Raw genomic sequence first — 1,115,014 nt, 5'->3', positions numbered from 1 at the left:
GTTTAGTGAGGTGACAGCTAGGGATTAGTCACGTGATGGCGGCGGGGGAAGGACCCACATAGAGCATTAGGGGAGCTTAGAGATAGGCACAGGCTGTGTTAGGAGGTGCTCCATCCCTCAGTCCCTACTTCCCTACTGTTAGGGCCTTCCTCTCCCTTTTTTCATCCCATTGTTGGTGCTTGTTGTGCTTTCTGCCCTTGTGTGTCGTGACATTACCAACTGTACCATTCTTCCGGTGAACCTATGGCGCAAGCTGAGATTTTTGCTCGCCTGATCCAGACCCTCATGCATGAGGTAATGAAGCTGTGGTCTCAGGTTGTGCAGCAGTTTCAGCAGATGTCTAGGTTCTTGGTCCCGGTTCAAGTCCAGGCTCAACCGGAAGCCAAAATATCTCTCCCTTACAGGTTCTCTGGAGGGAGAGATACATTTATTGTATTCAAAGAAGCCTGTAAATTATATTTCAGTCTTCGCTCTCATTTTTCAGTGAGTGAGGAACAGCGTGTGTTGAATATAGTCTCCCTTCTCAAGGGTAATCCCCAATCCTGGACATTCTCCCTGCCGACTAATTCAACATCTTTGCGGTTGGAGGACGAGTTTTCCACTGCATTGGTGCTGGTGTATTTAGACCCTGATGGAGTTTCCATGGCTGAGTGTCGACTCCGTAAGATCAAGCAGGGGGGTCGGCCGACTGAGGAGCACTGCTCAGCGTTTTGGAGATGGGCCACTGACCCTCAGTGGAATGACCCTGCTCTTAGGAGCCATTTTTGTCAGAGTCTGTCAGCTAGGCTTCAGGATACTCTGGTGCAGTATGCTACTCCTGGGTCATTGGAGGCCACCATGGCCGTTGCAATCTGAGTAAATAGATACCTCAGGGAGAGACATTCACCAAATCTAGCCCCCTGTTGTTCTTTCTAGGGAGGAGAACAGACTGGTGCAGATGGACAATTCTATGCAGGTGGGAGGAGGCTCATCTTCAACTGGTTTGCCTGAAGTTTGCCATGGGACGGGGTATGTTTCTACTTTGGTCTTATGGAACTTTCCATCAATGTCTGCCCATCTCGCGCCAAAGTTGGTACTTCATAACCAAAGCCACGTTCCCCTGGTCGCATGGAGTGAGGCGACCAGGGTGTGTACATTTGCTCTACCTTCACGTATCAGTTTTCCATTTCTGCTGAAGTGGTGGTGGGTGGGTAGACTGAGACAGTACCGGTTCTTGTGGATAGTGGAGCTGGGGTCAATCTGGTGGATTCTCGCTTTGTTCAGACTCATGGTCTGATTGGTAGGACGTTGGTGAGAACCATTTCCATTCATGCGATTGACTCTGTCCCTCACAGCCAGAGGAGTCTGACCCAAGTCGAATACAATATTAACCTACGTATAGGAACTCTTTATGAAGTGTCCCTGTCGTGCTACATCTTGGACGGTATGCTAACTCTCATACGCTTAGGTTTTCCCTGGCTGAAGAGACACAATCCGGTCATGGACTGGACCCGATAGGGAGTTAGGGGAGCTGTGTTAGGAGGTGCCCCATCCCTCGTTCCCTACTGTTAGGGCCTTACTCTCCCTTTTTCCATCCCATTGTTGGTGTTTGTTGTGCCATCCGCTGGACCGACCCTTGTGGGTTGTGATAGTAACCATGCTCTATCAATGACTGACAGTTGACTCTACAGCGCATCAGTGCTCAGACATTAGACAGTGCTGGGGCGCGGTCAGTGAGACACTGCTCACTGTGTGCTGAGCAGTGACTGAAATCCTGAGGCTACCAGGAAGAATAAATTTCCTCCTGGCAGCAGGGCTTTCAGTACAGGGCAGCTTCAAAACAGTATTATCCTGCAGAAAAAACCCATAACTGCAGGTTAATAGCATTTTTTCACATGACAGGTTCTCTTTAAGAGAATGAGAATGTACACTTACTCTAAGGCCCTCTTGACATGTCTGTGTTTCCAGTATGTGTGATGTCATTTTTTTTTTACACGTAACGGAGACATGTACACAAGCACACCGATTGTAATCTATGGGGGCTGCGCACATGTCCGTGTTTTCACACTGACCGTGTGTCTGTGTAACCCACATGTAGACATGTCTGTTTATTTACAGCAACACTGATGACAATATGTACAGCACACGTGCACAAGAATGACATACGTGTGTCATCAGTCTGCCGTCCGTGAGAAACATAATGTTTAGGCATTAAGATGTGCAAAAATATAGATAGATATGGGGTAAACAGATGACAGATAAATACCGTATATACTCGAGTATAAGCCGACCCGAGTATAAGCCGACCCCCCTAATTTTGCCACAAAAAACTGGGAAAACTTATTGACTCGAGTATAAGCCTAGGGTGGAAAATGCAGCAGCTACTGGTAAATTTCAAAAATAAAAATAGATGCTCCATACCGTTCATTATTGCCCCATAGATGCTCCATAGAAAGCTGTGCCATATATATATTGCTCTGCACCGTTGATTATGGCCCCATAGATGCTCCTTATAAAGCTGTGCCCCATATACGGTATATTGCTCTGCACCATTGATTATGGCCCCATAGATGCTCCTTATAAAGCTGTGCCATATAGAATGTTCTGCACCGTTCATTATGGCCCATAGATGCTCCACATAAAGCTGTGCCATATAGAATGTTCTGCACCGTTGATTATGGCCCCATAGGTGATCCATATATAACGCTGTGCCCCATATAGAATGCTCTGCACCGTTGATTATGGCCCCATAGGTGCTCCATATATAATGCTGTGCCCCATATAGAATGCTCTGCATCGTTGATTATGGCCCCATAGATGCTCCACATAAAGCTGTGCCATATAGAATGTTCTGCACCATTGATTATGGCCCCATAGATGCTCCATATATAATGCTGTGCCCCATATATAATGCTCTGCACCGTTGATTATTGCCCCATAGTTGCTCCATATAATGCTGTGCCATATAGAATGCTGCTGCTGGTGCTGCAATAAAAAAAAATCACATACTCACCTCTCTTGCTCAGGACGCCGGCGCTTTCAATAATTACCTGCTCCTCTGCGGCTCCGTCTCCAGCACTGACGCTCAGCAGAGGGCGCGCACTGACTACGTCACAGCGCCCTCTAACCTGAGCGTCACTGCTAGAGGACGCTGGAGATAGAGCCGCACCGGAGCGAGGAGCAGGTAAATATAGCGCAGCGCTGCGCTCCCCTTACCTGCTCCGGCGCGGTCCCTGCAGTCCCTGGCTTCCCCGACGCTGCAGCTTCTTCCTGTAATTGAGCGGTCACAGTTACCGATCATTTACAGTAATGAATATGCGACTCCTCCCCTATGGGATGTGGAGCCGCCTATTCATTTCTGTAATGAGCGGTACCACTCAGTACAGGAAGAATCTGCAGCGCCGGGGAAGCCAGGGACTGCAGGGACCGCGCCGCAGCAGGTAAGTATAACTACACAGCCCCCGCTCCCCCTCACCTGCCGACCCCCGGGTATATCACTCGAGTATAAGCCGAGAGGGGGACTTTCAGCCCAAAAATATGGGCTGAAAATCTCAGCTTATACTCGAGTATATACGGTAGATACAGTGCCTTGCGAAAGTATTCGGCCCCCTGGAACTTTTCAACCTTTTCCCACATATCATGCTTTTTCAGCACATTGCACTTTGTGATTCTGCAGCTTTGCACAGCTCTCAGGGATTTCCCTATGCACATGTGAGGATTCCTCCCTGAATCTATTTCCACACTTAAGCACTTTATTATTACTTGCTGCAATTTTGCACGGCTTTTTTGTGTGAATTCCACCCATTGCTATATACATTTTTTATATTTGTTATATATATATTTTTTTAACTTTTTTCTGGCACAATGACACAAGAATTTCAGGCAATTGCCTATGTTCCTTAAAGGGGAATCATTACCTTGCACATGCCCATTGGTGGCACTTATATGAATTGTGTTTATGGGTTTACTTTTATTATACATACTGTCCTGATTCGCAGAACAGTCTGTTTTATTTTTAAAATTATTTTTTTATGTATTGCTGCTATTAGTTAATAAAGATATTATTTTATAATCCAGTTTGGTCTCCCTGGTGCATCCATAATACTGGTGTTTGGGTTTGTTTCTGGTCATGAATGGTTTCCACTTTTCTTTCTTGTTTTAACACCTAGGGCAATCACTACTATTAATATATATTAATTTTATTTAAAAAAAAACTTTTATAGTTTTATATTGTTACTAGGTGATTCAACCGTATCTAACGTTATTAATGGGAGTGTGATAGACACCTCTCCGTTTGTAATGATAGCTGACATCAAACCCAAGGAAGAGTGAAGGCGAAGTGCCAGAATTGGCGCCTCTAATGTGATGCGCCTCTTCTGGGGTGGCTGCAAGCTGGTATTTTTAGGTTGGGAAGGGCCAATAAACATTCTATCTGCTGATTATCAAAAATGGGGGGACCCTAGGTAATTTTTTTCATTCATTTATTTATTAGGTTAATCCATGCACAGTAAGCAACTCAAACTTAAAGCACTAATTATATATCTCATGGCTATCTATCTATCTATCTATCTATCTATCTATCTATCTATCTATCTATCTATCTCTCTATCTATCTATCTATCCTATTTCTATCTATCTATCCCATATCTATCTATCCCATATCTATCTATCCCATATCTATCTCATATTATTATTTATTTATTTATATAGCACCATTAATTCCATGGTGCTGTACATGTGAAAAGGGGCTACATACAGGGTTATAGATATCGTTAACAGTAAACACATTTACAATGACAGACTGGTACAGTGGGGAGAGGACTCTGTCCTTACAGACTTATATTCTTTGGGATAATGGGGAAGAGACAGGAGGTCGGTGTGCTGCAGCACTGGTGGTTGGTGAGGCAGCAGCTTGGGTAATTGGTGAGGCGGCAGCTCTGTCAGTGGCGACTCGGCAGCTCGGGTGGTTGGTGACGTGGCAGCTTGGGTGGTTGACGACGTGTCAGCACGGGTGGTTGGTGAGGCGGCAGCTCGGGTGGTTGGTGAGGTGGCAGAATGGTTATTGCATGCTGTAGGCTTTCCTGAAGAGATGAGTTTTCAGGTTCCATCTGAAGAATCTGAGGGTGGTGGATAATCGGACGTATTGAGGCGTGGAATTCCAGAGGATGGGGGATATTCAGGAGAAATCTTGGAGGCGGATGTGTGAGGAACGAATAAGTGTGGAGGAGAGTAGGAGGTCTTGGGAGGATCGAAGATTACGTGAGGGAAGATAGTGGGAGATTAGTTCAGAGATATAGGGAGGGGACAGGTTGTGGATGGCTTTGTAGATCAGTGTTAGTAGTTTGAACTGGATTCGTTGGGGAATTGGTTGGGAGCCAGTGGAGGGATTTGCAAAGGGGTGAAGCAGGGGAGTAGCGAGGAGAGAGGTGGATAAGCCAAGCAGCAGGGTTGAGGACAGACTGGAGTGGTGCAAGGGAGTTAGCGGGGAGGCCACAGAGGAGGGTGTTGCAGTAATTGAGGCGGGAGATGATGAGGGCATACACAAGACTTTTAGTAGATTGTGGGCTGAGGAAGGGACGAATTCTGGCAATATTTTTGAGTTGGAGGTGACAGGAGGTGGCAAGAGTTTGGACGTGCGGTTTGAAGGACAGGGCAGAATCGAGAGTTACCCTGAGGCAGCGGATTTCAGGTGCGGGAGAGAGCGTGATGCCGTTTACCATAATAGATAGACCAGGTAGGGGGGATACGTGAGATGGGGGAAAGATGATGAGTTCGGTTTTGTCTACATTGAGTTTTAGGAAGTGAGAGTTGAAGAAGGAGGATATGGCTGACAGACACTCCAGGATTCTGGACAGAAGAGAGGCGAAATCAGAGCCAGAGAGGTAGATCTGAGTGTCGTCCGCATATAGGTGGTACTGGAAGCCATGGGACTTTGAGTTGTCCTAGGCCAAGGGTATAGATGGAAAAAAGTAGAGGCCTAAGTACAGAGCCTTGAGGTACTCCAACAGAGAGGGGGCGGGGTGAGGAGGTAGTGTGGGAGTGGGAAACGCTAAATGTGCTGTCGCAAAGGTATCATATCTATCTCATATCTAGCTATCATCTATATATCTCTTTGCTTTGCACATCTTTAACTCTTTAATTCTATTCCAGTACGTGTCACTTGAATGCCACACGGACGGCACCCGAATGATGCACGCAGACACAGGTATTGGCTTGGTATTGGTCAAATCTGGACGAGTGGAGGGGTCCAAATGTAGTAGTGCTCACATGAGAACCCTCAATATTTATAAGACATAAACTTACATATATTTATTTTTTAAGTATAATATTTTCATTATATACTGTATAATCAGCAAAACTTATTGAATAAGTAACTTTAAAATATTTAATTTAATTGGTAAGATATTTTTACCTCAGATTTTAGAAAGTTTTAGATTTAGAAACTTCTATCATTTTTTTGTAACCAACTATCAATTTAGGATGAATCTTAAAATGATGCTGAAACTTAATATTAAAAGTCATTCTTTTCCCAGCCCTGTCTTTTATACACTCATGTGGTTATCCTCTGTAGTGTTGGCAACAGGACATTCCTCATGTTTGATCTATAAACAATTTTACCTGTCATGAAGAGGAGCTTATTTTTCAGGCAGAACAGGGAACAAATTGACAAAAAATGTAACGAGAAAAAGCTGAATTGCAAAATCAAACTCTCTGAAGACCAAGCTCTGAACATTGAGTTAATGCTGCTGTGGTGCAGTATGTAGAATAATACCCTACATATGAGAAGATTGAGTCATCAACCCTTGTGAAAAATGGCATCAGGTCTGGTGTACAGGTGATCATTTCATTATTAGTGCTGCTGACTAGGAAGAATTTACCGGGATGTAGGACATATCATCAACAGGAAAGTCGAGGTGAAGGGTGTTGTAGATCAAACTGCAGTAGAGGTATTAATGCTTATCAGATACCCTGGTCCGACTGACAAGCGTTACAGGGAGAGGATGCTTAAGGAGATTAGTTTTCAATTATGTATCACCCATCATGTCAGCAGAAGGCTCCGGAGCCGGGAAAGTGATGGCTTTAATTTGTTTTGTGCTGTAAGTTCCCTATACAGGAACAAATGAAGCAAATTGTGTGAATGACAAGAGAAGATAAGTTGCTCTCTTTAGATGGTGAACGGAAAATAAGATCAAGGAAAGATTTCATTTACCCTGGAGGTTTGTCATCAGTGTATAATGTAAAGGATAAGAAAAAAAATCAGAAAACACATTTTTAAGGTCCTTCTTAACCCTTGTCATGACTTGAGTCAAATTCTGTGTCAAACTAAGATAAGATTCAGGGTAGGTTTTAATGTAGCATTGGATTGTTATGTATTCTGTGAGTTGTATACTGAAAGTAAATATATCTGTAACTATCGATCTATCTATCTATAGATGAGTGTATGTATGTGTGTGTGTATGCATCAAGCCATGCCCACTACACATATCCTTGCCCACTCCACATAGCCACACTCACTCCACACACAAAGCCCCGTTCTCACGGCCCACATTGTTAGCGCACACGGGCGGAGACACATTCACCTCGAAAGCCACCCTGCAAAACTCACCGGCTGTGGCGTCCCAGCCGCTGCGAGCTACAATCAGGGCCACTGCCTTCAGAGTATCAGTGCGCTGCAGGCACAGGCCACATCTAGCTCCATCATGTCTAGAATGGAGTTGCTCCTGTGAGGCATGGCGTCAAGGGAAAGGGAGGAGCCTCATGGATTACACCGCTGTGAGGGGAAGAGAAGAGTGAGGTGAAAATGAGAGGAGTGAGGGGAAAATAGTGGAGTGAGGGGAAAGTAGTGGAGTGAGGGGAAAATAGTGGAGTGAGGGTAAAATGAGAGGCATGAGGTGAAAATGAGAGGTGTGAGGTGAAAATGAAGAGGAGTGAGGGAAAAATAGTGGAGTGATTGGAAAATAACAGGTGTGAGCTCAAAATGACAGGTGTGAGGGGCAAAAATGAGAGGAGTGAGGGGGGAAATGAGAGGCGTGATGGGAAAATGAAAGTGAGGTGCTGCTGCATTATGAGGCTGTGTATAGAGAAGAGTGAGGCGCTGCAGGTGAAGGCTGTGTATAAGGCCACATTTACACATTCAGTATTTGGTCAGTATTTTACCTCAGTATTTATAAGCCAAAACCACAAGTGGGAGAAAAATACAGAAGTGGTGATGTGTTTCTAATATACTTTTCCTCTCATTGATTACTCCTAGTTTTAGCTTATAAATAATGAGGTAAAAATGCTGACCAAATAACGTGTGAATGAGATCTAAAGGAGTAAAGTGTGGTGCTGTAGACGAAGTAGGCTGTGTATACGATACGCTTTATGGCAATTAGTGCAATTTCTCTAAGGATTAAGAGTTTCCAATTGTACATGGAAGAGGAGTGTGAGGTGCTGCCGGAGGAGGGCACCATGCAACGCCGGGCTCTTCAGCTAGCGCTAAATAAAGGTGATTTTGTCTGGAGTAACAGAATAATTCTATGTTGATTTAATAATATTAATTAGTACGGTACAACCAGGGCTAGCGTTAGCGGCAGGGAGACTAAGCAACAGCCTAGGGCCCCCGCCAGTGGGGCCTGTGAGTCAGGGGGCTGCCCGGCACAAGCGCTGACCCTCCCCCTTCATGAGCCACATTCAAATGTATCAGCATCATAGGCACCAATACAGTTCAAAGCAATGATGGAGGAGAGGGCGTCAGATGATGCTCCATCCCCCATCATTCCCCTCTGACACTGCGGGTGTGTGATGACTTCACTTCATCATGCACTCGCTGTGTGCCGAGCAGTGCAGCTGTTGAGACCGGAGTAGAGGCGGGAGCACTGTGGGGAATTAGGAGGAGAGGTGAGTATTGTTTTTTTTTGTTTTAAATATATCAGTGAGTGAGTACTGGACTATAAGGCTGGATTGTATTCTATGGAGGGAGGGTGGGGGGCTACATTATATTCTATGGGGGTGGGCTGTATTATATTCTATAATGGGGCTGCATCATTCTCTGAGGGGGCTACACTATACTATATGAGGGGACTGCATTATATCCTATGGGGAGGGCTGCATTATACTACACAGAGGGCTGTATTATACTATATGAGGGGGCTGCATTATACTCTATGTGGAGCTGCATTATATTCTTTGGGGGCTGCATTAGACTATATGAGGGGGGCTGCATTATATTCTATGGGGGCTGCATTTTACTATATAAGGGGGACTGAATTATATTCTATAGGGGGCTGCATTACACTATATGAGGGGGGCTGCATTATATTCTATGGGGCTGCATTATACCCTATTAGGAGGCTACATTATACTATATGAGGGTAGCTACATTATATTCTACTAGATTGTGGCCCGATTCTAACGCATCGGGTATTCTAGAATATGCATGTCCCCATAGTATATGGACAATGATGATTCCAGAATTCGCGGCAGACTGTGCCCGTCGCTGATTGGTCGAGGCAACCTTTATGACATCTGTTGTGAATTCCGCTCTTGGGCTCCCTCTGGTGGTTGTAAGTGGCACTTTTGTGAGTTCTGCTCTTGGGCTCCCTCTTGTGGTTTCTAGTGGTGTGGCTGCTCCTTGGAGTTAGCTGTCTTCAGCTGCTTCCACTGATCATCTCTGCTCTGCTATTTATGTCTGCTCTGTCCTTCAGCTGGTGCCACTTGTAAATGGTTTCTGGTTGGATTCACATCTCTTTGGAGTTCCCTGTTATCCTGACCAGTTCAGCTAAGCTAAGTTTTTGCTTGCTCTTTTCTGTTCACAGATTGTGGACTTATCCGTTCTGTGTTTTCTATGTTTATCCAGTGTTATCAGTATGAATTAATTCTGTCTTGCTGGAAGCTCTGGGAAGCAGATTTACCCTCCACACCTTTAGTCAGGTGTGGAGATTTTTAGTAAACTCTGCGTGGATTTTTGTAGAGTTTTAATACTGACCGCACAGTATCCTTTCCTGTTCTATCTATCAAGCTAGACTGGCCTCCTATGCTAAAATCTGATTTCATTTCTGCGTATGTTATTTTCCCCTCCTCTCACCGTCAATATTTGTGGGGGGCTATCTTTCCTTTGGGGATTTTCTCTGAGGCAAGATAGGTTTCCTGTTTCCATCTTTAGGGGAAGTTAGATCTTAGGCTGTGCCGAGGGGTCTAGGGAGCGTCAGGTACCCCCCACGGCTATTTTTAGTTGCGCTGCTAGGTTCAGGGTTTGCGGTCAGTACAGATACCACCTCCTTCAGAGCTTGTCTCATGTTGTTCCTAAACCACCAGAACATAACAGACATCATTGTCGCCATGGCAACCATTATGACATCTATGTCGATACTGTGCCCGTCGCTGAATCAGAAACGTGGGATTTCTACGTCCTTTATGACATCATCGTCGCTGTGCCCGTCTCTGATTGGTCGAGGCCGCCACGTCGATACTGTGCCCGTCGCTGAGACGCGGGATTTCCAGGACAGACAGACAGACGGAAAAACCCTTAGACAATTATATATATAGATGGGGGGCTCAACCAATCAGAGACACGGGATTTCTACGTCGATACTGTGCCCGTCGCTGATTGGTCGAGGCCTGGCGGCCTCAACCAATCAGAGACGTGGGATTTCCAGGACAGACAGACAGACGGAAAAACCCTTAGACATATATATATATAGATGGGTTGGTTGCATTATATGTATGTATGGAGGACTATGGGGTGTGTATTATACAATATGGAGGACTGTGGTGCACATTATACTATATAGAGGACTGTTGGGTGCATTACACTATGTGAGGGACTATGAGGTGCATTATAGTAAACAAGCAAAATGCTGCCTAATCATTGAGTACTTGGCTTGTTTATGCTGGAACAAAAATCATTGTTCTCAGCAGCATGTCGCTCAGTGAAAACTGCAGATGTGTTGCTGATAAGATGATACTGTATGGGGACAGATTGATCTAATAGTGATTGTTCTGTCCCCATTATTCTTCCTCAACTGGTGGAAAGAGGCCAGGAAACAAGTGTCGAGTGACTTCAATAATGTCAATCACGCTTGTTTAGCGGCCTAAGCGCATGTATATGCAACCAAAATGTTTGTGCGATGGTGCAATATGTGAGCATTTGCGGCCCATTGAAAACTTTTGTCCAGGGCCCCATTTTGCCTTAAACTGGCCCTGAGTACGACTTAGTGATTCATGTCGTATTGTACATTTGCGCAAATTTACTTTAAACATAGGAAATGCACAAAATATATACACCATTACCCCTTTTCAAAATGTGGCTATTTTAAGATTTTGTGGTTTCGTTTTTTCCTTTCCATCTTCCAAGAGCCATAACTTTTTTATTTTTCCATCCATATAGCCACACGCACTTGATTTTTGCAAAATAATGCTTTTGCATCACTGTACATAGCACCAGCAATCAGATGGTCGCAGCTTGAAGTCCCCTAAGAGGACTAATATTAAGAACAGTGAAAAGTAAAAGAAAAAGGGTTTAAAAATGATAAAAATATAAAAAACCTAATAGTTTAAATCGCTCCTCTTTTCCTGCCATTAAAATAAAGATTATAAAATACATGTATGTGGTATCGCTGCGTTCAGAAAAGTCCGATCTATCAAATTATAACCCAATTGATAAATTTGGTAAATGAAAAAAATTAAAGAAAGCCAAAATTGTTTTTTTTTGTCTCTGCAATTCCACCAAAAAATAAAGTAACAGGCACATTTATCCCAAAATGTCAAAATGGTATCAATAAAAGCTTTGTCTCTCCCCACAAAAAATATGCCTTCAGACAGCTCCATTGACCAAAAAAAAGAAAACTTACGAGTCTGAGAAAGTGTCCACTCAAGCCCCAAAAATGTTTTTTGCAAACTTCTGATTTTTTTTCACCACTAAATAATTTAAAAACTGGACATATTTGATATTGTCAATAATCATATTGTGAGGTCATTTTTACCACAAAATATACATTGTAAAAACAATTTCCCAAAAAAAATCAGAACTGTGATTTTTTTTTTCCCACAATTTCTTCCCTCTTGGATTCTGTTTCTCATATTCCAGTACACTATGTGGTAAATTGAATGGGGTATTTCAAAAGAACAACTCAACCTACATAAAAACAATATGTAGACAGAAAAATTAAAGTTTTGGCTCTGGGAAGAAGGGGATGAAAAACAAAAAAGCAAAAACAGAAATTTGCCCCATAGTGAAGGGGTTAACTTATATTTAAAATATAATGTTTTTTCTGACTCAGGCAAAGAAATCCAAATTCAAGAGCAATCTACAATTAGGCACATTTTTTTATTGAGAGACTTTATCCTAATTTGGGTTCTGACCTTCTGGCTGTAGTGATTTGCTAACTCATTGTCTTATTGATCTATTGTTCTTTTTCATGTTTTTAGGATTCATTTATTCCAATGCTGCCACTACTAATTGCATTACAGTATGTCCGGTAGTGATGAGTTTCACCTGAGGATTTTGCTAAACAGAAGTAACAGTTTTTTAATCTGTTTATGTATGATGTTACCAAAAAAAGTATCGGTGGACTGCCGTTTCAAAGGACTTCAATTGGAGTTTGTTGCTGCACGTATCTTACGATCAATTGGAGTCCGATGGACCCGGTGCAAGATTTGGTCATATGGGCCCATATAGCTTTCTAAATCCTATAAAGACATGTGTGCTGCCCCTTCAGTCATTATGAAGTAGTGTCCTCTCTCCTGTACAAATGTTCCCCTTTCTGGGCACCTTCTAGATATAAATATCCCCCTAATATCCCTCCTATAAATTTTGGGTCCCTTCCTGGTATATATGTCCCTCAAACAGGTATATATGTCCCACATACTGATATATCTGTCTCTTATCCTGGGCCTGATATGTATATTCCCCATCCTGGTATATATGTATCCCCTCCTGGTATATATGTCTCCCATCCTGGGTGTTCTGCCCATCTTAATGTGCAAAGAGTTAATTATCATGTTATTCAAGTTGTGGCCACTGGAGGTCATCAGTTGCCTACTTTTCATGTTGTTTACCAACCTTTCCCTCCTAAGAGCAATGTCTTATGGGTTAGTTCCGCCCACATTCTTCTTGTGAAGACAAGCTTCAGTAGCCATTTTTCCTGAGATCTGCAGAGAGGCACACGTGCTCCTGTCTCGCTTACTTTCTTACCCCTGTCCTAACGGATCTCGGTACGTTTATAAAGGTTTAATGCATCTTATGTTTGTGTTAGTATTTAAGCCTTATGCAGCTCCTATAGTCAGATATAGTTAGGCAGATGTGCTTTGCAGCTTGCAGTTAGGTTCAGGTGTACTCTGCATGTAGATAGATGCATTCTTGTATAGAATAGGGCAGTGCTGTTAGAATTACTGTGTAATGCACTCTGTATAATTCTTGCTGTAATGTCCCAGTTATTTATGTGATTGCACCCTGTATGTGCATATACTGAAATGCTGTTATTCTTTACAGTTTTTCACCAGTCATCCACTATGATCAGTCATTCACTATGATTATTCACTGAACATCCACCTTGTACATCAACATCATTCACTATTTGATCATCTACTATGAATACTGTCCACCATTGTTGTTCAACGTTATAGTTTTGGTTGTCATCACCCTAATAAATAAGACTTAAGCATCAACACAGTCTGTTTACTGGGATGTGGATGAAGGTTTAGCCGTATGTTGGAATCCACACAGCATCCTACGTGGAGGAAGGCAGAACAGTGAAAAACGAGACCGCCAGTCGCAGGCGGTGATTGTAAAGTAAGAACAGATTAGTTGCCTTCAGCGAAACTGATAGCCGGTCGCAGGCTGTAGTTGTTCAGACTGTACCGAACCGCTAACACCCACACTGCTTCGCATTCGGGTATCACAGCAGCCGCCATACAGCCACGGGACTATACTGCAGCCCGCCAAGAGAAGCTACATCATTCCCGCCACGCGGAAGCTCACCGCACCTAGACTCAGTTTCCCGCCAAAACACTCAGCAGTACGCAGCTAAGCGCACAATGTCTCGAAACAGCACATCCTCACTCAAGACGAGGTCACGAGCAAGCTCGAGCAGGTCATCATTAGCAGAGCTGGCTGCTGTCGCTCGTGCTGAAGCTGAAGCAGCCAAAGCGAGGTCCTCCTTTGCCGAGAAAGAAATGCATCTAAAGCTGAGACAAGCAGAGCATGAGGCAGAAAAGGTGCGTTTGCAGGCAGAACAAACTGCACGCCTGCAAGCCGAAACCGCACGTTTGCGGGCAGAGCATGAAGCAGAAAATGCACGTTTGCGGGCAGAGCAAGAAGCAGAAGGTGCGCGCCTGCAAGTGTCTCTAGAAAGACTTATGGTAGACAAAGAGGCAGCAGCTGCAATAGCTAAGGCAGAGTACTTGGAAGCCATGAAGGATCCTGATTATGAGAGACGCAGCAACGTTCTTGGAACAGATCTAGAGCAGCAAGATCCAGCTCAGCGCGTCGCAGAGTACGTTCATCGACACTCCAGCATGGACAACACCCTCGACAGACTACAACGATCAGCCTACGCCGATTATCATCGATCTAACCCCGAACTTCGCTACTACAAACAAGAAGACGTCCAACACAGAGGAGTCGGCCACAGCTATCGTTCCACTGAGAAGAAGGTACAGCTCCCACCTCACCTTAAAGAGACATCTTCTTCACCAGAAAGGTACTATGCAGACTGTCCGAAGCCAAGAGCGTCTCACAGGTATGGTGATGCACCACACACTAGACATGGCTATAACATACCGGCTCGTACCAACACTGATCAAGCCACCATAGACTTGGCAAAGTTCTTTGCCCGCCGAGAACTGGTAACAAAAGGACTTGTAAAGTTCACTGACAAAGCCGAAAACTACAGGTCATGGCGAGCTTCGTTCCAGAACGCCATTCAGGGACTGGACCTTTCTAGTAGTGAGGAGTTAGATCTCCTGGTAAAGTGGCTTGGAACTGAATCGGTCGAGCATGCTAAAAGACTAAGAGACATTAACATAGAATACCCACACATAGGTTTACGTAAAGTGTGGGAAAGACTTGACGAATGCTATGGGTCCATAGAAGTAATAGAGAATGCTTTATTCAAAAGAATTGATGATTTCCCTAAGATAGGGCCCAAGGGTTATCAAAGACTTAGAGAATTGAGTGATTTATTGATAGAGTTACAGGTCGCCCAGAAGGAAGGTCACTTGGCTGGATTGGCATTCTTAGACACTGCTAGGGGTGTCAATCCAATAGTACAAAAACTTCCTTCCAATCTTCAAGAAAGGTGGATTATACATGGTTCACGGTATAAACAAATTCATAACGTACCATTCCCTCCTTTTACTGTATTTGTTGAGTTTGTCACCCAGCAAGCCAAGATCAGAAATGACCCTAGTTTTGATTTCACTCTGTCATGTTCCACTACCCCTGGTGTCAAACCCAGTAAGACACCCGTGGCAGTCCATAAAACTGATATTGATTCCACAGGTCCTCCACACAAGACAACTAAGCCCCCTACGGAAGAGAGCAAACCTCAGGATGTCAGTAAGCAGTGTCCTCTACACAGGAAACCACATCCTCTACTAAAGTGCAGAGCCTTCAGGGAGAAGACTTTAGAGGATCGCAAAGGTTTCCTCAAGGAAAACAACATCTGCTTCAAATGCTGTGCTACGACCTCTCACTTCGCCAGGAACTGTGGAGCTAGCGTGAAATGTGCAGAATGCAGCAGCACGGATCACAATACAGCCTTGCATCCTGGACCACCTCCAGGAGTGTTGTCACAAGCAGAGGAGCACGATGAGAAACAGAAGAACACCGATGAAGACACCCCTGCGGTCACCTCTCAATGTACGGAGATCTGTAAGGGACTCAAGGGAGGAAGATCCTGCTCAAAAATCTGCCTTGTCCGAGTCTATCCAACAGGCCACAGAGACAAAGCGCTCAAGATATATGCAATCCTAGATGACCAAAGTAATAGGTCTTTAGCCAGGTCCATCTTCTTTGACAACTTCAGCATTGTAGGCCCCGGTTCTCCCTACTCCCTTAGGACATGTTCAGGTACCGTCGAGACGGCGGGGAGGAAAGCAACCGGATACAAAGTGGAGTCCATGGATGGCCAGACCTGTCTGTCACTACCGACCATCCTGGAGTGCAACCAGATTCCTGACAACAGGTCTGAGATACCGTCACCAGAGGTGGCAACGTATCACCCCCACCTGAAGCGTATAGCCCACCTGATACCTAAGTTGGAACCAGAAGCGCCAATAGCTTTACTTCTGGGAAGAGATATTCTACGAGTCCACAAGACTAGAGAATATATCAACGGCTCACTGAATGCTCCATACGCGCAGAGGCAAGACCTTGGATGGGTCATTGTAGGAGATGTCTGTCTAGGAGGAGCACACAAGCCGGTCTCAGTCAACAGTATGCTTACCAGCACACTAGAAAATGGACGTCCATCTCTCTTCCAGCCGTGTCACAATAGTCTGCTGGTAAAGGAACTACCGAGCAGCACTCCCCTACATTGCCCTTTCTCAGTTCCTATCAACGAAGACCACGCCTGTGAAGTTGAACAAGACCACATAGGATGTACAGTCTTCCACAGGACGAAGGAAGACAACAAGGTAGCGATGTCTATAGAAGACAAGATATTCCTGGACATCATGGACGAACAAATAGTCAAGGATACGGCAAATAGTTGGATCGCACCTCTACCATTTCGACCTCAGAGGAGACGCCTACCCAACAACAAGGAATTGGTCTACAGCAGATTCATCTCCCTAAGACACAAGCTTCAGAAGTCACCTGAGACGAAGGAACATTTCTTCACCTTCATGGGAAAGATATTCCAGAACAACCACGCAGAGATTGCACCTGCACTTCGACACGGAGAGGAGTGTTGGTACCTGCCCATCTTCGGAGTGTACCATCCTAAGAAGCCAGGTCAAATTAGAGTGGTATTCGACCCAAGTGCCAAATGCGAAGACGTGTCATTGAATGATGTCTTACTGTCGGGCCCAGACCTCAACAACAGACTTCTGGAAGTATTACTCTGTTTCCGTAGAGATTCAGTGGAATTTATGGCCGACATACAACAGATGTTCCACTGTTTTCTCGTCAAAGAGGAACACAGAAACTACCTGTGGTTCTTCTGGTACCGTGACAACGACCCGGACGAAGACATCGCAGAGTACCGGATGCGGGTACACATCTTTGGGAACAGTCCTTCCCCAGCGGTCGCAATCTACGGCCTCCGACATTCTGCCAAAAAGGGTGAAGAAGAGTATGGCTCGGACGTCAGGTCCTTTGTGGAAAAGGATTTTTACGTGGATGACTGTTTGAAGTCCACACCGACAAGTGAGGCCGCAATCAGTCTACTAAAGAGGACTCCTGACATGCTCGCTCAGTCTAACCTAAGGTTACACAAGATTTCTTCCAACAGCCGAGAGTTGATGGAAGCCTTTCCCTCTGAAGACTATTCCAGCGATCTAAAGGATTTAGACCTCAGCATCGACCCCCTTCCTATGCAGCGGAGCCTTGGACTGCTGTGGGACCTGAAGACAGATACCTTCACCTTTCAGATCAGCAAGGATGAGAAACCCTTCACGCGCAGAGGAGTTCTTTCCTTCGTGAATAGTTTATACGACCCCTTGGGATTCGTAGCTCCAGTAACCATCCAAGGAAAGCTGATGCTCAGGGACTTCACCCAAGACACTACTGGTTGGGATGATCCACTTCCAGCGTGAAAGGCTGACCTGTGGGCAGAGTGGAGGAAGTCTCTTGAAGCCCTGACCAACCTTCGTGTGAAACGACCGTATGCTCCTGTGCCATCCACAGAGGTCAAAACGCAAACACTTTGTATTTTCTGTGATGCATCAGTCAAAGCGATTGCAGCAGTAGCGTACCTCAAATCCACAGACGTAAGCGGACAATGCCATATCGGGTTCGTTATGAGCCGGATGAAATTGGCGCCACTTCGTGAACACACGATACCCAGACTGGAACTCTGTGCTTCTGTCCTCGCAGTTGAGTTGGCCGAGCTGGTCTCGGATGCGATGGGCCTGAAGATCGGGGATGCAGAGTTCTACACAGATAGCAAGGTGGTACTGGGGTACATCTGTAACGAGACACGACGCTTCTACGTCTACGTCAGCAACCGGGTACTTCGGGTAAGAAGATCCACCGACCCTAATCAGTGGCACTACGTACCTACTCATCACAATCCTGCGGACCACGCGACTAGATCCGTTGCACCCAGTCATCTGAAGGACACTTCATGGTTCACAGGTCCTACCTCTTTGTACCGTTCGATGTCCCAGATCAACAGGCCTGAAACTTTCGAACTAGTGGGTCCAGACACAGACGAAGAGATCCGATCTCAAGTGTCTGCTCTACATACAGAGATTTCAAGCTGCCACCTCGAATCTCACCGGTTCAGCAGGTTCTCCACCTGGAAGTCACTTGTTCGAGCTATAGCTTGTCTATTTCTTGTAACCCAGTCCTACAAGACAGCACTTTCTAGTGATTCTGGAGATCCATCCATCCTTACTCCTGCAATGTTACTCACACAGAAAACCTGTGTCCCGAAAGCTCCACTCAGAGAATTCAATGACAAAGACCTCTACAGACGACAATGGAGGCAAGTACAAAGCGTGTCCAACGTCTTCTGGAATAGATGGAGGAAACAGTATCTCTCCACTCTGCAAAGCAGGACAAAGTGGCAGAAAGACCACTCAAACATTCAATCTGGCGATGTTGTACTCGTCAAAGACAGTTGGCCACTCGGCCTAGTCATTAAGACCCTGCCCAGTAAAGATGGGAAAGTGCGGAAAGTAGAGGTCAGAGTGTGCAAGCTTGGAGAAAACAAACTGTTCCTCAGACCCGTTACCGAGCTTGTATTATTATTTTCCCCAAAAGAACCTAATTGTGGCATCTGTTGACGCCAAGCGGGGAGTGTTCTGCCCATCTTAATGTGCAAAGAGTTAATTATCATGTTATTCAAGTTGTGGCCACTGGAGGTCATCAGTTGCCTACTTTTCATGTTGTTTACCAACCTTTCCCTCCTAAGAGCAATGTCTTATGGGTTAGTTCCGCCCACATTCTTCTTGTGAAGACAAGCTTCAGTAGCCATTTTTCCTGAGATCTGCAGAGAGGCACACGTGCTCCTGTCTCGCTTACTTTCTTACCCCTGTCCTAACGGATCTCGGTACGTTTATAAAGGTTTAATGCATCTTATGTTTGTGTTAGTATTTAAGCCTTATGCAGCTCCTATAGTCAGATATAGTTAGGCAGATGTGCTTTGCAGCTTGCAGTTAGGTTCAGGTGTACTCTGCATGTAGATAGATGCATTCTTGTATAGAATAGGGCAGTGCTGTTAGAATTACTGTGTAATGCACTCTGTATAATTCTTGCTGTAATGTCCCAGTTATTTATGTGATTGCACCCTGTATGTGCATATACTGAAATGCTGTTATTCTTTACAGTTTTTCACCAGTCATCCACTATGATCAGTCATTCACTATGATTATTCACTGAACATCCACCTTGTACATCAACATCATTCACTATTTGATCATCTACTATGAATACTGTCCACCATTGTTGTTCAACGTTATAGTTTTGGTTATCATCACCCTAATAAATAAGACTTAAGCATCAACACAGTCTGTTTACTGGGATGTGGATGAAGGTTTAGCCGTATGTTGGAATCCACACAGCATCCTACGTGGAGGAAGGCAGAACACTGGGCCCATCCTGGGCCCATCCTGGTATATATGTTCCTTACCCTGGGCCTTTCCTGGTATATATGTCCCCCATCCTGGTATATATGTACACCTCTGGCAAAAATTAAGAGACCACTGCAAAATGTTCATTTTGTCTGATTTTTCTCTTTATAGGTATATTTTTGAGTAAAATGTAAATTGTTCTTTTATTCTATAAGCTACTGACAACATGTCTCCGAAGTTCCAAGCAATACATTTTGTATTTATTTTCTGAAAATGAGAAATGGTCAAAATAACCAAAAAATGCATTGCTTGCATACCTCAAATAATGCCAAAAAACAAGTTCATAATCATTTAGAAACAACAATACTAATGTTTTAACTCAGGAAGAGTTCAGAAATCAATATTTTGTTGAATAACCATGATTTTTAATCACAGCTTTCATGCGTATTGGTATGCATTCTACCAGTCTTTCACACTGCTTTTGGGTAACCTTATTCCACTTCTGGTACAGACATTTAAGCAGTTCTTCTTTGTTTTGATGGCTTGTGAGTGACTATCCATCTTCCTTTTGATTACATTCCAGAGGCTTTCAATGGGGAATTTGATGTGGTGGTACTTCATCCACATCTTGATTGACCTAGCTGTGTGGCATTGTACTGCTTGAAAAAACAGTCCTCAGAGTTGGAGAACATTGCCTGAACAGGAGGAATCAACTGTTTTTCCAGGTTAACCTTGTATGCGGCTTGATTCATACGTCCTTCACAAAGATTAACTTGCCCAATTCCAGCTTCGCTGAAGCATCCCCAGATCAACACGAGGTTGTCTAATGGTTAGATGGAGACCTGGAGAGGCGTACAAGCCACGGTGTCTTGCACCCACTGTGAAATTTGGTGGAGGATCGGTGATAATCTGGGGATGCTTCAGCAAGGCTGGAATTGGGCAGGTTTTTCTTTGCAAAGGACGTATGAATCAAGCTGCATACACAGTTCTCCTGGAAAAACAGTTGATTCCTTCTGCTCAGGCAATGTTCCCCAACTCTGAGGACCGGATTTTCCAGCACGACAATGCACCATGCCACACAGATAGGTCAATCAAGGTGTGGATGAAGGACCACCAAATCAAATCATTGTCATGGCCAGCCCAATCTCCAGACCTGAACCCTACTGAGAACCTCTGGAATGTAATCAAGAGGAAGATGGATAGTCACAAGCCAACAAAGAAGAACTGCTTAAATGTTTGTACCAGGAGTGGCATAAGGTCACCCAAAAGCAATGTGAAAGAATGGTGGAAAGCATGCCAAGAGCCCAAGACGCATGAAAGCTATGAATAAAAATCATGGTTATTCCACAAAATATTGATTTCTGAACTCTTCCTGAGTTAAAACATTAGTATTGTTGTTTTTGAATGATTATGAATTTGCTTTTTTTTCCCATTATTTGAGGTTTGCAAGCAATACATTTTTTTGGTTATTTTGACAATTTTTCATTTTCAGAAAATAAATAAAAAAAGTATTGCTTGGAATGAGTCGCCCTGCCAGGGCCATGGGGTACTCGGTACCGGGTCCTGCGGTTCACAGGGGGATATCACGGTGGTGACCCAGTCCGTGGCCCTGGGCACCAATGTAAAAGGGGAAATGTCTTTAAAGGGAATAAAGTTTATGTTTGTGACGCCACCTGTGGTATTCGGTCAATAGGGACCGATTCTGCTTTAAGGGGTCCTCTGGGGTGATGTTATGGCAGCTAGATGGTATAACTTCCCAAAGGTGAAGTATATCCCCAGGGCTCCCGATGTGTAGATGGAAGATGGTGAATGGCGCAGTAAAGAACGAGGACACAGGTTTGCAGTCTCTTTACCTGATTTACTGAAGACTTCAGCAGCAACAGTCCAGAGCACCAGATCACAGGGCAGGCAGGGTCCGGCCGACTTGGAGGCAAGTTAGGTGTCCCCTTATCCAGGTGGAAATCAAAGCCTTCCTCTAGCGCCGTGGTGTTGTAGTCCCTTACTGCCTATGGTTTCAGATAAGGTCCTCAAAGATGTTCTCTCTCTGTCCCCCGTATAGGATAGGACACGACCCGTATAACTGGTGACTTGAGCCAGCTTATAGGGACTCTAGCTTGCCCCAGGCTCTAAGGGTGTCACCGTGACTCCTGGGTACTAAGGCAGACAGAACTTGGAGTTCAGCTGTCCTGCCGGTCTCTGATGTAAGTCGTGGAGGGCCTTACAACCTCGGTGTTCCGGCTACCGGTCTCTGCGCCTCAGAGGGAGGCAGCCTACTCATGGCTGGTCTCCCACTGGTGTCATCTCCTGTGCTTTGCTCTCCTGCACGTTCACTGCAATATATTCGGCTTTCTAAATGTCTCTTTCCAGGAACTGCTGCACTGCGGCTACACAGCTCCGTAAACCCTCTTCTGCCTCAGACTGCTCCAGTGTTTCCCGGCAAGAGCTGACTAACTTTCCCTACAGACTACTGTCATGATCCCAATGGCAGGGGATCACAAAAGGACAAGCACAAAAACAAAACAAGCTCTAGGGTGATGGAACCTGAGCTGACCGCGATCCTGAACCTAAACACACAACTAGCAGTAGCCGGGGAACGTGCCTACGATGATTCCTAGACGTCTCGCGCCAGCCGAAGGATTGACTTCCCCTATAAGAAGAAACACAGACCTCACTTGCCTCCAGAGAAACACCCCACAGAAATAGCAGCCCCCCACATGTAATAACGGTGAAATGAGAGGAAAGCACATACGTAGTTATGAAAATAGAATCATCAAAAATGAGGCCCGCTAAAGCTAGATAGCAGAGGATACAAAAGTGAACTGCGCGGTCAGCGAAAAACCCTTCAAAAAACCATCCTGAAATTACTTGAACTCATGTGCCAACTCATGGAACATGAGGAGTAATTTCAGCCCACTAGAGCTACCAGCAGCAAGGAATCACATATCTGCAAGCTGGACTAAGACAAAAAGTAAGCAAAACGTGGAACAGGAAAATCAAAACTTAGCTTGTCCTGAAGATAACAGACGCAGGGAGCAGAGGTAAAAAGACACGCTGATTACATTGATAGCCGGCGAGGAAATGACAAAAAAGCCAGGTTAAATAGGAAACACCCATAACCTGAAGGAACAGGTGGACACCAGAGACCGCAGAGAACACAAGTCACCCAGTACCATCAGTAACCACCAGAGGGAGCCCAAAAACAGAACTCACAACAGTACCCCCCCCTTGAGGAGGGGTCACCGAACCCTCACGAGAACCACCAGGGCGACCAGGATGAGCCCTATGAAATGCACGGACCAAATCGGCAGCATGAACATCAGAGGCAATCACCCAAGAATTATCCTCCTGACCATAACCCTTCCACTTGACCAAATACTGGAGTTTCCGTCTGGAAATACGAGAATCCAAGATCTTCTCCACAACATACTCCAATTCACCCTCCACCAGCACCGGAGCAGGAGGCTCAAGCGAAGGAACGACAGGTACCTCATACTTCCGCAACAACGACCGATGGAACACATTATGAATAGCAAACGATGCCGGGAGATCCAAACGAAACGACACAGGGTTAAGAATTTCCAAGATCCTATAGGGACCGATGAACCGAGGCTTGAACTTAGGAGAAGAGACCTTCATAGGAACAAAACGAGAAGACAACCACACCAAGTCCCCAACAAGAAGTCGAGGACCCACGCGGCGACGGCGATTAGCAAACTGCTGAGCCCTCTCCTGGGACAACTTCAAATTGTCCACCACATGACTCCAAATCCGATGCAACCTATCCACCACCATGTCCACTCCAGGACAATCAGAAGGCTCCACCTGACCAGAGGAAAAACGAGGATGAAACCCCGAATTACAAAAGAAAGGAGAAACCAAGGTAGCAGAACTAGCCCGATTATTAAGGGCAAACTCGGCAAGCGGCAAAAAGGAAACCCAGTCATCTTGATCAGCAGAAACAAAACACCTTAAATAAGTTTCTAAAGTCTGATTAGTTCGTTCCGTCTGGCCATTCGTCTGGGGATGGAATGCAGACGAAAAGGACAAATCAATGCCCATCTTAGCACAGAACGTCTGCCAAAATCTAGACACAAACTGGGATCCCCTGTCAGAAACGATGTTCTCCGGAATGCCATGCAAACGGACCACGTTTTGAAAAAACAGAGGGTCCAACTCAGAGGAGGAAGGTAACTTAGGCAAGGGTACCAGATGAACCATCTTAGAAAAGCGGTCACACACAACCCATATATGACGGACATTTTTTGAGAGACAGGGAGATCCGAAATAAAGTCCATGGAAATGTGCGTCCAAGGCCTCTTCGGGATAGGCAAAGGTAACAACAATCCACTGGCCCGAGAACAGCAAGGCTTAGCCCGAGCGCAAACTCCACAAGACTGCACGAAAGAACGCACATCCCTCGACAAGTAAGGCCACCAAAAAGACCTGGCCACCAAGTCTCTAGTACCAAATATTCCAGGATGACCTGCCAACACAGAAGAATGGACCTCGGAGATGACTCTACTGGTCCAATTATCCGGAACAAACAGTCTTTCCGGCGGACAACGATCAGGTTTATCCGCCTGAAACTCCTGCAAAGCACGTCGCAAGTCTGGGGAGACAGCCGACAAAATCACCCCATCCCTAAGGATACCAGTGGGCTCAGAATTTCCAGGGGAGTCAGGCACAAAACTCCTAGAAAGAGCATCCGCCTTCACATTCTTTGAACCTGGCAGGTATGAAACCACAAAATTGAAACGGGAGAAAAACAGTGACCAACGAGCCTGTCTAGGATTCAGATGCTTGACAGACTCAAGGTACATCAGATTTTTGTGATCAGTCAAGACCACCACACGATGTCTAGCACCCTCAAGCCAATGACGCCACTCCTCAAATGCCCACTTCATGGCCAAAAGCTCCCGATTACCAACATCATAATTCCGTTCAGCGGGCGAAAATTTTCTAGAAAAGAACGAACATGGCTTCATCACTGAGCCATCGGAGCTTCTCTGTGACAAAACCGCCCCCGCTCCGATCTCGGAAGCATCAACCTCAACCTGAAAAGGAAGCGACGTATCTGGCTGACGCAACACAGGAGCAGAAGAAAACCGGCGCTTAAGTTCCTGAAAGGCCTCCACAGCCGCAGGAGACCAATCAGTAACATCAGCACCTTTTTTAGTCAAATCCGTCAAAGGCTTAACAACACTAGAAAAATTAGTTATGAAGCGACGATAAAAATTAGCAAAGCCCAAGAACTTCTGTAGACTCTTAAGAGATGTAGGCTGCGTCCAGTCACAAATAGCCTGAACCTTGACGGGATCCATCTCAATTGTAGAAGGGGAAAAAATATACCCCAAAAAAGAAATCTTCTGGACTCCAAAGAGACATTTAGAACCCTTTACAAACAAAGAATTGGCCCGCAGGACCTGAAACACCTTCCTGACCTGCTGAACATGAGACTCCCAGTCATCAGAAAAAACCAAAACATCATCCAAATACACGATAATAAATTTATCCAGATATTCACGGAAAATATCGTGCATAAAAGACTGGAAGACAGAAGGAGCACTAGAAAGTCCAAAAGGCATCACCAAATACTCGAAATGGCCCTCAGGCGTATTAAATACGGTTTTCCACTCATCACCCTGCCTTATCCGCACAAGATTATACGCACCCCGAAGATCAATCTTAGTGAACCATTTAGCCCCCTTAATGCGAGCGAACAAATCAGTCAACAATGGCAAAGGATACTGATATTTGACTGTAATCTTATTCAAAAGACGATAATCTATGCAAGGCCTCAAGGAACCATCTTTTTTGGCCACAAAAAAAAAACCTGCTCCCAAAGGGGACAAAGATGGATGGATATGTCCCTTTTCCAAGGACTCCTTAACATAATTCCGCATAGCAGTATGCTCTGGCACTGACAGATTGAACAAACGACCTTTAGGGAATTTACTGCCAGGAATCAAATCTATAGCACAATCGCAATCCCTGTGAGGAGGAAGCGAATTGAGCTTAGGCTCCTCAAAAACCTCCCGATAATCAGACAAAAATATCGGAACCTCAGAAGGAGTAGATGAAGCGATAGAAATCGGAGATGCATCATCATGAACCCCCTGACATCCCCAGCTTAACACAGACATTGTTTTCCAGTCCAGGACTGGGTTATGAGTTTGTAACCATGGCAGACCAAGCACTAAGACATCATGTAAATTATACAGTACCAGGAAGCGAATCACCTCCTGATGAACGGGAGTCATACGCATGGTCACTTGTGTCCAGTACTGAGGTTTATTCATAGCCAAAGGTGTAGAGTCAATTCCTTTCAAAGGAATAGGAACTTCCAGAGGTTCCAGACTAAACCCACAGCGATTGGCAAATGACCAATGCATAAGACTCAGGGCAGCGCCTGAATCCACATAGGCATCGACGGAAATGGATGATAATGAACAAATCAGCGTCACAGACAGAATGAACTTAGACTGTAAAGTACCAATGGCAACAGATTTATCAACCTTTTTTGTGCGTTTAGAGCATGCTGATATAACATGAGCTGAATCACCACAATAAAAACACAATCCATTTTTCCGCCTATAATTTTGCCGTTCACTTCTGGACTGAATTCTATCACATTGCATTATCACAGGTGCCTGTTCAGAAGACACCGCCAAATGGTGCACAGGTTTGCGCTCCCGTAAACGCCGATCAATCTGAATAGCCATAGTCATGGACTCATTCAGACCTGTAGGCGCCGGGAACCCCACCATATCATCTTTAATGGCCTCAGAAAGGCCATCTCTGAATTTTGCAGCCAGAGCGCACTCATTCCACTGAGTAAGCACCGACCATTTCTGAAATTTCTGACAATATATTTCTGCTTCATCTTGCCCCTGAGAGAGAGCCAATAAAGCTTTTTCAGCCTGAATCTCTAGGTTAGGTTCCTCATAGAGCAAACCCAATGCCAGAAAAAACGCATCCACATTGAGCAACGCAGGATCCCCTGGTGCCAATGCAAATGCCCAATTCTGAGGGTCACCCCGCAGGAAAGATATAACAATCTTGACCTGCTGAGCGGGGTCTCCAGAGGAGCGAGATTTCAAGGAAAGAAACAACTTGCAATTGTTCCTAAAATTCAGAAAACTAGATCTATCTCCAGAAAAAAACTCTGGGACAGGAATTCTAGGTTCAGACATAGGCGTATGTACAACAAAATCTTGTATATTTTGAACCTTAGCAGCAAGATTATTCAGGCTGGAAGCCAAACTCTGGACGTCCATGATAAACAGCTGAGGTCAGAGCCATTCAAGGATTAAGAGGAGGAAAGAAGCAGTCAAGCTGCAATTAAGGCTAGGCAGCAAACACTGAGGAGGGAAAAAAAAAAAAAAAAAACTTCCTCAGACTACTTTTCCTCCTACTTCAGCCAAAACGATGACCAATTTTTTCGGGCCGGCTATACTGTCATGATCCCAATGGCAGGGGATCACAAAAGGACAAGCACAAAAACAAAACAAGCTCTAGGGTGATGGAACCTGAGCTGACCGCGATCCTGAACCTAAACACACAACTAGCAGTAGCCGGGGAACGTGCCTACGATGATTCCTAGATGTCTCATGCCAGCCGAAGGATTAACTTCCCCTATAAGAAGAAACACAGACCTCACTTGCCTCCAGAGAAACACCCCACAGAAATAGCAGCCCCCCACATGTAATAATGGTGAAATGAGAGGAAAGCACATACGTAGTTATGAAAATAGAATCAGCAAAAATGAGGCCCGCTAAAGCTAGATAGCAGAGGATACAAAAGTGAACTGCGCGGTCAGCGAAAAACCCTTCAAAAAACCATCCTGAAATTACTTGAACTCATGTGCCAACTCATGGAACATGAGGAGTAATTTCAGCCCACTAGAGCTACCAGCAGCAAGGAATCACATATCTGCAAGCTGGACTAAGACAAAAAGTAAGCAAAACGTGGAACAGGAAAATCAAAACTTAGCTTGTCCTGAAGATAACAGACGCAGGGAGCAGAGGTAAAAAGACACGCTGATTACATTGATAGCCGGCGAGGAAATGACAAAAAAGCCAGGTTAAATAGGAAACACCCATAACCTGAAGGAACAGGTGGACACCAGAGACCGCAGAGAACACAAGTCACCCAGTACCATCAGTAACCACCAGAGGGAGCCCAAAAACAGAACTCACAACAGACTACCATATATATGGGGAGTCACCAAGTGAATAGGATCAAAAGCTCCCTTTGGTGGCCTGGAGTGTGAATGTGTTGCATGCTTGTGTTTACCTGATTACAGTTATCCCTTCTTGCCTCCAAACATAACATCACTCTCCCCATGAGGAAAGCAATGCTACTGTGACGACCAGGACCCTGGGGCACCACAGGAACTTCGGAGACATGTTGTCAGTAGTTTATAGAATAAAAGAACAATTTACATTTTACGCAAAAATATACCTATAAAGAGAAAAATCAGACAAACTTAACATTTTGCAGTGGTCTCTTAATTTTTGCCAGAGCTGTACATCCCCCTCTGAGCTCTTCTTGGTATATAATTGTTCCACGTTCTGCTACTGTTCTTTATCGTATAAAACCCCCCAATTCTACTCACCTTCCCTGCGCTCCCCTGCCATGCAGTGTCTTTTCTGAAGCCTTCAGCTGACTTCTGTGTGCAAGCAACAGGCAGCAAAGTCACGTGCATCATATGACCTGCAAGAGTGTAGTGCAACCATAGACAAAGTCCACACCCCCATTATCATGTAGCATGCTGGGGCATGGAAGATGAGTGCCTCACCCACAGCTGCCGCCCCATGCAACTTTACATCTATATGGAATAATACAAGTTTTAAAAGTAATTACAGCAATGAAATATATACTGCTTAAATGATGTTATAGGGGCGAAGTCCCTTGTGTAACTAATTAATTTAATTTGCATTTCAGGGATGAAAGACTGGCTGTGTCTGACATCATTAGTCTGTGCAACACTATTCACTTCTCACGGCCAAGCCGTGAGTCAGAATGGTCAAGGAGTCCAAGGTCAGAAGCCAGGAGGGTATGTCATACACAGAAGGAAGAGACAAAACCGTAGTCAGCTAACGTTCCAAGGTAAGAGTACCGGGAGGATTACGGATCAGAGCTGAAAGGGTTAAACAGGTGGATGGTCAGAAAGAAGTCCAAGGTCAGGCAGCAGATCAAGTATACAGAATTTACAAGGCACAGGAAAGCACAAACCTCACAAGCTGAATGTACACCTGGCAGAGTTTTGGGATACACAGCTCAGTTAAGTAACATGGCAATTACCTGGAATAATGAACACATGGAAACAGCCAACACCTCCCAGTCTCAGGTAACTGAATCCCATAAGAAAGAGATCTTGGCATTCAACTGTGGATGATTTTTGGTTGGTTTAATGCAGTTGGAAATCAAAATAAAATGTTTAGGCCTAATTTGGCCTTCATCAGTTACAGACTGCAGTAGATATGCGTAATCTTGTCCGATAGAGAAAGTTGGATAGTATCATAAATCTCTTTAACCCTTATCCGGCTGAATAGGTACAATTGTAACTATTCCGTTTTAAAATTGCAATAACTTTTTTTTGAAAAGACGTAGAGGGCTGAAATTTCGTGACATCTCTACATTTTTGGTCCAGAATATATTGGCCAAATTTCAATAAAATATCTCCACCCGCTTCCGAGATAAGGGGTCGAGATCTTTTTGCATCCATAACAAGCTGCATAGGTACAAATGTACCTCATATATTTTGAATGAAGATAATGCAAGGGAAAAAGCATAAATTTTTTTTTAATGATAATGCTATTTAACTATTATAAACAAGTAAAAAACTGTTCATTTACATTATAAAAGAAAATGTAAGAAACTTTTTTTTATTGATTTTCTTTGCAAGTAATGCATGTTGGCTTTGCTACAGAGTGTTCATCGCAAATGGGTTTCACACAAACCACACAAGACTTTCTAGTCTTGCGTTGTTTTCGCCTCAGGTCTCTGCAGACATAGCAACTACCAACAACAGGGGAGGGTCCACGACTACCATGAGGTATTTTGGGGCCAGCTGCTGGCTGCGATGCTACCACAATGCATCGTCCAAGCACCATTTCTACTGCACCTCGAAGAAAATGGTTTCTCATTATCATTTTGTTTGTACTACGATCTTCAATTGCAATCATACACAGCTGATTTGCGAGATCTTTCAGGAACTTTCTTCGTTGATCCTTTGCCCTGAAGCTTGGATTGTGTTCTCTGTAGATGATGTAGGATGCTAACCCACTGACATCAATCATATTGTAGAAAAATGCCAAAGTCCAACGTGATGTTCGTCGTTTCACAGTGTACTCTCCCAACATTTTATCCATAACATCAACGCCACCTTTTGTTATGTTGTAGTATTTTATTATCTCTGGCTTGGCTGCTAGTGTCTCTTCAACTTCTCCCGTCATGTGCATAGATGATAGAAGCACGACTGATTTGTTCTTCTTTGGTACATATGAACAGACTGTTGCATCATGATTGTAGGCAAAATTTGTCGAGTATACAGGCCTTTCTTTGGCAGGCTGCATGTTGTTAGGTAGGAACCTTTTGTTTTTTCTCACTGTACCAACTAGTGTCATGTTCCAGGAGTTCAATACCTTAGCTAGTTCCATGGTTGTAAAGAAGTTATCGGTGGTGACATTTCTTCCAGAGCCTTTATACGAGCTCACTAGGTCCAATACTGTTCGTTCTCCAATGTTTACTTGTCGAGGACCATCAGTTGGTTTCCCAGTGTAGAGCTGACCTTGTAAAGGGTAGGCATTTGATGAGTCACAAGCCCAGAAAATCTTTATGCCATATTTAGCTGGTTTTGAAGGTATATACTGGGTAAATTTAGTATGACCTCTAAATGGAAATAATTGCTCGTCGACGGTGATACAATGATATGGCTTGTAGGCTCTCTCCAGATTACTGTTCAGCATTGTCCAGATGTCCCGTATTGGTGCAGCTTTATCTGTTTGCACACGTTCTGCACGTGTATTTTCGTTGTCAAACCTGATAAATCTGAGTATCATCTTGAAGCGGTCACGAGACATGGCTGCACGTATAAGAGGCAGAGCAGCAACATTCCACATTTCCTCCAGATTCTCTTTGTTGGCTCTGTGCACACCAGCAGCAATCAGTATGCCCAAAAATGCATGAAGTTCAGTTTCAGTAAATTGCTTGAATGTTTTTTGTGGTGGCCGTTTGGAAGAATCAGGAAAACGTTGTACCAGTTCGTTGTTGTAAGCATCACAAACTCTCTTGGCCTTTTGATTCGTTTCCCGTAATATGATGTCACACATCTCGGGAGTCATGATGGACTTGAATAGCTCTTTTGCTGTATATAGGTTGCTGATTGCTGCAGGGCCACCTCTTTGTCGTAGGACATTACGAGATTTTGTTTGTGCATTTGGCAGTGGATTACTGCACCATTGAGTTTCATCCTTAGCAGTCCAAATGTCGCCTGCACTTTGAGGCACAGAATCATCCTCAACACTTTCGTCTGATTCGTATTCATTTTCATGCTCTATGACCATTTCTTGTTCAATGTCTGAATCTTCTTCAGTAACATCCACTTGTGGTACATAGTTTTCATCATCAGATGGAACATATGGTTCATCCTCATGCTCAGAATCAGATTCTTCTAGCATTCGCATTATTTCGTCAGACGTAAATCTGTAAATATGAAAAAATGTAAAATAAATAATTTTCCGAAATACTACATTATTGGCTTTTCACAAAATTATACTAACCTGCAAACACGTTTTCTTGGATTATGGCGGAAACTAGATCCAGCATTACTATCACTCATGATGACTTGCTAGATGAATTTTGGCTTCGTATTTTGTGCTGAATATAAATAAAACATCGTAAAACAATATGTAGATACTAATTATTATCCATTTTTCGTATAAAAATTATACCTATAGTGATAAGTTTCATACAAAATATATGTAAGCCAAGTCCAGGCTGAAAGACAATTTGACTGTTCTGTCCCCACATAATGAGAATAAAGGTATAACTGGCTGTTAGATGCTGTGAGACTTTCCTACCTTCGTTTCCAAGAAATTGAAGACTTCACAAGCCTAGAAATGTGTGCTCACAGCAATGAGATGAACAGCAAAATGGCTAATGAGAGGAGGGAGGCAGGAAGACAAGTAGAAGCCACTCCCAGTTTGAATTAACTTAATTGACAGCAACATAAGTGACCAGTAACAACACTGAACAATAGATATCAGCATAACATTTGTAGCTGAATGAACTTTAGTTTCTGAAACCAAGTAAAGTCTTCCCACAGTGGAGGTATATGTGAAGGTACAATTGTACCTATGCAGCCTGTTAAGGTTGTAAAATTATGCAGCCTGACAAGGGTTAAATTAGCGTAGTTGGATGGAACAGCCAGTGTACTTATGCATATACTGCTATTCTGGCCTGAAATAGAGGCAGTGCTCGTGTGTGTCCTGCAGCGACGCAGAATCCCCCTGCTAGTCAGCTGTCTTTTCTGCAGTAACTGCATTCCAGACATACTGAGGGGTGGAACAGTGACAGTCCGCTCACTGATTCTATAGCAGTGTGTGAATTGGCACTGGGTATTTTTTTTGCAGATCCTTAATAATCTAATAGCAGATTTTTAAAATTCACAGTGTCAGTTTTAGGAAATTTGGATCAATTCACTTATCTTATATTTTGCTATTTGTGTGTTGTTTCCAATTTTAATGACTGGATTAGACAAATATGTATGTATCAATCGGATGACATTAACCTTGATGGCTTTCTAAGTGCTGCCACTTACACTGTACCTCAGAAACAAATTATTTTAGTTGTCATATTTATATTTTCCTTTAAATACATTTTGTAGTGTTAAGTTGTTAAACTGTGAACAAACAGTACGCTACAAGAAATTTATTATTACTTTTGCACCATTTTTCTGTTATGAAAATTGGCTAAATTTGACATATTTGAACAAAATGTTGTGACTTTTCCTTCCTTTTGCAATTGCTCCACCACTTTCACAGATATACAACATTTATCAAGAGGCATCTCTTAATAAATTTGCCAATGCTTACTATAACAGGTCTATGGTTCAAAACAGGTGTATTACATGCAGTCTTGATAAGTTTCCTCCATAGTCTACCCATTGTCTCATTGAAGAAACGTTGTAAACAAGTATTGTGTCACTTCACAGTCCAGTGCAAACATTGCCTAAGCTCAGACCACAGCCTATGGAAAGATGGGCTGCCGTGCATCGAACTACAAATAAGTTACACATGAATACTTCCTATAAATTCATGTTTCCTATATGGTTTCTCACATCAAAATTAAATTAACTTTCTCTCACATTATTATTATTTATTATTATAGCGCCATTTATTCCATGGCGCTTTACATGTGAGGAGGGGTATACATAGTAAAAACAAGTACAATAATCTTGAACAATACAAGTCACAGCTGGTACAGGAGGAGAGAGGACCCTGCCCGCGAGGGCTCACAATCTACAAGAGATGGGTGAGAATACAGTAGGCGAGGATAGAGCTGGTCGTGCAGTGGTTTGGTCGATCGGTAGTTACTGCAGGTTGTAGGCTTGCCGGAAAGGTAGGTCTCCAGGTTCTTTTGAAGGCTTCGATGGTAGGTGAAAGTCTGATATGTTGTGGTAGAGAGAAAAAACATTAAAAACATGTTTAATTTATGCCCCCTTAATTTCTCATTCTTTAACTAGCTACACTGAATTTTTCTTCAGATACTGCCTCTTATTCACAGTTTTCATGCGTCTTGGCATGCTTTCCCCCAGTCTTTCACGCTGCTTTTGGGTGACATTATGCCACTTCCGGTACAAAAATTTAAGCTGTTCTTCTTTGATGGCTTGTGACTGTCTATCTTCCACTTGATTACATTCTAGAGGTTCAATGGGGTTCTGGTCTGGAGATTGGGCTGGCCATGACAGAGATTTGATGTGGTGGTCCTTCATCCACACCTTGATTGACCTGTGTGGCATGGCGCATTGTCGTGCTGGAAAAACCAGTCCTCTGAGTTGGGGAACATTGCCTGAGCAGAAGGAATCAACTGTTAATCAAAAGATTAACCTGCCCAATTCCAGCATCCCCAGATCATCACTGATCCTCCACCAAATTTCACAGTGGGTGCAAGACACTGTGGCTTGTACGCCTTTCCAGGTCTCCGTCTAGCCATTAGACGACCAGGTGTTGGGCAAAGCTGAAAATTGGACTCATCAGAGAAGATTACCTTACTCCAGTCCTCTATAGTCCAATCCTTATGGTCTTTGGCAAACTTTGGCCTGGCTCTCCTTTGCTTCTCATTTATGAAAGGATTTTTTCTAGCTTTACCTGACTTGAGTCCTGCTTCTAGGAGCCTGTTACGAACTGATCTTGCCATGCACTTCACCCCAACTGCCATTTGCCATTCCTTTTGTCGGTCAATTGATGTCATCTTGTGGTTGCTGAGTGACATTCGAATAAGATAACGGTCATCCCGGTCAGTGGAGAGTCATTTTTGCCCTCTGCCAGTCTGTAGCTTTGTTGTCCTCAATGTCTGCTGCTTGACCTTGTTGTAGTGGACTGCAGTCTTAGAAATTTTAAGGATGGAGGCAACATGGTGACCAGAAAAATGCCCACAGGAAAAATGCCCACAGGAAAAATGCCCACAGAAAAAATGCCCACAGGAAAAATGCCCACACGGAAAATTCCCCACACGGAAATTGGCCCACATGGAAAATTACCCACATGGAAAATTGCCAATTGCAGCATCACAAAGTTTCAGATCTATGATATTTCAGGTGCAAGGTGTTCACATGATATGTGAAAAGTGCCCTCAGACATGAATACCCACAGGAAAACAGTAGAGAGTTATAGGTGAGATGCTCTGCAGAACAGAAAATAGCATAGAGCTATAGGCTAAATGCTCTGCAGGACAGGGGGATAGTATGCAGGTATATGTGAGATGCTCTGCAGGGCAGAAAAATAATATAGAATTATAGGTGAGATACTCTGCAGGACAGGAGAATAATATAGAATTATAGGTGTGTTAGGAGTCGAGTTTCCTCTGCTGCACAGGGGGAATCTCGATCCGTCTCCGCTGCGGTCTCCCATTCTTCTCCAGCCGCAGTGGAGTCTGCTCAGCAGGGACGTCGATCCCAGCGTCTCGCTCAGTCTGACTCTGTGCAAAGAGTTACTGCTGCTTTTCCTGCTTCTGCCATTGAAGCCAGTGCTGGGCAGCGGCGAGTGGACGTTTCTGGATCTAAGTCCTGCTTTTCTCTGTCTGAGCATGCCCAGGGCAGGATCTCCCGTTGGAGATCGAGGGTCACATGCTCAGGTACTGCAGCAGATCCCATTGGTCCTTTTGGCAGGTCCTGAAAGGGCAAAACTTCTGTAGCTGTTTCCTGTGCTGCAGCTATATAAACTGCGCATGACCGCATGGCCATGCGCTAGTATTGTCTTGTAAATATGTGTGTGTGTTGTGAGTGAAAGTCGCTCTTTAAATAACCCTCCCTATTGAATGATTTTTCGCGGAAGGTGTATGTTTGCTATCTAGCGCCCGACTTATCCAACAGCACGTAACACACATTACAGCTACCAGTTGCTGTTTCCGCCTGTACGGCGCCGTGCGCTTGCTCTGCGCTTTCCTGACCCAAGCCTGGGTGGTTAGTTGCGTCCGTCAGTGCGGCACCGCACGTACTCTTGTGCCTTTATATTATTATTTAGTTTCCTTACACACCCAGTTGCGGTGTTGTGCCAGCAAGTGTCTAATCGGACTTCAATCCTAGTTGGGGTTGAGTTCGCTGACTTCTTGCTCCCGCTCTATGTGCGGTACCGCAGTCCTGTGATGCAACAGGATCGCTTCCTTCACGCAGGGTGAAGTTAACCCGTGCGTGTATACTTATAGTACCGCCATATAGTCCGTCTTACTAGCAGCAGGGTTTTTACCTGCACGGTGGACCTCGGACTGCGAACGCACCTAGTTCCATTTCATCTTGTACTTGGTGTGTTCCGCCAGTCCTTAACAAGGTGAGATGCTCTGCAGGGCAGGAGAATAATATAGAATTATAGGTGAGATGCTCTGCAGGGCAGGAGAATAATATAGAATTATAGATGAGATGCTCTGCAGGGCAGGAGAATAATATAGAATTATAGGTGAGATGCTCTGCAGGGCAGGAGAATAATATAGAATTATAGGTGAGATGCTCTGCAGGGCAGGAGAATAATATAGAATTATAGGTGAGATGCTCTGCAGGGCAGGAGAATAATATAGAATTATAGGTGAGATGCTCTGCAGGGCAGGAGAATACTACATACTAGGATGGGGACCATATATACCAGCATTAAGACATATATACCAGGATGCAGACATATTCACCAGGATGATGGGCATATATACCAGTATGGGGGACATTACTACATAATGAAGGGGGAGGGGAGCAATTCATACATCTTTATAGAATTTAGAGCACTACAGGGGCCCATACATCTGACCAACGTGTGTTTGGGGGGAAGGTCCAAATTTCGCACTGGGGCCCATCGGACTCCACTGCAAAAGCATATCATACATTCTCAGCAAGAACACAAAGTGGTACAAGTGACAGAATCTCACCTTTCTGCTGTGCCTTCTAGGCTTCCAGGACCAACTATCTCTGCCAGTAGCAGTGATACTTTTGTGAGCACTGATAGGAGTGATGGCTCCTCTGGATCACACTGCTGCTGGGTCTGCATGTGCTGCTGTTCTGGGCTGGTGGGAGGAGTAAGGCAGAATCAGTGAGAGAGGAGAGCAGACTAGATCTATCTATTGCTGATAATGACAGACTGCGGCAAACCACAGATCATCATTTTTGCAGTTTTGCACCAGGTCAACTGTAAATCACAACTTGATTACATATTATATGAACATCCTCACCTTGCATGTGAAATATCATAATGTGGGCATTTTTCCTGGGGGCATTTTTCATGTGGGCAATTTTCCTGTGGGCAATTTTCAGGGAACCCTAGCCACAGATTTTCAGTGATGTTCGTGTCAGGGCCTTTGTAAAAGCTTCAGCTTGCATCTTTTGAGATAGTCTATTGTGGATTTTGATGTGTGTTTAGGATCCATTGCAGAAGCCTTACTCATTTGAACTGCATTTTTGTTTTTGCAGATGGTGTTATGTTTGCATCAAGAATTTGTTGAAATTTTATTGCATCCATTATTCCCTCTACCCTTAAAATGTTCCCCGTGCAATTGGCTGAAACACAACCCCAACTCGTGATTGATCCACCCCTATACTTAATGATGGTGAGATGTTTTTTTTTTCCCGAAATTCTGTGCCCTTTTCCTCCACACATACCTTTGATCACAGTAGCCAAAGAATTCTATTTTAACCCTCATCAGTCCACAGCACTTGTGGTCTATGTGAGGTCTATGTTAGGTCTATATTAGTCATATATATATATATATATATATATATATATATATATATATATATTTATATATATATATATATATATATACTGTATATACAGTACCAACCAAAAGTTTGGACACACCTTTTCATTTAAAGATTTTTCTGCATTTTCATGACTATGACCATTGTAAATTCACACTGCAGACATCAAAATTATGAATTAACACATGTGGAATTATATACTTAACAAAACAGTGTGAAGCAACTGAAAATGTGTCTTATATTCTAGGTTCTTCAAAGTAGCCACATCTTTTGCTTTGATGACTGCTTTGCACACTCTTGGCATTCTCTTGATGAGCTTCAAGAGGTAGTCACCTTAAATGGTTTTCACTTCACAGGTGTGCCCTGTCAGGTTTAAAAAGTGGGATTTCTTGCCTTATAAATGGGGTTGGGACAATCAGTTGTGTTGTGCAGAAGTCTGGTGGATACACAGCTGATAGTCCTACTGAATAGACTGTTAGAATTTGTATTATGGCAAGAAAAAAGCAGCTAAGTAAAGAAAAACGAGTGGCCATCATTACTTTAAGAAATGAAGGTCAATCAGTCCGAAAAATTGTGAAAACTTTGAAAGTGTCTCCAAGTGCAGTTGCAAAAACCATCAAGTGCTACAAAGAAACTGGCTCACATGAGGACTGCCCCAGGAAAGGAAGACCAAGAGCCACCTCTGCTTCTGAGGATAAGTATATCCGAGTCACCAGCCTCAGAAATCGCAGGTTAACAGCAGCTCAGATTAGAGACCAGGTCAATGCCACACCACAGAGTTCTAGCAGCAGACACATCTCTACAACAACTGTTAGGCCGGGGACACACACAACGTATAAAAAAACGGTCCGTTTTTGACGGACGAGAATTGCACAAATTTTTACAAAACAGTGATCCGAGTGCAGTGCGAGGATGCGATTTTCTCGCATCAAATGAGCCGTTTGACATCCGTGTGACATCCGTATGGCATCCGTATGGCGAGAATTTCTCGCAGGCTTGCAAAATGGACATATAACGGTTTTTCCACCTGAAAAAATTTAAATCATCACCAAGAACATTATTTAATGGCCCAAAACACAGGTGCCACCCACCAATCTATGCAGTAGAGTCCCTGCTTGTGTTGATGCACTTCGGATTGATGAGCAACATGTCTGATCAACTGACTTTCAACACCACAGAGCGTGTGCTTTTCAACTGGGTACTTTCCCAACGTTTTGGGCAGCCATACCCAGTTATTGTAGATCCGAGGAGGCGGAGACGGATGTGGGTACATCCACTTATCAAACAACGTATCAATAAAGGCCATTTCAGCCGTCTGTATGCTGCTCTGAGGACTAATCCGGACAAGTTCTTCAACTATTGTCGGATGAGGATTCAAACCTTTGACATTTTGTTGGAGATTTTGCGTCCAGGGATCACGAAGAAGGACACCAGGATGCGCAAATCTATTTCAGCTGAGGAGCGCTTTATCCTTACCTTGCGGTATGCCTTAATACTAATTGACCCAATATGTTACTCATTTTTTTGTCGATACCCCTTATTCAAATTATATACTTAAATGGTTAAGTAACTTCAACATAATTTGTCCTTATTTTCTTAATGTAATTTTTTTAAAAGATCAAAGCCATAGCATCTCATTTTTTTTAAAATTAAAAAAAAGTGTTTGATTGCCCCATATCACCCTGTATTGTGTTAATTTTATCTTTGATAAAAATATTATTTTGTCTTTTAGCTTCCTTGCCACTGGCCTATCATATGCGGCCCTGCATTTAGAGTTTTTATTGGGCAAATCTACAATTTCTGGGATTGTGCGGGATACATGCACGGAAATCTGGAGAAGACTCCATCAAGAGGTGATGCCTGAACCAAAAATTGCAGACTGGTTACGTATTGCTCAAGGATTTCAGGACACATGCCAGTTTCCGCACTGTATTGGGGCTCTTGACGGAAAGCACATCCGTGTGCGTAAGCCGCCAGGTTCAAGGACCCAATTCTATAATTATAAACAGTTTTTCTCTGTAGTGCTGTTGGCCCTAGTCGACAGCAACTACAGGTTTATAATTGTAGATATTGGGGCCTATGGGAGAACTGGAGACTCTAGAGTCTTCAGTTCTTCCATTATGGGTCGGCGGCTGCGCAACAATGAATTGGATCTCCCACCCCCAAGTCACATACCAGGTGCTAATTTGGATGCAGTGCCTTACATGATGGTAGCAGATGAGGCCTTTCAATTATCAAGGAACGTCATGAGACCCTATCCAAGGAGAGGCCTGGACTACCGGCGCAGAATCTTTAATTTGCGTCTTTCTCGTGCCCGCCGTCTGGTCGAGTGTTCATTCGGCATTCTCAGTGCAAAATGGCGGGTCCTTCAGTCTGCAATCCAACTGAGTGAAGGCAATGTAAATGCTGTGATTAAAGCATGTGTTGTTCTTCACAACTTTACAAGAGACCATGATTGCCCATCATCTGCTGCAGATGACATTGATTATGCAAATACTGTCTTGACAACTACACGTGTTCGTCCTTCACGTCGTCAGCCCTCTGGCCTAAAAGTTCGTGATGTTTTAACCAATTTTTTTGTGTCACCAGAGGGATCTACGGTTTGGCAAGACAATGCTGTTTTGCCTTAATATTTGTTTAGATTCTAAGTTAATAATTCACATAATTTCCTTCAGAAATTGGTGTAATATGTATCTGATGATGAAAAGATGTAAGTGTGTAAAGTTGACAAATCATGTATGTAGCTTGACCAAGACATAAGACTCTGTTTTCAGAACAAATTTTTACTGCTCTGCGCATATATATATGTATTCCCAAAACATATTTCAATTTTCATATGTAATTTAAACAAAACAAACAACACAGCTTTACATGCCATGGTCACAAAAAACTAAGGCCAACAAAAGGCCAAAATGACAGGCAAAATCTAACATCCAAAACATTACAGGTTATGGTAGGTTGGGGGTGGTGATGGTGATGGCGGGTGTCCAGCATGTGCGGAACTTGGCCTGGGTGGTTGACCAACCACTCTGTCTACCTGTGCTATTGCAGATAGAAATTGTGGGTGTTGCTGCAAGCTGCGATCATGTGTATGACCTAACACTTGATGTGGAGGGTAGAAGGGCATCAAGTCCTGGCTACTGGCTTGACCCATTTGTTCCGAACCCCCAATATGGCCATGTCGAGCAGACACATGTTGGGACCAGCCTCCAAACATGTGTCTGTTCAAGTGGTCAGATTGGGGATGTGCTGCAAAATCATAAATACCCCTGTTTTGGCCTTGTTGTGTGGTTTGTGCAGGCTGTTGTTGTGGAGCTATAGGTTGCGTGGGTGGTGCTGACACAGTTTGTGATTGGTCCTGTGGAAGGTCTTGCACCGCCAGAAGGTTGGTAGATGACATTTGCCACCGTTCAAGATAATTAAAGATATTAGTCGGGTTGTTTGGGGGTGTAGCCGCATCTAGCAAAATTTGGATGCAACCTCTGGTCCGCAGCCTGAGCGAGCGGGAAATGGGACGTAAATAGCGGGCAAGACTGCGGAAGTAAGCTTCCTCCCCATCATCATTGGCAGCTCGGGACAAATAGTCCAACACCCCGGTATCAACTTGCCTCCTGGTGCCAATGTTCAAAGCCACCCTTCTGCGACGACCACGGTTTGGTCTGGTAGTAGGCTGTGGTGATGTATCCAGAGCCAATGTTGGACTGCTGCTCTGGCCTCCTTCATCAACCTCAGGATTTGCCTCCTGTGGAGCGGTAGACGCTGCTGCTGGTTGTGGTGGTGGGGGGGGGGGTGGTTGCTGCCTGTTGCTTGCCCAGATGGTCCAGCCAATTCTGCATCTTCAGCAACAGGGTCAATCAGCAACTCAGAGTCAGATCCAGTCTCTCTTTCAGTCAGATTTGACTCTGTTCTGTATTTCACAAAACATTATTTATATTAAAAAATACATACATATTCACATCATAAAATGTGTTAAATATTTGTACACATGCATGCACTTACGGTCGTAGCTCCATCACCGGGGCAAGAAAATTTAGACGGTCATAATAAAGGTATTTCCTTTTTTTGGGGGCTGCATCACCACTCCGCCCATGAACTTGACGCTCACGCCGGTATTGGTCCCGGCAACTCCGCCAGCGTCTATTTACATCATTGACTGCAAATATACAAAACATTTGAGATAAATATCACACACAAACAGTTACAGGCTTTGCCAAAACACATGGGCCCAGGAGGCTAGGGGGACATAAAATTCCTTTGGCCCTATATTAACGGACTATAGCTAAATTAATTTAAAGCCATATTTGTGTCTCTTGGGAATGTTTTGGCATCTTCAACCAAGAGCATGGATGATTTACTAACATCATAAGCAAAACACATATGATGCTTTCAGGCTTACATGAAAAAAAATAAAAATTTTGAAGAATGGTACTTACATATTTCTTGCTGAACCTCTTGAGGTCGCTCATCAAAATCGGGGAACAAGTGGCGACATATTGCCCTCCATGCTGCGTCTTTATGTGCACGGTCTGCATAATGTGCGTCGCGTTGGTCCCATAATTCGGGCCTATCATGGACCAGAGCAATGAGCATCTCCACATTAATATGCCTGGCCATGCTGCTACTACAGAACACTCCGTGGAGGCGTGCTTCCTGGTTTGCAATCCAGCGTCGGCCAGAAATTAGCATTCCAAAGCTTCCTGATAATGGATGATTCAATTTCCTGTCACCTGGAGAAGTCTTCCGTATTTCTCGCAATGCACACGCATGGTCCGTATGTAATCCGATGTTTTCTCGCACCCATAGACTTTCATTGGCGAGTCTCGCCCGAGATACACTGACAATCGCAGCATGCTGCGATTTCAATCGGATCCTGAATACGGCCGAGAAAATATCGGATGATGGGAGCTGCCCCATAGATTAACATTGGGGCGAGTGCTATGCGATTTTTTTATCGCATTGCACTCGTCCGTATTACGGTCTAGTGTGACCCCGGCCTTAAGAGGAGACTTTGTGCAGCAGGCCTTCATGGTAAAATAGCTGCTAGGAAACCCCTGCTAAGGACAGGCAATAAGCAGAAGAGACTTGTTTGGGCTAAAGAACACAAGGAATGGACATTAGACTAGTGGAGATCTGTGCTTTGGTCTGATGAGTCCAAATTTGAGGTCTTTGGTTCCAACCACCGTGCCTTTGTGCGATGCAGTATAGGTGAACGGATGGACTCTACATGCCTGGTTCCCTCCGTGAAGCACGGAGGAGGAGGTGTGATGGTTTGGGGGTGCTTTGCTGGTGACACTGTTGGGGATTTATTCAAAATTGAAGGCATACTAAACCAGCATGGCTACCACAGCATCTTGCAGCGGCATGTTATTCCATCCGGTTTGCGTTTAGTTGGACCATCATTTATTTTTCAACAGGACATTGACCCCAAACACACCTCCAGGCTGTGTAAGGGCTATTTGACCAAGAAGGAGAGTGATGGGGAGCTACGCCAGATGACCTGGCCTCCACAGTCACCAGACCTGAACCCAATCGAGATGGTTTTGTGTGAGCTGGACCACAGAGTGAATGCAAAAGGGCAAACAAGTGCTAAGCAACTCTGGGAACTCCTTCAAGATTGTTGGTAGACCATTTCCGGTGACTACCTCTTGAAGCTCATCAAGAGAATGCCAAGAGTGTGCAAAGCAGTAATCAAAGCAAAAGGTGGCTACCTTGAAGAATAGAATATAGAAGAATATGAAAGAATTAGAATATAAGCCATATTTTCAGATGTTTCAAACTTTTTCTCAGATGGTAAAGCTGCCCACTCTTCTTGGTAAAAAGCCTCCAGTTCCTGTAAAATTCCTGGGCTGTCTAGCATGAACTGTGCGCTTGAGATCTCTCCAGAGTGGCTCAATGATATTGAGGACAGGAGACTAACATGGCCACTCCAGAACCTTAACTTTGTTCTGGTGTAGCCGAGGACAGGTTGACTTGGCCTTGTGTCCCATGCGCAGTTTCCGGGCTGATGAGTGCAAATTTGCCTCCAGTATTTGCTGATAACATGCTGCATTCATCTTTCCTTTGACCAAGTTTCCTGTGTTTTATAGCTCACACATCCACAAAACATCAGCAATCCACTTCCGTGCTTTACAGTAGGAATGGTGTTCCTGTCATCATAGGCCTTGTTGACCTCTCTCCAAATGAAACGTTTATGGTTGTGGCCAGAAAGTTCAATTTTGGTGTCATCATTCCAAATTACCTTGTTCCAGAAGTTTTGAGGCTTGTCTCTGTGCTGTTTTGTAGGAAAATAAGAAAAAATAGGAGCGCACTTACCCTGGTGTGGTATGCATCGCTTTATTGAAACATAGAAAGTGGACAGCAGGGAGGGGCAGGATTGGCCATGGACAACGGCCGTTTCGTGCTTACTGGCACTTCAACGGGTCCTAATGGTGAGTGAGCTGGAGGAGTATTATATGGACCGGATCTAGTCTCAAACTCCTCCCCTCCAATGCTCAAACAAATATAATGTGAAAATTAAAAACAACATATAATTAAAAACAGTAGACGTAGAACACAATCTAGAAAACTGAATACACAATTGGAAACAGACAGACTAATATTTACAAAAATACAGACATGTCGACCTTTTCATTAAAACCAGATGGTCCTGCCGCGTTAGCGCGCAGAATCCACCTGGCTTCTCTACGCAACAACAGACGACACAGATCTCCTCCTCCCTCTGGCAGCGAGACACGCTCTAAACCTGCAAACCTCAAAGATTGAACATCTCCCGCATGGTGAGTCCGAACATGATCTATCAACCTCGGGGCACCCTTCCCTGTTTTTATAGAATATATACGACATGAGAGGTTTTACAAGATATAAAGTCTCGTACCGTATGTTGTATATGGCCCACCCTCACTTGATCTCCTGTATGGTGATATTTGCAAAAGTTGCAACTCCCGCATTTGTAATTACCTGTGGGTGCGCTATCAGTAAGCCAATTATTTCTATCGGTCCTGAAAAGGTTCCGGACTATAATATCTCTGATGTTTTTACTCCGACGACTAGCAAAAAGGGGGCCTCTTTCTACCACTTCTTTAAGATCGCTGTCCTGACTCAGGATCTGCCAATTTTTACGTATGACTGATCTAATGTGATTGTCAAGCGGTCCGAATTTGAAACTAAAGACAAACATTTATTCCTCAAGTATCCCTTTTCTTCGGCATATCAAGCTTTATGCTAGATATGTCGATGACATATTCATGGTGTGGGATGGACCCCAGGATGTTTTCAACGATTTTGTTGAGCACCTGGGGACATCCAACACCATGAATATGCGGTTCACCTTGCAATTCGGAGGCACCAATTTGGTGTTTTTAGATGTCAAATTGTACACTAGCGAAAGAGGTCTGTCCACAGAGGTATATCGTAAACCATCTGCGTCTAATTCACTATTACACTTTAATAGTGCCCATCCCTCCTATGTGAAACGGTCCCTTCCTTTTAGTCAAATTCTTAGGGTTAAAAGAATCAATAATGAGTCTGAAGGATTTGAGTGGCAGTCAGTGGAATTAATTAATCGTTTTAAGAAACGAGGATATCCCCCTTCAGTGTTGGATGCCGCTTATGAAAAAGCAAAGGCTACCAATGTTTCTATGTCCTTGGGGAAAAAACCCGAAAAAAAGTTTGTCTTTAGTTTCAAATTCGGACCGCTTGACAATCACATTAGATCAGTCATACGTAAAAATTGGCAGATCCTGAGTCAGGACAGCGATCTTAAAGAAGTGGTAGAAAGAGGCCCCCTTTTTGCTAGTCGTCGGAGTAAAAACATCAGAGATATTATAGTCCGGAACCGTTTCAGGACCGATAGAAATAATTGGCTTACTGATAGCGCACCCACAGGTAATTACAAATGCGGGAGTTGCAACTTTTGCAAATATCACCATACAGGAGATCAAGTGAGGGTGGGCCATATACAACATACGGTACGAGACTTTATATCTTGTAAAACCTCTCATGTCGTATATATTCTTTTTTGCCCCTGCCGAGGTTTCTACATCGGCAAAACCATCCGCCCCTTGTTTATTCGCATTAGAGAGCATTTTAATTCTATAAAAACAGGGAAGGGTGCCCCGAGGTTGATAGATCATGTTCGGACTCACCATGCGGGAGATGTTCAATCTTTGAGGATTGCAGGTTTAGAGCGTGTCTCGCTGCCAGAGGGAGGAGGAGATCTGTGTCGTCTGTTGTTGCGTAGAGAAGCCAGGTGGATTCTGCGTGCTAACGCGGCAGGACCATCTGGTTTTAATGAAAAGGTCGACATGTCTGTATTTTTGTAAATATTAGTCTGTCTGTTTCCAATTGTGTATTCAGTTTTCTAGATTGTGTTCTACGTCTACTGTTTTTAATTATATGTTGTTTTTAATTTTCACATTATATTTGTTTGAGCATTGGAGGGGAGGAGTTTGAGACTAGATCCGGTCCATATAATACTCCTCCAGCTCACTCACCATTAGGACCCGTTGAAGTGCCAGTAAGCACGAAACGGCCGTTGTCCATGGCCGATCCTGCCCCTCCCTGCTGTCCACTTTCTATGTTTCAATAAAGTGATGCATACCACACCAGGGTAAGTGCGCTCCTATTTTTTCTTATTTTCCTACTTTTGGACTCTGCATATGGTTCTGGAAGCGGCACCCCTGATCCTTTTGGTGTGGAGGATACGTTCAGCCCATTTTTTCCTGCTTGGTGTTGCACTGTTTGGTCGGTGATTTGGATTTATCAGCTGTGCAGTGATATATGTGCGTTCTTTGTTTTTGGATTGTATATTTGGACTTTGCTATTTGCACATTGCTAGCACGCTGAGCCACCCACACCTTTTAGCACACCAGTCGTTGATTAGCAGCATAGTGGTTTTCCACTATATCAAGTCTCTGCTTCATGGAATCTGAGGCTGTATCCTTATCGCATGGACTATTAGCAGGGAGGGAGAATGTGGATTCTTATTTTTCCGAATGTGAACTACATGACAACGTTTTTTCTTTTAGCACTAAGACGCTTGAACACAAATTATTTATGGCCGCAGAAAGAGAAGTTAATTTGTTTTGGACAAACAACTCTTTAAAATCCTATATGGAGTGCGGTCGGGTACCGCGAGGATTGCGAGTCACTAAAGAAATGGCTCAATATAAGGACAATGAATCCTTCATTAAGGAGTGGGAGAAAATATTACTACAGTGCTACCAAGATTTATTACGTCTTGTTCTGAAACAAAATATTATTAACTACGAGGCCACAAAAGCTGAATTTGTGAAAACTAAAGAGGAACTAAAGACTAGATTGTCTGATACCCAATGGACAGTTATAGACAAAAAATTGGACACAAAACTTATAACCCTGCAAAATGAGATCAAACAAAGGAAAAGGGATAAGTTTATTAGAGACAAGATTGACTTTGAATCCGGAAAAATCTTCTCTTGGAACAAAGGTGTCCCAGCTGAGAGTAATCGGAAATTCTGCAGTAAGTGGAATCAGAATAAGGGACAAGGATGGAATAAGTCCCAGTTTAAAAGGAATAAAAATAAAAGGGATTACCTCACTACAGATTCAGATTCGAGTGCAGCTGAAGATTCTGCTGCATCCACAAGTATAACGCCCCTACAACAAGCAACTACCTCAGGTGTATCCCCTTTAGACGCAGGACGCGTCGAGGGAGTAGGGGAAATGGCAGAAGGCAACGCGAAAAAAAGACGACAAGTCTCCTGGAAACCGATGAAATAACAGTGGTCAACCTCACTCCGCGGATATTGAACGATACACATATATCGGTCCTGACCAAGGGACTCAATTTTTGTCTTCCAGAACGGTTTGATATAGTAGACTTTAAGATCGATTTATTTAAGGCGATACGCAAAATCCATCTACATAAATCTTTTTCCACAGCCAAAAGTAATCCAGTCCCTCGGGAAATTTTTCCAGGAGAGTTACCCTGTCGGGTGGGTCCCCCTGGCTTTTTTGTCACTGAGGACCCATTTGACAAGGTACGGGAAGAGACACGGGATCTTATTGATTCTTTGTATACTGTTCCACGGTCAATAATAGAGGAAGATACGGTTGTTCAACCTTTTACTGGGGGGAATAAGTCTACCTATATGCCCCCTATATCCCCAGGGAACACTGTTGATATTTTTCAGATGCAGGTGTTGAGAGATGTAGAAGCCTTAATATACAAACAACCTTTAGATAATCTTTTGACAAAAGAAAAACAAGCTTTAATTGAAATACGAAACTGGTCTGATGTGATTGTCCGTAATGCGGATAAGGGAGGTAACGTTGTGTTGCTGTCGAGAGATTACTATAAAACAGAAGCTTTAAGACAATTGTCTGATGAAGAAACGTATGTAAAACTTAAAGGGGACCCCACTATAAAATTTAAAAATCTATTACATTCTTTTTTAAGACATTTCGTGGAAAGAAGGGTCTTTTCATCTAAACAAGCTGAGAAGCTTTTTCCTAAATTCCCAAAGCGTCCCCATTGGTATCATATACCTAAATTACATAAGTCGGTTGTAGCCCCCCCAGGCCGTCCTATTGTGTCAGGGGTGGGCTCCCTGACTGAGCCGCTTTCTTCATACATTGACTGGCTATTACGCCCCCTTTTGTCGGATGTTCCCTCCTACATAAAAGACACGAGAGCTTTTTTACAAATTCTGAAGGATTTTGAATGGCATGATTCTTATTCTTTAACATCGATAGATATCGAAAGCCTGTACACCCGCATACCACAAACATTGGGAGTGGAGACAATCAGACGTATTTTACAAAATACGCCTACTGGACAGGACACGGTTGATTTTATTTGTGAGGGACTTTCATTCATTCTTGAGCATAATGCTTTTCAGTTCGATGGCCAGTGGTACTTGCAGGCGGTGGGTACCGCGATGGGTACCCCCGTCGCATGTACCCTGGCCAACCTCTTTCTTGCCAGGTTTGAAGAGGATTACATTTATTCCTCAAGTAACCCTTTTCTTCGGCATATCAAGCTTTATGCTAGATATGTCGATGACATATTCATGGTGTGGGATGGACCCCAGGATGTTTTCAACGATTTTGTTGAGCACCTGGGGACATCCAACACCATGAATATGCGGTTCACCTCGCAATTCGGAGGCACCAATTTGGTGTTTTTAGATGTCAAATTGTACACTAGCGAAAGAGGTCTGTCCACAGAGGTATATCGTAAACCATCTGCGTCTAATTCACTATTACACTTTAATAGTGCCCATCCCTCCTATGTGAAACGGTCCCTTCCTTTTAGTCAAATTCTTAGGGTTAAAAGAATCAATAATGAGTCTGAAGGATTTGAGTGGCAGTCAGTGGAATTAATTAATCGTTTTAAAAAACGAGGATATCCCCCTTCAGTGTTGGATGCCGCTTATGAAAAAGCAAAGGCTACCAATGTTTCTATGTCCTTGGGGAAAAAACCCGAAAAAAAGTTTGTCTTTAGTTTCAAATTCGGACCGCTTGACAATCACATTAGATCAGTCATACGTAAAAATTGGCAGATCCTGAGTCAGGACAGCGATCTTAAAGAAGTGGTAGAAAGAGGCCCCCTTTTTGCTAGTCGTCGGAGTAAAAACATCAGAGATATTATAGTCCGGAACCTTTTCAGGACCGATAGAAATAATTGGCTTACTGATAGCGCACCCACAGGTAATTACAAATGCGGGAGTTGCAACTTTTGCAAATATCACCATACAGGAGATCAAGTGAGGGTGGGCCATATACAACATACGGTACGAGACTTTATATCTTGTAAAACCTCTCATGTCGTATATATTCTTTTTTGCCCCTGCCGAGGTTTCTACATCGGCAAAACCATCCGCCCCTTGTTTATTCGCATTAGAGAGCATTTTAATTCTATAAAAACAGGGAAGGGTGCCCCGAGGTTGATAGATCATGTTCGGACTCACCATGCGGGAGATGTTCAATCTTTGAGGTTTGCAGGTTTAGAGCGTGTCTCGCTGCCAGAGGGAGGAGGAGATCTGTGTCGTCTGTTGTTGCGTAGAGAAGCCAGGTGGATTCTGCGCGCTAACGCGGCAGGACCATCTGGTTTTAATGAAAAGGTCGACATGTCTGTATTTTTGTAAATATTAGTCTGTCTGTTTCCAATTGTGTATTCAGTTTTCTAGATTGTGTTCTACGTCTACTGTTTTTAATTATATGTTGTTTTTAATTTTCACATTATATTTGTTTGAGCATTGGAGGGGAGGAGTTTGAGACTAGATCCGGTCCATATAATACTCCTCCAGCTCACTCACCATTAGGACCCGTTGAAGTGCCAGTAAGCACGAAACGGCCATTGTCCATGGCCGATCCTGCCCCTCCCTGCTGTCCACTTTCTATGTTTCAATAAAGTGATGCGTACCACACCAGGGTAAGCGCGCTCCTATTTTTTCTTATTTTCCTACTTTTGGACTCTGCATATGTTTCTGGAAGCGGCACCCCTGATCCTTTTGGTGTGGAGGATACGTTCAGCCCATTTTTTCCTGCTTGGTGATGCACTGTTTGGTCGGTGATTTGGATTTATCAGCTGTGCAGTGATATATGTGCGTTCTTTGTTTTTGGTCTGTGCTGTTTTGTGTATTGTAGGTGAGATTCTTTGTGGCATTTGCGCAGTAATGGCTTTCTTCTGATGACTCAACCATATAGCCCATTTTTCTTCAAGTGCCTCCTTATTGTGCATTTTGAAACAGCCATGCTGCTAGTTTTCAGAGAGTCCTGTATTTCAGCTGATGTTATTTGTGGGTTTTTCTTTGCATCCCAAACAATTTTCCTGGCAGTTGTAGATGACATTTTTGTTAGTCTTCCTGAACGTGGTTTTGTTTTTACAGAGCCCCTGATTTTCCATTTGTTAATCACAGCTTGAACGTTGCTGACTGGCATTATCAATTCCTTGGCTATCTTTTTGTATCCCTTCCTGTTTTATACAGTACGACTACCTCTTCCCATAAATCCTTTGACAATTATTTTGCTTTCCCTATGACTCACAATCCAGAAACGTCAGTGTTAGTTGTCAAGTTCCCGCCGCTGCACAGGGGGAATCTCTAACCCCCTCCGCTGCAGTCTCCCATTCTATATTCAGCCGCAGTGGTGCCTGCTCAGCGGAGACATCGTTCCCAGCATCTGGCTCAGACAGATACTGTACGCTTGGTTACTGCTGATCTTCCAGGCTCAGCCATTGTAACCAGCACTGTTCTGCGGCGAGCAGATGCTCCTGGGACTAAGGCCTGCTTTTCCGCTACTGAGCATGCCCAAGGGACGACCTCTCATTGGAGGTCGGGGGTCACATGCTCAGGTCCTGAAGCAGTTCCTATTGGACCACAAGGAAGGTCCTGGAGAGCTTTCTCTATAAAAGGTTTGCATGGCTGCACGGCCATGCGCTAGTATCAACCTATATTTGTGAGCTTAGCTACCTAGTGGCCTGTGTCTGCATGTGCTCAGGGTCGGCTGCATAGCCACTAGAATTCCGGCACCTCCAGAGAGGAGTTCGTGTGTGTGAATTTAGGGCTGGCGTATAGCCACTAGAATTTCGGCACCTCTGGAGAGGAGTTGTTTGTGTGCTGATGCTGACTGTAAGACCACTGTATGCTATCTGCTCTGTTAGTGAGCTGTGATCCTCTGTGAAGTTAACAAGGCAATTGAGGGAGAAGAGCCTTGCTGAGAAAGGTAAAGGAGAACCCCAAGATCACTGTGGCTGAGCACCAGAGATGCACCCCCACACCATCACACCTCCTCCTCCTCCATGCTTCACGGTGGGAACCAGGCATGTAGAGTCCATCCGTTCACCTTTTCTGCGTTGCACAAAGTCACGGTGGTTGGAACCAAAGATCTCAAATTTGGACTCATCAGACCAAAGCACAGATTTCCACTGGTCTAATGTCCATTCCTTCTGTTCTTAAGCCCAAACAAGTCTCTTCTGCTTTTTGCCTGTCCTTAGCAGTGGTTTCCTAGCAGCTATTTTACCATGAAGGCCTGCTGCACAAAGTCTCCTCTTAACAGTTGTTGTAGAGATGTGTCTGCTGCTAGAACTCTGTGGTGTGGCATTGACCTGGTCTCTAATCTGAGCTGCTGTTAACCTGCGATTTCTGAGGCTGGTGACTCGGAAGCAGAGGTGACTCTTGGTCTTCCTTTCCTGGGGCAGTCCTCATGTGAGTCAGTTTCTTTGTAGCGCTTGATGGTTTTTGCAACTGCACTTGGGGACACTTTCAAAGTTTTCACAATTTTTCTGCCTGACTGACCTACATTTCTTAAAGTGATGATGGCCACTCGTTTTTCTTTACTTTGCTGCTTTTTTCTTGCCATAATACAAATTGTAACAGTCTATTCAGTAGGACTATCAGCTGTGTATCCACGAGACTTCTGCCCAACACAACTGATGGTCCCAACACCATTTATAAGGCAAGAAATCCCACTTAATAAACCTGACGGGGCACACCTGTAAAGCTCATCAAGAGAATGCCAAGAGTGTGCAAAGCAGTCATCAAAGCAAAAGGTGGCTACTTTGAAGAACCTAGAATATGAGACATAATTTCAGTTGTTTCACACTTTTTTGTTAAGTATATAATTCCACATGTGTTCATTGATTCATTAGTTTTGATGCCTTCAGTGTGAATGTACAATTTTCAGTCATGAAAATACAGAAAAATCTTTAACCCCCTTAATGACAGCCAATGCGTCTTTTAACTGACCTGAGATATAACAGAATAGCATCCCCATACAGTTGACAATCCAGCAGCTGTCGGCTGTACACTATAGCTGACAACTTGCTGCATAAGCCACGATCAGTGTTTGCACAGTCCACATCTGTTTAAAGGGAACCTGTCACCCCGATTTTTCAGTACGAGATAAAAATACTGTTAAATAGGGCCTGAGCTGTGCGTTACTATAGTGTACTTTGTGTACCCTGATTCCACCCCTAAGCTGCCGAAATAACTTACCAAAGTCTCCGTTTTCGCCTGTCAATCAGGCTGGTCAGGTCAGATGGGTGTGGCGACAATGCTGTATCTTCCCCCAGATCTTGCATATATTTCCATTGGTGGCGTAGTGGTTTGCGCGTGCCCATCTTCTGAATCCACTGGGCAGGAGAAGAAAAAAACGCGCGATCGGCGCTATTTGCCTGGTGATCTATGGGAGCGGCCATCTTCCTGAGGCCGCGCGTGCGCATATGGAGTCCTCTGCTGCCCGGGGCTTCAGGAAAATGGCCGCGGGATGCCGCGCGTGCGCAGATGGAGATCGCGGCGGCCATTTTCCTGAAGTTGAGATGCGAACCCGGCTTCAGGAAAATGGCCGCCGCGATCTCCATCTTGACAGGCGAAAACGGCGACTTTGGTAAGTTATTTCGCAGCTTAGGGGTGGAATCAGGGTACACAAAATACACTATAGTAACGCACAGCTCAGGCCCTATTTAACAGTATTTTTATCTCGTACTGAAAAACCGGGGTGACAGGTTCCCTTTAACCCCTTAGATGCTGCAGTCAATAGTGACTACATCATATAAATGGTTAACAGAGTGTGAGGGCTTCCTCTTTATCCCAATTAGTGCCCTCAGATCATGATTTTGTGGTCCTGGTGTTTGCTATGGCAATTCATGACCAAATAGTGGCCTTAGAGTCTGACGGCTGTTGTAACCTGTTCAGAAGTTAGAGGCACTTAGGTGGTAAAATACACATTTTCATTTCTGTCATGCCACTTTGCATTAATTCCTGAAAATCACTTGAAGGGTTAATAAACTACCTGACAGCAGTTTTTAATATGTCATGGGTTGCTGTTTTTAAAATGGTATAACTTTTGGAGGTTTCCCAATTTATGGGACCCCTAAAGGCACATCAAACATGGGTAGGTCCCTAAAAAAATACATGTTGTACATTTCCTTGAAAAAATGAAAAATTACTGTTACAATTTTAAACCTCATAAAATACAAACAAAATAAAAGAACATTTTATAAATGGTGCTGATTAGTGTTGAGCGATACCTTCCGATATCGGAAAGTATCGGTATCGGTTGGGATCGGCCGATATTCAAAAAATATCGGATATCGCCGATACCGATACCCGATCCCAATGCAAGTCAATGGGACCAAAATATTGGAATTAAAATAAACCCTTTCTTTCCTTGTAGGTTCATTCTACATCAAGGAAAACAACTAAGAATAATGTAGGATGTATTGTGGGAGGCGGCGGAGACATTAAAGGCAATGAGGTTTAGCCCAATCAAATAGAATAGCATGTTTTGTTTTTTTTTAAAGACGTTCGGAGTGAAAAAGATATTGAGTATGTAAATTTTTTTTTATTTTGTCAGATATTGATGTTTCACTATTCCACGCCCTTCCCCTTCTTTTTTTTCTTTTTTTTTTTTACTTTTCCCACACTTTCATCTTCATCATCATCAGCATCTTTGACATCAACTTCTTCTTCACCTTATTCATCTTCTTCTTCATCTTCTACCTATTTTTTTTTTTATTACATTCTTCATATTCATTTTATTCAACTATTATTATTCTTCCTATTCTACATATTCTTTTTATTCCACTGTTATTATTCTTCCTATTCTACTTCTTCATCATATTCTCATTTGTGACAGGCATTCCCGTAGTTGTTATCTATAAAAGTTGGAAGATTACACCTTCCGTTCTGCCAGTCACAAAAGTTACATTTGTCCGCGTTCAGTTTGGCCTGCAGCATCAGGCTTTATCCAGGGGCACCACGAGGAGGAACGGACTCACCCCCATACACTGCTTAGTCTTCTTCTGCATATAATTTAGATAATATCTTTTGCTCTGATATTAAGTCTTATGCTTAATGTTCTTCTGCTCTTTGTTCTGCAGCCTCTTGTTCTTCTGCTTCTCGGTCTTCCATGTCGTCGTCTCCAGGGTCGTCGTCTCCAGTGTCGTCATCTCCGCCGTCGTCGTCTCAGCCGTCGTCGTCTCCGCCGTCGTCATCGGGGTGGTCTTCCGGGTCGTCGTCGTCGTCATCGGGGTGGTCTTCCGGGTCGTCGTCATCGGGGTGGTCTTCCGGGTCGTCGACTTTAGGGTCTTAAACTTGGAAATGTAGCAGAAGGTACAAGAAGGCTGAGAAAATGCCAAGAACCAGCTGATGGAACTGGAACTCGGATGGCTACCCGAAGGTTCAAGAGCCTATGGAACTACCGAGGACCAGCTGACGTTACTGGAACCCGGTTACTAAGCAGGAGGTACCCGTGCTAAAAAGCACTACCAAGGACCGCCTGGCATTGGCGGAACTCGGATACCCAGAAGGAGGCACCTAAGCCAAAGGCTCTGCCCGGAACCAGCTGACGTTACTGGAACCAGGATGGGGAGCAGAAGGTACAAGAGCAAAAGACACTGCCGAGAACCAGCTGACGGTACTGGAACCCGGATGGGTAGCCGAAGGTCCAAGAGCCAATGGAACTACCGAGGACCAGCTGACGTTACTGGAACCCGGTTACTAAGCAGGAGGTACCCGTGCCTGAAAGCACGACCAAGGACCACCTGACGTTGGTGGAACTTGGATACCCAGAAGGAGGCACCTAAGCCAAAGGCTCTGCCCGGAACCAGCTGACGGTACTGGAACCAAGATGGGGAGCAGAAGGTACAAGAGCAAAAGACACTGCCGAGAACCAGCTGACGGTGCTGGAACCAGGTGGTGGACCCGAAGGCCCACAGGAGAGGAGAGAACAGCTAGGCCGCGAGGCAGCTGCAGTTACCAAACCCCAACAGTCCTACAGGGGGAGCTGGGCCTACTGGCACTACAGAACCAGCCTTGACTACCAGTTCACGCAGCCCACATAGGAAGCTCCTAAACTGGAGGCACCCTGGAGTTGGCTAACCCGACCGCACCACGACAGGGCAAGCATAGGCGTCTCAGTGAGCTTGACACAACCCGGAAACAGCTGACGGTGCTGAAACCAGGCTTGGCACGAGGGAGTACCTGTGACAAGAACACTGCCGAGAACCAGCTGGCGGTGCTGGAACCCAGATGCGTTGCCCCAGTGTGCAAGAGCCAATGGCACGACCGAGGACCAGCTGGCGGTGCTGGAACCCGGTTACTAAGCTGTAGGTGCCCACGCTTAAAAGCACTACCAAGGACCGCCTGACGTTGGCGGAACTCGGATACCCAGGAGGAGGCACCTAAGCCAAAGGCTCGGCCCGGAACCAGCTGACGGTGCTGGAACCAGGTGGTGGACCCCAAGGCCCACAGGAGAGGAGAGAACAGCTAGGCCGCGAGGCAGCCGCAGTTACCGAACCCCAACAGTCCTACAGGGGGAGCTGGGCCTACTGGCACTACAGAAAAAGCCTTGACTACCAGTTCACGCAGCCCACATAGGAAGCTCCTAAACTGGAGGCACCCTGGAGTTGGCTAACCCGACCGCACCACGACGGGGCAAGCATAGGCGTCTCAGCGAGCTTGACACAACCCGGAAACAGCTGACGGTGCTGAAACCAGGCTTGGCACGAGGGAGTACCTGTGACAAGAACACTGCCGAGAACCAGCTGGCGGTGCTGGAACCCAGATGCGTTGCCCCAGTGTGCAAGAGCCAATGGCACGACCGAGGACCAGCTGGCGGTGCTGGAACCCGGTTACTAAGCTGTAGGTGCCCGCGCTTAAAAGCACTACCAAGGACCGCCTGACGTTGGCGGAACTCGGATACCCAGGAGGAGGCACCTAAGCCAAAGGCTCGGCCTGGAACCAGCTGACGGTGCTGGAACCAGGTGGTGGACCCCAAGGCCCACAGGAGAGGAGAGAACAGCTAGGCCGCGAGGCAGCCGCAGTTACCGAACCCCAACAGTCCTACAGGGGGAGCTGGGCCTACTGGCATTACAGAACCAGCCTTGACTACCAGTTCACGCAGCCCACATAGGAAGCTCCTAAACTGGAGGCACCCTGGAGTTGGCTAACCCGACCGCACCACGACGGGGCAAGCATAGGCGTCTCAGTGAGCTTGACACAACCCGGAAACAGCTGACGGTGCTGAAACCAGGCTTGGCACGAGGGAGTACCTGTGACAAGAACACTGCCGAGAACCAGCTGGCGGTGCTGGAACCCAGATGCGTTGCCCCAGTGTGCAAGAGCCAATGGCACGACCGAGGACCAGCTGGCGGTGCTGGAACCCGGTTACTAAGCTGTAGGTGCCCGCGCTTAAAAGCACTACCAAGGACCGCCTGACGTTGGCGGAACTCGGATACCCAGGAGGAGGCACCTAAGCCAAAGGCTCGGCCTGGAACAGCTGACGGTGCTGGAACCAGGTGGTGGACCCCAAGGCCCACAGGAGAGGAGAGAACAGCTAGGCCGCGAGGCAGCCGCAGTTACCGAACCCCAACAGTCCTACAGGGGGAGCTGGGCCTACTGGCACTACAGAACCAGCCTTGACTACCAGTTCACGCAGCCCACATAGGAAGCTCCTAAACTGGAGGCACCCTGGAGTTGGCTAACCCGACCGCACCACGACGGGGCAAGCATAGGCGTCTCAGCGAGCTTGACACAACCCGGAAACAGCTGACGGTGCTGAAACCAGGCTTGGCACGAGGGAGTACCTGTGACAAGAACACTGCCGAGAACCAGCTGGCGGTGCTGGAACCCAGATGCGTTGCCCCAGTGTGCAAGAGTCAATGGCACGACCGAGGACCAGCTGGCGGTGCTGGAACCCGGTTACTAAGCTGTAGGTGCCCGCGCTTAAAAGCACTACCAAGGACCGCCTGACGTTGGCGGAACTCGGATACCCAGGAGGAGGCACCTAAGCCAAAGGCTCGGCCCGGAACCAGCTGACGGTGCTGGAACCAGGTGGTGGACCCCAAGGCCCACAGGAGAGGAGAGAACAGCTAGGCCGCGAGGCAGCCGCAGTTACCGAACCCCAACAGTCCTACAGGGGGAGCTGGGCCTACTGGCACTACAGAACCAGCCTTGACTACCAGTTCACGCAGCCCACATAGGAAGCTCCTAAACTGGAGGCACCCTGGAGTTGGCTAACCCGACCGCACCACGACGGGGCAAGCATAGGCGTCTCAGCGAGCTTGACACAACCCGGAAACAGCTGACGGTGCTGAAACCAGGCTTGGCACGAGGGAGTACCTGTGACAAGAACACTGCTGAGAACCAGCTGGCGGTGCTGGAACCCAGATGCGTTGCCCCAGTGTGCAAGAGCCAATGGCACGACCGAGGACCAGCTGGCGGTGCTGGAACCCGGTTACTAAGCTGTAGGTGCCCGCGCTTAAAAGCACTACCAAGGACCGCCTGACGTTGGCGGAACTCGGATACCCAGGAGGAGGCACCTAAGCCAAAGGCTCGGCCTGGAACCAGCTGACGGTGCTGGAACCAGGTGGTGGACCCCAAGGCCCACAGGAGAGGAGAGAACAGCTAGGCCGCGAGGCAGCCGCAGTTACCGAACCCCAACAGTCCTACAGGGGGAGCTGGGCCTACTGGCACTACAGAACCAGCCTTGACTACCAGTTCACGCAGCCCACATAGGAAGCTCCTAAACTGGAGGCACCCTGGAGTTGGCTAACCCGACCGCACCACGACGGGGCAAGCATAGGCGTCTCAGCGAGCTTGACACAACCCGGAAACAGCTGACGGTGCTGAAACCAGGCTTGGCACGAGGGAGTACCTGTGACAAGAACACTGCCGAGAACCAGCTGGTGGTGCTGGAACCCAGATGCGTTGCCCCAGTGTGCAAGAGCCAATGGCACGACCGAGGACCAGCTGGCGGTGCTGGAACCCGGTTACTAAGCTGTAGGTGCCCGCGCTTAAAAGCACTACCAAGGACCGCCTGACGTTGGCGGAACTCGGATACCCAGGAGGAGGCACCTAAGCCAAAGGCTCGGCCTGGAACCAGCTGACGGTGCTGGAACCAGGTGGTGGACCCCAAGGCCCACAGGAGAGGAGAGAACAGCTAGGCCGCGAGGCAGCCGCAGTTACTGAACCCCAACAGTCCTACAGGGGGAGCTGGGCCTACTGGCACTACAGAACCAGCCTTGACTACCAGTTCACGCAGCCCACATAGGAAGCTCCTAAACTGGAGGCACCCTGGAGTTGGCTAACCCGACCGCACCACGACGGGGCAAGCATAGGCGTCTCAGTGAGCTTGACACAACCCGGAAACAGCTGACGGTGCTGAAACCAGGCTTGGCACGAGGGAGTACCTGTGACAAGAACACTGCCGAGAACCAGCTGGCGGTGCTGGAACCCAGATGCGTTGCCTATTAAAGATTGTCTTCCTAGAGCCCCAACTAGCGGTGTTGGAGCTAAGGGTAAGCAGGGGGAGCAGAGTGTAGGCCGAAGCCTGCACTGGAGGCAGCTTTGTGTCTGCGTTGCGTTTGAAGGACACTTTGCCGGCTACACACTGGGGGAACAGCTGGCGTTGCTGAACCCCACTAACACAATGGCGTGTGTTTTTCTCTGTGCAGCTAGCACTTGCGGTCAAAAACTAGCGATGTTAGAGCCCGTGTTGAAGCAGGAGGAGGAGGAGAGGAGCAGAGTGTAGGCCGAAGCCTATTTGAACCAATTTCAAAGGAAACCTTTAACCCCCCCTCAGGTGTTACAAAGTACAAGAGACACACCTTGTGCAGTATTAATGCTGCACAAGTGAAAGGTTGCTCTATTAATTTGTCTACTTGCACACGCTGAATGAAAGACGTACACAATTTAGCCCATTCTACAGTCAAACTGTAGTGGATGCGTGACTTGGCTTTTTAAGGAGACGCAGCACAGGTGTCCCAAATAACGCCTTGGTGCTTGGCGCAGCTTCCTGAGCGTTGTTATTTGCTGTACAGGAGTCTGCGCTCTTGTGTTATCCCTTGGCAATGCCCTGTTAGAGCTGCCCGTCTTATGACCTCATTTCATGTTGGCCGGTGCGGTTAACGATGGCCATAAATCCCAGACCCACAGTGCCTTTTCATAAAGTCACACTGCGGTGCTGTGATTCGTGGCCTTGAGCAGTAAATATTTTGGCCGCTCACACACGTCCTTACACCTGCTTCAGACTGGGCGGCCTCTGCTGATCCCTTCTCGCATGCCGCGGCCATGAGGCTGCACAGTCTGAAGAAGGCAGAAGGAGATGAGTTAAGACAGGTGAAGATATGCACTGCTCGTGCCCATCAATCACACCCTCGCAGTCAAAATAAGACAACGAGGAGCATTGTTTCAGGTAGGGCGGACGCACAGGCGCAACAAGCCAACCAATGATGTCAGAAGACGGGAAGCGCTACCAAGGGGGGTGCTGCGTATCATTAGAAAGGAAAGTCACACCTCAGGGACAGTGGAATGGTCTCAATGAGACACATTTTGTACGTTTTGAGTTCCACGTGGGCAAGGACAAAAAGTCAGCCACCCTGTACAAATGCAGCAGTACTGCTGTACAAGGTGGCTGTTATACATAGAAACACCTGGGGGTGGGGGGCAGGCTCCCTTCAATTTCAGTTCATGTGCCTGCGTGGCGTTTGCAGGACACGTTGCCAGCTACACAGCAGGGGAACAGCTGGCGGTGCTGAACCCCACTAACACATTGGCTGGTGTTTTTCTCTGTGCAGCTAGCATGTCCGGGCAGAAACTGGCGTTGTTTGAGCCCAGGGTCAGCAGGAGGAGGAGAGGAGCAAAGTGTAGGCCGAAGCCTGCACTGGTGGCAGCTTTTGGTCAGTTGTGCCAGCGTGGCTTGTGCTGGACACGATGCCGACTACACAGCAGGGGAACAGCTGGCGGTGCTGAACCCCACTAACACATTGGCTGGTGTTTTTCTCTGTGCAGCTAGCATGTCCGGGCAGAAACTGGCGTTGTTTGAGCCCAGGGTCAGCAGGAGGAGGAGAGGAGCAAAGTGTAGGCCGAAGCCTGCACTGGTGGCAGCTTTTGTTCTGTTGTGCCAGCGTGGCTTGTGCTGGACACGTTGCCGACTACACAGCAGGGGAACAGTGGCGTTGCTGAACCCCACTAACACATTGACTGGTGTTTTTCTCTGTGCAGCTAGCATTTCCGGGCAAAAACTAGCGGTGTTTGAGCCCAGGGTCAGCAGGAGGAGTAGAGGAGCAGAGTGTAGGCCGAAGCCTAGTTGAACCAATTTCAAAGGTTACCTTTAACCCCCCCCTCAGGTGTTGCAAGGTACAAGAGCCACACCTTGAACAGCATTAATGATGCACAAGTCAAAGGTTGCTCTATTTAATTTTGCTCCTTGCACACGCTGAATAAAACACGTACACTATTTAGCCCATTATACTGTCAAACAGTAGTGGAGGCGTGACTACTAGTCTTTTTAAGGAGACGCAGCACAGGTGTACAAATTTACACCTAGGTGCTGTGCGCAGATTCCTTACCGTTGTTATTTGCAGTACAGGAAACTGCGTTCTTGTGTTATCCCTTGGCAATACCCTGTTAGTGCAGGCCGTCTCATGACCTCATTTCATGTTGGCCGGTGCGGTTAACGATGGCCATAAATCCCAGACCCACAGTGGCTTTTCCTAAAGTCACACTGCGGTGCTGGGATTCGTGGCCTTGTGCAGTAAATATGTTCGCCGCTCACACATGTCCTTACACCTGCTTCAGACTGGGCGGCCTCAGCTGATCCCTTATCGCATGCCGAGGCCATGAGGCCGCACAGTCAGAAGAAGGCGGAAGGAGGGGAGTGAAGACAGGGGAACATATGCACTGCTCGTGCCCATCAATCACACCCTCGCAGTCAAAATATATGAGACAACGGGGGGCGTTGTGTCGGGCAGGGGGGACACACAGGCACAGCCAGCCAACCAATGATGTCAGGAGACGGGCAGCGCTAACAATGGGGGTGCTGCATGTCATTAAAAAGTAAAGTCACACCTCAGGGACATTGTAATGGTCTGTAATGAGACACATTTTGTACTTGTTGAGTTCCACGTGTGCAAGGAGAAAAAGTCAGCCACCTTGTACAAATGCAGCAGTACTGCTGTACAAGGTGGCTGTTATACATAGAAACACCTGGGGGGGTGGGGGGGCAGGCTCCCTTCAATTTCAGTTCATGTGCCTGCGTGGCGTTTGCAGGACACGTTGCCAGCTACACAGCAGGGGAACAGCTGGCGGTGCTGAACCCCACTAACACATTGGCTGGTGTTTTTCTCTGTGCAGCTAGCATGTCCGGGCAGAAACTGGCGTTGTTTGAGCCCAGGGTCAGCAGGAGGAGGAGAGGAGCAAAGTGTAGGCCGAAGCCTGCACTGGTGGCAGCTTTTGGTCAGTTGTGCCAGCGTGGCTTGTGCTGGACACGATGCCGACTACACAGCAGGGGAACAGCTGGCGGTGCTGAACCCCACTAACACATTGGCTGGTGTTTCTCTCTGTGCAGCTAGCATGTCCGGGCAGAAACTGGCGGTGTTTGAGCCCGGGGTCAGCAGGAGGAGGAGAGGAGCAGAGTGTAGGCCGAAGCCTGCACTGGTGGCAGCTTTTGGTCGGTTGTGCCAGCGTGGCTTGTGCTGGACACGATGCCAACTACACAGCAGGGGAACAGCTGGCGGTGCTGAACCCCACGAACACATTGACTGGTGTTTTTCTCTGTGCAGCTAGCAGTTCCGGGCAGAAACTAGCGGTGTTTGAGCCCAGGGTCAGCAGGAGGAGTAGAGGAGCAGAGTGTAGGCCGAAGCCTAGTTTAACCAATTTCAAAGGTTACCTTTAACCCCCCCTCAGGTGTTGCAAGGTACAAGAGCCACACCTTGAACAGCATTAATGATGCACAAGTCAAAGGTTGCTCTATTTAATTTTGCTCCTTGCACACGCTGAATAAAACACGTACACTATTTAGCCCATTATACTGTCAAACAGTAGTGGAGGCGTGACTACTAGTCTTTTTAAGGAGATGCAGCACAGGTGTCAAAATTTACACCTAGCTGCTGTGCGCAGATTCCTGAGCGTTGTTATTTGCTGTACAGGAGTCTGCGCTATTGGGATCCCTTGGCCATGCGCTGTGAGCGCTTCCTGTCTTCTGACCTCATTTAATGTCGGCCGTTACGGTTAGCGATGGACATGAATCCCAGACCCACAGTGTGTTTTCAAAAAATCACACTGCGTGGCTGGGATTCGTGGCCTTGTTCAGTAAATATGTTTGACGCTCACAAATGTCCTTACACCTGCTTCAGACTGGGCGGCCTCATCTGATCCCTTATCGCCTGCCGCGGCCATGAGGACACCCAGTCTGAAGAAGGCGGAAGGAGATGAGTGAACACAGGCAAACATATGCACTGCACATGCCCATCAATCACACCCTCGCTGTTCAAAAAAATAAGACACCGAGGGGCGTTGTTTCGAGCAGGGCAGACGCACAGGCGCAGCCAGCTAACCAATGATGTCAAAAGACGGGCAGCGCTAACAAGGGTGGTGCTGCGTATCATTAGAAAGGAAAGTCACACCTCAGGGACAGTGGAATGGTCTCAATGAGACACATTTTGTACGTGTTGAGTTCCACGTGGGCAAGGAGAAAAAGTCAGCCACCTTGTACAAATGCAGCAGTACTGCTGTACAAGGTGGCTGTTTTACATAGAAACACCTGGGGGTGGGGGGCAGGCTCCCTTCAATTTCAGTTCATGTGCCTGCGTGGCGTTTGCAGGTCACGTTGCCAGCTACACAGCAGGGGAACAGCTGGCGGTGCTGAACCCCACTGACACATTGACTGGTGTTTTTCTCTGTGCAGCTCGCATGTCCGGGCAAAAACTGGCGGTGTTAGAGCCCAGGGTCAGCAGGAGGAGGAGAGGAGCAATGTGTAGGCCGAAGCCTGCACTGGTGGCAGCTTTTGGTCAGTTGTGCCAGCGTGGCTTGTGCTGGACATGATGCCGGCTACACAGCGGGGGAACAGCTGGCGGTGCTGAACCCCACTAACACATTGGCTGGTGTTTTTCTCTGTGCAGCTAGCACTTCCGGGCAGAAACTGGCGGTGTTTGAGCCCAGGGTCAGCAGGAGGAGGAGAGGAGCAGAGTGTAGGCCGAAGCCTGCACTGGTGGCAGCTTTTGGTCAGTTGTGCCAGCGTGGCTTGTGCTGGACACGATGCCGACTACACAGCAGGGGAACAGCTGGCGGTGCTGAACCTCACTAACACATTGACTGGTGTTTTTCTCTGTGCAGCTAGCAGTTCCGGGCAAAAACTAGCGGTGTTTGAGCCTAGGGTCAGCAGGAGAGGAGCAGAGTGTAGGCCGAAGCCTAGTTGAACCAATTTCAAAGGTTACCTTTAACCCCCCTCAGGTGTTGCAAGGTACAAGAGCCACACCTTGTGCAGCATTAATGCTGCACAAGTAAAAGGTTGCTCTATTTGTTTTGCTCCTTGCACACGCTGACTAAAACACGTACACTATTTAGCCCATTATACTGTCAAACAGTTGTGGAGGCGTGACTTGTCTTTTTAAGGAGACGCAGCACAGGTGTCAAAATTTGCACCTAGGTACTGGGCGCAGATTCCTGAGCGTTGTTATTTGCTGTACAGGAGTCTGCACTATTGTGATCCCTTGGCCATGCGCTGTGAGCGCTTCCTGTCTTCTGACCTCATTTCATTTCGGCCGTTGCGGTTAGCGATGGACATGAATCCCAGACCCACAGTGTGTTTTCAAAAAATCACACTGCGTGGCTGGGATTCGTGGCCTTGTGCAGTAAATAGGTTTGCCGCTTACACATGTCCTTACACCTGCTCCAGACTGGGCGGCCTCAGCTGATCCCTTATCGCCTACCACGGCCAGGAGGCCGCACAGTCTGAAGAAGGCGGAAGGAGATGAGTTAAGACAGGCGAACATATGCACTGCTCGTGCCCATAAACCACACCCTCGCTGACAAAATAAATATGACAACGAGGGGCGTTGTTTCTAGCAGGGCGGATGCACAGGCGCAGCCAGCTAACCATGATGACAAAAGACGGGAAACGCTACCAAGGGGGGTGCTGCGTATCATTAGAAAGGAAAGTCACACCTCAGGGACAGTGGAATGGTCTCAATGAGACACATTTTGTACGTGTTGAGTTCCACGTGGGCAAGGAGAAAAAGTCAGCCACCTTGTACAAATGCAGCAGTACTGCTGTACTAGGTGGCTGTTATACATAGAAACACCTGGGGGGGTGGGGCCAGGTTCCCTTTAATTTCAGTTCATGTGCCTGCGTGGCGTTTGCAGGTCACGTTGCCGGCTACACAGCAGGGGAACAGCTGGCGTTGCTGAACCCCACTAACACATTGGCTGGTGTTTTTCTCTGTGCAGCTAGCACTTCCGGGCAAAAACTAGCGGTGTTTGAGCCCAGGGTCAGCAGGAGGAGGAGAGGAGCAGAGTGTAGGCCGAAGCCTGCACTGGTGGCAGCTTTTGTTCTGTTGTGGCAGCGTGGCTTGTGCTGGACACGTTGCCGACTACACAGCAGGGGAACAGCTGGCGGTGCTGAACCCCACTGACACATCACCTAGTGTTTTTTCTGTGTAGACAACACTTCCAGGTGGCAACTGACAGTGTTGAAACCCAGGGAATCAAAGAGGAGCAGAGTGTAGGCCGAAGCCTGCAGTGGAGCAAGTTGAAAGGGAACCTTTAACCCCCCCCCCAGGCATTTGTTGCTGAAAGAGCCATCTTGTACAGCAGTAATACTGCACATGGAAAATGGTGGCTCCGAAAATTATGCTCCTTGCAAACGCTGAAGTACACACTCATATAATGTGTCCCCTCACACCGTCAAACCATCCCGGAAGTGGGACTTTCCTTTGTAATGTGACACAGCACAGCCGTCATTCCAACCCCCTTGGTGCCGGGCGCCACCTCCTCAACGTTGTTTGGTTCTGTCACGGAGCCCGCGCTGTAATGTTATCCCTTGGCCATGCACAGTTAGCGGTGCCCGTCTTCTGACATCATGTAGGTGTCAGGCTGGCAGTGCCTGTGCGTCCAAGCTGCCCGAGATCCAACCTTGCAGTGTCATCTAATGTAGTCCCACTGCGGGCCAGGGATCCATGGGCATGCGCAGTGCATATCATCGCCTCTCACTCACCTCCTTCCTGCTTCTTCAGACTGTGCGGCGTCACGGCCGTGGCATGCTATTAGGGATCAGCTGACGCCGCCTAGTCTGAAGAAGCATGAAGAAGGGGAGTGAGAGGCTAGTATATGCACTGCGCATGGCCATGGATACCAGGCCCACTGTGGGATCACATTAGACGACACTGCGAGGTGTGATTTCGGGCAGCGTGGACGCACAGGCGCAGCCAGGACGACAACAAATGATGTCAGAGGACGGGCAGCGCAAACTGTGCATGGCCAAGGGATAACATAACAGCGCAGGGTCCATGACGGAATCAAACAACGCTAAAGAGGCAGCGCACGGTGCCAAGGGGGTAGCAATGACGGCTGTGCTGCGTCACATTACAAAGGAAAGTCCCACCTCCGGGACGGTTGGATGGTGTGAGGGGACACATTACATGAGTGTGTAGTTCAGCGTTTGCAAGGAGCATAATTTCAAGAGCGACCTTTCCCTTGTGCAGTATTAGTGCTGCACATGGTGGCTCTTTCAGTAACAAACGCCTAGGGGGGGGGGGGACAGGTCCCCTTACATTTTAGTTGTGCCAGCGTGGCGGTCGCATGACACGTTGCCGGATACACAGCTGGGGATCAGCTGACGTTACTGAACCCCAATAACAGAGGAGCGACTGTTGACTGTGCACACAGCACTTCCAGGCACCAACTGGCGGTGTTAGAGCCCAGGGACAGCAGGAGGAGCAGATTGGAGGTATTGCCGCACACACAGCTGGGGATCAGCTGACGTTACTGAACCCCAATAACAGAGGAGCGACTGTTGACTGTGCACACAGCACTTCCAGGCACCAACTGGCGGTGTTAGAGCCCAGGGACAGCAGGAGGAGCAGATTGGAGGTATTGCCGCACACACAGCTGGGGATCAGCTGACGTTACTGAACCCCAATAACAGAGGAGCGACTGTTGACTGTGCACACAGCACTTCCAGGCACCAACTGGCGGTGTTAGAGCCCAGGGACAGCAGGAGGAGCAGAGGAACAGAGTGTAGGCCGAAGCCTGATTGGAGCAAGTTGAAAGGAAACCTTTAACTCCCCCCCCCAAGACGTTTGTAGCTGAAAGAGCCATCTTGTGCAGCACTAAGGATGCAAAAGGAAAAGGTTGCTCTTTTAATTATGCTCCTTGCAAACACCGAAGTAAACACTAAAAATGTGTCCCTTTATACCGTTAAACCGTTCCGGAGGTGCGAATTTCCTTCGTAATGGGACACAGCACAGCTGTCATTCCTATCCCCTTGATGCCGTGCGCTGCCTCCTCAGCGTTGTTTTAAGCTGTCATGGAGCCTGCGCTGTTCTGTTAGCCCTTGGCCATGCCCAATTAGCGCTGCCTGTCTTCTGACATAATTTGGTGTCAGGCTGTCAGTGCCTGTGCGTCCACGCTGCTCCAGATCCCACCTCGCAGTCTCGTCTAACGTAATCCCACTGCGGGCCTTGGAACCATGGGCATGCACAGTGCATAACCTCGACTCTCACTCCCCTCCTTCCCTCTTCTTCAGACTGTGCGGTGTCACGGCCGTGGCATGCTAGGGATCAGCTGACGGCGCACAGTCTAAAGAAGGCGGAGGGAAATGAGCGAGAGCCCGAGGGGAAGATATGCACTGCGCATGCCCATGGATCCCAGGCCCGCAGTATGACTCAATCAGAAGACACTGCGAGGCGGGATCTCGGGCAGCGCGGCCGCACAGGCGCAGCCAGCCTGACACCAAATTATGTCAGAAGACAGGCAGCGCAAATAGGGCATGCCCAAGGGATAACAGAACAGCGCAGGCTCCGTGACAGCTTAAAACAACGCTGAGGAGGCAGCGCATGGCACCAAGGGGGTAAGAATGACGGCTGTGCTGCGTCACATTACGAAGGAAAGTCCCAGCTCCGGGACGGTATAACGGTATCAGTGAACACATTTTATAAGTGTTAAGTTCTGCGTGTGCAAAGAGCTAAAAAAAAAGAGCTACCTTTTCCTTGTGCAGCATTACTGCTGCACAAGATGGCTCTTTCAGTAACAAACGACGGGGGGGGTGGGGGGGACAGGTTCCCTTACATTTAGGTTGTTGTGCCTGCGTGGCGGTCGCAGGACCCATTGCCGGCTACACAGCTGGGGATCAGCTGACGTTACTGAAACCCAATAACACTGGGTCGTATGTTTTTACTGTGCAGCCTGCACTTCTGAGCCGCAACTGGCGGTGTTGGAGCCCAGGAATAGCAGTTCAGGTGGTAGAAAGATGAACACAGCAGGAGACCTGGATGACACCCAATTACTTAATCAGGCAGAGGAGTGGCAAATTCCTGCGAGATCCAGGCCTGGTTCATTTTCAGGAAAGTAAGCCGGTCAACATTATCGGAGGATAGTCGCATGCGACGGTCTGTTAGTACACCACCTGCGGCACTAAAGACACGTTCCGATAAGACACTAGCCGCAGGGCAAGCCAGCACCTCCAATGCATACTGGCTTAGCTCTGGCCATGTATCCAGCTTAGAGACCCAAAACTTGAATGGGGAAGAGCCGTCTGGGAGTACAGTAAGAGGGCAAGCCATGTAGTCTGTCACCATCTGACGGAACCGTTGCCTCCTGCTGACTGGAGCCGCCGGTGATGGTGTAGACATTTGGGGCGGGCACACAAAAGTGTGCCAGAGTTGTGCCATACTGGGCTTGCCTTGGGCAGAGGCACTGCTTCTGCTCCCTCTTTGGGCAGAGCCTCCCCCACTGCCTCGACGCACTGAGCTGCTTTGTAAAGCACTAGCAGCACTCCTCTCAGTTGGACAGGAGAAGATGATGGAATTCACCAGTGTGTCGTGGTACTCCCGCAATTTACGCTCCCGGGTCAACGCAGGGATGAGGTTTTGGACGTTGTCCCGGTAGCGAGGATCGAGGAGGGTGAACACCCAATAATCAGGCATGTTGAGAATGTGGTCGATGCGGCGGTCGTTTTTCAGGCACTGCAGCATGAAATCCACCATGTGCTGCAGAGTGCCAACTGGCCCAGAAACGCTGTCCCCTGCTTGAGACATGATCTCTGCCCGCTCGTCATCACCCCACCCTCGCTGTACACACTGACCACTGGACAATTGTGTCGCTCCCTCCTCTGGACGGAGCTCTTCCTCCTCCATTGACTCCTCCTCATCCTCCTCACAAATTGGCCCCTGCGTACCCCTTTGTGAGGAACCACGTGGCGCTGACTCTCCAGAAGCTGATGGAAAAGGTGACTCCTCATCCTCCACCTCTTCCACCACATCATCCCTTAACCCTTGCAAAGTTTGCTGAAGCAGGCAGATAAGGGGGATAGTCATGCTGACTAGTGCATCATCTGCACTTGCCATCCGCGTGGAATAATCAAAAGGACGCAAAACCTGGCAGACGTCCTTCATAGTGGCCCACTCTGTGGTTGTGAAGTCTGATCGGCGCTGACTGCGACTTCTTTGCGCCTGATGCAGCTGGTACTCCATAACTGCTTGCTGCTGCTCACACAACCGCTCCAACATATGTAACGTGGAATTCCACCGGGTAGGTAGGTCACATATGATGCGGTGTTCCGGAAGGCGGAATCGGCTCTGCAGAGCAGCAATGCGGGATATGGCCAAGCTGGAACGCCGCAAGTGAGCACACTCTAGGCGGACCTTGTGCAGCAGGGCATCAAGATCCGGATAGTCCCTCAGAAAACTCTGCACAACCAAATTGAGCACATGTGCCAGACATGGGATGTGAGTGAGGTTGCCAAGGGCCAAAGCTGCCACCAGATTTCGGCCATTGTCACACACTACCATGCCTGGCTGGAGATTCGCTGGCAGTAACCACACATCGCTCTCCTGCTTGATGGCATTCCAGAGCTCCTGCGCTGTGTGGCTTCGATGCCCCAATGAAACTAGTTTCAAGACGGCCTGCTGACGTTTGGCCACGGCTGTGCTCATGTCGGTCATAGGTAAACGTTCACGGGTCCATGTGGAGGTGGACTGTGACGGATCCTGCAGAGAGGAATCAGAGGAACTGGTGTAAGAGGAGGAGTCGATGCGCACAGACTGGATTCCTGCAATCCTTGGAGTGGGCAGGACACGCATCGGTGGTGAGGTGGACCTTGCTACTGACGGCGTTCAGTAGCGCATGTTTTATGTTTGCCTCAACATGCCTGTGCAGGGCAGGGACAGCCTGCCTGCTGAAGTAAAAGCGGCTGGGCACCTTGTACTGTGGGACTGCCAATGCCATCAAGTCACGGAAGCTGTCAGTCTCCACCAGCCTGAACGAGAGCATTTCCAGGGACAACAGTTTGGCAATGCCTGCATTCAGAGCCTGTGCTTGGGGGTGGTTGGCCGAGAATGCCCGCCTTTTCTCCCATGCCTGGACTACCGATGGCTGTAGAGTAGACTGGGAGTGTGAGGATGACTGGGAAGGTGGTGCTGTGGGTGGAATTACACTAGGTCTCTGGACAACAGTGGAGGAAGAGGCAACACGAGATGAAGAGGTGGTAGCTGCCGCTGTTGGTTGGCCTACGTCTTCACTGTGTTTCTGTAACTCCACCGCGTGCCTGTTCCGCACATGTTTCCACATATTTGTGGTATTGAGGTTGCTGACACTTTTACCTCTTTTTACTTTCTGATGACACAGCTTGCATTTGACAAAACAAATGTCATCTGCAACTGTGTCAAAAAAGGACCAGGCACTGCAAGTCTTGGGAGCGCCCTTTTTGGCTTTGGAAAGAGACAGGCTCCTAACGGGTGCCAAAGTGGAGGCTACAGGCTCCGCAGTCTTCCCCCTCCCTCTCCCTCTTTGGCCCGTAAGGGGAAGCTCTTCCTCAGAGCTGCTCCCACCACCTTCCTGTTCCTCACGCCACGATGGGTCAAGGACCTCATCATCTCCACTACCCTCTGCCACCAACTGCTCCTCCTGGGTAGTCTCGGCAGCACAGTACGCATCAGAAAGCGGCACCTGAGTTTCATCATCAGATGCGTACTGCGCTGTGGTCACCGGAGGCACTGGCCCACCTGCCTCTTCAGAGTCAGAGAGATAAAGCTTTTGGGCATCACTGCACACTGCCTCTTCTTCCATTTCTCCAATGCTGCTTGGCTGGCCCCCTGTTTCCAAGCCAAGAGATTCAGAGAACAGAAGTAGAGACGGCTCCTGTCCTGGGCTCTCTGACTGCCTGGCCAATTTGGCAGGTGGTGAAGAGACAGATGGCTGCTCTCCAGTGCTCTGTGCCTGAGAGGATGTGGCACTAACTGAAGTCGATGCCGAGGCGTTAGCTGCCATCCACCCGACAACGGCTTCAATTTGGTCTTCACGTAGCAGCGGTGCACGGCGCTCTCCGACAAAGCTGCGCATGAAGGACTGTTCCCTGCTGAAACTGAGTGACGACGAGTCACCGGCGCCCGCAGCAGGCACAGAATCACCACGTCCTCTCCCTGCTCCTCTCCCTGCTCCGCGCCCACGCCCACGTGCCTTACTCCCTGCCCTCTTCATCTTGGTTGACAGATAAAGATAAGCAGAAAAGTACTAAGGCCTTAGTGTGCTTATTCCTGAAATGCTCCTCCTAACAGGTGTAAGAAACACTAATGTTGTAAATTGTGGACTAAACTTTATTATTTTTCAAATGTGGCCTACACAAGTGTTAAGTTGTGTTTGGTGAACTTAACTTTTTTTTTGGTGCAGATCGGGCTACAGAGCTAGTTTAAATCACACGGAGACCGTGCAGACAGCCGTAAACGGCGCTGCAAGGCCAAAAAACCCTCCTCTCGGTTATCCTATATAGTGTTTTTCCACTATTTAGCTGGATACGAGTGGAAAGACACTAATAGGAATTTTTTTTTTCAAATTTTAAACAGGCTGCACTATTTGAAAAAAAGTAAAATTTTTCTCAAGGTATGAGGCAGTAACGAACCCTGAGCTGAATCCAACCGGCTATGGCTGCACACAGACTACAGGGCGAGCTGGGCTCACACGGAGACCGTGCAGACAGCCGTAAACGGCGCTGCAAGGCCAAAAAAACCTCCTCTAGGTTATCCTATATAGTGTTTTTCCACTATTTAGCTGGATACGAGTGGAAAGACACTAATAGGAATTTTTGTTTTTCAAATTTTAAACAGGCTGCACTATTTGAAAAAAAGTAAAATTTTTCTCTAGGTATGAGCCAGTAACGAACCCTGAGCTGAATCCAACCGGCTATGGCTGCACACAGACTACAGGGCGAGCTGGGCTCACACGGAGACCGTCCAGACAGCCGTAAACGGCGCTGCAAGGCCAAAAAACCCTCCTCTAGGTTATCCTATATAGTGTTTTTCCACTATTTAGCTGGATACGAGTGGAAAGACACTAATAGGAATTTTTTTTTTTCAAATTTTAAACAGGCTGCACTATTTGAAAAAAAGTAAAATTTTTCTCAAGGTATGAGCCAGTAACGAACCCTGAGCTGAATCCAACTGGCTATGGCTGCACACAGACTACAGGGCGAGCTGGGCTCACACGGAGACCGTGCAGACAGCCGTAAACGGCGCTGCAAGGCCCAAAAACCCCCCTCTAGGTTATCCTATGTAGTGTTTTTCCACAATAGAGCTGGAGACTGGTGGAAAAACACTAATAGGAAATTTGAGAAAAAATGTGCAGCAGGCTGCACTAAGAGCAAAAAAGGACAACTGTGTGAGGCAGTGTGAACCCCCCCTGAGCTGAATACAACCGGGTGTATGGCTGCACACAGACTACAGAGTGAGCTGCACACACACACACACACACAGAGACCTTGCAGAATGCTGTTAAAACAGCGCTGCAAGGCAAGAGCAAGGTGAACAGTGAAGAACACACAGCGTTTTGCTAAATTAGCCTTTGGAAAGGAAAATAAAGCAATTAGCTAGCTCGACTGGCCCTCAGTTAGAAAACATAGCGTCCTGTCCCTAACTGAAATCACAGCAGAGTGAGCGCAAAATGGCGGCAGCGTTTTTTATAGTGCAGAGTGACATCATTTCAGCAGCCAATCCAAGCCTTGCCAGTACTTACATGCCCACCATGCTAAACAGGATGTGCCCACACTTCCAATCATTCCTCATTGGCTGCTGCGTTCAGTTTGAATTCTGGGAACTTTCGATTCCGGTATCCGATACGCGGGAAGTATCGGAATTCGGTATCGGAATTCCGATACCGCAAATATCGGCCGATACCCGATCCTTGCGGTATCGGAATGCTCAACACTAGTGCTGATGCAAAGCAGACATTTGGTAAATGTTATTCATTAATGTTTTGTTGCGGTATGACTATCTGGATTAAAGGGATAATCATTCAAAGTTTGAAAATTGCTAATTTTTTAAAATTTTTCTAAAATTTCTGATATTTTTTTATAAATAAACACAAAACATATCGACCTAAATAAACCATTATCATAAAGCATAATGTGTCACAAAAAACATCTCAAAATCACTGTGATTTGTTAAAGCATTCAAGAGTTATTAACACATAAGGTGACACTGGTCAGATTTAAAAAATTTGGCTCCGTCACTAAGTTAAATGAGAAGGTGTGTCCAAACTTTTGGTCTGTACTATATATATATATATATATATATATATATATATATATACATGCACACGGAGCATCAATTTCCGGAGATGAATGAAAGCAGCATCAGCTCTATACACAGCAATCTGGAGGTAGTAAGGGGATGCACTTTACATTTCTCCTTCAGTCCCCTGCTGGTAAGTAATTGCTCCCAGCATGCTTGCTTTAAGGATTTTGCAAGGATAAAAATTTTAGGATTGTATTTATAAGGGGATTATAAGATTATTACGAAGATTATTTTGCTTCAATAGCCACATTGTGTTCTTATATTCATTAATAGCAGCATTACTTGTCATTCCTTACCGTAATTGCCAATGACACAAGATGCTGTTTTATCCATATTACCGTATATACTCGAGTATAAGCTGAGATTTTCAGCCCATTTTTTTGGGCTGAAAGTCCCCCTCTCGGCTTATACTCGAGTCATACCCGGGGGTCAGCAGGTGAGGGGGGCTGGGGCTGTCTAGTTATACTTACCTGCTGCTGGCACGGTCCTTTCACGTCCCTGCTTCTTCCAGCGCTGCAGATTCTTCCTGTATTGAGCGGTCACATGGTACCGCTCATTACAGTCATGAATATGCGGCTCCACCTCCCATAGAGGTGGAACCGCATATTCATGACTGTAATGATCAGTAACTGTGATCGCTCAGTACAGGTAGAAGATGCAGCGGTGGAAGAAGCAGGGACCGCACCGGGAGCAGGTAAGTATACGGGGAGGGGAGCGCTGCGCGATATTTACCTGATCCTCGTTCTGGTGCGGCTCCATCTCCAGCGTCCTCTAACTGTGACACTCAGGTTAGAGGGCGCGGTGATGTAGTCAGTGCTCGCCCTCTGCTGAGCGTCAGTGCTGGAGACAGAGCCGCACAAGGAGCAGGTAAATATTGAAAGCGCCGGCGTCCTGAGCGAAGAGAGGTGAGTATGTGATTTTTTTTTTATTGCAGCAGCAGCATTATATATGGCACAGCTTTCTATGGAGCATCTATGGGGCAATAATGAACGGTGCAGAGTATTATATATGGGGCACAGCTTTATAAGGAGCATCTATGGGGCAATAATGAACAGTGCAGAGCATTATATGTGGCACAGCTTTATATGGAGCATCTATGGGGCAATAATGAACGGTGCAGAGCATTATATGTGGTACAGCTTTATATGGAGCATCTATGGGGCCATAATGAACGGTGCAGAGCATTATATGTGGCACAGCTTTATATGGAGCATCTATGGGGCAATAATGAACGATATAGAGCATTATATGTGGCACAGCTTTATATGGAGCATCTTATGGGGCAATAATGAACGGTATGGAGCATCTGTTTTTATTTTTGAAATTCACCGGTATGTTGTGAATTCTGTTGTTAAGCTCCCTCCTGTGGTCATGAATGGTACTTCGGCTGGTTCTGTCCATGGGCTTCCTCTGGTGGTTGTGAGTGGGGCTGCGGCCTCTGAGGTTCCTTCCACAGGTGACGAGGTTAATTTGTTAGCTGGCTGCTCTATTTAACTCCACCTAGATCATTGCTCCATGCCACCTGTCAATGTTCCAGTATTGGTCTAGTTCGCTCCTGGATCGTTCTTGTGACCTGTCTTCCCAGCAGAAGCTAAGTTCCTGCTTGTTTTTCTCTGTTTGCTATTTTTTCTGTCTAGCTTGCTATTTTGATTTTTGTCTTGCTTGCTGGAAGCTCTGGGACGCAGAGGGAGCGCCTCCGCACCGTGAGTCGGTGCGGAGGGTCTTTTTGCGCCCTCTGCGTGGTCTTTTTGTAGTTTTCCTCTGTCTGTTCAGTAAGTCGGGCCTCACTTTGCTAAATCTATTTCATCTCTGTGTTTGTAATTTTCATCTTAACTCACAGTCATTATATGTGGGGGGCTGTCTGTTCCTTTGGGGAATTTCTCTGAGGCAAGGTAGGCTTTATTTTTCTATCTTTAGGGCTAGCAAGTTCCTTAGGCTGTGTCGAGTTGCATAGGGAGCGTTAGGAGCAATCCACGGCTATTTCTAGTGTGTGTGATAGGATTAGGGATTGCGGTCAGCAGAGTTCCCACGTCTCAGAGCTTGTCCTGTATTATTAGTAACTATCAGGTCATTCCGTCTGCTCTTAACCACCAGGTCCATTATTGTCCTCACCACCAGGTCATAACAGTACAGGTGGCCCAAAGTACTAATGCATCTCAATAGAGGGATAAGAGAAGTTCTGAGACCATTTTTTTTTCTTTGCAGTGTGTTTTGTCTCTCTTTTCCCCTTTACCTCTGGGTGGTTCAGGATACAGGTGTAGATATGGACATTCAAGGTCTGTTCTCTTGTATGGATAATCTCACTGCAAGGGTACAAAACATTCTAGATTTTGTGGTTCAGAATCCGATGTTAGAGCCTAGGATTCCAATTCCTGATTTGTTTTTTGGGAATAGATCTAAGTTTCTGAATTTCAAAAATAATTGTAAATTGTTTCTTGCTTTGAAACCTCGCTCCTCAGGTGACCCTGTTCAACAAGTGAAAATCATTATTTCTTTGTTACGTGGCGACCCTCAAGACTGGGCATTTTCCCTTGCGCCAGGAGATTGCGTGATGTTGATGCGTTTTTTCTGGCGCTTGGATTGCTTTATGATGAACCAAATTCAGTGGATCAGAAAATCTTGCTGGCTCTGTGTCAGGGTCAGGATGAGGTAGAGATATATTGTCAGAAGTTTAGGAAGTGGTCTGTACTCACTCAGTGGAATGAATGTGCGCTGGCAGCAATTTTCAGAAAGGGCCTCTCTGAAGCCCTTAAGGATGTCATGGTGGGATTTCCCATGCCTGCTGGTCTGAATGAGTCTATGTCTTTGGCCATTCAGATCGATCGACGCTTACGTGAGCGCAAAGCTGTGCACCATTTGGCGGTATTCTCTGAGCATAGGCCTGAGCCTATGCAATGTGATAGGACTTTGACCAGAGCTGAACGGCAAGAACACAGACGTCAGAATGGGCTGCGTTTTTACTGTGGGGATTCCACTCATGCTATCTCCGATTGTCCTAAGCGCACTAAGCGTTTCGCTAGGTCTGCCACCATTGGTACGGTACAGTCGAAATTTCTTTTGTCCGTTACTCTGATTTGCTCTTTGTCATCCTATTCTGTTATGGCATTTGTGGATTCAGGCGCTGCCCTGAATTTTATGGACTTGGAGTTTGCTAGGCGCTGTGGTTTTTTCTTGGAGCCCTTGCAGTGTCCTATTCCATTGAGAGGAATTGATGCTACGCCTTTGGCCAAGAATAAGCCTCAGTACTGGACCCAATTGACCATGTGCATGGCTCCTGCACACCAGGAGGATATTCGCTTTTTGGTGTTGCATAATCTGCATGATGTGGTCGTTTTGGGGTTGCCACGGCTACAGGTCCATAATCCAGTATTGGATTGGAAATCTATGTCTGTGTCCAGTTGGGGTTGTCAGGGGGTACATGGTGATGTTCCATTTTTGTCTATTTCGTCATCCACCCCTTCTGAAGTCTCGGAGTTTTTGTCGGATTACCGGGATGTATTTGATGAGCCCAAAGCCAGTGCTCTACCTCCTCATAGGGATTGCGATTGTGCTATCAATTTGATTCCTGGTAGTAAGTTTCCTAAGGGCCGACTGTTCAATTTATCTGTGCCAGAACACGCCGCTATGCGGAGTTATATAAAGGAATTCTTGGAGAAGGGTCATATTCGCCCATCGTCATCACCATTGGGAGCAGGGTTCTTTTTTGTGGCCAAGAAGGATGGTTCTTTGAGACCTTGTATTGATTACCGCCTTCTTAATAAGATCACAGTCAAATTTCAGTACCCTTTGCCGCTGCTGTCTGATTTATTTGCTCGGATTAAGGGGGCTAGTTGGTTCACCAAGATAGATCTTCGTGGTGCGTATAATGTTGTGCGTATTAAACAGGGCGATGAATGGAAAACAGCATTTAATACGCCCGAGGGCCATTTTGAGTACCTGGTTATGCCATTCGGGCTTTCCAATGCTCCATCTGTGTTTCAGTCCTTTATGCATGACATCTTCCGAGAGTACCTGGATAAATTCCTGATTGTATATTTGGATGATATTTGGTCTTCTCGGATGATTGGGAGTCTCACGTGAAGCAGGTCAGAATGGTGTTCCAGGTCCTTCGTGCTAATTCTTTGTTTGTGAAGGGGTCTAAGTGTCTCTTTGGAGTTCAGAAAGTTTCATTTTTGGGTTTCATTTTTTCCCCTTCTACTATCGAGATGGACCCTGTTAAAGTCCAGGCCATTTATGATTGGACTCAGCCGACATCTGTGAAGAGTCTGCAAAAGTTCCTGGGCTTTGCTAATTTTTATCGTCGCTTCATCAGTAATTTTTCTAGTGTTGCTAAACCGTTGACTGATTTGACCAAGAAGGGTGCTGATGTGGTCAATTGGTCTTCTGCGGCTGTGGAAGCTTTTCAGGAGTTGAAGCGTCGTTTTTCTTCTGCCCCTGTGTTGTGCCAGCCAGATGTTTTGCTCCCGTTTCAGGTCGAGGTTGATGCTTCTGAGATTGGAGCAGGAGCTGTTTTGTCGCAAAGAAGTTCTGATGGCTCAGTGATAAAACCATGTGCCTTCTTTTCTAGAAAGTTTTCGCCTGCTGAGCACAATTATGATGTTGGCAATCGAGAGTTGTTGGCCATGAAGTGGGCATTCGAGGAGTGGCGTCATTGGCTTGAAGGAGCCAAGCATCGTGTGGTGGTCTTGACGGATCACAAGAATTTGACTTATCTCGAGTCTGCCAAACGGTTGAATCCTAGACAGGCTCGTTGGCCGCTGTTTTTCTCCCGTTTTGATTTTGTGGTTTCGTACCTTCCGGGCTCTAAGAATGTGAAGGCTGATGCCCTGTCAAGGAGTTTTGTGCCCGACTCTCCGGGTGTTCCTGAGCCGGCGGGTATTCTCAAAGAGGGGGTAAATTTGTCTGCCATCTCCCCTGATTTGCGGCGGGTGCTGCAAAAATTTCAGGCTGACAGACCTGACCGTTGCCCAGCGGAGAAACTGTTTGTCCCTGATAAATGGACTAGTAGAGTTATCTCTGAGGTTCATTGTTCGGTGTTGGCTGGTCATCCTGGAATCTTTGGTACCAGAGATTTGGTGGCTAGATCCTTTTGGTGGCCGTCTTTGTCGCGGGATGTGCGTTCTTTTGTGCAGTCATGTGGGACTTGTGCTCAGGCTAAGCCCTGCTGTTCTTGTGCCAGTGGGTTGCTTTTGCCCTTGCCGGTCCCGAAGAGGCCCTGGACGCATATTTCTATGGATTTTATTTCGGATCTCCCTGTCTCTCAAAAGATGTCGGTCATTTGGGTGGTTTGTGATCGCTTCTCTAAGATGGTCCATTTGGTACCCTTGTCTAAATTGCCTTCCTCCTCTGATTTGGTGCCGTTGTTTTTCCAGCATGTGGTTCGTTTACATGGCATTCCAGAGAACATCGTTTCGGACAGAGGTTCCCAGTTTGTTTCGAGGTTTTGGCGATCCTTTTGTGCTAGGATGGGCTTGATTTGTCTTTTTCCTCAGCTTTCCATCCTCAGACAAATGGCCAAACCGAACGTACTAATCAGACTTTGGAAACATATCTGAGATGCTTTGTTTCTGCTGATCAGGATGATTGGGTGTCCTTTTTGCCTTTGGCTGAGTTCGCCCTTAATAATCGGACCGGCTCGCCTACTTTGGGTTCGCCGTTTTTCTGCAATTCTGGTTTCCATCCTCGTTTCTCTTCAGGGCAGGTTGAGCCTTCGGACGGTCCTGGTGTGGATACTGTGGTGGACAGGTTGCAGCAGATTTGGACTCATGTGGTGGACAATTTGACATTGTCCCAGGAGAAGGCTCAACGTTTCGCTAATCGCCGGCGCTGTGTGGGTCCCCGACTTCGTGTTGGGGATTTGGTTTGGTTGTCGTCTTGTTATGTTCCTATGAAGGTTTCCTCTCCTAAGTTTAAGCCTCGTTTCATTGGTCCGTATAAGATTTCTGAGGTTCTCAATCCTGTGTCATTTCGTTTGACCCTTCCAGCTTCTTTTGCCATCCATAATGTATTCCATAGGTCGTTGTTGCGGAGATACGTGGCGCCTGTGGTTCCATCCGTTGATCCTCCTGCCCCGGTGTTGGTTGAGGGGGAGTTGGAGTATGTGGTGGAGAAGATTTTGGATTCTCGTATTTCGAGATGGAAACTCCAGTACCTGGTCAAGTGGAAGGGTTATGGTCAGGAAGATAATTCCTGGGTCTTTGCCTCTGATGTTCATGCTGCTGATCTGGTTCGTGCCTTTCATTTGGCTCGTCCTGGTCGGCCTGGGGGCTCTGGTGAGGGTTCGGTGACCCCTCCTCAAGGGGGGGTACTGTTGTGAATTCTGTTGTTAAGCTCCCTCCTGTGGTCATGAATGGTACTTCGGCTGGTTCTGTCCATGGGCTTTCTCTGGTGGTTGTGAGTGGGGCTGCGGCCTCTGAGGTTCCTTCCACAGGTGACGAGGTTAATTCGTTAGCTGGCTGCTCTATTTAACTCCACTTAGATCATTGCTCCATGCCACCTGTCAATGTTCCAGTATTGGTCTAGTTCGCTCCTGGATCGTTCTCGTGACCTGTCTTCCCAGCAGAAGCTAAGTTCCTGCTTGTTTTTCTCTGTTTGCTATTTTTTCTGTCCAGCTTGCTATTTTGATTTTTGTCTTGCTTGCTGGAAGCTCTGGGACGCAGAGGGAGCGCCTCCGCACCGTGAGTCGGTGCGGAGGGTCTTTTTGCGCCCTCTGCGTGGTCTTTTTGTAGTTTTTTGTGCTGACCGCAAAGTTACCTTTCCTATCCTCTGTCTGTTCAGTAAGTCGGGCCTCACTTTGCTAAATCTATTTCATCTCTGTGTTTGTAATTTTCATCTTAACTCACAGTCATTATATGTGGGGGGCTGCCTGTTCCTTTGGGGAATTTCTCTGAGGCAAGGTAGGCTTTATTTTTCTATCTTTAGGGCTAGCTAGTTCCTTAGGCTGTGTCGAGTTGCATTGGGAGCAATCCACGGCTATTTCTAGTGTGTGTGATAGGATTAGGGATTGCGGTCAGCAGAGTTCCCACGTCTCAGAGCTTGTCCTGTATTATTAGTAACTATCAGGTCATTCCGTGTGCTCTTAAACACCAGGTCCATTATTGTCCTCACCACCAGGTCATAACACCGGTAGCTGCTGCATTTCCCGCCCTAGGCTTATACTCGAGTCAATAAGTTTTCCCAGTTTTTGTGGCAAATAAAAGGGGGGTCGGCATATACTCGGGTCGGCTTATACTCGAGTATATACGGTAATCATTATTAAGGGGAATTAATGGAAGTAACAGAGAATAAAATACAAAATCAAACAATTATCATGACATACAAGACGATGATGAGGTATATGTTGTGATTTAGGTATATGAGTCCAAGTAAGTCCAAGCACAAAAAAGAAAAAGAATCACTCCAAAACACTGCACACCACAATATATGATCAAAAAATATCAAAAGGCAAACTTTATTGATGCATAGATAAAAACATTTAAAACCAATGATGAAAACACCAAAAAATCCCCACAATGATCCATCAAAATATTAATAGCCAGGCAGAGGCATGTATCCTGTGAAAAATGCATATAATGGTAAGACAATATGGTAACCATACATAGAATACAGCAAATAAAGGTAGCCCCGTATGGCAATGCCTCCTATATATGCACAGACTGCCGCAAAATAACTAATATATGTGAAGGAACAGACCTAATACCAAGGTGTAAGCACGGCGACTGAAACTGATCAGTACCCGAAGAAATATAGCCACCTATCTGGAACAGCGCCAGGTGAAGGTGAGAACACAAATGCGGATGTACCCAGCGCTCTAACACATGGAGCTGCAATGCTATGAACCCAAGGCATATAGAGAGGTACCAGGACCAGCCGTATGGAGCGACAAAAGCCGAGCCGTAAGAAAGGCAGAAAGCGGGGAGGCTAGGATCAGAGTGGGGACAGACCCCACGCGTATCGCCGTTACAAGGACGGCTTCGTCAGGGGAAGGGTGATGTGCAAGCCATCAAAGCAAGTTTAAATACCTTAATGTTAGGTCAGGACATGAGCGTCGAACGCCGAGGACCGGAACCGGAAGTGACGCATGTAAGAGCGGAAAGGAATGTGCGGCAGACGTCTCTGCCAGAACTCCACAATGCGCATGCGCCCGAGTGTTTCAGCGCAGCGCATTGTGTGTGATATACCATGGATATGCAAGAAGGGGACAGGTATCTGATAGCAATAGGAAAGAGACCCCTTATAATAAAGATATTATATACACGCCTGTGTAAGGCAATCTTGCTTTGCGCAGGCGTGTACTACGGTGGACAGAGAATGAACTTCAATCCAATATTGCAGCCGGCATGCAGCCAGCGGGTAAGGAAAGGGTGAATCAAACACCCGAAAACTCCGCCCATATGACCCAAAACCAGTCCCGCCAAATTCAGGTGACAGAGTCCCTTTAAATCATCCTCCTTTCGCCCCATTCAAAATAAAACAATAAAAAAATACACAAATTTGGTATCGTCGCTTTCAGAATCGCCCAATCTATAAAAAAAAGGATTAACCTGATCGCTAAACGGCATAGCAAGAAAAAAATTAGAAACGCCCGAATTACTTTTTTTTGGTTGCCGCGACATTGCATTAAAATGCAATAACAGGAAATCAAAAGAACATATCTGCACCAAAATGGTATCATTAAAAACGACAGCTCAGCATGCAAAAAATAAGCCCTCACCAGACCCCAGATCATGAAAAGTGGAGACGCTATGGGTACCGGAAAATGGTGCAATTTTTTTTTTAGCAATGTTTGGAATTTTTTTTTTCCACTTAGATAAAGAAGAACCTAGACATGTTTAGTGTCTATGAACTCGAAATGACCTGGAGAATTAAAATGGCAGGTCAGTTGCAGCATTTAGTGAACCTAGCTAAATAGCCAAACAAAAAACAAGAGTGGGATTGCACTTTTTTTGCAATTTCACCATACTTGGAATTTTTTCCCCGTTTTCTAATACATGACATGGTAAAACCAATGATGTAATTCAAAAGTAAAACTCATCCCACAAAAAATAAGCCCTCACATGACCATATTGATGGAAAAATAAAAAAGCTATGGCTCTGGGAAGGAGGGGAGCGAAAAACGAACATGGAAAACCGAGAAATCCCAAGGTCATGAAGAGGTTAAACACAAATAACTACCTAGGTGTCTCGTCCTAACAATGAAAATCCATGTTAACCACTTTCTGATATTAGACGTCTAGGTGGTCTGGGCCCCTATGACCACCGATGGGATAGTATGTCATCACTGATCAGCCACGCTCACGAGGGGAGAGCGGCCGATCGTGATAGGGTGTCAGCTGATTATCACAGCTGACATCTGGCACTATGTGCCAGGAGCGGTCACAGACCACTCCCGGCACATTAACCCCCGGAGCACTGCGATCAAACATGATTGCAGTGTTCAGGCGGCATAGGGCAGCATCGCACAGGGAGGGGGCTCTCTACGTGCTTCCCTGAGACCCTCGGAACAACGCGATGTGATCGCGTTGTTCCGAGCGTCTCCTCCATCCTCCTACCTGCATGCCCTGGATCCAAGATGGCCACGTGGGGCCTTCCGGGTCCTGCAGGGAGGTGGCTTGCCAGTGCCTGCTGAGAGAAGGCATCGGTAAGCCTTCAGCACTGCCTGTCAGATCGCTGATCTGACACAGTGCTGTGCAAAGTGTCAGATCAGCGATCTGACACTATACCATGATGTTCCACCCTGCGACAAAGTAAAAAAGTTTAAAAAAAATATTTACATGTGTAAAAAAAAAAATCCTAAATAAAAAAAAAAATATATATTGTTCCAATAAATAAATTTCTTTCTATAAATAAAAAAACAATAAAAGTACACATATTTAGTATTGCCGCGTCCGTAGCGACCAGACCTATAAAACTCTCCGACTAGTTAACCCCTTCAGTGAACACCGTAAAAAAAAACAGGGCAAAAACAATGCTTTATCTTCATACCGCCGAACAAAAAGTGGAATAACATGCGCTCAAAAAGACAGATACAAATAAACATGGAACCTCTGAAAACATCATCTTGTCCCGACAAAAAACAAGCTGCCATGCAGCATCATCAGCATAAATATAAATAAGTTATAGCCCTCAGAATAAAGCGATGCAAAAATAATTATTTTTTCTATAAAATAGTTTTTATTGTATAAAAGCGCCAAAACATAAAAAATAGCATAAATAAGGTATCGCTGTAATCATACTGACCCGAAGAACACAACTGCTTTATCAATTTTATCAAACGCGGAACGGTATAAACGCCCCCCAGAAAGAAATTCACGAATTGCTGTTTTTTGTTCATTCTGCCTAACAAAAACCTCAATAAAAAGCAATAAAAAAATGTCATGTGCCTGAAAATGGTACCAATAAAAACGACGACTCGTACCACAAAAAACAAGACCTTACATGACTCTGGACCAAAATATGGAAAAATTTTAGCTCTCAGAATGTGGTAACGCATAAAATATTTTTGGAAATACAAAGCGTCTTTTAGTTTGTGACAGCTGCCGAACATAAAAACCACTATAAGAACCCGCTATAAATAGTAAATCAAATACCCTTTATCACCATCTTAGGGAAAAATAATAAAATAAAAAAATGTATTTATTTCCATTTTCCCATTAGGGTTAGGTTTGGGGCTAAAGTTAGGGTTGGGGCAAAAGTTAGGGTTGGGGCTAGAGTTGGAGTTAGGGTTTGGATAATGTTTACGGTTGGGTTAGGGGTGTGTCAGGGTTAGGTGTATGGTTAGGGGTGTGTTGGAGTTAGGGGTGTGTTGGGGTTGGGATTGTGGTTAGGGGTGTTTTCGGGTTAGGGGTGTGGTTAGGGTTAAGATTTGGGTTAGGGGTGTGTTGGGGTTAGGGGTGTGTTGGGGTTAAGGATGTGGTTAGGGTTGGGATTAAGGCTAGGGGTGTGTTGGAGTTAGGGTTGGAGTTAGAATTGGGTGGTTTCCACTGTTTAGGCACACCAGGGCTCTGCAAACGCAACATGACATCCAATCTCAATTCCATCAAATTCTGAGTTGAAAAAGTAAAACGGTGCTCCTTCCCTTCCGAGCTCTGCCGTGCACCCAAACAGTGGTTTACCCCCACATATGGGGTATCAGCGTACTCAGGACAAATAGCACAACAACTTTGGGGGTCCAATTTCTCCAGATACCCTTGGGAAAATACAAAATTGGGGGCTAAAACTCTTTTTTTGGGAAAAAAATTATTTTTTTAATTTTTACGACTCTATATTGTAAACAACCTCTGGCACTCAAAAAATCACAATTTTCTTTGCTTTTAAATAATGGATTTATTCACTACCGGTCATATTATAACAGACAATCTCCAACGTTTCGGAATTTCCTGCTTTTTTCAAGGAAGTCTATGATAAACAATAAATAATCATATGCCATTAATGTACAACATAACATACAATATGATGTATCCAATTTGTGTTCATCATATCTTGTGAAGTACCACATGATAGTGTAAACCCCTGAAATAAAATGTCACCAAAGAGAGTGAAAAAGAACATTAACAAAAGTAAAAATACGGGTTTTACAGATCCGAGTGTTATGAATCACACCATATAGATCAAGCAGAGGCCCCAAAGACCAAAGAAAAGAAACTAGATTAGATATAGCCCATAAGGACTAATACTGAGTATACTATATGTTTAAAAAATGGAAAAACTGATCCTGTCAAGTAATATGAAGATAGTAAAATACCTGGATCCTGACAATGTCATTTAATGCATTAATGGTATCTACCAAATTGATGCTAAAATGAAAGAAATAGCCTAAGTCAGTAATCCAGTAATACACACTAGCGATAGCAAGTCTGTTCCCGAAAAAATATACCTTAGTCTGTCGTGGTTATCCATCTACAGTTCTCGATAGAGCCACCGAACAATCAAAAAATCGTCCTCAGAGGGCAAAGAGAGTAGCTTTTGTAACCACTTATCATCCTTACACTAATTATTTTAAGGGTTGTATTTTAGAACACTGGTCATTATTAGGCAAAGCCTATCCAACCATTCAAGAATTCTCGATACCTCCCTTATTATGTTATAAGAGACCACAAAACATTAAAAATATTTTAGTGAAAGCTGATATTGGCACAATTAGAAGGGAATTAAGACAGGCTACATTGACTACACAAAGAAGGGGCACGTTCCCTTGCTTACATTGCTCGCAGTGCTCCAATGTTACCAAGGGAGAGACTTTTTCACATCCACGGTCTGGTAAATTGTTTCAAATTAAAGGTTTCTTCACATGCGATTCTACCTATGTCGTCTATTTAGTTAAATGTCCCTGCAGTCTCGGATATGTTGGGGAAACTATCCAGCATGTCCGAGACCGCATATCTCAGCATAAGTCCATGATTCGCTGTGGACGCACTCTGTTACCGATCCCCGCACATTTTATATCAGCGGGACATTCAATATCTCAATTGAGATTTCAGGTTTTGGAGAGTATTCCTCCACCAAGACGGGGTGGGAATAGAGTCATGAAGTTAAAAGAAAGGGAAGCCTTTTGGATTTTCACACTTCAAACGCTTCACCCCCATAGTATGAATAGGGAGTATGAGGCGCTCCCTTATTAATGTGAATTTGATGTAATTGATGCATCATTATATAATGAATATTATTATGATATAGAAGGGTTAATAGTTTGCCTTTAACTACCTTGCCTTTAAGTGCCTTTTGCCTTTAAGTGTTAGAATTACTAGAATCTGTTGACTCAGTAGTCTGACGGTCTCCTCTTCAAGGAGACTGTACTTCTTATCATGTATGTTCTCAAGAGTCAGTACAACCTATTCTGGGTTATGGTAATTAATACAGCTGAAATGGGCAGACATGGGGTACAGTCCAGTAAACCCACTTGATCTTAAAATATTGGTAAATACATTCATTTACGGTATGACAAAAGGCTTACGAGACGCAGTACAGACAGCCGGACCTAAATGGAGAAATGTAGATCCAAAGACCTCCTGAAGATTGCTCAGGAGTTGAAGAAACTAGGACAATAAGACGACGTGTCATGTATGCTGGAGCACAAGGAAAACAGTAGAGACGTAGTAAGGGACCTAAGGACTTAGAAACAGTGAAGTGCTGGAATTGTGGAGAAAATGGACACTCAGACCAATTCAGACTAGGAAACTGACAACCCAGTGACAAATTTGTGCCCTGTTATTGTCCCCTCCGGACCTGGTCCTGCCTTGAGGACCACCATACCAATGCTGGGAGGGAAATAGACAGAATTCTTGACAGACACTGGGGCAGCTGGGACTAGTACACAAAGACTTGATACTGCCAGACATGATTACTGACGAGACTGTGGAATACGTGAGGGTAGGGGGACAAGCGACTGAAGCCCCTATGACTAAACAAGAAAAGACTAGAGTCACGAGACAGCCAAAAGGTGCTTACAAACTTATTGTTAGTAACAATACCCCTATGAATTTGCTCGGAGCAGAGTTGAGTGCTGTCTAGGCACTATACAGTACTCTCCTGAGGGTATTACAGTCACAAGTCCCCTTTTCATATAAACACTTGTGGCAGAGGGACGCCAGGGTCTTCCACGTGCACATTATACCACAGGTAAATCATGCCCTATTATAGTTACACTTAATTCCATTAATTTACCAGTTTAGTCGTTTCCTTACACAAGATGGTATAGTTACTGTGTATTTCTAGGTTGTCTTCATATGATATATAGTTTTTTTAGCCATTCATTATATTGGCTCAAACTATAGTCACTGTTTATTTGTCTTTTCCAGTTCTTATACCTTATCGCAAGCAACTGGCATTGATATTTGGCATTTTTCAAATCCCTTCTTTTTGTATTTGGAACTGTTAGTTATGGATTTATATAGGGCTGCTACTTTCTTAGAATAAGCTTATGCTTTGCTGTGGCCTATGGCATTGTGCTCCCCCGTTTTATGACTCAGTATCTTTCGTAATTATATATATATAATTTTCTTTTGGTAACATTTTGTGAATCAAAATTAGTTTTTTTTTTAAGGGGTACTCTACCCAATCAAATACGGGTATAAATATTTGGACATTAATGTGTGACTTATATAAACACTTGTGTAATATTGCAGAAATGGTGTATATGGCAAGAGTAGAGAAAGTAACACCTGACACCAGAATGTCTGAGGACAGGGAAAAGAGTCAGGTACCAGACACCATTTGGGCAAGGGGAAAATCTGATATGGGTCGGCTGCCCATTCCCCCTATCATGATAAATCAAGAGAAGTAATCACTCCTCTTTGGTTAAGGCAATACCCCTTAAGTCTAGTCAAATCAATGGCCCTGAGCAGGGATATTAAAGAGTATGTTAAGGCAGGGGTTCTAGTGCAGAGATATTCCACCTGCAACACCCCTTTGTATCCCATTAAGAAAAAAAAGGACCCAAGGGTTCCCCTGACACTTACAGAATGGTTCATGACTAACGAGCTATTAATGATGTTACAGTGAGTGTGACCTCAACTGTCCCTAATACACACACCGTACGGTCACAGATCACCAGTGAGGGCCAAATGTTTCACAGTTATTGATTTGGCAAATGCATTCTTCTCTGAACCACTGCACTCTGACTGTCAGTATCTTTTGTCTTTCACTCACGAAGGTAAACAATACTGTTGGACGGTCCTCCCACAAAGGGGAAAAGAACTCCACAACCATCTATTCAACAGCGATGGTAGGGATTCTTGAGCAGTGGCAACCACCTCATCCACAGATTGTACTATTACAGCACGTGGATGACCTCTTGCTCTGCTGCCCGGACCAGATGTCCGGAAGCTACAGTTTCCTTGCTGTGTTTTTTTTGGCAGAAAAGGGTTGCAGAGTCTCACGTGACAAATTACAGTATTGCAAACAAAAGGTGACATTTTTAGGACATTGTATTGCTGAAGGTACAAGACACCTGACTGAAGACAGAAAACAGGCAATACAAATCTCCCTTTACCCAGGTCACACCAGCATCTACGCACTTTTCTAGGTTTGGTGACCTACTGTAGGCCTTGGATAAGGTCTGCTTCACAAATGATGCACCCACTCTATGACTGTTTGCCATCAGAACCCTACAATCTCACTCAAGAAGCAATTGACTCCTTCCACTCTCTCAAGCTGCTCATTGTGTCAGACATTCCAAACTATGATCAGCCATTTTTCTTATTTTTCACAGAGCAGGGTGGACATGCTAACGCAGTACTGAAACAGCAACATGGAAAGAAACAGAGACCGATAGCTTACTACTTAGCACAATTAGACCCCGTGATTAGAGGGTCTTCTACATGTGTCTGTAAGAGCTGCTGTATTACTGAAAGGCATGTGAGATCACACTGACTTTTTCTTTTTGACAATTTGTTCCCCACGTGACATTAATGCCATACTCGTACAAGTTCAACCAAAATACCTGTACCCGGGCCTCCCATGGATAGACAGATCAGACAGATCAGACTTGAATGTGCTCTAATACTAATTCCTGAATATGTCACCCTCAAAAGACGTAATGTTCTGAATCCAGCCACTCATCTGCCTGTGGATTCAGAAAAGGGGGAATTGGTGACAGCATTGGCAGGTGGGAAAGAGAACATGACATGACGTTGACATGACGCACGAACATGACTGCATAGGAACTGATGAGTCAGGAGACAGTGGGTTTTACATATGTTCGTGGGAAGAAAAAAAACCTGTTCCTAATGCATATTTTGAGGTGTTTTTATTTTTGTAGATGGCTTCAGATACCACCAGAAAGGGCGACTCTACATTGGATATGCAGTAGTATCCTCACATGAGGTAATCCGAGCTGAACCACTCGCTCCTCACATGTCGGTGCAGGAGGCAGAGTTGAAGGCACTCACTGAGGTGTGTAGAGTTGCTGCAGGTAAAGTCGCTAACAGTTACACAGATTCAAATTGTGCATGGGGAATATCCCATGATTATTGCCCTATCTGAAGAAGCAGAACGTTTCTTACATCAGCCGGTAAGCCCATTAAAAATGCAGAGCTGGTGAAACAATTAGTGGAGGCATTGACGTTATCAGTCCAGGTTGGCATCGTCAAGGTAAAAAGCACACACGGACGGTGACTCTGTGGAGGAAAAGGGCAACAAAAGGAAGGACGAGGCTGCTAAAGTAGCAGCAAGGCAGCCTAGGGAGCAGTGGATGGTGGCGGGGAGTCAGCGTATTCCAGCCACACTGAGCCTAGATGTCCTGAAATCCCTCCAGCTGCCCAAACAGAGAAGGAACACTGGGAGAATGGGAGCTGAGCTGAACTCAGAAAGAGTATGGGAGAATCAGGATAAATCGTATATACCAAGATCCCTGCTCTCAATCATGGTGCAAGCAACACAAGATGCCTTCTGGATCGCTCCTGGTTTCAGTTACGCAGCCGCAAAGCTCGTACGGTCATGCCTCATTTGTGCACAGCACAACCCAGGTAAAACAGTAAAAATCCCTAAGAAAGCGACACCCAGGCCTCTCTACCCGTTTCAGAGACTGCAGACTGGCTACATACAGCTACCCAAGGTAGGCGTGTGTGAAAAATGTCCTAGTATGTGTAGATCTCTTCTCTGGTTGGCTGGAAGCCTATCTGGAAAAATGTGCAAATACTAAAGCGACTGCAGACAAACTCATGAAAAAAACTGATCTGCAGGTATGGTGTCCTAGAAACCATAGACAGCGATAGGGACACACACTTCACGGGAGAAATAATGAGGGAAGTCATGCAGGTCCTGGGAGTACAGCAAGCATATCATGCACCATACAGACCACAAAGTAGTGGGAAAGTGATGAGACTAAATGGGACACTTAAACTGGAAAATCAAAGGCCATGGCAGACAAAGGAAAGAGCGGGGTAGAGTGTTTGTCTCTTGCACTCTTTTCAGTCACACACACTCCAAATAGAAAGACAGGCTTGTGTCCTTTTGAAGTCCTGTTTAGTAGTTTGCCAGAGGCTGGTCTGTACTTCCCACAGGTGCTACAAAAGCAACACGGTGCTATGACAGCCCATGTCCAGGCCTTACAGAAAAGACTTAATGTGGTGCATAAACATGTGTTTTCATCCATTCCAGATCCTAATGCCAGTGCAGACGTATATCAGCTGAATCCAGGTGATTGGTGGTCATACACAGACACGTGAGAAGGAGACTAGATCCACGGTTTGACGGCCCGTTTTAAAGTCCAGCTGACCACATTCACCTCAGGGAAACTTGAGGGAAAGCCCACCTGGATCCTTGCCAGTCACTGCAAAAAGATCTTTTCATCAGCAGAATGACTGTTGTCCTAATCACCTTGCTGGCTGTGGTAGGATGTTTGCATCTTACAGAGACACTGGATAAACAAACTTATTCAACATCTTGCTTTTCTTATAAAAGACGCGGAAGGACAAAAACTGCTGGACTGTTGGATCTGTGCACACAGCCCAGTATCTGCAAGGACTATGCTGTACTTAGCCTTACCCCAGGACCCAAGGAAGGTATTAACACCACACTGCATGCACAAGTGAGACTTGGACTCAGATTTTCGTGGTTTCTTAAGGCTCTTAATGAGACTAATGCAATATAGAGACTCCTTTTTTTTCCAGCCAATTGGCTTAGCGGCCTAGCGGGATGGATTATTTTCGGTGTTTTACAGACTTGTATGCAAATTTTGTTGCTTTACTTATTCTTTTATGTAGCCGTAAAAGCGCTAATATATACAGTGGGGCAAAAAAGTATTTAGTCAGTCAGCAATAGTGCAAGTTCCACCACTTAAAAAGATGAGAGGCGTCTGTAATTTACATCATAGGTAGACCTCAACTATGGGAGACAAACTGAGAAATAAAAATCCAGAAAATCACATTGTCTGTTTTTTTAACAATTTATTTGCATATTATGGTGGAAAATAAGTATTTGGTCAGAAACAAACAATCAAGATTTCTGGCTCTCACAGACCTGTAATTTCTTCTTTAAGAGTCTCCTCTTTCCTCCACTCATTACCTGTAGTAATGGCACCTGTTTAAACTTGTTATCAGTATAAAAAGACACCTGTGCACACCCTCAAACAGTCTGACTCCAAACTCCACTATGGTGAAGACCAAAGAGCTGTCAAAGGACACCAGAAACAAAATTGTAGCCCTGCACCAGGCTGGGAAGACTGAATCTGCAATAGCCAACCAGCTTGGAGTGAAGAAATCAACAGTGGGAGCAATAATTAGAAAATGGAAGACATACAAGACCACTGATAATCTCCCTCGATCTGGGGCTCCACGCAAAATCCCACCCCGTGGGGTCAGAATGATCACAAGAACGGTGAGCAAAAATCCCAGAACCACGCGGGGGGACCTATTGAATGAACTGCAGAGAGCTGGGACCAATGTAACAAGGCCTACCATAAGTAACACACTACGCCACCATGGACTCAGATCCTGCAGTGCCAGACGTGTCCCAATGCTTAAGCCAGTACATGTCCGGGCCCGTCTGAAGTTTGCTAGAGAGCATTTGGATGATCCAGAGGAGTTTTGGGAGAATGTCCTATGGTCTGATGAAACCAAACTGGAACTGTTTGGTAGAAACACAACTTGTCGTGTTTGGAGGAAAAAGAATACTGAGTTGCATCCATCAAACACCATACCTACTGTAAAGCAAGGTGGTGGAAACATCATGCTTTGGGGCTGTTTCTCTGCAAAGGGGCCAGGACGACTGATCCGGGTACATGAAAGAATGAATGGGGCCATGTATCGTGAGATTTTGAGTGCAAACCTCCTTCCATCAGCAAGGGCATTGAAGATGAAACGTGGCTGGGTCTTTCAACATGACAATGATCCAAAGCACACCGCCAGGGCAACGAAGGAGTGGCTTCGTAAGAAGCATTTCAAGGTCCTGGAGTGGCCTAGCCAGTCTCCAGATCTCAACCCTATAGAAAACCTTTGGAGGGAGTTGAAAGTCCGTGTTGCCAAGCGAAAAGCCAAAAACATCACTGCTCTAGAGGAGATCTGCATGGAGGAATGGGCCAACATACCAACAACAGTGTGTGGCAATCTTGTGAAGACTTACAGAAAACGTTTGACCTCTGTCATTGCCAACAAAGGATATATTACAAAGTATTGAGATGAAATTTTGTTTCTGACCAAATACTTATTTTCCACCATAATATGCAAATAAAATGTTAAAAAAACAGACAATGTGATTTTCTGGATTTTTTTTTCTCAGTTTGTCTCCCATAGTTGAGGTCTACCTATGATGTAAATTACAGACGCCTCTCATCTTTTTAAGTGGTGGAACTTGCACTATTGCTAACTGACTAAATACTTTTTTGCCCCACTGTATATTACCTAAACTATGGAATAATGTAGGTGTAGAAAAAAAATCTAAGGCTGAACCTTCTGTAGTGTATCATAGGCCCCGTATGGCCACTGCTGATGGGGAAGTTGAGTGTCCACACTGAGGGTGGATGGGCGAAGCAGGTAGGAAGTCCCCTTGTGGGTACTAGACCCATGAGACAGTAGCTCCTTTGTGGACATCAGCTGACACCGTAGCAGAGGTTATACCATTTACAAAAGGGGGAAATTGATATAGAAGGGTTAATAGTTTGCCTTTAACTACCTTCAATATCTCAATTGAGATTTCAGGTTTTGGAGAGTATTCCTCCACCAAGACGGGGTGGGAATAGAGTCATGAAGTTAAAAGAAAGGGAAGCCTTTTGGATTTTCACACTTCAAACGCTTCACCCCCATAGTATGAATAGGGAGTATGAGGCGCTCCCTTATTAATGTGAATTTGATGTAATTGATGCATCATTATATAATGAATATTATTATGATATAGAAGGGTTAATAGTTTGCCTTTAACTACCTTGCCTTTAAGTGCCTTTTGCCTTTAAGTGTTAGAATTACTAGAATCTGTTGACTCAGTAGTCTGACGGTCTCCTCTTCAAGGAGACTGTACTTCTTATCATGTATGTTCTCAAGAGTCAGTACAACCTATTCTGGGTTATGGTAAATAAAGTATGACCCTGGGTGATGGTGGGGGCTACATGAGTTACATTGAAATGCATTATGTGTAAATGGTATAAAATATTGCTTCTTGCTCTATTACTGCAGATAAAAGTGACTTGCTCACAGGATATGTGTGATGTGTCTTTTTGTCTCCAAGCGCGCTTGTAAAATGACGGGCTTAACTCCACAATTTGGCCCTCACTGGTGATCTGTCAGCTGACATTTGGGTCAGAATGAAAAACAGCTATAATAATTATAATTATATTTTTTGGTTCTTTTTTGATGCCAACTTGATTAGAATATTCTTCTACAAGGCCTTTTTCCTACTAGGGGACACTTCCTCTTACTCTGTTCACTGGTGTAATGTATGAGGTCTTATTGTGACATATTTGTGATATATAGATTACCCATATGGACCATATTGTTCTAGTGATATTTTTCTCCCTTTTTTCTTTTTCTTTCTTCCCTTTTTCTTTCCTTCTATACAGAGGCGTAGCTAGAGCTTTTGCCGCCCGGGGCTGTTCCCGAGTTTGGCGCCTCCCCCACTCAATACACACAAAGGTTACCAAAAATAGTCAGGACAACACACACAGAAACAAAACTCTTTATTGTTTAACTGGCGACATGCATGCTGTTTAACTGGCGACGCCGGCGACATGCACGCTGGGACTGACGTCAGCTGCCAGCCTCAGATTGGCTGGCGGCTGTTAACTATTGACGTGCGGGCGCGGGCCCGCATGTCAATAGCGTTAAAGTGAACCTGTCACCCCATTTTTTCAAGATGAGATAAAAATAGCGTTAAATAGGGGCAGAGCTGTGCTTTACATTAGTGTATTTTTTGTGCCTTTATTCCCCACCTATGCTGCCGAAATACCTTTGTAAAGTCGCCGTTTTGGGCTGTCACTCACGCTGGTCTGGTCATATGGGCGTGCTGACATCGCTGTTTCTCCTCCAGATCTTGCTCATCTTTCCGTTGGTGGCGTAGTGGTTTGCGCATGCCCAACAGCTGAATCCACTGCGCAGCTGAAGAAAAAGAGCGCGATCTGCGCTATACAACGGATTATCGCTGGCGGCGGCCATCTTCCAGAGGCCGCGCGTGCGTAGATGGTAGTGCTCGGCTTCCCGGGGCTTCAGGAAAATGGCCGCGGGATGCCGCGCATGCGCAGATGGAGATCGCGGCGGCCGTTTTCCTGAAGCCGAGATGCTAACTCGGCTTCAGGAAAATGGCCGCTGCGATCTCCATCTGCGCACGCGCGGCATCCCTCGGCCATTTTTCTGAAGCCCCGGGAAGCCGAGCACTACCATCTGCGCACGCGCGGCCTCCAGAAGATGGCCGCCGCCAGCGATAATCGGTTGTACAGCGCAGATCGTGCTAGTTTTCTTCAGCCAGCGCCAGCCGCGGCCCGGTGACCCACCCCCCGCATTGTGCCGCCCGGGGCGGCCCACCCCCCACCACCACCCTTCCTACGCCACTGCTTCTATATAGTACTGCTCCTTTTCTACATTCGTACGGCATAGGTGACCTCCCTTCCCTCTTTATTTATCAACTGCTGAGGTGGGTATTGGAAAGCGCATGCACTTGCTTTCACTGGGCACATATCAGTTTCAGAGTGGTTAGGACGCAAGCGCTGTGATGCCCGGCTATTTCCTTTCTCCCATTGTATTGTACTGCGCAAGCGCGAGTTTGCATCAGCTGGTTTTTCAGCTGATGCGATGCAGACGCGGTGGCGTCCTCTTTAGCAAGTACTGCACATGCGCATAGTTTCATTATCGGTCCTCTCCACACACAGCGTACAGCTTGGAGCGGAAATGACGTGGTGGATTTTTCAGCACTTATACCCGCTTTTCGGCACTGTCTCTCACATCACCACTGCAGGTCATCATATGCACATCGATTCCACGCGGTTCCACACGGATTAAGGTATATTTATTTGGGAGCAGACTTACTATCGTTAGTGTGTATCACTGGATTACTGACTTAGGCTATTTCTTTCATTTTAGCATCAATTTGGTAGATACCATTAATGCATTAAATGACATTGTCAGGATCCAGGTATTTTACTATCTTCATATTACTTGACAGGATCAGTTTTTCCGTTTTTTAAACATATAGTATACTCAGTATTAGTCCTTATGGGCTATATCTAATCTAGTTTCTTTTCTTTGGTCTTTGGGGCCTCTGCTTGATCTATATGGTGTGATTCATAACACTGGGATCTGTAAAACCCGTATTTTTACTTTTGTTAATGTTCTTTTTCACTCTCTTTGGTGACATTTTATTTCAGGGGTTTACACTATCATGTGGTACTTCACAAGATATGATGAACACAAATTGGATACATCATATTGTATGTTATGTTGTACATTAATGGCATATGATTATTTATTGTTTATCATAGACTTCCTTGAAAAAGGCAGGAAATGCCGAAACGTTGGAGATTGTCTGTTATAATATGACCGGTAGTGAATAAATCCAATATTTAAAAGCAAAGAAAATTGTGATTTTTTTGAGTGCCAGAGGTTGTATATATATTTTTGTGCTGAATATTTTTTCCTCTGAGCACCACTCGATTATTGATAAGAGTGCGCCCTTTTTGTTCTTTTTCATTCTATATTATAAACTTCTGTGAAGCACTTGGGGGTTCAAAGTGCTCACCATACATCTAGATAAGTTTCTTAGGGGGTCTACTTTACAAAATGGGGTCAATTGTGGGGGGTTTCCACTGTTCAGGCACATCAGGGGCTCTCCAAATGAGGCATGGCGTCCTATCTCAATTCCAGCCAATTTTGCATTGAAAAGTCAAATGGCGCTCCTTCCCTTCTGAACTTTGCCATGCTCCCAAACAGTGGTTTACCCTCACATATGGTGTATCAGCGTACTCAGGACAAATTGCACAACAATGTTTGGGGTCCAATTTCTCCTGTTACCCATGGAAAAATAAGAAATTAGGGGCGAAAAATCATTTTTGTGAAAAAAATAAGCTTTTTTATTTTTACGGCTCTACATTATAAACTTCTGTGAAGCACTTGGGGGTTCAAAGTGCTCACCGCATATCTAGATAAGTTCCTTAGGGGGTCTACTTTCCAAAATGATGTCACTTTTAGGGTATTTCCACTGTTTAGGAACATCAGGGGCTCTCCAAACAAGACATGGCGTCCTATCTCAATTCCAGACAATTTTGCATTGAAAAGTCAAATGGCACTCCTTCCCTTCCGAGCTCTGCCATGCACCCGAACAGTGGCTTACTCCCACATATGGTGTATCAGCATACTCAGGACAAATTGGACAACAACTTTTGAGGTCCAATTTCTCCTGTTACCCTTGGTAAGATAAAACAAATTGGATCTGAATAAAAAAATTTGTGAAAAAAGTTAAATGTTAATTTTTTTTAAACATTCCAAAAATTGCTGTGAAACACCTGAAGGGTTAATAAACTTCTTGAATGTGGTTTTGAGCACCTTGAGGGGTGCAGTTTTTAGAATGGTGTCATTCTTGGGTATTTTTTATCATATAGACCCCTCAAAGTGACTTCAAATGTGATGTGGTCCCTAAAAAAAAAGGTGTTGTAAAAATGAGAAATTGCTGGTCAAATTTTAACCCTTATAACTCCCTAACTTAAAAAAAATGTTGGTTCCAAAATTGTGCTGATGTAAAGTAGACATGTGGGAAATGTTACTTATTAAGTATTTTGTGTGACATATCTCTGTGATTTAAGGGCATGAAAATTCAAAGTTGGAAAATTGCAAAATTTTCAAAATTTTTGCCAAATTTCCATTTATTCACAAATAAACTCAAGTAATGTCAAGGAAATTTTACCACTAACATGAAGTACAATATATCACGAGAAAATCACCGGAATCCACGCAAGCGTTCCAGAGTTAGAACCTCATAAAGGGACAGTAGTCAGAATCGTAAAAATTGCCCCGGTCATTAACGTGCAAACCACCCTTGGAGGTAAAGGGGTTAAGGGCCACTGTCACCCCCCTCCAGCCGTTATAAACTAAAAGAGCCACCTTGTGCAGCAGTAATGCTGCATTCTAACAAGGTGGCTCTTTTAGTTTTTTGTTCATGTATTCCCAAAATAAAGCGCTTTGAAATTTATCCAAAATACCTCTCTTTGTCCATGGAGGCGGGTCCTCACTCCCCAGCTTGAACCGGTACTCTGCCATCACTCCAATCTTCAGGGGCTTTCGTCGCCGCCCCCTCCGCGCTGTTTTCGCTTCAAAACCTGCTCCTGCGCTGTGTACAACTGTGTGGGGCAGTGCGGCCACCCACCTTGGGAGTCCCAGCCCCACAGTGTGTTACGCATTATGCACAGTGCGGGGCTAGGATTCCTGGGCATGTGCACTGCGTGTGTCAGCCTGTCACCCAGGTCCCCCCCTTACAGCATCTGTATATTCCGCTGATCGTGCCTCCTCCTAGCAATTCTTTCCCGGCGATTGCTAGGAGGAGGCACGATCAGCTGAATGTACAGACGCTGTAAGGCGGGGGACCTGGGTGACAGGCTGACACACGCAGTGCGCATGCCCAGGAATCCTAGCCGCGCACTGTGCATAATGCATAACACACTGCGGGGCTGGGATTCTCAAGGTGGGTGGCCGCACTGCCCGCACAGGCGCAGTCTGCAAGCCTGGCTGGGACGTCAGACGGCCAGAGCTTACTGTGCCTGCCCCACACAGTTGTACACAGCGCAGGTTTTGAGGCGAAAACAGCGCAGAAGGGGCGCCGCCGAAAGCCCCTGAAGATTGGAGTGACGGCAGAGTACCGGTTCAAGCTGGGGAGTGAGGACCAGCCTCCATGGACAAAGAGAGGTATTTTGGATAAATATCAAAGCGCTTTATTTTGGGAATACATGAACAAAAAACTAAAAGAGCCACCTTGTTAGAATGCAGCATTACTGCTGCACAAGGTGACTCTTTTAGTTTATAACAGCTGGAGGGGGGTGACAGTGGCCCTTTAAGGAAATTATGCAATTTAGCTAACACCTCACAATTCTAATTTCACCTGTTGTCTATCTCCTAGCTAACACAGTACAGATAAATACTATTCAGAAACTATATACAGAATGTATATTTTAAACCAGATGTATTGATTTACAATACAAAAGACACCATTGTCTTTTTATTTCTGTCTTATAAAAGACAAGCTGAAGAGTCCGGCGTTGTCCCGCCATAGTAACTAGCTGTGGTTAGTTATAACAAATTATAATGATTATATTGCACATAAAAGCATTTCACATCATATATTCAACACTACAGATTTGCAACACAAATTAACTAAATGATTACCCAAGTACTGATAGCATTTTATTTTCAAGTCTTTCAAGAGCCTTTTGATAAACAATATTTTTGGTTTTTCCTTCTGGTGCAAAGATGAACAGATTTTTGGCAGTTACAACACTTGAACAGGCCACATAAAGTTGACCATGAGAAAAGCATGGAGATTGCAAATCGATCCCAACTACTTTCGATGACTGTCCCTGAGCATTGTTAATGGACATTGCAACTGCCAGTTGAATTGGAAACTGGAGGCGTTTAAAATAAAAAAAAGGCAAATCAGATGGAATGAGTGGAATTCTTGGAATGAAAATGTCCTCTCCTTTGGCACATCTTGTCAAAATGGTTGCTTCAATTGCATGTGTAAACACGTTCTTAATCAAGAGTCTTTTTCCATTACACAGCTTTGATGGATCTAAATTTCTCAACAGCAGAATAGGTGCTCCAAGTTTTAGGAAGAGTTTATGCAGAGGAAGTCCTTGTGGTTCCAAGGAGTTGAGGAACTCTATTGGATAGAATAATGCTTGACCAGGGTCTGTTACTGTATCCACTGACTTGTAGGTTATGCACATACCTTAACTAGAAGGAGACTTAACATTTGAAGATTGATCTTGTTGACACTATCATTTTTCAGAGCTAGAATAACCCTTTCACACAACCAGCCAGACTATCTGAAGTTGAATTGAATGTTTGGAAAAACCTTTTCTTTTAGCTCCTCAATTGATGTACCGATATAGCAAAAGTTGCTTAGAAACATGATCTGTCCAGTGGTTGAGTTTACTGGTGCCTTGTCATCTCCAATAGTCAACAGCTGGCTTGAGAAGAGTTTAGCAAAATCATCGGCTGTCATGTGGACCCTCATGTTTGTGTTCAGCAACATTTTCTTCACTTGTCTCCAAAGGTATGATGTTTCTAGGCAGGCATTGAGTTCATCTGCAGTGGTTGATCTTGGTATAACGGGTAGTGTTAGTTGAAAGTCACCTGCCAAAACAACTACACCTCCTATGATAGAATTGTTCCCACGCAAGTCTTGCAGCAGTCTGCTTCCAGAGCCCTCTTGTGTGACATTGTGCATGCATCCCAAATGATGGCACTGCACTTTTGAAGCAGTTTTGCCTGTCCTGATCCTTTGGCAATGTTGCAAACTGGGCTGTCACTGTGAGACAGATTAAGTGGTCGCTTGAATGTCGAATGTGCCATCCTACCACCAGTTAAAAGTGTAGCTGCAATTCCAGAAGATGCCACTGTAAGTGCTATCTTTTGTTGTTTGCCGAAATTTTGCTAGGAGCAAGGTGATTAAAAATGTATTTCCTGTTCCACCTGGAGCATCTATGAAGACAATCACACTTTTGTTGGTTGCAGTGAAACATAAAATTTGGTTGTAGGTGTTTCTTTGGTCTGGTACCAACAGTGGCTCATCATGAGGGACAAATGCCGTGAGTTCATCAATGTTGTAGTTTGTTTCTCTGAAAATCTCCCTGCACATTTGGTTAGCTTCCTGATTTCTTGTTGGAGCAGGCAAGCCAAGTAGGTGTAATGCTTTTCCAGACATTTCTCCTCAACGAAAATTAAGGTTTTATTGAAAATGTATTCTGTGAAGTTGATAATTGCTGAGGATTTTCCTTTTTAATCTGCATGAGGATGTCCTCACTAAGATCAGTTTTGAACTTTGTCCAAATGTGAAAGGGATTTGAAATGCTACAGGTTGTTAGAAGAATAGCAAAGAGGTGTCTTAGTCGCCTTAGGGTTTGTGTGGCTGCTGTTTCATTGAGAGCCATGTCCTAGCTATGCAGAGTGGGCGAGGCTATGTGAAGTGGGCGTGGCTTGATACACACATATATATACACTGAGCTATATATATATATATATATATATATACATATATATATATATAGCTGATTTGCACCATGTGCTATAAAAACAGTGGAATTTATAGGCTCCTTAAAGTGAACAGTGTCAAACTACCACCATTAAGTTTCTCATTATATAAATGCACCTATTTGTGCAAAATCATCTTTTATACCGCCGTAAACAATATACCAATTTATGCAGATAAACCTGGTGGGGAATTTACTAACCCAGACTAATCCTCCCTCAGTAGCTGCAATCACACCCTTGAGTGAGTGAGTAATTAAAGTTGGCTACACTGCCCACACCTCTCATCAACCCCTGAACTGTTATGCATGCACAAAACATCTTAGATGCCTGGGCTTGTGCAGTGAAGCCCCGAACAGGAGCAGAGGAATTGCAATTAGCAGGGGATATACTAAGATATGGCAACGATGAGGGAATTAAACCAAGATGGGGATATGCATACAAGGATGGGGCCCAGGATAAGGGACACACTTGACATACTATATATATCAGGATGGAGGGCACATGTATATAACACACAGTACAGACCAAAAGTTTGGACACACCTTCTCATGTAAAGATTTTTCTGTATTTTTATGACTATGAAAATTGTACATTCACACTGAAGGCATCAAAACTATGAATTAACACATGTGGAATTATATACTTAACAAAAGTGTGAAACAACTGAAATTATGTCTTACATTCTAGGTTCTTCAAAGTAGTCACCTTTTGATTTGATGACTGCTTTGCACACTCTTGGCATTCTCTTGATGAGCTTCAAGAGGTTGTCACAGGGAATGGTATCCCAACAATCTTGAAGGAGTTCCCAGAGATGCTTAGCACTTGTTGGCCCTTTTGCCTTCACTCTGCTGTCCAGCTCACCCCAAACCATCTCGATTGGGTTCAGGTCTGGTGACTGTGTAGGCCAGGTCATCAGGCGTAGCACCCCATCACTCTCCTTCTTGTTCAAATAGCCCTTATACAGCCTGGAGGTTTGGGGTCATTGTCCTGTTGAAAAATAATTGATGGTCCAACTAAACGCTAACTGGATGGAATAGCATGCTGCTGCAAGATGTTCTGGAAGCCATGCTGGTTTAGTATGCCTTCAATTTTGAGTAAATCCCCAACAATGTCACCAGCAAAGCACCCCCACACCATCACACCTACTCCTCCATGCTTCACGGTGGGAACCAGGCATGTAGAATCCATCCGTTCACCTTTTCTGCATCACACAAAGACACGGTGGTTGGAAGAAAAGATCTCAAATTTGGACTCATCAGACCAAAGCACAGATTTCAACTGGTCTAATGTCCATTCCTTGTGTTCTTTAGCCCAAACAAGTCTCTTCTGCTTGTTGCCTGTCCTTGGCAGTGGTTTCCTAGAAGCTATTTTTAGAGGGGCATCAGGCGGCATTAATATTCTTAAAGGGCTATTATTAAACAGTTGGTCTCCTATGCTGTTATGGCCTATGCAGTGAGTGTCTGGGCTGCCAACAATTACAATACACCCCAATGCCCCTTTCACGAGAGTTACAGGAGGGCTTCCTGAAAAAATGTTGCATTGAATGCAAGGCCTGCCCTGCTATCAAGTCATATGCACCCCAATAAGCCTTTGAACCCAGGTACTGGATGGCCACAGGAAAACCCACTTCACATTCCTCAGTTGGTCCTTCTATACTGTTTTATTTTATGTATTAATTGCAAGTCCTGCCCTGCTATCAAGTCATATGCACCCCAATAAGCCTTTGAACCCAGGTAATGGATGGCCACAGGAAAACCCACTTCACATTTTTCAGTTGGTCCTGCCATACTGTTTTCTTATGTATTACCTGCAAGGCCTGCCCTGCTACCAAGTCATATGCACCCCAATAAGCCTTTGAACCCAGGTAATGGATGGCCACAGGAAAACCCACTTCACATTCTTCAGTTGGTCCTGCCATACTGTTTCCTTATGCATTGAATGCAACGGCCACCTTGACCCAAATTTGCACGCACCCCAATCCCCCTTGGAAGAAACATGAAGGAGGGCCTCATAAAAAAAACTGTCTCATTACAAAGGAGCGGGTCTCCTAGACTCGTAATGCCCATACATTAAGTGTTTGGGCTGACAAACATTTCCCCATTGGGATACATTTTTTAAAAATATTTAATTGGGATACCAGACACCCTTGCCAAAAAATTGACAGTCTCTAACAGCACGGAACACATGAACCCTGGTAATCTAGTGGTGGAAAATGGTGAGAGGTGGAGGTAGGCCTCATTAAAAACTAGACCCAATTTAAAGGAGTGGGTCTCCTAGACTTGTAATGCCCATACACTAAGTGCATGGACTCACAAACTTTTCTCTATGGGGGATACATTTTTTAAAAATATTTAATTGGGATCACAGACTCCCTTGCCAAAAAATTCACTGTCTCTAGCAGCACGGAACACGTGAACCCTGGTGATCTAGTGGTGGAAAATGATGAGAGGTGGAGGAAGGCCTCATTAAAAACTAGGCCCAATTTAAAGGAGCGGGTCTCCTAGACTTGTAATGTCCACACACTAAGTGCATGGGCTGACAAACATTTCCCCATGGGGGATACATTTTTAAAAAATATTTAATTGGGATCATAGACACCCTTGCCAAAAAATTGACTTCACATCATAATACTATGGTGCCGACTTCCGCGGCAAAGTAGCGAAAGTGGGTGGGTTAGTTTATATCTAACAAGAGAGGATGATATGAAAGAAACGGTGGGGACATAACAAGAGAGGGAACTTTCTAATTATTGGTGGCAATATACACACCAAGAGGAGACTGTATATATATATATATATATATATATCTATTATATAATTGTCTAAGGGTCACTTCCGTCTGTCTGTCTGTCACAGATATTCATTGGTCGCGGCCTCTGTTGTGAATTCTGCTTTTGGGCTCCCTCCGGTGGTTGTAGGTGGTAATGCAGTTGTCTCTGGGCTGCAGTCCTGGACAGGTGTATCTACTGATTGCAGTTCTGACTGGAGTATTTAGGTTTGCAGGACTCATTAGTCCTTGCCAGTTGTCAATGTTTCTTGGGAAGTATTTGATCTCTATCTGGCTTCTCCTGCTTAGCTGCCAATTCAGCAAAGATAAGTGTCTGTTTCTTTTTCTATGGCACACAAGCTGCGTGCTTGTTTTTGATTGTATTCCTGCTCTGAGTTTAGTAGTCTCTGGAGTTGCAGATATACGTTCCACGTCTTTAGTTAGATGGAGGAATTTTTGTATTATCTGCTGTGGATATTTTTGGAAGGGTTTTAATACTGACCGCACAGAACTCTGTCCTATCCTTTCCTATTTTAGCTAGAGCGGCCTCTTGTGCTAAATCCTATTTTCTGACTGTGTGTGTCTTTCCTCTCCTACTCACAGCCAATATTTGTGGGGGGCTGCCTATCCTTTGGGGTTCTACTCTGAGGCAAGATAGTATCCCTATTTCCATCTTTAGGGGTATTTAGTCCTCCGGCTGTGACGAGGTGTCTAGGGCTTGTTAGGTACACCCCACGGCTACTTCTAGTTGCGGTGTTAAGATCAGGATTTGCGGTCAGTATAGTTACCACCTACTCCAGTGAAAGTTTTCATGCTGCTCCAAGGTCACCGGATCATAACAGGCCTCTGTCTGTCATGGAAATCCAAGTCGCTGATTGGTCGCGGCAAAACAGCCACGACCAAACAGCGACGGGCACAGTCCGGAAGAAAATGGCCGCTCCTTCCTCCCCGCAGTCATTGCCCGGCGTCCGCATACTCCCCTCCGGTCACCGCTCACACAGGGTTAATGCCGGCGGTAACAGACCGCGTTATGCCGCGGGTAACGCACTGCATTACCGCCGCTATTAACTCTGTGTGTCCCCAACTTTTTACTATTGATGCTGCCTATGCGGCATCAATAGTAAAAAAATGTAACGTTAAAAATAATAAAAAAACAAAAAACCTGCTATACTCACCCTCCGTAGTCCTCCGAGCCGCTCGCGCCTGCCGCCATCTTCCGTTCCCAGCGATGCATTGCGAAATTACCCAGAAGACTTAGCGGTCTCTCGAGACTGCTAAGTCATCTGGGTAATTTCGCAATGCATCCTGGGTACGGAAGATGGCGGCAGCCGCGCGCCTATCGCCGGAGCTTTGGTGGATCCTAGGGGGTGAGTATATAACTATTTTTTATTTTAATTATTTTTTTTACAGGGATATGGTGCCCACACTGCCGTATACTACGTGGGCTGTGTTAGATACCGTGTGGCTCTGTGCTGTATTCTACATAGGCAGTGTTATATACTATGTGGGCTGTGTGATATACTCTGTGGGCTGTGCTAGATATTACGTGGCCACTGTTATATACTGTGTGGGCAGTGTTATATACTACCTGACTGGACAATATACTATGTGACTGGGCAATATACTACGTGGCTCTGTGATGTATACTACGTGGCTCTGTGCTGTATACTACGTGGCTCTGTGCTGTATACTACGTCACTGGGCAATATACTATGTGACTGGGCAATATACTACGTGACTGGGCAATATACTATAGCTGGGCAATATACTACGTGGCTGGGCAATATACTGCATGTCTGTGCTGTATACTATGTGGCTCAGTGCTGTATACTACGTCGCTGTGCAATATACTACATAGCTGGGCAATATACTACGTGACTGGGCAATATACTACGTGGCTGGGCAATATACTATGTGACTGGGCAATATACTATGTGGCTGAGCAATATACTAAGTGGCTGGGCAATATACTACGTGGCTGGGAAATATACCACATGGCTGGGCAATATACTACGTGGTTAGGCAATATACTACGTGGACATGCATATTCTAGAATACCCGATGCGTTAGAGTCGGGCCACCATCTAGTATATTTATATATATATATATATATATATATATATATATATATACAGTGGGGCAAAAAAGTATTTAGTCAGTCAGCAATAATGCAAGTTCCACCACTTAAAAAGATGAGAGGCGTCTGTAATTTACATCATAGGTAGACCTCAACTATGGGAGACAAACTGAGAAAAAAAAAATCCAGAAAATCACATTGTCTGTTTTTTTAACATTTTATTTGCATATTATGGTGGAAAATAAGTATTTGGTCAGAAACAAAATTTCATCTCAATACTTTGTAATATATCCTTTGTTGGCAATGACAGAGGTCAAACGTTTTCTGTAAGTCTTCACAAGGTTGCCACACACTGTTGTTGGTATGTTGGCCCATTCCTCCATGCAGATCTCCTCTAGAGCAGTGATGTTTTTGGCTTTTCGCTCGGCAACACGGACTTTCAACTCCCTCCAAAGGTTTTCTATAGGGTTGAGATCTGGAGACTGGCTAGGCCATTCCAGGACCTTGAAATGCTTCTTATGAAGCCACTCCTTCGTTGCCCTGGCGGTGTGCTTTGGATCATTGTCATGTTGAAAGACCCAGCCACGTTTCATCTTCAATGCCCTTGCTGATGGAAGGAGGTTTGCACTCAAAACTCACGATACATGGCCCCATTCATTCTTTCATGTACCCGGATCAGTCATCCTGGCCCCTTTGCAGAGAAACAGCCCCAAAGCATGATGTTTCCACCACCATGCTTTACAGTAGGTATGGTGTTTGATGGATGCAACTCAGTATTCTTTTTCCTCCAAACACGACAAGTTGTGTTTCTACCAAACAGTTCCAGTTTGGTTTCATCAGACCATAGGACATTCTCCCAAAACTCCTCTGGATCATCCAAATGCTCTCTAGCAAACTTCAGATGGGCCCGGACATGTACTGGCTTAAGCAGTGGGACACGTCTGGCACTGCAGGATCTGAGTCCATGGTGGCGTAGTGTGTTACTTATGGTAGGCCTTGTTACATTGGTCCCAGCTCTCTGCAGTTCATTCAATAGGTCCCCCCGCGTGGTTCTGGGATTTTTGCTCACCGTTCTTATGATCATTCTGACCCCACGGGGTGGGATTTTGCGTGGAGCCCCAGATCGAGGGAGATTATCAGTGGTCTTGTATGTCTTCCATTTTCTAATTATTGCTCCCACTGTTGATTTCTTCACTGCAAGCTGGTTGGCTATTGCAGATTCAGTCTTCCCAGCCTGGTGCAGGGCTACAATTTTGTTTCTGGTGTCCTTTGACAGCTCTTTGGTCTTCACCATAGTGGAGTTTGGAGTCAGACTGTTTGAGGGTGTGCACAGGTGTCTTTTTATACTGATAACAAGTTTAAACAGGTGCCATTACTACAGGTAATGAGTGGAGGAAAGAGGAGACTCTCAAAGAAGAAGTTACAGGTCTGTGAGAGCCAGAAATCTTGATTGTTTGTTTCTGACCAAATACTTATTTTTCACCATAATATGCAAAAAAAATGATAAAAAAACAGACAATGTGATTTTCTGGATTTTTTTTTCTCAGTTTGTCTCCCATAGTTGAGGTCTACCTATGATGTAAATTACAGACGCCTCTCATCTTTTTAAGTGGTGGAACTTGCACTATTGCTGACTGACTAAATACTTTTTTGCCCCACTGTATATATATATAAATATATACAGTGGCATGGAAAAGTTTTGGCACCATTGGTCAAAATTACTGTTATTTTGAAAACTTAAGCAAGTTGAAGATGAAATGATCTGTAAAAGGGCTAAAGTTAAAGATGACAGATTTCCTTTCTTTTTTTTTTCCAAGGGTGCCCAATCTATCTATCTATCTATCTATCTATCTATCTATCTATCTATCTATCTATCTATCTATCTATCTATCTATCTATCTATCTATCTATTTTTTTGCCTAAAATACAAAGGAATTATGTAATCTTTAATGTTAATCCTTTTAGATCTACCATATTTTTCTGACTATAAGACACATTGGATAATAAGATGCACCGGACAATAAGATGCACCTAGGTTTTAGAGGAGGAAAATCGAAAAAAACGTAATCAATTATTCTGTACTAATATCTCCCATCCTGAAATATATATGTCCCCAATCCAGGTATATAAGGTTCCCTCATCCCTATCCTAGTATGCTTGGCCCCTCATCCCTCTCCTGGTATACATGGCCCCCTCATCCCTATTCTGGTATGCATGGCCCCCTCATCCCTATCCACAAATGCATGGCCCCCTCATTCCTATCCTGGTATTCATGGCCCCCTCATCCCTATCCTGGTATGCGTGGCCCCTTATCCATATCCTGTATACATGGCCTCCTCATCCCTATCCTGGCATGCATAGCCCCCTCATTCCAATCCTGGTATGCATGGGCCCTCTCGTCTCTTTTCTGGTATTCATGACCCCATCACCCCTATCCAGGTTTGCATGGCCTCATCATCCCTATTCTGGTATGCATAGCACCATCATCACAATCCTGGTATGCATGGCCTCCTCATCGTTATCCAGGTATGCATGGCCTCCTCATCCCTATCCTGGTATGCATAGCTCCCTCATCCCTATCCTGGTATACATGCCCTCATCATCCCTTTCCCGGTATGCATGACCTTCTCATCCCTATCCTGGTAGGCGTGGCCCCCTCATCCCTATCCTGGTATGTGTGGCCTCCTCATCCCTATCATGGTATCATGGTATACATGATCCCATCATCCCTATCCCAGTATACATGGTCCCTTCAACCCTATCCTAATATGCATGGCCTCCTCCTGCCTATCTTGGTATACAGGTTCCTTCATCCCTATCCTGGTATGCATGGCCTCCTCATTCCTATCCTGGTATGCATGGCCCCCTCATCCCTATCCTGGTATACATGGGTCTTCATCCCTATCCTGATATTCATGGCCCCTCACCCTATCCTGGTATGCATTGCCTCCTCATTCCTATCTGGTATGCATGGCCTCCTCATCCCTATCCTGGTATGCATGGCCTCCTCATCAAACATAAACCATTCTGCTTACTTACAGTTTGGTGTCATCAGCAAAGACTGACACTTTACTCTCAATCACATTCACTATGTAATTAATAAAGATGTAAAATCGAATTGGTCCTAGCACATAATTCCTAACTGAGACAAAGCTGTCACCTATCCTGGTATCTCCTACAATCTCTTCCCTTAGGGATCTTCACTCTTTAATTTCTGCTAATGCAAGATGCAACTAGAAGATGGTGGTGTTTGCTTACAGACACACTGTAAGGCATTTACTGTGTGAGTCTTTGTACTTTTCCATCTCCTTACATTCTTCCTCTCTTTAATCTCACCAGACCTCAGGTGGGAAAGATCTCTTTGTCTCTAGATGCTCCATGTGGGCAGTCAAGAATTGCAAGCATTTGAGCACAGTCTTGTGCCTGCCTACTGCATTATTACTGCCAAATGAAGTAATCCTCTGCGTACCTCATGGGTGGGGCACCAGCGTTGGCATGCTCAGTTCTGCAAGACTCTTCTTGACTTGTTTATCCCAGAGCATTCGGGCCTTCTGATACTCCTCCTGTGATTTCTGTCACCGTATCCTTTGAGGTGGTAGAGTTACTTCTCTTGGCACGGCAAATACTATCCACTTTTCATCTTCATCATCTGCAAATCTCCTTGATGCAGAATTCCTCTGCTCTTTCGGGGGTTCAGTCACTTTTTCACCTTCACACACACAGAGACAGAGCATGTTGCAGTGTAACACTCTTCCTGGTGCCCCATCTTCTCCCTTGGATCGGACCTCATACACTGGATTCGCAGGGTGTATTCTCCTCACTCATTGAGGAGTCGCCTCTCATCTTTAACCCCTTCATGACCTTGGGATTTTTCGTTTTTCCGTGTTCGTTTTTCACTCCCCTCCTTCCCAGAGCCATAACTTTTTTATTTTTCCATCAATTTGGCCATGTGAGGGCTTATTTTTTGCAGGACGAGTTGTAATTTTGAAAGACATCATTGGTTTTAGCATGTCGTGTACTAGAAAATGGGAAAAAAATTCCAAGTGCGTTGAAATTGCAAAAAAAGTGCAATCCCACACTTGTTTTTTGTTTGGCTTTTTTGCTAGGTTCACTAAATGCTAAAACTGACCTGCCATTATGATTCTCCAGGTCAGTACGAGTTCATAGACACCTAACATTACTCAGTTATTTTTTATCTAAGTGGTGAAAAAAAATTCCAAACTTTGCTAAAAAAGAAAAAAAAAATTGTGCCATTTTCTGATACTCGTAGCGTCTCCATTTTTCGTGATCTGGGGTCGGTTGAGGGCTTATTTTTTGCGTGCCGAGATGATGTTTTTAATGATAGCATTTTGGTGCAGATACGTTCTTTTGATCGCCCGTTATTGCATTTTAATGCAATGTCGCGGCGACCTAAAAAACATAATTCTGGCGTTTCGAATTTTTTTCTCGCTATGCCGTTTAGCAATCAGGTTAATGCTTTTTTTTAGTTGATAGATCGGGCGATTCTGAGCGCGGCGATACCAAATATGTGTAGATTTGATTTTTTTTTTTTTTGATTTATTTTGATTAGGACGAAAGGGGGGTGATTTAAACTTTTATATTTTTTTTATTTTTTTCACATTTTTTTTTAACATTTTTTTTTTACTTTTGCCATGCTTCAATAGCCTCCATGGGAGGCTAGAAGCAGGCACAACGCGATCGGCTCTGCTACATAGCAGCGATCTGCTGATCGCTGCTATGTAGCAGAAATGGAGGTGTGCTGTGAGCGCCGACCACAAGGACCTCTATGGTTACCATCCAGACGCATCGCCGACCCCCGATCATGTGACGGGGGTCGGCGATTACGTCATTTCCGGCCGCCCGGCCGGAAGCGGTAGTTAAATGCCGCTGTCTGCGTTTGACAGCGGCATTTAACTAGTTAATAGGTGCGGGCAGATCGCGATTTTGCCCGCGCCTATTACGGGCACATGTCAGCTGTTCAAAACAGCTGACATGTCCCGGCTTTGATGCGGGCTCACCGCGGAGCCCTGCATCAAAGCAGGGGATCTGACCTCGGACGTACTATCGCGTTCGAGGTCAGATAGGGGTTAATTCAACTTGCCCCTAGGGTGCTTTGCTCATATCAGGTCTCTAACTCTGGGTTGTAGTGATGCTTCCTGCACTAGGGTCGTATCAGGATGGCTCATCTCCTAGAATATTTATCCAACTCGCTGCCTCAGCATCTGCAACTGATGCCAGTGTTCCCACACCCAGGTCGACGTACTCATTCTGGGACAATGCTCTTCTGGGTCAAGTTCCAGCTCAGTTATTTCTCAGCCTTATGGCTAAACAGCAACATGTAAGGCATTTACCCAGTTATGGTGCATAGCAACACTAACTCCGGAACAAATTCAGGCCACTTCATCTTTTGATCGTCTTTCAATGTCCTTAGCATCTGGAACAACAGTCTGTTGAATCGTTCGCAAGCCTCATTTTCCTGATGGTGATATGGCTTTGCACTGGATTTCTCAATGCCACATAGTCGTTGCAGTTTATCCATGACTCTCCCTTGGAAATTCACTCCTCGGTCAGAGCGAATCCTCTTCAAGTGTCTTCATAGACCCAGATAAAGTTGTAAAAAAATAGGTTGGGTTGTTGATTCTGCTTTCTGATCCCTGGCAGGAGTCACAACTGCCCATCCACGTGGGTCAAGTTTACAGCATACAGTCTGCATCACATATATTCATGCCACTTCCTTCTTGGGAGTCAGATGTAGGCTTGTTCTGCTAAAGTTAAGACATCTCACCAGCATATGTCCCTGGCACACTATCTACTAGCCACTCCGGCTTCAACAATCCTGTCCCCCGGGGTTCAACTGGCACTTCCACTCCTTCCAAAGATGTCTGGGCCCAGAAATGTATAGTGAGCACTATCTGACCATGTGGCAAAGTCAGGGTGGTAGCCGTGGGTACCAACACTTTTCCTAGGTTCTGGGAAGCAACTGGTGATCTCTGGATTTGACTGACTTCGGATTAGCTGTTGTAATATTCTTCTACTAGAAAAATACCATGTTGCGCGCCTCCAGTCACTTCCTTCAGGACATTCATCCTCAATGTCACGATGGTTCCATTCCTGATGGAGCCCTTCACCACCATGATCCCTTTCTTCCTATATTCTGTCTGCAGACACATATTTCCATCCATACTACCCTGTAGAGACAGGGAGCGTCAGTGGGTGCTCTAGTCTGCTAGCCTGAATTCGCATGGACCAGGGCTCATCCCACCAAACGGCCGCTCTCCTTTTACCGTGGGCATAATACTACTCAGACATCAAAGGGTGAGGGTAAAACAGTGTGGCAATCCTTTATTGAATCACAAAACAGGTAAATAACAAATAGAATATTCCCATAAAAATACCCAAGATGGTGCACAATTACAGAGTCTCACCCTTTTGCTAACCCGCCTGGATAAGAGCAGCTGTGACTTCAGAGCTTCCAGGGCTGACTACCACCACCTGTTACACCCACAGGGAGGAAGTAATGACAGGCTTATAGGAGGCTGACAGTCCATTGAAGTTCAAGGACAAGTGACCAGAGGGTCACAACCTGGCTACTCTGAACATCTCCATGGAGCCAGATGACCAGTGGGTCCCAATCCTAGCTTTCCCAAACATATCTATAGGGTTCAGGTGACCAGTGGGTCCAAATCCTGGGTTCCCAAAACATATCCATGGGTTCAATGATGGTCAATGGAGCAGATCTGTATTCTGTTAGCCGGAGCCGTGGTCCTCTAAGCTTGTATCCTCTATAATGTCAAATCTGTGTCCCTTGTGATGGAGCCATGATCTAGCAGCTATCCTGTAGAATGTTCCTGGCTGTGGTTTTGTAAAGAGTCTCTGGTTCTCTGGATCTTTGAATGTCTTGGATTTCTTGTTCCAGAGGCATATCCCCTTTTTATAGTTTACAACTGTTCCTCAAGCCATGATTCACAGGTCAAGGGGAAGAAGTGATGAGATTAACTTGCATTGTTTGATTGTTTATAGTTTATCCTTCAATATTTGCAAGTCAACAAACTTCATGGCCTGGTAAAATATGTAATCAACATATCAGCAAACATCAATGTTCAGTGAGCCTGCATTCCTGTTTTGCAAAGATAACAGTACAATAAATTGTAGGAGCTGATATAAGAGGTAAATAACAACCATTCATCATGTATATGAGAAGTAAAAATATTGCCACTCACAGGTCCTGTAAAATTCAACGTCTTTAATCAGAAAAACAAATTTATAACTGACTGCAGAGAAGGAGGGAGCACATGTGGGGGGCCCTCACATGTTCTCCTTCCCTTTCTGCAGCCAAGTTTAAATATGTTTTTCTAAATAAAGGCATTGGATTTTACAGGACTGGGGAATGCCACTATTTTTTTCCTCTTATATACATGTTTGCACCTTATTATGTGAGCACACAGGACCTGCAGGCTTTACTAATCAGTGAAAAGTTTGGTGTAAGGACAAGTTAAAACACACGGGTTGAATGGTGCTGGCTTTTCTTTTTGTCTCCACAACCATTCGTCAATTTACGAATATCAATTCAACCTAGAAGAGTCAACATAAAGATAACAGTCTGTGCCTCCTAGCTTACTGAAAACAGACTTCTGTATAATTAAGATTAAATGTGTCGTCACACACCCACACTACTAGGATAAGGCAACCATCAGTCAAATGGTTCGACCCCCTCTTGATGTGGTGACGTTTGGGAAGCGTTGATGAAAATTTACTTCCGACATTATAGTCACCTTGTAGTCACCTGACAACCTGTATCCTTTAGACCAGGGGTCCCCAACTCCAGTCCTCAAGGCCCACCAACATGTCATGTTTTCAGGATTTCCTTAGTCTTGCCCAGGTAATAATTGCATCACCTGTGCAATGCAAAGGAAATCCTGAAAACATGACCTGTTGGTGGGTCTTGAGGACTGGAGTTGGGGACCCCTGCTTTAGACAATGTCCATTCAGCTGAGCCCACGGGGCCCTGTCCCCTATACTCACCTTCTGTTTTCTTAGTGATGTGAGCTATTACTTCATACAGAGCATTGATGAATTGGTCCACTGTCTCTCCCTCTCTCTGGACCAGACAGAAGAGGAAATGTGCAGATTACCTAAATCTGTCATATCGCCCTGCACGTTCTCTAAGGCTATGTGCACACGTTCAGGATTTCTCGCAGAAAATTCCTGAGAATTCCGGACATTTTCTGCAAGAAATCCGCAAGAAAACCGCATGCGTTTTTGCCGCGATTTTGCTGCGGTTTTGACGCGTTTTTGCCGCGGTTTTGACACGTTTTTGCCGCGTTTTTTTCCGGACACTTCCCAATGCATTTTGGAGTGGGAAATCCGCAAGAAAAACGGAAAATTAATGAACATGCTGCGGTTTTTACCGTGATGCGTTTTTTTCGCGGAAAAAAACGCATCATGTGCACAAAACATGCAGAATTCATTCTAAATGATGGGATGCTTATTGTATGCATTTTTTTTGCGGTTTTATAGCGTTTTTATCGGGAAAAACCGCGAAAAAACGCAATGTGTGCACACAGCCTAAAGCCTTGATTACCTTATCTACAGTATCACGCTCTCTCAGCTGTCTAACAATGACCATCTATCAGGCCTCTCTGTCCAATGTCAGCATGGCTATCTTTGCTTGTAAGGCAGGTGTTATAGGGTGCATTCATAACCTACTCTTCAGACCTTCAATCCAATCCCAAATCAGTAAATTGTCATCAGTAAACTTTGGCATATCACCAAGCATAGCTCCAAGGTGGAGGCTGCCCACCGTGGCCTCGATTCCTGACTGATCCACCATTTCACCTATCGAGTGTTGCATCCTGCTGACTACACCAAGTGTAAACAACGGCTTGGGATGCAACAGCGCAGAAGATTAGGACACAGTGGTAACTTAACCAAAGATTATTTATTACTCTAACCCAGTCTATCTACAGATAGGCGCAGAGCATTTTATGCACACAGACACACTATATCCACCACACTTTTATAGATGATACCTGTTATATTTACTTAATAATAACACAATAATAATAATAATACATTTTTATCTATATCGCGCCAACATATTCCGCAGCACTTTACATTATAGAGGGGACTTGTACAGACAATAGACATTATAGTATAACAATAAAACAGATCAAAACAGATACCAAGAGGAATGAGGGCCCTGCTCGCAAGCTTACAATCTATGAGGAAAAGGGGAGACATGAGAGGTGGATGGTAACAATTGCTTTCGTTGCTCGGACCGGCCATAGTGTAAGAATCGGGTGTTCATGTAAAGCTGCATGAACCAGTTAACTGCCTAAATATGTAACAGTACAGACACAGAGGGCTAATAACTGCATAAAGTGTATGAGAACATGATGCGAGGAACCTGATTATGGTTTAAGTTTTTTGAATGGGCCACACAGGGATCGTTAGGTTAATGCGTTGAGGCGGTAGGTCAGTCTGAACAAGTGCGTTTTTAGGGCATGCTTAAAACTGTGGGGATTGGGGATTAATCATATTAACCTGGGTAGTGCATTCCAACTTACATAGCTTTTGGCATATGGAGATTAATTATTGCATTTAACTTGTATTTTATTATTTGTATGGCATTTTGTACACACATAGGCAGTTAGTGCGACATTTATGCAGCTTACCACTCTCCAATTTAGAAAGGGATAGCACTATTGCAATATTCCAATTAATTTCTCTGACTGACTAAAGTAGTTGTCTTGAAACCGTATTATCTGGAATGTAGCTTCACATTTCTTTGCAGCCAAATAGAACATTGTTGGTATTAGCAATAAAGACACTTTTATCTGTGCATTAAAGCAAAATATATACACATTAATCCAGATGCATTGAAAATATGAACCTATGTTGGAAAATGAATTCACTTTTTTCGTTATATTTTCCCGTTGCTCAGTGTATTTAGACTATAATCAGTAAAGAAATCCTACATCACATTTGTTGTTCAGTAAACATGTTGCTATAAAGTAAGTTATTCTACACAAAGCGCCTTGTTTCTTGCTGTAAGTAATTTTGCAGCATAAAGTCAGTGGTAGCCATATGGCAGGAAACTATAATAACTGTACTTTATTGTCTGACTTTATTTTTTCAGAAACTTAAATTCATAAACTTTTTTTTTATTTTTTTTTTTATAGATAGCTGAAAGTTAACACAATGTATCTGTGGACCAAGGGCTCACATGCAACATTAAGTGGCATAAACCTCATTTTGGACTAATCATTTTGAATTAATAATGTATTGTAATTATGGGGAATTGGCATAGGCGTGCATTAGGATGGATTTTCATTGTTAGAACGAGACGCCTAGGTAGTTATTTGTGTTTTAATATTTTATGAAAGTGATACACTATTTCTTTATAATGACAAAATTGCTTGTTCCTGTGTGCCATAGCAGCGTAGTGTAGATTGCCCTAAAAGCCTGTTCCTGTGTGCCATGTCAGCGTTGGTTAGACTGCTCTAACAGCCTGTTGCTTTGCGCCATAAAAGCTTTGCGTTCTTAGACTTACCTGGACTGATATACCTACATCAGAACATATACCTCATCCTCGACTTGTACGTCAGGATAATTGTTTGATTTTATATTTTATTCTATGTTATTTCCATTATTTCCTGTTAACCCCTTAACCTCCAAGGGTGTTTTGCATGTTAATGACCGGTCTAATTTTTTCAATTCTGACCACTGTCACTTAATGAGGTTATAACTCTGGTACGCTTGCATGGATCCTTGCGATTCTGACACTGTTTTCTCGTGACATATTGTACTTCAAGTTAGTAGTAAAATTTCCTCGATATTACTTGTGTTTATTTGTGAAAAAAATGGGGATTTGGCGAAAATTTAGAAAATTTCACAATTTTCCAACTTTGAATTTTCATGCCCTTAAATCACAGAGATATGTTACACAAAATACTTTATAAGTAACATTTCCCACATGTCTACTTTACATCAGCACAATTTTGGAACCAACATTTTTTTTGTTAGGAAGTTATAAGGGTTAAAATTGACCAGCGATTTCTCATTTTTCCAACACCTTATTTTTTTCGGGACCACATCACATTTGAAGTCACTTTGAGGGGTCTATATGATAGAAAATACTCAAAAGTGACATCATTCTAAAAACTGCACCCCTCAGGGTGCTCAAAACCACATTCAAGAAGTTTATTAACCTTTCAGGTGCTTTGCAGGAAGTTTTGGAATGTTTAAAAAAATGAACATTTAACTTTTTTTCACAAAAAATTAAATTCAGATCCAATTAGTTTTATTTTACCAAGGGTAACAGGAGAAATTGGACCATAGAAGATGTTGTATAATTTGTCCTGAGTACGCAGATACCCCACATGTGGGGGGGAACCACTGTTTGGGCACATTGCAGAGCTCGGAAGGGAAGTAGCGCCGTTTGACTTTTCAATGCAAAATTGGCTGGAAATGAGATAGGACGCCGTGTCGCATTAGGAGAGCCCCGAATGTGCTTAAACAGTGGAAACCCCCCCAAGTGACACCATTTTGGAAAGTAGACCTTCTAAGGAACTTTTCTAGATGTGTGGTGAGCACTTTGAACCCCCAAGTACTTCACAGAAGTTTATAATGTAGAGCCGTAAAAATAAAATCATATTTATTCACAAAAATTATTTTTTTGCTCCCAATTTTTTATTTTCCCAAGGGTAACAAGTGAAATTGGACAACAAAAGTTGTTGTCCAATTTGTCCTGAGTACGCTGATACCCCCCATATGTGGGCAGGAACCACCGTTGGTCACAACCAGAGGAGCAGCACTTTTAGACCTAATACTATCTAATAGACCTGACAGAATAACAAATCTGCAGGTGGTCGGGCATCTAGGAAATAGCGACCACAATATTGTACAGTTTCACCTGTCTTTCACTAGGGGGACTTGTCAGGGAGTCACAAAAACACTGAACTTTAGGAAGGCAAAGTTTGACCATCTTAGAAATGTCCTTAATCTGGTAGACTGGGACAATATCCTCAGAAATAAGAATACAGATAATAAATGGAAAATGTTTAAGAACATCCTAAATAGGCACTGTAAGCGGTTTATACCTTGTGGGAATAAAAGGACTAGAAATAGGAAAAACCCAATGTGGCTAAACAAAGAAGTAAGACAGGCAATTAACAGTAAAAAGAAAGCATTTGCACTACTAAAGCAGGATGGCACCATTGAAGCTCTAAAAAACTATAGGGAGAAAAATACTTTATCTAAAAAACTAATTAAAGCTGCCAAAAAGGAAACAGAGAAGCACATTGCTAAGGAGAGTAAAACTAATCCCAAACTGTTCTTCAACTACCGTATATCAATAGTAAAAGAATAAAAACTGAAAATGTAAGCCCCTTAAAAAATAGTGAGGAAAGAATGGTTGTAGATGACGAGGAAAAAGCTAACATATTAAACACCTTCTTCTCCACGGTATTCACGGTGGAAAATGAAATGCTAGGTGAAATCCCAAGAAACAATGAAAACCCTATATTAAGGGTCACCAATCTAACACAAGAAGAGGTGCGAAACTGGCTAAATAAGATTAAAATAGATAAATCTCCGGGTCCGGATGGCATACACCCACGAGTACTAAGAGAACTAAGTAATGTAATAGATAAACCATTATTTCTTATTTTTAGGGACTCTATAGCGACGGGGTCTGTTCCGCAGGACTAGCGCATAGCAAATGTGGTGCCAATATTCAAAAAGGGCTCTAAAAGTGAACCTGGAAATTATAGGCCAGTAAGTCTAACCTCTATTGTTGGTAAAATATTTGAAGGGTTTCTGAGGGATGTTATTCTGGATTATCTCAATGAGAATAACTGTTTAACTCCATATCAGCATGGGTTTAAGAGAAATCGCTCCTGTCAAACCAATCTAATCAGTTTTTATGAAGAGGTAAGCTATAGGCTGGACCACAGTGAGTCATTGGACGTGGTATATCTCGATTTTTCCAAAGCGTTTGATACTGTGCCGCACAAGAGGTTGGTACACAAAATGAGAATGCTTGGTTTGGGGGAAAATGTGTGTAAATGGGTTAGTAACTGGCTTAGTGATAGAAAGCAGAGGGTGGTTATAAATGGTATAGTCTCTAACTGGGTCGCTGTGACCAGTGGGGTACCGCAGGGGTCGGTATTGGGACCTGTTCTCTTCAACATATTCATTAATGATCTGGTAGAAGGTTTACACAGTAAAATATCGATATTTGCAGATGATACAAAACTATGTAAAGCAGTTAATACAAGAGAAGATAGTATTCTGCTACAGATGGATCTGGATAAGTTGGAAACTTGGGCTGAAAGGTGGCAGATGAGGTTTAACAATGATAAATGTAAGGTTATACACATGGGAAGAAGGAATCAATATCACCATTACACACTGAACGGGAAACCACTGGGTAAATCTGACAGGGAGAAGGACTTGGGGATCCTAGTTAATGATAAACTTACCTGGAGCAGCCAGTGCCAGGCAGCAGCTGCCAAGGCAAACAGGATCATGGGGTGCATTAGAAGAGGTCTGGATACACATGATGAGAGCATTATACTGCCTCTGTACAAATCCCTAGTTAGACCGCACATGGAGTACTGTGTCCAGTTTTGGGCACCGGTGCTCAGGAAGGATATAATGGAACTAGAGAGAGTACAAAGGAGGGCAACAAAATTAATAAAGGGGATGGGAGAACTACAATACCCAGATAGATTAGCGAAATTAGGATTATTTAGTCTAGAAAAAAGACGACTGAGGGGCGATCTAATAACCATGTATAAGTATATAAGGGGACAATACAAATATCTCGCTGAGGATTTGTTTATACCAAGGAAGGTGATGGGCACAAGGGGGCATTCTTTGCGTCTGGAGGAGAGAAGGTTTTTCCACCAACATAGAAGAGGATTCTTTACTGTTAGGGCAGTGAGAATCTGGAATTGCTTGCCTGAGAAGGTGGTGATGGCGAACTCAGTCGAGGGGTTTAAGAGAGGCCTGGATGTCTTCCTGGAGCAGAACAATATTGTATCATACAATTATTAGGTTCTGTAGAAGGACGTAGATCTGGGGATTTATTATGATGGAATATAGGCTGAACTGGATGGACAAATGTCTTTTTTCGGCCTTACTAACTATGTTACTTATGTTACTATGTTACATGGCAGAACTCGGAAGGGAAGGAGCGCCGTTTTGGTATGCAGACTTAGATGGAATGGTCTGTGGGCGTCACGTTGCATTTGCAGAGCCTCTGATGTACCTAAACATAGAAACCCCCCATAAGTGACTCCATTTTGGCATATTGGAAATTAGGCTCCCCAAGGAACTTATCTAGATGTGTTGAACGAACTTTAAACCCCAATGTGTTTCACTACAGTTTATAATGCAGAGCCGTGAAAATAAAAAATCTTTTTTTTCTCACTATAATGATTTTTTTAGCCCCTAGTTTTGTATTTTTCCAAGGGTAACAGGAGAAATTGGACCCTAAAAGTTGTTGTCCAATTTGTCCTGAGTACGCTGATACCCCATATGTGTGGGGGAACCACCGTTTAGGTGCAAGGCAGAGCTCGAAAGGGAAGGAGCGCTGTTTGGAAAGCAGACTTAGATGGAATGGTTTGCGGGCGTCACATTGCGTTTGCAGAGCCCTGATGCACCTAAACAGTAGAAACCCCCCACAAGTGACCCATATTGGAAACTAGACCCTCCATAGAACTTATCTAAATGTGTTGTGAAAACTTTGAACCGCCAAGTGTTTCACAGAAGTTTATAACGCAGAGCCGTGAAAATAAAAAAATCATTTTTTTCCACAAAAATTATTTTTTAACCCCCAAATTTGTATTTTCCCAGGGGTAACAGGAAAAATTGGACCCAAAAAGTTGTTGTCCAATTTGTCCTGAGTATGCTGATACCCCATATGTGGGGGTAAACCACTGTTTGGGTGCAAAACAGAGCACTTTTTTACTTTTTAACGCAGAATTGGCTGGAATTGAGATCGGACGCCATGTCGCGTTTGGAGAGCCCCTGATGTGCCTAAACAGTGGAAACCCCCCAATTCTAACTCCAACCCTAACCCGAACATGCCCCTAACCCTAATCCCAACCATAACCACACCCCTAGCCCCATCACACCCCTAACCTAATCCCAACCCTAACCATAACCCTGACACACCCCTAACCCTAATCCTAACCCTAATCCCAACCATAAGCATAATCCAAACCCTAACCCCATCTCTAGCCCCAACCCTAACCCCAACTATAGCTCCAAACCCTAACACTAACTTTAGCACCAACTGTAACCCTAACTTTAGCCCTACCCCTAACCCTAATGGGAAAATAGAAATAAATACATTTTTTTATTTTACACTAACTAAGGGGGTGATGAAGGGGGATTGAGTTACTATTTATAGCTAGTTTTTATAACGGGTTTTTGTTTGGCAGCTGTCACACACTAAAAGACGCTTTTTATTGCAAAAAATAGTTTTGGCATCACCAAATTTTGAGAGCTATAATTTTTCTATATTTTGGCCCACAGAGTCATGTGAGGTCTTGTTTTTAGCAGGACAAGTTGACGTTTTTATTCGTACTATGTTCGGGCACATGACATTTTTTGATCATTTGATTGCTTTTTATTACGATTTTTGGGAGGCAGAATGAACAAAAACCAACAAAACATAAATTTCCTTTGTGTGAGGCGTTTATACCGTTCCGCGTGTGGTAACATTGATAAAGCAGTTTTATTCTTCGGGCTAGTACGATTACAGTGATACCTCATTTGTATTTTTATATTTTGGCGCTTTCATACAATAAAAAATATTTTATATAAAAAATAATTATTTTTTAATCACTTTATTCTGAGGGCTATAACTTTTTTATTTTTTGCTGATGACACTGTATGGCAGCTAATTTTTTGCAAGACAAGATGACATTTTCATTGGAACTATGTTTATTTATATCCATATTTTTGATCGCGTGTTATTCCACTTTTTGTTTTGCGGTATGATAATAAAGCATTGTTTTCTGTCTTTTTTTTTTTCAGTGTTCACTGAATGGTTTAACTAGTGGGACAGTTTTATAGGTCGGGTCGTTACGGACACGGCGAAACTAAATATGTGTACTTTTATTGTTTTTTATTTACATAAAAAAATGTCTTTTTGGAGAAAAATATTTATTCATTTTTCTTTATTTCAGATTTAAAAATATATATTTTTACACGTTATTTATCTATTTTTTTTAACTTTTTTACATTGTCCCAGGGTGGAACATCACTGTATAAATTCAGATCGCTGATCTGACGCTTTGCAGAGCACTGTGTCAGATCAGCGATCTGACAGGCAGTGAAGGAAGCTTGCCGGTGCCTGCTCTCAACAGGCACTTACAAGCCACCTCCCTGCAGGACCCGGAAGGACGCCGTGGCCATCTTGGACCTGGGGGCCTGCAGGGAGGAGACCCTCAGAACAACGTGATCACATCGCATTGTTCTGAGGGTCTCAGGGAAGCACGCAGGGAGCCCCCTCCCTGCGCAATGCTTCCCTATGCCACCGAAACATTGCAATCTTGTTTGATCGCCTTGTGTCAGGGGTTAAAGTGCTGGGAGCGGTCCGTGACCACTCCTGGCACATAGTGCCAAGTGTTAGCTGTGATAATCAGCTGATACCTGTCCGCGATCGGTCATGCTCCCCCCGTGAGCGCAGCTGATCGCATATGATGTACTACTGATGGCAGAAATGGGTTAAAAATTTTAACCCCTTTACCCCCAAGGGTGGTTTGCACGTTAATGACTGGGCCAATTTTTACATTTCTGACCACTGTCTCTTTATGAAGTTATAACTCCGAAACGCTTCAACGGATCTTAGCGATTCTGAGATTGTTTTCTTGTAACATATTGTACGTCATGATAGTGGTAAAATTTATTTGATAAAACTTGCATTTATTTGTGAAAAAAACAGAAATTTGGCGAAAATTTTGAACATTTCGCAATTTTCCAACTTTTAATTTTTATTCTGTTAAACCAGAGAGTTATGTGATACACTATAGTTAATAAATAACATTTCCCACATGTCTACTTTACATCAGCACAATTTTGGAAACAACATTTTTTTTTTCTAGGAAGTTATAAGGGTTAAAATTTGACCAGCAATTTCTCATTTTTACAACCAAATTTACAAAACCATTTTTTGGGGACCACCTCACATTTGAAGTCATTTTGAGGGGTCTATATGGCAGAAAATACCCAAAAGTGACACCATTCAAAAAACTGCACCCCTCAAGGTGCTCAAAACCACATACAAGAAGTTTATTAACCCTTCAGGTGTTTCACAGCAGCAGAAGCAACATGGAAGGAAAAAATTAACATTTTACTTTTTAGTCACAAAAATGTTCTTTCAGCAATAATTTTTTTAATTTCCCAAGGGTAAAAAGAGAAAATGGACCTCAAAAGTTGTTGTCCAATTTGTCCTGAGTACGCTGATACCCCACATGTGAGGGGGAACCACTTTTTGGCAGGGCTCAGAATGAAAGGAGCGCCGTTTGACATTTTCAAGCTAAAATTGGCTGGAATTGAGATCGGACGCCATGTCGCGTTTGGAGAGCCCGTGATGTGCCTAAACAGTGGAAACCCCCCCAGAGTGACCTTATTTTGGAAACTAGACTCCCTAAGGAACTGATCTAGGTGTGTGGTGAGCACTTTTATCCCCAAAGTGCTTCACTAAAGTCTATGATGCCCAGTTTGAAAATAAAAAATTCTATTTTTTTCCCCACAAAAATGATCTTTCAGCCCCCATTTTTTTATTTTCCCAAGGGTAACAGGAGAAATTGGACCCCAAAAGTTGCTGTCCAATTTGTTCTGAGTATGCTGGCACCCCATATGTGGGGGGAACCACTGTTTATGGTTTAGTCCCCAATTTATTATTTTCTCAAAGATAAAAGGAAAAATTGGACCCCAAAAGTTGTTGCCCAATTTGTCCTGAGTACGCTGATACCCCATATGTGGGGGGAACCACTGTTTGGGCGCATAGAAGGGTTCAGAAGGAAAGGAGCGCCGTTTGACATTTTCAAGCTAAAATTGGCTGGAATTGAGATCGGATGCCATGTCACGTTTGGAGAGCCCCTGATGTGCCTAAACAGTGGAAACCCCCCACAAGTGACCCCATTTTGGAAACTAGACCCCCTAAGGAATTATCTAGGTGTGTGGTGAGCACTTTTATCCCCCAAGTGCTTCACGAAAGTTTATAACGCCCGGGCGTGTAAATAAAAAATCCTATTTTTTCCACAAACATGATGGTTTAGTCCCCAATTTTTTATTTTCTCAAAGGTAAAAGGAGAAATTGGACCCCAAAAGTTGTTGCCCAATTTGTCCTGAGTACGCTGATACCCCATATGTGAGGGGGAACCACTGTTTGGGCGCATGGCAGGGCTCAGAATGAAAGGAGCGCCGTTTTACATTTTTAAGCTAAAACTGGCTGGAATTGAGATCGGACGCCATGTCGCGTTTGGAGAGCCCGTCATGTGCCTAAACAGTGGAAACCCCCCCAGAGTGACCCCATTTTGGAAACTAGACCCCCTAAGGAACTGATCTAGGTGTGTGGTGAGCACTTTTATCCCCCAAGTGCTTCACAAAAGTTTATAACGCCCGGGCGTGAAGATAAAAAATCCTATTTTTTCCACAAACATGATGGTTTAGTCCCCAATTTTTTATTTTCTCAAAGATAAAAGGAGAAATTGGACCCCAAAAGTTGTTGCCCAATTTGTCCTGAGTATGCTGATACCCCATATGTGGGGGGGAACCACTGTTTGGGCGCATGGCAGGGCTCAGAAGGAAAGGAGTGCCGTTTGACATTTTCAAGCTAAAATTGGCTGGAATTGAGATCGGACGCCATGTCTCGTTTGGAGAGCCCCTGATGTGCCTAAACAGTGGAAACCCCCCACAAGTGACCCCATTTTGGAAACTAGACCCCCTAAGGAATTATCTAGGTGTGTGGTGAGCACTTTTATCCCCCAAGTGCTTCACGAAAGTTTATAACGCCCGGGCGTGTAAATAAAAAATCCTATTTTTTCCACAAACATGATCATTTAGTCCCCAATTTTTTATTTTCTCAAAGGTAAAAGGAGAAATTGGACCCCAAAAGTTGTTGCCCAATTTGTCCTGAGTACGCTGATACCCCATATGTGGGGGGGAACCACTGTTTGGGCGCATAGCAGGGCTCAGAAGGAAAGGAGCGCCGTTTGACATTTTTAAGCTAAAATTGGCTGGAATTGAGATCGGACGCCATGTCGCGTTTGGAGAGCCCCTGATGTGCCTAAACAGTGGAAACCCCCACAAGTGACCCCATTTTGGAAACTAGACCCCCTAAGGAACTTATCTAGGTGTGTGGTGAGCACTTTTATCCCCCAAGTGCTTCGCGAAAGTTTATAATGCCCGGGCGTGAAAATAAAAAATCCTATTTTTTTCCACAAACATGATGGTTTAGTCCCCAATTTTTTATTTTCTCAAAGGTAAAAGGAGAAATTGGACCCCAATAGTTGTTGTCCAATTTGTCCTGAGTACGCTGATACCCCATATTTGGGGGGAACCACTGTTTGGGCGCATGGCAGGGCTCAGAAGGAAAGGAGCGCCGTTTGACATTTTCAAGCTAAAATTGGCTGGAATTGAGATCGGACACCATGTCGCGTTTGGAGAGCCCCTGATGTGCCTAAACAGTGGAAACCCCCCAAAAGTGACCCAATTTTGGAAACTAGACCCCCTATGGAACTTATCTAGATGTGTCGTGAGCACTTTTATCCCCAAAGTGCTTCACTAAAGTCTATGATGCCCAGCGTGAAAATAAAAAATTCTATTTTTTTCCCCACAAAAATGATCTTTCAGCCCCCATTTTTTTATTTTCCCAAGGGTAACAGGAGAAATTGGACCCCAAAAGTTGTTGTCAAATTTGTCCTGAGTATGCTGGCACCCCATATGTGGGAGAAAACTACTGTTTGGGCACACTTCGGGGCTCGGAAGTGAAGTAGTGACGTTTTGGAATGCAGACTTTGATGGAATTGTCTGCGGGCATCATGTGCCATTTGGTGAGCCCCTGATGTGCCTAAACAGTAGAAACTCCCCACAAGTGACCCCATTTTGGAAACTTGACCCCCTAAGGAACTTATCTAGGTGTGTCGTGAGAATTTTGAACCTCCAAGTGCTTCATTAAAGTCTATGATGCCCGGCGTGAAAATAAAAAATTCTATTTTTTTCCCCACAAAAATGATCTTTCAGCTCCCAATTTTTTATTTTCCCAAGGGTAACAGGAGAAATTGGACCCCAAAAGTTGCTGTCCAATTTGTTCTGAGTACGCTGGTACCCCATATGTGGGAAAAAACTGTTTGGGCACTTTGGGACTCAGAAGGGAAGCAGTGACGATTTGGAATGCAGACTTTGATGGACTAGTTCTGAGGGCGTCATGTTCCGTTTGCAGAGCCCCTGATGTGCCTAAACAGTAAAAACAAACCACAAGTGACATCATTTTGGAACCTAGACCCCCAAGGAACTTACTTAGATGTGCCCCCTCTTTGGAACTAATCTACTGGTTCCTGTTAAGTAAATTAGTAGTGCATGGAGGTGTGGTACAATTTGAAGCAGTCCTTCATACACAGGCCAGGTTTGTCGGGGCAGGTGTCGCATTGATAGATGGTGTCCTTGCGTACTCCTCTTTTGTAGCACACTCAGCACCTTTTTTGCGGCTTACCTTTTCTATCAGTTGGCGGGACCACCCCCGGAAAATGCTGACCTGGTACGATACGAGCACCCTCAGTTCCGGAAGTACTGGGGTCCGCTCCTTCCCTCGTGCCAAATATCAGGGCCTTAACCACTACTTCCTGGTACTGAAGGTACAACGTATCAGTGTGTCATGCACATCGTGACAGCAGGAAAGCGTTGAGCATTGCCATTTGTACGATGTACACGGACAGCTTTTTGTACCACACCTTGGCCTTCCTCAAAGCACTGTACGGTTGGAGGAGTTGATCGGAGAAATCAACGCCCCCCATGTTTTTGTTGTACCCCAGTACACAGTCCGGTTTAAAGACCTGTGTTGAGGTACACCGTACACTGCCGAGGGCACTGCCATCACCGTGTATGGTGGTCAAGAGAAGGACATCCCTCTTGTCCTTGTACTTGACCACCAGCAGGTGGTCGCTACATTGGGCTTTGCTCTCACCTTTCCTGAGCATCTGACCAAGTAGCGTCTTCGGGAGGCCTCTCTGATTTTTGCAGACAGTACCGCAGGCTGCTGTACCTCGCGCAGAGAGGGATTTGTAGAGTGGGATGCTGGAATAAAAGTTATCGGTGTAGAGGTGATAACCTTTATCCAGCAGTGGGTGCACCAAATCCCACACAATTTTCCCACTCGCTCCCAGGATGGAAGGACACTCAGGTGGTTCAATCCTGCTGTCCTTCCCTTCGTACACTCTAAAGCTGTAGGTGTACCCTGAGGTACTCTCACACAGCTTGTAGAGTTTGATTCCGTACCTGGCCCTTTTGCTGGGCAGGTATTGACGGAATCTGAGCCGCCCCTTAAAATGAACCAAGGACTCATCCACGCAGCTGTCCCTTTTGGGCATGTACACTTCAGCAAACTTTTTGCCGAAGTGTTCGATGACCGGCCAAACTTTGAACAGACGGTCAAAATTGGGGTCATCTCGTGCGAGACACATTATCGTTGTAATGCAGGAACTTATGGATGGCCTCAAAATGCGTCCGAACCATGACCATTCGGAACACTGGAGTGTTATATAAAATATCTACACTCCAATACTGCCGAATTTCTGGCTTCTTCACAATCCCCATATGGAGGACCAGGCCCCCAAACTGCATCATTTCAACTGCGTCTACAGGAGACCAGTTAGAAAATGATGAACGGGGGTTTTGCTCCAAAAATTGCCGAGCATACAAATTAGTTTGCTCCACCATGAGGTTAACAAAATCCTCAGAGAAAAAGAGTTTGAAAAAGTCTATTTCTGTGAGGCCGGTGGTGTCAAACTTGATTCCTGATTCTGCCACAAAATCAGGAATCAGTGGCTCGTAATTTTCGGGGGGCGAGGGCCATATGGGGTCCGAAGAGGGTCGCGCTGGTTCATCTTCAGGAGTGGGCGCTGCCTGATCTTCTCTCCTGGGGCGTCTGCGTAGCGGTTCCGCAGGACCCGAGGAGGAAGATGAGGAGGATGAAGAGGATGAAGAATCTGGAGAGTAAAGGAATGTGGGATCCTCTCCCTCGCTATCAGTTTCGGAGGCAAGGAAAGCATATGCCTCCTCCAATGAATAGCACTGCTGGGACGAATGGGATGAACGGGACATTTTTTTTGTGAGTATGGTGCTTGGGTGTAATATTTATTGGTAACTATGTGTACGTATGGTAGGGGATAGTGTTTGGTGCAAACTATTCTGAAAGGAAAAAGCTAAAGGAAAAAAAAATACCTGTGAAAGGAAAAGTCTAAAACAGCAGGCCCTAGCTTTGATAAGTGAACTGCGTCACTTACCAAAGTTCGGCGGCTGCTGGGTGTGTGAACGGGGATGTGGAAAAAAAACGGCAGGCACGAGAGCTCTGATAAGTGAACCGCGTCACTTATCAAAGTTCGGCGGCGGCTGGGTGCGTGGACGGGGATGTGAAAATAAAAAAAAAAGAAACGAAAGGCACGGGTTTAGACGCAGCGGTTGGGTGTGTGGACGGGGATGTGTAAAAAAAAAAAAAGAAACGAAAGGCACGGGTTTAGACGCAGCGGCTGGGTGCGTGGACGGAGATGTGTAAAAAAAAAAAGAAACGAAAGGCACGGGTTTAGACGCAGCGGTTGGGTGCGCGGACGGGGATGTGTAAAAAAAAAAAAGAAACGAAAGGCACGGGTTTAGAAGCAGTGGCTGGGTGCGTGGACGGGGATGTGTAAAAAAAAAAAAAAGAAACGAAAGGCACGAGTTTAGACGCAGCGGCTGGGTGCGCGGACGGGATGTGTGAAAAAAAAAAAAGAAATGAAAGGCACGGGTTTAGACGCAGCGGTTGGGTGCGCGGATGGGGATGTGTAAAAAAAAATTGGGCACGGACGGACGCGGCGCAAAGTGGGGGTGGAGGGGGAAGGGGAAGGGAGGGTAAGGGGGGTGAAGTAAGATCGGGCCGGGATCGGGGATGAACACTTACGTTTGTAGTCTCTCTTCTTTCTTCTGTCTTCTTTCTTTTTTCTTTAGCAAGAATTGTGGTGTCACAGGCTACTGTGGCACCACAAGTCTCAGCACAGGAGGGAATCTGTCAGCGTGACCGCTCTGCAGGAATCCTCACCAAGTGTGAGGATTCCTGAAGACCGGTCAGACAGGTCAGGGACAGGTGAGACAGGTCACAGAGCGGTCACACCGCTGCTGTGACCTGTCATTGGTGGGATCGAATGATCACATCGATCCCACCAATCAGAGGAGGCCCTGGTGACGCCGGTGTTGCTAGGCACCAGCCTATGATCGGAGCTCACAGCTCCGATCATAGGCAGGTCACCGGCAGATCACCAGCAGGTGACCAGCATGTGACCAGCAGGTCACCGGCAGGTCACCATCACCACCGCTGCTGTGCCCCGATTGGCAGAGCTGCAGGAGGTGGCAGGGGAACAGCCAATCACAGAGGTGAACAGCCAATCACAGCGATTGGGAGGTGGGGGGTGGACGCCATACCCCAGGATGCCGAGGCCATCTTCCCCAAGGTAAGATGGCGTCGGAATTTTAATGCGATCACCGCGACTTAAGTCACAGTGTTGCATTAAAGGGCATGACGTACTATCCCGTCGCTGGTCATAGGGGCCCACCCCACCTCGATGGGATAGTACGTCTAATGTCAGAAAGGGGTTAAAAATAAAAATCGCAAAAAAAAAATCAAAAACAAAAATAACAAAAAATATTCAAAAAAACTGTGTTGGCTACCTCCTACTTCACTTCTTACACGTACATCAGCACTTCCACCTCCACCTCCACTTGGACCTCGACCTCCTGGTACAAGATTTTTTTATTTTATTTTAAGTTAGTGCCTATCCCCATTTTTAAGGGGTGCAATATTCTTCGTCCACACCCTCACAGCAGAACTCCTTTAAGTAATTTCCCTATCAATATTTGTTTTCAGGGCAATTATTCTGCTCTTACCCCCATTTTGCAGCACCCTACCCCTTACTGCTACCATTTTACAGTACAACATTTCAGGCACCCATTGCCTATTGGGGTGAAATTTGAATCAGCGTCTGTGGAGGTATTGTTCCTGAATGAATGAACTGAGACTGAAATTTGTTAAAATCTTCTGAAATTTTTAAACTTCTTCTCTGGGGGTATTGTGCACCATGCTCTGTGGGTTAAATTTTAAGGGGCCAAAACAAAAAGTTTGCAAAAGTTTCTAATCCAGACTGATGCTAAAGGCCCTAATTCAGGCATGGCTTTGAACATTAATTTTTTTCAAGGTAATTCAGGACCTACTATATTTTCCTTAGATGCATTTGCAGTACACAGTACTGGAGCATAAATTTTATAAATATTTGGGATATTATGCCCCAAGCTTTTTGGCTGAAATTTAGTGTAATCTTTTGTCTCTATATTGTTAGCCATGCTTTGAGGCTGAAACTTGTTAAAATCTTCTGTGGGGATATTGTTCCCCATGTTCTGTAGGTGAAATTTGAATCAGCTTCTGTGGGGGTACTGTGCCCCTTTGTCTGGCGGTGAAGTTTATAAGCTTCTTCTGTGGGCATACTCTCCCCCATACTCTGTGGGTGAAATTTTTAACAGGACTGGTGGTAGAAAACTTCCGTCTCTAGGAAGTCACTGTTAAAATTTTTATTTTATTGATTTACTACTCATTTTACCATGATTGCTATTGTGAAATACTCCCTTTAAACAATTTTCCTATCTACATTTGTTTGCAAGGCAATTGTCCTGCTCTTTTCCCCATTTTGCTTCCTTTTGTAGCCGTAGGATGGCTTCTTTTTTTGTAGGACGAGTTGGAGATGGAACATATCTATTCAATTTGCTATAAAATTTACTGAAAAACAGAAAAAAAAATTAAAATGTGAAAAAACAGGTGAAAAATGCAGTTTTTGTTTTGTGTGAAATTATTTCCAATTTGCTTTTTTTCATCTCTTTTTTTGTGTTGTTCCAAAACACACAAAGGAAATAAACATGTGTATAACAAAACGCGTAATTGATATAATTTTCTGGTAGAAATTCTTCATTTTCTGGAACAATTTCAAGGGCGCTAACACTTTCGGCCATGACTGTATATAACTTTAGTGGTATAATTCTTGGATGACTTCTCAACTTAATCTTCTAAAATCATGATGGCAGCAATGTCTGTTATTGGATAATGTGAGTGATTTTCAGACAAGTAAATCATGCTTGATGGAAAGATTTTCAGTCTTTCATTCCATGTATATCACCTACTTGAGCCTTTCTTATCGAAATAATTTGGAAAGCACCTATGTGAAAATGACTTACGGTGATGAAATCCTCTTAGTACATAGCTGTATGGCTTTTCGTACGCAGAAATATAGTAGTAATATAAATGCCAATGTGCATTTTTGACATTTAGGTTTTGTACCTAGTGTATTAAGGTGGATTGTTGATCTATTTATTCTACATTGGATATGTTTTTACAGTTTTTTTGACAGATATTCCATTTTTGATTTGGAAGACTATTCAGTTTCCAATCAATGTTTTTGATTCCTAGTAGTTTTCAGAAATGCTAAGTTATTATGTCACATTTTCATTGAGATTCTCTCTGGCTTTTTATTATTTTAGTTTGTTTTCATATATTCATTATGCTTTTATTTACTATTCAAGGCCAATGGGACCTTTAGCAAAAAAGTTTTAACAAAAGAAGTCCATGCACTTCAGCTGTTGTAAGCTGCAAATGGAGCGTTTTACTTCCTGGCAGCTTTTATTTTGATAGAAATTAGAATTTACATTTTAGCTGGAGATTTCTAATTTCTCAGTAAGCGTTACAGTACTAATTAGCTCCCAAGAGGTGTGGGATTTTGAGCCAGCATTAGTTTTGAAAAGAGATAGCCTTGTTCTGCCATTTAGCATTCAAAAAGAGTATTGTGTAAAGTAAAAAGCACATAGCTTTGAAATATTGATCTTATGATTTAGGTTGGAAGACATTTTACCTTAGGCCACAAAGACCTCCAGCTTTATTTATGGAAATAGTTTGCCTTTCATTCTTTTTTTTTTAATTTTTTTTTACCAGCTGCGCCTTCTGTTCAGGAGTTTTCCTGTGATATGTATTTGTTTTAAACAAGACATAATTGTAAGATTCATTCTACATTTTTGGGGGCTGAAATACATGTATGATTGATGAACCCAAGATCATTCATGGCCAATTTAAAGGACTCATACACAGTAGATTTCAAGATTTAGAACTTTAGACAATAAAATGCAGCTGAACTAAGATATGATTACCCGAAGTATATAGCTTCAAACTCCTGAGCTCTAATGCAAAATGTTTAACAGGGTCTTTCATTTAATCCGTGAGGGAAGCTAGTGCCTAAATTAAAAATTCAAAAAGCTTTTCTGGTTAATAGGTGTCTCCTCATATCTCCAATAGAGATGAGCGGTGTTCGAGTCGAACTGTTCGCCAATCTCAAATTCGAGCTGTATTGGGTGGTGTTCGAGTCGTTCGACGAACCCGAACAATTTGCTTAAAATTCGCCTGTTCGAGTTTCTGTTCGATAACTGTTCGTTCAGCAAAAGCCTCGTTTGATTTGCATATTAAAACTGTTTATCATTGTTAACAGACTGTTTCAGTGTATAGTGGGCGGGGGGGGAGCGGGGCGGGTGATAGATCTGTGCTGAAATCATGCCGATCTCCATATTTTTTTCTTTCCCGCATTTACAGTGGGGCGGTGCAGTCTCTCAGCCTATCAGCAGTGCGCACACACACACAGCAATGTACATGTGATGCACACAAGCAAGGGCATGTGTCATTGGCTGTGTATGTCACATGTCCTTGCCCTATAAGAACCAGCCATTTGCCCCACAGCCACCATTTCCTCACTGCTGCAGCTTAGTGTTAGATGGCACCGCTGCTGCTGTGGCCGCTATACAGACAAAGAGTGTTTTTTTTGGAGCGAATTGTCAGAGAGATAGGTTTAGGGAGTCGGGACTAGCTGTAATATCAGCCCTTTTCAGGGTAGGTTACAGCAGTTCATAGCACTGTTTGCCAGGCAGGTCTGTGCCAGTACTGTGCAAGTGTTTGTCACAGCATTTGGTGTAATCTAGCTCAGCCAATCCTTTTGGGCTAGTAGCATTGTCTGATAGTCATCTGAGCAGCCCGCCTGTGAAACTAACTACACCGCCTGGGCATCTCTATTTTCACTGCATCTAATCCAGGTAATAGTTTGGGGCCTAGGAGCAGTGTCTGCACATCAGCAGAGTAGCCCGCCTGTGAAACAAACTATACCGCCTGTGTATCTCTACTTTCACTGCATCTTATCCAGTTATTAGTTTAGGGCCTAGGAGCACTGTCTGCACGTCAGCAGAGTAGCCTGCCTGTGAAACAAACTATACCGCCTGTGTATCTCTATTTTCACTGCATCTAATCCAGACATTAGTTTAAGGCCTAGGAGGAGTGTCTGCACGTCAGCAGAGTAGCCCGCCTGTGAAACAAACTATACCGCCTGTGTATCTCTATTTTCACTGCATCTAATCCAGTTATTAGATTAGGGCCTAGGAGCAGTGTCTGCACGTCAGCAGAGTAGCCCGCCTGTGAAACAAACTATACCGCCTGTGTATGTCTATTTTCACTGCATCTAATCCAGTTAATAGTTTAGGGCCTAGGAGCAGTGTCTGCACGTCAGCAGAGTAGCCCGCCTGTGAAACAAACTATACCACCTGTGTATCTCTATTTTCACCGCATCTATTCTAGTTATTAGTTTTGGGCCTGGTACCACAGTTTGGCCACTCAGTTCTGCTCGGTTTTCATCCATCGGTTGTTGTGCCAACAACTACAGATACAGAGTTGCCAATTAGTTAAGCACTAAAATGAGTGGCAAAAGGCCTGCTGCTGCTGGTGGAAAGGGGAATAGGCGTGTTGGAAAGGCAAAAAAAGGTTGTGTCCGTGGGGTAGGTGGTAAAGCAACAGTAACATCTGCAGAAGAAAGACCATCTTCCAGCCAAAGTAAGATGTATACTTCTTTTCGTGGACAATCTGATATTATCCCATTCTTACGACCATCGCTACAAGCATCGCCAAAATTCCCAATGAGGCACAAAAACAGCAGGTGCTTGAACGGATATCAAGTGATCGTTCAAGTGGGCTCTCCTTCATGTCAACTTCAACATCACAACTACTCCAGTCCTCAGAGTTGTCACCCCAATCGCAATTGCTTCCTCACAGCTCCCAAATCTCCAGCTGCCCATCTGAGCATGGGGTAACACACATGGTTGAGTCTGTAGAGCTGTTTATGCATACTATAGCCTGGGAATCAGAGGTCTGCTCCAGAGCTTCTGTGAATCCAGACAAGGAAATGATCTGCACTGATGCCCAGAATCTTTGTGAGTCGGATCCAGGCCCAGATGAAGAAGGTTCTGAGCATAATGTAGACCCTTGTTCCCAAACTGTAACTCCTGTTGGAGACAATGAGGAAGATGATGATGAGACTGAGATACCTGATTGGAATGAAAACTTGACTTTTCGGTCGGGGCAGGAAAAGGTTGGCTCTGAGGACAACGGGTGTGAGAACACACAGGATGATGATGACGAGGTTGTAGACCCCACTTACTGTCAACCCCCAGTCCGCCAGTCCATGAGGTCAGCAGAGGAGGTGGAGGGGGATGCTAGTGACGAGTCTGACGACGCGGTAACGGTGCACCTTCCTGGACAGAGACGGAGTACTGGAAGCATTTCAACAACTGCATCCTCAACCCCATCTGTGCCTCAGACCAGAAGTCGTGATGGCTCTTCAGGTCGCATGGGCTCTAAGCCTTGTATAGCCTGGGCATTTTTTGACATCGCAAAGGATGACCCAACTCATGTTGTCTGTAAGATTTGTCAACAAAATCTCAGTAGAGGCCAAAAAAATCACTAGCTTGAGTACTTCATGCATGAACCGTCACATGGATATGAGGTGTTAAGGACTGGCGGAACGCACCAAGTATAGATGATATGAAACTAGGTGCGTTCGCAGTCCGAGGTCCACCATGCAGGTAAAAACCCTGCTGCTAGTAAGACGGACTATATGGCGGTACTGAAAGTATACACGCACGGGTTAACTTCACCCTGCTTGAAGGAAGCGATCCTGTTGAGTCACAGGACCGCGGTACCGCACATAGAGCGCGAACAAGAAGTCAGCGAACACAACCCCAACACAGGATTGAAGTCCGATTAGACCACTTGCTGGCACAACACCGCAACTGGGTGTGTAAGGAAACTATTAAAATAGTATATAAAGGCACGAAAGTGCATGCAGTGCCGCACTGACGAACGCCACTAACCACCTAGGCTTGGGTAAGGAAAGCGCAGAGGAAGCGCACGGCGCTGTACAGGCGGTCACAGCAACTAGACGCTGTTATGTGTGTAACGTGCTGTTGGATAAGTCGGGCGCTAGATAGCAAACATACACCTTCCGCGAACAGTCATCCAATAGGGAGGGTATTTTAAAGAGCGACTTTCACACACAACACACACACATATTATCAAGACAATACTAGCGCTTGGCCATGCGCAGTTTATATAGTTGCAGCACAGGAAGCTGCTACTGAAGTTTTGCCCTTTCAGGACCTTCCTGGAGGACCAATGGAATTTGCTGCAGTACCTGAGCATGATACCCTCGATCTCTAACGGGAGATCTTGCCCTGGGCATGCTAAGTGTGTGCAAATAAGGACTTAGTCCCAGAGAAGCCCGCTCGCCTCAGATCAGTGCAGGGTACAACAGGAGAGCCAGAAAAGGCAACAGTAACCCTTTGCACAGAATCAGTCCCAGCAAGACGCTGGGAGCGACGCCTCCGCTGAGCAGGCCCCACTGCGGCCGGTACAGAATGGGAGACCGCAGCAGACAGGGATCGAGATTCCCCTGTGCAGCAGAAGAAACTCGACTCCTAACATGAGGCATAAGTTGCAGTGGGAAGCTCACTGTGCTACAATGTGGCCTAGTGGGCCGGGTCAACCACCGTCTGCCCCATCAAGTGCATCCGTGTCCTCTTCATCCTCTGTGACTGTGGGGACAGCAGTCGCACATGGTTTTGGATGCAGACCTTCCAGCTCTTTACCCGCAACAGCCAGTGTGATTGGCAGGTCGTCAGGACATTTGCTAGTGGAAACACCTGCTGGTGTTGAGCGCTCTCCGACATCGACACCACATTTTGATCAAGGCAACATAACATCTCCGCCTGCACCTTCCTCACAGACCAGCAGTTTGCCAGGGACACCCTACTCAACTCTGTCTAAGCACGGCAGCCAGCCCTCAGACCCTCAGATGTGGACAAGTAAAAGACCATTTCCTCCTAGCCATGACAAAGCTAAGAGGTTGAATTTCTCCATCAGCAAGCTGTTGGCTAGAGAAATGCTGCCTTTCCACCTGGTGGACACAGATGATATTCGAGACCTTATGTCCGTCGCAGTGCCCCAGTACCAGATGCCCAGTCGCCACTACTTCTCAAAGAAAGCTGTGCCTGCGCTACACCAGCATGTCGCACACAACATCACCGCTTCCTTGAGAAACTCTGTATGTGTGACAGGGTACATTTCACCACAGACACTTGGACGAGTAGACATGGACAGGGGCGTTACATGTCGGTGACTGGGCACTGGGTAACTACGGTGACATCAGGAGAAGGGGCTGCTGTTCAAGTCTTGCTGTCGCCACGAGTTGCTCGTTGATCCTCTGTATCTAGAAGTTCCTCCACTGCTTCTTCCTCCTCAACCTCCTCTCGGTCCTCCACCTGCACCCAAAGCCTGTCTGGTAATGCCACCCGCGTTGTAACTATGCAGAAGGAATTCTGCACACCTCCTCACTATGCTGTCACCTCACCAGGGCTCAATGGCATCAGGCAGTGTTTACATTGAAATGTCTGGGAAATGTGAGTCACACAGCAGAGGAGTTGTGGTCAGCTCTGGAGACCGAGTTCCATCAATGGTTGTCTCCACTCAACCTGAAGCCAGGGAAGGCTGTGTGCGACAATGCTGCAAACCTGGGTGCGGCCCTTCGCCGGGGCAATGTCACGCACGTGCCTTGTTTGGCTCACGTTTTGAACCTGGTTGTCCAGCAATTTTTATCCCACTATCCCGGACTAGATGGGCTTCTGCAGAGGGCACGGTCGCTGTGTGCTCACTTCCGCCGTTCGCATCCCGCAGCTCAACGACTTGCATCTCTACAGAAGTCATTGGGCCTGCCAGTTCACCGGCTGAAATGCGATGTGCCCACACGGTGGAATTCAACTCTGCACATGTTGCAGTGACTGTGGCAGCACTGACGAGCCCTGGTGCAATACGTTATGACATATAGCCTGGGCCAAAGAGATCAAGAGGTGGGGCAAATCACGCTGCAGGAGTGGTCTCAGATCAGGGACCTATGCACCCTTCTGCACAGTTTTAAAATAGCAACGAAGATATTTAGTGCTGATGATGCCATTATCAGCATGACCATTCTGGTGATTTACATACTGGAGCACACCTTACACAGTGAATGGAGTCAGGTGGTGGAACAAGAGGAGGAGGAGGAACAGGAGTCGTCGTATGCAGAAGGGATCATATCTCCAAGGTCAAGAAGGTTGGCAGCACCAAGGTGGCTGGCATTGGAGGCTGGTGGAGAGGGATTACCGAGGGCACATGGTAGCAGCCAAACTGTTGAGGAAGGTGCAGGAGGCGAGGAAGAAGTGGAGGACGAACTGGCACTGGGCATGGAAGACTCATCAGATGAGGGAGACCTTGATCAAATTTCTGCTGTGCGAGGTTTGGGGGAGAGGGCAGACGAAGGAAGCATGATTCTCACCTCACCACCACCAAGACAACAAGGACTTGGTCCTCCTGGATGCGCAAGACACATGAGTGCCTTCTTGCTGCACTACCTGCAACATGACCCTCGGATTGTCAGAATCCGAAGTAATGCCGACTACTGGGTTGCCACACTCTTAGATCCCTGGTACAAAAGCAAATTTGGCGAAATAATTCCTGCTATTTTGTGGAAAAGCAGATGTTAGATTCTGTAACAGTCTCTGCTGATACTCCTGCATGCGTGAATCCCTGCTATTTGCTCATTATATGGGGCTCACAATCTAGAATCCCTATCAGTATGTCTTTGGGATGTGGGAGGAAACCGGAGTGCCCGGAGGAAACCCATGCAAACACGGAGAGAACATACAAACTCTTTGCAGATGTTGTCCTGGGTGGGATTAGAACCCAGGACCCCAGCGCTGCAAGGCTGCTGTGCTAACCACTGCGCCACCGTGCTGCTCATTTTGGGCTTCCAATCTTGAAAAATGGCCTGAGCTCGCCTCTCATGCCTTGGAGATCTTGTCGTGCCCCGCAGCCAGCGTTGTCTCTGAACGTGTGTTCAGCGCTGCTGGTGGTGTGCTGACAGATAAGCGCACACGGCTGTCCAGTGACAATGTAGACAGACTAACGTTCATCAAGATGAACAAATCCTGGATCCGCAAGGACTTTTCTACCCCTGTGTCATCTTGGGGAGACTAAAAGCTTGATGATTTTTGAAAATCAACTCACCAACCATTTTAAAAAACTCTGGCGAAATTGATGCCACTTAAATGGTGTCTGCGGCTGAATTTTTGGAAAAAATGGAGACTCTTTTATTTGGTCCTCTTGCTGAGTTTTACATGACGTTGCCATTGTCAATTCCAGGTGGGTGGGGTCGTCTGCAGAGTTGTTTCCTCATACTATGGCCTGGGATTCAGAGGTCTGCTTCAAAGCTTCAGTGTCTGCTAGTCAGGAGAGTAGCCCAGCCAGCCACCGCCTGTTTACCTAAGTACTATTTTTAGCGGCATGTAGCCCAGGAAATCCTTTTGGGCCTAATAAAATTTGGTGCTACTCAGCAGCGTACTTCACCCATGAAGCAAGCTACACCGCCTGTTTACCTAAGTACTATTTTTTAACGCCATCTATCCCAGGAAATCCGTTTGGACCTAGTAGAATTTAGTGATACTCAGCAGAGTACCCCACCCATGAAGCAAGCTACACCGCCTGTTGATCTAATTACTAATTTTTAACTGCATCTAGCCCAGGAAATCGTTTTGTACCTAATAGCATTTTGTGTTACTCAGCAGAATACCCCACCCATGAAGCAAGCTACACCGCCTGTTTACCTAACTACTATTTTGTAATGGCATCTAGCCCAGGAAATCCTTTTGGGCCTAGTAGAATTTAGTGATACTCAGCCGAGTACACCACCCATGAAGCAAGCTACACCACCTGTTTACCTAACTACTATTTTGTAATGGCATCTATCCCATGAAATCCGTTTGGACCTAGTAGAATTTAGTGATACTCAGCAGCGTACCCCACCCATGAAGCAAGCTACACCGCCTGTTGATCTAATTACTAATTTTTAACTGCATCTAGCCCAGGAAATCGTTTTGTACCTAATAGCATTTTGTGCTACTCAGCAGAGTACCCCACCCATGAAGCAAGCTACACCGAATGTTTACCTAACTACTATTTTGTAACGGCATCTATCTCAGGAAATCCGTTTGGACCTAGTAGAATTTAGTGATACTCAGCAGCGTACCCCACCCATGAAGCAAGCTACACCGCCTGTTGATCTAATTACTAATTTTTAACTGCATCTAGCCCAGGAAATCGTTTTGTACCTAATAGCATTTTGTGCTACTCAGCAGAATACCCCACCCATGAAGCAAGCTACACCGCCTGTTTACCTAACTACTATTTTGTAATGGCATCTAGCCCAGGAAATCCTTTTGGGCCTAGTAGAATTTAGTGATACTCAGCCGAGTACACCACCCATGAAGCAAGCTACACCACCTGTTTACCTAACTACTATTTTGTAATGGCATCTAGCCCAGGAAATCCGTTTGGGCCTAATAGAATTTAGTGATACTCAGCAGCGTACCCCACCCATGAAGCAAGCTACACCGTCTGTTTACCTAACTACTATTTTGTAACGGCATCTAGCCCAGGAAATCTGTTTGGGCCTAGTAGAATTTAGTGATACTCAGCAGCGTACCCCACCTATTAAGCAAGCTACACCACCTGTTGATCTAATTACTAATTTTTAACTGCATCTGGCCCAGGAAATCCTTTTGGGCCTAGTAGCAATTTCTGCTACTCAGCAGAGGCAAGTTACACCGCCTTCTTTCTTTCTCAATCTAACCCCTCGGCTCTGGGGTGTCCACTCTCCCTCCAGCTCTCTCCTTCTCACAGGTGGACTACCGCGTGTTTTCACACTGTGGTGAATCTTTTGGGCCCAGGCATAAGAAGTCGTCGAGGTAATGGATAATATGTGCCGCCTTACAAACGTCCATGATGACACATTCGAGGAAGCAACTAAACGCCTCAAATAGTGAGCAGGAAATTGAGCACCTCATGAGCAAACAGCGATCTATGTAGTATGCTCCTTCACAGAAGCAGCCCAATGGGAGGACACTATTCAGAGGCACAGGTCCCCTCAATGTCTGTTTTGGCCATTAGGGTGCCCCTTACCAACTCCTTGACCCACCTGTTTGCCTCGTCAAAGGAGGTACAGTACATAGTACTGTACTTGGTTCCGCGTCTATGTTGTCGTTTACTGACCTGCCCCTTGGATATGACAAATGGTGGATTAGTCTGAATGTATTGGGTTCATTTTTGGCACAACTCCCAACGGGGGTACCACTACGTCTTCTAAGGAAAGTGTTCTGAATAGACCCGCCGCCATTCTACCTAAAGATATTTATTTTTTTATTTTTTTTGTCAAGACGTCTGGGTGTTGGTAGAGTGAGTTTAGATTTTTACTCCAGCCTTTCTTGATTTTAGAAGGGCATAACATGCCTATATCTGTGTCTCCTCCTCCTTTTACTCCTCCACCTCTTTTCTTTTCGCATGACTATATGTAGTTGTGACTTTTCCATGTTTGTTGTGTCTTCTGAGCAGTTTGTCAGCTTTTGGACACCTTTTAAGGTGTTTTCTATGTGTTTTCCATGTGTTTGTATGTGTTTGTGTTTGCCTGCCATTGGTTTCAATGGGGTTCGACAAGCAGTTTGGCGAACACCTCCCTGTTCGACGAACTGAACCGAACCCGAACACCAGGGAATTGGCTCAACACTAGTCAAGACGTCTGGGTGTTGGTAGAGTCAATTTAGATTTTTACTCCAGCCTTTCTTGATTTTAGAAGGGCATGACATGCCTACATCTGTGTCTCCTCCTCCTTTTACTCCTCCACCTCTTTTATTTTCACATGACTATATGTAGTTGTGACTTTTCCATATTTGTTGTGTCTTCTGAGCAGTTTGTCAGCTTTTGGACACCTTTTAAGGTGTTTTCTATGTGTTTTCCATGTGTTTGTATGTGTTTGTGTTTGCCTGCCATTGGTTTCAATGGGGTTCGACGGTGTTCGTCGAATGTTCGACGAACATTTCAGCGAACACCTCCCTGTTCGACGAACTGAACCGGACCCGAACACTAGGGAGGTGGATCAACACTAATCTCCACCACGGACAGGTTTATTAACCTTTTCAAGACCAAAAATTTGTAATGATGAAATTTATCCTTGGTGCATAAAAATAAAATATTTAGCTGTGGAGGAGAAATGACGACCCCCAGCACCAACATTGATAATATTAAGATGTTCTGCGATACAAATTTTCAGTTTATGAGAAGTACAACCAATATAACATTTTTCACAAATAGCACATTTTATAGCATAGATTACATTTTCACTATTACAGTTGATGAACTGTTTGATATTATATTTTTGGTTATCATTATGGTTGGAAAAAGTTGTGCATTGAAGTACATGTTTGCATGTCTTACATCATTGCGCACCACACTGAAAAAAGCCTTTGCAAGTAAGCCATGTTAAAAATGAGGAGCAACAGCTGAAATCTTGGGGAAAGAATGTTGCCTATTTATGGTGCGTATTTTGTTATCACTCAACAGCCTGGCTGCAAGATCGAGGCAAGAACATCATCTTCCAACAGCAAAGGTAAGTATTTCTGTATGATCTGTTCAATGCTAGAAAATTGCGGCCTATACTGAATGGAAAGTATAAGTTTGTTGATTGTTTTTTTGTGTGAGTTTTATGCAAATTGTCTCTTCAGACAGGAAGAGAATTAGAACTCTGGTGCCACCTATTGGAAGGTAGCAATCCTACAAGTCAATGTCGACCCTTTATCAAGCCTTGTCACATGACTTAGGATAATAGCCAAAGCAGAATCTCAATTTGCAGACACTGTGCTTCGGAGTACTGCCCCTCGTCAGTGCAAAGTGGAAATCTGGCTTGGCTGTGTGAGAGGCGTCTGACCGATATCCAAGAAGTATAATTTCTCCTTGCGGAGATTGACATGCTAATCATGCCAAGATGAGGAGACTTAAAGCCGCAATGCTCCTCTGGGAAATATGCTAATTATGCATATTGTCTCTTTAGAGAGGAAGATAATTGGAACTCTAGCGCCAAATATTGGAAGGTAGCAGTCCTACAAGTCAATGTCGACCCTTTAACAAGCCTTGCCACATGACTTAGGATAATAGCCAAACCAGAATCTCAGTTTGCAGACACTGTGTTTTGGGGTACTGCCCCTCATCAGTGCAAAGTGGAGATCTGGCTTCGCTGTGTGAGAGGCGCCCGACCAATATCCTAGAAGTGTGTGAGTTTGTAATCTATTGTAGTCAGAGTTCAAGTCACTCTTTTTTAACTATATTTTGTGCTGTTTTACATTCTTATTGGATATCCATGATTTTTAAGTTTATCTTTAAGTCTATCATTTAATTGATTTTTTTTAAAATATAATCAAAAGGGTCACTGCAATTCATTTTTGTGCAAATGTTTTCACCAATGGGAACTGCTTTAGATACGTGTTTGGGAAGACTATTTTTAACATGCATGGTGGTGTTACCAGCCAATGGTTTATTACATATTATTAAACATAGATTTTGAGATAAAATTACAGTAGGAACCTGTCAACCTCAAATCCAGTAAGGAAATGTCTGAAGAATGACTGCTAACAGTAAAACGCAAATTAAATTAATTAGAATTAATATAATTACCAAAAAGTGGTATGACAGATACATCATCACACCAGATGAGGAGTGTATCGTCGATGTATCTGCACTATCACATGATGCAAGTGAGAAAAGGATTGTGTCGAAAATAATGAATAATTCTTTGGGAAGGTAAAAACTTAACTCCCATGGAAACTCATCTATGCTGTATATAAAAAGAACCATGAAATAAAAAAAATGTGCATCATGAGAAAAATTGCAACTTGTACAATACTGTAAAGTCTGAGTATAATTAAGTTCAGATGAAAGATCAAAGCTTCTATTCCCACGTGTTGTGGAATTGAAGTATATAAAGAAATCACATCGCAACTTATCCACGTATATTTCTCAGACCATTTTGTTTTCGAAAGTTGATTGAGAATGTCTCCGGAATCTCTAATATATCCATGGAATCTTTGGGCCAAAGGCTGGAGCAGAGTGTTAAGCCACTCACTTAAATGTTAATTTGCAGAGCCTATCCCAGTAATAAATGGTCTCATAGGAGGGATTGATCCCCTTATGAACTTTTCTGAAAGCATGCAATGTTGGAATAACATTGGTGCAATGTTGGAATAATATTGGTTTTAACAAATAGATACTATATTTGGCTTTTAGTTAGTACTTCCAGTGAAAAACCCTCAATAATTAACTTGAATAAAATTTCAGAAAAATCATGAGAGGGGTTGGAGGGTAATTTGATATAACTTGTTGAATCACTGAGCATGTTATTAATTTGAGATAATTATGTTTCAATATCCATTACTACAACTACACCCCCTTTGTCTGATATTTTCGCAATGATATTCTTCATATACTGTAGCTCAATCAATGCATTTTTAAAGAGTGTGACATATTAGTTTTGGAAGATTTGCAAGTGTCGTCATGTAAAATCTTTAGTTTCTTTTCCACTGCATCTTGAAATTTATTCATACAATCTGCACGAGACTGAATTGGATGTTTTTTTGTGTTGAAGGTTAGGGGTTAGTTAACATCGTGTAGTTTGTAATTCATTGTTCAAGCCTTCCAGACATAAAACAAGACATTTGTTCTTGGAAATTGAATGTTTGGCGTGTGTTGGAAAAACCGCATTGCTTGAAAGATTTTGATCAGTAGCTTGATTCCAAAAATGTCTATTGATTGTTAAATTACATATGAAAAAATATTAACATCCAAGATTGTAGAAAATAAATCAAACTTTTGATATGAGATAAAATTGAGACCCTAACACAAAAATTTGATCTGATCCGGTGTGAAAATCTGCGATGACAAGTTCAGGACATTAGATTCCGTGTTCAAAATTGAAGATTCCTCCTGTATCGCGTGACCATTCCCTGCGTTTATCTTATGCTTCTTTACTCCACATCACCTGCATTTTTTTAAAAAACATTTCTGTCCTTGGAAAATGTTGATTATTTATACTGGGGTGTGCCATTATTGTAATCATCAGAATCAGAAGAATAGGAAATGTAATCAGACATGTCAGGGTAGGAAGGGCTGAAACTAAAGGGGTTAGTTTGTGGTGTTTGGTGACTCCTTTTCTTTAGAATAGATTTAGGAGTACAGAAAATAGTTATCTCTACTCCAATCATATACATGTTGAGTATAATAATCAGTAAAATCACTATGGAATTTGAGCCTTTTAATGTCGAAGATACTATCTTCAAATTTAGAGATTAATTTTTGTATATTATTATTCATATCTTCAAAATAAGAAGCAGATGCGGTTTCTATGATTTTTTAGTAGATTCAATTAGGGTTGAGCGACTTTTCTTTTTATAGGATCGGGTCGGGTTTCACGAAACCCGACTTTTTCAAAAGTCGGGTCGAGTGAAATCGACCGATCCTATAGAAAAGTCGGGGTCGGGGTCGGCCGAAACACGAAACCCAATGCAGCGCATTGGGTTTCTAATGGTTCCCAGGGTCTGAAGGAGAGGAAACTCTCCTTCAGGCCCTGGGATCCATATTTAACCCCTTAGCGACCGCCGATACGCCTTTTAACGGCGGCCGCTAAGGGTACTTAAATCACAGCGCCGTTAATTAACGGCGCTGTGGAAAAAGTCCATAGCGCCCCCCAGAGGCCGATTTTCTCCGGGGTCTCGGCTGCCGAGGGTAGCCGAGACCCCAGAGAACATGATTCGGGGGGTTTTTAACCCACCCCGCATTTGCGATCGCCGGTAATTAACCGTTTACCGGCGATCGCAAAAAAAAAAAAAAGCGATCTCTTTTTAATTTCTCTGTCCTCCGATGTGATCGCACATCGGAGGACAGAGAAAAGGGGTCCCAGGTGGCCCCCCAATACTCACCTAGCTCCCCCGATGCTCCTCGTGTCTCCCGGTGGGCGCCGCCATCTTCAAAATGGCGGGCGCATGCGCAGTGCGCCCGCCGGCTGGCACCGGGAGAATCTTTGGGGTCTCGGCTGCCGGGGGTAGCCGAGACCCCAAAGAGCACGATCGGGGTCGGTATTACCGACCCCTGTTTTGCGATCGCCGGTAATTAACTGTTTACCGGCGACCGCAAAAAAAAAAAAAAAAAGTAAAGTGTAATTCTCTGTCCTCTGATGTGATCGCACATCAGAGGACAGAGAAATAGGGGGATTCGGGGACCCTAGCATACTCACCTAGGTCCCTGGATCCTCTTGCTGCTCCTCCTGGCCGCCGGCAGCAGAACAGCAGTTGGGGCTAAAATTAGGGTTAGGGTTAGGGTTAGGGGTAGGGTTAGGGGTAGGGTTAGGGGTAGGGGTAGGGTTAGGGTTAGGGGTAGGGTTAGGTTAGGGGTAGGGTTAGGGGTAGGGTTAGGTTAGGGTTAGGGATAGGGTTAGGGTTAGGTTAGGGTTAGGGGTAGGGTTAGGGTTAGGGTTAGGGGTAGGGTTAGGGTTAGGGGTAGGGTTAGGGGTAGGGTTAGGGGTAGGGTTAGGGGTAGGGTTAGGTTAGGGGTAGGGTTAGGGGTAGGGTTAGGTTAGGGTTAGGGGTAGGGTTAGGGTTAGGTTAGGGTTAGGTTAGGGGTAGGGTTAGGGGTAGGGGTAGGGTTAGGTTAGGGGTAGGGTTAGGGGTAGGGTTAGGTTAGGGGTAGGGCTAGGGTTAGGGCTAGGGCTAAATTTAGGGTTAGGGCTGGGGCTAAATTTAGGGTTAGGGTTGGGGCTAAATTTAGGGTTAGGGTTGGGGCTAAACTTAGGGTTAGGCTTCTTTCACACTTACGTCGGTACGGGGCCGTCGCAATGCGTCGGCCCGTCATACCGACGCACGTTGTGAAAATTGTGCACAACATGGGCAGCAGCTGTAGTTTTTCAACACATCCGCTGCCCAATCTATGTCCTGGGGAGGAGGGGGCGGAGTTACGGCCATGCATGCGCGGTCAGAAATGGCGGATGCGACGTACAAAAAAACGTTTCATTGAACTTTTTTGTGCCGACGCTCCGCCAAAACACAACTGATCCAGTGCACGACGGACGCGACGTGTGGCCATCCGTCACGATCCGTCGGCAATACAAGTCTATGGGCAAAAAACGCATCCTGCGGGCACATTTGCAGGATCCGTTTCTTGTCCAAAACGACGGATTGCGACGGAATGCCAAACGACGCAAGTGTGAAAGTAGCCCTAGGGCTAGGGTTAGGGTTGGGGCTAAAGTTAGGGCTAGGGTTGGGGCTAAAGTTAGGGTTAGAGCTGGGATTAGGGTTAGGGTTTGGATTAGGGTTCGTATTAGGGTTAGGGTTGGCATTAGGGTTACGCTTGGGATTAGGGTTAGGTTTGGGATTAGGGTTAAGGTTAGGGTTGTGATTAGGGGTGTATTGGGATTAGGGTTAGGTTTGAGGTTAGGGTTGAGATTAGGATTAGGGGTGTGTCAGATTTAGGGTTTTGATTAGGGTTATGGTTAGGGTTGACATTAGGGTTGACCAGGGATTCAAGCTTCAGGAGGCTAATTTGCATATTCCAGGTGCCTTCTGGGAGAAGCGAAGTCTCCCTAAGCTAGAAGATCGTTGGGTACAGCCGGGACCAGCTGCTTCGAAAGCATCACCAAACCAGGGATTCAAGCTTCAGGAGGCTAATTTGCATATTCCAGGTGCCTTCTGGGAGAAGCGAAGTCTCCCTAAACTAGAAGATCGTTGGGTACAGCCGGGACCAGCTGCTTCGAAAGCATCACCAAACCAGGGATTCAAGCTTCAGGAGGCTAATTTGCATATTCCAGGTGCCTTCTGGGAGAAGCGAAGTCTCCCTAAGCTAGAAGATCGTTGGGTACAGCCGGGACCAGCTGCTTCGAAAGCATCACCAAACCAGGGATTCAAGCTTCAGGAGGCTAATTTGCATATTCCAGGTGCCTTCTGGGAGAAGCGAAGTCTCCCTAAGCTAGAAGATCGTTGGGTACAGCCGGGACCAGCTGCTTCGAAAGCATCACCAAACCAGGGATTCAAGCTTCAGGAGGCTAATTTGCATATTCCAGGTGCCTTCTGGGAGAAGCGAAGTCTCCCTAAGCTAGAAGATCGTTGGGTACAGCCGGGACCAGCTGCTTCGAAAGCATCACCAAACCAGGGATTCAAGCTTCAGGAGGCTAATTTGCATATTCCAGGTGCCTTCTGGGAGAAGCGAAGTCTCCCTAAGCTAGAAGATCGTTGGGTACAGCCGGGACCAGCTGCTTCGAAAGCATCACCAAACCAGGGATTCAAGCTTCAGGAGGCTAATTTGCATATTCCAGGTGCCTTCTGGGAGAAGCGAAGTCTCCCTAAACTAGAAGATCGTTGGGTACAGCCGGGACCAGCTGCTTCGAAAGCATCACCAAACCAGGGATTCAAGCTTCAGGAGGCTAATTTGCATATTCCAGGTGCCTTCTGGGAGAAGCGAAGTCTCCCTAAGCTAGAAGATCGTTGGGTACAGCCGGGACCAGCTGCTTCGAAAGCATCACCAAACCAGGGATTCAAGCTTCAGGAGGCTAATTTGCATATTCCAGGTGCCTTCTGGGAGAAGCGAAGTCTCCCTAAGCTAGAAGATCGTTGGGTACAGCCGGGACCAGCTGCTTCGAAAGCATCACCAAACCAGGGATTCAAGCTTCAGGAGGCTAATTTGCATATTCCAGGTGCCTTCTGGGAGAAGCGAAGTCTCCCTAAGCTAGAAGATCGTTGGGTACAGCCGGGACCAGCTGCTTCGAAAGCATCACCAAACCAGGGATTCAAGCTTCAGGAGGCTAATTTGCATATTCCAGGTGCCTTCTGGGAGAAGCGAAGTCTCCCTAAGCTAGAAGATCGTTGGGTACAGCCGGGACCAGCTGCTTCGAAAGCATCACCAAACCAGGGATTCAAGCTTCAGGAGGCTAATTTGCATATTCCAGGTGCCTTCTGGGAGAAGCGAAGTCTCCCTAAGCTAGAAGATCGTTGGGTACAGCCGGGACCAGCTGCTTCGAAAGCATCACCAAACCAGGGATTCAAGCTTCAGGAGGCTAATTTGCATATTCCAGGTGCCTTCTGGGAGAAGCGAAGTCTCCCTAAGCTAGAAGATCGTTGGGTACAGCCGGGACCAGCTGCTTCGAAAGCATCACCAAACCAGGGATTCAAGCTTCAGGAGGCTAATTTGCATATTCCAGGTGCCTTCTGGGAGAAGCGAAGTCTCCCTAAGCTAGAAGATCGTTGGGTACAGCCGGGACCAGCTGCTTCGAAAGCATCACCAAACCAGGGATTCAAGCTTCAGGAGGCTAATTTGCATATTCCAGGTGCCTTCTGGGAGAAGCGAAGTCTCCCTAAGCTAGAAGATCGTTGGGTACAGCCGGGATCAGCTGCTTCGAAAGCATCACCAAACCAGGGATTCAAGCTTCAGGAGGCTAATTTGCATATTCCAGGTGCCTTCTGGGAGAAGCGAAGTCTCCCTAAGCTAGAAGATCGTTGGGTACAGCCGGGACCAGCTGCTTCGAAAGCATCACCAAACCAGGGATTCAAGCTTCAGGAGGCTAATTTGCATATTCCAGGTGCCTTCTGGGAGAAGCGAAGTCTCCCTAAGCTAGAAGATCGTTGGGTACAGCCGGGACCAGCTGCTTCGAAAGCATCACCAAACCAGGGATTCAAGCTTCAGGAGGCTAATTTGCATATTCCAGGTGCCTTCTGGGAGAAGCGAAGTCTCCCTAAGCTAGAAGATCGTTGGGTACAGCCGGGACCAGCTGCTTCGAAAGCATCACCAAACCAGGGATTCAAGCTTCAGGAGGCTAATTTGCATATTCCAGGTGCCTTCTGGGAGAAGCGAAGTCTCCCTAAGCTAGAAGATCGTTGGGTACAGCCGGGACCAGCTGCTTCGAAAACATCACCAAACCAGGGATTCAAGCTTCAGGAGGCTAATTTGCATATTCCAGGTGCCTTCTGGGAGAAGCGAAGTCTCCCTAAGCTAGAAGATCGTTGGGTACAGCCTGTAGGACATTATTGCAAGAGAGCTTGGCTGAGTAGATTACACAAGAAGGAAAACACACAGCAAGTCAGCAGGATCTAGGAGCAACATGGCAGATGTGACAACCTACATGGTGAGCTGCAGCATGTGCTACATGTTCACAGATCGACCAGAAGAAGAATCCAATTTCACCTGTCAGAAGTGTAGACTAGTGGCCCTTTTAGAAGAAAAGGTGCGGGGTCTGGAAGAAAGAATAGCAACTTTGAAACTCATCAAAGAGAATGAAGACTTTCTAGACAGAACAGAAGCATCTCTACTGGTCACAGAAGGTGCAAAAAGTGTCAGAGAACCTTCAAAAGCAGATGAGTGGAAGCATGTGACCAAAAGAAGCAAGAAGACCATGGAGAAATCACCAACCACACAACTGAAGAACCGATATCAAATCTTTGTAGAGGATGAAGATGGCACACCTAAGAATGAAGCAATACCAGCAAGCAAAAAAGAAAAGGGCACACAGCAACAAGTGACAGCAAAAAGTACAGCCAAGAAGCAACGAAGAGTGGTGGTGGTGGGAGACTCACTACTGAGAGGCACCGAAGCAGCCATCTGCAGACCGGACATAACTGCAAGAGAAGTATGCTGCCTTCCAGGTGCGATGATCAAGGATGTGACCGATAGGATACCAAAGCTCTTCAGCTCCAAGGACGTCCACCCATTTCTTCTGATACATGTTGGCACCAATGACACGGCAAGGAAGGACCTACCGACAATCTGCAAGGACTTTGAAGAGTTGGGGAAGAAAGTAAAGGAACTGGATGCACAGGTAGTTTTTTCTTCTATCCTTCCAGTAGACGGGCATGGCACCAGGAGATGGAACAGGATCCTTGATGCAAACAACTGGCTAAGACGATGGTGCAGACAACAAGGATTTGGATTCCTGGACCACGGTGTGAATTACTGGTATGATGGACTCCTCGCCAGAGACGGACTACACCTCAACAAACCTGGGAAACACACATTCGCCAGAAGACTCGCTACACTCATCAGGAGGGCGTTAAACTAGAAGAAGAGGGGACGGGAAGAAAAACATTAGACTCGAACAAAGACGACCCAGGAAAACATACTCAGAAGGGAGGTAAGAACATTTCTAAAACAATTCACAGTGAGGAGATTGGAACAAAACAAAATCCTCTAAACTGCATGCTCGCAAACGCCAGAAGCCTGACAAACAAGATGGAAGAACTAGAAGCAGAAATATCTACAGGTAACTTTGACATAGTGGGAATAACCGAGACATAGTTAGATGAAAGCTATGACTGGGCAGTTAACTTACAGGGTTACAGTCTGTTTAGAAAGGATCGTAAAAATCGGAGAGGAGGAGGGGTTTGTCTCTATGTAAAGTCTTGTCTAAAGTCCACTTTAAGGGAGGATATTAGCGAAGGGAATGAGGATGTCGAGTCCATATGGGTTGAAATTCATGGAGGGAAAAATGGTAACAAAATTCTCATTGGGGTCTGTTACAAACCCCCAAATATAACAGAAAGCATGGAAAGTCTACTTCTAAAGCAGATAGATGAAGCTGCAACCCATAATGAGGTCCTGGTTATGGGGGACTTTAACTACCCGGATATTAACTGGGAAACAGAAACCTGTGAAACCCATAAAGGCAACAGGTTTCTGCTAATAACCAAGAAAAATTATCTTTCACAATTGGTGCAGAATCCAACCAGAGGAGCAGCACTTTTAGACCTAATACTATCTAATAGACCTGACAGAATAACAAATCTGCAGGTGGTTGGGCATTTAGGAAATAGCGACCACAATATTGTGCAGTTTCACCTGTCTTTCACTAGGGGGACTTGTCAGGGAGTCACAAAAACATTGAACTTTAGGAAGGCAAAGTTTGAACAGCTTAGAGATGCCCTTAATCTGGTAGACTGGGACAATATCCTCAGAAATGAGAATACAGATAATAAATGGGAAATGTTTAAGAACATCCTAAATAGGCAGTGTAAGCGGTTTATACCTTGTGGGAATAAAAGGACTAGAAATAGGAAAAACCCAATGTGGCTAAACAAAGAAGTAAGACAGGCAATTAACAGTAAAAAGAAAGCATTTGCACTACTAAAGCAGGATGGCACCATTGAAGCTCTAAAAAACTATAGGGAGAAAAATACTTTATCTAAAAAACTAATTAAAGCTGCCAAAAAGGAAACAGAGAAGCACATTGCTAAGGAGAGTAAAACTAATCCCAAACTGTTCTTCAACTATATCAATAGTAAAAGAATAAAAACTGAAAATGTAGGCCCCTTAAAAAATAGTGAGGAAAGAATGGTTGTAGATGACGAGGAAAAAGCTAACATATTAAACACCTTCTTCTTCACGGTATTCACGGTGGAAAATGAAATGCTAGGTGAAATCCCAAGAAACAATGAAAACCCTATATTAAGGGTCACCAATCTAACCCAAGAAGAGGTGCGAAACCGGCTAAATAAGATTAAAATAGATAAATCTCCGGGTCCGGATGGCATACACCCACGAGTACTAAGAGAACTAAGTAATGTAATAGATAAACCATTATTTCTTATTTTTAGTGACTCTATAGCGACAGGGTCTGTTCCGCAGGACTGGCGCATAGCAAATGTGGTGCCAATATTCAAAAAGGGCTCTAAAAGTGAACCTGGAAATTATAGGCCAGTAAGTCTAACCTCTATTGTTGGTAAAATATTTGAAGGGTTTCTGAGGGATGTTATTCTGGATTATCTCAATGAGAATAACTGTTTAACTCCATATCAGCATGGGTTTATGAGAAATCGCTCCTGTCAAACCAATCTAATCAGTTTTTATGAAGAGGTAAGCTATAGACTGGACCACGGTGAGTCATTGGACGTGGTATATCTCGATTTTTCCAAAGCGTTTGATACCGTGCCGCACAAGAGGTTGGTACACAAAATGAGAATGCTTGGTCTGGGGGAAAATGTGTGTAAATGGGTTAGTAACTGGCTTAGTGATAGAAAGCAGAGGGTGGTTATAAATGGTATAGTCTCTAACTGGGTCGCTGTGACCAGTGGGGTACCGCAGGGGTCAGTATTGGGACCTGTTCTCTTCAACATATTCATTAATGATCTGGTAGAAGGTTTACACAGTAAAATATCGATATTTGCAGATGATACAAAACTATGTAAAGCAGTTAATACAAGAGAAGATAGTATTCTGCTACAGATGGATCTGGATAAGTTGGAAACTTGGGCTGAAAGGTGGCAGATGAGGTTTAACAATGATAAATGTAAGGTTATACACATGGGAAGAGGGAATCAATATCACCATTACACACTGAACGGGAAACCACTGGGTAAATCTGACAGGGAGAAGGACTTGGGGATCCTAGTTAATGATAAACTTACCTGGAGCAGCCAGTGCCAGGCAGCAGCTGCCAAGGCAAACAGGATCATGGGGTGCATTAAAAGAGGTCTGGATACACATGATGAGAGCATTATACTGCCTCTGTACAAATCCCTAGTTAGACCGCACATGGAGTACTGTGTCCAGTTTTGGGCACCGGTGCTCAGGAAGGATATAATGGAACTAGAGAGAGTACAAAGGAGGGCAACAAAATTAATAAAGGCGATGGGAGAACTACAATACCCAGATAGATTAGCGAAATTAGGATTATTTAGTCTAGAAAAAAGACGACTGAGGGGCGATCTAATAACCATGTATAAGTATATAAGGGGACAATACAAATATCTCGCTGAGGATCTGTTTATACCAAGGAAGGTGACGGGCACAAGGGGGCATTCTTTGCGTCTGGAGGAGAGAAGGTTTTTCCACCAATATAGAAGAGGATTCTTTACTGTTAGGGCAGTGAGAATCTGGAATTGCTTGCCTGAGGAGGTGGTGATGGCGAACTCAGTCGAGGGGTTCAAGAGAGGCCTGGATGTCTTCCTGGAGCAGAACAATATTGTATCATACAATTATTAGGTTCTGTAGAAGGACGTAGATCTGGGTATTTATTATGATGGAATATAGGCTGAACTGGATGGACAAATGTCTTTTTTCGGCCTTACTAACTATGTTACTATGTTACTATGTTAGGGTTGTTTTGGGGTAAGGGTTGTGATTATGGTTAGGGTTAGTGATTAGGATTATGGATGAGGTTGGGATTAGGGTTAGGGGTGTGTTGGGGTTAGGGTTGGAGGTAGAATTGGGGGGTTTCCACTGTTTAGGTACATCAGGGGGTCTCCAAATACGACAGCCAATTTTGCGCTCAAAAAGTCAAATGGTGCTCCCTCCCTTCTGAGCTCTGCCGTGCGCCCAAACAGTGGGTTACCCCCACATATGGCGCATCAGCGTACTCGGGATAAATTGGACAACAACGATTGCAGTCCAATTTCTCTTGTTACCCTTGTGAAAATAAAAACTTGGGGGTGAGTATATCAATATTTTTTTTATTTTTCTTCTTTATTTTACACTTAAATATGAATTCCGATACCGATTCCCGATATCTTAAACATATCGGAACTCGGTATCGGAATTCCGATTCCAGATCAGAAGATCGCCGACCTCATGGCCGACCCCACACAGGGGTCGGGTCAGGTTTCATGAAACCCGACTTTGCCAAAAGTCAGCGACTTCTGAATCTGGCCGACCCGTTTCGCTCAACCCTAGATTCAATTTCTTTTTGTAATTCAGATAGTTTAGATTCCTCATATTTGGTAATGAGACAGATGAGGTTTAATGAGCAATTGGATTATATCTGATTCCATTGATACATAAATTTATCATTGTAAATGGTGGTGGGTACTTTTTATATTCTTAGACCCCGTGGGATCATTTCTTTAGAAATGTATTTCTGTAAAGCTGGAAGATCCCATCTCTCTCATATTTTTCCCTGCTTTTAATGTTTATATACATATGCTATTTTTCACCATGTGTTTTGTTCTTAACCCCTTAAAAACAGAGCCAATTTGATACATAATGACCAAGCCAATTTTTTACAATTCCGACCACTGTCACTTTATGAAGTTATAGCTCTGGACTCTTCAACGTATCCCACTGATTCGGAGACTGTTTTTTTGTGACATATTATAATTCATGTTAGTGGCAAAATTTCTTCAATATAGCTTATGTTTATTTATGAAAAAATGGAAATTTTGCAAAAATTTAGCAATTTTCAAAATTTCAATTTTTGTACCCTTAATTTAGAGAGTGGTGTCACACAAAATAGTTAATAAATAACATTTCCCACATGTCTACTTGCTGTACATCAGCACAATTTTCGAAACATATTTTTTTTGTTAGGGCTTTATAAGGCTTAAAATTTGACCAGCGATTTCTCATTTTTACAACAAAATTTACAAAACCATTTTTTTAGGGACCACCTCATGTTTGAAGTAAGTTTGGAGGGTCAATATAACAGAAAATGCCCAAAAGTGACACCATTCTAAAAACTGAACCCCTCAAGGTGTGCAAAACCACATTCAAGAAGTTTATTAACCCTTCAGGTGCTTTACGAGAACTAAAGCAATGTAGAAGAAAAAAATGAACATTTTACTTTTTTAACAAAAAAATTACTTTGGAACCAAATTTCACAAGGGAATCAGGAGAAAATGGACCACAAAATATGTTGTGAAATTTCTCCTGAGTACGCCAATACCCCATATATGGGGGAAAGCCACTGTTTGGTCACGTGGCAGGGCTCAGAAGGGAGGAAGCACCGTTTGACTCTTTGAACGCAAAATTGGCTGGAATCAATGGTGGTGCCATGTCGTGTTTGGAGACCCCCTGATATACCTAAACAGCCGAACCCCCAATTCTAACTCCAAACGTAACCCCAACACACCCCTAACCCTAAACCTAACCCTAAACATAACTGTAACCACAACCCTAATATACTCCTAACCCTAACCCCAACCCTAACCTTAATCCTAACCATAGCAACAATCCTAACCCTAGCACAACCCTAACTTTAGTCCAACCCTAACTGTAGCCCAATCCTAACTTTAGCCCAACCCTAACTTTAGCCCAACCTTAGCCCAACCCTAACCCTAGCCCCAACCCTAACCTAGCCAAACCCTAAACTAGCCAAACCCTAAATTTAGCCCAAACGTAACCCTAACCATAGCCCTAGCCCAACCCTAACCCTAATGGAGAATGTAAATAAATACATTTTTTTTGTTTTATTATTTTTACCAAAGGGGGTGATAAAGGGGGGTTTTATTTACAATTTTTTTTATTTGGACCACTGTGATAGGAAAAATGTCCTATTGTTGCTGGGTGACGGCAGGCAGATCTCAGCGGGCGCACTGCTCATGGGCCTGCCATTTTCTTTCTGGAAGCTGTGGAATAAGTTCCCTTAAGTGCCACCGGTTAGAGGCGGAACGGCGGTCTTTAAGTGGTTTATTTGCCCTGCTGTGTATTGTGGGCTTGTGCTCACTTTGAACAATCTTTGACTGAGAACATTTGCATACATTTGAAATGCGTTGATTTGCACATATCTTCCTTGAACCTAGGTTTTAAATGTTTTTATGGAATAAAGTTGCAAGAAATTTTACCAGGAGCTGGAAAGATATATACAGTGGGGCAAAAAAGTATTTAGTCAGTCAGCAATAGTGCAAGTTCCACCACTTAAAAAGATGAGAGGCGTCTGTAATTTACATCATAGGTAGACCTCAACTATGGGAGACAAACTGAGAAAAAAAAATCCAGAAAATCACATTGTCTGTTTTTTTATCATTTTATTTGCATATTATGGTGGAAAATAAGTATTTGGTCAGAAACAAACAATCAAGATTTCTGGCTCTCACAGACCTGTAACTTCTTCTTTAAGATTCCCCTCTTTCCTCCACTCATTACCTGTAAGTAATGGCACCTGTTTAAACTTGTTATCAGTATAAAAAGACACCTGTGCACACCCTCAAACAGTCTGACTCCAAACTCCACTATGGTGAAGACCAAAGAGCTGTCAAAGGACACCAGAAACCAAATTGTAGCCCTGCACCAGGCTGGGAAGACTGAATCTGCAATAGCCAACCAGCTTGGAGTGAACAAATCAACAGTGGGAGCAATAATTAGAAAATGGAAGACATACAAGACCACTGATAATCTCCCTCGATCTGGGGCTCCACGCAAAATCCCACCCCGTGGGGTCAGAATGATCACAAGAACAGTGAGCAAAAATCCCAGAACCACGCGGGGGGACCTAGTGAATGAACTGTAGAGAGCTGGGACCAATGTAACAAGGCCTACCATAAGTAACACACTACGCCACCATGGACTCAGATCCTGCAGTGCCAGACGTGTCCCACTGCTTAAGCCAGTACATGTCCGGGCCCGTCTGAAGTTTGCTAGAGAGCATTTGGATGATCCAGAGGAGTTTTGGGAGAATGTCCTATGGTCTGATGAAACCAAACTGGAACTGTTTGGTAGAAACACAACTTGTTGTGTTTGGAGGAAAAAGAATACTGAGTTGCATCCATCAAACACCATACCTACTGTAAAGCATGGTGGTGGAAACATCATGCTTTGGGGCTGTTTCTCTGCAAAGGGGCCAGGACGACTGATCCGGGTACATGAAAGAATGAATGGGGCCATGTATCGTGAGATTTTGAGTGCAAACCTCCTTCCATCAGCAAGGGCATTGAAGATGAAACGTGGCTGGGTCTTTCAACATGACAATGATCCAAAGCAAACCGCCAGGGCAACGAAGGAGTGGCTTCGTAAGAAGCATTTCAAGGTCCTGGAGTGGCCTAGCCAGTCTCCAGATCTCAACCCTATAGAAAACCTTTGGAGGGAGTTGAAAGTCCGTGTTGCCAAGCGAATAGCCAAAAACATCACTGCTCTAGAGGAGATCTGCATGGAGGAATGGGCCAACATACCAACAACAGTGTGTGGCAACCTTGTGAAGACTTACAGAAAACGTTTGACCTCTGTCATTGCCAACAAAGGATGTATTACAAAGTATTGAGATGAAATTTTGTTTCTGACCAAATACTTATTTTCCACCATAATATGCAAATAAAATGATAAAAAAACAGACAATGTGATTTTCTGGATTTTTTTTTCTCAGTTTGTCTCCCATAGTTGAGGTCTACCTATGATGTAAATTACAGACGCCTCTCATCTTTTTAAGTGGTGGAACTTGCACTATTGCTGACTGACTAAATACTTTTTTGCCCCACTGTATGTATATTTTTGTTTTCGTATATTTTCTATTTACAGATCGTGATTTCCATGCAGAATGGATCAATTCAATTGATGAGCTGGCAACCTTTTCGCTGTTTGCTATTGTTTTCTGTAGGCTTTAGTTTTCTCAACGAATTTCATATAAACATAACCTGAAAATCTTAGTATTTTTGTAATCACATGCGATACCACAAGGCAGTTTTCCATATATCTAGTTCAAAGAAAACTTAGAACTGTGTGTTTCAGATAACCACAACCATAGCAAGCACTGCAGGTTCATTGTGAAAATGATTCACTTCTTCGTTATCAGCAGTCTTGTATACACAGATTACCACAAAACCTGCTGAATATGCTAAGTACTAAGTATGCACCAAATAGCAATAAATTTGTGAGAGTGAGGAATTAGGACATACTTTCTGGAACTGTATAATAAATGCATTAAAGTAGCAGAGAAGAACAGAGAAATTTGATTCAAAAGTAGAGACTGTCCAGTAAATATGGGCAGAAAATTAGAAGAATTTCCACTGTCAACATTTGTCATGCACATCATCAACCAATATGATGTCTTTTCATTCCATTACATTAATAGGTCATATTTTTTCATGTAACACTCATAGATAATAATTTCTTGACCAGTTACCCTATGAGTAGTGTCAACTCTTAGTAGCTACTCGAAAATAGCCTAGACAGAATACTTTTGAGCTACGTCCTGTGTGGGTGACAACTTGTGATTACATATCGTAATCAAGGCTGCCATCAGGGCATTACTACCCTGACTGGTATATAGAGCCCAGTGAGCAGAAGCAAAGAGGGAAGCCCATACCAGGTCTGGTGTTATGAAAGGCAATTCAGTAACACAATGTACATAGCGATCAGAGCACATACAGTGATCTGACAATAACCCAAAATAATAGAACGAGCTCTGAGACGTGGAAACTCTGCAGACCGCAATTCCTGATCCTCTCCAAACACAACTAGAGGCAGCTGTGGATTGCGCCTAACGCTCCCTATGCAACTCGGCACAGCCTGAGAAACTAACTAGCCTGAAGATAGAAAAATAAGCCTACCTTGCCTCAGAGAAATACCCCAAAGGAAAAGGCAGCCCCCCACATATAATGACTGTGAGTAAGATGAAAAGACAAACGTAGGGATGAAATAGATTCAGCAAAGTGAGGCCCGATATTCTAGACAGAACGAGGATAGGAAAGATAACTTTGCGGTCTACACAAAACCCTAAAGAAAACCACGCAAAGGGGGCAAAAAGACCCTCCGTACCGAACTAACGGCACGGAGGTACACCCTTTGCGTCCCAGAGCTTCCAGCAAAACAAATAGACAAGCTGGACAGAAAAAATAGCAACAAATAGCAAAGAAGCACTTAGCTATGCAGAGCAGCAGGCCACAGGAATGATCCAGAGAAACACAAGTCCAACACTGGAACATTGACAGGAAGCATGGATCAAAGCATCAGGTGGAGTTAAGTAGAGAAGCAGCCAACGACCTCACCAGATCACCTGAGGGAGGAAACTCAGAAGCTGCAGTACCACTTTCCTCCACAAACAAAAGCTCCCAGAGAGAATCAGCCGAAGTACCACTTGTGACCACAGGAGTGAACTCTGCCACAGAATTCACAACAGTACCCCCCCCTTGAGGAGGGGTCACCGAACCCTCACCAGAGCCCCCAGGCCAACCAGGATGAGCCACATGAAAGGCACGAACAAGATCGGGAGCATGGACATCAGAGGCAAAAACCCAGGAATTATCTTCCTGAGCATAACCCTTCCATTTAACCAGATACTGGAGTTTCCGTCTTGAAACACGAGAATCCAAAATCTTCTCCACAATATACTCCAATTCCCCCTCCACCAAAACCGGGGCAGGAGGCTCAACAGATGGGACCATAGGTGCCACGTATCTCCGCAACAATGACCTATGGAATATGTTATGTATGGAAAAAGAATCTGGAAGGGTCAGACGAAAAGACACAGGATTAAGAACCTCAGAAATCCTATACGGACCAATAAAACGAGGTTTAAACTTAGGAGAGGAAACCTTCATAGGAATATGACGAGAAGATAACCAAACCAGATCCCCAACACGAAGTCGGGGACCCACACGGCGTCTGCGATTAGCGAAAAGTTGAGCCTTCTCCTGGGACAAGGTCAAATTGTCCACTACCTGAGTCCAAATCTGCTGCAACCTGTCCACCACAGTATCCACACCAGGACAGTACGAAGACTCAACCTGTCCTGAAGAGAAACGAGGATGGAACCCAGAATTGCAGAAAAACGGCGAAACCAAGGTAGCCGAGCTGGCCCGATTATTAAGGGCGAACTCAGCCAAAGGCAAAAAGGACACCCAGTCATCCTGATCAGCAGAAACAAAGCATCTCAGATATTTTTCCAAGGTCTGATTGGTTCGTTCGGTCTGGCCATTAGTCTGAGGATGGAAAGCCGAGGAAAAAGACAAGTCAATGCCCATCCTACCACAAAAGGCACGCCAAAACCTCGAAACAAACTGGGAACCTCTGTCAGAAACAATATTCTCTGGAATGCCATGCAAACGAACCACATGCTGGAAGAACAAAGGCACCAAATCAGAAGAGGAAGGCAATTTAGACAAGGGTACCAGATGGACCATCTTAGAAAAGCGATCACAGACCACCCAAATGACTGACATCTTTTGAGAAACGGGAAGGTCAGAAATAAAATCCATAGAGATATGTGTCCAAGGCCTCTTCGGGACCGGCAAGGGCAAAAGCAACCCACTGGCACGAGAACAGCAGGGCTTAGCCCGAGCACAAATCCCACAGGACTGCACAAAAGTACGCACATCCCGCGACAGAGAGGGCCACCAAAAGGATCTAGCCACTAACTCTCTGGTACCAAAGATTCCAGGATGACCAGCCAACACCGAACAATGAAGTTCAGAGATAACTCTATTCATCCACCTATCAGGGACAAACAGTTTCTCCGCTGGGCAAAGATCAGGTTTATTAGCCTGAAATTTTTGCAGCACCCGCCGCAAATCAGGGGAGATGGCAGACACAACCACTCCTTCCTTGAGGATACCCGCCGGCTCAGATAAACCCGGAGAGTCGGGCACAAAACTCCTAGACAGAGCATCCGCCTTCACATTTTTAGAGCCCGGAAGGTACGAAATCACAAAGTCAAAACGGGCAAAAAACAACGACCAACGAGCTTGTCTAGGATTCAAGCGCTTGGCAGACTCGAGATAAGTCAAGTTCTTATGATCAGTCAATACCACCACGCGATGCTTAGCTCCTTCAAGCCAATGACGCCACTCCTCGAATGCCCACTTCATGGCCAGCAACTCTCGGTTGCCCACATCATAATTTCGCTCAGCAGGCGAAAACTTCCTGGAAAAGAAAGCGCATGGTTTCATCACTGAGCAACCAGAACCTCTCTGTGACAAAACAGCCCCTGCTCCAATCTCAGAAGCATCAACCTCGACCTGGAACGGAAGAGAAACATCAGGTTGACACAACACAGGGGCAGAAGAAAAACGACGCTTCAACTCTTGAAAAGCTTCCACAGCAGCAGAAGACCAATTGACCAAATCAGCACCCTTCTTGGTCAAATCGGTCAATGGTTTGGCAACACTAGAAAAATTGCAGATGAAGCGACGATAAAAATTAGCAAAGCCCAGGAACTTTTGCAGACTTTTCAGAGATGTCGGCTGAGTCCAATCATGGATGGCTTGGACCTTAACCGGATCCATCTCGATAGTAGAAGGGGAAAAGATGAACCCCAAAAATGAAACCTTCTGCACACCAAAGAGACACTTTGATCCCTTCACAAACAAAGAATTAGCACGCAGGACCTGAAAAACCGTTCTGACCTGCTTCACATGAGACTCCCAATCATCCGAGAAGATCAAAATGTCATCCAAGTGCACAATCAGGAATTTATCCAGGTACTCACGGAAGATGTCATGCATAAAGGATTGAAACACTGATGGAGCATTGGCAAGTCCGAACGGCATCACTAGATACTCAAAATGACCCTCGGGCGTATTAAATGCAGTTTTCCATTCATCGCCTTGCCTGATTCTCACCAGATTATATGCACCACGAAGATCTATCTTAGTGAACCAACTAGCCCCCTTAATCCGAGCAAACAAATCAGATAACAATGGCAAGGGGTACTGAAATTTAACAGTGATCTTATTAAGAAGGCGGTAATCTATACACGGTCTCAGCGAACCATCCTTCTTGGCCACAAAAAAGAACCCTGCTCCCAATGGTGACGACGACGGGCGAATATGCCCCTTCTCCAGGGATTCCTTCACATAACTGCGCATAGCGGTGTGCTCAGGCACGGATAAATTAAACAGTCGACTTTTTGGGAATTTACTACCAGGAATCAAATTGATAGCACAATCACAATCCCTATGCGGAGGCAGGGCATCGGACTTGGGCTCATCAAATACATCCCGGTAATCAGACAAGAACTCTGGAACCTCAGAAGGGGTGGATGACGAAATTGACAGAAATGGAACATCACCATGTACCCCCTGACAACCCCAGCTGGACACCAACATGGAATTCCAATCCAATACTGGATTATGGGCTTGTAGCCATGGCAACCCCAACACGACCACATCATGCAGATTATGCAACACCAGAAAGCGAATAACCTCCTGATGTGCAGGAGCCATGCACATGGTCAGCTGGGTCCAGTATTGAGGCTTATTCTTGGCCAAAGGTGTAGCATCAATTCCTCTCAATGGAATAGGACACTGCAAGGGCTCCAATAAAAACCCACAACGTTTAGCATAATCCAAGTCCATCAAATTCAGGGCAGCACCTGAATCCACAAACGCCATGACAGAATACGACGACAAGGAGCATATCAAGGTAATGGACAGAAGAAATTTTGACTGTACAGTACCAATGGCGGCAGACCTAGCGAACCGCTTAGTGCGCTTAGGACAATCAGAGATAGCATGAGTGGAATCACCACAGTAGAAACACAGCCCATTCAGACGTCTGTGTTCTTGCCGTTTAACTCTGGTCATAGTCCTATCGCACTGCATAGGCTCAGGTTTAATCTCAGGTAATACCGCCAAATGGTACACAGATTTACGCTCACGCAAGCGTCGACCGATCTGAATGGCCAAAGACATAGACTCATTCAAACCAGCGGGCATAGGAAATCCCACCATGACATCCTTAATGGCTTCAGAGATACCCTTTCTGAAAATGGCTGCAAGCGCAGATTCATTCCATTGAGTGAGCACGGACCATTTTCTAAATTTCTGGCAATATAGCTCTATCTCATCCTGAGCCTGACAAAGAGCCAGCAAATTTTTTTCAGCCTGATCTACTGAATTAGGCTCATCGTACAGTAATCCAAGCGCCAGGAAAAACGCATCGATATCACTCAATGCAGGATCTCCTGACGCAAGAGAAAATGCCCAGTCCTGAGGATCGCCACGCAAAAAAGAAATGACGATCCTAACCTGTTGCACTGGGTCACCAGAGGAACGAGGTTTCAAAGCCAGAAACATTTTACAATTATTCTTGAAACTCAGAAATTTAGTTCTATCTCCAAAAAACAAATCTGGAATAGGAATTCTCCGTTCTAACAAAGAATTCTGAACCACAAAATTTTGTATATCTTGAACTCTTGCCGTGAGCTGATCCACACATGAAGACAGACCTTTAATGTCCATTGTAACACCTGTGTCCTGAACCACCCAAATGTCTAGGGGAAAAAAAGACAAATCACAGTGCAAAGGAAAAAAAATGGTCTCAGAACTTCTTTTTTCCCTCTATTGAGAATCATTAGTACTTTTTGGCTTCCTGTACTGTTATGAAAGGCAATTCAGTAACACAATGTACATAGCGATCAGAGCACATACAGTGATCTGACAATAACCCAAAATAATAGAACGAGCTCTGAGAAGTGGAAACTCTGCAGACCGCAATTCCTGATCCTCTCCAAACACAACTAAAGGCAGCTGTGGATTGCGCCTAACGCTCCCTATGCAACTCGGCACAGCCTGAGAAACTAACTAGCCTAAAGATAGAAAAAAAAAGCCTACCTTGCCTCAGAGAAATACCCCAAAGGAAAAGGCAGCCCCCCACATATAATGACTGTGAGTAAGATGAAAAGACAAACGTAGGGATGAAATAGATTAAGCAAAGTGAGGCCCGATATTCTAGACAGAACGAGGATAGGAAAGATAACTTTGCAGTCTACACAAAACCCTAAAGAAAACCACGCAAAGGGGGCAAAAAGATCCTCCGTACCGAACTAACGGCACGGAGGTACACCCTTTGCGTCCCAGAGCTTCCAGCAAAACAAATAGACAAGCTGGACAGAAAAAATAGCAACAAATAGCAAAGAAGCACTTAGCTATGCAGAGTAGCAGGCCACAGCAATGATCCAGAGAAACACAAGTCCAACACTGGAACATTGACAGGAAGCATGGATCAAAACATCAGGTGGAGTTAAGTAGAGAAGCAGCCAACGACCTCACCAGATCACCTGAGGGAGGAAACTCAGAAGCTGCAGTACCACTTTCCTCCACAAACGGAAGCTCCCAGAGAGAATCAGCCGAAGTACCACTTGTGACCACAGGAGTGAACTCTGCCACAGAATTCACAACAGTCTGGGTCCCCTCTTTTGCAATATTCGCTGATTTGTTTGTCGAATATTCGCCGAACACCATTCAAGTCAGTGGGAGGCAAAACAAACGCATACACAACACCTTAAAACTGGTCAAAAGCTCCCAAAACACATCAAATGAGGGGCAGAGAATTCACCCACAGTACAAAATTTAGCATGGCACGGCAGCAATAAGCTATGCTTGAGGTATCGGGGTCTGGGCCTGCATTTACAGCTTTTTATTGAACGTCAAATTAAGATGAGGTGGGTGAGAGATCAGTGTAGGCCTGCTATGTTGGGAGCCATGATACCACATGCAGCAGCTCAACCTGCTTTCATGCTCAGCCACACTCAGGTCACACAAATATCAGTTTCGTAGATTACTATTGTCAGAAAAATCTAAGGATAGTAACACGGGTAGTTGACTTAAAAGGAGTGGAGGCCTGTTGGTCTTGGAGACCTATTGCTACAGGCCAAATGCATGAAGGGAACCCAACCAGGAGACTACACATTTACAAAATTTAATGGCAGACACAACAAAGTGGCATCAATTGCATCAGAGTAGAAATAGTACAATGGGACCGACACTTCTTCCACTACAGCCAACCCAGCAGATGTAGACTGTAACAGGCAAGGTGGTGGAACCACTGTGCGGTATCTCTCGGAAAGCCTGTAGAGGCGTAACTAGGTGGCCTACCAAATTCCAACTCAGACAAGTGGCAGCAGGTGAAAACTTTGACCCAAGGAGGGACAAAGAAGTGGCACCAGGTGATACTTCATGGCTGACCTACAGAAGGGTAAGCTGCTACGGCCTGAAGGAGGGATGAAGAATGCAGGCAGGCACTGTAGGGACTCTGGAACCACGGGTGTAGATGGGACCGGCTGAGGAACAGAAAAGAACATGTCAGGTGTGGGCTGGACCAGGTGTAAGACACATGGGAACTGGCAGGTGTGATCTGGCTAGGCTGATGGACAGAAGAGCACAGACAGGTATGAGCACATGGGTACAGGAAAGACAAGCAGATGGGTAGACCTGTGGAACCTGACAACTAGCAAGCATGCAAGGCAAACTAACAACATATCGCAGACACCTCCATATTGGAGGAGGAGCCTTAAATAGTAGGTGTCGCCCAGCTATTGGCTGGGAACACCTTAGGTTGGTGCGGGTGGTCCCTTTAAGAGAAAAGGAGTGCTTGCCCTAAACAGTGCCCGGACCTACAACTTAACCTTGGGGGACACTGACACATAGGTGACAAGATGAGGAGGTGGTGTGTGAGTTGGAGAAGCCTTAAATAGGTGTCGCACACCTATAGGTTGGGAATAGTTTAGGTTTATGCGGGCGGTCCCTTTAAGAGGAAAGGAGCATGTGGGTGCACCCTCTAAGCATACTTCCCGGTCCTACAACTGAACCTTGGTTGACACTGACACATATGGGGCGAGATGAGGAGGTGGTGTGTGAGTGGGAGACACTGAATGTTCTGTCTGTTAGGTACAAGGAGATCCAACAAAGGGCCAAGTCTGTAATACCAAGAGATCAGAAAGTCTGTAGTAAGAGGGAATGGTCCACTGGACAAAGGCAGATGCCAAGTCCAGGAGGAGGAGGACAAACTAGCGTTGCTTTCATTTGGCAGTTTATAGGTTGTTGATGACTTTAGTCAGGGCAGTTTCCGTGGAATGGTGCACTCAGAAACCAATTTGTAAGATGTCAAAGAGGGAGAATGAGGAAAAGTGGGAGGACAGTTCAAAATGCATGTGTTGTTCTAGTAGTTTGGAGGCATGGGGAGAATGAGGTGAGGGCGATACCTAAACACAGAGGATGTCAAGGGAGGGCTTTTTAAGGATGGGTGTGATTGAGGTATGTTTCAATCAGCAGGGGAAGACACCAGTTGTTAGAGACAGGTTGAAGAGGTGGGTTAGGCTTGGGATGAAGACTGTGGTAAGATTTGGAATAAGGTGGGACATTATTGGGTCAATTGCACAGGTGGTGAGGCAAAGTCTTCAGCTGGATGAAAGGAGAGGAAGGGGGATGCTGGTGGACGTAGGAGAGAATTTAAAGCATTGAATAGCTGTTTAGGGTTGTGAGACAGGTATGATAGGAGAGATGAGAAGTTGGTTTGTTTTGCTGCAGTGAGCAATTGCACAGCATCTTTACAATTTCTGTTACTGGACGGGCTACTACACTACCTTTCTTTGGCAGCCGTACAGCGGTACTCTTTGTTGATGAGGGCAAGAAAGAACATGTGCTCCAGTAGATGGTAAGCGCTGCATCAAATGGCCTCTGCTCCTCTTCCTCCACCTTAACATCACACACAATACAGTCCTCAGAGGTGGCATCCCAATTACCCTTGCTTTCCTGTATGTCACAACTCTCCAACTGCCCTACTTACTATAGGGAACCACAGATGGCTGAGTCTGCAGATCTGTTCACACATTCTATGCCATGGGCATCGGAAGTGTACTCTAAAGAGTCAAGAGGAGGAAATCATCTGCAATGATGCCCACATTATTTTTCAGTTTGATCCTGGGCTGGACGAAGTAGGGTCTGAGCAGAATCCAAACCCTGATCAACAGAGGTTTACCCTGGGGAGTGGAGGATGTCCATTCCTGATGAGACTCAAATACTTGAGGTGCCCGGGGACTGTACTGTGCTGTCAGGGCACGAAGAGGAGAAGAGTTACTCTCAGGACAAGGAGTGGGAGAGCAGAGAGGATGACAATGAGGTAGTAGGTAACATTTAGTATAAACCCAGAGGCATTCAGCTGAGTAGCTCAACAGAGGAGGAGGAGGAATACAAAAAGGTTTTGTTGCAGCTTCCCGCAGACAAAGAGTTATGCAACCACGACAAGAAATGCATCCTCAGCCCCAACTCTGTCAGTGGACAGCAGCGTTCGTGGGTCTGCAGTTGTCTAGATTGGGTCTTTTTTCAGACAGACAAAAACATTATTAGCCAACTTTGTTAAAAATGACAGAGCAGAGTTAAAAAAAATTCAATAATATGATTACTACATGCATAAACTGGCACATGAGCGATCAACGTGTGTTAATCTAGAAATCACACCATGCCAAAATGCAGACTAGCGTGCCTCGCCAAACACCGTCCACCCCATCAACTGCATCCAGTTCTTCCACCTCTCAGAGCATGGCAAGTGTTGTCATGCAAGTCTCCGGCCGCAGAACCTCCACTTGTTTACCTGCAACAGTCCGGGTGAGTGAGAGCCTGTCAGCTGATACGGAAGTGGACATTCCTGATGTTTTTGACTGATCTTAGATACCAAGCACACCCCATTTTTTTGAATCCACCATAACATCTCCACCTGCACTTTGCTCACAGTCCAGCAACTTGCCTTGTTCACCCTTCTCCACCCTGTGTCAGCACAGCAGCCAGCCCTTGTTTGTGCCCTTGTTTGTGCAGTTGTGCTCACATAGAAGATTGTTTCCTCCTACACAAGGCAAATCTAAGAGCTTGAACTTCACCATCTTCAATCTACTGATAATAACTTTATTTATATAGCTCTAACATATTCCGTAAAGCTTTACAAGTCAGCAGATCATATAAAACAGTCAAAAGTTACAAAGTTTATGATAATCAAACAAATAAAGCTAAAATAATGATGACCCTGCTCTTCAGAGCTTACAATCAACAATGAGGTAGGTGTGACACAAAGTGCAGGTGCTTATTTACAAGGATGGTCCAACCATCTTGAGGAAATGGTGTGTAGATAAAGGCTGCATGAAGCTTTTGGGTACAGTTCAGTTTGATGGTGAATTATGTTCAGAGAAGAAGAGAAAAGGCCATATAAAAAAAGACCTTGATTATGGAACGTGATAGGCCAATTTAAACAGATGTGTTTTGAGGGAGCGCCTAAAAATGTGTAAGTTGTAGTTATACTCCTAATTTCATAGGGGAAAAATGGTAAGAGGCGAGATATTAAGGTAAGAGATTGGACTGAGCTGGACAAAGACCAGATCAGGGGTGTTACCGTCTTTGTGTGTCTCAGAGGTTGAAAGTTGTGACAGGCCACGAGAAGTGGCTAGAGAAAGAAGCTGGGATGCAGTTGTGGAGGTGGGGCTGTTGAAGTCTCCCAGGATAAGGGTTGGCAATTCTGAGGACATGAAGTAGGCAGCAAGGCATGGAGTGCTCAAAGAAGTGAGTGGGTGAGCCTGGGGGACGGTATATGACTGATACTCGGAGGGAGAAGGGAAGGAAGACCCTAATGATGTGAAGCTCCAAAGAAGAATGGCATCCAATGGGCATATATTTATAACTTTTTTTAAAAATAAAAACAGGATTGTTGGTGGCAGCAAGGAGTGTGGGGTTATCATGGAGTTAGCAATGATCGTACGACGGGATATACACATTCCATGCATTCTAATACAGATGTGGATATGCTGTATGCTCACTATTAGTTTTCTGAGACCTAATTATTGTGAATGACCTTCGGCCTCCTCGTATGATTGTCGCCCTATCATGTAATTGTCTGGACGATAGGGCCCAGCTGAGAGCTATTCGCTACAAAGTTCACAGCGGGTGGTACTGCGTGACTCACGGCCTGTGATCTCTGTGATTATTGCATGGCCAATCCAATCTATTGGCCATGGAAATGCAGCCTTTCTGCCTTGTGGATACAGACAGTTTCTGAAAACTGATGGCCTCAGTCAAAATTACTTCTCTAAGAAAGATGTGCCTGTGCTACATCAGCATGTCACAGACATCATCACTCGTTCTCTGAAAAATTCTATGTCTGCCAGGGTGGATTTCAACACTGACACTTGGACAAGCAAGCATGGACTGGGGCGTTACATCTCGCTGACTGGGAACTGGGTGACTCTGGTGGCTGTGGGGGCAGTCGGAAATGGGGCTACTCCACAAGTCTTGTAACACCCAAAGCTTGCAGGGCGCTTGGGGATGGAGAATTAAACCACTACACACCATAAGACGGAGAACTAAACTGCTAGACAACAGAGGTGGATAAGTAAACTACTAAACAGCTACAACTGCAGAACGAAACAAATATACACCAGAACATGGAGAATTAAACTAATAGACAAGAGGGGTTGGAAAACTAAATTACTAAACAGCTATGATTGGAGAACGAAACAAATACACATGAGAATATGTAGAACTAAATTAATAGATAACAGTGGTTGGAGAACTAAACTCCTAAACACCAGGGGATAGAGAACTAAAGCACTAGACACCAAGGTGTCACTAGACACCAACTGTTGGAATCCCCAGAGCTTGCTGAATAAACCTCTGTGTCTAACACTTCCTCCAGTGCTTCTGCCTCCTCCAACTCCTAGGGCTTCCACATGCGCCCTCAACCTCTGCCTTAAGGAAACACATGTTCCAACTCTGCACAGAGAATCCCCCCATCTCTGTACTGCACATCCAGGGCTCACCGCAATCAGGCAGTGATTAAATTAATATGCCTTGGAGATCGCAGTCATACAGATCAAGAGTTCTGGACAGCTATCCATGCCGAGATTAAGCAATGGCTGTCTCCACTCAACCTGGAAACAGGGAATACCTTGTGCAAAAACGGTGAAAACCTGGTATACTGGCTTTTTCATTTCTTGTTTCCTTAGAAAAAGCTGGTATACCAGCAAAATGTGCGTCCTGTAATTAGAAACAATGTGAGGTAGTCAGGATCACCAGTATTAATTAATGAGGCATATCACAGCATTTGAGCGATAATACAGCTTGCACTGAATTGAACCGTGCCTGGCTGTAACGGAGAATTTACACAATACATAGCATGTGTCCATTCCTGCTGCCAGAACTCCCCGTGTTACGGCATGATTGGGGAGAGATCACCTGAAACTTTGAGTAGTACATAGACGTTACCGCTGCCGCTGTCAGTATTATCGGTAGCAGCTTTCAGGCAGCAGTCACCCCCTTTGGATGTGAGTCATATAACTTATACAAGTCTGGGTATAATCATATAACGGGGTGTAACTGGCCTTTATTATCTTACTAGATGGAGGCCCAATGCTATCTCATCAGGAGGGCAGTAATGTCACTATAGGGGCAGGCTTTGCAACATTGAGAATCTCTCCTCCCATGTGCTCACCCACCTATCCACTGTTTCTTTCCGCATGTGCTCTCTTCTTTGACCTGTCTACTCCATGTGTTATCCCCCTTGTCTGCTGTCTCACATTTTGGGAGGTAAAATATTGTTTAAAAACAGTCAGTGAAATATTTTACCTGACAAATGAAATCCTTTGTGATCCCCTGCTGTAATGTCAGTATTGTCTTTTGCTTCCTCCCCTGCCCAGGAGATGTGGTATGCTCCGTACATGGTCAGACACAGACACTTTTTAAAATTAACTTTCATTCTTGGGAAAACCCCTTTAATGTGACCGGCTTCCTCTGTCTGTAGACACGTCACGCATCTGCCACTGGGATCAGCCAGATGATTCACTCTGCCTGTGTGGAATTCACGCAGGCACAGTAAATCAGACTGCCGCCATCTTTGTGCAGACATATAGTGGCGGTCACATTAAAACTGCACATGTGCTCCTCCTGTGCAAAGATGGCGGCGGTCAGAGAATCATTCGGCTGATCCCGGTGGCAGCATGCTCGTGGCGGTGTCCTGCTGGTGGTACCGGGCAAGAGGCTGCGTACAGCGTATACAGTGTGTGTGTGTGTGTGTGTGTGGTGTCCCAATATGGAGGTAATAATTCTGGGATCCGGACACATCTGGACGGAACAGGATGTGAAGACATTGCAAGGTAAGTATATATTAAGATAACATACTAACCCAGGGTGGTTCTCAATTGTTAGCTGCCTCATTGCAGGCTCAAATTGATGAGCGCTGCAACACTGTAAATGTGGTTACATCTTTTATCATTTATATGTTAAAGATCCTTTAGTGCATGTACAGTACAAATTATTAACTGGCACCTAAAATTATACCCTTACCTGTCTCATGTAATCCTGACATATTTGCCAGTGGATTAGTTTGACTGTTAGTTTATGGGGACAACAGTTAAAATACTTTTTGATTGTGGGAGATGTATGCATAAACATTCTTTCACCTATAGGAATCAGTGGGTCACCAAAATAAATTGTGACCCAATATACATCCCCATTGGATGTATGTATAGTTATTTTACATACTGTACATTATTTTAACATATATTGAATAAAAGTTAAATTTTAATTACACATTATCTTTTCTTTCTGTTTCTATATTGTATTCAACCCAGCACAGGCTCGGACTTGCCCACCGGGAAACCGGAGGATCCTCTGGTGGGCCCTGGCACTGACACCTGCTGACAGGGCCTCCCCCCCCCGCTCCAGGACCACCACCGCCGCCCGCCGCCCGCCGCCCGCCTTGAATACTCACCCTGCTCCAGCGATGGTCTCGCCTTCTGCACTGCAGCTCGTCCTGAACGAGCGGTCACGTGACACCGCTCATTAAGATCATGAATATGCGCATATTCATGATCTTAATGAACGGTGTCACATGACCGCTCAAGCAGGAAGAAGGTGCTGCGCCGGCGCCGCCGCCTGGAGTTGGGACAGAGCACGAGGGATGTCGGCACAGCCGTGCAGTGGGACAGGTGAGTATGAGGGACGGGGGGATGAAGGAGGACATAAGCCAGCACGCCGAGCAGGAGCAGGAGCGGGTGCTGATGCAGAGAGATAAACCGCCATGCAGGGGGGAATCTAAGCCATACAGGGGAGAATCTAAGCCATACAGGGGAGAATCTAAGCCATGCAGGGGGGAATCTAAGCCATGCAGGGGGGAATCTAAGCCATGCAGGGGGGAATCTAAGCCATGCAGGGGGGAATCTAAGCCATACAGGGGGGAATCTAAGCCATGCAGGGGGGAATCTAAGCCATGCAGGGGGGAATCTAAGCCATACAGGGGGGAATCTAAGCCATACAGGGGGGAATCTAAGCCATACAGGGGGGAATCTAAGCCATACAGGGGGAATCTAAGCCATACAGGGGGGAATCTAAGCCATGCAGGGGGGAATCTAAGCCATGCAGGGGGGAATCTAAGCCATGCAGGGGGGAATCTAAGCCATGCAGGGGGAATCTAAGCCATGCAGGGGGGAATCTAAGCCATGCAGGGGGGAATCTAAGCCATGCAGGGGGGAATCTAAGCCATACAGGGGGGAATCTAAGCCATACAGGGGGAATCTACGCCATACAGGGGGGAATCTAAGCCATGCAGGGGGGAATCTAAGCCATGCAGGGGGGAATCTAAGCCATGCAGGGGGGAATCTAAGCCATACAGGGGGGAATATACAGTATGGAGCATCATGTGTGGCCGTTATACAGTATGGAGCATCATGTGTGGCCATTATACAGTATGGAGCATCATTTGTCGCCATTATACAGTATTGAGCATTATGTGGGATCATTATACAGTATGGAGCACTGTCTGGCCATTATACAGTATGGAGCAATGTGTGGCCATTATACACTATGGAGCATCATGTGTGGCCATTATACAGTATGAAGAACTGTGTGTGGCCATTATACAGTATGCAGCATCATGTGTGGCCATTATACATTATGGAGCATCATGTGTGGTGGCCGTTATACAGTATTGAGCATCATGTGTGGCCATTATACAGTATGGAGCACTGCGTGGCCATATTTTTGTTTGCTTATAATTATTGTATATTAAACAGTGTGATCAGCAGTGCTAAATGGCTGCAGTTGTGACGTGGATATGGGTGTGACTAGTTGTGAAATGGGTCTGGTCAGAGGCGTGGCCTAAAATTTGCCGCGGCGCACTACACGCGCCGCAAACTTTATGCCTCCTTCCCTTCTTCAAAAGTTGGGAGGTATGGTACCGCATTTGCCAGATCACGGCAAGTGCCGCAAATCCCATAGGGAATGAATGAGGCCGAACGCGGTGTTGCCGTAAGTGATCCGTTACGCGGCAGATGCAGAAAAACTGCCCGATCTGCTGCAAAAGGCGACTTTCACATCAGCGATTCTTGCCAATGTCACTGCTGATAGTGTCATACTCACCAAAAGGGGAGGCAGCACTAAAAGTGCCTAGGGCAGCAGAAACTCTAAATACGGCCCTGGGGGGCTACATTATATTCTGTGGGGGGACTGCATTATACTTAAGGTACTACATTATATTATGGGGGGCTACATCATACTATATGAGGGGTTACAGTATACTCTATGGGGGGCTGCATTATATTCTGTGGTGGGGCTGCATTATTCTCTCAGGGGACTACATAATATTATGGGGGCTACATCATACTATATGAGGGGGCTACAGTATACTCTATGGGGGGGCTGCATTATATTCTGTGGTGGAACTGCATTCTCTCGGGACTACATTATATTCTGTGGTGCGTGGCATTATACTGTACTATATGGGGGAGGGCTGCATTATACCCTATGGGGTGCTGCATTATATTCTATGGTGGGGACTGCGTCATACCTGAGAGGGTTGCATTATATTTTGTGGGGTGCTGCATTATATTCTATGAGAGGGGACTGCATTATATTTTATGAGGGGGCTACATTATATTCTGTGAGGGGGCTACCCCAACCCTTGCTACATTATTAAGACGTGAACTACTTTATATTATACCCTGATATTAGCGCTTTTTACCGCACAATTGGTGGTCTTGTATCTATTTCCATGTAGCTACATAGTGGGCCCCAAGAATGATTTTCTCTGGTGGGCCCAAGGTGCTCCAGTCCAACGCTGACCCAGCAGATAGACACCAAAGCAGGACTGTTCACATTTCCACAAATTTGTGTTAACATCTGTAGCAGCAGCAACAGCAGGCACAGAAGCACAAACTACAATTGCACGAGAACAATGCAGTACACTAAAAACTCCAACAACCAGTAAGAGAAGTTGTCAGTTGTCTTTGGATAGGACATGACGTTGTTGATTCACTAGTGCTTTCACAATCATTACCACCTACCCCACATACACGTTGAACATCAAGCCTAATCCCCCTTCCACCATGACCTCGCTATTTCCCAATTACGTTGCTCAGATAGTGTGATAGAAGCACAGTATTAGCAACTAGAAATTAGATTTTTTTACTCTGTACCAACTCTGCACACAGCTGAATTTCAGCGGCACTAAATGAGGCCTGTATAACATAGACTAGATGCTCCAAACAATTTCTAACTGAGATTTCCCTTACTCTAGAACGTTAGTAGCAGAATAATTGTTTTTGGTGTGTATGAGGCCTGTATATCATAGACTCGATGTTCTAAACAATTTCAAAGTGAGATCTACCCTACTGTATGATGTTAGTAACAGAAGAATTTTTTTTTTCGGTGGATGAGGCCTATATGACAAAAAAGATATGCTCCAAACAATTTCAAAATGTGATCTCCCCTACTATGTGAAGTTAGTAACAGAAGAAATTTTTTTTTCTGTGGATAAGGCCTGTATGACAAAAAATATATGGTCCAAACAATTTCAAAATTAGATCTCCCCTACTGTATGTCATTAGTAAAAGAACAAAATTTATTTTTAGAGTGTGTTAGGTGTCGAGTTCCCGCCACTGCACAGGGGGAATCTCGAACCATGTCTGCTGCTGTCTCCCATTCTCCTCCAGCCGCAGTGGAACCTGTTCAGCAGAGACGTCGGTCCCAGCGTCTGGCTCAGCCTGATACTGTGCAAATGGTTACTGTTGCTTTTCCAGGCTCTGCCCTTGTAGCCAGCACTGGTCAGTGGTGAGCAGGCTTTCTGGGCCAAGTCCTGCTTTTAACGCACTGAGCATGCCCACGGAAGGTCCTCTCATTGGAGGTCGGGGGTCACACGCTCAGGCCCTGTTGCAGCTCCTATTGGTCCACCAGGAAGGTCCTGTAGAGCTGCAACTATAAAAGGTTTGCATGGTTGCACGGCCATGCACTAGTATCAAATGTGTTTGGCTTATGCCAGTGGATACTATACCACTCTATACAAATGTGGTTTGAGGCTGTAGCTTTGGGACTGTACACTCAGGCAGGCAGCTAGCATCAGTGGGGGCAATTAGCCTTGGCTTAGCATCTGGTTCCTTCATGTGTGCGGTTAGCACAGAAGAGTTCCAGAGCAAGCACAACCCGTAGTTAGGCTAATAGTTTTGTGTACAGCACAACTCTGTGAATCAATAGAGATCGCTTCCAGTTCACACGGGTGAAGCTTAACCCACGTGTGAGCTCAGAGGTTATCGACAGTTAGTTTGCATCAGATATCTCTGCACGGTGGACCCCGGGCTGCACCTTGTAGTTACCTATCTAAACTCAGTGCGATCCGCTTGCCCTAACAGTGTGGATGAGACCTGTATAATTTAGAAGACATGCTCAAAAAAATTTCATACTTGGATCTAGGCTGCTGTATCATGTTAGTAAATTAAAAAAAATGATTTAATGTGAAACAGCTCTGCACACAGAACAATTTCACCAACACTAAATGACAAGGTGGGATATGGCGGGCTGTATCTCGTTTAGCAACAGAAAAACATTTCTTTTTCATCTGCATGAGCTCTGCAGACAGGTTTATTTCACCACCACAAATATGCAAAGTGGGATATAGCGGGCTGTATCATTTTTTTTAGCAACAGATTTATTTTTTTAAATTTTCTGCATGAGCTATGCAAATGGTGAAGTTTCGCTGCCACTAAATAACAAGGTGAGGTATGGCATGATGAATCACGTTAGCAACTGCTTGAAAAAATATTTTGTCATGCCCAAGAGCTCAAATCACAGAACAATGTGTGAGGACTGGCAGAACCCACCAAGTTAATATGGATGTTATAATTGGTGCGTTCGCAGCCTTGGGTCCACTGTGCAGGAGACAACCTGCTGCTAGAAAATGACGGCACTATATGGCGGTATAAGTGAACTCAGTTACTTCACTGAGTCACACAAAAAAGAACATGCTGTCCCCTGTTAGCATTACAGGGGGACCACAGCAAACTGCTGGGCTGATGGCAGTCAGTGGTCATGCACACAGAGAAGCACACAAAAACTCCTCACCGGAGGTGCCGGTATTCTAGGGGCTTATTTCAGCCGGGTCCCTGAATGCAATCATACAGGCGCGACCACAATTAGCAAGCTCATAACATGAAGTGATACTAGTGCATGGCCATGCGGCCATGCAAACCTTTTATAGCTGCAGCAGCTTCAGGACCTTCTTAGAGGACCAATGGAAGCTGCTACAATACCAGAGCAACTTCAGGACCTTCCTAGAGGACGAATGGGAGCTGCAGCAGTACCTAAGCATGTGACCCCTGACCTCCAATGAGAGGTCTTACCCTGGGCATGCTCAGAAGGGAAAAATCAGGACTTAGTCCCAGAGACGTCTGCTCGCCGCTGACCAGTACTGGCTACAATGGCTGAGCCTGGGAAAGCAGCAGAAGCCATCCGCACAGTATCAGGCTGAGCCAGACCCTGTGACCGATGTCTCCGCTAAACAGTCTCCACTGTGGCTGGAGAGGAATGGAAGACCACAGAGGAGATGACTCGAGATTCCCCCTATGCAGAGGAGGTAACTTGACCCCTAACACAATGTCACCACACCACTAAATTACAAGGTGGGATATGGTTTGCTGATTTACATTTAGCAAGTGAAACAATAAGATTTAGAATGGCCTACTCGTGCATGGAGCACAATAGAAGCAGTGCACAACACACTTGTATGAAATGTGCAGTGCTGTCTTTGGACCAAAAAAAATGCTGGAAGGTCGATTTCACAGCCACACAGTACACTAACTAGCTAAACTATCTGACTAAGAAACAACCACATAGCTGAAAAAAAGCAACAAAGAGTCCCAGCAAAAAAAAAAGTTAGAAGAAAAAATTTTTACAAACACGCTTCTCCTCTGAGCTCTGCCAACCCTCTACCCTCATCAAACAGCTACCCCACGCTCATCATACACTACCATTATCATAGCCAAAGTGCTCAAAATCATTTAGTGGCAACGCAAATATTTTCCTGCACTTTTTACCAAATGTTTCAGATTTTTCACGATTTTAAAAAAATTTGCTTGTGTTTCCGATCACGAATCCGAATGTGCCATATTCGTGCCAATTTTATGTTTGGCGATCGTTTTTCAAACAATTTCGCTCATCACTACTCACAGGTCCCAGGGTTAGGGGTGAGTTTCTGCCCACATCTCGGCAAAGAGAGCTTTCCCGTGTCGGGTATAGAGGTAAGTATAAAAAACTATTTTTTTCTTTCTAATAAAATGAATTACATGGGTGTGGGAGGGAGCAAATGATGATGAATTGAGTGTGGGGGATAACAAATTATGATGTATTGAGGGTAGGGGAGTGCAAATAATGAAGATTTGGGGTGGGGGAGAGCAAATGATACTATATTGAAGGTGGGGGAGAGCAAATTATGAGGGTGGTGGATAGGGATAGGAAATGATGAACTGAGGGTGGGGGAGAGTAAATGATTATGTATTGAGGGTGCAGGAGGGAAAATGATGCTGTATTTAGGGTGGGGGTGAGCAAATGATTATGAATTGAGACTGGGTGATGATGACTTGAGGACGGGGGATGGGGAACAACAAATGATGATGTCTTGAGGGTGAGGGAGATCAAATTATGCTGTACTGGGGTGGGAAACCGCAAATGATTATGAATTGAGACTGGAGAGTGGGGGACAGCAAATGAAAATGAATAGAGGGTTGGAGAGTGCAAATAGTGATCAATTGGAGTGGGGAAGAGCAAGTGATCCTGTATTGAAAGTGGGGAGAAAAAATGATCAATTGAGGGGGGCGTCCTTTTACTGTGCAGGGCAGCAGTTTGTCACATTTTTATTTATTTTACATAGTCTAGAAGTTGAGGAAAAAATGGGGAATGTGCTCTGGAAGCAGTGCTCTAGATGACTATGTTATTTTCAATAGAGACGAGTCCTGGCTGGAAGAAGTGATGTTGGTCACCGCTGGATGAAGAAGAAAAGCTAAGATGAAGGACTTCAACTTGAGACATCACTGGTTGAGTCAGTGGGTCACCTCTACACTGACACTAAACACTGTATACAATGCACAGAGCTGGTGTGTATAATGTCCTTTAAGGTAATATTAGTATTGTATCTTTTTATTAATGATCAGTATTGTACAGTAGTATAAAAATAAATAAAAGCTGATGGCTAGTTATATGATATGGTGTTCGATGGGAACTCTTAATGTGTGAATTGTAAGGATGTGATGCAGAAGTGGAGTTTTTCCAAGAGTGGGGGGTAGGACTGTGAAAGGTTTGAGTGGTGGAGGCAGAGCACGGTAGAGCATGGGCAAAGTCTCAAGGGGGCCCAAATACATTGGCAGTATTGGGCCCTGAAATTCCTAGAGGCAGCCCTGGTCGTAATATTTATTGAAATTTGTATTCCAAGCTTTTAGTGATTGACTATTGAAGCTGAGATCCCTTGTCCATTTTGTAACCCGATGGTCTATGCTCCATTTCTGATGATCGCTTGTTCTGAGGTTCAGTGGGTTACATTTTCCTACTATGCTTACTTACCATTCCTTAGTAGTGCTGCTGAAAAAAGCCATCATTGGAAAAGACATGAATTAAACATTTCAATCAGTAAACACACGTTTACATATTGCAGAAATAGACAACATTCTGTAAATCTTTGCTTATGTGAGGAACAAATTATGTTATGCAAATAGGTAAAGGAAATCTACTAACATAAAATTCAATATTCAATAAACATATATGCACAGATGTAAGCTCCCTTCCACATTTTCTTGGATCCATATCATTGGTGACTTAGAGTATACGACAGCTGAATGAATATGCTGCAATGTATAAGAGTAACATACTACAGGCAGGGATCCATTCTATTAGCCAAAGTGGCACAAAATAATATATTAGAGCATGGGTTTCCACAGTAAAGAAACTTTGATCTGGTGTCATCTGTGACTAGTATTAACTTCATTTTCCAGGGATGGGATGGGCATTGGGGGGAAGCTGCGTGACCTTTACCCTTTGTCAGTGGTTTGATTCTATGATAATGGTATTTAGATGTCCATTGTAATTCTACCTTACAGATGATAACTTGTCATTATGGAACAACTCCTTAAACGTGTATTCAATATTGTAAGTATTGCAGTGTAATGTAGATGCGATCAAACAATTGCAGATTTAACCCCTTAGTGACCGAGACAAATTTTTGAAATCTGACCAGTGTCCCTTTATGCAGTATTAACTCTGGAACACTTCAACGGATCCCTTTTATCTTTAGATTTTTTTCATGACACATTGTACATTATGATAATGGTTCCCTCATGACTGCTTTACATCAGCACCACTTGCAAAATGTTATTTTATTATGTTATTTTAGAAGGTTTAACAATGCAGCAGTAATTTTCATTTTTTTCAAGGAAATTTACAAAACAATTTTTTTTATTGACCTGTTCACTTTTGAAGTGACTTTGTAAGTCCTATATATTGGAAACTCCCAGAAATTATACCATTTTAAAAGCAGCACTCCTCAACATATTCAAAATTGCATCCAGGTAGTTTATTAAACGTTCAGGTGCTATTCAGGAATTAATGCAATGTGGCATAACAGGAATGAAGAAATATAATTTTACCATCTAAGGCCGGTTTCACACCTCCAGATAATTCCGGTACCGGAGAAATCGGTACCGGAGTTATCCGTGTCCGTGTGCTCACGTAGCACATCAGTGTGGCACACGTGCGGCAGCCGTGTGCCGACTGAGGACCACACGGACCGTGCAGGAGACAGCGCTACAGTTAAGCACTGTCCCCTGCTTTTGGTGCTGAAGCTGGCATTCATTCCTTCTCCCCAGCAGCGTTCGCTGGAGAGAAGGAATGAAAAATCAAGGTTTTTTTTTTGTTTGTGTTAAAAATAAAGTTTGGGGTCACCTCCCGCCTCCCATCCCCTGTGCGCCTGCCCGATTGCCGAGAAATACTCACCCAGCTCCTGCGATGTATGCTCTCAGCGCCGGCAGCCTGTCCTGTGTGAGTGGTCACGTGGTACCGCTCATTACAGTGATGAATATGCACATATTCCACCCAATGGATTCCACCCAACGATTACCCCCATCTTTCCTCAGATCTGATGTGCAGAGTCATTATGTAGATGCTATGTTTTCTGAGAAATAGATTTTGAATTGGTGGCCAATGCTATCCTTCTGCGATCTGTCTCCTGCGATCCTGTGCTGCCTGTTATGTGCTGTCTTTGTGATCAATCTGTTATCGCAGCAGAAGTTCAAAAATCCTTATTCCACCTTCCCCTAATATACCCCACCCAAATTTCCCACTCCCCAATTATAATTTTGGTAATTTTTTTGGTACTTTTACAGGTGCACGACATCCTGCACTGAGCATTCATACTCAATTTTTGTGTGCTACCCGTCGCCGCAGCGCTCTGATCTGTATCGCTGCTGATCAGACTCTGCTCCAAAGGACTTTTTCTTTTTTTTGCCATAGGTAGAGTAGCAGACATCGCAGTGTAAGAGACTTGTAGAAAAAAAATAATAGTAGTAAGTACAGAGTAGTTTTGTAGGTAGGAAGTCAGCGCATTAGGGGAAGGGACGTGGCAGTGTTAGTGACGTTCACTTTTCTCTTGCAGAAAAAAAAAGATTTAGCACCGAGTAGCTTTATAGGTAGGGTATTAGTGTAGTGATCGTCACTGTAATTTTTTTATACAAACTTTTCTTTACTTCTACTGATTTTTCTTTTCATTATTTTCTTATGTGTTTTTTTTCCAAATTTTTCCTCTTTATTTATTTTTCTCTACTTATTTATTTTTCCTGTACTTTTACCTCTACTTTTTTCTCTCTTCTTCTAAAATGAAAATGACCCAATCATCAAGAAGACACAATTCAGCAGAGGAGGAATACGCTTTACCTGCCTCTGACACAGATTCAGGCATTGAAGAAAATCCCCTAGCAAAGTGTCCTAGGACTAATGTAACTCCTCAGCAATCGATCTCATATGGACTTTACCCCCCGAAAATTATCAGCCTGCTATTGTTATTCCAGATTGCATGGGCAGCTCAGGAATCCACTTTAACCTCACTGAAATGGACTTTTTCAAATTCTTTTTCTGTGAGGATATAATAAATCTTATGGTGGCCCAGACAAATTTGAATGCCCATCAATTTTTCACCCAAAATAGCACGTCATCATACGCCAGATGGGCCTCTGTAAATGCAGCAGAAATTATGACATTTTGGGGCATTGTGCTGGATATGGGCATAATGAAGAAAAGAGAGCTTCATCAATACTAAATTACTGATATAATCTACAGCACACCAGTATTCCGTATGGTCACGACAAGGACACAATTTGAATAAATCCAAAAATGTTTGCAATATAGTGATAATGCGCTGTGTCTGTCCTCCCCGAGACCATCCCAACTTTGATCATCTATATAAAATTCATTAGGTAATTTAACACTGAAGCAGAAAATTTGCTGAGGCGTACAACACCCAAAGGGACATCTGTATAGATGAAAGTCTGGTTCACTTCAAAGGGAGGCTTAAATTCTGACAATACTTGCCCAGTAGTAGGGCAAGGTACCGTATTAAACTGAACAAGCTGTGCGAAAGCACCTCAGGGCACACCCATAGATTAAGGGTCTACAAAGGGAGGGACACCCAGATTGACCCCCTTAAATACCACCCTGTCCTGGGTATCAGTGGGAAAATTATGTTGGCACTGCTGAACCCACTGCTGCATACAGGTAATCACCTTTACATAGATAACTTTTACACCAGTATCACTCTCTTGAAAAATCTCTCTGCCAGAGGTACAGTTGTATGTGGCACAGTGTTAAAAAATCAGAGAGGCATCCCCAAGCCACTAATTGTGCAACTGCTCAGAAATGGTGACAGCAGAGCCCAATGCAGTGACAAGATGCTGATGGTCAAGTATAAAGACAAGAGGGATGTCCTAATCTTGACCACCATACACCGTGACAACAGCTCTCTTGTCACTGTCCCAGTGAGCACAACACAAGTCACTGAGCCAGACTTGGGCACTGCGAAGAAGGGAAGAACACAAAAATGGAGCAGAGTATGCTCCAAGACAGAAATACGAAAGGACACAAATTACCATAATGAAACTTGGCCTTTGCATTAAGGATTGCTTCAAAGCATACCACATAAATTAATACAATTTGGTTTACATATATGCTAGCCACCTTAGGGAGAGACCCAAGTTGGGCTAAATGTAGCGGGACGAAAGAGACCAAAAAGCCCTCTACTTAAAGGAAATACATAGTGGATGCTTTCCTGAAACGGAAAGTGCTTGCAAGCAGCATAATACAAAGAATAGCAGGTTTACCCAGAATCCTTTGCAGTAGGCGGAGCTATGCAAATCATCTCTTTCCACCCCTGTCTAATCCACAGCGCTTGGAACCGCCAAGCGTGCAATGCTGCGGATTAGTTTCTAAATTTACACAGCTAACCAATTCCTACCTGTGGACACGTGTTTCGGGCTTTAGGCCCTCATCAGCACAGGGCTGGAATTGGTTGGCTGTATGGAGTGGGGCTAGGTGAGCAAGCGATACATATATGCTAGCCACCTTAGGGAGAGACCCAAGTTGGGCTAAATGTAGCGGGACGAAAGAGACCGAAAAGCCCTCTACTTAAAGGAAATGCATAGTGGATGCTTTCCTGAAACGGAAAGTACTTGCAAGCAGCATAATACAAAGAATAGCAGGTTTACCCAGAATCCTTTGCAGTAGGCGGAGCTATGCAAATCATCTCTTTCCACCCCTGTCTAATCCACAGTGCTTGGAACCGCCAAGCGTGCAATGCTGCGGATTAGTTTCTAAATTTACACAGCCAACCAATTCCTACCTGTGGACACGTGTTTCGGGCTTTAGGCCCTCATCAGCACAGTTTTGGTTTTACACTGTTGACACAACACACTGTTTATATTCTAATGTACTGCACACAACTTACACATACACAGCTTATACATATGACCATATTATAAATTATACACCAGTAAAACCAAATGCATTACTATAACTATGCCTCTAGCTAATTCCTTTAGGCGTGCAGCTTCCAAAAATGGAGTTACATGTGGGGGATTTCCACTGTTTTGGCACATCAGGGGCTCTCCAAATGCAACATAGCACACTCAGACCATTCCATCAAAGTCTGCTCTCCAAAGCGTCATTACTTTCTGTTGGAGTTCGGCAGTGTGTCAAAACAGTAGTTACCCACCACGTATTGGGTATCCACATACTCAGGAAAAATTGGACAACAATTTCTGTGGTTCATCTTCTCTTGCTAACCTTGTGTAAATGAAAAATATTTGAGGCTAAAGCAATATTTTTATGGGAAAAAATCTAAATTTTTCTTTTTCACGGTTCAGTGTTGTAAAATTCTGTGAGGCACCTGTGGATTGAAACTGCTCACCATATGTCTAGATAAATTCAGTGAAGTGTTTGGTTTCCAAAATGGGGTCACCTATAGGGGGTTTCCAATGTTTATGCATCCGGGGCTCTCTAAATGCGACATGTCACCTGCAGACCATTCCACAAAAGTCTGTGCTCCAAAATGTCACTCCTTCCTTTCCGAGCCCTGCCATGCACACAAACAGTAGTTTCCTCCCACATATGGGGTATCAGGGAACACAAGAGAAATTGCTCAACAGAATGTATAGACCATTTTATCCTGTTACCCTTGTGAAAATAAAAAAATTGGGGCTAAAACAACATTTTTGTGGGAAAAATTTGATTTTTTATATTCATGGCTCAACGTTATAAAATTCTGTAAATCAACTGTGAGTTCAAGGTGCTCATCACATATCTAGATAAATTCCTGCAGTTAAATCCCATTTATGCAGTTTAATAGTGTTTGAGGACATGACAGACTGAATTTAATCCATCATGACATATGATGTGCATTTACATCATATGTTTGTGTCACTGCCTTTGATGTGGACTCCCAGATGATGGATAACTTAAACACCCATCATGTGCCTTTAACAGCCGCTGCTAGAGCTAAGCTGTGCCTGCGGCTGTTCACCGGTTAATTGCTACTGTCAATCTCTGACAGTGGCATTTAACACATGTTGGTAGGGACACATCATTCCACATGCCCATCGTTTGCCCCCATGATGTAATCATGGCGTTATGATGGGTTGTTTTGAGAGCCATGGGTGTGCTGAAGACCGCTGTGCCTGTCATGCCAATTCTCCTGTGAAAACCAGGCGTTCATAAAAGATCCTCATTTTCACTATACATAGCAGTGCTGGTGTTTTTAAAAATATGAAAAAAGTAAAAAAAATACAAAAGTTCAAATCACCCCTATTTTGCCCTTTAGAAATAAAACAATAGAAAAGAAAGTACTCATATTTGGTATTGCTGCATTCATAAAACTCTGATACATCAACACATAAAATAAAATAATCTGTTCAGTAGCCGGCATTATGAGAAAAAAAATTAAAATGCCAGAAATAATTTTTTTTAGCCTCCTTCCCCCGACTCCTCAGTGTGCTGGTGTCCATGACGACGAGAGGGCCTCCCTGTTTGTCCAGGGCTCCGGAAAGGCAGGCAGGTAGAGTAAAATATGAACAAGGCTTTTACTACTATTTAAATTTTCTTCCCTTCTAAATAGTATATAGACACAATACATAAGCTCTGGCAAAAATTAAGAGACCACTGCAAAATGTTCAGTTTGTCAGATTTTTCTCTTTATAGGTATATTTTTGAGTAAAATGTAAATTGTTCAATTATTCTATAAACTTCTGACAACATGTATCTGACTTTCCAAGCAATAAATTTAAACAGTGCTTTCAAACCTCAAATAATGCAAAGAAAACAAGTTCATAATCATTTAGAAACAACAATACTAAAGTTTTAACTCAGGAACAGTTAGGCTGGACCACAGTGAGTCATTGGACGTGGTATATCTCGATTTTTCCAAAGCGTTTGATACCGTGCTGCACAGGATGTTGGTACACAAAATGAGAATGCTTGGTCTGGGGGAAAATGTGTGTAAATGGGTTAGTAACTGGCTTAGTGATAGAAAGCAGAGGGTGGTTATAAATGATATAGTCTCTAACTGGGTCGCTGTGACCAGTGGGGTACCGCAGGGGTCGGTATTGGGACCTGTTCTCTTCAACATATTCATTAATGATCTGGTAGAAGGTTTACACAGTAAAATATCGATATTTGCAGATGATACAAAACTATGTAAAGCAGTTAATACAAGAGAAGATAGTATTCTGCTACAGATGGATCTGGATAAGTTGGAAACTTGGGCTGAAAGGTGGCAGATGAGGTTTAACAATGATAAATGTAAGGTTATACACATGGGAAGAAGGAATCAATATCACCATTACACACTGAACGGGAAACCACTGGGTAAATCTGACAGGGAGAAGGACTTGGGGATCCTAGTTAATGATAAACTTACCTGGAGCAGCCAGTGCCAGGCAGCAGCTGCCAAGGCAAACAGGATCATGGGTGCATTAAGAGAGGTCTGGATACACATGATGAGAGCATTATACTGCCTCTGTACAAATCCCTAGTTAGACCGCACATGGAGTACTGTGTCCAGTTTTGGGCACTGGTGCTCAGGAAGGATATAATGGAACTAGAGAGAGTACAAAGGAGGGCAACAAAATTAATAAAGGGGATGGGAGAACTGCAATACCCAGATAGATTAGCGAAATTAGGATTATTTAGTCTAGAAAAAAGATGACTGAGGGGCGATCTAATAACCATGTATAAGTATATAAGGGGACAATACAAATATCTCGCTGAGGATCTGTTTATACCAAGGAAGGTGACGGGCACAAGGGGGCATTCTTTGCGTCTGGAGGATAGAAGGTGTTTCCACCAACATAGAAGAGGATTCTTTACTGTTAGGGCGGTGAGAATCTGGAATTGCTTCGAGGGGTTCAAGAGAGGCCTGAATGTCTTCCTGGAGCAGAACAATATTGTATCATACAATTATTAGGTTCTGTAGAAGGACGTAGCTCTGGGGATTTATTATGATTGAATATAGGCTGAACTGGATGGACAAATGTCTTTTTTCGGCCTTTCTAACTATGTTACTATGTTACTATGTTACTAGAAATCAATATTTTATGGAATAACCATGATTTTTAATCACAGCTTTCATGAGCCTTTCACACTGCTTCTGGCACAAAAATTTAAGCAGTTCTTCTTCGTTTGATGGCTTGTAACTATCCATCATCCTCTTGATTACATTCCAGAGATTTTCAATAGGGTTCTGGTCTGGAGAATGGGCTGCCCATGACACGGTTTTGATATGGTGGTCTCTTAATTTTTGCCAGTTCTGTACATGCATGCACACATACAACTGTAATGTCCCAAAGTTGTAGTGTATGGGCCTTTGAGATGTTTTGGAGCTAGCAGCTACCTCATTATATTTGCACAATGTTCACATCTCCCTTTGAAGATAATGTACATGAGAATTTTGCACATATAAGTGTACCCCTCCCTGATCTATCTACTATGGTAAACAGCATCACTCGCTCTCCCGCACCTGAAATGCACTGCCTCGGGGTAACTCTTGTCTCTGCCTTGTCCGTCAAACCGAACGTCTAAACTCTTGCCAACTCCTGTTGCCTCCAACTCAAAAATATTGCCAGAATCCGTCCCTTCGTCAGCCCACAATCTTGTGCATGCCCTCATAATCTCCCGCCTCAACTACTGCAACACACTCCTCTGTGGCCTTCCCGCTAACTCTCTTGCACCACTCCAGTCTGTCCTCAACTCTGCTGCTCGGCTAATCCACCTCTCTCCTCGCTACTCCCCTGTTTCTCCCTTCTGCAAATCCCTCCACTGGCTCCCAATTCCCCAACGAATCCAGTTCAAACTACTAACACTGATCTACAAAGCCATCCACAACCTGTCCCCTCCCTATATCTCTGAACTAATCTCCCAATATCTTCCCTAACATAATCTTCGATCCTCCCAAGACCTCCCACTCTCCTCCACACTTATTTGTTCCTCACACAACCGCCTCCAATATTTCTCCCGAATATCCCCCATCCTCTGAATTACACGCCTCAACACGTCGGATTATCCACCACCCTCGGATTGTTCAGACAGAACCTGAAAACCTATCTCTTCAAGAAAGCCTGCAATAACCATTCTGCCGCCTCATCACCACCCGAGCTGCTGCCTCACCACCACCAGAGCTGCCGCCTCACCACCACCCGAGCTGCCGCCTCACCACCACCAGAGCTGCCGCACCACCGACCTTCTGTCTCTTCCCCATCATCCCGTAGAATGTAAGTCCACAAGGACAGGGTCCTCTCCCCTCTGTACCAGTCTGTCATTGTAAATTTGTTTACTGTAAACGATATCTATAACTCTGTATGCAACCCCTTTCTCATGTACAGCATCATGGAATTAATGGTGCTATATAAATAAATAATAATAATATAAAAGTGCTTTATATATGCATAGAGTGATGCACTTATTATGTTCTGCTATCAGGAGGCGGTGAAGAGTTAACAAAACATCCCAGCTTTACATATATGTCCATAAGGTCACATGGTTAGGCCACATGACCGGGTCCTAGTCTTGGTAGAGAAGGAGAAATGCACAAGTGTAGTTGCCTAGGAAAGCTGAAGTATCTGAGAACCCACAGCCACAGATAACTGTGTGATAAGGACTGTGCATTTAAGTGAAAGTTTCAGTTCAGGAGTCACTGCACCATTTATATATTTGACTTACTATACTGGGAAGTAACTGTGATTGCTGCATTAGAATGGAATCTCTGTTAAATTATCATTTATATACAGGTCCTTCTCAAAAAATTAGCATATAGTGTTAAATTTCATTATTTACCATAATGTAATGATTACAATTAAACTTTCATATATTATAGATTCATTATCCACCAACTGAAGTTTGTCAGGTCTTTTATTGTTTTAATACTGATGATTTTGGCATACAACTCCTGATAACCCAAAAAACCTGTCTCAATAAATTAGCATATTTCACCCATCCAATCAAATAAAAGTGTTTTTTAATAACAAACAAAAAAAAAACAACAAATAATAATGTTCAGTTATGCACTCAATACTTGGTCGGGAATCCTTTGGCAGAAATGACTGCTTCAATGCGGCGTGGCATGGAGGCAATCAGCCTGTGACACTGCTGAGATGTTATGGAGGCCCAGGATGCTTCAATAGCGGCCTTAAGCTCATCCAGAGTGTTGGGTCTTGCGTCTCTCAACTTTCTCTTCACAATATCCCACAGATTCTCTATGGGGTTCAGGTCAGGAGAGTTGGCAGGCCAATTGAGCACAGTAATACCATGGTCAGTAAACCATTTACCAGTGGTTTTGGCACTGTGAGCAGGTGCCAGGTCGTGCTGAAAAATGAAATCTTCATCTCCATAAAGCATTTCAGCCGATGGAAGCATGAAGTGCTCCAAAATCTCCTGATAGCTAGCTGCATTGACCCTGCCCTTGATGAAACACAGTGGACCAACACCAGCAGCTGACATGGCACCCCACACCATGAATGACTGTGGGTACTTGACACTGGACTTCAGGCATTTTGGCATTTCCTTCTCCCCAGTCTTCCTCCAGACTCTGGCACCTTGATTTCCGAATGACATGCAAAATTTACTTTCATCAGAAAAAAGTACTTGGGACCACTTAGCAACAGTCCAGTGCTGCTTCTCTGTAGCCCAGGTCAGGCGCCTCTGCCGCTGTTTATAGTTCAAAAGTGGCTTTACCTGGGGAATGCGGCACCTGTAGCCCATTTCCTGCACATGCCTGTGCACGGTGGCTCTGGATGTTTCCACACCAGACTCAGTCCACTGCTTCCTCAGGTTCCCCAAGGTCTGGAATCGGTCCTTCTCCACAATCTTCCTCAGGGTCCGGTCTCCTCTTCTCGTTGTACAGCGTTTTCTGCCACATTGTTTCCTTCCAACAGACTTACCATTGAGGTGCCTTGATACAGCACTCTGGGAACAGCCTATTTGTTGAGAAATTTCTTTCTGGGTCTTACCCTCTTGCTTGAGGGTGTCAATGATGGCCTTCTTGACATCTGTCAGGTCGCTAGTCTTAAGGTACTGTCACACTAGACGATATCGCTAGCGATCCGTGACGTTGCAGCGTCCTCGCTAGCGATATCGTCCAGTGTGACAGGCAGCAGCGATCAGGCCCCTGCTGGGAGATCGCTGGTCGGGGAAGAAAGTCCAGAACTTTATTTCGTCGCTGGACTCCCCGCAGACATCGCTGAATCAGCGTGTGGGACACCGATTCAGCGATGTCTTCGCTGGTAACCAGGGTAAACATCGGGTAACTAAGCGCAGGGCCGTGCTTAGTAACCCGATGTTTACCCTGGTTACCATCCTAAAAGTAAAAAAACAAACACTACATACTTACCTACCGCTGTCTGTCCTCCAGCGCTGTGCTCTGCTCTCCTCCTGCTCTGGCTGTGAGCGTCGGTCAGCCGGAAAGCAGAGCGGTGACGTCACCGCTCTGCTTTCTGGCTGCCTGGCGCTCACAGCCAGACCAGAGAAGCAGAGCGCCGAGGACAGACAGCGGAAGGTAAGTATGTAGCGTTTGTTTTTTTACTTTTTAGGATGGTAACCAGGGTAAACATCGGGTTACTAAGCGCGGCCCTGCGCTTAGTTACCCGATGTTTACCCTGGCTACAGGGGACCTCGGGATCGTTGGTCGCTGGAGAGCTGTCTGAGTGACAGCTCTCCAGCGACCAAACAGCGACGCTGCAGCGATCCGGATCGTTGTCGGTATCGCTGCAGCGTCGCTATGTGTGACGGTACCTTTACCCATGATGGGGGTTTTGAGTAATGAACCAGGCAGGGAGTTTATAAAAGCCTCAGGTATCTTTTGCATGTGTTTAGAGTTAATTAGTTGATTCAGAAGATTAGGGTAATAGGTCGTTTAGAGAACCTTTTCTTGATATGCTAATTTATTGAGACAGGTTTTTTGGGTTATCAGGAGTTGTATGCCAAAATCATCAGTATTAAAACAATAAAAGACCTGACAAATTTCAGTTGGTGGATAATGAATCTATAATATATGAAAGTTTGATTGTAATCATTACATTATGGTAAATAATGAAATTTAACACTATATGCTAATTTTTTGAGAAGGACCTGTAGATGTACCTGTGTAGTCATTCAGCAAGTAAAAGTTATCAACAGCTGTGCTGGCCTCCCTGATTTCTGTACTATTTGGAGTGCACCACATTACATCACACTATCAGTAGGCAGAGGTTAATTAAGTGGTGTCACAAACTTTATTTTATTTTATTTTTTTGTCCCATAGTGAAGTGGTAATATCCGCACACCACATGGTGCATGACCTATGGCATAGTAGTAAGTGCATTACAATTTCTGGTGGCACGATCCTACTAAATTAAACGTGCGCAAGAAACCCCAGACTGCGGAGCTTGATTATTGAATTGTTAATATATTTATGACTGCAGTGAGAACAAGCACAGCACCAGAAGCAAGCCACACATTCTTCATCATGCCTCAACCAATTGCAGGGCAGCGCGCCAAAGAAGAAGACGTCCTGCCTCCTATACAGCCCCTCACAAAACAGAACTGCGCAAAGCAAGTACCATTATTATCCACAGCTATGAGATTGCAGTGCAGCATCAGTGATTCCTGCAGCAGAACAGAACTGGATCATAGCTGCAATTAAAAGGACAACACCCCTTGAAGAGGGAAAGCAAACTTTATCAGCACCTGATTATAATAGACTGAACAACATGTCTGAGGATAAAGAGTGTGATGTAGCATTAGTGGAACTTTCGAATGACCCACACAATACCTCTAACTATGCCGTATTAGTTTGAAGCACCATGGCTCTCAAGCTACAAAGGGAATGACCATGAGCTAAGAGACTTCAGAGAAAATATGCAGGCAATGTTTAGACTTTATCCATTGTCCACAGAGCAGAAGGTGGAAATATGAAGAGACAATTGAGTGGAGCAGCTCTAAAGGTACCTTCACACATAACGATATCGTTAACGATATCGTTGCTTTTTGTGACGTAGCAACAATATCGTTAAGGAAATCGTTCTGTGTGACAACGACCAACGATCAGGCCCCTGCTGGGAGATCGTTGGTCGCTGAACAAAGTCCAGAACTTTATTTGGTCGCTGGACCTCCCGCTGACATCGCTGGATCGGCGTGTGTGACACCGATCCAGCGATGTCTTCACTGGTAACCAGGGTAAACATCGGGTTACTAAGCGCAGGGCCGCTCTGCTTTTCGGCCGCTGTGCTCACAGCCAGTACAGGAGGAGTGCAGAGAAGCAGAGCGCCGGGGACAGACAGCGGTAGGTAAGTATGTAGTGTTTGGTTTTTTTTACTTTTACGCTGGTGACCAGGGTAAACATCGGGTTACTAAGCGCGGCCCTGCGCTTAGTAACCCGATGTTTACCCTGGTTACCGGCATCGTTGGTCGCTGGAGAGCTGTCTGTGTGACAGCTCTCCAGCGACCAAACAGCGACGCTGCAGCGTTCCGGATCGTTGTCGGTATCGCTGCAGCGTCACTTAATGTGAAGGGGCCTTTAGGGAGGTGAAGTAATGGCCCCATACTGAGAAAAGAACTGCTGAACAAATGCTTGAGAAACCGAGTGCCACCTTTGATACCAGAACAGTCCCAGAATTAAAAATGTGGTTCTTTTGCAGAAAACAGCAACTTGATGAGTCACTCAGAGATTTTGCCTTTAGCTTGCAAGAATCACTGCATGCTATACATCAACTGGCTCTTATGAAGTAATGAATGCAGATACCACTGTAAGGAACAAGTTTGTAGAGTGGGCAAGGACAGAGTCTATCAAGACTCAATGGAAAATACTGTCATTACCCAGACAGCTCATTCCTGGACTTCAAGGAGAGGACCATTAGAGTCCAGGGAGTAGAAGCAGGTTCCAGCCAAGTTCCCACTTACAGTAGCCCATGTAGCCTGTCTAAGAACCAAATAGGTGCTTTCAGTGAGTTGAAATGACTCTTGAGACTGTGGAAATGGCAATTCTCTGAAAGAGGACTGCTGGTTTGAAGAACCATTGACCCAACTACCAATGAGCGAGTAATCCAGATTCCTGTACCAAGGCAAGATGCGAACATTGCCTTGGAAGCCTATCTTAACCAATCCGGATATTTTGGCTGCCACAAAACTAAAGCCAATATCTGAAAGAGATACTGCTTGTACCTTGAGACATGGAGAAAGCTCTGACCAGAAAGCACAGCTGCACCCAATAGTCCAATAGTCACTTACAAACTATAGGTGTTGGTTGCAATCGATCATCTGAAACTATAGTCTAGTGCAACTGGAGCCTCCTACGCCCCGACTATCATCGATCACTATACAAAATTTGCTGTGGCAGTGCAAGTGAAAGACCTTACAATGAAAACAACATCCACAAATTTCTGAAGACCTTTCGTACAACCTTATAGATATCCAGAAAAGACCCTAACTGATAGAGGTGTTGCATTTGAATCTGAAATGTTCCAATAACCGTGTAACCTCTAAGAAAGTGAGAAGAACCGCATATCATCCACAGTGTAGCAGTCTGTGTGAGCGGATGAACCAGACTCTAATTGACATTCTATGTGCAATACCTGCACAGCAGAGAACTGATTGGCCAAATCTCCTGCTAGAATTGGCCTATCCCTACGATAACAATGCCCATTTTGCCACTGGATATATGCCTTATTACCTGATGTTTGTTAGACAAGGACGACCTACAAGTAGATGTTGTTTAGAAAGTGTGAGTTGCAGAGACAGTCAACCCTCTACCACGTACTGATTGGGTCACAGAGCATCAGCGATGACTAGAAGATAATGTCATTGTGGAAGAGAGAATGAAAGTCATGCATCAGAGACAAAAATCACAACTTGAAAACCAAAGCAAAACCCCTGATGGTTGGAGATCAAGTTTGGCTTAAGAAGAATCATCGCACTAGCAAACTAGGTGAGAAATGGTAGACTTGCCCATACATTGTTCGAGCTATCCCTCTGCCTTTAGCAGAAATCTGCAATATCCCTAAAAAGAATGAAGAGACAACCAAGTTGGTACACCGTAGCTACATATACAGTAGGTTTGCCTGACAAATGACGTCCAAGATCCCTATAGAGATGACAGCGGAGATGACATCGCCAACCATCCACCAAATAACTTCAGAGCTGATTCCAGGAAGAATCCTGCAGAGAGTGCCATTCCAGATCAGGTGCCCCCTGACAAAAGATCAGAGGCACCTGCAGAATACCAAGGTATTATGCTTGATGTTGGATAGCCATTTGTTCCTTGTTTGCGGTGGTCCATCCCACAACCTGATTGCCCACAGTACGGACTTGTTGACTCTCAGTCACCATCTACTGAATGTATTTACTCTGAATCCCTTGAGAATGAGCCCCCATCAGATATCACAAATGACCCATTGAGAAGGTCAGAGAGAGTGGCCAAAGGCTGTCAGCCAGCAAGATACCTTGAATAACTGGGTAAATCCATTACTCTATGTACTTTAAATGGGACTATTAAGGCTAAGGTCACACTAGGTATTTTTGCAGAGTTTTTTGTAATGCTTTTAAATCCTTATTTATAGCTGTGTTTTACAGTACCAGCAAATTCTATGAGATTTCAGAAATCTCATGCACACAACTTGCTTTTTTTTGTCATCAGAATTTTGTGCTTTGCATGCTTTTTTGCACAATGGAGCATCTTCTGTTAGCAATTTTTCAGCATTTTTCACCCATTAAAATGAATGTATGGTGAAAAAATGGACCAAAAATACAGGTATCAGGTTTTTCTACGTTTTTTGTGCCAAAACCTGATTCTATCTGTTTAGACTTATTTTTCAACACTAAACTGTATGCACAAGGGACAAATCTAGCATTCCAAAACTGCAGCAAACATGCACAAAAAAAATCAGCAAAAAACACAAGAAAAAATAAGGAAAACATGCTTTTTTTTTCCTGCAGCTGCTTTCATGCCCAGAGATCAGGTTTTGCTGCAGAAAAGAAACACTGAATAAAACAGCTAGTGTGAGCTTACTCTAAAAGAGAAAATATCCTGCTACAAGAGTCTGTGATACAAAAGCCCCCATATTCTTAAATTTTATCATTTTATGCAACGTTCAAGTGATGTGCCTTCCCAGACTTTTAAATGATGCATATTTGTTCTAGGTTACAGCATTTGTATAGAGACTCGTGGACTACTGATATTTTACTGTTTGCCTTTTATGTGTGTTTCTCTTATAGGTTGTCCTAGAACACAGTAAAAAGTTCCAGATGCATAGGGACATGCATATTTTTACAGTGGGTGAATAAGTAATGCCCCAAAGTTGTAGTGTAAGTGCCTTTAAGATGTACCAGTGCTTCTCACTAAATTAGAATATCATCAAAAAGTTAATTCAATGCAAAAAGTGAATCTCATATATTATATAGAGTCATTGCAAACAGAGCAATTTATTTCAATTGTTTATTTCTGTTAATGTTGATGATTATGGTTTAATGTCAATGAAAACCCAAAAGTCATTATCTCAGTAAATTAGAGTAATTAAAAAAACACCTGCAAAGGCTTCCTAAGCATTTAGGTCCCTTAGTTTGTTTCAGTAGGCTCCACAATCATGGGGAAGACTGCTGACTTGACAGATGTCCAGAAGGCAGTCATTGACACGCTCCACAAGGAGGATAAGCCACGAAACGTCATTGACAAAGAAGCTGGCTGTTCACATAGTGCTGTAAGCAAGCATATTCATGGAAAGTTCAATAGAAGGAAAAAGTGTGGTAGAATAAGGTGCATTAAGCAACCTGGATAACTGCAGCTTTGAAAGGATTGTTAAGAAAAGGTCATTCAACAATTTGGGGGAGATTCACAAGGAGTGAACTGCTGCTGGAGTCATTGGTTCAAGAGCCACCACACACAGACCTATCCAGGACAAGAGCTGCAAGTGACGCATTCCTTGTTTCAAGCCACTCATCACCAATAGACAGTGCCAGAAGCGTCTTACCTGGGCAAAGGAGAAAAATAACTGAATTGTTGCTCAGTGAACCAAGGTGTTGTTTCAGATTTAAGTAAATTTTGCATTTAATTTTGAAATCAAGGTTACTGAGTCCGGAGGAAGAGTGGAGAGGCCACAATCCAAGCTGCTTGTGGTCTAGTGTGAAATTTCCACAATCGGTGATGGTTTGGGGAACCATGTCATATCCTGGTGTAGGTCCTCTGTGTTTTATCAAGACCAAGGTCAGCACAGCTGTCTACCAAGAAATCTTATAGCACTTCATGCTTCCCTCTGCCGACAAGCTTTTTGGAGATGGAAATGTCATTCTCCAGCAGGACTTGGCACCTGTCCACACTGCCAAAAACCAACAACAAAACCTGGTTTAAAAACAACAGTATCACTGTGCTTGATTGGCCAGCACACTCGCCTGACCTTAAACCTATGGAGAATCTATGGGGTATTGTTAAGTGGAAGATGAGAGACACCAGACCCAACAATGCAGACAAGCTGAAGGCTGCTATCAAAGCAACCTGAGCTTCCATAAAGGTACCGTCACACTAGACGATATCGCTAGCGATCCGTGACGTTGCAGCGTCCTCGCTAGCAATATCGTCCAGTGTGACAGGCAGCAGCGATCAGGCCCCTGCTGTGCTGTCGCTGGTCGGGGAAGAAAGTCCAGAACTTTATTTGGTCGCTGGACTCCCCGTAGACATCGCTGAATCGGCGTGTGTGACACCGATTCAGCGATGTCTTCGCTGGTAACCAGGGTAAACATCGGGTAACTAAGCGCAGGGCCGCGCTTAGTAACCCGATGTTTACCCTGGTTACCATCGTTAAAGTAAAAAAACAAACGCTACATACTTACCTACCGCTGTCTGTCCCCGGCGCTCTGCTTCTCTGGTCTGGCTGTGAGCACAGCGGCCGGAAAGCAGAGCGGTGACGTCACCGCTCTGCTTTCCGGCTGCCCGGCGCTCACAGCCAGACCAGAGAAGCAGAGCGCCGAGGACAGACAGCGGTAGGTAAGTATGTAGCGTTTGTTTTTTTACTTTTTAGGATGGTAACCAGGGTAAACATCGGGTTACTAAGCGCGGCCCTGCGCTTAGTAACCCGATGTTTACCCTGGTTACCGGGGACCTCGGGATCGTTGGTCGCTGGAGAGCTGTCTGTGTGACAGCTCTCCAGCGACCAAACAGCGACGCTGCAGCGATCCGGATCGTTGTCGGTATCACTGCAGCGTCGCTTAGTGTGACGGTACCTTAACACCTCAGCAGTGCCACAGGATGATCGCCCCCATGCTATGTCACATTGATACAATATTTGATGCAAAAGGAGCCCAGACCAAGTATTGAGTGCATTTACTGAACATACACTCCAGTAGGCCAACATTTCAGATTTTATAATCATTTTTCAAGCTGGTGTTATAAAGTATTCTAATTTACTGAGATACTGACTTTGGGTTTTCATTGGCTGTAAGCCATAATCATCAATATTAACATAAATAAACATTTGAAATAGATCACTGTTTGTAATGATTCTATATAATATACAGGAAAGATATATATCTTGGTACCGTGTTAGCCAGTAGATAGAAAAATATTGTTTGCCTGATGAAGAGACCTGTGTAGTCTCGAAAGCATGCAATTTGTTACCATCTTTTCAGGTAGCCATTAAAAGGTATCAACCACTGAGGACTCTCAATTCTAAATATTTTTCTATACAATATATGAGTTTCACTTTTCATATTGAAGAACTGAAATAAATTAACTTTTTGATGATATTGTAATTTAGTGGGAAGCACTTGTAGTATGTTCAATTTCAGACTGATGATTTTTTTTGTTTTTGCTGAGATAAGCCGCTGTCAGACATTTTTGGCAACAGCTCTCTTATAGAAAAGACAGGAACGCTACCTGTATATGGGAGAACCGGCAAAATGATCGGTCGAACCATCAGCCTATAGCCATTTAATATTCATGGAGTAGCTTTACCACAAAAAAGTCCTAAAATGTCCATAAAATTGATCATCATCTTGATGTTTCCGACCATGGTTATGTACTCTTCTGAAAAGGGGACAGGATAATTTGGAGGACAAGGACATTGCCAGGTCATCTACAGTGAGGACTAAATAGGTTTCAGTGAGGATCAAGCCTTCACACAAATTGTTGCAATATTTATTTCTGTTAAAGGGAACCTGTCACCTGAATTTGGCGGGACTGGTTTTTGATCATATGGGCGGGGTTTTGGGGTTTTTGATTCACCCTTTCCTTACCCGCTGGCTGCATGCTGGCCGCAATATTGGATTGAAGTTCATTCTATGTCCTCTGTAGCACACGCCTGCCCAAATGCCTTGGGCAGGCGTGTACTACGGAGGACATAGAATGAACTTCAATCCAATATTGCGGCCAGCATGCAGCCAGCGCGTAAGGAAAGGGTGAATCAAACACCCGAACCCCCCCCCCCTATGGCTGAAGATTGTTCCCTACAAATTCAGGTGACAGGTTCCCTTTAAAAACGGAACCTAATGGTTGATTATTCATCACTAAATCCAACATCACTTTAATTGCTGTGTTAATAGAATGATGTCAGTGTGAACAGAGTCTAAATCTGCATTTACATTACTATTTTGTTCATGTTTAATTTAGATTTTTTCTAAAGAAAAGAATAACAACGGTTCCAATCAACCATAATTTTATGCACCAGTTGTCCAATCCCATTTAAATCACTGTAAAAAAAAAAGCAAAAAAAAAGCGTGTCCAAAATATTTATTTTCCCCATTAACACCATCATGCAGAAATGTGATATCATCTCAATCAGAATTCAGGAGAGCAATCAGCTGAAAGGAATTATATCTGTGGCTTTGAAAATTACATTGCAACATGAATCACTAACCATTGTGCTGATGATTTCCAGTTGTTTAATCTAGATTTCATGATTCGTGTTGTGTTGCTGGTTGCATTATGTGTACTTCAATAATAGGTTACATGTCCTTTCTTCACTTTTATAAGGCATCTTAACACCAAACTCTCAGCAGCTTGGAGCAGCACTTTTAAATGTATTTGATTAACCTGCCTTCTATAGGAAGTTCAGCATTACATGATAAAATACAGAAGTTAATCAGCAAATGCCAAGTGAATCAGAAGTTCTGCTTACTGGAGCGTTGTGTGATAGAATGGCAGAAACAAAACAGTATTGCTGTTATGCACGGTTGACAGGTCAGTGGTGAAAAGACCATATTGCACACTTGTTGGCTTAGAATAAATATAAATTAATTGGACCTTGAAATAGTTCATTCTCCTTTTTTACATTTTTAACTTTGTAAAAGAAAAAGAAGATTGGAAGTTTTGATTAAATGCCTAGGGTGCAGATATACTGAAGACCCTAGGCCCACCAGTCCTGTGAAAGAATGGCATGCTGATAGGAGAATAGGGGAAGTGCAGACACATGTCCTGTATCATACTAATTGATGAGATACCATTAGGTAGATATAGCTTACTATGTAAATAAATACTTAAAGGGGTTGACTGCAGACTTATGAATCCCCTCAGTGCACGCACTGTGCGCTGCGAAGATTCTCCAGTTTCTGAACCCTGACTGACAGGTATGTATGCGTTATACATACTCCCAGCCAGAACCCGTCTATTGGTCGTGGCCTCGGTCCATACAGTTGTATTGAGTGAGGTCATGCTCATTGCACAGCTACATCATTAGATGGGGCGTGGCTTGGCTCTATACTAGTGTATGGAGCGAGGCTGCCCCCACTAAATAGGCCCTGCCCTGGAGTATGCATAACGCATATGTACCCGCAGGTCCCAGCATTGAAACAGGTGAATACTTGCAGCGCACAGAGCATGTGCTGGGGAGATTTATAAGTCTGCAGTCACACAGAGTGACTGCACACATCAATTTAGAAGGGACAACCCCTTTAAAGAGGAAGCCCATGTAGGATCTCTTAAAGAAATTTTCAAGAGAAATGTGCATGCGCAATCATATCTCCATTGTAGTAAAGTACTTTTTAAAACTCCATTTTTTAGATAAATGCATGCATCCCACATTTACTGAACATTTAAGTCACAAATGTCCTTCATGAGGTAATCTCTTTTCTCTAATTTGTATAGCATGGAGTTTGATTTTATTGTATTTTGGCATTAAGGTATTGGAATGGCATAGGGGCAGACATTCACTGCTTGGATCGCTATGCAAGAAGTGTGTGTGACTGCCTCTCCTTTTATGGCAACAAAGTTACAAATTATATATACTGTAAGTGTAATAATATACTGTATATGTATATATATATACTGCTCAAAAAAATAAAAGGAACACTTAAACAACAGCTTATAACTCCAAGTAAATCAAACTTCTGTGAAACCAAACTGTCCACTTAGGAAGCAACACTGTTTGACAATCAATTTCACATGCTGTTGTGCAAATGGAATAGACAACAGATGGAAATTATTGGCAATTATCAAGAGACACTCAATAAAGGAGTGGTTCTGCAGGTGGGAACCACAGACCAAATCTCAGTACCCATGCTTTCTGGCTGATGTTTTGGTCACTTTTGAATATTGGTTGTGCTTTCATACTCGTGGTAGCATGAGACGGACTCTACAACTCACACAAGTGGCTCAGGTAGGGCAGCTCATCAAGGATGGCACATCAATGTGAACTGTGGCAAGAAGGTTTGCTGTGTCTGTCAGCGTAGTGTTCAGAGGCTGGAGGCGCTAACAGGAGACAGGCCAGTACACCAGGAGATGTGGAGGGGGCCGTAGGAGGGCAACAACCCATCACCAGGACCGCTACCTCAGCCTTTATGCAAGGAGGAACAAGAGGAGCACTGCCAGAGCCCTGCAAAATGACCTCCAGCAGGCCACGAATGTGCATGTGTCTGCACAAACGGTTAGAAACCGACTCCATGAGGATGGTCTGAGTGCCCGATGTCCACAGATGGGGGTGGTGCTCACAGCCCAACACCATGTAGGATGCTTGGCATTTGCCACAGAACACCAGGATTGGCAAATTAGCCACTGGCGCCCTGTGCTCTTCACAGATGAAAGCAGGTTCACACTGCGCACATGTGACAAACGTAACAGAGTCTGGAGACGACGTGGGGAGCGATCTGCTGCTTGCCACATTCTTCAGCATGACTGGTTTGGCAGTGGGTCAGTAATGGTGTGGGGTGGCATGTCTTTGGTGGGCCGCACAGCCCTCCATGTGCTCACCAGAGGTAGCCTGACTGCCATTAGGTACCGAGATGAGATCCTCAGACCCTTTGTGAGACCATATGCTGGTGCGGTTGGCCCTGGGTTCCTCCTAATGCAGGGCAATGCCTGACCTCATGTGGCTGGAGTGTATCAGCAGTTCCTGCAACATGAAGGCATTGAAGCTATGGACTGGCCTTCTCGCACCATCCACCAATGTCACGTTGCACCATAGAATGTCCAGGAGTTGGCGGATGCTTTAGTCCAGGTCTGGAAGGAGGTCCCACAGGAGACCATCCACCGCCTCATCAGGAGTATGCCCAGGTGTTGTAGGGAGATCATATAGGCATGTGGAGGCCACACACACTACTGAGCATAATTTCCTTGTCTTGAGGCATTTTCACTGAAGTTGGATCAGCCTGTAACTTCATTTTCCACTTGATTTTGAGCATCATTTCAACTCCAGACCTCCGTGGGATATTATTTGTGATTTACGTTGCTCATTTTTAGGTTTTATTGTTCTCAACACATTCCACTATGTAATGAATAAAGATTTACAACTGGAATATTTCCTTCAGTCAGTGATATGTAGGATGTAAGATTTCAGTGTTCACTTTATTTTTTTATTTTTTTGAGCAGTATATATATATATATATACAGTGGGGCAAAAAAGTATTTAGTCAGTCAGCAATAGTGCAAGTTCCACCACTTAAAAAGATGAGAGGCGTCTGTAATTTACATCATAGGTAGACCTCAACTATGGGAGACAAACTGAGAAAAAAAAATCCAGAAAATCACATTGTCTGTTTTTTTATCATTTTATTTGCATATTATGGTGAAAAATAAGTATTTGGTCAGAAACAAACAATCAAGATTTCTGGCTCTCACAGACCTGTAACTTCTTCTTTAAGAGTCTCCTCTTTCCTCCACTCATTACCTGTAGTAATGGCACCTGTTTAAACTTGTTATCAGTATAAAAAGACACCTGTGCACACCCTCAAACAGTCTGACTCCAAACTCCACTATGGTGAAGACCAAAGAGCTGTCAAAGGACACCAGAAACAAAATTGTAGCCCTGCACCAGGCTGGGAAGACTGAATCTGCAATAGCCAACCAGCTTGGAGTGAAGAAATCAACAGTGGGAGCAATAATTAGAAAATGGAAGACATACAAGACCACTGATAATCTCCCTCGATCTGGGGCTCCACGCAAAATCCCACCCCGTGGGGTCAGAATGATCACAAGAACAGTGAGCAAAAATCCCAGAACCACACGGGGGGACCTAGTGAATGAACTGCAGAGAGCTGGGACCAATGTAACAAGGCCTACCATAAGTAACACACTACGCCACCATGGACTCAGATCCTGCAGTGCCAGACGTGTCCCACTGCTTAAGCCAGTACATGTCCGGGCCCGTCTGAAGTTTGCTAGAGAGCATTTGGATGATCCAGAGGAGTTTTGGGAGAATGTCCTATGGTCTGATGAAACCAAACTGGAACTGTTTGGTAGAAACACAACTTGTCGTGTTTGGAGGAAAAAGAATACTGAGTTGCATCCATCAAACACCATACCTACTGTAAAGCATGGTGGTGGAAACATCATGCTTTGGGGCTGTTTCTCTGCAAAGGGGCCAGGACGACTGATCCGGGTACATGAAAGAATGAATGGGGCCATGTATCGTGAGATTTTGAGTGCAAACCTCCTTCCATCAGCAAGGGCATTGAAGATGAAACGTGGCTGGGTCTTTCAACATGACAATGATCCAAAGCACACCGCCAGGGCAACGAAGGAGTGGCTTCGTAAGAAGCATTTCAAGGTCCTGGAGTGGCCTAGCCAGTCTCCAGATCTCAACCCTATAGAAAACCTTTGGAGGGAGTTGAAAGTCTGTGTTGCCAAGCGAAAAGCCAAAAACATCACTGCTCTAGAGGAGATTTGCATGGAGGAATGGGCCAACATACCAACAACAGTGTGTGGCAACCTTGTGAAGACTTACAGAAAACGTTTGACCTCTGTCATTGCCAACAAAGGATATATTACAAAGTATTGAGATGAAATTTTGTTTCTGACCAAATACTTATTTTCCACCATAATATGCAAATAAAATGATTAAAAAAAAGACAATGTGATTTTCTGGATTTTTTTTTCTCAGTTTGTCTCCCATAGTTGAGGTCTACCTATGATGTAAATTACAGACGCCTCTCATCTTTTTAAGTGGTGGAACTTGCACTATTGCTGACTGACTAAATACTTTTTTGCCCCACTGTATATATATATATATATACATATATATATATATACTGTATATATACACATATATACAGTTATATGAAAAAGTTTGGGCACCCCTATTAATCTTAAGCTTAACCCCTTTACCCCCAAGGGTGGTTTGCACGTTAATGACCGGGCCAATTTTTACAATTCTGACCACTGTCCCTTTATGAGGTTATAACTCTGGAACGCTTCAATGGATTCCAGTGATTCTGACATTGTTTTCTCGTGACATATTGTACTTCATGACAATGGTAAAAATTCTTTGATAGTACTTGCGTTTATTTGTGATAAAAACGGAAATTTGGCGAAAATTATGAAAATTTCGCAATTTTCCAACTTTGAATTTTTATGCAATTAAATCACAGATATATGTCCCACAAAATACTTAATAAGTAACATTTCCCACATGTTTACTTTACATCAGCACAATTTTGGAACCAAAATTTTTTTTTGTTAGGGAGTTATAAGGGTTAAAAGTTGACCAGCAATTTCTCATTTTTACAACACCATTTTTTTTTAGGGACCACATCTCATTTGAAGTCATTTTGAGGGGTCTATATGATAGAAAATACCCAAGTGTGACACCATTCTAAAAACTGCACCCCTCATGGTGCTCAAAACCATATTCAAGAAGTTTATTAACCCTTCTGGTGCTTCACAGGAATTTTTGGAATGTTTAAATAAAAATGAACATTTAACTTTTTTTCACAAAAAATTTAATTCAGCTCCAATTTGTTTTATTTTACCAAGGGTAACAGGAGAAAATGGACCGCAAAAGTTGTTGTACAATTTGTCCTGAGTACACCGATACCCCATATGTTGGGGTAAACCACTGTTTGGGCGCATGACAGAGCTCGGAAGCGAAGGAGCGCCATTTGACTTTTCAATGCAAAATTGACTGGAATCGAGATGGGACACCATGTTGCGTTTGGAGAGCCCCTGATGTGCCTAAACATTGAAACTCCCCACAAGTGACAACATTTTGGAAAGTAGACCCTCTAAGGAACTTATCTAGAGGTGTGGTGAGCACTTTGACCCACCAAGTGCTTCACAGAACTTTATAATGCAGAACCGTAAAAATAAAAAATCATATTTTTTCACAAAAATTATCTTTTCGCCCCCAATTTTTTATTTTCCCAAGGGTAAGAGAAGAAATTGGACCCCAAAAGTTGTTGTACAATTTGTCCTGAGTACGCTGATACCCCATATGTGGGGGTAAACCACTGTTTGGGCGCATGGGAGAGCTCGGAAGGGAAGGAGCGCCGTTTGACTTTTCAATGCAAAATTGACAGGAATTGAGATGGGATGCCATGTTGCGTTTGGAGAGCCACTGATGTGCCTAAACATTGAAACCCCCCACAAGTGACACCATTTTGGAAAGTAGACCCCCTAAGGAACTTATCTAGAGGTGTGGTGAGCACTTTGACCCACCAAGTGCTTCACAGAAGTTTATAATGGAGAACCGTAAAAATAAAAAATAATATTTTTTCACAAAAATTATCTTTTCGCCCCCAATTTTTTATTTTCCCAAGGGTAAGAGAAGAAATTGGACCCCAAAAGTTGTTGTACAATTTGTCCTGAGTACGCTGATACCCCATATGTGGGCGTAAACCACTGTTTGGGCGCATGGGAGAGCTCGGAAGGGAAGGAGCGCCGTTTGACTTTTCAATGCAAAATTGACAGGAATTGAGATGGGACGCCATGTTGCGTTTGGAGAGCCACTGATGTGCCTAAACATTGAAACCACCCACAAGTGACACCATTTTGGAAAGTAGACCCCCTAAGGAACTTATCTAGATGTGTGGTGAGCGCTTTGACCCACCAAGGGCTTCACAGAAGTTTATAATGCAGAGCCGTAAAAATAAAACAAAAATTTTTTCCCACAAAAATTATTTTTTAGCCCCCAGTTTTGTATTTTCCCGAGGGTAAGAGGAGAAATTCGACCCCAAAAGTTGTTGTCCAATTTGTCCTGAGAACGCTGATACCCCATATGTGGAGGGAACCACCGTTTGGGCGCATGGGAGGGCTCGGAAGGGAAGGAGTGCCATTTGGAATGCAGACTTAGATGGAATAGTCTGCAGGCGTCACATTGCGTTTGCAGAGCCCCTAATGTACCTAAACAGTAGAAACCCCCCACAAGTGACCCCATATTGGAAACTAGACCCCCCAGGGAACTCATCTAGATGTGTTGGGAGAACTTTGAACCCCCAAGTGTTTCACTACAGTTTATAACGCATAGCCGTGAAAATAAAAAAATCTTTTTTTTTTTCCCACAAAAATTATTTTTTAGCCCCTAGTTTGTTTTTTCCCAAGGGTAACAGGAGAAATTGGACCCCAAAAGTTGTTGTCCTATTTGTCCTGAGTACGCTGATACCCCATATGTTGGGGCAAACCCCTGTTTGGGCACACGGGAGAGCTCGGAAGGGAAGGAGCACTGTTTTACTTTTTCAATGCAGAATTGGCTGGAATTGAGATCGGAAGCCATGTCGTGTTTGGAGAGCCCCTGATGTGCCTAAACAGTGGAAACCCTCCAATTATAACTGAAGCCCTAATCCAAACACACCCCTAACCCTAATTCCAACGGTAACCCTAACCACACCCCTAACCCTGACACACCCCTAATCCCAACCCTATTCCCAACTGTAAATGTAATCTAAACCCTAACCCTAACTTTAGCCCCAACCCTAACTGTAGCCCCAACCCTAACTGTAGCCCCAACCCTAACCCTAACCCTAGCCCTAACCCTAACCCTAACCCTAGCCCTAACCCTAGCCCTAGCCCCAACCCTAACCCTAGCCCTAACCCAGCCCTAACCCTAGCCCTAACCCTAGCCCTAACGGGAAAATGGATATAAATACATTTTTTTAATTTTTCCCTAACTAAGGGGGTGATGAAGGGAGGTTTGATTTACTTTTATAGCGGGTTTTTTAGCGGATTTTTATGATTGGTAGCCGTCACACACTGAAAGACGCTTTTTATTGCAAAAAATATTTTTTGCGTTATCACATTTTGAGAGCTATAATTTTTCCATATTTTGGTCCACAGAGTCATGTGAGGTCTTGTTTTTTGCGGGACGAGTTGACGATTTTATTGGTAACATTTTCAGGCACGTGACATTTTTTGATCGCTTTTTATTCCGATTTTTGTGAGGAAGAATGACCAAAAAACAGCTATTCATGAATTTCTTTTGGGGGAGGCGTTTATACCGTTCCGCGTTTGGTAAAATTGATAAAGCAGTTTTATTCTTCGGGTCAGTACGATTACAGCGACACCTCATTTATATCATTTTTTTATGTTTTGGTGCTTTTATACGATAAAAACTATTTTACGGAAAAAATAATTATTTTTGCATCGCTTTATTCTCAGGACTATAACTTTTTTATGTTTTTGCTGATGATGCTGTATGGCGGCTCGTTTTTTGCGGGACAAGATGACGCTTTCAGCGGTACCATGGTTATTTATATCCATCTTTTTGATCGCGTGTTATTCCACTTTTTGTTCGGCGGTATGATAATAAAGCGTTGTTTTTTGCCTCGTTTTTTTTTTTTTTTTTCTTACGGTGTTTACTGAAGGGGTTAACTAGTGGGCCAGTTTTATAGGTCGGGCCGTTACGGACGCGGCGATACTAAATATGTGTACTTTTATTGTTTTGTTTTTTTTATTTAGATAAAGAAATGTATTTATGGGAATAATATTATTTTTTTTTTCATTATTTTGGAATATTTTTTAATTTTTTTTTTACACATTTGAAAAATTTTTTTTTTACTTTTTTACTTTGTCCCAGGGGGGGACATCACAGATCGGTGATCTGACAGTTTGCACAGCACTCTGTCAGATCACCGATCTGATAGGAGTGCAGGCTGCTTCACAGTGCCTGCTCTGAGCAGGCTCTGTGAAGCCACCTCCCTCCCTGCAGGACCCGGATCCGCGGCCATCTTGGATCCGGGCCTGGAGCAGGGGGGAGGGAGGTAAGACTCTCGCAGCAACGCGATCACATCGCGTTGCTGCGGGGGGCTCAGGGAAGCCCGCAGGGAGCCCCCTCCCTGCGCGGTGCTTCCCTGCACCGCCGGCACATAGCGATCATCTTTGATCGTGGTGTGCCGGGGGTTAATGTGCCGGGGGCGGTCTTTGACCGCTCCTGGCACATAGTGCCGGATGTCAGCTGCGATAGGCAGCTGACACCCGGCCGCGATCGGCGGCGCCCCCCCCCGTGAGCGCTGCCGATCGCATATGACGTACTATTGCATCCTTGGGAAGTAAAGCCCACCCCACATGGACGCAATAGTACATCTAATGGCAGAAAGGGGTTAATGTTTTATAAAAATAGTTTTTTGTGCAACAGCTATTTCAGTTTCATATATCTAATAACTGTTGGACACAGTAATGTTTCTGCCTTGAAATGAGGTTTATTGTACTAACAGAAAATGTGCATTCTGCATTCAAACAAAATTTGACAGGTGCATAAGTATGGGCACCCTTATCATTTTCTTGTTTTAAATACTCCTACCTACTTTTTACTGACTTACTAAAGCACTTTTTTTGGTTTTTTAACCTCATTGAGCTTTGCACTTCATAGCCAGGTGTATGCAATCATGAGAAAAGCTACTTAAAGTGGCCACTTGCAAGTTGTTCTCCTGTTTGAATCTCCTCTGAAGAGTGGCATAATGGGCTCCTCAAAATAACTGTCTAATGATCTGAAAACAGAGATTATTCAACATAGTTGTTCAGGGGAAGGATACAAAAAGCTGTCTAAGAGATTTAACCTGTCAATTTCCACTGTGAGGAACATAGTAAGGAAATGGAAAAACACAGGTACAGTTCTTGTTAAGGCCAGAAGTGGCAGGCCAAGAAAAACATCAGAACGGCAGAGAAGAAGAATGGTGAGATCAGTCAAGGACAATCCTCAGACCACCTCCAGAGAGCTGCAGCATCAACTTGCTGCAGATGGTGTCACTGTGCATCGGTCAACTATACAACGCACTTTGCACAAGGAGAAGCTGTATGGGAGAGTGATGCGAAAGAAGCCGTTTCTGCAAGCACGCCACAAACAGAGTCGGCTGAGGTATGCAAAAGCACATTTGGAGAAGCCAATTTCTTTTTGGAAGAAGGTCCTGTGGACTGATGAAACCAAGATTGAGTTGTTTGGTCATACAAAAAAGCGTTATGCATGGTGGCCAAAAAACACAGCATTCCAAGAAAACACTTGCTACCCACAGTAAAATTTGGTGGAGGTTCTATCATGCTTTGGGGCTGTGTGGCCAATGCTGGCACCGGGAATCTTGTTAAAGTTGAGGTACGCATGGATTCCTCTCAGTATCAGCAGATTCTTGACAATAATGTTCATGAATCAGTGACAAAGTTGAAGTTACGCAGGGGATGGATCTTTCAGCAAGACAATGACCCAAAACACCGCTCCAAATCTACTCAGGCATTCATGCAGAGGAACAATTACACTGTTCTGGAATGGCCATCCCAGTCCCCAGACCTGAATATCATTGAACATCTGTGGGATCATTTGAAGAGGGCTGTCCATGCTTGGCGACCATCAAACTTAACTGAACTGGAATTGTTTTGTAAAGAGGAATGGTCAAAAATACCTTCATCCAGGATCCAGGAACTCATTAAACGCTACAGGAAGCGACTCGAGGCTGTTATTTTTGCAAAAGGAGGATCTACTAAATATTAATGTCACTTTTCTGGTGGGGTGCCCATACTTATGCACCTGTCAAATTTTGTTTGAATGCAGATTGCACATTTTCTGTTAGTACAATAAACCTCATTTCAAGGCAGAAACATTACTTGTCCAACAGTTATTAAATACTAGATTGTGGCCCGATTCTAACGCATCGGGTATTCTAGAATATGCATGTCCCCGTAGTATATGGACAATGATGATTCCAGAATTTGCGGCAGATTGTGCCCGCCGCTGATTGCTCGAGGCAACCTTTATGATATCATCGTCGCCATGGCAACCATTATGACATCTACGTCGATACTGTGCCCGTCGCTGAATCAGAAACGTGGGATTTCTACGTCCTTTATGACATCATCGTCGCTGTGCCCGTTGCTGATTGGTCGAGGCCTGGTGGCCTCGACCAATCAGAGACGCGGGATGTCTACGTCCTTTATGACATCATCGTCGCTGTGCCCGTCGCTGATTGGTCAAGGCCTTGGCGGCCTCGACCAATCAGAGACGCGGGATTTCCAGGACAGACAGACAGACAGACAGACAGACGGAAAAACCCTTAGGCAAAAATATATATAGATATGAAACTGAAATAACTATTGCAAAAAAAACAATTTTATAAAACATTAAGCTTAAGATTAATAGGGGTGCCCAAACTTTTTCATATAACTGTATATATAAGGGGCATCATATAGTGAGTGTCACATAGTGTCAAGGGACTGTGGGCACCTACCTGATCCCTTGAACTAGGGGCGCCCTAGTTTATCCCAGGCCCCAAGATTATCCTGGATTGTACAGAGGTCCGGGTCTCATACCTAGCTATGCTCCTAAGGGTACCGTCACACAGTGGCATTTTGATTGCTATGACGGCACGATTCGTGATGTTCCAGCGATATATCCGTGACGTTCCAGCGATCTCGCTGTGTCTGACACGCTCCTGCGATCAAGGACCCCGCTGAGAATCGTAAGTCGAAGCAGATCGTTTGAAACTTTCTTTCGTCTTCTAGTGTCCCGCTGTGGCGGCATGATCGCATGGTGTAACAAAGGTGTGCACGATATTGTATACGATGTGCGCATAGTAACCAACGGCTTCTACATCGCACATACATCATGAAATTATCGCTCCAGCGTCGTACATTGCAAAGTGTGACAGCAGTCTACGACGCTGGAGCGATATTGTTACGATGCTGGAGTGTCACGGATCGTGCCGTCGTAGCGATCAAAATGCCACTGTGTGACGGTACCCTAACTTAACCCTTATCTGATCCCCACCCAGGGCTGAAGCATTTAGGTGAACATTTACCAGGAGATGATACTGTAGTTCCCGCAAGTGCCTTTCACACTGGCAAACACCACGGTAGGAGGTCAAGACCTGGCTTGGACCTTCTCTGCTATTCCGGGTGTTTGGGGCAAAGCCTGTATTGCACAGCTGCACATTTTATGACAGCACAAATAGACAGCCAGAGCTCCTCAGTGTGTGTTGGTGGGTGGGAACGAGCTGAGGGAGGTTTTGTGGCAATATCAGACCTGAACAAGCTGACACATCTGGCCCTTCAAGTTTGTTGTGGAAGCAAGCTGGAATTTTCCTTTTTTTAAAGTAAGACTGTGTGTTTTTTCTGCTTCTGGTGTGAATAAACACTGAGCTGGGACTGAAAACCTACTTGTGCCTCTTTGCTGGGCCCCTACCATTACATGCCACAGCGAATCTCAATATATATTACATAGTTTCCTCTCTTATGTATAGCACTATCCCATATTACACAGCATTCTGACTTGCTTTGCACAGTGTCATCCCTTCCTATTATCCTAAGTCATGTGACAAGGCTCGTTAAAGGGTTGATATTGACTTGTAGGATTGGTACCTTCCAATAGGTGGCACTAGAGTTCTAGTTCTCTTCCTCTCTGAAGAGACAATTTGCATAATTAGCATATTTCCCAGAGGAGCATTGCGGCTTCAAGTCTCCTCATCTTGGCATGCTTAGCATGTCAATCTCCTCAAGGAGAAACGATACTTCTTGGATATTGGTCAGACGCCTCTCACACAGCCAAGCCAGATCTCCACTTTGCACTGATGAGGGGCAGTACCCGAAACACAGTGTCTGCAAACTGAGATTCTGGTTTGGCCATTATCCTAAGTCATGTGACAAGGCTTGTAAAAGGGTTGACATTGACTTGTAGGATTGCTACCTTCCAATAGGTGGCACTAGAGTTCTAGTTCTCTTCCTCTCTGAAGAGACAATTTGCATAATTAGCTTGTTTCCAAGAGGAGCATTGCAGCTTTAAGTCTCCTCATCTCAGCATGCTTAGCATGTCAATCTGTGCAAGGAGAAACAATACATCTTGGATATCCCTTACTAAGTAGCATCCTCTCTTTTTATCTATGGTGATATCGCTTATTACAAAGCATCCTCTTTTGTTATGTACAGCGCCATCATTTATTACGTAACATCCTCTCATGTTATATATGGTGCTGTCATTTATTACATAGCATGCTCTCTGGATACAGTTATATGAAAAAGTTTGGGCACCCCTATTAATCTTTAGCTTAATGTTTTATAAAAATAGTTTTTTTTGCAACAGCTATTTCAGTTTCATATATCTAATAACTGTTGGACACAGTAATGTTTCTGCCTTGAAATGAGGTTTATTGTACTAACAGAAAATGTGCAATCTGCATTCAAACAAAATTTGACAGGTGCATAAGTATGGGCACCCTTATCATTTTCTTGTTTTAAATACTCCTGCCTACTTTTTACTGACTTACTAAAGCACTTTTTTTGGTTTTCTAACCTCATTGAGCTTTGCACTTCATAGCCAGGTGTATGCAATCATGAGAAAAGCTACTTAAAGTGGCCACTTGCAAGTTGTTCTCCTGTTTGAATCTCCTCTGAAGAGTGGCATCATGGGCTCCTCAAAATAACTGTCTAATGATCTGAAAACAAAGATTATTCAACATAATTGTTCAGGGGAAGGATATAAAAAGCTGTCTCAGAGATTTAACCTGTCAATTTCCACTGTGAGGAACATAGTAAGGAAATGGAAGAACACAGGTACAGTTCTTGTTAAGGCCAGAAGTGGCAGGCCAAGAAAAACATCAGAAAGGCAGAGAAGAAGAATGGTGAGGTCAGTCAAGGACAATCCTCAGACCACCTCCAGAGATGATCCAAAACACCGCTCCAAATCTACTCAGGCATTCATGCAGAGGAACAATTACACTGTTCTGGAATGGCCATCACAGTCCCCAGAGCTGAATATCATTGAACATCTGTGAGATCATTTGAAGAGGGCTGTCCATGCTCGGCGACCATCAAACTTAACTGAACTGGAATTGTTTTGTAAAGAGGAATGGTCAAAAATACCTTCATCCAGGATCCAGGAACTCATTAAAAGCTACAGGAAGCGACTAGAGGCTGTTATTTTTGCAAAAGGAGGATCTACTAAATATTAATGTCACTTTTCTGGTGGGATGCCCAAACTTATGCACTTGTCATTTTTTGTTTGAATGCCGATTGCACATTTTCTGTTAAACCTCATTTCAATAAACCTCATTTCAAGGCAGAAACATTACTGTGTCCAACAGTTATTAGATATATGAAACTGAAATAGCTGTTGCAAAAAAACAATTTTTATAAAACATTAAGCTTAAGATTAATAGGGGTGCCCAAACTTTTTCATATAACTGTATGTACAGCAACATCCATAGTTATGTAGGATCCTCTCTTGTTATGTTTGATGCTGTCTCTTATTAAAGTGTCCTGTCTTGTTATGCACAGTACCATCCCTTATTACGTAACATCCTCTCTTGTTATGTATGGTGCTATCCCTTATTATAAAGCATGCTCTCTTTTTATGTACAGCAATTCCCTTATTACGTACCATTGTCTTTTATGTATGGTACTGTCCCTTATTATAAAGCATACTCTTTTTTTATGTACAGCAACATCCCATAATATGTAGTATTCTCTCTTATGTATGGTGCTGTCACTTATTATAAAGCATGCTCTCTTTTTTATGTACAGCAACATCCCTTAATATGTAGTATTCTCTCTAGTTATGGATGCTGCTGTCCCTTATTACATAGCATCCTCTCTTGTCATGTACAAAGCCATCTCTTATTGCTTAGCATCCTCTCTTATGTATAGGGCCATTTCTTACTTTATAGCATATTCTTGAGTTACAGTGGGAAAAAAAGTCAGCCACCAATTGTGCAAGTTCTCCCACTTAAAAAAATGAGAGAGGGCTGTAATTGATATTATAGGTATACCACAACTATGAGAGTCAAAATGAGAAAACAAATTCAAAAAATCAACTTGTCTGATTTGGCAAGATTTATTTTGCAAAATATGGTGGAAAATAAGTATTTGGTCACCTAAAGGCATGCAAGATTTCTGGCTCTCACAGACCTGTAACTTCTCCTTTAAGAGCCTCCTCTGTCCTCCACTCATTACCTGTAGTAATGGCACCTGTTTGAACTTGTTATCAGTATAAAAGACACCTGTCCACAACCTCAGTCACACTCCAAACCCCACCATGGTGAAGACGAAAGAGCTGTCGAAGGACACCAGAAACAAAATTGTAGCCCTGCACCAGGCTGGGAAGACTGAATCTGCAATAAGCAAGCAGCTTGGTGTGATGAAATCAACTGTGGGAGCAATAGTAAGAAAATGGAAAACATACAAGACCACTGATAATCTCTCTCAGTCTGGGGCTCTACGCATGATCTCACCCCATGGGGTCAAAATGATCACAAGAATGGTGAGCAAAAATCCCAGAACCACAAGGGGGTCCTAGTGAATGACCTGCATAGAACTGGAACTACCGTAACAAAGGCTACTATCAGTAATACACTACCAAGGACTCAGATCCTACAGTGTCAGACGTGTCCCCCTGCTTAAGCCAGTGCATGTCTGGGCCTGTTTGAAGTTTGCTAGAGAGCATTTGGATTATCCAGAAGAGTATTGGGAGAATGTCATATGGTCTGATGAAACCAAAGTAGAACTGTTTGGTAGAAACAAAACTTGTCATGTTGGGAGGAGACAATGCTGAGTTGCATCCAAAGAACACCATACCTACTGTGAAGCATGCGAAGTGACCAGGACGACTGATCTGTGTACATAAAAGAATGAAAGGGCCATGTATCGTGAGAGTTTGAGTGCAAACCTCCCTCCATCAGCAAGGGCATTGAAGGTGAAACATGGATGGGACTTTCAGCATGATAATGATCCCAAGCACACCGCCAGAGCAACAAAGGAGTAGCTTCGTAAGAAGCATATGAAGGTCCTGGAGTGGCCTAGCCAGTCTCCAGATCTCAACCCCATAGAAAACCTTTGGAGGCAGTTGAAAGTCCGTGTTGCCCAGCGGCAGGCCCAAAACATCACTGCTCTAGAGGAATTCTGCATGGAGGAATGGGCCAACATACCACCATTAGAATGAAAACTGGAAGAAAAACAAGCACTCACCATCCATACAAAATTTCCTTTCTTTATTGAGGCTTCATAATAAAATAGTAGAGCATAGCAGGGAGAACCTGTGGTTCCAAGTGACTTACGGATGGCGAGTGCTCGTTTTTTTTCTTCCAGTTTTCATTGTTGCTAGCACTTTCTTTTTTCAATGAGCACCCGTATTCCGATGTGGCTTTAATAACGCTAACTAGTCCGAAGGAGGTGAAATAGGTGTTCAGGAGCTGATTGTGCATTATACTTTTTTTCTTTTGGTTTTCTTGTGATACCACCATTAGTGTGTGCCAACCCTGTGAAGAAGACTAAGGCTATGTGCCCACGTTCAGGAAAGTGTGTAGAATTTTCCTGAGAAAATCCGGACTACTTTCGCAGGAAATCCGCACCCATATTTTTCACGTTTTTCTTGCATTTTTCGCTTGTTTTTTTGTGGATTTTTCATGTTTTTTTCCCGAAGCTTCCCAATGCAATAATATGGCAGAAAATCCACGAGAAATCTGCAAAATTAATGAACATGCTGTGTTTTTTCCGCGATGTGTCTTTATCGTGAAAAAAATGCAACATGTGCACAAAAATTGCGAAATGCATTAAAACCGCTGAAAAAATGCGAAAAAAACACGAAAAATCCAGAACGTGTGCTCATAGCCTTACAGAAAACGTTTAACCACTGTCATTGCCAACAAAGGATGTATAACAAAATATTGAGATTAACTTTTGTTAATTACCAAATACTTAATTTCCACCATAATTTGCAAAATAAATCTTGCCAAATCAGACAATGTGATTTTCTGGATTTGTTTTCTCATTTTGACTCTCATAGTTGTGGTCTATCCATGATGTCAATTACAGGCCTCTCTCATCTTTTTAAGTGGGAGAACTTGCACAATTGGTCGCTGACTAAATACGTTTTTCCCCACTGTTTAGCACTTTTCCATTACATAGTATCATGTCTTGTTATGCATAGCACCATCTCTTAGCATATTGTCGTTATTTTTGTAATTCATAGTGCTCTTATTAATAAATAGATTGCTCTCTTGCTATTTGACACACTTCTATTATAATGCAGCCAATATAGCTAAGTACGTTCATTCCAGAAAATGCAAAATGCATTAATTTGGTGATTTCATTCTTGCAGAGGATTTGCTTATCCATGACTATTAACTCTGCATCTAGTTAGTGAGTTGACCTTCACTGACACTCTCAAGCAGCATGTGGTCATAAAATGAGAGAACTCTGCAATAAATATGGGCTCATCACTACTAAGTAGCCCTTGAGTAGCACTTTAGATATTGAAAGAGATTGACGCAAGAAACATGTTATTTGCCATTCCTTTTACCTTTCATTTGCAAACTAAATTTTTGTCTGTTGTCCACATCACTATTATGATGCTAAAATTAATGGTGATCTTACGGATAATCTACTATATCTGGACAAAACAAAGGTTAAAAAAACATTATTCTCAAGATCATTGAGTTCCTTCCTTAGATCAAAAGGTCTACTATATGCAAAAATGTAGAAGACTTGAAAAGATCTAATAGACATAATGGAAATGCTGGAGATCTTTACTAGTATTTAAAAAAATAATTTTGAAGAAGATGCTGACAGCTGATACATGTTGGATCGGGTAGTATGTATCAGGCACTGGCTATATGATTTTAGCCATGTTTAACGCTGTGGCATTACAGAGAAAAATAGTTATAGCTGTTATATAGTTACTAGACGGACAGGTGGGTCCCCGTGGCTTCTCCCCGTGCGCTGCCCTTGAATGACAGATCTTTTCGTGTGCTTGTATAGGGAGTGAACTGTCACTCCAGGGCAGCGGACAGGTTGAAGTCACTTGGGACCCTCCTGTCTGATTAGTCTTGAAAGCAGCTTGGTCCCTGTCGGCTATTAATGTTTTTCTCTGAAATGACGCAATGTTTCAGAGCTAAACATGTATATCTGAAATCATGCATCTGTGTCTGATACACGCTGTCCATGGATCAGCCAGCATGTTAGGCTAGGTTCACATTGCGTTAAGTGCAGTCTGTTCAGCGCATACGCTAACGGACTGCATTAATGCAAGTGCCGAAAAAGATCGCATTTATGCGATCGCGCTAGCGCAGATGCTCTATCTGTGCTAGAGGTGACGGACCCAAAAACGCTGCAGACTGCGTCCGAGGGTCCGTCACAGAATGACGGCACATCACTAACGCATGCCGATTATGACATGCGTTAGCGATGCGCTACATAATGGCAGTCAATGGGTGCGCTAACGCATCCGTTGCATAGCGTTAGTGCCACTATGTAACGGATGCCATCAGCGGACTGCACTTGACGCAATGTGAACCCAGCCAAAGAGGTCAGATTCCCTTTAATTGTGAGATATTATCTTTTTAGACACATTCATCAAATAGATACATTTCTATGTAACATAGTAACATAGTTATTAAGGTTGAAGGAAGACTTTAAGTCCATGTAGTTCAACCCATAGCCTAAGGCTTCTTTCACACTTCAGTTGTTTGGCGTCAGTCACTTCCGACAGAGTGACGGATCGACGGATCCGTCACAATTGTTGAGAAAACGGTTCTAACGGATCCGTTTTTTTGACGGATCCGTTACTTTGGGGTTGTCTGGGAAAAGTATCTACTTTTTGAGCATGCGCAATTGAAAAAGCGTATTGGGGCGACGGATCCGCCGAAATGACGGTCGCAACGGATCCGTCGCCCATAGGCGGCCATTCTATGGAATGGCGGACGCGACGGATCCGTCATTTCGGCGTTGACAAAAAACGTTATAATGTCCGTCTATGTCTAGATGACGTCCGCCAAATTTCGATGGATCCGTCGCATGGCGGATGGAACGGATGACCATCCGTCACAATCCGTCGCTAATGCAAGTCTATGGGAAAATAACGGATCCGTCAAAAAAAAAGACTGATCCGTTATTTGAGGAAAATGGCAGTTTTAGACTGACGCCAAACAACTCAAGTGTGAAAGAGGCCACCTGTAACATTATACTTTTCAAGAAAGGCATCCAGTCCCCTCTTAAATGTAAGTAATGAATCACTCATTACAACATCATACGTCAGAGAATTCCATAGTCTCACTGCGCTTACAGTAAAGGTACCTTCACACTGAGCAACTTTACAACGAGAACGACAACGATCCGTGATGTTGCAGCGTCCTGGATAGCGATCTCATTGTGTTTGACACGCAGCAGCGATCAGGATCCTGCTGTGACATCGCTGGTCGTAGCTAGAAGTCCAGAACTTTATTTGGTCGTCAGGTCGGCTTGATTCATCATGTTTGACAGCAAAAGCAACGATGCCTGCAATGTTTTTTCACGGAGCGAACAACCAGCGAGAACGATAAGTACGTCACTGGATCGCTGTGTTTGACATCTCTACAGCGACCTAAACAGCGACGCTCCAGCGATCTGGTTTAGGTCAGATCGTTGTCTATATCGCTGGAGTGTCGCTAAATGTGACGGTACCTTAAAGAATCCGCGTCTGTTATTATGCTTAACCCCTTAGTGACAGAGCCAATCTGGTACTTAATGACCGAGCCAATTTTTGCAATTCTGACCACTGTCACTTTATGAGGTTATAACTCTGGAATGCTTCAACGGATCCCACTGATTCTGAGATGGTTTTTTCGTGACATATTGTACTTCATGATAGTGGTAACATTTCTTCGATATTACTTGCGATTATTTATGAAAAAAATGGAAATATGGCTAAAATTTTTAAAATTTTGCAATTTTCAAACTTTGTATTTTTATGCCCTTAAATGAGAGAGATATGTCACAAAAATAGTTAATAAATAACATTTCACACATGTATACTTTACATCAGCACAATTTTGGAACCAAAATTTTTTTTTGTTAGGGAGTTATAAGGGTTAAAGGTTGATCAGCAATTTCTCATTTTTCCAACACCTTTTTTTTTTAGGGACCACATCACATTTGAAGTCATTTTGAGGAGTCTATATGATAGAAAATAACGAAGTGTAACACCATTCTAAAAACCACACCCCTCAAGGTTCTCAAAACCACATTCAAGAAGTTTATTAACCCTTTATGTGCTTCACAGGAACTGAAACAATGTGGAAGGAAAAAATGAACATTTAACTTTTTTTTGCAAACATTTTAATTCAGAACCATTTTTTTTATTTTCACAAGTGTAAAAACAGAAATGTAACCATAAATTTTGTTATGCAATTTCTCCTGAATACGCCAATACCCCATGTGTGGGGGTAAACCACTGTTTGAGCACTTTGAACCCCCAAGAGCTTCACAGAAGTTTATAACGTAGAGCCGTGAAAATAAAAAATCGCATTTGTTTACACAAAAATGATCTTTTCGCCCACAAATTCTTATTTTCACAAGAGTAACAGGAGAAATTAGACCACAAAAGTTGTTGTGCGATTTCTCCTGAATACGTCGATACCCCATATGTGAGGGTAAACCACTGTTTGGGCGCACCGCAGAGCTTGGAAGTGAAGGAGCGCCGTTTTACTTTTTCAATGTAGAATTGGCAGGAATTGAGATTGGACGCCATGTCGCGTTTGGAGAGCCCCTGATGTGCCTAAACAGTGGAAACCCCCCACAAGTGACACCATTTTGGAAACTAGACCCCTTAAAGAACTTATCTAGATGTGTGGTGAGCACGTTGAACCCCCATGTGCTTCACAGAAGTTTATAACGTTGAGCCGTGAAAATAAAAAATCGCATTTTTTCTACAAAAATGATCGTTTTGCCCCCAAATTTTTATTTTCACAAGGGTAACAGGAGAAATTAGACCACAAAAGTTGTAGTGCAATTTCTCCTGAGTACGTCGATACCCAATATGTGGGGGTAAACCACTGTTTGGGAGCACCGCAGAGCTTGGAAGAGAAGGAGTGCCATTTTACTTTTTCAATGTAGAATTGTCTGGAATTGAGATCGGATGCCATGTCGCGTTTGGACAGCCCCTGATGTGCCTAAACAGTGGAAACCCCCCACAAGTGACCCCATTTTGGAAACTAGACCCCCCATGGAACTTATCTAGATGTGTGGTGAGAACTTTGAATGCCCAATTGCTTCACAGAAGTTTAGAATGCTGAGTCGTGAAAATAAAAAAAAAATTTTTTCCACAAAAAAGATATTGTAGCCCCCAAGTTTTTATTTTCACAAGGGTAACAGGAGAAATTGGACTGCAATAGTTGTTGTCCAATTTATCCCGAGTACACTGATGTGCCATATGTGGGGGTAAACCACTGTTTGGGCGCACGGCAGAGCTCGGAAGGGAAGGAGCACTGTTTTGGAATGCAGACTTTGATAGAATGGTCTGTGGGCGTTATGTTGCGATTGCAGAGCCCCTGATGTACCTAAACAGTAGTAACCCCCCACAAGTGACCCCATTTTGGGAACTAGACCCCCCAAGGAACTTATCTAGATGTGTGGTGAGAAGTTTGAATGCCCAAGTGCTTCACAGAAGTTTAGAATGCAGAGTCGTGAAAATAAAAAAATATTTTTTTTCCACAAAAAAGATTTTGTAGCCCCCAAGTTTTTATTTTCACAAGGGTAACAGGAGAAATTGGACCCCAAAATGTGTTGTCCAATTTATCCCGAGTATGCTGATGCCCCATATGTGGGGGTAAACCACTGTTTGGGCGCACGGCAGAGCTCGGAAGGGAAGGAGCGCTGTTTTGGAATGCAGACTTAGATAGAATGGTCTGTGGGCGTTATGTTGCTTTTGCAGAGCTCCTGATGTACCTAAACAGTAGTAACCCCCCACAAGTGACCCCATTTTGGAAACTAGACCCCCCAAGGAACTCATCTAGATGTGTGGTGAGAAATTTGAATGCTCAAGTGCTTCACAGAAGTTTAGAATGCAGAGTCGTGAAAATAAAAAAATATTTTTTTCCCACAAAAAAGATTTTGTAGCCCCCAAGTTTTTATTTTCACAAGGGTAACAGGAGAAATTGGACCCCAAAAGTTGTTGTCCAATTTATCCCGAGTACGCTGATGCCCCATATGTGGGGGTAACCCACTGTTTGGGCGCACGGCAGAGCTCAGAAGGGAGGGAGCACCATTTGACTTTTTGAGCGCAAAATTGGCTGTCGTGTTTGGAGACCCCCTGATGTAACTAAACAGTGGAAACCCCCCAATTCTAGCTCCAACCCTAACCACAACACACCCTTAACCCTAATCCCAACCCGATCCATAATCCTAATCACTAACCCTAACGATAATCACAACCCTTACCCCAAAACAACCCTAATGTCAACCCTAACCATAACCCTAATCAAAACCCTAAATCCAACACACCCCTAATCCTAATCTCAACCCTAACCTCAAACCTAACCCTAATCCCAATACACCCCTAATCACAACCCTAACCTTAACCCTAATCCCAAACCTAACCCTAATCCCAAGCGTAACCCTAATGCCAACCCTAACCCTAATACCAACCCTAATCAAAACCCTAATACCAACTCTAACCCTAACTTTAGCCCCAACCCTAGCCCTAACTTTAGCCCCAACCCTAACCCTAGCCCTAAGGCTACTTTCACACTTGCGTCGTTTGGCATCCGTCGCAATCCGTCGTTTTGGACAAAAAATGGATCCTCCAAATGTGCCCGCAGGATTCGTTTTTTTGCCCATAGACTTGTATTGCTGACGGATCATGACGGATGGCCACACGTCGCGTCCGTCGTGCACTGGATCAGTTGTGGTTTGGCGGACCGTCGGCACAAAAAAAGTTCAATGTAACTTTTTTTGTACGTCGTGTCCGCCATTTCTGACCGCGCATGCGTGGCCGTAACTCCGCCCCTTCCTCCCCAGGACATAGATTGGGCAGTGGATGCATTGAAAAACTACATCCGCTGCCCACGTTGTGCACAATTTTCGCAACGTGCGTCGGTATGTCGGGCCGACGCATTGCGATGGCCCCGTACCGACGTAAGTGTGAAAGAACCCTAACCCTGAATTTAGCCCCAACCCTAACCCTAAATTTAGCCCCAACCCTAACCCTAGCCCTAACCCTAGCCCTAACCCTAGCACTAACCCTAGCCCTAACCCTAACCCTAGCCCTAACCCTAGCCCTAACCCTAACCCTAACCCTAGCCCTAACCCTAGCCCTAACCCTAGCCCTAACCCTAGCCCTAACCCTAGCCCCAACCCTAACCCTAGCCCTAACCCTAGCCCTAGCCGTAACCCTAACCCTAGCCCTAACCCTAGCCCTAACCCTAACCCTAGCCCTAACCCTAATTTTAGCCCCAACTGCTCTTCTCCTGCCGGCCGGCAGATGGCGACAGATGGCGGGCGCACTGCGCATGCGCCCGCCATTTTCTTTTGCCAAGAAGACCAGGAGGAGCAGCAGGAGGATCCAGGGACACCGGTAAGTATAATAGGGTCCCCGAATCCCCCTATTTCTCTGTCCTCTGATGTGCGATCACATCAGAGGACAGAGAATTACACTTTGATTTTTTTTTTTTTTTTTTGCGGTCGCCGGTAAACAGTTAATTACCGGCGATTGCAAAACAGGGGTCATGTTCTTTGGGGTCTCGGCTACCCCTGGCAGCCCCGGTTCTCCCGGTGCCGGCCGGTGGGCGCACTGCGCATGCGCCCGCCATTTTGAAGATGGCGGCGCCCACCGGGAGCCACGAGGAGCACCGGGGGAGATAGGTGAGTATCGGGGGGCTATCTGGGATCCCTCTTCTCTGTCCTCTGATGTGCGATCACATCGGAGGACAGAGAAATTAAAAAGAAATCGCGGGTTTTTTTTGCGATCGCCGGTAAACGGTTAATTACCGGCGATCGCAAATGCGGGGTCGGTAAAAAAAAACCCAAATCATGTTCTCTGGGGTCTCGGCTACCCCCGGCAGCCGAGACCCCGGAGAAAATCCGACTCTGGGGGGCGCTATTTACTTTTTCCACAGTGCCGTTAATTAATGGCGCTGTGGTTTAAGTACCCTTAGCGGCCGCCGTTAAAAGGCGTATCTGCGGTCGCTAAGGGGTTAAACCTTCTTTCCTCCAGACATAGAGGATGCCCCCTTGTCCCTGTCTCAGGTCTATGATTAAAAAGATCATCAGAAAGGTCTTTGTACTGTCCCCTCATATATTTATACATTAAAATAAGATCACCCCTTAGCCTTCGTTTTTCCAAACTAAATAACCCCAAGTGTAATAACCTATCTTGGTATTGCAGACCCCCCAGTCCTCTAATAACCTTGGTCGCTCTTCACTGCAACCGCTCTATTTCAGCTATGTCTTTCTTATCCACCAGAGACCAGAACTGTGCACAGTATTCTAAGTGTGGCTGAACTTATTTTAATGTATAAATATATAAGGGGACAGTACAAAGACCTTTCTGATGATCTTTTTTTCTCGCATAGCACTCGTCCCTGTTCCTCGCTAGTGTGACTCCGGCCTAAAGAAAGTGCTGCTTCTTTCTAGTAAGAGTTTTATTTCAACTCAGTGCTGCATTCACAGGAGCAGTGCTCAGTATTGATATAGAGTGTTCTGATGCTTCTGAAGACGTTCTCCAAACAGATAGGGGTGAAGGAATCTCTCATGTCATGTCTGCTGTGTATGGGAGAAATCATAACAGCTAGGCTACACCCACTTGTTCCTAGAAAACATAAAATTAGAAGTGGGGACAGTACAAACAATACAATGACAAAATAGTCTCATTCCTCTTGTGCACACGCAGGCCAGCTTACATATGACAGCTTATTGTAAGCATTTTGAGCATGCCAACACAATTTATATAAAAGTTATTTTCCCCTCTGGATCCTGAGTTTCAGTTGACTGGATCAACATTCAGAACAAACATTTTAAACCAATATTTTTCATAAGCATTTATCTCATTTTACTGGAAAAAAGGATTTAAGACTATTTTTTTAAACAACAACACTTCTCGCTGTGACCATTAACTAAATTACAATATTCCACAAGTTCAACTTCTCATGGTAAAGAAGGCTTATCTCCCATGGAGGTTGGACCATCTTTTTTCATACTGAGAGAACATGTTCTTGTCTTTTGTGGAGGTATTACATGAAAGAGCTTTAGACCATATACTTTGTATGAGTCACTTATGTGCTTGTATGAGTTTGTCATGTCTCCTGTTAGATATCTCTCCACAAGACAAAATAAATTTAATTCTTTTAATTTTTCCTCATAACTAAGATTCTGCATTCCCCTTATCAGTTTGTGACTGTACTTTGTGCTTTTCTAGCTTCAGGCCATCATTTCTATGAACTGCTACCTAGTACTGAAATGCATATTGCAGATAAAGTCACGCTAATGCCTTGTAAAGTGGCTATATTACATCCCTGCCCTGTGAGTTCATACCTATTTTATTGCATGATAGTATCCAACTGGCTTTGAAAGCCGCAGCTTGGCATTGCATGCTGTTATTTAGTCTGTGATCTCCAAGTCCATCAAAATCCTTCTCTACAAGTAACTCTGCTTGTTTTACTCCCCATAGAACATATGATGCCTGCATATTATTAGTACCCAGGTGCCTAACTTTACATTTATCCACATTGAACCTCATTTGTCAAGTGGATGCCCAAACAATGTGTCAGCTTTTAACAGATTAAGGAGCACTGACATTGCTTCCTCTTCTGGACTCTGTGATCATGTGATCAAGAGTGTAGGGAGGAGGCTGGAGCTGCTGTCTTTAGAGACCCAGTCAGCTTTTCTAATCAGACAGGAGGATGAATTTCTCCTGTAACTGAGGTTAATATACCAGCTCCAGTTACAGGATATATCTACAATAAAAAGCATGTAATATTATCTTTACCTCTTGGCAACCACCCACTGTAGATAAAGGCTCATGCTTGCTGGTCTTTGTGCAGCGCCAACATTTATCTATTGCAGCACTCAGAACCCCCAGGGTCCTGCAAGCACTGCCATGACAGTTTGAGAGCAATAGCTCTGACAGGTGACATAATCCGGACCTGATACAATCAGGTCCCAGTGATGTTAACCCTTTGCTATCTTCTAGATGCTGCAATCAATAGTGATTTTTAAAAAAAATTATTTTTCTTATGCAAAAGTGCCAAAATATAAAAAAATGATATAAATTTAGTATCAATGTAATCATACAGACCCAAAGAATACATCTGACTTATCAAAGTCCAATAGTAGAGAAAACACACATCCGCACTGCTCAAAGGTCAACCTCAATGACCGTATTATATTATCGGTCTAGCACCACAGAAAGTGATACTGGCTGTAAGAATCCTTTACACCTAAATCAACGGGGTGCTGCTGCCAGAAAAAATGTATACAGAATCCAATGGCAAAATAGAAAAAGTAGGCGCGCCCTTACCCTGTTGCGGTGAATATCACTTTATTAGGACATATAAACAAACGGATAGCAGGGAGGGATAGAGTCAGCCACGGACAACGATCGTTTCGTGCTCTACGGCACTTCAACGGGTCCTCGGGACCCGTTGAAGTGCCGTAGAGCACGAAACGATCGTTGTCCGTGGCTGACTCTATCCCTCCCTGCTATCCGTTTGTTTATATGTCCAAATAAAGTGGTATTCACCGCAACAGGGTGAGTGCGCGCCTACTTTTTCTATTTTGACATCTGACTTATCAATTTACCCCTTAGTAAATGGCATTAAAAAAACTCAAAAAACAAATACTGAATTGCTGTACTGAGGAGCTTCTTTGACTGAGAAGAGCAGAAACGGAAGCAGATAGTCCCAGTTTTGACCGTCCTTCTCAATGACCTTATTAAGCATCGCCTTACTGAAGACCACCTGCCTGACCATCTGGGCTGGAGGGGAGGATTCTGGCTGCAACCACTTCTGCACCAGATGCAGTAGGTCAAACATCTGAGAGCGAGGGGGTTTGTCATCATAATATGCACATATATGTACCCTTTTGGCTCTGACAGACATAGTGACCCGGAGCGTGCCAATATCTCGGTTTTATTTTGTCATATTCCAAGGTATCCAGGTGTTAGAATGGCCAAGTCAAAGTCCAGACCTCAATTCAATCGAGAATCTGTGGAAAGAGCTGAAAACTGCTGTTCACAAACGATCTCCATCAAACCTCACTGAGCTCGAGCCGTTTGCCAAGGAAGAATGGGCAAGAATTTCAGTCTCTCAATGAACAAAACTGATAGAGACATACTACAAGTGACTTGCAGCTGTAATCGCAGCAAAAGGTGGCGCAACAAAGTATTAAGTTAAAGGGGCCGAATAATATTGCACGCCCCACTTTTCAGTTTTTGAATTTTCACAAAAATTTAAAATAAACAATAAATTTCGTTCAACTTCACAATTGTGTTCCACTTGTTGTTGATTGATTCTTCACCAAAAATTTACATTTGGTATCTTTATGTTTGAAGCATGATATGTTGGAAAAGGTTGAAAAGTTCCAGGGGGCTGAATATTTTCACAAGGCACTGTATATGCAGTGCGTTTTGAACAGCTGACATGTGCCCGTAATAGGCGCAGGCAGAATCGCGATCTGCCCGCGCCTATTAACTAGTTAAATGCCGCTGTCAAATGCAGACAGCGGCATTTAACTACCGCTTCCAGCCGGGTGGCCGGAAATGATCGCATCGCCACCCCTGTCACATGATCGGAGGTCGGCGATGCTTCTGAATAGTAACCATAGAGGTCCTTGAGACCTCTATGGTTACTGATCGCCGCTATCTGTGAGCACCACCCTGTGGTTGGCGCTCACAGCACACCTGCATTTCTGATACATAGCAGCGAACATCAGATCGCTGCTATGTAGCAGAGCCGATCGCGTTGTGCCTGCTTCTAGCCACCCATGGAGGCTCTTGAAGCATGGCAAAAGTAAAAAAAAAAAAAAAAAATGTGAAAAAATATAAAAAATATAAAAGTTTAAATCACCCCCCTTTCGCCCCATTGAAAATAAATCAATAAAAAAAATCGAACCTACACATATTTGGTATCGCTGCGTTCAGAATCGCCCGATCTATCAATAAAAAAAAGCATTAACCTGATCGCTAAACGGCGTAGCGAGAAAAAAATTTGAAACGCCTAGAATTACGTTTTTTTGGTCGCCGTAACATTGAATTAAAATGCAATAACGGGCGATCAAAAGAACGTATCTGCACCAAAATGCTATCATTAAAAACGCCAGCTCGGCATGCAAAAAATAAGCCCTCACCCGACCCCAGATCATGAAAAATGGAAACGCTACGCGTATCGGAAAATGGCGCAAATTTTTTTTTCTTTTTTTAGCAAAGTTTGGAATTTTTTTTCACTACTTAGATAAAAAATAACCTAGTCATGTGAGGTGTCTATGAACTCGTAATGACCTGGAGAATCAAAATGGCAGGTCAGTTTTAGCATATTTAGTGAACCTAGCAAAAAAGCCAAGCAAAAAACAAGTGTGGGATTGCACTTTTTTGGCAATTTCACTGCACTTGGAATCTTTTTCCCGTTTTCTAGTACACGACATGGTAAAACCAATGATGTCGTTCAAAAGTACAACTCGTCCCGCAAAAAATAAGCCCTCAAATGGCCAAATTGATGGAAAAATAAAAAAGTTATGCTCTGGGAAGGAGGGGAGCGAAAAACGAACACGGAAAAACGGAAAATCCCAAGGTCATGAAGGGGTTAATGCGTGCACATACCCTAAGGATTATGATCATCTCCTAAGGATTGGGGATGATCACAGCAGTCAAGCCAACACTGTTCAGTACATGTGGCTATATGTTGGCCATATTGTTATGTGCCATAACTTAGGAATCATACAGTATGGTATTGTCAGTGTATTGTTGCTGTTACACTGCTATGGAATCAGTTTTGTTTTTAGAATTTGTCCCATCTCTCTCCCTGTAGCCCAGCTCTGCTGTAACCCCTCCCTTCTTCTCCAGTCAGTGTTTGTCAGCCATCTTCATCTGACTTTCATCCGTGTATATCTCAGGTTCAGTATTGTCTTATCATCACCCGCTGGAGCTGCTGCAGCTACTACTATTGTGCATAACACAAGAATTCAGCCTGAGAATAAACCTCTCCTGGAATCCTCACATGTGCCGCTGCAGTCGAGTTGACACTAGCTGACAAAGTTCTGCCATAACAAGCAGTCAGGAAAAAGTGACAGCATTGTATTAAACGCAATGACTACCCTGTACAAGCAGCTTTCACACTTTTGGGTCTGGTACACACAACCGTATTATCTGTCCGAGTTCTCTCTGTGGGAAAAATGGATTACGCTTGTCCAAATGTTATTCAATGGGGAAGTGCAGAAGACCAATATTTTTCGCTTACCAAATTTGTGTGAAAAAAAAAATTCAGCATGCACTAATTTCTTCGGTAAATCGGATCAAACTCACCCATTCCATTCTGTGAGTGTGTGAAAAAAAAATCGGATGCCATTATAGCATTTCATTGTTACGGAGACATTGCGATTCTGTAACATAAGAAACTGTAAATAGTCTGTAAATGATTAATAGCTGCTGCAAAAAAACAAACAAAAAAAAAACGGATTGGATACGGATGACAAGTGAGAAAAAAAAATCGTCTGATTTTTTTATGGACGAAGCTCTGAACTATTTGTTATACTCTCGTGTGAACCCAGCATCTGATTACAGATATACCAGTAAAATACCAAGATTTTGGCAATCCACAAGTATTTCTCGGAGCCTCGTTAGTGGAGAACATCTGCATGATATATCCAATGGCATATAAAGACCAATTATTTTTCTAGTTTGTAAGAAAAAAATATCAATCGTTAAAGGGCGAATTTCATGTCTGCAGTGTATTAATATGTAAATTTAGGTGGAAATGCATACAACCTGAGAAAAGGTAACATAATACCAGTGACTTAATATACATGCAGTAACGATATTTGTTTATCTGTACAGTATGCGGTTAATGGAAGCTAGGGTTTCACGTAAATGATGAAATAAAGGCACTGCGATAGTTTTGACTTAAGTCTGCATCCATGGTGATGCACGGCATTGTAGGTCCAGCAGTGATGGAGTTAACATGCGCTCAGAGCTGCAGAGCCAGTGGCAGGAGCAGTGATATCCAGGTTCCCTCTCTCCTCAGCACCACAGCACTCAGTGCTGAGTGAGCCAAGAGTCAGGAGTGTCTTGTCTGTCTATGGGATCTTGGAAGCGTTGACTGTGCTGGCAGAGCCATCAGGTACCAAGCAGCAGCAGTCACATCAAGCCCAGAGATCGAGCAGAATAGCAACCACATCAGCAACAGCAGCCAGTGCTTGTGCCCCTGAGGATTCTCCAGGAATTTCACCATGCGCCTGGTAATAGATCTTATTTCCTAAACCGAACATTTCGCTGTGTCTTCTTCTGCTCTGTATGTTTTATGTCGCCTTGTGTTTTTTAACTAATTAAATGAAGAATGTCATGGTACCTCCTGGGACAAGAAAGACAATTATTCTGCACAAGATACACAGGCAGATGTCTTACAGGGAACTCCTGGTGCAAGAATTACTTTACATGTGATATGAGGGCATTGAGCAAGGGGTAAAACTAGCCAGAGAAATAAGAAGAAGCTTTCTTAGAAAACATAACATTAGGTAATTTTTCATCAGCGTATCATTTTTTCACAATAACTAAATGTTGTTCCCCCAATATACCGATTAATTGAGATCTTGGAAACATTTTTGAAGGTTCTTGCAATCTTTAGAAGAAATCTATAACTAAGTTGCTCTTTATACTTAATGGTAAATGAACATGAAGTGTAACAGCAACAATACACTGACAATGCAAAAAATACAAAAATAGATGATGATGAATTTTATGAATGATTCAAAGGATTTCATTTTGGTTGGATCCGATCATTTCGGTGCAGTAGAGGCGGTAAGGGTGCTCCTTCTTGGACGTATTATGGCTAGAGTTATTATTGTCAAATTATAGATATAATCGATAGCCAATGTAGTATAAGGTCCACCCCTCATTTTTCATTAGCAGATCAATACTGATCCTTTTGGAGCACTTTAACATGACCTCCAGGCGATCAGTACTGTAATACACATTGAAAGTCAATTCTATGGTCAATTTTGAGTGGTATATCCACAATTATAAAAACATGGCTGCTTTCATCCAGAAAGAGTGCCACACCAGCTCTCAGGTTGTGCCTGGTATTACAGCTCAGCTTCATTGAATTGAATGTCCCTGAATTACAATAACACACATGACCTGTATATTGGTGTGGATCTTTTTTGGATGAAAGATGCATCTTTTTCTAATTGTGCACAACCCTTTTAAGTTCAACACCAATGTTCATTTTTGGAAAGCAGTTTAGAAATCTAGTGCCCACCTTAACATTGGGTAGAGCTTGGTACGACAGGAATTGTCTTTCAAATGTCCAACCTTTGGACCATGCAGACCTCAGATCCATCCTAATCAGACATCCAGTACTGTAGGATTTGTGCACGTGCCGATTATAGCTGTGAGAGTAAATATTAAATTAATTTATAAATTAATTTTCAGTGTTACAACCTTGCATATATTAGTTAATTTGTGTGCAAGCATTGTGTAGCTTGTTGAGTTTAGCATCCAGGACATCTTGGGTAGATCATGAATCATTGTGGAAGCAGAGCACTTTGTCTTATGCCGCTTCGCTTTCAGTTGCAAGTGTGAAAATATATTAAATATGTATGGGAGCTGAAAACTGTGTTGTATTTCTAAAAACTGTTAAAAGGTTCCGGAAAGAAGCATTACTGTTCTGTCATTACCAGCTACGTGTCTTGTAAAAAACAGTTCCTTAAATTTGCATTGCAGTAAAAAAGCACATATTGTACAAATCACCAACATATTGTACAACTAATCACCATCAATATGATGAATTGTCCTCATCTGACAGTGTGTTACCAACTTCTAATTAGCCATTTTTATTTATATCTGCTCTTAAGAAAGTTGGGTGATGACCAAATTGGCCGTCATTACATGTTTATATTGGGTTGTCATGTTGTTACACAGACTTTACTCTTTTACTTCTTTAAAGACAGGCACATTATTCACTTAGGACTCCAGGCTAGCTGAATGACAATCCCTGTAGTTAATGTAATAATAGTATTTTCAGAAACACATAGGGCCCAATTCTTTATCGCATTTGCATCTGTTTTTAGTGTTTGGTGCCTTCTTAGTTTGTTTGTGATGTATTCTTCCAATTTGTGCCTTTTTTACGTCTATTTTATGTGTTCATATGTATTTTTATGTAGGCATGGTTTGGGCTTTCCAGATGTTTTCATCTGACTTGTCATTTGTGATATTTCGAAAAATCACAAAATTTAAAATAATTGTAGTCCAGTACCTACCTGAGGGATAGTATGTATGTCAATTATTTTAACTACTTTTTGTGCTAAAAAGTCACAAAATCATTGAAAAAAACAAACAAAAATAGACTATTTTTTACTTTGCACAAAATAAAGGAAATGTGTATGTCATTTTGAAGAATTTGGCACAAAAAAACATCAACGAATACCAAAGGACAAAAAAAAGCAACTTAAAAAAAGCCCTGCAAATGATGAATCGGGGTCACATTACTTAAAAATTACAGCATTTTAAACTACATGGAATATTTAGACAACTTCAGGTTTAGGGGAAGATATTCTTTTAAAAAAGTAATTCAATAATGTATCAAAAGAACCGCCGGATTCTGCAGAAGGTTTATCACTTTAAATTCACCTTAAACCAGCATAGTGTACCAACCTTGTAGATCGTACACATAAGGAACAGGTCTACACTACATTTGATCGTATAAATTGGAAAATACCCCCAATGTATCTTTCTAATACATTTTTGTTGCAGTTCTATTGACCAGTAATTAGTGAGAAAAAGGGTTTTTTTAGTGCAAGCATGGCCAGTGTACATTAGTTAACCTCTGCTTAAACTGTATTCGTAATAAACCCCGATTATCATTACAAGAATGTACAAACAAAATGTACATCATGGCACACAATTATTTACAATTATATGCAAAGTGCACATCTTTATAGGGACATGCTTCAAACTTGTGCAATTCTTCAGTGCCATTCTTAAAACTTATCCATTAAATTCATAATTGCCAACAGTCTGAATTTTGTCAGGATATTTCCATAAAGTAAGCAACAAAAGTGATGTTTTTTGCAAAAAAAATAAAGAAAAGAGTAGTTTGGGGCATTGTCATGCAAGATTAGGATGGGGATAAAATGTCCTGAGGTTTGGCATTCAAATGTTGACTAATAAGCAATTGTAAAGCCTGAATTTGGAATGAGCCAAACCTAGAGGACTAAGTGGCTGATTCATTAAGGTATTTAAGCCACACCAGTGTAGGCCAGTAAGTGAATATGGGTGTTGCATGGCCAATAAATGGGCAGGACAGGATGTAACAATGCCCACCCATCAAATTAATGAAAAGTTACGACACTCCAGTCATGTACTCCATTCTCTTTACTCCAGTCCACCAGATAAAGAATCTGCCTAATTCACGAAGGAGCATGCACCATTTAATGAATTAGGCCACAATCACATGTTTTGTATTTGGTCAATATTTTAACTCAGCATTTGTAAGCCAAAACCAGGAGTGGAACAATCAGAGGAAAAGTATAATAGAAACACATCACCACTTCTGTATGTTTCACCCACTCCTAGTTTTGGCTTACAAATGCTGAGGTAAAATGCTGACAAAATACTGAACATGTGAACGCGGCCTTGGGCACATCATTCATTGAGACTAGCATGCGCAATGCCAGTCTTAATGAAGCAGCCCCCAAGTATTAGGGTGGAGGGCAATGTGCCACATGGCCCTCGTAGTATGCCACAGTGTGTGTTTTGCTGTTATTTAAAACTTTTTTCTCATATGTTTGGCATAGATTCGTAAGTGAAATGCTATAAAATTACTTGTATTCACCTGAAAGATAGCAGTAAGTTGTGGAAAACTGCTACCATTCAGCACATGAGAATACATTCTGTTCACTTCAGTTCTGCCTTGGAAGCAAATTCAACTGCTGTGCATAATAAATAAATCAATTAGTTTACTTGTGTCATGCAGGAAGCAGCACACATCAGTATGAATTCATGTTCTGCTCATTAGGGTTGTGCGATAGATGCATACAGATGCGTTCTTCCATGCGTGTTCTTCCCATCCTGTTACTGTCCTACTCTGTATGTAAATAATTCTAGACATCCTAGAATTTGGACTATGAGTATGAGTAATAATAACCCAAAGGTTATACCATGTGGTCAGTCTAAAAGCAAGAGATGCTGGGAGAATTCAGCCCTGAGGTCTACAGACTAGAATAAAATCTGTAACTCAGGTTCAGTTGAAGCTAAGTCATGTAATTTACTTACAAGATTACCCAACTTTTAAGTATGTAGACATAATCTATACATTAATTGTGAAAGTGTGAATAAATGTGACAAATGGATAATGACTGGCATTGCCTTATCCCAAATGTTATTCTTAAGTCACACAAAAGTAAAGTCAAATGTTCCCCAAGATATGGCAGCATGGAGGAGAAAGCTCTGGTACTCACCAAAGACATACCTTGACCTTGTTTTCAATAAAGAAGGTTTTGAAAGAGTAGGTGCCATAACTTTTTCTTTTTATTTGGACAGGTAGTCGTAACGATTTTTTTTGAAACACGGATCATTGACTTGAGGTCCTGAGCTGAGGACCTTTAAAGACAATATTAGATTACATTCCCTTCACATAAAATGTATCACTTTTTAGGTCTAGAGTCCCTTTAAAAGGACTGTCACATGTCATAAATATGTAATTTTTTACTTGGTATAAATGCTGCTTTACTCTTGAAATTGGCTTTAATTTTCTTTTGATCCTGTGCCTCGCCTTTCATCTCATCCACATGTAAATCTTGTCTTTTTAGCCAAGTGGGCATAGTAAGACTACGTTCCCATGATGAGCTTTTAGTGAGTATTTGATGTTGTAAATTTTCTGCAGCATTTCGGCACCAATTAAGTAAAGTACGTTAGTTGCATTTTTTAGAAAATACGGAGTGTGAAAAACTCATTGTGGGAATGTAGCCTAACTCTTCACTATGAGAATCTTCTTGAAGCAAAAACGCCCAGGTGGTAAAAAAAAACCCTAGACTTATAAACAGTGAAGGAAGTATTTATTTGATCCCTTGCTGATTTTGTAAGTTTGACCACTGACAAAGACATGAACGGTCTATAATTTTAAAGGTAGGTTAATTTTAACATTGAGAGAAAGAATATCAAAAATAAAACCCAGAAAATCACATTGTATAAATTACATAAATTAATTTGCATTTTGCAGTGAGAAATAAGTATTTTATCCCCTACCAACCATTAAGAGTTCTGGCTCCTACAGTCCAGTGAGACGCTTCTAATCAACTTGCTACCTGCATTAAAGACAGCTGTCTTACATAGTCACCTTTATAAAAGAATTCTGTCCACAGACTCAATCAATCAGTCAAACTCTAACCTCTACAACATGGGCAAGACTAAAGAGCTTTCTAAGGATGTCAGGGACAAGATCATAGACCAGCACAAAGCTGGAATGGACTACAAAACGATAAGTAAGATGTTGGGTGAGAAAGAGATATCTGTTGGTGCAATAGTAAGAAAATGACTGTCAATCGACATTGATCTGGGGCACCATGCAAAATCTCACCTCGTGAGGTATTCTTGATCATGAGGAAGGTGAAAGATCAGCCTATAACTATACAGGGGGAACTTGATAATAATCTCAAGGCAGCTGGGACCATAGTCAACAAGAAAACCATTGTTAACACATTATGCTGTAAAGGTTTGAAATCCTGCAGTGCTCGCAAGGTCCCCCTGCTCAACAAGGAACATGTGCAGGCCCGTCTGAAGTTTGCCAACGAACACCTGGATGATTCTGTGAGTGTTTGGGAGAAGGTGCCTATGATGACCCAAAAAACACTATCCCCACTGTCAAGCATGGAGGAGGAAACATGTTTTTGGGGTGTTTCTCTGCTAAGCACACAGGACTATTTCACCACATTAATGGGAGAATGGATGGAGCCATGTACCGTAAAATCCTGAGTGACAACCTCCTTCCCTCCACCAGAATATTAAAAATAGGTCATGGCTGGGTCATCCAACAAGATGACAACATACAGCCAAAAGCAACAAAGGAGTGGCTTAAAAAGAGGCACATTAAGGTCATGGAGTGAGCTAGCCAGTCTTCAGGCCTTAATCCCATAGAAAACCTATGGAGGGAGTTGAAGCTCTAAGTTGCCAGGCAACAGCCTCAAAATCTTAATGATGGAACAATCAGAAGAAAAGTATAATAGAAACATGTCACCACTTATGTATTTATCACCCACTCCTGGCTTTGGCTTGCAAACAGTGAGGAAAAAACTCACCAAATACTCAGCATGTACAAGTGGCCTCAAGAAGCAAACACATCAGAGATTTGTTTTTGCAGGAAACACAATCTCCACAGTTGAAGATGAGTCTGGAAATATAAGATGACTCCATCCAAGATAAGACAACTATATGCAAGATAATATTTGCAAAAGATCATAGAAAAATATAAAAGTAACAACTGTATTAAGACAAAAGGAACCAAAAATATATGAATAATATTAAAAATTATAAATTGTGGCCTTTTGATATTACCCAGGTTAGGGGGAGGGTGAAGCTACAGACCCCAAGCCACATGCCAACAACATGTAACTTCATTAGGGTCTTTAATAACCTACTATGTAAATTTCTTTTAACATTTTCTTTTCATTTGTCAGCAATCCTTAATTTGTCATGGCTATTATTTGTCATTTTTTGACTACAGTGTTGACATTGAATCATCTTTGTAGGTGAATCGTAAGTGACGTGAAATGTGCACAGGATGTGACCTGTAAAAGATTTATCTGCTACTAAATTATGCAGGATGGGGATTATGTAGACTGTTTGTATGAATGACTGATAGCCTGGTCACTAGGGTTGAGCGAAACGGGTCGAACATTTTCAAAAGTCGCCGACTTTTGGCTAAGTCGGGGTTTCATGAAACCCGATCCGACCCCTGTGCGGGGTCGGCCATGCGGTACGCGACTTTCGCGCCAAAGTCGCGTTTCAATGACGCGAAAAGCGCCATTTCTCAGCCAATGAAGGTAAACGCAGAGTGTGGGCAGCGTGATGACATAGGTCCTGGTCCCCACCATCTTAGAGAAGGGCATTGCAGTGATTGGCTTGCTGTCTGCGACGTCACAGGGGCTATAAAGAGGCGTTCCCGCCGACCGCCATCTTACTGCTGCTGATCTGAGCTTAGGGAGAGGTTGCTGCCGCTTTGTCAGAAGCAGGGATAGCGTTAGGCAGGGTCCATTAACCACAAAACCGCTTGTGCTGCAGCGATTTGCACTGTCCAACACCACCCTCGGTGTGCAGGGACAGTGGAAGTTTTTTTTTTTTTTTTTTTCCCCTCAGCGCTGTAGCTCATTGGGCTGCCCTAGAAGGCTCCCTGATAGCTGCATTGCTGTGTGTACGCCGCTGTGCAAACCAACTGCTTTTTTCAAAGCACAAATCCTCTTGTTCCTTCCTTTCTGCACAGCTATCTTTTTTGTTTGTCCACACTTTTTATTTCATTTGTGCATCAGTCCACTCCTTATTGCTGCCTGCCATACCTGGCTGAGATTACTGCAGGCAGGGAGATAGTAGCTGCCTGCCATACCTGGCTGAGATTACTGCAGGCAGGGAGATAGTAATTGTAGGACATTCCCTGTTTTTTTTTTTTTTTTTTTTTTGGTGGGAGATTAAGATTGGCAATTTGGCATTTCTGCTAGAGTGCCATCCCTGTGTGTGCCATCTCTCTCACATAGTGGGCCATAGAAAGCCTTTTCATTTTTCTGTATTTTTTTTTGTGGGGTGTATAAATTCTCCCTGATAAAAATACAGTGGGAGATTAATATTGGCCTTTGGGCTTGTGTGCCAGTCCTGAGTGTGCCATCTCTCTCACAAATAGTGGGCCATAGAAAGCCTATTTATTTTTTTTTTTGGTTTTATAAATTCTCCCTGAAAAAAAGGGAGATTAATATTGGCCTCTGGGCTTGTGTGCCAGTCCTGAGCGTGCCATCTGTGCCAGCCCTGAGCGTGCCATCTCTCTCACAAATAGTGGGCCATAGAAAGCCTATTTAATTTTTTTTTTTGTTTTATAAATTTTCCCTGAAAAAAGGGAGATTAATATTGGCCTCTGGGCTTGTGTGCCAGTTGTGAGCGTGCCATCTGTGCCAGTCCTGAGCGTGCCATCTCTCTCACAAATAGTGGGCCATAGAAAGCCTATTTAAATATTTTTTTGGTTTTATAAATTCTCCCAGAAAAAAAGGGAGATTAATATTGGCCTCTGGGCTTGTGTGCCAGTCCTGAGCGTGCCATCTGTGCCAGCCAGCCCTGAGCGTGCCATCTCTCTCACAAATAGTGGGCCATAGAAAGCCTATTTAATTTTTTTTTTTGTTTTATCAATTTTCCCTGAAAAAAGGGAGATTAATATTGGCCTCTGGGCTTGTGTGCCAGTTGTGAGCGTGCCATCTGTGCCAGTCCTGAGCGTGCCATCTCTCTCACAAATAGTGGGCCATAGAAAGCCTATTTAAATATTTTTTTGGTTTTATAAATTCTCCCAGAAAAAAAGGGAGATTAATATTGGCCTCTGGGCTTGTGTGCCAGTCCTGAGCGTGCCATCTGTGCCAGCCAGCCCTGAGCGTGCCATCTCTCTCACAAATAGTGGGCCATAGAAAGCCTATTTAATTTTTTTTTTTGTTTTATCAATTTTCCCTGAAAAAAGGGAGATTAATATTGGCCTCTGGGCTTGTGTGCCAGTTGTGAGCGTGCCATCTGTGCCAGTCCTGAGCGTGCCATCTCTCTCACAAATAGTGGGCCATAGAAAGCCTATTTAAATATTTTTTTGGTTTTATAAATTCTCCCAGAAAAAAAGGGAGATTAATATTGGCCTCTGGGCTTGTGTGCCAGTCCTGAGCGTGCCATCTGTGCCAGCCAGCCCTGAGCGTGCCATCTCTCTCACAAATAGTGGGCCATAGAAAGCCTATTTAATTTTTTTTTTTGTTTTATCAATTTTCCCTGAAAAAAGGGAGATTAATATTGGCCTCTGGGCTTGTGTGCCAGTTGTGAGCGTGCCATCTGTGCCAGTCCTGAGCGTGCCATCTCTCTCACAAATAGTGGGCCATAGAAAGCCTATTTAAATATTTTTTTGGTTTTATAAATTCTCCCAGAAAAAAAGGGAGATTAATATTGGCCTCTGGGCTTCTGTGCCAGTCCTGAGCGTGCCATCTGTGCCAGTCCTGAGCGTCCCATCTCTCTCACAAATAGTGGGCCATAGAAAGCCTATTTTATTTTTTTTTTGGGTTTCAGAAATTCTCCCTGGAAAAAAAAAGGGAGATTAATATTGCCCTTTGGGCTTGTGTGCCAGTACTAAGCGTTCCATCTCTCTCTCTCTCTCAGTCAGTGGGCCATAGAACGCATATTTTTGGTTTTATTTGTTTTCTAAATTCTCCCTGAAAAAATCATTTTATTTTATTTGGTTTCTAAATTCTTCCTGATAAAATCATATTTTTTTTATTATTTTTATTTCTAAAGTCTCCCTGAAAAAAAAAAAAAAAAAACAACCAAAAAAACAGTGGGAGATTAATATTGGCCTTTCTGCTTGTGTGCCAGTCTTGACTCCTGGGTGTGCCATCTCTCTCTCTCTCTCTCTCTCTCTCTCTCTCTCTCTCTCCAATTGTGGTCCATAGAAAGCCTATATTTTTTTTCCTTGATTTGGGTTCTAAAATCTACCAGAGAAAATAACTACATCAATCATTGGTAGAAAAATATTGGCCTCTGGGTTTGTGTGCCACTCCTGACTCCTGTGTGCGTCATCTCTCAGTCAGTGGGCCATAGAACGCCTATTTTTGGTTTTATTTGTTTTCTAAATTCTCCCTGAAAAAATCATTTTATTTTATTTGGTTTCTAAATTCTTCCTGATAAAATCATATTTTTTTTATTATTTTTTTTTCTAAAGTCTCCCTGAAAAAAAAAAAAAAAAACAGTGGGAGATTAATATTGGCCTTTCTGCTTGTGTGCCAGTCTTGACTCCTGGGTGCGTCATCTCTCAGTCAGTGGGCCATAGAACGCCTATTTTTGGTTTTATTTGTTTTATAAATTCTCCCTGAAAAAATCATTTTATTTTATTTGGTTTCTAAATTCTTCCTGATAAAATCATATTTTTTTTATTATTTTTTTTTCTAAAGTCTCCCTGAAAAAAAAAAAAAAAAAACAACCAAAAAAAACAGTGGGAGATTAATATTGGCCTTTCTGCTTGTGTGCCAGTCTTGACTCCTGGGTGCGTCATCTCTCAGTCAGTGGGCCATAGAACGCCTATTTTTGGTTTTATTTGTTTTATAAATTCTCCCTGAAAAAATCATTTTATTTTATTTGGTTTCTAAATTCTTCCTGATAAAATCATATTTTTTTTATTATTTTTTTTTCTAAAGTCTCCCTGAAAAAAAAAAAAAAAAAAACAACCAAAAAAAACAGTGGGAGATTAATATTGGCCTTTCTGCTTGTGTGCCAGTCTTGACTCCTGGGTGTGCCATCTCTCTCTCTCTCTCTCTCCAATTGTGGTCCATAGAAAGCCTACATTTTTTTTCCTTGATTTGGGTTCCAAAATCTACCAGAGAAAATAACTCCATCAATCATTGGTAGAAAAATATTGGCCTCTGGGCTTGTGTGCCACTCCTGATTCCTGTGTGCGTCATCTCTCACTCAGTGGCCCATAGAAAGCATATAGTTTGTTACATTTGTTTTCTAAATTCTCCCTGCAAAAATCTATTTTTTTTTTTTTGGGGGGTTTCTAAAGTGTTCCTGAAAAAAATAAAAATAAAAAAAAAATAATAGTGTGACATTAATATTAACATTTGTGCTTCAGTGACAGTCCTGCGTGTGGGGCATCTCTCTAATTTGCAGCCACCAAAAAAAGAGTGTGTAACATTGGGCCTGATTTTCGCTGTGGTCTCACCAACCTGTAAAGGGGTAGCTAAATCATACTGAAGTTATAGCTCACCGTGTAAGTTGTGTGACTGCAACAAATAACGTTAGTTTGGTTACGTTTTTAAAACAATGAGGAAGTCTAGTGGAAGAGGTCGTGGCCGGGGGCGTTCATTGTCAGCTGGTAATGAGGGTAGTGGTAGTGGTGGAGCATCAGGTGGTCGTGGGGGAAAAAATATTGCACCTAAGTCTGGAGCTGTGGAGCCAGGTTCGTCGTCCGGCTACACAAGGCCTCGAACGCTCCCTTTTCTGGGATTAGGAAAACCGCTTTTAAAGCCGGAGCAGCAAGAGCAAGTTTTGGCTTATCTTGCTGACTCAGCCTCTAGCTCTTTTGCCTCATCTCGTGAAACTGGTAAAAGTAAAAGCAGCGCGTCGTTAGTGGATGTTCACGGTCAGGGACAAGTCACTTCCTTGTCCTCTTCAGCAAAAACAACAACAGAGAAGAATGCAGCAGGCGACACAACGGGTTACTCCATGGAGCTCTTTACACATACCGTCCCTGGCTTAGAAAGTGAAGCAGTTAACAGTCCATGCCCATTACAAATTGAATCTGACATGGAGTGCACTGACGCACAGCCACAGCCAGACTACTATGCTGGTCCTTTGACTCAGACCACAACATTGCCCTCGCAGGGTGCTGATCAAGAATCAGACCCTGATGAGACTATGTTGCCCCATCACGAACGCTATACCACCGAACGACACGGTGACACAGACGAAGTTGCGCAGGAGGTACAAGAAGAGTTATTAGATGACCCAGTTCTTGACCCCGATTGGCAGCCATTGGGGGAACAGGGTGCAGGCGGCAGCAGTTCTGAAGCAGAGGAGGAGGAGGGGCCGCAGCAGGCATCAACATCGCCACAGGTTCCATCTGCCGGGCCCGTATCTTGCCCAAAACGCGTGGCAAAGCCAAAACCTGGTGGAGGACAGCGTGGCCATCCGGTTAAAGCTCAGTCTGCAATGCCTGAAAAGGTATCCGATGCTAGAAAGAGTGCAGTCTGGCATTTTTTTAAACAACATCCAATTGATCAGCGCAAAGTCATCTGTCAAAAATGTTCTACTTCCTTAAGCAGAGGTCAGAATCTGAAAAGTCTCAATACTAGTTGCATGCATAGACATTTAACCACCATGCATTTGAAAGCTTGGACTAACTACCAAACGTCCCTTAAGGTTGTTGCACCCTCGGCCAATGAAGCTAGTCATCAACGCAACATCCCTTCCGGCAGTGTAGGACCACCATTTAGCGCACCACCTGCTGTATCTGTGCAGGTATCTTTGCCAGGCCAAAGCAGTCAGGGTCAGGGAATCACCAGTTTCGTAGTAGGAAACACTGCATCTAGGGCACCGGCGGCAACAATACCATCTCCCACCGTCTCTCAGTCTGCCATGTCCACCGGCACCCCCGCTAGTTCCACGATCTCCAGCTCTCCAGTCCAGCTCACCCTACATGAGACTATGGTTAGAAAAAGGAAATACTTAGCCTCGCTTAGCTACCCAGTCGACACTTTTTTTCCAGAAAAGCCATCCCAGCCCTCCACCAGCATGTTAAAGAGCGCATCGTCCATGCACTCAGGCAATCTGTGAGCACAAAGGTGCACCTGACAACAGATGCATGGACCAGTAGGCATGGCCAGGGACGTTACGTGTCCATCACGGCACACTGGGTAAATGTGGTGGATTCAGGGTCCACAGGGGACAGCAAGTTTGGGACAGTTCTGCCTAGCCCACGGTCTAGTAAACAGTTGTCTGTAGCCGTTCGCACCCCCTCCTCCTCCTCCTCCTCGTCCTCCTGCAGAAGCAAGAGCTCGTCCACAGACCGCAGTCGCACAAACACTCCATCCGCACCTGCCACTGTTGCACACCAGGTCTCCCATTATGGGGCAGCTACTGGCATACGTCAGCAGGCTGTATTGGCTATGAAGTGTTTGGGCGACAATAGACACACCGCGGAAGTTCTGTCCGAGTTCTTGCAGCAAGAAACGCAGTCGTGGCTGGGCACTGTAGATCTTGAGGCAGGCAAGGTAGTGAGTGATAACGGAAGGAATTTCATGGCTGCCATCTCCCTTTCCCAACTGAAACACATTCCTTGCCTGGCTCACACCTTAAACCTGGTGGTGCAGTGCTTCCTGAAAAGTTATCCGGGGTTATCCGACCTGCTCCTCAAAGTGCGTGGACTTTGCGCACATATCCGCCGTTCGCCTGTACACTCCAGCCGTATGCAGACCTATCAGCGTTCTTTGAACCTTCCCCAGCATCGCCTAATCATAGACGTTGCAACAAGGTGGAACTCAACACTGCACATGCTTCAGAGACTGTGCGAACAGAGGCGGGCTGTTATGTTTTTGTGGGAGGATACACATACACGGGCAGGCAGTAGGATGGCAGACATGGAGTTGTCAGGTGTGCAGTGGTCGAAGATTCAAGACATGTGTCAAGTCCTTCAGTGTTTTGAGGAATGCACACGGCTGGTTAGTGCAGACAACGCCATAATAAGCATGAGCATCCCCCTAATGCGTCTGCTGATGCAAAGTTTGACGCACATAAAGGATCAGGCGTCTGCACCAGAGGAAGAGGAAAGCCTTGATGACAGTCAGCGATTGTCTGGTCAGGGCAGTGTACATGACGAGGTACCGGGCGAAGAGGAGGTGGAGGATGAGGAGGATGATGGGGATGAGTATATTTTTAATGAGGAAGCTTTCCCGGGGGCACGGGAAATTGGTGGCGTGGCAAGGCCGGGTTCTGGTTTTTTGAGGGACACAAGTGACGTAGATTTGCCTGCAACTGCCCCTCAACCAAGCACAACCGCAGATTTGACAACGGGAACTTTGGCCCACATGGCGGATTATGCCTTGCGTATCCTCAAAAGGGACACACGCATTACAAAAATGATGAACGATGACGATTACTGGTTGGCCTGCCTCCTTGATCCTCGCTATAAAGGCAAATTGCAAAATATTATGCCACATGAGAACTTGGAACTAATATTAGCAACAAAACAATCAACTCTTGTTGACCGTTTGCTTCTGGCATTCCCTGCACACAGCGCCCGTGATCGTTCTCACACGAGCTCCAGGGGCCAGCAGACCAGAGGTGTTAGAGGGGCAGAAATCAGAAGTGGCGTTGGACAGAGGGGTTTTCTGACCAGGTTGTGGAGTGATTTTTCTATGACCGCAGACAGGACAGGTACTGCAGCATCAATTCAAAGTGACAGGAGACAACATTTGTCCAGTATGGTTACAAACTATTTTTCATCCCTTATCGACGTTCTCCCTCAACCGTCATTCCCATTTGATTACTGGGCATCCAAATTAGACACCTGGCCAGAATTGGCAGAATATGCATTGCAGGAGCTTGCTTGCCCGGCAGCTAGTGTCCTATCAGAAAGAGTATTCAGTGCTGCAGGTTCAATACTAACAGAAAAAAGGACTCGTCTGGCTACCCAAAATGTAGATGATCTAACCTTCATTAAAATGAACCACAACTGGATTTCAAAATCTTTTGCCCCACCCTGCCCGGCTGACACCTAGCTTTCCTATGAAAAGGTCTTGCCTGTGGACTATTCTGAATGACTTTTCCAATCTCGTAATTTTCTTCACCTGATTGTCCAGCATACGACATGTTTCCACCTCACGAAATGGCCAAACTCCCCACACGGGGCCGTGCTATCGCCACTTTGCGCTTGGACCCTTGAGAGTGCTGTTTGTCTGAAGAGGTGGGTGTGGCCGCTTTTGGTCGACGGCACTGCCACTGGGTCCCTCATAGTACAATAAAGTGTCTCTGGCGGTGGTGGTGCGCACCCAACGTCAGACACACCGTTGTAATATGAGGGGCCCTGTGCCTGTACCGCCGGCCACAAGACAGTTCCCCCCCCCAGCTCAAACAGTGCTCTACCACTAGCAAAATTATCTCTCACAGCTTCACCAATGTGTAGTCTAGCCGCTGACATCCTTCAATGCCTGGCACTGACAATACCATTGTTTTGACATTTTTGTTATGTTAGGCCTTCGAAGCCTGTCTGCGGTCCCTTCTTTCTACAACTACTACACTGACCAGGCCACTGCTGGCCGTGTTACCCTGGAACCAATTTAAAAGTGCCTACAGTCAGCCCAATTTTGTTATGTTAGGCCTTCGAAGACTGTCTGCCGTCACTCCTTCCACTAGACTTCCACTGACCATACACTGCTGCCCATGTACCCCTGGAACCAATTTAAAGTGCCTACAGCCAGCCCAATTTTGTTATGTTAGGCCTTCGAAGCCTGTCTGCGGTCACTCCTTCCACTAGACTTCCACTGACCAGACCACTGCTGCCCGTGTACCCCTGGAACCAATTTAAAAGTGCCTACAGCCAGCCCAAGTTTGTTATGTTAGGCCTTGGAAGCCTGTCTGCGGTCACTCCTTCCACTAGACTTCCACTGACCAGACCACTGCTGCCCGTGTACCCCTGGAACCAATTTAAAAGTGCCTACAGCCAGCCCAAGTTTGTTATGTTAGGCCTTGGAAGCCTGTCTGCGGTCACTCCTTCCACTAGACTTCCACTGACCAGACCACTGCTGCCCGTGTACCCCTGGAACCAATTTAAAAGTGCCTACAGCCAGCCCAAGTTTGTTATGTTAGGCCTTGGAAGCCTGTCTGCGGTCACTCCTTCCACTAGACTTCCACTGACCAGACCACTGCTGCCCGTGTACCCCTGGAACCAATTTAAAAGTGCCTACAGCCAGCCCAAGTTTGTTATGTTAGGCCTTGGAAGCCTGTCTGCGGTCACTCCTTCCACTAGACTTCCACTGACCAGACCACTGCTGCCCGTGTACCCCTGGAACCAATTTAAAAGTGCCTACAGCCAGCCCAAGTTTGTTATGTTAGGCCTTCTAAGCCTGTCTGCGGTCCATTCTTTCAACTACTACTACACTGACCAGGTCACTGCTGCCCGTGTACCCCTGGAACCAATTTAAAATTGCCTACAGCCAGCCCAATTTTTTTATTTTAGGCCTTCGATGCCTGTCTGCGGTCCATTCTTTCAACTACTACTACACTGACCAGGTCACTGCTGTCCGTGTACCCCTGGAACCAATTTAAAATTGCCTACAGCCATGTGTTATTATTTTAGGCCTTCGATGCCTGTCTGCGGTCACTCCTTCCACTAGGCCTCCACTGACCACACCACTGCTGTCCGTGTACCCCTGGAACCAATTTAAAATTGCCTACAGCCAGCCCAATTTTTTTATTTTAGGCCTTCGATGCCTGTCTGCGGTCCATTCTTTCAACTACTACTACACTGACCAGGTCACTGCTGCCCGTGTACCCCTGGAACCAATTTAAAATTGCCTACAGCCATGTGTTATTATTTTAGGCCTTCGATGCCTGTCTGCGGTCACTCCTTCCACTAGGCCTCCACTGACCACACCACTGCTGTCCGTGTACCCCTGGAACCAATTTAAAATTGCCTACAGCCATGTGTTATTATTTTAGGCCTTCGATGCCTGTCTGCGGTCACTCCTTCCACTAGGCCTCCACTGACCACACCACTGCTGTCCGTGTACCCCTGGAACCAATTTAAAATTGCCTACAGCCATGTGTTATTATTTTAGGCCTTCGATGCCTGTCTGCGGTCCATTCTTTCAACTACTACTACACTGACCAGGGCACTGCTGGCCGTGTACCCCTGGAACCAACATCAGAAAATATAAAAATAAGTATTTTGCTTATAAAAAAGAAAATACTGGTGAGATATCAAATGCAGACATTTTAACATTAAAAACAAACACACAACTCTAATCTGGTACAGTACTAAAAATGGCCACCAGCTACAATTACTTTCTCCTGCAAGTAGTTAACTGAAAGTTTTTTTAAATTGAAAACACACATATGGCATCCACCGAGTGTTGTCCTGTCGCGTCTTCTTTATATTATTGCCGAGAAGATGCAAAATAATGAAAATAATAAAATCATTAATTACCAAAATAATAGAGAAAGTCAACACCACATTGCAAATAAACATTCATTCCAAATAAAGAAGCAGGGCGCGTCCGAGGGTGAGTATATACCTAATAAGAATATAATCACCCTCGGACGCGCAATGCTTATTTCCAACAGCCTTCCTTCCTAAGAATCAGCCCTTCCGTCGTGTAGAGAGACGTTGTGTTACACTCCAAGGTGTTCCCCAGGTTGCCTTTCCTGAGCTTCGATCTTCCGGCTCTCGTTTAGTAGTTCTTGGAAACTACTCTGCATTAGGCCTTCAAATTGGGTATGGGGTGTAGAGAGATGGTGTGTTCCACTCCAAGGTGTTCCCCAGGTTGCCTTTCCTGAGCTTCGATCTTCCGGCTCTCGTTTAGTAGTTGTTGGAAACTACGCTGCATTAGGCCTTCAAATTGGGTATGGGGTGTAGCGAGAGGGTGTGTTACACTCCAAGGTGTTCCCCAGGTTGCCTTTCCTGAGCTTCGATCTTCCGGCTCTCGTTTAGTAGTTCTTGGAAACTACACTGCATTAGGCCTTCAAATTGGGTATGGGGTGTAGAGAGAGGGTGTGTTACACTCTAAGGTGTTCCCCAGGTTTCCTTGCCATTGCTTCGGTCTTCCGACTCTCGTTTAGTAGTTGTAGAAAAGTACACTGCATTAGGCCATACAAAATGGGTATGGGGTGGAGAGAGATGGTGTGTTACACTCCAAGGTGTTCCCCAGGTTGCCTTTCCTGAGCTTCTATCTTCAGGCTCTCATTAAATTGTGGTTAAATGGAACAACTGCATTTGGCGTACTAGTTGGTTTGGGGCCTACTATCGGTGTCTGCCACTCCTTGCTGTTCTCCTCCACTGAACAAAGCTGTGCCGCCTGTTTACTACGGTTGCCAATTTTGAACTGCATTTCGACTACTTACTGATTTGGCCCTACTCTCTGTGTCAGCCTCTCATTCCAGTTGTCCTCCACTGCAATGCCCCCTGGTTATTCCTGTGTTACCAATTTTGAACTGCATTTAGCCCACTTTCTTCTTTGGGCCTATATCTGTGTTTCCACTTCATCGTGCCCATTGCCCAGCCAGTGATAGATGAGTCTGCTGGTACATTGACCCATAACGCAACATTCCCCGTGCACGCTACACAACAACATTGTGACCCTGCTGAAAGTCAGGTTGCTCTTCCCGCATACCATACCACCTTACACGGGGACAAAGAGGAAGGTGCAGATGAAAGTGCAGGTTCCTTCATCAGGTGGGGGGAGGAATACTAGTTGGCGACGTCACTGGCACAGGGCCTCTCATAGTACGCAAAAGTGTTGCTGCCGGTGGGAGGCGCCCCCGCCGTGCAAACACACCGCTGTACTTTGAGGGGCCCTGTGCCAGTGCCAATGCCAACGAGTGGGCCCCCCCTGCTTGCTCAGGTTCACAGCACTTGCAAAGTTGAAATACTTACCTCTCCCTGCTCCACTGCCGTGACGTGGTCCAGATTTCCTGGGCCCACTAATTACTTGAACCAGCCCTACCCCCCACAACTTTAGCCAAATGACCCCCAATTTCAAATGCCTTCCAATTATTATAAGGTAAATTACTCTTGACAAGCTTCATTAAGAAGAATGGATGGTTTTGACATTAAAATGGCCACTCTAGGTGTTTTCCTGGCCCCCACTCACTGCCGACTATGCTGCCCCATTGACTTGCATTGGGTTTCGTGTTTCGGTCGATCCCGACTTTACGTCATAATCGGCCGATTTCACTCGACCCGACTTTGGACATAGTCGGGTTTCGCAAAACCCGGCTCGACTCTAAAAAGGTCAAGGTCGCTCAACTCTACTGGTCACATTTATTCTCTATGTTGAATAAAAATTACCATGTCGTAAAAATAATCATACCTGCTTTAACAAAGGCTTTAATAATATCTACAGACTGTGATTAAAGGTCAATCAAATATAACTCTATTATGAACATATGGAAATGGTACTTTGTGGGTTCACAAAGAAATGCTGTGATGCCATAGCAACTGTTATGATGCGGTGGTTTAGGAGCAACATGGATCGAGCTCTGAAGGAAGTGGTAACTGTACTGACCGCAGTCCCTAAGCTCAACACAACACTAGGAGTAGCCGTGGGATGCTCCTAACTCTCCCTAGGCACCTCGTCACCGCCTAAGAGCTAACTACCCCTAAAGATAGAAGCAGGAAAACTATCTTGCCTCAGAGAAAATCCCCAAAGGATAGATAAGCCCCCCACAAATAATGACTGTGAGTGGAGAGGGAAAAGACATACACAGAATGAAACCAGGATGAGCACAGGAGGCCTGTCTAACTTGATAGAAAGGACAGGATGGAATACTGTGCGGTCAGTATAAAACACTACAAAAATCCACGCAGAGTTTACTAAAAATCTCCACACCTGACTAAAGGTGTGGAGGGTAAATCTGCTTCCCAGAGCTTCCAGCAAGACAGAATTAATTCATACTGATAAGCTGGACAAACATAGAAAGCACAGAACGGATAAGTCCACAATCTGTGAACAGAAAAGAGCAAGCAAAAACTTAGCTTTGCTGAACTGGTCAGGATAACAGGGAAATCCAAACCAGGAACCATTTACAAGTGGCACAGGCTGAAGGACAGAGCAGGCATAAATAGCTGAGCAGAAAAGACGATCAGTGGAAGCAGCTGAAGACAGCTAACTCCAAGGAGCAGCCATACCACTTGAAACCACAAGAGGGAGCCCAAGAGCAGAACTCACAAAAGTGCCACTTACAACCACCGGAGGGAGCCCAAGAGCGGAATTCACAACAAGCAACTAATTGCAGCTTAGAGAATTTCAGAAATTGGCGACATTACAGCGAGAAGTGTACAGCATTGTGCAATATGGTGTGTATTTAAGGTTTACATATTTATGACCTCTGAATCATCTACTTTTACTCAACTAAAGTATAAATGAGTATCAAGCTGGGAATACTGGGCTTTTAGCTTGCTAGTTGCGTACGGCATGGCAGGCACGGTACCGCATAGGGAATGTGCCTCAGACTGCGGAGCCCCTTATGGAAAAAGCTAATAGGAAACACCGTGCAGTGCCTATTCCCCCCTCATGCTACTCCCCCAGGTGATGCACTAATTGGGATGCCCAGCTGACCAACGGGAAGAGAGAGGAAGGGGCGTCAGGCCACACCCACAAGGGTTAAATCCAGGTGTCGGGGTCAGTTTGTTGCTCTTTCTCCCTGGCTGACCCTCTGGAAGCAATTGTCCCACCCTCTCTCCCCTACATATTTACTAATGTTTTTGTGACATTTAAAAAATGTTTTTAATACTTGAACCTTAAAGCTGATGATAATATTACTGTTATTTTTAAGTCACAGCGGAAGTGGAGGGAGGGGCGAAACTTCGTAGCCGCTCATTGGCTGGCCGCCTGTCAGTCGCAGACTGGGCCACAGTTGTGAGCCCATTGCGAAATGTAATTTGCCCCTCCCTGCTTATCAAATTAATAAACTTTGACTGACATGTTCAACCCATCTGAGCCTGTTCGTGTTGTCTTTTCGGGATTGGTGGTAGGGGGGAAGGCACTATTTACGACACATGGGTCTTCGCAGTCTTCCCTCTTTCAATGAGAAACAGATTTACAAATATTTCAATTCTAATGTACAGGTTAATACATTTCAATAAATCATCATTATAAACTTTACATATAATAAGTGTATCTGTATCATAATTACCAGCTTAGAAGGATGTGGATATCTTGCTAAATGTGCAGTAATAAAGGAATTTTACATTTTCAGTGCTGTAGCTTTGTATACACAACACACCTTCAGCCCTGTGTAAATGATAGAAAGATGAACAGATGGTCATTTATTTGTGATTTCCCATCTGACTCTGGAGAAGATCCACACAGAAAATTGACTACCTGACCAGGTACAGGTCTCTACCGCATGTCGGGATGTGGATGATTGTTCCACGAAAGAGATTTGGCAGAACATTTATAACGATGGTAATTGACTGTTCGGTGGAGCTTAACTAGGATTCAACCAAAGAAAAACACTCTAATTCCTGTCCACACCAGATACCAGCTCAGTCATATACATGTCTTGTAACATGCCTAAATCACGTCAGAATATATATTTTTTACCCTTTTAACACATTGGCTCAGTGGTTAGTAAGCACTGTTGCCTTCATGTGCTGGTGTCCTGAGTGAGTTAATATCTGACCAACAATACACCTACATGGTATTTGTATATTTTTCCTGTGTTTACATGGGTTTCCTTCAACACAGCAGTTTTTTTTAGGAGTTTATGAATACCATAAAAAAGAATAATTAACTGCAAATTATGGATGCGATCATGGTGCAGCGCAGGTGTCGCTACCACCGCCTGCAGAAGGGAATTTTTTTTAACATATATATAACATATATACAGGGTGGGCCATTTATATGAATACACTTGGGTGGGCCATTTATAAAGTTGCATCCAAAATGGCAGACTTCAAAATGGCCGCCATGAACTTGAAAAGTTTTCCCCCTTCCATATACTAATGTGCCACAAGCAGGAAGTTGATATCACCAACCATTCCCAATTTATTTAGGTGTATCCATATACATGGCCCACCCAGGTGTATCCATATAAATGGCCCACCCTGTATAATATTCATTATGTAAAATAGGGGGCAGGTAAGTGAGAAATCAGACACCTGTCAGAACCCATACTGATGAATACCTAATCAGAGCCCCACATGAAGACCCCCACAGGCCGCCCCAGAGCACGAGCATATCATTAACTCAAAACTGAAAATAAAGATTAAACAATAACCACAAGACGGATTTTAATCAGTATAATGGCCCTGACCAGGCGGTGTCTGTAGGTTACTGTGCACAATCCTGCTAAGAGGTTCCCTTTAAAGCCCTACTAAAACTTTTTATTGTGAGCTCCACTGGCAAGAGAAAGTGATGACAATGTCTGTAAAGCACTGCAAAAGATGTTGAGAATATAGGAACAATACAATTAAACAAATTAATGTAAAATGAATATTGTTGACCACAGATTTACTTACATTTGCATTGCCTTGTCTGTCTTGGTCCCTACAAATCATGTATCTCTACCTCCTATTTTGACCTGTGATAAGCTTGGTGTACTAAATAAACCTATGTAATGTAGAATGGTTTAAGCACAGAAAGATATAGCTGATGTATAAAGTCAGATATATAGTATGCATGTGGGAATACATGCATACTTTATATGTATGTGGGAATTGATATAGAGCAGAGTAGGAACATTTACATCAACTAAGAAGCAACAGTCTGAATGGAACACTGCGACACGGTATGGTTCAAAGTAGAGTGAGGTTTCAGACAAGGCTGAATCTTGTCACCATTTTTCTTCAATTCATATGCAATTTAATGAAGACTGAACTTGCTGAAAAAGATGAAGGAATTAAAATTGCTGGATGAATCATCAACAATCTTAAATACACAGACAATTCAACAGTGATAGTAACAAGCATAGATAGAATTACAGAGTGTCAAATTGGAAACCTGGAACATAAGATTGCTAGTCAACACAAAGTAGACAAACATTGACTACTGCCAAGCATGACCGGGACTCATTTCAGATGGACGGCGACTAACTGGAAGTTGTAAAGGACTTTACATACTTGGATAGATGGCCACAACAGGAAAATAGCTATGGGTAAATCAACAATGAAGTCACTGGACAAGGTCTTCAAATTGAGGAACAGTTCAGCGGTGAAGAAGACACAAATTATACATAGTTTGATTGTCTCTGTGGTAACATTCAAATGGAAAACCTGGAAGAAAAAGTAACAAGATAGATGAAGAATCAACACCTTTGAAATGTGGTGCTGGATGCGGGAGAAGGATGTTATCAATACCATGGATGGCAAGATAAACAAACAAATTAATTTTGGAACAAATCAAGCCAGACATGTCATTTGTAGCAAGGATCACTAAGTTACAACTAGCCTTCTTTTTGCTTCTTGCCTTCTTCTTACATCATATGAGTAGAGCAGTCACTGGAGAAGGACATTATAGTCAGAAACATAGAATCAACAAGATGAAGACAAGCAACCCGATGGCTTGATACTGTCAAAATAATGGCTGAGAAGACCATGGTGTAGCTATGTAGGCTGGCACAAGATGGATCTTCCTACAGAGTGTTCATCCATCAAATTGCCATGGCTCGAGATCGAGCCGAAGGTCGTTAAAATAACATATAGTATGTACACATTAGTAGTACATTACACAGTGCTGTGCTTGGTTATAAATATTGTAGGGAAATCTTATATTTCCTTATGGAATAATGATTTTTGGCTAACTTTATTTTGTAAATGCAAAACAAATTGCATAGTGTGTTTGTCCATAATTTTTTTTTTAAATATCAGGAACCACTTAGGGACAAATATGCTGTAACAGGATATAAGCAAATACTTTTCCACACAGTTTTATGCAAAAAATACACAGATTCCAGACTGATATATGCTGAAATAAATAATGACTACAAATATATGTCTTAAGTATAGACAAAGACCACCCTGGTGCACACATGAATAATGTACTATAATATTAAAACATCAGATTACACTGGAATGATAAAAATTAGCAAACAGCTCAACATTATTGTCTTCTTGCTATAAATCTTAATACATACAGATGAATATGGTGATCTTGCTATTTGCAGAAGCATGAATTTTGAGAGGGAAGTATAAGCGTGTCTAGCATGGTGAATAATTGAGCCGAGCGCCAGACATGCCATAGGTCGTGACATATTTCAAATGACACTTCATAGAACTAATCAACTATATAGCGCTTGATGACTGGAACAAATTTCTTCTTTTAGGATAATCCTTCTGTCTATTAGAGTTTCATACATTGTATAAAAGGGACATTTATACACTACATTTTTATGTATAATTTGACATAATCACAATTTTCTCTGAGATTAGCAATTTGGAAATACACATTTTCATTATGGTCACAATTAAAAAAAGATGTAACCTTTGTTCTTGTAGATGAATGTTGTATATTTATGTGGCTTTGACTGACTTTACTGATTATACAGTTAAGTATACTAACACAATCCTTATTTACTTTTGATTTATGAATGCAATACACATTACATAAATGTTAAAATCTAAACTATTAAGTGATATGTTGTGGCACAGTGCAATGGTTGCAATAGCAGCAGTTCATACATAGTATGATGTTGTGGGTCAAACAGGGCTGCTTCTGCTATGAAGCAACATGAGCATCTTGCCTCAGGAGGTGGCCTGATGTGTTTCCCAAGGGGTGGTGTGGAGACCTTGGGGGTCGGTAGGAGCTCCAGTCAACTTGCCAAAATCGCGTGGACCATGGTCGTCCCGCAGAACGCCCACTCTCCCTTTAACGTGGGCATAACACTACTCAGACAACACAGGGTGAGGGTAAAACAGCGTGGCAATGCTTTATTGAACCAAAAACAGGCAGTTAACATGTAGATCAGTCCCAGCAAAATACCCCAAGATGGTGCACATTACAGAGTCTCACCCTTCCACTGACTGGCCGGGATAATGGCAGCTGTTTTTTCAGAGCTTCCAGGGTCGACTACCCCACCTGTGGCATGCCCACAGAGAGGAGGTAACGACAAGTGTAGGAAGAGGACAATCCATTTAGTTACGAGGCCAGTTGACTGGAGGGTCACACCCTGACTTCTCCAAACATATCCATGGTTCAGAATCTCTAGCTGTCTCTGTCTCTCTGTACAGAGGCATGTAACCTATTTTTATGCTTAACAAGTGTCCTTCATTCAGTATTTACATAACCTGTAAGAATGGAGATGAGATCAAGTAGCATAGTTCTATTTGCACAGTTTTTCCTCCTCTGTTTTCAAAGTCAGCAAACTATGTGGCCTACATAATGCATAATTAGCATATCAGTAAACATCACTAGTCATCAAGGATAAGAGCACAATATGTTACATCAGATGCCAACATACAAGTCAACATTACAGGCTTACATGAGCAACAGTCTGTTTTCTTCACCAACAAGAAAGAAATGCTTAAATTCAAAAGCCAACATATACAGTAGATAACAGTATATTCTTTCTGGCTTGCTAAAATTGTTGTCTAGTTAATTAAGATACAGTGCTTTGTCCCCACAGGTGGCAAATAGCCACCCCAAGAGTGGGATTCAGTTGGTTGTCATAACCAGCTGTTACAGTGACAGCTGGTTTTGATTACTCTTAGGAGGCCAGTCTCCTGCTGTCTGCATTCAATTGTATTTGCATACTTCAGAAACAAATACATTTGAAGACATGAGCAATGGGACAGGGGCAGTGGAGCTCACAGCATCCCACCCTGATGTACACTGGTGCAGTGGTATGATAAGGGCATCAACCTGTTGACCTCATCTCTCTACTGCCGTCACTGCAGAGACAACAAAGACGGTGTGCAGATAATCTTTTTATGGAGCCAAACATTAAAGTACTTGTGCTTATTGTAGGCTGGTGGTGAGGGGTCATAATTTGAGGGCATAGTATGGGAGTACAGTGTACAAATTGAAAAGTGTGGATGGGGATAAAGAGGGAGAATCATATAGGGGACAGTATGGATATGTCGGATTGTGGAGGACAGTATGGCAGCATGGGGAGACATTGTGGAGAGGTGGCAGAAAGGAGAGGACTCTATTGAGGGCAGAGCAAAGTACTGGAGTGCGCAGGCACCAGGAAAGGTCAGAGAGGCCCGGCGCCTGCACACTGCAGTACTTTGCTCTGTCCTCAACAGGGCAGACAAAGTATGCCTGCGCCGGAGCCGTGGCAGGAAGACAAGAAGAGGATGTCATCGTATGAAGATAGGAGGCGCCGGACCCGGACCGCGACGCCCATCGGACCCGACCTGCAGGGGGACCGCACCTGGATAAGTATAATCTAACCTGTTTTTCTTACCTTTCAGGTTACATCGGGGGCTATCTACAGCATTACAGAATGCTGTAGATAAGCCCCTGATGCCGGTGGCCTTAGCTTATATACAGCCTTAGCTTATTGTGACAAAACACTCCGGGATCGCCTTTGCTGGGGTCAAAGGTCACGTGGTTTGTGCATTGAATTTCTGAGGCGTACAGCAGGTTTCCAAGTAGGCTGACCTCAGGTCAGATTTATTAAAGTGAAAGCAACACAGAAAAACAAAACATAAAAATAAATCCTAGCCTGTCCGGCACTAACTAAACAAACACGTTGCTAACTTAACAACTGGGGGGTGTGACGCTGTAAGAATCTGGCTGCACTCGGATGTCACCCGAGTGCAGTCCTATAGAGCATGTAGATTCAAACAGTGAAAAACGGAGAGTGGACCCACTGGACCGTGATGACAAACCCCTCTCGGACGAGCTGACCAGGTGGACCGCCCCCTATACAGGGAGAGTTAGGGGCAGGCCCGTGAGGGACTATCGCCATGGAAGCTGGAGGGTCGACTGAGATCAGATGGTTACACAGCAGGCACAAAGGGAAAGATGGAACAGAAAGGAACTACTGAGACAAGGGAGAAGATGGGAACGCTACGGAGGCACGGAGGCTGGCAGGACAATATGGAGACACTGAGGCTGACGGGAGCAAGGAAAAGATATAGGAGCAGGGCAGGCACCGCAGAGGAACAGGAACTGAAGGAACAAGGCAGGAACACAGGAAACAGGCAGGCACTGCAGAGGGCGGGGGAGACCCAAGGTCAGAGAGCTAGGAACGCACAGAGACCACAGGTGACCAGAAGCACTTGTAAACACAAATGAACATCAGGCACAGAGAAGCAGCAGGAAGCAGTTTACATAGCAGCATGGGAGCTACTTCCGGGTTACAGTCCTCCAGGATGACGGAGAGGACAGGAAAGAGCGCCAACAGAGGAATCAGATGTGCGCATGCGCAGAGCTGAATGCGACGGGCGCGCGCACCCGGCGAGCTGCAGTGGGGAGTGGCGGCGGCAGCAACGGCATGACAGGGGGCTTCTCCCACCCAGCTAACATCACACAATTCTTGAGCAGAGCTCTCACTCACGTTTGTCTCACACAGACAGGCAATCTGTGTGCCCCAAGCTGACGCTGGAAACCCCCAGCTGGTCATCTTTTATTCCTGCACTTATTAACCCATTAGCACCCTGAAGATACTGAGTGGCCTAATTCACATAGGACAAACACCTGGGCGAGATATACCTGCCTCCAACTACCACACCAGCATGAGTCTTACATTATATATATATGATATATTTGGAGTTGAAGGTTCATGTTATACAAGTGTATATGGTGGGGGCTGACCTGACATTCCAGTTGATTGCCGCACTAATCTAAGATTAGTGAATCAATTTCATGCAAATTGATTTCAAAATTCACAGGTTCGGCAAATTAGAATAATGTGTTATTTGAATGATGTGAGTCGCCAAAAAATGCCCGTTAACTTTTTACACTTTGCAGAAGACTGATCAAGTAATAGAATGCTGTCATGACCTCAGGCAAGACTGAGTGAGCTTCAACATAATACTTTGCAGCTGTCACATTACATGGAATAGCACAGCCAATTGAGAGGCACCAACATTGTGTTTATAATAACCTAGGCACTGAACGCAGAAGACATAATATATATATATATATATATATATATATATATATATATATATATAGCTCAAAAAAGAAAGGGAACATTTAAACAACAGAATATATCTCCAAGTAAATCGAACTGTCCACTTAGGAAGCAACACTGTTTGACAATCAATTTCACATGCTGTTGTGCAAATGGAATAGACAACAGATGGAGATTATGGGCAATTATCAAGACACACTCAATAAAGGAGTGGTTCTGCAGGTGGGGACCACAGACCACATCTCAGTACCAATGCTCTCTGGCTGATGTTATGGTCACTTTTGAATGATGGCTGTGCTTTCACACTCGTGGTAGCATGAGATGGACTCTACAACCCACACAAGTGGCTCAGGTAGTGCAGTTCGTCCAGGATGGCACATCAATGTGAGCTGTGGCAAGAAGGTTTGATGTGTCTGTCAGCGTAGTGTCCAGAGGCTGGAGGCGCTACGAGTAGACAGGCCAGTACACCAGGAAACATGGAAGGGGCCATAGGAGGGCAACAACCCAGCAGCAGGACCGCTGCCTCAGCCTTTGTGCAAGAAGGAACAGGAGGAGCACTGCCAGAGCAGGCCACAAATGTGAATGTGTCTGCACAAACGGTTAGAAACCGACTCCACGAGGATAGTCTAAGCGCCCGACATCCACATATGGGGGTTGTGCTCACAGCCCAACACCAAGCAGGACACTTGGCATTTGCCACAGAACACCAGGATTGGCAAATTCGCCAATGGTGCCCTGTACTCTTCACAGATGAAAGCAGCTTCACACTGAGCACATGTGACAGACGTGACAGAGTCTGGAGACACCGTGGAGAGCAATCTGCTGCCTGCAACATCCTTCAGCATGATTGCTTTGGCAGTGGGCCAGTATTGGTGTGGGGTGGCATTTATTTGGAGAGCTGCACAGCCTTCCATGTGATTGCTAAAGGTAGCCTGACTGCCATTAGGTACCAAGATGAGATCCTCAGACCCCTTGTGAGACCATATGCTGGTGTGGTTGGTCCTGCGTTCCTCCTATTGCAGGACAATGCCAGACCTCATGTGGCTGGAGTGTGTCAATAGTTCCTGAAAGAGAAGGAGATGCAGCTCAACGAAATAGTGAAAAATCCATAATTTATTTCACTTAAAATATAGTGAAAGGACAAAACATCAGCAACGCGTTTCCGGTGACTAAGCACCCTTAATCATGATTAAGGGTGCTTAGTCACCGGAAACGCGTTGACCTTGGTTTTAATTTTTTTGTATGCTGGTGTTTTGTCCTTTCACTATATTTTAAGTGAAATAAATTATGGATTTTTCACTATTTTGTTGAGCTGGATCTCCTTCTCTTTCCTGTTCGTCCACGCCCTGACACAGCGGTTCCGTGCTCCGAGCTCTTGGGAATGTCGGTATGGTGAGCTGGATTTTGTTTTTTCCTGTTAATAGTTCCTGCAACATGAAGGCATTGAAGCTATGGACTAGCCCGTCCATTCCCCAGACCTGAAGCTGATTGAACACATCTGGGACATCATGTCTCGCACCATCCACCGTCACGTTGCACCACAGACTGTCCATGAGTTGGCGGATGCTTTAGTCCTGGTCTGAGTGGAGATCCCTCAGGAGACCATCCGCCGACTCATCAGGAGCATTCACATGCGTTGTAAGGAGGTCATACAGGCACGTGGAGGCCACACACACTACTAAGTATCATTTCCTTGTCTTGAGGCATTTCCGCTGAAGTTGGATCAGCCTGTAACTTCATTTTCCACTTTGATTTTGAGCATCATTCCAACTCCAGACATCCGTGGGATATTAGTTGTGATTTACATTGATAATTTTTAGGTTTTATTGTTCTCAACATATTCCACTATGTAATGAATAAAGATTTACAACTGGAATATTTTGTTCGGTGATATCTAGGATGTGGGATTTTAGTGTTCTCTTTATATATATATATATATATATATATATTGAGTATAAAAATCCCACAAAACATAATTACAGTTAGAAAAAACTTCATTTAAACAAATACAAGTCACTGTATAAAAAAACAATGCAACCCATACAGCGAGGAGATATGGAGGAGACATGAAGGTAGGCTGGTTTAAGCTGGAAAAGCTAAATGCATCCTGAGCAAGCTATCCATGAGTGACAATGGTTGCACAATACCACCCTCATGGCAGAGGATTTTAACAAAATAATGGGTGCAGAAAGCAGTACCCCGCAAAATCACTCCCAACTTACTAGTTACTCATACATACTTACCTATAAATACACGGATGGCTTATGCCACTTAGCCAAGCAGCCCCTTGACACGCGTTTCGCGGTCCAGCTCTTCTTTTGTTATTTCTTAACATTTTTTTTCCTGTTAACTCCACTTTCTCATCAATTTTCAATGTTTTATTGTCAGTCCTTAAAGTGGAGCAAAAGTTTGACTCTATTGTTCTCAGCAGAAATCTGTGAGTTACAGATGCTTCCAGGGGTATTGCCTATGCTGTTCTCTTTCCATTCAGAACTTTTTCCATCTTTTTCAACATTTTCACTGACCCAGGACCTCCTTGTAGAAGAGCTTGAGTTTCCCATTGACTCCTATTATATGAAATACTCGAAACAAGCATCCCTTCATTAGGAATTGATTGGTTTGAGTAACGAGCATCCAAGCATTTTAGTGCTTGGTCATCCCTCCTCTGCGCCCCCACCTGTTTGAGTACAGAGCCAAATAGCCGCTGTGTGTACTGTGCATCACCACCTGTGGGAGTACTGTTCTAAAAAGCCTCATTGTACTTTGCAACCGTGTCTGTACTCGTAGTGTCCCGAAAAAAGTAAATCTACTCTGCAGCCATCTCTTTGCCAAAAAAATTATTTTAATGTACCACTATGTATATAAGAGTAATGTGGCAAAAAATAATAATTCTACTCTGCAGTCATGTCTTTGCCTTTTTGGTACAAAAAAGTTTTTGTACTCTGCAGCCATGTCTTTGCCATTTATAGGCCAAACAAATAATTTTACTGTACCACTGTGTCTACACGAGTAGAGTGGCAAAGCAATAAAATTACTAGCCAGCCATTAATTTGCCATTTGTTGGCCAAAGAAATATTTTTACTGTACCCGCATCTACACAAGTAGTGTGGCAAAAAATAAATCTACTCTGCAGTTGTGTCTCTGCTCCAAAAGTGGAAGAAACTGAGTGTATTGATGCCCAACCACTTGTTAGGTAGGAAGATGAGATATATCCTCAGTACTTGAGTACCTACTGAATGCCAAGGCAGCAGAATTCCAAGCATAAGGTACACTGCTGTACACACTTTAAAAGGCATGACAGATCTGTGAACCTCTTCCTGCTCTATCTTTTGCTGCAGTCTCGGCATCTTCCTCCCGCTCACGATTAATATGGCCACCTGCCTCCCCACTAAGAGAGGATATGACAGCACCAGCAGTGTCAACGAGCATTTCCACACTGTCCCACGGAAGTGTTCAGCTTTCCAAACCCCTGAGAGAAAGAGAAGATATCCCTTAGAGATGGATGGTTTAAAAAAAAAATGATGGCGGTGGCTGTCCCGCAGTATGTTCTTCCCAGCCACTACTTCTTTTTCAGGTGTGCCATGCCTGCCCTGCACGCACATGTTGCGGACAAAGTAAGGTGTGCACTGCACAACACCATCAGTGGCAAGGTTCACATAATCACCAATATGTGGACCAGTAAGCACGGCCAAGGACTTCACATCTCTTTAATTACCCACTGGATAAATGTGGCAGCTGGGAAAGGTGAAAGGTGTTCTAGTCCATGTCCTACCACCACTGAGGATTGCTGGATATTTTTCTATCCTGGTTGTCTCCTCCTCCTAATTCACTTCTTCCACCGCCATCCAGTTACAGTTAGTGATAAGCGAACACATGCATGTTCGGGTACGGCAGGTTCGACAATAAACAGTTAAAATTTTGGTTTCAGTCAGAACTTGATCCTGAACTTGACCTCAAACCCAAACCCAATACAAGTCAATGAGGAGCCAAACTTTGGTGCTGTAAAATGGATGTAAACTGGTTGTAGTAAGAAATAGTGGGCTGCAAAAGGAAGTTAAATGGGGGTAAGAGCAGGTCAATTGCACTGCAAACAAATGAGAATAGAAAAATGACTTAAATCCCATAAATTAGTCAGCAAACATTGAGTTACCGTATATACTTAAGTATAAGCCGACTCGAGTATAAGCCGAGACCCCTAATTTTGCCACAAAAAACTGGGAAAACTTAATGACTCGAGTATAAGCCTAGGGTGGAAAATGCAGCAGCTACTGGTAAATTTCAAAAATAAAAATAGATACCAATAAAAGCAAAATGAATTGAGACCAGTAGTTTAAGTGTTTTTGAATATCGATATTGAATCAGGAGCCCCATATAATGCTCCATACAGTTCATGATGGGCCTCATATTATTATTATTATTTATTTATATAGCACCATTAATTCCATGGTGCTGTACATGAGAAGGCGTTACATCAAAATACAAATATCACTTACAGTAACAAAACTAACAATGACAGACTGGTACAGAGGGAAGAGGACCCTGCCCTTGCGGGCTTACATTCTACAGGATTATGGGGAAGGAGACAGTAGGTCGAGGGTTGCAGTAGCTCCAATGGTATTGAGGTGGCCGTGTGGTCTTTACAGGCTGTAAGCTTCATTGAAGAGGTGGGTTTCAGGTTTCTTTTGAAGGATCCAAAAGTAGTGGATAACCGGATGTGTTGGGGCACTGAATTCCAGAGGATGGGTGATATTCGGGAGAAGTCTTGGAGGCGATTGAGTGAGGAGCGAATAAGAAAGGAGGAGGTCTTGGGAGGACCGGAGATTACGTGAGGGAATATATTGAGAGATTAGTGTGGAAATATAAGGAGGAGAAAGGTTATGGATGGCTTTGTAGGTTAGTGTTAGTAATTTAAACTGGATACGCTTGGAAATTGGGAGCCAGTGAAGGGATTTGCAAAGAGGTGAAGCAGGAGTGTAGCAAGGAGAGAGATTAATTAGTAGGGCAGCAGAGTTAAGGATGGACTGGAGGGGTGCGAGAGTGTTAGAAGGTAGGCAACAGAGGAGTATGTTGCAGTAGTCGAGGCGGGAGATAATTAGGGCATGCACGAGCATTTTGGTAGACCATAAGATGCTCCATACAAAATACGCCCCATATAATTCTCCATACAGTTTATGATGGACCCTATAAGATGCTCCATATTAAAATATGCCCCATACAATACTACACAAATGTTGATTATGGCCCCATAAGATGCTCCATACAGACATTTGCCCCATATAATGCTCCACAAATGTTGATTATGGCCCCATAAGATGCTCCATACAGACATTTGCCCCATATAATGCTCCACAAATGCTGATTATTGCCCCATAAGATGCTCCATAGAGATATTTGCCCCATATAATGCTGCACATGGCCCCATAAGATGCTCCATAGAGATATTTGCCCCATATAATGCTGCACATGGCCCCATATAATGCTGCACATGGCCCCATAAGATGCTCCATAGAGATATTTGCCCCATATAATGCGGCACATGGCCCCATACAGATATTTGCCCCATATAATGCTGCACATGCCCCCATACAGATATTTGCCCTATATAATGCTGCACATGGCCCCATAAGATGCTCCATACATACATTTGCCCCATATGCTGTTGCTGCGACTGAAAAAAAAATGACCTACTCACCTCTCAGGCCCCCAGCACTTACTATGTTCACCTGTTCCCCATTCCACCGTCGGCGCCGCTGTGTCTTCCCCATCCTCTGCACTGACTGTCCAGGCAGAGGGTGGCGTGCACTAATCTGACTCTGAGTATAACGGCACTGCGTTATACTCACCTGCTCCTGGTGCCGTCCCTGCACGTCTGTTCCCCGGCGCCGGCAGCTTCTTCCTGTAGTGAGCGGTCACCGTTACCGCTCATTACAGTAATGAATATGCGGCTCCACCCCTATGGGAGTGGAGTCGGGTCCATATTCATTACTGTAATGAGTGGTACCATGTGACCGCTCACTACAGGAAAAAAGCTGCCAGCACCCAGGAAACAGGGACGTGCAGGGACCGTGCCAGGAGCAGGTGAGTAGTATTAGACAGCTGCCGCTCCCCCTACCCTGCCGAACCCTGGGAATGACTCAACTATAAGCCGAGAGGGGCAATTTCAGCCTAAAAAAATGGGCTGAAATTCTTGGCTTATACTCGAGTATATGCGTTAATTAGTTTACTGGACAGGCTGGATAGAATCAATAAAATGGTGTGAGGCTAGATACACAGTCCAAAAACAATGTAAGTCAATGTAGATTATTTTTATTAATGTCATGTCTAAATATCCATCCATTCATTGAAACTCTCCCTGAATGAAATCATATTAGTAAGAAGAGCAGACAGCTGTGAGCTGGCATTATTCTGCGAAGGGGCCAATATCCATAAAGGTTCCCAACCTTTAACAACTCACAGCTGTCTGCATAGCCTTTACTGGTTATTATAAAGGGGGTCCCAAAAAATGACTTATGGTCCGCATTATTTTTAATAGCCAGCTGAGGAAAAGCAGACAGCTGGGGGCTGATATTAATAGGCTGGGAAGGGGCCATGGATATTGTCCACCTCCCACACTAATAACACCAGGTCACAGCTGCCCAAGAAATGACGCATCCATTAGATGCGCCTTTTCAGGTGCTTAGCCTTGGCTCTTCCCACTTGCCCTGGTGCATTGGCAAGTGGGGTAATGGTTTTGTTGTTCATAAAAGCTGTTCTATGTTAGCTGATATCAAGCCCAGGGGCTAATAATGTAGTCAAAGGTAAGAAATAAGTAATTGAACAAAACACTCCCTGACAAATGCCCTCTTTTACCCTACCCATTTATTAACATAAAATTAAAAATTAAAAATCAAAGTAATCCTCATCTGTCCGCCTTAACTCTATAATGATGAGGTCCAACGGTGATCCCTGACTCTGCTACATCCAGAGGCAATGCTGATTGCTGAGCGCTGAGCGGTGACATCAGTAACGCGATCGCTCGGTGTCTGGCACACACAGTAGCATATGAATCCGGCTGCTGCAAAGAGCGCTGACGTCAGTAAGGTTATCGCAGTACCGATACACTTTCCATCAAGGATAGCTTGTAGTTGCCTCTAGCTAGCCTGGCATACAGACAAGGTCAAAATTGTTGGTACTCCTCGTTTAATGACAGAAAAACCCACAATGGTCACAGAATGACAGCTCGCACGCTGTCACAATACCTTAGTATTGCCGATTTGAGCAGGTGGTCACGTGACTGCATGTATGTGATTTGCATACTAGAGTTCATGCTTCGACTACACTCACACAGCTTTTTTCACTTCACTTCTATGGACAGAAGCCAAATGCATCTAGTCGCATACATTTGGTCACGTTACTAGTGTGGCGGCATCATTCCGAGTTTGGCTCTGAGGGCATGTGTGAAGAAGTTGATTGGGGCATCATATTGTGGGGGTGATCATACTGTATGAGGGGATCATACAGTGTGGTTGGCTGTGGGGGCATCATACCGTGGGGGTCACAGTGGTGGCATGATACTATTAATGAGAACTGTGGGAAATCATTCTGTTTTGGTGGCACTTTACCACTATCGTACTGTGTGACTGGGTGGGTGGCATTTTAGTGCTGAAATACATATCTCTCTCTTTGTCTTTAAAAGTTTATACCAGAGAGAGAATGGAAAGCAGAAGACAGTATTCCTCAGCCGGCTCCTGTGCAATAAATAATAATAAAAAATGGTGTGGGTTATCCTATTTTTAATAACCAGCATAGGTAAAGCTGACAGCTGCGGGCTGCAACCCCCTGTATATTCACTGGTTACTAAAAAGAGAGGAGTCCCCGTATTTTTGAACAATTTAAATAAATTAAAAAAGGGTTTGGGGTCTCCATCATTTTTGACAACCAGCCAAGCTAAAGCAGACAGCTGGGGGCTGGTATCCTCAGACTGGGAAGGGACCATGGATATTGGCCCTCACAGCCTAAAAATAGCAGCCCATATCCACCCCAGAAAAGGCGCATCTATTAGATGTGAGAATTCTGGCGCTTTGACCGGCTCTTCCTACTTGCACTGGTGTGATGCCAAGTGGGGTAACACAAGTTAGTCATAGTCATATTTTAAAAAATGCCCAGCAAGAATAAACTCCTTTAATTGAAAGAATGACACAGACTCCTTTATTTTAAATAAACACTCCTCACCCTCTTTAGCCCATTTATTCACAAAAATAAAAATAAAACATAGTTATACTTGCCTTTCCGTGTTATGTTTGCTAATGACAGGTGTTATGAAGGCAATCCAGAAACACAGTGTGCTTAGCGATCAGAGCGCACACAGTGATCTGACAAATACCCAAAAATACAAGAACGAGCTCTGAGACGTGGAAACTCTGTAGACTGCACACCTGATCCTATCCTAAACACAACTAAAAGCGGCTGTGGATTGCGCCTAACAACTACCTAGGCAACTCGGCACAGCCTAAGAAACTAGCTAGCCTGAAGATAGAAACATAGGCCTGACTTGCCCCAGAGAAATTCCCCAAAGGAAAAGGCAGCCCCCCACATATAATGACTGTGAGTAAGATGAAAAGACAAAACGTAGGGATGAAATAGATTCAGCAAAGTGGGGCCCGATATTCTAGGACAGAGCGAGGACAGTAAAGCGAACTTTGCAGTCTACAAAAAACCCTAAATCAAAACCACGCAAAGGGGGCAAAAAAAACCCACCGTGCCGAACTAACGGCACGGCGGTACACCCTTTGCGTCTCAGAGCTTCCAGCAAAACAAAAGACAAGCTGGACAGAAAAACAGCAACAAAAAAGCAAAAAGCACTTAGCTATACAGAGCAGCAGGTCACAGGAACAATCAGGAGAAGCTCAGATCCAACACTGAAACATTGACAAGGAGCAAGGATAGCAGCATCAGGCGGAGTTAAGTAATGAAGCAGTTAACGAGCTCACCAGAACACCTGAGGGAGGAAGCTCAGAAGCTGCAGTACCACTTGTGACCACAGGAGTGAATTCAGCCACAGAATTCACAACATTTCCGTCAATAATCCATTGATGCCCATGTCCCACTGCAAAAGACAAAAATAATTAAACACCATATTCCTCATCAGCATTTAGTGGGTTAAACTGATGGGAGCTGTGCGGGCGCCACTCCTGGCAGTGAGGGCTTGGTGTCACCTGTGATATGAGCTGATCAACCTGTGTGCCAAAATTGCCTACACATGTCCAGTATGTCCAAGGTCAGGAAGCACTTCCTAACCATGATGTACTGGGTACGTCCAAGGTCGGGAAGCGATTCAAGTACAAATCTGAAAGTTCTCATGGCTTAACAACAATCTTCTGTGATCCCCTCCTTAAAAGTTAAAACATGGAAACAAATCTCTGATAGTAGTTAAAATGAACACAAAAACATTTCTGCAGTATCTACAGGGTAGGCTATTTATATGGATACACATGGGTGAGCCATGTATATGGATACACCTAAATAAAATGGGAATGGTTGGTGATATCAACTTCCTGTTTGTGGCATATTAGTATATGGGAGGGGAAAATATTTCAAGATGGGTGGTGACTAGGGTTGAGCGACTTTTCTTTTTATAGGATCGGGTCGGGTTTCACGAAACCCAACATTTTCAAAAGTCGGGTCGAGTGAAATCGGCCGATCCTATAGAAAAGTCGGGATCGGCCGAAACACGAAACCCAATGCAGTGCATTGGGTTTCTAATGGTTCCCAGGGTCCGAAGGAGAGGAAACTCTCCTTCAGGCCCTGGGATCCATATTTAAGTGTAAAATAAAGAATCAAAATAAAAAATATTGATATACTTACCCTCGGACGCGCCCTGGTTCTCACCGGCAGCCTTCCTAAGAATGAGCGCCTGAAGGACCTTTGATGACGTCGCGGCTTGTGATTGGTCGCGTGAGCGGTCACATGGGCATCACGCGACCAATCACAAGCCGCGACGTCATCTAAGGTCCTTCAGGAGCTGATTCTTAGGAAGGACGGCTGCGGGTTAGAACCAGGGCGCGTCTGAGGGTGAGTATATACCTATTAGGAATATACTCACCCTCGGACGCGCCCTCGGACGCTTCCTTCCTAAGAATTAGCGCCTGAAGGACCTTAGATGACGTCGCGGCTTGTGATTGGTCACGTGACCGCCCATGTGACCGCTCACACGACCAATCACAAGCCGCGACGTCATCGAAGGCCCTTCAGGCGCTCATTCTTAGGAAGGAAGGCTGCCGGTGAGAACCAGGGCGTGTCCGAGGGTGAGTATATCAATATTTTTTTATTTTTATTCTTTATTTTACACTTAATTATGAATTCCGATACCGATTCCCGATATATTAAACATATTGGAACTCGGTATCGGAATTCCGATTCCAGATCAGAAGATCGCCGACCTCATGGCCGACCCCACACAGGGGTCGGGTCGGGTTTTATGAAACCCGACTTTGCCAAAAGTCGGCGACTTCTGAATCTGGCCGACCCGTTTCGGTCAACCCTAGTGGTGACCATGGCGGCCATTTTGAAGTCAGCCATTTTTTAATGCAACTTTATAAATGGCCACCAAGGTGTATCTATATAAATACCCCACCCTGTAGACACTTTTCCCAATGTGGTAGATAAAAGCAGTCATAGAGCGTTTTAAACCTAACAGAGTATTGGATCACAGACTTTTATAAATCCTTTTGGATTTTTACTTTAAAGACTAGATATCCACAAGTTTTGAATTTAAGGCATGATTTAATCATTAAATTTTAATGTATCATTTATAAGGATGTTTAATGCTTTATTTAATGTAGTAATGGAGATGATTTCTCCCTATGTAATATACAGGGCTGTAATTGTATTACCGTAAGTGGTCACGCTGCCAACTAATAAGTCAGATTAAAGGTTATGTGACACATGACCTTTAATGACCTGCTTTTAAACACACTAAATAAAAAGCAAAAAAGAATGAAAATATACACAGCAATGTAAAAATTACTTGCTGTTCATATGTACAGTCTTTTGAGCTTCTTTTAACTGCTTCAGGTTTCCAAAGACTCAACGTGGTCAAAATTAGTGACCTGTCCATTTTTCAGTTCATTGAACAAACTTTAAAGGGACTCTGTCACCTGAATTTGGCGGGACTGGTTTTGGGTCATATGGGCAGAGTTTTCGGGTGTTTGATTCACCCTTTCCTTACCCACTGGCTGCATGCTGGCTGCAATATTGGATTGAAGTTCATTCTCTGTCCTCCATAGTACACGCCTGTGCAAAGCAATCTTGCCTTGCGCAGGCATGTACTACGGAGGACAGAGAATGAACTTCAATCCAATATTGCAGCCAGCATGCAGCCAGTGGGTAAGGAAAGGGTGAATCAAACACCCGAAAACTCCGCCCATATGACCCAAAACCAGTCCCGCCAAATTCAGGTGACAGGTTCCCTTTAAATAAAAAACTGGTGGCCAAAAAATGTGTTAACAAACAACTGAAAATAAACAGAAAAAGTTGCTTCGGGACAAGACGTCAGCGTGTCCTAATGTGCCTACTGCCTGAGGACATCGCTGGGTTTGGAAATGTCTAAGAGACATCATGTGCACATTTCCTAAAAGTGTCCATACCCTTTAGATAGTACTTAAGTCACACATACACTTTAGACTAAAATTGCTGAACCAGTTAATATTGACAAGGTTCAGCTTCCAGTGTAATGTTTATTGGTGACTCTGGGTTATGATTGGGAAATTAGGATCCAGAATGTACAATTTCAGACTGCAGATCCTTTTGTTGTCCAACAGATACTTGGCCACCAAAGATATCTAGCAGTGGATCTCTCATAGAGAATACAGGCGTGAGCGCTCATACATAAGGTAACATCAAGCGAAATAGCTGTCACGCCAACAATCGGACAGCTGACTAAAGAGTATTGGGACTTTGGTCAAATACTTATTCGGCTGATACACAGGTGCTTCTCAAAAAATTAGAATATCATCAAAAAGTTAATTTATTTCAGTTCTTCAATACAAAAAAGTCATTACAAACAGAGTGATCTATTCCAAGTGTTTATTTCTGGTTATGTTGATGACTATGACTTACAGCCAATGAAAACCAAAAAGTCATTGTCTCAGTAAATTAGAATAATTAACAAAAACACATGCAAAGGCTTCCTAAGCATTTAAAAAGTCCCTTAGTCTGCTTCAGTAAGCTCCACAATCATGGGGAAGACTGCTGACTTGACAGATGTCCAGAAGGCAGTCATTGACACACTCCACAAGGAGGGTAAGCCACAAAAGGTCGTTGCTAAAGAAGCTGGCTTTTCACAGAGTGCTATATCCGAGCATATTAATGGAAAGTTGAGTGGAAGGAAAAAGTGTGGTAGAAAAAGGTGCACAAGAAACCGGTATAACTGCAGCCTTGAAAGGATTGTTAAGAAAAGGCCTTTGAAAAATTTAGGGGAAATTTACAAGGAGTGGACTGCTGCTGGAGTCATTGCTTCAAGAGCCACCACACGCAAACATATCAAGGCTATAAGTGTCGCATTCCTTGTGTCAAGCCACTCATAACCAATAGACAATGCCAGAAGCGTCTTACATGAGCCAAGGAGAAAAAGAACTGGACTGTTGCTCAGTTGTCCAAGTTGTTGTTTTCAGATGAAAGTAAATTTCCATTTCGTTTGGAAATCAAGGTCCCAGAGTCTGGAGGAAGAGCAGAGGCCGCAATCCAAGCTGCTTGAGGTCTAGTGTGAAGTTTCCACAATCAGTGATGGTTTGGGGAGCCATGTCATCTGCTGGTGTAGGTCCACTGTGTTTTATCAAAACCAAAGTCAGCGCAGCCTTCTACCAGGAAATTGTAGAGCACTTCATGCTTCCCTCGGCCGACAAGCTTTTTGGAGATGGAAATTTCATTCTCCAACAGGACTTGGCAGCTGTTCACACTACCAAAAGTACCAATACCTGGTTTAAAAATAACAGTATCATTGTGCTTGACTGGCCAGCAAACTCGACTGACCTTAACCCCATAAAGAATCTATGGGGTATTGTCAAGAGGAAGATGAGAGACACCAGACCCAACAATGCAGATGAACTGAAGGCTGCTATCAAAGCAACTTGGGCTACCAAAACACTTCAGCAGTGCCACATGCTGCTCACCTCCATGCCACGCCGCATTGATGCAGCAATTGATGCAAAAGGAGCCCCGACCAAGTATTGAGTGCATTTACTGAACATACATTTCAGTAGGAAAAGATTCCAAATTTTCAAATCATTTTTCAAGCTGTTGTTATAAATTATTCTAATTTACTGAGATAATGACTTTTGGGTTTTCATTGGCTGTAAGCCATAGTCATCAACATTAGTAGAAATAAACACTTGAAATAGATCACTCTGTTTGTAATGACTCTATATAATATATGTGTTTCACTGAAATAAATTAACCTTTCGATGATATTTTAATTTTGTGAGAAGCACCTGTATATGACCTCATTAAAAAAATGTATATATAATGGAATATTATGGTAATGTCTGCTAAAGACAAAATTTCCATATCAATACAACCTAATCTATGGGCAGAATTGAAAATTTATAAAGAATAGCATGCCACACAGCAGGTAGACCGAGTCTATAAGTTGATAACAATAAAGCTTTGCAGGTACATAACATGAACATTAGATTTATTTCTGCAACTTTTAATTTTTGCTGGATTATAAAATTTACTTGAACAAATAATGCAAAACGAGAAAAAAAATAGATGCGTCCAAAGTTGAAGTGGTTGTCCAGACATCTCTCCTGCCCGATCTAATATTGAGTGCTACTGTATGACAGATGAAGCAGTGACAAGATGCTGTTAGGCAACGATCAAATATAGTGCACATGTCCTATTAATTATAATAGGACATATTAATAATACTCATTGGGTATTGAATGGTTGCTTCATCAACTTCCTTCTCCTGCATGCAGAAGTATCTCACCACACCCAATGTTAGAGTAAGTGCGCTATGCTCTTTAAGAGGGCAAGCCTGAAAACCATGACAGAAAATGTTAAATGTTTATGCTCTAATGAAAAGGATCGCCATCACCAAGTGTAGCATGAAACAGGCAAATCTAGGTTTTCCTGCACCCTGGGCATTGCAGAGTACAGTATTTGATCAGCGATCAATCCAGGGAAAGTTCACTAAGTGAAAAAAAGTAAAATAAATTTTGTAAAAATGTGTAAAAATAAAGATGGAGTCACACTACGTACAACACAGCCGAGTGCTATGCGATAAAACATTGGATATCCTCGGAGGAATGTTATTCAATGAGGCAATCCAGATCAGTTTTTTTTCTCAGGCGTATAAAGAGTGCATGCAAAATCACAGCAGGCTGCAATTGTACTCATATTTCGTCCGAGGCTCACCAACATAAGCCTATGGGTGCGATAAAAACATGGACGCAGCACGGACCATCCATATAGCGCACGACAAATATGCACACATTTTCCTGAAGCCAGGAAATTGCATCAGCCAAGAACAGGAAGCTTGGCATGCAGATTGTCCTGGCAACCTAAAAAAAAAGCCATGAACATGCCTCCATGGATACCGGCAACGTGGCTAGACAAAACAATGTGATAATGCTGATTGTTCTAGTGCAGGAGAGACCTGAATTCCAGCATATATGATTTTTAATTTTTACTCTCCAATGTTTTAAAATTCCATGAATTTTATGATTGCCACACCCCTAGATGAATTACTTGAAGGATGTAGTTTCCAAAATGGAGTCATTTGTGGGCGTTACCTCTCTTCTGGCAGTACAAGGGCTCTACAAATGTGACATGGTGGCTGCAAACCATATGAGTAAAGTCTGCCTCACAAAATGACTCTTCTTTCTTTTGGAGCTCTCCCTTGTGCCCGAACAGTTTTGTTCCCCAATATATGGGGCATCGGTGTAGTCAGGAGAAAATGCACAACAAATTGCGTGGTTCATGTTCTTTTGCTACTCTTATGAAATGAAAAATGTGGGGCTAAAGCAACATATAGTTATATGTAAATAAAGACACAGCCAGAATAAAGTCCTTTAATTGAAAAAATGACACAGACTCCTTTATTAATCTCACTTAAACCATACTTATTGCCTCGCCTAATTCCACCAAAGCCCGCGATCTCCTGTAATAAAAGTAAAATAAAAAAACAACAATATGCCTTACCTGTCCGTCATTCTGCCCCACTCTGTAAGCCATGACTGGGGCTAAATAGTTTTCAACCTGGACGGTGCCAAGATGCGACCGTCCTGTCTGAGAAACACCGGTGAATGAGTTGCTGCGAGCACAGCATCATTGACCAGTGGTGACATCATCACTGGCATTTTTCCATGATCCTGAGGTCACCGCAGTTCAGTCCAGCCTCAATGTCCGCTGGTCAATGATCTTGGCACCGTCCAGGTTGAAAACTATTTAGCCCCCAGACATGGATTACAGCATGGGAAAGAACAATGGACAGGTATGGTATATGGTTTTTTTTATTTTACTTTTATTACAGAAGATCGAAGGCTTTGGTGAAATTAGGTGAGGTCGTAGGTATGGACTAATAGAGATAAATAAAGAAGTCTGTGTCATTTTTTCAATTAAAGAACTTTATTCTGGCTGTGTCTTTATTTACATTTAACTATAGGATTAGTAATGGATAGGTGTCTTATAGACGCCTCCATTACTAAGCCGTGGGCTTGATGTCCCCTGACAACACAAAGGTGACATCAACCCCACAAATATGAACCCCACTTGCCACAGCTACAGGGCAAGTGGGAAGGCAGCTTTGGGCTTTGGGGGGCCTATATCAATGGCCCCTTGCCAGCCTGAGAATACCAGCCCCCATTTGAATGGGTCTGCGTGTGTCAGTGACTCCGTTACATGTGAAAACTGCCACCACACGTACTGGAGACACGAATGTGTGAAAGGGGCCTAACATGAAGTACAATGTGTCCCAAAAACAATTCTCAGATTCACTGGGATATGTTAAAGTGTTCTAGAGTTATTACCACATAAAGCAACACTGGTTGCAAAATTTGTCCTAGTCATGAAAGTGAAAACAAGGTTTCGGAGTGAAGGAGTTATTTGCTAGGATGCATTTGTAACTAGTTGCCAGACTATTCTACTTGAGATATTCTTCTTGCGCTTTGCTCTGTATTTCAGTATTCCAGAAACGTACATGCTACCACTTATAGCTTTGCCAGTAAGAGAAAACTAGAGAAAGTTTGTACGACATCTTGTGTGCGCAAAATACTAATGCTCAGAAAAGACTGTGCGCTTAATATTTTATGGTATGCTTTTTCATGTTATCATTACTGCTTATTCATACAACATTGATATATTTTGTGCAGCCGTAGTCCAGGGATGTGAGACGGAGATGCATATCAGCTGCAGACTGCAAGAGAAACTGATAATTAAACTTTGATGCATCTGAACCTCATAGCAGTCATGCCATCATAGAAAGCAATGCATTTCAGGGCCCAGCAGCAGGAATGATTTGCTCTTGCTCACAATGTGAGATTCATCAAACTTTCATTACATCTTTATACTATCTCAAATACTTTGTTGCCACAAAAAGCAAAATGTACACTGGCAGCAAAGAACACAATCAGAAACATTCTCATTTCACTAATTTGCAAACAGAATTTTCAAGTGCAATATGAATGCCTACACCTCAAGGTTTTAGCTTAAAGGGAATTTGTCAGTAGGTTTAACCCTCCTAAGCCTAAAATTTTAAAATGCCGCTGTATACATCGGCCTCAACATATCCTGTGTAATTTACAGAGGTATGTCAAAGTTTGGGCACTCCTGGTCAAAATAACTGTTATTGTGAACACTTAAGCAAGTTGAAGATTAAATGATCTCTAAAAGGGTTAAAGTTAAAGATGACACATTTCCTTTGTATTTTATTAATTTTATTAATTTTTTATATATATTTTCATATCTTACATTTAAAAAATTACAAAAATGAAAATAGGTAAATGCAAAACTTTTGCCACCCTGCATGGTTAGTACCTAGTAGCTCCCCCTTTTTCAAGTACCACAGCTTGTATCGCTTTTTGTAGCCAGCGAAGAGTCTTCTAATTTTTGTTTGAGAGATTTTCATTCATTCATTCTTCTTTCGAAAATTCTTCCAGTTCCTTGAGATTCCTGGGTCGTCTTGCATGCACTGCTATTTTGAGGTCTAGCTACAGATTTTCAATGACGTTCAGATCAGGGGAGTGTGAGGACTATTGTAAAACCTTCAGCTTGTGCTTTTTGAGGCAGTCTATTGTGGATTTTGATGTGTGTTTTGGATCATTATCCATTTGTAGAAGCGAACCTCTTTTCAACATCAGCTTTTTTTTTACCGACGGTGTTATGTTTACATCAAGAATTTCTTCAAATTTAATTGAATCCATTCTTCCCTCTACCCATGAAATGTTCCATGTGCCATTGGCTGCAACACATCCCCAAAGCATAATTGAGCCTCCCCCAGGCTTAAAAGGGTTTTCCCATCTCCAATATCCTATCCCAATATGTAGTAGGTGTAATAATAATAATATTAGCAAATACCTGCAATTAGAAATGTAGTTTAGTTTTTTTTTATTCACAGGTGGTGACTGCAAGCATGCGAGATTATATATATATATATATATATATATATATATATATTTTATGACACGCACAGGCACAGTCCCACTGTATAATCACTCACACACACACGGCTGGAAAGGGACAAAAAAGCACCCCTGCCACAAAAAAACCCACCAGTCCACATACTCAAACACTCCCCACCCCCAATCAGTGAATTTTGTTATACTTTGTCCTGCCCATCAACACTCCTCTTAAAGGCGTTATTTGAAGAGCTACATGTGAATGGCGACGAAGTGCGCATGATCGAGCACAGGTCCATTTACATGGTGCTCTTTAGAGCTCCAGCTCTCGGGATCATGGGGGTCTTAGCAGTTGGACCCCGGCGATTCTATGTTCTCGGCATAAGAGATTACTTGGGATAATCCATTTAAATGGATTTTCCAATAATTTTTTTTATTTTCCCATAAAAAAACTGAAAATAATAAACCAGTATTGACCTTCCCAAAGACCAATGTCACCTCTCTGACAACAGAAAAGGAGAAATGGTACCATGCAGTGTATATATACAGGACAGGAGGAGTGGTACTGTGCAGTGTATATACACAGGACAGGAGGAGTGGTACTGTGCAGTGTATATATATACAGGACAGGAGGAGTGGTACCGTGCAGTGTATATAAACAGGACAGGAGGAGTGGTACTGTGCAGTATATATATACAGGACAGGAGGAGTGGTACTGTGCAGTGTATATATACAGGACAGGAGGAGTGGTACTGTGCAGTGTATATATACAGGACAGGAGGAGTGGTACTGTGACGTGTATATATACAGGACAGGAGGAGTGGTACTGTGCAGTGTATATATACAGAAGGAGTGGTACTGTTCAGTGTATATATACAGGACAGGAGGAGCGGTACTGTGCAGTGTATATATACAGGAGAGGAGGAGCGGTACTCTGCAGTGTATATATACAGGACAGGAGGAGCGGTGCTGTGCAGTGTATATATACAGGAGGAGTGGTGCCGTGCAGTGTATATATACAGGACAGGAGAAGTGGTACTGTGCAGTGTATATATACAGGACTGAAGAGGTACTGTGCAGTGTATATATACAGGACAGGAGGAGTGGTACTGTGCAGTGTATACATACAGGACAGGAGGAGTGGTACTGTGCAGTGTATATATACAGGACAGGAGAGGTGGTACTATGCAGTGTATATATACAGGACAGGAGGAGTGGTACTGTGCAGTGTATACATACAGGACAGGAGGAGTGGTACTGTGCAGTGTATATATACAGGACAGGAGGAGTGGTACTGTGCAGTGTATATATACAGGACAGGAGAGGTGGTACTATGCAGTGTATATATACAGGACAGGAGGAGTGGTACTGTGCAGTGTATACATACAAGACAGGAGGAGTGGTACTGTGCAGTGTATATATACAGGACAGGAGGAGTGGTACTGTGCAGTGTATACATACAGGACAGGAGGAGTGGTACTGTGCAGTGTATATATACAGGATATGAGGAGCGGTACTATGCACTGTATATATACAGGACAGGAGGAGTGGTACTGTGCAGTGTATACATACAGGACAGGAGGAGTGGTACTGTGCAGTGTATATATACAGGACAGGAGGAGTGGTACTGTGCAGTGTATATATACAGGACAGGAGAGGTGGTACTATGCAGTGTATATATACAGGACAGGAGGAGTGGTACTGTGCAGTGTATACATACAGGACAGGAGGAGTGGTACTGTGCAGTGTATATATACAGGATATGAGGAGTGGTACTGTGCAGTGTATACATACAGGACAGGAGGAGTGGTACTGTGCAGTGTATATATACAGGACAGGAGGAGTAGTACTGTGCAGTGTATACCGTATATACAGTACAGGAGGAGTAGTACTGTGCAGTGTATATATACAGGACAGGAGGAGTGGTACTGTGCAGTGTATATATACAGGATATGAGGAGCGGTACTGTGCAGTGTATATATACAGGACAGGAGGAGTGGTACTGTGCAGTGTATATATACAGGACAGGAGGAGTAGTACTGTGCAGTGTATACCGTATATACAGTACAGGAGGAGTAGTACTGTGCAGTGTATATATACAGGACAGGAGGAGTGGTACTGTGCAGTGTATACATACAGGACAGGAGGAGTGGTACTGTGCAGTGTATATATACAGGATATGAGGAGCGGTACTGTGCAGTGTATATATACAGGACAGGAGGAGTGGTACTGTGCAGTGTATATATACAGGACAGGAGGAGTAGTACTGTGCAGTGTATACCGTATATACAGTACAGGAGGAGTAGTACTGTGCAGTGTATATATACAGGACAGGAGGAGTGGTACTGTGCAGTGTATATATACAGGATATGAGGAGTGGTACTGTGCAGTGTATATATACAGGACAGGAGTAGTAGTACTGTGCAGTGTATATATACAGGACAGGAGGAGTGGTACTGTGCAGTGTATACATACAGGACAGGAGGAGTGGTACTGTGCAGTGTATATATACAGGATATGAGGAGCGGTACTGTGCAGTGTATATATACAGGACAGGAGGAGTGGTACTGTGCAGTGTATATATACAGGACAGGAGGAGTAGTACTGTGCAGTGTATATATACAGTACAGGAGGAGTGGTACTGTGCAGTGTATATATACAGGACAGGAGGAGTGGTACTGTGCAGTGTATATGTACAGGACAGGAGTGGTGGTACTATGCAGTGTATACATACAGGACAGGAGGAGTGGTACTGTGCAGTGTATATATACAGGATATGAGGAGTGGTACTGTGCAGTGTATATATACAGGACAGGAGAGGTGGTACTATGCAGTGTATATATACAGGACAGGAGGAGTGGTACTGTGCAGTGTATACATGCAGGACAGGAGGAGTGGTACTGTGCAGTGTATATATACAGGACAGGAGGAGTGGTACTGTGCAGTGTATATATACAGGACAGGAGAGGTGGTACTATGCAGTGTATATATGCAGGACAGGAGGAGTGGTACTGTGCAGTGTATACATACAGGACAGGAGGAGTGGTACTGTGCAGTGTATATATACAGGACAGGAGGAGTGGTACTGTGCAGTGTATATATACAGGACAGGAGAGGTGGTACTATGCAGTGTATTGTGACAAAACACTCTGGGCCCGCTTTTGCTGGGGTCAAAGGACACGTGGTTTGTGCATTGAATCTGAGGCGTACAGCAGGTTTCTGAGCAGGCTGACCTCAGGTCAGATTTATTAACGTGAAAGCAACACAAAAAACAAAACATAAAAATAAACCCTAGCCTGTCCGGCACTAACTAAACAAATACGTTGCTATCTCAACAACTGGGGGGGCTTCTCCCACTTCTCCCACCCAGCTAACATCATACAGATCTTGAGCAGAGCTCTTCACTCACGTTTGTCTCACACAGGCAGGCAATCTGTGTGCCCCAGGCAGACACTGGAAACACCCAGCTGGTCATCTTTTATTCCTGCAATCATTAACCCATTAGCACCCTGAAGATACTGAGTGGCCTAATTCTCATAGGACAAACACCTGGGCGAGATATACCTGCCTCCATCTACCACACCAGCATGAGTCTTACATATCCCCCCCCCCCTTGCTCAGACCACTCCGGTCGAGCAAGAACACTTTTGAAACAGTGCACTCGGGATAGGGCATTGGCGTTCCCCATCTGCACCCCAGGTCGGTGCTCCACCGTAAAAGAGTAAGCCTGCAGGGCAAGGAACCACCTGGTTACCCGACTATTACGGTCCTTGTGGAGGTGCATCCACTTGAGAGGGGCATGGTCTGTGACCAGCCTAAACTTCCTACCAGCCAGGTAATACTTGAGGGAGTCGAGAGCCCATTTAATGGCTAGGCACTCTTTTTCAACCACGGCATACCTCTGCTCATGTACATTCAGTTTCCGACTGATATAGAGGACCGGGTGTTCGACTCCGTCCCTCACCTGGGAAAGTACAGCTCCGACACCAGTATCAGAGGCATCAGTTTGTACCACAAACTCGCTGCTGAAATCAGGAGTCACTAGTACGGGCTGAGAGCACAAAGCCCGTTTCAGGCTGTGGAAGGCCTCTTCAGCAGCTGAGGTCCATTTTACCATGACGGAACCCTTCCCCTTGGTAAGATCCGTCAAGGGAGTAGCCATGGCTGCAAAATTGGGTATGAACCGGCGATAATAGCCGGCAATCCCCAGGAAAGCCTGCACTTGTTTCTTGTTCACTGGTTGTGGCCAGCCCTGAATTGCCTGTATTTTGTCGATCTGGGGTTTAACCACTCCTCGGCCAATCACGTAGCCCAAGTATCGGGCTTCTTCAAGCCCGATGTGGCATTTCTTGGGGTTTGCCGTTAAACCTGCATCTCGCAGGTCATCAATCACGGCTTGTACCTTCTGGAGATGAGTTTCCCAGTCCATGCTGTAAATTACGATGTCATCCAGGTAGGCAGAAGCGTACTGTCTGTGAGGCCTCAAGACTCGATCCATCAATCTCTGGAACGTTGCGGGAACTCCGTGAAGTCCAAACGGCATATAGACATACTGGAACAGACCTTACGGTGTAGCAAATGCCGTCTTCTCTCTGGCCGCCTCGGCCAGAGGGATCTGCCAGTACCCCTTTGTTAAATCCAGGGTCGTAATGTATCGGGCTTTACCAAGCCGGTCGATCAACTCATCGACCCGGGGCATAGGGTACGCATCAAATTTAGAAACTGCATTCAGTTTCCTAAAGTCATTACAAAACCGGATGGAGCCATCCGGTTTAGGTATCAACACAATTGGACTGGACCAGGCGCTGTGTGACTCCTCAATGACTCCTAAGTCCAACATTGCCATCACTTCCCGGGAGACGGCTTCACGGCGGGCTTCCGGAATCCAGTAGGGCTTCACATGAACAGTGACGCCAGGCTCTGTGACAATCTCATGTTTCACCAACTTCGTCCGGCCAGGTTTTTCGGAGAAAAACTGTCGGTTCTGTAACAAAAATTGCTTAACCTCAGATTTTTGTCGTTCTGAGAGAGTCTCAGCAACCTGCACCTCTGGTACAGTAGGTGAACAAACCGGACGGGGCAGATCCGCCGTTAGGGCAGAGCGGTCTTTCCAGGATTTTATCAGATTCACATGATAAATCTGTTCCGGTTTTCTCTTACCCGGCTGGTACACTTTATAGTTCACTTCACCAACTCTTTCTCGGACCTCAAATGGGCCCTGCCATTTCGCCAGGAATTTACTATCCACCGTAGGGATTAGGACCAACACCCTATCGCCGGGTGCAAATGTACGGACCTTAGCGCCTCTATCATAACTTTGCCTCTGGGCTCCCTGGGCCTGTAACATATGGTCCCTAACAATGGGCATGACAGCGGCAATACGATCCTGCATTTGTGTTACATGGTCGATCACCGTTTTAAAGGGAGTGACTTGACCTTCCCAGGTTTCTTTTGCGACGTCCAGCAGTCCCCGGGGACGACGGGCGTACAACAGTTCGAAAGGCGAAAATCCTGTGGAAGACTGGGGAACTTCCCTAATGGCAAACAGCAAATAGGGTAACAAGTAATCCCAGTTCTTCCCATCTTTGTCTATCGCCTTCCGGAGCATCTGTTTTAAGGTTTTGTTGAAGCGCTCAACCAGGCCATCTGTTTGAGGGTGATAGACAGACGTACGCAGCGGGTCTATTTGTAAGAGCCTGCAGAGCTCCTTCATTACCCTCGACATAAAGGGAGTCCCCTGGTCGGTGAGTATCTGTTTTGGAATTCCCACCCGACTAAACACTTGTACCAATTCCTTGGCGATCGTCTTGGTAGCTGTGTTACGCAAAGGGACGGCTTCCGGGTAACGAGTGGCATAGTCCACGATGACGAGGATATGTTGGTGCCCACGTGCGGATCGGGGAAGGGGCCCAACCAAATCCATCCCAATTCTCTCAAAAGGGACCCCGATGATAGGAAGGGGTACCAAAGGGCTACGGAACTGAGATTTTGGGGCCGCGATTTGGCACTCTGGACAGGACTCACAATAGTTACGCACATCACAATGTATTCCAGGCCACACAAAACAATGCAATATCCTTTCTGTGGTTTTCTGTACCCCCAGATGTCCCCCCATTATATGTCCGTGGGCCAAATCCAGTACCTTCCGCCGCTAAGGTTTGGGTACCACTAACCGTTGCACTGTGTCTTCCCCTTTTTTTTCTACCTGGTAGAGCAAATCATTTTCAAGAACCATATACGGGTACGCTAGCCTAGTGTCAGGTTCTACGGGTACCCCATCTATCATTTTTACATTTTTCCTAGCCGGAGTCAGGGTAGGATCTTTCATTTGCTCGCTGTGGAAGTCATCCACCTGGACTCCCAAATCTGGCAGGCAGGGTGCCGGATGGCTGTCTGCCTCCGCCTCTCGCTGAGGTTCCTCAGTTTCCTCTGTTTCCCCCGCCATGACGGAGAAGGGGTACTGAAGGTTAGATTCACTAACCTCCCCAGCAACATCTTCCTGTGGGGTCTCCTCTAGGGACTCGGGACCTCCAGATGGCATGGGAGAAGATTCACGGGTACAGCTACCGTGAAGGAGTAACTGATTCTCCCACAACTGCCAGAAATAGGGAAAATCCCTGCCCAGGATTACATCATGTAACAATGCGGGAACGAGTCCCACTTTGTGCTGCACTGACCCATAGGGAGTAGAAATCCATATGACCACTGTTAAGTACGAGCGGGTGTCACCATGCACACACGTCACAGAAAACTTGTCAGACAGACCAGACGGAAGTGCCACCAGACTAGCTTTCACCAGAGTCACCACACTTCCAGAGTCTAGTAATGCCACAACATTTTTCCCATCAACAGATAATTCACACAGGTGTTTCACTGTATCATTTTGACCCGCATTCACACTCACTAGCTGTGTAACCAAAGACATGCGTTTTCTAGAGTCTATAACGTCGCACTGCATGGGTTCAGCGGTAACAGGACAGTTCGCAGAAACATGACCCTTCTCATGGCAGCGGAAACACCTAACAGGTCCCCTACTGAGACCACCGTCCAATACTCTTGGTCTCGGAGTGCGAGCAGTCCCGGACTCCTCCCCCACAGTTTTAAGCGATTTTCCTTCACCCGTGGTCCCTGGAACAGTCTTACCGGTTCCACGAGGAGGAGGCACAGTCCGGGGTTTGGCGGTGTCGTCGGGAAGTCCTTCTGCCACGGAATAACGCTCGACCAACTCCACAAGTTGATCCGCTGTCGTGGGATTTCCTTGGCTTACCCACCTTTTCAGCGCTGGGGGTAGTACTCTCAGGTACTTGTCCAGGACAACCCGCTGGATTATTTCGGGTATTGTCAGTACCTCGGGTTGCAGCCATTTCTTTGTCAAGTAGATCAGGTCGAACATCTGAGACCGCGCTGGTTTATCTTGCTGGTATGTCCACTGATGTACCCTCTGTGCATGGACAGCCGTCGTCACACCCAGCCGGGCCAGGATCTCAGCTTTCAGCTTCTCAAAGTCCTGAGCGACCTCCGGGTCCAAATCATGGTAAGCTTTTTGGGCCTCGCCGGAGAGAAACGGGGCAATCAAATCGGCCCATCGTGCCTTCGGCCACTTCTCTCTCAATGCCGTCCGCTCAAAAGTTGTCAGATATGCCTCGACGTCATCTTCTGCAGTCAGCTTTTGCCAGTATCGACTCACATGGATCCTTCTGGACTCTGCTTCCGGGTCAGCGTCAGGCATGCTCACCAGGCGCTGCGCCACCTGTTGGAGAAGTTGGCGGTCTGCAACCGTCATGTCCAGTAACTCCTTCAGCTGTGCGGCCATCAAGCGATTAGCTTCGTGCTGTGCGGCAGTGGCCTGCTGCTGTACGGCAGTGGACTGTACTAAGGCTTTCACCACGTCTTCCATGCTGTCGCCTGTGCCACGGTATGCCCGCGTTCTCCACCACAATGTGACAAAACACTCTGGGATCGCCTTTGCTGGGGTCAAAGGACACGTGGTTTGTGCATTGAATCTGAGGCGTACAGCAGGTTTCTGAGCAGGCTGACCTCAGGTCAGATTTATTAACGTGAAAGCAACACAAAAAACAAAACATAAAAATAAACCCTAGCCTGTCCGGCACTAACTAAACAAATACGTTGCTATCTCAACAACTGGGGGGGCTTCTCCCACCCAGCTAACATCATACAGATCTTGAGCAGAGCTCTTCACTCACGTTTGTCTCACACAGGCAGGCAATCTGTGTGCCCCAGGCAGACACTGGAAACACCCAGCTGGTCATCTTTTATTCCTGCAATCATTAACCCATTAGCACCCTGAAGATACTGAGTGGCCTAATTCACATAGGACAAACACCTGGGCGAGATATACCTGCCTCCATCTACCACACCAGCATGAGTCTTACAGTATATATACAGGACAGGAGGAGTGGTACTGTGCAGTGTATACATACAGGAAAGGAGGAGTGGTACTGTGCAGTGTATATATACAGGATATGAGGAGTGGTACTGTGCAGTGTATATATACAGGACAGGAGGAGTAGTACTGTGCAGTGTATATATACAGGACAGGAGGAGTGGTACTGTGCAATGTATACATACAGGACAGGAGGAGTGGTACTGTGCAGTGTATACATACAGGACAGGAGGAGTGGTACTGTGCAGTGTATATGTACAGGACAAGAGAGGTGGTACTATGCAGTGTATATATACAGGACAGGAGGAGTGGTACTGTGCAGTGTATATATGCAGAATAAGGCCACGGTCACATGTTCAGTATTTGGTCAGTATTTTACATCAGTATTTGTAGCCAAAACTAGGAGTGGGTGATAAATGCAGAAGTGGTGCAAATGCTTCTATTATACTTTTCCTCTAATTGTTCCAATCCTGGTTTTGGCTACAAATACTGATGTAAAATACTGACCAAATACTGATCATGTAAACGTGGGCTTAATACAGGTACTCATTAGGGTGGAATCACAGTAGAATATGGCATCAGATGTGAGAAGAAAATCATACCACTTTTGTGGAAGAAAATGGAACAGATTTTTTTTTTATACTCTTTATTAGCCCATGTGGCAACATTTCACTTCCATATCAGAGAAATGTTCAGTTATGGATCCGAAATGTTGACACATGGACTAATAAAGAGTCCGCTAGTTTTCTCACAATTAATCGGAATGATAGCTAGATATATAGATACACACATACATAATAAGAATAGATACTGAGAATTACACCATTTATGCAGGACAGTAGAAGTATACACAGCTCCACAATATACCGTATATACTTGAGTGTAAGCCGACCCGAGTATAAGCAGAGGCACCTAATTTGGCCACAAAAAACTGGGAAAACTTATTGACTCGAGTATAAGCCGGGTATACATTGTCCCCACATCCCCATGGCTCCCCTGTCCCTGTATCCATGGCTCCTTATCCCCGTCCTTGAAGGCATGGATCCTTATCCCCGTCTTTGTATGCATGGCTTCTTATCCCCGTCCTTGTATGCATGGCTCCTTATCCCTGTTCTTGTATGCATGGTTCCTATTAAAAAAAAACACATCCTACTTACCTTCCCTGCATGCCCTCGCAGCATCTCGTTCTGGTGCCAGCAGCTCCTATGGCTTGGCGATCACATGTCACCCGCTCATTAAGGTAATGAATATTTACCCACACCTATGGGAGTGAAGTGGGGTGAATACTCATTACCTTAATGAGTGGAGGACACGTGATCGCTCGGCCTGAAGAGCTGCTGGCCCCGGAACGAGATTCAGCGAGGGCACGCAGGGAAGGTAAGTAGGATGTGTGCTGGAAGCCGGCGGCTGTGGCTGTGTACACTGTAAGAGAAGTGAATAAGAAAAAAAAAAAAAAAAGTGAATAAAATAGCAGTGAATATTCATTTCTCTTTAGCAGCGGCACAGGCTTTAGCCTCAGCCACCGGCTCCTGCCTCTGTGACCCGCTGCTCCCTCTCCGTCTTTCTGTGACAATGACTCGTGTATAAGCCGAGGGGGGCGTTTTCAGCACAAAAAAAATATGCTGAAAGTCTCGGCTTTATACACTAGTATATACAGCATACTACCATCTATTATATACACAGCTGCATATTATATACCGTGTTAAGGAATATAGAGCGGTGTATATATTATATAGTGTAGAGATGTGGCAGCAGTGTATATATAGTGTGAATTCCACAATACATACATAGCGCCACATTATATAAACTTCTCTACACCATATAAACATATATATATATATATAACTAGATGGTGGCCCGATTCTAACGCATCGGGTATTCTAGAATACGCATGTCCACATAGTATATTGCCCAACCACGTAGTATATTGCCCAGCTACGTAGTATATTGTCCAGCTACGTAGTATATTGCCCAGCTACGTAGTATATTGCCCAGCTACGTAGTATATTGCCCAGCTACGTAGTATATTGCCCAGCTACGTAGTATATTGCCCAACCACGTAGTATATTGCCCAGCTACGTAGTATATTGCCCAGCTACGTATTATATTGCCCAGCAACATAGTATATTGCCCAGCCACATAGTATATTGCCCAGCCACATAGTATATTGCCCAGCGACGTAGCATATTGCCCAGTCACATAGTATATTGCCCAGCCACATAGTATATTGCCCAGTCACGTAGTATATTGCCCAGTCACGTAGTATATTGTCCAGCCACGTAGTATATTGCCCAGTCACGTAGTATATTGCCCAGCCACGTAGTATATTGCCCAGCGACGTAGCATATTGCCCAACCACGTAGTATATTGCCCAGCTACGTAGTATATTGCCCAGCTACGTAGTATATTGCCCAACCACGTAGTATATTGCCCAGCTACGTAGTATATTGCCCAGCTACGTATTATATTGCCCAGTAACATAGTATATTGCCCAGCCACATAGTATATTGCCCAGCCACGTAGTATATTGCCCAGTCACGTAGTATATTGTCCAGCCACATAGTATATTGTCCAGCCACATAGTATATTGCCCAGCCACATAGTATATTGCCCAGCCACATAGTATATTGCCCAGCCACATAGTATATTGGCAAGTCACGTAGTATATTGCCCAGCCACGTAGTATATTGCCCAGCCACGTAGTATATAGCAGAGCCACGTAGTATATTGCCCAGTCACGTAGTATATTGCCCAGCACAGAGCCACGTAGTATAGAGACTTAAAAAAAATAAATAAACATATACAGTACTCACCTTCCGAAGGCCCGTTGGAAGTCCTGCTATACTTACCATCCGCCGCCTTTCTCGCTTCTCTCCACGCTCCCGGGACCGCTCAGCTTCCGCTCCCAGGGCTGGTGCGAGCAGGACCTATGATGACGTCGCGGCAGGTCCTTGTAGCACACAAGTGCTGGGACGGGAGCGGAAGCTGCCACTTGCAATGGAGCGATCCCGGGAGCGTGGCGAGGAGCGAGAAAGGCGGCGGAGGGTGAGTATAGCAGGTTTTTTTATTATTATTATTTTTAACATTATCTATTTTTACTATTGATGCTGCATAGGCAGCATCAATAGCAAATAGTTGGGGACACACAGGGTTAATAGCAGCGGTAACGGAGTGCGTTACACTGCGGGCCGTTACTGCCGCCATTAACCCTGTGTGAGCGGTGAGTAGAGGGGATTATGGAGCGGGAGCCGGGCAGTGAGTGCAGGGGAGCAGGGGAGGGACTAATCCGACTGTGCCCGTCGCTAATTGGTCGCGGCAGCCATGACAGGCAGCTGCCGAGACCAATCAGCGAATGAATAACCGTGACAGAAGGACAGACAGACGGAAGTGACCCTTAGACAATTATGTATATAGATATATTATATATCTAAGTGTGCGCAGCGTCCAATCTGCAGCAAATACGCCACGTGTGCACACAGCCTAATAGACTACAGCGGCGCTCAGGTATTTAATTACACTCCATGCGGACATCACATATTGGATCTTTCTTTGGATGAGAGACAATGATGAATTCATTGTCCCAGGAGCATTGCACTGCTGCTGAGTCAGATGGCCACTAACAGCACTCTACAGCAGTCTGTGCAGCCAGGATAGGAGATGTATGGACGTGGTGATGGGCAGTCCGGCTCTTTTTGGTGATCCGGCTCACTCGGCTCTGCTCACCAAAAAGGCTTCATCACTGATTCACTCTCCCTGTACTGAGTGACCCAGCACCAGCTAATATCTGCGGTCCCTTTAAGAAAGGATGTATAGCAAGTCAAGCATTGTAAACACTGCTCTTAGTTTCCTCTTCAACTTCTCCCAGCCCCCAGTCAGGTGGGAAGAGAAATCTAAGCAAACACCAGGAGAAAAAAAACAAAACAGCTCAGCTCCCAGTGGTGAGCCAGCTGCCGTCCTTCATATCAAAGAGCCGACATTTCATCTGGATCCTTCACAAAGGACACATCACTACTTCATTTACCTGCAGGGTGCAGGCACTGGGCAGCAGCCTGGGAGTGTGGTAGACACTGGAGTGGACTGTGGGACGGGACCACTATATAGACTAGATCATCATTCAGCCTGCCTGTGTAAAAATGGCTGTGGCCTGTGGCTGCATGTCTTCCTGCTCAGCCTCAGGGGTCAGACAGGGTTCAGAGGCGTGCTTACGTAGCACGCTGTACACAACACGTCTCTCTGAACCCTGCGTGAACCCAGGCCTGCTCGCACATCCAATCCCAGCAGTGTGCCGCGTGCCACAGCAACGGGGTCTCAGCTTGCTCACTGTGTGATGTGTCCAGACACAGCTGTGTGTGGCTGCAAGCAGATAGTCTTGAATAAACAGTTAACAATACATGCTGCACGGAGGAAGAGCGGCCCTGTCTGTTGATAATTAACAGCCCGGGGGGCAAATGCCTCTTTGCCACCTGGCCCAGTCCGTGCCTGGTCCTGATATGTATCTCTAGCAATCCTAAGAGCAGCTCTCAGCTCTCTTCCAGACCTGATGTTGACCTCTTTTGGTTTTCCCAAGTAATCCCATATAGTCCGGATATGGGATAACTTTCTAATCACTGGGGATTTGTCTGCTGGGACCCCAAAGACCTGAGAAAGGAGCTCTGAAGAGCACCATTGAAATGGAGCTAAATACTGGAGCCATCTGGCAGGTCACAAACTGCTGGAGACCGACCAGACAGGTGCATATAAAAGATGAAGATGATAAGTATAATACTGCCATCGGACATACTATCCCATCCATGTGACCTGGGACTTAACTCCCATGGACGGGATTGTATGTCATACACGATCAGCCACGCTCACGGAGAGAGCATGGCCGATCATGGTTGTGTGTCAGCTGATTATCATAGCTGACACCCGGGACTAAGTGCCAGGAGTGGTCATGGACCCCTCCCGTCACTTTAACCTGGAACACTGCGATCAAACAAGATTGCAGCGTTCCGGTGGCATAGAGAAGCATCGCGCAGGGAGGGGGCTCCCTGCATGCTTCCCTGAGACCCTCAGAACAACGCGATGTGATCGCGTTGTACTGAGTTTCTCCCTGCCTGCAGACCCCCGGATCCAAGATGGCCACGGGGTCCTTCTGGGTTCTGCAGGGAGGTGGCTTGTCAGTGCCTGCTGAGAGCAGGACCTGAGAAGCCTCCTTCACTGCCTGTGAGATCGCTGATGTAACACAGTGCTGTGCAAAGTGTCAGATCAGCGATCTGACTTTATACAGTCGCTCCCTGAAGAAGGTGTACCCACACCGAAACATGCATTGGGGAGTTAGGTCCGGTCACGCCAGTCTGTCACAATATGGGTAACTACCGTTTGTAATCTTCCTGCTACTGTGGTTTACATTGTGGATGTTAGTAGTTCTTATCAGAATGGCTATTACTGTCCTTAATATGCTTTGGGCTGTTTGGAGAGGGTAAGATTAGGAGCGACAGAGGTCACTGAGACCTGTTTTGCTCTCAAACCCCTCCCTTCCCTCTATGCAGTATACGACTCAGCCTCTTTCACTAATCTAACTGCATACACCTATGCTGTACATATTGTACCACAGTTACTGAGGATACCTTGTTCAGTATATTATACTATGAGAACCCATCTGTGCAGGCATGCTGTACCGGTACCTATTTAATTGGAGTTCTGTCCTACACCTCTTATTGTCATGCTGTTACATTATACATTGATTGCTCTATGAACTGTATGTATGTACATTAACAGTTCTGTTTTTATCTATTTTGATATTTAATAAAGTTTGTTCACATTTGTAAAATACTGGCAGTTTTGACTCACTTTCCTCCTTTATTATTAGACATGTCTTGAGTCGTTTTTTGCTTTTCGTCAATATGCTATTCAGCATATACATGTTACTATATGCATGGTAACATTACAGAAGTAATATGTCTTCGGGACTATTTTTCATATTGACTTTATACAGTGATGTCCCACCCTGGGACAATGTAAAAATGTAGAAAAAATATATTATTCTGTGTAAAAATATATTTTTTTAAATTCCTAAATAAAGAAAAAAATAAATAAATATTGTTCCAGTAAACACATTTCTTTATGTAAATAAAAAACAACAAAAATAAAAGTAAACATGTCCGTAATGACCCGACCTATAAAACTGTCCCACTAGTTAACCCTTTCAGTGAACACTGTAAAACAAAAAAAAACAAACAAGGCAAAAAACAATGCTTTATCATCACACCGCCGAACAGAAAGTGGAATAACACGCAATCAAAAATACGGATATAAATAACCATGGTACCACTGAAAACGTCATCTTGTCTTCCATGCTAAAGCATTATCAGTGAAAAAATAAAAAAGTTATAGACCTCAGAATAAAGTGATGCAAAAATAATAACTTTTGATATAAAATAGTTTTTATTGTATAAAAGCGCCAAAACATAAAAAAATGATGTAAATGAGGCATCGCTGTAATTGTACTAATCTGAAGAATAAAACTGCTTTATCAGTTTTACCACACGCGGAACGGTATAAATGCCCCACCCATAAGAAATTCATGAATTGCTGTTTTTTGTTCATTCTGCCTCCCCAAAAAAAAGCGATCACAAAATTGCATGTGCCCGAAAATTGTACCAATAAAAATGTCAACTCGTCCCACCAACAACAAAGACCTTACATGACTCTGTGGGCCAAAATATGAAAAAATTATAGCTCTCAAAATGTGGGAATGAAAAAACTATCTTTTGCAATAAAAAGCGTCTTTTAGTGTGTGACAGCTGCCAAACATAAAAACCACTATAAAAACCCGCTATAAATAGTAAGTCAAACCCCCTTTATCACCCCTTAGTTAGGGAAAAATAATAAAATAGAATAAATTTACTTATTTCCATTTTCCCATTAGGGTTAGGGTTATGATTAGGGCTAAAGGTAGGGTTAGGGTTGGGGATAAATTTAGAGTTAGTGTTGGGGCTAAAGTTAGAGTTGGGGCTAAAGGTAGGGTTAGGGTTGGGGCAAACGTTGGAGTTAGGGTTTGGATTACGTTTATGGTTGGGGCTATTGTTGGGATTAGGGATAGGAGCGTGTCAGGGTAAGGGGTTTGGTTAGGGTTATGGTTAGGGTTGGGATTAGGGTCAGGGGGATTTTCTGGTTAGGGGTGTGGTTAGGGTTATGGTTAGGTTTGAAATTAGGGTTAGGGGTGTGTTCGGGTTAAGGTTGGAGTAAGAATTGGGTTTCCACTGTTTAGGCACATTGGGAGCTCTCCAAACTCAACATCGTGTCTGATCTCAATTCCAGCCAATTCTGCGTTGAAAACGTAAAATGGTTGTCCTTCCCTTCTGAGCTCTGCTGTGCGCCCAAACAGTGGTTTACCCCCACATATGGGGAATCAGTGTACTCAGGACAAATTGGACAACAACTTTTGCAGTCCAATTTCTCCTGTTACCCTTGGGAAAATAAAAATTTGATGGCTAAAAAATCATTTTTGTGGGAAATTTTTTTTTTATTTTCACGACTATGCATTATACCTTTTAGGGAAACACTTGGGGGTTCAAAGTTCTCACAAGACATGCATGTAGATAAGTTCCTTGGAGGGTCTTGTTTCCAAAATAAGGTCACTTGCGAGGGGTTCTACTGTTTAGGCACATTAGTGGCTCTGCAAAAGCAACATGACGCCCTCAGACCATTCCATCAAAGTCTGCATTCCAAAATGCCATTACTTACCTTCGGAGCCCCGATATGTGCCCAAACAGTAGTTTTCTCCCACATATGAGGTATCAGCGTACTCAGGATAAATTGCACAACAACTTTTGGCATCCAATTTCTCCTGTTACCCTTGGGAAAATAAACCATTGGGGGCAAAAAGATCATTTTTGTGGAAAAAATATGATTTTTTATTTATACGGCTCTAAATTATAAAATTCTGTGAAGCACTTGGGGGTTCAAAGTGCTCACCACACATCTAGATAAGTTCCTTAGGGGTCTATTTTCCAAAATGGTGTCATCCAAACGCGACATAGTGTCCAATCTCAATTCCAGCCAATTTTGCATTGAAAAGTAAAACGGAGCTCCTTCCCTTCCGAACTTTGCCATGTGCCCAAACATTGTTTTTCCCCACATATGGAGTATCAGCGTGCTCGGGACAAATTGTACAACAACTTTGGGGGTCCAATTTCTCCTGTTACCCTTGGTAAAATAGAAAATTGGGGGCAAAAAATAATTTTTGTGAAAAAAATATGATTTTTTATTTTTATGGCATTACATTATAAACTTTTGTGAAGCACTTGGGGGTTCAAAGTGCTCACCGGCACACATCTAGATAAGTTCCGTAGGGGGTCTACTTTCCAAAATGGTGTCACTTATGGGGGTTTCCACTGTTTAGGCACATCAGGGGCTCTGATCTCAATTCCAGCTAATTTTGCATTGAAATGTCAAACAGCGCTCCTTCCCTTCCGAGCTCTGCCATGCGCCCAGTGGTTTACCCCCACATATGGGATATCGGCGTACTCAGTACAAATTGTACAACAACTTTTGTTGTCCAATTTCTCCTGTTACCTTTGATAAAATAAATCAAATTTGGATCTGAAATAAATTTATTCATTTTTTTAAACATTCAAAAAATTCCTGTGAAGCACCTGAAGGGTTAATAAACTTCTTGAATGTGGTTTTGAGCACTTTGAGGGGTGCAACTTTTAGAATGGTGTCACTTTGGGGAATTTTCTATCATATAGACCCATCAAAGTGACTTCAAATATGGTCCCTAAAAATAAATGGTGTTGAAAAAATGAGAAATCACTGGTCAACTTTTAACCCTTATAACTTCCTAACAAAAAAAATGTTGGTTCCAAAATTGTGCTGATGTAAAGTAGACATGTATGAAGTGTTACTTATTAGTTATTTTGTGTGACATATCTCTGTGATTTAAGGGCATGAAAATTGAAAGTTGAAAAATTGCTAAATTTTCAAAACGTTTGCCAAATTTCCATTTTTTTTAAATAAGCGCAAGTCATATCAAAGAAATTTTACCACTAATGTGAAGTAAAATATGTAACAAGAAAATAATAACAGAATCACTGAGATCCATCCAAGTGTTCCAGAGTTATTAGCTCATAAAAGGACAGTGGTCAGAATTGTAAATATTGGCCCGGTCATTAACATGCAAACCACCCTTGTGGGTTAAGGGGTTAAATGAAAGGAGCAACTACCAGAGTAAGACATGTGATGACTGACAGTCTCCAGATCTCACTGCAAAACTGAGTGGGATGACAACTAAAGCTTTAGCAGAGCTGAGCTTTGTATCATTACAAATACATCTGCTGCTGTAGCTCTACTCTCATAGTGTTATCAACTTAGCTATATCGCCTTTACCACGCACTAGCTACCTGTGAGATGGAAGGTGGAGAAGAATTATTGCTGACAGACTGTTTGTTCTTTGGGGCGGGCCTGTGATAAGAACCACAAGATGGAATTCTATATACCACGTATTATTTTGATCAGTTTAACACTGCCAACCTGACAGTGTCTGTAGTTTCCTTAGCAAAATCCTGCTGACAGGTGCGCTTTAAGGATTTTACAATTATTTCTATGACCGTTATAATATTCTTTAATATGTTATAATAATAGGGAATGCTGAGAAGGACAGGGCAGTAAAGTACATGAATTTTCCATCTTTTAATTTCTTCTTGATCTTCTAAGCTATGCAACATTTTTAAATACACTATTATAACTAAATGTTATGCTAAGATGCTGGACCACCTGGATTTTGGTACTAGGAACTGTAAACTCCTAAGTATAGAAATAGGTGTGCCACAATTCAGTGAGCTGACTTTTCCTTCCCCATCTTCATTACTGCTTAAAGTGGATATCCGGGACTTTGTTTAAAAAAAATGTACCAAAGCACTAAAAGGCAGATAGTTGCTACCTATCTACCTGTTGTGCCCAGCGCCAAAGTCATTCTGATTGACAGCCGACTCTACGCTGCAAAACTGGAGGAGTAGGCTGTCAATCAGCATGATGTCGGCAATCAAAAAACATCGACAAAGCAGACGAAAAAAGAAGCCACTGCTCTATTAACTTGATGTCAGCAGAGGCAGCTGAATCATCGGCAGGAGTGGTCTGGCGGCTCTGTGCCAGCAAAGAACGGCGTCGGTCACCACAGGCAGTTAGGCAATAACATCCTGCCTGTTAATGCTTAGGGATATTGTGAAAAAAAGTCCTGGATATTTCCTTTATAGGGTCTATCTGTCTAAGGCCGGGTTCACATTAGCGTTCGGCTGAGCTGCGGAGGGCTGCATACTTTCTCTTTTAAACTTCACCTACTTCCGCTTAGCTCCACCTACTTCTGCATGCATCCTGCATACCTATCTTTAACATTGGGTACGCAGGACATGCGGATGCTGCAGAAGTAGGCAGAGCTAAGCGGAAGCAGTGCAGAAGTGGGCGGAGCTTAACAGAGGAAGTACGCAGCCCTCTGCAGCTCAGCCGAACGCTAATGTGAACCTAGCCTAAAACTAGAAGTCTGCAGTCACTCTATGTGGCTGCAGACTTGTGAGTCCTGCACTGCGCGCTGGGAGGGTTCTACGGTACCAGCATCAAAAGCAGCTGTCAAGTGACCGCAAGAATGCGATATGCAAACTCCAAGCCACATTTCAACAAGCTGGGTGCAGCCTCGTTCCATGCAAGTGTATTGAGTGAGGCCGGAAACAGTCTAGTCGGAATGTGGCCAAGAGTATGCATATCACCTACTTGTGGTCACATGACTGCCGCTCCCAAGAGAATCTTCTCCGCATGCATTGTGCTCTGAGGATTCACAAGTCCGCAATCCCATAAAGTGACTGAAGACTTTTAGTTTTAGACTGGACAATCCCTTTAAAGAATGCAAAGTTATGAGTAATTCATCTTGCTGATTTACCAACAATTGGCCAATTTTATATTTCAGATAATGAAGCCCTAAATGATACCAACAGCTTCTTAACTTGACTAGTCTGAATGTGTTCTGTGAACACGGTCACTATTCTGGCAACAGACAAGGTGAACATCAGGTTGCAAAACTAAAGGAAATTACATGTAACACAGTTTTTTTTTAACCAGGGAATGTGATCTCTGTAGGGCAACCCACCAACGTAGACACAAAGATCTCAGATGAGTGTGTTGTCAAAGGCTTTGCAACAAATTCAATCTGAAATTCTCCATTGAGATGAAAGGCGCTGCATGACAGGAGGAAGGGTGCGGGAAGCTGGGATGGAACATCGCATTTCATGTAAGAGAAAAAAGGGCAACTTATGTACCATTTTATATGATTGGGCTTGATAGATTTTAGAATAACCAGTATGTTTTTATTTTATTACATTACTTATGCTCGACCTACCATACTGCACCTTATCATTCATTCTCAAGTTTGTACATGCAGGAGCAGTATACAGCGAGGAGGCTATACAATTCATAGTTTTTTTTAGAGTGATGAAATTTTAAAGTAAGTGAATTGATGGAATTATATTAAATATGTTGTGACTGCAAAGACAGATGTAAAGTGATATGCGGGTAGAGGAGAACAGCGTAATATAAAAATGAAGACGTGCCCTGCATCATTTTTTGCAGGTTTGTGTCACATAAGAACTTTTATACAGCCTCTTTTGTGCTGTCATTCAGTTGCGGGGCAGTGTAAAACGTATGCTGTAGTCATTATTTTTTTCTCAAATTGGGACTAGCTCCAAATTAGAGAAAAAGGAAAATAAACTATGGTATGTGAGCCCAGCCTCTACCTGTATTTATCCTTCAGTGCTGAAATACCTGTATAACTATGAACCTGTAAAGTCTGGTAGAGATGCATCAGACATGGCACAAAGAAAGTCATTTCCCATGGCTTTCAATCAGATTTCAATTCTGATTCCCCACAAGGCCCATTCTTGCCCTGATTGGTTGTTGTGGGCAACTAGTTTACTAAGTATTAATATAACAGCGGGCGGCAGCATAGTGGCTCAGTGGTTAGCACTGTAACATTACAGCGATGGGGTCCTGGGTTCAAATTCCACCAAGGACAATATCGGCAAGGAGTTTATGTATTCTTCCTATGTTTGCATGGGTTTTCTCACACGCTCCAATTACAACCTAATAGGGAATTTAGATTATGAGCCCCAATAGGGACAGTGATAGTAAATTATGCAAAGTGTCATGGAACATGATGGAACAATATAGGCAAAAATAATGAAAAAAATGAATATATTGTTTTCGTTGTCCCTAAAAATATCAAATTTTTTTTTTACAAAAGTGAATACTAACAGACTGAATATAAAACTCACTAAAGACCAGCCGGTGTATTCCTGGCATGTCTGGCGTCATGATGGGTGGTGCCAAGATCATTTTCGGCATACTGCCAACATTTGAATGCTAGTAAATGTGGACCCTGTCCCTGATCCACCAAAGAGTGCCCATGAAACATCCCATAAATACCCATTTTTGAGCACAGTAAAAAAGACTCCACAACATTGAGGTCAGTTTTCCAGGACTACCCTGCACAATGCTATTGTTTGGAGGATGATTAAATGTTTCTATGCAGCCTATATCATATCACCTTCCACTGAAGGATGACGCACTTTGAAATGATCACTGATGACAGCAGTATGGCTTTGTATGACCTGCACAGTGCCAGGTCCTTTCAGCCGACAGACTTCTAGTTAGTCAGAATACATTGTGTTTGCAATATTGTTCATTATTTATGATATTAAAATATGCTATCTTTACTGCAAATCAACTGCATTGAAGCCAAGCATTTAACTGCTGTTCTGCAAATTAAAACCTACTTTCTTGCAAGGTTTATTACTCGAATTCCCATTCCTGAGTGAAGTGGTGTAATTAAAACCAAAGCAGAGGCAAGCGAATGATAGATGCTCTTCGTTCTTCCAGCATAATGAAAAGTCACTGTCATTTTTCTTGTGCATCGGATAGAGTGCAATAGAGTGTAGATTTATCATCACGTCGCACAGCATATTTAAGAAAAAAGCAATTACACCAGAGACCTTTGTGGTGGCTTCTGTCACGTGAAACCTTATGAATATTCCTCTGTTGATTTTTAATTACAAATATTGGTTTTCTCAAGCAGTTTGTGACTTCACATTATTTTTCAAGACAGAGTTCACAAATGACAAAAAGAGCTTTCTGCCATTAGCAGGTTGTACTATTAATGCTCTAACCAGAAGAAAAATGATTTTCTGATTATCCTGCTAGATCTTTCAGTACCTTCTGTTCTGCCAAAATAAATGTGTGCACTCTGCTGTATGGGAGCATCTCATATAACATTTCCAGCATTGGAGAAGTCAATATAGATGAGGAGTGAGTGTTCTGAACAATTGTCATAGAAGCTGCACAAGTTCTAAAAATAATCTTTCTGAAGACATTGTGGCTAAACTTCTACTTTTCATTATTATATACCACTAGATGGTGGCCCGATTCTAACGCATCGGGTATTCTAGAATATGCATGTCCACGTGGTATATTGCCCAGTCACGTAGTATATTGCCCAGCGACGTAGTATATTGCCCAGCGATGTAGTATATTGCCCAGCCACGTAGTATATTGCCCAGTCACGTAGTATATTGCCCAGTGACGTAGTATATTGCCCAGCGACGTAGTATATTGCCCAGTGACATAGTATATTGCCCAGCCACGTAGTATATTGCCCAGCCATGTAGTATATTGCCCAGCCACGTAGTATTTTGCCCAGCCATGTAGTATATTGCCCAGCCACGTAGTATATTGCCCAGCCATGTAGTATATTGCCCAGCCACGTAGTATTTTGCCCAGTCACGTAGTATATTGCCCAGCCACGTAGTATATTGCCCAGTGACATAGTATATTGCCCAGCCACGTAGTATTTTGCCCAGTCACGTAGTATATTGCCCAGCCACGTAGTATATTGCCCAGCGATGTAGTATATTGCCCAGCGACGTAGTATATTGCCCAGCCACGTAGTATATTGCCCAGCCACGTAGTATATTGCCCAGCCACGTAGTATATTGCCCAGACACGTATTGCCCAGCCACATAGTATATAGCACAGCCCACGTAGTACAGTATATTGCCCAGTCACGTAGTATATTGCCCAGCCACATAGTATATAGCAGAGCCACGTAGTATATTGCCCAGCCACGTAGTATATTGCCCAGCACAGAGCCACGTAGTATAGAGACTTAAAAAAAATAAACATATACTCACCTATAGCCCGTTGAAGTCCTGCTATACTTACCATCCGCCGCCTTTCCCGCTCCTCACCACCTGGGATCGCTCCATTGCAAGCGGCAGCTTGCGGTCCCAGGGCTGGTGTGAGCAGGACCTATGATGACGTCGAGGTCATATGACCGTGACGTCACGGCAGGTCCTTGTCGCACACCAATAATAAGTTCCCTGGGACGGGACTGGAAGCTGCCGCTTGCAATGGAGCGGTCCCGGGAGCGTGGCGAGGAGCGAGAAAGGCGGCGGAGGGTGAGTATAGCAGGTTTTTGTTTTTTTTTAATTATTTTTAACATGACATATTTTTACTATTGATGCTGCACAGGCAGCATCAATAGTAAATAGTTGGGGACACACAGGGTTAATAGCAGCTGTAACGGAGTGCGTTACACCGTGGGCCGTTACCGCTGCCATTAACCCTGTGTGAGCGGTGAGTGGAAGGGATTACGGAGCGGGCGCCGGGCAGTGAGTGCAGGGGAGTAGGGGAGGGACTAATCGTACTGTGGCCGTCGCTGATTGGTCGCGGCAGCCATGACAGGCAGCTGCCGAGACCAATCAGCGAATGAATAACCGTGACAGAAGGACAGACAGACAGACAGAAGTACCCCTTAGACAATTATGTATATAGATACACTACCCTTCCCATTACCACAATTTTAAAAATATATTCATAATAAGACCTTCTAACGAGAAATATACTGAGCTGTTCACTATAATTCACAGTAAAGTAATGATTTCTTTTCCTTATGTCTAAAATTCTTTACTACACCCAGTGCCCAGAAAACTAAACATAATGACATTTACAGTATATAAAGAGTAGGGATGAGCAAGCACTAAAATGCTCGTAACTTGAACAGAGCAATTCCTAATGCTTGGATGCTCGTTTTAACGAGTATAATAGGAGTCAATGGGAAATCTGAACATTTTGCCATCAGACCCTACAAAGAGGTCTGGGGTGCAGATGAAAAAACTGCTGAATGGAAGGTGAACAGCATGGGGAAGACCACTGGAAGCAGCTCTGAAACACAGATCGGTGCTGAAAATGGTGTCACACGTTTACTAACTTTAAGGACTGACATTAAAATATTCAAAATTGACGACAAATTGGAGTTTACAGGGAAAATAATCTTGAGAAACATAATTTATGTAACTTATGTATATAAGGAAAAACTTACAAAGGATAAAAAAAAATAATAGTGTAAGTTAACCAAAATTTAATTTTTTATTAATTTTATATTACAAAATTGGGAATTTCAGTGAAATTCATGAAGGAAGCAAGAACTGCCAAAAATTAGATGGAAGAGAGACTCAGATGCACCCTGTATTACACAAAAAGAAGGGCCTCATATACATTAAGTTCAAATTGGCATGCAGTGGTACTCCTACTCTCAAAAAGGCTATACACTATTTGCAAAGCCCGGCAAAAATTAAAAGCAGGGTCATCCATACACCCTTGAAGGAACCCACTGTAATGCCTAATACAAATATTGTGAGCAAAGTATAGTTGTGGTAATCCTATACTTAAAAAGAGCTGCACACAATGCTAAGCCTGCCAAAAATTACAAGCAAGGTCAATCATACACCCTTGAAGGCACCAACTCTAGTGCCTCATTCAAATATTGTGAACAAAGAGTAGTACCAAAGCAGTGTGGTACTCCTACATACATAACTGCTTTGTACACAGTGCAACGGCAGAAAAAAAATTATAAGGAGGGTCATACATACACCTTTGAAGGTACCAAATGGAGTGCCTCATAAAAAATTAAGAAACTGTAATTGTGGCACTTCTACACTCATAAAAGCTTTGCACACAGTGCAAAGCCAGATAAAAATATTATAAGGAGGGTCATTCAGTCAAACATAGATCCTTGAAGGCAACAACTGTCGGGCCTCATTCAAATATTTTGAAAGTGCAGCTGAAGTGCTCCTACACTCAAAAAGGTTTGAATAAAGTGGAAAGCCAGGAAAAAATGATAAGAAGGGTAATATAGTAATCTATAGACCCTTGATTGTAAAAACTTGCAGACCTCATTCAAATCTTTTGAAAGTATAGTTGAAGTACTCCTACACTCATAAAGACTTGGCAAAAAGTGCAAAGCAAGGAAAACATCATAAAGAGGGTAATGTACTCCTACACTCATAAAGACCTTGCACAAAGGACAAAGCCAAGAAAAAATCCAGTCATCCATAGACTCTCGAAGGCAAAAACTGGCAGGCCTCATTCAAACATTTTGAAAGTATGATTGATGTACTCTTACTCTCATAAAGGTTTTTCAAAATGTGCTAAGCCAGGAGATAATGATGTGGAGGGTATATATAGTAATAATCCACTGTAGTGTCCACTGCTTCTTCTCCTTTCCTGGGAGGCTGAGGTAACTGCCTCCACCTCCTTCCTGAAACTCGAGTCTCATGACCCAATATCAACATGGGTTTACTAGGGACCGTTCCTGTCAGACTAATCTGATCAATTTCTATGAAGAGGTAAGTTCCGGACTGGACCAAGGGAACCCAGTGGACGTAGTGTATATGGACTTTTCAAAAGCTTTTGATACGGTGCCACGCAAAAGGTTGATACATAAAATGAGAATAATGGGGATAGAGGAAAATATGTGTAAGTGGGTTAAGAGCTGGCTCAGGGATAGGAAACAAAGGGTGGTTATTAAAGGAGCACACTCGGACTGGGTCGCGGTTAGCAGTGGGAAACCACAGGGGTCAGTATTGGGCCCTTTGCTTTTTGACATATTTATTAATGACCTTGTAGGGGGCATACAGAGCAGAATTTCAATATTTGCAGATGACACTAAACTCTGCAGGGTAATCAATACAGAGGAGGACAATTTTATATTACAGGATGATTTATGTAAAGTAGAAGTTTGGGCTGATAAATGGCAAATGAGCTTTAATGGGGATAAATGTAAGGTCATGCACTTGGGTAGAAGTAATAAGATGTATGACTATGTGCCTAATTCTAAAACTCTGGGCAAAACCGTCAATGAAAAGGACCTGGGAGTATGGGTGGATGACAAACTCACATTTAGTGGCCAGTGTGAGGCAGCTGCTACAAAGGCAAATAAAATAATGGGATGCATTAAAAGAGGCATAGATTCTCATGAGGAGAACATCATTTTACCTCTATACAAGTCACTAGTTCGACCACACTTAGAATACCGTGTACAGTTCTGGAATCCAGTGTATAAGAAAGACATAGCTGAACTAGAGAGGATGCAGAGAAGAGCGACCAAGGTTATTAGAGGACTGGGGGGTCTGCAATACCAAAATAGATTATTACACTTGGGGTTATTTAGTTTGGAAAAACGAAGGCTAAGGGGTGATCTTATTTTAATGTATATAATATATGAGGGGACAGTACAAAGACCTTTCTGATGATCTTTTTAATCACAGAACTGAGACAGGGACAAGAGGGCATACTCTACGTCTGGAGGAAAGAAGGTTTAAGCATAATAACAGATGCGGATTCTTTACTGTAAGAGCAGTGAGACTATGGAACTCTCTGCCATATGATGTTGTAATGAGTGATTCATTACTTAAATTTAAGAGGGGACTGGATGCCTTTCTTGAAAAGTATAATGTTACAGGTTATATATACTAGATTCCTTGATAGGGCATTGATCCAGGGAACTAGTCTGATTGCCGTATGTGGAGTCAGGAAGGAATTTTTTCCCCAATGTGGAGCTTACTCTTGCCACATGGTTTTTTTTTTGCCATCCTCTGGATCAACATGTTAGGGCATGTGAGGATAGGCTATTGATTGAACTAGATGGACTTAAAGTCTTCCTTCAACCTTAATAACTACACCATGTTCTAAATTATTACGCAAATTATATTTTTCTCGGATTTTCCTAAATGGTCAGTGCAAATGACAGTCAGTCTAATAAAAGTCATCACCCGTTAGAGTATACATCTAATTTTATTGAAGAAACCTCCCAGTGATAACAGTATAATCTCCAAAATGAATAAAAACTCAAAATGCACTGTTCCAAATTATTAGGCACAGTAGAATTTCTAAATATTTGATATGTTTTAAAGAACTGAAAATGCTCATTTGTTGAATTTGCAGCATTAGGAGGTCACATTCACTGAACAAAAAAAAGCTATTTAACTCCAAAATATCCTAACAGGCCAAGTTACATGTTAACATAGGAACCCTTTTTTTTCACCTTCACAATTCTTGCATCCATTAAACTTGTGAGTTTTTGGAGAGTTTCTGCTTGTATTTCTTTGCATGAAGTCAGAATAGCTTCCAAGAGCTGTCTCCCATCCTCATGGATGTTTTTCTTGATGATACTCCAAAGGTTCTCTATGGGATTGAGGTCAGAAAAAGATAGTGGCCACACCATGAGTTTATCTCGTTTATGCCCATAGCAGCCAATGACTCAGAGGTATTCTTTGCAGCATGAGATCGTGATTTGTCATGCATGAAGATGATTTTGCTCCTGAAGACACGTTTCTGCTTTTTATACCATGGAAGAAAGTTGTCAGTCAGAAACTCTACATACTTTGCAGAGGTCATTTTCACAACTTCAGGAACCTTAACGGGCCCTACAAGCTGTTTCCCCATGATTCCGGCCCAAAACATGACTCCACCTCCTTGCTGACGTCGCAGCCTTGTTGGGACATGGTGGCTATCCACCAACCATCCACTACTCCATCCATCTGGACCATCCATGGTTGCTCGACACTCATCAGTAAACAAGACTGTTTGAAAATTAGTCTTCATGTACTGTATGTCTGGGCCCACTGCAACTGTTTCTGCTTGTGAACACTATTTAGGGGTGGCCGAATAGTAGGTTTATGAACCAAAGCAAGCCTTTGAAGGATCCTACACCTTGAGGTTCGAGGGACTCCAGAGGCACCAGCAGCTTCAAATATCTGTTTGCTGGTTTGTAATGGCTTTTTAGCAGCTGCTCTCTTAATCCAATGAATTTGCCTGCCAGAAACCTTCCCCATTATGCCCTTATCAGCATGAACACGTCTGTGCTCATATTCAGCCACAAATCTTTTAACAGTACGATGATCACGCTTACGTTTTCGGGAAAAATCTATTGTTTTCATTCCTTGACAAAGGCATTGCACTTTTTGATGCTTTTCGGCAGCAGAGAGATCCTTTTTCTTTCCCATGTTACTTGAAAACTGTGGCCTGCTTAATAATGTGGAACATCATTTTTAAGTAGTTTTCCTTTAATTAGAATCACCTGGAAAACTAATCATCACATGTGTTTAAGATTGATTTAAGTTATCTATTGAGCCCTGAGACACAATACCATCCATGAGTTTATTTGAAAAACAAAACAATTAAATCTTTATGACATTTAAATCCAATTTAAATAATAATTTGGAACATGGTGTATGTTACTATGTTACTACGTAAGTGGCCCAGCTTACGGTAGTGCTGGAATCCCCAACATCACTTGCTTTCATATAGGAGGTGGGGAACCCAAAGGACAGTATGTTCTCTTGGGGTTGGTAGCCCCATCTCGAGCTGCATCGAGGAGCCTTTCTCAGGCCCGTTCATTTAGCAAGAAAGGTTCATCCTGCTCCCTTCCGTCTTAGATCACACCCCCTGAAAACCAGCGATGTTGCCCCTCCACTTTCCGGTTATCAGATCTTGCAGCCTTTGGCTGGAGTCACACTCAGCGTAAGACAATACGGTCCGTATATTACGGCCGTAATACGCTGAAAAGTCCCCAAAATAGTGGTCCGTAGCTCCTCCGTAGGCAGGGTGTTTCAGCGTTTTTTGCGCATGGCATCCTCCGTATTTAATCCGTATGGCATCCGTACTGCGTGTTTTTCTCGCAGGCTTGCAAAACCGACATACGGCTATACAAGGGATCCATGTGTCAAAAAAAACAAACATATATACTGTCTATATATATATATATATATATATATATATATGTCAGTGAGACACATATATGTATATATATTATTACTTCATGCAGCGCTAGATAGCTTTAAAGCCGGTAATTCAATTACCGGCTTTTGCTATCTCCTTCCTAAACCCGACATGATTTGAGACATGGTTTACATACAGTAAACCATCTCATATCCCCATTTTTTTGCATATTCGACACTACTAATGTTAGTAGTGTGTATATGCAAAATGTGGCCGTTCTAGCTATTAAATTAATTAATAATGGATAGGTGTCATAATTGACGCCTCTCCCTTATTAATTTGGCTTAATGTCACCTTACAATAGCAAGGTGACATTACCCCTTCATTACCCCATATCCCACCGCTACACGGGAATGGGAAGAGAGTGGACAAGTGCCAGAATAGGCGCATCTTCCAGATGTACCTTTTCTGGGGTGGCTGGGGGCAGATGTTTTTAGCCAGGGAGGGGCCAATAACCATGGACCCTCTCCAGGCTATTATGTCTATCATGTCCTCTTCTGGTATTCACACTGCGGCTCTGGTGCAGGCATACTTTGTCTGCCCTGTTGAGGGCAGAGCAAAGTACTGCAGTGCGCAGGCACCGGGCCTCTCTGACCTTTCCTGGTGCCTGCGCACTGCAGTACTTTGTTCTGCCCTCAACAGGGCAGACAAAGTACGCCTGTGCCGGAGCCACAGCTTGAAGACAAGAAGAGGACGTCATCGTAAGAAGATGGGAGGCCCCTGACCGGACCATGACGCCCATCGGACCGGACCGCAGCGGGACCGCCCCTGGGTGAGTACATTCTAACCTCTTTTTCTCATCTTTCAGGATACATCTGGGGCTTATCTACAGCATTCCAGAATGCTGTAGATAAGCCCCTGATGCCGGTGGGCTTAGTTCACCTTCGATTTTGGGGGTGACAGGTTCCCTTTAAGCTTTGCAAGTTATGAATATTGAGTTTTTTTTTGGACATCATAGACATGACAGATATGAGAGTTATGATAAAGTGGCGAATGTAACGCACTCTCAATTTAATATTTGGTTCCACACCCTTTGGATTAAATAACTGCAATCAATCACTTCCTATAACCATAAATAAGCTTCTTACATCGCTCAACTGGAATTTTGGACAGCTATTCAAACTGCTTCAGGTCTCTCACATTTGAAAGGTGCCTTCTCCCAACAGCATTTTTAAGATCTCTCCACAGGTATCCAATGGGATTTAGATTCAGACTCATTGCTGGCCACTCCAGAAATCTCCAGCATTTTGTTTCTTTCTTTCAATGTTCTTTTTATTGAAAAGTTTATGTTTATACAATCAACTTCAATGAAGTAACAATAACATAGTTCAATTTTAGAAAACAGCGACTAATACAAGAGTACCGTTTGTTTCCATTTACTTGAGCGCTATTTATCAGACTTATATCGCCATTCATTGTCAAATAAAGTAACCTCTACTCTTGATATAAATTTAGGAAGATAAGCCTAGAAAAGAGATAGAACAACACGTATGTTGGGGGGAAAAGGGGGTGAGTTGGAGAATGATAGGAAGGGGTAGAAGAGTTGGGAAGTCCGGGGGGGGGGGGGAAGGGTGTAGTGGCACCTTGGGATGATAGGATATCAGGTTAAGGTGTTATTTCTGAAAGAAATGTTTGTTGTGTTCTGTAGAGGGTCCAAGGTTTCCAGATGCGGTTAAAGTTGTCCAAATTGTGATTGACTCTTGCAGCTAATTCTTCAATGTGATATAATTGTTTGATTTTAACATGTAGCTGGCTGGTTGTGGGTATTGTCTTGGAGTTCCAGTGTAACGGGATCAAGGATTTCCCTGCTGCTATAATAAATTGTGCTAATTTGTCGGCTACTCTGTGATTTGTCCAGATTGGAATGTGTAGAAATACATTTTCGGGTTTAAATGTAATGCGTTTATTTAATAACTTATATATCACTGAATTAACCTCTTTCCAGAGGGGGGCGAGTGCCTGGCAGGACCACCATATGTGCATGTAGCTACCTTCTTCGATGCCGCATCTCCAACAGTCTGTAGACGTAGCATGATGCCACCTTTGGATCTGTTTGGGCGTAATATACCATCCAGTAACTATTTCAAAAAAATTTTCTTGGATTCTCACACATTTTGAGCGACCGTGCGAGTTCCTATAGATATGTTTGATTTCTGAGTCAGTAAAGGAACAACCCAAGTCCTTTTCCCATCTGGCCAATTAATGATTGAAATATAGTTGACAGAATTTTGGTAGGAGGTCTCAATCCGGCACATAGTCTTTCATAAGCGGTTAATGATCTATTAAAGTCGACCTGGCGGCTACATTGACTTGTTAGGCTACGTTCACATTTGCGTTGTGCGGTGCTGCAACTTGCTGCATCCTCTGTGCTCTGACGCGTGCGCCAAAAAAGACGCATGCATCACAAAACGCAATGCAACGCATGTCCATGCGCCCCCATGTTAAATATAGGGGCGCATGATGCATGCGTCGCCGCGGCTGCGCCCGATGCAGCCCGGCAGAACGCAAATGTGAACGTAGCCTTATATGAGAGAGTTTTCTGTGCTGTAAAAATGTTAGGCCCGAGAGGCCTGGGATTTTGTGTAGTTCCTTCAGTGGTATAAGGGCACCGTCTTCCAGTATGTGTTCTAACGCAATTTGTGTAGCTTGTTTAGGAAGGGAATCTAACAAGTTTGCAATTTTTGTTAAGGGGGATATAGGTGGAGCCAAACTATGGCGATATTTTTTCCATACTTTAATTGTGGCTAGAGTGTGAATGTTTTTTATTTTTGTTCGGGTTGAGCCATCGTTTTGTCCGAGTAGAATGTTGCGCAAGGGGAGAGGTGACATTCCTTCTTCTATATTTAGCCATTGTTTGTTTTCAGTGTTTCTGATCCAGTTGATTGTTCTTGAAATGTGTGCTGCTTGGTAATATTTTACTATGTCTGGAGCGCTCATCCCTCCCATTTCTTTTGGTAAAGTTAGGGTTTTTGAGTTGATCCACGGTTTGCTCTTTTGCCAAATGTAACTGAAAAATAGAGAATGCACCTTAGAGAGGAAGGAGGAAGGGATTTTAATTGGGAGCATGTTAAATATGTAAAGAAATTTTGGCAGGATTAGGCTTTTTAGTATATTTTTTCTACCCATCCACGACAGATATGTGTCCTTCCAGGAGCGGAGGGATCCTGCCGTGCTTCTCAGTAGTTGATTGAAATTTCGTTCAAATAAGTCCTTGCCAGACGCGCACAACTGTATGCCCAAGTATTTAAGGCTCTTCGGTTGCCAGGGGAATGAGTATGCTAATTTAAGCTTATTTTCTACATGTGTTGTAGGCCTAAATTTAAGAATTCCGATTTTGTTTCGTTTATCTTAAAGTTTGAAAGTTTGCTAAATTTTTCCAGGATAGCTAGTATGACTGGGATGCTCCTCAGTGGCTTAGAGATTACCAACATAAGGTCATCTGCAAATGCTGCGGTTTTGTAGTGGGCCCCCTGGATCTGTAGGCTTGTTATTTCAGTGCATTGTCGGATGGCTTGCAAGAGTGGTTCGAGTGACAATACAAATAATAACGGGGACAGCCCTGCCTTGTACCGCTATAAATCTGAAATTAGTCTGTCAATGATCCATTTAGTCTGATTCTAGCTGAGGGGCATGAGTACATTCCCATGATAGCAGATATTGCTGATGGGGGGAAGCCATATTGTGATAATGTTTGTTGTAGGAAAATCCAGTCGACCCTATCAAACGCCTTCTCAGCATCAACACTCATTAGTGCAATTGGCAGTTTTCTTAGTTTAGCATATTTCATTAAATGTAAGATTTCGTATGTATTGTCTTTCCCCTCTCTTCCTTTCACGAATCCAGATTGGTTCAAGGAGATTAATTGAGGGAGCACAACCGCAACCCTGCCTGCCATCATTCTCGCATATATCTTTAGGTCACATTGTTCTGGATCTTTCCCTTCTTTATAGATCAGTGAGATTCTGGCTTCAAGTAATTGCCGCGGGGCCACCTCCCACCAAAGAAGACCATTACACATGTTGAGCAAGTGGGGGAGCAAGATCTCAGAATTGGTGCTATAGTAATGAGCCGAGAAACCATCCGGGCCTGGTGCTTTCCCTTTAGGGCACTTTAACAGGGCCGACCGGAGTTCCACAAGAGTAAATGGCTTAATTAATTGCATTTGTTGGGAATTAGATAGGGCTGGAAGCATTAAATGTTTTAAAAAGGATTGGATACCTTGTCTCCTTTGGTTTTTTTCTTTTTCTCCTTTCGGGCGTAATTGATATAAAGACTTATAGTAGGAGAAGAATTCTTTCTCTATCTCAGAGTAATTCTGGGTCTTTAAACCCGCTTTTATTTTAATAAGATGAATGAATGTGCGGGCCTGTCTTTTTTTTATTTGAGACATGGTTAGTTTTGAGGCCTTATCTCCATGTACAAATATGCGGTTTTTCCAAGAAGCAAAGAACTTAGCTGATTGCTCTCTCAGAATATCTTTTAATCTTTTCCTCTTGGTTGTGAGTTCTATCAGGGTTTGTGGAAGTAAGGTTTTCTTATGTTGGGATTCTAAGCGTATTATCTCTTCATGAAGAGAGTCTATCTCCCTGCCCTTCATTTTATTCAAATAAGATGCTATTGATATAAATTCTCCTCTTATCACAGATTTATGTGCTTCCCAGATTATTAGCGGTGATGTTATTATTTAATTCAAAATATGTTGCTATGGCTTTTTGGATACGTAGTTTATTTTCGGTGTTATCAAGTAGGGAATCATTTAGTTGCCAGGTTCTGCTCGGGGAAAATTGCTTGGACAGTATTAGTTCAGTCATAACATAAGAATGGTCAGAAAATAGGGAGGGAACTATCTCCACGTGCTTAATTTTGGGTAATAAGGATCTAGGTGCGAATAGGTAGTCAATACGGTGGTATGAACTGTGCAGGTGAGAGTAAAAGGTGTAATCTCGTGTTGATGGGTGCATGTAACGCCAAACATCTATCAGATTTAAAGAGTGTAGTGACTGTTTTAATCTAGCTAGGTCTCTTAAGGAGATCACACTTTTTTTTGTAGTATCTATACTTGGTTCAAGGGCTAGATTGAAGTCACCTCCCAATATGAGGATGCCTTCCCTAAAGTCTCTTATTTTCTTGAATCAGCATTTCATTTCTATTCATTTTTAGGTGCTGGACGCCCATTACAGATGGCTATAAAGATAACCTATAAAAATCTTATACAGTCAAGGATAAAAGTGAGTGCACCGTTAAAATTGTTCTAGAAAACTAAGCATTTCTTCAAAAAAGTACTGCAATTACGTGTTTTGTTATACACATGCTTAAATTTCTTTCCAAGTGCAATCAAACTCAATGGCTTAGGCTCGCCATATACACTAGATAAGAATCGGTGACTCTATGCTTCGGTTGATCAATTGACCAACAGCCATCTTAGTTCTCTATGAAATAGCCACTGATTAGGGCCACAGTCACTGTTCAGTATTTGATCGGTATTTTACATCAGCATTTGTAAGTAGTGTTGAGCGATACCGTCCGATATTTGAAAGTATCGGTATCGGATGGTATCGGCCGATATCCGAAAAATATCGGATATCGCCGATACCGATATCCGATACCAATACAAGTCAATGGGACACAAATATCGGAAGGTATCCTCTATGGTTCCCAGGGTCTAAAGGAGAGGAAACTCTCCTTCAGGCCCTGGGATCCATATTCATGTGTAAAATAAAGAATAAAAATAAAAAAATATAGATATAATTACCCTCGGACGCGCCCTGGTAGTCACCGCTGCAACCGCCATGCTTCCCTTTCTAAGAATGAGCGCGTTAAGGACCTTCGATGACGTCGCGGCTTGTGATTGGTCGCTGAGCGGTCACACGACCAATCACAAGCCGCGACGTCATCGAAAGTCCTTAACGCGCTCATTCTTAGGAACGCAAGCATGGCGGTTGCAGCGGTGACAACCAGGGCGCGTCCGAGGGTAAGTATATCAATATTTTTTATTTTTATTCTTTATTTTACACATGAATCTTAATCCCGATACCGATTCCCGATATCACAAAAATATCGGAACTCGGTATCGGAATTCCGATACAGCAAATATCGGCCGATACCCGATACTTGCGGTATCGGAATGCTCAACACTATTTGTAAGCCAAAACCAAGAGTGGGTGAAAAATTGTGCATGTGTTTCTATCATACTTTTCCTCTGATTGTTCCACTTCAGATTTCCTGATTTTTGCTTACAAATACTGATGGAAAATACTGACCAAATATCAAAATCCTTCAGGGCTAGAAACCACTGGGTGACCCTAGCATTTTTCCCATTTTTCTACCTCATTCATCTGAGCGGGGCATGGTCTGATACTAATTAGAATTTTTAATTTTTGCTCTAACAGATAGTACCATAATGTGTCCACCGCCCACTTTATGGACTAGCATTCCTTTTCTACTATGAAATATTTATTTTCACATGCGAATAGCTTCCTACTCAGGTAGAGCAGGGGTGCTCTTCCCTGTGTAGATCCTGAGAAAGGATTGCTCCTAAGCAAACATCTGAGGTGTCTGTCTGGAGTACAAATTCCCTCTTGTAGTCCAGAGTAACCAGGACCGGTTGCTTACACAGAGCCACTTTCAGTTCTTGTAAGGCTGCCACCACCGCAGTCCATTTGGCCATAGCTGATTTTGTCCCCCAAAGAGGTCAGTCAGGGGTACTGCCATTATGGCAAAGTTTGGGATGAATCTCATGTAGTATCCCACGATTCCTAGAAAGGCTCTAACTTGCTTCTTTGAGAGCGGTCTTAGACAGTTTTGAATTGCATCCACTTTACTGATTTGGGGTCTGATCTTGCCTTTACATGCTACATATCCTAGGAATTTGGACTAAGAGACTTTGTCAATAATTGCTTACTTTGTTTTGCCTGCACTCAAAGGCTGATTATTTTGTCTTTGCTTTTGGATGGTTTATGAAGCACCAGCATGGACACTTAAACAAAAACACTTCCTGTGTTGCCTCACTATGCACCCAAGTGAGTAGCAATTCCACAGTATATGCACAACAGTAATAACCTAGAAAATGTATTGAACAAATATCAAGTGAAACATGAATAAAAACATGTAAACAAAAAAGTAAACTAAAAATAGCAAAAATGTACATACAGTGGGGCAAAAAAGTATTTAGTCAGTCAGCAATAGTGCAAGTTCCACCACTTTTAAAAGATGAGAGGCATCTGTAATTTACATCATAGGTAGACCTCAACTATGGGAGACAAACTGAGAAAAAAAATTCCAGAAAATCACATTGTCTGTTTTTTTAACATTTTATTTGCATATTATGGTGGAAAATAAGTATTTGGTCAGAAACAAAATTTCATCTCAATACTTTGTAATATATCCTTTGTTGGCAATGACAGAGGTCAAATGTTTTCTGTAAGTCTTCACAAGGTTGCCACACACTGTTGTTGGTATGTTGGCCCATTCCTCCATGCAGATCTCCTCTAGAGCAGTGATATTTTTGGCTTTTCGCTTGGCAACACGGACTTTCAACTCCCTCCAAAGGTTTTCTATAGGGTTGAGATCTGGAGACTGGCTAGGCCACTCCAGGACCTTGAAATGCTTCTTACGAAGCCACTCCTTCGTTGCCCTGGCGGTGTGCTTTGGATCATTGTCATGTTGAAAGACCCAGCCACGTTTCATCTTCAATGCCCTTGCTGATGGAAGGAGGTTTGCACTCAAAATCTCACGATACATGGCCCCATTGATTCTTTCATGTACCCGGATCAGTCGTCCTGGCCCCTTTGCAGAGAAACAGCCCCAAAACATGATGTTTCCACCACCATGCTTTACAGTAGGTATGGTGTTTGATGGATGCAACTCAGTATTCTTTTTCCTCCAAACACGACAAGTTGTGTTTCTACCAAACAGTTCCAGTTTGGTTTCATCAGACCATAGGACATTCTCCCAAAACTCCTCTGGATCATCCAAATGCTCTCTAGCAAACTTCAGACGGGCCCGGACATGTACTGGCTTAAGCAGTGAGACACGTCTGGCACTGCAGGATCTGAGTCCATGGTGGCGTAGTGTGTTACTTATGGTAGGCCTTGTTACATTGGTCCCAGCTCTCTGCAGTTCATTCACTAGGTCCCCTCGCGTGGTTCTGGGATTTTTGCTCACCGTTCTTGTGATCATTCTGACCCCACGGGGTGGGATTTTGCGTGGAGCCCCAGATCAAGGGAGATTATCAGTGGTCTTGTATGTCTTCCATTTTCTAATTATTGCTCCCACTGTTGATTTCTTCACTCCAAGCTGGTTGGCTATTGCAGATTCAGTCTTCCCAGCCTGGTGCAGGGCTACAATTTTGTTTCTGGTGTCCTTTGACAGCTCTTTGGTCTTCACCATAGTGGAGTTTGGAGTCAGACTGTTTGAGGGTGTGCACAGGTGTCTTTTTATACTGATAACAAGTTTAAACAGGTGCCATTACTACAGGTAATGAGTGGAGGAAAGAGGAGACTCTTAAAGAAGAAGTTACAGGTCTGTGAGAGCCAGAAATCTTGATTGTTTGTTTCTGACCAAATACTTATTTTCCACCATAATATGCAAAAAAAAAATGATAAAAAAACAGACAATGTGATTTTCTGGATTTTTTTTTCTCAGTTTGTCTCCCATAGTTGAGGTCTACCTATGATGTAAATTACAGACGCCTCTCATCTTTTTAAGTGGTGGAACTTGCACTATTGCTGACTGACTATATACTTTTTTGCCCCACTGTAAATTACACAGTAATTTATATACTCCCCAAAATAATGCAAATCAATAATACAATGTATCCCATATGAAACAAAACCTCACATAGCCACATCAGTTGAAAAATATAAAAAAAAAATAAGGCTGATAAAAGAGGAGAAAATGAAACAAAAATCAGCTGTCATTAAAGGGATCATGTCATCTGATTCATGATACCTGATCCATGAGCAACATTCATTAGACACTGGCTGCCTTAGTTGTTTACTCTAAACCAATATATGGTTTCAGAGAAGACATTGAAAAGCCAGCTGGTGACTGAATATACATTTCAGTTGACTAGAACATGGGAGGTCCTTCAGCTTCTCCATACCCCAAACCCTTCGGTGACAGGTAGCTCTCTATCTACACACAAATGGAGAGACCTTTCAGTCAAAGGGTTCATAAGGAGCAGGGAACACCAGGGAACTGTCTTGGACTTGTAACCAATATGCATAGTCCCATCACCATTTCAAAATATGTTCTCTCTAAAATAAAAAACAGTATCAGAGTAAAACACAGATGGCTATAATAACAAGTGGATGACAAAAGTGATCATTTTATGCCTGGCTGCTGACTATTTAGAAGAGGTAATTATAGGTACTCTGTACAACTTTCCACTGTCTTAAATTTGGGCATGTTTTAGTAGACTTGACCTCGTATCCGCATAGCTCATAATAGTTCTGATACCAGGTTACCAGGAATTCCTGGATAAACAAATGATCTCATTATAATGGTGTCATGTATTGTTCACAAGCAGATGATAGTGTCACTATACTTTATCCTCGGCAGGGTTGCCAACCTGACTTCTTATTTTATAGGGACAGCAAAATTCAAAAATCATGGACAGATAACATTTTATATGGGCACATTGGAAAACCATAATAAATCATTATGATTATAAGTGTTAAATGTCTGCAGGCTATAATTGTAATATGAAGACATCAGTTGCATTCATTGAGCTCTGTAAAATAATGATAATTACAAGCAAAAAATCTGTATAAGTTTCTTCAGTCTAAAAAAAATCACAGCTGCCTTAACATTTTTTCACGGACAGGGAAAAAAGTGTCCTATTTTTACGGACTGTATATGAATTTCTGGTTGGTTGGCAACCCTGATCTGCAGGTAATGCATCTTTTTCCATATGGGTCTAAGAAAACGAGGGCATGAGTCTCTCTTGACAGAAGTACAGAAATAGACATTTTCCTTTGTAAACTTACTTTGGCATTTTACTACCGGGATCTACATACATCATCCACAAACAACAAAGAATGTGTTATAGTAAATTCACAATACAATTATTATTAATTATTGTTATAGCGCCAATTATTCCATGGCGAATACAATACTGACTTCTAAAGAGGATAAAATAACTAAAGCTTCTCCAAAACAACACTGGAAAATCACTATACTTGTACGATGTGGGGCAAATGTAGGCAATTTATCAGCAGCTAATACCTCTGGGATTGATCCCCCAAGATGATTTTAGAAAAATGTTTATGTCTGTTGGTTCAGTCTATGAACTTATCTTCCAGACACATTATTCTGTATAAAGAATGACAGAGACAGTCTCAAGTGTATTCACAGGAGTCAGGATACAATACTCCATGTGATCTCTGGAAAGGGCTGCAGGACTGTGAAATGAATGATTAATGCTAATCATTTTGACTTTTCCTTCATCCTGAGCAGCATGAGCCTGTCCTCTTCAACAGTTGGGCTGCCTTGCAGAACACTTGCTGATGTAGATATAGGATGAATATTGGTATGCCTATCATGTAGTTACAAATTATAGGAAAGGTAACTATATGAGTCTATGGCTCAGTTGTTTCTATATTCATATGTACAGTTTAATATACAGTATGTTTAAGCAGTAATGTACATTTATAATTTATGTCCATTTAAAAGGCGTTAAATTTGCTTCTCCGAATCTTTTATCCCCCTCTTTATATAATATGCACCGTGAGATGATGTATCTCATATTTACTGAAAGGTTGTTGAGCTTCTTAAAGAAGCACTCCCATCAACATTTTTATTCTCTTAATTAGAGTTGGGTGGACACCTGGATGTTCGGGTCTGGCATGTTTGGCCAAATAGTTACAAAAAGTTTGGGTACCAGAACAGTACCCGGACCCGAACCAGAACCTGTGCTACATTCACTTCAATGGGGGCCCGAACATTCAATGTTTGCCATGCTGTCATGTGCATGACAGCCCGGCAAAGACTGCTTCTAATCGGCTGTAAAATCACTACTACCGGTCAGAGAGCCGCGGTTTCCACGCTGTCAAATGACAGCATGAGCCCGAAGCTGTGATCGGAGGTATAAAGTTTAACTCCGGTCACTGGCGTGGGCTGATGGGACTACTGCTCCCATCAGCCTACACCTGTTGCCGTTAATAACTGCAAGAGTCAGGAGCGGCTGATGGGAGTAGTCATTAGCCGGCTCCTGAGCTCTAAATAAATAATTAAAAAAAAAAACAGCATGGTTCCCCTGTATTTTTGATAACCAGCCAGGCAAAACTCACAGATGTGCCTTTTCTTGATGGCTGCGGGCTTCTATTTTTAGGCAGGGTGGGGCAATATCAATGGCCCCTTACCAGCTAGAGAAAAACAGCGTGATGACCCCTCTATTCTTGATAACCAGTCTTACTACTAAGGCTGATAGCTGAGGGTTGCAGACACAAGATGTCAGTTTTGCCTGGCTGGTTATCAAAAATACAGGAGAACACAAGCCTATTGTTTCTAAATTTTTTATTTAGAGTGCAGGAATCGGTTGATGAATACTCCCATCAGTCACTCCAGCTCTTGTTGTTATTAGCGGCAGCAGGCATAGGCTGATGGGAGCAGTAGTCCCATAAGCCGACGCCAGTGACATGAAGTAAACTTTTTATCTCCAATCACAGCTGCAGACTTACTCTGTAATTTAACAGTGGCTGTCTAACCGGCGGTAATGATTTTACCGCCGATCATAAGCAGTGTTTGCCATGCTGTCATGCACATGACAGCATGACAAACACCCGGTGTTCATGGGGAAGAACCCGAACAGCACCACGGACTTCCTGGTGAAGTGCGTGTTCTGTGTCCGTGCCTGAACAGTAGGTATTCATTACGGACGTTGAACTTTACTGTTCGGTTTCTCCTAACTCTACTCTTAATTAGAGTTGAGTTAATTTGCTCCGTTCCTTGCTTATTTGGCAAGCTAAAGCACTTACCAAATAAGTTGCAAAGGGAACCCGGATATCTGGAGTGCTCCCGATGATCAACTGTTTGGCTCCGCAGCTGCATGAGTCATGACTATTTATTGGGCTCTCCATGCATGTGTTGTTACTGTCACACAGCCGTTGCGGCGTCAAACAGCTGATCAGTAAGCGTGATCCAGGTATCCGGGTTCCCTCTGCAGCTTATTCGGTAAGCGCTATAGCTTGCTGAATAAGCAGGGACCCAAGCAAATTCACTCAGCTCTACTCTTAATATATTGCAGTCATCATATTATATGGCACTGTGTACTTAAAACTGTTACAATTGCTCGTTTTGCCTTTCTATCCAGTTAATTTGTATTTTATTCATTAGGCCTCAGACATTACGTGATTAAAAACTAACTAGCTGAATCCTTCTAAGCTCTACATAGAAACAGGAGGTCAATTTTCCCTTTATGACTCATCAGTCACTGCAAAAGTCCCTGGCAGGGGGAGGAGGGAGTAGCTGGATCAGGAGTTAAAGAGGTGAATGGTTTTTGCAAGGACTAAACACTCCTGTTTCTACACAGAGCAGAGAAAAGAGAAGAATTAGCTGGTAATAAAGGCAAAATGAGCAATTGTAAGTACACAGTGTCATATAATATGATTTTAATACATTTTAATATTATTATAATATTATAATATATTTAATATATTAAGAGGATGAAAACTTTGATGGGAGTGCTTCTTTAACAGTCACCTTAGTTTCTTCTAGCTAATGATCAAGATATTAAAATAACTCACATCTCTAAGTACTCTGAACGTTGCAATTTCTGAAGAGACTGGCCAATTTTCTGCGACTTATTGTGCAAAGTCCCCCTCACTGTAAAATTCTACCTACAACTCCACATTAGTAGCGACGCTTACATGGTATATCAGTTTAATCAGTTTAATGGAAGCTGTATAAATCAATGAACTATGAGCTCTGAGTGCTAATGTATTCATCTTTTTGTGGCTTGGGCCCTTTCTTACTTTAACCCCTTAAGGACAAGGGGTATTTCCGTTTTTGCGTTTCCATTTTTTGCTCCCCTTTTTCCTCAGCCATAACTTTTCTATTTTTCCGTCAAAATGGCTATGTGAGGGCTTGTTTTTTGCGGGACGAGCTGTACTTTTGAATGACTCCATTGATTTTACCTTATTATGTACTAGAAAATGGGGGAAAAAATTCCAAATGCGGTGAAAGTGCAAAAAAGTGCAATTCCACAATAGGTTTTTTAGATTTTTTTTTACCATGTTCACTAAATGCTAAAACTGACCTGCTCTTATGATTCTCCAGGTCATTACACAGACACCAAACATGTATAGGTTGTTTTTTATTTAAGTGGTGAAAAAAAATTCCATAGTTTGTTAAAAAAAGCAAAAAAAAAGTTACAATTTTCCAATACGTGTAGCGTCTACATTTTTGGGGGTCTGGGACCAGGTGAGGGATTTTATTTTGCATGCTGAGCTGATGTTTTTACTGATACCATTTTGGTGCAGATACAATGTTTTGATCGCCCATTATTGCATTTTATTGCAATGTTGCAGTGACCAAAAAAATGTAGTTCTGGCATTTCAATGTTTTTCTCGCTATGCCCATTTACCAATTGCAGTAATTATTTTTATAACTTAATATATACTTACCTTATAATGTCCTCACATCCTGTTCTGTCCAGATGTGTCCCGATCCCAGAATTCCAAGCAGTGGAAGTTCACCAACCTCCATATTGGGACACCCAAGTGATGGATGTCTCAATATGGAGACTGCCTCTTGCGCGGTACCACCAGCCGAAAACCATCGCACCACACACACACACACACTGCATACCCAATACGCACCACACATACACACACTGTATACGCCATAAGCAACACACACACACTGTATATGCTGTACGCAGCCTATTGCACGATACCACCAGCGGAACACCATCGCAAACACGTTGCTGCCGGGATCAGCCAAATGTTTCACTGACCACCACCATCTTTGTACAGGAGGAGCACATGCGCAGTTTTAATATGACCGCCGCTATCTGCACAAAGATGGTGGCGGTCTGATTTACTGCACCTGCATGAATTCCGCGCAGTGAATTATTTGGCTGATCCCGGCGGCAGATGCGTGACGTGTCTACAGGCAGAGGAAGCCGGTAACATTAAAGGGGTTTTCCAACGAATGAAAGTTCGTTTTAAAAATTGCCTGTGTTTGACCGTGTATGGAGCATACCACATCTCCTGGGCAAGGGGAGAAAGCATAAGACAATACTGACATTACAGCAGGGGATCACAGAGGATTTCTTTTGTCAGGTAAAATATTTCACTGACTGTTTTTAAACAATATTTAACCTCACAAAATGTATCCTCTGCGATCTCCTGCTGTAATGTCAGTATTGTCTTTTGCTTCCTCCCCTGCCCAGGAGCTGTGGTATGTTTTGTACACGGTCAGACACAATTTTTAAAATGAACTTTCGTTCATGGGAAACCCCCCCTATCAATGCCAACGTGGCTCCTCTTAAAAAGTACACCAATGACAATGAAAGGAAAGCAGCAAAGGCACAACGTTGAAGACAACAATGGGCCAGCACAGTGGTGGAGAGCGAGAGAGCAGACAAGGGGGAGAGCGCATGGGGTACACAGGTCAAAGAAGAGATGACATGAGAGAAGACAGCAGATGGGGGAGAGAGAAAGCGCACAGGGGTGAGAGAGACAGAGCACAGGGGGGAGACAGCTCAAACGGGATAGCACATGAGGGGAGAACACAGCACAAGAAGGACAGACAGCAGACAAGGGGGATAGCACATGGGGTAGACAGGTCAAAGAAGAGAGCATAGATGGGAGAAGTCAGCACATGGGGAAAGAGAGAGTGGATAGTTGGGTGAGCACATGGGGAGAGAGATTCTCAATGCTGCAAACCCTGCCCCCATCGTGGCATTACCGCCCTCGCATCGGGCCTCCATCGAAAATATAGATATATTGGGTGATTCTGAATGCGGCGGTAACAAATATCTGTATATTTGTTTTTTTATTGTTTTATTTTGAATGAGGCAAAAGGGACATGATTTGAACTTTCATTTTTTTATTTTTTACCATTTCTAAAAATATATTTTTTACTTTTTATAGGAGACTAGAAGCTGCGATCATCCGATCGCTTGTGCTACATAGAGCAGGGCTGCAGCCCTGTTCTATGTAACAGATATGCTTACTTGCTATGAGCGCCGCTGGGTGACACTCATAGCTATCCAGCTATGACAACCACCGGGGTCTCCTGCTGACCCCGGGTTGTCATGCCAACCCATCGGCAGCCTGCAGTCATGAGACACGGGCACCGATGGATGAGGTAATAACACGCTTCCTGCGCATGCAAGTTAAATGCTGCTGTCAGAGTTTGACAGCGACATTTAACATGTTAACAGTCGTGGTTAGATCGCGATTCCACCCGTAGCTGTTCCAGACACATGTCAACTGATCAGATCAACTGTCATGTGCCAGAAAGGGTGCGGGCTCATTGCCGGAGCCCGGCACCAAACAGGGGGAGGAGTTTAATGACGGACTCTGCCTTTCATTGGACGTTAAGGCCACATTCAGACATCTGTTTTCCTAATGTACAAGAAAAGCAGACAGATTATTTTTATCAGACTTTGATCAAATTGTGGTCCAAGTGTCATCAATTTTTCTTGCATATGGAGAAAAAAAAGTTTGTCCACTTTCCCCTATGTGACTGTGTGTGAAAATCAGGCTGTACATGTCAACCATGTGCCGTCCAATATACAGACACATTCTTGTATTACCAATTTTTATCCAATCCCTGGATCAAAATCATATCTCTTCAATTTTCCACTGAAACACGTATGAAAACCACGGATACCACTCGTACGAGAAAATCAGACATCTGAATGAGACCTTAATGTGAAGCCCTATGATTAGAATCAGCAATTAGGTAATGTATGTCTTTAAGGATATTCATGCTGCAGAAAGAAAAAAAAAATATTTGAGCAAGCAATGCCTGGCTATTTCCATAACTTTCATAGAAATGTATGGTGAGAGCCACACATATGCATGGCCACCACTTCATTCAATCTATGCCTGCCAGCCATTTCAATAGGTGTGTTAGGAAATCCCATTATTCAGGGTTGTAGAAGTGGATACATTTCTAAAAGACCCCATACAAATAAGATAACTGTTGGCTGAACACTACCCAATACACATTATTTATTTTTTGCAAAAACCATTGTCAGTCTCATCAGGTATCAGCTTATCTACCAGGAGAACAAAAGGACCAGGCAAAGTGAATCCAAATGCCATGTCCATCTCTCCATCCACATTGCATATTGTGGGGGAGAGTGGAGAAATCCTCAGTACATATTAGATTGTCGGCTGATTCCACCGAACTCAGTAGGTTTGTCTAACTTGTGTGCGGGGGGGGGCTGGGGTTAGGAATAACCATACAGTGGAACCTCAGTTTATCCTCTAAAATTGCTAAGCTGAATTTCTGCATTGCACTTCTGAAATATAATTTCTCAGCAGCTTCATTTTTCTGTACAGTTTGCTTACTGGTAAGTGAAGAATAACATTATATTTTGTATGTAATAGTTTGTCTTATTGTTTATTTAATTTTGACTTAATGATGTGACACATGCAAATAAATAATGTAAATTTTAAATGGATACATAATAAAAATCATTTCTTCATTTAGCTTTTATTTAACTGACATCATTTACATATGCTCGTAGTGATTGCTCATTTCTAAAAGAAATAACCCCAGAGGAAATGTTCAATGTGAAACAGACTATTAAAAAAGGGCTGAAGACTCTAGGGTGCCTTTTTTCATTTACATGTGGAAGTTGAAACATTTATCTTTGGCTGTTTGTGAATTATTCATAAAATGCATAGTTTTGCTTTCAAATAATAAATGTAAAGGGCTGTGAGGAGATATTTCCATATTATTTGTATGTCCCTACAAGCAAAAGAATACTCTGTCTGTTTTTTTAAAGAACAGGAACCAGTTTGGCTGTAATTAGAATACATAAAAAGCAGTCTTGTGATAATTGAGTTACTACTAAGGAAGTTCTTCAGAAACATTAAAGTGTCACACAAGTGGAAAAGCTTCTACATGGCAGGCTGTGATATGTATGATATTACTATACATAACAAAGGAACTTCGTATTTCAATGCTGTATGTATTTCTTTTACAGCCGATCTGTATAAATTATTAAATAAATGTCTTCAGCCTAATGTGGCCAAAGCTCTTCTATGAAAATCCTACTCAGCATATATGTATAATTTTTTTTGAAAGGTTGAACTTATTCACTGCACACCCAATCTGATTGGCAGCTTCTCAGTGTATCTGCTGCTGAGATCTCACAATGCTCAGTACAAGCTGCAGCTGTCAGTCAGGCTGGATGGGTGGGTGCAAACTGAATGCACTTGTGCTCAAAGGCTCTCTCACTTTTTAGTATGATTCATAAAGTGGACATCTTAATAAAAGAAATGTTCAGCAATTCTGAAATGGATTTTCAAAGTAAGAATACCAGCTTCATCAGGTCTAAGATACCTAATTAATATCACATGCAGTTTGTATTTTGAAATTTCACACCATCACCTTAACCTAAGACTGCAACAATTACTGCTGGAATTACCGTATATACTCGAGTATAAGTCTACCCGAGTATAAGCCGAGACCCCAAATTTTGCCACAAAAATCTGGGAAAACTTATAAGCCTAGGGTGGGAAATGCGGTAGCTAATAGTAAATTTCAAAAATAAAAATAGATACCAATAAAAGTAAAATTAATTGAGACATCAATGTTTTTGAATATCCATATTGAATCAGGAGCCCCATATAATGCTCCATACAGTTCATGATGGGCGCCATAAGATGCTCCATACAAAATACACCCCATATAATGCTCCATAAAGTTCACTATGGGCCCCATACGATGCTCCATACAAAAAATATGCCCCATATAATGCTGCAGAAAGGTTAATAATGGCCCCATAAGATGTTCCATATTAAAATATGCCCCATATAATGCTGCATAAAAGGTTAATGATGGCCCCATAAGTGCTCCATAGAATATTATGCCCCATACGCTGCTCCATAAAGGTTGATAGCCCCATAAGACGCTCCATAGAATAATATGCCCTATATGCTGCTCCATAAAGGTTGATGGCCCCATAAGATGCTCCATAGACATAGGGGCAGCACGGTGGCTCAGTGGTTAACATTGCAGCCTTGCAGCGCTGGAGTCCTGGGTTCATGTCCCACCAAGGAAAACATCTGCAAGGAGTTTGTATGTTCTCCCCGTGTCTCCAAAGACTTACTGATAGGGAATTTAGATTGTGAGCCCCATTGGGGACAGCGATGATAATGTGTGCAAACAGTAAAGCGCTGCGGAATATGTTAGCGCTATATAAAAATAAAGATTATTATTATTAATAAGCCCCATATGCTGCTCCATAAAGGTTGATGGCCTCATAAGATGCTCCATAGAATAATATGCCCCATAAGCTGCTCCATAAAGCTTGATGGCCCCATAAGATGCTCCATAGAATAATATGCCCCATAAAACGCTGCTGCTGTGATTTAAAAAAAAAATGACATACTCACCTCTCATTGATAGGGGCCAGATGCCGGTGTCACTGCTGGCTCAGACCCCTGGCACTTGCGATATTCTCCTGTCCCCATTCCACAACCACGCACCGCTGTGTCTTCCGGGTCCTCTGGCTGTGACTGTTCAGGCAGAGGGCGCACACTAAACACGTCATCGCGCCCTCTGACCTGAATGTCACAGCCAGAGGATGCGGAAGACACAGCTAGGCGGTGGAACGGGGACAGGTGAATATCGCATGGCTCGCCCTCCCCCATCATACTCATCCCCTCCTGCCACAGTCTCTGCATGTCTCTGCTTCTCCGATGGTCTCTGGTGCCGGCAGCTTGTTTCTGTGTTCAGCGGTCACATGGTACCGCTCATTAAAGTAATGAATATGTACTCCACGCCTATGGGAGTGGAGGCGTGTCCATATTCATGAGTGAGTATGATGTGACCGCCGCCGACTCCTGCTGCTCCCCCTCCCCCACCACCCCCCTGGGACAATGACTCGAGTATAAGCTGAGAGGGGCAGTTTCAGCCTAAAAAAAATGGGCTGAAAATCTCGGCTTATACTCAAGGATATACGGTACCTATATTTTTCTCTTAAAACAGAATGTTGGCGTTTACATAGAATTCTACATGCCCATACAATGAAGCATGATCATATATGTTTATCAATCTATTTATCTGTCTAGAAGTAAATGTGAGAATACATTCTTGCAGATGACTTACGAAATACATGTGTAGTCTGTAATCTATTTCAGCCGAGAATGATACGAGGTAATTACACAGGTATGCAAAATTTGGGTTTATGAAAATTGTTTACAGGAAAGAAATATATCTTGGTACCGTGTTAGCCAGTAGATAGAAAAATATTTAGAATTGAGAGTCCTCAGTGGTTGATACCTTTTAATGGCCAACTGAAAAGATGGTAACAAATTGCAAGCTTTCGAGACTACACACATCTCTTCATCAGGCAAAGACTAAAACAAATTCTGAAGAATCACATAATTTCTTCAGAATTTGTTTTAGTCTTTGCCTGATGAAGAGACCTGTGTAGTCTCGAAAGCTTGCAATTTGTAACCATCTTTTCAGTTGGCCATTAAAAGGTATCAACCACTGAGGACTCTCAATTCTAAATATTTTTCTGAAAATTGTTTCAAATTCAATGACTGACTCTTATGTTTTCTTATGCCCTGATTTAAAAAAAATCACTTCTATTTTTAACCATCATGTATGGATTTTGCACAAAACGAGAGTGAAATTATGCACAAGCGAGATGAATGGGAAAAATCTTTATTGTAGCCAAGAATATACGCAATATTATATATAAAAATGTATTAAAAATTCATTCTGCAAGTTTATTGGAAATTCTATTTCTCTTGATAACTTTTCTCTTATTGAAGGCCTGCGGATCTTCTCTGTGAAGCATCCAGCAGTAATCCCCCATAATGTTCACATTCAATCTACCTTGATCGTAGTTACAGCTCCTTGCTATCCTGATGAATTTTTCCTTGCTCTTCACTAACAGCACCAAGGTTTTCAGGAAAGTATTCCAAATAGGAATGTAAAAAATGTAACTTCAAATTCATCAGGCAACCTAAGGCTTTGAAATGTTTCAGTATGCTCTCCACGATGGACTTACCGTATTTTTCGTGCCCAAAATTTTGGGGAAAAATGGGGGTGTGTCTTATGGTCGCAATATACTTACAAATGCTGCGGCTGTGGCAATGCGGCGGAGCTCTGTGGTGTGATGGTGGTGGTGGGCTGTGCTCCAGGTCAGTGGCAGCGGCTCTCTGTGCTCTGTGGGGGGCTCTGCTGGCATTTTGTCAAAGCCCGGAGGCCCCCGCACATCTGTTACTGCCATGTTCCGGTGGCCTCTGGGAAGATGGCCGCTGGGAAGATGGCCACCAGGCCGGGGGCGGCGCATGCTCAGATTCAGATCTCGTCCCGAGATCTCAGGAGATGAGATCTCGGGATGAGATCTTGTTGCTGAGATTTGAATCTGAGCATGCACCGCCCCCAGCCCGGTGGCCATGTTCCCGGAGGCCACCGCAATATGGCAGTAACGGATATGCGGGGGGCCTCTGGGCTTTGACGAAATGCCAGTGGAGCCCCCAATGGAGCACAGAGAGCTGCTGCCACTGCACCAGAGCACAGCTCCTGCCCCGGAACACAGCCCCCCTGCCCCAGCACAGAACCTCTGCCCCAGCACAGAGCCCCAGCACAGTTCCCCTGCCCCAGCACAGATCCCCTGCCCCAGCACAGAGCATGAGCACAGAGCCCCTGCCCAAGCACAGAGCCCCTGCCCCAGCACAGAGCCCCTGCCCCAGCACAGAGCCCCAGCACAGGGCCTCTGCCCCAGCACAGAGTCCCTGCCCCAGCATAGAGCCCCTACCCCAGCACAGAGCTGCTACCACTGCACCAGCTTGGGATGGGATTTCCCAGAGGCCACAGCGGCAGCCTGAACCACCGAACGACCCCTGTGACCACTCCTCCACCTGTGCCGATCCCTTCCCTGGCAAGCTGAATTCGGACAGTAAGACGGACCCCCATTTGACACATTATTTTCTTCCCTATTTTCCTTCTGAAAATTTGGGGTGCATCTTATGGTCCAGTGCGTCTTCTAGTCCGAAAAATACGGTAAATTTTGGATCTTTGTTGTTACCTAGAAATTTCTTCACAAGTTCTATAAAAGAATCCCAAGCCTTTTTCTCAATAGCTTTCATTTTTGTTTCAAATACCTTGTCTTTCATCTGTTTCCTAACATGCGGGCCCACAAAAATGCCTTCCTTCAGTTACTTAAAAGTATCACCTTTCAGTAGAGCTTTCACAAACTGCTTCATCAGTCCAAGATTAATATTGAATGATGGCAGAAGAACTTTAGTGGGATCAAGTAAATTTTCTGCCACGATGTTCTTGAGTCCAGGTTGCAAAGATGTTCTCATTGGCCAACTTTTATGGCTTTCCACGCTTTCCTATACACACAAAAAGCATGGTTACTTCCTGTATCCTCCTGGCTGCCCAAGGTGCAGAGAGAAAACTTTGAGATCATCCTTGAGCCTCATAGTTAAGTTTCTTGAGAATAAAGTCTAAATTCTCATAGCTTTCCTTCAAGTGCATAGAATGCCCTATGGGCACTGAAGAATACTTTCTGCCATTGTGCACTAGCACAGCTTTAGACTTTTTTGGATAAATCAATAGGAAGTCTCCACTCGCTCACATTGCACTCAATGTTACAATTTTCTATCAGCCCAGGAACATCATTGCAATACACTAGAGCGCCATCTTGAGAAAAGTATGGAAGGCATTACTTATCTCTGCTTCTGTACCATGAAAACCAGGTTCCTTTTGTTTAGTCTAGAGCCTAACAGCTCTGCGGAATCTTTTGGAAGGTCCAAGTCCCTGACTAAATCAGTTCATTCGAGGTGGTCTTATGCTCCACTACACTACCCCTTAAGCCCCTTGAGAATGGACTAATCTAGGAGATGATGGTTGAATTCCATGTCCTGATGGGCCTTATTTAGGGTTTTTACAGGAGTTGAAAATGTCATTATTGGGTGAGATTGTTCTAATTTTTTATAATGGTCTCACCATGCTTTTTACTATAGCCATATGCCACAATTTCTACATATAGTTACACAGAATTTTTTGCATTGCAACTTATTTTCTGTGTGGTTTTGCGATCTTTGTGGTGATTGAGAGCTAATGTTTGTTGGTGTAATCTGTTCACCTTTTGTATTTTGTGCCTATGATAGCTGTAGGTGAGCAATCGCTCTCTCCCTTCAGCCTTGAAGTTTTAACTACATAGTCCTATTGGTTGGATCATCTGTATGTTGTGTGTCTGTTTTAACTTATAAAATTAAAAGTTAAATGTTATAAGTTTTTTCTTCATAAGAACCCCTTTTTTCTTTGCTATAGCTTTTGTTGTCTATCTGGGGTACCGGCTTGCTGAGGACTTTGTCTCTGATCAAAAAGTGACGATTTGCTATATTTCTATCCCCGCTTTCTTATACACACAAAAAGCATGGTTACTTTGTGTATCCTCCTGGCTGCCCAAGGAGTAGAGAGAGAACTTTGAGATCACCACATACTAACCTTCCTTGAGTCTCATAGTTGTTTCTTTAGAATAAAGTCTAAATTCTCATAGCTTTCCTTCAAGAGCACAAAATGCCCTATGGGCACTGAAGCATACTTTCTGCCATTGTGCACTAGCACAGCTTTAGACTTTTTTGGATGAATCAATAGGGAGTCTCCACATGCTCACAATGCACTCAATGTTACATTTTTCCATCAGCCCAGGAACATCACTGCAATACACTAGAGCGCCATCTTGAGAAAAGTATGGGAGGAATTACTTATCTCTTCCCTCTTCCCACTTCCCTCTCAGCTGCCACTAAACTTCTATCTCTCACTTCCTCCTTTGGCCTCACTCAATGGTCTTCTACAGCCACCCACAAAGATGGTCACACACTGGACCTCATTTTCACCCGCCTCTGCTCCCTATCTAACCTCTCTAACTCACCTCTTCCTCTCTCTGACCACAACCTTCTCACATTCTCTTCCCTCTCCACTCCATGTCTACAATCCCCACCCCACAAACTTTCACACCCTCGCAGAAATCTTAAACATCTTGACCTACATTCATTCTCTGAATCCCTCCTCCCTCTCACAGATATAAGTTCCTTACACAATGCGGATGACACTGCCGCTCTATATAACACCACAATAGCTGTAGCTTTGAAATCTGCTGCCCCACTTACACATACCAAAGCTCGCAAAATCAATAGACAGCCCTGGCACACCAGCCTGACCAAAGAAATGAGGCGAGCTTCCAGGGCTGCTGAGCGCAGATGGAAAAGATCCCACTCCAACGAGCACTTCATCGCATTCAAACAGCCCCTCAGTACTTTCAATACCACACTCACCACAGCTAAACAAACCTTTTTCTCATCTCTCATATCTTCCCTGTCTCACAACCCTAAACAGTTATTCAACACCTTCAATTCTCTCCTCTGTCCCCCAGCACCTCCTCCCTCCCCACTTATCTCAGCTGAAGACTTTGCCTCATTTTTCAAGCAGAAGATTGATAACATCAGAGACAGTTTTGGTAAACAATACCCACAGCCCTTCCTCCCGACTTCCCAGCCCTATGCCTCCAAAACCAACTTCTCCACCATTACAGAAGATCAACTCTCCACTCTACTCTCAAGATCGCATCTCACCACCTGTGCACTTGACCCGCTCCCATCCCACTTCATCCCAAACCTCACCACAGTCTTCATCCCAACCCTAACCCATCTCTTCAACCTATCACTAACAACTGGTGTTTTCCCCTCAAGCTTTAAACATGCCTCCATCACACCTATCCTCAAAAAGCCTTCTCTTGACCCATCCTCTGTATCTAGCTATCGCCCTATATCACTTCTCCCCTATGCCTCCAAACTACTGGAACAACACGTCTACCTTGAACTGTCCTCCAATCTCTCTTCACGCTCCCTCTTTGACCGCTTACAATCTGGTTTCCGGTCACACCATTCCACTGAAACTGCCCTAACTAAGGTCACCAATGACCTCTTAATTGCCAAGAGCAAGCAACACTACTCTATCCTCCTCCTCCTCGACCTGTCGGCTGCCTTTGACATAGTGGACCATTCCCTATTATTACAGACCCTCTCATCCCTTGGCATCACAGACTTGGCCCTATCCTGGATCTCATCATACCTAACAGACCGGACATTCAGCATCTCCCACTCAAACACCACCTCCTCACCTCGCCCACTATCTGTCGGAGTCCCACAAGGTTCAGTCCTAGGGCCCCTGCTCTTCTCCATTTACACCTTTGGCCTGGGACATCTCATAGAATCTCAATGCTTTCAGTATCACCTCTATGCTGATGACACACAGATCTACATCTCTGTTCCAGATATCACCTCCCTACTAACCAGAATCCCTCAATGTCTGTCCACTATTTCATCTTTCTTCTCCGCTAGATTTCTGAAACTTATCATGGACAAAACAGAATTCATCATCTTTCCCCCATCTCACGCGACCCCCCCCAATGAACCTATCCATTACAGTAAATGGCTGCCCACTCTCCCTAGTCCCACAAGCTCGCTGCCTCGGGGTAATCCTTGACGCTGATCTCTCCTTCAAACCACATAGCCAAGCCCTTTCCACTTCCTGCCAACTTCAACTCAAAAATATTTCATGAATCTGTACATTCCTCAACCAAGAATCTGCAAAAACCCTAGTGCATGCCCTCATCATCTCTTGCCTTGACTACTGCAACCTCCTGCTCTGTGGCCTCCCCTCTAACACTCTCACACCCCTCCAATCTATTCTAAACTCTGCTGCCTGACTAATCCACCTGTCCCCCCACTATTCCCTGGCCTCTTCCCTCTGTCAATCCTTTCACAGGCTCCCCATTGCCCAGAGACTCCAGTACAAAACCCTAACCATGACGTACAAAGCCATCCACAACCTGTCTCCTCCATACATCTGTGACCTCGTCTACCGGAACTTACCTACACGCAACCTCCGATCCTCACAAGATCTCCTTCTCTACTCCCCTCTTATCTCCTCTTCCCACAATCGTATACAAGATTTCTCTCGCGTATCACCCCTACTCTGGAACCCTGTACCACAACACATCAGACTCTCGCCTACCATCGAAACCTTCAAAAAGAGCCTGAAGACCCACCTCTTCCGACAAGCCTACAATCTGCAGTAACCACCGATCAACCAAACCGCTGCATGACCAGCTCTATTCTTGCCTACTGTATTCTCACCCATCCTTTGTAGATTGTGAGCCTTCGCGAGCAGGGTCCTCTCTCCTCCTATAACAGTTATGACTTGTATTGTTTAAGATTATTGTACTTGTTTTTATTATGTATACCCCTCCTCACATGTAAAGCACCACGGAATAAATGGCGCTATAACAAATAATAATAATAATAATCTCTGCTTCTATGAAAACCTCTGTTTTCCATGAAAACCAGGTACCAGGAGCTAGAAAGTTCCTTTGTTTAGTCTAGAGCCTAACAGCTCTGCAGAATCATTGGGAAGGTCCAAGACTAAATCAGTTCATTCGAGGTGTGAAAAAAATCTGTGGCTCCTTAGGACTAGCATGAAAATCTTCTTCAGAATCCTGATCTTCATGTTCTGAATCTTATGAATCAGGTGTATCTTCAAGTTTCCCTGGAGGTGAAGGGATAGATATTCCTGGAGGCACAAGGTGAATCACTGATGATGGGTCTGGGTATATCATTTCCATCTTATTTTTAATGTTAAATCCCTCCACTTTGCAATTACAAAAGTACAGTCACCACTATGATTTTGTAGTTCCCTCCAGATCATAGGCACACCAAAAATAAAGCTCTCCTTCTTCCCTTTAGACCACTGTCATAGTTTTTCTACACAAACAGAACACACTACATGTGGAGTCCACGACTTGTCTTGATCACCGTTTTACACCAAAGTACACATAATATACTTTTTCTAACGAAGACCTTAATGATTCTTCTTTGTTTATTCACTACAAAACAACAGCAAATGTAGCAAAAGTTGTCAGGTGAATTACAACACCCCCTTGCAGCCATTTCGATCACATTGTTAGAAACAGAAGCTTAATCCACCAAAACCACTAAATGCTGAAAGAAATCATGGCATGCACACCACCACTCTCTTATGAACTCTGTCTAAAAGAAAATCTGTCTTTGCTCCCCATAGCACATAGAAACCAATCGCAGTGCAGCTTTCAGTTCTTATACTGTTTAGGTCAAATTAAAGATATTGTCAGGTAGTGCCTAGGGACTGTGGGTGCCTACCCAATTCTTCGAATTAGCGGTGCCCCAGTCTATCTCTGTCCCTCGGATTACTCCTGAAGGTGTAGAAGCCATGGTCATGTGGCTTGCTATGCTCCTATATTAACCCTTATCTGTTCCCTCCCCCAGTGGGGTGTGAGACAGAAGTATATGGGATAACAATATACAAACAAACAAGGGAAGATGCACAGGGGTAAATTAAAAAAACAATCATTAAAAATACACTCATCGAACAGAGTGGAACACATGGGAGGTATAGGAAGGTGAAACCAAATAGGAGAGGATGAACACATAAACAAACTCCAAGCAACTATCTCCTGAACATCTCTCCATACGCCAACTCCAAACTCAACTTCATCTGCAAATCATAACAAGGCCGTAAGAACTATCACTGGCAATTCCCAAGTGTCAGCAGTGAGCATATATAGCAGAGGAGTGTGGCCAATACTGAACAGCTCAGACAATCCAGGTTGGAGAGCTCCAGGAGATTAACTGAACTGATTAACTAAAACTCAGTAGATGGTATGTTGCTCACCAGAAAATTCTTTGACCTGACTGATCCATGTAGATGAGGAACACAGCCACCCGTTGGCTGGGCGCATAAATGTATCCAAAGAGAAAAAAAAGTAATGCTGGATTCTTCAATTAAAATATCCTTGTTATTATTTATCCAAGAAGTGTCGTTTCTCCTTGCAGAGATCAACATGTTAAGAATGCCAAGATGAGGAGACTTAAAGCTGCAATGCTCGTCTGGGAAATATGCTAATTATGCAAATTGTCTCTTCAGAGAGGAAGAGAGCTAGAACTCTAGTGCCACCTATTGGAAAGTAGCAATCTTACAGGTCACTGTTGACCCTTTAACGAGCCTTGTCACATGACTTAGGATAATAGCCAAGCCAGAATCTCAATTTGCAGACACTGTTTCGGTGTACTATTATCCTAAGTCATGTGACAAGGCTCGTTAAAGGGTCAACATTGACTTGTAGGATTGCTACCTTCCAATAGGTGGCACTAGAGTTCTAGCTCTCTTCCTCTCTGAAGAGACAATTTGCATAATTAGCATATTACCCAGAGAAGCATTGCAGCTTTAAGTCTCCTCATCTCAGCATGCTTAGCATGTCGATCTCCTCAAGATCTCTACTCTATTTGCCAACAATCTGTTCACATAAATTCTAATCTGAGTAGAATATTGGGGAGCAGATATGCTGAGACAGATCATTTGAATATAGAGATCAATCTTTGCTGAGCAGCAGTTGAAAGGAGTTTTAAAGGAGTATCAATTGGGCATGAGAAAAGGGCTGCAGCATCGTGTTTGGGAGAGAAAGAAGCAAAGTAGGGTAATGAAGGATGTTAGAAAAATTCTGAACTTTGCAATGCCCAGAGCACAATTAAATAAAAAATGATGTAGTTACTTTTTAATGGATACGCCATAAGGCTAAAGGTACCGTCACACTCAGCAACTTTGCAAAGAGAACGACAACAATCAGTGACGTTGCAGCGTCCTGGATAGCGATCTCATTGTGTTTGACACGCAGCAGCGATCTGAATCCCGCTGTGCCATCGCTGGTCGGAGCTAGAAGTCCAGAACTTTATTTTGTCACCAGGTCAGCGTGTATCGTCATGTTTGACATCAAAAGCAACGACGCCAGCAACGAGCATAGGGCCCCTAGATGTGTGTCGGATCGGTACACTCCGGCTGTTTGACATGGAGCTAACAACCAGCTAGAACGAGAAGTGAGTCGCCGTTACATCACTGGATCGCTCCTGCATCGTTCTGGAGTTGCTGTGTTTGACGTCTCTACAGCGACCTAAACAGCGACGCTCCAGCGATCTAGTTTAGGTCAGCTTGTTGTGTATATCGCTGCAGCGTCGCTGAGTGTGACGGTACCTTTAGTGCCTAGGACAATGTAAGCAGTAAATGTAGCCCTCGATTTATTATTATGTCTGATACTGTACAGTATCTTTATGTGTAGAAAAATGGACTTGTCTGTCAAAACGACAGATTCCAATGATGTCACAGTTGTCTGGTTTCATTACAATTATAAATGCAGATCTGAGCTATAAAACAAATGGAGACCAAATATTTCAGGGAAATTAAGTAATACAAAAAAATGTACTACGTTCCTAAAATGGTTATATATCATAGTTTACATAAACAAGAACTATAAAGATTGGTGATGGAAAAGGAGGGAATTGTAAGTACATAAATAAATTATGTTTAGTCAACAGTTAATAATAATAATAATCTTTATTTTTATATAGCGCTAACATATTCCACAGCGCTTTACAGTTTGCACACATTATCATCACTGTCCCCGATGGGGCTCACAATCTAAATTCCCTATCAGTATGTCTTTGGCATGTGGGAGGAAACCGGAGTGCCCGGAGGAAACCCACGCAAACACGGAGAGAACATACAAACTCTTTGCAGATGTTGTCCAAGGTGGGATTGGAATCCAGGACCCCAGCGCTGCAAGGCTGCAATGCTAACCACTGAGCCACCGTGCTGCCCGGTTACGAAGCTGAACATAAAGAGGTATTGGGATTAGCAAAAATTGGGTTAAAGGGAGTAATTAACATAAGAACCATTCTTACCTGATAAATCCCTCCCAGTCAAGCACTGCTACCCTGCTCCCCATTAGGCCGGCGTCACACTAGTGAGTATTACGGACGTAAGAGCGCATAAAATAAGTCCGTAAAACACGCCTAACAAACGTCCCAATTATTCTCTATGCCCCTGCTCCTATCTGCCGTATTTTACTGATCAGTATTATACGGCTTTCTACGGCCGTAGAAAATCGCAGCATGCTGCGTTTGTCACCGTATTGCGCAAAAAAAACGCCAATCAAAGTCTATGGAAGCCAGAAAAATACAGATTACACACGGACCAGCAGTGTGACTTGCGAGAAATACGCAGCGGTGTTAGAGAGAAAAGCCGGCAATTCAGTGCGGTGTACAGTAAAATCACACTGACAGCTTACAATAGAATAGGTAGAATAAATGTGTACACATAGAATAGGTATATATATATATATATATATATATATATATGTCAGTGAGACACATATATGTATATATATTATTATTTCATACAGCGCTAGATAGCTTTAATGCCGGTAATTCAATTACCGGCTTTTGCTTTCTTCTTCCTAAACCCGACATGATTTGAGACATGCTTTACATACAGTAAAACATAGTAACATAGTAACATAGTTAGTAAGGCCGAAAAAAGACATTTGTCCATCCAGTTCAGCCTATATTCCATCATAATAAATCCCCAGATCTACGTCCTTCTACAGAACCTAATTGTATGATACAATATTGTTCTGCTCCAGGAAGACATCCAGGCCTCTCTTGAACCCCTCGACTGAGTTCGCCATCACCACCTCCTCAGGCAAGCAATTCCAGATTCTCACTGCCCTAACAGTAAAGAATCCTCTTCTATGTTGGTGGAAAAACCTTCTCTCCTCCAGACGCAAAGAATGCCCCCTTGTGCCCGTCATCTTCCTTGGTATAAACAGATCCTCAGCGAGATATTTGTATTGTCCCCTTATATACTTATACATGGTTATTAGATCGCCCCTCAGTCATCTTTTTTCTAGACTAAATAATCCTAATTTCGCTAATCTATCTGGGTATTGTAGTTCTCCCATCCCCTTTATTAATTTTGTTGCCCTCCTTTGTACTCTCTCTAGTTCCATTATATCCTTCCTGAGCACCGGTGCCCAAAACTGGACACAGTACTCCATGTGCGGTCTAACTAGGGATTTGTACAGAGGCAGTATAATGCTCTCATCATGTGTATCCAAACCTCTTTTAATGCACCCCATGATCCTGTTTGCCTTGGCAGCTACTGCCTGGCACTGGCTGCTCCAGGTAAGTTTATCATTAACTAGGATCCCCAAGTCCTTCTCCCTGTCAGATTTACCCAGTGGTTTCCCATTCAGTGTGTAATGGTGATATTGATTCCTTCTTCCCATGTGTATAACCTTACATTTATCATTGTTAAACCTCATCTGCCACCTTTCAGCCCAAGTTTCCAACTTATCCAGATCCATCTGTAGCAGAATACTATCTTCTCTTGTATTAACTGCTTTACATAGTTTTGTATCATCTGCAAATATCGATATTTTACTGTGTAAACCTTCTACTAGATCATTAATGAATATGTTGAAGAGAACAGGTCCCAATACTGACCCCTGCGGTACCCCACTGGTCACAGCGACCCAGTTAGAGACTATACCATTTATAACCACCCTCTGCTTTCTATCACTAAGCCAGTTACTAACCCATTTACACACATTTTCCCCCAGACCAAGCATTCTCATTTTGTGTACCAACCTCTTGTGCGGCACGGTATCAAACGCTTTGGAAAAATCGAGATATACCACGTCCAATGTGGTAAACCATCTCATATCACCTTTTTTTTGCATATTCCACACTACTAATGTTAGTAGTGTGTATATGCAAAATTTGGCCGTTCTAGCTATTAAATTAAAGGGTTAAATGGCGGAAAAAATTGGCGTGGGCTCCCGCGCAATTTTCTCCACCAGAGTAGTAAAGCCAGTGACTGAGGGCAGATATTAATAGCCTGGAGAGGGTCCACGGTTATTGGCCCCCCCCCTGGCTAAAAACATCTGCCCCCAGCCACCCCAGAAAAGGCACATCTGGAAGATGCGCCTATTCTGGCACTTGACCACTCTCTTCCCATTCCCGTGTAGCGGTGGGATATGGGGTAATGAAGGGTTAATGCCACTTTGCTATTGTAAGGTGACATTAATCCAAATTAATAATGGAGAGGCGTCAATTATGACACCTATCCATTATTAATCCAATAGTAGTAAAGGGTTAAAAAAACACAAACACATTATTTAAAAGTATTTTAATGAAATAAAAACAAAGGTGGTTGTAATATTTTATTCTACACTCAATCCATCTGAAGACCCTCGCTCTGTAACAAAGAAAAAATAATAAACCAACAATATACATACCTTCCGAAGATCTGTAACGTCCCACAATGTAAATCCATCTGAAGGGGTTAAAATATTTTACAGAAAGGAGCTCTGCTAATGCAGCGGTGCTCGTGGCTGCAAAACCCCAGAGAATGAAGGTAAAGTAGGTCAATGACCTATATTTACCTTCATTCGCGGTGATGCGCCCTCTGCTGGTTGTCCCTCGAGCGTGGGAACTTTCCTAGAATGCTCCCAGGCTCGAGCTCATATGAGGACAACCAGCAGAGGGCGCCTCACCGCAAATGAAGGTAAATATAGGTCATTGACCTACTTTACCTTCATTCCCCGGGGTTTTGCAGCCACGAGCACCGCTGCATTAGCAGAGCTCCTGGCTGTAAAATATTTTAACCCCTTCAGATGGATTTACATCGTGGGACGTTACAGATCTTCGGAAGGTATGTATATTGTTGGTTTATTATTTTTTCTTTGTTACAGAGCGAGGGTCTTCAGATGGATTGAGCGTAGAATAAAATATTACAACAACCTTTGTTTTTATTTAATTAAAATACTTTTAAATAATTTGTTTGTGTTTTTTAACCCTTTACTACTATTGGATTAATAATGGATAGGTGTCATAAGTGACGCCTCTCCATTATTAATTTGGCTTAATGTCACCTTACAATAGCAAGGTGGCATTAACCCTTCATTACCCCATATCCTACTGCTACACGGGAATGGGAAGAGAGTGGCCAAGTGCCAGAATAGGCGCATCTTCCAGATGTGCCTTTTCTGGGGTGGCTGGGGGCAGATGTTTTTAGCCGGGGGGGGGGCAATAACCATGGACCCTCTCCAGGCTATTAATATCTGCCCTCAGTCACTGGCTTTACTACTCTGGCGGAGAAAATTGCGCGGGAGCCCACGCCAATTTTTTCCGCCATTTAACCCTTTAATTTAATAGCTAGAACGGCCAAATTTTGCATATACACACTACTAACATTAGTAGTGTGGAATATGCAAAAAAAAGGTGATATGAGATGGTTTACTGTATGTAAACCATGTCTCATATCATGTCGGGTTTAGGAAGGAGATAGCAAAAGCCGGCAATTGAATTACCGGCTTTAAAGCTATCTCGCGCTGTATGAAATAATAATATATATACATATATGTGTCTACTGACATATATACAGTAAATATATATATATATGTATATATAGACAGTATATATGTTTTTATGTTTTTTTTACATATGGATCCCTTGTATAGCCGTATGTCGGTTTTGCAAGCCTGCGAGAAAAACACGCAGTACGGATGCCATATGGATTACATACGGAGGATGCCATGCACAAAATACGCTGACACACCCTGCCTACGGAGGAGCTACGGACCACTATTTTGGGGACTTTTCAGCGTATTACGGCCGTAATATACGGACCGTATTGTCTTACGCCGAGTGTGACGCCGGCCTTAGTCTTTGTTTATTTCCATGCAGTGATCATGTGCCTTCTACCTGTATGAATTCTGCAGCCAATCACGCTTGGTCTATTGGCCACTCTGGTGACTGTCAAGAGCAGCAATTGGCTGCTGCATCCATGTGGGTAGATGTCATGTGACCACTGCAAGGAAGTTAACAAAAAGCGGAAGAGAGTACCGGACACAGTCGCTGGAGCATCATTGGATTTATGCAGTTGTAAGGGGTATACTGGGATCATGTAATACTCCATTCCCTTTAATGTTAAATATTCCCCTTTGCCTATATTGGTCTAAATGTATACACTTGTCTTGCTATGTATGATAGTTCTTACATAGGGAAAGTGCAGTACCCATGTAGTCCTCAAGATGGAGTGCTGACAGACTGTAGTTAATTCATACACTGTACATAGTTTACCATAGGAGGGGTCAGCTGCAGTTAAGGGAGGCAGGACTTCCTCTAAGAGTCAGTCGAGCCAGGCTGCCCAAACCGTCTGGACGGGCTATAGAGCCCGGGATAGAAGCAGTGACCACATAATGTTCTAAGTTGGAGCCCAGCCATCCAGTATCGCTTGAACAGAACAGCAGCAGTACAGCAGTAGTGAGAACTGGAGCTGATAGGAACATCATGGCAGTAGAGAATGGCAGGTCGCTCACCATGTGGCAACTTATAGCATGGTCTGATGCCCTTATATCTGGGTGAATTGGCTGAGGGAACTCCCGAGCAAAGTAATTCTGGGCAGGGAGGACTCTGAGGAACCATATGCTACGGTCCGTCCCATGCACGTGCTGTATGACCGAGGAAGGAGTACAGAGAAAGAGGAGAAAGCATGTATAATTGGAGCTGTTGATGATGCTGTAATGAATATGGATGTGCTGTGTAAGGAAACCAGTAAAGTTGTTCATTTGAAAGTTGAAATGGACTGTATCTCGATTTCTGCAAAGCCGCCTAGAGGGAACCCAGAGAAACCCAGAGGTGACCCTGTGGGTGCCGAAAGTGAAGCCACAGGTATGCAGAGCAATGAAAATAGAAAAAATTGGAGTTCGGCTCAACAGGACTGGATTTTCCTTTTCTTTTTCTTTTTCAAAAGAAAATATAGTGCATACAAAAGAGAAATTTACATGGTCGACATGACCCAGTCGACGCGTTTCAACTGCACTAGGCAGTCTTACTCCTGACTCATGCAGAGCAATGACTACTGTTTTCATGTGATGGGAGACCAGGGCACAGCTACACAGCTGACCTCGGCCATGAATATGACCTTGTCTCCGCCCCTCACACAGTCAGGGCCAGTTTTAGGCAAAGTGGGGCCCTAGGCAAAAGTTTAAAATGGGGCCTCAAATGCTAACATATTGCACATCGCACAGAAGCATTTCTGAGTATTTACATGTGCTGAGTTCAGTCCACTAAACGAGTGTGATGGACAATATTGAAGTCATTCACTTGTTTCAGGCCTCTTTACACGAACTGAGAAAGAATGAAGGGAACAGAACAATCACAATTAGATCAATCTGTCCCCATACCGTATCATGTTATCAGCAGCACATCTACAGTTTACACCGGCGATGTGCTGCTGAGAACAATAATTTTTGTTCCCGCATAAACAATTACTCGATGAATATGCAGCATTTTGCTTGCGTAGTATAATACACCCCATAGTCCTCCACATAGTATAACGTGCACCACAGTCCTCCATATTGGAAAATGCAAACCCCATAGTCCTCCATATAATATAATGTGCCCCATAGTCCTCCATATAGTATAATACACTCCCTATAGTTCTCCATATATTAAAATACACTCCATAGTCCTCCATATAGTATTATACACTACCCATAGTCCTCCATATAGTATAATACACTCCTCTTAGTCCTCCATATATTAAAATACACTTCTCAGTCCTCCATATAGTATAATAAACTCCTCATAGTCCTCTATATAGTATTATTATTATTATTAATAATTATTATAGTGCCATTTATTCCATGGCGCTTTACATGTGAGGAGGGGTATACAAAATAAAAACAAGTACAATAATCTCAAACAATACAAGTCACGACTGATACAGTAGGAGAGAGGAGTATAATACACTCCTCATAGTTCTCCATATATTAAAATACACTCAGTCCTCCATATAGTATAATACACTACTCAGCCCTCTATATAAGGACACAGTGCCACACTAAGCACAAAACACCGCACAATTGCATGACTGCACCAGGGGCGCACAGCTCCAGGGGACCATAGCTGCTTATACTTCAGTCAAGTTATCAGAACTATTCCCTCCCCAACAAGGGGGTGTGGTAAAAATAGATAACATATTGTAGTAAGAAGTTATATCTATTATATCTGTTATATCTGAAGAAGGAGTGCTTCCGAAACGTGTGTCGGGGTGGGCACACAGACCCTGGAAACCTGGACGTCTGCATTTGATTAGAGGTAATAACTTTCACTCCCCTGTGGCAAAAATGTCTTCCTTTGGTGGCATTAGGTTTCTTATACTATAAGTAATACATATTTTTGCTCAATTTGGCATTTTCTTTAGACTTTATACACTACATATATGTAGATATAACTTCTTACTTCAATATGTTATCTATTATTACCACATGTTATCTATCTATTATTACCACATCCCCTTGTTGGGGAGGGAATGGTTCTGATAACTTGATTGAAGTATAAGCAACTATGGTCCCCTGGCTCTGTGCGCCCCTGGTGCAGTCATGCAATTGTGCGGTGTTTTGTGCTTAGTGTGGCACTGTGTCCTCACTAGTGTTGAGCGATACCGTCCGATATTTGAAAGTATCGGTATCGGATGGTATCGGCCGATATCCGAAAAATATCGGATATCGCCGATACCGATATCCGATACCAATACAAGTCAATGGGACACAAATATCGGAAGGTATCCTGTATGGTTCCCAGGGTCTGAAGGAGAGGAAACTCTCCTTCAGGCCCTGGGATCCATATTCATGTGTAAAATAAAGAATAAAAATAAAAAATATTGATATACTTACCCTCGGACGCGCCCTGGTTGTCACCGCTGCAACCGCCGCATGGTTAGGAATTCTTAGGAATGAGCGCGTTAATGACCTTCTATGACGTCGCGGCTTGTGATTGGTCGTGTGAGCGGTCACAAGTCCTTAACGCGCTCATTCTTAGGAACGGAAGCATGGCGGTTGCAGCGGTGACAACCAGGGCGCGTCCGAGGGTAAGTATATCAATATTTTTTATTTTTATTCTTTATTTTACACATGAATCTTAATCCCGATACCGATTCCCGATATCACAAAAATATCGGAACTCGGTATCGGAATTCCGATACCGCAAATATCGGCCGATACCCAATACTTGCGGTATCGGAATGCTCAACACTAGTCCTCACCTGTTTACTATACTATATATAATAAAGATGGATTATATTTTACTATTATCTGTGGACTTCATGGTCGTTCTTTTGACGCATTCTCTTTTTGCTCCTTGTTTATTAGCGACCGGTCTGTACGTTTTATCCAGTATTGTTTTCAGCGGATATTTATCCTCATCTCTACCTTAGAAATAATCTTATAGTTAGTAGTTATGCTGATTGAAGTTGTGACTTTGTTTATTCAGTCCTCTATATAGTATAATACACTACTCATAGTCCTCCATATATTAGAATACATTGCTCAATCCTCCCTATAGTATAATATACTCCTCATAGTCCTCCATATATTAACATACACTTAAGTCCTCCATATATTATAATACACTACTCAGTTCTCCATGTAGTATAATACATTCCTCATAGTCCTCCATATATTAAAATACACTACTCAGTCCTCCATGTAGTATAATACACTCCTCAGTCCTCCATATGGTATAATACACTACTCAGTCCTCCATATAGTATAATACACTCCTCATAGTCCTCCATATATTAAAATAAACTGATCAGTCTTCCATATAGTATAATACACTCCTCATAGTGCTCCATATAGTCTAATGCACTCCATAGTTCTTCATATAGGTTAATGTATTCCCCATATTCCTCGATACAGTATAATGCAGCCCACATATAGTGTAATGCTGCCACCCCACAGAGTATAATGCAGCCACCCCAAATAATATAATGTAGCCCCCTGAGTATAATGCAGCCCCGCCATGCAATATAATGTAACCCCCCATAGAATATAATGCAGCCCACTCATATAGCATAATGCATCCTCTCCATAGAATATATGGCAGCCCCTTCATAGAGTATAATGCAGCCCTCATAGGATAATATTCAGCCCACCATAGAATATTATGTAGCCCCTCCATAGAAAAACAATTTAGCCCTCCTCATATAGTATAATGCAGCCCCCATAGAATTTAATGTAGCCCCTCATAGAGTATAATAAAGCCCCCATAGAATATAATCTAGCCCCCCATAGAATATAATGTAGCCCCCAGAGAATATAATACAGCCCACCTCCCCTTAGAATATAATACAGCCCTCCCCCATAGAATATAATACAGCCCCCCATAGAATACACCCCCATAAAATATAATACAGCCATCAACTATAGAGTATAATACAGCCCCCCTAAGAATATAATACAGCCCCACCATAGAATATAATGTAGGCCCCCATAGAATATAATACAGCCCCCCATAGAATATAATACAGCCCCCATAGAAAATAACACATCCCCCCATAGAATGTTATATAGCCTCCCATACAATCTAATACAGCTCCCCATAGAATATAATGTAGCCCCCCATAGAATCTAATACACCCCCATAGAATATAATGTAGGCCCCAATATAATCTAATACAGCCCCCCATAGAATATAATACAGCCCCCATAGAATATAACACATCCCCCCATAGAATGTTATATAGCCTCCCATACAATCTAATACAGCTCCCCATAGAATATAATGTAGCCCCCCATAGAATCTAATACACCCCCATAGAATACAATGTAGGCCCTCATTGAATATAATACAGCCCTCCCACACAGAATATAATATAGCCCCGCCCCCCCCCCGAGAATGGCCCCACAGTCCAGTACTCACAAATTCATATATTAAAAAAACACAATTCTCACCTCTCGTCGTGCCCTGCGCTGCTCCCGGCTCTGCTCCTGTCTCAGCAGCTGCATTCTGCCTGGCACACAGCAGGTATGCAATTATGTGACATCATCGCGCACCTGCAGTGTCAGAGGCAGAGGGGAATGATGGGAGAGGGAGAGTCAGCTGACACTCCTCCATCATTGTATTAAACTGTACCGGTGTCTTAGACACTGGTATAGTTGAATGAGTCGGCCCTGGCAGGGGGAGTCGGCGCTGGCGGCAGGCGACTGGCTGGGGGCCCCTGGGGGAATGAGGGCCCTAGGCAGCTGCCTGGTATGCCTGCCGCTAACGCCAGCCCTGCACACAGTAATAGTTATTTTGTTATTGTACAGCATATACTTTACTTCAGTGGTCCCCAACTCCAGGCCTCAAGGGCCACCAACAGTGCAGGTTTTCAGGATTTCCTTAGTATTGCACAGGGGTTGGAATCATCACCTGTGCAGATGATCACATTACCACCGATGCAATACTAAAGAAATCCTGAAAACCTGCACTGTTGGCGGGCCTCGAGGCTTGGAGTTGGGGACCCCTGCTTTACTTCCTTTAGCCTATGTTGCTGATCCTGAAAAAACCTTAAGGGCCAAGGGGAAGCATGGACCATTATGATACTCGTTCCTTAGGCAACAAACTAGCTTTTCTTCTTTCTGCTGAAGGGCAACTTATTCCTTCACTGAATACAGAACAATATGAGCCTAAATCTGAAGCATTATGCAAAACAATGTCATTTAGGTAAAGCAATGTCATATCTATTGCATAGGTCACTCATGTGCACAGAAAATGTTATTACATTAGGCATGTGCACTTACAATTATGGTTCATACTGTAGCTAAAGTAGTTCTCAGGGGGCATATTGATTTCAAATCCAATTACATGCCAAGTCCAAAATACTGTAAGGGCTGAGCGGCTTACATTTTATGTGTCCTTGTATATTCTTTTGATAAAGAAAATTTTAGAACATTTCAACCTAAAATCTGAAAATTGCCTGGAAATGGGAATACCATATTTTTTGGACTATAAGATGCACCGGACTATAAGATGCACCCAGGTTTTAGAGGTGAAAGTAGGAAAAAAAATATTTGAAGCAAAAAATGTGGTAAAATATTTAATAACATAAATAACATACTATCATATGTGGTGTTATTCTATATAATAGTATGTTATTATGTTGGAAGCTACGGGTAGAAGATGGTGCTGCGGACCAGTGTGGTGTCTGTAAAGTACTATAAGAAGATGCTGGAGGGTGAGTATAAGAATGGGGGCACAGGGCTTATATTTAAAGCACCACTCCAACAGTGAAAAATAACACTGGAGTGCTGCTTTAAGATCCCATGGGAGAGCTATAACTCCCAGCTTGTTCTGCAGATCCTATGACATGCTGGGAGTTATAGTTCACCACAGGAGTGGCAGAGGGCACTTTTATGTGTTGTAATATTAATTAATTTTTACTTGTGCAGGTCCCACAGCCAGCCTCGTTGTGATGAAGTAATGAAGAGCTGCAGCATCCCATTACAACACAGAGCCCTCCCTCTTATTGACTCTCCACAGCTCATGTATTAAGAAGCTTGCAGATTCTAGTACATGTCTTCAGGACCTGATGACATAGTGAAGAAGGAGGGCTTTGTGCTGTCATGTGATGCTCCAGACAGCCCTCTTCATGACCTCACACAGGTCCTATGCCTGAGCAGGGATCACTCAGCATCCAGCACAGCCCGGCCAGGGATCTGCTGTCAGGTAGGCGATCTCTCCTGTGGCAACCTTCTCCTGCCCCCTCCTCCACCGGAAACACAATCTTCCCAGCCGCTGCTGGAAGCCGGCTCTGGGGAAACTGTTATGACCTGGTGGTTAGGGCAATTATGGACCTGTTGGTTAAGAGCACACGGAAAGACCTGATAGTTACAATAATATAGGACGAGCTCTGAGACGTGGGAACTCTGCTGACCGCAATCCCTAATCCTATCACACACACTAGAAATAGCCGTGGATTGCTCCTAACGCTCCCTATGCAACTCGACACAGCCTAAGAAACTAGCTAGCCCTAGAGATAGAAAAATAAAGCCTACCTTGCCTCAGAGAAATTCCCCAAAGGAAAAGGCAGCCCCCCACATATAATGACTGTGAGTAAAGATGAAAATTACAAACACAGAGATGAAATAGATTTAGCAAAGTGAGGCCCGACTTACTGAACAGACAGAGGATAGGAAAGGTAACTTTGCGGTCAGCACAAAAAACTACAAAAAGACCACGCAGAGGGCGCAAAAAGACCCTCCGCACCGACTCACGGTGCGGAGGCGCTCCCTCTGCGTCCCAGAGCTTCCAGCAAGCAAGACAAAATCAAAATAGCAAGCTGGACAGAAAAATAGCAAACCAGAGAAAAGCAAGCAGGAACTTAGCTTCTGCTGGGAAGACAGGTCACAAGAACGATCCAGGAGAGAACAAGACCAATACTGGAACATTGACAGGTGGCATGGAGCAATGATCTAAGTGGAGCTAAATAGAGCAGCCAGCTAACGAATTAACCTCGTCACCTGTGGAAGGAAACTCAGAAGCAGCAGCTCCACTCACAACCACCAGAGGAAGCCCATGGAAAGAACCAGCCGAAGTACCATTCATGACCACAGGAGGGAGCTTGACAACAGAATTCACAACAGGAAACCATCTGGGCCTGCTCACTGCTCAGCGCTGACAGGTGGGCGGGATGCAGCTAATGAATATTCACTTCAATTTAATCAACGGGACCACATGGTTTCCCCAGAGCTGCGTTCCTGCAGTGGGGACATTTTCCTGCCCCCTGAGAGTGCGATCCAAGTGCAATCCCACTCCACCACTGCCCCCCACTTTCCTCTCAAATTTGGAGGGAAAAAAGTGCGTCTTATGGTCCGAAAAATACAGTACCTAAGATGCCTCTTTGTGTTAGCATTTGTTTTATAGTAGCCTATTTAGTTATATCTATTTCAGTGTTGACCAAATTGACCATGGTGCTAGTCATGTCATCTAAAGAAAATCTGTCTAAATGAAATAAAAACAAAATACTGCTTTAACACCATCACTCCAAAGCCTATTTTCACCTTCCGGACCAGGCTAAATTTTATGATTCTGACCAGTGTCACTTTATGTGGTAATAACTCTGGAACACTTCAATGGATCCCACTGATTCTGAGACTGTTTTCTCTAGATATATTGTGCTTCATGATAGTGGCAAAATTTGTTCCACATGACTTGCAATTACAGTTGCTTCTCACAGAATTAGAATATCACCAAAAAGTTAATTTATTTCAGTTCTTCAATACAAAAAGTGAAACTCATATTTTATAGAGTCATTACAAACAGAGTGATCTATTTAAAGTGTTTATTTCTGTTAATGTTCATGATATATGGCTTACAGCCAATGAAAACACAAAAGTCATTATCTCAGTAAATTAGAATACTTTATAACACCAGCTTGAAAAATGAGTTTAAAATCCGAAATGTTGTCCTACTGAAATGTATGTTCAGTAAATGCAAATTGCCTCTTCAGAGAAAAAGAGGACTTAAACTCTATAGCACCACCTGTTGGAAGTAGCGATCCTACAAGTCACAATCAACCCTTTAACGAGTCGTGCAATATGTTCAGCAAATGCGTCCTCAATCCTTGGTCAGGGCTCTTTTTGCATCAATTACTGCATCAATGCGATGTGGCATGGAGGCAATCAGCTTGTGGCACTGCTGAGATCTTATGGAAGCCAAGGTTGCTATCAACCTTCAGCTTTTCTGCATTGTTGGGTCTGGTGTCTCTCATCTTCCTCTTGACAATAGTACCAATTGCCAAAAGTATCAATATTTGGTTTAAAAACAACAGTATCAGTAGATTTTCTATGGGGTTAAGGTCAGGCGAGTTTGTTGGCCAATCATGTACAGTGATACTGTTGTTTTTAAACCTAATATTGCTACTTTTGACAATGGTGACAGGTGCCAAGTGCTGCTGGAAAATAAAAGTTCCATATCCAAAATGCTTGTCGGCAGAGGGAAGCATGAAGTGCTCTTAAATTTTCTGGTAGATGACTGCGCTGACTTTGGTCTTGATAACAGATGAAATGGCTCCCCAAACCATCACTGATTGTGGAAACTTCACACTAGACATCAAGTAGCTTGAATTGTTTGCCTGTCCACTCTTCCTCCTGACTCTGGGACCTTGATTTCCAAATGAAATGCCAAATTTACTTTTGTCTGAAAACAACACCTTGTACCACTGAGCAACAGTTCAGTTCTTTTTCTACTTGGTCCAGGTAAGACGCTTCTGGCGTTGTCTATAGTTCATAAGTGGCTTGACACAAGGAATGTGACACTTGTTGTCCATGTCCTGGGTACCTCTGTATGTAGTTGATTTTGAAGCAATGACTCCAGCAACAGTCAACTCCTGTGAATCTCCCACAATTTATTTAACTGCCTTTTCTTAACAAGCCTTTCAAGGCTGTGGTTATCCCGGTTGCTTGTGCACCTTTTTCTACCACACTTTCTCTTTTTCTACCACACTTTCTCCTTCCACTCAACTTTCCATTTTTATGCTTGGATACAGAACTCTGTGAACAGCCAGCTTCTTTAGCAATGACCTTTTGTGGCTTACCCTCCTTGTGGAGTGTGTCATTGAGTGCCTTCTGGACATCTATCAAGTCAGCAGTCTTCCCCATGATTGTGCAGCCTACTGAAACAGACTAAGGGACCTTTTTAATTCTTAGGAAGCCTTTGCAGGTGTTTTTTGTTAATTATTCTAATTTACTGAGATAATGATTTTGGGTTTTTATTGGCTGTAAGCCATAATCATCAACATTAACAGAAATAAACACTGAAAATAGAGCGCTCTGTTTGTAATGACTTTATATAATATATGAGTTTCACTTTTTGTATTGAAGAACTGAAAAAATTAACTTTTTGATGATGTACTAATTTTGTGAGAAGCACCTGTATGTGTGAAAATATTGGAAATTTGGCAAAAAAATTTTAAAATTTAGCAATTTTCAAATCTATAATTTTTATACCCTTAAATCAGAGAGTTATGTCACATAGAATAGTTAATAAATAACATTTACTGCTTTACATCAGCGCAACTTTTGAAACATAATTATTTTTTGGAAGTTATAAGGGTTAAAAGTTGACCAGCAATTTCTAACTTTTCCAACAAAATTTACAAAACCATTTTTTTAAGGACCGCATCACATTTGAAGTGACTTTGACAGAAGTATATGACAGAAAACACTCAAAATTGACACCATTCTAATAACAGCACCCCTCAAGGAGCTCAAAACCATATTCAAGAAGTTTATTAACTCTTCCGGTGCTTCACAGGAATTAATGGAATGTTGAAGAAAAAATAAACATTTAACTTTTTTTCACAAAAATTTACGTTAGATTTTTTTTATTTTCACAAGGGTAACAGAAAAAAATGGACCCCAAAATTTGTGCAATTTCTCCTGAGTATGCCGATACTTCATATATTGGGTAAAACTACTATTTTGGAGCACAACAAAGCTTGAAAGGGAAGGAGCGACATTTGATTTTTTTAATGTAAAATTTGCTGGAATAATTAGCGGATGCAATGTCACATTTGGAAAGCCCCTGATGTGCCTAAACAGTGAAAACCACTCACAAGTGATACCATTTTGGAAACCCCTCAGAGAACTTATCTAGATGTGTGGTGAGCACCATGAGCCCCTAAGTGCTTCACAAAAGTTTATAACATTGAGCCATGTAAATAAAAAAAATCACATTCTTCACATACAAATGTTTTTTAGTCCCAAATTTTTATTTTTTTACAAGAGTAACAGGAGAAATTGCACCACAAAATGTGGTGTTCAATTTCTCCTGAGTTCGCCGATACCCCATTTGCTGGAATCATTAGCAAACACCGTGTCCATATGCAGATACTCAATATGCGGAGGAAAACTACTGTTTGGGTACACGGCAGGGCTCAGGAGGGAAGGACCACCTTTTGACTTTTTAAATGCAAAATTTGCTGGAATCATTAGCGAACATCATGTCACTTTTGGAGAGCCCCAGATGTGGCTAAAGAAAGGAAACCCCCCACAAGTGACACCATTTTGGAAACTAGACCCCTCAAGGAATGTGTCTAGATGTGTGGTGAGCACCATCAACTCCCAGGTGCTATACAAAAGTTTATAACATTGAGCTGTGAAAATAAAAAACAATCACATTTTTCCCACAAAATTTCTTTTAGCCCCAGTTTTTATTTTCACAAGGGTAACACGAAAAAATGCACTATACAATTTGTTGTGCAATTTCTCCTGAGTATGTCAATATACAATATGTGGAGGAAAACTACTGTTTGAGCGCATGGCAGGACTTGGAATGGAAAATTTGCTATAATCCTTAGCAGACATCATGTCACAAGAACCCCTGATGTGTTTAAAGAGTAGAAAACTGTTTTTAAGCCTATTTTCACAAGGGTAACAGGAGAAAATGGACCCCAAAGACTGTTGTGCTAATTCACCTGAATACACAGATACCTCATATGTGGGGGGAAACTACTGTTTGGGCACGCATTAGGGCTCAGAAAGGATGGAGTGACGTTTTGGAACACAGAATTTGATTAAATGTTCTGCGGGTGTCATGTCACAATTGGAGAGTCCCTGATGTGCTTAAACAGAGGAAACCCCTTACAAGTGACCCCATTTTGGAACCTAGACCCATCAAGGAATATATCTAGATGTGTGGTGAGCACCTTTAACGCACATGTGGTTCAAAGAGGTTTATAACTTTGAGCCATGAAAATAAAAATCACATTTTTTCCCACAAAAATGTTCATTTAGCCCTAAATTTGTTATTTTCACAAGGTTAATATGAAAAATGGACACCAAATTTATTGTGCAATTTCTCCTGAATACACTGATACCCCATATGTGGTCGAAAACTACTTTTGAGGCACACTGCAATGCTCAGAAGGGAAGAAGCGCTATATTGGAGTTCACATTTTGCTGGACTGATTTGTGGGTGCCATGTCACATTGGTTGAGCTCCTCAGGTGCCACAACCTCCAAAAAGTGACCCCATTTTACAAACTACACCTATCAATGATTTCATCTACGGATGTAGTGATCATATTGACACCACATAATTTTATACCATTTAACCAACAAAATTTTGTTTTATTCTAAGATTTTATATTTTCACTCTGGGAAATTGGTGAAAATGGCACCAAAATTTGGCCCACAACTGACACTGATTGTTGGTGTTGCTGCAGGGTATCAGCTCTCATATAGAGCTGACACCCGCATTTGATCATGGCGGCGCTCAGCCCACGTGATCATGTTGCCATGTATATATGGCGATTTGCAGGAACGCAGTTCTCGTGGCGCCATATATATACCACACATGTCGACAATGTTAAAGAGAACTTTTCCTGTTGAAAATGGTATCTGATGTGCAGGCAGTGTGATAAGATTGATATGCACATTTTTAGTAAAAGTTTTACTAAAACTAGATTTTATTCATTGAAATACATATGAGTCCACTGGTCAGTCCTACTCAATAATTGTCAGTCTTCCCTGTATGACTACACATGCAGACATTGCTGTAAATCATTAGTAGACTTCCCATTGTCTTATACACATACAAACCTGGGATTTCAATGAATAACATAAAAGTTATACTGAATCTCTTTCAACACACCTATACAGTTAGGGCCAGAAATATTTGGACAGTGACACAAGTTTTGTTATTTTAGCTGTTTACAAAAACATGTTCAGAAATACAATTATATATATAATATGGGCTGAAAGTGCACACTCCCAGCTGCAATATGATAGTTTCCACATCCATCGGAGAAAGGGTTTAGGAATCATAGCTCTGTAATGCATAGCGTCCTCTTTTTCAAGGGACCAAAAGTAATTGGACAATGGACTCTAAGGGCTGCAATTAACTCTGAAGGCGTCTCCCTCGTTAACCTGTAATCAATGAAGTAGTTAAAAGGTCAGGGGTGGATTCCAGGTGTGTGGTTTTGTATTTGGAAGCTGTTGCTGTGAGCAGACAACATGCGGTCAAAGGAACTCTCAATTGAGGTGAAGCAGAACATCCTGAGGCTGAAAAAAAAGAAAAAATCCATCAGAGAGATAGCAGACATGCTTGGAGTAGCAAAATCAACAGTTGGGTACATTCTGAGAAAAAAGGAATTGACTGGTGAGCTTGGGAACTCAAAAAGGCCTGGGCGTCCACGGATGACAACAGTGGTGGATGATCGCCGCATACTTAATTTGGTGAAGAAGAACCCGTTCACAACATCAACTGAAGTCCAGAACACTCTCAGTGAAGTAGGTGTATCTGTCTCTAAGTCAACAGTAAAGAGAAGACTCCATGACAGTAAATACAAAGGGTTCACATCTAGATGCAAACCATTCATCAATACCAAAAATAGACAGGCCAGAGTTACATTTGCAGAAAAACACCTCAAGAAGCCAGCTCAGTTCTGGAAAAGTATTCTATGGACAGATGAGACAAAGATCAACCTGTACCAGAATGATGGGAAGAAAAAAGTTTGGAGAAGAAAGGGAACGGCACATGATCCAAGGCACACCACATCCTCTGTAAAACATGGTGGAGGCAACGTGATGGCATGGGCATGCATGGCTTTCAATGGCACTGGGTCACTTGTGTTTATTGATGACATAAGAGCAGACAAGAGTAGCCGGATGAATTCTGAAGTGTACGGGATATATTTTCAGCCCAGATTCAGCCAAATGCTGCAAAGTTGATTGGACGGCGCTTCATAGTACAGATGGACAATGACCCCAAGCATACAGCCAAAGCTACCCAGGAGTTCATGAGTGCCAAAAAGTGGAACATTCTGCAATGGCCAAGTCAATCTCCAGATCTAAACCCAATTGAGCATGCATTTCACTTGCTGAAATCCAGACTTAAGACGGAAAGACCCACAAACAAGCAAGACCTGAAGGCTGCGGCTGTAAAGGCCTGGCAAAGCATTAAGAAGGAGGAAACCCAGCGTTTGGTGATGTCCATGGGTTCCAGACTTAAGGCAGTGATTGCCTCCAAAGGATTTGCAACAAAATATTGAAAATAAAAATATTTTGTTTGGGTTATGTTTATTTGTCCAATTACTTTTGACCTCCTAAAATGTGGAGTGTTTGTAAAGAAATGTGTACAATTCCTACATTTTCTATCAGATATTTTTGTTCAACCCTTCAAATTAAACGTTACAATCTGCACTTGAATTCTGTTGTAGAGGTTTCATTTCAAATCCAATGTGGTGGCATGCAGAGCCCAACTCGCGAAAATTGTGTCACTGTCCAAATATTTCTGGCCCTAACTGTATGTAATTCTGCTCAGTTTATCCATTTCTGTACCATGATAGCCACAGATGAGATTGCATGTACAATGTGACAGGTTCCTTTTTAGCAAAGTGATCATAGTTCTAAAATATATTGTATTTCTATATTCTTTCATTGCAGTTAATGAATTATGAAGATATTGTGGGGAAAAAAAATTGTACTTATCCATTAGGGTGCACTACTAGACGCTGAAGCATCTTTTTGACCATTTTTCTGGTGTCTTTTTTATTTTATTTCATATATCATTTACTGGCTCCTGAAGAATGGTCAGATTACTTCTTTTTGCCATTGCATAGCTTTTGAAGCCTGAAATGGTTAAAAAAATGTAAACAAAGATGGAACGTATGCACTGCAAGTTGATTTGACATTACTGGGCATATATTCATTATTTCAATGCTTACTGAATGCTTTTCTGGACTGGTTCCAGACAAAGTCCCCCTGAAAAAGATGTTGTGTGCACATACCCTAATACAGATACCACTATCATAAGTATAACATTGGGATTGCCTAAGAAAAGCAAAATTACTTAAGAATATACAAACTGCATATAATGAATCGGATCAGTCTGGACAATTATAACAGGTTACATGATCAAAATCACTTATTTCAGCAGGTAACAGTAGGGACTTGCCGCATCCCCATAGAATATGAATAACTTTAAAGTGAACATACACTCCCTGACAGAAGTTATGTCGCTTATCCATGTTATGTAAAGAAAAGCTTATAACCGGACGTTAAATTCATCCATTGGTTGTATAAATTATTCTTTTGAAAGCTGAAACCCTCCAAAATGTGGTTTAGGTTAAGAAAATAAATTGGCATCAATGCAGAAATATTGATCGGTTAATGGACACAGAATGGTCAGATTTTGGCAAGACAAAAGTTTTGTCTCCTGGTCATATACTGCACCTAATCCTAGTTTACATCCTCACCTGTGCTCAGTAAATGATCGGTTAATTAGTGTGTGTGTATAAAATATATAATTGCATTACATTGGTGAATGATGTTGTGGTGCTATTAGAGTCATATCTGACCATTCTGTGTCCATTATATGATCAATATTTCTGTATTGATGGCAATTTATTTTATTAACCTAAACCACATTTCGGAGGGTTTCAGCTTTCAAAAGAATAATTTATACAACCAATGGATGAATTTAACATCAGGTAATAAGCTTTTATTTTCATAACATGGATAAGCGACATGACTTCTGTCATGGAGTGTATTAGGGTAAATATTTATTTTCCTTAGGACTACATGCATACATCTGTGTGAAGTGTTGGTCGTGCTATCATATTTTTTTCTTGAAGAACACATAGACCTATTAAGTATGCCCTATTCTGATCCTCAAAGTTGGAAAATCAGATCTGAATATGACATGCTCTGATCTGATATTTGGATCTGTGATTTTCATGGATGTGTGAGTAAATCCATACAGATCTATGAAACTCCATGGGTCTGTGTGCTGTCCAATAAAAAAAAATCGGGCAGCACACGGATATTTCACACATATGTGTGAATGTAGCCTTAAACTTGAAGATTGCCCATAGTGCTTTTTCAAAGCCCCGTCACTTGCACAGCGACCACTGTCATCTGCTGGCATTTGTAGCTTTGTCACATACACACCTTTGTACATCTAAAGGGTTTCTATCATTTTTGTAATTCTCTTATTCTTTTTTGCTTGCTGTGACTGCATCAATGTTGACATCAAACACTTTTCATTTACAGTACAGTCATTTAACATCTGGCATGGGAAGGAGAAGTGAACAGCAGAGCATAGTGGAACTGTTGCCTAGCAACTCTCTGCAGCACCTTGGTAGTCTTACCTGCGGGTGATAAATATCGATAAACCTCTAACTTTACAAATGACATGCTTTACAGTATATTTCATGTTCGCGTTTTATACACCATAAGGCCACTAATTAGAATAGCCACCTGGCTAGTGTATCGCTTGTCTGGGTAGCTAAATGTGCCAATATCGTTAAGATAGCGCCGGTGTTACACAGACAGAAATGTCAGTGATTCTAGGAGATAAAATGGCAACCTCCAGGGCACGAATCCCAAGGCATAAAATACATATTAAAAAGGTGGTACGAAACTAACATTTATTGTAATCCTAATTGCCTGTCTATTTAATGTAATAATTAGGGATGAGCGAAACCGTGGAAGTTCTGGTTCTGGTACTCTACCAAACTGCAGCCCAAAGTTCGGGAGCTGGAATCTCTCTCTCCCTCTCTCTCCCCTCACTCTTCCCTCCTCTCTCCTCCCTCCTCTATCTCTTCCCTCTCTCCTCTCACTTTCCTATCCCTCTCTGTCTCTCCCAATCTCCTGAACTATGAAACAGACTTCCAGGAGAAGTCCTTGTTCAGAGTTCAGCACCGGAACTTCACGGTTCGGGTTTGCTCATCTCTAGTAAAAATGTAATTTCTTTTCTAATATACGGTACTTTAATTAAAAATTCCCTACCCTTTCCTCAGTATGCTGTATAACTGCTGTATTTTTTTTACCTACTTCCTATTAGGGACTTTTAATTAACCCCTTAATCCCATATGACGTACTATCCCGTCAAGGTGACCTGGGACTTAACTCCCAGTGACGGGATAGTACGTCATATGCGATCGGCCGTTCTCATGGGGGGAGCGCGGCCGATCGCGGCCGGGTGTCAGCTGACTATCGCAGCTGACATCCGGCACTATGTGCCAGGAGCAGTCACGGACCGCCCCCGGCACATTAACCCCCGGCACACTGCGATCAAACATGATCGCAATGTTCTGGCGGTACAGGGAAGCATCGCGCAAGGAGGGGGCTCCCTGCGGGCTTCCTTGAGACGATTGGTACAAGGCGATGTGCTCACATTGTACCGAGCATCTCCTCCCTGCAGGCCCCGGATTCAAAATGGCCGCGGGGCTACTTCCGGGTCCTGCAGGGAGGTGGCTTACCAAGTGCCTGCTCAGAGCAGGTGCTGGCAAGCCAGGAGCAGTGCACGTCAGATTGCTGATCTGACACAGTGCTCTGCAAAGTGTCAGATCAGCGATCTGTCACTATACAGTGATGTCCCCCCTAGGACAAAGTAAAAAAAAATGTTTAAATGTGTAAAAAAAAAATATCCTAAATAAACAGAAAACAAAATGTTCCCATAAATATATTTCTTTATCTAAATAAAAAAAACAATAAAAGTACACATATTTAGTATCGACATGTCCGTAACGACCCGACCTATAAAACTGGCCTACTAGTTAACCCCTTCAGTGAACACCATAAAAAAAAACCGAAGCAAAAAACAACGCTTATTATCATACCGCCAAACAAAAAGTGGAATAACATGCAATCAAAAAGACGGATATAAATAACCATGGTACTGCTGAACACGTCATCTTGTCCTGCTAAAAATGAGCCACCAAACAGCACCATTAGCAACAAAATGAAAACGTTATACTCCTCAGAATAAAGCGATGCAAAAGTAATTATTTTTTCTATAAAATAGTTTTTATTGTATGAAAGCACCAAAACATAAAAAAATAAACTAATTGAGGTATCGCTGTAATCGTACTGACCCGAAGAATAAAACTGCTTTATCCATTTTACCAAACGTGGAACGGTATAAACGCCCCCCGAAAAGAAATTCATGAATAGCTGGTTTTTGGTCATTCTGCCTCACAAAAATCGGAATAAAAAGCAATCAAAAAATGTCACATGCCCGAAAATGTTACCAATAAAAATGTCAACTCGTCCCGCAAAGAACAAGACCTCACATGACTCTGTGGACCAAAATATGGAAAAATTATAGGTCTCAAAATATCGAGACGCAAAAAATATTGTTTGCAATAAAAAGCGTCTTTTAGTGTGTGGCAGCTGCCAATCATAAAAATCCGCTAAAAAACACGCTATAAAAGTAAATAAAACCCCCCTTCATCACTCCCTTAGTCAGGTAAAAAAAATTATTTATTTCCATTTTCCCATTACGGCTAGGGTTAGGGTTGGGGCTAGGGCTAGGGCTAGGGTTAGGGTTGGGGCTAGGGTTAGGGTTGGGGCTAGGGTTAGGGTTGGGGCTAGGGTTAGGGCTAGGGTTAGGGTTAGGGCTAGGGTTAGGGTTGAGGCTAGAGTTAGGGCTAGAGCTAGGGTTAGGGGTGGGGCTAGAGTTAGGGTTGGGGCTAGGGTTGGGGCTAGTGTTAGGTCTACAGTTAGGGTTAGGGCTACAGTTAGGGTTGGGGCTACAGTTAGGGCTGGGGCTACAGTTAGGGCTGGGGCTACAGTTAGGGTTAAGGTTGGGGCTAAAGTTAAGGTTAGGGCTACAGTTAGGGTTGGGGCTAAAGTTAGGGTTAGTGTTGGGGCTAAAGTTAGGGTTGTGGCTAAAGTTAGGGTTGGGGCTAAAGTTAGGGTTAGGGTTTGGATTACATTTACGGTTGGGATTAGGGTTAGGGGTGTGTCAGGGTTTGGTTTGTGGTTGGGGTTATGGTTGGGACTAGGGTTAGGGGTGTGTTTGGGATAGGGTTTCAGTTAGAATTGGGGGTTTCCACTGTTTAGGCACATCAGGGCTCTCCAAACGCGACATGGTGTCCGATCTCAATTCCAGCCAATTTTGCGTTGAAAAAGTAAAACAGTGCTCCTTCCCTTCCGAGCTCTCCCATGCGCCAAAACAGGGGTTTACCCCAACATGCGGGGTATCAGCACACTCAGGACAAATTGGACAACAACTATCGGGGTCCAATTTCTCTTATTACCCTTGGGAAAATAAAAATTTGTGGGGCTAAAAAAACATTTTTGTGGGAAAAAAATTAATTTTTATTTTCACGACTCTGCGTTATAAACTGTAGTGAAACACTTGGGAGTTCAAAGTTCTCACAACACATCTAGATAAGTTTCCAATATGGGGTCACTTGTGGGGGATTTCTACTGTTTAGGTGCATCAGGGGCTCTGTAAATGCAATGTGACGCCTGCAGACCAATCCATCTAAGTCTGCATTCCAAATGGCGCTCCTTCCATTCCAAGCTCTGCCATGCACCCAAAAGGTACTTCTCCCTCACATATGGGGTATCAGCGTACTCAGGACAAATTGGACAACAACGTTTGCGGTCCAATTTCTCCTGTTACCCTTGGAAAAATACAAAACAGGGGGCTAAAAAATAATTGTGGTAAAAAAAAATAATTTTTATTTTCACGGCTCTGCGTTATAAACTGTAGTGAAACACTTGGGGGTTCAAAGCTGTCAAAACACATCTAGATAAGTTCCTTAGGGTGTCTATTTTCCAAAATGGTGTCACTTGTGGGGGTTTTCAATGTTTAGGCTCATCAGGGGCTCTCCAAACGTGACATGGTGTCCCATCTCAATTCCAGTCAATTTTGCATTGAAAAATCAAATGGCGCTCCTTCCTTTCCGAGCTCTGCCATGCGCCGTAACAGTGGTTTACCCCCACATATGAGGTATCGGCGTACTCAGGACAAATGGCAGAACAACTTTTGGGGTCCAATTTCTTCTCTTACCCTTGGGAAAATAAAAAATTGGGGGCGAAAAGATCATATTTGTGAAAAAATATGATTTTTTATTTTGACGGCTCTGCATTATAAACTTCTGTGAAGAACTTAAGGGGTTTACTTTCCAAATGGGGGGTTTCAATGTTTAGGCACATTAGGGGCTCTCCAAACGCAACATGGCGTCCCATCTCAATTCCAGTCAATTTTGCATTGAAAAGTCAAACGGCGCTCCTTCCCGTCCGAGCTTTGCCATGCACCCAAACAGTAGTTTACCCCCACATATGGGGTATCAGCATACTTAGAACAAATTGTACAATGACTTTTGGGGTCCATTTTCTCCTGTTACCCTTGGTAAAATAAAACAAATTGGAGCTGAAGTAAATTTTTTGTGAAAAAAAAGTTAAATGTTCATTTTTTTAAACATTCCAAAAATTCCTGTAAAACACCTGAAGGGTTAATAAACTTCTTGAATGTGGTTTTGATCACCTTGAGGGGTGCAGTTTTTATAATGGTGTCACACTTGGTTATTTTCTATAATATAGATCCCTCAAAATTACTTCAAATGTGATGTGGTCCCTAAAAAATATTGGTGTTGTAAAAATGAGAAATTGCTGGTCAACTTTTAACCCTTATAACTCCCTAACAAAAAAAAATTTTGGTTCCAAAATTGTGCTGATGTAAAGCAGACATGTGGGAAATGTTACTTATTAATTATTTTGTGTGACATATCTCTGTGATTTAAGGGCATAAAAATTCAAAGTTGGAAAATTGCAAAATTTACAAAATTTTCACCAAATTTCCATTTTTTTCACAAATAAACGCACGTTATATCTAAGAAATGTTACCACTATCATGAAGTACAATATGTCACGAGAAAACATTCCAAGATCCGTTGAAGCGTTCCAGAGTTATAACCTCATAAAGGGACAATGGTCAGAATTGTAAAAATTGGCCCGGTCATTAATGTGCAAACCACACTTGGGGCTTAAGGGGTTAAAGTATATTGAAAAATAGGTTATGTTATTACATTAAATAGACTGACATTTGGGATTAAAGTAAATGTTAGTTTTGAACCACCCCTTTATGGATAGGTTTACGATAAATCAACTTTTATAACAAAATAACCATAAATATATCCTCAATGAAAATCAGCCATATGGGTCTGGAACCTGCACCAATAAATAGGTCATTCAGGTCCCAAATAATTTTTCAAGTCATAATCCCTGATGTCTGTATAATGGTATATCTCTGAATAATATGTTAATATACTGGAATTAAATAATGACTCAGAGATACATACTAAAAATGATAATACATCCTATAGTATCACTATACATACCATACAAGCTTTGCACTGTAGAACTTATGTATGTGAATGCTGTATTGCAAAACCACATGCAACGTTTCATGGATGAAGAATTACATTTTCTATTCTCTATCTACTCAGAGCACTTTGATTTCTTACAAAAGAATTCAGGAGCGATGCAACACTTCCACTTCTTACTAAAAACACGCCGACTCTCATAGAGTTCTCATGGCCACCACTTTCTTTTCCGCTTATCTCAATTGAGGTCAAAAGCGATCGGCACTTGTTGTCAAGTATGCATATTGTATGGGCGGTCACGTGGGGAGCGCCGAGAGTAGAGAAGCAGCTGAATCATAACAGTGAGTGCCAGTAGCATAGCTACTGGGGGGGGGGGGCAGAGGGGCGGTCGCCCAGGGCCCTGCGCTCTAAGGGGGCCCACCCAGAGCTACACTACTGTAACTGTATTGGCACGCAGCATTGTTGGGAGAAGAAGCACTACGCTCTTTCTCCCATCATCCCCCTGTCAATATCTGACGTCACCGACGCTGACACTGACAGCGGGCACGATGAGGTCACTAACCGGCGCCCGCTGTCAAGAGATGAGTGGTCGCTCAGAGCTGTGGAGGAACCAGGAAGAAGAGAGGTGAGCATTTATTTTTTATGTGGGCTGCCTTATACTACATTGTCTGCCTATAGGGGTGCTGCCTTATACTACAGGGTCTGCCTGTGGGTTGCTGCCTTATACTACAGGGTCTGCCTATGGGCGTGCTGTCTTATACTACAGGGTCTGCCTGTGAGGTGCTGCCTTATACTACAGGGTCTGCCTATGGGGGTACTGCCTTATACTACAGGGTCTGCCTATGGGGGTGCTGTCTTATACTACATGGTCAGCTTGTGGGGTGCTGCCTTATACTACGGGTCTGCCTATAGGGGTGCTGCCTTATACTACAGGGTCTGCCTATGGGGTGCTGCCTTATACTACAGGGTCTGCCTATGGGGGTGCTGCCTTACACTACAGGGTCTGCCTATGGGGGTGCTGCTTTACACTGCTGCCTTGTGCTACAGAGTCTGCCTATGAAGGGTGCATTATACAATATAGAGTGTTATTATTACAATTATTTATTCATATAGCGCCATTGATTCCATGGTGCTCTATATGAGAAAAGGGGTTACGTACAGGTATAGAGTAGGCCTATGGGGAGTGCATTATTCTATATGGAGGCTTATGGGGAGTGCATTATACTATATGGAGGCTTATAGGGAGTGCATTATAATACTGTACATTTAGGGCTAAAACCGAAAAGGAAAAAGCACCAAAAGAACCAATATCTGAAACATGTAATAAATTTTATTGAGACAAAAATTAAAACGTAACACAACAGGAGCACAAGAAAGATGTCAGGGATCACACCATAAAGAGTGGCAACGTGGTGTCCACCAGGCAAACCATAGTACATACAATAGGCAATAATCATAAGATACCTTGTTAATCTGTACCCAAATAAAGCAACCGTGCAAAAGTATATGGTAGTGCTTGAATAAATACTAAGTGTATAAAGCACCAACAAGGAGTAACTCTGTCCATAAAGGACGTGCACAAATGAACTTTAATTAAAGCAAGAGAAGGTTTACCTGCGGAGACCACGATGCCACCCACCCCAACGCGCCTTTCGGCTACGTGCCTTCTTCCGGGGGTTTAGGACTATATAGTTCATTATACTATTTGGACGTGGAGCGCCCCCATGGGGCCGTGGGGTACTGGGTCCTTCGGTTCACAGGGGAATGTTACGGTGGCTGACCCGGTCTGTGGCCCCGGGGATGTCCGTTTAAAAGGGAAAGGTCTTTAAAGGGGTCAAATGTTCATGACGCCACCTGTGGTACTCGGTCAGGGTGACCGACGCTGCTTTAAGGGGACCGCTGGGGTGATGTTATGGCAGCTAGACGGTATACCTTCCCACCGGTGAAGTATATCCCCAGGGCTTCCCAGTGTGTAGATGGTGGATGGTGAGAGGTGCAGTGAAGAACGAGGACACAAGGTTGCAGTCTCTTTACCTTTACTGAAGACTTCAGCATCCACAGTCAAGGGCACCAGATCACAGGGCAGGCAGAGTCCGGCCGGTTTGGAGACAAGTCCAGAGTCCCCTTGTCCAGGTGGAAATCAGTAGCCTTCCCTTGTGCTGCAGTGTTGTAGTTCCTTACTGCTAAGCTTCTCATAAGGTCCTCACATCTGTTGTAGATGTTATGTCTCTCTCTGTCCCCCAGATAGGATAGGACAAACCCGTATGACTGGTGGCTTGAGGCGGTTTATAGGGACTCTATCATGCCCCAGCCTCTAAGGGGTGCCACTGTGCCTCCTGGGTGTAGGGCGAACAGGTAACGTGAAATTAGCTGTCCTGCCGGTCTATGGAGCAAGGCATAAAGGTCGTTACTCCCTTGGTGTTCTGGCTACCAGGATTCTGCACCCCAGAAGGAGGCAGCCTGTGTAGGGCTGGTCCCCTTCTTATATCCACTCTTTGCTATGACTTCTTTGCACGCTCGCTGCAATACAGTTCTGCCTTCAATATCTCTTTCTAGGAGCTGCAGCTCTGAGGGCATGCACAGCTCCGTGTCCTTCTCCTTTGCTCTCTGACAGGATCCCACCCCTTCCAGGAACCAATTAACTGAGCGAGGTTCAGCCAGCAACTCACTGACGTTCCCTACAGGTCACCAGTTTTACCTAAGTGTGGGGAGTGACCTAATAAATAGGAGTAGGGCTCCACCTGGTGGCCTGGAGTGTGAAATGTGTTGCATGTTTGTGATACCTGGATGCCGTTGTCCTTCTTTGCCTCCAAACGTAACATCACCCTCTCCTAGAGGTGAATGATATTACTGCAACGACCAGGACCTGGGGTGCTGCAGACACTATTTAGGGGGCCATCATACAGTATGGAGATTACAGTGAAGGAGCCATCATACAGTGTTGGAGCCATCAAACAGTTTGGAGGCTACTAAGGGGTCAGTATACTGTTTGGGTGGTACTATACAGTGAGGGGGCATTATATTCTGTATAAGAGAGCATCATACTGTGTATAGGGGGGCTGTACAGGGGGGAAACTCAGGATATTATTAAATGTAAAGTGGGCACTTATTGTTATAGGGGAACTCAGGTTGCTGTGACTATCAAAGGGGCACACACAGGGTATTATTAGTTTCTAGGGGGCAAAATATGGGCCCTTTTTTCTACGGCACTTGCACCGGGCATTACTGTATTATAAAGGGTTGCTTTAGAATTTAGAAGGCACATAATACCACACAGCAGGTGCAGTAATAGGGACACATACGTCAGCAGCGGCTCAGTATTGGGATATCAGCAGGATGAGGTGTTTGTTCAGGTTGGGAATAGATGGCGATGGCTGAAAATATGAGGCGTGAAACGTGTCTTTGTTGTATTCTCTGCAGACGAGTCCTGGGTGGAAGAAGTTGTCGTGTCGGTCTGGGCCAGATGGGAAAGACAGGAAACGTGAACGATTTCATCAGAAAGAATGTCAGCGGTAAGTCATTATCTGTAACTGTGCTGTGATCTCTTACATGTTCTGTAGGGCTGGTATCTACCACTGACCATATGGCGGTAATATCTATGTTGGTCTTTATATAGTGATTATATAGAAAATGTTCAGCACAGCCAAAAGGAGGAGGTGCACGGTCATAGGTTCCCAAGCCTTTATATAAAATGCAAGTGACTAGCACACTCCAAAAGTGTTGTGATGCAAAGTGGGGGTTTTATTTACATACAGTATTCACAAATGTTTCGGTCGTTACTGGACCTTCATCAGTGTGCAGTAAAAAGCCTGAAGACATATAGGTCGCAGGGGTAGGCACAAGCCGCAGAGATACAATGGTGTGTCACAAGTGACACTAACTGCTGGATGGAGCAGGAACCACGCGGAATGTACTGCCAGTATGGGCTGCAAAATAGTGCGGATGAGGTAGAAACAAGCTACTGAGATAGGGTAATGTGTCATGGACTGACACTATCTGCTGAATGAAGCAGGAGGCACGCGGTATGTACCGCCAGTGTGGGCTGCAAAATAGTGCTCAAGGGGTGGCACAAACTGCTGAATGAAGCAGGGGCCACATGGTATACACCGCCAGTCTGGGCTGCAAGAATAGTGCGCACTATCCGCCTCATCAGCAACAGGAAGCACGCGGTGTCCACCGCAAGTGCAGGCTCCGCGTGCTTCCTGTTGCTGATGAGGCGGATAGTGCGCACTATTCTTGCAGCCCAGACTGGCGGTGTATACCGTGTGGCCCTTGATTCATTCAGCAGTTTGTGCCTACCCCTTGAGCACTATTTTGCAGCCCATACTGGCGGTACATACCGCGTGCCTCCTGCTTCATTCAGCAGATAGTGTCAGTCCATGACACATTACCCTATCTCAGTAGTTGTTTCTACCTCATGCGCACTATTTTGCAGCCCATACTGGCAGTACATTCCGCGTGGCTCCTGCTCCGTCCAGCAGTTAGTGTCACTTGTGACACACCATTGTATCTCTGCAGCTTGTGCCTACCCCTGCGACCTATATGTCTTCAGGCTTTTTATTGCACACTGCTGAAGGGCCAGTAACGACTGAAACGTTTGTGAATACTGTATGTAAATAAAACCCCCACTTTGCATCACAACACTTTTGGAGTGTGCTAGTCACTTGCATTTTATATAGTGATTATCTTCAGTAACAGCGCAGTCATCTGCTGAGGTTCTCCTCCAGTATTGGGGTGCGTCACCCAGTTGTAATCAAGGTTACCTGGTTAGGGGCCCACTCAGAAGTTTCACCCCTCCTCCCTCCCCCCGAACCAAAACCCTAGCTACGCCTCTGGTGAGTGCATTATACACTGATAGGATTCAGATAATTAGGCTCCTTGCTAAAGTCCCAAAATGTCTGACTGCTTAATAAAAGAAACAAATAATTAGAAAATGATCCATTTGAAAAAAAAACCATGCCAAAAATGTTTAAAAAATGTGACGCAAAAACCTGATTTCAACATAAGATCATTTTCTGATTACAGCTTCCATTTAACCAACGGCCAGTTTCCATTTTAGCTGGCAATATAGTTTTAGTTCTATTAATCATTAATCTTTTAAGAAAAAAAGATGACCCACACACAATGTTGGGTAAAATTTCAGTAATATAACATATGTAAATATGACCAATGGATTTCTTGTGAACCCATTAGAGGGGTTCTTTTTCACCAGCTTGTTCTATCAATGAACTAAATACACAAACTACCGAAAAACAGACATTATGTTCTACTGTATTTTATGGGAATTTGTCACCTGGTTTATTTTTCCCTGTGGGGGAACATACAATGAAGACAGTGACCCTAATTCCAAAATTATCATTTTGATAAAATCACTATTTTATCTACCACAACTCTGTTAAACCTGTCAATAATAATAAGTTATTTTGAACCCCACCCACACCAAGAAAACACATTTTTTGTCTACACTGTGCATAGACAAAAAGTTGCCAGTCAGTGGTGTGGACAGAGACATACAAAACTCATAAATATCATGGACTGCATAGCAGGAGCTCATCGCTGAGAAATCTAGCAGGGCTGCAGCAATTTTCTATCATGATTAAAGCAAGAAGCCCCATAGGTAACCCAGGATTAGCATCAGGATCTTTGCCTCTGGTTTATTTTGTTCTCAGATAAGGCAAAATAAACTTGACAGATCCTCTTTAAGAACTACCTGTAATATAGTGTCAAAATACAGATTGTCATAAAGAGCTGATAGGTCAATAAAAAATACATCAAAACCCTGATATTCCTTACTATGCGAGCACAGAGATTTAAAAAGGACCTGTCACTATGTCAAATGTGGTCATTTTTGCTATTAATTAATACCTGATGCTATTCTGAATATTATGCTTTTTTTTAAATCTACAATACAGTTCCCGAGATATCGGCCTTTTTATTAGACCTAATTTTTGTATTCTTTACTAATGGGCACAGATCATAGGAATCTATGGGGGCTTGTGTTTACCCTACTTATCGAAATTACCATGTACCTTGATAAAAAAAAATCTAGCAATTAGTAGTGGATATAAAAAACAGGATTATAAAAAATGTAAACAAAGTGGAATACTTGGGAACACTGGGAATAAAATAAGCAAAAACTGGGCACTTTTGACCCAGTGACAGGTCTTCTATAAATATATATAGCAAAGACACCTCTTTTCTCCTGGAAAATAAAGTAAGTTAACGTGACCATGAATCATTGGTCATGATGGCATTTTCAGAATAATCTAAGTACAGATGGCATGTTGAGCATCAACGCAGATGAGAGGTGAGAAGATGATAAGGTTCTATGCTTTGTGGCCTAGAAAGCTTTTTGCTTCCATAATTGTGAGAAATAGGTCAAGGTCACCGTTTACCATGATACATAATTCATCAATGTAATCACATTGTCTTTCTCTATCAGAATCATTAGTACATTTGAAACATTACTATTAGAGATAAAATTCTACTTAAAATAAGCAAGTTAAAAATATAATGCATTACCCACATGGTGGGGTTGAATTTAATGGACCCACTACAATGACAAACCTATTTTAATCTGCCTTGAATCGAGAAATCCAATTATATTTATTATTCCTTGTTATAATTTGATTATTTTGGACCTGATTAAAAAATCTACAGAGTGATAAGGAGCTGGGAAATTTGATTATGTCTTGGGATGTTGTTTCGCTCTTCATAGGAATAAATTAAATGACCTTGTGAGTGTTATCGATTAGGAAGGAATTAAATGATTTTGCTGGCTGATATTTGGAAAGATAGACAAGATGGATTGGCACCTCTATATTATTAACACAATAGGTAGAAAAGTAAATCTGCTATTATCTTCCATGAACATCTCAATCCCTCTGGCTGGGATGTAGCTGAAATGTTCTTGCAGTAATGCTGACTGAAGTGCATCTTCCATTGGGGTTTTCTTCCATTAGGGTATTATACAAATGTAAGAGAGTGGTAGCGATGACTAGAGTTGAGCGACCTTGACCTTTTTAGAGTCGAGCCGGGTTTCGCGAAACCCGACTATCTCAAAAGTTGGGTCGAGTGAAATCGGCCGATTATGACGTAAAGTCGGGATCGACCGAAACACGAAACCCAATGCAAGTCAATGGGGCAGCATAGTCGGCAGTGAGTGGGGGCCAGGAAAACACCTAGAGTGCCCATTTTAATGTCAAAACCATCCATTCTTCTTAATGAAGCTTGTCAAGCGTAATTTACCTTATAATAATTGGAAGGCATTTGAAATTGGGGTTCATTTGGCTAAAGTTGTGGTGGGTAGGGCTGGTTCAAGTAATTAGTGGGCCCAGGAAATCTGGACCACGTCACGGCAGTGGAGCAGGGAGAGGTAAGTATTTCAACTTTGCAAGTGCTGTGAACCTGAGCAAGCAGGGGGGGCCCGCTCGTTGGCATTGGCACTGGCACAGGGCCCCTCAAAGTACAGCGGTGTGTTTGCACGGCGGGGGCGCCTCCCACCGGCAGCAACACTTTTGCGTACTATGAGAGGCCCTGTGCCAGTGACGTCGCCAACTAGTATTCCTCCCCCCACCTGATGAAGGAACCTGCACTTTCATCTGCACCTTCCTGTTTGTCCCCGTGTAAGGTGGTATGGTATGCGGGAAGGGGGACCTGACTTTCAGCAGGGTCACAATCTTGCAGTGTAGCGTGCACGGGAAATGTTGCGTTATGGGTCAATGTACCAGCAGACTCATCTATCACTGGCTGGGCAATGGGCAGGATGAGAAGGAAACACAGATATAGGCCCAAAGAATAAAGTGGGCTAAATGCAGTTCAAAATTGGTAACGCAGGACTAATCAGGGGGCATTGCAGTGGAGGACAACTGGAATGAGAGGCTGACACAGAGAGTAGGCCTAAATCAGTAAGTAGTCGAAATGCAGTTCAAAATTGGCAACAGTAGTAAACAGGCGGCACAGCTTTGTTCAGTGGAGGAGAACAGCAAGGAGTGGCAGACACCGATAGTAGGCCCCAACCCAACTAGTAGGCCAAATGCAGTCTAACATTAACAACTACTTAACGAGCGCCTGAAAACGGAATTTCAGGACAGGAAACCAGGAGAACAGCAAGGAGCGGCAGACACCGATAGTAGGCCCCAAACCAACTAGTACGCCAAATGCAGTTGTTCCGTTTAACCACAATTTAATGAGAGCCTGAAGATAGAAGTTCAGGAAAGGCAACCTGGAGAACACCTTGGAGTGGAACACACCATCTCTCTACACCCCATACCCAATTTGTAGGTCTAATGCAGCGTAGTTTCCAACAACTACTAAACGAGAGCATGATGATCGAAGCATTGGCGAGGAAACCTGGGGAACACCTTGGAGTGGAACACACCATCTCTCTACACCCCATACCCAATTTGTAGGCCTAATGCAGCGTAGTTTCCAACAACTACTAAACGAGAGCCGGAAGATCGAAGCTCAGGAAAGGCAACCTGGAGAACACCTTGGAGTGGAACACACCATCTCTCTACACCCCATACCCAATTTGTAGGCCCAATGCAGCGTACTTTCCAACAACTACTAAACGAGAGCATGATGATCGAAGCATTGGCGAGGAAACCTGTGGAACACCTTGGAGTGGAACACACCATCTCTCTACACCCCATACCCAATTTGTAGGCCTAATGCAGCGTAGTTTCCAACATCTACTAAACGAGAGCATGATGATCGAAGCATTGGCGAGGAAACCTGGGGAACACCTTGGAGTGGAACACACCATCTCTCTACACCCCATACCCAATTTGTAGGTCTAATGCAGCGTAGTTTCCAACAACTACTAAACGAGAGCATGATGATCGAAGCATTGGCGAGGAAACCTGGGGAACACCTTGGAGTGGAACACACCATCTCTCTACACCGCATACCCAATTTGTAGGTCTAATGCAGCGTAGTTTCCAACAACTACTAAATGAGAGCATGATGATCGAAGCATTGGCGAGGAAACCTGGGGAACACCTTGGAGTGGAACACACCATCTCTCTACACCCCATACCCAATTTGTAGGCCTAATGCAGCGTAGTTTCCAACAACTACTAAACGAGAGCATGATGATCGAAGCATTGGCGAGGAAACCTGGGGAACACCTTGGAGTGGAACACACCATCTCTCTACACCCCATACCCAATTTGTAGGCCTAATGCAGCGTAGTTTCCAACAACTACTAAACGAGAGCATGATGATCGAAGCATTGGCGAGGAAACCTGGGGAACACCTTGGAGTGGAACACACCATCTCTCTACAGTGGAACACACCATCTCTCTACACCCCATACCCAATTTGTAGGCCTAATGCAGCGTAGTTTCCAACAACTACTAAACGAGAGCCGGAAGATCGAAGCTCAGGAAAGGCAACCTGGAGAACACCTTGGAGTGGAACACACCATCTCTCTACACCCCATACCCAATTTGTAGGCCCAATGCAGCGTAGTTTCCAACAACTACTAAACGAGAGCATGATGATCGAAGCATTGGCGAGGAAACCTGGGGAACACCTTGGAGTGGAACACACCATCTCTCTACACCCCATACCCAATTTGTAGGCCTAATGCAGCGTAGTTTCCAACAACTACTAAACGAGAGCCGGAAGATCGAAGCTCAGGAAAGGCAACCTGGAGAACACCTTGGAGTGGATCACACCATCTCTCTACACCCCATACCCAATTTGTAGGCCTAATGCAGCGTAGTTTCCAACAACTACTAAACGAGAGCCGGAAGATCGAAGCTCAGGAAAGGCAACCTGGGGAACACCTTGGAGTGGAACACACCATCTCTCTACACCCCATACCCAATTTGTAGGTCTAATGCAGCGTAGTTTCCAACAACTACTAAACGAGAGCATGATGATCGAAGCATTGGCGAGGAAACCTGGGGAACACCTTGGAGTGGAACACACCATCTCTCTACACCCCATACCCAATTTGTAGGCCTAATGCAGCATAGTTTCCAACAACTACTAAACGAGAGCATGATGATCGAAGCATTGGCGAGGAAACCTGGGGAACACCTTGGAGTGGAACACACCATCTCTCTACAGTGGAACACACCATCTCTCTACACCCCATACCCAATTTGTAGGCCTAATGCAGCGTAGTTTCCAACAACTACTAAACGAGAGCCGGAAGATCGAAGCTCAGGAAAGGCAACCTGGAGAACACCTTGGAGTGGAACACACCATCTCTCTACACCCCATACCCAATTTGTAGGCCTAATGCAGCGTAGTTTCCAACAACTACTAAACGAGAGCCGGAAGATCGAAGCTCAGGAAAGGCAACCTGGAGAACACCTTGGAGTGTAACAAACCCTCTCTCTACACCACGGAAGGGCTGATTCTTAGGAAGGAAGGCTGTCGGAAAGAAGCAGGGCGCGTCCGAGGGTGATTATATTCTTATTAGGTATATACTCACCCTCGGACGCGCCCTGCTTCTTTATTTGTAATGAATGTTTATTTGCAATGTGGTTTTGACTTACTCTATTTTTTTGGTAAATAATGATTTTATTATTTTCATTGTTTTGCATCTTCTTGGCAATAATATAAAGAAGACGCGACAGGACAAAACTCGGTGGATGCCATATCTGTGTTTAAAATTGAAAAAACCTTTCAGTTAACTACTTGCAGGAGAAAGTTATTGTAGCTGGTGGCCATTTTTAGTACTGTACCAGATTTTTGTTGTATGTGTTTGTTTTTAATGTTAAAATGTCTGCATTTGATATCTCTCCAGTATTTTCTTTTTTATAAGCAAAATACTTATTTTTATATTTTCTGATGTTGGTTCCAGGGGTACACGGGCAGCAGTGGTGTGGTCAGTGGAGGACTAGTGGAAGGATTGACCGCAGACAGGCATCGAAGGCCTAAAATAATAACACATGGCTGTAGGCAATTTTAAATTGGTTCCAGGGGTACACGGGCAGCAGTGGTGTGGTCAGTGGAGGCCTAGTGGAAGGAGTGACCACAGACAGGCATCGAAGGCCTAAAATAATAACACATGGCTGTAGGCAATTTTAAATTGGTTCCAGGGGTACACGGGCAGCAGTGGTGTGGTCAGTGGAGGCCTAGTGGAAGGAGTGACCGCAGACAGGCATCGAAGGCCTAAAATAATAACACATGGCTGTAGGCAATTTTAAATTGGTTCCAGGGGTACACGGGCAGCAGTGGTGTGGTCAGTGGAGGCCTAGTGGAAGGAGTGACCGCAGACAGGCATCGAAGGCCTAAAATAATAACACATGGCTGTAGGCAATTTTAAATTGGTTCCAGGGGTACACGGGCAGCAGTGGTGTGGTCAGTGGAGGCCTAGTGGAAGGAGTGACCGCAGACAGGCATCGAAGGCCTAAAATAATAACACATGGCTGTAGGCAATTTTAAATTGGTTCCAGGGGTACACGGGCAGCAGTGGTGTGGTCAGTGGAGGCCTAGTGGAAGGAGTGACCGCAGACAGGCATCGAAGGCCTAAAATAATAACACATGGCTGTAGGCAATTTTAAATTGGTTCCAGGGGTACACGGGCAGCAGTGGTGTGGTCAGTGGAGGCCTAGTGGAAGGAGTGACCACAGACAGGCATCGAAGGCCTAACATAACAAAAATGTCAATACAATGGTATTGTCAGTGGCAGGCATTGAAGGATGTCAGCGCATAGACTAAACATTGGTGGAGCTGTGAGATAATTTTGCAAGTGGTAGAGCACTGTTTGAGCTGGGGGGGGAACTGTCTTGTGGCCGGCGGTACAGGCCCAGGGCCCCTCATATTACAATGGTGTGTCTGACGTTGGGTGCGCACCACCACCGCCAGAGACACTTTATTGTACTAGGAGGGACCCAGTGGCAGTGCCGTCGACCAAAAGCGGGCTCACCCACCTCTTCAGACAAACTGCACTCTCACGGGTGCTGTCGCCAAGTGTCGATACCACGGCCCCGTGTGGGGAGTTTGGCCATTTAGTGAGGTGTAAACATGTCGTATGCTGGACAATCAGGTGCAGAAAATTACGAGATTGGAAAAGGCATTCAGAATAGTCCACAGGCAAGACCTTTTCATATGAAAGCTAGGTGTCAGCCGGGCAAGGTGGGGCAAAAGATTTCGAAATCCAGTTGTGGTTCATTTTAATGAAGGTTAGATCATCTACATTTTGGGTAGCCAGACGAGTCCTTTTTTCTGTTAGTATTGAACCTGCAGCACTGAATACTCTTTCTGATAGGACACTAGCTGCCGGGCAAGCAAGCTCCTGCAATGCATATTCTGCCAATTCTGGCCAGGTGTCTAATTTGGATGCCCAGTAATCAAATGGGAATGACGGTTGAGGGAGAACATCGATAAGGGATGAAAAATAGTTTGTAACCATACTGGACAAATGTTGTCTCCTGTCACTTTGAATTGATGCTGCAGTACCTGTCCTGTCTGCGGTCATAGCAAAATCACTCCACAACCTGGTCAGAAATCCCCTCTGGCCAATGCCACTTCTGATTTCTGCCCCTCTAACTCCTCTGGTCTGCTGGCCCCTGCAGCTCGTGTGAGAACGATCACGGGCGCTGTGTGCAGGGAATGCCAGAAGCAAACGGTCAACAAGAGTTGATTGTTTGGTTGCTAATATTAGTTCCAAGTTCTCATGTGGCATTATATTTTGCAATTTGCCTTTATAGCGAGGATCAAGGAGGCAGGCCAACCAGTAATCGTCATCATTCATCATTTTAGTTATGCGTGTGTCCCTTTTGAGGATACGTAAGGCATAATCCGCCATGTGGGCCAAAGTTCCAGTTCTCAAATCTGCGGTTGTGCTTGGTTGAGGGGCAGTTTCAGGCAAATCCACGTCACTTGTGTCCCTCAAAAAACCAGAACCCGGCCTTGCCGCGCCACCAATTTCCAGTGGCCCCGGAAAAGCTTCCTCATTAAAAATATAATCATCCCCATCATCCTCCTCGTCCTCCTCCTCCTCTTCGCCCGCTACCTCGTCCTGTACACTTCCCTGGCCAGACAATGGCTGACTGTCATCAAGGCTTTCCTCTTCCTCAGCTGCAGACGCCTGATCCTTTATGTGCGTCAAACTTTGCATCAGCAGACGCATTAGGGGGATGCTCATGCTTATTATGGCGTTGTCTGCACTAACCAGCCGTGTGCATTCCTCAAAACACTGAAGGACTTGACACATGTCTTGAATCTTCGACCACTGCACACCTGACAACTCCATGTCTGCCATCCTACTGCCTGCCCGTGTATGTGTATCCTCCCACAAAAACATAACAGCCCGCCTCTGTTCACACAGTCTCTGAAGCATGTGCAGTGTTGAGTTCCACCTTGTTGCAACGTCTATGATTAGGCGATGCTGGGGAAGGTTCAAAGAACGCTGATAGGTCTGCATACGGCTGGAGTGTACGGGCGAACGGCGGATATGTGAGCAAAGTCCACGCACTTTGAGGAGCAGGTCGGATAACCCCGGATAACTTTTCAGGAAGCACTGCACCACCAGGTTTAAGGTGTGAGCCAGGCAAGGAATGTGTTTCAGTTGGGAAAGGGAGATGGCAGCCATGAAATTCCTTCCGTTATCAATCACTACCTTGCCTGCCTCAAGATCTACAGTGCCCAGCCACGACTGCGTTTCTTTCTGCAAGAACTCGGACAGAACTTCCGCGGTGTGTCTGTTGTCGCCCAAACACTTCATAGCCAATACAGCCTGCTGACGTTTGCCAGTAGCTGCCCCATAATGGGAGACCTGGTGTGCAACAGTGGCAGCTGCGGATGGAGTGGTTGTGCGACTGCGGTCTGTGGACGAGCTCTCGCTTCTGCAGGAGGACGAAGAGGAGGAGGAGGGGGTGCGAACGGCTACAGCCAATTGTTTCCTAGACCGTGGGCTAGGCAGAACTGTCCCAAACTTGCTGTCCCCTGTGGACCCTGCATCCACCACATTTACCCAGTGTGCCGTGATGGACACGTAACGTCCCTGGCCATGCCTACTGGTCCATGCATCTGTTGTCAGGTGCACCTTTGTGCTCACAGATTGCCTGAGTGCATGGACGATGCGCTCTTTAACATGCTGGTGGAGGGCTGGGATGGCTTTTCTGGAAAAAAAGTGTCGACTGGGTAGCTCGTAGCGTGGTACAGCGTAGTCCATCAGGGCTTTGAAAGCTTCGCTTTCAACTAACCGGTAGGGCATCATCTCTAAAGAGATTAGTCTAGCTATGTGTGCGTTCAAACCCTGTGTACGCGGATGCGAGGCTAAGTACTTCCTTTTTCTAACCATAGTCTCATGTAGGGTGAGCTGGACTGGAGAGCTGGAGATCGTGGAACTAGCGGGGGTGCCGGTGGACATGGCAGACTGAGAGACGGTGGGAGATGGTATTGTTGCCGCCGGTGCCCTAGATGCAGTGTTTCCTACTACGAAACTGGTGATTCCCTGACCCTGACTGCTTTGGCCTGGCAAAGAAACCTGCACAGATACTGCAGGTGGTGCGGAAAATGGTGGCCCTACACTGCCGGAAGGGATGTTGCGTTGCTGACTAGCTTCATTGGCCGAGGGTGCTACAACCTTAAGGGACGTTTGGTAGTTAGTCCAGGCTTGCAAATGCATGGTGGTTAAATGTCTATGCATGCAACGTGTATTGAGACTTTTCAGATTCTGTCCTCTGCTTAAGGTAGTTGAACATTTTTGACAGATGACTTTGCGCTGATCAATTGGATGTTGTTTAAAAAAATGCCAGACTGCACTCTTTCTAGCATCGGATACCTTTTCAGGCATTGCAGACTGAGCTTTAACCGGATGGCCACGCTGTCCTCCAACAGGTTTTGGCTTTGCCACGCGTTTTGGGCAAGATACGGGCCCGGCAGATGGAACCTGTTGCGATGTTGATGCCTGCTGCGGCCCCTCCTCCTCCGCTTCAGAACTGCTGCCGCCTGCACCCTGTTCCCCCAATGGCTGCCAATCGGGGTCAAGAACTGGGTCATCTATTACCTCTTCTTGTAGCTCGTGTGCAACTTCGTCTGTGTCACCGTGTCGGTCGGTGGTATAGCGTTCGTGATGGGGCAACATAGTCTCATCAGGGTCTGATTCTTGATCAGCACCCTGCGAGGGCAATGTTGTGGTCTGAGTCAAAGGACCAGCATAGTAGTCTGGCTGTGGCTGTGCATCAGTGCACTCCATGTCAGATTCAACTTGTAATGGGCATGGACTGTTAACTGCTTCACTTTCTAAGCCAGGGACGGTATGTGTAAAGAGCTCCATGGAGTAACCCGTTGTGTCACCTGCTGCATTCTTCTCTGTTGTTGTTTTTGCTGAAGAGGACAAGGAAGCGACTTGTCCCTGACCGTGAACATCCACTAACGACGCGCTGCTTTGACATTTACCAGTTTCACGAGAGGAGGCAAAAGAGCTAGAGGCTGAGTCAGCAAGATAAGCCAAAACTTGCTCTTGCTGCTCCGGCTTTAAAAGCGGTTTTCCTACTCCCAGAAAAGGGAGCGTTCGAGGCCTTGTGTAGCCTGACGACGAACCTGGCTCCACAGCTCCAGACTTAGGTGCAATATTTTTTTTCCCACGACCAGCTGATGCTCCACCACTACCACTACCCTCATTACCAGCTGACAATGAACGCCCCCGGCCACGACCTCTTCCACCATACTTCCTCATTGCTTTAAAAACGTAAACAAACTAACGGTATTTGTTGCTGTCACACAAATTACACGGTGAGCTATAACTTCAGTATGATTTAGCTACCCCTTTACAGGTGAGTGAGACCACAACGAAAATCAGGCACAATGTTACACACTCTGTTGTTGGTGGCAACAAATGAGAGAGATGCCACACACGCAGGACTGTCACTGAAGCACAAATGTAAATATTAATCTCCCACTGATTTGATTTTTTTTTTTTTTTAAGGGAGACTTTAGGAAAAAAAAAAAATAGAATAAAATGATTTTTTCAGGAAGAATTTAGAAACCAAATAAAATAAAATGATTTTTTCAGGGAGAATTTAGAAAACAAATAAAACAAAAAAAGGCTTTCTATGACCCACTGAGTGAGAGATGACGCACACAGGAGTCAGGAGTGGCACACAAGCCCAGAGGCCAATATTTATCTCCCACTGATTGATGTAGTGATTTTTTCAGGTAGATTTTGGAACCCAAATCAAGCTAAAAAAATAATAGGCTTTCTATGGCCCACAATTGGAGAGAGAGAGAGAGATGGCACACCCAGGAGTCAAGACTGGCACACAAGCAGAAAGGGCAATATTAATCTCCCACTGATTTGTTTTTTTTTGTTGTTTTTTCAAGGAGACTTTAGGAAAAAAAATTAATAGAATAACATGATTTTTTCAGGAAGAATTTAGAAACCAAATAAAATAAAATGATTTTTTCAGGGAGAATTTAGAAAATAAATAAAACAAAAAAAGGCTTTCTATGGCCCACTGAGTGAGAGATGACGCACACAGGAGTCAGGAGTGGAACACAAGCCCAGAGGCCAATATTTATCTCCCACTTTTTTTTTTTTGTTCCAGGGAAAATTTATAAACCCAATAAAAAAAATAATAAATAGGCTTTCTATGACCCACTATCTGAGAGACAGAGAGAGATGGCACGCTTAGGACTGGCACACAAGCCCAAAGGCCAATATTAATCTCCTTTTTTTTTTAAGGGAGAATTTATAAAACCAAAAATAAATAAATAAATAGGCTTTCTATGGCCCACTATTTGTGAGAGAGATGGCACGCTCAGGACTGGCACACAAGCCCAGAGGCCAATATTAATCTCCCACTTTTTTTTTTTTCTTCCAGGGAAAATTTATAAACCCAATAAAAAAAATAATAAATAGGCTTTCTATGGCCCACTATCTGAGAGAGAGAGATGGCACGCTTAGGACTGGCACACAAGCCCAAAGGCCAATATTAATCTCCCACTGATTGATTTATTGATTTTTTCAGGTAGATTTTGGAACCCAAATCAAGCAAAAAAATAAATAGGCTTTCTATGGCCCACAATTGGAGAGAGAGAGAGATGGCACACCCAGGAGTCAAGACTGGCACACAAGCAGAAAGGGCAATATTAATCTCCCACTGATTTGATTTTTTTTTTTTTTTTCAGGGAGACTTTAGAAAAAAAGAAAAAAAAATGAATTTTTCAGGAAGAATTTAGAAACAAAATAAAATAAAATGATTGTTTCAGGGAGAATTAAGAAAACAAATGAAAAAAAAATAGGCTTTGTAGGGCCCACTGAGTGAGAGAGGACGCACACAGGAGTCAGGAGTGGCACACAAGCCCAGAGGCCAATATTTATCTCCCACTGATTGATTTAGTGATTTTTTCAGGTAGATTTTGGAACCCAAATCAAGCAAAAAAATTAATAGGCTTTCTATGGCCCACAATTGGAGAGAGAGAGATGGCACACCCAGGAGTCAAGACTGGCACACAAGCAGAAAGGGCAATATTATTCTCCCACTGATTTGTTTTGTTTTGTTTTTTTCAGGGAGACTTTAGAAAAAAAAAATACAAAAAAAATGATTTTTTTCAGGAATAATTTAGAAACCAAATAAAATAAAATGATTTTTTCAGGGAGAATTTAGAAAACAAATAAAACAAAAAATAGGCTTTGTAGGGCCCACTGAGTGAGAGAGGATGCACACAGGAGTCAGGAGTGGCACACAAGCCCAGAGGCCAATATTTATCTCCCACTGATTGATTTAGTGATTTTTTCAGGTAGATTTTGGAACCCAAATCAAGCAAAAAAATTAATAGGCTTTCTATGGCCCACAATTGGAGAGAGAGAGATGGCACACCCAGGAGTCAAGACTGGCACACAAGCAGAAAGGGCAATATTAATCTCCCACTGTTTTTTTTTTTTTTTTTTTTTTTTCAGGGAGACTTTAGAAAAAAAAAATGATTTTTTCAGGAATAATTTAGAAACCAAATAAAATAAAATGATTTTTTCAGGGAGAATTTAGAAAACAAATAAAACAAAAAATAGGCTTTCTAGGGCCCACTGAGTGAGAGAGGACGCACACAGGAGTCAGGAGTGGCACACAAGCCCAGAGGCCAATATTTATCTCCCACTGATTGATTTATTGATTTTTTCAGGTAGAATTTAGAACCCAAATCAACCAAAAAAATAAATAGGCTTTCTATGGCCCACTATCTGAGAGAGAGAGATGGCACGCTTAGGACTGGCACACAAGCCCAAAAGCCAATATTAATCTCCCACTGATTGATTTATTGATTTTTTCAGGTAGATTTTGGAACCCAAATCAAGCAAAAAAATAAATAGGCTTTCTATGGCCCACTGAGAGATGGCACACACAGGAGTAAGGAGTGGCACACAAGCCCTGAGGCCAATATTTTTCTCCCACTGATTGATGTAGTGATTTTTTCAGGTAGATTTTAGAACCCAAATCAAGCAAAAAAATAAATAGGCTTTCTATGGCCCACTGAGTGAGAGATGACACGGACAGGGATGGCACTCTAGCAGAAATGCCAATCTTAATCTCCCACAAAAAAAAAAAAAAAAAAAGGAACTGTCCTTCAATTACTATCTCCCTGCAGTAATCTCAGCCAGGTATGGCAGGCAGCAATAAGGAGTGGACTGATGCACAAATTAAATAAAAAGTGTGGACAAACAAACAAGATAGCTGTGCAGAAAGGAAGGAACAAGAGGATTTGTGCTTTGAAAAAAGCAGTTGGTTTGCACAGCGGTGTACACACAGCAATGCAGCTATCAGGGAGCCTTCTAGGGCAGCCCAATGAGCTACAGCGCTGAGGGAAAAAAAAAAATGTAGCTTCCACTGTCCCTGCACACCGAAGGTGGTGTTGGGCAGTGGAAATCGCTACAGCACAAGCGGTTTGGTGGTTAATGGACCCTGCCTAACGCTATCCCTGCTTCTGACGAAGCGGCAGCAACCTCTCCCTAGGCTCAGATCAGCAGCAGTAACATGGCGGTCGGCGGGAACGCCCCTTTATAGCCCCTGTGACGCCGCGGACAGCAAGCCAATCACTGCAATGCCCTTCTCTAAGATGGTGGGGACCAGGACCTATGTCATCACGCTGCCCACACTCTGCGTTTACCTTCATTGGCTGAGAAATGGCGCTTTTCGCGTCATTGAAACACGACTTTGGCGCGAAAGTCGCGTACCGCATGGCCGACCCCGTACAGGGGTCGGATCGGGTTTCATGAAACCCGACTTTGTCAAAAGTCGGCGACTTTTGAAAATGTTCGACCCGTTTCGCTCAACCCTAGCGATGACAACATACTTTGCCGATTTTGCAAGTTTTCCTGCCTACAAAGAATGGACAGGTCTGTAATGGCAAACAAAGGTTTCTGTACCAAATATTAAGTTCTGTTTTCCTATTGTATCAAATACTTTTCTTCATGCAATAAAAATGCAAATTTATCGTAGGTACACTTCAACTGTGAGAGACAGAATCTTAAAAAAAATCCAGAAAATCACATTGTATGAATTTTATATAATTAATTAGCATTTTTATTGTCTGAAATAAGTATTTGATACAATAGAAAAGCAGAACTTAGTACTTGGTACAAAAATAACATGCAACAGAGGGGGTGGTAAGCTGGAAGTAGAGAGTTTTGGGGTAGGTGAACTTATAAGTAGTGTTGAGCATTCCGATACCGCAAGTATCGGGTATCGGCCGATACTTGCGGTATCGGAATTCCGATACCGAGATCCGATACTTTTGTGGTATCGGGTATCGGTATCGGATACATAGAGATGTGTAAAATAAAGAATTAAAATAAAAAATATTGATATATTTACCTCTCCGGCGGCCCCTGGACTCAGCGCGAGTAACCGGCAGGCTTCTTTGTTCAAAATCAGCGCTTTTAGGACCTGAGAATCACGTCCCGGCTTCTGATTGGTGGCGGGCCGCCCATGTGACCGCCACGCGACCAATCACAAGCCGCGACGTCACCGCAAGCTATTAACGCGCTCATTTTTAAAAATGAGCGCGTTAATGGCTTTCAAAGACGTAGCGGCTTGTGATTGGTCGCGGCCACGCGACCAATCACAAGCCGCTACGTCTTTGAAAGTCATTAACGCGCTCATTTTTAAAAATGAGCGCGTTAATAGCTTGCGGTGACGTCGCGGCTTGTGATTGGTCGCGTGGCCGCGACCAATCACAAGCCGCTACGTCTTTGAAAGTCATTACCGCGCTCATTTTCAAAAATGAGCGCGTTAATAGCTTGCGGTGACGTCGCGGCTTGTGATTGGTCGCGTGGCCGCGACCAATCACAAGCCGCTACGTCTTTGAAAGTCATTAACGCGCTCATTTTTAAAAATGAGCGCGTTAATAGCTTGCGGTGACGTCGCGGCTTGTGATTGGTCGCGTGGCGGTCACATGGGCGGCCCGCGACCAATCAGAAGCCGGGACGTGATTCTCAGGTCCTAAAAGCGCTGATTTTGAACAACGAAGCCTGCCGGTTACCCGCGCTGAGTTCAGGGGCCGCCGGAGAGGTAAATATATCAATATTTTTTATTTTAATTCTTTATTTTACACATCCCTATGGATCCCAGGGCCTGAAGGAGAGTTTCCTCTCCTTCAGACCCTGGGAACCATGAGAATACCTTCCGATACTTGATGTCCCATTGACTTGTATTGGTATCGGATATCGGTATCGGCGATATCCGATATTTTTCGGGTATCGGCCGATACTATCCGATACCGATACTTTCAAGTATCGGACGGTATCGCTCAACACTACTTATAAGGAATTTGGAAGATTTAAGGAGAAGACACAACACAGAGAAAAGAAGATCAAAACCCCTGATATCTCCTTTTAGATTTGTTACAGAGAGAAGGTGATGAATAGTTCAGATGAGTGAAGTGCCTAATAGTCCAAGAGTCATTGTGGGTAGGAAAGAGCCACAATGAGGTGGGACTGAGAACCACTAGCTTTGTCTGGTTCTACATTGGACATTGTGCTAAAGCAATACAGTAGAGAAAAACTTAGAAAGAGGAAGAATGTGCAGACCAGATATGTTGTATAGACGAATTGTTAATCTCAAGTAGCAAACCACAACTTGTAACTGCTACAGTATTATCTGTATACACTGCAGTCATGGGCAAAAGTGTTGAAGTTGTTCCAGAAAATGAAGTATTTGACCAAGAAAATTATTGTAATTGCATATATTTTGTTATGCACATGTTTATATCTATTGTGTGAATTGGAACAAAAAAAAACTGAGAAAAAAAGGCAAATTGGACATAATTTCACACAAAACCCCAATTTTTGTTTAGAAGAGACTTTCCCTGTAATGGTTCTTGTAGTCTTTTAACTTAACAGTGCATAGTTTAGGGGTCGTTTCAAAGAAGTGACATACATTTATTTTTCCTCCTTGTGTTTTTCAAAACCCGAAGCTGAAAAAAAATCATCCAAACACAGAACATATGAACAGCAAAGTGGTTTTACAAATACTAATTAACAGGAAATGTTTTAGCAATTTGTCAGGTGTTTGTTGAAGCAGACCTGCTCTAAAAAAAATCACCTTGTCAGAATGCTTCATTTCAGGTAACATACACAACATCAGACCGAGGGCAGATAGAAATGGTCATGGTCATCTGAGTTAGTCCACGTTCACATGATGATCAGTATTGATCAGTATTACACATCAGTATTTGTAAGACAAAATCAGAAGTGGAAAAATTAGCTGAAAAGTATAATATAATCATGTGAACCACTTCTTCATTTTTCACCCACTCACTTACCCCTGGTTTCAGCTTACAAATACTGATATAAAATATTAATCAAACACTGAACTTGTGAACGTGGCATAAGAGTGAGAATGTGCATGGACAATGGTAGCAAAGTATTCCAAAAATAATTCTTGTTGTGCATATATTGTAAAAATGTAATATTTTTTTCTTTTAACTAACCATGCCCCTGAAATCTACAATGACTGTAAGGCTATGTGCACACGTTGCGGATTTGCCTGTGGACTTTTAAGCACAGAATCTGCATCTCCTGCCAGAAAACGCAGCTAAAAATCTGCATGTTTTTGGTGCGTTTTTGATGCATTTTTTGTGTGGATTTGATGCGTTTTTGATGCTTTTTTTATGCATTTTTTCATCCGGTTTTGTATGCATTTTTGAAAGCTAAATAAAGATCTATTATTGAACACAAAAAAAAAGAATTGTGATGTAATTTCTTGTCCAACCTCTTCATTTACATACTTCAGAGGCGTAGCTAGGGTTTTGGTACAGGGAGGGCGAAGCTTCTGAGTGGGCCCCTAACCAGGTAACCGTGATTACAACTCGATGATACCCCCTAATAGTGGAGGAGAACCTCAGCAGATGATAGCACTGTTACTGAAGATAATCTCTATATAACGACCAACATGGATATTACCGCGATATAGTCAGTGGTAGATACCAGCCCTACAGAACATATAAAAGATCACAGCACAGTTATGATAATGACTTACTGCTGACGTTCTTTATGATGAAATCATCACTTTTCCATTCTTTTCCATCTTGCCAAGACCGACATGAACTTCTTCCAGCTACAACTCATCTGCAGAGAAAACAACAAAGACACGTTTCACTTCTCACATTCCAGCCATCACCATCTATTCCCAACCTGCACAAACCCCTCATTCTGCTCATACCCCAATACTGAGCCGCTGCTGTCGTATGTGTCCCTATTACTACACCCGATAGCCCAATACTGAGCCGCTGCTGGCGTATGTTTCCCTATTACTGCACCTGATACCCCGACAATGAGCCACTGCTGCCATATGTGTCCCTATTACTGCACCAGATATCCCAATACTGAGCCACTGCTGCCGTATGTGTCCCTATTACTACACCTGATACCCCAGTACTGAGCCGCTGCTGCCATATGTGTCCCTATTACTGCACCTGATACCCCAATACTGAGCCGCTGCTGCCGTATGGGTCCCTATTACTGCACCTGATATTCTAATACTGAGCCGCTGCTGCCGTATGTGTCCCTATTACGCCACCTGATATCCAGATACTGAGCCTCCGCTGCCGTATGTGTCCCTATTACTGCACCTGATACCCCAATATTGAGCCGCTGCTGCCGTATGTGACCCCATTACTGCACCTGATACCCCGATACTGAGCCGCTGCTGCCGTATGTGTCCCTACTAGGGTTGAGCGAAACGGGTCGTTCATTTTCAAAAGTCGCCGACTTTTGGCAAAGTCGGGTTTCATGAAACCCGATCCGACCCCTGTGCGGGGTCGGCCATGCGGTACGCGACTTTCGCGCCAAAGTCGTGTTTCAATGACGCGAAAAGCGGCATTTCTCAGCCAATGAAGGTAAACGCAGAGTGTGGGCAGCGTGATGACATAGGTCCTGGTCCCCACCATCTTAGAGAAGGGCATTGCAGTGATTGGCTTGCTGTCTGCGGCGTCACAGGGGCTATAAAGGGGCGTTCCCGCTGACCGCCATGTTACTGCTGCTGATCTGAGCTTAGGGAGAGGTTGCTGCCGCTTCGTCAGAAGCAGGGATAGCGTTAGGCAGGGTCCATTAACCACCAAACCGCTTGTGCTGTAGCGATTTCCACTGCCCAACACCACCTTCGGTGTGCAGGGACAGTGGAAGCTACATTTTTTTTTTTTCCCCTCAGCGCTGTAGCTCATTGGGCTGCCCTAGAAGGCTCCCTGATAGCTGCATTGCTGTGTGTACGCCGCTGTGCAAACCAACTGCTTTTTTCAAAGCACAAATCCTCTTGTTCCTTCCTTTCTGCACAGCTATCTTTTTTGTTTGTCCACACTTTTTATTTAATTTGTGCATCAGTCCACTCCTTATTGCTGCCTGCCATACCTGGCTGAGATTACTGCAGGGAGATAGTAATTGTTGGACACTCCCTGTTTTTTTTTTTTTTGTGGGAGATTAAGATTGACATTTCTGCTAGAGTGCCATCCCTGTGTGTGCCATCTCTCACTCAGTGGGCCATAGAAAGCCTATTTATTTTTTTGCTTGATTTGGGTTATAAAATCTACCTGAAAAAATCACTACATCAATCAGTGGGAGAAAAATATTGGCCTCAGGGCTTGTGTGCCACTCCTGACTCCTGTGTGTATCATCACTCACTCAGTGGGCCATAGAAAGCCTATTTTTTTTTTTTTGCTTTATTTGGGTTCTAAATTCTACCTGAAAAAATCAATAAATCAATCAGTGGGAGATTAATATTGGCCTTTAGGCTTGTGTGCCAGTCCTAAGCGTGCCATCTCTCTCTCTCAGATAGTGGGCCATAGAAAGCCTATTTATTATTTTTTTTATTGGGTTTATAAATTTTCCCTGGAACAAAAAAAAAAAGTGGGAGATTAATATTGGCCTCTGGGCTTGTGTGCCAGTCCTGAGCGTGCCATCTCTCTCACAAATAGTGGGCCATAGAAAGCCTATTTATTTTTTTTTTTTTGGTTTTATAAATTCTCCCTGAAAAAAAAAGGGAGATTAATATTGGCCTTTGGGCTTGTGTGCCAGTCCTAAGCGTGCCATCTCTCTCTCTCAGATAGTGGGCCATAGAAAGCCTATTTATTATTTTTTTTATTGGGTTTATAAATTTTCCCTGGAACAAAAAAAAAAAAGTGGGAGATTAATATTGGCCTCTGGGCTTGTGTGCCAGTCCTGAGCGTGCCATCTCTCTCACAAATAGTGGGCCATAGAAAGCCTATTTATTTTTATTTTTTTGGTTTTATAAATTCTCCCTGAAAAAAAAAAGGGAGATTAATATTGGCCTTTGGGCTTGTGTGCCAGTCCTAAGCGTGCCATCTCTCTCTCTCAGATAGTGGGCCATAGAAAGCCTATTTATTATTTTTTTTATTGGGTTTATAAATTTTCCCTGAAAAAAAATAAAAAGTGGGAGATTAATATTGGCCTCTGGGCTTGTGTGCCAGTCCTGAGCGTGCCATCTCTCTCACAAATAGTGGGCCATAGAAAGCCTATTTATTTTTTTGGTTGATTTGGGTTCTAAATTCTACCTGAAAAAATCAATAAATCAATCAGTGGGAGATAAATATTGGCCTCTGGGCTTGTGTGCCACTCCTGACTCCTGTGTGCGTCATCTCTCACTCAGTGGGCCATAGAAAGCCTATTTTTTGTTTTATTTGTTTTATAAATTCTCCCTGAAAAAATCATTTTTATTTTATTTGGTTTCTAAATTCTTCCTGAAAAAAATCATTTTTTTTTTAATTATTTTTTTTTTCTAAAGTCTCCCTGGAAAAAAAAAAAATAATCAAATCAGTGGGAGATTAATATTGCCCTTTCTGCTTGTGTGCCAGTCTTGACTCCTGGGTGTGCCATCTCTCTCTCTCTCTCCAATTGTGGGCCATAGAAAGCCTATTATTTTTTTAGCTTGATTTGGGTTCCAAAATCTACCTGAAAAAATCACTACATCAATCATTGGGAGAACAATATTGGCCTCTGGGCTTGTGTGCCACTCCTGACTCCTGTGTGCGTCATCTCTCACTCCGTGGGCCATAGAAAGCCTATTTTTTCTTTTATTTGTTTTCTAAATTCTCCCTGAAAAAATCATTTTATTTTATTTGGTTTCTAAATTCTTCCTAAAAAAATCATTTTATTCTATTATTTTTTTTTCCTAAAGTCTCCCTGAAAAAAAAAAAAAATCAAATCAGTGGGAGATTAATATTGCCCTTTCTGCTTGTGTGCCAGTCTTGACTCCTGGGTGTGCCATCTCTCTCTCTCTCTCTCCAATTGTGGGCCATAGAAAGCCTATTATTTTTTTAGCTTGATTTGGGTTCCAAAATCTACCTGAAAAAATCACTACATCAATCAGTGGGAGATAAATATTGGCCTCTGGGCTTGTGTGCCACTCCTGACTCCTGTGTGCGTCATCTCTCACTCAGTGGGCCATAGAAAGCCTTTTTTTGTTTTATTTGTTTTCTAAATTCTCCCAGAAAAAATCATTTTATTTTATTTGGTTTCTAAATTCTTCCTGAAAAAATCATGTTATTCTATTATTTTTTTTTCCTAAAGTCTCCCTGAAAAAAAAAAAAAAAATCAAATCAGTGGGAGATTAATATTGCCCTTTCTGCTTGTGTGCCAGTCTTGACTCCTGGGTGTGCCATCTCTCTCTCTCTCTCCAATTGTGGGCCATAGAAAGCCTATTATTTTTTTAGCTTGATTTGGGTTCCAAAATCTACCTGAAAAAATCACTACATCAATCAGTGGGAGATAAATATTGGCCTCTGGGCTTGTGTGCTACTCCTGACTCCTGTGTGCGTCATCTCTCACTCAGTGGGCCATAGAAAGCCTTTTTTTATTTTATTTGTTTTCTAAATTCTCCCAGAAAAAATCATTTTATTTTATTTGGTTTCTAAATTCTTCCTGAAAAAAATCATTTTATTCTATTATTTTTTTTCCTAACGTCTCCCTGAAAAAAAAAAAAAATCAAATCAGTGGGAGATTAATATTGCCCTTTCTGCTTGTGTGCCAGTCTTGACTCCTGGGTGTGCCATCTCTCTCTCTCTCTCCAATTGTGGGCCATAGAAAGCCTATTATTTTTTTAGCTTGATTTGGGTTCCAAAATCTACCTGAAAAAATCACTACATCAATCAGTGGGAGATAAATATTGGCCTCTGGGCTTGTGTGCCACTCCTGACTCCTGTGTGCGTCATCTCTCACTCAGTGGGCCATAGAAAGCCTTTTTTTGTTTTATTTGTTTTCTAAATTCTCCCAGAAAAAATCATTTTATTTTATTTGGTTTCTAAATTCTTCCTGAAAAAATCATTTTATTCTATTATTTTTTTTTTCCTAAAGTCTCCCTGAAAAAAAAAATCAAATCAGTGGGAGATTAATATTGCCCTTTCTGCTTGTGTGCCAGTCTTGACTCCTGGGTGTGCCATCTCTCTCTCTCTCTCCAATTGTGGGCCATAGAAAGCCTATTATTTTTTTAGCTTGATTTGGGTTCCAAAATCTACCTGAAAAAATCACTACATCAATCAGTGGGAGATTAATATTGGCCTCTGCGCTTGTGTGCCACTCCTGACTCCTGTGTGCGTCATCTCTCACTCAGTGGGCCATAGAAAGCCTTTTTTTGTTTCATTTGTTTTCTAAATTCTCCCAGAAAAAAATCATTTTATTTTATTTGGTTTCTAAATTCTTCCTGAAAAAAATCATTTTATTCTATTATTTTTTTTTCCTAAAGTCTCCCTGAAAAAAAAAAAAAATCAAATCAGTGGGAGATTAATATTGCCCTTTCTGCTTGTGTGCCAGTCTTGACTCCTGGGTGTGCCATCTCTCTCTCTCTCTCCAATTATGGGCCATAGAAAGCCTATTATTTTTTTAGCTTGATTTGGGTTCCAAAATCTACCTGAAAAAATCACTACATCAATCAGTGGGAGATAAATATTGGCCTCTGGGCTTGTGTGCCACTCCTGACTCCTGTGTGCGTCATCTCTCACTCAGTGGGCCATAGAAAGCCTTTTTTTGTTTTATTTGTTTTCTAAATTCTCCCAGAAAAAATCATTTTATTTTATTTGGTTTCTAAATTCTTCCTGAAAAAATCATTTTATTCTATTATTTTTTTTTTCCTAAAGTCTCCCTGAAAAAAAAAAAAAATCAAATCAGTGGGAGATTAATATTGCCCTTTCTGCTTGTGTGCCAGTCTTGACTCCTGGGTATGCCATCTCTCTCTCTCTCTCCAATTGTGGGCCATAGAAAACCTATTATTTTTTTAGCTTGATTTGGGTTCCAAAATCTACCTGAAAAAATTACTACATCAATCAGTGGGAGATAAATATTGGCCTCTGGGCTTGTGTGCCACTCCTGACTCCTGTGTGCGTCATCTCTCACTCAGTGGGCCATAGAAAGCCTTTTTTTGTTTTATTTGTTTTCTAAATTCTCCCAGAAAAAAATCATTTTATTTTATTTGGTTTCTAAATTCTTCCTGAAAAAAATCATTTTATTCTATTATTTTTTTTTCCTAAAGTCTCCCTGAAAAAAAAAAAAAATCAAATCAGTGGGAGATTAATATTGCCCTTTCTGCTTGTGTGCCAGTCTTGACTCCTGGGTGTGCCATCTCTCTCTCTCTCTCCAATTATGGGCCATAGAAAGCCTATTATTTTTTTAGCTTGATTTGGGTTCCAAAATCTACCTGAAAAAATCACTACATCAATCAGTGGGAGATAAATATTGGCCTCTGGGCTTGTGTGCCACTCCTGACTCCTGTGTGCGTCATCTCTCACTCAGTGGGCCATAGAAAGCCTTTTTTTGTTTTATTTGTTTTCTAAATTCTCCCAGAAAAAAATCATTTTATTTTATTTGGTTTCTAAATTCTTCCTGAAAAAATCATGTTATTCTATTTTTTTTTTCCTAAAGTCTCCCTGAAAAAAAAAAAAAAATCAAATCAGTGGGAGATTAATATTGCCCTTTCTGCTTGTGTGCCAGTCTTGACTCCTGGGTGTGCCATCTCTCTCTCTCTCTCTCTCTCTCTCCAATTGTGGGCCATAGAGAGCCTATTATTTTTTTAGCTTGATTTGGGTTCCAAAATCTACCTGAAAAAATTACTACATCAATCAGTGGGAGATAAATATTGGCCTCTGGGCTTGTGTGCCACTCCTGACTCCTGTGTGCGTCATCTCTCACTCAGTGGGCCATAGAAAGCCTTTTTTTGTTTTATTTGTTTTCTAAATTCTCCCGGAAAAAATCATTTTATTTTATTTGGTTTCTAAATTCTTCCTGAAAAAATCATTTTATTCTATTTTTTTTTTTCCTAAAGTCTCCCTGAAAAAAAAAAAAAATCAAATCAGTGGGAGATTAATATTTACATTTGTGCTTCAGTGACAGTCCTGCGTGTGTGGCATCTCTCTCATTTGTTGCCACCAACAACAGAGTGTGTAACATTGTGCCTGATTTTCGTTGTGGTCTCACTCACCTGTAAAGGGGTAGCTAAATCATACTGAAGTTATAGCTCACCGTGTAAGTTGTGTGACAGCAACAAATACCGTTAGTTTGGTTACGTTTTTAAAACAATGAGGAAGTCTGGTGGAAGAGGTCGTGGCCGGGGGCGTTCATTGTCAGCTGGTAATGAGGGTAGTGGTAGTGGTGGAGCATCAGCTGGTCGTGGGAAAAAAAATATTGCACCTAAGTCTGGAGCTGTGGAGCCAGGTTTGTCGTCTGGCTACACAAGGCCTCGAACGCTCCCTTTTCTGGGAGTAGGAAAACCGCTTTTAAAGCCGGAGCAGCAAGAGCAAGTTTTGGCTTATCTTGCTGACTCAGCCTCTAGCTCTTTTGCCTCCTCTCGTGAAACTGGTAAATGTCAAAGCAGCGCGTCGTTAGTGGATGTTCACGGTCAGGGACAAGTCGCTTCCTTGTCCTCTTCAGCAAAAACAACAACAGAGAAGAATGCAGCAGGCGACACAACGGGTTACTCCATGGAGCTCTTTACACATACCGTCCCTGGCTTAGAAAGTGAAGCAGTTAACAGTCCATGCCCATTACAAGTTGAATCTGACATGGAGTGCACTGATGCACAGCCACAGCCAGACTACTATGCTGGTCCTTTGACTCAGACCACAACATTGCCCTCGCAGGGTAATGATCAAGAATCAGACCCTGATGAGACTATGTTGCCCCATCACGAACGCTATACCACCGACCGACACGGTGACACAGACGAAGTTGCACACGAGCTACAAGAAGAGGTAATAGATGACCCAGTTCTTGACCCCGATTGGCAGCCATTGGGGGAACAGGGTGCAGGCGGCAGCAGTTCTGAAGCGGAGGAGGAGGGGCCACAGCAGGCATCAACATCGCAACAGGTTCCATCTGCCGGGCCCGTATCTTGCCCAAAACGCGTGGCAAAGCCAAAACCTGTTGGAGGACAGCGTGGCCATCCGGTTAAAGCTCAGTCTGCAATGCCTGAAAAGGTATCCGATGCTAGAAAGAGTGCAGTCTGGCATTTTTTTTAAACAACATCCAATTGATCAGCGCAAAGTCATCTGTCAAAAATGTTCAACTACCTTAAGCAGAGGACAGAATCTGAAAAGTCTCAATACAAGTTGCATGCATAGACATTTAACCACCATGCATTTGCAAGCCTGGACTAACTACCAAACGTCCCTTAAGGTTGTAGCACCCTCGGCCAATGAAGCTAGTCAGCAACGCAACATCCCTTCCGGCAGTGTAGGGCCACCATTTTCCGCACCACCTGCAGTATCTGTGCAGGTTTCTTTGCCAGGCCAAAGCAGTCAGGGAATCACCAGTTTCGTAGTAGGAAACACTGCATCTAGGGCACCGGCGGCAACAATACCATCTCCCACCGTCTCTCAGTCTGCCATGTCCACCGGCACCCCCGCTAGTTCCACGATCTCCAGCTCTCCAGTCCAGCTCACCCTACATGAGACTATGGTTAGAAAAAGGAAGTATTTAGCCTCGCATCCGCGTACACAGGGTTTGAACGCCCACATAGCTAGACTAATCTCGTTAGAGATGATGCCCTACCGGTTAGTTGAAAGCGAAGCTTTCAAAGCCCTGATGGACTACGCTGTACCACGCTACGAGCTACCCAGTCGACACTTTTTTCCAGAAAAGCCATCCCAGCCCTCCACCAGCATGTTAAAGAGCGCATCGTCCATGCACTCAGGCAATCTGTGAGCACACAGATGCATGGACCAGTAGGCATGGCCAGGGACGTTACGTGTCCATCACGGCACACTGGGTGAATGTTGTGGATGCAGGGTCCACAGGGGACAGCAAGTTTGGGACAGTTCTGCCTAGCCCACGGTCTAGGAAACAGTTGGCTGTCTTGCTCTTCGTCCTCCTGCAGACGCGAGAGCTCGTCCACAGACCGCAGTCGCACAACCACTCCATCCGCAGCTGCCACTGTTGCACACCAGGTCTCCCATTATGGGGCAGCTACTGGCAAACGTCAGCAGGCTGTATTGGCTATGAAGTGTTTGGGCGACAACAGACACACCGCGGAAGTTCTGTCCGAGTTCTTGCAGAAAGAAACGCAGTCGTGGCTGGGCACTGTAGATCTTGAGGCAGGCAAGGTAGTGAGTGATAACGGAAGGAATTTCATGGCTGCCATCTCCCTTTCCCAACTGAAAGACATTCCTTGCCTGGCTCACACCTTAAACCTGGTGGTGCAGTGCTTCCTGAAAAGTTATCCGGGGTTATCCGACCTGCTCCTCAAAGTGCGTGGACTTTGCTCACATATCCGCCGTTCGCCCGTACACTCCAGCCGTATGCAGACCTATCAGCGTTCTTTGAACCTTCCCCAGCATCGCCTAATCATAGACGTTGCAACAAGGTGGAACTCAACACTGCACATGCTTCAGAGACTGTGCGAACAGAGGCGGGCTGTTATGTTTTTGTGGGAGGATACACATACACGGGCAGGCAGTAGGATGGCAGACATGGAGTTGTCAGGTGTGCAGTGGTCGAAGATTCAAGACATGTGTCAAGTCCTTCAGTGTTTTGAGGAATGCACACGGCTGGTTAGTGCAGACAATGCCATAATAAGCATGAGCATCCCCCTAATGCGTCTGCTGATGCAAAGTTTGACGCACATAAAGGATCAGGCGTCTGCAGCTGAGGAAGAGGAAAGCCTTGATGACAGTCAGCCATTGTCTGGCCAGGGCAGTGTACAGGACGAGTTAGCGGGCGAAGAGGAGGAGGAGGACGAGGAGGATGATGGGGATGATTATATTTTTAATGAGGAAGCTTTTCCGGGGCCACTGGAAATTGGTGGCGCGGCAAGGCCGGGTTCTGGTTTTTGGAGGGACACAAGTGAAGTGGATTTGCCTGAAACTGCCCCTCAACCAAGCACAACCGCAGATTTGAGAACTGGAACTTTGGCCCACATGGCGGATTATGCCTTACGTATCCTCAAAAGGGACACACGCATAACTAAAATGATGAACGATGACGATTACTGGTTGGCCTGCCTCCTTGATCCTCGCTATAAAGGCAAATTGCAAAATATAATGCCACATGAGAACTTGGAACTAATATTAGCAACAAAACAATCAACTCTTGTTGACCTTGAACGTTTGCTTCTGGCATTCCCTGCACACAGCGCCCGTGATCGTTCTCACACGAGCTGCAGGGGCCAGCAGACCAGAGGAGTTAGAGGGGCAGAAATCAGAAGTGGCGTTGGCCAGAGGGGTTTTCTGACCAGGTTGTGGAGTGATTTTGCTATGACCGCAGACAGGACAGGTACTGCAGCATCAATTCAAAGTGACAGGAGACAACATTTGTCCAGTATGGTTACAAACTAATTTTCATTCCTTATCGATGTTCTCCCTCAACCGTCATTCCCATTTGATTACTGGGCATCCAAATTAGACACCTGGCCAGAATTGGCAGAATATGCATTGCAGGAGCTTGCTTGCCCGGCAGCTAGTGTCCTATCAGAAAGAGTATTCAGTGCTGCAGGTTCAATACTAACAGAAAAAAGGACTCGTCTGGCTACCCAAAATGTAGATGATCTAACCTTCATTAAAATGAACCACAACTGGATTTCGAAATCTTTTGCCCCACCTTGCCCGGCTGACACCTAGCTTTCCTATGAAAAGGTCTTGCCTGTGGACTATTCTGAATGCCTTTTCCAATCTCGTATTTTTCTGCACCTGATTGTCCAGCATACGACATGTTTACACCTCACTAAATGGCCAAACTCTCCACACGGGGCCGTGGTATCGACACTTGGCTACAGCACCGTGAGAGTGCTGTTTGTCTGAAGAGGTGGGTGTGCCCGCTTTTGGTCGACGGCACTGCCACTGGGTCCCTCCTAGTACAATAAAGTGTCTCTGGCGGTGGTGGTGCGCACCCAACGTCAGACACACCGTTGTAATATGAGGGGCCCTGGGCCTGTACCGCCGGCCACAAGACAGTTCCCCCCCCCAGCTCAAACAGTGCTCTACCACTTGCAAAATTATCTCACAGCTCCACCAATGTTTAGTCTATGCGCTGACATCCTTCAATGCCTGCCACTGACAATACCATTGTATTGACATTTTTGTTATGTTAGGCCTTCGAAGCCTGTCTGCGGTCACTCCTTCCACTATGCCTCCACTGACCACACCACTGCTGCCCGTGTACCCCTGGAACCAATTTAAAATTGCCTACAGCCATGTGTTATTATTTTAGGCCTTCGATGCCTGTCTGCGGTCACTCCTTACAATATGCCTCCACTGACCACACCACTGCTGCCCGTGTACCCCTGGAACCAATTTAAAATTGCCTACAGCCAGCCCAATTTTTTTATTTTAGGCCTTCGATGCCTGTCTGCGGTCCATTCTTTCTACTACTACTACACTGACCAGGCCACTGCTGCCCGTGTACCCCTGGAACCAATTTAAAATTGCCTACAGCCATGTGTTATTATTTTAGGCCTTCGATGCCTGTCTGCGGTCACTCCTTCCACTAGGCCTCCACTGACCACACCACTGCTGCCCGTGTACCCCTGGAACCAATTTAAAATTGCCTACAGCCAGCCCAATTTTTTTATTTTGAGGCCTTCGATGCCTGTCTGCGGTCCGTTCTTTCTACTACTACTACACTGACCAGGCCACTGCTGCCCGTGTACCCCTGGAACCAATTTAAAATTGCCTACAGCCATGTGTTATTATTTTAGGCCTTCGATGCCTGTCTGCGGTCACTCCTTCCAATAGGCCTCCACTGACCACACCACTGCTGCCCGTGTACCCCTGGAACCAATTTAAAATTGCCTGCAGCCAGCCCAATTTTTTTATTTTAGGCCTTCGATGCCTGTCTGCGGTCACTCCTTCCACTAGGCCTCCACTGACCATACCACTGCTGCCCGTGTACCCCTGGAACCAATTTAAAATTGCCTACAGCCATGTGTTATTATTTTAGGCCTTCGATGCCTGTCTGCGGTCACTCCTTACAATATGCCTCCAATGACCACACCACTGCTGCCCGTGTACCCCTGGAACCAATTTAAAATTGCCTACAGCCAGCCCAATTTTTTTATTTTAGGCCTTCGATGCCTGTCTGCGGTCACTCCTTCCACTAGGCCTCCACTGACCACACCACTGCTGCCCGTGTACCCCTGGAACCAATTTAAAATTGCCTACAGCCATGTGTTATTATTTTAGGCCTTCGATGCCTGTCTGCGGTCACTCCTTCCACTAGGCCTCCACTGACCACACCACTGCTGCCCGTGTACCCCTGGAACCAATTTAAAATTGCCTACAGCCAGCCCAATTTTTTTATTTTAGGCCTTCGATGCCTGTCTGCGGTCCGTTCTTTCTACTACTACTACACTGACCAGGCCACTGCTGCCCGTGTACCCCTGGAACCAATTTAAAATTGCCTACAGCCATGTGTTATTATTTTAGGCCTTCGATGCCTGTCTGCGGTCACTCCTTCCAATAGGCCTCCACTGACCACACCACTGCTGCCCGTGTACCCCTGGAACCAATTTAAAATTGCCTACAGCCAGCCCAATTTTTTTATTTTAGGCCTTCGATGCCTGTCTGCGGTCACTCCTTCCACTAGGCCTCCACTGACCACACCACTGCTGCCCGTGTACCCCTGGAACCAATTTAAAATTGCCTACAGCCATGTGTTATTATTTTAGGCCTTCGATGCCTGTCTGCGGTCACTCCTTACAATATGCCTCCACTGACCACACCACTGCTGCCCGTGTACCCCTGGAACCAATTTAAAATTGCCTACAGCCAGCCCAATTTTTTTATTTTAGGCCTTCGATGCCTGTCTGCGGTCCGTTCTTTCTACTACTACTACACTGACCAGGCCACTGCTGCCCGTGTACCCCTGGAACCAATTTAAAATTGCCTACAGCCATGTGTTATTATTTTAGGCCTTCGATGCCTGTCTGCGGTCACTCCTTCCAATAGGCCTCCACTGACCACACCACTGCTGCCCGTGTACCCCTGGAACCAATTTAAAATTGCCTGCAGCCAGCCCAATTTTTTTATTTTAGGCCTTCGATGCCTGTCTGCGGTCCGTTCTTTCTACTACTACTACACTGACCAGGCCACTGCTGCCCGTGTACCCCTGGAACCAATTTAAAATTGCCTACAGCCATGTGTTATTATTTTAGGCCTTCGATGCCTGTCTGCGGTCACTCCTTCCAATAGGCCTCCACTGACCACACCACTGCTGCCCGTGTACCCCTGGAACCAATTTAAAATTGCCTGCAGCCAGCCCAATTTTTTTATTTTAGGCCTTCGATGCCTGTCTGCGGTCACTCCTTCCACTAGGCCTCCACTGACCATACCACTGCTGCCCGTGTACCCCTGGAACCAATTTAAAATTGCCTACAGCCATGTGTTATTATTTTAGGCCTTCGATGCCTGTCTGCGGTCACTCCTTACAATATGCCTCCAATGACCACACCACTGCTGCCCGTGTACCCCTGGAACCAATTTAAAATTGCCTACAGCCAGCCCAATTTTTTTATTTTAGGCCTTCGATGCCTGTCTGCGGTCACTCCTTCCACTAGGCCTCCACTGACCACACTACTGCTGCCCGTGTACCCCTGGAACCAATTTAAAATTGCCTACAGCCATGTGTTATTATTTTAGGCCTTCGATGCCTGTCTGCGGTCACTCCTTACAATATGCCTCCACTGACCACACCACTGCTGCCCGTGTACCCCTGGAACCAATTTAAAATTGCCTACAGCCAGCCCAATTTTTTTATTTTAGGCCTTCGATGCCTGTCTGCGGTCCGTTCTTTCTACTACTACTACACTGACCAGGCCACTGCTGCCCGTGTACCCCTGGAACCAATTTAAAATTGCCTACAGCCATGTGTTATTATTTTAGGCCTTCGATGCCTGTCTGCGGTCACTCCTTCCAATAGGCCTCCACTGACCACACCACTGCTGCCCGTGTACCCCTGGAACCAATTTAAAATTGCCTACAGCCAGCCCAATTTTTTTATTTTAGGCCTTCGATGCCTGTCTGCGGTCACTCCTTCCACTAGGCCTCCACTGACCACACCACTGCTGCCCGTGTACCCCTGGAACCAATTTAAAATTGCCTACAGCCATGTGTTATTATTTTAGGCCTTCGATGCCTGTCTGCGGTCACTCCTTACAATATGCCTCCACTGACCACACCACTGCTGCCCGTGTACCCCTGGAACCAATTTAAAATTGCCTACAGCCAGCCCAATTTTTTTATTTTAGGCCTTCGATGCCTGTCTGCGGTCCGTTCTTTCTACTACTACTACACTGACCAGGCCACTGCTGCCCGTGTACCCCTGGAACCAATTTAAAATTGCCTACAGCCATGTGTTATTATTTTAGGCCTTCGATGCCTGTCTGCGGTCACTCCTTCCAATAGGCCTCCACTGACCACACCACTGCTGCCCGTGTACCCCTGGAACCAATTTTAAATTGCCTACAGCCAGCCCAATTTTTTTTATTTTAGGCCTTCGATGCCTGTCTGCGGTCAATCCTTCCACTAGGCCTCCACTGACCACACCACTGCTGCCCGTGTACCCCTGGAACCAATTTAAAATTGCCTACAGCCAGCCCAATTTTTTTATTTTAGGCCTTCGATGCCTGTCTGTGGTCACTCCTTCCACTAGGCCTCCACTGACCACACCACTGCTGCCCGTGTACCCCTGGAACCAATTTAAAATTGCCTACAGCCATGTGTTATTATTTTAGGCCTTCGATGCCTGTCTGCGGTCACTCCTTACAATAGGCCTCCACTGACCACACCACTGCTGCCCGTGTACCCCTGGAACCAATTTAAAATTGCCTACAGCAATGTGTTATTATTTTAGGCCTTCGATGCCTGTCTGCGTTCACTCCTTACAATATGCCTCCACTGACCACACCACTGCTGCCCGTGTACCCCTGGAACCAATTTAAAATTGCCTACAGCCAGCCCAATTTTTTTATTTTAGGCCTTCGATGCCTGTCTGCGGTCACTCCTTCCACTAGGCCTCCACTGACCACACCACTGCTGCCCGTGTACCCCTGGAACCAATTTAAAATTGCCTACAGCCAGCCCAATTTTTTTATTTTAGGCCTTCGATGCCTGTCTGCGGTCCGTTCTTTCTACTACTACTACACTGACCAGGCCACTGCTGCCCGTGTACCCCTGGAACCAATTTAAAATTCCCTACAGCCATGTGTTATTATTTTAGGCCTTCGATGCCTGTCTGCGGTCACTCCTTCCAATAGGCCTCCACTGACCACACCACTGCTGCCCGTGTACCCCTGGAACCAATTTAAAATTGCCTACAGCCAGCCCAATTTTTTTATTTTAGGCCTTCCATGCCTGTCTGCGGTCACTCCTTCCACTAGGCCTCCACTGACCACACCACTGCTGCCCGTGTACCCCTGGAACCAATTTAAAATTGCCTACAGCCATGTGTTATTATTTTAGGCCTTCGATGCCTGTCTGCGGTCACTCCTTACAATATGCCTCCACTGACCACACCACTGCTGCCTGTGTACCCCTGGAACCAAGTTAAAATTGCCTACAGCCAGCCCAATTTTTTTATTTTAGGCCTTCGATGCCTGTCTGCGGTCACTCCTTCCACTAGGCCTCCACTGACCACACCACTGCTGCCCGTGTACCCCTGGAACCAATTTAAAATTGCCTACAGCCATGTGTTATTATTTTAGGCCTTCGATGCCTGTCTGCGGTCACTCCTTACAATATGCCTCCACTGACCACACCACTGCTGCCCGTGTACCCCTGGAACCAATTTAAAATTGTCTACAGCCAGCCCAATTTTTTTATTTTAGGCCTTCGATGCCTGTCTGCGGTCCGTTCTTTCTACTACTACTACACTGACCAGGCCACTGCTGCCCGTGTACCCCTGGAACCAATTTAAAATTGCCTACAGCCATGTGTTATTATTTTAGGCCTTCGATGCCTGTCTGCGGTCACTCCTTCCACTAGGCCTCCACTGACCACACCACTGCTGCCCGTGTACCCCTGGAACCAATTTAAAATTGCCTACAGCCATGTGTTATTATTTTAGGCCTTCGATGCCTGTCTGCGGTCACTCCTTACAATATGCCTCCACTGACCACACCACTGCTGCCCGTGTACCCCTGGAACCAATTTAAAATTGCCTACAGTCATGTGTTATTATTTTAGGCCTTCGATGCCTGTCTGCGGTCACTCCTTACAATATGCCTCCACTGACCACACCACTGCTGCCCGTGTACCCCTGAAACCAACTTAAAATTGCCTACAGCCATGTGTTATTATTTTAGGCCTTCGATGCCTGTCTGCGGTCACTCCTTCCACTAGGCCTCCACTGACCACACCACTGCTGCCCGTGTACCCCTGGAACCAATTTAAAATTGCCTACAGCCATGTGTTATTATTTTAGGCCTTCGATGCCTGTCTGCGGTCACTCCTTACAATATGCCTCCACTGACCACACCACTGCTGCCCGTGTACCCCTGAAACCAATTTAAAATTGCCTACAGCCAGCCCAATTTTTTTATTTTAGGCCTTCGATGCCTGTCTGCGGTCCGTTCTTTCTACTACTACTACACTGACCAGGCCACTGCTGCCCGTGTACCCCTGGAACCAATTTAAAATTGCCTACAGCCATGTGTTATTATTTTAGGCCTTCGATGCCTGTCTGCGGTCACTCCTTCCAATAGGCCTCCACTGACCACACCACTGCTGCCCGTGTACCCCTGGAACCAATTTAAAATTGCCTACAGCCAGCCCAATTTTTTTATTTTAGGCCTTCCATGCCTGTCTGCGGTCACTCCTTCCACTAGGCCTCCACTGACCACACCACTGCTGCCCGTGTACCCCTGGAACCAATTTAAAATTGCCTACAGCCATGTGTTATTATTTTAGGCCTTCGATGCCTGTCTGCGGTCACTCCTTACAATATGCCTCCACTGACCACACCACTGCTGCCCGTGTACCCCTGGAACCAAGTTAAAATTGCCTACAGCCAGCCCAATTTTTTTATTTTAGGCCTTCGATGCCTGTCTGCGGTCACTCCTTCCACTAGGCCTCCACTGACCACACCACTGCTGCCCGTGTACCCCTGGAACCAATTTAAAATTGCCTACAGCCATGTGTTATTATTTTAGGCCTTCGATGCCTGTCTGCGGTCACTCCTTACAATATGCCTCCACTGACCACACCACTGCTGCCCGTGTACCCCTGGAACCAATTTAAAATTGTCTACAGCCAGCCCAATTTTTTTATTTTAGGCCTTCGATGCCTGTCTGCGGTCCGTTCTTTCTACTACTACTACACTGACCAGGCCACTGCTGCCCGTGTACCCCTGGAACCAATTTAAAATTGCCTACAGCCATGTGTTATTATTTTAGGCCTTCGATGCCTGTCTGCGGTCACTCCTTCCACTAGGCCTCCACTGACCACACCACTGCTGCCCGTGTACCCCTGGAACCAATTTAAAATTGCCTACAGCCATGTGTTATTATTTTAGGCCTTCGATGCCTGTCTGCGGTCACTCCTTACAATATGCCTCCACTGACCACACCACTGCTGCCCGTGTACCCCTGGAACCAATTTAAAATTGCCTACAGTCATGTGTTATTATTTTAGGCCTTCGATGCCTGTCTGCGGTCACTCCTTACAATATGCCTCCACTGACCACACCACTGCTGCCCGTGTACCCCTGAAACCAACTTAAAATTGCCTACAGCCATGTGTTATTATTTTAGGCCTTCGATGCCTGTCTGCGGTCACTCCTTCCACTAGGCCTCCACTGACCACACCACTGCTGCCCGTGTACCCCTGGAACCAATTTAAAATTGCCTACAGCCATGTGTTATTATTTTAGGCCTTCGATGCCTGTCTGCGGTCACTCCTTACAATATGCCTCCACTGACCACACCACTGCTGCCCGTGTACCCCTGAAACCAATTTAAAATTGCCTACAGCCAGCCCAATTTTTTTATTTTAGGCCTTCGATGCCTGTCTGCGGTCCGTTCTTTCTACTACTACTACACTGACCAGGCCACTGCTGCCCGTGTACCCCTGGAACCAATTTAAAATTGCCTACAGCCATGTGTTATTATTTTAGGCCTTCGATGCCTGTCTGCGGTCACTCCTTCCACTAGGCCTCCACTGACCACACCACTGCTGCCCGTGTACCCCTGGAACCAATTTAAAATTGCCTACAGCCAGCCCAATTTTTTTATTTTAGGCCTTCGATGCCTGTCTGCGGTCACTCCTTCCACTAGGCCTCCACTGACCACACCACTGCTGCCCGTGTACCCCTGGAACCAATTTAAAATTGCCTACAGCCATGTGTTATTATTTTAGGCCTTCGATGCCTGTCTGCGGTCACTCCTTACAATATGCCTCCACTGACCACACCACTGCTGCCCGTGTACCCCTGGAACCAATTTAAAATTGCCTACAGCCAGCCCAATTTTTTTATTTTAGGCCTTCGATGCCTGTCTGCGGTCCGTTCTTTCTACTACTACTACACTGACCAGGCCACTGCTGCCCGTGTACCCCTGGAACCAATTTAAAATTGCCTACAGCCATGTGTTATTATTTTAGGCCTTCGATGCCTGTCTGCGGTCACTCTTCCACTAGGCCTCCACTGACCACACCACTGCTGCCCGTGTACCCCTAGAACCTATTTATAATTGCATCCTTTTTTTAATAGTAGGCGTACAAAGTCTGTCTGCGGTTCACTATTGAAATTGTCCTCCACTGCCCAGAGCACTCCAGCTTGTGTACCCCTGTAACTTTTTTCTGCTGCAGTGAGCCACATTTTTGGTTTGAGTCCTACTACCTGTGTCTGTCTGCGCCACTCAATTCAGCTGTGTTCCTTTGAAAAAAGCTGAGCGTCAATAGTCTTGTTTTCAGCCTCTAGGAATTTTAAAACTGCATTGGGTGTACAACTTTGGTAGGGCCTACTAAAGGTGTCTGCCTCCCCAAGGTGTTCCCCAGGTTTCCTCTCCATTGCTTCAATCTTCATGCTCTCGTTTAGTAGTTGTTGGAAACTACGCTGCATTAGGCCTACAAATTGGGTATGGGGTGTAGAGAGATGGTGTGTTCCACTCCAAGGTGTTCTCCAGGTTGCCTTTCCTGAGCTTCAATCTTCATGCTCTCGTTTAGTAGTTGTTGGAAACTACGCTGCATTAGGCCTACAAATTGGGTATGGGGTGTAGAGAGATGGTGTGTTCCACTCCAAGGTGTTCTCCAGGTTGCCTTTCTTGAGCTTCAATCTTCATGCTCTCGTTTAGTAGTTGTTGGAAACTACGCTGCATTAGGCCTACAAATTGGGTATGGGGTGTAGAGAGATGGTGTGTTCCACTCCAAGGTGTTCTCCAGGTTGCCTTTCCTGAGCTTCAATCTTCATACTCTCGTTTAGTAGTTGTTGGAAACTACGCTGCATTAGGCCTACAAATTGGGTATGGGGTGTAGAGAGATGGTGTGTTCCACTCCAAGGTGTTCTCCAGGTTGCCTTTCCTGAGCTTCAATCTTCATGCTCTCGTTTAGTAGTTGTTGGAAACTACGCTGCATTAGGCCTACAAATTGGGTATGGGGTGTAGAGAGATGGTGTGTTCCACTCCAAGGTGTTCTCCAGGTTGCCTTTCCTGAGCTTCAATCTTCATGCTCTCGTTTAGTAGTTGTTGGAAACTACGCTGCATTAGGCCTACAAATTGGGTATGGGGTGTAGAGAGATGGTGTGCTCCACTCCAAGGTGTTCTCCAGGTTGCCTTTCCTGAGCTTCAATCTTCATGCTCTCGTTTAGTAGTTGTTGGAAACTACGCTGCATTAGGCCTACAAATTGGGTATGGGGTGTAGAGAGATGGTGTGTTCCACTCCAAGGTGTTCTCCAGGTTGCCTTTCCTGAGCTTCAATCTTCATGCTCTCGTTTAGTAGTTGTTGGAAACTACGCTGCATTAGGCCTACAAATTGGGTATGGGGTGTAGAGAGATGGTGTGTTCCACTCCAAGGTGTTCCCAAGGTTTCCTCTCCATTGCTTCGATCTTCATGCTCTCGTTTAGTAGTTGTTGGAAACTACGCTGCATTAGGCCTACAAATTGGGTATGGGGTGTAGAGAGATGGTGTGTTCCACTCCAAGGTGTTCCCCAGGTTTCATCACCATTGGTTCGATCTTCATGCTCTCGTTTAGTAGTTGTTGGAAACTACGCTGCATTAGGCCTACAAATTGGGTATGGGGTGTAGAGAGATGGTGTGTTCCACTCCAAGGTGTTCCCCAGGTTTCCTCTTCATTGCTTCGATCTTCATGCTCTCGTTTAGTAGTTGTTGGAAACTATGCTGCATTAGGCCTACAAATTGGGTATGGGGTGTAGAGAGATGGTGTGTTCCACTCCAAGGTGTTCCCCAGGTTTCCTCTCCATTGCTTCGATCTTCATGCTCTCGTTTAGTAGTTGTAGAAAACTACACTGCATTAGGCCTACAAATTGGGTATGGGGTGTAGAGAGACGGTGTGTTACACTCCAAGGTGTTCCCCAGGTTTCGTCCACATTGCTTCGATCTTCCGACTCTCGTTTAGTAGTTGTTGAAAACTACACTGCATTAGGCCTACAAATTGGGTATGGGGTGTAGAGAGATGGTGTGTTCCACTCCAAGGTGTTCTCCAGGTTGCCTTTCCTGAACTTCTATCTTCAGGCTCTCATTAAATTGTAGTTAAATGGAACAACTGCATTTGGCATACTAGTTGGTTTGGGGCCTACTATCGGTGTCTGCCACTCCTTGCTGTTCTCCTGGTTTCCTGTCCTGAAATTCCATTTTCAGGCTCTTGTTAAGTAGTTGTTAATGTTAGACTGCATTTGGCCTACTAGTTGGGTTGGGGCCTACTATCGGTGTCTGCCACTCCTTGCTGTTCTCCTCAACTGAACAAAGCTGGGCCGCCTGTTTACTACGGTTGCCAATTTTGAACTGCATGTCGACTACTTACTGATTTGGGCCTACTCTGTGTCAGCCTCTCATTCCAGTTGTCCTCCACTGCAATGCCCCCTGGTTAGTCCTGTGTTACCAATTTTGAACTGCATTTAGCCCACTTTATTCTTTGGGCCTATATCTGTGTTTCCTCCTCATCCTGCCCATTGCCCAGCCAGTGATAGATGAGTCTGCTGGTACATTGACCCATAACGCAAAATTCCCCGTGCACGCTACACAGCAAGATTGTGACCCTGCTGAAAGTCAGGTTCCTCTTCCCGCATACCATACCACCTTACACGGAGACAAAGAGGAAGGTGCAGATGAAAGTGCAGGTTCCTTCATCAGGTGGGGGGAGGAATACTAGTTGGCGACGTCACTGGCACAGGGCCTCTCATAGTACGCAAAAGTGTTGCTGCCGGTGGGAGGCGCCCCCGCCGTGCAAACACACCGCTGTACTTTGAGGGGCCCTGTGCTAGTGCCAATGCCAACAAGTGGGCCCTCCCTGCTTGCTCAGGATCACAGCACTTGCAAAGTTTAAATACTTACCTCTCCCTGCTCCACTGCCGTGACGTGGTCCAGATTTACTGGGCCCACTAATTACTTGAACCAGCCCTACCCCCCACAACTTTAGCCAAATGACCCCCAATTTCAAATGCCTTCCAATTATTATAAGGTAAATTACGATTGACAAGTTTCTTTAACAAGAATGGATGTTTTTGCCATTAAAATGGGCAGTGTAGGTGTTTTCCTGGCCTCCACTCACTGCCGACTATGCTCCCCCATTGACTTGCATTGGGTTTCGTGTTTCGGGCGATACCCGACTTTTCGCGATAATCGGCCGATTCCACTCGACTCGACTTCTAAGATAGTCGGGTTTCCCGAAACACGGCTCGACTCTAAAAAGGTCAAGGTCGCTTAACCCTAGTCCCTACTACTTCACCTGATACCCCGATACTGAGCCTCTGCTGCCGTATGCGACCCTATTACTGCACCTACTCTATGGTTCTCTGTACCCTCTAAATTCTAAAGCACCCCTCTATAATATAGTAATGCTGGGTGCAAGTGCCCTAGAAAACAGAGCCCACATTTTGCCCCCTAGAAAGTAATAATGCCCTCTGGGTGCCCCCTTGATAGTCACAGTAATCTGAGTTCACCTATTACAATAAGTGCTCACTTTACATTTAATAATGTCCTGCGTCTCACCCCCTAGACAGCTCCCCTATACACAGTATAATGCCCCCCTAACTGTATAGTACCACCCACACAGAATACTGACCCCTTAGTAGCCTTCAAACTGTTTGATGGCTCCAACACTGTAATCACAATGCTGTATGATGGCCCCATAGATAACCTCCATATAGTATAATGTGCCAGATAGTCCTCAATATAGCACAAGGCGCACAAGGCAGCACCCCTATTGGCAGACCCTGTAGTTTAAAGCAGCACCCCCGATAGGCAGGCCCTGTAGTATAAGGCAGCACCCCCCCCCAATAGGCAGATCCTGTAGAATAAGGCAGCACCCCCCATAGGCAGATCCTGTAGAATAAGGCAGAACCCCCCATAGGCAGATCCTGTAGAATAAGGCAGCACTCCCCCTATACGCAGATCCTGTAGAATAAGGCAGCACTCCCCCCCTATAGGCAGATCCTCTATATAAGGCAGCATTCCCCCCATAGGCAGATCCTGTAGAATAAGGCACCACCCCCCATAGGCAGATCCTTTAGAATAAGGCAGCACTCCCCCCCTATAGGCAGATCCTGTATATAAGGCAGCACTCCCCCTATAGGCAGATACTGTAGAATAAGGCAGCACTCCCCCCTATAGGCAGATCCTGTATATATGGCAGCACTCCCCCTATAGGCAGATACTGTAGAATAAGGCAGCACTGCCCCCATAGGCAGATCCTGTATCTAAGGCAGCACTCCCTCCACTATAGGCAGATCCTGTATATAAGGCAGCCCCCCCCCCCCCTATAGGCAGATACTGTAGAATAAGGCAGCACTCCCCCCTATAGGCAGATACTGTAGAATAAGGCAGCACTCCCCCCATAGGCAGATCCTGTAGAATAAGGCTGCACTCCCCCCTTTAGGCAGATCCCGTATATAAGGCAACACTTCCCCCTATAGGCAGATCCTGTAGAATAAGGCAGCACTCCCCCCTATAGGCAGATCCTGTAGAATAAGGCAGCACTCCCCCCATAGGCAGATCCTGTAGAATAAGGCTGCAATCCCCCCTTTAGGCAGATCCCGTATATAAGGCAGCACTTCCCCCTATAGGCAGATTCTGTAGAATAAGGCAGCACTCCCCCCTATAGGCAGATCCTGTATATAAGGCAGCACTCCCCCCTATAGGCAGATCCTGAATATAAGGCAGCAGTAGCTCTGAGCAAGGGGCCCGGGGCGATGGCCCCTCTGCCCACCTTCCCCCCCCCCGGTAGCTACGCTACTGACATATTCCATTGAAGACTAATGTTTACACACACAGCTAGATAGATAGATAGATAGATAGATAGATAGATAGATAGAAGTCCAAAAATCAGAGACAGCAGACCATTCTGGATAAGGTTATGAAGGTATTCAAAACCTTATCCAGAATGGTGTGCTGCCTCTGATTTTTGGACTTCTATGACAAGGTTTGGTACATGCCTGAGGGGCCCTGCACCCTGATTTTTGTTTTTCTTTTCTGTGCTGCTCTCACTTTTTTTGCAATAGATAGATAGATAGATAGATCTATAGATAGATAGATCTATAGAAAGATAGATAGATCTATAGATAGATAGATAGATAATAGATAGATAAATAGATAATACCAAGCGCGATGTTTAGTAATAAACATAATAAAATGGTACATAAAGAGTTAAATAAAGACACACACAAAAAATCTGCGTTGGCCGGGTCACACTTGCGAGAAACTCGCACGAGTCTCGCACCTCAGTACCTGGCACTGCAGCCGGCACTCGGAACCGGAGCATTCACCTACATAAAAATACATGCAGCCGCCCACTCCGGTCCCAAGTGTCGGTGGCAGTGCCGGGTATTGAAGTGCATGACTCGTGCGAGTTTCTCGCAAGCGTGACCTCGGCCTAAAATGCAATATCTGCTTAATTTACAAAAAATGGGGAAAAAATTGCTTGGGCTCCTGCTCAATTTTCAAGTCCAGAGAGGGAAAGCCAGTGACTGGGGGCCGATGTTTGTACCTGGAAAGGGGTTAATACCCATGAATCTTCCCAGGCTATGAATATCAGCCCGCAGCTGTATATTTAGCCTTTACTGGCTATTTATATAGGGGACCCCCCAAAAATGACATGGGGTCCCCCTATAATTAATAGCCAGAAAAGCTACGCAGACAGCTGCAGGCTGATATTCATAGCCTAGGAAGGGGCCAAGGATATTGGCTCACCGGCTACAAATACCAGCTCCCAGCCGCCCCAGAAATGGTGCATCTTTCTTCCCACTGACCTGTAGCGGTGGCATATGGAGTAATAAGGGGTTAATGTCACCTTTGTATTCCAAGGTGACATCAAGCCCGGTTAGTAATGGAGAGGTGTCAATAAGACACCTATCCATTACTAATCCTATAGTAGCGAAAGAGTTAAAAAAAGCCACAGCCAGAAAAAAGTATCTTAATAGTCTTAATTTCACCATACTTACAACCACGCCTAATTCCCCAAAGCCATCGATCACCTGCAAAAAATAAAAAATAATAAACCAACAGTATACTCCCTGTCCAACGCAGTCCATATAATAACGAGTGTCTCATGACGATCTCATCTATAAAGCTGTCACATCAGGAGAGCTCTATAGGTCTCCAGTGACACACTGACAGGAGACAATGGCTCCTGCAGTGTTATCACTTAGGGTTCAATGAGTTAATTGCTCTCACTTTACGGCACTGCTGCGTGAGAATTTTCCCACGCAGCTAGGCCACAAGTGACAGTTTGAACTGTACTGCACTCACGGCGGAGGGATACAGTGCGGAAGGATACCTTCCATCATTGTATCATTGGATCCTCTGGAGAGCGGTCGCATCTGCTGATGTGACAGCTCTCCACTGGAGATCATCATGGGACACTTGTTATTACATGGATTACTGCGGATCAGGGAGTATATTGTTGGATTATTATTTTTATATTTCTTACAGATGATCGATGGATTTGGGGACTAGGTGATTGGTGAGTATGTACTGTATGTTGTATGTACTGTCTGTACTGTATACAGTATGTGGGTATGTGTTGGTTTTTTTTTTACACTTGAACACATGGGATGATGGGATTACTGCTGTCCCATCATCTGGCTACCTCTCACTGTAGCAGGCATAGCCGAATGGGACTAGTAGTCCCATCGGACGATGCCTGCCTACATACAGCCCCACACACACACACAGCCCCACACACACACAGCCCCACACACACACAGCCCCACACACACCCACGCTCACCTGTGATGCCCCAGGGTCCTGGTTGTCACAGTGGCATTGCTTTCCTCACAGGGAGAGTGATGTCACGCTTGGAAGCAATGGAGGATTCCTTTTGACAGGTAATTAGCACATACAACACCTTTCTGACTCCAGGCCAGAAGGGGGAGCTCTGCATCCGACTTCAGCAGAGCTGCTCTTTCTGGTTGGGAGGAGGAGTTAGTTGCTAGGCAGTTAGGAAGATTTAGACAGTTTGTGCCCGACAGCAGACTGCACCAGTCTGAGGCAGAAGGACAGGTGAGGGGCCGTACAGCCTGAGGTGCTGTAGCTCCTAGATAGCGAGATACAGAAGGAAGAACAGACTTTAATGTGCCAGAGAGCGAAGCAAAGGAGTGCGTGTAAACCTACCAAAGGAAACCTCACTTGTCTCCAGACATAGCACTATCCTCCCCGTGAGGAAGACAGCACTACTGTGGTACCCGAACTCCTGGGGTGCCACATTCCCCCTCCGTTAAATCTAGTACTCCTGGACTGGGAAAAGAGAATAACAAAAATACAAGTTAAACAATGCAAACAATTTTGACAAACATTTGAACAATAATAAACTTTGGCTTCCCTTTATGGGAGGTGATGACACTTGAACGTTGCAAAAACAAGTCTATAAAAGTTCATTCGGTATTCTCTTTGGTCAGATGAAACAAACGAAGGCTCTACCCATGCCGCAAATGGGCAGAACCAGTGTGCACCATGAGGGTGCCAAACTATTTACAATGAAAGTTTTTGGGTAAGCATTGTCCATTACCTCAATGTCCATTTTAAACCTGTAACAAAGATAAGCAAGAAATTCAAACAAATAACAGCAATTATTGGCCTTTTTATTCCCTGTAACGAGCTGGGGTTTGACCTTTGGTACTACGAGTAGACCTGCGTAGTCCATGATCTAACATGTCTGCTGTTACTGTAGTGTGTCTACTATCTGTATATCTGTAGGCCAGCATTGTGTAGGTAAATTGGGCAAGAGTCTGCATCTTCTTAGATTCACCATAGGTCTAACAGATTCACCAATAGCAGAGGGTGGATTTTCTGGTTCCACTGCTGGGGTGACATTTGCTGCTTGAACCTGTTGGTGCAGAGTCTCTTCTGGTTCAGGATGGTCTGGAATCACATTTTGTTCTGGTATTTCCAGCTGGGGAAAAGTCAGACTCAAGACAGGTATCACGATGGCCTGATGTACTTGAGTCCAAGATTGGGGAAAATCTCCAAGAACAATGTGAATCTTCTTTTCCTCTGTTTCCATAGGTGGAGATGTTCCTGGGTCTGTTTCTCTGTTTCTCAATTTATCAGGGCATATTTTGAGATGGTCTCTGGATACTGCCGTCAATGTTTCTCTTCCATCTTTGCTGATAAGGCAGACTTTCGTGTTGTCAAAGTTGGAAGGTAGAATAGTGTAAGGTTCTGCTTCCCACTGGTCATTAAGTTTGTGTAATCTCCTTTTACGCTTGAGCACTTGTTCACCTGGTGAAAAGGGAATTGCAGGAGCATGTTGGTTAAAGTCTCTTTCTTGCTTTTGTCTGGCTTGTGCTAAACTTCTCTCTACGCATTCTTGCACTTGGCAGGATTTTTCTTTTCTCTCAGTTTCCCAATCTGTATCCAGTGAGATATCTTCTGGGGCTAAGACTCCCATGTCTAGATCGACAGGTAGTTGACTGAACCTTCCCCTCATTAAGTATGCTGCCGTATAGTTGGTGGAATTTACTGGGACATTGTTGTATAAGTCTACCCAGTCTGGTAACTTTTCTGGCCATAAGTTCCTTTCATGTGAAGGCAATGTCTTCAGGAGATCAATCACTATCTGATTCATATGCTCACACATTCCATTTGTTTGTGGGTGATCCGGAGTTGTTCTGATCTTTTTACATCCCTACAGGTGTCAGAATTCCTGGAATACCTCTGCTTCAAAGGCTGGACCTTGGTTAGTGAGCACCTTCTCAGGGTATCCATGGGGTCTACAGAAGTATTGGTGGAAGGCTTGGGCTGCTGTCTTGGCTGTCTGATCCTTGACAGGTACAAGCACCACGAATCTGGAGTAGTGATCCACAATAGTCAAAGCGTAGACATAGCCTGACCGGCTTAGGGTTAGCTTCTCATGGTCTATGGCAACCAATTCAAGTGGCTTTTTGGTGACTATGGGCTGTAGGGGAGCTCTTTGGCTGTCACGGTCCTTTCTGCGCAAACTACATAGGCCACACTCATGGCACCACTTTTCGATGGTTTTCCTCATGCAGGCCAGTAGAATCTTCCACATAACAGGATCTCCAACTTCTTCCATCCAAAGTGTCCTGCTCCGTCATGGTACGCTTCTAAAACCATGGGCGCATCTCGTCTTGGGACCACTATCTGCCAGACTAGCTCATGTGTGCGTGGATCAATGTTTCTTCTTCACAGTTTACCATCGTAGATTAATAGTTTGCGTTTTTCCTTCCAGAGTCGCTGTGTCTCTTGTGGATCATCTGGACCAGGGTGCGAGTCTGCCTGTGTCAGCAGTTCTTTCACCAGACGGATTGTGGGATCGCTATCCTGCGTTTCTGCCCATCCATGGTGGGGCAACGAATTCAGCGTGGCTTTGCGCTTGTTTTTCCCCGTTTCTCACGTAATGAGAGTACTGAGTTGCTCCAGGGCGATGGAACGCTGGCAGCTCTATTTCTTCAAGTTCTTCCGGATCCTCTCCCATGTCTGGTAGGTTGGGCATTCTGGACAACGCATCCGCGTTGGCATTCTTGTGCCCTGCACGGTATTTGATGGTGAACTCGTAATTGGACAACCGAGCCATCCATCGCTGCTCCAGAGCACCGAGTTTTGCAGTCTCTAAGTGGGTCAGCGGGTTGTTATCAGTGTAGACTGTAAATTTTGCAGAGGCTAGATAATGTTTGAATCTCTCTGTCACTGCCCAGACGATGGCGAGAAATTCCAGCTTAAAGGAGCTGTAATTTTCCTGCTGGCGATTACTCTCTCTTTGCCTTTTTGTACTTGGGACAGTACTGCTCCCAATCCCACGTTGCTGGCATCCGTGTACAGCACAAACGGTTGGTCGTATTCTGGGTAGGCCAGTACTTCTTCTCCCGTGAGAGCCAACTTCAATCGAGTGAATGATCTCTCCAGCCCGTCGTCCCAGTCAAATGGGGTATTCTTACACTTGGTTTTCTTGGATGGGCCCACTAACAGGTCTTGCAGTGGTGCGGCTATCTTAGTGAAGTCTTTCATAAATCTTCAGTAATAGCCTACCAACCTGGGGAACTGTCAGAGTTCATGGAGGTTACTGGGTTTTGTCCAGTTCTTGATGACGGTGACCTTGTCTGGATCTGGGGCCACTCCTTCGGAGCTCACTATATGGCCCAGGTATTGTACTTTGGATTTCACACGATGACGTTTTGAGGGTTTTACCTTCAAGCCAAAGCTGGACAGGGCTTCAAACACCTCGGCCAGGTGCTTCAGATGATCCTCATACGTCTTGGAGAAGACAATGACATCGTCCAGGTACAACAAGACAGTTTTGAAGTTCTTGTGTCCAAGACAGCATTCCATCATCCTCTGAAACGTTCCTGGGGCGTTGCATAGTCCAAAAGGCATATAATTGAACTTGGAGAGACCCATCGGTGTTGTGAAGGCTGTCGTCTCCTTGTCCGCCTATGCTACGGGAACCTGCCAGTACCCACTGGTGAGATCCAAGGTAGAGATGTAGTTAGCAGGTTTTAAAGCAGCTAAGGACTCTTCTATTCTGGGGAATTGGTATGCATCCTTGTGTGTAATGTGGTTTATCTGCCTACAATCTACACACATCCTCATGTTGCCGTCTTTCTTTCTGACGAGGACTAATGGAGCCGCCCAGGGGCTACAACTATCTCTGATTACCCCAGCCTCATTCATCTCTCGCAACATACTTTTGGCACACTGGTAATGAGCTGGAGGTACTGGCTGGTACCTCTCCTTGATGGGTGGATGACTATCCGTGGGGAAGTGATGTTGTACCCCTTTTACCTGCCCGAAGTCTAGTGGGTGTTTACTGAAGACTTATTCATACTCTTGAACCACCCTGTAAGCCCATTGTTACTGCTGTGCAGGTGTAGAGTCAGTGCCCACATGCAATTTTTGACACCAGTCTTCCATTCGACCTGCAGAGCCATTGTCCTCTGCCTGGGTGGATGGGACCAAGGGTTCTGCTGCTTGTATTACATTGTTGTTGACAGTAAACAGTTTGGCAATTGTGGCATATCTGGTTAAGTGAACTTCTTTCTCTCCACAGTTGAGAACACTTACTGGTACCCTGCTTTTGCAGACTTCAACTACCCCTCTGGCTGTCAGGATCGTAGACCTACTATCAGAATACACAGGTTCTACTAGCGCCTGGTAGTCTTTACCTCTGATACCTATTGATGCCCGACACCATATCATTTCACTTCTGGGGGGTATTGCAATGGGGATTGGATCACTCACTGTGACTCTGCCAATTTCTCCACCAGACAGTTCTACCTGTTGTCTTTGTACCAGAGCCCTGATTTCTTTCTGCAGGACTCTCTGTTCACTGGAACCAGCTGTTTCGGCCACCTGCTGTAACAATACAATAACCTCAGACAGACAATTTTCAATAACATTAGTGCCAATGGTCATCATGGGGTTACATTCACGTCGATCAATATCAACAATCACAATCCCTTGGGACTTTAACTCTACCCGTCCCACTTTAATGGTGACCTCTTTGTATCCCACTTGTGGTAATGGCTGACCGTTACTGTCTACTATGGTGAAATCATCATCGGGGCCACGGGTAATGTCTGTGTCAGCCCAATAATGTTTATATAGAATGTAAGGCATAGTTATCACCTGAGAATCAGTGTCCAACAAAGTGTTCATGAGGATGCCGTCAATCACAATGGGGAGAACAGGTCGTCCTGCAACGTATTTGGCTCGACAATTGTTTGGGCCTGGTCGTCCTACTCCTGGGGATCTGCCCTCTGCCCCAGAGGTTGCTCGTTTAAATGACAGTACCTTGCAATGTGGCCTGCCTGGTTGCAGTGGCGGCAGATGGGTCGTCCATCCTGATGATAGCGATCGTCGTCTCTTCCTCAGGTTGGTGGGATCCTCTTCTGTCATCGCCAGTGAACATCCTTCGGTCTGGAAGCCAGCTTGATCTTCTCCTTGGGGGCCTCATGTAGGGACTGCATGGTCCAGGCTAATGCAGCAAAGTTCTTGGTCAGCTCCTGCATCTGGAGACGTAGTCCTGCGGGAGAATCATCATCGAGGACCTGGGCATCAGCCTCAGCAGGGACTTGAGGATATGACGCCACCTCCTGCTGGTCTGTGAGGGCTGGTCGCTTAGGAGGTACTGCACGGCTGGGTGGAGGTTTGTGCAACACCCGGATGGCATTGTCCTTAAATTGCACAAAGTCTAGGTCAGCTTTTTGCAAAGTCAGAATACGTAATTGAGCCTTGTGGGTATGAGATAGAAGCCCCTCAATGAACTGCTCTTTCAAAAGTTTATCTGCGTCCTGTATGCTGTTAGGATATACTTGTTCAACAGCCCGGAGCGCCTCCTGCAAATTAAGTGCAAAGTCCCATATACTGTCTTGGGCTTTTTGCTTACACCCGAAGAACTTCATTTTCATCTATGCAGCGGTCCGGGTGTCAAAGGTAGCTTTGCCCCCTAGAAAGTAATAATGCCCTCTGGGTGCCCCTTTGATAGTCACAGTAACCTGAGTTCACCTATTACAATAAGTGCCCACTTTACATTTAATAATGTCCCGCGTCTCACCCACTAGACAGCTCCCCTATACACAGTATAATGCCCCCTAACTGCATAGTACCACCCACACAGAATACTGACCCCTTAGTAGCCTTCAAACTGTTTGATGGCTCCAACACTCTAATCACCACACTGTATGATGGCCCCATAGATAACCTCCATATATTATAATGTGCCAGATAGTCCTCAATATAGCACAAGGCAGCACCCCTATTGGCAGACCCTGTAGTTTAAAGCAGCACCCCCCATAGGTAGACCCTGTAGTATAAGGCAGCACCCCCCATAGGCAGATCCTGTAGAATAAGGCAGCACCCCCCATAGGCAGATCCTGTAGAATAAGGCAGCACCCCCCATAGGCAGATCCTGTAGAATAAGGCAGCACCCCCCCCCCCCATAGGCAGATCCTGTAGAATAAGGCAGCAGTCCCCCCATGGGCAGATCCTGTGGAATAAGGCAGCACTCCCCCTATAGGCAGATCCTGTAGAATAAGGCAGCACTACCCCCCTATAGGCAGATCCTGTAGAATAAGGCAGCACCCCTCCCCTATAGGCAGATCCTGTATATAAGGCAGCACTCCCCCCTATAGGCAGATACTGTAGAATAAGGCAGCACTCCCCCCTATAGGCAGATACTGTAGAATAAGGCAGCACTCCCCCCCATAGGCAGATCCTGTAGAATAAGGCAGCACTCCCCCCTATAGGCAGATCCCGTATATAAGGCAGCACTTCCCCCTATAGGCAGATCCTGAATATAAGGCAGCAGTAGCTCTGAGTGGGCCCCCCTCAGAGCAAGGGGCCCAGGGCGATGGCCCCTCTGCCCCCCCCCCCCCCCCGGTAGCTACGCTACTGACATACTCCATTGAAGACTAATGATTACACACACAGATAGATAGATAGATAGATAGATAGATAGAAGTCCAAAAATCAGAGACAGCACACCATTCTGGATAAGGTTATGAAGGTATTGAAAACCTTATCCAGAATGGTGCGCTGCCTCTGATTTTTGGACTTCTATGACAAGGTTTGGTACATGCCTGAAGGGGCCGTGCACCCTGATTTTTGTTTTTCTTTTCTGTGCTGCTCTCACTTTTTTGCTATATATAGATCTATAGAAAGATAGATGAATCTATAGATAGATAGATAATAGATAGATAAATAGATAATACCAAGCCCGATGTTTAGTAATAAACATAATAAAATGGTACATAAAGAGTTAAATAAAGACACACACACAAAATCTGCGTTGGCCGGGTCACACTTGCGAGTAACTCGCACGAGTCTCGCACCTCAGTACCCGGCACTGCCCCCGGCACTCGGAACCGGAACATTCACCTACATAAAAATACATGCAGCTGCCCACTCCGGTCCCGAGTGTCGGTGGCAGTGCCGGGTATTGAGGTGCGTGACTCGTGCGAGTTTCTCGCAAGCGTGACCTCGGCCTAAAATGCAATATCTGCTTAATTTACAAAAAATGGGGAAAAAAATTGCGTGTGCTCCCGCTCAATTTTCAAGTCCAGAGAGGGAAAGCCAGTGACTGAGGGCCGATGTTTGTACCTGGAAAGGGGTTAATACCCATGGATCTTCCCAGGCTATGAATATCAGCCCGCAGCTGTATATTTAGCCTTTACTGGCCATTTATATAGGGGGACCCCCCAAAAATGACGAGGGGTCCCCCTATAATTAATAGCCAGAAAAGCTACGCAGACAGCTGCAGGCTGATATTCATAGCCTAGGAAGGGGCCAAGGATATTGGCTCACCGGCTACAAATACCAGCTCCCAGCTGCCCCAGTAATGGCGCATCTTTCTTCTCACTGCCCTGTAGTGGTGGCATATACAGTAATAAGGGGTTAATGTCACCTTTGTATTGCAAGGTGACATCAAGCCCGGTTAGTAATGGAGAGACATTGTCCTTAAATTGCGCAAAGTCTAGGTCAGCTTTTTGCAAAGCCAGAATACGTAATTGAGCCTTGTGGGTATGAGATAGAAGCCCCTCAATGAACTGCTCTTTCAAAAGTTTATCTGCGTCCTGTATGCAGTTAGGATCTACTTGTTCAACAACCAGGAGCACCTCCTGCAAATTAAGTGCATAGTCCCGTATCCTGTCTTGGGCTTTTTGCTTACACCTGAAGAACTTCATTTTCATCTATGCAGTGGTCCGGGTGTCAAAGGTAGCTTTGAGATTAGCAAAGATCTGCTGCACAGTCCTTTTATCCACATCCGGCCAGGATTTTACCTCCCTCAGGGCCGCTCCAGAAAGTTGGCCAGTTAGAATATGAATCTTCTGATGCTCTGTCAGGAGATACACTTCCAACAGGCTACAGAGTCTTTCTTTAAAATCGGTGAACATATGTGGTTCGCCAGAATATTGTGGGAGCCAGGCTGCTCTTGATATGTACGGCATGGAGAGGGGCATGATGGCCGCTGTAGCTGTGGTGGTGTCTGGCTGCCTTATGGGAGCTGCGGCCTTGACTAGAAGTACGGGGACTGCGGCTGCATTCTTCGCGGGGCCCGGGGGCATCGCTGGGCCTGCAGGTGCGTCCGCTGCTAGGCCTGGGGGTGCTATGAGGTCTGCGGCTGCGACCGCCACCAACTCCCCTCCTGGATTAGACATGGCTCTTCCCCTTGCTCACCTGGTAGAAGTGGGATCTCCTCCCCGGAATCTGCGGTGGTACCTCTGGTGCTCCGCTCAGCACTTTGCAGCGTCTTTTCTTCCGACTTTGCTGTACGACGTCTTCACTTCCAGCGCTCCAGGCTGCAGCGCGGCACCCGTTTGCCTGCTTCGCGCTCTTATTGGCTGGCCCCGCCCACGAAGGTATGACTCTTCCTCCTCGCGCTCCACACGGTGCGGCAATGGCGGATTTTGGTGGCAATTCACAATACACAGTCTCTGGCACAAAACAGTTAGGCACAGTCCTTTAGGCGCACATGACCCAATTTTCAGGGTCTGTAGATCCTGTTCGTGATGCCAAGATGAGTCGCCCTATGGGCTAGGGGTTACTCGGTACTGCGTCCGGTACTTCACAGGGGGATGTCACGGTGGCTGCAACCCGGTCCATGGCCCAGGGCTCCCATGTAAAAGGGGAAAGGTCTTTAAAAGGAATAAAGTTTATGTTTGTGATGCCACATGTGGTATTCGCTCAGTGGGCTCGACGCTGCTTTAAGGGGTCCTCTGGGGTGATGTTATGGCAGCTAGATGGTATATCTTCCCACAAGTGAAGTATATCCCCAGGGTTCCTGATGTGTAGATGGTGGTATAGTGAGAGGTGCAGAGAAGAACGAGGACACAAGGTTGCAGTCTCTTTACCTTTACTGAAGACCTCTGCTTCCACAGTCCAGGGCACCAGACCACAGGGCAGGCAGAGAAGTCCGGGCAGTCCAGAGACAAGCAAGTTCCCCTGGGTGTCAGGTGGGAGCCTACCACTCTGCGCTTTCTGTCTCTAAATCCCTGCTGCCACTAAGTGTATCAACAAGGTCTTTAAGCATTCTGCTGTCCTAGGACAGGTACCTGTATAGCAGGCAGCTCGGGCTGTCTGAACTGGGGTCTGTTCTCAGTGACTCCAGGCTCCTAGGTGCTGCTGTGCCACAGGTAATTATGGGCAAAGTCCTTGTAGAACAATACCCTCTGGTTCTGCTCTGTGTTTTATAATCCACAAAAGCCTCGGGCTCCCGGTACCCGGATTCTTGCGCTGATACTCTTCAGAGACCTGCTTGTGGCCTCTTGGAGCTTTCACTTTCCTCTGTGCTCCACTCCTGTCTGTCCTCGCACACAGACTTCTGCTACCAACTGAGCTGTCTCCACCTCCAAACCAAGATCTTTATTGAGGGAAGCTGCCCTAAAACAGGGCTTGGAGCTCCCCCTCCTGGCCTGGAAGTGGAAGGTGTTGTGTGTGTGTAAACCTACTAAAGGAAACCTCACTTGTCTCCAGACATAGCACTATCCTCCCCGTGAGGAAGACAACACTACTGTGGTACCCGAACTCCTGGGGTGAAACATATGTGCACAGGTTGCGGATTTTGCTGCGGATCCGCAGCGGTTTTGACGCTGCGGATTCGCAGCAGTTTTCCATGAGTTTACAGTACCATGTAAACCTATGGAAAACAAAATCCGCAGTGCACATGCTGCGGAAAAAGCACGCAGAAACGCTGTGTTGTTTGTTCCGCAGCATGTTCATTCTTTGTGCGGATTCCGCAGCGGTTTACACCTGCTCCAAATTGGAATCCGCAGGTGCAAAACCGCAGGTGAAATCCGCACAAAAACCGCATAAAATCCGCAGTAAATCTGCAGGTAAAATGCAGTGCTTTTTACCTGCAGATTTCTCAAAACAGGTACGGAAAAATCCACAGAGGTTCCATCTACGTGTGCACATACCCAGACAGTCTGGGGAAGAAATTGCAGTGGATATTTGGATTGCACTTGGCAATACAAGTCTATGAGTCCGTGGAAACCATTGGCCTGCACTTGGATGACATCTGAATGCGGTCCGATTTTCACGGACTGACAGAATGGAGAAGGTGGAGACATTTTTTTACTTCATCTTCTCATCTGAAAGAATCGGCTAACACTATGATCACACCCTATTCAAACTGTGACCACATGAGAGAATATATAAACTTGTCCAAAGCCCTATGTAGATCACTCATGACACTTTGAACGCCACTTCCATTGAATTATTGTATAAATAAATGCATTTTTAAATTCAGCAATATAGTAATTGTACCATGGCTACGATAATAATCTTGTGCAAACAGGCCTTTTAATCAGTTACATTAATTAATTCATTACAGGTAACTACAAGGGGAAATTAGTTTTTCAGTGGGCTGGTGTCCTAAAACATATTTTGAGTCACATCCAACAAAAAAGTAAGCAAATGCCTAAATTATTTTATAATGCGGCCATCAGCAATTTGAGAGGTTAGTGATTATGCCTTAGTAAATTATATTTAGATTAGAAGAGTTAGTGTACTTTCTCCAAACATTCTGCTGCCTATTAATTATTGTGAGTAACTGTGCTGGGAGTAATAAATTATTCATTGTGAAAACCTGCAGAGCGGCCTCTGTTTGATTTTTATTGCACCTGCTTGCAAAGACCACATGCTGCAAGGAATTGATTACAGGCCCTGTTGGGAAAATGATGCAATATATTTTGGGTATATATACACACATCTACCATAATGTTTTATTTAAATATTCTACAGCTTTTTTACTCACAGCCAAAATATCTTTTCAAAACTGTTTTTTTACATTGCCTGCATAATCCTCAGGGCGGTGTCAGGGATCAATGAAGGTTTTTGAATAATGGAATAGAGCAGATGTTGTACAGTCATGATAGCCTTGACTTCTTCCTGTGCTGCGTGAATGGAGGAGCAAAGGTTTAGTCTCCAGCTGTGACATTTCTTATGAGGTAGTCTTCCACAGGAACTGGTTTTTTATAGTAAAAACAATGGTTTTTAAGAAATAGCTTTAACGGGGTTTTCTCACAAACAAAACTTAATTTTATTCAATAGATCTTGGAATAATAAGGCTATGTTCACACGTTCCTGATTTCCCTCCTTTTTTTTCAGGACGAAAAACCGCAGCTCTTGGCAGAAAACGCAGGTCCTTTTTTTGGTGCTTTTTTGGTGCTTTTTTGGTGCGTTTTTTGATGCGTTTTTTGATGCTTTTTTATGCAGTTTTCTATGCAGAGTCTGTGTGTTTTCTAGGAAGTTTTTTAGGGTTAAAATGGCTGAAAATACCCTAACCTACCCCTAACCCTACACCTAACGCTAACCCTAACCCTAACCCTACCCCTAACCCTACCCCTAACCCTACCCCTAACCCTAACCCTACCCCTAACCCTACCCCTAACCCTACCCCTAACCCTATTCTAACCTTAGTGGAAAAAAAAAAATTCTTAATTTTTTTATTGTCCCTACCTATGGGGGTGACAAAGGGGGGGGGGGGGTCATTCACTATTTTTTTTATTTTGATCACTGAGATAGGTTATATCTCAGTGATCAAAATGCACTTTGGAACGAATCTGCCGGCCGGCAGATTCGGCGGGCGCACTGCGCATGCGCCCGCCATTTTGCAAGATGGCGGCGCCCAGTTAGAAGACGGACGGACGGACACCGGGAGGCCGGGTAAGTATAAGGGGGGAGATGAGGGCACGGGGGGGGCGTCGGAGCAGGGGGGAGTGGCATCGGAGCATGGGGGGTGGGATTGGAGCACGGGGGGGCAGCCACACTGCAGCGGTTCTGCACCACAAACCGCAGAAAACCCGCAGATATTTTTTTCATCTGCGGGTTTTACTGCGGGTTTGACCTCACGATGGAGGTCAATGGGTGCAGAACCGCTGCAGTTCCGCAAAAAGAAGTGACATGGTACTTCTTTTTACCGCGGCTATTCAGCGCGGCTTTTTTCGCGATTTTCCGCAATGTGGGCACAGCAGTTCCTGTTTTCCATAGGGTACATTGTAATGTACCCTGCATGGAAAACAGCTGCGGACCCGCAGCGGGAAAATCGCGGCGATTCCGCATGAAAAAAAGGATGGTGTGAACATGGCCTAATAAGTTCCATATTTGGATAGGTTTAAAGGGACACTGTCACCTGAATTTGGAGGGAACAATCTTCAGCCATGGAGGCGGGGTTTTGGGGTTTTTGATTCACCCTTTCCTTACCCGCTGGCTGCATGCTGGCTGCAATATTGGATTGAAGTTCATTCTCTGTCCTCCATAGTACACGCCTGCGCAAGGCAAGATTGCCTTGTGCAGGCATGTACGACGGAGGAAAGGAAAGGGTGAATCAAAAACCCCAAAACCCCGCCTCCATGGCTGAAGATTGTTCCCTCCAAATTCAGGTGACAGTGTCCCTTTAAATAAAATGTTCCTGTGCTGAGATAATCTTATAAACGTGCCCCTGATGTGTACTGTGTAATGCAGTGTTTCCCAAACTCCAGTCCTCACGGACCCCACTGGTCATGTTTTCAGGATTTCCTTAGTATTGCTCAAGTAGTAGAATTATCATCAAGGCATCAGGAATTGTCTCACCTGTGCAACACTATGGAAATTCTGAAAACTTGACATGACTGGAGTTTGGGAAACACTGGACTGTAATGGCTGTGCCTGACCATACAGGAACATGGTCTGACCATATCACAGCTACTGGGCAGGGTGGGAAGCAAAAAAGTATACAGACATTACAGAGAATCAGCTGTGATCACGTGCTGTCCTGTCTGTATACTCTTCTGCTTCCTTTCCTGCCCACGAGCTGTGGTATGATCAGACCATGTCCCTGTGTAAGCAGGTTGTGGAATGCAGTGACAAACAGGAGGCAGAGCTAGGGTTAACAAGATGTAACAATTTAATAAAACAAAGTATTCACTCCTCACAGAGAGGTTAATGGTTAAAGGAAGGATAATAGGGGTAGCAACTGTAAAATAATAGCAGTCCAATGAAGGAACTTATTGTGTCCTGTATGGTCCTCTGCAGCAGATGATCCTGCAGGGGGGGTTGTAGAACCGGCAGCAGCCAAGCGATGTCATTAGATGGGATCCTTTAAGTGATGGTCTGTATTTTGGCGGCAATGGACGGTCTCCAGTACATTCCGCTGAGCCCCTAGTCCATAAGCACGTGCAGCCGAAACAATCAAGTCCGCGGCACTCTCAGAGTCAAACGTAAATGGGTGGGAAGCAAGTGGCAGGTTAGGCTGCAAAAGTCTATCCAGTACTCGGCCTTCTCTCCACATGTGCGGTACTCACAGTCACTGAGCGCACAGCACTTCTGTCTCTGGTAGCTACTGAGCGCACGGCACTTCTATCTCTGGCAGCTACTGAGCGCGCGGCACTTCTGTCTCTGGCAGCTACTGAGTGCCCAACACTTCTGTCTCTGGCAGCTACTGAGCGCATGGCACTTCTCTCGGCAGCGGTCCCTCTGGAGGCAGCAGGGACCAAACAACGCAGGCCGTTGAGGCGCTTGTGCTCAGAGTACGGAGCGCGCTGGTCACCTGGCTGCGCGCTTCTGCTGGTTCGCGCCAAGCTGCCCATGGCTGCTCGCGCTTTTAAGCTGCCCCTCCTACCCGGGTCATGAGGTCGGTTCGGCTCCTCATTTCTTCCCCCGGGCAACAAGGGAGGCAGCCTCAACAATTCCAGACGAGGCTCGATACAGGTACCTGCAGCCCGAACTTCCTCCTTAAACCTGCATGGTCAGAAACATCAGGGGCACATTTATAAGATTATCTCGGCACAGGAACTTTTAATTTAAACACATCCATTTGCCTTGCGCAGGCATGTACTACGGAGGACAGAGAATGAACTTCAATTCAATATTGCAGCCAGCATGCAGCAGGCGGGTAAGGAAAGGGTGAATCAAACACCCGAAAACTCCGCCCATATGACCGAAAATCGGTCCCGCCAAATTCAGGTGACAGGTTCCCTTTAAGGCCTCATTCATACATTTTTCATATACATGTTCTATCCATAGGTTTCACTGATTAGAACATGTACCCATTATAGTTTATGGGGCTGTTCACATGTCTGTGTTTTTTTTCTATACTGCGTGTCTGAAAAAAAAATCACAAAGACATGTCCTTTTTTATTGGGGTCTCGGATGAAAACCATCCATACAAATGTTTTGGTCTATGATAATCATGGAAGGCACATGAAGGGTATGTGCACTTATATAATGGTCCTCTGCGGATTTTTCGGCAGCGGATTTGATAAATCTGCAGGGCAAAAACACCGCGTTTTTCCTGCGGATTTATAGCGGATTTACTGCGGATTTACCGTGGTTTTTGTGCGGATTCCACTGCAGTTTTACACCTGCGGTTTTCTATTATGGAGTAGGTGTAAAACTGCTGCGGATTCCGCACAAAGAATTGACATGCTGCGGAATGTAAACCACTGCGTTTCCACGTGTTTTTTTCCGCAGCATGTGCACAGATTTTTTGGTTTCCCATAGGTTTAAATTGTACTGTAAACTCATGGGAAACTGCTGCGGTCCCGCAGCTGCGGATCTGCTGCAGATCCGCAGCAAAATCTGCATTGTGTGCACATACCCGAACAGTATTAGTGTATGTATGGCCTGTGTGCTGTCCGTGATTGACAATCCAATGAATAAGATATTCAATTTTTTTTTTTCAATGTGAAAATTTCTGATGAAACGCTGATGGTAAATGTTGACGCAGTGACAAAACACATATGGAACCTATATCCAAAACACTGATGACTCCCGTACCATTTTTTTGTGTACGTGAAAAATCACTGACGTCTGAATAAGGGCTAAAATGATCTGTACTTTCACAAACAAAAACTAAAACAGCTTGATCTTGCTGTTCTTATGACCCATGAAAAGTTAAAACGGCATCAAGCTCATATGCTAACCTAATAATCATATGCTCTGTAACTTTTCAGTCGTTCTTGTTGAATGGGTGATCATCAGTATTCTGCCAGTGCTGTAGATGCTGGCCCATCATTTCCCTCTTGTCCCAGCATGCATTGCTGCTGTCAATGTCAAATAGCTTGTCTGCACTAACCAGAAAGCCCACCTCTCTTATGCTGTTTGACAGACAGGAGTGCAGAAATACAAAGACCGGTCCTCACTGCAATCTGGATTGTATGTATTTGACTTCAGTAAGTGTACAGAAATATAGCCAAAAGACACCTATTGGCTGAAACATTGGAATATACATTTTTAAATATGTGGGATTTGCAGATTGCCAATGAGATCAGGTTATCTGTCATTTAGTTTTTCAATTGTCTTGCAGACCTATGAATTACAGCTCAATTCAATCATTTTGCCATTTTCCTCAGTTAAAAAATGTTGGTGATAATTAGGATCCCCTGTCGTGGGCTACTTGGGAGCTAGCAATGGAAAAGCTACAAGTGTTCCCTGCATTACACAGTGACAATATATTAACTGCCCAATATTACTATGAGCCATCCAGGAGGTTTTACATGAAAGATTGTACTCTGTCATAAGTGTGGTCACCGATATAGAAAATCATTAACGGCTATAGAGAAGGCGAATCTCCAGTTCTAATGTACAACAGCAGGTGGTGCAGCCGATCTTTTAATAGTATTGTAGAAGAAAATAAATTGCGGCACTCATCCGTGCATAAAATTCTCAGAATCTGTTTCCAAATAGATAAAAGTAACAGTGTGACAGTGAATGGCATACTCCTATGTACGAAGAACAGCCGTTTCACGCCGAGCAGGTGCCTAATCCTGGTCGTTATAAAAGTAACAGCGTGGTAGTAAATGGCATACTCCTATGTACGAAGAACAGCCGTTTCACGCCGAGCAGGCGCTTCATCCTGGTCTTATAAAAGTAACAGTGTGGTAGTAAATGCCATACTCCTATGTACGAAGAACAGCCATTTCACGCCGAGCAGGCGCTTCATCCTGGTCGCTATAAAAGTAACAGTATGGTAGTAAATGGCATACTCCTATGTACGAAGAACAGCCGTTTCACGCCGAGCAGGCACTTCATCCTGGTCTTATAAAAGTAACAGTGTGGTAGTAAATGCCATACTCCTATGTACAAAGAACAGCCATTTTACTCCGAGCAGGCGCTTCATCCTGGTCTTATAAAAGTAACAGTGTGGTAGTAAATGCCATACTCCTATGTACGAAGAACAGCCATTTCACGCCGAGCAGGCGCTTCATCCTGGTCGCTATAAAAGTAACAGCATGGTAGTGAATGGCATACTCCTATGTACAAAGAACAGCCATTTTACTCCGAGCAGGCGCTTCATCCTGGTCTTATAAAAGTAACAGCGTGGTAGTGAATGCCATACTCCTATGTACGAAGGACAGCCGTTTCACTCCGAACAGGTGCTTCATCCTGGTCGCTATAAAAGTAACAGCATGGTAGTGAATGGCATACTCCTATGTAAGGAAAACAACTGTTTCATGACAAACAGGCTCTTCTTCCTGGTCACCATGAAAGTAACAGTTTGGTAGTGAATAGTGTACTCCTATGTACAGACAACAGCCGTTTCACGCCGAGCAGGCGCTTTATCCTGGTTGCCATAAAAGTAACAGCATGATAGTTAATGGCACACTCCAATGTATGAAGAATAGCCATTTCACGCCAAGCAGGCGCTTCTTCCTGATTCCCATAAAAGTAACAGCATGGTAGTGAATGGCATACTCCTACACATGTGGTCAAAATTGTTGGTACTGTTGTTTGACTTTCATTTGTTCATTTTCATAGTTTTTTTATTTATTATTACTTTTGTCAGATTCAAGTTATTTCTGCGACCATTGTGTGTTTTTCTGTCATTAAATGAGGGGTACAAACAATTTTGCCCACGTGTGTATGTACTAAGAACAGCCGTTTCACACCAAACAGGCTCTTCTTCCTAGTCGCCATAAAAGTAACAACGTAGTAGTGAATGGCACACTCCAATGTATGAAGAACAGCCGTTTCATGCCAAACAGGCTCTTCTTCCTGGTCGCCATAAAAGTAAGAGCCTGGTAGTGAATGGCGTACTCCTATGTTCGGACAACAGCCATTTCACACCAAGCAGGTGCTTCTTCCTGGTCGCCATAAAAGTTACAGTGTGGTAGTGAATAGTGTTCTCCTATGTACAGACAACAGCCGTTTCATGCCGAGCAGGCGCTTTATCCTGGTTGCCATAAAAGTAACAGCATGATAGTTAATGGCACACTCCAATGTATGAAGAATAGCCATTTCACGCCAAGCAGGCGCTTCTTCCTGATTCCCATAAAAGTAACAGCATGGTAGTGAATGGCATACTCCTACACACGTGGTCAAAATTGTTGGTACTGTTGTTTGACTTTCATTTGTTCATTTTCATAGTTTTTTTATTTATTATTACTTTTGTCAGATTCAAGTTATTTCTGCGACCATTGTGGGTTTTTCTGTCATTTAATGAGGGGTACAAACAATTTTGCCCACGTGTGTATGTACGAAGAACAGCCGTTTCACACCAAACAGGCTCTTCTTCCTGGTCGCCATAAAAGTAAGAGCCTGGTAGTGAATGGCGTACTCCTATGTTCGGACAACAGCCGTTTCACACAAAGCAGGTGCTTCTTCCTGGTCACCATAAAAGTTACAGTGTGCTAGTGAGTGGCATACTCCTATGTATGAAGAACCACCATTTCATGCCAAACAGGCGCTTTTTGCTGGTCCCCATAAACGTAACAGAGTGGTAGTGATTGGTATACTCCTATGTTGGGACATCAGCTGCTTCACACCGATCATGCACTTCTTCCTGGTCCCCATAAAAGTAACAGTGTGGAAGTTAATGGCATACTCCTATATTCAAAGAACAGCCATTTCAAACTGAGCAGGCACTTCTTCCTGGTCCTCTCATGGGTTCATGGGAACCAAGAAGAAGCACTTGACTGACGTGAAAAGGCTGTTGTCCGTACATAGGCGTATGCCATTCACTACCCTACTGTTACTTTTATGTATCCAAAAATAAGTTCTCTGAATTTTATGCACGGATGAGTGCCACAATTTCTTTCCTTCTGTAATGCTATTGGACTTTCTATATATTAATTGCTGAGCACCATCAAAAGTGAATCGGATAGGATAACATGTTTTTGTGGAGTGCTGACATTTTTTCTTCCTATTGTATCTTTTATTAGATTACAAGCAGGATTATGTTTTTATAAGGTCAACTTATTACTAGATATAGCAAAAACCTTTTACTATTTAGCCATATTCACAAAGGGTCAGTTTGGTGAAGTTTTCTGCACATTTTCTGGTCTAAGGGCCACATTCGGATTTAAGCAATCAAATGATGCAATAAAACTTGAAGAGGTATCATCACCTATAACATTTCTGGCATATCAAAACCATAATTAAAAATGTATGATAGGTGCCATCAGGGCCGGACTGGGATAAAATTCAGCCCTGGCATTTGAAGGTACACAGGCCCACTTGTCGCATGGTGAATATGTAATATCTATGTGTATCTATAGGTCACAAGAAGTGAGGTGTGTGTAACACGACTATATAACATAGAGCTGTGCCCAGTATTGCAGCTCAGTCCTTTTTATTGCTCTTAGGTGCAGGATTGGGCAAAGCTGCTATTTTACACACAGAGCTGGGTCTCATAGATAACGAAGATGATGCTACGGCATCTTCATATAGCTGATGGACAATGCTGCAAAGAGTCATATAGCCACTGAGCTAATATTTATCTATTTATTTTATTCACTGATATAGAGCCATTAATTCCACAGCACTTTACAGATGTTATCTTTACTTTCCCCATTGGGGCTCACAATCTACATTCCCTATGAATCATTGGAGTGTGGGAGAAAACCAGAGTACCAGGAAGAAATCCACGCAAACACGAGGGAGAACATACAAACTCCTTGCAGATGTTGTCCTTAGTAGGATTTGAACTCAGGACCCTAGTGCTGCAAAGCAACAACAGTGCCAACCACTAAGCCACCAAAAATCTCTACAGAGGCCAAGATCTGTGTTACCGCCATATCGTGACCATATACTGGTAGATTCAGCTCTGCAGAACATATAAGAGATGACAGCACAGTTATATACACTGCTCAAAACAATATAGGGAACACTTAAACAACAGAATATAACTCCAAGTAAATCAAACTTCTGTGAAATCAAAATGTCCACTTAGGAAGCAACACTGATTGACAATCAGTTTCACATGCTGTTGTGCAAATGGAATAGACAACAGATGAAATTATTGGCAATTATCAAGACACACTCAATAAAGGAGTGATTCTGCAGGTGGGGACCACAGACGACATCTCAGTACCAATGCTTTCTGGCTGATGTTTTGGTCACTTTTGAATGTTGGTTGTGCTTTCACACTCGTGGTAGCATGAGACGGACTCTACAACCCACACAAGTGGCTCCGGTAGTGCAGCTCATCCAGGATGGCACATCAATGCAAGCTGTGGCAAGAAGGTTTGCTGTGTCTGTCAGCGTAGCGTCCAGAGGCTTGAGGCGCTACCAGGAGACAGGCCAGGACACCAGGAGACATTGAGGGGGCCATAGGAGGGCAACAACCCAGCAGCAGGACCGCTACCTCAGCCTTTGTGCAAGGAGGAACAGGAGGAGCACTGCCAGAGCCCTGCAAAATGACCTCCAGCAGGCCACAAATGTGCATGTATCTGCACAAATGGTTAGAAACCGACTCCATGAGGATGGTCTGAGTGCCCGATGTCCACAGATGGGAGTTGTGCTCACAGTCCAACACCATGCAGGTCACTCGGCATTTGCCACAGAGCACCAGGATTGGCAAAATCGCCACTGGCGCCCTGTGCTCTTCACAGATGAAAAGCAGGTTCACACTGAGCACATGTGACAGACGTGAAAGAGTCTGGAGATGTCGTGGAGAGCATTCTGCTGTCTGCAACATCCTTCAGCATGACTAGTTTGGCAGTGGGTCAGTAATGGTGTGGGGCTGCATTTCTTTGGAGGGCCACACAGCCCTCCATGTGCTCGCCAGAGGTAACCTGACTGCCATTAGGTACCAAGATGAGATCCTCAGACCCCTTGTGAGACCATATGCTGGTGCGGTTGGCTCTGGGTTCCTCCTAATGCAGGACAATGCCAGACCTCATGTGGATGGATGAATGGAGAGCGGGACGGTGGGTGGGGAGCGGGACGGTGAGTGCAGAGAGGGATGGAGATTAGAGTGGGGCTGTGGATGGAGAGCACCTGACGGCCATTGGAGAGCGGGGCTGCGGAGGGAGACAGCGGGATGGCCAGTGGAGAGCGGGGCTGCTGAGGGGAGAGCGGGGCTGTAGAGGGAGAATGCGGGACGGTGATTGTAGTGTGGAGCTGCAGAAGGAGAGAGCATGACGGTGGAAAGACAGCTGAGCTACGGAGGGAGACAGCGGGACTGCGGAGCTGCTGAGGGACAAAATGGGACGGTGAGTGGACAGCGGGGCTGCAGGGGGAGAGAGCAGGATGGCAGTTACTTACTATGCCCGGGCAACGCCGGGCTCTTCAGCTAGTGTTATATATTAAACTATGTATATAGACATCAGGTCTTATATCATCACAGATTATCCTCTATATAAGATTAGATGTCTGTGCACACGGTATAGGATATGTCAGTGACATATTCTCCTATACACTGTGTATACTAAGATGTATGAACTGACAGATCGCTCCTGGAGCTGGCTACAGGAAATACTGTACATGATATAATATATGATGGCTCTATATGTATATGCAGTGTATGATGTCCTGCAGCCAGGCTCAGGAGTGATCAGCCTATGATCCTGTATACAGCTGTCTGCTGTGAGTTATTGCTGCAGCTTGTTCTTACACACAGATCAGGCCACACTGGAGCTGATGACCCCACTGACAGTGCGACCAGATCTGTGTCAAGCTTCAAGCTGCGCAATAAATCTCACCTGCCTCAGCTCGACTGCAGATACCACAAGGCAAGTTCCCTGCCAGTGGCCTCCAGCCCCGGCCCCCTGTTCTGCTGGCTGACCTCATTACAGAAGCTCTTCTGATCCCGGTGGCTCGCAGGTGACATCCACCCTCCCATCATGTGTGTCTGCAATCCTGGGACGACTGGCCTGCACTTGTACAACTCTGTGGTACAGTACAGTGCCGGGAGGCCTACAACTTCTGCACAGGGACCTGCACAGCACCCCCTGCTTGTGTACATGATAACGCAGCAGAAATGAAATCAGCAGGGCCAAGTCAGGGGGTGGCACAGAACAGCACAGAGCCGCCCCCTTGGTCCTGCTGGTTTCATCAGTGCACTGCAGCGTGATTCTGTGGGCATGGCAAGCTAATGCTGCCTGACGTGCACGCTGAAGAGGGAGGTGACTGAGTGGCCCATTAGAGGGACCGGCCCTTCTGGCATTTGCCAGAAGTGCCCGATGGCCAGTCCGGCCCTGGGTGCCATTCAATTTCCATCCTAAATCACACACAAAAACACACTTAAGATACCTATCAGCTGAATGATGGTTCAGCCAATAGTTTGTCTGGCAGATATCTCACCTGGTTCCCCCACACAAACACACACTTTGACCGGCGCTCCCACGCCACTGCCATGTGTGGAGGTATGGCTTATGTCTTAGAGATCAAAATGATCAAAAGTCCAAAATTGCATATGCTGGATCGTTATCTCTCCAGACATGTGAGTAGCCACCAGACACCAACCAGCATGTCTGTGTCACACCAATATAGTGATTATATTATTATTTTATTAGCTGGTTGATGTATTTGTCTATGATGATGGATCCATAATATTGCATTCAATTGTCATGCTACAGCTATGCAGGATGATGCAAGCGCCAGTAGATGGCAATAGAGTGGAGGGAGGACAGCAAGTCTGCCAAAGCAGACCTGCAGCACTGCAGCGAGGCTACCACCAGGTGGCAGCAGACTAGTCAAAGAAACATGGTCAAAGCCTAGAGAGTAGCGCAGTACAAAGGGAAAACACCAATTACAGAGTCAGCAGGGCGCCATCGGGCCAGTACCAGTCTAAAGCCGCAGTAGCAGAAGCAAGAGATGAAATCAGGTCAGAACCAAAGCCGAGTCAAGCACCGGGAAATTGAAATACAAAAGGAAACACTAAGTCAGGATGGGGTGAGAGGAAGGAACAGACATGAGCAAAGTCAGCTAAGGCACCAGGACAAATCAGGGTAACACCAGAGTCAGATACTCACGCCGTAGGCAGAAAATATAACTGACACCGCCTGCAGGATGCAGTGGAGCTAAATAGCAAACCTCAACCCAGAATGAGGCAGAGCAAAGTTAACCCCTGACATGACGAGACCGGGAAAGGGGTAGACAGGACTCAAAACCCGGTCTGGATCATGACAGTACCCTCCTCTCAAGAGGGGCCACTGGACCCCCAGGTTTCCCAGGGTAACGTGCATGAAACGTGCATATAACCATGTATAAGTATATAAGGGGACAATACAAATATCTCGCTGAGGATCTGTTTATACCAAGGAAGGTGACGGGCACAAGGGGGCATTCTTTGCGTCTGGAGGAGAGAAGGTTTTTCCACCAACATAGAAGAGGATTCTTTACTGTTAGGGCAGTGAGAATCTGGAATTGCTTGCCTGAGGAGGTGGTGATGGCGAACTCAGTCGAGGGGTTCAAGAGAGGCCTGGATGTCTTCCTGGAGCAGAACAATATTGTATCATACAATTATTAGGTTCTGTAGAAGGACGTAGATCTGGGTATTTATTATGATGGAATATAGGCTGAACTGGATGGACAAATGTCTTTTTTCGGCCTTACTAACTATGTTACTATGTTACTATGAAACGCCTGAACCAATAGATCAGCATGGACAGATTTAATAAATTTACGATAGTAATTCGCAAACCCAAAAAAACACTAAAGACCTTTAGGGTCTCTGGGTTGCACCCAATCAACAATGGCCTGCACCTTTTCAGGGTCCATACAAAAACCCCTTGACAGACAGAATGACCCCCAGAAAGGACAGTTCTTGGACAAAAAATAAAACTTCTCTGGTTTAGCGAACAAAGAGTCCTCCATTACCTTTGAAGAACTACATGTAGATGACCCATGTGAAATTCTTTGTCAGATGAAAATACCAAGATATCATCTAAATATATCACCATAAAGTGCCCAATGAAGTCAGAAAAAACATTATTAATGAAATTCTGAAACACCGCTGGCGCATTAGTGAGACTGTAGGGCATGACCAAGTTTTCAAACAAACCCTCAGAGGTGAGAAATGCTGTTTTCCACTCATCCCCCTCCTGAATACGGATAAGATTATACCCTCCCCTGAGGTCCAACTTGGAAAACCACTTAACCCCAGACAATTGGTTGAAAAGATCAGGGATAAGCGGGAGAGGGCAGGTATTTCTCACCGTAATCTTATTTAGTTCCCGAAAATCGAGGCAAGGGCGTAAACCACCATCTTTTTTCTTAACAAAAAAGAATCCAGCAGCCACAGGAGAGACAGAGTGATGGATGTGATCTTTACGTAAACTTTCATAGACATACTCTTTCATAGCAGAACGTTCCGGGCCGGAAAGATTGTTCAGACGGGCCTTGGGCAATTTAGCACCCGGAATAAGATTGATAGCACAATCATGGGAGCGATGTGGCAAAACCTCAGCCTCTTTTTTTCAGAAAACACGTCCTTAAAATCCTTCAGGTACTTCGGAATACCCTCCAGATTAACGGACGACACCAGCACAGCAGAAAGACAACCTTTAGAACAGTTAGGACCCCATTTCACAATATCCCGATATTCCGAATCAATAACAGGATTGTGCAGCTGTAACCAGGGGAATCCCAACACCAGTCCCACTGGAAGATTATCCAGAACATAATATGAAATGCATTCCTCATGCAAGGAACCTACCTTGAGGAGAAATTCCTTAGAGACAAAATTAACAATATTCTTAACCAGCGGTGTCTTATCAATAGCAATGATGTGAATTGGTGTTTCAAGCCTAACTGGCCCTATCTTACTCTTGGACACCAAGCGTGAGTCAATAAAGTTCATGGACGACCCACAGTCTACAAAAGCTGAAGTGGGTGTGTAACAGTCCCCACAACAAAGTTCCACCTCCAACAACATTTTTTAACATGAGGGAAAAGGTACCAGAAAGTCTGGGTGACCTCCTCGACAATCTCCCAGACTTGGCAGCTTGTTAGTCGGTAGGAAAGAGGGGCAGTCCTTCTTCCAATGTCCCGGATTTCCACAATAGAAACATAGTCTCTAGGGTTGAGCGAAACGGGTCGTTCATTTTCAAAAGTCGCCGACTTTTGGCAAAGTCGGGTTTCATGAAACCCGATCCGACCCCTGTGCGGGGTCGGCCATGCGGTACGCGACTTTCGCGCCAAAGTCGCGTTTCAATGACGCGAAAAGCGCCATTTCTCAGCCAATGACCGACCGCCATGTTACTGCTGCTGATCTGAGCTTAGGGAGAGGTTGCTGCCGCTTCGTCAGAAGCAGGGATAGCGTTAGGCAGGGTCCATTAACCACCAAACCGCTTGTGCTGTAGCGATTTGCACTGTCCAACACCACCTTCGGTGTGCAGGGACAGTGGAAGCTACATTTTTTTTTTTTTCCTCAGCGCTGTAGCTCATTGGGCTGCCCTAGAAGGCTCCCTGACAGCTGCATTGCTGTGTGTACGCCGCTGTGCAAACCAACTGCTTTTTTCAAAGCACAAATCCTCTTGTTCCTTCCTTTCTGCACAGCTATCTTGTTTGTTTGTCCACACTTTTTATTTAATTTGTGCATCAGTCCACTCCTTATTGCTGCCTGCCATACCTGGCTGAGATTACTGCAGGGAGATAGTAATTGAAGGACAGTTCCTTTTTTTTTTTTTTTTTTTTTTGTGGGAGATTAAGATTGACATTTCTGCTAGAGTGCCATCCCTGTCTGTGCCATCTCTCACTCAGTGGGCCATAGAAAGCCTATTTATTTTTTTGTTTGATTTGGGTTCTAAAATCTACCTGAAAAAATCACTACATCAATCAGTGGGAGAAAAATATTGGCCTCAGGGCTTGTGTGCCACTCCTGACTCCTGTGTGTGCCATCTCTCAGTCAGTGGGCCATAGAAAGCCTATTTATTTTTTTGCTTGATTTGGGTTCCAAAATCTACCTGAAAAAATCACTACATCAATCAGTGGGAGAAAAATATTGGCCTCAGGGCTTGTGTGCCACTCCTGACTCCTGTGTGCATCATCACTCACTCAGTGGGCCATAGAAAGCCTATTTTTTTTTTTTGCTTTATTTGGGTTCTAAATTCTACCTGAAAAAATCAATAAATCAATCAGTGGGAGATTAATATTGGCCTTTGGGCTTGTGTGCCAGTCCTAAGCGTGCCATCTCTCTCACAAATAGTGGGCCATAGAAAGCCTATTTATTTATTTCTTTTTGGTTTTATAAATTCTCCCTGAAAAAAAAAAGGGAGATTAATATTGGCCTTTGGGCTTGTGTGCCAGTCCTAAGCGTGCCATCTCTCTCTCTCTCAGATAGTGGGCCATAGAAAGCCTATTTGTTATTTTTTTTATTGGGTTTATAAATTTTCTCTGAAAAAAAAAAAAAAAAGTGGGAGATTAATATTGGCCTCTGGGCTTGTGTGCCAGTCCTGAGCGTGCCATCTCTCTCACAAATAGTGGGCCATAGAAAGCCTATTTATTTTATTTTTTTTGGTTTTATAAATTCTCCCTGAAAAAAAAGGGAGATTACTATTGGCCTTTGGGCCTGTGTGCCAGTCCTAAGCGTGCCATCTCTCTCTCTCAGATAGTGGGCCATAGAAAGACTATTTATAATTTTTTTTATTGGGTTTATAAATTTTCCCTGAAAAAAAAAAAAAGTGGGAGATTAATATTGGCCTCTGGGCTTGTGTGCCACTCCTGACTCCTGTGTGTGCCATCTCTCAGTCAGTGGGCCATAGAAAGCCTATTTTTTGTTTTATTTGTTTTCTAAATTCTCCCAGAAAAAATCATTTTATTTTATTTGGTTTCTAAATTCTTCCTGAAAAAATCATTTTTTTAAATTATTTATTTTTTCTAAAGTCTCCCTGAAAAAAAAAAAAAAATCAAATCAGTGGGAGATTAATATTGCCCTTTCTGCTTGTGTGCCAGTCTTGACTCCTGGGTGTGCCATCTCTCTCTCTCTCTCCAATTGTGGGCCATAGAAAGGCTATTATTTTTTTAGCTTGATTTGGGTTCCAAAATCTACCTGAAAAAATCACTACATCAATCATTGGGAGAACAATATTGGCCTCTGGGCTTGTGTGCCACTCCTGACTCCTGTGTGCGTCATCTCTCACTCAGTGGGCCATAGAAAGCCTATTTTTTGTTTTATTTGTTTTCTAAATTCTCCCTGAAAAAATCATTTTATTTTATTTGGTTTCTAAATTCTTCCTGAAAAAATCATTTTTTTTTATTATTTTTTTTTCTAAAGTCTCCCTGAAAAAAAAACAAAAAACAAATCAGTGGGAGATTAATATTGCCCTTTCTGCTTGTGTGCCAGTCTTGACTCCTGGGTGTGCCATCTCTCTCTCTCTCTCTCTCCAATTGTGGGCCATAGAAAGCCTATTATTTTTTTTGCTTGATTTGGGTTCCAAAATCTACCTGAAAAAATCACTAAATCAATCAGTGGGAGATAAATATTGGCCTCTGAGCTTGTGTGCCACTCCTGACTCCTGTGTGCGTCATCTCTCACTCAGTGGGCCATAGAAAGCCTATTTTTTGTTTTATTTGTTTTCTAAATTCGCCCTGAAGAAATCATTTTATTTTATTTGGTTTCTAAATTCTTCCTGAAAAAATCATTTTATTCTATTATTTTTTTTTCTAAAGTCTCCCTGAAAAAAAAAATAAAAATCAGTGGGAGATTAATATTGCCCTTTCTGCTTGTGTGCCAGTCTTGACTCCTGGGTGTGCCATCTCTCTCTCTCTCTCCAATTGTGGGCCATAGAAAGCCTATTATTTTTTTTGCTTGATTTGGGTTCCAAAATCTACCTGAAAAAATCACTACATCAATCATTGGGAGAAAAATATTGGCCTCTGGGCTTGTGTGCCACTCCTGACTCCTGTGTGTGGCATCTCTCACTCAGTGGGGCATAGAAAGCCTTTTTTTTTTTTTTATTTGGTTTCTAAATTGTCATTGGAAAAATCATTTTATGTTATTTGGTTTCTAAATTCTTCCTGAAAAAATCATTTTACTTTATTTTGTTTCTAAAGTCTCCCTGAAAAAAAAAAAAAAAAAAAACAGTGGGAGATTAATATTAACATTTGTGCTTCAGTGACAGTCCTGCGTGTGTGGCATCTCTCTCATTTGGTGCCACCAAAAACAGAGTGTGTAACATTGTGCCTGATTTTCGTTGTGGTCTCACCCACCTGTAAAGGGGTAGCTAAATCATACTGAAGTTATAGCTCACCGTGTAAGTTGTGTGACAGCAACAAATACCGTTAGTTTGGTTACGTTTTTAAAACAATGAGGAAGTCTGGTGGAAGAGGTCGTGGCCGGGGGCGTTCATTGTCAGCTGGTAATGAGGGTAGTGGTAGTGGTGGAGCATCAGGTGGTCGAGGGAAAAAAATATTGCACCTAAGTCGGGAGCTGTGGAGCCAGGTTCGTCGTCTGGCTACACAAGGCCTCGAACGCTCCCTTTTCTGGGAGTAGGAAAACCGCTTTTAAAGCCGGAGCAGCAAGAGCAAGTTTTGGCTTATCTTGCTGACTCAGCCTCTAGCTCTTTTGCCTCATCTCGTGAAACTGGTAAATGTAAAAGCAGCGCGTCGTTAGTGGATGTTCACGGTCAGGGACAAGTCGCTTCCTTGTCCTCTTCAGCAAAAACAACAACAGAGAAGAATGCAGCAGGCGACACAACGGGTTACTCCATGGAGCTCTTTACACATACCGTCCCTGGCTTAGAAAGTGAAGCAGTTAACAGTCCATGCCCATTACAAGTTGAATCTGACATGGAGTGCACTGATGCACAGCCACAGCCAGACTACTATGCTGGTCCTTTGACTCAGACCACAACATTGCCCTCGCAGGGTAATGATCAAGAATCAGACCCTGATGAGACTATGTTGCCCTATCACGAACACTATACCACCGACCGACACGGTGACACAGACGAAGTTGCACACGAGCTACAAGAAGAGGTAATAGATGACCCAGTTCTTGACCCCGATTGGCAGCCATTGGGGGAACAGGGTGCAGGCGGCAGCAGTTCTGAAGCGGAGGAGGAGGGGCCGCAGCAGGCATCAACATCGCAACAGGTTCCATCTGCCGGGCCCGTATCTTGCCCAAAACGCGTGGAAAGCCAAAACCTGTTGGAGGACAGCGTGGCCATCCGGTTAAAGCTCAGTCTGCAATGCCTGAAAAGGTATCCGATGCTAGAAAGAGTGCAGTCTGGCATTTTTTTAAACAACATCCAATTGATCAGCGCAAAGTCATCTGTCAAAAATGTTCAACTACCTTAAGCAGAGGGCAGAATCTGAAAAGTCTCAATACAAGTTGCATGCATAGACATTTAACCACCATGCATTTGCAAGCTTGGACTAACTACCAAACGTCCCTTAAGGTTGTAGCACCCTCGGCCAATGAAGCTAGTCATCAACGCAACATCCCTTCCGGCAGTGTAGGGCCACCATTTTCCGTACCACCTGCAGTATCTGTGCAGGTTTCTTTGCCAGGCCAAAGCAGTCAGGGTCAGGGAATCACCAGTTTCGTAGTAGGAAACACTGCATCTAGGGCACCGGCGGCAACAATACCATCTCCCACCGTCTCTCAGTCTGCCATGTCCACCGGCACCCCTGCTTGTTCCACGATCTCCAGCTCTCCAGTCCAGCTCACCCTACATGAGACTATGGTTAGAAAAAGGAAGTACTTAGCCTCGCATCCGCGTACACAGTGTTTGAACGCCCACATAGCTAGAATAATCTCGTTAGAGATGATGCCCTACCGGTTAGTTGAAAGCAAAGCTTTCAAAGCCCTGATGGACTACGCTGTACCACGCTACGAGCTACCCAGTCGACACTTTTTTTCCAGAAAAGCCATCCCAGCCCTCCACCAGCATGTTAACGAGCACATCGTCCATGCACTCAGGCAATCTGTGAGCACAAAGGTGCACCTGACAACAGATGCATGGACCAGTAGGCATGGCCAGGGACGTTACGTGTCCATCACGGCACACTGGGTGAATGTTGTGGATGCAGGATCCACAGGGGACAGCAAGTTTGGGACAGTTCTGCCTAGCCCACGGTCTAGGAAACAGTTGGCTGTAGCCGTTCGCACCCCCTCCTCCTCCTCCTCGTCCTCCTGCAGAAGCGAGAGCTCGTCCACAGACCGCAGTCGCACAACCACTCCATCCGCAGCTGCCACTGATGCACACCAGGTCTCTCATTATGGGGCAGCTACTGGCAAACGTCAGCAGGCTGTATTGGCTATGAAGTGTTTGGGCGACAACAGACACACCGCGGAAGTTCTGTCCGAGTTCTTGCAGAAAGAAACGCAGTCGTGGCTGGGCACTGTAGATCTTGAGGCAGGCAAGGTAGTGAGTGATAACGGAAGGAATTTCATGGCTGCCATCTCCCTTTCCCAACTGAAACACATTCCTTGCCTGGCTCACACCTTAAACCTGGTGGTGCAGTGCTTCCTGAAAAGTTATCCGGGGTTATCCGACCTGCTCCTCAAAGTGCGTGGACTTTGCTCACATATCCGCCGTTCGCCCGTACACTCCAGCTGTATGCAGACCTATCAGCGTTCTTTGAACCTTCCCCAGCATCGCCTAATCATAGACGTTGCAACAAGGTGGAACTCAACACTGCACATGCTTCAGAGACTGTGCGAACAGAGGCGGGCTGTTATGTTTTTGTGGGAGGATACACATACACGGGCAGGCAGTAGGATGGCAGACATGGAGTTGTCAGGTGTGCAGTGGTCGAAGATTCAAGACATGTGTCAAGTCCTTCAGTGTTTTGAGGAATTCACACGGCTGGTTAGTGCAGACAATGCCATAATAAGCATGAGCATCCCCCTAATGCGTCTGCTGATGCAAAGTTTGACGCACATAAAGGATCAGGCGTCTGCAGCTGAGGAAGAGGAAAGCCTTGATGACAGTCAGCCATTGTCTGGCCAGGGCAGTGTAAAGGACGAGGTAGCGGGCGAAGAGGAGGAGGAGGACGAGGAGGATGATGGGGATGATTATATTTTTAATGAGGAAGCTTTTTCGGGGCCACTGGAAATTGTTGGTGCGGCAAGGCCGGGTTCTGGTTTTTGGAGGGACACAAGTGACGTGGATTTGCCTGAAACTGCCCCTCAACCAAGCACAACCGCAGATTTGAGAACTGGAACTTTGGCCCACATGGCGGATTATGCCTTACGTATCCTCAAAAGGGACACACGCATTACTAAAATGATGAACGATGACGATTACTGGTTGGCCTGCCTCCTTGATCCTCGCTATAAAGGCAAATTGCAAAATATAATGCCACATGACAACTTGGAAATAATATTAGCAACCAAACAATCAACTCTTGTTGACCGTTTGCTTCTGGCATTCCCTGCACACAGCGCCCGTGATCGTTCTCACACGAGCTGCAGGGGCCAGCAGACCAGAGGTGTTAGAGGGGCAGAAATCAGAAGTGGCGTTGGCCAGAGGGGTTTTCTGACCAGGTTGTGGAGTGATTTTGCTATGACCGCAGACAGGACAGGTACTGCAGCATCAATTCAAAGTGACAGGAGACAACATTTGTCCAGTATGGCTACAAACTATTTTTCATCCCTTATCGACGTTCTCCCTCAACCGTCATTCCCATTTGATTACTGGGCATCCAAATTAGACACCTGGCCAGAATTGGCAGAATATGCATTGCAGGAGCTTGCTTGCCCGGCAGCTAGTGTCCTATCAGAAAGAGTATTCAGTGCTGCAGGTTCAATACTAACAGAAAAAAGGACTCGTCTGGCTACCCAAAATGTAGATGATCTAACCTTCATTAAAATGAACCACAACTGGATTTCGAAATCTTTTGCCCCACCTTGCCCGGCTGACACCTAGCTTTCCTATGAAAAGGTCTTGCCTGTGGACTATTCTGAATGACTTTTCCAATCTCGTAATTTTCTGCACCTGATTGTCCAGCATACGACATGTTTACACCTCACTAAATGGCCAAACTCCCCACACGGGGCCGTGGTATCGCCACTTGGCGCCAGCACCCGTGAGAGTGCTGTTTGTCTGAAGAGGTGGGTGTGCCCGCTTTTGGTCGACGGCACTGCCACTGGGTCCCTCATAGTACAATAAAGTGTCTCTGGCGGTGGTGGTGCGCACCCAACGTCAGACACACCGTTGTAATATGAGGGGCCCTGGGCCTGTACCGCTGGCCACAAGACAGTTCCCCCCCCCCAGCTCAAACAGTGCTCTACCACTTGCAAAATTATCTCTCACAGCTCCACCAATGTTTAGTCTATGCGCTGATATCCTTCAATGCCTGGCACTGACAATACCATTGTATTGACATTTTTGTTATGTTAGGCCTTCGAAGCCTGTCTGCGGTCCCTCCTTCCACTAGGCCTCCACTGATCATTGTACTGCTGCCCGTGTACCCCTGGAACCAATTTTAAATTGCCAACAGCCCTATTTTTTTATGTTAGGCCTTCGAAGCCTGTCTGCGGTCCCTCCTTCCACTAGGCCTCCACTGACCATTGTACTGCTGCCCTTGTACCACTGGAACCAATTTTAAATTGCCAACAGCCCTATTTTTTTATGTTAGGCCTTCGAAGCCTGTCTGCGGTCCTTCCTTCCACTAGGCCTCCACTGACCATTGTACTGCTGCCCTTGTACCACTGGAACCAATTTTAAATTGCCAACAGCCCTATTTTTTTATGTTAGGCCTTTGAAGCCTGTCTGCGGTCCCTCCTTCCACTAGGCCTCCACTGACCATTGTACTGCTGCCCGTTTACCCCTGGAACCAATTTTAAATTGCCAACAGCCCTATTTTTTTATGTTAGGCCTTCGAAGCCTGTCTGCAGTCCCTCCTTCCACTAGGCCTCCACTGACCATTGTACTGCTGCCCTTGTACCACTGGAACCAATTTTAAATTGCCAACAGCCCTATTTTTTTATGTTAGGCCTTCGAAGCCTGTCTGCGGTCCCTCCTTCCACTAGGCCTCCACTGACCACACCACTGCTGCCCGTGTACCCCTGGAACCAATTTAAAATTGCCGACAGCCAGCCCAATTTTATTATGTTAGGCCTTCGAAGCCTGTCTGCGGTCCGTTCTTTCTACTACTACTACACTGACCAGGCCACTGCTGCCCGTGTTCCCCTGGAACCAATTTAAAATTGCCTACAGCCATCTGTTATTATGTTAGGCCTTCGATGCCTGTTTGCGGTCACTCCTTCCACTAGGCCTCCACTGACCACACCACTGCTGCCCGTGTACCCCTGGAACCAATTTAAAATTGCCTACAGCCAGCCCAATTTTTTTTATTTTAGGCCTTCGATGCCTGTCTGTGGTCCGTTCTTTCTACTACTACTACACTGACCAGGCCACTGCTGCCAGTGTTCCCCTGGAACCAATTTAAAATTGCCTACAGCCATGTGTTATTATGTTAGGCCTTCGATGCCTGTCTGCGGTCACTCCTTCCACTAGGCCTCCACTGACCACACCACTGCTGCCCGTGTACCCCTGGAACCAATTTAAAATTGCCTACAGCCAGCCCAATTTTTTTATGTTAGGCCTTCGAAGCCTGTCTGCGGTCCGTTCTTTCTACTACTACTACACTGACCAGGCCACTGCTGCCCGTGTTCCCCTGGAACCAATTTAAAATTGCCTACATCCATCTGTTATTATGTTAGGCCTTCGATGCCTGTTTGCGGTCACTCCTTCCACTAGGCCTCCACTGACCACACCACTGCTGCCCGTGTACCCATGGAACCAATTTAAAATTGCCTACAGCCATCTGGTATTATGTTAGGCCTTCGATGCCTGTCTGCGGTCACTCCTTCCACTAGGCCTCCACTGACCACACCACTGCTGCCCGTGTACCCCTGGAACCAATTTAAAATTGCCTACAGCCATCTGTTATTATGTTAGGCCTTCGATGCCTGTCTGCGGTCACTCCTTCCACTAGGCCTCCACTGACCACACCACTGCTGCCCGTGTACCCCTGGAACCAATTTAAAATTGCCTACAGCCATCTGTTATTATGTTAGGCCTTCGAAGCCTGTCTGCGGTCCTTCCTTCCAATAGTTCTCCACTGACCAGACCAATGCTGGCCGTGTACCCCTGGAACCCAGCTGAAAGTGCATGTAGCCTCCTTTTTTTCTTTGTTTTATATTTAGAAAGCCCAGATGAACTACGCTGTGCAACGGTTCAAGCTACCCAGTCGACATTTCTTTTGCGAGAAAAGCCATCCCAGCCCTCCAGCGGCATGAAAAAGTCTGCATTGTCATAGCACTCAGGCAATCAAACAGTAGAAAGGTGCACCTGACAAGAGACGCATAGACCAGTAGGCATGTCCACAAAAAGTTACGTGTCCATTACGGCGCACTGGGTTAATGTGTTGGATGCATGGTCCACAGGGGACAGCCTACAAAGTCTGTCTGCAGTCCCTAATTCCAATTTTCCTCCGCTGACCACACCACTGCTGCCCGTGTACCCCTGGAACCAATTTTACAGTGTCTACAGCCTAATTTTGTTATGTTAGGCCTACTACGCCTGTCTGCGGTCCCTCCTTCCAATACTCGTCCACTGACCACACCACTGCTGCCCGTGGACCCCTGCAACCTATTTTTAATTGCATAGAGCATCCTTTTTTTAATAGTAGGCGTACAAAGTCTGTCTGCGGTCCACTATTGAAATTGTCCTCCACTGCCCAGAGCACTGCTGCTTGTGTACCCCTGTAACTTTTTTAAGCTGCAGTGAGCCACATTTTTGGTTTAAGTCCTACTACCTTTGTCTGTCTGCGCCACTCAATTCAGCTGTGTTCCTTTGAAAAAAGCTGAGCGTCAATAGTCTTGTTTTCAGCCTCTAGGAATTTTAAAACTGCATTGGGGGTACAACTTTGGTAGGGCCTACTAACGGTGTCTGCCTCCCCAAGGTGTGCCCCAGGTTTCCTCGCCATTGCTTCGATCTTAATGCTCTCGTTTAGTAGTTATTGGAAACTACACTGCATTAGGCCTACAAATTGGGTATGGGGTGTAGAGAGATGGTGTGTTACACTCCAAGGTGTTCCCCAGGTTTCCACTCCATTGCTTCGATCTTCATGCTCTCGTTTAGTAGTTGTTGGAAACTACACTGCATTAGGCCTACAAATTGGGTATGGGGTGTAGAGAGATGGTGTGTTCCACTCCAAGGTGTTCCCCAGGTTTCCTCTCCATTGCTTCGATCTTCATGCTCTCGTTTAGTAGTTGTTGGAAACTACACTGCATTAGGCCTACAAATTGGGTATGGGGTGTAGAGAGATGGTGTGTTCCACTCCAAGGTGTTCCCCAGGTTTCCTCGCCAATGCTTCGATCTTCATGCTCTCGTTTAGTAGTTGTTGGAAACTACACTGCATTAGGCCTACAAATTGGGTATGGGGTGTAGAGAGATGGTGTGTTCCACTCCAAGGTGTTCCCCAGGTTTCCTCTCCATTGCTTCGATCTTCATGCTCTCGTTTAGTAGTTGTTGGAAACTACACTGCATTAGGCCTACAAATTGGGTATGGGGTGTAGAGAGATGGTGTGTTACACTCCAAGGTGTTCCCCATGTTTCCTCTCCATTGCTTCGATCTTCATGCTCTCGTTTACTAGTTGTTGGAAACTACACTGCATTAGGCCTACAAATTGGGTATGGGGTGTAGAGAGATGGTGTGTTCCACTCCAAGGTGTTCCCCAGGTTTCCTCGCCAATGCTTCGATCTTCATGCTCTCGTTTAGTAGTTGTTGGAAACTACACTGCATTAGGCCTACAAATTGGGTATGGGGTGTAGAGAGATGGTGTGTTCCACTCCAAGGTGTTCCCCAGGTTTCCTCGCCAATGCTTCGATCTTCATGCTCTCGTTTAGTAGTTGTTGGAAACTACACTGCATTAGGCCTACAAATTGGGTATGGGGTGCAGAGAGATGGTGTGTTCCACTCCAAGGTGTTCTCCAGGTTGCCTTTCCTGAGCTTCGATCTTCCGGCTCTCGTTTAGTAGTTGTTGGAAACTACACGGCATTAGGCCTACAAATTGGGTATGGGGTGTAGAGAGATGGTGTGTTACACTCCAAGGTGTTCCCCAGGTTTCCTCTCCATTGCTTCGATCTTCATGCTCTCGTTTAGTAGTTGTTGGAAACTACGCTGCATTAGGCCTACAAATTGGGTATGGGGTGTAGAGAGATGGTGTGTTCCACTCCAAGGTGTTCTCCAGGTTGCCTTTCCTGAGCTTCGATCTTCTGGCTCTCGTTTAGTAGTTGTTGGAAACTACGCTGCATTAGGCCTACAAATTGGGTATGGGGTGTAGAGAGATGGTGTGTTCCACTCCAAGGTGTTCCCCAGGTTTCCTCTCCATTGCTTCGATCTTCATGCTCTCGTTTAGTAGTTGTTGGAAACTACACTGCATTAGGCCTACAAATTGGGTATGGGGTGTAGAGAGATGGTGTGTTCCACTCCAAGGTGTTCCCCAGGTTTCGTCCACATTGCTTCGGTCTTCCGACTCTCGTTTAGTAGTTGTAGAAAACTACACTGCATTAGGCCTACAAATTGGGTATGGGGTGTAGAGAGACGGTGTGTTACACTCCAAGGTGTTCCCCAGGTTTCGTCCACATTGCTTCGATCTTCCGACTCTCGTTTAGTAGTTGTTGAAAACTACACTGCATTAGGCCTACAAATTGGGTATGGGGTGTAGAGAGATGGTGTGTTACACTCCAAGGTGTTCTCCAGGTTGCCTTTCCTGAACTTCTATCTTCAGGCTCTCATTAAATTGTGGTTAAATGGAACAACTGCATTTGGCGTACTAGTTGGTTTGGGGCCTACTATCGGTGTCTGCCACTCCTTGCTGTTCTCCTGGTTTCCTGTCCTGAAATTCCATTTTCAGGCTCTCGTTAAGTAGTTGTTAATGTTAGACTGCATTTGGCCTACTAGTTGGGTTGGGGCCTACTATCGGTGTCTGCCACTCCTTGCTGTTCTCCTCCACTGAACAAAGCTGTGCCGCCTGTTTACTACGGTTGCCAATTTTGAACTGCATTTCGGCTACTTACTGATTTGGGCCTACTCTCTGTGTCAGCCTCTCATTCCAGTTGTCCTCCACTGCAATGCCCCCTGGTTAGTCCTGTGTTACCAATTTTGAACTGCATTTAGCCAACTTTATTCTTTGGGCCTATATCTGTGTTTCCTCCTCATCCTGCCCATTGCCCAGCCAGTGATAGATGAGTCTGCTGGTACATTGACCCATAACGCAAAATTCCCCGTGCACGCTACATAGCAAGATTGTGACCCTGCTGAAAGTCAGGTTCCTCTTCCCGCATACCATACCACCTTGCACGGGGACAAAGAGGAAGGTGCAGATGAAAGTGCAGGTTCCTTCATCAGGTGAGGGGAGGAATACTAGTTGGCGACGTCACTGGCACAGGGCCTCTCATAGTACGCAAAAGTGTTGCTGCCGGTGGGAGGCGCCCCCGCCGTGCAAACACACCGCTGTACTTTGAGGGGCCCTGTGCCAGTGCCAATGCCAACGAGTGGGCCCCCCCTGCTTGCTCAGGATCACAGCACTTGCAAAGTTGAAATACTTACCTCTCCCTGCTCCACTGCCGTGACGTGGTCCAGATTTACTGGGCCCACTAATTACTTGAACCAGCCCTACCCCCCACAACTTTAGCCAAATGACCCCCAATTTCAAATGCCTTCCAATTATTATAAGCTAAATTACGATTGACAAGCTTCTGTAACAAGAATGGATGTTTTTGCCATTAAAATGGGCAGTATAGGTGTTTTCCTGGCCTCCACTCACTGCCGACTATGCTCCCCCATTGACTTGCATTGGGTTTCGTGTTTCGGGCGATACCCGACTTTTCGCCATAATCGGCCGATTCCACTCGACTCGACTTCTAAGATAGTCGGGTTTCGCGAAACACGACTCGACTCTAAAAAGGTCAAGGTCGCTCAACCCTAATAGTCTCCCCTCGCATCTCCTCTTCCTCTCATTCTCCTTGAGATTAATGGCTCCAACTTCCATAGGTTCCATATATGGCATCACCTCGGACTTAGCAGGGTATACTGGAAACTCTCGCTGGATTATACCTCTCTTCTGCAATCTCCGATCCATACGAATAACCTGAGTCATGGCCTCCTCCAAAGAACTGGGTGGCAGATGGAGAGACAGAGGGTCCTTAAGATGATCCAACAGTCCTTTCCTGAGCTGGCATCTTAAAGCAGAGTCGTTGTAGGACACTTCGGTAGACCACCATCTAAACTCTGAGCAATACCATTCGCAATGAGTTTACCCTTGGAGAGACCTATGATCGCGTCCTCTGCCACCCTGACCGGGTCTGGTTCATCAAAAAATCAGTCCTTAAGCCTCAAAGAACCTATCCACAGACACATATTAAGGGGCAGTAACAGGTAGAGAAAAAGCTCAAGATTGAGGACCCTCCCAGACTAACAAAATAATTATCCCTACCCATTGACTCTCATCCCCAGAGGAACGGGGTCTAAGGGAAAAAAGCAGTTTACAACTTTCCCTGAATATATGGAACTTCTTCTTCTCCCCAGAAAAAGTATCTGGGATCCTGACCGTAGGTTCAGGAGAGTGGAGCAAGACATCTATGGGGTACGAGTGCTTATAGACAGAATGGGTGATAGAACTCTGAAAAGACTTAACCGTCTCAGAAAGCTCTCTCTGAAGTTAATTATGGGAAGTGGCCAGGGCTCTATGTTCCACAGACAAATCCTGCATCATCTGAGTCAGGTTAGATATCTGATCCGCCAGTGTGCAAAGTTGATCCATGAAGAGAGGAGCAAAGAAAAAAGTACTGTCAAGAGACGAAATCAGGTCAAAACCAAAGCAGAGTCAAACACCGGGAAATACAAATACAAAAGGAAACACTAAGTCGGGACAGGATGAGAGGAAGGAACAGACACAAGCAAAGTCAGTAAGGCAGCAGGACAAATCAGGGTAATACCAGAGTCAGATACTCACGCAATAGGCAGAAAATATAACTGACACCGCCTGCAGGATGCAACGGAGCTAAATAGCAAACCTGAACCCAGAGTACCTGAGGCAGAGCAAAGTTAACCCCTGGCATGATCAGACCTGGAAAGGGGTGGACAGGACTCAAAACCTGGTCTTGATCATGACAACAATATTTTTTCATTTCTAGATTATTGGTATGACTGGTCACACAAGGAGCTGAGCTTTGAAAATGAAAAGGGAAAATTATTTGTCAGATCACACACTGTTCCCACAACAGAAATCAGAATCAGCACTGAGTTTATATAATAAAAAATAAAATAAAGTACTATGGCCATTATTGTTGCGGTAAGATTAGTCCTAATATGATATCCTAATAGCTACAAGATTTCCCTTATGAACTGTTAACCGGGCATTACGGTTTCAGGTTTATGGATCACATTCATATTCTTAATTAATTCTTGACAGGTTACGGTAATTATTTTCTGCACCTATTGTGCTGTATTTTCTTTTGCTTGTGTTCAACATAATACTTTTAATAAGCTGTCACTTACTATCTGAAAATCTTTCTGAAATATTCTTTGTAGGATGTAATAATGAGCAAAATTAATATCGTTTTGTGCAGGAATATAATACTACGTTGGTCATCACCCAGATTTTGCCACTCTGTGATGACATAAGGATGAATGCATTCTAGTCTCCTGGATAACTTTTTTTTAATTCAATTTGACAAATAAATACATATTATTATAAGAATCATTTCCATAAAATAATCCAAGTGACTTCAAATTGGATATTACATATTACATATCCATTATAATATCCATTTTATATTTCTTATATATTTTAGTAAGTCCTGTAGTCCAACAAATGATTTTTGATGGCTCATTTGGGATAGGACAAATCATACCATTCTAGAAAAAAAATTTTTTTCAGAATTTCATTTTAATAATTAATTTCAAGGATGGCATGTCCATGCTAGGAAAACTTAAAATTGTGATTGACCTTTTGGAAAATCTGCTTGGAAACTGCTTTCAGCAAGTAAACCATATAGAACATAAACACATTTCTGAAAATCCATAATCCAGCACCAGCCAATCTCAAGGTTGCTTGCTGCTTGAACATTGATACTAAATCAACTTCTATAGTTTATCTCCCAAAGATCAAAAGAATCGATCATTGGAAATCCAGTTAGCTGAATATTTCTCTTCCCCATCATCATCTGCTGACAATTGAGAGGTTTTCTTAAAGGGGTTGTCCCCTTCTTGATCTGAATGTTTGGCGCTGATTGAAATGAAAACACCTATACTCACCTACTGTGCTGGCGACATTCCAGAAGTGTCCGCACTTGCATACCATGGGCTCAAGTGTGGCTATTACAATGACCTGAAAAAATATTCACCCCCCTTGGCTGTTTGCCTATTTTGTTACATTACAACCTGTGTTTAAATATTTTTGTAATCCAATTTGTGTGCGATGCATCAGTACTAAATAATCTAAGTTGTTGAAGTTAAGAGAGAAAAATATAGACAAAAATTAAATGTATGGAATCAAAGAACTTTTTTGCAATGAAGCCCCTAAAAATTTTTGGTGCAAGCAATAACCTTCAAATGTCACATGCTTAGTGAAAGGAAGTACACCTGTGTGCAATCTAAGTGTCACATGGTCTGTCAGTATATACACACACATTTTCTGAAAGGCCACAGAGGTTTCAACACCATTAAGCAAGAAGCTCCACCAGGTACAGACTGGGGATGAAATTCAGCCCTGGCATTTGAAATCACACAGGTCCATGTTGTCCCGTCCCAAAGAACCAGATGGGATATATTACTAATATTACCCTGGATGGAGGAAAGCAAGATTTACTACAAGACCAATATTTCTAATGATACCCATGGCATGCTGGGGTAAGTGACAGAGTCAGAGACTTTGTGCTTCGTCACAACTCTTAACAGTGTGGGAGTCTTGCGAACACTGATTCTGTTAACAACATAGCAAACAAGGCAGCCCATGACCAGACAGGCCCTTCTGGCATTTTCCAGAATTGCCTGAGGGCCAGTCCGGCCCTGAGCTCCACTAACCAATAGTGTTGAGCATTCCGATACCGCGAGTTCCGATACTTTTGTGGTATCGGGAATCGGTATCGGATCCATAGTGATGTGTAAAATAAAGAATTAAAATAAAAAATATTGATATATTCACCTCTCTGGCGGCCCTTGTACATCACTGCTGGTAACCGGCAGGCTTCTTTGTTTAAAATGAGCGCGTTTAGGACCTGAGAATGACGTCGCGGCTTCTGATTGGTCGCGTGCTGCTCATGTGACCGCCACGCGACCAATAACAAGCCGCGACGTCATTCTCAGGCACTAAACCCCTCATTCTAGGAATTTAGGACCTGCGAATGACGTTGCGGCTTCTGATTGGTCGCGTGGCGGTCACATGAGCGGCACGCGACCAATCAGAAGCCGCGACGTCATTCTCAGGTCCTAAACGCGCTCATTTTAAACAAAGAAGCCTGCCGGTTATCCGCGGTGATGTCCAGGGGCCGCCGGAGAGGTGAATATATCAATATTTTTTATTTTAATTCTTTATTTTACACATTAATATGGATCCCAGGGCCTGAAGGAGAGTTTCCTCTCCTTCAGACCCTGGGAACCATCAGGATACCTTCCGATACTTGGTGTCCCATTGACTTCTATTGGTATCGGATATCGGTATCGGCGATATCCGATACTTTTCGGGTATCGGCCGATACTATCCGATACCGATACTTTCAAGTATCGGACGGTATTGCTCAACACTACTAACCAAACAACACCATGAAGTCCAAGGAGATCTCCAAACAACTCAGGGAAAAAGTTGTTGAGAAGTACAATTCAGAGTTCCTCCTGAGCACCATCAAATCCATTATCATCAAATGGAAAGAGCATGTGTGACGCTAGTCACTATTCACGGCCAAGCCATGAGTCAGAATGGTAAAGGAGTCCAAGGTCAGAAACCAGGAGGGTACATCATAAACAGAAGGAAGAGACAAAAGCATAGTCAGGTAACGTTTTGAGGTCAGAGTACCAGGAAGATAATGGATCAGAGCTGAAGGGGTTAAATAGGCGGATGGTCAGAACGAAGTCCAAGGTCAGGCAACAGATCAAGCATACAGAACTCAAGGCACAGGAAAATACAAACCTCACAGGCTGAATGTACGCCTGGCAGAGTTCTTGGATACACAGCTCAGTTGAGAAGCATGGCAATTAACTGGAATAATGAACACATGGAGACAGCCGATGCCTCACAATCTCAGATTGGATAGCTGAGCTGTCAATCAACACATTGACAGCTCAGCACACCCCTGTGCCAGATCGGATTGCCAAGCTGTCAAAGTTCTGACAGCTTCAGTATGCCCCTATACCAGATTGGATGGCTGAGCTGTCAGGTACTGCATCCCAGGCATATTGAGGGGTGGAACCATGACAACATGGTACCACAACAAACCTGCCAAGAGAGGACTTCCCACCAAAACTCTCAGCACAGGCAAGGAGTGCATTAGTTAGAGAGGCAGCATAGAGACTGAAGGTAACCCTGAAGAAGCTGCAGAGTTCCCAAGCAGAAACTTGAGTATCTGTCCAAACGACCACAATAAGTTGTACAGTCCATCATAGAGGTGACCTTTATGGAAGAGTGGTCAGAAAAAAGCCTTTACTTATACGCAAAAATTGTAAGGCTCCTTTTGCATTTGCCAAAAGACATGTGAGAAACTCCTCAAATGTATGAAGGAAGTGGTCAGATGACACCAAAATTGAACTTTTTGGCCACCGAGGTAAAAGCTATGTCTGGTGCCAAACCAACAACTCATCACTCCAATAACAGTATCCAGAAAGTGAAACATGGTGATGGTAGCATCACTATGGGGATGTTTTTCAGCAGCCATTACAGGGAAAATATCGAGTTGTGGGGAAGGTGAATGATGCAAACTACCGGGATATTCTTGAGCAAAATCTGTTTCAGCCTGTCAGTGATTTGAGAGTGGAACAGAGAATCACTTTCCAACAAAACAATGACACAAAGCAAGACACTAAAGCAACATTTGATTGTTTTGGAGTGGCCAAGACAAAGCCTAGGCTGAATGTACATCTGGCAGAGTTCTTGGCTATACATCTCAGGTAAGAAGCATGGCAATTAACTGGAATAATGAACACATGGAGACAGCTGATGCCTCACAGTCTCAGATTGGATAGTTGAGCTGTCAATCAATACATTGACAGCTCAGCAGGCCCCTGCACCAGATCAATAGCCAAGCTGTCAATCAAAGTTCCGACAGCTTCAGTACACCCGTATACAGATTGGATGGCCAAGCTGTCAGTAACTGCATCCCAGACACACTAAGGAGTGGAACCATGACAGCATGGTACCACAACAAACCTGCCAAGAGAGGACTGTCCACCAAAACTCTCAGCCCAGGCAAGGAGGGCATTAATTAGAGAGGCAACAGAGAGACCAAAGGTAACCCTGAAGAAGCTGAAGAGTTCCCAATTAGAAACTGGAAAATCTGTACAAACGACCACAATAAGCTGTACAGTCGATCATAGAGGTGACCTTTATGGAAGAGTGGGCAGAAAAAGCCTTTACTTATATACAAAAATTGTAAGGCTTATTTTGCATTTGTCAAAAGACATGTGAGAAACTCCCCAAATGTATGAAGGAAGGTGCTGTGGTCAGATGACACCAAAATTGCACTCTTTGGCCACCGAGGTAAAAGCTATGTCTGGTGCCAAACCAACGCAACTCATCACCCCAATAACAGTATCCCCAGAGTGAAACATGGTGGTGGCAGCATCATGCTATGGGGATGTTTTTCAGCAGCCATTACAGGGAAAATACCGAGTTGTGGGGAAGTTGAATGGTGCGAAATACAGGGATATTCTTGAGCAAAACCTGTTTCAGTCTGTCAGTGATCTGAGAGTGGAACAGAGAATCACTTTCCAACAAAACAATGACACAAAGCAAGACACTAAAGCAACACTTGATTGTTTTGGAGTGGCCTAGAAAAAAGCCTAGACCTTAATCAAATTGAGACTCTGTGGTCAGACTTGAAGATTGCTGTTCGCCAGAGGAAACCATCTAGCTTGAAGGAACTAGAACAGTTTTGCCTTGAGGAATGGGCAAGCATCCCAGTGGCATGATGTGGAATGCTCAAAGAGACTTATCCACAGTGACGTGCAGCTGTAATTGCCTCATAAGGAGGCTCTATAAAGTACTGACTTTTACAGGGGTGAATAGTTATGCACACTGAAGTTTTCAGTTATTTTATCCTATTTGTTGTTTGCTTCACAATAAAAAGACAATATGTACTGATGCAAACCCTAAAAAAACCTGTGAAATTCCAGTTTGTAAGGAAGCAAAATACAGAAAATTTCAAGGGAGTAAATACTTTCACAAGCCACTGTATGTCACGTGAGTCCTGCGCCCAGTGGCGTAACTTGATGCTCATGGACCCCAATTCAAAACCTCCAGTGGGGCCCCTAATTATTGCATGTGTTTAATAGCATTGGTCTTTTAAGGTAAGGTTAAAAGATCTTTCATGCTCCCCAGACTCCAGGGCCTGGGAGCAATTGTGACCTCCGCACCTATTGTAGTTATGACTCTGCCTTCACCTAATCAGCACTGGCATCACTGTCCCCTATTTTGTACGTATAAGTAATCAACAAGAGATGAGCACTGTGGCTAACTTCCTCTTGATTACTTACATGTCCAAAGGCAGGGACAGTGACACCAGCGCTGATTGAGCACAGGACTCATGTGACATAACAACCACATGTGAGCCCTGGAAATGTGAGTGTCAACACCATGTTTGGGGTTGTCCATTACTATGACTTTTGACCTGGTGATAGATTTTCTTTAAGGTTACGTTCACATTAGCATTGTGCGGCGCAGCGTCGGGTGCAGCCGCGGCGACGCATGCGTCATGCGCCCCTATATTTAACATGGGGGGCGCATGGACATGCGTTGTCTTGCGTTTTGTGACGCACGCGTCATTTTGGCGCAACTGTCAGGGTGCAGAGGACGCTGCATGATGCAGTTTTTTCTGCGCCAAAAATCATGCAAAAAATGAACGCATGCGTCACAAAACGCTGCGTTGAGCATGCGTTTTGCATGTGTTGTGCGTTGCGTCGCCGACGCTGTGCCGCACAACGCAAATGTGAACGTAGCCTAAGGATTTATATAGAAAAAAATATGACTGTATCATTGCAGCATGGCCTCAGCCATCTTGTGTAAATGTTTAGAAAAAGATTTTTATTGGACCATTCACGTAAATGCTGCCATAAAGTAAAATATAAATATATATAAATTAAACAAACAAACAAACCCATGAAAAGTCAATAGAATTGGTTATGATTTATTAGGATCTATTTTAAAACCGATCCATCAAAACTGGCACAGTGCCTTAAAGCTAAATAAGGATAATAAAACAGTGGATTGTTAGGTGTCCTCCTGAGTCTCCTTCTGCATAAAACAATGTAATAATAGAAAGCACATTACCCTTTATTAAACATGTTTGATTATGTCCTGTGATCATGGAAGGTGAGGTGTAATGAGTTCAATAAATTGCATCAATACACTCCATTAGTATTTTTAATAGCAATTTCAAGTCTTAATGATCGGTATTCTTGCAGCAGTTATTAAATATTTAACAGTTGTTCTCATTAGATGATGACATAACAGACCTTTAGAGACCAGGCTGAAGAAAGCTCTGCCTCTCCTCTAATGAGAATATATGGTAATAGTGTCTAAGGTTACATTGCGGCCTCGTCTGGAACACTATCCTATTACCCCTCTTCTATGTCTTTGCCAATGTTATGTTCACGTCTCCTTTTTATATGTGGTTAATTGTGACACGGCTTGTATTTACCGTCCTTGAATATTACAAGTGTTGGGATTTGCTTCTAATCAGTCTTATGAGAGCAGTATGATAAATCCTTATAAAACTGCTGCTGAGACCGGAAATCTGCTAATAAGTATTTTGGGATTGATCGTATTTCACTGCTCATGTAGGAAATATAGAAAACATGGCTTTTTAGTCTAAGTGGATGATTTACAGCTTGGATGCTGAATCATATAGACTTATTAGTGAGTCTCAAGTAATTATGTTTTCCTAGTGGTTTTCCATATTTAGCATTTGTGTGCAATTTTTTAAGAGATACTGTAGATGGCAAATACCTGATTGCCTTGTACTGTTTCAGTTTTACCTATTAAAATCACAACACATATGTCTTGATGAGCATGCATTTTTTATAGCACTAGATAACCCCGTTAACCCCTTCATAAATGGGCTATTTTCCGTTTTTGTTTTTCCTACCCTTCTTCCAAGAGCCATAACTTTTAATTTTTCTGATCACGTAGCCATATGTTGGCTTGGTAAGGGCTACACCAGTTCATCTGAGTGGCACTAATATGGGTAAGACTATGCAATGAGAGATGGCATTTATTTTCTGGCAGCATACATGTGTGAACAGGCAGTGTGTTATTTGAGTGACATGATGTGGATTTCTTTGTCTTCACGTGACGTTGATTATATTATGTGAGACACTCTTTACTAAATGGCTACCTGTGCTGACTGCCAGACATCTGCATTTTCTAGATAATCCACTGGGTACTAGATAAATATCTTCTCGGTCTATGCTTCCCATATCCACTTTAATATAATTTTGCTCTGGTGTTTTTTTGCTCTCTCTTTTGCCCTCTCATGTCATCTAGTTTTTACATATGTAGTAGATTACTTAATCACTTTTGACTTATGTATATTTTTGTGTATTAATAAAGTATATTCATTTGGACTTTTACTCCAGTTTTCTTGGTTTCTTGTCAGAGATTGACAGCAGCATTTCATATCTTAACAGCTGCATTCAGAGCTCTGCTCTAGGTTTGGGTGTTACAGGCAGATGATGGCTGAATGAAACAGCCATCATATGCCGGGAAAGATGGAGGCTTGGCTTGCAAGTCTGCATTAAAGGCAGTGACATGACATATGATGTAACTGTACGTCATATATTTTGAAGAGTTTAAATGTACAATTTCTGTATTATTACAACTGTCATCAGGATGGACTAGGAACTGACTCCTGACTGTTACCAGTTCAGTATATAAATTGTAAAGCATACAGCTCCAAATCTCCTCCTTGTCTCCTTGTAGTGTGTGGAGGGCGTCAGCCTTTTAATTTTTGAAGGTGCCAATGACAATAACACTTTGTGTCTAGGCACCTATAGGGTAAATACAGGTGCTTCTCACAAAATTAGAATATCATCAAAAAGTTAATTTACTGCAGTTCTTCAATACAAAAAGTAAAACTCATATATTATATTATTATTATTTATTATTATAGCGCCATTTATTCCATGGCACTTTACATGTAAGAAGGGGTATACATAATAAAAACAAGTACAATAATCTTAAACAATTCAAGTCATGACTGGTACAGGAGGAGAGAGGACTCTGCCTGCGAGGGATCACAATCTACAAGAGATGGGTGAGGATACATTAGGTGAGGGTAGAGCTGGTCGTGCAGCAGTTTGGTGGATCGGAGGCTACTGCAGGTTGTATGCTTGTCGGAAGAGGTAGGTCTTCAGGTTCTTTTTGAAGGTTTCGATGGTAGGCGAGCGTCTGATATGTTGTGGTAGAGAGTTCCAGAGTAGGGATGATGCGCGTGAGAAATCTTGTATGCGATTGTGGGAAGAGGAGATAAGAAGGGAGTGGAGAAGGAGATCTTGTGATGATCGGAGGTAAGTACCCGGAGACGAGGTCACAGATATACGGAGGACACAGGTTGTGGATGGCCTTGTATGTCATGGTTACAATTTTGAACTGGAGTCTTTGGGTAATGGGGAGCCAGTGCAGGGATTGACACAGGGGAGAGTCAAGGGGAATAGCAGGGGGACAGGTGGATAAGCAGAGTTTAGAATAGATTGGAGGGGTGCAAGAGTGTTCGAGGGGAGGCCACAGAACAGGAGGTTGCATTAGTCAAGGTGGGAGATGATGAGGGCATGGACTAGGGTTTTTTGCACGTTCTTGGTTGCGGAATGTACGGATCCATGAAATATTTTTGAGTTGAAATCGGCAGGAAGTGGAAAGGGCTTGGATATGGGGTTTGAAAAAGAGATCAGCGTCAAGGATTACCCAAAAGCAGCAAGCTTGTGGGACTGGGGAGAGTGGGCAGCCGTTTACTTTAATGGATAGGTCCGTTGCGGGGTCGCATAAGATTGGGGAAAGATGATGAATTCTGTTTTTTCCATGTTACATTTTAGAAATCTAGCGGAGAAGGATGAAACAGCGGGCAGACATTGAGGGATTCTGGTTAGTAGGGTGGTGATATCTGGTCCAGAGATGTAGATCTGTGTGTCATCAGCATAGAGGTGACACTGAAAGCCGTGAATTGTCCCAGGCCGAAGGTGTAAATGGAGAAGAGCAGGGGCCCTAGGACTGAACCTTGCGGGACTCCGACAGATAGGGGGCGAGGTGAGGAGGTGATGTGCGAATGGGAGACGCTGAATGTCCGGTCTGTTAGGTATGACGAGATCCAGGATAGGGCCAAGTCTGTGATTCCAAGGCATGAGAGGATCTGTAATAATAGGGAATGGTCCACTGTGTCAAAGGCAGAGGACAGGTCCAGGAGGAGAAGGACAGAGGACAGAGGAGAAGGACAGAGTAGTGTCACTTGGACTTGGCACTTAATAGGTCATTGGTGACCTTAGTTAGGGCAGTTTCAGTGGAGTGGTGTGACTGGAAGCCAGATTTTAAGTTGTCGAAGAGGGAGCATGAAGAGAGATGGGAGGACATTTCAAGATGGACGTGTTGTTCCAGTAATTTTGAGGCATAGGGGAGAAGTGATATAGTGCAATCGCTAGATACAGAGGATGAATCAAGAGAGGGCTTTTCGAGGATAGGTGTGACTATAGCTTGAGGGGAAAACACCAGTTGTTAGTGATAGGTTGAAGAGATGGGTTAGGGTTGGGATGAAGACTGTGGTGAAGTTTGGGATGAAGTGGGATGGGATCAGGTCAAGTGCATAGGTGGTGAGATGCAATCTTGAGATTAGAGTGGAGAGTTGATCTTCTGTAATGGTGGAGAAGTTGGTTTTGGAGAAGGAGGGATGGGCAGTTAGGAGGAAGGGCTCTGAGGGTTGTTGACCAAAACTGTCTCTGATGTTATCAATCTTCTACTTGAAAAATGAGGCAAAGTCTTCAGCTGAGATGAGTGGGGATGGAGGAGTTGCAGAGGATGGAGGAGAGAATTGAAGGTGTTGAATAACTGTTTAGGGTTGTGAGACAGGGAGGATACTAGAGATGAGAAGTAGGTTTGTTTAGCTGGGGCGAGTGTGGCCTCGAAAGTAGTGAGGCACTGTTTGAATGCGATGAAGTGCTCGTTGGAGTGGGATCTTTTCCATCTCTGCTCAGCAGCCCTGAAAGCTCCCCTCAGTTCTTTGGTCAGGCTGGTGTGCCAGAGCTGTCTGTTGATTTTGAAAGCTTTGGCATGTGTGAAAGGGGCAACTAATTCCAAAGCTACAGATATTGTGGTGTTATACAGAGCGGCAGGGGCATCCGCATTGTGTAGGGAACTTATGTCTGTAAGAGGGAGGAGGGATTCAGAGAGTGTGTAGATCGAGGTGTTTAAGAGGGTGTAAAAGTTTGTGGGGTGGGGATTGTAGACAAGGAGTGGAGAGGGAAGAGAATGTGAGTAGGTTGTGGTCAGAAAGAGGAAGAGGTAAGTTAGAGAGGTTAGATAGGGAGCAGAGGCGAGTGAAGATGAGGTCCAGTGTGTGGCAATCTTTGTAAGTGGCTGCAGAAGACCATTGAGTGAGGCCGAAGGAGGAAGTGAGAGATAGAATCTTAGTGGCAGCTGAGAGGGAAGTGTCAATGGGGATGTTGAAGTCGCCCAAGATGATAGTGGGGATGTCATATAGAGTCATCACAAACAAAGTAATCTATTTCAAGTGTTTATTTCTGTTAATGTTGATGATTATGGCTTACAGACAATGAAAACCCAAAAGTAATTGTCTCAGTAAATTAGAATAATTTATAACACCAGCTTGAACAATGATTTTAAAATCCGAAATGTTGGCCTACTAACTGAAATGTATGTTCAATAAATGCACTCAATACTTGGTCTGGACTCCTTTTACATCAATTACTGCATCAATGCGATGTGGCATGGAGGCGATCATCCTGTGACACTGCTGAGTTGCTATGGAAGCCCAGGTTGCTTTGATAGCAGCCCTCAGCTCATCTGCATTGTCGGGTCGGGTGGCTCTCATCTTCCTCTTGACAATACCCCATAGATTCTCTATGGGGTTAAGGTAAGGTTAGTTTGCTGGCCAATCAAGCACAGTGATACTGTTGTTTTTAAACCATGTATTGGTACTTTTGGCAGTGTGGACAGGTGCCAATCCTGCTGATGAATGAAATTTCCATCTCCAAAATGCTTGTCGGCAGAGGGAAGCATTAAGTGCTCTAAAATTTCCTGGTTGATGGCTGCGCTGACTTTGGTCTTGATAAAACACAGTGGACCTACACCAGCAGATGACATGGCTCCCCAAACCATCACTGATTGTGGAAACTTCACACTAGACCTCAATCAAGCAGCTTGAACTGTGTGCCTCTTCCACTCTTCCTCTAGACTCTGGGACCTTGATTTTCAAATGATATACAAAATTTATTTTAATCTGAAAACAACACCTTGGACCAGTGAGCAACAGTCCAGTTCTTTTTCTCCTTTGCTCAGGTAAGATGCTTCTGGCATTGTCTATTGGTCATGAGTGGCTTGACACAAGGAATGCAACACTTGTAGCCTAGGTCCTGGATACATCTATGTGTGGTGCTCTTGAAGCAATGACACCAGCAGCAGTCCACTCCTTGTGAATCTACCACAAATTTTTGAAAGGCCTTTTCTCAACAATCGTTTCAAAACTACGCTTATCCCGGTTGCTTGTGCACCTTTTTCTACCCCACTTTTTCCTTCCACTTAACTTTCCATTAATATGCTTGGATACAGCACTCTGTGAACAGCCAGCTTCTGGAAAGTTAAGTGGAAGGAAAAAGTGTGGTAGAAAAAGGTGCACAAGCAACTGGGATAGCTGCAGCCTTGAAAGGATTGTTAAGAAAATGCCATTCAAAATTTGGGGGAGATTCACAAGAAGTGGACTGCTGCTGGACTATTGCTCAGTGGTCCAAGGTGTTCTTTACAGATGAAAGTAAATTTTGCAGAGTCTGGAGGAAGAGTCGAGATGCGCACAATCCAAGCTGCTTGAGGTCTAGTGTGAAGTTTCTACATTTTTCAAGCTGGTGTTATAAAGTATTCTAATTTACTGATATAATGAATTTTGGGTTTTCATTGACTGTAAGCCATAATCATCAACATTAGCAGAAATAAACACTTGAAATAGATCACTCTGTTTGTAATGAATCTATATAATATAGGAGTTTCACTTTTGTATTGAAAAGCTGAAATAAATTAACTTTTTGATGATATTCTAAGTTAGTGAGAAGCACTTGTATCTTGTGAGTGCACTGAGGTTTCTGTGTGGGGTTTCCCTACAGAATTGCATTAGATATGGAAAATCCACAGATTAAAAGCGTATGTTCAGAAATGCACTACAAACACATGTAATTCACTCTTGACTGTATCAATTACGTTTTGTCACAGTCAAATACCAGGAAATATCTAAAACAAGGCAGCTTTATTTAAACGATGACTAGAGTTGAGCGACCTTGACCTTTTTAGAGTCGAGCCGGGTTTTGCGAAACCCGACTATGTCCAAAGTCGGGTCGAGTGAAATCGGCCGATTATGACGTAAAGTCGGGATCGACCGAAACACGAAACCCAATGCAAGTCAATGGGGCAGCATAGTCGGCAGTGAGTGGGGGCCAGGAAAACACCTAGAGTGGCCATTTTAATGTCAAAACCATCCATTCTTCTTAATGAAGCTTGTCAAGCGTAATTTACCTTATAATAATTGGAAGGCATTTGAAATTGGGGGTCATTTGGCTAAAGTTGTGGGGGGTAGGGCTGGTTCAAGTAATTAGTGGGCCCAGGAAATCTGGACCACGTCACGGCAGTGGAGCAGGGAGAGGTAAGTATTTCAACTTTGCAAGTGCTGTGAACCTGAGCAAGCAGGGGGGGCCCACTCGTTGGCATTGGCACTGGCACAGGGCCCCTCAAAGTACAGCGGTGTGTTTGCACGGCGGGGGCGCCTCCCACCGGCAGCAACACTTTTGCGTACTATGAGAGGCCCTGTGCCAGTGACGTCGCCAACTAGTATTCCTCCCCCCACCTGATGAAGGAACCTGCACTTTCATCTGCACCTTCCTCTTTGTCCCCGTGTAAGGTGGTATGGTATGCGGGAAGAGCAACCTGACTTTCAGCAGGGTCACAATGTTGTTGTGTAGCGTGCACGGGGAATGTTGCGTTATGGGTCAATGTACCAGCAGACTCATCTATCACTGGCTGGGCAATGGGCACGATGAAGTGGAAACACAGATATAGGCCCAAAGAAGAAAGTGGGCTAAATGCAGTTCAAAATTGGTAACACAGGAATAACCAGGGGGCATTGCAGTGGAGGACAACTGGAATGAGAGGCTGACACAGAGAGTAGGGCCAAATCAGTAAGTAGTCGAAATGCAGTTCAAAATTGGCAACCGTAGTAAACAGGCGGCACAGCTTTGTTCAGTGGAGGAGAACAGCAAGGAGTGGCAGACACCGATAGTAGGCCCCAAACCAACTAGTACGCCAAATGCAGTTGTTCCATTTAACCACAATTTAATGAGAGCCTGAAGATAGAAGCTCAGGAAAGGCAACCTGGGGAACACCTTGGAGTGTAACACACCATCTCTCTCCACCCCATACCCATTTTGTATGGCCTAATGCAGTGTACTTTTCTACAACTACTAAACGAGAGTCGGAAGACCGAAGCAATGGCAAGGAAACCTGGGGAACACCTTAGAGTGTAACACACCCTCTCTCTACACCCCATACCCAATTTGAAGGCCTAATGCAGTGTAGTTTCCAAGAACTACTAAACGAGAGCCGGAAGATCGAAGCTCAGGAAAGGCAACCTGGGGAACACCTTGGAGTGTAACACACCCTCTCGCTACACCCCATACCCAATTTGAAGGCCTAATGCAGCGTAGTTTCCAACAACTACTAAACGAGAGCCGGAAGATCGAAGCTCAGGAAAGGCAACCTGGGGAACACCTTGGAGTGTAACAAACCCTCTCTCTACACCCCATACCCAATTTGTAGGCCTAATGCAGCGTAGTTTCCGACAACTACTAAACGAGAGCATGAAGATCGAAGCTCAGGAAAGGCAACCTGGGGAACACCTTGGAGTGTAACACACCCTCTCTCTACACCCCATACCCAATTTGTAGGCCTAATGCAGCGTAGTTTCCGACAACTACTAAACGAGAGCCGGAATATCGAAGCTCAGGAAAGGCAACCTGGGGAACACCTTGGAGTGTAACACACCCTCTCTCTACGCCCCATACCCAATTTGTAGGCCTAATGCAGCGTAGTTTCCGACAACTACTAAACGAGAGCCGGAATATCGAAGCTCAGGAAAGGCAACCTGGGGAACACCTTGGAGTGTAACACACCCTCTCTCTACACCCCATACCCAATTTGAAGGCCTAATGCAGTGTAGTTTCCAAGAACTACTAAACGAGAGCCGGAAGATCGAAGCTCAGGAAAGGCAACCTGGGGAACACCTTGGAGTGTAACACACCCTCTCGCTACACCCCATACCCAATTTGAAGGCCTAATGCAGCGTAGTTTCCAACAACTACTAAACGAGAGCCGGAAGATCGAAGCTCAGGAAAGGCAACCTGGGGAACACCTTGGAGTGGAACACACCATCTCTCTACACCCCATACCCAATTTGAAGGCCTAATGCAGAGTAGTTTCCAAGAACTACTAAACGAGAGCCGGAAGATCGAAGCTCAGGAAAGGCAACCTGGGGAACACCTTGGAGTGTAACACAACGTCTCTCTACACGACGGAAGGGCTGATTCTTAGGAAGGAAGGCTGTTGGAAATAAGCATTGCGCGTCCGAGGGTGATTATATTCTTATTAGGTATATACTCACCCTCGGACGCGCCCTGCTTCTTTATTTGGAATGAATGTTTATTTGCAATGTGGTGTTGACTTTCTCTATTATTTTGGTAATTAATGATTTTATTATTTTCATTATTTTGCATCTTCTCGGCAATAATATAAAGAAGACGCGACAGGACAACACTCGGTGGATGCCATATGTGTGTTTTCAATTTAAAAAAACTTTCAGTTAACTACTTGCAGGAGAAAGTAATTGTAGCTGGTGGCCATTTTTAGTACTGTACCAGATTAGAGTTGTGTGTTTGTTTTTAATGTTAAAATGTCTGCATTTGATATCTCACCAGTATTTTCTTTTTTATAAGCAAAATACTTATTTTTATATTTTCTGATGTTGGTTCCAGGGGTACACGGCCAGCAGTGCCCTGGTCAGTGTAGTAGTAGTTGAAAGAATGGACCGCAGACAGGCATCGAAGGCCTAAAATAATAACACATGGCTGTAGGCAATTTTAAATTGGTTCCAGGGGTACACGGACAGCAGTGGTGTGGTCAGTGGAGGCCTAGTGGAAGGAGTGACCGCAGACAGGCATCGAAGGCCTAAAATAATAACACATGGCTGTAGGCAATTTTAAATTGGTTCCAGGGGTACACGGACAGCAGTGGTGTGGTCAGTGGAGGCCTAGTGGAAGGAGTGACCGCAGACAGGCATCGAAGGCCTAAAATAATAACACATGGCTGTAGGCAATTTTAAATTGGTTCCAGGGGTACACGGACAGCAGTGACCTGGTCAGTGTAGTAGTAGTTGAAAGAATGGACCGCAGACAGGCATCGAAGGCCTAAAATAAAAAAATTGGGCTGGCTGTAGGCAATTTTAAATTGGTTCCAGGGGTACACGGACAGCAGTGGTGTGGTCAGTGGAGGCCTAGTGGAAGGAGTGACCGCAGACAGGCATCGAAGGCCTAAAATAATAACACATGGCTGTAGGCAATTTTAAATTGGTTCCAGGGGTACACGGACAGCAGTGGTGTGGTCAGTGGAGGCCTAGTGGAAGGAGTGACCGCAGACAGGCATCGAAGGCCTAAAATAATAACACATGGCTGTAGGCAATTTTAAATTGGTTCCAGGGGTACACGGACAGCAGTGACCTGGTCAGTGTAGTAGTAGTTGAAAGAATGGACCGCAGACAGGCATCGAAGGCCTAAAATAAAAAAATTGGGCTGGCTGTAGGCAATTTTAAATTGGTTCCAGGGGTACACGGGCAGCAGTGACCTGGTCAGTGTAGTAGTAGTTGAAAGAATGGACCGCAGACAGGCTTAGAAGGCCTAACATAACAAACTTGGGCTGGCTGTAGGCACTTTTAAATTGGTTCCAGGGGTACACGGGCAGCAGTGGTCTGGTCAGTGGAAGTCTAGTGGAAGGAGTGACCGCAGACAGGCTTCCAAGGCCTAACATAACAAACTTGGGCTGGCTGTAGGCACTTTTAAATTGGTTCCAGGGGTACACGGGCAGCAGTGGTCTGGTCAGTGGAAGTCTAGTGGAAGGAGTGACCGCAGACAGGCTTCCAAGGCCTAACATAACAAACTTGGGCTGGCTGTAGGCACTTTTAAATTGGTTCCAGGGGTACACGGGCAGCAGTGGTCTGGTCAGTGGAAGTCTAGTGGAAGGAGTGACCGCAGACAGGCTTCCAAGGCCTAACATAACAAACTTGGGCTGGCTGTAGGCACTTTTAAATTGGTTCCAGGGGTACACGGGCAGCAGTGGTCTGGTCAGTGGAAGTCTAGTGGAAGGAGTGACCGCAGACAGGCTTCCAAGGCCTAACATAACAAACTTGGGCTGGCTGTAGGCACTTTTAAATTGGTTCCAGGGGTACACGGGCAGCAGTGGTCTGGTCAGTGGAAGTCTAGTGGAAGGAGTGACCGCAGACAGGCTTCCAAGGCCTAACATAACAAACTTGGGCTGGCTGTAGGCACTTTTAAATTGGTTCCAGGGGTACACGGGCAGCAGTGGTCTGGTCAGTGGAAGTCTAGTGGAAGGAGTGACCGCAGACAGGCTTCGAAGGCCTAACATAACAAAATTGGGCTGGCTGTAGGCACTTTAAATTGGTTCCAGGGGTACATGGGCAGCAGTGTATGGTCAGTGGAAGTCTAGTGGAAGGAGTGACGGCAGACAGTCTTCGAAGGCCTAACATAACAAAATTGGGCTGACTGTAGGCACTTTTAAATTGGTTCCAGGGTAACACGGCCAGCAGTGGCCTGGTCAGTGTAGTAGTTGTAGAAAGAAGGGACCGCAGACAGGCTTCGAAGGCCTAACATAACAAAAATGTCAAAACAATGGTATTGTCAGTGCCAGGCATTGAAGGATGTCAGCGGCTAGACTACACATTGGTGAAGCTGTGAGAGATAATTTTGCTAGTGGTAGAGCACTGTTTGAGCTGGGGGGGGGAACTGTCTTGTGGCCGGCGGTACAGGCACAGGGCCCCTCATATTACAACGGTGTGTCTGACGTTGGGTGCGCACCACCACCGCCAGAGACACTTTATTGTACTATGAGGGACCCAGTGGCAGTGCCGTCGACCAAAAGCGGCCACACCCACCTCTTCAGACAAACAGCACTCTCAAGGGTCCAAGCGCAAAGTGGCGATAGCACGGCCCCGTGTGGGGAGTTTGGCCATTTCGTGAGGTGGAAACATGTCGTATGCTGGACAATCAGGTGAAGAAAATTACGAGATTGGAAAAGTCATTCAGAATAGTCCACAGGCAAGACCTTTTCATAGGAAAGCTAGGTGTCAGCCGGGCAGGGTGGGGCAAAAGATTTTGAAATCCAGTTGTGGTTCATTTTAATGAAGGTTAGATCATCTACATTTTGGGTAGCCAGACGAGTCCTTTTTTCTGTTAGTATTGAACCTGCAGCACTGAATACTCTTTCTGATAGGACACTAGCTGCCGGGCAAGCAAGCTCCTGCAATGCATATTCTGCCAATTCTGGCCAGGTGTCTAATTTGGATGCCCAGTAATCAAATGGGAATGACGGTTGAGGGAGAACGTCGATAAGGGATGAAAAATAGTTTGTAACCATACTGGACAAATGTTGTCTCCTGTCACTTTGAATTGATGCTGCAGTACCTGTCCTGTCTGCGGTCATAGAAAAATCACTCCACAACCTGGTCAGAAAACCCCTCTGTCCAACGCCACTTCTGATTTCTGCCCCTCTAACACCTCTGGTCTGCTGGCCCCTGGAGCTCGTGTGAGAACGATCACGGGCGCTGTGTGCAGGGAATGCCAGAAGCAAACGGTCAACAAGAGTTGATTGTTTTGTTGCTAATATTAGTTCCAAGTTCTCATGTGGCATAATATTTTGCAATTTGCCTTTATAGCGAGGATCAAGGAGGCAGGCCAACCAGTAATCGTCATCGTTCATCATTTTTGTAATGCGTGTGTCCCTTTTGAGGATACGCAAGGCATAATCCGCCATGTGGGCCAAAGTTCCCGTTGTCAAATCTGCGGTTGTGCTTGGTTGAGGGGCAGTTGCAGGCAAATCTACGTCACTTGTGTCCCTCAAAAAACCAGAACCCGGCCTTGCCACGCCACCAATTTCCCGTGCCCCCGGGAAAGCTTCCTCATTAAAAATATACTCATCCCCATCATCCTCCTCATCCTCCACCTCCTCTTCGCCCGGTACCTCGTCATGTACACTGCCCTGACCAGACAATCGCTGACTGTCATCAAGGCTTTCCTCTTCCTCTGGTGCAGACGCCTGATCCTTTATGTGCGTCAAACTTTGCATCAGCAGACGCATTAGGGGGATGCTCATGCTTATTATGGCGTTGTCTGCACTAACCAGCCGTGTGCATTCCTCAAAACACTGAAGGACTTGACACATGTCTTGAATCTTCGACCACTGCACACCTGACAACTCCATGTCTGCCATCCTACTGCCTGCCCGTGTATGTGTATCCTCCCACAAAAACATAACAGCCCGCCTCTGTTCGCACAGTCTCTGAAGCATGTGCAGTGTTGAGTTCCACCTTGTTGCAACGTCTATGATTAGGCGATGCTGGGGAAGGTTCAAAGAACGCTGATAGGTCTGCATACGGCTGGAGTGTACAGGCGAACGGCGGATATGTGCGCAAAGTCCACGCACTTTGAGGAGCAGGTCGGATAACCCCGGATAACTTTTCAGGAAGCACTGCACCACCAGGTTTAAGGTGTGAGCCAGGCAAGGAATGTGTTTCAGTTGGGAAAGGGAGATGGCAGCCATGAAATTCCTTCCGTTATCACTCACTACCTTGCCTGCCTCAAGATCTACAGTGCCCAGCCACGACTGCGTTTCTTGCTGCAAGAACTCGGACAGAACTTCCGCGGTGTGTCTATTGTCGCCCAAACACTTCATAGCCAATACAGCCTGCTGACGTATGCCAGTAGCTGCCCCATAATGGGAGACCTGGTGTGCAACAGTGGCAGGTGCGGATGGAGTGTTTGTGCGACTGCGGTCTGTGGACGAGCTCTTGCTTCTGCAGGAGGACGAGGAGGAGGAGGAGGAGGGGGTGCGAACGGCTACAGACAACTGTTTACTAGACCGTGGGCTAGGCAGAACTGTCCCAAACTTGCTGTCCCCTGTGGACCCTGAATCCACCACATTTACCCAGTGTGCCGTGATGGACACGTAACGTCCCTGGCCATGCCTACTGGTCCATGCATCTGTTGTCAGGTGCACCTTTGTGCTCACAGATTGCCTGAGTGCATGGACGATGCGCTCTTTAACATGCTGGTGGAGGGCTGGGATGGCTTTTCTGGAAAAAAAGTGTCGACTGGGTAGCTCGTAGCGTGGTACAGCGTAGTCCATCAGGTCTTTGAAAGCTTCGCTTTCAACTAACCGGTAGGGCATCATCTCTAACGAGATTAGTCTAGCTATGTGGGCGTTCAAACCCTGTGTACGCGGATGCGAGGCTAAGTATTTCCTTTTTCTAACCATAGTCTCATGTAGGGTGAGCTGGACTGGAGAGCTGGAGATCGTGGAACTAGCGGGGGTGCCGGTGGACATGGCAGACTGAGAGACGGTGGGAGATGGTATTGTTGCCGCCGGTGCCCTAGATGCAGTGTTTCCTACTACGAAACTGGTGATTCCCTGACCCTGACTGCTTTGGCCTGGCAAAGATACCTGCACAGATACAGCAGGTGGTGCGCTAAATGGTGGTCCTACACTGCCGGAAGGGATGTTGCGTTGATGACTAGCTTCATTGGCCGAGGGTGCAACAACCTTAAGGGACGTTTGGTAGTTAGTCCAAGCTTTCAAATGCATGGTGGTTAAATGTCTATGCATGCAACTAGTATTGAGACTTTTCAGATTCTGACCTCTGCTTAAGGAAGTAGAACATTTTTGACAGATGACTTTGCGCTGATCAATTGGATGTTGTTTAAAAAAATGCCAGACTGCACTCTTTCTAGCATCGGATACCTTTTCAGGCATTGCAGACTGAGCTTTAACCGGATGGCCACGCTGTCCTCCACCAGGTTTTGGCTTTGCCACGCGTTTTGGGCAAGATACGGGCCCGGCAGATGGAACCTGTGGCGATGTTGATGCCTGCTGCGGCCCCTCCTCCTCCTCTGCTTCAGAACTGCTGCCGCCTGCACCCTGTTCCCCCAATGGCTGCCAATCGGGGTCAAGAACTGGGTCATCTAATAACTCTTCTTGTACCTCCTGCGCAACTTCGTCTGTGTCACCGTGTCGTTCGGTGGTATAGCGTTCGTGATGGGGCAACATAGTCTCATCAGGGTCTGATTCTTGATCAGCACCCTGCGAGGGCAATGTTGTGGTCTGAGTCAAAGGACCAGCATAGTAGTCTGGCTGTGGCTGTGCGTCAGTGCACTCCATGTCAGATTCAATTTGTAATGGGCATGGACTGTTAACTGCTTCACTTTCTAAGCCAGGGACGGTATGTGTAAAGAGCTCCATGGAGTAACCCGTTGTGTCGCCTGCTGCATTCTTCTCTGTTGTTGTTTTTGCTGAAGAGGACAAGGAAGTGACTTGTCCCTGACCGTGAACATCCACTAACGACGCGCTGCTTTTACTTTTACCAGTTTCACGAGATGAGGCAAAAGAGCTAGAGGCTGAGTCAGCAAGATAAGCCAAAACTTGCTCTTGCTGCTCCGGCTTTAAAAGCGGTTTTCCTAATCCCAGAAAAGGGAGCGTTCGAGGCCTTGTGTAGCCGGACGACGAACCTGGCTCCACAGCTCCAGACTTAGGTGCAATATTTTTTCCCCCACGACCACCTGATGCTCCACCACTACCACTACCCTCATTACCAGCTGACAATGAACGCCCCCGGCCACGACCTCTTCCACTAGACTTCCTCATTGTTTTAAAAACGTAACCAAACTAACGTTATTTGTTGCAGTCACACAACTTACACGGTGAGCTATAACTTCAGTATGATTTAGCTACCCCTTTACAGGTTGGTGAGACCACAGCGAAAATCAGGCCCAATGTTACACACTCTTTTTTTGGTGGCTGCAAATTAGAGAGATGCCCCACACGCAGGACTGTCACTGAAGCACAAATGTTAATATTAATGTCACACTATTATTTTTTTTTTATTTTTATTTTTTTCAGGAACACTTTAGAAACCCCCCAAAAAAAAAAAAATAGATTTTTGCAGGGAGAATTTAGAAAACAAATGTAACAAACTATATGCTTTCTATGGGCCACTGAGTGAGAGATGACGCACACAGGAATCAGGAGTGGCACACAAGCCCAGAGGCCAATATTTTTCTACCAATGATTGATGGAGTTATTTTCTCTGGTAGATTTTGGAACCCAAATCAAGGAAAAAAAATGTAGGCTTTCTATGGACCACAATTGGAGAGAGAGAGAGAGAGAGATGGCACACCCAGGAGTCAAGACTGGCACACAAGCAGAAAGGCCAATATTAATCTCCCACTGTTTTTTTTTTGTTTTTTTTTTTTTTTTTTTTTTTCAGGGAGACTTTAGAAAAAAAATAATAAAAAAAATATGATTTTATCAGGAAGAATTTAGAAACCAAATAAAATAAAATGATTTTTTCAGGGAGAATTTATAAAACAAATAAAAACAAAAATAGGCGTTCTATGGCCCACTGACTGAGAGATGACGCACACAGGAGTCAGGAGTGGCACACAAACCCAGAGGCCAATATTTTTCTACCAATGATTGATGTAGTTATTTTCTCTGGTAGATTTTAGAACCCAAATCAAGGAAAAAAAATATAGGCTTTCTATGGACCACAATTGGAGAGAGAGAGAGAGAGAGAGAGAGAGAGAGAGAGAGAGAGATGGCACACCCAGGAGTCAAGACTGGCACACAAGCAGAAAGGCCAATATTAATCTCCCACTGTTTTTTTTGGTTGTTTTTTTTTTTTTTTTTTCAGGGAGACTTTAGAAAAAAAAATAATAAAAAAAATATGATTTTATCAGGAAGAATTTAGAAACCAAATAAAATAAAATGATTTTTTCAGGGAGAATTTATAAAACAAATAAAACCAAAAATAGGCGTTCTATGGCCCACTGACTGAGAGATGACGCACCCAGGAGTCAAGACTGGCACACAAGCAGAAAGGCCAATATTAATCTCCCACTGTTTTTTTTGGTTGTTTTTTTTTTTTTTTTTTCAGGGAGACTTTAGAAAAAAAAATAATAAAAAAAATATGATTTTATCAGGAAGAATTTAGAAACCAAATAAAATAAAATGATTTTTTCAGGGAGAATTTATAAAACAAATAAAACCAAAAATAGGCGTTCTATGGCCCACTGACTGAGAGATGACGCACCCAGGAGTCAAGACTGGCACACAAGCAGAAAGGCCAATATTAATCTCCCACTGTTTTTTTTTTTTTTTTTCAGGGAGACTTTAGAAAAAAAAATAATAAAAAAAATATGATTTTATCAGGAAGAATTTAGAAACCAAATAAAATAAAATGATTTTTTCAGGGAGAATTTAGAAAACAAATAAAACCAAAAATAGGCGTTCTATGGCCCACTGACTGAGAGATGACGCACACAGGAGTCAGGAGTGGCACACAAACCCAGAGGCCAATATTTTTCTACCAATGATTGATGTAGTTATTTTCTCTGGTAGATTTTAGAACCCAAATCAAGGAAAAAAAATATAGGCTTTCTATGGACCACAATTGGAGAGAGAGAGAGAGAGAGAGAGAGAGAGAGAGATGGCACACCCAGGAGTCAAGACTGGCACACAAGCAGAAAGGCCAATATTAATCTCCCACTGTTTTTTTGGTTGTTTTTTTTTTTTTTTTTTCAGGGAGACTTTAGAAATAAAAATAATAAAAAAAATATGATTTTATCAGGAAGAATTTAGAAACCAAATAAAATAAAATGATTTTTTCAGGGAGAATTTAGAAAACAAATAAAACCAAAAATATGCGTTCTATGGCCCACTGACTGAGAGAGAGAGAGAGAGATGGAACGCTTAGTACTGGCACACAAGCCCAAAGGGCAATATTAATCTCCCTTTTTTTTTCCAGGGAGAATTTCTGAAACCCAAAAAAAAAATAAAATAGGCTTTCTATGGCCCACTATTTGTGAGAGAGATGGGACGCTCAGGACTGGCACAGATGGCACGCTCAGGACTGGCACAGAAGCCCAGAGGCCAATATTAATCTCCCTTTTTTTCTGGGAGAATTTATAAAACCAAAAAAATATTTAAATAGGCTTTCTATGGCCCACTATTTGTGAGAGAGATGGCACGCTCAGGACTGGCACAGATGGCACGCTCACAACTGGCACACAAGCCCAGAGGCCAATATTAATCTCCCTTTTTTCAGGGAAAATTGATAAAACAAAAAAAAAAATTAAATAGGCTTTCTATGGCCCACTATTTGTGAGAGAGATGGCACGCTCAGGGCTGGCTGGCACAGATGGCACGCTCAGGACTGGCACACAAGCCCAGAGGCCAATATTAATCTCCCTTTTTTTCTGGGAGAATTTATAAAACCAAAAAAATATTTAAATAGGCTTTCTATGGCCCACTATTTGTGAGAGAGATGGCACGCTCAGGACTGGCACAGATGGCACGCTCACAACTGGCACACAAGCCCAGAGGCCAATATTAATCTCCCTTTTTTCAGGGAAAATTTATAAAACAAAAAAAAAAATTAAATAGGCTTTCTATGGCCCACTATTTGTGAGAGAGATGGCACGCTCAGGGCTGGCACAGATGGCACGCTCAGGACTGGCACACAAGCCCAGAGGCCAATATTAATCTCCCTTTTTTTCAGGGAGAATTTATAAAACCAAAAAAAAAAATAAATAGGCTTTCTATGGCCCACTATTTGTGAGAGAGATGGCACACTCAGGACTGGCACACAAGCCCAAAGGCCAATATTAATCTCCCACTGTATTTTTATCAGGGAGAATTTATACACCCCACAAAAAAAAATACAGAAAAATGAAAAGGCTTTCTATGGCCCACTATGTGAGAGAGATGGCACACACAGGGATGGCACTCTAGCAGAAATGCCAAATTGCCAATCTTAATCTCCCACCAAAAAAAAAAAAAAAAAAAAAACAGGGAATGTCCTACAATTACTATCTCCCTGCCTGCAGTAATCTCAGCCAGGTATGGCAGGCAGCTACTATCTCCCTGCCTGCAGTAATCTCAGCCAGGTATGGCAGGCAGCAATAAGGAGTGGACTGATGCACAAATGAAATAAAAAGTGTGGACAAACAAAAAAGATAGCTGTGCAGAAAGGAAGGAACAAGAGGATTTGTGCTTTGAAAAAAGCAGTTGGTTTGCACAGCGGCGTACACACAGCAATGCAGCTATCAGGGAGCCTTCTAGGGCAGCCCAATGAGCTACAGCGCTGAGGGGAAAAAAAAAAAAAAAAAAACTTCCACTGTCCCTGCACACCGAGGGTGGTGTTGGACAGTGCAAATCGCTGCAGCACAAGCGGTTTTGTGGTTAATGGACCCTGCCTAACGCTATCCCTGCTTCTGACAAAGCGGCAGCAACCTCTCCCTAAGCTCAGATCAGCAGCAGTAAGATGGCGGTCGGCGGGAACGCCTCTTTATAGCCCCTGTGACGTCGCAGACAGCAAGCCAATCACTGCAATGCCCTTCTCTAAGATGGTGGGGACCAGGACCTATGTCATCACGCTGCCCACACTCTGCGTTTACCTTCATTGGCTGAGAAATGGCGCTTTTCGCGTCATTGAAACGCGACTTTGGCGCGAAAGTCGCGTACCGCATGGCCGACCCCGCACAGGGGTCGGATCGGGTTTCATGAAACCCCGACTTAGCCAAAAGTCGGCGACTTTTGAAAATGTTCGACCCGTTTCGCTCAACCCTAACGATGACATAACAGAGATAAAAACCACAACGTCAAAAATGCAGAAATGCAACAGAAAATCTGCAACTTCAAAAAAAATCACCAAATACTCATTGTGGCAACGTAGACTAAGACCACATGCACTTGCTGAGCATTTGGTGAGTTTTTACCTCAGTATTTTCAAGCCCAAACTAGGAGTGTGTAAAAAAATTCAGAAGTGGTGACATGTTTGTTGTATTAGGGTATGTTTGACTACGTTCAGACTAGCGTTGTGCGCCGCTGCATCGGCGACGCGACGCACAACGCACCGAAAAGCGCGGCAAAACGCACGCAAAAACGCTGCGTTTTGCGACGCGTGCGTCGTTTTTTGCCGAAAATCGGACGCAAGAAAAATGCAACTTGTTGCGTTTTCTTGGTCCGACGCTTGCGGCAAAAAAGACGCATTTGTCGCAAAACGCAACAAGCAAAAACGCATGCATCCCCCATGTTAAACATAGGGGCGCATGACACGTGCGTCGCCGCTGCGTCGCCCGACGCGGCGCCGACGCACACTAGCACAACGCTAGTCTGAACGTACCCTTTCCTAGTTCTGTATATGCAGCGCTTTGGACACAGCTCTGCTTAAAACGCTGCCGGCTTTTGTATGCATGGTGATTCCGCATGTGTTCATTGAACACATGCAGAATCACCGCATCCTATATATAGACTGTGTAATTTATCTTGCGGAGACTGAGTCTCTCCGCAAGATCAATAGACATGCTGCGATCTATAAAGATGTGCAGCATGTGCGTATAGGTAGGTCTGCCACCTGCGTCTTTGAACACATAGTGGAGATGGGATTTCATAAAATCCCCTCCACTATGCTGTAACATCTGGCCACGGCAGATTGGATGCTGCGGCTGTACGCAGCGTCCAATCAGCAGCGTTTCCTGACTGTGGAAACATACCCATATACTTTTCCTCTGATTATCCCACTCCTGGTTTTGGCTTACAAATACTGAGGTAAAATACTGACCAAATACTGCTAGTGTGACGGCAGCCTTACAAATTACCTGAGACTATGGCCTAGGTGTGAATCTAGTCTTAAGGTACCTTCACACATAACGATTTCGTTAAGGATATCGTTGCAACGTCACGCTTTTTTTGACGTAGCAATGATCCTGCTAACGATCTCGTTATGTGTGACAGCGACCAACGATCAGGCCCCTGCTGGGGGATCGTTGGTCGCTGGGGAATGATCAGGACCTTTTTTTGGTCGCTGATCACCCGCTGTCATCGCTGGATCGGCGTGTGTGATGCCGATCCAGCGATGTGTTCACTTGTGACCAGGGTTACTAAGCGCAGGGCCGCTGTGCTCTGCTTTACGGCCGGCGCTGACACAGTCAGAGCGGGAAGCTGACGGCAGGGGACATGACAGACATCGGAATGTGAGTATGTACTGGTTTTTTTTTACTTTTACAATGGTAACCAGGGTAAATATCGGGTTACTAAGCGCGGCCCTGCACTTAGTAACCCGATATTTACCCTGCTTACCCGGGGACTTCGGCAACGTTGAAGACAGTTTCAACGATGCCGAAGTCTTTCCCCTGATCGTTGGTCGCTGGAGAGAGCTGTCTGTGTGACAGCTCCCCAGCGACCACACAACGACTTACCAACGATCACAGCCAGGTCTTATCGCTGGTCGTGATCGTTGGTAAGTCGTTTAGTGTAACGGTACCTTTAGAGCACAAAAGAATCTGATTTCCTTTTTCACTATTTAGAAAAATAGATACCAATAGATAACAACCCAAAGAGATTGGTAACTTTGATAAATGTTTATGCTTACTATTTACCATGCTCATAGGATTTCTCCAGCCTCAAGAACTTGGTAGAATATAATACTGGCACTGGAATACAAATAAATTATGTCTGTGCAAAGTCGACCTAAGAATCGGCTGCATTTATAAAAATTATTCTTTTTTTTATAACTAGATGTTTTCGGTGCATGTGGCCTAATGCTGTTTGCCCATAATGAGATTTTGATGCTGCATATTTTCGCTGCGTTAAAAAATGTAGCATATTACAGGTCCAGCAAAGTGGATGGAATTTATAAAAATCTCCTGCTCACTGCTTTCCCCATAGACTTACATAAGATGAAGAAAATCCGCCGGTAGAAAAAAAAAACACACGTAATCCACACCTAGCTATATCAATAAAGTTTTGTCAAAGCCAAATACTAGTAAGTATCCAAAATAAATCAGCTTTATTTAAAACATCAAAATAAATATAGAATCACTGCACTCGATGAGAAAATATGCTTTCAAGTGAATAAATTTTATTAACGGTGGTGGGTGAAGCGGCAGTTTTTTTTTTGTTTTTTTTTTGACGTTTCGGCCGGACTCCGGCCTTTATCACATAGTCGCCTTTAAGGTCACCGAAAGATTATTGGCACCGTATTTGGAATTTCTCAAATTGATGATATACATCAAGGATTGGTGGTGTAGTAGTCCTGCAGGAGCAACGGCGTGCTAGTGCAGTATATGTGTACTGCACGGGAGCGGCGAGCCAGGGGAGCGCTGTCCTGCCCGTGATACCTGAGTAGGATTGGTGGCGCACCAGCACGCCGTTGCTCCCGCAGGACCACTGCGCCACCAATCCTACTCAGGTATCACGGGCAGGACAGCGCTCCCCTGGCTCGCCGCTCCCGTGCAGTACACATATACTGCACTAGCATGCCGTTGCTCCTGCAGGACTACTACACCACCAATCCTTGATGTATATCATCAATTTCAGAAATTCCAAATACGGTGCCAATAATCTTTCGGTGACCTTAAAGGCGACTATGTGATAAAGGCCGGAGTCCGGCCGAAACGTCAAAAAAAAAACAAACAAAAAAAAAAAACTGTCGCTTCACCCACCACCGTTAATAAAATTTATTCACTTGAAAGCATATTTTCTCATCGAGTGCAGTGATTCTATATTTATTTTGGACTTTACGGAACTTTTGGTTCCTTTTCACTGGCACCGTTTCTCTACGTGGTCGAGTGCTAACCATCTATACTAGAATTTTATTTAAAACATGACATACAAACAAGAGACAAAAACGCAGCGTCAAAAATGCAATAAAAATGCATGTAAAAAAATGCAAATGACCTATGGTAATTTAAATGATATGTGCAGAAAATCTGCAACATCAAAAACTCAACATTCACGAGGTGTTGAGATTTTCTATGCGGAAATTAATCTGTGTGAATTTTCTTTTATTTCACAACTTGTCATTATTTCTTTAGATTTTTACCACAGATTTCACCCTTTTGTAATGCACCGGATAAAATCTGTGACAAATCTATGAGCTCGAGGCATTGCAACAATAATATCCAATGCAGATGTATACAGGTATGTTAGGCCGGTTTCTCACTTGCGTTCCCCTGATGTGCGGCGGGCTGCAGACTTCCTCCGTGAAGCCCCGCCCTCGGCTGCACCTCCGCTGTTATCTTCGCCTACATCTGTATGCGGCCCGCATGCAGCCTGCATACCTATATTTAACATTAGGTACGCAGGTCGTGCGGCTGTATGCGGATGGTGCCGCAAGCGTCGTTTTGACGATGCGGCAAAAAAAAAAATGCTACATGGCTGCGTCTCCGCTGGTCGCCGCAATCATCAAAACGACGCATGCGGCACCATCCACATACAGCTGCACAACCTGCGTACCTAATGTTAAATATAGGTACACAGGTTGCATGCGGGGAGGTGCGGCCGAGGGCGGTGCTTCACAGAGGAAGTCCGCAGCCCGCCGCACATCAGGGGGACGCAAGTGAGAAACCAGCCTAAGCTGTTTAAGGCCCCATTCACACGTCAATGTTTTTCAAGTATGCAAACACCGGTGTCGGTACCAGTGTCATCAGTGTCATTTATTTATTTATCCATCTATGACAAAGCTTTTTGTATCCTTGGCAGTATTGAACACGGACAGCACACAGATGCACATGGATGGTGCGAGTTCTTCACGGACCCATAGACTGACTAGCAGCATAGATTATAATGGATACGTGAGGTATCAGTGAAAAACAAGAACAGAACACGCACATCTGAATGAGACCTAAGGCTGAAACACAAACCATGCTCTGATGGCAATACCCGGCCCAACCGACAAGTCTCATACCCCAAGTTATCTGCTTCAGAGGCACTACACATTGGCAATAATAACAATGTTAGCAATAATAATCTTAAGACGTAAGAAATGTGAAGATTGTTCCAGTTCCTTTCCGATTAAAAGTCCTTTATTGATCCATATCCTTAAAAAGCCATGATGAAGATCTTTTAGACCGAAACGCGTTGCTATTAGCCGCTTCACATTCCCTTTTGTGCAGGGATGATTTTTAAGGATATGGATCAATAAAGGACAATCGGAAAGGAGCTGGGACAATCTTCACATTTCTTACGTCTTCAGCTGGTGCTACGTCTGGGTCAGGACGGGTTCACGTGCTCCTGTGGTCTGTTGGTCAGCTGACTGGGCCTTTGGCCCCTGTATTTTTCTATTGATATATTAATAATAATCTTAGCTAGTGGCGAAATATTACGCAGCAACTGATGTATTCTGGAAATGTACTTCATGTCATTTTGTTGGCAGATGTGAACATTTTGACATTATCCAGCATCACTACATCTTTTTTACCACATGAACCCTCTCATAACAGAAGCACAACTAATCAGCTTATGTGTGCACTCCAACATAGCTAGCTTCATAAATTTAGCTGCAATTGAGCTCTAATCAATACTTCATGCTCAATGGTGCAAAACTGAAATTAGTATAGATTTTCTGACTGCTGCACATTTAAATTATTCAAACATTTACTGCCCGTTGTTGTAGTTTTCTTATTACAGTCTCAATAAATAATGTCACTTCATGTATAAATGAATGATGTCATCTCAAGGAATGTCAGAAGTTATTTGCTGATCAGATGCTCTCTGTCTTGAGGTTACTGAGCTTTCATGAAGTGCAAGACATGAGCAACGTGCCATAAATAGTCAAAATCAGCAATAAACTGGATAACTCTATGTATAATATCAAACTAAAAGTACCAACAACTGATTTTATTGCTAACATTTTGTCATATTTACATAATTGCGACTTATTGTGTAATAATGATGGACTTTTTTTTTTGTTGCTGGTGTCCTTAGATAGCTCTTTGGTCTTGGCCATGGTAGAGAGGTTGAAGTGTGATTCAGTGTGCGAACAGATGTCTTTTATACAGGTAACGAGTTCAAACAAGTGCAATTAATCCAGGTAATGAGTGCAGAGTAGGAGGGCTGCTCCCTTCTCCTTCCTTGTCAGCTGCTGCCTGGGGTACAATCACACAAGTGCATTCATGGGCTCTGTGCTTAGGGGGCGCGCGTGCTCCCCCTTCTCCCTTCTTAATGCACGCTGTCCTAAAGTGTCCTCAGTCAATAGCTGGGAGACACTTATTATTTAAGGCAAGTCCACCTGCATGGATGTGCCTGTGCAACGTTGTTAGTCTGTTCCCAAACACGCGTGCTAGTTCTCAGGTCCCAGTCTGCTAGTTCCCGCTAGTGTCTGTCCATTCCTAAACTCCTTGCCAGTACTTGCCTTGTGAATCTGTATGATAGCCAGACCCACCTGCACCTGCCCCGTCAGCACTTGCCGTGCCAGTCTGTACATCATCTGGATCCGCTTGCGCCTGTTGTGCCACTCTGTACATCAGCCAGATCTGCCAAAACTTGCTGTGCCAATCTGTATATCAGCCGCACCCGCTGGCATTTGCCGTGCCAATCTGTATATCAGCTGGACCCACCTGCACATGCCGTGCCAGTCTGTATATCTGCCAGACATGCCTGTGGCATGCCCCACGGGCTGGGATACTCGGTTCCGGGTCCGGTACTTAAAGGGGATGTCACGGTGGTGACCCGGCCGTTGCCCTGGGCACCAACGTTAGAAGGAAAGGTCTTTAAAGGAATAAAGTTTATGTTTGTGACGCCACCTGTGGTATTCGGTCAGTGGGGACCGACACTGCTTTTAGGGGTCTGCTGGGGTGATGTTATGGCAGCTAGATAGCATATCTTCCCACAGGTGAAGTATATCCCCAGGGCTCCTGGTGTGTAGATGTTGGTATGGTGAGAGGCGCAGAGAAGAACGAGGAAACAGGATTGCAGTCTCTTTACCTTGTTTACTGCTGGTTTCAGCAGCCACAGTCCAGGGCACCAGATCACAGGGCAGGCAGAGACGTCTGGGCAGTCCAGAGACAAGCAAGTTCCCCTGGGTAAGTCAGGTGGGAGCCTACCACTCTGCGCTTTCTGTCTCTAAATCCCTGCTGCCACTAAGTGTCTCAACAAGGTCTTTAATCGTTCTGCTGTCCCAGGGCAGGTACCTGTATGGCAGGTAGCTCGAACCATAGGTTCTGGGGTCCGTTCTTGGTGACTCCGGGCTCCTAAGTGTTGCTGTGCCACAGGTAATTGTGGGCAAAGTTTTGGTAATACAATGCCCTCTGGTTCTGCTCTGTGTCGTAGAGTCCACGTGAGCCTCGGGCTCCCGGTTCCCGGCTCCTTGCGCTTAAGCCCTTCAGAGGCCTGCTCGTGACCTCTTGGGTCTCTCACTTTTCTCTGTGCTCCACTCCTGTCTGTACTTGCACACAGACTCCTACTCCAAACTGAGCTCGCTCCACCTCCAAACCCGGATCTTTATTGAGGGAAGCTGCCCTAAAACAGGGTTTTGAGCTCCCCCTCCTGCCATGGAATTGGAAGGTGTTGTGTATGTATAAACCTACCAAAGGAAATCCCACTTGTCTCTGGACATAGCACTACCCCCCGCGAGAGGAAGGCAGCACTACTGTGGTACCCGAACTCCTGGGGTGCCACACCTGCACCTGCTGTGCCAGTCTATTTATCTGCCGGACCCGCCTGTACCTGCTGTGCCAGTCTGTATATCAGTTGAACCGGCCTGCACCTGCTGTGCAAGTCTTTATATCAGCCAGACCTGCCTGCACCAGCCATGCCAGTCTGTTTATCAACCGAATCCACCAGCACTTGCCGTGACAACCTGTGTTTCAGCCGTAGCAGTCCGTTCCTGTGTGTGCCTGCCTGCAATAGCTGTCTTCTCCTCCCGGACCGTTCCATGTACTTTTCCCTTGGGGGCCAGCTGCCATACGTCCATGGTCTGTCCTGAAATTGCCCCTGGTGCACAGGTTTGGCACATAGATCTTTATTTTAAGCACACTTATTAATATCTTCTCTGCAGCAAACGCTGCTGCAGGGAAGATATGAATCACGGCTTCAGCACCAGTGAGGGGGACAGCGCTTAATGTAGCGCTGTCTCCTGCACGGCACACGGACTGCACACGGACAACGTCCGTGTGCGGTACGTGTTTTACACGGACCCATTGACTTTAATGGGTCCGTGTAATACGTGCGCTCCCACGAACACTGACATGTCTCCGTGTTTGGCACACGGAGACACGGTCCGCAAAAAATCAGTGACATCTGAACAGATGCATTGATTTTTATGTGTCTACGTGTGTCAGTGGCTCCGGTACGTGAGGAAACTGTCACCTCACGTACCGGAGCCACTGGCGTGTGAAACCGGCCTTAGAGGCGAGTTTTTAGGCGAGTAGGTAAGAGATGGGCGGGACACCAACTCACCATATCGCCACCTCAAGAGTGTGGATGGGGAAATAAATGTCCAGACTATTTTTTTTTCTTTGGTCTGTGTTGTGTAGAGGAAAGCAAGCCCTTGGCTAATACTCCTGTGGGAGCTGCCATATGTGTTGGCCCAGAAGTGTTGGGCAGGACTGCTTATGAACTCTTTATTTCCTTTTGAGCCAGAAAGACTGTTTTTCTGTAACCATTTTGGGGTTTATGATACAGTAAACCACCCAGAGATGGTAACCCACATGTACCTGTGTCTACCTCGAGGAGCAACTAAGTGAGACGACCTGCCACAATGGGAAAACTTGCAAAACTGGCAGTGCATCAAATACTTATATTCCCCACTGTATATACCAGGAAGGGGCCAAGGATGGGGGACAAATATAAAAAGAATGAACCTAGGATGGGGGCATATATGCCAGTGTGAGGGACCTATATAAAAGGAAGGAACTCAGAATGGGGGCATATATGCCCGGATTTGGACATATTTAAAAGGAAGGAAATTAGGACGTGAGGCATATAAAGTAAGCCAGGATGGGGGACATATATGAAAGAAAGGAACCCAGGATGGTGAGATAAATTCCAGGAAGGGGCACAGATTGGTGGACATATATATTTGAAAAGGGCTCAGGATAGGGGACATATATACCAGGAAGGGAACCAGGATGGGGGACATACATAAAGGGAAGGAAGCCTGTGCATTTTTTTTTTGCATGCATTTTTATGTTTTTTTGATGCTGTGGTTTTTGTCTCTGTTTGGTGTTCCATACTTTAAATAAAGCTGTCTTATGTTTCATACTTCCTGGTATTTGGCTTTCAGAAAACTTTATTGATATACCAGTGTGCAGATTACCTGTGTTTTTTACATGTTTCCATTGTGGAAACGCACTAAAAAAGTATGTGCATTTTTTACCCACTGATCTAATGCAAGCCTATGGGCAAAATCTGCACATAAATCGCAGCATACCCGCAAGAGAAATTGACATTTTGTGGATTTAAAACACGCACCCTTTTTTTTCTCTATCAAGACGATTGCTGCCGGATTGATGCCGGATTGCTATGCCAGCTTCAAGCCTCCCATGGAGGCTATTGAAGCATGGCAAAAGTAAAAAAAAGCTTTAAAAAATATGAAAAAAAATAAAAAAATATAAAAGTTTAAATCACCACCCTTACGCCCCATTCAAAATATAACAATTTAACAAAAAAATCAAACCTACACATATTTGGTATCGCCGCATTCAGAATCGCTCGATCCATCAATAAAAAAATGATGAATCTTATCGCTGAACGGCGTAGGGAGAAAAAAATTTGAAGCTCCAGAATTACGTTTTTTTGGTCGCGGCAACATTGCATTAAAATGCAATACCGAGCGATCAAAAGATCGTATCTGCACAAAAATGGTATTAATATAAATGTCAGCTCTCACCCAACCCCAGATCACAAAAATGGTGACGCTGCGGGTATCGGAAAATTGCGCAATTTTTTTTTTTTAGTAAAGTTTGGAATTTTTTTTTAGCATTAAGTGAACCTAGCAAAAAAGCCAAACAAAAAACAAGTGTGAATTGCAGTTTTTTTGCAATTTCACCGCACTTGGAATTTTTTTCCCATTTTCTAGTACATGACATGCTAAAACCAATGACACTGTTCAAAAGTACAACTAATCCCACAAAAAATAAGCCCTCACATGGCCATATTGATGGAAAAATAAAAAAGTTATGGCTCTGGGAAGGAGGGGAGCAAAAAACAAAAACGTAAAACCGAAAAAGCTGGGGTCATGAAGGGGTTAACGGTACTTATTTACTTATTCCTAATCGCCGCTTTTTAATGGTGCTGAAAAATATAGTTTATAGTATAGTGCCCCCCAGCGTCAGAAAATCTTCAGGGTGTCAGCTACCCTGGACAACATGATCAGGGACGGTTTTTACAGTCCCCTGTAACAGCAACCACAAAAAAATAGTCAAGTTTAAAATTATGTTCTCTCTCCTCTGATATGATCTAAAATATCAGAAAAGAGGGAAATGGTGTTAGGGTTGCAGTTAGAATTGGGGGTTTTCAAAAGTAAAAAAAAAAATGACAATATTAAAAAATGATGACAATAGTGTTGAGTGCAAGTGGTCTCTACTCAAGTTTGCATCGAGTGTTCTGGTATTCATGGAATATTGCAGATCCCCGCATGATTTTTGGGGTGTCTAACAGCTGTGAAACATGTGGGCTGGACAGGAGCATGTCACTCGAGCACCCGTGTTATTCGGCGTATACCCGAGCACCCGATGCAAATTGGAGTAGTGAGCACTTGCGCTGAACACTAATGATGACATTTTCAATATGACAATCTAATGTTATCAAATTCTGTGTCGTACCGGTGGGTTCAAAATGCTCACTATACCCCTGGATAAATTCTTTGAGGGGTCTAGTTTCCAAAATGGGATCAAAAAGTGCTCCTTCCCTTTCTGAGTCCTGCCATGAGCCCAAACAGTAGGTTTCCCCCACAAATGGGGTACCAGGAGAAATTGCACAACGCATTTTGTGGTCCATTTTCTCTTGTTACCCTTGTGAAAATAAAAAAGTTAGGGTCTAAAATAATTTTTTTGCGAAAAAAGTTACATTTATTCCTTCCACATTGCTTCAGTTCTCGGGAAGCAACTGAAGGGTTAATAAACTTCTTGAATGTTGTTTTGAACACCTTGCAAGGTATAGTTTTCAGAATGGTGTCACTTTTCAGTATTCTTTGTTATATAGACCTCGAAAAGCCACTTCCTATGTAATGTGTGTGCCTGAAAAATGGTTTTGTAAATTCTGTTGGAAAAAGTAGAAATCACTGGTCAACTTTTAACCCGTATAACTGCCTAACAAACCCAAAAAAAAAGTTTCCAAATTTGTGCTGATGTAATGTAAACATGTGGTAAATGTTATTTTTTACAATATTTTGTGTGACATAACCCTCTGATTTAAAGGGAACCTGTCACCTGAATTTGGCGGGACTGGTTTTGGGTCATATGGGCGGAGTTTTCGGGTGTTTGATTCACCCTTTCCTTACCCGCTGGCTGCATGCTGGCCGAAATATTGGATTGAAGTTCATTCTCTGTCCTCCATAGTACATGCCTGCACAAGGCAAGATTGCTTTGCGCAGGCGTGTACTATGGAGGACAGAGAATGAACTTCAATCCAATATTGCAGCCAGCATGCAGCCAGCGGGTAAGGAAAGGGTGAATCAAACACCCGAAAACTCCGCCCATATGACCCAAAACCAGTCCCGCCAAATTCAGGTGACAGAGTCCCTTTAAGGGCACAAAAATTAATATTTTAAAAAGTTGCTAATTTTTTAACATTTTTGCCAAATTTTAATTTCTTTCAGAATTGTAAAATTTGACTATGTCATTAAGGTCAAAATTGGCTCGTTCAGCAAAGATTAAAATGAACATAATGCACATCAATGTCAAAGCGGCATTACTATGTACATGTTTTGTCTTGTGTTACTTTAAATGGCTTCAGGATTCAGAAACCCTGAAGCAATTATAAGCCGTGACATACTCATTCTTCAGGCGGCTTTTACTCAGAAGGCACCTGCTCTCTGTATTCTGTATTCTAGAGTAAAAAATATCAGAAGCCGAGCAGCTGCACGAGCGGCAGCAAAGTCACCGACAAAACTGCTGAAGGAAAAATTCCACTGTTTTCCTGAAGAGACTTTGCCTTGGAAAACTTAGCGGTTGCACTGTCATGTAGGAGATGCCTTGTGCACATACATAACCTTACTTAAATGCAGAATACTCTCCTAGGAGACAGTTCAATATGAAAACTTTGATTATTTTTTAATGTGCAAAGAGACTAAGGCTATGTCTTCACATTCAGAATTCCCTGCGGTTTGGATGCAGCGGATACCCTGCTCCGCCCAAAGTGCCGCCCCCTGTTGTACACGCGGTGATTCCACATGTGTTCATTGAACACATGTGGAATCACCGCATCGTATTCATAAACTGGGTTATTTATCTTGCAGAGATGGAGATGGACATGGAGATGGACATGCTGCGGTCAGTAAAGACACGCCGCATGTCCGGTTACGCAGGGCCGCCGGATGCGGCCCTGCATGCACAGTGGAGATGGGTTTTCATAAAATCTTCTCCACTATGCTGTAACATCTGGACGCTGCAGATTGGATGCTGCGGCTGTACACAGTGTCCAATCCGCAGCAAATCTTGAAGGTTTCCTGACCGTGGAAACATAGCCTAATAGCATAATCTTCAAAATCAAACCAGAAAGAACATAAAAAAACCTTATTATTAAAACATAATTCTACATTTCTGTAATTCATGTGTTTGGATTTGCCACGGTGATACATAAAACAGCAAGCATATCACATACAAACGTTCTTGATCAACGGTGCTGTTTATACTAACTTGCATGCAGCTGTTTACATATCTTAACCAATGTCTTCTGTGATTATTAGGCTTCTTGGTTCATCTAAGCCCTGATGGCCTTATAGATTAATACACTAGGAAACAGGACAAGGCTACTGCAAGGGATTATTTCTGCAATGGCATTAGTCAGGCTTGTTCCAATATTGACATGACCAACGTTCTTCTTAATGAGAAGTATTGCCTTACCTTCGATAACTAAATTGTGGCACAATTTTTTGAGGCCACAAAAAGTGAGCGTTCCGCAGACAATTCTGAAAATGTGGAAGTAAACAATCATACTGGCGATCATTCATCCCTGTATATTTTGAAAACACATGGTTGCAAGTATAACAGGTGCTAGTCGACCGGCTGTTTGGTTGATCAGCACTTAATGCTGAATATTCCTTTAAACAATATTGAAAAATGTGAGCTGCTAATATATTCAGGTGCATTTTACAGCTTTTCAATAGAAGTGAGTGGCAAATGTATTCATATCTAATGGTAAACTTTTGTAAATAGTTACGTAGTACACATTTGGCTCTGTCTGAATACAAAAAAACTATTGCCGAGAGTCAAAGTGTTTTGCCAAGTTTTCTAGAATAAAAAACTTAAAATACTGGTATATAATTGTACAACTGGAATGCGAATTTTGGTGTTTTTACACTAGTTCCACCAACTTCACCTGAAATTGATTAAAATTTATGCCACTTTAGTGGCACATCCTATGCCAGAAATGTACTCCACTCCCTGGCTGGAGTAGCATTTCTGGCAGAGGTGTACAGCTGTTGCAAGATGCAAGAGGCCGCCACCTCTTAATGAATATGGCTCATCTTACTCCACGGGTGGTGTCATTATGACTGCGTGCAAAATGCCAGATTTAATGAATTGGGACCATTATGTCACATGGATGTTTTTGGAGAAGCCTGTTATGCTATGCATGCATTCATTTATTTAAGTGTAGGTGTCAAGCTTTAAAAAAAATTAACTGGTTATCCTAGAAATGTCTAATATGGGACTCACGGTTAGTTTCTCATTTGCGGTTTATTCAGTGGATACAGCATAATAAATGTCTGTGATGAGGGTTGCTCCATTAATATAAATTTAAATAATGCATTACAGGTTAGTTAATCAGCACAAAATAACTGTTCAAACCAAGCTCAGGCTCTTAAAACCGCCTTCTAGCAGCCAAACAGTTCAATGCATTCCATTTACCTCTGCCCTGTCTTCTTTGATAGACAGCTCTGGATTTACAGATAGATGGAAAAAAAATAGGGGCTGTTGAGGTAGCCCCTTCCAAGGAGAGCTAATTTGGGTGGAGATACAAACGATCTCCTATCTGCCATTATTGGTTCAAATTAAAATGAAATAAAATAAACACAATGCATCGGAGGCAAGAAATTACACACAGCCAGTGTCTGTCAGTGTACAGTTATTGTCTGATTCTCAGATTCCCAGTCACAAGTCTTTATCACAACCACAGAGATAAGGAAAGTGAGAATGGCTTCTTACATTACATAAAGGTACCGTCACACTAAGCGACGCTGCAGCGATACCGACAACGATGTCGATCGCTGCAGCATCGCTGTTTGGTTGCTGGAGAGCTGTCACACAGACAACTCTCCAGCGACCAACGATCCCGAAGTCCCCGGGTAACCAGGGTAAACATTGGGTTACTAAACGCAGGGCCGCGCTTAGTAACCCGATGTTTACCCTGGTTACCGTTGTAAATGTAAAAAAACAAACACTACATACTTACATTCCCGGTGTCTGGTCATGTCCCTCGCCTTCAGCTTCCCACACTGACTGAGCGCCGGCCATAAAGTACAGCGGTGACGTCACCGCTGTGCCGTGCTTTACGGCTGGCCGGTGCTCACCAGTCAGTGCGGGTAGCTGACAGCGGGGGACATGACCAGACACCGGAATGTAAGTATGTAGTGTTTGTTTTTTTACATTTACAATGGTAACCAGGGTAAACATCGGGTTACTAAGCGCGGCCCTGCGCTTAGTAACCCGATGTTTACCCTGGTTACCAGTGAAGACATCGCTGAGTCGGCGTCACACACGCCGATTCAGCGATGTCAGCGGGAAGTCCAGCGACAAAATAAAGTGCTGGACTTTCCCCAGCGACCAACGATCTCCCAGCAGGGGCCTGATCGTTGGTCGCTGTCACACATAACGATTTCATTAACGATATCGTTGCTACGTCACAAAAAGCAACGATATCGTTAACGATATCGTTATGTGTGACGGTACATTTAGGTAAGAGAGTAGATATTTAAGTTGGGAAAAACAAAATCGTATATTACGGATTCTGTCAAAATTCCTTTCTCACTGGTTCTACCCAGTGTACTATACTTTCAGAAACAAAAAGGAATGTTTAACGCACAGACATCTCTATATCAGAGACAACACCCTGTGTTATTGCTTTTAAAAATAACACTGATAAAGCCAATACTAAAATTCTAAATTATCAAAGTGTTCAAATAATAAAGCAAAGTATAAATATTTACCATAACAGGAAAGGTGCCCTTATCTACTCACACACACTGATGGTGCCCTAGAGTGTCTGTGTTGGTTTAAACAGTCATTTTTTGCTGGCGTATTGCCTTTAAGTAGAAATATAGAAATGGCAAAAGGTTGGACAGCACTCCCAGTATTAAATGGCTAATGTGTACATGGTCCCTGGTGGACTTAGACCCATGTATCAACCTAAATATGGATTCAAACAGAACATTGGAAGCAGCACTCCAAAAGAAAATTTCATAAACTATATTTCAAATCCAACATGCAATGTTTCACCTATATGTTGGCCTTCGTCAAGCATAATATTACATAGTAACATAGTTAGCAAGGACGAAAAAAGACTTTTTTCCATCCAGTTCAGTCTATATTCCATCAGAATTAATCCCCAGATCTACGTCCTTCTAAATAACCTAATAACTGTATGATACAATATTGTTATGCTCCAGGGAGACATCCAGGCCTCTCTTGAACCCCTCGACTGAGTTCGCCATCACCACCTCCTCAGGCAAGGAATTCCAAATTTTCAGTGCTGCCCGTGGTTTAGCCAGCATCATCCTCTGTCATTTTTCCTTTAAGGCCTCTCCTCAAAAGTAAATCAGGATTATGCTGCCGTCACACGTTCAGTATTTGGTCAGTATTTTACATCAGTATCTGTAAGCAAAAACCAGGAGTGGAGCAATTAGAGGAAAAGTATAATAGAAACATATGCACCACTTCTGGATTTATCACCCACTCCTGGTTTTGGCTTACAGATACTGATGTAAAATACTGACCAAATACTGCTAGTGTGACGGCAGCCTTACAAATTACCTGAGACTATAGCCTGGGTGTGTGTTAGGAGTCGAGTTTCCTCTGCTGCACAGGGGGAATCTCGATCCGTGTCTGCTGCGGTCTCCCATTCTGCATTGGCCGCAGTGGAGCCTGCTCAGCGAAGACGTTGCTCCCAGCGTCTCACTGAGACTGGTACGGTGCAAAGGGTTACTACTGCCTCTCTAGGCTCAGCTATTGTACCCTGCACTGATCTGCAGCGAGCAGGCTTTTCTGAGTCTAAGTCCTGCTTTGCACACACTGAGCATGCCCATGGCAAGATCTCTCAGAGTCAGTGGAGATCTAGGGTCACATGCTCAGGAAGGTCCTGAAGGTGCTAGGACTAAATCCTGCTTTGCTCACACTGAGCATGCCCAGGGCAAGATCTCTCAATGGAGATCCAGGGTCACATGCTCAGGTACTGCTGCAAATCCATTGGTCCTTCTTTGAAGGGTCCTGAACGTGCTGCAGCTATATAAGCTTCGCATGACCGCACGGCCATGCGCTAGTATTCAATTGTTATCATGTGTGTTGATGAGTGCAAGTCGTTCCTTAAAAAACCCATCCCTTGTGTATGACTGTTCGCGTAAGGTGTATGGCTGCAATCTAGCGCCCGGCTGAACTCACAGCTTTAACACACGAAGCAGCGTCTACTGCTGTGACCGCCAGTGCAGCGCCGTGCGCTATTAGAGCGCTTACCTTTCCCAAGTCTGGGTGGTTAGTGGCGTCCGCTAGTGTGGCACAGCATGCACTTCTGTGCATAATAGTTACGCTGATACCCCAATTGTGGTGTCGATCGCAAGAGTTCTACACTAACTCTAATCCTGTCTCCTGGGATAGAGTTCTGTGGTTCCTTGCTTGCGCCCTCTGTGCGGTACCGCGACCCTGTGACTTAACAGGGATCGCTTCCTTCACACAGGGTGAAGTTAACCCGTGTGTGTAATCACATTGTACCGCCATATAGTGCCGCCATTCACTTAGCAGCAGGTTCTTTCCTGGCGAACGCAACAATCTTACCTAATAAATATATTCGGTGCGTTCCGCCAACCCTAACAGTGTGAATCTAGTCTTAGACCAAAAAAGAATCTAATTTCCTTTTTCTCTATTTAGAAAAATAGATACCAATAGATAACAACCCAAAGAGATTGGTAACTTTGATAAATGCTTATGCTTACTATTTACCATGCTCCTAGGATTTGTCCAGCCTCAAGAACTTGGTACAATATAATACTGGCTCTGGAGTGCAAATAAATTATGTCTGTGCAAAGTCGACCTAAGAATCGGCTGCATTTATAAAAATTATTCTTTTTTTTATAACTAGATGTTTTCTGAGTGGCTTTTGCCTGAGGTTGTTAGAACACAATGCAAAAAAAAAAACTCCCCTGAATTGTTTTATAAACTCTGGAGTTCATTGATGGATGGTTACTATGAAAATTCAAAGGCAAGAAGGGATTGCATATAATAATGAAAATAATTGGAGACCATATCCTTCCCCTTTAAGCAAAAATTGCACAGAATAAAGCAAAAGCAATATTTTTTCTGATTCTGCTTCATTAAAATCTACAAAATATTCATGCCTCAAGCACTCCCGAGTTCAAAAAGGCACCATTTATCTTTCTATGGCTGCCAGTCATATCCCATTGTCACTCAGATGTTCTGAAAGGACTCAGAATATCTTGATGTACTCAGGCATTTTAATATGAAAAGAATAATTTGAATGGTGCAAGGAAAAATCCACTTGTCAGACGTCGCTGTGTCTGAATCCTGCTCCAGCTCTTTATTGAATCGCAAATGGATTAGCCACAAAGACAAATGTAAGGAGAATGGGGTTAAGGAGCAATTAAAGGAAAGCCGATCTAGATGAGTTTATCTGTCATAATTCCACAGATAACAGTCAAAGGATAGATATGATAAAGTCATTAATTCTGTGGTGGCACTGAATGGGTTATTGAGAGAAGGCAAAGCTACAAATTAGCTATTGACAAGGTCAGTCCTAGGAAATAATCAACATTGATATGTATCTCCGCTTGTCTGTCAAGCTTATTGGCAGGCAGATCCAGTTTCCATATATTTCTCAGTATGCTTTCTCTTCTGCAAGCTTAAAATGTATACATTATTTTTCAGATCTAAAATAAAGGTCAATTCCTAGGCTGAGATTTGCATAAAATGCTAATGAGCATACCCTAGACATCCATTGTTTTCTTTTCTTCCAGGAAGAAGTCGGAAGGCTTCAGCACTCCTTTGAGAAAATTCATGACGGAGCCTGTTTTGTAGAAAGGTGAATTTATTCTCTATTTATCAACAATAAAGACTGGTTCAGAGATGTTAACGTCATTAAAGCTATTAAAGCTTTGATCAGATACCCAGGGCCGGTTTTAGGCAAAGTGGGGCCCTAGGCAAAGTTTAAAATGGGGCCCCAAATGCTAACATAGTGCACATCATGCAGAAGCATTTCGGTTGTACTTAAATGCACTGATCTCAGGCCGCTAATCGAGTGTGATCGACAATACTGAAGTCGTTGGACGCTTGTTTCCCGGCCTCTTTCCACCATCTGAGAAAGAATGAAGGGGACAGAACCATCACTAATAGATCACTAACAGATCACCATACAGTATCATGTTATCAGCAGCACATCTACAGTTTACACCGGCGATGTGCTGCTGAGAACAAGGATTTTTATTCCAGCATAAACAATCCAATCACCCAATGAATATGCTGCATTTTGCTTGTTTAGTATAATACACCCCCATAGTCCTCCATATAATATAATGTGCCCCATAGTCCTCCATATAGTATTATACACTTCCCGTAGTCCTCCATATAGTATACAGCACAGCCAACAGTGGTATACAGCAGAGCCCCCAGTAGTATACAGCAGAGCCCACAGCAGTATACAGCACTGCCCACAGTGGTATACAGCAGAGCCCACAGTAGTATACAGCAGAGCCCACAGTAGTATACAGCAGAGCCCACAGTGGTATACAGCAGAGCCCACAGTGGTATACAGCAGAGCCCACAGTAGTATACAGCAGAGCCCACAGCGGTATACAGCAGAGCCCACAGTGGTATACAGCAGAGCCCACAGTGGTATACAGCAGAGCTCCCAGTAGTATAGAGCAGAGCCCACAGTAGTATACAGCAGAGCCCACAGTAGCATACAGCAGAGCCCACAGTGGTATACAGCAGAGCCCACAGTGGTATACAGCAGAGCCCACAGTAGTATACAGCAGAGCCCCCAGTAGTATACAGCAGAGCCCACAGTAGTATACAGCAGAGCCCCCAGTAGTATACAGCACTGCCCACAGTAGTATATAACACAGCCCACAGTAGTATACAGCAGAGCCCCCAGTAGTATACAGCAGAGCCCCCAGTAGTATACAGCAGAGCCCCCAGTACTAGTATACAGCAGAGCCCCCAGTAGTATACAGCAGAGCCCCCAGTAGTATACAGCACTGCCCACAGTAGTATATAACACAGCCCACAGTAGTATACCGCAGAGCCCACAGTAGTATACAGCAGAGCCCACAGTAGTATACAGCAGAGCCCCCAGTAGTATACAGCAGAGCCCCCAGTAGTATACAGCACTGCCCACAGTAGTATACAGCAGAGCCCCCAGTAGTATACAGCAGAGCCCCCAGTAGTATACAGCAGAGCCCCCAGTAGTATACACAGGGCCGGCGTTAGGGGCAGGCAGACCAGGCAGCTGCCTGGGGCCCCCACTCCCCCAGGGGCCCCCAGCTAGCGGCAAGTCACGCAGCCGCTATGGGGCCCCTGTGAGGCAGGGGGGCCCGCCTGCCGCCAGCGCCGACTCCCCCGCCGCATTGAACTATACCGGCGTCTGCCGGTACAGTTCAAAGCAATGATGGAGGAGAGAGTGTCACCTGACGCTCCCTCTCCCATCATTCCCCGCTCTGCCTCTGACACAGCGCGCCGAGTCATCGCGTACTCACTGTGTCCCAGGCAGTGCCGCCGACACAGGAGCAGGAAGCAGCGCGGGCTCGGGGAGAGGTGAGGAGCTTGTGTTTTTTTTGTTGTTTTTTTCTGGTCTGTGCGGCCATTCTCGGGAGGAGAGAGGCGGGGAAGGAAAGGGGATATGTGAGCTGTGCTGTATACTCAGGGCCGGTTTTAGGCAAAGTGGGGCCCTAGGCAAAGTTTAAAATGGGGCCCCAAATGCTAACATATTGCACATTACACAAAAGCATTTCGGTTGTATTTACATGCGCTGAGTTTAGGCCGCTAAATGAGTTTGATCGACAATACTGAAGTTGTTCAACGCTTGTTTCCCGGCCTCTTTCCGCCGTCTGAGAAAGAATGATGGGACAGAACGATCACTAATCGATCACTAGCAGATCACCATACAGTATCATGTTATCAGCAGCACATCTACAGTTTACACCAGCGATGTGCTGCTGAGAACAAGGATTTTTGTTCTGGCAAAAACAATCTGAATATGCAACATTTTACTTGTTTAGTAAAACACACCCCATAGTCCTCCATATATTATAATGTGCACCACAGTCATCCATATAGTATAATACACTCTCTATAGTCCTCCATATATTAAAATACACTGCTCAGTCCTCCACATAGTATAATACACTCCTCATAGTCCTCCATATAGCATAATACACTCCTCATAGTGCTCCATATAGTATAATGCACCGCCATAGTCATCCATGTAGTACAATTCACTTCCTATAGTATAATGCACCCCATAGTTCTTCATATAGTATAACGTATTCCCGATAGTCCTCGATATAGTATAATGCAGCCCACATACAGTATAATGCAGCCACCACCCCACAGAGTATAATGCAGCCACCCCAGAGTATAATGCAGCCACCTCAGAGTATAATGCAGCCACCCCAGAGTATAATGTAACCCCCCATAGAATATAATGCAGCCCCCTCATAGTTTAATGCAGCCCCTCATAGAGTATGATGCAATCACCCCTCATAGAATATAAATATAATACAGCCCCCCATAGAATATAATGTAGCCCCGAATAGAATAGAATATAGCCCACCTCCCCATAGATTATAATGCAGCCCCATCAAAGAGTATGATGCAATCATCCCTCATAAAATCTAACACAGCCCCCCACAGAATATAATACAGTCCACCTCCCCACAATATATAATGTAGCCCCCATAGAATATAATGCAGCCCCCCATAGTATATAAGACAGCCTCCCCCATAGAATATAATATACCCCCCATAGTATATAACACAGCCACATAGTATATAACATGGCCTCCCCCATAGAATATAATATGCCCCCCATAGTATATATCAAAGCCCGCATAGTATAAAGCACAAGCCGCATAGTATATAGCACAGCCTGCATAATATAGCACAGCCTGCATAATATAGCACAGCCCGCGTAGTAGTATACAGCACAGCCTGCGTAGTAACATAGTAACATAGTTATTAAGGTTGAAGGAAGACTTTAAGTCCATCTAGTTCAACCCATAGCCTAACCTAACATGCCCCAACATGTTGATCCAGAGGAAGGCAAAAAAAAACCATGTGGCAAATAGTAAGCTCCACTTTGGGGAAAAAAATTCCTTCCCGACTCCACATACGGCAATCAGACTAGTTCTCTGGATCAACGCCCTATCAAGGAATCTAGTATATATACCCTGCAACATTATACTTTTCAAGAAAGGTATCCAATCCCCTCTTAAATTTAAGTAATGAATCACTCATTACAACATCATACGGCAGAGAGTTCCATAGTCTCACTGCTCTTACAGTAAAGAACCCGCGTCTGTTATTATGCCTAAACCTTCTTTCCTCCAGACGTAGAGGATGCCCCCTTGTCTCTGTCTCAGGCCTATGATTAAAAAGATCATCAGAAAGGTCTTTGTACTGTCCCCTCATATATTTAGTAGTATACAGCACAGCCCGCGTAGTAGTATACAGCACAGCCCGCGTAGTAGTAGTATGCAGCACAGCCCGCATAGTAGTATACAGCACAGCCTGCATAGTAGTATACAGCATAGCCCACATAGTAGTATACAGCACAGCTCGCGTAGTAATATACAGCACAGCCTGCGTAGTAGTATACAGCACAGCCTGCGTAGTAGTATACAGCACAGCCCGCGTAGTAGTATACAGCACAGTCCACACAGTAGTATATAAAGCACAGCCAACACAGTAGTATATACAGCACAGCCAACACAGTAGTATATACAGCACAGCCAACACAGTAGTATTTACAGCACAGCCCACATAGTAGTATATACAGCACAGCCCACACAGTAGTATATATAGCATAGCCGACACAACTGTAACTGAGGCAATGACAGACTAGCACAGCCCACATCTCATCTCTCTTCCCCCCCCCCCGAGAATTGCCCCACAGTCCAGTAAAAAAAAAAATACTCTCCTCACCTCTCCTCTTGCCCACGCTGCTCCCTGCACCTGTCTCGGCGGCTGCAGTCTGCCCGGGACACAGCAGATGCGCGATGATATGACATCATCACGCACCCGCAGTGTCAGAGGCAGAGCGGGGAATGATGAGAGAGGGATCGTCAGCAGACGCTCTCTCCTCCATCATTGCATTGAACTGTATCGGCGTCATAGACGCCGGTATAGTTGAATGCGGCAGTGGCGGCACTGGCGGGGGGGGGGAAGAGTGCAGCGGCCCACTACTAGCACTGGCCCTTCTGGCATTTGCCAGAAGTGCCCGATGGCCAGTCCGGCCCTGGGCAAGATTGATGTACAGTCGGTTCAGGAAACGGTTCACCGTCCGCAGCTAAAAATCACAAGGTGCTAATATTGAATTATTTATTTTTTCCAAGTTGTCTGCAGTAAATAGTATGTTTGTTATTTTGGATTATTTTGCATTGTGACTATAAGAGTTTAATTATAACTATACAATATGTCTTTATAGTCATCAGGAGGACATGGATGTGGATAATAATACTGAAAAATACCGTAGCTGTCAGCAGCCTCTGGAAACCAAAGTGAAAATGTAAGTAAAATCTGTTGTTTCTGAACTACTTCCAGATGGTACTAATGCCAGTTGGCACCATGGCATGCAATGACCTGAAAGCTTCTCTTTAATAAGCTACTGATCCTTAGAAAAAGAGTGTTGCAAAAAAAGAACACTGGGATTCGTACAACTTGAAAGTTACTTTATTCTCTATATATAATATGGAAAATAGAGCACAATATGAAGATACTAAGAAAAAAATGTCACTCTTCATCCTGTCACTCCTTTTCCTTAGATTGTAGACTGCAATGGACATCCAGTCTTGCATTAATTAGGTCATTTTTTTTTCATCTGCTTCAAATGTACTAGATTGTGTTAATAGAAATATAAGGCATCGACAGAGTCAATGGAGTCAGTATAGAACACAGTTTCTCCCTATGTTCCATGTGACTAAATATACAAGATAGGCTCAGACTGGCCCAAGGGGTAACAGATGAATTCTCCGGTGGGCCACCCACATGAGAATTGTTTGGCACAACACACTGGATACACTGTACACAGACATCAACAGCATACAGCTTCTCATTTATTTAACAAATTAACCATTTTATTATTTTATGGAAACATAATTCCAAAATTACATAACAAGAAACCACATAGTATCCTCTATCCCTGGCCAATAATATTTGCATCTAGCTGAAAAGTAGGCCCCCAGAATAAATGTTGCTAAACGGCCTTTGGTATCCTAGTCCGACACTGATAAAAGATACAATATGTGATATCCATGATATATCACAGACCTTTTTACTCTATTTGTGAAAGTGGGAATTAGTTAACTATATAATTGGAAACAGAGCTAAATGATATTATTCTAGACCCAGTGTTCCCCAACTCTAGTCCAAAAGAGCCATCAACAGGTCATGTTTTCAAGATTTCCTTAGTATTGCCCAGGTGATGGAATTATGGCTTGTGCAGATGATGCAGTTATCTCCTGGGCAATACCAAGGAAATCCCGATAACATGATCTGCTCTTGGCTCTTGAGGACTGGAGTTGGGAACACTGCTCTAGACTGTCACTTTATCTTTGTCTGTTTTGTAAATTCCTCTGCTAGATTGTTCAAAAAAATTGTTAATCACATGTTCTTCTACAGATATGTCTATCAACTTCAGAAATATATCTAGTAATCTAGGTAATGAGTGTCAATGAAGGTGTTTTATTAGCTTCAGAAATATGGAAAAAATGCCCTTCTTCAGATACCCATTACATTTCTTGTTTAGTCTTTGAAATGCTGCTAGGACTGTCCATTGGAAGCAAGGCAGAAAGATCTACTTCATTCACATTCTTGTCATGTATTTGTTCACATGATTGCTTCCAGATCCACAGACCTAACTTTTTCTGAAAAATAAAATCAAGTAGAGTAGTTCTTATGCACATAAATGTGTATTTATTTTTTATCAAGGAGGACGATATTTACCGCAAGAGAAATTGACATGTTTTCAATTTAAAAAAAAAATGCCTCAGGTCAGTTTACACAGCATAAAGAAAAACTCAGTGGATTTCCTGATGCCAGCAAAGTGAATGAGAATCATGAAGTCTCATGTACTCTCATGTCTTTCAGTGTTTTTTCTTCACATTTCACCCATACTATGGAGTGAGTAAAAATCTGCAACAAAGTTGCATGTAAAAAAATCGGCATAAATGTGCGTATTTTACGCTGCATTTTTCCTGCTGAGAGATACACAAATTGTGCAGAAATTTCTGCAATAAGTACTTAAAGGGAATCTGTCAGCAGGCTCTTGCTATGTAATCTGAAGACAGCATGAGGTAGGGGTTAAAGTGTAGAGTTCAGCTATGCCTCTTTTATCAAGCTCCAAGGTTGTATTTGCTTACAATGATTGTTTTAGCACCAGTAGCTTATCATTGCTGTGACTATCTGGTCTTATAAGCCCTGGTCCGACACCCCCTCCTGTGATAGACAGCTCACTGTCTATGGACATTGTATATACAGTATTTACAGAGCCTGGTGTGGGCGGGGTTAGCTTTCTCAGCTCTCCTCCATTGCCTAATCTAAAAGCTCTGATTGTGTCAGAACAGGTAAAGTCAGTAAGCAAAGTGATACATCATTGGATTCAGCTTCCCTTTGCCTACATTAGGCTTCACTCAGATAAGGTAGCAAAAACCTGATGACAGATTTCCTTTAATGTGTTCATAAACCCTTAATGGGGAGCTTTCACTTGAAAAAAAACGCTATTAACCTGCAGATATGGGCTTAATCTGCATGTTAATAGCGTTTTGAACCTGCCCGGCGCCGATGTTTAGACCCCGCTGCTCGAAAGAAATTACTTTTTTTTTTCTGTAGTTTCTGTAGCATTTTGTGTATTAGTCACAGTGGTGGCGCCCGTGCGTGTTTAGTCACTGCTCTGTGCAAAGAGAGCGGTGGCTGTAACCACGCCCTCAACACTGTGTTGGCACTGGTCAGGTTAACCTACAAATTAACATCATATCTGCAGGTTAATAGCATTTTTTCACCTGACTGGTTCCCTTTAAAAAGTGACTAAACTTTAGTTTTGATTTTTTCATAATTATCAGGCACTTAATTTGCCTGCAGATCGGTGGTGGTCGAGGTCTTGACAACCCCACTGATGGCAAAAAAGACCCCTAGCAAATGCATAGCTTAGCGGACATGAGTGCATAGCTTCTGTTTCAGAAGGCATACAGTCTGGAGTATGGAATCAGGAAAACGCATAGGATTCATAGCAGAGGTAAAGTGCCTGCTAAATAGTAAAAATCAAGAAGAAAGTTTTGCTATTCTTTAACCCCTTCACTCCAAAGCATGTTTTCATCTTCCCGACCAGGCCAATTTTTTTCAATTCTGACCACTGTCATTTTATAAGGTCATAACCCTGGAATTCTTCAATGGATCCTACTGATTCTGAGATAGTTTTTTGTGACATATTGTACTTTATGATAGTGGTAAAATGTATTTGATATACCTTATTTATTTGTGAAAAAAAATTGAAATTTGGTGAACATTTTGAAATTTTCAAAATTTTAATTTTTATGCCCTTAAATCAGACAGTTACTTCACATAAAACAGTTAATAAATAACATTTCCACATGTATACTTTACACCAACACAATTTTTTAAACATAATTTTTTTTGTTAGGAAATTATAAGGGTTAAAAGTTGACCAGCGATTTCTCAGTTTTACATTTACAAAACCATTTTTAGGGACCACATCACATTTGAAGTTACTTTGAGGGACCCACATAACAGAAAATACTCAAAAGTGACACCATTCTAAAAACTGCACCCTTGAGAAATTTATTAACCCTTAGGTGCTTCACAGAAATTAATGGAATGTAGAAGGGAAAAATAAACATTTACATTTGTTTCACAAAAATTTTCCTTGAGACCCTTTTTTTTTTTAACTTTCACAAGGGTAACAGGAGAAAATGGACAATACAAATTATTGTGCAATTTCTCTTGAGCATGCCGATATCACATATGTGAGGGAAAACCCCTGTTTGGGCACACGGCTGGACTTGGAATGGAAGGAGCGCCATTTGACTTTTTGAATGTAAAAATTGCTGACATAATTATCAGACGCTATGACGTGTTTGGAGAGCCCCTAATGTGCCTTAACAGCGGAAACCTACCACAAGTGACACCATTTTGGAAACTAGACCCCTCAGGGATCTTATCTAGATGTGTATTGAGCATCTTGAATCCCCACGTGCTTCACAGACGTTTATAACGTTAAGCTGTGAAAATAAAAAAAATCATATTTTTCCCACAAAAATGTTTTTAGCTCTAAACTTTGCATTTTCATAAAGGTAACAGGAGAAAGTGGACCCCAAAATATGTTGTGCAATTTTTCTTGAGTTCAACAATACTCCATATGTGGTCAAAAACTACTTTTGAGGCACAGTGCAAAGCTCAGAAGGGAAAGAGTGCCATACTGAGGTGCAGATTGCGCTGCACTGGTTTGAGGGTGCCATGTCAAATTGGCAGAGCCCCTGAGGTGCCAGAACAGCAGAACCCTTCATAAGTGACTCCATTTTACAAACTACACCTCTCAATGAATTCCATCTAGGGGTGCAGTGATCATATTGACAACAGAGATGTGTCACAGAATTTTACACCATTGGGCAGTGAAGAAAAAATAAATTACATTTTTACCACCAAGATTGTGTATTAGTCCCAAATTTTACATTTTCATACTGTGTAATGGGTAAAAATGGGACAAAAATTTGTCTCACAATTTCTGCTGAATGTAGAAATACCCTATGTATGGTTATACAGTATTGCTTAGCCACACGGCGAGATTTGTGAGGATCATAACGCCTCCTGGAGCACAGATTTTCATAGAATAGTTTGCAGACGCTGTATACAGAGCCCCTAAGTGCCAGAAAAGCAGAATCCCCCCTCAAGTGACCACATTTTTGGAAATTACATGTCTGTGGGAATTTATCTACAGGTGTATTGACAATTTTGACTCCATGGGTGTTTTCCAGAAACAAGCAATAGTGGATGTTGTTGAGTGACAATTGCAAACTGCCATTGTAGTGAACAATGTGTTGAAATGACCAGTACGTTGTAGTGACCAGTACATTATGCCCAGCTCATTTTTTCTGGAAACACGCACCCATAGATTAGGTGGGCTCTAATCACTACAAAAATGCCAATCATGTGGGCACTCAATGTGGTTAAGACACACTAGGGGCTCAGAAGGGAGGGGGGCATTTGGATTTGTGAGCGCAGAATTTGCTGAAGCGAGGAGCCATTTAGCTTTTCCAGAGCCTTTGTGCTACCAATAACGTGGAAGCCCCCTGTTGTGAATTCTGTGGCTCAATTCACTCCTGTGGTCACAAGTGGTACTGCAGCCTCTGAGCTTCCTCCCTCAGGTGTTCTGGTGAGCTTGTTAACTGCTTCATTACTTAACTCCGCCTGATGCTGCTATCCTTGCTCCTTGTCAATGTTTCAGTGTTGGATCTGAGCTTCTCCTGATTGTTCCTGTGACCTGCTGCTCTGTATAGCTAAGTGCTTTTGCTTTTTTGTTGCTTTTTTTCTGTCCAGCTTGTCTTTTGTTTTGCTGGAAGCTCTGAGACGCAGAGGGTGTACCGCCGTGCCGTTAGTTCGGCACGGTGGGTTTTTTTTTGCCCCCTTTGCGTGGTTTTGCTTTAGGGTTTTTTGTAGACTGCAAAGTTCGCTTTGCTGTCCTCGCTCTGTCCTGGAATATCGGGCCCCACTTTGCTGAGTCTATTTCATCCCTGCGTTTTGTCTTTTCATCTTGCTCGCGGTCGTTATGTGTGGGGGGCTGCCTTTTCCTTTGGGGAATTTCTCTGGGGCAGGTCAGGCCTATTTTTCTATCTTCGGGCTGGCTAGTTTCTTGGGCTGTGCCGAGTTGCCTAGGTAGTTGTTAGGCGCAATCCACAGCCGCTTTTAGTTGTGTTTAGGATAGGATCAGGTGTGCAGTCTACAGAGTTTCCACGTCTCAGAGCTCGTTCTTGTATTTTTGGGTATTTGTCAGATCACTGTGTGCGCTCTGATCGCTAAGCACACTGTGTTTCTGGATTGCCTTCATTACACCTGTCTTTAGCAAACATAACAGTACAAGGAGCCAAAACTAATGATTCTCAATAGAGGGAAAGAAAAAGTTCTGACATCATTTTTTTTTTTTTTTTTCTGCTCTGTGTTCATTTTTTTTTTTTTCCCCTAGACATTTGGGTGATTCTGGACACAGGTGTGGACATGGATATTCAGGGTCTGTGCTCTTCAATGGATAATCTCGTTATAAATGTACAAAAAATTCAAGATACTATTGATCAGAAATCTATGTTAGAACCAAGAATTCCTATTCCTGATTTGTTTTTTGGAGATAGAACTAAGTTTCTAAGTTTCAAAAATAATTGTAAGCTATTTCTGGCCTTGAAACCTCATTCTTCTGGTAATCCTATTCAACAGGTTTTGATTATTATTTCTTTTTTGCGCGGCGACCCTCAAGACTGGGCATTTTCTCTTGCGCCAGGAGACCCTGCATTGAGTAGTGTCGATGCGTTTTTCCTGGCGCTCGGATTGCTGTACGATGAGCCTAATTCAGTGGATCAGGCTGAGAAAAATTTGCTGGCTTTGTGCCAGGGTCAGGATGATATAGAAGTATATTGTCAGAAATTTAGGAAATGGTCAGTACTCACTCAGTGGAATGAATCTGCGCTGGCAGCTTTGTTCAGAAAGGGTCTCTCTGAGGCTCTTAAGGATGTCATGGTGGGATTTCCTATGCCTGCTGGTTTGAATGAGTCTTTGTCTTTGGCCATTCAGATCGGTCGACGCTTGCGCGAGCGTAAATCTGTGCACCATTTGGCGGTACTGCCTGAGGTTAAACCTGAGCCTATGCAGTGCGATAGGACTATGACTAGAGTTGAACGGCAGGAATACAGACGTCTGAATGGTCTGTGTTTCTACTGTGGTGATTCCACTCATGCTATTTCTGATTGTCCTAAGCGCACTAAGCGGTCCGCTAGGTCTGCCGTCATTGGTACTGTACAGTCCAAATTCCTTCTGTCCATTACCTTGATATGCTCTTTGTCGTCGTTTTCTGTCATGGCGTTTGTGGATTCAGGCGCTGCCCTGAATCTGATGGATTTGGATTATGCTAAACGTTGTGGGTTTTTCTTGGAGCCTTTGCGGTGTCCTATTCCATTGAGAGGAATTGATGCTACACCTTTGGCCAAGAATAAACCTCAATACTGGGCCCAGCTGACCATGTGCATGGCTCCTGCACATCAGGAAGTTATTCGCTTTCTGGTGTTGCATAATCTGCATGATGTGGTCGTGTTGGGGTTGCCATGGCTACAAACCCATAATCCAGTATTGGATTGGAATTCCATGTCGGTATCCAGCTGGGGTTGTCAGGGGGTACATGGTGATGTTCCATTTTTGTCGATTTCGTCATCCACCCCTTCTGAGGTCCCAGAGTTCTTGTCTGATTATCAGGATGTATTTGAAGAGCCCAAGTCCGATGCTCTACCTCCGCATAGGGATTGTGATTGTGCTATCAATTTGATTCCTGGTAGTAAATTCCCTAAAGGTCGATTATTTAATTTATCCGTGCCCGAACACGCCGCTATGCGCAGTTATGTGAAGGAATCCCTGGAGAAGGGACATATTCGCCCATCGTCATCACCACTGGGAGCAGGGTTCTTCTTTGTAGCCAAGAAGGATGGTTCGCTGAGACCGTGTATTGATTACCGCCTTCTTAATAAGATCACTGTTAAATTTCAGTATCCCTTGCCATTGTTATCTGACTTGTTTGCTCGGATTAAGGGGGCTAGTTGGTTCACTAAGATAGATCTTCGTGGTGCGTATAATCTGGTGAGAATCAGGCAAGGAGATGAATGGAAAACTGCATTCAATACGCCCGAGGGTCATTTTGAGTATCTAGTGATGCCGTTCGGACTTGCCAATGCTCCATCTGTGTTTCAGTCTTTTATGCATGACATCTTCCGTGAGTATCTGGATAAATTCCTGATTGTTTACTTGGATGACATTTTGATCTTCTCAGATGATTGGGAGTCTCATGTGAAGCAGGTCAGAATGGTTTTTCAGGTCCTGCGTGCTAACTCTTTGTTTGTGAAGGGATCAAAGTGTCTCTTCGGTGTGCAGAAAGTTTCATTTTTGGGGTTCATCTTTACCCCTTCTACTATCGAGATGGATACAGTTAAGGTCCAAGCCATCCAGGATTGGATTCAGCCGACATCTCTGAAAAGTCTGCAAAAGTTCCTGGGCTTTGCTAATTTTTATCGTCGCTTCATCTGTAATTTTTCTAGCATTGCCAAACCATTGACCGATTTGACCAAGAAGGGTGCTGATTTGGTTAATTGGTCTTCTGCTGCTGTGGAAGCTTTTCAGGAGTTGAAGCGTCGTTTTTGTTCTGCCCCTGTGTTGTGTCAGCCAGATGTTTCTCTTCCGTTCCAGGTCGAGGTTGATGCTTCTGAGATTGGAGCAGGGGCGGTTTTGTCACAGAGAGGTTCTGATTGCTCAGTGATGAAACCATGTGCTTTCTTTTCCAGGAAGTTTTCGCCCGCTGAGCGTAATTATGATGTGGGCAATCGAGAGTTGCTGGCCATGAAGTGGGCATTCGAGGAGTGGCGTCATTGGCTTGAAGGAGCTAAGCATCGCGTGGTGGTATTGACTGATCATAAGAACTTGACTTATCTCGAGTCTGCCAAGCGCTTGAATCCTAGACAGGCCCGTTGGTCGTTATTTTTTGCCCGCTTCGACTTTGTGATTTCGTACCTTCCGGGCTCTAAAAATGTGAAGGCGGATGCTCTGTCTAGGAGTTTTGTGCCCGACTCTCCGGGTTTATCTGAGCCAGCGGGTATCCTCAAGGAAGGAGTCATTGTGTCTGCCATCTCCCCTGATTTGCGGCGGGTGCTGCAAAAATTTCAGGCGAATAAACCTGATCGTTGTCCAGCAGAGAAACTGTTCGTCCCTGATAGGTGGACTAATAAACTTATCTCTGAACTTCATTGTTCGGTGTTGGCTGGTCATCCTGGAATCTTTGGTACCAGAGAGTTAGTGGCTAGATCCTTCTGGTGGCCATCTCTGTCACGGGATGTACGTACTTTTGTGCAGTCCTGTGGGATTTGTGCTAGGGCTAAGCCCTGCTGTTCTCGTGCCAGTGGGTTGCTTTTGCCCTTGCCTGTACCAAAGAGGCCTTGGACACATATTTCGATGGATTTCATTTCTGACCTTCCCGTTTCTCAAAAGATGTCAGTCATTTGGGTGGTCTGTGATCGCTTTTCTAAAATGGTCCATCTGGTGCCCTTGGCTAAATTGCCTTCCTCCTCTGATTTGGTACCTTTGTTCTTTCAGCATGTGGTTCGGTTGCATGGCATTCCTGAGAATATTGTTTCTGACAGAGGTTCCCAGTTTGTTTCAAGGTTTTGGCGAGCCTTTTGTGGTAGGATGGGCATTGACCTATCCTTTTCCTCGGCTTTCCATCCTCAGACTAATGGCCAGACTGAACGAACCAATCAGACCTTGGAAACATATCTGAGATGTTTTGTTTCTGCAGACCAGGATGATTGGGTGTCCTTTTTGCCGTTGGCTGAGTTCGCCCTTAATAATCGGGCCAGCTCGACTACCTTGGTTTCTCCATTTTTTTGCAATTCTGGGTTCCATCCTCGTTTCTCTTCAGGACAGGTTGAGTCTTCGGACTGTCCTGGTGTGGATTCTGTGGTGGATAGGTTGCAGCAGATCTGGACTCAGGTAGTGGACAATTTGATCTTGTCCCAGGAGAAAGCTCAACTTTTCGCTAATCGCAGACGCCGTGTGGGTCCCCGACTTCGTGTTGGGGATCTGGTTTGGTTATCTTCTCGTCATATTCCTATGAAGGTTTCCTCTCCTAAATTTAAACCTCGTTTTATTGGTCCGTATAGGATTTCTGAGGTTCTCAATCCTGTGTCTTTTCGTTTGACCCTCCCAGACTCCTTTTCCATACATAATGTATTCCATAGGTCGTTGTTGCGGAGATACGTGGCACCTATGGTTCCTTCTGTTGAGCCTCCTGCCCCGGTTTTGGTGGAGGGGGAATTGGAGTATATTGTGGAGAAGATTTTGGATTCTCGTGTTTCTAGACGGAAACTCCAGTATCTGGTTAAATGGAAGGGTTATGCTCAGGAAGATAATTCCTGGGTTTTTGCCTCTGATTTTCATGCTTCCGATCTTGTTCGTGCCTTTCATGCGGCTCATCCTGGTCGGCCTGGGGGCTCTGGTGAGGGTTCGGTGACCCCTCCTCAAGGGGGGGGTACTGTTGTGAATTCTGTGGCTCAATTCACTCCTGTGGTCACAAGTGGTACTGCAGCCTCTGAGCTTCCTCCCTCAGGTGTTCTGGTGAGCTTGTTAACTGCTTCATTACTTAACTCCGCCTGATGCTGCTATCCTTGCTCCTTGTCAATGTTTCAGTGTTGGATCTGAGCTTCTCCTGATTGTTCCTGTGACCTGCTGCTCTGTATAGCTAAGTGCTTTTGCTTTTTTGTTGCTTTTTTTCTGTCCAGCTTGTCTTTTGTTTTGCTGGAAGCTCTGAGACGCAGAGGGTGTACCGCCGTGCCGTTAGTTCGGCACGGTGGGTTTTTTTTTGCCCCCTTTGCGTGGTTTTGCTTTAGGGTTTTTTGTAGACTGCAAAGTTCGCTTTGCTGTCCTCGCTCTGTCCTGGAATATCGGGCCCCACTTTGCTAAGTCTATTTCATCCCTGCGTTTTGTCTTTTCATCTTGCTCGCGGTCGTTATGTGTGGGGGGCTGCCTTTTCCTTTGGGGAATTTCTCTGGGGCAGGTCAGGCCTATTTTTCTATCTTCGGGCTGGCTAGTTTCTTGGGCTGTGCCGAGTTGCCTAGGTAGTTGTTAGGCGCAATCCACAGCCGCTTTTAGTTGTGTTTAGGATAGGATCAGGTGTGCAGTCTACAGAGTTTCCACGTCTCAGAGCTCGTTCTTGTATTTTTGGGTATTTGTCAGATCACTGTGTGCGCTCTGATCGCTAAGCACACTGTGTTTCTGGATTGCCTTCATTACACCTGTCTTTAGCAAACATAAAAGCCCCCTATATTTCCATTGACAGATGATGGAAAATAGTGGGGACTTGCTTTTTTTGTGGATTGAGTTAAAACTTTTATTGGGAACATTTTTCACAAAATTTAGGATCCGGCAATCCATCTAATTCTCTGAGTGAGGTGGCAGTAGAGTTACTCTGGACTCCATCTGGCCTCTGTTCAGCGTTGTCCTTCTTTTCAGAAGTGCAAAAAACGGTGGTTGAATGTGCTTTTATGTATGTCTAAAAAGACGGACACCGCCAGATCACATGTCCTTTGGCATCCACCGTGCCTCCATCTGCCTCATTACAGAGAATCTTCTGCTGTTCCATCTGAATCACGTATTTCAGACATTTGCATGGAAACCCCGGTGTAAGCGCTCAATGCAGAGCGCAAAATAAATGTGAGCTGAGCCTTACTGCGCTCTTTGGAAGGCAGAATGATCAAATAGACAGTAGGTGAAGAATTGGTTTTATTTATTTTTCAGGCAGTTCCTCGCACAGTATAAGTGATTAGACAACCTTATTCTTGGGTTGGTGCGATAACAGCAATACCAAATTTATATTGGGTTTTTATGTTTGGCAGCTGTCACACACTACAAGAAGCTCGTTATTGCAAAAATGCATCACCATATTTAGACAGCTATAATTTTTTCATATTTCTGCAAACAGTCATGCAACAGCTTCGTTTCTGCAGGACGAGTTGATGATTTTATTTGTACCATTTTTGTGCATGTGAGATTTTTTTATCTCTTTCTGTTCTGATTTTTGGGAGGTAGAATGAACAAAAACCAGCAATTGTGGAATTGTTTTTTTATTTTATTTTTTTAAAATACTGTTCCATGTGGGGTAATATTGGATCTTTACTTTGGGTCAGTCTGATAAGAGTGATGATGACCCATTTATATAATTTTTTATGTTTTGGTGCTTTTACACAATAAAAACTATTATTTATTATTATTCTGAAAGCTATAACTTTTTTATGTTTCCGCTGACGGAAAATGGATTATTTTTTACCAGACAAGGTGGCGTTTTCAGTGTTACCATTTTTATTTACATTCTTTTTTTATCACGTTTTATTGCACTTTTTGTTCGTTAATATGATGATAAAGCAATTTTTTTTACCCCTTTTTTATTTTTTATTTTTTTGAAGTGCTCACTAAAGGGGTTATCTAGCGGGACAGTTTTATAAGTCAGGTCATTCCAGATGTGGCGATATCAGATTTGTGCACTTTTTTTACATAAATAAATGTATTTATTGGAACAATATATATTTTTTTCTTTTTTTTTTGTTCTTTTTTTAGGGATTTATTTTTTTTATTTTTACACTTTGTAATAACTTTTTTTTTACTTTTTTACATTGTCCCTGGATGGGACATCACTGTATACTGACAGATTGCTGATCTGATACTTTGCAATGCTTCAGCACTGCAAGGCTTCTGAGCAGTGCCTGACAGGCAGGGGAAGAATAGTGTCAGCTCCTGCTCTTCACAGGTGCTCACTGGCCTCCTTCCCTGCAGGACCCTGAAGGACACTGCGGCCATCTTTCAGCCGGGGGTCACCCTGGTGTCTATCGACACAATGCAATTGCATCGCGTTGTGCCAATGGAAGCAGACAAGGGGCTCACTCCCTCTGTGATGCTCTTCAATGTCGCTGTCACTATTGACAGTGGCATCAGAAGGGTTAAACGTCTGCGATTGGTTGCTGCAGAGTGTCAGCTCTCATACAGAGCTGACTCCCACACCCAATTGCCGCAGCACTTAGCGTGAGCCCGCGCAATCGCCGCACCATACATATACTTCTCTTTGTGGAAACTCAGCTCCTGCAGAGAAGTATATATACGGCGTATGTTGGTTAGAGGTTAACAAAAAGCAGAATCTGTAATAACAAAGTTTCCCATGAGGCGTTTTTTAACATGACAACACCAGGCTGCATGTTGTTCATGCTACTGTGAGCAGCCTGTGTGACTTAAAGGGGTTATCCAGTCTAAAGTGATAAGTCTCCAGTCATTGTGTGTAGCTGCAGACTTATGAATCTCCTAGAGCAGCGTGCTCTGTAAGGGCTTGTTGGTTTCTGAGCCGTGAATGTGTGCGATGTGATGTATGCGCTATGCATACTCCTAGCTACAGCCTGTTTAGTGGGCAAAGCCTCACTCCATACAATAGATGTAGCCCGGCCTTCCAGTGGACATGGCCTTCCAGTGGGAGTGGCCTTCCAGTAGTGTGGCCGTACTAAATATAAGTGAATGGAGCGAGGCCACGCCCACTAGACAGGCTCTGGACAGGAGTATACATATTGCATACATCATTGTCGTTCCGGGTTTAGAAACCGGCGAAACCTCACCGTGCACAGTGCATGTGCTGGGAGGATTCATAAATCTGCAGTAACGCAGAGTGACTGCAGACTTTTCATTTTAGGCCAGACAACCCCTTTAAACCTGCAATCATAGTCTGCAGAGCCTCTGGACTTGTCTCCTACTGAGCTCATTTGAGACAATTGCAAAGGCAGCTGCCAGCAGTAGATGTTGATGATTTGCATGCCCAACTGCATTCAGCATGGCAGAACAATCCTTAGACTACCATTGATGACATTCCAAGGAGTGTAAGTGCCTGTATTTCTGCATGTTGCGCTCAAACTTGATACAGAAGGGAGATATTTTATTTTTTTGCCATTTTGTTTTCATAATTGGCATATTATTAACATGTCTATCCATCCTGTGATCTCCATAATTCCACAACTTTTCTTTCTTGGCGTTACAATTTCAACGTTAAGGAGTGTATTATTTAGTTAGGAGCATTGAACAGTGAACATGTGGGATTATTTCTCCTGTTTGTAGATTGCCTGTTTATATTGCTTTATGTGTGTAACGTTTGTTAAATTGACATTATAATTGTTAATAAACTAGAGGTGTAAATAATAAGATTAACTGCTATTATAATGTCAACCTTGAAATTGCACATTTCCCACTTCTCTTCCATAAAAATCACCTTTAGAGATTTATGGTAATAACAAGGTGCATTTGTATCACAGTAGCTGACAGGCAACATGAAAAAATAGCACAACAATCGTCACTTTACTGTAAATGACATGTTTACACCCTGATAAACCACTTCCACAACCCCTTTCCATCATCATTATCCATTAGCAGTAATCCATCAGAGAGCAAATCAATAAAATGGCCTCTCCCTCCCAATGAGCGGAATCTGTGGGATAAAATGTTCCTTCTTCAAGGCTCATTACATGGGCACATATTTCAAGTACCAATATATAATAACACCGCCCGTCCTACTTCACATAACTCCACAAAATGATTGCACTGCAGACCAGCACGAAGGTTGTGCATGTGGATGGATTAGTCCGAGATTTACTGTACAATAATAAAATATAGATAAAGGCATGTCAGGTGCTACCAGCTTTATTATTTCTTAATAATGTCGGTACATGGAGCATTAATATAGCTTCTCCGTGTTTCTAACCTGCCAGCAAAAGACAAGGCTAACTGTAGTCCGCTCCCTATGGGCGCAGTGTGGATGCAGGAAAATTTACTTCCTTTTGATGAAAATGAAATCATCAAGTGCGACAGCTCCAGTATAAGACAAGCCATTCTGGCTGCAGTTCAGACTCCATTCTCTGAAGGAATTACCAGCTAGTGTCGTTATAGCTTTATTGATCTTGGAAAAAAATCGAGATCTTACCCTGAGCCCGACTGATATATCTTTTTGGTTTTTTTTAGACCAAAAAAGAATAGGTGTACAGTGATTGTACTGAAGACGCAGAAAGTTATGTGATCCACTGATCTGTTTTTACTTTACTTTGACGTAATTGATGATGACAACTATTATTATTATTAGTTTTATTCACGTTATGGATTTTATGTGCAGTACAGACCAAAAGTTTGGACACATCTTCTCATTTAAAGATTTTTCTGTATTTTCATGACTATGAAAATTGTACATTCACACTGAAGGCATCAAAATAATATTTTTTTTATGTGCCATGTTTGTGGTTTTTGTGGATGGTGTGACCACAGAAATTCATGGAGAAATTAATTTTTTTCTAACTCACAGGCAATACACAGATGGCAACAATGTGCAGTCCATGATTAACATTGCAATCAATAGGAGAAACTTTTTTGCGTTTTGTTTTGCGTACTTGAAAAATAACAAATGGCCTTAGAATGCAATAAAAATTATTTTATTTTTTTTCATTAAACATTTTTATTATGAGGAACTAATAAAATCAGGAATAAATGTATTTTGAAAGTCAATTTTACTGGTAAGTTGTGAACACCCTAGTCCGATATTGATGGTGTGTGATAGTAAGGGTGCCTGCTGCTTATGACAGTACTTCTCCGGAAGGCCCCTTGCTGCCCGTGGATATGACATATAAATAATGGACAACCCTTTCAAGTGACAAGCAGGGATATACACAAAATTAATGAGTGCCCAGGATGTCAACCAACAATAGGTGGATTATTATGATTTCATTAGGCCCACAGGGCGTGGGGAAGTATAGTGGACTCACTAGACCACTGATGGAGCAGTGGTAGCTGTATACCCGGTACACAACAAACAGGAGAATGAGCTTCCAAAAACCAAAGGTGTTTATTTAAAGGAAGCTTAACAAAAAGGGAGAGGTGCCTGAGGGAAGAGCCCTCTGGACCACGACACTGAACCACGTAGTGTAGCACGGGGCAAGGTGTACCCCTACACAGGGATTCCCCCGTCACAACATCATGTGGCTTAAATGCCGTGGTACCTGGACCAGAGGGATGACCTGTACAGACCATATAAACAAAATGGTGGAATACTGGCTCTATCGATGGAGAGAATCCTGGAAATTCTGTGTAATCCCGGAAAAACTGATCCAGCCAGCAGCGATATCTGGATAGTTCCGTGAGGAGGAGCTTGGTCATCCTAGAGTGGAAACCGGAGAGTCCAGAAGGATCCAGAATAGAGAACTGCCAGGGAGAGTTCTGAGGAGACAGAGGTATTAGTATAAGGAAACTTCAGTTTGCAGAGCACAACAGAGTGTGACCTGAGCAGGAGGCCATGATCAGCAGAATGAACATGTTGCCCAGGAACCGCCCTTAAGGGGAGGATGCCTTTTATGCACAGAATATCACAGCACAGACAGCCCTAGTAGAGAACAGGTGCCCTGCTGCTTTAAGTATGTGCAGGAAGCGGGTGCGCCTCCTAAGAGTATTTCCAGGAGACCTGCCAAGGGATGCTAGCAGAGAAGGGAGCAGCCGATTGTTTGGACAGGGTGAGCAGTACCAGTGGAGCTATGTTATAGTCTCCCTGCACAGCGGAGACCGGACCTGCGGCTGAGGGCATGACAGATTTATTATTGGTTTCAATACAGGTAGAATTGCAAGCTACTATATGTAACCTACATATAACCTTTGACCCCTTCGACCCAACCCCACTGAAATGTGTTAGTCAAATTTCGGTGCTGCTAACATCTTGGCATATTTTCTTCTTTGTAGTACTTTGTGAATGTTTACTTTTAAAGTGGAGAAACACTTTGCATTATTTACTTGTATTTACCAGAAAGTCAAAAAAAAATCATTGTTAATTATTAGTTACGAAAATTCCCTTAAGGGTTCCCTAACATAATGAACCTTTCTTTTTAACAACTTTCTATTGGTACAATGACATTTCAAAACCTAGAATCATTGTGGGTATATAAAGGTTTCCTACTTGTTTAGCTCTTCTAAAAACATATCGATATTCTGTGTTTCCAGTAATGAATCATGTTCTGAAATCAATTTCTGGAGAAAATTCTGTTCTAAAGTGAAGATGGCTATAAATGACTTGGTCGTGTTGTTTATTCCAGCTTTTATCTATTTTAGTGTTAAACCAGACCAATAACGAGAAATTATCCTCCTTTACATAATTGTGTTTCTCGTTTATTGTACTGTGCTGAAATTAAATTACCGTAAATATGTACATGCAGTCAAATAAATAAGACCGTAGCGGTGTCTGAAGATATGTTGGCTCTTATTTAGATTTCCCCTAGTATTATTATCCAGGAAGACATGGCACAAGGCATTTGGGTGCTCTAGCACAATAAGGAAATTGTGCCCCTCCCAACCCTTAAACTGTAAAACGTTATTGGGTCATTGGAAGAGAAGACATTAAGGGAAACATAAGTGGTGGTCTATGTAAGTGAATTTGCTAATGGTCACATTTCTAAGTTGAGTACCCCAATTACTAGTCTATCACTACTGTAGTCTTAAAAGCGGGATTCAGGAGTGCAGGGAACCGGCTATAAGGCAGTCAGTTTTGTGTGCTGACTTTAGAAGAGTGGTTATATGCAGTAAAGACGTGTGCTGGCACCATCCACAGACACTCTCTTTAATGCATGGGATAAGCAGGGAACCGGAACTTGCAAGAACATGGGTGCCTATAAAATAGCATGAACAGCATAGCATGAAAAAGTAGGGGAAAAAAAAAAACGCACTCACCGTCCATTAAAATGTTTTTTCTTTATTGGAAAATTAAAACAAAAAGGCCTGTTGAGTATCGAGCAGTGGCGAGCACGCTCACCCATCACTAATGTGCACTGCTTCGACATTTTTTTACCCCATCCTGTTTTTGGCATACAAACACGTAGGTAAAAAACTCACCAAATACTCAAAGTGTGCAAGTGACAAGGAACATAGAAAGCACCAAACATACAAACCCTGAAATAAATGCTTTACAATAGATCACATAATACAGACCCCTGAATAAATATGTAATCCCCCAAAACAGAGATATGACTTAAACCCAAAAGAAATGCAGTCTGTTAAAATTCAGATGCCAGAACCATAAAGTAAAGTAAATGGGTTTTCCGGGACTTTTATACTGATGGCCTATCCTTAGGGGATCATCAATATCTGATCGGTGGGAGTGCGACACTTAGCACCCCAATTGATCAACTGTTCCAGGATCCGAATCAGCTCAGTTGTGGAGCGGAACTGCACAGCTTTGTCAACTATATAGTGGCTGCACCCACGTCCTGTGCATCCTCCCATAATTCCAATGCAAAAAGCTGATCATTGAGGGTGTCACGTGTCACATCTCCCTATCAAATATTGATGACTTATCCTGAGGATAGGCTATCAATCTCAAAGTCCCAACATTAAATTTAGACCATCTAAATACAAATCCTCTAAATAAATATTGACTCCTAACCTTTTAGCCCCTTAATGACCGCCCACAATGCCTTTTAAAGGTAGTAGTTAAGGATACTTAAACCACAGCGCTGTTAATTAATGGCACTGTGGAAAAAGTGTATAGCGCCCCCCAGAGTCGAATTTTCTCTGCCAGCCAAGGCCCCAGAGAACATGATTAGGGTCGCTTTTTACCAACCCCCGGGTTGCAATTAGCGGTAATTAACCGTATACCAGCGACCGCAAAAAAAAGCGCGATTTGCCATTTAATTTCTTTGTCCTCCAATGTGATCGCACATGAGAGAAATAGGGTCCCCAATCCCTCCCTGGTACCTCCCGGTGAACCTCGGCCTTCGTGCTTCCCCATGGGCGCCACCATCTTCTCCCGAGAAGAAGATGGCGGGCGCATGCGCAGTGCGCCCGCCGGATCTGCCGGCCAGCACCCGGTAGATTTCGGAGTCTCAGCTGCCGGGGGTACCTGAGACCCCAAAGAACGTGATTAGGGTCGGTTTTTACAGACCCCTGTTTTACGATCGCCATTACTAACCGTGTAACGGCGGCCGCATTACAAAGAAAAAAAAGTCTGATGTGCCATTTAATTTTTCTCTCCTCTGATGTGATCGCACATCAGAGGAGAGAGAAATAGAGTCACCGATCCCCCCCGATACCTCCGTTGTCCTTCCATGGCCCTCTGAAGTCCCCCGTGCCTCCGGCTTCTTCTTCAAGGCGAAAATGGTGGGCACATGCACAGTGCGCCCGCCTAGATCTGCCAGCAGGCACCCGGCAACAGTAGGAACATTTTTCCTATTAGTTCATTTTGGTCACCCTATCACAGTGATCAGAATAAAAAGAAATAGTAAATAACCCTCCCCCCCTTTATCACCCCCTTAGTTAGGAAAAAATAATAGAATAAAGAAAATGTATTTTTTCCATTTTCCAACTAGGGTTACAGTTGGGCTAAAGAGAGTTGGGCTAAAGTTAGGGTTAGGATTAGGGTTGAGGCTAAAGTTAGGGTTAGGGTTAGAGTTGGGATTAGGGTTAGGGTTGGGATTAGGGTTTGGATTAGGGTTAGGGTTGAGATTAGGGTTAGCGTTGGGGTTAGGTTTGGGATTAGGGTTGGGATTAGGGTTAGCTTTGTGCTTAGGGTTGGGATTATGTTTAGGGGTGTGTTTGGGCTTTGATTAGGGTTATGGTTAGGGTTGGGATTAGGGTTAGGGTTGTGTTGGGGTTAGGGATATGATTAGGGTTATGGTTAGGGTTGGGATTAGGGTTAGGGGTGTGTTGGGGTTAGTGTTGTCATTAGGATTATGGATAGGGTTGGGATTAGGGTTAGGGGTGTGTTGGGGTTAGGGTTGGAGTTAGAATTGGGGGGTTTCCACTGTTTAGGTACATCAGGGGTCTCCAAACGTGACATGGCTCCACCATTGATTCCAGCCAACATTTGCGTTCAAAAAGTCAAATGGTGCTCCATCCCTTCTGAGCTCTGCTGTGCGCCCAAACAGTGGTTTACCTCCACATATGGGGCATCAGCGTACCATTCCATCAAAGTCTCCAAAACATCACTACTTCCCTTCCGAGCCCCAACGTGTGCCCAAACAGTAGTTTTGTCTCACATATTGGGCATCAGCGTACTCAGGACAAATTGGACAACAACTTTTGGTGTCTAGTTTCTCATGTTACCCTTGGGAAAATAAAAAAAATTTGGGGCTAAGAAATCATTTTTGTGGGAAAAAAATGTTTATTTTCATGGCTCTGCGTCATAAACCTCTGTGCAGCACCTGGACGTTCAAAGTGCTCAACACACCTCTAGTTAAGCTCCTTAGGGGGATCTAGTTTCCAAAATGGGGTCACTTGTGGGGTGTTTCTACTGTTTAGGCACATCTGGGGCTCTGCAAACGCAACATGACGCCCGCAGACCATTCTAACAAAGTCTGCATTCCAAAACAGCACTCCCCTTCCGAGCTCTGCCATGCACCAAAATAGTAATTCCCTCCCACATATGGGGTATCAGTGTACTCAGGACAAATTGGACAACTTTTGGGGTCCAGTTTCTCATATTACCCTTGGGAAAATAAAAAAATTCTGTGAAGAACTTGGGGGTTCATAATGCTCACCACACATCTTGAAAAGCTCCTTGGGGGGTCTAGTTTCCAAAATGGGGTCACTTGTGGGCGGTTTCTACTGTTTAGGTACATAAGGGGCCAGGCTCTGACTGGCCCACCGGAGAACTGGAGCATTCTCTGGTGGGCCCAGGCACTGACAACTGCTGGCATATCTGCCAGCAGCTGCTAAGGGCCCCCACTGCTCCAGGGTCCCCAGCCAGTGGCTATGGGGCCCCTAAATCAAGGGGGACCACCCTGTGCCAGCGTAGCAGCAGCTGGAGACAGGATCCTCACTGCTAAAGCAAAATGAATATTCACACTTCCCCACGCCCTATGGGCGTGGAGAGGTGTGAATACCATTTCTCTTTAATAGCGGGCAGCATTAGCCACAGGCTGCAGCTAACACTGCCCACATATAAAGCCCCACCCAAGCACCACACACACACACACATACACATGCACGCACGCACACACAGCACCGCACACATACACACACACGCAGGCACACAGAGTCACAGAGCAGCTCACCTCCCGGCATCCTGCTTCCTGTCTGAGACAGCCCAGCTGGATGACTTCATCATCCAGCGTGCTGTCTCAGTCAGAAAGCTTCCAGCGAAGGAAAAGGCTGCTGGGATGAGCTGCTGCTGCGCGTGTGTGTGCCTGTGTGTGTGCCTGCGTGTGTGTGTTAGAGAGTGTGTGTGCCTGCGTGTATGTGAGAGAGTGTGTGTGTGCCTGCATATGTGCGTGTCTGCGTGTGTGTGTGTGTGTGTGTGTGGTGATGGGCAATGATGGTGGTGGGGGGTAGACAATGATGAAGGTGATGGGCAATGATGGTGGGGGAAGACAATGATGGTGGTGGTGGGGAGGCAATGATGGAGGTGAGGGGCAATGATGGTGGTGGGGGGAGACAATGATGGTGGTGATGTGCAATGATGGTGGGGGAAGACAATGATAGAGGTGATGGGCAATGGTGGTGGTGGGGAGGCAATGATGGAGGTGAGGGGAGGCAATGATGGAAGTGATGGGCAATGATGGTGGGGATGCAATGATGGAGGTGATGGGCAATGATGGTGGTGGGGAGGCAATTATGGAGGTGATGGGCAATAGTGGTGGCGGGAGGCAATGATGGAGGTGATGAAATTGGCAATGATGGTGGGGGAGGCAATGATGGAGGTGATGTTGGAGGTGATAAAATGTACAATGATCGTGGGGGAGGAGGCAATGATGCAGGTGGTGGAATGGGCAGTGATGGAGGTGGTGGGGGAGAATGATAGGAGACGTGGGGAAGAAGGCAATGATGGAGGTGGTGATGAGGGCAATGATGGGGGTGGAGAGGGGCTGCATTATACTTTATGAGGGTGCTACATTATATTCTGTGGAGGGACTGCATTATTCTCAGGGGACTACAATTGTTGTGAATTCTGTGGCTGAATTCACTCCTGTGGTCACAAGTGGTACTGCAGCTTCTGAGCTTCCTCCCTCAGGTGTTCTGGTGAGCTCGTTAACTGCTTCATTACTTAACTCCGCCTGATGCTGCTATCCTTGCTCCTTGTCAATGTTTCAGTGTTGGATCTGAGCTTCTCCTGATTGTTCCTGTGACCTGCTGCTCTGTATAGCTAAGTGCTTTTTGCTTTTTTGTTGCTTTTTTTCTGTCCAGCTTGTCTTTTGTTTTGCTGGAAGCTCTGAGACGCAAAGGGTGTACCGCCGTGCCGTTAGTTCGGCACGGTGGGTTTTTTTTGCCCCCTTTGCGTGGTTTTGCTTTAGGGTTTTTTGTAGACTGCAAAGTTCGCTTTATATCCTCGCTCTGTCCTAGAATATCGGGCCCCACTTTGCTGAATCTATTTCATCCCTACGTTTTGTCTTTTCATCTTACTCACAGTCATTATATGTGGGGGGCTGCCTTTTCCTTTGGGGAATTTCTCTGGGGCAAGTCAGGCCTATTTTTCTATCTTCAGGCTAGCTAGTTTCTTAGGCTGTGCCGAGTTGCCTAGGTAGTTGTTAGGCGCAATCCACAGCCGCTTTTAGTTGTGTTTAGGATAGGATCAGGTGTGCAGTCTACAGAGTTTCCACGTCTCAGAGCTCGTTCTTGTATTTTTGGGTATTTGTCAGATCACTGTGTGCGCTCTGATCGCTAAGCACACTGTGTTTCTGGATTGCCTTCATAACACTTGTCATTAGCAAACATAACAGTACAAGGAGCCCAAACTAATGATTCTCAATAGAGGGAAAGAAAAAGTTCTGACATCATTTTTTTTTTTTTCTGCTCTGTGTTCACTTTTTTTTTTTCCCCCTAGACATTTGGGTGATTCTGGACACAGGTGTGGACATGGATATTCAGGGTCTGTGCTCTTCAATGGATAATCTCGTTATAAATGTACAAAAAATTCAAGATACTATTGATCAGAAATCTATGTTAGAACCAAGAATTCCTATTCCTGATTTGTTTTTTGGAGATAGAACTAAGTTTCTAAGTTTCAAAAATAATTGTAAGCTATTTCTGGCCTTGAAACCTCATTCTTCTGGTAATCCTATTCAACAGGTTTTGATTATTATTTCTTTTTTGCGCGGCGACCCTCAAGACTGGGCATTTTCTCTTGCGCCAGGAGACCCTGCATTGAGTAGTGTCGATGCGTTTTTCCTGGCGCTCGGATTGCTGTACGATGAGCCTAATTCAGTGGATCAGGCTGAGAAAAATTTGCTGGCTTTGTGCCAGGGTCAGGATGATATAGAAGTATATTGTCAGAAATTTAGGAAATGGTCAGTACTCACTCAGTGGAATGAATCTGCGCTGGCAGCTTTGTTCAGAAAGGGTCTCTCTGAGGCTCTTAAGGATGTCATGGTGGGATTTCCTATGCCTGCTGGTTTGAATGAGTCTTTGTCTTTGGCCATTCAGATCGGTCGACGCTTGCGCGAGCGTAAATCTGTGCACGATTTGGCGGTACTGCCTGAGGTTAAACCTGAGCCTATGCAGTGCGATAGGACTATGACTAGAGTTGAACGGCAGGAATACAGACGTCTGAATGGTCTGTGTTTCTACTGTGGTGATTCCACTCATGCTATTTCTGATTGTCCTAAGCGCACTAAGCGGTCCGCTAGGTCTGCCGTCATTGGTACTGTACAGTCCAAATTCCTTCTGTCCATTACCTTGATATGCTCTTTGTCGTCGTTTTCTGTCATGGCGTTTGTGGATTCGGGCGCTGCCCTGAATCTGATGGATTTGGATTATGCTAAACGTTGTGGGTTTTTCTTGGAGCCTTTGCGGTGTCCTATTCCATTGAGAGGAATTGATGCTACACCTTTGGCCAAGAATAAACCTCAATACTGGGCCCAGCTGACCATGTGCATGGCTCCTGCACATCAGGAAGTTATTCGCTTTCTGGTGTTGCATAATCTGCATGATGTGGTCGTGTTGGGGTTGCCATGGCTACAAACCCATAATCCAGTATTGGATTGGAATTCCATGTCGGTATCCAGCTGGGGTTGTCAGGGGGTACATGGTGATGTTCCATTTTTGTCGATTTCGTCATCCACCCCTTCTGAGGTCCCAGAGTTCTTGTCTGATTATCAGGATGTATTTGAAGAGCCCAAGTCCGATGCTCTACCTCCGCATAGGGATTGTGATTGTGCTATCAATTTGATTCCTGGTAGTAAATTCCCTAAAGGTCGATTATTTAATTTATCCGTGCCCGAACACGCCGCTATGCGCAGTTATGTGAAGGAATCCCTGGAGAAGGGACATATTCGCCCATCGTCATCACCACTGGGAGCAGGGTTCTTCTTTGTAGCCAAGAAGGATGGTTCGCTGAGACCGTGTATTGATTACCGCCTTCTTAATAAGATCACTGTTAAATTTCAGTATCCCTTGCCATTGTTATCTGACTTGTTTGCTCGGATTAAGGGGGCTAGTTGGTTCACTAAGATAGATCTTCGTGGTGCGTATAATCTGGTGAGAATCAGGCAAGGAGATGAATGGAAAACTGCATTCAATACGCCCAAGGGTCATTTTGAGTATCTAGTGATGCCGTTCGGACTTGCCAATGCTCCATCTGTGTTTCAGTCTTTTATGCATGACATCTTCCGTGAGTATCTGGATAAATTCCTGATTGTTTACTTGGATGATATTTTGATCTTCTCAGATGATTGGGAGTCTCATGTGAAGCAGGTCAGAATGGTTTTTCAGGTCCTGCGTGCTAACTCTTTGTTTGTGAAGGGATCAAAGTGTCTCTTCGGTGTGCAGAAAGTTTCATTTTTGGGGTTCATCTTTACCCCTTCTACTATCGAGATGGATCCAGTTAAGGTCCAAGCCATCCAGGATTGGATTCAGCCGACATCTCTGAAAAGTCTGCAAAAGTTCCTGGGCTTTGCTAATTTTTATCGTCGCTTCATCTGTAATTTTTCTAGCATTGCCAAACCATTGACCGATTTGACCAAGAAGGGTGCTGATTTGGTTAATTGGTCTTCTGCTGCTGTGGAAGCTTTTCAGGAGTTGAAGCGTCGTTTTTGTTCTGCCCCTGTGTTGTGTCAGCCAGATGTTTCTCTTCCGTTCCAGGTCGAGGTTGATGCTTCTGAGATTGGAGCAGGGGCGGTTTTGTCACAGAGAGGTTCTGATTGCTCAGTGATGAAACCATGTGCTTTCTTTTCCAGGAAGTTTTCGCCCGCTGAGCGTAATTATGATGTGGGCAATCGAGAGTTGCTGGCCATGAAGTGGGCATTCGAGGAGTGGCGTCATTGGCTTGAAGGAGCTAAGCATCGCGTGGTGGTATTGACTGATCATAAGAACTTGACTTATCTCGAGTCTGCCAAGCGCTTGAATCCTAGACAGGCCCGTTGGTCGTTATTTTTTGCCCGCTTCGACTTTGTGATTTCGTACCTTCCGGGCTCTAAAAATGTGAAGGCGGATGCTCTGTCTAGGAGTTTTGTGCCCGACTCTCCGGGTTTATCTGAGCCAGCGGGTATCCTCAAGGAAGGAGTCATTGTGTCTGCCATCTCCCCTGATTTGCGGCGGGTGCTGCAAAAATTTCAGGCGAATAAACCTGATCGTTGTCCAGCAGAGAAACTGTTCGTCCCTGATAGGTGGACTAATAAACTTATCTCTGAACTTCATTGTTCGGTGTTGGCTGGTCATCCTGGAATCTTTGGTACCAGAGAGTTAGTGGCTAGATCCTTCTGGTGGCCATCTCTGTCACGGGATGTGCGTACTTTTGTGCAGTCCTGTGGGATTTGTGCTAGGGCTAAGCCCTGCTGTTCTCGTGCCAGTGGGTTGCTTTTGCCCTTGCCGGTCCCAAAGAGGCCTTGGACACATATTTCGATGGATTTCATTTCTGACCTTCCCGTTTCTCAAAAGATGTCAGTCATTTGGGTGGTCTGTGATCGCTTTTCTAAAATGGTCCATCTGGTGCCCTTGGCTAAATTGCCTTCCTCCTCTGATTTGGTACCTTTGTTCTTTCAGCATGTGGTTCGGTTGCATGGCATTCCTGAGAATATTGTTTCTGACAGAGGTTCCCAGTTTGTTTCAAGGTTCTGGCGAGCCTTTTGTGGTAGGATGGGCATTGACCTATCCTTTTCCTCGGCTTTCCATCCTCAGACTAATGGCCAGACTGAACGAACCAATCAGACCTTGGAAACATATCTGAGATGTTTTGTTTCTGCAGACCAGGATGATTGGGTGTCCTTTTTGCCGTTGGCTGAGTTCGCCCTTAATAATCGGGCCAGCTCGGCTACCTTGGTTTCTCCATTTTTTTGCAATTCTGGGTTCCATCCTCGTTTCTCTTCAGGACAGGTTGAGTCTTCGGACTGTCCTGGTGTGGATTCTGTGGTGGATAGGTTGCAGCAGATCTGGACTCAGGTAGTGGACAATTTGATCTTGTCCCAGGAGAAAGCTCAACTTTTCGCTAATCGCAGACGCCGTGTGGGTCCCCGACTTCGTGTTGGGGATCTGGTTTGGTTATCTTCTCGTCATATTCCTATGAAGGTTTCCTCTCCTAAATTTAAACCTCGTTTTATTGGTCCGTATAGGATTTCTGAGGTTCTCAATCCTGTGTCTTTTCGTTTGACCCTCCCAGACTCCTTTTCCATACATAATGTATTCCATAGGTCGTTGTTGCGGAGATACGTGGCACCTATGGTTCCATCTGTTGAGCCTCCTGCCCCGGTTTTGGTGGAGGGGGAATTGGAGTATATTGTGGAGAAGATTTTGGATTCTCGTGTTTCTAGACGGAAACTCCAGTATCTGGTTAAATGGAAGGGTTATGTTCAGGAAGATAATTCCTGGGTTTTTGCCTCTGATGTTCATGCTTCCGATCTTGTTCGTGCCTTTCATGCGGCTCATCCTGGTCGGCCTGGGGGCTCTGGTGAGGGTTCGGTGACCCCTCCTCAAGGGGGGGGTACTGTTGTGAATTCTGTGGCTGAATTCACTCCTGTGGTCACAAGTGGTACTGCAGCTTCTGAGCTTCCTCCCTCAGGTGTTCTGGTGAGCTCGTTAACTGCTTCATTACTTAACTCCGCCTGATGCTGCTATCCTTGCTCCTTCTCAATGTTTCAGTGTTGGATCTGAGCTTCTCCTGATTGTTCCTGTGACCTGCTGCTCTGTATAGCTAAGTGCTTTTTGCTTTTTTGTTGCTTTTTTTCTGTCCAGCTTGTCTTTTGTTTTGCTGGAAGCTCTGAGACGCAAAGGGTGTACCGCCGTACCGTTAATTCGGCACGGTGGTTTTTTTTTGCCCCCTTTGCGTGGTTTTGCTTTAGGGTTTTTTGTAGACTGCAAAGTTCGCTTTACTATCCTCGCTCTGTCCTAGAATATCGGGCCCCACTTTGCTGAATCTATTTCATCCCTACGTTTTGTCTTTTCATCTTACTCACAGTCATTATATGTGGGGGGCTGCCTTTTCCTTTGGGGAATTTCTCTGGGGCAAGTCAGGCCTATTTTTCTATCTTCAGGCTAGCTAGTTTCTTAGGCTGTGCCGAGTTGCCTAGGTAGTTGTTAGGCGCAATCCACAGCCGCTTTTAGTTGTGTTTAGGATAGGATCAGGTGTGCAGTCTACAGAGTTTCGACGTCTCAGAGCTCGTTCTTGTATTTTTGGGTATTTGTCAGATCACTGTGTGCGCTCTGATCGCTAAGCACACTGTGTTTCTGGATTGCCTTCATAACACCTGTCATTAGCAAACATAACATACAATATACTCTGTGGTGGGCTGCATTATACTATATGAGGGGGGCTGCATTATACCCTATGAGGGTGCTACATTATATTCTATGGTGGGGACTGCGTTATACCTGAGGGGGTTGCATTATATTTTGTGGGATGCTGCATTATATTCTGCATTATATTCTATGAGAGGGGACTGCTTTATATGTTATGAAGGGGCTACATTATATTTTATGAGGGGGCTACCCCAACCCTTGCTACATAATTAAGACGTGATCTACCTTATATAATACCCTGATATTAGCGCTTTTTACCTCAAAATTGGTGGTCTTGTATCTATTTCTATGTAGCTACATAGTGGGCCCCAAGAATGATTTTCTCTGGTCGGCTCAAGGTGCTCCAGTCGGACGCTGTCAGGGGCTTTGCAAATGCAACATGACGCCACGTTGACCATTCCATCAAAATCTTCATTTTAAAACGTCACTACTTCCCTTCCGAACCCCAATGTGTGCCCAAACAGTGGTCCCCACCCACATATAGGGTATCAGCGTAATCAGGACAAACTGGAAAACAACTTTTGCCATCCAATGTCTCCTGTTACCCTTGTGAAAATTAAAAATTGTGGGCTAAAAAATCATTTTTGAGGAAAAAAAAGATTTTCTATTTTCACGGCTCTGTGTTATAAACTTCTGTGTAGCACTTGGGGCTTTAAAGTGTTCACCACACATCTAGAAAAGTTCCATAAGGGGTCTAGTTTTCCACTGTTTAGGCACATCAGAGGCTCTCCAAACACTACACGGCGTCCGATCTCAATTCCAGCCAATTCTGCATTGAAAAAGTCAAATGTCGCTCCTTCTCTTCCAAGCTCTGCCGTACGCCCAAACAGTGGTTTACCCCAACATACGGGTTATCGGCGTACTCAGGACAAATTGCACAACAACTGTTGTGGTCTAACTTCTCCTGTTACCCTTGTAAAAATAAGAATTTTGGGGGGAATAGATCATTTTTGTGGAAAAAATAAGATTTTTTATTTTCACGACTCTACCTTATAAACTTTTGTGAAGCATTTAGGTGCTCAAAGTGCTCCCCACACATCTAGATAAGTTCCTTAAGGAGTCTAGTTTCCAAAATGGGGTCACTTGTTGGGGGTTTCCACTGTTTAGGCACATTAGGGGCTCTCCAAACGCGACATGGCGTCCGATTTCAATTCCAGCCAATTCTGCATTGAAAAAGTCAAACGGCGCTCCTTCTATTCCAAACAGTGGTTTACACCCACATATAGGGTATCGGTGTATTCAGGAGAAATTGCACAACAAATTTTGTGGTTCACTTTCTCTTTTTACACTTGTGAAAATAAAAAAAAATTGGTTCTGATGTAATATGTTTGTAAAAAAAAAGTTAAATGTTAATTTTTTCCTTCCACATTGCTTCAGTTCCTGTGAAGCACGTAAAGGGTTAATAAACTTCTTGAATGTGGTTTTGAGCACCTTGAGGGATGTAGTTTTTAGAATGGTGTCACTTTTGAGTATTTTCTGTCATGTACACCCCTCAAAGCGACTTTAAATGTGAGGTGGTCCCTAAAAAAATGGATTTGTAAATATAATATATAAAGCTGGATGTGTGTGTGTGTGTTTGTGTGTATGTGTGTATGTCCGGGATTGGCATCTGCACCGTCGCAGCTACAGCCACAAAATTTTGCACAGTCACACGTCTGGACCCCGAGAGCGTCATAGGCTATGTTGTGAGGCGAAATTTTAACCCCGCGCGTTCCAATTCACCAAACAATTTTGCCCCTATCTACATAATGGGGAAAAAAGTGAAAGGAAAAGTGTTGGCGGCGTCGCAGCTACAGCCACAAAATTTTGCACAGTCACACGTCTGGACCCTGAGAGCGTCATAGGCTATGTTGTGAGGTGAAATTTTAACCCCGTGCTTTCCAATTCACCAAACAATTTTGCCCCTATCTACATAATGGGGAAAAAGTGAAAGGAAAAGTGTTGGCGGCGTCACAGCTACAGCCACAAAATTTTGCACAGTCACACGTCTGGACCTCGAGAGTGTCATAGGCTACGTTGTGAGGTGAAATTTTAACCCTGCGCTTTCCAATTCACCAAACAATTTTGTCCCTATCTACATAATGGGGAAAAAGTGAAAGGAAAAGTGTTGGAGGCGTCGCAGCTACAGCCACAAAATTTTGCACAGTCACACGTCTGGACCCCGAGAGCATCATAGGCTATGTTGTGAGGTGAAATTTTAACCCCGCGCTTTCCAATTCACCAAACAATTTTTCCCCTATCTACATAATGGGGAAAAGTGAAAGGAAAAGTGTTGGAGGCGAATTGACAGCTGTCAGATGTGAACAAGGGGGACTTAAAGAATGAGAGCGATGGCGCCAAAGAGTATTTACCGATCAGTTGCTAAGGTGGGGCCCCGACATGGGATACTCACCACACACGGGGATATGAACACACACACAAAATTCACCACACACTACCACATGCTTGAACACATATTACCCCCAGCACACATTTCACCACACATACACCAACCTCGCCACATAAAAGTCGAAACACAAAAGTCGCCGCTCAAAACTCGCCACATGCAAAAACTAGGCTCACTCAAAACTCGCCACAAGTGCAAAACTCACCTCATGGAAAACTCGCCACATGCAAAACTTGCACACGCGGACAAATTGCCACATGCACAAAAGTTGCCTCACACAAATCTTGCACATACTCAAAAGGCACCACACATAAAACTCGCCACACGCAAAACTTGGCATGCGCAAAACTTGCTGCACACAACTTGCTACACTAACCTGTCACATGCAACTCGACACATAAAAAGTTGCTACACGCATGTCCCCACACAAAACTCATCTCACAAAAGTCGCTACATGCATGTCGCCACACACAACTCAACACACACAACTTGACACATGAAACTCGCCCTAAAACACACACAAGTCTGGTATTATCCTTCAAAAATAAAAATCTGATTAATAAGCAGACAAACTACAAGAGCAACAAATGTACCATATAGGAAATACGGCAGCTGTCAGTCACATGACCTGTCTATTATGTGTATGTGTGAGCTAATATATACTGCCAGAGGGAGGGCTTCCTGTTGGCTGGGGATTTATCAGGCTGCCAATTTAGCTTACAAATACTGAGGTAAAAATACTGAGCAAATAACGTGTTAACGAGGTCTAATACAGGAGATCACACAGGTATATACTATATACAGGGGAGATGACACACAGATATATACTATATACAGGAGAGATGACACACAGGTATATACTATATAAAGGAGGAGATGACATACAGGTACATACTATATACAGGAGGAGATGACATACAGGTATATACTATATACAGGAGGAGATGACACACAGGTATATACTATATACAGGAGGAGATGACATACAGGTATATGTTATATATAAAAGATGACATACAGGTATATACTATATACAGGAGGAGATTACACACAGATATATACTATATACAGGGGAGATGACACACAGGTATATACTATATACAGGAGGAGATGACATACAGGTATATACTATATATAGACGGAGATGACATACAGGTATATACTATATATAGGAGATGATGACCTACAGGTATATACTATATACAGGGGAGATGACACACAGCAGGTATATACTATATACAGGTGAGATGACATACAGGTATATACTATATACTGGAGATGACATACAGGTGTATACTATATATAAGGGACATGACAAACATGTATATACTGAGGTGAAAATGAGAGGTGTGAGGTGAAAATGAAAAGGTGTGAGTGCAAAATGAGAGGAGTGAGGGAAAATAGTGGAGTGATCGGAAAATGACAGATGTGAGGTCGAAATGAGAAGTGTTAGGGGGGAATGAGAGGGGTGAGGGAGAAAATGAGAGGTGTGAGGGAGAAAACGAGAGATGTGATTGGGAAAATGAGAGGCGTGATGGGAAAATAAGAGAAGTGACGTGCTATAACTACCCACAGATATTTACTATGCCCAGGCAACGCCGGGCTCTTCAGCTAGTTTTGTTATAAAAATGAGAAATCACTGGTCAACTTTTAACCGTTATAACTTCCTAACAAAAAAAAATGTTGTTTCCAAAACTGTGCTGATGTAAAGTAGACATGTGGAAAATGTTATTTATTAACTATTTTGAGTGACATATCGCTCTGATTTAAGGGCATAAAAATTCAAAGTTTGAAAAATTCAAAATTTAAAGAATTTTCGCCATATTTCCGTTTTTTTCATAAATAAATGCAAGTAATATCGAATAATTGTTACCACTAGCATGAAGTACAATATGTCACGAAAAAACATTCTCAGAATCAGTGGGATCCGTTAAAGTGTTCCATAGTTATAACCTCATAAAATAACAGTGGTCAGAAATGTACAAATTGGCATGCTCTGTCACTAAGGGGTTAAAATCCAGACTGGATATATAAATAAATACAAACTGCAAATATTTGCATAGTGTGTGTTTAGTACTCCATTCACCAGCAGACACTTCTGTGATGATCTCACAGCAGATCCATCTACAGTGAATTGTCCAGCATACTTTCGGAAACATTGCATCATAGACTCATGGCGTCAACTTCTTAGGAAATACTGATCAAAATTTCATGTGTATGTGGCCTACATGAGATAATCCTTCTGAAAACTGATCTGCATTTGACAACACTGCTTATATACAGTAGTTTAATGGGGCATTATAGTTATTAGTGGCATACCGCCAATGGCAGCAGATCACGCGCCTACTAGAGTGGCCAATGTCAGTGCGGCGCCCCAGGGTCCTGGTCGTCACAGTGGTATTGCTTTCCTATCGAGGAGAGTGATATTACGTTTGGAGGCAAAGAAGGATAACTGCATCCAGGTATCACAAACAGCTTTTACTCCTATTTATTAGGTCACTCCCCATATATATAACTGGTACTCTGTAGGGAGAGTGAGAACGTTCCAGACCAGAGTCTGATGGAAGGTTAAAGGAGCTGTGCATGCCCTGAGAGCTGCAGCTTCCAGAAAGAGACATTGAAAGGCAGAACTGTATTGCAACGAGCGTCAAGGAAGTCGAAGCAAAGGAGAGGATACCAGAAGGGGACCAGCCTCGCTCAAGCTGTCTCCTTCTGAGGCGCAACATCTCAGTAGCCGGAACACTGAGGGAGTAAGGACCTCTATGCCTAATTCCAGAGACCGGCAGGACAGCTAATTGCAGGTTACCTGTCCACACCTACACCCAGGAGGCACGGTGACACCCACAGAGCCGGGTTATCTAAGAGAACAGGGAAAACCAAAGACATAAATAGATCGGGACCCTAGAACAATAGAAAAGCAAACAAAAAAAAACAAGGATCCCTAAAATATAACTTTTAATCAAATAGGTTAAAAAGACTCTATTTTTTAATACAGTAAAAAAGTACGTAATGTACCTAAAGAACCCTATATCGGACTACCATGAATCCTGCCTGTCAGTGGAGGTTGGCACCCTAATTTACCGCGGTAGGCGCCCCCACTCCTCGACGGCTCACCCTTTAAATCCCTAACTGAGCCTGCAATACAGGAAAACTAGTGAGCCCTAAAGTACAATCCCATACTGTTAACTGCCTGACAGTGGAGGTAGACACCCTAATTTACTGCGGTAGGCGCCCCCACTCCTCGGCGGCTGACCCTAGGGTCCCTTACAATCCCTACAGTAAGGATAGACAAAAGATAATGTCCCAAATACACCTCCGATACCCGTGAAAAAAACAGAAAAATATGAAAAAATAAATATAAAAAATCAATAGAAAGAAAAAAAAATTATTCTGAATGCAACGCTATATAGCGATACAGAGTGCAATGTAGTGATGCACAATAGTATGAATAAACCCTCAAAAATAACGGGGTAAACAGAGTGCAAAGATATGCTTTGTCCAAATTAGATTATCTTGAACAGCACAGGAGTGCACTAATATATAAATATTGTGTGATGACAGATATATTTTAAACACACTCCTACTTCTGCCAAAAAGACGCCCCGTCTTGTTTTATAGCAGAATATCTGGTAGCATACGAGAGCTCTATGTCAACAGATAGCCATTCAAGTGTCACTGGAAAAACAAACACTTCTGTGCATTAATTATACTCCAGCGTGGTGCACACGTTGCGGATTAGGCTTAGGAATTTCTGGTACGGATTCTGCCTCTCCTGGCAGAAAATGCACCTGCGGATTTGTCGCGTTTTCTATGCGGTTCTGCAGCGTTTTTTGTACGTTTTTGCTGCGGTTTTCTTGCGGATTTGCAGCGTTTATTACCCCTGCGGTTTTCTATAATGGAATGGGTACAAAAACGCTGCAGATTCACAAAAAAGAAGTGACATGCTACTTCTTTTAAACTGCAGCGTTTTCGCAGCGGATTTTCCGCAAATTGTGTGTTTTTTCTCATTGATTTACATTGTACTGTAAATCAATTGCGGATCTGCAGCGTTTCTGCACTGCAAAAAATGCTGCGGATCCGCAGAGAATCTGCAACGTGTGCACATACCCTCAAGCAGCCAGACACACAGGTGAACTTGTAAACATAACAATTTTACTGAAAGAGGTACAGTCTCTCTTTTAAAGGCAAAGTTCACAGTATATTGTGCATATGAAAGTAATGGTTCACTCCTCATGAGACAAGCGAGGATATGGCCTCTCAGGGCGGAGGGAGCAGAGTTCTCTTCACTTGCTATTAGAGGACGTGCTATGCGCAGTCCAAGAAACATTAAACTGATGGAGGGAACTTCACAGACTGGCTCTCCGTGGAAACACACTAAAGAGTGGAAGTACTCAGTTTTGAGCCTACCATTCCCTTTTGCAGGGGGTAGGTTAAAGAAAGTCGGTGGCGTGGCAGCCACGTGTATCTGATCCTGGCTAAAAGCAAACAGGATAACCAGCATGCAGGAGAGCACATGTGCAGCTTATCTCTCCTGACAGGATGACTTCACTCCTTTGTGGAGGAGATTATGTGGAGAAAGATGTCCCCCCAGCATGGATTGGCATGAAGACTATGCTGGGAGCAGTAGTGTTCCCCTGCCTTCCTAGGCAGACTGAACCAAACTCAACTGGTTTGCACCAGTGCTCAGGAAGTGTGAGCCCTGAGGTGGGAGGCTCCTCCCAGCCGTTTCTATATCAGTTTGTTGTGAGGAGAATAAGGCTGCTTTCACACATCAGGTTTTTTGTTTCAGGCACAATCCGGCAGTTTTTGAAAAAAACAGATCCGTTTTTTTCTTACGCCGGATCCGTTTTTTCCCCATAGAGTTGTATTAGCGCCGGATTGTGTCTGAAGGACATGCGTTTCATCCGTCCCTTCAGGCTTTTTTGCCGGACACAATTTACGCAGGATCCGTTTTTTTTTGCAAATTTGCCGGATTTAGCCTGAAATCAAAAACCTGATGTGTGAAAGCAGCCTAATCACTTAACATTCATATACACATTGGCCAGTAGATGGCAGCAAAGCACATTTATGAATCCTCTGTATACAATGCAATGTATTACATCTCCTAACCCACAGTGCCCAAATTAATTCTGACACACTGGAACAAATCTGCTGCTACACGACAATTGTCTCACTCAGCAGCAGTAGAATGGGTTCCGGGATACCACAAACTCCCTCTTTTAAGAAAAGCCGTCCTCAGTGTACAGTTGGAGGGAGAAGCCTTGTACAAATGACAAAGTAAAGGTACCGTCACACGTCGATCGCTGCAGCGTCGCTGTTTGGTCGCTGGAGAGCTGTCACACAGACCGCTCTCCAGCGACCAAAGATCCTGAAGGCCCCGGGTAACCAGGGTAAACATCGGGTTACTAAGCGCAGGGCCGCGCTTAGTAACCCGATGTTTACCCTGGTTACCGTTGTAAATGTAAAAAAACAAACACTACATACTTACATTCCCGGTGTCTGGTCATGTCCCCCGCCGTCAGCTTCCAGCACTGACTGAGCGCCGGCCATAAAGTACAGCGGTGACGTCACCGCTGTGCTTTGCTTTACGGCCGGCGCTCACCAGTCAGTGTGGGAAGCTGACGGCGGGGGACATGACCAGACACCGGGAATGTAAGTATGTAGTGTTTGTTTTTTTACATTTACAACGGTAACCAGGGTAAACATCGGGTTACTAAGCGCGGCCCTGCGCTTAGTAACCCGATGTTTACCCTGGTTACCAGTGACAACATCGCTGAATCGGCGTCACACACGCCGATTCAGCGATGACAGCGGGTGATCCAGCCACAAAATAAAGTGCTGGACTTTCCCCAGCGACCAACGATCTCCCAGCAGGGGCCTGATCGTTGGTCGCTGTCACACAGAACGATATCATTACTACGTCACAAAAAGCAACGATATCGTTAATGATATCGTTCAGTGTGACGGTACCTTTAGGGATACAGGAAAAAGTGGTATACACAAGTGCATGGCCAAATGGAATTATTACTACTAAAACCAACGTAGGTTGTGAACATGAGAAATATTCAGAATATTGTTGGGATAGAGTCTCTGGGCATTTGATTTAAATGTCCATACCTAAAAAAATGCAATAGTAGATAAACATGAGAATAAACAACATTCTTAGTAATAACTATAATACTGTTACAGGTAAATGGGGTAAATAAAGTTTAAGATTTCTTGGCTTTGTGAGCCAGGTACAGTCCTTGACCTGTTATATTAACTAGAAAAGAACACATATTAATCTGGTAAATCTGAGTATCTAAATGCCAAGAGGGCATGTCATTCAAGAAGGATATATGCTGAGGTACCTGGTCCCTGTACCGAGCAGGTAGGATACCTTTTGTACTTCGCTGAGATTGTCTTGTCCATTGACTGGAGACTAGTGATGAGCGAGTATACTCGTTGTTCGGGTTTTCCTGAGCACGCTCGGGTGGTCTCCGAGTATTTGTAAGTGCTCGGAGATTTAGTTTTCGTTGCCTAAGCTGCATGATTTACAGCTGATAGACAGCTTGAATACATGTGGGGATTCCCTAGCAACCAGGCAACCCCCACATGTACTCAGGCTGGCTAGCAGCCGTAAATCATGAAGCTGAGGCAACGAAAACGAAATCTTTGAGCAGTTAGAAATACTCAGCGACCACCCAAGCGTGCTCAGGAAAACCAGAGCAACGGTGGTCTCTTAAGGTGGAAGAAAAGTACAGTATTTTCTGTTGAGGTAGGAATGAGCTGATGATAGCCAGGAAACACAAATTATGGAGCAAAGATACAGTGGGGAAGAAAGTATTTAGTCAGCCACCAATTGTGCAAGTTCTCCCACTTAAAAAGATGAGAGAGGCCTGTAATTGACATCATAGGAGACCACAACTATGAGAGTCAGAATGAGAAAACAAATCCAGAAAATCACCTTCACAGATTTGGCAAGATTTAATGGCTGGAACAGAGTTCTCTTCGCTTTCTATTAGAAGAAGTGCTATGCGCAGTCCAAGAAACACTACACTGAAGGAGGGACCGTCACAGACTGGCTCTCCATGGAAACACACTAAAGAGTGGAAGTACTCAAAGTTTTCAGCCTACCGTTCCCTTTCGTAGGGGGTAGGTTAAACAAAGTCAGTGGCGTGGCAGTCACGTCACGTGGATCTGGTCCTGGATAGAAGCAAACAGATAACCAGCATGCAGGAGAGCACATGTGCAGCTTTATCTCTCCTGACAGGATGACTTCACTCCTTTGTGGAGCAAATTATGTGGAGAAAGATGGTCCCCCAGAGTGGACTGGCATGGAAACTATGCTGGGAGCAGTAGTGTCTGCTTCCCCTGCCTTCTTAGGCAGCTTGAACTCACCAGTGTTCAGGAAGTGTCTGAGACCTGAGCTGGGAGGCTTTTCCCATGGCAGCTTGTTGTGAGAATAATCACTTAACTTTCATATACACATTGGCCAGTAGATGGCAGCAAAGCACATTTGAGTCGTCGTTGGTATACAATGCAATGAATCTCCTAACCCACAGTGCCCAAACTAATTCTGACACACTGGAACGAATCTATTGCAACACGACAACTGTCTCATTGAACAGCAGTAGGATAGGTACCAGGATACCACACCGGCAGTGGCCCCCTCCGCCCAGAATCGCAAACTCAACTGTATCAGCATATAGGATACTGATGCAGATCAAAGCAGTGATGGAAGAGGGGCCTCCCACTCCCTCCTCCATCTTTGTCCCTCTGCATCTGAGCTCTGACGTCATTACTTCAAGCCCACTATGCCAAGCAGGGAAGGGCTTCAGAACACACTCTACAGAGACTCGATGAACCGATAGAATTTTTTTTTAATCAATTAGAACATTGTGGTGGTCATTATACTATTTGAAGTGCTATGCGGGTGCATTATACTATATTGAAGGCAATGAAGAACCCATTATACTGTAAGGAGGACTGTGTGGAGCACATTATACTGTATGGAGGATTATGTAGGGCTTATTATATATCATACTATATCAAAGGCTATGTGGGTGCCATCATGCTATTTGGAGGACTATATGGGTGCCATTATACTATTTGGATGGCTATATGGGGTCCATTATACTATTTGGAGGGCTATGTGGGAACCATTATAATTTTTGTAGGACTATGTGTGGGCCATTATAATATTTGGAGGGCTATGTGGGAACCATTATAATATTTGGAGGCCTATGTGGGGGCTAATACTTTTTTGGAGGGCTATTGTAGTATTTGGAGGGCTCTGTTGGGCCATCATACTATTTGGGCTATGTGGGAGTCACTAAACTGTTTGCAGGATTATGTGGGGCCATTATACTGTTTGCAGTCCTATTTAATGGGCTATTACACTGTTTGAGGTGCTATTTGGGGCCATTATACTGTTTACAAGGCTATAGTTGGGCCATTATACTATACTGAGGGCTATGTGGCTGTCTTTATACTTTATAGAGGGCTATGTGGGGCTATGATACAGTTTGAAGGACTATTGAGGGGCACTATACTGTTTGCATGACTTCATATGGGCCATTATACTGTTTGCAGAGCTATATGGGGTGCATTATACTGTTTGGAGGCCTATGCGTGGAGCTATTATGCTGTTTGTAGTGCTATGTGATGGGCTATTATACTGTTTGCAATGCTATTTGGAGGGCCATTATACTGTTTACAAGGCTATATCGGGGGCATTATTGTCATGATTCCAATGGCAGGGAATCACAAAAGAACAAGCACCAACGAGCTCTAGGGTGATGGAACCTGAGCTGACCGCGACCGTAAACCTGAACACACAAATAACAATAGCCAGGGAACGTGCCTACGTTGATCCTAGACGTCTCGCACCAGCCGAAGATCTAACTTCCCCTATTAGAAGAAACACAGACCTCTCTTGCCTCCAGAGAAATACCCCATAGAAATAGCAGCCCCCCACATATAATGACGGTGAAATGAGAGGAAGGCACATACACAGTATGAAAACAGATTCAGCAAAATGAGGCCCGCTAAAACTAGATAGCAGAGGATACAAAGGTAAACTGCGCGGTCAGCAAAAAACCCTTCAAAAAACCATCCTGTAATTACTTGAACTCATGTTCCAACTCATGGAACATGAGGAGCAATTACAGCCCACTAAAGCAACCAGCAGCAAAGAGACAATTATATGCAAGCTGGACAAGACAAAAATAAAGCAAAATGTGGAACAAGAAAATCAAAACTTAGCTTGTCCTGAAGATTACTGAAGCCAGAAGCTGAGGTAACAAAACACTCTGATAACCTTGATAGCCGGCGGGGAAATGACAAGAAAGCCCGGTTAAATTGGAAACTCCCAAATCCTAATAGAACAGGTGGACACCAGAGAAAGCAGAACACAAATCACCCAGTACCATCAGTAACCACCAGAGGGAGCCCAAAAACAGAACTCACAACACATTATACTGTTTTGAGGACTATGTGCGGGCTATTATACTGTACTAGATTGTGGCCCGATTCTAACGCATCGGGTATTCTAGAATATGCATGTCCCCGTAGTATATGGACAATGATGATTCCAGAATTCGCGGCAGACTGTGCCCGTCGCTGATTGGTCGAGGCAACCTTTATGACATCATCGTCGCCATGGCAACCATTATGACATCTACGTCGATACTGTGCACGTCGCTGATTGGTCGAGGCCTGGCGGCCTCGACCAATCAGAGACGCGGGATTTCCAGGACAGACAGACAGACAGAAAGACAGACAGAAAGACAGACAGACAGACAGACGGAAAAACCCTTAGACAATTATATATATAGATGCAAGCAATTACCATATATAACATGAAGGTTTGTGTGTTGTCCATCATACTGTGTGGAGAGCTGTGTGGGGCCATTATTCTGTTTGAAGAGCTATGCGGAGCCATTACACTGTCTGCAGAGCTATATGGGGACATTATACTGTTTGGAGGGCTATGTGAGGAGCTATTATGTTGTTTGCAGTGCTATGCGGTAGGTAATTATGCTGTTTGCAGCGCTATTTGGGGGCCATTATGCTGTTTGTATTATATTGTGGAGGGGCATTATACTTTTTGGAGGGCTATGAGGGTGCAATTATACTGTATTCAAGCAATTATACAGTGTGAATATTTGTTTGGGGTCCATCATACTGTGTGGAGGGCTGTGTTGGGGCCGAGATGCCGTTTGGAGGGCTGTGTTGGTGTTATTATACTATTTGAAGACTAGTTGGGGCCATTATACAGTGTAGAGGGTTGTGTTGGGGCCATCATACTGTGCGTGCAGAATGGTGTTGGGTCAATTATACTCTATGGGGGCTCATTATACTGTATGGAGGGCTGTGTGGGGGGTCACAGTTAGGACATCATCAGCTTACTTTGGTAGAGCGGCGCGAGGGTATAATAGAGTCATCATACTGTGTGTGTGGAGGAATTCACTGTGGAGTATCATATTGTGTTTGGGGGAGGCACTTTTGTTGGCATCATACTTTACGGCAGCAGCGGAAGGGGAATCTAGTGGCTTCCATAGGAGGAAAATTACTTTGTATGGGCTGCAAAATTGTGAGATATGGTCTTCTGTGACGCCGCCGAATATTATTTTTTGTTTTTTTTTGGGCGAGGGGGGATCGGGGATGCATTATTAGAACGTCTACTACTGGGCCCCATGATTTTGGTGTAGTTACAATAAAAATACCTTGTTATTAGTCCTAGAGTGACAGTGCTTACCCAGTGCATCCTGTTGTGGGCACCAACTTAGCATTGCAACTGCTGTAATAAGCAAATGAGGAGGAGAGCTGCATGAAAAGGACTGTTAGATTATGGAAAACATCTGGAAATGGGAGGGTAGTCTGGAACTGCAACAAAAAGAGAGATGGAGAGGAAAAGCATTAGAGTACTATGAAATTATGGTGAAATTATAAAAAAGATATCCACCAATCCTGAGAATCCACCAATCCTTGAAATCCACCAATACTGAGAATATATTATTTGCAGGTCATATTTAAAAGGATTGTCCGCTACTGGATAACACCTACTGTCCTCCCAGACCAGCGCCACTCCTTTGTACTCAGGGCTGCATCCCCCACTGGAGTGCTATGATCAACATGGTGGGGAATAAGACCCTGGTCCGGAAGGTAAGTATCAATTTTCCATGTGCACATTAAGGCCATGTTCACACAGTGCGTTTTTTACTGCGGAACCGCAGCGTTTTTGCCGCTGCGGTTCCGCAGCTGTTTTCCATGCAGGGTACAGTACAATGTACCCCATGGAAAACAGGAACCGCTGTGCACATGATCCTGAATTTAAAAAAAAAAGCCGCGCTGAATAGCTGCGGGAAAAAAGAAGGAGCATGTCACTTCTTTTTTCGGAGCCGCAGCGGTTCTGCACCCATAGACCTCCATTGTGAGCTCAAACCCGCAGTAAAACCCGCAGATCAAAAATATATCTGCGGGTTTTATTGCGGTTTGTGGTGCCGAACCGCTGCAGCAGGAAGTGCGGGGAAGCGGGCAGAAGTGCGTGGGCGGAGTGTGGCTGCCCCGATCCCACCCCCCCATGCTCCGATGCCCCACCCCCGTGCTCCGATGCCCCCTCCCCGTGCTCCGATGCCCCCCCCCGTGCTCCGATGCCCCCCGTGCCCTAATCTCCCCCCCTTATACTTACCCGGCCTCCCGGTGTCCGTCCGGCCGTCTTCTCCCTGGGCGCCACCATCTTGCAAAATGGCGGGCGCATGCGCAGTGCGCCCGCCGAATCTGCCGGCCGGCAGATTCGTTCCAAAGTGCATTTTGATCACTGAGATATAACCTATCTCAGTGATCAAAATAAAAAAATAGTAAATGACACCCCCCCCCCCTTTGTCACCCCCATAGGTAGGGACAATAAAAAAATTAAGAATTTTTTTTTTTCCACTAAGGTTAGAATAGGGTTAGGGTTAGGGGTAGGGTTAGGGGTAGGGGTAGGGTTAGGGGTAGGGTTAGGGGTAGGGGTAGGGTTAGGGTTAGGGTTAGGGTTAGGGTTAGGGGTAGGGATAGGGTTAGGGGTAGGGTTAGGGGTAGGGTTAGGGGTAGGGTTAGGGTTAGGGGTAGGGGTAGGGATAGGGTTAGGGTTAGGGTATTTTCAGCCATTTTAACCCTAAAAAACTTCCTAGAAAACACACAGACTCTGCATAGAAAACTGCATAAAAAAAAGGATCAAAAAATGCATCAAAAAACGCACCAAAAAAGCACAAAAAAAGGACCAAAAAAAGGACCTGCGTTTTCTGCCAAGAGCTGCGGTTTCAGTCCTGAAAAAAAAAGGATGGAAATCAGGAACGTGTGAACATACCTTAAGAAAGAGTTGTCCTGAAGTGGACAACCCCTTTAATGTTGAATACCCCTTACTGTTTTAATTGGACAGCTGCTCTCCTGGTCATTCAGTATTCAAGGTACTGCTGCACAGCGCCTTCCACATGAATGGTTCAGTGCTGCAGATTCCTGCACAGCTGGCTGTTGATAGCTGCTGTATATGGAAAATTCTGTGATCCCTTTATTCTCAGGATTGTCGCGGTCCTACTCAGACAGAATAACATTTTAGCATATACTCCAAATATGTAATCACTTATTTAGATGGGAGTAAGCCTTATATAATAATTCTGAGCCATGAAAATTCTGAGGTTGAGAATAATTAGGTACGGTTCCAATCCACTTTTTACTTAGGGGGCCCCTTGACGTTTTGTCCGATGTAAATACTCAATTATTCTATCAACCCACATTTGTAGACAGTCTAGCCTAATTTTGTGAATTGTAGGAAATACTACATCTACATAGGAGCAGCACCTTCTTTATAGGGCATTTATTCTTTTACTGTAGATCATTTTCCTAGCTCGTTACACTTGTAAAGACTGCCCTCTGCTGAACACAGCATAGATTTACTGCATTCTGCTTACAGCACTCTGTATTGTAGTGTCATATTAAACACTAATATACAGCAAACTGGTACAAAATGAAACACATAACTGTAATCTATAACTTCACATAAATGCAAAACAGAATCAATGAATGAACTTATGTATTTACAGTAAGCAGTCGACACAATGATGCAGACGAATAGTATTCCCATTATATACTTCTACAAAGCACAAATTCTGAAGCCAGTGGATCTCTTTGTCCGTATAGACTAAATTCACATATAAACACTAGGTGTTTTATCTGCTTTACATGTCTACCGCTCATAGACAGAAAAACACTCCATGGGTCTGGCTCAGAGATATGTCTGGTGTTGCCATTAATGCCACTATACACATCAATTTCTTTCCATTGTTTTATACTACATCTAATGAGATAATTAGTATTATTACTTATTATTATAGCGCCATTTATTCCATGGCGCTTTACAGGTGGGGAGGGGTATCTTAATATATACTTACCCTGTAATGTCCTCTCCTCCTGTTCCGTCCAGATGTGTCCGGATCCCATAAGGCTAGGTTCACATTGCGTTAGTGGGCATCCGCTAACGGAATCCGTTACATAGCACCACTAACGCAATGTAACGGATCCGTTAGCGCACCCATTAACCGCAATGTATGTAACGCATCCTAACCCATGCCATTTTTGGCATGCGTTAGCGATGCTCCGTTATTTTGTGACGGACCTCGAACGCTGTCTGCAGCATTTTTGGATCCGTTCTCGCTAGCGCAGATTGGGCATCTGCCCTAGTGCGATCGCTAAACGCGATCCCTTTTTGGACATTGCGTTAACGCCGTCCATTAGCGAATGCGCTAAACGGACTGCACTAACGCAATGTGAACCTAGCCTAATTCCAAGCTGTGGAAATTCACCGACCGCCATATTGGGACACCCAAGTGATGAGTGTCTCAATATGGAAACTGCTGGTACCAGCTTCTTGCGCGGTACCACCAGCGGAACACCGTTGCACCACACACACACACACTGTATACGCCATATGCACCACACACACACACTGTATATGCCATACTAACCACACACACACACACACACACACCATATACGCTGTACGCAGCATCTTTTGCGGTACCTCCAGCTGAACACTGTTGCAAACACGCCGCCACCGGGATCAGCTGAGTAATTCACTGACCGCCGCCATCTTTATACAGTAGGAGTGCATGCGCACAAGTCAGCACATGGGGAAAGAGAGAGTGGATAGGTGGGTAAGCACATGGGGGAAAGATTGTCAACACTGTAAAGACTGCCCCCATCATGACATTACTGCCCTCCCGATGCGATAGCATTGGGCCTCCATCCAGTAAATAATAAAAAGCAAGTACAGTAATCTTAATACAAGCCACAACTGGTACAGGAGGAGAGAGGACCCTGCTCGCGAGAGCTCACAATCTACAATGGGTGAGGATACAGTATGCGAGGGTAGAGCTGGTCATGCAGTGGTTTGATGGATCAGTGGTTACTGCAGGTTGTAGGCTTGTCAGAAGAGGTAGGTCTTCAGGTTCCTTTTGAAAGTTTCCACGGTAGGTAAGAGTCTGTTATGTTGTGGTAGAGAGTTCCAGTGTAGGGGGCATGTGCGGGAGAAATCTTGTATGCGATTGTGGGAAGAGGAGATAAGAGGGGAGTAGAGAAGTAGATCTTGTGAGGATTGGAGGTTGTGTGCAGGTACGTACCGGGAGATGAGATCACAGATGTATGGAGGACACAGGTTGTGTTTGGCCTTGTATGCCATGGTTCGGGTTTTGAACTGGAGTCTTTGGGCAATGGGGAGCCAGTGCAGGGATTGACAGAGGGGAGAGGCCGGGGAATAACAGGGGGACAAGTGGATTAGCTGGGCAGCAGAGTTTAGAATGGACTGGAGGGGTGTGAGAGTGTTAGAGGGGAGGCCACAGAGCAGGAGGTTGCAGTAGTCAAGGCGGGAGATGATGAGGGCACGGACTAGGGTTTTTGCAGATTCTTGGTTCAGGAATGTAAGCATTTGGGAAATATTTTTGAGTTGAAGTCGGCAGGAATTAAAAAGGGCTTAAATATGTTATTTGAAGGAGATATCAGTGCCAAGGATTACCCCGAGGCAGCGAGCTTGTGGGACTGGGGAGAGTGAGCAGCCATTTACTTTAATGGATAGGTCCACGGGGGGGATCAAGTAAGATGGGGGAAAGATGATGAATTCTGTTTTGTCGAGATTAAATTTTAGAAATCTAGCGGAGAAGAAGGATGAAATAGCAGACAGACATTGTGGGATTCTGGTTAGTAGGGAGGTGATATCTGGTCCAGAGATGTAGATCTGTGTGTCATTAGCATAGAGATGATACTGAAAGCCATGTGATTCTATGAGCTGTCACAGTCCAAAGGTGTAAATGGAGAAGAGCAGGAGCCCTAGGACTGAACCTTGCGGGACTCCGACAGATAGGAGGCGAGGTTAGGAGGTGGTGTGTGAGTGGGAGACACTGAATTTCCGGTCTGTTGGGTATGACAAGATCCAAGATAGGGCCCAGTCAGTGATGCCAAGAGATGAGAGGGTCTGTAGTAATAGGGAATGGTCCACTCTGTCAAAGGCAGAGGATAGGTCCAGGAGGAGGAGGACAGAGTAGTGTCGCTTGGCTTTGGCGGTTAATAGGTCATTGGTGACGGTGACTATAGTTAGGGCAGTTTCAGTGGAGTGATGGGGCCAGAAACCAAATTGTAAGCGGTTGAAGAGGGAGCAAGAAGAGAGGTGAGAGGACAATTCAAGATAGATGTGTTGTTCCAGTAGTTTTGAGGCATAGGGGAGAAGCAATATAAGGCGATAGCTAGATACAGAGGATGGGTTAAGAGAGGGCTTTTTGAGGATAGATGTGGTTGAGGCATGTTTAAAGCTTGAGGAGAAAACAAAAGTTGTTAAGTGGGAAGGGATTGGGTCAAGTGCACAGGTGGTGAGATGTGATCTTGAGAGTAAAGAGGAGAGTCAATCTTCTTTAACAGTGGAAAAGTTGGTTTTGGAGGAGGGCTGAGCAGTCAGGAGGAATGGCTCTGGGGGTTGTCGACCAAAACTGCCTCTGATGTTATCAATCTTCTGCTTGAAAAATGAGGCAAAGTCTTCGGCCGAGATGATTGGAGACGGAAGGGGTGCTGGGGGACGGAGGAGAGAATTGAAAGTCTTGAATAACCGTTTAGGGTTGTGAGACAGGGAGGATATGAGAGATGAGAAGTAGGTTTGTTTTGCTGCAGCAAGTGTGGCCTTGAAAGTAGTAAGGGACTGTTTAAATGCGATAAAGTCCTTGTTGGAGTGGGATCTTTTCCTTCTCCGCTCAGCAATCCTGGTAGCCTGTCTCAGTTCTTTGGTCAGGCTAGTGTGCCAGGGCTGTCTGTTGATTTTGCGAGCCTTGGTATGTGTGAGAGGGGCAACCGATTCCAGAGCTACAGCTATTGTGGTGTTATACAGAGCGGCACTGGTATTCGCATTGTGTAGGGAGCTTATGTCTGTAAGTGGAAAAAGAGATTCAGAGAGTGAGTGTAGATCGAAGTGTTTGAAATTCCTGCCAGGGTATGCAAGCTTGTGGGATAGGGATTGTGGACCTGGAGAGGAGAGGGAAGAGAACGTAAGTAGGTTGTAGTCAGAAAGAGGGAGCCGTGAGTTAGAGAGGTTAGATAGGGAACAAAGGTGTGTGAAGATGAGGTCCAGTGTGTGGCCATCTTTGTGAGTGGCTGCAGAAGACTATTAAGCAAGGCCGAAGGAGGAAGTGAGAGATAGATGCAGCGCCCCAGAGTCCTGGTCGTTGCAGTAATGTCGCTCTGCCGCTAAGGGGAGTGATGTTATGTCTGATTGCACTAAAGGATTTCACCTGACCAGGTATCACAGCACACATTACACTTCACACTCCGACCACTAGGGAGAGCAAAAAGCACTATGTATTAGTGGAATCCACCATGCGAAAGTGCAGCAGGAGAGGCTGTGTCAGAGGGGGTGGTCCAGGTTTCGGTGATAGCGAGGACGGAAAGTTTGTTAGTAATGAAAAGATTATGGATGTAGGAAAGTTTGTTGCAGACAGAGCGAGTCTTCTACAGAGCCCCTGTTAGTAGGACTGGGGAAGCAGGGTTAGGCGAATGGGTATAAGGTTAGAAAGGTTCCGGAAAGTTGTGATAGAGTGTGGATGGGAGGTAGAAATGAATGTGGTGAGGAGGACCAAGATTTGGAGCAATATCACAGGCAGTGAGGAGGAGCAGAGAAAGTGTTAGCAGGTGGGAACAGGAGAGGGCATGATGGGGCTGTCTGTGTTTGGAGACAGAGGATTGTATGTTGAGGAACAGATCTGAAGAGATGAGATGGATGGGGAGGATTGAATAGAAATAATGATGGATAATATATGAAGGAAGGTGTTAGCACTGAAGCTTTTCAGCAATGCTGGATTTCAATTCAACCAAGGGGAGCTATGGGGCCGATTAATTAACCCCTTCACGCCACAGCCCTTTTTCGTTCTTGCATTTCTGTTTTTTGCTTCCCTTCTTCCCAGGGCCATAACTTTTTTATTTTTCCATCAATATGGCCATGTGAGGGCTTGTTTTTTTGCAAGACGAGTTGTACTTTTGAATAACACCATTGGTTTTATCGTATTGTGTACACAAAAACGGGAAAAAACTCCAAGTGCGGTGAAATTGCAAAAAAAGTGCAATTCCACAACTGTTTTTTGGATCACCAAATGCTAAAACTGACATGCCATTATGATTCTCTAGGTCATTACGAGTTCCTAAATACTAAACCTGTCTAGGTTGTTTTTTATTTAAGTGGTGCAAAAAAAATCTAAAGTTTGTTAAAAATAAATAAATAAATAAATAAGCAAAATTGTGTCATTTTCCGAGACCTGTAATGTCTCCATTTTTCTTGATCTGGGGCCTGGTGTGTGGATATGATCTTTTGCTTGCCCATTATTGCATTTTAATGCAATGTTGCGGCGACCAAAAAAACTTAATTCTGGAGTTTTTACTTTTTTACCGATCGGATTAATTCTTTTTATAACTTGATTGACGATTCTGAATGCGGCGATACCAAATATGTGTATTTTTTTATGTTTTATTTTGAATGGGGCAAATGGATGTTGATTTGAACTTTAATATTTTTAAAACCATTTTTTTTTTTACTTTTCACTTGCTTCATTAGTGTACATGGGAGACTAGAAGCTGCGATAATCAGATCGCCTCTGCTACACACAGGCGATGATGTGGCTGACGTGCCGGGAAAGATGTGGGCTCCGCGCCGGAGCCCACTTCAAAGGGAGAGACACGACATGCGCAGTACATGTACGGCACATGCCGTGAAGCAGTTAAAGGGAACTGGAAAGCAGATACAAGCTGCCCAATCCACGGGCAGCATGTATCAAGCGCTGTCTGTATAATTTCAGAGAGAAATATACTTAGAAAGTCACTCCTGCCTGCTGCCTTGAATTGACAGATGTCTCCCAATGCATTCACGCAGGACGAGACCTGTCACTCAATGTGAGCTGGTGGGGAGAAGCCACCTGCAGCACACCTTTCCAATTAGTCTTCCATGCAGCTTGATCCCTGATGGTTTGTATTTCAGAGTCAAACATATATGGCTGAAATTATACAGACCGTGTCTGATACATGCTGCCTGTGGATTGGGCAGTGTATATTCACTGTCAGGGTCCCTTTAAGTCTGTGTCTCTTGTCCACTCACAAAGGTACATCCCCTCAATCCCCAATGAAACCTGGAGGAGGGGGCTTCATGTAGGACACATGGTAGAAATTCAACAACTGGGGAATGGGCCCCTGAACACATGTGAGGGAATTATATATATCTGATTGAAACCATATCAATAGCTCTATAATTCGTATTAATTAATTGGAGTGTTGAAATCATTTAATATATATAACATACTACACAGTCTGGCATTGCATACACCAATGTTAATGAAGGTCGTACTGGAGTAAATGTGCCAAATTCATTAAGAGGCACACACCTCGCCAGAAAGGCTACTCCAGTCACAGACACAGACAGGAGTAGAATTTCTGGCATAACAGACGACTTCAGTTTTAGTGAATTTGACATGTGGGCGCAGCCATGGCCCATTCTACCCCACTTCCTCTCCAGCTCCAAAGATTTTAATGGAGCTGGCTGAATCTGGTGTGAAAACACCAAAAGTCACAAGTCACACAAAGTTGCCCAAACATTTTGAGACTTTTGAAAGTGTTTTATACCACAGTTAATGCAAGTTACCACTCTAAAAACTTAGAGTCTCTATCACCAGCTCAAAAGTGACCAGTTTTTCTCTTATTTTATTCCCACTTCTCCTTTGATCATTCAAAATGTTTTGTTTGCTGTCTTTTCAAGTCCTTGATATTGTCCCAAAGACATGGAACTTTTTAATTAGAGCTAATTTTTCAGGTCTTTGCCAAGAAGGCATGGTGGCTCACAGGTTAATAATACTAGACCCTAGAGAATAGTGCCTGTCACACGCCCTTGGTAAAGACTAGAAAAATTATGGCAAAATATAGAGGTCAATATCTCTGTATCCCTATGATTTTTTTAAAAAACAATGGAATACTGAGGGGAGCAGTGGGAATAAAATAGGAGGAAAAACTGTAAACGTATGATCTGGTCAACCAGTCTTCTTTAAAGGGGTTTTCCCACAAGCAAATCTGGGCTTTCAAAAAAGTTTACTGCATAAATGGGTTGTCCCATGAACAATGTACATTTTTTATTATTCTTGTAATAAAAAGAAATTTCTTGGGATCGCAGCTGATTCTTTCTGTGAGGTAAAACATTGTTTTTTTTTAACAGGCAGGGCAATTATTTACCTCACAAAATGCTTCCTCCCCTTCCCAGGAGCTGTGGTATGATCAGACCATGCCCCTGCACGGTCAGACACAGCCATTACACAGCACACAGCAGGGGCACATTTATAAGATTATCTCAGCACAGGATCATTTTATTTCACACAGCCAATTGTGGAAAATCTCTTTAAGCAGTAAATGTTTTGAAAAGAAATGTTTGTGTCAGTCTCAAATCTTTTGGCCACCACTGTAGTTTTACATTAAACTACAGATATAATGCACAAACAACCCCATAGACTTGAATGACAAATCTGGGTTCAATTCCCATTGGAGTTCCATCTGCAATTTCCATAAAATGACCAGAATTAATCAGCTGCATATAAAATTTGACCTGGTAATAACAGCCTTCCTTTATTTATTTTTTTAAATGTATCCCAATGCATCTGAGAAATTTTGAAAAGGATGTGATCATACTGAAACACTAGTCTACGGTAATCATGTTTTGAAAGTAATTAGGAAAACCTAGTCTAACCCGAAAACTGGGTTTCCTAAGATTAGGTATAGACAATGTCCTCGCGTATCTTGGGATATTTGCTGCTGTCTTATTTTCTCTATAAAAGTTTAAATGTTTTAAAAGTGACATAGTAAACTCTACTTTTCAATTCATAGTGCACACGCAAAATATTCTCAGATTAGATATTAGAAAAAACTTTTTGACAGTGAGGGTGATCAATGAGTGGAACAGGCTGCCACGAGAGCTGGTGAGTTCTCATTCAATGGAAGTCTTCAAGCAGAGGCTGGACAGACACCTGTCTGAGATGGTTTAATGAGCAGAGGGTTGGATCAGATGACACAGGAGGTCCCTTCCAATCTAACATTCTACATTTGCACTGCCTAAGATTTACACAGTATAGATAAGTTTTCATTTCGCATTCATGTCTGATGAAACCCCATTGCCGTTGATGGCAACCAATTAGATAAACTGCCCTGAAAAGTTGTGGCCTGCGATGTAATATGGTTGCTATGGAACATGGCTAACTTTTCTGTTAGACAATTTTGATGCATCAAGTTCACTTTTTTCTTCCTATTTAATTACTGTTCATAAAGTCATGGATGATTGGTTTTCCATAAAATCATTTATACTACCCATAGGAATTTAGCGCATCATTCCCCTCTAGTTTGGCAGCAGGTCATCTGGCCGTTATATGGTCCGCCATCAAATCAGAGGGAAGTTTATCCACTTTGATTTACTGTCAGGCTGGCAGTGTGTCATTGAGAATGATTTCTTATCAATTGGCCTCCAGAAGGCATTACAATATCACTGACTTCCTTTGCAATATTTTCAGAGGGCCCAGTGTCACAACAACTTACAAATGAGGACATGGAGCAATGGTTGACTTAGCACCCTTATCCTACACTACCAGCAGTATTCATACCTTAGTAATGCACAGATCTAGAATATGTATATCTACTAATTTCTAGTTCCCATATAGTTGAGATTGTTAGGTCACCAGAACAGGCATTTTTTCTTCTGATCACTTTTAGGAAAATGCCTGTACATAGGTGATGATCCTCATTCAGTGGCTTAACTAGAGTCCGATGGTCCCTGGTGCAAAATTTGGACTTGGCCCTCCCATCATTATTTCCTCCTTCCTCCATTATGTAGTAATGCCCCCCTTTCTGTATGATGTCCCCCATCCTATATAATGTTCCCAATCTTGGGTCCCTTCCTGGTATATATATATATATCCCCCTTTCTGGTATATACTTTCCCCATCCTGATATATATGTCTCTTGTCCTGAGCCCATCCTGGTATATATGTCTCCCATCCTGGGCTAATACTTGTATATATGTGTCCCCCATCCTGATATATGTTTCCCATCCTGTATAATGTCTCCCATCATGGATCCCTTCCAGGTGTATATGTCACCCATCCTGGTATATGTGTCCCTTATACTGAGCTCATCCTGGTATATACAGTTGTGCTCAAAAACTTGCGTATCCAGCAGAATTTTTGCTTTCTTGGCCTTTTTTCAAAGAATATGAATGATAATACCAAAACCTTTTCTCCATTCATGGTTAGTGGTTGGGTGAAGCCATTTATTGTCAAACTACTGTGTTTTCTCTTTTGAAATGGTGACATAACGAGGTGCAGGGAGAGAGGGAGACCACACCCCGGCTTGCACAGAATGCAAAAATACAAAAAAAAAACACAAAAATTGAGCTTGATTTAAGTTGGTATACATGCAGCACATAAACGCATGTTCACTTTGGCCATAAAACATACAAAACCTATAAGAAGCAACATAAACATAAACCTTATATATAGCTTTTATGCTATTTTTGATCCAAAATAGTATTATTAAGAACCCTGTGTTATTTAAATGCAGTTTTGCTTTTTACTTCTTTAGTCACAGTAAGGTTTATGTTTATTTTGCTTCTTGTAGGTTTTGTATGCTTTATGGCCAAAGTGACCATGCACATGCGTTTATGTGTTTCATGTATACCAACTTAAATCAAGCTCGATTTTTGTGTTTTTTTCTTTGTATATTTGCATTCTGTGCAAGCCGGGGTGCGGCCTCCCTCTCCTGAGCTGGAAATAACATTTAAAGGGACACTGTCACCTGAATTTAGAGGGAACAATCTTCAGCCATGGAGGCAGGGTTTTGGGGTGTTTGATACACCCTTTCCTTACCTGCTGGCTGCATGCTGGCTGCAATATTGGATTGAAGTTCATTCTCTGTCCTCCATAGTACACGCCTGCGCAAGGCAAGATTGCACCTTGTGCAGGCATGTACTACGGAGGACAGAGAATGAACTTCAATCCAATATTGCAGCCAGCATGCAGCCAACGGGTAAGGAAAGGGTGTATCAAACACCCAAAAACTCCGGCTCCATGGCTGAAGATTGTTCCCTCCAAATTCAGGTGACAGTGTCCCTTTAAAGGCTTCCCTAGACTGGTGTCCACAGGTCGGGACCTGGTCCTTTTGTCTGCCCTAATTCACACACTGAGGTCAACTCTGACACATGGTAAGGTTTTTAATATTAGACAGCGTAGGACGGTCTCGATCAGTGTCACCTTGTCGATGGTGGGATGGCTTTTATGTTATTTTTGATCAATAACAGTGTTACTAAGAACCCTGTGTTATTTAAAAACATTTTTCTTTTTACTTATTTAGTTACAGTAGGGTTTATGTTTATTTTGCTTCCTGTCAGGACTACCTATGGACAGCTTGAGTCAGACTAATTTGAGCGGGGGCACTATAACTTGCAAGCTTTATGTAGGGTGCCAATCTCTGCAGTCCTGCAGGGTTTATAATTAGGGTGCATCATTGACAGAAAATGTTAGGACACCCCCCAACCTGGTCTTATTTTCAGTCCTGTTTTCTACATGACATATTAGTTCGATATTATTTTGGTCATCATGAAGATACTGTATAAGTATTGGTTGGATAGGAATTACCAAATTTATTTCCTTTTTCTTTTAATAGTATTACCGTAATAAAGGTATACTTTTTAATAGTTCACAGCTATTCACCTCATTAGAAATACACTGTATCCCTTAAATGATTGAGATACTGTAAGTCTAGTTAATGGGGTTGTCTCAATATCCTAAATGCGTAAAATTGCAAATGTTTCTGAAAACAAGTAACTTTGTAATTACCTCTTATTAAACATTCTTTCAGTTCTCAAGAATTGAGGAAGTTTTAATTTTATAGTTTCCTGCTAATTGCTAAGTGTATCACCCACATAGTCTATGGGTGTTTTCACATTGCATTTTGTCCCACAAAACGGGATTTGGGCGTATGCATCAATAGGACCATAGATTGTAATGTTGCCAACATAGTGAACATGTGCTCTGTTATGCATATTTTTCAGATGTGTATCTCTACTGGAGGCGGACACCCAGATGAAGACTACTGCGTCTGAGTGTCCCTCTCAAGTAGGTGTATATGCCTGAAAATCATGTACGACAGAGAACACGCTCGTTCTATCTGCACCATTATAGTCTATGGCCCTGTTAGCACATACTGGAATTCAGGAAATAAGCCCTGACGAAACCAATGAATGGGTGACAAAGCGCAAAGTGAAAGCACCCTATCAAAGTTGGCCGGTTTTCTAGGTAAAGAGCATGATTGCAAGCTGCTTACAATATAGATTTCAAGGGCTATTCTGGAGTCAGCTGAATCAGTTGTGCCCTTCTGATGATGCAGCTGTAAAGCTGTCTCTGCAATCATGTACCATGAGTATGTCAGAAGCTGCAGACAGTCGCACTGCATCTAGCTGCAGAAGGTCTCTGTGTCTGGCTTTGCAGTCACCTTCTTAACCCTTCTGACTCTTTGACCCAGTGTTTATAAACTCCCAGCCTCCTGCTTGGAATTGCTGGTGATATTTCCATTTCCCCCTGTGGAGACTTGGAGCTATAGTAGTCGACTCTCTTCCTCCTTGGTGTTGCAGGAGGATGTCTGTGTTACATCTATGAGTCTACTCAAGATAAGTGTTCCTCTTGTTCGCCTATCCCAGCTGTCTTTAGTGGTAGTGAAGATTGACAAGTGCACACCCCATCATTCTCTAGGATTGCCTGGGTCAGGCAGAGATTATTTTCCTGCTCAGCGATAGGTGCAGAACATATTTAGGGACGTTTAGGGCAGACAAGGTGATGTTAGATCTGCCTAGGGGGTTTCCCTTCCCTAGTGTTTCTACACTGTGCGTAACACCATGTTGCTAGTCTGAAGTGTCAATCTTCAGGAGTGCACCACCTCTTCAAGCAGGAAGTGATGCAGTCCTGATGATGATGATTGCTGATGGTTTAGAAAACCCCTTTAAGCAGCTATTATCTGGCATTTAACTTTACCGGTACATTTCCAAAACAGGGAATTGGAAGCTGGATGCTTGTCGAGGGAACTTGCTAACAAACACCTGTTATTATTGCAGTATCAACACCGATTCAAGCAGGCTGTCTCTCTTTGTGTCAAATTTTTGGAACTGGTGAATTCAAATAATTTTTGATTTGCGCAAATTGCAAAAAAAGTCATCCGTTGTTTTACAAAATGCAGAATTTTGCAGAAGTTAGAGAAGGTGTTCAGAGTGTTGCACATGTATCTTCAGGGCAATTAAATTACTTGTGATTATCCACAAATCAACTTTTGTGAACATTTTTTTACAAGCTAGCAAATTTAAATTTAAAATATTCGCTCATCTCTAATAGTGACTATAACTGGACTGCACCTCCACTGTTCCTGTGACATGGCAGATAATGATAACTCAGACAAAAACCAGGAGAGGGCTTCAACTGAAAGGCTTTACAGGTTCTAGACATGAGGCCCTAAGAGCCTCATGAATTTTTCATTTTTACTGAAGGTGCTGTATGCTTTATAGGGTGTTCTTCAACATTGGTTAGTCAAGTCAGTGCTCTACTGAAAATATAAACCCTTGCTCATACATTTGCTTATAAATATACAGTTATTTGTGTTTGGCATCTGGAGGGGAGGAGTAATATTTAAGCATATGATTGTATAATAATATTTTATTATTAACTCCTGTACTACTCATGTACATTCTATTTAGCATACAGCGAGCATGGAGAGATTACCTTCAGCGTCAGGATTCCATGAATACAAACTGTATGGAGAAACGAAGTCCATCCCCATCTTCTATGTCTTCAGACAAGATGAGCAGCTCTATCAGCATGAATACATTTTCAAATGGCAGCACTCCTGTAAGTACAGATGATCCTCGTAATGATGGTTATTGCTGAAATTATGGTTTTTCCTGTATGTGTAATTTTACTATTCTTAATGTTGCTATGTTATACTATAGAGTCACCACCAGAGGGCCTCAAATCATAAGTATCAATCAGTCTGACTATTTTCTGAAATTCAGGCAAGACCTTTAATAGAAGCCTGGAACAATCATAAAGTTTTATAGACAGTTGTCATAAAAATATTAATGTTCAGTGAAAAATATATGTTTGAAATAGTGATATAGTGTAAATTATATTCTCCAACCTGATGCACGCTGAATAACAGCAGTGGTACTTGGTTGCTACATATAATGAATTCCTCTTTACCTATGCAGGATTCTGCCTTTTTTTTTCAAATTCTTTGCATGGTGTTTGCAGGTATTTATGTATGATTTTAGTTGGCTGCGTAGTTCCCACTTGTGTTGCCCTTATCCTTGTGGAGTCTTCTGGTTAAACTGCAAGCCGGGGCCATATCTGTGCACTAAAAATGTACATTTTAGGTGTTTTCATCATAACGTGCCTGTTGATTTGTGTAAATATGATCATATATCTACCATTATATAGGGAGTGTATTCCTGAATATATGCAGCCATTTACACGCTTGGTGTTTTGAGGTGTAAGGCAGGCAGCATATTAACATTGGACCATAGGGATGGCTTGTTTGAAAAAGGCTTGCCTAATTGGTTTGGAAACAAAAGTATATTCTTATTTGTGTGCAGTGATCTAACACAGCTATGGCATAAATGTGAGCGCTATGCAGTCCGTCCCACATGGACAACTGCTTTGTTTGTGGTCTCTTCCTAGAGAACTGTGCAAACTGTGCAGTGTATTCACTCCTCGGCCTTCTAACCAGCAACCTGCAGCTGCATCCCCCTCCTCTACCTTCCATTTTTACTTTAGATTTTCTTTTGGTGATAAATGAGCACATGTAGATACAAGTGCTTCTCACTAAATTAGAATATCATCAAAAAGTTAATTTATTTCAGTTCTTCAATACAAAAAGTGAAACTCATATATTATATAGAGTCATTACAAACAGTGATCTATTTCAAGTGTTTATTTCTGATAATGTTGATGATTATGGCTTACAGCCAATGAAAAACCAAAAGTCATTATCTCAGTAAATTATAATAGTTTATAACACCAGCTAAAATCTGAAATGTTGGCCTACTGAAATGTATGTTCAGTAAATGCACTCAATACTTGGTCGGGCTCCTTTTGCATTAATTTCTGCATCAGTGCGGCGTTGCATGGAGGCGATTACCCTGTGGCACTGCTGAGGTGTTATGGAAGCCCAGGTTGCTTTGATAGCAGCCTTCAGCTCGTCTGCATTGTTGGGTCTGGTGTCTCTCATCTTCCTCTTGACAAGGTCAGGCGAGTTTGCTGGCTAATCAAGCACAGTGATACTGTTGTTTTTAAACCAGGTATTGGTACTTTTGGCAGTGTGGACAGATGCCAAGTCCTGCTGGAGAAGGAAATTTCCATCTCTAAAAAACTTGTAGCAGAGGGAAGCATGAAGTGCTCTAAAATTTGCTGGTAGAAGGCTGCGCTGACTTCGGTCTTGATAAAACACAGTGGAACTACACCAGCAGATGACATGGCTCCCAAACCATCACTGATTGTGGAATCTTCACACTAGACCTCCTGCAGCTTGGATTGTGGCCTCTCCACTCTTCCTCCAGACTCTGGGACCTGGATTTCCAAATGAAATGCAAAATTTACTTTAATCTGAAAACAACACCTTGGACCACTGAGCAACAGTCCAGTTCTTTTTCTCTTTGGCCCAGGTAAGACGCTTCAGGTGTTGTCTATTGGTCATGAGTGACTTGACACAACGAATGCGACACTTGTAGCCCATGTCCTGGATATATCTGAATTACAGTTATAAGAATTACAGTTTGTTTTGTCTTATCATTAAAGGAGTTGTCCACTACTTGGACAACCCCTTTTTGATCTGAATGTTTGCTCCTATGAAAATCAAAAAACTTATACTCAACTCCAGTTTCGGTGTCATTCCAGCAGTATTAGCACTCACGTTCCCGGGGTTCACGTGAGGTTGTTAGGTCATGTGAGCCCTACATCACTGTCCCCACCTTCGGACGTATTAATAATCAAGAGGAAGGGAGTGGCCATCCGCATCTCTCACTTCTTCTTGATTACTCATGCATCCAAACTGGAAGACAGTGACGTCAGCACTGACTGGGTGCATGGCTCCCGTGAAATAACATGGGGGTGATGCCAGGTTTTGACAAAAAAAGCGCCACTTTTGGTGTGTTCACACCATTTTCATCCCAGCTCCGACAAAGTGGGTGTGTCAAATTCATGAAGAGCGGCGGTGTTTGTTATACTACAAATTTTACTCCAGCACACGCCAGGACGAACCTATCCTGATTCATTAAGAAGCAAGAGTTTTTTATTGTATCAGGAGCCTCCACTAAAAAACGCTCCCTCAACATGACCAGTGAGAGAATCTCTGGTCGTGATTAGGGTTGAGAGAAACGGGTCGAAAATATTCAAAAGTTGCCGACTTTTGGCAAGGTCGGGTTTCATGAAACCCGACCCGACCCCTGTGTGGGGTCGGCCATGAAGTCGGCGATCTTTTGAATCTAAAATCGGAATTCCGATACCGATTCCCGATATGTTTAAGATATCGGGAATTGGTATCGGAATTCAGATTTAAGTGTAAAATAAAGAATTAAAATAAAAAATATCGCAATACTTACCCTCTGACGCGCCCTGGTACTAACCGGGAACCTTCCTTCCTTAGAATCAGCCTTCCAGGACCTTGCGGTGACGTCGCGGTGACGTCGCGGCTTGTGATTGGCCGCGCGGTCGCCCATGTGACCGCTCGCGCGACCAATCACAAGCCGCGACATCACCGCGACGTCACCAAAGGTCCTGGAAGGGCTGATTCTTAGGAAGGAAGGCTGCCGGAAAGAAGCAGGGTGCGTCCGAGGGTGAGTATATTCCTATTAGGTAATCCTTTCCGGCAGCCTTCCTTCCTAAGAATCAGCCCTTCCAGGACCTTCGGTGACATCGCGGTGATGTCGCGGCTTGTGATTGGTCGCGCGAGCGGTCACATGGGCAACCGCGCGGCCAATCACAAGCCGCGACGTCACCGCGACGTCACCGCAAGGTCCTGGAAGGCTGATTCTAAGGAAGGAAGGTTCCCGGTTAGTACCAGGGCGCGTCAGAGGGTAAGTATTGCGATATTTTTTATTTTAATTCTTTATTTTACACTAAAATATGGATCGCAGGGCCTGAAGGAGAGTTTCCGCTCCTTCAGACCCTGGGAACCATGGAAACCCAATGCACTGCATTGGGTTTCGGGTTTCGGCCGACCCCGACTTTTTTATAGGATCGGCCGATTTCACTCGACCCGACTTTTGAAAAAGTCGGGTTTCGTGAAACCCGACCCGATCCTATAAAAGTAAAGGTCGCTCAACCCTAGTCGTGATGAATGGCCTCCTAAATTTCTGTTGCAAATAAATGCTACTTCTGGAAAAGCTTGCCACAAGATTTTAGACTTTGTTTGTGCCCATCATCCAAAAAATAATTTTTAGGCTTGAACAATGGTGTTGGATTGTAAAGTTTGATTTGCAGACACATTGGTATTTTATCCCCAAAAAGGTTGGATGACGTTGGTATTATGGCTTTATTCATAATCCTGCTAAGACTCGAAAGGTCCTTGCTCATTGCAATATGTGGAGCCTACAATTGGATGACATGTCTTTATATGCTTAATATCTTATACTACCCTTCACCTTCATTTAGAAACCTAGTCCAAACCCTTAAAAGAGCCCAATACCATTATCTCTCCTTCACTAAATTGCACAGTAGGCACTATGCATCCCAAAAGATATTATTCTTGATATCCATCAAAAGCAGATTTGTCCATCAAAATGCCAAATAGTGAAATGTTATTAATTCTGTAGAACACATTTCCACCGCTCCAAAGTTTATTGTCAGAGTGCTTTTCACATTTCTGCTTGACACTTGTCCCCTCCACATGGCGATATTAAGGTTGTGCGACTGCTCAACCATGAAAATCTGTTTCTAGAAGCTCCAAACACATAGTTCTTGCACTGATGTCACTTGTAGAGACATTTGGACCTCGATATTGAGTGATGCAGCAGACGGTAGGTTTCCAACATGCTCCAAGCTACGTGCTTTCAGCACTCGACAAGGTCCCGCTCTGTGAGTTTGCATGGTCTACTGCTTCGTAGCTGAGCTGTTGTTACTTCTATGCGCTTCCATTTCACAATAATGACACTTACTGCTGAACGTAGCACATCTAGCAGATCAAAAATTTCATGAACTGGCGTACATGACAGGTTCATATGTAAAGGTCATCGAGCTGTTCCATATGACCCATAATACTACTCTATCGAGATTGCGTGGCTGTATGTTTAATCTTCTGGAACTGTTTGCAATAGGCATGACTTAAATACTTGAATTTAATAATTAGTTAATAGATGTGCTAACAAACTTTGGTCCAAATACTGAGGGAATGTGCATATTAATGTAATTGCTGGATTGTGAGAGAAAAAATGTCGTCCAGCCATTGACCACACTGTGTTGATGTGTTAAGTCCTTTGACTTCAGTAAGGTGATGTCTGATTTAAGTGTCAGTGTTTGACCATACTTTATAAGGAAATCTTTTTCTAAACACAATATTGCAATGTAAGCTACTTTGTTGTCATTGATAAATTATGTGCAGGATTTTTAGCCCTAGATGTTCAATAACCAGACCGATAAACTCTCATGCCAATATAAAAACAAATATAAAATTAAATAAAAAATGAAAGATTTTTTTTTAATTCATATATGTAATATAAGTATCATGAAAAAGGCTCAGATGGAGCTGAAACGTCGCCCGGCTATGTGGGTTGATTAAAACCTTCCACTTTTTTTCACTTTATGATGGAGTGCTGCCTCTTTTTTTCTATGTGAATTTGGTGCAATCGTTGGACTGGTTGCCTGGGGCCTTGCACCCGAAGTTAACTACAAGTGTTGTGCTGTTCCTTTTTTCCTATTATGTAATATAAGTAAGAGATACATTATGTCACGCACAGTGCAACAAGTACATGTGCAACACAAAGGCATGAGGGGAAGGATTCGCAGACACTAGGGAAAGGTTGAGTGGAGACCCCGAGGCAGATCTGATAACACCCTACCTGCCCTAACGTCCCTAAGTCCCTGAATTGGTTCCTCACCAATCACCAAGCAGGAACCTAATGGTACCTTCATCATAACGATTTCGTTAACGATATCATTGCAACGTCACGCTTTTTGTGACGTAGCAACGATCCCGCTAACGATCTCGTTATGTGTGACAGCGACCAACGATCAGGCCCCAGCTGGGAGATCGTTGGTCGTTGGGGAATGATCAGGACCTTTTTTTTGGTCACTGATCACCCGCTGTCATCGCTGGATCGGCGTTTGTGATGCCGATCCAGCGATGTGTTCACTGGTAACCAGGGTAAATATCGGGTTACTAAGCGCAGGGCCGCGCTTAGTAACCCGATGTTTACCCTGGTTACCATTGTAAAAGTTAAAAAAAAAACACTACATACTTACATTCTGATGTCTGTCACGTCCCCCGCCGTCAGCTTCCCGCACTGACTGTCAGCGCCGGCCGTAAAGCAGAGCACAGCGGTGACGTCACCGCTGTGCTCTGCTTTACGGCCGGCGCTGACACAGTCAGTGCAGGAAGCTGACGGCAGGGGACGTGACAGACATCGGAATGTAAGTATGTAGTGTTTTTTTTTTAACTTTTACAATGTAATCAGGGTAAATATCGGGTTACTAAGCGCGGCCCTGCGCTTAGTAACCCGATGTTTACCCTGGTTACCCGGGGACTTCAGCATCGTTGAAGACAGTTTCAACGATGCCAAAGTCTTTCCCCGGATCGTTGGTCGCTGGAGAGAGCTGTCTGTGTGACAGCTCCCCAGCGACCACACAACGGCTTACCAACGATCACGGCCAGGTTGTATCGCTGGTCGTGATCGTTGGTAAGTCATTTAGTGTAACGGTACCTTTAGCCACATATATCACTTGACCCTGGATAGGGAGGGGATAGGCACTGGTCAATTCCCACTGTAAACTAAAGACAGAAAGGTAGACAGACAAGAGGCATGAACTTAGCTTGAGCAGACTCAGAGAGGTAACACCAAACATCCTCAAACAGCTCCAGAGAGGAAGTTAGCCAACTGCTGTAGCTCCAAGCCTTCACAAGGGAAGACGTGAATATCATCGGCGACTCTCTGCGGCAGACTGGGGATTTACAAACCCCCAGGTCCAGGTGTGTCACCTAGAGTCGGTGGGAGGTTGTCACTGGGTCCAAGAGTCCGAAGGATTAAGGAGGCATCTGTAATGCCAAATGCAGAGACCTTCTGCAGCCAGATGTAGAGCGACAGTCTGTTGCATCTGACACACCCGTGACACATTAGTAGAAACTGTATATTAGATGAAAAGCATGTTCCATGGAATGTGAATGCAATACTATAGCACAATTATGAATGACAGCAAAAAATCTCATACACATGCTGCAGAAAAAAATCTGCAGTGTAAATTTCCAAGTGCTGTAGATTTCAAATGCAGAGGATGAAATGTGCAGTAAATCCACTTTAGGCTACAGTGAGACGGCCGTAGATTCTCTCATCCAAGAATATTGGGCCAATTATGCTAAAGACACTCTGATCAATCTATGATGAGTGTCAGCTTAGTGTGATTGATTCTCTCACATGCCGAAAACTGGAGCATACTGTGAAAAAATATACAACAAAATGTCTCCATCTTTTCCATTCTGTGAGTCCACGGAAGTCGGACTGCACTCAGATGTCATCCAAGTGAAGTTTGATGATTTCCACGTGCCCATACACTTTAATGGGTGAGTGGTATATCAAAGTGAAAACACAGCATGGTGCGATCTTTTTTCCACTGACAGATTCTATCAGTAAAAAAGAAATCATGCATCAGCCCTGCCCTATTGAATAACATTGGTCCGAGAGCTATCCCATAAAACATTGGAAATCCGTTATATATGCTGGTATGAGTGAGCCCTATTTCACAATATCCACATTCTTTACCAGTATGGATTTTGCTGCAGATTGTTTTTTTTATACAACCTTTGGTCACGTAACCTTCGGGTTAGCAACTACCACAAATGGAACTTATTTTTTACAGTACACGTTGTCACTCTTCATCCTGCAAATGTAGATGCTTTAATCACATTCATCTATATGAAAACTTAAGGGGTATTTCCATCTTGGACACTTATGACATATCCATAGGGTATGGCATAAATGTCTGATAGAAGCTAGTCCCACCAATGAGATCCGCATTTATTTCCAGATTAGGGACATGTTTTTCTCAATTGAGAGAGATTGACTTGATGAGAATTCCAAAAAATCGTCGAGCACGCCACATGTGCGGCCACCTCTTCCCTGCGGGTCCCGGCAGTGGGAACTGTTTTCATCACACATTTATGGCATATTCTGTGATAGATCTTTGACCACATGACAGAAAAATAAAAAAAAAGTTAGCTGATAATGGCTATCAATAATTAATTGTGTTCTAGAAATTGATGGTAGAAGAAGCTCAGAGCAGAAATAGCTGTTCGGAAGACTTCGGCTGGTCACGATACAAGATTTAGCAGCAGAGTCAAATTTTACTTTTTCGACTTTAACGCCATCTGAGGCAGAATCGCTTTACTTAGTGCAACCTTTGCTGTAATGGCAGCAACACACTGACTGAATTGTACCGCCATACATTCATATCTGCACTAATAGGCTGCTACAAGATGCTTTAATGAGTGAACCGGAGACCTTGGCTGACACTTTCCTTCATCTTTGATTGGTTGTACTCAAAAAACTTCAAGTCAAAATTATTGTTAGTCCTCTCTGTTGCTAAATTTCATGCTAGGTCATGCCCTCTGCTTTACAAACCACTAGAGTGAAAATCAGTTGAAGATTACTTGAGAACCTTTGAGAACCCTTTATGCTCAATCAGTCAGTCTCTATGGCATAACATTCAGTATGAATGGAATTACAGGAGAAGTCTTTAGTAAAAGTCCAATAACAGCAACCTAAGGAAATGGAATGGTTACCAGCAATGCCGACCACTGCGCAATGATCGATTATACAAGGGTAATCAAAAAGGATTATTAATTCATATTAGTTCTTTATCTATTCAGGATTTAATTAAAAAAAACATCAAACATTAAAGTGTATTGTTCTCTTCATTTTTCCTTAAAGCTCCTAATCATGTCCCCTAGGCTACATTAGTAATAAACACTATTAAAAAAAAAAGTATCTTTAATTCCTTAAGCACCCGTGTCTGCACCTTCAGGACCAGAGTTGTATTTTTTAGTGGTGATATTTTTAGGTACATATAATTGATTGATTATCTAAAAAAAATGTTTTTTGAGGGGGATACAGAAAAGAACAGCAATTCTGCAATGTCTAGAAGTTGTTTTTAGATTTTAGTTTTCTGGTGTTTATCGCGCTGTATAAATGACATTTTAGCAAAATTAAGGTACGACAAAATTTATACCAGTTTATATATTTAATTACTTTTACCTAATAAAACTTCAAAAAATAGTTTGTGCAGCACTATATGGGGCAAGTGTCTGTATAGGGCCATAACATTTGTGCAGCACTATATGGGGCAAATATCTTTATGGAGCATCTTATGGGGCCATAGTCAACGTTTGTGCAGCATTATATGGGCAAATGTCTGTATGGAGTATCTTATGGGGCCATAACGTTTGTGCAGCACTATAAGGGGCAAATGTCTCTATGGAGCATCTTATGGGGCCATTATTAACCTTTATGCAGGATTATATGGAGCATATTTTAATATGGAGCATCTTATGGGGCCATCATAAACTGTATGGCGCATTATATGAGGCTCCTGATTCAATATGGATATTCAAAAACACTTAACCTACTGATGTCTCAATTAATTTTACTTTTATTGGTATCTATTTTTACTTTTGACATTTACCGGTTGCTGCTGCATTTCCCACCCTAGGCTTATACTCGAGTCATTAAGTTTTACCAGTTTTTTTGTGGCAAAATTAGGGGGGTCGGCTTATACTCGTGTTGGCTTATACTCGAGTATATATGGTAAGTGTAAATAGTTTATTTTTGTCAATTAACAAAATGCAAAGTGAGTGAACAAAAGTAAAATCTAAATCAAATCAATATTTGATTGATATGCCATTTCCTTTCAGAACAGCATCAGAGCACAATTATTCTATGGTACACTTGCATACAGATTTTGAAGGAACTCGGCAGTGAGGTTGTTCCAAACATCTTGTAGAACTAACCACAGATCTTCTGTGGACGTAGGCTAATGCAACTCTTTTTTTTACATTTTATTGCATGAAAATAAGTATTTGATCCAATTTAAAAAACAGAACTTAATATTGGGTACAGAAACCTTTGTTTGCAATTGCAGAGGTCAGATGTTTCGGTAAGTAGTTCTTGACCAAGTTTGCACATGCTGCAGCAGGAATTTTGGCACACACCTCCATTGCTACAGTTTACAAGACAGAATGGGCACCTGTGTTGCCGCCATCTTAAACAAATGGGTCCACTGCATCCTGATAGTGAATTTGTTTGGAGGCCTAAGCAGGTAAGCATCTCTGCCTTTTTTTGCTATTTTTCTGAATTTTTGGAGGATCTCTGAATCCTCTTTTTGTGCTAGCATTGGTTAGAGTAGGACTCGTAAGCGTGGGGACCTGTGACGTGGGTTACGAGCTTGCTTATTTTGGCCAAAATATAAACTATTACCTCACATATTTTTATATGTGTTTTTTGCATTTTTTCAGGGGGCATTTGGGCCCATTCTGTCTTGTAAACTGTGGTGTCTGTTCACATGGGATGCATCTTAATAGCGCTGGGCAGCCCGCCTGAGCTAATAGAAGGGCGTCACTAATAGGCTGTTATCCTTGATGCTGTGCATTCCCATTGTGTGAACAACGCCACATACATGTCTCTTATGTGCAGTCATTTTCCAAGCAGTCCCCCCCCCCATTAATTTGGTAGGTTGTGAGTGGCTGCCTCATTGGTATTTCTGCACCTGTGTTGCCGCCATCTTAACCAAATGGGTCCACTGCATCCTGATAGTGCATTTGTTTGGAGGCCTAGGCAGGTAAGCATCTCTGCCTTTTTTGCTGTTTTTCCCACACCTTCATGCAGATTTTGTCCAGATCTTTCAGGTTTAGAGGCTGTCACTGGGCAACATTGAGTTTCAGCTCCCTCCAAAGAATTTTTATTGGGTTCAGGTCTAGAGACTGGCTAGGCCACTCCAGGAACTTGAAATGCTTCTTATGGAGCCACTCCTTAGTTGCCATGTTTTTCTGTTTTAGGTCCCTGTTATGCTGAAAATCCCAGCCACAACCAGTCTTCAACGCTCTTACTGAAGTAAGGAGGTTGTTGGCACCAAAATCTTGCGATACATGACCCCATTAATCCTCCCTTCAATATGGTGCATTTGTCCTGTCCCCTTTGCAGAAAAGCACCCCCAAAGTCTGATGCTTCCCCCACCATGCTTCACGGTTGGGACAATGTTCTTGGGGTTGTACTCATCCTTCTTCTTCTTCCGACTGGAGTTGATACCAAAAAGTTCTATTTTGGTCTCATCTGACCTCATAATCTTCTCCAATGCTTACTTTAGATCATCCAGAGTGTCACTGGTGATCTTTAAACGGGTCTGGACATGTACTGGTGTAAGGGTCAGCCAGGACGGTAGTCATGGCTGAGTGTAGTCTCTGTATCACGACCTGGCCTCTCCCCACAGTACAATAGTGCCTTTCCTTCGGCATACCTGCGTTCTGGGTCTCCATGCCATCAGGGTCCACCCTGGACCACCAGTGATGCTTTGTAGACGGCACCGCACAAAGGGAGACACAGTCCAGCTCAACTTTTTAACAACAACTTTACTGGGTTCTGTATGCAGCATATTCACATTCTTTCCAGCATCAACATCAGGTTTCACAACATGCAACTCCTCTTCTGTCCCTGTCCTTCTCTCCATCGCTGAGCTCACTTCCTGGACGGACCGTACCTTTTGATCCCTCAGCATCCTCTCTGCTCAGCCTTACTCCGTTTGGTGACTCCCTCAGCCAACGGTTCTGAGGGCATTGACCCACGCAATAAGCTGCCACATGATGAACTACCTGCCCATACTGCTTAGCCTTTTCTAGCAACTGCAGTCCCACTAAGGGTACGTTCACATTTGCGTTGTGCGCCGCTGCGTCGGTGACGCAACGCACAACACAAATAATAACGCACCAAAACGCACGCTAAAACGCTGTGTTTTGCGACGCATGCGTCCTTTTTTTGCCGAAATTTGGACGCAAAAAAAATGCAACTTGTCGCGTTTTCTGCGCCCAACGCTTGCGGCAAAAAAAACGCATGCGTCGCACAACGCAGCACAACGCATGTCCATGCGCCCCCATGTTAAATATAGGGGCACATAACGCATGCGTCGCCGCTGCGGCGCCCGACGGAAACACGCAAAACGCTAATGTGAACGTAGCCTAATACTGCACCGCAAGCACTGTTGCTGTTGCTCCTTCTGATGAGGTCCTGGCCAAGGATGCTATATGGCTGGGCCTTACACTTCTTCTGTAACATTGCATGGTATGATGTAGCTCGGGGCTGGCTAGCCCAAGTGAGCTGCAGGGGCGCCCAGGCCCCAACTGAGATCTAGCAGGAAGTCCTTCCTGTCTCATCCACCGTGCCCATCCTATGTTTAACTATTCACTATCTGAAACGTCCATGTGGTTTTTCTATTATACTATATACAGTATCTCTGTGCCCCATCTTGTGGCTGAACTAAGCACTGCAGTTTCCCTATAATAAAACAATATTTATCGATCAAATTATTTTATACTTTAATAGATCTGACATTTCTGAGCACAGAGATATCAAATGTGTGCTTTATATATTTTTCATTTGCTTGACTTTTAATGAGGCAAAAAGAGGGGTGGTTTTAACTTTTGTGCTTTTTACATTTTTTAAAGATTTTTTTAAAGCTTTATTTTTGCTTTTTTACTCTATTTAATAGTTTCCTTGGGACACTTGAAACTGTGATCTTCCGATTGCCTGTGCTATATATAGCAGTGTTTCAATACTGCGTAGGCCAGTGTTCGCAGGACTATTGTGATGACAGGCACGGAGGCCTTCTGTAGACCCCTGGCTGTCATGACACCCAATACGCAGCTGTTACAATCACTTAATAGCTGACTAAATCAAGGCAGGGACATGGCCGAAGACATAAATATATGTCATAGGTGGTGAAAGGGTTAAATGGCTTGTTCACTTCATTAAAGTGGGCACGGAACTGTGTCACATATGTAAAATAACAAGCTGGCTACCTGCCGCTGCTCTGATTACAGTGGGTTTTTTGCAGAAGGGATGTCGCATAAACAGTAAACCTCTCCGCTCTAGCCAGTCGCTGAGTACAGTGGCTGTGTTGAGGTTAACGGCATATAATGCTGATCTCAGTGCCAGGACCAGAGCAGCAGCGAGCTGCCGATGCTGGATTGAGGGACAGTGAGAACCTGCTGAGTATGTTATTTTAGGTATGTTACACCATTTGAGGCCTACCTTTCTGAAAGTAGACAAACCCTTTCAAGAGGACCTGTCAACACGAATTTACAATAAAAAGTAAAAACATGTCTCTAATGGCGCTGTAATGCTGCTTATATTGTTACCTTTGGTGAAGAAATCGGCTTTGTGGTTCTTCCTTAATCACCATTTGAAGTTTTCTGCTAATTAGATTTCAGTGCTCGAAGGCGGGACCGTGCACTGGATCTTCTCCTACCCGTCTGTGATCCCCGGCTCCTCCGATGCCTCCAGGCACTGCTGAGATTTCAAACAGAGGAGGCCGGTCATTCACAGACTGGAGACAGGTGGAGGGGCCGGAGAATCACAGACGGGGAGGACAAGACCCAGTGCACGGTCCGGCCCCTGAGCACCGAAATTTAATTAGCAGAAAACTTCAAATTGTGATTAAAGAAGGACTACAAAGCTGATTTCTTCCAAAAGTATCAATATAAGCTGTAATACAGTTCCATTGCTGCCATTACTTTACATTACAAGCAGGTCCTCTGACAGGTTCCTGACTGTATACTTACAAAGGCGCTGGATATTGGGAGAACATGGCGATAGGTCTATATTAACAACAGTACATACATATATACCTAGGTTTAGAGGAAAAAAAAGTTCATATGAGGGCTTCTTTATAGAGCCCAAAACACTTCAAATGATGGGGCCGTCTATAGATCGCCTGCAATGGCTGCAAAAGATGGACTTAAACTTGTTTTACTTAATCAGTGATGTAGCATGATAATGAGCCTAGGTAGCTTTATATTGCTTCACCTCACATCTTTCTAGTGCTCAGGGGCAGACTGGGCTGGGTGGCAGGAATGCATATGCCCCCCGGGCCGGTGCCTGAGCATCTGCACAGGGCCGCTGAAGGACCGGCAGCGATTTTAATACATAGCGCATCCCGCCAGCCGGCCCTTTAAATCTTGCAGTCACTAGTCAGGTCCTGTGTGCGCGCATTGCCCGCGCTGAGAAGTGCCGAGGTGGCCCGTGCTAGTGCACGAGCACGGCCGCGTTCCTAGGTCCTGTGCGTGCTCGTCTGCTGCCTGTGCTAGTGCTGTCAGCAGTTTTCAGAGGCTGAAACTGCTGACAGATTCCGTTTAAACATACTTTTTGATAGCAAAGCCTGATGCCTCTGACTTATTTTTGGAGAGCAGTGAAACTGCAGACACTGTTGACTTGGTTATTGCTACGCTGCTGCCACAAAGATCCATGAGCTATATGAATCTTCAGATACATTTCCTTCCTCTGCTATTCTATGTCACCCATGGGATTTCCTCTCAGTACTCTTCATATGCTTGTACACACAGCAGTAACAGATAAATCTGGCGCTCTGACTATTATTGTGTAAAGCATCACTAAATCTAAAGCTATAAAACATTCTGGGCAAAAATAACATTACCATGTAACATAAACTGCTAAAGAATGAGGATTCTGTAGACAAATGCTTTCAAAATGTAGTTACTTAAAGGGTTAAACAGTATAGAGGGCATTCTACCAAAAAAAGCGCTATTGAAAAGTATTGTATCTCATTGACTATGACAAAGCAAAGCCAGGTAGGTCCATTCAGTGTAATAGAAATAAGCACAAAACCCCGCAGAACAAACACAACTGAATAGCCATATAAGTATTATTATTGTATGCGGGTTTTGTTTTGGCCTCCACAGTCACTTTTAGTTGGTAAAGTTATGGATTTAGGCCGGGGTGAGAAACTTGTGCATCAATACCCGGCACCGCCACCGACACTCGGGACAGGAATGTGCGGCTCCATGTATTTCTATGCAGCTGAACGCTCCGCTCCTGAGTGTCGGGTATTGATGCGAGACTCGTGCGGGTTTCTCGCATCACACTTCCAAGCGTGACCCAGGGCCTTAAGAAAATTTAAGGCTTGTTTTTCCTTATAAGACCTTATTCAGAAGTCAGTTTTTTTGCGTACGAAAAAATCTGATCGATTATTCTGATCAGACTCTGATCACAGTGTGATCAGTGTGTGGTGCAAGTGTCATTTTCTCTGGGTATTATGGTTTCCTCCCACTCTCCAAAGGCATACTGGTAGGGAATTTAGATTGTGAGTCCCAATCGGGACAGTGATGATGATGTCTGTAAATCGCTGAGGAATTAATGGTGCTGTGTAAGCGAGTAAAATAATATTGCTGTTTTGTCACTTGTGAAGGTTCTCGGGGCTCGCTCACACCACTGTATAAATCGGACCAATGTTATTCAATGGGTCAGTGCCCATGATTCACTTCAAAATGGGACGGGTGAGAAAAAGAAATTGTAAGCCATACGAAGCCACAGTATAGCATCTGAAATTTACTGATACATTACAATTCTGTAACTCTGGAAACTGTAAATGGTCCTATAAAAGATTAATAGCTGCTGTAAAAAAAAAAAAACAGATTGTATATGGACAGCACAAGGACAAGTGAGGAAAAAATCATCCTACACTCCTGGATGAAAATAGACCGATTTTCAATACGCTGGTGTGACCCTTGCCTAAAAATGAGCTTGCAACAGTGATTTGGAGGTTTTGATTTTTTAAGTAGACCCACAGCATTGAGGATATTCTTGGAATCCATGCTCGTCTTCTGTGGCTTCTCCGGAGGAGCGCCTTCTATTCCTCCTATATAGCTAAACCTCTTTATTTGTAATACAGTTGTGTGTAACTAGTTATGGCTTATATTGTTACAAACACCATTTTGCTTTTTGATAATATTTTCAGTTTTATAAATCACTCCATACATAAATTGAGAGGATTAGATAGCTTTTGATAGAAGCAGCATTCTCAGGATTGCTTGGAGGCCCATTTATCTCCTCCTACAGCCTTTTAGCTGTCTTATTCTCAGCTGCTTCCTCGCCTCCTGTTAGGAAACAGATATAGGAAGGAAAAGCAAGCAGAATTGGAACACAGCATGCTCAACTGGGAGCCAAGCAAGGAATCCTAGCAGTGCATTGGACTGAGTCCTGCCTGCTGCTTCCCTGGCAAATGAAAAATGCCATGGGCCAGCTAGAGTGAAAACAAATTGGCAGATAATTCCTGGTCCATGGTCAGCCAAGTGAGCAACATGCTTCTGAAGATTTTCTTTGAGTGAAATGATGGAGCCTGCCGTGCTATTAACATTTCCTTTGTCATAACTTTACAGGATAATAGCACAGCTAAATTGCTGCAAGACTGAAAGAAAATTGGTTATAAATTGCATTCATAGTTCAAGGTATTTCTAGGCAAATCACGCCAATGGGGATCACGGGACTGTAAACAGCCGGTGGGCCATGTACAATTGTTTTACTTGACAGAACAGTTTCATTAAAATAAAGCTCACGTCACAACTGATAATAACCTCAGTGATGCAAGGAAACAGACTTCTCCTTGCGATAAAGGTTTGAAAAATATATTTTACGAAATGACACATTTAAAAACTACCTAGCACCAATCTGGGGCAGCCATTTTTATTTGATAAAAGAGTGAGGACTCCAAAGTAGCCAAACTTGTGATTTTTCTAAACATAAGTTACTGACAAGTGTACAGAGCACTCACTTATGTCCCCTAAAATGGCCAATGTTTCCCACAGCCAAAGTCAGACCCAAACTTTCAGGTGGTTGGACCCTGGCATATGAGCAGGATTCCCCAATCCTCCACGCCACCTCTCAAAGGGAAAGTGCAAAAGTTATCCTAAGATCTCACTCTTTGCGCTGCCGCCATATTTACTAAGCTTTGACTGGGTGGTGGCATCCTTAAAGCAAAAAACATTCTGACATAGAGTAGTAGATAATCCATCAGCGCTGGACTAGTGCAAAAAAATTAGATCTTGTGCTTTCACTGCAAGAGACGTGGTGGAGGTTTGTACATACATCCATAACCCAGGAGCTTTCTAGCAAAAATTGGGCCCTTTTGGAGGACATTAGGGAGTGTCCTGTGCACTTATTGGCAATATTGTATTTAATAAATGCACCAGACTTGGGCTGCACACTCTTGGGCTGCACACACTGCAAACTAACAGGCAGGTAGTTGGTAATTACCTGTCTACTGTGCTCAGCGCTGATCTTTGCATACACTGAACAGTCAAACACCACTCCTGCAGGCGATTCAGCAGCTTCTGGTGACTTAATGTCAACACAAGCCTCCGAGTCTGAGTAGAGACTGCCAATGTTATGCTGACTCCCTGCTGCCTAACTGCGGGGAATCAGCTGTCAATGAACATGACATCTGCAGTCACGCCCCATCGACAGAGTAGCCCAAAAGAAGAGCTGCTCTGTTGAGGTGGAGCAGCTGAATCGCCGGCGCAAGGTATAACAGGCAGGTAGTTGTTTCTATTGTACAACCCTGGTGACTACATAATTGTGTCCTACAAGTAAAAATCTAGAGGCCACATCTGCCAATCACACTAGCAGGATTTTTTGGCATGTTGGCCATTACATGGTTATTCCCAGAGTCAAAACCTATCCCGCAGGAAGGAGATTCTTTACTGATCGCTGGAGATCCAACTACTGGGTCCCCTGGATATCCCAAGAACTGGGTTTTGGATTAACATCTTGAATGGATTAATTGCCTGAGACTGCTGGGGAAAGCCAAGTACTGAACCTGTTAATACTGTACAGATATTGAATTTTTAGCTCCAATTTATCAAATTGATCATGCCAGAATTCTGGCGCAAATTTCCTTCAACAGTTGAAAACTGCTCACAGCAGAGTTCCACAAAAATCTTGCGACTTTTGGCGTTTTCACGCCACTGTCATCCAGCTCTGCCAAAATGGATGGAAGTGGGGCAGGACGGGGGTGTGACATCACAGATCATCTAATTCATGATACATTTTCCTTACCATAGAGCAGCCTGTATTTTTCACGTTCCTGCTTGGTATCTCACTTTCAACGTTCCGTCATCAAAAAGATATTTTGATTTGGGAGTGAGGAGGAGGGGGAAGCAGCTGCAAGTTTTCACTTTTTATTTCATCAGCAAGCTGGTAAGAGGGAGAAACAGGGAAACAGATTACTAACTAGTAGACTCCAAAAATTCATCTGAGATCTTGCATCACACCAGGAAAGAGCACATCCTGTCAGCGCTCATGGAAAGAATCTTCAGCTGCCAAAGGCCGGTTTCACACGTCAGTGGCTCCGGTACGTGAGGTGACAGTTTCCTCACGTACCGGAGACACTGACTCATGTAGACACATTAAAATCAATGTGTCTCTGCACATGTCAGCATGTTTTCACGGACCGTGTGTCCATTTGGAAAACACGGAGACATGTCAGTGTCCGTGGGAGCGCACGGATCACATGGACCCATTAAAGTCAATGGGTCCGTGTAAAACATGTACCGCACACGGATGTTGTCCGTGTGCAGTCCGTGTGCCGTGCAGGAGACAGCGCTACTGTAAGCGCTGTCCCCCCCGCGTGTGGTGCTGAAGTCCCATTAATTTCTTCTCTCCAGCAGCATTCGCTGGAAAGAAGGAATGAATAATCTTTTTTTTAAATTTATTTTTGTTTTTAAAATAAAGTTGCCGGTAATCTGCCCCCTCCCACCCCCTGTGCGCCCCCCGCACCCCCATAGGGGTGGAGCCGCATATTCATTACTGTAATAAGCGGCACCACGTGACTGCTCATACAGGACAAGCAGCGATGCTGAGAGGATGTAAGCGCCGAGGGAGCTGGGTAAGTATTTTAATGCCAGTGGGGGGTGCACAGGGGGTGGGAGGGGGCAGATTACCGGCAACTTTATTTTAAAAACAAAAATAAATTAAAAAAAAAAAGATTATTCATTCCTCCTTTCCAGCGAACGCTGCTGGGAAGAAGGGATGAATACCGGCTTCAGCACCGCACGCAGGGGGACAGCGCTTAACTCTAGCGCTGTCTCCTGCACGGTCCGTGTGGTCCTCAGTCGGCACACAAGCGGCACATGGCTGCCGCACGTGTACCACACTGATGTTCAACATAAGCACACGGACACACGGACACGGATAATTCCGTAGTATCCAATTAATTAGCAGCCAAGCAACCTGGAAAACCAGCAGTTGTATAGCTATGAGGCGTGGACAAGTTGCAATTACATGTGGGCCCATGCTGTATGAAGGCCCAAAGGTACCCTTGCCACATAAACGAACAGCTGTGGTGCAATATATCATATTAATAATGAATGATAATTGATGCCAAATATATAACATGAATTACAATCATTTCAAATTCAGATAAATTTGAATCAGAAAACTAATTTTGTTATTTCTTCAGAAACCTTGTCCTATGGTGTCCCATAAAAGGGGTGAATGGTGCTCTAATGAATGTACTTGTCCCCCTCCAGTGCCAGTCTTTCCCTTGTTAGACTTGACAATGGAGGGGCGGTGATTGTCCTCATGCTGGGCAGTGCACTTGCCATCCAGCCAACACTAGTAAGCATTCTTCTGAAGCAGGAGCACTCTGATCTCCAGTAGGTACAGCTGTCAGTCATAGATCATCTGCTGGTATGTCACAGTCGCCAGGCAGTGTTTGGTGGCCAATGGGGGTGCACTGCGCCCTCAATTTAAATCCTCATATTAACTCCATTTCATTTTCTAGGTGGTGTATTTGCTTACCTACCCTGGAGCGCTTTGTATTATATTGACCTCTGCTTCTGGCCCTGCTTTGTTAGTTCTGGTATAGCTCACTACTCCTCTGTGTGATGCTTCTGCCCCATGTGGACTTGAACCCGCCTATACCGAGAGTCCGAGACTATGCACTTGACCCTGATTTAGTCATTGTCCCCTTTTCTTTGGTTCTGAGCCAGATTACTGATGTCTATTTCATAAACTCGTGGCTGGCCATGTGATTCCCCTGCAGTGAAGGCCAGGTCCCTATATAGGGGCGAAAGGGTGTATTCCACGGATCCTTGGGGATTGCTAAGCAGAGTCTGTCCATAGATGCCCATTTGAGTTTCAGTTTCTTAATGGATTTTGTTTACAATATCTGCCTTAAAATAAGATTTTTCAAACTTTGTAAATTGTAGACATCTTAAAAAAAACTATATCAGAAAGGCAGAAGATGCAATAAATTTACAGTAGCTGTGCATCTTGCAAAATATGACCTATTGATTAATTATTATATAACCTATATGATTACAGACTAAACATTTTTCCATATTGATGTTTGCCTAATTATACTAGACCACACTCTTTAGGAGTTGCCTCTATCATTTCTCGTCTGGCAAAGAGCAGTAACCCCTGTTAATACAAATATACAATCTCATTCCTGTTACGTTTTACTTCTATTACTTTGGCATCACCTCTCCTTTTTTTACTGTACATTAGAGGTGACAGAGTGGCGCTTTATAGTAGGAATATCTGTATGATGTGCACCATTATTTTTACACCAAATATAGTACAGTTTAATAGGATTATAATAGCTATTCCTATTAAAAGTCTGCTATTCATTCACAAGTCATGCAAAAGTCAACAGTAAATGTAGGTTCTTGATCATTGAAGAAGATATCCTGAAACGCCTGATTCCATCCTGTCCTTTGAGAAATCTGTTATAAAATGTGTCTATTATGCCAACACATAAAGGTCAAAACTACTTTATGGGGCAGTATAATCACAATGGCAATTGACAGCTTGCTAACCTCTGTTTAAAATACAGTAAGGCAGGTTTGTACATGGCGAGTTCTGGCAATTATTTCATTGTATGTAATTATGATTGCGTTCAGCTCACCAACTAGATTGTCATTCATTGACACAAGCATTGCGTCAGTCGGCAATTTCGAGGCAGTTGCTTATTTCACTGAGCATTATTCTCTTGGGGGGTCTATCGGCAGAAACAATAAGTTATATAAATAAATACAACACTTTGAGATCTCCTATCATTCACATTAGACATGAGAATAGTATACTTGTCTTTATAGTAGGTCCTATGTGAAACAATTTCCAGATTAAAAAAATGCTGTTTACAGGTGTATACAATATGAAGATATCCTTACTTGGATACTCGGAATAAGGAAGCAATAGAAGAAATACTTTCCAGCAGCATGTACCCAAAAGGAAAACATATTTCAAAGCAACTGTTTATTAGATCATGTTAAAATAAAAGGAAATTTCTCCTAGAAAATAACCTACATGTTTTAAACCTAAAATATGTTCTTACTCATACAATTGTTCTGTTATTCTGACTCCATTTTATAGTGAAGAAAAAGAAAGTGACATCAAAGTAATGATCTCCATCCTTGTTAAATATAATTAGACAAAAACAATAGAAATAATCTTATAAATAGAAAATATAATCTAATATATAAACATCAGAACAGTTTTGATGTCATACAAGTTGGAATTCTAGTGTTCAATTTAAATATTCAAAATGCTTCTCGATTATGGAGGGTTCACAATCAATCTCCTCCCCTTACTGTCACTCTTAACGAAAAAGCAAAGCCAAAAAAATGAGCTAAGACTTACTGTAAATTGGTATTCATGCAGTGCCTAAGAACACATTCATCCTTTCACAGACAAAACCCAAGAAAAAAAATAAAATGAACATATACCCTGCAGCAAGTAAAAAAAGTAAATAGCAAATGTAAATAACATACGATACATAGTTAACACCATTTTGATCACTAAAGCATAAAAGCCATCTCACCGCAACAAGATGTAGCCAATCGGAATGGTCCTATACTGTGTCTATTATCATTATTATTATTATTTACTTACAGTATATAGCACCATTGATTCCATGGTGCTGTACATGAGAAGGGGTTACAAAGTACAGATATCACTTACAGTAAACAAACTAACAATGATAGACTGGTACAGAGAGAAGAGGACCCTGCCCTTGCCAGCTTACATTCTACAGGATGATGGGGAAGGAGACAGTAGGTTGGGGGTTGCAGCAGTAGTAGTGTTGCGGTAGCGGCATGGTCATTGCAGGCTTGAAGAGATGGGCTTTCATGTTCCTTCAGAAGGATCCCAATGTGGTGAATAATCGAAAGTGTTGGGGCACAGAATTCCTGTGGATGGGGGATATTCAGGAATAGTCTTGGAGGCGATTGGTTGAGGAAGGAATAAGTGTGAAGGAGAGAAGGTGGTCTTGGGAGGACCGGAGATCATGTGAGGGAAAATATTGGGAGATTACTTCGAAGATGTACAGAGGAGACAGGTTATGGATGGCTTTGTAGGTCAGTGTTAGTAGTTTGAACTGGATGCGCAGGGGAATTGGGAGCCAATGAAGGGATTTGCAAAGGGGAGAAGTGGAGGAGTAGAGAGGAGAGAGATGGATTAGTCGGGCAGCAGAGTTAAGGAAAGATTGGAGAGGTGCGAGAGTGTTAGCAAGTAGGCCACAGAGGATGTTGCAGTAGTCGAGGCGGGAGATGAGAGCATGCACAAGCATTTTAGTAAATTGAGGGTTGAGAGAAAGGACTGATTCGACTGATTCTGTAAATAGTTTTGAGCTGGAGGTGATAAGAGGTGGTGAGAGCTTGGATGAACGGTTTGAAGGATAGGTCTAAGGTTACCACGAGGCAGCTGAATTCTGGTACAGGGGAAAGTGTGATGTCATTTATAGTGATAGATCAGGTAGGGAAGATACTTGAGATGAAGTAAAAATAATGAGTTCAGATTTGTCCACAGAGGTGAAGTCTGGGCCAGAGAAGTAGATCTGAGTGTTATTAGTGTATGGGTGGTGCTGGAAACCTTGGGACTTTATGAGTTGTCCCAGCCCAAAGGTATAGCAGGAGAAGAGAAAGGGTCCCAGAACAGATCCTTAACTGACATCAACAGAGAAAGAGCGTGATGAGGAGGTAGTGTGGGAGATGTGAAATGTGCGGTTGGAAAGGTATGAGAAGATCAAGGATAGGGTAAAGTCTTTGATGTCAAAGGAAGTGAGGATCTGTAGTAGGAGAAAGTGGTCAACTGTGTCAAAGGTAGACAAAAGGTCTAGAAGGAGGAGTAAAGAGAATTGTCTGTTAGTTTTGGCTGTAAGTCATTAGTAATTTTGGTCAGGGCAGTTTCAGAGGAATAGTAAGAGCGGAAGCCAGATTGCAGGTTGTCAAAGAGTGAGTTAGATGACAGATGGGAGGAAAGTTCAACATGAACATGCTGTTCAAGGAGATTGGAAGTGAATGGGAGCAGCAATATGGAGCAATAGCAGTCAGATCACGGATAGCTTTTTGAGGATAGGCATAATTGTAGCATATTTGAAAGCAGAAGGGAAAGTACCAGAAGTTAGTGAGAAGTTAGTGATAGGTTGAAGAGATGGGTTTGGGGATGGGAAACGTGGTTGTGAGGTTGGGGAGGAAGATGTGTGGCATGGGGTCAAGTTCATAAGTGGTTAGATGTGATTTGGCGAGATGAGTGAGCTTTCCTCCCATGATGTTAGAGAGGGAGGTTATGGGGGAAGGGCATTGGTCTGGCTTAAAAAGGGGTAGTGGTGGGCAAACAATAAAGACTTGCCTTGTTTGGTCAATTGTATTTCTGAACTGAATGACAAAGTCCTCAGCAAAGAAGAGGGAGGTCAGAGAGGGCAGCAGAGGAGGGAGTTAAAAGTATTGAATAACTGTTTAAGGTTGTAGGATAAGGAAGATACAAAGGTTGTGAAGGAGTCCTGTTTAGCAGAGGTAAGGGCTAATTTGAATGCAATTGTTGCTTGTTTAAATGCGGTGACATTGTCTTGCAAATGTGTTTTCTTCCAAAGCCACTCTGCAACCCTGGACACTTGCTGAACCTTTTAAGTGAGGTTATTGTGTTGTCTCTTGATTTATCACACTCTGCCTTGCATGCCAGGGGTAACAGCGTCCATAGTTGATGCAAAGGTGGAATTGTAGAAAGCAGTGGCACTATCTGTGTTGTGGAGTGAAGATATGGATGCCAGCGGTGGTCAGAGAGTGTGTGAGTGTCTAGATATGTGAGGTTTCTGCGGGGGTGAGCTAGTTGTTAGAGATGTGTGACAGGTGAGGAGGACAGGGATGAGAAAGTCAGTAGATGGTGGTCAGATATTGAGAGAGGGGACATTGTGAGGTTAGATAGGGAGCTGAGATGGGTGAAGATAAGGTCTAGTGTATGTCCATGTGTGTGGGGGACTGAGGAGAATCACTGAGTAAGTCCAAAAGATGAAGTAAGAGACAGGAGTTTGGAGGCTGCTGACTGGCGGGTGTCAGTGATGAAGTTGAAGTCACCCATGAAGATGGTGGGAATGTCAGCAGAGAGAAATTTGAAAAAACCAGGTTGAGAATTGTTCAATAAAGGAAGTGGCCGGGCCTGGAAGTATATGATGGCCACTTCGCGGTTGGACGGAGAGTAGATACGGACAGAGTGAACTAGTATATAAATAAGGGCAGAGCAGGACACGGGTCCTACTGTTCAGACACCTGCCCATGGGAAGCTAAATAAATGAAATACCTAGCTCAAAAAGGGGGAGCTACTTTCCTGTTTGTAAAAAGTAAAAAAAACTACAGCAAAACCAAAGAAATGAGCTGAAGCATAAGTTGGTATACGTGCAATGTGTAGGTGCACATTCACACTTTGGCCATTTCACAAACAAAACCCAAGAAAAAAATTAAATTACCATACACCCTATAGTAAGTAAATAATAAGAAAGGTATCATCGCCGATGCCAGGGCCCGGCAGCTTTACTTCTGGCTTCTGTTCAACACAGGAAAAAGTCAGCATGTCATTAGTGAATGAGCCAGCTTTATGCTCATTTCATTAACCAAGCCAGCCCCCTTCTTTTTCACAACCAAAACATAAACATCAAAGTGATTGAGATTGTATAGATTGTGGTTGGGAGTCGCATTCAAATTCTAGTGCTGAGGGTGTAAGTAGGAAATGTAAGTATACATGCTGGTTAACAGTGAAAAAAATAAAATGTAGTGTTTCATAAATTCATAAATGTAACCCACCTTGACTATTACTATCGTTACCCAAGAACTCCTACGATGATCTTAACTTACAAATGCCTGTTGGCCATTTTTATTTTTTAATCGTTGCTCTATTGTGGAGTCTTTTGACAAATTCACTGTTGTAAATTTGCATTTCATAAAAGCTTTAAACTATGTATCTTATTGAAGGGATTAGCATAAAGTCATTCAGCATTATATGTTCTGCCGAATATGCCAGTGAGGAAGCCAGCGTTGCTGCATTTTCCATCTGGCAGCATTTTCTACTCTCCAAATTTACATAAATGTTTCAGCAATAAAGTAAAATTATGAAGCATAAGCCCTTTAGAATATGTCCCAAATTGATAACTCTCAAAATGTAATAAGGATGGGAAGCATGAGCTGCTGCTTGTTAACCACAAAACGCTCTCTGTTACTTACATTTTGTGTTTTTAAATTGGTGAAATATAAATTGCTTATCATTTTGGAACGTGATTTTAGGTTGGTCTCCCTTAAGCGCAAAGTTTGTAGAGTAATCAGCTTTTCTGAGTGCATTTAATTATTGTTTTATGGGGAGGAAGAATTGCATTTTATGGCAGAGAACTAGAAAACGGATATTGGATGCGTATAAAGGATGTCCTTGTGTACTGTGTATTACTGCCGTGCAATTGCTGTGGGATTTGGCATGCTCTCGTTCAGGGAGATGGTTACTAAACATCTACCAACAGATTTTAAACTTTAATAGGTATTGGTGATGTGCAACTTGGGAAACATTTTTTTCTAAAAAGGAGTCCAGAGGACAGCTTTTATTACTATATGTGACCAATTTCACATTACTCACCAGGCTGGGGCGATTCTGATCATAGCAGATAGGCTTGTAATGGCAGGTATAACAATTTTCTACTAGCTAGATTATTGCAATAGGCTTTTTAGTGCTTTTCTGAAAATTAGGTCTCCGATTGCCCCAGCTGGAAAATTGTGCTGCCTTTACTTTTAATCAAAAAGTGCCCGCAGAACAGAATTCACAGATTCCTCATAATCCAGTGTGTTGGTTCTCTTGTTGTCTATTGTGAGAATACAATTTTTTTTTATGCGTTCCACAAACATATTATTCATACTGCCAAAAACAGAGTATTTTTTCCCCTGTCTGAAATAGTAATCTGAATGACACAAACCAAAAGGACAAACACATTAGCAGGAATACATTATTATGTTTCGTTTCTCATGATCTGTTGGCTTTTTAAAGTCATTGTAACCTGACATTGTTCGTGTAGCTTGGGGGAAATCGAATAAGAGGATAATGTTTGATATTGTGTAAAGATGAAGCATATTCCTAAAGAAATGAAACATGCTGAAATTCTGATTCTACATATAAGGCTGCCGTCACACTAGCAGTATTTGGTCAGTATTTTACATCAGTATTTGTAAGCCAAAACCAGGAGAGGAACAAATAGAGGAAAAGTATAATAGAAACATATGCACCACTTCTGCAAATATCACCCTCTCCTGGTTTTGGCTTACAAATACTGATGTAAAATACTGACCAAATACTGCTAGTGTGATGGCAGCCTAAGGTTAAATTCACGAAAATGCAGCGTCCTACAGTTTCAGCAAAGTGGATGGGATTTATAGAAATCTTATGTTCAATGTGGGTTTTCTCCGCAATGTAAACCTTACCTGCAGTGCATGTTTGAAATCCGCAATATGTCAATTTCTCTTACAGTTAAGGTTCATGCAGATATCTGTGCAAATTGGTCTGATCTCGGACCACAATGCATTGACTGGCCATGGCTCTCTCCATCTGAGCATGGTCCTGTCAGACCAATTTGCACAGAAGGTTACATGAGCCCTTAGGGCTCATACTCACTTGTGAGAAACTCGAATGAGTCTCACACGGCAATACCTGACACTGCACCCGGCACTCAGGAGTGGAGTGTGCGGCTGCCTGTATTGCTATACGAGTTTCTCGCAAGTGAGTATGAGCCCTTACGCTGAGTTTTATATGCTGATTTGCCCCATAAAATCACGCTATATAAAAAACCATGCATATGTGTTTTTAGTGCTTTTCCACTTAGAAAAAACACTAAAAATGCATATAAACTACACAAAGCTGTATCAGTAAGGTTTTGTCAAAGCCAAATACCAGGATGCATCAAAAACAAATCAGCTTTATTTAAAACATAACATATGATAAAAAGACAAAAACCGCAGCATCCAAAACACGATTAAAACACATGTAAAAATAACCAACTCAAAAACGCAATAAAAAAAAGCCAGCAACCTAATTTAACTAATAGGTGTAGAAAAGTTGTAGGAAACATTGAAAACACACCAAACACTCATTGTGGAAATGTAGACTTAGTTTCTCGACAACTAGACAAGTTACTTTGTGGCCAAAAAATGAAAAAGTTAAAAGTTTTTCCCGCTTTCCTTAGCGGCTGTACAAAGCTTGTGTCTGTGAAGGAATGAGAACATGTCTTACTTTCCTGGGTCATCTTGCATGCACTGCTATTTTGAGGTCTAGCCATAGATTTTCAATGATCTTCAGATCAGGGGACTGTGACGGCCATTGTAAAACATTCAGCTTGCACCTTTTGAGGTATTCTATTGTGGCTTTTGACGTGTGTTTATGTTCATTTTCCATCTGTAGAAGCCATCCTCTTTTCAACTTCAGCTTTTATACAGATTGTGTTACGTTTTTATCAACAATTTATTGAAATTTCATTGAATCCATTCTTCCCTCTTCCAGCATGACTGATCCATCCCCACGCTTAATGGTTGGTGAGATGTTCTTTTCTGAAATTTTGTGCCGCTTCTTCTCCACACATACCTTTGATCATTGTGGCCAAAAAGTTCTATTTTAACCTCATTGATCCAGAGGACTTGTTTCCAAAATGCGTAAGACTTGTTTAGATGTTCTCTTGTATACTTCTGATGCTGAATTTTATGGTAAGGATACAGGAGAGGTTTTCTTCTGATGACTCTTCCATGACGGTCATATTTGTTCAAGTGTCTCTGAATAGTAGAACAATCTACCACAACTCCAGAGTGTGCTAAATATTTCTGAAGGTCTTTTGCAGTCAAGCGGGGGTTTGGATTTGCCTCTCTAGCAATTCTACGACCAGCTCTCACTGAAAATTTGCTTGGTTTTCAACACCTTATCTTGACTTCCACTGTTTCTCTTAACTGCCATTTCTTAATTACATACAATGGGTACAATTGGTATATTCAAAATGGTTCATTTTTTCTCATTAATGTACACTCTGCATCCCATCTTAACTGAAAAAAAACAGAAATGTAGAAATTTTTGCAAATTTATTAAAAAAGAAAAACTGAAATATCACATGGTCATAAGTATTCAGACCCTTTGCTCAGTATTAAGTAGAAGTACCCTTTGGGGCTACTACAACCATGAGTCTTCTTGGGAATGATACAACAAGTTTTCACACCTGGATTTGGGGATCCTCTGCCATTCTTCCTTGCAGATCCTCTCCAGTTTGGTCAGGTTGGATGGTGAACGTTGGTGGACAGTCATTTTCAGGTCTCTCCAGAGATGCTCAATTGGATTTATGTCAGGGCTCTGGCTGGGCCAGTCAAGAATGGTCACAGAGTTGTTCTGAAGCCACTCCTTTGTTATTTTAGCTGTGTGCTTAAGGTCATTGTCTTGATGGAAGGTGAACCTTCGGCCAAGTCTGAGGTCCAGAGCACTCTGGAAGCGGTTTTCATCCAGGATATCTCTGTACTTGGCCGCATTCATGTTTCCTTCAATGACAACCAGTCGTCCTGTCCCTGCAGCAGAAAAACATCCCCATAGCATGATGCTGCCACTACTATGTTTCACTGTTGGAATTGTATTGGGCAGGTGATGAGCAGTGCCTAGTTTTCTCCACACATACCACTTAGAATTATCACCAAAAAGGTCTATCTTCATGTTATAGGACCAGAGAATCTTATTTCTCATAGTCTGGGAGTCTTTCATGTCCTTTTTAGCAAATTCTATGCGGGCTTTCATGTCTTGCACTGAGGAGAGGCTTCTGTTGGGCTACTCTGCCATAAAGGCCCAACTGGTGGAGGGCTGCAGTGATTTTTGACTTTGTGGAACATTCTCCCATCTTCCTACTGCATCTCTGGAGCTCAGCCACAGTGATCTTGTGGTTCTTCTTTACCGCTCTAACTAAGGCTCTTCTCCCACGATTGCTCAGTTTGGCTGGACGGCCAGGTCTAGTAAGACTTCTGGTGGTCCCAAACTTCTTCCATTTAAGGATTATGGAGGCCACTGTGGAACCTTGAGTACTGCAGAAATGCTGTTGTAATCTTGCCTTGCCACAATTCTGTCTCTGAGCTCCGTGGCCAGTTCCTTTGACCTCATGATTCTCATTTGGTCTGACATACACTGTGAGCTGTGAGGTCTTACATAGACAGGTGTGTGCCTTTCCAAATCGAGTCCTATCAGTTTAATTAAACACAGTTGGACTCCAATGAAGGAGTAGAACCATCTCAAGGAGGATCACAAGGAAATGGACAGCATGTGACTTAAATATCAGTGTCTGATCAAAGGGTCTGAATACTTATGACCATGTGACATTTCAGTTTTTCTTTTTTATTAAACTTTAAAAAAATTTCTACATTTCTGTTTTTTTTTCAGTCAAGATGGGGTGCAGAGTGTTCATTGATGAGAATAAAATGAACTTTTTTTAATTTACCAAATGGCTGCAATGAAACAAATAGTGAAAAATGTAAAGGGGTATGAATACTTTCCGTACCCCCTGAGGAAAAGGCAACTTGAATTTGCTTTGTTAACTTCTTATAGCCGTCTCCTGCTTTATGGGTCTTCAACATTTTAATTTTCAGAGTGCTAGATAGCTGCTTTGAAACATACATGGCTGCTTTTTTTGGCCCAATTTAGAGGAGGCTGGGTTTTTATAAAGCTGGGAAATTTGCATCATGTGGCCTTTCCGAACGATGATAGTGAACAAACCTTAACCCTTACAGGCTAATTAAGGTCTGAAACCTTGGTCATCTGAGCACACAAATCTGAGCACACAATCTCTGAGCACACAAATCTCCAAGGATGCCTAAAATTTGGAACATAGGCCCATTTTCAGTTTTGTAATTTTTAATATATAGAAAAGACTATAATCATGTGTGTAAGACTATGTCAGCACATGGGGAAAGAGAGAGTGGATAGGTGGGTGAGCACATTGGGGGGGGAGATTCTCAACTCTGCAATGCCTGCCCCCATGGTGATATTACCACCCTCCCGATGCAATAGCATCGGACCTGCATCTAGTATATATATGTGTGTGTGTATATATATATATATATATATATATATATATATATATATATACTGCTCAAAAAAATAAAGGGAACACTTATATCTTACATTCTAGATATCACTGAATGAAATATTCCAGTTTTAAATTTTTATTCATTACATAGTGGAAGAGCACAGGGAGCCAGTGGTGAATTTGCCAATCCTGGTGTTTTGTGGCAAATGCCAATCGTCCAACACGGTATTGGGCTGTAAGCACAACCCCATCTGTGAATGTCGGGCACTCAGACCATCCTCATGGAGTCGGTTCCTAACTGTTTGTGCAGACACATGCACATTTTTGGCCTACTGGAGGTCATTTTGCAGGGCTCAGGCAGTGCTCTCCCTGTTCCTCCTTGTACAAAGACTGAGGTAGCGGTTCTTCTGCTGGGTTGTTGCCCTCCTTCGGCTCCCTCCACATCTCCTGGTGTACTGGCCTGTCTCCTGGTAGTGCCTCCAGCCTCTGGACACTATGCTGACAGACACAGCAAACCTTCTTGCCACAGCTCTCATTGATGTGCCATCCTGGATGAGCTGAACCACCTGAGCCACTTGTGTGGGTTGTAGAGTCCGTCTCATGCTACCACGAGTGAGAAAGAACAACCAACATTCAAAGTGACTAAAGCATCAGCCAGAAAGCATTGGTACTGAGATGTGGTCTGTGGTCCCCACCTGCAGAACCACTCCTTTATTGAGTGTGTCTTGATAATTGCCAATAATTTCCATCTGTTGTCTATTCCATTTGCACAACAGCATGTGATATTGATTGTCAAACAGTGTTGCTTCCTAAGTGGACAGTTTGGTTTCACAGAAGTTTGATTTACTTGGAGTTATATTCTGTTGTTTGTGTTCCATTTATTTTTTGAGCAGTGTATACATACATATATGCTGTGTGTTCGTAACGTCAGTGTGCACTTTTGACCAGTCAGTGGAAAGCAACAAAAAACTATAGAAATGTGAAATCTGCTCCAAATAAAATAAAAACTCTCCCAGTTTAATACATATTCAGTGTAGTTCAATGTGGGCTCCTTTTGTTGCCCTACATACTTCCAGACGATAGTGATAGTGATACACATGGGTGTTCAGAGTAAATAATGTCTGTGAATCTCTGTTTTAAGTGATTAATGTCGTTGATACGTTCAATGTACACATATTGCTTCACCTAACTCCAAAAGTAGCAGTCTAAGGGCATCAAATCCGAGGATTGTGGTGGCCATGGCTTGACAGAACCCCTGCCTAACCACCACTGGGGGAATGTTCTATCCAGAAATTCACGAACAATGGTGGAGGAGCACCGACCTGTTGAAAGATGGCACCTTCTGGAAACTGTGGCACTGTATACAATTCCAACATGTCAAGATACGTGTTTGCCGTCACAAAGTGAAAAAAAATGGGCCTATCGCAGGGTTTGTCCTCCAAACTGCCGGTTTCCTTCAACTGCTTATCCCTATTCGCCGATATTCACGTAGCATTTTGGTCACTGATTTGAATTTAGCGAGCCAGAGAACACACTGAACTTTCCTTTGTACCGTCCACATCTCAACTGGCATGGAAAACCACACAGCTGGCATAAGCTTGTTGTTGCATGATGTCACAGACCTGGCAGTGTATTAATCAGAGTTCAGTTTATCAGGGGTTAATCTGAATGGGGGCTCAGCAACAGCTTAAATGAGTTTGTGGTGTTTGATTGGTTCTTGTTATCTCTCCTCATGAACAGGTCTGATATGATTGGGCCATTGAAAGGGCGCCAAAAATGTAAACTATAAATAGATACTGTGACTGGTCAAAAGTGCACCATGACTTTACAGACACACTGTATATATATAATTTATTTTTATTTATTTGTTTCCCTTAAAATACATAGGAAACATGTTATCTTTAACGTTAGGCCTTTTATTGAGATTATTTAATCTTGAACTTACTTAACTGTTCACAATAGATTTTACATGCCACTGCATTAGATATGGTATGGTTCCCCTTTACTGGACTGTAAAGATTAGGTCACTGGGAAAGACTATGGGTTTGCAGCTGGCCAGCCCAGATGATGGGAGGAGTTACAAGGGAAATAGGGGAGACTTAGTTGCTAGATTTTAGTCAGTTGTGGTTAGTAAGTAGTGAAGGAAGAGGGTAGGGTTGCCAACTTGACTTTTTATTTTTTTCTGGACAGTTTATCAAAAAATCACAGACAGGCAATATTTTTTATGGACACAATGGAAAACCATAATAATAAACCATTATTATTATAAGTCATTCATGTCTTCAGCCCATAATTCTGATATGGAGACATCAGCTGAATTTACTGTAAACTGTAAAATTATGACAATTGCAGTCAAAATAATCTTTATAAGTTTCTTCGGCTTCAAATAAATCACAGAAAGAGAGATGGGGAAAAAAGTGCCCTATTCCTGTCCTGGAATTTCCGTACAGTTGACAACCCTGTAAGAGGGTAACATTGCCAGACCACCATACAGGTGTGAGATCTGGAAACACACATAGCAAGTTCTGACAGTAACTGGAGAAAGAAGTGGTAGCGAGACCAGAAAATATCAGGCAAACCAGGGTAACTTATGTGTGTGTGAGGTAGAGAAATAGTGGACTGGAGAGTTCAGCTTTGAAAGTACATAGACAGAAGTCTTAAAGAGGTGCCCATGGGTTAATGGGAACCCTGAGATGGCACGGTAACATAGAGGGACTGAGGTTGATGTGTAGACCAGACCTGGGAGCATTGGTGAATGAATACTAGGTTTGCCAGACTGGGACAAATGTACTGCAAGAGGCTATGCTGTGGAAGAAGCAAGCTGAAGATGGAAGGCCTCGTTGATGTCTATTGTATTACTGGAATTTTGTGTAGAATATATGTGCTGTATGAACATCGGTATTGTACAGAAGATGTAAACATCAAGTTTGTTACCTGCTACTTACTGTACATATGTATACCCATTCATTCAGTAAGCAACGGTTTATTTTGTATCCCTGAGTGAAACCTTCCTTATGAGTTACTAGGTCCTGGTTCTCTATGGAATCCAGCAAATATGGTCTGGAAGTAGAATCAAGAAAAGAGAGAACACACACCCAGGGACCCGTTTCCCTGGTTTTTAGGGTTGCAGTGCTACATCTTGATTTGTGTGACCTCTATATGTCTTCTACACTACAATTCCCTTCTTTCTAAGTATAAATCTTTGCAGGAACCATTCTTCTATTCACTCTCGGTGTGAAAAAACCCTTCACCCCTAACACACACTTTGGTGTTATTGCTGGGCAATTAGGTTTAATACCCATAATGCCAGAATGCCTCTAATAATGACCTAATTTTCTTTGTGATTTCAGATAGCAAAAAATAGCAAAAGCAGTCAGCAGGGTAAAGCATATCCCTATTATCTGTAACTTCCAATCTGGAGCATGTACAGTGCTCAGCATAAATTAGTACACCCCCTTTGAAAAGTGAGATTTTAATCATTATTACACTGAAAACAAGAACAATTTCCCAAATTTTGACCAGATTGACTTTCATAAAACACAAATAATATGACAGTAAGGTTAATAATGTAACTTTTGTTACAAAATCTTCAGTTTTACTCGCATTAGCTAGCTTTCACATACATGAATGCACCCCACATAAAAAAAAAACTACTACATCTAGTATTTTGTATGACCTCTATGATTATAAACGACAGTATCAACTCTCCTGGGCATGAAAAGAACAAGTTGGCAACATATTTCAACATCTATCTTTTTCTATTCTTCAAGAACGACCTTTTTTAGAGCCTGGATGCTGGAAGGAGAGTGATGCTCAACCTTTTCCATAGGTGTTTGATTGGGTTCAGTTCAGGAGACATATATGGCCACTGAATCACTTTCACATGTTCTTAAGAAATGCAACAGTGGCCTTTTGATATGTAACCAAAGAAAAGCAAAAAAGATCCGCTCACCCATTTTAGGAATCCAGCACTCACACACCGGCAGTGCTACAGGAGTCAACCAGGGAGATAGAGGAAATCCAGAGTCCAGAACGTCATTAAAATAGTAGTTTCTTAGAAAAATGAACAAAAATTCACACATGTGAATTAACACAAATTCGGGAAAAATGTCCACCACTATGGTTAACTACAGGCAGATGTGTTTCAGAAATTATTCCTTAATAATTTCCCGAATTTGTCTTAATTCACATATATGAATTCTTATTCATTGTGCTAATAAGCAACTTCTTATGAAGTTCTGGATGCTGGATTTCCTCTATCACCTTAGATATGTTTCGGATCATTGTCATGTTGGAAAAGTGCATATCTACAAAGGGCTCGGAGTGATGATAGTATCCTCTGTTTCAATATAGGGCAGTACATCTGCGAATTCATGATACAATCAATGAAATGTAGCTCCCGACACCAGCAGTACTCGCAGTCTTGTATAAGTGCACTGCCATCGCCATATTTCACTGTAGGCATCATGTATTTTCTTTGTACTCCTTACATTTGTGATGCCATGCAGATTTGAAGCTATCAATTCCAGAAACATTTAGCTTGGTCTCATTACTCAGGGAAGATTCCCAGTAGTCTTTTTTGTGCATGGGCTCTAAAAGAGGCTTCTTTCATGGATGACACCCATCCATGCTATTCCTCTGCATTGCACACCTATGGGCATTTTTGGTTTCGTGCTCAGATTTAAATTGTCACATTATTTAAAACTGCTTTCTGATAATGTACAGAATCTTTGTAGTTCTCCTAAGGAATAGGTAAAGATACTTTAAAATGTTTAGAGAATAAACAGCACTGTTATCTTGTCTCCATTGGACTCCTTTTTTGGATACAAGACCAGCAGCATAAATTACCCACAACATCTGAATACTCTAATACTGCATTGGTTTGCCAACTTGTGGAGCTGCAGCAGCTGGGATATTTGTTTGATAACTTTTACAGTGTTATGTTTCACCTTTTGCCTAAATGCTGTAATATAGATTATGAAGCCATGGCCGGGGGACCACCACAGTGCAGGAAGACTACTGTACACAAGATGAGGTGCAAACAACAAAGTGTAGATTTATTGGGAGGCAAGGAATGAAGGGAATGAGGAAGATGCAAACAGGGGTTTACAATGGCAAAAGACGATTTACAAGAGTAATAAACTTTATCTTTTCCATAAAAAAGCACGGTGCTCCAGCTATAACAGACTCAAAATATGTCTAACAAGCAAATGTAAACAATAAACGAGTGATGATGCTACTCTACATACACCCTCCCTGGCCTTTACTAAGCAGGCCACACGGCTCCCGTGTACTGACTATTGAAGCCTACACTAGGCCCTAACAGGTGCACCAAACAGGAATAGACTCACGGTGATGTTGGAGAATCAGGTCCAGTCCCAGGGGTGCCCCCAGCAGTCTAATACGGTGGTGCGCACGGATTTCTGTCAGCTCTGTGAAAGGTGGTCTTCTCCTTGCTTCTGGATCCTAGGGATGCTCCTGGAAACTGTAAATCCCTTTCTCTGTATCTTCGTGGCTCTCTTGCAGCTATATCAGGACACAGTCCTTCTCTCTTTCAGCTATCAGCACAACAAGTCCTCTCTCCAGCAGCCTCAGCTCACACACGCTGCTCCAGCTCCACACCTGCACTCTGCAGAGAAGTTCATTACAACGATTATTGCAGGGGAGAAGCAGAACTTTCCATCATGCCAGACAAGGGGGTGCAGCCTCCTAAAGTGACAGCGTGTTCCTTACTGTCCATAACAGCACCACCCTCTTACAATTACACACTATAATGCTTTTATTGTTCCTCCAGCCAGTATTTGGGTCAATTGTAGTATTTAGATTTACCTATTATCCTGAGTGAATAAAAGTAAATAGTAATAATAATGCATATAAATAACATAGGGTACTTACTAAACACATGATAAGCTTTTAATATTAGTGGTTAGGACCGTCCTGACTGGGTACACTTTTGCACTGCTGGGATGGTTTTTATATATATTTTTTTTAAATCAAAAACAGTGTTTAGAAAGTACCCTATGTTGTTTTATATGCACTACTGCTTTTTACTTATAGTAGGATATACTCATTTTATTTTTATCATACGTTTTGTCTGGTTAATGGCCAGTGTGAGCATGCTCTTACACGTTGCATGTCTACCATCTTACATTCTGGTTAATTTCTTTTGGTTTTTCTACTTCTTTAACTAACTGCAGTAAACTTGCATATCGGTTTTCTTCAACCCTTCTAATCAGTAGACTCTTCTATTTAGGTGTTAACATCAGTGGTCGACCTGGATGCCTCTGTGAGATAGTTACAGTTCCTTCATTATAACATTTTTGTATCACTTTTGCTACAGTATTTTGACTGATAAGTAAAGCTTTGCTGATTTTCTTGTAGCCTTCACCTTTTGTAGCCTATATTTTGTGATATTTTTCTTCTATTTGGTGCCATTGATGACAGCATGGAATGGGAAGGGTTTTCCTTGTTAAGTAATGCCCTTTTACAGTAAATTGTCTGCTGGACGGAATTTTTGGTAATTAGAATTTTGTAGTTTAAACTTTAGTCTTGCTTACTTTTTAGAGTCTACAGAATTACAAATCTTGCTTGCAATCAATGACCCACAATTGTGGGAGTATTTTGCAGTGTGGTATTCCAAAGAAAAGTTGATTCTCGCATATACATGGGGTGTACTAACGTATTCGGAGCATTGTATATGTATGACAGACAATAGGTGAGAAGTTGGCTGCTAGATGTCATAAAAGATTATTCTCAACTAGGCAAGTTATCACAGAATAGGTGACAACATGCTGACTGCTGAGGTCCCAACTACAGCCACCACATACACCGTTCAATAATTTCCATCAATCTCATAGACAATGAATGGAGTTGTGCCATGCAAAACTCTATTTTCATAGTATTTCAAAGACCTTGTTTTCTGGATCAGTGAGGGCCACAGTGGCTGGATCCCAAGTGATCAGCCAAGTGGATTAACGCTTTAACACTAGGACTACTGGACTCGTGAACCCTGACTAGAACTACTGCAAGTAAGTAGTCAAAATGACTATACCAGTAGTCCTAAGATTAAAGGGCTTTTTCTCCCACAAAGACCTGTGTTGTTTTCTCAATTAGTGTGTGACAATTTTTTTCACAAGACTTCCATTTTTTTACTCTATTAAAAAAAATCCATGTAACCTCTTTAAGTGGGTTGCTACTCTGCCACTGCCATCGCAACGCAGCATCCACTAGGAGAAATACCTGGGTGCCCGACAGCAGCACCAGTGCCAGGTAAAGACCCCTTGGCCTCCATGACATGCCAGTGGTTTCATACATTTTAATCAGAATGTTTACTAAGATGCTCATACTGCTTTTCGTAAATGACCATAACATGTTAATGCGCGGCCAAAATCTTTTCCTACAGTTGTGTTACTGATGTGTTTAATGTATAAAGCATGGGTGGGGAATCTTTTTTCTGCCAAGGGCCATTTAGATATTAATACCATCCTTCGGGTCCGAACAAATTGTATATTAACATTGCCCACAAAGTACGTCCTGACTCTGGCACTAGGGCCAGGACATAATCTTTTATTGCACACGTCTCAGCATTTAGCAGTGAACACTGCGTACGTGCACTCGCAGAGCAAGAAGTTGGCCAGAAGTTGTCGATGGTAGAAAACATTTTGTTTCTGTGCAAGGACAGAGAATCCCCAGAGGCCATCAAAAAGCAGCACAACTACTGCGGTCCCCAGGAATCTCCCTGGAGGCCGGATAAAAGGTCATCAAGGGATGTAGACGGCCCATGGGCCTGAGGTTCCCTACCCATGGTATAAAGAATTGCATAGAGTGGATACTGTAGCCATCATATATGATAATACTCACCTCACTTGTCCTGTCGTACCAGCAGCTCGATGGCTGGTCCTCTGCTACACTTTTCCTCGTCTTCCCAGTCACACATATTCTCTTTGGCTTCTTCAATACAGTCCACTAGTGGCTTTAAGAGGTGGTCCAAAGGCAAAGTAAATTTCTTCCTAAATTCCTAATTAATGTCATAATCTAAACTATTTTCTAATAAACTTGCATTGAAAGTTCCCCATGCTTCTCTAACTACACTAACTGCTATTCTATTTTTTCCCTACTTCCTTTTTTATGACGCTTCTTTTGAAAATCACAGTGTATGCTGGGATACTCAAACAAAGCTACATCAGGGGGCAGAGGCTGCGGCCTCTGCCACAGATTCTGCCCCATCCCTTAAACAAAGCTTCATTAGTGGTGTTTGTTTCAGGAGCTGTGCTCATCCCTGCACCCTGAGCACTGTGTAATCTGCACAGTGACAGTGCGCTCTATCTTGATGGCCCAGATCTGCAGTAAGAAGCCGGCAACAGAGTGGTGTCAGAATAACCAGCATGCAGAATCCAGTGACCTCACTTGCGGGATATCGCATTGTTGCAATCTCATTACCACTGATCTGAGCGACCACAGAGCGCCATGTGATTGTGCAGATCACAGAGCGCAGGGACACAGCAGGGACAAGCTTAGCCCCTGAAACAAGAGTCACTTTGTTTGAAGGAGGAGGCAAAGGCTCTTACAGTGATCGCAGCATGTACTGGGAGTCTCAAACGAAGCTTCATCAAAAGGGAAGTAGTGAAAAAATAGAAAAGTAATAAGTTAGTATAGTAATGGAAGGATAGGGATTTTTTTTAATGCAGTTATATTAGAGATTAGTTTAGGTTATGGCACTAAATAGATAGGGATTTAGGATGAAAATGACTGTACCTTTGGACTACCCCTTTAACTAAGCCTTGGACATCGCTGTGCATGCCTGCTGTGTCATCACTAGGGCGACGCGCATCGAAATGTTGTGACATCATGATGTTCGATGGCATGGCATGCTGGGGTGTCTATGGCTTAATCGAGCTGCAGGATGGATGGAAGATGGCAAAGAGAACATGAGCAATGGGGGAAATTGGAAAGGAAGAGGCACCAAGGACCAGACAGTGAATGGTGGGGATGGTGGGACAGACGAGTAGAGAATTAATTTTTTACTTTATTACCATTTGTCTGGTCCTCTACATTCAGCAAAATGACAGCCACAAATGTCTGCCATTTTGTTGAAATTGCACAAAACGAAATGCTAAAAATATGTATTGTGGAGAACATTTATTTTTGGAAAATTCAAAGAGAATTCAATTCCACTCCAATAAATTCACTCATTTTTTAGTATCCATCTCTCAGGTATAGAGTTTTCCATACAGAGGCTGAAAAGGAGACAGCTCCTATTCACTGACAGCTAACAGAGGTGAGGACATAGTGAAGGTCTGAAACACAGAGCCAAGTCAAATCTTATCAAAACACATTTTTTTTTAGACCACCCTCTTAGAGCAAATATCTGTGACATATCATCAGTTCCACCATATTTTATACATATTGGTCATTTTCTTTGAACAGACCACACCATGGAAGATGACTTTCCTGATGCAATGGCCGGTTGCCTTAAAGGGACTCTGTCACCTGAATTTGGAGGGAACAATCTTCAGCCATAGGGACGGGGTTTTCGGGTGTTTGATTCACCCTTTCCTTACCCACTGGCTGCATGCTGGCTGCAATATTGGATTGATGTTCATTCTCTGTCCTCCGTAGTACATGCCTGCACAAGGTGCAATCTTGCCTTGCGCAGGCGTGTACAATGGAGGACAGAGAATGAACTTCAATCCAATATTGCAGCCAGCGGGTAAGTAAAGGGTGAATCAAACACCCGAAAACCCCGCCTCCATGGCTGAAGATTGTTCCCTCCAAATTCAGGTGACAGAGTCCCTTTAGGGAGGTTTTACTGTCAATTAGAAAGTTTTTTGTTACAACCTTTACACTTCTTTTACGTAAAACCATTATTGCGTGCATATTATATTGGATATTTGTTTCATTTTCAATCTTCTTGAGAAAATACCATGTACAGCGCAAGTGACTACATTCGCCAGACACAAACCTCAGAGCTCAGTTCCTCATATGCAAGGGTTTTACGTATTCCCTGAGAAAAAACAGAAAGCTCAGCAACATAGCTTCACTGATAATTCACTTACCTCAGGCGTGGACCATTTTCTCCAATCTGAAAGTCTATTACCATTTGCCTAAGGACAGTCTTTATTTTTCTACAAAAATGAGAATGATTCTGCAGTTCCACATCACTGCTGTGTCTATAGGCACAAATATAAAAGACAATGCTGGGCTATTGGTGTGATTTATTGACTCAAAGTGAGCTCAGCAGTACTTCCCATAAAGTACCTATATATTATTTCATCAGAAATTTCTCCTAAAATGACAATTTTATTTTTTCTTATTTATATACATTGGAGTGAAGAAGTACTTGTCCCCTTCCAGAAGTCTTCACATTGTGCTCTTATTACACTGAATGGTTTCTTATGGCTTAACAAAATGTAATGATTATTCACATAGCTCAGTTATTACATTATTACTACATTCATTTCAAGGGAATCTGTCAGCAGGTTTTGTACCATAATCTGAGAGCACAATAATGTAGGGAGCCTAATTACAGTGATGTGTTACCTATTAGGCTGTGGTTGGTTGTTTCAATACAATCAGTGTGTTATCAGAAGAAGAAGATTATCAGTAAAGGAAAAGATGCACTGTACCTCCTAGTCCAACCAGAAGCCAAGCACTGATTAGCAGCTTTCTGTCAGTTTACATCATCCACAGAAAGCTGCCAATCAGTGGTGTGGGCGGAGTTACACAGGGCTCAACATTCTGAGCTCTGCTAAACCTGCAACCGAGAAAACTGATTGCATCAAAACAGCAGCACTCGGTGACCTACGAGATACATTGCTGGGATCAGGGTCTCTGTCCCTACCTCATGCTACTGTCAGATTACATAGCAAAAACATGGTGACAGATTTCCTTTAAAGGTCTTGTCTCATATCGCATTTAGCCTGCTTACTTCTATTAGCCACTAAAAACAGTGCCTCCTGTTCTGGGGGATATGGCTGACTTGGGCTAACTGAACCACTCATGATCAACACAGTAAATTTCTAAAGTCAGACTTGATGGGATCATGTGATTCCCAGACAAATTTTAGTTTAAACCTTGTAATATTTTATTTTTTGCAAAAAAAAAAAAAAAAAAGCGGATGCTTTCTGGAAATAAACAGGAAATTATTAAATAGAATCCACTGTGATATGTGGGAAAATTGTTGTTTTTGTGTTTTATTTTTTGTGTTTTTTTAGAAAAGGACAAAGTTATCTAAAACCCATGATATAAAATCCTCTGTGAGATAGTAGGTAAAACTAACAACCGGTAGCACTTAGATTGAAAACATTCAGAATTTTTTTCCCCCAATATCACTTGCACAAATATGATGGATTGGTCTTTATACAGTAAAATCTTTCGGTGTTGTATTATACACACCCTGAACTGTAATGGTTTCAAGTCCCGATTCACGCAGTTGCTGTTTCATGAATGTGGAGTCTTTTGGAGCTCCCCCTAATAATTACAGAAGTGCAATGAAAACGGAAATTTGGGACTTTAATACGTGTATTTTGCATTGATTCATAAACCAACTTGGGTGCTTTTAAAATGCCAAAAAGTGCCATTTAGTAGAATTGCTATTTGAAACACATTATCCTCTGCGGATAATTATCAATTTACTTTTGAAAAAGCACCTTGGGGAAAGATAAGAGAATCTGAAATGATGTTCCTTATTCTATGATATGGTAGTTTCATAACCTTGGGGACCCTTAATCTTGTTCACAATAATTGAAATGAGTCTGTGTGAAGCTTTGTATAAAAGGCTTTTCATATTACAATCTGATAAACCTGGCTGTTTGGGAAAAAAATGGAAAAATATTTTCCTCTAAAGAACAACACAACAGATATTTACAGGACAAACAGTTCCACTTACTGTACATAGCTTTATAGGTTTCATGTATCATAGAAATGTTATTAAAGGTGTTGTCCACTACTGATTTCCATCGATGTTCTAGTATTTATAATGGCAAGAATAGTAGTGCTGTTAGGGCACAACGGTAGAGGAGCAGAAAGATCTGAGAAGATTGATAAACGGTTGGAAAAACAATTTAGTGCAAATTGTGTTTTAATCATTTTGGACCATGCTTTTTCTATCCTTATGACTCTAGAAGACGGTTCTAATCAGTCATTGACAATCTTTCTGGGCATTACAGTCAAACACATAACTAGACAGCTCATTGGTCTCCTATGGCTGGAAAGACCAGAGATTTAAATTAATAAAATGCTGTTATACACTTTTTCCATACACAACTAAAAATCAATATGCTTAGCTCCTTCTGCCTAAGTTTTCACTGTGGCAGCTGAATGATTTACAGCTATTAGCCAGCATAAGTACATGTGGGGGTTGCCTGGTTGCTAGGGAATCCCCACATGTACTCAGCCTGGCTAGTAGCTGTAAATCATTCAGCTGCCGCAATGAAAACTAAATTTCCGAACACTAACAAATACTCGGAGGACACCCGAGCAACGAGTATATTCGCTCATCACTACTCTTAAGGAGATGGTCCAGGCTGGACTCTCTGTATCATCACACTTTTTTTTAAGGCTGTGGTCACAATATATGTTCTTGATATTTTTTCACGATTTCCTGAAAAAAATTAATTTGACACATTTTCACCACGTTTTTGGACCATGGTGTCAAAAAATGCATTTCGAATGAATCGTGTGCACATGGTTGCTCACATTGAAAAACAGTCTAAAAAAACATGATACATAACATGATAGGTTATTTCAAATAAATGAGAAGTTTGTTGCAAGAATTCAAGTGTCTTCGACAGGGATTTAGGTGCAAAATCAAAGCCAAAAAATATGTGTGAACACGCCCTGTGGCTTCCCAAAGAAACAATTTTATGTTCAAACTCTAGTGTGACTTACAAATGTAACACTATCTGTTAATTATTTGATTAAAAATACTATTACAATCTGCCAGAATTCTCCGTCATCTTCATCATGATGTGACTATGTCATTGTCCTAATGGTGCATAATATCTTGCGGATCCATTGTTGAGGTATGAAGCAGCAGAACACCAAGAGACCCTATTATCTTTTCAGCCTCGCCAGCAGAAACAATGAATGTTTTATCTATTTTTAACAACACTATTTGTAATTACAGTTTAATTGTTTTTATGTATTATGAGATCTGCTATATTCCTGCTGTTCATTGTGTAATGGTAATTAGTTCTTTCAGCAGAAAGGGTTCTTTCATCATTATTAAAAAAATAATTGTTCGGATAATGTTACAGCTAAACTGCATTATAATGAAACAAAGCAATGATGGGACATTAACCATCCTTAGCCAAGCTACGTAGAATTGCTTCATTATCTGCGGTAGGGCTTTATATAACAGAAAGTTGGGAACACAGCAAAATTTGGGACTAATTCTTCTGAATGTTTCTTAAAGTGGATCCCAAACAATTCCTGTAACATAAAATAACAAAGACAGATGGTTGTCACTTACCCCGCTCCATCAACGACTTCCCATTGCCTCTCCGGTGCCTGTGTCTTGGCTGTAGAGGTCACATCACATCCATTGCACACATCACTGTGCCATATAAATCTGCATTAACTCAGTGATTGGCTGCAGTGGTGATTTCAGCTGTTGCAGCCAAAATTCAGAGATAGTAGCTGCGGTGGAGTGCTGGCACTGGAGCAGGCGAGGATGAGTACTTACTGATTTTTATTTTATATTCCAGGAATCATTTGGGGTTTACTTAACTAAAAGTTGAAAATCCATTTAAGGCATGTTTCCAGTTTTGAGATGTTTACTATGAATCCACAAATATTTCTATATTAAAAGTGTTTGTAGAAACAATAGAAAACTATAGAAATATATGTATATATTTGTAGATATATTTATGTTTGTAGAAACAATCGAAAACTATATAAAGAAGCCATGGATCAAACTTCCAAAGCTCATACATTAATCTACTGTGGCCGAGCAAAAATTTTCAAAACTGAATACAAGGTTCTTACCTAACATTCTGATTAAACTATATGAAGCCTACTGCCACGTCACAGGAAATCTCCTAGTGGGTTCCTAAAAGGCGTGACGACCAGCACCGAAGTGATACTGCATTAGCAATAAAAGTGACCCAGATGTTCCAATTCATCCATGTAAGTCAAACCCCCCATGGATCCAGATCCCACCACCCCACAGGCACAGCACAACAGCAACAATGGCCACCACACAGCATCAAGACCAAGTGAAGGGAACTACTAATCTCACCTTCCACATGGTCTCCTGGGTCTCCTGCAAAAAGCTTTGTGCAAAATAGGTGATAACCCTCTTGCTGTCTCCTGCAAATTTAAAACCAATTGGGCCAAATAGGAAGAGTGCTGGTACCAAGGAAAACAAAAAAGAAAGGAGTCAAGTTGAAACTTGGTTCTCTAGGATAGTACATTTATGGCAATGCCAAACTTGCATACATTGTTAATTTAAATGTGGAAAAAGAATTCTGATGTTTTTTTTTAAAAAAAATAAGGGGTTTCTGTTTTTATTTGTTTGCTGGAGTTGAGTCAGCATTTGCGTTTATTTTTTTTCTGGTGAGCTGTTTGTTTTATTGGAACCAATAGCCACCAGTATCCACACTGCGAAGATAGAAAATGCTGCCAGAATTGTGAGATTTTGTCATCACATCTTCCTACAAAAATGCAATATAAGGCCGATTTCACACGTCAGTGGCTCCGGTACATGAGGTGACAGTTTCCTCACGTACCGGAGACACTGACTCACGTAGACACATTAAAATCAATGTGTCTCTGCATATGTCAGCGTGTTTTCACGGGCCGTGTGTCCGTTTGAAAAACACGGAGATATGTCAGTGTTTGTGGGAGCGCACGTATCACATGGACCCATTAAAGTCAATGGGTCCGTGTAAACACGTATCGCACACGGATGCTGTCCGTGTGCCATGCGTTTGCCGACTGGGTACCACACGCACCATGTAGGAGACAGCGTTAAAGTTAAGCGCTGTCCCCTGCTTTGTGTGCTGGAGCGTTCGCTGGAGAGAAGGAATGAAAAATCAGGGTTTTTTTTTGTGTGTGTGTTTAAAATAAAGTTCCCGGTCAGCTCCCGCCTCCCTCCCCCTGTGCGCCTGCCCGCTGGCATTAAAATACTTACCCAGCTCCCTCGATGCTTCCTCTCAGCGTTGCAGCTTGTCCTGTATGAGCGGTCACGTGGTGCCGCACATTACAGTGATGAATATGCGGCTCCACCTCCCATAGGTTTCCGTTTTAGAATTACCTGCTTGGTTTTTTTTGGAACATAAGAAACAACAGTTGTATTTCCAGAAAAAAAGAGAACTATACACCTCTCTCTTGCTAAGGATACCTTGTGGTAGTTCAGGTTTGTTTTTTCTTATAGTACCCATCATGGTAAGTTGTTTTTTCTTCAACATCTGGCCTAGTTGATAGGATGTAAAAAAGTTGTCACATGTGGCATTTTGTCCTTTTAGTCCATGAGTCAAATCGAGAACAAGAAGCATACCCTGATTTTTTTCAGGTCTTTCACCAAACCCCCAGCTTTCGAATGATAGACCACCAGTCTCCTCTCTCACAAGCAGCAAATGGATAATACTAGATAATTACTTGTTTACTGATAAGAACAGTGAAACCACCACCATTTTGAGATGAAGTACACAGAAAAAAACATAACTTTTGCAGTCAGAAATAATCAGAGACCTGTAGAAAAGTATAAAATGCTATTGGGTCATATTGACCCGAACAGTACAAGTGTAACAATCAGCGTGTAGCAAAAAGTAAACAAAAAAACTAAAAAAAATATATAGAGCTCCACAAATGAGAAGTCAAGATACCACTAGTTTCAAATCCTCATATAAAAAAATCTACAGGGTCTCAAAAATCATTTCGGGTCATATTGACCCGAACAGTACAGCAGGGTTAACCCCTTCATGACCTTGGGATTTTCCATTTTTCCGTGTTCATTTTTCACTCCCCTCCTTCCCAGAGCCATAACTTTTTTATTTTTCTGTCAATATGGCCATGTGAGGGCTTAATTTTTGTGGAACAAGTTGTGCTTTTGAACAACATCATTGGTTTTACCATGACATGTACTAGAAAATGGGAAAAAAATTCCAAGTGCGGTGAAATTGCAAACAAAAGTGCAATCCCATGCGTGTTTTTTGTTTGGCTTTTTTGCTAGGTTTACTAAATGCTAAAACTGACCTGCTATCATGATTCTCCAGGTAAGTACAAGTTCAAAGACACCAAACATGTCTAGGTTATTTTTTATTTAAGTGGTGAAAAAAAATTCCAAACTTTGCTAAAAAAAACTAAACAAATTGCGCCATTTTCCGATACTCGTAGCATCTCCATTTTTTCGTGATCTGGGGTCGAGTGAGGGCTTATTTTTGCGTGCCAAGCTGACATTTTATTGATACCATTTTGGTGCAGATACGTTCTTTTAATCGCCCGTTATTGCATTTTAATGCAATGTCCCAGCGACCAAAAAAAGTAATTTTGGGGTTTCTAATTTTTTTCTCACTACACCGTTTAGCGATCAGGTTAATCCTTTTTTTTATTGATAGATCGGGCGATTCTGAACTCGGCGATACCAAATATGTGTATATTTAATTTTATTTTTATTGTTTTATTTTGAATGGGGCGAAAGGGGGGTGATTTAAACTTTTATTTTTTTTTATTTATTTCATATTTTTTGAAACATTTTTTTTTACTTTTGCCATGCTTCAATAGCCTCCATGGGAGGTTAGAAGCTGACATAGCCTGATCGGCTCTGCTACATAGCAGCGATCATCAGATCGCTCCTATGTAGGTTAATTACAGGCTTGCTATGAGCGCCGACCACAGGATCTATGGCTACTATCCTGACGCATCGCTGACCCCCAATCATGTGACGGGGTCGGCGATGCACGCATTTGCGGCGGCGTGCCTGGAAGCAGTAGTTGAATGCCGCTGTCAGCGTTTGACAGCGGCATTTAACTAGTTAACAGCGGAGGGTGGATTGCGATTCCACTCGCCGCTATTGCACGCACATGTCAGCTGTTCAAAACAGCTGACATGTCGCGGCTTTGATGTGGGCTCACCGCCGGAGCCCACATCAAAACAGGGGATCTGACCTCGGACGGGATAGTACGGGGTTAATGTTTTGCTGGGGTATGACTATTCTGGATTAAAGGGATAATCATTCAAAGTTTGAAAATTGCTAATTGTTTAAAATTTTTCTCAAATTTAAGATATTTTTTTATAAATAAACAGATAAACATATTGATCTAAATTTACCATTATCATAACGTATAATGTGTCACGAAAAAACAGTCTCATAATTACTGGGATTTGTTGAAGCGTTCCAGAGTTATTACCATATAAAGTGACACAGGTCAGATTTCAAAAATTTGTCTCTGTCACTAAGGGGTTAAGGCCTTTAGTTTCTAAGAGGTTACCTTGGGTTCCTTTGTGGCTTTGCATTTTATTATATGCCTAAAGGCCCCTTCACATTAAGCGACGCTGCAGCGATACCGACAAAGATCCGGATCGCTGCAGCGTCGCTGTTTGGTCGCTGGAGAGCTGTCACACAGACAGCTCTCCAGCGACCAACGATCCCGAAATCCCCGGGTAACCAGGGTAAACATCGGGTTACTAAGCGCAGGGCCGCGCTTAGTAACCCGATGTTTACCCTGGTTACCAGCGTAAAAGTAAAAAAAACCAAACACTACATACTTACCTACCGCTGTCTGTCCCCGGCGCTGTGCTCTGCACTCCTCCTGTACTGGCTGTGAGCACAGCGGCCGGAAAGCAGAGCGGTGACGTCACCGCTCTGCTTTCCGGCTGACCGACGCTCACAGCCAGTACAGGAGGAGTGCAGAGCACAGCGCCGGGGACAGACAGCGGTAGGTAAGTATGTAGTGTTTTTTTTTTTTTACTTTTACGCTGGTAACCAGGGTAAACATCGGGTTACTAAGCGCGGCCCTGCGCTTAGTTACCCGATGTTTACCCTGGTTACCAGTGAAGACATCGCTGGATCGGTGTCACACACGCCGATCCAGCGATGTCCACGGGAGATTCAGCGACAAAATAAAGTTCTGGACTTTGTTCAGCAACCAACGATCTCCCAGCAGGGGCCTGATCGTTGGTCGCTGTCACACATAACGATTACATTAACGATATCGTTGCTACGTCACAAAAAGCAACGATATCGTTAACGATATCGTTATGTGTGAAGGTACCTTTACTCTTGGAGAGATCATTGTTGGCCCACTCCTGGTGAGAGTAATAATGGTTTTGAAACTCATTAGAAATTGTTTTGCAACCTTATAAAGACTAATGAGAATCAACAATTCTTCTTCTGAAGTTCTCCATCTTTGTTTATGGCACGATACACTTTTACAAACATATGTAGTGAAGAACTGTTTTCTTTAAATAAAACTGGTCACCAATCACACCTGATTGGCATCCTATTGTTCAAAAACAGCAGACTCTAATTAGATCATCTGCTAATTCTAAAGGTACTTTCACACTGAGCGACTTTAGAATGATAACGATAGCGATCCGTGACGTTGCAGCGTCCTGGCTAGCGATATCGTTGTGTTTGACACGCAGCAGCGATCAGGATCCTGCTGTGAGATCGCTGGTCGGAGCTAGAAGGCCAGAACTTTATTTCGTCGCTGGATCACCCGCTGACATCACTGAATCGGCGTGTGTGACGCCGATTTAGCGATGTCTTCACTTGTAACCAGGGTAAACATCGGGTTACTAAGCGCATGGCCGCGCTTAGTAACCCGATATTTACCCTGGTTACCTAAAAAAAAAGAAACACTACATACTGACATTCCGGTGTCTGTCGCGTCCCTCGCAGTCAGCTTCCCGCACTGACTGCGAGCGCTGGCCGTAAAGCACAGCGGTGACGTCACCGCTGTGCTCTGCTTAACGGCCGGCCGGCGCTCACAGTCAGTGCGGGAAGCTGACTGCAAGGGACGCGACAGACACCGGAATGTAAGTATGTAGTGTTTGTTTTTTTTAGGTAACCAGGGTAAATATCGGGTTACTAAGCGCTGCCCTGCGCTTAGTAACCCTATGTTTACCCTGGTTACCCGGGAACCTCGGCATCGTTGGTCACTGGAGAGCTGTCTGTGTGACAGCTCTCCAGCGACAACACAGCGACGCTACAGCGATCGGCATCGTTGTCTATATCGCTGCAGCGTTGCTTAATGTGACGGTACCCTTAAAGTTTGAATACTTTTGACACTTAAATGTGATATAGGATCATTTTCCTCATTTAAAAAATCCTGTCTAATATTTTTGACTCATTTCTTTTACTTGGTTTAATTTATCTACTTTTAAAATTTGGAAAAAAAATCTGATGTAGTTTTAGGTCAAATTCCTGCAGTAATATGGAAAATTATGAAAGGTTCACAAACTTTTAAGTACCACTGCATTTCTCTGATTTATTTGCAAGTTGATAGATAAAAGGATCAAAGGAAAGGAGGCAATTAATAATGAATAATGATATGACATATTCTGCAACTTCATGACTTGTATGTGCCAGATTATTTACTAGTAATTAAACTAATGGGTGGAAACTATCTATAATATAACGCTGGGAGTGTCACTCTGTCCGAAGCCTTTATAGACTGCGCAAGCGCCGGCGCAGTCTGGGCCTCACAGAGTGACGCTCCCAGGAGATCGCGGTATGTGTAAACACTGAACGCACACTGCGATCTCCAACAGAGAAGCAGAGACCGCCAGGAGGGTAAGCATGAGCTATATTCACCTGGCCCCGTTCCACCGCTGCGCGCCGCCATCTTCCCGGTCCTCAGCCTGTGACCTTCAGTTCAGAGGGCGCGATGACGCACTTAATGCGCGCCGGCGCCGCCCTCTGACTGACCAGTCACAGCCAGAGGACCGGGAAGATGGCGGCGCGCAGTGGTGGAACGGGGCTAGGTGAATTTAGTAAGTGCTAGGGGGCCTGAGCTGGCAGCGATAGCGGCACCTGACCCCCACAGCGCGCCGGTGTCCCCGCCTGCTCAGGCCCCCCAGCACTCGGCGCCCAGCGACCATAGGTGAGTATGGTATTTTTTTTTTTATATATTGCAGCAGCATACGGGGCATATACAATGGAGCATATTATGGGGCCATAAACCATAATGGAGCATCTTATGGGGCCATAAACCATAATGGAGCATCTTATGGGGCCATAAACCATAATGGAGCAGTGTACGGGGGCATATACAATGGAGCATCTTATGGGGCCATAAACCATAATGGAGCAGTGTATGGGGGCATATACCATGGAGCATCTTATGGGGGCCATAAACCATAATGGAGCAGTGTACGGGGCATATACCATGGAGAATCTTATGGGGGCCATAAACCTTTATGGAACAGCATATGGGGCATACACTATGGAGCATCTTATGGGGGCCATAAACCTTTATGGAGCAGTGTACGGGGGCATATACTATGGAGCATCTTATGGGGGCCATAAATCTTTATGGAGCAGTGTACGGGGGCATATACTATGGAGCATCTTATGGGGGCCATCAACCTTTATGGAGCAGTGTATGGGGCATATACTATGGAGCATTTTATGGGGGCCATATGAATGGGAGCAGCAAATTAAAGAACGGTGGCGCAGGATGGGAGCAGCACATGACAGAACAGGGGCGCAGGATGGGAGCAGCACATGACAGAATAGGGCAGCACATGACAGGATGGGGACACAGGATGGGAGCAGCACATGACAGGATGGGGGCGCAGGATGGAGCAGCACATACCAGGATGGAGACCATATACCAATATAAATGCTCGCCACCCGGGCGTAGAACGGGTTCAATAGCTAGTTTTATATATCGCCCATAGACAAGATACACAGAGGAGAGGAGATCCTGTTTTCTACTCTCTACTAGCACATCCTTGCATGCAGCAATGGTATGAAGGACATTGTACAGCAGTATTAAGTAGTCTGGTTATGAAATTGGCATAGGGATGACATAAAAAAGTTACACATATTTATAATATGAAATAGAATAGTAAAATGTATAACTGTGATGTGAGCACAGCCAACCTGATACCTTAGAAACTAAAAAACAGACGAGCACTTCTTAACAGAATGAATGAAGTTTGAACAGGTGCAAGCTGCTGTGACTGTATTATATACACTCCAAAGAATACCGCAGCACTCTGAATTTGCTAAGATGCATGCAAACATTGAATATATGATATTTAGACTGCATTACTGCTATATAGAATATACTTATAACATGAAAGTACTTAGTACACAAATTAGCCAATTTGTATGTGCCCATCAGTGACTGCCACCACCTGATGAAGGTGGCATTCAGCCGCCGAAACGCGTTGTGTGTTCAGCATTTTAATTAAAGGTCTGTACATTTTTATGAATCTTTTCACCCTCCTCTGAATGCCCAGCGCTCCGCTTGACTGCACACTTTTTTCTTCATTATCTACACTCCCCTTGAGGCTTGCGGATGGAGCAGCACAGGTATCACTACTAGGAGATCTGCAGGACCTGTGGTGTTGTGTTTCAGTCACATGTCAGCTTGGACTCCACGCCTAAGGCTGGCCTTCCACTAACCGCAGGCTTCTTCCGATGTTGTGCAAGGGTGCACAACCCGGATAGGTGAGTGGATCTCCATTTCATTAGATACTTAATCTGACCACCAGGTCTAATACTATGAGCGCCCCCCTGCTCTGTCATTTCTGTGTTACATCAGTCATGACAAGACTTGGAAGCCTCCACTATGTTATTTGTGTAATTAAAAAAAAAACTCCAGCAGCAAAACCATAGTAAAAGTTGTCCAAAGAGACACAAATCACCTACTGCTTCAAAAGTGATGAAAGAACATTCTGCACATACTAGTGATGAGCGAGTGTGCTCGTTACTCGAGATTTCCGAGCATGATCAGGTGTTCTCCGAGTATCTTGGGTGTCCTCGTAGATTATGTTTGTGTCCCCGCAGCTGCATGATTTGTGGCTGCTAGACAGCCTGAATACATGTGGGGATTCCCCAACAAACAGGCAACCCCTGCATGTATTCAGGTTGTCTAACAGCCACAAATCATGCAGCTGCGGAGACAAAAACATAATCTACGAGCACGCCCAAGATACTCGGAGAACACTCGAGCATGCTCGGAAATCTCGAGTAACGAGCACACTCGCTCATCACTAGCACATACCTTTAAAGGGAACCTGTCACCCCTAAAATCGAAGATGAGCTAAGCCCACCAACATCAGGGGCTTATCTACAGCATTCTGTAATGCTGTAGATAAGCCCCCAATGTATCCTGAAAGATGAGAAAAAGAGGTTAGATTATACTCACCTGGGGGGCGGTCCAGTCCGGGGCCTCCCATCTTCTTACGATGACGTCCTCTTCTTGTCTTCACACTGTGGCTCCGGCACAGGCGTACTTTATGTGCCATGTTGAGGGCAGAGCAAAGTAGTGCAGTGCGCAGGTGCCGGGAAAGGTCAGAGAGGCCCAGCGCCTGCGGTACTTTGCTCTGACCTCAACAGGGCAGACAAAGTACGCCTGCGCCAGAGCCTCAGCGTGAAGACTAGAAGAGGACGTCATCCTATGAAGATGGGAGGCCCCAGACCGCGACGCCCATCGGACCGGACCGCAGCGGGACCGCGCCTGGGTGAGTATAATCTAACCTCTTTTTCTCATCTTTCAGGATACATCGGGGGCTTATCTACAGCATTACAGAATACAGTGGTCTTAGGTCATGTTCGATTTTGGGGGTGAAAGGTTCCATTTAAGATTTCGACGATGAATACATGTAGTAACAAAGAGAGACAGGTTTTGCCAGTTCAACTCTCTGATATAGGGAAGCTTCTTGGCCTTTTTAGTCTTAGTATAATGGTCTGCTAAAATCATGGTAACAAGGATGTGTGACAATAATTTATATAATATTAGCCGCTCTGGTAAAATTGTAAAACAACTGCTGATACTATGGCAATCCTATTAAGGACTGAGCTTTGGATCCCTTATTCTATACTAGCAAGGAAGGTATATTCTGCATATGAATTTATTATATTGTGGAAGGTGCTTGTATACTGAGGCATCCATAGCACACACAGAGCATTGTTACACAGCTGGGCACAGTGACAGTGATATAATAGGTGTCATGGCGGCTGGCACAATAAACATGATTGAAGCTCTTACTTTTTCCTGCACCACAATATGAATGCGACTCTCAGTAGGAGAAAAGTGTGTCACGTTTGGATTGTTGCATGGTATAAAGTGATATAAGATGCTTCATGGGTTACACAGTCATATGGAAATGATTCATTACATATGAAAACTGAAATTAGCCTCTATTGAAATGGAATATTGTTATCATACAATTCTTTTTATGTAAAATAATGGTTGGAAAAAGATAAATATACATGCATACTTGTTTCCACCATAACATTAAGGTTTTAATTATGAATATTATAAAAAAAAATGTAAATAAAATTATGTTGGGGGCATTTTGTTCAAAATATTTAGTCTGATAATCTAAATGATGGACTAACACGTGTAACCCGCAAGTTGTTCTAAGAGAATAAAAATCCTCATACAAACATTTCTTCATTGAATTATAAAAAAGTTATGATGCTGTGTAAAAAAATGGGAAGAATTTATAAACCGTATTGGATATTAAAGAAGAATTCCCAAATTGTGGGAATGCAGTATCAAAAATTGTGTTTTAAATCTGCACATTTTATGGCAAATTGTTTATGATAGATTTCTGGTGTAAAACGCTTTAATAATTTGCAATATTTGCACAAAAATATAGCAAATTTTGGTGTTCTCACTCCTGTTTTGACTAGGTACTCTAATATGGGTGAAGCATGGACACGACTGGTCGTGGTTCGATTGTAAAATTCATAGAAAGTTATGGCACTTTAGCTCCTGTAAAGAGGCAGCTGGACAAGTCCTGGATTGAGTGTATGTGTCACTGAGGTGCCGAGCCTCAGTGATGTGAAACCTGGAGAGCAAGCTCTAGCACAGATAGTGCTGAGAGATGTTTTTTAATGGGCCTGGATTTTGAGTCCAGGTATTAGGGATGGCCACTAGAGCTGGAAGGGGTTGGTCATTTCCATACCTCCTGTTTCAGGCCTTAGATTGACCTATATATGGCACTTCAGATGGCTAAGTATTATCTGTGAGTATGAAGAGAAAAGACCTGTCTAACCAGAAAGTGTGAACATGCATCTGAACAGGTGAGCCCATTCAGGCTTATGAACGGTTATGTTTCTTTTTGCTTTTTTGCCAAAGAAGGCTATTCTTTTTTTTGGTAGCTATGACTGTTTACTGGGGGATTGCATGTAGTTTTGTTGTGCAAGGGCAACATGTGCACCCAGCCTAAAAGGTTATTTTTCATTGTTGAGTAGGCATTTCATGCATGTGACCTCATACTAAACGCTGATTGGATGCACTTTCATTCCTTAGTGTTTCTTTCTAAACATCCTAGGATACAGAAGAAAAAGGAAATGACTGATTGACGTTATTGCCGCGTGTAGCAATGTATAGACATATTTCTACTGGCTGTTGTAACCGTTACAAGAGCAGTGCTACCTACCAGCACAGATTTAATCATTCCTAAGCTGAATATCACAATTTTCTGATTTCTCATAATCATTAGAAGAGTTACTTTATTAATGGGCCATGTAAAAGCTTTAATGAGATCAGGAGGCAAATCGCACTAGTCAGATAAAATGTGAGTGACTCTTCCAGTCTCCCTTTCTAGCTGTAGGTGTATGTACAAGATATTAGGATAATGACATACGTCAGCCATTAACTAAAAGCATTTACAGTGCAGTATATGCTTTTTATTTTGTCAGCCTGCATAGGAAAGCATAGAAGACTTTACTTTCTTATAAATGGATAAAACGGTATGTATATTCCTGCTAGTTTATGCCAAAATTACACCCATTCAGATGCAGATATTTTGGGGAATGCCTAGATATTTTGGCATGTTGATTACTGCCAGTTAAAGGTCAGGAAAGGTTTAACAGGGCAGAAATGGGAAAAAATAAGATATTTGGCCTGATTCAGCAAGGTGTTTATCAGACATGGCAAAGGTGGTGTAAATTATGCAGAGATGAACTGTACATAAACTCCTGCCTATTTCCAGTACAAGCAAATGATACTTAAAAGGAGTTACCAAATACTGGACAACGCCAGTTTAATCAATTCAGGACCCCATATTGAATAAGAACAGTGTACATTCAGCTCTCACAGTGGCTCCATTCTACGGATGTCAGCTCCACTGTTTTCAAAGAGCGACGTGACATTGTGTCACATACCGGCTGCAGCGAATGAGTAAATCAGCTGCAGCATGTCTCCAACATTGATTGAACAGTGCAGCTCCAGGAGACGGGTGTGTATTCATGGTTTTAATTTATATGGAGTTCTGTATTAATAAAACTAGGGTGGTCCGGTGGTGGACAACCCCTTTATGTGGTGTGCGCCTTTTAACTAATTTAGTGCATTTTACTACAACAGTGCTTCTTTCATTAAGACTGGGACTAAAGTTCACAACTCAAGCCTTAAAGCGGTATTGTCAAGTTATTAAATTTGTTTTATTCGATAAGACAGCATGAAAATAAGCAGACTTGCAATTGATTTGCCATTTTTATCTGTTGTCATTCTCCTACAATGAGATCTTTCATCTTTCATAGTATACAGCTGGTTTCCATGGAGTTCAGCCACTAATTCTGGGCCAAGAGTGCACAATAGCTACATTCCAGGAGAGAGGTTAACATCCCAATCATTTCTCGCCCATTGATTTCTGTACAGCAGTTTTCTGCTCACCCCTATCCTTCTCTCTCACAGCTCCTGACAAAATGCTGGTATAACTCTTGCAAAATCACTAGCTCCCATAGCAATTCTCCTAATCATGTCTCTTGGCTCTCTGTTGACAAGCTGTGTGCTTGTTCAGATGCCTTGTTATCTTTATGTGTAAATACAGTGATAACAGTGTACATTCCAGAACAAGCTACTGATAGCTGACTGTGTTAGGGTACCGTCACACAGTGGCATTTTGATCGCTACGACGGCACGATCCGTGACGCTCCAGCATCGTAACAATATCGCTCCAGCGTCGTAGACTGCTGTCACACTTTGCAATGTACGACGCTGGAGCGATAATTTCATGACGTATGTGCGATGTAGAAGCCGTTGGTTACTATGCGCACATCGTATACAATATCGTGCACACCTTTGTTACACCATGAGATCATGCCGCCACAGCGGGACACTAGACGACGAAAGAAAGTTTCAAACGATCTGCTACGACGTACGATTCTCAGTGGGGTCCCTGATCGCAGGAGCGTGTCAGACACTGCGAGATCGCTGGAACGTCACAGATATATCGCTGGAACGTCACAAATCGTGCCGTCGTAGCGATCAAAATGCCACTGTGTGACGGTACCCTTACAGCAGCACTTATCCTCAGCTTTATTGTTCTGCTAATTCTACAATTCAGCTACATACAAGAACTATCACTCAAGAATGAGAGTTTGCCCTGCCAGAAACCAGGAAGTAAGGGGACTGTGTAGCTCTGAGCTGCTCAAGAGACAACTTGAAAATATCCCTTTAATGAATTAAATGTTCATAATTATGGATTGCCCTCTATGAGGCTCTTTAGAAGTGATACTTTTAGGGAAAAATTGCTCATTAGTACTATATGGCGTGCTATATATTATGTACAACTTGTTAGTAAGATCAGGATTCAGGTGTTGGGGCTCCTCTGGGGAAAGCAATTCGCAGCAGAATACAATATGTAAATGTATGCAAGTTATGTAAAATGGAATAGAAACATTGTATGAATTCAGTGGGTGGTTGTGAAGTTGTTAAAGACAAGCCTTTTTATTTCAGATATCGGTGTATAGCCAAAAAAAGTGATCATTTTGCTAAATATAACTTTTTAAGAAAAATGTCAAAAACTGTTCCTGATAAAAGGCCAAATTCACAACTTTCTAGCAAAACTGATATCCAAACTTCCAAGTTGTAGGATAGCAACGCTCGTATTTACAGGATAGATGTCACGATTCCCTTGATGATTCTAATCATGATGAAACGCGTTGGGAGACACTATTCATAACAAGGACCACACGACAAGGAGATGTGTTCTGTCTACCGCCATGGACGGGACTCTGTGAACTCAGCTGCAAGAACCGGGGGACATGTCCACTCCTTTAGAGGATTATAAATTTAAAAATGATGCATAAAACTGAATATGAAGATAAATAGAACGTTTGCCTATAAGTGAATTTCCTAGAGAGGAGAGGTATAGATGTATTCAGGTAATCATTTGAGTTACCTGACATGCTCCAGGAATTGGACCTATGATTTCCTTTCCTTAATTAATTTGAACTTTATGCTGTTTATTGTATTGCCATATGTTTTATGAAACAACAGTATATATGATGGCTACATGACCACTGGGGATGAATGGTAATAAGTGCCCCCCTAGGATAAGATACATCAGTGTAGTAACTACAATCATCACGACTGTACAAAAAGGACATTACATAATTGTTATGAGTCCAACGGATAAAATATACGGGCGACCCTGTTGTGAGTTCTGTTTTTGGGCTCCCTCTGGTGGTTACTGATGGTACTGGGTGACTTGTCTTTCCTGGGTTTCTGGGTTCCACCTGATCCATCAGCATATGGGAGTTTCCTATTTGACCTGGCTTTGCTGGCATTTCCTCGCCGGTTATCAATGTATCCAGTGTGTCTTGTTACCTCTGCTCCCTGCTCCTAGAACCTTCTGGTCAAGCTAAGTTTGGATTTTCCTGTTTTGGTGTTTTGCTTTATTTGGTTTTTAGTCCAGCCTGCAGATATGTGGTTCTTGCTGCTGGTTGCTCTAGTGGGCTGAAATTGCTCCTCATGTACCATGAGTTGGCACATGAGTTCAAGTAATTTCAGGATGGTTTTTTGAAGGGTTTTTCGCTGACCGCGCAGTTCACTTTTGTATCCTCTGCTATCTAGCTTTAGCGGGCCTCATTTTGCTGAAACTGTTTTCATACTGCGTATGTGCTTTCCTCTCATTTCACCGTCATTATATGTGGGGGGCTGCTATTTCTGTGGGGGATTTCTCTGGAGGCAAGAGAGGTCTGTGTTTCTACTAATAGGGGAAGTTGGATCTTCGGCTGGAGCGAGACGTCTAGGATCATCGTAGGCACGTTCCCCGGCTACTTTTATTTGTGTGTTAGGTTCAGGGTCGCGGTCAGCTCAGGTTCCATCGCCCTAGAGCTTGTTTGTATCTGTGCTTGTCCTTTGGTGATCCCCTGCCATTGGGATCATGACAGTATAACCGGCCCACAAAGTGTTAATTGTATTGGCTGAAGTAGGAGGATAAGTAGTCTGAGGAAGTTTTTTTTTTTTTTTTTTCTTTTTTCCTTCTCTTTCCCTCAGAGTTTGCTGCCTAGCCTTATTGCAGCCTGGCTACTTCCTCCTCCTCTTAATCTTTGAATGGCTCTGATCCCAGCTGTTTATCATGGACGTCCAGAGTTTGGCTTCCAGCCTGAATAATCTTGCCACTAAGGTTCAAAATATACAGGATTTTGTTGTACATGCTCCTATGTCTGAACCTAGAATTCCTGTCCCAGAGTTTTTTTCTGGAGATAGATCTCGTTTTCTGAATTTTAGGAACAATTGCAAGTTGTTTCTTTCTCTGAAATCTCGCTCCTCTGGAGACCCTGCTCAGCAAGTCAAGATAATTATATCTTTCCTGCGGGGTGACCCTCAGGATTGGGCATTTGCATTGGCACCAGGGGACCCTGCGTTGCTTAATGCGGATGCGTTTTTTCTGGCATTGGGTTTGCTCTATGAGGAACCTAACCAAGAGATTCAGGCTGAAAAAGCTTTGTTGGCCCTCTCTCAGGGGCAAGATGAAGCAGAAATTTATTGTCAGAAATTTCGGAAGTGGTCGGTGCTTACTCAGTGGAATGAGTGCGCTCTGGCTGCAAAGTTCAGAGATGGCCTTTCTGAGGCCATTAAAGATGTTATGGTGGGGTTCCCTGCGCCTGCTGGTCTGAATGAGTCTATGACTATGGCTGTTCAGATTGATCGGCGTTTACGGGAGCGCAAACCTGTGCATCATTTGGCGGTGTCGTCTGAACCGTCACCTGAGATAATGCAATGTGATAGAATTCAGTCCAGAAGTGAACGGCAAAAGTATAGGCGGAAAAAAGGGTTGTGCTTTTATTGTGGTGATTCAGCTCATGTTATATCAGCATGCTCTAAACGCACAAAAAAGGTTGATAAGTCTGTTGCCATTAGTACTTTACAGTCTAAGTTCATTCTGTCTGTGACTCTGATTTGTTCATTATCATCCATTTCCGTCGATGCCTATGTGGATTCAGGCGCTGCCCTGAGTCTTATGGATTGGTCATTTGCCAATCGCTGTGGGTTTAGTCTGGAGCCTCTGGAAGTCCCTATTCCTTTGAAGGGAATTGACTCTACACCTTTGGCTATGAATAAACCTCAGTACTGGACACAAGTGACCATGCGTATGACTCCCGTTCATCAGGAGGTGATTCGCTTCCTGGTACTGTATAATTTGCATGATGTTCTAGTACTTGGTCTGCCATGGTTACAAACTCATAATCCAGTCCTTGACTGGAAAAAAATGTCTGTGTTAAGCTGGGGTTGTCAGGGGGTTCATGATGATGCACCTCCGATTTCTATCGCTTCATCTACTCCTTCTGAGATTCCTGTGTTTTTGTCTGACTATCGGGATGTTTTTGAGGAGCCTAAGCTCAGTTCGCTTCCTCCTCACAGGGATTGCGATTGTGCTATAAATTTAATTCCAGGCAGTAAATTTCCTAAAGGTCGTTTGTTCAATCTGTCAGTGCCACAGCATACTGCTATGCGGGATTATGTTAAGGAGTCCTTGGAAAAGGGACATATTCGTCCATCTTTGTCCCCTTTGGGAGCAGGTTTTTTTTTCGTGGCCAAAAAAGATGGTTCCCTGAGGCCTTGTATAGATTATCGTCTTTTGAATAAGATTACCGTAAAATATCAGTATCCTTTGCCATTGTTGACTGATTTGTTTGCTCGCATTAAGGGGGCTAAATGGTTCACTAAGATTGATCTTCGGGGTGCGTATAATCTTATACGAATAAAGCAAGGTGATGAGTGGAAAACCGCATTTAATACGCCTGAGGGCCATTTTGAGTATTTGGTAATGCCTTTTGGACTTTCTAATGCTCCTTCAGTCTTCCAGTCCTTTATGCACGATATTTTCCGTGAATATCTGGATAAATTTATGATTGTGTATTTGGATGATATTTTGGTTTTTTCTGATGACTGGGAGTCTCATGTTCAGCAGGTCAGGAAGGTGTTTCAGGTCCTGCGGGCCAATTCCTTGTTTGTAAAAGGCTCAAAGTGTCTCTTTGGAGTCCAGAAGATTTCTTTCTTGGGGTATATTTTTTCCCCTTCTACTATTGAGATGGATCCCGTCAAGGTTCAGGCTATTTGTGACTGGACGCAGCCTACATCTCTTAAGAGTCTACAGAAGTTCTTGGGCTTTGCTAATTTCTATCGTCGTTTTATAACTAATTTTTCTAGTGTTGTTAAGCCTTTGACGGATTTGACTAAGAAGGGTGCTGATGTTGCTAATTGGTCTCCTGCGGCTGTGGAGGCCTTTCAGGAACTTAAGCGCCGGTTTTCTTCTGCTCCTGTGTTGCGTCAGCCAGATGTTTCACTCCCTTTTCAGGTTGAGGTTGATGCTTCCGAGATTGGAGCGGGGGCGGTTTTGTCACAGAGAAGCTCCGATGGCTCAGTGATGAAGCCATGCGCGTTTTTTTCTAGAAAGTTTTCGCCGGCTGAGCGGAATTATGATGTTGGTAATCGGGAACTTTTGGCCATGAAGTGGGCATTTGAGGAGTGGCGTCATTGGCTAGAGGGTGCTAGACATCGTGTGGTGGTCTTGACTGATCACAAAAATTTGATTTACCTTGAGTCTGCCAGGCGTCTGAATCCTAGACAGGCTCGTTGGTCACTGTTTTTCTCTCGTTTCAATTTTGTGGTTTCATACCTGCCAGGTTCAAAGAATGTGAAGGCGGATGCTCTTTCTAGGAGTTTTGTGCCTGACTCCCTTGGAAATTCTGAGCCCTCTGGTATCCTTAGGGATGGGGTGATTGTGTCTGCTGTCTCCCCAGACTTGCGACGTGCTTTGCAGGAGTTTCAGGCGGGTAAACCTGATCGTTGTCCGCCTGAGAGACTGTTCCGGATAATTGGACCAGTAGAGTCATCTCCGAGGTCCATTCTTCTGCGTTGGCAGGTCATCCTGGAATATTTGGTACTAGAGACTTGGTGGCCAGGTCTTTTTGGTGGCCTTCCTTGTCGAGGGATGTGCGTTCTTTTGTGCAGTCTTGTGAGGTTTGTGCTCGGGCTAAGCCTTGCTGTTCTCGGGCCAGTGGATTGTTGTCACCTTTGCCTATCCCGAAGAGGCCTTGGACGCACATTTCCATGGACTTTATTTCGGATCTCCCTGTCTCTCAAAAAATGTCCGTCATCTGGGTTGTGTGTGATCGCTTTTCTAAAATGGTTCATCTGGTACCCTTGCCTAAGTTGCCTTCCTCCTCTGAGTTGGTCCCTCTGTTTTTTCAGAATGTGGTTCGTTTGCATGGGATTCCTGAGAACATCGTTTCTGACAGGGGATCCCAGTTTGTGTCTAGATTTTGGCGGACGTTCTGTGCTAAGATGGGCATTGATTTGTCCTTTTCGTCTGCATTCCATCCTCAGACGAATGGCCAGACTGAACGAACTAATCAGACCTTGGAAACTTATTTAAGGTGTTTTGTTTCTGCTGATCAGGATGACTGGGTTACCTTTTTGCCGCTGGCCGAGTTTGCCCTTAATAATCGGGCTAGTTCTGCTACCTTGGTTTCTCCTTTCTTTTGTAATTCGGGGTTTCATCCTCGTTTTTCCTCTGGTCAGGTGGAACCTTCTGATTGTCCTGGAGTGGACATGGTGGTGGATAGGTTGCACCGGATTTGGAGTCATGTGGTGGACAATTTGAAGTTGTCCCAGGAGAAGGCTCAGCAGTTTGCTAATCGCCGTCGCCGCGTGGGTCCTCGACTTCTTGTTGGTGACTTGGTGTGGTTGTCTTCTCGTTTTGTTCCTATGAAGGTCTCTTCTCCTAAGTTCAAGCCTCGGTTCATCGGTCCCTATAGGATCTTGGAAATTCTTAACCCTGTGTCGTTTCGTTTGGATCTCCCGGCATCGTTTGCTATTCATAATGTGTTCCATCGGTCGTTGTTGTGGAAGTATGAGGTACCTGTTGTTCCTTCGCTTGAGCCTCCTGCTCCAGTGCTGGTGGAGGGAGAATTGGAGTATGTTGTGGAGAAGATCTTGGATTCTCGTGTTTCCAGACGGAAACTCCAGTATTTGGTCAAGTGGAAGGGTTATGGTCAGGAGGATAATTCTTGGGTGGTTGCCTCGGATGTTCATGCTGATGATTTGGTTCGCGCTTTTCATAGGGCTCATCCTGGTCGCCCTGGTGGTTCTCGTGAGGGTTCGGTGACCCCTCCTCAAGGGGGGGGTACTCTTGTGAGTTCTGTTTTTGGGCTCCCTCTGGTGGTTACTGATGGTACTGGGTGACTTGTCTTTCCTGGGTTTCTGGGTTCCACCTGATCCATCAGCATATGGGAGTTTCCTATTTGACCTGGCTTTGCTGGCATTTCCTCGCCGGTTATCAATGTATCCAGTGTGTCTTGTTACCTCTGCTCCCTGCTCCTAGAACTTTCTGGTCAAGCTAAGTTTGGATTTTCCTGTTTTGGTGTTTTGCTTTATTTGGTTTTTAGTCCAGCCTGCAGATATGTGGTTCTTGCTGCTGGTTGCTCTATTGGGCTGAAATTGCTCCTCATGTACCATGAGTTGGCACATGAGTTCAAGTAATTTCAGGATGGTTTTTTGAAGGGTTTTTCGCTGACCGCGCAGTTCACTTTTGTATCCTCTGCTATCTAGCTTTAGCGGGCCTCATTTTGCTGAAACTGTTTTCATACTGCGTATGTGCTTTCCTCTCATTTCACCGTCATTATATGTGGGGGGCTGCTATTTCTGTGGGGGATTTCTCTGGAGGCAAGAGAGGTCTGTGTTTCTACTAATAGGGGAAGTTGGATCTTCGGCTGGAGCGAGACGTCTAGGATCATCGTAGGCACGTTCCCCGGCTACTTTTATTTGTGTGTTAGGTTCAGGGTCGTGGTCAGCTCAGGTTCCATCGCCCTAGAGCTTGTTTGTATCTGTGCTTGTCCTTTGGTGATCCCCTGCCATTGGGATCATGACACGACCCACCATATCGATGGGGACTGCTTATCACGTTTGAAGGTCTCTGAATATATTTAAACAAGGGCAGAAAAAGACCACAGACAAGAATTTATAGTGTGGTAATGCCCTGGCATTTTGGTACATTTGGCTGTCAAAAAAAAATTTTGGCACTTTATTTTGCACTAGCACTTTTTCCTGCACTTTTTTGCACTCTGAAATGAAGTTTTAAGAGCTTAATAAAGGCTAAGTTTTATATATCCTAACCTGCTGATACCCTGGAAATTTGGTTTGGTTAACATAGAGCCCCTGCTGATATACAAGTTGTAGGATTTCAGCATTCAGAGCGGGGGTCCATCCCACAAACTTCCACAGCACTCCTCATTGTGAAAGTGTGAGAATTCAATTCACGTGTAATTGTGAGATCTTGAGCTTTGATCTAAACCGGCGCTGCCACATCATGCACCACAAACGTATTGATCAATAACTATTAGGCAAATTCAAAGCATGAGATCCTGTGCATTCAGAGTGGAAGTCTGGAACAAACATTTGTTAGAAAGTCTGGACTTTTAGCCTGGAATTAGTGACAGTTAGGGACATTTTAGTCAATATGTTATAGTTAGTAAAATCCCCTGTTTTGTTAAGTAAAAAGAACCACCACTGACAGGTGATGGGCTCCTATTTGAGTTTCAAAACCTTACAGGTTTCTAAACATGCTTCCTAAAGTGAAAATCAGAATCAAACATAGTCAGTAGACATAGCGGGACATCTACATAAGACAGGTATTTTCTTAGTAAAAAGAGCTCTGGCGTAAAATGCAACAAATGTATTAATAGGCATAGATCTCTTTGTTACATTGTCGAGTCCTTGCAGTGGAAAAGTCAATCTGCACCAGCTATATGCTGATGTAAATGTGTGCTATAGTTTATTATTTATTATGTATGTGAGACGCCCACCAGGGCCGTGGGGTACTCGGTACCTGGGTGCCCAAGTAAAAGGGAATGTCCTTAAAGGGGTTTTGAATAAAGTTTGTGTTCGTGACGCCACCTGTGGTTCTCGGGCAGAGGTGACTGACGCTGCACAAAGGGGTCCACTGGGGTGATCTTATGGCAGCTAAGATGGTATAACTTCCCACAGGTGAAGCTGGGTCCCCAGAGTTCCCGATGTGTAGATGGAGATGGTGGGTAGTGTAGGAAGAACCAGAGGACACAGGTTTGCAGTCTCTTTACCTGGTTTACTGAAGACTTCAGGCAGTCACAGTCCAGGGTCCCGGATTACAGGTACAGGCAGGGTCTGGCCAGTTTAGAAGCGAGTTCAGAGTCCCTTTTAGCAGGTGGAGTAAGAAGCCTTCCTACTAGCACTGTGGTGTAGTCCCTTGCTGCCTGTGGCTTCTGTCTAGGTCCTCACAGTTCTCTCTGTCCTCCTTAAAGGTGGGACACAAACCTGTATGACAGGTGGCTTGAGCCTTTTTACAGGGTCTCTATCACAACCTGGGCTCTATGTGCTACTGTGTCACCAGGTGTGAGGGCGGACAGGTGATGTGTAGTCCAGCTGTCCTGCCGGTTTCTGCTGTGAGTCTTGGGGTCCCTCACAACCTCGGTCTCCCGGCTACCGGTGTCTGCGCTCTGTAGGGAGGTAGCCCAGTCACAGCTGTCCTCCCCAGGTCTCACTCTCCTGCGCTTCACTTCTCCAACACGCTCTCTACAATCCGTTTGTCTTTCTCTTTTTCTTTCCCTAGGAGCTGCAGCACTTCTTGTGGCTGCACGGCCCCTCAACTTCCTTCTCCTCTGTCACTCTGACAGGAACTCTCTCTCAGACTGGTTGACTTTCCCTCCAGACCAGAATATATATAGGGGAGCCACCCACAAGCTGGAACAGAGCTCCCCCTTCTGGCCTGGAGTGTGAACATGTTGTATGCTTGTGTGTACCTAATAGAGAAAATCCTCCCTCACTTCCAAGCCTGACATCACTCTCTCCATGAGGAAAGCAGTGCCACTGTGACAACCAGGAACCTGGGGTGTCACATAAGCCAATTCCTAAAAAAATATAGTAAACTTGTTGGGCTACATGAGGCCATTCACCTAGTATTATTAAATGTCAAGAGTGCCAAGTTTTGCGCAAAACAGGCATACATAAACCTTTTTTTTCTTGCTACAAAACTACTCCAAGTTGCTTAATAAATCCTATCTTACGTTACAAGCTCGTGTTTTACTTAGTCAAAACCTTCTGATAATGGCTGCTCAGGTACCTTTTTTCTCAAAGAGAAATGCTTTATCAAGCCCTGATCACAGCCTTATTACGAAAAGTAGATTTACACTTAAAGGGTTTATCCCGAACAATTTTTTTTTTTTTTTACTATGGGCATAAAAACTGTTGTTGTGCCCAGCAGTTATCTCTGCTGGTACTGGGTGCTTACAGACCGCTAATGCTGACAATTCAGTAGCTTCCATTAACTTTCAGATCGACAGAGCAACAGCTTCTCTTCTGCTCTGCTGACAAGGTGTGACTGCCGATGTCTTGCTGATTGAAACCCAGCTCCCTGACGCCTAACTGCGGGAGGCGGCTGTAAATCAACATGTCGTTGGCAGTCCCATCCCGTCAACAGAGCAGCCCAGTGATCGCTCTGTGCCGCCGCCAGGTAAAACAGGCAGGTAGTTAGCAATTATCTGCCTGTTAGTTTTAAGGCCCATGGTAAAAAAAATAAAACAGTCCTGGATAAACCTCTTTAAATTTAAATTGAAGACTAAACCACCTACTATATACTTTATTAGTTAACACATGCGTTATAAAAGATTTCACATTTTCCTTATGTAATATTGTAATAAATTATTCAGCTAGACAGTAAAAGAGGAAATTATCTCATTCATTTAATAGTAAACATTTGGACTAAATGCAAAACTTTAAAAACTAATACGTGGAATGTCTTGGCTGATGTATAACAAGAATTAACACAAAAATATATACATACTGTAAATATTATATGGTCATGTATCAAATTCAAATATAACAGCTTACAAAAAGATACATCACCAAAGCTAATTAGAATACAAATGATAATCTTTATTAAATAGATGTAAAAACATGATAAGGGGGAAGAGGTAAATTTATCTACATGTAAATTAAAGCAGTAAATACATCAATAGTGAGGGGTATGATGTTTAACAATAAGTACAGTGGGTACAAAATTATTCAGACCCCTTTAAATTGTCTCTTTCTTACTTTTTACTGTATTTAATAATCCCCTTAGGGGAGTTGAAGATGCAATCTCTTGTGCTATATATAGCAGTCTATCAGCACCGCTATGTATAGAGAAAATCACGACCTCCTATGATGGCCGGCGTTCACAGGAGAATCATAATGATAGGCACGGGTCTCTTTAGCAAACCCATCGCTGTTATGGCAACCCATCCGCGCCCCACGATCATGTCACGGGTGTGCTGATGGGAGGGTGGAATGATGTACACCCACTGCTGGCGTGTATTAAATATTGCTATCAGAGATTGACAGCGGCATTTAACAGGTTAACAAGACGCGGGTGGAGGCACATGATGGCTGTTTAAATCTGCCATCATGTGCGGGGAAAGATGTGGACTCCTCATGCGAGCTGCATCAAAGGCAGGGAGCGGCATATGACATAAATGTACATCAAAGGTCATGAGGGGGTTAAGTTTAGTAACTGAAGAATGTCCATCCACAGCTATCTATCTGCAGGGGCTACAGAGAGGATCTACTAGGAGCCCATACATTCTAGGCTCAACCACACACAGAGCGACACACACGCACATATATATTTATATAGAACGAGAGAGAGACATACCGCACACTTAGCACCAAGCTATCGTCTCTTCAGTTCTTCTGACTTCCACAGAGTACAGTGCGTGTGGTAACATCACAGTCACATGACTGGTCACGTGATCGTGATGTGACCAGAGGTCCTGAAGTCCCTCAGAATACAAGACATGTGGTGACATTACCGGTCACATGACCGTGATGTCACCAAAAACCCTGAAACACTCTCCGCATTGTAAGCCTCACTGATAATTCTATTATAAGAGAAGCTCCTGCGGTGGACGCTGGGAAGTCCCTAAGGGAATGGGGGCCATGGGCAACTGCCCAGGCCAGGCTTTACCCCGTAACACCAACACTGGCTGTCTGCACACATTCCAGCACAGTTTTCAAGTTAGCTAAGAATTTTAAAAAGTCTAAAGGTAACATGCTTTACTTTTTATCAAGTACAAGAATCAGTTCATTTACAGGTTTTGCATTTCCACCTTGTAATACACCAGTGTATATGTCTGTGCTATGGCTCGAAAAGACAACAGTCTTTGATTTTATGCAGAACTGCAGGTAAACCTTCTGCAATGATGTTACTCCAAAACTTAATAGAATGCAGTTGACATAAAAATATTCCCATTGGAGTTTCATTCTCACCTTTCACTCTGGCAAGTTTTCCACTACAAATGCATATATTCCTTTTGAGAATATTTCAATTAAAATACTGCATATATAAGGGAACTGCATAACCTGCGCATTTTTAATGTATTCTTACTCTTAAATATGGTGAGTATGAAGCTAAGAGCTAAGAACCTATGAGCAAATAAAATTTTGTCTGAGACACAATGTATTAAGCTTTTGAATGGTTGTAGAATATTCAAGGAGCATTTTAATTTTCCCTTCCCCTTTTCTAGATAACTAGCTTTCTTCAACTAGTAAGGGTATTGCTGATGCTCCAGTCCCCAATATATTAGCTGTTGTAACTGTTTTTGGTGATTCACTTTTATTTTTAATATAATTCTCATAGCTACAATTCAAAAAATGATTGGAAATTATATAAAATGTAACTAAAACAAAAATGCAATAATTTGGATATCTCTTATAGCCAGATTTTATTCACAACAGAACATAGAACACAGATCAGAAGGTGATAATTAAAGGGAACCTGTCACCCCCAAAATCGATGGTGAGGTAAGCTCACCGTCATCAGGGGCTTATATACAGCATTCTGTAATGCTGTAGATAAGCCTCCGATGTTACCTGAAAGATGAGAAAAAGAGGTTAGATTATACTCACCCAGGGGTGGTCCTGCTCCGATGGGTGTCTCAGGTCCAGAACAGCGCCTCCCATCTTCATTCCATGACGTCCTCTTCTGGTCCTCACGTTGCGGCTCCAGCGCAGGTGTACTTTGCCTGCCCTGTTGAGGGCATCGCAAAGTACTGCAGTGCGCAGACGCCGGAAAGGTCAGAGAGGCCCGGCGCCTGCGCACTGCAGTTCTTTGCTCTGCCCTCAACAGGGCAGACAAAGTACGCCTGCGCCAGAGCCGCGGCGTGAAGACCAGAAGAGGGCGTCATGGAATGAAGATGGGAGGTGCCAGAGCGGACCTGAGACACCCATTTGACTGGACCGCAGCGGGGACCGCCCCTGGGTGAGTATAATCTAACCTCTTTTTCTCCTCTTTCAGGTTACATTGGGGGCTTATCGACAGCATTGCAGAATGCTGTCGATAAGCCCCTGATGATGTTGAGCTTACCCCACCATCGATTTTGGGGGTGAAAGGTTCCCTTTATACATTTTCCCATTTTATTTGACAAACTTAATTAATTTAGAAATTGATGGCAGCAACACAACTTAAAAAAGTTAGGACACGTCTGCCATTGTGTAGAAGCTCTTTTTCTTTTTATTACAGTAAAAGTGCTGGCATTTTTGGAGAAGAATCCTATCCCATTCTTGTCTGATGTGAGATTTTAGCAGCTCCACAGTCTTGAGTTTAATTGCCAGATTTTCCATTTCATAATGCACCAAATATTTTCTATTGGTGAAAGGTTGGAATGCAGGCAGTCGGTTCATCACTCAAACTCTTCTCCTTCAAAGTCATGCTGTTGTGATGGATGCAATATGTGGATTAGCATTGTCTTGCTGAAATATGCTTCCCTTAAAAAGATGCTGTCTCGATGGCGAATATGTTGTTCTTAACGTATATATAATGATCAGCATTGATAGTTACTTTCAAGATGTTTAACCTGCCCACGCTATAAATAATGCAACCCCATACCAATAGAGACTTTGAACTGTGTGGTGATAATAAGCTAGATGGTTCCTCTCTTCTTGAGTCTTCAAGACACGCTCTTTGTGGTTTCCACAATGAATTTTGCCACTCAAGAGCACATAGATCACAAGCATCCAATATTGACCACCGGCCTTGTCTCTGGAAATTGATTTCTTTGGATTCTTTGAATCTTTTAATGATATTATGTACAGTGGATTGTGGGATATTCAGAATCTTTGCAATTTTATACTGAGAACATTTTTGGGGAAACTGTTAAATCATTTTTAGACACGGTTGTTCACAGATTGGTGAACCTCTGACTATCTTTGCTTCTGAAAGACTCTCTAATATAGAATCATAGAATGTTAAAGTTGGAAGAAATCTTCAGGGTCATCATGTCCAACTTCCTGTTCAGAGCAAAGTACTGCAGTGCGCAGGCGCCAGGAAAGGTCAGAGAGGCTTGGCGCCTGCGCACTGCAGTACTTTGCTCTGCCCTCAACAGGGCAGACAAAGTACACCTGCGCAGGAGCCGCGGCGTGAATGCAAGAAGAGGACGTCATCGTAAGAAGATGGGAGGCCCCAAACCGGACCACGACACCCATCGGACCCGGACCGCAGCGGGATCACCCCTGGGTGAGTATAATCTAACCTCTTTTTCTCATCTTTCAGGATACATCAGGGGCTTATCTACAGCATTCCAGAATGCTGTAGATAAGCCCCTGATGCCGGTGGGCTTAGCTCACCATCAATTTTGGGGGTGACAGGTTACCTTTAACTGTTCCTCATAGGACATACTTTGTAGTCCACGTTCCATTCTGGTAGCTCTTCTCTAAACTTGCTCCAGTTTTTCAATGTCTTATTTAAAATGTGGTGCCCAGAACTGGACATAGTATTCCTGATGAGGACTGACCAATGAGGATTAGAGGGGGATAATTATTTCACGTGATCTAGACTCTAATGCTTCTCTTAATACATCTTAGAATTGTGTTTGCCTTTTTGCTGCTGCATCACACTGTTGACTCATGTGTAGTCTATGATCTATTAGTATACCGAAGTCTTTTTCACACGTGCAGTTCCTTAGTTCTATCCCTCATATTCTGCAGATGTAATTTTTGTTTTTCTTGCCCAGTTGTACAGTCTTGCATTTCTCACTGTTAAATACCATTCTATTAGTTGCTGCCCATTGTTCAAGCTTATCTAGATCCTTCAGAATCCTTTCTCTGTCTTCTCTAGTGTTAAGGCCCCTTCACATTAAGCGACGCTGCAGCGATACCGACAACGATCCGAATCGCTGCAGCGTCGCTGTTTGGTCGCTGGAGAGCTGTCACACAGACCACTCTCCAGCGACCAACGATGCCGGTAACCAGGGTAAACATCGGGTAACTAAGCGCAGGGCCGCGCTTAGTAACCCGATGTTTACCCTGGTTACCATGCTAAAAGTAAAAAAAAACAAACACTAGATACTTACCTACCGCCGTCTGTCCTCCAGCGCTGCGCTCTGCTTCTCTGCTCTCCTCCTGTACTGGCTGTGAGCCGGAAAGCAGAGCGGTGACGTCACCGCTCTGCTTTCCGGCTGACCGACGCTCACAGCCAGTACAGGAGGAGAGCAGAGCACAGCGCTGGAGGACAGACGGCTGTAGGTAAGTATGTAGTGTTTGTTTTTTTTTACTTTTAGCATGGTAACCAGGGTAAACATCGGGTTACTAAGCGCGGCCCTGCGCTTAGTTACCCGATGTTTACCCTGGTTACCAGTGAAGACATCGCTGGATCGGTGTCACACACGCCGATCCAGCGATGTCAGCAGGAGTCCAGCGACGAAATAAAGTTCTGGACTTTATTCAGCGACCAACGATCTCCCAGCAGGGGCCTGATCGTTGGTCGCTGTCACACATAACGATTTCATTAACGATATCGTTGCTACGTCACAAATAGCAACGATATCGTTAACAATATCGTTATGTGTGAAGGTACCTTTAGTGATCCCTCCTAGCTTTGCATCGTCTGCAAATTTGGTTAGTTTATCTTCAGTTCCCTTACCTAGATCTTTTATAAAAATGTTGAACAACACTGGAGCCAGGATGGAACCTTGTGGTACCCCATTTGAAACACTTCCAATTGGATGTGCAACCATTTATCACCAGTCTTTGATTACAATCACTGAGCCAATTATGAATTCACCTAACCATAGCCTTGTCAATCCCGTCATTTTTTCAATAAGGATAGTATGAGATACTTTATCAAATGCTTTGCTGAAGTTGAGATATACTATATCTACCACATTTCCTTGATCCACCTTGTCAATGATTCCATCATAGAATGAAATTAGATTAGTCTGGCATGACTTGTTTGCTACAAACCCATGCTGGCTCTGGTTAATTTCTATATTCTTATCCAAGTACTTACATACATGCTGTTTCATAATTTGTTCAAATATCTTTCCTGGTAAAGAAGTAAGGCTTACTGGACAGTAATTTCCTGGATTAATCTTCTTTCCAAGATAGGGACAACATTTGGCCCATCTCCAATTTTCTCGGACTTCTCCAGTTCTCCAAGATTTTTCAAAGATTCTGGCTTGTAGTTCTGCAATTTCCTCTTCTAAGGGTACCGTCACACTCAGCAGCTTTCCAACGATCACGACCAGCGATACGACCTGGCCGTGATCGTTGGAAAGTCCTTGTGTGGTCGCTGGAGAGCTGTCACACAGACAGCTCTCCAGCGACCAACGATGCCGAAGTCCCCGGGTAACCAGGGTAAACATCGGGTTACTAAGCACAGGGCCGCGCTTAGTAACCCGATGTTTACCCTGGTTACCATTGTAAATGTAAAAAAAAAACCACATATTCACATTCCGGTGCCTGTCACGTCCCCGGCGTCCGCTTCCCTGCATTCCTCCTGCATCCTGTGTAAGCGCCGGCCGTAAAGCAGAGCGGTGACATCACCGCTGTGCTCTGCTTTACGGCCGGCCGGCGCTGACACAGGATGCAGGAGGAGTTCAGGGAAGCACATTGATCTTTGGGCTCTGATGTGACTGTATATATAAATATATAGAAAATGAGGTGCTCACTACTTTTAGTTTGGTGCTCAGGAGAATAGAAACATCCAGAAAAATAACTCCGGCACACAATAGAAGTCAATGTGATTCACATATGAGTTTATTAGAAATTTCCAAACTTTGTCAATGACGTTTATCCGTTCAGAGAAGAAATATTTAACACCGCATACGTATTAGAAAAAATGAGACAAAAATATTCATCACTCCACAGGTAATTATTTCGACGTTTCGGCTTATGAGCCTTTTTCAAGTAAACCTGTATATGTATCTAGGTGCTGTTCACAGCCTGTGCTGAGCCCTGGCGAGTATTGGCAGGAGGAGCAGAGACCCAATGCGTGTCGCCACAGCAGTAGATACATATACAGGTTTATCTCTGAACGGATAAACGTCATTGACAAAGTTTGGAAATTTCTAATAAACTCATATGTGAATCACATTGACTTCTATTGTGTGCCGGAGTTATTTTTCTGGATGTGACTGTATATATAGTCATATTTTCACTTGCATTTAATTCTCACAATGTATTTATGTTTAACATTTTTTAACTATGTAAATACATATTACCTTTCACCTGGTGCTTCAGTACCAGTTCCCACCATTGCTATGAAGGGTTGTCATAGCTCTGTATTGCTACTTAATTAGAAAGTATTCTGCTCATTAGTAACTAACTTTATGACTTACAACTATATCGGAATTATTGATGTATTTCAGTATCTGTAATTTCATTAAACCAATACGTTATATTCGTTTCCTATAGTCTGACAATAAGTGCAGTATACAGTTTTCAATTAAAATGAGTGATATAGTATATGGTCAAGATTCATTATATGCTATGGGAAGCAAATTGAATAAAGCTGTCAGATTTAAAGTTACATTATTCTTGTCAGGATATTCAGTTTCAGCATTATTATTACTACTACTCATATGCAGAAGATATACCAATAATAATAAGCTCCAGTGCATTGATGCTGATTAAAATATTACTACTAGATTAATAAAGAACTGAGCGCTGCAGCATGGCCTCAATGTCCTTGTGTCTGGCAGACGTCCGACTGCTTCATCTAAGTCATCTCGGAATGCAGTTTATAGAAAGTTGAATAATATGATAGCTTGATATTTGCGATCCGATGTATTATTCCAGAGAAATGAGCTGTTAAGATCTATGGGCCAGACATAGATTTCCCTGAGGATGTGCCTCCAGAACTTATTATAAAAAAGAGTGTTGCCAGTGTGGATAAAGGGGTGCCCAGCGAAACCTGTAATTAAACAGATAGTAATCGAAAGGAGATTAATAGATAAAATTACCCCAGAAAAACAGTAAATATCATGTATTTCTTGCTTTTGAATGAGCTGACCTACACACATTTATGTGGAGTCTACTGCAATATGACATTTTTGCAATTTGTATGCCAGATCCATGTTTACAAGGCATTCCTGCGATGAAGATACTTGCAGATATGGATGTACAGTAACTAATATAACATTTGTCTAAATGAGATATGATACTAGTTTTGGTATAATCCCTGTATTTAATAACGTGTCACCAGTCTTTGGGAAAATCTTCATTTGGACAAAATTGATAACTTTGTTTGGCATGGAATAACTTGGTAGGTATAGGACATAGTAACATAGTAACATAGTTAGTAAGGCCGAAAAAAGACATTTGTCCATCCAGTTCAGCCTATATTCCATCATAATAAATCCCCAGATCTACGTCCTTCTACAGAACCTAATAATTGTATGATACAATATTGTTCTGCTCCAGGAAGACATCCAGGCCTCTCTTGAACCCCTCGACTGAGTTCGCCATCACCACCTCCTCAGGCAAGCAATTCCAGATTCTCACTGCCCTAACAGTAAAGAATCCTCTTCTATGTTGGTGGAAAAACCTTCTCTCCTCCAGACGCAAAGAATGCCCCCTTGTGCCCGTCACCTTCCTTGGTATAAACAGATCCTCAGCGAGATATTTGTATTGTCCCCTTATATACTTATACATGGTTATTAGATCGCCCCTCAGTTGTCTTTTTTCTAGACTAAATAATCCTAATTTCGCTAATCTATCTGGGTATTGTAGTTCTCCCATCCCCTTTATTAATTTTGTTGCCCTCCTTTGTACTCTCTCTAGTTCCATTATATCCTTCCTGAGCACCGGTGCCCAAAACTGGACACAGTACTCCATGTGCGGTCTAACTAGGGATTTGTACAGAGGCAGTATAATGCTCTCATCATGTGTATCCAGACCTCTTTTAATGCACCCCATGATCCTGTTTGCCTTGGCAGCTGCTGCCTGGCACTGGCTGCTCCAGGTAAGTTTATCATTAACTAGGATCCCCAAGTCCTTCTCCCTGTCAGATTTACCCAGTGGTTTCCCATTCAGTGTGTAATGGTGACACTGATTCCTTCTTCCCATGTGTATAACCTTACATTTATCATTGTTAAACCTCATCTGCCACCTTTCAGCCCAAGTTTCCAACTTATCCAGATCCATCTGTAGCAGAATACTATCTTCTCTTGTATTAACTGCTTTACATAGTTTTGTATCATCTGCAAATATCGATATTTTACTGTGTAAACCTTCTACCAGATCATTAATGAATATGTTGAAGAGAACAGGTCCCAATACTGACCCCTGCGGTACCCCACTGGTCACAGCGACCCAGTTAGAGACTATACCATTTATAACCACCCTCTGCTTTCTATCACTAAGCCAGTTACTAACCCATTTACACACATTTTCCCCCAGACCAAGCATTCTCATTTTGTGTACCAACCTCTTGTGTGGCACGGTATCAAACGCTTTGGAAAAATCGAGATATACCATGTCCAATGACTCACCGTGGTCCAGCCTATAGCTTACCTCTTCATAAAAACTGATTAGATTGGTTTGACAGGAGCGATTTCTCATAAACCCATGCTGATATGGAGTTAAACAGTTATTCTCATTGAGATAATCCAGAATAACATCCCTCAGAAACCCTTCAAATATATTACCAACAATAGAGGTTAGACTTACTGGCCTATAATTTCCAGGTTCACTTTTAGAGCCCTTTTTGAATATTGGCACCACATTTGCTATGCGCCAATCCTGCGGAACAGACCCTGTCGCTATAGAGTCCCTAAAAATAAGAAATAATGGTTTATCTATTACATTACTTAGTTCTCTTAGTACTCGTGGGTGTATGCCATCCGGACCCGGAGATTTATCTACCGTATATACTCGAGTATAAGCCGACCCGAGTATAAGCCGACCCCCCTAATTTTGCCACAAAAAACTGGGAAAACTTATTGACTCGAGTATAAGCCTAGGGTGGAAATGCAGCATTTACCGGTGAATTTCAAAAATAAAAATAGATCATTATTTCCCCATAGCTGTGCCATATAGTGCTCTGCACCGTTCATATTTCCCCATAGCTGTGCCATATACAGTGCTCTGCACCGTTCACTGTGCCCCAAAGATGTGCCATATACGGTGCCCTGCACCGTTCACTGTGCCCCATAGATGTGCCATGTACGGTGCCCTGCACCGTTCACTGTGCCCCATAGATGTGCCATATACGGTGCTCTGCACCGTTCACTGTGCCCCATAGATGTGCCATATACGGTGCTCTGCACCGTTCACTGTGCCCCATAGATGTGCCATATACGGTGCTCTGCACCGTTCACTGTGCCCCATAGATGTGCCATATACGGTGCCCTGCACCGTTCACTGTGCCCCATTGATGTGCCATATACGGTGCTCCGCACCGTTCACTGTGCCCCATAGATGCTGCACATAAATCTCTGCCGCTGCCGCTGCTGCTGCTGCAATAAAAAAAAAAAACACATACCTCCCTTGATTGCAGCTCCCGGCGTCTCGTTCCGGCGGCGCCTCCATCTTCCCGGTGTCTCTGCTCTGACTGATCAGGCAGAGGGCGCCGCGCACACTATATGCGTCATCGCGCCCTCTGCCTGAACAGTCAGAGCGCAGACGCCGGGAAGATGGAGGCGCCGGCCGGGAAGATGGAGCGACGCTCGGCGGCTGGAACGAGGACAGGTGAATATGCTATACTTACCTAGTCTTGGCGATCCTCGCGCTGTCCCTCTGCCTGGTCTTCGGTGCCGCAGCTTCTTTCTCTATCAGCGGTCACCGGCACCGCTGATTAGAAGAATGAATAGGCGGCTCCACCCCTATGGGAGGTGGAGCCGCTTATTCATTTCTGTAATGAGCGGTCCCACGTGACTGCTGAAGAGGGGAAGAAGCTGCAGCACAGAAGACCGTGGGACGGCAGGGACAGCGCGAGGATCGCTGGGACTAGGTAAGTATGCCTCAGCGCCCTCACCCCCTCACCCGCCGACCCTGCCACCCACCTTGACTCGAGTATAAGCCGAGAGGGGCACTTTCAGCCCAAAATTTTGGGCTGAAAATCTCGGCTTATACTCGAGTATATACGGTATTTTAATCTTATTTAGCCGGTTTCGCACCTCTTCTTGGGTTAGATTGGTGACCCTTAATATAGGGTTTTCATTGTTTCTTGGGATTTCACCTAGCATTTCATTTTCCACCGTGAATACCGTGGAGAAGAAGGTGTTTAATATGATAGCTTTTTCCTCGTCATCTACAACCATTCTTTCCTCACTATTTTTTAAGGGGCCTACATTTTCAGTTTTTATTCTTTTACTATTGATATAGTTGAAGAACAGTTTGGGATTAGTTTTACTCTCCTTAGCAATGTGCTTCTCTGGACAATATAAACTTTAAGGGTTAAACTTGTTTATTAAGTTTACCGGGTTTGTACTATATTGTATAATATATGTAATTGTTTATCAAATCAAATAATCACTAAAAAATTATCTGATTTAAAAAAAAAATTAGACATGATAGTGATATTAATAATGTCCTATTAGCATTCTAATAGTAAATCATAATATATTACTTATCCGAATTCTCTGTACTGGAATTGAATTCAATGTAATGGGTATGTGACACCTATTTTTTCTAGCAGACATGTACCTTTGGTAAAAACATTCATTTAATTACATTTGCATCATTTAATATAAGTAAATGCTGTGGAGAAACATGGATGACCTTTTCAGATCTAAATGATAGTTTGCTTGACATTATTACTGGCCGTTATGTCTGATCCCCAGTATTGAACTTTCCCGAGCTATTAAATAAATAATTTTAAAAAACCACAATTATGTGTAAGATATAATATCTGTTCCATTGAGCTGTGGGCATCTATAGGGCATCTCTGCATACATTATCAGGAGTATTACTTCATAGAAATGCAAAGTGTGATACAAGTATCAGAAGGCAGGAATATCTGCCAAGCTGCAGGAGGAAATTATGTTTGGATAAATTGAGAAAAAGATCCGCCAACGCACTGATCTCTGGATTCAAAGTAACTTCAAAGGCCATTTTCTAACGGATCACATAAAAAAGTAAAAAAATAAAAAATATAAGATATATTTGTAAATGTTTATTTGTGGCATCAGGAGAAATATAGATGTATTGTTGATTTTGCTGCTTATTAGAATATTTTCACATTCACAAATAGAATTTTATGCATTTTGGGGCATTTTGTTGCATTTTTTGGATGCATGGAATCAGTTTTTGGTACAAGTTTTTTTTAAAGACAACATTAGAAATGGATCTGAATGGAAAGAAAATTATATTTATATTTTTATTTCCCTTTAAAATCACGTTCCCAGCCTGATAGCATATCCACACTGGATGGAATTATTGTGTAACATGTCATTAAAAAATACTGACATCTGCAGATTTTGTTGCAGATTGGTTTAGTGATTTACCAGTGTAGATAAATTATGAAAAAGAAACTAAACTCACCACCCTTGGTAACGCTAGCCTCAGGGGTGTGTGGGTATGAGGTTACAAGTTGTTCATTTTGCTGCATATCTATAGGTAATTTCATATTTTGACTTTCCCTTTGAACTCAACAAATATACAAACAAATCCATGAACTGATAAAATTAGCCATCAAGAAAATCTCCAGACCTGTGCAAATATAATCTCTTAAGTTCTACAATTTGCCATATTGTAGCATACGTTCTTAGGCTACAATCAGAGCCGTACTTGACTTTCATGCTGCCCTAGGCCCTTTAAGTGGTCACACGCCCTTGTGATAAGTCAGAGTAAGGGCGTAGTCAGATGCCTATATAAATTAGACCAAGATCAAATCGCAATGCATGGACTCGCCAGCGGCTCTCGCGATCTGAGCGTTACAGCTTCAAATATTAACGCTCAGGTTGAAGGTGCCCCAGGCCAATCTGTGCACTGCAGTCCGATTTATAAGACTATCTGACTGCACCCCTAATGTATATGTGCACACGTCATCTTCTTCAGGCGGACCCACTCCATAACCCACAAGAAAAGGTGTTAAACAAATGCTAAAAAGAATGAACATATGCACTACAATGTAAAAACAACCTGCTGTTCATATTTTCAGTCTTTTGAGCTTCTTTTAACCACTTCAAGACACAAAGTGGTTAAAAGATTTAACGTGACCATTCTTGACCATACAATTTTAATTAAAAAATGATTGTTGGGGAAAATAAGGATCTGCCATATCCGATTTCAGGCTGAAGATTCTTTCGCTCTCAAAGTGATAAGCTGCCTCCAGAGATGTTTAGTTTGAGCTTTATGTAGGAACACTAACAAGAGCCGCTGCAAGTGTATCCCAATAATGAAACCCCCCATGAAGAACCCCCTGAACAGAGGGGGAAATGCGTTGAGAGATCACACAAATTTTGTGAGGTCTTACAATTCCACCCTTTTTGGGTGGTTAATTTGAACAGGTCATACTTGGGTACTGTCCTTGTCAGGGTGGGAGCACTGCAGAGGCACGACATGGCGCTATGAATAAAAGTTATATTTTATTTAATTCCCGTTTTGCTGGAAAATAATCTAACACTTGCAAGGAATAGAGGCCAGTGTCAATTCATTGTACTCTTGCTGGGATTCTTTTCCCATTGCAAATAAAGATATTATTTTTTTTTTTTTTAAATGCACATGTGATATTGTCCTGATCAGAAAACTCCAATCTATCAAAATATAAAACAATTAACGATAAACTGCGTAAGCGGAAAAAATTCAAGAATGTCAAAATAAGGTTTTTTTGGTCTCTGCAATTCTACAAAAAAGGTTGTAACAAGAAACAAAAAAGTCACAACTTTCCCAAAATAGTACTACTAAAAACATCATCTCACCCTGCAAAAAATAAGCCATCACACAACTACATCGGCTGGAAAAAAATGTTATGGATCTTGGAAAATGCCAACACAACTGCAAAAAAAAAAAAATTTTGCAAACCAGATTTTCTTTCACCACTGAAATAATAAAAAATTAGACATGTTTGGTACCACCATAATCATACTGATGAGGAGAATCATATTGCATGGTCATTTTTACCACAAAATGCACACCATAAAATCAATTCTCAAAAATCAATGTTAGGATTATATTTTTCACAATTTCACCGCACTTGGATTTTTTTCCCCCATTTTCCAGTATACTATGTAGCTAGTGACTTTCAAAACTTCAACACATCCCACAAAAAACACGTCCTCACATGTCAATGTGGACAGAAAAATAAAAGAGTTATGACTCTGAAAACAAGGGGAGGAAAAAAGAAACACAAAAGCGTAAACTGGTTGCAGCGTGAAGAGGTTAAAGGCTGCGATTGGCCAAAGTAAACACCCCCTTACATTTAGGTACCTTATTGGCCCAGGTCCTGACACCTTGATATCCTTTCACCGCCATGGCTCATGACTACAGACCTCGCTTTTTTTTGGTCTTCTGCAGCATATCCCGACACAGTGCCCTTAAAATTAACAATGTTTTTATAATGCTGAGTTAATAACTATGCTGTGCCCTAAAGAAGTACTACACTGTGCTCATGAGCAAATTATTATACCTCACTGTAATTACACAAACAATTGCCCCCCACATTGTCTCTCTTAAAGTAGATGTTCTTCACACTTTCTTCTTCTATTTAATATTCCCACCATACATCCCCTTTATAAACTATTGCTGCCATAACAACTCCCTAGTATACACCCCAATGCTCCCTTACACACTAAAACCGTCACACTGTCCTCCTTTATGAATTACTTATTGGGCTGCTACAGTGTAAATCCCACCAAGATGTTTGTAATAGATTTCCAAACTCAGCTATTGCAATATGAATTTAATCTAGAAGTGTACATGTAGGGAACATACTGTGCTAATTATTAACCCCCCATACTGTCTAAAGCTGTCTATACTTTTATGTATAATTCATGCATTACTTTTACTGTTAGGGTAGATTCACACGAGTGTATAAAAAATCTTTCAGAGTTTCATCCAGAAAACTTGGATAATATTTTCACTTTTGTAATCCATTTGCTTTCCTTATACAATCCGTTTTTTAACAGCAGCTATTAATCATTAATTACAGTTTCCTATGTTACAGATCCTACGCCGTTGCTCCTTATGACATCTGATTTTTTTCATAGATTTGAATAGGTGAGCGTCATCTGATTTACGGAAGAAACTAGTGCATGTTGCGATTTTCGCACGCAGATTTGGTCACTGAAAAAAATCGCTCATCTGCACTGCTGCATTGAATAACATTAGTCCGAATTCTGTCCGATTTTTTCACAAATAACGCTCGGACTAAAAATACTGTTGTGTGAATGAATCCTCAAAATGATGTAAAACTACTCCTCTATCGATGTCCTGACCATCAGAGTGTAATGTAATAAGTACTATGCAATGTAGCTACAAAATGAGAGACTTTTCCTGCTACGTTGCCTCATGGTGTCCTCCTAGATGAATGTCACATATAGCCTTCACATAAATGCTTCCGTTATTACTTATCATTAGGAGGCAGAATGGAATAGATAAATTGTCTCTTGCATGGAGACAAGTCTACAAGGCACAAACAGACTTCATGGGTTGATGTGTGACATGGCTGCTCTTGTGCTCTGTTATTCTGCGCTCTGTTCTAGGATCTGTTTTTCCGTACACTGAGACTCGTTGACTCTTCTGACTCTTCTATTTCGCTCCCTCTAGTCTTGCTTATCTTAGGCTTCCATGCTACTCTGTTATTACCGTCTCTAATCAATACTTCATCTGAGGTTTGTTGCTTGATTTGAAGATTTAGAGAGTTTTTTCCCCCTAAAAAATGCCAGATATAATAAGTCTCTGAGCTATACTCTTGAGTAAAGTCCTTTAACATTCTGTGCAGCTGTCGGTAGCAGATGCTGGGTGACAATTACTATCACTAATGGCACAGATTCTGACAGATTTCTCAGTAGTTATTGTGTATTATATTCACGCACCAGAAAGATGAACACCGCTATAGGTTCTGCTTAAGTATCACTGTGCTGAAGAACATTTAGGAAAATTGATAAAAAAATAACATTTAAAGGCAACCTGTCAAAAACTTTAACCCCTCCAAATCATCTATATACCTGTGTAGCCCTTTAATAGATAAGCTAGTTTATCCTTTTATTACACCAAAGAAGCGAGAAATTGCATTTTTGAAGTTGTGTCTGGAAGTGCATTGGGGCATGATGATGCACTTCTAGAGGTTCTTCCTCATGTTCTATTCCCTATCTATCAGCGCCTTCCCCAGGGTGATAAACAGGTCACTGTACCAGAGAAAACGGACCTGTCAATCAGCCAGAGGAAGGTACTGCTAGTTAGGAAATACAGTGTAAGGCTACGGCCACACGACAATGTAAAAAAAAAAAACAATCCGATTTTCATCCAGAAAGGTCTTACTATTTCCCACTTCTCATGTGTATATTCCATTTTTTTACAGTAGCAGCTACTATTCATTTACAAGACCTAAATTACAGAGATTCAATGTATCTGTATTAGGCCGGCCTCACACTCAGCATTGAAAAATACGGTCCGTATATTACGGCCGTAATACGCTGAAAAGTCCCCAAAATAGTGGTCCGTAGCTCCTCCGTAGGCAGGGTGTTTCAGCGTTTTTTGCGCATGGCATCCTCCGTATGTAATCCGTATGGCATCCGTACTGCGTGTTTTTCTCGCAGGCTTGCAAAACCAACATATGGCTATACAAGGGATCCATGTGTAAAAAAAAAAAAACCGTATATATATATATATATATATATATATATGTCAGTAGACGCATATATGTATATATATTATTACTTCATACAGCGCTAGATAGCTTTAAAGCCGGTAATTCAATTACCGGCTTTTGCTATCTCCTTCCTAAACCCGACATGATATATGAGACATGGTTTACATACAGTAAACCATGTCATATCCCCCTTTTTTTTGCATATTCCACACTACTAATGTTAGTAGTATGTATATGCAAAATTTGGCCGTTCTAGCTATTAAATTAAAGGGTTAAATGGCGGAAAAATTGGCGTGGGCTCCCGCACAATTTTCTCCGCCAGAGTAGTAAAGCCAGTGACTGAGGGCAGATATTAATAGCCTGGAGAGGGTCCACGGTTATTGCCCCCCCCCCCCCGGCTAAAAACACCTGCCCCCAGCCACCCCAGAAAAGGCACATCTGGAAGGTGCGCCTATTCTGGCACTTGGCCACTCTCTTCCCATTCCCGTGTAGCGGTGGGATATGGGGTAATGAAGGGTTAATGCCACCTTGCTATTGTAAGGTGACATTAAGCCAAATTAATAATGGAGAGGCGTCAATTATGACACCTATCCATTATTAATCCAATACTTGTAAAGGGTTAAAAAAATACACAAACACATTATTAAAAATTATTTTAATGAAATAAAAACAAAGGGTGTTGTAATATTTTATTCAACGCCCAATCCAATCACTGAAGACCCTCGTTCTGTAACAAAAATAACATAATAAACAAACAATATCCTTACCTTCCGCAGATCTGTAAAGTCTAACGATGTAAATCCATCTGAAGGGGTTAAAATATTTTGCAGCCACAAGCTTTGCTAATGCAACGTTGTTCGTGGCTGCAAAACCCCGGGGAATGAAGGTAAAGTAGGTCAATGACCTATATTTACCTTCATTTGCGGTGAGGCGCCCTCTGCTGGTTGTTCCTAGATCGTGGGAACTTTCCTAGAAAGCTCCCAGGCTCGAGTTCATATGAGGACAACCAGCAGAGGGCGCCTCTTATGAACTCGAGCCTGGGAGCTTTCTAGGAAAGTTCCCACGATCTAGGAACAACCAGCAGAGGGCGCCTCACCGCAAATGAAGGTAAATATAGGTCATTGACCTACTTTACCTTCATTCCCCGGGGTTTTGCAGCCACGAACAACGTTGCATTAGCAAAGCTCGTGGCTGCAAAATATTTTAACCCCTTCAGATGGATTTACATCGTTGGACTTTACAGATCTGCGGAAGGTAAGGATATTGTTGGTTTATTATGTTATTTTTGTTACAGAACGAGGGTCTTCAGTGATTGGATTGGGTGTTGAATAAAATATTACAACACCCTTTATTAAATTTTTTTTTAATGAAATAAAAACAATGTGTTTGTGTATTTTTTTAACCCTTTACTAGTATTGGATTAATAATGGATAGGTGTCATAATTGACGCCTCTCCATTATTAATTTGGCTTAATGTCACCTTACAATAGCAAGGTGGCATTAACCCTTCATTACCCCATATCCCACTGCTACACGGGAATGGGAAGAGAGTGGCCAAGTGCCAGAATAGGCGCATCTTCCAGATGTGCCTTTTCTGGGGTGGCTGGGGGCTGGTGTTTTTAGCCAGGGGGGGCCAATAACAGTGGACCCTCTCCAGGCTATTAATATCTGCCCTCAGTCACTGGCTTTACTACTCTGGTGGAGAAAATTGTGCGGGAGCCCACGCCAATTTTTTCTGCCATTTAACCCTTTAATTTAATAGCTAGAATGGCCAAATTTTGCATATACACACTAATAACATTAGTAGTGTGGAATATGCAAAAAAAGGGGGATATGACATGGTTTACTGTATGTAAACCATGTCACAAATCATGTCGGGTTTAGGAAGGAGAGAGCAAAAGCCGGTAATTGAATTACCGGCTTTAAAGCTATCTCGCGCTGGAATAAATATTAATATATATACATATATTTGTCTCACTGACATATATATATATATATATATATATATATATATATATATATATATATACCTATTCTATGTGTACACATTTATTTTACCTATTCTTCTGTAAGCTGTCAGTGTGATTTTACTGTACACCGCAATTAATTACCGGCTTTTCTCTCTAACACCGCTGCGTATTTCTCGCAAGTCACACTGCTGGTCCGTGTGTGATCCGTATTTTTCAGGCTTCCATAGACTTTCATTGGCGTATTTCTTGCGCAGTACGGTGACAAACGCAGCATGCTGCGATTTTCTACGGCCGTAGAAAGCCGTATAATACGGATCAGTAAAATACGGCAGATAGGAGCAGGGGCATAGAGAATAATTGTGCCATTTGTTTTGCGAGTTTTACGGACGTATTTTCTGCGCTCTTACGTCCGTAAAACTCGCTAGTATGAGGCCGGCCTCATAGTATAGACTAAGAGTCTAGAACTACATCTACAATACTGAAGGCTCCCGAGCTGAAATCTCCCAATGTTACTAGCTGGCTCTCTTTTTTCCACAGAGCTTGCTTTTAGTGATTTTCATTATGGAAAATATCTGCTGACACTGAATTTATAGTCATCTGATACAGAAAAAAAAATAACTGTGAAACTGCATTATAGAAACTCAACTAAAGGACGAAATTATTTATAAATCATCTCATTTTTAATCCATTTTTGGCTTTGGGTAAAAAAATAAGACTTGTAAATGCTACACAAGTGCTGCACAGCCTTAGGGTCTGTCTACAGCTTGTGTCTGTCAATAAACTGTTTCCAATGTCAACTAGCCGAACTGGGAACCCAACTCTGACTATAACAGAAACAAAAACTCTAATCTAAAGCATTTACAAAGTTACTAATTTTATATATATAGCCTACAGAGAACCGGAGTATAACGCCCCCAAATAACTAATCAAATACAAAAAACTAGCAAAACAGTAATAAACTTTATTAACCAATATAAAAAAGGCAGTACACAAAAAAATATATATATCCAATGAAAATAGCAGGCAATGGTGATGACACAAAAAAGACGGAAGCAACAGTAATCTGAAGATATAGTATCGGCACCATGGAGCATAAAAGGTGCTAATTTTGTAAGTGCACCTTTAAAAATCCAAAAGCCTGTATGGCACGTGTGTATTAATAGACTATTAAACTGCTATAGGATGCGACACTTAGCCAGTATAGGTATAGTTCCCATAATAAAGTGCAAACAGTGCATAACTAAGCACACTTAGCTATCGCAAAGTGCATGGTGCTTACCCATATGGGTCTGGTTACCGCTGGGTCCGTTAGCCCCGACGTACGTTTCGCTTTCTTTTAGCTTCCTCGGGAGGCTTGTATCCCAAGGAAGCTAAAAGAAAGCGGAACGTACGTCGGGGCTAACGGACCCAGCGGTAACCAGACCCATATGGGTAAGCACCATGCACTTTGCGATAGCAAAGTGTGCTTAGTTATGCACTGTTTGCACTTTATTATAGGAACTATCCCTATTCTGGCTAAGTGTCGCATCCTATAGCAGTTTAATAGTCTATTAATACACACGTGCCATACAGGCTTTTGGATTTTTAAAGGTGCACTTACAAAATTAGCACCTTTTATGCTCCATGGTGCCAATACTATATCTTCAGGTTACTGTTGCTTCCGTCTTTTTTGTGTCATCACCATTGCCTGTTATTTTCATTGGATATATATATTTTTTTGTGTACTGTCTTTTTTTTATTGGTTAATAAAGTTTATTACTGTTTTGCTAGTTTTTTGTATTTGATTAGTTATTTGGGGGCGTTATACTCCGGTTCTCTGTAGGCTATACATTATTATGGGAGTTGTCCTGTCGGTCAGTTTTGAAATTGGCATCTGCACCCTTGATAGGTGTTAGTGGATGTTACAGACAATGTCGGTTTTTGTTCAATTAATTTTATATATAAACTGCAAATGGTGTTAAGGTTTTCTTATGCTTGGCTTTCTTCTGCAGTCCCATAGACAATGAGCAGACAAAAAGGAAAAGATGATAGACTGGTACAAATTAGTTAAGCAAAGTACACTTTATTATTAAAAGGATAACTAGTGTGGGGAAAGAGTATATATGTATGTATGTATGTATATATATATATATATATATATTATACTGTATGTCACAAAAATACATGTGCTGTAAAAACCTGGAGCACACACATCATGGGCACAGCATCATATAACAAGAAATCACACATAAAAATTACCTATGGAAGGTACAGCTAGAATTCCTGAGGGGTGCGCATCCACCCCGACACACATTTAGGTCCTGCCTTCATCAGGAAGCCCACAGGGGTGAGCATGCGCACCCCTCAGGGATTCCGACTGTAACTTGCATAGGTAATGTTTTTCATCAATGTTGCCTTCATTGGTTAAGCACATGGCTATTAGGAGTTGATGGATATACTTCTACAGTTATGATATTCAGCTACTTTCCAATGCATGGACTGTACCCCCTAGTTACTTACTGCTGTGACATTATGGTTGGTGATTTAAGGATTTAATTGAATAACTATCAGCATCATTATGTGTGATTACTTGTTATATGCAGCCGTGCCCATGATGTGGGCACTCCAGGTCTTTACAGCATACAGTTGTGCTAAAAAATGTACATATCCCAGCAGAATTTTTGCTTTCTTGGACTTTTTTCAGAGAATATCATCTTTCATCATCTTTATTTTTATATAGCGCTAACACATTCCGCAGCGCCTTACATTATCATCGCTGTCCCCAATGGGGCTCACAATCTAAATTCCCTATCAGTATGTCTTTGGAATGTGGGAGGAAACCGGAGTGCCCGGAGGAAACCCACGCAAACACGGAGAGAACATACAAACTCTTTGCAGATGTTGTCCTGGGTGGGATTAGAACCCAGGACTCCAGCGCTGCAAGGCTGCAGTGCTAACCACCATGCCACCGTGCTGATGATAACCCCAAAACTATTTCCCCACTCATGGTTAGTGGGTTGGTGAAGACATTTATTGTCAAACTACTGTGTTTTCTCCTTTTAAATCATAATGGCAACCCAAAACATCCAAATGACCCTGATCTAAAGTTTACATATCCCATTTTTTATACTGTGTATTGCCCCCTCTAACATCAATGACAGCTTGAAGTCTTTTGTGATAGTTGTGGATGGGGTTCTTTATTTTCTCAGATTGTAAATCTGCCCACTCTTCGTATCAAAAAGCCTCCAGTTCCTGTAAATTCCTGGGCTGTCTAGCATGAACTGCCTGCTTGAGATCTTCCCAGAGTGGCTCAATGATATTGAGGTCAGGAGACTGAGATGGCCACTCCAGAACCTTCACTTTGTTCTGCTTTAGCCAATGACAGGTCGACTTGGCCTTGTGTTTTGGATCGTTGTCATGTTGGAACGTCCAAGTAAGTCACATGAGCAGCTTCTGGGCTGATGATTGCAAATTTGCCTCCAATATTTGCTGAAAATTTGCTGCGTCTTTCCTTCAACTTTGACCAAGATTCCTGTGCCTTTGTAGCTCACACATCCCCAAAACATCAGCGATCCACCTCCGTGCTTTACAGTAGGAATGGTGTTCTGTTCATCATAGGCCTTGTTGACTTCTCTCCAAATGTAACGTTTATGGTTGTGGCCAAAAAGTTAAATTTTGGTCTTATCACTCCAAATTACCTTGTTCCAGAAGTTTTGAGGCTTGTCTCTGTGCTCTTTTGCGTATTGAAGGCAAGATACTTTGTGGCTTTTGAGCAATAATGGCTTTCTTCTGGCAACTCAACCATTCAGCCCATTTTTCTTCAAGTACCTCCTTATTATGCATCTTGAAACAGCCACACCGCTAGTTTTCAGAGTGTCCAGTATTTCAGCTGATGTTATTTGTGGGTTTTTCTTTACATCCCAAACAATTTTCCTGGCAGTTGTGGACAACATTTTTGTTGGTCTACCTGACCGTATTTTTGTTTTTACAAAGCCCTTGATTTTCCATTTGTTAATCACAGTTCCAATACTGCTGACTGGCATTATCAATTCCTTGGATATCTTTTCGTATCCCTTTCCTGTTTTATACAGCTTAACTACCTTTTCCCATATATCCGTTGACAATTCTTTTGCTTTCCCCATGCCTCACAATCCAGAAAAGTCAGTGGCTGGATGAAAGATGCAAGAGTCTGTCTGAATCCCAGAAACTCACTCAGCTTTTTGCACACACTGATTACATGCAAACAGGTCACAGGTGAAGATGTTACCTTTAGTAGCCATTGAAACCCATTTGTGTCAACTTCTGTGCATATTATCAGGCCAAAATCACCAGGGTATGTAAACTTTTGATCAGGGTCATTTAGATGTTTTGGGTTGTCATTATGATTTAAATAGAGAAAACACAGTAGTTTGACAATAAATGGCTTCACCCAATCACTAACCATGAGTGGTGAAAATGTTTTGGTGTTATCAATGCATTCATATTCTCTGAAAAAAGGCCAAGAAAGCAAAAATTCTGCTGGGGTATGTAAACTTTTGAGCACTACTGTATATATTTTTGTGACATATCATGTTTATCCTCTTTCCCTACACTAGTTGTTATCCTTTTAATAATATAGTGTAATTTGTTTAGCTATTTTGGACCAGTCTATCGTCTTTTCCTTTTTGTCTGCTCATGTTCCATGATGATAGGTCCATGTTAGTCGATTACATACACATATGGCTCACATTTTTTTGACATGTCTCTGTGTACATAACTATCATTACCATGTGTTTTTGTTGTTTGAGTGTTTCATAGTCCCATAGACAATGTATGGAGCATAGATTGAGCATGTGCACCTCAGCTCCATTCAAGATGTTGCTCTGCAAAACCCATTCTTGGGATGGCTGGTGTTCCAGGGGTCGGGCCTCCAGCGATAAGTAAGTAATAATTTACTATTTGGGGAATAATCCAGTAACTGTGCAACATACTTTGAGCAGTGGCCATAGTTGTTAACCAACAATGACTACTTTTAACTATGATGGTCATTTGTGGAAAAAAACTCGATGAAACAGCAACTCAAGGCTTATACAGTATGTGCTACATCCTCCCATTTCTAAATGAACATATCAATAAATGACTTTCTTGTTTCAGGATAAAGTTTTCAACAGAATAACATTTCCTTATTCTGTCTGGTAGATTCAAAGAGATCTTGTTTCATCTCTTTAAAGAAGAATATGATTGTTTCTTTTTTGTCAGTTTTGGGGGTTTATGTTCTCACCATCCCCATAACAAGCCATCATCATATTTAGTATCATTAATGTATTGGCAGTAAGACAGAACATGAATCCCTCATGACCATCCTTAAGATATAAAATGTAATGGTGCTAGCATGAGTGAGAAAAGTCTAGACACATTTTTAGCCTGCTCGCTTTGACCTTGAAGAAACAACTTTGTTCTGAAGCCCTCAAGTCCTGTAAATTGTAAATATTACATGGGTCACTAAGGTTCACCTCAAAACCCATTATCGGGAACATCAGCGAAAAAACAATAGAATTAATTAATTTTCACTGTTCTTTATGTGGTAAAAGTATCTTTTTAGATCATATATAATAAAATATAAATGTTACACATTTTATATATACAGTGAAGGAAATAATTATTTGATCCCTTGATGATTTTGTAAATTTGCCCACTGACAAAGACATGAACAGTCTATAATTTTAAGGGTAGATTAATTGTAACATTGAGAGATAGAATATCAAAAGAAAATCCAGAAAATCACATTGTAGAAATTATAGAAATGTATTTGCATTTTGAAGTGAGCAATACGTATTTGATCCCCTACCAGCCATTAAAAGTTCTAGCTCCTACAGACTAGTTAGATGCTCCTAATCAAGTAGTTACCTGCATTAAACATCCCCAGCCCCAGATGGAGAGAGTCCCAGATCGAAGGAGACTATTAGTGGACTTGTATGTCTTCCATGTTCTTATTATTGCTCCCACAGTTGATTTCATCACACCAAGCTACCGTATATACTCGAGTATAAGCCGAGATTTTCAGCCCAAATTTTTGGGCTCAAAGTGCCCCTCTCGGCTTATACTTGAGTCAAGGTGGGTGGCAGGGTCGGCGGGTGAGGGCGCTGAGGCATACTTACCTGCTTCCAGCGATCCTGGCGCTCCCCGCCTGTCACATGGTCTTCGGTGCTGCAGTTCTTCCACTGTTCAGCGGTCACGTGGGACCGCTCATTAGAGAAATGAATAGGCGGCTCCACCTCCCATAGGGGTGGAGCCGCCTATTCATTTCTCTAATCAGCGGTGCCGGTGACCGCTGATAGAGGAAGAAGCTGCGGCACCGAAGACAGCTGTCCGGGAGAAGGAGCCGGACGCCGGGACCAGGTAAGTATGTCATAGTCACCTGTCCCCGTTCCAGCCGCCGGGCGCCGCTCCATCTTCCCGGCGTCTCTCCGCTCTGACTGTGCAGGTCAGAGGGCGCGATGATGCATATAGTGTGCGTGGCGCCCTCTGCCTGATCAGTCAGTGCGGAGAGACGCCGGGACCGGATGCTAGGAGCTGCAAGCAAGAGAGGTGAGTATGGCATTTTTTTTTTTTTTTTACTGCAGCAGTGGCACAGATTTATGTGGAGCATCTATGGGGAAATATGAACGGTGCAGAGCACTATATGGGGCACAGCTATGGGGAAATATGAACGGTGCAGAGCACTATATGGGGCACAGCTATGGGGAAATATGAACGGTGCAGAGCACTATATGGCACAGCTATGGGGAAATATGAACGGTGCAGAGCACTATATGGCACAGCTATGGGGCAATAATGAACGGTGCAGAGCACTATATGGCACAGCTATGGGGAAATATGAACGGTGCAGAGCACTATATGGCACATCTATGGGGCAATAATGAATGGTGCAGAGCACTATATGGCACAGCTATGGGGAAATATGAACGGCGCAGAGCACTATATGGCACAGCTTTGGGGCAATAATGAACGGTGCAGAGCACTATATGGCACAGCTATGGGGAAATATGAACGGTGCAGAGCACTATATGGCACATCTATGGGGCAATAATGAATGGTGCAGAGCACTATATGGCACAGCTATGGGGAAATATGAACGGCGCAGAGCACTATATGGCACAGCTATGGGGCAATAATGAACGGTGCAGAGCGCTATATGGAACAGCTATGGGGAAATATGAACGGTGCAGAGCACTATATGGCACATCTATGGGGCAATAATAAACGGTGCAGAGCACTGTATGGCAGAGCTATGGGACAATAATGAACGGTGCAGAGCACTATATGGCACAGCTATGAGGCAATAATGAACAGTGCAGAGCACTATATGGGGCACAGCTATGGGGAAATAATGAACATGCAGAGCACTATATGGCACAGCTATGGGGCAATAATGAACAGTGCAGAGCACTATATGGGGCACAGCTATGGGGAAATAATGAACATGCAGAGCACTATATGGCACAGCTATGGGGAAATAATGAACGGTGCAGAGCACTATATGGCAGAGCTATGGGGAAATAATGAACGGTGCAGAGCACTATATGGCACAGCTATGGGGAAATAATGATCTATTTTTATTTTTGAAATTCACCGGTAAATGCTGCATTTCCACCCTAGGCTTATACTCGAGTCAATAAGTTTTCCCAGTTTTTTGTGGCAAAATTAGGGGGGTCGGCTTATACTCGGGTTGGCTTATACTCGACTATATATGGTACTTGCCTATTGCAGATTCAGTCTTCCCATCCTGGTGCAGGGCTACAATTTTGTTTCTGGTGTGCTTCAATAGCTCTTTGGTCTTCACTATAGTGGAGTTTGTGACTGTTTGTGGTTGTGGACAGGTGTCTTTTATACTGATAACAAGTTCAGGTGCCATTACTACAGGTAATGAGTGGAAGACAGAGGAGCCTCTTAAAGAAGTTACAGGTCTGAAATCTTGCATGTTTTTAGGTAACTAAATACTTATTTTCCACCATAATTTGCAAAATAAATCTTGCCAAATCAGACAAGGTGATTTTCTGGATTTGTTTTCTCATTTTGACTCTCATAGTTGTGGTCCCCCTATGATGTCAATTGCAGGCCTGTCTCATCTTTTTAAGTGGGAGAACTTGCACAATTGGTGGCTGACTAAATACTTTTTTCCCCACTGTAAAGTTGCACCCAAAAGGTGATAGGGTTAGAAATGAAACACCTATATCAAACTAAGCAGACTGCAGCCAGAAAAGCAGAACCCAATCACCCAAAGAAAAGGTGTGGCTCCTGTGGCTCAGCAGAAAGAGAAGCCAACCACAGAACATAAACTCAAAGGTTAAAATTCAGGGGCATGACACATACGTGTTTTGCAGTCTGAAGGTGCACTGTCGATAACTTTACCCAAATTTGACTGCATCATATATGCCTGTGTGGCTGTTAAGTTTGGGTCAGGAGACCTCAATCCAGTCTGTGCATATGGACCATGAAGCAGAAATGTGTGAATCTGACCTAAGTGTGTGGATTTTAGTTAATCCACATTGCCCTACCACCCGAGATGGGTCTACTAGTTGCATATAGCACATCTTATTTGTAATATTTATGTATTCTCTACTAGCACAGAAATTTAAAAGGATCTGTTTTAGAGACTGTATCCTTCAAGTTTGCCGGTCTTGATAAGAAGGCATAGTGGATTTAGACACTCATGATTCATAAAAAAGTGCACACCTTTTCATGAATTTGGATGATTTGAAGAGTGGCATGCGCCTTTGGGGGCTGCACCACAAATCTTACTCAAGTTCCAAGCATACCGAACCCCACAGCTCAACATGAATTATTATTATTTATTGTTATAGCGCCATTTATTCCATGGCGCTTTACATGTAAGGAGGGGTATACATAATAAAAACAAGTATAATAATCTTAAACAATACAAGTCATAACTTGTACAGGAGGAGAGAGGACCCTGCCCGCGAAGGCTCACAATCTACAAGTGATGGGTGAAAATACAGTAGGCGAGGGTAGAGCTGGTCATGCAGCGGTTTAGGACGGATTAGGATAGCCATGAAGTTAGGCCCCTGCCACGCCCCATCTCTCCTGACTTCACACATTCTGATGGAACCTAAAGTTGCAGAATTTTTGTGCAACTCCGATTTGCACCAAAATGTTCTAACTTTTCAAAGAAGTTTACGTAAGAATGCCGGCAAGTTTGCTTTGATGAATCGGGGCCTGTTTCTCTTAAAACTGTCGGACCCATTACTGTTAGTTTATTGGTGAAGGTCTGACTATGCTACAGGTGAGGTTTATTGAGGAAGGAGGTAATAAACTGCTATGTGGCTAGAAATTGGGCAGAATCAGGGACACAAAAAAGTAAATCTGACCCTTGTGTTTATGTGAGATTTCAATGCATTTTTCATGCATTCTCAGGCACTTAACGGCAAAGCATTTACATGTAGACACAAAAGCTGGAAATGTGCTGCATTATTCATGAGTTTTCATGCACCGAAAACCAAAATGAAGCGAATTATAATGCTTAGCAGAGTACAGAACAACTGAATTGACTGGAGAATTTGAGTTCCACTGAAAAAAAAATTGTAAACTGCCAATGTCTCAGCAGATATATCATTAAATAAGCCCCGTACTCTGTGCTGTGAATATGATGTGCATTACATTATGGACCAGGCTTTTTCCAATGTCAGAATACAAACCCATAGAGATAAAAGGCTGCTTCATTAGCACAAAATAATCACTGCAGTCTTAGCAAAGCAAAGTTGCTAAACTTTTGCCTAGATGCCATAAAGCGCTAGCGTTAATCATGTTTGTGCCTTGTTTGATCTTTCTGCCTAATTATTCTGTTGGCAAAATAAACACAGCTATTGTCTCTGGGCGGACGGGCGCTTCCTGCACATTTCAATAAAATCATCAAATTTATTTTCACATTCATTTGAGATCATTTCATTTCCCAAAAGAACAAAGATATTAAATTACTTATTGTGCAGGAAGCCTAACATCGAGGCGGGGGATGGGAACGCAATACATAAAGCTGTTATTATTAATAAATATATGTATATTAGATTCTTTGTCTATGTGGCAGATTATTATTATCCTCTCACTGTAGCTCTCGGCTTTGGCTGTCAGATCACATCATGGAAAACACACGCTTATAACACTCTTATCATGCAAATAGGAATTATCCCGCTCTCTGCTGCCTGCTCCCTCTCCACAGGAAAAGGATGCTTGAATAAACTTGATTTAGATCAAAAGTGAGTTGCTTGATAGACAATGATAAGTTATTAGACGCGCGCAGTCCCTTATACATTGGCAACATGTAAAGTCAATTAGGAGATTTTGGAAAGGGGACACACGGCTAATTAGGAGTCCTTCAACCTTGAAAATGTGTAGGAGGACGCAATATGCAGAATATATGTGGTTAGCATAAGTACGTAGTATGTAGATTGGATGTCAGTTGTTTGCCAAGACATTGCACACATGGGAAAAGGATGAGAATCTCTCGACGTACAACGTATTTAGACTAAATTGGCACTTACAGGTCAAGACAATGAGCTTGCATCAGCAGCGATGTCTAGGGAAGACGGAGCTCTTAATGGCTGTCTCTAGATTGTAGATCTATCACCTGTTTGGGTGCTAGAACAAGCCTCAATGATCTAAATGCTTTACTAACAAATTAACACCAAAGATCGTCTAATGAAAAAAAAACCTTCAAAGCAATCAATGGGATGGATAATTAAATAAAAGGCACGGTATCCAAAGAAAAGTTATAGTGTCTTACATTACAAGTTAGTGCTCTGGCCTATTTAGCTAATGTCTTGCTATTAAATTATGCAACAGCAAGCTATAAAAACAAGGTAGCGGGCTTACTGCTTCTTAATAATTTCTGTTTGCCTTCTTAATGCATTTTTAAAACGATGGAAAAGTGGAGGAAAGATTTAACCTTCTGCCTCCGAATGGGCACATAAAGACTGGAACATGGTAGCTGGAGTCACATAGACCACAGTTAAAAGTATTATTTAAAATGCCTTCAATGGGCATTTAAAGTTTCTGGATTCCATCGCAAAATACGTGCGTTGCCCCCAACAGCTACTAAGTGCCATTTATAATTATTATAATTATTCTTATTATATAATTAAATTATTATTACTATAATTCTTGAGTTTCATTATGAGACATAAGGACCTCACACCCCACTCCTGGAGCTCCTTGAGTTACACCTCTAAGCAAAGCATCACCCCTCTATGTACCATTCTCAGATTAGACATTCAGTGCTCACTGTATATTCCCCAATTCCACCTTCCATATACTATACTGCCTATACTGCCTTAAAAACTGATGCTGGTATCATTCATAGGTGATACATTCGTAGAAACAGAGTATTTTCAATATCTCTATATTATAACAATCTGGAATATACTATATATAAAGCAATGTGGCTCAATAGGGTAAATCTAACATGAGTGTATAAGAGAGCTACTATACTCCGATGAAAGAATAATGTTATCTAGGTCTGATGCCGGCTTATCACAGCTCTTTAAATCACAATGTGACAGCCATATTGAACCAGCTTATCTCAGTTCTCTCTATTGCTCTGACAGTAACATTGAAATGTCAGCATAGGATTGTGGCTTTTAGGTAGGGATAAATGTAAGATCTAATAGTGAAATATAATCTCCTATGTTCCTAGGGATGGTGCATCATTTTAATACTTTATCATGGATATATGTGAATTTGTATTGGACTCTATGAAAAAGGATAAATCTTATGTCTTATTTATGGCATGAAAAATTGCTTAAAAAACAAATTACCCAATTAACCTTCCAGAATATATTACTTGAACCCACTGTCACTACTAGGGATCCGATCATTAAATGGCTCGATGTAACTCTTATGGACTTCTAAACATTGTAGAGTCGGAGTCATCTTTAAGCCTTGTATGGATATAGTTCAAAGTTTTGGTTTTCATGTACTAAACCACTTCTCACAAATTGATGTAGCTGAACATTACTTACATTTCTAAGCTCCTATTGCTGCGTGTGCTGGGGCCAGACCTAGCTTCAATCCCAGCCCTTTAGTCCCTCAGATACCACTGTTGTACCGAAAAACAGATAAAGTGCACTATATCCTATTATAATGGTAATTTCTTCAAAAGTGGCTTTATAAAAAGTTGTAAAACACAAGAATATATAAAAAGTGGGAAAAGTCAGAGACGAAAAATAGAGAGTCTGGCATCAGATTGTATAGAACAGAAGAGTTGAGCGACTTTTACTTCTTTAGGATCGAGTCGGGTTTCGCAAAACCCTACTTTGTCAAAAGTCGGGTCGGGTGAAATCGGCCGATTATTTCGAAAAGTCGGGGGCCGACCGAAACACGAAATCCAATGCAAGTCAATGGGGAATCAAACTCGGCAGTGAGTGGAGGACAGGAAAACACCTACAGTGCCCATTTTAATGCCAAAAACATCAATTCTTATTTCTTAAGCTTGTCAATCTTAATTTACTTCATAATAATAGTTAGGCATTGAAAACAGGGGGTCATTTGGCTAAAGTTGTGGGGGGTAGGGCTGGCTCAAGATTTTCGTGGGCCCAGGAAATGCGGAATACGTCACGGCAGTGGAGCAGGGAGAGGTAAGTATTTCAACTTTGCAAGTGCTGTGACCCTGAGCAAGCAGGGGGGGCCCACTTGTTGGCACTTGGCACTGACACAGGGCCCCTCATATTACGGCGGTGTGTTTCACGGCGGGTGGCGCCTCCCACTGCCAGAGACACTTTTGCATACTATGAGGGGCCCTGTGCCAGTGACGTCGCCAACGAGTATGCCCCCCCCCACCTGATGGAGGAACCTGCACTTTCATCTGCACCTTCCTCTTTGTCCCCATGTAAGGTGGTATAGTATGCGGGAAGGGGAACCTGACTTTCAGCAGGGTCAGATTCAGGCTGTGTAGAGTGCAAGGGGAATGTAGTGGTCTGGGTCAATGTACCAGCAGACTCATCTAGCAGTGGCTGGGCAATGGGCAGGATGGAGAGGAAACATAGCTATAGGCCCAAATAATAAAGTAGGCTAAATGCAGTTCAAAATTGGTAACAGGACTAAACAGGCGGCCTAGCTTTGTTCAGTGGAGGACAACTGTAATGAGTGGCGCTGACACGGTTAGTAGGCCCAAATACAAAAGTAGGCTGGCTAAAAGCAGTTCAAAATTGGTAACAGGACTAAACAGGCGGCATAGCTAGGTACTGGGGTGGGCTCCTCTGCTGAGTAGCAGACAGTGGTAGTAGGCGCAAATTATTAACTGGTCTAAATGGAGGCCAGGGCCCCTGTATATTTTAACTATCATCTATCATTTCAACAAATTCGTATTGGCAGTGCCATTGAAGGATTTGACAGCACAGACTACACAGTGGTGGAGCAGGGAGAGGTAAGTATTGCAAGTGGTAGAGCACTGTTCGAGCTGCGGGAGAACACCCTCTCGTGGGCGGCGGTACTGGCACAGGGCCCCTCATATTACGACAGTGTGTCTGATGTTGGTTGTGCACCACCACTGTCAGAGACACTTCATTGTACTATGAGGGACCCTGTGCCAGTGCCGTCACCCAAGAGTGGGCGCACCCACCTGTCCAGGCAAACGGCTCTCGTACGGGTGCTTGCGCCAGGTGGTGACCACGGCCCTGTGGGGGGAGTCAGCCCATTTAGGGAGGTATAAAAAAGGCCTATTGTGGACATTCAGCAGCTGCAAATGGCGGAATTGGAGAAGTCAGTAAGAGGAGGCCAAAAGCAAGATATTTTTCAGGCAAGCTACGTGTCAGCAGGAGAAGGTGGGGCAAAATAATTTGAAATCCATGATTGGTTCATTTTAATGAAGATTAGATCATCAACATTCTGGGTAGCCAGACGTGTCCTTTTTTCGGTCAGTATTGAACCAGCAGCACTGAAGACTCTTTCTGATAGGACACTAGCAGCAGGGCAAGCGAGCTCCTGTAATGCATATTCTGCTAATTCAGGCCAGGTGTCTATTTTAGATGCCCAGTAATCAAAGGGGAATGACCTGTGAGGGAGAACATCGATAAGGGAGGAAAAGTAGTTCGTAACCATACTGGACAAATGCTGTCTCCTGTCACTTTGAATCGATGCAGTGGCAGAAAGTGGCTGGAAGATATATGAAAAAATACAAGGACTGTAGTACAATTTCAATCTCCCTACAATGATCTCAGGAAAAGTATGGCAGCAATAAAAAGGACTGCTGCACACAAAAGTGTGGACAAATAAACAAGATTACTGTGCAGAAAGGAGCAACAGGATTTTTGCTTATAAAGAAGCAGTTGGTTTGCACAGTGGCGTGGAAACAGCAATGCAGCTATCAGGGAGCCTTATAAGGCAGCCTAATAAGCTACAGAGCTGATGCACAAAAATCTAGCCTCCACTGTCCCTGCAAACAAATGATGGTGTTGGACAGTGTAAATCGCTACAGCACAAGCAGTTTGGGGGTTAATCTTCCCTCCCTAACCATATCCCTTCTTCTGATGAAGCTGCAGCAACCTCTCCCTATGCTAAGATCGGCAGAAGTAAGATGGCGGTCGGCGTGCACGCCCCTTTATAGCCCCTGTGACGCTGCAGAAAGCAAGCCAATCACTGTCATGCCCTTCTCTAAGATGGTGGGGACCGAGACCTATGTCATCACGCTGCCCACATTCTGCGTCCTCCTTCATTGGCTGAAAAATGGCGCTGAAAGCGTCATACGAAACGCGACTTTGGCGCGAAGATCGCTGACCTCATGGCTGATCCCACACTAGGATCGGGTCGGGTTTCATGAAACCCGACTTTGCGGAAAGTCGGCGATTTTTTTAATTTGTCCGATCCGTTTCGCTCAACCCTATAGAACACCATAAATATCATACAGTAATGTTAACAAACGTTTTGCTAGAGCTTCTTCCAAGGAGAAGATAAAATAGAAGATCCTCCTGGTAGGAGTGCAGGCTAAATGTATGTCAGGATGCAGAGAGCATGTTTAGTTAGTACTTATATTTACTAATGTATGCACTTGCCACTTTGTTTTTTAGCATTTTTTTGTTGTATGTATATTCTATGCTTTTTGTATTTGGTCAATATTTGGGCCATATATGTGACCAATGTACAACTTAAACATTTCTGTATCATATACAGCGGGTGAAATAAGTATTGGACACGTCAACAATTGTATAAGTAAATATATTTCTAAAGGTGCTATTGACATGAAATTCTCACCAGATGTCGGTAACAATCCATCCAGTACACACAGGCAAAGAAATCGAACCATAGATGTCCATAAATTAAGTTATGCGTAATAATGAGAAATGACACAGGGAAAAGTATTAACCCCTTCAGCACCTTTGGATTTTCTGTTTTTGAGTTTTCCCCTTTTCCCAGAGCTATAACTTTTTTATTTTTCTGTCAATATGGCTGTGTGACAGCTTCTTGCTTGCAGGATGAGTTGTACTTTTGAACGACACCATTGATTGTACGTTATAATGTTCTGCAAAATTGAAAAAATTCCAGGTGCTGTGAAATTGAAAAAAAAAATAGTACTTCCACAATCTTTTTTTTTTTTTTTTTTTTTTTTTTAAATCATGTTCACTAATTACTAAAGCTTACAAGTTCGTAGACATCACCATGTACAGGTTATTTTTCATTTCAGTGGTGAAAAAAAATGAAAAGTTTGTAAAAAAAAAATAGGTGCCATTTTCCAAGATCTGTGGCGTCTACAGTTTTGGGAACTTGGGCTTGGTGAGGACTTATTTTTTGTGCGCTGAGCATATGTTTTTATTGACACTATATTAGAGTAGATATGATGTATTGATCACCATTATTGCATTTTATTGTAATGTTGCAGCGACCAAAAAAACTTAATTCTGGCATTTTGATTTTTTTCTCATTATGCCGTTTACCAAACGGATTAATTATTTTTATATTTTCATAGATCGGGCATTTCTGAACATGGTAATACCAAATATGTGTATTTCTTTTTTTACTTTTTTATTTTGAATGCGGCAAAAGGGAGGATGATTTAAACTTGTTTTATAATTTTTTTAGGATTTTTAAAAACTTTTTTAATACTTTTACTTGTTTCAATAGTGTCCTTAGGAGACTTGAAACTGTGATCTTCTGATCGTTTGTGCTACACATAGAAGGGCTTCAGCCCTGTTATGTGTAGCAGAAATGCTCATCTGCTATGAATGCCGGCCACTGGGCGGTGTTCCTAGCTTATTGGCAATGACAACCACAGCGGTCTCTTGCAGACCCCGGGTTGTCATTTCAACCCATCGGCGCCCCGCATTCATGTGATGGGTGTCGATGGACGTTAGTGACGCACTTCTGGCGTGAGCATATAAAATGCTGCTATCAGAGCATTTAACAGGTTAACAGCCGCATGTGGATTGCCATTACATTGAGGCTGATAGGGGCACATATCAGCTGCTGAAATCAGCCGTGTTGTGCTGGTAAACATGTATGTTCAGCGCTGGAGCCCGCATCAAAGAGGAAGAAGCGATCTATGACGTACCTATACGTCATATGTCGTGAAGGGTTTGAACACACGAAAGAGGTGCAAAAAGTTATGGAACACCAGCTGACATCTATCAGTGTTTAGAAAACAATCTTGACACTTAGTTAAAAATTTATATAAGCTGATTTAACTAATGGCCTATGAAAAGGTGTCTCGTTACCAAGGTGCGACACAAGACACATCTCTTGATGGTATAACCAGTGAGCTGTCTCTAGACCTTCGCAACTTAATGTTACAAAACATACTATGGCATTGGTTACAGAAGAATTTCTAAACTACTGGAACTTCCAGTGAACAGTGTTGGGGCCATAATCTGGAAGTGGCAAAAACATAATTTTGCAATAAACCAGTCAGGTGCTCCCGGCAAGGTTTCAAACAGAGAAGTGAAATGAATAATCAGAAGAGTTGTCAAAGAGCTGAGGACCACCATTGAAGAGCTACAGAAAGACCTGGAATCAGCAGGTACAATTGTTTCAAAGAAAGCTAAAGTAATGCACTCAAGCTCCATGGTTTGTATGTATGCTTGCCACGCAAGACTTCATAGCTGAGCAAAAAGCATGTTCAATTGAATTTACAGTTTGCTGAACAACATTTAGACAAGCCTGTGAAATACTGGGAGAATATACTATAGTCTGGTCAGATGAGACCAAAACTGAACTCTTTGGATGCCATAATAGACACCATATTTGGAGGTCAAAAGACACTACATATCACCCCATAAATACCATACCAACAGTGAAGTTTAGAGATGGACACATCATGGTGTGTGGCCTTTTTTTCAGCATACAGCACTGGCAAATGGCAATAAAATTGAAGGAATGAAGACTGGACAAATGTATTGAGATATTCTTGATGCAAATCTGCTTCCTTCTACAAAGATGATGAAGATGAAACTAGGGTGTACATTTCAGTAAGTAAATGATCTCAAATACACAGCCAAGAAAACTCAATTGGTTTCAGAGAAATAAAATAAAGCTGCTAGAATGGTCCAGCCAATCACCTGATCTAAATCCAGTAGAAAATTTATGGTAGGAATTAAAGCTCAGAGTTCATAGGAGAAGCCCATGGAACTTTCAGGAGTTGAAGAGTGCTTGTGTGGAAGAATGAGCCAAAATTACACCTGAGAAATGCATGCGACTAGTTTCTCCATACAAGAGACGTCTTAAAGCTGTCATCACCAACAAAGGCTTTTGTATCAAGTGTTAATTAATTTTCAGTAAGCGTGTTCAATACTTTTTCCCTGTGTCATTATTCATTATTACACATAACTCAATTTATGAACCTGTATGGTTTGATTTCTTTGTGTGTAATGGATGGGTTGTTACTGATATCTGGTAAGAATTCCATGTCAATAGCACCTTTAGAAGTATATTTACTTAGAAATTAGTGACATGTTCAACACTTGTTTCACCTGCTGTTTGCTGTGTCCAATATACAATTATGTCCTATTCCAGCCATTTTTCTGTTTTTGTCTGAGTTGTTTTAAAGAACTTTTTATGAAGCTGTATTTAAAAAAATATTGCATTTTTATCATCATATAGTATATGGTAACAATTGTTTCTATGTAACAATTTGAGATAGGTTGGGTCCTCTACCATTTTCTACCATTTTTTTTAGCAGGTTTTCTCTGTCACTCTCTCCCTCAGATGCCACTGTCAAAAAAGACAGCAGCATATGGGGAGTTAAACAGAGGAAATATTGAGCCCCTTTCAACCCTTCAACTCCCCTGCAGCGCTATCTTGGGATACCAATGGTTGTATTGGCTACAAGGAGGCCTAATAACTGTCTCAGTGTCTACTATAAAGCTTAGCGTATCAAATCGCTCAGGAGACAGGGTCTAATAGGCAGATCGCCAGCAAAACAATTACAGATTTGTTAATGAACTGTAATACATACAAAAAAAATACATTTTTACTGCTGGGCTTTGTTTTCTGTGTGTTTGGCTTTTTAAACTGACCTTCTTTATGCAAAAGTAGTAAAACAAGAAAAAAAAACAATATACATTGGGTATCACCATAGTTGTGCCAACCCCCTGAATAAAATTAATTTGTAAATTATAATGCATAGTGACCTCCATAAAAGATAAAAGTAAAAACCTATTTGTAGAAGGACAGGATAACCTCCACAAAATATATTGTAAAGGGATCTGCTTTTCTCCACAATAATTATTAACCTTATGGTTACCGAAGAGGAACTCTCCTTGCACCTCTAAGGAGGTCCGATATCAACTATTAACGCCAACCTCAACATTACCTATTCCTTACACTATATACTAACTGAGACAAAACAGTGTAACAATAAAGGATATTTATTACACATACACAAGTCTGCAGTCTATAACATACATATATGTTTATACCCAAGCTGGCGACTATAAGTATATATATATATATATATATATATATATATATATATATATATATATAATATAACGCTGGGAGCGTCACTCTGTCCGAAGCCTTTATAGACTGCGCAAGCGCAAGCGGCGGCGCCGCCTGGCCCCCACAGAGTGACGCTCCCAGGAGATCGCGGTATGCGTAAACACTGAACGCACACCGCGATCTCCACCGGAGAGGCAGGGACCGTGGACGCGCCAGGAGGGTGAGTATATTCACCTGTCCCCCGTTCCAGCGCTGCGTGCGGCTCCGTCTCCCGGTCCTCTGCTGTGACGTTCACAGTTCAGAGGGCGCGATGACGCGCTTAATACGCCCTCTGACTGACCAGTCACAGCCAGAGGAGCCGGAAGATGTCGGCGCGCAGCGGTGGAACGGGGGACAGGTGAATATAGCAAGTGCTGGGGGGCCTGGGCTAGCGGCAATACCGGCACCTGACCCCCACAGCGCGCCGGTGTCCCCGCCTGCTCAGGCCCCCCAGCACTCGGCGCCCAGTGATGATAGGTGAGTATGGTATTTTTTTTTATATATATCGCTGCAGCATACGGGGGCATACACACTGGAGCGTCTTATGGGGCCATAAACCATAATGGAGCAGTGTACGGGGGCATATAATATGGAGCATCTTATGGGGGCCATAAACCATAATGGAGCAGTGTACGGGGGCATACACACTGGAGCTTCTTATGGGGGCCATAAACCTTTATGGAGCAGTGTACGGGGGCATACACACTGGAGCGCCTTATGGGGGCCATAAACCTTTATGGAGCAGTGTATGGGGGCATACACACTGGAGCGTCTTATGGGGGCCATAAACATTTATGGAGCAGTGTACAGGGGGCATACACTATGGAGCATCTTATGGGGGCCATAAACCATAATGGAGCAGTGTACGGGGGCATATACTATGGAGCATCTTATGGGGGCCATCAACCATAATTGAGCAGCGTATGGGGCATATGGATGGGAGAAGCAAATTAAAGAATGGTGGCGCAGGATGGGAGCAGCACATGACAGAACGGGGGCGCAGGATGGGAGCAGCACATGACAGAATAGGGCAGCACATGACAGAACGGGGGCGCAGGATGGAAGCAGCACATGACAGAACGGGCGCATGATGGGAGCAGCACATGACAGAACAGGGGCACAGAATGGGAGCAGCACATGACAGAACAGGGGCGCAGGATGGGAGCAGCACATGACAGAACGGGGGCACAGGATGGGAGCAGCACATGACAGGATGGGGCGCAGGATGGGAGCAGCAAATGACAGAATGGAGGCGCAAGATGGGTGCAGAACATGTCAGAATGGAGGCACAGGATGGGTGCAGCACATGTCAGAATGGGGGCGCAGGATGGAGCAGCTCATGACAGGATGGGGACGCAGGATGGAGCAGCACATGACAGGATGGAGACCATATACCAATATAAATGCTCGCCACCCGGGCGAGCGGGTTCAATAGCTAGTATATATATATATATACTGTATATATATATATATATATATATATATATACACGGATAATAAAACTCTAATACAGTAATCTCACTACAGTATACAATATAACAATATCACACAGTAAAAACCCACCCTGAATTACCTGTCTAGATTACCCAAATCACACTTACCCTCCCACCTATGTTTCAGCTATCCCTGAGGCCTAGTATACTCAGCCATGCGTGTAAGTCCATCCTTGTCCCAGGAATCCAGCAAGGCAAGAGAGAGAGAACCACCTGGTCTTGTCCCTTATATGTGACCAACTAAAAGAGGTGCGTCCAGCCCCACGTGTGGGGGATGAGGTCACGGTCTCTGGTCCACTAAGATACATCCCCTCAGTCCTAAATGAAACTTGTTTTTTCAGGTCATGGCAGCTTTGTTTTACAGCAGGTTGGAAGGGGGGGTTAGCTCCATGTGGCATACATTTATATATAAATGTGTATATACAGTGGGGCAAAAAAGTATTTAGTCAGTCAGCAATAGTGCAAGTTCCACCACTTAAAAAGATAAGAGGCGTCTGTAATTTACATCATAGGTAGACCTCAACTATGGGAGACAAACTGAGAAAAAAAAATCCAGAAAATCACATTGTCTGTTTTTTTAACATTTTATTTGCATATTATGGTGGAAAATAAGTATTTGGTCAGAAACAAAATTTCATCTCAATACTTTGTAATATATCCTTTGTTGGCAATGACAGAGGTCAAACGTTTTCTGTAAGTCTTCACAATGTTGCCACACACTGTTGTTGGTATGTTGGCCCATTCCTCCATGCAGATCTCCTCTAGAGCAGTGATGTTTTTGGCTTTTCGCTTGGCAACACGGACTTTCAACTCCCTCCAAAGGTTTTCTATAGGGTTGAGATCTGGAGACTGGCTAGGCCACTCCAGGACCTTGAAATGCTTCTTACGAAGCCACTCCTTCGTTGCCCTGGCGGTGTGCTTTGGATCATTGTCATGTTGAAAGACCCAGCCACGTTTCATCTTCAATGCCCTTGCTGATGGAAGGAGGTTTGCACTCAAAATCTCACGATACATGGCCCCATTCATTCTTTCATGTACCCGGATCAGTCGTCCTGGCCCCTTTGCAGAGAAACAGCCCCAAAGCATGATGTTTCCACCACCATGCTTTACAGTAGGTATGGTGTTTGATGGATGCAACTCAGTATTCTTTTTCCTCCAAACACGACAAGTTTTGTTTCTACCAAACAGTTCCAGTTTGGTTTCATCAGACCATAGGACATTCTCCCAAAACTCCTCTGGATCATCCAAATGCTCTCTAGCAAACTTCAGACGGGCACGGACATGTACTGGCTTAAGCAGTGGGACACGTCTGGCACTGCAGGATCTGAGTCCATGGTGGCGTAGTGTGTTACTTATGGTAGGCCTTGTTACATTGGTCCCAGCTCTCTGCAGTTCATTCACTAGGTCCCCCCGCGTGGTTCTGGGATTTTTGCTCACCGTTCTTGTGATCATTCTGACCCCACGGGGTGGGATTTTGCATGGAGCCCCAGATCGAGGGAGATTATCAGTGGTCTTGTATGTCTTCCATTTTCTAATTATTGCTCCCACTGTTGATTTCTTCACTCCAAGCTGGTTGGCTATTGCAGATTCAGTCTTCCCAGCCTGGTGCAGGGCTACAATTTTGTTTCTGGTGTCCTTTGACAGCTCTTTGGTCTTCACCATAGTGGAGTTTGGAGTCAGACTGTTTGAGGGTGTGCACAGGTGTCTTTTTATACTGATAACAAGTTTAAACAGGTGCCATTACTACAGGTAATGAGTGGAGGAAAGAGGAGACTCTTAAAGAAGAAGTTACAGGTCTGTGAGAGCCAGAAATCTTGATTGTTTGTTTCTGACCAAATACTTATTTTCCACCATAATATGCAAATAAATTGTTAAAAAAACAGACAATGTGATTTTCTGGATTTTGTTTTCTCAGTTTGTCTCCCATAGTTGAGGTCTACCTATGATGTAAATTACAGACGCCTCTCATCTTTTTAAGTGGTGGAACTTGCACTATTGCTGATTGACTAAATACTTTTTTGCCCCACTGTACATAAAACAAGCACTAAACACATCTCTATATAGAGATATACATTTTGGGGCATCTCCCTTCTTCTACACTATTTCAAAATGTATTGTATTTTTGCTCCTGCCTGTATGCACCCAAAAATAGTACTAGTAAAAACTACACCTTATATTGCAAAAAAAAAACAAAAACAAAGAGAACTCCTTCTACACAAAAATAAGGAAGTTATGGCTACCAGAATTTGTTGGCAAAAAAAAATAAAAAATATATATTTTATTTTTTTGCACAAAAGTAGCAAAACATACAGAAAACGATACAAGTTTGGGAGCGTCACAATTGACTTGCACAATAAAGATAACATTTATCTTGTACTTGACTGGTGTTTAAAAATAAATAAAGTGTAATAAAAAGTGATCAAAAAGTTGCATGTGCCACAAAATGGCACCAATGAAACTTAGATTCTCATACAAAAAATAAGCCCTCAAATAGCACCATTGATGAAAGATTGTAAAGCAATGGCCCTTACAATACAGTGACTCAAAACAAATGATTTGTTGTAAGTGTGCATTTACTGTACATAATGATAAAATATAAATTAAACTATATAAAGTTGTATCATTATATTGGTACTGACCTACAGAATATATAATCTTATAATAATATAATTTAATCTTTATTTTTATATAGCGCTAACATATTCCGCAGCGCTTTACAGGTTGCACACATTACCATCGCTGTCCCCATTGGGGCTCACAATCTAAATTCCCTATCAGTATGTCTTTGAAATGTGGGAGGAAACCGGAGAACCCGGAGGAAACCCACGCAAACACGGAGAGAACATACAAACAATGCGGTTAACACTTCATTTGTGCACCATGGTAAATAGCATAAAATGTAAAAAGTGAAAAAGACCAGTGGAAAAGTTGATTTAGAATCATGGAATCATAGAATGCAGTTTTGTTTATATTCTTCCCAATAAACAGTTAATAAAAGTTTGTTCATAGTTAATATGTGCAGCAAAATTATTTCACTGACAAATACAACTCATTTAGAAAAAAAAGCCTTTGTACCATCATATTCCAAAAAATAAAAATGTTATGGCTCTAGGAAAGTGAGAATAAAAAGTTGAAAAAAATGGTTTGTCATAAAGGCCAAAACTGTGGCTATGAGACTTAGGGATTCCTTTGCACTAAGTCTACTTACAATAGGAAACAAAGTTAAAGGGAATCTGTCAGCAAGTTTTGATATGTAACCTGACAGCAGCAATAGGTAGGGCAGATACCCTGATTCCAGTAATGTATTACCTAGTATACTGGGTGCAGCAGTTATGATAAGCGTCACAGTTTTCTGTGCTGCAGATCTTGCAGAGCTCAGTTGTTGAGCTGTATTACCCGCACACACCACAGCTTTCTGTGTACATTGAACAGTGACAGAGGCTGCTAATCAGTGCTGGAAGCGGGGGTTGATTACCCTGCACATGCCAAGTTGTCCTGTGATGATGATCTCCTGATGATAAAACACTAATTGTATTGAAACAGTAAAACGCAGCCCAATAAGTGGCACATTGCTGTAATCAGGAACTCTGCTTTTACCTCATACTGCTCTCAGATGACATAGCAAACATCTGCTGACAGATTCACTTTAAAGGGTTCATTCAGTCTTATAATAATGATAACCTATACTTTGAATGGTGATGGTCAGACACCTAACACCATAACTGATCATCTGTCTCTGTTCCAGAGCTTGAAACAGCTGATCAGTGGAACTAGCAGGTTACGGACCCCCACCAATCTTATATCTACTATATAATTGTCTAAGGGTCACTTCCGTCTGTCTGTCTGTCTGTCTGTCTTTCTGTCATGGATATTCATTGGTCGTGGCCTCTGTCTGTCATGGAAATCCAAGTCGCTGATTGGTCGCGGCAAAACAGCCACGACCAATCAGCGACGGGCACAGTCCGGAAGAAAATGGCTGCTCCTTACTCCCCGCAGTCAGTGCCCGGCGCCCGCATACTCCCTTCCAGTCACCGCTCACACAGGGTTAATGCCGGCGGTAACGGACCACGTTATGCTGCGGGTAACGCACTCCGTAACCGCTGCTATTAACCCTGTGTGTCATCAACTTTTTATTATTGATGCTGCCTATGCGGCATCAATAGTAAAAAAATGTAATGTTAAAAATAATAAAAAAAGAAAAAACCTGCTATTCTCACCCTCCGTAGACCACCGAGCTGCACGCGCCTGCCGCCATCTTCCTTTCCCGGCGATGCATTGCGAAATTACCCAGAAATTACCCAGTCATCTGGCAGCTGTGCGCGTATCGCCGGAGCTTCGCTGGATCCCACAGGTGAGTATATAACTTTTTTATTTTAAATATTTTTTTAACAGGGATATGTGCCCACACTGCTGTATACTACGTGGGCTGTGTTAGATACTGTGTGGCTGCTATATACTACGTGGGCAGTGTTATATACAATGTGGGCAGTGTTATATACTACGTGGGCAGTGTTATATACTACGTGGCTGTGCTATATACTACATGGGCTATGTTCTATACTGCGTGCTATATATTACGTGGCCACTGTTATATACTGCGTGGGCAGTGTTATATACTACGTGGCTGCTATATACTGCATGGACAGTGTTATATATTACGTGGCTGCTATATACTGCATGGGCTGTGCTATATATTACGTGGCCAGTGTTATATACTGCGTGGCCTGTGTTATATACTACGTCGCCTGTGTTATATACTGCGTGGCTGCTATATACTGCGTGGGCTGTGTTATATACTACGTGGCTGTGTTATATACTGCGTGGCCACTGTTATATATTGTGTGGCCTATATTAACTCATTGGGTATTCTACAATATGTATGTATATAGCAGCCACATAGTATATAGCACAGGCCACGTAGTATTTGTCTGCTATATACTACATGGCTCATATATACTACGTGGCCTGTGCTATATACTATGTGGCTGCTATATACATGCATAAATACATATTCTAGAATACCCGATGCATTAGAATCGGGCCACCATATAGTTGTATCATAAGTCTGGTGGAGGAGTTGACTTGCTCCTGTCCGATACCTGCTCCTTTACCCCAATTCCACTACCACCCTCCGCTACCCTTCTCTCGTTCGAGGTGCACTCCGTCGGCATCTACTCCCCCTCCAACCTCCAGCTGGCTGTCATCTACCGCCCCCAGAACTAGCCATCTCCACCTTTCTTGACCACTTCACCACCTGGCTACTTCATTACCTCTCAGCCGACATCCCCAGTATCAACATGGGTGACTTCAATATACCCATTGACACTTCCACCTCAGCTGCCTCTAAACTTTTATTGCTCACTGCCTCCTTTGGTCTCACACAATGGTCATCCGCAGCCACCCATAAAGATGGCCACACATTGGACCTCATCTTCACCTGCCTCTGCTCCCTTACTAATCTCACTAACTCACCCCTCCCCCTGTCTGACCACAACCTACTGACATTTTCTTCCCTCTCCCCTCCTAGTGTGCCACCTCCACTCCACAAACTCACTCACCCTTGCAGAAATCTCAAGCAACTAAATTTACACTTACTCTCTATGTCCCTTCTCCCTCTTACAGACATAGTTTCCTTCCTTGACACAGATGCTGCTGCCACTTTTTATAACACCACAATAACAGCAACACATAATTCGGCCAACCCGCTCATGCATAGCAAAACTTGTGGAATCAACAGGCAGCTCTGGCTAACCAGCCTGACCAAAGAGCTGAGACAGACTTCCAGGGTCACTGAACGGAGATGGAAGAGATGTCGTTCTGCTAAGCAGTTCACTGCATACAAGCAGTCCCTCGCCAGCTTCAAGTCCATGCTCACTGCCGCAAAACAAACTTACTTCTCATCTCTCATATCCTCCCTGACTCACAACTCTAAACAGCTCTTCAACACTTTTAATTCTTTACTCCGTCCCCCAGCATCTCCTCCCTCCCCTCTCATTTCTGCTGAAGAATTTACCTCTTTCTTTAAGCAGAAGATCGATAACATCACACAAAGCTTTGGCCCGCAGCCCCCAATGCCCCTCCTCTTGACTTCACAGCCCTTTTCCAAAGCCAGCTTCTCCACCATGACAGACGATCAGCTCTCCATCCTTCTGTCAAGATCACATCTCACCACTTGCACGCTCGACCCGCTCCCGTCCCACCTCATCCCTAACCTCGCAAAAGTCTTCATCCTAACACAACTGTACAACCTCCTCACTTACAAACGGTGTCTTCCCCTCATCCTCCAAACACGCTTCAATCACACCTATCCTCAAAAAACCCTCCCTCGACCCATCCTCTGTGTCTAGCTATCGCCCGATATCCCTGCTCCCTTATGCCTCAAACTACTGGAACAGCATGTCCATCTTGAACTGTCCTCCCACCTCTCCTCCTGCTGCCTCTTTGACCGGTTACAATCTGGCTTCCGATCACATCACTCAACTGAAACTGCCCTAACTAAAGTGACCAATGACCTACTAACCGCCAAGAGCAAGCAACACTACTCTGTCCTCCTCCTCCTGGTCCTGTCTTCTGCCTTCAACACTGTGAACCACTCCCTCCTGTTACAGATTCTTTCATCTCTTGGCATCACAGACTTGGCCATATCCTGGATCTCATCATATCTAACAGACCGGATATTCAGTGTCTCCCTCTCCCACACCACCTCCTCATCTTGCCCCCTGACTGTCGGTGTTCCCCAAGGCTCAGTTCTATGACCCCTACTCTTCTCCATCTCCACCTTCGGCCTGGGACAGCTCAAAGAATCCCATGGTTTACAATATCATCTCTATGCTGATGACACGCAGATCTATCTATCAGGACCCGACCTCACTTCCTTACTGACAAAAATCCCACAATGTCTGTCTGCTATTTCATCCTTCTTTTCTGCTCGTTTCCTAAAACTGAACATGGACAAAACAGAATTCATCATCTTTCCCCCACCTCACTCTACCCCTCCACCCAACCTATCCATCAATGTCAATGGCTTCTCACTTTCACTGGTCCCACACGCTCGGTGCCTCAGGGTGATCCTTTACGCTACCCTCTCTTTCAAGCCACATATTCAAGCCCTTGCCTCCTCTTGCCGCTTCCAACTCAAAAACATTTCCCGGATCCGTGCATTCCTTGACCATGAAACCACAAAAACACTAGTACATGCCCTTATCATCTCCCGCCTCGACTACTGCAACCTCCTACTCTCTGGCCTCCCCTCTAGCACTCTGGCACCACTCCAATCCATCTTAAACTCTGCTGGCTGACTAATCCACCTGTCTTCCCATTACTTCCCAGCCTCTCCTCTCTGCCAGGCTCTTCACTGGCTTCCTATTGCCCAGAGGCTACAATTCAAAACACTAACAATGACATACAAAGCCATTCAAAACCTGACTCCTCCATACATGTGACATGGTCTCCCGGTACCTACCTACACGCAACCTTCGATCGTCTCATGATCTCCTTCTCTACTCCTGTCTCCTCTCTTCCTCCCACAACCGCCTCCAAGACTTCTCCCGTGCTTCCCCTATACTCTGGAACTCTCTACCCCAACACATCAGGCTCTCGCCTACCACGGAAACCTTCAAAAAGAACCTGAAGACCCACCTCTTCCGACAAGCCTACAACCTGCAGTGATCCCCAGTCCACTGAACCGCCGCATGACCAGCTCTACCCTCTCCTAGTGTATCCTCACTCATCCCCTCAGCGCTCGTGGGCAGGGTCCTCTCTCCTCCTGTACTTGTGTGTGCCTTGTTTTACTCATGTTTATTGTACTTGTCTATATTTGCCCTGTTCACATGTAAAGCGCCATGGAATAAATGGTGCTATAAAAATGTATAATAATGATAATAAAGTCTAAGTAACCCGTTTAAGTGACTTGTAAAGTCTGCTAATTTTATACTTCCTTCAAAATGCTTCCTTTAACACTGCTGGTTGGTCATATTCTTGCTTCTTTTGGTAAAATTCTGATTGGTGTCCCAAAGAAATATGTAATATATTCAATGGAATAATAATCACAATTTTAGAACTAATATTACTGAATAGTGTGATGTTTTTATGTTGCGTAGATGATTTCATTGTTTCAAGAAATGTAATGTATTTGTATAAACAAAGAAAATTAAATATAGATTTTTCCCTTAGCTTTTTATTCTCTTAGAAGTTGAGGGAATAGATGAAGTAAAGGATCTGTTTGAGTTCAGAAAGAACATATTGTTACTTTCTAAACCTGGATGACCATATCTCCTTCTATACGTCCTTTCCGTGGTGGGCTGCACATTTTCCTTCCCATGGTGGGCTGCACACATGTATTTCTTATGACAGACTCATATCTACTTCAAAAGTAGACAAGGCCTTTTTTGTAATAATTTCTGGGAGTCTGTTAGATTAGAGCAGTCTTGCATATTTTTGGTCTTTTTCTTCTCTGCAATGCCTAGTCATTAAAGGAAGTCTGTCAGCAGAAAATAACAGATTTTCTGTTATTAATAATAGTCTGTCAGCAGAAAATTAGGGGTCCACTGGGGTGATGTTATGGCAGCTAGATGGTATACCTTCCCACAGGTGAAGTACAGTGGGGCAAAAAAGTATTTAGTCAGTCAGCAATAGTGCAAGTTCCACCACTTAAAAAGATGAGAGGCGTCTGTAATTTACATCATAGGTAGACCTCAACTATGGGAGACAAACTGAGAAAAAAAAATCCAGAAAATCACATTGTCTTTTTTTTAATCATTTTATTTGCATATTATGGTGGAAAATAAGTATTTGGTCAGAAACAAAATTTCATCTCAATACTTTGTAATATATCCTTTGTTGGCAATGACAGAGGTCAAACGTTTTCTGTAAGTCTTCACAAGGTTGCCACACACTGTTGTTGGTATGTTGGCCCATTCCTCCATGCAGATCTCCTCTAGAGCAGTGATGTTTTTGGCTTTTCGCTTGGCAACACGGACTTTCAACTCCCTCCAAAGGTTTTCTATAGGGTTGAGATTTGGAGACTGGCTAGGCCACTCCAGGACCTTGAAATGCTTCTTACGAAGCCACTCCTTCGTTGCCCTGGCGGTGTGCTTTGGATCATTGTCATGTTGAAAGACCCAGCCACGTTTCATCTTCAATGTCCTTGCTGATGGAAGGAGGTTTGCACTCAAAATCTCACGATACATGGCCCCATTCATTCTGTCATGTACCCGGATCAGTCGTCCTGGCCCCTTTGCAGAGAAACAGCCCCAAAGCATGATGTTTCCACCACCATGCTTTACAGTAGGTATGGCGTTTGATGGATGCAACTCAGTATTCTTTTTCCTCCAAACACGACAAGTTGTGTTTCTACCAAACAGTTCCAGTTTGGTTTCATCAGACCATAGGACATTCTCCCAAAACTCCTCTGGATCATCCAAATGCTCTCTAGCAAACTTCAGACGGGCCCGGACATGTACTGGCTTAAGCAGTGGGACACGTCTGGCACTGCCGGATCTGAGTCCATGGTGGCGTAGTGTGTTACTTATGGTAGGCCTTGTTACATTGGTCCCAGCTCTCTGCAGTTCATTCACTAGGTCCCCCCGCGTGGTTCTGGGATTTTTGCTCACCGTTCTTGTGATCATTCTGACCCCACGGGGTGGGATTTTGCGTGGAGCCCCAGATCGAGGGAGATTATCAGTGGTCTTGTATGTCTTCCATTTTCTAATTATTGCTCCCACTGTTGATTTCTTCACTCCAAGCTGGTTGGCTATTGCAGATTCAGTCTTCCCAGCCTGGTGCAGGGCTACAATTTTGTTTCTGGTGTCCTTTGACAGCTCTTTGGTCTTCGCCATAGTGGAGTTTGGAGTCAGACTGTTTGAGGGTGTGCACAGGTGTCTTTTTATACTGATAACAAGTTTAAACAGGTGCCATTACTACAGGTAATGAGTGGAGGAAAGAGGAGACTCTTAAAGAAGAAGTTACAGGTCTGTGAGAGCCAGAAATCTTGATTGTTTGTTTCTGACCAAATACTTATTTTCCACCATAATATGCAAATAAAATGATAAAAAAAACAGACAATGTGATTTTCTGGATTTTTTTTTCTCAGTTTGTCTCCCATAGTTGAGGTCTACCTATGATGTAAATTACAGACGCCTCTCATCTTTTTAAGTGGTGGAACTTGCACTATTGCTGACTGACTAAATACTTTTTTGCCCCACTGTATGTCCCCAGGGCTTCCCGGTGTGTAGATGGTGGTATAGTGAGAGGCGCAGAGAAGAACGAGGACACAAGGTTGCAGTCTCTTTACCTTTACTGAAGACTTCAGCATCCACAGTCCAGAACACCAGATCACAGGGCAGGCAGAGTCCGGCCGGTTTGGAGGCAAGTCCAGAGTTCCCAGGTCCAGGTGGGAATCAGTAGCCTTCCTCTAGCGCTGCAGTGTTGTAGTCCCTTACCGCTAAGCTTCTCATAAGGTCCTCACAATTGTTGTAGATGTCATCAATGTTGTTTCTCTCTCTGTGTCCCCCGGATAAGATAAGACAAGCCCGTATGACCGGTGGCTTGAGGCGGTTTATAGGGACTCTATCATGCCCCAGCCTCTAAGGGGTGCCACCTTGCCTCCTGGGTATAGGGTGGGCAAGTAACATGAAATTAGCTGTCCTGCCGGTCTCTGGAGCCAGGCATAAAGGATCATTGCTCCCTCGGTGTTCCGGCTACCGGGATCCTGCGCCTCAGAAGGACAGAAGGAGGCAGCCTGTGTAGGGCTGGTCCCCTTCCGGTATCCACTCCTTTGCTACGACTTCTTTCACCTTCTCTGCAATACAGTTCTCCTTCAATGTCTCTTTCTAAGAGCTGCAGCTCTCAGGGCATGCACAGCTCCGTGTCCTTCTCCCTCAGTCTCTGACAGGATCCCACCCCTGCCAGGGACCAACTACCTGAGCGAAGCTCAGCAAGCAACTCACTAAGTTTCCCTACAGGCAACCAGTTTTACCTAAGTTTAGGGAGTGCCCTAATAAATAGGAGCGGAGCTCCCCCTGGTGGCCTGGAGTGTGAAATGTGTTGCATGTTTGTGATACCTGGATGCAGTTGTCCTTCTTTGCCTCCAAACGTAACATGACTCTCCCCTAGAGGAAAATGACATTACTGCAACGACCAGGACCCCAGGGTGCTGCATATACAGTATGAGTTAATGCCAGGAGACCCACTGATTGTCTGTGCAGTGCGGTCCGTGCTTAGACTGATACCTGCACAGATAACAGGAGAATTCACTGCACACTCAAATTCAGTCAGAATTATAAAGTTTATTCACACAATGTAGTGGCAAATGAAAAATTCAATGAGGTGCTCCGTGGTTGCGACTCTTGTGATGTTTTGATCTGAATAACTCTTTCTCAAACTGTCGCTCAATGCAAGATACAGAGGTCATGGCACAGTCTCAAATAGCACTATACAGTGACATACACAGCAGATTAAGACTCTGCCATGACCCCTGTGTCCTGCATTGAGAGACAGATTTATTCAGATTGAAACATCACAAGAGTCGCAACTACGGACCACCTCTTCGAATTTTTTATTTGTCGCTACATTGTAAGAATAAACTTTATAATTCTGCATGAATTTGGGTGTGCAGTGAATTCTCTCTGCTATACACTGGGACTCCATTCTCATTCCACTTGCACCTCAACAAGACTGGCTGTGAACACTCCGAATTTCACTACATTCAACTGAGTTTTACAGATGTCTGCAGTCAAAAATAAATGGAAAACATATACAGTGGGGAAAAAAAGTATTTAGTCAGCCACCACTTGTGCAAGTTCTCCCACTTAAAAAGATGAGAGAGGCCTGTAATTGACATCATAGGTAGACCACAACTATGAGAGTCAAAATTCAGAATACAAATCCAGAAAATAACCTTGTCTGATTTGGCAAGATTTATTTAGCAAAATATGGTGGAAAATAAGTATTTGGTCATTAACAAGTTCATCTTAATATTTTGTTATATATCCTTTGTTGGCAACGACAGAGTTCAAACGTTTTCTGTAAGACTTCACAAGGTTGTCACACTCTGTTGGTGGTATGTTGGCCCATTCCTCTATGCAGATCTCCTCTAGAGCAGTGATGTTTTGCGCCTGTCGCTGGGCAGCACGGACTTTCAACTCCCTCCAAAGGTTTTCAATGGGGTTGAGATCTGGAGACTGGCTAGGCCACTCCAGAACCTTCATATGCGTCTTACAAAGCCACTCTTTTGTTGCCCTAATGGTGTGCTTTGGATTAATATCATGTTCAACGACCCATCCACGTTTCATCTTCAATGCCTTTGCTGATGGAAGGAGGTTTGCACTCAAATCTCACGATACATGGCCCCATTAATTCTTTTATGTACACGGATCACTTGTCCTGGTCCCTTTGCAGAGAAACAGCCACAAAGCATGATGTTGCCACCCCATGCTTCACAATAGGTATGGTGCTCTTTGGATGCAACTCAGCATTCTGTCTTCACCAAACACAACAAGTTTTGTTTCTATGAAACAGTTCTACTTTGGTTTCATCAGACTATATGACATGCTGCCAAAACTCTTCTGGATAATCCAAATGCTCTCTAGCAAACGTCAGATGGGCCCAGACATGTACTGGCTTAAGCAGGGGGCAACGTCCGGCACTGCAGGATCTGAGTCCCTGGTGGCATAGTGTGTTACTTATGGTTGCCTTTGTTACAGTGGTCCCAGCTCTGTGCAGGTCATTCACTAGGTCCCCCCGTGTGGTTCTGGGATTTTTTCTCACCGTTCTTGTGATCATTTTGACCTCATGGGTGAGATCTTGCATGGAGCCTCAGATCGAGGGAGATTATCAGTGGTCTTGTATGTCTTCCATTTTCTTATTATTGCTCCCACAGTTGATTTCGTCACACCAAGCTGCTTGCTTATTGGAGATTCCGTCTTCCCTGCCTGGTGCAGTGCTAAAATTTTGTTTCTGGTGTCCTTTGACAGCTCTTTGGTCTTCACCATATTGGAGTTTGAAGTGTGACTATTTCAGGTTGTGAACAGGTGTCTTTCATACTGATAACAAGTTCAAACAGGTGCCATTACTACAGGTAATGAGGAGGACAGAGGAGCCTCTTAAAGAGCAAGTTACAGGTCTGTGAGAGCCTGAAATCTTGCATGCTTTTAGGTGACCAAATACTTATTTTCCACCATAATTTGCAAAATAGTTCTTGCTAAATCAGACAAGGTGATTTTTTTAATTTGTTTTCTCATTTTGACTCTTATTGTTGTGGTCTACCTATGATGTAAATTACAGGCCTCTCTCATCTTTTTAAGTGGGAGAACTTGCACAATTGGTGGCTGATTAAATACTTTATTTCCCCACTGTAGGTGGGACAGTGCTCTAAACTTTCCAGCCATGCCAAAGATGGGCTCAATGCCTGTGCTTGGTTTGAACAGTCATTTTGTGCTGACAGATTGCAGGAAGAAAAATGGAAATACAGACGGCTATAAGAAAAAATCAGATTCAGCTGATGAGAAGTATTACAAAGCATTATGCATATACATACTGATGATTTCATACAAATTTGCATCGACAGGTATTATTTAATTTTGACCGTGTTATTATTATTGAGTTATATGGACAATGATAAATTAATAAAAGTTTATATGAGCCAATTATTGACATTATGGGATCATTCTGTATATTTGATATAATGTGTAGTGGAATGTTATATAAAATCATGGGAAAAACCTGAGATCAATTCCAGACATGACAAAGCCTCAGCCATAAAGTCATTGTACAGACGAGGTTAGATAACTGTGTACTTCAGGATCCGTAATTACGCCATTAGCACATAGACTTCTGCAGCGGAGTTAAGGGTTCTGCTCATCTCAAGACACAGAAATGTAATTAGAAATCAGTACTGTGGTTGGCAATCATCTCTGAGATGTACTCTGAATTCCAGTTTCATCAAACTTTTCTTTTAGAGACCATTGCCCGTGTCATACCATAAAGAGGAATTTATTATTAACTCACTCAGTGCTGTAAAAAGCTGCAACCGTTCATTTACACAGTGACATTCATAAAGTTCAAGACTACACAATGACATCCCATTTTCAGTAATTGACAAGCTTCATAGGATTCATTCAGTTCCCTTGCCGCCACGCACCGCTCATAACCTAAATCTTTTATCATGTGCTTCTGACGCTGAACAGATCGGAGGGAATATTGCAAAATGGATTTCTTCATTATATAATCGTTTCAATTTTTTATGTAATTACGTCTAACTTGCTCGAAAAAAATGGTTTTAGTTACTTTTATTCATTCCTTTACAGTAGGAAAGATGAAATGAGATGGTTTTAATGCAACCAAACTATTAAATATGTAAAAACCTCTACAACCTATTCCCAGCATGTCCAAACATTTATTGCAATGACTATTGGGACATCCATATTTTATAAAGGGCTGCGCAGCGCAGCAGAAGGCTTCTTAGGCAAGCTGGGAATGCATTTGGTAAATGACCTGACCTACATAACTTTCTACAGTTACTTAAACATTAAAATGTCAGAGTAAGCAGTGCCGCTCCGTACCTGGATTCTCGGTAGTTGCATGGTAAGAACACTGTGCAACGCATGGAGGATTTCCCAAAGTGTGCGGTTTAGATTGAAAACATATACATAGCCTTATGCCCACGGCTGCATTATGGATCCATGTTGGCAACAGAAGTAATTTTTTCACGTTACACCCACAACCTCACTGAGCAAAATCTAGTTTGTAAAAAAGAATGAGCAAAAATTTCAGCCTCTAGATGTGAAAAGTTGGTAGAGACAAACACCGAAAAACTTGCGGCAGTAATTGAACAAGAAAAAAGTGAGCCGGAGCATATATTGGTATAAGTGCAATGCATAGGTGTCCATTCACACTGTGGCCATTTAACAGACAGAACCTAATACCCAAATACCCTGTAGCAAGTAAATTAAAAAGTAATAGTACATTTTGATAAAAAAAAGTGTAAAAGCCATCCGACCATGACAAGGTGTTGCCAATCGGGAAAGGTCCCTAACACTTGTAGTTCACCTCTCTATGTGTCAGGAGTAATTGCAGCGAAAGGTGGTCCCACAAAGTATCGACCCAGGGGGAATGAATATAAACACACATCATAATTTTCAGATTTATATTTTTAAAATATTTAGAAAACCTTGTATCTTTCCTTTACACTTCACAAACACTTGATACTTTGTCTTGAAATGTCACATAAAATTACAATAAAATACATTTACTGCATATACGCGAGTATAAGCTGAGTTTTTCAGCATATTTTTTTGTGCTGAAAACGCCCTCCTCGGCTTATACATGAGTCAATGGTCCCAGAAAGCCGGCGGGGGAGGGGGAATGGTGGAGCAGAGGGTTACAGAGGCAGGAGCCAGTGGCTGTGGGTAAAGCCGGTGCCAGCTGCTAAAGAGAAATTAATATTCATTTCTCTGTAATAGCGCACAGTGACAGCTGCAGCTGCCGGCTTCCAGCACACATATTACTTACCTTCATGCACACCCTCCCTGCATCTCGTTCCTCCCGGTGACAGCAGCATTTCCAGCAGAGCGATCACATGGAGGTAATGAAGGTAATGAATATTCACACCTCTCCACTCTCCTAGGCGTGGAGTGAATATTCTTTACCTTAATGAGCAGGGCCAAGTGATCGCTCAGCAGGTAGAGCTGCCTTTGCAGGAACGAGATGCAGCGAGGGCGTGCAGGTAAGGTACAGTAAGTGGGATGTTTGTTTTTTATTAATGGCAACCATGCATACAAAAATAGGGGATAAGGAGCCATGCAAACAAGGATGGGACCCCCTCCCCCCGAGCCATGCATACAGGGACAGCTATGGGGGAGCCATGCATACAAGGACAGGGACGGGGGAGCCATGCATACCAGGATAGGGATAAGGGGATAATGCGTATCTGGCTTATACTCGAGTCAATAAGTTTCCCCAGTTTTTTGTGGCAAAATTACATGCCTCGGCTTATACTCGGGTTGACTTATACTCATGTATATATGGTAAGTTTGTGGGTGTAACGTGAAAAAATGTGGAAAAGTTCACGGTATGAATACTTTTTCAACCACTGTATGTAAACTGTAAGTATTGCATCACGTTCTTGACAACCAGACTGAAAACTTCCATGTGCATTGTTGACTGCATTCAAAGAACAGACAAACTGAGCACAAGAAATAAAGATTATATTACAAAGTGACTTTATTATCAATGCAAGTAATTTGCTGTATTAACCAATTAATGACTTTCATATTAGTACAGCTCCGGCAAGAGTGCTCAGAGAGCTTGTGTCATACAATTCCATCACTAGGATCCCATGAGCGCTATCACGTTGGTGGCATGATCAGCAGCAATTCAAAGGCTATGACACATAGCTAGGGTCTCGCTACAGCAGCTGGGATGTCCCATTCAAAGGCTAGGGTCACACCTCATCCGAGAGAATTGGGTCAATCATGCTAATAACACTCTGATCAGAGTTTGATCAGACTGTACGAGGATAGAGATGTTATTGCTATCACTGCCAGTAAGAAAGCCACTATTTCCAAGTTTGAGCCTGCTTCAGAAGTAAAACAATGAAGAAGGTCAGTGTTTGCAGGAGTGATGTGACGCCTTCACACAGCTCATCCGCAAAGGTTCTGAAATTGGTGCCCGTTGATTTAACATTGATGGCAAGGTTGGAAACCGCTTTAAGAACTGTGTTATTTGTCTTCATCAATCCAGGTGGGAACAATCATAAATGTAACATTTTCGCAATACATTTACTCTGGATAACTAGCATCATTGCATTGATACACGTCCCCATAGACTCTTTATGGCAATCTAACACTTGTATCTTTTTACTACTCTTCAATTACTAATTATTTTGCTTCAAATTAATTGCTGATTTTCATTACCCTTTGTACTGTAATTCTATAATTGGTCAACAATCAATAAATGATATGACAGATGCCTACGATTTACATATATGATATGTATAATACTTCTATTTTCCCTTATTTGTCCCATTGTACTGTGTAATGGTTGCTGCTGCTTCTAGCAGGATTGGTAGACCATCCGTCTATCCCTAAGTGTCATCTCGGTGAAAGTCTTGACATTGCTTTTACTTAGAATGAAGCAATTAACAGTTTATTCTTGCAGAGAGATATAAGTAAACCAAGATGAAAATATTCTTTACATAGAGTAAGCCCGCTAGCTATTGTGGGCCTAGAAATCATAGATACATTTAACGACTTTATAACAATGGCCAGAAACTGGAATAGGCTTGCTGGCGGGAAATTATACCCTACAGAGCCATAGAAAATGTTGGTAGGGTGGGGGGAGTAATGTCTATGCTATAGTCTGTTGTGTTCCTGGCAACTACTTATTAAGATAAGACCTGCAAGCAGAGAGGAACATTATGTGTCTGCTGAACCAAAGCAGAGGAATGGGAATGGAATTCTTATTTTTGGCAGGAACACATACCAGCTTCTGTGTAATTAATAACCTAGGCTTGCAATGTCAGAAACATGGACTTTTTAGGTTGTAACATTTTGTAACTTGTGTAATAATGTGATGATAAAATTATTGCAACATATTTAATGTACAGTTTGTCATTTACACGGATTATAGCTTACAAAAATGACTCTATTATCATTATATGGTAATATATATGCCAAAATGGTAATAAAAAACTATAACTTGACAGGTGATGATCACAAAAAAAACACCATAAGAGGAAAGACCTCCACTATTCTAAACAAAAAAACACCAGTATACAGGCAAAGATGCTTACCTGTTCAAGGCCTCCAACAATTGCACTAAGGTGATGATCACCTCTAGACCAGTGCCGTCTGACTCCTGACATCCCTACTAATCACCAGAAGGGGCAACTTTGTTAAAATGATAACTTAATGAACATGTGGGGTAACCACTGGTGCTCTCGATTTTGAGAACAAGGCAGCCCTATTTGAATGGTTGAAATTGCTTGATCGACCACCACGCCATTCATTCTCTACGGGACTGCGGGATATAGTCAAATACAACTGTCTCTCACTTAAAGAAAACATGGCCCACAGTATTTTTAAATTTTCTCTTGCTGCAGTGCAGTTTTAGAAGCTTTTAGCCCTGACTGGACATATACCATGGGATATTACAACACAACCTGAGACAAAAATAAATCCCAGGACAAAGGCAGTGAACACTAGAAAATCAGAATTGATAACAGTGCTGCATCCCTCCACCCCGACGCGCATTTTGCCTTGCTTCTTCAGAGGGTGTGTCCAGCTTAGGCTTGTATTGTCAGAAATATGGACTTTCTAGGTTGTATCATTTTGTAACTTGTGTAATAGCATGATCGGAAAATTATTGCAACATATTTAATGTACAGTTATTCAACGTGATATTCTGTCATTTACAGACATTATAGCTTACAAAAGTGAAGCTATCATCATTATATGGTAATTTACTGTATATGGAAAAATGATAATAAGTTATCATTGGACAGGTAATCACCTCTAGACCATTGTGCTCCGACTCCTGAGATCTCTACTAATCACCAGAAGGGCCAATTTTGGATGAAAACTTGCTAATCATGCAGAGAAAGCACTGGCGTTCTGGATCTTGACAACAGTACTCTGTAGTCCTGTTGGAATAGGGCGGCAGCGTGGAAGCATGCTTGGTTGACCACCACTCCATTAACTCTCTGTGGAATTGCGGGGTATAGTCAAGTACAACTATCTATCACTTTCCAGAAAACATGTCTCACAGTAATTTTGCATTTTCTCTTGTGGCAGTGCAGTTTAAGAGCTTTTAGCCTCAATTTGACCTATACCATGGGATAGGCTGCATAATATACCATATACTTATACAGCTGGATATGTCGGCCATAGTGTAAAAACATGCAGCACATTCTGAATTTTTTATCATATACGCTACGTTTTATGGACTATCGTCATCCATTACTCTATCCCATATCACAAAACATTGGATACAATTATCATATACATCACAATAATTTCCGAGAGTACAAACTAATCATAGACCTATATATAATGTGGTATGATCACATTTAGTAAATTGATAAAACAAAATCCAGCAACTTTTTAAGCAAAAAAATATTAATAGACTGTAGGTTTGCTGTAATTTAAAGAAAATATATCACAAGACCATTCAAATATATAGAAAATGAAATGTCAAAGGACAGCACTAGCTATTGCTGGAAATAGCTCTGACATTAGAACAAATCCTGCATTCTGTCCCAGGAAGATATTCCATGAATTTTGTGTCTATTCGCTTTTAAATCTCCCATTTAGATTTAGAAAGCAAGCTGTTTCAAAGAGAATATATTACCCTTCCAATGCACCCATAACTCTTATCATGCAGTACAGGAGAACAGTTATGACAAAGCCTTTAAAGTGCGGCGTTCAGGGAGTCAAGATGCATCCAAAAGCTGAGATGAAAAGGAATGACAGAAATTGGAATTATGTCAGACTAAGACTATATCAAAGTCAGCCAGACAAATAATATTGAATTGTTCTCCACATGATTTAAGAATACATTATTTGGATTCACTCTAATCTTCCTTTGGAGTCAACAAGTAACAAATGTGGTTGTTTTATGCGGCACAGAGAAGACATTGTATAGCAATATGCCTCTGTTACATGGCTGACAGTAGTAGAACGTGTATGTAGTTACTATACAGTGAGGCTCATTTATTGATTTTGTTACAAGAATTGGGGTTAATATAACAATTAATACAGCTTCGGCAAAAATTAAGAGACCACCACATCAAAACCCTGTCATGGGCAACCCAATCTCCAGACCCAGGGCCGGCGTTAGGTTCAGGCAGACCAGGCAGCTGCCTTGGGCCCCCACTCCCCCAGGGGACCCCCAGCTAGTGGCAAGTCATGCAGCCACTATGGGGCCCCATGAGGCAGGGGGGCCCTCCTGCCGCCAGCACTGACTCCCCCGCCGCATTGAACTATACAGGCGTCTGCTGGTACAGTTCAAAGCAATGATGGAGGAGAGAGCGTCACCTGATGCTCCCTCTCCCATCATTCCCCGCTCTGCCTCTGACACAGCGGGTGCACGTCACCGCTGACTCACTGTGTGCCAGACAGTGCGGCGGCAGCCGCTGACACAGGAGCAGGGAGCAGCGCGGGCTCGAAAGGTAAGGAGCTTGTGTTTTTTTGTTTTTTTTACTGGACTGTGCGGCCATTCTCAGTATACTACTGTGTGGGCAGTGCTGTATACTACTGTGTGGGCTCTGCTGTATACTACTGTGTGGGCAGTGCTGTATACTACTGTGTGGGCAGTGCTGTATACTACTGTGTGGGCAGTATTGTATACTACTGTGTGGGCTGTGCTGTATACTACTGTGTGGGCAGTGCTGTATACTACTGTGTTGGCTGTGCTGTATACTACTGTGTGGGCTGTGCTGTATACTACTGTGTGGGCTGTGCTGTATACTGTGTGGGCAGTGCTGTATACTACTGTGTGAGCAGTGCTCTATACTACTGTGTGGGCAGTGCTGTATACTACTGTGTGGGCTGTGCTGTAAACTACTGTGTCGGCTGTGCTGTATACTACTGTGTGGGCTGTGTTTTATACTACTGTGTGGGCAGTGCTGTATACTACTGTGTGGGCTGTGCTGTATACTACTGAGTGGGCAGTGCTGTATACTACTGTGTGGGCTGTGCTGTATACTACTGTGTGGGCAGTGGTTTATACTGCTGTGTGGGCTGTTCTATATACTACTGTGTGGGCTGTGCTATATACTTCGTGGCTGTGCTATATACTACTATGTGTGCTGTGCTATATTCTACTATGTGGGCTGTGCTATATACTATGCGGTACATTATATTCTATGGAGAGGCTGTGCTATATACTATGTGGCTGTGTTATATATTGGGGGGGTACAGTTGTTGTAGAGATGTGTCTGCTGCTAGAACTCTGTGTGGCATTGACCTGGTCTCTAATCTGAGCTGCTGTTAGCCTGCAATTTCTGAGGCTGGTGACTCGGATAAACTTATCCTCAGAAGCAGAGGTGACTCTTGGTCTTCCTTTCCTGGGGTGGTCCTCATGTGAGCCAGTTTCTTTGTAGCGCTTGATGGTTTTTGCCACTACACTTGGGGACACTTTCAAAGTTTTCCCAATTTTTCAGACTGACTGACCTTCATTTCTTAAAGTAATGATGGCCACTCTTTTTTTTACTTAGCTGCTTTTTTCTTGCCATAATACAAATTTTAACAGTCTATTCAGTAGGACTATCAGCTGTGTATCCACCTGACTTCTGCTCAACACAACTGATGGTCCTAATCCCATTTATAAGGCAAGAAATCCCACTTATTAAACCTGACAGGGCACACCTGTGAAGTGAAAACCATTTCCGGTAACTACTTCTTGAAGCTCATCAAGAGAATGCCAAGATTGTGCAAAGCAGTCATCAAAGCAAAAGGTGGCTAGTTTGAAGAACCTAGAATTTAAGACATATTTTCAGTTGTTTCACACTTTTTTGTTAAGTATTGTGACAAAACACTCTGGGACCGCCTTTGCTGGGGTCAAAGGTCACGTGGTTTGTGCATTGAATCTGAGGCGTACAGCAGGTTTCTGAGCAGGCTGACCTCAGGTCAGATTTATTAACGTGAAAGCAACACAAAAAACAACACCCAGCTAACATCACACAATTCTTAAGCAGAGCTCTTCACTCACGTTTGTCCCACACAGGCAGGCAATCTGTGTGCCCCAGGCAGACACTGGAAACACCCAGCTGGTCATCTTTTATTCCTGCAATCATTAACCCATTAGCACCCTGAAGATACTGAGTGGCCTAATTCACATAGGACCAACACCTGGGCGAGATATACCTGCCTCCAACTACCACACCAGCATGAGTCTTACATATCCCCCCCCCTTGCTCAGACCACTCCAGTCGAGCAAGAACACTTTTGAAACAGTGCACTCGGGATAGGGCATCGGCGTTCCCCATCTGCACCCCAGGTCGGTGCTCCACCGTAAAAGAGTAAGCCTGCAGGGCAAGGAACCACCGGGTTACCCGTCTATTACGGTCCTTGTGGAGGTGCATCCACTTGAGAGGGGCATGGTCTGTGACCAGCCTAAACTTCCTACCAGCCAGGTAATACTTGAGGGAGTCGAGAGCCCATTTAATGGCTAGGCACTCTTTTTCAACCACCGCATACCTCTGCTCATGTACATTCAGTTTCCGACTGAGATAGAGGACCGGGTGTTCGACTCCGTCCCTCACCTGGGAAAGTACAGCTCCGACACCAGTATCAGAGGCATCAGTTTGTACCACAAACTCGCTGCTGAAATCAGGAGTCACTAGTACGGGCTGAGAGCACAAAGCCCATTTCAGGCTGTGGAAGGCCTCTTCAGCAGCTGAGGTCCATTTTACCATGACGGAACCCTTCCCCTTGGTAAGATCCGTCAAGGGAGTAGCCATGGCTGCAAAATTGGGTATGAACCGGCGATAATAGCCGGCAATCCCCAGGAAAGCCTGCACTTGTTTCTTGTTCACTGGTTGTGGCCAGCCCTGAATTGCCTGTATTTTGTCGATCTGGGGTTTAACCACTCCTCGGCCAATCACGTAGCCCAAGTATCGGGCTTCTTCAAGCCCGATGTGGCATTTCTTGGGGTTTGCCGTTAAACCTGCATCTCGCAGGTCATCAATCACCGCTTGTACCTTCTGGAGATGAGTTTCCCAGTCCATGCTGTAAATTACGATGTCATCCAGGTAGGCAGAGGCGTACTGTCTGTGAGGCCTCAAGACTCGATCCATCAATCTCTGGAACGTTGCGGGAGCTCCGTGAAGTCCAAACGGCATATAGACATACTGGAACAGACCTTCCGGTGTAGCAAATGCCGTCTTCTCTCTGGCCGCCTCGGCCAGAGAAATCTGCCAGTACCCCTTTGTTAAATCCAGGGTCGTAATGTATCGGGCTTTACCAAGCCGGTCGATCAACTCATCGACCCGGGGCATAGGGTACGCATCAAATTTAGAAACTGCATTCAGTTTCCTAAAGTCATTACAAAACCGGATGGAGCCATCCGGTTTAGGTATCAACACAATTGGACTGGACCAGGCGCTGTGTGACTCCTCAATGACTCCTAAGTCCAACATTGCCATCACTTCCCGGGAGACGGCTTCACGGCGGGCTTCCGGAATCCGGTAGGGCTTCACATGAACAGTGACGCCAGGCTCTGTGACAATCTCATGTTTCACCAACTTAGTCCGGCCAGGTTTTTCGGAGAAAAACTGTCGGTTCTGTAACAAAAATTGCTTAACCTCAGATTTTTGTCATTCTGAGAGAGTCTCAGCAACCTGCACCTCTGGTACAGTAGGTGAACAAACCGGACGGGGCAGATCCGCCGTTAGGGCAGAGCGGTCTTTCCAGGATTTTATCAGATTCACATGATAAATCTGTTCCGGTTTTCTCTTACCCGGCTGGTACACTTTATAGTTCACTTCACCAACTCTTTCTCGGACCTCAAATGGGCCCTGCCATTTCGCCAGGAATTTACTATCCACCGTAGGGATTAGGACCAACACCCTATCGCCGGGTGCCTCTATCATAACTTTGCCTCTGGGCTCCCTGGGCCTGTAACATATGGTCCCTAACAATGGGCATGACAGCTGCAATCCGATCCTGCATTTGTGTTACATGGTCGATCACCGTTTTAAAGGGAGTGACTTGACCTTCCCAGGTTTCTTTTGCGACGTCCAGCAGTCCCCGGGGACGACGGGCATACAACAGTTCGAAAGGCGAAAACCCTGTGGAAGACTGGGGAACTTCCCTAATGGCAAACAGCAAATAGGGTAACAAGTAATCCCAGTTCTTCCCATCTTTGTCTATCGCCTTCCGGAGCATCTGTTTTAAGGTTTTGTTGAAGCGCTCAACCAGGCCATCTGTTTGAGGGTGATAGACAGACGTACGCAACGGGTCTATTTGTAAGAGCCTGCAGAGCTCCTTCATTACCCTCGACATAAAGGGAGTCCCCTAGTCGGTGAGTATCTGTTTTGGAATTCCCACCCGACTAAACACTTGTACCAATTCCTTGGCGATCGTCTTGGTAGCTGTGTTACGCAAAGGGACGGCTTCCGGGTAACGAGTGGCATAGTCCACGATGACGAGGATATGTTGGTGCCCACGTGCGGATCGTGGAAGGGGCCCAACCAAATCCATCCCAATTCTCTCAAAAGGGACCCCGATGATAGGAAGGGGTACCAAAGGGCTACGGAATTGAGATTTAGGGGCCGCAATTTGGCACTCTGGACAGGACTCACAATAGTTACGCACATCACAATGTATTCCAGGCCACACAAAACAATGCAATATCCTTTCTGTGGTTTTCTGTACCCCCAGATGTCCCCCCATTATATGTCCGTGGGCCAAATCCAGTACCTTCCGCCGATAAGGTTTGGGTACCACTAACCATTGCACTGTGTCTTCCCCTTTTTTTTCTACCTGGTAGAGCAAATCATTTTCAAGAACCATATACGGGTACGCTAGCCTAGTGTCAGGTTCTACGGGTACCCCATCTATCATTTTTACATTTTTCCTAGCCGGAGTCAGGGTAGGATCTTTCATTTGCTCGCTGTGGAAGTCATCCACCTGAACTCCCAAATCTGGCAGGCAGGGTGCCGGATGGCTGTCTGCCTCCGCCTCTCGCTGAGGTTCCTCAGTTTCCTCTGTTTCCCCCGCCATGACGGAGAAGGGGTACTGAAGGTTAGATTCACTAACCTCCCCAGCCACATCTTCCTGTGGGGCCTCCTCTAGGGACTCGGGACCTCCAGATGGCATGGGAGTAGATTCACGGGTACAGCTACCGTGAAGGAGCAACTGATTCTCCCACAACTGCCAGAAATAGGGAAAATCCCTGCCCAGGATTACATCCTGTAACAATGCGGGAACGAGTCCCACTTTGTGCTGCACTGACCCATAGGGAGTAGAAATCCATATGACCGCTGTTAAGTACGAGCGGGTGTCACCATGCACACACGTCACAGAAAACTTGTCAGACGGACCAGACGGAAGTGCCACCAGACTAGCTTTCACCAGAGTCACCACACTTCCAGAGTCTAGTAATGCCACAACATTTTTCCCATCAACAGATAATTCACACAGGTGTTTCACTGTATAATTTTGACCCGCATTCACACTCACTAGCTGTGTAACCAAAGACATGCGTTTTCTAGAGTCTATAACGTCGCACTGCATGGGTTCAGCGGTAACAGGACAGTTCGCAGAAACATGACCCTTCTCATGGCAGCGGAAACACCTAACAGGTCCCCTACTGAGACCACCGTCCAATACTCTTGGTCTCGGAGTGCGAGCAGTCCCGGACTCCTCCCCCACAGTTTTAAGCGATTTTCCTTCACCCGTGGTCCCTGGAACAGTCTTACCGGTTCCACGAGGAGGAGGCACAGACCGGGGGTTGGCGGTGTCGTCGGGAAGTCCTTCTGCCACGGAATAACGCTCGACCAACTCCACAAGTTGATCCGCTGTCGTGGGATTTCCTTGGCTTACCCACCTTTTCAGCGCTGGGGGTAGTACTCTCAGGTACTTGTCCAGGACAACCCGCTGGATTATTTCGGGTATTGTCAGTACCTCGGGTTGCAGCCATTTCTTTGTCAAGTAGATCAGGTCGAACATCTGAGACCGCGCCGGTTTATCTTGCTGGTATGTCCACTGATGTACCCTCTGTGCACGGACAGCCGTCGTCACACCCAGCCGGGCCAGGATCTCAGCTTTCAGCTTCTCAAAGTCCTGAGCGACCTCCGGGTCCAAATCATGGTAAGCTTTTTGGGCCTCGCCGGAGAGAAACGGGGCAATCAAATCGGCCCATCGTGCCTTCGGCCACTTCTCTCTCAATGCCGTCCGCTCAAACGTTGTCAGGTATGCCTCGACGTCATCTTCTGCAGTCAGCTTTTGCCAGTATCGACTCACATGGATCCTTCTGGACTCTGCTTCCGGGTCAGCGTCAGGCATGCTCACCAGGCGCTGCGCCACCTGTTGGAGAAGTTGGCGGTCTGCAACCGTCATGTCCAGTAACTCCTTCAGCTGTGCGGCCATCAAGCGATTAGCTTCGTGCTGTGCGGCAGTGGCCTGCTGCTGTACGGCAGTGGATTGTACTAAGGCTTTCACCACGTCTTCCATGCTGTCGCCTGTGCCACGGTATGCCCGCGTTCTCCACCACAATGTGACAAAACACTCTGGGATCGCCTTTGCTGGGGTCAAAGGTCACGTGGTTTGTGCATTGAATCTGAGGCGTACAGCAGGTTTCTGAGCAGGCTGACCTCAGGTCAGATTTATTAACGTGAAAGCAACACAAAAAACAAAACATAAAAATAAATCCTAGCCTGTCCGGCACTAACTAAACAAATATGTTGCTATCTCAACAACTGGGGGGGCTTCTCCCACCCAGCTAACATCACACAATTCTTAAGCAGAGCTCTTCACTCACGTTTGTCCCACACAGGCAGGCAATCTGTGTGCCCCAGGCAGACACTGGAAACACCCAGCTGGTCATCTTTTATTCCTGCAATCATTAACCCATTAGCACCCTGAAGATACTGAGTGGCCTAATTCACATAGGACAAACACCTGGGCGAGATATACCTGCCTCCAACTACCACACCAGCATGAGTCTTACAGTATATAATTCCACATGTGTTAATTCATAGTTTTGATGCCTTCAGTGTGAATTTACAATTTTCATAGTCATGAAAATGCAGAAAAATCTTTAAATGAGATGGTGTTTCCAAACTTTTGGTCTGTACTGTACATACATATGCACACAGTGACGAGCAACAAAAGGGTAACAATGTTTTGAACTTTTGACTTTCAGGCACCATATATCACCATCTTCTACTGCTTTGATCGTGTGACTACCATCATTTTATAGACAATCAACTAGGCTATCTCATACATAATTGAGGCTTGCAACTATTTAGCATACGATTAGTTATGCAGATAATTGTCATGTCACTGCATTGTTATTGTTTTGTTGCTGATGGTGGAACAATCTTTTTCTTCCTGTGTACTACAAAATACAACCCGTTCTCACATTCCTTAATAGCTCAATGTGTTATTAAGATGATTCCCAAGTGAAAGGTCATTGGTTCGAATAAAGGCGCAGCCGTGAACAAGTTTCCCCAAGAAAAGAGAAACGGCATCATCCAGCTCATCAATAGCGGTCTCTTGGCCAAGAAAATTGCCAAACTGCATCATGTGAGTGCCATTACAGTTGGAAAAATACAAAATGAAGTCCGTCCATCCATTAAAAAGCCAAGAGGTGGACATCCAGGCAAAATATCAGAGTCCACAAGTCAACTCTTCACAAGATCTATCTGTTCTGGCAGGACAAACCAGGCAGAGGAGGTGGCTCATAGGCTTCACAATAGTAAGATCACAGGCATCGATGCAACCACAGTGTGTTACACGTTACACATGTCTGGAATTGGTGGCTCGAAAAAAAAAGGTAAAAAAGCCTTGATTTCAATATTGTCATAAGAAGCGTAAGTTCGACTTTGCAAAAACTATGAGAAGCGGACAGTAGCGGATTGAAAACACGTGATTTGGTGCGATGAGATGAAAGTCAATAGACTAGGGTCTGATATGTGCAAATGGGTCTGGAAGAAAAAAGGGAAAAATAGGCTAAAGTAACTGTTAAGTTCAGTAGAGGAAACCTGATGATATGGGGTTGTTTCACAGCCAATGGCATTGGATACTTGACCAGGATCGATGGTAGTCTCAATACTGAGCAATATGTGAGTATCCTACAAGACGAGTTACTTCATACACTTGAGCATGATGGGTATTTAAAGGATGATATAATGTTTCAGCAGGACAACAACCTAAAGCATATGTTGAGATTAGTAAAGAAATGGCTGTGGGATTGGCACCTACAGTCCTCAGACCTCAACCCAATCGAACAATTGTGGGTAGAGTTGAAGAAAAAGCTGTATACATACCCAAGTGAGTCGATCAGTATGCACCAACTTTGGGAAAGTGTAGAGAAAACCTGTGGTCAGATTTGGGTGAAGACATGCTTGAATCTGATCCAGAGCTGCCAGAAGGATTCAGGCAGTGTTGAAAACCAAAGGAGGATTTACAAAATAATAAAATTAAAATTTAGATTTTTAGGAGCAAAACAGGAACAATGCCCTGACAAGACAAGAATCTGCATAAGTAATCATATGCTGAATAGCTAAAAGTCAAATTTTTGTATGAGATATCCAAGATGATTGTCTTTGAAATGATTGTAGTCTCATGTTCGAAGCAGTAGTGGATGGTAAGATATGGAGCCTGAAAGTAAAAAGTTCAAAACGCTGTTACCCTTATGCTTGTCATTGTTTATGTATATATGAATTCCTAAGTAAGTTAATTTTAATTTCCACTTTATACTTGCCTCATTTTCTATTTATCAGTCACTTAGCCTTTTATCTCCTTCCTCTTCAACTTATCATTCATGCTAGAATACTACTAAAATCCATCATGAAAGATGAAAGGTACTCTTACTGAGGGTTCATGTTACATGCCGAAAATAGAAGAATTAAATAGAGAGGGGAGGGTGAGGGAGCTAGATGTGAGGCACCCGAGCTAGATGTAAGGCACCCATAGGCTACTGCTGAAGACTCTAGAAAGTTTTTTTTTTTTCATATACAATGCTGGATTCACAGTTACACTGCTCAGTAATGCTGTATAATATCCTACATGCTGCTGCTGTTCTTCTACTAAACATGTCCTTCAAAGAGATAGGAGAGCAGGACCTCCACTTCTGAGTGATTGCATTGAATGCGGCATGACATATTAACTGAGTTCTGTAACTTGAAGCTCGTGGGCTCCAATGTTAAATCCCCAACATGCTCCCCCACTATCACAAGTCTTTAAAGAGAACCTATAAGGAAGACCGTAGGCACTACTATATTTGTGGTGCTCAAGTAGGTGCCCAAGCCGTACAATATTAGGGATAAACTTGGCACACACGTCGTGAGATGCAGTAAAAATTTAATAAAGTAGAGTACATACAGTAGACGTTTCGATTAAATTAGACCTTCATCAATGTACCTCACTTAAGAGCTTATAGGTTTTGTGGGTCACATAGGGTTAACAACCCCACTTGTGGTAAGAAGTCAGTCTCTGATAAAGCCATGTCCGGTACTCTACTTTATTAAATTTTAACTGCATCTTACGACGTGTGTGCCAAGTTTATCCTTATTATTTAAAGAGAACCTGTCAGCATGATTTTTTAATGTAAAAACATGGCTGTAATGGTGCTGTACTACAAATTCAATTGATTTGTTTGGTGAAGGAATCAGATTTGTTGTTCTTCGTTAATCACCATTAGACCTTTTCTGCTTAATGCATTTTGGTGCTCAGGGGCCGGACTGTGCGCTAAGTCTTCTCCTCCGTGTCTATGATTCCCCAGTTCCTCCACCTGCTCCCAGTCTGTGATTCCCCAGCCCCTCCGTCTGCCCCAGTCTGTGATTCCCCAGCCCCTCTGTCTGCCCCAGTCTGTGATTCCCCAGCCCCTCCGCCTGCCCAAGTCTGTGATTCCCCGGCCCCTCTTCCTGCCACCAGTCTGTGATTCCCCGGCCCCTCTTCCTGCCACCAGTCTGTGATTCCCCAGCCCCTCCGCCTGCCCCCAGTCTGTGATTCCCCAGCCCCTCCGCCTGCCCCCAGTCTGTGATTCCCCAGCCCCTCCGCCTGCCCCCAGTCTGTGATTCCCCAGCCCCTCCGTCTGCCCCAGCTTGTGATTTCCCAGCCCCCCCGCCTGCCCCAGTCTGTGATTCCCCGGCCGCTCCGCCTGCCTCCAGTCTGTGATTCCCTGGCCCCTCTGCCTGCCCCAGTCTGTGATTCCCGGCCCCTCCGCCTGCCCCCAGCCTGTGATTTCCCAGCCCCCCCCGCCTGCCCCAGTCTGTGATTCCCCGACCCCTCTGCCTGCCCCCAGCTTGTGATTTCCCAGCCCCCCCCGCCTGCCCCAGTCTGTGATTCCCCGGCCCCTCCGCCTGCCCCCAGTCTGTGATTCCCTGGCCCCTCTGCCTGCCCCAGTCTGTGATTTCCCAGCCCCTCCGCCTGCCCCAGTCTGTGATTCCCGGCCCCTCCACCTGCCCCGGTCTGTGACTCCCGACCCCTCCACCTGCCCCGGTCTGTGACTCCCGGCCCCTCCACCTGCCCCGGTCTGTGACTCCCCGGCCCCTCTGCTGCCTCCGGTCTGTGAATGACAGGTCACTGCTAAAATTTCAGTCAGTCACTGACTGGATGCAGGCGGACGGGCTGGAGAAGCCGAGAAATGGAATTGAAGACCCAGTGCACAGTCCAGCACCTGGAAACCAAAATTTAATTAGCAAAAAATCTTCAAATGGTGATAAAAGATTAACAACATAGCAAATTTCTTTACCAAAATAATTTTTAATCTGTATTACAGCACCATTACATCCATTGCATTAAAAGATATTGCTGACAGATTCTCTTTAATTAAATAAGTCTTCTTAGATCATGAGCTAAAGAAACCTTTTGGGCTTTCCTAAGGTCTTGGTCTTGAACGCAGCTGCAATACCTGCATACACTATACTGTAGTTACCACGCTATATCATCCACCCTGGAACAGAGACAACTAAAGAACTGAGATAGATACCGCAGAAAGGGAACTGGTAAAAAAATGCGTGAATTGGGACAGATCTATGGACAGTCAGTTCGATGCTATGCTACCTAGATTTTTTTCATATCTGTTCCTGTCTGCGTCCATGATTTGATGTTTTCTAATATCTGAAAACCATATGTCAGTGTCAGACACAGAGCCTGTACGGACTCTGCATTTTCTGTCTTTACAAGCTACTGCACAGCTGCTCTGCCAGTTCAATCCGCGCAATGTCAGCCAAGGTAGGAAAGGTGTTTTGGTCCATTTCTCTTCTGTCATTTACTAGCAGAATAGCGTGGGAGTGGTGTAATGTTCTCTATTACATGCATATTATGGCTTTTTGCAATATATTAGGACTCAGAAAGCAAACAAAGTGCCATCTCCAAAATGTACAAGTGCAGTTTGGATGCTTCTATGCACCAGAAGCTTTATGAGTACATGAAGCTATAAATGATAGCAATATCCAACCTTTGTCATCCAGATAGGCACTTTACAAGAGAGCCAACTCGCTCTCCAATTTTCACACTTCAGTCTGTGCCACTCAGGCCAGCAATACATTTGCAGTACAATATGTTCTGAGATGAGCCAACTTGTTTTATTTTATGCTTATTTTTGCTGCAGAGCTTTTTTCTAAAGTTGAACACATTTGCAAGGCGTCATCCAGCTAATAACATACACAACTTAATTATACAACTTAGTAATATCTTTTATTTCTTAAGGCCATGTTCACACCATCCTTTTTTTAATGCGGAATCGCCGCGATTTTCCCGCTGCGGGTCCACAGCTGTTTTCCATGCAGGGTACATTACAATGTACCCTATGGAAAACAGGAACTGCTGTGCCCACATTGCAGAAAATCGCGAAAAAAGCCGCGCTGAATAGCCGCGGTAAAAAAGAAGTACCATGTCACTTCTTTTTGCGGAACTGCAGCGGTTCTGCACCCATAGACCTCCATTGTGAGGTCAAACCCGCAGTAAAACCCGCAGATGAAAAAAATATCTGCGAGTTTTCTGCGGTTTGTGGTGCAGAACCGCTGCAGTGTGGCTGCTGTTGTGAGTTCTGTTTTTGGGCTCCCTCTGGTGGTTACTGATGGTACTGGGTGATTTGTGTTCTGCTGTCTCTGGTGTCCACCTGTTCTATTAGGATTTGGGAGTTTCCTATTTAACCGGGCTTTCTTGTCATTTCCCCGCCGGCTATCAAGGTTATCAGAGTGTTTTGTTACCTCAGCTTCTGGCTTCAGTTATCTTCAGGACAAGCTAAGTTTTTGATTTTCTTGTTCCACGTTTTGCTTTATTTTTGTCTAGTCCAGCTTGCATATAATTGTTTCTTTGCTGCTGGTTGCTCTAGTGGGCTCTAATTGCTCCTCATGTTCCATGAGTTGGAACATGAGTTCAAGTAATTACAGGATGGTTTTTTGAAGGGTTTTTTGCTGACCGCGCAGTTTACTTTTGTATCCTCTGCTATCTAGTTTTAGCGGGCCTCATTTTGCTGAATCTGTTTTCATACTGTGTATGTGCCTTCCTCTCATTTCACCGTCATTATATGTGGGGGGCTGCTATTTCTGTGGGGTATTTCTCTGGAGGCAAGAGAGGTCTGTGTTTCTTCTAATAGGGGAAGTTAGATCTTCGGCTGGTGCGAGACGTCTAGGATCAACGTAGGCACGTTCCCCGGCTATTGTTATGTGTGTGTTCAGGTTTAGGGTCGCGGTCAGCTCAGGTTCCATCACCCTAGAGCTCGTTGGTGCTTGTCCTTTTGTGATTCCCTGCCATTGGAATCATGACAGGCTGCCCCCCCCGTGCCCCAATCCCACCCCCCCATGCTCCGATGCCACCCCCCGTGCTCCGACGCCCCCCCCGTGCCCTCATCTCCCCCCTTATACTTACCCGGCCTCCCGGTGTCCGTCCGGCCGTATTCTCCTTGGGCGCCGCCATCTTGCAAAATGGCAGGCGCATGCGCAGTGCGCCCGCCGAATCTGCCGGCTGGCAGATTCGTTCCAAAGTGCATTTTGATCACTGAGATATAACCTATCTCAGTGATCAAAATAAAAAAAAATAGTAAATGACCCCCCCCTCCTTTGTCACCCCCATAGGTAGGGACAATAGAAAAATTAAGAATTTTTTTTTTCCACTAAGGTTAGAATAGGGTTAGGGTTAGGGGTAGGGGTAGGGTTAGGGGTAGGGTTAGGGTATTTTCAGCCATTTTAACCCTAAAAAACTTCCTAGAAAACACACAGACTCTGCATAGAAAACTGCATCAAAAAACGCATCAAAAAAAGCATCAAAAAACGCACCAAAAAAGCACCAAAAAAAGGACCTGCATTTTCTGCCAAGAGCTGCGGTTTTTAGTCCTGAAAAAAAAGGAGGGAAATCAGGAACGTGTGAACATAGCCTTATGGTGCCCCAAAAAGTGGGTCCTTTTTCACCCTCTGATATCGGACGTAATTAGAACAGCGGGTTGACTGTTCATTTCATAAGTTAAGTCAGCATTCTGCTCTGTTGATACATAGGCTGAGGGTACTTGCCTCTCTGTTATATGTACCTTCCGGAACCCTTCCCAGCTGTTGCAGGCTCTGTTTACATGAATTCTCACAAATCGAGACACAGTCCAGCTTTAACTTCAAACATAAAACTTTACTTGTTACTGTTTGCAGCACATCCTTCTCAGTTACAGTCATAGCAGCGGGTTTCAAACGTTCCACATTTCTCACTTTCCCCGTTTCTTCTCTTTTGGCCTCAAGTATGTGCCCGGGTCATACGCAGCATTCTCCCTGTCCAAACTCACTGTGCCTTGGGGTTCCCTCAGCCGTTTCAAATCGGATCTGAAGGTACCAGCCCATGCAACGAGCTGCCACATTATTGAGCCACCTGCGTCCCTGTACTGACCTGACCCTGCTTTCATCTTCCATTTCTTCACTGAAAGTCCGCTGCACTGCTATATTTCTAGCCGGTGTTCCCTGGATGGCTGGGCACTGCACTTCAACATTGCGCAGCTGCTGGGTAAACTGGGCTCTGGCGCCCGACCAAGCTGCCTGTGCACCCTGGCCCTACTGACTCTCACTAGGAAGCCCTTCCTATTTTACCCCAGCTAGCTCCTCCTAACATTAACTATTTACACCACTACTTATGAAACGGTGTCATGGGCCCCATCTAGTGGGCCGAAAAGAGTACTACGCTTTCCCTATTTAACAATATGAAAATACATACATTATCAGCAGTGGATAACTAATACTCTCCTTTAAGGGGGGAAAGTGGTAGAGTGTGGAACCATTTCGGTACCCCCTTACAGCTGTCTCCAATAAAAAGGCACTAATTATTTATTTTCTTCTTTATCTGGCGCAGACCGATATCACTTCACAGCCACGACTCATCTATGCAGCATGCTGAAGATATATATGGCAGTCCATTAAAAAGATTGTGGTGCTTGAGAAGGGGTCTGTCCAGTCTATATATACAGAGAGACTCAATATTGCAGTGAGTGTTTAATGGCAAAGCCAAGACAATAAAGGTTTATTGGCAAGCCAAGACAATATTTAATAGCGATTTATCTTGTACAGTCTGGATAAATATGGTTTTGGGGTGCCATTCAAATTATTTTGTTCATCTCTGTAGCATGTGTCACAGAGTCATCTATGGCTGACCACTTCTAGAACACCCTCCCCACTTTTCTCCCACTTTTCTATACAAAGACCTTCATTCACAGTAACCAACGGTGCTTGTCCTTTTGTGATTCCCTGCCATTGGAATCATGACAGAATCATGACAGTATAGCCGGCCAAAATGTTTGGGCTGAAGTAGGAGGAAAAGTAGTCTGAGGAAGTTTTTTTTTTTTCTCTCCTCTGAGGTTGCTGCCTAGCCTTAATTGCAGCCTGGCTGATTTTTTTTTTTTTCCTCCTCTTAATCCTTGAATGGCTCTGACCTTAGCTGTTTATCATGGACATCCAGAGTTTAGCTTCCAGCTTGAATAATCTTGCTGCTAAGGTTCAAAATATACAAGATTTTGTTGTACATGCTCCTATGTCTGAACCTAGAATTCCTATTCCAGAGTTCTTTGCTGGAGATAGATCTAGTTTTCTGAATTTTAGGAACAATTGCAAGCTGTTCCTTTCTTTGAAATCTCGCTCTTCTGGAGACCCTGCTCAGCAGGTTAAGATTATTATATCTTTCCTGCGGGGTGACCCTCAAAATTGGGCATTTGCATTGGCACCAGGGGATCCTGCGTTGCTTAATGTGGATGCGTTTTTTCTGGCATTGGGTTTGCTCTATGAGGAACCTAACCAGGAGATTCAGGCTGAAAAAGCTTTATTAGCTCTCTCTCAGGGGCAAGATGAAGCAGAAATATATTGTCAAAAATTTCGGAAATGGTCAGTGCTTACTCAGTGGAATGAGTGCGCCCTGGCTGCAAAGTTCAGAGATGGCCTTTCTGAGGCCATTAAAGATGTTATGGTGGGGTTCCCTGCGCCTACAGGTCTGAATGAGTCTATGACTATGGCTATTCAGATTGATCGGCGTTTACGGGAGTGCAAACCTGTGCACCATTTGGCGGTGTCTTCTGAACAGACACTTGAGACAATGCAATGTGATAGAGTTCAGTCTAGAAGTGAACGGCAAAACTATAGGCGGAAAAATGGGTTGTGCTTTTATTGTGGTGATTCAGCTCATGTTATATCAGCATGCTCTAAACGCACAAAAAAGGTTGATAAGTCTGTTGCCATTAGTACGTTACAGTCTAAGTTCATTCTGTCTGTGACTCTGATTTGCTCATTATCATCCATTTCCGTCGATGCTTATGTAGATTCAGGCGCTGCCCTGAGTCTTATGGATTGGTCATTTGCCAAGCGATGTGGGTTTAGTCTTGAGCCTCTGGAAGTCCCTATTCCTTTGAAGGGAAATGACTCTACACCTTTAGCTATGAATAAACCTCAGTACTGGACACAAGTGACCATGCGTATGACTCCCGTTCATCAGGAGGTGATTCGCTTCCTGGTATTGTATAATTTACATGATGTTCTAGTACTTGGTCTGCCATGGTTACAAACTCATAATCCAGTCCTTGACTGGAAAACAATGTCTGTGTTAAGCTGGGGATGTCAGGGGGTTCATGATGATGCACCTCCGATTTCTATCGCTTCATCTACTCCTTCTGAGGTTCCTGTATTTTTGTCTGATTATCGGGATGTTTTTGAGGAGCCTAAGCTCAGTTCGCTTCCTCCTCACAGGGATTGCGATTGTGCTATAGATTTAATTCCTGGTAGTAAATTTCCTAAAGGTTGTTTGTTCAATCTGTCAGTGCCAGAGCATACTGCTATGCGGGATTATGTTAAGGAGTCCTTGGAAAAGGGACATATCCGTCCATCTTCGTCCCCTTTGGGAGCAGGTTTTTTTTTCGTGGCCAAAAAAGATGGGTCCTTGAGGCCTTGTATAGATTATCGTCTTTTGAATAAGATTACCGTAAAATATCAGTATCCTTTGCCTTTGTTGACTGATTTGTTTGCTCGCATTAAGGGGGCTAAATGGTTCACTAAGATTGATCTTCGGGGTGCGTATAATCTTATACGAATAAAGCAAGGTGATGAGTGGAAAACCGCATTTAATACGCCTGAGGGCCATTTTGAGTATTTGGTAATGCCTTTCGGACTTTCTAATGCTCCTTCAGTCTTCCAGTCCTTTATGCACGATATTTTCCGTGAATATCTGGATAAATTTATGATTGTGTATTTGGATGATATTTTGGTTTTTTCTGATGATTGGGAGTCTCATGTTCAGCAGGTCAGGAAGGTGTTTCAGGTCCTGCGGGCTAATTCCTTGTTTGTAAAGGGCTCAAAGTGTCTCTTTGGAGTCCAGAAGATTTCTTTCTTGGGGTATATTTTTTCCCCTTCTACTATTGAGATGGATCCCGTCAAGGTTCGGGCTATTTGTGACTGGACGCAGCCTGCATCTCTTAAGAGTCTGCAGAAGTTCTTGGGCTTTGCTAATTTCTATCGTCGTTTTATAACTAATTTTTCTAGTGTTGTTAAGCCTTTGACGGATTTGACTAAGAAGGGTGCTGATGTTGCTGATTGGTCTCCTGCGGCTGTGGAGGCCTTTCAGGAACTTAAACGCCGGTTTTCTTCTGCTCCTGTGTTGCGTCAGCCTGATGTTTCGCTTCCTTTCCAAGTTGAGGTTGATGCTTCCGAGATTGGAGCGGGGGCGGTTTTGTCACAGAGAAGCTCCGATTGCTCGGTGATGAAGCCATGTGCGTTCTTTTCTAGAAAATTTTCGCCCGCTGAGCGGAATTATGATGTGGGTAATCGGGAACTTTTGGCCATGAAGTGGGCATTTGAGGAGTGGCGTCATTGGCTGGAGGGTGCTAGACATCGTGTGGTGGTCTTGACTGATCACAAAAATCTGATTTACCTTGAGTCTGCCAGGCGTCTGAATCCTAGACAGGCTCGTTGGTCACTGTTTTTCTCTCGTTTCAATTTTGTGGTTTCATACCTGCCAGGTTCAAAGAATGTGAAGGCGGATGCTCTTTCTAGGAGTTTTGTGCCTGACTCCCCTGGAAATTCTGAGCCCACTGGTATCCTTAGGGATGGGGTGATTTTGTCGGCCGTCTTCCCAGACTTGCGACGTGCTTTGCAGGAGTTTCAGGCGGGTAAACCTGTTTGTTCCGGATGGTTGGACCAGTAGAGTCATCTCCGAGGTCCATTCTTCTGCGTTGGCAGGTCATCCTGGAATATTTGGTACTAGAGACTTGGTGGCCAGGTCTTTTTGGTGGCCTTCCTTGTCGAGGGATGTTCGTTCTTTTGTGCAGTCTTGTGAGGTTTGTGCTCGGGCTAAGCCTTGCTGTTCACGAGCCAGTGGATTGTTGTCACCTTTGCCTATCCCGAAGAGGCCTTGGACGCACATTTCCATGGACTTTATTTCGGATCTCCCTGTCTCTCAAAAAATGTCCGTCATCTGGGTTGTGTGTGACCGCTTTTCTAAAATGGTTCATCTTGTTCCCTTGCCTAAGTTGCCTTCCTCCTCTGAGTTGGTCCCTCTGTTTTTCCAGAACGTGGTTCGTTTGCATGGGATTCCGGAGAACATCGTTTCTGACAGAGGATCCCAGTTTGTGTCTAGATTTTGGCGGACGTTCTGTGCTAAGATGGGCATTGATTTGTCCTTTTCGTCTGCATTCCACCCTCAGACGAATGGCCAGACGGAGCGAACTAATCAGACCTTGGAAACTTATTTGAGGTGTTTTGTTTCTGCTGATCAGGATGACTGGGTTACCTTTTTGCCGCTGGCCGAGTTTGCCCTTAATAATCGGGCTAGTTCTGCTACCTTGGTTTCTCCTTTCTTTTGTAATTCGGGGTTTCATCCTCGTTTTTCCTCTGGTCAGGTGGAGCCTTCTGATTGTCCTGGAGTGGACATGGTGGTGGATGGGTTGCATCGGATTTGGAGTCATGTGGTGGACAATTTGAAGTTGTCCCAGGAGAAGGCTCAGCAGTTTGCTAATCGCCGTCGCTTCGTGGGTCCTCGACTTCGTGTTGGGGACTTGGTGTGGTTGTCTTCTCGTTTTGTTCCTATGAAGGTCTCTTCTCCTAAGTTCAAGCCTCGGTTCATTGGTCCTTATAGGATCTTGGAAATTCTTAACCCTGTGTCGTTTCGTTTGCATCTCCCGGCATCGTTTGCTATTCATAATGTGTTCCATCGGTCGTTGTTGCGGAGGTATGAGGTACCTGTTGTTCCTTCGCTTGAGCCTCCTGCTCCGGTGCTGGTGGAGGGAGAATTGGAGTATGTTGTGGAGAAGATCTTGGATTCTCGTGTTTCCAGACGGAAACTCCAATATTTGGTCAAGTGGAAGGGTTATGGTCAGGAGGATAATTCTTGGGTGGTTGCCTCTGATGTTCATGCTGATGATTTGGTCCGCGCTTTTCATAGGGCTCATCCTGGTCGCCCTGGTGGTTCTCGTGAGGGTTCGGTGACCCCTCCTCAAGGGGGGGGTACTGTTGTGAGTTCTGTTTTTGGGCTCCCTCTGGTGGTTACTGATGGTACTGGGTGATTTGTGTTCTGCTGTCTCTGGTGTCCACCTGTTCTATTAGGATTTGGGAGTTTCCTATTTAACCGGGCTTTCTTGTCATTTCCCCGCCGGCTATCAAGGTTATCAGAGTGTTTTGTTACCTCAGCTTCTGGCTTCAGTTATCTTCAGGACAAGCTAAGTTTTTGATTTTCTTGTTCCACGTTTTGCTTTATTTTTGTCTAGTCCAGCTTGCATATAATTGTTTCTTTGCTGCTGGTTGCTCTAGTGGGCTGTAATTGCTCCTCATGTTCCATGAGTTGGAACATGAGTTCAAGTAATTACAGGATGGTTTTTTGAAGGGTTTTTTGCTGACCGCGCAGTTTACTTTTGTATCCTCTGCTATCTAGTTTTAGCGGGCCTCATTTTGCTGAATCTGTTTTCATACTGTGTATGTGCCTTCCTCTCATTTCACCGTCATTATATGTGGGGGGCTGCTATTTCTGTGGGGTATTTCTCTGGAGGCAAGAGAGGTCTGTGTTTCTTCTAATAGGGGAAGTTAGATCTTCGGCTGGTGCGAGACGTCTAGGATCAACGTAGGCACGTTCCCCGGCTATTGTTATTTGTGTGTTCAGGTTTAGGGTCGCGGTCAGCTCAGGTTCCATCACCCTAGAGCTCGTTGGTGCTTGTCCTTTTGTGATTCCCTGCCATTGGAATCATGACAGGCTGCCCCCCCGTGCCCCAATCCCACCCCCCCATGCTCCGATGCCACCCCCCCATGCTCCGACGCCCCCCCCGTGCCCTCATCTCCCCCCCTTATACTTACCCGGCCTCCCGGTGTCCGTCCGGCAGTCTTCTCCCTGGGCGCCGCCATCTTGCAAAATGGCAGGCGCATGCGCAGTGCGTCCGCCGAATCTGCCGGCTGGCAGATTCGTTCCAAAGTGCATTTTGATCACTGAGATATAACCTATCTCAGTGATCAAAATAAAAAAAATAGTAAATGACCCCCCCCCCCTTTGTCACCCCCATAGGTAGGGACAATAGAAAAATTAAGAATTTTTTTTTTCCACTAAGGTTAGAATAGGGTTAGGGGTAGGGTTAGGGGTAGGGTTAGGGGTAGGGTTAGGGTATTTTCAGCCATTTTAACCCTAAAAAACTTCCTAGAAAACACACAGACTCTGCATAGAAAACTGCATCAAAAAACGCATCAAAAAAAGCATCAAAAAACGCACCAAAAAAGCACCAAAAAAAGGACCTGCATTTTCTGCCAAGAGCTGCGGTTTTTAGTCCTGAAAAAAAAGGAGTCCAGCTTTAACTTCAAACATAAAACTTTACTTGTTACTGTTTGCAGCACATCCTTCTCAGTTACAGTCATAGCAGTGGGTTTCAAACGTTCCACATTTCTCACTTTCCCCATTTCTTCTCTTTTGGCCTCAAGTATGTGCCCGGGTCATACGCAGCATTCTCCCTGTCCAAACTCACTGTGTCTTGGGGTTCCCTCAGCCGTTTCAAATCGGATCTGAAGGTACCAGCCCATGCAGCGAGCTGCCACATTATTGAGCCACCTGCGTCCCCGTACTGACCTGACCCTGCTTTCATCTTCCATTTCTTCACTGAAAGTCCGCTGCACTGCTATATTTCTAGCCGGTGTTCCCTGGATGGCTGGGCACTGCACTTCAACATTGCGCAGCTGCTGGGTAAACTGGGCTCTGGCGCCCGACCAAGCTGCCTGTGCACCCTGGCCCTACTGACTCTCACTAGGAAGCCCTTCCTATTTTACCCCAGCTAGCTCCTCCTAACATTAACTATTTACACCACTACTTATGAAACGGTGTCATGGGCCCCATCTAGTGGGCCGAAAAGAGTACTACGCTTTCCCTATTTAACAATATGAAAATACATACATTATCAGCAGTGGATAACTAATACTCTCCTTTAAGGGGGGAAAGTGGTAGAGTGTGGAACCATTTCGGTACCCCCTTACAGCTGTCTCCAATAAAAAGGCACTAATTATTTATTTTCTTCTTTATCTGGCGCAGACCGATATCACTTCACAGCCACGACTCATCTATGCAGCATGCTGAAGATATATATGGCAGTCCATTAAAAAGATTGTGGTGCTTGAGAAGGGGTCTGTCCAGTCTATATATACAGAGAGACTCAATATTGCAGTGAGTGTTTAATGGCAAAGCCAAGACAATAAAGGTTTAATGGCAAGCCAAGACAATATTTAATAGCGATTTATCTTGTACAGTCTGGATAAATATGGTTTTGGGGTGCCATTCAAATTATTTTGTTCATCTCTGTAGCATGTGTCACAGAGTCATCTATGGCTGACCACTTCTAGAACACCCTCCCCACTTTTCTCCCACTTTTCTATACAAAGACCTTTATTCACAGTATCGGTATTTTGCTTTTGCTCTCCTCACATGAACAGTATCCCCAAAAATAATATACATTACAGTAGTAATATGCCATTCTGTACCCCACTACATATAATATAAATGTCCCCATCCATCTGCATTATGCTGTGGCTGTGAGAGCATTATACTATGTGAGGGAGTCTGGGTCTGTGGGGACATCATATTCTTTGTGCGGGGGCTGTGAGAGTCATCAAAGTACGGTATATGGGGGCAACAGGTGCCATCAAATCACATGGGGGCTGTTTTATCCCCTCATATGGTTTGGGGGAGTCTGTGGGAACTCTATACTGTGTGGAAGGGCTGTGACGACATCATTTTGCATGGGGATGTGGGAACCTCACCTTGTATGGAGGGACTGTGGGGGCATCATACTCTGTGGAGGACACTGTGGGAGTCGACAGACCAAAAATTATTAAGAGGGGTGCACCTCATAGTACATTTGATGAATTTGACTACAGCAGGCTTTTTTGTAAAAAAAAAATGTTATTAACAGATTTTAACTATTTACGAAAAGGAGACATTAGGGTAAGGCAGGGATTAGTATTAATGTACAGATCTTGATACCCTTAACGATAGTGGGGAGGGAAAAGTAAAGAAAGGAGAGGGGAAGGGAGAAAAGGAGGGACAAAGGAAAAAGGTAAACAAAAGAAAAATAAAAAAAAAAGAAGATACAGTTTTTATGAAATAACAATACAGCAGGCATTTTGATCAAGACTAGATCTCATCCAACACATATTAGCAAAGTTATATTATTTTGCTAGAACATTTTTACTATACTTATTATTAATGTATAGTCTTGCATGTAGTGACAAAATGCACTGCTCCACTATAATCGAACTACAGGCCACAAGCTCTGTACTTTAAAGTAAAGAGGGAGGACACATATGTACATTTTTATATTGTAGATAGTGAAAATCTGAATATTGAAACATTTGTTGACTATCTAAATTAACTATACCCCTAGTGTTTATTAGGCTGGTTTCACATTTGCGCTTTTTTTTTGCGTTTTTGCGCAAAAAAAAACGTAAAAAAGCATGCGTTTTTTCCCCTATACTTAACATTAAAAACGCATGCGTTTTTTTGCATGCGTTTTGACGCGTTTTGACAACACATGCGTTTTTTCTCTGCATGCGTTGTGTTGCAGAAATGCAACATGTAGTAATTTTAGCGGCTTTTTTGCCGCAAAAAAAAGTATTGATGTCTATGTAAACACATGCGTTTTTAAGCACATGCGTTTGCATGCGTTTTTATAGAAAAACACAAGAATACACACTGAAAAGCCACCCCCCAACCCTAACCCTAAGGGATCCTAATCATAAACCCTAAGGGTTAGGATCCCTAGGGTTAGGGTTAGGGTTAGGATCCCTAGGGTTAGGGTTAGAGTTTGTGTTTTAGGGTTAGGGTTAGAGTTTGTGTTAGGGTTAGGGTTAGAGTTTGTGTATTAGGGTTAGGGTTAGCGTTTGTGTTAGGGTTAGAGTTTGTGAGTTTGTGTTAGAGTTTGTGTTAGGGTTAGAGTTTGGGTTAGGGTTAGAGTTTGTGTTTTAGGGTTAGAGTTTGTGTTTGTGTTTGTGTTAGAGTTTGTGTTAGAGTTTGTGTTAGAGTTTGTGTTAGGGTTAGGGTTAGAGTTTGTGTTAGAGTTTGTGTTAGGGTTAGGGTTAGAGTTTGGGTTAGGGTTAGAGTTTGTGTTAGGGTTAGAGTTTGTGTTAGGGTAAGGGTTAGAGTTTGTGTTAGAGTTTGTGTTAGAGTTTGTGTTAGAGTTTGTGTTAGAGTTTGTGTTAGGGTTAGAGTTTGGGTTAGGGTTAGGGTTAGAGTTTGTGTTTTAGGGTTAGAGTTTGGGTTAGAGTTTGTGTTAGAGTTTGTGTTAAGATTAGGGTTAGAGTTTGGGTTAGGGTTAGGGTTAGAGTTTGTGTTTTAGGGTTAGGGTTAGAGTTTGTGTTTTAGGGTTAGGGTTAGGGTTAGGATCCCTAGAGTTGCTAGGGATCCTAGCCCTAACCCTAACCCTAGGTATTTCTGATTATAGTGGGTTTTCTAGTTGATTTTGATGATTGGCAGCTGTCACACACTTCTCATCATGCGTTTCAAAAACGCAAACGCAGGAAAAAACGCATGTAAATGCGTCAAAAAAGGGTTAGGGTTAGGGTTAGGATCCCTAGGGTTAGGGTTAGGGTTAGAGTTTGTGTTTTAGGGTTAGGGTTAGAGTTTGTGTTAGGGTTAGCGTTAGAGTTTGTGTTTTAGGGTTAGGGTTAGAGTTTGTGTTAGGGTTAGGGTTAGAGTTTGTGTTAGAGTTTGTGTTAGGGTTAGAGTTTGTGTTAGGGTTAGAGTTTGTGTTTTAGGGTTAGGGTTAGAGTTTGTGTTAGAGTTTGTGTTAGAGTTTGTGTTAGGGTTAGGGTTAGAGTTTGGGTTAGGGTTAGAGTTTGTGTTAGGGTTAGAGTTTGTGTTAGGGTTAGAGTTTGTGCTAGGGTTAGGGTTAGAGTTTGTGTTAGAGTTTGTGTTAGAGTTTGTGTAAGAGTTTGTGTTAGGGTTAGGGTTAGAGTTTGGGTTAGGGTTAGAGTTTGTGTTTTTGGGTTAGGGTTAGAGTTTGTGTTTTAGGGTTAGGGTTAGAGTTTGTGTTTTAGGGTTAGGGTTAGTGTTTGTGTTAGGGTTAGAGTTTGTGAGTTTGTGTTAGAGTTTGTGTTAGGGTTAGAGTTTGGGTTAGGGTTAGAGTTTGTGTTTTAGGGTTAGGGTTAGGGTTAGAGTATGTGTTAGAGTTTGTGTTAGAGTTTGTGTTAGAGTTTGTGTTAGAGTTTGTGTTAGAGTTTGTGTTAGGGTTAGGGTTAGAGTTTGTGTTAGAGTTTGTGTTAGAGTTTGTGTTAGGGTTAGAGTTTGGGTTAGGGTTAGAGTTTGTGTTAGGGTTAGAGTTTGGGTTAGGGTTAGAGTTTGTGTTTTAGGGTTAGAGTTTGTGTTAGAGTTTGTGTTAGAGTTTGTGTTAGGGTTAGGGTTAGAGTTTGGGTTAGGGTTAGGGTTAGAGTTTGTGTTTTAGGGTTAGGGTTAGAGTTTGTGTTTTAGGGTTAGGGTTAGCGTTAGAGTTTGTGTTTTAGGGTTAGGGTTAGAGTTTGTGTTAGGGTTAGGGTTAAAGTTTGTGAGTTTGTGTTAGAGTTTGTGTTAGAGTTTGTGTTAGGGTTAGAGTTTGTGTTACAGTTTGTGTTAGAGTTTGTGTTAGAGTTTGTGTTAGGGTTAGAGTTTGGGTTAGGGTTAGAGTTTGTGTTAGGGTTAGAGTTTGTGTTAGGGTTAGAGTTTGGGTTAGGGTTAGAGTTTGTGTTTTAGGGTTAGAGTTTGGGTTAGAGTTTGTGTTAGAGTTTGTGTTAGGGTTAGGGTTAGAGTTTGGGTTAGGGTTAGAGTTTGTGTTTTAGGGTTAGGGTTAGAGTTTGTGTTTTAGGGTTAGGGTTAGGGTTAGGATCCCTAGAGTTACTAGGGATCCTAACCCTAACCCTAACCCTAGGTATTTCTGATTATAGTGGGTTTTCTAGTTGATTTTGATGATTGGCAGCTGTCACGCACTTCTCATCATGCGTTTCAAAAACGCAAACGCAGGAAAAAACGCATGTAAATGCGTCAAAACGCCGCGTTTGTGTTAAAACATGCAAAAACGCATGCGCCTAAAAAAATGCAGCGTTTAAACGCGTTTAAACGCGTTTTTCACCAAATGCGTTTGCGTTTAAAACACTGCGTTTTTAAATGCAAATGTGAAACCAGCCTTACCTATTTGGGACTTCAAAATTAAAGCTAATAATACACGAATCACTCAAAATCTTAACGTCATGGAAAAGTAAGTAACACACTGAGGGCACATTATGATTATATACAATTCAGTTTTTCCTAGGAAAAGTGAGTGCTGGGTGTAATCTGTACTTTCCTGCAGTTCTCACGGTAACTGACGTGGTGTGAATAATGGCCTATGTGTAATTTCTCAGTTTGTCAGAGTTGATGCTGCATTAATTTAATCTTACCATATGCATCAAAGCCTTCTCGGCACATTCATCTGACTTCATTACTAGAATCTTTGAATTCTTAATTGAGGCTCACCTCTAATTAATTTAGACAACACCAACATAGCGCTAACATATCATATGACACACTGCTAATAAGAAAACACTTTTGGAAACTTTTGCTTAGGCTTTTGTTAATATGATATTATTATTATTATTATTATTATTAGATCTATGAACCACATCTGTAACACCGACATGCTTTGCAATTTTGCAAAAATAGTTCTGTGGCTACTTCATTAATAATGGTGCTCCCAATAAATCTTTATTGAATTATTTGATTTAAAAAAATATTGAAATACTAAGACATTAACTCCTTAACTCCCAAGGGTGGTTTGCACGTTTGCAGAATTTTTATAATTCTGACCACTGTCCCAATTTTCCAACTTTGAATTTTTATGCCCTTAAATCACAGAGATATGTCACACAAAATACTTAATAAGTAAGAATTCCCACATGTCTACTTTACATCAGCACAATTTTGGAACCAAAATTTTTTTTTGTTAGGGAGTTATAAGGGTTAAAAGTTGACCAGCAATTTCTCATTTTTACAACACCATTTTTTTTAAGGGACCACATCACATTTGAAGTTATTTTGAGGGGTCTATATGATAGAAAATATCCAAGTGTGACACCATTCTAAAAACTGCACCCCTCAAGCTGCTCAAAACCAAATTCAAGAAGTTTATTAACCCTTCAGGTGTTTTGCAGGAATTTTAGATTGTTTAAAAAAAAACGAACATTTAACTTTTTTTCACAAAAAATTTACTTCAGCTCCAATTTGATTTATTTTACCAAGGGTAACAGGAGAAAATGGACCCCAAAACTTGTTGTACAATTTGTCCTGAGTACGCCGATGCCCCATATATGAGGGTGAACCAGTGTTTGGGCGCATGGCAGACAGGGGTGAACCTAGCCTCTCTGCTGCCTGAGGCGAACGGAAAAATGGTGCCCCCCCCACACACACACACAGTCCCTGCTGGAGGGGGGGCGGGAAGGAGGGAGGGAGGAGGGGGGGCGGGCACTTGACCCCGGAGTTTTCCAAAAAAAAAAAAAAAACCTAGCAGCGCAAATCCAGTTACCGTATATACTCGAGTATAAGCCGACCCGAGTATAAGCCGACCCCCCTAATTTTGCCACAAAAAACTGGGAAAACCTAGTGACTCGAGTATAAGCCTAGGGTAGAAAATGCAGCAGCTACCGGTAAATGTCAAAAATAAAAATAGATACCAATAAAAGTAAAATTAATTGAGACATCAGTATGTTAAGTGTTTTTGAATATCCATATTGAATCAGGAGCCTCATATAATGCTCCATAAAGTTTGATGGGCCCCATTAGATGCTCCATATTAAAATATGCCCCATATAATCCTGCATAAAGGGTAATAAGGGCCCCATAAGATGCTCCATAGAGATATTTGCCCTATATAGTGCTGTGCAAGCGTTATGGCCCCATAAGATGCTCCGCACAGTCACTTGCCCCTTATAGTGCTGCACAAGTGTTATGGCCCCCTAAGATGCTCCGTACAGCCACTTGCCCCTTATAGTGCTGCAAAAATGTTATGGCCCCATAAGATGCTCCATACAGTCACTTGCCCCTTATAGTGCTGCACAATCGTTATGGCCCCATAAGATGATCCATACAGTCACTGCCCCATATAGTGCTGCACAAACGTTATGGCCCCATAAGATGCTCCGTACAGCAACTTGCCCCTTATAGTGCTGCACAAGTGTTATGGCCCCATAAGATGCTCCGCACAGCCACTTGCCCCTTATAGTGCTGCAAAAATGTTATGGCCCCATAAGATGCTCCATACAGTCACTTGCCCCTTATAGTGCTGCACAATCGTTATGGCCCCATAAGATGATCCATACAGTCACTGCCCCATATAGTGCTGCACAAACGTTATGGCCCCATAAGATGCTCCGTACAGCCACTTGCCCCTTATAGTGCTGCACAAGTGTTATGGCCTCATAAGATGCTCCGCACAGCCACTTGCCCCTTATAGTGCTGCACAAGTGTTATGGCCCCATAAGATGCTCCGCACAGCCACTTGCTACATATAATGCTGCACAAGTGTTATGGCCCCATAAGATGCTCCGTACAGCCACTTGCCCCATATGCTTTTGCTGCTATAAAAAAAAAAATCACATACTCCCCTCTCTTCACTCAGGACCCCGGCACTGGCAATATTTACCTGCTCCTCGTGCAGCTCCGTCTTTGGCACTGACGTTCAGCAGAGGGCGCGCACTGACTACATCACCGCGCCCTCTGACCTGACCTGTCACTGTCAGAGGACGCTGAAGACGGAGCCGCACTGGAACGAGGAGAGGTAAATATCGTGCAGCACTGCGCTCCCCCTCCCCGTATACTCACCTGCTCCTGGCGCTGCGTCCCTGCTTCTTCCACCGCTGCATCTTCTTCCTGTATTGAGCAGTCACAGTTACCGCTCTTTACAGAAATGAATATGCGGCTCCACCTCTATGGGAGGTGGAGCCGCATATTCATTTATGTAATGAGCAGCACCATGTGACCGCTCAGTGCAGGAAGAATCTGCAGCGCTGGAAGAAGCAGGGACTGCAGTGACCGCACCGGGAGTAGGTAAGTATAATTACACCCCCCCCCCGCCCCCCTCTCCCCTGCCGAGCCCCGGGTATGACTCGAGTATAAGGCGTCACATTGCATTGTTATCCAATTTGTCCTGAGTACGCTGATACCCCATATGTGGGGGAGAACCACTGATTGGGCACATGGCAGAGCTCAGAAGGGAAGGAGCACCTTTTGGAATGCAGACTTAGATGGATTGGTCGGCAGGCGTCAGGTTGCATTTGCAGAGCCCCTGATGTACCCAAATAATACAAACCCCCCACAAGTGACCCCATATTGGAATCTAGACCCCCCAAGGAACTTATCTAGATGTTTTGTGAGAACTTTGAACCCTCAAGTGTTTCACTACAGTTTATAATGCAGAGCCGTAAAAATAAAAAATCATTTTTTTTCCACAAAAATTATTTTCTAGCCCTCAGTTTTGTATTTTCCCAAGGGTAACAGGAGAAATTGGACGCCAAAAGTTGTTGTCCAATTTGTCCTGAGTACGCTGATACCCCATATGTGGGGGGAACCACCGTTTGGGCGCATGGCAGAGCTCGGAAAGGAAGGAGCACCGTTTGGAATGCAGACTTAGATGGATTGGTCTGCAGGTGTCACATTGCATTTGCAGAGCCCCTGATGTACCTAAACAGTAGAAACCCCCCACAAGTGACCCCATATTGGAAACTAGACCCCCCAAGGAACTTATCTAGATGTGTTGTAAGAACTTTGAACCCCCAAGTGTTTCACTACAGTTTTTTTCCCACAAAAATGTTTTTTTAGCCCCCCAAATTTTATTTTACCAAGGGTAACAAGAGAAATTGGACCCCAAAAGCTGTTGTCCAATTTGTCCTTAGTACGCTGATACCCCATATGTTAGGGTAAACCCCTGGTTGGGCACAGGGAAGGAGCACCATTTTACTTTTTCAATGCAGAATTGGCTGAAATTGAGATCGGATGCCATGTTGTGTTTGGAGAGCCCTTGATGTGCCTAAACAGTGGAAGCCCCCAATTCTAACTGAAACCCTAACCCAAACACACTCCTAACCCTAATTCCAACTCTACCCATAACCCTAACCACACCCCTAACCCAAACATGCCCCTAACCTTAACCCCAACCACACCCCTAACCTCAACACACCCCTAACCCCAACAGACCCCTAACCCTAATCCCAACCCTAACCACACCCCTAACTCCAACACACCCCTAACCCTAATCCCAACCATAACCCTGAACACACCCCTAACCCTGACACACTCCTAACCCTAATCCCAACCGTGAATGTAATCCAAACCCTGACCCTAACTTTAGCCCCAACCCTAACCCTAGCCCCAACCCTAGCCCTAACCCTAGCCCCAACCCTAACCCCAACACTAACCCTAGCCCCAACCCTAGCCCCAACCCTAGCCCTAACCCTAGCCCTATCCCTAACCCTAGCCCCAACCCTATCTCCAACCCTAACCCTAGCCCCAACCCTAACCCTAATGGAAAAATGGAAATAATACATTTTTTTTATGTTATTATTTTTCCCTAACTAAGGGGGGTTTGATTTACTTTTATAGCAGGTTTTTTAGCGGACTTTTGTGATTGGCAGCTGTCACACACTAAAAGACACTTTTTATTGCAAAAAAATAGTTTTTGCTTCTCCACATTTTGAGAGCTATAAATTTTCAATGTTTTGGTCCACAGAGTCATGTGAGGTCTTCTTTTTTGCGGGACGAGTTGAAGTTTTTATTGGTAACATTTTCGGGCATGTGACATTTTTTGATCGCTTTTCATTCCGATTTTTGTGAGGCAGAATAACCAAAAACCAGCTATTCATGAATTTCTTTTTGGGGTGTGCGCTTATACCGTTCCACGTTTGGTAAAATTGATAAAGCAGTTTTATTCTTTGGGTCAGTATGATTACAGCGATACCTCATTTATATCATTTTTTTGGCTCTTTTATACGATAAAAACTATTTTATAGAAAAAATAATTATTTTTGCATCGCTTTATTCTGAGGACTATAACTTTTTTATTTTTTCCTGATGATGCTGTATAGCGGGTCGTTTTTTGTGGGACAAGATGACGTTCTCAGCGGTACCATGGTTATTTATATCCGTCTTTTTGATCGAGTGTTATTCCACTTTTTGTTCGGCGGTATGATAATAAAGTGTTCTTTTTGTCTCGTTTTTTTTTTTACGGTGATCACTGAAGGGGTTAACTAGTGGGACTGTTTTATAGGTCGGGTCGTTACGGACGCGGCAATACTAAATATGTGTACTTTATTGGTTTTTATGTTTTTTTTAGATAAAGAAATGTATTTATGGGAACAATATATATTTTTTTCTTTATTTAGGAATTTTTTGTTTTACATGTGTGAATATTTTTTTACTTTATAACACTGCCCCAGGGGGGCATCATGTTATAATGTCAGATCACTGATCTGACACTTTGCAGAGCACTGTGTCAGATGAGCTATCTGACAGGCACTGCACGGATGCTTGCAAGCGCTTGCTCTGAGCAGGCGCTTGCAAGCCTCTTCCCTGCAGGACCCGGAAGCAGCCCCGCGGCCATATTGGATCCGGGGCCTGCAGGGAGGAGGAGGTAAGAGACCCTCAGAGCAACGCGATCACATCGCGTTGCTCCGAGGGTTTCAGGGAAGCACGCAGGGAGCCCCCTCCCTGCGCGATGCTTCCCTATACTGCCGGAGCACAGCGATCATCTTTGATCGCAGTGTGCCGGGGGTTAATGTGCCAGGAGTGGTCTGTGACCGATCCTGGCACATAGTGCTGGATGTCAGCTGCGATAGTCAGCGTACACCAGGCGGCGATTGGCCGCGCTCCCCCCGTGAGTGCGGCTGATCGCATATGATGTACTATTCCGTCACTGGGAATTAAGTCCCAGGTCAACTCGACGGGATAGTACTTGATATGGGATTAAGGGGCTAAGAATATTTACTAGAAATATATTTAAAATGTTACTTTTCTTTAGTTGTATCCTTCACAGTGGACACTGCCTGATGGCATCATCAGTTGGCTCATCACTCAATTTCAGCATCTTCTCTGTTGGTCTCTGCCTTATTTTTATCCAACTTCTGTAAAGTCTGATATGATTCTTTGATTAATTGTTGCTGTCTTCACACTACAAGAGCAGTTGCTGCATTTTTACTCCACCCTTGTGCAAAACAAAAGATCATCATTACCGGCAGCAGACACTTCTGTGAGTCATCCTGTGTAAACAGTGGCAGCCTACCTGCCCTGAATGATCTGGTATGCATGCAACGTATAGAAGCATGTTCACACTGGCCACTAAGCAAACAAAACTTAAGATAGAAACAAAATGAGCAGATACCTTGCTGTAAGAAAGTAAAACGTAATTAGATATGGGCGAACACCTGGATGTTCTTTTTGGCCGAACAGTTACAAAAAGTTTGGGTTCAGGTACCAGAGCAGTACCTGGATCCGAACCCGATCCTTGACTCCATTCACTTGAAAGGGGGGCCAGAACATCCAGTGTTTTCTATGCTGTAATGTGCATGACAATGCAGCAAACAGTGATTCTGATTGGCTGTGAAACTATCTCCGCCGGTTAGAGAGATGCGGTTCCCACGCTGTCAAAAGACAGCGGGAACGCTCAGCTGTGATTGGAGGTATAAAGTTTACCTCCGGTCACTTGTGTCAGTTGAAGGGACTGCTGATAACCTCATCCAACACCTGCTGCCGCTAATAACAACAAGAGCAGGAGCGGCGGATGGGAGTATTCATCCGCCGCTCCTGAGCTGTAAATAAATAATTTAAAAAAAACGGCATGGGATCCCCTGTATTTTTGTTAACCAGCCAACAAAATTCACAGCTGGGGGCTGCAACCCTCAGCTGTCAGCTTCAGCAAGGCTAGTTATCAAGTTATCACGCCGTATTTTTTAATTATTTAAACAAATAATTTAAAAAACAGTGTGGGGTCCACCCCATTTCTGAGAACCAGTCTTGCTAAAGCAGACAGCTGGGGGCTGGTATTCTTAGGCTGGTAAGGGGCCATCAATATTGACCCCCGCCTAAAAATAACAGCCTGCAGCAGCCCAGAAAAGGCACATCTATTAGATGTCCAATTCTTGCGCTTTGCCCAGCTCTTCCCACTTGCCCTGTAGCGATGGCAAGTGGGGTGATAGTTGGGGGGTGGATGTCACCTTTGTATTTGTCCGGGTACATCAAGCTCCAAGGTTAATAATGGAGAGACATCAATAACACGCCCCATTACTAACCCCATAGTCACACTGTATGAAAACACAGACACCAAGAATAAAGTCCTTTAATTGAAAAATAACAGACTCCTTTAATAATCTCAATTAAACCATACTAACAACTTCGCCTAATTCCACTGAAGCCCTCGTTCTCCTGTAATAAACCTAAAATAATAAAACAACAATATACCATACCTGTTTGTCGTTCTGTCCCACGCAGTAATCCATGTCTGGGGAAAAAACAGTTTTCAAGATGGACGGTGCCAACATGCGACCATCCAGGCTGAAAACCGCTGGTGACTAAAATGCTGTGAGTGCAGTGTCAGTGACTAGTGGTGACATCACTGAGATTACGTTCCCAGCCATGCTGAACAACGGTGACCTCTGTGACATCCCCGCTAGCACTGTGATATCTCGCAGTGGTAGCGGGGAGTTCACCGCTGATCAGAAGTGGTGTTTGCCATGCTGTCATGCACATGACAGCGCGACAAACACCTGGTGTTTGGGCAGCCCGAACAGTAACACAGATTTCCTGGTTAAGTCTGTGGTCAGTGTCTGTGCTTGAACAGTAGGTGTTCGGTACAGACGCCAAACTTTACTGTTTGAGTTCGCCCATCTCTAAAGTAATAACACATATAAATAATATAGGCTACTTAGGAAACAGTGTTTTTGATCAAAGAAAGCGTAAAAACCATCCCATCACATCAAGGTGTACCCAAAACGGAACATCCCTGCTAAAGCTGGATTTACCGTGAATAAGCGTTCATAGAAATGCATGTTATCTACTATATAATTGTCTAAGAGTCACTTCCGTCTCTCTGTCTGTCTTTCTGTCTGTCTGTCTGTCATGGATATTCATTGGTCGCGGCCTCTGTCTGTCATGGAAATCCAAGTCGCTGATTGGTCGCGGCAAAACAGCCATGACCAATCAGCGACAGGCACAGTCCGGAAGAAAATGACTGCTCCTTCCTCCCCACAGTCAGTGCCCGGCGCCCGCATACTCCCCTCTGGTCAGCGCTCACCCAGGGTTAATGGCAGCTTTGACCGCGGTGTAACGCACTCGGTTAATGCTGCTATTAACCCTGTGTGACCAACTTTTTACTATTCATGCTGCCTATGCAGCATGAATAGTAAAAAGATCTAATATTAAAAATAATAAAAAAATATTATATACTCACCCTCCGGTGGCCCCCCGGATCAGGAATTCCCTGAATTTCCCGCTCCTCGCGATGCGCCGGTGACCGCTCCATGCATTGCGGTCTCGCGAGATGATGACGTGCGGTCTCGTGAGACCGCTACTTCATCATCTCGCAAGGCCGCAATACACTCTTCAGACCGGAGCGCGCGAGAAGCGTCGGTAACCGCTTCGATCCGGGGGCCAACGGAGGGTGAGTATATAACTATTTTTTATTTTAATTCTTTTTTTAACAGGGATATGGTGCCCAGATTGCTATAGACTGCGTGGGCTGTGCAATATATTACGTGGGCTGGGCAATACACTTCGTGGGCTGTGCAATATACAACGTGGGCTGTGCAATATACAACAAGGGCTGCGCAATATACTACGTGGGCTGGGCAATATACTACATGGGCTGGGCAATATTCAACATGGGCTGGGCAATATACAATGTGGGCTGCGCAATATGCAATGTGGGCTGCGCAATATACTACATGGGCTGCACAATACACAACGTGGGCTGCGCAATATACTACGTGGTTGGACAATATACAACGTGGGCTGCGCAATATACTACGTGGGCTGCACAATATACAACGTGGGCTGTGCAATATACAACGTGGGCTGTGCAATATACAACGTGGGCTGCGCAATATACACTGTGGGCTGCGCAATATACACTGTGGGCTGCGCAATATACTACGTGGGCTGCGCAATATACTACGTGGGCTGCGCAATATACAACGTGGGCTGCAAAATATACAAAGTGGGCTGCGCAATATACTACATGGGCTGCGCAATATACTACGTGGGCTGCGCAATATACTACGTGGGCTGGGCAATGTACTATGTGGGCTGGGCAATGTACTATGTGGGCTGCGCAATGTACTATGTGGGCTGCGCAATGTACTATGTGGGCTGCGCAATGTACTGCGTGGGCTGTGCAATGTACTACGTGGGCTGGGCAATATACTACATGGGCTGTGCAATATACAAAGTGGGCTGCGCAATATACAACGTGGGCTGCGCAATATATTATGTGGGCTGGGCAATATACTACGTTGGCTTTGCAATATACAACGTGGGCTCGGCAATATACAATGTGGGCTGCGCAATATACAACGTGGGCCGTGCAATATACAATGTGGGCTGCGCAATATACAAAATGGGCTGCGCAATATACTATGTGGTTGGGCAATATACTGCGTGGGCTGCACAATATACAATGTGGGCTGCGCAATATACTTTGTGGTCTGCGCAATATACTTTGTGGGCTGCGCAATATACTTTGTGGGCTGCGCAATATACAACGTGGGCTGCCCAATGTACTACGTGGGCTGGGCAATATACTACGTGGGCTGCGCAATATACAATATGGGCTGCACAATATACAACATGGGCTGCGCAATATACAACGTGGGCTGCACAATATACAACGTGGGCTGCGCAATATACTACGTGGGTTGCGCAATATACTACGTGGGCTGGGAAATGTACTACGTGGGCTGCGCAATGTACTACGTGGGCTGCGCAATGTACTAAGTGGGCTGCGCAATGTACTATGTGGGCTGCACAATGTACTATGTGGGCTGCGCAATGTACTGCGTGGGCTGCGCAATGTCCTAAGTGGGCTGCGCAACGTACTAAGTGGGCTCCGTAATGTACTAAGTGGGCTGCGCAATGTACTGCGTGGGCTGTGCAATATGCTACGTGGGCTGTGCTATACACTACGCATACATATGCTAGAATACCCGATGCGTCAAAATCAGGCTATCATCTAGTGTTTCTCAATAATTGGTAGTGTGAACAGGCTGTCAATCACCAACAGAGACTATTCTTAGGACCACGAATTGGGAAATTCCCATGCACAAAGAATACATCTTGGGAGACCTCAAGGCAAGTGTTTTCTTTGACTTCAGAGAGGGAGAGGGTGCTCATTTTTACAGTGATATGTCTTCTAAAACCTAAAAGTGCACTTTACTAGACAACTAGTCAAGGGATCTGCAATTGGTGCAGTAAATGGATTACTTGTGGTTACCAAAAGAAATTGGTTAAAGCGCTAACTTACATAATATTTAGCACTCAACTGCCAAAGCACAAAAACTTTGATCTCAATATATCTGGTGACATCAACTTACATAAAAATGTATAATGTGCCCAGTCTCATGCCAGTTTTTTACACTCTGGCAATGCAAACACAGAACTCCTGCATTTTACTACTGCATCTTATTATAGAACATATTTACTGACATATTTTTTTGAGCATTGAACTCTGATTTGTTTAATGAGGATTTCAAATAAGTACTTGCCATATAAAGTTGTTATGGCCACAGTGGAAATGACCATTTTAACCCAATGAAAACAGATAGCTTAAAAGGGTTATTCAGGACTATTTAAAGGGAAGCTATCACCAGAAAAAATGCTATTAACCTGCAGAAATGGGGTTAATCTGCAGGTTAATAGCATTATTATGCTTAGGATAGGTCATCAATGTTTGATCGGTTGGGGTCCAACACCAAGCAACCCCGCCAATCAAAATTAATAGAAGGCAGATGTGCTGTACCCTGCCGCGACCACTATCAGAAGATGGAGCTGCTCCGGCTGGCGGCCGGTGCCACAGACACCAAGAACAGCCGATTGGCGGAGGATGTCAGACACTGATAACCTATCCTATGGATAGGTCATCAATGAAAAAGTAGTGGACAAGGGACAAGTAAAAAATAAATTGTCACTGAATGTGTCCTTATTCATATACTTTAAGGTGATTACAGCAGCTAAATAGGAGAGGATTCTTTACAGTTAGAGCAGTCAGACTGTGTAATGCCCTACAGCAAAAAATAGTAATGGCAGATGCTATAACAACAATGAAATAAGCGCCAGATGCTTTTCTCACAAAAAATGGTATTGTGGCTAATAAATAATCTAGTAATAGAGAATGTATAACTGATGGAGAAAGGATGAATTTGATGGACCTGTGTCTTTTTTCAAACTATATAACTATATTCAACTATGTATGGTAAACTCTGCTACTTCTATATATTATTTATACTTCCACCATAGCAGCAATGGATATTCAGATTGTATAGATTAACCTATATAACATATTACATGATTTGTGCATAAATATAGCTTTTTCACGATAGGCATTAAATCATTCTGACACATTCCACATATTCACATTTACATTTTAATTTCCCTTTAATTTCCGTAGGTTTATTATGGGTTTATCAAGACATACAGAAGGTTTAAGTTAACAACGCAACTGACTTTGCATAATTAAACTCGCTCCAGCTGTTTCTGTTCTGTCTTTTATTACTGATATTCTTCACTTTACCTGTCAAGAGAAAAATATAGTTTTATTTTATAACTAAAACTAATGTGTCAACTGAAGAGCAATAGCAAAATGGAACTGACATTTGCTTTGATAAAATACTGTGTAGAATCCTCTGATGGTACATCAGCCAAAACACAGATACACTTTCCGCCCTCATCCTGCCATATAGAAGAGCAAATTATTCTTACAGTTTCATTAAACATGCCTAAATCCAGATTTCACACACTAAAAAATGTTGCATCGATATTTTTCATTCTATTGTCTACCGTACCCCTCCCACTAAAATCTGCCTACTTTTCGAAAGTGGCAAGAGGAGTGAAAAGTCAGAAACTGTAGCACAAATATGTCATATTCCATCATTTGAGTCCTTTTAACACCACAAACATGGCACAAATTGGCTATTTTCCCTGTTGTTTTCACTCTAAGAAAGCCACATTTCAGGTTTTGATTGTGAGCAGATTAAGGGTTTAGGCAACCAGACCATACCAAAAAAGCCAATGACTCCATCAATACTGGATTTATATATGAGAATTTTATACAAAAACCATACATCTTATTCAAAAAAATCTATTGAAAAAAAATTGAATAATACGATGCAAGATGTTATGAACTTGTTCAGACTCACACTGCGGAAGCGCCGCACCTACTCCCAACTGGTCCCTGAACAGACTATAAAGGCCCAAGCCACATAACTAAAAAACACCATCTTGGACCTAGCTCCCTAAAAGGCCAAAGATGGGTTTTCATACCCCATGAGGTACCACAGTGGAGGCCGCAACACACTACCGACAAGGGGAGAGGAAAGTGTGAGGAGAAATACAAGAACCCAAGGTGAGAATCTATGACACATTCAAATAAGTTGGAGGGGAGAAGGATAAGGATTACTAAAAATAATAGGATCAAGAAAGACTTCTCAAGAACCTAACAGTCGGAAAAGGTGGTGGGAGGGAAAGCAAATCAACTTGCAGCAAGAATAGAACTGGAGTTTACCAGCAAGTTAAACCCATAAGATAAAGAGCTGTAACACCTAAGTATACATCCACCAGGAAATATAGCCAGCAAGGAAGTGCAGAGAAGGGATACTATATAAAGCACCACCCAGAACATGATAGGTCAAACCAAAATAAGAAAATGGAAAATTCATGGAGAGGAGCAAACCAAGAAGGGAGAATAAGAACAAGGGAAGAATCAGCATTTGGACAGGGAAGAAAAAGAGCTGTAGCTCAACAGGCAGAAAAAACGACAACTCTAGTTATGCACCACTTGTACCTAGGGAAAAACCTGGCCCTAGGTTCTGAGCATAAGGCATCTAACAGTGGCACAGTTCTTCTGTTGGACAGACATCCCACAGAAGGTGTTGTGCTAGTCAAGAGAAAGAGGTTTTGTCATTAGAAACTATGGTCCGATAACCCTTGGCACGGTTTGAGGTAATTAGAATAGAGATGGGATCTGTCCAGGTTTTACCGTCTGGTGTTCCACCCAAAAATATTGATTTCATAATTTTTCCTTCTTTCATTCCATTCGTTCTAGTCAGTATTTCAGGCAGCGCCAGTCTACTTGATGATAAAGGGTCTTTGTTGTAAGGATACATTTTTATTGAGTTTAGAAATTTAACCCAGACATAGATAAAGTAAAAACTATTAAAAAGTAGTGAAATAAGCTGAAAATATGTGGATGCACACTGTAGCATTGGCACTGGCATTCACACTCTTGCTGTGTATATATGTGCCGTGTGCCATCTGCCCTGTGTATTTTCTCAATTCTCCTTTCAACTATATAGCAGACGGAAATATACACAATGCTGCCCTTGCAATCTGCCGGTGTGTGAGCATGGCATGTTAATTTGTTCTCATCCTATCCTTAACAGAGACAGTTTTTTCTTAATAGTATTACATTGTTACATTTTGAAGCCTTTTTGCGCTTGAAATGTTAATCATTAAAGAAATATTCCAACAGGGAAATTACAAGGTGCCATATCTTAAATCTACTTTTCCATCAGAATGGTAAAAAAAAATTCTAGAAAGTGCATGATCATATTTCTAAAATTAGTGCAGGAGTGCTGGAGTGTAACTGGAGCACTGTTTGTGCTCACTTTGCAGCCCTAAATAGGGCGACCATGAACAAACTTGGCGCTAGCTACTCTGTTTTCAGATCTTAAGGGTTGCCCTGGCCTTTCTTCCTTTAATTCTTTAACCTCCATACATGGATCTGGGCTTTACAGGGACCCCTAGGTTGGTGCATGGAGTTAGCTGCCATTCAATGGTTCAAATTGGCAGGTAGAATAGTCCAGTAGCTGGGTAAGATGAATGAGTTCAGTACAAGAGATAAAACTACAAGGCAGGAGAGTAGTAAAAAAACAAGCTCTGTTCAAAATCAGAAAGGTCTACAAGAAGTCAAAGCAGGACACTGAGAAGTTATCTTGGAGCAAGTCATGTCATATAATATCTGGAAATGGACAGCAGGCTTTCAGGAGCTTAAAGGGAATCTGTCACCACATTTGACTTATCTAAACCATTAATATGGACATAGAGGTTATAGAATACTGAAAAAAGTTCTACCTATATGCCTCATATCAGATGTCTGGTTGTTGAGAAATCATCTTTTATCACTTCATATAAATGAGCTCTTCTAGGCTATGGGGAGGATGCTACCTGGAAGATAACTTTGCCTCCAGAGCTTATTTTCCATAAAGGGAGAGTGATGTGCAATGGCTACTCTCTGCTCTCCTGATCTCACTGCAGAGCTGTGTGTGATTAGACCTGACACATCTGCAGGTTTCTGTCAGCTTCAGCTTCCAGCTCACAGGCAGACAGGGTTGCAATGTTGTTACATTACAGCAAAGCTCAGAGACCTGCAAAAAATGTGTTTGCAAGAAGACAAAGTTAAGTTCTCCTGTTCTGTGTTAGTGACTTATCTCACACTGGTAACTCTCCCTTCATGTAAAGTAAGATCTGGAGGCAAAGTTATTTTCCAGGCAAAATAGCCTGGAAGAGGTCATTTACATAAAGCGATAAAAGATGATTTACCCACAAGACATCTGATATGAGGCACACAGAGAGGACTTTTTCAGCAGTCTATAGCCTGTAACCTGGCACTGAACCCCCTGCCCATCATAGTACTTTCAACTGTATCGACATCCTGATCCTGGATACCGATAGTTGAATACACTCTCCCATCATTCCCCCTCTGCGTCTGACTCCTGTGATGTCTCAGTGCAGAGGGTGTGATGAAGTCACTAGAGTGAGCCCTCTGTGCTGAGCATTGAAGACGGTCAGAAAACTGGAGACTGCAGAGACCGGAGGAGCAAGGATTGGGGAGAGGTGTGTATTTGTTTATTTATTTTTTTATGTATGGAGCACTATATAGGGTCCATTATACTGTATGGAGCACTATGTGGGGCTCATTATATTGAATGGAGCAGTATATGGGGTCATTATACTGTATGGAGCAAAATATGGTGCCGACTATACTGTATGGATCCCTATGTGGGGCCCATTATACTGTATAGAGTACTATACGGTATGTTGTCCATTATAATGTATGAAGTACAATATGGGGCCATTATACTGTATGAAGCACTATATGGAGTCCATTATACTGTTTGGAGCACTATATGGGGCTCATTATACTGTGTGGAGTCTACAGACCGACAGAGAGCTGCGCAAAGCGTTGTCCTCCCCTGAAGCTCCCAAACAAATCCGCCTTAAGATGAAATAATTAATGTTAACACCCTCTTCGCTCCTCTCAGCTTCTGTCATCTATCTCACCTTTACCCTTCTTTGTCCTTTACTTACTCCTCTTTTTCTTTCCCATAGCTAGACTGTGACCTGTGTTAAAAAAGTGCAGGGAATTGTTATGCAGCAAATATATAGAGTTGGCATATACAGTTGAAAAAAAAGTATTCATACCCCTTTAAATTTTTCACTCTTTGATTCATTGCAGCCATTTGGTAAATTCAAAAAAGTTCATTTTTTCCCATTATTGTAAACTCTGCACCACATCTTGACTGAAAAAAAAACAGAAATGTAGAAATGTTTGCAAATTTATTAAAAAAGAAAAACTGAAATATCACATGGTCATAAGTAGGGTTGAGCGAAACGGGTCGGCCATTTTCAGAAGTCGCTGACTTTTGGCAAGGTCGGGTTTCATGAAACCCGACCCGACCCCTGAGTGGGGTCGGCCATGAGGTCGGCGATCTTCTGAATCTGGTATCGGAATTCCGATACCGAGTTCCGATATGTTTGCAATATCGGAAATCGGTATCGGAATCCATATTTAAGTGTAAAAGAAAGAATTAAAATAAAAAATATTGCTATACTCACCCTCTGACGCGCCCTGGTACTAACCGTCAGTCTTCCTTCCTTAGAATCAGCGCTTGAAAGACCTTCGGTGACGTCGCGGCTTGTGATTGGTCGCGCGATGGCCCATGTGACCGCTCACGCGACCAATCACAAGCCACGACGTCACCGAAGGTCCTTCAAGCGCTGATTCTTAGGAAGGAAGGCTGCCGGAAAGAAGCAGGGCGCGACCGAGGGTGAGTATATTCTTATTAGGTATATACTCACCCTCGGACACGCCCTGCTTCTTTCCGGCAGCCTTCCTTCCTAAGAATCAGCGCTTGAAGGACCTTCGGTGACGTCGCGGCTTGTGATTGGTCGCGTGAGCGGTCACATGGGCCGTTGCGCGACCAATCACAAGCCGCGACGTCACCGAAGGTCTTTCAAGCGCTGATTCTAAGGAAGGAAGACTGCCGGTTAGTACCAGGGCGCGTCAGAGGGTGAGTATAGCAATATTTTTTATTTTAATTCTTTCTTTTACACTTAAATATGGATCCCAGGGCCTGAAGGAGAGTTTCCTCTCCTTCAGACCCTGGGAACCATAGTAACCCATTGCAATGCATTGGGTTTCGGGTTTCAGCCGACCCCGATCCCGACTTTTTTATAGGATCGGCCGATTTCACTCGACCCGACTTTTGAGAAAGTCGGGTTTCGTGAAACCCGACCCGATCCTATAAAAGTAAAGGTCGCTCAACCCTAGTCATAAGTATTCAGACCCTTTGCTCAGTATTGAGTAAAAGCCCCTTTTGAGCTAGTACAGCCATGAGTCTTCTTGGGAATGATGCAACAAGTTTTTCACACCTGGATTTGGGGATCCTCTGCCATTCTTCCTTGCAGATCCTCTCCAGTTCCGTCAGGTTGGATGGTGAATGTTAGTGGACAGCCATTTTCAGGTCCCTCCAGAGTCAATTGAGTTTAAGTCTTGGCTCTGGCTGGGCCAGTCAATAATGGTAACGCACATGAATGCGGGTAAGATAAACGATGTATCCTCCACTTTCGCCATGATTTAACTCTAGATGTGACAGGCAATATGTGTATTTTGGTAGTCAGATATGGTTCAGGATATATATAATATCATATTATATGAGATTTGTAGTACCGTATTGAGATACGTTTGATTACCTTCCATCTGAGGTCATTAGTTTATTTTGCCCCATGTGTTACCACAGTGCTTGTGTCTTCTGTATTTGCACTAGTTTCTGGACCTTGTTTAATCAGTCTGTATGTTACATATTTGTCTAATAAAGATTGTTATATGTTTTTCTTATACCTGTGTATGGGATTTTTACTCCTTGTCTCTTGTAGGATTAATATGTTTGGAGTGTCCTGGTGACTTGTATATTGTCCAACTTATATGGGATGATTCCTCGTTACTTTTCTAAGTTATGTATCAGTGGTACCTGTTCTTAGAAGTTTTCTGTGTGTTCACAGCATTTTCCATTGATCAAATGGACTTCAAAGCACGCGAAAAGACGTGGCTTTTACAGCTGGACAAGGTTTTCAGTGGTGGTGCTTGTACAGTTTTAGATTCCAGATCCAGAGACTTGTTTGACCTGACTTTTAAATATAAAGATCTCCTACAGAAAAGGACCCGCCTCTGGTGGAATAAGTCCTTTTTAGAAAGATATATCTCATGTGGGCTAATTCCCCGAGGACTTCGTATACAAGTTTTTCCCTCCTTCCTTATAGAGGATGATACATTTAAGAGTCAATGGGAAGAATTGGCAGCTACATGCTCCAAAGGGTTCATGACCCTTCTGATCAAAAATAATGAAACATCAATGTGTGGGATTGATAAAGAGCTATGTGAAATTCAGGAGGAGATCAATAATCTGTTGACCCCTGAGAATGGCACAACGTTTAAAAACGAGCTAGACGCTGATATTCAAAAATGGGAGAAGGATATCGTGGCCACCAAAACAAAAAAATATCAGAGGGATCTACTAGATGCTCAGAATAATAGGATGTATAGATGGAGGAACAACTATACTAATAAGAGATCAACATCAAGGGCAAGATCAGTCTCCTTCTCATCCATGTCATCCGCTGATGAGAGGACAAATGTAAATGACAAGGGAAGAAATGGACCTGATAAAGATGATACACAGAGAGATCGCTGGCACAAAGTAACGAGATTTGGTAACAAGAGGAAAACACCAACATCTCCACAAAAAGAGAAGAGACCCAAAAATACTAGTCTTGAGGTAATTAACCTTTCACAAACCCCTCTTACGGAGGCACAGGTTGAGGTATTAAGTCTTGGTCTATCATTCTCTCCCTGTAATAACTATGATTACTTCACAGCACTGAAAGACCTGCATCTTTTCTCAAGGAAGCTAGTTTTGAAAAAGCTTCATTCCCGCTCCACAACGGAGGGCCCTCATATTACCGAACAGGAAGTCATTTCTATCTTGGAGGAATTGGAGAATGAGTCCACTGGTTCCTCCTCAGGTATTCCCCCTCCATCAATTTCAGCGAAGTCCACCACGTTTCCACCCTTGTCACTTTGTCCACAGGTGGAAATTTTTACAAATCTAGTTGCCGCAGATTTAAGAACTATTAGTAATAAACATAAGAATGATAACTTGACATCACGTCAGAGATAGGCTCTCCGTGAGATAAAGGCACTTGAGGGTGTAGTTATTAAGCCCTCTGACAAGGGTGGAAACGTGGTGATATGGCCTACGGACAAATATGAGAGGGAAGCTTTCAAACAGCTCCGTAATAGGGAGACATATACTCTGCTTACCCAGAATCCATTATCTAGCTTTATGTCTGAGCTGGTTGAGATGCTCGAGGAAGCTTTATATAAAGGTACCATTACCAAAAAGACATTTGATGGATTGGTCGTTAAACATCCGGTTATACCCACCTTTTATCTTCTCCCCAAGGTCCACAAGGACTCTGTCAACCCTCCGGGGCGTCCGATTGTCTCTGGCATAGGAGGGATGTGTGACCCTATATGTAAATTTGTTGATCATTATCTTAGGTCACAAGTTGAGACTCTTCCCTCCTATGTCAGGGACACTACGGACGTCCTGAGGAGGCTGGATGGGAAGACGCTTGAATCTGATATGCTGTTAGTAACGGCGGATGTAGAGACACTTTACACCTCCATCCGCCATGACGATGGCTTAGAGGCAGCCAATTTTTTCCTCGGAGCCAGCAGCATTGATACGGAAGTTGGTGGCCTGGTGTTGAGGCTCTTGCGATTTATCCTGACTCACAATTTTTTTACTTTTAAAGACCGATACTACCTCCAGAGCCGTGGTACGGCTATGGGGGCGGCGTGCGCGCCCTCCTATGCTAACCTCTTCCTGGGTTACTGGGAGAGGAGCATATTTCAGGGGGGTGCGTGCGCCTCCTCGCGGATTCTGGGGTGGTATCGGTATATAGACGATATTTTGTTTATTTGGCACGGTTCGGTGGAACAACTTAAATCGTTTATGCAGGATTTGAATCGCAACAGCCTCAACATCAGGCTCACATACAACTTCAGTTGTAAAGAAATTTCTTTCCTAGATATACAGCTGCTGGTCCGAGAGGATGGCGATATACATACAGATGTCTTTAGAAAAGAAACCTCGGTCAATGCGCTCCTCCACGCCTCCTCATCCCATCTGAACTCCACGATTGGAGCTATACCAATAGGACAGTTTCTTAGGATGAAGAGAATCTGCTCTACTGAGGAGGCGTTTGACAGACAAGCTGTGGACCTTGGGGAGAGATTCCGCGCGCGCGGTTACAGTAATAGGAGCATTAAACGTGGCTTCAACCGTGCTAAAAATCAGAGGAGATGTGAACTTTTGTCCCAATCACATAAAAAAGAGAGAGAAGAGGGGAAAATCCGCTATATCTCTACCTATAACCACCAGTGGGGTCTGATGAGAAAAATTCTGAGCAGACATTGGCCTATTTTAAGAACTGAACCCACACTCACGAAACATCTTTCAGAAGAACCATTGATGACAGCGAGAAGGGGTAAGAACTTAAGAGATATGCTGGTTAGAAGCCACTATACAACTAAAGTTCCGGCTATTTTTGGGGCCGGTAAACAAAGATGGGGTTTTTTTCCTTGTGGCGACTGTCTGGCATGTCGCAATCACATTAGGGCAACATCGTTCACCTCGGCCGATGGCCGGAGAGAGTTTAAAATCACAGACTATATTAGCTGTAGTACCACATTTGTTGTGTATCTGGCCAAATGCTCATGTGACCTGTCCTATGTGGGGCTTACCTCACGTGAACTTAGGGTCAGGACACGTGAGCATATAAGAGACATTATAGGGGCAGGAAAGGTGGATGATGTTGCCACATTAAAGACTATACCCCGTCATTTTCGACTCCATCATGGATGTAATCCAAAAGAACTTAAAATTTTCGGCATCGATCATGTGAGAAGTGGGATCAGAGGGGGAGACCTTAAGCGGACATTAGCACAATTGGAATGCCGCTGGATAACAACATTGGGCACCATGTCCCCATTGGGCCTCAATGAACAACTAAGTTTTGCTCCATTTCTGTAGAAGTATCTGGGTCAGACTGGAGTTTCTCTGAATTTTCTGGATTTTAATTGTGTGTGTTTCTTATTTTTATTTTTTTATTTATTTTTCTTAGTGGTGTTATTGTGTCGTTATATCTCGTCGTCTACATAATTCTGGAGTGGTCATGGATTTCAGGAAGTCATACGGGATCCCCCTGTCTTCATGCAAGATTTGAAGATATCCAGGCTTTCGTGGCTTTGCTCACATGTTTATTATTTTTCACATCATGTGTATTTATGGCATGTTTTTGATGCCTCAATATTTATATGTTTTCTTTGTGATGTATTTTGGTCACTTTGTATTTGTAGGTATTTTCCTGTTCCATCTCTTACGGGACAGTTGTTTATGTCACTATTGTATATATTTTTAAATATATGTAACATAATGTTTATGTACCCAAATTATATAGCCCTTTTAGGCAGAATCACTAATATATATTTGCCCCTTATAGTGGACAGTATTAGCTTTGCACATAATCACTTTAATTGTAATTTGTTACATAAAGGGCCGATGTGTCCGTAAACTTATCGTTAGATAAATATTAGCACAAATTGTATTTTTATTTCTCTCGTATTATGTCAGCTTTGGATTACTACTTACCTTCTTCAATGTGGCGATGGTGACGCGTGTGCATAGGCGGTATGACAGGACGTAGCTTGTATCTCACTTATAATAACTCCTCCCCTCCCATGTTGGCCTTGCCCCTTTCCCCCTTATCCCTTCCCTCCCCCTGTTTTCGAGATATGACAGGGTGAGCTAATTTAATACACTAGTATGTTTATTATGGGTATAGACCCCTAGGCGCTATGATAGTAATTCAGCTATATGCAATTTAGACCTTTATATGCTAATATTATAGCGCCTTATCTGAGGGCGTTTTTGCCCTTCTCCAAAATGGTGGTCGCGGTGAGAGCGCATGCGTGGTATGGCAGGGATCGTGAGTCATCCTCTCCTGCCCTCAGGATGTGACGCGGCGGGCTAGAGACGTCATGAGGGATTTCCCTCTGCCCGTCGCGCCACAGGAAGAGCAGGGGATGATGTGTTACAGCCGGAACTGTGTATTGCCGCGCATGCGCCGCCAATTACGCCGATCATTGCTGACAGGTGCTCCCTGCATTTAAATGACCGCTCCAAACACACATACTCTCACAGCCCCCCGAGGAAGCCCAACGCGAAACGCGCGTCGGGGCTGCTGGCGACACGCACTGGCACATGAATGCGGGTAAGATAAACGATGTATCCTCCACTTTCGCCATGATTTAACTCTAGATGTGACAGGCAATATGTGTATTTTGGTAGTCAGATACGGTTCAGGATATATATAATATCATATTATATGAGATTTGTAGTACCGTATTGAGATACGTTTGATTACCTTCCATCTGAGGTCATTAGTTTATTTTGCCCCATGTGTTACCACAGTGCATGTGTCTTCTGTATTTGCACTAGTTTCTGGACCTTGTTTAATCAGTCTGTATGTTACATATTTGTCTAATAAAGATTGTTATATGTTTTTCTTATACCTGTGTATGGGATTTTTACTCCTTGTCTCTTGTAGGATTAATAATGGTAACAGAGTTGTTCTGAAGCCACTCCTTTGTTATTTTAGCTGTGTGCTTAGGGTCATTGTCTTGTTGGAAGGTGAAGCTTCGGCCAAGTCTGAGGTCTAGAGCACTCTGGAAGAGGTTTTCATCCAGGATATCTCTGTACTTGGCCACATTCATGTATCCTTCAATGACAACCAGTTGCCCTGTCCCTGCAGCTGAAAAACACCACATAGCATGATGCTGCCACCACCATGTTTCACTGTTGGGATTGTATTGGGCAGGTGATGAGCAGTGCCTGGTTTTCTCCACACATACCACTTAGAATTATCACCAAAAAGGTCTATCTTTGTCTAATTGGACCAGGGAATCTTATTTCTCATAGTCTTGGAGGCCTTCATGTGTTTTTTAGCACTCTGCCATAAAAGCCCGACTGGGGAGGGCTGCAGTGATAGTTAACTTTATGGAACTTTCTTCCATCTCTCTACTGCATCTCTGGAGCTCAGCCACAGTGATCTTGCGGTTCTCCTTTACCTCTCTCACCAAGACTCTTCTCCCACGATTGCTCAGTTTGGTTGGACAGCCAGGTCTAGGAAGACTTCTGGTGGTCCCAAACTTCTTCCATTTAAGGATTATGGAGGCCACTGTGCTCTTAGGAACCTTGAGTAGTGCAGAAATTATTTTGTAACCCTGGCCAGATCTTCAGCCAAGATGGGGCGCACAGTGTACTTTAATGTGAAAAAACAAAGAGTGACAAATTTAAAGGGGTTTAAATACTCTCCCCCCTCTCTCTCTTCTTCCTTTCTCCTCTCTCTTCTACTCTCTCTCCCTCCCTCCCTCCATCTAGTATTAGTGTAAGCTCTTATGGTCAGTAGTAGTCTCTCTCTCCCTCTCTCTTCTTCCTCTCTCCTCTCTTTTCTACTCTTTCTCCCCCTCCCTCCTCCCTCCCTCTATCCTCTATTAGTGTAATCTCTTATGGTCAGTAGTAGTCTCTCCCTCCCTCTCTCTCTTCTTCCTCTCTCTTCTACTCTTTCTCCCCCTCTCCCTCCCTCTATCCTCTATTAGTGTAAGCTCTTATGGTTAGTAGTAGTCTCTCTCTCCCCCTCTCCCTCCCTCCCTCCTTCTATCCTCTATCTGTGTAAGGTCTTATGGAAAGTAGTAGTCTCTCCCCCTCTCTTCTTCCTTTCTCATCTCTCTTCTACTCTCTCACCCCTGTCCCTCCCTCCCTTTATCTGGTATTAGTGTAAGCTCTTATGGTCAGTAGTATTCTCTCTCCCTCTCTCTTATTCCTCTCTCCTCTACCGTCTATTCAAGTTCAAATTCAAATGAGCTTTATTGGCAGGACTATATACATGTTAGCATTGCCAAAGCATATGGTAAAAATTTGGGGATAGGGGGGTGGGGCAGGGAGGCATATAGAGGTCCAGGATATATCAGGCTCCTTTTAGAGGATAGGGAACATGTCTAGGGTGGGGTATAGGAGTCCATGGCATATCAAGCTCCTTAGTTATGAGATAGGGACGTTTCCAGGGTGGGGTATAGGAGTCCATGACACATCAGGCTCCTTAGTCGGGGGATAGGGACACGTCTAGGGTGGGGTACAGGAGTCCATGACATATCAAGTTCCTCTTAGTTTGTGGCAGGCACTGACATATTCCGCTGTTATGGCCGCTGCACTTTCTTCTTCCCCCAGTATTATTGGTAGGTTCTCGTACTCCTCCATGGAGGTGAAGTCTGGAAGGAGATCAAACAGTCTCTTGAGGTGAGTGTATCTTACTGCGGAGTATTTGGAGCACCTCAGCAGGAAGTGGGCCTCATCCTCCACGGCCTCCTGTTGGCACTGCTGGAAGAGTCTGCTCTCTCTCGGCTTGTAGTTCTGTCAGTGCCGCCCGGATCCGATATGTAGGCTGTGGGCACTCAGGATGTGTCACTCTTTGGGGTTTTCTAGTTTCTCTATATGGGGCCAGTTTGTACTCCCTCTGTAGGTTCTGGTATATCGTCAGTTTCTAGGATTTGTTTATGTTGTTCCTCCAGATGCTGAGATCCCATAGAATGTAAGTCCGCAAGGACAGGGTCCTCTCCCCTCTGTACCAGTCTGTCACTGTAAACTTGTTTACTGTAAACTATATCTATAACTCTGTATATAAGCCCTTTCCCATGTACAGCACCATGGAATTAATGGTGCTATATAAATAGATAATAATAATATTCCTCTTTGATTTTGTGTACCATCTTCTGGATTTCACCTTTAGTCGGGCCATGTAGGTCGATGGCTTGGTCAGACTGGCTTTGGGTACTTTTTGTTGGGAGGCTTCTTGGGCCTTCCTGGTGTAGGAAGGCTTTGTGATGGTAGGAGCTGGGACTGCTACTTTGTAGATGAGCCTTGAATGACAGCGACTTTATTGCAATGTGTAGTGGGAATCTGCCCAGCTCTGCTCGGCAGGTGCTGTTTGATGTGCTCCGATGGACTTGGAGAAGATGCCTGCAGAACTCTTGGTGGAATATTTCAGTCGGCCAAGCATCCCACTTTGGCCAGTTTGGGTATGAGACTGGGCCCCAGACCTCACTGCCGTACAGAAGGATTGGGGCAATGATGGAGTCAAAGATTTTTAGCCAGACGGTTACTGGTGCCTTGAGATGGTACAGACGTCTTCTGATGGCATAGAAGGCTTTGGATGCCTTGTCTTTTAGTAACTCTATGGTTTGCTTGAAGTTCCCTGACTGGGTGAGTTTTAGGCCCAGGTAGGTGTACCTGTTGTTGGTTTCTGTAAGTGGACGGTTGTCTATCATAAAGGTAGGATGGCCAATAGGTTTCTGCTTTCTTTCTGGAACACCCTCCCTCCCTCTATCCTCTATTAGTGTAAGCTCTTATGGTCAGTGGTAGTCTCTCTCTACCCCTTTCCCTCCTTCCTTCTATCCTCTATCAGTGTAAAGTCTTAGGGACAGTAGTAGTCTCTCCCTCTCTCTCTCTTCTTCCTTTCTTCCTTTCCCTCCTTCCTTCTATCCTCTATCAGTGTAAGGTCTTATGGACAGTAGTATTCTCTCCCTCTCTCTGTCTCTTCTTCCTTTTTCCTATCTCTTCATCTTCCACTCTCTCGCCCCCTCTCCCTCCCTCCCTCTATCTGGTATTAGTGTAAGCTCTTATGGTCAGTAGTGTTCTCCCTCTCTCTCTCCCTCTCCCTCTCTTCTTCCTCTCTCCTCTCTCTTCTATTCTCTCTCCCTCCCTCCCTCTATCCTCTATTAATGTAAGCTCTTATGGACAGTAGTAGTCTCTCTCTCCCCCTCTCCCTCCTCCTTCTATCCTCTATCAGTGTTAGGTCTTATGGACAGTAGTAGTCTCTCCCTCTCTCTCTCTCTTCTTCCTTTCTCCTCTCTTCTACTCTCTCGCCTCCTCTCCCTCCCTCCATCCATCTGGTATTAGTGTAAGCTCTTATGGTCAGTAGTAGTCTCTCTCTCCCCCTCTCCCTCCCTCCCGCCTTCTATCCTCCATCAGTGTGAGGTCTTATGGACAGTAGTAGTCTCTCCTTCTCTCTCTTCTTCCTTTCTTTCTCTCTCTTCGTTCTTTCTCCTCTCTCTTCTACTCTCTCTCCGCTCCCTCCCTCTATCTGGTATTAGTGTAAGCTCTTATGGTTAGTAGTAGTCTCTCCCTCTCTCTCTTCTTCTACTCTCCTCTCTCTTCTACTCCTTCCCCCTCTCCCTCTATCTGGTATTAGTGTAAGCTCTTATGGTCAGTAGTAGTCTCTCCCTCTCTCTCTTCTTCCTTTCTTTCTCTCTCTTCGTTCTTTCTCCTCTCTCTTCTACTCTCTCTCCGCTCCCTCCCTCTATCTGGTATTAGTGTAAGCTCTTATGGTTAGTAGTAGTCTCTCCCTCTCTCTCTTCTTCTACTCTCCTCTCTCTTCTACTCCTTCCCCCTCTCCCTCTATCTGGTATTAGTGTAAGCTCTTATGGTCAGTAGTAGTCTCTCCCTCTCTCTTCTTCCTTTCTCCCCTCTCTCTCTTCTACTGTCTCTCCCCCTCTCCCTCCCTCTATCTGGTATTAGTGTAAGCTCTTATGGTCAGTGGTATTCTTTATCTGTCCTCTCCCCACATGTATTTTCTGGACAATTATCAACTCTTCAGTATTGAGATTTGTGCAGATTTATTCGCTGAGAATCAAATTTTTGGGGAAAGTCGTCGAATTCAAATTTCAAAAGATTCACTGATGTCTATTCATTTGCACTCCATTTATCCCAGCCTCCTTATATGCCTCTTACTTTGCAAAAATGGGACATTTGTGACATTTTGAAACAAAGTTATTTGGAGAGCGGACCTAGCTGTGAAATCCCATTATTTCAGCTTCTAATACAGTGCATAAAGATGTCTCTAGACAACCTTTTATAGGATACAAGTAGAATATTTATACGGCTTATATGGGGTTAAATAAAACTTTCTGAATAGTGATAGCATCAAATATGAATAATATTTAAAGATGTAAGCATTCAGCATATTGAATTCCCCTGATCAGTAACAGGCCAGATGCCGTTCTTGGACCAAATGCCATCTGTATCTGTCCTGAGCATCTATTGGGTACCAAGCCAGCAACAGTGTGATCGCTGCCCATGTCATATTGCTTGGCAAGTTGTGCTGGGACAACATGCACATCGCAATGTACAGAATGAAATGAAGCTTTGGTTCAGAAGACATAATGTGAAAATCCAGATGCACATTTATGCTCTGAATATAAAGAATCAGCAATAACCAACAATACAATGGTTACTAGACTAGTAATAAATTTTTGGCACGGATACTCTGATAAAGCTATAAGACTCTGGACTTTCTAGCCTTAGTTTTGTATCTTTCAAAGAAATGCACATCCATACCACCATGTATCATAAAGTTAATCAAAATGTAATATCACTTTTTGTCTACGACTCTTTTGTGGATGTATTTGTAGAATAATGAAATGGTAACAGTTAGTACACTTCTAATTTTACATAATACTGTTTTAATTTAATCTCACAAATCAATATAATACAAGCAAAGTAAAGTACCTTACTAATGTATCTTATTAGAGGAAAATACTACTTTTTCTTTCCACTTATCAGTCACTACTTATCTTCTGCACTCATCACTATGAAAAACTGCTGTCTGTCTACAGATCTGTCTTCAATAAAAGATCAAGGGACACCTGCTGTCTAAAAAAAAGTCTATGGAAAGGGAAGAAGCTGGAGGGAGACAGTGGCAAAGAGACACAAAGGCTAGGTGCAGACTGCATTTGTATCCACTATCGGGCACATACACGAATCCTGTCATTGGCCACAGTCTGGAGGTATGCCTTGACACCTATTGTCATGCCGTAAGTGGCGTTAAAGGGGCAGGATGGCGTACTGGGACCCGCACCTGTCCCTACCACTTTAATGGGGTCCTGGCTCTCCCTTATCTCGGGGGTAACTATGATGGTTAGGAGGCCCGAGCCTCCAGCGTATCCCTGTCTCCTGTGCAGGCCCTTTAAATGGCCCCCTCTCCCCCCCCAGGGAGAAGGACTGCACCAGTGTATAAACACAACAATAAACAGGGTATACAGACAAGGTAACTAAAAGTCACAAACTCACCAAATGCTCACACAACCACAGAGGGTTCACATAGAAGGGAAGAGAAGGAGAAAACTAGGAAGGAAAACAGGTTTAACATGCAACCAAAACCGCAGACACCAATCTCTGTAATAAACCTCCAAGCTCCAAATATCAACCTCCAAGCCAGGCAGCAGAATTGATCACTGACACTAGCTGTAGTCAAGGCTGGGTCTATATAGAGGAGGAGATTACAAAAATCCACCTCAGCTGAGAGATCCAGCTCACAGCAACTTAGCAAATAAGGTTAACTCCTGCACTGCTGGCACAAAGCAGCCAGGTCAAAATACAGGAGAAGAGCTTCTGTTCACTGTGTGTGAATGAGGCCCAGAGCGCTGCGGTTCTCTGGAAACTCTATGTCGCGGTAGCCCCGTGACACCTATCCTATACAAGAGTGATTGCAAAAAAACATACCACACCTTATAATTATATGTGCTAAAGCATATGTCAGGAAAACCTACCTATGTATGTTTTTCGCTAAGTGCATCAGTGCACTTAGCTCAGGCAATTTTGACTGCATTGGACTAATAGAAATTGAATGCAAAACTGTACATACCCTTCAAAGTCAGATATACACATATACCTATACCCATAGGTTACATAAATACCTGTCACAGGGATACCATGACAGAGACTAGTCTCCTCCATTTTAGGGGTCAGAAGATCACAGCGTTTGGCTACACGCACGCCTGCACTGGTTGCATCTGCTTTGCTTTCCAATTAGCTGTGCAGATTTACATTGTTCGTTTGTTGCAAAGGTTAAAGAATCCTGCTTGTCTATTAAAGCTTTCCGTCCTGAGATATCTCAGCTGTTCTTATTTTTACACTCCCCTCTGGTATAAGTGCTCACCTCTTAGTCTGAGTAGTTGCCAGTGATAGCTTGCTATATCTTGAAACTGGTTTGGAGCTGTGAGCCCTGGAAAGAGAAGTCGTTTACGAGTTGTCTCCTGAGGTTGCTGTTTGGAAGTTTGTCTGGTTTCTTCCTTTTGATTATCTCCCTTTTTTATTTACCTTTCCCTTCTTTTCCTCTTTTATACCATTCCATATTTTGGGTGCACGTTGAGGGATTGCTGCTTTTTGTTACCTTTGTCTGTTTTCCATTGTGTCTTTATTATAGAGCAGACCTAGCATTCCTGCCTCCCTTTCCACTAGCCAGAATCGTGCTAAGGGCAAGACAGGGATAGGAATGCGATCTCAGCACGGAGTGAAAGAACCCGTTTAGTGATGTCAGGGAGCTCAGGGTTGCGCAGGCAAATTTCAGGTGTTGTCCCTCTAATCTTTCCCTAGTGACAGTGCTTCCCATTGCATCCATCTCACCATGCGCTGTCTGGCTCTTTGGTGGAGCGTGACGATACCTATACCCATAGGTATATAATTAAAAGTTTATATTTAAAGATCTGTTCATTATAAGGCAAAAGTATCTGACTTTTTTTAATACAAGAAACAACGCCACTCTTGCCCATGGTCTAGGTCTTGTATTTCAGTTTAGTCCCATCCAAGTAAATGGAAAAGAGCTGCAATGTTACATACAGCCCTGGAGACAATATTTTATCTCATTATTTGTAAGCCAAAATCAGGAGTGGAATAATCAGCAGAAAATAGAAACACGTCACCACTTCTGTATTTATCACCCACTCCTGGTTTTGGCTTACAAACACTGATGAAAATACTGACCAAATACTGAAAGTGTAAACGTGGCCTTATTGTTGTACATCAAATCGCAAATTGGGCAATAACAACTAATAAAAACGGCTGACCATTGCCAAGATCTTTGGCTACTCATTCTCAATGTAATCCATTTTTTCTTATTACAAAGGATCTCTTTTTGAATCTTTGACAATAACATTATTTTCTTCCCAGCAGAAACCATTAAAATCTACAGTCCAAAAACTCCAGAAACAATAGACTGTAAATCCAGTCAGTCAATAAATATCCATTCTGCTGAAGGCATATTTTCTACCTAAAATCACAGCTCACAGTTTAGTGAAATATAAAAATGCAGTAGGGAATTCATGGAGGTCAGAAATAAATCTGTTATTAACCCTCGCTCTTCTTCTGCAATTATCCAGCTGACACTTTTGAATGTGTCGGTAAATTAATTTTCCACAATCCGAGAGGATAATTCTACTTTAATATGTCTACATATTGCTTTGCGCGGATTGTACACTAAGTAGCTCTTACATTTCATGGGGATAATGTGCTTCTTTGACTTTCACAATGTTAGCCCATGCAGGAATTAGGAGAGCTACAACTGTTCACCTTCAATAACAATACACACACACGGTGCGGATGAAAATTGTCTTTATAGAAATTTCCGGTTTGAAGAGAATCTTCTCCCTATATATTTTGGAAGCGTTGATAAAATGTTAAGGTTACAATTTTGCTCAGTATGCCGTCAGAGTAAAATAGATAGAACCACACTACTGAAATTGCTAGATAGCAGACAGACATAAAATTCATTTACGAAAAGAACATATATTGATCAGACTGGTGAAATGATAGTAATAAAAGGCATTTTCACATTAGGAAAAATTCCACCCAACACTGAAAATTTACTTTTGGGTTGAGATGTGTAAAAGAAACCATTTACATTATCAAAACATGAGTTGAGATGTCAGCAGGATCCTAATCCGCTCCTGCTTCAGCATGGGCACTTTTAATTTAGATCCTTCTCTGAAAGAGCAGCCAGTGCCTTCAGTGCTCCCTCTGCCAGAGTTTTGGTGATGGCCCGTAGGACGGAAAGGGGAGTGATCATTGCTTCATCGTTCTTATTTTGTGCCCTCTGAATAATGAATTAGCCTGGCAGTTCTGGGCTTGATGGTGTAGGCCAGGGGTGTCAAACTGCATTCCTCGAGGGCCTCAAACCATGTGTGTTTTCAAGATTTCCTTAGCATTGCACAAGGTGCTGGAATCATTCTCTGCAGGTGATTAAATTATCACCTGTGCAATGCAAGGAAATCCTGAAAACATGACCTGTTTGCAGCCCTTGAGGAATGCAGCTTGACACCCCTGGTGTAGGCAGTCACTCAGTTCTTATTAGTCTCATTTTTTCCGATCTTCCTACAAGAAAATTGCCCTCTCCCTGTAATGTCACACTACAATTGTGATGATAGAAAGATTTTTAGGCAATTCAGGTCAGTTTTCTTGCAGAAGATACATTCTATAAGCATAAATATTGGGACACCTACTGTGTGATGTTCGTCCTTCGTAGTCGAAGAGGACCATGACTTCAGGGTTAGAAGAGAATTAGTAGTTATGGGTCCGGAGGTGGTTGATGAGTCCAATCCGGGCCCTGAAGGTTTGCCCACATACTGTACTTGACATAAGGAAGCAGATGTGGTCAGTACACCAGATTCTACTTGTGCCTTGCGGACAGCGAGCTTTCTTTTTGAGTCAAAGATTTTCCTGTCTTCAGCTGCATGTGCTCCTGAGGTGATCCTGCCCCGCCAACCTGGACGATCCAGGGCAAGCTCTTCCCATTCATTGGTGTTGACTTCCAGGTTTTTGAGAGACACCTTAAGGCAGTCTTTATAGCACTTTTTCTGCCCCCCAAACTGCTCGCTTTCCTTGGCACAGTTCTCTGTACAGCAGTTGTTTCGGTAGTCAGCTGTCAGACATTCTAACCACGTGTCCAGCCCACCTAGCTTAGACTTTCAGCAGGAGAGTGTAAACGCTGCAGAGCCCAGTTTGTTACAAAATTGCCGTGTCCGGGACATTGTCTTGCCACCTGATGTGGAGGAGTCTGCGGAGGCAACTCATGTGGAAATGATTAAGCTGCTTAGCATGCTGGCTGTAGACTGTCCAAGTCTCGCTAACATAGAGAAGTGTGGTGAGGACTATCGCGCAATAGACCTTCAGCTTGGTGGTAAGGCTGAGTCCCCTTCATTCCCAGACGTTCTTACGCAGTCTCCTGAAGGTGGCACTGGCTTTGGCAATTCTGTTATTAACCTCAGCGTCTATGGTTATTTCACGGGAAAGTGTGCTGCCCAAGTAGGTGAAGTTATCGACTGCTTTGCTCTTTCACCGTGATACGTGGCTCCTTGTATAGTTTTCCTGGAACAGGTTGATACATGACTTCGGTTTTTCTAATGTTGATCTTGAGACCAAGACTGTTGCAAGCTTGTGAAAAACATTCCATTTCATGCTGCATCTGCTGTTCCATGCTAGCATTAAGTGCACAGTCATCAGCAAATAATAATTCACGGATAACAGTCTCATGCACTTTCGTAACCGCCTTCAGGCGTTTTGGGTTGAATAGCTTGCCATCAGTCCAGTACCTAATCTGGATTCCATCTTCACAGTTGTTAAAGGCATCACTTAACATTGCAGAGAATAGCATACTGAACAGGGTTGGAGCAAGCACACAGCCTTGTTTTACGCTTTTTGTTACTGGGAAAGCCTCAGATTCGTCTCCATCGTTCAGAACTTTCACCATCATGCCATCATGGAACTGCCGGACGATTGAGATGAACTTGCTCGGGCAGCCAAATTTTGCCATGATCTTCCACAGGCCGTCTCTACTGACTGTGTTGAAAGCCTTGGTCAAATCAACAAAAGTTACATAGAGGTCACGGTGTTGCTCCTGGCACTTTTCCTGAAGTTCATGTGCTGAAAAGACCATATCTACTGTTCCATGTTTAGCACGGAAACCACACTGGCTTTCGGATAATAGGCCTTGCTCAAGGTGATGTAAAAGGCGGTTGAGCAAGAGACAAATATCTTGCCTACAGTGGACAGAAGGGAGATGCCTCGATGGTTGTCACAAGATTGGCGATTACCTTTCCTCTTGTATATGTGAATTATGCTGGCATCTTTCATCTGTTGCAGAACCTGTTCCTTTTTTCACATATACTGGAATAGTTTGGTCACCATTTGCATCAAAGCAGGGCCGCTCAGCAGGTATAGCATCATTTCCAGAAAGTTGTTTTACTACTTTCCTGACTTCATCTCCACTTGGAAGAGCATCAAGGTCCTTGTTGATTTCTACCTGGGGCAGGCGAGCAATAGCCTCATCATTGATATTGGCAGGGCGATTAAGAATATTATTAAAGTGCTCAGCCCACCGTTCCAGAATTCTTTTCTGTCAGCACCTACTGTGTAGGGTACTCATGACATCTACAAGAGATATATGATATTCAATTCTTAATATTAATATGAAGGCTGTCCAACCTTTGCAGCAATAACAGCTTCCAATCTTCTGGGCAGGTTTTCTACAAGATTTCGGAGGTGTCTGAGGGAATTTTTTCCCATTCATCCAAAAGAGCATTTGTGAGGTCAGACAATGATGTAGAACATCTTAGTTCACCCCAGAGATGTTGGATGGGGCTGAGGTCAACAGTCTGCGCAGGCCATTCAAGTTCTCAAGCTCAAACATTTTGCCTTTATGGACATTACTTTGTATGTAACAAGGTGGCACGGGGTGGTAGTCATGGGCGACTCCACTAGGTCACAGTCAGTGAGCACCCCGGCCCCTTGCACATGAAAAGACAGTTCTAGACTAGTCCTAGCTCTAGCTCACAGTTGGTTTCCTCTGTCACACGGCTGCTCTCCATGCTGGAACGGCATCCTCTGGATGCACCACGCGTCACACTTTTTAGAGCCCACAAGTGGCAACTTGTTTAATGCAGATGAAGTGGAGAAGACAGTAACAATTCCTGAGCTGTCCCTATTCAAAAATGCTGTTCCATCAGCTACAGCAGCAGCAGAAGTATCAGCTCCCAATCAGCTCCTGGGAGCTAACAGTCTCTGGGAGAGCGTCTCCTTAGTCCTAGTGCCCGTTCTTATTGCCTGACAGTCCTGTGGCAATCCTTTCCCCAGCCGGGGGGTCATTTCTGTCCCAGACAGGATCACACGTCCTGCCACGGGAAAACTTGCCGGGCTATGCACAGAAGTAGGAACTTCCTGCTCCTTACACACTGGCTAGACTGGCCCCTTTTATTAGCTCTTTCTATCCCTACCCTAACAATACAACAGAGGGAATATACAATACAGGGTTTACATTAAGAGAACATGTTATAACAACACAAACACAGCACATGAATTCAATACAGACAGATGACATAAAACATTACAGGCAAACTATCCGGGTACCACACAAGTTAAAGGAGAGAGGGGAGGCAAATGTCGGTCCCTGCCACCTCCTTACGCCCCTCCCTCCTACACATGATCGTCCCCGACCATGACGGCACCTGGAGAGGTAATACAACAGGCATAAAACAATAATAACAGTATGGCAGTCTCTAGTTAATATTGCCGACAAATCAGGCATGACTTCGGCTAAGTTTAAACCTTAATGCAACAGAGTCTCAGTCTCTCTTAACACGAGTCCATTTGGCCCTGGTCCCCTTGCTCCTGTAACTTGTAAAACAAATTCCCTGGCCTGATGGCCAACTCATCATCCATCCGCACAGTCTTGAACCGGCTCGCTCCTCGGATCCTCCTAATCAACTTCCCCCCTCCTTCCTTTGACTAGATCACCAGCTTACTAACAAATTTTATGTGCTGTGCTTAACAGGAGGCTAGTCCAAGGTGAAAATGGGGAAAGTTCCAGGCTAAAGATGTCAGTCCTTGTAACAGCTACACGCACAGTTCCTGGTAACCAACCCTCGCAGGGTTTTCAGGCCCGTGATCCAGCAGGGGGTGCGCAAATATGCGCAACCAAACTGGGAGGAGGGGAAAACAAATGTAGTCCTTTATCTGTGACCGTGATGACCACTCCTGACACCTCGGTCCTGATGCCATACTTGTCTCCTTGCTCCTTGACCATTTGTATGGCCACCGCATATGGCCCCTAGTATCCCAACTCCTTTATAAATGCTACTGCTCCCTTTCCTGTATGGGGCCTTTGCAACATACCGATCCGGCATTAACATACACTCTCTCATGCCGTTCTCCAAAATAAAGCCGTAACCCTTTGAGGGGTCAAAGTACCGGATCACTCCGCTGGTCATCCGGCCAGACACATATGCTCCGCAGGGGCACTGCAGCTCTTGCACAATGCAACGTTTCTGACGCTTTTTCTCCCGGATGACTTCCTGGATCCACTGAGCCTCTGCAGCAGTGGGCACCCGGGGCTCTTCCACATAAGTGCCACTGGTGTCAGCTGGAAAAGGCATGGGCAGGGAGAATGCAGGGGCCATCGCTACTAGAGATGGCAGAGTTGGGAGACGAGAGGCCTCCGGCGATGACAGCGGGGCCACAGGAAGTAAAGGGGCTGAGGTGATGGGTCGGCCAGGCAAGAACTCCCTACTCACCGCTGCTGTGTCTGGTGACAGTCCTCTGGCATGGCCGCTGGTGATCGCAGCTGCCACAATTTCCTGCAGGGCATCCTTCAGAGTCTTCCACACTCCTTCTGGTTCCTGGCACTGCAAATCCCTCAAACTCCTCAGTCTCCAATGGCTGCTTGTCCGGCTTCCAGAATGGATGCCATTCTTCCAGCTCCACTGACCACAGGCCACGAAATGCAGGCCCATCTCCGCCCGGGCCCTAGATCACTGCCAGTCCTGGCGGCCGATGCCGCAGCTGTAAGATGTGCTGCGCCTTTCCATCGTGTCCAGCAATGACGTCTCATCCATCAACAGGTAGTCTACCTTTGTCAGGCTTCTACGATCCCTGTCGCTTCACCAATTTTTCCAAGTTCTGCTGTAGGGGCGGAAGTTCTCTCTTCGCCCTCACCCATTTCGTGCGGGCACCGATCACAATGGGGTGCGGCCTTCTTTCTTTCGGTGCCAAATCTCTCACATGATGCCCACGAAAGGTGGCACGCTCCTTTATTTTCATGCCACTGACCTCTGTTTCCCAATCAGTGTTCGGTGCCATCTTTAAGTCACTGTCAACTGCCATCTTTAATTCCTTCATGGCGGTCAATAATTCACAGCGACTGTCAGCCGCTATCTTCAATTCCTTCACGGCAGTCAACACTTCCCAAAGCTCAGGAGTCTTTTCAAAGTCACTGTCAGCCTCTCGTCCAGTTCCAATGGGGAAAGGTGCTGGGAACGCCATCTCAGCTGCTCCCATCCTGGTTGTAGACCCCGGATCCTTCTCTGGCAGTCTTGGGGTTTCAGGGCTGCTGAGTTCGATCCTGCAGACTTTGCCAAATGTAACAAGGTGGCACAGGGTGGTAGTCATGGGCAAGTCCATTAGGTCACAGTCAGTGAGCACCCTGGCCCATTGCACATGAAAAGACAGTTCTAGTCCCAGCCCTAGGTCACAATTGGTTACCTTTGTCACACGGCTGCTCTCCATGCTGGAACGGCAAACTCTGGATGCACCACGCATCACACTTTTTAGAGCCCAACAGTGGCAAGAAAATCTTTTGATAGAAAATGTCAAGGTGAAGTACTTACCTTTTAGTATTCAAATATCCTGGCATACAGTAAGATATATTTTGGTTCTCTGAACCTAGCCACAACATCAAGTGTCTCTCTGTACCTAGTATATTGCATAAATCACAAATTTCCTAACATACTGTCAGCAGAGAACCTGAGGAAGGGGCGAGACAAGCAGAGAACCTGAGGAAGAGCAGGATAAGCGGAGAACCCAAGGACAAGACAAATTCCAACTGCCAGACAGATCGCTAGAAAGTAGTATGTTTGCCACTGAAATATTATTGCTTGGCAATATTCAGAACTCCCATACAAGTGACTGGAGAGAGCTGTATATGCACATCCACCTGTACATTCTAAATTGCACCATTCTGGATATAGATGTGAGTCTCAGTGATGGTACTTGCATCTATCAAACCTTTATGGAATATCCTGTGGAGATACCATAAATGTTCCAGATAGGAATAACCTTGGAAACTATGGCTGCAATTGATCAAAGCATTTAAGCCAGAAACCTGTGTTAAAACAGTTTGAAAAGTCACAAGTTGTTGCACAACGTGAACTTTCTCAACCATCATGGATGGAACTGAGCATTGCATGGCCCACTTGTCTAATTCATGAGGAGCTGTGGCATGCCTTAAGCCCCCGTCACACATAGCGAGATCGCTAGCGAGATCGCTGCTGAGTCACAAGTTTTGTGACGTAACAGCGACCTCAGTAGCGATCTCGCTATGTGTGACACGTAGCAGCGACCAGGCCCCTGCTGTGAGATCTCTGGTCGTGTCGGAATGGCCTGGACCATTTTTTGATCGTTGAGGTCCCGCTGGGTAGCACACATCGCTGTGTTTGACACCTTACCAACGACCTCGTTGACAGGACGTCCCATTGAATCGTCATGAAATAGCATCGTTGTACAGGTCGCTACAGGTCGCCGCATCGCTGCTGCGTCGTTGGGGAGATCTCACTGTTTGACATCTCACCAGCGACCACATAGCGACGCAGCAACGATCCCTGACAGGTCGTATCGTTGTCGGGATCGCTTAAGCGTCGCTATGTGTGACGGGGCCTTTACTCTACAAATCTTACCCCAGTCTCAAACTGGAGTAAGAACTGTTGTGAAATTCACGCAGGCGCATGCTTCTTTTACGAGGCGCCTTATTCATTAAGAGGCATGTGCTTGTTTATGAATCAGGCGTCTCTGACTCCAACATGCCCCCTCAACAATGCTGGACTTGATGAATCGGGGCCCATGTTTTTTTGTTTCATGACTTCTTATTCTCATATCAAGTTAACATTGTCCATTTAAACTCCATTCTTCCCGTATCCTTCATTAGCATATCAAATGTTTTCTCTTTTCAACTCCATTTATAATAATAATAATAGGTATGCTACAAAAACATCTTGATTAGGCTGCAATTACTTTGACCATTACAATTGGGCAATTTGTGTATTCCTTTCATTTGCAGCTGTGTGTGTTAGATTGAAAGATATGTCTATAATAATTTTACTACCACTCCAGAAAATTTGATTTGTTCCTCTTGTCACTGTAATAATTAGCTTATGTTTGTAATAATTAAATGGGAGGCCCAGTAACAAAAGTTTAGAGGCGTTCTGTGTCTATTAAGCAAAAGCCATATGGCAAATCTCTCCAATATGAACATATTGTTATTTTTGTCTTTTTCGTCTTTTTATGTATTAATTTATTTGATTTCTTTTAAACATGGAAAAAAATCTATTTGATCAAATAAAGTTAATATCTTTGTAAGGAAAAATACTTGATTAAAATGTTAATCAGCATTGTAGGGAGAAAGAGTGGCTAAAAGAAAGGTTTACAAGCCGTATGTACTTATAGTGTGCACCGGGGAGAACCATAGCTTACAGGATTCTGGTTTGGATACCCCTGCATATACCCGGCCCTTCAAGGACTGTGCTGCAGTTAGGCCATTTTAATTCATTTTTTGTTGATATTCTCCTCGCAGTTTAAAGTCTCCATCACAATGTAGTCATAACCTTAACACCAAAAAGGGTTTAAATAGCTGATGCACACACATTTTTGCACCTGTGTTGACCTAAAATAGTCCCATTGTGGCTGAAATGTCACCATGCTAAATTTTATTGAAATCTGTGACTTGCATCTTTTCAATTTGAAGGACATTTGAGATAGAGAGGAGGTCTCACCAAGTGTAGCACAGAGGGTGAGAAGCCATCCATGAACTCACATTGCCTATTTGTCAAACACACCTCTTAAGAGTTTAACGTTGTTGGGTTTGCTCTCGTGGTGCGGATATGCTGGGTAAATAGATTAGATTTTCATGTGTCTGAAGTTTTATATCTTGCATAACATGACATGTCTTGATATTGAAAATCACATAAAAAATATCTGCTACCTGAAATGGTCTTGGGTGAACTACAGTCAATGTATGAAGATTGAGGAAACAACTCCTTACACAATGTTTCTTGATTGGAAAGACATTTTTTTATGCTCGGAATGATCCACAAGCTTACTATGGAAGTGTATCTCAATGTTAGGGATGTTTTAGCTTGTATTTCTATGTTATCTAGCTATAAACATTGATGCAAATTGCTTACACTGTCATATTTCGGTTTACAAACTTAACGGCAGGTTTGATCTGTTCATACAGTTTGCATATGGTTGGCAGTATATCCCTTCTTACATGAGGAGATGTGCTCCCTACAATGTTTTTTTCAATTACTGTTTAAAGAGTACTGGTCACTTCTTTTGTTTCTGCATCTTTCTGGTCCTCAAATGTGGCCTCCTCTTCTTCTGTAAATCTAGTCTTGTTGGCCAAAGAGTGTGGCCATAAGCTTTTCTGGAGGACTATGCCCAGTTTGCTAAAACACTACATTTATATACAGGGAAGAGGAGGCCATATCTAAGGAACTGAAAGGCACAGGAACAAAAGAAAAGCAACCACAAGTTTAGGAGGATAGCGGCATTTACACAGACTAAACAATATTACATATTGGCTCAGTGGTCGGCACTACTGCTTGGCAGAACTGGGGGACTGAGTGCAAATCTCACCATGAACAACATCTGCAAGGAGTTTGTATGTTCTCCCTGTGTTTGCGTGGGTTTCCTCTGGGTTCTGCTGTTTCTTTCCACTCTCTAAAGACATCCTGATAGGGAATCTAGATTGAGCCCCAATGGGACAGTGATAATGTCTGTAAAGCACTGAGCAATTAATGGCACTATATGTGAGTGAGATTAAAAAAAAGACTGACTAAGGCTAGTTTCACATTAGCGTTTGCATGAGCTGCGGAGGGCTGCGGACTTCCTCCGTGAAGCCCCGCCCTCAGCCGCACCTCCACCGCTAGCTCTGCCTACTTCTGCATGCAGCCGGCATGCGGCCTGCGTACCTATCTTTAACATTAGGTACGCAGGTTGTGCGGCTGTATGCGGATACTTCCTCATGCATCGTTTTGACGATGCGGAGAAAAATAAAATTGCTACAAGCTGCGTTCTACGCTGGTCGCCGCATCATCAAAACGACGCATGCGGAAGCATCCGCATACAGCCACACAACCTGCGTACCTAATGTTAAAGATAGGTACGCAGGCCGCATGCTGGCTGCATGCAGAAGTAGGCGGAGCTAGCGGTGAAGGTGCGGCTGAGGGTGGGACTTCACGGAGGAAGTCCGCAGCCCTCCGTAGCTCATGCAAACGCTAATGTAAAACTGGCCTAAACAAGTGTCTGGTTGTGTGTAACAAAGGAGAGATTAAAAGAAACCTTGTTAGACAATGAACATTTCCTATGTAATGGAAGAATTGCTTACATCAATAGAATTTTCCTAAATGTTATATTAAGGAACGAAACAATTTGTGCTAAACATATGTTAAGCTTTAATTAGCAGTGACAATGACGTATCTGTACCAGCACGGTTGCATCTGAGTCCCTGATACATGTGATTATGGTAATTATTTCTTGCGTCAGTAATGAAATGACACATTTGTAATGAATGGCATAAGACTCTTCATTTCATTCTAATAACAATATAGCATGGTTGTTTATCTTTCACTAATTAAAAGTGCAGTAATGAACAGCATCATACAGGGACATAACTACCAGACATCATTTCTCAATAAGCCCTGGTTCAGTTCTGTCAGCAGGATTCTCTGAGGTATAGTCAACACCGTCATCCAAAATCATCAGGTAGATGCCAAGAAAAAGGGAATGTTATTTTTTTAGCTCAGCTCCCCGATGAGTTACAGTGTAAACAAAGCCGATTCAGCATCTTTCAAAGGTGACTTGATGAGATAGACTGACAAATAGACAAAATCATACCTGTCTAGGTCAGCACTCACACAATCTGCTCCTCGCACTCTTGGGTTTTGTGGCTTGAGTCACTGGAGATGTCCTACCCCAGATTGCTTTGATAAGTAATCCATACCTTTCTGGAATAAAAAGAGACTTTACAGAATTCTCCTGTTTTCTCAAACCCAGAAAATTTTCATTCCGTTCCTGGGCTTCTTCACTTCACCACAATGTGCCAGTTTATCATTCTGAAGGTTGTTTTTGTTCAGTATTCAATTTTTTTCTTCAAAAACATAAGAAAAGGGAATTTAGTTTGCATTTGAATCACTAAATGAGAATTTACAGAAAATTAAAAGGGCTTCTCCAACCTCAAGAAATGTCTTTGCAATCAGCTTACATTGGTGAAAAATAAGAAAAAGAGTAATAATCTGTTAATCCTCTGCCTCTCCTGTGCCATGCTTTCCTGGCCTATATTCCCCATGCTCTAGAGATCATGCGTTGACATGACAGTGGGGACCACAGGGGTGTCTATCATCATTCTTAGAGCCTATCATTGGCACTCTAATGACCACATGTTGACACACTGTTATTGCTGCAGCCAATCAACAATGTCTTCCTTCTCCCATTTATTGTTTTATATCTGGGGGGAAGGTGAGGTTATACAGGTAGCATTTGACCTTGAATACCATGTCCTGTCACTTAAGGCCTCTTTCACACTTTCGTCGCTGCAGGTGCGTCGCAATGCAGTGAAGCGACGTATCGACGAAAGCTTTGCATTGTCTGCAAATTTGATTAGTTTACCTTCAGTTTCCTTATCTAGATCTTTTATAAAAATGTTGAACAACAGTGGGGTCAGGACAGAGCCATGTGGTACTCTTCTTGAAACATTATTCCAATTGGATGTGCAACCATTTATCACCACACTTTGAGTACAATCACTGAGCCAGTTATGAATGCACCTAATTGTAGCCTTGTCAATCTCATACTTGGTCATTTTTTTAATAAGTATAGTATGAGATACTTTATCAAATGCTTTGCTGAAGTCAAGATATATTATATCTACCACATTTCTTTTATCCACCCAGTCAGTGATTCCATCATAAAAGGAAATTAAATTAGTCTGACATGACTTGTTTGTTATAAACCCATGCTGGCTCCTGTTAATTACTGTATTCTTATCCAAGTACTAACATACATGCTGTTTAATAATTTATTCAAAAATCTTTACTGGTTTAGGATGTCTCTCATGAGGAAGCCTCATCACCAAAAGGTCAGGAGAAGCATGCATCGCATAAAAATTGCACAAGCAGAATATGCAGGAGCTCTTGAAGCATGAAAAGCTAATAATTAATTGGTTTTGAATGTGTACAAATGCTTTCTAACTTGCTCTTTAAATGAAATGTTTAGTTGACATATAGGGTTTGCAAACACCTGCATTTAATAACAGATAACAAATCAGGCTTTTAAGTCACAATGATTTAATAGGTGAGCTTTAAAGGAAACCACTCAAATCACTTTGTCAATCAAGGTTTAGAGTGCTTTTATGTTCTCAAGGTGTTCCGGAAAAGCAGTTTAGACTTTAGATTTCAAGCGGGAATAAAAGCAGTAGAATATTAATAGATATAAGTGGCAAGTCCAGCCTGTCAATACTATTTTGTTACTGAACAGATAATTCATAAAAGTTCAAGCAAACTTTTTAGTGCACATAGCACTCGGGTAAGGCCTAGCTCACTGCTCATACAGTCCACCGTTCTAATTCATGGGTAAATGTCAACACCCAGTAAGTCCCCCATACACACCAGATGAAAGACGACTTAACCTCTAAATTAGTACCTGTGTGGGTCTCCCAACCCTTCCCCACAAGTTAGTATCAGAGGAGAGAAGGATTGAGCATCTGGAATTTAAATGTCCATTCTTTTAGTTCTTCCTGGAGATAAGCTACCTGCAGAGCTGTCCGGCAGCAGAATACTCTCCTCACCCTATACTGAATGCATTTATGCTGAGCTGAGCCCAATGTGTGTAAGGTCGGGTCAAATCCACAGAGCAAGCTTTTTGCTGATATCTAACTGGGGTGGATCTGCACATCTTAACCAATATACATGTAATTGTCATCAGTTAAAGAAACCATAGACTGCATGAGCAGGACGGAACCAATGTCATAGTGACCGAGTATTGTACAGAACGTTTATCATACAAAAAAGTATAACTGTGTCAGTCCTACTTATCTGAAAGGATCAAAAGGTGTCTTTTATCAGTGTAAAATAACTTAAAGGGGGATTCCCATTTCCAAGATCCTATCTCAATATGTAGTAGGTGTAATAATAATATGAACAAATACCTCCAATTAGAAATGTAGTATAGCTTTTTTGATTCGCTATGTCTCTTTCCTCATGTACAGGCATTGCAGGAACTTATGTATCTATGGTTACAAGTTACAACCACTGATATAGCCACAGTTAGTTACCTAATTGCTGGTGGTCGTAAGTTAACCACAGATACAGTACATAAGGTCCTGCAATAAGGAAAGAGACATAGAGAATCAGAAAAGCTATATTACATTTCTAATTGGAGGTATTTGCTAATATTATTATAATTACACTTAATACATATTGGAATAGGATCTTGGAGATGGGAATACCCCTTTAACCTGTTTTCCCAAAGGTTCTAAAGTTGGACAAACACATTTGATAACTGACAAACGTTCGACTAATAACTACCTCTACTGATTACGACCTCTCCTGGAAAGGGCTTTTCCGGTGAAGGTAAGTTATCACCTATCTATTCATAGAATAGATTATAATTTGTTAACCAGTTGGGATCAGATCCTTCAAGCCCGCACCAATAGGCAGAACATGTAACTTTTACCCCAGTTAGAATGGAGTGGCAGTGTCCATGTGCGATCTACGCTCCATTCATTCCATATGGGGCTGCCAAGCACTACAGCTTCTACAGCAACCCAATAGAGAATATGAATGGAACTGTGGTCAGACTTCTGACCTGCAGCGCTATTTTGTAATAGGAATAAAAGTTATCCATTGGGAATAAAAGTTCTCCAATCTGCTGATCGAAGAGGGTCCCAGAGGTAGGATGCCCACCAACCAGTAAGTCATCATTGAACAACCCTGTTAACTATCTCTGTTTCATTTGTTTACAACTATTTCTATTTTATCTGTACTATCATGTGCCATTGTGTGCCAAACAGCGTTCTTGTTTCTTAGGAGACAATTGGGCAAATATCAGTAGACGGAGAAGCTCCGTAACTGAACACTTCCGGCCACCGCCGACACCGGGAACAGCTTTCTCTTCTTTTGTTTTGATAGGACAGTACTAATCTACAACTGGGACACATTGTCACAAAGCAGATAGTAAGATAACTCCTTATGAAGAAAATTAGCTCTCTATACTTTAGGTCAAGTTAAAGAGCCAGTGTCAACATTATAATAGGATGACATGCGTAATGAGGTGCTGCATATTCATATTATCCATTAGATTGAGGGAGCAGTCAGTCGTACTTATAAATTGGACCAATATCAGAATGCTGGGCACGGATTGTCTGGCTACTCTCCTGACCTGAATGTGGCATCTTCATGTCTCCCTCAGGATGGGAGAGACATCAGCCTGTCCTTGCACTGTGTTCCGATATCGGTTAGATTTATACCATATGTCCGTCTAGCTGCACCCTAAGGACCAAAATATTTCTCAAATATAGCTTAAAAAGTGACTACAGCCAGGGCCGGCTCCAGGTTTTTGAGGGCCCCGGGCGAAAGAGTCTCAGTGGGCCCCCTTTTAACACATACCACGATTCATGATCGCATATAAACACAGCCATGTAGTATATAGCACAGCCCACGTAGTATATAGCACAGCCCAGCCACGTAGCATACAACACAGCCATGTAGTATATAACAGCCCACGTAGCATATAACACAGCCACGTAGTATATAGCACAGCCCACGTAGCATATAACAGCCCATATAGTATATAGCACAGCCACATAGTATATAACACGGCCCACGCAGTTTATAGAACAGCCATGTAGTATATAGCACAGCCCACAGAGCATACAACTGCCCATATAGTATATAGCACAGCCACATATTATATAACACAGCCCACGTAGAATATAGAACAGCCATGTAGTATATAGCACAGCCCACGTAGCATATAATAGCCTATATAGATAATAGCACAGCCACATATTATATAACACAGCCCACATAGTATATAGAACAGCCATGTAGTATATAGCACAGCCCACGTAGCATATAACAGCCCACGTAGTATATAACATGGCTCACGTAATATAGAACAGCCATGTAGTATATAGCACAGCCCACGTAACATATAACAGCCCATATAGTATATAGCATAGCCACATATTATATAACACAGCCCACGTAGTATATAGAACAGCCATGTAGTATATAGCACAGCCCACGTAGCATATAACAGCCCACGTAGTATATAACATGGCCCACGTAATATAGAACAGCCATGTAGTATATAGCACAGCCCACGTAGCATATAACAGCCCACGTAGTATATAACATGGCCCACGTAATATAGAACAGCCATGTAGTATATTTAGCACAGCCCACGTAGCATATAACAGCCCATATAGTATATAGCATAGCCACATACATAACACAGCCCATGTAGTACATAGAACAGCCATGTAGTATAAAGCACAGCCCACGTAGCATATAACAGCCCCCGTAGTATATAGAACAGCCATGTAGTATATAGAACAGACATGTAGTATATAGCACAGACATGTAGTATACAGCACAGCCCCCCTCCCCCCAAGAATGGCCCCATAGTCCAGTACTCACTGTTAGTTACAGAAAAAAAACACTCCTCACCTCTCAACGTTCCGGCACCGCGCTGCTCCCTCCCTGCTCTGGTCTCGGCGGCTGCCGCTCCACTGCCTGACACACAGCGAGTGCGCGATGACGTCATCGCGCACCCGCAGTGTCAGAGGCAGAGTGGTGAATGATGGGAGAGGGAGCTTCAGGTGACGCTCTCTCCTCCATCATTTGCTTTGAACTTTACCGGCAGACAGCGGTAAAGTTCAAAGTGGCGGTGGAGGAGTTGGCACTTGCGACAGGCGGCCCCCCTGCCTCACAGGGGTCCCATAGCAGCTGCGTGATGTGCCACTAGCTGAGGGCCCCTGGGGGAGCGGGGGCCCTAGGCACTGGCAGCTGCCTGCCCCTAACACCGGCCCTGAATGGGCCCCCCTGTCTCGCCAGGGCCCCGGCATTTGCCCGGGTACGCCGGGTCCTGATTCCCGGCCCTGACTACAGCAAAGTGAAGTGAGGCATCTTATCAATATACCTCAACTTAGGGACCAAAATATTGTTCTATCTGACACAGAGGGTAAGTTGTAAATCGGGTTTAAATAGTTAGTGCGAGAACTATTGTTTCCTATCAGCCACGCAGAAGGAAATATAAAAAAAATAAATAAATTTAGTTAAATGATGAATTTTATTGTTCTATTAATAATGAAACCATATTTGTTATGGATGTCTCTGCTTTTGTTTACATGGCCTTGAAAAAATAATGATTGGAAAGAGAGTTTCTTAGCTTTCCATATATTTATATACAGCCATTCAAAAGAAAATCCCCTAGGAAGAGATGCTGTTATAATTTCCTTAGAGTCAAATCTCTGGATTCTTAGCAGCTTTCTTGAAGTAGTCTACTGTGAAAAGAGTAACCCCTTCATCCCGAAGCCTGTTTTCACCTTCCTGACCAGGCCAATTTTTACAATTCTAACCACTGTCACTGTATAAGGTCATAACTCTGGAACACTTCAACCGATCCTGGTGATTTTGAGACAGTTTTCTCGTTACCTGATGTACTTTATGATAGTGATAAAATTTATTCGATATGACTTGTATTTACTTGTTAAAAAAAATGGAAATTTGGTAAAAAAATTTGAAAAGTTTGCAATTTTCAAACTTTAAATTTTTATGCCCTTAAATCAGAGTTATATCGCAAAAATAACATTCACCACATGTCTACTTTACATCAGCACAATTTTGGAAACATAATTTTTTTGGTTAGGAAGTTATAAAGGTTAAAATTTGACCAGTGATTTCTAATTTTTACAACAAAATTTGCAAAACCATTTATTTTAGGGACCACCTCAAATTTGAAGTGACTTTGAGGGGCCTATATGACAGAAAATACCCAAAAGTGACACCATTTTAAAAATTGCACCCCTCAAGGTGCTCAAAACCACATTCAAGAAGTTTATTAACCCTTCAGGTGCTTCACAGGAATTTTTGGAATATGGAAGGAAAAAATAAACATTTACTTTTCTTTCACAAAAATGTTCCTTTAGACCTAATTTTTTTTTACTTTTGCAAGGGTAACAGAAGAAAATAGACAATACATAATTCTCCTGAGCATGCTGATACCCCATATGTGGGTGAAATCTACTGTTTGGGCACACGTCAGAGCTCGGAAGGGAAGGAGCACTATTTCACTTTTTGAATATAAAATATGCTGGCATAATTAGCCACTTTGTCATGTTTGGAGTGCCCCTGATGTGCCTAAATAGTAGAAACCACAAACAATTGTCCCTATGTGTATTGAGCACCTTGAACCCACAGGTGCATCACAGAAGTTTATAACGTAGAATCATGGTAATAAAAAAATCACATTTTTCTCAAATAAATCTTTTTTAGCTCCATATTTTGTATTTTTTTGAAAAGGTAACAGGATAAACTGCTCCATACAATATGTTGTGCAATTTCTCCTGAATACGCCGATACCCCATATGTGGAGGAATTCTACTGTTTATTTTTGCATCGCTTTATTCTGAGAGCTATAACTTTTTTATTTTTCTTCTGATGGAGCTGTATGGTGGCTTGTTTTTTGTGGGACAAGATGACGTTTTCAGCTGTACCATTTTTGTTTACATCCGTCTTTTTATCGCATTTGATTGCAATTTTTGTTCGGCACTAAGATGATAAAGCATTGTTTTTTGTCTCGTTTTTTATTTATTTTTTTACAGTGTTCACTGAATTGGTTAACTAGTGGGACAGTTTTATAGAGCGGGTTGTTACGGATGCGGTGATACCAAATATATCTGCTGTTATTTTTTTTTTTCATTTACATAAATAAATGTATTTATTGGAAAAATATTTTTTTTCTTTATTTAGGGATATTAAAAAAAATATTTTTACACATTCTAATATTTTTTTTTGTGTACAGTCCCATACTGTGTACACTATATAATGTCAAATCACTGCAGAGTTTCAGATCAGGATCTGACAGGGAGGGAAGGAGGCATGCTGGGGCCTACTCAGGAGCAGGCGCTCGCAAGCCACCTTCCCTGCAGGACGCGAAAGGACCCCGTGGCCATCTTGGTGCTGGGGGGTCTGCATGGAGACCATCAGGACCTCGTGATGTCCCGATGGAAATGCGCAGGGAGCCCCCTCCCTGTGTGATGCTTCTCTATGCCACTGTCACTACTGAGAGCAACATCAGAGGGGTTAAATGCCCATGATCAGTGCTAACACTGATCATAGGCATTGCTGCGGTGTGTCAGCTGTCATATACAGCTGACACCCGCACCTGATCGCCGCGACGCTTAGTGTGAGGCTGCGCGATCGTGCCACCGTACATATACTGCTCTTTGCTGGAACACACCTTCTGCAGAGCAGTATATGTACGGCGCATGTCAGGAAAGGGTTAAACATAACTATAATAAAAATTGTATTATAATCAAACACCACTATGAAGTATTAAGCAGTGTTACACTATGAAGTAGAACTCAGTATTACACTATGAAGTATAATGTGGTGTTACACTATGAAGTATAATGTAGTATTAGGCTATGAAGTATAATGTAGCATTACACTATGTACTATATAATTGTCTAAGGGTCACTTCCGTCTTTCTATCTGTCTGTCTGTCTTTCTGTTACGGAAATCCCAAGTCGCCGATTGGTCGCGGCAAAACAGCCACGACCAATCAGCGATGGGCACAGTCCGGTGGCAAAATGGCCACTCCTTACTCCCCGCAGTCAGTGCCCGCTCCATACTCCCCGCTCACACAGGATTAATGGCAGCGTTAGGGGACCGCGTTATGCCGCGGTGTAACGCACTCCATTAACGCTGCTATTAACGCTGTCTGACCAACTTTTTACTATTGATGCTGCCTATGCTTTCCCGCTCCTCGCGACAATCCGGTGAACGCTCCATGCATTGCGATCTCGCGAGATGATGATGTAACGGTCTGCGAGACCGCTACGTTATCATCTCGCGAGACCGCAATGCACTTTTGGGACCAGAGCGCGCGAGGAGCATTGGTAAACGCTTCGCCTGGATACGGGGGCCAACGGAAGGCGAGAATATAACTATTTTTCATTTTAATTCTTTTTTTTTATCAGGGATATGATGCCCACATTGCTATATATTACGTGGGCTGTGCAATATACTACATGGGCTGTGCAATATACTACGTGGGCTGTGCAATATACTACGTGGGCTGTGCAATATACTACATGGACTGTGCAATATACTACGTGGCTGTGCAATATCCTACGTGGCTGTGCAATATCCTACGTGGCTGTGCTATATACTACGTGCACTGTGCTATATACTACGTGGCTGTGTTATACACTACATGGGCTGTTATATACTACATGGGCTGTGCTGTATACTACGTGGGCTGTGCTTTATACTACATGGGCTGTGCTTTATACTACATGGGCTGTGTTATACACTTCGTGGGCTGTTATATACTACGTGGGCTGTGTTATACACTACGTGGGCTGTGTTATACACTACGTGGGCTGTGTTATATACTGTGTTCGTGGGCTGTTATATACTACGTGAGCTGTGTTATGTGCTACGTGGGCTGTTATAAACTACTTGGCTGTGTTATATGCTATGTGGGCTGTTATACACACTGTGGGCTGTGCTATATACTCAATGGGCTGTGTTATATACTACATGGATGTGCTATATACTCCATGGGCTGTGCTATATACTACGTGGGCTGTGCAATATACTACGTGGGCTGTGCAATATACTACGTGGGGTATGCAATATACTACATGGCTGTGCAATATCATACGTGGCTGTGCTATATACTATGTGGCTGTGCTATGTACTATGTGGCTGTGCTATTTACTATGTGGGCTGTTATATACTACATGGCTGTGCTATATACTACATGGCCGGCCGCGAACAATCAGCGACAGGCGCAGTCTGGCCGCGAATTGGTGCGGGATTTGAACCACGCTTTGCTAATTGGTCACGGTTGGCCGAATCCTGTGTATTCAATGTATTATTCTAAAATCTTCATAAATAAACTACATACATATTCTAGAATACCCGATGCGTTAGAATCGGGCTACCTACTATCTAGTGAAGTATAATGTAGTATTACACTATGAAGTATAACATAGTATTACACTATGAAGTATAATGTAATATTAGGCTATGAAGTATAACGCAGTATTACACTATGAAGTATAACGTAGTATTACACTATGAAGTATAACGCAGTATTACACTATGAAGTATAACGCAGTATTACACTATGAAGTATAACGTAGTATTACACTATGAAGTAAAATGTAGTATTACACTATGAAGTATAATGTAGTATTACACTATGAAGTAAAACGTAGTATTACACTATGAAGTATAATGTACTATTACACTATAAAGTATAACGCAGTATTACACTATGAAGTATAATGCAGTATTACACTATGAAGTATAATGTAGTATTGCACTACGAAGAATAATGTAGTATTACACTATGAAGTATAACGTAGTATTACACTATGAAGTATAACACAGTATTACACTATGAAGTATAACGCAGTATTACACTATGAAGTATAATGTAATATTACACTATGAAGTAAAACGTAGTATTACACTATGAAGTATAATGTAGTATTACACTATGAAGTATAACGTAGTATTAGGCTATGAAGTATAACTCAGTATTACACTATGAAGTATAACGCAGTATTACACTATGAAGTATAATGTAGTACTAGGCTATGAAGTATAATGTAGTATAGCACTATGAAGTATAATGTAGTATTACACTATGAAGTGTAACGCAGTATTACACTATGAAGTATAAAACAGTATTACACTATGAAGTATAACGCAGTATTACACTATGAAGTGTAATGTAGTATTAGGCTATAAAGTATGATGCAGTATTACACTATGAAGTATAACGCAGTATTACACTATGAAGTATAAAGTAGTATTACATTATGAAGTAAAACGTAGTATTACACTATGAAGTATAACATAGTATTACACTATGAAGTATAACATAGTATTACACTATGAAGTATAATGTAGTATTACACTATGAAGTTTAATGTAATATTACACTATCAAGTATAACGTAGTATTACACTATGAAGTATAACGTAGTATTACACTATGAAGTATAACGTAGTATTACACTATGAAGTATAACATAGTATTACACTATGAAGTATAACGTAGTATTACACTATGAAGTATAACGTAGTATTACACTATGAAGTAAAACGTAGTATTACACTATGAAGTATAACATAGTATTACACTATGAAGTATAACATAGTATTACACTATGAAGTATAACATAGTATTACACTATGAAGTATAATGTAGTATTACACTATGAAGTTTAATGTAGTATTACACTATCAAGTATAACGCAGTATTACACTATGAAGTATATTCTAGTATTACACTATGAAGTATAACGCAGTATTACACTATGAAGTATAATCTAGTATTACACTATGAAGTATAACGCAGTATTACACTGTGAAGTATAATCTAGTATTACACTATGAAGTAAAATGTAGTATTACACTATGAAGTATAATGTAGTATTAGGCTATGAAGTATAATGTAATATTACACTATGAAGTATAATGTAGTATTAGGCTATGAAGTATAACGCAATATTAAATCCCAACGTTCCTCTGAAGTTACATGCTAACAATGGGCTTGTTAAGTTCCCACTAAATGTCCTAGCCTTTAATTCTATTGGATGGTGTTTTGAGGCTGATTTAGCCAAGTATAGGAAAAGTCAAGCTTGTATTAAATGAAGCAGCAGGGAACAAAACAGCCTTATCCCTGCATTCACTACCCATCCAGTAAAATGATTGGCTTCATTGTATTTTATTTTGAGAGACAGAAAAAAGTATAGTATGGGGTTACTAGAATTTCATTATGTTGCCATGGCAATGGCTCAATTCTATTTCAATTATAGACCGGACATTAAAAATCTTTGTCCATAATGTTATCAATCAAAATTTCTGACATTAGGTAAGAAAAGCTGAACCATTAACGTTATAGAAAAGAGCCAGCTCATGGTACAAGAATAATATTAGTTTTCATATAGGGTTTTCAGTTCAGTTCTATAAGATAGATAGATAGATAGATAGATAGATAGATAGATAGATAGATAGATACAGAGATATATATGGGATAGATAGATAGATAGATAGATTTAAAAAAATAAAGAACAAAATTAGTGGTATATTTAATGGCTTGTACCTGAGCGATATTTCAGCGTAAATTTTCAGCTACGGTTTATTATACCAGAAATGTCTATGAGATTTCAGAAATCTCATGCACACCCAGGGGTGTTTCTACCACGGTCACAGCAGTCGCCACTGCCACTGGGCCCGGGGGTCAGGGGCCCGGCGGGTCAGATGCACGCCAACACCAGAAAAAGTAAAAATCTGCTGCCATGCAGGAGATTCCTCCTACACGGCAACATACAGACCTGCCCTCGAGCACATGAAGAGTCCAGGCTTACAGTGACTTTCTTATAAGCATACCTGCTAACTTTTGAAGAAGGCAGAGGGACGAAGGTAGCGGCCCTCGCAGTGCGCCGTGGTAAATTTTAGACCACACCCATTTGACAACTAGTCACACCCATATCTACGCCCCGACCACAGCCATTTAGCACAGCTGATCACTCTGTTTCATAAACAATAATTATAATAAACAGAAAAAAATATGGCCACTCGGTGCTCCATACTGTATAATGGCAACACATGATGCTCAATACTGTATAATGGCCACACAGTGCTCCCTACTGTATAATGGTCACGCATGATGCTCAATACTGTATAATAGCCACACAGTGCTCCATACCGTATAATGGCCATACATGATGCTCCATACTGTATAATGGCCCCACATCATGCTCAATAATGTATAATGACCCCACATGATGCTCAATACTGTATAATGGCACCACATGATGCTTAATACTGTATAATGGCCATACAGTGCTCTATACTGTATAATGGCCCCACATGATGCTCCATACTGTATAATGGCCGCAAAGTCCTCCATACTGCATAATGGCCACACATGACGATCCCAGTGTATAGTCAGGGCTGTAAATGTGTCCCAGCAGCTCTGCTTACAATGCAGGCAAAGATTTCACCACCTGTCGCTGTCCACACTGCTGCCTAACAGATCCTGCAATGTAGCCCAGCTCTGGGAACTCTGCATGCAATCAGACAACACCACTATCTACTGGCTCCACTCCATAACTGCTGTAGTGTATAAAGTATATATATATATATATATATATATATATATATATATACTATGACTAACAGGCTGCACTGGATTTCTCTAACTGCTGCCACTACTCCTGGTTATAATGTCTTGTACTGTAAGCACAGCAGCGCAGGGCCAGCTGCATGTATGTGTGCAGCACACACAGGCAGACACGTACCTCAGAATGTCCTCTCTCCCTCTCTGAACCACCGCACTGGAAGAAGAAGATACGGAAGGGGCATGGCCTAATGCAAGGGGGCATGTCGGCTGCTTCTCCTGCTGGCTGTGTGGGAGAAGTAGAGTCACGTGTGGGACTGCGGGGCACAGCCTCAAAATCAGGACGTTTGAGAGCTATATTGCTATGGACCTGGTGGTTAGGAGCACCCGGCACGACCTGATAGTTAAACTCACACAGGAAAAGCTCTGGGATGTGGGAGCTTTGCTGACCGCAGGCCCTAATCCTATCACAACAACTAGAAATAGCCGTGGAGCGTTCCTGACACTCCCTAGACGCCTCTTCACAGCCTAAGAGCTAGCTAGCCCTAGAGATAGAAAATAAAGCCTACCTTGCCTCAGAGAAATTCCCCAAAGGAAAAGGCAGCCCCCCACATATATTGACAGTGAGTAAAGATGAAAGTCACAAACGCAGAAATGAAACAGGTTTCAGCAAAGGGAGGCCAGACTTACTAAACAGACAGAGGATAGGAAAGGTATCTTTGCGGTCAGCACAAAAAACTACAAAAGACCACGCAGAGTGTGCAAAAAGACCTCCGCACCGACTAACGGTGCGGAGATGCCACTCTGCATCCCAGAGCTTCTAGCTAGCAAGACAAAATCATGATAACCAACTGGACAAGGAAACAATGAACAAATAATAACTATCAGGAACTTAGCTTCTGCTGGAGAAGACAGGTCACCAGAAAGATCCAAGAGCGAACTGAACCAATGCAGGAACATTGACAGCTGGCATGGAGTAACGATCTGAGTGGAGTTAAATAGAGCAGCCAACCAAAGGATAAACCACGTCACCTGTGTAAGGAACCTCAGAAGCAGCAGCTTCACTCACAGCCACCAGAGGGAGTCCATGGACAGAACCCGCCGAAGTACCATTCACGACCACAGGAGGGAGTTCGACAACAGAATTCACAACAGTACCCCCCCTTTGAGGAGGGGTCACCGAACCCTCACCAGAGCCCCCAGGCCGATCAGGATGAGCCAAATGAAAGGCACGAACTAGATTGGCAGCATGAACATCAGAGGCAAAAACCCAGGAATTATCTTCCTGACCATAACCCTTCCACTTGACCAGGTACTGGAGTTTCCGTCTCGAAACACGAGAATCCAAAATCTTCTCCACCACATACTCCAACTCCCCCTCGACCAACACCGGGGCAGGAGGATCAACGAAGGGAACCATAGGCGCCACGTATCTCCGCAACAACGACGTATGCAACACATTATGGATGGCAAAAGAAGCTGGAAGGTCCAAACGAAATGACACAGGACTAAGAACTTCAGAAATCTTATATGGCCCAATGAAACGAGGCTTAAACTTAGGAGAGGAAACCTTCATAGGAACATGACGAGATGACAACCAAACCAAATCCCCAACACGAAGTCGGGGACCAACACAGCACCGGCGGTTAGCGAAACGTTGAGCCTTCTCCTGGGACACTGTCAAATTGTCCACCACATGAGTCCAAATCTGCTGCAACCTGTCCACCACCGTATCCACACCAGGACAGTCCGAAGGCTCAACCTGCCCTGAAGAGAAACGAGGATGGAACCCAGAATTACAGAAGAAAGGAGAAACTAAAGTAGCCGAGCTGGCCCGATTATTAAGGGTGAACTCAGCCAAAGGCAAGAAGGACACCCAATCATCCTGATCAGCAGAAACAAAGCATCTCAGATATGTTTCCAAAGTCTGATTAGTTCGTTCGGTTTGGCCATTAGTCTGAGGATGGAAAGCCAAAGAAAAAGACAAATCAATGCCCATCTTAGCACAAAAGGACCGCCAAAACCTCGAAACAAACTGGGAACCTCTGTCCGAGACGATGTTCTCTGGAATGCCATGCAAACGAACCACATGCTGGAAAAACAATGGCACCAAATCAGAGGAGGAAGGCAATTTAGACAAGGGTACCAAATGGACCATCTTAGAGAAGCGATCACAAACCACCCAAATGACCGACATCCTTTGAGAAACAGGGAGATCAGAAATAAAATCCATGGAAATATGCGTCCAGGGCCTCTTCGGGACCGGCAAGGGCAAAAGCAACCCACTGGCACGAGAACAGCAGGGCTTAGCCCGAGCACAAGTCCCACAGGACTGCACAAAAGAACGCACATCCCGTGACAAAGAAGGCCACCAAAAGGATCTAGCCACCAAATCTCTGGTACCAAAGATTCCAGGATGACCAGCCAACACCGAACAATGAACCTCAGAGATAACTCTACTAGTCCATCTATCAGGGACAAACAGTTTCTCCGTAGGACAACGGTCTGGTCTATCAGCCTGAAACTTCTGCAGCACACGCCGCAAATCAGGGGAGATGGCAGACAAAATTAACCCCTCCTTAAGAATACCTGCCGGCTCCGGAACACCCGGAGAGTCAGGCACAAAACTCCTTGACAGGGCATCAGCCTTCACATTCTTAGATCCCGGAAGGTATGAAACCATAAAATCAAAACGGGAGAAAAAGAGCGACCATCAAGCCTGTTTAGGATTCAACCATTTGGCATACTCGAGATAAGTCAAATTCTTGTGATCCGTCAAGACCACCACGCGATGTTTAGCTCCTTCAAGCCAATGTCGCCACTCCTCGAATGCCCACTTCATGGCCAACAACTCTCGATTGCCAACATCATAATTGCGCTCAGCAGGCGAGAATTTTCTAGAAAATAAGGCACATGGTTTCATCACCGAGCCATCAGAACTTCTTTGCGACAAAACAGCCCCTGCTCCAATCTCAGAAGCATCAACCTTGACCTGGAACGGGAGCGAAACATCTGGCTGGCACAACACAGGGGCAGAAGAAAAACGACGCTTCAACTCCTGAAAAGATTCCACAGCAGCAGAAGACCAATTGACCACATCAGCACCCTTCTTGGTTAAATCAGTCAACGGTTTAGCAATACTAGAAAAATTATTGATGAAGCGACGATAAAAATTAGCAAAGCCCAGGAACTTTTGCAGACTCTTCAGAGATGTCGGCTGAGTCCAATCATAAATGGCCTGAACTTTAACAGGGTCCATCTTGATAGTAGAAGGGGAAAAAATGAAACCCAAAAATGAAACCTTCTGAACACCAAAGAGACACTTTGACCCCTTCACAAACAAAGAATTTGCACACAGGACCTGGAACACCATTCTAACCTGCTTCACGTGAGATTCCCAATCATCTGAGAAGACCAAAATATCATCCAAGTATACAATCAGGAATTTATCCAGGTACTCTCGGAAGATGTCATGCATAAAGGACTGAAATACTGATGGAACATTGGAAAGCCCGAATGGCATATCCAGGTACTCAAAATGGCCCTCGGGCGTATTAAATGCTGTTTTCCATTCATCGCCCTGTTTAATACGCACAAGATTATACGCACCACGAAGATCTATCTTGGTGAACCAACTAGCCCCCTTAATCCGAGCAAACAAATCAGACAGCAGCGGCAAGGGGTACTGAAATTTGACTGTGATTTTATTTAGAAGGCGGTAATCAATACAAGGTCTCAACGAACCATCCTTCTTGGCCACAAAAAAGAACCCTGCTCCCAATGGCGACGACGACGGGCGAATATGACCCTTCTCGAAGGATTCCTTTACGTAACTCCGCATAGACAAATTAAAGAGTCGACCTTTAGGAAATTTACTACCAGGAATCAAATCGATAGCACAATCGCAATCCCTATGCGGAGGTAGGGCATTGGACTTGGGCTCATCAAATACATCCAGGTAATCTGACAAGAACTCTGGGACCTCAGAAGGGGTGGATGATGAAATAGACAGAAATGGAACATCACCATGTACCCCCTGACAACTCCAGCTGGACACAGACATAGATTTCCAATCCAATACTGGGTTATGGACTTGTAGCCATGGCAACCCCAACACGACCACATCATGCAGATTATGCAACACCAAAAAGCGAATATCCTCCTGATGCGCAGGAGCCATGCACATGGTCAGTTGGGTCCAGTACTGAGGCTTATTCTTGGCCAAAGGCGTAGCATCAATTCCTCTCAATGGAATAGGATACTGCAAGGGCTCCAAGAAAAACCCACAGAGCCTAGCATACTCCAAGTCCATCAAATTCAGGGCAGCGCCTGAATCCACAAATGCCATGATAGAATAGGATGACAAAGAGCAGATCAAAGTAACGGACAAAAGAAATTTCGACTGTACCGTACCAATGGTGGCAGACCTAGCGAACCGCTTAGTGCACTTAGGACAATTGGAGATAGCATGAGTGGAATCACCACAGTAAAAACACAGCCCATTCCGACGTCTGTGTTCTTGCCGTTCAGCTCTGGTCAAAGTCCTATCACATTGCATAGGCTCAGGTTTATGCTCAGATAATACAGCCAAATGGTGCACAGTTTTACGCTCACGTAAGCGTCGATCGATCTGAATGGCCAAAGACATAGACTCATTCAGACCAGCAGGCATAGGAAATCCCACCATGACATCCTTAAGGGTTTCAGAGAGACCCTTTCTGAAAATTGCTGCCAGCGCACATTCATTCCATTGAGTGAGCACAGACCACTTCCTAAACTTCTGACAATATATCTCTACCTCATCCTGACCCTGACACAGAGCCAGTAAATTTTTCTCTGCCTGATCCACTGAATTAGGTTCATCATACAGCAATCCGAGCGCCAGAAAAAACGCATCAATATCACATAATGCAGGATCTCCTGGCGCAAGGGAAAATGCCCAGTCTTGAGGGTCGCCACGTAATAAAGAAATAATGATCTTAACTTGATGAACTGGGTCACCAGAGGAGCGGGGTTTCAAAGCCAGAAATAGTTTACAATTATTTTTAAAATTCAGAAACTTAGCTCTATCTCCAGAAAACAAATCAGGAATAGGAATTCTAGGTTCTAACATAGAATTCTGAACCACAAAGTCTTGAATATTTTGTACTCTTGCAGTGAGATGATCCACACAAGAAGATAGGCCTTTAATGTCCATTACTACACCTGTGTCCTGAACCACCCAAATGTCTAGGGGAAAAGAAAGACAAAACACAGTGCAAAGAAAAAAAAATGGTCTCAGAACTTCTCTTTTTCCTCTATTGAGAAGCATTAGTACTTTGGTCCTCCAGTACTGTTATGAACTGGTGATTTAGAACCACAATGGACCTGGTGGTTAAGAGCACTGAAAATGACCTGATAGTTACTAATAACATAGGACGAGCTCTGTGACGTGGGAACTCTGCTGACCGCAATCCCTAATCCTATCACACCACACTAGAGGTAGCCGTGGAGCGCTCCTGACCAGACATAGGCACCTCGGGCACAGCCTGAGAAACTAGCTAGCCTGAAGATAGAAAAATAAGCCTACCTTGCCTCAGAGAAATTCCCCAAAGGAAAAGGCAGCCCCCCACATATAATGACTGTGAGTAAAGATGAAAATACAAACACAGAGATGAAATAGATTTTAGCAAAGTGAGGCCCGACTTTCTGAATAGACCGAGGATAGGAAAGATAGCTTTGCGGTCAGCACAAAAACCTACAAACAACCACGCAGAGGGCGCAAAAAGACCCTCCGCACCGACTAACGGAACGGAGGTGCTCCCTCTACGTCCCAGAGCTTCCAGCAAGCAAAACAAACCAATATAGCAAGCTGGACAGAAAAAATAGCAAACAAAAGTAACACAAGCAGAACTTAGTTTATGCAGGGCAGACAGGCCACAAGAACGATCCAGGAGAGAGCTAGACCAATACTGGAACATTGACTGGAGGCCAGGAACAAAGAACTAGGTGGAGTTAAATAGAACAGCACCTAACGACTTAACCTCGTCACCTGAGGAAGGAAACTCAGAAGCCGCAGCCCCACTCACATCCACCAAAGGAAGCTCATGGACAGAACCAGCCGAAGTACAACTCATGACCACAGGAGGGAGCCTGACCACAGAATTCACAACACTGAACCACCCAAAGGTTTAGGGGAAAAGAAAGACAAAACACAGTGCAAAGAAAAAAAAATGGTCTCAGAACTTCTCTTATCCCTCTATTGAGATGCATTAATACTTTGGGCCAGCTGTACTGTTATGGACCTGGTGGTTAGGAGCACCCGGCACGACCTGATAGTTAAACTCACACAGGACAAGCTCTGGGATTTGGGAGCTCTGCTGACCGCAGGCCCTAATCCTATTACAACAACTAGAAATAGCCATGGAGCGTTCCTGACACTCCCTAGACGCCTCTTCACAGCCTAAGAGCTAGCTAGCCCTAGAGATAGAAAATAAAGCCTACCTTGCCTCAGAGAAATTCCCCAAAGGAAAAGGCAGCCCCCCACATATATTGACAGTGAGTAAAGATGAAAGTCACAAACGCAGAAATGAAACAGGTTTCAGCAAAGGGAGGCCAGACTTACTAAACAGACAGAGGATAGGAAAGGTATCTTTGCGGTCAGCACAAAAAACTACAAAAGACCACGCAGAGTGTACAAAAAGACCTCTGCACCAACTAACGGTGCGGAGATGCCACTCTGCATCCCAGAGCTTCCAGCTAGCAAGACAAAATCATGATAACCAGCTGGACAAGGAAACAATGAACAAATAATGACTATCAGGAACTTAGCTTCTGCTGGAGAAGACAGGTCTGTTGTGAATTCTGTGGTCGAGCTCCCTCCTGTGGTCACAAGTGGTACTTCGGCTTATTCTGTCTATGGGCTTCCGTTGGTGGATGTGAGTGGTACTGCGGGTTCTGAGTTTCCTTCCTCAGGTGATGAGGTTAAGTCGTTAGGTGCTGCTCTATTTAACTCCACCTAGTGCTTTGATCCTGGCCTCCAGTCAATGTTCTAGTATTGGTCTTGCTTCCTCCTGGATCGTTCCTGTGGCCTGTCTGCTCAGCATAAGCTAAGTTCTGCTTGTGTTACTTTTGTTTGCTATATTTTCTGTCCAGCTTGCTATATTGGTTTTTCTTGCTTGCTGGAAGCTCTGAGACGCAGAGGGAGCACCTCCGTACCGTTAGTCGGTGCGGAGGGTCTTTTTGCCCCTCTGCGTGGTTGTTTGTAGGTTATTGTGTTGACCGCAAAGCTATCTTTCCTATCCTCGGTCTATTCAGTAAGTCGGGCCTCACTTTGCTAAATCTATTTCATCTCTGTGTTTGTATTTTCATCTTAACTCACAGTCATTATATGTGGGGGGCTGCCTTTTCCTTTGGGGAATTTCTCTGAGGCAAGGTAGGCTTATTTTTCTATCTTCAGGGCTAGCTAGTTTCTCAGGCTGTGCCGAGTTGCATAGGGAGCGTTAGGCGCAATCCACGGCTACCTCTAGTGTGGTGTGATAGGATTAGGGATTGCGGTCAGCAGAGTTCCCACGTCTCAGAGCTCGTCCTATGTTTTTTGGTTATTGTCAGGTCACTTTGTGTGCTCTGAACTTCAAGTTCCATTGTGGTTCTGAATTACCTATTCATAACAGTACTGGAGGCCCAAAGTACTATGCTTCTCAATAGAGGGAAAAAAGAAGTTCTGAGACCATTTTTTTTTCTTTGCACTGTGTTTTGCCTTTTTTTTCCCCTAGACATTTGGGTGGTTCAGGACACAGGTGTAGTGATGGACATTAAAGGTCTGTCTTCATGTGTGGATCATCTCACTGCAAGAGTACAAAATATTCAAGACTTTGTGGCTCAGAATTCTATGTTAGAACCAAGAATTCCTATTCCTGATTTGTTTTCTGGAGATAGAGCTAAATTTCTGAGTTTCAAAAATAATTGCAAACTGTTTCTGGCATTGAAACCTCGCTCCTCTGGTGACCCAGTTCATCAAGTTAAGATCATTATTTATTTATTACGTGGCGACCCTCAAGACTGGGCATTTTCCCTTGCGCCAGGAGATCCTGCATTATGTAATATTGATGCGTTTTTTCTGGCGCTCGGATTACTGTACGATGAACCTAATTCAGTGGATCAGGCAGAGAAAAATTTGCTGGCTCTGTGTCAGGGTCAGGATGAGATAGAGATTTATTGTCAGAAGTTTAGAAAGTGGTCCGTGCTCACTCAATGGAATGAATGTGCGCTGGAAGCTATTTTCAGAAAGGGTCTCTCTGAAGCCCTTAAGGATGTCATGGTGGGATTTCCTATGCCTGCTGGTCTGAATGAGTCTATGTCTTTGGCCATTCAGATCGGTCGACGCTTGCATGAGCGTAAATCTGTGCACCATTTGGCGGTATTATCTGAGCATAAACCTGAGCCTATGCAGTGCGATAGGACTTTGACCAGAGCTGAAAGGCAAGAACACAGACGTCAGAATGGGCTGTGTTTCTACTGTGGTGACTCCACTCATGCTATCTCCGATTGTCTTAAGCGCACTAAGCGGTTCGCTAAGTCTGCCACCATTGGTACGGTACAGTCGAAATGTCTTTTGTCCGTTACTTTGATCTGCTCTTTGTCTTCCTATTCTATCATGGCATTTGTGGATTCAGACGCTGCCCTGAATTTGATGGACTTGGAGTTTGCTAGGCGCTGTGGATTTGTCTTGGAGCCCTTGCAGTGTCTTATTCCATTGAGAGGAATTGATGCTACGCCATTGGCCAAGAATAAGCCTCAGTATTGGACCCAGCTGACCATGTGCATGGCTCCTGCGCACCAGGAGGATATTCGCTTTCTGGTGTTGCATAATCTGCATGATGTGGTCGTGTTGGGGTTGCCATGGCTACAAGTACATAACCCAGTATTAGATTGGAAATCAATGTCTGTGTCCAGCTGGGGTTGTCAGGGGGTACATGGTGATGTTCCATTTCTATCTATCTCATCATCCACCCCTTCTGAGGTCCCAGAGTTCTTGTCTGATTACCGGGATGTATTCGATGAGCCCAAGTCCAATGCCCTACCTCCGCATAGGGATTGTGATTGTGCTATCGAGTTGATTCCTGGTAGTAAGTTTCCTAAGGGTCGACTGTTTAATTTATCTGTACCTGAGCACGCCGCTATGCGGAGTTACGTAAAAGAATCCTTGGAGAAGGGTCATATTCGCCCGTCGTCATCGCCATTGGGAGCAGGGTTCTTTTTTGTGGCCAAGAAGGATGGTTCGCTGAGACCTTGTATTGATTACCGCCTTCTAAATAAAATCACGGTCAAATTTCAGTACCCCTTGCCGCTGCTATCTGATTTGTTTGCTCGGACTAAGGGGGCTAGTTGGTTCACCAAGATAGATCTTCGTGGTGCATATAATCTTGTGCGTATTAAACGGGGCGATGAATGGAAAACTGCATTTAATACGCCCGAGGGCCATTTTGAGTACCTAGTTATGCCATTTGGACTTGCCAATGCTCCATCAGTATTTCAGTCCTTAATGCATGACATCTTCCGAGAGTACCTGGATAAATTCCTGATTGTATACTTGGATGATATTTTGGTCTTCTCGGATGATTGGGAGTCTCATGTGAAGCAGGTCAGAATGGTGTTCCAGGTCCTGCGTGCTAATTCTTTGTTTGTGAAGGGATCAAAGTGTCTCTTTGGTGTTCAGAAGGTTTCATTTTTGGGGTTCATTTTTTCCCCTTCTACTATCGAGATGGACCCTGTTAAGGTCCAGGCCATTTATGATTGGATTCAGCAGACATCTCTGAAGAGTCTGCAAAAGTTCCTTGGCTTTGCTAATTTTTATCGTCGCATCATCTGTAATTTTTCTAGTATTGCTAAACCATTGACCGATTTGACCAAGAAGGGTGCTGATGTGGTCAATTGGTCTTCTGCTGCTGTGGAAGCTTTTCAAAGAGTTAAAGCGTCGTTTTTCTTCTGCCCCTGTTTTGTGTCAACCGGATGTTTCGCTTCCGTTCCAGGTCGAGGTTGATGCTTCTGAAATTGGAGCGGGGGCTGTTTTGTCGCAAAGAGGTTCTGATTGCTCGGTGATGAAGCCATGCGCCTTCTTTTCCAGGAAGTTTTCGCCTGCTGAGCGAAATTATGATGTTGGCAATCGAGAGTTGCTGGCCATGAAGTGGGCATTCGAGGAGTGGCGTCATTGGCTTGAAGGAGCTAAGCATCGCGTGGTGGTCTTGACTGATCACAAGAACTTGACTTATCTCGAGTCTGCCAAACGGTTGAATCCTAGACAGGCTCGTTGGTCGCTGTTTTTCTCCCGTTTTGACTTTGTGGTTTCGTACCTTCCGGGCTATAAAAATGTGAAGGCGGATGCCCTGTCTAGGAGTTTTGTGCCCGACTCTCCGGGTTTGCCTGAGCCGGCGGGTATTCTCAAAGAGGGAGTAATTGTGTCTGCCATCTCCCCTGATTTGCGGCGGGTGCTGCAAAAATTTCAGGCTAATAAACCTGATCGTTGCCCAGCGGAGAAACTGTTTGTCCCTGATAGGTGGACGAATAAAGTTATCTCTGAGGTTCATTGTTCGGTGTTGGCTGGTCATCCTGGAATCTTTGGTACCAGAGATTTAGTGGCTAGATCCTTTTGGTGGCCGTCTCTGTCGCGGGATGTGCGTTCTTTTGTGCAGTCCTGTGGGATTTGTGCTCGGGCTAAGCCCTGCTGTTCTCGTGCCAGTGGGTTGCTTTTGCCCTTGCTGGTCCCGAAGAGGCCTTGGACACATATCTTTATGGATTTTATTTCGGATCTCCCCGTCTCTCAAAAAATGTCGGTCATTTGGATAGTTTGTGATCGCTTCTCTAAGATGATCCATTTGGTACCCTTGTCTAAATTACCTTCCTCCTCTGATTTGGTGCCATTGTTCTTCCAGCATGTGGTTCGTTTACATGGCATTCCAGAGAACATCGTTTCTGACAGAGGTTCCCAGTTTGTTTCGAGGTTTTGGCGAGCCTTTTGTGCTAGGATGGGCATTGATTTGTCTTTTTCCTCGGCTTTCCATCCTCAGACAAATGGCCAGACTGAACGAACCAATCAGACCTTGGAAACATATCTGAGATGTTTTGTTTCTGCTGATCAGGATGATTGGGTGTCCTTTTTGCCGTTGGCTGAGTTCGTCCTTAATAATCGGGCCAGCTCGGCTACCTTGGTTTCGCCGTTTTTCTGCAATTCTGGGTTCCATCCTCGTTTCTCTTCAGGGCAGGTTGAGTCTTCGGACTGTCCTGGTGTGGATACTGTGGTGGACAGGTTGCAGCGGATTTGGACTCATGTAGTGGACAATTTGACCTTGTCCCAGGAGAAGGCTCAACGTTTCGCTAATCGCAGATGCTGTGTGGGTCCCCGACTTCGTGTTGGGGGTTTGGTTTGGTTGTCATCTCGTTATATTCCTATGAAGGTTTCCTCTCCTAAGTTTAAGCCTCGTTTCATTGGTCCGTATAGGATTTCTGAGGTTCTTAATCCTGTGTCTTTTCGTTTGACCCTTCCAGATTCTTTTTCCATCCATAACGTATTCCATAGGTCATTGTTGCGGAGATACGTGGCACCTATGGTTCCATCTGTTGATCTTCCTGCCCCGGTTTTGGTGGAGGGGGAGTTGGAGTATATAGTGGAGAAGATTTTGGATTCTCATGTTTCGAGACGGAAACTCCAGTATCTGGTTAAGTGGAAGGGTTATGGTCAGGAAGATAATTCCTGGGTCTTTGCCTCTGATGTCCATGCTGCCGATCTTGTTCGTGTCTTTCATATGGCTCATCCTGGTCGGCCTGGGGGCTCTGGTGAGGGTTCGGTGACCCCTCCTCAAGGGGGGGTACTGTTGTGAATTCTGTGGTCGAGCTCCCTCCTGTGGTCACAAGTGGTACTTCGGCTTATTCTGTCTATGGGCTTCCGTTGGTGGATGTGAGTGGTACTGCGGCTTCTGAGTTTCCTTCCTCAGGTGATGAGGTTGAGTCGTTAGGTGCTGCTCTATTTAACTCCACCTAGTGCTTTGATCCTGGCCTCCAGTCAATGTTCTAGTATTGGTCTTGCTTCCTCCTGGATCGTTCCTGTGGCCTGTCTGCTCAGCATAAGCTAAGTTCTGCTTGTGTTACTTTTGTTTGCTATATTTTCTGTCCAGCTTGCTATATTGGTTTTTCTTGCTTGCTGGAAGCTCTGAGACGCAGAGGGAGCACCTCCGTACCGTTAGTCGGTGCGGAGGGTCTTTTTGCCCCTCTGCGTGGTTGTTTGTAGGTTTTTGTGTTGACCGCAAAGCTATCTTTCCTATCCTCGGTCTATTCAGTAAGTCGGGCCTCACTTTGCTAAATCTATTTCATCTCTGTGTTTGTATTTTCATCTTAACTCACAGTCATTATATGTGGGGGGCTGCTTTTTCCTTTGGGGAATTTCTCTGAGGCAAGGTAGGCTTATTTTTCTATCTTCAGGGCTAGCTAGTTTCTCAGGCTGTGCCGAGTTGCATAGGGAGCGTTAGGCGCAATCCACGGCTACCTCTAGTGTGGTGTGATAGGATTAGGGATTGCGGTCAGCAGAGTTCCCACGTCTCAGAGCTCGTCCTATGTTTTTTGGTTATTGTCAGGTCACTTTGTGTGCTCTGAACTTCAAGGTCCATTGTGGTTCTGAATTACCTATTCATAACACAGGTCACCAGAAAGATCCAAGAGCGAACTGAACCAATGCAGGAACATTGACAGCTGGCATGGAGTAACGATCTGAGTGGAGTTAAATAGAGCAGCCAACCAAAGGATAAACCACGTCATCTGTGTAAGGAACCTCAGAAGCAGCAGCTTCACTCACAGCCACCATAGGGAGTCCATGGACAGAACCCGCCGAAGTACCATTCACGACCACAGGAGGGAGTTCGACAACAGAATTCACAACACTATATCTTATAAGGTTTCTGTTCCTGTCTAGTGGACATAACAAACACATGGAGCCGGAAGAGCGGGCACCTGGCCGGGAGTGAATGATGGCCTTTCCTCCCCCTGCACCTGACACTTTGAGGAAAGTTTCCCAAGTTACCCCGCAGCTGTCGTTACAGCAGAGCAAGGGGGGACAGGGCTGAGCTGATGATAAAGCTGCGCAACTGGGAAGTAAAGTGAGCGGTGGATCGGTAATGAGTGCACAAGCTGTGTAACACTTACACACTCGGCAGGTGAGAAAAGAGCGGAGAGGGCGCAATCTGCTGTTCACACAGTGCAGTGCAGCCCCTGGCTCCAGTGCCTGGTGCCCCCATGCCATGTTTTTGAAGCCCCTGTGTGCCACACTCTAGTGTTCCTGGCACATGCTGACCTTATTGCCCTATGTCTTGTGGTAGGTGATAAGTTCTAGGTTCCTTTTTCCACCATCACCACCTTTCTCACTTGGGCTGGGGATGATTTATTATAACTCATTCTCTTTTGGATGTTTCAATAAGGTTGGCCCATGGTAACCTGTATCTCCCCTCCACACAGTGACATACAGTATGTGGGATTGCAAGGTTCCTACTGATCTCTAGACTAGGGGTCCTCATACACAGGGCAGCCCATGGAGAAGAGTGATTGGTTACCTCCTTCAGTCCAATAGACATTGGTATAGCAGTAGAGCTCGAGAGACCACCGCACCATTCTATGACCGCCGTTCCATTCAATAACCACTGCTTCATTCCCATCAACATTGGACTGGTCATCCGGAAATACTGGCAAATGCCAGATAGGTGGTCTGGTGGTGGGCCGCATTGGCTCACAACACTCATAATATTATATGGCGGACCAAGCATTATACTTCTTATATGGATCCCCATAACTTCTATGTAAGCCCCTGATGACTATAAGGGTTTATTTTCTTTTATACATTACACAGCAATGGCAGTACAGGAGACAAATATATACCAGGATGGGGCACGGGATAGTTATGCCACTGAAGTCAGACTATACAACATTGCAACAAAGCTATAGTGTGCAAAATGAATAGGGAAATGTAACACCCCAGGAAGCCGGTTGTTACAGTGGTATTGCCTTCCTCACGGGGAGGGTGATGCCACGCCTGGAAGTGAGGAAGGATCCCTTTAACAGGTAACATATACACACAACACTGTTCTGAATCCAGGCCAGAAGGGAGGGCTGTAGACCCGATTTCAGGGGAGCTTCCCTATATACTTCCCTATATATATTCTAGTTGGGGAGGAGTTAGTCAGTCTGTCAGAGGGAGTCTGTCAGGGAGGAGTGAGGAGTGGAAAGCTGAGGCCGTGCAGACACAAGATTCTGCAGCTCCTGGAAAGAGAAGAGAGAGGCAGAGCAGATTGTAAGAGACTGTGAGGGGTTAAGGAGCACAGGAGAAGTGAGGAGCTGGAGGGGAGCTGTGACTGAGCTCCCTCCACTCTGAAGCGCAGAGGCCGGAATTTCGAGGTTGTGGGGGTAACTGTTTGCCCCACAGCAAAAACTGGCGGGCAGGAGGTTTCAAGTCACCTGTCCACCATTACATCCGAAGGCACAGCAACATACAGAGCCCGGAGTCGCCGCAAGTAGGGACACCTGTAAAAAGGCCTGCGTTGCCTGCCATACGGATATTGTCCTATCAATAGAACAGAGAGAAAGTGAGGACTTTGTGTGAAGCCTTAGGCAGCAAGGGACTACAACACAGCGCAGTAAGGAAGGCTTCCAACCCCACCTGGCTAGAGGGATTCCAAATCGCTTCCAGGCTGGCTGGACCTCACCATCACCTGTGATCCGTACCCTGGACTGTGGCTGCATACTACCAGTAAAAGGTAAAGAGATTGCAATCTTGTGTCCTCTAATTCTTTCTGGTATTACACCATCTACCATCTTTGCCTACTACATTGGGAGCCCTGGGACTAAGCTTCACCTGTGGGAAGCCATGCATCCCTGCTGCAATAACATCATCCACAGTGGACCCCATTAAGCAGCGTCGGTCATCCCTGACTGAATACCACAGGTGGTGTCACGAACACTATTCTTTAGACTTTATTCCCATTTTCATTAACCCTTTTACTGGATGCCCAGGGCCACGGACTGGGTCACTGCCACTGTTATCACCCCTTTAAGAATAGAACCGGCCCGGTACCGAGTACCCCACGGTCCTAGCAGGCGCTCCAGAAAATGTGAACTTAGGTGGAAAATATTTTGGCATGGAGGGGCCTCATTTGAAAGTCGCACCGTTGCATGTAACTTTGTGGTTACGCCACTGTGCACACTCCTTGGTTTTTCGTCATCAGGATTTTGTGCTTTGCATGGTTTTTTGCACACTGGAGCATGTCTCTTCTTTCAGCATTTTTTCAACATTTTTTAACCATTGAAATTAATGGGTGGTGAAAAACGCTGAAAACACACCAGAAATGCAGGTATCAGGTTTTGCTGCATTTTTTGTGCCAAAACCTGATTCTATAGAATAGAACTTTTTTTCCCAGCACTAAACTTTATCAGCATGCATAATAGAAAAATTTAGCATGGCAAAACTGTATAAAAACCAATAACACAGCAAGAAAAAACGCTGAAAAAAACACCTAGTGTAAACTTACACTTTAAGGTGCCCCATACAAGGTATACGTGCAATTAACATGATTAAGTGACAATAAAGAGATATTAATTTCATGCAAGATTATAATGCAAAAGCATGTGGAGTACATATATACAGCAAAGTGTGTGAGCCCGCATCAAAGCCGGGACATGTCAGCTGTTTTGAACAGCTGACATGTGCCCGTAATAGGCGCGGGCAGAATCGCGATCTGCCCGCACCTATTAACTAGTTAAATGCCGCTGTCAAACGCAGACAGCGGCATTTAACTACCGCATCCGGCCGGGCGGCCGGAAATGACGGCATCGCCGACCCCCGTCACCTGATCGGAGGTCGGCGATACTTCTCCATTGTAACCATAGAGGTCCTTGAGACCTCTATGGTTACTGATCGCCGGTAGCTGTGAGCGCCACCCTGTGGTCGGCGCTCACAGCACACCTGATTTTCTGTTACATAGCAGCGAACAGCAGATCGCTGCTATGTAGCAGAGCCGATCGTGCTGTGCCTGCTTCTAGCCTCCCATGGAGGCTATTGAAGCATGGCAAAAGTAAAAAAAAAAAGTAAAAAAAAAATGTGAAAAAAATAAAAGAAATATAAAAGTTTAAATCACCCCCCTTTCACCCCAATCAAAATAAATCAATAAAAAAAATCAAATCTACACATATTTGGTATCACCGCGTTCAGAATCGCCCAATCTATCAATTAAAGAAAAGCATTAACCTGATCGCTAAACGGCGTAGCGAGAAAAAAATTCGAAACGCCAGAATTACGTTTTTTTGGTCGCCGCGACATTGCATTAAAATGCAATAACGGGCGATCAAAAGAACTTATCTGCACCTAAATGCTATCATTAAAAACATAATCTTGGCATGCAAAAAATAAGCCCTCAACCGAATCCAGATCATGAAAAATGGAGACGCTACGAGTATCGGAAAATGGCGCAATTTTTTTTTTTTTTTTAGCAAAGTTTGGAATTTTTTTCCACCACTTAGGTAAAAAATAACCTAGTCATGTTAGGTGTCTATGGACTCGTACTGACCTGGAGAATCATAATGTCAGGTCAGTTTTAGCATTTAGTGAACCTAACAAAAATGCCAAACAAAAAACAAGTGTGGGACTGCACTTTTTTTGCAATTTCACCGCACTTGGAATTTTTTTCCCGTTTTCTAGTACATGACATGCTAAAACCAATGATGTCGTTCAAAAGTACAATTCGTCCAGCAAAAAATAAGCCCTCACATGGCCAAATTGACGGAAAAATAAAAAAGTTATGGCTCTGGGAAGGAGGGGAGTGAAAAACGAACACGGAAAAACGAAAATCCCAAGGTCATGAAGGGGTTAAGGGATTGTGATTTAAGACTTGCCTCTTATTAGGTTTGATTAATGTACATGGCCTAAAATTATTTAAAGACACCAACGTGGTATTGCATTGATGCTATGTTTTATGGGACCCCTATGTTATAGGTATCACTACCCTACAGGCTTAGACTGTCCTACCTAAAGAAATGGCTGCAGTCCATTAGCTAGTATAGCACTCTGAGGGTATATATGATCAATTGTATAACTTCTATGGCTTTATAGCCTCAGTCCCCTGATGAAGCCTGGTTATGTGATACGTGTCGGGGAGGTTATGAGTTATTCTTAATCAGCTTTAGTGGTCTTGTATATACTACTTATCATACTTACCCCCACTGTGCTATACAGTGTTCACAGTACTATACTAGCTAATGGACTGCAGCCATTTCTTTAGGTAGGAGAGTATTAGCCTCTAGGGTAGTGACACTCATAACATACAAATCCAATACGTCATAACATTAATGCAATACACTTTAATGTCTTTAAATAATAGTTTAGACCATGTATATTAATCAAACCTAATAAAAGTCAAGTTTTAAATCAAAATCCCTTAAATTGGGTTTATTTACCCTCTGGGTAATTTGTTAATCTTATTGTTCTCATTGCACATGTCTTTAAAAATTGAGCCCACTGCACAAGTACATGCTGTGACGGTCATCAACAAGAGTCAAAGTCATCCATCCATCTATCCATCACCTCCTGCTCTGTGGCCTCCCCTCTAACACTCTCGCACCCCTCCAATCTATTCTAAACTCTGCTGCCCGACTAATCCACCTGTCCCCCCGCTATTCCCTGGCCTCTCCCCTCTGTCAATCCCTTCACTGGCTCCCCATTACCCAGAGACTCCAGTACAAAAGCCTAACCATGACATACAAAGCCATCCACAACCTGTCTCCTCCATACATCTGTGACCTCGTCTCCCGGTACTTTCCTGCACGCAACCTCCGATCCTCACAAGATCTCCTTCTCTACTCCCCTCTTATCTCCTCTTCCCACAATCGCATACAAGATTTCTCGCGCGCATCACCCCTACTCTGGAACTTTCTACCACAACATATCAGACTCTCGCCTACCATCGAAACCTTCAAAAAGAGCCTGAAGACCCACCTCTTCAGACAAGCCTACAACCTGCAGTAACCACCGATCGACCAAACCACTGCACGGCCAGCTCTACCCTCACCTACTGTATCCTCACCCATCCCTTGTAGATTGTGAGCCCTCGCGGGCAGGGTCCTCTCTCCTCCTGTACCAGTTATGACTTGTATTGTTTAAGATTATTGTACTTGTTTTTATTATTTATACCCCTCCTCACATGTAAAGGGCTATGGAATAAATGGCGCTATAACAATAAATAATAATAATAATAATAATCTAAAGAGCATGTGCTAATTATCGGCTCCCATCTCCACACTATATTAGAAGAGGGCAAGAGAAGGAAAGATGGGTAGATAGATAGATAGATAGATAAATAGACAGACAGAAAGATAGATAGATAGATAGATAGATAGATAGATAGATAGATAGATAGATAGATAGATAGATAGATAGATAGCTATTGTACATAGGTGCAAACATACAAAATGATTTAAAAAATATGCAACTAGATAAAGATTTATTTCTCCATGTACACAGCAAACTTGGAAAATCTTTTCATCTTAACAAAGAAAGAAGATTAAATAAAATAGCAAGTCACAACCTATTAATGATTAACACCATGTCCTGGGTCTAGCAGAACTGAACTCATGAATAATTCATATCAGAAACACATTTCCCCCTGCAAGGTTGATGAATGAAATAGGGAAGGCTCTTGGAACGATCAGCCCTCGCTCTTCCAGCCTTGCTCAGAAATCGTCACGAAATTGGAGGGTTAAGACAAGTTCAGGAGACCCCGGGCACAGTCTAGTCATTTAACGAGAAGGAGGAATTATATTGTAATTGGTCGCAGCTACGTTTTGCTGGTTTAGACGCAGGCAGCTGCTGTAAAGAGTTAAGGCGTGAATGTTTGAAGAGAATTAAAGTCTATTTTTGCACTGAGCATTCAAGTCCAGGAGGAATGGTCTCTGAAGGGAAAGGAAAGCGATGAACAATATGACAGACAGTTGGTGCAGAACGTGCCTCTCACACACTGCTATCTGCCAATGATTGGAATTTTTCTGTAAAATGACTTGAAAAAGAGACACATAGAAGATGAATGTAAGTACAAATGGATTCCTTTATTATTTCTCTTTCCATTGCTGTCGTCCCCTCCTTATATACCTTCCTGATGAATCTCCCGTGTTCTGATTAGGCTCCTCTATCGGAAATGTACTTTGCATCCTACTGCCTGGGTGTACTTACATTATGGGGAGTTACAATATTTAACCTTTAATTGCACTTGCACATTGAAGGTTGAAAAGCAACGATAAATGTCCTTTCGAGATCCTTCAAATGTCATCTGTTTTCTGCTTTTCACAAATTCACCATTCCAAGATAAAATGTCGTATATAGGTGTGATCTCTTGGAGACATATCATATTCATTCCTTGTAACGCAGGAGACAAGTCATAACTCAGTAAAGGTCACCATGATCTCCAGTGTTTCCATTCCTGCACTAGTACCTCTTCTGACTACATAAATCACATAGTCATAGAGACATGCGGAATGTGTACATCAATGTACTGTATGTCTGAGTGCACTGATGTTCACCTACGCCTTGGAAATGTAGGCTATATTCTCTATTTATCTGCTTTATTCTTAGTTCATGTGCCTTTACTGTAAATACCTATTTTCTGTAATGATATTACCAAATCTTACATTAGGTTTAAAAACTTACATTGCGCATAAACCTGAATATTATCACCCCGCACCCATAAAGGTATGGTGGGATACAGCATTAATTTGTTTGCAAGGCACAGTCTGACGGTGGGGTGAGATGGAAAGATGCTAAATATAACCCAGGATTCCTCAATAGACGTGCACACCTCAAAGGTCAGAACATGTGCAAGTGAAAAACAACTCGGAATCAGCGCAGAAACAGCAGATAATAGGACAGAGCAAATCTCTTCTCCGCTGCTGTTTTAGGAGAATGTTTCCTCTGTATTGTCCAAGATCATACTTACAATGATACACCTGCATCTGGAAGAAGAAACAGCTGATTATAAAATCTATCCAGTATTTTGTCCATGTTTTTAGGATATCTTGGTTTATGAATTGATGAGTCTTTATGTCATAGTGTTAGTAGTCCATCAATGAAAAATGACTCAATGTTCGAGGAAGTGTTGGACATAGTGGCATTTTACTGTTATCCAAATTGTTAATGAAAAAAAATATTAGCGCAGTGAGCTAATGAATGAGCTGGTAATTACAATGCTGATGGTTGGTTGGATTAGAAGTCATAGAAAGTATTTGCTGCTTGCAATCTTTTCATCTCTATCCAGTTTCTAATACATTATGAACTACCAGTAATGTTTCATTAAATGTTTCTCCAGTTGTTCCATTTCTTTAATGGCGGCCACAATGGTACAGATCATGGATGCAGATAGTCATGGAGGGCAAAACACGACCAGGATCTAAGCGCGTGATAAATATTTATTTTACTGACATATATAGTGCCATTAATTCCACAGTGCTTTACATATATTATCATCACTGTCCTTGATGAGGTTGACAATCTAGATTCCCTATCAGTATATCTTTGGAGTGTGGGAGTAAACTGGTAAACCCACGCAAATACGGGGAGAACATACAAACTCTTTACTGATATTGTCTTTGAAAAATGGCAAAATCAAAGAAACAAGCCGGAGCACAAGTTGGTATACGTGCAGTGAGTAAGAGCACGTTCACACTGTGGCCATTGCATAGATAAAACCCAAGAAAAAAACAAAATGCGCATTTATACCCTGTAGTAAGTGAATAAGTAAATAGTAATAGTACATGTTAATAGCATAGGGTACAAAGTTAACTTTATTTTGATTAAAAAAAATTGTAAAAGCCACCGCTACAAGGTGTATCCAAGTGGAACGGTCCTACCTCATCTCTATTAAAACCTTACCTTGTGTCAGCCAACCTCAATGTAGATAAGGGAAGAGCTGGATAGTGGCCATGAGATATTGTCTTTGGGGAAGAACAGGACAGTGGCTATGAGCATGGGCGGACATACTGCCGGTTCAACCACCGCAACTGCAATGGGACACGGAGGCTCCGGGGGGCCCCTGCAGGCAGGGCCGGTGTTAAGGGCAGGCAGCTGCCTAGGGCCCCTGCTCCCCCAATGGCCCCAGCTAGCGGCAAATCACGCAGCCACTATGGGGCCCCTGTGAGGCAGGGGGGGGGCCCGCCTGCAGCAAGCTCTGACTCCCTCGTCGCATTGAACTATACCGGCTTCTGCCGGTACAGTTCAAAGCAATGATGGAGGAGAGAGCGTCACCTGATGCTATGTGGCTGTGTTATATACTACGTGGGCTGTGTTATATACTACGTGGGCTGTGTAATATACTATGCGGGCTGTGTTATATACTATGTGGCTGTGTTATATACTACGTGGGCTGTGTTATATACTACGCAGGCTCTGCTATATACTATGTGGGCTGTGTAATATACTATGGGGGCTGTGTTATATACTATGTGGGCTGTGTTATATACTATGTGGGCTGTGTTATATACTATGTGGGCTGTGTTATACACTACGTGGGCTGTTATATACTACGTGGCTGTCGTAAGTTCTACGTGGCTGTGTTATGGCTACAAGTGCTGTGTTATATCCTACATGGACTGTGTTATATACTATGTGGGCTGTGTTATATACTATGTGGCTGTGCTATACAAAATGTGGGCTGTGTTATATACTACGTGGCAGTGTTAAATACTACGTGGCTGTGTTATATACTATGTGGGCTGTGTTATATACTTCGTGGCTGTGCTATATATTACGTGGGCTGTGTTATATACTATGTGGGCTGTATTATATACTAAGTGGGCTGTGTTATATACTACGTGGCTGTGTTATATACTACGTGGGCTGTGTTATATACTACATGGGCTGTGTTATATACTGTGTTATATACTACGTGGCTGTGTTATACACTATGTGGGCTCTGTTATATACTACGTGGTCTGTGTTATATACTACGCAGGCTGTGCTTTATACTATGCGGGCTGTGTTATATACTATACGGGCTGTTCTATATACTATGTGGGCTGTGTTATAGACTATGTGAAAGTGGTAAATACTACGTGGCTGTGTTATAACTACAAGGGCTCTGTTATATACTACGTGACTGTGTTATATACTATGTGGGCTGTGTTATATACACGTGGGCTGTGTTATATACTATGTGGCTGTGTTATATACTAGGTGTCTGTGTTATACACTACATGGGCTGTGCTATATACTACATGGCTGTGCTCTATACTACGTGGCTGTGCTATATACTACGCGGGCTGTGTTATATACTATGTGCGCTGTGTTATATAGTATGCGGGCTGTGCTATATACTATGCGGGCTATGTCATATACTATGCGGGCTGTGTTATATATTATTGGGGGTGTATTATATTCTATGGGGGAGGCTGTGTTATATACTATGTGGCTATGTTATATACTATGGGGGTACATTATATTCTATGGGGAGGCTGTGTTATATACTATGGGGGGCTGTGTTATATTCTATTGGGGGGCTACATTATATACTATGGGGAGGTGGGCTGTATTATATTCTATGGCGGGCTACATTATATTCTATGGGGGGCTGTATTAGATTTTATGAGGGAGGATTGCATCATACTCTTTGATGGGGCTACATGATATTCTATGGGGAGGTGGGCTGTATTATATTCTATTCGGGGCTACATTATATTCTATGGGGGGCTGTATTATATTTATATTCTATGAGGGGGGCTGCATTATATTTTATGAGGGTTACATTATACTCTGTGGGGTGGTTGCATTATGCTCTATGGGGTGGCTGCATTATACTATATGTGGGCTGCATTATACTGTATCAAGGACTATGGGAATACATTATACTATATGAAGAACTATGTGGTGCATTATACTATGGGAACTGAATTGTACTACATTGATGACTATAGCGGCTCATTATACTATATGGAGCACTATGAGAAGTGCATTATACTTTGTGGAGGGCTGAGCAGTGTATTTTAATATATGGAGGACTATGAGGAGTGTATTATACTATACGGAGGACTATGGGAAGTGTATAACACTTTATGGAGGACTGAGGAGTGTATTATACTACATGGAGGACTATGGGGAGTGTATTATACTATATGGAGGACTGTGGTGCACATTATAATATGTGGAGGACTAAGGGGTGTATTATACTAAACAAGCAAAATGCTGCATATTCCTCCAGTGATTGGATTGTTTATGCCGATACTAAAATCATTGTTCACAGCAGCACATCACCAGTGTAAACTGTAGATATGCTGCCAATAACATGATATTGTATAGTGATCTGTTAGTGATCTATTAGTGATCATTCTGTCCCCATCATTCTTTTTCAGTTGGTGTAAAGAGGCCGGGGAAAAAGCGTTGAACGACTTCAGTATTGTCGATCACACTCATTTAGCGGTCTGAACTCAGCATATGTAAATACAAACAAATGCTTCTGTGTGATGTGCAATATGTTAGCATTTGAGGTTCCATTTTAAACTTTGCCTAGGGCCCCACTTTGCCTAAAACCGGTCCTGCCGACAGGTCTACTATTATTAACGGCAATCTGGCCAGTTTATCCGGCCCCGAGGCTTCTGGGGGCCCCTGGCCAGATTGCCCTCATGTGCGGCGGGCAGGGAGCAATCCCTGCAGCTCCGCTGTCTGCAGGAGAAAATGGCAGTGGAGCGGAGCTGCAGGGAATGAATCCTTCCTGCTTCCTGCTTGTGTTTCCTGTCTCACACAGCAGCGGCTGAATTACATCATTCAGCACCGCGGCTGTGCGAGACAGGAAGCTGCCGGCGATGGTGGGGCTTCAGGATACCGTGCACAGAGGTAATGTGAGTGTGTGTGTGTGTGTGTGTGTGTGTGTGTATGCGGAGAGGTGAATGGTGCTGTGTGTGTCTATGTGTGTGTAGGTGGAGGACAGGGCAATGATAGGGGTGATGGGGCAGAATGTCATGATTGGGTTGACGGAGAGGGCAATGATAGGGGTGATGGGGAAGAGGAAATGATGGAGTTGGTGAATGGGCAATAATGGGGTGGTGGGGAGAAAGCAATAATGGAGGTGGTGAAGAGGGCAATCATGGGGGTGGGGAGAGGGCAATAATGGGATGCGGTGTGGGGGATTGGGATGAGAGGAAAGGGGATTTATAATGGATTTAGGAACAGGGAGGTGGAGGAAGACGTTATTATCGATTCTTTTGTCGAACACAGTCCCTTAGTATATAGTGTACTCACTTATGTATAGCACAGTCCCTTAGTATATATATATATACATATATATATATATATACATATATATATATATATATATATATATATATATATATTGAACCATAAAAAATAAATGGAAAAGGACGGCACTAGAGCGATACAATGTCCAATAATCAGGACTGAAAACGGAATCCCAAGTTGTCAGGTGTCACGAATGCTGGGGGTAGCGGTGCTCTGCATACAAAATGTGAGCAAAGAGTTCATATGAACGATAAAAAGAAAATATGCGGCACTCACCCCAATATAGCAGTGAAGATGTGAACTTTAATGGAGAAAATGAGTTAATACATACATCCGTCAGGACATAAGGTAAGCAGGAGGGTGCGGTAATGGAGCTTGGAAGACGGCAGTTTCGCACGTAGTGTGCTTCGACGGGTCCAGATGCTTCTTTTTATCGTATATATATATATATATATATATATATATATATAGCTTTATCACCTTAAAAAGGGGGGGTCCCAGACACATTTCCTGCACAGGGGCCCCAAGCTGTCTGTGACCGCCCCTGGCCATGAGATATTGTCTTTGATTAGATTTGCACCCAGGACCCCAGTGCGGCAAGGCAACAGTGCTACCCACTGAGCCACCTTGCTGCCCTGCTTAATTAAGTGCATCCATATACTATACATAGATCTTCCTTCTTCTCATGGGATAGGCAGGTTTTTGCATGCTTTGATTATAATATCCTCTAGCAGTCCAGTTTATTATAAATGTAGCCAATTTTCACATTTACTAAAGTAATTAATCTCTTTTCATTGCATTCACTTCAGTCATGATACAAGAACAGGAATAATGTATAGCTTATATAAAGTCTATAGTTTATCAAACACCAATTATAATATCATATTGTGTATATCCTTCATGGTAAATTGTGAAAGATAAGCATTAGCCGGGCACATAAAGGTGATAGTTTGGTTAATATGCTCTAATGCCTGCCATATATTGTAATACAATGTATTATGTGATTACAATGATGGGAATGAGGCTTTGACTCTTCTTCTCATCTGTTTTTGTCATCTCATTATGTAAGTGCTCCAGATGATAAAGCATAAAACAGCTAAGTATCCATGTACAGTATCAGCAGAAGTTTTGGGGTAGATTTAGTGAACCATCAAAATATACAAATCGCTATTAAGTGCTTGCTGTAAGCTTGTGTCCTTCTAATATTTCCCTTTGACTCTACATAAAAACCCTTTAAATGATATGAAAATATACAACTAGGTAAGTAATAAAACTAAATATATTTTCTAGCACATAGTACAGTAGATATGGGGATCCTAAATCCTACACCTTCATACCTGCATAAACACTGCTCAGTATGGGGACATTTATCAGTAGTGTCATAGGATTCATTGATAAATTATGTCAAAAAAGTTTGAAAAATGTCATCTACTTTCTGACTTCTCTAAGCCACCTTCTTAAAACGTTTTAGGTAGATATGAAAAGTATGTGAACCTATAACCTTTAAAAAAATATGTTTATTAGTCAGATATAAAAATAAAACCCAGGTGCACAATAATTGTGATGGACTAACTATATGAAAACAAAATATCTTAATTTCATGTATGCTCAGATGCGTCATATAATTGATGCAGTCAAACATATGTTCCAATAGATATCCACTGTGTTGCCTCCTCCTCCTCACCACAGGTCGGGGATGCAAGGCCCGTGGAAAGGGAGTGGGACAAAACCGGCTAGATAGTCTCAATAGGAAAAAATCACCAACATGTGGCCTAGAAAACCCTTCGTGTCCACTATTATCTTTACCTGTCAGATGAGGTTGACACTCTAAAAAGCGATATTTGGCGCCCCCGTTCAGCGATGGCTGTCCCTCATTTACCGCTGACAGGTAGGGATCACAGTGGACATGTAACGTTTCCTAGGCGTGTTTCCACGAGCCTTGCTTCCCCGACCATCACAATTTTTGTGCAATTGGGTTTTCTTTTGGTGTTAGTTTTATATTTGATTAATAAACATTTTTTTTTAGGGGTTATAGTTTCACACTCTTAATCCCTTAATATTATTTATACATTCTAGAGTGATGTGAAAAGTACCAAAACTCCCCAAAACACTTTTTTTTACATGATTAGATATACACTTTCGTGTGCATTTTTCTCAGTAAATCTTCCAAATAGCATAGAATCCATTTATTAAAAAAAGCTTATTATAGCAAGAATGTAAATTAGATTGTGTGTTGAACACATACACGATAACCCAATAAAATAGCACAATTAACACAGTCAGAAACTGAAGATTTCACCTACAGGTAATTAACCAGATTTATGTCCCATAAAAGAGTAACTTGCCCATCTAATCAATACTTTGATAAACTGATGCCTCCACAATTTAGCACACTTCCAAAAGGTTTAGTGTAAATACTAATTCAATTAGCGATTGATTAGGTCTTTGCAATGTAGAAATCCTAATGAAGCACTATTTTGGATTTCTAATTTAGTTATTTTAGCTATCAGTGCATCTATCCAATTAGACATACTGTAGAGAATCAATTGATACAGCAAACCTAATGGTTTTATGTGTATTGATTGTAGCTACAGAACCTGAAAAGATATACCCAGAAGAGTATGGAGATAAAAGCTGCTCAGATATATTATTTACTGGGAGAGCTCATCTGTTTGTCTGCATATAGCACCTTTATCAACTCTTGTTGATGTTTGAGGAAAATTACTTATCTGTGTAAGTACAATTCCTTCCAAGTAGTTGGAATTAGATTATTATCTGGGTAGCAATCCGATGATGGCCTATTCTCGTTACCTGACCGCTGCCTGCCAGTCACAAGGCAGCAATGAACTGGGCAGATTGTTAAATGAATAAGATGCTGTTTCAAGTACTTCCCATATAAGAGGGTGGCGGCCCACTCTTGCACAGTGGCAAGGATTCTCCTGTTCTCCTGTGGGCCAGTGCAAGCCTGGGTGCATAATATATATATATATATATATATATACACACACACACACACAGTTGAAACCGGAAGTTTACATACACTATATAAAAAAACACATATGCATGTTTTTTTTTATATCTCACATGAAATCAGAATACACCTTTCCCGTTTTAGGTCAATTAGGATTACCATAATTGCGATATTAATATTTGACATATTTAGCAATTTTCAAACTGTTAATCTTTGTACCCTTAAATCAGAGAGTCATATCGCACAAAATAGTTAATAAATAACATTTCACACAAGTCTGCTTTACATCAGCACAATTTTGGAAACATAATTTTTTTGTTAGAAAGTTATAAGGGTTAAAAGTTGACCTGTGATTTCTCATTTTTCCAACAAAATTTACAAAACCATTTTTTTCAAGGACCACCTCACATTTGAAGTGAATTTGAGGTATTTTCTGTCATATTGACCCCCCAAAGTGACACCATTCTAAAACCTGCACCCCTCAAGGTGCTCAAAAACATATTCAAGAAGTTTATTAACTAGTGATGAAGTGTTCTCGATGCTCAGGTTTTCCTGAGCACACACGGGTGATCTCTGAGTATTTGTTAGAGTTCGGAGATTAAATTTCATCGCCTCAGCTGAAGGGGATGCTGGAGGTACCAGGGGGACCCCATTTCTCTCTCCTCTGGTATGCTAGATCATATCAGAGGAGAGAGAAATAAATGGAAAATGTAACCTTTTTTTGTGGTTTAACGGCGATCTCAACACTGGGATGGTAAAAACCAACCCAAATCAGGTTCTACAGGGTTTCAGCTACCCCCGGTAGCCAAAATCCCAGAGATATTCTGACGCTGGGGGCGGCGCTATACCCTCATTTCTCAGCGCCGTTAAAAAGTGGCATTGAGGAATAAGTACCCTTAACATATCGGCAGTCGTTAATGGGTTAAGCCACTTTGTTACCATTTTGTCAGTATGCTCTTCGGGTCATTGTCCATTTGGAAGACCCATTTCTGCTCAAGCTTTAACTTCCTGGCTGATGTCTTGAGACTTAAAAAAAGAAAATGAACCAGCCCACCCACAGCAGTATATGGCTTGCTGAAGCGTGGAACTTGTGTGATCACACGTGCAATACTGATAAGGAAAAGGAAGGTTTGCTCCAGCTTCCTGGAATCCAAAAATTTATTAGAAAATGTTTCTTAAAAACTATGGCAATGAACAGGTTCAAATGGTAGGATATAGTATACTTTATCTTACCATATGAACCTGTTCATTGCCATGGTTTTTTAACCCCTTAGTGACAGAGCCAAATTGGTACTTAATGATCAAGCCAATTTTTACAATTCCGACCACTGTCACTTTATGAAGTTATAGCTCTGGAACGCTTCAATGTATTCTACTAATTCTGAGAATCTTTTTTCGTGACATATTGTACTTCATGATAGTGGTAAAATTTATTCAATATAACTTGTGTTTATTAATGAAAAAAAATGGAAATTTGGCAAAAATTAAAAAACTTTTAACTTTTGTACCCTTAAATCGGTGAGTGGTGTCACACAAAATAGTTAATAAATAATATTTCCCACATGTCAACTTTACATCAGCAGAATTTTGGAAAAACTTTTTTCATTAGGACGTTATAAGGGTTAAAAGTTGACCAGTGATTTCTAATTTTTCCAACAAAATTGGCAAAACCATTTTTTTTAGGGACCACCTCACATTTGAAGTGAGTTTGGGGGTCAATATAACAGAAAATGCCCAAAAGTGACATTATTCTAAAAACTGCACCCCTCAAGGTGCGCAAAACCATATTCAAGATGTTTATTAACCCTTCAGCTGCTTCACGAGAACTAAAGCAATGTGGAATTAAAAAATGCTCATTTTTCTTTTTTAACAAAAAAATGTACTTTGGAATCAATTTTGTTTTTATTTTCACAAGGGTATCAGGAGAAAATGGACCTCAAAATTTGTTGTGCAATTTCTTTTGAGTACGCTGATACCGCGAATGTGGGGAAAAGTCACTGTTTGGGTACATGGCAGGGCTCAGAAGGGAGGGAGCACCGTTTGACTTTTTGAACGCAAAATTGGCTGGAATCAATAGTGTCGCATTTACAGACCCCCTGATGTACCTAAACAGTGGAACTCCCTGAATTCTAACTCCATCCCTAACCCCAACACACCACTAACCATAATCCCAACTCTTACCATAACCTTAACCACAATCCTAACCCTAGCACACTCCTAATCCTAATCCCAAACCTAACCACAACCATAACCCAAACCACAACCCTAACCTCAACTCAAACCTAACCCCAACCCTAACCCTAGCCCCATCCTAATTCTAGCCCAACCCTAACCCTAGCCCCAACCCTAACCAAACCCTAGCCCAAAACTAACCCTGGCTCTAACCCAAACCCTAGCAATAGCCCCAACTCTAATGAAAAAATGGAAATAAATACATTTCTTTTATTTTATTATTTTTACCTAGCTAAGGGGTGATTAAAGGGGGGGTTTTGATGTTAGGTGTCGAGTTCCCGCCACTGCACAGGGGGAATCTCGAACCATGTCTGCTGCAGTCTTCCATTCTCCTCCAGCTGTAGTGGAACCTGCTCAGCGGAGATGTCGGTCCCAGCATCTGGCTCAGCCTGATACTGTGCAAATGGTTACTGTTGCCTTTCCAGGCTCTGCCCTTGTAGCCAGCACTGTTCAGTGGCGAGCAGGCTTTTCTGGGACTAAGTCCTGCTTTTCACGCACTGAGCATGTCCACGGGAGGATCTCTCATTGGTGGTCGGGGGTCACACACTCAGGCCCTGTTGCAGCTCCTATTGGTCCACCAGAAAGGTCCTGTAGAGTTGCAACTATAAAAGGTTGGCCGTGCGGCCATGCGCTAGTATCAAATGTGTTTGGCTTATGCTAGTGGATACTATACCACTCTATACATACGTGGTGTGAGGCTGTAGCTTTGGGACTGTACACTCAGGCAGGCAGCTAGCGTCAGTGGGGGCAATTAGCCTTGGCTTAGCATCTGGTACCTTCATGTGTGCGGTTAGCACAGAAGAGTTCCAGAGCAAGCACAACCCTTAGGGTAATAGTTTAGTGTACAGCACGACTCTGTGAGTCAACAGAGATCGCTTCCAGTTCACATGGGGTGAAGCTTAACCCACGTGTGAGCTTAGAGGTTATCCGCCGTTACTTTGCACCAGATGTCTCTGCACGGTGGACTCCAGGCTGCGAACGCACCTTGTAGCTACCTATCTATACTCAGTGCGTTCCGCTAGCCCTAACATTTGGTTTACTATTTTGTTATTTTGATCACTGTGATAGGGTCTATCACAGTGATCAAAATGAACCAATAGGAAAAATTTCCTAGTATTGTTAAGTGCTGGCCGGCAGATCTCGGTGGGCGCATTGCGTATGCTCCCACCATTTTCTTCCCGGAAGAAGGCACCGCCAGCTGGGGGAAATCATGTAGTTTTGCAGGAGGGTCTAGGGATACTGGAGGTACCGGAGGTGGATCGGGAGACCCCATTTCTCTCTCCTCTGATGTGCAATCACATCAGAGGAAAGAGAAACTGAATGGGAAATCTGCCTTTTTTTTTTGCTGTTGCCGTCATTCCATGAATAATGGTGATCGCAACACTGGGGTCGGTAAAAACCAACCCAAATCATGTTCTCCGAGACCCCGGAGAATTTCTGATGCTGGGGGGTGCTATACACTTATTTCTCAGCACCGTTACAAAGCGGCGCTGTGGAATAATTACCCTTAACTGGCGCCGTTAAAAAGTGTATCGGCGGTCATTAAGGAGTTAAGAAACTGGAATCCAAAAATTTATTAGAAAATGTTTCTTAAAAACTATGGCAATGAACAGGTTCAAATGGTAGGATATAGTATACTTTATCTTACCATATGAACCTGTTCATTGCCATGGTTTTTTAACCCCTTAGTGACAGAGCCAAATTGGTACTTAATGATCAAGCCAATTTTTACAATTCCGACCACTGTCACTTTATGAAGTTATAGCTCTGGAACGCTTCAATGTATTCTACTAATTCTGAGAATCTTTTTTCGTGACATATTGTACTTCATGATAGTGGTAAAATTTATTCAATATAACTTGTGTTTATTAATGAAAAAAAATGGAAATTTGGCAAAAATTAAAAAACTTTTAACTTTTGTACCCTTAAATCGGTGAGTGGTGTCACACAAAATAGTTAATAAATAATATTTCCCACATGTCAACTTTACATCAGCAGAATTTTGGAAAAACTTTTTTCATTAGGACGTTATAAGGGTTAAAAGTTGACCAGTGATTTCTAATTTTTCCAACAAAATTGGCAAAACCATTTTTTTTAGGGACCACCTCACATTTGAAGTGAGTTTGGGGGTCAATATAACAGAAAATGCCGAAAAGTGACATTATTCTAAAAACTGCACCCCTCAAGGTGCGCAAAACCATATTCAAGACGTTTATTAACCCTTCAGCTGCTTCACGAGAACTAAAGCAATGTGGAATTAAAAAATGCTCATTTTACTTTTTTAACAAAAAAATGTACTTTGGAATCAATTTTGTTTTTATTTTCACAAGGGTATCAGGAGAAAATGGACCTCAAAATTTGTTGTGCAATTTCTTTTGAGTACGCTGATACCGCGAATGTGGGGAAAAGTCACTGTTTGGGTACATGGCAGGGCTTAGAAGGGAGGGAGCACCGTTTGACTTTTTGAACGCAAAATTGGCTGGAATCAATAGTGTCGCATTTACAGACCCCCTGATGTACCTAAACAGTGGAACTCCCTGAATTCTAACTCCATCCCTAACCCCAACACACCACTAACCATAATCCCAACTCTTACCATAACCTTAACCACAATCCTAACCCTAGCACACTCCTAATCCTAATCCCAAACCTAACCACAACCATAACCCTAACCACAACCCTAACCTCAACTCAAACCTAACCCCAACCCTAACCCTAGCCCCATCCTAACTCTAGCCCAACCCTAACCCTAGCCCCAACCCTAACCAAACCCTAGCCCAAAACTAACCCTGGCTCTAACCCAAACCCTAGCAATAGCCCCAACTCTAATGAAAAAATGGAAATAAATACATTTCTTTTATTTTATTATTTTTACCTAGCTAAGGGGTGATTAAAGGGGGGGTTTTGATGTTAGGTGTCGAGTTCCCGCCACTGCACAGGGGGAATCTCGAACCATGTCTGCTGCAGTCTTCCATTCTCCTCCAGCTGTAGTGGAACCTGCTCAGCGGAGATGTCGGTCCCAGCATCTGGCTCAGCCTGATACTGTGCAAATGGTTACTGTTGCCTTTCCAGGCTCTGCCCTTGTAGCCAGCACTGTTCAGTGGCGAGCAGGCTTTTCTGGGACTAAGTCCTGCTTTTCACGCACTGAGCATGTCCACGGGAGGATCTCTCATTGGTGGTCGGGGGTCACACACTCAGGCCCTGTTGCAGCTCCTATTGGTCCACCAGAAAGGTCCTGTAGAGTTGCAACTATAAAAGGTTGGCCGTGCGGCCATGCGCTAGTATCAAATGTGTTTGGCTTATGCTAGTGGATACTATACCACTCTATACATACGTGGTGTGAGGCTGTAGCTTTGGGACTGTACACTCAGGCAGGCAGCTAGCGTCAGTGGGGGCAATTAGCCTTGGCTTAGCATCTGGTACCTTCATGTGTGCGGTTAGCACAGAAGAGTTCCAGAGCAAGCACAACCCTTAGGGTAATAGTTTAGTGTACAGCACGACTCTGTGAGTCAACAGAGATCGCTTCCAGTTCACATGGGGTGAAGCTTAACCCACGTGTGAGCTTAGAGGTTATCCGCCGTTACTTTGCACCAGATGTCTCTGCACGGTGGACTCCAGGCTGCGAACGCACCTTGTAGCTACCTATCTATACTCAGTGCGTTCCGCTAGCCCTAACATTTGGTTTACTATTTTGTTATTTTGATCACTGTGATAGGGTCTATCACAGTGATCAAAATGAACCAATAGGAAAAATTTCCTAGTATTGTTAAGTGCTGGCCGGCAGATCTCGGTGGGCGCATTGCGTATGCTCCCACCATTTTCTTCCCGGAAGAAGGCACCGCCAGCTGGGGGAAATCATGTAGTTTTGCAGGAGGGTCTAGGGATACTGGAGGTACCGGAGGTGGATCGGGAGACCCCATTTCTCTCTCCTCTGATGTGCAATCACATCAGAGGAAAGAGAAACTGAATGGGAAATCTGCCTTTTTTTTTTGCTGTCGCCGTCATTCCATGAATAATGGTGATCGCAACACTGGGGTCGGTAAAAACCAACCCAAATCATGTTCTCCGAGACCCCGGAGAATTTCTGATGCTGGGGGGCGCTATACACTTATTTCTCAGCACCGTTACAAAGCGGCGCTGTGGAATAATTACCCTTAACTGGCGCCGTTAAAAAGTGTATCGGCGGTCATTAAGGAGTTAAGAAACATTTTCTACTAAATTTTGGGATTCAAAGAGGCTGGAGCATACTTTCTTTTTCTTCATCATGATGTCTTGAGATGTTGCTTCAGTATGGCCACATAATATTCTTTTCTCATGATGCCATCTATTTTGTGAAGTCCACCAGTCCTTCTTGCAGCAAACAACCCCACAACATATTGCTGCCACCCCTGTGTTTCACAGTTTTGATGGTGTTCTTAGGCTTCCAAGCTTCTTCCTTTTTCCTCCAAACGTAACGATGGTCATTATGCCCAAAAATTTCAATTTTAGTTCCATCAGAACACAGGACGTGTCTCCAAAAATTAAGGTCTTTGTTCCCGTGTGCCTTTGCAACATCTGGCCTTTTTATATTTCTTTTAGAGTATTGGCTTCTTCCAGGTAGAGTGGCCTTTCCACCCATGTTGATACAGTACTAGTTTAGTGTGGATATTGGCACAATCTTACCAGCTTCCGCCATCATCTTCACAAGGTCTTTTGGTTTTGGTCCTTTGGTTAATATGCACATGTCGGACCAAAGCACGTTCATCTCTGGGACACAGAACCCATCTCCTTCCTGAGGAGTAAGATAGCTGGAGATTCCCATCTTGTTTGCACTCGCGTATAATTGTTTGTACAGATGAACGAGACACCTTCAGGTATCTTGAAAATGTACCCAAGGATGAGCCAGACTTGTGCAAGTGCACAATTCTCTTCCTAATATCTTGGCTAATTTCTTGAGACTTTCCCATGATGCTACACAAAGAATCAGTGTGTTTCAGGTGTGCATTAAAGTACATTCACAGGTGTGTCTCTAATTAACTCAGATGTTGCCAAAAAAACAAAAAAAACAAATCAGAGGCTTCCAAACACATGACATCATCATATGGACAGTCTAGATTTGTTTAAAGGCATAGTAGTCTAAAGTGTATGTAAACTTTTGAATTTGCAATAAGTAATAAAAATGCCTTAAAACATTCTCCCTCTCATTATTCTGGCATTTGGCAAATAATAATAACTAGATGGTGGCCTGATTCTAACGCATCGGGTATTCTAGAATATGTATGTATGTATGTACGTCGCGCTGATAGTGGTGGTTAAATTCCACGCCAATATCGCTGATTGGTCGTGGCCGGCCATGCGCAACCAATCACTGAAGCGGTGTTTAAATCCCATGCCAATATCGCTGATTGGTGGTTTAAATCCCGCGTCAATTCGTGGCTGGTCTGTCACTGATTGGTCGCAGGATGTCGGGGGTTCGGGTGCTGGATGTCGGGGGTTCAGGGTGCAGGATATAACACAGCCACGTAGTATATAACACAGCCACGTAGTATATAACACAGCCACGTAGTATATAGCACAGCCACGTGGTATGTAGTATATAGTGCAGCCATGTAGTATATAGCACAGCCACGTAGTATATAGCACAGCTACGTAATATATAGCAGCCACATAGTATATAGCACAGCCACGTAGTATATAGCAGCCTTGTAGTATATAGCACAGCCACATAGTATATAGCAGTCACGTAATATATAGCACATCCACGTAAGATATAGCAAAGCTATGTAGTATATATCACTGCCACATAGTATATAGCACAGCCATGTACTATGTAGCACAGCCACATAGTATATAATACAGTTCACGTACTATATAACACAGACAGCCACGTAGTATATACAAGCCACATAGTATATAGCACAGCCACGTACTATATAGCACAGTCATGTTGTATACAGCAGCCACATAGTAGCAGCATCAATAGTAAAAAGTTTGTCACACAGTGTTAATAGCAGCGTTAACAGACTGCGTTATACCGTGTTATGCCGTGGTGTAAAGCAGTCGGTTTAACGGACTGCTAAAACACTATGTGGGCAGCAGGCGCTGACTGGCGGGCAGTATAGAGGGGGCACTGACTGCAGGGGAGTAGGGAGCGGCCATTTCGTGGCCAGACTGTGCCCGTCGCTGATTGGTCACAGGCGGCTGGCTGCGACCAATCAGCGACTTTGGATTTCCGTGACAGACAGACAAACAGACAGACAAACAGACGGAAGTGCCCCTTAGACGATTATATATATAGACTAGATGGTAGCCCGATTCTAACGCATCGGGTATTATAGAATATGTATGTAGTTTATTTATGAAGATTTTAGAATAATACATTGAATACACAGGATTCGGCCAACCGCGACCAATTAGCGAAGCGCGGTTCAAATCCCGCTCCAATTCGCGGCCGGACTGCGCCTGTCGCTGATTGTTCATGGCCAGCCACGTAGTATATAGCACAGCCATGTAGTATATAACAGCCCACATAGTAAATAGCACAGCCATGTAGTACATAGCACAACCACATAGTATATTGCACAGCCACATAGCGGAGTATATAGCACAGCCACATAGTATATAACACAGCCCACAGAGTATATAGCACAGCCCACTGAGTGTATAGCAGCCCACATAGCATATAACACAGCCATGTAGTTTATAACAGCCCATGTAGCATATAACACAGTTCACATAGTATATAACAGCCCACGCACGCAGTATATAACACAGCCCATGTAGTGTATAACACAGCCCATGTAGTGTATAACACAGTCCACATAGTATATAACAGCCCACGTAGTGTATAACACAGCCCACGTAGTATATAGCACAGCCCACGTAGTATATAGCACAGCCCACGTAGTATATAACAGCCCACATAGTGTATAACACAGCCCACATAGTGTATAACACAGCCGACGTAGTATATAACAGCCCACGTAGTATATAACAGCCCACGTAGTGTATTACACAGCCCACGTGCTATAAAGCACAGCCTACGTAGGATATTGCACAGCCACATAGTATATTGAACAGCCACATAGTATATTGCACAGCCCACGTAGTATATTGCACAGCCCACGTAGTATATTGCACAGCCCACGTAGTATATAGCAATGTGGGCATCATATCCCTGTTAAAAAAAAGAATTTAACTAAAAAATAGTTATATACTCACCTTCCGTTGGCTCCCGAATCCAGGCGAAGCGTTTACCGATGCTCCTCGCGCGCTCCGGTCCCAAGAGTGCATTGCGGTCTCGCGAGATGACGACGTAGCGGTCTCGCGAGACCGCTACGTCATCATCTCGCGAGGTCGCAATGCATGGAGCGGTCACCGGAGCGTCGCGAGGAGCGGGAAAGGCCTGTTCTGGATCCGAGGGGCCGACGGATGGTGAGTATATAACTATTTTTAATTTTTTTTTATTATTTTTAACATAAGATCTTTTTACAGTAAAAAGTTAGTCACACAGGGTTAATAGCAGCGTTAACGGAGTACGTAACACCGCAGCATAACGCGGTCTGCTAACGTTGCCATTAACCCTGTGTGAGCGCTGACTGCGGGGAGTATGGAGGGGGTGCTGACTGCGGGGAGTAAGGAGTGGCCATTTTACCGCCGGACTGTGCCCGTCGCTGATTGGTCGTGGCTGTTTTGCCGCGACCAATTAGCGACTTGGGATTTCCGTTACAGACAGACAGACAGAAAGATGGAAGTGGACCTTAGACAATTATATAGTAAATTTTGGTAAATCTAATTGACCTAAATGGGAAAGGTTTATTCTGATTTCATGTCAGATACAGTAAGAAGAAAAACATGTATATGTGTCTTTTTATATAGTGTATGTAAACTTCTGGTTTCAACTATATACATACAACATGCCCCATAAACCTGTGGGGTCTTTTAGAAGGAGAGGTACAGAGGATGTTTGTTCTTTTTTCAAGTCATAGTCTAGCAATAGCATTTACAAAAAGGAGTATTACAACATGTACTTGCTAATATCTATAATATAACGCTGGGAGCGTCACTCTGTCCGAAGCCTCTATAGACTGCGCAAGCGCAAGCGCCGGCGCAGTCTGGGCCTCACAGAGCGACGCTCCCGGGAGATTGCGGTATGCGTAAGCACTGAACGCATACCGCGATCTCCACCGGAGAGTCAGGGACCGCCAGGAGGGAGGGTAAGTATACTCACCTTTCCCGGTTCCAGCGCTGCTTGCGGCTCCGTCTCCCGGCTCCTCTGCTCCCGGCTCCGGAGGGCGCGGACTGCGCAGGCGCCGATTCCTGCTGCCGGAATCGGCGCCTGCGCAGTCCGCGCTTTCCGGCGCCATTTTCTTGAAGACACACTCCGGCTCCACTGCAGGTGTGTCTTCAAGAAAATGGCGCCGGAAAGCGCGGACTGCGCAGGCGCCGATTCCTGCTGCCGGAATCGGCGCCTGCGCAGTCCCCGCTTTCCGGCGCCATTTTCTTGAAGACATACCTGCAGTGGAGCCGGACGATAGGTGAGTATGGTATTTTTTTTTTTTTTATATGGCAGCAGCATTCGGGGGCATACACACTGGAGCGGGGGGCATATAATACAATGGTGGCGCAGGATGGGAGCAGCACATGACAGAACGGGCGCAGGATGGCAGCAGCACATGACAGAACGGGCGCAGGATGGCCGCAGCACATGACAGAACGGGCGCAGGATGGCCGCAGCACATGACAGAACGGGCGCAGGATGGCAGCAGCACATGACAGAACGGGCGCAGGATGGCCGCAGCACATGACAGAACGGGCGCAGGATGGCAGCAGCACATGACAGAACGGGCGCAGGATGGCAGCAGCACATGACAGAATGGGCTCAGGATGGCCGCAGCACATGACAGAACGGCCGCAGGATGGCCGCAGCACATGACAGAACGGGCGCAGGATGGCCGCAGCACATGACAGAACGGGCGCAGGATGGCCGCAGCACAAGACAGAACGGGCGCAGGATGGCCACAGCACATGACAGAACGGGCGCAGGATGGCAGCAGCACATGTCAGAACGGGCGCAGGATGGCCGCAGCACATGACAGAACGGGCGCAGGATGGCAGCAGCACATGACAGAACGGGCGCAGGAAGGCCGCAGCACATGACAGAACGGGCGCAGGATGGCAGCAGCACATGACAGAACGGGCGCAGGATGGCAGCAGCACATGACAGAACGGGCGCAGGAAGGCCGCAGCACATGACAGAACGGGCGCAGGATGGCAGCAGCACATGACAGAACGGGCGCAGGATGGCAGCAGCACATGACAGAACGGGCGAAGGATGGCAGCAGCACATGACAGAACGGGCGAAGGATGGCAGCAGCACATGACAGAACGGGCGCAGGATGGCAGCAGCACATGACAGAACGGGCGCAGGATGGCAGCAGCACATGACAGAACGGGCGCAGGATGGCCGCAGCACATGACAGAACGGGCGCAGGATGGCCGCAGCACATGACAGAACGGGCGCAGGATGGCAGCAGCACATGACAGAACGGGCGCAGGATGGCCGCAGCACATGACAGAACGGGCGCAGGATGGCAGCAGCACATGACAGAACGGGCGCAGGATGGCAGCAGCACATGACAGAATGGGCTCAGGATGGCCGCAGCACATGACAGAACGGCCGCAGGATGGCCGCAGCACATGACAGAACGGGCGCAGGATGGCCGCAGCACATGACAGAACGGGCGCAGGATGGCCGCAGCACAAGACAGAACGGGCGCAGGATGGCCACAGCACATGACAGAACGGGCGCAGGATGGCAGCAGCACATGTCAGAACGGGCGCAGGATGGCCGCAGCACATGACAGAACGGGCGCAGGATGGCAGCAGCACATGACAGAACGGGCGCAGGAAGGCCGCAGCACATGACAGAACGGGCGCAGGATGGCAGCAGCACATGACAGAACGGGCGCAGGATGGCAGCAGCACATGACAGAACGGGCGAAGGATGGCAGCAGCACATGACAGAACGGGCGAAGGATGGCAGCAGCACATGACAGAACGGGCGCAGGATGGCAGCAGCACATGACAGAACGGGCGCAGGATGGCAGCAGCACATGACAGAACGGGCGCAGGATGGGAGCAGCACATGACAGAACGGGCGCAGGATGGCAGCAGCACATGACAGAACGGGCGCAGGATGGCAGCAGCACATGACAGAACGGGCGCAGGATGGCAGCAGCACATGACAGAACGGGCGCAGGATGGCAGCAGCACATGACAGAACGGGCGCAGGATGGCAGCAGCACATGACAGAACGGGCGCAGGATGGCAGCAGCACATGACAGAACGGGCGCAGGATGGCAGCAGCACATGACAGAACGGGCGCAGGATGGCAGCAGCACATGACAGAACGGGCGCAGGATGGCAGCAGCAAATGACAGAACGGGGACGCAGGATGGGAGCAGCAAATGACAGAACGGGCGCAGGATGGGAGCAGCAAATGACAGGATGGGAGCAGCAAATGACAGAATGGAGGCGCAGGATGGGAGCAGCACATGACAGAATGGGGGCGCAGGATGGGAGCAGCACATGACAGAACGGGGGCGCAGGATGGGAGCAGCACATGACAGGATGGGGGCGCAGGATGGAGCAGCACATACCAGGATGGAGACCATATACCAATATAAATGCTCGCCACCCAGGCGTAGAACGGGTTCAATAGCTAGTGTTAATATAACTGTGCCTGGTACTGCCATCCAGCCCCATTCAGTGCTCAGCTAGCACATATCCAGATTACTGTCCCATAGAGGCTCCATGGGCTTGGACTCCCACCAAACTTGCCTTGATGGCCTATGAGAGGAAGGAATCAGCTTCTGTCCTATACATGACAGAAGGTTTGTAAATAACGCATCCCCCTATATCATTTCAGGGGTTGTTCCACCCTACACAAATTAAGGTGTGTGGCTTCAAATATCTAAACATAAACTTTGTATTTTTCCATTACAGCAAGATGGCTAACTATTTAACAAGCTAAAGCATACACCAATATTGGTTCCCCGTTAATACTGGTTCCCAGAAAACCATTTTAACACCTTTCATATAGAAATTGAGGCTTTCCATTTGCACGATTTTGCTAACATTATCCAGCTTGTATATATAGATACTGTATTCCTGCAATGCTTTACCTTTTGATGATATATACTAATGTAATATTCATGAGTCATAATAAAAGCAGCAAAACAGTAGGTCATCTGAGAAATGCCCATACATCATTTCATATGTGGGAGTAATCCAGCACAACGTGCAGTATAAAGATTTCTCCTATATTTTATCTCCGACATGGAGAAGAATTTAAAGGGAATCAACTATTCAAAATAGTAGGGACATGGTAACATCCTGATAAAAGGTAGTATCTGGGCTTTTAAAATTGGTTATTCCTATAGTAGACATATTTCCCATATTTAGCAATCGCACTAGGTGATAATTATTTTCTAATAATAATTATATTTAGATAGCACCAACATATTCTGCAGCACTTTACAATTCCAATGATACATGCACAAATATCATCAACATCGACAAAAGGAGTGTGGGCTCTGCTTTTAGATGATGCAAAAGGTCAAAAGGGCTTATACTGTATGGTCCATCCATCTAAATAATAAATAATGGTATTCATGCAAAGTAGCATGGACAGTCACCATTCAGTATCTGTCAATGGACAGATTCATTAAAACTAGAGTTGGGTGTGACAGTATAAGGGCCTACTCTGTGTTTTGGAAACAATCCTGGTTTTTTAATAAAAACACTAATGAAAAATCAGTGATGTCTGAATGAGCCCTAAATGAACGGTCTTGCTGGAGTAATATGCACCTGGTTCTTTAGGCGGTTCATGGAACGCCCCATCAGGGCTGCGGAGCACTCAGTACCGAGTTCGGTCTTAAAGGGGAAGTCACGGTGGCTGCGACCGGGTCCGTGGCCCTGGGCGTCCAATTAAAGGGAAAGGTCTGTAAGGGGATTTGAAATGTCTATGTTCGTGACACCACCTGTGGTGTTCGGTCAGTAGGGACCGATGCTGCTTAAAGGGGTCCTCTGAGGTGATGTTGTTGCAGCAAGATGGTAACGCTTTCCACAGGTGAAGCGGGGTCCCCAGGGCTTCCCAGATGTATGGCAAGATGGTGTAAGCCGATAAATGCACAAAGAACGAGGACACAGGTTTGCAAGTCTTTACCTGGTTTACTGATGGTAGTAGTAGTTTTCAGTCCATGGTACCAAGTACAGGGTAGCTGTGGTCTGGCCGGCTTGGAGGCAATAACCAGGTGAGGTCAGTAAGCCTTTCCTGCTAGCGCCGTTTAGTGAATTAGGTCCCTGCTTCTTGAAGCTCAGTGCAAGTCCCCTCTCTCCTGTCCTAAGACAGATGTCTATACAATAGGCAGTTTGAGCCTGTTTATAGGATCTCTTAGATGACCCGACTCTCACGGTCACTGCTTCACCTCAGACTTGTTACGGGCAATTGACATATAGTGCTTTGCAGTCCGGTTCTGTCGCGCGTCCTGGAGAACAACACAACCTCAGGCTCCCGGTACCCGGTTTCTGCGCTCTGACTCTGACGGTGTCCTTCAGATGTTCCCCTCCTGAGCCCTTTCCTCCTCTATGCTTCTTTCCTCTAAGCTCCTCCACAATTCAACTCTCCTTCTGCTTCTCTTTCCAGGGGTAGCAGCTCCCTCATGGCTGCTCTGCCCCCACGTCTGCTCCAGACGTCCTTCAGCTACTGGAGACCAACAGTCTCCCTCCACTGTCTCTCTCAGACTCCCTGAGACTGACTGGCTCCTCCTCCAGACCAGGATACTTAAAGTGTAAGGGAGCGCCCCTGAATCCGGGTCCTGAGCCCCCCCTCCTGGCCTAGATTCAGATTGTGTTGAATGCGAGTGCCTTACCTGATAGATAGGATCCCCTTTGCCTCCAAGCGTGACATCACCCTCCCCGAAGGGAAGGCAACATCACTGCAGCAACCGTTTACCTGGGCTTGCTGCATTCACATCACTTAATTAATTTGGTGCATCTCTTGCCTAGTGAAATGAAATACAGGGACTGGAGTACATTTCTGGAGTATGCCATATTGGCATAGCTGGCAGGGACTGGCATGAAAACACTAAAGATCGCAATATTTTTGCCCAAATTCTGAGTTGTGCAAAATGATTGTAACTTATTAAGGTGTTTTACACAAGAATTGTGGTGTGAACACCTTAATGAATTGGCCCCAAAGTGGTACTGAATGTGTGGAGGGTGTGGGAGTAGATGATAGAATGGACTGCAGGAAATATAGGAAGGCAGAGAGGAGAAGTTGGATTAATGAGGCTAAAGATTATGTGTTTTTAGGGCATACTGCTTAAAATTCTGGACAGTGGGAATTGCTAGATGGCCTGGGGTGGTGCATTCCAAAGGACTAGGGCAACAAGAGAAACATATTGAAGTTGGAAGTGGTAGATTCAGATTATAGATAATGTTAATTAAAATAAATTGTGTTGTTTAAACACATGTATAAGGGAATGCGCATAGATCCTGGTCTGGCTGTATATAGAAATTGAGGCTGTGTAAGGAAAGTGTGTTTTTTAATATAAAGTAATTTTCCTAACTGCTTCCTGTAACTATTTCAATTATTTTTATATTTATACTTAAAGTCATTGATTGGAAACCTTATTCCAAGGGAACAAAAACCTGTCCTTGTCATGTGTCATCACATTCAGTAGGTGTATGATTCATCATAATACACAATGTGATAGCTGCACTGTCATAGTGATCATAATAAGCCCTGAATGCATTTTTACCCTGAAAGGAAAAGATTAAGGTTTGATAGGGCCAGTCTAATAAGAGATCAAAATCATATCTGGAATCTGGAGAAGATCTGCAATGTAATTTACGCCACATCCTGAAATAAATTATAGTAAAGTTGTCAGGCTGACCATGGCCTAACCTCTTTCCATTAAGCTCCACTCACTTTTTAAAAATAAATGCCATGAGCAACAGAAATAAAAAAGTAAATAATGTCTCCGAATCATCCAGACCAGCATTGCACATGCACCTTAATTAATCAGAACCATTGTGTGTGCCTCACCACAAATCCTCCTCCAGTTAAGGACTGGAGTAAAATTTGCTGCTTAAGGATTGCCGCTGCTCGTAATGAATTTGACAATTGAAGGTTGCCACGCCCCAGTTCTGCCACAACGCCACCCATTGGGTCAGAGCTGGCCAAAAATTACATGAGAACACTAAAGTTGCAACATTTTAACACAGCCTAAAGTTGCACCAATATTTTGTGAATTTTCAAAGTTTTCTACGCCATTATTCTGGTATAAATTTTAAAAAAATTGAGACCATTAGTGTGCACCATAATTTTCAACTTTTTGAAGTCAGAAAACTAGCTTATGGGGTAATGATAATTCCTTTCAATTACTACAAACTAAGATCCTAAAAAAATCATGAATCATAGATTCTCTCCAGGGGTTCTCTCATCTGTAAGGGTATGTGCACACGTTGCAGATTTGCCTGCAGAATTTTCTGCACCGAATCTGCACCTCTTGGCAGAAAACGCAGGTAAAAATATGGACATTTTTTATGTGTTTTTGATGCATTTTTTATGCGGATTTGATGCATTTTTTTCATGCAGATTTGTATGCATTTTTGTAACCTAAATAAAGATCTATTATTTAAAAAAAAAAAAGAATTATGATGTAATTTCTTTATCCAACCTCTTATTTTACATACTCCATGGAAGAATAGTATTGACAGATAGATAGACAGATAGACAGACAGACAGATAGATAGAAGCCAGAAAGGCAACGCAGACAGCTGCGGGCTGATATTCATAGCCTAGAAAGGGGCCATGGTTATTGGCCCTCCGGCTACAAATACCAGCCCCCAGCCGCCCCAGAATTGGCGCATCTGTACGAAGCGCCAATTCTGGCACTTGGCCTCTCTCTTCCCACTGCTGAGTAGCTGTGGCATATGGGGTAATAAGGGGTTAATGTCACCGTTGATTGTAAGGTGACATTAAGCCTGCTTAATAATGGAGAGGTGTCAATAAGACGCCTATCCATTATTAATCCTATAGTTATTAATGGGTTAAAAAAAAGACACAGGCAGAAAAAAAGTATTTTAATGAAATAAAACAAAAACCTTTTTTTATCATTTTTATTCCATGCCTATTCCAATTCAAGCCATCGATCACCTGCAAAAAATGAAAAAACAGACACAAATACTCCCTGTTTCAATGTAGTCCCTCTTTAATAATGAGTGTCCCACGACGATCTCCCCTATAGAGTGGTCACATCAGCTGATGTCACCACTCTATATGGCCTCTGATGACACACTGACCGGAGATAACCCTCCCGCAGTGCTGCATCAGAGTTCACTTTAGGCACTACAGCCGTGAGAAAATTCTCATGCTGTAGTGCCGCAAGTGACAGGTGAACTCAGTTGACCTGTCGGCGGCAGAGTGATACAGTGCAGAGGATTATCTCTGTCATTGTATTACCCCAGCGGACCCCCAAGCAGCGTCGGTCACCCTGACCGAATACCACAGGAGGTGTCATGATGAACACTACCGTTATCTACAAACTCTGCCTTTTATTGGGTGCCCCTCATAGGGCCACGGTCCGGGTCGGGCCACCGTGACATCCTTGCTGAGGGAATTGAAGGACCCGGTACCAAGTACCCCATTGCCCTTATGTGGGGGCGATCCACAATCACTGAGTTTAGTGGCTTGTTGAATCTATGTTGGTAGAACTGCTGAGCTCAATGTTCGGCTGCAGCGGTAATGTGCACTGTAGTCATTATGTCAGCACTCTAATCTATAAACAAAGACCAGAGCAGTAGTAGTTACTGTAAGAGGCAGCGCTGGACAAGTGGAGGATGTGTGAAAGAGGGGAGGTGCTCTTTAATATTTTATCCTACCGCAGGCTGACAGGCTGAAGAAAGGAAACCCCTTTAATGTAGACATCACTTCCTCATTACATGGCCGATAATCATACAATATGTGATTACCTGACACATAAGAATTTGCTCATTAGTTGGCTGATTGCTGGGCTTGTTCACACTGGTGCTTCCAATGAATGTTCGCTCTGCTGATTGACGGAGCCCGTAATGGGGCTATAGGTACAGAATGTGACTCTACACTTGGTACCTGCACCATACAGCTCTCAGTCATTGCTAACATGTGGATTGCTCTGCTTACTTTATGGTTAGCTGATAAAGTTATATAAAGCAAAATTATAACTTTATGTTAAAGTCATCAAGATTCTTAGTTTTACTTTTCTCAGGGCATTACTCATAATGTTTGCAACCTGTTTCTGTTGACTCAGCAGTTGAACTCATGTTCAGCAGCGCAGAGTATTTACAGTCCAGCTGTCCATGTTATTTTAGGAGCAGCAGATTGTATAGCGGAAGCCTCATACTGCCTCCAGAAATGTCTAAGCATAAGCAACAAAACCAGCTAAAGCTGCTCTGCAGAGCGCACATTTCACTTCTAACAGGCCGGCACTGAGACAAAAACATCCTTTGGAGATACATTTTACTAACCTTGATGTTGTTTATTTATAAGTCACTGTGTATACACTTCACAGGATCTCAACCTGAAGAGCATGAATGGGACCGGCTAAATAAAAGCAATCAAATATAAATATAGTAAAACAATATAACTTATATTACACAGTTACCTAGAATAGTAAATACATATATCAATCATGACTGCAGCGATGGTAGCAAATTCTGACTTATGGAGGATGAAGAATGTGTTCTAGTCAAGCAACCTGAATCAATTAAAAGGAACATTCCAGCTTAAGCAAATGACTGCTGTTTTTTGCATGAAATAAAGTTATACTTTTTCACAATACATTTTCTGCACCATTTTCTGCACCAATTTCTTATGGTTGTGATTGCAGTCCAGTCATTTAATCTGAATTTCTAGTCTTCTGGTTTTATATCGGAACTGTGAATTGCAAGAAGCTTTTTAAATATGTCCATCACATGACCAAGACAGATTTTATAAAGAGTTAAGACACTTTAAAAAATAAAAGTCCAAATACATGCAAATATACAATATGTGTTTATATACTATATATATAGTATATATTATGCATATAATATATTGGTATATATTATGCTGAGCACTATATATACATAGTAACATAGTAACATAGTTAGTAAGGCCGAAAAAAGACATTTGTCCATCCAGTTCAGCCTATATTCCATCATAATAAATACCCAGATCTACGTCCTTCTACAGAACCTAATAATTGTATGATACAATATTGTTCTGCTCCAGGAAGACATCCAGGCCTCTCTTGAACCCCTCGACTGAGTTCGCCATCACCACCTCCTCAGGCAAGCAATTCCAGATTCTCACTGCCCTAACAGTAAAGAATCCTCTTCTATGTTGGTGGAAAAACCTTCTCTCCTCCACACGCAAAGAATGCCCCCTTGTGCCCGTCACCTTCCTTGGTATAAACAGATCTTCAGCGAGATATTTGTATTGTCCCCTTATATACTTATACATGGTTATTAGATCGCCCCTCAGTCGTCTTTTTTCTAGACTAAATAATCCTAATTTCGCTAATCTATCTGGGTATTGTAGTTCTCCCATCCCCTTTATTAATTTTGTTGCCCTCCTTTGTACTCTCTCTAGTTCCATTATATCCTTCCTGAGCACCGGTGCCCAAAACTGGACACAGTACTCCATGTGCGGTCTAAGTAGGGATTTGTACAGAGGCAGTATAATGCTCTCATCATGTGTATCCAGACCTCTTTTAATGCACCCCATGATCCTGTTTGCCTTGGCAGCTGCTGCCTGGCACTGGCTGCTCCAGGTAAGTTTATCATTAACTAGGATCCCCAAGTCCTTCTCCCTGACTATATATACATATATATAGTGTGTAGCATAAATAATTGCTCCCCTTTGAAAACCAAGATGTAATCAATTTCTCACTGAACACAAAAATAACTTCCAGAAGTTTCATAGAACATGTTCTTAACCCATAGCATAAAAGTAGGTTAATAATATAACTTTCATTACACAATCTTCAGTTTCACTCAAATTACTTATTGAAAATGAATACACTCCAAATCAAAAACTACTTTTAGTATTTGACATGACCTCCATTATTTTTAAGGACAGCAATACGTCTTCTAGATATCAAAAGAACAAGTTGGTGACAATGCAGCATCTATCCTTTCTATTCTTCAACAATAACTTCTTTTAGAGAGGTGTACTGCTCTAATGATTCCAAACACTCACCTTTTTCATTCCTGAAGAAGAACAGGGTGAAAGTGATTCAGTGACCAACTCTGTCTCCTAATCTGACCCCAACCAGACACCTATGGGGAATTCTGAAGAGACAAGTTGAGCATCACTCTCCATCCAGCATCCAGGCTCTAAAAGAGGTCATTTTTTAAAAGAAAGGAATAAGATAGATGTTGCCTTATGTCGCCAACTTGTTCACTCCATGCGTAGAAGACTTGGTGCTGTTCTTAAAAATCATGAAGGTCATACAAAATGTTAGATGTAGTAGTTTTTATGTGGGCTGTACTCATTTTTGTATCAACTAATTTGAGTAAAACTGAAGATTTTGTAATGAAAGTTATATCATTAACCTTACTTTTGTGAGATGGGTTACAAAATGTTCTATGAAAGTGTTCTTGTATTCAGTGAGATATACAAAACAATTAAAATGTTACTTTTCATGGGGATTTCATTTATGCTGAGCATGGTATACATGTACTTTATATATATACTAGCTATTGAACCCATTCTATGCCCGGGTGGCGAGCATTTATATTAGTATATGGTCTCCATCCTGTCATGTGCTGCACCATCCTGCGTCCCCATCCTGACATGTGCTGCTCCCATCCTGCGTCCCCATCCTGTCATGTGCTGCTCCCATCCTGCGTCTCCATCCTGTCATGTGCTGCTCCATCCTGCGTCCCCATCCTGTCATGTGCTGCACCCATCCTGCGTCCCCATCCTGACATGTGCTGCTCCCATCCTGCGTCCCCATCCTGTCATGTGCTGCTCCATCCTGCGCTCCCGTCCTGTCATGTGCTGTTCCCATCCTGCACCCCCATTCTGTCATGGGCTGTTCCCATCCTGCACCCCCATCCTGTCATGTGCTGCTCCCATCCTGCGCCCCCATTCTGTCATGGGCTGCTCCCATTCTGCACCCCCATCCTGTCATGTGCTGCTCCATCCTGCGTCCCCATCCTGTCATATGCTCCCATCCTGCGTCCCCATCCTGTCATGTGCTCCAATCCTGTGTCCCCATCCTGTCATGTGCTCCCATCCTGCTCCCCCATCCTGTCATGTGCTCCCATCCTGCACCCTCATCCTGTCATGTGCTCCCATCCTGCACCCCCATCCTGTCATGTGCTCCCATCCTGCACCCCCATCCTGTCATGTGTGCGCCCCCATTCTGTCATATGCTGCTCCCATCGTGCACCCCCATTCTGTCATGTGCTGCTCCCATGGTGCGCAACCATTCTGTCATGTGCTGTTGCCATCCTGTGCCCCCATTCTGTTGTAATGTGCTGCACCCATTCTGCCTGTTCCTGTTTCCATTCTGCCATATATTGCTCCCATCTTTCTCTCTCTGGCTCTACTGCCCGAGTGCGGGTGGCTGTGCTGGGGGCGGCTGTGCGTGGCTGTGCTTGGGGCGGCTGTGCGTGGCTGTGCTGGGGGCAGCTGTGCTGGGGGCACTGTGTGTGGCTGTGCTGGGGGCGGCTGTGCGTGGCTGTGTTGGGGCGCTGTGTGTGGCTGTGCTGGGGGAGGCTGTGCGTGGCTGTGCATGGGGCGGCTGTGCGTGGCTGTGCTGGGGGCTGCTGTGCGTGGCTGTGCTGGGGGCGGCTGTGCGTGGCTGTGCTGGGGGCGGCTGTGCGTGGCTGTGCTGGGGGCAGCTGTGCGTGGCTGTGCTGGGGCGGCTGTGCGTGGCTGTGCTGGGGGCGGCTGTGCGTGGCTCTGGCTGTGCTGGGGGCGGCTGTGTGTGGCTGTGCTGGGGGCGGCTGTGGCTGTGCTGGGGGCGGCTGTGCGTGGCTGTGGCTGTGCTGGGGGCGGCTGTGCGTGGCTGTGCTGGGGGCGGCTGTGCGTGGCTGTGCTGGGGGCGGCTGTGCGTGGCTGTGGCTGTGCTGGGGGCCTGTGCGTGGCTGTGGCTGTGCGTGGCTGTGCGTGGCTGTGCTGGGGGCGGCTGTGCATGGCTGTGGCTGTGCTGGGGGCGGCTGTGCGTGGCTGTGGCTGTGCTGGGGGCGGCTGTGCGTGGCTGTGGCTGTGCTGGAGACGGCTGTGCTGGGGGCGGCTGTGCGTGGCTGTGCTGGGGGCGGCTGTGCTGGGGACGGCTGTGCGTGGCTGTGGCTGTGCTGGGGGCGGCTGTGCGTGGCTGTGGCTGTGCTGGGGCAGCTGTGCGTGGCTGTTGCTGTGCTGGAGGCGGCTGTGCTGGGGGCGGCTGTGCGTGGCTGTGGCTGTGCTGGGGGCGGCTGTGCTGGGGGCGGCTGTGCGTGGCTGTGGCTGTGCTGGGGGCGGCTGTGCGTGGCTGTGCTGGGGTGGCTGTGCTTGGTTGTGCTGGGGCGGCTGTGCGTGGCTGTGGCTGTGCTGGAGGCGGCTGTGCTGGGGGCGGCTGTGCTGGGGGCGGCTGTGCGTGGCTGTGGCTGTGCTGGGGGCGGCTGTGCGTGGCTGTGCTGGGGTGGCTGTGCGTGGCTGTGCTGGGGCGGCTGTGCGTGGCTGTGCTGGGGCGGCTGTGCGTGGCTGTAGCTGTGGCTGTGCTGGGGCGGCTGTGCTGGGGGCGGCTGTGCGTGGCTGTGGCTGTGCTGGGGCGGCTGTGCTGGGGGCGGCTGTGCGTGGCTGTGGCTGTGCTGGGGGCGGCTGTGCGTGGATGTGCTGGGGCGGCTGTGCGTGTGCGTGGCTGTGCTGGGGCGGCTGTGCTGGGGGCGGCTGTGCTGGGGCGGCTGTGCGTGGCTGTGGCTGTGCGTGGCTGTGCTGGGGCGGCTGTGGCTGTGCTGGGGGCGGCTGTGCGTGGCTGTGCTGGGGCGGCTGTGCGTGGCTGTGGCTGTGCTGGGGGCGGCTGTGCGTGGCTGTGGCTGTGCTGGGGGCGGCTGTGCTGGACGTGTAAAACACTTATCGCACATGGACATTGTCCGTGTGCAGTCCGTGTGCCATGCAGGAGACAGCGCTACATTAAGCGCTGTCCCCCCCACTGGTGCTGAAGTCGCGATTCATATGTTCCCGGCAGCAGCGTTTGCTGCCGGGAACATATGAATATTAGTGTTTAAAATGCAGATCCAGCCTCTCCTGTATGCGGTCACGTGGGGCCACCGATTAAAATCATGAATATGCGGCTCCGCCTCCCAAAGGGGCGGAGCCGCATATTCAGTACTGTAATCGGCGGCCCCACGTGACCGCATACAGGAGAGGCTGCGGCCAGAAGAGGACGCTGCGGCGAGGGATCCGGAAGCTAGGTGAGTATTTTAATCACGGGGGGGGGGGGCACACGGGGGGGGGGGCGCACAGGGGGTGGTGGTGGGAGGGGGGTGGAGCCCCCACGGCCGGTATATTGGGGGGGATAATTAAGTTCGGCTGCGTCACTCTGGTCCAGACTGCGCAGGTGCGGTGCGTCGCGCTTGCGCAGTCTATAAAGGCTTCGGACAGAGTGACGCTCCCACCGTTATATTATAGATTGCTCATGTGATAGCATAGATAATATTACGTGGTAGTATTACACAGTGGTGTAATATATATACATATACCCATGCTGATGATGCAGACATGTTATACCACAATGTAACTATAGTGTCTATGTAATCACTTCAGCTGACACTACAATACGTAATAGCATATATAATAATATTGTGTTATAGCATGTCTGCATCATCTATGATGATAAATGTCATTTATTATATTATAAAAAGCTGCTGAGCCCCCCAACAATCACAGACACAAGTGACCTGAAAGGCACGTGTGTGAACCGAGCAGTAGTAGGCATGTGCGACCACCACTCCTACACAGGAAGCAGTGGTTGCACATGTTCACTCCATTTTTAAAGGGCAGTTTGTTCTTGCGATGGATGGGAGTCCCCGCAGATCGGTGAGTTTTGCAGTTTGTGGGACAACCCTTTTAAAAGGAATGTGTCATTGGAAAATGAACAATTGTTTAAATCAGATTTTTGTGTTACATGTTTTAAAACAGTTCAACAAGTTTTTTTTTCCGTAACACCATCATTATTAAAAACAAAATTGGTAATCTTGCAATTTTTTACACTAACCACTGGGTCTATTTTACACCTATACTTGATGCACTTTGAAGAATAGTTTTCAGCCGGTTCATTATCATTAGAGGCAGGATTACAATGATAGATGACATCTCTATTCACAGTAGATAGCACAAGATGCACCAATCACAATAGTTGATGTCATATTTGACCCTGCTCGCCCTCCCTTCTCATTGACCTTTGCATGCTCTCAAAATATGCTCCAATACCAAAGATAGGGTCAGGGTCTGTTCATTGTGGCTAATGCACATGTAAATTTCCTCAAACAACAGGAAGTAAGAGTGTAAAAAAAGCCTCAGTGGCCACTGTAAAAATTGTGATACTTCTCATTTTTATTTTTAATACAGATCAATATATGAAAAAAATAAACAAAACAATTGTAAAAAAAAAAAAATATATATATATATTGTAACACAAAAACCCATTTAAACAATAGGTAATTTTCTGATGACACATTCCCTTTAAAAATGTCCTAATTTATAGGAGTCAGTCTGGTGAAGTGTTCTTTTTAGAACTGATGAATATCCATACATGTAAGGTCTGTAGCGCACCACAGGACAGTACAAAGCCCTTTTGGTTAGACGTGATCGTTCGCTCCTCGATGTGACAGTGATGGATAGGACTGTTAGTGTAATATATTGTACAATGACTAAAAATAAAAACCTGTTTATTTTCACATGCTAAACCTGTTATTTCTCACCCTGAAAGTCTGAATGTGATATTCGTTGCTATGAAAAAATATTTTCATTTACAGATCCCTGACACTGCTATTAAAAGGAACTTGTAAAACTGGTAGAAATCTCTAAGACATGAATTGGTTTGGGGAAAACGGCAGAAAATCTTAAGAACAATTTTGTGTCTCAAGATAAATAGCAAACACGTACACACAAACCCCCGGATGTAAGGATGTCATGACCTTATAAGAAATGAGAATGGCGTAAAGTGACATGTTCTGTTGTTAGTCATTTGTACAGATTGAATTTTAAAACGCCTAAAAAGATATAGAAGACTCCGTAGAGATCATGTCCTGCGTTCCATTATTAGATTTGTGTGCAGCTTCTTGCTAGTGCCGGGTACAAAGTATGAGTGTTATGCCATGTTTACTTCCATCTGTTTAGGCATTGCAATAAATACTTCATACTCATCGTCCAGGCCAAAGGAATATGGGCCACAGGGGTTATCTCTCCTTCTATTTCATGGCTGCCTTCATGATGAGTATTGCTGCTTCTTATAAAGTGTTATGCAGGGGTATTGGTAGACTCCTAAAAAATGCCCTTTGCACCAGGGGCAACTGGTAGAGGATAAGAGTGTATACTATTGTGGCAATTACTGGTGCTCAGAACCAGAACTGTGGCCCTGGTGCTATATCACTCCTGCCATATCGGTCTACAGCAAATTTTCATCCTCTGTGCCAAATAAGGACACAAACAAAATAGTGATTTTATTAAAACTACACTAAGCGCCCATCATTGGCATCATGGCCTCTGTCTCTATATTATGCTGCTCTCAGATTAGGGGCCCAAAACCTGGTGACAGACTCACTTTAACCCCTTTACCACCTTGGGTTTTTCCGATTTCCAATTTCCATTTTTTTCTGCCTTTCTTCCCAGAGCCATAACTTTTTTATTTTTCCGTCAGTATGACCATGTAACATAGTAACATAGTTAGCAAGGCCGAAAAAGACATTTGTCCATCCAGTTCAGCCTATATTCCATCAGAATAAATCCCCAGATCTATGTCCTTCTAAAGAACCTAATAACTGTAAGATACAATATTGTTCTGCTCCAGGGAGACATCCAGGCCTCTCTTGAACCCCTCGACTGAGTTCGCCATCACCACCTCCTCAAGCAAGCAATTCCAGATTCTCACTGCCCTAACAGTAAAGAATCCTCTTCTATGTTGGTGGAAAAACCTTCTCCTCCAGATGTAGAGAATTCCCCCTTGTGACTATCGCCTTCCTTGGTATAAACAAATCCTCGGAGAGATATTTATATTGTCCCCTTATATACTTATACATGGTTATTAGATCGCCCCTCAGTAGTCTTTCTAGACTAAATAATCCTAATTTTGCTAATCTCTATGGATATTGTAGTTCCCCCATCCCCTTTATTAATTTCGTTGCCCTCCTTTGTACTCACTCTAGTTCCATCATATCCTTCCTGAGCATCGGTACCCAAAACTGTACACAGTGCTCCAACCAGGGATTTGTACATGCTCTCATCATGTGTATCCAGACCTCTTTTAATGCACCCCATGATCCTGTTTGCCTTGGCAGCTGCTGCCTGGCACTGGCTGCTCCAGGTAAGTTTATCATTAATTAGTATCCCCAAGTCCTTCTCCCTGTCAGATTTACCCAGTGGTTTCCCGTTCAGTGTGTAATGGTGATATTGATTCCTTCTTCCCATGTGTATAACCTTACATTTATCATTATTAAACCTCATCTGCCACCTCTCGGCCCAAGTTTCTAACTTATCCAGATCCATCTGTAGCAGAATACGATCTTCTCTCGTATTGACTGCTTTACATAGTTTTGTATCATTTGCAAATATCGATATTTTACAGTGTAAACCTTCTACCAGATCGTTAATAAATATATTGAAGGGAATAGGTCCCAACACCGACCCCTGCGGTACCCCACTGGCCACAGCGACCCGGTTAGAGAATATACCATTTATAACCACCCTCTGCTTTCTATCACACACATTTCCCTCAGCCCCAGCATTGTCATTTTGTGTACCAACCTCTTGTGTGGCACGGTATCAAACGCTTTGGAAAAATCAAGATATACCACATCCAATGACTCACCTTGGTCCAGCCTATAGCTTACCTCTTCATAAAAACGGATTAGATTGGTTTGACAGGAGCGATTCCTCATAAACCCATGCTGATATGGAGTTAAACAGTTATTCTCATTGAGATGATCCAGAATAACATCCCTCAGAAACCCTTCAAATATTTTACCAGCAATAGAGGTTAGACTTACTGGCCTATAATTTCCAGGTTCACTTTTAGAGCCCTTTTTGAATATTCATTGGTACCACAATTGCTATGTGCCCGTCCTGTGGAACAGACCCCGTCCCTATAGAGTCCCTAAATATTAGAAATAATGGTTTGTCCATTACATTACTTAGTTCTCTTTATTTTCTGCCGTGAATACCGTGGAGAAGGTGTTTAATATGTTAGCTTTTTCCTCGACATCTACAACCATACTTTCCTCACAATTTTTTAAGGGGCTTACACTTTCACTTTTCATTCTTTTAATATTGATATAGTTGAAGAACAGTTTGGGATTAGTTTTACTCTCCTTAGCAATGTGCTTCTCTGTTTCCTTTTTGGCAGCTTTAATTAGTTTTTTCGATAAAGTATTTTTCTCCCTATAGTTTTTTAGAGCTTCAATGATGCCATCCTGCTTTAGTATTTTAAATTCTTTCTTTTTACTGTTAATTGCACCTCTTACTTCTTTGTTTAGCCACATTGTTTTTTTTCTATTTCTTGTCCTTTTATTCACACAAGGTATAAACCGCTTACATCGCCTATTAGGATGTTCTTAAACATTTCCCATTTATTATCTGTATTTTTATTTCTGAGGACATTGTCCCAGTCAACCAGATTAAGGGCATCTCTAATCTGGTCAAACTTTGCCTTCCTAAAATTCAGTGTTTTTGTGACTTGTGAGGGCTTGTTTTTTGCAGAATGAGCTGTACTTTTGAACAACACCATTGGTTTTGCCATATATTTTACTGGAATACAGGAAACAAATTCAAAGTGCGATGAAATTGCAAAAAAAAAGTACAATTCCACAGTTGTGTTTTGTTTTGCTGTTTTACCATGGTTACTACCGTATATACTCGAGTATATGCCGAGATTTTCAGCCCAAAATTTTGGGCTGAAAGTGCCCCTCTCGGCTTATACTCGAGTCACGGTGGGCGGCAGGGTTGGTGGGTGAGGGGGAGAGGGCGCTGAGGCATACTCACCTAGTCCTGGCGATCCTGGCGCTCCCCCTGCCATCACACGGTCTTCGGTGCTGCAGTTCTTCTCCTCTTCAGCGGTCACGTGGGACCGCTCATTAGAGAAATAAATACGCGGCTCCACCTCCCATAGGGGTGGAGCCGCATATTCATTTCTCTAATCAGCGGTGCCGGTGACCACTGATAGAGGAAGAGGCTGCGGCACCGAAGACCGTGTGACAGGCAGAGGGAGCGGGACGCCGGGAGCAGGTAAGTATGTCATATTCACCTGTCCCCGTTCCACACGGTGGGCGTCGCTCCATCTTCCCGGCGCCGCTCCATCTTCCTGGCGTCTCTCCGCTCTGACTGTGCAGGTCAGAGGGCGCAATGACGCATATAGTCAGTCAGTGCAGAGAGACGCCGGGACCGGACGCTGGGAGCTGCAAGCAAGAGAGGTGAGTATGGCGTTTTTTTTTTTTGGCACAGCTATGGGGCAATACTGAACGGCGCAGAGCACTATATGGCAGCTATGGGGCAATAATGAACGGTGCAGAGCACTATATGGCAGCTATTGGGCAATACTGAACGGCGCAGAGCACTATATGGCAGCTATGGGGCAATACTGAATGGCGCAGAGCACTATATGGCAGCTATGGGGCAATAATGAATGGTGCAGAGCACTATATGGCAGATATGGGGCAATACTGAACGACGCAGAGCACTATATGGCAGCTATGGGGCAATACTGAACGGCGCAGAGCACTATATGGCAGCTATGGGGCAATAATGAACGGCGCAGAGCACTATATGGCACAGCTATGGGGCAATACTGAACGGTGCAGAGCACTATATGGCACAGCTATGGGGCAATAATGAACGGCGCAGAGCACTATATGGCAGCTATGGGGCAATACTGAACGGTGCAGAGCACTATATGGCACAGCTATGGGGCAAAAATGAACGGTGCAGAGCACTATATGGCAGATATGGGGCAATAATGAACGGTGCAGAGCACTATATGGCACAGCTTTATATGGCACATCTATGGGGCAATAATGAACGGTGCAGAGCACTATATGGCACAGCTTTATATGGCACATCTATGGGGCAATAATGAACGGTGCAGAGCACTATATGGCACAGCTTTATATGGCACATCTATGGGGCAATAATGAACGGTGCAGAGCACTATATGGCACAGCTTTATATGGCACATCTATGGGGCAATAATGAACAGTATGGAGCATTATATGTGGCACAGCTTTATATGGAGCATCTTATGGGGCAATAATGAACGGTATGGAGCATCTATTTTTATTTTTGAAATTCACCGGTAGCTGCTGCATTTCCTACCCTAGGCTTATACTCGAGTCAATAAGTTTTCCCAGTTTTTTGTGGCAAAATTAGGGGGGTCGGCTTATACTCGGATCGGCTTATACTCGAATATATACGGTAAATAATAAAGCTGACCTGTCATTATGATTCTCCAGGTCATTACACGTTTGTATATATCAAACATGTATAGGTTCTTTTTTATTTAAGTGTTGAAAAAAGAATCCAAAGTCTCTTAAAAAAAAAAAAAGTTGCCATTTTCCGAGACCCGTAGTGTTTCCATTTTTCGTGATCTGTGGCTGAGTGACGGCTTATTTTTTGCGTGTCGAGCTGACGTTTTTATTAATACCATTTTTGTGTAGATACGATCTTTTGATCGCCCGCTATTGCATTTTATTGCAATGTTTCGGCCACCAAAACAACGTAATTCTGCAGTTTTTACTTTTTTTCTCGTTACGCCAGCGATTCTGAATGCAGTGATACCGAATATGTTTGTTTTTTTTCTTTATTGTTTTATTATGAATTGAGCGACTGGGGGTGATTTGAACTTTTATAATTTTTTTATTATTTTTAAAAACTTTGTTTACTTCTTACTTGCTTCAGTAGTCTTCATGGGAGACTAGTAGCTGTGATCTTAAGATCACTTGTGCAACACAGAGCAGGAAACCCGCCTTAGGCGTAATTATTCACCTAAGGTGAGAAAGGCGTTATAAAGGGTTTGCCCCATAGACAACCTTTCTTACCTATCCGCAGGATTCATGGCTGCTCACATCTCAACTTTAGCAGAAAGTCTTTTGTTGTAGGGAGCATACAGTATGCAACCACCTCTGCTGTAAACATGCTCACTGATACTTCATTTACACAGGGGACCCTGGGCCCTGTTCTCCTGATTGGTAGGGATCCTAGCAGTCAGGCTCTCAGAGATCATACATTTATCACTTAAATTATTCACAGGACCCCCATACACATTATACTAATGTTGGCCAATCCTTCCAATATTGTCGAGATCGTCTGACAGTCTAATGTGTAAGGGGCCTCCCGGCTCTAGCGGACAGATGATGTCAGGAGATAGAAGGATCCAGCATGTTCAATTTTTGTACTGGCAATACTTTTGTTCCTCCTAAGATAAGCCACCACCAGAGAAATCTGGCAGCGTCTCATTCATAAAGAACACAGGAGCGCTCAGCCGAGTCAGGAGAGTTAGCTGTTGGATGGAATGATCGTCTGAGCGATCGATCGACCAACAACTATTGTGAATGTGGTCTCTAGATGTCTTGTTTATAGGACAAACCCTGTGTATCTACACATACAACCTGAACACTACACTGTGTATCGACTTGTAACTTTCTATATTTACACATATTAGTTACTAATCAGCAATTATCAATGAGAAAAGCTATGGAAGGCCGCGAGTTTCTGCTGAAGAGTAAAGGCCCCTTCACATTAAGCGACGCTGCAGCGATACCGACAACGATCCGGATCGCTGCAGCGTCGCTGTTTGGTCGCTGGAGAGCTGTCACACAGACAGCTCTCCAGCGACCAACGATGCCGGTAACCAGGGTAAACATCGGGTTACTAAGCGCAGGGCCGCGCTTAGTAACCCGATGTTTACCCTGGTTACCAGCGTAAAAGTAAAAAAAAAAAAACAGTACATACTTACCTACCGCTGTCTGTCCCCGGCGCTCTGCTTCTCTGCACTCCTCCTGTACTGGCTGTGAGCACAGCGGCCGGAAAGCAGAGCGGTGACGTCACCGCTCTGCTTTCCAGCTGACCGACGCTCACAGCCAGTACAGGAGGAGTGCAGAGCACAGCGCCGGGGACAGACAGCGGTAGGTAAGTATGTACTGTTTGTTTTTTTTTTACTTTTACGCTGGTAACCAGGGTAAACATCGGGTTACTAAGTGCGGCCCTGCGATAAGGAGGATTTGTGGATAATCTACCCTGCTGGTATACCAATATTAAAGATCCAAGTCCAGACAGGATGTATTAGCAGTTTTTCTTTATACAGTCGACGCGTTTCAAAGCACTACAGAGTTTTTCATCGGGATAAAAAACAATAACAACACAGTGCACATACATTTATAGTGGTAGAAGTTCAAATGTTGGTGCCAAATAGACACATGATGTGTCAAAGTTCATCACAGTTCATCAGAAAGAAAAACGGATAAAATGGTTTACAAACTTGAATGTTGAAATTATAATAAATTGAAATATAAAATATTACTGGTTTTTATATGTATTCTGTTATATTTGTCTTTGAATTCTTAGGTGAAAAAAGACTGGTGCCATTTTCCAAAATTATAGCGAAAACTATACAGTTTTACCACTATTGGGGCAATGTGAGAATGCAGCAAATACAATGACTTGAATTTTTTGTGTTTTGCTACCTCACAACCTGGAATTTCACGTTTTTTTTATGGTTAGCATCAGTTCATGTAAAGAACATGCCTACAACTGTGAACATTTGTTTTGCTTTTCATTGTGAAGCAAACAACAAATAAAAGAAAATAACTGAAAACTTCAGTGTGAACATCTATTCTGCCCCCCTTAAAAGCAGTACTTTTTAGAGCCCCTTTAGCAGCAATTACAGCTGAAAGTCACTTTGGACAAGTCACTATGAGCTTTCCACATCTTGCCACTGGAATTTTTGCCCATTCCTCTAGGCAAAAATGCTCCGGCTCCTTCAAGTTATTATTATTATTTATTTATATAGCACCATTGATTTCATTGTGTTGTACATGAGAATGGGTTACAGTAAGCAAACTAACAATTACAGACTGATACAGAGGGGCGAGGACCCTGCCTTTGCGGGTTTACATTCTACAGTTAATTGGTTTCCTCTGGTGAACAGCAATCTTCAAGTCTGACCACAGATTCTCAATTGGATTAAGGTCTGGGCTCTGACTAGGCTCCTCCAAAACATTTACACATTTCCTCTTAACCCGCTCGAATGTTGCTTTAACAGTATGCTTTGGGTCATTGTCTTATTGGAATATGAACCTCCGTCCCAGTCCAAATCACAGACAAACTGAAACAAGTTTTGCTCAAGAATATCTCTATATATTGCACCATTCATCTTCCCCTCGACTCGGACCATTTTCCTTGTTCCTGCTGCCAAAAACCATCCCCACAGCATGATGCTGCCACCGCCAGTTTTCACAGTGGGTTTGGTGTTTTTGGGATGATGAGCTGTGTTGGTTTGGCTCCAGACATAGCGTTTACTTTAGTGGCCAAAAAGTTCAATTTTGGTCTCATTAGACCACAGCATCTTCCTCCATGTATTTGGGCAGTTTCCCACATGTCTTTTGACAAACTCAAAATGAGCCTTACAATTTTTGTTTGTAAGTAAAGGCTTTTTTCTGTCCACTTTTTCATAAAGGCCACCTCTTGGGAATGTAAGGCTTGTTGTGATTGTATGGAGAGATACTCCAGTCTCTGCTTGGGAACTCTGCAGCTCCTTCAGGGTTACCTTTGGTCTCTGTGCTGCCTCTCTAATGCCCTCCTTACCCAGGCTGAGAGTTTTGGTGGGCAACCCTCGCTTGGCAGTTTTGTTGTGGTACTATGTTATTTCCATTTGATGAAATTGATAATGGATTTGATGGTGCTCCTGGGGATCATCAGAGATTGGAATATATTTTTATAACCCAACCCTGATTTGTACATCTCAATAACTTTGTCCCTGACTTGTTTGGAGATCTCCTTGGTCTTCATGGTGTTATTTGGTTAGTGGTGTGTATATACTGACAAGCCATGTGACTCTTAGATTGCACACAGGTGGATTTACTTTCGCTAAGCATGTGATTTATGAAGGTAGTTGCTTGCAACAGAAATTTTTAGGGGCTTCATAGCAAAAGGGTTGAATACATACGCACATGCCAATCTTTAGTTTTTTGATCCCATAAATTTAATTGATGCCTCCCGTATTTTCTGGTGTATAAGATGACTGAGCATATAAGACGACCCCAAACTTTTCCATATAAAATATGCAGTTTGGGATATACTCGCCATATAAGACGGGGGTCATCTTATACACCAGCCATCTTATACTGCGTGTGCGGTGCGGATGGTTCCCAGGGTCTGGAGGAGAGGAGACTCAAGATGCAAGCGGCAGCCTCCGTTCCTAAGGATGCATTGAGCGAAGGACCTTCGATGATGTCGCGGTCACGTGACCGGTCGGGTGACCGTGACATCATCGAAGATCCTTCGCTCAATGCATCCTTAGGAACGGAGGCCGCCGCTTGCATCGCTGAGAGCCGCGGGCCGTCGGAGGGTAAGTATATCCCATATTTTTTTTTTTAATTCTTTTTTTCTACATGAATATGGATCCCAGGGCCTGAAGGAGAGTCTCCTCTCCTCCGGATCCTGGGAACCATACAGGACTGCTCCCTGCACATGCCGTACCCGGCGTATAAGACGACCCCCGACTTTTGAGATGATTTTCAGGGGTTAAAAAGTCGTCTTATACGACGGAAAATACGGTATATTTTTCTGACTTCACTTCACCAACTTAGACTATTTAGTGCTGATGCATCACACACAAATCGGATTACAGACATGTTTAACTACAGGTTGTTGACATGTTTAACTACAGGTTGTATGTAACAAAATAGGCAAAATAAAATGGGGTGAATACTTTTGCAAGCCACTGTATTGTTGCGCTAAGTCAACCAAACCAGGATCTGTGGTAGTGCAGAACTTTGGATAATAGAAGAATGTCTAAAATTTTATTAGCTCAGCAGTGTATGGGAGGCTACACAAGGCTTGTCAGCTGCCAGCATGTACTGGAAGCTGCTAAATGATGTATTACAAGTATCGGAAAAGGTTATGCCCTTAGTATTATTATCAAGTTTTCATGAGTAACTACAGCTCTAGCAAAAATTAAGAGACCACCGCAAAATTTTCAGTTTGTCTGATTTTTCTCTTTATAGGTATATTTTGGAGTAAAATGTAAATTGTTCTTTTATTCTATAAACTACTGACAACATGTCTCCGAAGTTCCAAGCAATAAATTTTATATTTATTTTCTGAAAATGATGGTCAAAATAACAAAAAAATGCATTGCTTGCAGACCACAAATAATGCAAAAAAAGTTCATAATCATTTAGAAGCAACAATACTAATGTTTTAACTCAGGAAGAGTTCAGAAATCAATATTTTGTGGAATAACCATGATTTTTAATCACAGCTTTCATGCGTCTTGGCATGCTTTCCCCCAGTCTTTCACACTGCTTTTGGGTGACCTTATGCCACTCCTGGTACAAAAATTTAAACAGTTCTTCTTTGTTTGATGGCTTGTGACTATACATCTTCCCCTTGATTACATTCCAGAGGTTTTCAATGGGGTTCAGGTGTGGAGATTGGGCTGGCCATGACAGGAATTTGATGTGGTGGTCATTCATCCACACCTTAATTCACCTAGCTGTGTGGCATGGCGCATTGTCCTGCTGGAAAAAAACAGTCCACAGAGTTAGGGAACATTGCCTGAGCAGAAGGAATCAACTGATCAACACCTGGTCGTCTAATGGTTAGACGGAGACCTGGAGAGGCGTACAAGCCACAGTGTCTTGCACCCACTGTGAAGTTTGGTGGAGGATCGGTGATGATCTGGGGATGCTTCAAGCAAGGCTGGAATTGGGCAGATTGTTCTTTGCGAAGGACGTATGAATCAAGCCGCATACAAGGTTGTCCTGGAAAAACTGTTGATTCCTTCTGCTTAGGCAATGTTCCCCAACTCTGAGGACTGGTTTTTCCAGCAGGGCAATGCACCATGCCACACAGCTAGGTGAATCAATGTGTGGATGAAGGACCATCACATCAAATTCCTGACTTAAAAGATTAGTACCTAACGTATCAGCTGCATATACCATAAAACCCGTTCAGAGGTGTTGTTAAGTTTTAGCATTGATTAAGTCCGAGTCACATGAACACTGCAACCAAGCATCTAATGTGCTGCAGTTCTCATACTTCTTTTATATGTCAGAGGGTCATTCAGAGGAAGTGTGCATAAAGCAATCAATTAGCAACCTGTAATTGGCTCATGTAGCATAACAATGTCACACAAACCCATGGAGACGCATTGCCAACATTGCTGCAACAGTGCTGATGAACGACGTGAGTGTCTGTTATTTAATATTAAAGAAAGGGAAAATTAGTATTTCAGAAGGCGTTGTCCATTAATCGGGCAACCCCTTCTGTAAAGCCGGCTTCACCTGTCTTTAAAACACAGAGTGCTTTTGGATCATAATACCCGGCCAAACAGTCAAGTCCCTTGACCTGAGCGAAGTGCCTCATTGAAGCCTAGGAGACCATTAGCTCAGCTCAGAAGGCCAGGTGGTCAAGTCCACTATTGCGAAACGAGCCCTGTCCATGTTTCACAGAATGTCTTTAAAGGGAGATTTGTAGTTAAAATTCTGCGCTGCCGCTAAGATGAGGTTCAGGAGAGTATAGTTGATTCACAGTGGTTTTATTCAACGCGTTTCAGGGGTCTCATGCCTCCTTCATCAGGAAATGGTCGGTGAAGACCTGTGGATCTGCAGCAGCCGCTATCTGTATGCTCTAATCTCATCCTAACCAGATGAGCAAATTTGGTGTATATTCTCCTCTGTGTAACGTGGATAAGACCCTATTGCGCTCTTTGTCTCCCCATTGTTTTGCATGTTTCACAGAAGTGAGAAACGTTATGGATGAAAAAATAGTTAAAAAACACAAGCCCATTAATATACAGGAAGACGGAGTATATTTCAATTCTAATAGAAACTGAAGACACAAACCGGTTCAGATAAAGAGAGAGGATAAAATGAAAACATGTCTATGTGAAGGGAGGCCTCAGGAACTTACTGGATCAAAACAAACACATTATCCTTTGCCAGCTTCCCTTGGTTCTCAGTGTAATTCCTCTGGAATAAATCACAGAGGATTAGCCAGCTGCTCTGTAGGAGAAAAAGGAAAAAAATCACCTTGTAGCTGGAAATGATATAGTCAGGTCAGTGAAGACAGACTTACAAGATATGTATAGTCAGCTACCATTTCATTCCACTTGCTGAACATAATCGGCCGCATTCTGATAACCTGTGGATTGGGTATCATGTCTACATTATGGACACTCTGTTGGCTAATCTTGGCTACGCTTCAACCTGGAATGTATGAAAGTTTGTGAGATAAACATGTAATTGCTTTAATCAGCACTATGCCCATGTCCAACCTGACCTCATGTAAAAGGCATTACTCCCTAGCATACAGTATATACAGAATTCAATCAAAAGATTCAGTTTTGGAATTTCAGAGGCTGCAGCTGCACAGTATTGAGACTTTCCAGAATTTTTATGTGCAGCAACTATATCGGAGCCCTTCGGGTGAGGCTAGCAGCACAGTAAGTGGAAAGTTCAACTATGCAAATATCATGTTAATTATTAGGGCTTGGTATTACCCAGCATATCTAGATCTTGCCAAGTGTGATGTCACCCAGCGTCTCAGCGGAGCACCTTGTGCCCTCCAGTGAAAATCGTTCTTGGGCCAACTATGTACTGTAGCTACATAGAAATAAATACAAGACCACCAATTGTGCAGTAAAACACGCCAATATCAGGGTATAATATAAAGTAGTACACGTCTTAATTATGTAGCAGGGGTTGGGGTAGCCCCTCTCATAGAATATAAAGTAGCCCCCTCATATAGTATAATGTAGCCCCCTCACAGAATATAATGCAGCCGTCATATAGTATAATGCAGCCTCTTCAAAGAATATAATGTAGCCCCCTCATAGAATATATTGCAGCTCCCCATAGAATATAAAGTAGCCCCTCATAGTATATAAAGTAGCCCCCTCATGTAGTATAATGTAGCCCCCTCACAGAATATAATGCAGCCGTCATATAGTATAATGCAGCCTCCTCAAAGAAAATAATGTAGCCCCCTCATAGAATATATTGCAGCTCCCCATAGAATATAAAGTAGCCCCCTCATAGTATATAAAGTAGCCCCCTCATGTAGTATAATGTAGCCCCCTCACAAAATATAATGCAGCCGTCATATAGTATAATGCAGCCTCCTCATAGAATATAATGTAGCCCCCTCATAGAATATATTGCAGCTCCACATAGAATATAAAGCAGCCTCCTCATAGTATATAAAGTAGCCCCCTCATATAGTATAATGTAGCCCCCTCACAGAATATAATGCAACCCTCATATAGCATAATGCAGCCCCCTCATAGAATATAATGTAGCCCCCTCATAGAATATAATGCAACCAGCCGCATAGAGTATAATGCAACCCCCTCATAAGGTATAATGCAGCCCCTCATAAGGTATAATGCAGCCCTTCCATAGAATATAATGCAGCTCCCTTCATATAGTATAATACGGCCCCCCATAGAATATAATTTATCCCCCTCAGAGTATAATGCAGCCCCCTCATAGGGTATAATGTAGCTCCCCCATTGGGACATAATGCTGCCCCCCTCATAAGGTATCATGCTGCCCCACCTCATAGGGTATAAAGTTGCCCCCCTCATGGGGGATAATGCAGCTCCCCCATAGGGTATAATGCAGCTCCCCATAGGGAATAATGCTGCCCCCTCTCATAGGGTATAATGCAGCTCCCTAATAGGGAATAATGCTGCCCCCCTCATAGGGTATAATGTAGCTCCCAGCATAGGTAATAATGCTGCCCCCGTAATAGGATATACTGTAGTTCCCCCATAGGGAACAATGTAGCTCCCCACATAGGGAATAATGCTGCCCCCCTGATAGGGTATAATGCAGCTCCCCCATAGGGTATAATGAGGCCCCCTATAGGGTATAATGTAGCTCCCCATAGGGAATAATTATGCCCCCCTCATAGGGTATAATGTAACTCCCCCATAATGAATAATGCTGCCCCCTCAGAGGGTATAATGCAGCTCCCCCATGGGGAATAATGTAGCTCACCCCATAGGGAATAATGCTGCCCCCATCATAGGGTATAATGCAGCGCCCCCATAGGGAATAATGCTGTCCCAGGACTCACTGATATGTATAAAAAAAAACACAATACTCACCTCTCCTCTTCGCTCCCACCCTAATTCTGGCGGCTCTGCACTGATGTCAAGAGCTATATTGCAGTCGGCCTGGCACACAGCAAGTACATGAGCGTCGGGACCCCCTGGCTTACAGCCCCATAGCAGCCGTGTGGGCTGAGGGCCCCTGAGGGAGCGGGGGCGCTGGTCTGCGGGCCGTGATAACAGGCAGTGTTAGCTGCAGCCTGCGTCAAACACTGCCCGCTATTAAAGTGAAATAAAGTCACTCCTCTCCATGCCCATGGGGGCATGGGGAAGCGTGAATATTCATTTCACTTTAGCAGCGGGAACAGGTTTAGGCTTCCTGTCACCCGCTGCTGCTCTGCTGGCACCGGGGGCCCCCATAGTAGCTGCGTGGTGTGCTGCTATTAGCGACATGCCACTGGCTGTGGGCCACTGACTAGAGCAGCGGGGGCTCTAGGCAGCTGCGGGCCCTGTATGCCAGCAGGTGTCAGTCCCTGGACCCACCCAGTCCAACTCTGATGTCACCATATACCAGAGAGCATAAAACCATTGGCATAGGGCTCTAGTGTAGCTTTCACAATGACTTCCAAGAGGGTTGTGCTTCATATACGGGGAAGCGCGGTGGCTCTAATGTTAGAACTGATGCCTTTTGGCATATATATATATATAGATTATATATATATATATATATATACTGTATATATATATATATATATATATATATATGTCACCCAATGTGAATGGTCAACTGTAGTACGAACTTCCACTAATAAATAATTTCATAAGATAGGGGAGCAACATGTGCGTAAAAGTGTAAGTAAAAAAATTGTACTTTATTAGAAAAACAGTATACACAATAAAAAACACACTGATAAAACTGGGAGGAGTATCAAGACAGAGTATGTACACACAGCACCAAGGTAAGCGTTATAGCCACTTAACTAAAAGTATGTAGTGGCAGATAAATTATACAACCAATATAAAGTAAAAGGCATTAATAAAGTGCGAAGGATCGTGCGTCCGAAACACGCGTCGGGGTGCCCTGGACAGTTACTGGTGGTCCCTGGAACCGGAGTTACATATTACTAGTAAGTGTCCCCTTATACTGCCCATCGGCTCATTCACTGTTTAGTTAGTTGCCGTTAATGCGGTGTACTGTTGCCTCACATGCACGCACTGTTTGCACATCTAGATTGAGTAACTCTTACACCCCCATTTTTGCAGTTTCCTGCTTTTACTTGACACATTTTATAATTATTTATTTGTGATTTGCATTCCCTTTTTTTGTTCTTATGGGCCATGTGGTATGACATGATGGACACAGGGTTTATATAAATGGGACACCAGCTAACTACAGGCACTTATATATATATTTATATACATTTTTATATACATTTTTTTATATATATGCAGTTTTTGCTCTGTTGTATGGTATAGTCTATTTGTTATATAATTAATAAAGCAATTTTTTATGTATTTGGTATGGGGCTTGCTGTACAAACTGAAATTAAGCGCCTACACCCACCAAATCTTCCTGCAGGTCACTTGCAGTTTCTCACAGGTCACTTGGCCACCTGACTCCTCAGGAACCTGGTGGCATTCCTCTTCCTGCCAGTCCAAGTAGTGTAACCACTGTTTGAACTATCCTTTCAACTGTATCTCTAGCAATATTCAGTGGCTGCTATCTTTTTGTATTCTGTTCCATATTTGTGCAAGGAAATTCTCTTCTCTTAATTTTCTGGACCTCTCTACTGACTTAGGGCTCATACTAACTTGCGTGAAATACGGCCGAGTCTCGCATGGTAACACTCGGCTCAGTCACCGGCACTTGGGAGCGGAGCGTGCAGTACATGTATTGCTATCGGCCGCACGCCCCGCTCTGGAGTGCCGGCGGCAGAGCCGGGTTTTAACATGCGAGTCTCGGCCGTATTTCACGCAAGTGAGTATGAGCCCTTAACCATATTTGTAACATGCAAACAAAGTCATGATCAAAAACTCCTATCCAGTCTATGTATGTTAAGTGTTGTATCTGAAGCACACCTGATACAACAATTTCAGCCCCATCAGGCGTGCTTCAGAAAACACTTTAATTGCTAATGTGTGCTATTATCAGGGATTCTACTAATCTGCAATATGACGTACTGTTATGTCATATAGTCATTTATTGGCTCTCTGACTTTGATGCAGGCTCAGAAACTGACTGCTTTGTCAGCAGGCAGGGGTAGACATATCAATGGTGCAACATGTACAGCCGTATTCATCTGTGCAGATGTATTCTCTCCTGTCGGCTATATATATATATATATATATATATATATATATACACATACATACATATATACTGTACAGTATGTGTGTGTTTTGACAAATATTTCCTTTGAAAATGATGTGTAAATGACAGAGAATTGCTGTATGTAAAGCTCATGTTAAAATCGCATTGGAATCAGATAGCAATCGCACTGCATTTGAATGCAAATCGGATGCTAGGTGTAAAAAAATCGGATTATACTCCCATGAAAATTGTATGACACTCATCCAACTTTGCAGGAACAAAATCGGACCAATTTTAAATCACTTGTGTCTCGGGCCTATGGCTGTGTTTCAACATGATTTTTGCTATATAGAGCAATACTGTTGTATTTTGTATATAGCACATGTCATCAGATGATCACAGGTTCAAATCCCCAAAACGGACTAACAAACATAGTAAAAATAAATAAAAAGGTCTTAAAAAAATAAATAAATACCGTATATATATATATATATAAATCACCCTTTTTCTCCCATTAACAATCAAGAAATATAAAAAAAAAAATACACATATTTTGTATTCCTAAATTTCTAAAAGTCTGAGCTATCAAAATATAAAATTAATTAACCCAATCGGTAAACAGTGGAACAACAAAATAAATTAATATGTCAGAATTGCGTTTTTTTTTTTCAGCTGCTGCAGCAGCACAAAGAAAAATGCAAGAAGAGGTGATCAAAAAATGGTATCTATACCAACATGGTATCAATAAAAAAGTCAGCTCGGGGTGCAAACACCAAGTCCTCACTCAGCTCCATTACCAGAAAATGAAAAATGTTATGTTTCTTAGAAAATAGCAACACGAGCAGAAAAATAATTATTTGTTACAAATTTCCTAATATTTTTTCACCATTTAAATTTAAAAAAAACTGTGAATGTTTGGTATCACTGTAATTATACTAACCCGGAAAATCATGTTGTCAGGTCATTTTTACTGTATAATGAATGTTGTAAATAAAATAAAGATAAAAAGAATTGAATCTTGCGCTTTTCTTTTTCTCACAATTTTGACGCACGTGGAATTTTTTCCAGCTTGACGTACATTAAATGATGAAATAGATGGTATCATTCAAAAGTGCAAATCGTTCCACAAAAATCAGTCCCTCATACGGCAATGTTGATGGAAAAACTAAAAAGTTATAGCTGTGGAAAGAAGGGGAGGAAATTATAGAAGCTCAAAAATGGATAATCGCCTGGTATTCAAAGGGGTTAAGAGTACTCTCTCTCTCTCTTTCTTTCTCTCTCTCTCTCTCCCTCTCTCTCTCTCTCTCTATATATATGTCTTTCGCATATCGCTTTTCTTTTGTATTTGTTCTATCTGATTTTTTTGCAGATAGATCATGAACCAATTACGGTACAATGAATATGCATTTCATTTTTGTCTTTTTGTTGGACCGATTGTCCCCCTCCAATAAAAAGAAAATGAAGACTTGTCCCAGAAGTCAGTGGCCCCATGAAATGAAATACACTGGGTTCATGCTAAAGAAAAATAGGGACAGTTTTTCCAATATGAAAAAAAAGAAACTGATGTGTGAAACTGGCCTAATTCTGTTGCAATGTTGTAGTCATTAAAATCGACATTTTGAGTTGAATTTGGAGAAATCACTTGTGTTGAGCTACTGAATTTATTTTTTGGGGGGTTATGCAAACAGCAGAAAGTTTGTAAGTTTTGATAAGAAACCTAATTTATAATGGAAGTGTCATGATCTGTTCCAGGGTTTAGTCCTGTCTTCTCTTTTTCCGGGCGGATCATGTCAAGGGTTAACTTTGCTCTGTCTCACTCTGGGTTCAGGTTTGCTATTTAGCTCCCAGGCATCCTGCTGGTGGTGTCAGCTATAGTTCTGCCTTTCGCGTGTGGACCTGACTCTGGTTACCCTTGATTTGTCCTGCTGTGATCCTTGACTTGCCCTGTGTCTGTTGTCTTCCTCTGCCCTTTTCCCAGCGTTTTCTCTGTTTCTCTGTTTGATTATCTGGTTTCTGACTCGGCCTGATTTCGGACTCGCTTCTGCTTTCTGTCTTTGTCTTATCCGCTTCTGACCGTTGCTGACCCGCCTGGCTTGCTCCTGATCACGTATATTGCTTACTCCTTTTTTGTACTTTGCCTCTGAACGTTTATTGACTCGGCTTGTCTGACCACTCTCTCGCCACTTGGTGGCGCCTGTGCTGCTTCTCTGTGGAGTTACTCTGAGTACGCAGTCTCACTTCCCTCTCAAGCTCCCTCTGGTGGAGGATGCGCTACACTACACTGCAGCATGACAGGAAGTTGAGTCATTTTAATTGCAACTCTGAGGCAGTGTGCACATCATGAGTTTTTGGTGAGTTTTTGACGTTTTGCATTTTTACTTGTTCAAGAATGCAGCGTCTTACTGTTGATGGGATTTATAGAAATCTCCTGCCCACTGTGCCTTTTTTTTCACTCTGCATAAACTGTTCATGTTTGAAATCCGGAACATGTCAATTTCTCTGGCGAGCACACTGAGTCTGAGTTTTACGAGCAGATTGTCCCTGTAGACTTGCATTATTAATAATAATAATAATAATAATAATAATAATTTTTATTTATATAGCGCCAACATATTCCGCAGCACTTTACAATTAAGCGGGGACATGTACTGACAATAAATTTAGTATAAGTTAAGACAATTTAAACAGTGACATTAGGTGTGAGGTCCCTGCTCGCAAGCTTACAATCTACAAGGAAATGGGGGGACACAATAGGTGAAAAGTGCTTGTTATTTCAGGTCTGGCAATTAAAGTAAATAGGGATTTTCATATAAAGCTGCATGATCTGGTCATCAGCCCCTGTGTTTAAGTGCAATAGTCAAGTATCAAGTGCAGTTATCAGTTGCATGGAGGGTGTGGAGACAGATGAATAGTAGGGTGCAGATTCAGAATAATATTTGGAAGGAGGGAACAGGGCAAAGTTAGTTTACTGAGTAGTTGATGTGGTAGGCTTGTTTGAAGAGATTGGTTTTCAAAGCGCACTTGAATAGGTCGGGGCTCGGTATCAGTCTGATCGTCTGGGGAAGTGCATTCCAGAGAGCTGGCGCAGCACGAGAGCAGTCTTGGAGACGGAGGTGTGAGGTTCGGATTATGGGGGATGTTAGTCTTAGGTCATTTGTAGAATGGAGGGCACGTGTAGGGCGATGGACAGAGATGAGAGATGAGTTTATACTGGACCCTGTAGCGAATGGATAGCCAGTTGTTGTGAATTCTGTGGCTGAATTCACTCCTGTGGTCACAAGTGGTACTGCAGCTTCTGAGCTTCCTCCCTCAGGTGTTCTGGTGAGCTCGTTAACTGCTTCATTACTTAACTGCGCCTGATGCTGCTATCCTTGCTCCTTGTCAATGTTTCAGTGTTGGATCTGAGCTTCTCCTGATTGTTCCTGTGACCTGCTGCTCTGTATAGCTAAGTGCTTTTTGCTTTTTTGTTGCTTTTTTTCTGTCCAGCTTGTCTTTTGTTTTGCTGGAAGCTCTGAGACGCAAAGGGTGTACCGCCGTGCCGTTAGTTCGGCACGGTGGGTTTTTTTTGCCCCCTTTGCGTGGTTTTGCTTTAGGGTTTTTTGTAGACTGCAAAGTTCGCTTTACTGTCCTCGCTCTGTCCTAGAATATCGGGCCCCACTTTGCTGAATCTATTTCATCCCTACGTTTTGTCTTTTCATCTTACTCACAGTCATTATATGTGGGGGGCTGCCTTTTCCTTTGGGGAATTTCTCTGGGGCAAGTCAGGCCTATTTTTCTATCTTCAGGCTAGCTAGTTTCTTAGGCTGTGCCGAGTTGCCTAGGTAGTTGTTAGGCGCAATCCACAGCCGCTTTTAGTTGTGTTTAGGATAGGATCAGGTGTGCAGTCTACAGAGTTTCCACGTCTCAGAGCTCGTTCTTGTATTTTTGGGTATTTGTCAGATCACTGTGTGCGCTCTGATCGCTAAGCACACTGTGTTTCTGGATTGCCTTCATAACACCTGTCATTAGCAAACATAACAGTACAAGGAGCCAAACTAATGATTCTCAATAGAGGGAAAGAAAAAGTTCTGACATCATTTTTTTTTTTTTTCTGCTCTGTGTTCACTTTTTTTTTTTCCCCTAGACATTTGGGTGATTCTGGACACAGGTGTGGACATGGATATTCAGGGTCTGTGCTCTTCAATGGATAATCTCGTTATAAATGTACAAAAAATTCAAGATACTATTGATCAGAAATCTATGTTAGAACCAAGAATTCCTATTCCTGATTTGTTTTTTGGAGATAGAACTAAGTTTCTAAGTTTCAAAAATAATTGTAAGCTATTTCTGGCCTTGAAACCTCATTCTTCTGGTAATCCTATTCAACAGGTTTTGATTATTATTTCTTTTTTGCGCGGCGACCCTCAAGACTGGGCATTTTCTCTTGCGCCAGGAGACCCTGCATTGAGTAGTGTCGATGCGTTTTTCCTGGCGCTCGGATTGCTGTACGATGAGCCTAATTCAGTGGATCAGGCTGAGAAAAATTTGCTGGCTTTGTGCCAGGGTCAGGATGATATAGAAGTATATTGTCAGAAATTTAGGAAATGGTCAGTACTCACTCAGTGGAATGAATCTGCGCTGGCAGCTTTGTTCAGAAAGGGTCTCTCTGAGGCTCTTAAGGATGTCATGGTGGGATTTCCTATGCCTGCTGGTTTGAATGAGTCTTTGTCTTTGGCCATTCAGATCGGTCGACGCTTGCGCGAGCGTAAATCTGTGCACCATTTGGCGGTACTGCCTGAGGTTAAACCTGAGCCTATGCAGTGCGATAGGACTATGACTAGAGTTGAACGGCAGGAATACAGACGTCTGAATGGTCTGTGTTTCTACTGTGGTGATTCCACTCATGCTATTTCTGATTGTCCTAAGCGCACTAAGCGGTCCGCTAGGTCTGCCGTCATTGGTACTGTACAGTCCAAATTCCTTCTGTCCATTACCTTTATATGCTCTTTGTCGTCGTTTTCTGTCATGGCGTTTGTGGATTCGGGCGCTGCCCTGAATCTGATGGATTTGGATTATGCTAAACGTTGTGGGTTTTTCTTGGAGCCTTTGCGGTGTCCTATTCCATTGAGAGGAATTGATGCTACACCTTTGGCCAAGAATAAACCTCAATACTGGGCCCAGCTGACCATGTGCATGGCTCCTGCACATCAGGAAGTTATTCGCTTTCTGGTGTTGCATAATCTGCATGATGTGGTCGTGTTGGGGTTGCCATGGCTACAAACCCATAATCCAGTATTGGATTGGAATTCCATGTCGGTATCCAGCTGGGGTTGTCAGGGGGTACATGGTGATGTTCCATTTTTGTCGATTTCGTCATCCACCCCTTCTGAGGTCCCAGAGTTCTTGTCTGATTATCAGGATGTATTTGAAGAGCCCAAATCCGATGCTCTACCTCCGCATAGGGATTGTGATTGTGCTATCAATTTGATTCCTGGTAGTAAATTCCCTAAAGGTCGATTATTTAATTTATCCGTGCCCGAACACGCCGCTATGCGCAGTTATGTGAAGGAATCCCTGGAGAAGGGACATATTCGCCCATCGTCATCACCACTGGGAGCAGGGTTCTTCTTTGTAGCCAAGAAGGATGGTTCGCTGAGACCGTGTATTGATTACCGCCTTCTTAATAAGATCACTGTTAAATTTCAGTATCCCTTGCCATTGTTATCTGACTTGTTTGCTCGGATTAAGGGGGCTAGTTGGTTCACTAAGATAGATCTTCGTGGTGCGTATAATCTGGTGAGAATCAGGCAAGGAGATGAATGGAAAACTGCATTCAATACGCCCGAGGGTCATTTTGAGTATCTAGTGATGCCGTTCGGACTTGCCAATGCTCCATCTGTGTTTCAGTCTTTTATGCATGACATCTTCCGTGAGTATCTGGATAAATTCCTGATTGTTTACTTGGATGACATTTTGATCTTCTCAGATGATTGGGAGTCTCATGTGAAGCAGGTCAGAATGGTTTTTCAGGTCCTGCGTGCTAACTCTTTGTTTGTGAAGGGATCAAAGTGTCTCTTCGGTGTGCAGAAAGTTTCATTTTTGGGGTTCATCTTTACCCCTTCTACTATCGAGATGGATCCAGTTAAGGTCCAAGCCATCCAGGATTGGATTCAGCCGACATCTCTGAAAAGTCTGCAAAAGTTCCTGGGCTTTGCTAATTTTTATCGTCGCTTCATCTGTAATTTTTCTAGCATTGCCAAACCATTGACCGATTTGACCAAGAAGGGTGCTGATTTGGTTAATTGGTCTTCTGCTGCTGTGGAAGCTTTTCAGGAGTTGAAGCGTCGTTTTTGTTCTGCCCCTGTGTTGTGTCAGCCAGATGTTTCTCTTCCGTTCCAGGTCGAGGTTGATGCTTCTGAGATTGGAGCAGGGGCGGTTTTGTCACAGAGAGGTTCTGATTGCTCAGTGATGAAACCATGTGCTTTCTTTTCCAGGAAGTTTTCGCCCGCTGAGCGTAATTATGATGTGGGCAATCGAGAGTTGCTGGCCATGAAGTGGGCATTCGAGGAGTGGCGTCATTGGCTTGAAGGAGCTAAGCATCGCGTGGTGGTATTGACTGATCATAAGAACTTGACTTATCTCGAGTCTGCCAAGCGCTTGAATCCTAGACAGGCCCGTTGGTCGTTATTTTTTGCCCGCTTCGACTTTGTGATTTCGTACCTTCCGGGCTCTAAAAATGTGAAGGCGGATGCTCTGTCTAGGAGTTTTGTGCCCGACTCTCCGGGTTTATCTGAGCCAGCGGGTATCCTCAAGGAAGGAGTCATTGTGTCTGCCATCTCCCCTGATTTGCGGCGGGTGCTGCAAAAATTTCAGGCGAATAAACCTGATCGTTGTCCAGCAGAGAAACTGTTCGTCCCTGATAGGTGGACTAATAAACTTATCTCTGAACTTCATTGTTCGGTGTTGGCTGGTCATCCTGGAATCTTTGGTACCAGAGAGTTAGTGGCTAGATCCTTCTGGTGGCCATCTCTGTCACGGGATGTACGTACTTTTGTGCAGTCCTGTGGGATTTGTGCTAGGGCTAAGCCCTGCTGTTCTCGTGCCAGTGGGTTGCTTTTGCCCTTGCCGGTCCCAAAGAGGCCTTGGACACATATTTCGATGGATTTCATTTCTGACCATCCCGTTTCTCAAAAGATGTCAGTCATTTGGGTGGTCTGTGATCGCTTTTCTAAAATGGTCCATCTGGTGCCCTTGGCTAAATTGCCTTCCTCCTCTGATTTGGTACCTTTGTTCTTTCAGCATGTGGTTCGGTTGCATGGCATTCCTGAGAATATTGTTTCTGACAGAGGTTCCCAGTTTGTTTCAAGGTTTTGGCGAGCCTTTTGTGGTAGGATGGGCATTGACCTATCCTTTTCCTCGGCTTTCCATCCTCAGACTAATGGCCAGACCGAACGAACCAATCAGACCTTGGAAACATATCTGAGATGTTTTGTTTCTGCAGACCAGGATGATTGGGTGTCCTTTTTGCCATTGGCTGAGTTCGCCCTTAATAATCGGGCCAGCTCGGCTACCTTGGTTTCTCCATTTTTTTGCAATTCTGGGTTCCATCCTCGTTTCTCTTCAGGACAGGTTGAGTCTTCGGACTGTCCTGGTGTGGATTCTGTGGTGGATAGGTTGCAGCAGATCTGGACTCAGGTAGTGGATAATTTGATCTTGTCCCAGGAGAAAGCTCAACTTTTCGCTAATCGCAGACGCCGTGTGGGTCCCCGACTTCGTGTTGGGGATCTGGTTTGGTTATCTTCTCGTCATATTCCTATGAAGGTTTCCTCTCCTAAATTTAAACCTCGTTTTATTGGTCCGTATAGGATTTCTGAGGTTCTCAATCCTGTGTCTTTTCGTTTGACCCTCCCAGACTCCTTTTCCATACATAATGTATTCCATAGGTCGTTGTTGCGGAGATACGTGGCACCTATGGTTCCATCTGTTGAGCCTCCTGCCCCGGTTTTGGTGGAGGGGGAATTGGAGTATATTGTGGAGAAGATTTTGGATTCTCGTGTTTCTAGACGGAAACTCCAGTATCTGGTTAAATGGAAGGGTTATGCTCAGGAAGATAATTCCTGGGTTTTTGCCTCTGATGTTCATGCTTCATGCTTCCTCAAGGGGGGGGTACTGTTGTGAATTCTGTGGCTGAATTCACTCCTGTGGTCACAAGTGGTACTGCAGCTTCTGAGCTTCCTCCCTCAGGTGTTCTGGTGAGCTCGTTAACTGCTTCATTACTTAACTCCGCCTGATGCTGCTATCCTTGCTCCTTGTCAATATTTCAGTGTTGGATCTGAGCTTCTCCTGATTGTTCCTGTGACCTGCTGCTCTGTATAGCTAAGTGCTTTTTGCTTTTTTGTTGCTTTTTTTCTGTCCAGCTTGTCTTTTGTTTTGCTGGAAGCTCTGAGACGCAAAGGGTGTACCGCCGTGCCGTTAGTTCGGCACGGTGGGTTTTTTTTGCCCCCTTTGCGTGGTTTTGCTTTAGGGTTTTTTGTAGACTGCAAAGTTCGCTTTACTGTCCTCGCTCTGTCCTAGAATATCGGGCCCCACTTTGCTGAATCTATTTCATCCCTACGTTTTGTCTTTTCATCTTACTCACAGTCATTATATGTGGGGGGCTGCCTTTTCCTTTGGGGAATTTCTCTGGGGCAAGTCAGGCCTATTTTTCTATCTTCAGGCTAGCTAGTTTCTTAGGCTGTGCCGAGTTGCCTAGGTAGTTGTTAGGCGCAATCCACAGCCGCTTTTAGTTGTGTTTAGGATAGGATCAGGTGTGCAGTCTACAGAGTTTCCACGTCTCAGAGCTCGTTCTTGTATTTTTGGGTATTTGTCAGATCACTGTGTGCGCTCTGATCGCTAAGCACACTGTGTTTCTGGATTGCCTTCATAACACCTGTCATTAGCAAACATAACAGCCAGTGTAATGACTGGCACAAGATGGAGGCATCGGTGAAGCGGCTGGACAGAAATATGACTTTGGCTGCCGCATTCAAGATGGATTTGGAGAGGAGAAAGTTTGGTAAGAGGGAGACCGATCAGAAGAGAGTTGCAGTAGTCCAGACGAGAATGAATAAGAGCGACTGTAAGGCCGGGATCACACATACGCGAAATACGGCCGAGTCTCGCAGGTGAAAACCCAGCTCTGGCGCCGGCACTCCAGAGCGGAGCGTGCAGCCGCACAGCAATACATGGAGCTGCACGCTCCGCTTCGGAGTGCCGGCACCAGACCTGGGTTTTCACCTGCGAGACTCGGCCGTATCTCGCATATGTGTGATCCCGGCCTAAAAGTCTTAGCAGTTTCAAAGGTGAGAAAAGGTCGGATTCTGGAGATGTTTTTAAGATACAGGTGACAAGAGCAAGTGAGCATTATATGCAGAAAATCCGCAGGTAAAAAATGTACATGCATTTTTAGTGCATTTCCGCTGCAGAAAAGCATAAACAATAATTTTTATCAAAGCCAAATACCAGGAAGTATCAAAAACAAAGCATCTTTATTTATACCATGCCATACTAAGAGAAAAAAAAAATGAATGTCAAAAACGCAATAAAAACACATGTAGAAAACCACACTAAAAATGCAATGAAAAAATACAAGAAGCACAAAACGCTCAGTGTACCCCGAAGAGAAATTGTCATATTGCAGATCTGAAACGTCAGTTTACGCTGAGTAAGAATAAAGCACAGTGGGCAGGAGATTTCTATAAATCCACTTTGCAGGGAGTGTAAGACGCCGCATTATCGACATTATGTAAATACGCAGCATCAAAAACTCAGCAAAAAATCATCATGGGCACACAGCCTTAATGTGTTCAGACGCCATGTCCAGAATATGGCTAGCTTAAAATGATGGCAGTGCTGAGATTTTCCCTTTTCATAGCTCCATTGTTACATACTGTAGGGGCATTGATATAAGTTGTATTTCAAGAATATTGTTAAATAAATGCTCGCAGAATTATTGCAGATTTGGTTTTATACATAGGTTTTCCGCTTGAGGAATCCTCTCTGTATTCTGTTAAACAGGCACCTTCACAGGGAAATATTCTAGAGCCAAGTCAATCCTGGATAAACAAGTTAACGCTTCATTAGGTGTAATTTTGACTTCACAGAATGGGCTTTATTAAAGGGGAAGGGCAGGACTGAAATGTCACCAATGATTAATAGAACAGTCGGCACATTGACTTGGTCAACAAGAGACACAATCGAGTTTCATTATGAACACAAGATGTTCTCAGATACTTAGTGCCCGATCCATTATTGAATTTTATTTGTCTAATTTTTGGTGTTTTTCATCTGCACCTTATTCTTCTTTTAATTTGTGGCTTTTTTAAACTCTATTTTATAAGTGTCTCTTTTTATGAATGGCATTGTTGGTATTTGGGTGTCTAGATGATTTCAGCCGATTATCAATTATGCTTTTTTTTAAAAAAAAAAAGTTGCTAAATTTTTGTGAAATTTGCTGCAGTCCCCTTCCCCAGAGTGATTTTCTGTACGTCTGAAATCTTTGTTCAAATTTTACATTTTAGCAGAACATGGAATTTATACACTAAAAAGTTACAAAAATGGTTAAAGATAGAAATAAAGAACATTTTTGATACATGTGATGTAAAATTCATGAAGCATGTGCGCTATTTTGAAGAATTTGACTCAAAAACATCAACAAACATCACAAGACAAAAAAGAAAAGTAACTTAAAAATACAGAAGTGATAAATCGTGCCTAGAGTACTTTTTGATTTTTAGCTTTCATCAGTTCTTTTGCTGTATCAATGAACCTTCTCCAGCTACCAGCTCATAGCCTGGGATTTCGTATGTCACATTACATATGAACAGCAGTCTTACAGCTCTGGGATACCGGCTTTCATTTTGACCATGGGGCCATCTGCATGGAATTTGTTCTGCCAGGCACTTTAGCTTTCTCCCAAAACACATTGTTACTTTAATTGGATTCCGACAAAACTGGTCCTGGAGCACCAGCTTGTGAGCCTGACATAGAGAAATAATATGGTAATAATACAACGGAGACTCGCCTGGTCCCTGCCAGATGCAAATTGCACTATATATCTAAAATGCCATAAGCCACCAAATTAATAAACTATATGTATATACAGCACTGGGGCACTTACACTTTCCCAGATGTCCTGTTTTAATATATTATTGCCATATAAATAGTTTCTGATGGTTAAATAAAACTACATATTGGCCAAATGGAGACTGAAACAGATCCAAGTAGTATCTGGAAACTTAATTTATTTTAAGTACCACTCCATTATTTTTAATCCATTCTGTAACTACTCGCCCAATATATATAATTTGCAAAATATTGCCTCATTTAGTTTTTTCATTCTAAAAATTGGATTCCTCTTTTGAGTTTAGGTATGTGATCTCATGGTGACCTCCTGGTAGTAACATTCATTAAGTTTTCTTAAGGGGGTCATTATCTTAGATGATGAAACTTCCCCACTACAGCCTACCTATGTTAGTTTACATCATCCCATAAGTCCCTTTACAGAGAGAATCAGCAATGGCCACTAGACAGTGTGCGGAGCTGTGATGTTCCAGCTCAGTTTAAGGTTAGGTTCCTCCATCCGCCAACTGGTGGAGGTGTCAGGGATCCATTCAAAGAATACTAGAATACCATAGACCTGCACAGTTTAAGGAGGCCATGAACATTAGATAAATGTTGCCCAAATGCTCATTTGATCAAAACTATCTCTCCCTACCCCCTCTCAAACACATGACTTCTCATTTGGCAGAGAGCTATCTTTCCGACCTCTCCCTTCTACATACATGGTTGAGCATTCATGTATTCTGTATGGAGAACGATGAATGAGCTGCTGCCAGACATTCCAGGCTCTTCCTACCATCAAAAAGTGTCCAGTTTGTCCTCTTTAGGGCTTGCTCACACAAGCGTATAACACGGCTGAATGGTATTCAATATTTTTGTCCGATAGCCCTTGGTCCAATGTTATACTATTGGGCAGTGCCGATTCAGCATGAGTAAACAATCGCAGCATGCTGTGAGGGCATCCGAATATCGGATCATGTGCACCCATACAAGTCTACGGGTGCGTGTCAAACATCGGACTGCACTTGGATGTAATCCGTGTGCAGCCCGACATCCACGGACTCAGACAATGGAGAAATTAAGTTCTCAGTCTTCTCCGCTCCTGGAATAGGATTCTCTCATGTGACAGAATTGAATTGAGGTGACAATCGGATCAAACTCTGATAAAGTTTGCTCCAAGTGACTTTAATATTTGTTCCTATTTTCTCGCATGAGAGAATGGACGGCCATGTGACCCCCATCCTGGTTCTGCTGCTTCCCTGAGTATTCCACTTTTTTAAAAATCGCTTCCAGAGATATGGGATTTTTTATCTAATGCTCATTTTCATGGTCTTTGCCAAGGTGACATTACTAACAGAATTTTCTGGGGTAGGGGGGTGTATTATATTTATCCTATAAGCAACCAACACCCCTTAGTAATATCCATAAAAATACAAAAAAAATAAAAGAATCTCTAGATTCGTATGGCAGATTTAAAGAAAAAAGAAAAAAAAAGAAACCAAATACTCAGGGGAGCAGCGGGAATAAAAGTAGAACAAAAACTGGATACTTTGACCTTATCATAGGTCCTCCTTAAATACAAACCTCCACATTTTTATCTCTCTCCCAACATCACCTGTTAAGGGAGAATTGGGCAGCCCACATACACGTTAGATGGTTTCATGATATCAGTAGGATTTGCTGATTTTAATCTGGGGGCTTTTCATGTATTTATCATTATCACATGGTAATATGGCATATATTTTTTATGCTTTCAATATTAATGAAGCTTAACGGGGTTTCTTATCGTCAGGCATAGTTAAAATTGCAAAGTGATAATAGAAACAAGCCACCTATTAAAAATCCTACGTCTTCCCAAGAATAGAGGGTTTTTTAATTTTATTATACACTGCTTAGTGCCTAAGCTACCGGCCACATCTACAGTCTATCAGAGGGGACTTGTTTCCTGTGCAACGTCTACTCTTGCAACGTTTGCTCTGTAATGTTCCTGCGTTCCTCTGATGCTGCAGAAGCAAAGCTGTCTCTCCTTCAAAGAGCACACAGTGGGGTCCAGTGGCGTGGCAATGCCACTGGTATGAACCGTGAATTATTCAGGCGTGCCCCACCCACTGGCAAGCAGGAAGCCGGGAAGCAGGGAGGAGGTGTGCTCCTGAAGATTGAACAAGAGGGAACCCCTTTATTGGTAATCAGACATTAACAAAATAGTGATATAGTTATAAGAGGTGCAAACATGGCAGTCACACCTCCATCCTGCTGTGGGGCCACATAAGAAAAGAGCAGTAGTTTTATATCAAGGTAGCAAATAGGAGTAAGAAGACCTCATGAGACGACAAGTCATGTTTAGTCTTTTTAATTAATTAGCATTCTCGGATAATCTCACGTAATCTGATTATCAGGCAGAAGTGGAAAAAAAGGAAATCAGGGCCGGAATAATTAAAGCAGATCAATAATGTAGCCGGTCTTATCTGTGATAATAATCAGCTAATTTGACCTCTTCTCTGGTAAACATGGTTAAGCTTAAGGAAAGCTGTTTTAATAAAGGAATAGTGGATGCAACCACAGAAGGAAGGAAGATCGGCCATTACTTTGAGTTTGTGATGCAGTTTGGCATAGAGAAAATCTATCCATGCTAACTAGTGATGAGCAAATATACTCGTTACTCAAGATTTCTCGAGCACGCTCAGGTGTCCTCCGAGTATTTTTTAGTGCTCGGAGATTTAGTTTTCATCGCCTCAGCTGAATGATTTACAGCCCTTAGCCAATCTAAGTACATGTGGGGGTTGCCTGGTTGCTAGGGAACCCCCACATGTACTTATGTTGGCTAACAGATGTAAATCATTCAGCTGCGGCAAGAAAAACTAAATTTCCGAGCACTAAAAAATACTCGGAGGACACCCGAGCGTGCTCAGGAAATCTCGAGTAACGAGTATATTCGCTCATCACTAACGCTAACCCAAGATGTATGCAAAAATAAAATGTGAGAAAAACTATCCAGATTACCATTGGGTGAGAACCGGTATTGGGACCTGTTCTCTTCAACATATTCATTAATGATCTGGTAGAAGGTTTACACAGTAAAATATCGATATTTGCAGATGATACAAAACTATGTAAAGCAGTTAATACAAGAGAAGATAGTATTCTGCTACAGATGGATCTGGATAAGTTGGAAACTTGGGCTGAAAGGTGGCAGATGAGGTTTAACAATGATAAATGTAAGGTTATACACATGGGAAGAAGGAATCAATATCACCATTACACACTGAACGGGAAACCACTGGGTAAATCTGACAGGGAGAAGGACTTGGGGATCCTAGTTAATGATAAACTTAGCTGGAGCAGCCAGTGCCAGGCAGCAGCTGCCAAGGCAAACAGGATCATGGGGTGCATTAAAAGAGGTCTGGATACACATGATGAGAGCATTATACTGCCTCTGTACAAATCCCTAGTTAGACCGCACATGGAGTACTGTGTCCAGTTTTGGGCACCGGTGCTCAGGAAGGATATAATGGAACTAGAGAGAGTACAAAGGAGGGCAACAAAATTAATAAAGGGGATGGGAGAACTACAATACCTAGATAGATTAGCGAAATTAGGATTATTTAGTCTAGAAAAAAGACGACTGAGGGGCAATCTAATAACCATGTATAAGTATATAAGGGGACAATACAAATATCTTGGATTTGTTTATACCAAGGAGGGGGCGGGCACAAGGGGGCATTCTTTGCGTCTGGAGGAGAGAAGGTTTTTCCACCAACATAGAAGAGGATTCTTTACTGTTAGGGCAGTGAGAATCTGGAATTGCTTGCCTGAGGAGGTGGTGATGGCGAACTCAGTCGAGGGGTTCAAGAGAGGCCTGGATGTCTTCCTGGAGCAGAACAATATTGTATCATACAATTAGGTTCTGTAGAAGGACGTAAATCTGAGGATTTATTATGATGGAATATAGGTTGAACTGGATGGACAAATGTCTTTTTTCGGCCTTATTAACTATGTTACTATGTTAGGCTACGTTCACATTTGCGTTGTGCGGGACTGCGTCGGCGACGCACCGCACAACGCAAACAAAAATGCAACAAAACGCACGCTAAAACGCTGCGTTTTGCGACGCATGCGTCCTTTTTGGCCGAAAAATGGGCGCAAAAAAAATGCAACTTGCTGCGTCCTCTGCGCCCTACGCTTGCGGCAAAAAAAACGCATGCGTCGCAAAACGCAGCACAACGCATGTCCATGCGCCCCCCATGTTAAATATAGGGGCGCATGACGCATGCGTCGCCGCAGCGTTGCCCGATGCTGCATCGTGAAATGCTAATGTGAACGTAGCCTTACTATGTTACCACGCACTAATTCTTACCATATCTAAAGTAAACATAAAGGGTTGATTTTAGAGCAATGGACTGTATTCTTAGACTGAAAAGAGTTTACCTATGGCTGATAATGATTAGCTTGTAATTAAATGCACTTTATAGCTTCTGGTCTTTTTTTGTTTTACATCAGAAAATTTACAATTTTGGGCCAAGTTTAATATCAGCTGTGATTAAAAATTTTTAGGCATCATATACCTGCAAGGTACTGACAAATTTTATGACTTTATTCCCTGTCTAATATTCTGTGCACTGTATTTAATGAGATCTCACTATGGCTATATAAGTATTATTGTATATTGTAATAATTAAGGGACTATGTTGATGTAATTATTGGGCAGAAGTTCTGTCGTATAATGTCCCAGTTCAATCAAGGAGCTTCAAGTTTTACCTTTTTCTCTTACCATTAAAGAATATGCCATATTTCAACAATATGTAAGTCTATGTAGGTCTATGACAGCCTAGACTGCATATAGTAGAAAAACCCTTGGACAATTACATTTTATTTGTCCCTGTATATTTTGATAGTCACAACTTTTCTATGATTATGCTGCTATAGGCATGTAATACCTTTTTGCACAATAAGTTATGGTTTAGGGTACTATATATAAGCTAATGGTAAGTTTATATACATTTTTATTTTAATAGTAATGCAATTATAAGTTCTTCTGTCTTTAATACCAAGAAATATTTATTTTTCTGGTTGTTGATGTTACACTCATGGCCAAAAGTGTTGGCACCCCTGAAATTGTGACAGAAAATGAAGAATTTCTCCCATAAAATTATTGGTTATACCCATGCTTATTTACTTTGTGTCTATTGAGCAACACAAAAAAACCCAGAAAAAAATGCAAATTGTACATAATTTCACAAAAAAAGGCCAGACAAAATTGTTGGCACCTTTACAATTTGTGAATTTGTGGGTAAACAACTTTGCTAAAGCATGTGATGCTTGTTCAAGCTCACCTGTGGCAAGTAGCAGGTGTGGGCAAAATGAAAATCACCACTGAAACCAGATAAAAAGGGCAGAAGTTAACTCATTCTTTGTATTGTGTCTATGTGAGCCACACTGAGCATGGAAAAAAAGAGAAGAGAACTGTTTGAGGACTTGTAACCTTGAAATTGTTGATATTTTCCAACAATTTTGGTTTTCAAGTCCATCTTCAGAGACACTCATGTTCCTTTGTGCACAACAGAATCCAAAGATTACAACCCATGACACTGTAGCTAATCTCCCTGGATTTGAACGTCAGAGAAAAATTTATGAATGGTTGCAACCCTGGTGTCACGGATGTGTCAGAGGCTGCAGACCATTGCACTGTATCTGTCTCCATAAGGTCTCAGTAGTTTGCTTTGCAGACGAGTGGCCACACCTGGACCTGATTGTTAATATACTTCCTGCTTGCTGCTGGCAAGCGCGAGTGATTTTCCTTTCGCTTTTACCTGTTGAGGCTTCGAGCTGTAGCAGTCAGCTATCATCCTTTTTGGATTTTGGAGGACGTTGATGTTTCTCTGAGTCTTCTCAAGTTAAGTGTTCATTTGTTTTGTTTGTCTATCCCAGTTGTCTTTAGCAGTAGTCCTTCCCAGTGCAGGGCCTATTGCCAAGGTCAGGTAGGGATTAGGTATCCTGCTCGGTGATAGGTACGGATCCTATATAGGGATGATAGGACAGACAGGGTGATGTTATATCTGTCTAGGGGTCTCCACTCCCCCCTTCCCTAGTGCTTGGTTCCCTTTTCCCTCATCCCTTTGTGTTGCACTTAGTCTGTCCTACACTGTACGTGATACCTGGATAGTCCAGATGGTGGATAAGCAGCCCCAATCAAGTTCTAAAGAAATAAAGCTGTCCTGCAGGATCAGTGTCTTGTGGACAGATGAGACCAAGATAGAGCTCTTTGGTAAAGCACTTCATTCTACTGTTTGCCGAAAACAGAATAAGGCCTACAAAGAAAAGAACACACTATCTACAGTCAAATATAATGGAGATTCAAAGATGTTTTGAGGTTGTTTTGCTGCCTCTCGCACTGGGTGGCTTGACTGTGCAATGAAGTGCCCAGTGTCAGGAATCTGGCTTTGCATCCTAGGTCATAGGTCTTCCAGCAGGACAATAACTCCATAAATACTTTAAGAAAAACCCAGAAATGTATGGAAACAAAGAGCTAGAGAATTCCAGTTGAGAGGTGTAAGAAGATTGTTGATGGTTATAGGAAGCAATTGATTGCAGTTATTTACTCTAATGGGTGTGAGACCAAATATTAAGTTGAGTGTGCCAACAATTTTGTACTGCCCATTTTTGAGTTTTGTGTGAAATTATGTCCAATTTGCATTTTTTCTATTTTTTCTGTAGTTCCAATACACACTAATGAGATAAACAAGTGTGAGACAGTGACCGGCATTGTTGTAAATGGCCAGTATGTGTTGCAGAGGAGGAGATCCTCTGCACTATAAGCCTGAAATGTTGCTCTGGGACCTGTAGTTCCACGAGCCTTGTTTTGTTTATTGTTATGTTTAGGGGGCTTATAGGGTTAGTCAGAGAGCTGGGCGGGACTGGCTAACCACACACACCTCCCACCTATGGGGTGGCTTCAGCTACATAATGTGACCTTGGTTTGGGTCACATGGTCTAGGTTGTAAGGTCCTGGATGAGGTCAGGCCTGTATGTTGGAAGGTCCTATGAGTGGACGGACTTCCTGAAGAGCACATGGTGAGGCCATGTACCTGGAAGGTCTCTATGTTGGAAGGTCCTGTGAGTGGACCAGATTCCTGAATAGCACATGGAGAGACCCTGGACCTGAATGGTTCCTGTGTTGGAAGGTCCTGTGGGTGGACTGGATTCATGAAAAGCACAGGGTGAGACCATGCACTTGCAGAGTCTGCGATGGCACTGCGTTGGGGAAGCTACGGACCTTCTGAGGGTCTGAACTGTCAGGAGTGCCCTTGTCCCAAGGCATCGGATGAGATGGTGATCCCAGTCAGCTTCCCTAGAAGCACAGGACTGACGAGGAGTCAGCGTGTGGAGCAGGAGCTCCTGTAAGGTAACTCCAGACAAGGGGGTTATAATAAGGGCAGACAAGTATCTGCCATTGGAACAGACTACGAAGTGCTATGGACTATGTGAGTTCTGTGATATGTAACATGGCCTATAGAGGTTTATGAGTTGCATAATGCACCGCATAGACTGTTTTGTGAGAAAAACGTGCCTGTGTGTCTTCATCCTGTTGCCAAGCGAGTGTCCCCCAACACATGCAGTAAGCGCTGCACTACACAAGTGTATAACAAAACATGCGTAACTGTAATAATTTTCTGGGAAAAATACTTCATTTTCTGGAACAAATTTAAGGGTGCCGAGACTTTCAGTCACGACTATATAGAAACACTTGGATTCATTCTGTCAGGATCAAAAGAGCTTGTGCTCACTAGAATAAAACACTTAGCAAGTACTAAGAACTCTCCTGATCCTTATATTCTCTACTGCAGTAGAAATACATCAAATGGATGTGCAGGAATTTTGTGCTGTCTCTGAACCAGTATATTCAATCTCTTGGTTTGAAAATCTGTGAATCTTAAATGTCTTTCCTCATAAAGACAACCCTATGTCTACACATCATATTAGAGCAAATGGACATCATAGAAGGGAGACCCCCCAAATGGGTCCCTTATGCTTTCCACAGCAGGGAGCTGATCAGCAAGAGCCTCTTCATGTGCCACCTGTTTTTCCATTTTAATGGTCAGCATATAATGCTTCATTTTCCCTGCAGTATTTCAGCTTCCCACTTAAATAACATTTGACAGCAGGACTAGCTTTAGTTTGAAAGCTTTCTTTATGAGACGATTTTGGATTCTTGGCCATTAGTTTGTTAGTTCAGGAAATTTGGTAACTATCACACTGCTTCTTTTTTGTCAGTACTGCAAATGCAGCAATAACTAAATCCAGGGGCACTGGTATAGGGACACGTAAGTGGCATGTATTAAGAAAGAGCCCTGTTACTGATCTTGTATTGGTGCTGAGGATTTCATAGCTATGTATTTGGATAAATCAATCTTTCTGTGTGAGGAGGACCCTATAAACACATCCCAAGATCTCAGCATCCAAGAATTTTGGGGGCAAATATAGCAGCTTCTGCTTTATTTCCCCAGTTCTAAATAATTTAGTATTTTACTGGAGTAAGCAAAAGTTTTCTAGGACTATTTCATAACCAGGTTTCCTTCCATTGGATTGAGTCATTTTCCCACACATATTGGACTTGATGCTCGCTTACTTTCACTGCAATCTATGTCAGGTACAGTCAGGCTTGGACTGGTCCACGGGGAAACAGTTGAATTCCCCAGTAGGCCTCCCCTTACCCACAGTGCCTTGAACTTTTCGACATTTTTTCATGTTACATAAGAGGTAAATTTGTAACTGAGGGTAATGTAATACTTGCATGTAACTGAACAGTGGGTTCCCAGAGTCAATGTTACTGGGGGGCCTTTGGCACCTCAGACCAACGCTGGGTACAGAATGTGCATAAGGTGATAAAAAGTTTGTAAAAAGTTCATCTCTGTATGTTTTGGATGCTCACTGTTACTTATGGTAAAACAATAATTATGTGTGAAAGATACCGATGCTGATTCATAAGAATTTTATTGCGAACACCTTCAGAAACAATTCTACTAATGTGCATCTAGGATCGTGCTGACATGGTGGATAGCGTTACATACTGTCAGCCCATATTAAAAGGGCAGAGAAGGAAGTGACACTTATCCTCTATGGGATATGAGCTGAAAAAAGACACCTCTGGCAACTGAGTAATTTAACAAATAATATTATTCGGCAGTGCAAGCGTCCATCTTTCCCAATATAGCCGCATCATGTTATTGTGTATCGCAGTAATCTCCCTTACATTATGTAGACCTGATAACCTCTTTCCTTCTTCATCTGTTTAATGTTCCCATTGCTGTCCTCCTCTCCCTTTTGTGTGCCTCCTTGATAACTCTTTGGATAACTCTATTGTCTGCATTTTTACACCCTATTTACTAGTCGCATATTTCAGTTCAGTGGATTAATCTTGTACAACTACAATCTTGTAGTATTTTGTGATGGTCGTATAACTGAATGACCACAGTGATTAGTAAGAAGCCACGATGGAGAGACAGTATCACCCGGATAAGTGAGCCAATAAACTGTATAATTATATATTATGTTGCTCTAAATGTTTGTATCTTAAACATTAATGGGGCTCGGTAAAGTAAGTGAAGTGCTTGGAATATAAAACTGAAAGATTAAATGGAAAGCTACACAGGATTCATAAATTACTTCCTTAATATGTAATGAAAATATCCAGCTGAGGAAAGTGATCACTCATTAATAATGCAGTTAAAAAAGTAATATTCATAAAAGTTTAGATCAAAATGAGCCCCCCATAAAGGTGCAGTTTTTTTCAACCAAATCAAAACAGGAAGGGAGCTTACTTCCCCTTCACAACTCACCTGAACCTGTCCCCAACTTCATAATAAACACTTTTCTCTGGAAAAGGATTTAAAGATTTGCAGGTCCTAATACTGAAATGTCATTTTTAGAATGAGAGAGAAAAATCTGGGAATTCAAGCTCAATCGAACCTTCAAGCTTTAACACAAGGACTCTATCTAACAACTGGATTGTGACCCATCACATGGACACAAATTGCACCCCTAAAAGACTGACTCCAACTCCAAGGGGCCCATTTCGATAAACTAACCACAGCAATTAAGCGACCAGCACCTCTTAATGGGCGTTTTTGACTGACTGATCAGAATGCTAAGCATACAGCACTACCGTCATTACCGTTGCCCTTACCAGAGATTGCCATGTTGCCAAGTGATGTTGTCAGCATTACCTTTATAAGTAATGGGTCTAGAATTGGTGTGAATTGATTTACATGATCCAGTCTATCAGCCATCCCAGTAATTTATGGCTGCTGGACAGGAGTCATCAGAACCACGTCTCACCTCATGGCATCTGTGGCTCTTCTCTTGATTGCTAGCCTGAGGTGACATCCTTAGTGACGATATGATGCACGTGTGACATCGTGCCAAACTGGCTAATCAAAATAAGACCTGTGAATGTTGCTGAGTATGAAGTTCTCAGGGCTACTGTCCAATGATCACAGATTATTGACCAGGCCAATGGACTGCTTCCTGGAAAGTGATAAAGTAGTTGTCCGAAGAGTGACTGCAAACATGCACTGCGGGCTGTAAGGATTCTCCAGTGCTGCAGGTGACTGTTTGTGATTTGTATACATGCGGTCAAGTGCCAACTAAATGGACGCGGCCTGACTCAATGACAGTGCATTGAGCGAGGCCAGAAACATCTAGTCGAAATGTGAGAGTGGGAGTATGTACATCACATACTTGTGGTCACATGACAGCCCACTCCCAGCACCACCACCGGAGAGTCCTCACAGCCCCCAGGGCACACGATGTGAGGGTTCACAGGTCTGCACTCACATAGAGTAACTGCAGACTTGTAGGTTCAGGCCGGACAACCCCTTTAAATGTGACTGTAAGGGTCCACATGGGATTAATCCGCTGAGAAGGAAATTTTGAAGCAAAACCTGCACTAAATTATGTCATTTATTTTCTCTGCAGCATAAACTGACAGGTAGTGGATATGAAATCTGCAGCGCCAATCAATTTCATGCCATAGATTTACCGAGCAGCGTGAAGATGATATTCCAGAACATCTCCTCACATTGCTAGTTTATTAACCTGCTGCGGAGTTCATGGCTACTGCAGTGTGTACAGTGTAGACACAAAAGAGCACAGTGATGTCAAAAATACTCTGTTGTAAAAAAAATCACAGTAATAAGCAAGTGCTAGTCAAAAGATGGAAAAAACAGGGTATTTAGTTGATACTTTTTTTGCAAAAAAATGTATACTAAGCTGCTCCACCAATCGTCAAGGTATACCCATATTAGAGCAGTCCTACCTAATGTATATAATCCCTATCTGATGTATTTAAAAACCTGATCATCTGTATAGTACCGGTATAAGCAGGGTTCAGAGAGAGAATATCCATGTGGACATGCTGGATGGAACAGCTGTGATGCAAATGACCCATAAGGAGTAGTGGACTCCCTAGTCTTGTAGAAACAACAGAACAATTACAGAACCAGAAACACATGGGCTACTTGCACAATGAACAAGTCTGTAGGAACATGTTCACACACCACCAAGAAACTTGAAGACTTTCACGTTTCTACACAGTATGTAACACTACACAGTGTATGACATTACACAGTGTATGACATTGCACAGTATGTGACATTACACAGTGTGTGACATTGCACAGTGTGTGACACTGCAGTGTGACACTGCACAGTATGACATTGCACAGTGTGTGACACTGCAGTGTGACATTGCACAGTGTGTGATATTACACAGTGTGTGACATTGCACTGTGTGACACTGCAGTGTGACACTGCACAGTATGTGACATTGCACAGTGTGTGATATTACACAGTGTGTGACACTGCACAGTATGTGACATTACACAGTGTGTGACATTGCACAGTGTGTGACACTGCAGTGTGACACTGCACAGTATGACATTGCACAGTGTGTGACACTGCAGTGTGACATTGCACAGTGTGTGATATTACACAGTGTGTGACATTGCACAGTGTGTGACACTGCAGTGTGACACTGCACAGTATGTGACATTGCACAGTATGTGATATTACACAGTATGTGACATTACACAGTGTGTGACATTGCACAGTGTGTGACACTGCAGTGTGACACTGCACAGTATGACATTGCACAGTGTGTGATATTACACAGTATGTGACATTGAACAGTGTGTGATATTACACAGTGTGTGACACTGCACAGTATGTGACATTACACAGTGTGTGACATAGCACAGTGTGTGACACTGCACAGTATGTGATATTACACAGTGTGAAATTGCACAGTGTGTGACTGCACAGTGTGTGACATTGCACAGTCAGTGTGTGACATTGCACAGTGTGTGACATGATTGCACAGTGTGTGACCGCAAGGCCGCTTCTCCCCTCACTACCGCCATCATTTCTAGATGAATACAGCTTTGTACCATAAGGGCGCGCCCTGAGTGCGCTAATCCCTTTCTCCACTAGGTGGCAGTGTCCGCCCATACAGCTACGCCACTAGCGCAGTTCGGCAGCACTTGGCATCCCGATTACAGCGAGCACTTACGTAGACTCCGGAATTCCTATTCCCAGCACTTTACGCAGTGACGTGAACGGAGTGAGGAGTTTCCGGAGCTGTGGATGTTGGTGCCGGGCGGCGCCGGTACAGAGAGCGGAGGATCCTGTGCAGTCCTGCGGGTGCGGAGGAGGGGACACGGCTGCGTCACACAGGGATGAGGGGCTACAAGGTACAGAGCCCGGGCATCAGGTATGGGGGTGATACTGGGGGCTAAAGGGCAGAAAATAGCTCTTTAGGTTTACCCCTACTTTTTACATCTACACTGTCCACCTGTAGAAATGGTGTGTGACTGTGTATGTGCATGAGAGTATAGTATGTGTATCTATGCATGTACGATACAGTGTATATATATATATGATATAGTATGTGTGTGTGTATATATTACATGTATATACTATATTATATATAATACAGTGCACGTGTAAATCTATACAGAACATACGCACTGTGTCATATATATGTATACACACGCACACATACATACCGCATCATACATTTATACACACACGCTCAGCTCTGCAGTATGAGGACACATTTTACATGGACGCTCCTCAGGTACCAGATCTTTGGGTTTCTTCCTATTCTTCAGGCTTGTCTTCTCCGTGGACCGTATGATGGGCTCCATGTCCTACAAGTATACACTGTGCAGAGTATATACCATCTACATCAGCCGTCCTGTAATAACTCTGCACATCTGGTTGATATGTGTATGTCATGTCTATGACTGGTGGCTGAATGACCGCTGTCTGCACCCATATGAAATATACGGCGTATACATTATCACTGAAGATGTGCTCTAAATAATCTACTATATAATTGTCTAAGGGTCACTTCCGTCTGTCTGTCCTTCTGTCACGGAAATTCATTGGTCGCGGGCTCTGTCTGTCATGGAAATCCAAGTCGCTGATTGGTCGCGGCAAAACAGCCACGACCAATCAGCGATGAACACAGCGACGGCGGCGGCAACATGGCCGCTCCTTCCTCCCCGCAGTCAGTGCCCCCTCCATACTCCCCTCCAGTTAGCGCTCGCACAGGGTTAATGGCAGCGTTAACCGACCGCGCTATGCCGTGGTGCAACGCACTCGGTTAACGCTGCTATTAACCCTGTGTGACCAACGTTTTACTATTGATGCTGCCTATGCGGCATCAATAGTAAAAAGATCTAATGTTAAAACAAAATAAAAAAAAATTTAAATCATTATTCTACGTGGCTGGGCAATATACTACATGGCTGGGCAATATACTACGTGGCTGGGCAATATACTACGTGGCTTGGCAATATACTACGTCACTGGGCAATATACTACGTGGCTGGGCAATATACTACGTCACTGGGCAATATACTACGTGGCTGGGCAATATACTATGTGACTGGGCAATATACTACGTGGCTGGGCAATATACTATGTGGCTGGGCAATATACTACGTCACTGGGCAATATACTACGTGGCTGGGCAATATGCTACGTGGCTGGGCAATATACTACGTGACTGGGCAATATACTACGTGACTGGGCAATATACTACGTGGCTGGGCAATATGCTACGTGGCTGGGCAATATGCTACATGGCTGGGCAATATACTACGTGACTGGGCAATATACTATGTGGCTGGGCAATATACTACGTCACTGGGCAATATACTATGTGACTTGGCAATATACTACGTGACTGGGCAATATACTACGTGACTTGGCAATATACTACGTGAATGGGCAATATACTACGTGGCTGGGCAATATACTACGTGCAATATACAGTTGTGGCCAAAAGTATTGACACCCCTGCAATTCTGTCAGATAATACTCAGTTTCTTCCTGAAAATGATTGCAATCACAAATTCTTTGGTATTATTATCTTCATTTAATTTGTCTTAAATGAAAAAACACAAAAGCGAATGAAGCAAAAAGCAAAACATTGATCATTTCACACAAAACTCCAAAAATGGACCAGACAAAAGTATTGGCACCCTCAGCCTAATACTTGGTTGCACAACCTTTAGCCAAAATAACTGCGACCAACCGCTTCCGGTAACCATCAATGAGTTTCTTACAATGCTGTGCTGGAATTTTAGACCATTCTTCTTTGGCAAACTGCTCCAGGTCCCTGATATTTGAAGGGTGCCTTCTCCAAACTGCCATTTTTAGATCTCTCCACAGGTGTTCTATGGGACTCAGGTCTGGACTCATTGCTGGCCACCTTAGAAGTCTCCAGTGCTTTCTCTCAAACCATTTTCTAGTGCTTTTTGGGTCATTGTCCTGCTGGAAGACCCATGACCTCTGAGGGAGACCCAGCTTTCTCACACTGGGCCCTACATTATGCTGCAAAATTTGTTGGTAGTCTTCAGACTTCATAATGGCAAGCACACGGTCAAGCAGTCCAGTGCCAGAGGCAGCAAAGCAATCCCAAAGCATCAGGGAACCTCTGCCATGTTTGACTGTAGGGACCGTGTTCTTTTCTTTGAATGCCTCTTTTTTTCTCCTGTAAACTCTATGTTGATGCCTTTGCCCAAAAAAGCTCTACTTTTGTCTTATCTGACCAGAGAACATTCTTCCAAAACGTTTTAGGCTTTTTCAGGTAAGTGTTGGCAAACTCCAGCCTGGCTTTTTTATGTCTCGGGGTAAGAAGTGGGGTCTTCCTGGGTCTCCTACCATACAGTCCCTTTTCATTCAGACGCCGACAGATAGTACGGGTTGACACTGTTGTACCCTCGGACTGCAGGGCAGCTTGAACTTGTTTGGATGTTAGTCGAGGTTCTTTATCCAACATCCGCACAATCTTGCGGTGAAATCTCTTGTCAATTTTTCTTTTCCGTCCACATCTAGGGAGGTTAGCCACAGTGCCATGGGCTTTAAACTTCTTGATGACACTGCGCACGGTAGACACAGGAACATTCAGGTCTTTGGAGATGGACTTGTAGCCTTGAGATTGCTCATGCTTCCTCACAATTTGGTTTCTCAAGTCCTCAGACAGTTTTGTGGTCTTCTTTCTTTTCTCCATGCTCAATGTGGTCCACACAAGGACACAGGACAGAGGTTGAGTCAACTTTAATCCATGTCAACAGGCTGCAAGTGTGATTTAGTTATTGCCAACACCTGTTAGCTGCCACATGTAAGTTACAGGTGCTGTTAATTACACAAATTAGAGAAGCATCACATGATTTTTCGAACAGTGCCAATACTTTTGTCCACACCCTTTTTATGTTTGGTGTGGAATTATATCCAATTTAGCTTTAGGACAATTCTTTTTGTGTTTTTTCATGTAAGACAAATTAAATGAAGATAATAATAACAAAGAATTTGTGTTTGCAATCATTTTCAGGAAGAAAATGAGTATTATCTGACAGAATTGTGGGGGTGTCAATACTTTTGGCCACAACTGTACTACGTGGCTGGGCAATATACTACGTGGCTGGGCAATATACTATGTGACTGGGCAATATTCTACGTGGCTGGGCAATATACTACGTGGCTGGGCAATATACTACGTTACTGGGCAATATACTACGTGGCTGGGAAATATACTATGTAACTGGGCAATATACTATGTGGCTGGGCAATATACCACGTGGCTGTGCAATATACTACGTGGCTGGGCAATATACTACATAACTGGGCAATATACTACGTGGCTGGGCAATATACTATGTCACTGGGCAATATACTACGTTACTGGGCAATATTCTACGTGGCTGGGCAATATACTACGTGGCTGGGCAATATACTACGTGGCTGGGCAATATACTACGTAACTGGGCAATATACTACGTGGCTGGGCAATATACCACGTGGCTGTGCAATATACTACTTGGCTGGGCAATATACTACGTGGCTGGGCAATATACTACGTGGTTGGGCAATATACTACGTGGCTGGGCAATATACTACGTGGCTGGGCAATATACTATGTGGCTGGGCAATATACTACGTCACTGGGCAATATACTACGTGACTTGGCAATATACTACGTGACTGGGCAATATACTACGTGACTGGGCAATATACTACATGGCTGGGCAATATACTACGTGACTGGGCAATATACTACGTGACTGGGCAATATACTACGTGACTGGGCAATATACTACGTGGCTGGGCAATATACTACGTGACTGGGCAATATACTACGTGGCTGGGCAATATACTACGTGGCTGGGCAATATACTACGTGGCTGGGCAATATACTACGTGGCTGGGCAATATACTACGTGGCTGGGCAATATACTACGTGGCTGGGCAATATACTACATGGCTGGGCAATATACTACGTGACTGGGTAATATACTACGTGACTGGGCAATATACTACGTGACTGGGCAATATACTACGTGGCTGGGCAATATGCTACATGGCTGGGCAATATACTATGTGACTGGGCAATATACTACGTGGCTGGGCAATATACTATGTGGCTGGGCAATATACTACGTCACTGGGCAATATACTATGTGACTTGGCAATATACTACGTGACTGGGCAATATACTACGTGACTTGGCAATATACTACGTGAATGGGCAATATACTACGTGGCTGGGCAATATACTACGTGCAATATACAGTTGTGGCCAAAAGTATTGACACCCCTGCAATTCTGTCAGATAATACTCAGTTTCTTCCTGAAAATGATTGCAATCACAAATTCTTTGGTATTATTATCTTCATTTAATTTGTCTTAAATGAAAAAACACAAAAGCGAATGAAGCAAAAAGCAAAACATTGATCATTTCACACAAAACTCCAAAAATGGACCAGACAAAAGTATTGGCACCCTCAGCCTAATACTTGGTTGCACAACCTTTAGCCAAAATAACTGCGACCAACCGCTTCCGGTAACCATCAATGAGTTTCTTACAATGCTGTGCTGGAATTTTAGACCATTCTTCTTTGGCAAACTGCTCCAGGTCCCTGATATTTGAAGGGTGCCTTCTCCAAACTGCCATTTTTAGATCTCTCCACAGGTGTTCTATGGGACTCAGGTCTGGACTCATTGCTGGCCACCTTAGAAGTCTCCAGTGCTTTCTCTCAAACCATTTTCTAGTGCTTTTTGGGTCATTGTCCTGCTGGAAGACCCATGACCTCTGAGGGAGACCCAACTTTCTCACACTGGGCCCTACATTATGCTGCAAAATTTGTTGGTAGTCTTCAGACTTCATAATGGCAAGCACACGGTCAAGCAGTCCAGTGCCAGAGGCAGCAAAGCAATCCCAAAGCATCAGGGAACCTCTGCCATGTTTGACTGTAGGGACCGTGTTCTTTTCTTTGAATGCCTCTTTTTTTCTCCTGTAAACTCTATGTTGATGCCTTTGCCCAAAAAAGCTCTACTTTTGTCTTATCTGACCAGAGAACATTCTTCCAAAACGTTTTAGGCTTTTTCAGGTAAGTGTTGGCAAACTCCAGCCTGGCTTTTTTATGTCTCGGGGTAAGAAGTGGGGTCTTCCTGGGTCTCCTACCATACAGTCCCTTTTCATTCAGACGCCGACAGATAGTACGGGTTGACACTGTTGTACCCTCGGACTGCAGGGCAGCTTGAACTTGTTTGGATGTTAGTCGAGGTTCTTTATCCAACATCCGCACAATCTTGCGGTGAAATCTCTTGTCAATTTTTCTTTTCCGTCCACATCTAGGGAGGTTAGCCACAGTGCCATGGGCTTTAAACTTCTTGATGACACTGCGCACGGTAGACACAGGAACATTCAGGTCTTTGGAGATGGACTTGTAGCCTTGAGATTGCTCATGCTTCCTCACAATTTGGTTTCTCAAGTCCTCAGACAGTTTTGTGGTCTTCTTTCTTTTCTCCATGCTCAATGTGGTCCACACAAGGACACAGGACAGAGGTTGAGTCAACTTTAATCCATGTCAACAGGCTGCAAGTGTGATTTAGTTATTGCCAACACCTGTTAGGTGCCACATGTAAGTTACAGGTGCTGTTAATTACACAAATTAGAGAAGCATCACATGATTTTTCGAACAGTGCCAATACTTTTGTCCACACCCTTTTTATGTTTGGTGTGGAATTATATCCAATTTAGCTTTAAGACAATTCTTTTTGTGTTTTTTCATGTAAGACAAATTAAATGAAGATAATAATAACAAAGAATTTGTGTTTGCAATCATTTTCAGGAAGAAAATGAGTATTATCTGACAGAATTGTGGGGGTGTCAATACTTTTGGCCACAACTGTACTACGTGGCTGGGCAATATACTACGTGGCTGGGCAATATACTATGTGACTGGGCAATATTCTACGTGGCTGGGCAATATACTACGTGGCTGGGCAATATACTACGTTACTGGGCAATATACTACGTGGCTGGGAAATATACTATGTAACTGGGCAATATACTATGTGGCTGGGCAATATACCACGTGGCTGTGCAATATACTACGTGGCTGGGCAATATACTACATAACTGGGCAATATACTACGTGGCTGGGCAATATACTACGTCACTGGGCAATATACTACGTTACTGGGCAATATTCTACGTGGCTGGGCAATATACTACGTGGCTGGGCAATATACTACGTGGCTGGGCAATATACTACGTGGCTGGGCAATATACTACGTAACTGGGCAATATACTATGTGGCTGGGCAATATACCACGTGGCTGTGCAATATACTACTTGGCTGGGCAATATACTACGTGGCTGGGCAATATACTACGTGGTTGGGCAATATACTACGTGGCTGGGCAATATACTACGTGGCTGGGCAATATACTACATAACTGGGCAATATACTACGTGACTGGGCAATGTACTACGTGACTGGGCAATATACTACATGGCTGGGCAATATACTACATGGCTGGGCAATATACTACGTGGCTGAGCAATATACTACGTGGCTGGGCAATATACTACGTGACTGGGCAATATACTACGTGGCTGGGCAATGTACTACGTGACTGGGCAATATACTACGTAGCTGGGCAATATACTACGTGGCTGGGCAATATACTACGTGGTTAGGCAATATACTACGTGGTTGGGCAATATGCTACGTGGCTGGGCAATATGCTACGTGGCTGGGCAATATACTACGTGGCTGGGCAATATACTACGTGGCTGGGCAATATGCTACGTGGCTGGGCAATATGCTACGTGACTGGGCAATATGCTACGTGGCTGGGCAATATACTACGTGGCTGGGCAATATACTACGTGACTGTGCTATATACTACGTGGACATGCATATTCTAGAATACCCGATGCGTTAGAATCGGGCCACCATCTAGTTACTAATAAATATTTCCAGAAATTATTTTGGGAATTTTGTATCTGTAGATCATTCTGCTTATTTTGTCCGTTCAGCATTTTTGCTATATTTTCTATACATTTATTATGAGTCGGCCCGATTATATATCCCATTATAAGTAATGGAGCGGTAAGGGTACGTTCTCATGAGCCCCTTTTACTGCAGGATGAGAGGACACTATTACTCTCTTGATGTAGACTTTTTGCTGTATATTTCCATACCTTTTGAGCTATGCAGTAGAGCATAGTATACAGTATATATCAGGTTGGCTGCCTGCCGGTCTCATTACAAAGACTGTGGAGTAATCAGCACAGAGAAAAGACAAAAATGCAGGAGGTTTCTTTGGGCTCTGCCAGCTGGTTAAGAGACAATCCTGTAATACTCAGATCGGGGACAAGTATTTGTTCATATATTGTCTTAATAAAACGTTCATATAAACACAATGAACTTTTTATACTGTTTCATGGGTTATCTCTGAACAGATGGGTGGTGCCAAAAGAAACCTCGGCATTTTCTTTTTTTTCTGTACCTAATATCGGTACCACTACCTTGCCAGTCCTTGTGCAGACAGTATGCTGCTGTTTATGGAGGCCTGTACTCTGCCGCTAGAGCCGCAGACGCAGGCTCTTGTGTAATCAGCCAGTGGATGCCACAACAGCAGCCATGGGCTAAAAATGACCTCCTGTAGGCCCGATCTGTCAGAGGATTGCTAGCTCTGTAGGTCGTCAGAAGGAAAATTCTGTTTTTGCAGTTGACCTTAGGCTACGTTTCCAAGATGAGTTTTCTTTAAAAAAAAGTGTGTATTTTCAAAAAGATGCAAGTATACTATTTTACTTAATGGGTGTAGAAATGCTGCAGAAAATCAGCATCAAAAACTCACCAAATACTCATCTTGGGAACATAGCCTGATAATACCAAGCAATTTACTGCCTTATATATCTGTAGATACCAGATTCACATTTAGCTCTGTGTGGTAAGGTCTGGATGGAAGGAGCCGTCTCGTTATGCCCACACAAGCGTTTATAGCTGATATTTGCAACAGCAATTGAGTGTGGTGGTAATGATTATGAGGAATATTAATGTTGGGCACACTGCTTATTATCACGCTGTCGGAGGTGTCTATGATGATGCATGTGTCATTGTGGCTCAGACAGCGGAGGAGTGGAAGGATAGGAATCTGTGCAGCCTCAGGGAATGGATATTCTTGCTGGCAGTTTCCTGTTGCTTCATGTTTTTGTTTCTCCGTAGAGCAAGTATAGACAGGCTGCTTGACTTTGATGAATAAGAAACAAAAACTTATCTGTCTTCCTTCTTTCCTTTTCTTTCTCCTTGGCATGCTGGCTATGTCTACCTGCAGGACTACAGAGAGGATGGCATGGATTTAGGAAGTGATGCTTGTAGCCGCTCAAGTTCTGAATCTAGCTCCAACAAAGTGACTCCTTGCTCGGACTGTAAGTCTTCCCCCAGCCTGGATCTGGCTGCCCTGGAGGATTATGAGGAGGAGGACTTTATGGTGGACAAGGTGAGTGATGAGTGGGAAGATGAAGATGAGGAAGAAGAAGTTGGAGGTGATGATGACTTTCCTAAGGACAATTGTTTTTCAAGGACTGTCACAGCCAGGAGTTTAGCAGAAGAGTTTGAGGACATTAAAGGTGGTCATCTATCTGCAACCAATGGAAACCCATCTCATCGGCATAAATTAAATGGAAACTTAGTAACTGCGAAACCCCCAAGTAGAAGCAAGCACAGCCCTCCCAAACCTCAGAATAACTCTGTCAGAGGGCCTCCACTGAACTCATTTGTTGGCTCTGGTGGCCTCATGAGGGAGGAACCTCAGCTTCCCACAATGGATTGGGAAGCCCTAGAGAAGCACCTTGCAGGGCTACAGTTCCAGGAGCAAGAGTCCAGGAACCAGAAACAAGCAAGATCAAATTACACTTCAGTAAGTTTTTATCCTTTACAGTAATTGTTTGAAAGAGGGAAACTCTTTACTGCATTTCCATCAGTAGGCCCTGAAGCAGATATTGTGCATGATGTTAATTTTATGGAGCATTTTCTCAGGCCGATTATGGGCAGAATCCACCTGAAAAAGGTGCCATGCACACTGTAATGTGGCTAGGTATTGTTGATGGTAACTTACCACTGTGTTTTAAATGATATACCGTATTTTTTGGACTATAAGATGCATCGGACCATAAGACGCACCTAGATTTTCGAGTAGGAAATTATGGAAAAAAAAACTGAAGCAAAAAATGTGGTCAATTCTGTACTTAAGATCACCTATACTGGTAAATATGGTCCCCTCATCCCTATCCTGGTATGCATGGACCTCATCCCCATCCTGGTATGCATGGTCCTATCCTTATTCTGGTATGCATCGTCCCATTCTTATTCTGATAAGATTGATTGGCCCCATCCCGTTCCTGGTATGATTGATTGGCCCCATCCAGTTCCTGGTATGATTGATTGGCTCCATCCAGTTCCTGGTATACATGGCCCCACCCAGTTCCTGGTATGATTGATTGGCCCCATCCAGTTCCTGGTATAATTGATTGGCCCCATCCCCTTGCTGATATAAGTGGCCCCATCCCAGTCCTAGTATCCATGGTCCCATCAGAAAAGATTTAAAAAAACAAACCTCTACTCTTTCCTTCCTCCACTCCCTTGCAGTCTCAGCGTCCTTCTCCGGTGCCAGCAGCTGCTTAATGCTTGTAAGCAGTGTATGGCAGGGACATCATGCGCTGCTCCCTGCCAGAATACTCACAGGGTGTTCATCAGAGATCTCGGTGAGTATCCGTTCCTCTTCAGTAGCGTGCACTGTCAGCCTCCTACTTCCTGCTGGCACCAGCGGTCACGTGTGCCGATACTTAAGAAAAATGAATATTCTGATTATTTTTATTTATGTTTTTTTAAATCTTTTCAGATAGGGCCATGGATACCAGGACTGGGATGGAGCCAATCATACCAGCAAGGGGATGGGGCCAATCCATCATTCCAGGATGCCAGGAAGAAATGAATATTCATTGCTCTCCACGCCGATGGGCGTGGAATGCAGTGCATATTCATCTCTTTAGGAGCGGGCACAGGAGTTAGCCGGAGCTGCCGGCTCCTGCCTCTGTGACCCGCTGCTCCTCCGATACAGCTCCCCACCTCCCCACCACAGCCAGAGCCAATATATCCAGACTATAAGACGCACCCCCCATTTTCCTCCACATTTTGGGAGGAAAAAAGTGTGTCTTATAGACCCCAAAAAAAAACCGGCACGTACAGATTTTCCTCCAGGCATCCCCCTTCAATAATTATCTATGTGCACAGATGCTATATGGCTGTACATCGCATTCTTGCAGCTCCATAATGCAGCTATGGACGCTGTATGGTTATGTATTACAGAGATATTCTCCCTATAGAAGCTGTGCTGTGTTTTCTGGTTCATTGGTGGTGTGGTTTCCCATAGTTTTAATGAACCGACTAATAAATGGAAACGCCAGATCATTTGCTGTTATTTAAAGAACATACCAGGTGCAATTCCTTTTCATTTGCCTTTTGAATGGCCTTTAGACCCACAAGCCAAATACCGATCACCTTGTAGGTCTGTTGTAAACATATGCAGTTATTTTACAATCATGAAGAATTCACTGTCTGGTCAATGATCGAATCATTTATGATGTCCTGAAAATGATGAGTTGGTGATGCGATATTTCCCATATGAACAGGAATCTGCTTGTCATTAGCAGACGAGATATGAGTAAAGGGAGCCATGTCATCTAACTTCGGGAAAACGTGATTATAGTACATATAAATGTGTGGTTTTTGAAGATTGATGCTATATTGTTGATCACCACAATTTTGTCCCAATTTATAATGTAATATTACACTTATGGGCCTGGCTAGACTATATACTGTACACAAAGCCTGTATCTAGCACGGGGCTAGCCATTGTTGGCTGCCATGTTTACTGAGATATGTTCTCCTATAAGAAATTCTTTCAGAAACAGTGACTTCCTACATATGACTTCCAGGGACATTTTGAATTTGGGGGCAAATACTTGAAGTAACAGAGGACAACTCAATAACTGGTGATTTTCTGAATGTTAGGGAAGTGTTCTTTCACATGTCACATGGTGTCTTGAGCTAATAATGAGGATAAATGTGTTAGTAGTTATTTATAAAGATTCTTGCATCCTACACTATTCTGTTATGTTTCACACATCTGCTATTTTTACTTGCCATATGGCAATGAGCTCCAGACAGCACGTGATAGCCACAGTGAATTCTGGTGTGCTACACAACAAGGAAGAACAAATATTCATTTACAAAGCGTTTGGTTCATTGCAAGAGCCACACAGACTTTCCGCATCGGGCGGTCTGTAATCACTTTATAGCTATCGGTAGAAAACAACTGTTACAGGTGATCTCACACTTCATCCATTTATGTGCAGGTAGCTGCTTACACATCGCAAAATGAACAACTATAACATACTGTGGCAGCGCATCAAATATACGGCAATGTCATCATACAAATAGCAAGAGAAAGTCCAAATGATTCCTCACCAGATGCCATAGTACAGTGCTGCACCTCACTGCCCACCATCACAATGCATGTTTTGCACAGGCTTTTTCAGGGTCTTCTGTAGGTCTAGACATGTGTGCGACAGACCCCTAGAAGACACACTTGTTTAGAACTACAGAAAGCAGACAGGTGTAGAACCTCCTTAAAGGGAACCTGTCACCCTCAAAATCAAGGGTGAGGTAAGCCCACCAACATAAGGGGCTTATCTACAGCATTCTGTAATGCTGTAGATAAGCCCCCGATGTATCCGAAAAGATGAGAAAAAGAGGTTAGATTATACTCACCCAGGGGCGGTCCCGCTGCTGGTCCGGTCCAATGGGTGTCGCGGTCCGGTCCGGCGTCTCCCATCTTCATAGGATGACGTCCTCTCCTGGTCTTCACGCTCCGGCGCAGGCGTTCTTTGTCTGCCCTGTTGAGGGCAGAGCAAAGTACCGCAGTGTGCAGGCGCCGGGCCGCTCTGACCTTTCCCGGTACCTGCGCACTGCAGTACTTCACTCTGCCCTCAACAGGGCAGACAAAGTACGCCTGTGCCGGAGCCGCAGCGTGACGACCAGAAGAGGACGTCATTGTAAGAAGATGGGAGGCCCCGGACCGGACCGCGACACCCATCGGATCGGACCGCCCCCCGAGGTGAGTATAATCTAACCTCTTTTTCTCATCTTTCAGGATACATCGGGGGCTTATCTACAGCATTTCAGAATGCTGTAGATAAGCTCCTGATGCCGGTGGGCTTAGCTTACCGTTGATTTTGGAGGTGACATATTCCCTTTTAAAAATGCTTTGATCTGACTGAGCCACTTTTACATTTATGTCGGATGACTTTATATGATGATTATAGTTATTTGCCATCTGTGTTTATTGTGATTCCAAATGTTTGTGTGTTTTAAGATTGTTTTACATTGTAAGTTTCTATAACCATGACAATATTTTGTGTATGTTGTCAGAATATCAAATACAATGAAAAATGTGATTTTTTAATAAATGGAGTCTACCTGACAAACATCGATGTGCTGTATTCTTACTTATGTGAATAGACATTGCTGTCCAAATAAAAGATCCCAATATGTTCTAGGTTTCCCAAACAAAGTACTGATCAATATTAGATGGAAGTATGGCAGTCAGCATCCTTACCAATCAGCTGTTTGAGGTGGCCTCAGTGTTGTGACAACCACAATGTCCTCGCCATTGTTTACGAGGCACAGTTCTGTATTTCAGACTGAAGTTTTATACCAAGCAAAGCAACTACTAAAAGTACTGAGCTGTGCCTGGTAATCAGTGAAGAGGTTCTTAATGAAGACCCCTTTAAATAGCTGATCATCATGGTGCCAAGAGCTGGACCTCCACCCATGTAATATTGATGGTCTATCCTAAAGATATCTTAATATAGCCTAAAACAGGTCATACGCTAGTTCTTTTTAGCTGTTTTCTGAATTACCTTCAATGGCTTTTTCAGTAGGTCTGTGAAGGTTGCTGTTCCTGGGCAACAGTGCCATAGGTTAAAAGGTAATAATAATAATAATAATAATAATTTTATTTATATAGCGCCAACATATTCCGCAGCGCTTTACAAATTATAGAGGGGACTTGTACAGACAATAGACATTACAGCATAGCAGAAATCACAGTTCAAAACAGATACCAGTAGGAATGATGGCCCTGCTCGCAAGCTTACAAACTATGAGGAAAAAGGGAGACACGAGAGGTGGATGGTAACAAATGCTTTAGTTATTCGGACCGGCCATAGTGTAAGGATCGGGTGTTCATGTAAAACTGCATGAACCGGATCACTGCCTTAGTGTGTAGCAGTACAGACACAGAGGACTATTAACTGCATAAAGTGTATGAGAACATGATGCGAGGAACCTGATTATGGTTTAAGTTTTTTTTTTTGAATGGGCCACACAGGGATAGTTAGGTTAATGCGTTGAGGCAGTAGGCCAATCTGAACAAATGAGTTTTTAGGGCACGCTTAAAACTGTGGGGATTGGGGATTAATCGTATTAACCTGGGTAGTGAATTCCAAAGAATCGGCGCAGCACGTGAAAAGTCTTGGAGACGGGAATGGGAGGTTCTGATTATTGAGGATGCTAACCTGAGGTCATTAGCGGAGCGGAGGGCATGGGTAGGGTGGTAGACTGAGACCAGGGAGGAGATGTAGGGTGGTGCTGAGCCATGGAGTGCTTTGAGGGTAGCAGCTTTGTACTGGATTCTGGAGTGGATGGGTAGCCAGTGTAATGACTGGCACAAGGTAGAGTCATCGGTGTAACGGTTGGTATAATAGGTATTGATGACCTATTAATTCATAGAGTAGTAGGCAATAGGGTAGGTCTTCAGTATGAGATCAGATCAGAGGATATTGCCTCCGGATGCAACCAGTTGGTAGCAATGTATAGAGCAGAACACCACCGCTTTTTAGTGGCGGCTGACAAGTTCTGCAGTTTATTTCTCATTCTGCGCTATACATTACGTACATCCAGCAACTACCTACCAGATATCAGCCCATAGTTGGGGTTGCCGGGTTGTGGACTTCCACCAGTCTCAGGTTATTAGCATGTAAGTCCAGGACCGTCCCAGCTAGATTGGCGATTGATGTTTAATTCAAGGGGTTGCCTTGGCCTATGTTAATAGGGTGAATATGCCCAATATTTCTAACAACTACAACCAATAACAAGTGAAAAAGTCCAACATCTCAGATCAGCCTTATTTGCTTTTTAGTACCTAGCAATATCCAACAAATGATAATTATTTATTTGTCATATGAATGCTTTTGGCAGGTAGATGCCATATAGTAAAAAAAAAATCACATTTTTTATTGTATTTGATCAACCTTTCGTCTGATATTTGCTTTTTAGTAAGCATCTGTCACATACAGCTGTTGTCATGACAAGGTGTTGACAATTTAAAAAAAATTGCTCAGACTCTGTCTTTTTGGCCTTTTGAATTCTCTATTGTATGATCAGCTCAAGTATATTTCCTACCAATGCTATACAAATATTGAATTTATTAGCAAGATAGTGCGTTAAGGTTTGCCGACATTTACAGCAGAAAGGAAATTCATGTCTTAAGAAGGAAGCAAGCACATTTCCCTGCAAAACATACAACGTGAACTTAATGATTTATTTCAGTATGGCATCTGATGTTAGAAAAATAATAAAATCCCAGCAGTACTGGCCCAAAAAGAGCAATGCTATTGATTAGAGTTCATGCGAGTCGATTTGCAAGACTCTGTCCATTGGCTACATCATTAATTTCTGGCGCCTAAAAGGGAGAACAGCCCCTCTTACCTGATGGCATCCTTGGCTCTTTTGATTAGTTGGCCTGTTGTGATGTCACATGTATGTCACGCCATAACGATGACATTGCTGTAGGCTGGGTGATCAAAAATGGAGCTGCGAATGCCTCCAGGTAAGAGGCGGATATTAGGGCTCCCACGCTACGGCCACTGGTTACTGACATGGCTGATGGACCAGGTCTTGCGAATCGATTTGCACCGACGCGAATACTAACTAATAAATTCTGATAAACTCCTTACACAAGACTGGGTTGCTATCAGTCACGATTTGCCCCTGATATCCTGCATTCGAGGACAAATTGCAGAAAACGTGAAGTTTCATAAACTTGATATATTTGTCAACAATAGTTTAAAAACTTATAAAATGCCTATTTATGTACTTCAGTAACCAAAGAAACATCTGATAAAAAATCTAAAAACACTAAAACTGCAAACTTTGTTAAAGCCTAAAATTGTGTCCATCACTGAAACCTAGCAGATTATGTTTTTGTCCATGTCTAAAAAAGACAAAAACTGCAGGACAGAGCGTGTCCAAAGTGACTCCGAGAGCTTGATTGAAATATCGAAATCCTGTTTTTCGGGGATTCTTATAAAGAATCCAACATAGTGCAAAAAGAAAGAACGGTTTGGGCTCGTTCACATGGCGGTATTTTCAGTCCGACTGCTCTCTATGGGAAAAAGCAAAAAAACAGACATTACTCGGACAAATGTTATTCAAGGGGACAGTACAGATGAGCGATTTTTTTTTTTTTTTTTCAGTGACCGAATTTGTGCATGAAAAATATAGTTTCTATTATAAATGGGATGAAACTTGCATCATTTTCATGCAAACGTCTGAGTCCTGTTTTCCAGGGGATTTGGATGCCCCAACGGGGCGACCAAACATAGAAGAAGTTGCAGTTAGAAAGCCCCGTAAGGCATTACTATACTATATTCATGGCTTTGATTGCAGAGTCCACCTTGGAAAATCTAGAGAATAATCAATTGACTTTCTGCAGTGTTCCCCAACTCCGAGCCACCAACAGGTCATGTTTTCAGGATTTCCTTAGTACGGTATTTCACAGGTGATTGAATGCTTGCCTGTCCAGGTGATGCAATTATCACCTTTGCAATACTAAAGAAATCCTGAAAACATGACCTGCTGGTGGCTCTTGAGGACCGGAGTTGGGGAACACTGTATCTAGTGGATATCACTTATGCTACATTCACTTATCCGTCTGACGCTTAGAGTTTTATAGAGCCACTCTCACATCAGTTTTAAAATTGGGTCCATGTCTCCGGTCTACGAGACTCAGATCATATCATGTTCCCATCTGTTTTGCACATCAGACTCAGCCATTAAAGTCTACGAAAATCTCTGACACACGGGTGAAACTAGGAATACAGACTTAGCACTTAGATTCAGTGTTCTATCCGAGTTTCACCTGTTTTTTAACTGATACATTGTGAAGAGTCAATGTATAAAAACGTTCACTTACACGGATGTGTGGCTGTAGCCTAAGAGATCTCAATAATCCTGCATAGTTGACTTTCCATTTAGCAAGGGCTTACATTATGTTTGTGGTTCTGCTTTATATACAGTGTTGTCGTGTTATAAAAGCTGATATCAGAGTCAGATCTTCAGGAAATGATTGCTTATGTGTAGAAATAAACCAGTGATCAGGGAAAATGGGAAGTAATTGCCCTTTTTAAACTGAAGAAATATCAAGTTTCCACTGAATAATATTTTCCTTTTAGTATAAGTGCCTGATTCATAATAGCAGCCCATTTGAGGAGCTCCGCTGCACACTAAGGTGCAGACAGCCCATTTAGGACTCCCCCTCAGTATTACTGCTGGTGTTTATGACTTGCTTGCGTAATAGAGAGCTTGGGAGTGATTCTAGATACCACAATGTGCAACGGCTTTTCTGTGTGTTGTATCAATGGCTCGTGTAGGCAAGATGGGCTCATCTGGGACGACGTGAATACAGGTGTTGATTAGAATTGCAGTAAGATTGATGGCAGGTGCGGCATTCACAGCTTGGATATGATGATCTATTGAGTCAGACGTGGTGGGAGGTCTGTGATAGAACCTAAAACAATCAGCATGTCCATCTGACTGCAGAATACGTGATGATAAACCTTTTTTCCTATAGAAATGGCATGGTTGCTTTGTGTGCTGTACAGAGTCTTCCTAGAACATGTGTATTCCTATGCATGTATTTAAGGGTTTATTCAGACACACTCACTTTTGTGGCTTATTGCCCCGATTTTCCAGGGTCTTTAACTGTTCTTGTGCCGGAACTGACACTTTTCGATGTGGAACCACAGCAGATCTGCTTCGACTGGATATAATTTACTACTTACGTTGCAAAATAGTATTAAGTATTGCATATGTTCAAACTTCTGACATTGAGAATCTATGTAACCCTCTTTAAAGGCTTATTCCCATCTTAGACATTCATGGCATATCCTTTTGCATGTTCCATAAATTGCCTGATAAGTTTTGTTGTAATAAAGTAAAAATCCAACCTGTGCAGCCTTAGGGGCCCCATACTCAATAAATATCGGTTGGATCAACCATCATTCTGCTGACAGCTATCTATCCAACTCTGAGGTGTATCTAGGTTTTCTGGAACCCAGGGCAAGAATTCAGTTTGTCCCCCTCTCCCCCCCAAGCACATATTTGATTTTTCACACTTATTCTTTCAATGTTCAGTGAAAAACTCAGAGAAGCAGGAAGAAAAGTGAGTTGTCATGTGACCATCTGTATGAAAATCGCATATGAGTGAAGCGGCAATGTAATGACTGCTGGAACCTGCAAGCAGATCTGAGTCCTGACCGTGAGTGTATTACACGCTGTTAGGATTGCCATGCTACAGGGCTTAAAGGGAACCTGTCACCCCCAAAATGGAAGTTGAGCAAAGCCCTCCAGCATCAGGGGCTTATCTACAGCATTCTGTAATGCTGTAGATAAGCCCCCGATGTATCCTGAAAGATGAGAAAAAGAGGTTAGATTATACTCACCCAGGTGCGGCTGATCCGATGGGCGTCGCGGTCCGGTCTGGGGCCTCCCATCTTCTTACGATCACGTCCTCTTCTTGTCTTCATGCCGCAGCTCCGGTGCAGGCATACTTTGTCTGCCCTGTTGAGGGCAGAGCAAAGTACTGCAGTGCGCAGGCGTCGGGAAAGGTCAGAGAGGCCCGACACCTGCGCAATACAGTACTTTGCTCTGCCCTCATCAGGGCAGACAAAGTACGCCTGCGCCGGAGCCGCAGCGTGAAGACAAGAAGAGGACGTCATTGTAAGAAGATGGGAGGCCCTGGACCGGGCCGCGACACCCATCGGACCGGACCGCAGCGGGAACGCCCCTGGGTGAGTATAATCTAACCTCTTTTTCTCATCTTTCAGGATACATTGGAGGCTTATCTACAGCATTACACAATGCTGTAGATAAGCCCCTGATGCCGGTGGGCTTAGCTCAACTTCCATTTTGGGGGTGACAGGTTCCCTTTAATTTTATAATAAAAGGGCTTGTCCGGGTTTGAAATCAAAGTCTGCAGTCACTCTATGTGACTGCAAGCCTCTGAATTCTCACAGCGCATGCACTGCACACTATCTGCCCTATGCTGAACCCCTGAATAAGTTATTGTCCCACACTATATTCTCCACACAAAATATGACCACCACACTGTCCCTCTTATGGTACATGCTCTAAACACTGCCCTCTCGTTTCCTTGCTGGGCCGCCTCTTCACATTGTCCTCTCACGCTGTGTCCCCCTATAAGGCCCAGTCTCTATATGGTTCCATCTCATCACACTCCTCCTCCTTGGCATGCTGTCCCCTTCTAGCTGTGCCCTTACACGTTTCCTAACACTACTGTCTCTATTCTGTAGGACAAAGGTAGCGGTCAAAAAATGATATTATTAAAACCAAAAAAATGGGCTAAAGAAATTAATAATAATAATAATAATAGGGCTGTGCAGGTGCGCAAGTGCCAAATATAACAAAAGAAAAGAAGGAGAGACCACTACTTAGTATATGAATGGCAGACCATTCGGTATTGTAATAAAACAAAGAACCCCAAGTATGGAAATCAATGTCCTTATTTTATTCGCAATTTGGTTATTGGATGTATACCAATATACTCTTTTCAATATATAGACATTGATTTCCATACTTTGGGTTCTTTGTTTTATTGTCTCTATTCTGTGCCCACTCACACTTTTCTTGTTATGATGCGGTGGTTTAGGAGCAACATGGAACGAGCTCTGAAGGAAAGTGGTAACTGTACTGACCGTAGTCCCTAAGCTCAACACCAAACTAGAAGTAGCCGTGGGATGCTCCTAACTCTCCCTAGGCACCTTGTCACCGCCTAAGAGCTAACTACCCCTAAAGATAGAAGCAGAAAAACAATCTTGCCTCAGAGAAAATCCCCAAAGGATAGATTAGCCCCCCACAAATAATGACTGTGAGTGGAGAGGGAAAAGACATACACAGAATGAAACCAGGATGAGCACAGGAGGCCAGTCTATCTTGATAGATAGGACAGGATGGAATACTGTGCGGTCAGTATAAAACACTACAAAAATCCACGCAGAGTTTACTAAAAATCTCCACACCTGACTAAAGGTGTGGAGGGTAAATCTGCTTCCCAGAGCCTCCAGCAAGACAGAATCAATTCATACTGATAACGCTGGACAAACATAGAAGCACAGAACGGATAAGTCCACAATCTGTGAACAGAAAAGAGCAAGCAAAAACTTAGCTTTGCTGAACTGGTCAGGATAACAGGGAACTCCAAAGAGATGTGAATCCAACCAGGAACCATTTACAAGTGGCACTGGCTGAAGGACAGAGCAGGCATAAATAGCCGAGCAGAAAAGACGATCAGTGGAAGCAGCTGAAGACAGCTAACTCCAAGGAGCAGCCATACCACTTGAAACCACAAGAGGGAGCCCAAGAGCAGAACTCACAAAAGTGCTACTTACAACCACCGGAGGGAGCCCAAGAGCGGAATTCACAACATTTCTCCCCCATACTGTTTCCTCACAAGTTTCCCCCTCCCTCCTCATGTACGTCCCTCCTGCTAACCATACTGTCTCCTCACATATTTACCCCCCCGCACTCCATACTTACCCTCAGACATCCCCCAAATTTCCATTTTGTGTCCGCATGCATCACCCTTGCTCCCTCATACTATGTCCACACACATTTTACTCCTCGCTACTCATGCTGTCCGCACCCATCTCCAACTCACCCCCCACAGACTAAATCCCCCTCCACACAGACTAAATCCCCCCTCCACACAGAATAAATCCCCCTCCACACAGAATAAATGACCTCCTCCATACTGATTGACTACCCCCTCCACACTGAATAAATAACTCCCCTTCACACTGCATAAATCCCCCTTTCCACACTGAATAAATCCCACCTTCCACACTGAATAAATCCCACCTTCCATACTGAATAAATCCCCCCTTCCACACTGAATAAATCCCCCCTTCCACACTGAATAAATCCTCCCTCCACACAGAATAAATTCCCCCCACTCACAAAAAGAATTCCCTTCTCCACACATAACTATTCCCGCCCACACAGAAGTAACACCCAACCATCCCCCCCCTCCCCACACAGAACACTCCCTTCCACCCCTACACTGAATCTTTTGGTGTCTTCAGCTCCACAGTCACAGGAGCATTTACCACCGATGCTCTTCTCTCTTCTGTGCATCAACGAGTGACGTCAGCAGCGTGATCAAATGACATGATTACATTGCTGAGCTCCAAGTGTACTCGCGCCTGAAAGACAATTGTTCACTGGACTTTGGGAGCAGGCGCGCGACAGCTTCTCTGAGCCGACTGTCAGATAACAGCCGAATCCCAGTCTGGGGGATGGCAAATTGAAGCTTTAAGGGGAGACACTTCAGAGCCGCATTAGGTGGCCCGACGGCACTCCTCTGCCAGCTGCCACCCCTAGGTATTGTTCTACTCCTACTCTTTAATACACAGCTCTTTTGTCCTCTAAAAGAGAGGGGCTTCCAGACTCCTCTGGTGGCTTCTAATCTTGCGAATAACAAAAGTATTATCAGTCGGAAATCAGACATGCCCGATTCTTACCTCTACCAACATCATCTGTTGGGGCAGAGTCTGGAGGCCCTGATAAACATCCTGGCACCTACAGCTATGTGGGTCCCCTCACATGCCTGATGGGTAGTTAGGCATAAAATAAATGGGTGCACTCAAACATCTCTATTCACAGTTGGTGTTATGGAAACCGCCGAGCGCTGCCATTCTCCATAGTTTCCTGTCCTGCATGTATCATGGAGGAAACCACATCTATCAGAGGTTACTTGGCAAATTCTGTGAATACAGTATAAATGCCCAAGGTGGGAATCTCTAGGGTTTGCCCACACTGAGATATTTTTATTTGTATTTTTAAGATGATCCTGCTCAAAATGCAGATCAAAGAATAAAAAGTGTTTGAGGCAGGTTTTGATGTGGAATTTGAAGTATATCCATGTCAGTAACTCAGTATGAATATACAGTAATTTATAAAAAGTACCAGATTATCGTGTTTAAAGAATGAATATACCCTAAAGAAAGAAGCCTATTCTGTTCCAAATGCAGTAGTTTGTCAAAATATATCTAGACTCCTGCCACCTAAATTGCTTCTCTTAGGAGTTTAGTGTTTTTTGCAAATGCGGTTTGTAAAAATTAGGCAATTATTTAAAGGGAACCTGTCACCCCCGTTTTTTGAGATTGAGCTATAAATACTGTTAAATAGGGCCTGCGCTGTGTGTTCCTATAGTGTATGTAGTGTACCCCGATTCCCCACCTATGCTGAGAAATAACTTACCAAAGTCGCCGTTTTTGCCTGTCAATCAGGCTGGTCAGGTCGGGAGGGCGTGGTGACATCGCTGGTTCTTCCTCAGCTTTACGTTGGTAGCGTAGTGGTGAACAAGCAGCGCGCGATCTGCGCTGTCATCCCTTTCGTCGGTGGGGGCGGCCATCTTCCTGGGGCCGCGCGTGCGCAGATCGAGTGCTCTGCTGCACGGGGCTTCAGGAAAATGGCCGCGGGATGCCGCGCGTGCGCATTAGAGATCGCGGCGGCCATTTTCCCAAAGCCGAGTTTCGGCCGCCGCGATCTCTAATGCGCACGCGCGGCATCCCGCGGCCATTTTCCTGAAGCCCCGTGCAGCAGAGCACTCGATCTGCGCACGCGCGGCCCCAGGAAGATGGCCGCCCCCACCGACGAAAGGGATGACAGCGCAGATCGCGCGCTGCTTGTTCACCACTACGCCACTACGCCACCAACGTAAAGCTGAGGAAGAACCAGCGATGTCACCACGCCCTCCCGACCTGACCAGCCTGATTGACAGGCGAAAACGGCGACTTTGGTAAGTTATTTCTCAGCATAGGTGGGGAATCGGGGTACACTACATACACTATAGGAACACACAGCGCAGGCCCTATTTAACAGTATTTATAGCTCAATCTCAAAAAACGGGGTGACAGGTTCCCTTTAAGAAAGCGACATTACTGGAAACTCTGAAACCCTGAATGTTTCAGGACAAAGGAAGGTCATTAGTCTTGGGATCAGATTATTTTCTGTCTTCTAAAGAGTAAGCAGTGAAAGATGGAATGTGGACAGGGGGATAACATCAAAGACTCCATTAACCTGGGTCACATCAGTAGGAAACCACCTGGAATTCCAGATTGTAGACATCATAATTGCCCCCATGGCACCTGCTCAAAAACACAGGGGACTGTGGAAAGTGCAGGTTGTTATCCTATGGAAACACATGGTAACTTTGTGCAATGATCACTGCCCCTATTCGTCGTAAAATGTAGGCTACTTGTATATGTTCAAGTAGTTTTTAAGTAAAAATTCAATATGTGCCTCATTAGCGGCCCCATACTCAATAAATAGCTGCCAGACAAACCAACATTCAGCTGGCAGCTTTTCCTCTGGACCCCTCTATACACATGAGCTCCTGTGGTCTGTAAAGAGAGGTGCTTCCAAACTCTTCTGCCAACATCTTATCTTAAGCACAAAAGGATTGTCAGTCGGAAATCGGACATGCCGGGTTCTTATCATTCCAGACATCATCTGTTGGGGCAGAGTTTGGAGACCCCATAAATATTAGAGTATTGGTTGAGCCTGCCAATACTGGCGGGTTTGACCAACAGTAGACTAATTTTGTATGGGAGTCTTAAGTATGGTCATTGGCAGACCCTCTGCTGACTGTAAGTTTTTTAAAATCTGGTGTGGACTGATTGCTTGAACCCTCATGTAAAGGAATAGTTCCTTACATCCCATTATTTCCCAATTTTTAGATGGCAGAAAACCCTCTAAGGATGCATTCCATCGTAGCTTCTACACGCTGCAAACACATTGACTGGCTGTCCCGCACAGTGTGGGAAGACTAAGTGCAACACGAGGGGATGAGGAGAAGAAAGCCCAAACACTAGGGAAAGGGGGAGTGGAGACCCCTAGGCAGATCTAATAGCACCTTGCCTTCCCTACCGTACTTATATTGGTTCCACACCAATCGCCGAGCAGGAAATCTAAGCCCTGTATATTCCTAGACTAGGCCCTGAATAGGGAAAGGGGATAAGCACTGGTCAGCCCCCACTGTACACTAAAGACAAGAAGGGAGACAAACAAGAGGGAAGAAACTTAGCTTGAGGTGACTCCAGAGAAGTAACACCAAACATCCTTCAAGAACACCAGAGAGGAAGTAAGCCGACTGCTATAGCTCCAAGTCATCACAAGGAAAAACGTGAATATCACCTGCGGCTATCTGAGGCAGACTGAGAGTCTATAAACACCGAGGTCCCGGTGTGTCATTTAGAGCCGGAGGGAGGTTGCCACTGGGTCCAAAAGTCAGAAGGATTAAGAAGGAATCTGCAATGCCAACCAGTTGCAGATCGACGGTCTGTTGCCTCTGACACACCTGTGACACTGGCACTGTAGATTTGACATCTGCATAGTGATGAGCGAATATACTCGTTACTCGAGATTTCCCAAGCACGCTCGGGGGTCCTCCGAGTATTTTTAGTGCTCAGAGATTTAGTTTTTTTCGCCGCAGCCGAATGATTTATAGCTACAGTACTAGCCAGCTTGATTACATATGGGGATTCCCTAGCAACCAGGCAACCCCCACATGTACTTATGCTGGCTAACAGATGTAAATCATTCAGCTGAGGCAATAAAAAATAAATCTCCGAGCACTAAAAAATACTCGGAGGACACCCGAGCATGCTCGGAAATCTCGAGTAACGAGTATATTCGCTCATCACTACATCTGCAGCCTTCCAACTTATGCTGCAGGTTACTTTGTATATGTGCATAGCATTTGTGTAGCGGAGACACAGTTTAATGTGAATATTTCCACACATTTGCATTGTTTTTTTCTCTTATTGAAATTTCACAGCAAATACATTTCGCCTGAATATATAACAACAATTTTTTACCTTTATTGGGTAACACACAGAAGAAGTTCAAGAAATCCACCCATAACAAAACTACGGAGCTGCATATTTCCGTACATCAGAAGTCAGGGACGTCTAGTAGGTTACTGAGCGTTTTGATCCATCGCTTGAATATGCCGCACAAGAAAGGATCAGACGTATGTGGCAGTTTTTCTTTATTTCACTGTTTAGCGAGATCAGAGGTTCTCTAATTGAGAATTCCAGACTTTTATTAGGAAGTCCTGGGTGGATACACGTTCCCTGTAATCAACATAGCAGCTTACCCTATGCAAATCCATCCAGTAATCCTGTGGTAAGGAGATTGCAGCTTGTCATAACGTGGCTGTAGGTTTGGAGACTGTTTGCGTGGCTTCTTTATGCTATTTCCTTCTATTTCAAGCAAAAATAAAGTATAAACTTAGATCTTCAAGGATGAAGCTACTCTGTAATTTGCTTTCAGCAGCTGAGAAAGCATCTCTCACTTGTCATGTTGGAGTAGATGCTGTGGGTACTGACACAGCCATTGGAAATATCGAAATACAAATTATTCATCCATGATACAGTCATTGGGAGAATCTGCAGCGAGCTAGGGCTGCTGTAAACTTACTGATAATAATAATGGACAGTTCCCATGGTTGTTCTGTAATTACGTAGTTTGGAATTAATGCCATGCTTCTTGCTGTGTGCTAATAGATTAGTGCAAGTAATTCTTTGTCTATTCAGGCGTTTTCTGTCTTGCCTGGAGTCCATGTTTTTGGGGGGGGTGGTATGTTATATATACCCTGGGGATACAGTTCTGTAATGATAAAATGAATGGTGTTCCCTGCACTCGTAATGAGAAAAGCTCTTCTGGTGCCTATGACACTGGCTGCAATGAGTGCCCCACCACCCAGGTCCCTGAAATTTCACTCTTACCCACTGATCCCAACCATTTTTCTTCTTTATAACAAATACTAGAATTGTACAGAAAGATTTGCAGGACTCTGGTCCAGCGTCCATGTCGGTGGTCTGTGGCTGCCAGGCTAGAACTTTGAGAACCGCCTCCTATATGCGGGCATCCTCAGCTCCTCTTTCACATGAATTCCTGCTGGGCTCACTAATAGGAAAAGGCACCAGGGGTGGCGGCAGGTAGGAGGAGGCTTGCAGGGCTCTGTTCCAGAAGCCATGTACTACAAGTGGAGCGCCCACTAGGGCCTAGGGGTACTCTGTACCGTGTCCGGTGGTCATTAAAGGGGAGGTCACGGTGGCAGGGACCCTGTCCGTGGCCCTCGGTGTCCAAATAAAAGGGACAGTCTTTAAAGGGGTTTTTAGAATAAAAAATGTTTGTGATGCCACCTGTGGTATTCGGTCAGGGATGACCGACACTGCTTAAAGGGGTCCTCTGGGGGTGATGGCACTGCAGCAAAGTTTGTATGGCTTCCCACAGGTGAAGCTGGGGTCCCCATGTCTCCTGGTGTAGTAGGGACAGGTGGTAGGTGGTGGAGAAAGAAACAGAGGACACAAGTTTCAGTCTCCTTACCTCTTTACTGTTGCAAGGCAGCCACAGTCCAGGGTCCAGATCACGGGTGCCGGTGTGGTCCGGCCAGCCTGGAAGCAGCTCGGGAATCCCCCTAAGCAGGTGGGGTTGGAAGCCTTCCACTATGTGCTATGTAGTAGTCCCTTGCTGCCTTAGGCCTCACACAAGGTCCTCACGTTCTTTCTGTCCCCCTGGTGCCTTGGACACTACCCGCATGACAGGTAACTCAAGCCTTTTTACAGGGTCTGTCAGATGACTCAGATGACTCCGGGCTCTATCTGTTGCTGTGTCTTTGGGTTTTAATGGTGGACAGGTGACTTGAAATCCAGCTGTCTGCTGGTTTCTGCCGTGGGGCATGAAGTTTCCCCCTACAACCTCGGCTGCACTTCAGCTTAGAAAGGAGCCCAATCACAGCTCCCTTCTAGCTCCTCAATTCTCTCTTCTCTTCCCCTTCCAGTCTCTACAGACTGTTCGGCTGCTCTTTCCTTCCAGGAGCTGCAGCATCACATGTGGCTGCACGGCCCCAGCTTTCCTTTCTCTCCTCTATCCTTTCTCTCCTCTCTCCTTCACCATCTGCTACCGACTCTTCTCATCTGGTCTCCCTGGACGAACTCCCTAACTCCTCCCTCAGTCCAGAATATATATTATATCAAGGGAAGCTCGCCTGAAACTGGGTTCAGAGCTCCCCTTCTGGCCTGGAGTCAGAACAGTGTTGTATGTGCTGATTACCTGATAAAGGAATCATTCCTCGCTTCCAAGCATTACATTACTCTTCCCATGAGGAAAGCAATGCCACTGTAACAACTGGTTACCTGGGGTGTTACACAAGCAAGGACACTGGAGCCAGGCTTCTGCCCATCATTTTGTTCAACTTGAATAAATTCACCAAGTTTCCCTCCACCCCTTTATATTTTTAGTTGGATTTGCCAGCTGCTATTATCAGTCAATATTCTTTGTCTTCCCTATATATAATGTGTATGCGGCACTCATGACCCTCTGCACTCATGACCCTCTTCATAATAGGAAAGACTATCACACTGTCAGGTGTGTCTGCCACATCCTTACTTCCCTCTTCCCATACAGATCACATGTACGTTCAGTTGAGATGAGCATGCATGTTTATGGGATCCTCCATCTACATTTTTCTAAAGTGTACGGCTAGTCCAATTCTCTTCACTTACGGTAGCTTCTTTACTATATAAGATTAAGTTCCCACATTCAGTTTTTGGTGATATTTTGACGCTGTGACAGATGTGTTGTCTTAAGGTACCATTACACTTAACGATTTACCAACGATCACGACCAGCGATACGACCTGGCCGTGATCGTTGGTAAGTTGTTGTGTGGTCGCAGGACCGCGCTTAGTAACCCGATGTTTACCCTGGTTACTATTGTAAAAGTAAAAAAAAAAACACTACATACTTACATTCCTGTTGCATCCCCCAGCGTCAGCTTCCCTGCACTGTGTAAGCGCTGGCCGGAAAGCAGAGCGGTGACGTCATTGCTGTGCTGTGCTTTACGGCCGGCCGGCGCTGACACTGGGGGACGCAGGGAAGCTGACGCTGAAGGACGTGACAGAAATGTAAGTATGTACTGTTTTTCTTTTTACTTTTACAATGGTAACCAGGGTAAACATCGGGTTACTAAGCGCGGCCCTGCGCTTAGTAACCCGATGTTTACCCTGGTTACCAGTGAGGACATCGCTGGATCGGTGTCACACACGCCGATTCAGCGATGTCAGCGGGTGATCCAGCGACGAAATAAAGTCCTGATCATTCCCCAGCAACCAACGATCTCCCAGCAGGGGCCTCATCGTTGGTCCTTGTCACGCATAATGATTTCGTTAACGATATCGTTGCTACATCACAAAGAGCAACGATATTGTTAACAATATCGTTATGTGTGACGGTACCTTTAGGCCACATGCACTTGTTGAGTATTTGGTGAGGTTTTTTTTTTTTTTTCCCCCAAAAGTTTTATTAGAATTTTAACTTTTAACCGGGAAGGGTAGTTTAGGGAGGGACGAGAGGGAGAGGATGGGATATGGAGGTGGGGAAAATAAACCCCTATAGCAATAGGGGAAAACAGGTATCGTACAGTAGATTAGTATAAACATATTAGATAATCAGTAGATGATAGAATAGAAAGACCTGTTATGAACTGTAAACTTACTTTAAGCATAATGTGTTGAATAATGTAGCTTTCATGTCCGGGAGCACCCTTGGGTGAGCCTGCGACTCTGTGGGTAGCAAGAATATCTGGCTCATTATCAAAGCTAATTGTTAGGAAGAAATGCGTTTATAGCTTGTGAGAGACGTAATGAAGACAAATGTTAATATGTGAAGAACAGGACTACAGATCAGGTAGGGCTGTTGGAGGTTCTGGAAGGTTTCAGACCCTGCTGTTTCAGGAAGGATATACCCTCTGCAGGAGATGGAATATGTACAATTCCGGACAATAGCTTTACCAAAAGAGTAGAGGGAGCAGACCATGAGTATGCAAAGTGGGATCTCCGGAGCTCCCGTGTGACTGGTGAAAAGTCTCGTCGCTTTTTCAAAGTGTCTTTAGATAAGTCTCTGAAGAATGTTAGGTGGCCATATGAGGAGAGCAAGAAGCTTTTATCGGAGGAGAGGTCAAATAGTTTACCTCTAACCCAGGCTGGGAAAAAGGAGACAATAATGTCTCTTGGCACATCTGGTGGGAGGGACACAGGTCTTTTACTTCGGTAAACTCTTTCTATGATATTGGGTTCGTTGAAGTCAGGAATGAATTTAGAAATGATTTTGTGAATATAGTTTTTCAAGTGGGGGGGTTTGACAGACTCAGAGACTCCCCTGATTTTTACGTTGCTTCTTCGTCTATGGTCTTCAAGAGTTGCTAAGTTACATTTGAGTGAGTCTATGTCTCTTTGCAGACTTTCTAGCAAATCTGAGGATATAGGGGGGGTTGGTGAAGGATCCGAATGAGGAAGATCATAGTTCCCAGGGGAAAAGTCCTCCATACTGCTGTCTGAAGAGTTTGCAGAAGATGCGTATGAATCTTGTGTTGGTGGAGAATAATTGCAGAGGGAAGACCTTGAGGAAGATACGGACGAGGAGGAGTCTAGGCTTTCCGCTATGGATGTCAACGCGTCCTTTATGTATGACCCAGATGCTGTAACCGTACTAGATGATTCAGTGCTTGTCGGATTGAAAGAAAGCAAGAATTTATCTAGTATTAGGGATTGTTTGTCCATTTTTTTGTTGAAATAGTCGCAGAAATTTTTCATCAAATTGTCTATATCTGATTCCGTAGGTGGGTTTTCCATAACTTTCACCCCCTCTGTGCTGGGGAAGGGACATAATACCTCTGTGGTGGGGTTCTCCCCCCCCCCTTATTGGTAGAGCTATTAGATCTCTGTAACAGTGCTGCTTGTGGGTGACGATTTAATTGTGATGTATCATCTGATCTAATCAGCGCTGCGCCAAAGCTTTTGATTCTATGCCCCTCCGTCACCTGGGTTCTAAGCTGGGGTGTGAACACAGGGGCATCGTAATTCAGGGTACGGCTGGCTTTCTGCCTCTTTATTTCTCTAGCTGTGGTGTCACTACGAGTTATGGGCGGAGTTGTGGGCGGAGTTTCATCTCGTCTCCTGCTCCCCATCTCCACTGGCATATGCAGGGCCGTGATTTTGTTTTTAATCCCAAGGGTCGTGCCGCATCATGGGTATAAAGCAGGGGCCGCTTGCGGTAAGAGGAGTCCGCCCGGGATCCCTCTTGCAACGGGGTCTGGGCTCATTCTTATATGAGCAGGGCCGCTGTGTGCCGTGGGCGGAGTTGTGGGCGAGGTCTCGTCCCCTCTCTCACTCCCCGTCCCCGCTGTTGCATGCAGAGCCGCAGCTTTGATTCCTCTGCCGGAGGTCGCGCCGGCTTGAATAGGGGATTTTGGGAACCTCAGAGCTGGAGCCGCTTGTGGAGGGAGCTTACCTAGCTTCTCCCTTGTAGCCGGGTCCGGGCTCCTCTCCTTAACAGTGCGGCCGTCGCTAGCTGTGGGCGGAGACGTGGGCAGGGCCTCGATCCCTCTCCCTCTCTTCTGTCCCGCCTGCGTATTGATGGCCGCGGCTCCTATTCCCTTCCCGGAGACCGCGCCGGCCCGGTAAGAGACAACAAGGGGCCCGGGGACTTCGGAGTGAGAGCTGCCTGCAGTGGAAGCTTACCCGGGGTTTTCTCGGCAGCCAGGTCGGGGCTCTTCTCGCTGGGAGCTGTGTCGCCGCGCCATGGGCGGAGCTGTGGGTGGGGTTTCAGCCTCCCTCATTCCTCCCGGTCTCGCTGGCTTAGGCGAGGCCGCGGCTTTGGGCCTAGTCACGGAGGAAGCTCCGGTCCATGCAAGGAGGCTGGATGGTCTCAGTTTTCTGTGCGGGAGCCGCTGTGGACGGTTGCTTGTACAGTGGTCCTCCTGTAGCCGGATCTGGGCTGAGGCCTGACAGTATTGTAGGGCGTAGTCCTTTGTTCTTTTGTGTATGCAGGCCTGTGGTAAGGCCGTAGCTGAAGCTTCTTTGTCTTGGTGTTATTGTTGTCGCAATAAAAGCTGGTTTTTCCATTTTGTGCCTTAATCCTAGTCGCTTTGGATAAGATCTGGGGTAATTTCTTCCCAAAAAGCATGTAATAAGTCGCTTATAATGAGGGATTTTTCAGGAGCTCCTGTAACACAGGTCTACTCCTGATCCCCAGCAAGCCACGCCCCTCGAGTATTTGGTGAGCTTTTTACCTTTGGTATTTGTAAGCCAAAACTGCTTCAAAAACTGCTTCAAATCCTCAGCATATCAATGTCTCTTGCGGAGTTTAATGTCTTGATTTTTCCAATAGAATTGTATTAAATGAGGAGAATCCGCACATAAAAAAACCTCAAGCATTTATATTGAGTTTCCGTTGGGGAAACGCACTAAAATCGCATGTGAATCCGCATATGGCTGCATCAAGAGTTAAATACCAGTAAGTAGCAAAGACCTCAGTGTCAAAACTATAAAACCGCATGTAAAAAATGCAATGAAACACACAAGTTACCTAATTTGGTTAATGTGTGCAGAAATGCTGCAGAAAAGCTACTGTACATCACAAACTAATATTCATGGTGAGAACGGAATCTTAAGGAAAATATACAATAAAATGCTACCAACAATTTTTCTAAGTGGGTTAGCTGAGAAAATACTGGAATTTATTTATGACATTTTATAGTAAAGCAGGGTATAGCGGCCCCTTTGCAGCAGCAGTTGCCAGCCTCAGTCTTCCAAGTATTTGTTATTAATCTAATCATTTTGCAGAAGAACAATATAAGGGTTTGTTCATGCAAATATATTTTCGGTCCGAGTGCTGGCCGTGAAAAAACGGATCGCACTCAGACCAATGTTATTACCCCATCCATCGTCCCCACAGTCCCCACCCATTATCCCCACAGTCCCTTCTCCCTATTCCCTACAGTACACGTCCTTTGGCAAAACTGTTTATTTGGTGCTGCCAATAAAGCTTCATTGAATTGAATTGAATATGCCATACATAAAGGATATGCCATAGATAAAGGATATGCCATATATAGGTAATATGCCATACATAAAAGATATGCCATAAATAAGGGATATGCCAAACATAGGTGATATGCCATATATAGTTGATATGCCATACATAGGTGATATGCCATACATACGTGATATGCCATACATACGTGATATGCCATACATAGGTGATATGCCATACATGAGGGATATGCCATACATGAGGGATATGCCATACATAGGTGATATGCCATACATAGGTGATATGCCATACATGAGGGATATACCATACATAGGTGATATGCCATATATAGGTGATATGCCATACATTAGTGATATGCCATACATAAGTGATATGCCATACACAAGCGTTATACCATACATAGGTGATATGCATACATAGGTGATATGCCATACATAAGTGATATGCATACATAGGTGATATGCCATACATAAGGGATATGCCATATAGGTGATATGCCATACATAAGAGTTGTGCCATACATAGGTGATATGCCATACATAAAGGATATGCCACACATAGGTGATATGCCATACATAAGGGTTGTGCCATATATAGGTGATATGCCATACATAGGTGATATCCCATACATAGGTGATATGCCATACATAAAGGATACGCCATACATAAAGGATATGCCATACATAGGTGATATGCCATACATAAGTGATATGTATACATAGGTGATATACCATACATAAGGGTTGTGCCATACATAGGTGATATGCCATACATAGGTGATATGCCATACATAGGTGATATGCCATACATAGGTGATATGCCATACATAGGTGATATGCCATACATAAGGGTTGTGCCATACATAGGTGATATGCCATACATAGGTGATATGCCATACATAGGTGATATGCCATACATAAGTGATATGTATACATAGGTGATATACCATACATAAGGGTTGTGCCATACATAGGTGATATGCCATACATAGGTGATATGCCATACATAGGTGATATGCCATACATAGGTGATATGCCATACATAAAGGATGCACCAAACCTGCCCCGCACTGTGTTATGCATTATGCACAGTGCGGGGTGGGGATTCCAAAGGTGGCTGGCCGCAATGCCAGCGCAGGCGCAGTCTGCAAGCCTGGCTGGGACGTCAGATGGCCAGAGCTTACTGCGTCTGCGCAGCACAGCAGTACACTGCACAGGCGCCGGTTTTGAAACGTACACAGCGCTGAGGGGGCGGCGCCGAAAGCGCAGGAAGATTGAGTGACGGCAGAGGAGCGGTTAGAGCTGGGGAGTGAGGACCCGCCTCCCTGGCTAGAGACAGGAATTGTGGCTAAGTATAAAAACGCTTTATTTGGGGTATACTTGAACCTAAAACTAAAAGAGCCACCTTGTTAGAATGCAGCATTACTGCTGCACAAGGTGGCTCTTTTAGTTTATAACGGCTGGAGGGGGGTGACAGTGGCCATTTAAAGGCAACCTTCCAGCACATTTTTCCCTATGGAAGTAGTGGTATAGCTGTATAGACGCTTGTCCCTGAATAAAACTGGACCTTTCATTGTAGAGATTGGATTTTCCAGTCATGAGAAATCTAGAGGAAAAGCAATATGCGAATCTAGCTGGAATTACATTGTTGGCAGGTCGAAGTCAGTGTACTTAGGCTGCTTCACTCTCAGGTGTATTAATCCGCCCTGAATGCACTTCCAGCCAGGGCTGTGGAGTAGGTAAGCCAAACCACGGATTCTGACTCCACAATTTCCCTGACTTCGACTCCCCAGCACTGGTCACTACTGAGCATGTGCATAAAGTGCAGCACAGATTCAGCTCAGCTAAAAGCCGAGATCCTTTGGAATGCACTACCTAGGTTAATACGATTAATCCCCAATCCCCACAGTTTTAAGCGTGCCCTAAAAACTCATTTGTTCAGACTGGCCTACTGCCTCAATGCATTAACCTAACGATCCCTGTGTGGCCTATTTATAATAAAAAAAAAAAAAAAAAAAAAAAGGTTCCTCGCATCATGTTCTCATACACTTTATGCAGTTAATAGCCCTCTGTGTCTGTACTGCTACATACTTAGGCAGGTAACTGGTTCATGCAGCTTTACATGAACACCTGAGCCTTACACTATAGCTGGTCCGAATAACTAAAGCAATTGTTACCATCCACCTCTCGTGTCTCCCCTTTTCCCCATAGTTTGTAAGCTTGCGAGCAGGGCCCTCACTCCTCCTGGTATCTGTTTTGAACTGTATTTCTGTTATGCTGTAATGTCTATTGTCTGTACAAGTCCCCTCTATAATTTGTAAAGCGCTGCGGAATATGTTGGCGCTATATAAATAAAATTATTATTATTATTATTATCCTGAGATCAGGAACACAACAGACATTTATAGGACACTAGATGGTGGCCCGATTCTAACGCATCGGTTATTCTAGAATATGCATGTCCACGTAGTATATTGCCCTGCCATGTAGTATATTGCCCAGCCACGTAGTATATTGCCCAGCCACGTAGTATATTGCCCAGCCACGTAGTATATTGCCCAGTGATGTAGTATATTGCCCAGTCACGTAGTTTATTGCCCAGTGATGTACTATATTGCCCAGCTACGTAGTATATTGCGCAGCCACGTAGTATGTTGCCCAGTGGCGTAGTATATTGGCCAGCCACGTAGTATATTGCCCATCTACATAGTATATTGCCCAGCGACGTAGTATATTGCACAGCGACGTAGTATACAGCACAGAGCCACATAGTATATTGGCCAGCCACGTACTATATTGCCCAGTGACGTAGTATATTGCACATTGACGTAGTATACATCACAGAGCCACGTAGTATATTGCCCAGCCACGTAGTATATTGCCCAGTCACCCAGTATATTTCCCAGTGATGTAGTATATTGCCCAGTGACGTAGTATATTGCCCAGCCACGTAGTATATTGCAGAGCGACGTAGTATATTGCCCAGTGACGTAGAATACAGCACAGAGCCACGTAGTATATTGCCCAGTCACGTAGTATATTGCCCAGCCACGTAGTATATTGCCCAGTCACGTAGTATATTGCCCAGTGACGTAGTATATTGCCCAGCCACGTAGTATATTGCCCAGCTACGTAGTATACAGCATAGAGCCACGTAGTATATTGCCCAGTGACGTAGTATACAGCACAGAGCCACGTAGTATATTGCCCAGCCACGTAGTATATTGCCCAGCCACGTAGTATATTGCCCAGCCACGTAGTATATTGCCCAGCCACGTAGTATATTGCCCAGCCACGTAGTATATTGCCCAGTCACGTAGTATATTGCCCAGTGATGTAGTATATTGCCCAGCCACGTAGTATATTGCCCAGCTACGTAGTATACAGCACAGAGCCATGTAGTATATTGCCCAGTGACGTAGTATACAGCACAGAGCCACGTAGTATATTGCCCAGTGACGTAGTATACAGCACATAGCCACGTAGTATATTGCCCAGCCACGTAGTATACAGCACAGAGCCACGTAGTATATTGCCCAGCCACGTAGTATATTGCCCAGCCACGTAGTATATTGCCCAGCCACGTAGTATATTGCCCAGTCACGTAGTATATTGCCCAGTGATGTAGTATATTGCCCAGCCACGTAGTATATTGCCCAGCTACGTAGTATACAGCACAGAGCCATGTAGTATATTGCCCAGCTACGTAGTATACAGCACAGAGGCATGTAGTATATTGCCCAGTGACGTAGTATACAGCACAGAGCCACGTAGTATATTGCCCAGCTACGTAGTATACAGCACAGAGCCATGTAGTATGTTGCCCAGCTACGTAGTATACAGCACAGAGCCATGTAGTATATTGCCCAGCTACGTAGTATACAGCACAGAGCCATGTAGTATATTGCCCAGCTACGTAGTATACAGCACAGAGCCATGTAGTATATTGCCCAGTCACGTAGTATATTGCCCAGCCATGTAGTATATTGCCCAGCTACGTAGTATACAGCACAGAGCCACGTAGTATATTGCCCAGTCACGTAGTATATTGCCCAGCCACGTAGTATATTGCCCAGCCACGTAGTATATTGCCCAGTCACGTAGTATATTGCCCAGCCACGTATGTCACAGGTTAAAAAATAAAAAATAAACATACTTACCTTCAGATCCGAGGGCCCATTGGAGTTGTAACATACTCACCTTCGGATCTGGCGCAGGCGATGAGCGCGCGGCTGCCGCTATCTTCCGTTCCCAGGATGCATTGCGAAATTACCCAGATGACTTAGCGGTCTCGCGAGGCCGCTAAGTCTTCTGGGTAATTTCGCAATGCATCGCCGGGAACGGCAGATGGCGGCAGCCGCCAGCGGCTTGGCGGACAACAGAGGGTGAGTATAGCAGGTTTTTTCTTTTTTAATTATTTTTAACATTAGATTTTTTACTATTGATGCCACATAGGCACCATTAATAGTAAAAAGTTGAGGACAGACAGGGTTAATAGCTGCGGTAACGGAGTGCGTTACCCACGGCATAACGCGGTCCGTTACCTCCGGCATTAACCCTGTGTTAGCGGTGGCTGGAGGGGAGTATGCGGGCGCCGGGCAGTGACTGCTGGGAGTACGGAGCGGCCATTTTCTTCCGGACTGTGCCCGTCGCTGATTGGTGTGGCTTTTTTTTCGCGACTAATCAGCGACTTGGATTTCCTTGACAGACAGAGGCCGCGACCAATGAATATCCGTGACAGACAGACAGACAGAAGGACAGAAAGACGGAAGTGACCCTTAGACAATTATATAGTAGATTTCATAACTTTCCCAAATTCTTTGGTGTAAACACTTTTATGCCCAACGGTGACAAAAGTATTCTCGGAGCGATAGCTTTATTGACTAACCCCCAAAAATATATGTTTGAAAACTTTCAGAGCACAGAGGCTCCTTCAAGCAGGATTACAAATGAATTAAGGATTTCACTTTAGGATTACAATATAATTTGTTATTGTACATCATGATAATGGAAGGTGCCCTAATGTAACAATCACAGATGGATTTGAAAAACCTCAGTATTTCATGTCTAATAAGCCTGAAGAAGGAGCCTCTGTGTTCTGAAAGCTTGCAAACATATATATTTTTTTGGTTAGTCAATAAAGGTATCATTCTGAGAATACTTTTATCATCGTTGGGCATAGAAGTATTTACATCGATTTTTCTGGCTAAGGCCGGTTTCACATTTGCGGTTGTGTCCGCAGCGCTTCTGATGCATACATCCGCATGCGTATTCATTTCCTATCTTTAACATTGTAGACGCAGGTGCATCCGTTTGCATGCGTTCGCCCACTTTTGCTTATGCATGTGTTTTTCGCGGGGCGTATGCGCTTGCATACTTCGGACTGCACATGTCCAGAAACTGATTTAGACACACCCATTGAGACACGCCCTCCTGGAAATATCAGACGCATGCGCATAAAAAGCACAAACGCATGTACAAACGCTGCATTTTTTTTTTGCCGTCATGCATAAGCTGATGCGGATAAAAAACGCTGCGTTATCATGCATTTTTGCATGCGTTTGCGGACGATACGCTGCTGACTCAACCGCAAATGTGAACCTGGCCTAACACAGTACCATAATATAATTTGTTATTGTACACCAAGTTCTCATGAAAACATTTACAGCACATCCTGCATTGTACTACTGTACCCAATTTATTATGTATTTTATATTGACTGACTCCACCAATAATGGACACAGACTCCGACTCCATAACTCTGAATGTGAATGACTTGAACCTTGTAAATTGACCAATGTTGTTTCAAGTACTAAAGCGTTTAGATCACCTGGCCATGTGGCTAATTGTACCGCACTTTGTTCAGGGTGTAGAAAGAGCAAAGGTTGTCCGGAAAGTGAAGATACATGTAAATGACTACACTTGCATGTTGGATTTATTGGGAGTTACAGATTTAGCATTTTTACAGCAACTTATTGTAGCAAAATAATCTGTTTTTACAACATGAATGCTGCTGGAAAGCATCGGTGGGTAAGTCCCAATTGTTGGATTATAGAGTGTATAAATATATGTATAAATTATGGCAGTTATTGGGTATAATTTCCCTTTGCAAATGTAGAACCAACATATTCTGCTGCGACGTGTAGAGATTGTCATCATGCATCATAATTAAGGAATTCTGAAATAGTTACAAAAAGAGAAAATAAGGGTTATATTCCTATATACCCATAAGACCTAACTGCAGTAACTGCATTTTATAGCCTGGTTATAATGAGTAATGAATAATGGTTATTACTAAAGGGTGCAACCTGTGTAAGCCGAACGGGGGTGCAAGAGGTATGAGCTATAACTGCAAAGGCCCCAAATATTTTTCTTGCACAAGGGCCCTCTTCTTAAGCCAGAAACGGCTTTTCCATCTATGTAACTTCATGTCTGCTCATAGACGGGTGACTATAGATGCACTTTTTTCACTAGAGATCTATATCTATATCTATCTATCTATCTATCTATCTATCTATCTATCTATCTATCTCTATCTATCTATCTATCTATCTATATACGGTATTTACACATTTATCTGTATACATGTATTTATGTATATACAGACAAAAGAAAGAAAAGAAATGAGGCTATGGCTCAAACTAATGCTTCTTGGTGGCTTCTGCACTAATAGCTCATTTGATATTGTTATAACCATTCTCAGTGACCCTTTTCACTATTGGGCGTCATTCAGACGTCAGTAGTTTTTCTTATACGTACAAAAACTCCCTAAAATAAACGAGTTTGGTCAGTATGTCAGTTTTCACCAAAAGTTTTTCAGTAGTGATTTTGTCATTGCAGTTTCTGTATTTTTCCCTTACATGAGTGTCTCCTATCCACCCCAATGTTCATCACAAACAGCACAGGGATGCCAATGTGTGCTGCCATGACCTCTAGACATGTTTGGGTATTGTTGATCCATCACTCGGCTCAAAAACGGCCATTTCTTAATGATTCTTTTGCAAGCAGAATTTCCGCAAAGAAGCTTAAATAGCTTTATAGATTCTAACAGGTTCTGATAGCTCACAGAGGGGATGCACCGACATCTGAATGAGGCGTTGGAACGTGAGTAGTCGTTTACTTCTCATACCTTGTGTTTGCTCTTGATTCACATAGAGAAAATAGCACTCATCCTGGGATAATAAAGCCAAACACTTTACAAGAACCAAAGCTGACAATTTCCGTACCGTTCTGAAGTCTAGCTATTATGTGACCCTGATGCATCTCCTCCGATTCTAGTTTCTTAACCCCTTAGTGACAGAGCCAATTTGGTACTTAATGACCAAGCCAATTTTTACAATTCTGACCACTGTCACTTTATGAGGTTATAACTCTGGAACGCTTAAACAGATCCCGCTAATTCAGAGTTTGTTTTTTTGTGACATATTGTACTTCATGTTAGTGGTAACATTTCTTTGATATTACTTGCGATTATTTATGAAAAAAACAGAAATATGGTGAAAATTTTTAAAATTTTGCAATTTTCAAACTTTGTATTTGTATGCCCTTAAATCAGAGAGATGTGTCACAAAAAATAGTTAATAAATAACATTTCCCACATGTCTACTTTACATCAGCACAATTTTAGAATCCAGCAATTTCTCATTTTTACAACACCATTTTTTTTAGGGACCACATCACATTTGAAGTCATTTTCTATATGATAGAAAATAACCAAGTGTGACACCATTGTAAAATGCACCCCTCAAGGTGCTAAAAACTACATTCAAGAAGTTTATTAACCCTTTACGTGCTTCACAGGAACTGAAACAATGTGGAAGGAAAAAATGAACATTTAACTTTTTTTTTGCAAACATTTTACTTCAGAACCATTTTTTTTTATTTTCACAAGTGTAAAAACAAATTTAACCATAAATTTTGTTATGCAATTTCTCCTGAATACGCCGATACCACATATGTGGGGGAAAACCACTGTTTCGGCGCATCGCAGAGCTTGGAAGAGAAGGAGCGCCGTTTGACTTTTTCAATGCAGAATTGGCTGGAATTAAGATTGGATGCCGTGTAACGTTTAGAGAGCCCCTGATGTGCCTAAACAGTGGAAACGCTCCACAAGTGACACCATTTTGGAAAGTAGACCCCTTAAGGAACTTATCTAGATGTGTGGTGAGCACTTTGAACCCCAAGTGCTTCACAGAAGTTTATACCGTAGAGCCGTGAAAATAAAAAATCGCTTTTGTTTACACAAAAATGATCTTTTCGCCCACAAATTCTTATTTTCACAAGGGTAACAGGAGAAATTAGACCACAAAAGTTGTTGTGCAATTTCTCCTGAGTACATCGATACCCCATATGTGGGGGTAAACCAGTGTTTGGGCGCACCGCAGAGCTTGGAAGAGAAGGAGTGCCGTTTTACTTTTTCAATGTAGAATTTGCTGGAATTGAGATCGGACGCCATGTCACGTTTGGAGAGCCCCTGATGTGCCTAAACAGTGGAAACCCCCCACAAGTGACACCATTTTGGAAACTAGACCCCTTAAGGAACTTATCTAGATGTGTGGTGAGCACTTTAAACCCCCAGGTGCTTCACGGAAGTTTATTACGTAGAGCCGTGAAAATAAAAAATCGCATTTTTTCTACAAAAATTATCTTTTTGCCCCCAAATTTTTATTTTCACAAGGGTAACAGGAGAAATTAGACCACAAAAGTTGTTGTGCAACTTCTCCTGAGTATGTCAATACCCCATATGTGGGGGTAAACCACTGTTTGGGCGCACCGCAGAGCTTGGAAGAGAAGGAGTGCCATTTTACTTTTTCAATGTAGAATTTGCTGGAATTGAGATCAGACGCCATGTCGCGTTTGGAGAGCCCCTGAAGTGCCTAAACAGTAGAAACCCCCCACAAGTGACCCCATTTTGGAAACTAGACCCCTTAAGGAACTTATCTAGATGTGTGGTGAGCACTTTAAACCCCCAAGTGCTTCACAGAAATTTATAAAGTAGAGCCGTGAAAATAAAAAAAATCCTTTTTTTTTTCTGAAAAATTATTTTTTAGCCTGCAATTTTTTATTTTCTCAAGGGTAACAGGAGACATTGGACACCAAAATCTGTTGACAAGTTTGTCCTAAGTATGCTGATACCCCATATTTGGGGGGGGGGGGGGGCACTGTTTGGGCACCCATCGGGGCTCGCAAGGGAAGGAGCGCCGCTTGGAATGCAGACTTTGATGGGATGGTCTGCGGGTGTCATGTTGCATTTGCAGAGCTCCTGATGTACCTAAACAGTGGAAACCCCCCACAAGTGACCCCATTTTGGAAACTAGACCCTCCCAAAGAGCTTATCTAGATGTGTGGTGAGTACTATGAACCCCCAACTGCTTCACAGAAGTTTATAATGTAGAGCCATGAAAATAAAAAAATCATATTTTTTCCACAAAAATGATCTTTTCACCCCCAAATTTTTACTTTCACAAGGGTAACAGGAGAAATTGGACCCCAAAATTTATTGTGCAATTTATGCTGAGTAGGCTGATACCCCATATGTGGGGGGGACCACTGTTTGGGTGCATGGCAGAGCTCGCAAGGGAAGGAGCGCCGTTTTGGAATGCAGACTTTGATAGAATGGTCTGCGGGCGTTATGTTGCGTTTGCAGAGTCCCTGATGTACCTAAACAGTAAAAAAAAAACCACAAGTGACCCTATTTTGGAAACTAGACCCCCCATGGTACTTATCTAGATGTGTGGTGAGAACTTTGAATGCCCAAGTGCTTCACAGAAGTTTATAATGCAGAGTCGTGAAAATAAAAAATATTTTTTTTTTCCACAAAAGATTTTTTAGCCCCCAAGTTTTTATTTTCACAAGGGTAACAAGAGAAATTGGACCCCAAAAGTTTTTGTCCAATTTGTCTTGAGCATGCTGGTACCCCGTGTGTGGGGGGGACCACTGTTTGGGCATGGCAGAGCTCAGAAGGGAGGGAGCACCATTTGACTTTTTGAACGCAAAATTGGCTGTCGCTTTTGGAGACCCCCTGATGTACCTAAACAGTGGAACCCCCCCAATTCTAACTCCAACCCTAACCCCAACACACCCCTAATCCCAACTCGATCCATAATCCTAATCACAGCCCTAATGATAATCACAACCCTAACCCCAAAACAACCCTAATCTCAACCCTAACCATAACCCTAATCAAAACCCTAAATCCAACACAACCCTAATCCAAATCTCAACCCTAACCTCAAACCTAACCCTAATCCCAATACACCCCTAACCCTAATCCCAACCCTAACCTTAACCCTAATCCCAAACCTAACCCTAATCCAAAACGTAACCCTAATGCCAACCCTAACCCTAATCCTAACCCTAATCCCAACTCTAACCCTAACTTTAGCCGCAACCCTAACCCTAAATTTAGCCCCAACCCTAACCTTAGCCCCAACCCTAGCCCTAACCCTAGCCCAACCCTAATCCTAGCCCTAACTTTAGCCCCACCCCAACCCTAACCCTAGCCCTAAGGCTGCTTTCACACTTGCGTCATGTGGCATCTGTCGCAATCCGTCATTTTGGACAAAAAACGGATCCTGCAAATGTGCCCGCAGGATGCATTTTTTGCCCATAGACTTGTATTGCCAACGGATCGCGACAGATGGCCACACGTCGCGTCCGTCGTGCACTGGAACCATTGTGTTTTGGCGGATCGTCGTCACAAAAAAAGTTCAATGTAACGTTTTTTTGTACGTCGCGTCCGCCATTTCCGACCGCGCATGCGTGCCCGTAACTCCGCCCCTTCCTCCCCAGGACATAGACTGGGCAGCGGATGCATTGAAAAACTGCATCCGCTGCCTACGTTGTGCACAATTTTCACAACGTGCGTCGGTACCTTGGGCTGACGCATTGCGATGGCCCCGTACCGACGCAAGTGTGAAAGAAGCCTAACCCTAGCCCTAACCCTAATCCTAAATTTAACCCCAACCCTAACCCTAAATGTAGCCCCAACTCTGGCAGATCATGGCGGGCGCACTGCGCGCCATTTTGTTACCGGATGAAGAAGCCGGCGTGCAGGAGGGGACGCAGGAGGACCCAGGGACACCCGTAAGTATAACAGGGTCCCCAAATCCCCCTATTTTTCTGTCCTCTGATGTGCGATCACATCGGAGGACAGAGAATGACACATCGCTTTTTTTTTTTTTTTTGCGGCCACTGGTAAACAGTTAATTACCGGCGATCGCAAAACAGGGGTCGGTAAAAACCGACCCCGATCATGTTCTTTGGGGTCTCGGCTACCCCTGGCAGCCGAGACCCCAAAGATCTTCCGGGTGCGCTATTCACTTTTTCCACAGCGCCGTTAATTAACGGCGCTGTGGTTTAAGTACCCTTAACTGCCACCGTTAAAAGGCATATCGGCGGTCGTTAAGGGGTTAAAGATATTTTTTCATTTGCGTTTTCATCCTGGTGAACATGCTACTATACATTTAAGGGTAGGTTATTCGGCTGATGTTTTTTTAGTATATTCACACAATATATTTTTTAAATCTATAGACTATAATTGGTTGTAAAGATTTGTTTTTAGGCATGGATTGATTAAAAATAATAAACGAAGGCGTACTCCATTTCCAGCGACCCCACAGATCCAGCAGAGACTGCTCAAGTCTACGGCAGCTCTGAAGCACAGGTGTGTGTCAGCTGATGTTTGTCTGATGATGCACTCCTCTAGGTACCTGACTGCTGCAGCCAATTACGGACTGCAGCAATACTGTGCGAACAGGGTGGAAACCACAAGAGCCACTGCAGACACCTGGAGCCTCCTATGCTGGATCTGTGAGGGTGCTGGAAGTAGAGTATGCATCAGTCCATGTCTAAAGAAAAATATTTTTTTACTGTCAGGCAACTAATTTATACTCCGCTAAGCATCTTCCACTTTGTCATGCAGAGTTATGCATCATGTGATTAGAAATATACATGGGCACATCCATTAAGGAGATGTTCATGTACATGTGATGCCATTGTGTGAGTTATATTAGTGATATCACCAGCATAGATGTCTGACCACTGTGTGTTTGTTGTGCACTGTGATCCTGGTTTCTGTAAGTGATCTGGATTGGTTTTGTGTATGTCTAATCTTTCCTAGCTAACATGGAAAACTGATTCATTTATATTTTTAGCTCCTAGAAATGTTTCCTCTTCATGCCACTCGCTGCAGATCATTTCCGCTGCACGAGATGACTTGTTGGCCAGCAGATGGTACTGCTGCAGCATCTCTTCAATTTTCTTTTTCTCTCAACACACTTGAAGTGAAGCTCCTCTTTTCGCAATTATTGCTATGACTAGATGAGGCCCGATGCTGTCGCATCGGGAGGGTGGTGATGTCCCGATGGGGGCAGGCTTTGCAGCACTGAGAATCTTTCGTCCCCAAGCGATGCCCCATACAAAATATGCCCCGTATAATGCTCCATAAAGTCTATGATGCGCCCCATTAGATGCTTCATGCAAAAATATGCCCTATATAATGCTGGACAAAGCTTAATTATTGCCCCATAAGATGCTCCATAGAAACATTTGCCCCATACAATCCTGCATAAAGGTTGATTATGGCCCCATAAGATGCTCCATAGAAACATTTGCCCCACATAATGCTGCATAAAGGTTGATTATGGCCCCATAAGATGCTCCATAGAAAATGTGCCCATATAATGCTGCACAAAGGTTTATTATGGCCCCATAAGATGCTCTATAGAAAATGTGCCCATATAATGCTGCACAAAGGTTGATTATGGCCTCCTAAGATGCTCCATAGAAAATGTGCCCCTTATAATGCTACACAAAGGTTGATTATGGCCTCATAAGATGCTCCATAGAAAATGTGCCCCTTATAATGCTACACAAAGGTTGATTATGGCCTCATAAGATGCTCCATAGAAAATGTGTCCCATATAATGCTACACAAAGGTTGATTACGGCCTCATAAGATGCTCCATAGAAAATGTGCCCCATATAATGCTGCACAAAGGTTGATTATGGCCCCATAAGATGCTCCATAGAAAATGTCCCACATATAATGCTGCACAAAGGTTGATTGTGGCCCCATAAGATGCTCCATAGAAAACGTGTCCCATATAATGCTGCACAAAGGTTGATTATGGCCCCATAAGATGCTCCATAGAAACATTTGCCCCATATAATGCTGCATAAAGGTTGATTATGGCCCCATAAGATGCTCCATAGAAAATGTGCCTCGTATAATGCTGCACAAAGGTTGATTATGGCCCCATAAGATGCTCCATAGAACCATTTGCACCATATAATGCTGCATAATGGTTGATTATGGCCCCTTAACATTTGCCCCATATAATGCTGCATAATGGTTGATTATGGCCCCATAAGATGCTCCATAGAAACATGTGCCCCATATGCTGCTGCTGCGATAAAAAAAATGACATACTCACCTCTTGTCCTGAGCAGGCCCCCGACACTTGCGATATTCACCTTTTCCTATTCCACTGCCGGTCGCCGCTCCGTTCTCCGGGTCCTCTGCGGTAACTGTTTGTTCAGGCAGAGGGCGGCACGCACACTAAACACGTCATCGCACCCTCTGACCTGAACGTCACAGGTAGAGGATGTGGAAGACGGAGCGGCTCACTGCGGTGGAACGGGACAGGTGAATATCGGAATGCTCACCCTCCTCCGTTCTACTCACCTGCTCCCGGCGCGGTCCCTGATTCTCACTGATTGATGGTTTCCGGGCGCCAGCAGCTTCTTCCTATGTTCAACGGTCACATCGTACCGCTGAACACAGGAAGAAGCAGCCAGCGCCAGAGAAGCGGGGACATGCAGAGACACACCAGGAGCAAGTGAGTATGATATGACCCTGTTAGGGCTAGCGGATCGCACCAAATAATTAGATAGATAGAATAAGGTGCGTTCGCAGCCCAGGGTCCAACGTGCACAGATGGAACCTGCTGCTGAATAATGACGGACTATATGGCGGTGCAAAATGGATTCACACACGGGTTAACTTCACCCTATAATGAAGAAAGTGAACCCTGCTGCGTCACAGGGCCATGGTACCGCACAAAAGAGCGCAAGCAAGGAGTCACAGAACTCAATCCCAAGACTCTGGATTAGAGTTCATCTAGACCTCTTGCGCTCGACACCGCAACTGGGGTGTCAGAGTGAATGAAATAATAATAATTATTTAGATGCACGAGAGTGCGTGCGGTGCCGCTCTGGTGGATGCCACTAACCACCCAGGCTTGAGTAAGGAAAGCGCTGTGAAAACGCACGATGCCGCACTGGCGGTCACAGCAATTTGACGCTGTTTTGTGTGTCACGTGCTGATAGCTAAGTCGGGCGCTAGATAGCAATCATCCACCTTACGCGATCAGTCATACACAAGAGAGGGGATAATTAATGAACGACTTTCACACGTCAACACACACACACGTTTACAAGTGTACACTAGCGCATGGCTGAGCGGCCATGCGAACCTTTTATAGCGGCAGTGCTACAAGACCTTCCGGATGGTCTAATAGGAGACGCAACAGGACCTGAGTGTTGTGAATTCAGCTTTTGGGCTCCCTCCGGTGGTTGTGCCTGGACTGCAGGATTTGTGCGCGGGCTAAGCCTTGCTGTTCCCGCGCTAGCGGGTTGCTTTTGCCATTACCGGTTCCCAAGAGGCTCTGGACACATATTTCTATGGATTTTATTTCCGATCTTCCTGTTTCCCAAAGGATGTCGGTTATCTGGGTTGTCTGTGACCGATTTTCTAAGATGGTTCATTTGGTGACTTTGCCTAAATTGCCTTCTTCTTCTGATTTGGTTCCGTTGTTTTTTCAGCATGTGGTACGTTTGCATGGTATTCCGGAGAATATTGTGTCCGACAGAGGTTCCCAGTTTGTTTCTAGGTTTTGGCGGGCCTTTTGTGCCAAGCTGGGCATTGATTTGTCTTATTCTTCTGCATTTCATCCTCAGACAAATGGCCAGACTGAGCGAACTAATCAGACCTTGGAAACCTATTTGAGATGCTTTGTGTCTTCTGATCAGGTTGATTGGGTGGCTTTTTTGCCATTGGCCGAGTTTGCCCTTAATAATCGGGCTAGTTCGGCAACTTCGGCTACTTTGGTTTTGCCTTTTTTTTTGTAATTTTGGTTTTCATCCTCGTTTTTCTTCTGGGCAGGTTGAGCCTTCTGACCTTCCTGGTGTGGATTCTGTGGTCGACAGGTTGCAGCAGATTTGGGCTCATGTGGTGCACAATTTGGTGCTGTCTCAGGAGGAGGCTCAACGTTTTGCTAACCGTCGTCGGTGTGTTGGTTCCCGGCTTCGGGTTGGGGATCTGCTTTGGTTATCTTCCCGTCATGTTCCTATGAAGGTTTCTTCCCCTAAGTTTAAGCCTCGATTTATTGGTCCTTATAAGGATTTCTGAGATTATTAATCCGGTGTCCTTTCGCCTGGCGCTTCCGGCCTCTTTTGCTATTCATAATGTCTTCCATAGATCTTTGTTGTGGAAATATGTGGAGCCCGTTGTTCCCTCTGTTGATCCTCCGGCCCCTGTGTTGGTCGATGGGGAGTTGAAATATGTTGTTGAGAAGATTTTGGATTCTCCTTTTTCGAGGCGGAAGCTTCAGTACCTTGTCAAATGGAAGGGTTATGGCCAGGAGGATAATTCTTGGGTTTCTGCCTCTGATGTCCATGCCCGCTGATTTGGTTCGTACCTTTCATCGGGCTCATCCTGATCGGCCTGGGGGCTCTGGTGAGGGTTCGGTGACCCCTCCTCAAGGGGGGGTACTGTTGTGAATTCAGCTTTTGGGCTCCCTCCGGTGGTTGTAGAGGGTAATGCAGTTGTGCCTGGACTGCAGGACTAGCTGGTTTACCAAGATAGATCTTCGAGGGGCATATAATCTTATTCGTATTAAGCAGGGTGACGAATGGAAAACTGCATTTAATACGCCCGAAGGCCATTTTGAATACCTTGTGATGCCATTCGGACTCTCTAATGCCCCATCTGTGTTCAAATCCTGCAGTCCAGGCTCAACTGCATTACCCTCTACAACCACCGGAAGGAGCCCAAAAGCTGAATCACAACACCCTCGAATTGGAGGTCGTCCCATGGGCATGCTCAGTATGGGAAAAGCAGGACTTAGTCCCAGAAAGACCTGCTCACTGCTGATCAGTGCTGGCTACAAAGGCAGAGCCTGGAAGGACAGTAGTAACCAGTCGCCCTGTATCAGCCTTAGCTAGATGCTGGGACCGACGTCTCTGCTGAGCAGCCTCCACTGTGGCTGGAGAAGAATGGGAGACCGCAGCGGAGATGGTTCGAGATTCCCCCTGTGCAGAGGCGGGAACTCGACACCTAACAGACCCGCTGGTGGCACTGCGCAAAGGTCCGGTACCACGAGCGCGTGCCATTGGAATACCCATCATTTGGATATTCCAATATGGCGGTCGGCTACTTCCAGCGTGGTGGATTGTGGTAGCGACACAATCGCCAGAAGCTGTGACAGAGCCAATTGACAATTATATATTTAGATAAGTACAGGTTAAATATTTCAAGTGAGACTGTTAAGCCTGATATCCCATTCTTTCCAAAGATTTGCAGAACCCTGTTTCAGCAGCCCTGTCTGATGTCCATGGCTGCAGGACCAGAGCTATGTGGACTTCCTCCTGCCTGCCAGTATTCATGGTCCCTCTTCTGATTAGTAGACCTTGCTCAACTTCATGCATATGTTTGCTTTTATATGTCACATTATAAGGTTACAGGAAGCTGAGACATAAGATGGTGTTCTCACCACTGGAGGAGAGCTGTAGATGTTCACGGCTGGTTTGCATATGCTTTTAGTGCATTTTCCCAGCGGAAGCACACTAAGGGTACGTGTCCACGTTCAGGATGGCCGGCGGTTTGGACGGAGCGGCAAAATGGCTCCGCCCCCTTCTGGGGACGCGATGATGCCGGATGTGTTCATTGCACACATCCGGAATCATCGCACCCCACACATAGGGCCCTGTGTTACATCTTTCGGCGTCGCAGCGTCGCCGCAAGGTTAACGGACATGCTGCGAGCTGAAAAGACGCCTCCAAAAAATCAGCTTAAGGCCTCTTTCAGACGTCCAGATAATTCCGGTACCGGAGAAATCGGTACCGGAATTATCTGTGTCCGTGTGTCCGCGTGCTCACGTAGCACATCAGTGTGGCACACGTGCGGCATCCGTGTGCCGCCCGTGTGCCGCCTGAGGACCACACGGACCGTGCAGGGGAGACAGCGCTACACTAAGCGCTGTCCCCCCTGTGCGGTGCTGAAGCTGCATTCATCTCTTCTCCCCCGCCGGAGAGAAGAGATGAAAGATCATTTTTTCTTTTTTTATTGTTAAAAATAAAGTTTGCGTGTGACTCCCCCCTCCCATCCCCCGTGTGCCGCCCGGCCCCTTGCATAGAAATACTCACCTAGCTCCCACGATGTCTCCTCTCTCCGCTGGCAGCTTCTCCTGTGTGAGCGGTCACGTGGGACCGCTAATTACAGTGAGGAATATGTGCATATTCCCCCACTGTAATGAGCGGGACCACGTGACCGCTCACACAGCACAGGCTGCAGCCGCTGAGAGGAGACATCGCTGGAGCTTGGAGCTGGGTGAGTATTTCCTGGCCAGCCAGGGGGGGCGCACAGGGGATGGGAGGCGGAAGGGAATTTTGAAGGGGAAAGAAAAAAAAAGATGATTCATCCCTTCTTTCCAGCAAATGCTGCTGGGAAGAAGGGATGAATTCTGGATTCAGCACCGCACGCAGGGGGGACAGCGCTTAACTGTAGCGCTGTCTCTCCTGCGGGCGGTACCTGCACACGAAGGAGAGTGCACACTGTTCTTCGTGTGCACGTGTGCGGCACGTATTGCGGTACGGACATGTCTCCGTGTTTTCAACAGGGACACACGGTCCGTGAAAACGGAGACATGTGCATAGACCCATTCTTTTGAATGGGTCTACGTGTGTCAGTGTCTCCGGTACGTGAGAAAACTGTCACTACACGTACCGGAGACACTGACGTCTGAAAGAGGCCTAAAGATAGGTTTATATTTATTCTGTGCTTTTCAGGAAATGTGATTCAGACAAAACCTTCAATGGAACCATTCACATTGGACCACATCAGTACATCTGGCCTTTGTTCCTTTTGGTCTCCATCATATCAGCGTGCAAAAGTGTAGATGACCACACTTATGTACATGCCTAAAATGACAAGACCCTACCGAAACGGAAGACAGATTGAGCCCTAAGTGTTTCATAATGCCTTATTATAGTGAATGGTTTCGCTAGGGATAGAGGCATAGCTAGGGTTTTGATTCTGGGGGTGAAATTTCTGAGTGGGCCCCTAACCAAGTAACCCTGATTACAACTGTGGTGGCGCACGCTAATTGTAGTTTGGGGAACCTCAGCATTTGGCTGACCTGTTACAAAAAAAATCTCTGTACAAAGACCAACACTGATTTTACCGCCTTAGGTACCGTCACACTTAGCGACGCTGCAGCGATACCGACAACGATCCGGATCGCTGCAGCGTCGCTGTTTGGTCGCTGGAGAGCTGTCACACAGACCGCTCTCCAGCGACCAACGATGCTGGTAACCAGGGTAAACATCGGGTAACTAAGCGCAGGGCCGCACTTAGTAACCCGATGTTTACCCTGGTTACCATCCTAAAAGTAAAAAAAAACAAACAGTACATACTTACCTACAGCCGTCTGTCCTCCAGCGCTGTGCTCTGCACTCCTCCTGTACTGGCTGTGAGCATAGCGGCCGGAAAGCAGAGCGGTGACGTCACCGCTCTGCTTTCCGGCTGACCGACGCTCACAGCCAGTAAGTATGTACTGTTTGTTTTTTTTTACTTTTAGGATGGTAACCAGGGTAAACATCGGGTTACTAAGCGCGGCCCTGTGCTTAGTTACCCGATGTTTACCCTGGTTACCAGTGAAGACATCGCTGAATCGGTGTCACACACGCCGATTCAGCGATGTCTGCGGGGAGTCCAGCGACGAAATAAAGTTCTGGACTTTCTTCCCCGACCAGCGACAGCACAGCAGGGGCCTGATCGCTGCTGCCTGTCACACTGGACGATATCGCTAGCGAGGACGCTGCAACGTCACGGATCGCTAGCGATATCGTCTAGTGTGACGGTACCTTAACAGTGACCATATAGTGGTAGATATCAGTCCTGCAGAACATGTAAGAGATTACAGTACAGATGGTGACTTACCGCTGACGTTCTTTCTGGTGGAGTCAATCTCTTTTCTTGTCTTTTGCCTCTGGCAAACACCAGCACAACAGCTCCTCCAGACTGAACTCGACGGCAGACATTACAACAAAGACTCATTTGTTCACATTTCCTGCACCATCCCCTTCTATCCCAGCCTGCAAAAACTCCTCATCCTGTTTGTACCCCAATGCTGAGCTTCTGCCGTATGTGTCCCTATTACTGCACCTACTGTGTGGTAATTTGTGCCCTTAAAATGGTAAAACAACCCACTAGAATATAGTAATGCTATGTGCAAGTTTCCTAGAAAACAGTGCCCATATTTTGCTCCCTAGAAAGTAACGCCCTCTGTTTGCCCCTTTGACAGTCACAATAACCTGAGTGCTCCTATAAAAATAAGTTGCCAGTTAACATTTAATAATGTCCCAATTCTATCTGCTGAACAGCTCACCTCTACACAGTATGATGCTCTCCTAGACGTAATATAATGCCCCCTCACTATACAGTACCCCACCACACAGTATACTGACCCATTAGTAGCCCCCAAACTGTTTCATGGCTCCAACAATCTATGATGGCCACCACACTGTAAAAAGACCCCACGTTATCTCCCACACTGTATGATGGCCCCCTCACTGTAATCCCCACATTATATGATGCACCCTAAATTATTATTATTATTATTATTATTTATTTCTATAGCACCATTGATTCTATGGTGCTGTACATGAGAAGGGGTTACATACAAATTACAGATATCACTTACAGTAAACAAACTAACAATTACAGACTGATACAGAGGGGAAAGGACCCTGCCCTTGCGGGCTTACATTCTACAGTATTTATAATTCTATAAATAGCCTCCATATAGTATTATGCACAAGATAGTCCTCAATATAGTATAATGCACTCCCCATAGGACTCCAAATAGTATAATGTACTTCTAATAGGCCTCCATATAGTATAATGTACTCCCCATAGGCCCAAATTCTATAGTATAATGCACTCCCAATAGGCCTCCATATAGTATAATGCACTCCTGATAGACCCACATTCTATAGTATAGTGCACTCCCCATCTATATATATAATTGTCTAAGGGTTTTTCCGTCTGTCTGTCTTTCTGTCTGTCTGTCTGTCCTGGAAATCCCACGTCTCTGATTGGTCGAGGCCGCCAGGCCTCAACCAATCAGCGACGGGCACAGCATCGACGTAGAAATCCCGCGTCTCTGATTGGTCTCTGACCAATCAGCGACAAGCACAGCAATGATGATGTCATAAAGGACGTAGACATCCCGCGTCTCTGATTGGTCGAGCAATCAGCGACGAGCACAGTATCGACGTAGATGTCATAATGGTTGCCATGGCGACGATGATGTCATAAAGGTTGCCTCGACCAATCAGCAACGGGCACAGTATCGACGTAGAAATCCCGCGTCTCTGATTGGTCGAGGCCGCCGGGCACAGCGACAATGTCATAAAAGACGTAGACATCCCGCGTCTCTGATTGGTCGAGGCCGCCAGGCCTCGACCAATCAGCAACGGGCACAGTATCGACGTAGATGTCATAGTGGTTGCCATGGTGACGATGATGTCATAAAGGTTGCCTCGACCAATCAGCGACGGGCACAGCATGGCGACGATGATGTCATAAAGGTTGCCTCGTCCAATCAGCGACGGGCACAGTCTGCCGCGAATTCTGGAATCATCATTGTCCATATACTACGGGGACATGCATATTCTAGAATACCCGATGCGTTAGAATCGGGCCACAATCTAGTATAGTATAATTCACTCCCTTTAGGTAGACTCTATATAGTATAATGCGCTCCTCATAGGCCTCTATACAATATGATGCACTCCCTATAGGCAGACTCTATATAGTATAATGCACTCCCCATAGGCCTCCATGTAGTATAATACACTCTCTATAGGCAGACTGTATAGTATAGTTCACTCCCCATATGCAAACTCTGTACAATATAATACACCCCCCATAGGCCTCTATATAGTATATTGCACTTCCCATAGGCAGACTGTGTATACTAAAATGCACTCCCCATAGCCCTATATATAGTGTAATGCACCCACATAGGCCTCCATATAGTATAATGCACTCCCTATAGGAAGACTCTACAGTATAATGCACCCCAATTGGCAGACTGTATGGTATAATGCACTGTCCATAGGCAGATTCTATATAGTATAATGCACCCCCATAGGCAGACTCTATACAGTATATTGCACTCCCCATAGGCTGACTGTATACAGTATAATACACTCCCCATAGGCAGACTCTATATACTATAATGCACCCCCATAGGCAGCCCCATAGGAAGCCTCTATATAATATAATGCACCCCCTATACACAGACTCTATATAGTATAATGCACTCCTCATAGGCAGACTCTATAGTATAAAGCACCCCCATAAGCAGATTCTATATAGTATTAAGCACCCCCATAGGCCTGTATAGTATAATGCACTCCCCATAGGCAGGTGCAAGATTTCACACAACAATGTAGATGATGCAGGAGGCATCATCCACATTGATCAAGGGAAGAGGACAGCGAGCAGCTGTCAGGAGAAGGGATGGAGAGCACAGAATGGACTCCCATTGGACCGGACCGACGAGATTAATATACAGCATGTGAGAACTTCAAAAGGTTTTTTGGGGGTATACAAGGTGAATAAGACTGGTTATATAATCATTTATGGAATGCAGCACAGGCACTAATTAAGATAATAGTTTTATTTGATATATGGCAAAACTGGTGACAGGTTCCCTTTAAGCCTTGCTGTGTAACCAAACTGTAGTTTCTGACCTCATATGGGGTAATGATGGGTTCAGGACAAATTATGTAATGAGCTATGGGATCCAATTTCACCTATTACCATTTGTGAAAATAAAAAATTTGCCGCTAACATATTTCATTAAACAAAACTTTTATTCAATTACAAAAAGGACATAAAAAACAAATAAAGTAGTGACAAGCATTTGCTGTGATTAATGCAGCTTGCTAAAGTACAAAAGAAGCGTTTAAACAGCCAGATTAAATTCAGACAGCGCATAGGACACACAAAGCGCTGATAGAATAAGGCAGGGCTGGGTAAATAACCAGAGTGGCAATTGAAAGACCTCGAAGCGCTTTTCGCGTATAGCTTCTTCCAGGGGAGGGACTAGTACTATATGGCATATTTAATAATATATTTTAGTGGTAAAAATGTCATTTTTTATTTCCACGGCAAATGTTAAGTTGATCAGCAATTTCTCATTTTTCCAAGAAAATGTACAAAACCAATTTTTCTGAAGTGGCTTTGAGAAACGTGTGAGCCCGAAGCTGTGATTGGAGGTAAAAAGTTTACCATCCATGCAATACTGACAGCTGCGGGCTGCCGCTCTCAGCTGTCAGCTGAAGGCTGGGTTCACATTGCGTTAATAGCAGCCCGTTAAACACATACGTTAACGGGCTGCTGTTAACGCAAGTGCCGTTATGGCAGCACGCTAGCGCAGATAGAGCATCTGCTAGCTCTATCTGCGCTAGCGGTGATGGACCCAGAAACGCTGCAGCCCGCGTCTCGGGGTCCGTCACTCAATGACGGCACATGGCTAGTGCACGCCCATTGTGGGCGTACACTAGCAAAGCGTCCGACATTGCATTCAATGGCGGCGCTAGCGGACTACGTTACACCGCGTTATGCCGCGGTGTAATGTAGTCCGTCTAACGGACGCCAGAAACGCAATGTGAACCCAGCTTTATCAAGGTTGGTTTTCAAAAAATGGGTACCCCACGCTGCGTTTTTAATTATTTATTTCAATAATTAATAAAGGCATCTGACCCCTCTATTCTTGATAACTAACCATGCTAAAGCTGACAGCTGAGGGTTGCAAATCCCACACAATTTTCCCTCTCACTCCCCGGACAGGGGGGCATTCAGGGAGTTGAATCTGGGTGTACCTTGAGGTACTCTTGCATAGCTTGTATTTGTTGCGGAAGCAATCAATGACCAGCAAAATTTTAAAAAGTCTGTCAAAGTTGGGATCATCTCGGGGTGGACATGTGCTTTATCGTTAAAATGCAAACCTTTGTGAATGGCCTCAAAGCGTTTCATTTCTATGGCATCTATGGGGATCCAGTTAGCAAATGATGAAGTAGGGGTTCTGGCTAAAAATTGTTGGGCATACAAATTTGTCTTAGCCACCATGAGATTTACACATTTTTCAGAGATTTTGAAACAGTTGACTTCTGTGAGACTGACAGTGTCAAATTGTATTTCTGATTGGATCACAAAATCAGGAATCGGAGGCTCATAATCTTTGGGGGGTGAGGTCCATAGGGAGTCACTAATGGTGGGCACTGGATCATTTGCTACTTTGGGGTGTCTGCATGAGGGTTCCTTATCACTAAAGTAAAAAGGGGAGGAAAAATAGAGGAAGGTGGCAACCTCTCCCTCACTATCAGTGCCGGAGGCTCGTCTGCTGCTCTGGGGTATCTTCGTGGGGTATCATTATCGCTAGAGTAAGATGAGGAGGAGGAGGAAGATTAGAGGAAGGTGGCAACCTCTCCCTCACTATCAGTGCCGGAGACTCGTCTGCTGCTCTGGGGAATCTTCGTGGGGTATCATTATCGCTAGAGTAAGATGAGGAGGAGGAACAATAGAGGAAGGTGCTCTGTCCCTCACTATCAGTGTCAGAGGCAAGGAAGGCGTATGCATCCTCTGCTGTATATCGACTTTGGTAAGAGTGGGACATTTTGTTTGTTTTGGTGTGTGTCTGTTGTCTATTCCACGTGTGTGTATGTGTTGGATAACCAAATTTTATTTATTTGTGTGTTTGATGTGAACTTTCTTTTATTAATTACATTTAGAAAGAAAATAAAAGAATAGAAGAAAAGAATCATTTAGAAATAAAAAGATAAAAACAAAATGGAGAATATAACAATTTTGTAAAACATACTAAACAGGCAAGAGTAAAAACAATTACTGAACGCCCACCACTAAATTACGCTAACTGTAATTCTGTGCAGAAGAAAAAAAACCTGTAATATTAGTGCCATAAGAATTTTCCATTAAAATTACTAAACGGATATCAGTAAAAACAATTACGAGTGTAAACGATTACCGTATTTTTCGCTTTATAAGATGCACCAGATTATAAGACGCACCTAGATTTTAGAACGGAAAATAAGAAAAAAAAATTTTGAAGCCAAATAGTGTACAAAAACCTTTAATAAAATATAAAAAATATCTGTGGATGATGCGCTGTTATTGGGGATCTGTGAATTACAGTACAGTTTCTGCAGTACCGTATATTGTGACTACCACCTCCCTCATCCTCAGAAATACATCCACTTACTGTATACATGTGTGTATTCTGAAAGATGAGGGAGGTAGTTGTCACAATTGCAATAAACACTTTGGCCACTACATTACAGTGTGTATTTACTATAAATATGGCTAGAACCCCCATCATCCTTCTGAATATACAAATTGATACAGTATATTCTGAAGGATGATGGGGGTTCTTTGCTCACCTTTCCTAAAATGATCTCGGACTTGTGAGTACCTTATATGCAACATTAAATAGTGTGCAAGGACAGATATGTGATTGGTGGAGGCAGCTGAGCAACAGTTCCCTCCACTAATCCCTATCCATCCCTGCAGAGGAGGAGGAAAATCGCTCTTCTCTTCCTCCTCAGCTTTAGGACTCCATCTGCAGCGGAGCATTGCCTGGACCCTGCCGCCGGATGCAGCACATGTGCAGATTGAGAGCTCAGTAAGCCGAGAGCACCACATCCGCGACCATTTTCCTACAGACATCGCGTAGAGGCGGGCGTGGATGGAGATCTTGGCTTTCCTGAATCTGCACCTGCGCCAAGTGAGAAGCCAGACCCAGAAAGAAGAATAGCGGTCGCCATATGCGGCCGCCGCAGGGCCACCGTACCACCACCGCAGGACCACCACACACCGCAGGACCACCACAGCACACCGCAGGACTGCCGCACCACCACCGCAATACCCCCATCTCCGGGCCCACAGAATTGACCCCTCGGTAGGAACAGTGTTCAGGTTATAAGACGCACCACCATTTTCCCTCTGATCAGCAGCAGCTCAGTGGCTGCTGTATGCACGCATGGAGGTGGGGCAAAGGGGGGGAATGGACAGGGGAAAAAATCCTGAGTCAAAAGCGAGCACAGATACTGATCAGTGATGATCAGTACTGATCAGTTTATACCAAGGAAGGTGACGGTCACAGGGGGGCATTCTCTACGTCTGAAGGAGAGAAGGTTTTTCCACCAACATAGAAGAGGATTCTTTACTGTTAAGGCAGTGAGAATCTGGAATTCTTTGCCTGAGGAGGTGGGAACTCAGTCGAGGGGTTCAAGAGAGGCCTGGATGTTTCCTGGAGCGTAACAATATTGTATCTTATTCTGACTGAATATAGGCTGAACTGGATGGGCAAATGTCTTTTTCCGGCCTTGCTATGTTACTATGATGTGCATCACTAATCAATGCCCAGTGGCTGCAGAACTCACACACATACGTAGTTGGTGGAAAAGAAAAAACTGCCAAAATCGAACGATGAAGTACTGGTCAGTACTTGGTGGCAGAAGGGGGTGGGAAAAGGGTCAGGGAGAGAGGAAAAGGGGAGAGAGGGATTGGGGTGGCTATCAAAAAAGCATTGGACAAGAACAGGTCAGGAAGGTCTTCTGATCTTGTGTTCCTTAGCTCTTCAGTCAGCAGCAGAAGTGGTAGCACAGGCTAAAATCGTTTGTGGCACCAAAGGACCAGCAGATATGCAGCAGAACAACACAGTGACCGCTTTGCGCAAGCTGGAATGAAGCGGTACAGAGCACTCACTGAGAGGTCAGACTGCACTTCTTCTCAATGATTGGTGCGATCAGACGTCATCGTCCGATCGCCCCAATTAGCACTGGTGCTGTTGATTTTGCGGTCTCCTGGCACCACAGCGTCATGTTATAGCATCGATCACAGCTAAACATCCATGTTCCTGATAATTTCATTTTCCGAAACTTTGAAATCGTTGTGATTGGCTGTTCAAATTTGAACCGCCAATCACAGTGATTGTGGTTGTGGGGGGCTCAGAAATCGTCTGTGACAACAAGTTGCGGTGCCCTGCTGTCAGAAGCGGGAGGCACCTTCCTCCAATCACAGTGTCTGAAGAAACGGTTCACAGAGGTTCACATAACGTAAGTGTACGTCATAGGTCATGAACCACTTCATGACCATGACGTAAACTTATGTCAAAGAATGTGAAGAGGTTAAGGATAAAATGAACTTTATTCCTCCCTGGAGCTGCTTTCATAGTTGTGTGAACAGAGTGGCTTCAGTCACCGCACACCCCAACACTTTGACGGCTTTTTCTGTTCAGTTGCGCAGCAGAGCGAGTTGTCAAAGTTCCGCGGCGTGGTTGAGTGGTTACTGTGCACTGAATCGTTACTGAAAGCGCTCCTGCACGCCTATATGACTGAAAGCCTGTGTCTTCCGGGAGGAATACAATTTTCTCCGGCTGGGCAGCATTGTAACACTCTGCAGATTAACTCTATATCTACAGGTTAATAGCATTTTGGAGACAACAGGTTCCCTTTAAATATGAACACAAAATGTAACAAGATGGTTATTCTTATATACAGTAATTGTTATTTGTTCTTAAATAATGACTCCATTAAAAACTAGCATAATTTCATATGATAAAGGCAATTTGCTAAGGATCGCTAGAGTTTATAACTTCATCGTTTTCTTTATTGAGAAGTAGTAAAAACCAGGAGTGGGATTTATCGTTCCGACCTAAGCTGTGTGATCTGGATAGTTCTCTTGATTGCATCGTTTAATGTCTTAATTAAACACCGCAACATATTAGAGCAAGCATTTATGGTTGAGTGGCCTCACCCGCCAACAAGTGCAGTAGTCGTAAATAATTCCGGTCTAACTACCACCCTTAACCCATCCCTAAAATGACAAAGCAATGAAAACAAATTTCATTGCTGCAATTAGCTTAATTACATGTGTTTGTTATTATAATTTTCCCCCAAAAATAGACAAACAAAGGATTAGGACAAACAAACAATCAGTCTATAAAGTGTCTACTGTAGACCTGAAACTATGGTATATCGAGTCGCCAGAAATAACGGTTTCCTGTATCCTTCCAGATTTATTGTGCTCTTTCTTATAATATAATGTCCCTTATTCTTGTAGAATGTCTTTTATAGGTAGAATGTGCCTCCATAAAACGGCGAGATGGGAAATGTCTACATCTGTCCTCTCCCATTGTAATTTTGCCAGTTAAACCCCGCACAATAGATTTTCGTTATGTCTGCATCACTCACCAGTGCAGCCCAGTATAAAGACATTTCCTGTGGTTCTATGGGTACATTCAGTGCACATTTGTTCTGTTTTATGGAAGGCTTTCTCCACCCATTTTTTTAAACTATTATTTGACTTTGAAATGCAGTATGTCTGTACATGAGTGTATCATTCTGTTTTGTGTTACCTATTTGTGGTATAGCTAGAAATTGTTTCTAATTATCCAGACAATGGTGGGTTTTAACTGTACGCCTCTAAAACCTGGAACTGATACCTTTCTTTAAAAGTAAATTCCAAAGGGCTATATGCACAGTGTATTTTTAAAGAGTTATTTCCTTCTTTATAGATGGGTGCTGTCAGTTAGTGGCTGTAAAAACAACCAATTTTGCACTGTACTGCTTATTACAATTTTCAGCTGTCCTTGAGATATTGACTTTTATTTTGTTCACAGCTCGCTTACTAAGAGAAAGTCCCCCGCTGTTGTCTAAGTCATACAGTGGCTTGCAAAAGTATTCACCCTCTTCATTTTTTGTGTTTTGCTTCCTCATGTTCTCGTTCTGGAGTTTTTTCTTTAGGTTCGTGTACATCAGGTCATGTAAAGAACATGTCTACAACTGTGAACATTTGGTTTTCTTTTTATTGTGAAGCAAATAACCAATAGGATAAAATAACTGAAAACTTCAGTGTGTATTAGGCTTGGGTCACATTGCGTTAGTGCAATCCGTTTAGCGCTAGCGGATTGCGCTAATGCAATGTTTTCCATGGGGCTGCGGTCGTGGTCGCGGTAACGTCCCCGCTCTCGCAGATCCCCGATCTGCGAGAGCGGGGAACAGACCGCGGGCGCGCCTCGGACGCTGCAAGCAGCGTCCGCGGCGCGCCAGGAATCACCGGCGCGTCGCTAGCGCGTGCCGAATATGGCACGCGCTAGTGAAGCGCGTTCCCATTAGCGTGAATGGGCGCGTTAACGGCCGCGTTGCACGGCGTTAATTTCGCCGTGCAACGCTGTCCGTTTAACGCGGTCCCATAACGCAATGGGAACCCAGCCTAACTGTTCACCCCCATAAAGTCAGTACATTTTAGTGCTTCCTTTTGCCGCAATAACTGCTGCAAGTCACTTTGGATAAGTCACTATGAGCTTTCCACATCTTGCTAATGGGATTTTTGCCCATTCCTCAAGGCAAAACTGCTCCAGCTCCTTCAAATTAGATGGTTTCTTCTGGTGAACAGCAATCTTCAAGTCTGACCACAAATTGGCAATTGGACTAAGGTTTGGCCTTTGACTAAGCCACTCCAAACCATTTACACGTTTCCCCTTAAACCACTTGAGTGTTGCCTTAGCAGTATGCTTTCTGTCACTGTCTTGTTGGAAGGTTAACCTCTGTCCCAGTCTCCAATCACTGACAGACTGAAACAGGTTTTGCTCAAGAATATATATCTCTGTATTTCACACCATCCATCTCCCCGTCAACTTGGACCATTTTCTGTGTCCCTTCATCCAAAAAACATCCCCACATCCATGATGCTGCCTCCACCATGTTTCACTGTGGAGATGGTGTTCTTAGAATGATGAGCTGTGTTGGTTTGGTGCCAGACATAGAGTTTACCTTGGTTGCCAAGAAGTTAAATTTTGACCTCATCTGACCACAGCACCTTACTCCATACATTTTGGGAGTCTCCCACATGTCTTTTACATAGTAACATAGTTTTTAAGGTTGAATGAAGACTTTAAGTCCATCTAGTTCAACCCATATCCTAACCTAACATGCCCCAACATGTTGATCCAGAGGAAGGCAAAAAAAGCATGTCGCAAACAGTAAGCTCCACATTAGGGAAAAAATTCCGTCCCGACTCCACATATGACAATCAGATTACTTCCCTGGATCAACGCCCTATCAAGTAATCTAGTGTATATACCCTGTAACATTATACTTTTCAAGAAAGGCATCCAGTCCCTTCTTCAATTTTAGTAATGAATCACTCATTGCAGCATCATATGGCAGAGAGTTCCATAGTCTCACTGCTCTTACAGTAAAGAATCCACTTCTGTGATTATGCTTAAAGGCAACCTGTCACCCCCAAAATCGAAGGTGAACTAAGCCCACCGGCATCAGTGGCTTATCTACAGCATTCTGGAATGCTGTAAATAAGCCCCAGATGTATCCTGAAAGATGAGAAAAAGAGGTTATATTACATAGTAACATAGTAACATAGTTAGTAAGGCCGAAAAAAGACATTTGTCCATCCAGTTCAGCCTATATTCCATCATAATAAGTACCCAGATCTACGTCCTTCTACAGAACCTAATAATTGTATGATACAGTATTGTTCTGCTCCAGGAAGACATCCAGGCCTCTCTTGAACCCATCGACTGAGTTCGCCATCACCACCTCCTCAGGCAAGCAATTCCAGATTCTCACTGCCCTAACAGTAAAGAATCCTCTTCTATGTTGGTGGAAAAACCTTCTCTCCTCCAGACGCAAAGAATGCCCCCTTGTGCCCGTCACCTTCCTTGGTATAAACAGATCCTCAGCGAGATATTTGTATTGTCCCCTTATATACTTATACATGGTTATTAGATCGCCCCTCAGTCGTCTTTTTTCTAGACTAAATAATCCTAATTTCGCTAATCTATCTGGGTATTGTAGTTCTCCCATCCCCTTTATTAATTTTGTTGCCCTCCTTTGTACTCTCTCTAGTTCCATTATATCCTTCCTGAGCACCGGTGCCCAAAACTGGACACAGTACTCCATGTGCGGTCTAACTAGGGATTTGTACAGAGGCAGTATAATGCTCTCATCATGTGTATCCAGACCTCTTTTAATGCACCCCATGATCCTGTTTGCCTTGGCAGCTGCTGCCTGGCACTGGCTGCTCCAGGTAAGTTTATCATTAACTAGGATCCCCAAGTCCTTCTCCCTGTCAGATTTACCCAGTGGTTTCCCGTTCAGTGTGTAATGGTGATATTGATTCCCTCTTCCCATGTGTATAACCTTACATTTATCATTGTTAAACCTCATCTGCCACCTTTCAGCCCAAGTTTCCAACTTATCCAGATCCATCTGTAGCAGAATACTATCTTCTCTTGTATTAACTGCTTTACATAGTTTTGTATCATCTGCAAATATCGATATTTTACTGTGTAAACCTTCTACCAGATCATTAATGAATATGTTGAAGAGAACAGGTCCCAATACTGACCCCTGCGGTACCCCACTGGTCACAGCGACCCAGTTAGAGACTATACCATTTATAACCACCCTCTGCTTTCTATCACTAAGCCAGTTACTAACCCATTTACACACATTTTCCCCCAGACCAAGCATTCTCATTTTGTGTACCAACCTCTTGTGCGGCACGGTATCAAACGCTTTGGAAAAATCGAGATATACCACGTCCAATGACTCACCGTGGTCCAGTCTATAGCTTACCTCTTCATAAAAACTGATTAGATTGGTTTGACAGGAGCGATTTCTCATAAACCCATGCTGATATGGAGTTAAACAGTTATTCTCATTGAGATAATCCAGAATAACATCCCTCAGAAACCCTTCAAATATTTTACCAACAATAGAGGTTAGACTTACTGGCCTATAATTTCCAGGTTCACTTTTAGAGCCCTTTTTGAATATTGGCACCACATTTGCTATGCGCCAGTCCTGCGCATATTATATATTATACTCACCCAGGGGCGTTCCCACTGTGGTCCGGTCCGATGGGTGTCGTGGTCCAGTCCAGCACCTCCCATCTTCTTCCGATGACGTCCTCTTCTTGTCTTCACGCTGCGGCTTCGGCGCAGGCGTACTTTGTCTGCCTTGTGGAGGGCAGAGCAAAGTACTGCAGTGCGCAGGCGCCGGGAAAGGTCCGGGAGGCCCCGGATCGCAATGCCCATCGGACCGCCCGCCCAGGTGAGTATAATCTAACCTCTTTTTCTCATCTTTCAGCTAACATCGGGGGCTTATCTACAGCATTCCAGAATGCTGTAGATAAGCCCCTGATTCCGGTGGGCTTAGCTCACCTTCGATTTTGGGGGTGACAGGTTCCCTTTAAACCTTCTTTCCTCCTGTCTCAAGTCTAAGAGTAAAAAGATCATTAGAAAGGTCTTTGTACTGTCTGTCCCCTCATCATGTATTTATACATTGTAATAAGATCACCCCTTAGCCTTCGTTTTTCCAAACTTAATAGCCCCAAGCTTAATAACCTGTCTTGGTATTGCAGACCCCCCAGTACACTAATAACCTTGGTCGCTCTTCACTGCACCCTCTCTACGGCACTAGTTCAGCTATGTCTCTTATACACCGGAGACCAGAACTGTGCACAGTATTCTAAGTGTGATCGCACTATGTGACTTGTATAGAGATAAAATTATGTCCTCCTCATGAGCATCTATGCCTCTTTTAATGCATCCCATTATTTTATTTTCCTTTGCAGCAGCTGCCTGACACTAGCCACTAAATGTGAGTTTGTCATCCACCCCCAGATCTTTTTCAGTGACAGTTTTGCCCAGTGTATTACAATTAAGCACAGAATTATACATCTTATATATATATACATTATATATTACACGATATATCTTCTTCTGCATGACCTTACATTTATCCCCATTAAAGCTCATTTGCCATTTATCAGCCCAAGCTTCTAGTTTACATAAATCCTCCTGTAATATAAAATTGTCCTCCCCTGTATTGATTACCATGCAGAGTTTAGTGTCATCTGCAAAAAATGAAATTCTACTCTGTATGCCACCTACAAGGTCATTAATAAATATGTTAATGACCAAACTCAAAATGAACCTTTCAAGTTTTGTGTGTAAGTAAAGGCTTTTATTCTGTCCACTATTCCATAAAGGCCGCCTCTATGGAGTGTACAGCTTATTGTGGGCGTATGGACAGATATTGCAGTCTTTGCTTGGGAGTCTGCAGCTTCTTCAGGGTTACTTTTGCTTTCCATACTGCCTCTCGGATTAATGCCGTCCTTGCCCGGGCTGAGAGTTTTGGTGGGCAGCCTTATTTTGGCAAGTTTGTTGCGTTACTATGTTTTTCCACTTGATGATAATGGATTTGATGGTGCTCCAGAGGATCATCAGATTGGGATTTTTTTTTCTTTTATAACCCAACCCTGACTTGTAATTCTCAACAACTGTGTCCCTGACTTGTTTGAAGATCTCCTTGGTCTTCATGATGTTGTCTGGTTAGTGGAGCCTCTTGCTTAATGGTGCTGTAGCTTCTATGGTCTTTCAGAAAAGGTGTGTGTACATACTGACAGGCCATGTGACACTTAGATGGCACACAGGGGGACGTCCTGTCACTAAGCATGTGACGTATGAAGGTAGTTACTTGCACCAGAAATCTTGTAGGCCTTCATAGCAAAAGGGGTGAATACATATGCACATGCCAGTTGTTAGTTATTTGATGCCATAAATTTAATTTATGCCTATATCATTCTCACATCATAAACGTAGACTAGCCCCTTAGCGACCGCCGATACGCCTTTTAACGGCGGCCGCTAAGGGTACTTAAACCACAGCGCCGTTAATTAACGGCGCTGTGGAAAAAGTAAATAGCGCCCCCCAGAGTCGGATTTTCTCCGGGGTCTCGGCTGCCGGGGGTAGCCGAGACCCCAGAGAACATGGTTCTCGGGGTTTTTTTTACCGATCCCGCATTTGCGATCGCCGGTAATTAACAGTTTACCGGCGATCGCAAAAAACCCCAAAAAAACGCGATTTCTTTTTAATTTCTCTGTCCTCCGATGTGATCGCACATCAGAGGACAGAGAAAAGGGGTCCCAGATAGCCCCCAATACTCACCTATCTCCCCCGATGCTCCTCGTGGCTCCCGGTGGGCGCCACCATCTTCAAAATGGCGGGCGCATGCGCAGTGCGCCCGCCGGCCGGCAGTGGGAGACCCCAAAGAACATGATCGGGGTTGGTTTTACCGATCCCTGTTTTGCGATCGCCGGTAATTAACTGTTTACCGGCGACCGCAAAAAAAACTAAAAAAATCAAAGTGTAATTCTCTGTCCTCTGATGTGATCGCACATCAGAGGACAGAGAAATAGGGGGATTCGGGGACCCTATCATACTCACCTGTGTCCATGGGTCCTCCTGCTGCTCCTCCTGGCCGCCGGCAAGAGAAAATGGCGGGCGCATGCGCAGTGCGCCTGCCATCTGTCGCCATCTGCCGGCCGGCAGGAGGAGAGCAGTTGGGGCTAAAATTAGGGTTAGGGCTAGGGTTAGAGCTAGGGTTAGGGCTAGGGTTAGGGCTAGGGCTAGGGTTAGGGTTGGGGCTAAATTTAGGGTTAGGGTTGGGGCTAAATTCAGGGTTAGGGTTCTTTCACACTTACGTCGGTACGGGGCCGTCGCAATGCGTCGGCCCGACATACCGACGCACGTTGTGAAAATTGTGCACAACGTGGGCAGCGGATGTAGTTTTTCAACGCATTCGCTGCCCAATCTATGTCCTGGGAAGGAGGGGGCGGAGTCACGGCCACGCATGTGCGGTCAGAAATGGCGGACGCGATGTACAAAAAAACGTTACATTGAACGTTTTTTGTGCCGACGGTCCGCCAAAACACAACTGATCCAGTGCACGATGGACGCGACGTGTGGCCATCCGTCACGATCCGTCAGCAATACAAGTCTATGGGCAAAAAAACGCATCCTGCGGGCACATTTGGAGGATCCGTTTTTTGTCCAAAACGACGGATTGCGACGGATGCCAAACAACGCAAGTGTGAAAGTAGCCTTAGGGCTAGGGTTAGGGTTGGGGCTAAAGATAGGGTTAGATTTGGGATTAGGGTTAGGGTTTGGATTAGAGTTGGTATTAGGGTTAGGGTTGGCATTAGGGTTACGCTTGGGATTAGGGTTAGGTTTGGGATTAGGGTTAAGGTTAGGGTTGTGATTAGGGTTGTATTGGGATTAGGGTTAGGTTTGAGGTTAGGGTTGAGATTAGGATTAGGGGTGTGTTGGATTTAGGGTTTTGATTAGGGTTATGGTTAGGGTTGACATTAGGGTTGTTTTGGGGTAAGGGTTGTAATTATCGTTAGGGTTAGTGATTAGGATTATGGATCGGGTTGGGATTAGAGTTAGGGGTGTGTTGGGGTTAGGGTTGAAGCTAGAATTGGGGGGTTTCCACTGTTTAGTTACATCAGGGGGTCTCCAAACACAACAGCCAATTTTGCGCTCAAAAAGTCAAATAGTGCTCCCTCCCTTCTGAGCTCTGCCGTGCGCCCAAACAGTGGGTTACCCCCACATATGGGGCATCAGCGTACTCGGGATAAATTGGACAACAACTTTTGGGGTCCAATTTCTCCTGTTACCCTTGTGAAAATAAAAACTTGGGGGCTAAAAAATCTTTTTTGTGGAAAAAAAAATATTTTTTTATTTTCACGACTCTGCATTCTAAACTTCTGTGAAGCACTTGGGCATTCAAAGTTCTCACTACACTTCTAGATAAGTTCCTTGGGGGGTCTAGTTTCCAAAATGGGGTCACTTGTGGGGGGTTACTACTGTTTAGGTACATCAGGGGCTCTGCAAACGCAACATAACGCCCACAGACCATTCTATCTAAGTCTGCATTCCAAAACGGCGCTCCTTCCCTTCTGAGCTCTGCCGTGCGCCCAAACAGTGGTTTTCTCCCACATATGGGGCATCAGCATACTCGGGATAAATTGGACAACAACTTTTGGGGTCCAATTTCTCCTGTTACCCTTGTGAAAATAAAAACTTGGGGGCTACAAAATCTTTTTTGTGGAAAAAAAAATATTTTTTATTTTCACGACTCTGCATTCTAAACTTCTGTGAAGCACTTGGGCATTCAAAGTGCTCACCACACATCTAGATAAGTTCCATGGGGGGTCTAGTTTCCAAAATGGGGTCACTTGTGGGGGTTTACACTGTTTAGGCACATCAGGGGCTCTCCAAACGCGACATGGCGTCCAATCTCAATTCCAGACAATTCTACATTGAAAAAGTAAAACGGCACTCCTTCTCTTCCAAGCTCTGCGGTGCGCCCAAACAGTGGTTCACCCCCACATATTGGGTATCAACATACTCAGGAGAAATAGCACAACAACTTTTGTGGTCTAATTTCTCCTGTTACCCTTGTGAAAATAAATATTTGGGGGCAAAAAGATCATTTTTGTAGAAAAAATGCGATTTGTTTATTTTCACGGCTCAACGTTATAAACTTCTGTGAAGCACATGGGGGTTCAAAGTGCTCACCACTAATCTACATAAGTTCCTTTAGGGGTCTAGTTTCCAAAATGGTGTCACTTGTGGGGGGTTTCCACTGTTTAGGCACATCAGGGGCTCTCCAAACGCGACATGGTGTCCGATCTCAATTCCAGACAATTCTACATTGAAAAAGTAAAACGGCACTCCTTCTCTTCCAAGCTCTGCGGTGCGCCCAAACAGTGGTTTACCCCCACATATTGGGTATCGACGTACTCAGGAGAAATAGCACAACAACTTTTGTGGTCTAATTTCTCCTGTTACCCTTGTGAAAATAAAAATTTGGGGGCAAAAAGATAATTTTTGTAGAAAAAATGTGATTTTTTATTTTCACGGCTCAACGTTATAAACTTCTGTGAAGCACATGGGGGTTCAAAGTGCTCACCACACATCTAGATACGTTCCTTAAGGGGTCTAGTTTCCAAAATGGTGTCACTTGTGGGGGGTTTCCACTGTTTAGGCACATCAGGGGCTCTCTAAACGTGACATGGCGTCCGATCTCAATTCCAGCCAATTCTGCATTGAAAAAGTCAAACGGCGCTCCTTCACTTCCAAGTTCTGTGGTGCGCCCAAACAGTGGTTTACCCCCACATATGGGGTATTGGAGTATTCAGGAGAAATTGCATAACAAAATTTATGGTTACATTTATGTTTTTACACTTGTGGAAATAAAAAAAATGGTTCTGAATTAAAATGTTTGCAAAAAAAAGTTAAATGTTCATTTTTTCCTTCCACATTGTTTCAGTTCCTGTGAAGCACGTAAAGGATTAATAAACTTCTTGAATGTGGTTTTGAGAACCTTGAGGGGTGTAGTTTTTAGAATGGTGTCACACTTCGTTATTTTCTATCATATAGACCCCTCAACATGACTTCAAATGTGATGTGGTCCCTAAAAAAATAAAGGTGTTGTAAAAATGAGAAATTGCTGGTCAACTTTTAACCCTTATAACTCCCTAACAAAAAAAAATGTTGTTTCCAAAATTGTGCTGATGTAAAGTAGACATGTGGGAAATGTTATTTATTAACTTTTTTTTTTGTGACATATCTCTCTGATTTAAGGGCATACAAATACAAAGTTAGAAAATTGCAAAATTTTAAAAATTTTCGCCGTATTTCCGTTTTTTTCATAAATAATCGCAAGTAATATCGAAGAAATGTTACCACTAACATGAAGTACAATATGTGACGAAAAAACAGTCTCAGAATCAGCGGGATCCGTTGAAGCGTTCCAGAGTTATAACCTCATAAAGTGACAGTGGTCAGAATTGCAAAAATTGGCTCGGTCATTAAGTACCAAATTGGCTCTGTCACTAAGGGGCTAGTTAGTGCTGATACATCACACACAAATCGGATTAAAAAAATATTTAAGCACAGGTTGTAATGTAAGAAAATAGGTAAAAAGCCAAGAGTGTGAACACTCTTCGATTAATGGTCGGTGCAAGTGACAGTCAGTCTAATAAAAGTCATCACTAGATGATTAGATTATACATCGAATTTTATTGAAGAAACCTACCAATGATAACAGTATAATCTCCAAAATGAATAAAAAATCAAAATGCACTGTTCCAAATTATTAGGCACAGTAGAATTTTTAAACATTTGATATGTTTTAAAGAACTGAAAATGCTCATTTGTGGAATTTGTAGCATTAGGAGGTCACATTCACTGAACAAATAAGCTATTTAACTCCAAAACATCCTAACAGGCCAAGTTACATGTTAACATAGGACCCCTTCTTTGATATCACCTTTACAATTCTTGCATCCATTGAACTTGTGAGTTTTTGGAGAGTTTCTGCTTATATTTCTTTGCATGAAGTCAGAATAGCCTCCCAGAGCCGCTGTTTTGATGTGAACTGCCTCCCACCCTCATAGATCTTGTGCTGGATGATACTTCTACACTACACCTCATGAAGAAAAAAAGGCGACATAGTGTCGCTCTGCACAGTAACAGGCCAACCCCCCTTTTAAAAGAGTATCCTCAAAAAATAAAATAAATTCATTACTACAGTAATAATATCCTTTAATTAGCCCCTATGGTAATATCCCCCATCCTGGCCCCCGTGTGTCTCATTCCTGGCCCCAGCCATATGTTCTCCCATCCTGCCCTCATGAGTATCCATTCCACCTCCATTTGTTGTCTTATCCTGCCCCATCTTTCTCCATCCTACCCCATCTGTCCCTTGATCATGCCTAATCTGCCCCATGATCCTGCCCCATCTGTCCCATGATTCTGCCCCATCTGTCCTATGATCCTACCCCATCTGTCCCATGATCCTGACTCATCTGTCCCGTGTTACTGCCCCATGATCATGCTCCATCTGACCCATGATCCTGCTCCATCTGTCTCCATCATATCTATCCTGCCCCATGATCCTGCACCATGTGTCTCTATCCTACCCCATAATCCTGCCCTACCTGTCTCCATCCTGCCCCATCTGTCTCCATCCTGCCCCATCTGTTTCATGATCCTTCTCCATCTGTCCCATGATTCTGCCCCATCTGTCCCATTATTTTGCCCCATTTGTCCCATGATCCTGACCCATATGTCGACTGATCCTGCCTCATCTGCCCATGATCCTGCACCATCTAACCCAGTGTTCCCCAACTCCAGTCCTCAAGAGCCACCAACAGGGCATGTTTCCAGGATTTCCTTAGTATTGCCCAGGTGATGAAATTGTTGCCTGTCTAGATGATGGAATTCTCACCTGGGCAATGCTATGGAAATCCTGAAAACATGACCTGTTGGTTGCTCTTGAGGACCGAACTTGGGGAACACTGGTCTAACCCATAATCCTTTCCCATCTATCTCCTTCATATCCATCCTTCCTCATGATTCTGTACCATGAGTCTCCATCCTGCCCCACCTGTCACCATCCTGCCCCATCTGTCTCCATCCTGCCCCATGATCCTGCCGCATCTATCTTCATTCTGCCCGATGTTCTGCCCCATGTTTCCATCCTGTTCCATGTCCCCATCCTGCTCCATATGTTTCTATCCTGCCCCATGTCTCCATCCTGCCCCATGTCTCCATCCTGCCCCATATGTCTCGGACGCAGGTGCACCGGCAGAATCCTGCCACTGGGGCCTGGTGAGCAGAAGAGAGGGGGCCCGATGTGGCCCCCTCTGCTTATCAGACCCCATACACCAGTCAGGGCATTATGGCGGCCCTATCTACTATATAATTGTATAAGGGTCACTTCCGTCTGTCTGTCTGTCTTTCTGTCACAGATATTCATTGGTCGCGGCCTCTGTCTGTCATGGTCGCCGATTGGTCATGACAAAACGCCCATGACCATTGCCACGACCAATCAGCAACGGGCGCAGTCCGGCGGCAACATGGCCGCTCCTTCCTCCCCGCAGTCAGTGCCCGCTCCATACTACCCTCCAGTCAGCGCTCACACAGGGTTAATGGCAGCGCTAATGGACCGCGTTATGCCGCGGTGTAAGGCACTCCATTAACGCTGCTATTAACCATGTGTGACCAACGTTTTTACTATTGACTCTGCCTATGCAGCATCAATAGTAAAAAAGATCTAATGTTAAAAAAATAAAGAATCATCATATACTCTCCTTCCGGTGCCTTTCCCGCTCCTTGTGGCACTCCGGTGACCGGTCCATGCATTGTGAGCTCGCGAGATGATGACGTAGCCATCTCGCGAGACCGCTACGTCATCATCTCGCGAGACCGCAATGCACTCTTGAGACCGGAGGGCGAGAGGAGCGTAGATAAACGTTTCCTGGATCCAGGGGCCAACGGAAGGTGAGTATATAACTATTTTTTATTTTAATTCTTTTTTTGAACAGGGATATGATGCCCACATTGCTATATACTACGTGGGCTGTGCAATATACTATGCGGGCTGGACAGTATACTACGCGGGCTGTGCAATGTACTACGCGGGCTGTGCAATGTACTACGCGGGCTGTGCAATATACTACGTAGGCTGTGCAATATACTACGCGGGCTAGGCAGTATACTACGCGGGCTGGGCAATGTACTACGCGTGTTGGGCAATATACTACGCGGTCTGGGCAATATACTACGTGGGCTGTGCAAAATACTACGCGGGCTGTGCAAAATACTACGCGGGCTGTGCAAAATACTATGCGGGCTGTGCAAAATACTACGCGGGCTGTGCAAAATACTACGCGGGCTGGGCAATATACTACGCGAGCTGGGCAATATACTACGCGGGCTGGGCAATATACTATGTGGGCTGTGCAAAATACTACGCGGGCTGGGCAATATACTACGCGGGCTGGGCAATATACTACGCGGGCTGGGCAATATACTACGTGGGCTGTGCAAAATACTACACGGGCTGTGCAATATACTACGCACGCTGGGCAATATACTACGGACTGTGCAATATACTACGCCGGCTGTGCAATATACTACGCGGGCTGTGCAATATACTATGCGGGCTGTGCAATATACTACGTGACTGGGCAATATACTACGTGACTGGGCAATATACTACGTGGCTGGGCAATATACTATGTGGCTGCGCAATATACTACGTGACTGGGCAATATACTACGTGGCTGGGCAATATACTACGTGGCTGGGCAATATACTACGTGGGCTGTGTTATATACTACGTGGACATGCATATTCTAGAATACCCGATGCGTTAGAATCGGGCCACCATCTAGTTACCACATAATAGGGAAGGGGGGGCCTCCCCTATTATATGTCAGTATATTATTTCCTGCGTTTTTTTGTGCGGATTTCACCTGTGGTTTTACACCTGCGGATTTCTATTGAGGAGCAGGTGTAAAATGTTGTGGAATCCACACAAAGAATTGACATGCTGCGGAAAATACAACGCAGCGTTTCTACGCTGTATTTTCAGCACCATGGGCACTGCGAATTTGGTTTTCCATAGGTTTACGTGGTACTGTAAACCTGATGGAAAACTGCTGCGAATGCGGTGGTGAAATGAAAAAAAAAACATACTGACATATAGTCGCCTAACACACTGTTGATGCATTTGGCTTATACGGCAGTAGCTTTTTCCAGCATGTACATAGGACTAAATATGATGTGAACATAGCCTTAAAAGTCTGTGTACATGTAGCAATAGTCTCTGCTGAAAGCCAGTTACGGTAAGTTTTTTGGCAATATTCTGCTTTAATGCACAATTTATGATCAGTAATTGAACACTTTTTTAATAACACAACCTTAGAATAGATATGGAATAGGTATGGAAGGACTTGATCTGTAATAGTTGTCTGAATTTAGCTGAGGTCGTCAGTGTCATCAGAAATTAAGACGTCTAATGTGAATTGGGGCCTCCTAACTCATGTACACTGAGTGCAGAATTATTAAGCAAGAGGGTATTTTGACCATATCATCGTTATTTATGTAGATTTTCCAATTCCAAGCTATGTAAACGTGAATGCTTATTGGATGAAGCAGATCAGGTGATGTGTATTTGGGCAGTGTGGTCCAGGGATATCAACACCCTTTATCAAGGTGTGCAGAATTATTAGGCAGTTTTTTTTCTCAAGCAAAATGGGCCCAAAAAATATTTAAATCACTCTGAAAAGTCAAAAATTGGTCAATGGCTTACAGATGGATGCAGCACTTTTGAAATTGTGAAGATATTATTATTATTAATAATATTAACCCCTTCACCCCCGGAGCTTTTTCCGCTTTTTCATTTTCGTTTTTTGCTCCCCTCCTTCCCAGAGCCATAACTTTTTTATTTTTCCGTCAATATGGCCATGTGAGGGCTTATTTTTTGCGGGACGAGATGTACTTTTGAACTATACCATTGATTTTACCATGCCATGTAACAGAAAACGGGAAAAAATTTCCAAGTGTGATGAAATTGCAAAAAAAGTGCAATCTCACACTTGTTTTTTGTTTGGCTTTTTTGCTAGGTTCACTAAATGCTAAAACTAACCTGCTATTATGATTCTCCAGGTCATTACGAGTTCATAGACACCAAACATGTCTAGGTTATTTTTTATCTAAGTGGTGAAAAAAATTTCCAAATTTTGCTAAAAAAAAAAATATTGCGCGATTTTCCGATACCCGTAGCGTCTCCAATTTTCGTGATCTGGGGTCAGGTGAGGGCTTATTTTTTGTGTGCCGAGCTGGCGTTTTTAATGATACCATTTTGGTGTAGATACGTTCTTTTGATCGCCCGTTATTGCATTTTAATGCAATGTTGCGGCGACCAAAAAAACGTAATTTTGGCGTTTTGATTTTTTTTCTCGCTACGTCATTTAGCGGTCAGGTTAATCCTTTGTTTTTATTGATAGATCGGGCGATTCTGAACGCGGCGATACCAAATATGTGTATGTTTGATTTTTTTTTAATTGTTTTATTTTGATTGGGGCGAAAGGGGGGTGATTTGAACTTTTATATATTTTTAATTTTTTTTATATTTTTAATCACTTTTTTTTTTTAATTTTAGCATGCTTCAATAGCCTCCATGGGAGGCTAGAAGCATGCAAAACTCGATCGGCTCTGCTACATAGAGGTGAAGTACAGATCACCTCTATGTAGCAGAAATGCAGGGTTGCTTTGAACGCCGACCACAGGGTGGCGCTCAAAGCAATCGGCCATCAACAACCATAGAGGTCTCAAGGAGACCTCTGGTTGTTATGGCGATGCACTGCTGACCCCCGATCATGTGACGGGGGTCAGCAGTGCGAGCAGTTCCGGCCGCGCGGCCGGGAGCGCTAGTTAAATGCCGCTGTCAGCGCTTGACGGCGGCATTTAACTAGTTAATGAGCGCGGGCGGATCGCGATTCCGCTCGCGCTCATTGCGCGCACATGTCAGCTGTACAAAACAGCTGACATGTCGCGGCTTTGAGGTGGGCTCACCGCCGGAGCCCACCTCAAAGCAGGGGATCTGCCAGCTGACGTACTATTCCGTCAGCTGGCAGAAAGGGGTTAATACTTTTTATTTCATAGCGCCAACATTCCACAGCACTTTAAAATTGAGGGGATACTTGTACAGACAATAAATACATAAAGGAGTAAACACATAATTCAACAGATACCAAGAGGCGTGAAAACCCTGCTCACAAGTTTTCAATCTATTGGGGTATGATCACCGAGCCATCAAAAGTTTTATTCCAAAAAGTCATCAGGGTCAGAAAAAACGTGATGGAAATAAAATAAAATGCACATTAACTACCAAAGATGAGACAATACTCAAATGTGAAGTGACCGGGAAGCAATTATTCTCCAGTGCTGTGATACTCCAGCCTCCAGCCTGCTACGAGGTGTTCAATGCACATGGCCAAGGTAAGTTGGGTTGAAACCAACCACCACTGAACAAAATACAGAAGGTGAAACTGTGCCCAGAAATATCTGAAAACAGATTTTTCAAAGATTAAATGGACTGATGAGTGACTTGACAGACAAGATGGATGGACCCGTGGCTGGATCAGTAATGGTCACAGACCTCTACTTCGACTCAGACCCCAGCAAGATGAGGGTGGGTTATTTCTGTGGGCTGGTATTATTAAAGATGTACTAGTTGGACTTTCTTGTCACTGTCCCATCCTTCCTATGAATTGAACGTGAACATGACCCCAGGTTTGCAGCTGATCTTTCACTTCTTCTTCATGTTCTATTCGTATGAAGGTGGAGACAGTGACGCCAGTGCTGATTGGCACCATGGTCACATGTCACAGCAACAGCACTTTAGACCAGGGGAAGAGCGAGTGCTAACACAGCGGGAATGGCATGGGAGGTGAATAAAAGCTTTTTTATTTAATTGGGGCCCATCATGGGGTAGGAAAAGGAGTTGTCCAAGTAGTGGACAACTTCTTTAATATCAACCCCCAAAGCTACTGCTATCTTTTTAGAAAACACTTTCTTCCAGAAGATACAGGAAAAAATCTGCATTTTTTAAGAAAACCACAATTTTTATGCAGTATAATGTTCCATCACACCATCGAAGTCTCCACTGCCTGGCTGCCCGTGAAGGCCTTGAAGATGAAAGAGTAATGGGATGGCCCCTTCCTCACACGACATAAACCCTAGTCTTGTAGGCCCTACTTATACAGGAGATTTATGGTGAAAGACCAGTGTCTGCGAGGCTGTGGTTAGTGCTGTCCAAAAAGCTGATCATTAAGACTCCATGGATGGACGGCTTAAGCCTTACTGAAAAAGAAGCTGAGCTATATTGGTCATTGATTTTTTTTTTTTTTTGTGAAATGTCAGAAATGTATTTTATACATTGAGTTATTTGGTTATTATTATCACTGTAACAGATGAAAATAAACAATTGAGATGGGAAAATTTGAGTGTTTCATTAATTCTGCCCACATAGATATTCTCTAAGGCTACTTTCACACTAGCGTTTTTTTAAAATCCATCACAATGCGTCGTTTTGCAGAAAAAACGCATCCTGCAAAAGTGCTTGCAGGATGCGTTTTTTACCTATACACTTCTATTGACGACGCATTTGCGACGGATTTGCACACTTCGCATCCGTCTTGCGACGAATGCGTCGTGCTTTGGCGGACCGTCGGGAGAAAAAAACCCTACATGTAACGTTTTTTTCTCCCGATGGACCGCTTTTTCCGACCGCGCATGCGCGGCCGGAACTCCGCCCCCACCTCCCCGCACCTTACAATGGGGCAGCGGATGCGCCGGAAAAATGCATCCGCTGCCTCCATTGTGCAATGCAGCAAACGCTAGCGTCGGAATCTCTCCCCGACGCATTGCGACGGGGAGATTCCGACGCTAGTGTGATAGAAGCCTAAGAAAGACAAAACCTCACTTTTACTTTCTTAAGTATCCAGGTTTCAGATTTATGAACCTTTTAGATTGACCGACAGCAGTATTGTTTTTCCATATTAACCCCTTTCTGACATCGGACGTACTATCCCGTCCATGTGGGGTGGGCCCCTATGACCATGGACGGGATAGTACGTCCAGCGCGATCGGCGGCGCTCACGGGGGGAGCGCCGCCGATCGCGGCCGGGTGTCAGCTGCCTATCGCAGCTGACATCCGGCACTATGTGCCAGGAGCGGTCACAGACCGCCCCCGGCACATTAACCCCTGGCACACCGCGATCAAAGATGATCGCGATGTGCCGGCGGTGCAGGGAAGCACCGCGCAGGGAGGGGGCTCCCTGCGGGCTTCCCTGAGCCCCCCGCAGCAACGCGATGTGATCGCGTTGCTGCGAGGGTCTCACCTCCCTCCCTGCTCCCTCCAGCCCCGGATCCAAGATGGCCGCGGATCCGGGTCCTGCAGGGAGGGAGGTGGCTTCACAGAGCCTGCTCAGAGCAGGCACTGTGAAGCAGCCTGCACTGCTCTCAGATCGGTGATCTGACAGAGTGCTGTGCAAACTGTCAGATCACCGATCTGTGATGTCCCCCCCTGGGACAAAGTAAAAAAGTAAAAAAAAAAATTTTCAAATGTGTAAAAAAAATAAAAAAAAATATTCCAAAATAATGAAAAAAAAAAATATTATTCCCATAAATACATTTCTTTATCTAAATAAAAAAAAAAAAACAATAAAAGTACACATATTTAGTATCGCCGCATCCATAACGGCCCGACCTATAAAACTGGCCCACTAGTTAACCCCTTCAGTAAACACCGTAAGAAAAAAAAAAAAAAGCGAGGCAAAAAACAACGCTTTATTATCATACCGCCGAACAAAAAGTGGAATAACACGCGATCAAAAAGACAGATATAAATAACCATGGTACCGCTGAAAACGTCATCTTGTCCCGCAAAAAACGAGCCGCCATACAGCATCATCAGCAAAAAAATAAAAAAGTTATAGTCCTGAGAATAAAGCGATGCCAAAATAATTATTTTTTCTATAAAATAGTTTTTATCGTATAAAAGCGCCAAAACATAAAAAAATGATATAAATGAGGTGTCGCTGTAATCGTACTGACCCGAAGAATAAAACTGCTTTATCAATTTTACCAAACGCGGAACGGTATAAACGCCTCCCCCAAAAGAAATTCATGAATAGCTGGTTTTTGGTCATTCTGCCTCACAAAAATCGGAATAAAAAGCGATCAAAAAATGTCACGTGCCCGATAATGTTACCAATAAAAACGTCAACTCGTCCCGCAAAAAACAAGACCTCACATGACTCTGTGGACCAAAATATAGAAAAATTATAGCTCTCAAAATGTGGTAACGCAAAAAATATTTTTTGCAATAAAAAGTGTCTTTCAGTGTGTGACGGCTGCCAATCATAAAAATCCGCTAAAAAACCCGCTATAAAAGTAAATCAAACCCCCCTTCATCACCCCCTTAGTTAGGGAAAAATTAAAAAAATGTATTTATTTCCATTTTCCCATTAGGGCTAGGGTTAGAGTTAGGGCTAGGGTTAGTGCTAGGGTTAGGGCTAGGGTTAGGGCTAGGGTTAGGGTTAGGGCTAGGGTTAGAGCTAGGGTTAGGGTTAGGGCTAGGGTTAGGGCTAGGGTTAGGGCTAGGGATAGGGCTAGGGTTAGGGCTAGGGCTACAGTTTGGGTTGGGGCTAAAGTTACAGTTAGGGTTTAGATTACATTTACGGTTGGGAATAGGGTTGGGATTAGGGTTAGGGGTGTGTCTGGGTTAGAGGTGTGGTTAGGGTTACTGTTGGGATTAGGGTTAGGGATGTGTTTGGATTAGGGTTTCAGTTATAATTGTGGGGTTTCCACTGTTTAGGCACATCAGGGGCTCTCCAAACGCGACATGGCGTCCGATCTCAATTCCAGCCAATTCTGCGTTGAAAAAGTAAAACAGTGCTTCTTCCCTTCCGAGCTCTCCCGTGTGCCCAAACAGGGGTTTACCCCAACATATGGGGTATCAGCGTACTCAGGACAAATAGGACAACAACTTTTGGGGTCCAATTTCTCCTGTTACCCTTGGGAAAATACAAAACTCGGGGCTAAAACATATTTTTTGTGGGGAAAAAAAAAGATTTTTTATTTTCACGGCTCTGCGTTATAAACTGTAGTGAAACACTTGGGGGTTCAAAGTTCTCACAACACATCTAGATTAGTTCCCAGGGGGGTCTAGTTTACAATATGGGGTCACTTGTGGGGGGTTTCTACTGTTTAGGTACATTAGGGGTTCTGCAAACGCAATGTGACGTCTGCAGATCATTCCATCTAAGTCTGCATTCCAAATGGCGCTCCTTCCCTTCCGAGCTCTGCCATGCGCTCAAACGGTGGTTTCCCCCAACATACGGGGTATCAGCGTACTCAGGAAAAATTGGACAACAACTTTTGGGGTCGAATTTCTCCTCTTACCCTCGGGAAAATACAAAACTGGGGGCTAAAAAATAATTTTGGGGGGAAAGATTTTTTTTTTTAATTTTCACAGCTCTGCGTTACAAACTGTAGTGAAACACTTGGGGGTTCAAAGCTATCACAACACATCTAGATGAGTTCCTTAGGGGGTCTAGTTTCCAAAATGGTGTCACTTGTGGGAGGTTTCTACTGTTTAGGTACATTAGGGGCTCTGCAAATGCAATGTGACACCTGCAGACCATTCCATCTAAGTCCTCATTCCAAATGGAGCTCCTTCCCTTCCGAGCCCTCCCATACGCCCAAACAGTGGTTCCCCCCCACATATGGGGTATCAGCGCACTCAGGACAAATTGGACAACAAATTGTGGGGTCGAATTTCTCCTGTTACCCTCGGGAAAATACAAAACTGGGGGCTAAAAAATAATTTTTGTGGGAAAAAATTTTTGTTTTATTTTTACGGCTCTCCATTATAAACTTCTGTGAAGCCCTTGGTGGGTCAAAGCGCTCAGCACACATCTAGATAAGTTCCTAAGGGGGTCTACTTTCCAAAATGGTGTCACTTGTGGGGGGTTTCTACTGTTTAGGTACATTAGGGGCTCTGCAAACGCAATGTGACACCTGCAGACCATTCCATCTAAGTCTGCATTCATATGGCACTCCTTCCCTTCTGAGCCCTCCCATGTGCCCAAACAGTGGTTCCCCCCACATATGGTGTATCATCGCACTCAGGACAAATTGGGCAACAAATTTTGGGGTCCAATTTCTCCTTTTACCCTCAGGAAAATACAAAACTGGGGGCTAAAAAAATAATTTTTGTGGGAAAAAAATTTTGTTTTATTTTTACGGCTCTGCATTATAAACTTCTGTGAAGCACTTGGTGGGTCAAAGTGCTCACCACACCTCTAGATAAGTTCCTTAGGGGGTCTACTTTCCAAAATGGTGTCATTTGTGGGGGGTTTCAATGTTTAGGCACATCAGTGGCTCTTCAAACGCAACATGGCGTTCTATCTCAATTCCTGTCAATTTTGCTTTGAAAAGTCAAACGGCGCTCCTTCCCTTCCGAGCTCTCCCATCCGCCCAAACAGTGGTTTACCCCCACATATGGGGTATCAGCGTACTCAGGACAAATTGTACAACAACTTTTGGGGTCCAATTTCTTCTCTTACCCTTGGGAAAATAAAAAATTGGGGGCGAAAAGATAATTTTTGTGAAAAAATATGATTTTTTATTTTTACGGTTCTACATTATAAACTTCTGTGAAGCACTTGGTGGGTCAAAGTGCTCACCACACCTCTAGATAAGTTCCTTAGGGGGTCTACCTTCCAAAATGGTGTCACTTGTGGGGGGTTTCAATGTTTAGGCACATCAGTGGCTCTTCAAACGCAACATGGCGTCCCATCTCAATTTCTGTCAATTTTGCATTGAAAAGTCAAACGGCGCTCCTTCCCTTCCGAGCTCTCCCATCCGCCCAAACAGTGGTTTACCCCCACATATGGGCTATCAGCGTACTCAGGACAAATTGTACAACAACTTTTGGGGTCCAATTTCTTCTCTTACCCTTGGGAAAATAAAAAATTAGGGGCGAAAAGATAATTTTTGTGAAAAAATATGATTTTTTATTTTTACGGTTCTACATTATAAACTTCCGTGAAGCACTTGGTGGGTCAAAGTGCTCACCACACCTCTAGATAAGTTCCTTAGGGGGTCTACTTTCCAAAATGGTGTCACTTGTGGGGGGTTTCAATGTTTAGCCACATCAGGGGCTCTCCAAACGAAACATGGCATCCCATCTCAATTCCAGTCAATTTTGCATTGAAAAGTCAAATGGCACTCCTTCGCTTCCGAGCTCTGCCATGCGCCCAAACAGTGGTTTACCCCCACATGTGGGGTATTGGCATACTCAGGACAAATTGTACAACAATGTTTGGGGTCCATTTTCTCCTGTTACCCTTGGTAAAATAAAACAAATTGGAGCTGAATTAAATTTTTTGTGAAAAAAAGTTAAATGTTCATTTTTATTTAAACATTCAAAAAATTCCTGTGAAGCACCAGAAGGGTTAATAAACTTCTTGAATATGGTTTTGAGCACCTTGAGGGGTGTAGTTTTTAGAATGGTGTCACACTTGGGTATTTTCTATCATATAGACCCCTCAAAATGACTTCAAATGAGATGTGGTCCCTAAAATAAAATGGTGTTGTAGAAATGAGAAATTGCTGGTGAACTTTTAACCCTTATAACTCCCTAACCAAAAAAAATTTTGGTTCCAAAATTGTGCTGATGTAAAGTAGACATGTGGGAAATGTTACTTATTAAGTATTTTGTGTGACATATCTCTGTGATTTAATTGCATAAAAATTCAAAGTTGGAAAATTGCGAAATTTTCATAATTTTCGCCAAATTTCCGTTTTTTTCACAAATAAACGCAGGTACTATCAAAGAATTTTTACCATTGTCATGAAGTACAATATGTCACGAGAAAACAATGTCAGAATCACCATGATCCATTGAAGCGTTCCAGAGTTATAACCTCATAAAGGGACAGTGGTCAGAATTGTAAAAATTGGCCCGGTCATTAACGTGCAAACCACCCTTGGGGGTAAAGGGGTTAAAATTAATCATCAAAAATACAAATTGCCTAATAATTGTGCACACGGTGTATGATGGATGACATTGGGGAGATGTATCGGGTAGTTTGAATTTAAACACCTGATCCTTTTGTTCTCCAGGGAGATGAGTGGCGGAGATGTCTCTGGCAGAGACTTACTCCCGTCCTCCTCACAGAAAACACTTGAATTCTTGGCTGAGCCGAATGTTCATGTGTATTGAGGAGTCAGGCGAGATGGCTTGTTCAGCTTTATAAGGCATATGGGCAGTACTATTGCCTGTGGGCAAAGAAGGGTTGAGGAGGCTTCCTGAAATCAGATTTTTAGATAAAAAGGGTGTGGCACATCTGCAGTAATTCCTATCAGGTGAGCATTGCTGTATGGTAGTTGACAGGTAAATGCTGATTATGTCACTAGGCCAGGAGGAAATCATGACTCATTGTCTCTTCCAGAACCTGATCTCAAGCTGAGTAATTCTGTTTTTTCCAAATAATTTCCTGTACATTGTCATAACTTTATAGTATACTTGATTACAGTTAGTGTGTATGTGGCTGATACTGTACATGAGTAGCACAGACGTATCCTCAGTGTTATGATTGATGTCTGTATTTGAAATCTTGGAAAACTGTACTGTCGTGTAGCTTATCACTGTGTTTTAGAAATATATGCCAGAATTAGCTATTGAATGTTGCATTTCGTATGGGCTTCCTTTGAGCATCTTGAAGGGAATCTGTCACCCCAATTTTCGCCTATAAGCTAAGGCCACCGCCATCAGGGGATTATCTACAACATTCTGTAATGCTGTAGATAAGCCCCCGATGTAACCTGAAAGATAAGAAAAACAGGTTATATTATACTCACCCAGGGGCGGTCCTGGTGTGGTCCGGTCCGATGGGCGTCGCGATCCGGGTCCGGCGCCTCCCATCTTCATACGATGACGTCCTCTTCTTTGCTTGCTGCCATGGCTCCGGCGCAGGCGTACTTTGTCTGCCCTGCTGAGGCAGAGCAAAGTACTGCAGTGCGCAGGCTCCGAGAAAGGTCAGAGAGGCCCAGCGCCTGCGCACTGCAGTACTTTGCTCTGCCCTCAACAAGGCAGACAAAATACGCCTGCGCCGGAGCCATGGCAGCAAACAAAGAAGAGAACATCATTATATGAAGATGGGAGGCGCCGGACCCGGATCGCGATTCCCATTGGACCGGACCGAACCAGGACCGCCCCTGGGTGAGTATAATATAACCTGTTTTTCTTATCTCGCAAGTTACATCGGGGGCTTATCTACAGCTTTACAGAATGCTGTAGATAAGCCCCTGATGGCGGTGGCTGCATCTTATAGGCGAAAATTGGAGTGACAGATTCCCTTTAATTGCGAGGATATTGTAAATTAATGAATAACTAGCTACTGGCAGGAAAGCAACTTTGAGGCCTCATCCTTTTTTGCCTATATACATTCAACCCTGTGCACTTTTTAATTTTTTTTCCCTTTACATCCATAAACTTAAATGTATTTTATCAGGATTGTATGTCATATACCAACACATAGTAGCAATAATTAGTGAAGTGTAAAGGAAATGTTACATGGTTTTATAATTATTTTAAAATATAAATATGAAAATTGTGTGTGCATTTGTGTTACTTCCTCCAGAAGTCACATAATTAGTCAATTGAGTCCACTCGTGTGTAATTTATTTTCAGTATAACTAAAACTGCTCTGCGAAGGCCTCAGAGGTTTGAGAACATTAGGGAGCAAACAACATCATTGAATGAATACACCAGACAGGTCAGGGTAAAGTTGTGGAAAATATCCCGAAAGACTTGCAATAGTAATTGCAGCGGAAGTTAGTCCTACAAAATATTGTGTAACATATAATCCCTTAAAACATCAATTTATTTATATATATATTAAAAAAAAAAAACAATTCCCAGTGGAGAACAATAATAAATAAACAACAGGATCCAGATGTGCACCTAACCTGTCAAATAGCCCTGCACTTAGCTACTATCCCTACCTACCAGTGGAGGTTGGCACCCTAATAGATCGATTTGGCGCCCCCACTCAACGCCGGCTGACCCAGACTCACCCTGATAAATATCTAGCGAGCTACAGGTGGGAAAACAATAAGCTATTGAAAGAAATGAAGGAAGGGCTGGAGAGATAAACTAAGGTGCACAAAAAAATAAACAAATAATAAATAACCCCAGTATTGGTATAGCATACAGTAACAAAGCTACTTATGTGTGCTGCATACAAGCCATGGTACCATCACATAACAGCTATACTCATAGTGTGCCGGCTAAGAAAAAAGTCCCGAAAGACTTGCAATAGTAATTGCAGCGGAAGTTAGTCCTTTGGCCTTGATTATTTTTCCCTAGGTTGCTTATATTCTTTCTTCCTACAAAATATTGACTAGGGGGTGTGCTGAATACAAATGCACCTCACTATTTTCAGATTTATATTTTTAAAACTTTAACATATTTAGAAAACCATGTATCACTTCATTTTCACAAATAATTGCTACTTTGTGTTAGTATATCACATAAAAAACTTGTAGTCAAAAATAGCCTGAATGTTTTACTGTATTGTTCAATGTACATACAATCTAGCAATGTTTGATTTACAACTTTTGAGTATTTGAAACAGCATGTGCAAATGCAATTTCATATTCCCCTGTGATAACATTAGCAGGAACAGAGCCCAATATTGCACAATTTTGCACTGCAGTCAGTACCGCAAACCCTTGATCCTAATTGGCATTTCCGGAGTGTATGCTCTATTAGTGTGGACAATCAAAATGCAGCATACACAGATTGTGAACAGTGAATGAGATCACTTTCCTCCCAACCACATCCTCACCAGCCCCTTACAGCATGTTTTTATCACCAAGCCTTGTATAGCAAGCAGAATACAAAACACAAGGTATAAAATATGTGTTTGGGTATTTAATGTGTAACATGAAGAATGAGTATATTTCTTCTGGGAATACCAAACTATGAAAATGACTGTTGAAAGAATGAATATTAAAAATTAGAAAGGAACAGATCTCTACAGTACAGACATTTTATCCCAAAGCATTTGTAATTTATTTGCATTTCACATCAAATCTGCTGATGCCCCACCGCACACAATGCTGATGTAAGCCATCAGCTAAGTACCATAGATACTCGAGTATAAGCCGACCCGAGTATAAGCCGACCCCCCCTAATTTTGCCACAATAAACTGGGAAAACTGTCTCAAGTATAAGCCTAGGGTGGGAAATGCAGCAGCTACTGGTAAATTTTAAAAATAGGTACCAATAAAAGTAAAATTAATTGCCGCGCGTGCGCAGAAGAGATCGCGGCGGCCATTTTCCCAAAGCCGAGTTTGCATCTCGGCTTTGGGAAAATGGCCGCCGCGATCTCTTCTGCGCACGCGCGGCATCCCGCGGCCATTTTCCTGAAGCCCCGTGCAGCAGAGCACTCCATCTGCGCACGCGCGGCCCCAGGAAGATGGCCGCCCCCACCGATGACAGGGGGTAATAGCGCAGATCGAGCACTGCTTCTTCACGTGCGCGCAGTGGAATCGTCACTGCGACATGCGCACACCACTACGCCACCAACGGAAAGCTGGGGAAGAAAAGAGCGATGTCACCACGCCCACCTGACCAGACCAGCCTGATTGACATGCGAAAACGGCGACTTTGGTAATGTATTGCGCAGCATAGGTGGGGAATCAGGGTACACTACATACACTATAGTAACGCACAGCGCAGGCCCTATTTAACAGTATTTATATCTCAATCTGAAAAAACGGGGTGACAGGTTCCCTTTAAGTGTTTTTGAATATCCATATTGAATCAGGAGCCCCATATAATGCCCCATACAGTTCATGATGGGCCCCATAAGATGCTCCATACAAAATACGCCCCATATAATGCTCCATACAGTTCATGATGGCCCCATAAGATGCTCCATACAGTTCATGATGGCCCTATAAGATGCTCCATATACAAATGTGCCACATGTAATGCTCCATGCAGTTCATTATGGCCCCTTAGATGCTCCATATAACAATGTGCCCCATATAATGCTCCATGCAGTTCATTTTGGCCCCATAAGATGCTCCATATACAAATATGCCCCATATTATGCTCCATACAGTTCATTATGGCCCCATAGACGCTCCATATAACAATGTGCCACATATAATGCTTCATACAGTTCATTATGGTCCCATAGATGCTCCATATAACAATGTGCCACATGTAATGCCCCATGCAGTTCATTATGGCCCCATAGATGCTCCATATAACAATGTGCCACATATAATGCTCCATGCAGTTCATTATGGCCCCATAAGATGCTCCATATACAAATATGCCCCATATAATGCTCCATGCAGTTCATTATGGCCCCATAGATGCTCCATATAACAATGTGCCACATATAATGCCCCATGCAGTTCTTTATGGCTCCATAGATGCTCCATATACAAATATGCCCCATATAATGCTCCATGCAGTTCATTATGGCCCCATAGATGCTCCATTTAACAATGTGCCACATATAATGCCCCATGCAGTTCATTATGGCCCCATAGATGCTCCATATAACAATGTGCCACATGTAATGCCCCATGCAGTTCATTATGGCCCCATAGACGCTCCATATAACAATGTGCCACATATAATGCTTCATACAGTTCATTATGGTCCCATAGATGCTCCATATAACAATGTGCCACATGTAATGCCCCATGCAGTTCATTATGGCCCCATAGATGCTCCATATAACAATGTGCCACATATAATGCTCCATGCAGTTCATTATGGCCCCATAAGATGCTCCATATACAAATATGCCCCATATAATGCTCCATGCAGTTCATTATGGCCCCATAGATGCTCCATATAACAATGTGCCACATATAATGCCCCATGCAGTTCTTTATGGCTCCATAGATGCTCCATATACAAATATACCCCATATAATGCTCCATGCAGTTCATTATGGCCCCATAGATGCTCCATTTAACAATGTGCCACATATAATGCCCCATGCAGTTCATTATGGCCCCATAGATGCTCCATATAACAATGTGCCACATGTAATGCCCCATGCAGTTCTTTATGGCCCCATAGATGCTCCATATAACAATGTGCCACATATAATGCCCCATGCAGTTCTTTATGGCCCCATAGATGCACCATATAACAATGTGCCACATATAATGCTTCTGCAATTAAAAAAAAATGACATACTCACCTCTCGTCGCTGCTCCTCAGCGTCGTGTCTCTCTGCACTGACTGTTCAGCCAGAGGGCGACGCGCACACTAATACGTCATCGCGCCCTCTGACCTGAACAGTCACTGCAGAGGACACACGGACGACTGAGCGGCGCTGACGCTGGAACGAGGGACAGGTGAAAATAAAATACCTGCTCCCGACGTGGTCCCTGCTTCTCCCGGACAGATGGTCTCTGGGGGCAGCAGCTTCTTCCTCTGTCAGCTGTCACTGGTACCGGAATGAAGATGCGGCTCCACCCCTATGGGAGTGGAGTCTATATTCATTACTTTTATGAGCGGTACCACGTGATCGCTGAACAGAGGAAGAAGGCGCTAAAGACCATGGGAAATGCAAGGACCGCATCAGGAGCGCCAGAAGCAGGTGAGTATGTGACTGTCGTCGCTCCCCCTCACCCGCTGACCCCCTTCCCCGCCCCCCCCCCCGCCGACCATGACTCAAATATAAGCCAAGAGCCCCATTTTTGGGGGCTGAAAATCTCGGCTTATACTCGAGTATATATGGTATTTAGTGTAGACATACTTGGATTTGGTTTACATGAAGAGGAGTGGAGTTGGTAAAGTCTTTATACATACACAGCACATCCGTATGTTAGCTTCATACATACAGTTGTGCTCAAAAGTTTTCATACCCCGGCAGAATTTTTGCTTTCTTGGCCTTTTTTCACAGAATGTGAATAATAACACCAAAACTTTTTCTACACTCATGGTTAGTGGTTGGGTGAAGCCATTTATTGTCAAAATACTGTTTTTTCTCTTTTTAAATTATGACAACCCAAAACATCCAAATGACCCTGATCAAAAGTTCACATACCCCATATATTAATACCGTGTATTGGCCCCTCTAACATCAATGACAGCTTGAAGTCTTTTGTGGTAGTTGTGGATGAGGTTCTTTAATTTCTTAGAATGTAAAGCTGCCCACTCTTCTTGGCAAAAAGCCTCCAGTTCCTGTAAATTCCTAGGCTGTCTAGCATGAACTGCGCGCTTGACATCTCTCCAGAGTGGCTCAATGATATTGAGGACAGGAGACTGAAATGGCCACTCCCGAACTTTCACTTTGTTCTGCTGTAGTCAATGACAGGTCAACTTGGCCTTGTGTTTTGGATCCTTGTCATGTTGGAATGTCCAAATACATACCATGCGCAGCTTCCGGGCTGATGAGTGCAAATTTGCCTCCAGTATTTGCTGATAACTTGCTGCATTCATCTTTCCTTCAACTTTGACCAATTTTCCTGTGCCTTTGTAGCTCACACATCCCCAAAACATCAGCGATCCACCGCCCTGCTTTACAGTAGGAATGGTGTTCCTTTCATCATAGGCCTTGTTGACCTCTCTCCAAATGTAACATGGTTGAGGCCAAAAAGTTCCATTTTGGTCTCATCACTCCAACTTACCTTATTCCAGAAGATTTGAGGCTTGTCTCTGTGCTGTTTTGTGTATTGTAGGAGAGATAGTTTGTGGCATTTGCACAGTAATGGCTTTCTTCTGGCGACTCGACCATGCAGCCCATTTTTCTTCACATGCCTCCTTATTGTCCATCTTGAAACAGCCACACCGCTAGTTTTCAGAGAGTCCTGTATTTCAGTTGTATTTCTGTGCTGACTGGATCCCTTTAACATTGTTTTGTAAACACACTTGACGAAGCCTTTAACCCCTTAGCGACCGCCGATACGCCTTTTAACGGCGGACGCTAAGGGTACTTAAACCACAGCGCCGTTAATTAACGGCGCTGTGGAAAAAGTAAATAGCGCCCCCCAGAGTCGGATTTTCTCCGGGGTCTCGGCTGCCGGGGGTAGCCGAGACCCCAGAGAACATGATTCGGGGAGTTTTTTACCGACCCCGCTTTTGCGATCGCCGGTAATTAACCGTTTACTGGCGATCGCAAAAAAAAAAACGCGATTTATTTTTAATTTCTCTGTCCTCCGATGTGATCGCACATCAGAGGACAGAGAAAAGGGGTCCCCGGTCGTTCCCCGATACTCACCTGTCTCCCCTGGTGCTCCTCGTGGCTCCCGATGGGCTCCGCCATCTTCAAAATGGCGGGCGCATGCGCAGTGCGCCCGCCGGCCGGCCCTGGGAGAATCTTTGGGGTCTCAGCTACCGGGGGTAGCCGAGACCCCAAAGAGCATGATCGGGGTCGGTTTTACCGACCCAGTTTTGCGATCGCCGGTAATAGTTTACCGGCGACCGCAAAAAAAAAAAAAGCAAAGTGTAATTCTCTGTCCTCTGATGTGATCGCACATCAGAGGACAGAGAAATAGGGGGATTCGGGGACCCTATTATACTTACCGGTGTCCCTGCGTCCTCCTGCTGCTCCTCCTGGCCGCCGGCGTCTTCTGGGGAAAAGAAAATGGCGGGCGCATGCGCAGTGCACCCGCCATCTGTCTCCATCTGCCGGCCGGCAGGAGAAGAGCATTTGGGGCTAAAATTTAGGGTTAGGGTTTGGGCTAGGGTTAGGGTTATGGCTAGGGTTAGGGCTAGGATTAGGGTTAGGGTTAGGGCTAAATTTAGGGTTAGGGTTGGGGCTAAATTTAGGGTTAGGGTTGGCGCTAAATTTAGGGTTAGGCTTCTTTCACACTTACGTCGGTACGGGGCCGTCGCAATGCATCGGCCCGACATACCGACGCACGTTGTGAAAATTGTGCACAACGTGGGCAGCGGATGTAGTTTTTCAACGCATCCGCTGCCCAATCTATGTCCTGGGGAGGAGGGGGCGGAGTTACGGCCACGCATGCGCGGTCAGAAATGGCGGATGCGACGTACAAAAAAAGTTACCCTTGTGAAAATAAAAACTTGGGGGCTACAAAATCTTTTTTGTGGAAAAAAAAATATTTTTTATTTTCACGACTCTGCATTCTAAACTTCTGTGAAGCACTTGGGCATTCAAAGTTCTCACCACACATCTAGATATGTTCCTTGGGGGGTCTAGTTTCCAAAATGGGGTCACTTGTGGTGGGTTACTACTGTTTAGGTACATCAGGGGCTCTGCAATCGCAACATAACGCCCCCACAGACCATTCTATCAAAGTCTGCATTCCAAAACGGCGCTCCTTCCCTTCCGAGCTCTGCCGTGCGCCCAAACAGTGGTTTACCCCCACATATGGCGCATCAGCGTACTCGGGATAAATTGGACAACAACTATTGCAGTCCAATTTCTCCTGTTACCCTTGTGAAAATAAAAACTTGGGGGCTACTGTTGTGAATTCTGTTGTTGGGCTCCCTCCTGTGGTCATGAATGGTACTTCGGCTGGTTCTGTCCATGGACTTCCTCGGGTGGCTGTGGGTGTTTCTGAGTTTCCTTCCACAGGTGACGAGGTTAATTCGTTAGCTGGCTGCTCTATTTAACTCCACTTAGATCTTTGCTCCATGCCACCTGTCAATGTTCCAGTATTGATCTAGTTCACTCCTGGATCGTTCTTGTGACCTGTCTTCCCAGCAGAAGCTAAGTGCCTGCTTGTATTTCTCTGGTTTGCTATTTTTCTGTCCAGCTTGCTATTTTGATTGTTGTCTTGCTTGCTGGAAGGTCTGGGACGCAGAGGGAGCGCCTCCGCACCGTGAGTCGTTGCGGAGGGTCTTTTTGCGCCCTCTGCGTGGTCTTTTTGTAGGTTTTTGTGCTGACCGCAAAGCTACCTTTCCTATCCTCAGTCTGTTCAGTAAGTCGGGCCTCACTTTGCTAAATCTATTTCATCTCTGTGTTTGTATTTTCATCTTTACTCACAGTCATTATATGTGGGGGGCTGCCTTTTCCTTTGGGGAATTTCTCTGAGGCAAGGTAGGCTTTATTTTTCTATCTTCAGGGCTAGCTAGTTCCTTAGGCTGTGCCGAGTTGCATAGGGAGCGTTAGGAGCAATCCACGGCTATTTCTAGTGTGTTTGATAGGATTAGGGATTGCGGTCAGCAGAGTTCCCACGTCCCAGAGCTCGTCCTATATTATCAGTAACTATCAGGTCATTCCGTGTGCTCTTAACCACCAGGTCCATTATTGTCCTGACCACCAGGTCATAACAGGCTACAATATCTTTTTTGTGGAAAAAAAAAATATTTTTTATTTTCACGACTGCATTCTAAACTTCTGTGAAGCACTTGGGCATTCAAAGTTCTCACCACACCTAGATAAGTTCCTTGGGGGGTCTAGTTTCCAAAATGGGGTCACTTGTGGAGGGTTTCTACTAGTTAGGTACATCAGGGGCTCTGCAAACGCAACATAACACCCGCAGACCATTCTATCAAAGTCTGCATTCCAAAATGGCGCTCCTTCCTTCCGAGCTCTGCCGTGCGCCCAAACAGTGGTTTACCCCCACATATGGGGTACCAGCATACTCAGGACAAATTGGACAACAACGTTTGGGGTCCAATTTCTCTTGTTACCCTTGTGAAAATAAAAACTTGGGGGCTAAAAAATATTTTTTGTGGAAAAAAAAATATTTTTTATTTTCACGACTCTGCATTCTAAACTTCTGTGAAGCACTTGGGCATTCAAAGTGCTCACCACACATCTAGATAAGTTCCATGGGGGGTCTAGTTTCCAAAATGGGGTCACTTGTGGGGATTTTCTACTGTTTAGGCACATCAGGGGCTCTCCAAACGCGACATGACGTCCAATCTCAATTCCAGCCAATTTTACATTGAAAAAGTAAAACGGCACTCCTTCTCTTCCAAGCTCTGCGGTGCGCCCAAACAGTGGTTTACCCTCACATATGGGGTATCGACGTATTCAGGAGAAATCGCACAACAACTTTTGTGGTCTAATTTCTCCTGTTACCCTTGTGAAAATAAGAATTTGTGGGCGAAAAGATCATTTTTGTGTAAACAAAAGCGATTTTTTATTTTCACGGCTCTACGTTATAAACTTCCGTGAAGCACTTGGGGGTTCAAAGTGCTCACCACACATCTAGATAAGTTCCTTAAGGGGTCTAGTTTCCAAAATGGTGTCACTTGTGGGGAGTTTCCACTGTTTAGGTACATCAGGGACTCTCTGTCACACTTCGTTATTTTCTATCATATAGACCCCTCAAAATGACTTCAAATGTGATGTGGTCCCTAAAAAAAAATGGTGTTGTAAAAATGAGAAATTGCTGGTCAACTTTTAACCCTTATAACTCCCTAACAAAAAAAAAATTTGTTTCCAAAATTGTGCTGATGTAAAGTAGACATGTGTGAAATGTTATTTATTAACTATTTTTCGTGACATATCTCTCTGATTTAAGGGCATAAAAATACAAAGTTTGAAAATTGCAAAATTTTGAAAATTTTCGCCATATTTCCGTTTTTTTCATAAATAATCGCAAGTAATATCGAAGAAATGTTACCACTAACATGAAGTACAATATGTGACGAAAAAACAGTCTCAGAATCAGCGGGATCCGTTGAAGCGTTCCAGAGTTATAACCTCATAAAGTGACAGTGGTCAGAATTGTAAAAATTGGCTTGATCATTAAGTACCAAATTGGCTCTGTCACTAAGGGGTTAAGACTACTGATCACCTTTTAATTTAGACGCAGCAGAGGTGGCTTACAGAATGTGATCAGGGCCATTGTGCCACATTTTACCCGTAATATTTTCTTTCCTTGTTAGGCTACATTCACACTAGCGTCGGAATCTCCCCGTCGCAATGCGTCGGGGGAGATTCCGACGCTAGCGTTTGCTGCACTGCACAACGGAGGCAGCAGATGCATTTCTCCGGCGCATCCGCTGCCCCATTGTAAGGTGCGGGGAGGTGGGGGCGGAGTTCATGTAGCGTTTTTTGCTCCCGACGGTCCGCCAAAGCACGACGCATCCGTCGCACGACGGATGTGACGTGTGGCAATCCGTCCCAAATGCGTTGTCAATACAAGTCTATGGGGAAAAAACGCATCCTGCAAGCACTTTGCAGGATGCGTTTTTTCTGCAAAACGACACATTGTGACGGATTGCAGTTAACGCTAGTGTGAAAGTAGCCTTATAGGAACTGTCTTCTGCTGGTGTTTGGGTGGCTGCAGCCTTTCCTGGCCAGTCCTAGCCCTGCGATTCGATGCACCATGTTGTACACATTCCATCACTTTGCTCCATTCTGTTCTGTGTGTTCAGCTTTGCTGACAATAGCCCTGTGGGAGCCAATGGGAGACGGGTGGTTTGTAAAGGGCACAATCCCAGGGCATGGCTATTGAATGGATTGTTTAGTCAGTGCAGATCAGCCTGTATGGGAATGTGTGCTGTTCCCGGCCGAAGTGAATTTCTAATTAATTCTTTCTGTATCTGTTGTGGAGAGCGACAGCTGACTGTAATTGGCATCTCATAACGCCTTGGCAAAGCTCGAGCATTACAGCCCAATCTCAATGACACTTTTTTAAAGGTACAAATTCTAAATGAACTTTCTTTTTTTTACTTTTCTTACGTTTTATGGGGGATGAAGCGAATAGCGACTTTCACTAATAATTAGAACAAGGACATATAAGCTGTGGCACAGTGAAGTGGAAACGACAGCGGCCTCCCGGCTGGTTACATAACGTCGCTCACATGGACTCTGCGCTACATGCTCATTTTCCATCAGAAATCCTAATGTCACTAAATCACTTGTCAATACAATCTCAGCGAGAGCGGCACATGATACCTAACCGATACACCCGAATTGCCATAGACGGGAGGTGTGCGCCTTCTAAAAGATAGGGTGCTGTAGGGCTATCCCTAAGAGATCGCCGCAGGAGTACCCCTTGTCTGCTTGTTATATCATACGTAGGATATGGACAATGTCATCATTTAAACAGTTTCCTTTTGTTATTTGTAACATTTTTTTATTTAATTAGATTTTTCAAACAAATCCATGTTAAATGACCATATAATCAGTGTGGTATGTAATGTTTTAACCCCTAAGCTTCCACGATGCGCCCATTTTACACTATGCCATTCATTGCTGGTATAATTGACGTCTCTATAAACAGTTTGCTGGCAGCGTTTCTCGTGATTGATGGCAGGGTTATATATATGTTTACTTTCACCTCCCTAATATTTTATTTTTTCTCTTTCCCCCCTCCTTTTTAATGAGCAAAAATTTTCCACACCAGTTAGCTGCCTTCATGAGTCCCAGAAGGTCACACCAGCCTCAGCCTTTCCTTTGTGTCCACGGAATAATTGGCCAATTGTGTAAGTGATGAGCTAGCCCTCCCTCCCCCCATCGCTGTCCCAACTACATGGTGTATGAAGCCTCATCGCTCCCCGAGGAGACCAGGCTCTGCTTGCTTCTGTGGAGAGAGCAGTGCTATTGCGCAGGTTGAAACAGCAGAGGCAGCATCCATTTTCATCCGCAGACAGCCTCTCGCCCTGTAGGGCGTTCTTTCGGTCCCGTCTTCGGATGCAGTAATCCCTGTCTGGTATTTGCATCATCTGTGCGCTCCTCTTGCTGTATGATGCTCTGAGATGGTACACCAGGAAAATTGTGCATATCAGGTAAGAACCCAGCATGTCCGCTCTGCTGTGTCTCCATCCGTAAGGCAAGGCCTGTGCACGGAGACTGCTGCGTGTGCTGACATAACATCATTGCTATTGCATTACTGCCATTGCTACCTGCTATATACACCTCACAGCTTTCCGAAAAATGTTACTAGCCACTATGGCATTGATGCGAGTCCGTCATGTGCACGGTCAGTAGAACCGTGTGCTTGTAGGACTGTACGAGTCCGATGCATGTCGTCCGCTTTCTGTTGCAATGCTTAGGAGGGTGTCCGCTTTATAATTACATATTTAAGCATCGGAGACATAAGTGAGGTTTTGCTTTGCTATTTTATCGTGTACTATAATTTTAATATTTTTGACTGCAATAATAAAATGATTAGAATTGATAAGGAACAACATGTCGGAGTTAAATAATAATTTTATTGATATAGCGCCAGCATATTCCGCAGCATGTCACCATTATATATACATGTTCTGTTATTTGCATTTTGTGCTTTTATTCTAAATTATTCTTTACATTGTTTAAAACTTTTTCGATTCTCTTTATCTTTTTTCCCCCATTAATTTGATATATAGATGGGAGTCACTCATTGACATTCAGATATTATATCGTTTTAGAATGGTTGATTAAAAATATTAGAGGAAATTAGGCAGACAAAAGGCAGGACACCATAATAATAGTGGGGCTATAAACCAAATATCACAGTGTTTAGGGTGCATTCGCTGTTGTAATTGTTCCTAGTCCTATAATGGTGGCTACCAAGCATCGGACAAGTATAAAGTGATTCTCCTGGCAAAAACTAACAATTCAGTTTATGTCCAAATATTATTTACTTGGGGTCTTCCGATGTTTGGTCATCAAAAAATGACTCCCCTGCTTATAATATGTGGCCGCGGGAGTCTTCCTCCTACAGATGGATGGAGGCTTCTTGGCTCTGCTTGTGTGAACAGATTGGCAGGGCGGCGAGATTCCTGGAGATTTTCACATTGCCAGACTATCAGTAATTTAAGGTGTAATGATGCCCTCCCCACTAGTTATTACCCATAGAACCACTATGGGATGTTAACACCCGTCTGCTGTAAGTTTAATATTCTTGTTACAGACAGCAAGAATGAAATTATTAGAAATTATAAAGGATTATAATATAATACTCAAAGTTGTTATATGTATGTTCTGGTGCTATTACAGTACTTGCATTTTTATATATTTTACACTATTCCAGACTGTATTTGAAATTTTTTCAGCCTTACTATTTTCTATAGCCATTCAATATCACATATACACTTATTGTTTTATACAAAATGACTACATGATGTAAGCATTTATTTTTAACAGGCTTTTCTTAAATGAATAGTACATGACATTTTAAGAAATGTCCATTCTAAGGGCTGGGGAAGATGCAGAGCAATAACACACAACACTCCCCTACTACACAGTAATCCCTGGCAGTTGGATCTGTGTGACCCGGTTAGACACAAGTCTTACCATATCATACAGGGACAGCAGATTCTGACATCCTCAGGGGGCGTTTCCTTTTTTCTCCTGTATGGCACCTCCTGCTTATTATTGGATAAGATCATACAGGGGGAAAGGTAAAACCCCTCACTGAGAATATCTGCTAACACCCGCTTGGTTACACTAGAAATTAGCATTTAAAGTTTGCAAGATAATGATGCTGCAATGTAGATAGATGTGAGCAGAAAAAGCAACTGTAATTTTAGTCAGATCTTCACCATGTTGTGGTTAGTGTGCAAAATGTGGTAAAAGGGCCTATTAAGGAACGAGTACGTGGCAGAATTGTTCGAGAAATTCAATCATCGGTTACAACATGCACATTGAGTTGTGCAAACCCCATTTGAATAAGACAGTTGCAAAAAATTCTGCAACAAATCTGCTGTGTGAACTTACCTTTTAAATACTAAAATGTAGCCTTTTTCTGATGAAGGGCAACTCCCACTAGGGGTTATAGACAGTCACAGCAGATGTAAATCTCAATTTGACACAAATACACCGTAAATAGAGTGCGTAGTATATAATCAAGTCGTGATTATGCAAGAAAAACACCGTTTTTTTACTTGGAGAATGAATGGCATTTTTGTAAAATCCCACATTCACTGGTACAGAATTCAGCACCAAAAATCTGAAAAATTATGCTATGTGCGAACCAAACATGACAGTGGGAGATGCAGACAGATCGCTAGGCAACCATACAACACCGGAAGCCTTTTCAGGGAAATTCTTTGTATTGTACTGTTGCCAAGGCAACCAGAGTACCTGCATTTCTGGTGGCGATTTTGCTTTTTTCCTTATATACCACTGTGACAAGGTACTGCTGACATGAAATATGTTCTAATCTCTTTCACAGACTGAATTGATATATTGGGGCCTGAATGTTGGTCCTTCATATGTGCATTCTCTCTTTGGTGTTCTTTGAATTGCTGTGTCATGCTCGACCCCCTCACAAACCTGGACTATGTACATGGTGTTTTTTTTCCCATTTCTGGTTAGTGTGCATCACGTTAGGACTGTTAGATTCTGGAGATGGGACACTAAGAAAGTTAGTATTTCAGCTCAACCCTTGTAGATCTGATCCAATGTGGTCAAAGGTAAGTCCGAGCATGGAAATAGCGTCACTGCCAGAACGCTGAAAACTTGATTGAGAAACAAAGAAATCCAGCTCCGGAATTAAAATGGAAAAAATGTATTCTGACATTTTAACCCCTTCATGACCCAGCCTATTTTGACCTTAAAGACCTTGCCGTTTTTTGCAATTCTGACCAGTGTCCCTTTATGAGGTAATAACTCAGGAACGCTTCAACGGATCCTAGCGGTTCTGAGATTGTTTTTTCGTGACATATTGGGCTTCATGTTAGTGGTAAATTTAGGTCAATAAATTCTGCGTTTATTTGTGATAAAAACGGAAATTTGGCGAAAATTTTGAAAATTTCGCAATTTTCACATTTTGAATTTTTATTCTGTTAAACCAGAGAGATATGTGACACAAAATAGTTAATAAATAACATTTCCCACATGTTTACTTTACATCAGCACAATTTTGGAAACAAAATTTTTTTTTGTTAGGAAGTTATAAGGGTTAAAATTTGACCAGCGATTTGTCATTTTTACAACGAAATTTACAAAACCATTTTTTTTAGGGACCACCTCACATTTGAAGTCAGTTTGAGGGGTCTATATGGCTGAAAATACCCAAAATTGACACCATTCTAAAAACTGCACCCCTCAAGGTACTCAAAACCACATTCAAGAAGTTTATTAACCCTTCAGGTGCTTCACAGCAGCAGAAGCAACGTGGAAGGAAAAAATGAACATTTAACTTTTTAGTCACAAAAATTATCTTTTAGCAACAATTTTTTTATTTTCCCAATGGTAAAAGGAGAAACTGAACCACGAAAGTTGTTGTCCAATTTGTCCTGAGTACGCTGATACCTCATATGTGGGGGTAAACCACTGTTTGGGCGCACGGCAGGGCTTGGAAGGAAAGGAGCGCCATTTGACTTTTTGAATCAAAAATTGGCTCCACTCTTTAGCGGACACCATGTCACATTTGGAGAGCCCCCGTGTGCCTAAAAATTGGAGCTCCCCCACAAGTGACCCCATTTTGGAAACAAGACGCCCCAAGGAACTTATCTAAATGCATAGTGAGCACTTTGAACCCCCAGGTGCTTCACAAATTGATCCGTAAAAATGAAAAAGTACTTTTTTTTCACAAAAAAATTCTTTTAGCCTCAATTTTTTCATTTTCACATGGGCAACAGGATAAAATGGATCCTAAAATGTGTTGGGCAATTTCTCCTGAGTACACCAATACCTCACATGTGGGGGTAAACCACTGTTTGGGCACATGGTAAGGCTCGGAAGGGAAGGAGCGCCATTTGACTTTTTGAATGAAAAATTATTTCCATCGTTAGCGGACACCATGTCGCGTTTGGATAGCTCCTGTGTGCCTAAACATTGGCGCTCCCCCACAAGTGACCCCATTTTGGAAACTAGACCCCCCAAGGAACTTATTTAGATGCCTAGTGAGCACTTTAAACCCTCAGGTGCTTCACAAATTGATCTGTAAAAATGAAAAAGTACTTTTTTTTCACAAAAAAATTCTTTTCGCCTCAATTTTTTCATTTTCACATGGGCAGTAGGATAAAATGGATCATAAAATTTGTTGGGCAATTTCTCCCGAGTACGCCGATACCTCATATGTGGGGGTAAACCACTGTTTGGGCACACGGCAGGGCTCGGAAGGGAAGGCGCGCCATTTGACTTTTTGAATGGAAAATTAGCTCCAATTGTTAGCGGACACCATGTCGCGTTTGGAGAGCCCCTGTGTGCCTAAACATTGGAGCTCCCCCACAAGTGACCCCATTTTGGAAACTAGACCCCCCAAGGAACTTATCTAGATGCATATTGAGCACTTTAAACCCCCAGGTGCTTCACAGAAGTTTATAACGCAGAGCCATGAAAATAAAAAAAAAAATTTTCTTTCCTCAAAAATGATTTTTTTAGCCTGGAATTTCCTATTTTGCCAAGGATAATAGGAGAAATTGGACCCCAAATATTGTTGTCCAGTTTGTCCTGAGTACGCTGATACCCCATATGTGGGGGTAAACCACTGTTTGGGCGCACGGCAGGGCTCGGAAGGGATGGCACGCCATTTGGCTTTTTAAATGGAAAATTAGCTCCAATCATTAGCGGACACCATGTCACGTTTGGAGAGCCCCTGTGTGCCTAAACATTGGAGATCCCCCAGAAATGACCCCATTTTGGAAACTAGACCCCCAAAGGAACTAATTTAGATGTGTGGTGAGGACTTTGAACCCCCAAGTGCTTCACAGAAGTTTATAACGCAGAGCCATGAAAAAAAAAAGAAAAAAAATTATTTTCTCAAAAATGATCTTTTAGCCTGCAATTTTTTATTTTCCCAAGGGTAACAGGAGAAATTTGACCCCAAAAATTGTTGTCCAGTTTCTCCTGAGTACGCTGATACCCCATATGTGGGGGTAAATCACTGTTTGGGCACATGCCGGGGCTCGGAAGTGAAGTAGTGACGTTTTGAAATGCAGACTTTGATGGAATGCTCTGTGGGCGTCACGTTGCGTTTGCAGAGCCCCTGATGTGGCTTAACAGTAGAAACCCCCCACAAGTGACCCCATTTTGGAAACTAGACCCCCAAAGGAACTAATCTAGATGTGTGGTGAGGACTTTGAACCCCCAAGTGCTTCACAGAAGTTTATAACGCAGAGCCGTGAAAATAATAAATACATTTTCTTTCCTCAAAAATAATTATTTAGCCCAGAAATTTTTATTTTCCCAAGGGTTACAGGAGAAATTGGACCCCAAAAGTTGTTGTCCAGTTTCTCCTGAGTACGCTGATACCCCATGTGTGGGGGTAAACCACTGTTTGGGCACACGTCGGGGCTCAGAAGGGAAGTAGTGACTTTTGAAATGCAGACTTTGATGGAATGGTCTGCGGGCGTCACATTGCGTTTGCAGAGCCCCTGGTGTGCCTAAACAGTAGAAACCCCCCACAAGTGACCCCATTTTAGAAACTAGACCCCCCAAGGAACTTATCTAGATATGTGGTGAGCACTTTGAACCCCCAAGTGCTTCACAGACGTTTACAACGCAGAGCCGTGAAAATAAAAAATCATTTTTCTTTCCTCAAAAATTATGTTTTAGCAAGCATTTTTTTAGATTCACAAGGGTAACAGGAGAAATTGGACCCCAGTAATTGTTGCGCAGTTTATCCTGAGTATGCTGGTACCCCATATGTGGGGGTAAACCACTGTTTGGGCACACGTCAGGGCTCGGAAGTGAGGGAGCACCATTTGACTTTTTGAATACGAGATTGGCTGGAATCAATGGTGGTGCCATGTTGCGTTTGGAGACCCCTGATGTGCCTAAAAAGTGGTAACCCCTCAATTCTACCTCCAACACTAACCCCCCCACACCCCTAACCCTAATCCCAACTGTAGCCATAACCCTAATCACAACCCTAACCACAACCCTAATTCCAACCCTAACCCTAAGGCTATGTGCCCACGTTGCGGATTCGTGTGAGATATTTCCGCACTATTTTTGAAAAATCCGCGGGTAAAAGGCACTGCGTTTTACCTGCGGATTTTCCGCGGATTTCCAGTGTTTTTTGTGCGGATTTCACCTGCGGATTCCTATTGAGGAACAGGTGTAAAACGCTGCGGAATCCGCACAAAGAATTGACATGCTGCGGAAAATACAACGCAGCGTTTCCGCGCGGTATTTTCCGCACCATGGGCACAGCGGATTTGGTTTTTCATATGTTTACATGGTACTGTAAACCTGATGGAACACTGCTGCGAATCCGCAGCGGCCAATCCGCAGCCAAATCCGCACCGTGTGCACATAGCCTAATTCTAAAGGTATGTGCACATGCTGCAGAAAACGCTGCGGATCCGCAGCAGTTTCCCATGAGTTTACAGTTCAATGTAAACCTACGGGAAACAAAAATCGCTGCACACATGCTGCGGAAAAACTGCACGGAAACGCAGCGGTTTACATTCCGCAGCATGTCACTTCTTTGTGCGGATTCCGCAGCGGTTTTACAACTGCTCCAATAGAAAATCGCAGTTGTAAAACCGCAGTGAAATGCGCAGAAAAAAACGCGGTAAATCCGCCATAAATCCGCAGCGGTTTAGCACTGCGGATTTATCAAATCCGCAGCGGAAAAATCCGCAGAGGACCAGAATACGTGTGCACATACCGAAACCCTAACCCTACCCCTACCCCTAGCCAATCAGAGCGATCGTAGCCACGAGGGGGTGAAGCCACCCCCCCTGGGCTAAACTACCACTCCCCCTGTCCCTGCAGATCGGGTGAAATGGGAGTTAACCCTTTCACCGGATCTGCAGGGACGCGATCATTCTGTGACACAGCTTATGTGTCACAGGTCGGATTGGCACCGACTTTCATGACGCATACGCTGTGTCACAGGTCGGGAAGGGGTTAAAATTGGAAAGCTGCTTACAGATGACCATCAGATTATTGGAAAAGAACAGCCATGACCCACTGAACCCGTTTCGAACACCCTCTGTGTTTTTAGTCCTCCATACTGGGGGCAGTTGCTGAAACCCAAGCAAGCGGGAAGTTATCCTTTATACCATGGGTTAGGGGCTAACTTTCAAATTTGAGAATAGCACTTTTACACTAGAAAACTATGGATAACATTACGGCTAATGCACACCAGCAATCATCCACACTGACCAACGGTCCTGAAAAAACGACAGCCTGCTGTCTAAAGCACTCCGCTCCTGTACCCATTCACTATGCAGATGAGCACATGGAGCTGGATAATTTTTGCTATGGTCCAGGCTTAACACGTTCTGACGTTTTGCCTAGGATGTCCCATAGTATGGCCTACTTTTGCATGTGAGCCGAATCCTTTTTGAGGTTGTTTACCAAATAATATTTTCCTGTTGTCTGAACAAGTGTGTATATATAGTAGGGTATCATTGTCCACTCCTGGTTTTAAAAATAATGAAATGCTTAAAAAAATGCACATTTCTCTATGTGAACGAGGGCTTGACGGGTTTCCATTTTGTTAGAATTATATAGTGAAAGTTCAGTTGGTTTGTTATGGTTCTTTAATTTCATCTGTAGCCTCGTTTACTTTTTGTGCTCATTGTTTTGTGAGTGATTTGCAGTTACATAACCGTTTTAATGAAGATCGCTACCTCCCATCTATTTTAGAGCAGTTGCAGATGTATTCCTATCACGCATATTTCCCATAATAGCAGAGCTCGGGTGTCAGATGGGACCGAGAAGCTTTTGGTGTAAGTGCCAGTCATCACGTCTTTCTTCTGTAATTTGTTCCCTTACTGTGCTAGTCGCGTACCTTTTATATGTTGCGGTGCAATAATTAAGTGCACGTTGTAGTCAGATGCATCTGCCAGCAGAAAGAATCAACACTTCTAATCACAGGTAAATTATCGTTTCTTGGCAGGCTGGCACAATTGCCTATTACACGCAATCACTGGTAGTGGCTAAATATTTAATTGCCTTCTTAACAAACAAATACACTTAATTTCAGGGTTTCTATTTTTCGACCATCTCCCGCTGTTGAGAACAAATGGTTTTAATATTGTAGCCTTTTGTCTGTTGTTTCAAGCACAAAAAATGGAAGCGAAGTCAATGAATTGATTTTTAGCAAAACGTGTTCATTGTCTGGAACTAAACCATCAAGCTTTGTGTGTAGGTAAATGGCTAGCTTCGCTCCTGGTCAATAAGTAGTAGTTCACCGGTGTGTGTTGTCAGTGTGAAGAGCGATGTATAGTGGCCAGAAGCAGGCGGCTGAACACTGCACTTGTGTTGGTGCTGGATACTTTCGATTGGTTGATCTTCATTATTGTCATGAACTTTTTGTCATGGGCAAGGCTTCATAGTCACTCGAACCAGGGTTGCTTAGGCTGTTATGGGAGACCACCTTTGGGGTATGTGCACACATCGTTTTTTTCAGGCTTTATGGCTTGAAAAGGTTTTCAAGAAGAGTGAACACGTACTCAAATGTGAACATACACAGCTCTGGCAAATATTGAGATCACTGCAAAATGTTCAGTTTGTCAAATTTTTCTCTTTATAGGTATATTTTTTGAGTAAAATGTAAAGTGTTCATTTATTCTAGAAACTTCTGACAACATGTCTCCGAATTTCCAAGCAATACATTTTGTATTTTTTTTCTGAAAAGGAGAAATGGTCAAAATTACAATAAAAAACCCAGTGCTTTCAGACCTCAAATAATGCAAAGAAAACAAGTTCATAATCATTTAGAAACAACAATACTAATGTTTTATCTCAGGAAGAGTTCATAAATCAATATTTTGTGGAATAACCATGATTTTTAATCACAGCTTTCATGGGTCTTGGCATGCTTTCCACCAGTCTTTCACACTGCTTCTGGCGCAAAAATTTAAGCAGTTCGATGGCTTGTGACTATCCATCATCCTCTTAATTACATTCCAGAGGTTTTCATTGGGGTTCAGGTCTGGAGATTGGGCTGCCCATGACAGGGTTTTGATGTGGTGGTCTCTTAATTTTTGCCAGAGCTGTCTTTTTGAACTTCTTTAAAGGGAATCTGTCACCCCTAAAATCGTATATGAGCTGCGGCCACCGGCATCAGGGGCTTATCTACAGCATTCTGTAATGCTGTAGATAAGCCCCCGATGTAACCTGAAGGATGAGAAATAAAGGTTATGTTATACTCACCCAGGGGCGGTCCCACTGCAGTCCGGGTCCAATAGACGTCCGGGGCCTCCCATCTTCACATGATGACGTCCTCTTCTTGTCTTCTTGCCGGTGCTCCGGCTTAGTCATACTTTGTCTGCCCTGTTGAGGGCAGAGCAAAGTACTGCAGTGCGCAGGCGCTGGGCCTCTCTGACCTTTCCCGGCGCCTGCGCACTGCAGTACTTTGCTCTGCCCTAAACAGGGCAGACAAAGGCCCATCGGACCGGACCGCAGCGGAACCGCCACTGGATGAGTATAATATAACCTTTATTTCTCATCTTTCAGGTTACATTGGGGGCTTATCTACAGCATTACAGAATGCTGTAGATAAGCCCCTGATGCCGGTGGCCACAGCTCATATACAATTTTTGGGGTGACAGACTCCCTTTAACCATTTTAGGCTTTGAAAGCCGTGAAGCTACTAAACGAAATGAGATGTCCATTCTTCAGGTAGATTTCTCAGTATATATACAGTTATAAAGCAAAAAGACGTCAGCAGCCAAGCCAATGCAAAAACGTCCAGAAAGACGATAAAGACACAGCAATGGCGTTTTCCTTCAGGGTCTTCTGCTTCAAAAGCTCAGCGGGTATGCCGACGTCTAAAAGACATCGTGTGCACAGACATTTATACATCCTAAGCACAAGGCATTAAAGGGAACACATCTGCAAGACTTTATATATAGGAATACTGATGTGACCGTGTAGTGGCTTCTCTGCAAATAAAAATATCTTTTTGCAGAGATCTGATATTCCAGTCTGAGGAATGTAGCATAGAACCCATATGCAAATGAGGCTGGAAGTGCTTTGGGGGCGGATTAATACATGAGAGAAAAGCAGCCTGAGTGCACTGACCTGCAACAATGTCCTTCTAGCCCAATTTGCATATTGCTTCTCCTCTAGACTTCTCACGACAGACAAATCCAATCTCTACAATGAAAGGTCCAGTTTTATTAAGGGACAAGCGTCTATACAGCCATACCACTACTTCCATATGGAAAATTGTGCTGGAAAGTTGCCCTTAACTGTTGGTAGGTTTTATTCCAAATAATTTGCTTCAATAATGTTTATGGCCAAACTACAGACTGGATATTTTTTCTCAAACTTCACATGTGGTGTCTGTTGTGCTGCTGATTTATACATCTATCATAAGAAGATGCTACTACTGTCGGCCTTGCTCATTTACATGGGTCTGGTATCCAGTAGGGTAACTTGAAGCTTGTGGGCCTCAATGCAAAATCTCCAACAGTGTCCACAACTATAACTGGTCTTCAGTAGTATTGCTCTTCTCATATAGGCCAAAATTACCTTTTGGGACCTCTAGACTCCAGGGCCCAAGTGTGGCCTCAACCATGCATGTATGTGTGTGGCAAGATTGGTAGAAATTGCTTCCAGCTGAATGTGTATTGGGCGAACACTATGTGTGGCCATCTATACGGTCCAGGAACGTACTCTATCTAACTGAATCTGTGCTCGGAGCTCTGAGCATGGATATATTTCAACAGGTCCTGATGACATAACTTGTTTCATGGAAAGTGACTGTATGTGTTGTTACTTACCTGTTAAAAATGGGTTTGGCCTTCCTAATTTCTTAGGAACCAGAATAGTCACAGTAGTTGGATGCTCACCGGTCACCTATGGCATATCCCTTATGTATGGCATATCAGCTATATATGGCATATCCCTTATGTATGGCATATCCCTTATGTATGGCATATCACCTATATATGGCATATCCCTTATGTATAGCATATCACCTATGTATGGCATATCCCTTATGTATGGCATATCACCTATATACGGCATATCACCTATATATGGCATATCACCTATGCATGACATATCACCTATGTATATTGCCTATATATGGCATATCCCTTATGTATAGCATATCACATATGTATGGCATATCCGTTATGTATGGCATATCACCTATGTATGGCATATCACCTATGTATGGCATATCCCTTATGTATGGCATATCGCCTATGTATGGCATATCCCTTATGTATGGCATATCCCTTATGTATGGCATATCCCTTATGTATGGCATATCCCTTATGTATGGCATATCACCTATATATGGCATATCACCTATGTATGGCATATCGTGTTTATATGAGCTAAAATCCAATGGGAAAACACCTTTAAAACATGTTAGAAATATCATAATGGTGCCAATACACTGGTTGAAAATGTTTCTAGATCATCTACAGAAAATAGCCTCTTAAATTGTCATCAAGGAAGCCTGCTAAATATCTTTTTATACGCATCTGTCCCTTTTAGGCTAAGTTCACACGTTGCGTTTTTGCACCGTTTTTCTTTTCAGCAAGCAAAACCTGCTTTCTTGGCAGTAAAAAGAAGCTGCTTACAAAAAAGCAGGTTTTGCTGCGTTTTTATTGTCTCTTGATAAAATTTAGTGCCCCCCCAAAAATTATGATGCAACTACCTTAAGGTTTTTGTACCAAAAACGCAGTAGATATGCTCCTGTTTGCAAAAATGCAGCATTTCAGGAAAATTAAAACAATGTGCATGAGATTTCTGAAATCTCATAGGTTTTGCTGGTACTATAATCGTAGCTTAAAATTTGCTTAAAAAACGCAGCAAAAATGCCAAGTGTGAACATAGCCTTATGAGTCAGAAAGGCCAGTCAGCAGAGTCATAGGGACAAAATTACACATTTCCTTCAGTCCAAGTCCATCCTCTAATGATCGAAGGCCGTTCCTCCTTTCCTGGCCGTAAACTGCATTTCCAGGGAATACAATTGGACCTATTGGTTTATCTTTAGTAGAATATCATGTGGATGCCCCGATCTGAATGCGACCTGTCCTGTCTATTTTCATTGAAGGTACATCTGGCGAGCATAGATATATTTGCCCTTCTGGCAGTGGCTATAAAGGAGCTATGTTCAGGAACCATTATAAGATGGGCATGGTAGTCACAGTAGCTGTCCCAGTTATTAGCACAGTGTTTGTGAAGGTTTTATGTAATCGCTGAAGGGCTGCTGAAGTGTTAACAAAAATTCCTGACTTGAAGTGGGAAATTTTGCGCTGAGTTTAGAAGTAGGCCAGACTGACCTGAGGAAATGTGACTGGTTTCTCGGGGTGTCAGACTTCATCTCCGTACATTTAAGATCTGCAGTCCCGTCAGCGTTCCTTAGTGTTATTTAATAAGGATGCTGGATTTGAGACAGTGGTGCGCGGAGATTCGTGTGTGTCCGTATTTAGGAAACTCATGGATGTCATCAATGTACAATCCGTGTACTGTCCGTGATTGTCATTGTAATGTATACAGAGGTTATTTTATTCTTCTGTGGAAGTCACTGATGGTAAAAACTGAAACACTGGCCAAACTGTGATGAAACTCGGATCCAAATCACTGATGAACGTCGGACTAATTTTTTGGGTACCAGAAAAATCATTGACATCTCCATGGGGTCTTAGTGAACTTTTAATCCATTTCTTGAGCCTGGGGGTGGATATACCGGTATATGGTTCTTTTATGTTTTCTCATCTTGACCTCCGGATACTTTTCCTGTTCTGCAGAGTGCACAGAGGTGATTACTTGTGTAAATATTTAGTGCTTGGTGTAAGATAACAAGTAGGTGAGGTTTATGGGTGTATACAGCTGCCAAGTGCTAGCAGTTGTTTTATGGAGGTCTTCTAACCTTTCACCTAGGATTGGCCTTGGATCTTATCTCACAGTGAAACCTATTATTATCCCATAGCAGGTGCAGGTTGTTCTGTGATGTTTCAGCATCTGGTTCTGCCCATCTCTCTCATTATTGTGACTGTTTCCATATAATCTGATAATGGAGATTGAATTCAGCTTTGCCTTTCATGCCAGTTTTATACATGATTTCAGTGGCACGCTATCCCGTTCCGCCTGATCCATGTGTAATCGGATGACTATTGTTGGGCTGGCAGGAAGCTGGACTGTCCTGTGTGCATAGATACAGCACAAATAGAACAGCTGAACAAGCTTGATATCTGCGACCTCCTAACACCGCCCAGCTTAAAAACAGACATCCACTATCCTGAGATCTTCACCACTAGTCAGGATCTTTACAGCCGCAGCACTTTGAATGCAAATAGTCTGCTTGCTTTATCAGGGTGGTACAGGGAAGAAATATAGGTATATCAAATGAAAAGAGCATAGTGCTACAACAAAACTGCAAAGAAAGGGCCATCCACCAAAACTCTCAGCCCGAGCAAGGAGGGCAATAATCAAAGAGGCAGTAAAGAGACCTAAGGTAATCCTGAAGGAGCTTCAGAGTTCCCAAGCAGAGACTGTATTATCTGTCTATACAAAGAAAACAAGCCGTACACTCCATAGAGGTGGCCTTTGTGGAAGAGTGAGCAAAAATAAACTTTTACTTACACACAAAAATTGTAAATCTCGTTTTGAGTTTGCCAAAAGACATGTGGGAGACTCTCCAAATGTATGGAGGAAGGTGCTGTGGTCAGATGAGACCAAAATTTAACTTTTTGGCCAACAAAGTAAATGCTATGTCTGGCGCCAAACCAACACAGCTCATCACCCCAAGAACACCATTCCCACAGTGAAACATGGTGGTGGCAGCAGGGATGTTTTTCGTCATCAGGGACAGATGGTCCGAGTTGAGTGGAAGATGAATGGTGTGGCATACAGGGATATTCTTGAGTAAAACCTGTTTCAGTCTGTCAGTGATTTGAGACTGGGACGGAGGTTCACCTTCCAACAAGACAATAACCCAAATCATACTGCTAAAGCAACACTCGAATGGTTTAAGGGGAAATGCATAAATGTTTTGGAGTGGCCTAGTCAAAGCTCAGACCTTAATCCAACTGAGAACCTGTGGTCAGACTTGAAGATTGCTGTTCACCAGAGGAAACCATCAAACTTGAAGGAGCTGAAGCAGTTTTGCATTGAGGAATGGGAAAAAATTCCAGTGGAAGATGTGGACAGCTCATAAAGACTTATCCATAACGACTTTCAGCTGTAATTGCAGCAAAAGGAAACTCTACATAGCACTGACTTTAGGGGAAGGGGGATGAATACTCATGCACACTGCAGTTTACAGTTATTTTGTTCTATTTATTGTTTGTGTCACAATTAAAAGAATAGCAAATGTTCACAGTTGTAGGCATATTGTTTACATGAACTGATGCAAACCCTCAAAAGAAAAAAAACAAAAAACAGCGAATCCAGGTTGTGAGGTAGCAAAACACAAAAAATGCCAAAAGTGTGAATACTTTTGCAAGCCACTGTATCTTCTATTGGCTGTTTTATCTATAGCAAGATCAAAGCTCTTAGTAGTTGTGTGATAGGGAGTCACAGACAAAGCACACAGATGCTTTTGTTGTGCCTCTTTTCTGAGAATTGTTGACCCGCAGCACATGTTGCCCTGTAGCTTCAGAAAGGGATAACTTGCTGATTGGCGTAGGTGATACCAGCAATTCCAAGGTTGAGGCTCTGGAACCCCCAAGAATGGTGCTCTGCAGCCCGTTCCTGAACAGAGCAGACCTTCACTACATTCACTGCCAATGAGCCTGCCACAGAAAGCTGAGAATGCTATGCAGCTTCGGCTTCTCTGGCAGTTCCAAAGACAATGCATAGAGCAGAGGTTGAACATGCGCCCCTTCACTTTATTCAGAACAGGGATGGCTGGGGTACCAACCTTCAGAACATTAACCCCTATCCAATGTATAAAGGATTTTTTTTTTAATTTTTTAACCCATTATCTGTAGATTGTAAGCTTGCGAGCAGGGACCTCACTCCTAATGTCACTGTTTAAATTGTCTTAACTTCTACTGAATTTGTCTGTACATGTCCCCGCTTAATTGTAAAGTGCTGCGGAATTTGTTGGCTCTATATAAATAAAAATTATTATTATTATTATTATTATTATTATTATCTACCAATGTCCTTTTTTTGGGATGCCTAATCTTTTGCTTCTAGCAACTAAGATTTTATAATTTTTACAATTAGGTCCAATTTTCTGTGTTGTGTTTGTAAAAGTAATGTTTTCAAAATAGGAAATCATGTCATTGTCATTTTTAATTGAATATTGGGACGCCCTTTTCTGAAAAATCCGTAAAATGAAAATTTCGAATTTGGCAAGTAATGGGTTTTAAGAATAACCCTTTAACCCTTTTGGTTGTCTTCAGCTTGCTTGACACATATGGAGAGTGAGAAATCTCACTATACTAGTTAACCCTCCGTCACATACAACTGATCTGACAGGCGCTTCTCTTTTACTTTCATTTCTCCTTCCTCACCAGATTGTGAGGAAACCCCCTCCCTCCAGGTAGTCTCCTGTCTCTTGAAGGTCTGTGAAACCTGATATCACAGTTGGATTTCAGAGCTTCAGGGGAGAGGATATAGCTGCACAGATCTCTCAGGCTCATTGTATGTGAATACGTCACATTCAGTAAGGTTGGTATTTTATGTTTTTATTCATCACAATAGTTTATTTAGCTTGTTTTATGAATGTATAGCACAAAATGTGAGGATATTTCATAGAAATAAGGGAGATTTTATAAAAGAAAGTGTGCTGCTCAGGCATATATTGTAGTTCCCTAACATATTCCTTCTCTTGCTTCAGATTATCTGCTGAAATGGAGAGGAAAATGTACAATTTATCCAAACAACTTGATGTTGAGGAAGTAACAAACATGCTGTTAGATGATAGAGACCTCACACTGAATGAGGATTTAGGAGAGGAAAGTGAGATTGATTCTCATGATGAGGTGGAAGAATGTGTCCTGGATTCTGAAACAGAGCAAGATGGTGACAGTGGTGAGGATGAAGAAGTTGGATCATATTATATTGGAAAAGATAAAAATACTAAATGGAACAAGAAGCCATTCCAGAAAAAATGTAGGGAACCTTTAAACATTATTACTCACCTTCCTGCAGTAATAGGAACTGCACGTAATGCAAAAACTGCAGTTGAATGCTGGAACAGTATATTTACAGATGACATTCTGGACTCTATTGTCACATATACCAACCAATATATAGACATTATAAAGGACAAGTACATCTGCAACAGAACCATCAAGCCCACAGATGAAATAGAACTGCGTGCTTTTTTTGGATTACTGTACCTTGCAGGAGCTTATAGGGCAAATAGACAAAGTTTGGAGGAACTTTGGGGTAAAGATGGGGATGGAGTTGAAAAATTTAGCCTTGTTATGTCCATAAACAGATTCAAGATTCTAATTCGTTGCCTTCGGTTTGACGACATAACTACCCGAACCGAACGCAAAACACATGACCGACTTGCTCCAATTCGTGATATATTTCAAAGATTTGTTGTAAACTGTAAACAAAGTTATTACCCTGGAGAGAATCTCACTATTGACGAAATGCTCCCTGGTTTTCGTGGTAGATGTGCCTTTCGTCAATATATTCCATCAAAGCCAAACAAATATGGAATAAAAATTTATGCCCTTGTTGATGCCAGTAAGACCTACACTTACAACCTGGAAGTTTATGCAGGAAAACAACCAGAAGGTCCTTACTGTGTGAGCAACAAACCCATTGATGTTGTAAAAAGACTGGCTGAACCCTTATTTGGATCGGGTCGCAATATTACAGCTGACAATTGGTTTACAAGTTGTGATCTGATTGATTATCTGAAAATTCAGAAGCTGTCATATGTGGGAACTGTAAGAAAAAACAAAAGGGAATTGCCGCCACAGTTTGTAAGTGTGAAAGAGAGACAACAGTACAGCAGTATGTTTGCATTCCATAATGGAAAGGCTTTAGTTTCCTATGTACCACATGCCAAAAAAATCGTACTTCTTCTATCAACACTTCATGATGATGCTGCCATCGATCCTGTGACTGGGGCAGAAAAAAAACCGGAGATAATTACATTTTACAATGCCACCAAAGGGGGTGTGGATACAGCAGATCAGATGTGCTCCACTTTCAACGTCAGCAGAAACATCAAACGCTGGCCAATGGTCATATTTTTTGCTATGATGAATTTGGGTGGTATAAATTCACAAGTAATTTATCTTGAAAACAAGCTTGAACCACTCCGTAGACGATTGTATCTGAAAAAATTGGCCCATGAACTAGTACTTGGAGAGCTACGCAGGAGAAGCGTGAAAACAATCGGTATCCCCTCTCGCCTTCAAGTTCAGCTCAAAAGGTTCCGCCCAGAAGATGATGGTGAAAAGTCACCATCTGCACCACCTCACAAAAGAAGGAGATGCACCACCTGCCAAACGGAAAGTGGAACCAGAAGGCTTTCAAATTATGAATGTCTCAAATGTCATAAAGCAATTTGCCTGACACATGCAAAAATGGTGTGTAATTCTTGCTATTTGCTCTGCAAGTGTGACTTTTCTGGGGAAACCTCAGCATCTACTTCTGATTGAATATGTTTTTAATAGTACTTAAGGTACCTTAAAATTAAGTTTGTGTTCAAAAATTTTCTTTGTACATTTTTTTGAGAGAGTCGAACTGGGGACTATTTGGCGGGAGTTTTGAAAAGTTTGTATTTCATAGTTATTAGTTTTATGTTAAGTAAATGTTTTTTTTTTGCAACTGATTATGTGTAGTCTCTTTTATTACATCCCTATGAAGGTCACTGATCACTTTTAGAGCACTGAAATTGCAAACATTAGATATTATAGGTATTTTTCCAGCAGGCGCCTGACAGGCACATTGTATGTGAACTCGTTAGTCCGAATATTGTATGTGACGGAGGGTTAAAGGGAATCTGCCAACAGGATTTCAACCCCCAAACCATTTATATATGTATGTAGAAATACTATTACATTGTTAGTCCTTTCCTTTGTTACTGAGAAATCAGTGTTTGAATTAATATGCAAAGGAGGCTGAAAGACTATGGTAGATCTGAAGCCCCTGTCACTCCAGCTCTATTCCTCGCCCAGCGCTGCCTCCTCCTGCTCCACTGCTAGATCCTTTACCTCCTCCTGCTTGACTGTCAACTACTTTGCTTGAAGTCAGCCATCCCAGAGCTTGTCAGTCAAGCATCAGGCGATTAGCTGGACTTGTCTTTGAAAGAGCTACATGTGCATATAAATAGTTTGGGGGGTGAAATCTTGCTGACACATTCCCCTTCTAGGGTTATGTCAAAGACTAATGTAAATACAGCAATATACCAGGCTTGATTTTTTCATGATTGTCTTCTATGGTGTTTATGATGACCTATCTGAAATGTACTGTATATGTAGCAGAACACTGTTCCTAGATCATACAGAGGAGACCAAATGGAATGATCAATCATGAGCATCATATTTCTGTAGGTACAGTAACACTGCTTGGCTATGTCTTGCCTGAAGAGATGAGGCTGAAGCTACAGTCCATTATCACTGTACAATCCCCTATGGCTCCCACATGTGCACACTGCCAACTACGTAACCATAGACCCAAATTTACTCATTTTTATAGCCTTTAATAGGATCCTGAAAATGATCACATTTCACATGTTTTTCATATGTATTGAAAAGTCTGCGTATCCCGTCCTAGTAGAGGTAATATGAAATATTGCACAGTAACAACCTAGATAGTCACAGCGCCACCGATGCATTACGGCCTTTCTCAGTATTTGTGTTTCAGGAGATTACATCATTTATGATATTACTCATGTAATGGGTCGTGCTAGTAGATCATTTCAATGGCTGGCATACAGTCTTACATCATCCTAAATGTTTTTCCAATAAAAAAAAGTCATAATAGCAATTTATAATAAAATAGATCACTAACTATGTCATCAACAACCAAACAACCAATAGACTGACTGTAACTGTACGGCCATGTTCCCATCTGCTCTGTGGTTTCTCCATCAGTAACCACAATGTAGGGCAGGATCCCTCGCACAACACACACTGGCAGAGAATGACTCAACCTAGAATCTCAGGCTCTTTTTAAACCTGACTCTTTGACTCCCGTTTCTCTGTACTGTTCTAGCAACAGAGAAACAGAATTTACGCAGAGGACAGAACGGTTACATGATAGTTACAAACATAGTTACATAGTTACATAGTAATTAAGGTTGAAGGAAGACTTTAAGTCCATCTAGTTCAACCCGTAGCCTAACCTAACATGCCCTAACATGTTGATCCAGAGGAAGGCAAAAAAAACCATGTGGCAAAGAGTAAGTTCCACATTGGGGAAAAAAATTCCTTCCCAACTCCACTTACGGCAATCAGACTAGTTCCCTGGATCAACACCCTAACAAGGAATCTAGTGTATATACCGTGTAACATTATACTTTTCAAGAAAGGCATCCAATCCCCTCTTAAATTTAAGTAACGAATCACTCATTACAACATCATACTGCAGAGAGTTCCATAGTCTCACTGCTCTTACAGTAAAGAACCCACGTCTGTGATTATGCCTAAACCTTCTTTCCTCCAGACGTAGAGGATGCCCCCTTGTCCCTGTCTCAGGTCTATGATTAAAAAGATTATTAGAAAGGTCTTTGTACTGTCCCCTCATATATTTATACATTAAAATAAGATCACCCCTTAGTCTTCGTTTTTCCAAACTAAATAGCCCCAACTGTAATAACCTATCCTTGTATTGCAGACCCCCCAGTCCTCTAATCACCTTGGTCGCTCTTCTCTGCACCCGCTCCAGTTCAGCTATGTCTTTCTTATACACCGGAGACCAGAACTGTGCACAGTATTCTAAGTGTGGTCGAACAAGTGACTTGTATAGAGGTAAAATTATGTTCTCCTCATGAGCTTCTATGCCTCTTTTAATGCATCCCATTATTTTATTTGCCTTAGTAGCAGCTGCCTGACACTGGCCACTGAATATGAGTTTGTCATCCACCCATACTCCCAGGTCTTTTTCATTGACGGTTTTGCCCAGAGTTTTAGAATTAAGCACATAGTTATACATCTTATTACTTCTACCCAAGTGCATGACCTTACATTTATTCCCATTAAAGCTCATTTGCCATTTATCAGCCCAAGCTTCTAGTTTACATAAATCATCCTGTAATATAAACTTGTCCTCCCCTGTATTGATTACCCTGCAGAGTTTAGTGTCATCTGCAAATATTGAAATTCTACTCTGAATGCCCCCTACAAGGTCATTAATAAATATGTTAAAAAGAAGAGGGCCCAATACTGACCCCTGTGGTACCCCACTGCTAACCGCGACCCAGTCCGAGTGTGTTCCATTAATAACCACCCTTTGTTTCCTATCCCTGAGCCAGTTCTCAACCCACTTACACATATTTTCCCCTATCCCCATTATTCTCATTTTATGTATCAACCTTTTGTGTGGCACCGTATCAAAAGCTTTTGAAAAGTCCATACACACTACGTCCACTGGGTTCCCTTCCCATATTTATTCCCATACGGTATATACTGTGCACAGGTCCTATCCAGGATGCTAATAAACGTCTCCCATTTTCTTTGTGTATTTTTATGTCTCAGGATATCGTCCCAGTTAATTGCACCAAGATCATCTCTCATCCGTTGGAAATTTGCCCTCCTGAAGTTTAGTGTCCGTATAACCCCTCTACTACACATCTTATTAAAGGATACATGAAAACTTATTATTTTGTGATCACTATTCCCCAAGTGACCCCCAACCCTTATATTTGATATGCGGTCTGGCCTGTTGAAGCAGTGCCCCCCTTCTTGTTGGGTCCTGAACCAGTTGTGAAAGGTAATTGTCTCTCATAGTTGTCAAAAACCGATTACCTTTGCTGGAACTGCAGGTTTCTGTTCCCCAATCTATTTCAGGGTAGTTGAAGTCCCCCATAATAATGACTTCTCCTTGAGTCGCAGCTTCATCTATTTGCTTTACGAGGATATTCTCCATTGCTTCCATTATTTTTGGAGATTTATAACAAACCCCTATCAGTAATTTATTATTTTTCCCCCTCCCCTTATCTCCACCCACAGGGACTCTATATTTTCATTAGATTCACCTATATTATCCTGCCGGATGGGTTTTAAGGACGATTTTACATACAGACACACCCCACCCCCTCGCTTATCCATTCGGTCATTTCTGAACATAACCCATAACATTCTGACTATAACCCTGTAAGTTAACAGCCCAGTCATGGCTCTCATCCAGCCACGTTTCAGATATCCCCACCATGTCATAATTATGTTCCAACAACACTAATTCTAATTTGTCCATTTTGTTGGCGAGGCTTCTGGCATTAGTATACATACATTTTATGTATCTCTCTGCACCTCTACTCTTTCTTAAATTATTAACTGTTCTAACCCTACCCCCCATGCCACCGCCACCCACATCTTCCTTATTTGTGCCCAGGTCTCTATCTGCACTATATTCCCCTCCTTTAAAATGAATACCCTCCCCCAATTCCTAGTTTAAACACTCCTCCAACCTTCTAGCCATTTTCTCTCCCAGCACAGCTGCACCCTCCCCATTGAGTGTCAGCCCGTCCCTAGCGTAGAGCCTGTAGCCCACTGAGAAGTCGGCCCAGTTCTGCAGGAACCCAAACCCCTCCTTCCTACACCAATTCTTGAGCCACTTATTTACCTCCCTAATCTCCCGTTGCCTCTCTGGAGTGGCACGTGGTACAGGCAGTATTTCGGAAAATACCACGTTGGAGGTCCTTGCTTTCAGCTTGCAGCCTAATTCCCTGAAATCATCTTTAAGGACCTTCCACCTACCTCTAACTTTGTCATTTATGCCAATGTGCACCATGACCGCTAGGTCCTCACCAGCCCCTCCCAGTAATCTGTCCACCCGATCAGCGATGTGTCGGACTCGAGCGCCAGGTAGGCAGCACACCGTTCGACGATCCCTGTCTTTGTGACAGATTGCCCTATCTCTTCCCCTAATAATTGAGTCCCCCACTACCAGCACCTGTCTGGCCTGCCCTGCTCTCCTATTTCCCTCCTTACTGGAGCAGTCACTCCTCCGGCTTTCAGAGGACATGCCTGGCTGCAGCAGTGCTACCCCTGTACTGGCACCCCCCTCATCTGCCAACTTAGCAAACTTATTGGGGTGTTCCAGATCAGGACTAGCCTCCCTGGCACTCTTCCCTCTACCCCGCTTCCTATCTGTCACCCAGCTTGCTGCTTCACCATCCTGCAGCTCCATCCTACCATCCCCCCCCCTCATCTATCCCATTGAGCGTCTGCTCAGTGAGCAGAAGACTCCTCTCCATATTGTCTATGGATCTCAGTGTTGCCAGCTGCACATTTAGATCCAAAATCTGGGCTTCCAAATGCACAATGTGCTCACATCTCGCACAGCAGTATGCACCCTCGACCGGCTGATCAAGGACTGCATACATGTGGCAAGATGTGCACTGGATTGCATTAACAATAGTGGAGCACATTTCCTAAAGGGGATTGCATCAGAAAAAAGCTTTAAATAAAAATAAATACAAAGTATTAATAAAATACAGATAGCAATTCCTCCCTTGGAAACTCCCTGAATCCAAAGTCACTGAATCACAAGTCACACTTACCGCCGTTCACACTTACGCTCAGCTCACACTCAGCTCGCTCACACTCGCTAAGCTGGAGATTTAAAGATTTTTTTCTTTTTCCCCTCTGCAGCAATCTGCCTTGCTGTTCAAATGCACTTCCAAAAAGAACTTGAGCCCCAAACAGCTGCCCCTTATAAACCGTTAATTATAAGCCCCCACCCTAAGTTAACCCCTTGTGAATATAGCTACTCCCAATTCAGCAACTCACACAGGTATCTGTTAAAGGCTTTCCAAATACCTCTTCACTGAATCACAAGTCACACTTTCCGCCGTTCACACTTACGCTCAGATCACACTCAGCTCGCTCACACTCGCTAAGCTGGAGATTTAAAGATTTTTTTTTTCTTTTTCCCCTCAGCTGCAATCCACCTTGCTGCTCAAAGCACTTCCAAACAGAAGACATATCTTATTCATTGCCTTTAATGTAAAAAAAAAAAAATCACATAGCTCTTTTCCTTTTTAAATATTTGAATCATTGAAATCAATTGGTACTTTAAAGAGGATATCCGGGACTTTAGAAAAAAAGGCATGTGGTTATTAACAGAGGTAACTACCTGCCTGTTGTACCTGGCGCCGGTTTTTGCCTGCTCCTTCCACATATTCAGCTTCTCCCTGTCAACAGAGCAGCAGTTTCTCTTCCTATTGACAGGAGGAGACTACTGGTGTCATGCTGATTGACAGCCGGCTTCCACTGCCTAATTGGGGGAATCCGGCTGTCAATCAGCATAACACCAGAAGTCCCGTCCTGTCAACAGGAAGAGACACTGCTGCTCTGTTGACAGGGAGAAGCTGAATCTCTGGCAGGAGCGGTCAATGACTGGCCCCAGGTACAACAGACAGATTGTTGCCTCTGTTTGCAACTACATGCCTTTTTTTTAAAGTCCCGGATATCCCCTTTAAAGAGGATGAGTGACCATGTCAGACATGGCCAGTTTTTGCTATTCTTTTCTTTCTGCTGCTTTCCTGAGCATTCTGCTTTTCTCGGTTGTAAATTATGCCATATAGATCCAGATATATGAGGCTTTTTAATTTAGTGCAAGTTTTTATGGTCTTTACAAAGGGGCATGGCTGACATTTGTTTTGAGTGTGTCTTTAGGCTGCTTTGCATCATTACCCTGTGAGCCACACCCCATTGTTAAAGACAATAAAAATTGCACTAAATAAAAAGATTTGAATCTCTGGAACCATATTATGGATTTAAAAAAGAAAAAAAGTAGAATATTCAGGGAAGTCGTGGAAATTGACCTGACAGCAGGTCTTCTTTACAGGGGTTGTCTGGCATTAGGCTACAAGTCTGCACTCACTATGTGACTAAGGGAGCAGTCAGACAGCATGCACGTCTATGCAGCTGTCACACTCGGGTCACGAGAGCCTGTCCGAGCATTGCAATGTGATCGTCGTCCATGTTCTACGGCGGTCTGACTGCACCCTAAGTCATGTGAATCCTCACAGCATGCAGTGTGCACACTGTGAGGATTCTCCGGTGCCAGAAGCAGCGGGTACATTCCGACTAGATGTGCGAGGCCTCGCTCAATGGAAGTGTATTGAGAGAGGCCGGACACATCTTGTCGGAATGTGGCCGGAAGTATACAAATTGCGTACTTGCAGTCACATGTCTGCCCGCTATATAAACCGAGAAAGCAAGGTAATGGATCAATACAATGGTATAATCACAAATACCAGTTTGTTCACAATGTGGTTGTGCACAAAATCCATACCAAGGTAGGGGTAAATATTCAATACAAAGTTTATTAGAAAAAAAATATATGTATAAATTACACAGAGAAAAATAGAGGGGTAGGTGAGCAATCACAGCTAAAATAATCAGTATATCAGGTGGTATAAAATACACTGATAAACAGCACAAATATCACTGCTGCAGTGTCTGCAATACATAATGCTATGGAATCATAAATATAAATATAGCAGACCTTAAGACATCGCAGCAGGAAAGTGCAGGCACGCCTCCTGACGACGCCAAAGCGGTGAAACGCGCGTCGAGGCTCCCCTGTATCCTGCTAGCACGCCTGCACTTTCCTGCTGCGATGTCTCAAGGTATTAGTATTTAGCCAAGCTTGGCAGCAATTGATTCTTAAATACCTTGTATTATATCAATGCTTCAGTAATCCACTATTTCGGGTGTCCAATAGGATCATTGTTAGCTTATTTAAGCTTTTGCATTTACGGTACTTTCTTTCAGTATGGTCTTACTGGCACCTTGTCTGCTATATTTAGATTTATGATTCCATAGCATTATGTATTGCAGGCATTGCAGCAGTGATATTTGTGTTATCAGTGTATTTTATACCACCTGATATACTGATTATTTTAGCTGTGATTGCTCACCTACCCCTCTATTTTTGTCGGTGTGATTTATACATATATATTTTTTCTAAGAAACTTTGTATTGAATATTTACCCATATCTTGGTATGGATTTTGTGCACAACCACATTGTGAACAAACTGGTATTTGTGATTACCATTGTATTGATCCATTACCTTGCTTTTTCGGTTTAGATGTGTTGGCTTGGGGGGGTGTCCTCTGTTTGCCTTGAGGACTTTATTTTGTAGGTTTTACATGACTGCCCACTCTCTGCACAGGAGAATCCTAATTACAGCAAGCGCAATTTGAGGATTCACAAGTGCAAACTTGTAGCAGTAGTCTAAGGCTGGAAAACCCGTTTAAGGCTATGTTCACACCTTTATTTTGAAATCCTGCAGGTCTGTTCATCATTTAGGAAAAGACAAACAGAGTAAATGTCAAAAATGAGTTATTTGCATAACTTACGTAAATGTCAGCAGACAGAATATTATGGAGTCCATCTTGTTTCTGCTATATATCAATTTTTAGAACGAAAGAGAAAGGTTCTGCATGATGCACTTTTGCTTTATTCCTATAAACGGACACAAAGTGTATGGATGGCCCCGTAATAATCAATGAGGGCCCTTGGCATCATTCAGGTAACAAATCCATGATTGAGAGTAATTCCTTCTGTCAGCTCCTAAAACATAACAAACGGAACGTCCACAAGTACGAACGGAGACTTACGCAAACATTTTCTGTTTCCAAATAGAAACAGATACCGGTAAATGGAAAACAAAAATAGAGATGTGAATTGAGACATATAACAGTTCTGTAGACAGAATCCGAGTGGAGCCTCCAATGTAGCTGTGAGCTTACTGTGCTGAACACTAATCATTGCCTTATGTGTCAGTCTTCACTGTGGTCCTGGTAATCCACGCAAACTAAAAAGACCAGTACAAGTAGTAACCAGCTAAGAAACGTGAGAATTATGGGTACCCTACGAACCTGTATGTGTCATCAATAACTGCACCAATAAAAGAAATGTAAGAAATATCCTGCATAAAATGACCCATCTGACCCAGCATGTTCCTTCCTGATAAAACACTTGTGCGGATAAAACCTGGAATGACAATGAACGCAGTAGGGTCTTATCTAGATTACAAAAGATCATAGTGGTTTGTCCTGATGAAGTGCATGATTATCTCGAAATGCGTTGATAAAACCGCATCCATAATACATCTGGTCTCCTATTCTATATTGGATTCTCGGCAGCGCAGTTTTACATCCACTTTCATCTCAAACTTTGCTTAGGCTACTCCCATACATCAGGTTATTGCCGTCAAGCAGGATCCGAAACATTTTTTTAAAAAACGGAACTGTTGCAAATTGTGAAAAACTGATACAACGGATCCGTTTTTGTGCTGGATCCGTTTTTTTGTTTTTTTTATGTACCCGGGGACAGAGTTTGGACTTCCTGTTCCGGGGGGAGAGAGAGAGAGACCCCAGAATGGAAATTTTGCATGACTGTATGGAGAATGCATGGAAAATCAGATTCGGAGGCTGGATTCATCATTTCACATGTCAGTTTCATCCATTTAATCGCTGGAACCGTTGCTTGGCGTTTTTTCGCCGGACAGAAAAAAACATTCCTATGAACGTTTTCTCCGGCCACCGGAAAACTAATTTTAGATGGATCCGGCAAAAAACGGATGAAACGTGTGGCCATCAGGCACAATCCGGCACTAATACAACTTTATGAGAAAAAAAGAGATCTGGCGGAAAAAAAACAGATCCGTTTTTTCCAAAACTCGCTGGATTGTGCCTGAGCGCAAAAACCTGATGTATGAAAGTAGCCTTACCACCCTGATAAAAAAATATTTAGAATTGAGAGTCCTCAGTGGTTGATACCTTTTAGTGGCCAATTCTAAATATTTTTCTATCTACTGGCTAACACGGTACAAAGATACCTTATATACTCGAGTATAAGCCAACCCAAGTATAAGCCGACCCCCCAATTTTGCCACAAAAAACTGGGAAAACTTAATGACTCGAGTATAAGCCTAGGGTGGGAAATGCAGCAGCTACCCGTAAATGTCAAAAGTAAAAATAGATACCAATAAAAGTAAAATTAATTGAGACATCAGTAGGTTAAGTGTTTTTGAATATCCATATTGAATCAGGAGCCCCATATAATGCTCCATAAAGTTTATGATGGGCCCCATAAGATGCTCCATATTAAAATATGCCCCATATAATCCTGCATAAAGGTTAATAATGGCCCCATAAGATGCTCCATAGACATATCTGCCCAATATAATGCTGCACAAATGCTGATTATGGCCCCATAAGATGCTCCATTAAGATATTTGCCCCATATAGTGCTGCACAAACCTTGATTATGGCCCCATACAGACACTTGCCCCATATAGTGCTGCACAAATGTCATGGCCCCTTATAGTAGTGCTGCACAAACGTTATGGCCCCATATAGTGCTGCACAAACATTATGGCCCCATATAGTGCTGCACAAACATTATGGCCCCATACAGTGCTGCACAAACATTATGGCCCCATATAGTGCTGCACAAACATTATGGCCCCATATAGTGCTGCATAAACGTTATGACCCCATATAGTGCTGCACAAACGTTATGGCCCCATATAGTGCTGCACAAACACTATGGCCCTATATAGTGCTGCACAAACATTATGGCCCCTTATAGTGCTGTACAAACGTTATGGTCCCATAGATGCTCCATACAGACACTTGCCCCATTTGTTGTGATAAAAAAAAAATCACATACTCACCTCTCCGTCGCTCAGGCCCCGGCGCTTTCAATATTCACATGCTGATCGTTCCGGTTCCGCTCCATCTTCAGCACTGACGTTCAGGCTGAGGGTGCGCACTAACCACGTCACCACGCCCTCTGACCTGAGCGCCACTGCTGAAGATGGAGCTGCGCCGAAATGAGGAGCAGGTGAGTATCGTGCAGCACAGCGCTCCCCCTCCCCGTTACACTTACCTGCTCCTGGCACTGTGCAGTCCCTGCTTCCCCGACGCTGCAGCTTCTTCCTGTAGTGAGCGGTCACCGTTACCGCTCATTACAGTAATGAATATGCGGCTTCACCTCTATGTGAGGTGGAGCCGCATATTCATTACTGTAATGAGCGGTAACGGTGACCGCTCACTACAGGAAGCTGCCGGCGTCGGGAAGCCAGGGACCTGCAGGGACCGTGCCAGGAGTAGGTGAGCATAATTAGACAGCCCCCGCTCCCCCTCACCTGCCGACCCCTGGGTATGACTCGAGTACAAGCCAAGAGGGGGACTTTCAGCCCAAAAAAGTGGGTTGAAAATCTTGGCTTATACTCGAGTATATACGGTAACTAAAAATTGGCATATGCATATGTATTCACCCCCTTGCTATGAAGCAAGAGGCATCACTAACCAAACAACCACATGAAGACCAAGGAGATCTCCAAACAATTCAGAAACAAAAGTTGTTGAAAAGTACAAGTTAGGGTTTGTTTATAAAAAAAAATATCCCAATCTCTGATGATCCCCTACAGCACCATAAAATCTATTACGGTATTTCATCCCATAAATGTAATTTATGCCTATATATTTCTCACTTCACCAAGACTATAGAGTGCTGATACATCACACACAAATAGGATTACACAAATATTTAAACACAGGTTGTAATTAGTGTTGAGCATTCCGATACTGCAAGTATCGGGTATCGGGCGATACTTGCGGTATCGGAATTCCGATACCGAGATCCGATACTTTTGTGGTATCAGGTATCGGTATCGGATCCATAGGAATGTGTAAAATAAAGAATTAAAATAAAAAATATTGATATATTCACCTTTCCGGCGGCCCCTGGACATCACGCTGGTAACCGGCAGGCTTCTTTGTTTAAAATGAGCGCGTTTAGGGCCTACGAATGACGTCGCGGCCACGCGACCAATCAGATGCCGCGACGTCATTCGCAGGTCCTAAATTCCTAGAATTAGGAGTTTAGTGAATGAGAATGATGTCGCGGCTTCCGCTCATGTGACCGCCACGCGACCAATCAGAAGCCACGACGTCATTCTCATTCACTAAACTCCTAATTCTAGGAATTTAGGACCTGCGAATGACGTCACGGCTTCTGATTGGTCGCGTGGCGGTCACATGGGCGGCACGCGACCAATCAGAAGCCGCAACGTCATTCCTCAGGTCCTAAACGCGCGCATTTTAAACAAAGAAGCCTGCCGGTTACCAGCGTGATGTCCAGGGGCCGCCGGAGAGGTGAATATATCAATATTTTTTATTTTAATTCTTTATTTTACACATTAATATGGATCCCAGGGCCTGAAGGAGAGTTTCCTCTCCTTCAGACCCTGGGAACCATCAGGATACCTTCCGATACTTGGTGTCCCATTGACTTGTATTGGTATCGGATATCGGTATCGGCGATATCCGATATTTTTCGGGTATCGGCCGATACTATCCGATACCGATACTTTCAAGTATCGGACGGTATCGCTCAACACTAGTTGTAATGTAACAAAGGTAAAAAGCTAAGGGTGAATACTTTCCTAAACCACTGTAAGTTGCTTGTCGCATTGGAGTCCACAGCAAGTATGTCACTTGCGACTTGTGAGATTTGTGTCTTCTGTGTCGTGGTCGTAGGTCACAAGGCAAAACCATCAGAAATTTACCTCTTACCACTTTGGGATTTTCTGTTTTTGTGTTTTCGTTTCTTGCTCCCCTTCTTCCCAGAGCCATAACTTTTTATTTTTCTGTCAATATGGCCATGTGAGAGTTTGTTTTTTTTGCGGGACGAGTTGTACTTTTGAACTACACCATTGAGTTTACTATATCGTGTACTGGAAAATGGGAAAAATATTCCAAGTGTGATGAAATTGCAAAAAAAAAGTGCAATTCCAATTTTTTTTTTTTTTAACCATGTTCACTAAATGCTAAAATTGACCTGTGAGTTAGGCTACGTTCATTAGCGTTTCCCGACGCAGCGTCGGGAAACGCTGCGGCGACACATGCGTCATGCGCCCCTATATTTAACATGGGGGACGCATGGACATGCGTTGTGCTGTGTTTTTTGCCGCAAGCGTCGGGCGCAGAAAACGCAACAAGTTGCATTTTTCTTGCGTCCAAATTTCGGCAAAAAACGACGCATGCGTCGCAAAACGCAGCGTTTTTGCGTGCGTTTTGGTGCGTTTTTATTTGCGTTGTGCGTTGCATCGCCGACGCAGCGGCGCACAACGCAAATGTGAACGTAGCCTTAGCAGACACCAAACATCATGCATAGGTTCTTTTTTATTTAAGTGGTGAACAAAAAAATCTAAAGTTTGTAAAAAAAACAAAAAAACAAAACAATTTCTGAGTCTTGTAGCGTCTCCATTTTTTGTTATCTGGATCTGGGTGAGGGCTTATTTTTTGCATGTTGAGCTTACATTTTTATCGATATCATTTTGGGGTTGAGGCAATCTTTTGATCGCCCGTTATTGCATTTCATTGCAATGTTGCGGCGACCAGAAAAAAAAATAATTCTAATGTTTTGATTTTTTTCTCGTTATGCCATTTATCGATTGGATTAATTCTTTTTATATTTTGGTAGATCGGGGGGTTTCTGAACGCAGCGATACTAAATATGTGTATTTTTTTATTTCTTTTCCTAAAAGCTGCACTCTTCTGATTGCTTGTGCTGCACATAGCAGGGCTTCAGCAGAAATGCTCATCTGCCATGAACAAAGGCCATGGGGTGGTGCACATAGCAGATCGGCAACGACAACCACGAGGGTCTCCTGCCAACCCATCAGCACTTAGCCATCAAATCAGCAGTCATGTGCCTGAAAAGATGCGGGCTCAGCGCCGGAGCCCTCATCAAAGGGGGCAAGGCTACCTATGATGTATAGGTACGCAATAGGTCGCAAAGGGGTTACGGCGTAAATGTCATTTTAATTTATATTTCATAAATCAATAGTGCATGCGAAAATAAGTAATCCTGTAATGTCTTATCAGAGGAATCGGCTTCTTTCTGTCAGAATTGACCTGTCATTATCAAAATTCTCACTTGTGAGGTAAAATCTGTATTCATTTCGGACAGACTCCATTACTGAGATGGCGGCTGCTACTGGTGAGAGTCTATGTAGATGAGGAGGGAGGAGCTCTGTTTGGCTCCTCCCATCTACATAGAATCTCACTAGTAGCAGCCGCCATCTCCTCTCAGTAATGGAGTCTGTCCTCACCGAATACAGATTTTACCTCAAAAGTGAGAATGTTGATAATCACTGATCAATTTTGGCTGAAAAAGAAACAACTTTTTGTGATAATATATATTACAAAGTAGCTTAGTTTCATGTGTACTGTTGATGTATGAAATAATAATGAAAACGGCGGTTTTGCTTTAAGTGTGACAGATGGCGCCATGTCACCTTAGCCCATGCATGAAGCCAACCTTATTTTTGCCCATAGATATAGATTGCATCTGTATGTTCAGCTTGGCCACCATCTAGAGGTGATGCTGAACCCATTGGATCCTTGTTCCCCTGTCTGTCCGGCAGCCATTAAACATTATTTATGGGCCCTCGCTGACAGAAATCTACTCCTCTGCAGGCTTTAGCCTCAGATGTGATCCTGCCACCCCAAGCATTCTCTACATACCAATCCATGGAAGTGTGAACACAGCCCTCCAGACGGCCATGCTGGCAAACAGTGTGTTGTGCTTGTCATCAGGCAATGACAGTGCTCCCAGGGGAGGAATCCACAACAATCTGTGATCCCAGGGTTACACTGTGTAAGAACACATTTGACTCCATCTTTCCTGGCCCACCTGTGGGTTTAGTGACCTGTTTGCTTTTCCTCTGACAGGGGTTCTCAGTATTGAGGTGTGACTTCACCCGTGACTGATGGGCCGGGCCCTGACGTCCGTGGGACCCCAAATTATAGGGATAATTTGGCATAAAAACAGTAAAATACTTACTACAGAGTGAAGCCATGTAGCATATTAATTTCCCCGCTTCTGTCGTATTTTATAATAATAATAATAATAATTTTATTTATATAGCGCCAACATATTCCGCAGCGCTTTACAAATTATAGAGGGGACTTGTACAGACAATAAACATTACATCATAACAGAAATACAGTTCAAAACAGATACCAGGAGGAGTGAGGGCCCTGCTCGCAAGCTTACAAACTATGGGGAAAAGGGGAGACACGAGAGGTGGATGGTAATGTTTTCTCCATCTTAGATTTCTATAATGCCCTGCTACAAGTGGGAGATGTAATGTTGGTTTTCAGAGGCATTAAGTGCTGGTCCCTGGAATATATGACCGCCCCGCTCGCCTTTGTCATGTAAATATAATGGTGTCGGATCTCCTGAAGATGCATTTTGCCTTTATTAGGAAAAGCCGGGGAGCGTATCAGTACATTGTAGCCACATTCCCTGCTCAAGTGTGGAGGTGATAGTGGGAGTATGACAGGCCCTGGTGCTGAGATCTTACAGGCAGAAAGTACCAGATGTCTTCACTTCAATGTGAGAAGAACAAACAGAGGCGAGGAAGGAGATTCTACCAGTCTGTCAGAGTTTGAGCTTTTCCAGAGCTTATGTGGGAAATCTGATCAAAAGTCTTCAGAAGCAAGGTAAATGGAAGAGAAAGTGGAGTATGGACGAGCGCTAATATTCCAGGAGGTCCTCTGCTGCTAGAAATGAACACAAAGAAGGATGCAATCTTGCAAAAAATCTCTTGTCTTAACCTGGAAAGTGCTACTAAGGTAACCCATATTTATCAGAAGTATGTATGATGTCAAGCAAGCTCTTATAAGGAGGTATGTTTTAATTCCACTTTTAGTAAAGAAAACAAACAAAAAACAAACTTACACCGAGATGTGGGTCACTGATCCACTTTAGGGAAGAGAGGGCTGCGTACATAGATGTGGGTGACTGATATACTTTAGGGAAGAGAGGGCTGTGCATGACTTCCAGCTAAACCTAAAAAGTGAGGATACTAACTGATAGACCAATGACATCCTGGGAGACATGGATATAATCATTTTATGGCTTCTTTGTTACCTCTGCGATTCAATGTACAAGTAAGCTGCTGAATGCATGCAACAGATTTCTACAAGTGTGTCCCTATACTGTTGTGTTCAGCTGCCATTGCAGGATCCAGTTGCAGATTTCGCCATTGGAAACATAAAATATGCCTTATAGTTAAGTTATACAACATATACTGATCAAGCCTAAGCCAAGAGTTTTTTTCCATATCTTTTAGCTAGCCATAGTTTGGGGGCATGTCAAAGTAAATATCAGGAGCACTTTACAGTACAAATTCTGAATGTAGAGACCATGCGACGTGTTACCAGAACCTGAATATCATTTTTTTCAACACTTTTTGGGAGGTTTGATATAAATATCTGCCAAGATTGCATATATTTCATTTGTGCCGTGGGATGAGTAATAATAATCTGCATAATTGTTGTTAAACAGGTATTTCCTATACTCCAAAACCATGCTTATAGGTAATCTAGATTGTGAGCCCCAATGGCGACAGAACTGATGATGTCTGTAAAGCGCTGTGGAATTAATGATGCTATATGTGTGAATAAAATAATAGTAAAATAGTATAGTCATCGTATGCCATTACGTTATGGCCGGTGGGGGTAAGACCTCTTAGATGGCACTGATGTTGGCTGTTTGGGAACTCCAGCTAACCCCATATTTTGTGAATGGGAACCTCTTCCAGTTCTTTGTACAATGAGTGGCCAGGTGTCCGCTATCGGGGAATTTATGTGAAGTGGATGCAGGTCTTCACCAACGTGGCTACACCTCTCAGCGTCTTAGAGGTCAGACTCCCATATTATAAAGTGATTATATTAATTAGTGATAAGTAATTAGTGATAAGGAGTTATCGGAGCATGGTTGGGTGTTATCCGAGTATCTTGGGCGTGCTCGAATAATGTGTTGAAGTTCCCACGGCTGTTAGACAACCACAACGCATGCGGGAATTGCCTAACGTAATCACAGATGTGTTGCGGCTGTCTAACAGCTACGAATCGTACAGCCGCGGGGACTTGAACATATTATTCGAGCACGCCCAAGATAGTCGGATAACAACCGAGGACGTTCGCTCATCGCTAATAGTAATGTATCAGTAACATGAATGTATTATGGTTAAAGAAAGAGGCCGGATGAAAGATCAACCATTCATATGGTTCATTACTATGATGTAACTGATACACTATAATACTTTAATTTAACAAGATTTTGTATGTTGTAAGTCTGTGGATGTTCAGAGCGGAGATTTCTGCTACCGAAATCGTGTTTGACTAGGTAATGTTCAGATCTGCAGAGTCTTTCTAATGTGGCTTTGGGAAAATGGCTGATCTAGTAAAGTGGATTGCAGTGCTTTTTTATAGGAAGTGCAAGCAGTTGTAAAGCCTCGGCACAGGAGCTTTCACTGCAGAAAGGATTACATTATTGCTGGAAAATAGAGGACATGTCGTCAGTAGAAAATGGCTAAGAAGCTTATTTCTGCCGCATGTCTGTGCGTTCAGCGATACACATGGATGTTTTTATTTAATCAGGGCTTAATTTCTTTTATTAAAACCGTTTCACATTATGACTTCATTCAAGGTGTTTTATTCTGGAGCTTTGTTCATCTCATGAAACAGGGGAGAGGAGTCTTCGGAGATATGGTCCGCCACTGTCGTTAATCTTCTTACACCAGATTACCATCCACATCCCTTTAATTGCATAGAGTGATTTATCTCATGTACTTATGTTTGTCAAGAAATAAAAACAAAATAGGCTGTAGTAGGAACACAATAGGCCCTTCATTACGGTTATTACATGACCACTCATCTTTCTGTAGTAGCATTGTGGTGTTAGCGACCATCAGTCGTGTAGATCCTTGCAGTGCTGCCCAGAAGATTATGGATCACCGCTTTCTATTCTTTCCTCTGTTTCAGGGTAATTGGGACCGTTCAGTTGAGTGTTGCTGACAAATCTCAAATAATGAGTTTATATACGAATAATGATTTTTATTGTGCATTTGTGTGATCTGCTATGCCATTTTAATGAAACGTTCTATTCAAAAAACATTATTCATGGAGACACCAGTATTGTTCAATGGAAGCAAGCTATCTATCAACAGGATAACTTGCTGTTTGGTAGTCGTCCCATTGCTGGACATGCATCGATTGGTAAATTGAGGACCTTTTATTTCCATTTCAAAATGGTATGGCAGGTTGGACGGCCGATCACCGCTACATTCATATGGCAGGTTGGACGGCTGATCACCGCTACATTCATATGGCAGGTTGGATGGCCGATCACCGCTACATTCATATGGCAGGTTGGACGGCCAATCACCGCTACATTCATATGGCAGGTTGGATGGCCGATCACCGCTACATTCATATGGCAGGTTGGATGGCCGATCACCGCTACATTCATATGGCAGGTTGGACGGCCGATCACCGCTACATTCATATGGCAGGTTGGACGGCCGATCACCGCTACATTCATATGGCAGGTTGGACGGCCGATCACCGCTACATTCATATGGCAGGTTGGATGGCCGATCACTGCTACATTCATATGGCAGGTTGGACGGCCGATCACCGCTACATTCATATGGCAGGTTGGACGGCCGATCACTGCTACATTCATATGGCAGGTTGGATGGCCGATCACTGCTACATTCATATGGCAGGTTGGATGGCCGATCACTGCTACATTCATATGGCAGGTTGGACGGCCGATCACCGCTACATTCATATGGCAGGTTGGACGGCCGATCACCGCTACATTCATATGGCAGGTTGGACGGCTGATCACCGCTACATTCATATGGCAGGTTGGACGGCCGATCACTGCTACATTCACATGGCAGGTTGGACGGCCGATCACCGCTACATTTATATGGCAGGTTGGACGGCCGATCACCGCTACATTCATATGGCAGGTTGGACGGCCGATCACCACTACATTCATATGGCAGGTTGGATGGCCGATCACCGCTACATTCATATGGCAGGTTGGACAGCTGATCACTGCTACATTTATATGGCAGGTTGGACAGCCGATCACCGCTACATTCATATGGCAGGTTGGACAGCTGATCACTGCTACATTTATATGGCAGGTTGGACGGCCAACCACCGCTCCATTCATACTCTATAAGGCTACCGGACAAAGCAGAGTGCAGCGCTCAGCAGGCCCATAAGGAATGAATGAGGCAACAGTTGAGTATGCACACTGCCACCTCATAGTTTTGGGGATAACAGTTCCCTTTTCTGCCAAATAGATGGTAGTCCCAACAGGTGAATCCCCTACCGATCAACAAGTTATCACACCTTTCTTGGATAGGTGTTGATTTGTTCTCACTAGATAACCACTTTAATATAGATCCTTAGGGACTCTGCTTCCCTAAAGGGTCTGTGTATGAAGCAGTACTCTGTATATGGACCTAATGTAGCTGAAGAAACATATACAATGTCCATTTTCCCATTTAAAATCTCACTAGGTACTAAATGTAGTGTAGTGTATGTAGTTCAATTGATGTCTTTGTGAGACCTTAGGCTGGAGCTACAAGGTAAGGGGCGCACGATGATAGATTGCTCTGACGCTGCTGCACCTCCAGCATAGAGCAGGTGAATGGGAACACAATGTCACACCGCAAACCATTGGAATCAGATGGACATTTGGTGATGTGCTCGTCATTGGCTCAGTACGCCATGTGACTTCCTTCACCTGTATCACTCTGTGATGTAGCAGTGGCATAGAGCCATCTGTGACTGCACCACCTGTGTCGCCCCGGCCTAAGTGTGTATGCTAAATGTTATCATTTTATGAGTGTTGTCTAAACATTTAATTTATATACACAGGAGTGAATATTTTTTTGCTATTTAACCTTTCTGGTAGAAGAGAAGAGCAGTAAAAGGCGGTAGACTTCCATCCATCAAGGACTGGCAGTATGTGACTGGTAGAGCTACTTGGGCATGTTCCTGTTTCAGGTTCATTCTCAATTGTGGCCAACTGCTTTCCTGTATTTTGTGTTACAAGCATAGTGCCCTGTATGCAGAAGAGAGAAGTTCTTTTGCTGCTTTTTTATGCTAATTTTAAGCTGCTTTTTACAGTACCAGCAATACCTATGAGATTTCAGAAATCTCATGCACACAGGTTGGGTTTTTGTTTGATCAGTATTTTGTGCTTTGCTGTGTTTTTTGGACATAGAGCATGTCACTTCTTTCAGCGTTTTTCACTCATTGACTTGAATGGAATGTGAAAAAATGCTGCAAATACGCAGATTGACTTTTCTTGCAGCGTATTTGTGACGTCACACTCGGCTCTGCTACATCTCGATGGCAGGCTGCATGATGCGTCCATGCAGCCTGTCATCCAGCAGAGCGGACCCGAACCCCATACACTTGAATGGACGGTCCGACAATGCAGTGTTTGGCACGCTGTCATATGCATGACAGTGCGGCAAACCCCGCTTCTGATCGGCGGGGAAATCATCCCCGCCGGTCAGAGAGCCGCGCTTCCTACGCTGTCAGAAGACATCGGGAGCGCTCAGCTGTGAAATTTACCTCCGATCACTGATGTCAGCTGATGGAACTACTGCTCCCATCATCTGACACCTACAGCCGCTAATTACAGTGACAGCAGGAGTGGCGGATGGGAGTTTAAAAAAAAAAACGGCGTGGGTTCCCCCCTTTTTTTGATAACCAGCTAGACAAAACCCACAGCTGTCAGCTTCAGCAAGGCTAGTTATCAAGAATAGAGGGATCCTCACGCTTTTTTTTTTAATTGTTTAAATAAATAATTTTAAAAAGTGGGGTCCCCCCCATTTTTGACAACCAGCCTTGCTAAAGCTCACAGCTGGGAGCTGGTATTCTCAGGCTGGTAATGGGCCATTGATATAGGCCCCCAGCCTAAAAATAGCAGCCCACAACTGCCCAGAAAAGGCACATCTATTAGATGCACCAATTCTGGTGCTTTGCCCAGCTCTTCCCAATTGCCCTGTAGCGGTGGCAAGCTGGGTAATGAGGGGTTAATGTCACCTTTCTATTGTAAGGTGACATGAAGCCAGGTTAGCAATTGAGAGACATCAATAATATACCTATCCATTACTACTCCTATAGTAATTAAAGGGTTAAATAAACACACACATGCAGAAAAAATCTTTTAATGAAATAAAACCACACAGTTTTACCATTTTATTATTCTGCCATTCCAAAGCGATGCCATCAATCTTCTGAAAAAAAAATATAAAATAATAAACCAACAGTATACTCCCTGATCTGTCGCAGTCTTGTATAACGAGTGTCCGACGCAGTATCTGAGGGAGATAAAGCTTCCAACTGGGAGCGCTGCAAACGTGGCCGCTCCTGGCTGTAAGCGACTGGGGAATTAAACTAGCGGTGATGGCACCGAGCCTGCGCTGCCTCACAGCCTGACCTGAGGTAACCTACACCGTGGGAAATTGCCAGGGAAGAGGATACTGCAGGTAATGTATAATCTATTCTATCCTATCAATCTATTCTATCAATCCATTTTATCAATCTATTCATTCTATCAATCTATCTATTCTATCAATCTATCTATCTATTCATTCTATCTATTCATTCTACCTGTTTATTCTATCTATCTATTCATTCTATCTATGTACAGGAAGTTGGTTTTTTTCTCTGTGTGCACTCAACTTTTTTGGCATTCACAAAGAGAGAAAAAAGCGTCAAAAACACACCTAAACCTGCGTTTTGGCACAGCTTCTTTCCTGCCAAGATGATCAGGTTTTGCTGCAGAAAAAAAACACAGCAAAAACGCCCTGTGTGAACTTACCCTAATGCTTTAATGAATCCTTCTCTACTTTGCAACATAGTTGTATTTTCCCTCATAAGTGTTTTGTATTTATTTAATAATAATAATAATAATAATAATAATAACAATAATAATCTTTGTTTATATAGCGCCAACATATTCTGCAGCGCTTTACAGTTTGTTTAGTATTATGTAATTGTATTTTTCTTTGTTTTTAAACATTGCAAAAACAATGTTAGGCTACGTTCACATTAGCGTTGCGCCGCCCTGCGTCGGCGACGCAACGCGCGACGCATGTTAAAACGCGCGCAAACGCGCGCAAAAACGCGCGCGTTTTGCGACGCGTGCGTCGTTTTTGACGAAAATCGGACGCACAGAAAATGCAACTTGTTGCATTTTCTTGCGTCCGACGCTAGCGTCGGAAACGACGCACGTGGCGAAAAACGCCACCCAAAAAACGCACGCGTCCCCTATGTTAAACATAGGGGCGCGTCGCCGCTGCGTCGCCGCTGCGTCGCCGACGCAACAGCGGCGCAACGCTAATGTGAACGTAGCCTTACTTATCTGTTTAGAGGGTCTTTATAAACTTTCTCTGGCTATCAACTATTTGTATTTCTTTCTATTTTTCTATTAATGACTTATGTACAGGATTCGTAATGAATAAAATATCATTGTGGATGCTGCCATGAGCCAGATGTAAGCAGTGCACGGCGGTGAGCAGCACAGCTCCATTACAGTTCAGTGGCCACTGCTGGGTACTGCAGATCAGCTCCTAATATAGCTGCGGGTGCTGCCATCAGCCAGATGTAAGCAGTGCACGGTGGTGAGCAGTACAGCTCCATTATAGTTCAGTGGCCACTGCTGGGTACTGCAGATCAGCTCCTAATATAGCTGCGGGTGCTGCCATCAGCCAGATGTAAGCAGTGCACGGTGGTGAGCAGTACAGCTCCATTATAGTTCAGTGGCCACTGCTGGGTACTGCAGATCAGCTCCTAATATAGCTGCGGGTGCTGCCATCAGCCAGATGTAAGCAGTGCACGGCGGTGAGCAGCACAGCTCCATTATAGTTCAGTGGCCACTGCTGGGTACTGCAGATCAGCTCCTAATATAGCTGCGGGTGCTGCCATCAGCCAGATGTAAGCAGTGCACGGTGGTGAGCAGTACAGCTCCATTATAGTTCAGTGGCCACTGCCGGGTACTGCAGATCAGCTCCTATTCTCCTCGATCCAGTGCTCAGGCACTGCAAACATTTGTTGTATACAATCATTTTCCAATTAAATGTAATTTTACTGCACATTACTTTTCTGGGCTTCGTACATTTTTTCTTACCTGTCTTTCTTGTGACTTTTGTTAGGCTCAGAAGAATGAAAGAGAATCCATCAGGCAAAAGTTGGCACTGGGAAGTTTTTTCGATGACGGCCCTGGTCTCTACACCAGCTGCAGCAAAAGTGGGAAGCCAAGTCTGTCTTCCAGGTATAATATTATTTTTGTGTACATATCTGTATATTATTTATATAGTGCAATAAAAGTAGAAGTACTGTAAACTTATACAAAGAAGTCGTTGCTACACAATAAGCTATGTGAAGAAGCCAGCCTCTTCACTTCTGTCCACATGTTAACACTCTGCTTCTGCTGTTCAGTCTTCGCCAGTAGTGATGGTGTGGTGAATATCCATGTAATTATCGTAATCGTCCACAGACTAGTTATGGTCAATGATTCTAGTTAAAGGGAACCTGTCACCCCCAAAATCGATGGTGAGGTAAGCCCACCGTCATCAGGGGCTTATCTACAGCATTCTGTAATGCTGTAGATAAGCCGCCGATGTTATCTGAAAGAGGAGAAAAAGAGGTTAGATTATACTCACCCAGGGGCGGTCCTGCTCCGATGGGCGTCGCGGTCCAGTCCAGTGCCTCCCATCTTCATTCCATGACGTCCTCTTCTGGTCTTCACGCAGCGGCTGCGGCGCAGGCGTACTTTGTCTGCCCTGTTGAGGGCAGAGCAAAGTACTGCAGTGCGCAGGCGCAGGAAAGGTCAGAGAGGCCCGGCGCTTGCGCACTGCAGTACTTTGCTCTGCCCTCAACAGGGCAGACAAAGTACGCCTGCGCCGGAGCCGCGGCGTGAAGACCAGAAGAGTACATCATGGAATGAAGATAGGAGGCGCCGGAGCGGACCTGAGACACCCATTTGACCGGACCGCAGCGGGACCGCCCCTGGGTGAGTATAATCTAACCTTTTTTTCCCCTCTTTCAGGATACATCGGGGGCTTATCTACAGCATTGTAGAATGTTGTAGATAAGCCCCTGATGACGGTGAGCTTACCTCACCATCGATTTTGTGGGTGACAGGTTCCCTTTAAGATGTGGATATTAAAGTGTAATTCCCCAGATAACAAGTTATGCCCCATCTATAAAATGGGGGATCATTTGCTGAGCAGAGATGGACATGCTCAACAATGGAAAGACAGAGCGTAGGTCCATCATGCGCTCCATTCAAGATGGGACTATAGAGCCCGGTTATCGGGACCTCTGATGGTCCCACACACAGCAATCATAATATTATCACCTATTTTATGAGTACAGCATAACTTTGTATTTTGGGATTAATCTTTTTAATATGGAAGGTGATTGACATATGTTTGTCTAAGGTTATGGGGCCAGAACACGTGGCAGAATGTGTATAGAAGACGGACGGCTAGCATCAGGCCATTCATTTCAGCAATTCATTTATAACACTGGAAAAAAATATACAATGTAAAGATTGATTTATCACAAACATGATGTGTAAGGGGGCAGATTTTTCTTTGTGAAGAGCATTGAGTTGGTGAAGGGCGACTTCTAGGTCAGTAATGCTTCCTTGGGAAATGAAATATGTGCAAGGATTCTACACAGAAGAAGAGAACTGGAGCTCTAGTGCCAGCTACTGGAGGAAACCATTCTAAAAGGTAATATTATTATTATTATACATTTTTATAGCGCCATTTATTCCATGGCGCTTTACATGTGAATACGGGGCAAATATAGACAAATACATTAAACATGAGCAGATAACAAGGCACACGAGTACATAAGGAGGGAGGACCCTGCCCGCGAGGGCTCACAGTCTGCAGGGGGTGGGTGAGGATACACTAGGAGAGGGAAGAGCTGGCTGTACGGCTGTTCAGTAGGTTGAGGATCACTGCAGGCTGTAGGCTTGTCGGAAGAGATGAGTCTTCAGGTTCTTTTTGAAGGTTTCTATGGTAGGCGCAAGTCTGATGTGTTGGGGTAGAGAGTTCCAGAGTATGGGGGAAGCACGGGAGAAGTCTTGGATGCAGTTATGGGAAGAAGAGATGAGAGGGGAGTAGAGAAGGAGGTCTTGGGAGGATCGGAGGTCGCGTGTAGGTAGGTACCGGGAGACCATGTCACAGATGTATGGAGGAGACAGGTTGTGGATGGCTTTGTATGTCAGTGTGAGGGTTTTGAACTGGAGTCTCTGGGCGATAGGAAGCCAGTGAAGGGCTTGACACAGGGGAGAGGCTGGGGAATAGCGGGGGGACAGGTGGATTAGTCGGGCAGCAGAGTGTAGGATGGATTGGAGTGGTGCCAGAGTGCTAGAGGGGAGTCCAGAGAGTAGGAGGTTGCAGTAGTCGAGGCGGGAGATGATAAGGGCATGCACTAGCGTTTTTGCAGTGTTGCGGTCAAGGAAAGCACGGATCCGGGAAATATTTTTGAGTTTGAGACGACAGGAGGAGGCAAGGGCTTGGATATGTGGCTTGAAAGAGAGGGCAGAGTCGAGGATCACCCCGAGGCACCGGGCGTGTCTGGGACTGGGGATAGTGAGCAGCCATTGACATTGATGGATAGGTCTGGTGGAGGGGTAGAGTGAGATGGGGGAAAGATGATGAATTCTGTTTTGTCCATGTTCAGTTGTAGAAAGCGAGCAGAAAAGAAGGCTGAAATGACAGACAGACAGTGCGGGATTTTGGTAAGCAAGGAGGAGAGGTCAGGTCCGGAGAGGTAGATCTGCGTGTCGTCAGCGTAGAGATGGTACTGCATACCGTGGGATTCTATGAGCTGTCCCAGGCCGAAAGTGTAGATGGAGAAGAGTAGGGGTCCTAGAACAGAGCCTTGAGGAACACCGACTGACAAGGGGCGAAGTGAGGAGGTGGTGTGGGGGAGGGAGACACTGAATGTTCGGTCTGTCAGATATGACGAGATCCAGGAAAGGGCCAAGTCTGTGATGCCAAGGGATGAGAGGATTTGTAGCAAAAGGGAGTGGTCTACAGTGTCAAAGGCAGAAGACAAGTCCAGGAGAAGGAGGACAGAGTAGTGTCGCTTGCTCCTGGCAGTTAGTAGGTCATTGGTGACTTTAGTTAGGGCAGTTTCAGTTGAGTGATGGGAACGGAAGCCTGATTGTAACCGATCAAAGAGGGAGCAGGAGGAGAAGTGGGAGGACAGTTCAAGATGGACGTGTTGCTCCAGCAATTTGGAGGCATAAGGGAGAAGAGATATCGGGCGATAGCTAGACACAGAGGATGGGTCGAGGGAGGGCTTTTTGAGGATGGGTGTGATCTTGGCATGCTTGAAGGATGAGGGAAAGACACCTGTTGTGAGTGAGAGGTTGAAGAGGTGAGTTAGGGTTGGGATGAAGACCGTGGAAAGGTTAGGGATGAGGTGGGATGGGAGCGGGTCAAGCGTGCAGGTGGTGAGGTGTGATCTTGACAGGAGGGTGGAGAGCTGATCTTCTGTCATGGTGGAGAAGCTGGTTTTGGAGGAGCAGGGTTGAGCAGCTAAGAGGGGCAGTGGGCGCTGTGGGCCAAAGCTTTCTCTGATCGTATCGATCTTCTGTTTAAAGAAAGAGGCGAAGTCATCAGCAGAAATGAGGGGGGAGGGAGGAGGTGCGGGGGGACGGAGTAGAGAATTGAAAGTGTTGAAAAGCTGTTTAGGGTTGTGGGACAGGGAGGATATGAGGGATGAGAAGTAAGTTTGTTTTGCGGCAGTGAGCGCAGACTTGAAGCTGGCGAGGGACTGCTTGTATGCAGTGAAGTGGTCGGCAGAGTGGGATCGCTTCCATCTCCGCTCAGCAATCCTGGAAGCCCGTCTCAATTCTTTGGTCAGCCAGGGCTGCCTGTTAATTGTACGAGTTTTACTATGCATGAGTGGGGTGGCCGAATCGAGTGTTGTTGTTATTGTGGTGTTATAAAAAGTGGCAGCAGCATCTGTGTCATGAAGGGAGGCTATGTCTGTGAGAGGGAGAAGGGACTCAGAGAGTGATTGTAAGTTGAGATGTTTGAGATTTCTGCGAGGGTGAGTGAGTTTGTGGAGTGGGGGTTGCACACTAGGAGAGGAGAGGGACGAGAATGTCAGTAGGTTGTGGTCAGACAGGGGGAGGGGTGTGTTAGTGAGGTTAGTAAGGGAGCAGAGGCGGGTGAAGATGAGGTCCAGCGTGTGGCCATCTTTGTGAGTGGCCTCAGAGGACCATTGAGCGAGGCCAAAGGAGGCAGTCAGTGATAAAAGTTTAGAGGTAGCTGAGGTGAAAGTGTCAATGGTGACATTGAAATCACCCATGATGATAGTGGGGATGTCAACAGAGAGGAAATGAAGTAGCCAGGTGGTGAAGTGGTCGAGAAAGGTGGAGATGGCTAGTTCTGGGGGGCGGTAGATGACAGCCAGCTGGAGGTTGGAGGGGGAATAGATGCGGACAGAGTGCACCTCAAACGAGGGAAGAGTAGCGGAGGGTGGTAGCGGGATTGGAGTAAAGGAGCAGGTGTCGGACAGGAGCAAGCCAACTCCTCCACCGCGTTTGTTGCTGGGGCGAGGGGTGTGAGAGAGGTGGAATCCGCCATAGGAGAGCGCAGCTGGAGAGGCCGAGTCAGAGGGGGTGAGCCAGGTTTCAGTGAGGCCGAGGAAGGAGAGTTTGTTGGTGATGAAGAGGTCATGGATAAATGGCAGTTTGTTGCAGATGGAGCGTGCGTTCCATAGTGCTCCAAGTAGGGGGAGCGGGGGAGTGGGGGCTGGATGAATGGGTATGAGGTTGTCGTGGTTGGGAAAACGTGCGGAGGATCGTGGCAGGGGGTTAGAAACGAGTGTGGGGATGAATTGGGGAGGGCCGGGATTTGGGGATATGTCACCAGCAATGAGGAGTAACAGACAGATCATTAGAAGGTGGGAGCAGGATAGGACATGATGCGGCCGTGTGTGTCTGGATAAAAAGGATTGTATGTGGAGGAACAGTTCTGAGGAGAAGGTGAGATGGCTGGGGAGTATGGAGGAAGAAATGACTAGTTCCTTACTAGCAGGAGGGATTGCAGGAGATTGTAAGAAGGAAAGTAGTATGGGGGTGAAAGAGAAAAGAAACCGAAACATTGTAGTGGTCGGTGTTCTGTTACCCTCCAGTCAATTCCAGTCCAATTCAGTCTAATTCAGAATCATAATTAAAAAGATGTAATTCAGTCTAATTCAGAATCATAATTAAAAAGATGTAATTCAGTCTAATTCAGAATCATAATTAAAAAGATGTAATTTAAAAGATGGAAGTTAAAAGATGATTTGCAGCAGACTGAGTCTATAGCAGACTCCTGCATGTGAATATATCCCCAGTTAAGGGCAATCAGGTGTGAATGAGGGGGTGGCTGGGTATGGGAGGCCAGATGTAGAGAGTTAAGCAAAGGTCATAAAGTGAGGGAGGGGTAAGACTGACCACTCAAAGAGATGCCAGGATCACACAATGAGAGACATGAAAACAGGTCGTGGAAACAAGCTCATAGGTGAGAAAGCATACTAAAAGGATTATATGTGCTGCACCAAGACACTCAGATCCAGGGGAAGCATAGAAAAGCCAGTGCAATATACAGAGACATTCAGAAGCCAGGGAGAGCTGGGTAAAGTCAGTGCATACCATGGAAAATCAATGCAGTATACAGAGATATTCTGGAGCCAGGGAGAGCTGGGTAAAGTCAGTGCATACCATGGAAAATCAATGCAGTATACAGAGATATTCTGGAGCCAGGGAGAGCTGGGTAAAGTCAGTGCATACCATGGAAAATCAATGCAGTATACAGAGATATTCTGGAGCCAGGGAGAGCTGGGTAAAGTCAGTGCATACCATGGAAAATCAATGCAGTATACAGAGATATTCTGGAGCCAGGGAGAGCTGGGTAAAGTCAGTGCATACCATGGAAAATCAATGCAGTATACAGAGATATTCTGGAGCCAGGGAGAGCTGGGTAAAGTCAGTGCATACCATGGAAAATCAATGCAGTACACAGAGATATTCTGGAGCCAGGGAGAGCTGGGTAAAGTCAGTGCATACCATGGAAAATCAATGCAGTACACAGAGATATTCTGGAGCCAGGGAGAGCTGGGTAAAGTCAGTGCATACCATGGAAAATCAATGCAGTACACAGAGATATTCTGGAGCCAGGGAGAGCTGGGTAAAGTCAGTGCATACCATGGAAAATCAATGCAGTATACAGAGATATTCTGGAGCCAGGGAGAGCTGGGTAAAGTCAGTGCATACCATGGAAAATCAATGCAGTATACAGAGATATTCTGGAGCCAGGGAGAGCTGGGTAAAGTCAGTGCATACCATGGAAAATCAATGCAGTACACAGAGATATTCTGGAGCCAGGGAGAGCTGGGTAAAGTCAGTGCATACCATGGAAAATCAATGCAGTACACAGAGATATTCTGGAGCCAGGGAGAGCTGGGTAAAGTCAGTGCATACCATGGAAAATCAATGCAGTACACAGAGATATTCTGGAGCCAGGGAGAGCTGGGTAAAGTCAGTGCATACCATGGAAAATCAATGCAGTATACAGAGATATTCTGGAGCCAGGGAGAGCTGGGTAAAGTCAGTGCATACCATGGAAAATCAAAGCAGTATACAGAGATATTCTGGAGCCAGGGAGAGCTGGGTAAAGTCAGTGCATACCATGGAAAATCAATGCAGTATACAGAGATATTCTGGAGCCAGGGAGAGCTGGGTAAAGTCAGTGCATACCATGGAAAATCAATGCAGTATACAGAGATATTCTGGAGCCAGGGAGAGCTGGGTAAAGTCAGTGCATACCATGGAAAATCAATGCAGTATACAGAGATATTCTGGAGCCAGGGAGAGCTGGGTAAAGTCAGTGCATACCATGGAAAATCAATGCAGTATACAGAGATATTCTGGAGCCAGGGAGAGCTGGGTAAAGTCAGTGCATACCATGGAAAATCAATGCAGTATACAGAGATATTCTGGAGCCAGGGAGAGCTGGGTAAAGTCAGTGCATACCATGGAAAATCAATGCAGTATACAGAGATATTCTGGAGCCAGGGAGAGCTGGGTAAAGTCAGTGCATACCATGGAAAATCAATGCAGTATACAGAGATATTCTGGAGCCAGGGAGAGCTGGGTAAAGTCAGTGCATACCATGGAAAATCAATGCAGTATACAGAGATATTCTGGAGCCAGGGAGAGCTGGGTAAAGTCAGTGCATACCATGGAAAATCAATGCAGTATACAGAGATATTCTGGAGCCAGGGAGAGCTGGGTAAAGTCAGTGCATACCATGGAAAATCAATGCAGTATACAGAGATATTCTGCAGCCAGGGAGAGCTGGGTAAAGTCAGTGCATACCATGGAAAATCAATGCAGTATACAGAGATATTCTGGAGCCAGGGAGAGCTGGGTAAAGTCAGTGCATACCATGGAAAATCAATGCAGTATACAGAGATATTCTGGAGCCAGGGAGAGCTGGGTAAAGTCAGTGCATACCATGGAAAATCAATGCAGTATACAGAGATATTCTGGAGCCAGGGAGAGCTGGGTAAAGTCAGTGCATACCATGGAAAATCAATGCAGTACACAGAGATATTCTGGAGCCAGGGAGAGCTGGGTAAAGTCAGTGCATACCATGGAAAATCAATGCAGTACACAGAGATATTCTGGAGCCAGGGAGAGCTGGGTAAAGTCAGTGCATACCATGGAAAATCAATGCAGTACACAGAGATATTCTGGAGCCAGGGAGAGCTGGGTAAAGTCAGTGCATACCATGGAAAATCAATGCAGTACACAGAGATATTCTGGAGCCAGGGAGAGCTGGGTAAAGTCAGTGCATACCATGGAAAATCAATGCAGTACACAGAGATATTCTGGAGCCAGGGAGAGCTGGGTAAAGTCAGTGCATACCATGGAAAATCAATGCAGTACACAGAGATATTCTGGAGCCAGGGAGAGCTGGGTAAAGTCAGTGCATACCATGGAAAATCAATGCAGTACACAGAGATATTCTGGAGCCAGGGAGAGCTGGGTAAAGTCAGTGCATACCATGGAAAATCAATGCAGTACACAGAGATATTCTGGAGCCAGGGAGAGCTGGGTAAAGTCAGTGCATACCATGGAAAATCAATGCAGTACACAGAGATATTCTGGAGCCAGGGAGAGCTGGGTAAAGTCAGTGCATACCATGGAAAATCAAAGCAGTATACAGAGATATTCTGGAGCCAGGGAGAGCTGGGTAAAGTCAGTGCATACCATGGAAAATCAAAGCAGTATACAGAGATATTCTGGAGCCAGGGAGAGCTGGGTAAAGTCAGTGCATACCATGGAAAATCAATGCAGTATACAGAGATATTCTGGAGCCAGGGAGAGCTGGGTAAAGTCAGTGCATACCATGGAAAATCAATGCAGTATACAGAGATATTCTGGAGCCAGGGAGAGCTGGGTAAAGTCAGTGCATACCATGGAAAATCAATGCAGTACACAGAGATATTCTGGAGCCAGGGAGAGCTGGGTAAAGTCAGTGCATACCATGGAAAATCAATGCAGTACACAGAGATATTCTGGAGCCAGGGAGAGCTGGGTAAAGTCAGTGCATACCATGGAAAATCAATGCAGTATACAGAGATATTCTGGAGCCAGGGAGAGCTGGGTAAAGTCAGTGCATACCATGGAAAATCAATGCAGTATACAGAGATATTCTGGAGCCAGGGAGAGCTGGGTAAAGTCAGTGCATACCATGGAAAATCAATGCAGTATACAGAGATATTCTGGAGCCAGGGAGAGCTGGGTAAAGTCAGTGCATACCATGGAAAATCAATGCAGTATACAGAGATATTCTGGAGCCAGGGAGAGCTGGGTAAAGTCAGTGCATACCATGGAAAATCAATGCAGTATACAGAGATATTCTGGAGCCAGGGAGAGCTGGGTAAAGTCAGTGCATACCATGGAAAATCAATGCAGTATACAGAGATATTCTGGAGCCAGGGAGAGCTGGGTAAAGTCAGTGCATACCATGGAAAATCAATGCAGTATACAGAGATATTCTGGAGCCAGGGAGAGCTGGGTAAAGTCAGTGCATACCATGGAAAATCAATGCAGTATACAGAGATATTCTGGAGCCAGGGAGAGCTGGGTAAAGTCAGTGCATACAGCAGACTGAGTCTATAGCAGACTCCTGCATGTGAATATATCCCCAGTTAAGGGCAATCAGGTGTGAATGAGGGGGTGGCTGGGTATATCCACTCTTTAAAGGGTCTTGCCCCACATCACTTAAGATAAGAAGCCAATGCAAAACCTTCATTTACAGACATGTGTCATGGCTGCTTGCCCCTCATCAGTGCAAAGCAGGAGAACTTATTGGACTTATTGGCTGGGTGAGAGACCTCTGACAGGAGATCTAAGGAGTAAAGAAAAGAGTTGGTATTGACTTTTCAGATTACTACTGCAGGTGGTACTGGAGTCTTTGTTCTCTTTCTCTGTTAAGAGGCTATTTTCATGAACAAGGATGATCTATTATATAGTAAAACTCATAGTGGGCAAAATGAAAACATGTAGTCATAGGACACCAGTACTTACAAGTAGTCCCTACATTGCTATATAACTTGGCAGTATTCACTTTATTCTTGTTATTTGGGGATCAATCGCTCAGTGTAATAATAAAGTTATACGTGTATGTTTTCTTAAATAAGCACACCCATCAAAGTTTTTATCCTCTTAATATATTGCAGTCATCATATTATATAGCACTGTGTACTTCCAATTGCTCATTTTGCCCTGTTACCAAGTTAATTCTTCTCTTTCCTCTGCTCCATGTACAAACAGGAAGTCTCTTTTCTTTGCGTTTCTCATTCCCCTCTCCACCTCCTGACCCAGCTGCTCCCTCCTACCCCCTGCCAGGGACTTTTGCAGTGACTAATGACTCATACATGGAAAATTGACCTCATGTTTCTACATAGAGCTAAGAAGGATTCAGCTATTCAGTTTCTAATCACATGATGCCATAGATCTAATGGAGAAGAGAAGAATTAGCTGGGAAAAGGGGCAAATAAGCAATTCTAAGTACACAATGCCAGAAAAATGTTGATGGGAGTGCTTATTTAGAAAGCGCCACCACACCTGATGAAACCATGCTAGAAACCAAAATGTGTAACATTGGTCCAGTGGGGCTTCATAAAAAAAAAAGTCTGCAGTCTCTCTATGTGTCTGCAAACTGCAAAATCAAGACCGTGTGACACCATCATAGCTCCCCTGCTTAGCCATGCAGGTGGACAGTCACGTGACCGCATGTGAATAGTTTGCAATCACGTGCCGACTAGACTTTCCTCCACTTATAAAAGTTCACCTGACGAGAGTCTAGTCTGCACAAGACCACAAGTATGCAAATCGTATGCATATTGTTATGTGACTGCCCATCTGCATGAGGAGCACTGGAATTGAGGCAGCCTGCTTATTGCACGCAGTCAAAATTCAGCAGTGTGCAGTCACATAGTCAGCACATTATGCAGGCGGTGAATCTGGCCAGCGCACATACACAATATACGCATATACATTGTATCAATGCAGTAACACTCTTCCACCAAACGCACAGCCATATTGGAGAGGCTGCCCCTATGAGGGGTGCCAGCCCCACACGCCTTTCAGTGATGCCTTTGTCAGGAGATGGCGTCGTCTCAGGTCGGGCCTCCTTTCAGGTCCCCCATATGGAATAAGCAGCCGCCTTCTAGCACATTATAAAATGACACAATGCCATATTAGAATCTAGGTTAACCCTAAAGATGACATTTAGGTATTTTCCGACATTTCAGTGTAGAGTGCTAATAATATGGGGAAGACCCAGCTCATTACCTTCCATGTGTTTATAGTCAGTCTTCTACCTTCCCAGAAAATGTTAATATCCTGCTTGCTAATTGGATTAAAATGAAACCCTGCGATTACATGCGTGCTCTGATATAACGTGCAATTTACTCCAAAGGGTCTTTTGTTATATAAAATGAGAGGGATGTAAGAATGGGATACACAATGGTACTTGCATCTAATTCCTTCTATGCACCTGTATGTCTGTGTGCCCTCACATTTTGCAAGATCCACACAATAAAATGTTCATGATTTTCTGTTGATTCCACAGCGCTATTCAGACATTGTCATTACATCATTTTCTTTTCAGAATGAGACCTACAATCTCAGTTCCCCTTTTCAGACACATACACACTACAACTAATATCTCAGGAAGGAACTTGACCTATCCGTGTATACTGAAATGTAAAGCGGATATTAAAATAATCTTTTTGTGAGTGTTTTTATGAATTGGCCATTCTTAGATTGAGCAATGAGTGTGACTGTATCTTCTGTTCAGGATGCGCCATCCTGCATGACTGGTAGACAGCGCCACCTAGTGCTTAGTTACTTTGGTCCACATTTACTGCAAGCAAGTCTAGTGAGCCCCTGCTATCCCTGCTTCAGAATGCACAGGCCTTCACTGGAAATTCTATAATGTATCATTGTGATATTTAAAAGATTTCAGACTGACACAAATTTAGTTTTTTTGACAAATTTGCTGATTTAGTATTTGATTTTTTAGTCATTTGTTTCTATGGTTACTGGGGCACAAATTTAAGCTTTTCATATGTTTTTTACATTTTTTTATTGACAACTGCAGGTGTTTCTCACAAAATCAGAATATCATCAAAAAGTTTTATTTTAGTTCTTCAATACAAAAAATGAAACTCATATTATATAGAACCATTACAAACAGTGATCTATTTCAAGTGTTTATTTCTGTTAATGTTGATGATTATGGCTTACAACCAATGAAAATCCAAAAGTCATTATCTCAGTAAATTTGAATACTTCATAACAGCAGCTTGAAAAATGATTGAAAAATCCAAAACGTTAGCCTACTGAAGTGTATTTTCAGTAAATGTACTCAATACTTGGTCGGTGCTCCTTTTGCATCAATTACTGTATCAGTGCGGAATGGCATGGAGGCGATCAGCCTGTGGCACTGCTGAGGTGTTATGGAAGCCCAGGTTGCTTTGATAGCAGCCTTCAGCTCGTCTGCATCGTTGGATCTGGTATCTTTCATCTTCGTCTTGACAATACTCCATAGATTCTCTGTGGGGTCAAGGTCAGGCGAGTTTGCTGGCCAATCAAGCACAGTGATACTGTTGTTTTTAAACCAGGTATTTGTACTTTTGGCAATGTGGACAGGTGTCATGTCCTGCTGGAGAAAGAAATTTCCATCTCCAAAAAGCTTGTCGGCAGAGGGAAGCATGAAGTGATCTAAAATTTCCTGGTAGACGGCTGCTCTGAGTTTAGTCTGGATAAAACACAGTGGACCCACACCAGCAGATGACATGGTTCCCCAAACCTTCACTGATTGTGGAAGCTTCACACTGCAGCTTGGATTTTGGCCTCTCCACTCGTCCTCCAGACTCTGGGACCTTGATTTCTAAATGAAATACAAAATTTACTTTCATCTGAAAACAACACCTTGGACCACTGAGCAACAATCCAGTTCTTTTTCTCCTTGGCCCAGATAAGACGCCTCTGGTGTTGTTTATTAGTCATGAGTGGCTTGACACAAGGAATGCGACACTTGTAGCCCATGTCCTGGATACGTCTGTGTGTGGTGGCTCTTGAAACAATGACTCCAGCAGCAGTCCACTCTTTGTGAATCCTCCCAAATTTTTGAATGGCCTTTTCTTAACAATCCTTTCAAGGCTGTGGTTATCTCGGTTGCTTGTGCACCTTTTTCTACTACACTTTTTCCTTCCACTCAATTTTCCATTAATATGCTTGGATACAGCACTCTGTGAACAGCCAGCTTCTGTAGCAATGACCTTTTGTAGCTTGCCCTCCTTGTGGAGTATGTCAGTGACTGCCTTATGGACATCTGTCAAGTTAGCAGTCTTCCCCATGATTGTGGAGCCTTCTGAAACAGACTAAGGGACCTTTTTAACTGCTTCTGAAGTGTTTTTTGTTAATATAATTTACTGAGATAATGACCTTTGGGTTTTCATTGGCTGTAAGCCATAATCATCAACATTAACAGAAATAAACACTTGAAATAGATCACTCTGTTTGTAATGACTATATATATTATATGAGATTTACTTTTTGCGTTGAACTGAAATAAAATAACTTTTTGATAATATTCTAATTTGTGAGATGCACTTGTATATCAAGTTTATGCAAAAACCCAATATTTTCAGTGTTGACCCTTTTTTCAAGACTTCTGCAATTTCCTCTGAATTGCTAGATATTTGTTTCTGGGCCAGATCCTGACTGATTACAGTCCATTCTTGTGTAATCGATGCTTGGAGTTTATTACAATTTCTGTGTTTTGTTTTTTGTCCTCCCACTTTTCGAGACATGTTCTCAATGTGATTGAAATTTTGGCTCCCTGGCTAGGAAACTCCTCTGATCTCAATGTTTGTTCACTGAGCCACTTAATTATCACTTCAACTTTGTGACATAGTCTCCATCATGCTGGAAAAGACATTGATCATCACCAAATTGCTCCTGGATCGTTGGGGGAAGTTGCTCTTCGAAGATATTTAGGGACTGTTCTTTATTCAGGGAAATTTTCTAGGGCGACATTATGAGTGAGCCCCCTCTCTTGGATGAAAAGCAACCCCTACACTACACATGAATGATGTCAGGATGCTTTACTGCTGCCATGACAGGACTCATGGTAGCACTCAATTCCTGCTGAATTTCAGTCTGTCCTTGATGTTTTTCTTGGAAGTGCCTTCTTTGCTGATCTTCTTGACACCAGTTCAGCCTCCAAAAACCTTCACCTCACTGTGTGTACATGAGCCGACCCCTGCCCGCTGCCATTCCAGAGCAAGCTATGTGATGGTGTGGAGCTGATCTCGTGGCTGAAGCTTCCTTAGGAAATGGTGCCAGCACTTGCTGAACTTTCTTTTGTATCCTAAAGCAATCTTCATATTTATTGAACTTCTCTCTTTGAATTTACTAATGAGCTGATGGCTAATAGCTGATTTAGGGGCAATTTTACAATCAGCAATGACCTTGCCTGTAAAGCCCTTTGTGATGCAAAGTAGTAATGGATACAAGTGGCGGTAACCATGGTTAACAGAAGACAAAGATTTCCAGTACCAGACAACTTTTAATTCAATCAACATGACAGAGTGATGTCAGCTGCCTTGTCCTAGTTAATATTCCAAGAAAAGAATGGCTTAGAAATTATTTGCAATCCATCTGCTCTTTCTTCATAACAATCTAGAATTAATTGCCACTATAAAAACTAAAATTGGGAACTTTGTGGGAACCAAAATTTGTGTTAGTCTCAAAACTTTTCGTTCCAAGTCTATATTATGGTCGTGTACTGTATATGACATGGTAGCAGTACTGACTGATGATGAATATATTGTGTCTATGTTGGTGCTATAAAAATAACTGAATGTTACCAAGTTATATTATTTTCTTGCCATTCAGCTGATGAGAGGTGTCATTGATGCTAATAAGATATAAATGTCTCCTATCTTCATTCTTCAGGCTCCAAAGTGGGATGAATTTGCAAATCTGTTTTGTAAATGACAGCGGAAGTGACAAGGACAGCGATGCTGATGACAGCAAAACTGAAACAAGCCTGGATACCCCGTTGTCCCCAATGGTACGTTTAATTACTGAGAGCATCATACTGCACATGGCTTTACACCCAGTCATTTTACTAGAACTGTAGTTTCATGCTCCCTCTTGTGATTGCTACTGGTATTACTATACTTCTGTTCTCTATCCAGTAGAAAATGTAGCCAAATGTAGTAAACCAGCAGAATAATACCTATGTTTTGTAGCAGAAACCACTTTGTACAGCAAAAAGAACATTTCTCCAGAAACTTGGGAGTAAGAGATTCTTATCAGTGCTCACGTGGATTCGGTGCAGGCCATTTTTTGGTCTCTACTAAGAAGAGGAGACATCACAATTCCATCAGCAGCTGGACCTCCATGGCCCTGCCACTGGCATTAGCTGTGCAAGTAATCTGCCCGCTGCAGACAATCACAGGCCACAGGGGTCCACCTACTGGTGGAACAGTTAGGTCTCCTCTTTCTCCTTCAGTGTAGACCATGGGACTAACTGTGCTGGATCCAGGTGGATGCTGTGGGTATCGCGTAGTTTGCTGTTTTACAGCACCATGCCTCTGGGAAACTTCTTATTTTACACAGACAACCCATTTAAGTACCCAGAGACGTGCCACTGCTGTCCTCTCTATCTTCCCTTAAGTGGGTCATCATACTAATACAGGCACCACTGAGACCTATGAACTTTTTAGGTAATAACCAATTACCATAAGGACCACACTGAACTTACTTATGCTGACCTATTACTCAGAAAAGGCATCAATTCATCATTAATGTTTTATTTGTGAACTGTCTTTGTAACTTTGTTATGTAGAGCAAGCAGAGTTCTTCATACTCAGACAGAGACACTACTGAGGAGGAGTCCGAATCCTTTGAAGACATGGATTTTATCTCCCGACAGAAAAAGCTGCAGGCTGAAGCCAAGATGGCATTGGCTATGGTGAAACCCATGGCCAAGATGCAGGTGGAGGTGGAGAAACAGAATCGGAAAAAATCTCCTGTTGCAGATCTTGTAAGTGAGAGAGTCCGTACAGTGACATAAGACGTTACATACCTTTCTTGTGCTGTCTGCACTAAGGTGTACAAGTGCATTAGACAGCATTTATCGACCACTGTCCTGATGTAACGGCCAAGCAATCTTCATAAAATACTAAATTTATAGGAGATCCATTATGTGACGCCATATTAAGGTTTTTTTTTGATGGACCTCCAATACATTTTGCATTTTCGAAGATGATGGCTAAGGTAACTTCTTTTTAGTTAAAGGGATTTTCCCACAAACATGGTACATTTAAATTAGCACATCTTGGAGTAATAATAGGTTCCACAATTGGATGTGGTAAAAATGTTCCTGTGCTGAGATAATCTTATAAGTGTTCCCCTGCTGTGTACTGTGTAATGGCCGTGTCTGACTGTACAGGAACATGGTCTGATCATACCACAGCTCCCACACAGGGGAAGAGAAAAATAGAGTATACAGACATTACAGCACTGGATCACAGCTGATTTTTGAAGAAGAGTTAAAATATGTTTTTAAACGGGCAGGGAAATGTTTTACCCCACAGAATCAGCTGTGATCCTGAGCTGTAATATCTGTATACTCTCTTTTGCTTTCAATGATAGTAAAAATGATTATTCACATGTACAACATCATGGAATCAGTGATGCTTTAAAAATAAATAATAATAATATTCTACCCCTATACCGGTCATATCAGATTATGTTCAAGGGTTAAAGAAGTGCTGGTAATAGAAATATTCCCATGTAAATGTAGCGTAAGAATTTGACAGTATTTAAGGGTATATCTGAGAATCTGTAAAAATATAATGTGCCTAAGCAATAACAGGCAGGTAGTTGCTACCTGCTTGCCTGTTGTGCCTGACACTGTTCTTCGCTGGCACAGAGCTGTCACAGACCGCTCCTGCAGGCGATTCAGCTGCTTCTGCTGACGTCACATCCAGAGAGAGGTGGCTTCTTTTTCTACTCTGTTGACAGGGCAGGCCTGCCAACGTCATGCTGATTGACAGTCAGCACCCTGCAGTATAACATTGGAAGTCACGCCCTGATGATATAGTAGCTGGGAAAAGAAAACGCCGCTCCATCGACGTAATGTCAGGAAAAGCAGCAGAATCACCACCCGGAGCGGTCTGCGACCGCTCAGTGTCTGCAAAGACTGTTGCCAGGCATAACAGGCAGGCACATTTTTTTCAGATATTCCATTTAAAGAACTGGATAACCCGCTTTTACATAGTTCCCATCACTGCACTGCCTTTTCACATACTAATAGAATATATTTTCACTACAGAATCATAATCTCAGGACTCTCTCTGTCTAACAGTGCTAATTCCCTGCTGCTACCACAGGTGGGAATGAGATCTGTCAACACCTATGGCTGTGTGCACACGTTGCGGATTTTTCGCGTTTTTGGCGTTTTTTCGCTATAAAAACGCATACATTATGCATCCTATCATTTAGAATGCATTCTGCAATTTTTGAACATATGATGCGTTTTTTCCGTGAAAAAAAATGCTTTGTCGTAAAAAAACGCAGCATGTTCATCAATTTTGCGGATTTTTTGCGTTTTTCCCGCTATTTAATGCATTGGGAAGCTCCGGAAAAAAATGCGCGAAAATACATATACGGATTTCTTGCAGAAAATGTCCGGTTTTGCTCAGGAAATTTGTGCAAGAAATCCTGAACGTGTGCACATACCCTTACAGTGGCTTCATTAACCCCTTACATGCCACGGTCAATAATGACAATAATGGCATGTAAGTAGTTTGATATAGGGAGATCGCTCCCTCTGTCACTCTGTCAGCTTCACGCGACGTGACCCCGGGAGCCAATGAATGCCATGACAACCGGAGACCTAACACTGGCCTCTGAGTCTGTCGTAGTTGAAAGCCAGAAGCATGATCTATTAGGCTTCCTTTCAGGATAACACTAATTGCAATGCATTATATAGGTAGCCAGGCTAAGTATTACATGCTGACGTATCTTTATAGGACTAATAAATATTGTGGAAAAAAATGTTGTGTTTAATAAAATGTAAAAAAAATCCAATTTTTACAATTAAAAAATAGTTTAATCTAAAAGAAATGTCCAAAAACAAGAAACATATCTGGTTTCACCAAACCCATACTTACCAGTACACTAAAACTATAAAATTATATTTTCCCACATTGGGGACACCACAAAATAGAAAAAAAAACGACTCCAGAATTGCCTTTTGTTAATCACATCTGGCATAAAATGAAAAAAAAAATGATAAAAAAATCATATGGATTCCAATGATACCAATTACAACTACAGATTGTTACACAAAATAAAAAGCCTTCATACGACTCTGTGTTAGGAAATAAAACAATTAGGACTTTCAGAAAGATTTTCTTTTTAAGATATTTTGGATATCATTGTAATCATATTGACTCATACTATACAACTGAATGCGTCTTTATCTTGCACAATGAATGCAAACAGACATTGCCAGACTGCACTGAGCATCACTACCAAATAAATGGAAAAAAGTGATCTAAAAGTCAAATCTATGCAAATATGGGGAAACTTACTGCTTAGTCCTACAATAAGTTCCCCCAGAACTTAGTCAAAAGTAGGAAAAATAAAATAATAAATTAAATACATTTGATATTGTCAAAATCAAATCAACCTGCAGAAAGAAATAGCATGTCAATTACACTGGATGGTAAACGCTGTTGAAAAAAAAGTTAATAATCCAGACTTAGTTTTTTATTCATTCCACCTCCTAGAATGCAATGGTGAAAAAATGTCAAATGGTGTGTGGACATTACGGCCAGATTAGGCCTGGTCCTGAAAGGGTTAAGCATGATATTGTCATTGTAGCCATGTAAGAATAAATGTGTCTGTTCTGTGGTCCTGGCTCAGTACATTAGTGGCACCTTGCTACTACACAGTGTGCATGTGCTGCCACCTGCTGGATGAATGTTGTGCTACTCTCACTGACCATTTGTCCCCTGTAGTTGCCACACATGCCGCACATTAGTGAATGCCTGATGAAGAGAAGCTTGAAGCCCACTGACCTGAGGGATATGACGATTGGCCAGTTACAGGTCATTGTGAATGATCTTCACTCTCAGATTGAAAGTAAGTATTTGGGGTCATATCTAAGCTGAAACTGTGAGGTGTCCCCTGTCCCCGGCTAGTTGTGAAGTGCAGCTGTGGAGACCTTTATGTGGCTGTATCAATCTCGGATTTATCTCCTTTTGTGCTGATGTTATGTTATGCCTAGGAGAAAAATATCAAATCATCAACATATTTCTTATTTTGTTGTGGAACACTGGTGAGGCCCTGCTAGATATTGTCAGTGTGGAGACAGACCAGATTAGGGTTCCCAATGGTGCCTTTTTTTAAAGTGTTATTTCAGTAATACCAGTTTTATGACATATGGGGGTTGCCCACTACGTTGGATATCCTTTTTTTAAAATGAAGACCTTCCCCTTGTAAGATAATATACAGTATACATATAATCATGTCCCCCACAAGTGTCCATTCCAGTTATGTCCACACCGGGTCTGACAGGACTCATGTGGCGTTGTTTTGTCACGTGAGCACTGCAGCCAATCAGCGGCCGCTATTGAGCTGCAGCACTACTACGTCCCTCAGACAAGCGGAAGAAGGGAGAGCACTGCAGTCCAAGAGCAGCCGGTTATTAGCATAGTTTTGCTCTTATTTTATGTCACCTGGTCATTTTGTAACTCACATAAGGTAGCCACTGCCGACTAGTGAATCCTTGCATTGAACGCACCCACTCTGAAAAGATTCTCCAGTGCTGGCACGTGACTGCAAGTATGCAATTTGCATACATGCGGTTACATGCCGACTAGACGTGTGAGAACTCACTCAGTGCAAGTGTATTGAATGAGGCCGGACACGACTAGTCAGAATGTGGCTGAAAGTGTGCAAATCGCATACTTACAATTACATGACTGCCCGCTCCTGGCGCCAGAGAATTCTCACAGCGCGTAGAATTCATTAACTCTGCAGTCACCTACAATGGCTGCAGACTTATACCCGAAGGCCAGGCAACCCCTTTAAGCCATTTGTAATATGTCTTAATAATTGTGCATTGATCAATCTGTGTACAACATATAAAATATGAGCGCTATTCTTTCAGGCTTGAATGAAGAATTAGTCCAGCTTCTCCTTATCCGTGATGAATTGCACATGGAACAAGATGCAATGCTTGTAGATATTGAAGACTTGACAAGGTACGAGGAATATTTCATACATGGTCTCATACTAAGAAATGTATGAAAGGCGTAGGGCTTCACTTTCTCTGGTAGGCATTAGGCCTTAGGTAGTGTTCACACAGGCAATGCAGTTTTGGTCCAAACACATGCAGTTTTTATTGCCTTCCATAGGTTGCACAGCACCAACACAACAAAATCATAAACATAAGTGCCTAGCTTTGTCAGGCACTAACTAAAGCGTATATGCCCTGGCTACTCATGCATGGCTGAGCTAGCCCCAAACTGGTCAAACAAAACTGCTGTCATCCATGGCAACCACTGATACTTGCAGTGTGGTGCCCATGGCCTGTGCCAATTTTTCTCAAAGAAATTCTTGCTTGTTCTCTCTTCAACTTCAAAACACATCCAGTCTGCTCTGCCTCCCCAGCAGACTGAATCTGATGAACTTGAAGACACAAAAACGCACAGAGAGGTCAAAAATTCTCTGTTGTAAAAAGTGCTAGTCAAAAAATGAAAAAAATACAGGGTATTTAGTTAATTCGTTTTTTTGCAAAAAATGTATGTTAAGCTGCTCCACCAATCACCAAGGTATACCCATAATAGAGCAGTCCTATCTAATGTATATAATCCCTATCTGATGTATTTAAAAACCTGATCATCTGTATAGTACCTGTATAAGCAGGGTTCAGAGAGAAAAAATATACATGTGGACATGCAGGATGGAACAGCAGTTTTTGGTTCTGAATTAGATGAACACCTAGCCTGTTTATATGGAGAGCTAGCCAGGTATACTAATCTAAGCCTGCAGAGCTAACATTTAACCTTAGCATACCTGGCACTTCTACAAAGGGCTGCGCCGTCAGTAAATTGTGACGGTTGGTTACTTTGGGTCATATGTGGGGCATTTGGATAGGAAACAGGACCACACATGGTGAAAACGGGATTCATCTAGGCTTATTTCTCAGTGCAATGTGAATATTTGTGAATAGACTGTGAATTTGTGGTCATAAATTCATTTTTTGTTCTTTTTTTATTTTAACTCAAGGCAAAATAGATCATGTGATTGAATGTAAAACTTAACCTTACCCTAGAGAGCAGAGAAGAGTAGGGACTATGCAATTCTCTAAATGCTGACCAACTCAATGACAAAATGATGTTCTAGCTGGTAAAAGTACTGTAACTTTAGTTCTGGATCCCAGGGTGAAAGCAGGTCAGGGACACATCGAAGACACATGATAAAAACGCAGAGGTCAGGGACACATCGAAGACACATGATAAAAACGCAGAGGTCAGGGACACAACGAAGACACATAAAAACGCTGAGGTTAGGGACACAACGAAGACACATAATAAAAACGCAGAGGTCAGGGACACAACGAAGACACATAATAAAAACGCAGAGGTCAGGGACACAACGAAGACACATAATAAAAACGCAGAGGTCAGGGACACAACGAAGACACATAATAAAAACGCAGAGGTCAGGGACACAACGAAGACACATAATAAAAACGCAGAGGTCAGGGACACAACGAAGACACATAATAAAAACGCAGAGGTCAGGGACACAACAAAGACACATAATAAAAACGCAGAGGTCAGGGACACATCGAAGACACATGATAAAAACGCAGAGGTCAGGGACACAACGAAGACACATAATAAAAACGCAGAGGTCAGGGACACAACAAAGACACATAATAAAAACGCAGAGGTCAGGGACACATCGAAGACACATAATAAAAATGCAGAGGTTAGGGACACAGTAAAGACACTTAATAAAAACGCAGAGGTTAGGGACACAACGAAGACACATAATAAAAACGCAGAGGTCAGGGACACAACAAAGACACATAATAAAAACGCAGAGGTCAGGGACACAACGACGACGACACCTAAAGAACAGGATGCAGTTGTAGAACAAGGAGAGATTCCTGACGCAGCTAAGTTTTCCTTTTTAAAGGGAGACTTTATAGAGAAGGAAACAAAACCTGTAAGATGCTGACATCTACTGGCTTTATTTATGTACTACCTTTTACGATACGATAGAATACACTTTAGTGATCCCAAGGGAAATTGTACCATCGCTTGTATTTACAATACAGTTTCTCGGGATAAAATGATGTACCGTATATACTCGAGTATAAGCCGAGATTTTCAGCCCAAATTTTTGGGCTGAAAGTGCCACTCTCGGCTTATACTCGAGTCAAGGTGGGTGGCAGGGTCGGCGGGTGAGGGGGTGAGGGCGCTGAGGTATACTTACCTAGTCCCAGCGATCCTCGCGCTGTCCCTGCCGTCCCACGGTCTTCTGTGCTGCAGCTTCTTCCCCTCTTCAGCAGTCACGTGGGACCGCTCATTAAAAAAATGAATAGGCGGCTCCACCTCCCATAGGGGCGGAGCCGCCTATTCATTCCTCTAATCAGCGGTGCCGGTGACCGCTGATAGAGAAAGAAGCTGCGGCACCGAAGACCAGGCAGAGGGACAGCGCGAGGATCGCCAGGACTAGGTAAGTGTAGCATATTCACCTGTCCGCGTTCCAGCCGCCGGGCGTCGCTCCATCTTCCCGGCCGGCGCCTCCATCTTCCCGGCGTCTGCGCTCTGACTGTTCAGGTCAGAGGGCGCGATGACGCATATAGTGTGCGCGGCGCCCTCTGCCTGATCAGTCAGAGCAGAGACGCCGGGAAGATGGAGGCGCCGGAACGAGACGCTGGGAGCTGCAATCAAGGGAGGTGAGTATGTGTTTTTTTTTTTTTATTGCAGCAGCAGCAGCGGCGGCAGAGATTTATGTGGAGCATCTATGGGGCACAATGAACGGTGCAGAGCACCGTATATGGGCACAGCTATGGGGCACAATAAACGGTGCAGAGCACCGTATATGGGCACAGCTCTGGGGCACAATGAACGGTGCAGAGCACCGTATATGGGCACAGCTATGGGGCACAATGAACGGTGCAGAGCACCGTATATGGGCACAGCTATGGGGCACAATGAACGGTGCAGAGCACCGTATATGGGCACAGCTCTGGGGCACAATGAACGGTGCAGAGCACCGTATATGGGCACAGCTATGGGGCAGAGCACCGTATATGGGCACAGCTCTGGGGCACAATGAACGGTGCACAGCACCGTATATGGGCACAGCTATGGGGCACAATGAACGGTGCAGAGCACCGTATATGGGCACAGCTCTGGGGCACAATGAACGGTGCAGAGCACCGTATATGGGCACAGCTATGGGGCACAATGAACGGTGCAGAGCACCGTATATGGGCACAGCTATGGGGCACAATGAACGGTGCAGAGCACCGTATATGGGCACAGCTATGGGGCACAATGAACGGTGCAGAGCACCGTATATGGGCACAGCTATGGGGCACAATGAACGGTGCAGAGCACCGTATATGGGCACAGCTATGGGGCACAATGAACGGTGCAGAGCACCGTATATAGGCACAGCTATGGGGCACAATGAACGGTGCAGAGCACCGTATATGGGCACAGCTCTGGGGCACAATGAACGGTGCAGAGCACCGTATATGGGCACAGCTCTGGGGCACAATGAACGGTGCAGAGCACCGTATATGGGCACAGCTATGGGGCACAATGAACGGTGCAGAGCACTGTATATGGGGCACAATGAACGGTGCAGAGCACTATATGGCACAGCTATGGGACAAAATGAACGGTGCAGAGCACAGTATGGGGCACAGATATGGGGCAAAATGAACGGTGCAGAGCACTATATGGGGCACAGCTATGGGGAAATAATGATCTATTTTTATTTTTGAAATTCACCGGTAAATGCTGCATTTCCACCCTAGGCTTATACTCGAGTCAATAAGTTTTCCCAGTTTTTTGTGGCAAAATTAGGGGGGTCGGCTTATACTCGGGTCGGCTTATACTCGAGTATATACGGTATATTGTCATTCGTTTTATATATTTTGTAGGTGAATTGTGCTATTTGCTTGTTTAGGCAGAAAGTAACATCAATATTTCACACCACATGATTATGATGATACATACGGTACATGTTTTTTCTGACTCACTGCTTGTTTTTCTTGTGATTTACGTCAAAGTATTTTCAGAGGAAACGCCAAAGAACATCATGCTGTAAATCAATCAGACTTCCATATAACACAGACGACCATCACATCGCAGTGCACGGACTGGTCAGCGGCTCAGCTCACCCGAGCGTGACCACACGTATTTCTATGCCGCTGTCACGGTCAGGTCAAGAGAGCCGCCGGCAAGTCTGAGCAATGCCATGTGATCGTTGTCAGTGTTATGCAGCCGTCTGACTGTGCCCAAAATGTAATTGTGTTGTAAAGTCTGTAACTGTTTTTTTTATTCTTGCTTAAAGGCCATGTGTCATTTGAAAACAACCTGTGGGTTTTTTGTTAAATGTGTTTTTAAAAAAATCAGTTTTTCCTTTCCATATCTCTATCTATATTTTTTTTAATAACTAATTTTTATTAAATTATTATTTTTTTTTTTTTATTTTATTATTTTTCCTCTGATTGTTCCGCTCCTGGTTTTGGCTTATAAATACTGATGTAAAATACTGACCAAATACTGAATGTGTTCACGTGGTCTTAGGGTTGGAGAGGACTAGGGAAAATATTAGGGCTGCAGCTACCAGTGCCCCATTTAGCCCAAGTAAAACATGTCGGTGGGTGGGTGGGGGACTTTTTTTCATAAATCCATTTAAAAGGAACATTCTAAATTTGTGAGGCCTATGTACAGCTAATTTACATGCATTGTTGAATATCTTTGCCAATACTCCGCTTTATTTGTTAGATACTGTTTGGGTTTAGTTCTCCACTCAGAGAAATTATTATTATTATTATTATTTATTATTATAGCGCCATTTATTCCATGGCGCTTTACATGTGAGGAGGGGTATACATAATAAAAACAAGTACAATAATCTTGAACAATACAAGTGACAACTGGTACAGGAGGAGAGAGGACCCTGCCCGCGAGGGCTCACAATCTACAAGGGATGGGTGAGGATACAGTAGGTGAGGGTAGAGCTGGCCGTGCAGCGGTTTGGTCAATCGGTGGTTACTGCAGGTTGTAGGCTTGTCGGAAGAGGTGGGTCTTCAGGTTCTTTTTGAAGGTTTCGATGGTAGACGAGAGTCTGATATGTTGTGGTAGAGAATTCCAGAGTAGGGGGGATGCACGAGAGAAATCTTGTATGCGATTGTGGGAAGAGGAGATAATAGGGGAGTAGAGAAGGAGATCTTGTGAGGATCGGAGGTTGCGTGCAGGAAAGTACCGGGAGACGAGGTCACAGATGTATGGAGGAGACAGGTTGTGGATGGCTTTGTATGTCATGGTTAGGCTTTTGTACTGGAGTCTCTGGGTGATGGGGAGCCAGTGCAGGGATTGACAGAGGGGAGAGGCCGGGGAATAGCGGGGGGACAGGTGGATTAGTCGGGCAGCAGAGTTTAGAATAGATTGGAGGGGTGCAAGAGTGTTAGAGGGGAGGCCACAGAGCAGGAGGTTACAGTAGTCAAGGCGGGAGATGATGAGGGCATGGACTAGGGTCTTTGCAGATTCTTGGTTTAGGAATGTGCGGATCCGTGAAATATTTTTGAGTTGGAGGCGGCAGGAAGTGGAAAGGGCTTGGATATGTGGTTTAAAGGAGAGATCAGTGTCAAGGATTACCCCAAGACAGCGGGCTTGTGGGACTGGGGAGATCGGGCAGCCGTTTACTGTAATGGATAGGTTCATTGGGGAGGTCGTGTGAGATGGGGGAAAGATGATGAATTCTGTTTTGTCCATGTTAAGTTTTAGAAATCTAGTGGAGAAGAAGGATGAAATAGCAGACAGACATTGAGGGATTCTGGTTAGTAGGGATTCTGGTTAGAAATGCTAAATTCACAGTTCTGCTCAATTCCTGAGCGGCATAGAACAGCAGCGCTAAATAACGCTGCAAATATCATTGCGAAGCAGGTGCTGGGAGCCGAATATTTCACCCTTGGCACTGATTTGCATTGCACAGATTGACAGCCAGCTACCCACGGCCTCACTGCAGGGAGCCTGCTGTCGATCAGCAGGACTTCAGTAGTGACGCCTTATTATCAGAGCAGAACAGAAGAGAAGGTGCTGCTTTGGTGACGTGGGGTCACTGGAAGCATGAGAATCACCGTCTGAGCTGGCAGAGATCATTGCCAGGCAGAATCGGCAGGTAGCTAGCAACTACCTGCCGATAAGTTGATAGCCAATAAGAAAAAAAATCCCCGGTATCCCCCTTTAAGTGTGAATTAACAGATCTTGTTCGTGAAATTAACACTTTTCTCTTTTTTTTCCTCCTTTTCCACAGACATGCTGAAAGTCAGCAGAAGCACATGGCAGAGAAAATGCCAACAAAATAAAGCAAAAAGCCATTGAACCTTAGGAACAAGCTAAACTTTTATTTTGCTTTTGTGGTTGTCAAAATGCTGATGCTCAAGATGATACACAAGAAAAATCAGTGTTAGTCTTTGATGTCCGAAGCTTTATGTCCAGTGATTTGGCCTCTGCTTCCTAATTTATTTTAACTTTTTACTCGTGCCACTTAATACCCGGCATTTTATTAAGAATCTATATATGTACAGTACTTATGCCATTACAGACTGTGGATAAAGAGACAGAGAATAGTTACAAATTGTATTTATTTTTTTCATTTGCAAATCGTTTAATTTGATCAGTATTTTACCTATAACTACCTTTTCTTCACTGTAGTTCTCAGACACAAATGTTATTGACGGTGCTAAACAAGTCAACAACTACACGCCTGCCTCATCGTAAAATTGTAGCTTTCTGTATCTTGTATAATTCAGTCACTTGTCAACATTTTGTGAATGTTGATTATCTGACTTCCATTTTTAGATGTGCGTATTATTCAACTGGATTAAAAGGAAAGGTCACATTCAAAGGTTTTATGTATAAATATGTAAAATAAACTTTAAACATTTGTTTTGTATGTTACTGTCTTTTGTCTGGCATGACCTGTGGGTGTCTGAGCTGCCCTCCGATATCAGACAGCGATGGGCTTGTATTTATAAAGTTGAACCGAAGAATCTAATTCTCCATGTTAACTCCAACCTGACAATAGAATTTTGGGAAGAGCTCCCACCTATGAAAACACAAGAAAATGACACTGTAGGGAATGTGAAACATAGGTTCTTCCCTCTCAGCCTAAAGGCCCCAATGCAAATGATAGTCCAACGACCTTCTAATGTGCAGTGCATGGGGCCTCCCAGCTATAATGCAACAGACAATGTCACGGGTAAATAAGCCGCTGCCAGAGAAATCTGGCAGGGGCTTACTTTTTTTCCCAATAAAGAACACTGTAAGAGCATTCATGTGAAAGTAGGAAGGAGCATACTGCCCAAAGTGGCAGATCACATGGCCACTATGGGGCCCGTGAGTTAGGGGTCCTGGTGCCTTTCAGCCTTGGGTCACTCCCCCTGCCAGTCATCACAATTTCAGCAGTATCCACATCCTTAAGATGCGAATGCCATTGAAAAGAATGTGGATTAGGAATCCAAGGGTTCCCTGATCCACAACTCAACCTGTGCCATTGGGCGCAATGTCATCAGTAATTATGGGGACCGTCATATTGAGTTTAGCGGTGTGGGGACCCTCACACTGAGTAGAGGATTGTGGTGTCATCATTCTGAGTGAGGGGTCATCATACTAGATAGGAGACCACATACTGAACAAGGTATCATTTTGAGTGGGAGGTTATGGGTGAACATGCATCATGCTGAGTGGGGGGCTGTGGGTAAACCCCCATGCTGAGTGGTGGGTGTGGACTGTGCTGACATCATACTTTACTAGAGGCACTGTTGAATCATAATATATATGTGGGTTGAAATAGTAGGGAGGTGGGATTTACCGTGGAAATACCATACTGAGTGTGTGTGAATGGGGTCATTTTTAGGCATATCATACACTATAAAGCCATGATGGGATATTGTGGGAGAGAAGAGTAGGGGTATTCTATAGGAACATAATCACTGTGTATGTGCCACAATACATGTCCTTATTCCGGGGAAATATGACTCCTGACGAATATAGAGACTCAGTTGAGGTACTTTCCCCACAGCATGATCAGTAGTTGGCCCAGTACATTTGATACACTATGTACAGACAAAAGTAGCATCTGATCATTCTTCCAACGAACTACTACAGTTAAGTCCATATATATTTGGACAGAGACAACATTTTTCTAATTTTGGTTATAGACATTACCACAATGAATGTTAAAGGGACACTGTCACCTGAATTTGGAGGGAACAATCTTTAGCCATCGAGGCGGTGTTTTTGGGTGTTTGATTCACCCTTTCCTTACCCGCTGGCTGCAATAATGGATTGAAGTTCATTCTCTGTCCTCCATAGTACACGCCTGCGCAAGGCAATCTTGCCTTGTGCAGGCATGTACTACGGAGGACAGAGAATGTACAAAATACAAAATATAAGCCCTCACATGACCATATTGACGGAAAAATAAAAAAGTTATGCTCTGGGAAGGAGGGGAGCAAAAAACGCAAAAACGAAAAAGGGCCATGGCGGGAAGGGGTTAAAGGGACCAAAGTAATTGGACAATTGACTCCAAGGCTATTTCATGGACAGGTGTGGGCAATCCCTTCGTTATTCTCAATTAAGCAGATAAAAGGCCTGGAGTTGATTTGAGGTGTGGTGCTTGCATTTGGAAGGTTTTGCTGTGAAGTAAACATGCGGTCAAAGGAGCTCTCCATGCAGGTGAAACAAGCCATCCTTAGGCCTCTTTCACACTTCAGTCTTTTGGCGTCAGTCTGAAACCGCCATTTTCCTCAAATAGCGGATCCGCCATTGTTTTTGGCGGATCCGCTATTTTCCCATAGACATACATTAACGACGGATTGTGGCGGATGGTCGTCCGTTCCATCCGCCATGTGACGGATCCGACGAGATTTGGCGGACGTCATCTAGACATTGACGGACATTATAACGTTTTTTGTCTGCGCCGAAATGGCGGTTCGCGACTGATCCGTCACGTCCGCCATTCCATAGAATGGCCGCCTGTGGGCGACGGATCCGTCGTGACCGTCATTTGGCGGATCAGTCACCCCAATCCGCTTTTTCAATTGCGCATGCTCCAAAAAGGAGATACTTTTCCCAGACAACCCCCAAGTAACGAATCCGTAAAAAAAAACGGAGCCATTAGAACCATTTTCTCAACAATTGTGACGGATCCGTCGATCCGTCACTATGTCGGCGCAGACTGACGCCAAACAACTGAAGTGTGAAAGAAGCATTAAGCTGAGAAAACAGAAAACACCCATCCGAGAAATTGCTACAATATTAGGAGTGGCAAAATCTACAGTTTGGTACATCCTGAGAAAGAAAGAAAGCACTGGTAAACTCATCAATGCAGAAAGACCTGGGCGCCCATGTAAGACAACAGTGGTGGATGATCACAGAATAATCCCCATGGTGAAGAGAAACCCCTTTACAACAGCCAACCAAGTGAACAACACTCTCCAGGAGGTCGGCATATCAATATCCAAATCTACCATAAAGAGAAGACTGCATGAAAGTAAATACAGAGGGTTCACTGCACGGTGCAAGCCACTCATAAGCATCAAGAAGAAAAAGGCTAGACTGGACTTTGCTAAAAATACATCTACAAAAGCCAGCACAGTTCTGGAAGAACATTCTTTGGACAGATGAAACCAAGATCAACGTCTACCAGAATGATGGAAAATGAAAAGTATGGCGAAGGCGTGGTACAGCTCATGATCCAAAGCATACCACATCATCTGTAAAACACGGCGGAGGCAGTGTGATGGCTTGGGCATGCATGGCTGCCAGTGGCACTTGGTCACTAGTGTTTATTGATGATGTGACACAGGACAGAAGCAGCCGAATTAATTCTGAGGTATTCGGAGACATACTGTGTGTTCAGATCCAGCCAAATCCAGACAAACTGATTGGTCGTCGTTTCATACTACAGATGGACAATACATAAAGCCAAAGCAACCCAGGAGTTTATTAAAGCAAAGAAGTGGAATATTCTTGAATGGCCAAGTCAGTCACCTGATCTCAACCCAATTGAGCATGCATTTCACTTGTTAAAGACTAAACTTCAGACAGAAAGGCCCATAAACAAACAGCAACTGAAAACCACTGCAGTGAAGGCCTGGCAGAGCATCAAAAAGGAGGAAACACAGCATCTGGTGATGTCCATGAGTTCAAGACTTCAGGCCGTCATTGCCAACAAAGGGTTTTCAACCAAGTACTAAAAATGAACATTTTATTTACAATTATTTAATCTGTCCAATTACTTTTGGTCCCTTTAAAAACAGGGTGGCACATGTTAAGAAGCTGAAACTCCTAAACCCTTCAACCGATTTTAATGTGGATAACCTCAAATGAAAGCTGAAAGTCTGAACTTCAACTGCATCTGAATTGTTTTGTTTAAAATTCATTGTGGTAATGTCTATAACCAAAATTAGAAAAATGTTGTCTCTGTCCAAATATATATGGACTTAACTGTATATATAGAAGCAGAGGTAAATTTGTGAATGAGGCTAATATAATACAGTCATGGCCGGAAGTTTTGACACCCTTGAAATTGTTCCAGAAAATGAAGTATTTATCCCAGAAAATTATTGCAATTAACATGTTTTGTTATACACATGTTTATGTAGTGTGTATTTTAACAACACAAACAAACAGAAAAAAAGGCAAATTGGACATACAGGTGCTTCTCACAAAATTAGAATATTATCAAAAAGTTAATTTTATTTCAGTTCTTCAATACAAAAAGTGAAACTCCTATAGAGTCATTACAAACAGAGTGATCTATTTCAAGTGTTTATTTTTGTTGATGATTATGGCTTACAGCCAATGAAAACCCAAAAGTCATTATCTCGGTAAGTTAATTATAAGAATAATTAACAAAAAACACCTTTCAAAGGCTGTTTAAAAACGTCCCTTAGTCTGTTTCAGTAGGCTCCACAATCATGGGGAAGACTGCTGGCTTGACATATGTCCAGAAGGCAGTCATTGACACACTCCACAAGGAGGGTAAGCCACAAAAGGTCATTGCTAAAGAAGCTGGCTGTTCACAGAGTGCTGTATCCAAGCATACTAATGGAAAGTTCAGTGGAAGGAAAAAGTGTAGTAGAAAAAGGTGCACAAGCATCCGGGATAACCGCAACCTTGAAAGGATTGTTCAGAAAAGGCCACTGAATAATTTGGGGGAGATTCACAAGGCATGGACTGCTACTGGAGTCATTGCTTCAACAGCCACCACACACAGACGTATCCAGGACATGGGCTACAAGTGTCGCATTCCTTGTGTCAGGCCACTCATGACCAATAGACAATGCCAGAAGCGTCTTACCTGGGCCAAGGAGAAAAAGAACTCAGAATTTCAGATTAATGTACATTTGGCATTTCATTTGGAAATCAAGGTCCCAGAGTCTGGAGGAAGAGTGGAGAGGCCACAATCCAAGCTGCTTGAGGTCTAGTGTGAAGTTTCCACAATCAGTGATTGTTTGGGGAGCCATGTCATCTGCTGGTGTAGGTCCACTGTTTTTTCAAGACTAAAGTCAGCGCACCCATCACAATGAAATTTTAGAGCACTTCATGCTTCCCTCTGCCGACAAGCTTTTTGGAAATGGAAATTTAATTCTCCAGCAGAACTTGGCACCTGTCCACACTGCCAAAAGTACCAATACCTAGTTTAAAAACAGCAGTATTGGCCAGCAAACTCGCCTGACCTTAACCTCATAGAGCATCTTTAGGGTATTGTGAAGAGGAAGATGAGAGATACCAGACCCAAAGATGCAGATGAGCTGAAGGCTGCTATCACAGCAACATGGGCTTCAATAACACCTCAACAGTGCCACAGGCTGATCGCCTCCATGCCACACCGCATTGATGCAGTAATTGATGCAAAAGTAGCCCAGGCCAAGTATTGAGTGCATTTATTGAACATACATTTCAGTAGGCCAACATTTTAGATTTTAAAATCATTTTTCAAGCTGGTGTTATAAAGTATTCTAATTTACTGAGATAATGACTTTTCGGTTTTCATTGGCTGTAAGCCATAATCATCAAAGTTAGCAGAAATAAACACTTGAAATACATCTCTCTGTTTGTAATGACTCTATATAATATGAGTTTCACTTTTTGTATTGAAGAACAGAAATAAATTAAGTTTTTGATGGTATTCTAATTTTGTGAGAAGCACCTGTAGTTTCACCCAAAAGCCCAAAAGTGGGCCTTACAAAATTGTCGGCATCTTCAACTAAATATTTGGTTGCACACCCTTTGGAATAAATAACTGCAATCAGTCTCTTCCTACAACCATCAGCAAGCTTCTTACACCTCTCAACTGGAATTTTGGACCACTCTTCTTTTGTAAACTGCTCCAGGTCTATCATACTTAATTGTTGTTTTCTCCCATCAGCAATTTTAAGATCTCTCCACAGGTATTAAATGGGATTTAGATATCATTTCTGGCCACTTCTGAATTCTCCAGTGCTTTGTTTATATCTATTTCTGGGTGTTTTTATGTATTTTTGGGGTCATTGTCATTCTGGAAGCCCCATGACCTAGGACACAAACACAGCTTTCTGACACTATGCACTACATTGTGACCCAAACTCCTTTTGTAATCTTCAGATTTCATGATTCCTTGCACACAGTCAAAGTACTTATTTCCAGAGCCAGCAAAACAACCCCAAAACATCTTTGAACCTCCACCATATTTCACTGTAGGTAGTGTTCTTTTCTTTGTTGACCTCATTCCGTTTTCGTTACACTGCGTTCCACCCTTTCATCAATTTTTCCCTTCTGTCTAGGGAGATTAGCTACAGTACCATGGGTTGTTTCTTGACTATACTGCACACTGTGGACAACGGAACATCAAGATCTCTGGAGATGGACTTGTAACCTTGAGATTGTTGATATTTTTCAACAATTTTGGTTTTCAAGTTCTCAGACAGTTCTCTTTTTGTTCTCCATGGTTAGTGTGGCACACACAGACACAATGCAAAGAGTGAGTTAACTTATCCTCTTTTTTATCTGAATTCAGGTGTGATTTTCATATTGCCTATACTTGTTACTTGCCACAGAGGAGTTTGAACGAGCACCACGTGCTTGACACAAAGTTATTTAACCCATATTTTTGGGAAAAGTGCCAACAATTTTGTTCAACACACTTTTGTGGTTTTGTGTGACATTATGTCGAATTTGCCTTTTTTTTTCTCTGTTTTTTTGTGATGTTCCAGAACACACAAAGGAAATAAACGTGTATAACAAAACATGTAATTACAATAATTTTCTGGGAGAAATACTTCATTTTCTGGAACAATTTCAAGGATGCCTACACTTTCGCCCATGTCTATTTACATGTAGCCAAACAGTAGACCCCCAGAATTGGTGTTGCTAGTTGGCCCTTGCCAAGGCCGCCTAACACTCTAGTCCGACAATGTGTATATATGTGTAATTACAGTGGGTACGGAAAGTATTCAGACCCCTTTAAATTTTTCACTCTTTGTTTCATTACAGCCATTTGTAAAATTCAAAAAAGTTCTTTTCTCATTAATGTACACTCTGCACCCCATCTTGACTGAAAAAAAGTAGAAATGTAGACATTTTTGCAAATTTATTAAAAAAGAAAAACCGAAATATCACATGGTCATAAATTATATAGTTTACTTATGGACAGCCCATAGACTTTAAAAATCTAGGTAGTCCAAGTTCTACAAAGTAGAGTGAGGTCCTCAAACAGTGACAAGATTGTATAGCTGTAGTGGGGAGCCAGTAGTTAGATACTGTCAGACTACCCATAGAGAAGGTAGAGAGACTTTATTACCCTTTCTGCCTTTTGAATAGCCATATACAGTGTTGACCAAGCATTGACACTGGTTCCTCCTCTGGAGCCAGCAGTCATATGTAGCGAGGGACCAGGAGCCGCTGAGTCAGAGGAGAACCAGTCTACTATGCAGCCAGGAGGCTGAATTTCTCCTGTAACTGGGGCTAATATTCCGGCCCAATTTACAGGAGAATTCAGTTACAGAAATTGAAATTTAAATGTGACGTTAATAAGACTTTATTGGGGAGGCACAATGTGTGAAGTAAATTAGAAATAAAAATCATTAAAAAAAAAAGCTGATGCCAATCCAAATCGCTGTTACTAGCCCTGCCCCCATCTGAACAGAATGTTTCCTTTATGAGAATCGTTATTGGAAAGGGAAAAAAAAATGAAAATGTATTTTAGTTTTAGTGATCCTTTGTGGTCATAAAAAATGTGGAAAACAGACAAATATTTACCTTAGCGATAAGGTTTTTCCACCAACATAGAAGAGGATTCTATACTGTTAGGGCGGTGAGAATCTGGAATTGCTTGCCTGAGGAGGTGGTGATGGCGAACTCAGTCGAGGGATTCAAGAGAGGCCTGGATGTCTCCCTGGAGCAGAACAATATTGTATCTTACAGTTATTAGGTTCTTTAAAAGGACGTAGATCTGGGGATTTATTCTGGCGGAATATAGGCTGAACTGGATGGACAAATGTATTTTTCCGGCCTTGCTAACTATGTCACTTTCTCACAGATATTGGCAGAAAAAATCAATGTATGAAAGTTACAAACATTAGACCCCACATATCACAAAAAAATGCAAGAATTACACCGTGTGCACAATAATTAGACAATGTGTATTTTTGATTATTCATTTTTATTATTGCACAAATACAGTGCTGTCTGTCAATCTAAAAGGTTTATAAACCTGAATATTTAAGAAAGTAAAAGTGAGGTTTTGTATTTCTTAGGAAAATATCTATGTGGGCAGAATTATTGGGCAACTTAGTGTGCAGAATTATTTTTCCATTCATGGAGTCTGTCAGTTGCTTAACCCCTTTCCGACATCGGGCGTAATAGTACGCCGATGTTGGACACCATCCCTTTGATGTGGGCTCCGGCGGTGAGCCCACATCTTTCCCGACACATGTCAGCTGTTTTGAACAGCTGACATGTGCCCGGAACAGCCACTGGTAGAATCATGATCACCCGCGGCTATTAACCTGTTAAATGCTGCTGTAAAACGCTGACAGTGGCATTTAACATGCGCTTCCGGCAATCGCGCCGGACATCCGTCCATCGGTGACCCCCGTCACTTGATCGTGGGTCACCAATGGGTTGCCATGACAACCAGAAGTCTCCTGCAGACCTCTATGTTTGTCACTGCCAGATTACTATCAGTGTATCAGTGCCGCCCGGTGGTCGGTGCTCATAGCAAGTGAGTAATTCTGCTACATACTGGCGATCTGATCATCGCCCGTATGTAGCAGGCCGATCGGGTTATGGCAGCTTCTAGTCTCCCATGGAGACTATTGAAGCATGCCAAGAGTGAAAAAAAAAATGTTTTTTAAAAATATAAAAAAAATATAAAAGTTCAAATCACCCCCCTTTCACCCCATTTAAAAGAAATAATAAAAAATACACGTTTGGTATCGCCGCGTTCAGAATCGCCCGATCTATCAAGAAAAAAAGGATTAACCTGATCGCTAAATGGCTTAGCGAGAAAATTCAAAACGGCAGAATTACGTTTTTTGGGTTACCGCGACATTGCATTTGCGATGCAATAACGGGCGATCAAAAGAATCTATCTGCACCAAAATTGTATAATTAAAAATGTAAGCTAGGCACGCAAAAAATAAGTCCTCATCCAACCCAAGATCACGAAAAATGGAGACGCTACGTGTAACGGAATATGGCACAATTTTTTTTTCTTTAGCAAAGTTAAAAAATAACCTATACATGTTTGGTGTCTATGAACTCATAATGACCTGTAGAATCATAATGGCAGGTCAGTTTTAACATTTAGTGAGCATAGTAAAAAAAAAAAGCAAAACAAAACACAACTGTGGGATTGCAATTTTTGCAATTTCACCGTAATTGGATTTTTTTTCCTATTTTCCAGTACATGATATGTTAAAACCAATTGTGTTATGCAAAACTACAGCTCGTCCTGCAAAAAATAAGCCCTCACATGGCCATATTGACGGAAAAATAAAAAAGTTATGGCTCTGGGAAGAAGGGGAGCAAAAAATGAAAATGAAAAAATGAAAATACCTCTGGTCATAAACCTACTGACGATCAACTTTTGGGGCAGTGTTATGAACTGGTGATTCAGAACCACAATGGACCTGGTGGTTACGAACACAGAAAATGACCTGATAGTTGCTAATCACATAGGACGAGCTCTGAGACGTGGGAACTCTGCTGACCGCAATCCCTAATCCTATCACACCACACTAGAGGTAGCCGTGGAGCGCTCCTGACCAGACCTAGGCGCCTCGGGCACAGCCTGAGAAACTAGCTAGCCCTGAAGATAGAAAAATAAGCCTACCTTGCCTCAGAGAAATTCCCCAAAGGAAAAGGCAGCCCCCCACACATAATGACTGTGAGTAAAGATGAAAATACAAACACAGAGATGAAATAGATTTTAGCAAAGTGAGGCCCGACTTACTGAATAAACCGAGGATAGGAAAGAGCTTTGCGGTCAGCACAAAAACCTACAAACAACCACGCAGAGGGCGCAAAAAGACCCTCCGCACCGACTAACGGTACGGAGGTGCTTCCTCTGCGTCCCAGAGCTTCCAGCAAGCAAGACAAACCAATATAGCAAGCTGGACAGAAAAAATAGCAAACAAAAGTAACACAAGCAGAACTTAGCTTATGCAGAGCAGACAGGCCACATGAACGATCCAGGAGAGAGCAAGACCAATACTGGAACATTCCAACGTATTGAAGTGAAGGACAGCATCCAATCCAGGTGAAGAGAAGAAACACTTTATTGTGCCATAGCACCTATGGCACAATAAAGTGTTTCTTCTCTTCACCTGGATTGGATGCTGTCCTTCACTTCAATACGTTGGTATGTACCTCTCCACTTGGGTCCTGTGGAGTTAGGACGAGCAACCACTTTATGCTGCAGTAGTGCTGTCGGCCGCCATTACATTATTTATTCAATACTGGAACATTGACTGGAGGCTAGGAACAAAGAACTAGGTGGAGTTAAATAGAGCAGCACCTAACGACTTAACCTCGTCACCTGAGGAAGGAAACTCAGAAGCCGCAGCCCCACTCACATCCACCAAAGGAAGCTCATGGTCAGAACCAGCCAAAGTACCACTCATGACCACAGGAGGGAGCTTGACCACAGAATTCACAACAGTACCCCCCCCTTGAGGAGGGGTCACCGAACCCTCACCAGAGCCCCCAGGCCGACCAGGATGAGCCAAATGAAAGGCACGAACCAGATCAGCAGCATGAACATCAGAGGCAAAGACCCAGGAATTATCTTCCTGACCATAACCCTTCCACTTAACCAGGTACTGGAGTTTCCGTCTCGAAATATGAGAATCCAAAATCTTCTCCACTATATACTCCAACTCCCCCTCAACCAAGACCGGGGCAGGAGGATCAACGGATGGAACCACAGGTGCCACGTATCTCCGCAACAATGACCTATGGAATACATTATGGATGGAAAAAGAAGCTGGAAGGGTCAAACGAAAAGACACAGGATTAAGAACCTCAGAAATCCTATACGGACCAATGAAACGAGGCTTAAACTTAGGAGAGGAAACTTTCATAGGAATATAACGAGACGACAACCAAACCAAATCCCCAACACAAAGTCGGGGACCCACACAGCGCCTGCGGTTAGTGAAACGTTGAGCCTTCTCCTGGGACAATGTCAAATTGTCCACTACATGAGTCCAAATCTGCTGCAACCTATCCACCACAGTATCCACACCAGGACAGTCCGAAGACTCAACCTGCCCTGAAGAGAAACGAGGATGGAAACCAGAATTGCAGAAAAACGGCGAAACCAAAGTAGCCGAGCTGGCCCGATTATTAAGGGCGAACTCAGCCAAAGGCAAAAAGGACACCCAATCATCCTGATCAGCAGAAACAAAACATCTCAGATATGTTTCCAAGGTCTGATTGGTTCGTTCAGTTTGGCCATTTGTCTGAGGATGGAAAGCCGAGGAAAAAGACAAATCAATGCCCATCCTAGCACAAAAGGCTCGCCAAAACCTCGAAACAAACTGGGAACCTCTGTCAGAAACGATGTTCTCCGGAATGCCATGTAAACGAACCACATGCTGGAAAAACAATGGCACCAAATCAGAGGAGGAGGGCAATTTAGACAAGGGTACCAAATGGACCATCTTAGAGAAGCGATCACAAACCACCCAAATGACCGACATCTTTTGAGAGATGGGGAGATCCGAAATAAAATCCATAGAGATATGTGTCCAGGGCCTCTTCGGGACCGGCAAGGGCAAAAGCAACCCACTGGCACGAGAACAGCAGGGCTTAGCCCGAGCACAAATCCCACAGGACTGCACAAACGAACGCACATCCCGCGACAGAGACGGCCACCAAAAGGATCTAGCCACCAAATCTCTGGTACCAAAGATTCCAGGATGACCAGCCAACACCGAACAATGAACCTCAGAGATAACTCTACTCGTCCATTTATCAGGGACAAACAGTTTCTCCGTTGGGCAACGGTCAGGTCTATTAGCCTGAAATTTTTGCAGCACTGGCCGCAAATCAGGGGAGATGGCAGACAAAATTATCCCCTCTTTGAGAATACCCGCCGGCTCAGGCAAACCCGGAGAGTCGGGCACAAAACTCCTAGACAGGGCATCCGCCTTCACATTTTTAGAGGCCGGAAGGTATGAAACCACAAAATCAAAACGGGAGAAAAACAGCGACCAACGAGCCTGTCTAGGATTCAACCGTTTGGCAGACTCGAGATAAGTCAAGTTCTTGTGATCAGTCAAGACCACCACGCAATGCTTAGCTCCTTCAAGCCAATGACGCCACTCCTCGAATGCCCACTTCATGGCCAGCAACTCTCGATTGCCAACATCATAATTACGCTCAGCAGGCGAAAACTTCCTGGAAAAGAAGGCACATGGTTTCATCACCGAGCCATCAGAACTTCTTTGCGACAAAACAGCCCCTGCTCCAATCTCAGAAGCATCAACCTCGACCTGGAACGGGAGCGAAACATCTGGCTGGCACAACACAGGGGCAGAAGAAAAACGACGCTTCAACTCCTGAAAAGCTTCCACAGCAGCAGAAGACCAATTGACCACATCAGCACCCTTCTTGGTTAAATCAGTCAACGGTTTAGCAATACTAGAAAAATTATTGATGAAGCGACGATAAAAATTAGCAAAGCCCAGGAACTTTTGCAGACTCTTCAGAGATGTCGGCTGAGTCCAATCATAAATGGCCTGAACTTTAACAGGGTCCATCTCGATAGTAGAAGGGGAAAAAATGAAACCCAAAAATGAAACCTTCTGAACACCAAAGAGACACTTTGACCCCTTCACAAACAAAGAATTCGCACGCAGGACCTGGAACACCATTCTAACCTGCTTCACGTGCGACTCCCAATCATCCGAGAAGACCAAAATATCCAAGTATACAATCAGGAATTTATCCAGGTACTCTCGGATTAATGTACCACTCATGACCACAGGAGGGAGCTTGACCACAGAATTCACAACAGGGCAGCACCAATCACTGCCTCCCAGACACTGTTCAGAGAGGTGACTGTTTTACTGCACCATATGTCTCCCATTTAAGAAGGGCCCACAAGTTCTTATTGGGTTTAGGTTATGTGACGAAGGGGCCAGGTCATTATTCTTTCATCTTTGATGCCTTTACTGGCTAGCCAAGCAGTGGAGACTTCGATGCATGTAATGGAGCGCTCCATCATAAAAATCATGCGTTTTTAAAGATGCAGACTTTTTCCTGAACCAATGCTTGAAGAAAGTCTTTTAAAAACTGGCAGTAGGTTTAGGAGTTGATTATGAGACAATATCAATACCCCACTTTCACGTTGCTGGTGTGGAGATCTGACCATCAAGAGTTATTCTCATCTTCTCTGTCCATTAAGGGTATGTGCACACGTAGAATGGACCTCTGCGGATTTTAGAAATCCGCAGGTAAAAGGCACTGCATTTTACCTGCAGATTTACCATGGTTTATATGCTTTTTTTGTGCGGATTCCCCTGCGGTTTTATCCAGACATCAAGGTTATCGCAAACCGGATTTCACAAGTACAGATGAAGAAATCCAGTGACCACCATCAATATGGTCAATTGTTTAGTTTTGTATCACAACACTTATTCACGTTTGTATTTATTAATAGTTTGTGTTTGTGTTTTTGCATATACTATAGTAAATAATCACTTATTTAACTATAGATTATCATATCTTGAAGTTTTTATGTATGTCATATACATTATGTGTTGTATATTAGGATACACAACAATGGTCTTCACCATTGACACCTACTCACCTGTATTTCAGTATTTGGTCATGCGGGGTGGTGCGCATGCCACATGTGGCCATGGGCGGTTCTTCATGCTGGTGGCACGGGTTTGGGCTCTTGGCCTCTCCTGAATGGGTTAGGTCACGGGTCGGACCATCGCCGCTGGTGTGTGGATCCCGTAGCCTGTAGCGTCGCTGGGCATGCGCCGTTCTCACCCATGCATCTAAAATTAACATACAATTAGTATTCACTTCAATTAAGTTGACCCTGCTACTAGGGCACGATATTCAAATTCCTTATATAGTAATACACGATAGAATGTATATCAGGTCATATGGTATAATGGCCACACTCATTTTACACTCACGGACACGATAATTGAATTTATATGATACATAACAACTGACCATATAAAATAATTTAAGGTTCATGTATCTGTGCTCTAATCAAACATTGGAGGGCCAGGCTAGGATAGAATTATATTTAATATATACTATTACTATGACAATATAATGGACCAAGGGGTGCTTGTGTCACCATGACAATGATTTTGCAGCGCAGTATAGAACATACCAGGATTGAATTACAATTGATACAAACTATTATCATGGACCAATGTGTGCTTATCTCATTACCAGGGTTTAGTTTAAATTTACACTTTCGCAACTGTGTTATTTTACATACCATGTTACTGAGCAACGTTTGGTTTCGGCCATGTGTGTTTTATACAGTGGTCTCCTTGATTGTGATGCAGTGGAGACATTGCTCAGTGTATGAGAATGTGACTGGGGACCCTCTTCTAAGATGCAGCGGCTGTCTGCTTGGAGTTCCGTAGCCGAAGCTGAACGTTACTTCCGGTATTGCGCAGTTTCAGTTATTATGTTGCTAAGCAACGTTTTGTTGCTACTATTACGATCTATATAGAGATCTCCCTGATCATTATTATGATCAGTGTGTGATGATTAAAATAGTTAATGGACTCAGCGGTTATGTCTCCTTTTAGAATATAGTGACTGCTTGTTTAAAGTAATTACCGGAGCTGAGCTTAAAACTTCTATTTCCGGAACTGCGCAGTTTGATACATTAGGTTGCTAAGTAACGCTTGGTCTCAGTCATTTGCGTTATATATAGCGGTCACCTTAGTTATCATGATGATCGGTTTGCGATGTTGAAATAGGGGCCAATCGGCAGATATAGCAACTATTATATGGAAAAGCAGCTATGATGTCAAATAAGTAGGGATATTATTTGAGATACTGAAACGGTTTGCCGGAAATGGAATGTATCTCTGAATACAAGAACAGCTATTGGATGATGGTAGCATAGCGATGATTGGTTGAGGGTTGATTTAAATAGATCCAGCCTCCTCTCCATAATATACGCCCCCGGATGAAGATACTATCGAAACGCGCGTAGGGGTTTCCTTGAGTGTGCTTTAGCAAGGTGAATATGCTTTTTCCTTTTTCTTACACTTGCCATCTGTATTGAGATTTATAATAGGTATGTGCGCAGTAGAAAGGGATGCCTTATTGAGACATAAGCCACGGAAGTAGCGCTGTTTCCTACTCCTGTATATAATCATTGGTAGTACCATGGTGGTTTTTATGTTAGATAAATTCTAATACGTAGATTATTACTGATGCACATCGGCACTTTAGATAATTAATATTTAAGCAATCACCTTATAATGAGGAATTAAGACCTGCATAGCATTTTTCAATGCAAAAATCTGAACCATGACACAGTCTTAAATTATGGTCAGCATTAAAGTCAGGTGTAACCTATTAAGCACACATCAATGGTTAATTTTGGATTAGAGGTTCCTGTATAATGTTTTGTAAATATATGTGTTGTTTTAGAATTGTTCTTAAGGAGTAATAAAATTTATATACTTTGAACTAAACATTCCGTGCCCTGAATAATATTCTTGGGGGTTTTGGGTGATGGGAGAAATCTTGTATGTGATTGTGGGAAGAGGAGATACGGGAAGTAGAGAAGGAGATCTTGTGAGGATCGGAGATTGCGTGTAGGTAAGTACCGGGTGATGAGGTCAGAGATATATGGAGGAGACAGGTTGTGGATAGCTTTGTATGCCATGGTTAGGGTTTTGAACTGGAGTCAATCAAACTAACCACCTGTTCTTGATTGTCTGGGTCCCCTTGCCCCACCCAGCGATGTATGACTACTGGCAGAGTTCACACCGCTCGACTACTACCCTCTCTCTACCATCTGTGCTGGGCTGAAGGTGTCAGGCTGGAGCCATTTTAACAAATCATATGCCTGAAACCTAGCGGGTAAGGTTTCCACAAAGGACCACTGATACACTCACTGTGCTCATACAGATGTTTTAACCCCCGGCCAGGCAAGGAACTTACCTCTGAGTGTCTCATATTCCTGTGCATCCTCCTGGCTGAGGTCAAAGTAAGCCTTTTGGACGTCTCCCATCAGAAACTGGGCCACCACTTCAGCCAATTGGGAGACCAGCAAGCTCTCCCGTTCCGCTGTACATTCAAACACGGTGAGGAAAGCTTCCGTGTCGTCCTCCGGACTCATCTTCCTCAGCTCTGACTTAACTGTCCCGGGTCTCGGAACTGACCAGGATTAGCAGTGGGGTAGTGTGGGGTGTCTCTCGCAGGACCGCAATCTGTTGCAGAATCAGATTGTTACTCTGCTGCTGCTTGAACATCTGCAGTTTTTGTTGCTGCTGAGTCTTCTGTTGCTGTGCATTGGTGATTACCAACTCCTTCTGTAGTTCCTCCATGTTGTCCACGGGCCTGGTTTGGAAGGTTACAATCAATATCATTTGAAACATGTGCATATTATCAGTAATGATACTTAATACAGCCCAATAGAAGGCTGTAGTGGGTTAACCACTAGGACACTCCAAAATACATTGATCCTACAAGAGACATGGAGTCACAGTCCATATGGTTACAAATATGTAACATTTTATTAATACAAAATGTAACATGAACAGGCAAAAAATATGAAACCATGATAAAAAAAATGATGAGTTTTCAAAATTATGAGAACAAAGGTTTTTGTAGCACAAGATCACACTAAAAAGTACCAGGCATGGGTGGTGAAAATCATATATGTGCATAGAATGAATAGACAAAACAGTGTGTCATTATCCTCTTATAATGAATTTGAATATAGGATGGTCTCCATATGTTACTTATAATCAAACAGGTGTTACCATTAAAGTAAACATGAAAAAATATAGAACTGTTTTTCTGTGGTGAAAAGAAGTCCTTTATTTCAATTCATATGGACATCCAAAGTGGCATAGCAACGTGTGAGAGGAGATATGCGGGGAGATGGAAGGACGTCGGCTGTTTCACACACATGTGACGTGACACTTCTACAGGTCCAATCTCGGGTATGCCTTAGTTCACGCTGAATGCATTCTCCGCCATATGTAACTCCTGGGTGTGGCAGTGGCATTGCTCAATCTGGATCTGACCTGTGTTCAGTCTCACCCAGACCTAACATTCATAGCTCCTTCTCTGATGCTTGCAAAACCAAATATTGACATACCCAAACCTTGACTGAAAATTTAATTGGGAATCGTGGATAAAGGCAACTCCCAAGACCCAGAGTGGAGGGAGAGATTCGTCCCATTACCTTCCTACAGATCTCTGCAAAAATAAGCCCATGTCAGGTTCTTCTGCCACCAATGTACATGGGTGAGATGCAGTAGCGTAGCTACTGGGGGGGCAGAGGGGCCATCGCCCCGGGCCCTGTCACATGAAGGGGCCCACTGGGAGCCGGCACTGCCACTTCTAGGCTGAGGCACAATACAGTACAGGAGGAGAGCAGTAAAATGCCTGCTCTCCGGAAGGAGATTCTGCATGCTGGTCGGACAGTGACCAGTTACACGTCTCCCTCCTGCACTGTATTGTGCTGACCGACCTCGGGAGCTTCTCCCAGGTTTGCAGGTTTCTTCCCTCCCTGTGCACGCTGGGACTAGCTCAGGGCAGGCACGCTGGGTCCTAGTGCCCGCCTGCATTTTATTCAGACACTTCCTGGTCCTGCTGCAATCTTCATTGGTAAGTGGGGATAAGATTGATAGGCATGTCATAGTCACTGGGGGGTAAATGTGAGAGGATGGGGGTATTGTGGGGGCTAAGGTGGGGGAGGGGGACAGGGAACTGGGGCGTGAATGTGAGAAGATAAGGGTATTGTGAGGGCTGAGGTGGGTGACGGGCAACAGGCACTGGGGGGCTGATTATTAGATGGTTACCAGATTATATGCACTCCATCACATGTAATAGTTGTTCTCTGGGATGGGGAGGTAACCCTAACCAGCTGGGTAAGCCATAAGCTACATCACATTTAGGCTATGTGCATACGTTCAGGTTTTTTTGCGTTTTTTTCGTGCTAAAAACTCATTAAAAACGCATACATTATGCATTCTATCATTTAGAATGCATTCTGCATGTTTTGTGCACATGGATGCGTTTTTTTCCGCGAAAAAAACGCTTTGCGGTAAAAAAAATGAGCATGTTCATTATTTTTGCGCATTTTCTGCGTTTTTCCCGCAATTCTATGCATTTGGGAAAAAACGCACAAAAAACGCTTCAAAAAACGCGAAAAAAAACACATGCGGATTTCTGGCAGAAATGTCCGGTTTTTGTCAGGAAAATTTCTGCAAGAAATCCTGACTTGTGCACATTCCCTTAAGCATCACTCCAGCATTTTTTTTTATTTTACTGCTGGAATGGCGCGTCAAGGGTATGTGCACACATTGTGGATTTTGCTGTGGATCTGCAGCAGTTTTCCATGCGTTGTACAGTACCATGTAAACCTATGGAAAACAAAATCCGCAGTGCACATGCTGCGGAAAATTCCGCGTGGAAACGCCGTTTATTTTCCTTAGCATGTCAATTCTTTGTGAGGACTCTGCAGCATTTTACACCTATTCCGTAATAGGAATCCACAGGTGTAAAAACGCAGGCGAAGTCCGCACAAAACCAACAAAATCTGCATTAAATCTGTGGGGAATCTGCAATGTGTGCACATACCCTAAGAGGCGCAGTTACAGCTGCTGCTCTATACTCAGAGCGGTGACTGAAACCGTGCCAGCGCCACCCCCGAGGCTGCAGTGAGGAATAAAGCTAATTTCCTCCTGGCAGTGTGACTCTCAGTGCAGGAGACACAGTTTCATAACACTATTAACTATTATACTTTGTTTTGGGGGATCATTATCATTGAGGACATCATTCTATGTATAGGGGAACTCTAATGGACATCATAATGTATGTACGGAAGCTGTGGGCCCATCATACTGTGTATAGGGGAGCTGTGGGGACATCATACTGTGTATAGGGGAGCTGTGGGCTCATCATACTGTGTATGGGGGGGCTGTGGGTTCAAAATATTGTGTATAGGGGAGCTGTGGGGGCATTATACTGTGTATAGGAAAGCTGTGGGCCCACCATACTGTGTATAGTCAAGCTGTACATGGAGGCTACTTAGGGGACATTATTAAATGTTAAGTGGGAACTTAAACATTATTGTTATATGGGCACTCAGTACTGAGACCATCAAAATTTCATGTGTGGTATTTTTACTTTTTAGGGACAAAATGTGGAGGGCACTAGCACAGGGCATTAATGTTTTCTAGGGGTGAATTTTATTATCTAGAGAGCACAAAAGAGGCATTATTACTATGTAAGGGGCACAGTGGTGGCATTGCTATGTGGGGCGGCACCATTGTTGTACCACACAGCAGGTGCTGTAGGACACATACGGCAACAGCTGCTCAGTATTGGGGTATCAGGTGCAGTAATAGGGACACATACGGCAGCAGAGGCTCAGTATTGGGGTATTAGGTGCAGTAATAGGAGCATACGGCAGCAGCGGCTCAGTATTGGGATATCAGATGCAGTAATAGGGACACATACGGCAGCAGCGGCTCAGTATCAGGGTATCAGGTGCAGTAATATGGACACATACGGCAGCAGCGGCTCAGTATTGGGGTATCAGGGGCAGTAATAGGGACACATATGGCAGCAGCGGCTCAGTATTGGGGTATCAGGGGCAGTAATAGGGACACATACGGCAGCAGCGGCTCAGTATTGGGGTATCAGGTGCAGTAATAGGGACACATACGGCAGCAGCGGCTCAGTATTGGGATATCAGGGGCAGTAATAGGGACACATACGGCAGCAGCGGCTCAGTATTGGGATATCAGGGGCAGTAATAGGGACACATACGGCAGCAGCGGCTCAGTATTGGGTATCAGCAGAATGAGGAGTTTGTGCAGGTTGGGGATAGATGGGGACGGGGCTGGAAATGTGAGAAGTCTGATGTGTCATCATAATTTCTGCAGACGAGTCCTGGTGGAGAAGTTGTCTTGTTGGGCTGGGCCAGATGGAACAGACGAGAAAAGTAAACGATTCCATCAGAAAGAACGTCATCTGTAAGTTATTATCTATAACTGTGCTGTGATCTCTTATATGGTCTGTAGAACTGGTATCTACCAATATATGGTCCTCATATAGTAGTATCAGTGTTTATTTTTGTATATAGATGCATTTTCAGTCACAGTGCGGTCATCTGCTGATGTTCCTCTATGCTCACAATTAGGGTGCACCATGTAGCTGTAGTCAGGGGTACCTCGTTAGGGGCCCACTCAGATTTTTCGCACCCCCTAAGCTGAAACCCTAGCTACGCCTCTGGTGAGATGTGTCTGAGGGATGTGAACACAGATCTCTGTATAAGCAACAGCAGATAGCGTTACTCGCTAACTTGTGCCTGTTTTCCTGATGAGCTGCATGTGATTAGTCTGGAAGCATGATGCAGTGATGAATTCAACATGTTTTATTTACAGTACCTTGATGAGATGAGGTCAGATGTCAGGGAAGATGAAGGGATGAAGATGAGGTAGAAATTAGAACTGCAGGTTATAAGTATGAAGTTAGAGGTAACAAGAGGATCCTTTCTCCAGTCCTGAAGCATGTGTTGTCCAAGATGGCACTAACCACAAGACAGAAGTGAGATAAAGGTATTATGGGTAAAGCACAGTAATAATACATGGACAACATAATATAACAACTGCCAGTAGATGACAGCAATGTACAACAAATACAATAGATGATAGAATTAAACCATTTACATGGCAAGGTTCTGTAATGACAGAAAGTCTTTGCAAAAGATTTAGCTAAGGCTACGTTCACATTTGCGTCTTTGGACGCAGCGTTGTCGACAGATACCGATGCATGCGTCATGCGCCCCTATCTTTAACATGGGGGCGCATGGACATGCGCCGGTATGCGTTGTCAAGCGTTGTACGACACATGCGTTATTTGGGCGCACCAGACAGGGTGCGGCCGACGCTACATGTTGCATTTTTCCTGCGCCAAATTTCCAGTAAAAAACGCATGCAACTCACTTGCGTCGTAAATGCGCCAAAAAAAAACATTAGTGTCTGTTAAACGCATAGGGCGCAGGTGCCTGCGTTGACCCGCGTTGTTCGACGCATGCGCCTTTTGAGTAAAAACCAATTGATGAAGTGTCTAGACAATGACAAGAGCATATAACATTTAATAACATTTTAGGACAACGCATGCGTCAAAAAACGCTGCGTTGCTATATGCGTTTTGGGTTGCGTCGACGACGCTGCGCCCAAAGACGCAAATGTGAACGTAGCCTAAATTTGACCTAGTAATAGTTGACATTCTCTGTTATTTTGAATTAAAACCACAACTGTGGCTGTAATTACAACACTCTCCAGTAGATTCAGTATGTTTCTATGCCCATCCTGGGGGACATGTAACAACCCTCATATATGATACCCCTCATTGCCCCACAGTACTTAAAAACGGACGTGTGAATGAGACTTGATGCCGCATTCACGCATATTTGCATCATGGTCTAACCACAGAATGAGATGCATGTACTGTCTGCAGTTCTCCTGACCCAAATGTGACTCATAGACATATATGAGGCTGTTAAATTTAGGTCAGACCTTGGAGCGGTCTATGTTTGGACTGTTCAGCTCCACTGTTCCCAAAATGACTGCTTGTGGAGGAGCATATGTCAAAACCAATCTATCAGTCTCTTCCATCTTTCAATGTGTCGTGTTTTTCTATTGGAGGAGGCTGATGGACAGACCTTGTCACATGTTCCTTCATCAGCAGCCATTTTGGTAACAGTAGAGCTGACAGCCTGTGATAAAGGCTGCATTATCAAGCAGGTGGCACTTCACAAAAGTAGACAACATGTAACACTTTTTAGTAAGTGGCACAAAATCATGTCTTCCATGTTTGTTAAAGTTATTGGCCAATCGATTTTAAGAAGGACTGGGCTCAGCTTTCATGCACAGATACAGAAAGGCAGTACTGTGTCTGGTTGCTATAGGCAATATGGTCAGTTTTGATAAATCTGCGTTTATAATTCCAATTTATCAAATCTGTCCAACACAAAAGCTGATCATGCTGCCTGAAGCAACTACGTATAGTGCAAACTTTATAAATGAAAGTAAAAATATGATAATATGTTATGGATAATGAGACGGTTTCTGCTAAGGACTGTTTTGCCAGAGAAGGCCCATGTTCAGAGTTGAAATCTCCTTTCAAATAGAGAAACAGACAACTGAAAATTTGGATTTTGAGAAAGTTCTGTTTTTGTTCACACCCAAAGACCACGATCTCGTGGCAGTATTTTGTAGCATTATTGTAAGCCAAAATCAACAGTACAAAGAACAGAGTGACAATCTATTAAAGAAAAAAATTGCACCAGCTCAATCCTTTGGACTCATTTTTAGATTTGACTTAGGACTCATTTGTACATCACTGATCTTTCTCAAACGCAAAAAAAAAGATCCAAGTTTCTTAAATGTATTTTTGATACAATTTTCCTCAGAGTTTGATCAGCACAATTTTTTACCATCAGGCCAAGTTCATACGTTTAGTATTTGGTCAGTACTGTATTTTACCTCATTATCTCTAAGCCTAAACCAGGAATGGATGAAAAATGTGGAAGTGGTGACGTGTTTCCATTATACTTTTGGCTTAAAATACTGACCAAATACTGAACGGGTGAACGTGGCCTAACTCAGAATTTCATTAGTTTTTCAAGTATGAAAAAAGAAATGATGGCGGTTTCTCAAGCTTCTTTTATCAAACAGATTTTACTTAACAGCTGTCATGTGAGTTAAGTACTTATGGGGCAGAAAGCTGTCAGGTGCACTTCGGATCCGCAGTAACAAACTTCTCCTGGATTCAAATCCCACAAATGACAACACCTGCAAGTAGTGTCTATGTGGTCCCCGTGTTTTCTTGAATTTATTCCAGTTTTCTCCCAGACATACTGATAAGGAATTTGGATTGTGAGCCCCAATGGGGACAGTGAAGGTAAAATCTGTAAAGCGATGTGGAATATGATGATGCTATAATAGTATGCAAAATAAATAAATAATGCAAGGAACCCTCGAAGAGCAACATTTTGTACTTATATCAGAATATAAAAGTCCATATACTGAGGCACAACTCTAATTGCATCATGATTTCATTTTCTGCTGCGTGATCTATTTTGGATATTGATACATAACATTTAAACACCTCCTCTCTCCCCACTCATCTCAGCCGAAAACTTTGCCTCATTTTTCAAGAAGAAAATTGATAACATCAGAGACAGTTTTGGTCAACAACCCCCAGAGCCCTTTCTCCTAACTGCCCAGCCCTCCTCCTTCAAAACCAACTTCTCCACCATTACAGAAGATCGACTCTCCACTCTACTCTCAAGATCACATCTCACCACCTGTGCACTTGACCCGATCCCATCCCACTTATCCCAAACCTCACCACAGTCTTCATCCCAACCCTAACCCATCTCTTCAGCCTATCACTAACAACTGGTGTCTCAAGCTTTAAACTTGCCTCAATCACACCTATCCTCAAAAAGCCCGACACATCCTCTGTATCTAGCTATCGCCCTATATCACTTCTCCCCTATGCCTCAAAACTACTGGAACAGCACGTCCATCTTGAACTGTCCTCCCATCTCTCTTCCTGCTCCCTCTTTGACCGCTTACAATCTGGCTTCCGGTCACACCACTCCACTGAAACTGTCCTAACAAAGGTCACCAATGACCTATTAACCACCAAGGCCAAGCGACACTACTCTGTACTCCTCCTCGTGGACTTGTCCTCTGCCTTTGACACAGTTGACCATTCCCTTTTATTACAGACCCTCTCATCCCTTGACATCACAGACTTGGCCCTATCTTGAATCGCGTCATACCTAACAGACTGGACATTCAGCGTCTCCCACTTATACACCACCTCATCACTTCACCCCCTATCTGTCAGAGTCCAGAAAGGTTCAGTCCTACTCTTCTCCCAGTCCTGCTCTTCTCCATTTACACCTTTGGCCTGGGACAGCTCATAGAATCTCACGGCTTTCAGTATCACCTTTATGCTGATGACACACAGATCTACATCTCTGGACCAGATATCACCACCATACTAACCAGAATCCCACAATGTCTGTCCACTATTTCATCCTTCTCCGCTAGATTTCTAAAACTTAACATGGACAAAACAGAATTAATCATCTTTCTCCCATCTCATGCAACCCCCCCAACAGACCTATCCATTACAGTAAACGGCTGCCCACTCTCCCCAGTCTCACAAGCTCACTACCTCGGTGTAATTCTTGACACTGATCTCTCCTTCAAACCACATATCCAAGCCCTTTCCACTTCCTGCCGACTTCAACTCCAAAATATTTCCCGGATCAGTACATTCCTCAACAAAGAATCTGCAAAAACCCTAGTCCATTCCCTCATCATCTCCCACCTTGACTACTGCAACCTCCTGCTCTGTGGCCTCCCCTCTAACACTCTCGCACCCCTCCAATCTATTCTAAACTCTGCTGCCCGACTAATCCACCTGTCCCCCGCTATTCCCCAGCCTCTCCTCTCTGTCAATCCCGGTACTGGCTCGCCATCACCCAAAGACTCCAGTTCAAAACCTTAACCATATGTAACAAAACCTGGCACTCAACTTATATGTCTGAAGAAATATTTTATTTATCAGCAACGAAACGTTTCGGTCCCAAACAAACTGGACCTTCATCAGTCACTGAAAGTGTAAACAATGTACAGAATAACGTAAAACATAAGAATACAAAAAAATAAAGTATATACAGGGGAAGACATCTAATGTATGGCAATTTAGTTATTAAAGGTTCAACAACAGTATAGAACCGCCCACTACTGGCACAATACTACTCTGGTTGTTAAGTGGTTAACAAGGTGAAAAGGTGGTAACATACCGTGCTTTTTAGCGTATATTTATAATAGATGTGCTCCTATGGGTAGGCGATAGGAAGAATCTGTAATGGAAGGTAAAGCATGAGAGTGGTAGATAGAAAGGGCAGCATCCTATCGGAATGTATAATGTAGAGAGTGAGAGAATGAACACTAATATGACCCCATGAGATATATAATGTGCGTGTGCACCTTACCATGCAGGGATGGCTGTGATGACGCGGTGTCCACCGCTAGTCCAAACGCTTAACATGGAGAACGCCATAGTAAGTCCTTGGTCACAGCATTATAAACGCCGCCGACCGGAAGTGGGCGTGTCCGGCGCGCAATGACACGAGGCCTGGTACGTCACCACCAACATGGCGATGCGTTCCAGGGAGCCGCTCATGCGTGTCATACTAGGGGGTGTGTCCAAAGAACGGAGGTATGTCTACAACGCTACTGCGTCACTACCAATATGGCGGTGCGTTCCAAGGGAGCCGCTCGTGCGTATCATTTTAGGGGGTTTGTCCAAGGAAAGGAGGTGTGTCTGCAATACCGATCTAGGAAGAAATGCACAAGTACTGGCTAGGATATTGGTCCAGGATGCATATAAGGAGTGGTAGTACGTACTAGGAGACAATGTCAGGAGAAAGGCAATGATAGGTGTACTTAATAAAAAGAGATGATAGGAAAAAGACATAATAGTATAACATAGATAGAGTACCACCTAAGCAGAGAACAATTATACCACAAATATAGTGGGACTCCGTACGCGGAAGGACATGCCTGGAGGCGATAGTACATTCACTTATGCTGAAATAGTGCCGGTGAGTGGAGGGTGAACCATCATGCTAAAGTGAGTGCCAAATGGGAGGGTTCTCGGTCCGAGAATCAATACAGGCGATTCTAGAATAAGCAAACAAAGGAAACAGTTAGCATAAATACAACGCAAGTAAAATTACATGGTAATAACTGGTACAGTAATTTAAATAAATGCCAACAAATCATAGTCCCTGTTTAACCCTTTCGGTGTGAGGGTGTCCAAAGTATGTATCCAGAACGCCTCTCGCTTCTTCAGAAGCGCAATACGGTCACCCCCCCCGTCGTTGTGGTGGAATAGAATCGATTACTTGGTATCTCAATTGTGAAATGGTATGACCATGAGTCGAGAAGTGATGGGGAACTGGTAGAAGAAGATTATTACAGCGGATGGTAGATTTGTGCTTTGATATCCTGTCTCGCACTGGTTGGGTCGTTTCCCCGATGTATAATAGGCCACATGGGCATTTGATGAAATAAATTACGAACGACGATAGGCATGTGTAATAGTTTTTAATCTCGAAGCTTTTACATGTGTGCGAGTGTTGAAAAGTATGGCCTTTTTGCACATTCCCGCATTGTGCACAGTGCAGACACGGGAATGTCCCCATTCTAGGATGTGACAGGAATCTGGATTTCATTGTCTGTGTGGTACCAAAGTCTGCTTTAACCAATGTATCCCTAAGATTATGTGATCTTTTGTAACAAGGCAAAAAGGGAAGTTTAAATTCTGGTACTGTAGGGTATGCCGTTGAAAGTGATGGCCAGTGCTTTCTAATATGTTTGTGGAGGATGGAGGTAACCGGGTGGTAGACATGTACGAAAGGGACCCTTTTGCCCTGATCACTATCTCGTGTCCGGGGAGGGGTTTTTCTTTTTGTTCCTCTAGGACGCGTTTCGGGTACCCACGTTGGTGGAATTTGGTAGTCATGTCATGTAGGCGTTGCTCACATTTGTCTTCATCAGAGACAATGCGGCGTACACATTGGAATTGTGATTTTGGAATGCAGCTTTTGACTGCTGGGGGATGGAAACTATCGTAGTGCAAGATGCTATTCCGGTCGGTGGGTTTTATATGTAAGTCAGTGGTCAAACAACCCTCTTGATCCTTAAGAACCGTAGTGTCCAGAAAACTTACAGACCTGGTGTCATGAGTGATGGTAATCCTTATGCCCGGCCATGCCTCATTCAAAAACGTGAAGAATCTTTCCAGGGATTCCAACGTGCCCCCCCATAGGCAAAAAATGTCATCTATATAGCGTGTCCAATAAAGGACATGCGAAATGAAGAGATGATGTCTATAGATGACGGACTTCTCGAAGTGTGCCATATAGGCATTAGCGTACGGGGGCGCAACGTTGGAACCCATGGCGGTCCCACGTACCTGGAGGAAGAATTGATCCTGGAAAAGGAAGTGGTTATTGAACAATATCAAAGTAAGGAGGTCCACACACAGGTTTATCTGCTCAGAATCCAGACCAGCAGATATTAATAGATGGTGAACCGAATTAATACCCTCTACGTGGGGAATCGAAGTGTACAAGTCCTTCACGTCCATTGTGACCAGAATCGTTTGTGGGGGTATGGTGCCTATAGTATGAATTTTACTCAAAAACGCCCCAGTATCCAAGAGGAACGATGGCGTGTTCTGAATAAGAGGCGTGAGAATTTTTTCTAGGAAAATTGATAGGGGGGACAAAATGGATTCAGTAGACGCCACTATCGGTCTACCCGGAGGGTTCTGCATGTTTTTATGGACTTTAGGCAACATGTGGAAGACTGGTATAACCGGATTTCTTTTAGTCAGGAAGTCAACGGTTTTGAGATCAAGGATCCCTCATGTGGAATATTTTTGCAATACCGTCCCTATCTTAGCTTGGATGTCGCTAGTGGGATTTCTACTGAGTTTGGTATATATTGTCTCATCCTGTAACTGTCGCATAACCTCTGATAGGTACATGGATTTATCCATGACAACTAGAGCATCTCCTTTGTCTGCTGGCTTGATTATCAGATTGTCATCCTCCCTAAGGGACCTAAGGGCTTGTCTTTCGACAGAGGGCAAGTTGGAAGGGAAGAATAGTCTCCCTTTCTCTATGTCATCACGCATACCCACAAAAGATTTCTGTACAAAACTGATGAAGGTCTCTACGGCATGTGATCCTTGTGGCGGACGGAAATGACTCTTACTCCTCAGCCCTAACTGGTCCATGCGTCTCTTGTCAGGTGCACCTTTCTACTGTTTGATTGCCTGAGTGCTATGACAATGCAGACTTTTTCATGCCGGTGGAGGGCTGGGATGGCTTTTCTCGCAAAAGAAATGTCGACTGGGTAGCTTGAACCGTGGTACATCGTAGTTCATCTGGGCTTTCTAAATATAAAACAAAGAAAAAAAGGAGGCTCCATGCACTTTCAGCTGGATTCCAGGGGTACACGGCCAGCATTGGTCTGGTCAGTGGAGAACTATTGGAAGGAGGGACCGCAGACAGGCTTCGAAGGCCTAACATAATAAATTAGGGCTGTAGGCACTTTAACATTGGTTCCAGGGATACACGGGCAGCAGTAGACTGGTCAGTGGAGGCCTAGTGGAAGGAGGGACCGCAGACAGGCTTCGAAGGCCTAACATAATAAATTAGGGCTGTAGGCACTTTAAAATTGGTTCCAGGGGAACACGGGCAGCAGTAGACTGGTCAGTGGAGGCCTAGTGGAAGGAGGGACCGCAGACAGGCTTCGAAGGCCTAACATAATAAATTAGGGCTGTAGGCACTTTAACATTGGTTCCAGGGGAACATGGGCAGCAGTTCACTGGTCAGTGGAGGCCTAGTGGAAGGAGGTACCGCAGACAGGCTTCGAAGGCCTAACATAATAAATTAGGGCTGTAGGCACTTTAAAATTGGTTCCAGGGGAACACAGGCAGCAGTAGACTGGTCAGTGGAGGCCTAGTAGAAAGAGGGACCGCAGACAGGCTTCGAAGGCCTAACATAATAAATTAGGGCTGTAGGCACTTTAAAATTGGTTCCAGGGGAACACAGGCAGCAGTAGACTGGTCAGTGGAGGCCTAGTAGAAAGAGGGACCGCAGACAGGCTTCGAAGGCCTAACATAATAAATTAGGGCTGTAGGCACTTTAAAATTGGTTCCAGGGGAACACAGGCAGCAGTAGACTGGTCAGTGGAGGCCTAGTAGAAAGAGGGACCGCAGACAGGCTTCGAAGGCCTAACATAATAAATTAGGGCTGTAGGCACTTTAACATTGGTTCCAGGGATACACGGGCAGCAGTAGACTGGTCAGTGGAGGCCTAGTGGAAGGAGGGACCGCAGACAGGCTTCGAAGGCCTAACATAATAAATTAGGGCTGTAGGCACTTTAAAATTGGTTCCAGGGGAACACGGGCAGCAGTAGACTGGTCAGTGGAGGCCTAGTGGAAAGAGGGACCGCAGACAGGCTTCGAAGGCCTAACATAATAAATTAGGGCTGTAGGCACTTTAACATTGGTTCCAGGGATACACGGGCAGCAGTAGACTGGTCAGTGGAGGCCTAGTGGAAGGAGGGACTGCAGACAGGCTTCGAAGGCCTAACATAATAAATTAGGGCTGTAGGCAATTTAACATTGGTTCCCGGGGTACACGGGCAGCAGTAGACTGGTCAGTGGAGGCCTAGTGGAAGGAGGGACCGCAGACAGGCTTCGAAGGCCTAACATAATAAATTAGGGCTGTAGGCACTTTAAAATTGGTTCCAGGGGAACACGGGCAGCAGTAGACTGGTCAGTGGAGGCCTAGTGGAAGGAGGGACCGCAGACAGGCTTCGAAGGCCTAACATAATAAATTAGGGCTGTAGGCACTTTAACATTGGTTCCAGGGATACACGGGCAGCAGTAGACTGGTCAGTGGAGGCCTAGTGGAAGGAGGGACCGCAGACAGGCTTCGAAGTCCTAACATAATAAATTCGGGCTGTAGGCACTTTAAAATTGGTTCCAGGGGAACACGGGCAGCAGTAGACTGGTCAGTGGAGGCCTAGTGGAAGGAGGGACCGCAGACAGGCTTCGAAGGCCTAACATAATAAAATTGGGCTGTAGGCACTTTGAATTCTCTTGCAGGGGTACACAGGCAGTGGGCACCATTGGTGTTGTCAGCGGCGGCCGATTGTAATGAATGTCTGCCAGTTAGTAGTCCCAAAAAATCAATACATGTTAATGTCTCGCATTACAACAAAAAGAAAAACCAAAAGGGTGCAATCATTAGGTACAGGGTTGGGCTCCTCTGCGTAGTTTCAGACCTAGTAATTTGGCACAAAGTATTTACTTGGGTAAATATAGGACACTGCCCCTGACTATGTTAAGTACCATCATACATGTCAACACAATGGTATTGTCAGTGGCAGTAATTTACGGATGTCAGCGCATAGACTAAACATAGGTGTAACTGTGAGAGATAATTGTGCAAGTGGTAGAGCAATGTTTGAGCTGGGGGTGGGTGAACTCTCTTGTGGCCGGCGGTACATGCCCAGGGCCCCTCATGTTACAACAGTGTGTCTGACGTTGGGTGCGCACCACCACCGCCAGAGACACTTTATTGTACTATGAGGGACCCAGTGGCAGTGCCGTAGACCAAAAGCGGGCACACCCACCTCTTCAGACAAACAGCACTCTCACGGGTGCTTGCGCCAAGTGGCGATACCACGGCCCCGTGTGGGGAGTTTGGCCATTTAGGGAGGTGTAAACATGTCGTATGCTGGACAATCAGCTGCTGCAAATTACGAGATTGGTAAAGTCATTCAGAGTAGTCCACAGGCAATACCTTTACATAGGAAAGCTAGGTGTCGGCCGGGCAAGGTGGGGCAAAAGAATTCGAAATCCAGTTGTGGTTCATTTTAATGAAGGTTAGATCATCAACATTTTGGGTGGCCAGACGAGTCCTTTTTTCGGTTAATATTGAACCTGCAGCACTGAATACTCTTTCTGATAGGACACTAGCTGCCGGGCAAGCAAGCTCCTGCAATGCATATTCTGCCAATTCTGGCCAGGTGTCTAATTTGGATGCCCAGTAATCAAATGGGAATGACGGTTGAGGTAGAACATCGATAAGTGATGAAAAATAGTTAGTAACCATAATGGACAAATGTTGTCTCCTGTCACTTTGAATTGATGCAGCAGTACCTGTCCTGTCTGCGGTCATAGCAAAATCACTCCACAACCTGGTCAGAAAACCCCTCTGTCCAACGCCACTTCGGATTTCTGCACCTCTAACACTTCTGTTCTGCTGCCCCCTGCTGCTCGTGTGAGAACGATCACGGGCGCTGTGTGCTGGGAGTGCCTGAAGCAAACGGTCAACAAGAGTTGATTGTTTGGTTGCTAATATTAGTTCCAAGTTCTCATGTGGCATAATATTTTGCAATTTGCCTTTATAGCGAGGATCAAGGAGGCAGGCCAACCAGTAATCGTCATCGTTCATCATTTTAGTAATGCATGTGTCCCTTTTGAGGATACGTAAGGCATAATCCGCCATGTGGGCCAAACTTCTAGTTGTCAAATCTGCGGTTGTGCTTGGTTGAGGGGCAGTTTCAGGCAAATCTACGTCACTTGTGGCCCTCAAAAAACCAGAACCCGGCCTTGCCACGCCACCAATTTCCAGTGGCCCCGGAAAAGCTTCCTCATTAAAAATATACTCATCCCCATCATCCTCCTCGTCCTCCTCCTCTTCGCCCGCTACCTCATCCTGTACACTGCCCTGACCAGACAATGACTGACTGTCATCAAGGCTTTCCTCTTCCTCTGCTGCAGACGCCTGATTTTTTATGTGCGTCAAACTTTGCATCAGCAGACGCATTAGGGGGATGCTCATGCTTATTATGGCGTTGTCTGCACTAACCAGCCGTGTGCATTCCTCAAAACACTGAAGGACTTGACACATGTCTTGTATCTTCGACCACTGCACACCTGACAACTCCATGTCTGCCATCCTACTGCCTGCCCGTGTATGCGTATCCTCCCACAAAAACATAACAGCCCGCCTCTGTTCGCACAGTCTCTGAAGCATGTGCAGTGTTGAGTTCCACCTTGTTGCAACGTCTATGATTAGGCGATGCTGGGGAAGGTTCAAAGACCGCTGATAGGTCTGCATACGGCTGGAGTGTACGGGCGAACGGCGGATATGTGAGCAAAGTCCGCGCACTTTGAGGAGCAGGTCGGATAACCCCGGATAAGTTTTCAGGAAGCACTGCACCACCAGGTTTAAGGTGTGAGCCAGGCAAGGAATGTGTTTCAGTTGGGAAAGGGAGATGGCAGCCATGAAATTCCTTCCGTTATCACTCACTACCTTGCCTGCCTCAAGATCTACTGTGCCTAGCCACGACTGCGTTTCTTTCTGCAAGAACTCGGACAGAACTTCCGCGGTGTGTCTGTTGTCGCCCAAACACTTCATAGCCAATACAGCCTGCTGACGCTTGCCAGTAGCTGCCCCATAATGGGACAACTGGTGTGCAACAGTGGCAGCTGCGGATGGAGTGGTTGGGCGACTGCGATCTGTGGACGAGCTCTCGCTTCTGCAGGAGGACGAGGAGGAGGAGGAGGGGGTGCGAACGCCTACAGCCAACTGTTTCCTAGACCGTGGGCTAGGCAGAACTGTCCCGAAATTGCTGTCCCCTGTGGACCCTGCATCCACCACATTCACCCAGTGTGCCGTGATGGACACGTAACGTCCCTGGCCATGCCTACTGATCCATGCATCTGTTGTCAGGTGCACCTTTGTACTCACAGATTGCCTGAGTGCATGGACGATGCGCTCTTTAACATGCTGGTGGAGGGCTGGGATGGCTTTTCTCGAAAAGAAGTGTCGACTGGGTAGCTCGTAGCGTGGTACAGCGTAGTCCATCAGGGCTTTGAAAGCTTCACTTTCAACTAACCGGTAGGGCATCATCTCTAACGAGATTAGTCTAGCTATGTGGGCGTTCAAACCCTGTGTACGCGGATGCGAGGATAAGTACTTCCTTTTTCTAACCAGAGTCTCATGTAGGGTGAGCTGGACTGGAGAGCTGGAGATCGTGGAACTAGCTGGTGTGCCAGTGGACATGGCAGACTGAGAGATGGTTGGAGACGGTATTGTTTCCGCCGGTGCCCTAGATGCAGTGTTTCCTACTATGAAACTGGTGATTCCCTGACCCTGACTACTTTGGCCTGGCAAAGAAACCTGCACAGATACTGCAGGTGGTGCGGAAAATAGTGGCCTTACAGTGACGGAAGGGATGTAGCGTTGCTGACTAGCTTCAATGGCCGAGGGTGCTATAACCTTAAGGGACGTTTGGTAGTTAGTCCAGGCTTGCAAATGCATGGTGGTTAAATGTCTATGCATGCAACTTGTATTGAGACTTTTCAGATTCTGACCTCTGCTTAAGGTAGTTGAACAATTTTGACAGATGACTTTGTGCGGATCAATTGGATGTTGTTTAAAAAAAATGCCAGACTGCACTCTTTCGAGCCTCGGATCCCTTTTCAGGCATTGCAGACTGAGCCTTAACCGGATGGCCACATGTTGTGAATTCTGTGATCAAGCTCCCTCCTGTGGTCACGAGTGGTACTGCGGCTTCTGAGTTTCCTTCCTCAGGTGATGAGGTTAAGTCGTTAGGTGCTGCTCTATTTAACTCCACCTAGTGCTTTGATCCTGGCCTCCAGTCAATGTTCTAGTATTGGTCTTGCTTCCTCCTGGATCGTTCCTGTGACCTGTCTGCTCAGCATAAGCTAAGTTCTGCTTGTGTCCTTTTGTTGCTATATTTTCTGTCCAGCTTGCTTTTTTGGTTCTGCTTGCTTGCTGGAAGCTCTGAGACGCAGAGGGAGCACCTCCGTACCGTTAGTCGGTGCGGAGGGTCTTTTTGCCCCTCTGCGTGGTTGTTAGTAGGTCTATTCAGTAAGTCGGGCCTCACTTTGCTAAATCTATTTCATCTCTGTGTTTGTATTTTCATCTTAACTCACAGTCATTAAATGTGGGGGGCTGCCTTTTCCTTTGGGGAATTTCTCGGAGCAAGGTAGGCTTATTTTTCTATCTTCAGGACTAGCTAGTTTCTCAGGCTGTGCCGAGTTGCATAGGGAGCGTTAGGCACAATCCACGGCTTCCTCTAGTGTGGTTTGATAGGTTTAGGGATTGCGGTCAGCAGAGTTTCCACGTCTCAGAGCTCGTCCTATGTTTTGTGGTTTTTGTCAGGTCACTTGTGTGCTCTGAACTTCAAGGTCCATTGTGGTTCTGAATTACCTATTCATAACAGTACTGGAGGCCCAAAGTACTATGCTTCTCAATAGAGGGAAAAAAGAAGTTCTGAGACCATTTTTTTTTCTTTGCACTGTGTTTTGCCTTTTTTTTTTCCCCTAGACATTTGGGTGGTTCAGGAAACAGGTGTGGTGATGGACATTAAAGGTCTGTCTTCATGTGTGGATCTTCTCACTGCAAGAGTACAAAATATTCAAGACTTTGTGGCTCAGAATTCTATGTTAGAACCAAGAATTCCTATTCCTGATTTGTTTTCTGGAGATAGAGCTAAATTTCTGAGTTTCAAAAATAATTGCAAACTGTTTCTGGCGTTGAAACCTCGCTCCTCTGGTGACCCAGTTCAACAAGTTAAGATTATTATTTCTTTATTACGTGGCGACCCTCAAGACTGGGCATTTTCCCTTGCTCCAGGAGATCCTGCATTATGTAATATTGATGCGTTTTTTCTGGCGCTCGGATTACTGTACGATGAACCTAATTCAATGGATTCAGGCGCTGCCCTGAATTTGATGGACTTGGAGTTTGCTAGGCGCTGTGGGTTTGTCTTGGAGCCCTTGCAGTGCCTTATTCCATTGAGAGGAATTGATGCTACACCCAGCTGACCATGTGCATGGCTCCCGCGCACCAGGAGGATATTCGCTTTCTGGTGTTGCAAAATCTGCATGATGTGGTCGTGTTGGGGTTGCCATGGCTACAAGTCCATAACCCAGTATTAGATTGGAAATCAATGTCTGTGTCCAGTTGGGGTTGTCAGGGGGTACATGGTGATGTTCCATTTCTGTCTATCTCATCATCCACCCCTTCTGAGGTCCCAGAGTTCTTGTCTGATTACCGGGATGTATTCGATGAGCCCAAGTCCAATGCCCTACCTCCGCATAGGGATTGTGATTGTGCTATTGAGTTGATTCCTGGTAGTAAGTTTCCTAAGGGTCGACTGTTTAATTTATCTGTACCTGAGCATGCCGCTATGCGGAGTTATGTAAAAGAATCCTTGGAGAAGGGTCATATTCGGCTGTCGTCGTCGCCATTGGGAGCAGGGTTCTTTTTTGTGGCCAAGAAGGATGGTTCGCTGAGACCTTGTATTGATTACCGCCTTCTAAATAAAATCACGGTCAAATTTCAGTACCCCTTGCCGCTGCTATCTGATTTGTTTGCTCGGATTAAGGGGGCTAGTTGGTTCCCCAAGATAGATCTTCGTGGTGCGTATAATCTTGTGCGTATTAAACGGGGCGATGAATGGAAAACTGCATTTAATACGCCCGAGGGCCATTTTGAGTACCTAGTTATGCCATTCGGACTTGCCAATGCTCCATCAGTATTTCAGTCCTTTATGCATGACATCTTCCGAGAGTACCTGGATAAATTCCTGATTGTATACTTGGATGATATGTTGGTCTTCTCGGATGATTGGGAGTCTCATGTGAAGCAGGTCAGAATGGTATTCCAGGTCCTGCGTGCTAATTCTTTGTTTGTGAAGGGATCAAAGTGTCTCTTTGGTGTTCAGAAGGTTTCATTTTTGGGGTTCATTTTTTCCCCTTCTACCATCGAGATGGACCCTGTTAAGGTCCAGGCCATTTATGATTGGACTCAGCCGACATCTCTGAAGAGTCTGCAAAAGTTCCTTGGCTTTGCTAATTTTTATCGTCGCTTCATCTGTAATTTTTCTAGTATTGCTAAACCATTGACCGATTTGACCAAGAAGGGTGCTGATGTGGTCAATTGGTCTTCTGCTGCTGTGGAAGCTTTTCAAGAGTTAAAGCGTCGTTTTTCTTCTGCCCCTGTGTTGTGTCAACCAGATGTTTCGCTTCCGTTCCAGGTTGAGGTTGATGCTTCTGAAATTGGAGCGGGGGCTGTTTTGTCGCAGAGGGGTGCTGATTGCTCGGTGATGAAGCCATGCGCCTTCTTTTCCAGGAAGTTTTCGCCTGCTGAGCGAAATTATGATGTTGGCAATCGAGAGTTGCTGGCCATGAAGTGGGCATTCGAGGAGTGGCGTCATTGGCTTGAAGGAGCTAAGCATCGCGTGGTGGTCTTGACTGATCACAAGAACTTGACTTATCTCGAGTCTGCCAAACGGTTGAATCCTAGACAAGCTCGTTGGTCGCTGTTTTTCTCCCGTTTTGACTTTGTGGTTTCGTACCTTCCGGGCTCTAAAAATGTGAAGGCGGATGCCCTGTCTAGGAGTTTTGTGCCCGACTCTCCGGGTTTGCCTAAGCCGGCGGGTATTCTCAAAGAGGGAGTAATTGTGTTTGCCATCTTCCCTGATTTGCGGCGTGTGCTGCAAAAATTTCAGGCTAATAAACCTGATCGTTGCCCAGCAGAGAAACTGTTTGTCCCTGATAGGTGGACGAATAAAGTTATCTCTGAGGTTCATTGTTCGGTGTTGGCTGGTCATCCTGGAATCTTTGGTACCAGAGATTTGGTGGCTAGATCCTTTTGGTGGCCGTCTCTGTCGCGGGATGTGCATTCTTTTGTGCAGTCCTGTGGGATTTGTGCTCGGGCTAAGCCCTGCTGTTCTCGTGCCAGTGGGTTGCTTTTGCCCTTGCCGATCCCGAAGAGGCCTTGGACACATATCTCTATGGATTTTATTTCGGATCTCCCCGTCTCTCAAAAAATGTCGGTCATTTGGGTAGTTTGTGATCGCTTCTCTAAGATGGTCCATTTGGTACCCTTGTCTAAATTACCTTCCTCCTCTGATTTGGTGCCATTGTTCTTCCAGCATGTGGTTCGTTTACATGGCATTCCAGAGAACATCGTTTCTGACAGAGGTTCCCAGTTTGTTTCGAGGTTTTGGCGATCCTTTTGTGCTAGGATGGGCATTGATTTGTCTTTTTCCTCGGCTTTCCATCCTCAGACAAATGGCCAGACTGAACGAACCAATCAGACCTTGGAAACATATCTGAGATGTTTTGTTTCTGCTGATCAGGATGATTGGGTGTCCTTTTTGCCGTTGGCTGAGTTCGCTCTTAATAATCGGGCCAGCTCGGCTACCTTGGTTTCACCGTTTTTCTGCAATTCTGGGTTCCATCCTCGTTTCTCTTCAGGGCAGGTTGAGTCTTCGGACTGTCCTGGTGTGGATACTGTGGTGGACAGGTTGCAGTGGATTTGGACTCATGTAGTGGACAATTTGACCTTGTCCCAGGAGAAGGCTCAACGTTGCGCTAATCGCAGACGCTGTGTGGGTCCCCGACTTCGTGTTGGGGATTTGGTTTGGTTGTCATCTCGTTATATTCCTATGAAGGTTTCCTCTCCTAAGTTTAAGCCTCGTTTCATTGGCCCGTATAGGATTTCTGAGGTCCTTAATCCTGTGTCTTTATGTTTGACCCTTCCAGATTCTTTTTCCATCCATAACGTATTCCATAGGTCATTGTTGCGGAGATATGTGGCGCCTGTGGTTCCATCTGTTGATCCTCCTGCCCCGGTTTTGGTGGAGGGGGAGTTGGAGTATATAGTGGAGAAGATTTTGGATTCTCGTGTTTCAAGACGGAAACTCCAGTATCTGGTTAAGTGGAAGGGTTATGGTCAGGAAGATAATTCCTGGGTCTTTGCCTCTGATGTCCATGCTGCCGATCTTGTTCGTGCCTTTCATATGGCTCATCCTGGTCGGCCTGGGGGCTCTGGTGAGGGTTCGGTGACCCCTCCTCAAGGGGGGGGTACTGTTGTGAATTCTGTGATCAAGTTCCCTCCTGTGGTCACGAGTGGTACTGCGGCTTCTGAGTTTCCTTCCTCAGGTGATGAGGTTAAGTCGTTAGGTGCTGCTCTATTTAACTCCACCTAGTGCTTTGATCCTAGCCTCCAGTCAATGTTCTAGTATTGGTCTTGCTTCCTCCTGGATCGTTCCTGTGGCCTGTCTGCTCAGCATAAGCTAAGTTCTGCTTGTGTCCTTTTGTTGCTATATTTTCTGTCCAGCTTGCTTTTTTGGTTCTGCTTGCTTGCTGGAAGCTCTGAGACGCAGAGGGAGCACCTCTGTACCGTTAGTCGGTGCGGAGGGTCTTTTTGCCCCTCTGCGTGGTTGTTAGTAGGTTTTTGTGTTGACCGCAAAGCTATCTTTCCTATCCTCGGTCTATTCAGTAAGTCGGGCCTCACTTTGCTAAATCTATTTCATCTCTGTGTTTGTATTTTCATCTTAACTCACAGTCATTATATGTGGGGGGCTGCCTTTTCCTTTGGGGAATTTCTCTGAGGCAAGGTAGGCTTATTTTTCTATCTTCAGGACTAGCTAGTTTCTCAGGCTGTGCCGAGTTGCATAGGGAGCGTTAGGCGCAATCCACGGCTTCCTCTAGTGTGGTTTGATAGGTTTAGGGATTGCGGTCAGCAGAGTTTCCACGTCTCAGAGCTCGTCCTATGTTTTGTGGTTTTTGTCAGGTCACTTGTGTGCTCTGAACTTCAAGGTCCATTGTGGTTCTGAATTACCTATTCATAACAGCCACGCTGTCCTCCAACAGTTTTTGGCTTTGCCACGCGTTTTGTCCCATCTACGGGCCCGGCAGATGGAACCTGTTGCGATGTTGATGCCTGCTGCGGCCCCTCCTCCTCCACTTCAGAACTACTGCCGCCTGCACCCTGTTCCCCCAATGGCTGCCAATCGGGGTCAACAACTGGGTCATCTATAACCTCCTCTTCTAGCTCATGCGCAACTTCGTCTGTTTCACCGTGTAAGTCGGTGGTAGAGCGTTCGTGACGGGGCAACATAGTCTCATCAGGGTCTGATTCTGGATCAGTACCCTGCGAGGGCAATGTTGTGGTCTGAGTCAAAGGACCAGCATAGTAGTCTGGCTGTGGCTGTGCATCAGTGCACTCCATGTCAGATTCAACTTGTAATGGGCATGGCCTGTTAACTGCTTCACTTTCTAAGCCAGGGACGGTATGTGTAAAGAGCTCCATGGAGTAACCCGTTGTGTCGCCTGCTGCATCCTTCTCTGTTGTTGTTTTTGCTGAAGAGGACAAGGAAGCGACTTGTCCCTGACCGTGAACATCCACTAACGACGCGCTGCTTTTACATTTACCAGTTTCAAAAGAGTAGGCAAAAGAGCTAGAGGCTGAGTCAGCAAGGTAAGCAAAAACTTGCTCTTGCTGCTCCGGCTTTAAAAGCGGTTTTCCTACTCCCAGAAAAGGGAGCGTTCGAGGCCTTCTGTAGCCAGACGACGAACCTGGCTCCACAGCTCCAGACTTAGGTGCAATATTTTTTTTCCCACGACCACCTGGTGCTCCACTACCACTACCATCATTACCAGCTGACAATGAACGCCCACGGCCACGACCTCTTCCACCAGACTTCCTAATTGTTTTAAAAACGTAACCAAAGTAACGGTATTTTTTGCTGTCAAAAACTTACACGGTGAGCTATAACTTCAGTATGATTTAGATATCCCTTTACAGGTGGGTGAGAAGGCAAGGAAAATCAGGCACAATGTTACACACTCTGTTTTCGGTGGCACCAAATGAGAGAGATGCCACACACGCAGGACTGTCACTCAAGCAGAAATGTCAATATTGATCTCCCACTTTTTTTTTTTATTTGTTCAGGGAGAATTTAGAAACCAAATTAAAAAAAATAGGCTTTCTATGGCCCACTATTTGAGAGAGAGAGATGGCACACCCAGGAGTCAAGACTGGCACACAAGCAGAAAGGGCAATATTAATCTCCCACTGATTTTTTTTTATTTTTTCAGGGAGACTTTAGAAACAAAATAAAATAAAATGATTTTTTCAGGAAGAATTTAGAAACCAAATAAAATAAAATGATTTTTTCAGGGAGAATTTAGAAACCAAATAAAAAAAAAATAGGCTTTCTATGGCCCACTATTTGAGAGAGAGAGAGAGATGGCACACCCAGGAGTCAAGACTGGCACACAAGCAGAAAGGGCAATATTAATCTCCCACTGTTTCTTTTTTTTTTTCAGGGAGACTTTAGAAACTCAATAAAAAAAACAAAATAGGCTTTCTATGGCCCACTATTTGAGAGAGAGAGAGATGGCACACCCAGGAGTCAAGACTGGCACACAAGCAGAAAGGGCAATATTAATCTCCCACTGTTTTTTTTTTATTTTTTCAGGGAGACTTTAGAAACCCAATAAAAAAAAATAGGCTTTCTATGGCCCACTATTTGAGAGAGAGAGATGGCACACCCAGGAGTCAAGACTGTAACACAAGCAGAAAGGGCAATATTAATCTCCCAATAATTTTTTTTTATTTTTTCAGGGAGACTTTAGAAACAAAATAAAATAAAATGATTTTTTCAGGAAGAATTTAGAAACCAAATAAAATAAAATGATTTTTTTCAGGGAGAATTTAGAAACCAAATAAAAAAAAAAATAGGCTTTCTATGGCCCACTATTTGAGAGAGAGATGGCACACCAAGGAGTCAAGACTGGCACACAAGCAGAAAGGGCAATATTAATCTCCCACTGTTTTTTTTTTTTTTTTTTTCAGGGAGACTTTAGAAACCCAATAAAAAAAACAAAATAGGCTTTCCATGGCCCACTATTTGAGAGAGAGAGATGGCACACCCAGGAGTCAAGACTGGCACACAAGCAGAAAGGGCAATTTTAATCTCCCACTGTTTTTTTTTAATTTTTTCAGGGAGACTTTAGAAACCCGATAAAAAAAAAATAGGCTTTCTATGGCCCACTATTTGAGAGAGAGAGATGGCACACCCAGGAGTCAAGACTGTCACACAAGCAGAAAGGGCAATATTAATCTCCCACTGATTTTTTTTTATTTTTTCAGGGAGACTTGAGAGACAAAATAAAATAAAATGATTTTTTCAGGAAGAATTTAGAAACCAAATAAAATAAAATGATTTTTTCAGGGAGAATTTAGAAACCAAATAAAAAAATAAATAAATAGGCTTTCTATGGCCCACTATTTGAGAGAGAGAGAGATGGCACACCCAGGAGTCAGGAGTGGCACACAAGCAGAAAGAGCAATATTAATCTCCCACTGATTTCTTTTTGATTTTTTCAGGGAGAATTTAGAAACCCAATAAAAAAAAAAAATAGGCTTTCTATGGCCCAGTGCCCACTATTTGAGAGAGAGAGATGGCACACCCAGGAGTCAAGACTGGCACACAAGCAGAAAGGGCAATATTAATCTCCCACTGATTTTTTTTTATTTTTTCAGGGAGACTTGAGAAACAAAATAAAATAAAATGATTTTTTCAGGAAGAATTTAGAAACCAAATAAAAAAAAATGATTTTTTCAGGGAGAATTTAGAAACCAAAAAAAAAAAAAAAAAAAAGGCTTTCTATGGCCCACTATTTGAGAGAGAGAGATGGCACACCCAGGAGTCAGGAGTGGCACACAAGCAGAAAGGGCAATATTAATCTCCCAATGATTTTTTTTTATTTTTTTCAGGGAGAATTTAGAAACCCCAAAAAAAAAAAAAATTAATAGGCTTTCTATGGCCCACTATTTGAGAGAGAGATGGCACACTCAGGACTGGCACAGAAGCCCAAGGGCTAATATTAATCTCCCACTGTTTTTTTTTTTTATCAGGGAGAATTTATAAACCCCACAAAAAAAAACAGAAAAATGAAAAGGCTTTCTATGGCCCACTATGTGAGAGAGATGGCACACACAGGGATGGCACTCTAGCAGAAATGCCAATCTTAATCTCCCACAACTTATTTTTTAGGGAGAATTAAAAAAAAAAAACAGGGACTGTCCTACAATTACTATCTCCCTGCAGTAATCTCAGCCAGGTATGGCAGGCAGCAATAAGGAGTGGACTGATGCACAAATTAAATAAAAAGTGTGGACAAACAAACAAGATAGCTGTGCAGAAAGGAACAGCAGGATTTGTGCTTTGAAAAAAGCAGTTGGTTTGCACAGCGGCGTACACACAGCAATGCAGCTATCAGGGAGCCTTCTAGGGCAGCCCAATGAGCTACAGCGCTGAGGAAAAAAAAATGTAGCTTCCACTGTCCCTGCAAACAAAAGGTGGTGTTGGATAGTGGAAATCGCTACAGCACAAGCGGTTTGGTGGTTAATGGACCCTGCCTAACGCTATCCCTGCTTCTGACGAAGCGGCAGCAACCTCTCCCTAGGCTCAGATCAGCAGCAGTAAGATGGCGGTCGGCGGGAACGCCCCTTTATAGCCCCTGTGACGCCGCAGACAGCAAGCCAATCACTGCAATGCCCTTCTCTAAGATGGTGGGGACCAGGACCTATGTCATCACGCTGCCCACACTCTGCATCCACCTTCATTGGCTGAGAAATGGCGCTTTTCGCGTCATTGAAACGCGACTTTGGCGCGAAAGTCGCGTACCGCATGGCCGACCCCACACAGGGGTCGGGTCGGGTTTCATGAAACCCGACTTTGCCAAAAGTCGGCGACTTTTAAAAATGAACGATCCGTTTCGCTCAACCCTAGTATGTGTCATTCCATCAACACCACTACCCTTTCTATCTACCACTCTCATGCTTTACCTTCCATTACAGATTCTTCCTATCGCCTACCCATAGGAGCACATCTATTATAAATATACGCTAAAAAGCACGGTATGTTTCCACCTTTTCACCTTGTTAACCACTTAACAACCGGAGTAGTATTGTGCCAGTAGTGGGCGGTTCTATACTGTTGTTGAACCTTTAATAACTAAATTGCCATACATTAGATGTGTTCCCCTGTATATACTTTATTTTTTTGTATTCTTATGTTTTACGTTATTCTGTACATTGTTTACACTTTCAGTGACTGATAAAGGTCCAGTTTGTTTGGGACCGAAACGTTTCGTTGCTGATAAATAAAATATTTCTTCAGACATATAAGTTGAGTGCCAGGTTTTGTTACATATGGTCATGATGTTGGAACCTACCTGAGCACCACTTATCCTTAGGCTGTGCACCAGTTTTATATACTCAAGTTATACTTCCTCTACTTGGTGGCACGCCGTAGATGGCTACATCATCTGATACGTTTTTGATGACCCTCACGGTGGAGTTCCTACACAAGAAGATCGAGGCAAACGCAGCAGAGATCCACAACATTGAAGCACAATTAACCTCAGCAGGAACATCCGAAGAGCTCAGCGCACTCAAAGCACAGACTCAGACACGTGTGGATCAACACAAGAGAGACACTGAAAATCGAAAAAGAAGCAAGTACACCAGGGATACCATCGATTACAAACAAAACCAAGTTTATCGATGGCACAACAGCTCATCCACAAGGCGTCCACCCCAACGGAATCCGAGATCGTCAACAGACTTCTCCACCTCCGGATCCAATATGGAACGGGATATACCTTCTACAAGCCAAGCTCCTTTTTTAGGTCAAAGGCGCCAGTTTTCTCAAAGAAAACGTGCCCTCTGTCGAAAGACAAGCCCTTAGGTCCCTTAGGGAGGATGACAATCTGATAATCAAGCCAGCAGACAAAGGAGGCGCTCTAGTTGTCATGGATAAATCCATGTACCTATCAGAGGTTATGCGACAGTTAAAGGATGAGACAATATATACCAAACTCAGTAGAAATCCCACTAGCGACATTCAAGCTAAGATATGGACGGTATTGCAAAAATATTCCACATTAGGGATCCTTGATCTCAAAACCGTTGACTTCCTGACTAAAAGAAATCCGGTTATACCGGTCTTCTACATGTTGCCTAAAGTCCATAAAAACATGCAGAACCCTCCGGGTAGACCGATAGTGGCGTCTACTGAATCCATTTTGTCCCCCCCTATCAATTTTCCTAGAAAAAATTCTCACGCCTCTTATTCAGAACACGCCATCGTTCCTCTTGGATACTGGGGCGTTTTTGAGTAAAATTCATACTATAGGCACCATACCCCCACAAACGATTCTGGTCACAATGGACGTGAAGGACTTGTATACTTCGATTCCCCATGTAGAGGGTATTAATTTGGTTCACCATCTATTAATATCTGCTGGTCTGGATTCTGAGCAGATAAACCTGTGTGTGGACCTCCTTACTTTGATATTGTTCAATAACCACTTCCTTTTCCAGGATAAATTCTTCCTCCAGGTACGTGGGACCGCCATGGGTTCCAACGTTGCGCCCCCGTACGCTAATGCCTATATGGCACACTTCGAGGACTCCGTCATCTATAGACATCTTCTCTTCATTTCGCATGTCCTTTATTGGACACGCTACATAGGTGACATTTTTTGCCTATGGGGGGGCACGTTGGAATCCCTGGAAACATTCTTCACGTTTTTGAATGAGGCATGGCCGGGCATAAGGTTTACCATCACTCATGACACCAGGTCTGTAAGTTTTCTGGACACTACGGTTCTTAAGGATCAAGAGGGTCGTTTGACCACTAACTTACATATAAAACCCACCGACCGGAATAGCATCTTGCACTACGATAGTTTCCATCCCCCAGCAGTCAAACGCTGCATTCCAAAATCACAATTCCAACGTGTACGCCGCATTGTCTCTGATCAAGACAAATGTGAGCAACGCCTACATGACATGACTACCAAATTCCACCAACGTGGGTACCCGAAACGCGTCCTAGAGGAACAAAAAAAAAACCCTCCCCGGACACGAGATAGTGATCAGGGCAAAAGGGTCCCTTTCGTACATGTCTACCACCCGGTTACCTCCATCCTCCACAAAGATATTAGAAAGCACTGGCCATTACTTTCAACGGCATACCCTACAGTACCAGAATTTAAACTTCCCTTTTTGCCGTGTTACAAAAGACCACATAATCTTAGGGATACACTGGTTAAAGCAGACTTTGGTACCACACAGACAATGAAATCCAGATTCCTGTCACATCCTAGAATGGGGACATTCCCGTGTCTGCACTGTGCACAATGCGGGAATGTGCAAAAAGACCATACTTTTCAACACCCGCACACAGGTAAAAGCTTCGAGATTAAAAACTATTACACATGCCTATCGTCGTTCGTAATTTATCTCATCAAATGCCCATGTGGCCTATTATACATCGGGGAAACGACCCAACCAGTGCGAGACAGGATATTAAAGCACAAATCTACCATCCGCTGTAATAATCTTCTTCTACCAGTTCCCCATCATTTCTCGACTCACGGTCATACCATTTCACAATTGAGATACCAAGTAATCGATTCTATTCCACCACAACGACGGGGGGGTGACCGTATTGCGCTTCTAAAGAAGCGAGAGGCGTTCTGGATACATACTTTGGACACCCTCACACCGAAAGGGTTAAACAGGGACTATGATTTGTTGGCATTTATTTAAATTACTGTACCAGTTATCACCATGTAATTTACTTGCGTTGGATTTATGCTAACTGTTTCCTTTGTTTGCTTATTCTAGAATAGCCTGTATTGATTCTCGGACCGAGAACCCTCCCATTTGGCACTCACTTTAGCATGACGGTTCACCCTCCACTCACCGGCACTATTTCAGCATAAGTGAATGTACTATTGCCTCCAGGCATGTCCTTCCGCGTATGGAGTCCCACTATATTTGTGGTATAATTGTTCTCTGCTTAGGTGGTACTCTATCTATGTTATACTATTATGTCTTTTTCCTATCATCTCTTTTTATTAAGTACACCTATCATTGCCTTTCTCCTGACATTGTCTCCTAGTACGTACTACCACTCCTTATATGCATCCTGGACCAATGTCCTAGCCAGTACTTGTGCATTTCTTCCTAGATCGGTATTGCAGACACACCTCCTTTCCTTGGGCAAACCCCCTAAAATGATAGGCACGAGCGGCTCCCTTGGAACGCACCGCCATATTGGTAGTGACGCAGTAGCGTTGTAGACATACCTCCGTTCTTTGGACACACCCTCTAGTATGACACGCATGAGCGGTTCCCTGGAACGCACCGCCATGTTGGTGGTGACGTACCAGGCCTCGTGTCATTGCGCGCCGGACACGCCCACTTCCGGTCGGCGGCGTTTATAACGCTGTGACCATGTACTTACTATGGCGTTCTCCCTGTTAAGCGTTTGGACTAGCCGTGGACACCGCGTCATCACAGCCATCCCTGCACGGTAAGGTGCACACGCACATTATATATCTCATGGGGTCATATTAGTGTTCATTCTCTCACTCTCTACATTATACATTCTGATAGGATGCTGCCCTTGCAGCCATACGGACTCTTTCCCGACAGTTATACTGGTATGTGTCATTCCATCAACACCACTACCCTTTCTATCTACCACTCTCATGCTTTACCTTCCATTACAGATTCTTCCTATCGCCTACCCATAGGAGCACATCTATTATAAATATACGCTAAAAAGCACGGTATGTTTCCACCTTTTCACCTTGTTAACCACTTAACAACCGGAGTAGTATTGTGCCAGTAGTGTGCGGTTCTATACTGTTGTTGAACCTTTAATAACTAAATTGCCATACATTAGATGTCTTCCCCTGTATATACTTTATTTTTTTGTATTCTTATGTTTTACGTTATTCTGTACATTGTTTACACTTTCAGTGACTGATGAAGGTCCAGTTTGTTTGGGACCGAAACGTTTCGTTGCTGATAAATAAAATATTTCTTCAGACATATAAGTTGAGTGCCAGGTTTTGTTACATATGGTCATGGTGTTGGAACCTACCTGAGCACCACTTATCCTTAGGCTGTGCACCAGTTTTATATACTCAAAACCTTAACCATGGCATACAAAACCATCCACAACCTGTCTCCTCCATACATCTGTGGCCTCGTCTTCCGGTACTTACCTGCGCGCAACCTCCGATCCTCACAAGATCTCCTTCTCTACTCCCCTCTTATCTCCTCTTTCCACAATCATATACAAGATTTTTCCTGCGCATCACCCCTACTCTGGAACTCTCTACCACAACACATCAGACTCTCGCCTACCGTGGAAACCTTCAAAAAGAGCCTGAAGACCTACCTCTTCCGACAAGCCTACAACCTGCAGTAACCACCGATAGACCAAACCACTGCACAACCAGCTCTACCCTCGCCTGCTGTATTCTCACCCATCCCTTATAGATTGTGAGCCCTCGCGGGCAGGGTCCTCCCTCCTACTGTACCTGTCGTGACTTGTATTGATTAAGAATATTGTACTTGTTTTTTATTATGTATACCCCTCCTCAAATGTAAAGCGCCATGGAATAAATGGCGCTATAATAATAAATAATAGTAACAATTTAACTCCTCAGAATGTTGCAAGAGAAGAACTTTGTCATTACCTTCTGCAGGTACACCGAAGAGTATTAATAACTATTCAGAATGTTTGAAGAAAAGTCCCTTTCAATGTATCTGCAGGAGAAATAGAAGCATGTGACACAAAGAAGCAGGAGAATAAGGAGGAAGTCAGCACCCATACCGCTGAAGAACTGCTACCAGGCTCTCACTCATGACAAGTATTAAGATGTACATCAAAAAAGTAGTTTGAAGAACATCCCAATAAGAAATCAGAAGCCTCTTGAAGGGAGAAAAAGAAGCTCTGTGATGAAGAAGAAAAGGAGAGTGGACATCGTGGGGCATTCCTTGAACAGAAGCTGCTATTTGCCGACCGGACAATACCTCAAGAGACGTGTGTTGTCTTCCAGGTGCCAAATCAAAGATGTGTCTGATGGGGTATCAAGACTCTTCAGTGCTACAGATGACTAATGCCTTCTAATACATGCAGGAATAAAAGACTGTCATGGTTGTGCAATACGAGTGTATGATTTTTTTCTCGCATAGCATCCATATGGCATGCGTATGCACTCCGTATGCTATTTGTTTTTAGCATCATCTTTTACATATTATAATACTTTTTGTAACTTAAAACTAGATTACAAAACTAATAAAACAATCTTATATGCAGATCTAGATAGATAGATAGATGATGACCGAAAGATATTAGATATATAACACTGCTCTACAAAAAAAAAAAATTCTGGCATGGACTTTAAGAACAGTTTTAGACTAAGTTGAGGGTGCTGAATTCAAATCTGATCTTATAATTTCTCTATCACCTCACGTTTTTGCGCTATAGGTATATAGCCCATTTTCATGAATTCCATGATAAATATAAGTAGTGTATGAAAAGTGCCGGTTTATACGGTTCACTAAGGTAAATTTAGTTTTCATTTAGTCTCCCAATAAATGTGAGAATATCTTTGTTTTCTTTGATCATGTATAATTTTGGGCAGCACGGTGGCGCAGTGGATAGCACAGCAGCCTTGCAGCGCTGGAGTCCTGGGTTCAAACCCCACCAAGGACAACATCTGCAAAGAGTTTGTATGTTCTCTCCGTGTTTGCGTGGGTTTCCTCCGGGCACTCCGGTTTCCTCCCACATTCCAAAGACATACTGATAGGGAATTTAGATTGTGAACCCCGTCGGGGACAGCGATGATAATGTGTGCAAAATGTAAAGCGCTGCGGAATATGTTAGCGCTATATAAAAATAAAGATTATTATTATTATTAATTCCCATTTGTTATGATAACACCCTTGTTTTCGGTGCTACTGGGACAGTAGAGCTACAGCAGAGCATTGGGTGAAAACTGAATAGCCTAAGTTTGGCATCTGGCGATAAGAATGTCATCCATGATATTCTAGTGCAGTGTTCCCCAACTCCGGTCCTCAATAGCCACCAACAGGTCATGTTTTCAGGATTTCCTTAGTATTGCACAGGTGATAATTGCATCACCTGGACAGGTAAGCATTCAATCACCTGTGCAATACTACGGAAATCCTGAAAACATGACCTGTTGGTGGCTCTTGAGGACTGGAGTTGGGGAACATTGCTCTAGTGGATAGGAAGGACATTGTCTTTCCTCCCTTACACATAAAACTTGGATTGATGAAGCAGTTCGTCAAAGCTCTCAATCACAGTGGAGAATGCTTTAACTATATATGCAGCTTTTCCTGGTCTTAGTGAAGAGAAGAAAAAGGCTGGAATATTGGTTGGACCTCAAATAAGAACACTTATGAGACCCACATTTTATCACATCAATAAATGAGTCAGAAGAAAGAGCTTGGAATGGATTTTGTAATGTGGTGCAGAATTTTCTAGGGCAGTGTTCCCCAACTCCGGTCCTCAAGAGCCACCAACAGGTCATGTTTTCAGGATTTCCTTAGCATTGCACAGGTAATGCAATTATCACCTGTGCAATACTAAGGAAATCCTGAAAACATGACCTGTTGGTGGCTCTTGAGGACCGGAGTTGGGGAACACTGTTCTAGGGAATAAGAAAGCAAACAACTATAAAGAGATTGTGGAAGAGCTGGTAATGAGTCTGCGAAATCTTGGATGTAGAATGAGTATTAAGATTCACTATTTACACAGCCATTTGGATATTTTTCCAGAGAACTTGGGGATGTGAGTGAGGAACAAGGGGAGTGTTTTCATCAGGACATTAAAACAATGGAAGAACGGTATCAAGGACGGTGGGACTCACATATGATGGCTGACTATTGCTCGAGCTTCATGAGAGACAACCCAGAAGCTGAACATCACAGATCAGCCAAGAAAAGAAAGTTCAAATAACTGCCATTTGTCATTCATCTGTGTGCCGTATATATGTGTTTTTATATTTTGTAGTTTAATTCTCTAAGTATATTTGATTTGCTGTACATAGATTTTGTAATCTTTGTTATTCCTTGATTAAAAATATGCAAAATGTAGTACCGAAAATCATGTGTTTTTATCATAAAACATTAGGAGTAGTGTTGAGCATTCCGATACTGCAAATATCGGGTATCGGCTGATATTCGCTGTATCGGAATTCCGATACTGAGTTCCGATATATTTGCGATATCGGATACCGGAATCGAAAGTTTCCATAGTGCAATGATGCACTATATTGGAGTGTGGGCGGTGCGTGGGCGGAGACTGAGTGTGTGTGGGCGGGGTCTGTGCGTGACCATGGGGGCTCTGTGCGTGCCTGCCGGGGCTCTGTGCATGCCTGCTGGGGCTCTGTGCGGCCTCCCGGGGCTCTGTGCATGCCTGCCGGGGCTCTGTGCAGCCTGCCGGGGCTCTGGGCGGGCTGCCGGGGCTCTGCACGGGCTTGCCAGGGCTCTGTGCGGGCTGCCAGGGCTCTGTGCGGGCTTGCCGGGGCTCTGTGCGACCTGCCGGGGCTCTGTGCGGGCAACAGTGTGATGGTAACTGAGAGGTTACCTTAGGACAAAGTCTCACTTTATGGCAATTGCTGAGTGGGAAAATTTCTTACACAGCAATGCCAAAAGTGAGACTAGGGACTATTTTTTTACAGCGACGGAGGAATACAGTCTGGAAGGATACCTTCCTCTCGTCATTGTGTTCCTGGAGCCCCTAAAGAGCGGTCGCATCAGCTGATGCTGCCGTTCTCCATGGGAGATCGTTGTGGGACACTCGTGGATTTCTGCGGACAGGGAGTATATTGGTTGATTGTTATTTTAATATTTTTTACAGGTGACACTGGCTTCGGGGATCAAAATGACAAGTAATGGTGAGAATGTACTCTGTGTTATATGTACTGTATGTCTGTATGTATGTATTGTATGTAATGTATGAATGCTATGTATGTATGTTTTTTTTTTACATTCAACACATTAGCCAGATGATGGGACTATTACTGTCCCATCATTGGTTAATGTGTCAATCACTGTCACTGTTGCAGGCATCGTCCGATGGGACTAGTAGTCCCATCGGACGATGCCTGCACAGTCCCCCAGCAGCCCGCACAGAGCCCCGGCAGGCCGCACAGAGCCCCGGCAGCCCGCACAGAGCCCCGGCAGGCATGCACAGAGCCCTGGCAGCCCGCACAGAGCCCCAGCAGGCCGAACAGAGCCCTGGCAGGCCGCACAGAGCCCCGGCAGGCCCGCACAGAGCCCGGGCAGGCCCGCACAGAGCCCCGGCAGGCTGCACAGACCCCCGAGACGCCCGTACAGATCCCCGGCAGGCCTACACAGACCCCACCCGCACACACAGACATGCACAGTATCCACCCACGCACCGCCCACACTCTTCCCCTTCTGGAACAGGATGTAGAAGGACAGAAAGGGCTTATTTATTTCCGATATTTGTATCCCATTGACTTGCATTGGTATCAGGTATCGGTATCAGTGCTATCCGATATTTTTTGTATATCGGCCGATCCAATCCGATACCGATACTTCTTGATATCGGAAGGTATCACTCAACACTAATTAGGAGTAATTTTCATCAAAAATTGAAAATATCTCGAAATCCTGATGTGATAGCCAAAAACGGAGTTCATATTTGTAATCAGCAGCCAAAATTGACTTAAAATATGTTTTAAAACCTTTTGCCAGAAACATTGCGTTGACCAGTGTAATAGATCGATATAAGTGTAAGGTGGCTGCTGGACATGTAATGGATGGGAGATATACATCAGAGGTGCATGTCCTCTGTGATATAAACCTGGAGTAATGCTCTAGTATACATAGTACTAAGATGGATTAATCAGCCATGACAGGTTGATTGGGAGCAGCTGAAGAATTGGGACAAATGGCTGCTCACCATATCTCCACCGCTGGATGTGGTTAGAGTGTCAGATTGTAAAATGGGACCTCTTTATGGTTCTGTGTATGGAGGTGTGTAGAACTTCTAAACTGTGTGGCTCTGCTAAAGGACTGAGAAGCTGGACTCTAAACCAAGCGGGCAAACCAGCACTATTGTATAGACTTTTTGCTTTACTTTGAGTCGGACAAGGACTGTATTTAAGTTTCCCTGTGATGTGGTTTCTGAAGACTGAAATAAACTAGCTGGACTTTTAAATATAAACAGTTCTTGTGATATCTCATATCACTCCCAAGTGAGTAGTATTGCTACAATAGATAAAATAGATATCCTGCAAAAATATAATTTCACAAGCCCCTACATATAATAAACTTGCACCCCCTTCAGTGCCTTTCAGGTGGCACTAAAGGGTATTTAGCCTTGTTTAACCTAATCAATAAATCATTAAAAAAACGACGTGGGTTCCCCCCATTTCTGATACCCAACAAAGGTAAAATTGATAGCTGGGAGCTGATATTATCAGGCTGGAAAGGTCCATGGATATCGGTCCTTTCCCATTCTAACAATGCCAGCCACCAGCTGCCCCAGATTATGCACCGATTTGGCACTTTGACTCGCTCTTCACGATTGCTCTGGTACGGAGGTACAATAGGAGATTTTTCCTTTTGGTTCATTTTGCTCACTGTGATAGACACTATCACAGTGATCAAAATAATGAATCAAACCTCCCCTTTGTCCCTCCCTTAGTTAGATAAAAATAATAAAATAAACATTTTTTTTCATTCTTTGCAGTTAGTGTTAGGGTTGGGGTTAGGGTTGGGTTTAGAGCTGGGAATATTGTTGTGGTTAGGAATAGGATTGTGTTGGGGATGGGGTTGTGTTGGGGTTAATGTGGGGTTAGGGTTGTGATGGTGTTAGGGTTGTGTTTTTTGGTTAGGGTTAAGAGTTAGGGTTCAGATTAGGATTGTGTTGGGGTTAGAGCTGTGGTTAGGGCTGTGTTGGGGTTAGAGTTGTGTTTAGGGTTATGGTTGTGTTGGGGTTAGGGTTGTGGTTAGGGTTGGGATTAGGGTTAGGGGTGTGTTGGGGTAAGGGTTGGGTTTAGGGCTGTATTAGGGTTGGAGTTAGAATTGGAGAGTTTCCACTGTTTAGGCAAATCAGGGGATCTCCAAATGCGACATGGTGCCCGTCATCGATTCCTGCCAATTTTGCGTTCAAAAAGTCAAAGGGCACTCCCTCCCCTTTGAGCCTGCCATGCGTCCAAGCAGTGGATTTCCCCCATAGATGGGGTATCGGTGTACTCAGGAGAAATTGCATAACAAATTTTCTGGTCCATTTTCTCCTGATACTCGTGTGAAAATAACGTTTAGGTCTAAAGTAAATTTGTGAAAAAAGATAAATGTTAATTTTTTTTTTTTCCATATTGCTTTACTTCTCATGAAGCATATGAAGGGTTAATTAACTTCCTGAATGTGGTTTTGAGCACCTAGAGGGGTGCAGTTTTTAGAATGGTGTCACTTTTGGGTATTTTCTGTCATATTAACCTCCCAAACTCACTTCAAATGTGAGGTGGTCCCTAAAAAATGGTTTTGTAAATTATGTTGGAAAATGAGAAATAGCTGGTCAACTTTTAACCCTTATAACTACCTAGAAAAAGGTGTTTCCAATATTGTGCTGATGTAAAGCAGACATGTGGGAAATGTTATTTATTAACTATTTGGTGTCACTTGACTCTTTGATTAAAGGGCACAAAAATTAAAAGTTTGAAAATTGCAAAATTTTCAAACTTTTTGCCAAATTTCCATTTTTTTTTTCATAACTATGACGCAAGTCTTATTGAAGAAATTTTAACATGAAGTACAATATGTCATGAAAAAACAGTCTCAGAATCAGTGGGATGTGTTCCAGTGCTATAACCTCATAAATTGACAGTGGTCAGAGTTGTAAAAATTGGCTTGGTCATTAAGGTCAGAATTAAATTAATACAGTCTTCAACTAAGGGGTTAAAGACTGTAGAGAGTCATAATACACACATAATATATATGTATATATATATATATATATATATATATATATTATGATTGCATGTTCTGCCCCCCTGATTCATGGTTTACTCAATTTAAACCCATGTATAAGGTCATTTACTGTATATAGTCAATCTCATTCTTACTTACCCAGTGTTTCGACTTCAATTATTTATCATTTCCTAAATAATATCATAAGTGAAAAGATCCTGGGGAGGGTGATGTCAGGGGAAGGCTTGTTTCTTCGACTGAACACTTCCTCTAAGTTTACACACTGGAAATTCTATTGGCAAGAAAATGTCAATTTGCAGATTTCAAAAATTTCCTCTTCAAATATAATGCAACTAAGATTTCCTCAAGATAATAAAAAAGAAATTGACTGAGTGAAAAGGTTAAATGGCACTGTGATATGAGAACTGAGGTCGTCAGTGTGATCTACGCTCTGGTAATTGGATGATGAGCTCATATGATACATTTTTGATTGCTCAGAAAGTGAATGGCATTTTGGTCGTATCTCATTAGGAAATTAACAGAAAAATATTCTTGGTCATTTTTGAAAACTGGTAAAACCAAGAAATGACCTAAGCAATAGCACTAAATGTTTACTATAAAACGATACTCTGAATGGATCTGCCTGGTAATACAAGCAATGGCGCTCATTTAACCATTTCTAAAATTCTAAACTACCCATAAACTTTAAACATTCTACCCTGCAGTGACGTTTTACAACATTACTGTATAAAAAAAGCAGCTGCATTGGATTTTACAGTTGCAGGAGTGGGGAGTTGGCCGCCAGACACAGCCGAGCTCCACATAGAGAAGTTTATTACCAACTCTGCCTTCTCGATCGCCATATATTGGTCCTATAGACCCAGCGGTCATGTGATCACTAGGAATAAGGAAGAGGGAGGAGCTGCTGGGTCCTGAGACCCAATCAGTTCTGCTATGCAGCCAGGAGGGAAAATCAGGTAAAAAAAAAGTATTTCAATGTTGAAATACCCCCCAGAGATATGACCTGGGAGGAAGCACTATATATGAAATAAAGAATAAATTTAAAAAAAGCCACTGCTTATCCAAATTGCTGTTACTAGCAATTTCTAGCCACATCCTGTCATAAATAAAAATTGTTACAGAAAGTGGAACAAATTTTAAATGTACCGTATTTTAGTTGTCCTTTGTGTTAAAAAAAAATTAAGCAAAAATGTTCCCAGTCAGAACAGGGGTAAGTAATCTTCTCCTGGCTTAAAGGAGTTATTCTAGTGCAGCTCTCCTCTACATTGAAAGATCTGTGATGATGGAGATATCCCGCCCGTGTCGTCATTCTCCGAGACACAGTTTTTGGTCAATGATGCTGGGCAGGGCTTTTTTTTTGCATTTTGGAGTAAATGCTTAATTTTGATTGCTTATTACATTCTTTGGCGGTGTTGCATGTACCAAAAACCAGCAAATTTGGTGTTTAGATTTTTCTCTCATTATACCGTTTACAGATTGCGATGATTAATTAAATATTTTGATACATCAGACTTTTTTTTTACAAAAGTTCTCTTACTATAAAACATTTTTTCTCTAGTTATTTATTTTTAATAAATACTTTCATTACTTTTTTATTTGAATTTGTAGTTTCCTCAGGGGACGTGAATTTATTTATTTTTTCTTTTTAATTCCGCCATTTGGTTTAAGAGATGAGGATATTTCTAACTAGTGCAAATTTTTTATGGTCTTTACAATGGGCGCTCACAGAAAAATTAAGCAGAGCAGTTTAGAGATACGATCCCCCTAGAGAATCTTGTCCCATCCCTTTGGTAAACCCTATAACAATTACTGGTAATAAATAGGCCCATATCTCTGGAACAGTGTGGTGGATATCAAAAAAAGAAAGAAAAAAAGAATACTCAGGGAAGTTGTGGGAATAAAATAAATACAAAAACTGGTATTTTTTTCCATGTGAAATGTCCTCTTTAAGCCCAACAACACACTAGTGCTCATTTCTAAGGAAATGTATCACTCTGATATTAGCCACTGAACTACCAGCATCTTGTTTTAATACCATGGTACAACCTGTCAATATCACCCGTTGTAGTATTACATATAAAAAGTAGCTACAACACATGCTTAAGTAAATTACCAGAGAAGAGTCATGAGTGGAGACTTGAACTAAGTTCTACCAGATGGACTCTTGTTGGATAATTTAGATACAACAAACACAATAAGTACACGTTACAACCTAATGTTACAAAAAATGTTACTCACAGAGGCATATATAGTATGCTACACCACCACAGTATTAAAAGATACACCAGAACTAATAGCTAAAATTCCAGTAACAGGTTCCCATTAAAGTAGCTCCCACCCATCCCAGACTCAGCAGGACTGTCCTGATTTGAGGTGTAGTCTTGCTAGATCAGGGCTTTGTCCCGACTTCAACTCCCTTTTTCCTCTGTGCATCATTCTGCTCTATTTGTCTTCATTCACTCCGTAGTTCCTCCTCCTAGGAAGACGGGACGGCAACACTGCTTTGCACAAACTTGCATTAATTAAAATTCTCTTTTTTTCTTGAGATCTGGTCTTCTCAGAAATAGAACCAACAACTGGTATCATTATAGGCAGCAGCTAAAGCTTGTCAGCCTGCACTGACAAGAATGAGAGAATTTTCTATACTTGACATTTTTTTCCTACAAAATGACTAAAAAATTATGAAAAACAATTACAAGAATGTAATTTTTAATAGTTTGGTGCAAACACCTGCAGAAAACAAAAAACACAATATTTATGTGTCATGCCCTCAGCCGCGGGCCCGATCTCTCATGGACAGGGAGACCGGCACCAATCACGCTGCTCCATTGGTACTGCTCACCCTGTCCATGGCTCCAGATGATCGGCGGCTCCTTTCTCTGCTAGAAACCTGCATCCTCTTGGCAGGTCTCCTGGAAATGCTCTTAGGAGGCGGGCCCTGCTTCCTGCACATACTTGATACCTGTTCTCTATTAGGGCTCTCTGTGCTGTGATGGTCTCTGCATAAAAGGCATCCTCCCCTTAAGGGAGGTGCCTGGGCAATGTGTTCATTTTTAGAATTGGAGCTGGCTGCTCAGGCCACACTCTGCTGTGCTCTATGATTGGAAGTCTGTGACTTTGCACTATAATAATATCTCTGTCTCCACAGAATCCTCTGCTGCAGGTTCCCTATCCTGGATTCCTCTGGGGTCTATCCAGATACCACTACCAGCTGGATCAGTCTTTCCAGGATCACATGGAACTCCTGGGATTCTCTCAACCAACAGAGCCAGTATTCTACCGTCTCTGCTCTCCGGTCTGTACGGATTGTCTCTCTGGTCCTGGATTTGCGGCATTAAGGCCTCTTAGTGTTGTGATGGGGGAATCCCTGTATAGGGGTATACCTTGCCTGGTGCTTTACTATATGGTACAGTGTTGTGATCCAGAGGGTCTTCCCCTCAGGCACCTTTTCCCTTTCTGTTAAACTTCTTTTAATAAATATCTCTGATTTTAAGAAGCTAATTCTCCTGTCTCTTGAGTATCGGGTATACAGCTACCACTGCACCATCAGTGGTCTAGTGAGTCGACTATACATCTTCACGCCCTGTGAGCATAACATTATGCAACATGTAAACATGACCTTATAGACACCGGAAGCCTGATGTCATACAGTACATACATCTACATAAAGATGAGAAAGTTCTGGCTGCTCCGACTGGGAATGAATGAACAAAAAATAAATCCATAGGTCTCAACTAGAGATGAGCAGGATGCACAGTTGATGTTGTGCCAAGGATGCAAGAAGATAAGATACGGTACCACAGGCCTGGATGCTATATGTAGTGCAGCTAAGCGCACCACATGCTTTGTCCCTCTTCTATTCTGTAAAAGTTGAGAAGCATGCCATTAACGCCTTACATGGAAATAAGGCTCACGTTTGAGTGGCTTATACAGTGATAATCTCTCCTTTGTGTCCCTACATAGTAATAATACCTGATGTTTTGCTCCCTAAAAAGTAATGTCCTCTCCCTCACCCTCTTCCCTACTGGGGCTCACAATCTTATTTCTCATGGACCAATTTAATGGGAAGTCAATTAACTTAGCTTGTTTGGGGGTGTTAGAGGATTGTTGCTTTGTTATTCGACTATTTAGATGAAACCCACAAAAGCATGGAGAGGACATTCCAAGAGTTAAGGGGGCCACTTCCACCACCAAAGTAGGTAGGATTGTGTATTTTGATGACTATGCTTTTTTTTCCATAAACAGAACCCACAAGTTGCAATATCAGATACTAATGGACAAGAGTAGGGGAAAAGGACACAAACCCTTAGGGTATGTTTCCACGTTCAGGAAACGCTGCGTGTTTGACGCTGCATAGAGCCGCAGCGTCAAACCCGCATTGTCCAGATGTTACAGCATAGTGGAGGGGATTTCATGAAATTCCGTCTCCACTATGCATTAAAAGACGCAGGCGGCAGACCCGCAGAAACGGACATGCGGCGCGTCTTTTCAGAACGCATCATGTCCTTACAATGCTCAAACAACGCATGAACAACGCAGGTGACCTGCCAGTGACCTCATGTGCAGATTTGGTGCAGATTTTACCTGCGTAAAATCCTGACCAAATCCTGATGCAATCCTGGACGTGGACACATACCCTTATTTCTAATCTGACAGTTTTATGTAAAGTTTTCTCATAACTTTTCTGGCATACTATTAGATAGGTTTAATGAGTCAGGATCCACCAATAGAGGGAACCACTCAGTGATACAGATCACAAATAAATGTAAGTTATAACTTAAAGGGTAAGACAGAGACTAAATCTTCTAACCAGTACATTTTTAGTGAGCTGGTTCATATTTGCAGAAATTCTAAAAACCATAAGCGACAGTTTCCAGGTCTTGCCATGAAAGTATGACATAGCAGGCTGAGACACTATTCTCTATCACTTCCCTAACTGACATCACTTGAACATAAATGTAAAAGACTCAGTCAGTTCTCAATTGACTGCTGAGAAGTGAACTCCCGTGGCTTGTAGATTCCAATTCAAACTTCCATCTCCTACTTTCACTATTATCGCCCTACTATAAATTGGACAATTGACTTAATGGCGGTTAAACACAATGGACTACAAGGGGAAGTCCTGTCCATTAGATGTGGTTTTGAAGTTTTTATAAAAAGCATTTTAAAGGGAACCTGTCACCCCGTTTTTTCAGTAGGAGATAAAAATACCGTTAAATAGGGCCTGAGCTGTGCTTTACAATAGGGTATTTTTTGTCCCCTGATTCCCTACCTATGCTGCCGAAATACCTTACAAAAGTGTCCTTTTCGCCTGTCAATCAGGCTGGTCAGGTCGGATGGGCGTGGTCACAGCGCTGTTTTTCCCCCAGATCTTGCTATGTTCCCGTTGGTGGCGTAGTGCTTCTCGCATGCGCAAGTGCTGAAGTGCAGCTGTAGAAAAAGAGCGCGCTCGCCACTATTCAGCAGTTTCTCGGTGGGCGCGGCCATCTTCCTGAGGCCGCGCGTGCGCAGATGGAGTCTCCTGCTTCCCGAGATTCGAACTCGGCTTCAGGAAAATGGCCGCCGCAATGTCCATCTGCGCACACGCGGCATCCCGCGGCCATTTTCCTGAAGCCCCGGGAAGCAGGAGACTCCATCTGCGCACGCGCGGCCTCAGGAAGATGGCCGCGCCCACCGAGAAACCGCTGAATAGCGGCTAGCGCGCTCTTTTTCTACAGCTGCGCAGTGCATTCGGCACTTGTGCATGCGAGAAGCACTACGCCACCAACGGGAACATAAGCAAGATGTGGAGGAGAAACAGCGCTGTGACCACGCCCATCCGACCTGATCAGCCTGATTGACAGGCGAAAAAGGACACTTTTGTAAGGTATTTCGGCAGCATAGGTAGGGAATCAGGGGACAAAAAATACCCTATTGTAAAGCACAGCTCAGGCCCTATTTAACGGTATTTTTATCTCCTACTGAAAAAACGGGGTGACAGGTTCCCTTTAAGAAAAAACAAACAAAAACCAATGGCAATATATGAATAACTACCGTAAGTGTCAAGGAAGGTTTTGACTGCTCGTTAGCTGCCCCTCTACATGATAGTTTAGAAAATGTTTCCATTGGATTTTTTGGAGGCAGAAGTTTCAGCTAAATGGACAAATAGAAAAATTACACGTTTATCACTCAAAATGTTGGTTTTGGATTTACTTTAAAGGGAACCTGTCACCCCGTTTTTTGAGATTGAGCTATAAATACTGTTAAATAGGGCCTGCGCTGTGTGTTCCTATAGTGTATGTAGTGTACCCCGATTCCCCATGTATGCTGAGAAATAACTTACCAAAGTCGCCGTTTTCGCCTGTCAATCAGGCTGGTCAGGTCGGGAGGGCGTGGTGACATCGCTGGTTCTTCCTCAGCTTTACGTTGGTGGCGTAGTGGCGTAGTGGTGAACAAGCAGCGCGCGATCTGCGCTGTAATCCCTTGCATCGGTGGGGGCGGCCATCTTCCTGGGGCCGCGCGTGCGCAGATCGAGTGCTCTGCTGCACGGGGCTTCAGGAAAATGGCCGCGGGATGCCGCGCGTGCGCATTAGAGATCGCGGCGGCCATTTTCCCAAAGCCGAGATGCAAACTCGGCTTTGGGAAAATGGCTGCCGCGATCTCTAATGCGCACGCGCGGCATCCCGCGGCCATTTTCCTGAAGCCCCGTGCAGCAGAGCACTCGATCTGCGCACGCGCGGCCCCAGGAAGATGGCCGCCCCCACCGATGCAAGGGATTACAGCGCAGATCGCGCGCTGCTTGTTCACCACTACGCCACTACGCCACCAACGTAAAGCTGAGGAAGAACCAGCGATGTCACCACGCCCTCCCGACCTGACCAGCCTGATTGACAGGCGAAAATGGCGACTTTGGTAAGTTATTTCTCAGCATACATAGGGAATCGGGGTACACTACATACACTATAGGAACACACAGCGCAGGCCCTATTTAACAGTATTTATAGCTCAATCTCAAAAAACGGGGTGACAGGTTCCCTTTAAATGTATGAAAAAAAGGTATCATCAATAAATAATACAATAGATAATTGTTTCCATGTTTAAAGTCAACTTATGTACACAGAGTTTTTAGAAAAAGTTTTAATGGGATGTGCTCATCCCCTGTCTATGATAATGCATTGTTGCCCAACCTCCTGGCTTCCTATTTACGAGGGAAATTGTGCACCTAAAGAATGATAGTTCAGGCCAGCAGGATGGGGGCTCTGGTAGTCCAAATGGTGTGCCCTCCCATGGTGAAGATTATTCCTTACCTAGGAAACTGAACACTTCTGGTAAACTGTAGAGGTGGGCGCTAACTGTGTAATAAGCGGTAAACTATAACATTAAAAAGTTTCCTTTCTCAAGAACAGAGGGATTTTTCATAAAAGGAAAATTGTAAAGTTGCTTATTTTTACAAAGTATGCAGTTTTACCCATTGAACGAGTTGAGACAGCCCCTTTAATGTATAGGCCCTTTTAACAAGAAGTTTTAACACATGGGGCATCTTCAGTAAGGTGCTTGTTTTTTTATGTGGTCCCTTTAGAGATACATACAGTCTTTTTGTTTTTTAAAACATAAACTTGAGGTGGCAGAATGGTGAAACCTTACAATCCCCTCAAAATATATGAATTTCTATATCCATAAGCCTTTATCATCTGAATACCTCTTCCTTTTCACAATATAGATACCTCTGCATCTAGTGTTAGGGTACCAGGGAGAATAAATTAGAAGCGTATGCCAATATTTAACCCCAATTTAAAAAAAAAAAAAAACTGGGACACTGTGTAAAATGTAAAGAAAACAATAATGCAATGGTTTGGAAATCTCTTCTAGCCATATTTTATTCACAAGAGAACATAGAACACAGATCAGAAGGTGAAAGTCACACATTTCTATATTTTTAAAAGAAATCTCATTTAGAAATTGAATGTAGGAAAACATCAAAAAGTTTGCATGAAAAACAATCAGTGCTGAGCATTATATAGAAGCTTTAGAACAACATATGCTCCATCCAGACAACGTCTACTTCAGGGAGGGCCTTGCATATTTTAGCAAGATACACATTCTGTATCCATCACAAACCATAGCTTCTCAGAAGATTTTGGGTGCAGTCCAGACCTTTCACCAATAGAAAACATTTGGTGTATTATGAAATGAAAAATCAAGGAAAGACCCAGAGCTGTGGAGCAGCGGGAATCCTACATCAGACAAGAATAAGACAACAATTCTCTCCAAATAAAGCCATCAAAGATACATTACATATATAGTTTTAACCCAGTGGTTTCTTATTCCTATGGTAAACATTACATCACAATGTTGGCAGAAAGTTCTCAAGAGTGTAAATAATCATGGAATATCCTTACGAGATAGAGGTTTCTGAATCTCTTCCACAGATGACACCTTAAGACATTGTGGTTAGAACTACTAGACGCAGAGAACAAGTTCTGCAAAAAAGTTTTGCTACTAAACCAAACAAATGATTCCTGCTTACTAGTAATGTAACTCGGAGTCTTTTGCTTTGTTTTACACAATTGTGCTTAACCACAAAAGGAGAAGTTATTCAGCAATGAACAATTTCCGTTGCTACAATAAACCTTCGCCTAAAGTTCCAGTGTGTGCATGGTAAAACATGAATACAGCGAATATTTCTACTTCATTCATTCTCATTTCACATTAAGTGGTGTGACTTAATTGTTTAGAGAAATTCACTTCTATTAAGGCTGGCTGCAGACGGGCGGATGAAAAATCACGCGCATTTCATCTAGAAAACTCAGATGATTTTTCATCCATGTGCCATCGGTGTGTCCGTTTTTAACGTCCGTATGACATCCACTTGCTATCTATTTTCATACAACTACATTAAAGAATATACATGATCAAATACAGTTTCCTGGTTTATAATAGAACTCTATCCATAAAAATCGGATGCCACTCGGACGCACCCCTAGACTTGAATGTGTACGAGTCTCAAAGACTCGGATGAAAGTAGGCATGCTGCAATTTTTTTTTTCACAGACAGTCGGACCATGAAAAAAATCGTTCATCTGAACAGCACTATTGAATAACAAGGGTCAGTGCGCTGTCCATGTACTATCCGTAGGGCAATAGATTTTCAGACCATGTCAAATATTACACTAAAGGGAATCTGTCACCCCTAGACAATTTTTATCTATTACTATAGAAAAATAAAATACCAAGAACCACGGAATGCCTTAAAAAACCCAGACAGGAATATATACATAAATTATATGCCTTTATTAAATATAATTTGGCAAGGGAAATACTGCATTAAAAACATGTGCATGACATAGGATCCAAATAAATTATTGTATGTTTGAATGAATAAAACGTAGACAATATAAAATCAATAAGCTATTACTATAGAATTTATTTTTGATTTATTATGCTTTGCTTATATAGCACTACCATTTTCCACAGCGCTTGACATACATTATCATCACTGTCCCCAAAGGGGCTCACAATCTAAATTTCCTAATCAGTATCTCTTTGGAGTGTGGGAGGAAGTGTGAGTACCTGGAGGAAACGAGCACAAACAGGGGGAGAACATACAAACTCATTGCAAATGTTGCCCTTGGTGGGATTTGAACCCAGGACCCCAGGGCTGCAAGGCCAACCACTGAGCCACAGTGCTGTGGCACAGGCACCAGCACAAAAACTCAATTCAGACACTGCCCATACAAGGGAGAACAATGTTTGCGTAACTGTTCGATCGCACAGTGCATGTGCGGGAATACAGCGCTGTATATATATACAAAAAAAGTTGCACTCTATCGTGCCAAAACACGTAAAATATGAAATACATGAAATATGAATAGCAAAATTGCTTTTTGAACATTAGGAAAAAAATTTTGAGATGCTTAGCACAGAATTTGTCCAAATAGTGTGAGCCCATCAACCATCGTCAAGGTGGTCTCATTAAAAAACTGATGGGTACTTGACCTCCCTGTCCAAATGTGAACACTTACCGAAGGCTAATGTCTGCATGCTTGGGTGAATATGGACACCTCTCTCAGCAAAGCCTACATATGGGTTGGCCAGAACCAAGTGTGTATAGATGTAATAAAAAACCAGATGGTGATGGGAGGAGTGCGCAGTCAGTAAGCTAACATAGAAATGACAGAAAAAGACTGGCACATCCAAACTAGTGTGAATAGGTGCATACCAGGAGCAGCTACCTCCATATATAATATACAAAAAAAGGTTGCACTCTATCGTGCCAAAACACGTCTCCCCTGCTCGCACGAGCTCCTTTTCTTCTCCCCCGGCCATGAAGTTTTAATTGTGAAGACTCAATAAAATTTGCTACTTTGAAGATTGGTGAGTGCATCCTGCTTTTTTCTTTTGCTACCTGGTAGTCTTCAGAATGTTGTTCAAAAGCATGGAGGTGGCAGACCAAGTGGCAGGGGGGCCCTGGGTCCAGTATTTCCCTGGGTGCAATGTTAAATAACCTCCCGAAGTTCACTGGGAACAACACCAAGTTATGGAGCTGGACTGAAAGGAGGGGATGATGTAGATGCACCCCATGACTCCTACATAGAGGCGGAGGATGCCATGATGGCGTTAGATAGAGAGGCAAGGGATTCTGTTAGGCTATGCCCCCCTTGAGAACGGGTCACTTTTAATAAGGTTTTGCAGATACTGGAAGTGACACACGGAGACCCCACGGACGTAAAGGAGTTAAGCATGGAATTATTTTAGTTATTGCAGTTATTTTGTCGTGTGCAAAGGGAGGGGGAGTCGGTGACCCAGTACATGAACGTATTACAAGAGATCTACACCGCCATTACTAGAACAGACAGTAGGGGTATAGGGTCTAAGGACATAGTGCTGCTGGATCAGTTGGTGACAGGCTTGCGAGACGTACTGCTGAAACAGGCCTTGTGCAAGCACTTATGGGTGAATCCACACATGACCTTCTCTGAAGTGGGGAGTGAAAGCATGCACGCGCGAGCAGGAGCAGGGGGTGACAGTCCCGGCGGGGAAGGTCCAGAGTGGAGAGGTATCCGTGACAATGGCCACCAAGCTCGCCCGGGAGCAGAACTGGTCCTGAACCTCGTAGTGAAGAAAGGATGTCCGCAGACAAGAACTCCCTACTTGCTACAACTGTGGTGAGCTTGGACATTTGGATCGGGGCTGTATACGATGAAATGGCCCGTTACAGCGCCATCCGTTAAACTAGCAGTCTCCGAGGCTGGGGGACACTTCCTGCAGCCTGAACAGTCAAGAAAGAGAAACAGAAGTCTCACTAGTCTAGTTTTCATGTGCCCTCTCTTCTAGGCCGAAATGGATGGTCGGGCCGTACGATGTTTGGTTGACACTGGCTCACAGGTGACCACGATGCCTGAAACGTACTCAGGGCTGGTTGTAGGCAAAGTGGGGCCCTAGGCAAAGTTTAAAATGGGGCCCCAAATGCTAACATATTGTACATCACACAGAAGCATTTCGGTTGTATTTACATGCGCTGATCTCAGGCTGCTAAACGAGTGTGATCGACAATACTGAAGTCATTGGATGCTTGTTTCCCCGCCTCTTTCCACTGTCTGAGAAAGAATGATGGGGACAGAACGATCACTAATAGATCACTAACAGATCACCATACAGTATCATGTTATCAGCAGCACATCTACAGTTTACACCGGCGATGTCCTGCTGAGAACAATGATTTTCATTCCGTCATAAACAATCTAATCACCCAATGAATATGCAGCATTTTGCTTGTTTAGTATAATACACCCCATACTCCTCGATATATTATAATGTGCACCACAGTCCTCCATATTGTAAAATGCACACCCCATAGTCCTCCATATAATATAATGTGTCCCATAGTCCTCCATATAGTATAATATACTCCTCATAGTCCTCCATATAGTATTATACACTTCCCATAGTCCTCCATATACTGTAGTATAATACACTCTTCATAGTGCTCCATATAGTATAATACACTCCTCATAGTCCTCCATATATTAAAATATACTCCTCAGTCCTCCATATAGCATAATATACTCGTCACAGTGCTCCATATAGTAAAATGCACCGCCATAGTCATCCATGTAGTACAATTCACTTCCCATAGTATAATGCACCCCATAGTTCTTCATATAGTATAATGTATTCCCCATAGTCCTCGATACAGTATAATTCAACCCACATATAGTATAATGCAGCCACCACCCCACAGAGTATAAAGCAGCCACTCCACAGACTATAATGTGACCCCCAGAGTATAATGTAACCCTCCCACAGAGTATAATGTAACCTCCCCATACAATATAATGCAACCCCCCATATAGTATAATGTAGCCCACTCATAGAGTATGATGCAATCACCCCTCATAGAATATAAATGTAATACAGCCCACCTCCCCATAGAATATAATGTAGCCCCATCAAAGAGTATGATGCAATTATCCCTCATAAAATCTAATAAAGCTCTCCACAGAATATAATGCAGCCCCTCATAATATATAACACAGCCTCCACCATAGAATATAATGTATAATGTACCCCCCAAATATATAACACAGCCACATAGTATATAGCACAGCCTCCGCCATAGAATATAATATACCCCCATAGTATTTAGCACAGCCCACACAGTAGTATATAGCACAGCCCACACAGTAGTATAAAGCACTGCCCACACAGTAGTATACAGCACTGCCCACACAGTAGTATACAGCACTGCCCATGCAGTAGTATACAGCACAGCCCACACAGTAGTATACAGCACTGCTCACACAGTAGTATACAGCACTGCCCACACAGTAGTATACAGCACTGCCCACACAGTAATATACAGCACTGCCCACACAGTAGTATACAGCACTGCCCACATCCCTCCTTCCCTCCCCTCCCAAGAATGGCCCCACAGTCCAGTAAAAAAAAAAAACACAAGCTCCTCACCTCTCCTCATGCCCATGCTGCCCCCTGCTCTTGTGTCGGCGGATGCCGCTGCACTGCCTGTCACTGCCTGGTACACAGTGAGTGCGCTATGATGAGCACCCGCAGTGTCAGAGGCAGAGGGGGAAATGATGGGAGAGGGAGAGTAAGGTGATGCTCTCTCCTCCATCATTGCTTTGAACTGTACCAGCGGGCCCTCCTGCTTCACAGGGGCCCCAGAGTGGCTGCGTGACTTGCCGCTAGCTGGGGGCCCCTGGGGCAGCGGGGGCCCCAGGCAGCTGCCTGGTCTGCCTGCCCCTAACGCCGGCCCTGAACGTACTTTCAGAGACATTTCCCTGAAGCTATGCATTCTGAATGGGGTCCAGTGATAAAGTTGACAGCTGCCAATCACTTACCTATCCCGGTCGCATGGGTGGTCTTGATGCAAATCTCTGTGGCAAAGACCTAGGCCGAAAGGGAGTCATGCTGACCACCGGAGATGCAGGTAATGGACATGCTGTCACTCTAGGAATGAATGTATTGAAGGAATTCAGAAGTCTTCTCATTAACGAGTCCCCAGATGTAGTTCTAAAACAATGGAGTCCTCACATCCCCCAGAGGAGGGTGTTCCAGCAGCTAATCTGTATGGCCCATGCTCATGAAACCTCTAGTGACGGGAAGATGTTGGGGAAAGTGATTGTTCCAGCTGCCCCAACCTGGCTCCACCGTGAAGACAGACCGTGCTCACTCTGCCCGTCTGAGCGTGTACCACTCTGAAAGCAGTCGAGATACAGATAGAGCCAGCTTTTCTGGAGCTACTACCTCCAGGGCTCCTTGTTGTACAGACGTTAGCTGCGGTGCATGATGGGACTTGTCCCAGTGTGATGTGTTAATCTGGGGGAAGATAATCTCATGCTCCAACCCCAGAGTGAAGTTATGCAAATACTGGGCAAGCCAGATGAACTGATACCAGTGAAACAGGGAGATCTTTGGACTGTGACCGTAGACACTTCTTTGTCACCAGAACCTCAGCACCTGCGAGAGGGACGCCGTATTCTGGAACAAATGCAGGCTGAACTAACAAAACTCACACCACAGCAGGTCTAACAAGTAGAAGCTCTATTAGGGCAATACCAAGATGTGTTTGCACGTCATGAGGACGACTTCGGGTACACTATGGCAATCACCCATGAGATACCGACTGGTAGTGCTGCACCCATCAGAGAACGATACTGACAAATCCCACCACAAATGTACCAGGAGGTGAAGGGAATGCTAACACAGATGCTACAGAATGGTGTCATTCGAGAGTCAGAGCCTGTGGGCTGCTCTCATCATGCTAGTGCAAAAGAAAGATGGAACTTTATGTTTCTGTGTGGACTACCGCAAACTGAATGCCTGCACTGTACAGGACTCATACCCTTTACCCAGGATTGAGGAATCGTTGTCTGCGCTGGGTAGCACGAAATACTTCTCATCATTAGATCTTGCCAGTGGCTATTGGTAAGTACCCATGTCAGAGCAGAACCGGACGAAGACAGCTTTCATACTCCCTATGGGCCTGTACGAATTCAAGCAGATGCCGTTTGGCCTGGTTAACGCTCCTGGTACATTCCAACGATTTATGGAGAGGTGCCTAGGCGATTTGAACTTTAAGGCCACTCTCATCTATCTAGATGATATCATCGTATATGCTGCCACATTCGAGGAACATCTGCATAGACTAGAACAAGTGCTGAGTCATCTTCAGAGACATGGTTTGAAAGTAAAGCCTGGTACAATAACCTCTCTAAAAAGCGTCCAGGGTTGTGGAATGGTGTTGGAAGAAATCACACTCTCGAAGGATTCACTGCATTCGAAACAGCAACTTTCACATGCAAATCGGCCCTTACCTCCGCTAAACTGATCTATTTCACAAACCTTGTACCTTCTTTATCTCACAACCCCAAACAGTTACACAACACTTTTAACTCACTCCTTCACCCTCCACTGCCCTCTTTGCCCTCCCTCATCCCTGCAAAAGACTTTGCCGCACATTTAAAAAAATAAGGTTGACCAAACAAGGAAAGCCTTTACTACCCTTCCACTACTGCTCCTCACCCATAACCTTCCCACTACCATCACTGAAGGAGATCTCGCTCATCACTTCTCAAAACCGCACCTCACCACTTGTGCACTTGACCCCATCCTATCCCACTTTCTCCCCAACCTCACCACTATGCTCATCCTGGCCCTAATGCATATTTTCATTGCTAACCTCTGTTACCTTATGCTTTCAAACATGCCACTATCACACCTATCCTGAAGAAGCCATCCCTCAACCCAAACTCTAAATCTAGCTATTGCCCCATATCGCTGCTCTTGTTTGCCTCCAAAGTCCTTGAACAGCTTGTCCATGCTGAACTTTCTTCCCATCTCTCATCAAACTCACTCTTTGATGCCCAACAATCCGGCTTCCATCCCCACTACTCTGCTGATATTGCCCTGACCAAAATTACTAACGACTTACTGCCAAATCTAACAGACGCTTTTCTATACTTCTCCTTCTAGACCTGTCCTCTGGCTTCGACACAGTCGACCAGTTCCTCCTATTACAAATTCTCTTTTCCATTGGTGTCAAAGACCTTGTTTCCCACTTCCACACTACTTCCTCATCACAGCCACGCTCTGTTGGTGTCCCCTAAGGCTCTGTCCTGGGGCCTTTACTCTTCTTTGGCCGGGGACAACTCAAAGTTCCATGGCTTCCAATACCATCTTCAGTATATGCTGATAATACTCAGATCTACCTCTCTAACCTAGACGTCAACTCTCTGCTGTCCAAAATCCCTGAGGGTCTATCAGCCAAATTCTCCTCCATCTCATCACGCTTCCTAAAGCTCAATGTGGACAAAACTGAACTGATCATCATTCCTCATTCTCACCAAACTCTCCTACCTGATCAATCACAATAAGTTATATCATGTTTTCCCTGTACTGCAAGTCGACTCTGCCCTATCCTTCAAACCGCACATCCAAGCTCTTGCCACCTGCTGCCACCTTCAGCTCAAAAATATTTCCAGAATCCTCAACTCTTAATCTACTAAAATGTTAGTGCATGCCTTCATCATATCCTTCCTTGACTACTGCAATATTCTCCACTGTGGCCTCCCTGCTAACACTCTTGCACCTCTCTAGTCTGTCCTTAACGCTGCTGCATGACTAATCCATTGCTCGCCTCACTGTTCTTCCACTTACCTTCTGCAAATCCCTTCAATGACTCCCAATTACCCAACGTATCCAGTTCAAACTACTAACATTGACCTACAAAGCCATCAACAATGTCTCTTTTACAACTAATCTCCCGTTACCTTTCAATAATCTCTAATCCTCTCAAGGCCTCTTCTCTGCTTCATGCTTATGCATTAATCACCCAGTCGCTTCCAAGATTTCTCTCGGGCATCCCCCATACTCTGGAATTCTGTGCCCCCACATATCCGACTATCCACCAGTTTCAGAACTTTCAGCTAGAACTTGAAAACACATTTTTTCAAAAACTTACAGCCTGCCCTGACTCTGCTCCCATCTCACTACAGCCTGCAATAACCTCGATGCCACCTCAGCACCACCGGAGCTGCTAAACCCTTCCCCAGCCTACTGTTTCCTTCCCCATTATCCAGTATACTGTAAGTGCTTTCCCCTCTGTACCAGTCTGTCATTGTTAGTTTGTTCACTGTAATTTATATTTTTAATTTGTATGTAACCCCTTCTCATGAACAGCATGATGGAATCAATGGTGCTCTAAAAATAAATAATAATTAGGGTATGTGTCAACGTGAAGGATTGCATCAGGATTTGGTCAGGATTTTATGCAGGTCAAATCCTGATCACATCTGCACCTGAGGTCACTGACAGATCACCTGCGCTGTCCTTGCGTTTTTTCTGCAATGTAAGGACATGCTGCGTTCTTAAAAGATGCGCCGCATGTGTGTTTTCGCAGGTATGCCGCATGCGCGTTTTAATGCATAGTGGAGATGGGATTTCATGAAATCCCCTCCACTATGCTGTAACATCTGGACGCTGCGTTTTTGATGCTGCGGCTCAACGCAGCGTCAAAAACGTAGCGTTTCCAGAACGTGGAAACATACCCTAATAATGTTAGAACTTTTTTTTATAAGAAAGTGGTGAATTTTATTTCTACACACTTATATTCCGGAAATCAGTTCTTCTCCCAGTCTGTCATCCACAAATAGATGTTGACAATTTAATCAAATATTGTAGGATTAGAAGGATTATTCAGGGATCTTAGAGATGAAATTTCAAAACTCCCTCAAATAATGTATTATGAAGTGAGTAATACTAGAGACTTTTAGATACATTGACAATTGACAAATATGCTGTCAGGGAGTTTCCAGTTTCTAAGAATTGGTTTCTAGGGCCCAACAAAATTGTAATTCTTGAAAAGTCAACCATTTGTGATTATATTCATTATCTACTTGTCTAAATTACTAAATGTAGATACCCCTTTAATAAAACTGGAAAAACAATTTGGGGTACTTTTAGGCAATTGTTGAGGATCAATGTGATACTTCTCTGACCAAACAGATTATGATCAACCCCCATGAAGGCAAATGCTTGCACCAGAAATTTTTAGGGGCTTTATTGCAAAAGGGTGAATACATATGCATGTGACAATTTTTAGTTATTTGATCCCATAAATTTACCGTATATACTCGAGTATAAGCCGAGATTTTCAGCCAATATTTTTGGGCTGAAAGTCCCATTCTCGGCTTATACTCGAGTCATATACCCGGGGGTCGGCAGGTGAGGGGGAGCGGGGGCTGTGTAGTCATACTTACCTGCTGCGGCGCGGTCCCTGCAGTCCCTGGCTTCCCCGGCACTGCAGATTCTTCCTGTATTGAGCGGTCACATGGCACCGCTCATTACAGAAATGAATAGGCGGCTCCACCCCCATAGGGGAGGAGCCGCATATTCATTGCTGTAAATGATCGGTAACTGTGACCACTCAATTACAGGAAGAAGCTGCAGCGCCGGGGAAGCCAGGGACTGCAGGGACCGCGCCAGGAGCAGGTGAGTATACGGGGAGCGCAGCGCTGCGCTATATTTACCTGCTCCTCGCTCCAGTGCGGCTCCATCTGCAGCGTCCTCTGGCAGTGACGCTCAGGTTAGGGCGCGGTGACGTAGTCAGTGCGCGCCCTCTGCTGAGCGTCAGTGCTGGAGACGGAGCCGCACGAGGAGCAGGTAAATATTGAAAGCGCCGGCGTCCAGAGCGAAGAGAGGTGAGTATGTGATTTTTTTTTTTATTGCAGCACCAGCAGCATTCTATATGGCACAGCATTATATATGGAGCATCTATGGGGCCATAATCAATGGTGCAGAACATTCTATATGGCACAGCTTTATAAGGAGCATCTATGGGGCCATAATCAATGGTGCAGAGCAATATACCGTATATGGGGCACAGCTTTATAAGGAGCATCTATGGGGCCATAATCAACGGTGCAGAGCAATATATATGGGGCACAGCTTTATAAGGAGCATCTATGGGGCCATAATCAACGGTGCAGAGCAATATATATGGGGCACAGCTTTATAAGGAGCATCTATGGGGCCATAATCAACGGTGCAGAGCAATATATATGGGGCACAGCTTTATAAGGAGCATCTATGGGGCCATAATCAACGGTGCAGAGCAATATATATGGGGCACAGCTTTATAAGGAGCATCTATGGGGCCATAATCAACGGTGCAGAGCAATAAATATATGGCACAGCTTTATAAGGAACATCTATGGGGCCATAATGAACGGTATAGAGCATTACATCCATGATCTCTTTGTTACTACCAAACTTTCCTTCCTCGCCATCACCGAAACCTGGCTCACCCCTTCTGACACAGTCTCCCCTGCTGCACTCTCTTACAGTGGCTTCCACCTTTCCCACACACCCCGCCCCAGCAGCAAACATGGCGGAGGAGTTGGTTTTCTCCTGTCAGATAACTGCTCCTTCACCCCAATCCCACTGCCACCCTCTGTTACCCTCCCTTCTTTTGAGGTGCACTCTATGCGCATCTACTCCCCCACCAACCTCCAACTGGCTGTCATTTACCGCCCCCCAGGGCCAGCCACCGCCTTCTTTGACCACTTCACCACCTGGCTACTTAATTTCCTTTCTGCGGACATCCCCACTATCATCATGGGCGACTTCAACATACCCATTGACACCTCCCTCTCAGCTGCCACTAAACTTCTAACTCTCACTTCCTCCTTCGGCCTCACTCAATGGTCTTCTACAGCCACTCACAAAGACGGTCACACACTGGACCTCATCTTCACCCGCCTATGCTCTCTATCTAACCTCTCTAACTCACCTCTTCCACTCTCTGACCACAACTTTCTCACATTCTCATCCCTCTCCACTCCATGTCTACAATCCCCACCCCACAAACTTTCACACCCTCGCAGAAATCTTAAACATCTTGACCTACATTCATTCTCTGAATCCCTCCTCCCCCTCACAGACATAAGTTCCATACACAATGCGGATGACGCTGCTGCTCTATATAACACCACAATAGCTGTAGCTTTGGAATCTCCTGCCCCACTTACACATACCAAAGCTCGCAAAATCAACAGACAGCCCTGGCACACCAGCCTGACCAAAGAACTGAGGCGAGCTTCCAGGGCTGCTGAGCACAGATGGAAAAGATCCCACTCTAACGAGCACTTCATCGCATTCAAACAGTCCCTCACTACTTTCAAGACCACACTCGCCACAGCTAAACAAACCTACTTCTCATCTCTCATATCCTCTCTCTCTCACAACCCTAAACAGTTATTCAACACCTTCAATTCTCTCCTCCGTCCCCCAGCACCTCCTCCCTCCCCACTTATCTCCGCTGAAGATTTTGCTTCATTTTTCAAGCAGAAGATTGATAGCATTAGAGACAGTTTTGGTCAACAACCCCCAGAGCCCTTCCTCCCGATTTCCCAGCCCTCCACCTCCAAAACCAACTTCTCCACCATTACAGAAGATCAACTCTCCACTCTACTCTCAAGATCGCATCTCACCACCTGTGCACTTGACCCACTCCCATCCCACCTCATCCCAAACCTCACCACAATCTTCATCCCAACCCTAACCCATCTCTTCAGCTTATCACTAACAACTGGTGTTTTCCCCTCAAGCTTTAAACATGCCTCCATCACACCTATCCTCAAAAAGCCCTCTCTTGACCCATCCTCTGTATCTAGCTATCGCCCTATATCACTTCTCCCCTATGCCTCCAAACTACTTGAACAACACATTTACCTTGAACTGTCCTCCCATCTCTCTTCTTGCTCCCTCTTTGACCGCCTACAATCTGGCTTCTGGTCACACCATTCCACCGAAACTGCCCTAACTAAAGTCACCAATGACCTCTTAACCGCCAAGAGCAAGCGACACTACTCTGTCCTCCTCCTCCTCGACCTGTCGGCTGCCTTTGACACAGTGGACCATTCCCTATTATTACAAACCCTCTCATCCCTTGGCATTGCAGACTTGGCCCTATCCTGGATCTCATCATACCTAACAGACCGGACACTCAGCGTCTCCCACTCACACACCACCTCCTCACCTCGCCCTCTATCTGTCGGAGTCCCGCAAGGTTCAGTCCTTGGGCCCTTGCTCTTCTCCATTTACACCTTTGGCCTGGGGCAGCTCATAGAATCTCATGGCTTTCAGTATCACCTCTATGCTGACGACACACAGATCTACATCTCTGGACCAGATATCACCTCCCTTCTAACCAGAATCCCTCAATGTCTGTCCACTATTTCATCCTTCTTCTCCGCTAGATTTCTGAAACTTAACATGGACAAAACAGAATTCATCATCTTTCCCCCATCTCACGCGACCCCCCCAACGAACCTATCCATTACAGTAAATGGCTGCCCACTCTCCCCAGTCCCACAAGCTCGCTGCCTCGGGGTAATCCTTGACTCTGATCTCTCCTTCAAACCACATATCCAAGCCCTTTCCACTTCCTGCAGACTTCAACTCAAAAATATTTCACGAATCCGTTCATTCCTCAACCATGAATCTGCAAAAACCCTAGTCCATGCCCTCATCATCTCTCGCCTTGACTACTGCAACCTCCTGCTCTGTGGCCTCCCCTCTAACACTCTTGCACCCCTCCAATCTATTCTAAACTCTGCTACCCGACTAATCCACCTGTCCCCCCGCTATTCCCCGGCCTCTCCCCTCTGTCAATCCCTTCACTGGCTCCCCATTGCCCAGAGACTCCACTACAAAACCCTAACCATGACGTACAAAGCCATCCACAACCTGTCTCCTCCATACATCTGTGACCTCGTCTCCCGGTACTTACCTACCCGCAACCTCCGATCCTCACAAGATCTCCTACTCTACTCCCCTCTTATCTCCTCTTCCCACAATCGTATACAAGATTTCTCTCGCGTATCACCCCTACTCTGGAACCCTCTACCACAGCACATCAGACTCTCGCCTACCATCGAAACCTTCAAAAAGAACCTGAAGACCCACCTCTTCCGACAAGCCTACAACCTGCAGTAACCACCGATCGACCAAACCGCTGCATGACCATCTCTACCCTCACCTACTGTATTCTCACCCATCCCTTGTAGATTGTGAGCCTTCGCGGGCAGGGTCCTCATTCCTCCTGTACCAGTTATGACTTGTATTGTTTAAGATTATTGTACTTGTTTTTATGTATACCCCTCCTCACATGTAAAGCGCCATGGAATAAATGGCGCTATAACAATAAACTCTATATAGCACAGTTGTATATGGAGCATCTATGGGGCAATAATGAACGGTATGGAGCATCTATTTTTATTTTTGAAATTTACCAGTAGCTGCTGCATTTTCCACCCTAGGCTTATACTCGAGTCAATAAGTCTTCCCAGTTTTTTGTGGCAAAATTAGGGGGGTCGGCTTATACTCGGGTCGGCTTATACTCGAGTATATACGGTAATTTATGCATATATTTTTCTCACTTCAACAACTTAGGCTGGTTTCACATTTGCGCCGTTGTGCGCAGCGTTTGATCCACATAGATCCGCATGTGTCATGCATACATATATTTCACATGGTGTACGCATTTGCATGCTTTTGCGTACGCATGCATCGTTTCGTGGTGTGCGGATGGGCGCAGCGAACGCAACATGTTGCATTTTTGGAGGTGTCAAAAATCCGTCAAGTATGCGCAGACATGCGCATGTGGAAGAGTGCATTTAAAAACGCATTACTGTCTATGGGAACGCATGCGTACGGAAGAACATGCGTACATATGCGTTCGATGCACTTGCGTACTTTGGACTGCGCATGTGTCCAGTTTTGGGCACCGGTGCTCATGAAGGATATAATGGAACTAGAGAGAGTACAAAGGAGGGCAACAAAATTAATAAAGGGGATGGGAGAACTACAATACCCAGATAGATTAGCGAAATTAGGATTATTTAGTCTAGAAAAAAGACGACTGAGGGGCGATCTAATAACCATGTGTAAGTATATAAGGGGACAATACAAATATCTCGCTGAGGATCTGTTTATACCAAGGAAGGTGACGGGCACAAGGGGGCATTCTTTGCGTCTGGAGGAGAGAAGGTTTTTCCACCAACATAGAAGAGGATTCTTTACTGTTAGGGCAGTGAGAATCTGGAATTGCTTGCCTGAGGAGGTGGTGATGGCGAACTCAGTCGAGGGGTTCAAGAGAGGCCTGGATGTCTTCCTGGAGCAGAACAATATTGTATCATACAATTATAAGGTTCTGTAGAAGGACGTAGATCTGGGGATTTATTATGATGGAATATAGGCTGAACTGGATGGACAAATGTCTTTTTTCGGCCTTACTAACTATGTTACTATGTTACTATGTTACTATGTCCAGGAACTGTTTTGAGGCACGACCATTGAGACACACCCTCCTGGAAATATTGAATGTATGCGCATAAACAACGCAAAGGCATGTAAAAATATATTCAAATGCATGCACCCACAGCATTTTTTTGCCGTCATATGTAAGCTGATGCCGATAACAAACGCTGTGTAAACATGAGTTTGTATGCGTTTTGGCACGCGTTTGTGCATGCAGATGATAGGCTGAGCACATATACGCAAATGTGAACTTAGCCTTGGACTATTTAGTGCTGATGCATCACCCCTTGAGAAAGGCTACAATCGCCGAAACGCGCATTGGGGAGGACGCCCGCAGTGCTTCCCAACTGCATAGTTAATATGTACAGCTATTGTGGCTGCTCCAATTCATGTGGTTATTATACCTTGTTTGGGGATTATTATGCAATGGACCTATTGGGGTAGTGTGCAATAGGGTGATGCCGCTATTTGTGGCAATGTCTATTTATTTACTATTGCGTTAATGTGGGCGTCTTGTTCTGGACACGTGCGAGCGGGTGTTCTGTTCCCCTCCTCCGTGTGTTACCTGTATTGGGTTTTATTAATAAAACTAGTATTTTGTTTATACATCTTACTCTTGGAAGTTTTTGTCGTGCGCTCTTTTCTTTTGTGTTCTATTTAACCTTGCGACATTCCTCGTTATGTCCAGAAGATATCACAGTTACTTTAATATTTAAATTCTATGCTACTATTACTGTGATGTGTTTATTCATGAGGTGTTCTAACTGCATCACACATAAGTGGGATTAAAGAAATATTTAAACACAGGTTGTAATGTAACGAAATAGGTAAAAAGCCAAGGGGTGAATGCTTTCACAAGCAAGCCACTGTGTATAACTGTAAGCCTATGGAGGGTTAGAAAGAAACACAGTAGACTTAAATTGTGAAAGCCACATCCGCTCCACACGAAAACCCCTGTGTGAGTCTGATTTGAAATTACTGTACATGATCCAGAAGAGGAGCATTGCTGAAAACCAGGGAAAACCAGGGAAAATGATGATATTTTAATTCAACATACACTACATCACATACATATAGGTGCTTCTCACGAAATTGGGTCTTCATTGGTTGTAAGCCATAATCATCAATATTAACAGAAATAAACACTTGAAATAGACCAATCTGTTTGCAATGACTCTATATAATATATGAGTTTCACTTTTTGTATTAAAAACTTAAATAAATTAACTTTTTGATGATATTCTAATTTTGTGAGAAGCATCTGTGTTTAGAAAGAATTAGCAAATACAATTGTTGCTGGGATTGTTTCTTTAATTATTTTGGCAAATTACACTTTTTTGTAAAATTGTCTCCATACATTTTATTTTTCTCTCTCCTAAATTTGGACATATTGTATAACTTGCTTAACCAGAGACAAGGTAAAGTCCACTCAGAGTAAACCCTTGCAGGGTGCTTGCCTGATGATAAGTAGTCATCTTAGCCCTGTTTCACATTGACACAGATGTTAGTATCTGCTAGGAAAAGGTTGGGGAAGTCCTAGGATTATCACTTCACTATATAAAGCCAGGACAGCATTACACAGCTATCTAGTCTGAATCGTAGCTGCAGCAGCTCCACATTCACCCACCCAATCACCAAGGAGGATCATGATGAGAACCCCAGTACTCAGCAGCCAGCCTACACTATGGAGTAAGTCACTTTTGTCTGTGCCCTCCTGTCCTGCGGTAGATGGACGTCTGATGTCTGATTGGATATTTAGCTGCAATTCATATCTAATTTACATGAAATAGCAATAATATTTGATATCTATATATATAATTGTCTAAGGGGTACTTCCGTCTGTCTGTCTGTCTGCAACTTCCGTAACGGAAATTCCGCATCGCTGATTGGTCTCGCCAGCTGCCTGTCATGGCCGCATACTCCCCTCCGGTCACCGCTCACACAGGGTTAATGCCAGCGGTGATGGACCGCGTTATGCCGCGGGTAACGCACTCCGCTAACGCTGCTATTAACCCTGTGTGTCCCCAACTTTTTACTATTGCTGCTGCCTATGCAGCATCACATGTAATGTTAAAAATAATAATAAAAAAAAACCTGCTATACTCACCCTACGTAGTCCGCCGAGCCGCTCACGCCTGCCACCATCTTCCGTTCCCGGCGATGCATTGTGAAATTACCCAGAAGACTTAGCAGTCTCGCGAGACTGCTAAGTCATCTGGGTAATTTCGTAATGCATCCTGGGAACGGAAGATGGCGCATCGCCAGCACTTCGCTGGATTGGATCCCGGCGGGTGAGTATACAACTATTTTTTATTTTAATTTTTTTTTAACAGGGATATGGTGCCCACACTGCTATATACTACGTGGGCTGTGTAATATACCACGTGGCTGCTATATACTACCTGGCCAGTGTTAGATGCTATGTGGGCTGTGTTATATACTGCGTGGGCTGTGTTATATATTACATGGCCAGTGTCATATACTGCGTGGCTGCTATATACAACCTGGCCAGTGTTATATACTGCGTGGGCTGTGCTATATATTACGTGGGCAGTGTTATATACTGCGTGGGCTGTGTTATATATTACGTGGCCAGTGTCATATACTGCGTGGGCTGTGTAATATACCGCGTGGCTGCTATATACAACCTGGCCGGTGTTATATACTGCATGGCCTGTGCTATATATTACGTGGGCAGTGTTATATACTGCGTGGGCTGTGTTATATATTACGTGGCCTGTGTTATATACTGCGTGGCCTATGTTATATACTGCGTGGCCTGTGTTATATACTGCGTGGCTGCTATATACTGCGTGGCCTGTGTTATATAGTACGTGGGCTGTGTTATATACTGTTTGGGCTGTGTTATATACTGCGTGGCCACTGTTATATATTGCGTGGCCTGTATTAACGCATCGGGTATTCTACAATATGTACAGTATGTATGTTTGTATATAGCAGCCACATAGTATATAGCACAGGCCACGTAGTATTTGTCTGCTATATACTACATGGCTCCTATATACTACATGGCCTGTCCTATATACTATGTGGCTGCTATATACACATACATACATACATATTCTAGAATACCCGAGGCGTTAGAATCGGGCCACCATCTAGTACTGATATAACTGTACTTATTCATAATTATATATATTACTATCTATACAGTGACTTGGATACATTACTGTACAGCAGTCTTCAAGTCATGCCACAGATTCCCATTAAAGAAGAGACCTCTCACTTGTCATGTTTACCTACTGTAAATCTGAAATTGTTTCTTTTTGTTCCTTCAGTTCTATGATCCTGCTATTTGGCCCCCTCTTCACTCATGTGCCTTGTATGTAAATCTAGTCTGATAAAGCCAAGGAGACATGAGTCTCATCACTTTACTCTGCTCCTCGTCTTCAATGGGATTGTCGCGCAAAGTACATCCAATTAATATATCTTGGAATAATAATATGTTCCACAATTGAATGTGTTAAAAAATGTTCCTGTGCTGAGATAATCTTATAAATGTGCACAATCTATGTGCTGTGTAATGGCTGTGTATGACCATGCCTAGCTGCTCCAGTTCATGGTTGGCACATACCACAACTCCTGGCCAGGGGAGGAAGCAAAAAAATATGTAGGCTGGACACCATGGGACCACAGATAATTTTTTCTTTGTGATAAAACATTTCCCTCACTATTTAAAAACAAGCAGGGAAATGTTTATCCTTACAGAAAGCAGCATCTGTGATCACCTGCTTAATATCTGTATACTCTTTTGCATCCTTCTATGCCCAGGAGCTGTGGTATGATCAGACCATATTCCTGTATGGTACGACACAGACATTACACAGTACACAGCAGAGGCACATTTAAAAGATTATCTTAGCACAGGAACATTTTTTTAACACATCCAATTGTGGAATTTATTATTATTTAAACATCTATTGATTAAAATGTACTTTGCGGGAAGACCCCCTGAAAGATCATGCCTCTTTTGCTAACAAGACTAGATTTATACACAGGGTGCTGAAATGGAAAATGGGCCATACCTTAGGAACAGATAGGTGAAGGAACAAACAAAAGGTAAGTACAGGAGAACATTGGCATTTAGACCACGTAAAATGACATTATGGCAAGTGCCAGGTGCTCTTTAATCTCTGCTGTGTAGCTTTTGCAGTTCTGTGCGCTATACTTCTCCACAATTTTGTCTGCGATGTGTTTGGAGAGCTCTTGGGTTTTATGCTTCATCCTTACTACAGTTTTAGACTAGGGATCCCTATAGAGCAGCTATATTTCTACAGACATAACCAGGGTTCTTATTCAACCAGTTACGTGAATTTTAAAATGAACTGGTATGCCAAGACTGTAGGAGTTTTATAGCAAAGGCGCTAAATATATACGGACCACCAAAATGTTCCAGTTTTAGTTACGGTATTTTATGTTTTTTTTTTTTAATAAGGCATTTCATTTAATTCCATTGTAACACATTGGATAATTCTGACACCTCCATTACGTAAGGTCAAATTAAAAAATCCTTGTTTTCTTAATTCCAGATTGTAATGCAACAAAACAAGAGCAATAATTGAATGCTTTGTATGCATTGTGCAGTGCCATAAATAAAAATCTGGAAATAAATGTGAATTGATGCACAACTAATACCAAGAGAAAAATTCTTTCTTACTAAGGGTATATGCTCATGTTTTTTCCTGAAGAGTCTTTTTAGACATTTTTTATAGGACGCTTTTTGCAGGGTCTTTGACACTGCTTTTTTTCATATTTCGTGTATCAATTGCGATGATCTTCCAAGGAGAAGACACCTCAAGAATGTACTGGTGACTTCTTTTAACCACTTCATGCCTTTGAAGAACTGAAGTGGTTGATGAGGTTAGAGGGAACATGTACACAGCAAGTGTTTTTTTTGCCTTGTAAAGCACTTTTTCAAGCACGAAACACCTGAAAAAGATGCCATATGCATATACAGTATCATGTGATACAGTTCTATGGTATAACAAAACATGTATTTAACCCATTACTTGCCAAATTAGCAATTATCATTTTTTTTTTTTTTTTTAACCCCTTTACCCCCAAGGGTGGTTTGCACGTTAATGACCGGGCCAATTTTTACAATTCTGATTTTATGAGGTTATAACTCTGGAACGCTTCAACGGATCTTGGCGATTCTGACATAGTTTTCTCGTGACGTATTGTACTTCATGTTAGTGGTAAAATTTATTCGATATAACTTGAGTTTATTTGAGAAAAAAATGGAAATTTGGCGAAAATTATGAAAATTTTGCAATTTTCCAACTTTGAATTTTTATGCAATTAAATCACAGAGATATGTCACACAAAATACTTAATAAGTAACATTTCCCACGTGTCTACTTTACATCAGCACAATTTTGGAACCAAAATTTTTTTTTGTTAGGTAGTTATAAGGGTTAAAATTTGACCAGCAATTTCTCATTTCTACAACACCATTTTTTTTTAGGGACCACATCTCATTTGAAGTCATTTTGAGGGGTCTATATGATAGAAAATACCCAAGTGTGACACCATTCTAAAAACTGCACCCCTCAAGGTGCTCAAAACCACATTCAAGAAGTTTATTAACCCTTCTGGTGCTTCACAGGAATTTTTTGAATGTTTAAATAAAAATGAACATTTAACTTTTTTTCACAAAAAATTTAATTCAGCTCCAATTTGTTTTATTTTACCAAGGGTAACAGGAGAAAATGGACCCCAAACATTGTTGTAAAATTTGTCCTGAGTACGCCAATACCCCACATGTGGGGGTAAACCACTGTTTGGGCGCATGGCACAGCTCGGAAGCGAAGGAGCGCCATTTGACTTTTCAATGCAAAATTGACTGAAATTGAGATGGGACGCCATGTTTCGTTTGGAGAGCCCCTGATGTGCCTAAACATTGAAACCCCCCACAAGTGACACCATTTTGGAAAGTAGACCCCCTAAGGAACTTATCTAGAGGTGTGGTGAGCACTTTGACCCACCAAGTGCTTCACAGAAGTTTATAATGTAGAACCGTAAAAATAAAAAATCATATTCTTTCACAAAAATTATCTTTTCGCCCCCAATTTTTTATTTTTCCAAGGGTAAGAGAAGAAATTGGACCCCAAAAGTTGTACAATTTGTCCTGAGTACGCTGATACCCCATATGTGGGGGTAAACCACTGTTTGGGCGGATGGGAGAGCTCGGAAGGGAAGGAGCACTGTTTTACTTTTTCAACGCAGAATTGGCTGGAATTGAGATCGGATGCCATGTCGCGTTTGGAGAGCCTCTGATGTGCCTAAACAGTGGAAACCCCCCAATTATAACTGAAACCCTAATCCAAACACTCCCCTAGCCCTAATTCCAACGGTAACCCTAACCACACCCCTAACCCTGACACACCCCTAACCCTAATCCCAACCCTATTCCCAACTGTAAATGTAATCTAAACCCTAACTGTAACTTTAGCCCCAACCCAAACTGTAGCCCTAGCCCTAACCCTAACTCTAGCCCTAACCCTAGCCCTAACCCTAGCCCTAACCCTAATCCTAGCCCTAACCCTAGCCCTAACCCTAGCCCTAACCCTAACCCTAGCCCTAACCCTAACCCTAGCCCTAACCCTAGCCATAACCCTAGCCCTAACCCTAACCCTAGCCCTAACCCTAGCCCTAACCCTAACCCTAGCCCTAGCCCTAATGGGAAAATGGAAATAAATACATTTTTTTAATTTTTCCCTAACTAAGGGGGTGATGAAGGGGGGTTTGATTTACTTTTATAGTGGGTTTTTTAGTGGATTTTTATGATTGGCAGCCGTCACACACTGAAAGACGCTTTTTATTGCAAAAAATATTTTTTGTGTTACCACATTTTGAGAGCTATAATTTTTCCATATTTTGGTCCACAGAGTCATGTGAGGTCTTGTTTTTTGCGGGACGAGTTGACGTTTTTATTGGTAACATTTTCGGGCACATGACATTTTTTGATCGCTTTTCATTCCAATTTTTGTGAGGCAGAATGACCAAAAACCAGCTATTCATGAATTTCTTTTGGGGGAGGCGTTTATACCGTTCCGCGTTTGGTAAAATTGATAAAGCAGTTTTATTCTTCGGGTCAGTACGATTACAGTGACACCTCATTTATATCATTTTTTTATGTTTTGGCGCTTTTATACGATAAAAACTATTTTATAGAAAAAAATAATTATTTTTGCATCGCTTTATTCTCAGGACTATAACTTTTTTATTTTTTTGCTGATGATGCTGTATGGCGGCTCGTTTTTTGCGGGACAAGATGTTGCTTTCAGCGGTACCATGTTTATTTATATCTGTCCTTTTGATCGCGTGTTATTCCACTTTTAGTTCGGCGGTATGATAATAAAGCGTTGTTTTTTTGCCTCTTTTTTTTTTTTTTTTCTTACGGTGTTTACTGAAGGGGTTAACTAGTGGGCCAGTTTTATAGGTCGGGCCGTTACGGACGCGGCGATACTAAATATATGTACTTTTATTTTTTTTTAATTTATTTAGATAAAGAAATGTATTTATGGGAATAATATATATTTTTTTCCATTATTTAGGAATATTTTGTTTAATTTTTTTTTTACACATTTGGAAAAACATTTTTTTACTTTTTTACTTTGTCCCAGGGGGGGACATCACAGATCGATGATCTGACAGTTTGCACAGCACTCTGTCAGATCACCGATCTGATAGCAGTGCAGGCTGCTTCACAGTGCCTGCTCTGAGCAGGCTCTGTGAAGCCACCTCCCTCCCTGCAGGACCCGGATCCGTGGCCATCTTGGATCCGGGTCTGGAGCAGGCATCGCGTTGCTGCGGGGGGCTCAGGGAAGCCCGCAGGGAGCCCCCTCCCTGCGCGATGCTTCCGTGCACCGCCGGCACATCGCGATCATCTTTGATCGGGGTGTGCCAGGGGTTAATGTGCCGGGGGCGGTCCGTGACCGCTCCTGGCACATAGTGCCGGATGTCAGCTGCGATAGGCAGCTGACACCCGGCCGCGATCGGCCGCGCTCCCCCCGTGAGCGCGGCCGATCGCTCTGAACGTACTATCCCGTCCGTGGTCATAGGGGCCCACCCCACCTCGACGGGATAGTACGTCCGATGTCAGAAAGGGGCTAATGACAGATTTTTAATGATTTGGGTCCTAATGAATCAGAAACATAATTTGCTAAATTTTTACAAGTACAGATTTTTGAGAAAAGGGCGTTCCAATATTCAATTAAAAATGACAATGACATGATTTCCTATTTTGAAAACATTCATTTTACAAACACAACACAAGAAATTGGACCTAATTATAAAAATTATAAAATCTTAGTTGCTAGAAGCTAAAGTTTACGCGTCCCAAAAAAAGGACATTGGTAGATAATGGGTGGTCCTGTCCTGGAAATTGTATGGAAATGCATTTTTGGAGGGGATTTCGATGGAAGTGTAGAGCCCTGTATAAGAGTGAACTTGGCCTTAGACTGCACACTTTATTTACTCATGTCAAGCACAATGATTCTGCCCTATATAATGGTCTTTTTCAGGCTTTAAAGGGCCCCTACATAAAGCTGAAATTTTTAACTAAACATAAACATAGAGTATGCTGTCTACTATATAATTGTCTAAGGGTCACTTCCGTCTTTCTGTCTGTCTGTCCTTCTGTCACGGATATTCATTGGTCGCGGCCTCTGCCTGTCATGGAATCCAAGTCGCTGATTGGTCTCGCCAGCTGCCTGTCATGGCTGCCGCGACCAATCAGCGACGGTCACAGTCCGATTAGTCCCTCCCTATTCCCCTGCAGTCAGTGCCCGGCGCCCGCTCCATACTCCCCGCAGTCAGTGCCCGCTCCATACTCCCTGCAGTCAGCGCCGGCTCCATACTCCCCTCCAGTCACCGCTCACACAGGGTTAATGCCAGCGGTAACGGACCGCGTTATGCCGCGGGTAACTCACTCCGTTACCGCCGCTATTAACCCTGAGTGACCAAGTTTTTACTATTGATGCTGCCTATGCAGCATCAATAGTAAAAAGATCTAATGTTAAAAATAATAAAAAAGACAAAAAACCTGCTATTCTCACCTTCCGTAGTCAGACGATGCGCTCCCGCCAGCTTCCGGTCCCAGAGATGCATTGCGAAATTACCCAGAAGATTTAGCGGTCTCGCGAGACTGCTAAATGATCTGGGTAATTTCTAAATGCATCCTGGGAACGCAAGATGGCAGCAACCGCGCGCATCGCCACAGGTTCGCTCTATCTACGCTGGATCCCGCTAGGTGAGTATATAACTATTTTTTATTTTAATTATTTTTTTAACAGGGCTATGGTGCCCACATTGCTAAATACTACGTGGGCTGTGTTAGATACCGCGTGGCTGCTATATACTACGTGGCCAGTGTTAGATACTATGTGGGCTGTGTTCTATACTGCGTGGGCTGTGCTATATATTACGTGGCCAGTGTTATATACTGTGTGGCTGTGTTCTATACTGCGTGTTATATACTACATGGCCACTGTTAGATACTATGTTCTATACTGCGTGGGCTGTGCTATATATTACGTGGGCTGTGTTATATATTACGTGGCCAGTGTTATATACTGTGCGGGCTGTGTTATATACTACATGGCTGCTACATACTACATGGGCAGTGTTATATATTACATGGCTGTGCTCTATACTGCGTGCTATATACTACATGGCCACTGTTAGATACTATGTGGGCTGTGCTATATATTACGTGGCCAGTGTTACATACTATGTGGGCTGTGTTATATAATGCGTGGCTGCTATATACTGCGTGGCTGCTATATACTGTGTGGGCTGTGTTATATATTACGTGGGCTGTGTTATTTACTGCGTGGCCTATATTAACGCATCGGGTATTCTACAATATGTATGTATGTATATAGCAGCATGGTATATACCACAGGCCACATTGTACTCCTATATACTATGTGGCCTGTGCTATACACTATGTGGCTGCTATATACATACATACATATACTAGAATACCCGATGCGTTAGAATTGGGCCACCATCTAGTATATATATAATTTTTTTTTTTCACTGGATCTTTTTTGGACTGCTGGAGCAACGTCTGGATTTTGTTGTGCAAACTTTGCAGGTTTCTCTCCCATGTCCTTAAAATGATGGAATCCTCAGTATAAAGTGGCATGCTGAAAATGTCAAAATCCCAGCTCTGACCAATATTTGCTGCAGATTTCCGTGCAGCACATTGATGAGATGTCGTAAATTCTTCATCCTCAATGTTACAATTGAATTGCTCATGTAATGCTACCAGAGAACAGGAGACTCTATTTTTAAAAAAAACTGTCAAAACTTTATTTTTAAGGAAAACAATATTACACGCTAAAATTAAGGCTATAGAGTGGTGCAATTCAGAAACACTTTGTGCAGTATGTCCATAGACAAAATGTAATAGAGCATAAAGGTAAAGACATTATTATAATGCGTGCATCCAAGAAACATGAAAAGCGGCACTCACCAGGTATGCGATTCAAAGAGCCCCTTGTTTCTTAGACTAGCAGTGCGGAGAGCAGGGAGGGAGCAGGGGAGGAACAGAGAACGACGGCCATTTCCCGCAGCTGCGCTTCAACAGGCTCAACTCACAATTATACATTATCATAATGAAATTTCACATTACATAAGTATTGAAAAAATGTACAAGCATGGAATAGCAGCTCAATATAAGATGTAGATATAATTTCACAGATAATATGACATGATTCTTGGATTTTTTAATCAAACTTGATCATTTAAAAATAAATTGCACAGAGCTTAAGTTAGATCCGTTGCATTCATATCCAAGAAGTGGTCCACCTAGTTGTATATAGCTAGAGAAATCTAGATCAATACTCCTGTGAAAACTTATAAAAAGCATAGTGCTAAAAATGTCTTCTACAAAACATAACTATTTTGCTCATAGTGATCAATTCTGCTACATATACCGGTATATATAAATATAATACACTCACTTCATATTAGATAAATCACATATATTGCACAATGCCCTAAATCAAGTTCATGCACATACAAATTACTAATACATGATGGTTTACCAATGCTCAGTAGTAATGGCCAGCTACAACTGTTCTAACATAAAGGGAACCTGTCTGGTCCCCCATGCTGCTTTCAGCTATGAGTGAGTAACCTCCCTCCCCAACCAGACCTGTATAACATAATTCAGTTAAATAAATTCTTTAAAAAAGCATTTATAACCTCTGCTTGTCCTATGCTAATGAGGGCTTTGACTTGCCAATGGGACGTTAGTTCCCTAGACTAGTCAGCCCTCTTTACATGTTATCATGCCCCTGTGGGCATGATAACTTAATTTGCACGAGCTGGTCACATCGCCAGCACATGCAAAACTGTAATTGTATTACTCAGCAGGATTTCTGCCCCGAAAATTCAGACGGAAAATACGCTGTGTATATTGTGAATAGGCTTTACACTTAGGGACTGTCTTAGGGCTCTTTCAGATGTCAGTGTGTCCAGTATGTGTGGTGACAGTTTTCACACGTACCGGAGATACTTATACATGTAGATCAATTCAAGCGAATGGGGCACATGTCAGTGTGCTTCCACAGACCGTGTGTCTGTGGTCAAAACACGCTGGCATGTCTGTTTTTCAGCTGCAGCACGGGCCGCAAAATGTCCCGCACACATACACACTGATAACACACAGATTACATCAGTATGTCATCAGTGCTGCACATACTGGTGCCTGGGAATCAGCGTTACTGTTTGCGCTGTTCCCTGGCATCGGGTGCTGAAAAACGCTCTCATCATTCCCCCTGCTCTGCCTGAGATCAACACTAGCAGGGGAGAATGTTGAGAGTTGAATTCAACTGACAACAGCGACAGCAGGGGGCAGATGATGGTAATATTCATCAGCAGATGCCTGCGCTATAAATAAAGTAAAAAACGACGTGGGTTCCCCTGTATTTGATAACCAGCCAGGCAAAACTGACAGCTGTACGGGTTGCAACCCACCGAGTAGTAATGGAGAGATGTCTATAAGACACCTATTCATTACTAATCCCATAGTTATATGGTAAATAAAGGCACGGCCAGAATAAAATCTTTTATTACAAATAAAACAACACACTTACTTTTCCATTGTTATTTAAAAATAATAAACACAGTTATACTCACCTAAAGGCCCCGTCACACATAGCGAGATCGCTAGCGAGATCGCTGCTGAGTCACAAGTTTTGTGACGCAACAGCGATCTCAGTAGCGATCTCGCTATGTGTGACACGTACCAGCGATCAGGCCCCTGCTGTGAGATCGCTGGTCGTGTCGGAATGGCCTGGGCCATTTTTTGATCGTTGAGGTCCCGCTGACATCGCTGAATCGGCGTGTGTGACGCCGATTCAGCGATGTCTTCGCTGGTAACCAGGGTAAACATCGGGTAACTAAGCGCAGGGCCGCGCTTAGTAACCCGATGTTTACCCTGGTTACCATCCTAAAAGTAAAAAAACAAACGCTACATACTTACCTATCGCTGTCTGTCCTCGGCGCTCTGCTTCTCTGGTCTGGCTGTGAGCGCCGGTCAGCCGGAAAGCAGAGCGGTGACGTCACCTCTCTGCTTTCCGGCTGCCTGCCGCTCACAGCCAGACCAGAGAAGCAGAGCACCGAGGACAGAGCGATAGGTAAGTATGTAGCGTTTGTTTTTTTTTTACTTTAACTATGGTAACCAGGGTAAACATCGGGTTACTAAGCGCGGCCCTGCGCTTAGTTACCCGATGTTTACCCTGGTTACCGGGGACCTCGGGATCGTTGGTCGCTGGAGAGCTGTCTGTGTGACAGCTCTCCAGCGACCAAACAGCGACGCTGCAGCGATCCGGATCGTTGTCGGTATCGCTGCAGCGTCGCTATGTGTGACGGGGCCCTAACGGCCATTCCATTGAAGCCAGCGTATCCTGTAATAAAAAAAAAAAAAAAAAAAGCAGTATCCCTCACGTGTCCGTTGTTCTGTCCCATGCTGTAATCCATGTCTGGATAGACAGTTTTCAACCTGGACAGTGCCAAGATGTGACCGCCCAGGCTAAGGACCACTGATGAATGAGCTGCTGTGAGCACAGCGTCAGTGACTAGCGTTGACATCATTGATGTTATTAGCAGCAGCACCTGTAGGCTGCTGGGAGTAGCAGTCCCATCAGCCACTGCCAACTCGCGCTGTTATCAGTTGAATACAGCCCTCAACATTCTGCCCTGCTAGCACTGACTGCAGCACGAGGAGCGGAGAATGATGAGTGCTGTCTTCAGCACCTGGCGTCAGGGAACAACGCAGACAGTACCAATGCTTCCCAGGTGCTGGTACGTGTGGTACTGGTGCTGCACACGTATGCATCAAGTATTATACACACGGACACTGATATCTCCCCAGTACTGTTTTTTCAGCACTGAAAATATCAGGACGTGTGAAAGAGCCTTTATATATACTTTTTTTCTGCATTTTAAATTATATAAAAAAGAAACAAACATTTCAAGAGTTTTTAAAATTTTTTCCCTGAAGCTTTTAAGTTGCTTTTTTTTATTTTAAAATATTTTGTACAATAATTTTATCTTGCATATTGAAAATGCTATAGGCTACGTCCCCACGGTCAGTAACCGGCAACGCTTTGGATGCAGCACATGTCTGCTCCTTCCAAAGCGCTGCCGGCTTTTGAACTCAGATGATTCCGCATGTGTTCATTGGACGGTGATATTCATCTTGTGGAGACTCAGCATCTCCACAAGATAAGTAGATATGCTGCGGTCTAGAAAGAAGCGCCGCATGTCCGTCTCCGCAGGGAAGCTCCACTATGCGGTAACTTCTGCCCGCAGCATCCAACCTGCAGCGTTTGCTGACCATGGGAACATACCCTTAGAGAAGCCAATGGAGAAAAATGCTTAAGAATGCTGCACATTAATTAAAATGCAATGATACAGAAACACTAAAACGGAAAGAGTTGAGAAGAAAGATTCCGTTTCTCCTTGTCAGGTAGGATTCACATTGGGCTTTCTCTGATATTGCAGCTCATCCCCATGCAAGTGAATATGACCGAGATGCAATCAAAGGCAGATCCAAGTCTATAGACATTGATTACCTTTTCCCTTACCCTGGCAGGCTGTATCGTCATTTGGATGCTCTTGGTGATTGGCCAGACATTGGTTGTAGAGAGTAAACCAGTCAGACAACCCATTGACTTTGTAAGGTGCTACAATATCTCCAAGAACCTACTAAATGTGGTCACAGAATCCATCAGAAAATTGCAGGTAAGAAAGAATAATTATTGTGAAGTGTTATAACAACTTTCAGCTGTGTTTGTTTATGTCTTCAATATATGATATCAAATACTTTGGTTGGTAAGATAAATAGCAACTAAACGTTAATTACAAATACTAATGTAAAATACTGACCAAATACTGAATGTGTGATCGTGGCCTTAGGCTAGTTTCACACTAGCGTTTTGAGGAGCTGCGAAGGGCAGCAGACTTCCTCCGTGAAGCCCCTCCCTCGGCCGCTAGCTCCGCCTACTTCTGCATGTGGCCGGCATGCGGCCTGTGTACCTATCTTTAACATTAGGCACCCAGGTCGTGCCGCTGTATGCGGATGCTTCCGCATGCGTCGTTTTGATGATGCGGAGAAAAAAAATTGCTACAAGCTGCGTTCTACGCTGGTCAAAACGACTCATGCGGAAGCATCCGCATACAGCCGCACGACCTGCGTACCTAATGTTAAAGATAGGTACGCTGGCCGCATGCCGGCCGCATGCAGAAGTAGGCGGAGCTAGCGGCAGAGATGCAGCCGAGGGCGGGGCTTCACGGAGGAAGTCCGCAGCCCTCTGCAACGCTAATGTGAAGCCGGCCTTAAGCTGGAGTCACACATAACAATATTGTTAACGATATCGTTGCAACGTCACACTTTTGGTGACGTAGCAACGATCCTGCTAACGATCTCGTTATGTGTGACAGCGACCAACGATCAGGCCCCTGCTGGGAGATCGTTGGTCATTGGGGAATGATCAGGACCATTTTTTGGTCACTGATCACCCGCTGTCATCGCTGGATCAGCGTGTGTGACGCCGATCCAGCGATGTGTTCACTTGTAACCAGGGTAAATATCGGGTTACTAAGCGCAGGGCCGCGCTTAGTAACCCGATATTTACCCTGGTTACCATTGTAAAAGTTAAAAAAAAAAACAGTACATATTCACATTCTGATGTCTGTCACGTCCCCCGGCGTCCACAGGGTTAAAACTGCTTCCGGCCGAGAGCTTCCCTGCACTGACTGTCAGCGCCGGCCGTAAAGCAGAGCACACGCTGTTACTGCCGCTGCTGACAGTCAGTGCAGGGAAGCTCTCGGCCGGAGCGCATGCATTAGCAGCGCTCTTGCCGAAAGCAGTTTTAACCCTGTGGACGCCGGCGGGGGACGTGACAGACATCAGAATGTGAGTATGTTGTGTTTTGTTTTTTTTTACTTTTACAATGGTAACCAGGGTAAATATCGGGTTACTAAGCGTGGCCCTGCACTTAGTAACCCGATATTTACCCTGGTTACCCGGGGACTTCGGCAACGTTGAAGACAGTTTCATCGATGCCGAAGTCGTTCCCCTGATCGTTGGTCGCTGGAGAGAGCTGTCTGTGTGACAGCTCCCTAGCGATCACCCAATGACTTACCAACGATCACGGCCAGGTCGTATCGCGGGTCGTGATCGTTGGTAAGTCGTTTAGTGTGACTAAAGCTTTAGACACCTTGTGAGAGGTGTTGCTCCTCATCAGATCCGGGGGGCTGTGAGTATCTAATGATTTTTTTATTTTTAACATTAGATCTTTTTACTATTGATGCTGTATCGGCAGCATTAATAGTAAAAGGTTGGTCACACAGGGTTAATAGCAGCATTACACTGTTACATAATGCGTTCCGTTAACGCTGCCATTAACCCTGTGTAAGCGCTGACTGGAGGGGAGTAGAGAGCGGCCATTTCGCGGCCGGACTGTGCCCGTCGCTCCCAAGAGTGCATTGTGGTCTCGCAAGATGATGACATAGCGGTCCCGCAATGCATGGACCGGTCACAGGCCTCGGCTGGATTCGGGGGTCTAATGGAGGGTGAGTATATAATGATTTTTTTTTTTAACATTACCTTTTTATTTTTATATAGGGCTAACATATTCCGCAGCGCTTTACAGGTTGCACACATTATCATCGCTGTCCCCGTTGGGGCTCACAATCTAAATTCCCTATCAGTATGTCTTTGGAATGTGGGAGGAAACCGGAGTACCCGGAGGAACCCCACGCAAACACGGAGAGAACATACAAACTCTTTGCAGATGTTGTCCTTGGTGGGGTTTGAACCCAGGACTCCAGCGCTGCAAGGCTGCTGTGCTATCCACTGAGCCACTGTGCTACCCATTAGATCTTTTTACTATTGATGCTGCATAGGCAGCATTAGGCCGCCGTCACACATGCGAGTTTTACGGACGTAAGAGCGCAGAATCTACGTCCGTAAAACTCGCAAAAAATACGGCACAATTATTCTCTATGCCCCTGCTCCTATTTGCCGTATTTTACTGATCAGTATTATACGGCTTTCTACGGCCGTACAAAATCGCAGCATGCTGCGTTTGTCACCGTACTGCGCAAGAAATACGCCAATGAAAGTCTATGGAAGCGTGAAAAATACGGATTACACACGGACAAGCAGTGTGACTTGCGAGAAATACGCAGCGCTGTTAGAGAGAAAAGCCGGTAATTCAGTGCGGTGTACAGTAAAATCACACTGACAGCTTACAGTAGAATAGGTAGAATAAATGTGTACACATAGAATAGGTATATATATATATATATGTCAGTGAGACACATATATGTATATATATTAATATTTATTCCAGCGCTAGACAGCTTGAAAGCCGGTAATTCAATTACCGGCTTTTTCCTTCTCCTTCCTAAAACCCGACATGATTTGAGACATGGTTTACATACAGTAAACCATGTCTTCTCTCCATTTTTTTTGCAGATTCCACACTACTAATGTCAGTAGTGTGTATCTGCAAAATTTGGCCGTTCTAGCTCTTAAAATAAAGGGTTAAATGGCGGAAAAAATTGGCGTGGGCTCCCGCGCAATTTTCTCCGCCAGAGTAGTAAAGCCAGTGACTGAGGGCAGATATTAATAGCCTGGAGAGGGTCCACGGTTATTGGCCCCCCCCTGGCTAAAAATATCTGCCCCCAGCCACCCCAGAAAAGGCACATCTGGAAGATGCGCCTATTCTGGCACTTGGCCACTCTCTTCCCATTCCCGTGTAGCTCCCTGGCTTTCTAGGTAATTTCCCACGATCTATGAACAGCCAGCAGAGGGCGCCTCACCGCAAATGAAGCTAAATATAGATCATTGATCTATTTTTAGCCTCATTCCCTGGGGTTTTGCAGCGAGGAGCAGCCTGCATTAGCACAGCTCCTTGCTGCAAAATGTTTTAACCCCTTCAGAAGGATTTACATCGTTGGACGTTACAGATCTGCGGAGGGTAAGTATATTGTTGGTTTATTATGTTTTTTTACTCACAGAACGAGGGTCTTCAGTGACTGGATTGGGCGTTGAATAAAATACTGCAACAACCATTGTTTTTATTTCATTAAAATAATTTTAAAAAATGTGTTTGTGTTTTATTTAACCCTTTACTAGTATTGGATTAATAATGGATAGGTGTCATAATTGACGCCTCTCCATTATTAATTAGGCTTAATGTCACCTTACAATAGCAAGGTGGCATTAACCCTTCATTACCCCATATCCCACCGCTACACGGGAATGGGAAGAGAGTGGCCAAGTGCCAGAATAGGCGCATCTTCCAGATGTGCCTTTTCTGGGGTGGCTGGGGGCAGATATTTTTAGCCAGGGGGGGGCCAATAACCGTGGACCCTCTCCAGGCTATTAATATCTGCCCTCAGTCACTGGCTTTACTACTCTGGCGGAGAAAATTGCGCGGGAGCCCACGCCAATTTTTTCCGCCATTTAACCCTTTATTTTAATAGCTAGAACGGCCAAATTTTGCAGATACACACTACTGACATTAGTAGTGTGGAATCTGCAAAAAAAATGGAGAGAAGACATGGTTTACTGTATGTAAACCATGTCTCAAATCATGTCGGGTTTTAGGAAGGAGAAGGAAAAAGCCGGTAATTGAATTACCGGCTTTCAAGCTGTATAGCGCTGGAATAAATATTAATATATATACATATATGTGTCTCACTGACATATATATATATATACCTATTCTATGTGTACACATTTATTCTACCTATTCTACTGTAAGCTGTCAGTGTGATTTTACTGTACACCGCACTGAATTACCGGCTTTTCTCTCTAATATATGTGTCTACTGACATATATATATATATATATATATATATATATAGACAGTATATATATATTTTCTTTTCTTTTTGGGACACATGGATCACTTCTATAGCGGTATGTTGGTTTTGCTAGCCTGCGAGAAAACCACGCAGTACGGATGCCATACGGATTACATACGGAGGATGCCATGCGCAAAAAACGCTGACACACCCTGCCTACGGAGGAGCTACGGACCACTTTTTTCGGGACTTTTCAGCGTATTACGGCCGTAATATACGGACCGTATTGTTTTACGCTGTGTGTGACGCCGGCCTTAATAGTAAAAAGTTGGTCACACAGGATTAATAGCAGCGTTAATGGAGTGCGGTACACCGCGGCATAACGCGGTCTGTTAACGCTGCCATTAAACCTGTGTGAGCGCTGACTGGAGGGGGCGCCAGGCACTGACTGCGGTGCCAGGTCAGACTGTGCCCGTCGCTAATTGGTCATGGCTGTTTTGCCACGACCAATCAGCGACTTGGGATTTCCATGATAGACAGAAAGAAAGACACAAGGACAGACGGAAAGACGGAAGTGAGCCTTAGACAATTATATAGTAGATGTGCACCCGTCATTAGTGGCAGCGGCTGTGTGCGGCGCTTCTGTTTACTAACTACCAGATAAATCTTTTGGAGGCTCTATGCACTTTACAGGTCATTACGACCACAAAAGAGGTTTTTCACCCTTTTTTTTTATATAAGTTCTTACATCATATATACATAGTATCATTTTATAATATTCTACTCATTTTTTGTAGCTATATTTATTTTGGTATACCTTGGCATTTTCCTATACTGGTGTGGTCCGCCTTACTTGCACATGTTATCTCTACGGTTTTATCATACTTTGTCATTTTTATCAAATACTTATTTTTAATTTGACTCTAATAAAATGTTAAACTTTTAAGGCATTAGCTTTTTTATCCATGGGATAGTAGTTGTGATTTACGTTAATAATTTTTAGGTTTTATTGTTCTCAGCACATTCCACTATGTAACAAATACAGATTTACAACTGGAATATTTCATTCATTGATATCTAGGATGTGGGATTTTAGTGTACCCTTTATTTATTTGAGCAATGTGTATATATATATATATATATATATATATATATATATATACATATATATATATATGTCATCTGGTATATAAAATACACGAAGGGACAACAGTGAAGGGACATCGCCGGGTGAAGTAGGAGTCAGTCAGTGCTACTTGGTGAAAATGAACTATGGACCTTAAGGCTATGTTGCACACGTTGCGGATTAGCCTTAGGAATTTCTGGTGCGGATTCTGCCTCTCCTGGCAGAAAACGCACCTGCGGATTCGTTGCGTTTTTTGTGCGGTTCCACAACGTTTTTTGTGTGTTTTTTCAGCGTTTTTTTTGCGGATTTGCTGCGTTTTTTTAACCCCTGTAGTTTTCTATAATGGAATGGGTATAAAAACGCTGCAGATTCACAAAAAAAGAAGTGACATGCTACTTCTTTTAAACCGCAGCGTTTCCGCAGCGGATTTTCCGCAAAGTGTGCACAGCATTTTTTTTTCTCATTGATTTACATTGTACTGTAAATCAATTGCGGATCTGCAGCATTTCTGCACTGCAAAAAACGCTGCGGATCCGCAGAGAAACCGCAACGTGTGCACATAGCCTAAGTTTTGATCTTGCATAAGCTGTACGTCTACATGGATGCTGCCTTTTACATCTAGATTCATATATGTTATTTGATATACCGTATATTTATCATTCCCTATATATAGTATGTGGGCTTGAAAAGTGTAGTATTAATTCCAGTCAACGATGTATATTCCACCATTCTCACTGCTGTTTGTCTAATACACCGATGCGTGTCTCTTCAGCTATCAAGAAACTACCATTCCCAGTGTCCCCTGATAGTCGCACAATGGGAGTTGTATTTCGGCAACAGCTGAAGAGCCACAAGTTGGAGACAATCACTGATGTGAGGCTTAAAGGGACCATATCAGCACAGAACGACTGTTCTAACCAAGTACAGGCGCTCAGTGCCCTGCCCTTTTAGAGTACTTTTTTTTTTTTTACTAGAAACAATGGGACAATGACACACACACCAATTCATTGATTACAATCAAAATCTGTGTCCATATCAGAGTACATATTTATAAAGAGTGGTGGATTGGTGAGGTGACAGTTTTTTCTATGCGTTTAGTCAGTATTAGGAAACAGATGTTTATATAATTTACATTGAATATATTGAACATACTTCTTTCATGTGTGATTTTAAGGTGGACTGGACTGATTGAGTTTGTAATATCATGGCTATGCATCTAATATGTGTGTGCAAATACTGATATGTCTCGTGTGATGAAATATCTCTCGCTTTCATTAGGAGGATATACATGGCGCATTCAACTGTTCCTCTGAAACCGTTTCTATAGTAGATGTGACAGCCAACACTATGAACACAGTAGAAGCATGTCTCCCCAGCAGGCAGTCCCAGGTAAGAGCCTTAGGCCGGCGTCACACTAGGTGTAAGTAAATACGGTCCGCTTTTTACGGCCGTAATATGCAGTAATTGTCCCAAAACACTGTTCCATATTCAATGCGAGGATGCGATTTTTACGCACAAATTTATCCGTGTGTCATCCGTATTGCATCCGTATGGCTTCCGTACGGCGATTTTTTTCTCGCAGGCTTGCAAAATGGATCCATCGGCTCAAATATTCTTAAAAACATATATACAGTCTATATATATATATATATATATATATATATATATATATTTAATTCAGCGCTAGATAGCAGAAAAGCCGGTAATTCAATTGCCGGCTTTTCCTATCTCCTTCACAAACCCGACAGGATATGAGACATGGTTTACATACAGTAATCCATCTCATATCCCTACTTTTATTACATATTCCTCTTTAGTAATGTAAGAAGTGTCTTTGTGTCAAATTTGGGGTCTCTAGCTATTAAATTAAAGGATTAGAAGAAGGCCTTAGAGATAGTAGTAAGGAGGGATTACCGAGATTTCATCAGTGTGTAGAAGGGAGAAGGTATCCAATGGAGGGTTTAGAAAATAGACTATTGAAAAGGAGGAAAACACATGAAGAAAGAGCAGGAATAAAGTTATGGTGATACGAGCATGGCATGGAGGAGAGATAATGTCCTCACATCCACGTTATATAATCGGGAATGAATCTCCTACAAGAGAACAATTGAAGCTTAGATTAGGCTGAAAGCTGAATATCAGGGGCCTGAACATGAAGAAAGAGTGCAGACTGCAGACTAAAACTTAGTGCAGTTTTATCAACTTTAAGGCAACCACTAACATATGTACAAAACCTGCAAGAAACAAAATGAGACAAGCAGTGGACACAGACTGGTGTCCACTGGTTAGGACTTGGTCCTTTCTCTGCCCTTATTCACACACTGAGGTCAACTTTGACACATGGTAAGGTTTTTAATATTAGACAATGTAGGACCGTCCCGATCAGAGTCACCTTGATGATGGTGGGATGGCTTTTATGCTATTCTTGATCAAAAACAGTATTACTAAGAACTCTGTGTTATTTAAATGCACTTTTATTGCTTTTTTACTTATTTAGTTACAGCAGGGTTTTCACTCATTTTGTTTCTTGTAGGTTTTGTATGTTTTATGGCCAATGTGAGCATGCGTTTATGTGCTGCATGTATACCAACTCAAGCCAAGCTCAATTTTTGTGTGGTTTCACTAATATATGTATAAATATTCCTTGTCAAAGGTGTCAAACATGAAGTTTTCAGTCAGCCAACCCAAATCTATAGCTGCCTAAGCTACGCGCAAGGCTGTGGACATCATTGACTCCACGTGCTTATCGGTTGTCTGTGTGCTGTCCTTTGAAGAGAACCTGTCACATCAGGAAATGCTATTTACCTGCAGGGGGTTAATCTGACGGTAGTGTTAAAATCATGCCTGCCTTGTAAAAAGCACAGGTACAGAGAGAAAATTTACTAATACCCTTTCAATAACTGATCACTTTCAGCCATAGGGGCGGTACACTGGGTTGTTATAGTCATCGCTCGCTATACAGTGGGCGAGCTGTAATCACTCCCCAGCACTTTGATTGACAGCCTGCTCTACATACATGCACTGCACACACTCTCTGTAGAGCAGGCTGTCAATCAATGTTCTGGGGACTGATGACAGTGCGCTCACATTATAGTGAGCAGTGACTGCTCCCTGCACAGCTGCTATGACTGAAAGTGATCGGATGCAGGAAGGATCCAAGTTAATTTTCTCCCTATAGATGAGGTTGCAGTAAGGCAGGATTTTACCACTCTTTAACTGTAGATTAACCCTAAATCTGCATGTAAATGGCGTGTCTTGATATGACAAGTTCCCTCTAAGTAGGCAGCACATGGACCAAAGAAACATTTGGGTGCACTTAGCTATATAAATAAAATAAAAACATTATATACAGTGTTTATTTAGACCTGATCTGATACTCTGTACGTGATAATCTTTCCTTCTCTCATTGTAGACATGTTTGTGCTCACAGATGAACAGAACAGATATTGATGAGGTATGATTACATCTGCTGTCAAAGTCTTACTGTAAAGGGCTTGTCCACTAGTTTGATAGGAATGACCAATTGTTAGGGTAGGTCATCAATATAACATCGCTCGGGGTCAGTAATATGGGATGCCCACCAATAAGCGATCGGCTCTGCCGACAGCCAGGTGTATGCAGGTTTTGTGTCTACTCCCAGTTACTGCAACTCAGCTACTTCTCAAGTGATGGATAGGTCTTAGTAGTAGACAACCCCTCTGAAGAGGATATGCAACCAGATTTAACAAAATAATCTGTGTGTTATATCTACGGTAGAATATAGTAAATTTGCCCAGACTTCAGGAAGGTCTTGGCTGTCAATCACAGAGGGGTGGGAGGGAGGAGAGGAAACTAAACATTGTTGATGCAGAAACCTGCTGAACCACACCTCAACATCACTTATATATTTTCTGGGGAAAAAAAGGAATAAATGTTTTTTTGTTTTAAATAATGTAGAGAATCTACAAATATTCCAACAAGCCCTGAGAGCAGTGTTTAAATGGTATTTATATAGTCAAGCCTGTTATGACTGCTAAAGCACATTCATACGAGTAGCATAAAAAGCAGGGGGACAAATACCTGAACCTGACAGATCCCTGTTCAGAATAGGAAAAAGCCCTCCTCTGACCTTGGTCTGTCCCTGCCTGATCGCGGAGGTTGGCACCCTAAAATAAAGCAATGGCGCTCAATGGGCTCACCCTGAATATCCTTAGCAGCTCGTAGATTCACTAGCTTACCAGTTCCCTAAGTATCGCAGGAATTACACATGAAACCACTGCAACCAACACAAACTACAGCAAGTGAATTAATCCAACAAAGACTATCAACAGCAGGAAGCACCAGCAGGGGAAGGTATATAAAGCCGTACCCGAAGGGTGATAGGGCAGACAGAGTAAATGAAAAACACCTGTTACCCAAACAGAAACAAAAGTAACAGACCTAAAACACCCAAAGAAAAGGTTTTATCAGTTGTGGCTTAGCGGAAAGAGAAGTCGACCACAGTACACATGATCAAGTGCTCAAATCAAGGCACATGACAAAGCCGATGAACCGTCATTTGAAGAAAGTGCAGCTGGACAAGTAATAGAGCCAATGAAGCCGAGGCATGGGAAGTGCTTTGTTACTCCCAGAGCACTTAAAGGAGTTTTACTACAAGAATAAATACATTCTGTGTAAAAGATTTTGGAAAAACAATAATCTTTTTAAATGCACTTCATTTTCAAAAAAGCATTATTTTTCTACTTCAGGATAACCTTTATAGCCTAATGAAATAGTGCATCCAGGGGCAGGTTTTTCCTATTCTGGTCAAACTTGCACAGATAGTTTCTGTAGTAAATGGGTCATGTGTGCTGAGATCGAGGAGCGCTCATAACAATGCTCAGAGAGCAAATCGGAATGTTTATGTGAGGGAGATACAGGACTATATGCAGCTGTCTACCTGTACTACAACTCCTATCAAAAATTATGGAATCACCGGCCTTGGAGGATGTTCATTCAGTTGTTTAATTTTGTAGAAAAAAAGCAGATCACAGACATGGCACAAAAGTAAAGTCATTTCAAATGGCAACTTTCTGCTTTAAGAAACACTAAAAGAAATCAAGAACAAAAAATGTGGTAGTCTGTAATGGTTACTTTTTTAACCAAGCATAGGAAAAAAATTATGCACTCAATTCTGAGGAAAAAATTATGGAATCACCCTGTAAATTTTCATACCCAAGAATAACACCTGCATCAAATTAGATCTGCTCGTTAGTCTGCATCTAAAAAGGAGTGATCATACTTTGGAGAGCTGTTGCACCAAGTGGACAGACATAAATCATGGCTCCAACATGAAAAATGTCAATTGAAACAAAGGAGAGGATTATCAAACTCTTAAAAGAGGGTAAATCATCACGCAATGTTGCAAAAGATGTTGGTTGTTCACAGTCAGCTGTGTCTAAAATCTGGACCATATACAAACAACATGGGAAGGTTGTTAAAGGCAAACATACTGGTAGACCAAGGAAGACATCAAAGCGTCAAGACTGGAAACTTAAAGCAATATGTCTCCAAAACAGGAAATGCACAACAAAACAAATGAGGAACGAATGGATGGAAACTGGAGTCAACGTCTGTGACTGAACTGTAAACCGCCTAAAGAAAATGGGATTTACATACAGAAAAGCTAAACGAAAGCCATCATTAACACCTAAACAGAAAAAAACAAGGTTACAATGGGCTAACGAAAAGCAATCGTGGACTGTGGATGACTGGATGAAAGTCTTATTCAGTGATGAATCACGAATCTGCATTGAGCCGGGTGATGATGCTGGAACCTTTGTTTGGTGCCGTTCCAATGAGATTTATAAAGATGACTGCCTGAAGAGAACATGCAAATTTCCACAGTCACTGATGACATGGGGCTGCATGTCAGGTAAAGGCACTGGGGAGATTGTTATGTTTGCTAATGACAGGTGTTATGAAGGCAATCCAGAAACACAGTGTGCTTAGCGATCAGAGCGCACACAGTGATCTGACAAATACCCAAAACTACAAGAACGAGCTCTGAGACATGGAAACTCTGTAGACTGCACACCTGATCCTATCCTAAACACAACTAAAAGCGGCTGTGGATTGCGCCTAACAACTACCTAGGCAACTCGGCACAGCCTAAGAAACTAGCTAGCCTGAAGATAGAAAAATAGGCCTGACTTGCCCCAGAGAAATTCCCCAAAGGAAAAGGCAGCCCCCCACATATAATGACTGTGAGTAAGATGAAAAGACAAAACGTAGGGATGAAATAGATTCAGCAAAGTGGGGCCCGATATTCTAGGACAGAGCGAGGACAGTAAAGCGAACTTTGCAGTCTACAAAAAACCCTAAAGCAAAACCACGCAAAGGGGGCAAAAAAAACCCACCGTGCCGAACTAACGGCACGGCGGTACACCCTTTGCGTCTCAGAGCTTCCAGCAAAACAAAAGACAAGCTGGACAGAAAAAAAGCAACAAAAAAGCAAAAAGCACTTAGCTATACAGAGCAGCAGGTCACAGGAACAATCAGGAGAAGCTCAGATCCAACACTGAAACATTGACAAGGAGCAAGGATAGCAGCATCAGGCGGAGTTAAGTAATGAAGCAGTTAACGAGCTCACCAGAACACCTGAGGGAGGAAGCTCAGAAGCTGCAGTACCACTTGTGACCACAGGAGTGAATTCAGCCACAGAATTCACAACAGTACCCCCCCCTTGAGGAGGGGTCACCGAACCCTCACCAGAGCCCCCAGGCCGACCAGGATGAGCGCATGAAAGGCACGAACAAGATCGGAAGCAGGAACATCAGAGGCAAAAACCCAGGAATTATCTTCCTGAGCATAACCCTTCCATTTAACCAGATACTGGAGTTTCCGTCTAGAAACACGAGAATCCAAAATCTTCTCCACAATATACTCCAATTCCCCCTCCACCAAAACCGGGGCAGGAGGCTCAACAGATGGAACCATAGGTGCCACGTATCTCCGCAACAACGACCTATGGAATACATTATGTATGGAAAAGGAGTCTGGGAGGGTCAAACGAAAAGACACAGGATTGAGAACCTCAGAAATCCTATACGGACCAATAAAACGAGGTTTAAATTTAGGAGAGGAAACCTTCATAGGAATATGACGAGAAGATAACCAAACCAGATCCCCAACACGAAGTCGGGGACCCACACGGCGTCTGCGATTAGCGAAAAGTTGAGCTTTCTCCTGGGACAAGATCAAATTGTCCACTACCTGAGTCCAGATCTGCTGCAACCTATCCACCACAGAATCCACACCAGGACAGTCCGAAGACTCAACCTGTCCTGAAGAGAAACGAGGATGGAACCCAGAATTGCAAAAAAAAGGAGAAACCAAGGTAGCCGAGCTGGCCCGATTATTAAGGGCGAACTCAGCCAACGGCAAAAAGGACACCCAATCATCCTGGTCTGCAGAAACAAAACATCTCAGATATGTTTCCAAGGTCTGATTGGTTCGTTCGGTCTGGCCATTAGTCTGAGGATGGAAAGCCGAGGAAAAGGATAGGTCAATGCCCATCCTACCACAAAAGGCTCGCCAAAACCTTGAAACAAACTGGGAACCTCTGTCAGAAACAATATTCTCAGGAATGCCATGCAACCGAACCACATGCTGAAAGAACAAAGGTACCAAATCAGAGGAGGAAGGCAATTTAGCCAAGGGCACCAGATGGACCATTTTAGAAAAGCGATCACAGACCACCCAAATGACTGACATTTTTTGAGAAACGGGAAGGTCAGAAATGAAATCCATCGAAATATATGTCCAAGGCCTCTTTGGGACCGGCAAGGGCAAAAGCAACCCACTGGCACGAGAACAGCAGGGCTTAGCCCTAGCACAAATCCCACAGGACTGCACAAAATTACGTACATCCCGTGACAGAGATGGCCACCAGAAGGATCTAGCCACTAACTCTCTGGTACCAAAGATTCCAGGATGACCAGCCAACACCGAACAATGAAGTTCAGAGATAAGTTTATTAGTCCACCTATCAGGGACGAACAGTTTCTCTGCTGGACAACGATCAGGTTTATTCGCCTGAAATTTTTGCAGCACCCGCCGCAAATCAGGGGAGATGGCAGACACAATGACTCCTTCCTTGAGGATACCCGCTGGCTCAGATAAACCCGGAGAGTCGGGCACAAAACTCCTAGACAGAGCATCCGCCTTCACATTTTTAGAGCCCGGAAGGTACGAAATCACAAAGTCGAAGCGGGCAAAAAATAACGACCAACGGGCCTGTCTAGGATTCAAGCGCTTGGCAAACTCGAGATAAATCAAGTTCTTATGATCAGTCAATACCACCACGCGATGCTTAGCTCCTTCAAGCCAATGACGCCACAATGAGCCCTCGAATGCCCACTTCATGGCCAGCAACTCTCGATTGCCCACATCATAATTACGCTCAGCGGGCGAAAACTTCCTGGAAAAGAAAGCACATGGTTTCATCACTGAGCAATCAGAACCTCTCTGTGACAAAACCGCCCCTGCTCCAATCTCAGAAGCATCAACCTCGACCTGGAACGGAAGAGAAACATCTGGCTGACACAACACAGGGGCAGAACAAAAACGACGCTTCAACTCCTGAAAAGCTTCCACAGCAGCAGAAGACCAATTAACCAAATCAGCACCCTTCTTGGTCAAATCGGTCAATGGTTTGGCAATACTAGAAAAATTACAGATGAAGCGACGATAAAAATTAGCAAAGCCCAGGAACTTTTGCAGACTTTTCAGAGATGTCGGCTGAATCCAATCCTGGATGGCTTGGACCTTAACTGGATCCATCTCGATAGTAGAAGGGGTAAAGATGAACCCCAAAAATGAAACTTTCTGCACACCGAAGAGACACTTTGATCCCTTCACAAACAAAGAGTTAGCACGCAGGACCTGAAAAACCATTCTGACCTGCTTCACATGAGACTCCCAATCATCTGAGAAGATCAAAATGTCATCCAAGTAAACAATCAGGAATTTATCCAGATACTCACGGAAGATGTCATGCATAAAAGACTGAAACACAGATGGAGCATTGGCAAGTCCGAACGGCATCACTAGATACTCAAAATGACCCTCGGGCGTATTGAATGCAGTTTTCCATTCATCTCCTTGCCTGATTCTCACCAGATTATACGCACCACGAAGATCTATCTTAGTGAACCAACTAGCCCCCTTAATCCGAGCAAACAAGTCAGATAACAATGGCAAGGGATACTGAAATTTAACAGTGATCTTATTAAGAAGGCGGTAATCAATACACGGTCTCAGCGAACCATCCTTCTTGGCTACAAAGAAGAACCCTGCTCCCAGTGGTGATGACGATGGGCGAATATGTCCCTTCTCCAGGGATTCCTTCACATAACTGCGCATAGCGGCGTGTTCGGGCACGGATAAATTAAATAATCGACCTTTAGGGAATTTACTACCAGGAATCAAATTGATAGCACAATCACAATCCCTATGCGGAGGTAGAGCATCGGACTTGGGCTCTTCAAATACATCCTGATAATCAGACAAGAACTCTGGGACCTCAGAAGGGGTGGATGACGAAATCGACAAAAATGGAACATCACCATGTACCCCCTGACAACCCCAGCTGGATACCGACATGGAATTCCAATCCAATACTGGATTATGGGTTTGTAGCCATGGCAACCCCAACACGACCACATCATGCAGATTATGCAACACCAGAAAGCGAATAACTTCCTGATGTGCAGGAGCCATGCACATGGTCAGCTGGGCCCAGTATTGAGGTTTATTCTTGGCCAAAGGTGTAGCATCAATTCCTCTCAATGGAATAGGACACCGCAAAGGCTCCAAGAAAAACCCACAACGTTTAGCATAATCCAAATCCATCAGATTCAGGGCAGCGCCCGAATCCACAAACGCCATGACAGAAAACGACGACAAAGAGCATATCAAGGTAATGGACAGAAGGAATTTGGACTGTACAGTACCAATGACGGCAGACCTAGCGGACCGCTTAGTGCGCTTAGGACAATCAGAAATAGCATGAGTGGAATCACCACAGTAGAAACACAGACCATTCAGACGTCTGTATTCCTGCTGTTCAACTCTAGTCATAGTCCTATCACACTGCATAGGCTCAGGTTTAACCTCAGGCAGTACCGCCAAATGGTGCACAGATTTACGCTCGCGCAAGCGTCGACCGATCTGAATGGCCAAAGACAAAGACTCATTCAAACCAGCAGGCATAGGAAATCCCACCATGACATCCTTAAGAGCCTCAGAGAGACCCTTTCTGAACAAAGCTGCCAGCGCAGATTCATTCCACTGAGTGAGTACTGACCATTTCCTAAATTTCTGACAATATACTTCTATATCATCCTGACCCTGGCACAAAGCCAGCAAATTTTTCTCAGCCTGATCCACTGAATTAGGCTCATCGTACAGCAATCCGAGCGCCAGGAAAAACGCATCGACACTACTCAATGCAGGGTCTCCTGGCGCAAGAGAAAATGCCCAGTCTTGAGGGTCGCCGCGCAAAAAAGAAATAATAATCAAAACCTGTTGAATAGGATTACCAGAAGAATGAGGTTTCAAGGCCAGAAATAGCTTACAATTATTTTTGAAACTTAGAAACTTAATTCTATCTCAAAAAAACAAATCAGGAATAGGAATTCTTGGTTCTAACATAGATTTCTGATCAATAGTATCTTGAATTTTTTGTACATTTATAACGAGATTATCCATTGAAGAGCACAGACCCTGAATATCCATGTCCACACCTGTGTCCAGAATCACCCAAATGTCTAGGGGAAAAAAAAAAAAGTGAACACAGAGCAGAAAAAAAAAAAAAATGATGTCAGAACTTTTTCTTTCCCTCTATTGAGAATCATTAGTTAGGCTCCTTGTACTGTTATGTTTGCTAATGACAGGTGTTATGAAGGCAATCCAGAAACACAGTGTGCTTAGCGATCAGAGCGCACACAGTGATCTGACAAATACCCAAAAATACAAGAACGAGCTCTGAGACGTGGAAACTCTGTAGACTGCACACCTGATCCTATCCTAAACACAACTAAAAGCGGCTGTGGATTGCGCCTAACAACTACCTAGGCAACTCGGCACAGCCTAAGAAACTAGCTAGCCTGAAGATAGAAAAATAGGCCTGACTTGCCCCAGAGAAATTCCCCAAAGGAAAAGGCAGCCCCCCACATATAATGACTGTGAGTAAGATGAAAAGACAAAACGTAGGGATGAAATAGATTCAGCAAAGTGGGGCCCGATATTCTAGGACAGAGCGAGGACAGTAAAGCGAACTTTGCAGTCTACAAAAAACCCTAAAGCAAAACCACGCAAAGGGGGCAAAAAAAACCCACCGTGCCGAACTAACGGCACGGCGGTACACCCTTTGCGTCTCAGAGCTTCCAGCAAAACAAAAGACAAGCTGGACAGAAAAAAAGCAACAAAAAAGCAAAAAGCACTTAGCTATACAGAGCAGCAGGTCACAGGAACAATCAGGAGAAGCTCAGATCCAACACTGAAACATTGACAAGGAGCAAGGATAGCAGCATCAGGCGGAGTTAAGTAATGAAGCAGTTAACGAGCTCACCAGAACACCTGAGGGAGGAAGCTCAGAAGCTGCAGTACCACTTGTGACCACAGGAGTGAATTCAGCCACAGAATTCACAACAGGAGATGGCTGTCATTACATCTTCAATAAATGCACAAGTTTATGTTGATATTTTGGACACTTTTCTTATCCCATCAATTGAAAGGATGTTTGGGGATGATGAAATCATTTTTCAAGATGATAATGCATCCTGCCATAGAGCAAAAACTGTGAAAACATTCCTAGAAAAAAGACACATAAGGTCAATGTCATGGCCTGCAAATAGTTCGGATCTCAATCCAATAGAAAATCTTTGGTGGAAGTTGAAGAAAATAGTCCATGACAAGGCTCCAACCTGCAAAGCTGATCTGGCAACAGCAATCAGAGAAAGTTGGAGCCAGATTGATGAAGAGTACTGTCTGACACTCATTAAGTCCATGCCTCAGAGACTGCAAGCTGTTAGAAAAGCCAGAGGTGGTGCAACAAAATACTAGTGATGTGTTGGAGTGTTTTTTTGTTTGTTTGTTTTTCATGATTCCATAATTTTTTCCTCAGAATTGAGTGATTCCGTATTTTTTCCCCCTATGCTTGGTTAAAAAAAGTAACCATTACTGACTACCATATTTTTTGTTGTTGATTTCTTTTAGTGTTACTTAAAGCCAGAAAGTTGCCATTTGAAATGACTTTAGTTTTGTGCCATGTCTGTGATCTGCTTTTTTTCTACAAAATTAAACAACAGAATGAACATCCTCCAAGGCTGGTGATTCCATAATTTTTGCCAGGGGTTGTATTTCATTCTCTGCCAAAGTTAAGGCAGACAGCTACATGTAACAAGGTTGTTGGGCAGGGAGCGCTTCTTCTGTGACTGTGTCTAATGCCTGCACCATGCAGCCAGACAGCTTTATAGAGAAACACTGACTGGCTTGGGCATACACAGTACAAGTCAGTGTTCACTCTTTGTCACAGAAGAAGCGCTCACTGTGCACTCTCGGCAATAATACAGTTAAACAGCCACATGAAAAACGCTCACATGAATATGCCGATGTACCCTCTGTGCAGTGTTATGAACGCTCCCCAGTCTCTACACACATCCATTTACTACAGAAAATATCTGCCCATACTCAACCACAGCCAGAGAAGCCTGCCATGACACGGACTATATTGTTAAATTAAATAGGTAAACCTGCATTGGAAAAAAAAGGATATTTGAAAAGCTCTAACAGATTCCCTTAGATGAATCTGACACTACAATGATATTTTATGGGCAGGTTTTTTCTAGTGAAAGATTTGTATTGTTCTTTAAACATGAACTATATATGTCTCCTTTCCTTAGGACAAGTGTCTAAAAGCAATGTATTCTGACTTAAAACTGAACATGAAACACCTGAAGGGCTTGAATCCCTCCCTTGACAAAACAGTAAACAGCATGATGCAGGTGAGTGTTACTCTAAAGGTACCGTTACACTAAGCGACTTACCAACGATCATGACCAGCGATACGACCTGGCCGTGATCGTTGGTAAGTCGTTGTGTGGTCGCTGGGGAGCTGTCACACAGACAGCTCTCTCCAGCGACCAACGATCCGGGGAAAGACTTTGGCATCGTTGAAACTGTCTTCAACGATGCCGAAGTCCCCGGGTAACCAGGGTAAACATTGGGTTACTAAGCGCAAGGCCACGCTTAGTAACCCGATATTTACTCTGGTTACCATTGTAAAAGTTAAAAAAAAAAAACAGTACATACTCACATTCCGATGTCTGTCACGTCCCCCGGCGTCAGCTTCCCGCACTGACTGTGTCAGCGTCGGCCGTAATGCAGAGCACAGCGGTGTCATCAGGTAATGTGTCATCAGGAAATGACCAATTGATTAAAAGAAAATTTAAAAATGGCAATTTTTTGTTCTAAAATGTAACTGTTAGTTTTTACTAATTTTATGACACTATCTGCACTAAAACATCCAAAAATCTTAAACCCTTTAAGAAGCAGCCAATTTCCATTTTCGCTTCTTTCCAGAGCCATATATTTTTTTAGTTTTCTGTCCACATAGATATATGATGGCTTGCTTTTTGCTGGAAAAGTCGTACTTTTTAATAACACCATTCATTTTACTACATAGTGTACTAGAAAATGGGGGAAAATTTCCAAGTGGGTAGAAATTGTGAAAAAAAACACAGTTCTGACATGTTTTTGAGGAATTATTTTTATGATATACATTGAGAATTATTTTTATGGTGTACGTTGAATGGTAAAAATTACCAAGCACTATGATTCTCCTCATCAGTATGATTATCGTAATATGAAACGTTCAGTTTTCTGTATTTTAGTGGTGGAAAAAAAATATTCCACAGCATTGCTACATATATAGAAAAAAATCACGATCTCCATGGAAACCCGGTCACAGGGTGGGTTTCAAGGGAGCACCGTAATGACAAGCACGAAGGACTTTAACAGACCCCCTACTGTAAAAGCAACTCATCATAACCCGTGCCGATGGGTGCTCAGCATCACACGTCCCCATGCCAGCGCACTGTTAATGCTGCTGTCAGATTTTGGCTGCAGCATTTAACATGTTAACATTTGCTTTGCGTCACCCGTGTTTATTTGAGGCAGGTAACATAGTAACATAGTTTTTAAGGTTGAAGGAAGACTTTAAGTCCATCTAGTTCAACCCATAGCCTAACCTAACATGCCCTAACATGTTGATCCAGAGGAAGGCAAAAAACTCCTTGTGGCAAGGAGTAAGCTCCACATTGGGGAAAAAAATCCTTCCGGACTCCACATACGGCAATCAGACTAGCTCCCTGGATCAACGCCCTATCAAGGAATCTAGTATATATAACATGTAGCATTATACTTTTCAAGAAAGGCATCCAGTCCCCTCTTAAATTTAAGTAATGAATCACTCATTACAACATCATACGGCAGAGAGTTCCATAGTCTCACTGCTCTTACAGTAAAGAATCCGCATCTGTTATTATGCTTAAACCTTCTTTCCTCCAGACATAGAGGATGCCCCCTTGTCCCTGTCTCAGGTCAATGAGTAAAAAGATCATCAGAAAGGTCTTTGTACTGTCCCCTCATATATTTATACATTAAAATAAGATCACTCCTTAGCCTTCGGTTTTCCAAACTAAATAGTGTAATAACCTCTCTTGGTATTGCAGACCCCCCAGTCCTCTAATAACCTTGGTCGCTCTTTTCTGCACCCGCTCTAGTTCAGCTATGTCTTTCTTATACACTGAAGACCAGAACTGTACACAGTATTCTAAGTGTGGTCGAACTAGTGACTTGTATAGAGGTAAAATTATGTTCTCCTCATGAGCATCTATGCCTCTTTTAATGCATCCCATTATTTTATTTGCCTTTGTAGCAGCTGCCTGACACTGGCCACTGAATATGAGTTTGTCATCCACCCATACACCCAGGTCATTTTCATTGACGGTTTTGCCCAGTGTTTTACAATTAAGCACATAATTATACATCTTATTTGCTCTACCCAAGTGCATGACCTTACATTTATCCCCATTAAAGCTCATTGGCAATTTATCAGCCCAAGCTTCTAGTTTACATAAATCCTCCTGTAATATAAAATTATCCTTCTCTGTATTGATTACCCTGCAGAGTTTGGTGTCATCTGCAATTATTGAAATTCTACTCCGTATGTTAATAAATATGTTAAAAAGGAGAGGGCCCAATACTGACCCCTGTGGTACCCCACTGCTAACCGTGACCCAGTCCGAGGGTGCTCCATTAATAATCACTCTTTGTTTCCTATCCCTGAGCCAGCTCTTAACCCATTTACACATATTTTCCCCTATCCCCATTGTTCTCATTTTATGTATTAACCTTTTCTGTGGCACCGTATCAAAAGCTTTTGAAAAGTTCATATACACTACGTCCACTGCGTTCCGTTGGTCCAGTCCGGAACTTACCTTTTCATAGAAACTGATCAGTTTAGTGTGACAGGACCGATCCCTAGTAAACCCATGCTGATATTGGGTCATGAGATTATTCCTCTTCAGATACTTCAGTATAGCATCCCTTAGACGTCCCTCCAGGATTTTACCCACAGTAGAGGTTAAGCTTACTGGCAAATAATTTCTGAGTTCAGTTTTTGTCCCCTTTTTGAATATTGGCACCACTTTTGCTATACGCCAGTTCTGTGGTACAGATCATGTTACTATGGAGTTTTTAAAGATTAAAAATAATGGTTTATCAATGACTGTACTTAATTCCTGCAGTACTTGGGGGTGGATCTCTTCCGGGCCCGGAGATTTGTCAATTTTAGTGATTTTTAGACAACGCAGTACCTCCTGCTGGGTTAAGCAGGTGACATTTAATGGGGAATTTTTGTTATCACTGATCATCTTCTCCGTCATGGGATTTTCTTGTGTTAATACTGATGAAAAAAAGTCATTTAGCATATTGGCTTTTTTCTCATCCTCATCCACCATTTCACCCAGACTATTTTTAAGGGGGCCAACACTATCATTTTTTAGTTTCTTACTATTTATGTAGTTAAAGAATATTTGGGGATTATTTTTACCCTCTCCGGCAATGAGTCTCTCTGTCTCAATATTTGCTGCCTTGATTTGCTTTTTACAAAATTTATTTCAATTTCTGTATTTATTTAATGCCAGATTGGATCGCCCCCTAGGGCAGTGGTGTACTCGGTACCGGGTCCTTCGGATCTCAAGGGGGATATCACGGTGGCTGACTCGGTCCATGGCCCTCAGGAGGTCTGTTATAAAAGGGAAAAGTCTTTAAACGGATATGTTTGTGACGCCACCTGTGGTATCCGGTCAGGGTGACCGACGCTGCTTAGGGGTCCGCTGGGGTGATGTTATGGCAGCTAGATGGTATACCTTCCCACAGGTGAAGTATGTCCCCAGGGCTTCTCCAGTGTGTAGATGGTGGATGGTGTAAGGCGCAGTGAAGAACGAGGACACAAGGTTGCAGTCTCTTTTCCTTTTACTGAAGGCTTCAGCATCTACAGTCCAGAGCACCAGATCGCAGGGCAGACAGAGTCTGGTATTGTGAATTCTGCTCTTGGGTTCCCTCCAGTGGTTGTTGGTGGGAATGCAGTTGTCTCTGACTCGCAGTTCTGGCCAGGTGTATCGGATAATTACAATTCTGACTGGGATATTTAGGTGTGCAGGATTCTTTAGCCCTTGCCAGTTGTCAATGTTTATTTGGAAGTGTTGGATCTCTGCCTGGCCTCTCCTGCTTATCTGCCAGTTCAGCAAAGATAAGTGTCTGTTTCTTTTCCTGTGGCACACATGCAGTGTGCTTATTTTCAGTACTGTTCGTTTGTTTTTCTCTTGTCCAGATTAGACTGTGTCTGTGTTTTCTCAGTCTGGTTGGTTTCACTGGAGTTGCAGATATACGCTCCTACATCTTTAGTTGGATGTAGGAAGTTTTTTGTATATTCTGCTGTGGATTTTTTGAAGGGTTTTAATACTGACCGCACAGAACTCTGTCCTATTCTGTCCTATCTAGTTAGAGTGGCCTCCTGTGCTAAATCCTGTTTTTTCTGCCTGTGTATGTTTTTTCCTCTCCGACTCACCGCCAATATTTGTGGGGGGCTGTCTATCCTTTGGGGATTTTCTCTGAGGCAAGATAGTATTCCGATTTCCATCTTTAGGGGTATTTAGTCCTCCGGCTGTGACGAGGTGTCTAGGTGTGTTAGGTACACTTCACGGCTACTTCTAGTTGCGGTGTTAAGTTCAGGGTTGCGGTCAGTATAGTGGCCACTTTCTCCAGTGAAAGTTCTCATGCAGCTCCAAGGTCACCGGATCATAACAGTACAACTGGCCAACAATGAGTTAAATGCATCTCAGAAGAAGGGAAGGAAGCTCTTGAGCCATTTTTTTTCTCCAGTCTGTTTTGTGTTCTCTTCCCTATTAATATCTGGGTGACTGAGGAGCCTGGTGCAAGCATGAATGTTCAGGAATTAGCTTCTTGTGTAGACCAGCTTGCTGCTAGGGTGCAAGGTATTTCTGATTATATTGTTCAGACTCTTGCTTTAGAACCGAAGATTCCTACTCCTGATTTGTTTTCTGGTGACAGGTCTAAATTTTTGAGTTTTAAAAACAACTGTAAACTGTTTTTTGACCTGAGACCTCGATCCTCTGGTGATTCCATTCAGCAGGTAAAGATCGTAATCTCCCTGCTGCATGGCGACCCGCAGGATTGGGCGTTTTCCCTGGAATCTGGGAATCCGGCTTTGCTTAATATTGACTCCTTTTTTCAGGCTTTAGGACTATTATATGATGAACCTAATTCTGTGGATCAAGCTGAGAAGACCTTGTTGGCCCTGTCTCAGGGTCAAGAGGCGGCAGAATTGTATTGTCAGAAATTCAGAAAATGGTCTGTATTGACTAAATGGAATAATGATGCTTTGGCGGCAATTTTCAGAAGAGGGATTTCTGAATCCGTTAAAGATGTTATGGTGGGGTTTCCCACGCCTTCCGGTCTGAGTGATTCTATGTTTCTGGCCATTCAGATTGACTGACGCCTGCGGGAGCGCAGAACTGTGCGCGCTGTGGCATTATCCTCAGAGCAAATTTCTGAGCCTATGCAATGTGATAGAATTCTGTCTAGAACGGAACGACAAGGTTTCAGACGTCAAAATAGGTTGTGTTATTATTGTGGCGACGCTTCTCATGTCATTTCTGTCTGCCCTAAGCGGACAAAGAGGATCGCCAGTTCTATTACCATCAGTACTGTACAACCTAAATTTCTGTTATCTGTGTCCTTGATCTGCTCATTGTCATCATTTTCTGTCATGGCGTTTGTGGATTCAGGCGCCGCCTTGAATTTAATGGATTTTGAGTTTGCCAAGCGTTGTGCTTTTCCCTTGCAGCCTTTGTAGAACCCTATTCCTTTGAGGGGAATTTATGCTACACCCTTGGCTAGAAATAAGCCCCAGGTTTGGACACAGGTAACCATGCGCATGGCGCTAGCCCATCAGGAAGATTGTCGATTTCTGGTGTTACATAACTTGCATGATGTTATCGTGCTGGGTTTTCCATGCTTGCAGGTACATAATCCTGTGTTTGACTGGAAGTCCATGTCTGTGACTAGTTGGGGTTGTCAGGGGGTTCATAATGATGTTCCTTTGATGTCAATCTCCTCTTCTTCACCTTCTGAGATTCCAGAGTTTTTGTCTGATTTTCAGGATGTATTCGATGAGCCCAAGTCCAGTTTTCTTCCACCGCACAGGGACTGTGATTGTGCTATTGACTTGATTCCAGGCAGTAAGTTTCCTAAGGGTCGACTTTTTAATCTATCTGTGCCTGAACATACCGCCATGCGGAGCTATATTAAGGAGTCTTTGGAGAAAGGGCATATTCAGCCATCTTCTTCACCGTTGGGAGCGGGGTTATTTTTGGATTTTTGGATCTCTGCCTGGCCTCTCCTGCTTATCTGCCAGTTCAGCAAAGATAAGTGTCTGTTTCTTTTCCTGTGGCACACAGCTTATTGCTTATTTTCAGTACTGTTCGTTTGTTTTTCTCTTGTCCAGATTAGACTGTGTCTGTGTTTCCTCAGTCTGGTTGGTTTCACTGGAGTTGCAGATATACGCTCCTACATCTTTAGTTGGATGTAGGAAGTTTTTTGTATATTCTGCTGTGGATTTTTTGAAGGGTTTTAATACTGACCGCACAGAACTCTGTCCTATTCTGTCCTATCTAGCTAGAGTGGCCTCCTGTGCTAAATCCTGTTTTTTCTGCCTGTGTATGTTTTTTCCTCTCTGACTCACCGCCAATATTTGTGGGGGTCTGTCTATCCTTTGGGGATTTTCTCTGAGGCAAGATAGTATTCCGATTTCCATCTTTAGGGATATTTAGTCCTCCGGCTGTGACGAGGTGTCTAGGTGTGTTAGGTACACTCCACGGCTACTTCTAGTTGCGGTGTTAAGTTCAGGGTTGCGGTCAGTATAGTGGCCACTTTCTCCAGTGAAAGTTCTCATGCAGCTCCAAGGTCACCGGATCATAACAGTCTGGCCGTTCTGAAGGCAAACCCAGAGTCCCCTTATCCAGGTGGAAATCAGTTGCCTTCCTCTAGCACCTGGGTGTTGTATTACCTTACTGCTGAGCTTCTCATAAGGTCCTCACAACTGTTGTAGATATTCTAGATGTTATGTCTCTCTCTGTCCCCCAGAAGGTTAGGAACAAACCCGTATGACTGATGGCCTGAGGCTTTTTACAGGGACTCTAGCACGCCCCAGCCCCCACAAGTTGCCACCGTGCCTCCTGGGTATAGGTCGGGCAGGTAACGTGAAATTAACTGTCCTGCTGGTCTCTGGAGGAAGGCATAGAGACTGTTGCTCCCTCGGTGTTCCGGCTACCGGATCCTGCGCCTCAGAAGGAAGCAGCCTGTATACGGCAGAACTCCTTCTGGCTTCCTCTTCTTTTGCTATGACTTAGTTTCTCACCCTCTACAATACAATTCTCTTTTCGTGTCTCTTTCTTAGGATACTGCCGCATGTCGGGCAGGCGCAGCTCCGTGGCCTTCTGTCTAGGCCTCTGACAGGTCCCACTCCTGTCAGGGACCACTCTGTCGGCAACTGCTAGATGTTCCTCTTTCCTCTCTGTCTGCCTGACAGGAACTCACTGAGCGAAGCCCAGCCAGCTTCTGACTAACTTCCTATCCAGACCACCAGTTTTACCTAATTGTGAAGAGTGCCCTAATAAATAGGAGCATAACTCCCCCTAGTAGACTGGAGTGTGAAGTGTGTTGCATGGTTTGTGATACCTGGTAAAGTGATCTCCTTTATTGCCTTCAAACGTAACATCACTACCCCCCTAGAGGAGAATGATATTACTGCAACGACCAGGACCCTGGGGCGCTGCACTCCCTCCTGTTAAATCCAGTACTCCGGGACTGGGAAAAGAAAACAACAATACATTACCAAAAAGACATGCAATTTTTAAATGCTATAAAACAAGTTAATTTATTTCTTCCCTTTATGGGAGGTGAGGACACTTGAAAGTTACATAACAATAACATATTTACATTGTGCGTACGACTTAAATACAAGTAGAAAACAGTATTAACTAGCTATAAAGCACAATTACCCATACAGGTATACTATTGACTAAGTGCAAGTACCCTCTAAAGGTATACTAATATAGAACCTCAGAGTGCGAATCAACATTTTTCTTTATTCTTCTACACATGCAGGACTATCTATCAACCCCCACGGGCTCACTGCATTTTCCTTCAGTTTATTCAACCTATCATTTTTCTTAACCTCAATTTTATTAAAAGTACATCATACCAGATTATCTAACTTTAAGTTTATGCAAACATTATTACAATCTGAATCTAAATTTCTAACTTTATTTGCTATGTTACCCTGTAATACACCAACTTCTTAACAAAGTGCAAGGATTCAACATTCCTTTTAAGGGCGAACTCAAGACTTTCAATGAGGTAGTGCAAACAATCACATCATCAATATTCAAGTCAGTTTTAGCAATATGAGTGACGTGAAGCGAGGGACCTGTGATAAACCCCCAACTTTGGGCTTGGGTGCGATACAAGACGTGTATCCTGACCCGGAATTCTGCCACTCCAACGGGTTTTTCTTTAGGTCTGTAAAGCAAAGCAATTTTTACAACAAGATTAGTAGTGGTCTCTGTTAGAGGCAGTCTGTGTAAAAGCTTCCATTTTTAAAACTAGTAGGAAGCACTTTAAGAAGGTGCAAACTATTTGCAAGCAGTTCAGGAATCATTCACTGTCCATGATCCTACAGTCTTTAAGGCAGCGCTAAACTTGTGAAAAACCGATGCAAACTTTTGGGATTCTCCTGGAACTGAGGACCCCTTTAAGAAATAACCCTGCACAGGTTTAAAGTAGAAAAAGGAAAGTTTGAGAACTATTTACATTCTTTTCAGAGTTTTTCTATTTGAATAGCTCCGGAGGTAGTACTGGCAGAGGTATTCCCTTTGGCTACGGGCAACTACCTGGTACTACATAGAGTGCATCCGCACTCCTGATGGGGGTCTGTGTGCTCACAGTTCTCTGCGCCACAGTAGTTTGGATGCACTTGGAACACATTGTGACCCGTGCAGGGGTCATCTGTTCGGGTGGAGATCGTGGTGTTCCTGATGGTGCTGAATCAGGGCGGTGGAGTGGCGATGCTGCAATTTCAGGTCTGTACTTATAGACATGGAGGGCGTACCATCCTTTGTCCCCCCAATGTCGCGTGTATGTGACACGGTCACCAGGGTACAGATCCCGGCCTGGGTGTCCCTCCATTAGGTGCGCCTCCACATCGCGCCGGTTTACAAAGACCTCGGGATAGAGATCTGGCTTCTTAATGAAACCCCAGCCTCCTTGAAGGCGGAATGTCACGACAGTCCCATAGCGCTGTAGGCCCCAGTCCTCCTGACTCATCTGCCTGGTCTGGGCTTTGG

General features: G+C 43.7%; 1 protein-coding gene across 7 annotated transcripts; it reads left to right on the top strand.

Moving 5' to 3' along the window:
• The first annotated feature begins 226,578 nt into the window (after positions 1-226,578).
• On the top strand, positions 226,579-997,520 carry SCHIP1 (schwannomin interacting protein 1). 7 transcript variants are annotated; one of them, XM_069727420.1, is made up of 12 exons: positions 226,609-226,818; positions 305,387-305,454; positions 482,868-482,932; positions 487,553-487,633; positions 542,337-542,487; positions 845,301-845,885; positions 970,839-970,957; positions 985,247-985,364; positions 986,145-986,342; positions 989,329-989,452; positions 990,483-990,576; positions 996,887-997,520. In XM_069727420.1, exons 2-12 carry the CDS (start codon positions 305,407-305,409, stop codon positions 996,936-996,938), a joined length of 1,635 nt encoding a protein of 544 aa, XP_069583521.1. In that variant the 5' UTR covers positions 226,609-226,818; positions 305,387-305,406; the 3' UTR covers positions 996,939-997,520. The 7 variants fall into 7 exon arrangements, with proteins under 7 accessions (XP_069583522.1, XP_069583521.1, XP_069583524.1 ...); XM_069727421.1 differs by lacking the exon at positions 305,387-305,454 and having other exon boundaries at positions 226,579-226,818; XM_069727423.1 differs by lacking the exons at positions 226,609-226,818; positions 305,387-305,454; positions 482,868-482,932; positions 487,553-487,633; positions 542,337-542,487 and adding an exon at positions 763,438-763,787.
• The last annotated feature ends 117,494 nt before the right edge of the window (positions 997,521-1,115,014 follow it).

Source organism: Ranitomeya imitator, chromosome 5 (assembly GCF_032444005.1).
Source record: "Ranitomeya imitator isolate aRanImi1 chromosome 5, aRanImi1.pri, whole genome shotgun sequence".
Lineage (NCBI taxonomy): Eukaryota > Metazoa > Chordata > Amphibia > Anura > Dendrobatidae > Ranitomeya > Ranitomeya imitator.
The sequence above is the reverse complement of the archived record's forward strand: the minus strand, read 5'-3'. Positions and strand labels throughout refer to the sequence as shown.

Coding starts and splice junctions, on each gene's coding strand:
- SCHIP1 (XM_069727420.1), top strand. CDS start 305,407: ATGGCTATAAAGATAACCTATAAAAATCTTATACAGTCAAGGATAAAA. Junction 305,455..482,867: donor TTATACAGTCAAGGATAAAA/GTGAGTGCACCG, acceptor CTTTTCTTCCAG/GAAGAAGTCGGAAGGCTTCA. Junction 482,933..487,552: donor GGAGCCTGTTTTGTAGAAAG/GTGAATTTATTC, acceptor ATGTCTTTATAG/TCATCAGGAGGACATGGATG.